At 35.4% G+C, this 980,538-nt stretch overlaps 1 protein-coding gene, 1 non-coding gene and 2 pseudogenes across 3 annotated transcripts; all 4 read right to left on the bottom strand.

Annotated features, from left to right (window-relative positions):
* Nucleotides 1-148,929: 148,929 nt before the first annotated feature.
* Fbxl17 (F-box and leucine rich repeat protein 17) lies at nucleotides 148,930-681,199 on the bottom strand. 2 transcript variants are annotated; one of them, XM_046459970.2, is made up of 9 exons: nucleotides 680,193-681,199; nucleotides 668,232-668,354; nucleotides 666,344-666,436; nucleotides 634,123-634,254; nucleotides 503,396-503,503; nucleotides 464,480-464,610; nucleotides 305,657-305,733; nucleotides 169,400-169,542; nucleotides 148,930-151,813 (listed from the first exon to the last, which is right to left on the bottom strand). In XM_046459970.2, the coding sequence occupies exons 1-9, from the start codon at nucleotides 681,159-681,161 to the stop codon at nucleotides 151,673-151,675; spliced, it is 1,917 nt and encodes a 638-aa protein (XP_046315926.1). In that variant the 5' UTR covers nucleotides 681,162-681,199; the 3' UTR covers nucleotides 148,930-151,672. The 2 variants fall into 2 exon arrangements, with proteins under 2 accessions (XP_046315926.1, XP_046315925.1); XM_046459969.2 differs by having other exon boundaries at nucleotides 666,179-666,436; nucleotides 680,193-681,190.
* A 13,973-nt stretch (nucleotides 681,200-695,172) lies between these two features.
* On the bottom strand, nucleotides 695,173-696,051 carry LOC124103729 (TBC1 domain family member 15-like; annotated as a pseudogene).
* A 57,989-nt stretch (nucleotides 696,052-754,040) lies between these two features.
* LOC124103389 (transcription initiation factor TFIID subunit 9-like) lies at nucleotides 754,041-754,560 on the bottom strand (annotated as a pseudogene).
* Nucleotides 754,561-852,027: 97,467 nt separating this feature from the next.
* On the bottom strand, nucleotides 852,028-852,134 carry LOC124103809 (U6 spliceosomal RNA). Its single transcript, XR_006855288.1, has one exon. It is a non-coding gene; the product is annotated as a U6 spliceosomal RNA (small nuclear RNA).
* Nucleotides 852,135-980,538: the final 128,404 nt, after the last annotated feature.

The following is a 980,538-nucleotide window of genomic DNA, read 5'->3' as shown; positions in this document are numbered from 1 at the left end:
ATTTCACAAAATTAACCCCAAATGATGTGAACAGACAATTCTCCACATGTAATTATGGCTTTTGTTATTTTTCCCCCCATGAAAGCATTCTATTGCCTTGGCTTAAATACAACAGATAGAGATATTCAGCCTGGGCTGGCAATATTTCCGATCCATATTTCAATAGATTATCCTGAATTGGCCTCCTGGAAGCATTTATGCTGACCAGTTTTGAAAACCTCTTTGTCAGCCCTCACCCTTACCTGCTAACACCCCGCGTTAATGGATGAAAGCAGGGGGTGATGATAATCACTGTCTGTCTGCCCAGCCCCAGTGAGCAGCCTGAGTCTGCACAACAGTCGTCTGAAGGGGAAAAAAAGGAAATAAGGAGTGTAATTCAATGAGTACTTGGGAACTAAGCTTGAGGGTTTCTTTTTCCTTTTAAAGGAACAGTGATATCAGAAGCAGGATTATGACAAAGAAAGAGTTAGTAAAAATAGGATCTTTGTGAATTCGAATAGCAAGGGCATTTCAAATTGAATTACACAGGATCACGGCAATTAGAATTGGAAAAGATCTTTCAGTCTTTCTCTGTCAAAGCATGATTACTCCCAACGGTATATTCTCCCGAGCTTAGTCCAGTCCAATTTTAAATGATTCAAGTGATCGAGCCTCCTCCAGTGCTCTTGGGATATTATTTCAGGGTCAAAATAGCTAACAGCAAGGGGATCCCCCTATATTTTTCACTTTATTTCAAAATTATTCTGCCTTGTATTTGCCCAATCCACCTCAAAATTATTTGAATTTAATTTTAAATGAATAAAATCTACATTTAAATCATTAAAACCAGCTGAATCTGGGTCTTGATAGCTAGTTAATGTCTCTCACTTTCTTTCACACACACACACACACACACATATCCCCGTATACAAACACATGCCTATATACACAGCTATACATCCACTCACACATGTATTCATATACAAACAACTAGAAAATGTACAGCAACAATGTGCTTATGAGAAAAATAAAACATCAATAAACTACTGTTCTAAAACTGATAAAGAAGCCACAGATGTAAACCTAAATGTTACTTTGCTTGGTAAATATTACATTTTTTTTTCACATGAATAAAATAATGTGATCTTTTATAGCAGGTAGTGTAACTTATTTAAGTACAAATAATATAGATATATAATATGGTGTTATTACTATAAATATATTTGTAAAAATATTCAAACTGTTTTTTCTTTTTTTTTTTTTTTTTTTTGCCTTTGTTAAAACAACACTGACTCATATTTTCTTTCTGAATGGCTCCTTCTTACACTAAACATGGCTTAAGATTTGAGTAAGTTGTAGAGCCTGGGAGAACAGCTTGGGGTATCCAAGGTTAATGGATATTGCTTAAGGGTATTTAAATTTGATCAAAGAATTTATATAGCTTTCCATGTCCTTTCCAAAGGGCTGCCCCAAAGTACTTTTCACACCTGTCAATCAGTCAACCAATATCCAATCAGGAAGAATAGGGGTACCCGGGAAAGGGAGTAAAAATTGTGAATTATTTGAACTTTCTTTAAAAAGATAGAATTCTCCATTTTAATGACATTTTTTATGTCATTAATTTGTAAAATTTTCATGCTGGAAGGGAATCTTAGAGATTATCTAACTCCGTGATTATGCAGTCCTAAGCTGAAAAACTTCTGAAGAGAGCCTATGTAGGAATTAACGTTTTTGAATTTGTCAGTTAGATGAATTTTAGTTAAATATATATATTGAACACACTTTTACATCAAATTTCTTTGTAATATATATATTTTAGTGCTGGGGAGAAAACCTGGGGCCTTGTATACACTGTGTAAGCACTCTACTGCTGAGCTATACCCTCTGCCTTTCTTTATAAATTTTGTAGAAACTTACAATAAAAAAGATGTCAAACAAGAAAAAGAATGTGAGAGGAACTAGCAATTAGAAACAGGTCTGTGAATTTTTTTTTTTTTTTTTGGGGGGGGGAAGATAAAAGCAAATAAAGTGGCAAAGGAATAAGCAGAAGAGAAAGAGCTGATAACAGCTAATAATTTTTTGAAAGCACTTGTTATGTGCTAAGCCTTATAAAATCTCCATAAATTAATCCAGCTAATCTCACAGCACTGTGAAATAAGTAGCATTCTTTCCACTGAACAGATGATGAATCTGAGGCACAGTGGGTTAGTAAGAAAGCTGTTCTAGGGTAGAACTGGCTCATAAGCCAAGAGAATCCAACTCTTCCATCTGTGCAAAGGGGAATATAAACGACAAGCAGGCCAAATTGTCCATCTAAACCTTGGGAAAACTCAGTAATGGGAGGTATTCACAGTGGCAACCGTAGGGGATAAAGTTGAAACAATGATTGGATGAAAGACTATAGCAAAACCACTTGGGCTGCTAGTTCCCTTTAACTATGCCAAGTTGTCTGAGCTTTAGAAATTCTTTATAGAAGAAAATAAATTTCCTTGAAAAAAATACCTAAAATAAAATAATGGATATTGTGAGTTCCCATAAGAAAGTCAACTGGACACCTTATAACCCACGCAGTAGCACCTCATTGTCTGCAAGTCCCATCAGTGTATGGAGTTTCCAATAAAATTTCATCTCATCACTCTCATGTCTATTTCTGCTGACTGCTTTTTCTCTTGAAAATATGTTGCTCTTTCCTTGTTTTTGTTTTGTTTTGTTTGTGTGTGTGTGCATTTGTGTGTCATTTTTTTACCTAATGCTGAATAGTGTACAAAAGACTAGAAGAGATGAAGAGAAATATCATGTGAATATCCATGTGAAAAATAGTAAAATTTGACTCCTATCTCAAACCATACCTAACATTAATCAAAGCAGGATCAGCCAGGACTTCTGATGTACCATAGTACTTTTTTTAGCCTTTAACTATTCATATTTAGCCAAACCTGGAAATTATCATTTTTATAAAATGCTCAAAAGTCAAAAGATAAAAAAATATAATTTATTAGTTTTTAACTTTGAATTTCTTCACGTTTATTGGTCATATTATTCCCTTCTTTATAAAATGCACAGTCATATTTTCCCATTTTTTTGGTATAATTTATTAGAGCATTATAGTCATACATAGTAGTTGGGTTCATCTCAACAAAAGCATACATTACATGGAATTCAATGTCAGTTCATGCCCCCCTCCCCTTTTCCCTCCTCTCATTCTCCTTCCTCTACTGATCTCCCTTTTGCTCAATTATTTGTTTTTTAGGGATTAGTTTTTTCTATTTATACATAAAGGTGAACTACCCTGTGGTATATTTGTATATGCAGAGAGCATGATTTTTAAATTCATCCTGCATTTCCTTCCCTTTCCCATCTCTCCTCCCTCTCTCAATATCCTTCTTCTACTCTACTGATTTTCTCTATATCTTTATGATACCTGATCTTCCCCTCCTTTTTTTCCTCATTTTGCTCTAGCTTCCATATATGAGGAAAAAAAAATTGAATCTTGATTTTCTGACACTGGCTTATTTCACTTCCCATGATGTTCTCCACTTCTATCCATTTAATTCACCTACTGACTGGCAGCTGGGTTGATTCCATAATTTAGCAATTGTGAATTGTGCTGCTATAAGCATTGAGGTGGCTATGTTGCTACAGTAAGCTGATTTGCTGATTTGGATTCTTTGGGATAAATACCATGGAGTAGGATAGTTGGGTCATATGGTGGTTCTGTTTCTAGTTTTTTGAGGAATCACCATACTGCTTTTCCAGAAGTGTTTTACTAGTCTGCAGTTGCACCAGCAATATACAAGTGTAACTTTTCTTTCCCATCCTCACATGCATTTAGTATTTGTGTTCTTGATAGTTGTCCTTGTGACTGCAGTGAAATGAAATCTTATAGTAGTTTTGATTTGCACTTCCTGATTGTTATGGATGTTGAACATTTTTTAATAATGTATTTTTGGCCATTTGTGATTCTTCTTTTGAGAAATGTTTGTTTAATTCTTTTGCCCATTTATTGGTTGGGTTTTTATTTTGTTTTGGTGGTGTTGCTGTTTTTTAGTTCTTTATATATTCTGGGTATTAATCCCCTGCCAGATGGCAAAGACTTTCTCCCAATCTCTAGGCTCTCTCTTCACTCTCTCACTCATTTTCTTTGCTGTGAAGAAGCTTTATTATTTGATGGCATCCCACTTATTAATTCTTGGTTTTATTTCTTGAGTTTTAGGGATCTTATTAAGGAAATCAGTGGGAGCACTAATATGTTTATGTAGTGTTGACACCTATATTTTCTTCTAGCAGTTGCAGGGTTTCTGATCTAATATCTAAGTCTTTGATCCATTTTGATTTGACTTTCATGCAGGGTATAAGATAGGGATATAGTTTCATTATTCTACATATGATTATTTGATTTTCCCAGAATCATTTGTTTAAAAGGTTGTCTTTTACATATATTTTTGACACCTTTGTCAAGTATCAGATGGCTATAAGTATGTAGGTTTGTTTCTGTGTTTTCTATTCAGTTGTATTGGTCTTCATGTCTGTTTTGGTGCCAGTACCATGCTGGTTTTGTTACTATAACTCTGTAATATAATTTCAGATCAGGTATTATGATGTCTCCTGCATCACTTTTCTTGCTCAGGATTCCTTTGATGTTCTAGGTTTCTTATTCTTCCAAATGAATATAAGGATTGTTTTTTCTAGTTCTGTGAAGAATGTTATTGTTATTTTGCTGGAGATTGCATTGAATCTATATATTGCTTTTGGTAGTATGGTCATTTTGACAATGTTAATTCTGCCTATCTGAGAAAATGGGAGGCCTTTCCATCTTCTAAGATCTTCTTCAATTTGTTTCTTCAGTGTTCTATAATTTTCATTGTGGAGATCTTTACTTCTTTGGTTAGATTAATTCCGACGTATTTTTTTTTTTTTAGGTTATTACAAATGGGATGATTTTCCTGATTTTTCATCAGCAAAATCATTACAGAGTATAGGAAAGCTATTGATTTACTGGTGTTGATCTTATGTCTTGCTAATTTTCTAGGTTTATTTATCAGGTCTATAAGTCTTTTGCTGGAGTTTTGTTTTGTTTTGGTCCTACAGGATCATGTCATTAACAAACAGAGATAGTTTGACTTTTTACTTTCCCCTTTGTATCCCTTCAATTTCCTTCTCTTGCCTGATTACCCTGGCTAGTGTTTCAAGTATTGTATCGAATAGAAGTGGGGAGAGTAGACATCCTTGTCTTGTTCCTGATTTTAGAGGAAATGCTCTCAGTTTTTCTCCATTCAACATAATGTTGGCTTTTGGTTCATTGTGAATAGCCTTTATAATGTTGAAGTAAGTTCCTTTTGTTCCTGGTTTCTCCAGCATTTTTAACATGAATGCGTGCTGGATTTTATGAAAGGCCTTTTCTATATCTATTGAGGTGATCATGTGATTCTCATCCTTAATTCTATTTTTTAATTGACCAATTTATTTATTCTACTTAATTGTATTTAAGTAGTGAATTACATGTATTGATTTGAGTGTGTTGAACCAACCTCACATCCCTTTCCCCAGTTTTTATTTTTATTTTTGTTATGGTTTAGATATGAGGTATCCCCCAAGAGCTCATCTGTGAGACAATGCAAGAATTTTCAGAGGAGAAATTATAAGATTATGAGATCTTAAGGCTAATCAATGGATTAACCCACTGATATGGATTAACTGGGCGGTAACTGTAGGCAGGTAGAGTGTGACTGGAGGAAGTAGGTCACCAGCCTTTATATTTTGTTCCTGGAGAGCAAAGCTCTCTCTACTTCTTGGTGGCCAGTCCCTAAACTGCTTTACTCTGCCACACCCTTCTACAGTTCTGCCTCATCTTGAGCCCAGAAGTCTGGAGTCAGCTGTCTATGAATTGAGACCTCTGAAACTATGAGTTAAAATCAAGTTTTCCTCCTCTAATTGTTCTTTTCTAGATCTTTTAGTCACAGCAATGAAAAAGCTAAAGCAGTGTCTTTTCTTCTTTCTCTTTTTTATTAGTCTTTAAGAACTTGAATAAGTTAAGGATATGAAGACTACTTATGTTTTCCTCTTTTACTTTTGTTTTAGTTTGATAAATTATTCATGTCTACATGAAGAAACATTTGTGAATGGAAAGATAAGTGGAAGAATAAGGACCAAAGGGCTGAACAGGAAGCCTGGCTATGTTTGGAAAGCATAGCTGAAAATGGCATCTACAAATCAAGAAGGGGAATAAGGTTGGAATAAATTGTTCTCCTGGTTAAGGTGTACTTTTGTTAAACTACAATATATTTGTATCATATAAGTAAGGCATTAGCAGAATAAAGATTCTCCCCAAAATCTACTCAGAAGTCAATTCTTTGAACAAGAATAGAAATTTTTCTTTTTAAGAGTGGATATATCTTTTGGCTAAACATGGATAAAAGCTTTTGCTCAATATGGCATAATAACTCCAGCAGTCTCACAGCAGCAAAACTAAGTATGTCTCAAAGTATCTTATTGCAATAAAATAAAATTTAACCTCTTAAACCCAAAGACATAAATCATTTACTTTTCTTTCAAACAATTTGTGAGTATATTACCATAAATACTACCTGTCAGAAGACTGATAGCTGTCAGTAGCTCAAAAATATGAATACAATTGAAAATACATTTGAATGTGGGAATCAGGATAGCATTTGCTAGGAAAGTAATGATAATAAAAGGTTATGACAAATAAGAAAACACTTCTCAGGAAGAGCGAAATCAAGAAAACTTTCTTTAAATTAAATAAACTTTAAATCAGTCTCACCAGAGTTGTATTTCCACCAAACATAACAGTCCATAAAATACTTATTGGCCCTTGGTAGTATGTAGCAGTGGCAAATTGAGTTTACTTTGTGAATTTTTATATTTAAAGTATGTATCACATTTCAGGGCATAATTTCAAACTGCGCAATCTGAGTTTATATTTCTTTCCAAATGATACTTGAAACCTCCATTAATATTTCTCTAATAATATAAAAATTAATATCTCCTGAATTTTAAAATATACTTTTAATCATTAACTGAGATGAATAAATCCAAGTGTCTTTTAAAAGACCTGAGTCAATATGTTTCAGATAAAAGAAGTTTGTTCTACATTTTCAAACTCAATTTGTATCTCCTTTGCATTTTCTGGTTTAAGGAACACAGTATTACAGGCAACAACTTAGATAGCTCTCAAGGGCATTATGCTAAGTGGGAAAAGTGAACCTCAAAAGGTTATATACTTTATGATTCCATTTATATAACATCCTTGAAATGACAAAGTATAGAGATGGAGACAAGATTAGTGGTTGTCAAGGGATGGGTTGGAGGTGGGTGTGACTAATAAAGGGCAGCATGAGGGAGTTCCTGCGTTGCAGGAACAGTTCTACATCCTGACTGGGATAGTAGTTACACAGATCTATACGTGGAATAACACTGCATAGACAATACATGCACACAAATGAGTGCATGTAAAATCTGATGAAAACTGGATAAAGTCTGGTGTCTATTGAATAGTTTAGTATCAACATCACTTTCCTAGTTTTGATCTGTAACTACAGATCAAAGATGTTGCCACTGGCAGAAACTAGGTAGAGGATTCACAGGTGTCTACCATATTAATTTTTCAACTTTTTGTAAGTCTATATCTCTTTTAAAACTTTATTTTTTTTATTTTTTTTAATATTTATTTTTTAGTTATAGTTGGACACAATACCTTTATTTCACTTATTTATTTTATTTTTACGTGGTGCTGAGGATTGAACCCAGGGCTTTGTGCATGTGAGGCAAGTGCTCTACCGCTGAGCCACAACCCCAGCCCCAAAACTTTATTTTTAATTGTTGATGAACCTTTATTTATTTTTTTTTTATTTATTTACATGTGGTGCTGAGAATCAAACCCAGTGCCTCACACATGCTAGGCAAGCTCTCCACCACTGAGCTACAATTCCAGTCAATAATTCTTTAAATTTAAAAAAAAAAAAGTAGTTTTGGAGCTGATAATATAGCTTAATGGGTAGAGTGCCAAGCAAGCATTTGGTTCAATCCCCAGCACCAGATAAATATTTTTAAAAAGTGATATCTGCTCATCCACACTTTTAATCTCACGTAGACAATTGTCAGAGGCAAAGGAAATTGGAACTCTTAGCTGTCAAATTATACATCACACAATTCATGAACTAACAAATATTTTTCACTTATTAGAAAATTCCTCAGGTTCTCAATTCAGTGTCTACTTGCTTCAAACACATTTCTAACATACTTGATAATCTCATTTCTACAACGACAACAAGTATATTTATCTAATCAGCCAGGCATTTATTCATTCCTCTCTCAGAAATTCTTAGTATCCTTTATGAACACATCCTTCTACTTCCCAGAATAGAGGGAAGATGATAAATGGGAAGAGAGGAAGGGTGAGAATAGGTGGACTAAGTGAGGAAAGCCTATGTTTGTGAATTGGGAATTTTATCCTTAAGAAAATGGGGCACTATTAAAGAGTTTTAAAGTAATTAAGTAGGTATGTGATGGAATTTGAGGGTTTTTTCCCCCCATGAGATGACACAAGGTTCAGTGGATAAGACTGAAGGATTGAAGACTAGTTAAAAAGCAATAATTCCAAGACACTAAATGGTGGCTATACAGATGAACAGAAGTAGAGTTGGATTCTTTGGGAGGAAGAATTGGTAGGACTTATTTAGCAATTATTTGTCATAACACAAAAGATAGAGGTATTCAGAGAAGACACAAAGGTGTTTGCTTTCAGGAGATGCCGGAGTATTTACTAAATAAATAACATACTAATATTACATCTAAGCATAAAGTTCAGTAGGAATTGGATATATAGACTGGAATTCAGGAGGAAAGCTCTGGACATGAGATATCTCATTGTGGGAGTCATTACTATATAGATCAGTATTCCTCAACTCTAGTTACACCTTAGAATCATGTGAGAAGCTTTGAAATATATCTACATCCATGCTCCACAAAGGCTAAATAAATCAGAAGTTCTGGAGGTGGGAAACAAAGGCATTGATTTAAAAAGACACACAACTATACCCAGGTGATTCTAATATGCATACAGGGTTGAGTACTAATGCTACCAGAGCGGACAAGAATACCCTGAGATGCTGTAACAGAGGCTCTAAACCTTGGCTACATAGAGGAATCACCTGGGAAGCTCTTTTAAAAAATACTGGTGTCTGGTTACCCTCCCCAGAGACTCTGACTTAATTCTGATTTAATTGATATAGTGTACAGTCCTGTGATTTCAATAATCTGTCGAGGTTATCAACTACTGATACACATACATACACAAAGAGAAAAAAGAGAAGGACCAAGTTCAGAACCCTGGAGAATTCATATTAAGTTGTAAAAAGATAAAATCATAAAGATAATAATAGAATCATAGAAAAAAGAAGAAAATGACTAAAAAAACAGTATAATAGAAGCCAGAGGAAGCAAATGTTTTTGTTTGTTTGTTCATTGTGGTACTGGGGTTGAACCTAGACCTTATACATGTTAGGCAACAATCTATTACTGAACTACACTTCCAGCCCTTTGTATTTTGTTTTGAGACAGGATCTCGTTACGTTGTACAGGTTGGACTCAAACTTGCAATCCTCCTGCCTCAGCCTCCTGAGTAGCTAGGATCACAGATGTGTGCAGCAAGTGTTTTAAGAAATGTGGATAATCAGCAATATCAAATATAACTAAGAAGTCACTCTGGTAGCTATAGTAATCACAGCCATTACAGTACTTGCTGTATTTGAACTGTATGTAGACACTTGACAAGAATTGTCACATGGATTTTTCATAGCCATCTCAAATTACTTTTGAATCAAATTACTTTTTCCATTGGAAAAAGGGGGTGAAAGATGAAATGCAGCTTTCTGTGATGGCACATATGGCTAAGGACATAATCAGATCCAGAGACTACTATCTGTAAAGTGTTTGTTGGATCTTGCTGCATGGAGCTCTGTTTTTTGCTCCTATGGTAACATATAGGAGCTGCTTTCCCTGCCGCAACTCTCCCTTGCTAACTTAAACTTTTCTCTTTATTTTGCACTAATTTTTTCTGTCCTAGTCAATTTGGTTTCTGATTCTCCTAATTTTATCCTGAATACTCATGGAGATTTGTAAAATTACAACTTAAATCCTGTAAGGACTTTCCCTAATTTTACTGGTTGTTGTCAGATCCTTCCCCAGGCAGTGAAGTATCCCCTGTGTTGGTGACTTCCTTGTATCCCTGGCTTGTAGAAGATGTTGGTCAGCATCTTCCTTATTTCCATACCAGTCTGGCCACATTGCTGATATTGGTGCTTTGTCCATACTCACCTCTACTCTGAAGTTTATGGGAATTCTTTTACCTAGGTTTTTGACTAGATCATTCATAATTTTTTCTGCCATCCTAATTAGTCTGTTTTGCTTTTGGGGGAATTTTTAGGAGGTTAAAAAACTCTTCTGTTATATCTACTAAAGCTGAACATAGTGTATAAAGCATACACCACGACCTGGCTCACTCCTAGTTATATACCAATGAAAATGCATACATATGTGTCCAAAATACTTGTAAATGAACATACATAGCAACATTAAATTGTAATTGACAAAATTCTGGAGGCTCATTGTGGCCACATGTGAGAGTTTAGAATCCAGTAGTACCCATTCATAGGAAGGCTCCCACACTTCAGTGAGTTTTGCCTCCTAGAGGGAAAATGATAAAGGTCAGAAACTTGGATCTACAAAAAGGAAAGAAAGTATCAGAGAAAGAATAAGTGAAGGTAAAGTAAAACATTTTCCTTATCGTTAATTGACCTAATAGACAAGTTTGTTCAAAAAAATAATAGCAAGAAAATATTTGATTATGTATGCATATATACATTATATACATTCATGTGTACATGAAATGAATGACAGCAGTGATTCAAGGGATGAGAGAAAGGAATCAGGAATCTCTTGTTATTATAAGATAGTTGTACCACTTATGAAGTGGTATAATGTTACTGGTCAATGGATGTGGATTACTTCTTGTATAGTGCCAACCCTATAGCAAACACTTAATAAGAAGGAGGAGGAGGAGAATTATATTAGTCAGTGTTCTCTAGAGGAAGAGAACCAACAGGATATATATATAATTTTAAAAAGGAATTTATTAGATTGGCTTTCACAATAAATAGTTGGGTAGTCCCCCAATGTCCATTGCATGCTGGACAGCCTAAGGAACCAGTAACTGCCAAATCCAAGAAGCTGGAACCTCATAACAAGAGGGAGATAGGGTGAAAATGGAATCAGTGAAATGCTCGTGAAATCATCAAAAGCAGGCTGGTTGTACAGTTCAGTGGTACAGTGCTTGCCTTATATTCACAAGGTTCTGAATTTGATCCTGAGCACCGCAGAAAAAACCCAACCCAAACCAAGTCAAAACAAAAACTACAAAGGCAAGGCAATATGGATGATAAAAAGAGAAACAAAGAACAAAAGTATTAAATGCAAAACAGTAATATACATGGTAAATACTCACCCAACATATCAATAATCACTTAAAACATCAATGGTCTAAAAATACCAATTAAAAGACATAGACTTAGGCACTGGAACTAAGACCCTAATAGAAGAAAAAGTAGGCCCAAATCTTCACCATGTCAGTTTAGTATCTGACTTCCTTAACAAGACTCCTAAAGCGCAAGAAGTAAAATCAAGAATAAGTAAATGGGATGGATTCAAATTAAAAAGTTTCTTAGCAAAGCAAACAACAAGTAACGTGAAGACAGAGCCTACATAATAGGAGCAAATCTTTGCCACCTACACCTTAGATACAACATTAATCTCCAGGATATACAAAGAACTCAAAAAACTTAACATGAATAAAATAAATAACCCAAGCAATAAATGGGCTAAGGAACTGAAGACACACTGCACAGAAGAAGAAATACAGTCTATCAACAAATATATGAAAATGATAATTATCAAGAATACAAGCAACAATAAATATTGGCGAGGATGTCGGGGAAAATGTGCACTCATACATTGCTGGTGGGACTGCAAATTGGTGCAATCACTATGGAAAGCAGTTTGGAGATTCCTCAGAAAACTTGGAATGGAACCACCATTTGGTCCAACTATCCCACTCCTCAGTTTATGCCCAAAGGACTTAAAATCAGCATACTATAGTGATGCAGCCACATCAATGTTTATAATAGCTCAACTCACAAGAGTGAAACTATGGAACCAAACTAGTGGCCCTTCAACAGATGATATAAAGAAAATGTAGTGTATATACACAAAGGAATATTACTCAACCTTAAAGAAGAATGAAATTATGGCATTTGCCAGTAAAAAGATGGAGCTGGAGAATATCATGCTAAGTGAAATAAGCCAATCCCAAAACAAATGGCTGAATGTTTTCTCTGATATTTGGATGCTAATTCACAATAAGTGGGGAGGCTAAGGAAGAATAGAGGTACTTTGGACTAGGCAAAGGGGAGTGAAGGGAAGGGATACGGGGGTAGGAGAGAAAGTAGAATGAATTGGACATTATTACCCTATGTACATATGTGACTACATGACCCATGTGATTTTACATCACGTACAACCAAAAGAATGAGAAATTATACTCCATTTATGCATGATGTGTCAAAATATATTTTACTGCAATGTATAAATAAAAAAAGACAGATTGTTAAAATGGATTTTAAAATGTGAGCTAACTCTATGGGGTCTATTAAAAAGCCTACTTTAAATATAAAGACAAATGTATATTAAAGACTGGAGAAAGATATGCCATGCTAGCAATGATCAAAAGAAAGTGGAAATAATTATATTACTTTCAGACAAAGCAGAGTTCAAAGTAAGGAAGGTTATCAAAGATAGAAACTGAGTGCTACTACATAATGGTAAAAGGTCCATACTCCAAGGAAACATAAAAATACTTAATGCAAAGGTACCTAACATCAGATCATCAAACGGTGAAGTGAAAACTCACAGAAATTAAAGACAAATGATGAATCCACTATTGTATTTGGAGACTTCAATACTGAACCATCAGAAGTGGACAGATACAGCAGGCAAAACGTCACTAAGGACATACTTGAATTCAACACCACCACCAATCAACTGGACATAACTGACATCTATCAACTATTTGAATAAAAATAGAATACATGTTCTTCTCAAGCACATATGGAAAATTTACCAAGATAGACCATATCTATGACACAAAACACATCTTAAAATTCTTTTTAAAGTGGAAATCACTCAGAGTCTACTGTCAGACTAGAAGGAAATTAAACTACAAATCAGTAATAGTTATATAACTCAGATATCCAGAAATACACGAAGATTAAAGCATGCACTGTTAAATAATATATGTCAAAGAGGAAATAACCAGGTAAATTTTAAAATATTTTAACTCAATGAAAATGAAACAATTTATCAAATTTATGTGATGAGTAAAAACAGGACTTAGAAGAAAATTACAGCATGGAATGTATATATTAAAAAAGAGGGGGGAAATCTCAAATAAGTAATATACTTTCTCCCTTTAGGAAATTAGCCAAAAAAAAGAGCAAATAAAATTCAAAGTAAGTAGGGAAAAAAGAACTAATAATAATTAAGCCAGAAATCAATGAAATTGCAAACAGAAAATCAACAGAGAAAGCAAACAAAACCAAAGACTGGTTCTTTGAAAAGATCAATAAAAATAAGCTTATATATAGGCTGAGAAAGACAGAAGGTACAAATTACTATATCAGAAATAATAAAGAAGATATCGTGGACATTAGACAAATAATCAAAGAAAACTATGAATAATTCTATGTCCCCAAATTTGATAATCCCAGATAAAATGGATCAGTTCCTTGAAAGACATAATCTGCTAAAATTCACAGAAGAAGAAATAGAAAATCTAAATAGGCCTCTATCCATTAAATAAATTGAACTGATAATTAATAAGCTTACTAAACAGAAAGCATCAGTCCCACCGGAGTTTATAAGTGAATACTAACAAATGTTTAAGGAAAAATTATATTAATTTCCCATAATGTCTTTTAGATAGTAGAGGCAGAAGGAATACTTCCAAACTCAGTCTATGAGACCAGCATTACCTTAACACCAAATCCAGACAAAGATACCAAAAGAAAGCTATCCCACCAATATTTCTCATGAACCTTGATGTAAACATTAATATTAACAACTTGAATTCAATAGGGCACACAAAGAATTATACATAAGACCAAGTGGGATTTATATCTAGTATGCAAAGCTAGGTAATATTTAAAAATTAAATAATAAAATTCATCCCATAAACAAGCTAAAAAAGAAAAATCACATGATCATATTAATAGACACACACACACAAGCAGTTGACAGATTCCTATATTCATTCATTATAAAAACGCTCAGCAAACTAGGAATAGAGAACTTCCTCAATTTAATAAAGATCATCTAGAAACAAACAACAACAACAACAAAAAAAAAACCATAGCCAACATCAAACTTAATGATGAGAAACTAAGCACTTTCCAGCTAAGATTGGGAACAAGGTGTTATGGTTTGGATATGAGAGTTCCCTGCAATAGTTCACGGTAGGCCACACAGTTATGTTTAGAGGTGAAGTGATTGGATTGCAAGAGCTGTAACCTGATCAATGTATTGATCCATGTGGTGGATTAATACTTTGAATGGATCTCTGGGTGGTAACTGTAGGCAGGTGGGGCATGACTGAAGGACGTAGCTCACTGGGGTAAACCCGTGGGGATTATAATTTGTTCCTGCCTCCGCATGCTCTCTCTGTTTCCAGGTTGACATGAACTAAGCAGCTTTCCTCGGCCATGCCCTTCTGCCATGATGTTCTGCCTCATCTCAAGCCCAGAACAATGGGATTTGGCTGGTCATGTACTGAACCTCTGAAACTGTGAACTCAAAATAGATTTTTTCCTCCTCAGGTATTTTGGTCACTGCAAGGAAAAGCTGACCCTCACACAAGGCAAGGCTGCCTCCTCATGCCACTTCTTTTCAACACCCTACTAAAAGTTCCTAACTAGTGTGATGAAATAAGACAAAAAAGCAAAAGGTATACAGATCATAGGGGAGGAAATAAAGTTATCTTTGTTTATGGATGACTTGATTGTCTATATGGAAAATGCAAAAGAATTGAACAAAAATCTGGAATTAATAAGTGATTATAGTATACAAGGTTAGTATGCTAAAATCATTTAGCTTTCTAGATACCAGCAATCAGCAAGTGGAATTTGAAATTAATAACACAATATTATTTACATAAATACCTCCAAAATATGAAATATTTAGATATAAATCTAACAGAATATGTAGGGGAGCTATATGAAGAAAACCACAACACTCTAATGAATATAATATAAAAGAAGAACTAAATAAATGGAGAGATATTTCATATCTATGGGTAGGAGGAGTCAATATTGTTAGCATATTAGTTCTTCACAACTCAATCCATATATTTAATGCAATACCAATCAATTGTCAGCAAGCTATTTTGTAGATATCAATAAACTGATTCTAAAGTTTGTGTGGTGAGGCAAAGATCCAGAATAACCAACTTCATATTGAAGGAGAAGAATAAAGTTGGAGTCTAAAATTATTCCAGTTCAAGACTTATTATAAATCTATAATAACTACGACAGTATGGAATTACTGAAAGAAGAGACAAATAGCCCAGTGAAAAAATTTAGAATCCAGAAATAGTCCCACCTAAATATAGTCAACTGATCTCCAGCAAAAGACCAAGGCCACATAATTTAACAAAGATAGTCTTTCAAAAACTGGTATTAGAACAACTAGATATCCACATGCAAAAACATGAATCTAGGCACAAATGTTTCACCTTCACAGAGATTTACTCAAAATAGTGATAGGCATAAAGGTAAAATACAAAGCTATAATATTCCTAGAAGGTAACATAAGAGAAAACCACATGACCTTGAGTATAGTGATGACTTTTTAGATGCGGCATTGAAGGCATGATCTATGAAATAAATAATTGATAAGCTGGGCTTCATTAAAATTAAAAACTTCTCTTTGAAAGACAATGTCAAAATAATGAAAGACAAGATCTGGAGAAAATATTTGCAAATGACTGATTTAATAAAGGACTATATCTAAAGTATACAAAGGGCACTTAAAACTCAGCAATAAGGACTGGAAATATAGCTCAGGGGTAGATTGCATCCCTAGTATGGTCAAGACTCCATTCGATCCCAGAACCTAACAATCAAACAAAAACTTTCCAATAACAAAAACCCTCAACAATAAAAACATAAACAGCCCAATTAAAAAGCAGGTACAGACCTGAACAGAAATTTCACCAAAGCAGATGTGTAGATGACAAGCAAACATATGAAAATGTCCAGCATCATACATCTCTAGGGAATTGCAAATTATAACAATGAGATACCACTGCACACCTATCAGAATAGCCAAATGATAAAACTATGACAACTCCAAATAGTGGTGAAGATGTGGAGCAATATCTGATGGGAATGCAAAATGGTACAACTTTGGAAGACAGTTTGGCAGTTTCTTTCAAAACTGAATATACTCTTACCATTCCATCTGGCAAATTTGCTCCTCAGTGTTTACTCAAATGAACTGAAAACTTATACCCACACAAAAACCTGCACATGGATGTTTATAGCAGCTTTATTCATAATTGCAAAAATTTGGAAGCAACTAAGATGTTCTCCAGTGAGTGAATTGACAAACTGTGGTACATTTGGAGTATGGGATATTATTCAATGCTGAAAAGAAAAGAGCTATCAAGTCATGAGAAGACACAGAGGAACCTAAAATGCATATCACTAAGTAAATAAAAGCCACTCTGAAAAAGCAACATACTGTATAAATACAACTCCATGACATTGTGGAAACAGCAAAATAATGGAGACAGAAAAAAAGATCAGTTGTTGCCAGAGGTTGTGACTAGGGAAACAGGAATAGGTAAGGCACAGAAGATTTTTAGGACTTTTCTGTTGCTATTAGAAAATGCTTGATACTGGATACTGTATACAAAAAAAAAAGGTTTATTTAGCTCACCATTTTGGAGGCTGAAAAAAAAATTAGATGTCTCCCTTTTCTACCTCTGTTGAAGACCTCCTTAGTCAAGTCACCACACAGCAGATGGTATCATGACAGGTGGGCCCTTAAGAGGGGGAGTTCACACTGTGATACAAGAAGTCATAGAGTGGGGAGAAGCAAGTCTTGATCTTCCATAATAGCTCTTTTGTGAGAAGGAAGCAGAGTCCAGTGAGAACTATATTAATTCCATTGAGGGCAGCTGTCCCCAGTGACCTAAAAACTTCTCACCAGACCTTGCTCTTAAAGGTTCTATCACCTCACACATTCCCATACTGCGGACCAAGCTTCTAACCTATGAACCTTCTAGGGATACACTTAAACCATATCCAAACAGTTGCAGCCAGTAAAGCTACTTGTTATAGTAGTATAATGATGATATGTGTCATTATCCATTTGTCAAAACCCACAGAATGTACAAAATCAAGGGTGAACCCACGTGTTTTCTATGGATTTTGAGTGGTAATGATGTGCCGACATAGGTTAATTGATTGTAGAAAATGTATCATGTGACACAGAATTTCAAAAGCAGGAGAGGCTATGTATATGCAGGGATGGGGTGGGAACACCCTGACTTTCTGCTCAATTTTCATTTGAACCTAAATCTTATTTTAAAATGTTTATTAATTATTTTAAAAAGTAGATACAGAAAACAAATCAGTTTTCACATTCATGTTTGAAATCTACCCCCACCCCACAGAACTGTCTATGAAAAAATAAAGAGAAACATTTTTATTCAGCTGCTTTTAGAATCATTAACACTACTTGAGCTTTTTTTTTTTTTTTAGCCTTGAACCAATGTTTACCTTCATAGCAGAAATATAGAAAAACTCTCTTTGCATAATACTTGAGAATTCCATCATATGCCATTTTCCATTATAATACAAAATATTTCAATTTCATACTTTTAAATAATCCTCTCTGATTTTTAGATTTTAGAGAGAATCATATTTTATTATCTATCGTAAAATATAGCTTCTGGGTATTTCTATTGAGATTCTAAAAAGAATATGGGCCAAGCTAATGGTTATTTTATCAATCTTTCTTATTTAGGCTAGCATGAAAATAAAAATATATGTAAATGCACTTTAATGCTCATACATAAGATGTATTCTGTTTAGATTGGTCATATAATGACTATTTTTCCAATATGATTCTTTTGTATTACAGAAGAAATAATTCACGTACCAGAAGAGAAACAGCATAGTATTGCTATCAGGTGTATTTCTGATTGTCTGCAGGTGGTGGTGTTTATGAAGAACTAGGCATTTTTTTTCTTTTTAAGACCTTCCTGAGCAGGCCTTTTGCTGTCACACTAGTCTGTGCCCCCTTCTTACTGCACCTGTTCTATTCAGAGATCATGTTACAAATAATGACATAATTATCTACTTTGGGAAATTATTGGTATGTTATGAGTGAAACATAATGGATCAGTCACTTTGCATGATTGTAGTTTTTAAAAATGTTACCAATAATATTTGGACAACAAACTCCATGAAGAATGAGTAGAAATTGATTTTCAGGACATAGGGAGTCCTGGGAACCAGTAGATGAACAAATTTTAAAGGACTTTGCTAGGGTCCCTAAGGCAGAAAGAGTCTACACACTCACTTGAGATTTTTTTCATATGTGATTTTTAAAAAGTGCCTGCCCACATATTTATAGAAATGACCATCTGATCTTTCAAGACTTCATTCTCCACTAGAGAGTATTTTCTTCATACCAAATTCACTGACCTTACCTCCAATTATTTCCAACCTCATTCTTTTTTGATTTTACTTAATTGTCTGTCCTCCAAAGAATTCCCATAAGTGCTCCTAATAACTATCTTTTACCTATCTCCCATGATTTTCCAACGACTTTTCTGTGCATCATTCTTTCTTCTGACTCAGTAGGGATAATGAGCTCCCTGCTTTCACTCTCCTATTCATACCTCTGGAGGGATGTTTGAATGTCACCATGGTGACAAGGTACCACAGCAAGGCCCTGCTAGGAATGGGGTAGGGCTCAAGGGACGCCAAGGCATACTTCTGGCAGAATGAGTTTAAGTCCTCTTCATTGGGAGAGAATAGGAGGTAGATAGAGGTATATAAAAATATATTCTGATGCTGACAGACCTTGGAAACTAAATTTAATTCATTATTTCAAGGAAATAAATTTTGGTTTTGCCGCTCATCTCTCTATTTATATGAAAAGGTAACCAAAATTCAGGGCCTAGAAATATTGTTGTATCACCTCTGAGTTAATGAGCTTGGAGGGGTGTGTGTATGTGCAATATAATGCTCTCAAGTAAACTAGGCTCCACATTAGTTTCTGAGTCTTTTATTTGTAGAGGTAGTTTGGGAGTAATTAGTGTTGGGAGAGGCGAGTAGAATAATTACTATCAACCTTGTTATATCAGAGTGCCCTACCATAGGACAAATAATCAACCATTTCTTCACTGCCTGATTTTAGCACAATATTGTTAAGGGATGTCCCCACAGATGCTGAAATCTAGGGGAACCAGCTTCATTAAGAGTCCATAACAAATGATGTAGTAACCGTTTCACAACTGTGGGCTGGTGTTTAGAAAAAATAATCTCAAATTCTTTAATACAGATGTAAATCTAGGTTTGCCACTTTAAATTTTTAGAAAGTAAAGTTCTAGGGCTGGGGTCATGGCTCAGTGGTAGAGCTCTTGCCTCACATGTATGAGGCACTGAGTTCGATTCTCAGCACCACATATAAACAAATGAATAAAATAAAGGTCCATCAGCAATTAAAAAAATATTCTTTAAAAAAATTCTAAATAAAATGTTCTCTAAGATGTCATAGACAATCCAATAACATTCTAAATGGCTACCAATAGGGGAAAAAAGAATAATTTATTGATCAAAACCAAGCAAAAAGACAATTATCAGTTCAAAACACTAAGTTAAGGAAGTAGGTTATAAAAATACATTTTTTGGGTTTGAAAATGCAGGAAGTAAAGTAATAATAGTCCTAAATCATATAGGTAATATTCTGTAATTTTAATTTCAGGGACTTGGAGTGGTGGCTGAGATTACATTTTTGTATTTAGGAGAAACATTTACAACCCAGTTATTTTACAGAGTTGCTTCTCATTAATTGGTTCCACCTGGGTCACTCTCCAGCTGGTCCTTCAGACTGCACTGTCTAGCATGGTGCTAAATATGAAAAAGTTTTCTATGTATGGAACAGGTCCTCCAAAAATGCTTAGGGATCAGGGAAATTTAAGGATAATGACTGGATTGGGATATAATTTTCTTGCATGGTACAGCAGTGGTTCTCAAACTGCAGTGTATATCAGAACTACTTTGGAAGGCTTGTTAAGACAGATTGCTGGGCCCACCTCCAGAGTTTCTGATTTGGTAAGTCTGTTTTGGGCCCAGCATCCACATGTCGGACAAATTCCCAGGGTGATACAGATGCTGCTTACTTGGGGAACACACATTTAGGGCCACTGCTCTGGACCTGTGTATTACACAGCCCTGCCTGTGTATTACACTTTTACCTGGAAGAGTTTAAAACTGCTAGTGTCCAAATCATAATCCAGACCAATAGCATCAGAATCAGGGGTGGTCATGATTAGGCTTCATTATTTTTCAAAGTTCCCTCACAGTTTACAAAGTGCAGTCCAGTTAGGATACACTGCCTAATCTCATAGGGCTTCTGAGCCTTAGCATTACCTGGGAATATTTTTAAATTTAGATATAATTGATGTATTACAAAATTCATTATTTTAAAGTGTACAAGTCAGTGATTTTTATTTATTCATCAAATTGTAAAACCATTATGACTATCAGTTTCAGAACACTTTCATATCATTTCAGGAACTTGTGAACAAAATTCTGATATGTGGATTCTACTTTCAGATAAATCTAATTTCAATAGGCTCAGGTATCTGTGTTTTTGTAAAATCTTCAGGTGATTTAATGCCCAGCTAGAAGGCAGTGTTGTGCAGCTTAGTAGCAAAGTGCTTATCTAACATATACTAGGTCCTGTATTTGATCCATAACCAACAAAGAAGGGGAGAGGGAGAAAAGAGAGAGGGGGGAGAGAGTGAGGGAGGGAGAAAGAGAGAGAGGGAGAAAGGAAAAGAAAAGTAAGGAAGAATGAAAGAGAAAAAGGCAGTCTAGCTAAAGAACAGGACCACAGTTCCTGAGTCTGGTTACAGACTTTGAAAGACTATGTTAGGAGTCAGAAGCTTCAGCTGACTTTGGCAGTGATGTTGTAAATGCAGAGGAATTAGCTCACATTCTCCCTAAAAAGTCCTGCCTATCCATTGAATTCTGCCCATCACAAAAGAGGGTAAACATCATCCCCGATTTCCAATTCCAAAGCAGAGAGCTGGGTAGACTGTAGTAAATGGACCTGGAGGAGGCCTGCTGGTAAGCCTGGCTACACAGCCTGCCATGCTGCATTGAAAATCAAAACCCAGTTTTAGAGGCTGCAGGAACTGCTGGAGGACTCAGCAGGACTTTGCTGCTGGTGAATTTCAAAACATTGGCTTACATATTTTTAAGGATTCCACTTCTCAGAGAGTGTTGGTCTGATATTTCAGTGTTGCCTTTTGTTGATTAAGAGACAGATGCAGAGTTTGATTACTGGTTTTTATTTTTTTTTCTTTGTCTTCCTTTTCTTTTTTCTTTTTCTTTCTTTCTTTCTTTTTTTCCTGTACTAGGGCCATCCCTAGGGTTGCTTTATCACTGAGCTTCAGCCCCAGCACTTTTTTATTTTTATTCAGAGACAGGGTCTCACTAAGTTGCTTATGGCTTTGCTAAATTGCTAAGGCTGGCCTCAAATTTGCAATCCTCAGTCTCCCAAGCTTCTGGGATTACAGGTGTGCATTACCATGCCCAGTTTGAATACTGGCTCTTCAATCGCTATTTACCTGATTTATTGGGGGGCAAAGCTTTCTGAGCTACATTTTCCAACAATATTCCCAGTCATAATTTCCAGTGATGTTTCCTCCCTGTCATGAGATATTCTGACTGTTAAGGAAACAGTGTGTTGGGTATGTGCATTCCTGTAGAGTGGATCTATTAGAAAGACCATGAGATTTTGTGTCAAATGATCTGGATTCAATTCCTGTCTCTGGCCATTTATGCTGGTAAATCTTGGGCAAATCAGTGAGCATTTATAAAATGGGGAAACCAATAGTATCAGACTCATCTACTTTACATATTTTTTGAAGATCAAATATTATAGTTCACATAAAAATGTTTCATATACTATGATTCCATATAAGTGATTAGAACATACCTACATAGATAGAATATGAAAGGACAGAAAGATGCACAATTTATAAATTAGGTTGATTTCTTTTGATGTCCAGACAGTTTGAACCTGAGGACCTCAGGAGCAAAAAGATACTTTTTCTTATGAGATCATTTAAAAGCAGCTCTGGCCTAAAATCTAGATGATGAAGCCTCATTTAAGTGTTTTAGGGAGAAGGAGATCCTAGGTTGGTATCTTTTAAGTAGTCATCATTTTTCATCTTCCCTGACCTCTCTCTGTTCTTTGTTTTGTTTTGACCCTTGCCTGTATAGAATTAAACCTGCTGTTTTGTTCATGGTACTTAGTCAATGTGAGGTCACTCTTCCATTCCCCACTCCTGATCCCTTTCCTCATTCTCTCATAGGTTGCCATTCTTATGTTTGCAATATGAATTCTTCCCAGCTACCTTCTGTGGGCTTATGTGCAAGTATATATATGTATCAGCGAAAATATTTGGTATGTGTGAAATATTTTGACAATTTCTGCAATAATTTTTATGCTATAAATGTCATGTTTTCATTTCACCTAGTATGTTTTGGGGATCCAGTCATGGCTACTATAGGAAAATCTAATTATTTGCTTTTGACCACTGTGTATTATTTCATCTTAGGCAAGGACTCTGCTATACTTACCTATTCCCCTAATGAGGGACGCCCAACTCGCAATACCAAAAAAAATGCTATTGTCCATTTCCTTGTATGTCTGCCTAAACATAATACTCATTGTACCAGGAGTACAGTCTCTGAATCATGAAGTATACTCAGTGTCACTAAATCCTGCCAACTTGCAATCCAAAATGGATTATATAGCACATTATGCTCCTACCTGGTTTGTAGAAGGGTTCCTGTTTCCACATATGCTTGCTAATAGGTAATATGCCTATCACTCAGATTTTGCCAATATAAGTGAACCGAGTGATATCCCCCATTAGTCTTCATTGGCTTTCCTTAAATTGCCTTTTAATACCTTTACTCAATTTTCTGCTGGGTTTCTGTCTTTTTCCTTGCAGATTTTAGGGAGTTCCTCAGATATTCTAGAAATGAAGGTTTTGCCTGTTACAGATGTGAAGATTTCCCAGTCTGTGAATCACTTATTACTATTGCATATAGTGTCCTTTGTTCAGTAGGAAATTTAAATTGTTTTGATATTGTCAAATTCTATACTTATTCCCTATATAGATTATGCCTTGGGTAGGAGGTCTATTTTAAGACATACTTTTCAGCCCTGGGGTCCAAAAATTCTCCTGTAACCATGTATAACTCTATGAAACTGTATTATAACATTATTTCTTACTTGTCATTTATCTTTTTTTTTTAAATTTTTTTAAGTTGTAGATGGACACAATACTTTTATTTATTTATTTATTTTTATGTGGTCCTGAGGATCGAACCCAGTGCCTCACACAAGCAAGGCAAACTCTCTGCCACTGAGCCACAATCCCAGTCCCATTGTCATTTATTCTTTCACCAGCAACATACTGTTTTAACCATGATAGGTTTTCTTAATATCTGTAGTGTTTCTTAATGTCTCTAGGGTAGGTTCTATTTTTTGCTCTGCTTTTAAAAATTTGTCTTAGCTGTTTATAAGCCTTTGTTGTTCCATGTTAACCTTAAAATTAGTTTATCTGGTTCTCCAATATATTCTACTGGAATTTTTATTGAAATTATAATTAATTTGTAGATCAATTTATTGAAATCTATATCTTTAAATTGTAAAGTATTCATATACATGTACATGGTAAAACTTGCTATTTATTCAAATCTATCTTCTTTTAGCAGAATGTAAACATCTTCACAGGTAAACATCTCCATTAGATGAATTCTTACATAATTTTTAGCTTTCATGTTATTGTAAATGGTGTTTTATTTTTGCTACATTTTCTAATTGACTATTGCTAGTATAAAAAATACTATGTCTTTAATGATTTTATTTCTCAACTTTGCTGACCTTAAACTCCTTTATTACTTTTAATAGTTTCTTGATTCTATTGTTATTCTATATAAATTATTATATAGTCTACAAACAATGACAACTTCGTCTTTTCCCCTCCAAATTTTATTTCAATTCATTATCTGATTGCACTGGATGAAACTGCTAGTATTATATTACCCCCAGTAGCATTTAAAGAAATTAGTCTTAATTCCAGACTCATGATATTGTGGCTATGAAGCTATATATCCTCTTTGTTGAAAATGTGCTGTGGCTTCCCATAGGGCTTTTATCCAACTGTGGTGGAGTGGCGGGGGTGAGAGGCAGACAGAACCTGGCTGGAAAGGAAATACATGAAAAGTCTTTGATTATACAAATCCAGGGATTCATGTATCAAAAGCCAGATAATTGTGGTAAAGTTGCATTTTGGGTTTATACTTGAGTGATTATATAATTCAAATTAAATCTCATTCCTTTCTTTTTCCTCTTATCTTTCATACCTGAAAATTACGCTGGAGCCTTTCCATCTTTAAATATCCCCATACTCTTTCTTGACATGGGCTCATGGATTTTCTCTCTCTTCCCTGTTTCCATCTTCTTTTCCTATTCTATCCTTTATTATGTAGCATGACTTAACTTGTCTCTCAAAGAAAAATAACCCTTCCTTTTAAGGAGAAGGGGAATATAATATCTACATATCAGGTGGGAGCATAGCATTTCAATTTTTACTCTTTCTGCTTACATAATTTGGCATATTGTGCGTGGATCATTATATATTCAGATAGAAATATTTGAAAACCTTAGTTCATTTTGCTCTATGTCCTCTTCCCGATCAGCCTAACCCCATGATTTGTACAATATGACATATGCCTCCATCACCACTGTGTTCTATTTATGGTATTTAATGTAGCTTGCTTTATTTATTTATTTAGGCAGCTGTATCACATTGCTGATCCATTTTGAAATTATACTTAACTAAATTCCCAGTGTTAACCAGTTATTTGTGTAATTCGTTTCTGGAGCTAATGCAAAGATTTCACATTTGTTCTTAAAATTCTATTCCGATGCTCTACTTTATAAAGAGTTTTAGAAACTAGTCCTGTTAACCAACATACTATCTAGTGCTCCAGTCATCTCGCCATCTGTAGAATTTGATAGGAATGTCATCAGTGTGCTCATCCAAACCTTTGATAAATATGTCAAAAAGGACAGGGCCAGGAAGAACCCTGAGGCACACCACTATAAAATTCCCTTCAGGTTGACATGGAATTAGCATTCTTGGACATGGCTCTTCAATTATTGATGAAGTCACCTGGCTGTATTTGCATCCACTCCATTTTTCTGTACCTTATCCACAAGGATTTCATGAGAAATACTGTCAGTTGCTTTGTTGAAATACTGTGTATGCAGCGTTTCCTTGACCTGTCCCATTAGTAAACCCAAGTATTGTTCAATTCTACTTCAGTTTCACATGCATTTCAATTTACACTAGATTAAGCAACAGAGATCATGTATAAATTCACTCAAGTATATATGCTGTGCCATATGAGTACTAGTTCTCTATCTCCTGGATTTCCCTCCCTCTATGATAGCTTCATTCTTTTGCATTTTCTCCATTCTTTGATTCACTATGGATACCAGCAACTATACAGGTATTTTGCTCAATGGTCCCTCTAAAATCATAGAAGTGTCTCATTGTCTCTGACTAGATCATGAGCCCATCTCTAAACCAAACCCAGGGAGACTGAATGATCTGAGCGGCCATCACTGGGTTACATGCCCACCCTTGGTCCTTGGGCTGAATTCTATTCTACCCAAATTACATGAACTGAGAGAGCTTCAAGGATAATAATACTACCAAAAGAAGAATGAACAGATGTTTTCTATACTCAAGAAAAATGTTTTAGCTTTTAGTGGAGATTCTATTAGTATCTCCTGAATATGTTGTTATCCTCAATTCAAGGAACATTTTATATATGCATACATATTTTTACATATATACATATATATTTTATATATATACATATATATTCAATTATTTTATATATAATATATACTTTATAATATAGATTATATATTATTATGCAGTTAAATATGATATGCCTGAGTAAACTTGAATGGAAACTTGTTTTCATAGGAATGACTAATGAGTGTTCTCCATTCTGCAGCTAGCTGATTTCAAACCCACTCACCACAAAAATCTGGGCAAGAGAGGCTATCTTCAGGTGAGAAGTGAGCTTGTCATGTATGTGTTCTGCAGTGAGCTGTCCTCCTACTTAAAAATAATTTCTTGGTCCTGATTCATTTGGATGTCAATGGTAATACATAATCCAGAATATGGTCATCTTAAAGCATTAGAAAATGCCAATGTTGACTTTCATATAACTATTAAAACCCAGGACTGAAAGTTGCTTTTTCAGAGATGGATTAATTCTCCAAATGCACTTAATGGTCTAATTGTTTTATCACCAAAGCACTTTCCTAAGCACTTAATTTCATCTGTTCCAATCACATTCAAGGTAATGGAAAAGTCTCACCACCCATGTGAAAACCTGGTAATGGAAAGTATAGAGATGAAACAGCTCTTATAGAACTTTCTGAGTTCTGCTTTGGAGGAGGAAATCTTGGGAACCCCTATTCTAGACCTACTCTATAATAGAGTAGGTCTAGAATAATTTGCGGCCAAACTCAGTGGCTAAGTGAGAATATTTCCAATCTAATAAGAATAGTTTTCTCATATTCATTCTGTCACACATCCCCAAAGAAAAGCCAGAGCAACAATGACAAGACCTCATGCCCCCAAGTTAACTACCCCAATTAGTGAAAGATGGCCTTGGTTCAAACTTGGCCTCTGTTGGCATATTATACCTCATTTTGAATAGTGTCTGTCCCTTTCCTATTCTTATTACAGAGTTTCCTGACTCTGTTGTAGGTGCATTTAAAATTCTATCAGAGCCAACATATATCAGGGAAAGAGCAGAATCACCATATCTTATACTGAAAGGTAAATAGGTAGGTAGTAGAAAAAAGCAAAAGAGGATTGTCAACTGTCAAGAAAATATTAAGCTTTCCAGAATGTACCAAGTATAAAATGATAATAATGCTATACATATTAGCCAATTAGAATTGACTCACAGAGAATGTAAGGGGAAAAGTGGATTTTTAAAAACTTAAAGGAAAAGGCCAAAGGACTACTCTTTGTTTTGACAAAATGTAGCCAAGGTGCTTAACCACAGGAGTGTTAGGGCATCCTAGTACTTTCCAGACTGATCAATAGCATTAAATGCTGCAGTTAAATCTAACAAAACAAAACTGGCAAGAACATATCAGTGAACACAAAGAATCTGATCATTATCACTCCTACAATGTAAAGAACAACCACAAAATTGTAATTTATCTGAGGGTTCTACCATTAGAAAATAGGACAGTCTTAATTTCTTTTCCCATTTTCACAATAAGAAAGTCAATCCAGTGCTCCAGGCACGATTACATTAAATATTGATATGGAGTCACTGTATAGTAGGTTTTCCTTCTAAGAAATTAATGAATTCTTAATGAAGAATAGGGAGACAGAGCCCAACATAAATGGGCAATTCATTCAAATATAGTTGACTTTAGTTTTTAGAGTTGTTCTTTTTCCATATTACATAAATGAATGATTTTCCTTTGGATTTAATTTTTCTGACACCTAAAGCATACATATATCTAATAAATATTTCTAGATTCTAAAGGAATATTCTTGGAAAGTTTTCACTTGGCACAAATAAAAATGAACAAAACCTAGCAAGGAGCTACCTTAAAACCTATATTTCATTAAAGGCCAAACAATCAATTGTGCTCACTTTGGAACGAAAATAATCTTGTGGGCTATGCAGTTTCTGCTCCTCCTGCTTTCTGACACCTTCTGGACTCTTATCAACATTCTCTGTGTTCTAGATGGATAGAGTAATGGGAACTACAGGGTTTTGGTGCTAATGGTGCTTTGAGATGTGCATCTACATGAGGGCTACACAAAACCATCCATATGTATTGTTTGTCAATTTAATGTTACAGCTTCATTCATTTCCACACGTAAGTACAGAGGTCTAACAAGAAAGTTAGAACTAGGAAAGGCACAAAAGACAAGTTCTCAAGATGGATACTATTTTGGGAGCTATTCCAAGCTCACATAAGTGAGCTAAATAGTTAAGATCAGTGTGTGGTGATAATACTTATAATAAAGCTGTATGCAGAGATCTAAATGGGTGAGGCCAATTAAGAAAGACTTATTGGAGCTTTGAATTGAACTTTGAAGAAAACAACAGGGTCATCTTTTAAACTCAGTTGGCACATACCACATGTGAGAGCTCTGAAAATATCTCAACTTAGGTATGAAGTAGAGGTATTTTTGGACTGTGAGGACCAGTAGGGAATATTCTTAGTAAGTTAAAAAGATATGTCTTCTGGAAATGGGTGTACATTTTTCTAGAGATCCCACCAAAGCACTGCTCAGGAAATGGACAATGTGATGTGCCAACTTCCAGATGACTCCTAACTAGAGAATTGCAATGGGAGGAGAGCCCAGCTGTCCTACAGAACATTGGTAGAATAAGATAATTCCCTTATATAGAAAATATCACTTAGCCGGGCATAGTGGTGCATGCCTGTAATCCCAGTGGCTCAGGAGGCTGAGGCAGGAGGATGCGAGTTCAAAGCCAGCCTCAGCAATGGTGAGGCACTAAGCAACTCAGTGAGACCCTGTCTGTAAATAAAATACAAAAATAGGGCTGGAGGGGCTGGGGTAGTGGCTCAGCGGTAGAGCGCTCGCCTAGCACATGTGAGGCCCTGGGTTCTATCCTCAGCACCACATAAAAATAAATAAGTAAAATAAAGGTATTGTGTCCAACTACAACTAAAAAAAATAAGTATTTTTTTTAAAATAGGGCTGGGGATGTGGTTTAGTGGTTGAGTGTTCCTGAGTTCAATCCCTAGTACGAAAAAAAAAGTCACTTGGAGAAAAAAACATACATGAAAATTGGAAAACCCAATAAAAATGAAAACATATGCTATATTTAGAAGATGGAAAGTGTCTTGAGAAATTCCAAAGAGTGCTTTGAATGAATCACAATTACAGTATTGAGGCTTAAATTGAACTAATTGAAATAAAGGAAGACAAGTTGCCAGGTAAATCAAATTTACAAGCATTCCTATTGATCAGTGTCAGACATTCATGAGAGACATTCAGTCCATGTTGTGAATCAAATGAATAAATCAGATTTGCTTTATGACTCTGACTTTGATATCATGAATGCCTTTACCTTTGAGCATTTCTCTATGCTCCTCCCTGCCTGATGGAAACAATATGAAAACTATATTTTAGTCGCATCATCCGTGGAATTTCCTTTGTCATTCATCACTTCACGCATATAGACTCAGTACTTAGATATCCCCATTGGTTAACTCCCCAGTCTCTTCTCAACATCAAGTTGTAGAGTGTGATGGTTGAGTATATAACTTTGGAGTCAGGCTTTTTCTCCAGTCACCACTCCATCATTTACCATGTGACATCTTAGGCAATTTATATAGAGCCTCTATGGTTCCTTATCTACAAAACAAAGGTAATAACAGACCAATCTTTGTGCATGGTTGTGAACATTACCATAATGTAAGAAAAACTAAGAATAATGCCTGTCCCACAGTTGGCTCTCAAAAATGCTTGCTAATAATTATCAATGAAATGAAAAAATTATATTAACTTTAAGTAACATAAGTACACAATATTATTGTACCATAACTATAATTTCTTAGTATATTGTCATTGAATACTTCCCTGCTTGATTGCCCTAGTTATGGTCAACTAATTCCAGGTAGGCTTCCATACTGTTCCAGATCTTTACTGAATGACTTATATGAGAGGAGATTTAGATCCTGGCCTGACTTCTGAGGACCTACCCCACAGATTAATTTTCATTTTTGGCATAACAGGAGCATACCATACTGAGAGAGGCAAGGGGTTCATAGCAAGCATCATTCACTTTGTTCTCTTTTCTCTCTCTCTCTCTCTCTCTCTCTGTATGGTACTAGGGAGATCAAATCCAGGGCCTCATGTATACTAAGAAAGTATCTGACCACTGAGCTACAACTTCATCCCTATATATTTTTTCTTTTATAGAATTTCTCATCCTCCAATTTTTATATTTATGATGCTTATTTCTCCCACAAGACCATAAGCATCAGGAAGAGAAAGATCTTTGCTTTATTCTTGAATGTATCCCAGTTGCCTAGAAGAGTTCCTGGCACAAAGTAAGAACTCAAGAAACATTGTTTTGTAATAAAATGACTTGTTGAACTGAGTGCAATGAGCATCATAAGATCTTATCCTACTTTGGACCATGTTCATTCAACAAGTATCAATTAGGGCTTCCATGCCAACAGAGCCCTCAGAGACATCCCTTGAAGAGAATATAATTCCTCCATGCTAGATTATGCAAAGCAGAGGATCTCTGGTTGAGCACTTAATTTGTGTACTATGCTTAGTGGTAGTGTGCCCCTGGGTTCAGTCTCCAGTACTGAAAAAAAAAAAAGTGATGGTGAGTTTGCTGCAATGGGGGCTGGCATTTAGTTCGGGGAGAACAGCAAAAGAACTTTTTAAAAGCAAAAATGCAGCTGGGGGTTATGGCACCCACCTATAATCCCAAACTCTCTGGGGGCTGAGGCAGGAGAATTATGAGTTCAAAGCCAGCCTCAGCAAAAGCAAGGTGCTAAGCAACTCAGTGAGACCCTGTTTCTAAATAAATACAAAATAGGACTGGGGATGTGGCTCAGTGGTTGAGTGCCCCTGAGTTCAATACCTGGTACCCCCCAAAATAAATAAAATTAAAAAAATTAAAAATGCACTGACATATTCTCAAGATATTAAGGACATTTATGAGTCTATGGCAGAAAGTCTGAAGAAAAATGCAGAAGATATTAATATTATAAAAGAACCTGTGCATCATAGGCATTGTCTCTTCCAAACATTGATTACACATAAAGTGACAGGGTCCCTGCCTTCTTAGTCTATTGGGCATGACAGAAATTAATTAAATAATCATTCAAGTGTAAAACTATCTCTCCCTAAGAGGATTTAACACAGGTAAGACATACTATTAAAAATGTATATATAAGCCATATAGCCAGAGTAGTCCTGAGCAAAAAGAGCAATGCTGAAGACATCACAGTAACCAACTTCAAAATACACTACAGAACCATAGTAACAAAAATAGCATGTTCTTCCAGGCACAGTGGTGCATACCTATAATTCCAGTAACAACAACAAAGATAAGACAAGGAGGATTGCAAGTTTGAGGCCAGCCTCAGCAATTTAGTGAGAACCTGTCTCAAAAAAAAAAAAAAACATTAAAAGGACAGGGATGTAATTCAGTGGTACAGTATCCCTGGGTTCAATCCCTAGAACCCGAAACAAAAACAAACAAAACCCAGCATGTACTGACATAAAAATAGACACATAAACTAATGGAATTGAAGACACAGAAATAAACCCACACAGCTATGGTCATCTGATTCTGGATAAAGACACCGAAAACAAATGCTGAAGAAAAGATAGCCTCTTTAACAAATAGTGCTGGGAAAAGTGGATATCTACATGCAGAAGAAGAAAACTAGATGCCGCTCTCTTCCCCTGAACAAAAGTCAATTCAAAATGGATCAAGGACCTAATTATAAAATCTAAAACTTTGAAACAACTAGATGAAAACATAGGGAAAATACTTCAATATGTAAGCACAGGCAATAGCTTCCTGAATAGGACTCCTATAGCTCAGGAAATAATAGCAAGGATTGATAAATGGGATGGCATCAGATTAAAAAGTATTTGCACAGCAAATGAAACAATTAACAGATTGAAGAGACAGCCTACAAAATGGTACAAAAATCTTTGTAAACAGCTCTTATGACAGAGGATTAATATCCAGAATACATAAAGACCTCAAACTTACCACCAAAAGAACAAATAGCCCATTCAATAAATGGGCAAATGAACTAAACAGACAGTTCTCAAAAGAAGTACAAACAGCCAATAAATATATGATAAAATGTTCATCTTTAGCCATCAGAGAAACACAAAAAGACATTGAGATTCCAACTCACCCTCTCAGAAGGGCAATACTTGAGAATACAAATAACAATAATGGCAAGATTGGAAGAGAGAGACAGAGAAAAAGAGAGAAACTCTTTGATGCTATTGGTGGTAATATAAATTATTATAGCCGCTATGGAAATCAGTATGGATGTTCCTAAAAAAACTAAAAATAGAACTTCCATATGATACAGCTATACCTACCACTACTTTGTATATATCCAAAAGAGTTTAAGTCAGCATACTTTAAAGGTAACTGCATGTTCATGTTTACTGCAGCACAATTCAAAATAGCCAAGTTATGGAATCAGTCTTGGTGCCTGTCAACAGATGAATGAATAAATAAAATGTGTTACATATACACACTGGAGTATTATTTAGCCATAAAGAAAACTTATATTATGTCATTTGAAGGAAAATGAATGTATACCATCATGTTAAATGAAATGTCAGACTCAGACAAGTATCACCTGTATTCTCTTATATGTGAACATTTGAAGAAGAAACAAAAAGGAACATTATGAATGTAGAAGGGAGATTATTAATATAGAGGAAGAGGATCAGCAGTAGCAAGAGGTGAAGTAATGGGAAATGAAATTGAGTAAATTATGTCATACGTATCTATGAATATGTCACAATGAAACCAAGTATGCTGTATAATTAATATGCACCAGTTTTTAAAATGTACATAGAAGGACTTAACCCAAATCAAGGAAGTCTAGGAAAGATTTCCTTCTTTCTCTCTCTATTATAACTTGAAGGTGGAAAGTGTCCTATTTTGCCTTTGTATTCCCAGGGAGCATAAAAGATAGACAGTATCTTACTCCATTTGTGTAAATAAAATATCACAGAGAGACACATTTATGAATAATAGGAATTTAGCCAGGTGCAGTAGTACACACCTGTAATCCCAGTGGCTAGGGAGGCTGAGACAGAAGAATCATGAGTTCAAGGCCATCCTTAGCAATTTAGGGAAGCTCTAAGCAGCTTAGTGAGACCCCATCTCTAAATAAAATATAAAAAATGTCTGGGGATGTGGCTCAGTAGTTAAGCACCCCTGGGTTCAATCCCTGCTACTAAAAAAAAAAAAAAAGGAATTTATTATTTATTTCTCACACTTTCAGAGGCACCAGCATTTGGTGTGTCAGAAGGGACTTCTTGCAGTGTCCTCCCATGGCGGGAGGGCAAGCTGCATGAAAACTCTTTATAACTACCTCAACCTCCTTCATCAGAGGAGGAGACCTCATGATCTAATCATCTGTAAAAGGCCTGAATTTTGGAGGGGATGCATTCAAACCACGGCAGGAAGTATATTTTTGTTGAGTGACTGAATGAAGGGTTGCAGATTTTGGAGGGCCTTGGCTGTTGAATAGAGGGTATGACTCTTATTTCAAATTAGATCCCACTTTGAGAAGGCTCTCCAAGGTGTGAGAAAGCCCATTTAAGTCATTCTTGGCCATCTCCAATTCCAGGATCACACCAGAATCTGGAAACTTAGCTGGATTCCAGAAAAGGAAAGATCAGATCTCTGCTGTGTACTCCTGTGGGAAGTTTATTGAGCCTATAATAGCCCTTTGAAGTCCTATGACTCTGTTTTAGGAAACATCAGCAGACAGAAATCCTTGCTCAGCCTGTGAATATGGTCCCATCTCCAGGGTGGACCCTAGAGCCCTTGCTTCTGAATCTTTCCTCCTTTGTGGGGAATTGCCATGGGGACACACTATCTCTTTTCTGAATCTGATGTAAGAGTTCTTTCTCTTCTCTAGCCATCTTCAAGGTACTGTGTGTTGGAGGACGCAGGCTTGAAGGAAGTGCTTTATAGGCACCTTCCACTTTTAATACAAAGTGAGACCCCATCTCTAAATAAAATATTTATTTGGAGATGTGCTTTACAGGCACCTTCCACTTCCACTCAGTTAATGTAAACTTTACCCCTCAGGAAGAAGAAATTCAAAAGGGTGGACTGCCTTAATAGAAAAAAGAGAGAGGGGGAAAACAGGGAGAGGTGCAAGTGAGACTCCATTACAGATTAATATCTCAAGTGTTTTCCTGCCACACCTGGATGAAAGATTTGGGGTTATTTTTATACACAATGATGATTTCAAATGGGGATTTTTTTTTTTAAATTTAGAGGATATAATGGGTAAGGAGGGGGAAAACATTATTGGGAAACTAGTGGGATGTTAATGGCCACAATCTAGGTATGGTGAGAATACTCAGGGAATTAATGTTGGTGCTAGACATGGGAAGCAGGGCAGACATCAGAGGCACTATAAAGGAGACCATAGTAACTAATGGGGTGTAAAAGTTTTGCCTCTCAGTGAATAGAAATTGACTTGGAGGGATGGGAAGGGGAAACGGAATGTGATGACACCAGCGTTTAGTAAGAGAGTCATTCTATAGATATTCAGCTGGATGACAAAGTTGTGAGGTTGAACTTCTGAAAACATTAAGTGCTGGGGAGAACACACCAGGGTTTACTGGATACAGGTGATGGTTGAAATGTGAAGATGAGTGACATCTCTACAGCAGATAAAGAGAGGAGAGGAAGGCAATGCTGACTTTTGCATTTGATGGTGCTTAGGCACCGGTAGCTAATGTACAGGAGGTGGTGTCATGAATGAGAATGACCAACTTCCTAAAACTAAGTATGGAAATAGATATCAAAAAGCTATTAGAGGCAGCAAAATGAAAATAAACCTTTATCTCTCACCATGCACAAAACTCAACTCAAAGTGGATCAAGGACCTAGGAATGAGACCAGAGACCCTGCACCTAATAGAGGAAAAAGTAGGCCTAAATCTTCAATACCTTGAATTAGGCCCCGACTTTCTTAACAAGACCCCTAAAGCACAAGAAATAAAATAAAGAATTAATAAATGGAATGGACTCAAACTAAAAAGCTTCTTCTCAGCAAAAGAAATAATCAGTGAGGTAAAGAGAAAGACTACATTTGGGGAGCAAATTTTTGCAACACACATGTCAAATAGAACACTAATCTCCAGGATATATAAAGAACTCAAAAAACCTAACACCAAAAACCAAACAACCCAATCAATAAATGGGATAAGGAGCTGAACAGACACTTCTCAGAAGAAGATATATATTTGATCAACAAATATATGAAAAAAATGTTCAACATCTCTAGTAACTAGGGAAATACAAATCAAAACTACTCTAAGATTTCATCTCATGCCAGTCAAAATGGCAGTTATCAAGAATACAAGCAACTAAGTGTTGGTGAGGATGTGGGGGGAAAAGCACATTGTTACATTGCTGGTGGGACTGCAAATTGGTGCAACCAATCTGGAAAGCAGCATGGATATTCCTTAGAAAACTTAGAATGGAACCACCATTTGACTCAGCTATCCCATTCCTCAGTCTATACCCAAAGGACATACTATAGTAATGCAGCCACATCAGTGTTTATAGCAACTCAATTCACAATAGTTAAACTGTAGAAGCAAACTCGATGCCCTTCAATAGATAAATAGATAAAGAAACTGTGGTATATATATGCAATGAAATATTACTCAGCATTAAAAGAGAATAAAATTATGGCATTTGCAGGTAAATGGATGTAGTTGGAGAATATCTTGCTAAGTGAAGTTAGCCAGTCCCCAAAAAACCAAAGGCTGAATGTTTTCTCTGATAAGTGGATGCTGATCCACTGATGGGGAAGGCATGGGAAAAATGGAGGAAATTTGGCTAGGAAAAGGGTAGGAAGGGTAGGGAGGGTACATGGGGGCAGGAAAGATGGTGGAATGAGGTGAACATCATTACCCTAGGTACATGTGTGACTGCAAATATGGTGTGATACTACATTGTGTACAACCATAGAAATGTAAAGTTGTGCTACAATTGTGTACAATGAATCAAAATGCATTCTGCTGTCATATATACCTAATTAAAATAAATTAATTAAAAATAAATAAAAAACCAAAGGTATTGTGTACATCTACAGCTAAAAATATTTTTTTAAAAAAAGCTATTGAAGTAAGGTCTGGAGTTCTAGCTGAGTGGAAGAGTGCTTGCCTAGCATATGTTAGGCACTGGGTTGAATATAAATAAATAAAATAAAGGTCCATTGACAACTAAAAAAAAAAGCTATTGGAGTAGAGTACCAGAATCTTTCTGAGAACATATTTGGTCTCCCTCTCCCCCCATATTAGGGATTTGAACCTAGGGGTGCTATATCACTGAGCTACACCCTTAGCCCCCACTTCACCCCACTTTTTAGACAGGATCTTACCAAGTTGTCCAGACTGCTCTTACACTTGGACGCCTCCCGAATTTCTGAGATGATAGGCATATGCCACTTCTTGTTTCTCTTCCCAGCCTATATTTAGTCATTTGATGGGAAGAGAAATGAAAAAGTTCAGGGAAAAAAGAGAGCGAAGAAAAGGAGGCAGGGCTTGGGAGCCCATTTTATAAGAAATATGACAAATTTCTTATGAAATTTGAAAAGATGGCGATAAACCTGAGGATAACTAAAGGGTGTTGGAGAACAAAACAGAGTTGTTCTCTGTGACTATGTGATTAAGAGAACATCTGGGCCGAAGTATCCCAATGATGCTCTTATAGGAAATAAGCAGGTTTTTATAACATTTTGCCGTTTGCAGATAGTCATAGTGGAAGTTGTTCATGTAGATCATTTGGCCCAGGCTCAGTATGACTCAGCAAATAATAAAACATCTATTTTTGTGGTTTCGTGAAAGAGACATTCACCACCACAACACAGTAAGCAATGACAATGGATTCTTTATTTCTGAGAGATAAAGCTGACCAATCCTGCCTAGGGGCTGTCAGTTATGCTGCAGAGGATACAAGAACCAGAGAGAGAAGTTGGAAAAGAAATGTGTACTCCAGTCGCACACAGAGATGTAAAGGCTCAGATCTAGACTTATGCTCTTTTCAGAATTTGGATTAGAAATAAGCAGAGATGGAGTCTTGGAGAACAGCGCCTCTGGCATTCTGACTCACTATTTGAGTATTTCATTAAGAGGGGAAGTACATGTCCTTCAGCCACTCATCAGGAAATCACGACTGCCTGCTTATTCCACCAAATCCTGCAGAATTTAGCTGGAGAGAGTAAGAGTCTGGGGGTGGAAACTTCGATGCCATAACGCATTCCAATCTTTTCTATTTCAAGTCATGAAATCACATATTTTTAGATGGATTGATAGACACACATACAGATGTATATAGATTATCTTTTCATAAACATTTACCTGTCAGTGTCTGTAACTTGGGGTGCCTTTAAGTAAAATCTCAACTGAATTAACCTAAAATAAAATGTTCTCAATATGAGTTCCCCAAAGAAGATGAACCCTAAAAAGGACAACTTAAATTCATTCCAGAGAAAATGAGGAATAAATGAGAATACCAGGTAGAGTGAGAGGGTTATTTTGATGAACTGATTTCTATATAATGTGAAGGAAGATTAGAGCTCATAGGGTTCTGTGTTTTAAAATAAATCACTGCATGGAAGCAGAGGAAATATAACTAGAAATTTTTATTCTCTTGTCTGGTTAACACTTTCCTCCCTTTATAGAATTCAGAATTTCAGAGGAAAAGCACAGTTTAAGCAATCCTTCACTCATTCAACAAAAAGGCAAGGAAGATCTCTCCTGAGCCCTGCACAAAGTTAGGCTGTAGGTTAGGATGGAAACAAAAGCTCATTCTCACTTTCAAGGGGCTGAAGGGGCAGTGGGGTTAGGGGAGAGAAGTAAATATATAATGGCACAGGTGCATTATAACCTGAGATAAGCACTTTGAGACAGTAGAGACAATGAAAAGTAATTGACAAAGGACTCCAGGTGGGGTGGGGTACAGATGCAGAAAGGCATCCCTGCAGAATGGGCTATTTGAGTTTAGATCTAAAGAACAAGTTTGAGTAAAAGCTGACCAAGAAAGGGTGAGGGGAGGGCGGAGCATGCCGGACCAGAGAGGAGCGGGCAAAGGTGGACCCCACCCCCACTCCCAACCCTACAGGGGCCAAGCCCTGCAGCTCCTTGTTAAAGATTTGGTCTTTATTCCAAGCACAGTGGGAAGCCATTCAGAGGTTTTAAGCAGGTTGGTGACATGATCAGATTTGTGTTTTGAAAAGAGCACTCTGGCTGCAACGTGAAAAACAAATTGGAAAGACATTGTCTAAAAGCCAATTGTTTCACTAAATAAATGTGAAGGGTTGCAGCTGTCAGAATCATTATCCTGTGGTCACCTGACCCCACTAATATTTTTCTGCATCCCAAGGACATTTGGAAGCTATTTTAGGTGGAGGAGTAAGAATTTCTAGAGGCTGAGGTTGTGGCTCCATAGTAGAGTGCTTGCCTTGCACATGTGAGGCACTGGGTTCAATCCTCAGCACCACATAAAAATAAATAAATAAGTAAAACAAAGGTACTGTGTCCATGTTCAACTAAAAAAAGTTAAAAATTTAAAAAAATTTTTTAAAGATATTTTCTTGATTCCAGATTATTATATGTCAACATTTGAGCTAGAGACACAATGTCTTTCTGTCTGCTCAAAATTTTGATTGGCACAACTAGTCACTATTCTTGTGTGTGACAGTACAAACAAGGCCTAATGAACTTCTGCATTTCAGAGTTTGGTACAAAAAATATAAGACTCTTCTCCTCCTTCCTCTATGCTCTGCTATGCACTCAGCATCTTTCTAATTTCCCTGTCTTCACTTTTTTCTCCCCTGTTTCTGGCTTCCTGGTTTCCCATCACACCTACAGCCCCTGGTCAGTTATTTCAATGGTTCTCTTGCTGTAGTCTGCAGTTGGAGAAGACAGGCAGAGGAACTTGCAAGACCAAGGACACCTGGCAGGATCCAGTCATCTCACTAGCTTGTAACTCTGTCTTAGGAAAGGCTGTTGGTGGATCAAGGAGGGAGATCAGTGGTTAGAGTGTCTGCCTAGCATGCATGAGGTCCTGGGTTCAATTTTAGCACTGCAAAACAGAAAAAAAACAAAAGAAATCGAGTCCAAAATCGTGAGTGTCCTATTTTCCTCAATAGAACACTAAGTCTCCCTAGGGAGATTTTTAATATAGAACAAGTAGTTAGGGAGCCCAACAAGGGCTGAGTGGCAGTATATTACCTAAAGTGCAGGGAGAGATGCTCCGACAGGAAACCAGGCAGGTTTTAATGACACCAGCCCAGGGAACCCACTATCCACCTACCTCTAGGCTACAGAATGCTTCTGTAGAAATTGAAGTGTTTGCGGAAAGCATCTGAAACCTACTATGTTTTAAACTTTCTTCAACCTTTCAGGCAAGTGGCCATCACTGGGTGTCATGCTTTAATTCTTAGGTCTTCTTATAGTGAGCTCAAGCAGACTCCTCAATTAACTTCCACTAACTTAAGCTAATTGTGGGGTCTGCAGCCACAGACAAGGCTAATCCTTTGTTGACAAGAAGGCCCTTTAGTACTTTCAGTGTGTTTTATGGCTCCTAAATCTTCTCCAGGCTGCAGATCCTTACTTCTTTGTGTGGGTGCTTCTCTGCTGAGTTTCTGAGTGCCTGTTTTCTTGACTGTATTTCTCTGGACCTGCCAAGAGTTTGAAAAATACCAGTCCTAAGATATGTGATTGGCTTATTAAACAGGCTGGGCTCAGTCAACTTTATTTCTTTTATTTGTTATTTTCAAAGTAGGTCTTTTTACACCTGTGTACAAAATTTGAAACAGATTCCTAACTTTTTTTTTTTTTTGTAGTTGTAGATGGACAGCATGCCTTTATTTTCTTTGTGTGTTTTTATGTGGTGCTGAGGATCGAATGCGGTGCCTCACATGTGCGAGGCAAGCGCTCTGCCACTGAATTACAGCCCCCAGATTTCTAATTTTTTAATGGGGGAAATAGGAATGATTCCTTGGGGCTTTACCAGTCTGATAACTTTTGTAACTCCAGTCCAGTCCACCCTAATTTGCTCAAAATTCTGAATACATGTTCAGTTTAGGGCTATTTCCTCCTCCTCCCTGGATCTGACCTGATCTTAGAAACCTGGAGTCAGGTGCAAAGTTTGGTTGTTAGTCATTTCATACCTCTTGCTCTTTTTTCTCACTAACTACTATTTACAGCCATTTTGGGGTTAGACTGAGGGAGAAGTGATGAGGGAGAAAAGGTTGAAAGATCTATTGATACCTTCTAAACATAATGGATATGCAAAGCAAAATCAATTCTTTTCTTTTTTTTTAGGGGGGGGTGGTAATCGGGGATTGAGCCCAGAGGTGCTTAACCACTGAGCCACATCCTCAGCTCTATTTTGTATTTTCTTTAAAGATAGGGTCTCATTGAGTTGATTAGTGCCTTGCTTTTGCTGAGGATGGCTTTGAACCCACAATCTTCCTGCCTCAGCCTCTCAAGCTGCTGGGATTACAGATGTGCGCCACCATGCCAGGCTCTAAAGCCAATTGTGTCTTATGTCGCACTGTTGCATATTCCTCTGAGATAGCCTCCTAGTGACATTTGAACCAGTTAGTATAGCTCACAGCTGATAAAATTATTGTAATCCAAAAGTTTATTAAAAATACACATTATTGGGGCTTGGGATATGGCTCAAGTGGTATCCTGCTCGCCTGGCATGCATGCAGCCTGGGTTCCATCCTCAGCACCACATACAAACAAAGATGTTGTGTCTGCCGAAAGCTAAAAAATAAATACTAAAAAAAAAATTCTCTCTCTCTCTCTCTCTCTCTAAAAAAAAAAAAACACATTATTGGATACCACCTCAGTCCTACGGAATCAGTTTTTAACAAACTCTGAATACTTCTAATGCTGGCTAAGTTTGAGAAACACTGATCCAAACAATGGTTCTTCCTCTGGCTGGCCACTTAGGACTCTTGGTAAACTCTGGGTTTCTGGGTATAAGTTACCTCCATGCATGTTTTCTCTATAGCCAACAGAAGCATGGTCCCTTCCCAATATTATCCTTTCCATATAGCTGTATGCCTACAGTTCCCTACACCCCAGCTCTCTGTGTTGGACTTATAGGGAAATACAAATACAAAGGTCTTTATGACCCAAACTCTAGGAGATCCAGGCCATACTCTTGAGGAGTTCTCATGAAGCCTCTCTCTTGGCTAGGGGGATGGAGTATGCTATTCTTTTTAACCTTCCCCTGAGATTGGTGATGGGCTAGTAAAACTGGATTTGCCATTCAAGAATACATGCCACAAGAGTGATCTAGCAGTCCTGACTGGAATATAGGTGGACTTGTATTATTCATAGCTTTGGGGCCTGCAGGCAAACTCTTAAGATAGCAAAAAAGTCATTCCTTCTTGGATATGGCAACCAAAACTCAACCCAATAAGATGGCTGCACTTTATTCTACACACTGCCTCCAGTAATGCAATCCAAGTTCACTTTGACTACCTCACATCCTTGATATGTAAGGAACACACTGTTGATTCCCTTAAATCATTTTCAGTTATGCTCCTGTTAAGTTATCTCAAATTTATTCTTAGCTGGGTCCTTGTGCCCACTTGAAAATATATTTGGGTACTCTTTTCTATTTACCACAGTTATGTGCCACGTTGACTTCTTGTATTCATACACTGCTGAGTTCATGGAAGTGTTCCGACATTGATTTGCCAAATGTCCAGGCTCTCTGTCTACTATGCTGCAAACTTCCAGGTGAAAAAAAAAATCATGGTTCTCAATAGTTCTAACAGTTTTCTCCCTTATTTATCAGAATTAAGAAGAGATTACTATTTCTCTGGCCCATTCCTCTACTTCTGAGATGAAGTTATCATCAAGGAAATGAAGACTATCAGGTGTTCTGTTGTCCTTGCATCAAATATCCTGCAGAGGCTCATTACACATCTGTGCTCTTTGCCCTTCCTTGGACACTCACTGCCGCTTTGGTAATTGATTTCTTTTTCTTTCTTTTTTTTTTTTTTTAAATATTTATTTATTTATTTTTTTAGTTTTCGGCGGACACAACATCTTCGTTTTTATGTGGTGCTGAGGATCGAACCCTGGCCGCACGCATGCCAGGCGAGCGCGCTACTGCTTGAGCCACATCCCCAGCCCGGTAATTGATTTCTTACCTTCTTGTTTCTCCGTGGAGCTTATGCTAAATTGAGGTAGTCTTTGTTCCCCTTGCTCCCCACAGATGACTCCACATCCTTTTGATTAAAAGAATTAATGGTGGACAATGAGATCCTTCCACTTCCTCCTCTCTACCTCAAAATGTGTCTCTAAAGTGACTCTTTTACTTTCCCATATTTCGGAGGAAGACACCCTCCCATGCTTGCCAAGACCGTGCCTCCACCCTTGTCATCTTTCCTCACACCCCTTGGGACCCCCATTTCTTTTGCCTCTTTACTCTGTCACTCCCTATCAGTACCATGACATAAACAACAACAGCATGTTTAAGTCTCATAAGCCAACACCAGCCAACAACGACGACCACAAAAATCCCTTGGCCCTCAAATTGCCATCGTGTCCCTTTCCTTGTTTTCACTTCTTGTGACCCATCTCTGCTCATTTTCTTCCATTCTCCTTCCGTTGGAAGTGGATCAATGATCTTCTAATCTTATTTTTCATCTGTTTGGAACCCTGGCCTTTTCATGTTAAGCTGTATATTCCTGACTCTCACAGAGACACAAGATAAGTCCTCAGTATATAGCAATCCCAAGGATTGTAATTGCTTCAGCTTTGAACCCAATGTCCATTGTCACCTTACACTCCATTGTCATAATTACCTATCTCAAGGAAATTCAAGGCTCGGGTTGTTCTAGCTCAGTGGTAAAGCACTTGCCTGGCATGTGTGAGGCACCGGGTTTGATCCTCAGCACCACATAAAAATAAATAAAATAAAGGTATTATGTCTATCTACAACTAAAAAAGTTTTAAAAAAGAAAATTCAATTTTTACTTAAATGTCTTAAGTAACGTAGCCCTAATATTCACTTCCAGCCTCAATCCTGATTTTTTTGGCACATCAGCCAAGATGAATGATACAAAAATCGATCCATTTCCTCTGAGATATTTTCATTTCTTCAAGCTTTTGATTATGCTGTTTTTCCATTTAGAATTTCTCTTCCTTCCAGCTTCTTTATGTTGTTCTACTTATTCTTTAAGATCCATCATAAGTGACATATCTTCTTTAAAGCCCTGCCTGATTCTTTTAAATGATTGTGATTTCTCTTTCCTCTGAATTCCAATAGCCTACTGGCATTTCTTATTGTTATACATTCAAATATACAAATGTGAACAATTGTAAAATTTAGAGAGCATAACATCTTTCCAAAACAACTATATCTTTCCAACACAAGAAAAAAAAAACAATACAAACTACTCTACCTTGCATCTTGCATTACTTTAGACAAAACAACATCTGAGAACTAGGAAAGCCATAATTTTCTTTAATGTTTTGCCTGTAATTTGTAAAACAACAGAAAATATTCCTGTAGATGTGTTTAAAATTTTTCCCAGATGCCATAATTTCAATACTGTATGGTGATGTCTTCATGACGCCTGCGGAACATCCAGATGCTGAAAGAATCTGGAGGATGGGAACTACAGTGATTATTTTGGAAATAGGACATTTGTGGAAGCAATTTATATATGAAGAAGGAGGAGGAGGAGGAGGCAAAAGGAGGAGGAGGGCTAGAAAGAGATAAGAGATGAAGGACCTGGAGCTAGAATCATTGGACATAGAAAAGGCAGGGGCAGGAAATGTTAGCAATTGGTTTCTCAGTATCTAATATATATATATATGACAGTGAACAGCTGTTTTATGTTTCTACTTAGAGGAGGACAGATGCTTTTTGGGCTATTCCAAGAGAGATTCCAAAGAGACATTAGGACAAGGCTGCAGACTCCAAAGTTGGTGCAATTGTAGACTATGACAACATGTTGACAGCAAAAAGGGCAGAGGGACATCTTTTACACAGAGCCCGGGGTTACATCCTGTGTGTAACAAAGGGTGCCAGAAGAAAAATGTGCTGGAGATCAGGCTCCCTCAAGGTTTTTTATCTGTTCCAATGAGTTCATACATGTGGGAAAAGAAGTGATTCTATTATATCACATACAGAGGATGCTCTTTCAGAAAACAGAAGTTAGGAATGTAATGTATACCCACAGAAGGAAGGAATATTCCAAAATACAGCATTGTGGACAGATAGATGCACAGATTTTGAAACTGGACATTCTGTTGTTTCTCCAGGACCTCCACTTCCTAGTTTTGCAACCCTGGATAGGTCACTGAACTGCTCTAAGAATCAGTTTTCTCATCTGCATAGTGGGGATCATACTTGTGCCTTCTTCATACAGATTTTGTGAAGAGTAGCTTAGATGATGCTCAGTAAATACCAACTTCTATTATTTTATCAGAGATGAAACACCTTCTAGGCACTATATTAAGTATTTTCCAAATCATTATCTTCACAGAGCAATCATCCGAGCCCTATATAAAATAGGATGATATGATGACTTTTCACCAGAGTTATGTTCTTTAATTAAAAATGAAAGCCCTAGGTATCAAAGACCAGCCTGCTGAGTTCCCTTACCTTTCCTAACCACGAGACATTTCCCTGATGTCTGCAGCACGTCTTTGACGTCTGGGACAGAAGACCAATTTGCCTCCACCCCCACGTGGCTCCACCTGTCACCATTATTATGTGATCTTTATAAAATTAAACTGAGAATGTACTAACTTTTTCATTAGGCTTTCAACCAAAGCCAAAAGCTCACAAATATGATGTCCGTTTGAAAAAACAAATAACTATCAGAAAGAAAATTCTGCGTTTAATTCCAAACAAAGAATCTTCAAAATAATATTTATATCAACTAATGCATTCACAATTTGAGCTGTAATCTGTTTCTTACCATCTGATGAACTTGTAATAGAATTGTTGTTGTTGTTGTTTTGTATCCAGTGGTTAGGACATAAAGTATATTTTCCTCTGGGTCATTACTTCTTTTTTCCTCTACCATTTACCTTCAGAAAAAGTCATTTTTCTCAAGGATACCAGGGTGTGAATCCTTTAACTCTTCTGTTTATATCATGTAAAGAGATCATCATTCTGATCTTTGCAGCAGTTATTGTGTATCAATATAGACACTTGGTAAGTTTTGAATTCTCCATTTTAGAATCAGAAAACACAGAACCTATGCAGTTGTATTAGATTGTGTGTGTGTGTGTGTGTGTGTGTATCCTTTTTAAAGCAAAGTTTGGATTCCCAGGAGCAAGGATAATGAGGCATATGCTTCATTCCTAGCAAAACAGAGTTCAGTACAAAGTGTTATATATAGCTTAATGTAAAATGTATTAATAACTTTCTCTATGCTAATAGTGAAATCTGAAAATCCAAAATGTAGGGGTGAATTTATATTGCTGAGTCAGAAAGAGTCATCATAATTGGAATTTCAGCAACATGTTTGGATGATAGAAATCAGTGGGGCATGACAATCTCTACTTTGAGTTATACATAAAGATAGCTTAGGACTTGAATGAGACATGCATGATGTATGAAGAAATCCTTAGACACTATGAAAATAGTTTACCACTGTGAGAAGAAAAGAGGAAGGTTAAATTACTTTGGCTATAAGACCACATGTAATGCAAAAACCAACTGAGCCAACTTTGTTTTCCAGATGTCTTCAGAACTGCATAATTGCAGAATTTTGAAGGGTATATGAAGATGATTTCAGGGTATGTCTGATACTTTGCAACAGAAACAGCAAAAATAATGATAGAAGTTTTAAGTGATCCCAGAATGGATGAAGGAAATACTATTGCATTAAGTTCAGTAAAGCATTATTTTACAGAAGATGTTTAAGATATCGCCCTTTAAGGAGACTGGAGATTGGGCCTCAGCAACACTGCTTTTTCTCTATTGGACCTTGGGAAAGTTCTTTATCTCACAAGCTTAACTTCCTCAACTGTAAAATGAGGATAAAAAAAAAATGACTGACCTTGTAAGGTTTAAAATATGGTATGAATAAAGTCCTTAGCAAATGTTCTAGGGAACAGAATAACTGCTCAATAAATGTCAGCTATGGTATTGAGCATGATAAAGGCACAGAGATAAAGAGGAGGAGGAAGAGAAAGGGAATGAAGAAGAGGGTCAGGTAGACTCTACGTCCATATTTTTTGTTGAAGGTAACACCTTAGAAGAAACAGTTGTCTGGTGATGAAATGAGAAAATCCTCTTCCTCCTTGGAGAAAAAAATAGAGTGAAGCATATTTAGCTGCATTAGTTTGCCCATCTTTGTAGAAAATTATTCATTGGAAATTAATAAGGACTTGTATACTTTTATCAAGTAGAAAGGATTTTTTTAACCTAAAATTTGAAACAAACTTTAAGTGTGCTATTTTTAAAACTGTCTTTGACTAAAACCTTATATGGTCAAGAGATTGTTAAGGAGAACAATTTCTTCACTCTCCCTATTTTACTGGTGCAGTGAGAAATGTGACATTAGAAATTAAGGCTACGTGAGTACGATTTTTGTTTAAATTAATAAGCCAATTCTAAAATTCATACAAGCATGCAAAAAAAGAAAAAAGAAAAATAAAGTCCAAGGACTCACACTACCTGATTTTAGTATTCTGCAAAGCTGTAGTAATCAAGACAGTGTGGTAGCAGCATAAAGATTAGCAGACAGATCAATGGAACAGAAGAGAGCATGATAACAGACCGTTTGATTTTTGACAAAGGTGCTGAAGCAGTCCAATAGGAAAAGGAGTTCTCATGAAATACAAGAAATAAAAGGAAATAAATATCAATGTATTGGATATCCACATAGAAAAAAGAGAAACTTGACCCTTACCTTACATCATATATAAAAATTAATTCCAGATGGTTAATGAACTTAAATGTAAAAGCTAAAAGCATACACTTTTAGAAGAAAACATAGGAGACTGTCTTTTATGATTTGAGGATAAGCTCAGGGTTTTGTTTTAGGTAAGACAAAAAAAAAAAAAAAAACTAACCATTAAAGAAAAAAACTGACAAATTAGACCACAAGAAATGAAATGCTTCTTCCAACAAAAAATAATTGCTGACAAGATAAGCAAATGGCAAACCGGAAGAAACTATCTGCAAAACATCTACTTGATGAAAAACCAGTATCCAGGATATAAAGAGCTTCTACAACTCAGTAGTACGAGGTCAAACAACTCAATAAAAATGGGGCAAAAGATTTGAATAGACACTTTACCACGAAGATGTATGAATGGCCAATAGCTACATGAAATGATTAACATCCTTAGTTATCCAGGAAATGCAAATAAAAACTACAATGAAATACCATCACATATCCACCGATGGTCTGAAATTTAAAAGATGGACAATGACAAAAATTGGCAAGGATGTGAGGTAATCAATTAGAATTCGTCAACATTAAAAAATAGTACAACATAGAGTAGGCACAACCTACTGTGACCCGGAAATTCTACTCATAGGTATGCTCCCTGGAGAAACTAGAACATGTGTCCACAAAAGCTTGTACAAATAGGGCTGGGGATATAGCTCAGTGGTAGAGCACTCGCCTGGCATGCACAGGTCCCTGGGTTTGAACTTCAGTACCACAAAAACGGTAAAGCTTGTACTTTATAGCAACTATATTCATAATAGCTAAAAACCAGAAAGAATCCATCAATAGGATAATATCAAAATCTGCTCTATGCAAATAATGGAATGCTACTCAGTAATAAAAAGGAAAAATACACTACTAATTACATACAATAACATGGGTGAATCTGCAAAACATAATGCTGAATGAAAGACCTATTACACAAAGATTCCACCGATAAAAGTTCTAAAACAGGCAAAACTACTCTCTGGTAGAAATATCTAAATAAAAGGTAGCTGAAAGGGGCAACGATCGACTGAAAGGGGGCATAAGGGAACTTTTGGGTACTGATAACATTTTATATCCAGATAGGTGTTTGAGTTACACAAGTGTGTGTGTGTGTGTGTGTGTGTGTGTGTGTGTGTGTATCATGTATTTGTCAAAACTAACCCAATGCTTTCTTAAAATTTTATTATATGTAAATTTTATCTTAAATTTAAAAAGTGTAAAAAAGTGTTAAACACTAGTTAATGAAAGGCATGCTGAAAAGTTTGGGGAGAAATGGACTGATATTTGAAACTGACTTCAAACAAAAAAATAAGAGAAATTGATAGAGGTCTAGAGGGATGAGTAGATGGATTGTGATGTGATCAAGTAGTTATAATAAAATGTTAATTGTATAATATAAGTAGAAGGTTATAAGTGTTTGCTGTAAAATTCTCTCAACTTTCTCTGTGTTTGAACATTTTTTAATTTATTTTTTATTTTTCAGTTATACATGACAGTATAATGATCTTGACATTTCATACATTTGAATCAAATGGGGTATAATTTCTCATTTTTCTGATTGTAGAGGTTGCAGAATCACATTGGTCTTACAGTCACCTATATACATACAGCCATAATAATGTCTGTTTTATTCTGCTGCCCTTCCTATCCCCCCTTCCCCTCCCCTCCTCTCCCATCACATCTCTCTACCCAATCTAATATGACACACTTTTTTTTTCTCCTCACAACATCATACATGTATTCTGTATAACAGTGAGGGTCTCCTTCGATCTTCTGTGCAATTTCCCTTCTCCCTCCTTATTTTTTATGATAAAATTCGGGAAAAAGAAATTGAGTCAGAACGAATAGCCAAGACCCAGATAAGTAAATTAGATCTTTCTCTTCAAGGGTATAGAATGGGGAGCCTTGAAAGTTTTAGTCAGGATTGGGCCGCCATCAGCTAAACACCTTAGAAAGATCTCTCTGCCTGAAGTACGCAGGGTGAGTTGTAAGCATGGGGTAGGAGCTAGCTCCAGGCTAGGAGATCAGTTGCAAAATCATTCCAGTTGTCTACAGGAGAGAGTAAACAGAGTAAGGTGTACAGAATTACAGTAGGAGATGGAGGGATGTCCTGAGAGGGAGTGAGGAAGGAGTCCAGCATGCCTCCCATGTTCTCAGTAGTGTTCGCTCTAAAAGGAAATAGAGGAGATGAAGCAAATAAGAGACTGGCAGACCAGGATGGAGGGTGAGAAAAGATGTTTCATTCCTTAGTTAGACGTACTGAATCTAAGATTTACTATGGTTCCTTGAAGTGAAGGATTTCAGGTAGCATTGGCAATGTGGGTCTAGAATTCACAGGAGAGCGATAGGTTGAAGACAGGGATTTTAGAAGTGTAAGCTGGAAGACTAGGGTCGAAGCCATGGCAGTGGGTGAGATCATCCAGGAGAGATGTGAGATTTCCTGAGGCAACCCACGCTCTAGCGGTTGATGAAGAAGAAGAACAAGAAAAAGAGGTCAATAAATAATCAGGACAATGTTTGTAGTTCTCAAAAGCATAAAGGAAAACATTCATCTATAAGAGGATACAAGTAAATTTGTCAGGGCTGTTGGGGTGGAGGGGAGTAGAGAAAGTTGTCACAAAGACGACCCTTGAACAGGACTTGGAAGGGTGAATTTTCCAGTCAAACAACAAAGATTAAACAGAAAAAGCACAAGGGAAAATATGAAAGGCCAGTGTTCAGGGAACTTCAGGCTGTGCCTTTTGGACTCTGGATGGGGAACTACCGTGTGGCATTTTTACCAAATATGAGACTGCTGGAGTGTAGTTAGGAGTTAGGGAAAGGGTAGCTCCTGCAATTCTCCTCACACTACCTCAGTGTGCATTAGAATCAGATGGCTTGTTAAACCACAGATTTCTAGATCCACCCCCAGATACAGTTGGTGGATAGATGAGAGATCTAACTGGATAAATCTGGATTAAGCCTGATAACTTGAATCTCTAATAAGATCCTACATGCTGCTGCTACTGCTGCTGGTGTGAGAACCACATTTTGAGCACCACTGAGGAAGGTGGGGAAAGGGGTTCCCTCCAGTGCCCAGAAATGGCATCTCAGAGCAGGTCTTCCTTGCCAGAAAACACTAGTTCTACTGTGGATAAGGCACAGTTCCTACCTTGTAGTCTCTCTATTCTTCTGACATTCTTTTTTTTTTTTTTTAAGAGAGAGAGCAGAGAGAGAGAGAGAGAGAATTTTTTTAATATTTATTTTTTATTTTTTGTTTTTGGTGGACACAACATCTTTGTATGTGGTGCTGAGGATCGAACCTGGGCAGCATGCATGCCAGGGGAGCGTGCGGCCGCTTGAGCCACATCCCCAGCCTTCTTCTGACATTCTTGGTAGACCCATCCTCCTCCTCCTCCTCCTCCTCTTCCTCCTCCTCCTCCTCCTCCTCTTCCTCCTCCTCCTCCTTCTTCTTCTTTTTAATTTATTCTAATAAGTGATACATGACAGTAGATTGCATTTGGACATATTGTACACAAATGGAGCACAACTTCTCCTTCCTCTGGCTGAACATGGTGCAGAGTCACACCTGTAGTGTAATCATACATGTATATAGGGTAATGTTGTCCGTCTCATTCCACCATCCTTCCCATCTCTCCACCCAGTCCCCTCTCTTCATTCCTCTCAGCACAATCCAAAGTTCTTTCATTCTTCCCTACCCACCCTCCATTATGGATTAGCATCCACTTATCAGAGAAAACATTTGGCCTTTGGTTTTTTGGGGATTGACTTATTTCACTTAGCATGATATTCTCCAGTTCCATCCATTTACCTGCAAGTTCCATAATTTCGTTCTGCATTAAGGCTGAGTGATATTCCATTGTGTATATGTACCACATTTTCTTTATCCATTCATCTGTTGAAAGGCACCTAGGTTGGTTCTGTGGTTTAGCTATTGTGAATTAAGCTGCTATAAACATTAATGTGGCTGCTTCACTGTAGTTTGCTGATTTTAAGTCCTTTGGATAACTGGGTCAAATGGTGGTTCCATCCCAAGTTTTCTAAGAAATCTCCATACTGCTTTCCATAGTGGTTGCACCAATTTGCCATCTCACCAGCAATGTATGAGTGTGCCTTTTCCCCCACATCCTCGCCAACACTTTTTGTTCCTTGTATTCTTGATAATTGCTATTCTGACTGGAGTGAGATGAAATCTTAGAGTAGTTTTGATTTACATTTCTCTAGTCACTAGAGATGAAGAACATTTTTTATATGTTTGTTGATTGATTTCTTCTGTGAAATGTCTGTTAGGTTCTTTAGCCCATTTATTGATTAGGTTATTTATTTATTTATTTTGGCGTTAAGTTTTTTGAGTTCTTTATGTAGCCTGGAGATTAGTGCTCTATCTGGGTGATAAAGATTTTCTCCTATTCTGTAGGCTCTCTCTTTGCACTATTGATTGTTTTCTTTGCTGAGAAGCTTTTTAGTTTGAATCCATACCATTTACTTATTCTTGATTTTGCTTCTTGTACTTCAAGGGTCTTGTCAATGAAATCCGTTCCTAAGCCAAAATGGTGAAGATTTGGTCCTACTTTTTCTTCTGTTAGGCACAGAGACCCATCCTTCTTAATTAAACTTCACTTTACTGTAATTTTGCAAAATTTCAGGGCTAAATTCTCTTCAGCAAAACAGGCTCATCCTCATGCTGAGTCCCAAGGCTCCTCTGTTCACACTATGGTAACACATATAACAGAAAATAAGTACTGCGCATTTTCTAACTATCCTTGGCTGCCGCACAGGGACTCGTGCCTCTATGAGACTATTAGATTGAGGAAATCTAATACAATATTTTTTGGTTATGGTTGTGCACACCTCTAATCCCAGTGGCTCAGGAGGCTAAGGCCTGAGGATCACAGGTTCAAAGCCAACCTTAGCAACTTAGCGACACCCTGTCTCAAAATAAAAAAACAAAAAGGGCTGGGGAGGTTGCTCAGTGGTTAAACACTCCTAGGTTCAATCCCTGGTGCCAAAAAAAAAAAAAAAATCCTTATATCAACTTATCATTTTAGTTTAGTGATAAACCAGCAGTTATGGTCAATATTAATGATCAATAAAATAAAAAAGCAAAAGGAGATGATGATATATCAACGTTTCCACAGGCATTCTGTCTAGTTATAACACCAGTGACATGATGACCTCTCCTAGAAAACTGGCAAGTTTTGTTTATTTCTAACTCATCTCTTTCACAGGTCTGCAACATATCAAAACATAATCTAATTAATCTATTGTCAAAATTAATCATGAATTGAAGTATTTCTTTTTTCTGAATTTTAGAGTTTTTTAGAAGTCCAATTTAGGATGATTGCTATGTTTGAGAAGGAGCTGCTTTTTAATTTTTGTATCTTTTATATCTTGAGATTATAGGAGTTTGGGGGGTGTCTTTTGTCCATAGGAATAGAAAAACCGACATGTCTGCAGGTTGAGTGAGAACCCAGTGCCTCAAGTCCCTTGAGATGGGTGCAGGAGTGGAGCTGGGCTGTCCCTCTGCCCAGAAGAGGAACATGAAAGGAGGAGTGAGTACCAGAGGAAGAAACTGGTCTGCAGCCAGTTTTTCATGTGGGGCCCCATGAGAAAGGGGGAGGGTAAGGAAATTACTGAAGCCAGGCGCAGTGACACATGCTTGTAATCCCAGTGGCTCAGGAGACTGAGGCAGGAGGATTGCAAGTTCAAGGCCAGCCTGAGCAACTTCATGAAGCCCTAAGAAATGTAGAGAAATCCTGCCCCAAAATAAAAAGGGCTGGGGTGTGGCTCAGTGGTAAAGTGTCCCTGGGTTCAATCCCCAGTACAAATAAAAGAAGAAGTTTACTGAGTTTGTTGATAACAGGGGTATTCCAGAGAGATATTTATGCCAGGTAAGAAAGTTAGCACTGGGAGAATTATACATAATGATAGAGACAAGGCCAAACTGAAATATACTTGCAAGATACTTCAGAGTTTTAGAAGGCATTCAACTTAAACTGAGCCAACAGAGAAACGAAGTGATCCAATTCCAGGATATTTAAAGAGGCACAGGCACTGAAATACAAGGCTCATGTAGTCCATTCCATTCCTCCGTTAAATGAGGTTCAGTTTATGATAAAGAACATGAGGGAGGGACCTGTGGAGGTCATTCAGAGAATCAATGACACTGAACCATAAGAAGAGACAACTTAGGGATGTTATATTCTCTTTGAACATTTAGACGTTTGTCATGTGAAAGGGAGTTACACTTGGGTGGACATCACGTATAATCCACGAGTGGATGTTACAGGAAACAGAATTTAGAGCAAGAAATACAAGAAGGAATTTTCTAGAAAGTAGAACAATACAAGGGCTAATAGCACAGGGTTTAGAACAGGCGGATTGAAGTCATCAAGAATAAAACAATAATAAATGTTGGGAGGACGTAAAGAAAAAGGAACACTTTTACACTCTCAGTGGGATTGTTAATTATAACAAACACTATGGAAATCGGTATGGAGATTTCTCAAAAGACTAGACATGGAACCACCATATGACTCAGATATACCACTCCTCAGCATTGATTGTAAAGAATTAAGGTCATTGTGCTATAGCAATACATGCACACCTATGTTTATAGCAGCACAATTCACAATAGCCCAACTACGGAACGACCCTTGAAGACTATCAATGGATGAATGGTTAAAGAAAATGTGGTGTAAATACACAGTTGAGTTCTTCTCAGCCAAAAAGAAAAACTATGTCATTTGCAAGAAAATGAATGGAACTTGAGACCATTATGTTATGTAAAATTAGCCAAACTCAAAAGGTCAGGTGTTGTATGTTTTCTCTTACATGTGGAAGCTGGAGAGAAAAAAGGAAAAGAAAGGTGGAGGTGTGGCCAGGGAATCTCATGAAGAGAGGTTTTCACAAGATTCAAGGAAAGGGATCAGGGGATGAAAGGTGGGGAGGGAGAGGAGAAGCACTGACCAAGAGTGGTATTGGTCATATTGCTACATTTTGTGCATGTATGAATATGTAACAATAAATCCCACAACTATGTACAGCTATAGTGCACTAATAAAAAATGTGGAAAGGAAAAAAGAAAAGACTGCTTGAGTTTCAATCCCAGTCCTATTGTGACCTTAAGAAAAAGTTTATTTACCTTCTTGGTGCTTCAGTGTTCTAATCAGCAAAATATATCATCTAGTACAAATGTCTAGTCATTATATTTTAAGACACCCAACATCATTAGCCATCAGGGAAATACAAATCAAAACTACATTGAGATTCCATTTCACCCCGGTCAGATTGGCTATTATCAAGAAAATAAAAAAATAAATGCTGGTGAGATTGTGGAGAAAGAAGAACCCTTATATATCATTGGTGGGAATGTAAGCTAATACAGCCACAGTATGGAGGTTTCTCAAAAAGCTAAGGATATAACTACCATAGGATTCAGTGAGTCCACTCCTGGGTATATACCTGAAGGAATCAAAAGCAGCATTCGGTAGAGATACCTGCATACCCATGTTTACTGTGGTACTACTCAACAATACCCTGGATGGAGGTTATATAATCAGTCTGGATAGCTGTTATATAATCAACCATTGATAGATGAATGGATAAAGAAAATGTATATGTGCACAATGGAGTATTAGTCAGCCTTAAAAAGTGAAATCCTGTCATTCACAGGAAAATGGAGATTATCATGTTAAGTGAAACAAATCAGACTCAGAAAGATAAGCATTGCATGTTTTGGCTCAGGTGGAATCTGGTGGGGGTGGGGAGATGATATGGAATAGAGAGGGGAAGTAGCCAAGGAGAAGGGGTGAGAGGGGATAATAAAGTAATAGGGAGGGAGAATAAAATCAAAGTACACTATAAGCATGTATGAAAATGTCACAGTAAACCCATATTATGCACAAATGCATTACTAATTATAATTTTAAAAGGAGAAAAAAAATGGTATCTTCTAAGAGATTAGAATGACTTATTTTTTTTCTTTTCTGGGGAGGGGGTTCTGGGGACTGAATTTGGGGATACCTGACCACTAAATCATATCCCCAGCCTATTTTGTATTTTATTTAGAGACAGGATCTCACTGAGTTGCTTTGTGCCTCACTTTTGCTGAGGCTGGCTTTGAACTCGTGATCCTCTTGCCTCAGACTCCTGAGCTGCTGGGATTACAGGCATGTGCCACCACACCTGGCTTAGTTGACTTAGTTTTAAAATGATTAGAACTAAGCATGAGGTATCTGGCACACCCTAACCACAAAATTACCTATGATCTTAGTTGTTGTTGCTATTGTTATTGATATTGCTGATGGTAGAAGGACAGCCTTGAAGGATAACTTGCACCCACCAAGGAATGGTCCTAGCAGGGATTCTCAGACAACAAGCAGGAAGTAATGATATGACAGAAAGCAGTGGTAGGAGGGTGATGGCCCCAGACTGATGCATTTCAGCTGCTAGGTTGCCTCCTATTCGTGGGCTGGCGAAGCAGCACGGGTGGACACTGGATCTCAGAACAACCATAAAAATATCTTCTTTACCACCTTTATTTTCACTTGCAACAGCCTCACAACCACTCTGTGCTAAATGAAAATGTTTTTGTTTTAGCACAAACACTAAAACTCACTCCCAAAAATACTTCTGAAATTTTAATATTTTTAAAATTGTCCATAGATGATACATACATGATCACACACTAGTAAAAGCCTTGAAAAAATGTAAGCATTTTGAAACATGGTAAGGACCAGGGAGGGACACACATTCTTTCATTATGCAGTACTTATTAGGTGCTTCATGTATGTCAGGTACTGTGCTAGGTACTGAGGATATTTAGATCGATATTAATAAGTGGCTGTCCCTGCCTTCAAGGATTGTACAATGTAGCACATTGGTTGGACACATAAAGTACAAAAGATTACGAAGTAGTAAGCCAGATGAACCTTAGAGAAAGAAGGTTTTCAGTACCCAGAGTCTAAAATTCTATAATTCTTGATATGATAAGCAATAACGGCAACTTTCCAATGGACAGATTTAGCACAGAGAAGAGACAAATAAACAAAAACCAGATAGACAAAACCCAGCAGCCTAGAAACAGAAGCGTGTGAGTTCAAGGTATTGAAGGTCACTCCACTTTTGAAAAGTAAAGCATAAGGAAAAGAAAGAGCAATTCCTATGTGATGAAGCAGAGAAATGAGTACTGTAGAAAGAAAAAAAGAATTAAAAAGAAATAAAATATAATGTAGAAAACGAAAATCTAGTAGGACATAATTGTAGACATTGGATTATTAAATACATAAATTCAGATGGGATAGGGTAGATCAGCAGAGAGTGCACAAAACAGACTGTTGAGAACTTAATGAAAACTACATATTGTAGTTCAGGAACTCAATGAAAAACTATTTTGCTAAAGATAAATTTCACAAAGAACATAATACAAAGCTGATAATTTAAAAGATGCAGTTTCAACAAAAGAAATTTGAGGTAAAACAAAAATTTCTCCTGCAATCACTGTTAGCACAATATTGATGGAAAATAAAATCTTCCAGGAAGTCATTATGTAGCACTCAAGACATGGAAGTATTTCAAATCTCCAAAGCCAGATGGTATTCATTGTGAGGTCCCAGGAGGCCTTGCATGTGAATGGCCATAGCATGGGTCAGGATGAAACACAGCCTCAGTGCTAGGTTCTTCCCTAAGCAGCAGGCTCCCCTGGGGGTTTCCCCTTGAATAAAGGTTTGAGAATTGGGTCCCATCATCTGTTAGTCCAGAGGAATTATTTTGGGAAATTACAAAGTTGTTCTGTTCTCAGGGGATACAAGAAATTTAAAAACTCATCCTTTTCAATTCTAAAACACTTGTTTTAAAGACTAATTCAATCAATATGCAGTTATAATCTTGATACATTCTGAAAGAAAAAAATAAAATCAATATTCAATTTAAATTGTTTCTGGAGAAGGACAAGAAAATGGGGGGAAAATAATCCAAAATTACTTTCTAAAAGTGATTTGTATATTTTTGTTTTCCCCCAAATTTCCTACAATGAATATATATTATGTCTATAATCAGGAAAGATGGTTGAAACAAAGTGCTGTAATTTACGAATATTAAAATATTTATCTAAAGAGTATAATTAATTGTGGTGACTTGGCTTAAAAAGATTTAGACTAGCCAAGCATAATAAGAGTTAAGGCAAACACTCTGGGTTAGGACTCCAAATAGAGAATGTAAGATGGATGGCCCAATACATGGTATGAAATTGAACAGTCTAGCATTATTTCATTCTGCAATACAGAAAAATTATTAGAGACTTTATTGAGCTATTCAAACCCTCAATGAAATCAGGGCAACTCCATATTTTAACCTATATGAGCTAAGAAGAAAACAGGGAAAGGGGAACACTGTATGAAATTTTTAATGAGAAAAATTAGCAAAAATAGAATGAATATTTCACCCTGGATAGAGCTAATGCATAGAATATTGTGTCCAAGAATATAGTAGGAAAATCATAGAGGTGTATATTTTATGATGATTAATTATACTCACAAGCACTAGGGTATTAGTTGATTTTCCACAAAAGAGATTACATTTATTTCCCTCGCTTGCTAACATCATCTGGAACACACACCCACTGGTACATTACGGAGCTAATGGCCAACTAGAAATTACTACTGGTTGCTAATGAACAAGATACCTGGTGATGGGAAACAACGTTATGGCCATTCATGGGAGATTTTTATATCTCTTGCAAAATGTTCCTTCAGGAGAAGCTTCTGGTCTTGGTCAAGAAGGTCAGCATATTTCCCAGGGAACCAAAAGTCATGTGTAAAACAACCTTTACTGAGTGTGAGATAACATCTATCTCCGGGTCAAAGAGATGATATGCTGTGTTGCAGGGCACTGGTTCCTTTCTGTTCTCTTGGATTAAGATAAGGTCAGACACTTGGCTTCAAGAGACTGCTGTACCAGTCATATACCCATCACCTAATGTCAATCAGTAGTCTGGAGGGCAGAAGTTCTTTCTGTGTAACAAAGATGCTTCATTTTTAACTGATGGCTGACATCCTCCTTAAGAGTTATTAGCATATAGAAAACTCCCAACAATTAACCTTGGTGGGGGCTGAGGGGGGGTGAGAGGGATGGACAAATAAGCACAGCTGTGTCTTTACCAGAATTAAGGTCTGCCAGTTTATTGTGCTCATATCCTTAGTTTATACATAGACTTTCTGTTAATTTGCTGACCATGTATGAACTTCAGGATTAGGGTACATATTTAAAAATCTGTAGAAGTTGATTCTATAAAAACCTTATCCTGCGAACGCTTTAATAGAATTAAAATGCCTAAGCAACCCTACCCATAAAAATCTTCCCTTGCATATCCGACTTCTGAAAAATACACATTCTCTTTGTAGTGTTCAAGTAAGTAGCCTTGAGCTGGAAGCAAGAGTGAAGGTCAAATGAGAGAGGAAATCTTAAATAAATCAGATACGTTTCATTTGCACCAAGAATTTTCTATCACACTTGCCTCTATCAAAAATCAGCCTATCTACACAGTTTACTTTCTATGTAGAGTAAAAATTAGAGTTTGCAAATTGTAAATATAGGGGGAAAGATAATTTAGCACACTGTTTTATCACTGTCAACCCAGTGGTTTTCATAACCAAATCCCACATATTTTGAGAATGTCATTATTGCCTTGCAATATTTATAGAGCAGAGTGGAGCAAGTCCGCCTCCACCAAAGGGCAGAAAAGGAAGCTGAATGACCCAGGGAAGGACAGAGTGTGACCTGTTTGTGATTAAACGCTGAACAAGATAAATTGAGTTAGGACAGTAGGCAGAGTAGGAGGGAGGTAAGGTGCACACTTGGAGCTCAGTTGTACTTCCTGAGCTTTTTTATCCACCGTCACCCACCCCAGATGATGCCAAGGTTGGTGACTGCTTTTTCAGATCAGAGCACAAATGCTTTCTTCAGTGAACTCATTACAGGTGGGAGAAGGTGAGGATCTTGATTAGTGATGCCAAGATGCACTTCTGTTTATTCCTTTGTACTTAGGGACAGAAAAAGGCAAGGGGAGGTTTACTCTAGGTTTCAACATCTGTCAATATCTAGGCAGAAATTTTCAGCAGCTGAAGTTAATCAGTTTCTGGAAAGTGCTAAGCAACCATACCAAGTGCTCCTAACTAACATTACCTCTGAATGTGCATGACCAGGCATATTTCAATATGCTCTGCCAGGCGGTGTTAGTAATGCGAGCAATATGCAGCTCACTTTACTTGCTGACTGGCTTAAAAAGAGAAAATTAAATACATTTCTCATAAGGATATTTTGTGGAATTTTTCCACATCATTAAATAAAATGTAGCCCTGGTTTAAAGGCATTTCCTGAGAGAAAACATTTCTTAACCTAAACTAACTGAACTATGGGAAACAGTCTGCCTGTATACACCACAATATTTTTTTCCTGATTACACGTAATGGGTCTCCTATCATCCTGCAAGCTTACCCATATCATTGAATTGTTTCATAGCCATTCGAAAAAATTGACTGCAAACTTTTTAAAGCGGTTCTTGGGAAATGGGTGGTTATTCAATTTTCTCCTCATAGTTACAAAAGAGTGGATGGTATTGGAGATGACATATCTGAAATAATTAAGAAAAATAAGCACAGGCTTTCTTCAGCTAGGTACATACTTCCTCTAAAACTCCAACCTAACAAGCTATACCATTGCTTCTTTATTCCTAGAGTAGGGACATAAGCTCAGATATGACAGACAGAAAGTAGCAAATACTATAAAGAGGTACAGAATCAAATTGAAAGGGTTTTGGTTTTGGTTTTCTTTTCTTTTTTTTTTTTTTAATAATGCTGGGAATTGAACCCAGGGTTTTGCACATGCTACGCAAGCACTCTATCACTGAGCTATACCTGTGGCCCTTGAAAGCTTTCCTATTTGACATTGGAATGCATATTTTTACCTTCTTCCCAAGGAAGGTATTGTACATCCCTAGTGACAGCTTAAACCCATTCAGAGTTGGATTTTGTAACACCCATTTAATTACTTTAGCTCCCCAATGAGCTGAATTACTAATTCCTAACTTCGTAAATTCATGGTTCCTACCTAGGGAGTGAGGTTCTGTACGAGGTTTATATTTCTTTTTTGTTTTCCATTTGGAATAGCCACATGAGATCTTCTGGTTTTTGTTTTTTTTTCCAACGGACTTTCTTGGCCTCTTTGTCTAAGTCAGAAATTTTCTATTAAAAAGAAAGAAAAAAAAATGATCCTTACAAGAAGATACCACACATCTTCTGTTTAATCCCAGGAGCCCTCTAGCCAATTTGAAAGTCAACATCAGATGGAGAGGTAATGCTTTTTTGTTTTGTTTCAATCTGAACTCTCACAGTTGTTCAAATTGAATCAAGAAGCAAGACTTTCAAACTAAGTGATAAGCTAAAATAAAACCGGGAGACATCATTTTACAAGACTGTGTGGAAGAACTACTGAATATACCCTGAGAGAAAAGTAAAGATGGGATAACATTTCTACCAGAGGTCATGGCTACCCACCAGTCTACGAAGTACTGTGTATGAAAAGAATGTACACATCTCCCACGGCATGATCCATGCTATTGTAATATAGCTTGGTGAAATATTTTAGCACTGGGGTTTCTGGGTGAGATGCCCTTAGAAATAAAAATAGTCTGGTTCCAAGAATCTTAGTGATGCCTGTCCCCATCTGGCAGCACTGACACACGTGCATGCTTTGTACGCACACACATGACAGAGCAGAGGGACTGAAGGGACAAGGGTGCTGTGTCTAATGAGAAACATAGGACAATTTTCTCTTCGGGGTGCTGGATCAAATTCCCAGTCTCCTAACTAGGTTAGGACTTTGTCCCGGCTCTCGGCATTGCCTTGTGGCAGAGAATAACCTCCTGCTCCATTCCTTTTCCCTGAAAAATAAAACCTTCAAGAAGAAAGAATGTCCTATTGTTGGAGCAGAATTATTCCTCCAGTTTCTCAAAGAGGAGGTATTTTCAGCATCTGGGAAGAGATTGTGTCCAGAGGGGCTTCTTAGTTTTACAGCTGGGTCCACTCAAACTAGTCCAACAAGCCAGCATTACAGAGAGGAGCCCAGCCAAACACAGGCACTTCAATCATGCTCAATTCACTTGGGTTCTGGTAAATGAAATAAAACCCCAAAGCTTGGCTTTTTATTTTTCTTAGGGCAAAGTCCATTTAGAATTGATATAATCGCTTGCTATGGTTACATATGCCACATTTATTTTTAAATAGCTCCACATCCCAAGGGCTCCTGATTTCCATCCACACGGCAGGTAGGAAGACTGCAGGAAAATAATTTTCAAACAGTGTACACTTTATCAGGCTTAAAAAAAGAAAAGCACATCTGGAGATGCATACTTAGGTTGTAAGGAACTGAACAAATTGGCAAATGTGCCCTGCATGTTGTGTCTTGGGTAAGGGGGCCCAGCCAAGGGCATGGTGAAGGGATAAAATCTATCCCACCATGGGATTTGCAGTTTTCACCTGTTCTGTGTAAACTTATCACTTACTCTTAGCCTTTGTGCATGTGGAGCTGTGTCTACAAGTTAGCTGATGGGCTAATGATGATCCCAATTAAGAAATCCCAGTCTGTTCTTGAATCTCTAGTGGAGATGGATCTGTTGGAGGATGTCTCTGTTGGGGAAGGACTCAGGCACCAAACTTTTAAGAAGCCCAAATAAGTTTTCAGAGAAGTGTTGGAATAAGAAGTGAGCTCTCAATTAATTCAGTTTGCTCTGCTTCCAAGATAAGTGGGTGTGAGTTTCTACTAAAGCCATTTACCTATATTTTGCTTTCCTCTTCTCCTCTATCAGTCCCTCTCAACCAGGAACCAGATCTCACTCACCTAGTCCAATTAGTTAATGTTTTATTTAATTCAGAGACAGCAAACTGTGGCCTGCAAACTAATCTGGCTGGTTGTTTATCATTAGACCTAAACAGAGTTTAACAATAGTGAATTAGGTTCTGTGGTTTACCTGCACACTCGTGTTTACAGAAGAAGAGATTCCACATCAATTTTTGCATTTCTCATTTCTTTTTAAAAAAGGGGGGGTGGGGGGAGTATTAGCAATGCTGGGCTTGCTTTCTTCCATGGCAGCCAATTAGCCAGAGGAGAGCAGCTGCTGCCCCTTTTTGACCTAGTGTGTTCTTAGGCCACAGAGTCATCGTCATGTTCTATTCCTTCTTGTGAATTGTCGGCCTTGCTCCTCTAGGTATAAGGTTTAATTGAATAGGAGTCCATTGGAACAAATGATCTAATAATCTCCCTCATATTCAATAATTACTGGCCCCAGTGCCACAGCACAGAGTTGCATAAACATTTTTTTTCTTCCTTATCATCCATGTAGATGGCTTTCACATGTGCACCACACTCCCAAGAGCACTGTCAGGGTTATTCTGGCTGTAGCAAGACTGAGATGGTTGCTATTCCAAGAAACTGCTCCTCTAAGAAAAAGGAAAGCAAATACTTTGCAGGCTCCAGAGAAACTATTACTGGTAACAAATTTCTTGTGACATCTCACAACTGATCATGACACATATGCGGAGTGAGTACAGTTGAGAACTGTTCTTGTAGCTGAAGAAGGAAAAGCATAAATAAGTCTAGAGAATTGTGTTTATAAAGCATGGCAGAAGAAAAAAGCATCTATAAGACCTCCAGGTAAATAATTTTAGGTCAGGGTAAATACTAGATTTACTAACTTCAACTCCATTTCCTGCACACATACTTAGGGAAGCACAGGCCCACTTCATAGGAGAAATTGGCAGTCACCTTCGCATTATGGAGCTTATTTAGGCAAAGACGGTGCATCATCTCTAGGAGACTCTTGAAATTAGAGAAGAGTGACAGGTTCTCTTACACTTTCCACTAAAATTTGAATTAGGATTAGAGTCTTAGATTAATAGTGTGTGCCAAGATTCTTACCTGGAGAATAGCAGGAATCCTTGACATGTTTCAAGAGAAGGAGGGGAGTCCACCAGTTCAACAGCAAAACAGATGAGAATCAGTGACAAGGAGCCCTGGGATACTGGGGGCTGGTTTAAGGAAAGAGACCTAGAAGATGAAGTTTTGAGAAAGAAGAATGAAGGAGGGAACTGATGACTTCATAAATTCTCCCCAAAATGGCTTTGTTAGTGACTTTGAAATTCATCAGCGTTATACCAGTATATTTAAAGCATGGTGGATGGATTGCATGAGAAGCCAACCTTCACCCATGGGGCAAGTAGAATGTCAGCTGCTATTCTCTAAGGTAGAGCATGGTTTTTGTCTTGATCACCAATAGGTTTTTCAATATTTTTAATATGGTAGTGGCATTTTGCCTGAGACCAATAGATTCTTTGGGAAAAGTACTGAAAGTCCAACATGTCGAGGAGTTAGATTTGTTAATGGGAAGAGTAAATGGGTTCAATTTTCTTTATAAACTAGATTATTTAGTTGGCCTGAGCAAATTAGGAATCAAGAATTAAGTATTCATTACTGTGTTCAGGTTCTGGTTTCTTTGAATTCAAAGTAGAATTTTGAAAGAAAAAGAAGAGATTTCAAAAACTTTAAAAATGTGGTGTGGGCTAATGGTTTTAGTCATAGCTCTTTAAAACGTAGTTACCACCTCTCAGGGGGACCTAAGATTTCAGCTGTCCGAGGCTGACTAATTATTGAGGTAGAGTTAAAAGTTGTTCTGTGATCAGAGAGGACAGGGGGAATAAAAGCAGTGAACCACAAAACAGTGTCAGGAAAGTTTACTTTTCATGGTCATTGAATTAACGAAGGAACGAGCCAGCTCTGGTCCGTTTCTGTCTGTCTTCATGTCACCCCAGGGCCTCCCTGCCACAAAGGGAGAGATACTTGTCAGACAGACACCTTTTCCACCAGAAGAGAGCTGGCAAAACAGAATGTTCCTTGGTTAGAATAAAAGATTGGAAATGTCTAATTCTCACTTTCCACCCACTTGCTTAAAATGTGACAATTGTGTTTCTGGGGTGTCCTTCAATAGAGAGGACGATGAGAGGCCATTGAGCGGGGAACACAATGCCTGCCTTTTCTCCCTCTGTGGCAATGGAGGGGAAGCAGAATGGCTTGCAGGTGGCCCCATCTGCAGCTGAAAGGAATGTAATGATTTGGGTAAAGAGCCCTATTTTTTTCCCCCTTAAACTGCAAAAGAAGAATAAAGAAAAAAAATGCTAATAGTTGCAGCTAGAATATATGCCTGGGAGAATGGCCTTTATCATCAGCTTTTGAAGTAGTGGTTGAGAAAGAGATGAAGCCAGAGAGAGAACCTAGAGTGCCCACCGGGCACACAGGGCGCTGTGGGCACCAGGATACAATTGACACCTGAGGGAGAAAGTTTCTGTAAAGTCACTTCAGACTTGCTCAGTGATTTGGTAAGAATATTTCACATGGCTTTCTAAATGGTATATCCCTGTTTCATTTCCAGACAGGAATGCAAGAGATGTTTATAAAGATCCCAACATCTGTTTAGGGATGTCTAAATACATTCTGGTAATTAGCTTAACTTTGATCCAAGGCAGTGCTTCCTCTTGGTAAAATAAATAAATTGGTGAAAGGTTCTGGAACACTCTCCCCTTTGAGATCTTTTTCTATTAATATCAAACTGAAATATTTTAATGGATATTGTTAGAGTGTGAGGCTTATTTTTAAAAATTCTGATATCCAGCTTTTATGACAGTAAATATTATTTAATATCTATTAGAGTTCAAAGTAAAAAAAAAACTCTTCATTCATGTAATGCTTATTTTTTTCTCATATGACAAAACCAAGTGCTTCATACAAAAATATTCACACTTTGACAGTGTTTTCCTTGTAATCTGTGCCCGGTTTCTTATTTTATAGTTAGAACTACTTAGCTATATCGCACAAGCCGTGAAGATGGCGGACAGGGTTCCTTCCATACCAGCAAACAGTAACATTGAGATGTTTTTGCTGTTTTTATGAATTCATCTTCCCTAAAAAACAGAAGGAAAAGAGTGAGAGAGGATTACCATTTAGTATCACAGGCTCCTAAATATCAGACACATGCCTTCCCGCTGTCGTCCCTGTTTTCTGGTATTTCCTCAGTTGTATTGCCTGTGAAATGGGCTGGCCTCATGTCAATACCAGGAGATATGAAGAAAAAAAAGTATAATTTCTTTTATTAAAAAGAGACAAATAGATATTCATTTATTTGAGATGAGCACTGAATTACATCAATATAGAGTATAGTCCCATTATAATAACAACTGATATCTTTTAAGATTTTGGGCTTGGCACATGCACGCACTTGTAATCCCAGTGATTCAGGAGGCTGAAGCAGGAGGATCACAAGTTCAAAGCCAGCCTCAGCAACTTTGTCAGGCTCTAAAAAACTTAGAGAGACCCTGTCTCAAAATAAAATATAAAAGGGCAGGGGATATGGCTCAGTAGTTAAGTGCCCCTTGGGGTTCAATCCTGGTACAAAGAAAAAAGAAAAAGATTTTGCAATACTATTTCAGTTTATATAATTGTAAAAAGTTCTAGAACAATATTATCCCATAAAATAGCCATGAGCTAAAGATAATAAGTAAAATGTACTCTAAGGAAGCTAGATATTATAGAGTAGTCAATGAGAGAAAGGCTCAAATAAACTAGTCTGATTCTAAAATTAGGTATTTTAACATAATCAAAATATTATAATAGCAATAACTATTTCTTAATTTAGAAATACACAAAAATATAAAAAGGGAATTTTACTTGTAACTCACCACATAAAGATTATGAGAACCAAAATTGTGAATGATTCCTTTTCGGACTTTTAAAATGTACATAGAATCATTTCTTGTGAGACTGAAAGCCTATTGTACGCATAATATTGTATCCGACTTTTCATTTGAAGTTAAATTCAGCCTCTTTTTCATTGTGTTATTTAAAAATGTGGCATTAGTTTTTGCAAATAAAAATTATAACTTTATGTGGTGAACAAAAAAAAAAATCAATTCACTATGAAAAGTGATGTTATAGAAAAGAAACCACTCCTGTCGTAGACCTGAGTCTTATTCCCCACAGTTAACTAATCATGGCCAACAGTTTCTTATGGACATCAACTTTTAGTGCCTAAACTGTACTTTCTTACTCAATTAGCATCACACTAATGCAATGAGCAAAACCATCCCACAGAATTTTGGTTCATGAAAAAAGAAAAGTTCCCATGCTGTACTTCTAAGAAAATGTGAAGTCAAGTGCATTGTTAATGTGAACAGATTCACTCGTGTGATTATGTGATTATGAAGGTGGACAACTAAGAATTTGAATAGTTAAATGCAAACAGCTTTGGAGAGTGTTGTTATGGTCAAAGGACTTAGAATAGCCAATGACACTGGCCCCTAACAAAGAGAATGTAGCATCCCTGAGAAAGGCAAGATGTTGTCACATATGAAATCAGATACCTGCCCCGCAATTCTTCTCAAATATACTCTTGCATCTTGAATGTCACAATTTCAGGTGCCTACTTGGCCAGGAGATGAAGTGAATGAAATGGGAAGGAGTGAAAAATGAATAGGGCGTGGTAGGAAACATGGTGACTAGAAAAGAATGTTTAAAGGGGCAAGAGGGGAGTGTGCTACTCAGACTATTCTTTATGGAAATTCAGCATACTGTTACCTTTTTGGTTTTTAAAAATAAAACAGAGATCTAAATTTGCCTAGTTTTTAAAGGTTAGCAATTTACTTAAAAAATTTAACAACCCTAGACTGAAAAAAATTCCATATACATTGCCTTAGAATATGATATTATTTTCCTCCCATTAAATTCCCTTGCCAAGGACCTTAACTTGCCTTAACCTAATCTGTAAACCCCAGCTTCTATGAGCTCTAGAAAGCACCTGCATCTACAGAGCTCCTTCCCAGCAGGAAGCCTGTGGGATGAGGCTGGTTGGTGCAGATGCTGACATTACATACCACATCACAGGTTTAAGCAGATCCAGGGGAAAATGAGCGGGGTCTTGGGATAATAGCAGAATGAGTACAGCCCTGCTTTTGCCACAGACAGAAAGTTGTGTTTTACCTCCTACTTATACAGTTGTGATAGACCTGGACTCCCCCAGGGTTACAGGGATAGGATTGTGCCTGTCAGTGTATCCCCTGCCCAGGAGTCTCCCTAGTGGATTTAATTCCTGTAACAGGGGAGCACTCAGAGCAGAAGTTGTGGGTAGATCTGAATATGGTATAATTATCCTTTTTTACAAATCTGCTTAATGTGGCCTAAACCCTTTTCTTCTGTTCTAAAATATTCTTTCTGAAATCCAGCCCAACTCCCTTATTTATGTTAGCAGATTTGCCCTTGAGTGTCCCTGAGTAAGTTTACTCTGTCTCCTAAGAGGCAAAAAGAAAGTAAATTCAATTTTCCATAAGTAGCAAAAGGAAAATACCATCAAGAAGCTTCAGGGCAGCAATTGTAGATGTTTTCCACAAGAGGAATTTGAGAATCTGCTATGTAAAAATGACAAAAGATTGTTAGCAAGAATCAACAAACCAATTTGGAAGCCGATGTCCCATAAAAATGATCGTCACTTGTCATGGTTTTGGTGCCATCAAAGGGCATTGGAACCCAGAGGAGACCTCAGGTCCTATCTTTATGACAAGAGCAGACATCAATCTACTAAAAAGTAGCTTACAATGGATATCTCTACTATTCCCTTACCTAAGGAGTGCCTTGTTATTTGAATATTGAAATATGGAATCAAACAAACCCATCAATCTATTTCTATGGGTTATTTGCATTTCAAAACAGTGAGATCATTTTAAACATTCATGCTCTTCAACTTGGTAATGCCATTTGTAGGAATTTGTTCCATGGAAACAATTCTAAAGAAAAGCAAAAGTGGAAAACAAGTTAAATATTCAATAATAATGCACTGGTTAAATAAACCACAGTTTATGATCTCAGTGAAATGTAACACAACCATTGTAATGATTATAAAGATTATGCAATATCATAGAAGATACTTATGCTAAAATAATGTCAGAAAAGCAAAACACAAAATTCTAAATAAGCATGATTATGTATTATACAAGTCAGCCAGCAAGCAAGCAGAAAACCTTTTATAGGAAATTTAAAATTAGGAAAAATTACATAGAAAAGTTACCCATAGTTCTGTGTTTGAATGCTATCAGTCTCCCCCTTTTCCCTAATTTTCTGAATTTTCTTAAATTAGCATGTATTACTTTAATAATGAAAAAGGTATAAATCCTTAAAATGAGACTCAACCACAATGCTTTACAAAATGACAGTTAACACCTAAGTGAAGGAGTCTGTTCAACAAAGTGGATTTCAGATTTCTTTCATGAAAATGACTTTGTAAAGCAAAAAAAATAAAAAATAAAAAGTTCTTCCAGCTCCATAATGATCTGAAAGCACTGCTTCTGAGGAAGGAAAATAAAAATTCAACTCTTCCCTCGAATAACTTTGCCAACAGTCTGCATGGAATCAAAATTAATCATTCCAGGGATGGTTTACAACCCAGAGATGAGATTTTATTATTTTTATCATAATCTCAGCTAAACTTTGTACAAGTGGTACAATCAGTCAAAAAATTAACCTTATTAAAATCCAACTACAGTATTAAATCAGGGATTTCCACAGAAGCAGATTCAGAACGTTGAATAACTATAATGTGAAGTGGCATTTCCTTTCATTTTATACCCTCTCCCTTCATAAATCTTTGCCCTTCAATTTCGTCAAGTGATCCTTTGTGCTAACATTCTGGGCAGGAAGTATGGAGGGAACTGATCAGCTTTCCTAACACCTCTTATGATTTTTGAATATGCACATGTTTGAATACATCAAACACATCTGCTTCAAGACAGTCCATGCTAAATATTCTCAACATGTGTAATTCATACAAGACACAACCTCCCTTCTTCCCTTCCCCCTTATATAATAGCTACACACACACACACACACACACACACACTGTACACACAGTAGTTTTCCCAGTCCAATATTTAAAATGCAGGAAAACAAATTTGTGCAAGAATGTGCAAAACAATGTGCTGCTGTGTCCAAATGATCATCAAGAGTGGATTACATCAAACTTAGCAAGTGAGAGTAGGGATGGGAAAGGGATAGGGTCTAGAGAGAAGGCTGAAATTTAGGCCTGATCCTCCATAGTGTGATTTTTCAAAGGCTTTTCTGAGCCTTCGCTTCTTCATTATCACTCTACAAATAGCCTAACTTCTGCCTATTAAGAAGAATACAAACATTTGTTTTCAGTATTTTTTTTTCCTGCTTTCTTCTAAACTTGAGTGAAGTAAGTTTTTTAAAAAGATATTATTCTCATACAATTTTGCTTGTTTCTTTGTTGGGACAAATACACACAAAGTGAACACAAATAACTATGACTACTGATGACAAAATGCCTAATTTTCACCTTGTTACTGGAGGCCTGTGGCTCATTACTAGAAAAATAAAGCTACTGATTGGTTGACAGTTATTCCCAAGACCCTTCCACAGGGCTGCATATGAATTAAGTTTGTATGTGTATGAATTAAGTCAGAAGTAGGCAAAGTTTATATTTTCTTTCCCCAATCATTATCATCTTTCCCTTCATTTGTCTAAATTGAATATTACATGCTTTTCCCTGACTGTTTCCTAATTTGCTAAATCGCATCTGAAAAGTTTTCAAATTTTCCATAGCTTACCCTTGGAGGAACAGAATCACTGTCATAGAATATCCATAACCAGTCTTCACATTTGGTTCTAGGGAGAAATACTTTTTTGTCATTGGACTTCAGTTTACATGTCAAAAAATTAGGATAATCATCCAGACCTTAACTGAATAGAATTCCTAAATGATTAAACATCATTTATGGAAAACCATGTTCAGTTCACAGGCCTGTCGGCAGCACTCAACAAAAACGGGGGGGGGGGGGGAACGTCCCATCGAATGCTACCTCACATACCTGCCATATCCTTCCTTTTCCTAACCAGTTTTTGATTCACAGAGCTCTGATATTTATCTTGCAGTTATTGGTTTCCTTTAAAATCAGAAAACAATCTGAAAGACTTCACTAAAATGTCTAAAACCGACCATTCCTCAGAAGCTGCCTCTTGCCTCCCAGGGTCTCTCTTCATCCATTTTCACTGGGATTTTAAACATTAGTTACCCAAGTCATGGTGGAGTTTTCTCTTCATTTCCCACAGATTCCTCTGATTAGACCAGAAATTTTAAAATAGCAATACCTGGCAAAATAGAATAAACAATTCCACAGATGTGGAACTCAAGTACCCACTTAGATGGGGTTATTATTAGGAGACAGAGGGAGGTGGCCTATGAAAGGTTAGTAGATTGGGGATCTGGGATATAGCTCAGTAATAGTGTGCTTAGCATGTACAAGGCTAAAAAAGGTTAGCACGTTGGTATTCTAGTCTTAAAATCACCCCAATATAAGTGTTCCTCAATGAGCTATTTCTAAAAAAAAAAAGACAAACATATGTCTATAGCTATTTGTGTTTTATTAAGAATATTACACATTATTTATCCATATCTGAAAGACTTTGTGGCCTCTATGAACCTAAGCCTCTAGTGAATTTACTGTGTGTCCCAATCAGCCCCCCAAATCTTGATAGGTCTCAGCTCTGAAGTGATTTCACTGACATCCCTTCAAAAACTATGGTAATTCTTTTTGTAGTGACACTAGACAGACCAACTCTTTGTGGTTGTCCTAACTGAAATGGAATTCATCACAACATACCCATGCACGCACCAGCACACCATCCCCTCCTCCTCCATACACATACAGATTCTTTTCTTGCTTCCAAACCAAAAACACTTTTACTTTCCTTTGATTTCCAGCATGCCTTTTTGGGTGCGACATTCTTTTTGGCAAGTTTCAGTGAATGGGTCATTTCCCTGCCTTACTTCTGCATTATGAACACACTCGTGATAACAATTAATGAGAGGAAGGGTTTTTATGATAGCAGCTAGCATCCGGTTTTCAGCTCTTAAATTTTCCCTATATGTGCACAGATCCTATTACCTCTGGGAAAGCTCTTATTAATCTCAGTGTCGGAGCTGTTTCAACAAATCTACTGTAATAATGAAAAGTCATCTTATCACACTTCGCTCTCAGTAAATTTACCATTCTTTGATAAGGTTGCAAACAACTGGGAAGTAATTGATCTGTAATTAGTGTGGCAACCGCTGAAGAGAGCCTGTGCCTAGCTTCATCATTTATCTGCCCAGCACAGCGCATCCTGCTCGAGAACACTAAATTATTTAATATTCTTTTCAAATACAAATGGTCTCAATGGGTCCTCCATTATTTTAAGAACTTTCTGAAGAGGAGGCTAACATTTGAATTTCTGATTATCTGTCACCAGTGCAGTACTTAAAGGAGCTGGGAGTGGAAGGGGATCATTTTTCACACATGACTTGCCTGCTGAAGCCAGCCTGTGCTATGAATGGAGAAGGACAGGGGCTCTTTGATCTGAACCAAACTTGCACAATTTATCTTTTAAATGCACTAAAGCTTTTGATAAATGTCAATTTGACAATTAAATTCTTCAAGGGCCACAATATATCACCATCACAGTGTCTATTTTTGAGGGTCGGTCAGCCATAACATCTTTCAGCAGACTGCAGCAAGCAAAAGTCAGAGGGGAAATGATAGCTCTCAGGCCTAGCCGTTCTGCACATGGTATTTTTTTCTCTTACTAAGTAAAATAGCTGTGATCTTTTCTTTCGAGATAGAGCATATTTCTAATGCCAGAGTTTGTGGTCAGCCTCACAACCCAAAGGGGTTGTGTTCAAGATCTGTTCTCTGTCATTTTCCTGATAGTTTAGGAGAGAAAGGAGCCTGTAGGGGCCATGTTGATGTATATATTTTCTTCCCTCTCAAAGGTATTTTCCTTTGTAATTCGCAAGAGACAAGCTAAGGCAAGTTTGTCATTTTCAGAGGGTCTCAGAATCGGTAAGAGGGGCAGAAGTAGAACTGAGTTCCAACTTTGATTTTATGGAAGACCCAGTTTATCCTTTAATTACAAAGGTCATCGATTAAGTCAGAGAGGGTGTACTTTATTTGCAGATTGAAGGAAATGAAGAGTATAAAAGAGCCAGCATGAGGATTTGGGGTGAATTTCACCTTCGAGGCCATTCCAATTTTTGAGGCTATGTGAACTTCAAAGTTATTTCATGCCTATGCTAGGATCTTTCTGTGTGTCTTTGAGAACTAAAATAGCTATCAGATCATGAAGAAGGATTGGTTCCTGCCTTCTCAGGGTTTACATTCAAAAGCCCTTCTCCTCTTTGCTCTTTTTGCTCCATGAAAACTCAACACCAGCTGGAAGAATAACAATTGTAACGTGACATTTTGAAATGTTTCACATGAAAGATTATTTCGAACTCCATGGTTACGAAGGAGTTTCTGAAGGGCTAACAAAGGAGGACGCTTTGGACATAGCAACAATGCCTGTGATCCCTCTTCCATCATCGCAGATAGTGTCTCCAAGCCCCAATGACGCCCCACCACCCAGGTATTCGGAATGGATGTGATGCTATCTTTTGACAAAACTGACATTTCAGGATGATTATGGAGAAGACTAAAGCTCACAGATCAGATGTCTGACCTACTGAAAATAAAGACATAAGATGCTGCTCTGATGTCTGCATGGTTCCTTTTCTCAAGGACAGAAGAATTGGTATAATCCTCAAAATCTCTAAGAAAAAGTGAAAAAGAGCCACCTGACTGAGTGTCTCGAGGGCATCTCACTGTTTCCAACACAGATTAATTTTTTGGATGGGCTCTCATGCAGGATTGTCAGTCAAACCCTCCTGGAATTGTAATGTGACTTTGGCCCTCAGTACAGCTGGAGTCGAGAGTGCTGAAAGTTTTTTCTTTCTGCAAAAGAAATGGAGGTCACTTCCCTGACCTTTATAATGTCTGCAGTCTCTAACTTTTTATGAAGAACTGAGAATAACAACTATTTTGTAAATGGGGTTACCAGAGGATGTTTGTCACGTACCTAAGATTATTTCCTGAAGGTAAAACAGGGTGTAATGATTCAAGAAGAAAAAAAAAATGTCATTTTGGCCAATGCCATTTCAAGGTAGAGTTCTCAACAGCCCCAACAACTCTAGGTGAAATTTATTCTTTGCTTGTTCAGCTGTTCAGTGGCAGCCATGTAATATTTAGGTCTTTGTTGTGCTCTGCTTATTCATTCAAGGTAGGTAACTGCTCTGTAAGTAAACTCCTCTGTTGCTTTTTTTCTCATATTTTAATCTAACTGTGTTTTTTTTTTTGGGGGGGGGTAGCTTCAAGAAATCAGTGGGCAGATAAACCTCTACTTAGTGATGAATGAACACTTATCTGTTTTAAATACTGATATTCAGATCAGGATTTATCATAATGTATATTTTATTTTTTATTTTTTTAAAGAGAGAGAGAGAGAGAGAGAGAGAGAGAGAGAGAGAGAGAGAGAGAGAGAGAGAGGGAATTTTTTAGTGTTTAGTTTTTGGTGGGCACAACATCTTTGTATGTGGTGCTGAGGATCGAACCCGGATCGCACGCATGCCAGGCGGGCGCGCTACCGCTTGAGCCACATCCGTAGCCCTCATAATGTGTATTTTAATGTATATATTTTAAGAGATTGGCAAAGTTCTTTGGAATGATAATGTAATAAACTTCTAAAGTCTCCTCTATGAAAATTGTCTTTTGTAATATCACTAAGTGAATCATGTGGATTCAACATATGGAAATCAGATTGTAGAATTAATCCAAAATAGAGAATCTCATCATTTACCCCAAAATAGTACTTGGTAAGTAATTCTAACATTTTCCATGCATCACTGGGTGAACTGCCTCAGGAACTGCCCAGAGCTTTTGTCCTTTCCATTTCTTTTGATGCATCATATGCTGCAGGACAGGCCCATTCCTCATGCTGGTGGGATTGCAGGCAGGAGCACAAATGGAGGCCAATATATCATATGTCTAAATATTTAAAAGTTATATATTATGTCTAAAATTATACAAGTTACACATTAAAACTAGCACTAAATAAATAATGCTTTGCTCTCCTACCTTAATAAATATACACTTACAAGAACAAAGTGGAGTAGTATAATAAAGGCATGGTTTTTATATGACAATGTCAGCAAAGTATAAAAGATGACAGAATTTAATTACTGTCTAGATTGCACATGTCTGAATGTCTTCTTGATGTGTTGCTGCTGATGGGGTGAATAATAAAGTAAGACATATGATTCAGAAAGTATTATATATTCATTGTTTAAATTTGTTCTTGCTTTCCTTTTAGCACAATTATAATGTTATATGTACTTTTAAAATTCTTATGTAGGTGACATCCACATAACATTAGCCATTTTAAAGTGCTCAGTTCAGCAGCACTAGTATATTTACAATGTTGTGCAACCACTATTCTATCTAGTTACAAACATTTTCATGACCTCAAGAGAAAACTCTACCTATTAAGCACTTCTGCCCCATTTCCCCTTCTCCCCTATCCCTGGCAACCATGAGCAAAATTATAAATATTAAAGATTTTCACATAACTTTTGTTCTATTGCCAAATATCATCTAATGTGTTCAACGTAAAAAGTAGTAGTAACCAATGTATATGAAATTTGAGTTAATTTTAATCAAAATTTAAATCAAATATATAAAAGCAATATTTAAAAAAATATACTTCAAAAGTTATTTTTCTTCTAAAATGTTAAAAGTTTTGCATTAAAATTAACAGGAATTCTGGGCTGTAGCTCAGTGATAAAGCACTTGCCTAGCATGGGTTTGATCTCAGTACTGAAAAAAAAAAGAAGTTAAAAGACAAAATATAATAAATTACAATAACTGAATATTAAAGTTCTAAGTAAACTTTTTAAAATAAGCTAACTTTAAAATTTATTTTTAAATAGAATTTTACTATTTTTATAAAAATAAAAATAAATACAATCTTAACAGTAAATCTCTAAATAGAAATAAAAGGATGACTCTCCCACAAGGAACTCCTCTTGTCTGACTGCCCTTGAGCTGGAACATTGCTTATATCCCACTTTCAGAATCCCACTGAAACACTAGTTTTTCCTGGATCTTAAATCTGTTGGCTTTTCAGAATAGAACTCTACCATCAGCTTTTCTGTATCTCCAGGAACTGACTATGGATCTTGGGACTTGAGACTTGTCAGTTCCAGAGAACCCTGACTAATCCTTCCCTTCCTCAGGGATTATTGTAATATTTATTTAATGACTTCCTTGGAGAAATTCTTAAGTCTGCATTCTTTGTTATGTGCTACCCTTATAGTCTTTGCTTGGTTAGCTAATAGTTGAAAAGAAATTTTCTTAAATGTCTAATGAGTACATCTCCTATTCTTTGCTGAGGGCCTGTGTGTGTGTGTGTTGGGGCACACCTTCAAAACTTGGGAAGTTTACAACTCTGCCTTAGTCTTCATTTCCTGCTTGTGTCAAGTACATCATTAGCCAAAGCTGAGAGATGGGAACCTTTTCAGGTGTTTTCTGGTCATACACAAAGCCCTATACAAGCATATAGCTTCTAGATTTCTAGGAATATGTCGAGACAGACCCCTCCTATGGCACCTCCCATTTACTCACTAATAACTTTTAATCATGTTGGCCAGCATCATGTTTGCCCATTTTGTATCACTCTCTCAGGAAGCTGCAATATTAAGCCACTGCCACTGATTATTTCCAATAAATGGTCTGGGGATTCAGCTTTTCTTACTAAGTCAACTCTGAGTCAGGTCAAGTAAGTAAAAGCTTTCTGAACCAGGCTTTTGCAGGGGACTAACACATCCAATATGGGAAATTTTCTTAGAATAGGACTTTGAGGAAAGTTTCAAACCCAGCTTCCTTCAGGGGCTGTCTGATGTGAGAGTGCTGGTTTTTAAAGGCTACCATACAATTGGGAAAAGACAGATAGAAATAGAGCAATTTTAAAAGTTCATTGTTCTTATCAAAGTTCAGCTATTTTTCTTGAAGATGTTTCTCTGATTGTTGTAAGCCTCTGGTTAATTTCCAGAATTCTGAAAATGTTGATTTTTGACAATTTTTGCCAATTTGTTTTTAAATTGCCTTTATATAAAGCAGGTTTTTTGGATGTCCTTACCCTGCCAATTTAGCAGTGCTTTTCTTATTTCCTGAGTTTTGCATGTTCAAAACTTTGTTTGTCATCTTTTCTCTTGCTGGAAATAAAGTATACTTTACTCTTGCTGAATATAAAACAATTTGCTTATACTTTTCTTTCCATAAGTAATATAAATTGTTGAGACACTGAAAAGTTCTTTGGAGAATCTAAAGCTAGTCTATTTTTTTTTGTTGTTGTTAATAGGTGACCTGACCCCTTTATCTTACTGTGTTTCTCAGTTGGCAATACTTTAGGTATATTGTCAAACATTGATGCTGGGAGGGTAATATATCCTGAGGACAATGGAAGCTTTATGTTGGGGACCCAACTAGACTCTGCCTTATATTTTTTTCTTCCTTGGGATGATATTCTGTATTCTTTCCTGTAATTAACCATACCATGACTACAGTAGTTTTCAGTGAGCTCTCTGAGTACTTCCACTGAATTATTAAGCCTGATGGTGGTTTTAGGGACTCCAGAACTTGCAGTTGGCGTCATAGTGAAAATGGTTACATGGGAGACTATACCTTTAGACCTTGCAATCTGGCTAACTCTGGGATATCTATTTTTAATATATGTTTTTTTAAATTTATAGATACTCTTTATTTGTTCTGAATACAAAAACTTAGCCAGATATATAAGACAACTATTTTCTCCCTTGTATGGTTTTCTTGTTGTTTTTATAGTGTCTTCTTTTTTTCTTTTTTGGGGTACCAGGGATTAAACTCAGGGGCATTTGACCACTGAGCCACAGCCCAAGCCCTATTTTGTATTTTAGTCAGAGACAGGGTCACACTGAGTTGTTTAGCACCTTGCTTTTGCTGAGGCTGGCTTTGAACTTGTGATTTTCCTGACTTAGCTTCCTGAGCCACTGGAATTGCAGGCATGTGCCACCACTTACAGTGTCTTTTGATAAGCAAAAGTTTCAACTCTGAAGAAGTCTGGTTCATTATATATATATTTTTTGTGGTTAGTGTTTTCTGTGTCCTGCCTAAGACATCTTTCCTGGCCCTGGTGTCATAAAGATATTCTGTCATGTTTTTGTTAGAAGCTCCATGGCCCTTATATGTACTTTAGAATTGGTTGATTATATCTGTCTCCTGTCTTCTTACTGAAAATGATGTTTACAGAAGTTCTCTTCATTTACTTTGTCACTTTTGTGTCAAGGAAAGGGAAGAAAATGCTGACTTATGATACCTTGTCCATAGCAGGAGTATATAGCAATGTAATTTTAATTTAGAAAACCAATACTAGTATCCCATCAACTTTGTATATTTGGAATCTATTCTATCACTAAGAGGCATTAGTTTATTTTTTCTCTTTGATAGTTCATTCGAAACTAAACTTTACTCAAGGAGATTGTAGTCCCAGTCCCAGACAAGATGAGTATATGATAGTGAAAGAAACATCTCACTTCTGATTAGAAGAATAATAACATGTGCTTTTGTCAGGGGAAATGGAGAGATACAGACCAATACCCCATACCCAAATATTGACAGATGGCACTTGGATAAAGGAAGAGCAATGGAAGAAGCAGAGCAAAAGGGGCCATGATAAGTTTTTCAATCTAGGCACATTTTTCAATCTTTCTTTAAAAATAAAATTTAGAAAATTCATAGTTCCCACATCTATAATAAAGTCAGGAATCCTTGCCATAGACTTGGCGACTTTCAGAATTGCTGGTCTGATCCATCTGAAGGAAGGAAAATTGAACATAGTTTGTGTAGAAAAGAAATATTTGATAAACATGATTTAGAAAAAGATCAGCAAATTGAAGTCATAAATATAGATATGTTGTGGCCTGGCCCAATTTAACTAATAAAAATGTGAACGAGCTTAGAATTGTGGTCTTGAAAGAGGTTAGGTAGTAATGATAACAGAAGGAATGTATTTTCAGTGGATCAAACTTTTACTGAGTATTTCAGACCAAGTTGAGATAATGACAAAGAGTTGACTGCTGTGACATCGAAATAGGAAAGTATGCCAGGAAAAATCTTTTGCTGAAGTATCAACCAAGCTGATACATATATGCATGAGTATGATACAAATGCATATTATTTGTAAAACATGCACGCGGTTTTCCTGTTCATCATTTCTTGTCTAATAATCTAAGACAAGTACAATATCCATGTAAGTTTAAAATTTGGTTATTTCTAAATTTCATTTATTTGCATTTCTTTTTGAATTTTTTTTTTCATGATAAAGGTGACTAGGCTTAAAAATAAAGATGTGCATGAGCTTTTAGGTCACACATTTACAAGACTAATGATATTTAATTTATATTCTTTATCAAACCTCCTGCGTCTTCCTAACATGAAAGGCTGGAAGTTTTTTAAATATGAGTTTTCCTCTTATATTGGCATTGAAGGATACCAATATAAAATAAACTGCAAAGAATTTTATGTATTGCATTGGCTATAAAATAGCAATTTTCTTTCACAGAGCTGCTGAAATCTCTTTGCCCAAAAAAACAATATTCAGCTAATTTTTGCTAATATAAGTTCATGGGGAAAAAGTAATAGAACTCCTTGGAAAATAGAAAAATGTTCATTCTCTATTTTTTCTGTTTAAACAAAATGACAAGAGTATCACTGACTTGACAAATGCACAGGGTGACAATTTCATCTGAGGATTTCAGTAGTTCATAAATGCAGGTGCAGATTAATATATCTTTAGATTTATATTTCAAGATGAAATTTTAACATTGTAATACTCTTGATATATAATAAAACATAACTAATATTCAGCTAGTATGTTACATTCTGAAATTATCTTACCTATTCTCACCATTTATCATTTTTTTCTAACTATAGACATCTATAACTCTTAACCCTACAAGTTCTAACTCTTTCATTTTCTTTGAGGCTGCAAGTGTAGCAAGATAAATCAATTAGATTTTTTGCCTCAGTTCATTGTCCATCTATAATCTTTATTTGACATATTTTTGCTTCCTTCCTTAATTTCAGTAAATAGATTCTTTAGAAATAATAAAAACAAATAAATGTGGGTTTTTTTGTTTGTTTTTTGTGTTTCGTATCCACACTCATCAATCACCTATTAAAGACATTTGTATTTCTACTGGAACTTCATTCAACTGACACTGCTTTACCTCTAGATTTCCTTTTGCAAAGCTATTCCAAGGCTTCCTGGAAGTACGAGAGCCCTGCAGGATAGGACAGGGCTTCAGCCAAAATAAAGGGAAGAGACATAGCTAATGAGCAAGTACATTGGGACATAGTTTTAAAAAGCACTTTACTCTTTACTATGGGATTCTCGGGGCTTTTGATATACTAATGTGCTTTGTAACTTTCTGAAAATACCATGAACTAACTTTTCCCAAATATTGGAAACCATGAAATCTTTCAGAAATTTTTTTTTTTAAAAAAACTGAAAACAGTTCTTATCAAGTTTATCTTGAAGTTCCCTTTATGTCAGAATATTGGAATAAATCTTAAATACATTAATTAGGAAATAGCTAAATAAATTACACAATAGCTACATAGAACATTGTATAGCCATCAAACAATTCTTTAAAAAAATGTTTAATACCATGTGGACATGCTAATATTGAGTAAAAATTACATAGCTACGGAGAATTTGGCAATATGTACACAGAAAATTACTGAAATGAATCTACACAAAGGAAAAGATAGCCATGATTTTCTGTAAGTTGAGGACTTATGGCTATTTTTTTTCTTCCTTTAATTTTCCTACAAATTTCATTTTTTAACAATTAAGTGTATCAATTTTATAGTATGAAGAAAAACACTGTAGATGGAAGAGTGGGATTGCTGGGTCAAATGGTGATTCTATTCCAAGTTTTTAAGGAATCTCCATACTGCTTTCCAGAGTGGTTGCAGTCCCACCAGCAATGTATGAATGTACCTTTTTCCCCACAACCTCACCAACACTTATCGTTGCTTATATTCTTGAAAATTGCCATTCTGACTGAAGTGAAATGGAATCTTAAAGTAATTTTGATTTGGATTTCTCTAATTCTAGAGAAGTTGAACATTTTTTCATATATTTTCTGATGGGACTGTATACCTTCTGTGAAGTGTCTGTATATTTCCTTAGCCCAATTACTTATTGGATTATTTATTCTTTTGGTGTTAAGTTTTTTGAGTTCTTTATACATCCTGAAAATGAGTGCTCTATCTGATGTGCATGTAGTAAGGATGTTCTCCCACTTCATGGGCTCTCTCTTCACATTATTGATTATTTCCTTTGCTGAGAAGGAGCTTTTTAGTCTGAATCCTTTTTATTAATTCTTGATTTTATTTCTTGCACTTGGAGCCTGGTTAAGGAAGTCAACATGATGAAGATTTGGGCCTACTTTTTCTTCTATTAGGCACAAGGTCTCTGGTCTAATTCCTAGGTCCTTGATCCACTTTGAGTTGAGTTTTCTGCAAAGTAAGAGACAGTGGTTTAATTTCAATTTACTGCATATGGATTTCCAGTTTTCCTAGCACCATTTGTTGAAGAGACTATCTTTTTGCCAATGTATGTTTTTGGTGCCTTTGTCAAATATGAGATAACTGTATTTATGTGGGTTTGTCTGTGTATTCCATTCTGTGCCATTGGTCTACATGTCTATTTTGGTGCCAATATCATGCTGATTTTATAACATGACTTTTTGACCACTTACAGTAAAATACGAGAAGAAATGGCTTAAATAGAATTGCTAATCAAAAGGGAGGCAGAATTACAGGATTTGAAATGTTCTCAGTCTATCCATATTAAAAAAAAATGAGAAAGCTTATTCAGGAGAGTATACCAGCAGTATGGATAAATGACCACTGGCAAGGAGATTAGTCAGCTATCGTAAGAGAAGCCAAGAGCCCTGGACCTGCAGAACTTTGGTGAGTGCTACTCATGCTGCTGTTCATGGTAGACTATGCTTCCCACACACTAGCACCTCATTCCTTGGCTGAGAGATACCACAGTGGACCTGGAAGGCAGAGCACTGGGTAAAAGAGGATTATTCTAAAGTCTTAATTTGTCCTGTTGAGTTTCAAACTCACTTAAGACCTATCACTCCATTCTTCCTTCCTATTTTACTCTTTGGAATGGTAGTATTGATCCTATGTCATACATTTTGGAAACACAACATGTTTGATTTCACAGGTTCATAGCTGGAGAATAGTTCACCTTAGAATGGATTGTACTTTGAGTGTCACCCAAATAGGATTTAGAGGAGACTTTGGATTTTAGACTTCTGAGTTTTTGCCAGCGTGACTTAAGACTTTAGGGGTTATTAGGATAGAATTTTGTGTGTGAGGAGATCAGCTGGGGGGCAGTAACAGAGTGTTATAGGTTGAATATTTGTGTCGCTCTCGAAAGTCATATACGGAAATCTTAATGCCTAAGGAGATGGTATTGGGAGATTAGGTCATTGGGAGTAATTAGAACGCAAGGGTGGAGTTTATGTATCCTCATAAACATGGTTAATAACTTTATAAATGAGGTTCTAAAGAGCTCCCTCTTCTCTTTCACCATTGAGAATCCGGCAAGAAGATGCCTCTATGAACCAGGAAACCGTCCCTCACAAAACACTCAATCTGCCAGCCTCTGATCTTGAGCTTCCATGCCTACAGAGCCCTGAGAAATAACTGTATAATCTACCCAGTCAAGCATATTTTCTTATAGCAACAAATTAAGATACATGCTTAACAAAGGCAGGCCACCTATCAGAGAGGTGTCAAGAACTGGGAAATAGCTTCTGGAAGGCCAAAAGAGTCTACCACTTAGTTCTTTATTTTTTTTTAAGAAAATTTTTAAAACTTTATTTATTTATGTTTATGTGATGCTAAGGATCGAACCCAGTGCCTCACACATATTAGGCAAGCCCCCTACCACTGAACCACAACCCCAGCCCCTGCCACTTAGTTCTGTTACAAGGCCAGCCTAATGATGAAGCTGACAAGAGAGAGAGACCTTAAAAACAGAAAGGGAGCCAGAGCCCCCATCTAGCCCCCATCACTCCAAAGATGATCTGAAGGTGAGGAATTTTATGGGTGTGAGCCAACCTAACCCTTTGTGTAGTCATATTAGTTCTCTTTCTTCCAACTGAAGACCCCCTCAGTGACTGAAGGAAAATAAGTTTCATTGTCTTTAGACTTTCCAAGACAGAATAGTAAAAATTGAAAATCAACCAAAAGGATTCAGTTAACACGCCTTTGGTTGCAAGTAACAACATAAAAACCCTAATCTACAGTGACTTAAACAATGACCAAATGTTTCATCTTTTATTACTAGAAATCCAAAAGAAAGACTCCGAGACTTCAGAAGCTGAAGAATAGCACCAAGAACTGATGTTCTTTGTCTCTCCCTACTCTGCTGTCAGCATCAGCTTTAACCAGTGACAAAGATGGCTGCCACTGACCATGGAAACGACATCCAACACAAGAGAGAGGGCACAGGGTCCAGGTCTTTCTCTTCAGTTTACAATACATGAAGTACATGGTTGTGTGAAGGAACAGCATGGATGTGATTTGGGTATAAGCTGATAAGTGTATGTGTGTGTGTGTGTCCACACATACACATGCACTGCCATGTAGCTGATGTTCTGCTTCTTCAAGTTTAGAGTAATGCTTTCATCATAGCGATCACATAAACTAATAATTGCTAAGTGTTTTCATAAGCCAAGCACTCTTCCAAGTATCTTTACATACACTATCTCATTAAATCCTCACAACTGCAACCGCCCTTTGATGTTATTTTTATCATTGCAGCTTTGCAGAGAAGACAACTATTTTATCATCCCTGCTTTACGGAGAAAGCAACGGAGGCCACAGAAATGTTAAGTAATTTGGAGAAGGTCACACAGCTAGCAAGCAGCAAGGCCAGTGTTTTTGATTTCAGGAAATCTGAATACAAGTCTTAGTATTGAACAGTTCTGGTTTGGATCCTTGGATCTGTTGTTTCCATCTGTGTCGTCTAGGACAAGTTGCTTTCCCTCTCTGAACTTCATGTTCCATGCAATAAGATCATAGGATAGATTTTGATTTATAGCATAGATATGCTAATCACTGTTCTCAATCACTGTTCTGGGGTTCACCAAGATCACCCTCAGATTCAATTATTCACTAAAAGGATTCACAGATTTTAGAAAAGCAGTTTTACTCATGATTATGGTTTATTACAGTGAATGGATTCACATTAAAATAGTGAAAAGGAGCCCAGGCAAAGTCCAGGAAGACCAAGCTCACGCTTCCTCTATATGTCCTCTTCCCAGTGGAGTTCACAGAATGACTTTCCTAGGAACAGTGTGTGACAATGTACAGATGACTGTCAACCAGGGAAGCTCACAGGAGCCTTGGTGTCTAGAGCTTTCATTTGGGGTCAGTCACACAGGTCCATTGCTGACTGTTACTCAGTCTCTAGACCCTCTCAAGGTCAAACTGATACAACCTGGCCGGAGGCCTCATGCATTCAGACTCTTTTTAGGCAGATTATTCCAAGGACAGACAAAGGCCAGTCTTTTCTTTGAAATAAAAAGAGTTTAAATGATTCAGAACAGCTGATAAAGATGTTTTGTTTTTGTTTTTGTGCTGGGGATAGAACCCAGAGCCTAAGAATGTTAGGCTCTCTCACTGAGCTACATCCCCAGCCTCTTCCGACTATACAATCAGATTAGATGAACTGGTACTATTTCTTGGATCAATCTCTTGGGCCTCTCTCTGAGTAGGCACCCAGTTATCTCCTTAATGCCCACCCCCAGCTGGGAAGCTGCCTTTAGCAATTCAGGAGTTGAGAGGATTCATCCAGTTTCCACACATCTATTACCTTTAACCTGAGCTGAATGCTCACTGTTTCTAGTCTCACAGTCTATAAATAACAACAAACACCTCACCTCATCTGTATTTTGAATCTCAGAACCAAACACTTTTAAGGGGGAATTTTCTTCAAATTTCATAGAATTTCTCATAGCAAGAAACAACAATGGTTTGGATTACACTTTATGATAAACATATCACACTGTTTCCTCTAAAAATCAGATTACCATTTTTTAAAATTCAACCATATGTAGACAGATTAAGATGTTTGTGTTTCTGTTTGGATTTCCTCAAAGCCTTTTTAATTGCACACTCTTTAAAATAATTTTGATTTTGCCTCTCCAATATTATTTATATTATTTTATAAAATATGTTTATGTATGCTACTATACTAGTATAATGCATTCATAATAAATCATACGCACTCAATATAAATCTTAAGAGGATGAAATTTTAAAGTAAATGTAAATGAAAATTCTAATACTCTCTTCTCTCTCTGTTGTTACAGGGGATTGAATCTAGTATCACTTTACCACTGAGCCACATTCCCAGTCCTTTTCATTTTTTATTTTGAGACAAGGTCTCCCTACACTGCTTAGAGACTCACTAAGTTGCCAAGGCTGACCTTGAACTTGCAATCCTCCTTCCTCAGCCTCCCAAAGCTCTGAGATTACAGACAATGTGTTACTGTGCCTGGTCCAAATACTATTGTTTCTTAATTTAATAGATGGTCTTGTGAACCCATTGGGATACCTGCTTTCAGTGCAGATAGAATTATTCCCCACCCTGGAACCACACTTCAATTCCTGAATGTCACACTATCCTGGTTAACCTGGAATTCATTTCACTACCCCTGAGATCCTCACTATTATAACATTATTGTATTGTCATTGTGTTCTAGAGAACATGATTTGATAAGGTAGTAGGGAAAGGAATCCATATGTATTAAATAACACAAAGCAATGGAATGCTGAGCCGTGTGGTAAGGAGACTAGGGCTTTAAAGCAAACTAGATGTTGGATTTATTGGATTAGGGTACTCAGGAAGGGTTCATAAAGAGGAAGGGATATGGCCGACCCTTAAGACAGACAGAATTGGGTTGGAAGGCAGAAGTAGGTAAACAAAGGCCCAAAGGGAGGATTAAATGTGACCAAAACTGGGGAGAGGATGAGACCAACCCACTGAAAGGCCCAACTCAGACCTCAGAAGCTCTGCCTTTCCCAGTAGGTCACTAAAGTAATTCAATCTGGCTCCTTTGCCAGTTCTCAGAGCTTCACAGGCTGAGCACTGTCCTCTCAGGCGTCATCTGTCAAGGTAACTAAGGAATGTCCATAGTTCTTGGAGGACAAGAACTCCTTTCCCTAGATTTTTAGCCTCTGGCTGGTGTTCAGGCCTTCCCCAAGTGGTCATCAATCCTAGGCTTCCTCTAGCCCAGACTAGTTGGGTAAATGATGGCAGGGGAGTTTAGGTCAGGATTAGAACCTCTTTGCTATATAAGCAATTCATGTTTTCAAGCCAGAGTTCTGCCCATATACTACATATTATCTTGGGCTGTGTGCAGTTTTCATTTAAAAAATGTGTAGTGGGCCGAGATTGAAATCAGGCTGCTATGATTCACTGCCTCCCTGAGTAAAGTTCACTTGGGATCATGCCTTGAAAATGTTCCCTCTGATGAGAGTAGGTCTAAAGGAAGATCACCAAGAAGGGAGCAAGGAGGGTGGGTGGTGTGGCAGGAAGTGTGTGCTAATGGAGTTAAAAATTAATTGGCATGTGTGTGGTAACAGGAAAAATGGAGGGAACAGATGTTGAGGCAAGGCCAGTTGCCAGCATGCAGGGATGGATTGCCTGTCTTTCTGCCAGGGCTCACTCCAAGCTCCTGGGAGAAATGGTTTCACTACCTCAAGGTCTTAACGGAACATTAGTCAGGGCTGTGGGGACTGAGTTTTTGCCAAGGAGACGTCATTCTAGACCAGATTTCAAGAAGGCAGTGAAAGTGCAGACCTCTCTTCCTTATGCACTGTCAGACCCTTCAGGTTTGTGTGCTGCTGCGGCACCTTCATAGAGGCAGAACTCAAGGAGTTCACTGTTTTCTATCACACGCACCATGTGTGGTCCCTAGGACACTGGATCTCAGGTGGAATCCAGCCTCACAACAGGCCTCAGGCTATAGGCATTATTGTTCACAGCATTATGATCTGTTAGGGCATGGGATTCTGTAGAGATGGGTGTCCATCAATAATCCATTCATTCTTTCACAAGATATATTGAGCTCTCCCATCATATTTAGTGCAAGCATTAGCCAGTGCACTAGAGATCATCAATGAGCAAATATCCCCAACCTAGTGGAAAGTACATTCTAGATGGAAGTGGGAGGAGAAAAAAAAAAAAAAAAACAGTGGACATAACAAACTATTTTGCTGAGAGGATATGTGTAAGAAAAAGTGAAACAAAATAAAGGAAATAGGACACTGCCAGGGGAGAAAGTGAGTGACAAAGTTAAATAGAAGGGTAGAGTGGGCTTCTTCATTAAAGGGAATTAGGCACATCTATATATGGGGGGAAAGAATGGTGGCAACAGTCAGTGTAAAGATATGGGACAGGAGGTAAAAGTGGATTGGGGCCCAGGGCATGGAGGAGCCTTATATAGGCTATTGTAAAGGCCTTGGCTTCGACTTCGAGTAAAATGAGAGATATTTCAGGATTTTGAGCAGAGAGGTAATATGATATACTTTCATAATCCCTCTGGCTGCAGTGTGGAGAATAAACTGTGATAGGCAATCCTGGAGACAGGAGGATGACTTTGGAGGTCACTGCAGTGATCCAAGCAAGAGCTAATGGTGGTTTGGACAAGGGCATTGCCGGTGAAGGCAGGAAGAAGCAGTGAATTTAAGATGTAGTCTTTTGAGACTGTCTTCCTCTTCAGTTATAGCTGAGTTTCCCTAATTCTAAGCAACTGCATTGCCTTCACTGTTACTCGATCTCAAATTTCCTAGACATGCTTTTTCATGTAATGCTTATTAAGATCCATCTTGCAAAATGTTGTTTTAATGTCTAAGCCTTAAGGCAAAAACTGGTTAAGTGACCATTCATAAAGTGTGTGTGTGTGTGTGTGTGTGTGTGTGTGTGTGTGAATTGAGCAGCATTCTAAGAATAAGAGATTCATATCTGAATTTCTAGCTTTGTTAAAACAAACAAACAAACAAAATTGGAATATCTGGCAATGTGTTTTCTCGTGGCAACCTTCAGCAGGATCCAAGCAGCTATTCCTGTTGTGCCATCAGATTCCCCACAGCCCCTCCTTGGCCCTCTTTACACATCGACACTACTTTCCTTACTCATGCAGGCATTAGGATTTGTGCAACTGTCATTGAGTTCAGAGGAGGAGGGTCAGGGGAGCAAGAGTTATGTTGATCAAGACCACAGTACTGACAAGCCATTAGGCTTTAGGTGTCCTTGAGACACTCAAGCAAAGTTTAAAGCTCATCTGTCTACACAAATATCCTCTTTGGATTATCTCAGTAGGCACCTTTGTTTCCCCTCACATAGTTGATATGATGAGAGGACTCAGGTCTTTTCCAACTTGTAAGCAAAATCCAGTGGATTAAAGGTGAGGGTCATTTACCAGGATACCTGGTGTGGGGCAGAGACCACATGCTCCAGGCTTTAGGGAAAAGATTACTTTCTATAGCTCTTGTGTCTATCATTTCATGCCTTCTAACTATCAGGACCTGCAGAGCCAACATTATATGAGGTTCTAAGTGTCAGAATTAAGCCAGAGACCTGGAGCTTGATGGACACAGAAGGGACTTATAATTTAGCCCAGATCTTCAGGGTCGGGGGCTCCATACGGAGACTTCGGAAGCGAATTCCTCTAGTCAAGAAACATATGCAGCTGCTTATAATTTCCCTTGTGACTCTGGAGTGCCTATAAACAGTGAGGTACTGTCTGGGAGCTATAGCCACCTCTTTCTACAAGGAGACTTGTGGCCTCCAAGTTAAGAGTCCTTAGTTAGGAAAAAACAATATACTCTGCTTGATCTCCTCTTGCTATGTATCCTAAGGATAGAGCAACAAGTTCTACCTTACTCACTTGTACATATAAACTCAAGCAATTCTCTCTTCCATGACCCTTACCAAAATCATCCATACAGTTGATAGGACTTGAAATTCCAAGTCTTTCATTCCACAATTAGAATAAGACTTAAGATACAAACCATGGAAGTGTAAGAACTCTGGCAGCTCTAGTCCTTTTAAGGTCTCAGGATAGCAGAAAGAAAGGAGATGATAAGATGAAAAATCCAAAAAGGTATACTGACCATCCTTCATCACATAATGAAAATCAAGCAACCTCCTAGTCCAGGCTGGACTTGGGGGGAGGAAACATTTGCAAAAGTTTTATAACACATGTCTCATCTTTTCCTAATTTCCCCCTCCTCTTATCACCATGGCAACCCACATTTTATTAAGGTAGGAGATGAAATTTGTGAATCTTGTCTTAGCTCTTTGATCTTCAGGTCTCTTTAGTATTGTTTTATTCTGTTTTTAAAGAGCAAACATTACCTAACTTGTATACTGCAGGAAACAGGATTCCTATGGAGGGATACCAGAAGTAGCAGAGAACTTCTAATGGTTATCTACATATAGTAGGAAAGTCATCATGACAATTGATATTCATTCAAGATTATTCCACCCAGGAAGATATTAGGTCCCCAACTGAGAATGAGTGGGGAAAGGACTAAAATGTTTCTGACAAATCTAAGTTCACTTCAGCTCTATTTGGATGTTAGAATTTCTTATCATTAAAGTTTTCTTGGCGTACTTGATGCTACAGAGAAATAGATACTCTGAGAGAAGTGATAGACATGCTCTAATTATCACTAAGGTAGAAATTGCTGACTTCAGATTATTCCTGAGAACAGTTTTAAGGAGAAGAGATACCACCAAGTCTAAGAGCACAGTTGAATGCCATGGACAGAAAAAAAATCAACTAACTAGAAAAGTTGATGTATAATAAGCATAGAAAATGCAGGAGTACAGCATTTTAACAGTTTTCTTTTGGATGCACGCATTGAGGATGTAGAGAGTTTAGATGTGGTCTTTGCCCTCAGAAAGAACTTTACACAATGAATGACAGTGTTTTAAATCATAATGCATACCCTGATTCTGGATGAAATAAGGAGATCAACTGGTCTCAGCAGTAAGTCATTTCTGGTAGAGGTGTGTTCCTTCAAAATGCTTCTCAGCTGCCCTTTAACAAGCCTTAATTTGATCCAGGTGATCAACTCACTGTCCCTCACTTAGTAGGAGTGGTGACTCAAGTGGCATGTCCGTTTTTTCCCCCCCTAAGCCTGAAGAAGCAGCAGTCAATGCATCATTGTTGATAATAATGAGCAGCCCTGCAGAGGTCTGTCCCTGAATGAGTCTAGGACTATCTCCTCCCTCCTGCAAAAAGCCACACTTGATGCTGCCCCCAGCCAAAGAACCCATTTTTGTTGTTATTGTTGTTTCTTTGATTCTTTGGAAAGTTGAGGAGGGTTTTAAACCCCAGGATGCAAATGAAAAAATGTACTCTGTACCATGTAAATAATTTCAGGCCCTGAATATGAGTGCTCTAGTCACCGACAGGAGGACACATATCCCAACAGGAAGGGGAACATAGTGTCCGTCAGAGAGCAAGTCCTGTGTGTATCCTCCTGGTCTCAAAAGCAATAGCAGCCCAAAGAGAGAATTAGGAAAACAAGACCTGTCATCTTAGAAATCAAAAAGGGATTTCAGAGGGGGATGAGAAGGGGAAAGACAGCAAACATATGGAAGAGTTTTCAGCTATGGAGGAAGGAAACTAAATGCAGAAACCATTATTTCAATTTTCTTTAGTTTTCAGTCTTAAAAGATGCCCAGGAAATATTTTATGCTAATTCTCTTTTCTTAAAAAGCTGAAAAATCTTTCAAAACAAGAAAGAGGTAAATGTGGTTTAGAACTGTGTCTTTTCACCCTTTCCTTCAAAATAAATTATTTTTTTAAATGCAGGATCTAACTAGTTTAAAGCCATGGCATGAGGACAATTTCACTGAAATAATCAGAACATGTTTGCTGAATAGAAATCCTCAAGAAGTTAAATACTTCATGAGAGCATTTTTAGAACACTGGATTCATTCACTTGTGAATATTTTGGAAACATAGAGGATACCTTCTAATAGGAAGAGCACTCTGGGTTTTTATTAATTTTTGCAGTGCTTCTTGGCCTACTTTCCCTTTTTTTTTTTCAGTAACATTCTCTGTAGAGATGCAATTTAGATGAAAAAAATAAACAGACCAGAATTTAAAGTAACTCTTTTATTTTCCTAAGCCTTACATGGTTTCTGAATGATATTTCAATAAACGTGATCTAAAATTTTCATAGGGATAAACATGCTTAAGTAATATTTTTTGAACAAAAAATTTTCATACTTCATTTCAAAGACTGCATTAATTAATATTCATAGTCATCTGAGAAAGGAGGGGGGCAAGTGCTGGGGAGTGATATTGACCAAATTACATTGTTATATTGCATACTGTGTGTATCTACAAATATGTAACAACAAATCTCATCAATATGTGCAACTATGATACACAAATTTTAAAAAGGTGGGGAAAATATCCATAGCCATCAATGTTAAAATTGTACTATTTCTGTTATGTAGTAATTTTAATTGTTTACTTAAGATATATAGGTGTTTTAATCAGCTTTTTTGCTGCTGTGACCCAACAAGAACAACTCTAGAGGAGGAAAAATTTATCTGAGAGCTCACGGTTTCAAAGGTCTCAATCCACAAACAGCATTCTCCATTCCTTGGAACTTGAGGTGAGGCAGAACACCATGACAGAAGAGTGTGGCAGAGGGAAGCAGCTCACGTGATGATCAGAAAGCAGAGAGAGAGACTCCACTTGCCAGGTACAAATATAGACCCCAAAGCCATGGCCTTAATACCCCAACTCCTCCAGCCAGTCCCCACCTGCCTCCAGTTACCACCCAGTTAATCCCATCAGGGATTAATTCACTGATTGGTTTAAGGTTCTCACAACCCAATCATTTCTTCTCTGAACCTTCTTGCATTGTATCACACATGAGCTTTTGGGGACACCTCATATCTAAACCATAACAATGGGATATTGAGTCTTCCTTTTATCTCAAGGAAAGTTAGAGTATAGAAGGCAAACTCAGGCAAACAGACCCTGTCATCCCTTCATGCACAAGTGCAAGTTTGTGAGTGTGTGGATGTGTGTGTGTGTGTTTGCACATACACAGCTGGTGAGGGAACAGTACATTTTAGAACAAATTTTATTCTCCTAAAATGCTGCTTTATTTTTTTTATAAATAAAGTTTTATTAGAACAAATCCATGTCCACTTATTTATACATTGTTTTTAAATTCTAATATACACTATTTCTATATAAGAAAGTAACTGAGTTTTGCATATGTAGCTAGACACCTGTTTTATTCCTAGGCATTTGTTTCTTAAAATGCTGCTTTAAAAACAAAGCCCAGGGGCTGGGGTTGTGGCTCAGCAGTAGAGCTCTCACCTAGAATGTGCAGAGCTCTGGGTTCGATCCTCAGCACCACATAAAAGTAAATAACTGCAAATAAGAAAACTTTAAAAAAAAAAAGCCCAGTGAAAAGTTAAAATTTGAGTAATTTTATCTTAGCAATAGTTCTACCCTTAAGTTTAATAAAAGTAGTACCAGCTTTTAATACAATGTTACTTGCTAAAGAATTCTCCTAAGATAGCTTTCTTAAAATTTATGCTATTAAAATTAAGTATACTTATTTTATATATCTATCAGGATTACAAAATCATTACATGATTTGCCACAAACAATAACTATATTATTATCACAAGTGGTGAGAAGAATTTGACTACTCACAGTATCTTGGCTCTGAAATGCTTTCCTATATCCTTGTGGTGTTGAGTAAACTGCTCCTGAGGCTTGGTAATGAAACACATCAATCCCTGTAACAAGCTTCATTGGAGGGGGCACTGAAGCAAAGGGGACACAAGAGTGGTGCTGAGGGGTCCCCTTGGATATCTTTGACCACTGTTTTGAAAAGACCCTTAGAAGTATATAGAGTGCACTCACCAATGGGCACCCAGTAACTGAGCCCAACTGCAATTTTTAAAATGATAAATAAGAGCTAGCATTTAAAAATCTGTAGATGTTATCTGGAAAATCAAAAGTCCTGGTTTTTCTTACACATTTAGATGACACAATAACATAGGCATGTATTCCCACACAGAAATGCTTGGCTACAATAGAGGAGCCCTGGTCCCTGTAGCTGTGAGTGGTGTGTGATCTTCATTTATAGGATTTCTCACACTTTGCCCATCTCACTTGTGTTACATTTTTGACACCTATAGGTATTTCAACTGGCTCTGGCCTTAGAGAATGCATGGCTCAAACCACTAATCTGGACGTAATAGCTAAACCAACTACTGATGACAAAATAAACCCCAATACCCTTTGGTTTTCAAAACTTCCCAGTCTGGTGTCTTTGTCACCTAGAAGTCTTTCCTGCTCCTCTAAAGATGAGGCCATTATCCTTATACCCACAGGACCTTGTGTGCTCTATCATTGTGCTTTCTGCATTGCAATAAAATAATTTACTAATGTGTTTGCTGCTCAAAGATTTTTAGATAGCCCTTACTCTCTGCCATGTACCATAAGGATACTAGGGATAAGATATCCAAAGACAGGAAGAGATTAGAGATGAATGAGGAAAAGAGCCACATTCAAGCTCTATTAAGAAGATCAAGAAGGGCTCTTTAGAGCAACTGACATCTGAAATACTTTGTGAAGGATTTCATAAGAAAGTGAGGCATAGGATGCAATCCAGGAAGAGGAGACAGATATTGGAAAAGCATTTGGGAAACAATGATTTTATAGGGTGTGTCTGAAACACACACAAAAAAAATACTCATCAATTTGGGGATGGGGAATGGGCTCTTGGCTGAGTAAAAAATGAGAGCCCTTTGGAAGTCTCTGAACTGCAGAGAGACATTATCAGTGCTGGGTTATCAGGAGTAACCAAGGAAGAGGGAAAAAAATGTAACAAGGAGCAAGCATTTGGTGAGTGTGCCAAGCCTATGGTATAATTTTATTTTATCCTTATAGCTCTTACAAAGAGGTTGGTAGGTTTCCCATTTTAATTACAGAGGGGAAAGCACAGACACAGCCAGTTAAGTAAATTGCTGATCTCTCTCAGTATCCTTTATGTCTTGCCCAATATGTGTTTGTTGTATGGTACAAAGATGACCAAATGGATGAACTAACTAGTGGATGGAGAATGGAAGAAGCTGGGGCTGCATCAGCTCTGACTCATGCTAAGCCCATGTTCTTTGACTTCCACTGACTGGACGATGTTTCAATGGGATACAATAGGCTTGAACTGAGGCTGTAACACCAACAGTGGGTGGAGGTGCCAGCAGGAGAGAAGCTAGAGAGGTGGAGCCACGTAGCACTGATACAGTCCTTCTAAGGTGAACAATCTCCTGATGTTCCTGGAACTAAGGGGTTTCTAGGGGTAGAGGGGTCTCAGTGGTTAAACCAGGACGGTTAATCCAGAGGAAGAGTCATACATTCCAAGGTGGGGAAGGAGAAGTGCCAGGACACACTTCAGGAAGTAAGTGATATTGTAACTGGATAGAAATGGCCCTACAATTGTAGCAGACATCAAAATCCTCTGAAGGACTTGTTGAGCACAGAGTGCTGGATTCTACCTCTGGAGTGCCTGACTTAGTAGATGTGGAGAAGAAGCAGAGAATTTGCATTTTTAACAGGTACTCCTGCAGCTGTTGGCACAGAATTATTTGACAGCCACTGATTCCAGTTCGCAAGACATTTCTGCAGGCCTCAAAACCTTTGCTACTCATGATGGCCCCATGGGGTAGGCTGGGACCACTGGGAAGTTCTGAGAGTGACTGCCTCCTTCTAGACTAAGACCAGGAAAGAAATAGAAACAGTGTTATACTGTACATTGCCTTGGGGTCTGGGCTCTCGAGATTTATCTGTACTCATTGTCAAGACCAACTCAGAGGCTGAGATCCCCTGATACAGCCTTATACTCCCAGAGAACTTTTATGTACTATGAATGCCCCTGACATCCCAACATTTGTGGAGTCAGTCCCTTCTATTTATACAGAATCATAAAAGTCCTGCCTGTCTCCACTCTGTGCTATGTAATGCTTTCCCTGTGATCTTCAGCAAATGGTGTCTACTTCCTAAAAGTGTTTTTCTAGAAGCCACTCTGTTCTGGTGCTTACAGAGATACCTGCTTATACAAGGGGAGTTATTTGCTTGTAATTAATTTTCCAAAAGCAACCCTGAGCTTTATCTGGAAGCCTCTGGAATAAGTTAAAGGTTGTCTACATTGGCTTTTAAGTTTATCAATTAAGGATGCCTGTGGGTATAGGCTACTGTGTCAGTCAGCTTTTCATTGCTATGACCAAAATATTTGACGAGAGAACAACTTAGAAGAAGAAAAGTTTATTTTGATTCACTTTGTGGTCAGCAGATTCCATTGCTCTTGGCCCAAGACAAGGCAGAACATCATGATGGAAGAGCGTGGTGGAGGAGCCAGGCTCTGCTCACGTTGACCAGGAAGCAGAGAGAAGGGAGGGAGCTGCAAGGAAGATGGAGGCGCCCAGGGCACAGCCCCAGTGGCCCACCCGCTCCAGCCACACCCCACCAGCTGCCAGTTAACACCCAGCTAGTCTATTCAAATCAAGATGGATGTTTAAATTACAGCACTCATAATTTAATCCTTTACCTCTGAATATTCCTGCATTAACAGGAGCTTTGGGGAGACAGCTCATATCCAAACCATAACAGCTACCAAATTTTACAAAAGAGATTAAAGAGAAAAATCTTGATTTTATATATTCTAGGTAGTTTACAAAGTACTTTCATAGGTTATATCTCATTTAATCTTTATAAAAACTCTCTGGCTGTTACCCATGTTTTATAGATGAAGACAATACAGTGATATATCCTCAGGTTTTCATCTAAAAAAGCAATAGTTAGGTCTCATCCTCACTCTGACCCATTGTCTGTCTGCTCATAATAAAGGCAGGAAGTCACTCTGGCTGCATTCTTTCATATGTACATCATGAAACACACAATTCTTTCATATGAATGCCAAGTCTGTGAATATCCAGATGCTAACCAGCCTTCAAACTCATCCCCCAATGAATGCCATACCTTCTTTTCCATAACCTTTAACCCACTTTGTGTCATAAGCTGAATATTTAACATCATTAGGTGCCACAGCCCAGCTGGCTGGGCAAACTAACCGGGGGGTGATGAGCAACTTGTGTAGATTGATACAGCAGGAGTGGGAGCTGTTTATTGTAGGACCGGAGGTGTATATATACATTCCACACAGCTTATCTTAATTAACATAAACTAGATACAGCAGTCAACCAATAAGGAATCTCCACACTTAACAGCTCGCTGGTGTTACTTCACAAACCTCTGCAAAATGCCAGGCGCCATCTTGACTTGTTTACAGACTCTAACAATTAGGTATTAAGTCCTCATAGACAGTCTTGCATTATTTCCTTCTCCAGGGCTGTAGAACAATGCATGTACACAGCAGGTGCCCAGTGATCATGTACTAAGCATCTTCCAGAGCATGGTGACCTTTAGAGAACCTTGCCCTCACATAGATTCATAAACATCCAACAGGGAGAGTTACATTTTAGTTTCCCATTGCTGCTGGAGCAATGAGAACACACTTCGTGGCTTAAAAGAACATGAATTTTTTTATTATCTTAGGGTTCTGGAAGTGGGAATTCTGAACCCAGCTTTACAGGTCTACAATCAAGGTGTGGCCTGTATTTCATCCCTTCCAGAGGCTCTCGGGAATGATCCATTTCCTTGTCTTTGCCACCTTCCAGAGGGTGTTCTTCTTCCATCTTCAAAGTCAAACACAGGGCTAGAGACCCCACCTTGCAGCACTCTTGTCCTCTCTTCTTTCTTCTGTTTTTAATGATCTTGTGATTATGTTGGGCCTTTCTGGATAATCTACAATAAACTCCTCTGATTAGCACTCTTAATTTCCTCTTTGGAGCTTCCCAACCATCCCTCCTCCTCCAACCCCTATTCCTACCAGCTCTTTGACATGTAATATAACATATGCAGAGGTTTCAGGAACTAATGAACTCTTGGGAGGTGCATTATTCTGCTAACATACTGAGGCAGAAAACAAAAGTTGGGGAAAAATAAACCAAAATGAGTAAATTCACATAAATATATCTCAACAAAAGCACATGTTGCACTATCTTAGCACTTTCAAGGTTATCTTACCCTGCACTAAAAGCCTTCTATACATTCTGTGTATACATGTAAGCTCACACCAATCTAGTGGTACTTGTATTATCCCTATTTTCAGATTAGGAAAGATCGACGAAATTATGTTACGTGCTTACGATCCATAGATGTGCTAAGTAATAGAGCCAAGATGATGCCTCTCTCCTCACCCTACTCTCCCAGCCTGATGAAGTCCAAACCTCTCCTCTCTGTCAGTCACACACAGCTATGCATTGCCATAGGTCCTCTTTTCTGTTACTCCAGCCCAGACCCACTTCACTATACTGTAAGAAGTAGGGTAAAATGAGAACTGGCAAAACCCTCCAGCAGGTAACTCTTAGGGGATTTGTTTTTCTTCTTATTCTTGTTGTTCAAGGAGACAGATGATAATTAAAATGTCAGAGCCCTTCATGCTTCCCTGATCAAGATAACTACTTTACCACAGGTGATAGAAAGAGAAGGAGGAAATGTATGCTGTGGGGGGAGGTAGGTAATGATTCTGTGAAGGGGCAAAGCTGAGGAAACCAAGCCCCCTCAGCTCAAGGGACAGCTGATTGCAGCTCCAGCTGAACCAGGGCAAGGGCTCCCCAAGGGGGTCTTCAGGGAGCTTCACAACCATCCCTCCTCCTCCAACCCCTATTCCTACCAGCTCCATAGGAGCCAGTTCCCAGAGGATCCGTCCAACAGCTTGCTAATTCTATCCAATCTCTCCAATTCAGTTAATTCCCAGTTTCAGTAGCAGAAGCAGCAGCTGTCAAGATCAGCAGCTGTGTTCTTTGTCTCTATTGCTCTACCTCTCCCCCTTCCCTCTCCAAGTTAACGAAGTGGATCACATATAACTTTCTAGAGGAAAAAGAGAATAAAGGTCTTGGATGGAATCGGAGAAAAAAAGGAGAAATAAACTTGTAGGAGCATGAAAGTGAAAGGTCAACTGAACACATTGGAGGGAAGTTCCAATTAACCCCCAAGTCCCAATTTCATAGTGAACAATTTGCTCTTTAGAAGTTAATTCTTTTCAAATTCACTTTGGCAGGAAATTAGTTGTTTCCTTCTTTCTTTTTATTCCAATCTGTTATGGACTAGTTCACAGTTCTACTGTACACAACTAGTGTGCAAGCTCACACCATGTGTGACTCACCTTGGAATACGGTGGTACTGAATGTCAGTGCAATGGTAATTTGCTGTAAGAGTTCCTATACACTCTCCATTTCTGTCTTTATCTCAATTGCTAAGGAAAACTGTCCTAGAGGCCTCATTAAGAAAGTGAGATCTACACAAAAGTTAAAGTCATGTTAGTCTTGTGAATTTCTGGAGGAAGAATATTTCAGGCAGTGGAAATAGCTAGAATAAAGGTGGGAGCCAGGACAGGTAAGGGGCCTGATGTGTAAGGGAGGGCAATAGGTCATGTTGGTTCTGTGGACTGTTGAAGATTTTGACTTCTTTTTTTTTTTCTCACTCTGAGTGAAATGAGGCATACTATGGATTTTGAGCAAAGGAGGACTGTGGTCTAGCTGCATTGTTGGAAGGGCAGGGAGGCTGGTTCACCACTGCAATCATTCAGGCAAGAGATAATAGAATTTCAGACCACTGTATCAATACTGAAAGGCTGACAAGAGATCCAAAATTGGATGTATTTTGAAGATGGAGGATAGATAGCTTCAAGAAAGAGCAGGGATAGTACCATGTATGGGTTTTGGCCTGAGCAACAGGAAGGATAGAGTTGTTATCACTGAGTTGAGGAGGGCAGCATATGAGGTAGGTTTGGTAAGGAAAGCTCGGGAATTTAATTTTCACGAGGTTGAGATTGAAACCTCCAAGAGACCTCCAAAGAGGGATGAGAGCTGCTGGGCTCTCTTACAAACAGGTCTGGAGTGTGGGAGAGATGTCTGGGCTGGAAATAAAAATGAGGGAGTTGTCAGTATTTAAAGCCACAGGAGTCAGTGAGATCACCAAGGGAGTAAATTTAGAGAGCCGGTGCTCTAAAATGAAGAGATGGGGAGGGGGAAGGGAGGAACCAGTGTAGGAGTTGCAGGATGGAGAGCAACAGAGTGTAGTGCCCTGAAAACCGAAGGAGGAGTGTGTTTGAAGTGAGAGCTCAGGCAAATTATCAAGCTTTGCTTTCTGCATCTGCTACTGGAATATTAATCCTCCTATGAGGTCATTGTAAGGATTATAAAGAAGTTAATCCATTTAATAAATATGTACCATGTAGTCACTGTATGGGATACTTGAATTTGAGTAACATAGAGTTGCCTACCTCAAGCGAGAGATTACATATTTGTAAACCAAATGTGCCTGACCCCAGAAGGTGCTCAATAGATAATTCTTTGCTTGGAATAGTAATTGCCTCTGTGTGGCCTACATGGATTCACACTTTCCTCTGTTTCTTGAGACCAATTAAAATTACTTAGTGCTCATTAGTCAGAATGGGTAAGCAAGGGAATCTTTCCCCACCACTCCAACCATTTCAGTGTAATGCTCTGATACTTCAGAGAATATGTGGACTTCTTTCTTGGTTAGGGAATAAGAGGGTCCACTTTGGGACATAGTGACAGGTCTTACCTGGGCTGATCTGAGAGCCTTCTGAGTGTGAGGCCATCACAGGGAGGCCAGTAGCCCTAATTGTGCCATGAACCCAACTCTGTCTCAACTCTCATGTCTAGAAAGAAATGAAATAATGGAAAAGGCAGTTTCCAAAAGTGGGGGGAAATTTCAGAGGGCAGCTCAAAGCATGTATGCCAAAGGCCAGACCTGCTGCTTCACCGGTGGCCCATGGAAAGAATGCAGAGTGTCCACTGCATCTATGTTTCCAATGCACACATAGATTTATGTAGGTAAGACTCTCTTTAATTTTCCTACAAGCCATACAGCCACCTCCTTTGCCTGGTTCACTGTGAGTCTTCCAGCAGCCGAGGACTTGGAAGGGTGCTTTCTCCATCTTCTCTACCCTCTCTCCAATCCTCCTATCTGCAGGCTGGATCTAACCCCAGGGCTCCACAGCCAGTAACCAAGGTAACCAAAAACCCCAGAGCTTTTGGGTCTCCCTAAGGGCAGCTCAAATGGGCACAGGCTCCAGGCAGTCAAGGGGGAGCAGCTCCCCCAGCTGTGTTCTCTCTCCCTTGACATTGCCCTGCCCAGCTGGGCTGCTGCAGAGGGAGGCTCTTAGGAGCCTGCTGTTTTCTTCATGACTGTGGGTGACATTGCACAGGCATTCCAGTTTCTCTTATGGTGCCTTTGTTTTGATCTACAAAAGTCTGCTGAGCTTCTTTTGGGCCTTGTCATGTTAACAAAAACAAATGTAATAATATGCACTTGAAAAGGCTCACATGTCTTGATATTTTAATAAGCTTTTGATTCTACAGGGACCTCTGAGGCTTTTAAAAGTTTAAAGTTAATAAAGAGAGTAAAAGAAAAAAATATGAATTGTTTTTAATTATTATTATACAGGATTAACCAAGCCAGTTGTGTATAATTAGACAGTAGCTACCTTGCATAGTAGAGGCAGTAAATAGGCCCACAGGGGGGCTGCCAGAAGGCTGAGGTGTTTACAAGGCACTGGAGATGTTTTCACCAAGCACATAATCCCCGTTGCAGTTACTATTGCTTTCATAATGGATGTGTTCATTACAACCAGAGACTAATGTGCGTATCCATCATCTTTCTAGCACAGAAGACTCTGAAGTGGGGGATAGCAGGGGAGAGTGTGTGATATCCTTTGGTGGTGAAATTATTAAGGGAACCCATTAGTATGCAGCTTTTGGGTGGTTTTATTTTGGTTGCCATTGCTGAGAGGAATTTTAAGGAGAAGTTAAATAAACAATTGCCAAAAGAGTGATTAAGATACTCCTAAGAAAGTTGTGGGGGTTTTTTGTTTGTTTGTTTGTTTTGTTGGTTGTTTTTTGTTTTAAATACCTCCAGCAGTGAAAGCAATGGGCCAGAAGTTGTAGGGCTTTGTAATGAACCATCCTATGACCTCAGGGAATTCATTCATTAATTCAACATTGATGGATGCTGCTATAGGCCAGGCATTGTCATAGGTACTGAGGACAAAATAAACATCAAGAAGGACTGGATCCTTCTTTCTTGGTGTTCTCAAATCAGGACATCCCTCTGAATCACCTGGGAAGCTTTTCCAAAGAAACCCACTAGGATTCCAGCCTGGGTAGAGCTGGGTAGCATCTCCAGGGTATAACCTGAGCATATGAATTTTGGTAAAGTGTTTCAGTGATTCAGATGGCTTCTGATTGGAGTGGGAGGGAGTTATAATCTAAAAATAAAATACGATAAGTGTTATGAAAGAGGAAGTATTTAACCGCTCTGAGCTTCTACCCCTTTATTTCTATAATGGAGATAACAATGCCTGTTATGTATTTCTAACTTAGGTCAAGCTGACTCAGAGGAGGACCACGTGGGATGTTCCCTGAGGAGAACTCTCAGAATAAACACAGTTGTTGGGGTTGGAAACCAAAGACCATTGGCTGCCTCCAGAATGGGATGCCACTTGAGGGAAGGCAGCTCTGTACAGCCCTGGCCCAATCCCTGAAGAGTGAGTGACTAACTGTTCAGTCACCTCCCAACTCTGACTTCTAAGAGCTACGAATGAGGAACTCCATCCCAAAGGGTGATGTGGGTGGATGCCACAGCACCCATCACAGTATTCTAGAGGTATGGATATTGAAATAGAGGTTGGAAATATTCCAAAGGTAAGTTATTAATTTTGTTGTTAACGCACAAACAAATTTACTCTTCACAGTGGCTTTTGAATTTTATTCATTTTTGATGTCAGAATGATCTGGCTACAACATCTGTCATCTCACGATTATCAGTGTAATTGGACTGAGCTTGCTGCTGAGGATAGAACCTGCCAGCTCCCCACTCCCTAAAGCTCTTTGTATATCCCTTCCCAAACTTCCACACTTGGCCTGAGAAGGCACATTTCCAGGATAAAACAAGTGATTTTTTTTTAAAGAGACATAAATGAAGCCAATTCTCTTTCCGCACACTTTAAAAAGCTAAAGGTTTTGCTTGTGGTCATACTACTACTAAGAAGAAAGTGGTAGTTTTTTTTTTTTTTATGTTTGTGAAATATTTTCTTGATCCTCCTACTTAAAGATAAGTTGATGGAGTTGTTTTTGCATTCAAACAGTCTAAACCGTGTTTATCTTTGTTCCAGCATGCAGAACTAAGGGGGTCATTTAAATGACCTATAAGATTTCTCTGGCTCTAACTCTCCCTGATTCTATAATCCCTCAAGCCTGTTGCTGTGGGCTGGGTGTACCAGATTTCCTCCCTGACAAGAGTAGGCAATGCAGGGAGATCTCTTAAGTCTAGCCTATTCTGCTAGAATGGGAACAGTTATGAAACTGTGCTACTATAACAACAAAACCAGAAGATTTTTTTCCCCCTTCGTCTTCTCCATCTCCTTGTCTACACTCTGTGGAGCAGGGAGGTCAACTGCAAGAGAAATGCAAAAGGAAAGACACTACCAATGAGAGAGAGAAAAAAAATGATTGAAAAATCTCGTAAAACATTGGGATCCTCCTCCATTGTCTTGGCTGGACACAGATTTATACATGTTCTGGTTTTCATCAAACACTCAGGAGGAAAAGTGTCGCGATTATGTTTTTCATTTTACTTTGATTTAAAGAGCCATCTCTCATCAAGCTGCTCCATCTCTACCCATGTTTAAGAGTATTTTAAGCAACAGGAAATGCTCCATGCAGCCTAGAACTCCCTGTTTTGGGAATTGAAAACAGCAAACCAGTTTGCTGGGAAATAGTAAACGGAAACACAAATAGGTAGAGCTAGGTAGTGGAACTCTAAAATGGTGGAAGTGAGCCTAGAAGGTAAGCTGGAAATGAGTTTTCAATATACACACATGGAGAACATGGTTGTTAGAACTTTGAGCTCCAACTACAGGCCGTTGTATCAGACAGACATTCAAATAGATATCTGTATAACAATTCCATAATAGTCTTCCCTCTGGAACTGAAGATGGGGCCACCGGACCATCTGCCAGACATGGGAACCAGATTACTTTTGAAATGTAAAAGGAGGCTTAGGAAATGGGACAGCCACCATGATTTGGGGACTAGGAAAAAGGAAAAATGTCATAGTTTAAGAAAAGATGAACAAGTTATTTTGAAGCAGAATTGGCTAGGAGGAACGTTAATGGTCTCCTTTATTGTGTTCTACAGAAAGTGCCACAAAGAGCGCTCATCCCCATGGTATAACTGTGAGATGTAATAGGAGGAATTTGAAGAGAAAAACTTGAGACAGGCATTAGGGAAGAGACAGAACTTTCATATTCCCAGGGGGAGGTAAAAATGGAGGTTGGATTAAACTGTAGGAAATATTTTCTATTGTCAGCAACAATTCTCTGCTGGCCCACTGGGATAAAGTACATCATCTAACAAGACATTTTCATTTCTAATTTCTTTAACTCCATGGAAAATCCTTCCTGAATTCTCCACAACTCTCTGTGGTGTTTACTAAGTGAAATAACTTAGTGCCCTCCACAGCCTTCACTAACTTACTATCCACTTGCTTCTCCAAATCAATAATAAACACATTAAATTCTATTGGTCCCCAAACGGACCCCAAATGCACCACGCTATTAACCTCTCTCCACTCCAGGAGACCAACAGACACAGTTTCCTACTGCTTAGCTGGTTTTGTAAAAAATCTCCTGTCTTTGACTGCTCCTGCCCAGTTTAAAGAAGAGCTCACCTCCACTCCTGTTCTTCCCTAGTTAATGCTGTGTGGCTATCGGGGTGGGGCCTGGACCCCTGGGTTCAGGAGCTGGGATAACACCCATCCATTTGATGAAAGGCCCAAGAGATTGAGCAAGAAAGAAAAAGAAGGCAAAAATAAAATAAAATAAAACTTCATTGTTCTTGCTGAAACCTCAACTGCATTGCCATTTTTCAATCCATTGAGAAATGTCAGTGTTCTGTCCCACTGTCTGGAGGAAGCAGATTTGACCAGGTGTCTCCACACAGAGTGGGTTCTCACAGTTTGGCTGCGTGTGTGTCATCAAGCTAAATAAGGAGCCAGTTCAGTCCGCCACCCCCCTTTGCTTCTGCCGGCCAGACACACTTCCCCATATGACAGTCTTATAAATAGCTGCTAAGCAGCTGGTCCTCCTCTCACCTCCTGACTCTGTCAGATTCCCCACCAGAAGCCCCTGACAGTCATGCAGCTGGGAGCTCCCCCTGTCTCTTCTTTTCCCCTCTCCCCTCTCTACCTCTGACGTGTGGCCACCACCTCAACCGTGTCCACTATAGCCAGTCATGGATTAGCTTCCATGGGAGAAGGGGTCAAAGAGGTTGGTGGCTGAATTTGACCACTGAAGCAAGCTGTCACCCAACTAAATGAGGGGATGGAAGGTTGGGAGACACTGCAGAGAGACACCAGACAGTCCATAGTACACGGGCCAGATGGCTGACCCAGCAAAAATCCCAGAATCATTCTAGAGTGAGTCAAATATTATAAATATCCACAGGGTTCTGCTACACTTCTCTCTATATATGTACATATTCAAGAATAGTTTTGGGGCAAATAAATATAGGATAAAATACATTATTATTAACTTCTACAGAAGTAGCAACAATATATTCAGAGTTCAAATGAGGGTATGATTTAGGATAAGGAAAGTGTATGAAAGAATTAAATATTCAGGGCTGGGGTTGGGGCTCAGTGGTACAGCGCCTGCCTAGCACTTGTGAGGCACTGAGTTCAGTCCTCAGCACCACATAAAAATCAAATAGATATATTGTGTCCACCTACAACTAAAAAATAAATATTTAAAAAAGAAAGATTCAGAAGCCAATATGCAATAAGGAAGAGATGAACAGAAGTAATGTATTCTTCCTAAATATTGTTGGCCTTTATGAAAAAAAAGAGGCTCTAGCTTATAGGGTGTCAGAAGTGCTGGAAGGGTCAGAAAGAGTCCAGTCAATTTTATAGGAATTGTTTGAGTGCCTACTGTGTGCTAGGCACAGGAAATATGTTATCCCCTGGCCTTGATGGAACCCTGGGACAGAGAAAATCAGACAAGAAGAGGACCAGCAGAGGTTGTTGAAGGTGGAATAGCCAATTTTTCTTTTTGGGTGAGAGATTCACAGAGGACTACAGAGAGGAGACAGGTTAGCAGAAGTTCAGACAGGAAGCCGAACAAGTTCCAGCTGATCCAGGAAACAGTGAATAGATCCACTGAATCAGAATCTGAGGCCAGGACTGGCCCAAGTGGGCTGGATCAGGGATACTGACATGGAAAGAGGATTCTAAATATTAGAAATGAAGCCATTGGACAAAGTGTGTACTGAAATTGCAGATCTTGGTTGTCTCTTGAAGAATCCATCTACTTTCTGGTACACCTAATGTAAGCTAATCTGAATGCTTAAATCTATCATAGTTTAAATCTCCAACCAAAGAGTCATCCTTGAACCATGATCCCCTGGAGATTATTTCCAACGTACCCACATATTTGTGGGAAATGCATAGTTGTGGCTGTGACTGAGGGACCCTTTACAAAGTGAACAGAAGTTTTGGCCTGACTCTGCTGGACCAGGACTTGCTTCTGAGCTAACACACACCTAAATACTACCACTTGGTTAATTCATGGCAGGACAAAGGCAGAGGGCAGGAAGACATATATCACCGGTGACAGGTTGTGGCTTCCTTTGGGCGGAGATCAGAGCTTGATTTCTGAGGCTGGAGAAGGACAGCCTTGGTCCTTGAGGACATAAGGGGGCTAGCAGGGAACCAGGTATACTTGACTGGGCAGAAGTGCATAATCCTTTCTTCCGATGTTGGCCAAGTTATCACATTCTCTGAAGCCTTCCCCAGCCCTTTATTATATATTTGCTTAACACTCTGTGCCTTTGCTTCATATCACTGTTGTCACTGTGCAGTTATTAGATTCCGTACCCTCATTGTGAAGGACAATCAGTGGATGGGAATTGTTCCTTACTGAATCCCCTACTTCTAGCGTCTTGCATGGCATGCCATGAATGGTCAGGAAATAACTGTTTATTAAAGGAGAATAGGAGTTATGCTTACTGGGAGATTTTGTATCATGCAATTTAATGCTCAATGACCACTTATGTAATGAATAATATTGATTGATCCAATCTTACAATGAGTAAGTGGAGAATTAAAGGACCGAGTAACCGGCCAAATGCTACTGGGTAGCAGAGGTAGGATTTGAACTCAAAGAGTCTGATTCCAGAGCCTATAATTTCCCACTTTGCATAGGCTAGGAGAGGACACATGATGGGCCTGGGTGGCAGAAGATGGAAGCAAAGAGCTGGGGAGGCAGAGAAAGTGGTGGATGTGGGGGTGGAGTGTGGGGAGATCCTCTCTCCAATTTAGGCTTGAGGGATCCAGATTTCTGGCTTCTCCACCACATCGCCTCCACCTCAGCTGTTTAGGGAGTATTTTAGCTAGTGAATGAGGCTGGTCATCCTTAACAGATGCTGCCCGCCCACTTGGACTGGTCTCACAGCCATTCCCTGCTGAGTGCAAGCTGTTAAAGGTTTCTTCTGGCATCCCCTCAGCCTGAGGTCCCTCCAGCACCCCCCACAGCTTCCTTGCTGTCACCTTGACCAAGGCTCTGTTCTTGGGAATTTCTCTACAGTTGGAGAGAAGCCAGGTGATTGGGAGTTCAAAGGTTACATAGTTCCTAGAAGATGTAGGTGATGACATTACTGAAGGCTATCACCATGTACTTCAATAAAAAAAAATGTCCTGTAACCTCTCAGAGCCTGTGGATTTAGATGATTTCCCCTGATAGTCCAATTCTTCCTGCATCTCAAAGCCATTTCATTGTTAAGTCTTTATTTGATGCCATGGAGACAGTATATTGTAAATGTCCTGAAAGTCAAGCTGGCTTCCTCAGTGTAGTTTTCTGAAATGAACTGAACCAAGACCTGTGCTCAGCACTGTACGTGCATTCTCTCATTTCATCTTCCCTGTACCTGATGGGCAGGTATTATTAGTACCACAGTTTTATAGATGAAAAGACCAAGGCTCAGAGGGGTGAAGGCACTTACTCTGGGTCACCCAGGGAGTAGATGGTAGAGCTGGGATCAGAACCTAGATCTGATCAAAGATCTCGGCAACCAGAGTATCTTGAGTTAATAGCCCATTAGAGCTGCCGGAACACTACATATATAACTTTTTCCATTTTTGGCTCCTGAGAATAAGATTTTTGAACACTCAAATCATTACCTGAAATATTATGAGGAGTTAATGTCAGGATTTCTTTCTTAATCAGTAACTTGATTGAAGAATGATAGTATTGTTATTATTGAAAATTAGGAACCAGTGTACAAACCCTATCTTGGTCCTAACTCTGGGAGGCCCTATCTTCATCTTCTTAGAGCAAGATACAAGGGCAAAAGCAGGAAGCAACATTGTTCAAATGGTTTCATTTGGGGATTTTTTTTTTCCTTTCTTGGTGCTCATAACTGAACAACAGCTTTTGTCTAAAAAATTAAATGTGACAAGAAATTAATCCACATTGTGATCTAATTATTTTTAGAATTATGAGAAAAATGTAAGGTGTCTCAACTACTTAATTTTGAAAAGTGTCTATGGAAATTAACTTTCATTATCTTTCATAAGGATTTTAGTTTTCTTGCCATCCTTAGATGGCATTTTCAACAGTAACTAATATTGCTATTGCTGTCACGTGAGGTCCTTAGCAAGTAAGGTAGGGTTTCTTGCAAAGTCTGATTTCAAAAAACATGTTACACATGATGTTTCGAAGTATAATTTGTCAAATTCATGAATTCAAACACAGGGCCTTATCTAAGATCCAACTAATTTCTTATCTTTGTTTATGTCTCTGAGGGATTAACTGTTAAACAAGATAGAATACCAAACAGAGTGAGACAGCTTCCTTGAGTATATTAAAAGTGGGGAATATCATTCTAACCCTTGAAAATTAAACTAGAATAAAAGGAAAAATACTGGAAAGGTTGATTAACAGGAATAGAATTAGCTGAATTAAAAATACTTGAATTGAAGAAAATGAATTCAGGATTATGACATTCTTGTAATGAATATTATAGAGATGCTAAGATCTACCCATCTGTCCCAAAATATGCTCCTCACTGAGTACCTATGTTGAAGTTGGCCTTTTTGGGAAAAGTGTTGGATCCAGAGGGGCCAAAGAAAGTCAAGAATATAATCTAGAAAGAAGCTTGCTTGATTTGTGTACTCTCAGAGAAGGGGTATTCATTATATCATGTAGAGGAGAATAAATCATAGTTGAGTTACACAAACTTTGTACCAGAAGTAGCAGAAATTCTGCCGTGGAAGGGAGTGAAGGGAATGTAAAGGGACAGAAAAAACAGGTGACCTTTACAAGTGAAGTGCCAAAATGAATTGTCAGTGGAAAGCTTGGAACCTCTAGCAAGGCCAGAAGGATAGGGAGGAGCTCCAGCAATGGAGATGGAGAAAGCCAAGAGATGGCAATTTTTACTTGCCTGTTTTTACTTGTGACTCCATAGGCCGTGCTATCATTCCAGATCCTAAACTCAATGCTGGTACATGGCTCCCTGCAATCCTAAACTTCCATCTCCTGAATAACATCTGTAAACCCCAGGGAAACCCTTACTTGTCACATCTGTTGCCCTAGATCCTTAAAAAAAAAAAAAAAAGAAGTGACCACATCCAAATGCCATGAAGGTCTAGGGGGTAGGCAGGAGCAGGAGTCATCTGTTAAGGTGACAGTTGGAAAGAGTGGACAGTGCCTTAGAATACAGAGGGAATTTCAGATACTTAGGCAAGAGAAAGTCTAATTAACTTGTCAAATTCTTCCTCTCACAAAACATAAATGCAATGGATTCATGCATATCAAAACACCAAATCTCAGTGGTGCCCAGTGTCCATTTCCTTGGTTCTATTCTTTTTCCAATTGGGAGTTTCAAAAGTACGCACGTATTACCATGACGTTCACAACAGTTACACGTGGCTGTTACTCTGAAATTTGTATGTATGCATAGGTCTGTAAGTAACATGAGTGAAGCCTGATACTGCTCTGTACAGACAGCTAGATGAAAATTTAGTACTAGAACTCTAAATAGGTTTTTTTAAAAAAATAAAAACATTGAAATATTTTAAATAAAATAAAATTTGTTTAAAAATTAAATAAACATCTAGTTTTTATTTAAATCATTTTATTTAAAATTTGACCTTTATTAATTATAATTTATATTTTGCCTTTTAATTTTTTTTTAGAAAAATATTAAAAACCTTCCTTTAATTCAGGATAACTCTGCAAAGTTAACAAAGAAATAAACCAGTTTTATTATTGAATAAACTTTGAACAAGAATGTGATGCATATCCCATTAAAAGGCAGAAAGGAATTTCATGCCTTGTATCTCCAAACAGATACAACCTATTACATATGTGTTCTCATGATAGACAATCTTGTTTGTTTGTTTTGGTGCTGGGGATTGAACCCAGGAACGCTTTAACACCTGAGTCTTTTTTACTTTTTATTTTTGAGACAGTCTCACTAATTTGCTGAGGCTGGCCTGGAACTTGTGATCTTCCCTCCTTAGCCTCTTAAGTCACTGGTGTTACAGACATGTACCATAGTGCCTGACAATATAGACAGTCTTTAGTTTTCAGATAAGAAACTTTTCAACAACTTTTGTCACATGCAGTTCCTCCTGATTTTACATTGGTAACTTGCCTTTTAATTTTAATACATGATCTTGAACATTTTTAAAGAAAAATGTCTTTTACTGTGGTTAAAAAAAAAGCACAAAATTTACTATCTTAATCATCTTAAGTGTACTACTAGTACAGTAGTGTTAACTAAATATACCTAGTTGTGCCATAGATCTCTAGAACTTTTTTTTCATAAAAAACTGAGACTCTATATCCCTTTAATGACAACTCTTTCTTTTCTCTCAACCCCCTGGCAACCACATTTTACTGTCTGTTAAAAGAAAAATTTATTTGAGTCTGGGCATGGTGGTGCAGGCCTGTAATCCCAGCAACTCAGGAGGCTGAGACAGGATGGTCACAAGCTCAAAGCCAGCTCCACAACTTAGTGAGACCCTGTCTCAAAACTTAAAAAATAAAATAAAAAGGGCTGGGGATGTGATTCAATGGTTAAGCATTCCTGAGTTCAATTACAAGTACACACACACACACACACACATACAAAAAAAAAGAAAGAAAAAAATTTTTGAAAAATATGACAATTTTAATTTTTTTCTTTTTAAACTTTAATTTATATATTTATGAAAATAATTTTAAATTTTGTAGATATTTGAATATAACCGTATCAATATTTTAACTCTTTGAACATATCTCAGCTGGTTACATATTTTATGAAAAATGTTGAATATAACATCTTAACTAGTGGTTTTATTGAAATGAAGAAAAAATAAATTTTATGGAATCTATGACAGTTTATGAATTATGCAAGTCTTTTATTACTCATTCAAACATCTCCATCTCTTCACCAGCACACCCAGACATATGCAATAACAATTAATTCAGTCGTTTTTGACATTTTGCCAATTTTAAGTCATAGAAAGGCCATAATTTTACTCATATTTTTCAATTTTGTCTCCAAGAAATATAATTGTCAAGGAAGGAAAACAGAACATATTTTGTTTGACAGTTTATTAGGTTTAAACATTTAGGCATATGGTATGTGGGCCTCTATTTGTACTCTTGTTCTGGTCCCCAAAATATAAGCATGCTTGACTATAATTGCATGTGTAATTATCTATCTTTATCATGTTACCATAAATTGTGATGGGGCCATTATTTGTTTTTGTTTATCATTGTATATATGGTGTTTTATATTAAGCCTGGTGCAAAGTTGATCTTCAAAGATATGTGTTGAATATCATTGAAGTGACCTTCATTGATGACAACTGAGTTCTAATGTGTAGGCCATAGCTCTAGGAGGTGCCAAGAAGGAAAAGACACAGTCCCTGCCCATAAGGAGTTTGCCATTTAGTTGGGGAAACAGATTAGGCTAACAAAAGATATTTTTCAAATTTGTATAGGTATAGAATGTTATATAGATAGTTAAGTCTTGCTAAATCCCAGACTTGTAATATAGGGATAATAATAGGCCTACCTTGCAAGGTTGTTGTGAAGATTAGAAAAGAGATTCATTTGAAGAACTTAGTAACAGGGCTGGCACAGAACATCCACCCAATAAATGACAGATAGTGCTGTTGATATAGGTAGTAGTAGTTGTACTAGTACTAGTGGAAGTAGTGTTGGTGATAGTCAAAACGGTAGTAATGGTAACTGATATGAAGTTCAATGCAAAACAGTGTCTACAGGCTCCAGTGGTCAGGAAAGCATCATAAAGGAGACAGAGGTATCAAAGAGCTGGAGGAACTTGAAAGAATGTACTTTTTAAAAAGAAGTATCAGGAGTCCATGCTGGGTAAGAAAACAACTGAAGAAAAGCAACTCCCAGGTCAGTAAGGGAGAGCCATTGGAAATGGGCCAAGGTGGTATAGCTGAAAGGTTTCAATGGGACTTGTAAAGAAGGAAGGTGGGGCTGCAATAGTCAAGGAGTAGCAGCAGGAAGCAAAGAGGACTCGGACCACCTCCTGTCAGCCAAGAGGAATATTGGATGAGAGAGAATAAACAGGCAGACTTGAAAGGGCTGCAGGGAATGTAAAAATCACTGGGGAAGACACAGGTGTCCTTTAGAGGAAAAAGCTATAAAGAGCATTGTGAGAAAAGAACACAGACCTGATTTGCTAGAATATGGCAGTTCTGGGCAGCAAGCAGGAAACATTGATGGTGCTGGGTTGAGTGAGGATCACGAGGCTGGCCTAGGAGCAGGAAATAAAACAGTCTCATGGTGGGGATGGAGCTGTTAAACAGTGAAAGTCTGAGTTTCTTAAGAATCCAGGCACCCTGGGGCTTATGCTGCTGCACTAACTGGTAAAAACAGAGAGGAGAGGTGTTGAGAATCCATTTTCACCAGTTTCCTTGGAAAGGATAATATATGATCCCAATCCTGTCACCAAATATGTGTGTGAACTTAGAGGAGTGACTCAACTTTCTAAGTCCCTTTCTTCATTTAAAAAATAAACTTAGTAATATTTGCCTTGTGTGTCACTGAAAATAATTTTTTCTTTAAAGATTTAGAGCTTTAGAAAGTAGAAAATGCTTTGCCAGTATAAGGTGTGATTATGATACTTGTATATCAAGTCATGATGAGTTCTCAGTTTGAATATTCCAAATATACTAAGGCTATAAATATGTAGCAATGTGTGGGGCACCAGCTTCGACCACTTGCTGGATTTTTGTGAGACACGAGTGGTTCAGGATTGGTCCAACCACTGGCATGTTATAGATCAAGCTGGATGAGGAGGGACATGAAGAAAAAATAGGATAGAGGAAAGAAGCTAGGCAGACATCTGGAAGGTTCTGTGTGTGTGAAGAGTACTCTGTGGAGAGGGCTTCCACTCCCTTGTGGAGCCACAGCTCCATGACATGACACACAACTCTGGTGATATTTTTTCCCCCAAAGCTTGGCTGTGGACGGCTTTAGACATACAGCTCTCCAGAAACTTGTAATTCACTGTAGTTTCTCAGGTGTTAATGTATCACATTGAGTGTTGACAGGCTGGGTGTTGAATTATCTGAGAACTGCTGTACTTTCTTTGCTTCTTGAATAATGAACTGGATTTTGGACCAAAGTGTGAGGTACCTACATCTTCTCTGAGACACATGGGACTCTTCCGTGGGTTGTACAGGGATTCAGTTATTCCCCATATGTCCCAAGAGGGTAAATGAAGCAATTATCTGGAGACGTGAGGAAAACCACTGACTCATCTTAATTATCTGAAAATAAGTAAAATCCCATTTCAACCAGCTAAGATACTGTCCTAATTACTTTGAGGCTTGAATAATATTTGTAAGAAGTAAATCATCATTTGAGTATTAGCTCTCAGTAGTATGGACTATTATTGTAGTGGTTTTTGGGATAAGCAGTTTAGCCTGCTTAAGTTACCTAAGAAATGGTCTTTAATAATGATTGCTATTTTTTTTAAGCATGTAATCCCCTTTGAGTAGAGACGAGCAGAGAGCAGAAAATGCCCCTGTCAATAATGTGTTTGGGGTTGCAAGCCATGAACTCTGCCACTGTCAAATTATGGTTATTGTAAAACAATTAATTCTGAGTTGACTTGAATGAAGGCAGCAGCAGGTCTGGGGTCCTTGTCCTCATCCCTCTTACATTCCAGGCAGTTTGTTTAGATCAGCCTGCACATTGTGGGTCTTACAAACTGTGTTGAGCACTGTCTTTCCCCACCTGGTCCCTCCTGTGGGGTGGCCACAGGAGCTGCCTCATTGGCCAAGGCCATCATTCCCAGTGCCTGGCCTTTCCCCTGGCCACCTGAGGTACTTATACAGGAGGAGGCAAGAGCTTGCAACCTCCCATTTTTATGCCATTATAAAGTCTTTAATTATCACGAAGCCACAGGAGGTTGAGCCCCAGTAAGAAACAGATGATCAACATTCCAAACTATTACCTGAGTATAGCATAGCGTCTTATGCACAGAGAATGCTGAATATTTACTAAATAAATGAGAACATATCAAGGGCATGCCCCATTCTCAAACACAGCTGCCATAGTACTTTGGAAACATTGCTTCACACAAAGTTTGACTCAACCTATACTGATAAATACCAATAGCCATCAGCTTCTTGGGTTCCCATAGGCAGCTCAAAAACAAAACAAAACAAAAAAACCAGCCAGGATGGTAGGTAGCTGCTAAAATCCTGCCTCCTGCTCTTGAGTAATTCTTCCCCTAGAGTGGTCTAGACCTAGATATTGCTTCTAACAGAGAGTATGACAAAAGTTATAGGATATTAATTCTGAGGTTAGATTCCCAAAGACTGACAGCTTGCTCATACTCTCAGCCTCTCTTTTTCTCTCTTTCTCATTGCCTGCCTCCCTCTCAGAGCCTCACTCTGAGGGAAGCTCTATGGAAAGGCCCATGTGACAATAAATTGATGCATTGGCTAACAACCAGTGAGAACCTCAGACCTGACAATAGCCACACATCTGAGCTTGGGAGTGGGTCTGGTGAGGCCCTCTGTACCATGAGGCTGCTTGTGAGTGGATCCTCCCTGGTCAAGCCTTGAGATGACTGCAGTCCTGGCTGTCACCTTGATTGCAACCGGTGAGAAACCCTGAGTCAAAGGCTCCCAACTCTCCTCACAAAAGCTGTGAGATAATAAATATCTGTTGTTTTAAGCTGTGAAGTTCAGGAGTAATTTGTTACATAGAATAAACAACTAATATATTCAGTCCCGTTTTCTACGGTATGATAACAGTCTGATAAATGGTATCCTTGCATGTATGCCCTACTTCTACTCACCAAAACTCTAATCATATTCACCTTACTGAAATAAATGTTTTGTGGTTCCTTTGTAAAAGGAAAACTCTAAAATCTAGCACAACCAAGGTCCCTGATCATCTGGCACTTAGCTGCAGCTTTTCAACATTTTTTTTTTTTTCTGAGTTCTCATACTTCCAAATGTCTGTGCTCCAAACCTACCAAATTACCTGCAATTCCTAAGCACATCTCAATTATCTATTTTCCTTAGTTTGGACCTGCTGTTCCCTCTTCCTGGAAGGCTTTCTGTACCTCGCCCTCTCTATTCCACAGACCTGCTAGCAATCTAGGCCCCAACTTCCTCTCTGTTAAAGGCTTCTCTGCTATAGGCAAAGTGGGACACTACTTCCTCTGTGTCCCCATTTTATACCATTTTCTCCTTACTAAACCATGGGTTTCTCAAAGGTAGGAAAAGTGATTCTTAGAGCATGGTTATTAAAAGCAAAGGGTTAGAGGCCAATCTCACTGGGCTCAAAATCCCAACCTTACTTCTACTTGGCTGGGGCTAAGCCTCCAACAAGTTATTTAGCCACTGAAGTCTTAATCTCATAGTATGTACAGTAAGAATAATAATGAAACCTGCTTACTGGCATATTTTAAAAGTTAAATGGGCATATATGTGAAAAATTCTCAGCATACAACCTAGTGGTACTAAGAGTTCAATACATTTTAGTTTTTATTATTTGAATCTATAACTAAAGAGACAAGCACATATTAAATTTCAATTAATGTTTCATGAATCTGTGAGAATTATTTGCATTTCTGGGGACAAAGGTATATGTAAAGAAGTAAAAGTCACAATAGTAGGATTTCAGACATCATGGACACTTGTTTTGCCTCATCCCAAGCTTGGCCCTGGTTATTAATATTAAAATAGCTAATAAATTAGAGCAGGAAAGAGAACAGAGTTCATTTATTCACTGGACTATTTGTCCAGAGTCTGGAAATGAGAAGATTTTCTCCAAATGAAAGATAAATATTAATGTGATGAAGTGATTGTAGTCTTGAGGATGAAGAAACTATTTTCACTTTTTTGGAAAGGAAAAATTACCAGGGAATCCATTTGAGGGGTTCGTAGTCTTTGACAACCTGCTTTAAGCAGCAGGATGTAGTGGACAGGGCACAGGCTGAGGAGTGCAGAGATGTGGCTTCTAGACCCATCTCTGCATGGACTAATGGGTCTTAGGGCAGGACACACTCATGCCAGTACAACACCCATCCTCCCTAATCTATAGTGGTGCAGGGATGGAAACTGGGATCAAGTATGTGAACACAATATTTAAAAGTTTAAGAAAACATAAATGCATGAGGTGTATATTTTTGTAACTTCCTATTTAAATAAGAAATAGCCAAGCACGTGTAAGGACAGCAATGGAAGATATAATTGATTCTGCTTATGTAAATGTGATGTTTTTCTTATAAGCTTTCCAAAAAACTCAAAAGGAAGTCATAAGACTAAAAGTCATTTTAAGGAACTTTTTTTTTTCTTATTGGAGTGAAAATGATTTTTCTTTTTTGGAACTCACAGAACACAATTTTTAAAAAATCCCTGAGGGATCCAATATTTAACATGAAGGAACTAAGCCTTACAAGCCAGGAATGAGCTTCTTTGCTCAGTGCTTGGGTCCTTGCAGATGTCACTGGGCTTGGTAGATCAACTCTTAAAAATTAGTGTCTCTATTTCCCAAGAGTCTATTTGGTTTCTGCCCTTGGTTGTGTTTAACAAGTTGTCTTGGAGGGAACAACCTATCTGATTTAACCTTCTAGAAACCTCTGTTCTAAGTAGACGTCTGAAAAAAATCAAATGCAGAAGACAACTCTAGGTAAATTGGGTCATCTTTAAAAGGTAATTCATTCCAATAGAGAAAAAATAACGAAAGAAAAAGGTAGCCAACCAACATGGTCCACATATAAAACAAAGCCTTCTAATTCCAGAGGTTTCTTCTTTGATTATCTCTCAGATCAAAATCACTCTTCAAAATTTGAAGCAAAAGCAAATGGATGCTTGCAATGCTAAGAATCCCTGTGGAAATAAGGTGAAATAAGACAAGGCCTTCAGACCTGTGAGAAAAATCAATCTGATGGAAAACTGACAACCTTGTTTAATGTGAGGCACTAGAGCCACGGGCTGACCCCAGAGACCTCCACTGAGACACCCGGAGAAGCTCCAGTCAGTTCCCTTAACCCGTTCAATTACACAACATCATCAGGAAGGAACCTTTTTAATTTTTTTTAGACCAAACATCACTTTAAATTAACTTTTTTTTTTTTTTTTTGCCATTGTGCTTTAAATTCCAATTGCTTTCTCTTCATTCTCTTCTCTACACTAAATTATTAAAATCACCAACTGCTCTAAAATCAAAAATATTTCAGAAAGCAGTGATGCCAAATTTGGATTGACTAAAGTGAAATCAGACAGAAGGAAAGATATTTTGAACATTTCCACGCTCGGTGCATTGTTTAAGGATATGGCAACAAGTAATTAAAATTGACTACTTGGCTTTTCCCCATGAAACCAATGCTCAGCTCAGTGTTTGGCCCCATCAGAGCCTAATTCAAACCAGGGAGGCATCCGAGTGAAACGGAATACACCAATCTATTCACAAATAGAATGATTTTTTTTCCCCTTCATCTATAACTTCTCATCTTTTAAAAATCTTAAGCTATAATAAGATGATAAAAATAAGTAAAATAAGGTTTTGATTTGGAAACTCAGAATGAAAAGACAAGCTAGAGGAAGAGAGGGGGGTTTTGATTTGTTCGAGAATGTTTAGAATTTTTTTAGGTTTTACTCCAAATGTCACATAAATGGACCTGCACATGTAGCTAGCCACATAAATCTGACCTATCTGCTTTTCCTTTTCCATCATCTCCTCTCTCACTGTTTGCCATTTTCATCTATCTGTTCACCCAAATAGATTGTATGCACAGCCTCACAGGGGAATTACATGCCCTCTTTACACACAAACACACCTCCCCCATTGGGTTCCCCTTCTGGCCAGGAGTTTCTACGCAATGCCCGTCAGCTCCTGGCCTCATCTCTTCCCTTGCTATAACTGCATTCATTTTAACTCCAGTTTGACAGCTGGGTTCAAACAACACATACTGCGTTTTCTCAGTGCTTGGTACTAGAGTTGCAAAGGTTGCCCCTGCTCTTAAAAAACTCATGGAATAGTGAGTTCCTTCATAACAGTGTCCTGTATTCCAGGAAGCACTATGCAGAATGTTTGCTAAATAGGTGCATCTCAAACTAACACATGGGCTTTATTTTAAAAACAAAATAAATAAAGGGATCACTGTTTGATTAGAAATTGATTCATTTTTTTTCCTATGGGAAAATATATTCATAATGGTGGTAGTGAGTCCTTGTTAGGTCATATCAGAGTCTATTTAACTCCTAATGTGGTTGAAATTCCCTAAGATTTTTTTTTTTTTTTTGGCAAAGAAAATTGCAATAAAAGAAAACTACACTTGTAAATATATATCATTTCTGATGTGCTTTATATTTTTAGCAAATCCATACTAACTTTCAGAGTATAAGAAATACTTTCAAATATTACCTTGTCTGGCCCCATGAGATCAGAGGTTTATTGATCTCAGTTTTTATAAGGTAGGAAACCAGGCTTGGGAAGGCCAGGCAACTCTCCAGAGACCTACATGTTAAGAAGCAGTGGGCTCAGGACTGAAAACCTGGGCTCTTGATACGAAAGCACATGTTTCTCTTTCAACCTGAGACTGTCCCAGCATCTCTGGGGGTAATACAAGCTACTGCACCAAAGCATTGAATTTTATTTAAAATTAGAAATAAAATGTTCAGTGTTCCTGAGATATTTGATTTCTTTCTTGTAACCTTAAAGAGTAAACATGTTCTGAAAGTAGAATTTATCTTGAAGCAGTTTCGCTGGCAGTGGGTAAATGACTGGTTAAACATACATTACTAGATTTACTAGTTCTTTTCTCCATTTCTACACACTGACTTACCATCTTTTAAAAATTTTCCCTTTCAGTTGGCAGGTTTGGAAATCAACATCCTGATTAATTAGGAAAAAAAGAGAGAGAGAGAGAAAAAAAAAACTAGCTGCTGCTAAAATACAAAGAGAAGTTTGCAAAGACTGATTCTGTTTGGGTTGGACATGGGTCATCTGATGGTTTTTTGTTGTTTAATTTGGATTGTTGATTTGTTTAAATGAAGAAGCAAAAAGATCTCAGGCCACTTACTGAGACATTAGTTATACAAGATTTACACGTTCTATGCAAAGCGTTTTATGCAAAAGATTAGATCTCAAGAAAATTAGTCTACACTAGATTTTATTTATTTCCCTAAGGGACCAAATGAGTCTCTAGGAACTAAAAGTGTTACCCAGTGAGTGGCACTTGCAAAAACTGATTTTAAAATTAAGATGTCTGAATTCCAATTTCACACTGAAGATAAAGACATGAAAGCATTTATATCCCAAATCACTAGACTGAGTGTCAAAAGCAAATCCATTGTGTCTGGCAGTTTCTCCAGCTATTGCTAGGTTCAGATCCATCCTCTGCATGAAGACTTACCCTTGCTTTCTCTGCCTAACTCCATGTCACTTGTAATTGCACACATAGTTTATTACTGTACCATGCATTAGTGACGTATTACTTTTACTTTGTGAGTAGAATATTGCACTTTCCCACATGTTACCAAGCTGCAAGCTTTTGTTAGCTCTCCTGGGAAATTTGCGATGGTGTGAAGTGAACTCCTGTCACCAGTCGATGGATTGCAAAAATAGTATAGCTCTTGCTAAAGACCCAGATCATATCTTGAAGGATTGCATTGATCAAATCAATATCTTCAACAAGATTGGTTGTAGTCAACCTTGTTTCAATGTGTGAAATGGATATAATATGTTTAAGAGTGTATAGTTGGCTATCTTCTTTCATTGTATTTCTTCTAGCTGAACCTTGGGCATGGATTTTTCTAAGTATAAAAGAGCACAAGGTAATTATATCCAAACACCTATATTCACACCATGTGGGCACTGAGCTGACCACAATTAAATGTTGTCGTCAAAGAGGATGTTTTGGAGAATCACTGACCTAGATTCAAGGCCAGCCTCTGTTGCTAAGTAGACTTGTAGAATCGGGCACCTAATCCTCCAGAGGCTTTGTTACCTTTTCTGCAAATAAGGGCAGAAATGTTTGCATTACAGGCTTGAGAAATACCAGGCACTTAGCAGGTACCTTTTACATGTTAATTTAATTTCCTTCCTTCCCCCTACACACCATCCCCTTTTCTGTGCCTTAATCTGCCCACTTATCATCTCTACACTATTCTGCTTTTGAGCATATATGCACATATCTAGGGGTTTGTACTTATGTGAGGGATTTTGTCTTCGGGTATATGCCACTGAATATTGGGCTCAGCAATAGATCTCTGTTGTCACTACTTTTAAGAATTTCAAAATAAGTTTCTTTCTTATGCTATTTAACACAGGTCATTTTGAATCTTTTAAGAGCTATGTTTATTTCCAACTGATATAATCAATAAAAAATATTCCTTTTATAGTGGGGGTTTTGACCCCAAAATATAAAAGTGACTTGTAATTTAAAAGGAAGCTCTAAATGAGCGACAATATGCTGAAAAATAAAGCACATAGAAACTGTGTTTTTATATGTTTATTCACATATTAAAGAAAATACTGAATGCTCAATGGGAAATATAAAAAGAAAGCACCTTTAAAATATGTTATAAAAGAATGAGCCCTAAGGGACAAAGCGGCTGCGCCGTGAGTCTAGGCAGACAGCATAGGACTCATGGTGGTCCTCGGCATAGTATGTGATATGAAAAGAGAATAGTGAGGACTCTGTCGTCAATCAAGTCCCTTGAGAAGCTAGAGAGATGTCTGCCTTGTGAGGTCCTAATGAAGAGGAGTAAAGTATCATAGCTGAGGCAGAAGAGCTGACAGACCACTAAGCAGAAAGCGAGGAGGTCGATGCACTTTCTGCCAGCCTTTCCCCACACTGTCTCTCTGTGCCCTGAGCTGTCGATGCCTCTCCAAAGAGAAAGGCAACTAAGTGGAAACTTAGATTAGTGGGGAGTATATTTCCTCTGCCACTACAGAATCAGGGTTTAATATAAAATTAACCAGAGTTAAAGAAAAATAAATTATTACAGGCCTGGGGATGTAGCTCAGTGGTAGAGTGCTTCCCTGGCATGTACAAGGCCCTGGGTTTGATCTCCTGCCCTGCAAAATAAAATTAGTACAGTTATTACATGGCCTGATTTGTGATGTGCACTTTATTTAAGCCTAATCAGAAGTCCAGAGGTGTAACTAGATAGCCTGACTTAGAGGGAGGAACTGAAACAGGGATGGGCCAAGAACATCTCCGGTGGGTAGAGTTGCATCCTCTCTTCTCTCATCCCAAGTATCATTTACAGTTCTGTTTAAGTTTTGAAGCTGAGAGAAAAGAAGCACTGTCAGAGAGAATTGGGGCCTTTAATACCGTGCACGGCAGTAAGTTCTTGAAGCAGAGTAACTCTGCCACAGTGTTTAAAAATGAAGTACAGTTCTCAACTCTCGGTGCCTCACATTCAGGAACTTCAGTAACAAATTCCTTTCACATTTGTTCCAAAGATTCCCCTTACACCTGAGGGTGAAGCTCTGGGTTTTTCAAGTGTTCAATGCAGTGTTTGGAGACAGCCACAAAGTTTCCCTTCCAAAGCAGTAGCAGTGGAGAATGGAGCCTGGGGCACATCAAGGTTTTCTTGCTGGGTCCTGAGCAATGTCAGGCTCCCCAGAAGGTGGCCTTAGAAGAGCTGGGGACTCTCCAAGTGGAACCAGCAAGAATCTGACTCCAAAGAGAAGACTCTGCTCTTTACAGCTGAGCCCAAAAGACTCCATGTCCCTAAATCAGAATAATGCAAGCTTTATTTTACCATACAGCATGGGTATTGGTCACTAATACCAAAAGAAACTGACAGATGAGCCATCTACATCCTAGAAAGGAAGTAGAACTGGTTGAATTTTAAGCAAAAACCTTGTGATGACAAAAACAAATATGTTAAAGGCTGGCCAAGGGCAAGTCAATAAATAAAAAGGGAAAGACAGGCTCCCTGGTGTGGCTGCCAGAGATTAAGACTGATTGCTTTGCATGTTGTATGAGAGAAGTCGCATGTAATGCACTTCATATTTTTTGCTTCTAATCACACCATTTCTGGTGTATAGAGGGAGTGCTCTGATCCCAGATGCTCACTGCCAAGCCTTGGCAGATAAGGGAAATGTATTCCTCTGGACAGCCTCCTGTTAATTTGTGGTCACAATGAAATCACCTGTCTTCTATTGGGGTTTGTCTCCAAGTGGGGGAAGAAAGAGACAAGCATCTCCTGGGATCTACAGGGTCCTCTTAAGCCTGAAAGTAGGTGTAGACAGTGCAACGGTACCTGGTAATATTTCAGGGACACCTGGAAGGCTCCTTTGCCTGCTGCCTCTAATTGCTCCCAGGTGCTCAAAGCTCTTTTAAATCAATGCATTCTTTTTTTTTTTTCCACCATCAGAGAGAGAAAGAATCTCATATCAGGGTATAAATGACTGATATCAGATTCTTTTCCAGGAATAAGTTTTGGTAAGAGGAAAACAGGCAGGAACATCACATGATTGATAGCTGAAGCAGTGCTTTAGGGAAAGAAGGGGAAGCCTTGTTGGGGAAATGATGAAAAATGGTGAGGATGACATTGCCAAAATCAGTCACTTCATAATTTTTGCATAGGGCCAACCTATTCAAAAATAATGAGAAGGCTTTGCTGAGCTATGTGGACATGCCATTCAGAATAACCCACTGATTGAGTGTTTTTTTTATATATTCCACATTATTAACCAGGCTATCAGTAAGACTCCCTCCAAAGCAATGAAAATCATTTGCCTGTTTCCAGTTCTCTTTTTCTGGGTTAGGAGGCTTTCAAGTAAAACACAGCCCTAGCATCTGTCCAGTGGAACCCACTGCTAAGCCTGGAAGTGAATAGTCAGAAATCACCTTGGACTTTTTTTTTTTATTAGTTACACATGACAGTACAATGATCTTGACAATTCATACATTTGAATCAAATGGGGTATAATTTCTCATTTTTCTGATTGTACAGGTTGCAGAATCACATTGGTCATACAGTCACCTATATACATACAGCAATGAACTTTTGACAAATAAAGGGTTCTAAAATGTTCTTAGTCAAGAAGTCTCTTCTCTGAACACATACTTGCTATCCCAGCACCTTGGGAGGCTGAAGCAGGAGGATTGCAAGTTCAAGTCCTGCCTCATCAACTTAGCAGAAACCTGTCTCAAAATAAAAAGGACTAGGGACATCGTTCAGAGGTAAGCATCCCACCCCTAGGTTCATTCTCCAGCACCACCCTTCACCAACCCACAAAAGTGTTTTCATAAATATATAAAATCTCCCTAAACTAAGTCATGAATTTAACATGATCCCAATAAAAGTACTAACAACTCTAGTCTGAATCTAAACAAGCTGATTTTAAAGTTCATGTGGAAAAATAAGCAAGCAAAATAACCTGGAAATTTTTGAAGAACAATTGGAAGGGCAGGGGTGTCAGAGCCAATCCCTAGCAGATATCAAAACATAATAAAAAGTCTCAATATTTAAATCCTGTAGTGCTGCCACATAAATAAATCATTGGAACAGAATAGAAATTGCAGGAGAAGAATCAAATACACGTGGAATTTAGTATGTGATAAAAATGGGCTTTTTATACAGGGTGTTGAGACAACCAAATATCACATGCTAAAGGATTAAATTGGATCCATACTTAGCATTATATAACAAGATCAATGTCTTAAATATGAAAAGTACAAAGAAAACACTTGGAGAATTCTATCTTGGTTTAAGAAAGGTATTTCTATGACTAAAAATTCAAAATCCATAAAAGAAGAGATATATAAATTTCACTACATTTAAAAAATGTACACCCTTCTCCAGGCAAAAGTAGCAAAAAGAAAGTCAAAGAGAAAAAACATAATTGCAACTCATATACAGGCAAAGTGCTAATTTCTCTATTTAAAGAACTCCTAGAAAAGAAGAAGAAGGAAAAAAAAAAAAAAACCAAGACTAACAACCCAAATATAAAAATGAACAAAAGACTTGAGAAAAGTCTTTGTAGAGGAGAAATATGCATGCCAAGCATACATCAAGATTATCAGTGTTACTCATTACAAGAGAAAAGCAAATTAAAACCATATGGAGAGGCCATTCCTCCTAAGAATCGACACAGTCCAAAGCTGGACAACTCAATGTGTGGGTAAGGCCAGGAGAGAGGTCTCTTGCTCACTGCTGGTCAGAGGGCAAAATGGTGATGGATAATTTCACAGTAACCTTCAAAATAACAACACATCCACTTTCAGCTATCATGAGGGTAAGAAAAACCAAATTTATTCTCTCACTCTGAGCAACAGCTACAGGACAAAATGTTGGAACAAAAGTCCTCAGTGTTCCAATGGGACAGTAGGCAGCACAGCAGAGGTGGTTAATTTTATGTGTCAACCAGGCTTGGCCACTGAGTGTCCAGGTGACTGGTCAAACATTATTCTGGCAGTTTCTATCAGAGTATTTCTCAATGAGATTCACATTTAAATTGCTCAACCAAATTAAGCAGATTCTGCCCCCATTGTTATGTGGGTGGGGCACATCCAATCAGTTAGAGATCTAAATAGAATAACAACAACCAAAAAAAAAAAAAAAAACTCGGCAAGGGAGAATTTGCTCCCTTTCTCCGTCTTCAAGCTGAGACATCATGGGTTTTCCTTCCCTTTGGACTTGAATGGTTCTTCCCAGGTTTCAAACCTGCCAGCCTTTAAACTAGAACTACACCACTAGTTCTCCTGGGTCTCTAGCTTGTCTACTGCAAGTCTTGACACTTAGCAACCCTTCTATGATCACATGAGTCAATTCCTTAATATAAATTTCTTTCTATACAAGTATATGTCGGTGTATACCTTGGTTCTTTTTTTCTCTGGAGAACTCTGACTACTACAACCATTAATGGTGAAAGAAGAAAAGCGACAAAGTGAGCTAGGGTTGTCACCGCCCACTGCCTAGAAAGAATATCCAGGCTACAGCCGAGGAGGGGGTTCCAAAAGGCCCAGCAACCTTGTTAAGTTGAGAAAACTAGCACCAAATTCAGAGGAGGAAGGGAGGCTGGAATTCAAAGGGCAAAGTACTGGTGAGGTGAGGAGAGCTCACAGCAGGGGCTTTGGCAATTGCAGAGCACCCCTTGAGTTTCACCTAAGGACTCTCCTGACCCACACTTGGCCTCTGTTCTGGGTGCCTCTCATGGTGGAAGCACCTTTATAGATTTCGATTCTTGAGTTTAAAGATGAATTTTCCATACAACAAGGCCCTTGAGCCCCAGCCCACTACTTCATTTGATGCATAACTTAAGGAACAATGACCAGAGATGGCTCTGAGGGCGAGTTGAGTATGTGGATTCAGTTACAGACATGTGCTCATTCCCAGCACCGTGACTTCTCAGGAGATTGTCAGAGGCTATTTCGGCCATCTGCTGTTTTCGCCCAGTGTAGATTTCAGCTCTCTGCAAAACACAAATCAAATAAAATGGCCAGCGTACTAGATTTTGAGTCCGGAGATTCATTGTGGGCTTTAGCATGTCACATAATCTCTGGGTTTGTTCTCATAATTGTAAAATGAAGTTACTTTACTTCATGATTTCTAAAACCCCTTTAGTTCTAGAATTCTATGAAAATTTCTGATAATAATACATCAGAGTTGCAAATAATTTACAACGCTCCAAGATAAGCCATAATTGCATTGGTTCTAAAATATGTAGTTATGCTGCTTAATTTTACAGTGAGATTTAATTAACTCTCCTTTCCCACTGTCAGAATCCCCCAATGGAATAATTGTCTTTGCAAGTTATGCAGAGGATTGGTGCCTTACTTGGGCTCTCTGTATCCAAATTTTCCCTGTAACAGCAGGAGAGAATCTTGGAAAGCAGCGATGTTTTATTCACTGGAGAAAGGGACAGGGTATTTGCCGCAGGAAGCCCACCCCCAAGCCCCACTCCAATGCCCCAGAAAACCCTCCTAGCAGCGCCGTGGCACCATGTACCAGCTAAGCACAATGGGAAGGATTTAGACCAATAGATAAATTTTGCTCCTTCAGCTGCCCAAACAGGTGGATCCATCTGAAGCAAATGTTACTTATTGGACTTTTTCATATAGCCTGTTGAAATAGCCAGTGCCCTGAGGCCCTCAGGACCATCAGGGAGCAGTCTGACTTAACCAGGTTTTTACTCATCTTTCAACTGAAGCAGACCTTCAAACACAAACCCAAGTCATTGAGGGCACTTGTGATCCTCCCTTGAGGCAGTTGGCTCAAAACCCAGGGAATGTGTTATATGAAAAAAATAAATGCTTTTTTTCCCCCCACCATCTGTGAATGAAAAACATTCTTCATATGTTTAACTGTTTCAAATTGCCATATGTCACACACACACACACACACACACACACAGAGGCACATGGCTGTTTGGGGGCAGGGATGGGGTCGGTAATATAGACTTTGGACTCCTCCTTGAACTCCTTGCTTTTTGCTTTCAAGGGGGCTATCTGTTAAAAGCTTCCAGGTTTGTACCTACCCAGAAATAGAGCAATTTTTCAATACTGGGATGTTAAGGCACTTTTCTGGAATTTCAACCATCTGTTGCAATGCTCCCTACCCTCCCAACCATTCACCTAAAGTGCCCCAGTGCTGCCACAGAATCACCAACATCTGACCATGAAAACAATGGCAAAATAGGGCGCTGGCATTTTATTTATGTCCCTGTATTTTATGAGAAGGATAGATGAGTGGACAGAAAGGGGAGAGGAAAGAAACTAAAAGGACTTCTAAATTGAACTGTCCCTCATTAACTCTGCATGAGAGAACTGAATTCTTTCAAGACTGTTATTTGCTCATGTGTTTAAATTAATTTTTCCAAACAACAACAATAACTAACAAACCAGAGATTTTTTTGCTTTCTACATTTCAGCATTCATCCCTCAAAACTTTATAGGTAAAATCCTTACTGGTACCCACTGTACGACCTTCTTGGACCTAATCCTACCATAGTGGCTAAGAAACTGTCAGTGAGTAACGTGCTAATCCATGGAAGCCACTGTTTTCTAAATCTAAAGGGATCTCCTATCAATAAATGGAATAATTTATTCCTATCAAACTGAAAAATCTTCACAGCAAAGGAAACAATGAAGAACACGAAGAGAGAGCCTACAGAAGGGGAGAGAATCTTTGCCACCTGCATCTCAGATAGAGCATTAATCTCCAGGATATATAAAGAACTCAAAAAACTTAACACCAAAAAACCCAAATAACCCAATTAATAAATGGGCAGAGAAACTGAACGAATACTTCACAGAAAAAATAATACAAATGGTCAACAAATATATGAAAAAGTGTTCAACATCACTAGCAATTAGAGAAACACAAATTAAAAGTACACTGAGATTCCATCTCCCTCCAGTCAGAATGGCAATTATCAAGAAAGAATACAAATAACAACAAATGTTGGTGAGGATGTGGGAGAAAAGGTTCACTCACACATTGGTGGTGAGACTACAAATTGGTGTAACCAATATGGAAAGCAGTATGGAGATTCCTCAGAAAACTTGGAATAGAACCATCATTTGACCCAGCTATCCCACTCCTCAGTATATACCCAAAGGACTTAAAATCAGCATACTACAATGACACAGTCATATCAATGTTCATAGCACCTCAATTCACAATAGCTAAGCTATGGCACCAAACTAGGTGCCCTTCAACAGATGAAAGTCAAGGGTTAAATGTTTTCTCTCATATGTGGACGTCAGACCAAAATAAAGAATAAAAAGCAAGGTTGGGGTGTGAGTGGGTGGGAATCCCATGAAAGAAGAGAGATTAGTGAAGTAAAGGAAAGGGATTTGGGGGAGAGAGGGATGGGAAAAGGGAAGAATGGTGAAATGAAACTGACGGAACTATCTTGTGTACTTATATGAATATACCACAGTGTATTTCACCTTTATAATATCTACAAAGAACTAATTTAAAAAAAAAACTATAAATAAATAGAAGAAAGACCAGTAGAGTAGATAAAAGGAAATAGGGGGGAGGAAGGAGGGGAGAGAAACGGGAAGTACTAGAGAATTAATTGGAGTAAATTATATTCCATGCTTGTATAATTATGTCAAAAAGAATTCTAATATTATGCATGACTATAATGCACAAAAAACAATGACAACAACAATAAAGACTTGGAGGCTATTTGTTACAAAAGAATAAATCATTCTATTGTAACTGATGGACTACTCTATTAATGGATACTCTATTGTGCAATTTGTTTTCAAAAGACATATGCATGATGTAAAAAGGAACAATTTCCTTTCCTACCCTAGATACCACTTTGGGGTGGTTGCAGCCATCTTGTAACCATGAGGGGACAGACTATGGATCAACTCAGGTCAGAGGAGATATCAACACATAAAAACAGGGAACAGGGCATCTGATGACATCTTTGAGTCACAGAATTAAATCTGGAAGGATCTGTCTCCAGACTTCTCATGTGAGATAAGAAGCATCTCATTTTTATGCCACTCCTAGTCACATTTTCTTTTATTGTCAGCCCAAAATTCACACCCTAAGATGCATTCCAGGAAAGGGTTTCTGCCTCTTTCCTCTGTTCTCTCTCTTTATCTCCATCCATGTCTCCATTTATCTATGTGACAAAATATAACACTCTTCCCAGGCCAAGCCAGTTACAGGGAAAAACAAACAAACAAACACACAAAACAACACACATAAAAACTCCCAGAGTTTTAACTAAAATCATACACAGATGTCCTGGAACTTCATCTCCACCAAATCTCCCCGTTTACCTTTGGAGTCACTCTTACTACTGACTATACCAGGAGTCTATGCTGACTCTTTCAAGGTAGAGCTGGAAAGCTGAAGGTTGTCTGATTATAGGTCCTTTATTCTTGAGAACTTTGATTTTTTAAAATTTGGTCCTTCTACAAATATATTTTCTGAGGTCAATGCTGGACCCTGCAGTGACCACTGGGAGCAACACACAATCACCACCGTCAGAAGCGAATGCTCTTGGCAGGGAAGTGACATGGGCAAATCACAGGCTACCCGAGTACCAGGCTGCCACTGTGATCTGGAGAAACGCTGCAGCTTCTGGACACTCCGTGCCCACCTGGTGCATACCTGATTCTGGTTTATGTCAGCAGGCTGTGCCTGTTCTATATGTTCCAACTCTTCATTGCCAAGGCTCCTTCAGCCCTGGAACTGGCTTTGCCCTTTGAGGTCTAGACTGATGCCCTGAGATGAGTTAGAAGCTTCTCTCTAGTGTTCTCCTTTGCCACATGGAAGCACTACTTCAAACACTGCTAACCAGTGATTGCTTCAGGACAGCCCTTTACCTGTGAGGGGACTTCATCATGAGGGTTGGAAGGACATTTACTGCTATTGCTTGGTGCCTGGCTCTGGGGCCAAACATCCTTACAGAGCTTGAAATGGAATGGCATCAGCTTAGATGGAGTTTGGGGACAAGATAAATTTTTAAAGAAAAATAGCAATATGAAGATAGAGAAAGCAGGATCAGACAAAGAGAGAAGTAAAACTATGACGCAGAAGAATGTGAAGGCATGGTCCTTCCCTGAAGTGACCACTGCCCATCAGAGTACACTACTGTGCTGGGCCAAAATGGCCAGGCCACGACACTACTCAGCCTTGCTCAGTCACCAAATGAGATCAGTCCTCTGCAGTTGGGCAAATGATGACAAAGCTGATGGGGGAGCTCTCTATGCCCCAGAAGCCCCAAAACTTTGTGACAAATCCTTCCTTGGAAGGAGCCTAAGGGGCACATCTCAGTGTCCACCACAGCCCACTCTTTGGGGTGCTTGGATCTATTTCTTCATACATGTTTATGGAGCAGGTTTTAGGGTTTCCATGGATCTTTCTTCTGAGGAAATTTAAGGAAAATTAGTGAATAATTTCAGGCCCCAATGTGACTGTCTGAGCAGGACAGGGGTTTTCAGAGATCATGGCAGATGCCCATCATCCCCTCTTCTACTATTCAATCTAGATTCCACTCACCTTTAGGTGCTACACCTCTGTTCACCTTGATGACCGAGACCATCCTCCCCAGGAGGCCCAGGCTCTGGTTACATGCCCTTCTCTGACCAGGATTGCTGATCCTGTCCATTCATAGTTATAATTGGGCAAGAAAGCAAAAATAGGCACCCCACTGGTTTCCTTATTCCTCACTGCTCCCACAGCTCATGGATAAATGATCTTAAAATACCTGACTTGCAAGCTGAGAATTCACCACAGTCCACAATTCCATGTATGGTCTACCCTCAGGCCATTTCTTTTTCTTCACAGTTTGATGACCAGATATTCCACTTAAAGATTGAGAGGATGTCCTGTAAACACTGCCTTTCAAGATCATAGTTGTTGAAGATATATTGAAGCTGCTGTTCATTTTTGGCTTACGCCCTCATGCTGAGACAACACATCTGTAAACCAAACCAGGTTTTCCTCTCAATTTTCAGTTGATCATTCATAATATCCCACACACCCATAAGCAAGAACTGAGCTATTGCATAGTGCTTCTATGGCAGGTGCCATGGTCACGTAGGCTGCTTATATGTTTGATCTTACTTGTGCTTGATCTCAGATGTATCACTTCCATCTTATGATGGATTGTTACTGTTCTTACTTGTCCTTGTGATGCTCTGAGTCTATAGGGTCCAAACCATGAGAGGCCGTTCAGGCTGCATAATAGCTTAGCATCAGATTTAGTGTGAATAACTAACTGTCTTGCTTTGCACAGAAGTGATGGGTTCCAGTGACATGGGACTGTCGATGCTAAAACTGGAAAAGCTGGGAAGATCTTAGGCAAAGTGGAATGTTTGGTTGTATTAGTCAGGGTCCTAGAGAGGAACAGAACCAACATGATGTATTAAATAATTATAATTATAAAAAGGGGATTTGTTAGGTTGGCTACACAACCAGAAGCTGGATAGTCCTACAATGGCTGTATGCAGGCCAGAGAGCCAGAGGAGGAACAAGTACTTGCTCAGTTCTAGAAGCTGGAGTCTCAGAACAAGAGAAATCAATGATGCAGCCCCAGACCAGGACTGAAGGCCTGGAAAATCCCTGGAGAGTCGCTAGTCAGAGTCTCCTTTGGAAAAGTAAAGGAGCTGGAGTCTGATGTCCTCAGGTGTTGTCAGCAGCAATTGAAATACCTACTAAAGAAGAACTGAGCGGTATCTCCTGCTGCTTCCTTGTTCTTCCAATTTTTGTTTCATCCAGGCCCCTAACCTACTGGACTGTGTAGCCCACACTTTGGATGGGTCTCCCTCCCAGTTCACTGACCCACATACCAATCATTCCTAGAAACATTGAGACAACCAGAAGCCTCTTAATCTTAGGCATCCTTAATCCAATCAAATCGAAAATTCAGATTAACCACCACATTGTTCATCCTAAGCATGATCAGACTTTCTGTCCCTAGTAGGGCCTATTTAGCATGCTAAAAATTGTATTTCAAACAGTGCAAGATTGTCCTTCAAAGATAACATGGCTGTGCTTCTGGACCTCAGGAACCTGCTGTCATTCTCCCACTGAGGTTTTCCATAAATTCTTTGGGATCATCCACTCACATGTTCTGATCCCACATGTCATGGCCTAAGATTTTCCCACCTATGGCTCTGACCTTGGGTTAACAGATTTGTCTTGGTTGCCCCCGTCACTCTAACCTGAAGCCTTGGGTTTAGTCTTTGGATTTTTTGCACTCTCCAACCAAAGAAGATGAGAGCTTCAATGTGAACTTCAGGCTTTTTTTTTTTTTTCAAATTGCTATTATTGCTCTTCAGCTGCTTATTATTTTTCTTGTACAACATCAAAGACAGCAAGCAATAAGCCATCCATCCTGCTACCTTCATGCCTACGTCTTCGCAAGTCAGGTGCCCTGTTGGTTTCTTTCACTACCACATTCCAATATACCATTCCAACTTACCAATAATGAAAGTCTTAGCAATAGAACAACACTTGGTGTGGGGCTGTCTGTGCTCCACCTATCCATGGAAAAACATGCCAATCAGTGAGTGATTCAGCTCCACAACTCCAGCTCATCACCACCTGTTCTCTCTCCTTTTCTCAGTGCCCACTGTCACAAGGCTGGCTCTCCAGAAGCAATTGCTGACACAGAGTCTGGGAGCAAAATATTTATTAGGGATTAATACCTATAAAGGAAAGGAGAAAGAGATAGTGTTGGCCAGAAGAAGGTGTTTTGTGCAATGCAGGTCCAAAAAAGCATTGTGCTACTTTGCAGGGTGTTCTGGAGTGGGAATTCTCCATCAGTGGCTCATGAAGACTGCTCTCAGACTGTCATGGGTGAAGTGGTTTCCGCAACTAATGCTGAAACTGGAGCTGCAGCTGGACATTGGGTGGTGAGTCACTCCTTGCAGCAGAACAGAAGTTCCTCCGCAAAGGGGGCTCTGCGTTGTGCATGTCCAATCTTCCAACCAACTCTCCTCACACAACGTAAAGGATTTCATTGAATGGGGCAGTGGTCTTGCACGGGACCTGCAGTGAGCACACAACTTAAACCATACTGAGAGTCCTGACACAAGAATTGAGCCTTCTAATTTCTTATTGTGGGGTGAGGGGAAAAATGACAGGGAGGACCCAAAGAATAACTGTGTGTAAATTAGGAGGTTAAAGAAAAGTACCGTAACAATCTAAGAAGAAAAATGAAAACTTGACCCCTCCCACACTTTCACTGTTTTTCCTTCCCCATATTTTCCAGTCCAAGTCTCAGAATAAGAACACCTGGGCTAAGAATTTCCCCTAAAATTTCCTGGAAAAGAACCAGGTATATCTGTATGGTTCTTTCTTCCAGATTTCTGCCAGAAATGTTCAATCAAATGATGATTGCTCTTTCCTATATTTGGAAATTCAAACAGGATAGAAATCTGTTACCTTGTTCCTTACATGCCAGGGCTGGAAATCCCTTCCCATTTCCCCACTCTTCATTTAACCATTTGCGGTCCACCCAACAGTGACCATCCTGTGAGGAACTGACCAAATGTGTCATCCCTTTGTTGTGACCAGCCATGCAAATACAGCAAGACCACTTTCTATAGGTCTACAACATTGCGTGTTTAAAAAGTTAAGAGCATTTAAAGTGCAAGTATTACCCTGAAAATGTTCCCTAATTAATAAATGTTCTACATTTTTATGTGAGAATGTTTAATATTTAATTTTTCAATAATTTTATCATTTATAATTTATTAAATTTATTTTGTGGCTTGTATTTATTAAAAATTGATATACTTCCTATTTCCTTTACTCCAATGTTAGGTTATTTTTATGCAAAATGAAAAAAAAATATGGTGCTTTTAAATCACAGGACTTTTTTCTTAAAGCCTTAACTGTAGCACATTAAGACTCCAATATCCAAGGCCTCCCTTCTGATATCTCTCTCAGCATCTTCTGGATGGCTGCTACATTTGTGTAGTTCAGCAGATCAGCAACCCTTCCAAACTGGGCAAAGCTGTACAGCTTCTTTGCCCATGAGCTGGAAGTGAAGGTTATTGCAGCACTAAATTTCATGTTATAGGAATGGTATGAACTAACAGCAACCTTGTTCTACATGCCACTGGAAATTCAGACTCTACATACATCAAGATGAGTTGAGTCTAGGATTACTGTCCCTCTTGGGGCAACAGCTTGAATGTCTTTAGTTTCCAGTCAGATTATATAAAAGAAGGGCGGCTCTGGCAGGGAACATTAGAACTGGAGTTGGTGGCAAATGCCTCAATGTTTCAAAACTAAATGTTTGCAAAGAAACAAGACACATCTTGAAGTCTGTGATCTGGATTCTGCAAGTTTGTGGACACTGAAAGAAAAAGCCTTGAGACTTTGAAATGAAGTTGAATACAGAGCAATTTTTCCTCCTAGGTGGAGGGAATGCTTCTGTTAAACTTTCTCCGTAGTGTGCATCACAGGCAGCTCAAGTTGTGATTAAGGCCAGGAGGTCACCTGTGAGTTAAGTAGAAGGGAACACTACCATAAAGTTCAGCCAGCACACAGCAGGCCCATCCATTCCCTGTGCAAATGTTTATTGAGCATTTACTATGGGAGGTGCCATGAGGTCGACTAAAGACAGAAGTGCAAAGGCTGAGAAGGGGACGTCAGTGGAGTTGGCAGCGTGAACAGCAGAGGGGAAGCATGACCTTTGTGACTCCAAAACTCTATGAATAAAAGCCTATCAAACAGCACTGTGAAGCACTGTGAGATGCTGGGCTGAAAAATAGGATATAAAATCATTAATGTCAAAATGTACCATTCATCATATTTGATATTATTTTATGACAACTTGTGAACATGGCTTCTCACCCCTACTGGAACTGAGGGCAGGGTCCACAGCTGTTTTATCTTTATATCTGACATCCTGCACAGTGCCTTGCCCATAGGAACTCCCATAAAGATGGGCCAAAGACATTAATGTTCTTCCCCAGCCCATCTCGGCTTCAGGCCACAGGAGCACAGGTTGGATGTTTCTCATCAATCTGTCTCCCAAGGAACATAGAGCAATGATTTCCACTGAAAGTACTGGAAAAAAAATGCTGGTTTATTGAAGAGAAACCTCTGATACCCATCCTTTCTCTGATCTAGTCTCCCTGCCGTGCCCTTCTCCCAGCCTGGCGAGGCGGAGTTGGGGCTCCTTCTGTGCCAACCAGAGCTTTCTCCTATATTCTAACTGCTGAGGGTCTGTAGTATTTTGATATAATACATTAAAACATTTTCTCAGCCAAGTGTTTTACACAACATAAAATATTTTTCTATGCTAATGTTTCTTTTATTGAGGTTTTTTTTTTTTTTACAAAAAAAATTATCACACATTCCACAGATATTCAGCAACACTTACTCAACTGAAATACAAAATAAAATTACAGAAACACCAAATGCAGACATTTTCTCTAATTAACCAAAAATAACTTATTGTTAGTGAGGAATAAACTCCATGACCTTAATTACAGCACAGGTCCTACCAGGGGTCTTCTCTAACATGTTATCCCAGAAGGGCACTTCACAGGTCTATCAGTGCTGCCATCCCTTTACCTGCTGCCCCATCAGGACACAGATACAGCATTTCGAGTCTCAGGTCATAGACAGGCCTTATACTGTAGCTTCAGACTTCAATCAGAAGACACCCCCTGCATCACATGGCTCCAAATTAATGGGAGCAAGGAGGATCTGAAGCTTGTATGTAAACTAGGCAAGAGCTACTGAGCTGAGAGGGACATTGTCCACCAGAAGAAATTGGAGGTAATCATCACTCTGGGCGAAGGACCACAGCCTGGGGGGAAGGATGATATGGAAACGGAAACGTCAGAGGAGAGTGACTCTTAAACGGTCTGGGTGGTAGGGGTGAGAATGGGAGAAGGAGGAGGTGTGAGGGAGGACGTCCAGGTAGGACATCCATGAGGGAAGGCCCATGTGAGAGGAGGGGGCTTCATTCTGGGAAGTGAGGCCATAGGTTGCTTATGGTGCTCAGGGAAGATTTAGATTGGTTTCAAAGGTCAGCTCTTATATATCCCTTCACAACTCTCAGGCACACAAATTTGGCTCCCCTGTGAAAAAGGCAAAGGCTGAGGAACCTAGAGCCTGGCAGATGGCAGACAGCCGTCACATGTAAATGCACCACATCTGATCCTCCTGAGTTGCCCAGGAATTTGTTGTATTTTCATTACTACTTGACAGACGAGGAGACCAAAATCAGTTGCAGAATGTTGTAATACATAGAGAGAGGAAGACCAGGGCTAGGATTCAGGGCTTTCCCCACTCACCCACTGGTTTGCTCCCTTATTTCCTTTTATCAATGTTTATTAGTGATAGTTGCTCAATGCTCCGACCTCCTTTGCCTCCCATCACATACCATCACCAGAAATACTAACACTTGCCTGTTCCTTTATTAGTATTTCTTCCTTCCCCATTATAATGAAATAGTGCTGTAAGAAAGATGGGTCTGTTATATTTACTGCTACATGCCCTGAGCCTAGAACCTGCCTGACACATCACCACAGCATTTCCTTAAAATGTGTTGGTCAGTACTTCTGAATCATCTGGGGACCTTGTTCAAATGCAGATTCTGATGACCACAGTAGCATCTGCAGGGCTGATGTTGGTGGTCTGTGGATCATTCACTGGAACATTTGGTCTTTTAATCACTCTGGAGGTGGATAAGAATAGCCAGAAAGATGGATGAGGCAGGGCCAGAATGGAAGGAGTGGCTAAAACGAATCTCTTACAAGTCATTTTCCTGTGCCCTAGATTTCTCTTTGATCACATGTGCATCTTGTGTGTGTGATGTTTCTAAATTCTACTTAGGAAGTGGGCATTTATCTAGCTTCTGTCTCACAGCACTTTGACAAACCATCAAACCTCAGCTCCACTAGGCCTCCCTCTTGAACACGTTAGGAGCTGCTCTGCAGTTGAAACCTGTTTTAATTCCTAAGCAGAACTTAAAAACAGAAAAGCCTCAAAGGCTGCAGCTAAAGGAACCAACTCTCTCAAGTAGGGATTTTCTTTAGGGTCTGTTTGGCAAAAATGTATGCTTCTTACTTTGAGGCAGGCCATGTCAGCAGTTTAATTTAAGACATCAAATGAGAAACAATCTGTCTGGCATAACCTTTTGCCGGTGAAATGAACAGCCTCTGAGCCAGCTCCCAGAGAACACTCTCATTATCCTGGTCTCTGTGACATGGGACATATTGTCTCTTTTCTTGACTTGACCTTAACACATCACTGATGCAAAACATATTTCTAGTTTGAAAAATAGTCATCTAGAAAATAAAACCATTTCACTGTCTTAAGCACCGTTCTGAACCTCAGCACTGATGAAAATAAGTTTTATTTGTGCCACTGACTGATTCTAGCCTTTTTAAAAAATTAGGGAGATATTTGTGAGCAAAGAGGTACCCTAAAAATTTAATGCACAGAAGGTCAACCAACTAACTATGGTAACACAGGCACTTCAACTTTGGTCACAAAATGTTCCTGGAAAATGAAGGATAAAAGGAGTCTTTGTAAATAGATTCATAATCAAACTTTATGTATAAGAGCACCATAACTCTTTAAAAGAGCAAAAGTGTTATTGACATCGTAGAGAGATTGAGGGTAATGGGGGCTCAAGGGTCATTTCGTTTAATTTCCCAAATGAGGAAACTATGGCTCTAGAGGGAAGGACTTGCTCGGAAATATGCAGGGTATGTCGGAAGAGGGAAGATTGTGATTCATGTCTCCTGGTTTTCAGATTAATGACCTCTCTGTTTCACCTACTTTCTTCTCTGATAAAAAGTCCTATGCAATGGATAAACCTATATTTATCAAATTTACTTATATGAGGGCCTCCTTGCACTTATATCAGTTAGAATTAGTATCAGTTACTACCGATAGTGTCTAGAACAAGATAAAAATTCATCTCATTTATTTAAAAAAGCCCGATGGCAGGCATATAGGGCATAGTAGTAATCAGGGACCTACTCTTCTTTTAACTTTCTGCTCCATTGTTCTATGGTCAATTCATGATCCAAGATGAATGCTGAAATTCTAACCATTATGTTCTCACAACTTGTTGAAAGATGGGAAAAAAGAAAACAAAGGAGGCTTTTTCTTCTGTCTACTTCTCTATTAAAGTGACTTCCACAAACTTCCTCCCAACAATTTCTCCTTATAACTAAATAGTCAGAACTTATATTGCTATAAGGTAGACAAGGAAGTATGCCCAGTGAGTTTACATCAAACAGGGCTCTATTACTGAGGAACAAAGAGTATAGGTATTAGGAAGCAACAGGGGCTGCCTCTGCCACTGTGCTCGATGTGGGTGTAGTACTGAAAACATCAGTGCATCTAAACTCGGCCTCTTTAAAGTCAATACCTTAGAAGTATGGTCCCAGTAGTGGTAGAGCAGCCTGTATTTGGCAGCAGAGTAGTTTGTATAGTTTGTATAAAACTAAGCCTCCCACAGATAACCATTAATCTCTTGGGGTGAAGGATCCTTTTCATTAATAGATAGATAAGTAGTTATTAAAGAGGATTCAACCATTTAGGGCCTCCTTCATGCCAGGTTAGTACTTTCCCACTAAGACATATCCCCAGCTGGTGTGAGATCTTCTTTTACATGGCTTTTCATTGGAGAGCCCTCCTCAGTATAGGGAGGGTTAGAATCTGAGCAGAAAGTTGTTTCTTATAAACTTGAAGGGTAAGAGAAAAGAGTTCAAGGATATCTGAAAGAATGGAAATTGGGTAGAGGAATCCTGGAAAGAAAGAAATTCATCAGAGTCTTTGTATGACTCTCTTTAAATCCTTTGCTGACTCCTGCTCTGTGCATGAATGGTGTGGGGCAGAGTTGTGCAGTGGATGATGAAGAGCATAGTGATAGCAAGAATTAGAAGACTGAAAATATCAAAAAGATATTTCAGCTTTGCTGACACTGGCAAGAAAGAGTTAGGCATTTAATTCCCTCTAAATTCCAGGGGGTTGGCTATTATATTTCAAAAGTTTTTCTCCCCTGTTCTCTTCTTCCTCCTGGTCTGGGATTCCAGTTGCACATATACCAGACTACTTGATATGCTACCACAGGCTACTGAAACTTTGCTCTTTATTCTTCAACTTCTTTTCACCTCCATTGTTCACATTGGATAATTTCTACTGCTGTGTATTTATATCCACCATCACTTTCTTTTGCCAACTTGCATTTGTTCTTCAGCCCAAATTCAATGAATTTTCTATTTCAGATATTGTACTTTTCAGTTCTAGAATTTCCATTTTTAATATAGTTTTCATTTCTCTGTGAGATTCCCCATCTGTTCACTCATTATGACCATTTTTCCCTCAAAGTACTTAGATTTATAATTGTTTCTTTAAAGTCTTTGTTAATATGAATATATATATATATATATATATATATATATATATATATATAATATCAGATATATTTTGACTTTTTTTCTTGAATATGGGTCAGATTTTCCTTTTCCTTCACATATCTAGCAGTTTCTTTTTTTACTGCACATAAGACATTGCAAATCATTTATTGTAGAAATTCTGATTTCTGTTATCTCTCTCTGTAGATTGTTGACTTTTTCCCATCAGGTAGTTATTGACTAATAATCTTCAACTTGTGGAGGCTTTGTTTTCTGCTTTGTTAGAGAGAAAACACAAATTACCTATAGCAGGATAGGAGTTTTTTTTCCAATTTAATTGTTTTATTTGTTCTTTTTAGATGCATATGACAGTAGAATTTATTTTGACATATTATACATACATGGAGTATAACTTATTCTAACTAGGATCCCATTCTTGTGGTTGTACATGATACGGAGTTTTACTCATGATACGAGCATTGGAAAGTTATGTCCAATTCATTCTATTGTCTTTTCTATTCTTATTCCTGCTCCCTTCCTTTCATTCCCCTTTGTCTAATCCACTGAACTTTTATTTGCTTCACCTCCTTGTTTTGTGTTAGCATCTGCATATCAGAGAGAACATTTGACTTTTTGGTTTTGGGATTGGCTTATTTTACATAGCATGAAAGTTTCTAGATCTATCAAGAGTGATATTTTAGTCAGCCTTTTTTTGTAGCTATGATCAAATGACCTGAAAAGAACCATCTTGAGGAGGGTTTATCTAGGGCTCAGGGTTTCAGAGGTCTCAATCCATAGATGGCCATCTCCATTGCTTTGGGACCAAGGCAAGGCAGAACATTAGGGCAGAAGAGCTTGGCAGAAGAAAACAGGTCTGGGCAGGACAATCAGGAAGCAAAGAAAGACTAAGCTCAGCTAACAAAATATACACCCAAAAGCACAACCCCATTGACTTACCTCCTCCAGCCACATCCTACATGTCTACAGTTACCCTCCCCAGTTGATCCATTCAGTGGATTAATGCACTGATCAGGTTAAGGCTCTCTATCCCGATCATTTCATTTCTGAACTTTCTGGCACTGTTTCACATGTGAGTTTTGGGGGGACACCGCCTATCTAAACCATAATAAGGGACATCACTGTGAATCCTACAAACATTAGAAAAAGATAACTAGGGATAATAAACAACACACACACACAATGCAATGAGGAAATGTGATGCTAAGACAAGAATTACTTAAAGATCAAAGACAAACACACATCACAGGAAACAGGCATGGGTAATAGGCAAAAGGAACACGCTGAACATCATTACTCAGCTGCAGAAGGCAACAGATTGTCCAAGATACCACCACATATGCCTTAAGATGGCTATATTTAAAAGGTTGACAGCATCAAATGTCAGTGATGGAGTCACTGGCATGCTCACTCATTCATTGGTTCTGGTAGTAGTGGGAAATGGCACAATCAACTTAGGAAGCAGCTGGGCAGTTTCTTAAGAAGGTTTATATTTATAAGTATACCTATGGCTCGGCAACTTTATTCCTAGATATTTACTCAAGAGGAAAGAAAAAATATGACCTACAAAAAGGGATGTACATAAATATTTATAAGCTGCTTTATTTATAATAACCAAAACTGATAATAACCTCAGATGTCAATTAATGAGAAGGGATAAATAAGTTGTGGTGTATTTATACTACTTAGGAACAATTGATACACACCACAGCATAGATAAATCTGAGAAACAATCATGTGAGAAAAAAGTATGATGCAAAAATACTTATATGATTCCATTTATAAGATACTCAATGACAAGCAAAAGTCATGTGTGGTGGAATTTAGAACAGTGCCTGCTTGTGGTCGGGCAGATTAGGGAATTTGGGGGATAGTTACATACACATGTGTGCATGCCTTGTATTGCATTTTGGGGTGTTTGTTACACAAGTCTATACATTCATTAAAATGCAGAGAATGGGACTTTGATATATGTGTATGTACTTTAGGTAAATTATACCTCAATGGAAAAATTGTTACTTTCTAAAACTGATGTTCAAATGGTGATTTTTCCACCAATAAGGTATTTGTTTTTGTCTAAGTAGATACAATAAACTATTATATATATATATATAAATACACAATATTTATATACAATATAAATAAAATTTATATATAAATAAATTCATATATAAATTTTATTTATATTGTATATAAATATTGTGTATTTATATATATAATATATGTATATATACAATAAAATATATATGGTCAGAACAACTACTTGGTTATTTAATTTAATATTTGGTTTAAATCATTTAAAAGATATATGCATATATATAAATTTTCAATTTTTTTAATATAAAATTATATATGTGTGTACATTCACCAATAACATTTCAATGTACGGGCAAGACCTTTGTTTCTTGATTTGTGTTCTACACTGTTGTTCTTGGATAAACTATCTCTGTGATCTATATATCTGTGATTTCTAGTGCAATTTCTTAAAAAGGAGTAAAAAATTAAATGCATACTTGAAGCAATCTAAATGCAAAAATCCTTTTAGGATAGAATTTTATATTTTTTCCCACATTCTATATCTTGTAGACCTATAACTAATTGACAGGGTTTTGTGTGTGTGTGTGTGTGTGTGCGCACATGTGTGTGTCTGTGACATACCTGTCATCTAGATTCAACTTTGTTTTCATACCAGAGGAATGACAACTGGCAGCTTTCTTTTTCCCATTTTTATTTTGTTGGGTTACACGAAATCAATGAAAGTGCGTCATCACAGTAACCTGCACTCGCGCATGGAGGCATTGCTCTGGCCCCTGTACCTTCTCATTTGAACCCAAGGGAATAGCCTCCTTTAATGCAGCAAGTTGCAATAAAGCCACAGAAGGCCAAGGGGGAAGAAAGCTTTGTCTTTAATCTGTAAGCCTCTTTTAATTTTTTTTTTTAATTTTGAGACAGGGTTTCACTAAGTTGCTTAGGATCTTGCTAAGTTGCTGAGACTAGTCTTGAATTTGTGATCCTCCTACTTCAGCCTCCCCAGTAGCTGCAATTATAGGTCTAATCTATAGACCTTTTAAGGAGCTCCTCACCTTCCTTTCCTTCTTTGTATAGTGTTTGCCCCTGCAGCTATCATCTACTCTATGACTGTAGCAATCCTTTTATTATTTTTAAAATATATATATATTAGTTTTATATATATATTGATGGACCTTTATTTTATTTATTTTATTTATTTTTATGCAGTGCTGAGGATTGAATCAAGTGCCTCACACATGCTAGGCAAGTGCTCTACCACTGTGCTACAACCCAGCCCTGTGGCAATCCTTTTAACCTGTTTCTTTTCTTCTTACTTTTCTCTGAAATGGAAAAGCAAATATCAGTTAAAAGGTCTTTTCAAAAATTATTTTCTTTTAAAAATTTTTTTAGTTGTTGATAAAAATTTATTTTTATTTATTTATATGTAATGCTGAGAATCAAAACCATTGCCTCACACATGATAGGCAAGTGCTCCACCACTGAGCTTCAACCCCTGCCCCTCAAAAATTACTTTCTAAATGACCAAAAAAAAAAAAAAAATATATATATATATATATATATATATATATATATGCAATAGTACCTAAAACTTACCCAGTTTTGTTCATATTCTAGAGAACACAGAGTAAAACTGATGATCAGAAACAAGTAGGTGATCAATCAAAGCTTCCATAAACTTCTGGTGAAATTATGAATTGGTTCAACTCATTTGAAAAACTGTGTAGCATCCTCTATTAAACTGAAGATGTATAGATGCCAGCAATTCCTCTCTTACATATGTACCCTGGAGGTTTGTGTGCTTGGGTGCAGTAGAATACACATACAAGGAAGTTCTTGATAGCAGAATTTGTAATTGTCCCACATGGTGGAAAAAAATGTTTCTCAGTCACTAATATGGCATTATGTAAAAATGTGGATGTGTAACTGATGTGATTCTGCAATTTGTATTTGGGGTAAAAATGGGAGTTCAAAACCCACTTGAATCAAATGTATGAAAGATGATATGTCATGAGCTTTGTAATGTTTTGAACAACCAATAAAAAAATATGTTTATGCCAATCATAAAAAATAAATAAATAATAGAAGGAATAGATGGTGACAAATCCACAGAATGGAACCTTAGTGTTTATGATCTGATACCTGTGTCCCTCCTTGCCTCAACTTCATATGTTGAAATCCTAATTCCCAAGGTGACAGAGTTAGGAGGAGGGGCCTGTGGGAAGTGAGGACAGAGTCCTTATGACTGGGATTAATGTCCTAATAAAGAGGCTCCGTGGAGCTGCCTTGCCTCTTCCAACACACTAGGACACAGCAAGAAGACACTGTCTATGAACCACAAAGCCCTCCCCAGACACGGGATTGCTGGTATCTAGATCTAGGACTTTCTGGCCTCCAACTATGAGAAATATATTCCTGTTGCTTACAAGCTACCTAGTTTTTTTTTTTTAATAGAAGCCCAAATGATTAACACAATTACATAGCACTGTCAACCAGAGTGACGCACAAGGAAATGGATGGCTCTTATAAATACTATCAAATGAATAAGGAAAATCACAAAAACATACACACAGTATGGTTCCTTCTTATAAAGTTCAAGACTAGGCAAAACCAAAGCACATTTTTAAGAATACACACCAGATGACACAGCAAAACCTAGAATGAGGACATTATTTTCATAGAGGCTAAGAGACAGGTAACATCTGGAGGAAGGGGACTCAATGTGAGGGAGGGACTTTTGGGGGTGCCAGGTGTTCTGTCTTTTTTTCTTGACCTGGGCAGTTTGCTTCACAACCATATTACAACTGGACATACACTGTTACATATATTTCTCTATGTTACATTTCATAGCAAAATATTTCAAAAGCACATTGAGGGTTTTATGTAATACTTTGAATTCTGCTTGCTACCACCATCTCTTCTCTCCCAGTTTATGTTCAGGATCAAGTTCACATGTATCACCAACTCTAGGAGGCAAGGAGAGTCTAACCACTTAATTTTCCCCAACTCTTTGGTTAGAATGCAGTAGAATGAGGAATGAATGGGCTTGGTAGCGTTCAACAGCAGCCACAGAGTGAGAGTATGGGAGTAGACTAGACAATCATCAGTTTACATTTATTCTAAGAGAAGTATTCTTCCTATTTTATCGTCTACTTTAGAACAAATTCAGTCATCTGAGTTATCTAATAATGAGGGGTGCCAGTAGTTTAATTTTCACATTAAGCTCAATTATTTAGTTTAGCTACAAGTACGCTTCCTAGTATTTGCCTCTTTACAGCCATGAATCCTGTATTGTAATCCAATTTTTGGTTTGGAATTGAAGGAACACTTTAATAAAATGCTTCATTTAAATCTAATTATCAAGATGCCTTTTTTTCTTTTTAGTAAGTGATTCCGTTATAAAATGTTGCTTAAAAATATGGTAGAATCATCTCTGTCAACAAAATCAGGCTTGCTGAGCTTTATCCATTCATTTTGGCCTTCTTTGTTAAAAAAAATCACCATTGTCAGTAGTCACCAAGGCCCATCAAGGCAGCATTTGTCAAGACTTTTTTTTTTTTTTTAAAAAAGCCTTTACTTGGTGACTAATTTTTCATTTTCCACTATGTTAATCACAGAAGGCTGAATAGACTGCATTCTGTAGGCATCATTTATGGCTGGATGCTGCACAGAGGCACACGTGCATGTGTGTTCACACATGTGCCAAGCCACATCCTTGAAAGATTTCACGCTGGAGAAATGAACTCAGTGGGTGCCCATCCGTCTGGTCTAGCCAAGTATCCTCAGGCCACTTTGCCTTGATGCCTCTCATCTCCAGATCTTTTAAGTGATGCCAAACTATGGAAAAAGTTCAAGAAATGCATGAATGTCTCTTCCATCTTATGGTGAATAAAAGAGCTCAATCAAATAATACTGGCTCTTTGGATATTTTTCTTTCCTTGGGTTGCTGGCATCCATACGTACTTCTATTAGCCAAGGAAGATCACAGGAAAGAGGATGTTTTAAAGGATTATTTCTTAGAGATGTTTTTTTGTTTTCTGAACTTTATTTCCTAGAGATGGTTGCATTTCAGTGACTAAGGAGTCCTGTCTAGCTGCACTTGTGTCAAGGGACTATCTCTGAAAACTAGGATTAATCTTGGCATTCATACTTCCTCAACAAGAAACAACCTACTTTTCCACTGATGGCGGAATGAGTAAATTGTGGTTTACTCACAAAATGAAACGGATAGACTTATACTGAGTCCCTGTTTCAAAACATAGATTATCACATTATCAAATGAGTTTCTGTGTTATTAAAATGTTTGATACCAAGTTTATTGGCATAATTAAAAATGGAATAATAATGAAAGAACCTCCCCGCTCCCCATTGCTTCCCAAAACCAGTGTAGTGGCCCTTTGATTCCTGTGATGACATCATATATACGCCACATGAATTCTTACAGCTGTCTCAGCACCACATGGATGGTTGTTTGTTTGGATTCTAATGAGGGCCAGATAGAAACCAGGAGGCTATGCAGAGCTGTGCTCCCAGCACAGGAGAAGGATGAGGAAACTGGGTTTTCGGGAGAAGGATGAGGATATTGGGTTCTTCTACTGCCACTTGCTTAGATGTGGAATTCTCTAAGCTCTGTGTCACAGAGCTGCCCTGCACTACCATACGGGTGGGCAGCCTTGAGTTTAGTTTTAGCAATTTTGATATCCAATCAATCCACTTATACAAGATATAAAACTTTTTTATTTAATATTTTAATATTTGGTGTGGAATGATTTGTTTTCATGTATATGTTTTATTCAAATATAATGTTATATACAGATGTAATTTAACATGTGTTACAAAAACACATTGCTGAAGCCACCCTTCAAATTATGAAATAGAACCTAAGTAAGCATTATATTTTGACAATACATCCAACTAATTTTTAAACTCTCTTATTCTAATTTGTAGACTCTCTGGGTTTTTGGTTGTCTGAATAGATATGCCTATCATTGTACATAATTCAGACTTTGGTTCAGAAAAAATCTTTCCATGCTGATTTAGCTCTTCAATTATTATGTTAAATAGAAGTAGTGGATTATAGTAAATATGTTTCTCAGGGGTCCAGAGAAAATGTTTCTTACATTTCAATGTGGGGAGTGATGTTTGTTCTGGGTTTTCAGTAAAGACACTCAGGCCAGGTTAAGATGTTCCTTTCTTGTATTGGCTTGCTAAGATTCTTTGTTAGGAATTATGAATTTTATTGCATGCTTTATTTTTCCCATTACAGAAATCATAATACATTCTTTCACTTTGATTTGTTAGTGTGTGCTATGGCTTGAATGCCATCCTCTCTTCCAGAATTCACATTGAAAGTTAATCCCAGTCCAAGAATGTTGAGAACAGTCTTTAGGAGTGATTAGGCCATTGGGGATCTTCCTTTTGATGGGATTAGTGCCTTACAAAAGTATTGGTGGGAACTAGATAGGCCTTTTTTCTTTTCTACCTTCTGCTATGTGTGATCAGTGTTCAAGGTGCCATCTTGGAAGCAAAGACAGCATACCAGACAGCATACCTGCCAGTGCCTTGAGCTTGGATTTTCTAACCTCTGAAACTATAAGAAACAAATTCTCATGATTCATTAGTTACCCAGTCCTTTATATTCTGTCATAGCAAAAGAAAGGGACCAAGATAATGTATTAAACCTTATGTGGACATTTTGTTTGCTAAGAGTTTGGAAGTTTTTCATTGTGAGATTGGCTTAGAGATTTTATTTATATTATTATTGTGTGATTTTGATATTAGAGTTCAACTTGCCTCATAGAATTTGGACCCACTCCTGTGAGGCTTTTGCCCTCACCACACTATTAAAATTCCTCTAATCGAATATGCCAATAGTTTTCATGTTGCTAAATTCAATGGTCAATTCTTAACCCTCATCTAATTTAACAGCAGCATATGGAATGTTTAATTACTTTCTTCTTTAACTTGATTTTGGACTGCACAGACTCCTGACTTTACTCCTACCTGTTAGGTTAATTCTTTTTTGGCCCATGAGTTTTCATTTCCCTGATTTTTTGAGTGGCACTTAGAATCTTTTGTCTTTCTGTCTGAACTAACTGATGATGGTTAAAGATGATGATTTCAGACAGGTCCGGGGCTTTGAATGCCATCCAGATACCAACTACATCCCTTCCTCTGAACTGAACTCCTGTATCCAAATGCATACTCAAAATGCTCACTTAGATATCTAATGGCCATCACAAAAGTAACTCTGCCTAAACCAAATTTCTGATGTTGTCCTCCAAATCTTTTATTTGCATTCTTCTCCACAAATGGACACATTGTTACCTGTTTGAACATTGCCTTTTGCCTATTGCATTTTTTCTTCTACAAGATTAGATAGATGTTGGAAAGTCTCATACTGTACCCTGTGTTTCAACCTTTGTCTTCACATGGAAATTATGCATTTAGAAGGAAAAAGACCTCTTGTTCTTATTTATTTTTTCAATTGTTTTTAACACTTTACTTGGGTCCACCTTTCAGTTAGCTCTCTTGCCATGTCTCCTTTGTAACTCAAACCTTCTGTTTTAGTTTTCAGTTATTTTATTTTTCATTTCTAAAAATTCTACTTCTTTTTAAGTGAATCTGTTCATTTTTATTACATTAAATAACTTTTTATATCAAATATTTATTTTGTATCATATAGCTGAAAATTTGATATTAAAGCCTTGGAAGACAAGAGACTATTGCTTGTTTCTGCTGACTCACACAACTAGTGCTGAATTATTTCTGTTTTTTTCTGATTTTAGATTGTGAATTTATATTTGTAGGCACTGTATCTGTGGGCTTTCTTTTTGAGGCCTGGATTAAGGGTATTTTTCTCCAGGGATCATTTTTGTTTTCTTCTGTAGGGCAGTAAGTAGTACTGACATGAATCCTCTTAAAAATACAATTATCAGAAATATCAACTATGTATATAACGCAGATTCAACTACCAAACCCTTGTCTATGACTACTAATTTACAAAAGAGATTTTTAAACAAACTCCTGTAGATAGCCATAGCTGAGATGGTAATTTTTATTCTGTCTTTTCAAATTTTCATTTTGTTTTAGTTCATTTTTTCTTTAAGGATGTAGCTTTTCAGAGACCCAGTCTCTAAGTGTGGTAGACTCTGATCAGACTCACTCTAGGCCAGGATTTGGCAAACTTTCTCTGTAAAGGGCCAGATGGTACATTTTCTTTGTGGCAACCACTCAACTTGAGTTTTGTAGTTTGAAATCAGCCTTAGAAAATATCTTGACAAACACATGTGATTGTGTTTTAATAAAACTTTATTTACAATCTAGGTACTGCCACATTTTTTTAATCCATTCATCTATGGAAGGGCATCTAGGTTAGTTCCACAGTTCAGCTATTGTGAATTGTGCTGCTATAAACATTGATGTGGCTGTGTTCCTGTAGTATGCTGTTTTTTTAAGTCTTTTGGGTGTAGACCAAGGAGAGGGACAGCCACAATGGAATATTACTCAGCAATAAAAGAGAATAAAATCATGGCAGTTGCAAGTAAATGGATGGAGTTAGAAAAGATAATGCTAAGTGAAGTTAGCCAATCCCAAAAACCAAATGCCAAATGTTTTCTCTGATATAAGGAGGCTGATTCATAGTGGGATAGGGAGCGGGAGCATAGATCAACTCTAGATAGGGCAGAGGGGTTGGAGGGGAAGGGAGGAGGCATGGGGTAATTGATGATGGTGGAATGTGATGATCATTACCATCCAAAGTACATGCATGAAGACATGAATTGGTGTGAATATACTATGTATACAACCATAAATATGAAAAAATTGTGCTGTATATATGTAATAAGAATTGTAATGCATTCTGCTGTCATATGTAAATTTAAAAAATTACATTAAAAAAAACTAGGTATCTGGTCATGTTTGGCTCAGAGCCATACTTTCATGAGCCCTGTTCTAGACTGCTGCTCCCACTTTGCTCCTGGCCACAAGAGGTTTCTTTTGCTTTTTCACCAACACATCCAATCATTTAAAAGTAGTTAAAAATATTTTAATAAACATTTTTAGATATTACGTAGCAGAAAATCTTTCATGGTTTCTATTCCATGAATAGTACCAGAAATAGAAGGTCTGCATTTAAATATTTACTTGCTTAAAAAATTTAGGGCAAGATGTCTCTAGCACATCTGGTGCTTCCTACAAGTCCAATTTTTTTTAGTAGGCCATAGCCAGATGCCTATTTTTCTAAATAAAGTTTTATTGGAATACAACCATACCCATCCCTGTTTTTTCCCTAGAAGCTTTTTGTATCTGCTTTCCCTACACAACATGTCCTCCTATTAAACTGAGGTTCTTCAAGAAAGGGCCCTGAACTGCCATTCTGTTCCACTCCTGAATGCTTTTGTACATATTTCCTCCTTTTCTGGGTTGCCTGCTCTTCCTTTCCATTGGAAGTTTGGTGGATTTGTTACTCCTTTACCCTTTATTGAAAGCTCTTCTGCACAGCTCTCCTTTCCCAAAGCTGCTGCTTGGTCCTTGGTGTGCTCCCCAGAATTATGCCCATTATTACAACTGCCATGCTCCATTCTCATTGTTAGTTTTCCAGAATGCCTCCCTGTTAGGAGGGTGGGAATAAATGTCCTTTATCTTTAAATCCCCAGTGCTTGGCACGTGTTTGTTATTCAATAAATGTTTTATTTATTTATTTGCTTTTGAAAAATTGAATTAATGACTAAGTAAATGAGTGCCTATTTAGGGAATGGAATTTTAAACAATTCTCTGTTTAAGCCTTCATGGTTTTAATCTTATCTCAATAATCATGACTAAATTAGAATCTCCTCAATCCAATCTTGTTTATTATTCTGGGTTAGTCAAACCTATATAACTCTGTAGTGAAACACACAAGGACACAGATTACTGCATGCATCATACCCAACCAGCAACAGGGAGGCCATTTATTGTCTTCTAAAATAAAACAAAAGACACAGTGCTTTGTTTCTCTTTTATTGCAACCCATTGCAAGGTCAAAAGATTCACGGAAATATAGAAACTACAAACCGGGTGAATTTTCTTTATCCACTCAAAAAGACATTAAAGACAAAGGACCAGAATTTTCCACTACAGCAATATATTTCATAGGCTTTATTCTGAAAATACTGTTGACATTTTGGAGAGGATAAAAAGCCCTGCATTAAACGTGTTCACATGTATGGATGACATTCTAAGCAAAAAAAGAAACTATATTGCCTAGAAAAATTATTTTAAGCCTCATTTCAAAGCATCTAATGAGAACACATTCAACAACCATCACAGGATCACTTGAGGTGATGCTTTTTCTGGCTGGTTTTTTTTTTTTTCTTTTTCTTTTTGAGATTAATGCTTTGAGGCTGGATATGTTATTTCTACAGATTTCTACAATATACCAAGGCAGTTTTCCAGGTTATGTTGTATCAGGCTTTTGGATTAGTCAACATTTTAAAGAATAAGTGCAGTCCCCCAGTACCCCCCTCCCCCCACCAAGCTAAAGCATGTTATAGTGCTGTACTTTAGATTCAAACAATTTAACATTAAAAAAAAATCAATTATACACTCTGAAACCATTTGACAACCAAACTGTAACACTCCAAATGTTATTACAACTTTGAACTGAAATTGTACCATCTATATCATAGATGGTTCTCCCTTCTTTTGTCCTTTTTAAAAACTATTTAAAATATAGTGTGACATATATAAAAATTAAACTTTTGTTTATTCACTCAAGCTACTATTACTATACATACTGTCTTATAAATTAGTTTTGGGTTAAAAATCAGTTAAAATATTGTGAAATAAGATTTTTCAGTGGTGGAAAAATGGATATGGAAATGATACAGTTCAATGTGTAAGAAGAAATACAGTTTATTAATGGTAAACATCTTTTTCTTATGAAAATTTTACTCCCTTCAAATTAAATTACTAACCCATTTAGCTATGGGAAAAATATTCTTGGTGCTTATTGACTAGATTTTCTTAACTGATTGGGATTAAAACAAAAAATGCCACATCAGAAACATGTTGACATAATCAAAGGAAACAGTTGTTTACAAAAAGGAGTCGTTATAAATACATGAATGACATTCAAATATAAGGCTATCTTTTGTTTCTTACAGCTAGTATCACTTTAGCAATATGGAATTTATAGGAAATGCACTCAAACCTCAGTATATCTGTTAAAGATCAAATAACAGTTATGTCCACATCAGGGAAGAATAAATAGCAAATTCACAAGTCAGGGTTTTGCTTCTAGTTCTACTGAGAAAGATAATCACTCTTTAGCTTAAAAAGGCTCCCTGCTGTCTTGATTATAAATCTAGACATAGGAAAGGTTATTTGAGCCTAAGTCCCTATAATGAATTAATTGTAAAGATGTGTGAAATCAAGACATATATTCATTTACTGATAGGTACTGTCTTAACTGAAAGCTGGCAATCTTTAATTAAACAAAAATACTTATTTCTGGCAAGTGTAAACAGAATCTTAGTGAACAGATTTTCTAATTTTTTTTCTTTTTAACTCTTACATTAGCTTGCAATAGATCTTTGCAGTAGCATAAGAACTATTCAAAAAATGACATGCACATATCCAAAAAATCTGTTCTAAAACCCAAAGCAAAAGAAAAAAAAATTCAGTAGGAAGATTGTCTACTTGTATCTCACTCATTAATCTTCTATTAATGTGACTACCCCCAAATTTCAGAAAAATGCTTTCATAATTACCAAAATTAACAAAATAATGAAATGATCTGTAGATTTTTAATAACTGCTCACCATTAATTACACTGGTGGCTTCAATGTGGATAATGCTAAGATTAGCTCCAAATATCACTAAAATATATCCTGACCAGTTACAAACCACAACATAAAAGCTAACACAATGTTAATGCAAAACCAAGTAAAATATTTAGTACTCAACAGAATGCATTTGTAGAATAATGAATAATTAACTTCTATGAGCTGGCCAGGGGAGTTCAGATTGTTGCCTCCATATAAAAAATTTACAAAAGGCTTTATTCTCTCTAGTCTCTAAGTCGCCCACCAGATAGCAAGTTGACCACCTGTGGACACAATGAGTTAGAGAGAGTCACACAGGATGACATGCTCCCCAGTGGCCTGGATGAAGGCCACTCTGTCAGGAAATGATTTACAAAGAAACCACCCGAGTGTGTGTGTGTGTGTGTGTGTGTGTGTGTTTACCCACTTGTAGGGGTACATGAAAGTTGCAGGTAACTTACTATGTATATATGTGCGGGGAATTTTGAAGAGTACTGGTTTCTAGGCTTCTAATTAGTGCAATATCACTTCTGTTCTGGTTTCACCAGTAGAAGCACACATTCTACACCATCAAAAAAGAAACTTGTCTTTTGGGATCTCCAAAAGTGGCAGAAATTAGAAGCTCAAAGTAATACGTCTAATTCTTTGACTCTATATTGAAACAAAGAGTTATTTTATTTTTAAGAGAAATAAGCCTTTGAACATAAAAACTAAAAGGTTTGTGGCTTTCATAATCTTCAATTTTTAAGAAAAAAAGCCAGCCCACCTGGTAACAGATAATGTGCATTACACTATGCAGTAGGCAAACAAGACATGAATATACACACTCCTGCACGCACACTGACAGGTGACAGTCAACACCTTTCCAGGAAATCACTGCCCTGCTGAATGATCCAAGTGGACCTATGCATGGGCAGGAGTGTTAGGAGGAGGCAGCAGACATGTTGGGGGTCCAGCCCATCTGGTAGGCTCTCTCCAAGGTCCTCTTGCAGTCCTGCAGGACAGTGCTGAATGTGATGTGGGGATACTGTTGCACCAGTTGTTCCACTGTCACTTCATTGACCTGCAACCCAAGAAGCACACCATTATTCACAGGGACCACCAATACCATGCAGCTGTCCATGCTCACTGGCACACTGTGGCCTTCTGATGGCATGACAACCCTCTACTTGTTTCTTCTTAGAAATGTGGGAAACTGTTTTGTGAGAAGATAGGCTTTTCTTTTGTCTCACCTCTCTGATTTCTCATTGCTATCCTTACCCTCACACATTTTTTCTTTTCATTTTTTTTGCAGTACTGAACTAGGGCCTTGGGTATACTAGGCAAGTGCACTACTACTGAGCTACACCCCAACCCATGGATCCTTTTTTCAAGACATAATCTCAAAAAATCAAATGTGTTTTCTAGAAGTACAAACAATTGTGATTTTGTCAAGATCTTAATAATGTCCATTGAAAATCTAGTGCTTGAGAGGTAAGGAAATAATAAGATAGCATTCTAATGCACATTGACATCCTTTTTAGGACAAATACTGTACAAAGTGGGAGAGGATACACAGGATTCTAGATCGAAGTACTAGGGAAAATGTTTATTTTTCTTCCCTTTAAATGTTAAGGCATTACAAACTTCAAGTCCCTTTGTGAAAAGGGCTGAAATGTGAGGAATCAATAATTAAAACATACATGGCTGGCAGGTCAGGGATGGCCCCACTAGACCTTAACCATCAAAGATACCACCTTGATTCTTGATTAGACAAGGCAATCAGACAGGCCTAATTAAAACTAACACCTTTACAATTGCTGTGCTGTGAAGGGATTAATTTGTCAATTATTTTTAAGCTGATTGCAGTTCATATCACAGAAGTCGACAGCTTCCTTCATCCTTTAGATAAATAAATGATTAACCTGAGAACCACAACTTTTAGTAGCTTTATTTAAAATCTTTATTGAACACTTGGGCATTTTCAGATATATCAATATTTCATTTATACTAAGTAAGCTATATTAAGTGAGTCTAAAAGAAGGCTCTTGTAATACATGTTTTTGAGAATTCCCCTTGATGTCCATTATTTAAAAAGATCAGGACCACCAGGAAAAACCTGAAACAACATCAAACCCTTACTGTTTGCTTTGAAAACCTGATCAGAAATATGATGATCATGAAGTTAGTTGTCTGTACTTTTCTGAAATAACAGTTGTCTGTACTTTTCTGGGTGATCTGGAAAAATATGTTCCATGTTATTGTTTTTAATATTGAGAACTAATATTATAGCCTTGTGCTTAATGATACTTAATCTCTGTTGGGAAAATTCTCTGTTCAAGACTTGCTTGTTGGAATCCTGCTTTCACTTTACTTCTTTAACATTTGATTTCTTTGACTGTAAAAACAGGATAAAAGTACTTATGACAAAGTCAAATGTTCTCTCTTATATGGGGATGATCACACACAACAAGGTGGTGGGAAGGGGAAGAACAGAAGCTCAGTGGAAAGGGGAATGAAGGGAAGGGATGGGGGAGAGGAATAGCAAAAATATTAGAATGAATCAGATATAACTTTCCTACGTACATATATGAATACACCACAGTGAATCTTTATGGCATGTACAACCATAAGAATGAGATTCTAAGTAGAATAAATTATACTCTATGTATGTATGATATGCCAAAATATACACTACTGTCATGTATATCTAAAAAGAACAAATAATAATAATAATAATAAATAAATAAATGTAATAATTATAGCTAACATAAAGAGTCCCCTAAGTGGTAGCTCTTACTATTGCAGCAGGCACTCACTCAATACATGGTTACTAAATGCGAGTTAGTTAATAATATGGTAGGGCAACCTATGCTCTATAGTGCTAATAAATATTGTTTTACCTATGAGATATTTCAGAACTAAACCTTGATAACTTTGGTTGTAATATTCAAAACAAAATAATCATAGGGGGAAAAGTAATCTTTAGAACATATTTTATACACAAGAAGAATCTATTCCATTAAAATGTTTTTTACAGGAGATGGAGTGCTGTGTGTGTGTGTGTGTGTGTGTGTGTGTGTTGCTAGGGATTGAACCCAGGGCCTTGTGCATGTGAGGCAAGCACTCTACAACTGAGCTATATCCCCAGCCCCAGAACTTATTTTAATTTCATAGTCCAGGTTTAAAATATTCACTGTTAGGAAATTCTCCCTTTCCTTTAACTGTGGTTCACTACAGTTGGTTACCTTTCTTCCTCCCACCACAAACCCAGAATGATGCAAGTTTTACTGAACGAAAGGTGAAGGCATTTGGTCAGAGAACCTTCAGAAAATCTGCATTGCACTGCAAAAGAAGGATATGTCATCTAAACACTTAGCATTCAAGGAACCTATTAAATAAAAAATAGATGAGAAAAGAATAGAGAAGAAAAAAACATTTAAACCTACTATAAAGACACAGGAACTATTTTCTGTGGTACATTTTTTTCCTATCTACACATGGGTCTGTACAAAGTTTTGTATGTAGGGTTGACAGGCAATTTATTTTGGAGAGCCAATTTTTAAAAACAGAAAATATCTCTGTGATAACTGTTTCCTAGGAAAAGGCATATAATTCACCTTAAACAAACCTGATATGTGAAGATATGGATTTATGGAGTATATAAATTGGGGATAATTTTTCACCTTAGTAAAAATTTTCATGGTAGGGTTAATTTATTTTGTCAGCTCCCCTAATATATTTTATATATCCTTTGATTTATCCACGTTCAATTTATTTATTTCTGTTGCATAAAGGAAGGTACATCTGTAGTTGAGAACAGAGATGATGCTATGTTAATTCTCTGACTTTCACAGGTATAGCTAAGAAAAAACAAGTTGGTTTCTTTTAATTGTATGAGAAAAAAAAAATGGTGCCACTAGTCCTCTGTGAATATAATGTGTCTTCTAATTCTAAGCAGTCCTTTAGCTAACTGTGCTCTGTAAATTCTAGAAAACAAAAACAGAAGGGAAGATGCGAATATTCCATTTTAGAGCTTTGTTGGGTAGGAATTATTCAGGGAAACACATATTCTCACACTAGGGAAAGTTCTATCTTTTACATAAAATGTCCCCTGATGATACAGCAGGACAAATTTTATATTAAAGTTATGTTCATTTACTTCTCAGAAGTACAAATCATGTTCATCTCCTCTTTGTATGGACCCCATAAGTGTTTTGGTGCTGTAGAGGAGTTCAGTGAAAGACACCAGGAACGTTCATTTTAAATCCTACAGTCACACACAGATTTCCAGAGATTTTTGTCATGCGCAATTCCGCTTGCTGGAATAAAGAGGATCGTTCTTTGTTCCAACTCATAAAATGTATGCAATATAAAAAAGGGACCATGGAGATAAAGGTGTTTTTTTTTTTTTTCCAGAATTTCCCCATGATTCCTGGTTTTCTGTATTCGGTTTTCCCCCTCTTGCTGAAAACTATCAATGGCAATTCCTACATTACACATGATATGTGAAAAATGCAGTGTATCTTCCTAAAGAAATATGCAGGAGTGTCATTTGAAGAAATTACTGTGATTAAAGAGGGGGGGAAAAAGCATGTACCATAGGTGTTTTAAAAAAATATATGAAAGATTGGATTTTATAGTTCTCTCTAAAGACTGCATAACCATAATTTAAATTTTCAAAATTATTATAACTCTTTTTAAGGTAGTAGCAATTTGTCTGGTATTTTAATCTATTTTGAGTTAACATCTATTAGCACTTTTTGAAAATGTGAGGCAAATTGCTATGCTAATTAAGGTAAATCACACCATAATTTCATTATATTGCTGCCGCTGATGCTGCTATGGAAGGGTGAGGAGAGAACCCTGAGAGTTTGGGAGATTCAATTTAACCAATTTATCTAGACCATCATAGTTCCCTCTGCTCCTTATCAGTATTTTCTCCAAAAAGCTCCAGGTAAGTAGAAGCCTAGGCTGGAATTATTTTCTTAATCATACCTGTTTTTCAAAAAATACAATTTCTGGTACAATTTGCTGAATAAATCATTTACATTGTGATTCTTATTCCCTCTTTAATTCATGTTATAAAACAGGACATGTTTCTTGTTAGGAGAAGAAATATGACATCTGAATACATTAGGTCACAGTTAAGAATAAACCATTTAAAGTCACTTATTCTTTAATGGAGGAAGTTTTTCTACAAAAAATGAACACTGTTTAAAATTCCAACAAAATACATTATTCCTAGAGTGGGGCTGTAGCTCAGTGGTAGAGCACCTGTCTTACACGTGTGAGGCACTGGGTTCAATCCTCAGCAACACATAAAAATAAATAAATAAAGACATTGTGTCCATCTACAACTAAAAAAAATATTTTAAAAAATGCATTGTTCCCAGAGAGCTAAGTTCCTTAGCAACAAAGAATATTTTAGTTATCTCTTTGTTTTCAGTCCTACACACACTGATAAATTCTTACCCCATTAGAATATGAGTTCCATGAGACAGAAATTTCTGTTGTTTTGTTCATTGCCAAATCCCTAGTATTCAGAGCACACCTAGCATAGAGTACATACTCAATAAATATCTCCTGGATAAATTAATATAGGAGTTGCTTAATGAATATGTATTATGTGGAAAAGCAATACTAATATATCCGAAATTCTAGAGATAAATTAATCTTGTTCCAATATTATGGCAGCTACAGTAGTAGCAGCTTAAAAAGTCTTGACATGGCAACCCCAAATTCCTTAATTCTTTGAAATTCATACCATAGTGATTCTTTGGGCTGTTATCTTTTCTGTCTGATATCACTGGGTACTTCTTTTTAGATGCACCTTTTCTGGAGCTTTCAGTAATTTCTCACAGGAGAATGAAGTAGCTCATGATGGTGGTTGAGCAATTTTTGCTATGTTGGTGTCCCTCAGGTTAGTACTCAAGAGATGACTAAGCTATACTTTGGATTCATTGATGGTGATCCTCCTTGTTGGAGATCAATAACACTTACAGACATTCTAGTGATACTAGATGTGAGCAGGATTCCAAAACTTTGCACAAATACCCATACAGTTCAGAGGACTTGATACTTTAGTTTGCACCATCAGCAGCCAGCTCAGGTTGGTAGACCAAGGAGAGGCTGACAGAAAACTTGGAAAATTTTGTGACATTTAAGGTTCCTTTGGATATCAAAGTTATCTGGTAGCAGAGAGGGAATGGACTTAGTCCAGAGGTCTTCTGACTCAAAGCAATGTTATTTCTGCTGATTTCTTGGGCTTCAGAAGTCTTTACCTCTACCTGGGAGCAAATGGAAATTAGAGGGGCTTTCTTTTTCTGGTTGGTTCTATTTGTCACAGTGGTGTTTGGCATATGGTACTCTGAGGAACATGCAATAGATTATTATTTCCAGCCCATAATACCCCACATTCCAGTGATAAACACATAATATTAGGGTTTTATGTGATAGGAAATAGTCAAACTCTCTTCTTTGGCATGGTTTATTTTGGCAAAATACTTGAAAAGTTTTGTTAACTTTTTACCCTAAGGAGCAATAAGGCAAAATAAGTGTATATCCCCATTTCATTAAGGATGGAGGAGGATGGGAGGAAATTATATTCAGTGAGCATCTACTATTTCCCAGCTCCTGGACATTAATCATAATATAGATGAACCAGGGCTCAGACAGAATTGGTATTTCACATACAGCCACACAACTCGTAATAAATGGGTTTGAAATCAGGACTCCAGCACACAGTGCTTTCTATACTGAACAACACTTTCCTGACACCTCAGTAACATAGTGAGGTACAGAAAGTGTCAGACTGGGGCCTACCCACCTACCCAGCAAAATGTTCATGACATTCATTTGTAGCTTTAAAAATAAAATGACTGTAGTTGGCAGGTGTGCATGTGCGACTCCCCCTTCCCCACAAGTCTTTGACAGTCTTTTCAAAATGGGTTCTCCATGGGGATGTAGAAGATAATGGAGCCCAATTGGCCTGCAGAATATACTGTTGTAGAGCTGTGGTTGCATGAATCTTTGAAGCCTAATAGAAATATGATGAACCTGCAAGACTAAAAAGAGAACTTTTGACAGAGACAACTACAACTATGGTAGAAACTGGTATTGCTTTCTCTTCCATCTCTCTCCTGAACATGTTTTCCCCTGTTCCAGAGGTAGACTGTTCAGTGGATTCCCTCTTGAAGCTTATATTCCAGCAGGGACAATGGACATCATCAAAGTTTGAGAAGTGCTTTTAGGGAAATGCAAGTTGCTGTGGAAGGAAGCCGGTAGCTAGTACCTGATGTTCTCCCAGAGTGTTGAAAAGGGCTTTCCAAAAGAAATATGTAAGTGGACTTCTGAAGGACAAGCAGGAAATCAGTTTGTGTATCATGTCATTAAATACATACATATAATGCAGAAAAGAAACCAGCTCATGAGCTAGTACTGAACAACTAATCATCCTTTACTTTGTAAACTATGCAATGTGTCTCTTGCCTCATCCAACAAACTGAAGAGTGTAACTGAAGTTATGTTCTTGTTTCAAATAGCTCTGCTTTGAGGAGGGGATGGGAAAAGAAGATGAATCTGTGTGCAGGTGGGAAAAGTAAGGTGCCCACAGTGCATCTGTGAGGTTTTACAAATAGCACACTCAGCTCTTGCCTTCTAATTCGGGTCTCTAGCCCTCACACTGGTCTGTCACTCTTCACAGACTCCTTGGGCAATGTCACTCACTGCTAGCAGCCCCAGGGGCTGACTCCTGGCGGCCTAGAAGCAGACTCTTGTCTCTGGAGCAACATGCCTCCGGAGTCTGCTTCTCTGAGTTATGTGGCTCTCTGCGAAACTGTACTGGATATCCGTGGAACCTGGTACTTACCAGGTGCCAGCAAGTGTTTGTGGATAATGCATATTCAAATAAACCCCACTGCTCTTTCAACTACTGCCCAGAGACTCCAAGTTAGGCACACATTGAGAAAGATAAAATAAGAATAATGCAAAGCTTAGTACCACCTCAAATTTTCATGTAAAGGAGATGGGTCATCGAAGTGCAGTTTCAAATATTTTAAGTGGAACACTAAGAAAAGAATAAAAGACCCGATGATACATTGACTTTTCCAGGACCCTCCCCAGCCAACATGCACCATCCCTCTGTGGTCTGCAGAGTTTTATGGTTTTATTTCCCTCCGTCTGTAGCAGGACTTCTCCTGTCCCTGACTGGATGACCTGACATTCTACTCAGGTTTCCCTTTGGTTAGAGCAGGAAAGTGGAATCTGCCACCATTTGTACAGTCTCTCATTTCTTTCCCTTCAGTAGCAAGGTGAAACTTCCTTGAATAGCACCCTATTCCCTTTCTTTTGTTTATAAACAACTTCACATTCCCTTCCTTTCCTCTTCCTTTCTTAAACCAATACCTTCTGCCAGGAATCCCACAGTGATTAATCTATAACCAATATGGATGCATGTTTAGTGGTATGGGATGAATTGAATTGTGTCCACAATCTAGAGTACAAACAAGTATGCAGTGGTTGTAATCCCACCTGCTCATTAGAATCAGCTGGGAGTATTTTTCATCAACCCCACCCCCCCATGCCCAGGGTATATTCCAGACCATAATGATATCACAATCTTGGTAGAGAGGGACCTAGACATTGGTATTTTTAAAGCTCCCAGAAGATTCAATTGTGTATTCAATTGTGTAGTTCAGGTTGAGACCTATGGGTCTAAAGCTGACTGAAATGATCACAAAGGGCACAGGTGATTCCTGCCCTTGGGAATCTGAAGGCAAGACCTAAATTAAGATTATTAAATACAAGTGCCCACCTACTTCTCATATGCCCTCTATATTAAACCTAGTCCATAGTTCTGGAGAAAATAAATGGGTGCCTTTTTTCCTCTGAAATATTTATCACTGCTTGAAACAAAAGATGTTTTTCTTTGAATGAGGGAAAATCAGATTGGTTTCTTTTTAGTCAGCATCTGGTCTCTAGTTTAGCACAGCCAAAGAAGGCTGCCACCCAATCTTCCCAAAAGCTGAAGGAATGAAAGATTCCTCTAAGCACAGTTTTCATATGGACCTTGTTCTTCCTCAAAGGACTACTCATGATGTGGACGGAGAGGGTACTCATGAACGAGCATTTAATACAATTTTAAGAAGAAAAACTGAGTATCTCATTGAAACCTAAAAGTCACCCACTGAATATGGGAGTCAGCTGATTACAGAATACCCATAATGCAGTATGCCTCACTCATGAACCTCATATTAGTAGCCTCAGGTATATAAGGATGTATTTTTTAAACATAGAGGTAAGAAATATTACTCTTGGGTGGCAAAAAAGAACTCATCTAAAAATCCCAAAACATAGAAAAAGACAGATACAGAGAGTGCAATGAACCTGACAGAGGCAGGCTCATAAATTCAGTCAACTTTGTCAAATGCAGTCATTTCATTTCAGAATCTGCAATGATTGAAAGTGCTATGCTCTGTCAATATCACAACAGGCCTGGCTTCATGCTGTCTCTTTTTCATGAAATGTAGGTTGCCTGTTAACACTAGCACTGCTTCTATTCACTTGAATTAGCACAGTGAGAAAGCAGCAAAGAACCTGGGAGGATGGGGATCATAGAAACGCCTGCAGTGTTAAGTGAGAATTGGGGCTTGCTAACCTGAAGCCTCTAATTAGAGATTAGTGTGACAGGAAATCCAACAACCAGACTGTCAGAGAAAAAAAAATTAGTGATGTTTTCATCCCCTGTATCACCAAGCAATCCTCCACCAAGAAGGATGTTTCAAGCCAAGTACAAGCTCCAGGTACATGGTCTTGCATTGGTTATTCTGAGCTGCAAACTGCTGGTCATGGACTTGATCCATTGCTCAAATCTGTATATTTGCACATGCTGTGCAGATGAGATCCAAAACAGATGTATATGGGACACCAGGATGGAAAAAGTCACTTAAGAGAGTCATCTACAGTGCTTTAAATGCTTCAGTAAAAGAGCAATTATTTGAAAAAACCTGGGCCCTAATAAGATAATTAATGTAGTCGCTGAGTGGTAAGTGCAATGTATTTATGGAACACATCTGGGTGTTTCTAAATTAAACTCTTAAGCTGAAAAACATAATTGAAGAGGAAAACTCTCTGAACTAAAATATGTTTTCTTTTGTGCCTAATGGCTGTCTTGATTTCAGTTTTTATTTTCTTACATAAAGGCTAGGGTAGTGGTAATCACCAAGTGGGCACCTGATGAAAAAATATCTTTCTAAAATTGCAGTTTCCATCCAGTAGAATTTATGGATTTGACCTGTTTCCTGAAACAAATTTATTATCAGCAAAAGTTTATTCTGTATGAATGTGACCAGGAAACCTGTAGATTAAAGAACCTGAAAATAAGAAATATGTTTTGGTTTTCAGAAGAGGAACTGTACACAAATCAGAATGTTCCAATGTTGCACTCTAAAGGATGCCAACCAGACAGCAGAGGCCTGAGTTCTGTCTGTCCTGGGTCCCAGGTGCTTTCAGCCATCCTCAGAATTCCCAGCTGTAGCAAACTCATATTAGCTCCAAGGTGGAACCCTTCTTATTTATTTTCTTCCATCCAGCTGCTTTTTACAAAAGGTAGTGGGATATAATTATATTCAAACTTGCTTCTAGCTATCAATACTTTCCCAAATCAAAATGTAGATTTCAAATAAAGCAATAAAAGGAGGGACACTCTGGTTAAAGAGACTGCAAATGAAAAACACAATTTAATCCCTCTCTCCGTCCCTCCCTCCCTCCATTCATCCATCCACTCATCCAATACTTATATATCTAGCAACTAATATGTGCCAGCCACTGCTGTAGGTACTGGTAAAATAACATAGAACACTTCCATTCTAATGAGAAGACTGATAGGGATGAGAAAGGTAAAAATTAATTACCAAAACAAGTAAGAGCTAACGTTGATTTCCTACCTCATATGAGGAAATTTACACAAATTAACTCATCTCTCTCAGTAACCTATGAGATAAGTCCATTTTACAGATGCAGGGTGGAGACACAGAGAAGCAGAGTGGAGAGAGGGCCTACAAAGGAGAGAATGGATGCCATATAGATGCAGCTGCCAACAGATGGAGCAAGCTGGGGACAGAGATAGCTACTACATTTGGTGACAAAGAGGGCACTGGTGACTTTTAAAAGAGCAGCACAGTGTCAGGGTGAGGATGGAAACAGATTATAATGAGCAGTGAGAAAGTGAGGAAAACTGTTTCTAGACAATCTTTTTCAGAAATTTAATAATCAGGTGGCAGAAAAAAAGAACTGTAGAGGACTAGAGCCGAAAGCTGATTCAAGATCAAAGTTGAGGATCTTTGTTCAGACTAAACCTAATTTTAAATGTCCCCTTTAGAAAAATAATTTGCAATTTCACAGTATTCTAGTTGTCTGTTTGCTTGTCTGTCTTCCCCAGGAGGCCCAGGATCCATGGGGTAGGAAATACATCTTGTTCACTGTTTTTCCTGACCTGTCACCTGTCACAGTGACTGAAGCAGAGTAAGTCACTCAATAGATATTTACTGAATAAATGAATAAAATATATTATAACAGTAAGGGGAGAAAGTCTAGGGTTTCCTCTGAAACACTACTTACAAACAGGAACAGCATTTTCTCTGGGTGCAGCATGGTAGGGGGCCTGACACCTGCTGCTGAATGCCAGGGTCTCACTGCAGGCGGAGCTGTTTCCCTATCCTCCTGCAGAAACCCCTCAGTCTCTTGGGCCACTGTAGGACACGCATGTTTCTACTTGGTCTGTTGTTTGGGACTTCAGGGATCTGACCTCAGTTATGTTAAGGAATCTTTTCTATTTCTAAATTTAAAAATTAATACGATATTATAACCTAATTCGTCCATATTATTATAAAGCCAAATCAAAGCTCCAAGGAGATTATTTACTGCAAAGCAATGATGCTTCAGGGTACCTTCAGGCAAATTCCAACATAGCATTCTAAGAGGTTTTCCTCTTCCCTCCTTTTTAAAACAAACCTAGTGATTTCATTATACATCAAACCCATCCCATAGCAGAGGTGAGCAAAACACAAGCACCTGTTTGCAGTCCATTCTCTTAAAAGTTTTAGACAGATGTCAGTTTTCCTGAAGAAACAAACAAATCAAGTCTTAGCCTGGACACTGGTCATTTGACATGGCAAGTCTTTTTTTTAAAAAATCTATTATTTTTTAAGAATTGCTGCCTAAGTTTCAGGAGGCTAGTTTTTCTTTCTAAGATCTTAATGTAAATTGATATTCATGGCTAGAATATTATGACTCTGCTAAGGATAGGTGGCTGTTCATATAGTAGACAAATGATTCCATGGAAGGTATGTATACAAAAATAATAATAACAATAAAAATGGTAATAAAAGTTAACCTTTATTGAGTGCTTACAATGTGTCTGACTTTGGGCTAAGTTCTTTATTGGAAAATTTATTTAATCTTGTAATAACTATCTGGCATAAATGTTATTAGCATCCTCATTTTTCAGTTGACTCTCAGATGAAACTGACTGAGGCTTTTAAAGATTAAGATCTTATAGATAGTGAAGTGACAGAGGTAGAATTTGAAAACTGACAATCTGACACTGGTGTTTGCCAATTTGACCTCTTCCATAAAGCTCTGTGCCAGCATTTCTTGGTTTAGTATTTAAATGCTGGAAGTACTTTCAATTCCACTTAGCAGTTCAAGTGAATAGGGTTGGAAGAAGAGGAGATGGGAGCGCTTGACTAAAATGAGGTTGAGAGGTAAGCTCTGAATTTCAGCTGATGTGTTTTTCCCTGTTTCAATTACCAGCAATAATCAGGAGAGGGTTGTAAAACCGTGTTTTAAAGTGCTCCTATGTGAAAATCACCTGGAGAAACTGTTTTATCAGCAAAAGGAACAAGATGCTGATGCTTCAAGTGAAGGACTTAAGTTCAGATTTTAGAGCCCCAGCTACACTCTCACCATTTTTCATCACCCCTTTCTTTGGGAGCACTCCGCATGATGGGCTGTTTGGGTGATGGTTACGTTGCTTGTGACAGAGGACTGCACGATCTAATATAGTCAGACCACTCCTGTGTTATTAGGACAGAACGTTTTCTTTTTTTCACTTTATTTTCTTTAATATGGCATTAATTTTGAATCTTAAATTTTGGCTAAGGGCAATCCGAAAACAGCTGTGCATATGTAGCAGGGAAGAGAGGAATCCCTGCAGGTATACACTCTGTTTCATGGCTGAATTGCTACCAAAACAGTTCTGGACACAGTGACCCACAAATTATTCTTCCCTTAAACTGATTTTTCCAGTTAGTTCTGTATATTAGTTACAGAGTACTGTATTATTTTCCCCATAGGGCTTTCCTGCTCATGATTCCTAAACAAGCTGATAAAAATTCAATCTCCACAGAAATATTTAAGTTGTTGAGGCTTTCTCTTACCATAATTACTTCCTGAAAAATGCAGTGGTCAAATTTTCCTGAATATTTTTATGTTCAATTGGGCACACAAAACTTGGTTGGCCCTTGATCTCACAAGGTTGTAAAGCAGACTCCTGGCTTGAGGAAAGCTGGCTGGTTTCTGTTACTTGCTTTCTGTATTAGCTCCTCATTAATTTTGTTAAATAAAATCTACCATTTAAATGAGGAACTCCCTGCAAAAAAACAATATTTCTTATGTTCTGAAGAATATAACAAACAACATTTATTAAAAGAAATCACCCTTCTCTCTCCTCAACTAAGAACTTTAGGAACTAGGGCAGGTGAGGAGGAAGGTCTCAGCAGTGGCAATTTGATGAGAAATGAATTAATTCGATTATTTTCACAGTGTGGATCAATAATAGTCAGTCTCCACAGAGGCCCCTGGCCTGAAGGCAGCTGGATAATCAATAGGATCACACAGAGGCGACTCTCCTCCCCCAGCAGCCTCTCTGATCTTTTCTGGGTCTACTCTTCACGCCTGTGTAATTCTAATTTATGTCAACTAGAAATCAAAGAAATTCCAAGAGGCTTTGGTCATAGACATTGGGGTGGAACTTTCACAATCTATTTATGTCTATTCCTTAAGTCAAGAGGCCCCACGGCCCTCCAGGCGCCTCTACTGGCCAAGGAGAAGAGCTCCTGGCAGAAGGGCAGCTACCCATTTAGAGCAAAGGCACAGGAACTTCCTTGGGTAAATCAAGGCACACTTTTCTCCTTCTTATCTATAACTTGAAGGGACATAAGAACTAAGCATGTTAAGCAAAAGCTTTGCCAAGAGTGACTCCCTCAATAACGCTCTTTAATGATACCCCAGACGCTGGCATTTTCAAATCAAATGAACAGTGTATAAAATTAGTTCTGCATGAAGTTAAAAAAAAGAAAGAAAGAAAGTGAAAGGGAGCTTTTAAAAGCTCCAGCATTTCTTCATCCAACTGCTTTTCACAAGGGTTTGGCATTTGAGAATTGCTACGTTTATGATGCTATTCACTGCTCATAATTCAGGCCCTGTGTCTCCAAACTTCAGTATTAACACACACTGCAGAGGTTCCCAAATCAGCCAGGCTGCCTCTGGCGAGGTCTGGTTTCTCAGCCAATGCCATGCCACTGTGCTCCCTCCCTTCCCACCAACCTTGTTACCCCAAACATTTTTCATTAACCTTGAACACTGCATTTCCATTTGCCCTACAGCTTTCCCATGAATTTTTTTTTTTATCTTTTCAGTTTTGTTCTTCATCCAAGCTGCCTTGTAAGAAACGAGGAAAATACCATATTATTAGAAGAAACAGATCTGTAGCAAGTCTAGAATTCATTGAAGTCATAAAAACAATTTCTATGACCGAAGTCACTGTCTATAATTGTGGAAATCAGAGTACACACACATTGCTCTTATTAGAGAGTCCCACTGATTATACAAGATTTTTTTTTTAACTAAATCACTAAATAAATGTGAGTTAAGTTGATAGGTGATTTCAGGTCAACTCTAATTCCCAAGGTCAAATAAGCCTTTGAACAGTCTTTAAGAATATAAGCTCACCCCAATTCATCAAAGCCGTCTCACACAGTGTTTTCTTCTCTTAGTTCTTACAATGCATTAAAGTTTAGGAGATTATGTGGCGTCAGCTTCAAAACCTCTAACATGCTTATCCATCCAGCAATCAGAAAAGCTACTCAAACAGGATCTTCTTAATGCACTTCCTAACTTTACAACTTCATGGGGAATGCTGCATTTGTTGAATTAATGGCTGGAGGATTCCTCCCTGGGAATCAGCAATGTTGCCATCAAATTTACTGCAATTTAGCTTAGACATTGTTTGATAATCCAAGTACATATTATTGTTTTTAGCAAAGAATAAGTTTGTGTTTCTGTTCTCTGCTTACCTAAGGGCAGGGAGGGAGAGAGGAAAAACATTTTTTTCTACAATACAGAAAAGACATTTTAGTATTCTTGCAATTCCTCAAAAGCTGGAGTGAGGAAGAAAGCACTGGTTTGGTAAAGTATAACCTTTGAATTATATGTAAGTGGTCCCAAAGGAAACTTATTGCTTGTGGAAAAAAAAAGTGCAACTAGACTTCAATATTTCTCAGGATAACAGAACATGAGCACATGGACACAAAGACTTCACAAGCCCATCTCTCTCCAATGCAGGGATCTCATTGTCAATATTCTTGATCAGGGGGTTAATTGTGTAGATATTGAGGTATCTTGCTCCTTGGCAGGCTCTAGCAGGTATGTAGAAAGGGGAGGAGAATGCAAACTAATGATTTTATTAGTGGTTAGCAGATCTGGTTAAGGCACAGGATAGGCCCATATTAATTTTGTTCTTCAGTGGCACAAATGATCACAGATTGAGGCAGTGGATCTTCCCCATGCCCTAATACTTGCTTTCCTCTATTTTTTGCTACTATTCTTATTTTTGCCTTTATTTTTCTTGTTACTTTCTCTTTCCCTACCTACATAAACAGATTTATATTCAACTCACTGATTTCTAGCACTGCAGATCTTTTTTCATTTCTGTTCCTTAATAGATAGTTATAAACTTGAACCCAAATTCACAGCATCCCAAGGAGGTATGAGGTTTTTTTTTTTGGTAAATTATGCAGAAAGTGCTATTAATCTACTTTCTTCCTTTATTTTCAATTTCCAGTCAAAATGGGATAGCAGGTAATATAATTTTTTCTCACTTGGAAATTCAAATATTATAGCACAGATTGATAGGATGACATTAATGATAAGAATAATCAGTAATATAAGGTATTTTATATATAATAAATGGTGTTCTAAATGATTTTTAAATATGTTAACTCATTTCAATGCTCACGATTACAAGATAGGTACTAGAATCATCCTCATTTTACAACTAAGGAAACAAGTTTTGCCTAAGATTACATGACTAATAATTGCAGAATCCAGATTTGAACCTGAACTATGGCTCCAGAGAACATACTCTCACTACTAATGTCTTTTCTTCTCTACTCAAATCTTTCTTTGAATCTCTCTGATAATTTAAACTCTGGAAATGGATGGCATAATGCAAAATTTGAAAGCAGAATAGCTGCTTTAGTCTCGGTTTCCATCCAACTAAACCAAGAAGTAGGCCTTTCTGTGCAAGGCTTTACTTGAATTTTGTGTGTGGTTTAGAAATGTCTTCTGTTCTCACAGAACCCTGTGTGTTTGGCTCTGAGCTGACTCGAGTCTCAGAAAGCCAGACAGCAAGCTGGGCCCAGTATCTCCTTGGTCTGGGCTGTGCTGCAGCAGGCTATGGCCAGACAGCATTGTGTTAGAGCCAATGGACTGGCAGAGTAACTCTATGGTTGGGAAAGGATTCAGTGGCTGCCTAAAGAGTGTGCTATAATGCTTAGGGATACTAATAACTGGAGCAACCTCTCTACCTCATTTTGAACTAATTTTCATTTGGGACAAATAAAGGACTTGAATTCCTTAACTTGAAGTCAGCAAACTTTTGGTCAGAAAATATGTCTGGTATGATCTTCTCCTGTTCTAACCAAAACACATAACTTCTATAATTCACCTCAGCAACTTAGTGAGGCCCAAAGCAAATCAGTGAGACCTTGTTTCAAATAAAAAATAAAAAGGACTGGGGATGTGGCTCAGTGGTTAAGTGCCCCTGGGTTCAATCCCTAGTTTAAAAAAAAAAGAATGGGCTAGAAACATGGTAATTGGTGATTTCTGAGAATGGCTCTGAATGCCTAAATACATTTGAATGCTTATATTTTAGTGTCCTTGGTTTGACAGCACTCATGTAGCTTTCCTTCTGGTTAGAAGGTAGAGGAGTTTTGCTGTCATTGTTTTCTGTTTTTACAGCACTCTGCCTATTGTAGATCCCTTAGGTTATTTTGAAAAAAGTCATTTTAAAGTGACAGGGTTAGTAGCAGCGTTAGATTAGTTAATAGTGAGATCTGAGGGAGACCTGCAACCCCTGGGTCTCACTTGGTTGCTAAGTTACAAAATAAGTTGCTTTCAGGCTGACTGATAAAATATATATATTTAAATCTGTTAAAAATAACTGGCAAATGTCTAGGATAAGTTGGGATTTAAAAATATTTGGAGAAAAATTGAAGTCAATTATAATTGTGCAAAAATGACAAAGTATACAAGGGATAAGGTCCATTTGGTCCATTTTTTTTTTGCCCCAAATTTGCTACATTTAGAAAATATATGCTTTTTGAGAGGCATGTGTATTTACTTTCACATTCTTTTGCTGAATTTGTCCCTAATTATCATTGCACAAACAGCACACATATATATATTGGTGTAAGATGCCAGATACTTTCTTAGCAAATATCTGAAGTGAACCTTTTCCAAGTAAGTAGCTGGAGATCCCCCCTCGTCTGCTGAAAGCAATGGACACAAACCTCGAAGAACTTGGTTGAACAGCTTTTGGCCAGAGCCTAATGTTTCTGTGCCTACATTTTCTCATCTTGACAATGAAAATAATTATTTCTTAGATTTGTAACAGGGAAAACATGTAAGTTGTAAGGGGAAAACATCTGTTTAGTGCCTGGTGTTCAATACAAATTTTTATTATCTTTTTTCTCAAAGTGTCATGTGTTAAATGTGGCACCATTTTTCAAACTCACAATCACAACCCTGGCCAGCACCATAGGCCTTCAGCAGAGCCTCTGGGCCCATTTCTAATCATCTGATGGGAGTGGCATCCGATGTGTGGGGAGACATAAACTCCTACACACCCCCTCACTGATCCTTTTCTTGCCTCCAGACAGCCAGAATACAGAGATGTTGAGCAATGAAGTTATATACTTAAAAAAAAAAAACCAATGTGGCACTGTTCTTTCTACCTTACTGTTGCAGGAAAATTTGAACCCAGAATAGAATTTTACTATTAGACCCTGCAAATTGTAGTTTTCTTTGCAATCTTTTTAATTTTGGCCATTGGGCTTGTGAATAGAATGTCAAAATCTAAGGTAACTGTGTTTTGTTTGTGATTGTTTTTTTCATTATGCTTAAGCACAAAATTAATTATCAATCATATGTACACACACACACACATATATATATATATATATATATATATATATATATATATATATATACATATATTCTTACTATTAAACACACAGGTAAAGATACAGAGAAAAGAAAGAGAATACGATATTGAGCTATTCACTACACTGATATGTAGAAAACAAACAATTTGATAGATGATTCTTACTTTATCACATCTCATCAGCCCCAAATATCTCAGAGATTTGCTGCTCTGTGCAATCAGGGTGGCTCCTTGATCTGTAATTTCTTTGCACCATCCAACGTCCACAGTCTCTATTGTCATGCTATATCGCCCAATAGCTATTAGTGCTGCAAAGAGAGACAAAGACAAAGCATTATTATTAGGAGTATAAGGTATCTCTATCTTTTTATGACTATTTCTCTCATTTCCTCACTAAATTTGTTCCTGAAATGTTGTGTGTAAATGAATGTTTTATAAACTAAATTAAATTTGAAATGCTTTAGGAAAGATTGCCCTATGACAAACCCTTTTGCAAAGTGAATAATCATTCCATAATTTCCCTTTCATTGGACAAAACCTTTTATCAGTTTTACTCATTACAAGGTTACCTCTACTTTCAAATATTCATATTTGCAGAAGGAATAAATTAAAGTGAATTACAGATATAGCATTACAAAACCCTCAAGTACTAACTACATTTTGTCCCAGGTAACCTTAACAATTTTTTAAAAGAAAAACTCATGCAAACACCATTTTGAGGTGTGTCATACTGCACGTGAATTTCTTTACTTATCAGCATAATTTTTTCCATCTGTTCATGACCTGCAAAATGTACAAGTATATAATATTTTTCACATTAGTCCTTTTTGAGACTGTTAGAAATTAAGAGTACATCATATATATATAGTTGAATGTAATTGGTGCCATGCTAGAGTGCAATAAAGTGAATGCATTTGTTATGGCAAATTTCTTCACAATATCAGAAATCTTCCTTCTATTAACATTTAAAATGAAGCCTGCCATCTGAAAACTATGACAGTATCTCCGGTGTTCTTGACTGTTCAGCATTGTGCCACTGCTAAAGTGCAGACACTTATCCCATAATCTCCAATATGAACTACTTATCCCTGCAAAGCTCCATAACCCAGAGCCACCAATCAGGAAATGAAGCTCTTTTTTAGAGACTTCTGATTTGATAGTTGTTCTCATCTGTACATTTGTGAAACATAAAACAGATTCCAATACCTCCAGGCAGAATAAGTTCACAATGCACTGGTCTGAGAATGCAAACCATGAAAACAAAGCCACAACTATTAAAAAGGAAAGAGAAATGGTTGCTAATTATTTCCTTAGATAGCATGAGTTGATTTCTGCAACATTAAAGGTGGATAATATTTTATGAAGAGTGTTGGCCAGATTGATAAAAGCAGAATTCATTACTCATGTAAATAAAAATAACTCACAGAAAAGATCACTTGGCAAAATCTCTTTGCTAACCTAACTAATATTTATTTATTTATTTATTTGGGTATTGGAGATTAAACACAGGGGACCTTGACCACTGAGACACATCCTCAGCCCTATTTTCTATTTTATTTAGCGACAGGGTCTCACTGAGTTGCTTAATGCCTCACTAAATTGCTGAGGCTGGCTTTGAACTCACAATCTCCGAGCCTTAGCCAGTGGGGATTATAGGCCTGTGCCACAACACCTGGCCAGTAACTTTTATGCTTACTAGAAAACTAATGTCCATTGCATTCCAGCATGAAAGTACCCTAAGTAGCCAGATATTTAATGTTTATAAAAACAACAATCATGATCTCAGTGTCTTATAGTAAAAATACCAAAGAGAAATCATTCTAAGTTCCTCATGCCATCAGTTGGTTACTGTTTTCATCTTTGTGCATGCTGTTTTGGTATTTAAAGCTTTCCAGATAGGGAGCAGGGTACTGAAATTTTCCAACCACTAAATGTTTGGAAAAATGGTTTGAATACTATTTTTGTGTAGTAGGAGCAATTTCCTAGGTTAATTTCACTGTTGTCTCTGACTTAAGAAAATTGCCACTCTCTCTGGTATTGTTGTAACTTTCACTGGTATGATATCCTGAGGATCTGCTATGATGAATGAAGTAGGAGATACATAAAAGAAATCTCTTTCAGTACAAAATGCTAAAACTGTGATTTTTTTTAAAAAAAATCTTTTTTTTTAGTTGTAGTTGGACACAATACCTTTATTTTATTTAATTTATTTTTATGTGATGCTGAGGATCAAATTCATGGCCTTACCCACGTGCTAGGCAAGTGCTCTACTGCTGAGACACAACTCCAACCCCTAAAACTGTGATTTTTAAAAGATGACAAAGCACACGTTACAGGACAGCCCAGTGTTGGTAGATTGTCTACAGTTGTTTTTATTGAGGTTTAAGACTAGTACACGAAAGCTTGAACTATCCAGGAAAAAAAAAATCAAATACTATGAGAAACTTTCAGAGGCTGCTTTATAAGCAAATGAAGAGTCACTAGTATATACGCCAGGGAAAAAGATCACTGGTGTTTGTTGTTTTCCTTTGTGTTTTCTTTCTTGTCCAAATTAAAGTATATAACAAATGAGATGAATCAAGATATTCAGGTTTTGTTTTGACCTAGTTCTATTTACTGAAGTTAAAATTAAACTTTATTGTCCCTTAACTCATTTATTCAATAAACACCTCATGAGTTCTTAAGCATTTCTGCCAACAATTTATTGACCACGTTCCCTATGCCAAGCCCTGAGCTAAAAATTTTAGGTGCATTGTCTGCTTTAAATCTCACAGTAACTCTATGAAGTCTTACTGCTATCTCTACTTTAAAGATCAGGAAACTGAGTCACAGAGAGATCAAATAAATTTCCTAAAGTCTTAAGACAGTAAGTGGGGAAGTGAATTTTAAGTTGGGAGCCAGCACTCACACCTGGTTGCATATCAGATGTACTAAATCAGAATTACAGGGCCAAGCAAGCACCTGGTAGTTCTAATAGGTTGTACTTCCAGCAGTGGAAATATGTTGTGATGACATGCTGAGCCTGTGCTGGTTACTGTGGATACTGAGATTCATTGAACTCAGAGGCTGGTTGAGTAGGGTGTTTGGTTAGTGGAGGTGGGTAGAAAAGGGGAACAGTCAAGTAAATAGGATACAATGTTATACTATTCTTCCTATTCCTAATTCCGTCTCACCTTTCATTTATCAAATCAAAGGTCAGCTTCTCAAACCTACTCACCCTATCATTTACTAAAACTGGAAATGTTACTGTTTTTACGTTTCTATGGCCCTCTTCCCATATTAGCATGATAGCTCCTATTCCCTGCTGAATGCCTAGCATTGAGTACATGCCTGGAATAGAGTAGATTCTTAAAAATATTAATTGAATATGCCACTGACTGTAGCCTCTCATTCTTTAGGGGAGGAGGGATATCATAAAGAAGCTCTCACAGAAGAGTTAAGCTAGGTCTTGAAGGACAAAAAGAATTCTCCGGGGTGGGGGTGTTGGGGAAGGAAATAAGGATAAATATTCTGGGCAAAGGGAATAGCATGTGCAAAGAAAGGGTAGAGAGATGAGAAAGGACAAGGGAGTTGCAGGTCATTTTATATGGCCCAAGTAAAAACAAGTTCAAGGAAGTGGCGAGATTCACTACAGAAATATTTATTCAGTGATTAATGATACTGGAGTAGCCTCAAGGGATACAGAGTAGCAAAAAAATGCAGAGTCCTTAATGTCATGAAGCTTATATTCTAGTAGAAAAGAGAGTGTGAAACAAATAAACATCAAAGTAAATATAACCCTAAATTGTGACAAGTGCTCTAAAGGAAATAGGCTACTACAGAAGAATAACATTCAGATGGAGAGACGGGTGGCAATCAAAGAGCATATCCCTGAGGAAGCTATTCTTAATTATCTCTGACAGTCCTGCAGAACAGTACCCATTTTAAAGATGAGAAAAGTAATGCCCAGCTCTAATAAAGTGGTAGAAATACAATACAAACAGATTATTTGGCTCCAAAGCCAGCGCTTACTCTATCACTTAGCTTTGCCCAGAATGACAGTGGAGCCTGCATATGCTTAGAATGTATTTCTTTTTATTTCTGTTCAGACTTAAATATAGGTTTTAGGCAACAAGTATTTACTCTATGACTATATGAGAGGCCCAACAGAATCTTTTATTTAAAATATATACTAAGTAATTTACCACTCCCTGAATGTATGGTTCCTTTGGAAATGTTCTCATTGTTCATGAGCTAGCTGTGAAACCTGTAGTGTGGTGCAATCTCAAGTTCAAGTTTAGCCACATTACTTAGGAGATGTCTAACCTCAGGGTGGGGTCATGTAACTTTTAACTTTTCTGAGTCTCAGCTTCCTTACCTAGTTATGGTAATGTTTACATTATGTCATGCCTATTTAACAGGGTTACTCTGAAGTTCAAGTGAGAAAATACATGAGGGCTGGGGATGTGGCTCAAGCGGTAGCGTGCTGGCCTGGCCTGTGCGGGGCGCTGGGTCCAATCCTCAGCATCACAAAATAAAGATGCTGTGTCCACCGAAAACTAAAAAATAAATATTAAAAATCTCTCTCTTTTTTTTAAAAAAAAAAGAAAAGAAAATACATGAAAGGGCTTTTTACTATATAAATGTTATGATTTATTTGCTGTTTTCCCAAACCATACTAGTGGTGCAGTTGATATAAAATGAAAAGATTTGAAAGAGTTTTAAAAATTAAAAACATTCTGGGCAAATGACAGTATTATAAAGTAGTCAGTCATTATGGTCACTGTTTGAACTTCCTACTCTCTATCAATGATTCTGAACTTGCAGACTCTACCTAGGCTGATAGGGTGTTAAATGTAATGTAGGATTACTACCTTCATGAGGGGCTGTTGACACATTACAATGATATTTAATGATCTTGAAAAGGGACATATTATGCAAGGTTAATCCCTAATTCCAATGCAATGTTAACATATTTTTATGTGCTAAGCACAAATAAAGTTTTAAAAATTACAAATTAACAACTGTAGTTCAGTAACTTATATGCTGATCAAGACGTACATTAACCCATTGACAGTCATTTCCATAGGCATACAGGTGACAGAGTTACTGAAAGATTCAAGCACACATGCACTCAAATTGACCAAGAAATTCTGCTTCTGGGAACATACCTTTAAAACATAGCTCTAATAATACAAAATTACATAAATATGAGTATATCTGTACGAGTATAGATTTTAATTGCAAAATAATAGAAATAGCTTAAATGCCTTTACAAAGTAGTTGAATGAACTGTGCCATACCCATCAATTTAATACTCTGAGTCCATAAAAAATAAACAAGGAATACCATTAAGAATTAATTTGGAATGATTTCCAAATCATTAAGTGAAAAAAGCAAAATTCAAAAAAAAATTCATATGGTGTGCTACCATCCTTAAAATAAGATTGAAGGAAATATAATAAAATACATACAAACCTGTTCATTTGTGCAAAAGTAATATGGAAAGGATAAACCAGAAACTATGGAGGTTTATTTAACTAGAAAGGATAGTAGAAAAGGAGAGGAAAGAAGGAAGCAAAGACTTCTGAAAATCTCTCTTTCATATAGCTTTAACTCTCTGAACCTAGTAATGCTTTATATACTTCTCAATGTAAGGGAAACCAAAGAGAATAGAAACAGTAACAAATAAATCCAATTGTATTGAAAATGAGCAGCATAACCCAGATGAATAATACAACTACACTGAAGAGAATAGGGGTTAAGAATTAATTTGAGTTGGTTTGAAAAACATCATTTTGACTGAATGTTGTAAGATGAAAACTAAAAAGAACGATGAACAAACATTGTACTCTAATTGATAAATCTATTTCTCACAGGAGTATGAGTTAGCAATTCAGTAACTACTTTATATATATAATCTACTTTATATATAACCAGTCTTTTCATTGTTAGATAAAGAAGTTACAAATAAAAAAAAATGCAAGAGATTTACAATGAACTTTGTGGTATTTATCAGAATCATAGTATTGAAATGAAATCATGGTTTTCAATATGTACACACACACACACACATATATATGTACATATATAATATGGTAGATGGGATGGGTAAGTGTGGTTTAGTAAACATACTAATATACTTCCTAGCTCTTCTTGCTGAAAGGGATTAGGAGCAATAGCATTCTAGGAGCACTCAGATTTTAGTTTTTAAATACTATTCTCCAATAAAAGAAATCAGTGCTTCTTAGAGAAATAGCTGATTCTAGGACTGAGCCATGGAAAAACATAAGATGAGTCTGGAACATCTTATGATGTCAGAAAAAGAAGCGTTTAATAAAGAATGGGGGCATTTCCAAAGGATACAGGATCCAATTAGAGATGCCAATGGCCAAAGCTGGATCAATTTGTATATTAAAATAAATAATGACAGTATTGGATGTTAGTTAATAAAATAAATACCTACAAGTTCATACTGATATCAGTAAATAGGCAAAAAGGCAAAATTTTTCCTCACAGAAGAACTTCAATTAATAAGCAAGGAGGAATGTGGGAAATATAAAAGCACAATCAGGCAAAGACTGCAGTAATAAATCCTACATGCAAGATCCACTAAGGGATATAGTAAAAGCATTTGGTGAAAGTTGGAGGAAGAACAGAACGCTGAAATATTGCCAAAGATATTTATCACTGAAAGGGAAAAAACTTTAACTTTACAGTGGACAGACCCAGCAGACAGCAGATAGCACCTTAATCAAATGATCAAGGTTAACACCACTGGTAAATAACACATATAAAGATCGTGTATTTTCTGATCATTCTGTAGCATTCCTGCCAAAATGAACTAATAATTTACGAATAAGAAAACATTACACAAACCCAAAGTAAGAAACATTCAACAAATATCTCACCAGTACTCATCAAGAGGGTCAAGATAATGAAATTAAAATAGAAGGAGGAGGAAGAGGAGAAGGAAGAAGAGGAGGAGGAGGAGGAGGAGGAGCAGCAGCAGCAGCAACTGGTCACAAATTTGAGGAGACCAAATTGACATGAAAACTAAACACAATGTGGGTTTTTGGATTAGATCCTGGAACAGAAAAGACATTAAGAAAAAACTAGTAAAATTTAAATAAGATTTGCAGCTTAATTAATCTTAGTGTTTCATTGTTAATTTCATGTTTTTTGCTAATTGTAATACACTTATGTAGAGGTATCTGAGTGAAGAGTGTCCATGAACTCTATGATTTAGCACCTTTTCTGTAATTTAAAAATTATTTCAAACAAAAGAGTTACAGAAAGTATGGATAAACTAATAATAGATAACAAGTGAATGAATCAAGTAAGCAACCAACATTTTCTAGGTGAAAATGGGTATTATTTTTACAATGAAAGATCTGATATATAAATATATAAAAGACTAAAAATACATTTTTCCCTGATAGGAGGAAGAGTAGTCATATAAGTGCATTAACAAGTGACCTGTGTGTGCTGTTTTGTCCTTTCTAGTTCTATCTTCTGCTATGGATCTAGGTATCTGTAATAAAATCAGAAGAAATGCCCTACTGCTTAAAAGAAATAGGGTTAAAATTTAACAGTGGGATCAACATCTTTCATGTTAATACTTGGATAAAAGCCATTTGCAAAGAAATTTTTTGGCACAGTTACAAAGAGATAAATATGAAAAGTGCTCTTCTTTGTAGAAGTCATAGAAGCTTCAAAAACAAAGAAATGACACTTTCAGAGACAGTTGTTTTTATATTGGTGGTCCCTGTGAAGGCTCTCTCTACCCCACAGGGACAATAGCTCACCCTAGATGTTCAGGAGAATCACAGGCTCCTAGTCACAGTACAGATGCCCAAGTCTCACCCCTGGAGATTCAAATCAGGAGTAGCTATTAAAGCTTCTGGGATCCTGATGTGCAGCTAAGGGCTGAGAACCACTGGAACAGAATAACCTACAACTCAGGCAAAGTCAGTCAACAAAACACAAAGAGGTTCACTTCTATGGATATAAATACCTCGTGAGTTCTGATACTTGAAAACAATTTGACCTCTCATTACTCATTCATAATCTAATATTTTTTAATCTATTTCTTCTAACTTATGTCCCTTCCACTTCTATACATTATTATATTCTTCCTTTTACATGTAGTAAGCCAGACACTGACCACACTTCCTTTACTTCATTGCATTTATTTTCTAAATAGGCACTTACCAGAGTTTGTTACATCAACACGTCTTTCTTCCTCACTAGATTGCTAAGTCCCGGGAGAGGCAAATGTGGAGTGTGCTTTATCTAGGAGGACCTCTGAGTCTCTAAAATCAAGTGGCACCCATTTTCCAGTTTTAATTAATTTTCTGGAAGTATAACATACAGTATAAAGTTGTATATGTCCCAAGGATGCAACTTAATAAATTTTTTTCAAACTTAAAATAGCTGTGTAACACTATCCAGTTTGAGAAATAACATGACCAACACCCCTGACATCCCCACTTATATCACTATTAGTCCCCCCAGTAAAGATAGCCATTAAGCTAACTTTTAATCACACAGATTAGCAATCTTGCTTTTTTTTTTAACTTATACAAAAGACTCAGACACAAACAGTCCTCTAGATTTTTAGCTATTCATTATGTTCATGAGATACATTCACATTGTTATGTGTATTGGTAGTGTTATGTATTTGTTCTCCACATTGGGGCTATAATGAACAATGCAGCTGTAGATATTAGACTACATATCTTTATGTGGACATATGTTTTTATCCCCCTTGGGTAAGTACATAGAAGTGGAATTTCTAGGCCACTAGAAATTGTGTTTAACTGCCAAAATGTTGTCCAAAGTTGCCATACCACTTTATATTCCTACCAGTATGTGTGAGCGTCCTAGTGTCTCCACATTCTTGTCAATGATTACTAATGTGTATCTGAGTAAAGCTGTCCTAGGGGTGTGTAGAAGGTTATAATTTTCATTTCTCTGGGAACCAATGTAGGTGTCATACTTTCTTTGGAAACTTCTAACAAAGGTCTCTAACCCTTGAAGTACTTAGTAGATATCAAGTAAGTTAAAATAATAAAGTAGAAAAGGGACATAATTTTTGGATTGTTTTGACTATGGCAAAGAATAGCTTTCTAAATAATAGATAATTTCCCATGTAATTTGAAGGAAAATTCCAGTGAAATAAACAGTCTATCTTCAGAGATATGAAACTTAAAGTGGGAAAGTAAATTTGGGAAAAAGAAAAAAGGTATAGAAAACTTTTCAAATGTTCAGTTATTTGTGAAAATTTCAAAGACTGTGAAGTAGGCTTTATTTAGAAACTCTGAACCTCTGAAAATTAAGTGGAAAATGAATATAATAAAAAATGACTTTCCAAATTAAAGTCTGAAAACTCTGAATTGTGCTAGCATTTCCAAGATGCTGAATGTTGGGCCATTCATTTTACATAACTCTGCTTACTGAGTTCAGAATGGCAACACATAAGTATTGTCTGACTCACAAAGGGAGCAAGCTGGCTGTGGCCCTTGACCTTTCTGGGAAGAGTCTCTCCTGCCCTGTACACCCTGAAACGGAAATGCAAGAATTATTTATAGGTTGCATCTGCTTTCCTTCCTTTGAGATAAACAAGTTGGTGAAAATAAGTTCAAGCAAAGAATTTTTTTAAAAGGTCTTTTAATGTATCAGTGCAAGAATAAGCATTTTTCCCTTTTATCCTTACCTATTTATTTTTTATTCTACAAGCAGAAAGATACAAGTCTTATTTGGTATATAAAAAACATTTGCATAGATGTGACTTCCAAAAATGTTAACAAACAAGGGGTGTGTATTCACAACTAACCTGTATTTATAGGAATCTGATCTACTGCTATGGTTTTCAATGGTGCTGTGTTTAGTGGTAAACAATCCTTTGAGTGGAATGTTGGGTTCCCCTGACGATCCTCTTATTAAATTTTAGAATTCAAGATGAGAAAGAAAAAAATCTTTACCACTCTAACATTAGCAGAGAACCTAGAGTCACTGGTTCAATGATTCTTTTTTATTCCAGCCTGCATAAATACATATATTACTTATCAAAGAATTATGCATCCCTTTCAAGATCCTGACGTTGTATTAGATTTCCTTGCTTTATAAGAAGTGAATTCTAAGTTTAAATATGTTAGTTCATAGATATAGAAAAGTGCATTACTATTTCTGTCATACACCTGCCTTTTCTACCTTTCTGAACTGAATTTTCTGGATCTAAGAGAGTATTAGATACAAAAATTTGACTGACCCCATGTGCCCTACAGTAGGATGTGATTTCAGTGATCACCACTTAAGAGGCACAAAAGTTGGTATAAATGTATGTGTTGTTGGGTTGACCAATAGATAATGAAAAAGTATTCTGAGAGAAGCAGAAGAAATCAGAGGAAGAGGAGGAACATTTGGGCACCAAGTTTATGAGGTGGGAAGATTACTGTTTTGCTCTAGAATCATAGAGAGTAGTTGTGGTGAGATAAGGGAGATAGTGGGAAAGAGGATGAAAAAATAATCTTGAAGTATTGACTCTGATTCAAAATAAACTAGGAATCTGCTGGAAAATATGGGGCAGAGGAGTGATATGATTTAACATAAATTTTCAAAGGACTGGCTCTGGCTTCTGGGTTGCCAACAGACTATAAGAAGGCAAATACAGAAGCAAGGAGACAAAGAGTTCACTGCAATTACTCATGTAAAAAATGATAGTGGATTGGCCAAGGGTTGCATAACGGAGATGGAGAGAAAAGGGCTGAATTTTGAAGAGCGTTTAAAGGTAGCACAATGGTATTTCTGAAATGAGTGGTGTCAAAAATCTTGGGGCCTGGGTTGTGACTCAGTGGTAGAGCGCTTGCCTAGTGTGTATGAGACACTGGGTTTGATCCTCAGCACCACATAAAATAAATAAATAAATAAATAAAATAAAAGTATGTGTTCATCTCCAACTAAAAAGATAATTTCAAAAAGAAATGAATTCTTTTCTTGGTGTTCAGATTTAAAATAAACTTATTATATAGGATTTTACATAGATGCTCTTAACATCCTTTTGTGTCTAAGATTCCTTGCATTGGTAGAAATATACTGGGTTCTTCTACTGGATATAAACTTCATTGAGAGGGGCAAAGACCACCTTTATTCATTTCTGAGTCATCACTTCTTTTTTTTTTTTTTTTGTGGTGCTGGGGATTGAACCCATGGCCTTGTGCATGCAAGGCAAGCACTCTACCAACTGAGCTATATCCCCAGCCCTCTCTGAGTCATCATTTATATAAATAAAGCCTTTATTTGTTAGTACTCAATATATTATGTTTATTTAAGTAAGTATATCTTAGGTATTACATTTTTTAACACTTTTCTAAGTTCAGAAAGGGGTCTTATTAATTCTCTGGAGTTCACACTCATTCTTTTATTCTGAAAACACTTACTAATACTTACCGAGTAGCTTTAGTATGTCAGTACTGTTAGGACTGTAGGTATCTTTTGGGGGAGATTATAGATAATACATAAATTTTCCTACACTAGAGTTTTTTTTTTTTTTTTTTTTTTTTACAAAGTAAAAGCAGCTTTTAAACGTTACAACTGGACAAGTCCCTTAATTTTACTGAAGTATAACAAAGAACTTGACATTTCTTTCAATCCTGTGTTCTTCAAGGCACACACATTTAATGACACCAAAATCTAACATCTCAAATCATATGAAAAAAGTATAAAGTTATTTACAAATAAAAACTAAACACAAAAATATAGCTCAATTATTTCTCCCTTGTAGTACCCAGAGCAGTTGTGATTCAGGGGCTGTTGTCTGGAGTGTGGATTAGCTTAGATAGATGCAGTAATTTTTGTTTATGGGCATTTCTGCCAGAAGAAAGGCAAAGGAAATAAAAACATGAAGTACAAAGCATTTCAATTTGAGGGTTTATTTTTGGTTGTTTCCCCAGTACTGGGGACAGAACCCATAGCTTCAAGCATGCTAGTTCAAATATGCTAAGCAAGTGCTCTACCACTGAGCTTTTAATATTCCTAACCCTTTAGAAATGTTTATTTTCAGATTCTCACTCAACTACCAGGATGGCGTCAAACTTGCCATTCTCCTGCCTCAGCCTCCCAAGTAGAGAAATTATAGGTGTGTGTCACTATACCCAGTTCAATTTGAGTTTTTATGGTTTAGTGGAGATCTGGAATAAAAGAGAACGCTAAAGTTTCTATATTCTTTTTATTTTTGTTCTTTTCTATTAATTCTTATCAATAGTCCCCTCCACTAACAGTTTACTATTAGCCTGTCTACCTTTCAGAAAGTCCAGCGATTATTTTTACCTCTAAATCCAGCAATGAGGTTTGCAAGAAGCACCATTAGGGCTAGGGATTACATTTTTTTTTTTTAAACAGGGAAGAGGGAATAAAAGGAATGGAAAGTGGAAAAGGATCAAAAGAAGAAATAATACAGTTGTTACATGAGGGAGAGTCCCTGCTCACAAATCTGCTTATCTGGGAGCTTAAGACATGCATCCAAGTGAGAGAGAGAAAGAGAGAGAGAGAGAGAGAGAGAGAGAGAGAGAGAGAGAGAGAGAGAGAGAGAGAGAGAGAGAGAATGTATATATATACACATACATAGATACACAAATATTTATCCCTCAGCTCTAACCTGCAGTTATACCTTGATGCTAATGAAGACTGAGCTTTAGTGTTCATCACTACATGAATCTTTATGTTACATGTTATAAGGGCCTGGGTCCCAGAAATGTGTTCACACGGTAACATATTTTTGTGAAATCTATAAAAGCAAGATAGTTATTCCTTTTCTTAGAGACCTCAACTTGTATAAACCCCAGGGTTTACAAAATCCTGAATCTGCCCCTCTCAACCCAGAATATTTTGATTGGGTTTGGGAATGGATGCTGTTTTTTTTTTTTTTTTAATTTTTAATTTTTTTAGTGTCACCAAGTGATTTTGATACACAGCCAGGTTTAGAAATCACTGATGAAGGAATACAGACTGATCGGTTTAATGAGTCCCTGACATCTAGGTAGCATTTTCTTTATGGAGCTTTGCCACCATTGATTGGGACATAAACCATTCAAAGCTATGTAGTTTGGAAAAAGCTGACAATTGGCAACATTCACTTCCACATTGCACTGATGAATCACATAGCCCTCTGTGCCCAGTAATTAACTATCCATTTTGTATGTACTGGCTGTAGTGATATAGTTCTTTTCAACCAGGAAGGAAGGGAATTTGGACATAACATTAACAGTTGCTAATACCAAGCAAATAGAGTAAATTGGATTTATTAAAGAGTATGTGTGTGGATTTTTTCCCTAGGAGTTGGTATAATTTGTCTAGCTTTCTAATTATAGCTGGGACAGAAAATGGCTGAACCCAAAGACCTCTCACGGTATCTAATAAACTTTTACTTACAGGGAGAACATTTCTTGGGTTGGAGAATGACAAATAATTTACTAGGCTTTTCCTGAAAGATAGCTAAAGGTGTTTCACCTATATCCAGCTGATGAATTAGCTTTAGCTAATAATCAGTGTCATGAGACAGGGAAGAAGCAGCCTGTAATTACTTTGAAACGAATGAAGGAATAGATCTGATAAAGAAACTAAATCAGCTAATTCCTCTAGTGGCATACTGAGTAGAAGAGAAACTTACTTTATTTTGAGTTTAAACTTAGGCGAAGATGAGGGACAGTGGTAGTTTTTATCTGCCTGGCATTCGTTCCCGCTTTCTGGAAACAAACCCTCAATTTTCCTTTCCTTGGGATACAGTTTGGGGATTGTAATGAAGGTCCCTACCTGCTTGAGGCTGGAGGTTGGCATATGTCCCAAACCCAATAAATCATTCTCAGGTGTAGATAGCTGAATCCTGATTCAAATGACTTAAGAAGAAGAGCAGAAGCCACTCCCTCCTGGAAGAAGGTCCCTAAAGTGACTGTCATTAGTCTTCCTATTAATCCAGAGTTTTCATTTTTATCTTTTCCAAGACCTACTTTATTTGGCTTTTATTTTGATTTGGGGAGTTATCCCATTTTCTTCTATTATATATTTTTTCTTTGTTGTATTTTTATTTTAAGTATACTCTTGGGGCTTCTGTTACTTGCAACCAAAGAATCTTGACTAATGTAGAAAATTGTTTCTATGACAACTCAGTTATTTCCTACAATAATATAAAACCCCCCAAAAGATTCTCAATAATGACCACCTGAAAGTCACATCCTTAGAAAATACAAACATGGCTCAGATAATAAGAATTTGTTTTGTTGGTAGATATTACTGAAATATACATACTCATGTTTTTAGCAGCCAAATTAAAATAATAATTTGATTCCCCATGATATCATTTAAATTTTTCCAAATGATTACTCCATTGATTTAATAAAAATGGTGCAACTTATTATAAAAATTAAATTATTAGAGATAAATAAAAGCACAAAAGATTTAAAGTTGTCCCAAATTCCACTGTTCAGAAATAACTTCACTAACACATAAGTGTTTTCCCAGTATCTTCTGCATATGTAAAAGAACCAAAAATTAACAAATGATTTCAGAAATCTCATATGTAATCACATATGCTTTTAAAATACTTAATTTGATTTTACTTGAATTTAACCATAGCAAAGAAACCAAATTACAAATAAAGAATCATAGAATTTCAGTTAATGTTTCTTCACTATAAGAGAGAATTACTTAAAAAATATACATTAATTAAGAAAAAAATTCAGGAAACCTTTAATATTATGGAGTCATTTAAAAAATTTATTGACTTGCCTGCAGGAAAGATGAGGAAACTGGCAGGCATTACCCCTTCCACCTTTCACATTTGTTAGCTATTTTATTATTGTTTTAAAACTGTCAGATAGGTAACCACAATTCTCCTGGTTGCTCTGGTTCTCTAGTAAGTGGATAAATGCTTACCACAAGTTTCTCCATGATTTTTTTTCCTTAGGCAAATTTTAGAATTAGCTTCGATAGCTAGATGACATCTTTTAAATAAGAGTTTTGTTTTTTTTAAGAAATATTCGTCTTATATTCCCTAAGTTCTTATGTGTTTGATAAAGACCGTGACCCTTCTGCTTAAGAAACAACATGGCTAAATATTAAATTGGGGGTTCATACTTATTTGTACCTTCACAGCTTTATAAATAGGTACCCCAGTTTTGTTGTTCAGAAGCTTAAGTCTGACCTGATATTTTCCCCTTCACGTGTGTCTTGCTTTTAAATGTCTGGAAGCCATATGGCTCTTTCTTTTTTCTTAGGATCAATACCTCTATCAAGATATGTCTTCATTATTCTGTAGTGATTTATTTTCCTGGAACTTTGTAGGCTTTTTTTATTTTTATGGATTCAAAGCCCTTTAGATTCTAGAAGTATACCATAACAAACCTTGTGCATGCAATTTGGAGTTTATATTTACCTCATAACTTATTTTATCTGGAATTTATATTTACCTCATAACTTATTTGTTTACTTTTTGGTATCTATCAGTATGTTTTAAATGTTCTTACAAAATCTCCATCAACATCTTCTCTCAAACCCCAATACATAAATTAACCTCTGGGTCCCATTAGCAAACCACACCCTCCTTTCTCTATCCCCTCCTTTCTGAAGCTCTACATCCTCTTGCTTTTGGACAAACTGAGGCTATCAGTGTCAAGGGAATAGAAATCCTAAGATATCCTCTTTTAGTTCTTCATGGATACCATGTCTTCCCTTTATTGTGGCTTATTCACTTTAGTGATGAAACATATCTTCTAAAGGGACAGTGGGAGATAAAATTTAAGTCCTTAAAGGTCTAAAATCATATTTATTTTATTCTCAGATTTAATAGTTGGACAGTGTATAGAATTTCAGGTTGAAAACCATTTCTCCTCAGTTGGAAGTCACTGCTCCATTGTCTTCTAGCTGCCCATGATGTTTTAAAGAGAGTTGGGCCATTATTATTTCTGATCCATAGCATAGATCCTTCTTCTTTCTTAGGCAACTTTTAGAATTCGCATTTCATCATTGACAACCTGGAATGTTATGATGTGCTTTCAAACAGAACTACTTTCATATCTGGAGCCTCGCATTTTGTGGGCCCTTTCAATCTGGACACTCATGTCCCTCTTTCTTTCATAGCAGCCTATTCTTTTCTTTGAGGATGGAATTTTTTTTTATCTTTGATAATAACATTAATAGCTTTTAATGTTTTCTTTGCCATCTGCTTTGCCACTGTTTCCTCTTTGCCTTATTTTTCTGTTTGCTTCTTTTCCCATCTCATCTTTCTCTTGAGTTGGAAGCTTTTTCTCAGTGTCTAGTCACCTAAAAATTTTTGACCACATCATCTGGTGTTTATAGCATTTCCATTGCCTTTTGGAAGCTGACTTTTGCAGAAGTTTTGTGGGCCAACAAGCTCACTTGTCCTGTTTTTTCCTTCCTTCCTTCCTTCCTTCCTACCAACCAAGGAATTAAATCTGGGGGTGCTTAACCACTAAGCCATATCCCTAGCCTTTTTATTTTTTATTTTGAGACAGGGCCTTACTAAGTTGCTGAAGCTGGCTTCAAACTTGCAATTCTCCTGCCTCAGCTTCCCAAGCTTCTGGAATTAGAGGCATGAGCCTGAAAGGATGATTTAATTTTTTTTTCTTTTTAGTTATAGATAGACACAATGCCTTATTTTGTTTACTGATATATATATGGTGCTGAGGATCGAACCCAGTGCCTCACACATGCTAGGCAAGCACTCTACCACTGTACCACAACCCCAGCCCCTGAATGGATGATTTTTAAAAATTAAGTTTTATATAACTATATGTGTTTTACTATTTTATAAACTGGAACATTTTATCATCAAATAAAATAATATTTAAAATTAAATCCTAGATGCTTCAAAATTCTCCATATATTCTTAAATATTCAACTGTATTCAATAGTTCCTACAATATGAATTGTTCCTTCATAACATATTTGAAACACTTTTTCTGATTTAACCAATACCTTATGTAAAATAAATATTTTTATTTTAAGATATTTGAAAACAAACAAGTAAATAGTATATTAGGAAAAAGCAATTTTGGTTAGATTTGGTTTAATTATAGAAAATCTTGATGAAATTGCATTGTGCTTCCATTACTTTTTCCATCACCTACTCAACATATATGTAATAGTCATTAAACTCAGCCAACTATTTTTTAGGTAGAGAGGGAGATTTCTTCAAGAAAACAGACTATGATTGACAGTTCCCCAAAATCAGTAATATCATAAATATTTATATACATGGTTATAAACAAACTATTATTAGCTTAAGAAATCCGATTTACCCTTGGTGGTAATAGCTTTGAAAGTTAAAAGGCAGAATATAAACATTTAGTTCTCTGAAATTTTATGCTTTTGTCAAAAACAAACTGTGCCAACTAGACAATAACAGAAAATTTATTTCTCTGTCTACTAGATATTACATTTCATATTTTAAGATATGCATGCAGCATATAATATCCACTATGTACTTTAAAATTATTTGTGCACTTTATATATATTACTTGGATGAACTGTTCAGACATTAAGAAATGGAAGATTTTAAATTAAAATTGTATCCCCTAAAGCTTCTATTTGAGTCCTTTCAATTTATTGATGCTTCTTACAGAATCTACTAAATTTGAGGTGATGATCTCTTTTTAATATGAACCCCGTAAAAGCAGCAAGTTATACCACAGAGAACTAGCAAAGTGCAATGTAGCTAATTTCAAGAACACATTTTATTAGATGTCAAACAGAGTAAACCTCTCTAGAGACAGCATTACAACTCATGGGATTAGAGGATTTATAAGGCTACTATCCACTCATAATGAAGGGTTTATCACTGAAAAATATTTTCAATTATGTCACTCTGTATATTATCATATCCATGAACATAAGCTACAGTTCAGATGTAATGAAGCATGGCATTGTGTGTTTTAATTGCTTTTATAAGATTTACATAATATTTGCAACTATTCTGCATATTATGAATTTTATTAACCTGGATAAAGCACAGTCTCATTTATTTGGTTTTGTAGAAAAGACAAGAGTTCCATAGAAGTAAAATAACAGTTTGCAGAAGTTTACTACTTTACAGTGGGTTAATTCATGTCAAGTTGACACTTTGTGGCTCAAAAAATTGTAAACTATTAGGAATTTCCAGCTTATAAACTATAAGTTTCCAGCTTATACCTTGAAAACTTTTCTTATTTTAACATTTGAATAGAATTAGATCTTGGAAGTTTTATATTATTTTTTAAAAATCTTTTTAAAGTTGCATTTGTTAAATCTAGTCAAACCTTACTTGATTATGATTTCATTCTGCTATAAAAAGCTGAGCTAAGATCTATAAAGGGCTTTTTTACTAAATCCAAACACCTAAAATAGCAAAGGTGCTTTATTATATTATATATTATATTATTTTGACAGAGTGTACTTTGTTTACATATTACACATGAAATGTTCTTCTCCTCCATAAAAAAAAAACACAAAAAAACCCAAAAAACAAAAACCCACACTTGCTCCCTTTCTTTACAAACCATTCTATCTTCTAGGTCTGACTTCCTGTGGAGACTCAGATGTAACAAACATTTTTTTCAATTTCTGTTTAGACAGATTATTTCTTAAAACACAAAGATAAAGAGGAAACAACACTGGGTCTCTGTGTTGGAGAGACAACAGGGAGGGCTGGGGAATATGGATACTGAAATGCCCTCTCTAAAAGTGGAAAGGGGTGTGTGTGTCAAACTCAGTAGTACATACACTACAGTAAATCTAAACTTTCAAGAACTAATGCCTTTTAGGAATGTAGACTTGCTGTTGCCAGATCTTCAATTCTTCAACAGAAACTTGAAATCAATTTTTAAACATGTGAATCACCTGATACTTAAGTGTTAGCAACCCAAACAAAACATGTTGTGAGCTGAGTATGGCCCATCAAGTTTGCTTTAATGGTTCCTTCCTACAATATGTTGTGATTTTGGATCTCTCTCTTCCCTTGTTTTCATAGCAGATTCTCAGTGGCACCTAAGTTTGCTGGACAGCTTGAGAAATCAGATCATCTTACTTGTCACAACAACATATAAAGTTGCAATAAATAGGTTGTGTAGGAGTAAAGGACAAGGTTTCTTTGAAAACAGTTTAACTTACTGATTCCAATACAATGTCATAGTATGAGTTTCTAAGAAATAATTATACTGCTACACTACTGATATAACTAGCACTGTCAAGAGAGACAAGAAATGAAGTTGCTATGCATTTTTATATTATCTCAACATCCCTTTTTTAGGGTAGAAGTTTCAGACAAAATTGTTAATATTATAAGACTTCAAACAGCTGTTAGTATTACCCCCTTGGTGCTGAGGCAAAGCCTGGGTATCTTAGAGGCTATTCTCTTCCTTTCAGAAAGCAAAATAGTGACCTGAAGGTGATGCACTTTAGGAGTGTACATAAACAAATCTATTAGTACTTTCTGCCCTTCTCCCTGTATTTATTTATTTATTTATGTTTTTTTAAAATTGTAGATGGACAAAATACCTTTATGTTATTTATTTATTTTTATGTGGTGCTGAGGATCAAATACAGTGCCTCACATATTCTAGGCAAGCGCTCCACCACTGAGCCACAATCCCAGACCCCCTTTATTTATTTTAAAAAAGGTTTATTATGGAAATATAAGAACAAAAGTACAAGAGATTTTATGCATGAACTTTGTGTTATCTATTTTAATTGCACATTTTTTAAAAACAACTTGAAGGCTTTTGGTTTGTCTTCTAGTTGAAGTTGGTTGATAATTGATCTCCAGACAATTGAAATTTTACTGTAGTTTGTATAATAAAAATCATCATTCATTACACTGGCTGAATAAAAACAGAACAGAAATTTCATGTTTTGTTTCAGATAGTAATTTATAAGACTGAAGAATTTTCTGTGCATATTTCATTGACCTCATATGATCAAAATGAAAACTATTAAATCATTTTGATTTTGCCTTTGTAATTGTGACTTGATTTAGAATCTAAGCTTAAACAAAAAGTCTCTCGCAACATACTTCTGGAAAATATTTCATATTTCACAGATCCTACAATCAGATATTGTTTTTTTTTTTGCTTTAAAATTTTCATATGTTATTTTTCCTTGATATTTATGCATTTTCTTGATATTTGTACCTTTAAAAGAAATTACCATTTAAAGAGTTAATTGAAATATAATTTTAGTGGGAGTTAGTTATATAATAGTTATTGAAAAATGTACTGAGAATTCTCAAGGTACTTGAAACACAGTATCTCATTTGCAGTATAACAATGCAAGGTATTATGTACAGTCATATGAAATTGCTGTTTCTTTACACTGAACTGCAGCAATTTTATAGTTCAACCATGAAACTATGTTGCAGAAGAGGAAACTGAGGAGACAGAAGTGGAACAACTCATTCAAAGCCATGCAGCTAGCTAGCAGCAGAGCTGCAACTCATATACAGGTCTACCTTGTCCCAGAGCCTGTGTTTGTAGGAAAACTGTGGTGGGGCATTTGATGATGAGTGAAGACAGATCAAAGGCAGAAAAGTAGAAGAGAGTTCCTTAGCTACAAGAGGTTTACTGCTTTCTTAGGGAAAAAAAAATATTAAAATTAATCAGGAAAAACAGGAACTATCACAACATAAGTGATGGGACATTTGCTTTATGCTGTGATTTGAACTTTACTACTGTAATTTCAGAAGCAATATCCCTCTGTTCCCTCTGAAGTGACAGAGCATCATGTTACCAGTTGACAGGAGTAAAGCCTTGGCCACACAATCCAAATATGACGATGCCAATTTTCTCAAATACACTTATAGTCACCATTCATAAGAATAACATTTTGGCTTTTACATCAGTATGATTCAGTATAAACCAAATCTCCAAGGCTAGACCCTTTTCCCAGAGTCCCTCCCCACATTTATGCCCCAGGGTTTCAAATGCAACATGTCCAAAGTAAACTCATCACTTTAACTTCAGAGTTATTCTTCCTCCTATTCCTTATCTGGTGATAGCATCGCAGAGATGCCCAGATCTGTGTTGGGAGAGTCATCTTTATTCCTCTTTGCCTCCAGCCTTCGTATCTAATTAGTAACTCAATATTGATTTTGTATCCTAAATAGCTCTTCAATCTCTCCAAGTTCCTCCATCCCTCCTGCCTTTGCTCTAATTTGGGTGCTCATCATCTCCTGCGGATCAATGATTGTTTCCCTTCCTCTAGTCTTGCCCTACTCCAATTTAGCCGCTCCAGAAAGGAAGCATTCTGTTGTATCTACTTTCTAATTTCTAGTTCTATCAAACATATATAAAAGATGAAAAACAACCTTCTCTCATCACATAGCCTACTTTGGGACTTAAACCCAAAGCAGAACATCATCAACAACACAACTCAACTTTTCAGAAGGTAGGTAGCATTCACAGACAAAAAGGTTAGGCCTATACACTTGACTCCTTAATGGATTATTTATTTATGCCAACAATAAGATATAAAACCAAAAACCAAATAAGTGTATACAATGCTAAAGGATACAAGGCATGAAACAACAATTTCAATGCTTATGTACTGTCACTGAAAAATACAATGTGCTGAATTAAACCTCTTGCTCTAGGAATGACATTCCAGCAGAATAATTAAAAACCCCCAATTCTGCTAAGGCACCTCTGGATCCACCAATTCCAGGAGTGAGGAAGAGGAAGAAGAAGAGGGGGGTGACAGAGGGAAGAAGAGAGAATATAAAAGGGAAATTCCAAGTAAGTAGAATTCCTGGCCTCCTGCTTCCAACTCAAACAGGGTAACCTGTCTTTTTTATTTTATCTAATTTTTTGTTATATATATTGTGGTCCTTTATAAGACTTAAATATAAAAGGGTAATAAAGTTTAAAATACTTATTTAAAAATTATTGCTATGTAATCTAAAAAATTTAGAGCAAATGAAAAATATTTCAATATGTAGCAACTGAGTGTATTTAAAAAAATCAGCTTTTAACTAAATAACCATCAACACAAAACCAATCCCTCTTTCACAAATATAAAACTGACTATTCTGTGCCTTCTTAAAGATTTTGTTTACAAAATATCTGATAGATTTCTTAAAAAGGTTTAGAAACTCAAAATTTTTATTCAGCATCATTCTGGTTTTTTTTTCTGCATGATTTCTTATATAACTTACTTTTATTTATTAAGCAATAATAACCTAAAAACAATGTATGTACAATACCTTCTCAGACTTCCAGGTTAACATTTACAATTTATGAAATAACGTATGCTTAGTATATTCTTGGAAAACAAGATTTTAAACACATCAAATATAGACAATTACAGACATATTTTTGTTAAATATAACAAGTAACAGGTAAACCCAATCATTCGATCACAATGTGCATGTATTACATATGTATGCATCTCATCTCTGGATAAACAGAGGAGGCTATAACTCACCCACATTAAAAAGAGCATTTTTCAAGCCTTTGTCCATCTGGAAATATTTTCATGATGGAATTTCATATCATACTTTTAGGGTGGAGACTTGCCTTTTAATAAACTCTATATGTTTCATATTTTCTCTGGACCTTACTTGCCTCAGGCAGCTGCGGCCTCCCGTGGTAATTTGTGTGTCTACCTTTGTGCATATGTGCCTCTGGGCTACATTTCTTGAGAATGAAGTATGGGACTTCAGTCAAACTCAGCAGGAATATAAGGGCATGACCACGCTGGGAACCAATCTAATATTATGCCCAAAGGAGCTGAAAAGGAAGAGAGTCAGACTGCATGCCTTGAGCGAATCTTTTCTTTTTCTTCTTCTTCTTCTTCTTCTTTTTTTTTTCTCAAGGAGTTTAGCAAATCTGGTTAAATTCCCTGGATCCAAATGTATATTTTGACCTTTTCTAGGAAACTAGATGACAGGCCAGTCTAGCAGAATAATTTCTACTAATACATATTTTGAAAAGTATTTTCCTTAAACATCAGTGTATTCAATGGTCTATTTACATGTACCTGCTAAATATATATTTACATTGTACCTGCTAAATGTAAATATATCTAGCATTTATTACTTTGAGTATCATATATTAAAGCATAATGGATAAAAATATTTTAAATAAAGGTAAAATAAGAGGTAAAACAATATAGTACTTATTAGCTATATTGCCTTGCCTTTCATTGTTATGAAAAGTGTCATCAGTAAACACAAATAACAAGAGGAGTGGCAATTTATGAGTATTTACTACAAAGTAACATTGTGTTATGTGCTTTTACATACATTTACACAATCTATCCCCATCTCATTCTTGTGACATAGATGCAACCATATCATACAAATGAGGCGATGATGATAAACAACTTAAGTATCAGTTAATAAGAAGTGGGGACAGGACAAAAGTTCAGATTCATCAGACCATACCAGGCTCCAACATCTCATGTCAAACCACTGGATAATTAGATCAAACTCAGAGGAAAGACGGTAAAAAGATTAGGGTGGGGAGAATACATCTAGGAACATGACTAACAAATGTGAACTGTTATGAATAATAACTAAAGTAACCAAAGAGATGTAAAAGCAGCTAAGGAGGGGGATAACATTCCATTTCAACAGTCTGAATAAGACAAAGAAACTACACATTCATAAACAGTACACAATATTAAGGTAGCTTTTAATACTATTATTACATCAAACTTAATTTTTTTTCAATTAAGCCTATCTCTAAAGTATTTTCCATTTTCCATGAAAAGTAATGTGATACTGAAATGCAAGGCCAGACATTTCTTATTCAGACTTAAAAAATATAGTCAAACCTTCGAATCACCATTAATATCTTAGTAAAATAGATTAAAATCCTATGACATGTACAGTAATTCATTGATGAATGGAGCAAAATATTAATGGTCAATTTGCACCTTCCTACCCTGTAGTCCTCTACCTCTCCTTGACCATATCATCCATTTAGACTTCATACATTTACCTTGTAAAGATCTCTGAAGTGTGACTACAGTTTAATGAATAAGGAATAGTCTCAAAAGATAACAAATTTTGAGGCAGTAACAATGATCTAAGTAGGGAAATGCTATTTAAAGTCACATTACTTTATAGACATGCTTTGTGCATTGCAAATAGAAGTATGTAATAGCCACAAATGTGTACATACAAACGCAGCACTAAACACCTACAGAATCTCACCACAGTGTCTGGCTAAGGACAACTGCCAACTAATATCTTTTCAAAGCAAAATCAAGCAAACAGAAATAAAATCAACCAAGGAAACAACCAACATGATTTTACTTGGTAGTATGCTAAGAACTACTTACCATATTTTGATTTATTTAGTCACAATTAGATGATTTGCTATTTCACCAAAACTCAAATACTGTCTTACATATCCAGAGAAGTCTACTTATATACATTATAATTTTATAATTATAAATATCTACTACAATCCAGGTACAATTTATAGGCACTGAAATATATGTGAATGTGGGTGGGAGATATAAAAGACCAATCATTTTCAAAGCCAAAAGTGTCCATATATTCAAATTAAAAAGAACCTCAAGTCCATTAAAACTGAGATATGTAACTAATAATCTACATACAATTAATTCTCTATAAAATTCTCTTTGGAGTCAATGGTAGGGAGAAACTCCTGTGTGCCAGTAGTAAGAAAAGACTTAAGGAGAAGCTGTGGGCTGGGCTGTGAAGCGCAAAGGGCTGACAAGCAAGGGGTAGGCATATTGAAAAGGGTCAGGAGAGCAAAGGCCCTGGGGTGGGAACATAAATGGCAGAACAGAGTTCAACAAGCATCCCAGGGAGCATTAAAAATCCTGCAGAGAAGCAGTTGACATTAGAGTAAGCCTCACACTTATGGATCTGGGACAATGACCTCTTTCCGAATGGCTCTTTCTACTATTTCTCTAGCATATCCTGCCAATATATTCTGCTGGCTGCAGCACAGCAAATGGCCACCAGGATTGATTCTGCCCCCATCTTCACTATGATTAACTGAATCTGTGATGGTCTTACTTGTAGACTTAAATTAACATAAATAGATGTTTAGTGCAGTCTATATTGAGATTCCAGAGGAGAAATGAACAAAATTAAACAGAATTCTATACTGTGAATCAATGTAGATTGAGTAAAAACAAAGTGAAGGGAGTATTTCCAGTCAGAATATTTTGAAGACTCATTATTAACTCCTTTAAGTGGATTCTGAGTACTTTAGAAAGAACAATTGAGCCAAGTTTCCATGGAAAGAATCACAATTTGTGCATAGTGCTTCAAGACTGTCAAATTAGCCTCAAATAATGATACCTACTGTATGTGAACAATGTTTATTGCTCAGTGGCTACACATAACTTGCATATTCTTTAGACTAACGGAGTTTCAAACCATAATTAGCTGCCTTGCCTAACAAGCACAAGGAACTTTAGGAAGGTGGTTGAATGAAATTGACTTCAAAATGTTTAAGCAAAAATGAGAATGATTGAAAAAAAAAAGAATAGCTATTAGTTCTGAAGACCTTTGAAATGGTTTCCCCTGAACTAAAACATTTTCTAGCATATCCTGCATTATAAGCTTAAGTAGCAAAATCTTACTTTACTCACTAATTAAGGACTTTATGCCTGAGGGATTTTTCAAGAACACATAATACAAATAGCAGCATCTCCTTCATATCCTCACCCAATGAATTTTGAGTCTCTAAATAAAATATAAAGCTTGAAAGAGACAAGGGAAGTGAGTGGACAGTCTGAGTACAGAGACTGGGGAAGGCTGTCAAAGTTAACTAATGGTAATGTAGCTTTCTCCAAAGAATCTTGTTCGGGAGTCCTCAAACCTCATGCTTGCTGCACTGGGACAAAAAAAAAAAAAGAAAAGAAAAAAGCTGCTCTCTATTTTCAAGGAGCTGTAAACATTTCAGGAAAAGTCAATTCTGAGGAAGATAAACAAATAGGTTTATATTTACCTTACTCTTGTTTCTGCTAAATGACTTATCATATATGATGTATGTTGGATTTGGCCTAAGAATGTGGCTTTCTCAGATAAGTAAAATCACTAAATTATTCTTGGAGAGCTATATAGTACACAGAACTAAAGTGATCTCAGTATAGGCTACTCAAATAAATGAGGCTCAGAACCTCCAGTGCCATCTGCCTGTATTTGATTGGTAGGGAGGGGATTATCCAGAGCCTGGCCATGGGGTATTAGGGACAAGCTATTTGAGTGATTCAAGAAAAGAACCTGATAAAGAAAGAAAAAAAAAATAGAATTGGGTCTGATTATTTTCAAAGCTAAGAAGTAAATAAAATAAATTAAACATTCTATATTCTTAAAAAATCAGTGACAAACTATATATGCCCTCGCACGCGCGCATACATACACACACATACCTACTAAGACTTCTGCTTTATAGACATATAAGGCTGACACAGACTTTTTAGGCTAATTGGTTTGGGTTTTCTTTTCAGAAGTTCAGAATGAGAAACAGCATGGAGTAGAAGAGAGAGTCCCACTAAGAAGAGTCCAAGTGAAACCTACATTAGATTTGATTGTACAACAGTTTGTGCTCTTTAAAGTCAGGAACAAGCCTGAAATGTGTCTGACACTTACCGTATCCAGTGTACTCACGGGCCTAGTTAATTTCAATAAAGCAAGAGGAAAAAACAAATAATACATAAAAATCAGAAGGCAACAAAATGATCAGGATTTTCAAAGGATATGACTATTTACCTACAAAGACAAAGAGATTCAAAATGACCAGCTACTAACATTAATAAGAAAGTTTAATAAGACAGCCAATTACAAGATCCACAAACCAACTACAATTCAATATAGTAGCAAGAATCTGTTAGAATTAATAACAGAAAAAAGCCCCCCCCAGTAGTAACAAAAATATATAATATGACATAAAACAAACTTCACAAAATATGAAATAGCTTTGTGGAGAAAATTATAAAAATTTAATAAAAAGACATAAAACAAGATGTGAAATAGAGAGCTATATCCAGTTTATGAATGGAAAAATTTAATATTATAAATATGTCCTTCCTCTTCAGAAAAATCTATACATTAAGTACATTCATCCGCAAACACTAATATACTGTTTAAAAATGAAATTTAAGACATTGATTGTTATATTAACATGGAAGAATATTATGTTAGAATAAGTAAGAATTAAGGGGGTAAGGATGAATCTTCTACATAATCAGTCAAAATACAAAGTTAAAATAACTGAAACAGTACAGTACTAAGATGACTAGACAAGAAGAGTCCCCAGAAACAGGCCCATGAATATGTGAAAATATCTATGAGAGAAGTGCTATATCAAATCTGAGGGAAAAATACATTGATAAATGATATAAAGACAATTTATGATCCTTATATTAAAATTTTCAGAGCCCAACCTAACATATAAAAAAAATTCCACATGAATACAGACTCAATCTTTAAAAAAACTAAAATAATTGATATTATAGAAGAGCATATTTTTGAATGTTGGTGTAGAGGGTTTACTTAATAATAGAAACCACCCATGTGGCATTCGCTGTGTGTCAGGTGCCTTATGTGCATTAACTCCTACACTTTACAGCAATCTACGAAGTAGACACTGTTATTATTCTCATTTTATAGCTGAGGAAATGAAGGCATTGAGAGATTATAAAAGTTGTCCAAGATCTCAGACTCAGTAAGTAGCAGAAGTGGAATTCGAATCTCAACTGTCAAGGTTTACAGCCTACAAAGGAACAGACAGACAATTACATTCTTAAAGAGAAAGATATCTTATAAAGTAAAATTAAGTAGTAGATTCATGTAACAAAATATTAGTGTCAAGAATATGTTTGACAAAAGTTTATAAAAATAGAAAAAATGGGCAATGGCTATAAGCAACTTCAAGAAGAAACAAAACTAGCCAATAAATACATACAAATATTCAACTTCACCCATAATCAGGGAAATGCAAATTAAAATGTCACTGAGAGGACATTTATTATTGGACACAATGGCAAATACAAAGGGATGCTAATAATACAAGATGTTGGGAAGAATTAGGTAAAAAATGGATAATCTCACATTGCTGAGAGAAGCATATATCCATGTGGCCACTCTAGAGGGCAATTTGGAAGTACCACAGTACTAAAAACAAGCATAGTTCAAGACCCAGACATTTACAGCATTAACAGCTCATTTTCTATGTGTCTGTTGAGCCTTTAACTCAACACCTTACATGTTAACTCATCTAATTCTCATCACAACTCTATGATGAAAAAAAATGAAGTTCAGATTATTTAGGTAACTCACTAAAGTCACTTAGCTAGTATTTTGAGAACTGGGATTTAAACCCCAAAACATATTGCTTCACTGTGTACAAAGGGGTTCACTGGAGTGTTTTAAATAATTTTAATAGCTTAAATTTTTTTAAAAATAATCTTTACCAATAAAGATAAGCTTCCCCCAACCTGCTTCAGTTAGGCATCTACAACTTTTAGGCATATAGGTACAAGGAATATTTGCTGGCTGCCCCTTAATTTTTCAGTCACTACCCTCTTTCCATTATCCTTACAGCATTCATATTTCCTCTAAGAATTAAGCCATTGCCAAATTCTTACCTATATTTGGATAGGATTGAAGCCATCCTCAACTCTGAGGTTAGAACTTGACTGGGTTGAGCACACTTGTATTCCATCTACATGTCCTTAGTGATTAATAGGCATTTGGCTTAATCCAATCCCACCAGAGTAAACCCAGAAGACTTTTGCTGGGAGTGGTGGTATACAGATTCTTTTTATTTATCAGAATCTCTTTATTTATGAGGTATTAGATCCAGAACTATTATAGCTCTTTTTGCTACACAAAGAGAATTCATCTAAGGACAAAATCTATAAACTGAGTAAGACAAAGTAGAAAGAATTATAGAAAAACAGCTGGAGCCTGAGACCTGCTAACTGCTAGTCTAAACCTTACATGTAAGTAGAACTACTCTGATTGAAGTTCATGAGCCAATAAAGTCCCCCCTTCCTTTTGTGTTTAAATCACTTGAGTTGGTATTTTTACCAAATGCAACCAAAAGAGTCCTAACTACTCCATTTATCTGATTAATGGTTTTAAAATAAATGTATATAGAACATGAACTACATTTTAGTCTTTGATGGAGAGGATAATAAGCCATCTTTTGTATAGAGAAAAACCAGTTCCTTACTATAATTGAAAAATTTTAAAATATATTATTTGCTTAGACCCAAGCATCTCTTCATTATTTTTGGCACTCCCTAAAATTTATTCCATATGGAATCTGGAGGGGAATGTTTGAATTCTAAATGAAGAGTCTCAACCATTACAAGCTGCATAAAACATAAGTAAAACATTTTTGCCAATTTTTTTTATTTGTATACCCTATTTTAGATCTGGGAATCTGACACTAAAAAAGGTCTCAGATTTAATGTTGATTTGTATTCAATGCCAACAATGAAAAAAAAAGAACCCTAGTTAATATGTCTATGGTGTTTTTATTTTAGAGGATTGCTATTTCATAAGAACATTTTCCCAGACTGGGTAGCTGGGGTAAGAGGAATGGATTATTTTTTATATGTGAAAAAAAATTTCCACCAGTAGTCTGGAAGAAATACAATGGTCTTCTTTTCTGAAAGAACTTATGAACATAATGAGATTTTTTTCCCCCTTAGCTTCTAAGAAATTTACAGTGAGCCACATTGTTCTTGTGTAATCTAGTCCTGGAACATATAATTTTAGAATCTGAATGTACCTTTTTACATGCAGAAATAAAAGTAATTCTGATGCTTATAAATCAATAAACAGGAGAGTTGTATTTATTCTGGCCTCGTTTGCTTTTGTTCAGCTGCTAGAACAAAATACCTTAATGCAAACTTGACTTCCCAAACATTTCATCACGGTTGCTAATTCCCACTATCTCCCCCATCTGTTTTCAGTCTGATATCTATAGGTTCAAAGAGCTTTACACTTTGCCAACAAAGGAAGGATACTAAGTACTATGTCTTTACCCTCACAGATAGGTACCTTTGGATTTCTCACCTTGACTTTTTGCAGATAGTTTTTCTTACTGTATAAAGGGTCATTTAATACTTTCTATATTCCACAAAATAGATTTTTCTTTTGATGGGGCAGTCTATGAGAAACAAATTGGTTGCTTAAAGATCTTCTGTGTAGTACAGACCTCACGTAAGCCACAGTTGGGTAGTGTAGGTGGTGCAGTAAACACAAAAATCTAGATCCCAGGTATTATGTCCATATTTATTTAATAAAGACTAGGTGGTATGGGACTATAATAATCAATCCTTTGTTTTCACAAGGTTTTATGAACTGTAAGTCCACCTAAAACTGTTTTAAGGTCATGCTTTTAAAGTTTAAACCAAGATTTTCAACACAGGTTTGGAAGACTCTTAGTTGAGAGTAAAATCACTTCAAGGACCCAACCTTATGCACATTCTAAGTGGCCATGGTTGCAGAGGGCAGGTTAGGTAGGCAAGATCACCCCATTTATTCAATTTCTTTTCTGAAATTTCTTGTAGTTTTTTCGATGGTGCATTACCTTTTATCTATTTGATGTAGTTACATGAGATAAAAATGACACTAAATAGTTAGGAATATACAATTTTCAACAATGCTGTTTTTTTTCCTTCAGAAAATTCTACAAATAAATAGCCATTATGTTTAATAATTTTAAATGTATAGCACAGGCTATACAAACATCTTTCTTTTTTCCTATATAAGAAAATAAACTCCTTAAATAAGCTATCCTATTTCTTGTGGCTCCTGGGCATAAAATGTGCTATTTATCTAAAGAATATTTGTTTCTCCCCCTTATCCTGTTGATCTTGCACAAAATAATGTACATACTTCACCTCTGGAACAGATTGAATGAGAAAGTACCTCAAACATAAATGGTTAAATAACTTTGTTTTATGAATTAATAATACCCAGAATGTGAAACTGTTTCCTCAGTAACATGCTAGAAGTTTAATCTCTGAGTATGATCAAAGGTGTGTCACTAGGATATAGAGCAACTCTTGGGCTGAAAATCCTATTTAGGATTTCCTATTTTACAGCCTGCCAGGGCATATCTATCCTCTCCTAAGGACATTTCAAAGAAACTTGTAAATGTTCACTTGATAAACCTTTAATATATTTTACCCTGTTAACTTGCAAATATTACTAGATTACTACCTCCACCACTACTCTTCCCATTACAGCTATTATTACTGGTTGCTGACAGCAATTGTCAGCTTGCTAGAAAGGAACAAATACAGAGTGGGAGAAGACTTCCCTATTTTTCTATTCTAATTTCTAAAATTTCCAAGAGTATAAAATGATCTTATGAGGATGCTGGTAAAACCACAGCTGAAAATCCAGAGAATGAGCATTCTGTAAAACCTAAGAACGAAATAATATCAAAGCTTTACAAAGCTGTGGGTTTTTTCTTAAGAAAGGTGAAAGATGAAAGGAAAACCCACACAAGTAGCATACTAAGAAACAGATGGTCTTTTTAAAAAATGAACTATGCCTTCCACAAGTATGCTTCTTAATTGTAGCATACTGAGCACTTTAATGCAGATGATTTCAATTGCTAAGCAGAAAGACGAATAAACAGGGTTAGCTCATTGACATTAAATGACATAGTGTACTTGGAGCTCATCTACTATTTAGTCTGTAAACACCTGATATGCAAAATCATATGAAGAAACTAGTGCCAAGACGGTTTAAGATTAACCAGTGTTCAGTGAAGATTTAAAAGCTTGGCTTTCGTTTTGCTAAAGATGCTCCCTTTCATATTTAATCAATGAACTCCAGTTCCGTTTTTAGTGCTCAATTTAGAATTTATGATTTTGTTTCTTTTTGGCTGATTCCAAAATGAGTTAAAGGAAGCTTAGAAATAGGACAGGGATGGGAGAATAATTCAAGAACTTACAAGTAGCAATAAAGTCTCACAAGAACATTACAGAAACAATTAGATTATTGAATTTACCTTCCATTGGGCAGACAGGAGTAAGTTTAAATGTGTATTTCTATTTAGCACAGGATCATAGGAACATTAAAAACAATCTTCAGTTAAGGTCTTCTACCTTCCTCCCTGTTGATATGTTAGTTCAATGTCTCCCTCATTCCTTGATGAGGAGGCCTTTCTGTGAGGGCACAGGCAGAACAACTGATCCTTAGGAATGTAGACTTTGCTCCCTGGAGGAAGAAGAGTCAGAGCAATGGGGGCTGATCTGAAGAGGGGCTAATCTCCCTAGGAGGTTGATGGGGGCAGCCTTATGGTGGCAAAGCGAGAAATGATTCAGAGTCTTGCACAGTTATTCTCAAATTTCCTTAGATAGCTGTCACCCAGCCAAGGGCACCTTATAGAACTGGCATATTTAGGAGAATTGCTGGGATTCCTTTAGTCAATGCAGAGATTTTTGAAGGAATCTTAAACCATATCTTATCACTGATTTGGGTACTGACTTTCCAAACTGAACTTTTTGTGGACAAAGAACTTGGGTAGCTTGTAAAAGCTTATAGTTTACTATTGCACTTACCAATGGTAGTAGGCAAACAATTTAAATTGGGAACAAGGATATGAATTCTTTCATTCACATATTTTCACAAAAAACCACACATCTACCTATCTATATTTAATATATTAGTCTGTATTTGAAATACTTAAACTACTGACAAATCTCTGAAATCCAGTGGCCCACTGAGTTATGGTAAGCTAAGTGTTTTCATGAGATCCTTCTTTTTTTTTTTAATATTTACTTTTTAGTTGTAGTTGGTCACAATACCTTTACTTTATTTATTTTTATGTGGTGCTGAGGATTGAACCCAGGGCTTAGCACATGCTAGGCCAGCACTCTACTGCTAAGCTACAACCCCAGCCCATGAGATCCTTCTTAAAGATAAGAAAGGTGTTGTATTTTTATGGATTCCCAGGGCTCTGCCTTGCTGAGCGACTATACCACAAATGTGAACCTCCCTCTGCTTGCAGTACATGTGGACTGCACTTAAAGGGAGGAGTCATGTTACATAGGGAACCTGGGCATTTGGTAACTTAATTTTCATTAACATTTTATTTTATTTTAGAGAGAGAAAGAGAGAGAGAGAGAGAGAGAGAGAGAGAGAGAGAGAGAGAGAGAGAGAGAGAATTTTTTAATATTTATTTATTTTTTTAGTTTTTCGGCAGACACAACATCTTTGTTTGTATGTGGTGCTGAGGATCGAACTGGGCTGCACGCATGCCAGGCGAGCGTGCTACCACTTGAGCCACATCCCCAGCCCTTCATTAACATTTTAGAAATGGTATTTTATGTTATACTACAGTACAACTTTGTTGACTCTGCAACAACTACTACTTATACCATGTTGTTCTTTTTATAGACAAACAGATTTTCACTGAGTCAGAAAGAGAAAAATATACAGGGTCCTGAGTAAATGAAGAGTTGTTGTGGCTTCCTAACAAAGGGACTGGCATCCTCTTCATTCATCCTTTGCTGGCACACTCACAACTGATCCATTAGCAAGTCCTGTTGGCTCCTCCTTCCATTAATCCAGAATCCATAGGCTCTTCTTCACCTCCCACTTTGGTCCAAGCTTGAATTATTGGTGATAGCAACAACTTCCTAACTGATTCTTTGTCTCCATGGAATCTACTCTCAAAAGTAATCCTTTTAATGTTTCCTCCACTCACAAAGCATTTTAAATTCTCACCTCACTCAGAACAATGACATAAAGGAATAACATGCTTAGGTCCCCTTTACTTACAGATTCTACTCACTTCTGGCTACACCCTCATCACTGTTTTATGGACAAATCACTCATTTATTATCTCATCTCATCCCTTCACTCAGATATGCTCCATCCTTCCTCTCGTTTCAGATTTTTTTAATTTTTTTTTTTTTAGAGAGAGAGAGAGAGAGAGAGAGAGAAAATTTTTTAATATTTATTTTTCAGTTTTCGGTGGACACAACATCTTTATTTTATTTTTATGTGGCGCTGAGGATGGAACCCAGCGCCCTGCGCATGCCAGGCAAGCACGCTACCGCTTGAGCCACATCCCCAGCCCTAGATCTTTATCTTTTAAAGTTCCCTTCTCAATGAAGCCTTCCCTGAGTATGGTTGTGAAAGTGGCACTTTATTGAGGCAGAAGTGAAACTATATAAAATACAAAATAAAAAAATAAAGAATATTTGAATGAATATTTATTCAGGGCCTATTATGTTTTCAGCAAGGTGAAAACATATTATATTTCACTGGGCAAGGAAATATATTTCCTTACATTACTTACATCCTTATATTTCCTATTTTAGTACATTATAATAGGATGAACCCAAAGCAAATATTCCATAAGTATTGAATGAATACTTTGGGAGAAAAAATAAGCCACCATCTTCACAACTAATTTTCTCTGGCACACTTACTTGAGTCAGGAATGGTTAATATTTTGGCTGTATATCAGTCAAATCTTTCTATAATTCTAAAATTTAAAAATTCAAGAGATTTTATGAAGATGTTTTCTTTAACAAAGAAATATTTTCACTATATATAACTTAGCTCACAATAGGATACCTAATTTTTTGTGTCTGTTTAATTGGAATCTGTATGATGTAACAGAACAGAAAAGTTTTCCCCATCCTGTAGTATTATGTTTAAATTGGTTAATAAACAGTCATAAGTAAATAGTGACTTTTTTCAAAATTGCTTTCAAATAAATTTTTTACATGAGACTTCAAATTAAAAAAAAAAAAAAAAAAAAAAAGAAAGTGGCACTTGCCCCACTCTCCTTTATCCCCTCTGCCTTATCTTATTTTTCCCTACATCACATATCAGTTTTTACTTATTTACTTATACTAAAATGTAAATTCCTCAAGAGCAAGGATTTATCTCCAGCACCAAGGACAATGCCTGCTGTACAGTGTTCAATAAATGTGAAACAAATGAACAAAATGATGGTTATAAAGAGTGTAACCATGCAACCTTTTAAGATCTTGTTTTAAGCCACAGTTGCAAAATGCATACTTAAAGCTTAAGCAAAAACAGCAGTTATTTACTATTATGACTTTTTTTTAGCAATCAAATATTTCAAATACGCTTTTTTTTAAGAGTTTGCAAACTAAGAACTTAAGTGACTTAAATTCTGCCACATTCATATGTAAACTGTGGATGTGAATTGTAATACATGGTTCACAAGTTCTAGCAGCACTGACTTTGTCACTTAAACAAGAAGACTGGTGAGCAGAAAGCTTTCTCTCTCTCTTTTTTTTTTTTACTATAATTGCATTTTTAATCCATGTTTTTTTTAAAAAAACATGCAAAGCCATAGCTTTCACTGTTTAACTATTTGTTGTTGTTGACTGAAAAGCAAGCAATACCCAGCATGATGACTATAATTAAAAGAAATATGTGTTTCAAAATTATTAAGGGAATAGACTTTAAAAGTTCTCACCACAAGAAATGATAAATATACAAGGTCATGGTTCTATTTATTAGTTTGACTCCATCCTTTCAAAAAATATATATCTATATCTATATCTATATATATATAGATATATATATATAATAGTACCACAGTGTAGCCCATAAAATATATAATTCTTATTTGTCACCTAAGGTAATAATCAATACATTTACTGTTTCAAAAATATGCTTATTTTTACAATATTACTTTATGCTATATAAGCTTATTTATTTCCAGCCAAAATTACCCTGGTGTATTTTTTGCCTAGATACATGTACTTTTTTTTTTTTGCATTACAATTCTTATTACACATATATACCACAACTTTTCATATCTCCGTTTGTATATAAAGTAGGTTGACACCCAATTTGAGTCTTCATACATGTACTTTGGATAATGATGTCCATCATATTCCACCATCCTTGATAATCCTCTGCCCCTCCCTTTCCCTCCCACCCCTCTGCCCTATCTAGAATTTATATAATCCTTCCATGCTCCCCATCCCTACCCCACTATGAGTCAGACTCCTTATATCAGAGAAAACATTTGGCATTTTTTTTTTTTGGATTGGCTAACTTCACTTAGCATTATCTTCTCCAGTGCCATCCATTTACCTGCAAATGCCATGATTTTATTCTCTTGTAATGCTGAGTAAAATTACATTGTGTATATATGCCACATTTTTTAAAATCCATTCATCCACTGAAAGTCATTTAGGTTGGCTCCACAGTTTAGCTATTATGAATTGTGCTGCTATAAACATTGATGTGGCTGTGTCCCTGTAGTATGCTATTTTTAGGTCCTTTGGGTATAGTCTGAGGAGAGAGATAGCTGGGTCAAATGGTGGTTAAGTGAACCTGAATTATCACAAATGATTGCAATAGCCAAGCTCAATATGAATTGGAGATTTCTTTGGTAGTGAACCTGAAGGGACGATAAAGTGATGTCTGTTATATGAAAAAATCCACATCCCAAATCTGAAGTGAACTTTTGGGAAAATTGAATGACTTCTATGTAGCACCTTTTATAAATCCAGCAGAAGCCAAATTTACATCAATGCCAAAGACAGAGTGAATTTTTCTCCAGGAAGTACCTAATCCTGCAATAAACCTGTTGAAGAGACAGGTTTAATGTTCACCAAGGCTAAGTGTTTAAGAGGTCTCCATGGTATAATTTGTCACTACAACAAGTTTCTGCTTTGCCTTAAAAACTGTAAAAATTGCTTCACAATCCCACTAGGAATTAAGTTACTCATGTCAGAACTATGGTTTACAATGCATTTCTATTTTCATAGAAGTTCCTTGTTTATGATTTGTTGAAAAAATATATTCTGTTATGCATATATAAAAAAACTAACACTGCTTGACTATACTAAATTGAGTTAAAACAGCATTATATTGTTCATTTTATTGAATAGAAGTTTTCAGATTTACATGGGAATGGGGGAGGTGTTTACTAAAGTTTTATTTTCAACCCAGTTGAAAAATTATTCACACACTGGTAGCACAGTGACTAAATTATAGTCCATGAGACTTATTTAGAAATTCTGTAAATTTCTATTCTATGTGCTAAATATGATACAGAGGCCAGTAGCTGGGCGCATATATTTCCATATATTCCACAAATTTTCACTTCATCCAGGATAAAGATACAAGCAATAGAAAAATTGATATCAATTTGCTCTTTTAATAGAATTTTCATAGATAAAGGCAATGAAATTGAGAAGCAGGAAGCAGTATGGCAAAGGGCAAGACATAGCTGGTAGCCTGGCTTGGAGGAATGGGCCAGTCATAGAAAGGAATATAGAAAATGGAGGTAGCAATTCACTGTTTTCTTCCTTATTATACAAAACAGAACTCCACATATAGCTTAAGGAGTTTAGTCCAAGCCAGCCGTCATTATGTTTGCTGAAAACGAAAAAGGGAAGCAAGAGATGCCCAAGATGAACAGTCCAACACTTGTGCTTTATATTCAGCAGCTCTTGCTGATTGCACTGGCTTTTCCTCCCTTCACTGGGAAAGCCAGGGAAGTCACATAACTCAAACCTGATTTGACCCAGCTGTACTGAATACTGATTCAATTTCAATGTCTATAGAACATTTGCTGAATATACAGCTCACATTTTTTTATCTGCACACACGTAGGGCAGTATTGCTGGAGCCAGAAAATTGAAACGTGGACCCTAAAACTAGGGGCAGAAACCTCGGTATCACCAAGAAAATTATGTGATGATGCCTGCTGCATGGCTTCCCTACACAAGTACAAAGGGATGGTGGGAAAGTCAGAGATAGATAACATAACCTGCTTTCCTCCCTACGTTCATGGAACATTTTATTTCCAAAATGGATTGAATCAGACAGAAATACCATAAGACAGACTGAATCTCTGAATGTGGATGGTTTGCAATATGTGCTGTGGGCACTAGAGTCGCTAATACACATGAAAGTCCACTGGACTATTTCTCCATGTAATACATTACAACATCTGAAAAATCAATGTCCTAGGGCACAGAAAGATGAATAGAGATTTTCAATTATCTTTTCTTTTCTTTCCTAAAAATAATGTTCCCTTCAAACAGATTCAAAAGACAATATGAGTTGTTTTCATTTTGGTTAAGATGAAGCTGAGTCTATGAAGGATCTCAACCAGCCTAATCCTACTGGGTAATAGCCTAGTGGGCAGAAAACTATATAGACCTTGAAAACATGATAGGTTAATAAAACATTCCCTGAGAGTTCAACAAATGAGGATATCTTCAACAATTGACTTGTCTGTTTAACAGTCTAGCTGCACCCAATTTATTTAAGATTGACATTGTCATTTTTTTAAAAACCAACATCTTCTGTCAGTAAGTACATGGATCACAGTATTGTTTTAAAATAAAATTTCCTGTCACACTCACATCTTGGGAAGTATAACAAAAGGAATTCTAAAAGCCTAGTTTCTTCATTTTCAGTCAAATAAGAAACCAGAGTCAGTTTAATATAATAGGAAGAAACTCAACTTTCTATCTCAATTACCCAAAAGGCTCAAGGTCATCTGCCACCTTTGAAGAAACAGGCTGGCACAGAAAGGATGATAAAAAGAATAAGCTCAGAGATTTCCCAACTTCTTAGGGGGCAAAAAGGAATACGTCAGTGGGACATAAAACAGTACAAGTTTTTTTTTCTTCCTTCATTCCATGTTTTAGAATAGGTGTTTCTGTCTATTAAAGCACTTCCTACCCTGTTAATAAGATGTACAGAAAAGGCTTGTTGAGCTTGTTAGAGTGGCAGAGCCCTTTTTGCAAACCAAATTTGCCATGAAAGGCTAGTAGATAATAAAATCAAAAGCATTAAGTAGCATAATAAGAGCTTAATGATAAGATCTGCAGTAATAAGTATAGCAGTGTGTTGGGGATCAGAGGAGAAGGAAGGGATGAGGCTGGACGTCCTACTCCAAAGAAGGTGCTCAATAAATATTTGCTAAAACAACAAATGACCTATCATTTCAGGAAAGTACGGAGTAGATTGCTCTGAAGTCCCATAGCATGCTTGCCTCCAATACACTCAGCTTGTCTTTTCTTCTAGTGGCCTGGAATGGTATTTCACCTGGTTTCTGGTCTTGGTAAGTAGGCTCTTTAACCAGGAAATGGCAGGTGCATCAGAACCAAAAGAAAGCAGGGACTAATTGAGTCTTTGTTACATACTGAGAGTTGGATGATTCATGAAGGCTTAACTCCAAGATGCTTCCCAGAATTCCACAGCTTCCTGGCGTACTGGCCAAGAGCATCTTCTGCAGGCCATCTTCTCAACCTTTGTTCCCTTGTCAGAAAAATCCTTGGGCAACAGCTCAGTGTTCTACTATTTATTGAAAGGCTCTCTCTTTTTTCAATATCATTGCTGCAGTGAAATAAAATGCATTTTTTTTTAAGCTAGAAAGTTAAGATTCTTCCCCAAAACACAAAGGTGCTTGACATGCTGTATTTATTTTCAAGGTCACAGGTATCTTAGCATCTATCCTTTCATTTATTTATTCAACAAAAATTTATTGAGCACTGATTCTGTGGGAAGCACTGCCCTTGACATTGGGATATAGCAATGAATGAGATAGACGATTCTCTGACTCCAAGGTGGTAACATTCTAATGGGAGGTGTCAGGCATACAGATAAAGAAGCAAGAAACTCCAGAGAGTGATGAGAATGCTAAACAAACAAACAAACAACAAAACAAAATAACAACAACAACAAACAAATTGAACAAAGTGAGGGGATGATGTGAGAATAGGAGGTGGGGGGTCAGTTATTTCAATATGGTAATGGTAACCAGAGAAGTTCTACCTGAAGAGGCAGCATCTGAGCTCAGTGAGAACTAATTTTTGAAAGAGTGTTCCTGAGGTCACAGTTTGTAGCCTTCTAGAAGATAACAAAAATGTTAAGTACATAAAAGATATTTTTATTTATCTGCATTTATGTGGTTTTGGTTTCACCAAAAACTAAGCTTCAAAGCCCAAATCTGTTATAAGGAAACATATTAGAGAAGTATTTATTACATGTAATTTGATAAAATGCTCCAGATGGTATCTGGGTATTTGCATAAAGCTTCATATCAAATTCATTATTAATTAAGATTTAGATTATTCAGAATAAGCTGGGTTAAAAAAATAAAAATAAGGGGACAAGTCAGTACTAATCATAAAACTTTCAAGCAGACAAGGGTAAGCTATGAGTTGCTCTATGATCCTTCTAAAATTCTCTTTTCATTATATTCACCACCAATCCACTCAGAGTCTTCATACTCTACAGTTTAGCAATTCTGGACTTAACCAGATAATGGAAAAGATCTGCCCTAGGAAGAATCTGAGGAAACCTCTTTTAACCTAAAAGCAATTTCACCAGATGATCTGTTTAAAATTGAGTAAACCATCCATCACAAAATTCTTGAGACCAATTTAAGAGTTCAACAAAATTTATTTTGCCTAATAACACCCTTGCTCAGCCTAAGTGGCAAGCTAAGAATACATGAAATAGAGCAATTCTAAAATCTTTGCATTTTCTGATTTGTGTTATGGTATATAATACAATGAAAGGATTGCTTTTGGCCCTGTCAAGTGGAACTGCAAGGACAAAGATTTTATAGTTTTCTTCTTCTGGAAAATTGATGTAAAGATTCAATTTATTTTGGAGTGTCCAAATGCTTCAGCAACTAAGGAAAAAACATTGATTTTTACATACTGATGTTACGTAATTAAGTTCTAATTTGACAAAAGAGCTGATCAAAAAGTGGTAACCATTCTGAAATGTTCCACAGTGTCATTTACCTGTGATGTGGGTAGAAAGAAAACCTTAAACCACATAAATGCAGACAGATAGAAATATGTACTTCCTTCATATTTTTGGTATCTGCTAGAGAAGACCACAAACTGAGGTCACTGGAAGACTCTCTAAAGTCAGTTCTCACGCACTTTAGAAAGAAAAGGAAAAAGTATTTCCTTTCTGTAACTTGGGAGTTGTGTTTCCATGCTAATGTTCTCCCCCTGACTCTTCGAAAGGAATTAGAAACTCAATGTTTGTACAGTTACATTCGTATGTGTCTGTGTCTTTTGCCATATACTGCCTTATGTTGTAGTTTTTGGGTGATGCTCTATGTCAGCAGATGCTGTAGTTTTCCTCCCTATTCTTTTAACAATCACTGTTTCTGAAAAGGTCAACGGCTTCCTGTTGTAAGTACCTTTGACTTTGTGGAGAGTGTTCTCTGGCCCCAGATCATGTCTGGATTGCACATGGTGCTAGCTAGAAATGCCATGAAATTAATTGTCCCAAATTAGCCCTTGATCAATGACAAGGGTTGATATATCCCCGTTTCCTTTCCCCTTGGTGAGGGCAACTCTGAGGCATGCTCTGTGTTATTCTCCAAGACCTTCCAGTGAGACTGAACCAGTTGCCCACAGTAGTAATGTGTTCATTACTGCATCTTCTAGCAGCTCTTCTTTTTCTTGTCTCTTTTCATCCCTATTCTCATACCAGTGTTTCCTGGGATAACCTCCTAAATGTGCCATATGCATTCAAATCTTTGCCTCAGAAACTACTCTGGGGAATTACAATTTTAAGTAAGTATAGCTTAAATATACAGTGCTTTTCTACATAGAATATGACCTTGATAATGATAAAGAAAATACCTGACATTTATTGAGTACATTTTCTATTCCATGCATTGTGCCAAATTTTATGTCCTATTGACTGATCTGACAGACTTTTAAAGTAGATATTGACAGCACAGATTTGACTCCACTGCTAAACCCCAGCTCCCAGTTATGTATATATCAGGCACTCACCAGATATGATACATAAATCCAATTTTGCAGATGATAATCTAAAAGAGGAACAGTAGTGGTGAGTTCATTTAAAAATAATTATTTTCTCTGGGCTTACAGAGAGACTAAATAACATGTAGGTTTGTTAATATGTTTGTTGTTAAAAAAAAAGATCTGCATACCTTGAATCTTACTTATTGATTACACTAGCTATAACCCTTTTGGCTATCTGCTTTCTTTCCTACTCTTTTCCCTCGAATGTCTTGAAAAGGTATATGTATATCCATCTTCCTGCCCTTGTTTGTGATGAGATAATTCCTACGTTTAACTCGATCATTAACATGTGTCATGATCTCTGGAAGATCTTCTATTCATCCAAGGACTGGATTTCAGGTCAAAAATTAGGAAAGCAGAAAAATTGGCTCGCCTATAAGTGAAAAAATAAATGTCTCTCATTTTTCATTAAAAAAATAATAGAGAAGAAGAAAGGTAGACAGGTAGTAGTGAAAATATTTATTTTATGCTTCAAAACATATTAAGAATATTTAGTAATTAAAACTTTTTTCCAGTTAGTAATGTACACTTTTGAGCTATGTTACCTGACTTCTCCAATAAGTTAATGATTTTGCTAGTGCACCAAATGAAAACCTATTTATTTTTGCTGGGCTATTCTCTTGAATTTTGTTTAAAAACAAAATACAACAAAATTAATGATTAAACATTTAAATAAGACAAAGCAATAAAGGATGTATCTAAAAACAATAACTGAAAATTGTATAAGTAAAGGCAGCGGAGCACAACAGACACTAGTATGGCAATACGTAAATCAATGGATGTGTAACTGATGTGATTCTGCAATCTGTGTATGGGGTGAAGGTGGGAGTTCATAACCCACTTGAATCAAAGTGTGGAATATGATATGTCAAGAAATTTGTAATGTTTTGAACAACCCACAATAAAAAATTAAAAATAAAAAAAAAGAAAAAAAAAAGAAAATTGTATAAGTGAATAAGCAATTTTAAAAAACATGCCATCTATAAGGCAGGTCTCAGTGGTTATTAAAATGATGGCCCGAAAGTCCTATGACTCTTAATAAAAACACTAAATAGAAAATAAATGCTAAGTCAATTTCACCTAAATATTTAAAATGCTAAAGGTTAATCTATTTTGGTGAACTAGCCATGACAAAGTGACATGTTATAAATAATAAATGGCCTCTAATAATGAGAATTGTAACCACATTACATAATAGCAATATTTAAATAATGGCTCAGAGCTACACTACATGCAATGGTGTAAGCAATTAACTGTGCCAGAAAAAAACAATGGTTATCCAACTCTAGAGTTACTTTTACCCAAAGAAGTGGATATTGTGGAGGAGCAGGAAAGGACTCAAGACTGTTTGAAAGGCTTTAAAGTCTTTGATTCTTGAGCAGTCCATCTGACCAATAGCTAGCAACAATCATTTTCTTTTATATAAAGGATTATGAATCAAATACAAAAACCAAAATATAGAAAAATGTTCCAGTTAATAAGTTTTCATAAAACTTTAACCACAAAACATACTGATTCTCTAGTAAATAAACTTGATGTAAAAAAAGCATACTACCTGTCACATGATTGTAGTTTTCACTAACACAGTAATTCTTCTTTAGAAAAGTTTCTTCAATTTTAAAGTAGTATTCTTCATAAGGAGAAAAACACACTCCTGTTTTTTTTAATTTTTGGTGTTTATGATGATAAATTGATACCTAACATAACCACCTTTTTCTTGTCACAATGATTGGTATTCTAAATGTGTTCCAAGAAGTTAAAGCATAAGAATAAAGGAAGTTACACATGGTTTTTAAAAAACATATCATGTCAGCAATTATTCTTAAATCTGCGTGCTTCTATAACTGACCACATTTGGCATTTAGATGTTAAATATCTGAATATTTTAAGGATGGCAAATGGTATTGAAATTAATAAATTTCTCACCATCCCAGAACTTTTAAAAATCTTAAGGCTACTCTAGCAAGAGGTTCTTGGATAGTCTCTCACAGCCACATAAAGGAAATTCTAAATAACAAAATTGGAAAATACTATGTCTCTTTGAATACTGGTGTAGCAAATGTGAGTGCATCTTAAAATTTGGTGAAGAGAAGCAGCATGCAGAAACACATAAAGAGGAAATAGGACTCCTTTGGGCTCTGCTCAATCTCTAAGGAAAGCTTTTTCACTAAGATTAAAGGGACACCGAGAAAAAAATCTTTGACTATGTTTGCAGGGAAATACATATACAGTAGCAATCCATCACATCATTGGTTGTGAAACTTTTATTACTTTAAATCTTTATTTACTTAAGAAAGTTAGGCTCTTGGATTCATTCCAAGAGACAAAAATCTACTTTGATTTAAAACAAAACAAAACAAAAACAACAACAAAAACCACAACCAAGTACTGACTAGATATTCCGTTTGAAGAGGCTATATTGCATTTTGAAACATTACCATTATATTTTACAAATAGAATCTCAACTGATGTTATTTCTAAATGATTTATTATGCTCAGGTTTGAGGAAAGCAAGTGGTTAGCACATTTAGTTCCCTTATAAATTGCTTCAAAATGTTATTTTATGAGGAGGATAGTTTGAAGAGAAAGAAAAGGTTTTTTTTTTTTTTTTAACAATATGGTAGGATTAACACCTACCATATTATTTCTATAGCAGAGTAAAAGGCATATATCTCTATTCTTCTGGATAAGGTTCTTCCATCCGTTAGTTATTGTGAGCCTGCTACAATTATATAGTCATCACTGTAAGTGCATATACCTGTTTGTAGAAAATGTACTCTTAAAATTGAATTTATGTATTTCCGAATTACCTCTCTGGAAGAAAAGTTTCTTGCTAAAGCAGATATTTTTCTTTCTTTCTTTTCTCTGTCCCCCCACTCCCCAATATAAAGTGACACTAGAAAAAAAAAAACAAGTTTCTTGTGCAGGAGTGAATAGTCTAAGGATCTCCATCTCTCAGACAGCTGTTTTACCATTTACCTTTCTTTACATAGTTCAGTAGAGGGGAAATAACACAAGATACTGAAAGGTGAAATCTTTCTCTACCTCAAAGGAACTTGCCATATTGGTGGTGTAAAGAAACTGACTGTTAATATTGAAAACTGTGAAGACTAAACAGACACAATAGGGAAAGTCTTCAGAGAAGAATTCATTTTTAAAAGACTGTCCTTTTATTTCCTTGGGGGTGGAGTGCAGGATATGGAGCCAAGAGCTTTTGAAAGCCTAAATCTAATTATTCTGGGGTTTCTGAATTTTCCTGATGTTTCTTTTCCTACTCTAGTCTCATTACTTAAAATGAGCCACATTTGTTTGGCATTATTAAATCTGATAAATTAACCTAAATGCTCTAAAATTACTTTTACTACTACTTAGTGGGAAAACATATTAAATTATTATAAAAACAATGTTTAAAGATGATAGGGTATATATAATGTGCAATAGTACAAATGAAAATATTTTACATATATTCAACAATCTTACACTTATGTATTTTCTTGGATTTTACTCTCAATCTAAAATGTTGATTTATTGAAAATATAAACTTGGTATAATAGGCAAAAATGGGAGCTGGAATCAGATGCCTATGGAACATAATAATTCCAAGAAATACTTGCAGATATAATTACAGGATCCATAATGTTCACAGCTCTCTGTGGGAGGAATCAAAGAGAAAAAGCCTGTAGGAGAGTGACTCTCCTCATCTTCTCCCCTACTTAAGAGGCAGATGGTTCTGTGATGACCAACCCAAAGAGACAGAATCCAGGGTAGGAAAGCAATGGGAGCTAGCAGCTACAAAATCTTTATTCCCCATTCTCTAAATTTCTACACCCAAAAAGGCTGTGCTAATATAGTCTTTCTGAAAATGATGCTCTTTACAACTCCATATAAATCCCAGAGGAAGTCTAATCCATCAGCACAGTCTGTTTATTCAACCCCCCAAATAGAACTTTTTCTCATTTACTTTTGCCCATCTCCAAAAGCCAACATCATATCTCCTTGGACCATAGCAGTTTCCAAATGGTTGTTTTTCACCCCCCATCCTATAGTACATAGCAATCAATACAAAGTTTTAAAACAGTAATTCTGATCACATTTCTTAGTGTAAGATCCTTAAACAGGTTTCCCACTCCATTCAGAATAAAGACTAATAAGCCTGTTCCTAAGACCTCCACGAGTCACATCCCAGTACAAATATCCAATCCCAGTCACTCAGTTTGTTAGTCTTCCATCAGTTGCTTCAACTTGCCAAACTCTATCCCTCTGCCAGGCCTTTGTGGCTACTGTTTCCTCAGTTTCTTTACCCAGCTCTTTTTGTGAGCCATCTCCTTTTCATCATCAAGGTCTGGATTTAGGATATTTCCTTCTAGAGAAACCTTCTTTGATAATTTTATGTTAAGTTATATCCCTAACCTATTCCTTTCTGTCACAGTCTTGTAAACTCCCTTAACCACTATATTATTATGGACTATTTTCTTGTTTTTATGGACTGTTTCTCCAACTAGTAGCTAAACCTTAAGTGGCAGGAAGGATTGTGTACTTTTTTATAGCTAGCAGACCCAGTCAGTGCCCATGACATTGCCTGTTACTGTCACTTAAGCATTTTTTAAATGAAAGACACGAGAGAAAGAAATGAGATGCAAAGATGATCTAACAGCATCCTGAAGTTCTTTTTTATTTCATTTCACTATTACATATTTATATTTAATTATGACCTATAGTACAGATTATTACCATACACATATTTATGAAGATAACTGATTTATAGGGATTAGAATTATATTAATAAATACTGGAAAACTACATCCAATTTCTTAAAAAGTTTTATTTATACTAGTTTGTCAATACTTCCTGCCTTGACATTTTCTATTGATTGCTCAAGCATCTTTTGGAATTTAGCTCTATTTTACTATTTTGTAATGTTGGGTAAAAAGCAAATAAGAACATTTATCCTTGGGGCTATGTATACATGCTTTATGGCCCATGTGAATTACAACTTTTTGTTGAACTGACCAGAACTTGCTGAACTGAGCAGAACAGTAAAACTCAAGTGATGGCTATTTCTGAGATATTTCCATTTGCACATCTGAACTGACCTTCTGAACTAGTGGCTGTAGTGTTGACCTCCAGGAGAAACATTTGATGTTTTGAGCCACTGATTTTTGCTAGGAAACGTGTTAAGAGGTCAAGATCTCTAGCATTTTTATTGTTGTTCATGTTAAAGAACTTTTTTAATTGAGTAATTTATACAGGCATCTTTCTACTTCATTGCATGGTGGTTTTATTCCAACTCCTTGTAAACATGACTTCATTCTGACAATTCTAGTTCAAAACAGAATCTTTAGAATGATATATTTAATTTAAATATATCTAAAACTAAAGGCACCCAAGATATAGAAATCTAGATAAATATTTATCCATATGCTCACATTTTACATTCATTGAAAACATACATTTAAATTAACTATTTATCAATGTTAATTCTATTAGAGTAACTATCACTTAGTATTGTACTTTTAATTTTATGTGTGTCTGTTTTCTTTATGTACAAATGTCTTTCCAATTAACAAGACTGGATGACTGATTGAAAGTGCAGATTTCTAAATCCCACCTGCAGATTATGATTCAATAGGTCTGGGGGTTGGGGGGTAGGGTCCAGGAATATCCATTCTTAACAAGGTCCTGCAGATCATTTGGACTTTGGTGGAAAGAGACAAGCACTCTAAAGTCGTCTATTTCTTCCTCAACAGAGGAAGCTAGCTCTTCTAAATGTATCCTTCAGCAGATTGCAAATTACTTGAAATTTTATAAGTATCAATACTTTTTCATTGAATGAATTGATGTGGTAAGAAAGTTTAGTTTTAGTTTTATAAGACATCTAATAGAATATTCTCATTGGTGTATTTTTAAATACCACTATCAGTTAATACCACTTCTTTTTTAAGGTAACACATTTTAAGGAATATGTTTATGTTTAAAAATTCCGATGAATAAAATGAAGCTCATTATTTTAATAACCTCCATGTGGCTGGTAGTAGGTAGAATTACTGTGAAAAACAGAAATTACTATTCTTACTATTTTATGTAATTCTATTAAGTGGCTTGAAAGAAAGCAGTGACCATTTTCTACTGAACTCTTCACCCAAAAATACACTTAAAAAACAAACTTAATCTGTTTTAAAAGCATAATTGTATCTTAAATTGCTGAGCAAGACAGTCTTTTTCCTCCTTTAGCATATAGTGAAAAGAATTTTAAGACTCAAAGACAATCTTAAAAAATTCGAATTGAACATAATTTATTTCAAAATAAAAGTTATCTGTTAAAATAAGTTTAAAGAGAAACTGAAGAGAATAGCAGAAGGGGGAACCTCATAAACTGCCTTTAAAATAGTGTTTAGCATTCAAATTACTTCTAAACATGAAAAATTTATCACTGTTAAAAGCAATAAACCTGCTAAATAATATACAAGATGCCTAGTTCAATGTTCATTGTAAATATAAACTAGGAAATCTAGGAATCAGATATAAGGTGATGGTTATTACAAAAGAGGAAAAGGGAGATGTAGTGATTTAAAGAGAGAAAACAGAATGGTATCAGAAGATAGGAATAGGCAGCAGTCAAGAAAGATTTGGAATCAAAAGAACGTATAACATTTGGAATTAAATGATCATAAGATGTCTAGCTTAGCATTTTTAGGTCCAATAATGTGACCTTGACCAAGCCACTTTTTCAAAGTCTCAGTTTTCTTAGTGAAGGTATAAAATGATACTGAATGTGCAGATTTGTTCTGAAGACAGGTTAATTCTGCAGTACTCTGTGTTAAAGTGCCTTTAAATGATTGACTCTTATTATTTGGATTGCTATTACTGAAGTACAGAAAGAGGAACAAAGAATGAGATGGAATTTGAGAAATACTTACATTTGGCATTCTATCCAATTTCACCAGTCTGCTCAAAATTCACATCTTCCCAATCACTTGATACATATCATGTGGGAATGTGCATCATAACTATCTTCCATCTTTATTCTATCTATATTTTGATTCAGTAGACTAATTTTGTTTCATGACTTATAAATAAGAAATGGTGGTCACTTACATTGGACTTGAGAAGCCTATAACTCATTCTATCTTAAGTATTCATTTCATCAAGTTAACTAGAATGGGAAGAAGTGGAATCCAAATCCTTTCTTGTTTTTCTCATTGTTTCAAATATGCAATGAATGGTAACCATACAGACTTCAAAAATACCTCGCCCCAAGAACAGGCTTAAAATATAGTATAGAAATGCATCCAGTTCTATTTCCTTACTTTTTTACCAATCTGCCTTTGATTTCTACTTGTCGATTTTCATCTAGACTTTGGCAGAGTATGGGGTATTGTTAAAGGCTAAAAAATCTGTAATTTATCCCATGAAATCTCATTCCCTGTTTGAGCATTACATTTATTCTCATTTAACAATCCCAAAATAGGAAAAAAAATAACAAGATTGAGATTGGGAGAAGAGAAGTAGAGGATGTGAACTTATCCTCTGAATGATCAGTTTATGCTTGAATTATAGAAAGGAAGCAGTATAAATTTCTACAGTAACAAGAGGATTGCTACTCCTCTTGAATGCATGGAACACCTGTTGTGTTACCATATAAAAGGGACTCAAGGATTCTTTAAGTCTTACCTGTATTTTGATATCTCAGGTGCTATACTAGGAAATCTGAAAAACTCTCTGTCCTTTTGTGGTATATGAAAAATTTCTTTTTATAGACTCAGATTTTCTTTATGTTTTTTATTTTCCATGACAAATATAGGGTTTAGGGAGGGAATTGTTTTCATTGTGAAATAATACTGATCTAAAACTAAGTTTGAGCAAAAATGCTATATCAAAAATGACACATTTAACTATACACATTGCATTGCAGATTTCAAAGAGAACAATTCTAATTAAAAATCAGATTTGAATGTCATCCAATATGTTAAGTGAATATTTTATGTAAATTAAATGAGTCTTTTTCTTGTTTGCAAAATAATAAGATAGAATAAGCAGACATGATATTGTAATATTTATAAAATTTTTAAAAATTATTGCCCCTACAATGAAATTATGAAAAAGTTCAGGTAAGCCTTGAACCTTTTTTTCGAAGGAGTAAAACTTCAACAAAGGTGTCCCCCCGCCCCAACATACTCCCAACTTTTTTCTCTTAAACTTTCTTCTCTGTTTTCTAAATTTTACTTTCTTCCTAGTTGCATACAGGATCTGAAAAGGAGTCCTTCAAGTTTTTTGTGGGGATGGGAGAAAGGGAATCCCATCAATTGCTATGACTGCATTTCAAACAAACCCCTGACTACAGGAGAGCTCTAGGGGTGGAATCTTTTACTATGCATTATGTATTGTATTTTCTGTAAAAAGTATGATAATTAATTTTGAACTACTGCTCTACTTACACAAAATTTATGAAGTAAATTAATGTGCTTTGTAACATACATAAAGTCATTTTTAAAATGTAGATGTCAATTATTGGTTTAAAGTACAGTGTTTTCATGACTGGAAATAAAATCAGCGTTCTGAAATGTGAAGTTCAAGTCAGGTGGTCTGTGAAATGAGTTATTCTAAGGAGGTTATTGCTGCCATTTGTCTACAGAAAACAATGGTGAGAGTTCAACATAATGTGTTTTGGTTTCCTTTATACACAAAAGGTGGTATTTAAATAAAAAGTGGTATTTTTACAATTTGAAAGTCTCTTTCTTTACTAAAGATACAAAGTTTGTGTAATTTAAACCCATTGGTTGTTATATGTAATAGTAGACTTTAGGAATCAAGGAATTGATTTGGAAGTAACTGCTGTTCTTTGTACATTGGCAGTAGACTATAACAAAGGTATATAAATATTAATGACTTGTCTTAGCTTTTCTGGAAAAACATACGTGTTATACTAATACATATATGTGTGTATTTCTTATCTCAAAATATTGTGTTTAACATCTTTTTAAAAAGTGTTGTTAGTGGTAAGACAAATATTTAACAGTCTGGTACTTTAGAAGTAACAAAGTAAAGCAGTGCATAAAACCGAATTACATCATTTTTTTTGGAAAATGTTATAAGATGTAAACATGTAAGCTGGCATAAAGGGTCATTTTCCATTTACTAAGCCAAACAGGAATGATAAATAACACATCCGAATAGAAATGCCAGCATCCGTTTGTTCAATAGGTTCATGTGATTTCATTCTACAGATCAGATAGAATGGGGAAGCAGCAGAGAGGAAGCTACGATGGTATTACCATAGAAACTTGAGAGGGTTGGGGGAAGGCAGGGAACTACATGCCACCTGCTAATCAATTAAGAGAATTTATGTGATCTCAAGAAATTCTGGAGAATCTAAGTAAGGCTCCAGGGTCACGTGCATAGAAAAACTTAATTGGGAGTTTTCTTTTCAACTTATAACACTCGGTCATATTGTCAACACCCATATATTAATACTACTGTTGTTCATATTGCCACTTGGCTATATGTCATCTGCTTCAAAGAAATTATCTATGTTATTACTGTATGACAGCTATTTTATCAAAAGTTGCATTTATACTTTTATTTTAGTTTGAAATCAATTGAAATATTGGATAAGCTGGAAAGGAACTCAGTTTTTCAAATGCTTTACTTTATAATCTCTCACTAATGCATTGTATAACTTCAATACTGTGTAACTATTTTACAATCTGTTAAATTTCTTAATAGTTGAAAGTCAAGGTACCAATTCTTTTTATTTATTTCAATGTATTTTTCAATGTGACAGGATTATCAACTTTGTTTTTAAATGAGTTCCTAGAAACTTGTCACTAAATTTATTTCTTTTAAAATTATTCTGAGAGGCTGAGGATCCTCTTAAGTTTGCTGGGGATTTTTTGTTGTTGTTGTTGTTTGTTTGTTTGTTTTATTGTTGTTTTTGTTTTTTTTTTCCTTCTAGGTAACCATTCCTGCTCCCTTTGCATCATCTTCTACCTTAGCAGATCTAACAAACATTCTTTTGTCCCACTTTTCTTGAATTTAAAACTACTGATGGCATTACCTTAGAAGAATGGCTGATATGTTACACAAAGGCCCCTATGTAGGTGAAGATTGGAGGTGCACTAAGCAGCCCATTTTTTTTTTTCACAGTGCAGTGATCTGCTTGGGGAATTTTCTGAAAACATTTCCAGAGGACAAGACATCAGAGCCTCTATTCCTGTTTTATATTGACTTTTGACCTCAAACTGAACCACTAAATCCTATGTGTAAATATGAGGCTGGGTGGCAAGACCGTCTTGCTAGATATTTACAATAGTGAGCTCTATAGCTTATAAATTGCTATAGAAACAAGATGATCAACGTTACCTACCATACATTTATTCTTAACACTTGTTTTTTCATCAACTTAAGCAGACTAACCAGGAATTTAACTAGCAATATAAGGAAACTCAAAAAGGAAAAAGAGTTAAACAATTCATCACTGAAAGTAAGAATGGATAAGAAAATAATAGATGAGGAAAAAATGTTAACATAGGAAAATGTTCCCTAAATTTAAAAAACCCAAGATTAACCCTGAGTAGCAAGTCTTATTATTTAGCAAAAAAATCTGTATTATCACGTATAAACACAAAAGAAGTTGAGAATTAGTGACAAAGACGTTTTATACAATGTATGTGGGACATCCAATAGTCATCTGAGTAAAAATAGGCTGAGATGCTCAGTCACCAATTGGTGAAGCAGGAATGCAAATCACTCCAATCTTATTCAATCTATTATGTGCAGCGATTCTCTAAGGGTGGAATAAAGGACTTGGGAGCCAGTGTTAGACTGTGATTCTTGTCCTCTGGGAAACTCTACTTAACAGCTTTGAATATCATTAAAAGCCTGTGAGACAGTCATTCAAGGACTCTGCTGTAGGCTGACGTGGGAGCTTTTAAAATGCACATAGAGAAAGACACAGGCCTTGATTATAGATCTTTTTACAGAAGTCCAGTGGCCAAATGTTGATAAGCTTACTTAGGACCTTCAACAGCACTTATTGTCTGTCTGTTCTAATTCTGAGATGTATTTTTATCATCACACAATAATACTGAAAGCTTCTTGAAGGTAGAAAGTACCTTTTTCTTGTTTTCCTACCTTGTGGCATCTTGTGTATTTCTGAGCAAATGGCAGGTGTGCAATAAATACATGTTGAACTGAATTACAGCAGGAGATCACGTACTTGCCCCCATCAGCAGGACCCTACACACCTCTCACTGGTAATATTGAGATTACAAGGGTCACTGGCAGCACTCTGCCTAATGGTGTGCTGACTGACAGAGTAGAAAATCAAATAAAGAAGGCCAGCATGACCTTTGAGTAGTCAGACAGGGTTTGCACTCACTGCAGCAACAAGGTCAAGATCAAAGTGATGAGTGTCCAACCTTCTAGTATATGGCTAAAGACCTGAGCTGACCACATCTGATTATCTGCACAATTTCGTCAACATCACATGTGAGAAATACTTTTGATAATAGTAAATAATAAGAGAGGAGCACAAACAACACAATCCCAGAATGCAGCAAATTTACAAGCTCAAAGAAGTGCACTTGACAACAGGCTTCTGTGGATTATGCAAGCTTGCCGATTAGACATGAAAACAACTGCTTTATGGTGACCTGAAATGGGATTAACATAAGCCGGATGAGTGTTAGAAATGTTTTAAAGAACCCAGTGAAGTACCATTCAAAATGATACAGCAAGCTGCTAAAAAAAAAAAAAAAAAAAAAAAAAAAAAAGAAAAGAAAAAAAAAGAAATCCTGGGAAACAGAGAAGCTGAGATCAACCTGCTTATCAGTAATCAAGAAATGGGGCAGCTCAAACTGAGAAAAACTATGTGGGAAAACATGAGTTGAGGCATCAAAGTCACTAGTTTTTGTGAACCAAGGGTGAAAAGGTTTATTAGTCACTTATCTGACTGCAGCCACATCAGTTTTCACAAATAGTAGACAGAATAAGTAGCATGATCTTTAAATGCTAAGGATAAAAATAAATACATTATATGTAAATACATATCTAAATGGTTTTTACCTTTAAAAATAACTCTGCTTCCAGCTATTGAAAAGCTCTGTTAATTGCTAAGAGAGAGAGTGGTAGGTGACTAAGGCATTGCAATTTACATCTGTTTAGTGGTGATATATTAGTCTAATCTCCAGAGGGCTTCCAACCTGATTTCCCCCATATGTTATGCATATGCTATATTACCATAAACATATCTTCTAGAAAACAGCCACATGCTTCATTTTTATACGTGAATAATAGTGGCCCTTCTTTATACTTTTGTGATTTATCTCTGATGTGGATTTTGAGATATTTATAGGAATTAAATATGAATAAAATTATTTTAAAATCAGTTGAATACAAGCCCAGTTATTCATAATATTGCATTTCTAGGACCCACAAATTTTTTTCTATGATACTAAAATTTTCAAACTCAAATATTAAGACAGAACTGTTGTTTACATTTGAATCAAACAGAATTTAACATGAATTTCAGTTCATCATTCAACCAGTGCTCTTAAATATGCTCTGGAAGTATATTTTCTCCAGTTGATGAATGAGTCATAGATAATCATTGTCAATATTCATTATCATACTATGACATCAACAACAGTTTATACTTATTGAGTACATATGACAGAGCAGATATTCTACTATTGGACTTAGTATATTACTCCCCACCCCTGTGGTGCAGGGATTAAACCTAGGACCTTTCATGTGCTAGGCAAGCACTTTATCACTGAGCTACACCCCAAGCCCATCATTTCTCATTTTATCTACAAGACAAAAAGTAGTCATAATGTTTACAACCACATTATTTGCAGGTTAAGTACATTATAATTCTTAGTCATCATAATGATAGCTTTGCATATCTAAGATGTAACAATCCCAATGTTCTAGTTTGCTTTCTATCTTCTTAGCTTTCTTTCTCTTCTAACTACCAGAACCCACACAGACTTGGACCATGGGCCAGAGACCATGCTGATCTGGTTTCAATCAATGTCTTTGGATAGATGACTCTAACCTTAAAGTCTCAGTGTGTATCCAGTGTTTAAAATTTTCAGGTTGCTTTATAATAGGAAATTCAGGGTCAGTTTCTATCTTTAGTAGATTCTCAATACTTCATGTTAAATTGCACTGTTTCCAGGTTTCCTACCTATAATATGCAAAATTGTGAAGAATAATTCTGTTCATATAATATACATTATTTCACTATCTTATAATAGTATATCTTTCAAAAGCTAGAATCCTCTGACTTCCAAAGTTTATTCTGATTTCCATGTGAACTGCTTCTTCAAGGTCAACCAATAAGGTCCTGGAAGAGATGGGCATGAAGGTTCCTATGACCTATACAAGATGACTGCAAATTTTATTGATCATATTTTACCTGTTTCATGCCCTATCCCTGTCACAAATAATACTTACAGTTCAATCCAGATGGAAATAAATTAGGAAGCAATAAGAACAATACAGCACATATTCATTTACTACTTACTATGTGTTAGGTATTTTATATAAATGTAAAGTATACCATTTAATTCTCAGGAGCCTCTGAGGTAGTCAATAGTGTTCCCACTTAGCAGAAATGAAATGAGGTTTAGAAACACTGAATAACTTGCTTAAGGTCACAATTCTAGTAAGTGGCAGAACTGTCATTTGAACCCAGGCTGTCTGATGCTAAGAATCCATACTAATGCTCTTTATACAATGAATTTTTACAATAAATTTAATTCATTCACATGTGAATACATGATATGTTTGGGGCACTATAAAACAATACAAAGAATACTAATGCATGGATACAGCCCCTCAAGTAAGTCAGGTTTTTGGAGGAGGAGGACACATAGACAAATGGTGGTGAGACTGAACAGAGTATATGCAGGTGTTAGCGTATAAGTATTGAGAGAAGCGAGCACTACTTGAGAGAACCAGGAAGGGTTATGTAAAGAAAGACTTTAGTGGGCAAGGATAGGTCCTCTTCTACAGAGTATGTGCAAATACATGGAGAAGGGACTTAGGACTGTCTGAGAACATGTAGTTGGAGGGTGGGTTTATATACAAAAGTAGCATGGATTTGTCTGGAAGAGTAGTGAAGCCATTCTGCAAAAGAACTTAAATATCTTGCCAAGGAGTTAAGCTGTTTTCTGTAGATGAAGTGTTTTAAACCATGGAGGCACAGAACTGAATTTGCATTCTAAAGGCAGGAATTCTTATATCTGGCAGCAAGTAAGAATCATCCAGGGAACTTTTAAAGAAACATGGCAAACCCAATCCCATCCCCAGAGAATCTAATGGAACTAATCTGAGGTAGGACCTGGGCATCAGTATATTTAACAGATCCCCAGGTGATTCAAGTAGGGAGCCTAGGCACACAAATTGCAAAACATAACTATATACAGATTTTACCTAAGATAGGATTCTACACTGTCCAACAAAATTATTGAATGATGTGAGATTTTAAAAAAATGTTTTGCCTGTGACCACATGCCAAAAGTAAAAGTTTTTTTGTTTTTTAATATATATATATATATATATATATATATATATATATATATATATAGTTGTAGATGGACACAATACCTTTATTTCATTTGTTTATTTTTATATGGTGCCAGGGATCGAACCCAGTGCCTCATGCATGCTAGGCAAGCGCTCTACCACTGAGTCACAACCCCAACCACAAAGGTAAGAATTTGTGGACAAGGTATGTGCCAGAATGCTGAGAGTTATATTATAGACAAGAGATTGAAGTAATATAGAAAAACTGGGGTATTTAACAGGGAACAAAATTTATCGTTCATCTTAAAGGTTCTCTTTTCCAAAAATTCCATGTATTCCTATCAAAGTATCTTGGATAATAATAGTTGAAATCAATGGTACCAGGCTGGGAGTGTAGCTCAGTGGTAGAGTGCTTGCCTAGCTCTAGGTTTGATCATCAGCACCACATATAAGTAAGTAAATAAATAAATAAATAAAGATATATTGTGTCCTTCTACAACTAAATTTTTTTTCTTTTTAAATCAATGGTATCTTTACATTATTCTACAGAAACATGGCTAAATTCCTGCCAATGACAACTGTAGAATTTTTCAACCCAGTTACATGATGGAAGTATCTATAAGAGTAGAAGTTATTCCAGCCCTTGGGTAGAGCAACAAATGCTCCACAGTTTCTTTAGATGAGAATCCATTGGGACCTGGCTATAAGCATGTATTTTTATAGATATCTTAGCTAATGTAAAAGTCCTAATGCCAACTTTAATGCTTGGGAACATTAAATAGATTTGGGATGCTTCCCCAGAGTGTTTTAGTTCCATTAACCAAGACTTGGTGGCTGAGGACGGATATAACCCTGATCTCTTGTTAGAGATATAGAAAGAGAAACTCTTCACTCTCCTCAATTTAGCACTCACATTTCAAAAGATAAGAAAAACCTTTCAGCATGGAGAGGACTATAGAATTCAAGTTGAACTTAATTCAGCATCTTATAAACCCCTTCCCCTCAATAGAGCTAATGTGGCAGAATAGAGCTAAATGATTTCAGCTATAAGAAGAGAAGGAGAATTTGTGCACTTCATTTAGTGATCATCATGACTAAAAATTCTGTTGTTGAACACAGGCCCTTGGCTTGTGATGATTGGCTTTCAAATGGCTAAGGGTTGAGCTACATTTGACAGTGCCTACCACTAACTTGAAGGTGCCATAATGATACCTGTCCATTGGAGGCCAGGGGTCCAGATATCCCTTCTACCTCTTGTCACAGGGTTGACGGCATACAAGTTTGGACACAAGCAGCACCACCAAATCTACTGAGCCCCTGTGATTGTCATTAGAGTGCCTAATGTTTCCTCACATGGCCCTTCCTCACCACTATGGTCCCTCAAATCATATAAGGCTCTAAAAGAAAAACAAAACTTTTGTCCTTTTAGAGAGTTCAGAGCAGAGGTGAAGGAAGAAAGCATGACATTCAACACTTCTCAGAAGCAGGTCCCACAGCTGTTTTTCCAAATTCTTGTGCACTTCTCTGTGTGCAACCCTCTGCTACAAAGACTCTTCTCCACAGTCACCAAACCTGATCTGCAAATTCCTACCTACAAACTGCTGCTGATGTCAGCCAAGCCTATACCTCCCTTGCTCACTCTATAATCAGAAAAAAATAACTCACTCAAACCACAAAGACTTGCTGTTTACATTAGCTTTTAGTGACCCAACCCCTCCTAAAGAGGATAATTAGGCTTACGGTTAGATCTTTTTTCACTTGCCTCAATTCCTTTAACCATATTCCCTTTATCCGCAATCAAACCCTCAACTCATGCTCTCAAGTTCACCATGACTATGCTTCTGGAATTTTATTTAACTGACACTACTACCTTCCCTAATATTATCTCATTCCAACCAGCTTACATTCTTTATGTACAAACATGTACAATTTTCTGCCTTCTTTGAATTAAAAAACAAAACAAGAGAACAAAATCAATGTCTTTATATTGATGCCAACTTTGTCCTTTTAAACTTTTGCCTATGTGGAGTGTGTTTTGTACATCATGCCCTTCTTATGGTGAATCTCTATTTATTCTCCTAGATTTGGTTCAAATAGCATCATCACATAGCCTTCCTTGACTTCTCTCAAAAGTTAGTTCCTCCCTACATACCCTATTTCCATATGCTTCATACATTTGTCTATTTTGCATTTATCATTCACTGTTTCATATATTCATTCATCTATTTACACATCTGGTTGCTTTGCTAAGTCATGAAGGACTGGTTTAAATACCAGGATTTAACTTCCAAATGCATGCAGTGGAGGCTGTATAGCATTGATATATTAAAGCCATGTTATTGGAAGGTAGTTTGACAATTTTTCCTATATGTCTATTTTCAGAATCACTTTATGTTTATGGAAGAAAATCCTTCTTAATAGTTTAGAGTTATATCCCATTTTAAATTAAACCAAAAAGTTATTTCCTAATTTTATCAGAAGGCATATTCTAAAGGGGTTTTAACCCTTTCCAGAAATCAGATCTGCCCTTAATAGAAAAAGTTTGCCATTGATGGTACTTGTTAGATAATGTAGAACAGGCTTTCAAAATAATTTTCAAAAGATAATTTTAAAAATATTTTGAGCAATGGCAGCCATTTAAAACAGATAACATATTTTTGTTAAGTTATTAATTTTGATAGAAATGCCAAATGATCCAGAAGGCCTTTTGTGTCATTAATTAAATTAATTAAATGACACTAAAAAAAGAATGGACTACTCAATAAGCAGATATTCACATTTTAAAAAAGACAAATGAATGCCAGGGATAAAATATCTAAATATTTATAAAAACAAACTCTAACTTTTAGGAGAAAATGATCTTTATATATTTTGGATAAGAAACAGCAAAATAGAAGGAACAAAACAAAGTCAAAGATAATTTCAACTGTATTAAAGTGAAAATTTTGTTCACAAAGATAGCATAAAAATGTCAAGCCCTGGATTCAGAGACCATTTTTGGAAAACATGTAACTAACTAAGATTAGCATCTTTTTTTTTCTTTAAAAATTATTTTATTTTCCTCTGATTCTTAGTTCTTTATTTTTATTTTTAATTTTGGAATTTGTGCTATCCTTTTCTCCTCCTGTTGCCTGCTGTGTAAATAGTTTTGTTGCTTTATTTTTTATTGGTTGTTCAAAACATTACAAAGCTCATGACATATCATCTTTCATACATTTGATTCAAGTGGGTTATGAACTCCCATTTTTACCCCAAATACAAACTGCAGAATCACATCGGTTACACATTCACATTTTTACATAACGCCATATTAGTGACTGTTGTATTCTGTTACCTTTCCTATCCCCTACTATCCCCCCTCCCCTCCCCTCCCATATTCCCTCTCTACCTCATCTGCTGTTGTTCAATTCTCTCCCTTGTTTCCCCCCCCCCTTTCCCCTCACAACCTCTTATATGTAATTTTGTGTAATATTGAGGGTCTCCTTCCATTTCCATACAATTTCCCTTCTCTCTCCCTTTCCCTCCCACCACTTGTCTCTGTTTAATGTTAATCTTTTCCTCATGCTCTTCCTCCCTGCTCTGTTCATAGTTGTTCTCCTTATATCAAAGAAGACATTTGGCATTTGTTTTTTAAGGATTGGCTAGCTTCACTTAGCATAAGATTAGCATCTTTATTGTCTAAGAAATTACTATACATAGAGGAAAAAAATCTTCTAAATAGAAAAAAAAGATATATAAATGGGCAATCTATAAACCAGTGAAACCTGAAGGTCCAGTAAAACATAACTAAAATATATATCTAAGTATTAAATTAAACCATAAAGTAATACCAGGTCAAATTGGCAAACATTAAGGAATCTGGCAGTACCAAGAATTGGTAAGGATGTCGAGCAATGAGAAACCTCATATCTGATGGGAGTATAAATTAGCACAATTTACTGTGGAGAACAAATTAGCTGTACCTAGCAAAGCTAAATATGCACTCCTATATTTATTCGTAGGCAAAAGAAGATACATATGAGGATATTCTTTGTAGCACTGTTACTAACAGAAAATAAACTAAATGCCTATCGAGGGAGAAAATTAAGTTAGAGTTGTTAGGTATAATGGCACGATACACAAGAGCAAAAAATGAATGAATTAGGACCACATATATAAATGTGGATGTATTTACAGAGCATAATTGCTGCACAACAAAAAAAGCAAAATATAGAAGAAAGTAGACAGTAACATACCATTTACATGAAATTTCAAAACTCCCAAAGGAATGATACATATTTTTCAGATATATATACATATTAAGCAAAAGTATAAAGATGTACACAGAAATAATAACTACCAAAATCAGTAGAGTTGTTACTTATGGAGGAAAAAAAGATGAAAATTCCCTAATTACTTTCAATTGTCTTTGAAAATATTTTTTTTAAGCTAAGGTACACTGATGTTCATATACTATTCTTTATGCTTTTTGGAATATCTGAACATTTCACAAGTTGAAAAGTCAAATTCTTTGCAAACAATTATTTTTGAAGGACATTGTCATAACATTTACTTCTGTATTGATAATCTGACAGCTATACTTCCTTTAGTCCCTGAGAAATAGATTTTAAAAGTATTAAACAGTGCTATCAGTTTTAAAATTTACCTTAAAAGTTTAGCCACTCTACCTCTCTTCTATCTGCAAATAAGGAAAGGGAAGAGTTACCTCAATTCCTTAACATTGTCAGCTGGACTAGTGATAAGGTTAGAACCCCATCTGCTACAACTCCAGGCAACAAAATATAGTTAGATAAAGGCATTCTAAGCACAGTGTCCAGTATTCTAGTATTCTTTTATTAGTTTCATTTAATCTTGAATCACAAGTATTTATCTTGAGACTTCTATCAGAGACAGAAGCCCCTGCATAAGTTTTGAAATTTAGATGACTCTGTATTGACTAAGTACTCATAGTTACTTAATGAAAACAGTGAGGTGCAGATCAGTGTGCATAATATAGCACTGCTTTGTAAAAATTAAAGTAAACAAAAATACTGTATTTGTTTGACTTGCAGATGTGGAAAAATATCTATGAAAGGATAAATAAGAACAGTGATTAGGTGTTAGTAGGAATGGGTACTGCATAGATCCCATGACAGGACTGGGAGGGTAGCTTTTCATTGTATATATACCCTTGTATATTTTTGTATTTTGAACCATGTAAATGTATAATTTATTAAAAAATTAATTAAAAATTGAAAAACATTCCTTTGAGATGCATCAATGGGAGATCAATCCAGATCCTCTATTCTGAAAAATGCTTTATTGTTTTATCACCCTTTTACTCAATGAACTGGTTCTAGTTTCTTTTCACATCTACATGACCTTTTTCATGGGCTAATCAGAAAATGATGACTAACTTACAGGGACTTACTGACTGGTGGGATATAATGGCCATTACCTTGACATTGCTATGGCTGGTAAGTTCAAGGGCTCAGCTTCTTGCTGATGAAGAATTTGGTTTTGATTCCTAAGATGAAAGTCTAAAGCCTATTCTTTCCTACCCATGGGCCTTAAATTCTGGCAGGCAACATGGTGAAGGACTTGCCTGAACTGTGGGATGATTAAGTTTTCCTTTGGGTGTCTAGAATATGTCTACTACTCCACTTGACAATCATGTCTTACCTTGACTTGTAGACTCATGGCTGATGATTGGCTCTTATTATCCTTGCTTCAGTTTGGCTGACCCTGGCTGCATACTGCTGATTTTTGCCAGGGTATCCACTGTAAGCTCCTTTCCCTCTCTTCTCACCTACCTAATCAACTGATTCCTAAAACACAGCATTCTCACTGTTTTATTTTTCTGCTGTATAATTTCTACCAACAAAGTAGATGCTACTTCTTCCTTAAATTATAATTTGATTCCTTCTTCTATGATCCTTTCTAAAGAGTAAAGTTATACAAGATAGCTTCAAGAAAAGTCATGGCAGTCATGAGGACCCCAGGGCTTCAGCGTGGAAAAAAAAAAAAGCTTCTTTGTTCATTAATTTCCTTAGCTTTAAAATGAGCAGTTTAGTAGATGTTATCTGTAAGGTTACTACAGAGATAAAAATTCTATGACTCTCTTTATCCCCTAAATTCTCTTCTATCTCCTTCTAGCTCTATTCTTTCTTGTACTTAAACATTTTAAGCATGCTCTGAGCAGAGCAGACGCATTTAAACACATGTATCCATGATTTAATCTCATAGAAATACATCAGAAAAAACTATAAAGCCTTGGAAACATAAAGGAACAAATGAGAATTGCTGCCTGCCAACTTCCTCATGGGAATAAGGCATTTTCTTCTAGAGAGATAAAATTCTCTCAAGATACTTTGGTTTAAAAAACATAAGGTCGTGCTGGGGATGTGGCTCAAGCGGTAGCGTGCTCGCCTGGCATGCGTGCGGCCTGGGTTCGATCCTCAGCACCACATACAAACAGAGATGTTGTGTCCCCCAAAAACTAAGAAATAAATATTTAAAAAAATAAATAAATAAAAAAATAAGGTTTTGCTCTTTATAATTTTCCTTAAAAATATGAGGAAATAGGGAAAATAGAGAAATAAACTTTTTAAAGTAGTCTTTTCTTTTAACTTTAACATATTCATTTATTTATTTGTTCTATAATTATTTTATGAACACTTACCTATAACAATCATGCAAATAATGAGTTGATCTTAAGTAATCTGTATTTTTCATCACAATTGTCCCATTGCAATTGAGGCTAGAAACCTTAGCTTACCCTTCCCACAACTATCCACATCCTGTCACCAAATCTTGAGGATTCAAATTCCAGAACAGAGGCTGAGCCATGTACTTCTCTGCTGTTCTTCTGCATGGCACAACCATCTCTTGCCCAGACTCTTTGATATTCACACGGAGGCCTCCTCATTTGTACTCTAGCCATTCTCTCATCTCCTCTCCACAGAGCAGGCACCCATAAACCTGGCTGTGCCATTCCCCAGGAAATACCCTTCAAAGTCATTATCAGTGAATGCAAAATCTAATCCACACTCCTTCCTTGGCCATCCAGGCATATAGGAGATTTATTCCTGCCTACCTTTCCATCATTAACTAGCTATGTGAGTTTAGGCAAGTTATAGGACCTTTCTTTGCATAATTAATTTTGTGCTATAAATTGCAGCTAAGAAGCAGAACCTGACTATAAAGAGCTTGCTTAAGATAGTTCTTGGTACACAGCAAGCACTCTGTGTTAACTCAAATATTTAATAGTCAATGAAGACTTATGGAACATCTGCTTTGTGTTTAACACAGAGCTATGTGCTGCAAAAAACTAATAAGTCCTTTTAAACACTTCTCCCAACCTACACCCTTTTCTCATCATGATGTCAACAAGGGAATTTCTATGTTTAACTTAACTGTATATAGTCTTGAACTTGGGATAAAATACAAGTCATAAAAAAAAATAGCTTGGGGCTAGAGTTGTGACTCAGCAATAGAGGGCTTGCCTCGCATGGTTGAGGCACTTGGTTCGATCCTCAGCACCACATAAAACTAAATAAACAACATAAAGGTATTGTGTCCATATACACACACACATATAAAATGGCTTAAGGCATTTTCATAGTTAGTGTAAATTTTGGTGAACTGTAAGCATCAAAAGTCACAGTGATTCCATACTCTCTCTCAGCTAATGCAAAAAAAAAAAAAAAAAAAGCAACAACAAACAAACAAAACAGAACAACATTTAGACCATAAGGCTATTGATATCTAAAACAAAAAAATAACATGTTACACTAATAAGATAATAGTTGGTTTTATACTGGGAACCATTTTTAATGTAGACATTAACAACCAATTTAGAGCATTCAGGAAGGTGAGGGGCCTGCAAACAATGTTATATATGAAACAGTTAAGAGGGATTAGACCGGAGAGGGATAGACCCGGAAGAGTTACGAAGAAGACATATCAAATATTTGTAAGATCTTTTATACATAACATACTACATATATAATGAGCGGGGCTGGATCCAAATTAAAGAAGTCACAGGGAGGAGGAAGACTTGAATTCTTACTGTAAATTCATTCAAAAACGAAAGAAAAATTTCTGAGAGAGTAATAAATTTCTCTTTAAGGAAAAAGTTTTAAGTGCAGGCTGAATGATCATCTTTAAAGAACCATGTGGAAAGAATTTCCTTCTTGGACATGAACACAAATTAGATGGCCAATATAACAGTAGCTGAGATGTATTAAGCATTTAAAGATACTCTAAGAGCTTTACAAAATTATTCATTTAATCCTTGCAACAACTCTATGAGATATTGTCATTTTAATGATGAGGAAATGGCTGCAAGTTAAAAGAATTGTTCAATGTCCAAAAAGAAGCATTTGAACAGATTTTAATATAGGCTGACTGACTCTCAAGTATGGATCCTTTCTCTTCATGCTACACAACTTCTAAATGAGCTGATTTCCTAAATGTTCTTCACCTGTGATTTCCATTTTGTTATTTGACTTTTTGCAATCAATGTGTTGCAAAGCATCCATATGCCTGTAATTTTCCAGTTACTAAGATTTGTTAGAAAAAGAGGTTTTTCTTTGATGAATGTGTATTATTTCCTGAAGAGGAACAGGAATTCATATGTAAGGGGGTGATGGTTGTGGTAGAAGGAGAACATCAGTTTATATAAATCTTTCAAGAAAAAAAGTTGATGTAACCAAAGAGGACTCAACTAGAGATCCCTCTTCTTTTCAGAGGGAGAATGTCTGAGATTATTTTAGATACTCAGTCATTTCAAATATACAATATTTAACAAGGACACCCAGGGGAAAAATATAGCAATCTTTATAAATGTCTTCTTCTTGCCATTAGATTCAAAAGGTGTAACTGCAGAGTTATTAAATAACTGGTAACATTCTAAAAATGGAATAATTGATATACTATGTTCCACATGACAAAAGAGTGTATAAAGTAAAATGTTCTGGAATTATTTGAGATTCAGATAAAAAGGGGGTGAATAAATGAGTTAATGGCAAAGAGCAGAACACCCTCCAGAATGCACAAATATTCTCTTCTAGTAAAACAATGTATGCTCAGATGTTTCATATGGTTTCATCTGGCACAACTTTGCAGTGACAGTAAAAAAATACAATTTGCTCATTTAGAACATGTTTTAGAGCTGGGTGAAAATAACTTCTCTAAATTGAATATTTGGGAACCAATTATACCCAAATCTGCTATTAACCTCAAAATAGGTAATTGCAAGTTTGTGTCTAAATCCATTTGTCATAATAGAGCAAATTAAGAATCACATGATGGACGTGATTAATGTGTGACAGTCATCATGAGCACCATGAGCACAAACTAATAACAACATCAAAGAGAGAGTCCAAATGTGATGCAGCCATGAAGGCAAAACTAATTTTCAAATTATAATAGCAACATCCAAGAAAGCTAATGTTTTCTTTGTGTGATAGTCACGGCTGGCATCTGGAGGATGGCTGGCCATTAATGTCCTAATAAATGGCATGCACACACTAGAAAGGCTGTCATCATGTGATTCAGTAAACACAGTTGCTGTTGCTGCTGTCATAATGGACTGGCTAGGCAAGGGGTCACAGGGTGCTGGAATAAAGGAAGTCTCATTACTGGCTAAGGCTGAGGGCTCAAAATGCCTGAGAGTTCAGACTCACACTACATAAATATATTTTCAGTGCATATGGGTAATATTCCTTCTTAATTCCAGTCTTATGCAATATTTTCCCCCCATTCTTCTGCTGAGAGAATACCAGAAGAGTTAGAAAACAATGGTGTCACAATAATTAAAACATAACTGTGAAGAGCTTGCTTTCAGCAACAGTCACATTGGCATTAAAATAGAAAATAGTCCAAAGGTTCTGGCAGAACAGGTGTTTAGCTAATGTCACTGGATACCTAGGGGAAGCACCTACTTTGGCAGGCAATGGCAGGCCAGATACTGACTGCCAGGTGGGTCACAAAAGGAAGTGCAATGCCCCTCCCCTGCTAGACCATGGGATTGGAGAGAAAGACTGTCACTTCTTACATCTCAGGCACAGAGCACAGTGTCCTGACCAGATGGCCAAGAAATGAAGGGTCGGACATGAGAGAGTTAAACAAGTTTAGAATACTGGCTCTGCCATTTACTAGCCTGTGTGACCCCAGACAACTTACTTCAGCTCTTTAAGTCTCAATTTCTCTCTGAAAAAATGAAAAACAGGATGTGGGGGAAAACTCATACATTGCTGGTGGGATTACAAATTGATACAACCATTATGGAAAGCAGTATGGAGATTCCTCAGAAATCTTGGAATGGAACTACCATAAGATCCTATTCCACTCCTGGGTTTATACCCAGAGGACTTAAAATCAGCATACTATAGTGATACAGCCACATCAATGTTTATAGCAGCTCAATTCACAAAAACTAAACTATGGAACAAACCTAGGTGTCCTTCAACAAATGAATGGATAAAGAAAAATGTGGTATATATACACAATGGTATATTATTCAGCCTTGAAGAAGAATGAAATTATGGTATTTGCCGGTAAATGGATGGAGCTGGAAAATATCATGCTAAGTGAAACAAGCCAATCCCCCCAAACCAAAGGCCTCATTACTGGCTAAGACTCAGAGTTCAATGTGCCTGAGAGTTCTGACTCACAATGCATAAATGTTTTCTCTGATATGTGTATGCTAATTTACAATAAGGGGTGAGGGGTTGGAAGAACAAAGTTATTTTGGATTAGACAGAGGGGAGTGAAAGCAGAGGAGGGGGTATAGGGGAAGGAAGCATAATAGAATGAATCAGACATTATTACCCTATATCCATATATGACTATGCGACTGGTGTGACTCTACATCATGTACAACCAGAAGAATGAGAAGTTATATTCCATTTATGTATGATGTGTCAAAGTACACACTACTGTCATGTATAACTAATTAGAACAAATGAAAAACAGTTTTTGTGAGACTTGACTTAAATAATATATTAAAATATCTAATTATTTAGATAATTGCATAATTGAGCTAAAAAAGGGAATTTATGGCATCAATACATTTTATTGATATAAGCTGCCTAGGAAATACAGAAAAAAAGAGAGAAAGAAAAAGCTCAATATAGTAATTTTTCATAGATCAACTATGGCAATGAAAATTGTCTGCATGCTACAGTATGAGTACAAACAACCTTTACTTGCATACAACTAGTTTTTTAAAAAAGAAAAGTCTAATCGCTTTTTAGCATTTACTGGTCAAAAAATATTAAGTATAAAATTATCTGTGAATTTTAAATATGGAAACATAAAATAGTTGGTGGTTCCTCTTTCAAACATTTTTGCATCCTTCTATAATAACCTTCCTGTGGTCTTATCTCTTTTGATAGGAAAAATAATTTTTTTCATTGTTAAGAGTCTTGAAATTAAAATGCACATTTAAGGTGTTGGCACTTTTCTATACCTCCATCCAGCATTATTGAGACTGTTACAGTATCACTTCTGGGGACTGACCTTACTAGTTATTTTCAGATTTCAGATAGAGAGTTGGTAGAAACTATAAGTATTTTAAGATAATTTTTTTTCTAATTAAAGAGTTAAATCTGAAAGAAAGTACTGTTAGGTCTTGGGAACCTCTTTGAATGACTGGTTTCCAGGTGTATGTTAAATTTTGGGCTCCAATAACCTAGAGGCCCTTCAGTGGATGAATGGATTAAAAAAATATGGCATATATACACAATGGAATTTTACTCAGTAATAAAAGAGAATAAAATCATGGCATTTGCAGATAAATGGATGGCGTTGGAGAAGATAATGCTAAGTGAAGTTAACCAATCCCCCCCCACAAAAAAAACAAATGCAGAATGTTTTCTATGATATAAGGAGGCTGACTCAGAATGGGGTAGGGAAGGGGAGCATGGAAGGAATAGATGAATTATAGATAGGGCAGAGGGGTGGGAGGGAAAAGGAGCGGGCAGGGGATTAGCAAGGATGGTGGAATGTGATACACATCATTATCCAAAATACATGTATGAAGACACAAATTTGTTGTCAACATACTTTATATACAATCAGAGATATGAAAACTTGTGCTGTATATGTGTAATAAGAATTGTAATACATAACGCTGTCATTTATTTTTTAATAAATCAATAAAAAATAAACATCTAAGAAGACAAAAAATGGGGGGCTCAGAAATGTGGTTATTTATTTATTTTTTTAATTTTTTGGTACTGGGGATTGAACCCAGGGGCACTCAACCACTAAGCCACATCTCCAGCCCTATTTTGTATTTTATTTAGAGACAGGTTCTCACTGAGTTGCTTAGGGCCTTGCTAAGTTGCTGAGGCTGGTTTTGAATTCGCAATCCTCCTGCCTTAGTCTCCCCAGCTGCTGGGATTACATGCGTGCACTACCAAGCCTGGCTGATTATTTAATTTTGATTACACCATCAAACAACTTACATAACCAAATGATATTTTTGGTGGTTCTGTTTCAAATATTGACATGCTTCTAAAATGCAGACCTAGATTAGATAATCAAGGATGGAAGCAAAACTATTTAAACTACTTAAATGGTAGAAATGTTGTATCAAAATATTCACACTCTATATTGTGTATATGAATATGATTTGGCTTAAGGAAGTCCAGCTTTTCTTAGAACTGTCAAGAAGTTAATCTGACTTTCTTGATCCATAATATATAAATATTCAATATGAACAACTAGATAAAATCAATACTTGTACAGTGATTTGTAATTGTGACCTTCTGAGAAATCCTGCTTCAGGGCCATAGCATGCAAATCTAACCACATCCAAAGACTGGACAGGATGTCACTGCTTCAGCCATTCTCCATGCCTCCTCTGCTCGTGATCTCTCCATCAACTCTCATGCTGGTTACCTCTTCTCCTTGAAACTATCATCTACCTCATTTCAATATATTCCCCTCTACTTTGTCTCCAATCAGAAACTGTAGTTCTCCCTAAGGCTTGGTCCTCCTCCTTATTTCCATTAAATATTCCTCCCCTCTCAGAGGTCAGATGTACTTTCATGGGTTCAGCTGTTGCTTATGTATGGAGAATTCTGAAATGTTTCTTTATATCAATGGTGCAAGGAATTTTAAAACTTTCTTGTTTTATACTTAATAAAATGGAATTAATTTGAATTTTCTTGGCTAAATTTACCCACCTAGTTGGTGTCAGGATGAAAAACAGGTCTCCAAAGCCCTAGCTGTCTGCTCTCTTTAATAAAATAATGTCTACATTTTCAACCCTGGTGTATCATTTGGTCTCTTATAAACCTATCTTCCTATTGGACAACACACTTCAAATACCCAAAACCAGATTCTTCATTTTCTCAAGCCAGTTTTCATGACATTTTTCTTCAGTAATGACATCCCATTCTCCAAGTTATCCTTATATGGAATCTTAAAATCATCTTTGACTCCTTCTGTTTTTTAACCATCTAAGTACAATCAATAGGAGGTCTCTGGTATAGAGAGAATATTGAAATTATATCCATTTTTCAAGGACAAGTGCAAATTCCAACTCTTCAATGGAGTCCTCCAAAATAATTAATTTATATGGATTTCACTTTCTTCTGAAATCAAAGAGCACTGAGTTCATTAGTTGTTTTGATACTTAATCATATATCTTATTGTGTCGCTAATGACCAAATTAGCATTTCTTATAAGTTCTATAAAGTTTATCTATCTATTGAGTACCCATACCCACTATCTGGTGGGCACTCAATAAATTCTATTTTTGTTCAATTATAATTCTTTGTAACTTATTATTGGCTGACATTTCTAAGACATAAATAAGATGCTTGTAAAGTTTTGGTAGTTTTAAATGTTAAAACTAAAGAAATTAACTGACTTCTGAATAAATATCCCTCTTAGGAGGGAATTTATTTAATAAAATATTCCAAAAAGCAAAGAAAGGTAAATAATAGTTATGCACAAAATAAGATAGACATATTATGGAATACTATGTACATTATCAAAATGGGGCCACTGAAATATATACTTCTCTGACACATAATTTGAACCACACAAAAATAATTTAAAATAGCAGTGACTTAAAGGTGCCTGTTCTATCTCATTAGGAAATATCAGTTCAGAAAGAAGACTAAATCATGTAATGTACCACAGTTGGTGGGGATGTAGGTTGGTGGAGGGAGTACTAGTGCAGAGGGCAGAGGTTCTCAAAAAGAAAACACTGTATTTCCATTTCCTATATTCAACTTGAGGAATCATTAGTAGGCAAAGACAGCTGATTTTAATTGTTCTGACTGGTACACAGAGAGGATGACAATCTCCAATGTTGAGAATTCTTTTTCTCCTCCTAATTAGTCAAAGAAAGTTGACATACCATGGCATATTCATGAGTCTACAGGAAGGGAAACAGATTTTAAAAGGAGAGATGAATGAAAAGATAGCAGATGGAGAGAAAATGGTTTTGATCACAGATGACAAGAAAATAAAGGAAAATTGAGATAAACTAATATTTGAAAGCAGAAATGGTTAAGACAAAATTAATAAACATAAAAGCAGACGAGAAATGGAGGAAAGTTAATTACAGAAAAACTGAATTCCTCATTGTTATTATTATTTATAAAATTAGAGTCAAGAAGTATAAATAGCACAATTTTTGCTGATACAAAATATGACTTTAAAGCCAAAGATTAACTTCCAAAGCGACAAAGCAAAGTCAAACTCATTAATCTACTGACACACCTTAAAAAGATTAAGTATGGAGGCCTGGTCTACCCTGCTGACTGGCAGACAGGTAATGCATTTTGAAAATTGACTTTAAGTTTAATATAACTTCAAATAAATAAAATTATTCTTTTTAATTATAAAAATATTTTTAGAAAATGTAATTGCTAAAAACTAGTAAATTTGAAGAGATTTCATCTTTTGTCATATTTCCTGACATTTGAAATTGTTTACCATTTTCCAACAAATAATGAGTAAAGTTAATGTACTAAGTAGGAAGAAGTATGCAGCAAAAGAATTACAAATTCAATACATATTACAAAAATCACTTTCCTTCTTAAATAGCTCTTGGTTTTAAGGAAAAAATAATTAGAACAAATAATATCAGTAGCATAAATTTGTGATTTAAAAAATAACTAAGAATAATTACAAAGATGTTTTACTTTTTAAAAACTAATAACTAAGAAAGATCACAAAGATGCTTCATTTTACCACAAACTGCTTTTGAAACCCTACTTCATGTTGATTTTTGTAATCACAGTAGAGGCAGTTCAGAGCTACTGCAGCTTACTGTGACAAGAGGCTCCAAAGGAGATGAATGAGATCATCCTATTGATAAGGTCGCAATCGATCTGAAGCAGACCTTTTTTAAATTAGCAAAATGTTGCAGCACTTCAGTAAGTGTCACCAACAGCCCTTCTCCATGAAAAATGTACCAGCTTATGGAAAATCTAATTTTGTAAATTAAAAATTTGTTTCATAACAAAAAAGTGTTGCTACAGCAATTTATTCCAAATTCATTATTATTTCAGAGACATAGATTTTCAAGGCAGTTTACATTTATATCTGGTTGTAGAACAGCCCACCTCTTAAAAAAGACTGTCTCTACCAATTGAAATCATGTCTATGGCTAAAAGTGTCAAAAGAAAGGTTTCTCAAAATGCCAATAGGTATCAATCTTAAACAAATTCTGATCCCATGGAAATGAAAACTTTAGCAATACTTGAAATGGCTTCATTAAAAAAAATCAATGAATTCCTGAATTAATCTGAAGAAAGCAAAACTAGCCCTATAGTATTCTTGGGAGGAAGAAAGTGAACAGAAAAAAGAAGCTTAGATGATAAAATGATTGGCATAAAACTATCGAAAACATGACCATCATATGGTAAGAAAAGTCGATTTTTTTTAAGAAAAAGATTGAGAAAAAGTTATTATGGAAACTCTTCCAGATGTACAAATACAATAGATGGATGGATGGATAGATGGATATTACATAGATGTATAGATAGAGATAGATAGATTCTTATCAGTACCTTTAGAAAGTTAATCTCAAAGAAGAGATATGCTTCAGAATTACCTGGGTATTTGTTTAAAAGTTAGATTCCTGCGATTCTCACAGGTATGGGAAAAAAAAATCTGAATTTTATTATGTTTTCCAGGGGATAACTTTGCACAATAAGGTCTAATAACTACTGTTGTAGAAGGATGTGGTTAAACATTTCCCTTCCATACAGCATGGTATTAGGTATGGTGATCAGACATCAGATAGACCAAGGGCAATGATTCTAGTTCTGCTCTTTGTAATCTAACTCTGGCAAGTTACTTTAATTCTGAGATTTGGGTTCTTCATCTGAAAATGAGAATTTTAATACCATGTAGAGATGCTTTAGGGATTAAAGAGAATTTATGCTAAGAGTGCGATGCACAAGAGGCTTTGAAAGATAGCATAATTAGTTCAATCCCACAATGACAATTAACTTGTTCTGCAGCTGGTCTACAGAATGTACCTTGAAATAGCAGCCAACACAAGGAATCAACTGCTCTGGAGTTGTATGCCCCTAACCCCTCAAGACAAGGTGATCTGATGAAACCCTGAACAATTTTACTAATACTAATACAAAATTAATTGGGAGTGGGGTGGGCAGAAGAGAGACTGCCTACTGGACAGTTTAGGAAAAAATTAAGAAAAGCACTGAAAATAATTTGTTCCCAGGATAAATTTGGGGGTTTTATTAGTGTTCAACTCTCAGTACTTGAGAAAGTGGCAAGTGAATCTGCATAGATTTCACAATTAAAATTAGGACATAATTTACCACCTTCAGTGTGAGATCCATTTCTTGAATATTAAATGTGCATGGTTTTACTGCTTTGCTTAATATAATCACTTCTTGCTTATTCCTCTCTTTCCTTTGTGTTTTCTCAATCTTCCAGTGCCACTGATCAAGATTCCTTATATTAGAAGTATAGAGGTAAGAGGACAAAGAGCATTGGCGTTATAAGTAATCCAGGTGAGGATAATGGGGACAAAGGCAGAGGAACAGTAGGCGTAAACAACATCTGGTTCCACAGACTGTTCAGTATCCTCAGTCAATTAGTGTGATCAGGAAGTAACATGCTAATAAACAGTTCTAACACTGAAATGAAAGAAAAGGAAACATTTTTTTTTTGTCGTCAGTTAGATAAAACTGCCTTCAGGCCAAATTGCAAAAAATACTAACCCAGGAAGAAAAGAAGCCTTAATTCTATTAGAATATACATTTAGAAATACAACACTAAAAATACTTTATTCAAAATTTATATTAGTGAGAAGAGTTCAAATGTCATCTTTCAGAGCTTCATGCAGATTGAAATTCATTGGTGATATGATTCCTAAACTAGGGTGTATGCCATTTTTTACCTGACGCTACCTATCTTTTTGCCACATCATTTCTATGCTGCTTTCTATGACCAAATACCACATAAGCATAAGCACACATGGATACACTAATAAATACATTTATATATCTATCTATCTATATATATATATATAACACAAAAACAAGCACTTTTGAACTTTCTATTGTATTTTGGCTGCACAGAACACAGTTTGTATATATTTTAAATATAATTGTGATAGAAACTTCCTAGTGATTTTGTTGAATTGAGAAGAAAACAAAAATGTTTAAAAATGAACCTCCATTTTCCATTTTCATCGAACAGTTGTCAATCCTATAGGGGATTAAACAGCAACATATGGAATATACACTTAAAAAGCAGTTTGTGACCTATGTATCCCTTGTAGGATGAGGCTGTGCCCACATAATAAATTCCAACTTTTGACATGGTGGATAAAATGCCCAAGCCAAATAGTTCAATGGTCATGTAATATAGGTGGAGATCATAATTCTCTCCCTTATGAATGTGAGTCAATTATGGTATACAGAAACAGGATGGATTGAAAAATAAATGAATCACAAGTAAAAATAGAAGGAGAAAAGATAAACCAGTTCTGATTTTTTTGTGTTAGTTTTTCTCAGCACATAGAGACATAGAACTGCTCCTTTATGTTTTCATAATTTTAAATATCTTCTTTCCCTTCTTAGCTATCAATGTCTCCCCTTATTCAGCTTCAAGCCACTTATGAACTAATATAAAAATTTAACTCTCAGAACAAAGATGAACTACACAGACTTCAGAGTGTTCTGTGCTGCAGCTGGCTACAAAATTTGAGAATCAACACCTCATATATATCTTACCTCCTTCTGTGAAGAAAGAAAAGCCTAAATTATCTCTCCTTCTACAGATATGCGAGCTAGGAGTTAACTTGTCTTTTAAAAGCAGCATAACACAAATGACTTAGCTGTTTGATCTATAGATAGTTTTCATGCACTCCCCTGTCCTGTGTACTCACTCCTTTAAGGAATGGTACAAGGACACTAAAATGCACACTTATGTAGGTGCTCCTTTCATACCCCTAAACTACAGTTTCTTCGTCTAGCTCCTGTCATTTCACAGATAATGTGGCTGCTGGCTAATACTCTGTGACCCATTTTCCTTGTATTACACAGGCCTGTGTTTTCTCAGAGACATAAGTTAAAAGAATAACATTCAAAATTAAATGGAAAATAATCTTCACAAAGAAAAAAAATTTTAAAAAGAAAAAACTGTATCATGTTCTAAATTTTGCATGGATTATTGCACATCTTTAAAAATTTTGCAACCTTGTGAAAGATGGAGAGATCACTTATTTTCTTAAATTCTGGCATAAAAGAGTTTAAAATGTCAAGTATGGTCAAGGTTCTGTGGAAATTAGTGGCAATGTGAACATCAGGTGCTTTAGCATCAGGAAGTGACTTGAATCATGTGGTCTCCATGGTAACAGCCTTGGTGCTTACATCAAAGAGCCATCTCTTACACTCACAATACGCCATGATATTTCTGATGAGTGCTTGGGCCATGGAATTGTTTTGCTCATAGGTGGGGGCCTTCTGAATTCAGTGGTGGCCATTAACCTTTACTTAGGGATGTTGTTAGGTGAAATTATCAATCACAGAGTCTGGGTCTAGCAGAGTACAAAGAACACTTCATGTAAAGAGAGATATTCAAGAATAATTTAGAAACTACCTCATGTATTTTTTTTTTAATTTTTTTGGTACTAGGGATTAAACCCAGGGATGCTTTACCATCAAGCCACATCCTCAACCCTTTTTTAAAAATATTTTATTTAGAGACAAAGTCTTGCTGAGTTGCTTAGGTCCTCGCAAAATTGCTGAAACTGGCTTTTTTTTTTTTATTGGTTGTTCAAAACATTACAAAGCTCATGACATATCATCTTTCATACATTTGATTCAAGTGGGTTATGAACTCCCATTTTTACCCCAAATACAAACTGCAGAATCACATCGGTTACACATCCATGTTTTTACATAATGCCATATTAGTGACTGTTGTATTCTGCTACCTTTCCTATCCCCTACTATCCCCCCTCCCCTCCCCTCCCACCTTCTCTCTCTACCCCATCTGCTGTAATTCAATTCTCTCCCTTGTTTTTTTTTTCCCCTTTCCCCTCACAACCTCTTATATGTAATTTTGAAACTGGCTTTGAACTCCCAATCCTTCTGCCTTAGCCTCCCAAGCCAATAGGATTACAGGTGAGCGCCTCAACCTCCATCATCACATATATTTTCAACTTACTTTTATTTATCTATTTATTTGGCATTGGGGTTTGAACTCAGGGGCACTTTGCTGATGAGCTACACATCCCAACCCCTTTTGTTTTGAGACAGGGCTTCATTAAGTTGCTAAGGTTGGGATTGAACTTTCGATCCTCTTGCCTCAGCCTCCTCAATCCCTGGGATTAAAGGAATGCACTACCATGCCTGGTTTCACCTAACTTTTAGTCAGTTACACAGAAAATGAAGGTGTTGTGAGACATGGTCTTAGATAACAGGGCTGCTATATAATCTCTCAGTCTCTTTCTCATACATATACAAACGCAACACTTTACTATTGAGATAGATATTACTTCTATGCATCTTCTATGATGTGATCATCTGCCTTTCACCTGGTTCTAATCAACCTCATGCCTCCTTTCACTCATCAGATTCACTAGTCCATTTGCTTGTTACATTTCAATACACTGTTAACTAACAGAAGTGGCTTTTATTATGTAAAAAGTTCATATCCCCAATGTACAAAGCTCCACAATAATCTTATAACTTTGGGATTAAGTCTGCCATTTCTGACTACAAACATTACAGTTTTCAGGTTCCCTCCAATTTAGTCTTGACTAAAGTAAAATAAAGCATGAAGTAGTTGCCTGAAGCTGTGGCTAGAAATGGCTTCTATGTTTCCTGCTTCTTTTACACTTTTGTTTTAAAAAAGGCAAGAAAAGCTCTCGGAGGTTTATTCAGCGCTCCGTAACAAAATCCATACTTACTGTGGGGAATGTTTCAGTAGATCTATTCTCAGTGACTAAAATTAATCTATGTATCTTTCTTTGCATTTCACACACAAGTCCCTGGGCCTTATTCTGTTGTGGAAACTGCTATTCAGATTAATCAAGAAGAGGAGTGAAAGGAATAAAAGGCAAATTTGGAGAACTTTATGGTTCTTGTGGTCCTGTTACTTGAGTCTGACAGGCTGACCATTTACTGAAAGCCTCTTTCTCTATGCCAGGCACAGAGCTAGGAGATAGGGCATAAATATTAGTAAGTCAGAATTCAAACCTTAAGGAGTTCCAAATCTAAAGGGAAAGAAGAGCAAGTAAATATGTATTCCCAGCAGTGTGAGGCAGATTAGGAGAGGGGATGCACAGAAGGTGATGGGGGCACAGAAGAGTGACAGGTAGGCTAGGTGCCAAAGTGACAGTATGAGTCAGCCTGGCTGCAAAAAAGTGGGAGTCCAACTTTATTCTGATAAGACAGAATAGATGATATATGCACGAGCACAGAAATAAGAACTTCAAGTTAGTCAACTTCTAAATAACCAAAGTAATGAGGGGTAAAGAGTGGGCACTAAGAATGAGGCAAGGACATGGTTAAAACATGAGTCAAAACCTGTCATGATATGGGTAAAGTTGAACTAATGTAAAATATTTTTTTCATGATCAATAATTTATCTTTCAAAAGCCACCTGGTATGAGAATATGTGCATTTGGATGTGAGAAAGTCTATTTTATAGCTGCACAGCTTTCTCAGCTGAACTTACTTATTTCAAATTATCTTAAGCTGGGATATATGAGGATTGATGAGAGGGAACTAAGGATAGGAGATAGCCTCTTAGGGCTTGGAGAAGAAAAGATCAACATCTTTATCAAAATAATTTTATTTATTAATCCCTTATAACAAATATGACTCATAAGATAATGAAATGCCTTTGAAAATAATAAAGGCGAATACAATATTATGTTCACTATGGATTTGTTAAATATACCTTTGTTGTTTAATTCTTTGAAAGGATACAATCATTTTAAAATTAATAACAAAATACATACATGGCTTGGGGTGATGAAAAGTTCTAGATACAGTGATAATCATTGCACAACATTGTGAATATAATATACTAATGCCACTGAATTGTACACTTTAAAATGGTTACAAGGGTAACTTTTATGTTATGAGTATTTTACCAAAGTAAAAAATCATAAAAATATAAAACAATAAAAATTTATGATTTATAGTATACAAATGTTTACATACTGTATAGTAGCATTACTGACTTTTAGCATCCATTCTTCCAAAGTGATTACTAACACTCTATAAATTTCTATCAATTAATGACCATCTACTGTGTGTCAGATCAGTTACACAGTTATTTGAAGGACATGCATCTTTCCATACGTTAATCCTTTTCTTCATAAATTAGAAGAAAGAAGTGAAAGCCAGACATGGGGGCCCATGCCTATAATCCTTGCGGTTCCGGAGGCTGAGGCAAGATGGTCGTTATTTCAAAGCCAGTCTTGGCAATTTAGTGAGGTCCTAAGCAACTCAGTGAGCCCCTGTCTCTAAATAAAATATAATAATAATAAAAAAAGACTGGGAATGTAGCTCAGTGGTTAAGTGTCCCTGGGTTCAATCCATGGTACCAAAAAAAAAAAAAAAAGTGGATATCAGTGAATTTACATAGCTTGATGAATTTCTTGTAATGACTTCAGTTATTTCTACATCTGTTTAGAAGTAATTGTGAATGGGCCCAAATTTGGCAATAGTATAAAATTTATAAAAATTTAAAAAATGCATGCCACCCCATCTAATTAAAAAAAAAAACTGAGTAATTTCATGGTAAAAGCACACCCTCCTTTAGAGAAGATTTTCATTTGATAGCGAAAATTTTGTGTTCATGGTAACAAAGCAAAAAAAAAAAAAAAACCCACAAATGAACAAACAAAACACTTAAGCTAATCTCATATTATCAAAGAATAAAATATTTTATTACATCCATGATTCCAGAGCTTTGATCTTTTATTAAAGTCTACATGTTTCATCAATTTCAGAAATTTACCAGAATACTTAAAGGATTAACCTAGGAGTTGAAGGGCTTTTTGATTCTAGTACTGGCAAGCCCATTCACCCAATTGTTAAGCACTTATAAACAATACATAGTCCCTTACTCCCCAAAGGGTAAACAATTAAGTTAAACAAGAACTCTTTGAGTCTGTATATGACATACACACACATACATATATACATATAATTTATACTTAATACATGCATATGAGAAGTCACGTTAAAAAATGTACAAGAAGGTGCTAAGACTAAACATAAGGGAAGGAATCTAATTTGCCCCTAATTTTAATGAGTTGAGAGTGAAAGCTTTGATGTCAGAAAAAAATGGGTTTTAATCCTGACTATTGGTAGTAGTTGTGTTACTTAATTATGTTATTGAACCTTTCTAAACTTCAGTTTTCTTACCTGTGAAATGAGGATAGTACTGCTTTTTCTTCAAGGGTTATTGTAAGGGAAATAAAGTATGCAAAAAGACCAGTAGTATAAATTGCATACTAATAGGTGCCATTATTATCATAGTTCCATTTAGTGTAAAACACAAAAACTGAGCAAAAAGCTCATTTAAGTCTAGGAGCATGGAAAATCATGCCACTTCTCTATTCCACTCTGGGTCATATTCAAAGTTTGGAGACACAAATCAACAATCTTATTATTTGGAAACACACACTAGGCTGCACTTAACAGAAAGTAAATTGTAGAAAGTAGATTCTTTTCTAATTAGTGAGGTTGATCATCAAATAATTCAAAATACTGTCTTCCTTTACCAGTACAGAGGAGACCTAGTAAGCTCATTTATCACCTAGGCAAATGTCTAAACAAAGTTTGAGGAATGTAAATAAAGTTCCAGAATAAATTTTATGTCAGTAAGAGTTTTTAAGATTTATTATTGATCCAATCTTATACAGACAGGTGAATTCACTGCACAGCTGCCTATTTTTATTTCACTTTGTGTAGGGATGACATGAAATTATGCAAAGGTTTATCCAAAGGAATAATTTTGCCCAAAGAGATCGTTTGCCATAGAGCTTTCAAGGGGGTGTTTCTGCCTTGTATGATCAAACAACAATAAAAAGTTTTCCTTTGTATGGCAAAGTACTATTAGAGCCATAAATTATTCTCAGGGATAAAAAAAAATATTACTTAGAGAACAAACACCATGAAATTACTGATTATTTGTTTCTTTAAAAAAATTGCCCAAAGCCAAGAATAATAAAATGTAATACAAGTATCAAAAGTAATATAAATATACTAACTGGATCCTAACAATATGAGATGACAATCCTGAGCCAAGAAGCTGTACCCACCCAGCTTCTACATTTTAAATTAAGAATCTTAATAAAAATGATAATTCCCATTAAATGTTGGCCCATTGTCATTATTACACAATTAAGACTTTATATAGAATGGATAGTTTTACCTTCAAGGCCATTTATAGGGAGCTAATAACTGAGACCCCAGGGACCTCAATTTACATAAAAAGAAGGCAAGGCTACATTCACTCAGGTATACAAATCACAACCATGTAGACAAAAGCTCTAAGAACTCATAATCTCTTCTTTTTGGATTTCGTCAGGGATGGCTGGCTAATTGGAGGAACTCATGAAAGTACCTTACAATCCAATTAGCACTTCAGTGCAATTAAGTGGTAGAGGCTTCCCTATTCTACAGAGACTGGCTTTGATCTTGCAGTGAAAAGTGTCCTTCCTTAAAGCTGCGGTTTTGATTTTTTTCTCAATAATTAGTGCTAATTGTAAACCCAAGCCTGACCTGCTATAAACAGAGTGTTTTACTGCATTTGACACAAGGACCTTAAATCAGTGTTCTCTTTTGTCTATATTGTACTTGCTTATTAGAAGTCTGGCTATTTTGCTCATCATTTGATGCACAATGCATAAGTACATACTAAAATCAGCTGAAACAAATGCCTTGATCTTAAGAGCTTGTGTGGGTATTTTCACTGATGTCTTTTAAGCCCAGTTACCATAAAAGTAGTTGATTGAATTTCACTTAAGGAATATACTGTAGTTTTTCTACACAAAGAATGACTATTCAAAAGCAATTTCTAAAGAGGTTTAGTGACCCCTGTATGTTTGGAAAATAAAAACAAAAGATTAAAATGGTCTTTTCATGGGAGCAAACATGAAGAGCTGCACAAATCAACAGAAGTCTGCTGAAAAACACCTATTATAATAATGTCTATTAAATCAACTCATTGTTTAGATTCGTAAAAATAAATTAAAATATAGGCCAATGAGTGTATAAGCCAATGAGATAGCTCTGTGTAGAGATAAGATGCTACAAAATATAAAACCCTGGACCTTCTCTAAGGTATAGACCAGATCCTTTGAAATTAGCAGTTTCCATGCAAATGCAAAACATTTAAATGGATGTTAGATGAGACACTTCTCCCTTACATGTGTTTTTTAAACATACCTCATTCCATTATTTAGTACATGCCTTCCTCATAGAAAAAAAATTATAAATGGAACTATGTACTGTTAGTCATTCTGAATTAGGATCAATTTAGTGGTCCTGTAGTAAAAATAGTATAGTGTATAGACATAATTATTAGAGGAAAAATATGTATCTAAATATGAATATATATTATACATAAAATGTGATGAAAACAATTAGTACTTTATAGAAACAGTTATTTTGGTGATTTTTTCCCCTTGGAGGGACAAATTAATTCTAGAAACAATATTTTCTATAAATGACAATATAATTAAATATGATCTAAATAAACAAAAGGCAGTTTGGGCTCTTAATAAATTTTTCTCATGTTGTCTTTTAGATTTATTTTAATCACTTGAAAACCATGGAACTCATCAGGGTAAGAGGCTGAATCTTAAATTTAGGACCTGACTTTCATTCACCTTTGTTTTCTGTATGGTCTCTTGTTAGAGTCTGTAAACAAGTCAAAAATAACACCTGGCCTTTTGCCAGGGGAATGTTAGAGTTCATAAACAAGTCTGGATGGTGCCTGGCAAAATGCCAGAGGGAGTGGTTTGAGAAGTAACAAAAGCGAGCCATTAAGTGTGGAGATTCCATATTGGTTGACTGATGTATCTAGTTTATGCTAATTAGATAAGCTCTGTGGAATGTATAAATACTGCTCCTGTCCTGCAATAAACGGCTCCTACTCCTGCTGTATCATTATTTGACCCATCAGTGAATATATTTGGAGCATTCATGATAGGTGTTTTTCTTGTCATTTTTGGAAAAATTACAGGATGCAATGACCAAAAAGACAATAAAGGATTAGATGGTAAGTGGTTATCAAATGAAACATTAGATTTGCACATGATTATTGCCCAAGTATTTAACTCACTAGCTAACTCATCAATTTGATTCATAGTATATGGAGTAATAATTTTATTGGGAGAAATTCCAAACACTCCCTTTGCTGCTTTTATTCCTTTGAGTATTAATTGTCCTACAGCCTCAGGATACCTAGTAAGAATAGTGTTAGGAGAATAAGATAAATGTATCCATAATAATGGACCTTCTTGCCAAAATACTCCTGTAGGAATATTTTTTGTTGGTAGTACAATAAATAATAAAGGCAAACTTATATCAATTCTATCCAAATGCATATTTTCCATATTAAACAAAAGGGGGAAATGTTAGAGTATGTTAGAGTCTGTAAACAAGTCAAAAATAACACCTGGCCTTTTGCCAGGGGAATGTTAGAGTTCATAAACAAGTCTGGATGGTGCCTGGCAAAATGCCAGAGGGAGTGGTTTGAGAAGTAACAAAAGCGAGCCATTAAGTGTGGAGATTCCATATTGGTTGACTGATGTATCTAGTTTATGCTAATTAGATAAGCTCTGTGGAATGTATAAATACTGCTCCTGTCCTGCAATAAACGGCTCCTACTCCTGCTGTATCAACGTACACAAGTTATTCGTCACCCCCCCGGCTAGTTTGCTGCAGCCGGACTGCGGCAGATGGTGGCCCGTACGGGGAGCCCCGGGACACTCGGGGGTAAGTGACGAAAAAAAGCTGCCCGTCCATAGATAGGACGGGAGCAAATCTGCTCGTCCCTAGACAGATAGGGCAAGAGGAAAAATGACCATTTCGAGAAAATGGAGAAGATTGATGCAGTATGTTTGTGTCTTGTTTTGTCTCAGTGTATTGTATTGTCTTTATGATGAAAATATGGAAGGGGTGAGAAGTAAATTACTAAGGGAAGAAGGCACCCCAGTGGAACCAAGAATAGTTAGGGCATGTGTTGATGGAAGCCCAGGAACTCTAGTCAGAAAGAAAAAGAAAGTTCAGAAGAAGGATTATCAGAAAAAAAGTTGCAGCAAAAGGCTATTACTAAATACTTTTCGTTACCTGAGGGTGCGTGAAGCGGAGAGGCGGCTGCCGAGTGTGCAAGCCGGTCACAGCGCAACAAGGATTTTCCAAGAGGCGGCGGCGACTGGCCCTTCCCTGCCTCCTGGCCGGGGAGCTGGCTCTTCCACTGCTGCGAGCCCAAATCTAGACCTGACCTCGAGGCACAGGCTCTTGCTCCCTGTGCCCAGTAGCAGTTTGAGTCCGGGACACTCCCCAGGGCGATCTGGGGCTGCCCAGGCGCTACAGCCAGCAGAAGACACTACCAGCGTCCCTGATGTTTGGGCATTTTCAATGCCAATAACTAAGCTACAATGGTTCTCCCACACCTGGAAGCTAATGAGTAATGAACACTATTAAGGCTTATTTCAAATGTAAAAGTCTTGAGATAATGTACTAAATTGTTCAGAAGGTTGTTTTCTTAGTAGAATGCTATAGGATTTTCTTTAGCCATCCGGAGTTCCTGCCTTCTTCCCAGTGCCGATAAAGACCAAGGTGGAAGAATTTCCAGTGTTGCTGAGAACCGGACGAGATTTCGGCTGAGAAACGACGAAACTTCGGATCAAGCTAGCTGCCTGCAGAACTTACCTGGACTGTGATTTAAGCTAGCTGCCTGCAGAACTTACCTGGACTGTGATTTAAGCTAGCTGCCTGCAGAACTTACCTGGACTGTGATTTACCTGGACTGTAAGTTAATCTATCTTTGCAAATGGTGTCATTGCTGGTAAAATTTTTCCAAGGGCTTCTTACATGGAGCCATGGAATGGCTTCGTATTGTGACATTTTGTATCCTTCCTTTCTGTTTGTAACAGGTTATTTATGGTGTTTTTGTAAAAACCACTATGGTCGTTATTTAAATTAAACAAAAGGGGGAAATGTTAGAGTCTGTAAACAAGTCAAAAATAACACCTGGCCTTTTGCCAGGGGAATGTTAGAGTTCATAAACAAGTCTGGATGGTGCCTGGCAAAATGCCAGAGGGAGTGGTTTGAGAAGTAACAAAAGCGAGCCATTAAGTGTGGAGATTCCATATTGGTTGACTGATGTATCTAGTTAGATAAGCTCTGTGGAATGTATAAATACTGCTCCTGTCCTGCAATAAACGGCTCCTACTCCTGCTGTATCAACGTACACAAGTTATTCGTCACCCCCCCCCCGGCTAGTTTGCTGCAGCCGGACTGCGGCAGTCTCTCACCCTTTTAATCATGAGCATCATCTCCTGCCAGGATGGAAAGTAGTGAGGTCATCTGATCAGGAACAATGGGGGTTTGGAAGCAAAGGAGATTGGGACGTCTAGTTGCAACTAGTATATACTTCCAAGAAATCCTTGTCTTCATTAGCTTCATCTCCTATTATTGCTAGGTCCCCAGTTTCTCAGATCTTTCTGGGAGGCAAACTGGCTAGCTATTCTTTGGTACAATCAACCTGAAAGCATTTTTGTTTAACCTCACTTCTTTCCAATAAATCACTTATCATTCCTTTAAAAAATTTTTGTGGTAAAAAAATTTCCATTTTAACCATTCACTGGCATCAATTACACTCACATTGTTGTACAAACATTATTACAATCTATTTTCAAAATTCTCCCATAACGTCCATCATTTATCACTCTTCTACCTACTTTCCAGCTTCACAGACTGTGTTTAACGGCTACAAGGATCTTCTACTTTACTCACAATGGAACATAATATTTACATTTCCTTTTTCCCCCCTTGTTTTAAGGTAATTTTCAACAGAAGGGTGCAGAAATAACTTCATCTTGTCATTGTAAAAAACAAAGTCCTGTCCTCTCTTTTGGATGAACAATGCTTGCCTGGAATAGTTAACTTGCTCTGTATAGAAATGTGATTTGGTGACAGGACAAAATTAGAATCCAATTTGACTAATAATCTACCTTGGGCATTTTCTATCAATAGTACTATTCATATAATTATTGGAGTCCTTGTGAGTTCACATCTTTTTTTTTTTTAACAGTTTTAAATTGTGTATACCAAAGAGATTAAGGAGGATGTTTCTGCAGAAATTATTAGGACATTAACTGCTGGACAATTACTGGTTAGGAAGCAACATCTTCCTATAGTCTTGTTGTCAAAGTAACTAGGAAATTGAATAATGGAACTAAATCTCTAGCATTTCTTTTTCTTTCCTCCAATAATACTCAAATTGATAATAGGTTTGCAAGCATGATAATGCAAGCATGGAAGAATTTGCTGACCAATGTTGACAGCTAAGCTTATGTTCCTTTTTCCTGGAGCTGGCAAACTATATTTTAGGACCTGTTGAATACAACATTTTCAATATCTCACCTAACATGCATCCTTAATTACAAGTAAATAATACTTTAAATATTTAATAGTGTAATAGTAAAAAAGATAAGTGGCATTTTCTGTAAGTGGATACAGTGCTTTATGTTACAAATCTTATTAGCTACACATTCTTTTTAAGAGATTCTTTTTAAAAAATGGGCCTTTATTTTGTTCATTTATTTATATGCAGTGCTTAAAATGGAACCCAGTGCCTCACACATGCCAGGCAAGCGCTCTACCACTGAGCCACAACCCCAGCTCCTGGGGCCACCCATTTTAAGGTAAGACAGATTATTTTATCTAATCTCAGGTGTTATCTGCTTCAATTACAAAGTGGAAAGGAAAAGGTATTGAAGAGGATAGTATAACTTATATAGCAAGCAAAGGTTGTTGGTTTTTTTAAATATTTTTTTGAGATTAAAAAATGTTTTTTTTGAGATACAAATGACAAATAAAAATTAAATACAAGTTTTATTGAGGTACAGATGACAAATAAACATTAAATACACTTATGGCATACAATGTGATGTTTTGATTGTGTGTCAAGTTTTAAACCTATTATCAATTTGAGTATTATTGGAGGAAAGGAAAAGGAATAGAAGAATCAGGATAACAACATTGAAAGAAAGAAAACAATGCTCACAGGTGCCCTTGTGGTCTCTATTTTATAGATTAAAGGGCTAAGACTTGGAAAACTTAGAAAACTTGCTGAACATCACACAGCTATAAGTAATAGAATTAGGACTTAAACCCAGATCCAGTGCTCTGAACAGCTAAGTTATTTGTGCAGATTAAAGAGTTCCTGAAAACACCAAAACAAAGTTTACTCATGTGAACAAAGTAAAGCCAGGAGTAAGCACAAAATATTATAGTACTGTGATCATGGTGAGGGCAGGGAAATTTCTTCTCATCTTAAAAGGCAATTTAGTCTCTTCTTTTAGAGTAGACACATCTGTTACTCTTGATAAACTATTCATAAATATGGAAAGCACTGGACTAGATACACTAAACTATGCCCATGAAAAGTAGTTGAAAAATTTGTTCTTGCTTTCAAATGAATATGATGAATTGTTACAAAAACTCATTGAACCACAACAAAATTCTTTTAACACAAAACTTATTTTATATGCCAAAATTTGGTCAAGAACCCAGAAATAAATAAAAATGGGCTGTGAGCTAACATGAGGAAAAAATGCCATAGAAAATGCAGTATGTACTTTCTTCACTGGACTGGAAAGCCTGTTGACCCTCACTTGGAGTCTAATGACTATTTTAGATGTTTCTGATAAAATAGGTTCCCCCCCCCCAAGTCCAAAGCACATTAAAAGTAGTCAACAGAAAGGAGGGAGATATTGCTGGAAGGAAGAATACAAGAACACTAAAACACCATGACCTTAATGAAACCCCTCAAAAATAACTCAAGAAAGATGGTGGCATACGTCAAAGGTTGTCAAAGCACAGCCTACAGGCCACAATCAGTCCACTGCCTAGTTGATGATAACATTTTATTTGAAATCAGCCATATTCATCCATTTACACATTGTCTATGGCTTCTTTCCCAGTGCAATGGCATAGCTGAGTAGCAGAAACAAAGACCTGGTGCCTTGGGAAACTTATAATATTTACTATATGGCCCTTTACAGAAAAAGTCTGCCAACCTCATGGTCTAGGTCACTGAAAAGTGAATAAACAGCTTTCCATATCTAACTAGATTCTGTGTGCATGACACATCCGGGTCTTCTAAAAGTTGTTGGCTTATGTTTAATATACTTCAGTATACACCATTTAATAAAGCATTGAAAATGTAATGTATTTTAGAAAGGTTTCCAGGAAAATGATTAATTATTTACACATACACAGCATAAACATTTCAGTTAAGCAGAAAACCACTTATATAGAATAACCAAATAACATACATTTCTAATATTTCCAAAAATATTCAGTAGTTGAGATCTTAAAATTATTCATTGGCACAAGCAGGTGAACAAAATTAAATCATTTCAGATGCCCTTGCTAAAATACTTTTTCCCCTTAAGATCAAAGTTTTTGTTCTAATTTCCTTCAGGTGATCCATAGTCTCAGGGCTGTAGAGGTTTCATGTTCCCTAAACTGAGCACGTTGGAAACACTGATACCAGACAAGTGAATTGGCATTTTTGAAGAACTACTGCTGTAATTTAAACTACTCCTTGATCTTCCCCCAAAGCTTGCTAGAGAACCTAATTTCCATAAAACTTTCTAACCCAATTTGAACAGTATAATGTGGACAGTGGGGAATAAATGGGTTTGATCAATTATGAATTTATATGATATGTTAGTAAGCTATTCAGGCATAGTCTTACAACTCAGTATTTTGAACACTAATGCCATGCTACATAATTTTAAAATGGTGCATTTCTGGAAAATCTCACCAGGGCATATTTGCATATTTGGAAATCTAATTAACCTAAGCATATCTTAAGACTTTCAAGACAGAACATACAATAACATTTTTGTCAGCTGAATGTTTGCTTGAGGCTATGTAAGGATTTTATCATCTGGTGTAATTTAACCCTTCAGCTCTCAATATTTATGTAGAGGCTGTCTGAGAGGCAGATAGAACCTCCCCTTATGTACAGGCAGATAGAACCTCCCCTCTTTCTGGATTATACTAGAGGCTCAACTTAAACAAAAGTATTCCAGTCACTTCAGGAACATACCTTAAAGTGCAAGTGATGAAACCAAACCCAAATTCAAAATATTCTTCTCTCCTGCTTTAGGTAACATAATCCAAAGTTATACCCTTCTTTCAGAAACACTTGAATTGGATTTTTAAAAGTGACCACCACAATACTGCATATGGTGTATATAAAAACCAAATTATCCTTTTTATATTTTTTTGTGGAGAATATATTTCAAAAGGATAGATGCTCAGACAAGAACATTGCCTGATCTGATTCCCCAGTGGTTACCCTCCTTTGACCATAATGTTAATTTCCTCTGGTGAGTTTTTCTTCTTCCTCTTGGACCTGAAACTCTGAATATACCCCAAAAGGAGAGAACTGAAAGAAAAGACTAATTTTTGGAGCCTGCTGGTTCCCTACTAAAAGACAAAACTGATTCCTGCATGTGTTGTTCTTTCTGAGTGCCATGGCCAAAAGCCCTTCGTTCCTGTGATCTTTCCTTGGCAACTCTGGCCATCTAGCTTCTCAGAGTGAAAAAAGATCTGTTGCTCTTGTTATTGCATTTCTCCCATAGGTTACTGCAGATACGTCTGAGTGCAAAACTATTTACACTTGCATGGCATTCACTTGTTTTTTGAAACCCCTCAGATGTTCTCTTGTTAATGGAAAGTATTGCTCTGGAAGAAATGGCAGTTACCTATATGAGCATTAGCTAAGCAGAATACTGGACTTATGAAGAATTCTGATATGAATGACAGAATCTATATTTAGTATGCTAGAAATTCCAGAAGAAATACAGTAAAAAGAAATTATGAACTACTTTGTAACATTGTAAGGTTAGTTCTGCTATAAATGCTTGCTTTGAAGTCACAATGTTTTTCAAAAGGATTGATACATTAGGGAACAATGTGAGCATAATGCAAATGTTGCATTTTCTTACCTTCATTTCTTTGTGAAAAACACTAAGAAACTGTACCCAGCCGAATCAAGCTAGGCAGAAATTCATGTGAGCACACATCTCAAACTTTTACCAGCTAGCTCATTTTACCTCCTGCATTATGACTCAGTTATGAGCCATACTTATCCACATTTGTTGGTACATCTTCCTGTCAGATTTCATATAATTTTCCTTCTACCACTTCACCATAACTTTTCAATACCACCTTCCACAAGCAAACCTCAGGTTTTCCTCAAGGTCCAATGCCACATTTATTGTAGTATGTATATAGTCCTGTAGTATTATTATGTATTTCTTAAATATCTGACATGTTTAAAACTGTACACTATTTTTATTAGGGATTCATCTTTTAAAAAATTATGTCTTTGATGAAATTTTTAAGTGTTGCTCCAACCTCATTTTTCCATAAGCTAAAAATTTGCATGTATTATTGTTCATTTTAGAAACATGTACATCACCTTATGACAGAACTGATATAAATCAGATTTCATTGCTATATTAAAAATCAAAGAAAGGGCAGAGGACAGAATCAACAGCAGTTCAGCTGATAAAATAAAAACAGTGTTTTATATTTACTGCTAGAATGCATTTTTATGGAGTAGAAATAATCAGCTCCTATGATGGTCAGCATTTTAGAACACACTGGGCTCCCTTCCCACTCTACTCCAATTCAGCTCAGATGCCATCTCCTCCAGAAAACATCTCCCACGCCCCCACTCCCATCTACCCAACACATATGAAGCCGCCCCACATGCTTCAAAGCTGCCTGCTCATACCTTTGGCACAGGCCTCATCACCCCACAATGCAATCCTGTATATTTCTTATTCTCATTCACTAGACTATGAACTCTTTAGAGTTTTCTTTGTACATGTATTTGGATTCTAAATGTGTAGCATAGTGTCTAGCACAGGGGAGGTGCCCAGTAAATGTTTGTGAAGGAACAACAAAGGAATGTCCAGTTCTTTGTATCACTCAAAGCCCTGAGCACAGTGTAAAGGCACAGAGCGCTCTACTCAACAGATACTTACTGAATAAATGACAGTAAAGAAAAAAAAAAAAGAAAGAAAAAGTGTATTTACTTAGAGGTAGGAAAACGGAAAGCAAAGTTATCTCTTGAAGTGATCATTATATAAATAATGCAAGTTTATCTTTATAGGTGCATAAGAAAGGATATTTTATAATAAGGACACAAATGCTAAATTCCTCCAGAGGGTGACTGGTTCAGTACTACTATCAAACAGGTCATCTTTCTTAAGCCTTCCAACCAGGCATCTGTTCATTCCATTTCAATCAACTTTGAAAATGATATCTCTTGGTAGCTCTCCCTTGTTAATGTGAACTAATTTTCTTTTGTTCTCTCATCTACAGGGATGGAGAATTGGTCAGCATTCCTTGCGATAAGCCTCTATATAAGACAGTTATTAAATCATTTCTTACCTATTTTCCTGGCTAAGCAAACAAAGTCCTTTAATTTTTCCACACATGACCTATTTACATCCCATAAGCATTTTTATTGTTCTTTTACATACCTTTGCCAATTTTCACACTTCCTTTTAAAATATGGAAACTGAAAGTCAAACAAATAGTTTATAAAAGCTTATACAATGCCAAACATAACAAAGGATTATTTCCTAATTCCCTAAATCCCAGTATCATACGAATTTTGTAGCATGCTTTACTGAAAGCCAGCAACCTCATACCACTCTCTGCTCCTGTTAGTCTTCATGCACTCTGTGAATACATGGTGTTTGAACAGGGACTGACACCCACTTTCTGTGACAAGGATTCAAAGTAAGTGCAAAGCAACACCCTCTTATCAGCTTGCTGCACTGGGGCTTTGGGGTGTAGAGCTGGTTGAGGGTGCACCTTGTCTTAAGTTTCTGTGATTCTGGCCATAAGGAGTTAAGTGTGTGTTCTGTGAGGCAAAGGTAGCCTTTGTAGTCTTGTTTTAGAGTGGGTACACTCTTCTGAATCACCTTGAGCTCACAGTCCTTTCCTTGTTATATCTATGCTGACAGCATAGTTTGCTAACAGTATCATTTACTTTCTCAGGATATAACCTTGAATTTGTTCCCTATTTTTTGAAATGCAATTTTTATAATTTATTAAGATCATTTGAATTCTATTTCTAGCTTTACAAGCATTTGTAACCCCTGTTAGCTTAGTGTAATCTCCAAACTTAATCAGTATGCCTTTAATTCTGTCACCTATGAAATAATGAAAATGCAGAATGGAATCGAACATGAGCACCAGGACTGAATCCTGAAGATCTCCAATCAACAGGCCCCTGTGGCATATGATGAGGAATTTAGAGGGTAAATCACGATGGGATCTAGTTAGACAAAATCTTATTTACTGAAAAAGCGTAGAAATTTTATAGGGCTCAATTAAGTGTAGTACTTGATTCCATCAAGTATTTTTCTTTAGCATGTGAGGGTTATTCATCACAGAAGGAAACCATACAACTATGGGTATATTTGCTACTTCCAAAACAAAAAAATAAATAAATAAAATCATAACCTAAGTTTTTTTCAAAAGTTTTCTTTACTAGTTATTGTCATTGTGGAAGTTTAAAAACACCAGTAGTTAACTAACTGCTTTTAAAAATATAAAATTACATTATGTTAAAATATAAAATGCAGGAAGATTTTCAAGTCAATATAAGAAGTAAAAAATAGTGACCTGGTCAATCTAGGAGACTGTGATAGTGCTCTTGTCATGAGATTAATTTGCTGAATGATTCAACAAAGCACTTACTGAATAACTGCACAGAGAAGCAAAAACTAGTGAAAAGAAATTTTAGGGCCTGGGAGTGTAACTCAGTGGTAGGCATGCTTAGCATGTGCAAGGCCCTGGGTTCAATCATTAGAACCAGGAAAAAACAAAACAAATTAAAAACAAACAATAAACAAACCAACCAAACCACAAAAACCCCCAAACCAAAACAAAACACCAGAAAACTTTAAAGTTAAATGCGTTCATTCAGCTAAAAACATTTATTTGCCTTCTAGAGTTTAAATCATAACCCTCCATTTTACAAACAAAACAGTGAGTGCAGCAATTAATTATACCTCAATAGCTATAAAGTCTTCCTTCATTTGTAACTTTTAACTAGATAAGTAAACTTAATTTCCACTCAAAAACATTTGATCCCAGAGCAATTTCCATCAGACAACATTTCTGTCACTGTTGCTACAATCTCCAAAAGATACAAACAATACACTAAGAGACATTAACTGCAGAGTCCTTAAAGAAGTATTTGTTTAATTGGAAATATTTATTGACTGAAAATTTAACTGCTCTATAGTCTCTTCAGTTGGTTATTTTCTAATTTATTTTAGTTCCAGGTTCAGTTTTTTTCACACTACTAGGTAGATATGTGAAACTGCTTGTTAGATATTTATAAAACTATACAGGAATGACTCAAGGGAAAATTCTAAAAAAAATATCTCAATAGACTCAGATTCATGGAATGTTTGATAAAGGGATATCTGCTAACAAAAAGGAAACTATATCAAAAAGAGGGGAAAAAAAACCCCTGAGCTGTGATGTTTAGCAAAGAGTTAGTGAACTGACCTTGGAATCGTATTGTATAAACATACAATTCTTTCCCATTTAGTTTTCTGCTGGCATATACACTTCTGTCTGCATATAATATTAATGCATCATTTATTTATATCAAAAGCCTTCCCTAGACAAGAGTCCTTAAAATACAATAAGATGACAGCCTTTGTTCTGAGAGTAAAGGAACTTGAAAAAGTTCTCATTCTTAAAATACACTATTTTATAAAATAAATTTTCAGATATTCAGTTTCTAGTCATTGAGCTATAAATTGCCTATAAATATGCTCAAATATGCTTCTCTTCCTTCCTTTTCTTCATGTATTGGCTTTGACTGCTCATTAGCACCTCCAGGACAAGACAGGCTTGGTGACGCAAATCTACCAATTTAGAAGACTTGCCAAAAACTTCTGGAAATTCACTTCCTTAGAGTAATCTTATTTTTAATCATATTTCTTGAAATAAATTTAATTAACAGGATCAAGTCCATGTCAAATAATCAGAATACAAAGAAAATAATATTTATTTTCAATTCTAATACATCATCATCTTGCAATATTTTCCTACTAAGTACTGATTTTTGCTTTTTATTACATGCAAAATTTAAGATATAAGATACAAACGGAAGTTTTTAAAATAAATGCATATGTCTTTGATCTGTCTGAAATAAGCATGTCATTGCCTAGGACTTGGATGCTTTTTATTACAGAATGACTTTCATTATAATAATATTGAGATTAATAAAATTTGATTTAAGAATTGAAATGGGCAGGATGAATTTACTATGTTATTCAGTAAGACAGAAAGAATTCTAGAAATCAAAAGAAACAGGATACACAGAATCTGAACTAATCTAAATGTACATTTGGCAGTTTACTTTTATTATAATGATAACTGGATTTAGCAATAACAAGCTTATGAATACCCTTAAAGATTACATTTGTAAGGTTCAATGAGAGACTTCTTACTAGAGTTCTTTGATTTTCCAAGCTTAGTTAAATTTGATTTTTCAGAAGAGAAACTTAAGATATGGTGGGCCTACCATAGGTAATATGATATTGTGTAGGAAAAATGCTTAATATCCCAATATGAAATATTAATATGAGGATAGTTATACCAATAGAGGACATGTTTTAAAATGGTTGCTTAAGAGTACAATGAATATAAATATTAGTTTACTCAAATCCTTTGCATTATAATAAATTTACAAAAGGAGAACATGAAAAGAGGAAATCCAGTAAAAGGTTGGAATGCTTCTATGTTTGAATACTGGTGCTGGTGATTTTTTTTACATTTCTAAATCTTTCAAGTATTATTCTATGAAAAGATGGCATTTTTTTACAGACAGATAAAAATGGTTAATATAAAAAAAAAAAACCTTAAAAGCCAAATGCAATTCTGAGAACACTGGAAAATTTCTGTGAGCATTCTCTAGAGATCATAAATCTCCAGATGTTATACATGATGCATGCTGACTTCTCTCCAGGCTGATATATGGCCACTTGGAAGAATCATGACTTTATTTTAAAAGTCTATCTTATCTACATTGGGTACAAGAAGTTTAAAGAACATTTTAAGTATTAAAAAAGCAGAAGAATCTAGTATTCTCTATCTGCAATTTTTCTCCTCATTGCTGGATTTCCCCTAAATCAACAATTACTGGAGTTAGTATAAGAATGTCTGAAATATGGGGGAGAAAGACATTATTTGAATTATTATCTCTATTTGAAATTAATATAATATTCAATCAACCAAGAGTTATTGGGTAAATTTGTTAATTTTACTCAGTACTAGATACTGTACAAAATGGAAACAAAATGCTTTGTTCTTTCTCAGGTCTTGTGATGCATAAACTCAAAGAGTAGGTTTTGAAGAAACTGATGGCTAAGACTTGAGGGCAGGAAGCCTCTGCTCATGATTTTCTACAATTGTCTAGCTTAGACTTTCACTTAGACTCTTTGGGGATGCCTGTTCCAGACAATAATAAAGAAACAATAATGTGAGATGGGGTGGGGGGAAGAACACTCTTTTTTTTTTAGATGTGCTTTCATAGTACTTTTTTTCCTCTTGCTTTGTGGGACATTTCATGTTACAACAAGCAAGTGGAGAAAAAAGGATAAGACTATAAAAGATATTGTGAAACAGACTTCAATATAAATAAATAGTCTTTAAATTGAGGTCTCAAGCTATACCAGCTAAAGATGAAAGATAGTTCTCTAGTCTCATGGGGTCGGTTATAAGTATTAGAACATATTAGGATAATGAAAGACATTTTAAATCCCATTCATTTTCACTCCCTCCCCATTTTCCAAACTCATAAATCACAGGGAAAGTATGGGAATTGATTGGAGAAATTTCAAGGGTGTTTTACTTAAGTACCAAATTAAAACTAAAAAAATACCTATTCCTCAGCACTATTGTAACAAAGAAGAAAATGTGGTTATCTCTGAGTTATTATTCATTTCATTTAGGCATCATCATTCATTTTCTGTGTTTTCCAAATGATCAGTGCACACGCACACACACAAACGCACACACAATTTAAAAAGTACCCTGGGATAGTGCTAAGAACTTTACATTTTTTACTGTTAAATTTAACAATCTTGCAAGGTGGGTATTATCATCCCTCATTTAGAAAGAAAAAAAAACAATCCTGAGGCTTAGAGGTTAGTCTTGCTTAAGTTCAAATACAGGTAATTATCAGAGGCCAAAGAAACAATGCTAATAACAGACACAAACTGCTTATTATTGCTGTGATGGCTGTTTATGGGTCTTGGACATAATCTCTGAGATTCTTTATAGCCATTACGTTATAGTTCTCCCCTGGAATGTATACACATCTAATGGAATGGCTCCAGGCAAACATGATGAAGACATTCTATGTGGACATAGACATATGCATTTCTCTGGGCAGGAGGTTCATAATTTTCATCAGATAATGATTATTAGACAAAATGTTTGTTCAAGAGAGAATCCTAGCACATAATTTGTTTTTGAATAAAACTAAATAATATTTCTTGTATGGTTTGATTCATTAAATATAGGAAGGCAATTAAAGGAGGGGTTTGGAAGGGGGAGATGAAAACCAGAAAGCAGATGCAGCTGTTTAAGCAGATGTGGTCTGGAAAGCTGACTGGGGATCTATGCTCAAGAGGGGACAGTGGAAGTTCTTAAACCTCAAGCTTTAGCATTGTCAGACTCACCTGGAGGACTATTAAAACAGATTGCTTGGTCCAAAGTTTCTGATTCAGTTGGGTTGTGGGAGGCCTAAAATTTGTATTTGTATAGGTCACTTTGATGATGCTGGCATCACATATAAGGGAACTACATACAATGTTTGAAACACAGGCTTTAGGATCCAGTGGGGTTTAAATCCTACCCCTCTCTAATTCAGTGTTTTAATCTATAAAATGGGGATATACAGGAAAATTCATGTGAAGTGACACACATTAAGAGCTCCATAAACTTTGTGCATGAATCAATTGACTCAATAGCTCCATAAACTTTATATATAAAATATACTCAGGTCTGTTGTGTGTGGTGGTACACATATGTAATCCCAGCTAGTTGGGAGCTGAGGCAGAAGGATCACAAGTTCAAGGCCAGCCTGAGCAACTTAGTAAGGACCTATCTCAAAATCAAATAAAAAGATCTGGGAATGTAGCTTAGTGGTAGAGTGCTCTGGGTTCAATCCCCAGTACTGAAAACACACACACACACACACACACACTTCTTTGGATTAAGTGGAGTTATGTAATACTGAAACAATTTTCATAAGATAGAATGATATATTAAATCAAAGCAAAATAGTTATAATATAGCTTTAATTCTTTCAGATAAATAAACACTTTTCAAATTATTGAGTCAAGCTAATCATATCATTACTATTTCCTTTAATTTCCAGCAATTCAATCACAGTGGGCCCATCAATGTTAAAGGAATCCATGGTAACCACACAAAGTAAACATCCACCTACCCATTAGTGCCAGCAATTATTTGGCATTTGTTATGTTAGTTAAACTGTGTAATGGTGTGTGAGAAATCAGTTTCTGCTTCCTTGACCCTTTGGAAAGCTGGTTTTCCAACCCAGCATCCTGTGCTGAAACTCCAAAGTCTGACAGCTGTGACTTCAAGCACTGAGTCTCTCACAAGCCCCTTCTCGGAAATGAGGGAGCAAACATCATGGTCTCTGTTAAAAGAGTAAGAATCTATTATGGGGGCTTGATTATTGATAATGACCATTTCTATTTTGGGGCTAACAACTAACTAGAACTTCTATTGTTTACTTTAACAAGTATTCATCATGAACCCTGAGAGACTGTTCAGAGAACATCAATTTTAGAAGCCTATGCAACAAGAGAACAAATGAAAAGAGTTTTTCCATGTCTTTAGATTGTAAGAAACATATCCAGTTTGCTTATGTTTAAGATTTATAAAGAAAAGAAAAGGAGATTTAGAAACTGTCTTTAGCAAAAGAACAACTTTAAATATAAATTCATCTTACATGCTCTGACAAATCCTTGAATTTAGCTCTCCCCGCCTCTTTTTGATAGTGAAGGAGGAGGATAGTCATTTATTTCAAGTAGACCAAGAGGCATCAATTGACCACAAGTTCAGTATGATGCAACAATAAGATGTGGCTGCCAAATGAATTAAATAATCTTCAAGTGTAATATGTGAGATTTTTTAAAGGGAGAGGGGCTTAGTTAACCTTAATTCTAAAAGGATATAGTTCCACACTACACACAATTTTTTATTTAAGCAGTACAATATCCTGTACTGTATTCTGGGAGTATTGGTGAATAAGTACTTGATTGTCATTAGTGAACATGGAATTTGTAGAAGATAAAATACAATCATGAGGGGAAGAGGGAGGACACCTGAGGCCCGGGCAAGGTCACAGAGACTGAACTGAGCAGGGTATTTTTGTTTGTTTGTTTGTTTGTTTCTGTAGATGAACACAATACAATTATTTTATTTAGTTATCTTTATGTGGTACTGAGGATTGAACCTAGTGCCTCACACATGCTAAGTAAGCACTCTATCATTGAGCTACAACCCCAGCACCAGCAGGGGAAATGTTTAAAGGAAAGTGAGAAGCTTAACTTGGCTTAAGTAGGAGCTGACTCTGAAGAGAAGCAAGAGATAGGCTGTGGTGAATAGAGAGCGGGATATGAAAATAAATCCTGTGGATATATATGTTCACAGCCAAAGGACACACTTGTCAGAATCCTGATATAAATCAATTTTGCTTTTCTGTTTCTACCCAGATGTATTGGACATGGACATCTCCATGGGAAAGGGATGTGACTAGGGGAGTAGCCTCTGGTTGGAGCAGAACAGAAAGAGTAGAGGTTAGAAGCCGCTCAGTCAGGGGAGGGAATGGTGTAGGAAGGATAATGAGGTCATTATCCATCTACTCCAATTGGCTTTGTGTTCCACTGGTTTATGCAAACACTTGTCTGTCCAGAAAAGAGTACCTTCTCTGTAGAGAATTTCAGTGGGCATGGACAGCTTCTGTCTTAAAGCGTAACAGATTATGGCACAAGGTCAAGAAACAATATACAATATTATTGCCAGCATGTGAAAAGTAGAAACCAATGAGAAAAATATGGTAAGTAAAAGTAAACATTTATTCGAGAGCCACACCTAGTTGAATATTTTCTCTCCTACTCCTTTCCTTCATTACAACTGTGAACAGAATGTGTCCCTATGGATAATTATGCCTGAATTTAATTTTATTGGAGAAAAATGTACAAAGACATCTGAACTAAGGCTGACTGAAAAATGTTGTACATGACTGCGAGTTCACCATGTAATATTTCTAGTATAACAGACAATAACAGAGAGTAGAGACCTAACTACAACGATAACTTAATGAGGAGAGTTTCACATAATATTCTTTAGGTGAAAAACAAATAAATGAATAAAAAAGATCAACTTTACACACAATGAAATAAAATATATTTGAATACACAGTACTCTACTCTTAACATCAATGAGAATCTTATCTTTCACTGGTATATACATAATACATAAATGAATTTTCTTTCATTTTTAAACTGAGAGTTTAAAAGGATTTTGTACTTTAAGGTAAACCAGGGCATACTTTACAGGATTATAGAACTGGGCCGTCAATACTGACCTTATCTGCACAAAAGACTTTTATATTAGGATGTCAAGGAAATCTACTAGGTTGATATAAAAACAAATCCTTCAACATTCAATAACACAACTGTGAAGTGAGTACTCTGCTTTATAATCCTTTCACTCAATGTTTTGATAAGTATAATACATGGCAATGAACTTGCTGTAAAAACAATACTGATATTTCAAAATGAAACTTTCTCTTCTGAGAACTAGTAAAACACAACCGTTTGCTAAAAGTGCTACATGGCTGCACTTAATTTATTCAGATTTTAGGTTAATTGATAGGACACACAGACAGGGTTCCATGAAACATTATACTGAACATACATCCTGATTATAATGTCATGTTAAGAAATGGAATGCAATCTGTCTTCATGTCATATTTAATAGATTTCTAGTAAATAGCCCACAAGTGTTCTTTCTAATAGGTGATGAATTATATTAATGTCCTTTTTACTTTCACAATTAAGGGTCTGGCTGCATTTTCATTATAATCAAGACTCCAGATAGGGAACAGAAGAAGTGGATTCCATTCTTGGCCCTGATAACAGTGCTTCTTTCATGCCCCATTGCCACTCTGGGCCATGGGGAACACATCTCTGAGGCATGTATCAGAAAATATTTTGGGAAGTTAGTTTTTATTAGTTATCTATTTTTATCAAGCCTTTCTTTTTCTGTCTTTCTTGTCTCTTCTATCAGCCACTCTTTATTCATTCTTACTCTTTCATAGATTTCCCATTCTTTCATCTGGGGTGGATGATTTTTCTTTGATGTCAGTTCCTTACCCAGACATGGTTGGTGTTGCCCTGCTATGTACTCTGGAGAAAACCTGGCTGTCTTGTCTGACCTGGAAATTGTTGATGCTCTTTCAGATGACAGTAAACTTACTAAAATCAGTAAACTTACTTCATAAACAAAACCAATACTAAAATGGCAAGAGGGAAGGGGAATATGTCGATGGTAAAACTGTCTTCATGAATTAAACATGAGTTTACCAGAAAATTCAGAGGATAAAACCATAACTTCTGGAGTCCTTGCCCAAGGACCACTTGTAACTACAAGTATGTCACAACATCTAAGCCAGGGAGAAGCAGGTAGAGTCTGGAAAGAATTGGAAATTGGTGCTTTGCTGTGTTGTCCAATCATTTTACATGGAAGCATAATATTCCCCCTGTACCAACATACACCAGAAATGGAACTAGAAGAGACTGGGACATGACATAGAATAATAGAAGGAGAAGAAGAGAGAGGAAGGAAGATACAATGAAAAAGAAGGTGGGGGTGGGGTGCTCTGAGTTCATTTAACTTGTTTTGAAGTAAGCAAAATGAATTGAGGTCTCAAAGAGAAGAAATGGGGCAGCCAGCCTTGCCCCTCAAATCTAAGTGATTTTAGTAAGTCTTTTTATTTCTATTGCAGTCAGACTGTCTAATGAGCCAGCAAGCAGAGGCTTGGAGGTTTGTACAGGTAATGTTTTTAATCCACAGCTTTTCACTTCTAACTAGTTCCATCCAACTAGAGAAGTTACAAAGGGACAATAATTTTAATTTCCAACAGTTGTCATCGTTTAGCCTAGACATTTAAACACTTAATTTTCAAAAAGTAACAGTTCCTTTTCCATCTCTCTAAATTTGTAAATTTTATAAATTTGTAACATAAGTTATAATTCTTATTTTTACAGAATTCATATACAGCATCATACTATTAATAGGTGAGTGCATATTGTTGGACTGAAAAAAACTTTTTGGTGGACTGACAATATGAAGAAAGGTCTAGTCCCTCATGTGCATGTTGTCTCTAAGGTGATTCTGGATGTAGTTCCATGGTATAGGAAGCCAGTCAGACATCTTTAGTTCTCAGATTCCTACAAGTTTCTGGTCCAACATATTATATAATGTATTATATCATTCCAGTGTTCTTTCCCTCTCCTTGCTCAAATTCATGGAAGGCTTTGTTTCCTTCAACCAACACAACCTAAAACAGTTGAATCAAGTCAAATAAAAGTTAAAATTATCATCATGCCATCTAAATTCCTGCTTTTTACTGGAATTATATGACCACATGGGAAAATAATTTGTTATGCCGTTAAGATAGATAAGAGATATTTAAGTACTGAAAGATACCATAGCAAAAAACTGTTATTCATTTTAGCACTTAATAAGGATATCGTGCATATGCATAGATGCATTTTTAAGCAAAAGGAAGAGTATTTTTGTTGCTGAAGTTGCATGTAGTTTTCTACAGTAAAAACTTTATTATAAACTTTTGTAGAAAATCATAATGAATTAGTATGGTATATACAATAACCTACTATGTCATCGGGCCAGAAGTTTGACCAATTCCTTTTCATGGAAGTTTGAAAATGTCAAGTTCATTTTTAAACCCATGGCTAGTTTCATCTACTTTAAACCAAAAGTGACAAAATATGAATTGACTGGGGGGAAAATTCTGCAATCCACTGTTCTTAATATTTGATAATCCATGTGAAGCAGGTTTACCACAAACTGCTGTGACAGAACAAAGATGACAGATAAACTCCTGTGACCAAATTAATTGGAAATAGATGCCTCAGTCTTGTGATCCTATTTCAGTTTTTGAAAGAATTATATGCACCTTCAGAGCATGCCATGTCTAAGGATGATTAGTCCTTGTACTGCTGGCATTGGGCTGATATGGCATGTTGCCAAGGGTCTCAAGAGAAAGCTAAAAGTTCAGTGGAGGTGGTGCAGACTGTGTAGCTATTCCAGGATTACCTCAGAGAACATTTGGGCTTTTCTGTTGAAAGCTTGTCAGAGGTTTGATATCTATTCTCTTTGTGCCTGTGATGTGTGTTTTCAGTCTGCCCTAAGTGGACCTTCTTAAATGGGTCTCTTGTTTTCATCATTTCTGCTATACTGCTGAGAAATACAGTATAAAATAACTTAAGTTGATTTATCAGGCCATCTATATCTACATATCTTTTCTACCTTTAATTATGATTTATATACATCAGAATGATCTCATACTAAACTCTGTCCCTGGAGGGAAATCAATGTTTTACATTTGGCTGAAAACAATAACACCATGCAAAAGATAAATAATCAAAAATCTGTATATTTGTAGCTAGCACTTCTGTAAAAAGCCAAATATTAAACAGACTCAAATGCTATTAATAAAAATTGTTAATTCTGATGTCTTTTGTGTATTAGCCTCAAATAATGCAGTGTAGAGGAAGAGGGTAGAAAAAATGAAATACAGATGAAACAAGTTTGGCTGCCTTTTGGTCACTGTGGAATCCAGGTAATGTGCATAAGGGATTCTATCTATCTATCTATCTATCTATCTATCAGACTATTGATAATGTTTGAAAAGTTCCATAATAAATACATAACACCTAGGAACTTTAGAAAGTTAAAATAATATCTAGTGTGTTTTAATAAATTTACTTCTCTGATCAGAAATATAATCTATTGAGTAATCATTACTGAATTTACTTTACATAGTAACCATAATAACTTTGTGAGATAAAATATATTTGTAGCTGTAGTTTACAGATGTAGTTTTCAGTATCTAATACCAATGTATTTTTAAACTGATAAATAATTCATGCCTTGTCAGACAAACTTGAACAAAACTAATAAAAGAAAACCTGAAATAAATAGTTCTTCAAATAGAGACTTCTGTTGGCATATGACTTTTTTATAGTACTGGAGAATGAACCCAGAGGTGCCTAACCACTGAGCCACATCCCTAGCCCTTTTTCACACTTTATTTAGAAACAGGGTCTCATTGAGTTGCTTAGGGCCTCGATAAATTGCTAAGGCTGGCTTTGATCTTGTTGTCCTGAGCCTCAGCATCCTGAACCTCTGGGATTACAGGAGTGTGCCACTGTGCCTGGCAACAAATTAATCCCTTTTTTTAAGGCAAAGAAAAATTATAAGATTAAAACCAGGGGAAAAATCACTTAAATCAAATATTAGAACAATATAACAGAAAGCTAACAGTAATTCAAAGATATTTAACATTTTATTGGCAACATGACTAAAACTGCAATATTTCCATTTACACTAAAGAATTCAAATCCTACTATGTCATATCCTTAGAAAGTCTTTTACATAAAACAAGGATATAAACTAAAATCAAGTAAATTATTTAAAATAGACCAAAACTGCATCACTTAACATGTTAGGTTAAAATTAAATATTCTATTAAATTATATTTTATTTGAGTTATTTCTACTGGGTAGATAATCTCATTTTAAAAAAATAAAACATATAGAACATTAATGCACATAAATATCTAGTTAGTAGAGTGATATATTTGCAAGTATGCAGCATTATTATAATTATAATTTTGGAAACTGTCAATGACTAAAATTTAAAAATATAAGAATCCAAGTTATGGACGAAAGTATTTAACCTAAGAAGTTCAATTTTAACCTGTAAGACAAACTTTGGGAAAACTATGTTTACATGGCTGAATAACTTTTTTCTTTTAATTTTAATGTTACTAAAAATTTCAAAAGTCTATACAAATTTACTGATATCTTTAGTTAAAAGTTACAAATAGGGCTGGGGGTATGGATCAGTTGGTATAGTGCCTGGCTCGCATGCACAAGGCCCTGGATTCAATCCCCAGAACCACAAAACAAACAAACAAACAAACAAAACAAGTAAAAACAAGCCAAAATGTCACATAATTTAAATTTCTATAATTTTAGAGCAAAAACATCTCTAAAGGAATGACTGAAAATTACTTAGTTCCTTTAAGAGGGATAAATAGGGAAACATAAGAGAATGAATTTAAAATATAAAATAATCCATGTCTTCAGTTATATTATCTGTACAATCATTTGATTATTAAAAGAAAAAGAGTAGCACTGAGATATTTGCTAATTGATATTTAAAAACCAAAGCCACACAAATAGTACAGATTTCAACTTCTCTTATCTACAATTTCTTAAGTTTTTAACCAACATTTGTCTTTTCTTAAAAAAAAAAATCAGATTCATTATAGGTATGTGTGTGAATTCCCTGCCCTCAGGTGCTAAAATATGTCTTAAAATTATTTACAATAATAAATGTTGTTTACAGAATGAAACCAATTATGAATCAAGAGATTTGATTAATTCTGCCATGTTCTCCTTCCTAATATTTCATTTGTTCAGGTGAGGAAGACTCAAGTAGATCAAAACACATTTTAATAAGAGTTGCAGTGGTTGCCCAGATCTGTTCAAGTTGTTTGCATACTCTGTGTGCATTTTACCAATTCTTATTAGCCACTGTTTACAATAAAGATATTTAAAGCCATGAAATTTAATGCAACTTAGCACATGTTAAATTGATGCTCTGTAACCTTGGCTGGGGATAAAAACTTTTAAGTATCCTTAGGATTGAATGAGAAACTTTGATTAGGCCAAATAATGAATAAATCTATACCTATTTTAATGATAAAAGGTAATACTTTGATAGTGTTGAATTAATTATAGGGAGTATTAGGTGAACTTCAATTAATGATGACAATTGAGAATTATTTTGTAAATTAATTGGATACTCTTGCTTATATGAGTTAAGAGAATGCTATTTGGTTTATTTTTTCCTATATATTCTTGAAAACAAGTAAAAGTCTACTGAAAAGTATTTTAAATAACCAATAAAAGAAAAACAAAACTACTATGAAGTATACTTTAGTATACAGAGACAATTTTAAAGTTTCCTTTTTTTTTTTTTTTTTGGCTGTGTGGGGTACCAGGCATTGAGCTCAGGGAGCATTCCACCATTGAACTACATTCCCAGCCCTGTTTTGTACTTTACTTAGAGGCAAGAGTCTCACTCAGTTGTTTAGTGCCTAATGGTTGCAGAGGCTGGCTTTGAACTCCCGATACTATCCTCCTGCCTTAACCTCCCAAGTTGCTGGGATTACAGGTATGTGCCACCACACCTTTATAAAATTATTTTAAAAAGTAAGGATCAAATGACAAAATATCCAAAAGTCCTCTTTGTAGTATGTTCTATATGTAATATAATAAAAAATCCTGAATCCTGTGGTTAGTGTGAAACCAAGTAATTCTATATCTAGCAAGATATCACCTTTCAATTCGTTATCACCTTGTTCTACTTTAGAAACAGTAAATCTGGGAACTTACTGGTCAACACTTCCCTTTCACAGTTTTGCTATTTTAATTTTTTTTTTCCTGAAGATATTATATAGGTGCTAATGCTTTCATAAACATAATCAGTACCTTTAGAGCACTGAAGAGTCGATATGAGTTGAATATGTAGGCAGCTATCAACCATCTCTTTTCTAAGTAGGTTAGTTTTAGTAGTATTTTTGTAAAGGTCAAAGTAAATTATTTTGTAAAAGGAAGGGCACACATTTAAATTAGACATTACTAAATATGAATAAAACATGAAGCACCCAGCTAATGGGTTCTACAGATAAGAGATTAAATGTGATAATTAATTATTTAGTTTTTTAAATTTTTTAATTCCATTTGCTATTATTTTTACTTATTTATTTTTATGTGGTGCTGAGGATTGAACCCAGTGCTTCGCATGTACTAGGCAAGTGCTCTATCACTGAGCCACAACCCCAGCACGCTAAATTTAGTTTTTAAATTTAAAAAATTTGTGAAAGTTTACTTAAATGGATTAAAAGAAGGAAACTAATCATATAGATATGGCATTATATTTGAAGTTTTTGATCTACTGATTAAAAGTAAAGGTGAAAAACAGCAGGATAATCAGATGGATACTGCCCACGCTGGAATTTCATCCCAAGATTAATTTTTTTTTCTGAGAGACAGCAAGGAAACTGGGCAAAGAAAAAAAAATCGCATGCACAGAAGTCAATTCTTGATTATAATCTGAAGAGGATGATCCCAAATGGCTATTTAACCTCCATCATATCTATATGCCCATGGAAATGTTTTGGTCAGAATACATAAAGAAGGGGTGTTATGTGGAGTTTATATTTCTAAATAAATAATAAAGATACACTATAGCTTCGTGAATTGAGGAATATGAAATTGGTTAATTTCTCTACAAGTTTTCCTTTGTTGGAACTGTTCCTGAATTTTTTATTCAAAAAGGACCACCATTTCTGAGCTCTAGGAGAAAGCTTTAAAGTGCTTTCCTGTTCCTCTCCTAATCTCTTTTCATTTTTCTGCAAGGAGGAAGAATGTGGACCTGAAACTGGACTCCAGAATGGTAGGTGAATAACATGTTCTAAGGATAAAAGAAGTAAGAGCTTTCAAAAGAAGTAAGAGCTTTTCTTTAATGAAATCATACTTTCTTCTGGCATCCTCCTGTGGGAAGAGTAGGAAGAAAACTTGAAGCTCTGCTCAAGTTTTCCTTCAGCTTGGGCAAACAGAACTGGGTCTTGTAAGTTGTCCATGCTGGCATAAAACTTATAATGATACTCCTGCCTCACCTCCCAAGTAACTGGGATTACAAGTGGGTACAAGGCACCCAGCAGAGCATAACTTTTGTTTTGACAACATTATTAATTCTAAGATTGGTGTTTGGGAGCTGAAACCTATTTGGTCCTTAACCTAAGACAAAAGGTGCATTTCATGATTTTTTTTTTTTTTTAAATTACGAGTTCTGTGGCTGGGGTTGTGGCTCAGTGATAGAGCACTCACCTAGCGCATGCGAGATCCTGGGTTCGATCCTCAGCACCACATAAAAATGGAAGGAAGGAAGGAAGGAAGGAATGAATGAATTATGTCCAACTATAACTAAAAAATGAATATTTTTTAAAAATTAGACTTCTGTATTGGATTTTGGGCCAGTTATGTTCACCATTTTTAATTTAACAATTAATTATCAAGTGAGTAATGATTAAGGGAGAAAGCTCTGGAGTTAGGTCTCTGTAAATCTGAATTCTGGCTCCATCACTTAAAAACTGCATAGCTTTTTGTGCTTTAATTTCATCCTTGATAAAACGGAAGTAAAAATAATGATTCCCTAGCAGGGTTATTGTAAGAATTGATTAAGAATTGTAAAACCCTTAAACAATATTGGAACATAGCAAGTGCTCAAAATATTAGTTCCTATGATTAATAATGATAGAATAAACATAATGTTAGTCTTGCTTGGCAAGTAGCTAAACAACAGAGAATGCAAACCTAAACATAAAAGACAAGATTCCTGCCCCCAGAAACCTGTCTTATGGTATCTGGTGCATGTCTTCTTAGAGTTTGCTCAGATTTTTCTCAGATAAGATTCCTGAGGTGAAGTACCATCTTAATGACAATCTAATTTTAACCTTATAACAAATATCAAGTCCTAGAAATATCGCAGGACCAAGTCTGAGTCCCATTGGCTATGATCTTCAGTTTTTATTTGAAGAGGCCCAAATATATATATATATATATATATATATATATATATATATATATATATATATATATATATATATATGAAATATGTATGTGTGTGTATTTAAATTTTTTTCAGTGGTGCTGGGGATTGAACCCATGGCTTTGTAAATGAGAGGCAAGCAATCTACCAACTGAGCTAAATCCCCAGCCTAATTTTATATTTTCAAGCTTGATTTATTAACAAGGGGTTTAGAAAAGTAATAATGTTATTATGAAATTAAGACTTTCTGAAGATGAATTAAAATGTAGATGGCTATACATAAGTGTAAGTCCACAAAAAAGGATGCCAACCTTTTTTCTGGACTTATCATATTCTTTTTCAAGTCTAGAGTCTTGTTTTCTAAAAGCCTTTGGCTTATCCAGTATGACTACATAGCTAACAGGCTGAAGTGCAAATAGGTTGAACAGGTCAATATACTTTGTACAAGTAGAAACAAAAGTATAAAAGGCTGAACTCAAGAAGCAAGAATGAGGCTCCTATACTTGGGGGCCTGAGAAATGTCGTGGAAAGAAAATGTCACACACATATAAAATATCATATATATATGTTATCTACATTGTTTTGATATAAGAGGATAGTATTATCTGAATCAATGATATCTAAATCTAAATCACAATTCAATAGAGGAACAATAAATAACATCAACAAAACACTATAGGACTCTGGGCCTTCTCCTTCCCCTCTACCTCCCACAAGAATCAGATTTAGTAAGATGCAGTGGAGCACATCTTTAATTCCAGCAACTCAGGAGGTTGAGGCAGAAGATCTCAAGTTCAAGGCCAGTCTATACAACTTAGCAAGACCCTGTCTCAAAAGAAAAAATAAAAAAGGCTGGGAATGTAGTTCATTGTGATAGAGCACCCCTGGATTCAATCTACAGGACTGCAATGCGGGGAAATAAAGCCAGTAGGGTCTGACACAGAAATGGTAATCTGTATACCCTGACCCCTGGCCCCCAAAATTACCTAGAGTATTTGAGGGATGTGCCAGGGTTGAATGCACTGATTTTAATCTGATCTTTAGAAATCACACAGGCCCAACCTCTACAGAAACTTTAGTTTTACCACCCTGGTAATGAGACCTAGTACTGGAATTTCTTAATCTTATTTTTAATTAACAAATAATAATTTGTCTATATTTATGAAGTAAATGTTAGGTTTCAATATATGTTAACAATATGTAATCATTAAATAAGAGTAATTAACTTCATCACCTCACATACTGGCACTGGTTTTTAATATAAAGGATATACAGATAATTTTAATATGCAATCAGAATTGAGTACCACCCAGCCCTAGTTCAATGAATTCCTGCTGAGACATTTTTTACAGAACTGGATGTGATGGCTGTGCTTCAAAAACCAAACACCATTTTCATAATCAGTAGATGTTACTCTGCATAAACTATAGTTTGTGAAGACACAAACATAACTTGGGCTACATATACCAACTACTTAAGGACACCAAATCATAAATAATATTAAAAAAAAAAAGGTTTATGCCAAGTTCCAGGATGAAAAATGTGCTATTCAAGCTTCCTCCTCATAGTAAGCCAAAGGGTTATGGACAATTCAAGCATGTTCAAATGGGGAAAAGGAGTTCTCATGACATAATTGGAAATCACTCTATTTTGATCCTCACATGTGAGGTACAGGAACTGACGAGGACAGCAAAATTGTACTGGATTTTCTGGTAAGAGGGGAGAAGCAGGGCACAAGAGGCTTCCCTAAACTGAGATAGGTTAGAAGATGCTTTATTAGTCCTTCTACAGACACATCTGAAAAGTGTTCTTAATTTTTTCCATTTCCCAGTTAAAATTTTTTTTAAGTTGTAGGTGGACACAATACCTTTATTTTATTTATTTATGTTTATGTGGTGCTGAAGATTGAACCCAGTGCCTCACATGTCCTAGGTGATCACTCTACCACTAAGCTACAACCCCAGACACATTTTCCAGATTCTTGTAATGTTAGATCATGTCTCAGGTGAGTCACATGTATTGGGAGGGATTGAAAAGAGCAAACCAAAGAAGTGAGTAAGTAAGTAACATCAGCTGGTGTTTGCAAACAAACTGAGCTAGGGACTTAAATGTAGAGGCTCTGAGCTAATATGACTTCAGCAAAAGGGATACAGAAAAGCATAGTTATGATGACAAATGATGCATTTAGATCACTGTGACTGTGCTTCCAGAAAGATGTAAGGAAATGGGAAGACTTAAAGATGGATCACTAAAGGGACTGAAAGAATGGAAACCTTAAGAAGACTAGTTCCCTAAGATTTTGTATTCAGGGATGTATGGGGTAAATGAAGCAGATACTGAGGGTAACAGTACCCTCAGAAGGGAAGCCCATAAACTTGGGGCCATGATATACAGAGAGCTACTTCAGTTACCCATGTGCTTTTCAATTTCACACTCAGCTTACTTGTATCTCTGATAAACAAATCCATTGTGTGTGTTATGTGTGGTGGAAGTCTGAGGGTCTCTTCATCCCTTATAATTAAAAGAACTCATGCCATGTTCCTAGATAGGATTTCTCTACGGCTTTTTACTAATTCTCCTTCTTGATTGATACTGTTTCCCTTCCACTATATTTAAAGCTGACATTGGTTTTAGAGTGTCAGGAAGGAAGATTGTGTTGACATTTGCAATTTACTATGTTTCATTCAGGCAGAGCTATACCTTTGAGAGAAGGTGGCCCTTACAATTTGTAGGCTGCCTATATTCTCTTCTCCCATTTTCCAGAGAAGACTTGCTCTTTCAGATCTAACTTTCTCTTGCTATTTTATCTCTGTCTTTGGCATTTAGGTACTGCTTATGTTGGGAGAAAAATAATCCTGCATGGCTTATCTGCTGTTTTATTATATCCTTTCATCAACTTGGAAAATGAGTCAACATAATTTATATTCAGGGGCACCCTATGTAAAACACACTATCATATCTGAGCATATCATTCCACTGCTCAAGGAGACTTAATCATAATATTTAATGAAATAAAAACTAATTGGATAGATCAGAATATCACAATGTTTTTTAGATGAAATGAAAGGACCAATATTATGAATTTTACCTGTTTCCATCTAAAATACTGAAATGAAAAAGATATGCACACACAATTACAAATATATACAATCATATGCACACTAAATATGTAAATTGGGCAGGCATATGACAATCTAATGTTGGGATTTTCCTTATGACAAATAAGAACCAGGTCCGAATCAACTCTCTTAACTCTAAAGTTAAATGCCTGACTAATTATTTAGTCAGACAAGGATGGAGCTAACTCTGTTTTATAGAAGTATAATATATCACCGATTACTTTGCATTAACATGAAAAGTATAGTGTTAGATACAGAGCAAGGCAAAAGTTTTGAATATGGCTTATCAGAAAAAGAGCATTTTGTCTCCTTGAGATGAGAATTGTAATCAGGAAACTGTTGCCCTTGGTAAAGGCATATAAACAAAGCTATGACTCTTCCAATTTAGATTATTATTTATTTAGTATTTAAAAATTTTGCCATTACCAAGCACATTTTCACCTTTGTCCTTCTACAAGGTGAAAAAGGTAACCAATGCCACTTGTGGCTTTGACACCTGAAAAATTATTTATGTCAGTTTGAAGTACGATTTGGTGAGCAAATTTTTAAAACTTATTATGGACAATTTCAAATATAAACAAAAGTAGAAAAAAAAGTTATATTTACTTCTGTGTATTCATCATGTAGCTTCAACAATTAACCCATAACCCAACTTACTTCAGGTATACCCTGATCTATCTTAATGGGCACACTGAATGGATTATTTTAAAACAAATGCCAAGCAGCATTTATATAATTTTAATAGGGCATTTCATCAAGCCATTATTCAATGTATAAATAATTACATTTTCCATTTCTTTTTCAAGGCATGACTCTTTAATATGGCCTGCTGAGGAAAAAAATGATTCTGTTAGACTGGCATGGGTATGATGATCAATGATAATTCTTTATCCATGTGTATTTCTGATGTAAAAATTGTAATTCTATTAAGTAGACCATCAGGAAATTAAAGATAGTGATTTATTAATCCCTACTTTCATACATGTTCTAAGCAAAGCTAATAATACATGTAATTTTTTGACATTTCTGATGCATTCGGAAACTTCAACATGAGCGTAAGCTTCCACTTTTAGACTGAGCAGACTAATCAGTAGTCTAGGCAGATGTTTTATCATGTATATAAAAGATAATGCCTAAATAAATAAGAACATTTCTTCTATTTTCCTTAAAATACTTAATCTGATATAAATTTTCCAAAGCACTATACATTTTCACATATAATATCTTCTTTATAATGTTTATGTTGAAAAAGAAGGTATATGTAATAATTCTTCAGGAACTTTCCTGTCAAATTATGTTTCTTGGTATCATTTGTGCTATTTTAAATAATAAAGTAATGGCAACTCTTAAAATAAGATGTTGTGGAAAATAAAAATTTATACGGGATAGTACTAGAGCCAATCTATTTTTGAATAGAGTCTATCCTACTAGACTGAACCCATCTCAGACTAACATATTTCTTAAAAATACATGTTCCACTCATTGTCCAGTCAAGACTGTGGTACAGAAGTTATAGACTAAGAATTAGCTGGAAGATCTTTTAAAAATTATGTTGAAAACATATTAAAAATAAAATTATCAATTATATATATTTTGAAATAAAATTTTAGAATAAAAATTACATATCAGTAATCAAGAAGGCTTGGAAAATACAGAAAACACATATAGACCATGTTTCTGTCTGTGACATTTGAGGAAATTATTTCCATTAAAGGCTAGTGACATGATATCAGGAAAATTGTTTTTAAAAAGAAGAGCCTCCATTTCAATGCCAAATAACACTAAATATTAAAAAAAAATAAAAGAAATAATGTGTTCTCTAACTATCATACTGCTTTAAATCAGAAGAATTTGTGGTAGGGCAAATCTTTATACACATACACACACACACACACATATACACATATATATGTATGTGTCTCTCTCTCTCTCTCTCTCTCCGTTTGAGGCCTTTTCTTTAACAAGAAACTAAAGAACAGTTTATTTTCAAGTTAAAGATAATGCTAAAATTCTTTATTTAAAAAAATCTATGCTTGTTTAGCATGCATGAGGCCCTGAGTTTGATCTCCAGCATCCCCCACCTCCCCAAATCTGTAGTACGCTAGGCATAGTGGTGCACACTTTAATCCCAGTGCCTCAGAGAGGTGGAGGCAGGAGTATCACAAATTTGACACCAGCCTCAGAAAATCAGTGAAATCCTATGCAACTTGGTATAACCCTGTTGTGAAATAAAAAGTAAAAAGGAATGGGGATGTAACCCAGTGAGAAAAAGCTCCTGAGTTCAATCCTCAATACCAAAAATACAAAACAAACAAAAAACAAACAAAAAATTAAAAGTCAATAAGAACATTATAATACTTCTATAATATTTCTATAATGTTACATATGTTTAAAAATGTTTTTTTAAATAGAAAAGAAGGCAAAATTAATCTATGCTGTTTAGAAGAAATGATTTGGGTTACCATCGAGGTATGGTAAGAAAAGGTCACAGAGGGGATTGTGGTATATTAGAAATGTTTCTTCTAAATGCTGGTTCCAGAGTATATTCAATTTGTAAAGAGTCATTCAGCTGTGTGTTCTTATGATAAATGTGTATTTTTATCTACATATATTATGTCTTAATATAAGTTTTTTGAACATCAGAAAAAGAAAATAATATTAGAACATTTTAACTGTATCACCTAAGACATTCTTCTAGTTCTTAATTTTTATATATTAGCATAATATTTTTACATTCATAAATACATACAAAATACAGAAGTGACTCTTTAAATTTGGTGCAGTACAAATCATTTCTTATTTAAACTGATTTATTTTAAAATACATACTCCTTTGAAAGAATTAGGAATTACATTACATGTGACAGTCTCCATTAAGAGACAAGAATGGTTAAGTGAACTTTTTCCAATCATATAATTAAACTATCTGTATCAGATAAACCAATAGAACCAATAGCTAGGATATATTCTTTATCAATTGCAGTATGCCTTATTTGAGAGAAGACAAAAATTCCTTTCCTTTTAAGAAAAAATAAATCAAATGTCCCTTGAGAGTTTATGTGTGTCTATCAATACATCCAAAAGCCTAATGAAACTTCTGAAGGCTTTTATAAATTAAGATCTTTAAAATTCTCATTTTTAAAAAATGATATGAGATATATACTATAAAATTTAAGTGGTCTGGTCTCATTTAGCTTAATTTAATAATATTATTGAATAAAAATAAATATTATTAAACAAATTAAATAAATAGTATTAAATCAGTGAGCATTTAAATTAGTTCTGTGAAACTTAATAAAAGGCATAAACCGCTATTCTAAAAGAAGGTAAAAGTGTAGAATATGTAACACAGAAAAAGGAAAAATGCAGACATGGAAAAGTGAGACATGAAGGGGTCAAAAATCAAAATCTGTGGCTCATGAAGCAAAGTGTGGTAGTTGATATTGTCAGAGAGAGCCCACTATAACAGATTTATACCTTTAGCTGCTCTTTGATGTTCAAACAGAAGAAGGTACTTTATTTTATGGTAAGCTTCTGAATAAAACTCCATATCTTGGACCATGTGCGACAGCTCATAAATCATGACAAATGCCAAGTTTTCTTATGTGTGCCACACCTGATTCTGACCTATGTTCATATAGTACCATTCTCTGAACTGACAAGTTTTCCTAGCCAAATCCTTTCTTTCTTCCTCTACCAGTTTGAAATCTTCACTATCTCTGAAATCTTCCCTGATCATACTATAGTTCTCAATTATCTTTTTCCTTCTCTGAATTCCTATGACAGTAAGACATTAAATCTTAAGTGAGAAATGTTTTATGAGTTTGAACAACATTTTTCTTTTCTGATGGGAAATGTAAAGAAAGTACAAATTATACCTACTGTATTTTCTCAATGCCTCTTCACAATTATCTAATTTACCAATGAAGAAACAGATTCATAGAAACTACATAATTTGCATGTCTTCATGATATAATTTGCATGAAAAGTAGGACTGGGTTATAAACTAGGGTTATTTGACTCCAAAGCTTCAATGCCTTTATCTTCAAGCAGATGATGATTTTGGAAAACAAAGAGAATTTGATTTTATCATGCTACTTCTGGAAAATAGGTTGCATTTCTAACTCCACTACTTATAACACAGTGTCTGAAGTAAATGTAGATATAAAGTATTAGAAGGAAGATAAGGAAAATCCATGTTTATATATCCAGTTAATGTCAAGGCCGAGACCAGAAACTAGCTTCTCGTTCCTCTGCACCATTCCTTCCTGAAAAGTCATAGCATAGAGTGTCCAGTGATAAACAACTATAACTAAACAGGTAGCATATTGTAGTGGAAAAGGTACTAGAATTTAGTGTCAGAGAAAAATGGATTTTAATCTGGTTTCCACCACTTTTTATTCTTAGGCAACAAGCAAATACTCTGGACATATTTCTTTATTAATACAACAATAATATAGAAGCTGAAGGTCTATAATTGTGAAGACTATAGTATCCAATATAATGTTAAATTACTAACAAACTACTCCATCTCAACTTCCTCTCCATCTCAACTTGTATGTAATATTGAAATGCGGGACTTTTATATTCGAGTCACACCTCATCATTTACAGGGGTTCAGCAAAGACATCACAAATCAGATGTATGTCCTCTACACTGGATCTACTCCACATGCGGGACTGTGACCTCTCTAGGCATTGAAATGAAGAAACAGTGCTCCTGGCTATTCATTACCTACAAGTATTAAGTAAATGACATCTCAAAAACAATTTTGAGAATTCATTATCATATCAAATAATACAGGCTTCCCTACAAGAGGGCAAGGAGTTATGAAGGAGATTATTTCCTTTTTGTTTCTGTCTGATTTGTTCCTGTCTTCTAAGATGTCAGATGAACAGTCTGGTTTATTTACAAATGATAGCACAGCTGAGAACAAAAGGATGAGATTATAAAAAGAAGGAAAAAAGTCTTAGAAGAGTGAGGTAGGAGGTGAACTTGAAATCTCTAATTACACAGATGAGGTAATATTCTGAGTCACCAAGTCAATAAGATAGATAAAACCCATATTCAGTGACTGGGTACATATTTGGCACAAAGAAATAAAAAAGAAGTTCACACTGACATTCATCTTCTCATTTCACTAAATTTAGAATGAATCCTGAAATGGAGTTTTACATGAAAGATGTTTATCTACAGCTGCTCTGCCCAGTACAGTAGCCTCCAGCCACACAGTCATTGAACACCTGAAACACGGACAGTCCAAATTGAGACATGCTATGAATGTAAAATATCACAGTCCAAAGACTCAGTATAATAAAAATAATGTAAAACATTCATTAGTGCTATTTTAATAGGTTCCATGTTGAAATGTTAGAATTTTGATTATAGTGAATTAAATATACTTAAAAATTAATCTCACCAGTTTTTCTTCACTTTTTTTTTTACTGTGATACTACAAGTTTTAAAATTATATATGAAGTTTTCATTTGTAGGTTGCATTATATTTACTATTAGAGTTGGCCTATAATAAGAATCAGAGATAGAAGAAGATTATCACTAAATAGGAAAGAGAGGTGGGAGGGAAAGGGAGGGAGAAGGGGAATTGCACGGAAGATGGAAGGAGACCCTCATAGTTATACAGAATACATGTATGACGATATGAGGAAAAAAAAAAAGAAGTGTGTCACATTAGATTGGGTAGAGAGAAGTGATGGGAGGGGAGGGGAGGGGAAGGGGGGAAAGGAAGGACAGGAGAATAAAATAGACATTATTATTGCTGTATGTATATATGTGACTGCATGACCAATGTGATTCTGCAACCTGTACACTCAGAAAAATGAGAAATTATACCCCATCTGATTCAAATGTATGATATGTCAAGATCATTGTGCTGTCATGTGTAACTAATTAAAATAAATTAAAAAAAAGAATCAGAGACATATCAGGCAAGCAACAATTATTCTCTTCATCTCAAACAAGAATGGTTGAACTTCATTAAGAATTCCATTTATGTGTAATATGAAACATTCTGTTGTCATATATAATAAATTAAAATTTAAAAACATTTTAAAAACTAGAGATATGAAAAATTGTGCTCTATATGTGTAATTTAAATTATAATGCATTCTATTGTCATATATAACAAATTAAAATTTAAAAAAAATTTAAAAAAACCCCAAAGAATTCCATTTACGAATTGTTTATTAAGTCAGATATTCAAGTGACATTAAACTCTTAAGTATTTAGCATACTACAGTGCTATCTGAAATGTTTGCCCTTTGAAATTATGAACTACAGGGAAAAGGTTTAAAGAACTTATTTCTAAATATATCTATGTGTATAAATAAAACATATTTTATACAAATTCTAATATATCAATATAAATTCTAGTATACATATGACCCTAACAAGGTGTCACTAGAATATCAGAGTGCAATATATACGTAAAGTTTTCAAGATCAAAAAGTCAAAAGCAAACAGCTGAGTGACCTGAAGTCTGCCACTTCTTTCCTAATCTACTCAAACATTTTCCTTATTATTAGTTTCTTCACTAATCTCTTCTCAGTGAATTCTATCCTGTTAAGAATTTTACCTTTGAAAGGTAAATTGGACTTCACACTTTCCTGTTAAAATGCTTCAATAATCCCTAGTATAAACAGCATAAAATCTCTTTATCATTAAAGCTTGCCAACATCTTACTCCAAATTACCTTTCTACTTTCACCTCTGATAATTCTTTACCATCTACTCCACATACTGCAGGCAAATGCCTTGCTCTTCCCAAATAGGGCAAGCAAGCTCTGCTGCCCCTCTCTTTTTCCATGGTGATCTTTCCTTGCTTTCAATGACACTCCCAGGTGACTTGGGATGCCCTTTTCTATTCTTTCCAGCTATCTGTTAGATATTATCATATGTTCCACTCATCATATATTGTATAGGTCTACCGCCCACCCAAGATTAGTTTTAGACATAGTGAGTACAGGATGAAGATAAGAACAGCAATATTTTTTTGAGTCCTTATTATCTAGCATAGGGATAGACATGTACTAGGTCTTCAACAAATATTGGTTGACTGAAAGAATTATGGTTTTAGCCCCTCCATATTGCAGGTAAGACTTATGTCTTCTACTATGAGAAGCAGAATTCTGGTATTTCTCCTTTTCCTTCTACTGTGTCCTATATCCCTAGTGTTCCATCATAGCTTGAAATGCTTTTCTTTTCTCCTTCCTCTTTCCCCTTCTTTTTCTTCTTCTGAAAGTTGTGTACTTTGTCTTTATCTTTGTCAGAATAATATATGTTTACTATTTTTTAAAGTCAAATAATGCAACCAACAGTCTCATGCTGTATATATCCTTACTCCCAAACCCTACTCCCAAATTTGTACTTGAGTGGGATATATGATAATATCTAAGGCAACCTCTTTTAACTCTTAGATTTTTCTTTAAATTCTTTCTTTCATTCTTATATGTCAAAATAACACACACACACACACACACACACACACACCTCAGTAGAAGGACATCAGCAAAAGGAGGCAGATCTACCTCTATTTTCATGATCCTTAAAATATCTTGTAGAGAACATCACAGATAAAAACTACTAAATAAGCACATGTTGGTTGACTGAAGGAATGGATAAGTGGCTATGCATGCTCTCTGGTGCTTGAGCATGGACTGTTAGTCTGAAATGGAGATGCATTCACACACCACAGTCAAGGCAAATAAGTAAGTTGGCATACCAAAAAAACAAGTTGGCATACCACTTAAGAATAAGCAGAAAGGAGACAATGAAAGGCTGGACAAGATAGGCAGGAACCAGGAAATCTTCACAAACCTAGAAGTCAGGATAGCCTGGGAATAGTGTTATGTGAATGAATTTACATTCTAACTGAACAATCTTGGGAAAGTATTGTTAATTTTCTGTGTCAATGCTATCTTATCTGTAATATGGAGATAATGTTATTCCCCATCCAGATTTGCTGTGTCGGGTATGGCTTATAAATGAAAGATGCTTTATTATTACTATGTAAACATACTTGAATAATAACAGTATCACCCTGGGAACCCTAAGGATGGGCTGACTTCTGATCTAACACTTTACACTGAGGTTTCACCAGTTTAGTGGGGAAACTGAAAGAAGTAGTTATATTTGGTAGTGGGAAGTGCTCAGGGAGGAGGTAGGACAGGTTTGTTGTAGCAGCACTACTAAAGACAGAATCTCATTTGCATCTATATATTGAGAAACTTTTTGTTTATTTCACAGATTCTACCAAGGAAAATCAAGTCTCTTTAGATGGTTACTCAAAAGCAATAAAAATATTTTAGAAATGACAATGGCTATCTGATTACTGGTAAAATTTAATACATATAACTTGATGAAAAAATAAATTTCATAACATTGTATACAAATGTAATCCATACACTGAATAAAAACTATCTTCAACTTTCTATTAAGATAGATATACCAGAATCTTAAGACAATAAAATCTCACTAGAGTATCATTTACCAGAACCTTAAATTTCTTTCAGCATCTCCATGATTAAAGGCATTAATGTTAAGTGATTTGTTAAAAGCACTTAATGCTCCCATTTGAAAATTTTCCATGAATTTTAAAAGATGTTAAACAAAATGGATTTGTTGAAAAAAAAAACAGCACAATAAATTATTCTATAGAATAGGACACAAATCTGGGAACCACAAGTGTTCATAGGGATGAATAATCACTTCAACACATGTGCTCATTTTCACTTACTGTGGACACATGACATTATAAAATAGATGTGTATATATTCATTAAACTGATCTATTAATATAAAACCTCAAAGCAACTAACATTGCTGATCTTAAATCCCTAAAAATACTTAAGGGTAGAAGGAAGAAAATATCTCTTCACATGTGGTAGGAAAATTTGTTAGTTTAGTAATATTTTAAAATATATAACAACTGTAACAACTGATTAGTTATGATCCAATTTAGGGAAAATAAAACCCCTAATAGAGAAGCAAGGATGGTATGTATGGATGTTTTTAATGAGCATGGCAAGCCAAAGCCAAATCTTCAAGATAGAACTAATTTTCAATTAGATGACTTCATTATTACAAAATTTGTAAAGTCAATTCTCATTACAATAGCAAAAGTAGAATTTAAGTATTCAGAATTTTAATATTTGAATAAATTAAAAATGTGTTTCTTTTAACCCAATTCCTTGTCTGGAAGTCCAAAAATTAGTTTCTTAAGATTAGTCTTCCTTTGTCCCCAAATTAAAAAAAACTGCCTTGGCTAATACTTTAAAGATTATATTTTTTCTTTCCTTCTGTGCTATTTATAGCACCTTGGGGGATTCTAATAACTTAAAAGCAGATACACAAATATGATCATTACCTTACATATAAATATTTTCAAATGATACAAATCTCAACTTAAAAATTTCTCTTATAAGTAAAAAGCAAAACAACAATAATAAAACTCTTTGAAAAATTGTTATATATACTAATCAAAAATTTCTTCTATAACAGTAAGAAATGGTGGATTAAATATGGTAAGAATTCATTAAAATACGTAGCTGGGAACGTATATGTTCCATATACAGACTTTCATAAGAATGTTGATAGCAGCATTGTTCATAATAATTAAAAAGTAGAAATAATTCAAATATCCATCAACCATAGAGTAAGTAAACAAAGTATGCTATATCTATAACATTAAACAGTATTTAGCAATGAAAGGCAATGAAATACAGATACATGCCACATATAGATGAATCTCAAAAACACCGGGCTAAGAGAAAGAAGGGAGGTGCAGGAGAACACATATTGTATGATTCCATTTATATAAAATTTTCAGGAAATACAAGTATAGATAGATAAAAAATGGATTATTAATTGCTTGGGTTTGGATGTGGGGACAGGGATTAACTGTGAACAGATAAGAAGATCTTATTGGGGTGATAAAAATGTTTTAATATTGGTTAGTGGTAATAATCATATAACTCTGTAAGTTTACTAAAAAATTATTGAATCATACACTTAAAATGCATAAATTTTATGATATATAAAAAGGCTGTTTACAAAAAGAAAGCAAAAAAAAAATCAAGAACCCTCAAATTAAATATGAATGGCACAGCTACCTTGAGGAAAGTTTCTATCATTGTGGTCTGGGTTTATTGGCCATGTCAGATAAAGGGGAAAGGATTTCTGAGAATTAAAGCCATAAGCCAATCCTCACATCAATTTGGACAAAGAATTATCCTTCTTCTCTGATTCTAGAATTCCCCACCCAAGAAATACAATGAAAGTATGTCCAAATTGATAGTGCTTGATTGTTTCTAGTGAAGCAAACATAGATCTTCAGGGGATACATCCATTAACTCACATCTAATTGGGTTGCCACAAGTAAAACCCAAATAAAAGCTCACAATTAAAAACAAAAAACATGAGCCACTTATGAGTGACAGCAAGCAAAAAGTCCCAAAGGACTCTGGATTTTAGATTATCAGATATAACAAAAGTATTTTCAAGTGTGAAATAAGAAGGGATTTTAAAATATAAGCAAATAACAACATACTATTAAAAAAAGTCAAAGCAGATTTATTAAAAAAATAAACAATTTCTAGAAATTACAAATATGATTGCTGAAATTAAAAAAAAATAAAAAATGGCTTATAATGCAAACTGGACAAAGCTGAAGAAAAAAATTAAGTTAGAAAATAGAGCTGAAGACAGTATCCATTATAGCATATGATGCATATGTAAAAGAAACTGATAGACAACAAACATAGCATGAGAAGGTCTAATAATGGCAAAATACCCGTAGATACTAGATAAAAGGCAATGTTTGAGAATATTATGATTGAAACTCTCCCCAAACAAATTAAAGAACTGAGTCCTCAGGTTCAGGAAGCCCTATAAATTCTAAGCATCATAAAAAGAAACATAAAAAATCATAAAAAATCTTATTTTACTAAAAGTAAAATGAAGACATTACAGTCAAAGAAAAAAGATCATTACTAGCAGCTTTCAACATAGCACAAGTCAGAAGAGAGTGAAATAATATCTTCAAAATACTGAAAAATTACTTTTAACTTCTAATATTGTGTACCCTGCAAAATATTATTCAAGAACATGTGTAAGCCTGGGTGTGATGGCACATTCCTGTAATCCTAGCACCTCAGGAGGATGAGGCAGGAGGACTGCAAGTTTGAGGCCAAGCTCAGCAACTTAGTGAGGACCTGTCTCAAAATAAAAAATAAAAAGGGGTTAGGGAAGTGGTTCAGGAGTTAAATACCCTGGGCTCAATCTCCAGTATTCCCCAAAAAAGAACATAGGTAAGCTAAATCATTATCACATTTTGGGGGGATGCTAGGAATTTAACACAAGGACTTGTGCTCCTAACCCTTAATCAGGTATTTTTTAAAAATCCGTGTATAAAATTCTCACACATTTTCCCTAATGGACATAATTTTCCTTATTTTATAATAAATTGAAAAATAAATATCATCCTACTTAATCTAACCTAGGATTAATCTAAATATAATTTAGGTAAGAATCTGAATATTATTTCTAAAAAAATTATGTAAAATGTTAAAAATTTTTTAAAATTTTCACAAAGAAACAAAATTAAGTTCTGTTATGATATAATATGATTTATCAGAACAATAAACGTACTCTTCCCCCTTTGCAATTCTACTGAGTAAAAATGAGTCTGGTTGGTCTCAAAGATGCCAGGAGCAGGCAAGGGAAGAGAGAGAGAAGACATCAGTTGGACTATGAGAGGAAAAGTTCCCTGGCCTGGAAAAGAGTTTGCACCTCAATTCCCTCTTGTATAAAGTTGGAGGTTCAGAGGAATCAACATTTTCTAATGGCTTTTATAGTACTAAAGCTGGAAAATCTTTTAGTTTGATCCTATAGGATGGCACCACAACTTTGAACTCCATAATCTTAGAACCAATAACCAACCTAGTGGGAAATACTTCTTGATAGAACTTGTAGCACATTGTGTAAGACATTTTTAGAGTATTTTCCCATTAATATTTGTATTAGTTAGGAAGTTTCCAGTCCTGATTTCTTATCTCCAGTCCTGAAAGATTAGATAATACTTATTTTGAAAAATGCCTGCAAAATTTATAGCCTTTCCCCACAAGAACTCTATGGTGGTTTGGAGTTACAAGGTGCCAGTGTTTCTAACAGTGGCAAAACCAATTGCTACAGTGGCAAATTTTCAGTGACAACCCCCAGCCCCCCACACATACCCTTCCTTTTTATTTTACTTGTGTCATTTGGGAACCAGGCTTATTAATAGGCATAAATAACATCATTAGTGATTTTTCTCCTGGTATTAAATGAGTCTTTTTCCCTCACACAAAAATAAAGTGTCAATCTAAAGATGTCAGCTCCTGTAGCCATATCTGGACTGTGTAAGGTATCAGTCCTTGTGTGACCAGGATCAGCTGGACCACCTTTGACCAGAGGCTGGAGTGGAGGGTTCAGGGCCAGCAATGCCATCTTATCACATGGATGATATAATATCTCCTCTACCTCAATTTTAGAAGTACAATATCTATTTCTTTAAAACAAAAAGAGGAAGAAAGGAAGGAAAGAAGGAAGGCACAAATAAAAAACTGGGTAAAAGAGACGAGGTATGGTATGGATGGTCATTAAATATATGCACTTAAATAAATATAGACTCATTTTAACATTTAAAATCAAATCTGAAGCTGACTTAAAAATTCCTAGAGTGGGTAAAGAGTTAACAAAACTTTTTCCTTTTCTGAATTAGAATGTTGTTGACCATGTTATTAGGCAGTGTTTGCAAAAATGACAGCTTCTTTTCCAAGAACACTCTGTGCTGGGATGGTTAAGGGATACTAGGTATCAGTCTGCCATTCTAAGGTAGGAAGAAGACAAGTAGGGAATACAGTTAAATGGCTGCATGTATACCAATGGATCTGGCTATATTCAAAATATATTTTGAGGGAAGAGTCAACCTGACTTGTTAATGTATGTGATGAAAGGTATAAGGGAAAGTGAGGTACCATGGATACCCAAGTTTTGGCCAAATAACAAAATGAACAGTAATGGTCCTTACTGAATCAGTGAATACCAGTAATGGTTGTAAAGAAGTGAAATAAAAAATGGTGGTGAGAATAAACAGTTTTCTACTCTGCATCTAGGTTAATCCACTGAAAAGGAAGTGCTCTATAATCCAGTGCAGGGAAATGATGCTTTGAAAATAGTGGTAATATGGATATAGTTTTATAATCAGTATTACATACTTAATTTCTTTTATGGGAAGCAAGAATGAATAAAGAAGAAAAAGTAGGAAAGGCAAACCACAGATTTAAGTGTGCAGCACATCATGTGTTAAATTGAAACAACCCCAAAGTTCAACTTTCCTCACTGTTCAAGGAGAAAATCCTTTACTATGTACTTCAGGATAAAGGATTTGCAACTATATGGTGCTTGAGAAATATGCTATTGCTGTAATTTAACTCACTGTATGTGGGCTTCAAGATGCACAGTGGCATTCCAAACCAACTTTTAAAGAAAATTGCATGGAATTTTCAAGACATCAGGAGCGTTCTTAAAAGTTATGCAGAGAAAACGGATTTTTGATAGTTATGAATTACATTTAGTGCTGCCAGATTGCAGGGAACGCTCTTTTTGCCTCAGTATGGTTAGAATTACTGTTGACAAAGTTTTAATTTAAATTTTCAAGGATTTAAATGGAAGAATATAGGTCACTGAATTTTCATTCACTGTGTAAGCCTTACTATGGGCAGAAAGCAAGCTTTGTTAGTGAGGGTCCAATTTGGGCCCCAGAGTTCATCTTTTCTGTAGTAGTTGGGAATTGAGTATGTGTTAGTAAGAATAATTTGGCTCTCAGTCAGTCAATCAGTGGACAGAACACACACAGTTAGAAACCTGCCTGGCACAGAAGAGAAACTCGGTTAAAAAAATACTACTTGCACTTGTAAGATATACCTGAATCCACACAAATCATATGTTTCAAACACAAGTTAGAAGAGAGTGTATCTTTCCTAGCAGGTTGTAGATTTAGATAGATTTGTGATAGTCTAAAAATATATTATATAGCAACAAAGTTTAATTCTATAATTTTTGGCTGATTTCCTGAAGTTGAAAAAAATACCAGTTAATATTTGTAGAGCCCACTGCATGTTAAACATGTTTTAAAGAGCCTTGCCATTTACCAGAAAATCTGAAGAAATTATAGTGGTTTCTAATTTAAATGCTGTCTCATAAAACAAATAATTTAAAAATACATGGTATTCATGCTAGTAAGAATAAAGCTCAATTTATTGAATAAAATTTTTAAATTATATTTTCCAAAAATAGAGACTGTTGAATAGATTTCAAATCAATGGTCTATTTAGCTAAAAAGATGAAGCAGATGCTTCTTGAGAAAACCAGCATAATTGTGGAAAGGCTATACCTTTCCATATAATTTATGTGCGAAGAGAATCTTGTTTGTGTATCGTTTGGTGCCCTATTCATCCTGAAGGGCCCCTAGCTCTAGAATCTGCATGCTACTTCGCATAATGATGAATGTGATGGGTAATATTAATGTACAGCACATATTTGTGGTATATTCCCTGAATCTGCTTGAATCTCTAAATATTGTGAAAGTAAAAGAATGTGACAGAAGTTTGGGGGAAATATGCATATGGGAAATAGGAGGCTAGCTTTATAATAATAGATTTCACAAGTATATAAAAAACTAATATTATTCGTACTGGGAAGTAGCATGCACTAGAACCTGGGGCAACAAAGAAGCCACAAACTATGTGCTAATTTGCTTGATAGACTGACTTCTCTTCCTGCCACTTAGGAAAATTTTATCAGAATCCAAGAGAGTGAAAAAGAGATACCACTCAATCTGTTCTAGATTATAATTTTTTTGAAAGTAAATTACTTGCAAACCTTGATTGCAAGGTGTGCTGTAAAGGAAAAGTTGAAAACGCATGCTTTAGTGGACTTCATCCAATTTCTTATGTAAACCATGAGAGACAGCATGATTCTCAAAAAAAAAGCCAAGTACATTTGCTTCAACATGAAATAGGACTGATTGAATTTGAAATTCTTCATCTATTTTATAGAGCTGAAATTTTAAGTTCCTAATTACTGTTCAAGTCTAGCAGATTAAATTTTATTTATTATTGATATACCTATGTATATTTATCATATACGTATGCTATTATGCATGAGTTAGTATAATATATGCATATACATATATTATAACATGAGTTACTATGGCATATATATGTATATAGTAACCCATATATAACATATATATGTATGTATATAGTATATGTACACATACATACATATGATATATATGTTACTATATTGTCTTATAGACATTCATTCAGGATATAATATATCTATATATACATATATTATAATATGTGCTGCACATTAATATTACCCATCACATTCATCATTCTGTGGAATAGCACACTGATTCTAGAGCTAGGGGCCCTTCAGGATACATAGGGCACCAAATGGCACTATAATACATGTATATATAGATATTAGTTTGAAAGCCCCTGAATGAGTGTCTATAAGACTATATAGTAACATACATATGCCACATATATGTATGTGTACATATACATACTAATATCTATATATACATATATTATAGTAACATATTATGTTATAATAACATGCATATATTAAATATATATATATATATGTCTGTGTGCATCTCTCTCTCTGTCACACACTCACACACACACACACACACACACACTTTTCTTTGTGGTATTGGGTATCAAATCCACGGCCTTGCACATAGTAGGCAAGTGCTCTATCATACACCCAGCCCTAATTATTCTTATTCACTTTAAAGGTAACTGATTATTATACAATAGAAATAAGTTAAAATTTCAAATAGACCCTTCAAGCATGTTCAAAGAGTATCACTGGAGCTGAGGATGGCTTGGCTATATATAACCTGTTCCCTTCATGAGTTTGGGTCCTCAGAACACAAGAGCAGCATCTATGGGCTTTAAACTTCCAAATCCAACTTTCCAAGGCTGCCAGAGAAATTTCCTACTACAATATTATTGTGGTCTTAAATCAAATAGGAGAACAAAAGAATCCTTGATGAGGAGAAATAAACAATTTGCAAGCAAAAGTGCTTTCTTGGAGAAGGTCCTGGAGCCATATATGAGCAAACAGTAAAAAGAAAGGCGGGTGGGGAGAAGGGTGGGATTTAACCTAAGAAAGAAATAGGGACAATTAAAAATATATAAGAATCAATCACCAAACGATACTTAGCTAATTTTCTACACATTTTTATTGGTTGTTCAAAACATTACAAAACTCATGATATATCATCTTTCATACATTTGACTCAAGTGGGTTATGAACTCCCATTTTTACCCCAAATACAAATTGCAGAATCACATCGGTTCACATTTTTTTTCTTATGCTTCTAAGAATTATTTGTAATATGAAACTATGTTGACTAGCAACTCTTACATCAGTATGAATGTAGATCGTTTTTAAAAATGGACATATAGATGTTAGAAGAGTACCATAACTTTCTAAAGACAGAATGAATTTTGTTTATTCTTTCTTTTTACTTTTTTTTTTTTTCTCTACTCACACTCAGTCATATCTATTGACAGCAAAGTTACTTTCAGGCATCTGACACAGACAGCACAGAGAGGCAAAGAGGCTGGATCAACCACATCATGCAACACAATTGTTTGACAAGTTGAAAAGTTCAAACTATTTATTTAATTTTATGCAGATAGATCCAAGGAGGAAAAACACATTTGACAGATAAATTCTAGGTGATTCAGCCTAAACCCCAAGGGAATGTTTTAGTGATAAGGGTTAAAATTAACAGTTTAATATTTAAGTTAAAAGTAAGTTTGATTTACTTAGTTCAGAAATTATATCAGCAAAACCAATTTTTGTCTCAAGAGAAAGTTCCATTTAATATCTATCCTATTCTGAAATTATCAAGGGAACCTGTTTGGTTTTCTTACTCCCCAAAATGTGAGATAGAAGGAATATTAACTCCTGATTTTAAAGATCAACATATTTGTCAAGCTTGAGAAGGTTGTTACCTCTACCTCAAGAATAGTATCTATTCTATACCAAGGAAATCCATCAGTTTTCTACTCAGACAATTCATTTAGTGATAGATCTAGTACTTATCTATCCATTGAGGGAAAGTAGAACTACAACAGTGTTTACAAACTGCTGGTTGTCTTAGTAAGTGATGCATAAATTAGAGACAGTCTAATAAGCACCTTAAGAGCAAAATGTATTTTTCACTACAGAACAAAAAAGTTTGAAAGCTCCTGAATGAGTGCTTATAAGACCATATAGTTTGAATGCTACCTTATTTCCAAATGGCCACATCTTAGAGGTCCAATTTCAATACTTAATTAAATGCAGAAACTGTGAGACAAGCAAAATCAGAAGGTAATATCCCCCTACAAGTAGATGAAGTAACTAAGATATGAAACTACTAGGTTTCCAACATCACCCTTAGCTTCTCCAAAAGCAGATAATGTGGCTGTGAATTAAAAGAGTACTGGATATAAGATACTACATATTTTAGTATACTGGGAATTATTGAATGAAGATGCTTTAAGACTCTTGGGGGTATGACTTTGCTGAGTTACAATGGGAAGGATAGACCAGTGATTAGGAATATAATAGATTTTAAGCTGGAGTTTTCAGGAGAAAATACAATGACATAAGATTCAGAGTGCAGCATAACTTAGAAAAATTCATTCAAAGTAACCAGAGTTTTTGGAAAAATGGATGTTCCCATGATTCTATCATTAAGTTTAAAATAGCTGGGTATTTATCTTGACATACTGGATCCATGTCTAAGGGACACAGGAACCAACACAAAGCTTGTACTATCAAAGACAGAACAATTTGAGTATCAGGAAGAACAAATAATTGCTATGTTTAAAATAATAGTTAAACAACAACATCAATTTATCATCAGTCATCTGTGGAAGAAAATATGAACCAATTGAATATTTTGAAAACTGTTTTTTAAAAAAGGGGAAACAAATTATTCTTGCCTTTCCTACATATGTTAAACTGAAGTAAACCAAAAAGTTGACAAAGGAAAGTTGCTCTTTATATATGGAAGTTCAGCTAACCAATGAAAAGAGCAAGATCTTCTGGAGAGGCTTACCCTATTTTATATTAGCAGATATAAGGATGTAAGTCTAATCAGTGATGGGCATAAGAGTAAAATAAATTATTTTAATATTTAATTTATATTATGTAGTGTTACTTTCCATATGATAATGTAATTCATAAGCTATGTGAAGTTGAGCTTTTCAAGGCCTCAATTTCCGTATCTGTAAGCCTGACTATCAACAGTATCTATTAAAGTGGAATTAGATAAATAACACCCACAGAAAATATTCAATAAATTTTAGTTATTCTATCATTACTACTATTGTGAAAGTTTACATTTGACTTGTTTCCAACTGAACTGGATATTTGATTAATAGTTATAACCTAAAGTAACTGTTTCTTTTTATACTTGTTAAGTGAAGTTGTTGCCATGGGAATGGTGAATAAGAAAAAATTGCAACAAAAATTGGAACTTACCCTGAATTTTGAACTAGAATATTTTCATAAGGTTTCTTCAAAATTTGCCCGTGTGTGCACGTAATCACTTTGGATGATTTCTGTTCCTTCTTTAGATTAAGCAGCGCATACAAACTCATCCATTCAGACACCTGTTCTTGCTTTGAGCCTTTCCTCAGACTGTACTACCTCAAATGCCCTTCCTTTTCATCTCCGTCCTCCAACGTCTCCTCTTCCACAAATGCTTCCCCACTTATTGCGGTTGATGATGATTCTGTATTCTCCTGAGGCCCTACATCTTATGGGACTTCTTTTTCTTAACTGACACTATCACATTGCTTAAAATGTTAGATTTTCACTGGTATGTCTTATTTCTCAGTGCACGAGTATGTACTTCTCATCCATCTCCCCCCTCTGTATTTTCCACAGTGCTTAGTCAGCAATGTTCACACACAAAATAAACATTTGCCAAATGAAACAAAATATTAAAATCAGACCAGTATAAACCCAAGATTTAAAGACCATACAGGTCAATTCCCTACTACAATGCCTCCATGCTTCTACATCGTCCCACAGAATATCTCTGCTTGAATAGTTTTTCTAATGAATAACTCACTACCATACAAGACATCAATTTTCAAGAACTTTTTAATATTAGGAAGTCATTTCTTCTGCAGGATACTGGAAATCTAGCATTTTTACAATTATCTACTCAACACTGATAATGATCAATCATGATTCTATTCATTCCATTGCTTGGTACAAGGAAAAAATGCTTTGTCTGCATACCTCAGGTACTAAGCAATGAAAATAAAAAATGGGAATTGTGAAAAATGATTATTCATGTGATTTTGAATAAATTTTCTGTATTATAAAAGGAGACCCTTTAATAAGACCAATATTAAAAATAGCTAATTAAGATTAAACACTATTCTTCAGAAATGCTAAAAAATCAACGAGGAAAGGAAAGTTGGAAAGTTAATATTTCAGTTAGTGGCTAAGTTAAATATGGAAATTTAATATTCAGTTACAAAAAGTTAATTTGGAACACAGGCATATATGCACCGAGGTATAAGAAAATTAAGAGGTTGTAAGCACAAACAGGACAATTTATAAAAATATTTTTACTTTCAGATGGACATAATATCTTGAGATATCTTGACAAGTGAACCCAGTGTGCTAGCCAAGCACTTTACCACTGAATTACAACCCCAGCCCCACAATTAGTTTTGTAAATATTGGTTAGAATGTTTCTTAATTAAATCCTACACATAGAATTAATCTTTGAGTTGGTTGTGGTAATATTTTTTTAAGGAATATTTTGGGAAGTCATTCTTAATAGATGAGAGATATGCAGTCTATTATGGCAAGACACAATGGTAATCACTGTCTTTGTTCAGTCTTTCAGTCTTTTGTTTCAATATTTCATAGCTGTAATATTGGATGTCACAGGAAACAGGGAATAAACTCAACAATTTCTTTGCTGTGGGGCAAAAGTATTTAGAAAAGTTTATGTTTCAGTATCAATTTTTTTTGGTGAAAAATTGTATCCATTACAGAGAAGAAAAAAAGACTATAACACTTTCTAAATATGACAGTAGGAATATAAATCCAGCAGTGAGGAACTCCAAGAATAAAATAGTTAGAAGTCCAGAGAAATAACTTGCAAGATGGACATAAAAATGGGAAATTTGCAACAACAGAAGATTTCGCAATTTAGTATTATTCTGTAAGCAATAATAAAAGCTATCTATATTTAAATAATAGAATGAAGAGAAAGGGTGAATAATCAACAGTAAACAGTAAGACACTCTTTTTGACTTGCAAATATATGTTCTAAAGTTCTTCTCTGTCACTTTACTACTGTTAGAGCTATTCTTACTGACAGAAAGAGTCGAATCTTACCCAGTAATCTTGAGGAGCAGTTTGAAATATAATTGAAAGTGAAACAAAACATAGAAGGGAAAAACTAGACATTTTATTTTAAATGGAAAATCAACCGATGAAATACACATTTAATAATATGAAAAATAAGATGATGCAATGAAGAGCAAAATTATTTTTGTTATAAGATTTTTTTTCTTGAATAATTTATCAGTATTGGTTTGGCAAGAAAAAAGAAGCAACCTTGATAATGGTGTAATCTGAAATGCTTGTTTGGAATTCTTTTGTTTCTTAAGTGTGCTTACTTTGATAATATATTCTAGCTCCTAATGTGGGTTAACTAACAAATAGAGAGGTCTGGTATCCCAAGAAGGGGTAGGAAAGGTACAACCTATTAATCTTTCAATAGTGTTAGAAGGTCAACAAGACTGGGGAACAAGGCTGGGATGAGGCATGGGTTATACCAAAGCAAAGATTAATCTCACCCAGCCACTCCTTGCTATTCTTCTTTGTCTAAAAGAAGATTGATTACTTTTTTTTTTTTTTTTAAATAAGCGTACTAGCTAGGCTTGGGTCTGATCCCTCCCACCAGAATGAAAGCACCAGGAACACAGAAACCACACATCTCCTTTATCTAACATAGGTCCTTTCACAGCACACAGCAGGTACTGAATCAGTATTTTTTTTTTTTTTTTTTTTTGGACAGAATGAATATATATCATGTCTGTGATTGGTAGATCAACTTAAATGACATCTTCATTGATAACCACGGACATAATGACCTCCTTGACTTGGGAGATCTTTTGTCCAGAGTGATCCAAAAATCTTGTGGCAAGTCTTGCTGTTATGTTAAAAAATCCCCAGATTGGACAGACACACACTGTGGCCAAGAACAATACTGGGAAGCTAAAATCAGGACCAGAAAGAGCACTCCAAGGCCCCCTGGAGGTAAAAGGAGCACATGGAGTGAGGTAGACTAAGCCTCTGGGTTGTCAGTAATCGTGTAGGCCTCCAAACAACATTAATAGTTCACTGTTTATAATCTTTTTAAATTAAAAGTTAACCATTTGAGAAACAAAACAAAACAAAAAATCTCTAGAGTGTATTTCTAAGGGCCCTCAGGAGTGCTAAAATCAAAAGAAATGTGCTAACAACTCAGAAGTAACCTGGGTCCTTTTTACAACTGCCCTCTGACACCAGGGTCACAGTGGTAAAATTTACTATGGAGACACTATTAGAGGTAAGTGCTTTATACATCCATCCCATTTATTACACCATATGAGGTGGCATGCAACCCAAGAGAAAGACCAATTCTGACCTCCATAAACTTGAGTAATACAGGTTGATTTCTATTCTTGTTTCCTTCTTAAAAGCAAAGATACATTTTTCTAAGGGCAGAGGAGTGCCAAAAGGTAGACTGGAAATTATTAGCTGGCAATTTATTCTAGGAATATAGAAAAGCATTAGAGGAGCCAAGATACAATTGTCCAAAAGTATTACAAAGAAGAGATAGAAAATTAAAAATAAAACATGTTGAGGAGATAATTAATTTTTGTTGCATCTTTCTTCTTTGATAGCTTAGGTCTGGAAGTCAATTAGGCAGCTATAGACTAAATAGGTCAGACTTCTAAAATATAATTTCCACAAACAGAAAAGCAGCATCTGAGGAGGTGAAAGGCTGATCATGAGTGAGTGGGGAGGGGAATATTTTACTATTATAAGAACTGCCAATTAGTAAGTGGCCACTTTGCCCCCAGGCACTAGAGGAGTGAGTGTTTCATATTCCTTTCTACCTTATATGTTATATATCATGTGGGTAAATAGATGACAAAATTAGGAGTTTAAGTAACTTGTTGTAGGGTACAAAATAAAGAAGAGGTAAAACTACAATTGTAAGCTAGTGTCTGACTCCTATTTTTTAGTTCCTTTCCATAATTATGCCTATGATATACATTTGTTCAGTGATAGAAGAGTGACAATATTAGATTTCTCTTCAGGGAGCAATTTTCCAAGACTGTATTTTCCATTTAGCTATGCCTAAATTATTTATTTGTTTATAGTTGCTATCCTTTACCATAAAGATCTATGTTCAATTTGGGAAGTTAGAAACCTATTAGTCTGATAGCTTTCTTCATGACAACTGTATCATATATCAATTAAAATGAACATAACTTCCTAACAACCTGGCCAGGTGCTGCTAAGTACAATAATACTACATTCAACACCTGTGATAATCTTGACAAAAATTACAAATGATATGCCAGGTGAGCTGCTGTCTCTGAATCAATGCATCCTGCACAAAATCCTCAAAATTGTCAATATATGATAATGAAAACATAAACCAACCTGTTCCCACAAGAAGAGGAGGAAAGGAGGCATGAAAATGACCAATATGAATATGAGTACAGCAATAGGAAGCAGAAACACAGAGCAGTTTCTTGAAAGATTAAATTCTCTCAGTATCAGGTGTATATCAAATTTGAAAATTTCAAAGTAGCTTCAATCATCAAGAAGTTCTAGAGACTATGTTTCTACTGTTTCTGCTTACCCAGTTAAGAAGGCAAAGACATCCTTTTTTTTTTTTTCCTGTCTTAGAATTTATAATTAAAATAAGGCAAGGGAGCATAGAAAGCCTCCCTAACAGAGCAGTTACCTCCCAAAACATGCTATTTCTCTGGATATAAAGAAGTATATTTTTTTGTCTTTTTGACAAAAATACTCATAAGTTATAGGCATTGTACTAGGGAAAAAGATGAGCTGAGGTTCCAGTAATCTGTCTGTATTTTATAACCAAATAGCAATTATAGTAAATCTTATATAAACTATTAATCTTTCTTTCTTCTCTTCCTCAATTTTGCCCTGACATTTTTGAGAATAGAATCAACACAGACAAAGACTTTCATCATAAATGCTTTAAATACGTCAAACTCATGGAAAGAAGGAAAGGAGAGGAGGTGGGGAAGAAAACTTGAAGCTGGAGGGATTGAGATTCAAGCAAAATCACTACTGATTTCTTATCACAATGGGAGGGCTTCTCCAAAATGTTCTCTTCTGATTCCTCCCCAATATACTCAGTTGCTCTCAATTTTGACATTGTCATCACAAACAAAATCACTTCCTGAGCCACATCACATAGAAATTCTGCTTAAATTAGTCTTAGGTAAGGTTTGCATGCTCATATGCTTTAGAAACTCCCCAGGTGTTCTAATGTTCAGATAAGACTGAGAACCACTGACCTAAATAATTCAGAGATACAAATAAGGGTTAACCATATTAGCAAGTTTTTAACATTTTATTTTATATACATATTGTTTTTAGTTGTAGATGGACACAATTCCTTTATTTATCTTATGTGGTGCTGAGGATCTTTATGTGTGCTAGACAAGTACTCTAACCACTGAGCTACAATCCCAGCCTCTAAGGTTTTAACATATTTTAAACACGCCAGCAGAAAAAAAAATATCTTAACTATCTCAAAAACCAGAACATGAGAATATCACAAAACAGTAGCAACAGTAATAACAACTAAAACAAAAATTTCTTCCAGGACCTAGGAAAGGAAAGGAGTAGAAATATACTGAGTAAATCTTGCCTCTATCCTTCTTCCTGTAGGAAGGCAACATTTACTAGCAGTATTCTCTATGTTGCTCACTGGAGTAGGCTGGGTACACATGGAAGCGTTAATTCTCTCTTTTACAAGTGAAGAAACTAAACCTCAGATATGTGAGGAACTTCCCTAAGGCCAAAGAATAGAAAAAGAACAAACACAAAACTTAATCCTAGATCTGCCTTAAGTCCAAAGCTCTGGAACTTTCTTCCTTTTCTTTCTTTCTTTTTTTTCTTTTCTCTTTTTTTTTTTTTTTTTTTTTTTGGAACTTGCCAATTAACATGTAAGTCCTGGGCACTAGCTTTGTTAGGAGACAAAATATTTCTATGCCTCCAAAACGAAGTGTAATTTTAGTGACATTTCCACTGCAGAAATTCAGGAGTTCATTTTAAGGGATAGCTTAAATCCTACCTTTCAGCAATTAGCAATCTGACAACTGACAACAGTGAACAAGTAAGAACAAGTAAAGGGAAGAAATACACAGTAGGACTGAAGAAACAGTTAGGAGACTGATGAGACTGGTCATAAAGGTCCTTGAATGCCAAGAGTTTGGAATGAATCAATGTACAGTCATCAACAAATCTACGTGTGCATAATTATTTTCAATATGCTCCATATTACACAGGGAGTATGCTCCAGGAACTAGACAATAAGAGATACAGGAGGTTTTATAGAGTTACTACATCTAAAAGGCAATTTAAATATGTCAAACCAGTAAACTATGAGGAAAAAGAACACGTCAAAACATCTTTGCAACAGGGCTGGGGTTGTGACTCAGTGGAACAGTGCTTGCCTAGAACATGTGAGGCCCTGGGTTTGATCCTCAGCACCACATAAAAATAAATAAAGTAAAGGAATTCTGACCTACTATAACTAAAAATTAAATTAAAAAAAAAAAAACCACATCTTTGCAAGGTAGAATTAGGGAAAACTCAACAACACAGAAACATTATAGATAAATCCACAAAAGACACATTTATAATTCTCAAAGATTAAACTCTGAACATAAATTAGAGATATTTTCAATTTGAATCTGTGTGTGTGTGAGCAAGTGTGTGTGTGTATGTAGCTGGAGATCCAATCCAGGGCCTCACACATTCTAGACAAATATCCTACCACTGAGCTATATTTCCATGCCCTGAAATATTCTAGACAAGTACTTTACAACTTTATTGTAACTTTATAATAACTTTAGTATAATTTTAGTAGTTTTTCTAAATGATGAATTTGGTAGCTGGTGAAATACAAATCTCCTGTGATTAAAAGTCATCAGCATATGCCAAAGTTAAGAATAAAAAAAGTAATGGATTGTTAATTTCCCTCAAGGTAGAAACCATTTTCACCATATTATCAAATTTAAATGAACAAATAAAAACCTAAAAGGAAACCATTTCTGTCTGCCAACTATCCAGTTAGAACTCCATATTCAGGTCAAATACACAAATTGCATAACAAAATGTACATAAAGCTAAATAAAAAAGGAAGGGATGTTATTTTTCTTTATTACTATGACAATGTGACAATATTTTTCATATTTTATAGCTTCCTTTTCTCCACTTTAAAAGGATATTGAAAAGTAAGACAATTCAAAATGTTGCATACAAATGTATACCTTTTACTTCCAATATATCTAAACACAGACGTTTCTAATGCTTTGAAGAATTTAAAGCATTAAGAACATTGGCATTCAGAATGTCAGTAGCAGTGCATTTGACATGATATTAAAGTAAACAATAAAAACTCAATATAATAATTTCCTCTCTTAAATTCATAATATTAAACATTTAATTTTCCTAAAATTTATTTTTACTTCCTAGTTCTTTCAATCATACTTTTTAATCCCATGTGTATATGTATAGTGTGTTTTTGTGTGTGGGGTGTGTATTATTGCATTTGACAATGAACTGATATGTGCATTAATTTACCTGGCTATAAGCTCATGATTTTTTGATGTTTTATTTTGTTTTGGGTCTCATTAGCATAAGCAAACAAATAATTTCTACAAGATAATTCTTGATTTCTTTAAAAAAAATTTCAACAGTTTTGTTACTTTTTATTCTTGAAAAGAATTAGGCAGTGGCTCATTACATACCATAATCTGTGATTTTACAGGACACCAAATACAGCTCTTTCAGGTTTTGTCCTTCCTTTGCAATGACCTCCACACACCTGAAACATAAAAAAGTGGTGAGTTATATCAATGCTTTTCAAGTTAAATTAGCAGGGGTTTGACACAAATATAAGAGGAAGAGGTCAGCATTTGATGAATACCACCTCTCTCTTCTTCAACAAACCTCTTTCAAGGTGTTTCAGGAAAGGTATTACATTCCCTGCTTTAAACTTAAATGCTCTAATTCCTAAATGACTTTAATTAAATATATTTTATGACCAGTGCATTTTGTAAAGACAAAGAGATGAAAAAGAGATATTTCTATAAGGTTATATTTGGTTATAAAAGACTAGAAAGCATATGCTATGTAATTAAGATACACCATTTATATAATAAAATAATTATAATGAAACTGCAGAATGTAAGTGGATGGTCATTACAGATGGACAGCAATATTATTCATTGTTCAATTATTAATGTTGAAGTTTGATAACATTAAAAATATACATTTTTGTAAAATTTTATTCAATATAGGCAAACATGTATTAAAAATCTGAAACTTTTTAAAATTAAATATAGGGCTGGGTATGCATAGCAAATAGCCCTAGGTTTGATCTCCAGCACCACCCCCCCCACACACACACACATACGGTAGATTAAAGATGAAATATCTTTGCACATAAAAACTTTAAACTTTTACCTTAAAATCTTTTATTTTCACTATTTTAAATAAACCAGTATGTAGGTTTAGGGCATTTTAATAATAAATAAACATGTAAGATTTAAAATCTTTTCTGGTTTTCATTAAAAGGGTTTTGAATGGTGCACTTTGCTCTAATAGCCCTAGCAGATAATAAGATAATCAGAACTGAATGAATGAAAAAGTGATTAATACTATCCACTTTGAGGTTCAGTTCTTCATACTATTAGAAAAACCTGTACAGTCATACTGACACACAGGTATATGCACTCTCCAATGCAGTTCCTGTTTTAATCTTTATAAATAACTGTTAAGTAAAAGGGTAAAAGCAAAAAGAGTCATTAACCTTTTCTAGGAAGCAAGGATCAAGTGATTTGATACCTCTGTGTATAATCCATCAAAAATTACTCATGTATCCATCTCTGTCTTGCAGATATTTTATTTGTTGTCTGGCTTATTTGTAGGTATCTTCATAAAATGTCAGGAAATTTTGCACAATTTTTCTCCACAGAATTCATTACTGAAGGTTAAATTAGTTACAGAGAAGACGTATTTTTCTTTCAAAATATTTTTATAGAATTTTGTCTTAATGGAATGATAAACATTCTATTTTTGGTTACTTTAAAAAAAGATTTATGATAAAAATGGACAAGCTTTTCCATGACCATAACAGAAAACTTAAAACAGCAATACAAGGCAATTATGATTGATACAGATTATTGTGAGAAGAAATTTTCAAACCTAATTCCATGTCATTTGGCTTTAATGTATCATTTTAATAAATGCATTTAAAAGAAAGACTGGAAACGGAAACAAAGCATTATGGGCCATAAGCACTTTTTAAATGCAACCAAAAACAAAACAAAAACAATTTTACATGCTAAGAATAAAAAGAAAGGCCCTACATGATTGCAAAATCTTAAGTAGTTAAAAATACCTTACCATTTTCTGTAATATCATAGATATATATCTCACTGTCCTCCTTGTAACTTACCAAAAAAAAATAGTAGATCTAATAGTTTGTGAGGACCACCCAAAATGACAAATGATACTTCGTTCTCATGTTTATTCATATAGTTCAAATGTCTGATTTTATGTTTGATTATGGAAAAATTCTAAACAAATGCAACATCTATTTGTATCCTTTCTACTTGATTTGATATTAGATATGCTACAGTACATATGAACATTGGAGATAAACAGAGAAGACGACAAGCAGTAAATACAGTTTTACTGTATAAGAAAAATCAAATGCTGACTGATTCATATGAGAACCAATACTTATATAAAAGAAGATTATCAATCACTGGATGAAGATTGCTCCAAAACTGATAAAAGGCCATAACAATCAGGTTTCCCCTCTATATGAGAGAAAGGTTCAGGAAGTGTACATGATTATGAGTAGATAGCAAACAATTATGTGGCTTACTCAAGATGTAATACCAAGAATTATCACGTGACTAAGGTGTAGTAAGAGGAGAGTGCTTTGCTTTTACAAAGGATCACCTAGAATTTTTGCTTGGTTCTTGAATGTTCAGTTATACAAGGATTTCCAAATATGTTTAATTGCCCTGTAAGCACAGTCTATGTGCTATAAGTTATGCATAACATTGGGCTATTCCTGGAATAAAAATTTACAGAGAAACAAAACTATTTCTTGGAGGATTTGTAGCAGAATTTAATTGTAGATCATTCATGGAAATGATATTTGAGGAGGGAAACTCTAAGTTCTGTGAATCTGGGCTGAAACACAATATAATATTAAAACATAAAATTGAATGGCTGGCATAAATAGCAAATAAATAAAAATAGCTATTGTTTTGAGAGTTGAAAATAGAAGTGGTTTGTGTTTTCCTGTTATTGCAAATTGACAGAAATGGAACACCACTGAATGTTCCTGGCTAGTATCAAAAGGCAGCATGTGGGGATAACAGGTCATGATGAGAGACCATGGGTGGTTACTGTCCTTTTGTCTTGCAACTTTTACAATCCATTCCAGAATATATTTACAGGAAGTACCCTACTATAAAACAATCCTACGAACCACGTTTACTTTTGCTCTAGCCATTAACATCAAAGCAATCACCAGTTTGCTATGTAGTATGTATGCAGGAGACAGTGGTAAAACCAGAGTAATTTTTTGATGTCACGTGTTTATGTAAATTTTAAAGGACATTTTGTTGTTGTTTTTGCTTTTATTTTGTTACTTGTTTTATTTTTCCCCACTTTTTTTATTGAACATACAAAACTTGCTGTAACACATTCATACTAATGGGGCATTTTAAAAAATGGCAATAATAAAGGTAAAAATGTTTGCAAAGCAATAATCTTTAAGTGAGGAGTGACAGAACCAAAGACTATATTTAAAGTCTTTGCTTTTCCAGTCCCTTTCCTACTCATGATATCATAAGAGAATATTTAATAATCTCAGTGATAAAATACAGATTGGTCTGTACAAACAAGCTATTGAACCCCTAAACTCAGTTTCTAGCACTCAAAATTTTCCCTTTTCTCCCTCCCTCCATCCTCATCATTCTTGAAGACAAACCTCAGAATAACATATGACCAGCATTCTATATAGATTAGTACATTCAAAGGTTTCACATTTCACACATGATAACATAAGACATTATAAAACTCAGAGAAAAAAAAAACTGTATTCTTAGGGAACATAACAATCTGTAGATTTATTAAGGAGAAATTCATAATATGGGAAAAAGGCATAGTGGAAAAAGGCCAAAGAATACCAAATATTGTTAAATTAGCTCATATACCTCAAGCACAACTAAGCCTATTAAACCATCTTCCCGAATTCTGAGAAATAAAAGCTGTATCTTTCACAAAAGGAAATAGGAAAAGACAAACATTCTAGTCTCACCTATAAGGAAACGTAGACCAACCATCTATTTTTTTTTTTAGATCTTATATCATTGTTCTCTTTAAAATGAGGGTTCATATAAAACATTTCTCCAAAACAAACGTCCTAGGTACATTTAAATACTCTTTTAGTCTATTCTGAATTGCCTCTTTTTGGATTATTTTCTTGCTTTTATGTTTTGGCAGCAGTCTGAGGATAATTTTTTAAAAATTGCTATCATTGTAAATTCTTGCGTAACGGCTGTTGAGTACATATAGAAAAACTTGTTTAAAATACAAAAAAGTTCCAGAAAACCTGCTCCAAAGTATTCAAAGCATTCATAATTATTTTTGATAATAATGTAATTTTATGCTCACTTGCTTTTGATAATGTTCTTTAAAAAATGCACCTGAAACATTTGACGAATTTGAAAAGTAACATAAAGGTTACTTTTCTGAACTATATAAGATTTTTTTTAAAAGCAGAGAAGGCATTATTTAGTTTCAGTGGAGAGAAAAATCTGTCTCCTTAGCAGTAGATTCCTAATCACCTGATTTATATGAAGGGTAAAGGTTAATGAATTAAGCTGTGTAAGCTTCAGAACTATCAAAGGAATTCAAAAGAGCCCTGAATTATGGAAAACAATGGCGCATTCTACATACATACCAAATTTTTATGTTTTTTGTCTCCTACTCAAAAGCTGGAACATGGCATTAGTGACAATGAAAAGAACTAATGAGGAAATATGACTACATTGCTTGCAAGAGGAGTGTCCTAGGAGACCTTGTTACTGTTTGTGATATGCTTCAAACCAAAAAGAAGCTAATTGGAGCTGCCAGACACTAGTTTGCAAATCTCACTTTAAAGGACAGGCTCAATCACCTTAGAGGTGTGAAAAGAAATGTCCCCATTACAGAAGCATTAGTATGTAGCTTGGTGAATTTCTAAATAAACTTTCAGATGTTCTTTCCTAAGTCACTTTTATATTTGAGTAATATATACATCTTTAAGCAGAAGAAAAAAACATAACAAGACTAAAACAATCCCACATATTTAAACCAGAAATAAGTATGAAGAGTACTGTAAAGTAATCAGTAAATAAGTTCAACAAGATGCTAGGTATGTTTAAAGTTGAATAAACATATAGTTCAAAACTCAAAACTCCTATAAAGCATATATAGTATAAAAGTGATCTATGCAGGGGTTTAGAAATAGAACCTCATTTTCATAATTTCTTGAAATTAAACAAGCCAACAAAAGAAGCTATATTATATAGATAAGAACCACAGTGTATACACACACACACACACACACACACACACTCATGTAGCTGAAAAAAGAATGAAAGGGGTTTACAAGATCTAAAGAGAGAATGACAAGGGAGCAAACTTAGTCCAACTGCTTGCTGCAGAAGCTCATCGTAATTCATATGTGGGTTATTTAAATGATAGCAGAGGTCACCAAAACATAATTTGGTGACTTACAAAAAGAATAATGATATATGATTGATTTTTCTAAAGCCTAGAATTGAGTTTTACTGAAGAATAATCCAATTCCAGTATAATAAATGAATGTTCATGATTTACAGGTATCCATGTTCTCAGAAAATGCACAATATAAAAGATTTTTATGTGCAAAGAAAGATAAATTTACACATAAAAATTTATGAGTCAATTCAAGAATCTATTAATAGCATGTTTTCCATTATTACACTTGGATACAATTTCATTTATAAACATCATACTTATAGATACTTTTTATTGTAATAGGATAGCTTAACTTCACAGAAAGAGCATGCAATAGTGATTTTTATCTTTAAACAACCACATATCAATGATGAAGGTAAGAGTATTTCAGGAACATGACAGGTGGCACCAAGGTGATATAATGAGTAAATTTTGTATTTTACAACACAGTCCTGTAAATGATCTTCCATACAATTCCATTAACAACATAGTGCCAAATACATACTCAAGTCAATTTTTCACATAAACTTCTAAAGCTATTTCATAGAAAGGATATTTGCCAAAATATTTTTAAAAGTTGATTTTCAACAAAAATACTACAGTATTTGCTCAAAGCCTATTTTTAATATACAACACTGAAAAGACTAAGAGTGACATGCAAAATGTCACCGACCCCACCAGTTAATGATAATTATCTCAGGATTCTTATTAAGTTTTCAGTTATCCAATGTTATTCTCTGGAAAGCCAATATCTGATTAGTAAATCTGAGGTTTATTTAGGTATTTGCTACTTAAACAATGGCAAACTGATGTCCATTTTGTCACACAGAGAGGTAATGAAAGCTTAAAAATTGAGAATAGTACTAACTTATTCCTGTAATATTTATAAATGAGACATACCAAAGAAGTGGCTATAAATTGAAATGCTACTGAAACTTAAATTCTATTGGCTTGCACCTTTGCCAATAGAGATGTTACACCACTGAGGGCAAGGAAGCACAATAGATATCATTGCTTACTAGTTTCTTTCTGGACCACCCTTAGTGACTCTATCATTAGGTAAGTTTCCTACCAGACAGTAATCAGAATTCAGTACTGAAAGAGTAAAACAATAGTGAAATAATATTTTATAATATATTTAGAAAGGATCATAATGAAACAGTTGTAATGGGAGTACATTTTCTTTATTTATATAGTAAAAGCAGGTTTTAATTTAATTTGAATTTTTCTTAGGATGCTTTAAAATGTTTTTCAAATAAAACACAGCCTATAATACTTAAAAATGCACATTTCCTTTCAACTACTTAGAAACAAGACCGTTAAAGGGATGGGATGGAGATTAAACTAACACACTGTGATAAACCTGGCTTCGGCTTTAATGTTTCATATACATTTATTCAAAAGCTTTGCTTTTCATTTTAGCCATTGTTTCATCCTTTTACTATAACTAGACTAAACATCATGAAATAATTTGAGTTACCTTTTTAGAAGCATTCCTCAGAGACAGAAAAAAGATGATAAACTTTTATTTATTTAATTCAACAATGTTTTATGGAGTATAAACTATGTCTTAGAAATACTAAAATATATAATCAGAGTCATGTTATTATAAAATAATGGATATAATACTTATATCCTTTAAGAAGGATTCTAAATTTTATTGTTATTGTTAAAATTAGTGTTCATACCTAAAAGGAGAAAAATCATATATCACTATCTCCATAAATACTAAAAATCAACCAAAGATAGTAGTATTTCAGGATTAATGCAAGAGCTAGAAAGCAAGCAAAGAAAAAAATTAAAGGCAAGACTTACTAATTCACCAATTTATTCATTCTTTAGTAGGAAACAAATATAATATTTGAAATAGCAAATGTAAAAAACAATAACAACCTCCTTCTGTTAAGTTTTTGTTTTTGTTTTCAGGGAGGATTCCATTAATTCATAGCCAATAACTCTAGGGGAACCCAGACACTCCAAAAATTTTGGTACAATTAAGGCTAGTGCTATCTTTATGATATCTGGCATATGTCAATATGGAGGGCAGTAGAGAAGATTTTATCACCCTACATGTAATAAAAATATATTGTATGGAAGCAAAATTCCAGGACCTTAAGAAAAACAGATATAAAAACATTAAAAACTATGTCCCACTTTAGTGAGTCATAATTCATCTGAAGCCATTCCTTTCCTGCAGGGAAGTCAGGTAAAATCCTGGCAATCTCTGAACCACTCCTATCACCAAGAATAAATAAGAGCATTAATAGTAAAGCTTGCAATATTTTAAAGAGATTTGCTATGTTTCCAAGTAGTTAAAATGAATACTGTGCAGTTTAGATGGAATATAAAACAGATGATAATCTCTGTCCATTTCTACCCTCTTTACTCTAACTCCTATATGTACTGATATAAAAGTCTCAATTCAGATTTTTTAGTAAATATATATTTTATGTCAAATATATATTGTTAATTTTAAGCTCATCTTTAATTTAAATTGGCTCACAATTTTAGTGGACTATAAAAGCACTGAGAAGGTAAAAGAGATTTCAGGCATTATTCATGAAAGAGTTAAGCACTTCCTCACCAGCAGACAGCCACAACTCTGCTTTGTAGTGACTAATTGCCTCTTTAACCCTTGTACTCTGGGAGTTGGCCTGTGCTTCAATACCAGTTTTGTGATACAGCCAAAGACTAATGTTGAACATAGACCTCCCATGACCTGTGTAGTCAAGGAGGCAACTCAGACAAGATGCTGACAAAAGGTTTCCTTCTCATTTGGGAAGGCACAGAATCTCTTTTTGGATAAGCCAACTCTCAGAAGACTATAGAACATAGGAGGTAAAGACAATTTATAAAAGTTAAAAGAATGGTTTCTCACTTTAGCTTACAATGATTCTAAACATTGCAATGTATTACTCAAAATTTTGGAAAATAATTTTAGTGACATGAAAAAGAAAAGATTTTGTTGTTTTAAAGTGCAATGGAGACGACACTAATTTGATGGCTTTGAGAGCTTATAATTAGATAGCTATAATCAAATACAAAGGAAAGCAGGTCAGCATCTCCATTCCAAATGTTTTCCACATGCTGAAAGCACTTGTACTCAGGAAGTCTGCACTTCGTCATTAGTTTTTAGGACTAGTAACCTCCTACTCTGATAAAAAAAAAAAAAAAAAAAAAAAAAAAAAACTAATACAAAATTTTATGGGCGATTTTAAGTAAACATAATGTAAAACTAATTCTGCAATTAGAACTGACTAATCAAGGCTTCTTATTAAATGTTTCTAAAAAGGAAGGGATAAATAGTAGTTTTAGATTAGTGAGCAGAAAAAAATGTTAACACTAGGAACAAAATAACCCATCTATTCACTCAGAAAGGAAAGGAGAGCACACATGTTTGAGGAAGATGGGGACATACATAAATTTGACCTTATTGATACTTAGCTAGATTGAACTCTGAGCCCTTTGAGGCTTAATGATCATTAGTGCTGAATACATAAAACCTGCTTTCAAAGCACTGGGATTGCCACTGCTTTACTCCCATTTCCCCTTATATTATTACATATTAATGTTCATGTCAGAGGTGAATCATCTTTGTTCTAACATTTATAGGAAAGAGAAGCAGGTCAAGTTTAGTTGTTTTGGTACATTATGTTTACACACAGAGAAAAATTTTTATTAAGAACAAAGATATAACATTTATACTTTAAAAATCTGTATGTTTTTCTACAAATGACAACAGGGGCATCAATCAACAATTCTTTCATGACAAGTATGCAGTTTATATTTTAAAATCCTAATGAAAGGATGGTAGTTGACTTCAGATAATTTTTTTTTTTTTTTTTTTTTTTTTGCTTGAAGAATAGAGAAACCAACTCCTCCTGCACATTGCCTTCCTAACACTCAAGTAATTGCAAAAGGATGAGATTTAGAAATTCCAGGGAAAGCTTCTTGAATCTTCCTCAGCTTTTCTGGGTACCAAGCTAGTCCAAAGATTACTGATGTTAAAAAGTCCACTTGCCTGGAAAATATAGTTCTAAAGTTTTCTTTCTAAACTTTTAAATTTATCTAGCAAAGATAAACATTTGATTATAAATAATTTAATTTGTAATCAAAGAAGTAGCATATAGTGTACACATATACATGAGTGTTTATAAAGATAATTCCTGATACACTTTTCCCATACCAATATAGCCACTGAATCAAGAAATACATAATTATTGTAAATGCACAAATAAAGGAATTTAGCAGCTTATCATCTGAAATACAAAAAAATCACTAACATCCAGTTGATTTCCCTGAACCAGTCACCAATCTATTCACTATGAAAGGAAAACAAATCTCTTTGTGCATAGGGAAAGTGGTGGAAAGTTAATGAAACCAGTGTGTAAGACTGAGAAAAACGATAGGGGGGAAGCATTACCCATTTTCTCCTTGCAGAAAGTTGCAAAAGCAAGACAGTGAGTAAATATGAAGAAGGAAGAAGGCACATTTCACTACCTGTTTCAGACAGTAGGCACCTCTGCAGGAAATATCATATCTGACAACCAGCAGGAACAAGCAATACTCCCAGTCCTAGTATTCAGCTTTATTTTATTTTTAAGGATATATCTGACATATTTCTAAATGTTTATTATTACAGTTACCAAAGTTTTGTCTTTATAATCAACAAACTGCATAGTAGAATGGAGTAACAGTATTAAAATTTCTGCTCTACATAGAAAACACTTCTCTCCAAATAAAGAAATACTTTCTGAGCAAGCTCAAGAGTTCTGGGGAGTTTATTATTTTCTAAAGATGTTAATGGAATAAATAGGTAAGAGCAATGCCAGGCATTGAAAAGGAATATCATAGAGTCAATTGCTTCTATGGGTCCTAAGAATATCATAAATTCTGCCCTGGTCGATATAATATCACAAAAAAACACAGAGCATAACTTTTTCTGGTGACCTTCAGCTGAAAGGTAAGCACAGATACACAATACACTTGGTTCATCTGGCAACATTTCAGACTATGGGAAAAGTGACGGCAATTTAATGTTATGCCATACTCTATTAAGGTGAAAGAAATCATAGAAGGCTATATTATAAGGAAATTGGTAAATATGATATAAAATGAAGTAAGCATTATTTTAACTACTAGTTTGATTAAAATATGCAGGATAGAATATATGGAGGAAAAAGAGGTAAGTAATAATTTACTTATTACATAATCACTAAAAGGCCTAAATTTATCTGTTTACTTATATACAGCCCTATCCAATTAGAAATGCATATAAAACTATGAAAGAAATGCTTGAGAAAGGCTGGTAAGGTAAAAATTGATAGATAAAAATAATATAAAGTTTGGGCTACATTCACCCTAAAGGGATTTCTGTAATTCAGTGCTGAAAAGTTTCAAGTGAGATAAGATTTTAGGATACACTTTGAAGAAATAAAATAAAGTGCACAATGATATATAAGATTCATAATATCAATGAGTTTTTTAAAAATATATTATAAAAAAGCTACAAGAAGAGGTATGCTTAAGATATTTCTGAGGAAAATCTGAACTTTCAAGAAAGTATTAAAATATTTTGTGTCATTTAGAAATTTCCTCCCACTTTTTAATACCATCACCATCTTTATCCATGAGAAACTGACATTAAAGAAGTTTTAAAAATAAAAAAAAATATTATTATTCATAGTTAGTACAATAATAAAATAAAGACGATATTTAGGTGCATGAGAATTTACTAAATTTTAATGTTTCATGTAGAAAACCAATTGGTTATAGAGGATGAAAATACGTCTCTGATGTTCAGACTATCAAAACTCCGTGTGTGTAGAGAATTACTCTGAAATTGGGAATGTAATTCGACTTTTCTAAGTCTCTTCTGTAAAATGAAAATTATAACAACTACTTCCAAAGATTTTATAAAGTTTATATTTCATAATGTTTGCGAAGATGCTTTTGCTCATTCAAGAAGCATTTACTAACACCTACTGTTCCATTAAGTTTTTTGATAAAAAAGATGGATAAGACAAGTTTCTTTCCAAAGGGAATTCATAATCTTGTCAACTTTAACATCCATACAAATAAGGTAGGGTTATTTAGAATAGAATACTTTTTCCTAAAGTGCATTTCTCAGAAAACTAGCTCTCTAGGGCTTTAAATGGTGACAAATGAAAGAAAGAAATGTATACTTCAATAAGTTTATGTTAAATTGAGTCAAATTTTTCTCCTAATTAAAAAAAAGGGGAGGGAGGTAAGTACATAGGGTAGCACCTGGCACACACTACACAAGTCAACATTAAATATTATTATTTAGGTCCCAGCATAGAATCTGGCATATATAAAATAACAACAAAAAATGCCTGTAGTAGGCTGAATAATGGCCCCCAAAGATACCAGATCAAAATTCATGGAACCTCCAATTGTTATATTTTTAAAAGTATCATTGCAAACATGATTCTGAGATAGGGAGATTTTATCTTGCATTATCTGGATTGGCCCTAAGTGCAATCACAAGTATACTTGGGAGGATGAAGAGTTGGCAATAATAGAGAGGAAAAAGCAATATTACCATGGAGGCAGAGATTGAAACGATGTGGCCACATAAGGGAAGGAATTGTCTGTTCCCCCACTACCTGGCCTACTAAGGTAGGCTGACACTGATTTTAGCCCAATGAAACTGATTTTTCGACTTCTGTACTCCACAACTGTGAGAGAATAATTTTTTGTTGTTTTTTAAAAGTATAAAGTGGTAATTTGTTACAGTAGTCAAGGAAACTAACTCAGAGCCTTAAAATGAATTAATCACTGGATTACATATATTCCACTAAAGAGTTTGATATGTAAAAGTGACAAGCTAATTGCAGTTAAGATGATATAACTAGGTAGGACAAAATTTTAAGTGTTATGACAGACAAAAATGTAAAACACTATATCTTCAGCCAATTATATCAAATTCCAAAAAGGTGTGTATTCTGAACTTTTGGAATAAAGACTCATTTCCTCCAATACATTAATTATGGAAATTTTCAAGCAAAAAGTTGAAAGAATTGTACAGTGAAAACCTATTATCCACCATTTAGATTCTATAAGCAACATTTTGCTACATTTGCTTTATCTCAGGTGCAACAACTCTTTATCCATCCCTATATCTATTCATCAATTTATCTTATTTCTATTCATTATAAAGTAAATGCAGATCAATGTAGTTCACTTCTAAACACTTAAATATACTTACAATTAACTAGAGTTCAGGTTTTGTTAATGGTTCTCCCCTCCCCCCCCCAATCAAGATTTACCTATTGGGAAATGAACAAATTTTAAACACAATCAGTTCTGACAAATGTGTATCTCTGTATCTATCTTGAACCACTATCAAGGTCAAGACTATTCCTAATACTCTTTTCATGTCAAGGTCCATTTCTACTTATAAAGGCAACAACTACTTTTGTAGATGATTTTATTGTTCTATTTTGCCATAATTTACCCTATTCTAAAATTTCATAAAAATTGAATCATATTCTATGTACCTTTTGTGGAAGACTTAAAAAAATATTCAGTGTAAGATTCTGAAATTCATCTGTTATTTCACTTCATTTTTATTTTTTCCTGATTATATTTTCAGTTGCCAAGGAGTATCCCATTATATGAACATACTATTTTTTATCCATTCTTCTCTTGAAGTACATATGGATTGTTTACAGTTTGGGGACAATTATGGAAAAAAAAACTGCTATGAACATTTTTATATAATCTTTTTGTGGATATATGTTTTCATTTCTTGTGGGTAAAAAACTAGGATGGGAATTGCTGAGTCATAGATTATTAGTAGTTGTATGTGGTGGATATATGATTAGTTTTATAAGAAACTGCCAAATCTTTTCCCAAAGATTTGGAAAAATGTTACACCATCTTACATTCCCACCAACACATATGAATGTTGTAGTTATTTCCACATCATCAACAATATTGATTTTTAAAAAATTTTTAAAGTATATTTTTAGTTGTTGATAGGCCTTTATTTTATTTATTTATTTATTTATCTATTTATTTATTTATTTATTTGCGGTGCTGAGGATCAAACCCGGAGCCTCACATGTGTAGGCAAGCTCTCTACAACAACCCTAACCCAACAATATTGATTTTTAAATTTTTTTTTTAGTTGTAGGTGGATAGCATCTTTATTTTATTAATTTTTATGTGATGCTAAGGATCAAACCCAGTGCCTCTCATATGCTAGGCAAGTGCTCTGCTATTGAGCTAAAACTCCAGCTCCAACAATATTGGTTTTATCAGTCCTTTATCTTTGGCCATTCTGGTGAGTAAAGAAGACCAGGACTTGTTCAACATAAAAAAAATTCAAATATTCTTCATTCTGATAATTATACTCTCTTTCTCTTTTGATTAGGAAAATAAACAATGTCAAAAGATAACAGAAGGGGCTCGGGTTGTGGCTCAATGGTAGAGCACTTGCCTCCTACGCGAAAGGCCTTGGTTTTGATCCTCAGCACCACATAAAAATAAATAAACAAAATAAAAGTATTGTGTCCAACTACAACTAAAAATATAAATATTTAAAAAAGATAACTGAAGATCAGTTTATAATTTAACATTAACTCAGATATTTCTAAAATTGTTCTTAAAATTCACAAGATTAAAAGTGCACATATATTGTAATTTATTCATTTTATAGGATATAATTGGTGCAGATCTCTTTACAATATCTTTTTAGGCCCACATAAAAACCACCTATATGCTAGTTTCTTAGGGTATCTTCATAGCTACTCTCTTTCTTTTATCACCTTTATTTCAAGCAATCTAGCTATCCAAAATTAACCAAATAACTCCAGGGAACAGGCCATTTCATACGGTCCTTAACATTACATTACATGTACTTCATTATTCTCTCATGAATTAAACCAAAAGTTGATAAACAATTAAAATCATCCAAATCATGACCTCCTCTGTTAGCATTAGGCATTCATTTCTGATTTCTATCCTAACTGAATATCTAGTGGAAAACATTATATAATGCTGTGTCTTACAAGATATGTTACTTATGCTTTCATCAAGAGTATTCTTTAAAAATCTGTTGCCTTAGACAGCAAACAGTAAAAGATAAAAACCATGAAAATCTCAGAAAAATTTACTTCAATAGCTGGTGAAAAAGAAGAAGAAGGGGGGAATTTTTTCTTTTGATACTTCTAATTATTTAAATGAATGGCCCAATTTTAAAAAACCTGTAGTCTATTGATTTTCACAAATACATCTACTGTGTACATAAAAGATTTTAAAGAACATACTAAAACACTGAAAATTTTAAATCAATATGAAGATGCTTAGAACCATTGCAGAGATAAAGACTTAACAGTTTTCCCAAATGATAAACAAAAATACGACAAATGAGGTTTAAGAAAATTGAACCCAAGAATGTACCATTTGTCACTCCAATGTAAATTATATTTCTGTCTCACATAAAATGATTCACCTATGATCTAGGTAATTTATGTTAAGCCACCATATATTTGGTATTTAAGAACTCTCTATAAACATGGCTTCCAAGAAAAAGATGTGGTCACCAATATTTTAAAGCATTAATTAAAGCCCAACACATATAAAATTCAAAATTCAAACTAAGATAACCAAATATACTACAGTTTTTTTTTGTATTTGAGGATGTCTACTACATCTGAAAGACCTTTTAGATATATAATATAAAAATAATTTGAGGATAGTAACAACTTTTGTCATGTTACTATAAAACTCACAAAATCAAATTCTAGAATTCAATAAAAGAAAAAGATACCTTTATTTTACCATTATGTAAAACTACACTCAGTTCTATGAGCCACTATATTATTTTTCACAAGATTAATGTTTAAAAATGGAGACCACTGGGAAATGACTGCAAAATTATTAACTAGCTAAAGTCATTTTATACTTTTGCATTATTCAATTATGCCATATAACTTTCAAAACATTCAACTTAGTTCTTTAAAAACATACTTATTATCAATATCAAGGTATTTATTTGTTAACAGGGTAGTAATTTCATCTCCTTTCATTGTTCTTTACAATGTTTGGCATTTCTAGGTAGTGGAACAGCTATTTATAGAATCCACTCCCCCAAAATATTATGTAACTTTTTTTCTTAATGATATAATGTAGAAAGAGGATACTCAAGTTTAGACATTTCTTCTATGAAAAATGCAAGAGAATAAATATGTGATTATTGCAAAAATTAATACACCCTCTATCAGTTTGAAAATCTCCTATAATAGCTGGTATAACCAGTGCCAAACATTAACTGTAAAGAGACATTCAGAACTGTGTGGGGAAAGAATTTTTACATGGCCATAACACTATTCATACAAATAACATGTGAACACATTTTTAATTGAACCCATATCCAATCACCCTGAATCTGATTTCCAGCCAAATACTTAATCCCTTAAACCTGAAATCTGAGATTTTATTGTTTGATTTACATCATATTAAAGTGTGTAGAGGCTGTAAAGTCCTGGGGAAAATGTTCTTCTTTCATTGGTAATTTTATTAACAACAAAACACTAAACCTAACAATTAATGAAAAGAAGACCAAAGTTTAGATTTTTTTCAGATTGTTTATACTGAGACACTAAGCATAAACTACTATTATAATATACTATAATTACTATTAAAGTAATCCAGCACACACTTGATCTTGCAGCAACAGATTACTGCTCTAGCAAGACTATACTACCTACTGTTCTATGGACTAAAACCATTTTGCCACTTTTTTGTTGTTGTTGAAATTTCATACCACATCTATTTATTTCAATGTATTCTGAACTGGAGTATTGACATTTGGACCATAGATTTTACATAACTGTCTGGCTTGGCTCACTGAACACATTTACTACATAGATGATTATCTCAAAATAGTAAACCTTTCGGATACTTAGGCCTCACCTGAGTCACAAATAGACAGCCCAGCCACAGTTTGTTTGAATGAGAAAGTATTTTAAACAAACATATGAATATGAATGCTTTTATATTAGATGTGCACAGTCCCCACCATTCTTAATATGCAACTTGATAGAGTTTATAACGATTTATATTCAATGCCTGGTCCTTATAGACATTTAAGTTTGAAACCCCTGAAAAAAAATATTCATCACCTCTATGTAGGTTTAAAACAGTAACAAAGACCCAAGCACTTGTTTCTTATCAAATGATTGTTGTACCTAACCTCCTACATCCCTTTTTTCTGCTGTGACCACTGTATGCAAAATGTCACAATGCTAACCTAACTTCTACCTTGGGCCTGACTTGTCCTGTTACCATTCTTCACATATCCACCAACAGCAAGGCCTATAATTCAAGACAGTTTGTTTAATGATTGAGTTAATGTTGATATGTGCCAATAAGTTAAATCATGCCATTGCATTTAATTGGCATTCTGAAAAAAAAAAAAAAAGTTCAAATGTAACACTTTTATTAAGCATCTTTCAATGAAGAAGGACATTATTTTTAGGCATGAGGACTAAATTACTTGTAAATATGACGAGAAATACTATGCAAAACCTGTCTAATAAAAGAGATGAAAAGAATGTAGCAACAAAATATAAAGGCATTTAAAAAGAGAAAATAATATACGCACATGTAGATCCTCAAAGCTACAAACATAAATAGTAGGATAAGAATATATAATGGAAATATAACATGGTTCTGCTAAATTTTTTTCAGTACATATTTCTTCTACATGAAATCAGTCAATCTGATAGAGAAAACATTGTAATTTTCAGTCTATTGTAAGAGAAATAAGCAACAAAAGCTGAAATGAATTTTAAAAAAAAACATTATGGCTATGTTGCCATTAATTTAATGAAACTCATACTTTTTCATATTGGAAAAGCAGCATTTATCTAAGGGAAGTAAATTTGCTTTACATGAAAAGTTTCATAGTAGAACAAGGAAAATATCACAATTGGTCAATGTGGAAGTAAATATCACAGTAAGAAAACATGGGTTTTATAAGGTATTATTTTCAAAGGAGGTAGATGAAGTAAACAATATTCAAAAGCACTTTTTATTTAATTTATATACCCGTTAACATTTATTTGCTTATAGAATTAAGATAATATTTTCACTTGGGGGGCCTGATTACACCTAACTCTTTTTAGAGTTTAGTTCAGAAATGTCAGTGCCCTCTGGAGGCAGAATGGCAGAAGGTTCTGGTGCACAGACTCAGCAGTCTGAATGCCTTGCATGACATCTAAGTTTGGGGACCTTAGCAAGTTAATTAATGTCCCTATGTCTCACTTTCCTTAATTGTACACCTACTTCAAAGGGACTTTGTAAACAGATTAAAAGTAATGATATGTATTTGAGAGTTTACAACAGTGCTTTCCATATATTGATATGTTTTAGCTATCATTAGATGAATTAAAATTTCTATGATCTCTAAACCATAAGATCTTTCTGATGTAAATAAGACATAATCAATACCACCCATGTATTACCTAAACATGAGATGTGGAAATGAAAAAGAGATGATTATTTTTATAAAACTACACTAAATACTTTGCACATATATGATAAAGAGAATTCTAAAAAGATGATTTTGAATTAGGCATGACTAAAAAATGTTTAGGTGATACTAAATTTGTAAAATTAAAAGAGATTATACACTTAAATTGCTTTACCAGGATTTTAGTGTTCACTTCATTTTAATTACCAAAAGCTGGAAATCCTTGGTGATGCATTTGGGGTGGTATTTGCATTAGAAGCTAACACAAAACTCCCATCAGCATGCTTATATACAAATAAGAGGTCTTTGGCCTTCAGTAGAAGACTTGTGCATCAATGAATATTTTTATCTTTAAACATTTTACTTTCCAATCTTCCTTCACTTTATGTCTTTAAATAAACTAATACTAATCCCAATCAGGGCAGAAAAGAGGGACTTTTCTGCATTACAAGCTTGTTGTTCTTTAATGAATGTGTCTGAACTTCTTGTTAAATTAATAGAGTCCAAAGACCATTTCTCTCTTAAAAACCAATATATAATATTGTTTCTACTATTTTAATTATTAACTAATTCATGATATGAAATTAAAGCAGTATAAATTGAAAAAATATGTTTTACAGTTTTAATAATGAAAATCACATGACCAAAACTACAGCTTCAGTGAAAATAATTTAGAAGGCAGATGAGTTCCAAATTACAGAAAGCTGTGTTTTACCATTTTCTCAAAGACAAAATATACAATAAAATTTACTGATATTAACTATAACTTAGCAAATACTATAGCTATGATAAGTTATTTACTTATATTCCTCCCATTTAACAAAAGGATTGGCAAGAGCTAAAATTTAGAGTAAATGTTCGTTTTAGTTATAAAAAAAGGAAATGAAATGATTTTGGACTTGCTATAAAAGGAAAAACAAACACAAAAATAAGATTTACAAAGTAAAGTTATGTAAAATATTCAGTCACTAGTAAAAAGACCCACAATTTAAATCTTTTCCTGTTAAAAATTATATATCAATATATATTATACACAATAAAATCACAAAAAAACCCAAATCTTGGTCTGCATTGTCTAATAAAATGATATACCAAAAAATACTTCTTTTAAATTTTTACCTTGATAAGATATATTTTGTTATTTATTTGTTTTAATTTTTGCCACTTTGTAAAGGCTGTTGGAAAACTTAACAGAGCATCAGATCTGAGTACAATGAATAGTTAGTGCCAGTAGAATTCTCCATTATCATAAATTTAGAAATAACATTGGTTGCTTATTTAAAAGTAGTAATAATGTTGAAGAATATTACTTCATATCTTGAGAAAAACAGAAACATTTATAATTTCTATAAACCAAAATTTCATAATTATAAGAATTCTTTAGGTACAATAATAAAATCCAGGATTATTAATAAGCATTTAGAAATCACAACCTCATCAAAAATGCAGTGGACTATCATAACTGCTGTTTGCGCACAGATCCAAACATGGTCACCAATACTATGAGTCTGACCATTTTGAAACTTCCTTGGAAACAGCTCATTTATTAAAAAAGACACTATGGACTTACTTGTCAACTTTCATGCCTTGCTGCAAGAAGGATCTGGAGAAGCATATATACATGTGACAGTGGCATAAATTAACCAAACCATTCTTAAGTATAGTCTAGTATTATTCTTTTTTCAATTTATATACTTCTGGGCCATCATACATGACCTAATAGGGTTTTGGACATTACCCCAAAATACACAATCCCAAGCATAATGGTGCACACCTATAATCCCAGTACCTTGGAAGGCTGAGGTAGAATTGCAAGTTCAAGGTCAATGAGGACAACTTAGTGAGACCTAGTTTCAAAATAATAAATAAAAAGAGGACTTGGGTAAAGCACCCCTGGGTTCAATCCTCACACTACAAAAAACAAAAAAACAAACTGAAAGATAAAAATCCCAAAAGTCTAAAATTCTTATATTAAATTATGAAAGATCAAAATACTGAAAATATAATTCTGGAAAAATTAATTTTCAAAATTCTTTAAAATTTTGGGACTGGAATTGTGGTTCAGTGGCAGAGTGCCTGCCTTGTCTTGTGTGTGTGAGGCACTAGGTTCCATCCTCAGCACCACATAAAAATAAATAAATAAAATAAAGACATTGTGTCTATCTACAACTAAAAAAATATTTTAAAAAATTCTTTAAAATTTTTACTTACATTTCTAAAAGGTAATTATTTGATAAAATGCACCTAACTTTATAACTGTGGTCACAGGACGGACCATTATCAACTACCCATGTGTTTTGATGAGACTGGTCCCAAACCACAATGAGTCACTAATTCATATGTAATTGTCCCAAAAGTCAAGATGTCCAGAAGTTTTATCATTAGCAAATACAAATGTTCAAAAAGTACATCTGTTCATTTAATGAAGAAGCTTCAATGTTTCTACATAAATACACAAATCTTACATATAAAGTCAGTGTTGTGATAATGCACTTTCAAGGAGTCAATTTCAAAAAATACATAAAAATAGTTAGAACTCTCCAAAAGTCTTTATGAAACATATATTCTGGAGATTGTTCATATCACATGGAAATGATGTGAAAACGAAATGCATAGCATCATGAATTATAAATAATAATACTGATAATTTATGAAAGAGAAAAAAAATAAAAGAAAAACAAAACAACCTAAAAATAATTTGACATATGAAATAGTGTATTAATACAGGGATGATCTGGGAAAATGCATGGAGCTATAAGAGATGGCTGACTTTCAAGACCATTAACAATATTTTTGAAGTCTCACATCCTGGTAAATAGCTGCTTTTTCTTGTAGGGCATGGCATTATATTCCCAACTTTTTCCAAAGGGAATTGAAGCTTTGTAGATCTGTGTCATTAGGACTCAACATTAACAATTTTAATCTTTAGAACTGTGATTCTGGAGATTTTGATTTGGGGGACTTCAACAGTGGAAATATGGCATTTAGGGTTGTGTCATTGGGGATTAATATTGACATTAGACATAGAGATATACTGTATCTTTGGTATATGGTAAGAACAAATACAAGAAAACTTTCAATGAATGTGTTCTGTGACCCAGAAATTCTAATTCAACAAATGTAAACAAGACATGTTAAATAAATTATGGTATCTAGATGCAAGTATGTAATAAAATGATACATATTTTCCTTGGCATGTAAGGATTATAAGAAAAAAAATATAGGCAGTACTGGGGATTGAACCCAGGGGTGCTCTTACAACTGACTGAGCTATATCCTCAACCCTTTTTATTTTTTATTTTGAGAAATATTGTGAATTAAAAAAGAAGGTCACAAAGAGAATGAATATTATGATCCCTTCTATACAATAACTTTACATCTTGTGTACATTCTAAAATGGGTTTAGACTCAATATCTTTCTTTCAAAACATAAGTTAATTGCTAAATGATTTGTAAGAATAAAGGAATAAATTATGAGGCTCTGTGGTCATGTTTTTATTATGAAAATTGATTAAGAAACATTAAATATGTAAAAATATGAAGGCATAATGCACAGTTTGTATTGTAGAAGTGATCTGAGTTAAATACATTGTGTAATAAAGCAACTATAAAATATCTGTCAGTAAAAGGGAAGCATTATAGCACGCAAATTAGAATTAGAGAGGTAGTTAGAATCTGATTCTGTCTCCTCATATTTGTTCATGGTTATTTTGCCTCTGTGTCCTATCACCTTAATCATAAAATGGAGATAATGATCATAGGGTTGTTATACAGTTAGTGGTATAATGTAGATAGAATGCTTCATATTTATAAAAGTTCAATTATTTCAATTGGTAATTATTTTAAATATTTCTAAATTAGAAAATATATATTTGTAAAATATTTAAGGGATTTTTACCTTCAGTATTTTACTTTGAAATTCTCAACATTAGAATGCTTCCTTTAAAAAGAAGATCATATTCAATCAAATTTCATGATAAGGTGTTGAATAAAAACGATTTCTCATGTAACAATGCATTTGTCAACCCTAAACCATGCTAAGAACCTTAAATACCTTAAATTGCTCACCTTTGACACTAAGCAATCTTTGTTTATATAACCCCAAATTCAGAAATTCCATTTTATTCATAATATTTTATTACAAAAATTTAAACAGATACAGAAAGTTGAAAGAATGTTATGGCATATAACTTTGTATCTACCACCTAGAGTCCACTGGTGATTGAACCCAGTGGTGTTTTACCACTGAGCTATATGCTCAGCACTTCTTATTTTTTATTTTGAGACAAAGTCTCACTAAGTTGCTGAGGCGTGCCAGGTATGGTACCACATGCTTGTAACCCCAGGGGCTCAGGAGGCCGAGGCAGGAGAATAGAGAGTTTAAAGTCAGCCTCAGCAACAGTGAGACACAAACTAACTCATCAAGATTGTTGCATGTATCAAAAGTTGGTTTCTTTTTATTGCTGAACAGTATTCCATAGTATACATGTGCCACATTTTGTTTAAGCATTCCCCTATTACAAAACATATGAACTGCTTCCAAGTTTTGGCTATTTTGAATAAATCTGCTGTAAATATTCATGTATAGAATACTGTCTTCACTTCTCTGGGATAAATGACCAGGGACTCAATTAATCAATCATATGGTAGTTGCATGTTTAATTAAACAAACTGCCTAACAGTTTTGCAGAGTGTTTATATCATTTAACATTTTTATCTAGCAACACATGACTGACCTAATTTCTGCACATCCTCAACATTATTCCATTTGGTGACAAAATTTTATTTTATTCATTCTAATGGATTTATGGTAAAAATTTCAATTGTAATTTAATTTGTATCCATAATGCTAATGATACTGAACATCTTGTCAAGTGTATTTTTTTTCATGCTTCTTTACATTATTTACTTATTTCCTATTGGATTGCTTGTTTTTACATTGTATTTTGAGAATACTTTACATATTTTAGATAATAGTCCTTTGTCAGTTATGTGACTTGCAAATACTATATCTTAATCTGTAGCTTATCCTTTCAATTTTTAAAAAAACTCCTTTCACATAGTTTTTAATTTTGGTGAAGTCCTATTTATCAATCTTCCTTTTATGGATCACATGTCTGGTGTGAAAGCTAGAAATTATACAACTAACTCCAGGTTCTAAATATTTTCTCCTATGTTTTCTTTTTTAACCAAAGTTGTTTTACATTTAAGTCTGTGATTCATTTTGAACTAATTTTTATATAAGCTGTATGATTTAGGTTGAGGTTCATTCTCCCCCCACCCCCATGATGTTCAATATTTTCAGCACTATTTCTTGGAAAGGCCATCTTTCCCCTATGGAGTTGTTTTTGCTCCACTGTCAAAAATCAGTTGTGCAAGCCCAATTTTTGGTTCCCTTTTCTGTTCCATTGATCTCTATGTCTATTGCTCCACTACTACCACACAGTGTTGATTGCTCTAACTCCATATCTTGAAATTAAAACACTGATTCCACCCATTTTAGTATTTTTCAAAATTATTTGAACTGTTTTAGGAATTTTTATATAGAAATTGTAATAAACTCATGTATCAATTTGGAAGAAATTGCTTTTACTATGTTGACTTCTAGTTCATCACAATTATTGGTAGAGCTTTCCCATTTAGTTAGGTCTTTGATTTTTAAGGGTTGTGTAGTTTCTAGAATATGATACCACATGTTTTGCTAGTTGTACATTTAAGTATTTCTTTTTCATTTTTTTAGTAAATGTAAATGATACTGTTTTTTAATTTGATATCTGCATATTCACTGCTAGCCTACAGAAATACAATTGATTTTTGCATACTAATCTTGTCTTCTGAAACCTTGATTGTTAGTTTTAGAAATATGTTTATAAATTTCTTAGAATATTCCTCATAGAAAATCAGGTTGTCTGCCAATAGTGGTAGTTTTATTTCTTCCTTTCTATCCAATGCCTTGGGGCATTTCTGTTTGAGCACATTGTTGTTTCAAGACTGTCACTTCTATAGCTTCAAGTCTTAGATACATGAGGCAAAAGAAAACTCAGGAAACTACCACCATGTTCGTCCTCAAGTTCCAAGGTCTCAAGGCAGTCTGCTCCTCCTGCTTTCCACCATCCAGTCTTAATCTCCTCCGGCTTCTTGCCTCCTCTTATTTCTCTCTCCCCTTCTTCTTTTTGTTTTTATATGATACTGAAGATTAAACCTGGGGCCTTGCAAGTGATCGACAAGTGCCTTACCATGGAGGTATATGCCCAGCCCTTTTAAAAAATTTATTTTATTTTGAGACAGGATCTCTCTAAATTGCCCAGTCTGGCCTTGAACTTATGATCCTCATAGTTTTCTTATGCATGTTTTATATGTAATGTCTAGGGATGTTAGTTGTACTTACAGAAAGGAATAGGGAAAAGTGTGCCTATTTGATCTTCCTGGGAGTGAAAGTCTGTGATATAATTATAGAGACATTTAAAACTCTCAAATGACAAGCATGTAATAGCATCATTTAAATTCTGAAATCATTTTAAGGACTGTCATATTCAAGTATAATGATATAATAGAATTATATAGATTCTTTAATTTAACATTGCTCCTTAGTTTCTAAATGGTGAGATAATCTTACTATTGATAGTATATTATTTTATTATTATAGGAAGAGTCTAATTCAAGATTAAATATTCTGACTGATGGTGACAGATTTTTAAATGACACAGAATTTTTAAGAAGCAAAACCAGAAAAAAAAATATAACCTTAAAGATTCCTCATGTTTGTAAAAAGAAGTTATGTGAACTACAATGGCAAATAACTTCACAGTACTGAGACCTGGGGATATAATTCAGTGTAGCATACTTGCCTAGAATATCCAAGGCCCTAAGGTCCTAGGTTCAATACTAAGCAAAAACAAAACAAAACAAACAACAACAACAACAAAAAACAAAAACAAACTGGTCTTGTTCTTTTCTTGGAGAAGCAAAGTAAATCTGTTAAAGCTTTTCTCCTTCATTAAGAGATTTTTCAAATGTAAGTATTCCCTAACTTCTTTGGGGGGAAAATGTAGCTTACAATAAGCCTTTTTTAAAAAAAAAAAATTTAGTCTAGTTCCATTTTCAGCCTGTGTTGAAAGTAACAACATATTATAATAAAATAGAGTTCATGATGGTAAAGTTATAGGGATTCTAAACACCACATGCAATCATATACCTTAATTCCATTGGTTTTAATGTAATACACAGGAATGGAGCAGAGGTAGCTTCTAATATTATTTATATTAATTATAGAAGTTTTCAACATGACTCTTTCCCAAAATAAAATCATTGATACAGTTAAAAAAAAAAATCCCTATGGGGCTGGAGGGTATATCTCAGCAGCAGAGCTGATACCTCACAAGTGTAAAGCCCTGAGTTTAAAATGTCAGTACTGCAAACAAACAAAATTCATTGATTCTCACATTCTACTCATACATATTTCTTGATTTTAAGGGCCATGATAGCTTAAGCCCTAAGTCAGTGTCTGTGATAGTTCCTTAGTTGTCTTGAAGATATGGATGCCAACTCTTTCTCTGGCAACAATCCATCAGGGAGGTCAGAACCTTTATTCAAGAGACTTGCATTTCAAGTGCTGCAGAGAGTGCCAGAATAGCATGCATGCACACTGGGAACAAGCCCACTGAAATACAAAGCCTCATGTTTCTTATGCCAAGTACTGGGAAATAATTTTTTCTGTAAGTGGTTTTCCTAGTTGTTTTTGCTCTCTTTCTGTGATTGGCTATATGCAAATTGGCAGATCCTAAAATGATCCTAGAAATGATAAGTGCATATGCTGGTTCTATAACCCCCAGTAAATTGGTGATGAGTTTTACAAATACACAAAGTAGACAACTAATATTGATGCAGATAAAAAATGATGAACTTAGTGTAGAAACTCATATGTTCTAAAATCAAGTTGTAGAAAACCAGCTGAAGAATACTCTCTGCTAACATTTATGGCATGAAAATCAATACCTGATTCAGGATCCTTTGAGATGTCACCAATTTAAGTACATCTTAGATGGGACAATGGTTTACATTTTCCCCCACCCAATTTAACAACTTTTCTGCCTACATACTTAACTCCTACAGAAAATCATAAAATGCTCATCTAATTTTTCATGTGAAAACTTAATTATAAATAGATGGCTGCAACAAACAGAACAAGAAGGCAGGAGTTTAGAAATGTATCTCAACAACCTAGATTTCTTTCTTAGATGTCCAGTAGGAAAATGGACAGTCAACAAAAAAGACAGGAAGCTGTCTACCACCCAAAAGCATTTTGCAAATGCTTATTAGTCTATTCAAGAAATATACAAATAAAAACCTTAAGTAAAAAAGTGTTTGACATAAGATAAATGTGTCAGAATAAAGAACTTATTTTACCAAAAAAGCCTAAGCTTTTTGTACTAAACTATTAAAATTTCACAGAAGAATTTTTAAAATGCTTTAAAATAACTAAACAAAATTTCAATATTGGTAGTATCTTTCCATCATAAAATTAATAGATTTAATAATGATATATCTTAAATATGATAGAAGAAATAAACAGTATGACTCTTATGAACAATTTCAAGAGAGTTAGTTTCCCAGAGTTCTAAAATATCATTTTTAAGCCTATCAAAAAGGCATTTTTCACATCTTTCCCACTTATGGGTCCCAAAGACCTATAAATTTTTAACTTTATCTCCCTACACTCCATAAATACTCTTTTTGGAGCCTTTCTGGTGCATGGATTTGATCAATATACAATTCAGCTAAAATTTAAATGCACAATCTTCAAAAACGTTAAATCTTTTACAGTTGTTCAGTTGAAGATGAAAGAACTTGTATACAAGAATTTAAAATATATAAACCTTCCCACTTAAGTTGGAAAATGAGAAATCCCTTAGAACCTGTCCTAATGGATTTTGTTAAAATAGTATGCATTTTTTTTTGTCAAGGTCATCATGATAGATATTTCACTGGAAACAAAAGTTCTACTGTAAGATTAATAATCAATAATAACTTTGCTAGTAGTAGTAAGAATAAGTGTGATTAACCAGTATCTTTCTTCAATCTTTTAGAATTAATTACACATCTGGTACCTCAGCTTATCCATGAAATTTTCCTGCTAGTTGATTTTATCCTCTTTTGATACAGAGCATAAGTCCTATGGCCAATAATATTGTATGATGTGCTAGTGATCAATAAGTTAACAATGAAATAAGACTATTGGATTCCTACCTCTGGGAGCACCTGCCAAACAATAAACAAATAAAGCTAGCTAACATTAGTAAGTACTCAAAATCTGGTGATTAGCTAAGCTTTTACATATATAATTCTGCAAAACAACAGTCTGTTTTACCTTCTCCAGTTTATAATCTCAGAAACAGAAGCTCGGACTGATAATGATCTCATTTGTTATATCCAGTAAGTAGAAGACTTGGACATAATAAAAAGTTCATGTTCTTTTTCTAAGAGAAACAACTTAAAGCTAGAAATAATTAAAAGCTAAGATATCCTTGTACTCCTTCCCTACAATTTATCTTCATATATGCATTCTTATATAAGAAATGGAAAGAGGGTTATGAAGTACTATAATGCATGAATTTAAAAGACAATCAACAGAAGAAACACCAGTAAATTGGGGAAATGGGTCAGGAAGAGGGAGAAGGGGAAGGAAAGGGGATGTACTTTGAAAATTAAGAATGAACATTTATCATTATGTCAAGGTAAACCCTGCTATTATATGCAACTATAATGCTGAAACACCAGGTAAATATGGGCCAGGTCTGTGATGCCTTATTTTGATATTCCTATGATTCTTCTTAACACTGAATTAATAGCTCAAAGACTGGAGGCACTTGTACAGAAGTGATCTAAAGCAGATCAGTAGAAGGGTGAATTTTAGCCTGAAGAATGTTCAGTATATCTAATTGCTTAGTTAATTATATTGTTTTATACTGTTTCCCAAAGTGGAAGAATTTGTGCACATAAAATTTATCTTCACTCAAATTACTTGGAAAAACACTGCATTCTGGAACCCTCAGATCCTTGGTTCACAATGTATATACAAACAGAAAATGCTCTAAACAGTGCTGCAGAACAAAGGCTTGGATCACTTGGTTTGACTGAGTGTTTCCTAAGTATAAGACCTATTAATAGTCCATGGAACAACTTTTGATAATCCGAGTACTGACTACACTGTGCTTTTCCCATAAAATCACCACACAGTGGAAACTTCAGTGCATTTTTCTCAAGGTATTAACCTGGGGTGCATTATCTAAAGGTATAGACAAAGAATAGTCTCCATGAAGATGAGACAAAATGGCAGGGGCCTTAGAAAAGTCATCACCCCTTTCCATTTACCTCTGAAGAAGCTACAGTCAAGAGGAATTGAGAACCTGATCCAAGATCATGAGATGTTAGAGTGTGGATTGGCTGATAAGTTAAATCCTCTCATCACCAGACTTGGCCATGGTGTCTCTAGCAGGATGGTATGTCAGAGATGGCCTACTCTATACAACTTGGAATTCTCCTCTGCTCTGGTGGGGGGGGCAAGAGAAACAACTTTCTAAGCCAGCAGTAAGAAGGCTATGGAAGGACATCTATAAGCACCAGGATACTGTTATTCTGTCCTCTTGGTTTGCTGTTTTTGTTCTCCAAAGGGAACCATCTAAAACATCATGGTCAGGCTGCAGTTTTGAGCACAAGATGTTTGTAATGGGAATATAAGGAAGGTTTGATGTCCTAAAATGTTTATATTTCTAGGCTAATATACCCTCGATTTCCCCCCAACTATTGTATTGACAGGCATTTACTTAAAATACCCAGAAATATTTGAAAATTTAACAAGGATAATTTGGGGGAAAATTAGAGTTTTTCATCATACCTACATGGAGAGTGTTATTTAAAGTGATTTTCTAGAAGGAAGATGTCTACATTGTGTGTGTGTGTGTGTGTGTGTATCTAGGAATTCCAAAGGAAATTTCAAGTATTATCTACATATTACCCAAATAGTTCTACATGCACATATGTATGTATATATATATATATATATATGTATATATATATATATATATATAGATATATCTGTATCTATATCTATATCTATATATATATATCACAGCTAAAAATATATTTTGATTGGTATTAGTGAATTCTTCAGACCATTTTTTCAGTTAAATGGGAATGAAAATTTTTCTCAGAGTATATTTAATATTATATTATTTAAGAAATTCATCTGTGTTTGGATTATATATGGTAAAGAGGTATAGTAAGATAGTGTAAACATGTTCAGTCTATTAATCTACTATTTGATGTCCTTGTTCTCAGCTAGCCATCTTTAATGAATATAAGGGAGATAGTGCTTTTTTTTAGTTATAGTTGGACATAATACATTTATTTATTTATTTATTGTGGTGCTGAGGATCGAACCCAGGGCCTCACACGTGCTAGGTGAGTGAACTACCACTGAGCCACAACCCCAGCCCCAAGATAGTGCTTTTTGAAATACTTTTTTTTTTAACCAGGCAAAATGTGTCACATGCCAGTGAGTTCAGGAATTTCTTACCTAGTAGTAATTCATGCAGCCACTAGTTATGAATGTCTAGTTTTACTTATGAAACCCCTTTTTAGAAATGTATCTTCCTAAATTCCAACTCATCACCGAAAACAGAAACATTTTCCTTCTACATTTAAATCTCTCAATTCTCACATCACTCTCTCTCAAACACAACCTTCCCTGGTTTTTCTCATTCCAACCCTGACCAACACACAGCCTCCTTTGTCAATGGAAGTCAAACTTCCAAGATTCCTTTCATATTCAAACTCCAACACACACATTAAATAAATCTGCACACCTACACCAAAATTGGAGTGAAAAATTCCTTCAGCGTTCCTGTTCCTTTAAATTTCCACATGCTCAGAGCCCTACCTCACTGATACAACAGTGTAAAGCAGGTTGAAAACCACAGGCCTACAGCCAGCCATCTTCACATGTTGTTATTGCTTTTTAATTTTTTCTTTTTAATTAATTTATTTTTTATTTTCTGTTAATCTATTAGTTATATTTTTACAACTAATTATCCACATTTGATTTAACACCATCAAGATAATTTATGGCTTTGGAAGGAAGAAGAAGGAAAAGAAGGTGGGACAGGGGCAAAATTCATCCTAGACCCAGCCTTTCTTGGTGCTATGGTCGGATCCCATACATTGGCTGCCTTTCTCCAGTGCTTTCACACACAACCACAAAACTGTCAAAAGTTTGGCCCTGAAAATATTTTTTTTCATTCCCAATTAGTTTTTTTTATTTTATATTTAAAGGCACTCAAACAATAGTCAGGCGCAAAAAATTACTCTACATTAGAGATGATTTTTGTTATTTCTTGATTGCCTTAACTGGGCTATGAGATGGATGTGCTAGTATCAATTTTAACTCTTTGCAATTTTGCTACTCTTAAGCACAGCAAATAAATACAGGTCAAGGAATCCTGAGTATTTTAAAGGATATATATTTAATTAAAATCATGACTTCTATTGGTACAGGTGTGGGCATCCTTTAGTTATCTAAGCTCTCTAGGCTTCATTTTTCCCATTTAGAAAAAAAAAAAGCCAGGGGAAATGCTCCTTATGCATAAAACACTTTGAGCTCCCCCAGATGAAACCCCGCATATGTAAGTGTGATGCGTATTTATTGCCTCTTCTCTGATGAAAAGTGGCAGCCTTCTGCTTGAAATGGGATTAGAAATTCTGGCTATAACAGAGAAGAGAGAAGCATAAATGAGTAACAAGCATTCAGAATAAATAAAATTGAAAAGATGGAGAGCATTCCTTTTACAAAAGGAACATCAGTTGTGAAACTTGTGGTTTAATTTGGTATGCTTTCCACTTTTAAAAAATTGGGCTGGACTGCATGTATAATGAGCTACAAGCAGAGGTACATTCAGTAGTACATGAATAAAAAATGATCTTTTCATTTGCTCTTCCATAGCCTGGCATTCCTATATTATTAAAATATAATGTATTAAAGATTAAGTAAGCATATTAGCATACAGACATCATGCTTTTGTAGCCATGGATATGAGGGGTATCCAACATGCAACTAGAAACCCATCTATATAAAATTCATATTTCAATATTATAAATATCAATTTAAAAAGAATACAAACTTTCCTAACAATAATTAACGTCAATTATCCTATCAGGGATGGAAACTAACACAATGAGATTGACTAAAGGTTATGACACATGATAATCACAAACTATTCTGTTGCTGCAAATAAGCTAAATTACATGTTAAAGGAAATACACTAAATAGATAAATTCCCTGGCCTAATGAAATGTAACATTCTTAATCTGGGAATTAGAATATTAAAGCAATTCTCATATCAATATTTTTTGAAGAATCAGTCCATTATTAAATATTTTTCTTACACTTATTTTTTTCTATGGCTTATTTCCCTGTCTTTTTATTTTTGACATATAACACATAAATGTATAAAGTATTAAATTAAGCACAAATAAGTAATTATAAAAACTTAAAAAAAATACAAAATTATTAAGTTCCAAAGGACAGCCTGGCTTGATTACACTGGTAATCCAATAATTCAGGAGGCTGAGGCAGGAGAATCTCAGGTTCAAGACCAGCCTTGACAACTTAGGAAAAAGTTTCAAAAAATAAAAAGGGATAGGGATATAGCTAAGTGAAAGAGTGCCCAGGGGTTCAATCCCCATCACCAAAAATCATTAAATTAAATTCAATAATTCCACAGAACAAGGCTTTTCTTATTCCTTATTATTATGTAAACAATACAGGTTTGTAATAGAAAAATTTAAAGTTCAGAAAAATGAAGGAATAAAAGGGAAAATAATCCTATGAGTCTAATGTGGTCATTTGTAATATATTTTCTTTTATTATTTTCCAATACATAGCTATTTTATTTTCTTTTGTGTTTATTTTTCTTTCTTGTATCTCATACATTGTTACACTTGAGACACAATGTTATATCATGCTCTATTCAGTCACTATGTCAAGATGTATTTTAGATCTGAAATGTGTATTTTTCTTTTTTATTTAAAGTTCACTTTTTCTCCTCTTCAAAAAACTGCTTTAATCTTTCACAACAGAAATCTGACATTTTTAAATGTACAAAGAAGAGGCATTGTTGAACCCAGAACTTTTGTCATTTGTCCTACAGGTTATCTCTAAAGGTTTGAGAAACAATGGTGATAGCACTCCAAGAAAAAGGAGATACCCTATTGTCTTAGTATCTAAACTTAGAGAAGGACCAGAATTTCTCAGACAAGTATCTAACAATTTAGCCTCATATTTCTGTTACAAGGAAATCTGAGTTGGGGTTAAGTATAAGGTAGAGACATTTGAGTAATCTTACCTTAATTTAACTTTCAAAGACTTGAACTGTCAGTCTCTCTCTGCTCTAGTTCTCCCACCCTCAGGGCCCCTCAGCCTAAAACAATTAACATGTAAGAAATCAAGCCCAATATTAAAACTATTCCTAATCTGCCAGATCCACAAGGGAAGGATCTGTGTGTCTAACCCTATAACACAAGTCTATATTGGAAAGAAAGAAATTCCTTTGTATATGAATTCATTAGCATAAACAGAAATTTTGCTTATGTTTTAAAAAATTAGGTAAGGTGGAAATCATCCCCCAGAAAGTATACTAAACTGAAAATTTAGGGGGGAAAAAGCAAATCCTTCCTTTTAAAATGATATAACTACCACATATTTATAATTATATGCCTTTCTTATTTTCTCTGTTGTTCTCTCAGATGAAAAACAATAGTACAATAGTGATTATTTAAAAAAAATAGTTCACTATGAATAAAATTTATCATCTACTGATACATTATTTCTCAATTTATTTTTCATATTATCTCTTGGAGATAAATGGCAATAACAAAGAGACATTAAAATGACACTAAAAACAGCTTTTTATAGTTTTAATTATTTTTTTATTTTTGGTAATAAAAATGATGAGGTATGTTTGCATGTGTTATATACTTAGAAGCAATAATACTGTTTAAATATTCATAATTGTGGAGATAACTTTCACTTGATATTTTGAAAATGAAATAGATTGCTTCTGGCCTCTTAATATTGTAGCCCCCTGTATTAATACATATTGCAGACACACCTATATTTATGTCAGTCAATCAGTTATTGTGCTTTTAATTATATATTGAACTACTCTGTATAAAGATTATTCTTTTATGTATCCATAAAGTATCACTTTTTGAGAAATAAATCACAATTTGTAATGTATACAATGAGCACTCATTTTTCTACTTCTCTTAGGACTTGAATCTAAAAAAATGAAGAAATGAAACTAAATACTAAGATAGAGGAGACCTGAGATGGGTGGTGAATAACATGTGCATCTAGGTTTGTTACAGTTATGGAGTAGCGATGTCACCTGAGGGTGCCAAACAGAAGCTTGTGAGGGTCTTGTGAAGGCAGTACTTCATCTGCATCACAAGTCAGGACCTACTCCTAATCATTCAAGGTATATAATTGATTACAGACATCTACTCGTCATCTATGCACTCCAGAAATTATTTTATTCTTACAGAAAAATTGAGAAAAAAATCATAAAAATCAAATTCTACATAATACTAATTAATTAATTTAGAAATGAAACAGTACTGTAACACAAGCTGGATTGCTAGCCTTGTCAGATTAGTATATTTTCTCACTCAGAAATTTATAGTATAGCATTTATATGATGGAGATAAACCTAAACGCCTTAGTGATTTTATCTCAGTTCCAGGGCTAAATGTTTCAGAGAGCTTTCCTATACATTCTTTCCTTTAGAGCTTCTCATGTGGGTTACTTCTTTTTAATCTTAGCTTTTTAAACTTACTTTAATTTTGGATGTTTTTAGATCAATATTTTATAAAAGCTACAATAGCAGATAGTGAAAATGAAATCTACCTCTCTCCCTCTGCTGTCCCCACTCAGTTTTTTTCTCATGGAGGCTACCATATTAGCAATTTATTGAATAGTTTTCCAGCAGTATCTATGAATTTACAAATATATGCTATGTATGTGTGTACATATCTGTGTATGATATATATGCATGACAGTATGAATACAATTTGCTTCCCTGTAAGTAACAGTGTAGCCTACATGCTGTTTTTACATTTTTAAAATTCCATATGTAGCACTATTTAGTTTGGGGGGCTGGGGCTATCATTCAGTGGTAAAGAGCATTCTTAGCATGTGTGAGGCTCAACCTAACCCCTTTGTCATCCCCTCAAAAGAACAATTTAGGACATACATATGCAGTATATTACTTAAATATTATTTCATGAACGTGAGAGTTTATTATATAAATACCTACAGACAGAATTTTTGTATTAAAGGATACCCACATATTTTATTTGGAAAGATACCATGTTAGTCAGCTTTGCATTGCTATGATCCACATATCTGACAGGAACAACTTAGAGGGAGAAATTGAGCTCATAGATTCAGAGATTCAGTCCATGGTTGGCCAACTCCATAGCATTGGGACTGAAGTAAAGGAGAACATCATAGCAGAAGGGTACAGTAGAAGAAAACTGCTCAGCTCATGGTAGTTGGGAAGCAGAGACAGAGCAAGGAGCCAGGTACAAGAGTGTGCCCAGTCACCTACTTCTTCCAGCCATACCCTGCCTCCCTATAGTAACTACCAAATAATTCATTCAAATTATTAATCCATCAAAAGGATTAATCTGCTGATTACGTTACAGCTCTCCATCTATCATTTCAAATCTAAGCATTCCTGAATTGCTATATGAGCTTTTCAGGGAAATGCTCATATTCAAATCCTAACAGATACTGCCAAATTATTTATTTATTTATTTATTTATTTGGTAGCAGGGATTAAACTCAGGAGCACTCAACCACTAAGCCACATCCCCAGTCCTATTTTGTATTTTATTTAGATACAGGGTCTCACTGAGTTGCTTAGTGCCTTGCCCTTGCTGAGGCTGGCTTTGAACTCCCCATCCTTCTGCCTCAGTCTCCTAAGCCACTGGGATTACAGGCATGCACCACTGCACCCTGCTCATTTATTTTTTATCAATGGTAAAAACTCTGAATTAAAAAATACAACATAGCAATGACATATTCTATGTTGTGACTATAGAATGATTTACGATGAAGGGGAAGACAAAATTAATAAGTCCTGCTTATAATGATGCTTCTATCCTCAATGCTAATCAATTCGAGGTGTATAATTGATTACAAATGTCTAGAAAATAACAGCATCAACCACACTGCTTAATACAAAGGAAAACAAGGGATGAAATGGATCCAACATGACAAAAATTAAAACACACAAAGATTTAAAAGTTGGTTTTTTAAGGGTCCCTCTCTGCCAGAAGTGGTGATGCATAGTTCTTGTCTCAGCTACCTGGTGGTCTGAGGTAGGAAGATACGTTGAGCACAGGGGTTTGAGATGAGGCTGGGTAACAGAGTGAGGCCCCCAACTCAATAAATCAATCAATCAAAATGGGTCAGCTCATACCTTAGACTGAAACTCCAAGGCAAAATCTTTGGTTGCATAACTCTCAAGAGATGATGGGGCGGGGTGGGGTGGTGGTGAGACAATTAGGCTTCTGGCTAGAATTTTCACAAATTTCTTCATAAGGACTGTTCCAAATGTTAAGAAGGGGAAGGTAGGAAAGGAAAGCCGGCAAATTTAGGCTTTCAAACTTCAGAATCCTAACCCCAATGTCTTTCCTGGGAGTAAGAAACATCATGAAGTTGATTATAAGGAAGGTTGTGAAATTTAAAAGATCATTCACAATCTGCTACCTAGTACTGGTATATCCAAGTCACTATGTTGAGTTAAAGAGAAATCATTTAAAATATCCAAGATATAATAATACTAACTTATAAAACATACATGAAATACACAGATTATCTCTGAAATATTTTTGTTAATTTAAAATGTCTAAAATATGTACTTGCTATAAATATAGTATCACTGCCTTATCACAAGACTTGAAAGGATTGATCATAATTATTATAATTTTAATATTAGAGTAACTTCAATTTATAGAATTCTTAAGAACCATAATATCATCTCTTATATAAAATTTCAAAAAATCATGAAGGATATTTAAAATAGATTTGAGGAATGTAATTGTACCTAGAATTTGAGGATAGTGCTAAAATATTAAAATGTTCTTTTCTTATATATCATTTTGGAAGGCAAGTAGAGTTATCCTCCATTTTATTATTTTATGTTTTACACAAACTTTCATATTTTCACAAAGCTATCACTCGTTTTTATAATTACGATGTCTACTTAGAGTAGTAATAGAAATTTCTCATTTCAACTTTCAATTTTTCAAAACACAACAGTCATGCCTTTATAGTACAAATTTGACTGGTATAAAAATAAATGTGAGAGTTATATCTGAAATTAAATAAAACACTTCTATCTTGAAAATAAGAGCTGAATATTTAGATGTAAAAGCAAAATAAAATTTTAACCTGTGAAGTCCCGAATTTTTGATTTTGTAAATATTTCAACAAAATTGACTCAGGTGCATTAAAAGAGGTTGGAAATCATAATATACAGTTTGTATATGTTATTATAATATAATTATAATAATTATAATTATATTCTTGTTATAATATGCGCTTCCTATTAAAATACAAAGTTGCTTATTTAATTAGATATAGCATAGCAGAAAAACAATGTTATAGTTGCAGTAAACATGACTATATTCTTGTTATAATATACCTATTATTCATATGCATATATTATATTTAAGTTTATATAGGTTCTCCTCATCTGGGATAAGGGGACAAAATGAGTTAAGTAAAAATATATTCTCCAAATGAAATTATTTTCTAAAAAATAAATTATTAATTTTCTTCTTAGAGTAATATTCATTCTTATATTCATATAACCTTGAATCTACACTATGTTTTGAAAAAATGTCCTAAAAGACACAATCTAGGATGTATTTTATATTTGTTGAATGAATATTCTAAAAGAAGTGTAATAGATGTCATTAATAATATATGTAATAATTTATACAACATAGAAGAAAATGCATAACAATGTGGGATTTTTACTCACTAATAATATATAGTATTATTTGAGTCATATAAAAACATCTTCATATCTAACTTATGTAATTCTATAGCTATATGTGCACTTCTTTTATCTTCCTTCTGGGAACATATATCATTTTATTCCTATTAGTAAGCACAGAACCTCATGCATAGTAGGAGTCAATAAACATTCAATGAAGAAACAAACATGCAAAAATACTCCTAACGTAAGTGGTAGAATGTAAAAATTAGTCCTATTAGTGAGTAGAAAACAAAAATTTGGGGGGGGTGATTATATTACTAGAATGTCAGTTTCTATGATCTACAAATTTGAAGATCTCTAGATTTCATGGGTCCCTTCTAAGGCCTTGAAGAAATCCCAGTTTTTATTCACAGGTCAAATATGTTCACAAGTTTTTATAAGATATTATGACTATCATAAAGACTACTGCACATTTATAATCTACTTCTGCATCTGTAATTTTTTTTTTGATTTCTTGAGGGTTAGGAGATAAGTTAGAAAAGTCACAGGCCCCACAAACTTGGATCTGTTCCTCCATATTTCCCTATTACACTAAGTATATCTTTCCCTATTTTATACTAATAGGGAAAGTATATATGGAGGAGAATTGAAATTAATCTAGTCTTGGGAATATAACAAAGATTTTTCGTACATTCATAAATACCTAAAATTTATTGAAAAATAAAAATATGGTCAATTCTAAGTTATGGGCTAGGCACATTATTCTGAATTATAGTTCATAATCTAGCAAATCATGTGGTAAGATCTCAATTATGTATAAGCACATTTTCTAAAATTGCATTTTCCTTTTTGATAATCATACTTGGGCTTTTACTGACAGTTGTTAACTATACTACTGTATATAAAATTACACAAATGTATATTTTCATGTGCTAACATATCACATTTACCTATATTTTCAGATAGTCCAAGGAACTTAAAAAGAACAAATCTTTGACCTTCGATATCACTTTAAAAATTCTTTTCATGGTATCCACCATGTGAAAATATCATGGTTGTTGATTTTTGTCTATATGATCTAACACATTTTGTAAAAAATGTGCATTAATTAAACTATGTATATATATAACATCTGATTTTCAGTTAAATATTTTGACATTACTCATTTTACTAAAATATCAAAAGTCAATTATTATGAAAACTCCACGAAATACTTTTGAGTCAAAGATGTTTTTGTTAAAGCTAGCCAAAAAAAAAAAGTTCACTTTACACCAATAAAATATAAATACTCCTAATTGCTAACAGACTTTTCTGACAAGCGTTAGCCCAAAATGAATGTTTAATGCCTATGCTGAGCAATGGATGCCTGGAAAATAGCAATGACATTGGAAACACTGACACAAAAACAAAAACCAAGAAAAAATATCAAACATGTACAGCAGTGCTGGCTAATGGGGCAATTAGAATTCTCTTGGCCTTGGAATGATGTAAGAAAACACTTATGGAACATATAATCCACTGAAAACAAATCATAAGATAATTCTGTTAAAACAAGTGAGTACCTGAAGTTGTATGATACTACACACACACACACATACACACACACACACCATAGTTTATAGGAAGAAAATATTTTGATCTTTTTCATAAGACATCTGTTATTTATTTTAGGGGAAAAATAAGAAAAATAAGAATTTAAAAAAATTACACAGAGAATATGTCCCCAAATTTGCAACTTAGTCAGTTTATTACAACTATAACATTGTTTTTCTGTTATGCTATATCTAATTAAATAAGCAACTTTGTATTTTAATAGGAAGTGGATATTAGGGACCATGAATGTTGCTCAATTGTAGAGTGCTTGCCTAGCATGCACAAGGCCCAGCACTGCAAAACAAGAACAAAAGAGGTAGAAATGATTTAGGAGACTAAAACTTAATTCAACAATTTGGCATATGATTAGGCTATTCTAGAAGATATGTTTTGAGTAGAGGAACATCAAGGACAAAATTTTTTAAGTCAAAGAAGACAAAAGAAAAGGAGTACTAAGTATGTACAAAGACACAATAAAGGAAAATCTTTTTTAAAAAAGTTTTTTGAAGGAAATAATTTTAAAGTGTACTTTTCTGTTATCTTTGTTAATATGCCAATAGTAAAATGAATAGAAAATAAGAACTCATAGTAAAAGTCACAAAGGAAATTAAAAAGCAAGATTCTACAGCTTGCAACTCAGGAAATCACAGAAGAAAACATTTTGCTAATCCAAGAAGAAATGGAGGATTTTTTTCCTTCCATCCAGCTTGATAATAGCTGGAAAAAGAGGTGTCTTATTTTCCTTGGTTTCAAGGGACATCATCTCTCATACAGCTGGAGGAAAAGAAGGGCACTGATAACTCCTTACACATATCTTTCTAATTTCAAAACCTTACTCATGCAGACATACCTGAAGAAAATTTCTATGCTGCTAATAATATTCTTTTTTCAGTTTATATTCCAGAAAACTAGCTATAATACTTTGAAGCTAGATAGCACTCTGGTGGTCAAATCACAGTCTGTAGAAACAATCTTATAAAGATTCTTACAAACAAATTTGACAAGAGCTACCTGTTTCAGGATGCAAGGACAGCTGAAATTAAGAACTCTGTGACATATATCTCACATGTGGCATCAAACTAATCAGCAAACATCGCCTAGAGTAACTTTCCCCTGCCCTCTTTTCATTTTCTTTTCTTTCTTCATTTTCTTCCTGTCTCTCTTCCTTCTTTCTCCTCCCATCTTGGCTTAACTACTCATCTAAGTTGGTTGGTTGAGTCTTCCTCTGTTGCTGTCCTAGGATATTTCTTTGGACACATGACAACATATATTTCAAATTAAAATGTTATATATTGAGATAGAAAATTAAGTATAAGCATTTCTTTAACAGTTTTATAAGTGAATATATGGCTATTAAAAATCTCATCATAAATTAATATATTCACTATCTGATTCCATTATATCCAATAAGGTCTTGCAAAGTCAAACTGTGTAAAAGATTCAGTAACACATGTAATCTTAAGACTATGATCTGGATAATGATGGTTTCCTTCAGGATTGCCTTCATATTCAAGAAGCATAATTGTCCTTAAAAACCACTGTCAAGTTCAGAGATATTAACTCTTTTAACACTTTTCACAGCTCTTGTCAAGTACTAAAAATCTTATTTTTCATGTTGGCAAATGCAAAGACCTTTTCTTTTTTTAAAATAAATATTTATTTTTTAGTTATAGGTGGACACAATATATTTATTTTCATGTGGTGCTGAGGATCGAACCCAGTGCCTCTTGCATGCTAGGCGAGCACTTTACCTCTGAGCCACAACCCCAGCCCGCAAAGACCTTTTCATGATTGCATGAAGAAAGAAACTGTCATAAAATGAAAACTGAAAAATTATACTGTTTTCAAGTTACCAACAGAGTTTACTTAATAAGGGCATACATTATCGCTACAAATGCTTTAAACTCATCTCACAAGAAGCAACTGCTTATCCTACTGTTCTTTCAGTTGCATAAATCAAAACAGTATTCATTAGTGTAAACTCATTAGGGTAAACCAAACCTCAATTGCAAGGATCTCAGCACTTCTGAAAACATAGATATAAAGATAACCAAGTTAATGTCACTTAATTAAAAATATATAGTTTGCTTTGGACAGTTTTTTCCCCCCCTAACTCTAGTCCTTATTATCTGGACTAGTGAGATTAAGATAATTTAGAGTTGAATAGTTGCAGAATGCAGCAGAGCATAAAGCCTTCAAAGAGAGAGAGAGAGAGAGAGAGAGAGAGAGAGAGAGGCCCAATCCCAGAATACCCACTACTATGTAACTACCACTGGGAGCTGCAATTTAATTTGCAGCAGGATTTTAAGGAAACAGGTGTAAATAAAAATGAATCCTTAAGACAAAAAAGTTCTTAAATTCAGTAATTTGCAGGTAAGGCATTGCCATAATACTTATTTTAAAAACAAAATAAATGGTTTCTTGCTGGAGTAAAACCTGTCTTAGCTAATTAGAATCCAAATAAAATACCTCAAAGTTCATTTCTAACAATATTATATGCTGTTATGATACAAATATTACTACCAATTTAGGTTGCACTGCTGAATGAACTCAGTTGTTTCACTGCAATTTCCAAAGTATAATTCTTGGCTTAACTACTAAAATATGCACTTTAACATCCTGATTGCAAAGTAGGAATGGAGGAACTAAGATTTCCATGATCCTCCTACACTCAACCTATTCCTATGAAGTTCTCAGGTATAAGGCAATAAAACAAATTTGACAAGAGCTACCTGTTTCAGGATGCAAGAACAGCTGAAATTAAGAACTCTGTGTCATATATCTCATATGTGGCATCAAACTAGTCAGCAAACATCTCCTAGAGTAACTTTCCCCTGTCCTCTTTTCATTTTCTTTTCTTTCTTCATTTCCTTCCTCTCTCTCCTTCCTTTCTCCTCCCATCTCATTTCTCTCAGCTTTCTCTGTTTCTGCATGCTCAGGTTTCCCAAAATCTAAAGAAACTTCCCTTATTCTATTTTTTCCCTCCTCTCATTAGTATAGACCAAATCATTTAGTACAGAGCTTGCTGTCCTTTCTTTCTCAACTTACATTCATTCATTGGTACCTTAAATTCTAGTTTCTATTCCCAACATTTTAGAGCACTACTCCACTAAAATTATCTCAATCATAAAATTTCTTAAAGGCCTAACTAAAGCTGTCATCTACACAAATCCACTTAATCTGAATTTGGTAAATGTCTCCTTCACGAATCCATCTTCTCTGGCATTATTAAACTGGTTCTTTCCCTAACTTTCATATGGTTTCCAATTTCCTAACATGATGTTTGTATATCACTCTCCCTGAATGAATGCTAATTTATACTAAACAGTGATATTTATTCTTAATCTATATGCTTATTACACATGTCCACATGGATTTCAGTTGAAATTCCACGTGTCTGAAGATAATCATCTTTATCACTTTGACTTTACCAAGCTAAAGTTCCAGAGAATACACTTGACAAAATATAAAAAGGTAAGAACAACAACAACAAACTTCTTACAAATACCCCAAACCCTTAAAATACAGCATTTAAATAAGATAGTATTGCCAGAAAGTCAAGCTCAGCAATAACAAGACAATAACAGTAACAGATCACAATATCCAGAAATGTTCCTCAACCGTACCTTGACTTCGACCACTAACAACACTTTTTTTTTTGAGAGAGAGAGAGAGAGAGAGAGAGTTTTTCATATTTATTTTTTAGTTTTCAGTGGACACAACATCTTTATTTTATTTTTATATGATGCTGAAGATCGAACCCAGTGCCCCGCGCATGCCAGGCGAGCGCGCTACAGCTTGAGCCACATCCCCAGCCCACTAATAACACTTTTTACCTCATTCCTCATTAACTCTTTTGAATTTAAAATATTTTAGATGTTTAAAGGAAAACTAAGGTATTCTTATCCTCTTGAAATATGAAATATTCTAGTTTTTTGTATGACATGTAGAACTACACACACACACACACACACAGACCATACCTGAGGTGAAAAGGATAAAGATGTATGGAATCAACACCCCTAAAATTATTGAAATATATATACTTATTTTTTATTATCTTTTTTTTTAACTTAAATGTATTTTTGCCTCAAGAAGAAAACTCTTTGAGGAAGTAAGATGACAGAGTAGAATTAGGCAACAAATCTCAACTCATCTGCAGCTGGAATTAAGCAGTGAAAGAACACCAGATTAAGGAGGTGGGTGACAGATGAAATGCATAAGACACAATGTTAGACAAAAGACTTGGAAGGATTCAGAAGTCTGCTTATTGGAATAGAAAACAGGAAAGAATTCATGAACCCCAAAACCTAGCCAGGGTAGGTTGGGAGAGGGTTAACAAAGAGAGCAAGAAGGAGGCAAAGCTAACAATCTTATTTCAGAAACAACAATAGAAAAGAAAATCACAGTGAGTTAAGCCAGGGCAGGATATGCAAAGCTACTGAGAGAGAAGTGCAAGAGTTTATCTCAAGTTGCTGGGAGAAAACTGTGGGAGGCAGCCATTTTGTGTAGACCATGCATAAGCTTGCTTTATTAGAAGAAATTAAATTTATACAGCTTAATTTCACCTACAGATAGCAGCATACTATCATGGGGAAAGACTGAATGAATCTGTGTTGAGGGATCACTATAGCTAAAGGTTGCTAAATATCCCTCCCTCCACTGCCAACAAGGGGAATGAAGTGGAGTAGAACAGAGAATGTCATTCTCAGGGAGCGAGTCATCTGAGGGGCAACAACTGCCCCAGCTGCTAGCCACAGCTACAAGAGCCCCAGTTGACAGCAGAATCTACCTCAGTCACAGTAGCACCACACATACCATAGAGATGGCCCACAGAAGTGCACCCCACAGATATCAGCTACTATCAAGTGTGTCCAGAGGTGAGCCTGCTGACAACTGTGCCCCAGCAAAAGGGAGAAGCTGCCTGTGCCCCAGCAGCACTGCCTATGCCACAGAGGCAGACTACAGACAAGTACCCCACACATATAGGTTACTGATGAGGGCACACAGATTTGTAGGCCCATCTACATGTGCCCCAGCCAGCTGGGGCAGTTGCTCTGTGCCTAACATAGACCACTCAGTGCCAACTGTTGGTCCACCACACCTCTGCTATGGGCCACTACAACCCCATGTACCCCCAAATCTATATGAGCAAGCTTACATTTGTTTTGACAACTGCGTGCACTAAGCAATTTTATAGGTAGGCATACAAGACTGCCTTCCTGATCAGGGAGAGACCAAACTGCCAGGTAACAATTATGGGTTGTTTCTTCTGACCCTCCAGAGGTACACTGATGAGGATGCTACCTGCCTACTCAGAGGGACTTAGAGGTAAAGCTGAAGAGGTATAGGAAATTAGTAAGTCTACAAAAACCCGATAAAATCCAAACCTGGATGGAAGAAATCTCTCCATCTCAAATAACAAAACTGTTGTGAACTACTTATTTCACAGGTATTATCTTCTGTATTGATACGAAAGTTTCCCCCTATGATTCCATATCGCATTCTATAATCAAATTTTATTTATTGCTTTTAATGTTTTAAAGCATTAATTGGAATTATTCTTTCTTTATTCTGTCTCTTGTCTCTTTTTCTTCTTGCATTATCTGCTCATTTCTACCCTCCATTTTTTCTTTTCATGTACGATATAGTTTAACAATAATTTTACTTTCCTTAATACCTAATTTCTCAGCCTATTCTAGAGTATTGTTTCCCTTTTACACTTGGATTACTGGAGTTGTGGAGAACATTTACAATAAGTTTCTTTTTTTTAAGGTTTATAAGTATATGGCTTTGTTTTGAAGTGCTCAAGCTACTTGTGATTATTATTTCCTCTCTAAGCAATACTAGAGACTGAACACAGCAGCATGATGATGGTGAATCAGAGTTTTGACACTTAAGATATATATCCAGTCCAGGGCACACAGTTAAAAAAAATGTAGCTTACTAAGAATTTCCTTAGATAACAAGAGAAAATCATCTCAACAGATACACAAAAGTCAACATAGAAATACATGAAATATGAGAAAATTAGATAAGATGCTTCCCAAACTATATAAACTCCAATAAATTATACCATAGACATTGAAGTGGGGGAAATTAAAGATAAATAATTCAAAAAGTTAATTGTTAAAATGATCAATGAACTAAAAGAAGATCTAAGGAGTAAACTAAAGGAGACAATGCACATTATGAAAGAACATTTCCTTAAAAAGATAGAAATTCTAAAAAATGAAAAAGCAAATAGAAATCCTGGAAATAAAAAACTCAAATTAAAAAAACTCAGTTGAAAGTCTTGCTAATAAATTGGTTCAAGTAGAAAATATAATTTCAGGTTTTGATGGCAAAGTATATAAACTTGAACACTCCTAGAGCTATAAAGAAAAAAGGAAAGAAAGGAGGAAGTGAGGGTGGGGAAGGACATGATTGGAACATATAAGAATTCTGAGACAATATTAAGAGACAAAACTTAAGAATCATTTGCACTGAGAAAGGAGTAGAGATACAGGTTAAGGCATTGATAACTTCTTCAGTGAAATAATATCAGGAACTTTTCTCATTAGGATGAGATTTAAAATGAAAATTTAAACATTAGAAATAATCAAAATGTCAGGAAATAAGAAACATCATTCTTAAATAACACTGAATATAACTGGTCTTTACCCTCCAATTATTAGACAGACAAATTGGGTTAAAAATCAAAACTGGACTATATGTTGCTTGCAAGACATACACTTCACAGGCAAAGATGTCCACAGGTTGAAAGTCAAAGAGTGAAAAATAATATTTCATGCAAATGGAATGTGAAAGTAAATAAAAGTAGCTATTCTCATATCTGAAGAAGCAGACTTTCAGTCCAAATTAATCAGAAAAGAAAAAGAAAAAAAAAAGGTTACACACTAGTAAAGAGAATAATTCGAAAAGAAGATATAATAATAGTAAATATTTATGCTCCAAAACATTAGTAGAACTCTTAGATAAAACAAATACTACCTGATACAAGGCTCTGCTAGATCTGAATACAATAATACTGGATGATTTCAACACACTTCTTTCACCATTAGATAGGCCATTGAGACACAAAGTCTGCAAAGATATTTAAGACCCAAGTGTATCATAAATCAAATGAACTTAACACACATTTACATAATATTTAGTTCAACAACAGTTGAATACATTTTCTTCTCAGTTATTCATAGAACTTTCTCCAAAATACATAACATTCTAGGCCACAAAGCACATCTTAGTAAATATTAAAAATCTGATACAATTCTTTGCTTCTTATCAGATCACAATGGGATAAAATCAGAAATCAACAGCAGAAAAACCTTCAGAAACTACATAAATATATGGAGATTGAACAATATGCTCTCGGATGATAAATAGGTCATAGAATAAATCAGGAAAAGAAATTTCAAAATTCTCAGAATCAAATAAGAAAAGAGGTACAACATACCATAAATGCTGGGACACTGTATAGGCAATTCTAAGAGGAAAAGTTATAGTTGTGAGTGCCTAATTTAAAAAAAAAATGAGAAAGATGCTAAATAAACAACTTAATCATATATCTCAAGGACCTAGAAAAGAAGAACAAACCAATTCCAAAATCAGTAGAAAGAAGGAAATAACTAAGATCAGAATCAAAATTAATGAAATAGAGAATAAAAATGCAAGATAAAGGATCAAAAACAAAAATTGATTCTTTCAAAATATAAACACAATTTATAAACCCTTACTCAACTAACCAAAAGAAGGAAAACCTGGGAACAGATAAATTCTCAGCTAACTTCTACCAGATCTTTAAAGAACTAATGTTAATACACCTCAAATAGTTTATGAAATAGAAAGGTATGTGTATGTGTGGAGGATTCCAAGATCATTCCAGCAGGGCTGGGGTTGTGGCTCAGTGGTGGAGCGCTTGCCCAGCATGGGTGAGGCATTGGGTTCAATCCTTAGCACCACCTTAAAATAAGTAAAAGAAAGATAATTTGTCCAAGATCATTCCATGAAGCCAGTATTACCCTGATACCAAAATCAAATAAGGGACATCAAGAAAACTACAGACTAATATCCTTAATGAGCACAGATGTAAAACTCTTAATAAAATATTTGCAAAGTGTATTCAAGAACACATTAAGAATATTGTATATGATGATCAAATTGGTTTCATTTGGGGATTCAAGGATAGTTCAACATATGAAAATCAATAAATGCAATTTACCACAATGATAGAATCAAGGACAAAAATCACAAAATCATTTCAGTCTTTGACAAAATGCAGCACTCATTCATGATAGAAATATTAAAGAAACTGGGGAGAGAACTTACTTCAACATTATTAAGGTTATATATGACAAGCTGTAAGCCAACATCATAGTGAATAGAGAAAAACTGAAAGACTTTCCTCTAAAATCTAGAAGACAAAGTCATGTACTCTCATCATTCCTATTCAATACAGTACTAAAAATTTTATCCAGAACAATTAGGCAAGAGAAGCAAATAAAAGGGATAAAATTAGGAAAGGAAGAAGTCAAATTATCGCTCTTTACAGATGATATTATTCTATACTTCCAATATTCAAAAAGCTTCACCTGAAGACTTCTAAAGTGATAAAGTCAGAAAAGGAGCAGGATACAGAATCAATATACAAAACTCAACAGCTTTCCTATACATCAATAATGAATTCACTGAGAAATTAGGAAAATCAATTTCATCATAATAGCTACCCCCCTCCAATACCTAGGAATAAATCTAACCGAAGGGGAAAGACTTCTGTAATAAAAGCTACAAAAGACTGAAAAATGAAATAGAAGATGCTAGAGATGGAAAAAAACTCCCATGTTCATGGATTGGCCGAATTAATATTGTTAAAATGGCCATACAACCAAAAGTGAGCTACACATTCAATGCAATCCCCATCAAAACACCAAAGACATTTTTCACAAAAATGGGAAATAAGAGTAGCCCTAAAATTCATATGAAAGAATAAAAGACCTAGAATGGCCAAAGTAATGACTGAGCAAAAAGACCCATTTTTAAATTTAAAATACTGATTTGAAATTATACCACAGAGCTATAATAATAAAAACAGCATGGTAAAGGCATATAAACCGACATATAAATCAATGGAATCAAAGACACTGAGATAGACCCACACAGTTATATCTGAAGTTTTATAACAAAGTCTTATTCAGACATACAAATGAATAAATCTATGTCATTTGCAGGAAAATAGATGAAAGTTAAGAGCATTATGTTAAGCAAAGTAAGTCAGACTCAGAAATTCAAGAGTATATTCACCATACGTGGAAGCTACAGAGAAAAAAAAGTGGAGGAATGGATCACATGAAAATAGGAGGGAGACCAGAGAGTTGAGAAAGAGGATGAGGGGGAAGGCGAGGAGAGGAACTGGGGAATACAATTGATTAAAATATGCTATGTGCATGTGCAAATATGTCACAATGAATCCCACTATTATGTATAATTATAATTTGCCAATAAAACACTTAAATAAAAAGAGGAAACTCTTAGTCCAATATCAAAATACAAACATTAGAAATGTGATATTTCATAGCAATAGTTGGTTAAATGGCAGAGAGTAAAGAAGACAAAATGAAAAATAAAAAACTCTTTTGTAGCTGTACTCCTAAATTGAGTAATACCAAATCAAGGGGGAAACAAGTCTTAATGAATAAAATTAGAAATGCATTGGTTTTGAATTTCGGAGTTAAATGAGGACAAAGGATAAAGAGAACAACTTGTTTTAAATATTTATCTACACCCTGTTTCGTTTCTGAAAATCAATATATATGAAGGCTTGAGATATAAGAAAATATCATCCATAAATTTAATTACTAAATTTGATAAAGTATTATCTGCAGAGATGCAAATTGAAGTAAAAAGTTTACAATGAAAAATATTGCAGGTGAGAAAAGGTGGCCAAAACTGAATACTAAACTAGCCTGTTCTACCTAGAAAGCTCCTCAGATGAAGATGATTAAATTATTATAATAAAACTTAACAGTGTGAGAAAGTTTCCCTGAAAATCTAGAAAGTTAAGGTCTTTGTTATGGAAACCACAGAGTGCTATATTTATAAATAAATACAAACTATGTTTTCTACACTTGAAATAATATACATATGAGTTCTTACAAAGGATTAGGTCAATCTCATGAAACCAGGCTAAAAAGAAGTTTTCAAATACATGGAAGGCAACAAATTCTTCTTAAAGTTTTATGGTCTGTAAATATTATTCAGAAAATTGGTTACTAGGAAAAAAGTTTTATAATTTCTATATAATAAGTCATTATATGACAAGATCATGTAAAATCATGTAGATTAAAATCCTCTTCTTTTTGGAAAAAGGGTGGGGCACTGAAATCAGTATGATTGCTTATTCATTCATTCTTCATTCGACACACAACACTTACTAACTGCCAGACTCTTTATGAAGTAGTATGAAGACAGAGCCTCTCCTCACAAACAAATAATCAAACACCAAGCAATAGGATAAGTGGGGTCACACAGGATTGTGGGAGGACTATGGAAATTTAGGGGAGAAGTACCTAACCAAGAAGTATCTAACCTTTGGTTGAATGTGAAAGAAACACAACTAACTTTGCATAAAATGCCAATGGATTGGGACCAGAGAAAATAAAGTGCATTTAAGAAAACTGGGCTATTGTAAATTGTGCTGCTACAAACATTGATGTGGCTGCGTCACTCTAGTATCCTCTTTTCAAATCTTTTGGGTATAGACTGAGGAGAGGGATAGCTGGGTCAAATGGTGGTTCCATTCACAATAGCTAAACTGTGGAACCAACCTAGATGCCCTTCAGTAGATGAATGGATAAAAAAAATGTGGCATATATACACAATGGAATATTACTCAGTAATAAAAGAGAATAAAATCATGGCATTTGCAGGTAAATGGATAAAGTTGGAGAAGATAATGCTAATAAGTGAAGTTAGCCTATCTCCAAAAAACAAATGCTGAATGTTTTCTCTGATATAAGGTGACTGACTCATAGTGAGGTAGAAAGGGGGAGCATGGGAGGAATAGACAAACTCTAGATAGGGCAGAGGGGTGGGAGGGGAAGGGAGGGGGCAGGGGGTTAGCAATGATGGTGGAATGTGATGGACCTCGTTATCCAAAGTACATGTATGAAAACACGAATTGGTGTGAATATACTTTATATACAACCAGAGATATGAAAAAATGTGCTCTATATGTGTAATATGAATTGTAATGCATTTCGTTGTCATTTGTTTTAAAAAATCAATGAAAAATAAATAAATACAAAATCTTAAAAAAAAAAAGAAAAGAAAACTGGAGGCAAAGATACTGAAGCATACTTGTTTCTCTCAGAATCATTTTTCCACAACTCAGAACCACGCCGGAGGAGTTGTGGGTTCATATGTTCTCATCCTTTCATTGGAATGACTTGTGTGAGCAACCATTTACAGCTGATTCAGAAAAAAAAAAAAAAAATCACTAAGCAAGCCCTCTCAGGAATACCACCTCAGAGATCTGAAATAAAACACACCGGATATCTGAGAAGATGAGGAAATGTGAGCAGCAAAATTTACACGGTTTGTCTTAGTTCAGCAGGAATTGTACTTCCTGAGCATGTTCACTAGAAAACTGGATGCTTCCTAATGAGACCAGTGGGAAACTTTTCTTGAGCACCTTGACTAAGTTCCTGAAAATAATTTGTGTAATAATAGGGCAAAGTGATCCTGTAACTCTCTGCACTTTAGGAGTTTTGGACATATTCCTGAAATAAGAAGGTTTAAAATATAATTGCTGAATCTTGATTAAAAATCGAAACAAAAATAACATATTAGATGTCATTTAATGTGATAAAAGTCACTAAATGGAGTTTCAATACTATTAATGATGCAACATTCTTTATGTTTTAATCCTCAGTATTATACAAAGACTAGAAAAAGTTATTAGAGAAAAATAAAATAACATCAAATTAAAAATTTCCATCATTATTAACCTCTATTTGAAAAAATTATATGTATAATTATAGGCTTACTGGGAAAACATAACCAATGTGGTTATAAAAAATTATATGATTATTTGTGGGTGCGAACAATGAGGTTTTAAGAATTAACTCAGGGGGTTTTTAAGTAGTAAACTTGTGATATGTTTTAAGTCGCATAAAATAGGTTTGACTCATGTTTACTACCTAACAATTGCAATGGGCCTAGTTTATATATGACAATTACTTAGAAGTAGCTCTTCTGAAATGCATTATGTGATTAATTTACTTGGCTTCAGTAATGCAATGTTGTTTCTACACTGTTGTTCACTTCAACCTAATGCCCCCTAGAGTACAGATCCAATTAAGAAACAAGGCAGGGAGGCAGCTGTTAAGCATACTATTTCTATATTACACACACTTCCATACAGATTGAACAACACCACCTACTGTCAGAAGGAACTTGATTTATTCACTGAAACCCTGTGACATTGTGGAAATAGTTGATGGAAATGAATGAATAGGAGTCAAAGCAAATATATTACAGAAAAACTAAATGTAACTTATGGTTAAATTTATGGGGCTTTTAAAAATAAAATCCTAACTACAGCTAAAACTTAATTTTGTCACAGAAATGCAAAGCAAAATGATCTGGCCTATGGATTACGGACTTTTGGCCCAGTTATTTTTGGGCCCATAGCAAGGCACCACATCATGGTGGGATTGTGCAGGGAAGGAATGTGTTCTCTTCATGGTGGCTGAAAGCAGAGGAGGAGAAGTTGAGGAGCGGTTGGAGTTCCCATATCCCCTTATAGGGCATGCATCCAGTGATCTAAATTATTTCCATTAGGCCCCACTTTCTAAAGGTTCCACCATTTCTCAACAGTACCATGGGTTGAGGACCAAGTCTTCAATACACACTTTGGATAACATTTATCTATACTATAGTACTAACCTTGGTGTAATTTTGACTTTTATACTTCGGTATCACAAAGTAACCCAAAAGTGTTGCTGACAACTCCCAAGATCCCGTGATGAATATAGGAGAGTGCCTCTGACACCTTTTGAGGTACCTTGTCTTCCTCACAGAACCTAACTGTTGTAAATAAATTCCTTTCTTGCTCCTCCCCCATCTTTTTTTGCTTTCAAATCCAGTTTGTGCTTTAAAAGAGCATATGATCTTTTGGTGTTTGTGGTGGTTAATGAGCCACTGGCAAGAGCTGCACTTTTTTTTTTTTTTTAAGTTGTAGATAGACAAAATATCTATCTTTTTCTCTCTCTTTCTTTCTTTATTTTATGTAGTGTTGAGGATGGAACCTAGTGCCTCACACATGCAAGGCAAGCACTCTATCACTGAGGTACAGCCCCAGCCCCAGAGCTGCACTTTTAAAGGTAATGGTTGTACAGTGGTTGTAGTAAAAGTTTATAAGTGCAAGGGATTTGAATTCTGATTTCTGGGATTTCACAGGAATTTGGGTTTCATCCTCTTCATTTCTTTCACTTGAACACTCAAGTTGGCTAAGTTGGTTACAGGGACCTTAGAGTGTGTCAAGGCCACAATTTGACTTGTGGGCAGAGTTCAAGGAGCTGTTCAAGGAATCCACCAACAAAAAGTAAGACAACTGCAAGAGGATAAACTGGACACAGAACATGGTAGCATCTGCCAATCTCAAGATGTGCAACTGTGTAAACTGAAAACATTACATGATCCAATCCTATGGTTTCCCTCTTAGGCTTTCATCTCAGCTTTCAGAGACCTAAGATTCAATGTAAAAATGAGATTCTTAATATCTAAAGATCTGAGTACTCTGCCTTCTGGCTACACATGTCAACTTCTTGTAGATATATTAGTTTCTTTGCATCTGTTATTTTTTATTCTTGCCTTATTTGTCACCAGTAAAAATACTGTAAAGTATACTGTGGCTAGCCTTGTTTAATGTTTCATGGAAACTTTCATGAGTAACTCAAATATAATTAGTAAAAATGAATGAATTAGGCAAATGCTAAGTGTGATAAGTTTATAAAATAAACTTTCAGTAATGGTTATGTTTCTATAAAATTATCTACTTAAAAATAATTATAAAAAATCTTTTTGGTAACTCAAAACTGAAAGTTATGGTAAGTCACAGATATTCATTAAATGTCTAGCTCATTTCTAAGTAGGTTAAAATACTTAAATAGTAATTCCTAAATATAACTTAGAGTTTACATACTTTGGCATCTCATTTTTGTATGGGATAAATAAGCTGGATATATTTATATTTGTTAATAAATATGAAAAGTAAAGAAACACATTTTTAACAATTATGAAATGGTGAACAGTAATATAAGACAGTTTATAATGTTTGCTAATTTTCTCCAAAATTTGAGTTACTAAGAATTAAAAATTCAAATTAAAATATGGTAATTAAAACTAGAAATAATATAGGAAACAACTCCATATGTGAGGAAAATAGACATGTTTTTGTGAGTGAATCTATGAGGTATGGAAGATATGTTTTGTTAAAGGAAAAAAGAGTAATTTTTGTACTATAGTACAATGACTACATGTTCCAAAAGAGAAAAAGGAAAAGGACTAAATTAGTCTGTCTTTTGTTACAGTAATAAAATACGTGATGGAAATAAAGAAAAAAAAGGTTTACTTGGTTCACAGTGCTGGAGGTTCAAGGGCATGGTGCTGGCAGCAGCCTAGTTCAGGTGAGATACTCATAGCCAATGGTAACACAATGGCAGAAGTGAGTGCAGGAGCAAGGTATTATATAAAAGCCAGAAGTCAAAAAGTGACTAGTGACTAACTGGCATCCCATAAGATATGTACTGATCCCTTCCAAGGGCACACCCTCTATGACCTATGTAAAGGATCTCCCTACAGCCTGCCTACTAAAGGCCTGAACACTGAAGCCTCTGACACATAAAACATCAAGGAACAAACTAATTATATACATATATAAAAACACATGTCATACACACACACACAATAACACCAAAAATGAGTAACCATCTGTACACAGGGTTCTGGGTTTTGAGTCCTTATCATGACTCCACAGCTTGGAGTGCTTTTAGCATCATCAGTATGAAGGATCTGATGGACACTGAACCCAGGAGAAGGGGAAAAAAGTAACTTTGAAAATGTAAAATAGTTTGAGACTGATTTTCATAAGAAAGGTGAAAAATTCACTGTTTAATCGTTTCTACTTAGCACAGAACTTATCTTTCATATTCTTATAAAGCAGCTTTCTTCTGTGTTATCAATAAAAACTAACATTGACCTTCCTCCTGGAAGGTTAAACTTCTAGCTTCTGTTTGAAATGCTAGAGTGCCTTTTCTCAGAAGAAATGCTACATATACGTGCCGCAAGCAATGAAAAAGAATACACCATCGCTCCGACCCTTCATTAGTCAGAGGATCTTGGCAACAGCAATGTTACTTGTATACGGTCTCTGCATGAAAAACTGTTTTCAAAGGTAACCTTGCCAAGGGCTATGTTCTGTCTTGGCAAAAGGAAGCAAACTTTACTTTTCTACCAATCGGTTTGCTCTGCATGAGAAACAGGTGCTAAGTTATGAAACCAGGCTTAGAGCAGTAGCAAAATAAAAGTTACCCAAAATAAGTTTCATCTGGAAAACACACACACAGACACACACACACACACACTCACAACTCAGAGATAATAAGCCTGCAGGGCCAACATGTTTTTGCAAAATGCAAATCATGAAAACTGGTTAAGGGATTAAATGCTCTTTTGCAAAAATGACCATGGAGATTATAATCATTAATTAAAATCATGTAAATAATTTTCTGAAAGAATTCACTCTTTTTATCTCATAGGTTTCAAACAGCCTAGTGGTAAAAAGGTTTAGTCTCAGAAGAGATTCTCTAATTAAAACTGGAAATCTGGTATAATTAATAAGTGTCAGTCTGCAATCTTAACCACTTAGTAAAGGCAGAGAAATCAAGTGATGGCTTATAAAAATAAAATAAAATTTCACAGAAAATGCAACTTCATAGGGTCTACTTCCTATCAATACAATAGTGACCCAGATGAGAGAAGGAACTTGTTATAGAAGATAAATATTTTAACACTTACAGCTTCTATATGCCAGTTTTATTCAATTTTCTTTTCTCTTTGGAGTTGCAACCTGACCCAAAAGTTAGCTTTTAGTGATTTGATTTGGGCTTACGTTTTTGAATTATCTAAGCTCCTTGATTCTTTACTTCTTTTCCTCATTATCTTCACCCAGAGGTGAACCAGAACAAAAAAAAGCAGGATGAAAGTCAAACATATCAATTTCAAATTTTGATTACTTAGTCGTGGATAGTTCCCAAGTCCTCCTTCCTCCTGTTGGATATCCAACTCTGTGACAGCTTTAGAGTTTACAGTTTAATTTTACCCCCAAGTAATAGCTCAAAGAGCACAGTGAACCAGTTCTTATCAGGAAACAACATAGCCAGAGGCATTTATCACAAATCCTTGTCTCACTAGTTTCAGGTAGCCTCCTTTCCCTACTCCACAGACCTTCACTTCTATTGGCAATCTATGGGGATCCAGTAGAAGTTGACTCCAACCCTGGATCCAGGAGTAGAGCTCTGAGTCCAAGCTGCACTAATCAGCACCTTCTCTACACCTGCCACTTTCTTATCCTTATGTGTCCAGGAGGAGTTTGTCTCAGGAGGGTGCCTGAGCACTGTGTGTAACATCAACAGATGCTGTCTTCCCTGGACCAGGTGATATGCAGATGCAGGGTCACAGACACCTCCCTACCACTAGAGAGGTCAGCCTGTGGGAAAGCCTGACATACATTCAAGAGGGCAAAAATTAAAGAAATCCCAGCAAACTAAGCTAGAGCTGCTGGATTAAGAAAAATCTGAAGCCTACCCAATTTCTAAGCCTCTATTTATGGGAGTCAAGTAAGACCCTGACTGAATGTGAGTTGTTTTTGTTGCTTGTAAAATAAAGAATCCATCTCACTGTAAATGTATACAAGGTATTTATGTGAATTATGTATAAGATTACAATATTGTGGTAGGTACACTGCTGAAATCCCTCATCAAGCAAGCTCTTGCTGTCCACGATTGGGTAGTGGCAGTAGCCAGCCTTAGCTGCAACTAACTCATAGTCAGCCTTGGCTGTTGAAAGCCACTTCACCCAAGCAGCAGCCTGTAACAATGAATGAACTGAGGGAGTGAGGGCGGGGGGATAAAAGCCTATTCATTGCCAAGTCAAGACAGGAGACATCAATAGCAAAACTTGCTCCAGAGCCCCCCACTGAAGTTGGGTTGCCCAAGGCATGTGTGTCTGCATCACAGTGTGAATATTACCTCTGTTAAATCTTCCTTCACACTTACTTCCATGGAAGTTGATCCCTAATAAACATCTTACACTCCAGTCTCCATATCCATGACCATCTCCAAACAACACAATGTTGACAAGATACATTCTCTGTCCATTTTCACATTATAACAACTAAGAAAAGAAAATCAACATATGAAAAACTATAAAAGAAAAATCCTCACCAAATCCCTATAAGCAAAATGCATTACAAAAACTTTTTTCTGCCTTCCCTTTTCAACTTTCCTTTGATAATACTTGAGGCAGGAAGGCATTATTTATCACAGTGCAGTAATATAACTAAATTTCTGGGAACCTACCAAAATTGACAGGGCCTATGAGCAATGCATAAGTCACCAGTTTTGACTTTATTTTTAAAATTTTAAATGTTGTAACAACCTTTTTCTTATTATTGCCTTTTTAAATAAAGGAGATTGATATGTAATCTAAGATGTAAGTATTTAGCTGATGAGAAATAGATGTTCTTAATTAAAATTTGTTGTGAAGCAAATTTCTTTTCACTGAAAAACATTTTGCAATTAACTGCCATTGTAAAGTTGGAAATCGACTGAATAATAAAATCATCTCATTGGGGAACACAGGTTTTCCTTAACATAAAGGTATAAATAACTTTCATAAAACAACAGTTTAGAGATTTTATTCTCAAGGCCTCATCAAAACATTTCTTAGAACATTTCACAAAATTCATAGACACTGATCAATTTCTTTTTGTTAACTTCTGGAAAACATTATCATCCCCTTGACTCTTCTTTTCCTTTTACTTCTACAAAACAAAAACAAACAAACAAAAAAACTGTTCCATTTTTATTCTCACTTTTTTGCCCTCCACATACTTTATATGCTTATTCTCTTCTACTACCCAGTCATTGAGGGACATCCCTTATGTCTCAAGGCACTTCTCCCTCCTCACCATATAAGCAATTTCTGGTGTTCACAGCATTATCCATGGCTCTAATGTACTTATCCAAAGATCACTAATACACAGATACACAAAATCTATTTGCACACAGTTCACTCACATAATATTTCAAAAGAATGCATCAAAGGCACCTCAAATTTCACATGCCAATGAATGAACTTTTGATAGTTATTCTGTCAAGTTGCCTTAGATGAGTAGTACTGCTATTCATCCTATAAAGAAAAACCAAAACCAAATAGTCTTAGTTGATACTTCCCTCTCCTTACCTGTTTCCCACAAATCCATCAAGTTCTGTTGGTTCTGCCTCTAAAATACATTTTTAAGGGGCTGGGATTGTGGCTCAGTGGTACAGGGCTTGCCTGATACGTATGAGGCACTGGGTTTGATTCTCAGCAGGACGTATAAGTAAATAAATAAAATAAAGGTCTATCAACAACTAAAAATATATTTATTAAAAATACATTTTTAATTTATTCACTTTTCTCTATTTTTCCTGGTACTCATCATACAAAATACTTTCATCTCTCATTGGCTTCCTAAGTGATCTAGCTGGCCTGTGTCTACTATTCACATCCTCTTATTTAAAACATGCTGGTGAACCTGCTGCTTGGTATAAGATCAAAAACTTAATATGGCTACAAGGCCCTGAATCTTCTGGCTTTTTCCTCAATTTCTAGCTGAACTATTGTCTTCCTCAAACCTGTAGCTGGTCATTGGAACATACTTTCATTCTCACTCCCACCACGGTCCCTTGGTACCTGCATTTCCCTCTTAACTATTGTGCATAATAGTACTCTCTAACACTCATCCCAAGAGTAACTTTCTTCCCTTTTCTCTACTTAATATGTACCTCTTCAGGGAATCAGGCAAGATTTCCATAGGCCTCTGATTCTGCAATTCACCCCACAGACTTATCATGTGCTCAGATTCCTATGTCAATTAAAGGTCTTCCTATTATTTTTTAAAAATGTTTTTATTAGTGTGTTATACATAATAGTGGGGTTCATTTTGACATAATCATGGAATATAATTTGTTCCAGTCCCCAGTGCTTCTTCTCTCCCTCCCATACCCTGTTCCCCATTTCCCTTCCTCTACTGGTCTTCCTTCTATTTTTTTTTAATTGGTGTTTTATAGGTATACATAAAGGTAGAATTCATTGTGGTATACTCATATATTTACATAGCATTTTGTTCATTCTGCATTTCCTCCTTTTTCTCATCCTTCCTACTTTCCCCTAAATCTCCTTCTTTTATTCCATGCATCTTCCCTTATTTTCAGGGGACCTACATTCCCCACCCTAATCACCTGTTTTCCCTCACTTTGCTCTACCTTCCACACTTGACCTTTGGCTTTCTGAGTCTGTCTTATTTTACTTAGCATGATCTCCAGCTCCATCCATTTACTAGCAAATGTCACAATTTCATTCTTATCTATGACTGAGTAAAATTCCACTGTGTATATGTATCACATTTCCTTAACCCATTCATCTGTTGACAGGCAGTGGTTCTATAACTTGGTTATTGTGATTGGTGCTGTTATAAACTAGCATAATTTGTTTGTAATTGAGAAATCTTTTTCTCCACAAACTATAAGTCCCTAAAAGGGCTAGACCCAATTATATTTCCCCACTCATTAAGTTTTGGTTTTGCTCACTATTATACCTAAAGTTCCTAGGTAACTGCCTCATATAGAATAGGCACTCATTTGATTAATGACCGTGAATAATAAATAAGTGTAAAAAGAATTTTTAATAAACTTGATAATAATGTAAATACTTTATAAGAAACATCATCTCTGAAGAATCTGAGTATATGGGGCTGGGGTTGTGGCTCAGTTGTAGAGTGCTAGCCTAATATGTGTGAGGCACTGGGTTTGATTCTCAGCATCACATATAAATAAATAAAATAAAGATCCATCAACAACTAAAAAAAAATAAAGAAAGAATCTGAGTATATAAAATCACCTGTTTTGATAAATTACTTGTATCTTAAACATATTTCATTTTTTGAACACTGCATACTGAATGGGAGCCATTCACCCTTAATCTTCTATATCTTCTTTGTATTTCCCTTCATTGAACTGACCTTTCTGAACACACCCAAATAGAATGGCTCAAGGCCAATTCTTCAAGGGCATTCCCTTAAGTACTCAGTGGCCTCCTTCTTTTTCAACCACAGTATTTCTTTATTTTCCATATTTTTATTGGTGCATTATAGTTATACATAATGGTGAGATTTGTTGATACAAATTCATATATGCATATAATATAACAATATAATTTGGTGAAAGTCATTCCCCAGTATTTCCCTTCTCCCTCCTCTCCTCCTTCCCCCTTGTTCCTTTCCTCTACTCTACTGATCTCCCTTCAATTTTCATGAGACCCATCACCCCTTTCTTTTCTCTTATCCTCTCTAGCTTCCAAATATGTGAGAAAACATACAACCTTTGACCTTCTTAGTTTGGCTTATTGTTCTTAACATGATGGTCTCAAGTTCTACTCATTTTCCTCAAAATTACATAATTTCATTTTTATTTTATTTTTTTTATTAGTTATTCAAAACGTTACACAGCTCTTGACATATCATATTTCATACATTTGATTCAAGTGGGTCATGAACTCCCATTTCTCCCCCGTATACAGATTGCAGAATCACATCAGTCACACATCCACGTCTTTACATACTGCCATACTAGTGTCTGTTGTATTCTGCTGTCTTTTGTATCCTCTACTATCCCCCCTCCCCTCCCCTCCCCTCCCATCTTCTCTCTCTACCCCATCTACTGTACTTCATTTCTCTCCCTTGTGTTTTCCCCCCTTTCCCTTCACCTCCTCTTATATGTAATTTTGTATAATGATGAGACCCTCATAATTTCATTTTTAATATATGTCTTTTTAGTTGTAGATGGACACAATACCTTTACTTTATTTGTTTATTTTTATGTGGTGCTGGGGATTGAACCCAGTGCCTCACACATGCTAGGCAAGCACTCTACCACTGAGCCACAACCCCGGCCCCATAATTTCATTTTTTAGTGACTGAAAAATTGTATGCACATACAACATTTTCTTTATCCATTCATCTGTTGATCAACACCTAGTTCCATAGTTTTTGACCACAATTATTCTTGTAGCAGAGGTTGGAAAAGTTTTTTCTCTAAAGGATCTGACACTAAATAATTCAGTCTATGCAGGTTATAGGTCTCTATCATAATGACTACTCCGCCACCTTAGCATGAAAGCATTAATAGACAATAGATAAGTAATAAGCATGGCTGTGTTTCAATAAAACATTACTTACAGACAACACATTTCATATCAAAACAAATTGTCCTTTTTAAACAATTTATTTTAACTTTTGAACATTTAAAAGCCAGTTTTAGCTTGTGGACCATAAAAAACAGGTGGTCAGAAAGATTTGGCCTATAAACTATAGTTTGTTGACCCCTGACATGTAAGACATGCCAAGGGTTCTCAAACTGTGTGCATTGCTAAGTTTGTTTCACATGGAGCTATATTAAGGGTTTTTCAAATGCCTGACTCTATTTTGTAGGTTATTAAACATTAATACAACACACAAACACTCACCACTTTTGGAATACTATCATAATCAAAGAATTAATTTGTGCTATTGACTTTCTTTTCTATGATGGCATTAGGAGTGGGAAAGGGCATTTAAAAGGAATTTTTCTCTTGCCATCTTGATTTAACTGAAAATGTTACAATGTGACATGAGAAATGCAAGCTGTTAAAACAAGTAAATAAAGCTTTTCTATCTACAGCTACTTATCTCAATGAAACAAGATTTTTCTTTAAAATGTGTAAGAAAATACAGAACTTTTAAAATACAGAAACAAACTGAAAGTTGAAGCTAATAGTGCACTGCAACTGCCATCCATAGCACATAATATAAAACTAATAACAATAATAACAACAGTAATTAACATTTATTGAGTCTCTACCTTAGACCAGTCCCTTTGCTACTTACTTAAAATGGTCTTTTTTCTTGACTAACTTTTGAACTTGTATGACAAAATTGCAGTAATAAAAAAGCACATATTCTCTTTTCATTGTTGATGCTTTTGCATACAATTAGATTTGGAAAGGGAGGTCTGCTTTTACTTTATTTTTCCTTTAATATACCACCCACTTGGGCACTTTATTGCTTGCTTCTTCTTATTTGCTTCTCTGCTATATGTTTTATATAAACCTTGCTTCTTTTCTAACCAGGTTGTTAAATATGCTTCTTGAGGACAGAGATCAGATCTTGCGCTTTCCCCTCTGCTCCTTATATACAAAACACACACCTCTAAGCTCCCCTAAAACAGGGCTTACCACAGCAGGCCCCTAGAAAATGGACTGCTGTTTATTGAAGAGAATTTTTAACTTAATTTGTGAATTCCTTACATCTGCAATTTGCTTAAATCCATTTCAGTTAAATTGAGGTATATGGAAGAATTCTTGTAAAATTTTAATATGTTCTAATCTTTATATTATATTGTAGATTTGAATACTATGTGGGTAGCCAAATAAAATATTTAGTTTTAGTAATGGTAAAAATAATCTATAACAAAAATATTTTCTTTTGTTAATTTAGGTACCACACACCTCTGCCTAGAAAACACAATATCTTTCCTCTGTTGTATAATCTGGCATTAGCTTTAACATTGTTCCACTATCTGCAAGGCTGAGAAAAACTGTGACTTCAAACATCAAGCCTTTTTTTAGTTCCACATATTATCGCACACATTAAGACCTATTGGAATGTACCCCCAAATTAACCAGTGTCCTTCTTGGTGATTAAAGATCAGATAAGTTCTATAAAACCTCTTCGTGGTACACTTGGACCAGTTTATATCTGGATTTTTTGGTAATGCCTCCTCCCATGTAGGGACATGTGAGCACAATGACAGCAGGCAATACTTGGCCTTCAGAAACTAGAGCATGAGGCTGGAGCTGAGTGAATCTATATTCATATAAATATGAAATTAAAAGCCTTTTGAGCTATTTTCATTCTACTGCCAAGAATCGTTTATAGGTATTATTAAATACTTTCCCAAAATGAATAAACAAAAAGATCTTTTCAATTTCATACCTGAGGGAGGAATATTTTCCAAAGGAAGGAGAATGAAAATAAGGAGTGAACTATTAGATTTGTGCATATTGTTAGAATGTAACACATATTTTAAAATTTTGGTTATTTTTGTTTAGTTTTCAAGTAAGAAAGGACTATGAAATGAGAGACTGACTACAGTTTCTTCTCTTTAATTCTTAAATTATATGCAGACATAATGAAAACTGTGAGATAATTACCCAGAGAATCAGCAACATGGGGAAACATTCCTAAACATTTATTTAAACAAATTATAGAATATTAACTTTTAACCTTACACACATACCACTCTATTTACCTCCTGACTGCAACACAGATACATCACACGTGGTTCTAAGTACTATTCTAGGGAGAGTACACTAAAATTCAATTTTCATAATTTATTAACAAACCAGTAAGTATTTTACTTTTGAAATAGATAACCCTTTTTCTGTACTTTACATGGCACACACAACTTATGACACTACTGTTAAAAATCTTACTTTTAAAAACAAAATTTAGTTAATTAGTACAAATAGTTTTTTCCACTGAAACTACTGCCCCCTTGAGTTCTATAATAAAGCTCACTACCCTCATATACACACTGGAGTTTTGTCAGTAATTTACTAAAGAAAAGCAAAACTTTTTGAGAAAGCAAAGTCAATCCACTGATGTGGAGTATAAAAATGATTACTAAAGATGATTTCCTTTGAATTTCTAATAAGGAACTCATCTTGAAAAGTCGAAAAAGCAATTTACACTAGTAGTTATTTCCTAAGGGTCACCAATGAACAATATTATAACATACACTGTTCAGTGTCTTAGAAAAATAAATTTCCTTTTGGATCCATTCAAGTTCACAATCCTACGATGACAATTTTTAACATATTCTGATTTAGTCATTATACTGCATTTCTATTTTCAAATGTTATAAGAAGACTTCAGAGTTAAGTGGGTGGATCTGCTAAGGGTAAGTATAATACAATAAAACTTAAAATCTTTAACTCAGTGGGGTGTCTATGTTTTATTCTAATGCTTAACTTTATTTCAAGATGTAATGTATGATAATGTGGAAAGAAACAGTGATTTTTAAAAATCAAAGCCCTTAAATACTCTGAAAGTCACAGATTCAGGATGCTGGAGCATGCATTATAATCCTTAATTTTAGATGTCCATATTCCATTTTATAGTTCCTCTATCACTTGTTTCAAAATACCAACATAAAGTCTGTAGTTCAAAAATCAAAATCTGTACTTGCTCATAATATGCTCTCTTAAGTTCAAAAACACTGGGTTCTTACAATTTAAATGGTTATTTTACTAGAAAGCAGGCACAAAACACACAATCTGTGTCTCTCAGAACAGGGTGCTTTTTAAAATCTTTGTTGCAAATTAAGCTCTTTGTGACCAGGTAATCAAGATTCAAGGATAATACAGGAAAGAAAAGATATTCTGTTCAAACAAGTTATAAAATAAAAGGATAAAATTAGTCATATACCTCTATATATCATATCCAGAAACTTGTCTAAACCCTGGAAAAACACATGATTATAAGGGATAATTATTATGAGATCAAATTTTCCTTATACAAATGCCAGAAGGACAGGTATATATGTAACCAGTATGTACTATTTGGAGAAAAATATCCAAGAAATCTCTCATTATCACTCATTCCATTGCTCTAATGTCTTTAAATAAAACTGAAACTATTTTCTAAATTCCATTCTGCTCATTCACATAAACAACATTTAAAAAGTACCTCTTTCATGTATTAAAAAATGATCTGTAGTTCAATAACACAAACAAAGCAGCAAACATGCTACAATGTGTTATGGGAGAAAAGTCTTTTTGTAATTGAAAATATATTACTTTGGAAATCTGCAAAGGGCACTAGTATTTTGCTCTAAAAATGCAACTCTCCATACCATTCCTAGGGACTAATTATTACATGATTTACTATGATTTAGGAACTTTATAAAAGCTGAAAAGAAAAGTGTAAATAATTTTAAAAGCCTAAAATTTTAAAGGTTTATATCAAAATTTTACAGAAACAAGAATGGAAAAAGGAACTAAGTGACCTTCATTTAAAAAAAATTAACATAATGCTTATCTTGGCATACCTATTTCTTATGCATTTTATCAGAGCATTTTTAAATTGGTAGGGAAGCAGTGCTACCAATCATCATATTGAGGAAAAAGAAAAAATAAAAACAACTTGCTTCTCTGGCTAAATATGATAAGTGATATATTTAGCCTTGTATTTTATATATAAGTGAGTCCTTCTAAAAAGTAAATAATGTCATTTAAAACATTCATTTTTAAATCATAAAATGTTACATATTTGCATTTGAGGGGGTGAATGTATTTTTCTTCCTACTAATGGTTTTTTCCTTGTCTACCAGAATCCTATTTTTGCAGATCTCAAAGCAACTTTTATAAATACTATCAGATGGCAAAAACTGTTTATCTACAGTATGAAAACAGAAAATCTGGGGACGTCAGATGCTTTCTCCTCTAGTATGTGGCATCCATTTAACCTTTACCACAGTGTTAGAAAGAAATGGAGGAAATAATATTTAGGCCCATTATCAAGCTACATAAAATTTAAATAAATTATTTCAGTTAACTATTAACAAAGAAATTGGGGAACAGAAGTTTCCATCAGATATAACCCTGCATCTTGTATAGAGTACATAAATTGAGTAATTAAAGAAATATTTTCTAGCGTCTTAATAACTTCCTGACAATTGAGATAATTTTTCTATTACTTCAACAAATCTTAATATTATTGTGTTAGGAACATATATTGTGTTTGGAACCCATTATGTACAATTTACACTGTTATTATTAGACCAAAGGAAATAAATGGCAAATGTAGTTACATTTTATTCACAATAAGAGCCGATGTGATGATAAATGAATGACATCATTCATAGAGTTTTCACCTTTTAAGTCAGATGCCAGAATAAAACGACATCAATTCATTTGTTTGAAAAGAATTAGGGAATTTTATGAAAATGATTGTCTTCTTAGAAATAAGAAAGCTGATAATAATTTTCTTAGACAGGTAAACTCAATGCCAGACGTGGACATAGTCTCTATGAAAATATAACTTCTAAAAATATAGATAATTTTTTTAAGTTTAAAATTCTAAACAGTTGAAACTGATCTAAATCTGTTTAAAAGGCATGATTACCATATCAATCTAGTTATCTTCCTCCATATAAACTCAGTGTTTTAAAACTGTTATTCTTGTTTGCAATTCCATAAAGTTAAGGAATCCAAAAAAACATGGATGATTACTGCAACATAAAATATTCCATCTGATTTCGAGTTCATAAATAGTAGTTATCCTATGCATACGCACTAAAGCAACAATTTATTTAGGCATGAAGAATCCACACATGAAATACAAGCAAAATTATTTTTCAGCTCAGTAAGAAGCCATTAATTCGTTATCAATAACACTGATCCTGTGCAAATAGAAAATATAGTGTTTTTTTCAGACATGAGCAGAACAGCTCTTAATTTAGGCAGTTACTCACATAGGAGAGTGTGTGTTACAAGGCCCATGTTTTTCAGAATGCCTTTGATGGCTGTTTAAAATTAAAACAGAACATATGGTAACTGTCCAAAAAGACCACTGAAAAATGTGCTTATTTTTTCAGTTACCGTAGAGTGATAGACAGTTTGGGGCAGTGGAACACAAGATTAAAAAAAAAAAAAAGGAAGACACAGTCAAGTTTTCTTGACTGTGTTTTCAGATTATCCAGGGTTAACTTACAGAAGAATAAGAATTTGGCACTAAGGAGACAACAAGATAGACTTTTCTTGTTTTGGGGTGGAGAATGCAGGTGACAAATGTGCCTGGAAGGAAAAGGATCAGGAAGTGAGGAGCTCTCTAAACAAATACTAGAGCATAAGAAGTTCTGAATTAGACAGGGCTGAGTATGATGGTGCACACCAGAAATAACAAGTAGAAAGAGGCAAAGAGACTTGGGTAGTTAATGACTACAAGAAGGGATGCTAAGGCAGGGGAACTGCTTGAACCCACAAGTTCTATCTCACCACGGGCAACACAACAAGATGCTACCCCCCTGAAGAAAAAAGAAAGAAAAAGGAAAAAAAAAACCAATCCTGAACATTAACAGTTGATCAGTAGTCAAATTAAGCCAAACAAAGTATAAATTAGTTTACTATGTAATATAAGCAGCTATTAAGATACTTATCAGACACTTTTAGCACATAAGACATTGTAGGAAAGGCAAAATTTTACCTCAGCCCTCTGAAGGTAGATTTTGGTTGGGACTGGGAATTAAACTGAGATAAGATGGATCAAAATGAGAAAAATACACAAATTTATTTAATGCAAGTTATGTGTGACATAAGGAGCCTTCATAAGGAAATGAAGAAACAAAGATGTTGTTAGAACATTTATATAATAATGAATTACAGACAAAAGATTAGGCAAAATTTTTAGACAAAGGGTAGTAAACTATGATAATATGAAAGAGGCAAAGAGACTTTGGCTAAGGTAGTTAATGACTAGAAGAAGTAGGAAGATAGGAAGATAAAGGTTAGTTTGACATTAGTACAGATTTCATTTGACTTCAACTTCCCATCACTGATAATAAGAATGATGCTTTTCTTCTGGCTTTGAGAGGATAACTTTCACATGGGAATTTCGTCTCCTGCTTTTAAGAAGCAGAAGAACTTCACACTGATTTTCTTGCACCTGCTATTTCTCAAGAGTTTTTAACTCAGAATAGTAATATATGATAGGATGTATATTTTATTTAGAGTGACATATTCTTAATTCCATCAACTCTACCATCAAATTTTGGTCTCCTGATAATAAAAAAAGTCTATGATCACAATGGTTTAATGTCATAACTATAAGAATACAACCATTTTCTTGATCAACTTACAGAGATTAGATTGTGTCTGATATGGATTTACATATTTCAATATACTAACATTTTTAGGATTTGTTTATCTGTGGTTACCTATATTTAAGATTAAATTATCCAACTCATCTCTACCACCTAAACCTGTATTGTGCAAACATCATTTTAAAAAAAATTATTATTTATAATTGTACTATTACTTGAATATAATAAAATTTCTAAAATTTTACAAAGTATCTTAGATTTGTGGCTTACATGAAACTGTGATTCTAAATCATCCAGAAGAAATAAAAATTGTTAACTTTTTAAAAAAAACTTAAAACATCTACAAAGTAGAGAAAATAGTATAAAAATATTCATATATGCATTATTCAGGTCAATAATGAATTTATGGCAATTTTATTTCATTTATATGCTCACCTACTTCTCCTTACATCAAATTAAGATTTTTTAAGCAAATCCCAAGAATTATGTCATTATATTTGTATTTCAGCATGTATTTCTAAAAGATACTCAAATTTTAAATATTTGCATAATGCAGATTCCTCATGGGTTTTTTTTAATTGTTTATACCTCATCAAGAATCTGGTTTCATAACACAGATTAAAATATATTTAAGAAGAACTCCAAGGTGGCTTTATTGATAATTTACAATATCAAGAACAATATGCTTCAGTTATCTAAATATTCTTGTCTTTTCCAGGTACTTTCTCTCAGGCTGTATGGAATTTTTGTTCTGTTTTTAAGAAAAAAAAAACTAGAAAGGAAAGGTTATAAAGTTATAATGTCATAGTTTTAAACTCAAGAACTTAAATCTCAGTCCTTTCTTTGCTTTCAAGGGGGAACTGCTCTTAAGAAGATCAGTTCATTCTTGGAATTGAGATATGCTGAGACAAATTTAGACATTTCACTACAAATACAGATGGAGCTGTAAACACACAAAAAAAATCAGAACATCAGAAGATCTACAGTAAAAATCTGTGATTACCACAGCTTTTGGAGGGAAGACATTTTGAGGAGAGAAACACATGAATATCTAAACTGCTTTCCAGCTTAAGGAATTTGTTCTTCAAGCCTTTGATGTTAATTTTGGAGAGCCACTAAATAAAAGCACAGAGCTATGCCATTTTTTACATCAGCCATTTGTTTCTGGGCATACTGGAGAAGAGGCATTCAAGAACCTCTTCAGAACTTTGCTTTCAAAGTTTAATTATGAATGCAATAGCATAGCAGGAAGACAGAGAAATTCAATGTGTGTACATAGACCTCTGTCCATAAGCCAAGATTTTATTTCCAGAGGGACACAGGGTCTTCTTTTTGAACAATGCCATGGTTAGCTCGCTCATCATACTGACACAGGGCTTGTGCCAGGACATTTAAGCCTTTGGATATTCCACTATTCATTATTCCCTGTTGCTTGCCAAAGACCAGACTGAGCTCATTCAGTATAAAGTTAGTGCTGGGCCAGTCAAAGGAGGTCAAGGAAAACATGAACAAGTATTTTGTATGCAGAATCTAGCCACTGGCAGTGACTATTAATGTAACAGTTCTCAGCTAATTCTTCACATTCATAAAATGGCTTTTGAACTAAATTGAGTTACCTCTCCTCTGTATTCCAACATTAACTGATACAAAAAGAAGAACATATTTATATTATTCATTTTAAAATACAGTTTATGATGTTAATTTCCAAGCAATTTGTTCTCACACTTCTCAATGGGCTAGGGAAAAAGTATTGGACAAAAAATACCAACTTTTAATTACCATCTGTACTACTCTGTGGCCTTTATTTAGCATTTATTTTGTTTAATATTATAATGAAATACTTAATAAAGAAATTCAGTTTCTAAAAATATGAAATTTTTTTTTAAAAATAAGAAATTCAGTTTCTAAAAATATGAAAATTTGTACAAAGCATGTGACTACAATTCAGAAAGATGCTAATGATATACTTTGCAAAAATTTCAAAAGAGACATCACAGAATCAAGCAACCCTTGAGAAAATAGTGCATTTGAGGAGATCTGTGTGAATTGGTTCACAGATTCCCAAGGCAGCTGCTCTCTGGGGTTGGGACACTTAGTATGGTGCAGAATATATGTAGTTGGGGCTCAAGTGAGATGAGCTGAATCAGTTTCAGCAGCTTGTACTTTGCTGTAAGAAGGATTATAGCTCCCTCCCCCTTTGAAGGCTAGCCATTAAAAATGAAAGCATTTCTGTTTCCAAAGAGTGAAGCTCATGGAATTGGAATATGGAGACGCATGGGGCATCAGAGATCTTGATCCTAAAATAAAACAAACTTGCAAGTGACAAATACTATTTTTAAATGCTAAAATTTTTAGTCTCCAGTTTTCACTCTCAAAATATTAAAATAAGTTATTATGAATTTAATTTCCTTGGGCTAAATATAGCTTTACATCTCATGTTTCTAGAATTAAGAAAACAAACCTATGACTATGGTAAACAAATAATTCAAATTTTCGGGCTGGGGATGTGGCTCAAGCGGTAGCGTGCTCGCCTGGCATGCGTGCGGCCCGGGTTCGATCCTCAGCACAACATACAAACAAAGATGTTGTGTCCGCCGAAAACTAAAATAAATAAATATTTAAAAAAATAAATAAATAAATAAAACATACCAATTCACTTTAAAAAAAAAACAAACAAAAAAACCCACAAATTTTCAATCAGACAGACCAGAATCTTAAACTTGATTTAAATGGGACCTTGGGGAAGTTAACTTTCTGAGCCATAGATTCTGTATCTATAAAATGGAAATAATGCCTACATTGTTATTTTGAATTTAAAGTGTATATGATGGAGAGCTATTCTACTTTCCAATGGCAATGAACTATAAAATTTCCATTTCAGCTTAGTCCACTATGTTGGTCAGAAGTACTCTAGACCACAGCAACTCTATAACTTTTGGCCTGTTTTTGCTTTTATTTAAGTTCCCACCATTGCACAATGTATGCTGATAAATCCTACCAAAAAACAAACAAAAACCCACAAAACACGAGACAAAAAACTTCATAATAAAAAGATATTTCTACAAACACACACTTAGGATAATTTTCCTTTGTATGTCTCTAATACTTAACTGTCCAAAGAATTCCTAGCTGAAGAAATATGTAAATAACACCTTTTATACAGTAGAAAAAACTTATGCTAGAACGATCTCTCATGACATTTTTTTCTGCCAAAAACATTTACTATTCTAAACAGTGTAAAGCAGAATCGAGAAGTTACATAAAAGAAGTAACACTGACAAATAGGAAAAGGTAAAGTGTGTGTGTTATAAACACCAAAATGAAAGCAAAATATAAGTATTTTACAAATATGTGTAACATCTTGTGATGCTTTAGAACTATTTTTTAAATTTTAATTGTTTGTCTCTAAAGGTTTTATTTTATGTGAGACAGTTAATCTGTCCTTGCTCTGCTTAAAATCATTGGCTATAAATTCACTTGGGTAGAATTTGGAAAGCAATTAGAGCAAAAGAGACCCATTTCATCAGCTTCACACAATTATGCAAAAAGTAACCTGTATTTAGCAATTCAATTTCTAAAACTTCAGAAAACTTCTTACAGTTTATGGATTAAGCTGCAACTGTTTCACTTTCCAGTGGCAATGAACTTTAAAATTCAAACACCATTCATTTGAAAATGCACAAAGTTGGGCCACTGCCTCTGTTTCAAAAACAGTACATTTGCTGCTTTGTTTAAATGATCTTTTGGTAAATGGATCCTATTGCAGATACCTCCAAGGAGAAACTTTGTATAAAACACTACTAATTTATTTAAGGAAAAATAAAATATAGCACTGGTTAGCAGAATACTGAAAGCCAAAAGTAAATAAATTTGGTGAGAATATTAATTGAGCTTTTATGTCATGTTACATATTTTATCAGAGAATCTCATACTCTGGCAGCACAAGTTTTTATGTTTCAACTGTACATAACAAAGAAGGTATTTTCTCTTTCATTTACCACAAAGCTTATTTCTATTTTTCTTTGATGTAAATGATATTTTGTAAGCCAGTACAGCTTTTATAATAGTTAAAAAGATAAGAGGATTCTTCTCGTGATTTTGTATTGACTATATGTATTTTACTTCTGAAAAAGTGTCCCTTCATTCATCCTTTCTTTCAGTTTCCAACCAACTTACTTTTATGCTTTTTGTTGATTCTCCCCTTTCATTCCCCTCTAGTTCCTATTCTTTTCTTTCATTCACAAAGCAAATTGTGTTACACATTATGACTTGTGACGGGTCTTCTAAAATTTCTTTCATCAATTTTATTCTCTCCCTCAACCCAAATATTAATCTTCCTGTAATTGTGTTTCTCAACATTACTTTAATTAGAAAGGTGAACTGCAGTGAATATAAAGAAAACAATTTTCTAACCCTTCTCCTGAATTTATAGAATACTGAATTAAGATATAAGCTCAAATATTCAATTAAATGGACAATGCTTATTGACTATCTCCTACAGGAGAGTTCTCTAAGCATTCCTGATGGGGAAGAAAAAAGCTTAAGAGTTTAAGATATAGTCTATCTGTACTCCAAGAAACTTCTTATTGTTTTTGGAGAAGTAAGACTATCACACATGTTAAAAAAATAAATAAACAGTAAAGGATTCATTCAATGAATACAATAGATGATCTATAGTTCTATACAAAACAAATGTACAACAACATGCATAGGATATTCCCATGTGTTAATTTATTGGGATATATACTAAAAATGGAACTACATATACAGGGGGATATGAGGAGTAGACAGGACTACACTTTTTTTTCTTAAATATTTATTTTTTAGGTGTAGATGGACACAACACAATGCCTTTATTTTTATGTGGTGCTGAGGATTGAATCCAGGTCCCGCCCGTGCTAGGCAAGCGCTCCACTGCAGAGCCACAATCCCAGCCCCAAGATTAGTCTTTTTCACACTATTTTTATATGTTTATTTTCTTAAAATATGAATTGCTTTTTTTTTAGTGAAGTTTTTGTTTGTTTGTTTGTTTGTTTTGTTTTGTGGTGCTGGGGATTGAACCCAGGGCCTTGTGCATGCAAGGCAACCACTCTACCAATTGTGCTATATCCCCAGCCCATAAATTGATTTTTGTATTAAAAAATAACCAACAGTAAATAAAAAGAATTCTAATGAATGAAGAGAAGAAAGGCTTCCCTGAAAGCCAGACAGGGAGTGATGAGACAGATCAGTAGCACAGAAATGGCAAAACAGGTGGGGGAAAAATTGTTGGTGCTTGTGAAAGACTATAATTGTACCAATTTGGCTTCAGAAGGTGAGTCAGTAAAAATTGTGGAAAAGCCTGGCTGTTGTGAACTGGCAGAGGCTTTGACATTATGTTGTTATTAAGCCATTCAGCTTTGTATATGTTCTCAAAGTTGCATGTAATTACAAATAAGGCAAAGGAGAAAACAACTCTGTTTGGATACATACCCAAATTATAAGTATAAATAGGAAAAGTGTGGAAAAGATTTTAAATGCAAGTAAAGAAGGAGATCCATGTTCCACTCTAAATTATCTGTGCATGTACATTATCTGCTTTTTTTCTTATCCTAAACGAATTATAAAATTCTAAAAGGAATAGGACAGGATACAAGCTTAGCTTTCAATTTTTCTGCCATTATAACTACTTCTAATATTAATTAACAGTTATAAAGAAAAGAAACTTAAAACATGTTAAGGTTTTATTTCTGTTAGGAAAAATACCACAAAAGAAAATTACTTAATATTCCCTCCTATTTATTTACTTAAGAATATGCATCAAAAAGAGAGTGACAGGGCTGGGGTTGTAGCTCAGTGATAGAATGCTTGTCTAGCATGTGTGAGGCACTCGGTTTGATCCTCAGCACCACATAAAAATTAATAAAATAAAGATATTGTGTCCATTAAAAACTGAAAAAAAATTTTAAAAAGAGAGTGAGAGAAAAAGAATAAAAGATGTCTGATACTCTAATTTATTTTACTAAATCATCACTAGAAAGTGAGAAACTCCAATAAATAAATGTGGAAAGAAAAGAAAGTGAGGGATTAGTAATCCTACATTTAATAGGGGAAAACTTAGGCTCACAAAAGTGAAGTGATTCATTTATTCAAGGTCATTCAAGCAGTAAGCCACTTCTAAGTTTAGTACCTCTTATCCTATACCATAGCTAACAACCCTACCACAGTATCTAGCACAGAAAAATGGAGTGTATAGAGTAAGTAGGACAGTTTTCTAGTTCTAAATATGAAAACTAAAGGAAATAAAATTGAAAAGACAAACAATAACAAGTAGCGGTGAGAATGTGAAGAAATCGGAACCCTTATATATTGCTAGTGGAGTTATAGAATGGTGCTACTTTGGAAAGGACTCTGAGAGTTCCTCAAAATGTTAAACATAAAGTTACCAAATAGCCCAGCCATTCCACCCATAGGAGTATATCTAAGAGAAATTAAAACATTTGTCCATGCAAAAATTTTAATAAAAATGTCCATAACAGCATTATTTCTAAAAATCAAAACTGGAATTAATTCAAATGTACATGAACTAATGAATGGACAGAAAGAATGTGGTGTACCTATACAATGGCATATTATTTGGCAGTAAAAAGGAATGCACTATATATAGAGACCTGGTATGACATGGAACACTAAAAACACTGTGTTAAAGAAAAGAAGCCAGCAGGGCGTGTTGGCACATGCCTATAATCCCAACAGCTTGGAGGCAGAGGCAGGAGTATCACCTTAGCAATTTAGGGAGGCACTAAGCAACTCAGTGAGACTCCATCTTAAATAAAATACAAAATAGTGCTAGGGATGTGGCTCCAGTTGAGTGTCCCTGAGTTCAATCCCTGGTAACACTCCCCCTCCCCGCTAACAAAAAGAGAAAGAACAAAAGCCAAATGGAAAAGCCACATATTATATCAAATATTATATTTTTGAATTTATATTACATATTCAGAATAGGCAAATTCATATAGACAGAAAGTAGACTACATGTTGCCAGGGGTTGGGGAAAGGGGACAGTGAGGAATGACTGTTCTTGGCTAAATGACTTCTTTTTGGGCTAATCTTAAAAGTGATGTTTTCACAGTTCTGTGAATATACTAAAAACACTAAGCTGTATATCTTAGAAAGGTAAATTTTATGGTGCATGAATTATATCACAATGAAGCTGTTATTTAGGAAAAATATAAATGGTCAGATAAATAAAGTAAAATATAAAAATCAATTATATAGAATTTCTTCCTTAAAATCATCTGAATTTTAAACACAACTATTAAAAGTGTATTACTGCGGTGTTTTCTCTTAAATAGATTAAACAAATTCATGGACTTCCTTCCTTCCTTCCTTCCTTCCTTCCTTCCTTCCTCCCTCCCTCCCTCCTTCCTCCTTCTTTCCTTCCTTCCTCCTTCCTTCCTTCCTTCCTCCTTCCTTCCTTCCTTCCTTCCTTCCTCCCTCCTTCCTCCTTCTTTCCTTCCTTCCTCCTTCTTTCCTTCCTTCCTCCTTCCTTCCTTCTCCTTCCTTCCTTCCTTCCTTTTTTTGGTACTACTGGGTATTGAACCCAGGGGCTCATGCATGCTAGGCAAGGGCTCTACCACTTTGCTACATCCCCAGCTCTTTCTATGTCTTTTAAGCAATTTTATTTATTTGTTATTTATTTATTAATCCAACTGCTTATTTATTTTGTTTACTGACATGATCTCAAGTGGCCTTGAACTCATGATCCTTACTGCCTCATCCTCCTCAATAGCAGGGATTACAAGCATGCAGCACCACACCTAGAAAGACATGAACGTTTTTAAACTGTTAAGAAAAGTACATATGTAATTAGTCATTATTTCATAATTCGGTTTCCTGTGCATCTTGAAAATCATTTCACTAGGCTCCTAAAGAAGCATATTCTTCCTCATTCTTTTAATCCACAAGAATTTTTTAATAAAAATGTGAAGAATAAAAAGATGAACTACAAAATTTAAACTGCCTTTACACAATATTTAATTTGAATAGAATATATGAGAAGCGATAAGCCAAAGGTATTTTTAAAAGAATATATCACATATACATAAAGTATATACATTTCCTGCAAATGATAAGGACTTTAACAGGGTCAGAATTGGTATCCATTTTCTAAGAGTTCACTCATATAAGCCCTTCATACCCAGTCTCACTGTTCACATCTCTGGTATCCATGCATTCTTCCAATAAATTTCTATTTTTAAAATTCTACTTATTTAGATTCTTTCTTTATAGGAATTGAAGAATTTGTATACTAGGTAACTTTTTTTTGTAATCCTATATTACTCTTCATTTTTCCAAAACTCAAGCATCTGCATTATAAAATTTAAATAGTATTCTCTTTTTTCATTTGATTGAACCTCCTCCATGGTGTAGAAGGAAGAAGAAAAGAGACAGCCTGGTTCTAATCCTAGACCTTCTACTCACCTAAAACTATGAACTCAAAGCAATTCACTTTACCCTTCTGAGGCCAGTTTCCTCATCTTCAAGTAGGGAAATAATAGTAACTCTCTTGAGGTCTTGTGTGAAGATTCAATGAGTTAATATATAAAAAGAACTTTGGTCGGTATTATGTATGTACTACATCATAAACACAGCCTAAGAGTGAATTAGATCCTTAACAATAAAAACAGAAATTATCTGTAATCCTCTACTTTATTTGCACCTTGGACTTGAGTCGGCCTTAACCCAGGTGAGCATGCAGGCTGACAGAGCACAGAGAAAGGAGCTGGAAGCCATCTCTATTCCCTACCCTCCCCACTCCACTAAAACCACCCAAAACATTATTTGCCCCATGAAACAATACTGGAAAGTGCAGGGTCTGTCTCCATACAGAGAGAATAATATGCAGCAGAGATAATGTACAACTATATAAGAATTATTTTGGTTCCCAAGTTACTGACCTTTTTCTATTCTGTTTCTGCTTCATAAGAGTCCTTCTCCAAGTATTCTTTTCCACTTCTAAAGTCACATGTGGCTGTCAATCATCATTGCTGTCCTACTTAGGAAAGGCCACATAGAGTGGAAGGGAGGAAACAATTTTAAAGAAAATGACCTAGAATCTTTAGTGCATGCTTTAAAAAAACATGAAACAATGAAATTTTCTATAATCCTTGTGGTGATAAAATAGTAAATGTTCAATATATTCAGACTGCTGATATTCAGAATGTTGTCTCCTTACCTAAACTGAAAGATCTTATTTTTTCTGAATAGAAGGAAATAGGAAAAAAAAAATAGAACATAAAAAAATTTAAGTATTTTTTCAGATATAATCCAGGTCTGAAACAGTACAAGTTTTGGGAACATACTTCTCACCGCAAAACCTCTCTTCTTTACCTGTAGTGTAGAGCAATCTCACAGGGCTAAGATATGTGCCAAGAGAGGTTACCTTCACTTCTCTCTTCCTATATCCAGTTCAGCAGCATATGCTATTGGCTCTGTCCTCAAAACACATGTTAACTCTGACCATTCCCATAACCTCTCTAATCCTATTACCCAAGTCCATATCACCATCATATCTCATGCTACTATAATACCTCACAACTGATTTTTCTGTTCAATCCTTTCCTGCTATTATCTATTGACTACTTATTAGCTTGTATGATTCTTTTAAACTATAAATGAGATCATGTCATGATCACATTCAAAACCTTACAAAAATTTCCCATTGTATCTAGAACAAAATCCAGACTTCTTCATATGACCTATAAGGTCCAACATAACCTGCCTGCTGGTGAGCAACTCAACCTTATTTGCTACCTTCTCCTCCCTTCACTGGCTTTGCTGAGGTTGAACTGCCCTCCTTCCTGTTTCTCAAACATAGCAATGTAGTCATACATCAGGACTTTGTTCTTGCTGCTTTCTCATTCACTTATTCACATGGCTCACTTCTTGACTTTACCCAGTTCTAGCTCGTTCAATGAGGCATAGCCCTACCATCCTATAGAAAAATGCAAACAATAACACCAGCTTCATACCCTACCCCATATATCCAATTTATCTGTTATATGTTTCGTATTACTACCTGGCATAAACAATATTTTTACTTGTTCACTATCCATGCCTCCAACTAGAATGTAACTCCACAATGGCAGGGTCTCTCTGCTTTGCTTAACTCCTATGCCAAGGATAGGGAGATCAACAAATATTTGTTAAGGAAATTAATAAAAAATCAGATGAACTTAATTAAAAGTGCTTAGAAAACTATGAAGTACTATGTGCTTTTCGGAGAGGGATCATCTTTTTACCCTTAGGAATGAGAATCTAGAATGTCTGAAGGATAGATAGATGGATCCATGAATGAATGAAGCTATTATGTTTAGGATAATTAGGATACACATATATATTTAAATAAAGACATGAGTAGCTACTGCTAAGTTTTTAAATTTTCCTTTAGCTTTCTACTATAAAAATAACTTTATAAATCTGCATTTATATAGCACTAAGTAGAACACTCCTAGAAATACTGAATTTGTATCTTTTTTCGGTTTTTGTTGTTGTTGCTGCTTTGAAAATTCTTTTTCTTGTGTTTTTTTTTTCGATTGGTGCATTATATTATACATTACATATGTGTACATGCATACATTGTTACATATTTGGTGGAATTCATTGTCACATTTTAATACATGCATACAATATAACAATATAATTTGGTAAATTTTGTTCTCTAGGTTCATTCTCCTTCTCTTCTCTCCTCTCTCCCTCTGGTCCCCTTCTTATATTCTAGTGGACCCCTTCTATCTTCATGAGATTCCCCCTACCCGTCCACCTCTTCCCTTCCTTTTTTCTCTCTAATTTCCATGTGAGGGAACACAAAAAATAAGTAAAGTTATAGGAAAACAACCCTCTCATATCTGGGTACCCAGTAGACCAAAAGATTGAAACCTTCAAAGACATATTAGGAAAGTCAAATGGTGAATAGTAGGGAAACATCCAAGATTTGCAAAATGTAGGACAAAGGTATTGGGGGAATTGATGGGGTTCAGAACACATTTCCTCAAAACATGGCACCTTAGTATTCAAGAAAACAGCAGAAACAAGAAGGTCACACTCACTTTCCTCATACCCTTCTTCTCTGAAGCTGGTCATAAAAACTAGGAAGAGTTTTTCTGACCTTTCCCTGAAGCAAGCAATGAAACCCTCAAGTGAAAGGTGCTCTCCCAATCCCCAGAGGAAAAGAACATCCTTATCTCTGAAGATTCAGGGATAAACAGAAAAATCTGAACTACCAGGCCTTGCCAAGTTTCCTCCAGTTGATTAGCACTACCTCATACAATCAAAGTTCTCCAGGACTATCCACTTCTTCATCAAACCTAGCACAAAACAAAGACAAAAATAAAAAATCATACAGTTTTACCTGTTTCATTAGGTCTTTGTGTTTCATAAAGGCTCCTGTATCACATAAAACTTATATTTAAATAAATTTGTACACTTTTCTTTTATTAATCCATATTTTATTATAGGGGCCTCAGCCATAAACCTAGCAATGGGCAAGAAAAGACATTTCTTTTCCCCTACAGAATAGAAAGCTGGCTAGTACCCACTTTCCAAGATTCCCCAAAATGCAGTACTACTGTATTTAACTATTTTATTGTACATGCTTAATGTAAACAATGCACAAAAGAAATACATCATTAAGTCATTTTATAATCTCTTTGATAATAATACTGCATTTTATTAAAATCATTTTTTAACATTCAATTCATTAGGACCATAGGAGGTGAAAATGGTAGAAGTGGGAGAAGGCACCCACCAATTATGTTAAAACTAAAGAAAAAATAATCGCTTTATAATAAAGATTTTCTTTTAAAAGTATGCTACATGATGGAATAAGGTGCCCTTATTTTCTTCTAGCTTACAGGTCAATAGAGCAATTAACAACATAAGTAATAGGTATGTCAGTGTGGTTGTAGATCCCTACAAAGCTCCTAGATGGAATGCCTATGTCCCTTGCTTACAATGGTTTCCTGACTAGCCAAGCAGAGTTTTCATTGCTCTGTCAGCTCTCATTCTCACTCACTTGCTTTAAAATGAATGAGAAAACCACTGGATTCAAGAACACCCAAGCAGAACCTGCAGCATAATTTTAAATTAATCTTTTATACAATCATTGAGTTCATTTTTAAACAAACTCTTCAATAATACAGGCTATTTGTTTATATTAGTAACTGAGATGGTCTAAAACAGTATTTCCAAGTATAGAATTTCTGTGATTTCTTACCTGGATATTAATAAAAATAATTACACTTCATTAGAGCTAGGTCATTAAAAATATATGAATTAATAAATGCATTCACAAACAAAATAGCCATTTGATGGTAAGAAATGGATTTTAATTAATGGGTCTTTTATCAAGTTTGTAAATAATTTAATGCTTAAAAATGGTTTCCTATTTTGAATGCTTAATTTCCACACAGAAGAAACAAAGGTACATGATTAAATAATATCAATTTTCAATCTTGAGTAATGTAGAATATTTTCAAAGAATTCTTTACTTTCCTGTTAGAGAATTTATTATTTTTTATGAGAATCACCCCTTGTCAATTCTACTGCAGTTTTCTTTCTTTTTTTAGTACATTCGTAGCTTAAAAAAAGAAAAGAAAGCAAATTCATGCCTAAAATTATTTCACAGTGCAATTACTTGCTGGATTCCTTCCTCCCTCCTTCCCTCTCTCCCTCCCTCCCTCCCTTCCTTCCTTCCTTCCTTCCTTGTAGGAAAATCCCTATTCATTAGGAGGGCAACTTATGTGTTTCCTTTTATCTAATGAGTGGTTATAATAAAATATCCCAATAGGTATAAAATTTGGGACCAAAGCCTCTTTCCTCCTTCCCTAATACACTTAAGAATCCATACTCACTTGCATCAAGTCTCTTTGACTAGGACAATGGCAACAAGAAATCTTCAACAAGTGCTGACCTGACCCCCTTTCTTTTTCTACAGATCCAGCTGAGCAGTAAAAACTGCTTGAAATTCAGCAATCACATTTCTCACTGTTCCAGAATGACCTATTTCGCACTAGAATGAACCAGTGAATTCATACATATAAATAACTATCTGCAGACATTGCTTTTCAAAATATGAACAGGAATAAAAAAAAAGATAAAGGGGAGCAGTAGTTACAAATGAAGGTTTTCAACTGTTTGATATGACAATTAGAAACAAAATAAGACTATGTAACTTAGATATCAATGTTTCATTTAAAGTCTTTGGAATTTTTAGTATAATATTTATGATAAGGCAAGCCAAAATCAGTTAAACATTTCCTTAAAACACATTTTCTTATATATTTTTACAGCTATTTTTTCCTTGAGACCTAAAGAGGGGGAAAGTTAATATATTTGAGCAGAATATGCCTATAAATTAGAAACTATATCCTTTGGCCACAAGTATTTATTGAATGCTATTGTATAAAAATCTAATTATATGCTAAGTTCTATAAACACCAAGTTTTCTAAGACCATCTGATCTCTCAGGAAGTCTTCCTCATTTTTATAATGTCAGTCAGTATATAAAATTGTACATGTTGTCTTTCTTCACTAAGTTATGAGACCATGCTTTATTCACTTCTGTATTCCCAATTACTAACAAAATCCTATCACATAATAAACTCTCAATGAATGTCTGTCAAATGGATTGATTACTCAGACACTGTCCTTGTGCTTATAGAAGTTCAGGTGGTTTTTTGCAGAAAACCCACTATGTGGCTCATGTCACTGTGTCAAAAACCTGTTGTCAGACAATAAACAAGAGGCGATATGAGACTGACCTCAGAGAGAGAAAGACAAACAAGAATCCTACAGGTAAGTAAAACAGTCACTGTCAGGAGAGTTTCCAGGTGCTTCTAGGGCAAGGTGGCCTCAAACAGAACCCAGCAGTTTGCTAGGTACAGAGTTCAGAGTACAAGAAAGGAGGGAGCTCCATGGAAAGGACGAGTGAGCAAGTACTAGAATTATGCATAACAGTGTAGTAGAGTCTTTTGTTGATGGTCTGGTCATACATAAAAAGAAACTATCAGTTAGGGATGGTGCTGACAGCTGTAATCCCAGTGACTTGGGAGGCTAAGGCAGGAGGATTACAAGTTCAAGGCCAGCCTCAGCACCATAGAAAGTCTCTGACTCAAAATAAAAAATAAAAAGGACTGAGGATGTAGCTAAGTGGTAGAGCATCCCTGCATTCAATCACCAGTACCCCACCCCACCGCAAAAAAGGGAAACTACCAGGATCAGAAGAAAAAACTATAATTAATGAATGATACTTTCCCAGGGCAGGACAGAATGACCTAATTCCCAAAACATCAAGCTGGGGTCTCAGAAGGGCAATGCCTTATCAATATGGTTGAATTATTCTTATGACAAAAAGCTGTTCAAGGCCCACCAAAGCTTGAAAGCAAACTATGTGTAAGTAACTTAAATCTTCCCAGAAAAGGGGCCAGAACTATTTAAAGGAACATAAAAACAATCAGTACCAAGAATATAATATTCATAGTGTCTGGCATCCAGTCAGAATGACCAGGCATGAAATATATACCATATATATATATATATATCATAACCATATCTCTGTTTCATGGCTGTCATGAGCTGAGCATGACAGGTATTCCTCCATCAGGTCCTTCCACCATGATGTTCTGGCTCACCTCAGGCCCAAAGCAATGAAGTCAGCTCACCACGGACTGAAACTACTAAAACTGTGAGCCAAAATAATCCTTCCTCCTTTAATTGTTTATGTCAAGTATTTTGGTCACAGTTATGAAAGGTTGACTAACAAATAGGCAAGTTACTGAGAGACTCTGACAACAGACACTGAGAAACCATCATAAATATAAATCTAAAAAAACGCCTCAGACTAAACACTCCTCACATTAAAAATATCCAGTTCTAAGTATACCTATTTGAAAATCTTCTTTCTTGTAAACTTGGAAAGTGTGACCCCCGAATCACTCTATACAATCAGTGCTTCTGTTTTCAAATAATTCCTGAACACTACACCTGAAATAATCATCCTGGGAAAGACACTTTACACAACTATTCTTAGAAAACTGGGTTTTCAAAAGAAAAAGTATGAAAGAATTAAGGCATACATAATTAAGAATTATCCATTTTAGTTTCTTATTTTTTTTAGAGCTTTTGGATACAGAAGATATTTACAAGTACTATATGAGCCGTTTAAACAAACAAATCATTTCCATGTCTTTTCATTTATAGAAATAGACTTGTGGTAGTATCTGTTAACACAAAGAATAATGAAATGAGGGATGCATAATACGATTTTCAAGAAAAAATCAACAGCACTGTATACTAAGGTCAAGAAGCTAATCTTGGTGATCATGATCTGTAATAAAAAAAAAAAAAAGAAAGCATCCCCCTGCAATAGTTCATATTCCTTTTTGTGGCTATAATGTACTATTTTACATACTCCAACTCCCTGAACTTCACAATTGATTATGGATTTACTGTGAACAGTAACAATTTTCCTACCCTTAAAATACTTTTGATGTATAAGTATCTAAGTGAGTCATTTCATTTCTTACTTATAAGTTGTTTTCTCTGATTTCCAAATTATTATAAATTCAGTATAACATCAAGCATAAATCATCATTTATATTAATTGAGTGTTATTGTTATTGAAAGACAATTAGGTATACATCACTAGATGTCTGACTGAAATAAATTAAGCAAGAAAATAATTTTATAGGCAATAAAGAGAAATAAAGTTGTTGTATGTTGTCAGGAGCCACACACTGTTTGTAAGTGTGTAGGATACTAAGTGACTTTGATATTTTTATCTGTGAACATTTGTTTTTCAAGAACTATGTATATCAGAAAGACATTCAAATGGGGAAAATTTACCCTGATACTGAATGGAGCACACAAATGCTTGGCACCCTGAAAAATGTTTCAAGCTTGGTTGGCTTTTCAGTGCCTGAAAAGGGAATTAGAGATAGACCACTGAATGCTAATCATACTGCTACATCTACTCACCACATTTAAATTCTTAGGGTGAACATATTTATCATTGACTTTGATGCTACATCATTTTAAAATATTGCTTTCAAGCTGCTGGATGGAATTTCATGTCCTAAGTCCAGAAAACGAAGGTAAATGACAAACACATTTCATATTTCTTTTCTTATCTAGAATATTAAAAGAGTGCCTCTAATCTTACACAGAAATATAGTCCCCCAAAACATAGTCATTTCAATATAATGTACACTTTTTTTTAAGTGTATGAGTCCATAATCCCTAGCAATTTTTATAAATCACCTGATAATTGGGCAAAATCAAACTACATTAGAAAATATGGGGAATAATTATTAGGAAATATTTGAGGTTGTCTAGATATCCAGGTAAAATGCCCTATTAGAACAATAAATATTCAACTTACACAAACAAAACATTTGCCTCTTCCTAGAACTACTGATAAAAATCAGAAAATTTTAACTGTAGGGAAAAAAATGAAAATAAAAACAGAAAAAGCATAAACATGATTAATTTATTGAATTTTATATCAAAACTAATTTCTAAAATATAATAATTTAGTGGATTATATATGTAGAATCTGATATTAAAAATGTATTTACAGCAATTTACTTTAGTTTTTTTCTTTAAAATGCTCATACTATCAAATACATAAAATTATTCCTTAAATTCTAGAACTGGCCTTGTTTTTTCTTTTATTCATTGATTCTATATAAACCTCATAGGCTCTATTCATTACAAGAAGAGAGTGGTGGGGTCTGGGACTCTTTGGAAAGCACAGGTCCATGCAGTGGTAGACAAGTTGTTAGGGGAAAAGTAGGAATGAAAATACAATATTTTCACATCCTTCCATTTTTAAGGAAAAAATAAAAGAAGGATCTCCTTTTATTTTTTTTAAAGAGAGAGAGAGAGAGAGAGAGAGAGAGAGAGAGAGAGAGAGAGAGAAGAGAGAAGAGAGGAGAAGAGAAGAGAAGAGAAGAGAAGAGAGAGAATTTTTTAATATTTATTTTTCAGTTTTCGGCAGACACCACATCTTTATTTTATTTTATGTGGTGCTGAGGATCAAACCCAGTATCCCACGCATGCCAGGAGAGCACGGTACTGCTTGAGCCACATCCCCAGCCCCTCTCCTTTTAATTTTTGCAACTAATTAAAAGTTGAAAAGTTATTTCTCTGGGTAGTTCTATAAAATGACCCAAATATATGGGTAATGTGAGTAAAAAGCAACAAAGAAAGATGAAAAGCAGTGAGAATGAGAACTATTAGAGATGGAGGAAGACAAGCCTCCAAGACTTCCTCTCATCTGACATGCTGCCATTAGGTAGTAAAATATTTTTCAAGTTTAAAGCTGAAGCAGTCAAAGCTTGAAAGAAATTAAAATGAGCTTACCCAAAATTACACTGACATTAATAGTATAACAGATTAACCACTTTCCATGACTATTTGTGTTGTTGTAAAGCTAAAAAACCATTTCCTTGAAAATAAAGAGATGTAGAAGTGGAAACTGAATTTTAAAATGAAGATGATGGTGAACAAAATCTGTTTAGAAGAAATGTAATAACTGAAAAAGAAAATAGAAAAAAACCCTAAAATCAAAGAAGCATATAATGAAGAACATAATAAGGATTTATAACTCATCTAAGAAAAATTACTGTAAAATAGAGGTCTAGGAGAAAGCAAAAACAAAATATAAAGTCAGAGTCAGTGAAGAATCAAGTTAAATAAAGAAGAGTTTAACTATAATCCAAGGCCAGGTGGACAATATCATCAATTCAAACTGGATAATTAAAAATAGTATAAAGGTTAACATAAAGAATAATGAAATGAATGATGCATAATGATTTTCAAGAAAAAGTCAAGAGTACACACTCAAAAATATTATCCCTTTAAAAAGCAGCTCAGATAGATCCATTAAGCAATGAACATCTAGGTATTTAATTCTGTTGAACCAGCACCCTTGAATTCTGTTTCAGCAGGACTGAGATCATACCTCTCTGCCTTTTGTCAGGTAAGTGACTATGCAATCCTAAGAGGAGAAAGCACACATACAAAAATAATCAAGCGGAGCAAAATAATTTAGATGCTTTCCTTGAGGCTAAAAATACTCTATATTTAAGGTGCTTGAAACATGTAAAAATCTGATGGATTAGGAAATTGACAATACAGGCAAGTAGTTTTTAAAATATTTGAAAGAAGTTGACTAATAGTATCCTGAGATTTAAACTTGAAATATTCAAGGATAGTCTATGTTTATATGTAGTATCTGAAAACCAATTGACCAGTGCATATGTTAGGCTCTCTGTCTAAAAGTGATGTTAACGTGCTCAGAAAGATTTCTGTAAGACATGAGAAAATTAACTATTATTGAAATGTCTTAATGAACTCAATTAATCAAGTTTCAATTTATATGAAATGGTTAGGGGAACATAGCCTGTTAAAGTATAATCTAACTGATCATTAAGAAACAAATGAACATAAATGGTTTAAACATATCCCCAAATATCTAGATTTATATATGCAATGACAGGATTTGTAAGTTGAATTTAAAGGCTTATAAACACTCAGATTTACAATTTAAAACTTTTCAAAAAATGTTTAAAAAAACGCTATGAGTATTTCTTTCACATATCAAAAACCCATTTAAGATTTAAAAATCCAAATGATTCTGTAAAGATAACATTAATTTGTTCAGTCAAGAGATGAGCATCTTTCAAAGGACATAAACATCTTTTGAAATTATGCATATTTCTAAATTATTAATATATATATATTTCACAAGGAAAAGTAGTAATTTGGGGAAGAAAAACTGCTATATATTAACTACACCCTCTCTTAGAAATTCCCAGTATAGCAAGGTGCAGTGGCTACACACCTGCAATCCCAATGACTCCAAAGACTAAGGCAGGAGGATCACAAGCCTGGGCAACTTAGCAAGACCCTGTCTCAAAATAAAAAGTGCTGGAGATGTGGCTCAGTGGTAAAGTGCCCCTAGGGCTCAACCCCCAATATCACACACACAAACACACTCACAAGCACACGTACACACACACACAAACACACAAAAAGTTTCCAGTGTACACTATAAGTTTAAGAAGTCCTACAATAAAGAGTTGTTATACTTTTCTTTTTTTTAAACATGAGATTTCAATTAATATTTGTTAACATCTTGCAGAATTGCAGAAGGTGTTCCAGGGAACAGAGTTTGGAAAATCCTACATTAAAACTTGGGAAAAGGGGGACTGGGGTTGTGGCTCAGAGGTAGAATGCTCGCCTGGCAAGCATGCGGCACTGGGTTCAATACTCAGCACACCACATAAAAAATAAAATAAAGATATTGTGACCACCTATAACTAAAAAAATAAATATTGACAAAAAAATTGGAAAAAGGGCTGGGGTTGTGGCTCAACCGTAGAGCGCTCGCCTAGAGCATGTGAGGCCCTGGATTCGATCCTCATTTATTTATATAAATAAAATGAACATATTGTGTCTAACTACAACTAAAAAATAAATGTTAAAAAAAACTTGGGAAAAATTCTTAAAGGATTCATCTTTGTTATAATGCTGGATCCCATAAAGAATGACTAGGCCATAATAGGACATAAAATTTTCTGCTGTTTCTTGTCCACCGCAACATTGGTAGGCAGGCTGCCTGAATGAAGCAGAGCAGTTCTACCTCAGGGTATTTGAAGGGTCCAAAGCCACTGTTTATACTTTGAGTATAACACTGGAGCTTCTTCTCTTTTTAAAACCCCATATATGTATGTGATTTTCACTATGATCTTATATCTCTGATGGTTCCAAAATTCTTCAGATCCATACCCAAGGAACACATTAGCCTGGTTGATCTACATTAACTTAAATTCAGAATGTCCAAAACTGAGTTCATTCTTCTCCATCCAAAAGTCTGGCTGTGCTCCAACTTTGTACAATTCTGTAATAGAAATAAATTTATCCAGATGCTCAAGACAAAAATTATAGTAAATCTAGAGTCCCTTAGTTCTAACCCTTCATATCACTGAGACTATTATAATACATCCTTAATCATCCTTAAATTCATTCTTACCTTTTCATTTCTGATTTTCACTACTGACTTTCAGGATGTTATTATTTTTTCCCTGGACTGCAAGAGTCTCTAGCAGATTGTCATTGTTCTGGTCATTGTTCTGGTGATGAATTTTGTTTCTTTTCTTAGTGCAACCTACATACTTATGCTGGGTTGTAGACACATTCAACTTCAACTTCTTTTTCTTGATATATGCAATGACCCTTTAGATCTATCTTCAGAAGTGTGTTTTTTCCTGTTTGGAATACACTTATATTTTTCTTCATCCAAAAAAGTCCTCCTCTGAGGAACCTTCCATTCTCCCATGCCCTTTGCATACTCCCCTTCTTTCTATGCTAATTCATTACATTTTATTCATATATGCAAAAGGCACTCCTTTCAAATTGCTGCAATTTTGTTTTGTTTTGTTTATCAGGTGCCTTGCCCACTCAGACAGAGATGGCATGGATTATTTTCCAGGCGTTTTAAAAAATGTTTCAATATCTAGTACAATATCTAAATTGAGTCAATACCTCCTAATTTTTTTAAATTTGTAATTTGACTACTTCCTTCCTTGCCTTACTCTCTTAAAAATTCCAGCTAAAACATCTATCATACGTTCTTATCTATTTCCTCAACTGATTTTTTTTCTTTTCTGTTTTTTCCTTCTATTTTTAACTGTCTAACACTAACTGAAAATGTCCCCCTTCCATGTTTTCCTAGTGACTTCTATAACTAACACAAAACAGGGCCAAGTTTCCAATATCTTTTTTTTAAAAAAAATATTTTGTAGTTGTAGATGGACAGCATGCCTTTATTTTATTTGTTTATTTTTATGTGGTGCTAAGGATAGAACACAGTGCTTCACACATGCTAGACAAGCGCTCTGCCACTGAGCTACAGCCCCAGCCCTCCAATATCGTAATTTTACTATGTCTCTTTTCTCTTGGTCACAAAGCCACACAACTGAAGGACACAAGAATCTGAGGAACTTGAACTGATTCTGCTGACAGTGTCAGAGACCTCAGTATTTCTCCCCCTGCAGAGAAAATTGATTCGACAAATACTTATCCAACAACCATTAAGTAGAAAAGTCAGTCCCAGCTAAAAAAGATACCAGATTTGCCTGCCTGGCAAAAAAATACTCCTGTCAGTAAGACTTCCATTCTTTTGGACCCCATTTAAACACTCTAAGTCTTAGTATAATTTGCCACTTACAAGAAATGTTTGCTATCACCTTTTCTCTGTGATTTGTCCTTTGTGTTTAAATAAATCTTAGATATTTGGTAAGACCACAGTACATATGAATTTATTCATTAATATGCTTCCTTCTATTTTTTCCTAAATTTCTTCATGTCTCCAGGTTTGTCTTGCCTTAGGAGAAGGATCACTACTTCCTGTCTTATTTCTGCATTGCATATGTGCTCTGCATACATTATAAACTAAAAAAAAAGTGTTATAGAAGGAAGTATCTGAGGACTATGATCTCCCTGATTCATGTATTAATATCTTTTATCTAACAATTCATTGAGTTAAGACTTTTTGTAATCAAATTTCGAGAAAGTAACGCTCAGATAAAAGCAAAGAGGATGCCGGTATAAATAAATTCAAGAGAATGTGACATTTGAATAGCCTCTTATCACTCATGTTAAGTGCCTAGGGTGAGGACTGCATAGGGTCAGATGGGAAGCTCCTACCTGACCCTGGTGTGAATAATCATGTCCTGCGGTTGTGCAAGGGGAATGCCACTAGTCCCAAATCAACAAGCTCATTCTATTCATAGCCTGGAATAAATTAGGCACTTGAGGGAATGGAAACTGCTATTCTCCCCAGGAGGAACCAGGGCTATATGAGCAGGTCAGAGTACTTGCCTTGGGCATGTCAGGTGCCCAGCCAGCTGTGAAGCTCTCTGGCTTTGCTCAGTTGGAAGCAGCATAATGGGGCCTATTAGCACTGAGAAAATCAGGACCCTCAACTTTAGGATGAGTATATTTCCTTCTCTCCAAAGATCAAATGAAGAAAGTTCTGGAATATAGACCTTAAGGATCAATAAAACTGCAGCATTCACAATTTTGTCAGAAAATTAAATAAGAACATCTAATATTCTAATAAAAAGGAGTTAGCTATATAGTACTTTCTCACTTGAAATTTGGAAAGTTTTATGTAATTATACCATGACACAGCACAGTATACTTATTTGAGATTAATTTCATCCCCCTATATTATAAGAGTAACAATAATTCCTGACAATTTCACTCTTTTTTCAAGTAACTCTGGAGAATAAAATTTAATAAAAATTAACCTGTGGCTAGATTCCCACAGTATAAATATTCACAAAATAAAAAAAGATGGCTGCTTGTCTTGGCACTAGTCTTGCTTCATATTGTGCATCCATCATTAAGCCTCTGTATTGTTAACATATGCTGCACTGTGCTATTAGTGTTGGCTTTACAATTAACATTCACCTACCCTTCATTCCATTCCAAAAACTATGTGCTAGATGAAGGGAAAGTGATTTGAGAACAGCACCTTGATGTTACAAACTTCTCAGGGGCAGGAAAAGGGCATAAAATTCCCCTTAAGATTCTTAGCCTTTTGGAACTAAGAGGTTGGTCCAAAGCCTAAATAAAATTTAAATCAGATAGCAAAACACTATACTTACTTACTACATATGAAAGTATATCTTATACCAAGATGGAAGTTATACAAACAATTCCACTCTGTTAAATCTCACCTTTGTAAGAGAGGATGTATCAGATTTAACCTTTGCATCTCATAATTAAGGCATTTATAGAAAGAGGTTAAAAGAAAATTTTAACTGTGTAATACAAACAAGAGTTCTACATATTAAATGTGCCCTTAGATGTTATTAACAATTAAGGCCAGGAAGTTCCTATATTATAGAGAAAAAAATATTCTGAGTTTACTGTCTGATCTAATTTTTGTTGATGTACCCTTAGTGCCTAGAACAGTGTTTGGCAGCATAACAAGCACTCAAATATTGAATGAATGAGCAAGAGTCTTCTTATCACAATATTCATGATCTTTTTAAAAAGAAGAGAATATAAACAGTAAATACAAAAAATAAGCATAAATTCTCTAAAGAACAAGGACTTTCAGATTTAGTCTTTCATTATTAAATATTTTTAATTAACAGGCAGCAATATTAAGAATATCTTTTTAATGATTTTAGCAAGGTAATATATACAATGATGACAAATAGACACAGGTACGCACCCCCCGCCACACACACACACACATAGAGATTTGACCAAAATGAAAAGCAAGAAAGGAAATCTTTCTGGGCTGGGGTGGTAGCTCAGCAGTAGAGCACTCACCTAGCACATACAAAGCACTGGGTTCAATCCTCAGCACCACATAAGAATAAATAAATGAAATGGAGGTACTGTGTCCAACTACAACTAAGAAAAAAAATATTAAAAAAAAAGAAAGGAAATCTTTCTAAGTTATACAGAATGAACTCATGTATATTTTAATATATATATGTAACTGTTCATTGTCTAAAAGGAAAATACTACATAAATCGAATTGATAGAAAATGTGTTTACAGTTTAAATATTTCCTTTATCCTACTTCTAAAGATGTTGAAAAATGACATTTTATTACTCTCTATTTTCATATCTATTCCTTCCTAAAATTTTTACATTTATTTGGATGACTAATACTCTAATTTCATGCAGAAAGATGAAATCAAAAAGAGTAAAATCAAATTAATAACTACTAAAACAATTTTTAAAGGCAATAAAATATCGGGCTGGGGTTGTGGCTCAGTGGTAGAGCACTCACCTCGCATGTGCGGGACCCTGAGTTCGATCCTCAGCACCACATAAAAATAAATAAGTGAAATAAAGGTATTGTGTCCAACTACAACTAAAAAATAAATATTAAAAAAGGCAATAAAATATTATTCCCTAAATTATAAAACATTTTTAAAATATATTATTCCTTTAGAAAAAAAATCAACAATAACCGCAAACACTTAAAAGGGCTTATTATATACCAAGTACTATATATTTATATCAATGTATATATAGCTTTATGTAATATAAAATTAAAATACAGCCTATGTAGCTTTATATTATTTATATAATTTATAAAATAAAATACTATGGAGTATATACACACAAACACATCTATATAGAGAGGGATACATAGATAAAAATTCTATGAAGTGGCTACTCTTAGTTTCTCCATTTAAACATAAGGAAACTAAGACACATTAAGGTTAAATAACTTGCTAACAGGTTACAAACCTGTTTTTTTTTTTTTTTCTTTTCAACTTTTTGTTTTGTTTTGTATTTTGGGTAGTGGGTATTGAATCCAGGTACCTTATCACTTGCCTATGTCCCCACCCCTTTTTTTTAGTTGTTGATAGAACTTTAGTTTTATTTATTTATATGTGCTGATGAGAATCAAAACCAGTGCCTCACACATGCTAGGCAAGTGCTCTACCACTGAGCTACAAGCCCAGCCCAAGTTATTTTTGTTGTTGTTGTGTGGTGCTGGGGACTGAACCCAGGGCCTTATGCATGCAAGGCAAGCACTCTACCAACTGAGATATATCCCCAGCCATTTTTTATTTTTTATTTTGAGACAGGATCATGAACCTAATCTGCAACAGTACCAGGATGCATATTCAGACAGCCTGGCTCCTAACTTCATGTTCTTTATCACTATGACATATTTCATAAATAAGTGGATTTTAAGTTTTTGTGAAAATATCATGAATTAGGTTAATTGCTAAAAAAAAAAGCAAACACAAATACCTGTAATATCTTTTAATAAATTCATTTATAAATTTCTCATAAAATTTAAAGCTAACACAGTATTAGTAATGAAGAAACATGGATACAGCAAGAAATGAACAGAAATAACCTATATCAAGAAATGCCTCACAATAGAAAATCAACATTTAAAACCAATTCTAATTGTGTAATCCCAACAAAATAAGACCTTATAGTAATATATTCACAAATTTAGTGAGATAAATGCAAATAATGCTTAATAATTCCTATTATTATTTTATCTGCAAAAAGCTTTACAGAAAATCTTCATGAAGAGCTTCCCAGACAACAGTGCCTCTACTTCTTCTTATGGCATACTTCATTCCTAGAGTATCACAGAAGGCATGTGCAAGAAAATATGCTCCTTAAGTCAACTCTGATTATTGGTGGGGCTACCACAGCCTTTAGCCTAAAATTTAGTTCACTAGACATCTACTTCCAATACTACCAACATATGACCTTAATCTGTGGCCAACTGCAGCTGAGGGACAGAAGCATCATTGTATCGTCAGATTTTTACTCCTTATTCTTTAACTGCCCATAAAACCTTGTACCTCGCTATATTGGGTGTTTTGTTGTTGTGGTAGTGGTGGTGGTGGAGGTGGTGGTGGTGATGGCGGTGGTTGTGTGTATCTGCTTCAGTGAGATTTTTGGCTTTTTCTTTTTTTAATTACCACCACACCACATGATTTGGGGAAACCCTTTTGCAGAAAAGCCAAGATTCTCAAAGAATTATTAAACTATCTCTATTTTCAAATAACTTTCTCTTGGGAGATGGACATTAGCTTGATAATTTTTCCTTTTCCCACATTTTTCCCCTCCTGCATAGGCAAAGCTCCAAAGAGTAACATCAAGCATCTCTTAAAATAATTGAGGGCAACTACTTACATATCAGCAGTCAAGGATGTGAGTCCATCTTAAAGACAAATTTTAAATAAACATCACTGTGGGCACTGAAACATATTCAAGTACTATGTTTTCATTTACTTTAATGTAAACAAATTGCTCCCTGGTATTTTCATATTATTGAATTTTTATTAAAGATATCACTGAGTCTCTTCCTCACAGCTCACTTTCTAGAAATCGCGTGCACACACACACACACACACACACACAGGAGTCTGACTGAAAGTAAACCTTTCTTCCTATTTCAGCACACCTCAAAGTGTCTGTCATCTTTCATTAGCTGACGCTCCCTATTTCTGTTTACCTTCTATATATCAAGAGAACAACCACCACCACCACCATCAAAAAAAGAAAGAAAGAAAAAGAAAAAAATCACTGCAAAATATGGAATCTCCTAAATTTTGCTATTGGATAAAGGGAAGCCAAAAAAAAATAGCTTAAATGGTTAACACATTATCATTATGAGAAACCACTCACAAAATGAGGAATGAAAATTGCTGTGTAATCTCAGGCTGTACCTTCTCCTGGGTCTCAATCACAAAGCACTTACCAATCAGAATTCTTTTTGAAACTACATTAAATAATGCACCAAGTCTGATTCAGTGACTATCAATTTATTTTGAGTAAAGAATCACTTTAAATTCCTAATATTGACATTACTAAATTGCCTCAACAAGGTAATATAAACCACATATTTACTTAAGTTCATTTTTCATCTTTGTTTTTAAAGTTTTGGGCATCTTCACCAAAATAAATCCTACAAATTCATCTTAAACACTGTATATTTCAAGTCATATGAAGGCTAAGTAAACCTGGTAAGAGGAAAAGTCATTTATATTTTTGAAATAAATGTATTTTAAATAGGCCTGTTTCATAAGGTATGAGATATGTCAGGAAAAAAAAAACAACTAAAGAGTCAGCAAAACTGTTACAGTCTCATTCCTGGAAATTTCTAAGTCTTTGACCTGTGTGTATTCTTTAATTCCTCTGAGTCTCAGTTTTTTTTCATACATAAAATGAGAAAGCTGGAATGGATATATGCTATAGTTCTTAAAAATTCCAGAACTCTAAATTTAAACAAATTTATCTGAGTTTTAAAGAACAGACATAATTACAGATATTTAAGATCTGGAATGACTAAAATGACCTACAACAATATGCAATGGTACTGAAAAACATCTCACTTTAGCTCAAAATGTTATTTTATTTTAATAAGAGTGCTACCCAGCGAGTAAGCAAATACCTGTACATTGAAAATATTTTTACAGCAAGCATAAACAGTCTGACAGTAATTTGTATCATTCTCACGGGAAAATAACTTCTCCAATCTCATCTTTCTAGTCTATGTAGCAGCGCCAATTTATAGGCATATAAAATTCGAAATCTCTTCTGTGCATCAATTATAACTTACGCAGCTCCCTGAGCAGCATTTAAAAAGCAAAGAAGTGCAAACAATATTCTGCTTGCTGACATAGTAAAAAATTTAGCTAACATAGCTTTAGAACTTCACAATTTAACTGCAATCAAATATCCCCTTTTCAAGAAAAGAAAAAGACTAGGGTAATAGTCTAAGTACTATACAAATCCATGTCTATCTTAACCATCCCTGAAATTATCTAACTAGTTATCCAAGAAAAAGGGCTATAGTTAGTTTGGAAACCTGGTTAACAATATTTTTCCTTGTTATCTAAGTACTAGAACTTACATTTTAAAATTCTACATTTTAAAACAACAGAATGCATTTTAAACCATCTAAGTAATCATAAGAAAAGTAAAATGCAATATAACATAAATAACATCAAGGCTTTTTCTGCTTATATGCTTATATTATATAGAAAGATGAGACAAATCTACATTAAAAATAAACCTGAAAAACTTGAAAGTCTGTGAAAGTTCCAAAAGAATCAGTAAAAGTAGGTCATAGACAAAAGTAAATAAAATTAATAACATATCAATTGAAATTTAAGTTAGAAATAAGAACTTTCTAAATGAAATATTTAGAATTTACATATAACTAAGAGTAACTAAAGGAGTTTTTGTTGGAGTTTTTAAAAATGGCAGACATTAAAATTTAAGGTGACAGCTTTAGTAGACTTTATTAATAAATATTCTGGTTGATATTTCTCTACAACATTTACTATCAATGTTACCAGAATTGTTATAGTTTATGTGTGGAGGAAAGGATCTTTTTTAAGCTGAACGAAGTTTACAGTTTATCATTCAAATAATTTCTAAATCCTAAAAGAACTAGAAAATCTTTCCCTTAGTCCATATATGCTGGTTTATTTCTGTGAGAAAGGTAACCAAGTGAAACACAACACCTGTATATTCTCACAGTTCAAAGGGCTCAAAGAGTCAACAAAAATTTTGAAACTTCACAAGTGTAACAATCCTATTTCTCAACTCCTTAATTTTAGATTGCTCTGATGGAATGGGGTTTTTAAGAATTTCCTCTACAGTAATCACATGTAGTTACGAGAGGTGCAAAGGAAAGTAGTTTCTGGTCAGCTGTAGACCAGAGATGGTCCTAGGATGCCCTGCTAATAGCACATGGCTTAACTACAATATAGAGCATACTTTAGTCTCTAATTTGATCAGTTTAAAAATCAAGTAGAAAAAAAAATTGGGCCCTAGGCTAGAACCTGGTCTATGAGATATCAGCCCAAGGGCACATTTTCTTAGAAACTATTTTGTAGGTTTTATAAGTGAAACCAGATAAGGGTCACTTACTTCTCTTTTCATTTAAGATTCAGTTACTTTTGTTAAGCCACTAAGCATTTTTAAAAATTATCTTCTAAAGCAATAAAACTGAAAATTTCATTCAATTCAAACCAAACTACTTTTACTTCAGATTAAGCATGATTTTATTAACATTTCAGGCAGCTAAGACCCTAAACAAACTGCCAGTTTATATTTTTACTATCAGTTATAGCTTATTTTATATATTTGTATGCTCATCATTAATTCTCAGAGTAAATATATAGCAATAGGTCAGCTACAGGCCCATTTTCTAAAACAAGAGTCAGATGGAAAAGTTGTACTGATTTTAAAAGCAATCAAAGAATAAAATTTTAAATTACCAGGTTTAGTCTGTTCTTTAGTTCACTGAAAGACTCATTTAGCAACAAAAAATAAAATGCAGTTGAGGGTCAAAAGAAAATATCTCACTGTTTATGGAAGAGAACACTACAAATATACCACAGGTTCATTTAAAGTCACCATAAGCCTAAGGGTGCCTAAAATCTTCAAAACAATACAATTCAATCTTGTCTTTGTTTTTCTGCATTATACTTGATACTGTTATTGTATGTTTGTATTTTTTCCTTGACTTATACCAATAAGGATAAGGAAAAAAAAATATATATGCAAAATTTTAAAAGCTAGTTTTGTCTAGGAAAATAATTGTACATTTGGAAAATACAGATGTTTCTCTCTTTATAGAAGTAGCTTTAAAACCATCTGCCATCATCTCTGCAGTACAATTGAAACTATAATGAAACCATAGGGATAAATTCTGATATTTGAGAACTCCTATGATGACTAATATGAAACTGCTGTCATTGTCCTGTCCATAACATAATAAGAAAGACAACAGTAGACAAAGGCTATATTGGCAAAAGGAAGTATGAATTTGAATCCCTTTTTGAACATTCCATCAACATTCACTCATATACATAAAATGCAGAGTCAAACTGGCATAACTAATAGGACTTTGGGTTTCAGAGGTTATTGACATATAACACTGTTCCCTTAGGGAAAGAGAGGTGTTTTAAGTTAGAAAGATGATGAAGACAGGAGCACTGAGGAAATGTTAGGAACTGTGAAGCAGAAAATTCTGTGGCTGGCCATAAAAAGAACTGTAGCAGATAATAAAGAGTATCTTTGTTGAAAAGATTTTTAAAATTTCTGCTTAAAAAACTACAGGTAACATGATATAAATTGGAAAGTATAGTTTTTTACATTTAAAAAAATCTTCCCTAATACCTATTTATTTTAATTAAATCAACCTAGTAAAATGCAAGTATGAATTAAAAATTGATTTTTAAATATTCTATGTATAAATCCATCCAAACATTGAAAAATATTTGAATAATAAGCCCTCCTGGGGTTTTCAAACCACAATTGCAAGTTTGCATGAAATAGTTTCTCTTTTATTTTCTCAACTTATCAATTATTAAGGATTTCTTCTTAACCCCTCATTAACCAGAAAATCACCTGTGATGGGGCTAGTGTTTTATGCTCTTCATATCAGCATTATTTTCTTTAATCTTAACAAATTACTGGTACTACCTGGGTTTCCTTATCAATGAATCTCAACTTCACTGCTAAAAGATGCTATTGCAATAAGGAAGAGAGCTATGAAATAGGTGAAAATCGAAGGGTTAAAATATTGACAATAATTTGTCATCTTATTATAACTTGCCCTGTGGCATAAAGAAATTCGATGCAAACAGCAGACAAGAACGCTTTCCTTAACACACCACTTCTGATGGTTTGTCATGTTTATAGTATGTAGGAATTCGTTTCCCTATCTAATTATTTAAATGGAATTTTCTGGTTGATGTAATTTTTAAGTAGATATGATACCAATCATGACTGAGAGAATTGCTTCCTCAGAGAGTTGCATCAAAAAGGCTAACTTAAAAACTTACTTGACGATCTTGATTATATAGTTAGTAGAAAATCCAAATGTAAGTATTTTCTTTTAACTCTAAGCAATCAATCTACTTGCCTCTAGAAAGAGCATAAGACTTAAGAAAAAGAAAACCAGAAGAAAGGCTCTTTCAGCACCGTTTTTTCATGAACTAGGATGTCACCAATTTGTTCTGGGGTTGTATAGGCTGTCAAGTATTAAGAAATCAATGCAATGTATTCACTAGTTGTCAGTCACAGGATGACAGTACTGTAAATTAAGGTAATGCATCTTCAAGCAGAATTGCATACACATCTTTCTAAGAAATCCATTTGCAGTCTGATTTATGCTCTTAAAATACACAAGCTATCCCTATCTGTTGAAAAGTCTCACAGGTATGAAATTGTCTAATTGAACATCATTTTCCTTTATAATCAAAGTAGGCTCCCATTTAGCTTCAATCACTTTGCAGTTCTAACCTTAATATTTTCTATACAGTGAAAATGAATCAAAAGACATCAGGAATGGTTTTGAATAACATTACTTATTTAAATATGTCTCTACTGAGATGAAAATTACTGAGTAAAAATATGTCATGGTAGTTACATAACTCCTGAGAATATATCAAATAGCATTCCTTAAAACATTAATTCATTATCATGATACTTGCTAAAATATATTCCAAAATCAGAATAAAATAAACATTTTCAAAGTGCAAATAATTATTGGATGGTATGCTATGTTAAGTATAAAATAATGTCAAATTTCTTGGATAAAGTTTTTCAAGAGAATGAAGAGTCATATGTAAATAAGCTCTTTTAACCACATTTACTTAATATTCTAACAAAAATGGCCAATCTGAGAATCAAAACAAGTTCTGATAAGTCTATATAAACAGTTCTATTTTTTGTGGTTGCTTGTTAAAATATTGTCATTACAGAAGGAAAAAGTTGTTTTAAAGGAAAAATAATTAAACCAAAACTTTTTATTTTTCATGTTCTCTTTAATACTTTGTCATTAATTTTTATGTAACCATGGACATAATAATAAACATAATTTACTTTTATTATATATTTTTATGGGTGAGAAAAGAAACACCAAGAAGGCTATATTAAATAAAAACCAAAATTTGAATTGGGAATGGAACCATCATTTGACCCAGTTATCCCACTCCTTGGTCTACACCCAAAGAACTTAAAAACAGCATACTACAGTGACACAGCCACATCAATGTTTATAGCAGCATAGTTCACAATAGCTAAATTGTGGAACCAACCTAGATGCCCTTGAGTAGATGAATAGATAAAGAAAAAGTGGTCTACATACACAACGGAATATTATTCAGCATTAAAAGAGAATAAAAGCATAGCATTTGCAGGTAAATGGATGAATCTGGAGAATATAATGCTAAGTGAAATTAGTCAATCCCAAAAATCCGAATGCTGAATGATTTCTTTGACTTAAGGATGCTGATCTATAATATGCTCTGGGAGTGGGGATGGGAGGATTAAATGAACTCTAGATAGGGCAAAGGGGAAAAGGGAAGGGAGGGAAAGAGAGGGGACATAGGGGTAAGAAAGATGGTGAAATGCAATGGTCATCATTACCCTAAGTACATGTAAGAAGACATGAAGGATGTGACTCTACTTTGTGTACAACTGGAGATATGAAAAAGTGTGATATATATGTGTAATATAAATTGTAATGCATTCTGTTGTCATATATAACAAATCAAAATTTAAAAATTAATTAATTAATGCCGAAGTCTGGCTGGGCACAAATGCCACAGTCTGGCTGGGCACACAATCACTAGCCACCACACAGCTTGTAGATTCAAACAGCAACTCTTTATTCCCGAACTCACACCAGCCGTCTACAAACACGTTCTGGGGAAATCCACGTTCTCTGCCCCAAAAAATTTAAAAATGACAGGAAAAAATCTGTCTCATATACACAAACTGTACATTCTAACCTATAAATCACAAGCATCATAATTAACATCTTCATAATTAAGAAACTTTGAGTAAGAGTAGAAGATAATTAAAATATTCATAATTATCTGCACATACAGACATATAATTTTAAGAGATGCCTCAAAACCACAATGAAATCATTAGACCTGTAGATGAGATGTCAGGAACTGTTTATTATATATGCATTCAATTTAAATGGATAAAGAAAAAAAAAAAACTTTCTGTTCCAGATTTTAACCCAGGTAGCAAAATGTAAAAACCCAGAAAAAGTTCATTTGTAAAATCTGCTCTTCTTCATGCTGAGTATTTTTCAAACCAATTATTTTCTATTGCTAGCTTATAGGCACATTTATTAATGTCTAGTTTGATAAATGTTAAAGAAAGTCTTCTTTCTTTCCCTTTACTTCCCACTTTATTTTTTTTAACTTTATAAAGGCTTTCAATTGTGTTCTAACTACACAATAAGATTTATGGGCTCAAAGACAACATGAACACATTAGCTAGGTGTGTTCAGATTAGAATAGTTCTTATAAATTCAATTAATAGCAGCGTATTGTGGTGACCTAATTTAAAAGACTACCTTTGAAGTTCTAGTCCTTATTTTAATATACTTCTCTGTTAGATTTTGTTTATGAAAAATGAAGATAGAATAAATAATCTTTTCCATTATTCTAGATTTTCAAGTTTTTTTAAACCTTCAAATTTTAGAAAAATGGCAAAACTCAATAGACATACTATCCATATAAATCTCTATGAAATTCTCAACTCTGCTAAGGAAATAAATAACACATTTCAAATAGGAATAAGTATAATTTTTCAGGTTTAGATCAACTCCTGTTCTATGCCTATTCTGACACAAACTTCTTAGTTTGAGTTATTTCCAACACTAGTAAATTATTAGTTCTTAGTTACATTAAAAGGATTCTTGAGTATCTAATGAATCTTAAATAATAAATGTGTGTTTCCTTGACTATTCACCAAAGGAAGCTCTGAATTCTATTATAAATAAATCCATGACTGTTTGGTAACAATATATGGCTTTAAGAGTGATCTGTAAAAGATTTGCAAGCAGCCCAAGAATTCAGCTACCAAAATCACAAATGAAGAGAACGCCCTCCCCGAGAGTCCTCATTAATAGTATGACTATAAATGATTTAAAATTGTAGTGAGGATGATGCTTCTTTTTTTTTTATTGGTTGTTCAAAACATTACAAAGCTCATGATATATCATCTTTCATACATTTGCCTCAATTGGGTTATGAACTCCCATTTTTACCCCAAACACAAATTGCAGAATCACATCGGTTACACACTCACATTTTTACATAATGGCATATTAGTGACTGATGTATTCTGCTACCTTTCCTTTCCCCTATTATCCCCCCTCCCCTCCCCTCCCATCATCCCTCTCTACCTCATCTGCTGTTGTTCAATTAAGGGAGAGAATTGAGGATGATGCTTCTAAGGAAAGACAACTTATATGAGCATTATCAGTTTTAATAATGAGAACTTAGACTTTTGATGGAAAATCCTAATACAACATTCCATTAAGAAAAAAGTAAGGGAGGATTTATTCCTTACCAACAAATCACCACTTTGAATTGTCTTATATTCTCTGAGTGGCAATAAAGCACATTTTCATCAAGGTATAAATATTAAGTACAGAGGTAATTTAGAACAACAATTGATTAATAATGAAAAATACTACTATTATAGTATTTCTTATCATTCATTATGAGTGCTAATAATCATGGTTCCATTATAATTTCTAGTTTTCTAACTTGGCAATAAAAAATATTTTAATCAATGAATCGACAGATGATCTGAATAGACAGTTTTAAAGAGAAACTCAAATGGCTATTAAATATTTGAAACAACACTCCATATCTGTCACCTTCAAGGAGATGCAAATCAAAACTTCATTGAGATTTCATCTGACCCCATTAGAATGCCTATTAAAACAATAACAACAAATACTGATGAGGTGGTGGAGAGAAATAACCTCTTATACAATGTTGGTGGGGATGTAAACTACTACCTCCACCACAGAAAACAGTATGGAGGTTTTTCAAAAGACTAAAAACAGAACTATCATATGATTCAGATATACCACTCTTGGGTATATATCTGAAGGAAATAAAGTCAGTATCTAAAAGAGATACCTGCATACCCATATTTATGGCAGCATATTTCATGATCCCCAAGGCTAGAATCAGCTTAGGTGCCTATCAACAGATCAGTGGGTAAAGAAAATATAACATACATATACATTATGCTCACCTATAAAGAAGAATAAAATCCTGTCATTTGCAGGAAAATGGTTGGAACTGGAAAACATCATGTTTTTTGAAAAAAGCCACATACAGAAAGATAGGTATCTCATGTTCTCTCTCGTATATGGAAACAAAAATAGAACTTAAACACAAAAACACAAACATGACCTGAAAGTAGAAGAAAGACTATTAGGGTTTGGAAAGAAGGCTGGGGACAGGGAAAATAAGTGATTGGACAGGTAGGAGAAAGGAGTTGGGACATGATTAAAGCTCATATACGCATGAATGGAAATGCCACAGTAAAACCCATTAATTTATATAATTAATATGTTAATAATAATATTATTAAATAGCTAGTTTTCCTCTTATAATTTCTAAAAATTATTACAATAAATGTAAAGGCTGAGTTTTAGGAATTTATAATGAAATTTTTTTAATTATTTAAAATACAAAAGTACATACAAGAGGAAGTGAGGGGAAAGGGAAAAATAATACAAGGGGGAGAAATGAATGACAGTAGAGGGGGTAGAGAGAGAAGAGGGGAGGGGAGGGGAGGGGAGGGGGGATAGTAGAGGATAGGAAAGGCAGCAGAACACAACAGACACTAGTATGGCAATATGTAAATCAATGGATGTGTAACTGATGTGATTCTGCAATCTGTATATGGGGTAAATATGGGAGTTCATAACCCACTTGAATCAAAGTGTGAAATATGATATATCAAGAAATTTGTAATGTTTTGAACAACCAACAATAAAAAATTAAAAAACAAAAACAAAGGTGAGACAAAATCACTCATACTCTGGTAAAAAAAAAAAAAGAGTAACTGGAATGCACAACCATATTCAACCTAGAATTCTACTAGAAGGATAATCATGTTCGTATCAAAAAGTATTATTTTATATAAATCCTGACTGAAGGCAATTCCTTTTAAGAAGTGGGAAAGTATTAACAATTTATACACAGCTTTGTAAAATCAAAATTATTGTTTATATACAGATAATAATGACCAAAACAGACTGTAATCTGTGTTGGTTAATGTTAAATGCAAATAACTGAAAACAACATTTATTCTATCTCTGAAATGCAAAAAAAAAAGAAAGAAAGAGAGAGACAGAAAGCAGATCTTTAATTATATAATGCATTAATGCCCTCCTTACTAAGATATTGGCTAAAAGGAACATTACATAGGGAAATTATCTGTGTTCTTTAATAAAGCATATTTTGGTTAATTGCCTGAAACAAACACAAATGATGTACATACATCAAATATTCAAATATTATACAAATAATATTTTCTCTAACAATTGTTTCAGGTGGACTTTATTTATTTATTTGGTACCAGGGACTGAAATCAGGGGCTCTCAACCACTGAGCCACACTTCCCGCCCTATTTTGTATTTTATTTAGAGGTAGGGTCTCACTGAGTTGCTTAGTGCCTCGATATTGCTGAGACTGGCTTTGAACTCGCAATTCTCCTATCTCAGTCTCCCAAGCCACTGGGATGATAGGCGTGTGCCACCGCGGCCAGCTTGAACTTTATTTTCTATTTGATTTGCTTTCCAAGCACCAAAAATGTTCACATTTCAATAGAATGTAAGTCAAATAAATGATGATCTACAGAATACTTTTGCCCTCACTATTGCTTCCTTTTGACATTTACATTTAACTGTTTAATAATGATGATCTTACAGTTAAAATGTAATTTGATGCCTGGACACAGGCTACAGAAACATCACTACAACCACTGAAACTTAACTTTGCCTACCCTCAACTACACACTGTATTTCCTAATATAAACAGAATATCTCCATTTGGATGTTCTGCTGTTTGTTTATCTCTAACTTAGCATACAAACATGGAACCAAAAGAAACAAATATTACATGCACACAGAAGTTGCTTGCAGTGTCACCATCAGTGAAAAAAATTAGAAAAAGTTTTAAGTGACTTCAAAATAAGAAATGGAAATGGTTAAGTAAATTGTGGCAAATATCTACTCAGAGGCACAGTGGGCTACAGTGTAGTCACTAATATGATATGATCATTCAGAAGATTCTGGAAGAACATGGAGGAAACCTTTAGTGAAATCACAAATGCGCTATGAGTATAATTTAAAGAACTCAAAAACTTAATACTAAAAAAACAAATAACCCAATCAATAAATGGGCTAAAGAACTGAACAGACACTTCATAGAATAAATACAATTGATCAACAAACATGAAAAATGCTCAACAGATCTAGCAATTAGAAAAATGCAAATCAAAACTAAGATTTCATCTCATTCCAGTCAGAATGGCAATTACCAAGAATACAAGCAAAAATTAAGTGTTGGTGAGGATGTGGGGAAAAAGGTACACTCATACATTTGTGGTGGAACTACAAATTGATGCAACCACTCTGGAAAGCAAAATGGAACCACCATTTGACCCAGCTATACCTCTCCTCAGTTTATTATACCCAAAGGACTTAAAATCAGCATACTACCATGATACAGCCACAACAATGTTTATAGCAGCTTGATTCACAATAGCTAAACTATAGAACCAAACTAGATGCTCTTCAACAGATGAATGGATAAAGAAAATGATATATACACACAATGGAATATTATTCAACCTTAAAGAAGAATGAAACCATGGCACCTGCAGGTAAATGAATGAAGCTGGAGAATATCATGCTATGCAAAATAAGCCAAACCCCCAAAACCAAACGCTGAATGTTTTCTCTGATAAGCAGCTGCTGATCCATAATGGGGGGGGATAAGGAAGAATGAAGGAATTTTGGATTGGGCAGAGGGGAGGGAAGGAAAGAAGGGGATGTGGAGGTGGGATGAACAGTGAAATAAAACAGAAATTGTCATGGTTTGGATGTGAGATGTCCCCCAGAAGCTCACATATGAGCTCACAATGCAAGAAGGTTCAGAGGAGAAATGACTGGGTTGTGAGAGTCTTAACCCAATCAGTGAATTAATGCCCTGTATAGAGATTAACTGAGTGGTAACTGAAGTGGTAGAGTATGGCTGGAGGAGGTGGGAATTGGGGCGTGGCTTTGGGATATATATTTGCATCTGGCAAGTGGACAACTCTCTCTCTGTTTCCTGATCAGCATGATGTGAGCTGCTTCCCTCCACCACCCTCTCCTACCATAATGTTCAGCCTCACTTTGAGCCCTGAGGAATGGAGCCAACCTTCTATGGACTAAGACCTCTGAAACCATGAGACCTCAAATAAATTTTTACTCCTTACAGTTGTTCTGGTCATATCCTTTAGTTACAGCAGTGAAAAAGCTGACTAAAACAGACATTATTACCATGGATACATGTGTGATTATACAACGTGTGTGACTGTGCACCAGGTACAGTCAGAGGAATGAGAAGTTGTGCTCTATTTGTATACACTGTCATAATGCATTCTACTGTCGTGTATAACTAATTAGAACAAATTAAATAAATAAAGCAAATAAATAATATTAGGGTGCTATTAAAGAGGGTAAAGAGAAAAAATATGACATTTATGAAATAAATCTTAAACTTCTCTAATTAACTACCTCCTTTTTAATATTTATTTTTTAGTTGTAGTTGGACACAATACCCTTATTTATTCATATGTGGTGCTGAGGATCAAACCCAGGGCCTCGCGGGTGCTAGGCGAGCACTTTACCACTGAGCCACAACCCCAGCCCCAACTACCTCCTCTTTAAAGCATCCTCATTCTGTTTCTCTAAAATGTTTTACATAAAGTTTGCCCTACTTCAACTAGCACTATGCCTGGGGGAATAGCCACCAGTGAGATTTTAGTACATTATATTTAAACATTTCTTAATAGTTTATGCATTTAAATTCTATCATCCACTTTAGCCTTAATTACTAATAGCAATATTAAACTGTACAGAATTATGACAAAAGTTTAAAGTTCTTATTTTCTCTAAAATAAAAAAGTCAGTTAGGAAGTCAGTCAGAGAACAAAGGAACAGCTCATCCTAGAGACTGAATTTTAAATTCCCCAAGAGTAATAATAAATTCACAGTATTGACCACAGTTACAAGAATTTCTATAGCATGAAGAAATCTGATAGTAAAAAGGAAAGAAGAAAGAAATGGAGGGATATGAAGAAGGAAAAAGAGAGGTTTATATAGAGACAAAAGAAAGGGAAAGAAAAAGAAGAAAAAAGGAAAAACACCCAGACTTTAGTATCAAAGATCTCAGCTTGAATTCAGTGTCTACTATTACTGTGAAATCTTAAATATATTTAAATTTTTATGTTCCCTTTTCCTCATGCATAAAAATGAGTTGACATATATAAAATGTTTAGCAGAATTCCAAAACATAGTAGGTATTCAGTAAATACCAGCTGCTTTTAATGCCTCCATACAATTTGAACAGTATATGCTTTTTGCTTTACAATACTGGGGTTGAACTTGAGAGCCTTCTATCTCTGAGCTACATTTCTAAGCCATTTTTGTTTTTTTAATTTTGAGACAGGGTCTCACTAAGTTGCCCAGGTGGACCTTAAAATTGTCACCTTACTGTTTCAGACTTTGGAGTAGGTGGGATTAAAGGTGTGCAACACTGTACCTGGCAATACTTTGAGCAATATGTTTTTAAAACCACTTTTAATTTTCTTATAACTACTTTTTTCCCCCAGTGCTGAGATTGAACACATGGCCTCACACATGCTAGGCAAGAGCTCTATGAATGGACTACACCCTCAGGTCCCTCTAATACTACAAACTAAAGTAGAGCAAGTAATGTGTGGCTGAACATTGACAGTCCTTATTAGCTGTTTTGAAGAAAAATGAAAATTATTTAGAAAAGCCCAAAGATATACCTTCATTGTACCCATAAAATGTCACAAAATAATAAATACTAATACTCAAGAGAATGCCAAGGAAAACAACTCCAGTGTTTGTTATATGACCACAATGTTCTATTATAGGGAAATTATGTAAAAGAAAAAAACATCTCAAAATTAGACAAATATGTAAATATATGTGTAGTGTTACAGAAAATATAATAGAAGGCAAAATATGAATCTTTGCTTGAAGAAATCATCTCATAATTAAAAATCATCTCTCTTAACTTTTGTTTGTAATAATTTAATGCATCGGTTTTCTTAAACTGGGGACATTAATTAATTTAAAAACAACAACAGCAACAAAGGCAAACCAGATAGATTTAATTTCAAAAAAATAACACATAAACAAATGCAACTAGTTCCCAACCCCCCTCAAGTCACAAAACTAAACTGCAACCACTCTCTCTCAAATAACTACAGAGCTCTCATCCCAGGAAACACCTGGCACAGTGTAGTGAAGAAAAGAACAGCACAATTTTATCAGCAGAGGTACCACAGGGGATCAACAGTGTGACAAGAGTAAATACTAGAAGTCCTCCATTAAAGGGCACATTTGAAAATCATACATATGTATAAGATGTGTACTGTATTGATGTACCAATTGATTTCTAATCCTAATTCCAATAGCCTCCTGGCTCCTGAGTCACCCTTGGTTTGGCAGTTTCTTCTGTAGAAATTCTCAGGTCATGATGCCTTTCCTTCCACTTGTGTTATACATTAAGCCTTTTTGCATTTCCTTTTCTCTCTTCCTTATTGATATAAAAAAGAAAAGAAAGAAAAGAAAAAAAAGACTGCTATGAATTTAGTAGTGTTTAATAAATTTGTATTTTAAGGATCACAACACCATCTAAATATTTTTGTCTTCATATGTTGTTTAAATATGAAAATATTCTTTATAATCAGAAATTTACAACTCAAAAGACTAATAATATATTTATATATTTAGTGACAGCTTCAAAATCTCATTATAGAAGGGACATGGGGGTGTCAATAGATGGGAAGAGGATCTATGCAAATCATTTTACTGTTATGTTGATATAACTGGCTCACAGCTTTGACATGCTTTCTTTAGCATAGATATTGAGGGAGAAAGATGGTGGTGTTTTCTGAGGGGGTCTAAGCCCCCACAAAACACTTCTTGGAACAGTTCTTTCATATATAAATGATATGATTTCAATGAGTCTGAGTGACCCTGGGAACCATGCCACAATGGGAATATTTACACAATATGCTGTTTTGTTCCTGGTAATTTAACCCCTTACATTTAGAGGCTTAAGAGTTCTGCAAGGTTCTAGATCCTGGAGAGAAAATGCCTTGACTAACATTCTTGGGATACAATCATGTTTGTTAGAGATTTATTATTCCCCTACGCCTTAACTACTTATCAATAGTGAAGTAAACAAATCTAGATTTTTCTAATGTCTACCTTCCTTGACAATTCCTTATAGTCCTAACAGTATCTCTGAATAGCTGCAAGGAACTTAGGTTACACAAATTTGAGAAAACCAGAGAAAGGTAGGGGGATCGGGACTTTGTTCTAAAGACACTGGCATTTGGTTTTCCTTTTTTTTCTTAGTTTGGATTTATGGGGTTCAGGACCAGAAAGTAAGATAGTTATTTCCACTTTCAATTAATCATTCTACTTTCTATAATGAATCAGATTTATCTAATCTTCCATAAAATGTAATTTTTGTAGGTGAATATTCTAGAAAGTATTAGAATGAAAGCAAAGAAGTAAAGTCTAAAACAGTTACCACTTCCTCTTACACACATCTAAGTATCATTGTCTCCAACATAGTCCTTTGTGGGTCATGGCAAGTAAAAGGGGTATTTCAATCATCAATAAAGTAACAACAGTCGTATTTCATACAAACACAAAAAGTGCTGGTAAATAGTAGCTTCCTCTCACCCCCAAATTAGGTACTACTACATAAAACTAATCCCTCAAAGAAAAGTCTGTAATAATAGTAACATTGTACTGTGAGTAAAGCCCAACTGCAAAAACTTGGAGCGTTTGGTAATTCCATAAATTCCTGTGAATGGTTAGTATTAGGAATGTGGTCTAAACTCAAAGGGAAATTCATGTTTCTTAGTCTTAAAAATTACTTGGATCATTCCGCATTTTTTAAAAATGTTTTTTAGTTGTAGATGAACATGATACCTTTATTTTATCTTTATGTGATGCTAAGGAGCGAACCCAGTGCCCCACACATGCTAGGAAAGTGCTCTACCACTGAACCACAACCCCAGCTCCACATTTTCTTAGTAAAGCAAAAAATTTTAATGAATCTAGGTTATTGTTAATGTTAATTCACACCGGATTTTATTTTATTAATTACCTTAAAATTATGTACATAGAGGCTGGGGTTGTGGCTCAGGAGCAAAGTGCTCTCCTAGCATTTGTGAAGCACTAGGTTCAATCCTCAGCATCACATAAAATAAATAAATAAAATAAAGTTATAAAAAAAATACTGGTTTAAAAAAATATGTACATAAAGAAAAGGTAACATTTACTTTAAATTTCAAGAAACTAATTGATAATCAGATAATACCACACCATCTTTTAAACAATTGGGTAATCAAAATAAAATACCAATGCTATGTTAACCTATAGTATTGTAAAAGAGGCTTTAACTTGAATTTCTAGTAACTAAATACATTTTCTCTAAGATGATAATCATAATGTTGATCATGAATCCTGGAAAAATCTTGAAATGTCTTTGCCATTTTTAAAGAAGGATAATTACATTCAGTGTAACTTCTCATAAGCATACTTTATTTCATTCTAACTATGGAAATTGGTTATCTGCGCATGATACATTGCAGGTGTTGCTAACCTAAGATTATTCGGGGGATGGGGCATATGAGGATCAACCACTGCTCTTTCTTTTGCATTACTTGGAAGAGGCTCCTCCCTGCTCTTTGCCTCCAGCTGGTGACAGGAAGCTCCTTATCTCTCCACCACCCACATTCACAAAATCAGTAACATCACTCACATCCTTTGTGTTCTTAAAAATTGGCATGATCACCTGCCAGTAATCATGAATGAGACTAAAGTGGCATGATACTTTTGAAAAAGCTGCCAAGATGATAACTGCACACTGATTAGATTATTTAATTATTCCAGAACTTATCATTGCCCGACAATTATCTGCCCAAAAATGCAGTGTACTTGCAAAGTTTAAGTGAAAGAAATAAAATCAGTCTGATAAACAAAATGTATGGTGTATTAGTCGTACCTTTCTTCCTTACAATAAATGGTTTAACATAATTATCTACACATTTATTTCGTATAATGTCTCTCAAACAAAACGAAAGTTGAAATGTTGGGAAAAAGAAATATCACATTGAACTTTAGGCCCAGTGCAAATAGGATGAGCCTTTAAGAAATACACTATTGATAACTTGGACACACCACTTTCAACATAAAACCCCAAAAGCTATTAAAACTATTTATTACTCAAATCTTAAGTTACTTTGTCTTATTTTCATAAAATTTTTGCACCTATTTTATATAACTTTCTATAAAAGTTCTCAGGACAAGGACATTAAAAAATGCAAAGTAAATTTAAAGATTCTAAGCCAAAAGGACAAGACTATTGGCAGGATAACGTATTATTCAGTATCTAAAGTTATTTTAAAAACAGACCCTAGCAAAGTGAGGGAAGGCATCATACAAATAGAGGTAAAAAAAAAAAAAAGGTCGAACAAAGAGAATATGTTTCAAATTGCAATCAAGAAACTGCCATTTATAAAAAACCTTTACTTCTCCTTTTCTATTCTCCTTGAAAGTCTGGCTAATTTTTAGTGATTTTATTCTAACTTTGCATTATCCTTAGAACTTAAACATAGAGAATAAAAAGGATACTTTACAACTCTCAATTTTTCGGGGGCTTATCAGGTAGATTTTTGGTGGGCTTTTGGATTACACATAGATTTCATGCTTCTCTCTTGTTCCACTGTATAGAATAAGTGCACCTGACACCAAACAGGTAAGAAAATACCTCCTTTTGAGAAATTATAGATAATCACAAAATTTGATTTCTCTCTTACTCATGGCCATTATGTTGAAGAAGTTAACAAGTCATTCATGCAGTTAATATTTGCTACTAATTCAGTTGCAATTTGCACCCGGCAAAAGGCAGACACTGGAAATACAAAGGTGAATAAGACTCAGTTCCTATCCTTATGGAACCCAAAAGCATAAAGAAGGAACCATAAAATTCTATGATAATTGCTATATGGACAGGGTATGGAAAAGAGGGTATACAGCTCAAAAGAACAGACCAAGCTTTATATCTAAAATGGTGGTAGTAGTCAGGGGGAAGCCTGGGGAAGTTTTATGGAGAGGGCCATATAAGAATTTGACTCTAAGATTAAAAAGTTGTCTCCAATTTACTAACTCTTGGGGAATGAACGTTCATCTCCCTTCAAAAGACATCATTAGTCAAGAAGCAATCTTGTATTCTTATGACCAATTGAGAAATCTTTCATACTCAGATGAAATGATCTAAGTGAAATAATAACATTTTCAGGCATAAAACAGGCACAGGAAGATTTAAATTCACATCATACCTAGTACATGGATGAGTGCATGTTGATGTGGTAGGGAAAGAGGGAGGTACACATGTGGTGATTGTATACAGTGTTTAACCGAGGATGTTCCTGAATAGGAAGCAAATTATATCCATTTAGTACCTGATATATACCATTTTGCTGTTTAGAGATCATAGAATTATTCAGTCTACTCAGTCATCTACAAATTTGAATTTATGGAATTTGATAGCTGACTTCTACCATCCTGGGTTCACAGCACCTCTAGTTTCAGTTTCAATCAACATTTTTTTGAGTTGTAATAACTAGGCTGCCAAATTCTGCTGGAGGAAATACAACAATCACGTGGACTAGTGCCACTACAAATTTAAGGTGTCCTAGCTCTCAAAATCACTCAGCAATTCTACATTCTGCTCATCAGCTCCCTCTGCCACTTCCCATAACAACTCTTCCAAATTTTAGCTCCTGTCCCAAGAGCCCTAACCAAGTTCTTCTCTGCCTCAGGCTTTTATCTCAGAACTCAATTAGCTTCAAAGAACAATTAGCGGCCATCAAGCCTGCACTCTCTCAACTCCCTGTACTCACAAACTTCAAATGCTTAATCAGCATCCATCCTCTTTCTCAGAGCTAGAGAATACCTATTTTCTCCTCCTCTTCAAGGTTAATTCTACCTGACATTTCCTTATTCCTAAACACGTTCCTGAATTCCTCTTAGACTAGCCCCACACATTTCCCTTTCCTCTCACTTATATTTCTCATTCCCTTTTCTCTCAACTCTCATTTTAAAAAATTAAAAGTCCATACACTATAATATGGAACTCCCCACACACAGCTTTGCAATAGTCAGGAGGATCCTCCTAAAGGAAGATGCTAAATCCAAAGTGCTTTCCTCAGCCCCCTTTATAAACCATCTCTGAGGCACCTCACACCATCTTTTTGAAATTTTTTCTTCCTTTAATTCCAAGTAATAACAAATTTGCTAATTTTGATGATTCCTTTTTTTTTTCATTTCTTTCTCTGAGGTTTCTGCTTCTTCTATCTACTCTTTACCAACAATGTTCATTGGGGTTACATCTTAAGACAAATAACCCTTAGTGTGCATTTACTCCCAAGCTTGTAACAGTCGCATATGTTGACATCTCTAAGGTTTTATCTGCCGCAATCAGTAGCCAACTAGATATAAACTCAAGGATGAAACCCCACAAATCAAGATGGCTTTCGTTATTCAGTGTTTGACACCATTCAATTACATACATAGGAAACTTGAGCAATCACTTTTCTCCCTTCCCAAATCAAATCATTAATTTCATTACCTAACTAATTTTGTTATTTGAAACCATTTCATTTTTATTAAGTTAAATCAAGAAGAGTTGGCCAGCTGATTTTCCCGTATTTTTATTGTTGCATTATAGTGGTACATAATGGTGGGATTTGCTATTACAAATTCATCCGTGCATAATATAACAACATAATTTGACCAATACAATTCTCCAGTATTACCCGTTTCGATTCCCTCCTCCTTCCCCCTGATCCCTTTCCTCTACTTTCTTGATCTCCATTCACTTTTCATGAAATCCCCTGCAACATCTTTCCTTCATTTTTCCTCTCTAGCTTCCACATGAGAAGACCCTTGACTTTCTGAGTTTGGCTTATTTCATAGTGGTCTAAAGTCCCATCTACTTTTGTGCAAGTGACATAATTTCATTTTTCTTTTGGCTAAATAAAACTCCATTATGTATTGATGGACATTTAAGCTGGTTTTATAATTTGGCTAATGTAAATTATGCTGCTTTATAAACATGGGTGTGCATATATCACTGTAGTAATGATGACTTTAATTCTTTAGGATAAATACTGAGGAGTGGTAATGTGGAGGCTGCATGCCTAGTCTTTCTTTTTTTAATATTAATTTTTAGTTGTAGTTGCACACAATACCTTTATTTTATTCATTTTTATGTGGTGCCAAGGATCAAACCCAGGGCCTCAAATGTGCTAGGCGAGTGCTCTACCGCTGGACCACAACCCTAGTCCATGCCTACTCTTTTGAAGAACCTCCATACTGATTTCCATAGTGGTTGTACTAACTTACAATTGCACCAATAGTATGAAATTGTTCCTTTTCCTCCACATCCTCTCCAGCATTTATTATTGTTTGTATTCTTGATGAATACAAACAAATCTTGTTTGTATTCTGCCTGGAGTGAGATGAAATCTCAGTATAATTTTGATTTGCATTTCCCCAATGCTGATGATGTTGAATATTTTTTCATGAATTATTTGGACATTTGTTTTTCTTCTTTTGAGAAGTATCGGCTTCATTCATTTACCGATTTATTAACCAAGTTTATTGATTGTTTTAGTGTTTTGTTTGAGCTCTTTATATATTCTGGATACTAATCCTCTGTCAGAAAAGTAGCTACCAAAGATTTTCTCCCATTCTATAGGTTCTCATTTCACATTTTTGTTTCCTTTGCTGTGCAAAAGATTTTTAATTTGATATCATTTCATATGTGACCTCCTGGCATTATTTCCTGAGCTTTAGAAGCCTAGGTCATTTTTAAAAACTTATTTCCCCTAACACTCTCCCTCTAATGGTGCCTTAAATTTAGGCATTGTCATCTTTTGTTTGTCTACATAGATTCTTTGTCTACATAAATTTTCCTAAACCTTGACCTAACTTGTCCTAACATGGAAGTGTAATGATATCACTTCCCAACTCAAAGTTTCCATCAGTGTAGCCACTGTGTACTTCTGATTCATCTATTATCCTTTATGCTCTGGTAACAATTAACTACCTCTATTCTGCCACCCTTGGTGTTCCCTCCTATGGCCTAGTTCTTGTCCACCCAGAATGCCCTATCTACCCAGCAGAAAAGATGATCTACTTGGAAAAATTTCATTTAGCTTTCAAGTTCAGATTCAGTGTTCTTCCATAGTTAGTGAAACCATTCTTGCACCCCTTCCCTGACCCTCTACCCCTAACACACACACAGAGATCTGGGAATTTTGCACATTCCATTTCTTTTTGTAAAAATGAGTTATTGACTATAGAATCTTCACACTATATTCTGATTTGCTGAAATGTCTATCTACCTGCTATTCTCTAAGTGTGGCAAAGGCCAGGTTTTCTTTGCTTTATAACCCCAGAGCTTCAAACCATGTCCAAGTTAGTATAGAAAATAATATTTTTTCAAGAAAAAACAAAAGGCATAAGTCTTTTCTCTTTGTAATCACTCTTCCACATATCTACATAAGCTCTATTTCCCAAAACAGATCCCATAAGGTTACTCCCTAATTAATCTCATTGAAGGCAATAAGAATTCCTTGAAGGAATTTCCAAACACCTCAATTATGGTATCCAAATCACCGTAATACCCGTCTGATCTTGTTTGTTTCTCTACACTCACTTTCTACCACTCAGCCTCAAACCAGTATCCAGCAATATCAGACACTATGTTGCTTTATGCCTGGGAGCCTGCACACCTGGGCATTACATTCTCTCAGGATTTGCATGGAACATACTCATCACCCTTCAAGGTACAGTTTAGACATCACACTTCTATGAAGCATTTCTGAAATCACTGTTGCATTAATTTACCTGACCTTTGGTGTACTTCCAACATGCTTCTCTCTGTTCCATCACCTCATGTGTCTTAAATTATTTGTTTCAAATTCTGATTTTCCTACATCAGCTCCTTCAAAGTAGAATCTGCTAAATTTAAAAGTATGTGTTTCATGTGCTAGCAGGATGAGTAAGAAGATAAGTTTGTACAAACACAAAAATACAAACACATTCTTACTCCAATTGGCATTAGTTTGTCTATACTTAAATATTCTCTCCCTCTATTCTTATCATTTTTGCATTGGCATTTTAGAAACTATAAGAGACTACACTCTAATTATAATTATTTTGTGCTTCTCCTATGATCTTTTTTTTTTTTTTTTTTTTTGCAAACAGTAATTTTTCCAAGACTGTTTTGGGAATTTTTCCCCACTCTAGTTGCAGCAAAAGGAGATTCTTAAAAGGTGTTTAATGAGCTAAATCTGTACAGACCCAAAATGCTATGGTAAATGGTAAATAGTTGGGCTTAAATTTGTAAAAGCTCCTTATTCTTTATTTTCTTAAATCAACCCAAAACAGCAGTGATCTTGCATTCACAAGCACACCTCTGTCCTCCCAAATGCTATCTACTTATAAATAAATATCAATATGTTAACTAATTTTTCCCCTGAAGCACACATGAGTAACACTAGTAATACTAATCATTGCATTAAAAAAATTAGAAACACATGAAAATCATAGGAAAAAAATGTTGATGAAAAGGTGAACAGGATTTTTTTTAAAGTGTAAAAAGCCCCTACATAATAAATTCCAGTACTTAAAGAAGAAAATACAACATTAACGATGCCACAATGCAGTATTGTTGAGATACTAACTATATTCTTCAATAAATGAACATAGACCATAAATCATTTTACCAGAAGAATAGCACTCACTATAGATCTAAATAGAACATATAACTGAAGTTTTTATAAATTAGCTGCAGTATTGTGTAAAGAATCTGAAGTCAGCTCCAGGCATCTATTCATGCCCAAACTTTCTACAACAGTCACAATGGAACACTTACACTCTTCCAATTGTTCCCCGCTCTCTTTTCCTTTTGTTTTACCAATATCTGCTCCTAAAACTCTCCCATCCACTTTTACATATATATGAATGTTTACATATATTTTGATGCCTAGATAACTCTAACAAAGTCAATTCCAATAGACTCCCTGAGTCCCCTAGTGGAAGTGAGGCTATTTCTACTACTCTTTGTTCCTGTGAACTTGCATTTTTTCGTGGGAGAGGGGAAAAAATAAAAATTTTAACAAGACCCAAGACTGCTTTCTTAGACTGATACTCAGATCCTGTCTATGGGTACTTTTGCAATGTGGCTTTGTGTGAAATGTGGGCAGGAAAAATACAACATACATTCTTTAGTTCCTTAAATTATATCCCAGTAAGCTGGTAGAGATCTTGATAAAAACAACAAAACCCTAAGCTAACAGAAATAACTTACGATTGAAAAATTATCGAGATGTTATCTTCAGCTTTTAAAAAATCAGTCCAGCAACTCATGGTTCTAAAATGACAGCAGAACCAAGGAAGCGTGGTACCCCTAGGAAACCTCTCTTTGGTTCTATATTTCTTTGCTATTTCTAACACACCAAATTAAAAAGAATCATAAGTTAAATAAGAGGTTTTCTATTTGAACCACTTCTCAGACAAAGGAGTAAGCAGTTTCCTTCCAGATTGTACTCTCATGCTCTCAAAGAGTTAATCCCTGTGCAATTAGGGAAGGTGATTCTTAAAAGGTGTTTAAGAAGCTAATTCTATCTGGACTCAAAATTATATGATAAATGGTAAATCAATTGGGCTTGAATTTATGTGCTCTCATGGGCCAATATAAATAGACTGGAATTATTTCTAACATAAAAAATCCCTTATTTAATCATTTTGTGAACTGGAGGAAGCAATTTCCCACAGCCAAAAATATTTAAAAATCTGATATAAGAATAAAATTATATTAAAATGCCTTAATGCATGCATTTGGCAACTTGCCAAGGGTAGATACAGACTTCTGCAGATTTCTCTTTCAAGGAGACACCCAAGCATTCCAACCAACATTTCTAATCATTTGATAGTCAACTGCTGTAGGCAAAAAACTGTACCTAGTAATTCTGTACTGTCAATATATTTTAAACTATTTCATAAACAGTGCTCATACAGTATGTCTAATAGGTTTTGCAAAATTTTTCTTATCAGAAACTTCTTTAACACATATAAACTACTGAAATTCTCCAACTAAATTAAATCATAACAGGAACGAAACTGACAAAATCTTTTAGTTGGCCCATTTTACCTGGAGAAACCAGTAAAATGTAGCTCATGATTCTGAATCTCCATATACATCGCAAATAAACATGATTAATATTCAAGTAATTTAGTTAGACTTTGAGACTAATAATTTTTATAACTTTTCTATATGTAAAAATGCAAATGTGATACAGAAGCATAATAACATTTTTAAACACATTGTTTTAGAATTATGTACTTTCAATCCAAATCCACCAGCACCAAGGAATAAAGGCATCTAATTTACAGAACAGCACTTCATTATTAAAATTTCACAAAAGTTTTTAAGAAAGTACTGAAAGAAGACCCAATTTTCCATATATTTTGATATTTTCTAGTCAATGATACCTACCAATGACAGACTGAGGAATATAATTTGTGATCTGAAAAATATCTATAATGTTTGGGCCATAGATTAGTGGTAGAGCACTTGCGTAGCATGCACAAGGCCCTTGGTTCAAAACCCAGCACTATAGGTCAGATTGATTTCAACCTCTGTTATTGCAAGTTAAAAACATACAACAATCAACATACAAACAAATGAATTGGTAAGGGCAATCCATCTTATTGTCTCAGAGAAGCAATCTTATAAAAATGAGAATTAAATCTTTCTTTGAGTCTCACAAACCCAGGCTTTTGGGTTGTAATAGCCAGACTTTAAAGGATCAAAAGCATTAAAAACTAAAGTTACATGGCTTAAGTAACCACCCAAAAGATCCAGAAGACTTCTGGAGAATCAGTCATTCCTCCCATGCCTAAGATTTTCCCCTAAGCTGCCCCGTAAGAGGAGCGGAGAGAAATTCAGCAAAGCAAGGTACTGCAGTGGTACGCTGGAAGTGTAAGCTAGATACCCCAGTCAGACTGAAGCACAGGCCAGAAAAGAAATGCCTTAGTCTGTTTCTACTGATCCACAACACCTTCAACTGGTTACTATATAAATTTATTTTTCCTGGTTCTGAGGCTGGAAAGCCCAAAATTAAGGTTTGATATCTGGTAGAGGCTCACCACCTGCTCTTCAGATAGTGTCTTGTTGCTATTTCCTCACAAAGCAAAAGGGACAGGGTACTCCCTTCCACCTCTTTTATAAGGGCAATAATCCCATGACTTAGTGATGTTCTCAAAGGTCCCACCTCTTAATACTATAATATTGAGGAATAAGATTCAACCTACAAATTTGGGGGGAAAACCAATATTCAGACCAGGGCAGACAGTGAAGAGCTCAAAAGATTTCTGACACCCAACATGAAGTGGAAGTGGAAACAGTAACTGCTGAAACAAACACATACTCCTCTTTCTCCTACTACACTGCACCTCTCCTAGCATCACAGTAAACTGAAAGGACTGTGTTTAGAAAAAATTGGCATGGATATACTTTTAGTGACTTTCCTTCACAAGAAGATGGGAAAAAAACCTCACTCTAACCTTTCATAAACAAAGTACAAACATTTACAATTTATTGAATTATATTTTTCATATATAGAGTTCTTTTTTTACAAATATTACTTTTGGCACTATAAACTATATATTTTGGGAACTTATTTCTGACTTTTCATAGTGTATACATACTTCTATATAAGTTTTATAGTTTTGTTCTTTCTTTTAAAAGAATTTTCCTTAAAATGAAATCCATACCCACTGTTTTTATTTTTCTCTAAAGGACGTTCCTGTTTCATTCATTATATGCATTCCTGAAACTGAATTATTTTTTAAATACCAAATTATTCAGCAAGTCAAGTTTAATAAAATACAAATGTTTGCAATTTTAAATAAAATGGTAAAGCTTTTTAGTGTAATGATAGTGAATGTTTGATCAAACAGATTAATATTACAGATTAATTGTAATATATTTATTTTTACTTAAATTATTAATACTAAGAGATTATTTGACATAAAGTTACTTTCCTATCTAATGCTCATTGAAATTTCCCATTAAAAGTGAGAAGAAAGAAGATGGGAAAAATACATTGAATTCACCTCCAATTGGAGGAGTACTTTTTAAAGATTTAAACTGAGATTACTGCTACATAAAAGGAAAAAGAAGTAAAGCTTTTAAGTTACCTTAATTCTATCTAAAATTATTAATCTATATCTTAGAAAATAAGAGATAAGAGATTTGTTTTGCTTTTCAAAATAAAGCGTGATATAGGGCATTTTGTGAAACTGGTGTGTGGATTCAGCTTGCAATGACTGTAGTCATCTTACACCATGATGACCCCAGCATAACTCATCCATTTTTCCTGCATAGTTTCCCAGCATACTAATTGACAGAAGAAACCATGAGAGTGGTAAGTGCAGTTTTACCAGTGGACCCTGGCAATAGACATGTACTTGACTCTTTTTGGTATTAGGTCCATTCCAGCTAGGATAGAGTCACTTTTTTTATTAATCAATACATACACCCTCTCTTTCTGACCCAAATTGTGTGGGTCTACCTGGTCTTGCTACCACACATTTCCTGCTTTTGTCAGCAAACCCTCCAACAAATTGAAATAGGGAGGGTAACCACTGAAAGAACACATAGAATGTATGGCTTCTAAACAGAGAAAACAAATCAATGTCAGGGAATACAAAACAAACTAGAAGCGTGAAATAAATTAAATATGAATAACCCAAATAATATAAATCTAATATTTTAGAAGTCCAGTATGTTAGAAGTTAGAAGTCACATAAATGCAAACTAATTAAACTACTCAGCTAAAATTAATATATCAAAACAAAAACTGATGTGGTTTATTAATAGACACACACACACACACACAAAATGCCTTGAATGCTGACATATACACTCTGCATAACCAATCTTTACTTAGGATCCTTTGAGTTAGGCCGTGACCTTTACCTTCAGTTGTCCATCCTGTCCTTCCTGGGCCTCCTAGTCTTAGCAAGAGTCCTGTTAAATAAGTGTAGCAAGATTCCTCTCACCCATGACATCTGATCACTCTTGCTATCTGATTGAATTTTTCATTCCCCCCACTACATATCTTCAGCAAGAATCCCATACCCATGATGTATCCTCTTAGTGATTTTCCTTCCACTGACCTCTTCACCATTCTCCTTGGCTATAGATTCCCATTTGTCCTTAATATATTCAGAGTTGAGTACAATCCCTTTCCCCATTCCAATAATCTTAAATGAAGTCTTCTTTACCATTTTAACAAACATCAGAATAATGTTCTTTAACAAGGCAAACAGCATAGGTTAAAAAAAAAAAAGGATTACTATGTAATGATAAAATATTCTCCTTAACAAAAAAATTCAGATATTCTAAACTTGTAAGAAAGTAATACCACAGCCTCAAAGTAAACTTAATTATATAGCAATAGATAAGGAAAAAAAAAACTGTCATCATTTACAAATGTTGTGGTTGTCTATGTAGAAAATCCCTCCAAAAAGCTACAAAAAAATAACTACATGAGGGGCTGGGTTTGTGGCTCAGTGATAGAGAGCTTGTCTAGCACATGCAAGGCCCTGGGTTCTATCCTCAGAACCACATAAAAATAAATAAATAAAGGCATTGTGTCCAACTACAACCAAAAAAATAAATATTTAAAAAAATAAATACATGAGTATAGAAAGTTGTTGAACATAAAAATCAACATTAAAATACCCATTGGATTTGACATATCATCCACAGAAAAATCTTTTTTCAAAAAAATGCCATTTACAATAGCAAAAGGAATGATAAACGTGATATTTATTAGCTATTTATGAGGAAAATTATAAAAATTATACTGTTAAGACTTTTTTTAAAAAAGACCCACATAAATGGAAAAGCATGCTAACTAATCCAGGAAATGCAAATAAAATTACAGTGAGACTTCTTCTTCAACCTCACTAGTCTGAGCAATTAAAAAGCTAATCTCACAAGTGTTTATGGGAATACAGGACAGAGGGATTTTCATCCATTGCTGTTTGAGTATATATTTGTACAATCACTTTGGAAAACAGTTTAGCAATCTTATGGAAAATGGAACTTGTACAACCCTAAAATTCAGCTATTTCACTCCTAAATATATGCCTTTCAAGAAACTTGCAAATGTGCCTGGGAGACATAGATAATAATACAGTCATGTACCTCATAAAATTTTAGTCAATGACAGATGATATGTATGATGGTTGTCCCATAAGATTATAATGGAAATGAGCAATTCCTATGTCATAGTTATAATATTGTTTCAGTGTACTGCAGTATTCATGTTTGTTGTGATGCTTGTATAAACAAACCTATTGTGCTGCCAATCATATAGAAGTACAGCATATACAATTCATTACAATACACAATACTTGATAATAAATGACTATGGTTGGTTTATGTATTTACTACACTATACTTTTTATCATTACTTTAGAGTGTACTTCTACTTCCATAAAAGAAAGTTTACTGTAAAACAGTATGCCCTGTTATACTTGCAGCAGCCTCATACATTTTGCATTTACCAGGGTTCTTGATTACATCAGTAGGCCATACTGAATGACTGACCTATACCATCTAGGTTTGCATAAGTACCCTCGAAGGCCAGGTGCATTGGCACACACCTGTAATCCCAGATATTCAGGAGGCTGAGACAGAAGGATCCTATGTTGGAGATTAGCCTGAGCAACTTAGCAAAACCTTGTCTCAAAATAAAAATAAAATAATAAAAAGAGCTGGGAAAATAGCTTACAGTACAGCAACTTGGAGTTTGATCCCTCACTATTGCAAAAAAAAAAAAAATGCTTATTCATAGGTGTCCTCTAACATTTGAAAAACAATGAAATCAAATAACAATCCATTTCTCAGAACACAGCACCATTATAAAACAATGACTATATTCATATGAGTAGCACTACTTATAATGATTATATAGTTGAAAGTAATCCAAATATACTACAAAATTGTAATATGTTAATTCAATCTATCAATACCTAGACAACAGTAAACTCCCAATTACATACAAAAAAGATGGATGGATATCAAAATATAATTTTGAGTGTGTTAAAATAATATTAGAAGGTTATTAGAATGAGGCAGTTCTAGTGCCCTGAGTTCTTATATAAGCAAACTAAAACCCAATTTTGTATAAATGGTTAGCCAAAATTTAAGCTTAACCAATCAGAAACCACCAACCAACATTTAACTAGGGACTTCCACTACCATAATCAAAATAAGGTAAAAAGCTGAATGGCATGATAACTACAACATTGTTTATCACTACATTTAAATGTTTTTACGTTTTATTTGTTCTTTTTAGATACACACGACAGTAGAGTATATTTTGACACATTTATATAAACATGAAGTGTATCTTATTTTAATTAGGATCCCAACTTAGGGTTGTACATGCTGTGGAAATTCATTGCGGTATATTCATATTTGCACATATAGGAAAGTTTTGTCAAACTCATTCCACTGTCTTTCCTATTCCTATCTTCCCTCCCTCTTCTTCATTTACCTTTATCTAATCCACTGAACTTCTATTCATCCCTTCCTCCTTTTTTGTGTGGTAGCACCGTAGCACCCACATATCAGAAAGAACATTGACCTTTGGTTTGGGGGATTGACTTATTTCACTTAGCATGACAGTCTTCAGATCTATATATTTACCAGCAAATGTCATAAAGTCATTCTTTTTATGGCAAGTAATATTCCATTGTGTGTGTGTGTGTATACACACACACACACACACGGTTTTCTTTATCTATTTATCTATTGAAGGGCACCTAAGTTGATTCCATAGCTTAGCTATTGTGAACTGACCTGCTATAAACATTAATGTGGCTGCATCACTGTAGTATGCTAATATTAACTCCTTTGGACATATATCAAGGAGTGATATTACCAGGTCAAGTGGTGGTTCCATTTTAAGTTTTCTGAGGAATCTCCATGCTGCTTTCCAGAGTGGTTACACCAATCTGCAGACCCATCAGCTAACTACATTTAAACTTTAAGAGAAACTGTCATTTCAAAAATGTCTTAGCCATAAATTTTTGCTTCAAAAACAATTTCTGACTGGTACTTAGCTTCTCATTGCTTGGATGTCTCACCACCTAAGTAGATTTCACATTTAATTTCCTTAGTCTCCACTTTGAAGTCTGACACACATGTGTGAAACATAAAAGAACTAAGCTCTAGACCTGGTTTCTTTTACTACCCTTGACACAAATCTCTTTGGATAGTCCATGGTAGTGGCTTCACAAATCCTCTCCCACTGTCTTAACTACCTTACATTACTGTGGGGACAAGTGCATGGAGTACTGCATACATGGCATACGTTAAGGGCGTCTGAGTGGCAGGCTACTTCCCTCATGCTAGGTGGGTAGGTGGCAGGCCACTTATCCCGTAGGCACAACCCTGAGCATGAGGCCATGTGTTGCAGTCCCTGTGCTTGCTCCATGGCCCACTCCTCAATTGGTCACTGCAAGGACAGTTAGCAGAAATTGCATTGTTGGCTGCCTGTAATCTGCTTAGCTACTGCCTGAGTATATATGCATGGTAACTGCACAATAAAATCAGACCTGTTTCCTGCTTGGTCTCCTGAGGTCTTGATTAGCAACTCTACAACACACTCTCCTCTACCCTGTTCCATGGACCTCCTCGCTGGACGAGAGAGAGCCCATGCACATTACATGCCAGTCTCAGTATAGTAAACCACACTCTTTATTTTGACTTTAAGTCACATTTTTTCCTTCTCATAACAAGTCCAAATTAATTCTGCATTAATTTACTATGAATGGAACAAAGCAGCCCTAACTTTAAGATACATGTTTTCTGTTTTCTTATGTACCATGTAGCTTATGATTTTGAAATATTCCCTTTTATCTTGATTATTTTTTACTTCTATCTAAGTTCAATACATAAGAAAAAGAAAACTGCTAGCAGATTACTCTTGAGAGATTTCCCTTAATTTTCTGGGCCTCTTAACTTTGAATGTGGTTACAGACCTAATGCTTGTTTCTTTGATTTTTTAACTTTTAATCTTGAAAATTTTCCAACATGCAGAAAAGAAAGAGTAGAATATATATTCAAGAATCTTTTCCCATTTTATCAATTGTTAATATCTCACCCATTTGCTTCATTGTTCTCAATACACATTTTACTTTGCAAAACAAATTCAGAGTAAATTTCAAATATCATATAATATTTTGTACCCATTCAATATGTAACTCCTATTTAATAAGACATTCTCTTATTAAATCACATGATACAGCATTATCATACCCAAGAAATTTAATTTTGATACAGTCATTTTAATATAGTCTATTTCTACTTGTTCCAATCATGTTCCCTAATAGGCTGTATTTGACGATGTTTGTTTTTATAGATCTAGGAACCAGCAAAGAACCATGCACTGCATTTAACTGCCATGGTCCTTTAACTTTTGTTTCTGCCTTTCATCACACAAACAATTTAAAAAAAAATCTTTAGTTATAGATGAACACAATATCTTTGTTTGACTTATTTATTTTTTTATGTGGTGCTGAGGATCAAACCCAGTTCCTCATGCATGCAAGGCAAGTGCTCAACCACTGAGCTACAACTCCAGCCCCTCAAACAATTTTGAAGAATCCATATTAGTTGCCTTATAGGATGTCCACAATCCTGATTTATCTGACTGCTACCTTGCGATTAAATTCAGATTATGCATTTTTGGCAAGAATGCTTTGGGAGATGCTATTCTTCCCACAGAATTATATCTGAAAGTACACAATATCCATTTTATCCAGTATTGGTGGTGATGTTTGGCCACTTGATTAAGGGGATTTCTCTATTGTAAATATCATTTTGCCCCCCATAATTAATAAGTTATGGGATAATATTTGATACTATGAAGCTATCTTTTCCTCCAATAACTTGGCACATATATTTTAGCATTGATGATGAATTTGACATTCTTAGTCTTTATCTGAGTCCCTTATCCATTCTGGTTATTATATTAACTAATCTGTCTTTCTCAGAATACTTGCTTAAGTAATATACCATAAGGCTCCCTGAATTAGAGCTTCAAACACAATATTTTACATAATAGTTATCTCATTGTTCCTATAGGACAAATTCTAGTGTATCTGCTTGCCTTACTTTCTATAAAAAGAGAAAAATGACAACCAAACCAAGCAGAACTAAACCAAGCCCATAAAACTTAAGCCTGTCTCATTAGTTAATAAAGAAAATTCTCTTTGCTTCATAAAATTACAGGACAGTCTGTCACTCAAACTCTTACCTTGTCTCCTAAAAGATTTATATCAGGTTGTTTGTCACATCTTCAGTATTCTATATTTGCTATGGATCTTGCTTTATCAGCTCTAATGAATCAAACTACATAGGAAGGTGAGATAAGGTTTCTATCAAAATCTTAATTCCCAAATCAGAAGTCAAGAGGTCAATTCAATGAAGAACATAGCCATCTGTAGACACCTATAAGAAACTTTGCTAAGACAGATAATTATAACAGTGGAACTTTCCAAGAAAGTATGATCTAGGCTCAAATGTTACTTATAAAAATCAAAACTAAACTTTCTACTATGCAAAATAGAAATGCCATTTAAATAAGAATGCCTATTTTTCTGCTTGCATTTTTTTTCTTTGTGAAAATCCTAGCAGGTTTTTTAAGTAAGTGATCTAGGATAAGTAATATGCATTAATGCTTCAAAGAATAAACAATGTTATGCTCCAAAGACATTTTTAATCCTCAAGAATTTTGATATCAAAGGTAAAAAAGAGTATTTGAGTTAAATGATGCATTCTTCCATAGGAAAACCTAAATGGCCAGCAGAAATCAAAGTAAGCAAGGAATTCTGCTCTCAACTTTGCCACTGTGATCATCTTACATTTATGAAGAAAAGGACTTGAGTTGTCAAGATATTGTATTCAGAGTTATCTATATACCTGAATACATAGGCAACTAAAATATAAAAAACATAAGTAGAAATTAATGTAAAATAATTTCACTTATTCCCCCCAAAAGATGTAACCAGAAGCACAAAATTAAAGGGAACATGAAAAACACTCAGAAAAAAGATAATTAATGTTTTAGTAATATTTTTTAAAAATTAATACAAAAATTCATGATGGTCAAAATATAAAATTTTACATAAAGATAGGTCATTTTATTTGTTTTGTGATAGTACATTAATATGCAATGACAACAGTAATTTCTAAAAAGCTGGTAGCTCCCAATACGAGGCTGTCAAGTCTCCAGCAGGAAAGTTTATAAGGGTTGACTAAGGGTTGACAATGGGCAATTTGGATCCTGATATATATACATACTTTCTGATTATAAAGGTATTTTGTCTTTGTTTTTGTTTTAGGGGTATTAGAGATTGAACCTAGGGGTTCTTAACCACTGAGCAACAACCCAAGCCCTTTTGATTTGATTTTTTATTTTGAGACAGGACCTTGCTAAGTTGCTGGGGTTGGCCTTGAACTTTGTGATCAGCCTGCCTCAGCCTCCCAAGGTGCTGGAATTGCAGGCATGCCCAGATGACTGTAGTTAACTTTCACTGATTTATCCTCCAACCCTCCTCTTTTTTCTCTTTCACCCAGAGCTTTATTTATACATGTTAGGCAAGCACTCTACCACTGAGCCATATTTCCAGCCCTCCTTTTTACCTCAGGCTCCATTATGGTTCAGCAGGGCACTGAATTTAAGGATTCATCCTTTTAACTGATGGAGATCCAAGATGTTTAAAATTAAATGACTCTACATCAAGAAATGAAAATTCAGTTTTACAAACCAGTAATGTGAAATACAAAATATCATAAATAAAAAGTCCCTGAAATCAAGGAGTATCAGAGATTTCTCTTTTGAGAGGAATGAGAATTAGGAAAGCATCCCTGAAAGTGATACAGAGCCGCCATAGTTAATAAATAAAAATATAAACTAATCAGATAAACTAAAAAGTATTTGAAGTTGGTCTGAAATTCAAATTGAACCAGGCATCCTATATTTTGTCTGACAATCTTCAAGTGCTACCATATAAAAAGAATCTTGAAATACAGATCTAAATAAGAAGTTCCTATTTTACTATTCTGAAACTACTATTCAACAAATAGGAAGCATTATGACACAGACACAGAACTGAATTGAAATTACAATTGTGATCCAAACTAGATGGATAATACTAAATGAGTTACTTCTGTGAACTTCAATTTTTCCACTTAATATAATGTTATTATTTGTCCTACGTATCTTTCTGAGTTGGTAGGCTCAAGAATACTAATACTTATGGAAAATACCTATGGAAGTTAAGTAATGATAAGTAAAAATTTAAAGTAAAGCAATGTTTTTATATTGCAAGTTATACTTTACCCTGCTCACTTATTAGATGATAACACCACAGTTATATATATAGCACTTGGTTCAGGGACCATTGTATCTATGACTGAGAGTTGGGAAATTTCATTGAAAAAATAACAACATTGGGCCAGCTTGCTTCTTGAACATGGAGCTTCATTTAAAGTCAGGACCATCCTCTTATAAAGAGATTAATTGAAAAGAAAACTCACCACACTTTTGTCAAGATTAGCTACAGATGATTAATTATTGTGTAAAAACTATTTTTAAAATATCCAAAAAAGAAAAAAGAAAAAGAAAAGAAAATATCCAAAGTGCTCAACTATCTTTGATACAGATATTTCTGTGCCTAGTGCATATGTCCATGTTAATTCCTGCAATTTTCTTCTTGCAGACAGTGTTTCCTTCTTGGGACTGTGTGGGAACTTCCACATATCCCAGAAATCTACTTGTCAAATCTGCTAACTGGAAAATCAGGTAAATGAAAAGGTAATGACAGTAACAAGTAATTTACTAACCTGTACTATGTTTTCCACCCAACATCAGAGAAGTGAACATTGATTTCAATTTTAGAAGACATGATGATCTTCACAATGGGAAGCAGACAAAGAGGAGATAAAGGGATAATACAGAAATAGAGAACAGAGATAGGTAATTTCAAAGTAGGAAAGAAGAAAATCGTATGAAAGGATCACAGATCATCTCAAAGAAGAAAGGCAGGAGTTAGAAAAAAGGGATTATAAAAAGAAGATGAAGATAAATAGTTGGGCTGAAAGGAAGCATAAAGGAGATGGAGCCAATCATAACCCCTGAACAAATCAATGAATGCCAGAGAAACCAGGCACCTAATCCTTAGGGACTGCTCTAAAAGCAAGAAGCCAAGAAAGGAGTCAATAAAAAGAATTTCCAAAAATTTCAGCAATGAATCAGAGACCAGCAAGAAGTCAGTTCCTTCTTCAGACTTAACAAAGGACACTTAAATTTGCCACTTCTCTCTAAGTAGCTGCCAGTAAAATTAATCTAATAAAACTAATATTTAGCTGGGCGAGGTGTTGCCTGCCTTTAATCCCAAAGGCTCAGAAGGATGAGGCAGGAGAATCTCAAGTTCAAAGCCAGCCTCAGCAAAAGTGAGGCACTAAGGAACTTAGTGTGATCCTCCCTATAAATAAAATACAAAATAGGGCTGGGGATGTGGCTCAGCTAGAGTGCCCCTGAGTTTAATTCCCAGCACTCCAAGGGAGAGGGAGAGGGAGAGGGAGAGGGAGAGGGAGAGGGAGAGGAAAACGAACTAATATTTATATAAGCCAGTTAAATCCTATTGTAACTAAGTAGAGAAATACAAATACACACACTCAAATACATATGCAATAAGTTCTCCATATCCATGTGTTCTGAATCTGCAGACTCAACCAATCACGAATTGAACATATTTTGAAAAAAAAGTACTGAGCATGTACGGACTCTTTTCTTGATATTATACTATACAATTTTTCTTGTTGTTATACTAAACAACATAGTATAACAACTGTTTACATTGTACTTACACTGTTATGAGGTAGTATTAGTAACCTAAAGATAGGTTAAATTGCATGGGAGGATGTGCATGTTTTATGTAAATACTTACAATTTTACATAAGATATTTTTTCGGTATCCATAAATTTTGGTATCCACGAGGGGTTCTGGAACCAATCCTCCAGAGACACCAGGAGACAACTATATATATTTTAAAGATGCACTGAGGTAAAGTTTCCCAGAAAAAAATTGAGGGGGTAGGGGTCTTGGCTCAGTAGCAGAGCAAGGCTTTCCTAGCATGCATGAAACACTGGGTTCCTGGGTTGTATCCTTAGCACCATATAATAAATAAAATAAAAGCATTCTGTTCAACTACAACTACAAAAAAAAAAAATTTTTTTAAGGAAAAAAACTGAGACAAATAAAAATAAAATGGGTTCTTACAGTTGTTTGTGATTTCCAGGCACTCAGGTTTCAATTATAATTATTATCATCCTTTTCCTGCATTTTGTTTTTAATTTAATTTTTAGCTATTAAAATTACATAATTCTTAGTTACTTCCTGAAAAGTTAGAGGATTGAAAATAAAAAGACTACTTTTTGTAAAAATTAATTAAGGATATGCAATTCCTAGAAGAAAATGTAGGGTCAACACTCCAGCACATAAGCACAAGCAGAAGGATATTCTTAATAGGACCCGAAAGATCAGAAAATAATGCCAAGCATTCATACATGAAACGGCAGCAAATTAAAAAGCTCCGCACAGCAAAGGAAAAATTAAGAATGTGAAGTGAGAACCTACAGTATGGGAGAAAATCTTTAATAGCTACACTTCTGACAGAGGATTAATATCCAGAAACTATGAAGAACTCAAAAAAATTAATAAATAAATGAGTAAATACACCCAATTAATAAATAGGCAAATGTATTAAACAGATACTACTCCAAAGAAGAAATACAAATAGCCTACAAATATATGAAAAAAAAATATTCAACATCATTGGCAGTTAGGGAAATGCTATTAATCTCAGTGTTAAACAAAATAATATCGAAGGTCAAGAGTCATGTGTTTTCTCTCATATGTGGAAGCTAGAGAGGGAAAAGGAATGGAAGGGCATCAGGGAGATCTCATGAATATCAAAGGGAGAAGGATGAGGGAAGGGAAAAGGGAAATACTGGGAAATGAATTACACTGTTACATTGTGTGCACACATGCATGCACAAGGCCCTGGGTTCAATCCCCGGCACCATAAAAGAGAAGTAGGGGAAGGAGATTGAAGATGGTGCATTTGAACTCTATTAAAATCCTTAGCTGGACTTGGACGAGCACAGGGCAACCTCCAAAAGATGCAGAGGAAAACTTATGTGGAGACCAAAAAAGCTGAATCAAGATGTCAGAAGTTACCCACAGCAATGAGAATTTCAAGTTCCAGTTTACAATTGAGAAGGTTGAAGGAAACATGGAGATTTTCACTGAATACTTAAAGGATACTACTTGAGGAGTAAGAAATGCATCTCAACAAAGAGCTGCACTAGAAGGAAGAGCACAATTAAAGCAGACCCTTGCTAAAGATGAAAAACCATGTCTTTCCAAGGTCAAACTGATTATCCAATAATTTAAGTCACTGTTAGAACAAACTCAGTATTCTTCAGAAGAAAATAATGTACAGAGAAAACAATATATAAACAATATCTTATATGCTATTAAAAATTCTTATTTTGACATAAAGATATGACACTATAAAATTTCCCCTCCATGTATTCATGTATATCTTAAAAAATTTTGCATATTCTGTTTTCATCATTAAGGACAAAATTAATTGAGGATGAAATCTTCTATAAAATGTAAAATGTAAATATATTCAATCCAGGAACAAAATCTGGGTCTTTAATATACACACATAATTTCTAGAGAAATAAACAGTAATGTGATATAATTACAAAAGCCTACTTGTATATGCTAGATATATAGACGTTAAAAAAAATAAAGAAGATAGTTGTCTTTTACACAATGGGAATTAAAAATTTTCTGGAAAAGAAAAAGTATCAAAGTTGCTGAGATTTTAGTGGAGTCAAATCCTAATTATTTTTTCCTTTGTTAAGGAAATGATAAATGGGGGTTGGGGTTGTGGCTCAGTGGCACAGCACTTGCCTAGCATGTGTGGGACCTTGCACGGTATATAAATAAATAAAATAAAGGTCCATAGACAACTAAGTAATAATAAATATATTGTTATAAAAATGCTTGGTATCAACACATTTTAAGAATCACTTTATTATTGTATCTAAACTTGTTCTTTCCTTAAATATATTTCTAGTGCTATATATCAAGTAAAAAAGAAAAGAATAGCAGCAATTAAACTCCAGCTTTAATCTGAATTTCCAAGAATAATAATTTGTTTCTAATGCAAACATATTAGCTTTTTTGCATGGCAAACAGACACTGAAAAATTAAAATAATTAAAGTAACAGAAGCCAATAGAATTATACAAAGTATTAAACTAACAATCTTTATATAATTTTATTTCTAATCATTCTTTAAATGATCTTTATTATTCAAAATAAGAAACAAGATTTTTAATACATGTATATTATTTGACAAATCCAAACATAAGAGTTAGATCTAGCTGTTAGATATGAAAATGCCCACCATCTGATAATATGCATCATCTAGTATTTGATTTTTTGGTTCATGCACTTCTATGTATGGCATTGAACTAAAAAAAAGAATAATCAAAGGACAACATACCAATTTGATATGATTAGTGGAAATCTTTTAAATAAATGAAAGGGGATAGGTTTATTCCCAAAGATTTTTCCATTTCAAATTCATTTTGTTTGGCTACAGAGGTGTATTTTACCATATATTATCAAAAGTATTCTAAAATTCTAAATTACTACTAAAGTACATTTTACACAGATCTAGTCATGAAAAATATGCCAAGGTATGTCTCTCTTACAGGAAGGTTATTTCTTTTTACTTTTTAAAGAGAAAATACAAAAAACCCCACAAATAAAACATTTTTATTTGGGAAAAAAAATCAGATATGCCATGTTCTATGAAGTTTTAGAAACAGTACATGAAGACTCCATAAGCAATGAACTCAATTTGTCTTTTAATCTGAATTCCAAGTTTATAATAAGTTTCAGTTTATATAAGTTTCAGTACATTATATGTAAAATCAATTCATATAATAGTACTTTATAAGAATAGCTATATTTTAATGTGGCCACTTAAAAGAATAAAAATATTTTTTGAAAAACTCTAAAAGCCACGAATTTATACTTGATAGAAATAAAAAAAACAAAAAATCTAGCTCAGTTTAGCATTTTAAATGCTCAATATTATGTAGAATGAATGCGCCAATTATTTCTGTATACCATCTTTCAACCCTAATTACTCAAAGGTAACTTTCCACTAATAACTGTTGCTATTTTATTTCATTCTATATATCTGCTTTTAAAAAAAGAGTAAAAAGAAAAAAGAGGATGAAAGTTTACAGAAAAAGCAAGGAGTAGATTTAAAGAATTAGGCTGTAAGTACAAAATTTGTCTCTTGTAGTTTTAGAAAAAACAAATATATAAAAAATAAAAAGGCAAGATTTTTTTTGTTTTTTTTTACATGAGCTCTATTATTATTATTATTATTATTAGCATTACAATTCTTAATACACCTTTATACCACAATTTATCATATCTCTGTATACAAGATATGTTGACACCAAATTCACATCTTCATACATGTATGTATGAAGATATCAAATTTCTACATATAAAAGTATAGCTGTAAGGCAATAACAACCATTTCTAATATTGTGTTTGTGTATGTGGGTGCACATGCACTCATGTACCCATGGGTGTGAAGATGAGAGGAGATAGGAATTCAAATATTGTTAAGTACAGTCAGGCAGAAAAAGCAGAGCCAAGCACTAGTCCAGTGACATACAGATCCAGGATTAAAGATCCTAAAATCAACTCAGCACAAAATGTGATTTCTAGGGAATCAGGATAGAAGTTATTGACTGTAGATAAGTAGAAATGTTTTAAGCTTGCATTTGACTTAGTGAATAAGGCTTAGGAGGGAGTTTAAGATAATGCACCATGAAATATTCAGATTAGGAAACTAAAGACAATGGCATCTGGAAGCCAAAACAACAAAAAAGACTATAATAATATTTTTTAGTTTTCTCTTAGGTATAGAAGATACTGGAGGAGGCAAAGGTAGCTAGGAGGAGTTTTAGAAGTCTGAAGGTAAACCTTGAATCTTACTAAAACAAGGAAAAGGGAACCAAGAAAACAACAAAGCCCCCAGCAAGTGAGTGGTGGTATTTCAATGTGTAAAGCAATCTTTTTGATGTATTTATTATAAGAGTAGCAGAGAATAAAGATCAGAATATCCCTGGACTACTATCACATATTACTACTCTGGATAGGAAAACCTACAACTTGACTATCAAGTTGAAGAAATTTTCTCATATCCCTTGCAAGTCTAGGCCGAACTCAATTTTTTCACCCTTTTCCTTGATTCAAAACACTATGAAATTTGATCCAAAAAATCCTAATGCAAAAAGACAACTTGGGAAGATTACCTTTCAAAATAATAAAAAAAAATCTGTTGATATGTGATATATCATGCATATGATATACTATGGTCTGAATGTTTATACCCCCCCCCTTAAAATTCATATGTTGAAATTCCAATTCCCAATGTGAAGGTATTAGGAACTGGGGCCTTTGGGACGAGATAAGATCATAAGGACAAAGTTCTTTCATTACTGCCCTTATAAAAGAAGATCCAGAGTGCTAGTTCATCTCTCTTCCATGTGAGGATGCAGTGTGAAAGTACTATGAACAAGAAAGCAGACCCTTACCAGACTCCACCCAGAACGGCACCCTGATCTTGAACTTTCTAGACTCCAGAAAACTGTGAGAAACATTTCTGTTCTTTATAAGAAACCCAGTTTAGGGTGGTCTGTTACAGCAGCCCAAATAGAATAAAACAGTGAGAAGAGTTCAAACATTTAATAATTAGTAAAATTAACAAAAATATTTCATTTCCATCATATTTTCTTAGCTTGTTTTAAGTCTATAATGTTTTTTTTATGAGCTAAAAACCCTAAATACTATATAAAGATATAAAAGTGAAAAATAGCAACATTAAGTCAACTTCAATTGCAGCATTATTTTCTTATTAGGGTAGTAAAAGTTTATATACTTTTCAAAAAGAAACATGATTGCAATGAGAATTTTAAATAGAGTATCCCTGTTGGGAGGGGGAAGTTTATAAACTAAATTTCAATAGATTATTTTCTTTTGTCCAATTCCTAAAAATAGAAGGGTCAATCAGTGATTTGAAATTTCTATTTCTACTTATGGTGAGGTATTACAAAACCCAGAGTCCTAAAATCTATGAGGAGTCACAATGAAAGAATGCACAATTAATAAATGCTGCCTGCAATAATCTCTTCCAGACAGCACCAAACCCTTTAAGAGGGTAAGTGTAGCATAATACCAAGATTAGATTTATATATCCTAGAAAATGGTTACATGCTGATGAACAGCATTAAATTGACATAATTGTTCTTAGTGGTTATAAATGTAACTTTTTCCTACTTTAATTGGCAATGACTAGACTGACCTTTTTCTCTATAACTGTAACTACAGTACAGTAATTAGATAAACCACTACTTACTTATGAAATAAAAAGTAGAGGAAAAAGGTCTCACTCACTGGCTTTGAGAATGTAAAATTGTGCTAGTATTGTGTTGGGATAAAATGAGTTACCAAAGGAAAAACAGATTTTCGTAAGTTATATTTTGTTTGGTTGAATATCCAAATTACAGACCAAAATCCCATTGGAAAGCCTTTTCATATACTTAGAGACAGTTCCCTGAAGACAAAACTCAGATCTGAAAACAGGTTTGAAAATTAAAACTGAATTGATGTTATTTGGGACAGCTTGATAAGAGGCCAGGAGTAGAGAGAATGTTTTCTCCAGAAGATCTAAAAATAGTAATAACAAAACTCTTAATTGTGATACATGTAAGCACAACTGCCTTGGTCCTATATATTTCCATGAGGAAGTAAGAGTATTGGCAATATCCTTGGGGGAAAAGTCAACTTTCAGTCATCCCAGAGGACTCATGGTTGAGGCTATGCAAGGAGCCATTTCTTTTGCCTGAGTGCAAGAACCCTTCCCTCTACCTTGCTGTTGAGCCTCAGGGAAGTCAGTAGTCACTTGGCCTTTAAGACATCACAAAGAAAAACACTAGATCCTTGGAGGAAAGGCAGGAGAAAGGGATATATTCTTTTTTAAAGAACTATTTTAAAATATTTTTTGTCATTGTAAATGGACATAATACCTTTATTTTATTTATTTATCTTTGTGTGGCGCTGAGGATCAAATACAGGGCCTCACATATGCTAGGCAAACACTCTACCACTAAGCTATAACCCCAGCCCAGGATATCTTTTTTAATAATCAGGATTGTGCAAAATGACTGCCTGCTAGAGACACCTTGGGAAAAACCTACACAAACTCAGACAGCAGGTTAGTTTTTGTCACAAATTGCTACCCACTGGCATCCCAAAAATTCTATGTAGTCCAACTCTTTCCTATCGGCTGCAGTACTTGGCAGATCACATTACTGGGCAATTCAATTCAGGATCTAATACTATTTTCTCATTAGGATAATAAGAGATTTATCATTTCCTCTATCTATAAAAATAAATATGATGACAATAGAAATTTAAGTTAAATAGAATACTTGTTAGGCACTGAAAATCAGTAAGAAGATATAAGTAAGAGCAAGGGATCATCTTCCATCAGCTAGAGTAATGAAATTAGGCATATAATAGCCAGATCAGGGAAGTTATTGTATAATGTGTGAAAATACAGGTTATATAAAAACACAATATATAGTAATTAAAATCTTCAGACATGCAAATTGGTGACCACTATAGAGACAGCAAATAAGATTTCAGAGTATGTTCAGCAAAGCTAAAAAGGGTGAGTAGAAATAATGAAAACAAAATGTGGCAAACGTGTTAACAAAATTATCCAGCAATCCCTTAACTATATCAAAGGCAAGTATTGCAAATCTATAAACTCTGTGAGTCAGGAACCCAAATGTTCTACTCACTGCCTATCCCAAATGTTTGGTCAGAGTAAGTGCTCAAAAAATATCTGCTAAGCCTGGTGTGGTGGTGCATGCCTGTAATCCCAGCAGCTCGGGAGGCGGGAGGCTGGAGACAGGAGAATGGAGAGTTCAAAGCCGACCTCAGCAACAGCAAGGCACTAAGCAACTCAGTGAGACCCTGTCTCTAAATAAAATACAAAATAGGTCTGGGGGTATGGCTCAGTAGTCAAGTGCCCCAGAGTTCAATTCCTGGTTCCCCCCACAAAAAATCTGTAAATGGGAAAATGAACAAAAAATGAAATTATAATCTGTTATTTTATCTCACATCTTCTTGGATCAGATAAGTAACTACTTCTCATAATGTTTATCAGACACAAAAATGTCAATAATTCTTCTGAAAAGCATTCACTTAGAATGGAAAACTATATTCGACCTATGTAACACTAGACAAGTTACTTAATCTCTTGCACCTTGGTTCCTTTATTTGAAAAACAGAAATAATAATAGCTTCACAGGATTGCTGAAAATTTAATATATGTAAAGCATTTGGAACAATAACTTGCAGAGTCAATGCTAAAAAGTGTTAGTGGTTGCTGCAATTATTCTGGAATGATATTCAGGGAGATTTCTGAAATCCTAGGTAGCTATTCACTGGTTAAATTAACTCAGGGTAGAGTCCATTTCTGATTCAGTAATATGTCACCAGTACTAAACATAATACCTGGTACGTAAAAATGATTTTTAAAGAAGAAATACAAATTGTATTGGATCAAACACCTATATTACAATGCTCTCAATTAATTAAAAAAAATAAGTCATCTAGGCCCATTATGATTCACAGCATGAATATCCTATATAATAAATCCAGGTGTGACAAGCATTTACCTTCAGCTTTTGGTAATATCTAATTAAAAGATAGTTATAATAAAAGAGTTTTATATGTTTCATTTTTGCCAGGGCTCATCAGAGAGTCAGCCTCTCCACTTTCATATTCCTTCTTACCATTTATAATTTTAAAACTAAGGTTTCAATTCTTTAAATGTATTATGTGACACCAAAGTTAAAGAAATACATAGGAAGGTTCAAATGACAATCAAATATTGGAAAATGGGATAAGATGTCAAAAATGAAGAACTTTAAAACATTTTTAAGAATATGTACTGAAGATACAGAGAGACTTACATATTGGTCAAAATGTGCTCAGCATTAAGAACATTGTGGGCAAAATCATACTAGAGCTCTAAGAAAAACTAGATTTGTTTTTGTTTATGAATTTAAAATTTTCTACCTAGGTGTCTTAAATATCTCCCCCTTTGGTTACAGAAAAATAAAGTTCCAATTTATTATTTTGATGCAACATATTGAAGCATCTAGAACCTGACAATAAACTATTTTTCCAGACATTTATAAGAAACAAATAAAAGACAAAAATGAGCTTTCACCTAGGGCCTGGAAAGACATGGATTGAGAGTATCACATAAAAATTCACACGCTGAAAACTTGGTCCCAATAAGGTGGTCCTGAGGTGGCAGGATCTCTAATAGATGGGCCCTAGATTAAGGTAAGTCATTGGGTCATTGCCCTCAGGAGGGATTAATGTAGCTTGCAGGATCCCAGCAGGTCCAGAGACAGCAAACATACCTGCCTGAATCACTCTGGTTCCAACTTCCAAGTAACCCCTTCTGTATCCCTTTCCTCTCCCCAACTGTGTTGCTGTAATAGAACTAAGGAGGCCTCACCAGAGGCCAAACAGATGGAGCTGTTCGATCTTCAACTTTCAGCCTCCCAAACTATGAGCTAAATAAACCTCTTTTTTTTAATAAAGTATTTAGCCTCAATGATTTTGTTATACCAACAGAAAACAGAATAAAATTTCCACTAAATTAAAATGCAAAATTAATCTAAAACTAGAATAAAGAAGCAAAGATACCTTTAAGATCAAATTAATTCCTGGACCAAAGCAAGAATTTGATATCACATTACCAACATAATGACATCCATAAAAGAAGATATCAAGCAGAAATAAGATAACTATATAATTTATCATCCAAACATGACATTTAACCAGATGCTAACCAGGACTATGCAGTACCAACTGGAACATAAAATTACACAAATCATAAGTGGGTTTGTCCTTTTAAGAAAGAAAGAATACAAAGCAGTAGAGAAAACTTCTGTATTGCTCTAACAAGTATAAAAGTACTGTTTCATGAATATATTACTCAGTTGATAATTAATCATGATTTAGTCCAACACTGTTCTTATGCTATGTTTTATATGTTATTTAACTTGATTATATTATTTCTCCTAATGCATGGTAGATCTTTTGACCACTGACATAATACCTCATATTTCTTTTTAAACCCTATATTCTGACATTGTGTAACATAAACTATAGATAGAAATCAATTCACACTGACTGATAATAATAATTGTTATTAGTTTTATAGCTAATATGTACTAAGTAATTAATATACCAGGAGCTATTCTAAGTAATTTACAAATATAATCATATTTAAATCACACAATAACTTTATGAAGTACTATTACTGCTGCCCCCATTTTACAGATATGAAAATGAGACACAGGGAGGTTAAGTAACTTAACAAATGATAAATAGGTAGGAAGTGGTGGAGTCAGGATTCAAATCCAGATTGACTTCAGAACCTGTACTCATAACCATCATATTATACTGTTTCTTAATGAAAAATACATTGGGTCTAAATGACTTATTTTGGTTTTTTAGTTCTTAAATCTTAAACATCTTGTTTCAGAGCTGGGAATATGGCTTAGTTGGTAGAGTAAGTGCCTTGAATGCACAAGGCCCTGGGTTCGATCCCCAGCACCACACACACACAAAAGAAAAGGAACTTAACATCTTTTTTCTTTGTGTGTGTTAGGGTTTAAATCCTGACCCTCATGCATGCTAAGTATAGGCTCTAACACTGAACTACAACCCCAATCCAACATCATTTTTAATGCTTCAAAATTGTTGATAAATTTGGATACCAGCATCCAAAGCTGGCATAGCTATGAAGAAATACAAACTCTTCTACAAAGATATGGAAGACTATATTAGTATAAACTTTCTAGAAGAAATTAAGCAAGATATATAAACATTCTCAAAAAGTATCTCCTTGAATGCAGAAATTCCATTTTAAGAATTTATTTCTAAGAAGACACATATAAAAGTATACAAAGAAACAGACTACAAAATATTAAGTCACATATGCATATGTGCATATCTGAAAAGATGGTCACATAAACATAAATGGTGGAAATCTTTAGATAATAAGATTTAAGTAGCCTCAATTTTCTTTTTTAAATACTTACTAAAATCCTACTGTGTGTATATCTCTCTCTCTCTTTTTGGGGTGTGTGTGTGTGTGTGTGTATTGTTTTGCCATTCAGAGGAGCATAAAAGAGATAAAAGCTTACAACCCAGAGAGACTACAGTCAATTCTAGGCCACAACAGAAAATAATTAATTAGAAATAATGAATAAGAAATCCATGTCTGGTAAGGAAAGGTGAAAGAGGAACTAAAAAGTAGCATAAAGCAGCTTCACAGTGGAGGGAAAGAAGCAGTCAATGTCCACTTTTGCCACTAACTAGCAGTGTAAACCTGGACAAGATACAGATTATCTTTGAGTCTAAGTTTCAAAACTGCAAAACAAAGGTGTTAAATGGATGTCTTCAAAAGTTCTTAACAATTCTCAGAGTCAGTGGTTAAAATTTTCAGAAAGTTATGAATGTCACAAATCCATCTCCTGAGAGTCACAAGTGGATTATTCTGCAGTTCATCAGTTTATATTTTAATTGGCTTGTACAGGATGTGAAATTCTTTAGTCCAGAAAATACAAACAATAGTAGAAACCTCAAAACATGCTTGGGCAGTAGTTATTAGAACTATGATTCAAGGAGTAGGATAATACACTACCCTTTAAGGAAAGAACACACATCAGACACCTCACTGTCCCGCTTAAAGTTCATTTCCAAGCAGTTGACAGTTCCCTTATAACAGTTCACTTTACACAGATTAAAAAAAAATACATATGATCTCTCTGACACTGTGATATTTATCTTTCTACTGACAAAAATGTAAGGAAGGAGTCAAATGAGACTTTGATGGTGCATTCCACTGTGATTCAGACACATCAATAAATCAAATCTGGAGAGCTGTCAATAAAAATAGAATAAACATCATTAGCATGTTAATAACCTGCAAACCACAAGCCTGAAAAACCACAGCAAGATAGAGCAAAGGGAAGTCAACATCTTTCCCTGTCTTACCTCTAGGACTTTGCCCTTAAGCAGTCCACTGGGTCCTGCCTGCTCCACTCTAGCAAAAGAAAAAAAAAGGAAAAAAAAAAAAAAAAAAAATATATATATATATATATATATATATTATCTGTATTTAAAAATCTCTGTAATTTAAAATTAAGGGAATATGTTGTAGTCTTTTTAAAAAATGAGAATAAATAATCTGATTTTAAAAATAACTTTTAAAAAGTGTTGATCTTTTAGTTATAAGAAACATTTTGAATGTTGAAATAGTCAGAATGTGATTTAACATATTAACCAAATGGACCCAGATGAGTTAAAGAAAAGGTCAAAGAAGATGAAAAAAAAAAGTAAAAACAAAACCTCAAAACCATGTGCCACACATGAAGAGTCCAAAGTTTATAGGTAGAAGGCTGAAAAGCTGCCTTTGCCATCACTTCCAATCAGATTACTAGAATATAAAAAAACTCAAAATTACATATAAGCACTGAAAGTAAGTGATTCATCTTCTCAACTAAACAAGAAATTAGAAATTAAAGCTATGCTTCCTGGACTATTTTTAATTTAATTTACTCTCCTATTACTTATTATGATTTTGTGTATATATGTACAAAGTATGTTTTTAAAATCATGACTCATCAAAATATATTTTGAAGAAAAATCCAAGTGAAAAACATTTCATAAATATAAAGTAATCATACTGATAGATATTATTTTATGGAAACATAAAATGTAAGTGCAGATTGCTGAATTTTTCTTTTTAATCTTTACTTATAAACCTGATTGTACCTTATCCATTTAATCTGGGAACAAAGAGATGTTTATGAAAACACACAGTGATGAGTACACTGTAATTACCTTATTTTCCTCAGATAATTACCAACACTTCAGTGTTACCATATGTTAAGTAGTAAATAACCTTCAAGAATCTGCTACTGTCTTTACAAAGTTTGATTTAAGACCTTTACTGTCAATTTACAGGAAACCATAAGGCTAGGATGGTGATAAAGCACTGATGATGGATGGTACCACCCAAGCCACCATTCTAATAATGAACTAATGATTCATGCTCAAGGTGCTTTTGAAACATGATTAAGTCTCCAAACATTTCACTAAGGTGGGTTCCCATTACCCTGATCATAAAAGAGAACTCAAATAAGTTTGCCAAGGTTATACAGTGAATGACCCAAGTTTGGAAAAGAATGAAAACAAAAACATAACAGACCCCAGCCTCCCAACTGCCATTGTAAGCTGTATTCATTAGTATTCAGAGAAGCCTTTCAGAGTAATTTATTTCCTTGCTCTGAGTCTATCTGACCTTCTCTGGTGGCCACTGGCAAGTGTTTGCCAAAATGTCACTGACCAAAAAGCTCTTCACAATGCCATGTTTTTTCAAATGAATATGTCATGAATCAGATGAAAATGTCATCAGTGATTTTGACAACAATAAAAGAAAATATTGAATGGATTTAAGAAAGAGAAGATCCCAATTAAAGAAGTAAAAATTACCAGAGAAAATGTCATCAGTAACCATCAACAAATAAGTAAGCAGAGTACAGCTTTCAGAAAGCAAAGGAGCCACAACCTAAAGGGCGGGGTGGGGGGGAATCAGCCAAGAAGCAAATGTTCTTTAATGGATCAAAGAGGGAAGAAAGACTCTTTTTACAAAAGCTTGTGAGAAAATTACTCTTTCTTAGAGATCAGACTGTTGTTCCTAGGGGAAGAAAGAATGAGAATATGGGAGGCAGTGTGTCTAAGCACCTGTGAGGAGCTCTTCATTTTCTTATTTGCATGTCAAAATGAATGACATAATTTGTGAATATCAAAAGTAATCATAGAAAATTAAGTAGAAATTAAATAAAAATTTACTCCTTGATGTCCTTAAAATAGAATGTCAAAAGTTATTGATTTTTCACTTTGCAGTAAGTTTCACCTGTATAACTATTTAAAATCAAACAACCCACTTGGATATATCTATTCTTTTAAAATTTTAAAAAGGGAGAAGGGTGGTCTCACTGAGAAAATTATTTTTGTACTAAGTCTTGGGAGCTTTATCAAAAACAGACCTAACTTGCAAATGCTACTATTAAAATAAATAACTGCCACTTATTATTGATGAATAGAATATATTTTTTTATGTTCTGGAATTTTCATCTGTATATAATTGGCAAATTTTAAATAATAGCTTTAATAGAACTTTCAAAATAATATATGCATAGGCTTTTCATTACCTGCCTGAGGATTAACTATTTTGAAAATTAACTGTGGTCCAGGTTTAGTCCTAAGCAGTTTACTTCACCTAAACACATAAAGAACATCGTTCTTCGAACAGTCAGTTAAAGTGAAATCAATGTCAATATAAGCAGTAATAAAACGGACAGTTGCATTTTAGGATTTCCCTCTATACTGGATTATTATCCCATATTCTCCCCTATAAATTTCCCCAAGTCGAGATCAATATGGATCATCACAGATTCTAAATGTTTTATTAAATGCAATGTTCACATGTAGAACCTACTTAGAGGACCAAAATACAGTGTACAACTAACAGTGATAAATTAGTAAAGATAAATACAACCACTGTAATTAAACATTAGAAAAATATTTTAGAAGAAAAATCACAAGGAAAATATATGTGCATATAATAAATAACAGGAGAATAGCACTATAAAATTACTGTGACTTTGTTTCTATTTAAAGTTATGTTTTTCACAATGGGAGGTGACCATCATGTAGCAGCATTGTCTGTGCCAATGTCTAAATATCTGTCAGGGCCTGCTGGGTAATACTTTATACTTCTCCTCCTCTAACAAGCTTCCCTGTTATCTCCTACTTGGAGATGGATGGCTGCCAAGAGCTATCTCTCTCTCTCTCTCTCTCACACACACACACACACACACACACACACACACAAAGCTGTCTGAGTACTGTGAATAAACTTGTGAAAGAAAAATCCTGGACACAAAAAGAAGACTGGTATCTATTTATAGATTAATTACTAAAAGTTTCTAATTCTAATAATACTATAAAAAACATTAACTGTATAGTAATGCATATTTCTTCAAAGATAGCCATCTCATAAATATACAGAAATCTGCAGAAAGAAATTTTTTTTTCAAGTTCATAACTAAATTAAATAAAAATGACAAGGCATTGTCTTATTTTGTCATTCCTCTTCTAAATAAATTGCTGCCACAAAAATATCATGTTACTTTGGGATTTTTCTCCTTCTGTTTGCATTCTATTTTTTTAATCCAGTAAGGTTAACATGTTGTCAGTTAAATTAAAATGACATTCATACCCACACCATGTACAATCACAAGAATAGGAAGTTATATTCCATGTATGTATGATATATCAAAATACATTCTACTGTCATGTATAACTAAAAAGAACAAATTAAAAAATTGCATCCATGTACCTCATGCATAAACCACCATTCTATGTTGGTGAATTCAATGAGTGCCTGATTAACTCTTGAATTACAATTATGGAACATTTTTAAAAGTTGTATCTACAGTGCTTAAATGAACTTGAATATTTTGACTCACTTATTTAATTTGTTCCATTTCTTATACAATTTGAGTAGATCTTTTCTGTTCACTATATTGCTTGCCATCCAACTAATCAATCAGTAAGCATTTCTCTAGCTCTGGGTAGGAGCTTATAACTATGGAAAAGTCACAATTTCTGAACATAATTTTAATTTCAATGTCACTAATATAATACTCTGAAGAAATTTGTGACCCATCTGAGTGTAAATCAAAACAAACAAAAATATGCAACTTATTCTTTTCCTCCTCTACTCAAACAAAAAATAAGACTCTTAAAATATACATTCCCCACGTAGAAAAATATTTGTGTGTATGTGTATTATGAGCAATGCAATAAAATATTAAAATACATTGGCAATTTATTAAAGGAGAAAAGATTAAATCAAAACCAAAATAGAAATTCAGTTTAAATTCAAGTTAGAAGAAAAAATGGAAACTATTTCCCAAATGAAACCAGTTCTCAAAATACTATAATAAATCATGGAGGAAATGCTCCAAGGCTTTATTCAACAGGCAATAAAAACCCAGAGGCTGGTCTGATTAGTGTGCCGCTATGGTAAATGGTAAGATGAGCAATATATATGTCAGAATCACCTGCTCACTGTGACTGGTTTATTGATGCATGGTCAAGGAGCAGTTAGAATTAAGAATAAATGCATTTCAAAAATGAAAAGATTCCCACTTCTATTTGTAGGGTATTCTGGCAGATATCAATAATATTATTACCTATAAACCATAGAACCTAAGTCCTGCAAGACTTATTACTAAAGGTATAGAAGTTAAAAGGCAAAAATAAAATGGTGATTAATTCTCAGCCATAACCACTCTAAGGCAAAGTCTCCTTTCTTTATTTCTCCTTAATGTGACAATAGAGAAGAAAAGGACAGATATTTAACCTTTAGTATTAATATCTGTTTAATATTAATATCGAGATATTTATTTCTAGTAACACTAGAAACAGCAAATGGGCATCATTTTATTGTAATACTTTATTTGATGATATTTATTTTATTGTTATGATATTTTAATGCTGTGTAGCTAATACTTGTATTCAGTAGACTCCATTGGTAGGTTTAACTGTTTATTGTAACCAAGAGTATTTTTATACTCAGAATAAGCTGTTGGTGGTTCAGATGGACATGCATTCAATCCTAACTCTACCTACTAGATGTAATCATCAGAAAGATAGATTACCTCTTTGTGACTTGTCTTATCTCATCTACAAAATAGGGCATAATGATAGCTATGTCACAGAAGAAAAACTCTTAGCACCTTGTCTGACTTAATATAAAATCCTCAACACAGGGCAACCACAAAGTATCTTAGTCATCAATTGCTATATATGAACCACACCAAAATTAAGTAGCTTTAAAAGTGGGACTTTTATTTGCTTTCAATGCTGTGGGCTAGTGATATGACTTTAGTCCAGCTAAAGTTCTGCTGATTTCACTATATGAGACTACAGGAAACTGAAGGCTTGACTAAGACTGGATGGTCTACAAGGATCTCACTCACATGTCTCACAGTTGGTCCTGACTGCTGGCTAGACTTCTGTCTTCATATGGTCTCTTATCCTTAGAGAGACTGGTCTGGGCTTATTCACATGTTGATGGAAAAAGTCCAAAGAGGCAAGAACAGAAATTGCAAGAACAGAAATTGAAGCCAAAGCTTAGAAATCCCATAACATAATTCCCACTATAGCTACTATTAGAGCAAGTCACAAAGCCAACCCAGAAGCAAAGGGATAGAGAAACAGACTCTACTTCTTGATGGGAAAGCCGGCAATGTCACATTGCACAAGGGAAGTGCATATACAAACAGGAAAAACTTGTGGCTATATTTTGCAATCTCTTATACTTTGAAAAATGAGACGATTTTTATAGCACTTAGGTTATCTTTCAACTATAAGTAATAATTGTGGAGTTCAAGTTGTAAAGGGCAAAAAAAGAAGTTGTAGGGCTGGGGATCTAGCTTATTGGTAGAGTGCTTGCCTTGCATGCACAAAGCCCTGGGTTCAATCCCCAGCACCACCGAAAAAAAAAAAATACTAGTTTGAATTTTCCCCCCAATGGAACAACACTGCTCTGTTTCCTTCAGTGACAGATTTTAAAAGAAGACCAAGATCCCAAACCCATGACTCAGTGGTTGTTTGCTCCGTTTGTTGGGTGGTTTTTCTATGTTCTAAAAGTCCTCAACACTTTTCTTTTGATCTTATCAATATATTTATTCCTATCTTATGTGATAGTTTTACATTTAACAAGCAGCTTTCTAATTGAACATACCATAACAAATAGCATCACTATGAAATCTAGATTGAGTATATAGTACTTCTAGAAACTATGAAATTCATAAAGAAGTAAACATGTCATTGTAAAAAATCATACACTTTTGTTCTTCTCCATGAAAATGGTCACTAGAGAAAAAGTTGGCTTTTGTGATGCAGTTAATTAGCTAGGATGAACGAACTAGTCATACTGATTAAGAAGATAAAACTTACAGTAAATAATTCTTAGGGCTGGGGTTGTGGCTCAGTAACAGAGTGCTCGGGTTTGATCCTCAGCACCACATAAAATGAATAAATAAAATAAGGGTATTATATCCATCTACAACTAAAAAATTCTTCATATCTACTAACAAACAAAAAAGGAGAAAGCTAAAAACTTGAACTTTATCCTTAGTTTACTGTATCAAATATCAATTTCCTCAATATATTTCTAAATTTCTTGTCATAATCCCAGAAAGTTACAAAATGATAATTGTTACCAAGACTAATCTTTAACATGTGTGCCTCTGAAGGATTCATTTCTACATCACAGTCCTCAAAATAACTAATCAATTTGCTTTGGACAACCGCACAGGACAGAATATACCACAAAACACACTACATAGTAAGAATCACTCCTTACAAAGGCAGAGAGGAAAAGGAAAAAGCTACTCACTATCTGGCAATGTGGTGAACAGAGAAGCAGTTTGTGGAATGGTTAATTCCCTCACTAATGGCATCTATAATTTTTAATGATTCCAAGAATTGCCATTATTTTCAACTTAGGATCTGTTACAGCATTATCTTCATTGAGAAACAGTTGGAAACTGAAGTAGTTTTTAATTTTAAACAGTGCTGGCAAAATCGTAATACTCAATAATAAGGAAAATCTCAATAATGTTAAATGTGCCTAATCTGGTTTTTAAGTCATTTTAAATTTTTGATTATATTATAAGAAGTCAAATAGCATTCTTCTAGAGGAAATGTCACTAGCCAGTGCCTCTTTTGGTGGCTATTTCTCTTCACATTGACCAAGGCATCTTGGCATGAATTACTGAAAGTAGATAATTCAAATTGATAATTAGTGGTTGTTAAGGTTTAGAGAAGAGGAGTCTCCCAAAAGCTCAAGTGTCAGACAATGAAAGAAAGTTCAGAAGTGAAACTGTTGAGTTATGAGTGCATTAATCAATTGAATGGATTACCTGGGTGATAACTATAGGCAGGAAGAGATTGGTCACTGAGGGTATGCCTTTGGGGTATATATTTTGCCCCTGGTGATCGAGAGTTATGTCTGCTTCCTGACTGTCATGTCCTAAGCTGATTTCCTCCTTCTGCTGGGATGTTCTGCCTCACCTCAGGCCCAGAGCAATGAAGTCAGCTATCTATCAACTTAAGACTTAAACTGTGAGCTCCAAATAAATCTTTCCCCTCCTCTAAAATTGTTCTGGTCAGATTTTTTGGTCAGCAGAAAAAAATAAGTTAAAATAGGGGTTAAAGGTTACCCTATCCTACAGTTCAGGAATAGGTAATCTACTCCTCAACTTATTTTGTAAGAAATCTTATAAATGTCTAAAATAGCCTTTTTTGTTTAATTATTTCAAAGTTTTACATGGGTGATAAATACACTATATGTTATATGGAATAGTTATCACTTTTTAAAAATAGTGACTATTCTAACATTTTTTAATTATATTGCTTACTAATCTTAATTGCCAGGATTCTAAGACGGTTCCAAAGAGCATCTTGAACAAACAGAAAAGCAATTAGCCTAAATTAATTGCTTTGCTGATGTGATTTGCAGTAGGTATGCATAGTGGTTTTGAAACTCCTGCCAGTGCTTTCACAACTTGATGTTTTGATGATTTTTTTAGCCTATTTTTGCACCAGAGCAATTAACCAGATAATTGTTCTAATGTGAACCTGGACTTAATCAGTATGTTTAGGTTCACAGTAGCAATTAATCAAATACTAAACATATATTTAAAGAACATTACTTAAAAGTACTACAAGAAGAGCTAAGAAAAAACTTTCAACATTTTTTTTCATATAGCCATACCTTTCTCACCAAGGAGAAGAGCAAATGCTGTAACTATTTCCTTTTTTCAATTAATAAGAAAGGCAAGTGAAGTTTCTAGTTCTTCATTTAAAAGTATTCCAGTCCCTAATGAACATGAAAATTCTATTTATTGTAAAAATAATGAGACTATAGCTTTCAAATAAAGAGCATACAATACATAAAGCAAGCTCTATCTGAATACAGACAATGACACCAAATCCTTATTAAATATCAGCTTCATTTAGAAATAAATAAATCTGGAAGAAAGGGAGCATTTGAACCAACTCGCTGAATTTCAGCCAATGCTTGAAACAAATTTAAAAGCAGATTTATTCATCCTACAAAAGCAGAATTTATAATTCTCTTAATACAAATGTATAAAAATTACTTCTCAGAGCAGTGGCCCATGCACAGTGTGGGGGGAGGGGATGAAATAAAAGTAAGAGGCCCAAAGATGAGGACACAGGACCTCCTTAAAAGGAGAGAGACTTGGGCTGGGTTTGTGGCTCAGTGGTGGAGTGCTCACCTAGCATGTGCGGGGGCCTAGGTTCAATCCTCAGCATCACATAAAAATAAATAAAAAGAAAATAAAGATATTGTATCCAACTATAGCTAAAAAATAAATATTAAAAAAAGGAGAGAGACTTAAAACAGCACAATGATATATGCCACTAAAAGAGGGATGTGCAATGAATTCAGTTAGACAATAACGTGATGCAGCACTTCATTATAATCACCATTATTATTTCATATTTTCTTTAAATATAAAGTATTTCATATTCATTTTAAGAGAGATTAATAGTTGCAGTGTTCCTATAATTGTTAATGTCAATTTTGCTATAATCATACTTCAATAAGTAAAGAGCTATTTTATAGTGCTTTAAAGTAAATATTTTATCAGTTAAAGAATTATATACATAAAACCATTCCATTTTCATAAGGCAAAGGGGTCCAAGCTAAAAGTATTCTGTCATTCTTCATGTCTTCAGGAAACCACCCCCTTTCTTAATTTTTAAAAGGACTGTCATATAGAAAATAACCCAGGTACATGTATGTCAGGTCTGCCATTTTTAATTATCACCAATCAAGTCCCAGAAATTTCTTCTCTGGTTAAACGTGTGTACCTATTTTATGAGATATTTCTTTATGCCACTGTTCATAAACTATTTTAGGATGAAGTCAAATCCCTTGCACTAAATTAATAACTAATCACAGGAGATATTTATCATCTCAAGACTTTTACAAGAATTGTCAGATTTAATCACCTTTCTCATATTTTCACTATTTACTGGGCTTCATTTATCATACATTTTAAAATTTTGACAACAGTGAGTTATTTTACTTACTATTTCTAGTTTGAGGGATTAAGCATAAGAGAACTCCTAGAAGAAGTTGGGGTGGGAAAGATGGTCAAATTCATCCAAGCAGTCAATAATAAAACTACTGTTTTCATCAAAAAAAAAAAATGAAGATTTACTTCATTATTGACAATTTAAAAAAAGATTTGAGCCAAAACCATAGGCTCATAGTACTACGTTCATTATCATATAAAATGCATCACATTCTTTCCCAAAATTTAATCATGAATTTTGATTTCATATCATTAGAAAACATGTTTTGTTTTCTTTTGTTTTAAATCCTGCAAACTTCACTGGAGGTGTAGTTTGTAGAAGAACATGTGCTTAGTATTCATGAGGTCAATCCTAGCACCAAAAACAAACAAAATTTAAAAAGCAAACAAAAAAAACCCTCCTATTAATGCCCACTATATCTGTTTATTCATGTTTATATTGCCTGGAAAACATAAAGTTAGTAGCAATATTTACAGTAACACACTCAAGAATGCCCATAGTATAACACAAGTGAAGCTCTATTATTATTTGTAGTGGCATTCACTTGCACATTATTGCTCACTAGGTTCCAAAGACATATAAAAATTAAAATTATCATTACAGGTTAGTACTATAATAAAAATTCACATTATTTTGTTAAACAACATAATATGAACATGGAGAAACACTAGACAAAACTCATTCACAACAAATCTAATTTCCTTCCCATTTCCAGAACTGGAATTAGAAATCAAGCAGGCTGGGAGAAGATGCATCTTATATAGATATTCCTTTCAAGTCATTTCGCTAGGTTAAATTCTTTGGGATTACAGGCTAATTAGTATTTCCTTAAAAATTATATTAGTAACTAGAAATACTGAATGAATTGGTAACAACTGATATCCACTATTACTACTATTGAACAATTGACAAATTCCTTCAAATTCGAATACAGTAAGAATCTTACATGACAATAAATATATACATTGTTTTGCCAAAGCAATTTGACCTGTTGTAGAAAAATACCATCAATTATTTGAAAAATCACATATAAAAGAAAAAGTGTATAGATTAGTCACATCAATCATTTCTTACCAAAGGTACTAAAACCATTAATGAAATTAGCTTCCTTCTCCTTAATTGAAAAACAAAGTATATATCCAGTATTCTTCTTTAATTGGCAATGGTTATTTGCTAAAAGTGAAAAGAAATATTCACAGAAAGCGAAATAAATGTGTGCCATTACATACTTAAATAAATACCTGCACAAAATTCATGAGAAAATTTTGAGACCAACTGTGAGTTTAGGTGTGATATAAAAATGGACAAGACTTTCTACTTTTCCTCAAAAAATTTCATAAGAAATGAAGAATATTTATAAATGGAATTGTTTGAAAAAATACTTCTTATTACAAAATAAGCTGTTTAAAAAATCTTCAACTGCATGTATACAATGAAATATCCAAAATTTGTCACCTTTTATACATGCTATAGGGAAAAGAGAAGACAACCTTCTAGTGATGTTCAGAATTCTCAAGCATAGTCTGCTGAAATCAGATAACCTTACTACTTAAGGTAAAACATTTAGAAATTCAGAAGGGAGCAGCAGCAGCACAAATGTTAAAACTCAAAGAATACCAAGATGACAAGCATGGAGTGGGACTTTCCTGAGCCTACCAGGACATATGGTCCCCCTTAGGTTTGAGGGAGAATAGGGTACTGGAGACAATGAGCCCTTAGTGAATAGAGCTTGGATTTTGAAGGCATACAAAAATAAGTTCTGTTCCTGTCTTCACCTGGTGCGAGTGGTCCACATCTCTGGGCCTTAATTCCTTTGTCTGGGGTTCATAATTTCTTTCTCAGGGTTATAGCTGAGATTATAGCTGAGATTAAATGGTACAATGTATATAGACACTCTGATACTGATTGTAATAAATCAGTAGCTATTATTAGTTATTGTTATTATCCTTGCTCCAGAAAAAGAAGAAAACTGTGGGAGAATATTATACACTCTGACCTCAACTGGCACTTCAAAACCAAGTACAGTTTTAAAGAGAGGGCTAAAAATAGATAGAAGGACACAGAAGACATCACTTTTGCAGATGGGTTGGAAGCCTAGCTACTGGTTGCTTCAATACCATACTATCATTCTCGGTATGGTCTAACAAATAATTGTGAATATGTAAATATAAGACAATGTCAAAAGATGACTACTTCAAACTAACATCACTTGCTCAGAAAGATGCCTAAAATCTTCCCAGGACTCAGTAAACTATATTTCATTATTCTTTTGGCATAAATATGAATGAATGTTATACAATAAATACAAAAAATATCCAGTAGATTACAGAACTAAGTCAAAACTCAGTTTTACTAAAGCTCCAACTAGCCAGCCCAGCCACATTATTAGGTACCAAAAGTATTCAGTCAGACAGCTCACCCTTTTACTAAGGAAGGACAGTTCGACTGAAAATATAATCAGGAAGCTGCTTTAATAGTAAGCATTATTATTGTTTTGTTTTGTTTTTTTTCTTAATGCTGAGATCTCACTATGTTGCCCAGGCTGGCCCTGGACATCTGGGTTCAAGTGATCTTCATGCCTTAGCTTCTGGAGTAGCTGGATACAGGCAAGCACCACCATGCCCATTAAAATAATTAGTATTATTTTGCTTCCTCTTTATTTCCAAGTTCAGACTTTTATAGGAGAAAGCTGGCCATACTCTACACTCTATACTCTAAGATGAAAAGTATTCCTCTCCTCTAGACCACTTAACTTTAACAGAAATCAAACTCAAATTCAACTATGCCTGCTGGATTCAATGGATAGGTTTGTCCCCCTTGGGCAATCTTTAAATCTGAGACTCTAGGAGAATTAAGTAATATTAGGGGATCGAAATGAAATAAAATTCTAAGTCCACTGTGACATGACATTCACTAGAAGATGGTAGATTATCTACCCAGTCCTGGAACACTTATAAATACAATATATAGCGTATGTTCACAAAACAATTCTGGAAATAAAACACAATGGGCACTCAGCAAATATTTTATTATACCAACACCTGTTCAAATCCTTTCTGAACTTTATTTCTAAATATCACCATTTTTTATTGAATAAACGGAAATTTGAAGAAAGAAACAGAATAAACATTCAGAAATGATCAAGGGAGTTAGAAAAATCTTTATATAAAGCCTCATTGAGTTTTACATGAGCCAGAGTACTGTCAGTCTCACTGAACAAGGTGGAAGAGTAATCTGTCATGTTACAACAGTAACCTGAATAAACTTAAAAGACTCAACAGGGCTTTTCCTATAAGGAAAGAGAAAAATAGTATTAAGATTTTTAACACTAAAAACAAAGGAATCATGAGTCAAATACTAAGTACCACCAATGAATTCATTTAAAAACAAACAAGCTTAGGGGCAGAGGTTATAACTCAGTGGCAGAATACAAACTTAGATGTCCAAGTCCCTGTGGTCAATATCCAGAACCAAAATAAATAACTTTAAATGACAGTTTTGAAGTTGAAGGAGTTTAGTAAACTAGTCCAACCCTCTTTATCTTACATGAGAGTGAGTTTTCCATCTTAGAATGTCATCAATGAAAATAAAAGCTTTTAACTTATTGTAAACTAAATTGTTTCCTTTTTTTTTTTTTAACTCCTACCTATTGGTCAAAGTTTTAGTGTCTGAAATAACAAAAAACTAATTCAGGTAGATCAATTAACTCTCAGTTATCTGTCATACATCTTACCATACTCTAAAAGAACTATCTGGCTTAAAATATGAAATATCTAAAAATCTCTACATTCTGGGTTTTAAAGGAGAATTCAGGTTGTAGACTATGTGGAAGACAGCCAGATAATATGGAAGCATGGTCGTGCCTGGTGAGAAGAGTAGAGAACTGGAGCAAAGTCCAAGAGAACAGCCCATTCCTTGTCCTGCAAAATTGTGTTGCAAGATCCAAAACATTTTCAACAAAAGATCCAAATTCAGAATTCTTATGTGCACTATCCCAATTTTTAAAGTGCTAACAACTGTTTCAATTTTTAAAAACACTGTATATGCCAAACAAAACACCTTTGTAGACTGGATTCAGATGTGACCTATCAGTTTGCAACTTCAAATGGTCTTATTTAAAAATTTTTTTAAAGAGAAAATATCTATAGTTATCACCCTAAACTTCAGCACATATAAAGGGAATTAGCAATATGTTGTCGACTTTATTATATAGTTAAACTATCCACAACAGTCTAATATTTAAAATTGTCCAATTTTTGAAGTATATACTGATTTAACAGCTCCCTGCACATAAAATATTCAACACCAAATTACGGCATCATAATCCACTTCAACAACAACTGCTATGGTTTGGATGTGGTTTAAGTATGTCCTCCAGAGACTCATGTGTTAGGAAATTGGTCCTCAGTGTGGCAGTGTTGAGCTGGTGGAACCTTTAACAAGTGGAGTCTACTGAAAGCTGGTTAGGTCTTTTGGGGATGCTGTGCTCAAACAGACTATGGTGGTTCTCATGAGATCTCAGTTGGTTCCTACAAGAATATGTTGTTATAAAAAGGCAAGTCTGATCCTGAATTTTTCTCTGGCTTCCTTTCTTACCATGAGACCTCTTCTGAAGGTATGTCTCACACTGTGATTAGGACTCACTAGAGACTAAACACATGGGCCACTTTATTTTAGATTTCCTGCCCTAGCTAAATACAATCTTTTTCATTATATATTACCCATCCTCTGATATTTTGTTATAGCAATGAAAAACCCTGGTTTTTGCTATGCTTTCTGATGTTAGCTAGTAGATGCTAAATAATCTTTCATTTCTCTTATATTATTAAGCTATAATAATTGCTCCTAATTCATAATTAAGTATTGTCAACTTTCAAATGAAAAAATCATTTGATAATGAGTATACTGATAGTAGGACTGGATTAAGGTTCCCCTCCCCCAGGATCAATGTCAAAAATTGAAAATGGGGAGATTACCTTTTTGATAGTAGATTTAAAAATTAAAAGTAGCTTTTATAAAGATCTATTAAAGTTAATTATATTTCTTTTAATACTTATTGTCACAAAAAGAGCTATTATAAGCATATTTCTATAAAGATGCTCAGAATCATTCAGTTTTTCACATATCAGTTTTTTGCATACAAAACATGCTGCTTTGGGGCACTGTGTCAAACATACAAATATGTTAAAGATCAAAATAGATTTAAATTGCAAATGATTTATATCAAGTACAAAGAAACATTTGAATAAACTTATAGTCAGAGACAGGGAAAAAGACATAATAATCTTATGTTTAATTTAAATCATTGATAGAAATAGTGTTCTCTTTTCATATAACACTGGAATTTATTTGTATTCAAAAGCAATGGTAAATGTCAAATGACTATAAGACCATCCTTCTGAATACAAGAAAATATCATGCTGTTTAACTCTCACAACACAAAAAGTGCCTTCAGAAAAACAGAAGATAAAGAACAGCATGTCTCAGTCAAATAGATCAATTGCAGTACCACAACATGCTAGCAGATAACCATGAGCATACAGAAAATTTCCTTAATTACTATATACTTTTAAACATTTGAACTTCAAAAAATATTCAGATAAGAACTTTAAAAATCTATAAAAGTAACTAAGATTAGTATCGAAGTTAATCTTAATGTGAGGAATGCTTTATTAAAATTAGCAACATTTAAGATGGATCCTTAAAATTGCTATTATATAGGCTACTATGTAATATATAGAATATAGGTTCTAGTGTTGAAAGAAAATAATGAGTTCAATAAAATAAAAAAGCTAAATGTCAATTGTGTATGAATTTCAGCTATCAAATGAAAAACTGACTCAATAGCCACTTACTTTTTCTTGTTTGTCCTCATTCACTTGTGTGTGTGTGTGTGTGTGTGTGTGTGTGTGGCGGTGGGAGGGGAGGGGGAGTAGTGTTCTGGAGATTGAACCCAGGGCCTTATGCATTCAAGGCAAGCACTCTACCAACTGAGCTATAGCCCCAGCCCCTCATTCACTTTTTACTTTATCAGTGACACACACACACACACACACACACACACAAAAAGCATTAAAAAGCCAAAGTCAAATAATTGGTCTAAATTTAATAAGACTAATCTGACCTTACTCTGAAAGAAAGACTTAAATGAAAACATGTGTAAAGTGCCTATCAATTACCTGGGTAATAAAGGTTACTTTTGTCCCCACTATCCTCATTATTATCATTAAGTCTTATATAACCTAAAAACAGCAACCTTTGAGAGCAGCAGGGTCTCAGTGCCCCCAGTCTGAGACATAGTACCAAGTATTTAGTAGGAGGTTAATAAATGCTTTCTTGATTTACTGAAGGATAATAATAATAAATGAATGTAAAAGAGAAGCTAATTGATAGTCTAAAAGCATTAGTACATTCCAGTGGCCTCTATATGAAAGGTTACTAACCCATCTCAGCTAAGTGGTGAAATTATAATTAGGTCTGATGGGAAGTCCCAGATTTATACCAATATAATTACAAATATTACTTAGCTTGGTAATATAGTATGGCAAGAACAATGAGATGAGTAATTTAGATGATCCTGTAAAGTGGGTTTTAATGTTTAAAAGTTCTATTATAGTACACAGGATAAGTGCAAGTAGTATAATTAAAACCTAAAAGAGTCTGATCTTTAAAACTCTACTGGTCAACCTCATTAACATGCATGTTTTCTCAATTAATCCAAACTTTTCCATTAAAAACAAAAATATACTTTCATTCATTGAAAATAAATCTCCACAGTATATATATTTAAGATCAAACACCAAATAACTGTTACAGTTAAATAGAAAAGAAATGATTGAAACTGCATAAGGTTTGAAAACATGAAGACTAACAAAGAGAAGGAAAGGCACTGTGAGGGCTGCCCACGTTTTCATTCTGTAAGTCACCCAGTTACAGCTAAATAAGCATTTAAAGATCTGGAAGACTGGAAGTTCCTGGACTTCTTTGTTTCAATGATATAAACTTATGCAATCCATAAAATCATATATGGACTGCATCATATTTAACAATTATAGTATCCTTCAATTAGTGACTCTCCTACATAGGACAGATACACAGAAAATTATTGTGGAATATAATCTTTTTTGCAGAAACAGTTTTTTTTTCCCTTTAATTTAATGAATTGCTAAGAAAGTTATCTCAATAGTAAGCTAATGTTAAACAACTAAAACTACAAAATTATTTTATTTACTTAATTTTATTATTATGAAAAGCTTTGTAAACATTATTTTAATCATTACATAATTGCCTATATAGAAAAATGTCAATTATAGAGAAAAAATTTAACTTTTAAACTATTATCAATTTTCCCCTAGATTTTGATATGCTTCATATAGTGAATATTACTAGAGAACAATAAATGCTTTTTATAAATGATGACCATATGTCCATGCTACATTATAAAATTTTTCAAGAAATTTGAATATTTGAAATATTAGTAAATATTATAAGAAAAATGTTATGGATTAAAGACTTAAACATAAGACCTGCAACTATAAAACTACTAGAAGAAAAAATTAAGGGGAATGCTTCATTCCACTGGAATGGGCAAAAATTTTTTGAACAAGATCCTAAAAGTACAAGACATAAAAGCAAAAGTAGACTACTGGGATTATATTAAACCTAAAATCTTCTGCACAGCAAAGAAAACAATCAGAGTGGAGAGATGACCTATGAAATGGGAGAAAATATTTGCAAACTACATAATTAATAAGGGGTAAATTCTCTATATATCTAAGATATATAAGGAACTCAAAGAATTCAATAGCAAAAAAACCCGAACAACCCAATCAAAAAATGGACAAAAGACCTAATTAGACATTTCTTAAAAGAAAACACACAAATGGCCAACAGGTATATTTAAAAATCCTCAATATCACTAATCATCAGGGAAATGAGCTATCACTTCACTCCAGTAAGAATGGCTATTATTAAAAACAACAACAACAAAAAATAAGTGCTGGCAAATTTGGGGAGAAGACAATCTTTTCACACCATTGGTCAGAATTCAATAGGTACAGCTGTTACAGAACACTGTTTGGCAGTTCCTTAAAAAATTCAAAATAGGATAACCATATGATCCTATAATCCTACCACTGGATATATATCCAAAGGAAATGAAATCTATATGCCAAAAAGACATTTGCACTCCGAAATTTACTGAAGCCTATCATAATACCCAAGATATGGAAACAATTAAATGTTCATCAACTGATGAATAAAGAAAATGTAGTATATATGTATGCATGTATTTATTTAAAAATAAATACTAGCAAAAATAAATACTTATATATATATATATATGTGTGTGTGTGTGTGTGTGTGTGTGTGTGTGTGTATATATATATATATATATATATATATATATATATATATCTCCACTAAAAGTATGAAATCCTGTCATTTGTAGAAACATGGATGAATCTGGAGATCATTATTTTAAGTGAAGTAAGCAAGGCACAGAAAGACAAGTACTGCATTATCTCAATTATATACAGAATATTAAAAAAAATTTGATTTCATATAAGAATCCTATGCTCATTACCAGAAGCTGGGCAAGAAGTTGATCAATGGGTAATAAGTTACAGTTAGACAAGAATAAGAAGTTCTAGTGTGCTCTTGCACAGTAGGGTGATGATAAATAATGATAATGTACTATTTCAAAAATCTAGAATAAAAGGATTTTGAATGTTTTCACCATGAAAAAATAGGTTAATATTTGAAGAGACAGATATCTTTAATCTGATTTAAACATTAAACAATGTGAACAGATATCAAAATATCACATGGTACCCCACATATATGTACAATTATTACTTTATGTATCAGTTAAAATTATAAACATTAAAAATAAATACTAGCAAATATTTATTAAGAAGTAAAGGCTATCATATAATATAAAGAGTTATTCGGGATAATCTAAGAAAGTTTCACTAGAAATTCCCATAATTGGGGAAAATGAGATCTATATGATTTCATTATTGAAATATAAAATGAATTAGAAGTGGGGGGAGGGAGTCTTGGATGTAAATAATTATCTGATAAAAACAACAAATTATTTCTATTTATAAAAAGTATTTCAATCTAAATAGGTTTTAATTTTAGCTAAAATAGTGCTTTGTATTTTGAAAGCAAAATATATTTGGTGATCTATCTTTTAAAAAAATTCTTGAGGGCTGGGGTTGTAGCTCAGTGGTAGAGCACTTGCTTACCATGTGTAAGATATTGGATTCGATCCTTATCACCACATAAAAATAAATAAAGTTATTTAAAAAAATTCTTGAAAAGTTAGTGGGCAAGAATTCTGTCCCATGCCTATATTTACAAACCTACATCAACTAATCAGTATTGCCAATACAGCTATGCAGTTGCTTTCAATATTAAAATCTACTCCTAAGAGTTTGTCTACATCTTTTTATTCCTTCAGGCAATACTTTAAAGAAGAATGGATTTATCATTATTTATAAGACTTTCCACTGTACACATTTTTACACTATATTTTAAACTGTTCATCAAATAACTTCCATTTTCAAAACAAATTATTCAAAGAACAAAATGTCTTCAAGAATAGGTCTAAATGTTTTATGTTTGGGATGATTTCTCAGAGTCATTTTCCTTAGTAAATATACAGTAAAATCAACCACAAAAAAAAAAAAGCAAAAATATTAAAAAGACAAACAATATATCCTAGATGGGTAACAAAGAAAAGAATGAACAGACTACTATTGCAATTATTTAGGCAAACATTTCCATTAGAGCACATAAAAACCTGCTGTATTTATAAGCAATGGATGCATTAAAAGTTTAAGCCTAGACAGTTTTCAAAACTTAAGCCTATCAATTTGAAAAGGCACAGCTGCAATCAGTTTTACTTAAAGTTGACATGCCTTGTTATAATGGCAATTAGTATTTGTTACATGTTTTCCTCTGTTGTTAAGATGTTACAACAGTTACCTGTCATTTATGATCCAGTTCAGACAGAGATTGAGAGAGCTAAGATTTTTGCACCTCTTGACAATTTCCATCACAGTTTCATTATCCAGTTCAGTGATATGACGTAAGTCCAAGCTGGAAAGGTTTCTTAGCTAATAAGATAAATAAAATGAAAGATAAAAAGGTAAATGCTACATGCATTCTCAAAAACTATAGTACAGTTCATCACAAAGTAGAGTATCACTGTATTTAAAACAGATAACAGTCCAGAATTATCATCTACATAATATTTTACATACCAAATTAAAAATGAGTGTGGAACTCTATGATGAATATATAAATGGCATCAAATGCTAAAATAAAACAGATTTTATTGATAAAACAAAATCAAATATTAGCGAATTCTTATCTAATAGGTGAGGGAAAGCTGTTGAATACACTATAAAAAGGATCTACAATTGGGTAAACTTATTCTTACAGTGTTAAATTTCAGATATTTATCTTCATAATTATAATGCCATTTCTGAATAGGTTTTCTCATTTTTGAAAGATGAAATATGAGTAAATGCTCAGGGGAAATAGGACTAACTTTCTTCCCTATTTTAGGTAGATTTATCTGTCCTTGAGTACATACCCACCATAAGAATGATGGTTGTATACCAGAAAATCTCAGAAATGACTATCTCACAAATGAACAAGTGAATTACAACTCCAAACAGAGGACACATGGAATGTAGCCTTTAATCACCTCTTTAAAAGCCCCTGTTGCTGCTGATGGGCAGAATCACAGCCTTTGGGACAGGAGTCCCCTGTGTTTCTCCTCTGCTAGCAAAGCAATAAAATGTTTTTCCTTTTAAAAAAAAAATATGATAAATGGTTAATTCCGAGATATCTTGGCGATATTTGATCAATGTACTCCAAATTGTACTATTTTATCAATATACTCCATCCTGAAACAATATAAAACACTTAAGAAGCAAAATTTTCTCTACATTCCACCTCCCACACTTCTTCATTTTCTTGATTCCTTTCTTCAGGTTTCCTGTCTTCCCCTGATGCTTACTCTTCAAAAGCAACTTAACAATATCATTTACTCAAAGGTGGAAAGATCTTAATTATCCTCTTCAAATAAGGTACATTTCAAATAGGTATTTTTGCTTAATAAAATGCAAAGAATCAATCTGGAGGAATGTGGTAGATAACATTACATTCTACCACCCCAGGAAAGATGTCTGTGCCCTAATATCTTACTTACTTCGGCAATACAATCATATATACATGATTGAAGTTATGGACCCAAAAATGAGAAGACTATGCCAAATTATTCAAGGAGGCCCAATTTAATCTCATGATCCCTTTAAAAGATTCTCCTAGTTAAGCAGAGAATCTCAATGTTAGAGAGATGTGACCAAAGAGATAGAGTCATGAAAGGAATTTAATGAGACTTTTTGTTTCTTTTAATTTTTTCTTTTTAGATATACATGACAGTTGACTGTATTTTGACATATTATACATACATGGAGTAAAACTTATTCTAATTAGGATCCCATTCTTGTGGTTGTACATGATCCATGTGCCTTTTAAAAGCACTGAATGTGAGGGAAGAGAACCAGGAATCAAGGAATGTGAGTAGCTCAAGAGCTGGAAACAACACAAGCTGGACAGCCAGAAAGAAATAGGGACCTCAGACCTACAACCTTATAGAACTTAATTCTGTCAAAAACTTGAACCAGGAAAAAAATTTGACTATTTCCTTAAGTTTTCAGGAAGGAACACAATTACGTCAACACCTGGAGTTCAGCCTGGTGAAATGGACGACAAGCAGATTTCTAATTTACAACGTTAACAGTGAGATAATAAATTTGTGCTGTTTTAAGCCACTGAGTGAGTGGGGACTTGTCACAGCAGCACTAGGAAACTAGTACACAACATTTCCAGCACCTTAAGGGAGCTCACCCAGGACTATATGCCTCACAGTTCCTGGTCTCTGATTTAGAGACCTCTGTCAAAAGCCTCAGAGTGGTGAAAGAGCCAAGACCTCCTTGGAGTCAGTTCAATTTAATCCCCCAAAGAAAAGCAGACACTTGAACCTTTACTGTAAATGTTCTTTTTATCTGCTGTCCAATATGGTAACCATTAATCACATGTAGTTACCAAGTACTTCAAATGTGACCAGCATGGCAGGGACATAAATCTTAAATTTAATTTTAATTCCTTTACACAATTTTATATCTGTGTGCTGCCAGTGGCTACAATGTTGGACATAGCTCTCCTAAATATGAATGGTCACTGGAGGAATGGGAAGTCAGTCAGCCAAGTAAACACTTTGCACCTCAGTTCAAAAAGGGAGAAACTAGCTCCCTGATACCCATGAAGCACAGGCAGGTCCAGATCAGCCCGGCTGACAGTGACAGAGCCCCACACTGGGTTCAGAGACAGCTGACAGCCACAACACTGAATGCCACAGAGCTGTATCTTTGAACACATCACCCAATGCCACAACCCGGTGTCCCCCATAGGACCGGAGACTCCATTACTGAAAGCAACCACCTCAAGCATGGGACACCTTCGTTGCCATCTTTAGTTGGGGAACTCCCAGCTTGGAACACTGGCTGGACAGGTAGTCCCCAACTCCTTCCTCTCCCTAGCAGCCACTAACTCCACACAAATACAAAACAGCTCTTTCCAATACAAAACATCTCTCCAAGACAGGTGTGCAGCCCTCGTAGCCCAAACTACAAGACCTCTGGAGAGAAGGGTCCCTGATTAGGAAGTAGAAAGAGAGGAAGTAAATGAAATACAGTTTAGAGACTAAATTAGAGACCAGGAAATGTGAGGTCTATAGGTGATATAAGGAGATAAGACCAGGTACCCACATCACATGAGCAGGCCCAAAAGGAGATCCTTGGGAGTCTTTTATCAGAGACTGACTAGTGCCATAATTCCAGGTACCCTGTACCCAAGACAAACCCTCCCATCCTGGTAACATTTACCATTCTGAGGGTGGAGATACCAGCAAATAACAGACAATACCACCTATTATATGAGAAGGGAAGCAGGAAACTGCTGAACTCCAACCAAAACAATCCTTGTTTCTTCCTTTAAGACTTTTTTTTTTTACCTCTTCCCTCTTAATTCTCCTGCCCTCTCATTCCCAACATTTGTGAAACCAAGTACTTTGCATGAATTAGGATACTGAAGACTGGGATGTCTGAATAGTATACTACTGTTGTGTTGCATATTGTTTTATCTCCTATTTTTACATTTTTTATTTTTCTTAATACTTATGTGTGTTTGTTATATATACTCTATTGTCTTCCCAATTACTTATCTCCTAAAATCACTTCCTCTCTCTTCCCCTGCTAATAACCATCTTCTTTAGATTCCTCTTTCACACTTCCTAAGATCTAATCCTTACCTCCTACCTCCTCAACATCTACCTTTACACCTCACCCCTGGTTCTTCTTCCACCATCAGAAACTGTAAACCCTTTTGCAAATCTACTGCTTATATTGTAGATAATAATTAAACTCACCATTTCTGTATATTGCGACAAAACTGTAAATGCCTTAATAATAACTATTTGGTTTAAAGTTGTATATTGTTTGTATTGGGATCTGTGAACATTGTTCTTCCCCTCAAAGGAGAGGTACTGGAACCCTGAAGGGGCACTATAAGCCTAAAGTATAAAAATGGTAATACCCTGGATCCCCAGTGCTAGAAAGGAAGGCACATGAACAACGTGAAAAAAACACAAGGGAAAAGAGTGCCTCAAACAAATCAAGACCCTACATTATTAAAATTCCATGTCTAGGACATCAGAAGAAAGGACAGAGACGGAGTACACAATATACATAATTAAAATGTTCTGTGAATTAAAGGATGATATAAGAGAAAAATACAGGCAGCAAAAGATAATTTCAGTAAAGAGCTACATAAGCAAATACAGGAAACAAAAGATTATTTCAATAAGAAATGGAGGTTCTGAAAAAAAATCAAACAGAAATCCTTGAAATGAAAGAAACAATAAGCCAAATTAAAAGCTCAATAGAAAGCATCACCAACAGATTGGACCACTTGGAAAATAAGATCTCAGACAATGAAAAATAATAATAATCTCCAAAAGAATGTAGATCACACAAAAGAATGTAGATCTTAGATGGTAAGCAACCATGAGCAGAACATTCAAGAAATATGGGATGATATAAAAGGACCAAATTTAAGAGTTATTGGGATAGAGGAAGGCATAGAGTTCCATACTAAAGGAATGAACTATCTATTCAATGAAATAATATCAGAAAATTTTCCAGACATGAAAAATGAATTAGAAAACCAAATACAAGAGGCTTACAGATGCCAAATGTACAAAATCACAACAGATCAACACTAAGGCACATTATGATGAAAACATCTAGCATTTAGAATAAGGAGAGAGTATTAAAAGGCACCAGAGAAAGGAATCAGATTATATATAGCGGGAAACCAATTAGAATATCTGCAGATTTTTCAACCCAGACCCTGAAAGCTAGAAGATCCTGGAACAACTTATACCAAGCTCTGAAAGAAAACGGATATCAAACAAAAATCTTATATCCAGCAAAATTAAGTTTTAGATTTTATGATGAAATAAAAACCTTCCACGATGAACGAAAGTAGAAAGAATTTACAGCTAGAAATCCTACAATACAGAACATCCTTGGCAAAATATTCCATGAGGAAGAAATGAAAAATGACAATAAAAATCAGCAAAGGAAGGTATTATCTAAAGGAAAAATGAATCAAAGGAGAAACGAAGTCAGTTAAATACCAAAAATAAACAAGAATGGCTGGGAATACAAATCATGTCTCAATAATAACCCTGAATGTTAATGGCCTAAACTTACCAATCAAAAAACACAGACTGGCAGACTGGATTTTCAAAAATGACCCACTGAAAGACTCATCTCATAGAAAAAGACATCCATAGACTGAAGGTGAAAGGTTTGGGAAATAACTTACCACTCACATGGACTGCGGAAACAAGCAAGGGTCTCCATTCTCATATAAAGTAGACTTCAAGCTAAAGTTAATCAAAAAGGATAAAGAAGGACATTTCACACTGCTCAAGGGAACCATACATGAACAAGACATAACAATTATAAATACATATACCCCAAACAATGGAGCATCTATGTTCATCAAACAAAGTTTGATGACTCAAGTTCAAGAGTCAAGTAGACCACAACACAATAATTCTGGGTGACTTGAACACACCTCTTTCACCACTGGATAGATCTTCCAAACAAAGTAACTATAGAATTTACTAAAACAACCAATAACTTAGACTTAACTGACATATATAGAATATTTCATCCATCAATAAGCGAATACACTTTCTTCTCAGCAGCACATGGATCCTTCTCTAAAACAGACCATATATTATGCCACAAAGCAAGTCTTGGCAAATACAAAAAAGTACAGACATCACCCTGTATTCTATCAGATCATAATGGAATGAAATTAAAAATCAATGTAAAAATAAAAAATGAAAGTTACTACAACACCTGGAGACTTAAATATTATACTACTGAATGAACAATGGGTTGCAAAAGATACCAAAGAAGAAATTTAAAAATTCTTAGAGGTAAATGAAATCACTGATAAAACATCAAAATCTCAAGGAATCTCTGAAGACAGTACTAAAAAGAAAGTTCATTGCATGGAGTTCATTCCTTAAAAGAAGAAAGAATCAACAAATAAATAACTTAACATTACATCTCGAAGCCCTAGAAAAAGAAGAAAAAATCTACACCAAAAGCAGAAGATAGGAAATAATTAAAATCAGAGCTGAAATCAATAAAATTGAAACAAAAGAAACAACTGAAAAAATTGACAAAATAAAAAGTTGTTTCTTTGAAAAAGTAAATAAAATTGATAAACCTTTAACCATGCTAATGAAGAGAAGTAGACAAAAAACTCAAATTACTAACATCCAGGATTTTTAAAAAAAGGGAAATATCACAACAGACACTACAGAAATATAGAAGATAATTAGAAATTATTTTGAAAATCTGTACTCTAGTAAAATAGAAAATACCAAAGGCATCAACAAATTTCTAGTCACATGATTTGCCCAAACTGAACTAGGATGATATACATGATTTAAACACATCAATTTCAAGCAATGAAAGTTGCCATCGGAAGCCTACCAAGCAAGAAAAGCCCAGGACCAGATGGGTACACAGCTGAGTTCTACAAAAACTAACACTAAGAACTAATACTAATGCTAACAAGAAAAACTAATACTAATACTTCTCAAGTTACTTCATGAAATAGAAAAACAGGGAACACTTCCAAACTCATTCCTTGAGGCCAATATCACCCTGATTCCAAAACCAGACAAAGACACATCCGAGAAAGAAAACTTCAGACCAATATATCTAATGAACACAAATGCAGAAACTCTCAATAAAATTCTGGCAAATTGAATACAAAAACATATCAAAAAAATAGTGCACCAGGATCAAGTGGGTTTCATCCCAAGGATGCAAAGTTGGTTCAACATAAGGAAATCAATAAATTAACTTAAAGATAAGAACCATATGATCACCTCAATAAATGCAGAAAAAGCATTTGACAAACTACGTCACCCCTTCATGTTCAAAACATTACAAAAACTAGAGATAACAGCAACATATCTCATCATTGTAAAAGCTATCTTTGCAAAGCCCCAGGCCAACATATTCTAAATGTTGAAGAATTGAAAGCATTCCCTTTAAAAACTGGAACAAGGGAGGGAGACCCTCTTTCACCACTTCTATTTAACGTATTTCTTTAAACACCAGGAAAAGCAATTGGACAGATGAAAGAAATTAAAGGGATATGAATAGGAAAAGAAGAACTCAAATTCGCATTATCTGCCAATGATATAATTCTATACACAGAAGACCCAAAAAAATTCCACCACAAATCTTTTAGAAGTAATAAATGAATCCAGCAAAGTAGCAGAATATAAAATCAACACCCATAATCAAAGGCATATCAGTGACTAATCCTCTGAAAGAAACACGAGAAAAACTACCCCATTTACAATAGCCTCAAAAAAATAAAATACTTGGGAATCAATCCAACGAAAGAGGTGAAGGACCTCTATAATGAAAACTACAGAACACTAAAGAAAGAAATTAAAGAATTACCTTAGAAGATGGAAAGATCTCCCTTGTTCTTGGATAGGCTGAATTAATATTGTCAAAATGACCATACTACCAAAAGCACTATATAAATTTACTTCAATTCCAATCAAAATCCCAATTCTTATAGAAATAGAAAAAGCAGTCATGAAATCCATCTGGAAAAATAAGAGATCCAAAAGAGCTAAAACAATACTTAGCAAGAAGAGTAAAAGAGGTAGCATCACTATACCAGACCTTAATCTATATTACAAAGCTATAGTAACCAAACCAGCATGGGATTGACACAAAACAGACTTGTAGACTAATGGTATAGAATACAGAATACAGAGATAAACTCACATTAATACAATTATCTTATATTAGACTAAGGTGCCAAAAACATATATTAGAAAAAAGATAGCCTCTTCAACAAATGGTGCTGGGAAAATTGGAAATCCATATGCAACAAAATGAAATTAAGCCCTTATCTCTCACCATGCACAAAACTCAACTCAAAGTGGATCAAGGACATAGGAATTAAACCAGAGACCCTGCACCTAATAGAAGAAAAAATAGCCCAAATCTTCATCATGTCTGATTAGGCCCGAACTTCCTTAATAAGACTCCTATAGCACAAGAATAAAAATCAAGAATCAATAAATGGGATGAATTCAAACTAAAAAGCTTCTTCTCAGGAAAAGAAACAATCAGTGAAGTGAAGAGAGAACTTACAGAATGGGAGCTAAGTTTTACTACACGCACATCAGATAGAGCACTAATCTCTAGAATATATAAAAAAACTCAAAAATCAAAAAATTAAAAAACAAATAACCTAATCAATAAATGGGCCAAGGAACTAAACAGACACTTCTTAGAAGAAGATATACAATTAATCAACTAAAATATGAAAAAATGCTCAACATCTCCAGCACTTAGAGAAACACAAATTAAAACTACTCTAAGAGAACAGGCCAGACCTGCAACCGACAGACAGAACAGGCCCAGTGGCCTGAGGAAGGGTACAGCCGCCCCCCCCCCCCCGCGCCTGCAAGGTAGGCGGACCTGCGACCCATTGGCAGAACAGCCCCAGAGGCCTGCAGAGGGGCAGTGCCGCTGCCTGCGCCTGCAAAGCTGCGACCACCGGCAGAACAAGCCTAGCGGCCCCCAGAGGGACAGAGCCGCCGCCCGCGCCTGCAAGGTAGGCGGACCTGCTACCGACTGGCACAGCAGGCCCAGCGGCCTGCCGGCGTGGTAGGCACATTGCCCCAATTGGAGGAGGGGCAGAGCCGCCGCCCGCGCCTGTGAGGGAGACTTTGCAACTATACAAGACCAATATAAATATATAGGGGGAAAATTCAATAGCACAACAGTTTCACCAAGTAGAAAGGAACGCGAACAGTATGAAGAGACAAGGAAAGAAAGGACCACAAGCAATGCAGGTCAACTCAACGTTAGAAGAGGTAATAGCTGCAGCAGGTGGAATGTCAGATAAAGAATTCAGGATATACATGCTTCAGATGATCTGGAGTCTCAAGGAAGACATCAGACAGCAAAATCAGACAATGAAAGATCACTTCAACAATGAATTACATAAACAAATCCAAGAAGCAAAACATCAACTATACAGGGAGACAGAGGTTATAAAAAACAAACAAACAGAAATCCTAGAAATGCAGGAAGCAATAAACCAACTTAAAAACTCAATTGAGAATACTACCAGCAGAGTAGAACACTTAGAAGATAGAACATCAGACAATGAAGATAAAGTATTTCAACTTGAAAAGAACATAGACAGCTCAGCAAGACTGTTAAGAAACCATGAGCAGAACATCCAAGAAATATGGGATAACATCAAGAGACCAAATTTAAGAGTCATTGGGATACAGGAAGGGACAGAGTTTCAAACCAAAGGAATGAGCAATCTATTCAATGAAATAATATGAGAAAACTTCCCAGACTTGAAGAATGAGACAGAATCCCAAATTCTAGAAGCCTACAGGACACTGAATGTGCAAAATCATAAGAGACCCACACCTAGACACATTATAGTGAAGATGCCCAACATACAGAATAAGGAGAGAATTTTAAAAGCTACAAGAGAAAGGAAGCAGAATACATTTAGGGGTAAGCCAATCAGGATAACAGCTGATCTTTCAACACAGACTCTGAAAGCTAGAAGATCCTGGAATAACATATTTCAAACACTGAAAGAAAATGGGTTCCAACCAAGAATTGTATTTCCAGCGAAATTAAGCTTCAGGATGGAAGATGAAATTAAAACCTTCCAAGATAAACAAAAGTTAAAAGAATTTGCAGCTAGAAAACCATCTCTTCAAAACATCCTTGGCAAAACATTACAGGAAGAGGAAATGGAAAATAACAATGAAAACCAACTGTGGGAGGTAGGACAGTAAAGGGGGGAAAATAATCAAAGAGGAAAACAAACCATGTTTAGTAACATAAATAAATATGGCTGGAAGAACAACCCATATCTCAATAATAACCCTAAATGTTAATGGCTTAAACTCACCAATCAAGAGACACAGGCTAGTAGAATGGATCACAAAACAAGACCCAACAATATGCTGCCTACAGGAGAAGCATTTGATAGGAAAAGACATACATATGCTGAAGGTGAAAGATTGGGAAAAATCATATCACTCATATGGACTTCGGAAACAAGCAGGAGTGTCCATACTCATATCAAATAAAATAGATTTCAAGCCAAAGTTAATCAAAAGGGATAAAGAGGGACACTACATACTGCTCAAAGGAACCATACACCAACAAGACATAACAATGATAAATATATATGCCCCAAACCATGGTGCAGCTATGTTCATCAAACAAACTCTTCTCAAGTTCAAGAGACTAATACACCACCATACAATAATCATGGGAGACTTCAACACACCTCTCTCACCACTGGACAGATCTTCCAAACAAAAGTTGAATAAGGAAACTATAGAACTCAATAACACAATTAATAACCTAGACTTAATTGACATATATAGAATATACCACCCAACATCAAGCAGTTACACTTTTTTCTCAGCAGCACATGGATCCTTCTCAAAAATAGATCATATATTATGTCACAGGGAAACTGTTAGACAATATAAAGGAGTAGAGATAATACCATGCATCCTATCTGATCATAATGGAATGGAACTGAAAACAAACGATAAAAGAAGGAAGGAAAAAGCATACATCACTTGGAGAATGAACAATAGGTTACTGAATGATCAATGGGTTATAGAAGACATCAAGGAGGAAATTAAAAAATTCTTAGAGATAAATGAAAACACAGACACAACATATCGGAATCTGTGGGACACATTGAAAGCAGTTCTAAGACGAAAATTCATTGCTTGGAGTTCATTCCTTAAAAAAAGAAAAAACCAACAAATAAATGATCTCATACTTCATCTCAAAATCCTAGAAAAAGAAGAGCAAAACAACAGCAAAAGAAGTAGAAGGCAAGAAATAATTAAAATCAGAGCTGAAATTAATGAAACTGAAACAAAAGAAACAATTGAAAAAATTGACAAAACTAAAAGTTGGTTCTTTGAAAAAATAAACAAAATCAACAGACCCTTAGCCATGCTAGTGAAGAAAAGAAGAGAGAGAACTCAAATTACTAGCATACAGGATGAAAAAGGCAATATCACAACGGACACTTCAGAAATACAGAAGATAATCAAAAATTATTTTGAATCCTTATACTCCAATAAATTAGAAGATAGTGAAGGCATCGATAAATTTCTTAAGTCATATGATCTGCCCAGATTGAGTCAGGAGGATATAGAAAACCTAAACAGACCAATATCAATTGAGGAAATAGAAGAAACCATCAAAAGACTACCAACTAAGAAAAGCCCAGGACCGGATGGGTATACAGCAGAGTTTTACAAAACCTTTAAAGAGGAACTAATACCAATACTTTTCAAGCTACTTCGGGAAATAGAAAAAGAGGGAGAACTTCCAAATTCATTCTACGAGGCCAACATCACCCTGATACCTAAACCAGACAAAGACACTTCAAAGAAAGAAAACTACAGACCAATATCTCTAATGAACCTAGATGCAAAAATCCTCAATAAAATTCTGGCCACTCGGATACAAAAACTTATCAAAAAAATTGTGCACCATGATCAAGTAGGATTCATCCCTGGGATGCAAGGCTGGTTCAATATACGGAAATCAATAAATGTTATTCACCACATCAATAGACTTAAAAATAAGAACCATATGATCATCTCGATAGATGCGGAAAAAGCATTCAACAAAGTACAGCATCCCTTTATGTTCAAAACTCTAGAAAAACTAGGGATAACAGGAACATACCTCAATATTGTAAAAGCAATCTATGCTAAGCCTCAGGCTAGCATCATTCTGAATGGAGAAAAATTGAAGGCATTCCCTCTAAAATCTGGAACAAGACAGGGATGCCCTCTCTCACCACTTCTGTTCAACATAGTTCTCGAAACACTGGCCAGAGCAATTAGACAGACGAAAGAAATTAAAGGCATCAAAATAGGAAAAGAAGAACTTAAATTATCACTATTTGCAGATGACATGATTCTATACCTAGCAGACCCAAAAGGCTCTACAAAGAAACAATTAGAGCTAATAAATGAATTCAGCAAAGTGGCAGGATATAAAATCAACACCCATAAATCAAAGGCATTCCTGTATATCAGCGACAAATCCTCTGAAATGGAAATGAGGACAACCACTCCATTCACAATATCTTCAAAAAAAATAAAATACTTGGGAATCAACCTAACAAAAGAGGTGAAAGACTTATACAATGAAAACTACAGAACCCTAAAGAGAGAAATAGAAGAAGATCTTAGAAGATGGAAAAATATACCCTGTTCATGGATAGGCAGAACTAACATCATCAAAATGGCGATATTACCAAAAGTTCTCTATAGGTTTAATGCAATGCCAATCAAAATCCCAACGGCATTTCTTGTAGAAATAGAGAAAGCAATCATGAAATTCATATGGAAAAATAAACGACCCAGAATAGCAAAAACAATGCTAAGCAGGAAGTGTGAATCAGGCGGTATAGCAATACCAGACTTCAAACTATACTACAGAGCAATAGTAACAAAAACAGCATGGTACTGGTACCAAAACAGGCGGGTGGACCAATGGTACAGAATAGAGGACACAGAAACCAATACACAAAACTACAACTACCTTATATTTGATAAAGGTGCTAAAAGCATGCAATGGAGGAAGGATAGTATCTTCAACAAATGGTGTTGGGAAAACTGGAAATCCATATGCAACAAAATGAAACTGAATCCCTTTCTCTCGCCATGCACAAAAGTTAATTCAAAATGGATCAAGGATCTTGATATCAAATCAGAGACATGCCATCTGATAGAAGAAAAAGTTGGCTACGATCTACAGTCGGTGGGGTCGGGCTCCAAATTCCTCAATAGGACACCCATAGCACAAAAGTTAATAACTAGAATCAACAAATGGGACTTACTCAAGCTAAAAAGTTTTTTCTCAGCAAAAGAAACAATAAGAGAGGTAAATAGGGAGCCTACACCCTGGGAACAAATCTTTACTCCTCACACTTCAGATAGAGCCCTAATATCCAGAGTATACAAAGAACTCAAAAAATTAGACAATAAGAGAACAAACAACCCAATCAACAAATGGGCCAAGGACCTGAACAGACACTTCTCAGAGGAGGACATACAATCAATCAACAAGTACATGAAAAAATGCTCACCATCACTAGCAGTCAGAGAAATGCAAATCAAAACCACCCTAAGATACCATCTCACTCCAGTTAGATTGGCAGCCATTATGAAGTCAAACAACAACAAGTGCTGGCGAGGATGTGGGGAAAAGGGTACACTTATACATTGCTGGTGGGACTGCAAATTGGTGCAGCCAATTTGGAAAGCAGTATGGAGATTTCTTGGAAAGCTGGGAATGGAGCCTCCATTTGACCCAGCTATTCCCCTTCTCGGTCTATTCCCTAAAGACCTAAAAAGAGCATGCTACAGGGACACTGCTACATCGATGTTCATAGCAGCACAATTCACAATAGCAAGACTGTGGAACCAACCTAGATGCCCTTCAATAGACGAATGGATAAAAAAAATGTGGCATTTATACACAATGGAGTATTACTCTGCATTAAAAAATGACAAAATCATAGAATTTACAGGGAAATGGATGGCATTAGAGCAGATTATGCCAAGTGAAGCTAGCCAATCCCTAAAAAACAAATGCCAAATGTCTTCTTTGATATAAGGAGAGTAACTAAGAACAGAGTAGGGTCGAAGAGCATGAGAAGAAGATTAACATTAAACTGGGATGAGAGGTGGGAGGGAAAGGGAGAGAGAAGGGAAATTGCATGGAAATGGAAGGAGACCCTCAGAGTTATACAAAAGTACATACAAGAGGAAGTGAGGGGAAGGGGAAAAATAATACAAGGGGGACAAATGAATGTCAGTAGAGGGGGCAGAGAGAGAAGAGGGGAGAGGAGGGGAGGGGAGGGGGGATAGTAGAGGATAGGAAAGGCAGCAGAACACAACAGACACGAGTATGGCAATATGTAAAGCAATGGATGTGTAACTGATGTGATTCTGCAATCTGTATATGGGGTAAAAATGGGAGCTCATAACCCACTTGAATCAAAGTGTGAAATATGATATATCAAGAACTATGTAATGTTTTGAACAGCCAACAATAAAAAATTAAAACTAAAAAATAAATAAATAAATAAATAAAACTACTCTAAGATTTCACCCCACTCCAGTCAGAATGGCAGCTATTAGGAATACAAACAACAATAAGTGTTGGAGAAGATGTGGGGAAAAAGGCACACTCTTACATTGCTGGTGGAAATGCAAATTGGTGCAGCCAATATGAAAAGCAGTATGGAGATTCCTTGGAAAACTAGGAATGGTACCACCATTTGACCCAGTTATCCCACTCCTCAGTCTATACCCAAAGGACTCAAAAAACAGCATACTACAGGGACACAGCCACATCAATCTTTATAGCAGCACAATTCTCAATAGCTTAACTGTGGAACCAACCTAGATGCCCTTCAGTAGATAAATGGATAAATAAAATGTGGTATATATACACAATGGAATATTATGCAGCATTAAAAGAGAATAAAATCATGGCATTTGCACGTAAATGGATGAAGCTGGAGAATATAATGCTAAGTGAAATAAGCCAATCCCCCCAAAACAAATGCTGAATGTTTTCTCTGATATAAGGATGCTGATTCTAACGGAGATAGGGAGGGAGCATGTGAAGAATATACGAACTTTAGATAGAGCAAAGGGGAGGGAAGGAAAGGGAGGCGGGTATGGGGGTAGGAAAAGTAGTGGAATGAGATGGACATCATTACCCTAAACAGATGTATGAAAACACAAATGGTGTGACTCTACTTTGTGTACAACCAAAGACATGAAAAATTGTGCTCTATTTGTGTAATATGAATTGGATTGCATTCTGCAGTCATATATAACAAATTAGAATAAATAAAATAATTTTTTAAAAAGGAATAAACTACATACAGAGAATTCAAACAGGATCACTATTCTATTCTATTCACTACTCTATGAAGCATGCTACAGAACTATGGAGAGAAAGAGAAATGGCTAAGAGATATAGAACAGTCAAAACTATAGACAAATTTTAATTCTGACAGTAAACTTCTGTAATGGCTTCTTTTAAGTACTAAATTCTGAGTATTTCTAAAGACAGAGCTGTGCTGATCTTGGTGGTATACATCTGTAATCCCAGCAACTCAGGAGGCTGAGGCAGGAGGATTTCAAGTTTGAGACCTGCCTCAGCAACTTAGTGAGGCCCTAGACAACTCAGAGAGACTCTGTCTCAAAATAAAAAGGGCTGGAGATGTGGCTCAGTGGTTAAGCACCCTGGGTTCAATCTCTAGTACCAAAAAAAAAAAAGAGAGAGAGAGAGCTGTAGGAAAACCTGTCTATTACTGCTATAAGGTCATATGTTCAAGGAAGATCAACCTACCTATCAAGGGACTCATGAAAATAACACTCCAGAATGGAGGCAGGACTAGAAAAGAAGAAATGGGTTCTGACAAAATTGTTTTCAAGTCACATGGGTACTAATATGACTGGTATTTAGAAAATCAAAGCACATTGTTACAGAAGGGCCTCAACCCTTGTTAACATATTTTAGGTTGTCTCACTCTTAATCTCAGGAAATGGATTTAACAGAAATATTTCAGAAAAAATGTTTGCACAGCCACTTTTACTGAACTCATACTTTGTCACATGCTCCCAAATATATTTTAGTATCATGGTTAACTGTATTTTCATTTTCCTTAAAATTTTTATTTTTCACACAATTTTGTGCAAAAGCTGGAGAAGTGACTACACTAGATTCACTGGTCATATTTTCTTATTCTTAATGAAGCAAGATGAACTCATATATAACAAGGATCACAGCTAAATTTCCTCCTATTAATGTTTTCCTTGGTAATACTCTTGACATTTCTATTTTGTAAATAAAAAGTATTTATTTATTTATATATTTTAGTGCACTATGATTAAACCACACTATTTTTTTGAGTTTCACTCAAAATGGTTTATTGATAAAAATTTTCAAAAAATAAAATTTAGAAAACACAACTTTAGACTATGAAAAGGAAGACAAAATCAATGCCAGCGTAAATTTTTTTCTCCCAGAGTATAAGGGTAGCTATTCAGACATCTTGGCAGATTTCTGTACTATTAAATTTACAGCAATGCAGCTCATGATATCATCTACATACTGAATTGAATTCATGTATACTCATAAAAGACTAATAGGTCATTGATCAATAAACCACACTATTTATATAGTTAGCCTTCTATACATTTTTTTATTTCTACACCCAAAATATTTTTACTGCTATTGGAGAAGTTCTGCTTTGAATATATATGAAGAGCTGAGCAGCTTCTTTGAGCTGCATGTGCTGGTGGCTTGTAAAGCTCATGTCCTGATAGCAATGTGAATTCCTACATCTCTTAGCTTCCTTCTCTGTACAGTATGTCTTCATCACAATAGTGTGAATGTACTTAATGTCACTGAACTACACACTGAAAAGAAGTTAAAAAAGAAAAGCTGTTATATGTATTTTACTACCATGTAAATATCACTTCATCAACCAGAAGATAGTAAAAGCGCATGATAAAATGCACAGAGGAGGACATACAATCAATCAATAAGTACATGAAAAAATGATCACCATCTCTAGCAGTCAGAGAAATGCAAATCAAAACCACCCTAAGATACCATCTCACTCCAGTAAGATTGGCAGCCATTATGAAGTCAAACAACAAGTGCTGGCGAGGATGTGGGGAAAAGGGTACTCTTGTACATTGCTGGTGGGACTGCAAATTGGTGCCGCCAATTTGGAAAGCAGTATGGAGATTCCTGGGAAAGCTGGGAATGGAACCACCATTTGACCCAGCTATTGCCCTTCTCGGACTATTCCCTGAAGACCTTAAAAGAGCGTACTACAGGGATACTGCCACATCGATGTTCATAGCAGCACAATTCCCAATTGTTAGACTGTGGAACCAACCCAGATGCCCTTCAATAGATGAATGGATTAAAAAATGTGGCATTTATACACAATGGAGTACTGCGCAGCACTAAAAAAGACAAAATCATGGAATTTGCAGGGAAATGGATGGTACTAGAGCAGATTATGCTAAGTGAAGCTAGCCAATCCCTAAAAAACAAATGCCAAATGTCTTCTTTGATATAAGGAGAGCAACTAAGAACAGAGCAGGGAGGAAGAGCAGGAGGAAAAGATTAACATTAAACAGAGTCATGAGGTGGGAGGGAAAGGTAGAGAAAAGGGAAATTGCATGGGAATGGAAGGAGACCCTCATTGTTATACAAAATTACATATAAGAGGTTGTGAGGGGAAAGAGAAAAAATAAAAAAAATAAAAACAAGGGTGAGAATTAAATTACAGCAGATGGGATAGAGAGAGAAGATGGGAGGGGAGGGGAGGGGGGATAGTAGAGGATAGGAAAGGTAGCAGAATACAACAGTTACTAATATGGCATTATGTAAAAATGTGGATGTGTAACCCATGTGATTCTGCAATCTGTATTTGGGGTAAAAATGGGAGTTCATAACCCACTTGAATCTAATGTATGAAATATGATATGTCAAGAGTTTTGTAATGTTTTGAACAACCAATAAAAAAAAATGCTGTGGAAAAGAAAATTTAAAGTTGTTTGTGTCAGTTCAGTCCTTGAAAGTAGGGAAGAAAAGTGAGGAACAACAAAGTCTGAATGAATATCTTTAATTAAAGTTCAGATAATGGGAAGGAAAGTATTAGAAAATCTAAACTACTTCAGAGACTTATGAAAGAGGATATCTAAAGATAGCTTCTAGAACTAATCTATAGCAAGAAGTAGCAACTAAAGCAATTATCTAACTTTACGTGATACATTTTAATTCTCATTGACTCTTGAACCTTGAGAAATCCTGAATTTAAAAGTGAACCAGATGATGTCCTCAAGCCACTTGTGACTGTCACTGCCCTTTATTTAGTATCCACATTGGAACACTTCTTACTCTTCCAAGGGAGCACAAATACATATATGAGGAAACAGGGTCACCTTGGCTCTCACACTACAGGATTTTACTGGAATTCTGAAGAGTACTCTTTAGGTTTATTTTTTTTCATGAATTAACAGTCCTTGACTATGTTCACGTGGCCTCTCCTGTGACCACTGTGGCCAGCAGAACAGAACCCAAAGATGGTTCCAGGAGACTAACACTCCCAGTAAGCAGAATCATTACAAGTCACAGACCCAGCTCCTCAATGAAATGTGGCATTTTCACTCAAAACTCCACAAACAGCTCTGTCAAATGCATCACATTCCTTCCCTTGCTATGGAAATATCATATTAGTGTCCTCCAGTGTTTTATATCCTTTTCAATCCTTCATTGTCTAAAACAGATAATTACACCTAGGAAACTGACATTTTAATTAAACTTACTTTCCTTGTAATTCACTGGTAGTCTTGGGTTATACAAATCACAAAGGATTTAAATAAGCAAAGCCTTACAACTAAGATCTTTTAAGTATTTCACTCTGGTTTTCACTTACTAAGGCATTTTAAAAGAAACCCGAGTCAGAATATAGAATGTAGGGAATCCCCTTTCAGTTTAATACTTCTCTTATTGGGGAAAAAATATGTAACTTCTAGTCATTCATGTTAAAGACTAAAATTAGTCAATGATTGGTATGTCCACATATGTTCTTATATGTAAAATGAGACACTGAATATTGAAATGTTACATAAGAAACTCAGACTTGATGATTATTAAAAAAAAAGACCTCAAATGATTTCCAAGTCTTCAAAAAAAGAAAAATAAAAAAGCCAAAAAACCAAACAAACAAACAAACAAAAACCAAACTGCTCAACTATACATTGTACAAAGTAACTACAGTGAATGAGTCAACAAAAGAGGAATCAAACTGGGTTGGCAAAGGCAGGGATGAATGTTCCACAATTTCAAGCTAATAAGGAAAATTTATGTGAAACCAGTTGGAGATGATGATTTTTGAAGAGAATAAAACTTATTTATGTTTAAATATGTTCAAATATCAGTTAGGACCCAAATTATTTCTAGTCAGCCCTGCCAATACTGACTTTACTGTGATGAGTTGTAATCTTTGGGGAGCAAAGTCAAGCATTAAGATAGCATGCCTTGCTGAAGAAGGGATTACTGGAGCTACAGAACAGTACCACAATCTGCCAAATATCCATCAAGCTGACAAAAGGAGAATAGAGAAGAGCCCAAAGGTACAGGAGGCCGAAGGGCCAGAGAAAGTCAGTTATCAGAAAACTGGGGGAAACCTCCTTTTAAGGAAGAGAGAGAGACTCAAAGAAAAAGGGAAAGGGGTTGTAGCACAGTTCTTGTAGAGTAAAAACAGAAAACAAGTAAAGAAACCAAGGCTTCTGGGAATGGAATAGGAAAAGGACAGAGAATTTATATTCAAGCAAAGGAAGACTTCCACATCTTGATAAGGTCTGATATCTACACTCAGAGAAGAACTTGGCTGGATAAGAGAAGGAACACAGTGCATCCTTTTTACTCATCCACTAGGCTGGCACCTCCACTTAGGTAGGCATTCCTTCTTAGAAATTTTAATAAAAAATAAATAAGTCACATTTAGGACATCAGACAAATACTTCCCATCACCTTATGGAGCATAATGGTGGAATTAGAAGGCTTTTACATTGCCTAAAAGAAGGGCACAGACAATAAAAATTATTGATACTAACCATGAAAACAGGACTCCTGTCTTGGAATCCAGAGTTAAGTATCATGTTAACTCTCAGGCACCTTCTCTATATGTTTCCTTTCAACAACCTCATTCTTCACTGTCCCGCTTCTCCTCAGAGCTATCCCTTCTAACGCCTTCTTGCTACCTCATTAGCCAGATTAATCTATCTTAAGTCATTCTGGTCCTATATTCCATAGTTGCCAAAGCGCCTAGGAAACGAAAATATTTCTCCTGCCAAGAGGAATCTAAGAACTTCCCTATCAAGGCCCATCATTTCCATCCCTACCATTCTCTGAAATCACTTAAGCTAGCTTAAATCTATTTCTCCAATTTTGAGAAGTTTTCTCACTGTGCCGAGTGAACTGTTTATTAGTTAACAACTGTCTCACTTCACTCACTTTACTCTGTTAAATTAAAAGTTTCTCTTCCCTCTCTTCCATTTATTAAACTCTCTGATTCAAATCTTGTCCTCTCTCCAAAGCCTTCTCATTTACTTTACAGAAGAAAAAAATATGTCTTGGAAATACAACATACTTGCCTTCATACAAATTATTAACTAGGAAGTTCCCAACTCTATGCCTCTTAAATGGGAATCATTAATTGGTAATAAGAGTTGTGCCAAGGACTAGGGCACAATCTTTCCTTTCTGTAATAACTACTTAGGAATCCCCTCTTTGACTTCATCTCCTTAACCTTACTTTCCCCATTCCCTTCTTCCTTCCTACTATAACTTCCTAGGCTGGTGCTGCTCAGACCAATGCCTCATCACAAATATTTGAAATATAATCTGAATGCCTGAGCTAGCTAAATGTAGGTCTCTGATCCAGTAGCTGTGGTACTGCCGGTCTCGCAGGCTCTTGCTCCCTGTGCCCAGTGGCAGTTTGAGTCCGGGACAGTCCCCAGGGCCATCTGGGGCTGCCCCGGACACTACCGGCAGAAGACACAACCGGTGTCCCTGATGTTAGGTCATTTTCAATGCCAATTAACTAAGCTACAACGGTTCTCCCACACCTGGAAGCTAATGAGTAATGAGCACTATATTAAGGCTTATTTCAAATGTAAAAAACCTTGAGATAATGTACTAAATTGTTCAGAAGGTTGTTTTCTTAGTGCCTGCTGGAATACTACAGGATTTTCTTTAGCCATCTGGAGTTCCTGCCTTTGTCCCAGTGCCGGTGAAGATGAGGGTGGAAGAATTTCCAGTGTTGCTGAGAACTGGACGAGACTTCAGATCAAGCTAGCTGCCTGCAGAACTTACCTGGACTGTGATTTAAGCTAACTGCCTGCAGAACTTACCTGGACTGTGAGTTAATCTATTGAGACTCTGCTTTACCTGGACTGAGACAACAAACTGTAATCTACAACAAATTGTAACTCGGTATCTTTGCTAATGGTGTCATTGCTGGTATAATTTTTCCAAGGGCTTCTTGCATGGAGCCATCAATTGGCTTGGTATTGTGGCATTTTGTATCCCCTCCTTCTGCTTGTAGCAGATTATTTATGGTGTTTATGTAAAAACCACTATGGTCGTTATTTAAATTAAACAAAAGGGGGAAATGTTAGGGTCTGTAAACGAGTCAAGATGGTGCCTGGCATTTTCCAGGGGAAGTGGTTTGTAAAGTAACGCCAGCGAGCCATTAAGTGTGGAGATTCCTTATTGGTTGACTGCTATATCTAGTTTATGTTAATTAAGATAAGCTGTGTGGAATGTATATATACCCCTCCTGTCCTACAATAAACGGCTCCCACTCCTGCTGTATCAATGTACACAAGTTGCTTGTCACCGCCCCAGTTATTTTGCTGCAGCCGGACTGCGGCATGGTACCTCTTCATTCATTCATTCATTCACACTTGTTTAAAGCTTTCTTGAGCTTCTGGCTCTAATTTTGGCCATACATTTGGATCACCTAAAGAACTTCAAAAATATTGATGGACAGGTTCCATTCTTAGAAATTATGCTTTAATTGACTTAGGATAGAGGTCAGCCATTAGTATTTCTGAAAAAAAAAAATCAGTAAATCCTTGCCCCATCTGGGAACCATTTCTCTAGTGGAGAGTTTTATTTAAACCCAGTTATTGAAAACATAAAAATAATTAGTAAAGTTCAGCCTCTTTAATCACTCAAAAGAGAATCCACATAACATTCACATAGTCAATAACTATTTATTCGGCAACTATTATATACCAGGAACTTTCTAGATGCCAAAAATACAGCAGTGAAGAAGACAAGACAAAATTCTCTGTCCCCAAGTGCTTACATTCTTAATTGGGAGTGGAAACAATAAAATAAATAAGCAAATTATATACTATGTTGAAAAGTTAACAAAGCTTTCTCTATGTTAAGTACCATAAAGAAAAATAAAGCAAGGCAAGATGGATGGAGAGAGAAAAAAGGAAGATGGCATTTATACACAATGGAGTATTACTCTGCATTAAAAAATGACAAAATCATAGAATTTACAGGGAAATGGATGGCATTAGAGCAGATTATGCTAAGGGAAGCTAGCCAATCCCTAAAAAACAAATGCCAAATGTCTTCTTTGATATAAGGAGAGTAACTAAGATCAGAGTAGGGACGAAGAGCAGGAGAAGAAGATTAACATTTAACAGGGATGAGAGGTGGGAGGGAAAGGGAGAGAGAAGGGAAATTGCATGGTAATGGAAGGAGACCCTCAGGGTTATACAGTGGAGGGGGTAGAGAGAGAGGAGGGGAGGGGAGAGGTGGGGAGGGGGGAGGGTGGAGGATGGGAAAGGCAGCGGAGCACAACAGACACTAGTATGGCAATATGTAAATCAATGGATGTGTAACTGATGTGATTCTGCAATCTGTGTATGGGGTGAAGGTGGGAGTTCATAACCCACTTGAATCAAAGTGTGGAATATGATATGTCAAGAAATTTGTAATGTTTTGAACAACCCACAATAAAAAATTTAAAAAAAAAAAAAAGGAAGATGGGTTGTAATTTTAAATAGGCAGTCAAGAATGATCTCATTGAAAAGGTGATATCTGCACCAAAATTTGAAGGAGATGAAGGCGATAACAAAACCATGCTGATATCTGAGGTAAGAATGTAGTGCAAAGGTCCTAAGATGGACTCTGGCCTAGTTTTTGAAACATTACTAAGGAACTAGTGGTACTACAACAGAGTGAATGGAAGAAAGAGGAGCAGAAGACATGGCCTAAGACATAAGCAAGAAAGGGCAGATGACATGGGGCCTTGTCGGCCACATAAAGGACTTTAGTTGTTGCTCTGAGGAAATGGAGAGTCGCTAGAGGATTCTGAACAATTGTGTGCGATGATCCAACTTATACTTTTAAATGATGATTCCTGTTCCTATGTTGAGTCTAGAATAAAGAAAGAGCAGAAGCAAGCAGAGCTTAGTTTAATTAATCCAGTCAAGAGACTAGAAGGGATCTTCATCACAATTAAGGCAGTTAGAGATGGTATAAAGTGATCAGATTCTGGATATATTTAAAAATAAAATCAACAGTATTAGTTGACAAATAGATTATATGGCATAAGAGAAAAAGAGAAATCCAAGATAATTCCAAGGTTTTTGGTTTGAGCAACCAGAAAGTACTGTTGCAACTAAGATAGCTTGAGATAAGGTAGAAAAGACATTTGAATATACCATGTCTGCAATGCCTAGGAGACATATCAGATAAATTTAGGAGTCATCAGCACATTACAGTTATTTTTACTTCTTAATTTAATATATAATTGTAATATATATATGTATGTGTGTGTGTGTGTTTGTGTGTTAAATTCATAAAGTTAGCTCAGTACAAACATTATTCTCACATTATACAGTGAATAAAAATAATAACTGATTAACTTAATATGTAGAAATTCATACTTATTGTAATAAAATAGCACAATCCTAAAAATAATACATTAAGAGAAATAATGTCCCCAAGCCACCTGAGGTAGTTATAGGCTAGTTTTATGTCCTTACGCTAACAATGCATAATAATACAACTTTCCTATTCCCAGCACATCTTCTCTACTTAGGAACAGACACAAAGAGCAAGAGACTTTGCTCTCTGTAATATTCATTGGTACTGTTCATTCTTCTATCATAGTGTTAACCATGTGTTATGGTTTGGATGTGAGGTATTCCCTAAAAGCTCATGTATGAGACAATGTAAGATGGCTTAGAGGTGAAATGATTAGGTTAAGAGAGCCTTAACTCAATCAGTGGATTAATCCCCTGAGAGAGATTAACTGTGGCTAGAAGAAATGGGTCCCTGGAGGTGTGTCTTTGAAGTATATATTTGGTGAGCTGAACTCAGTCTCTCTCTTTCTCTCTATCTCTCTGCTTCCTGATCATCATGTGAGCTGCTTTCCTCTCCCACACTCTTCCACCATGATGTTCTGCCTCACCGCACACCATGAGGGATGGATCCAGCTCTCTATGGACTGAGGCCTCTGAAACAGTGAACCACCAAATTTACTTTTCCTCCTCTAAAATTGTTCTTGTCAGGTCTTTTAAACACAACAACAACAAAAAAAGCTGACTAAAACACCATGCTACTTTATAATTTGGTTTAATATAGTGTATGTAGCTCCAATCAGACTTGAATTAAAAGAATATTCTGGCATATGCTTTTATCTTCTAACACTCCAAAAAATGTATACAAATGTTTTATCTACTCTCTAAAATAAACTGTTTGGGGCTGGGAATGAAACTTATTAGTAGAGTATGTGCTTAGCACATGCAAGGCCCTTGAATTCTATCTCCAGCACCAAAGGGGGAAAAAATAATTACCTTTTCTTTCTTGGTTTAGAAAATGCAACTAGGACACACCTTCACATAAAAAATCTCTTAGCCTTACATTCTCATGTATGGGCCTCATCCTAAAGCTGAGAGAAGTACAACTAGACCATGTCTTATTCATCTTTCTGTCACCATGCTTAACATAGAATTAGGTGAATCAAAAGCATCTATTAAATGAGTAAATTTGAAATGGGGATCAAACTTAAGAGATAATTTCATTTAATTAAGTTCCCACAAATCAGTTTTTCATTCTTTTAACTATATAAATCAAAACCAGGATCTACAACACTGAGCTAAATGCTTTTAAAAGTTGTCTATTTAAATATAAGCTTCAGTGATATGTAAATATTATATAAAATAAAATAACATTCTCATGCCAAACAATTGAAGGCTATTTGAGAACAAAAAGCATAATGAATTCTCTATTTACATATTTGCTCTTAAAATGCAAAACATTAAAAAAAAAAAAAAAAGCCTCTGTAATTTGTCAGGATTTTGATGTGTGTGGCAGGAATTTTGAGCAGTTCACCAAAATTTTAATCACAGTCTTCTGCTGCAGAAATGTGAATTTGTTAATTGGATTTCTGCTTCTGAGTATACCAATTCAGAATGTATATTCTGCTCCTCTTTTTCACTCTGCCAGGCAGTACAGTCCTAATTGACTTTTTTTCTAGTACTTTTCTTTCCACCAAATCCCTTTCTTTTCTCCACATAAGATTTCTAAAGCTTATAACAAAGTGCATTTAGAGTTAGCAGCACTAAGTAGCCCTGTCACACATTTCACTCAGTATGAACTAAGAAGCAGAAATTAAGTATCCATCTCACTAAGAAAAAAAAAAAAGTTTAAATAAATTAAAGGTAAAATAAAGTAAGCAAAGAGAGACTGCTATGCCTAATTGGACTACTTGTATAATTCTTTCATTTCCTCACACTAGGTCCAAAGAAGAAGGAAGGAAGGAAGGAAGGGAGGGAGGGAGGGAGGGAGGGGGGAGGGGGAGGGGAGGGAAAAAAGAGAAAGTGAAGAATGAAAGAAAGTTCATGGAATCTTGAACCAATTTCAGTCATCTGCATCCATGTATCACAGTTTAATGAGATGAAAACTTTTGAAAAATATATTCTAAATTAAAGTTTTACAATCTTATTCTTAAAAGTAATAAAATAACTAAAATGCCATTATCCCAGGACAAAAGTTTATTATATCCAAGCCAACTAACTTGTACATTGGCTTCTGGATCTCATACTGTCCATTAATACAAATAGTTATATTCTTTATTTCTAAATGTGCTAACTGGAAAAGCAAAGGAATGACATTAATGATTTTTAACTTAAAAGAATATTCTGATTTATATTTTTATTTTCTAGCACTCAAAAAAAATATACACAAGGGTTGCATCTACTGTCTAAAATAAAATGTCTTGGGCAAAGGATATACCTCAGTATGTGGTTAGTGTGTTCAAGGCCCTGAATTCTATCCCCAGCACAACAGATAAAATTAATTTTTTTTTGTTCTTTCTCCGTGTAGAATACGCAACTGGGATTCACCTTCACATTAAAAAATCTCTTAGCTGTATATTCTCATTTATGGGTCTCAGCCTAAAGTCAAAACTCAGAGGAAAAAGTGCCTGCACCTTACTTTCAAAAATTATTATTGTTTTATGACCAGGTACTGTTTCAAGAAATCGAATTCTATATTGATTGAGCCCAAAAGCTGTGGGTATACAGGATGATAACCACCAATTGAGCTGTTTCCCACCTTTGGGCCTTCTGCAATGCCAGGAAAAGATTCCATAATATGTGGAGAAATTCCAGGCCCCGTCAACTGGTCCCTACAACTTTTCTCCACTTAACCACAGAGGTCTGGAGTGCCCTAAGTTATCCAGGAAGAAAACCAGATGACTTCGATTCAGAAACAGCTTTCTCCCCTTACAAAAGCTATTTTTTTAATGAGAAGAGAAGAAACACTACAAAATGTGTATGTGTGTATATATATATATATATATATATATATATATATATATATATATAATTCTTATCCCTATCCTTGCCCCAAAGTCTCCAAAGAAACCCATAAATCTGATATAACAGTCTAAAAATAAATCAATTAGATTGTCCACGCTAATGAGCAAAGAGTCACAAAACCTAGACTAAAAAAATAATAATTATTATATTTTTACCATAATCTCTGGTATTTATATTTAATTTAACTATTCAGGGTTATTAAAGAAGTGCCCCGATTACCTATAATAGTAAAGAAATGAACACTTTCCAGGTGAGAAAAATCTTAGAAAAGTCAAACTTTTGAAGGGCAAATGAGGATTCATATTATAATTCAAGTCAGGAACTTTCTGAATACTGAATTATCTTGTTTTATAAAACAGTTTCAAAAAAAGTATTTAAATTTGGAATTGATAAATTTTAGTTTCTTGTTCCTGTACTCACACTAGTGTTAAGAGCTGGAAGTAAATGAGTTAAAATTCTAGCTTAATGACTATGCCATAGACAGTAAATAAAATATCAGTACAAAATGGTAATCAGAAAGGTGTTATGAGGTTTCCCTTGATATAAAAAATGTGGAAAATGTAATTATGCTATCAGTATATAATAGAAATTTTTCAAAAATGAGTTGCAAAAATTTATAACTAATTTTACATATTAAAAGTACTACTTTCTACCAAGTTTGGTGGTGCATGCCTGTAATCCCAATGGCTTGGGAGGCTGAGGCAATTCGCAAGTTCAAAGTCAGCCTCAGCAATGGTGAGGCACTAAGCAACTCAGTGAGACTTTGTCTCTAAATAAAATACAAAACAGGGCTGGGGATGTGGCTTTGTGTTCAAGTGCCCCTGAGTTCTATCCCCGGTACCTAAAAAAAAAAAAAAAGCACTCCTTTCTGATACAAAGAACTGTCCATCTGAAATCCTGTTTACTCAACCAATTTTGCCCATCCATAAGTTCAAAAGCTTCAACTAAATGAAATAAAACTTAAAATGACAATATCTACTGATAATCTAGAGTAACACTTTAAATTTCAATATTATGTATTTTGGGTTACATATATTATCATATCAATAAAAAGCATGACAAATGTTTTTGAAGACTAAGATATTAATAGAAGTACAGATATATCATATATATTGTTTAATTATTAACCAAAACTATCCAAGACACAATTTTAAATAATTAATACTAATAACAAATAACTCAAATAAGTAGATTATAATAGTTAACTTCTTTAGTGAGTTCTTTTTGAATTTGCCTCTATGTATTGACATTATAGATCAAAGCAATAAAATAAAACTCAATTTTATACTTACAAGGAAACTATGTTAAAACTATCTTTCTATAATCAAGCAAAGAGCCATTCATCTTATATTCATCTTATTCTTGGAACTCAAAATAGCCTGTGACCTCATTATTTTTACTCATCATATAACTGGCCTCCCATATATCTCTAATAACAGCCTATACAGATTTAGGACATAAAGATAGGCAGCAATAGTCTTAAAGAGTCAAGTCTGATTTAAATTCTATGTCCAATTCTCTATTTTGTACTTTGATCTGAACTGTTACAAGACTCCTTGAAACAAATAAATAGTTCTATTCTCTTAAATATACTCTCATGTAAGAAATGCAGAATGATGGTGAAAGAAAGATGTTATCTATCTGGTCAGGATCTAACCAGGAAAACAGAAACTATTGTAGGGATTAAATTACAAGAAGGAAATTTCATTGGTTATTCGAGTGAAGAAGATGCTAAGAAGACAAACTGGATTTGGCAATATAAGCTAGAGGTTTAGCAAGAACAAGAAACCACCAGCACCGAAAAGGTGGACAGACAAGAGGAAGAATCGGTGTTATTTGAATCCCCAGATAAAAGTCAGCCAATATAAACTGAAGCTGCAGGAGTTCTACACAGGACTGGAACCAAGAAGGAAGTTGAAAGGTGAAGAAATGTCATAGCATCTCCTTCTCTTTGCCCTTCTTGTCTTGACTAAACACAGACTGCCAAGTAAAAGCTCCTATGTGATACAGCTATAGAAGCGCATTCGGAAAGAGAAGAAAGATCTTAGGGCAAACAGGCCTAGGACCAACTTAAGGTAAAAGAAAAGAAGAGGGAAGAGGGTGTGGATTTCCAACAATGAAAAGAAGTATAGCTTAATGGGAGTTCTTTATAAAAACCCAGAAGCAGGAATAATTGCCACAGTATTCCTATACCTATACCTAGGCACCATGTGCCTAGAAACACATGGTGCTGACCAAGTTTGTTTTTTTTCTTGAACCAGATTAAAGTTATCAAAGTTATAACTTTGAGCAATTTTCTCAGGCACAGGGTATTTGTTTCATTGTTAAAGATCCAAAGATTGATGGCCAATTGCATGATGAAAAAGAATCTCTGATCAAACATAATAACCAAGCATTTCCTCTAGTGAATATAATAGAGAAGCTCCAGTGGAAAGCTTGGGGGGAAAAAAGTTAATGGTCTATCATCTCACTGGGATACAATCAATTGCAGGGAAGTCTTTATGGTGAGGGACAGCTATGCTCCTAAAGGGTTTGTAAACACACTATGATCAACAGCTTATGTGCAAATGCCTGTGATACCTCTGGACAGGAGAGCAAACATATGAGGAGCTCAACTACCTTTAGACAATGTACTCTACTGGACTCCATTACTGGGCGAATGTGTCTGGAGAAGGGGGAACTCAGAAACAAACCCTAATCCAAAAATTATTGTGGAAAATAATGAGTGATAAATGGAAGCATAACTTCTGGCTAAATGTTGAGGTTCCCAGCTAAATTTTCAGAGCACCCTATTGTTTCTTAAGTAACTTAACTTCTGACTAACAGAGAGCTACTTTGGAAATGAATTTCCCATTTTCAAAGAACACAACAACAAAAAGGACATAATATAATTTATCTTCCTTTCTGCATCTAGGAGCACTTTATAATCATTAATGTATTCTAGGTCATCATTATAAATATCACACAATGTTAAAATTATAAAGAAAACTTAGATTCTCTGGAGTCTCTACGATTGACAATTGGCCCAGTGTGGGTACTGTGCCAAACCATATGTATATGTACACACACAGGCACTTCCCTGTGGCTGACAAGTCCCACCCAAGTACAATAAAAACAGTTCTTAAATTAAAAAGTTAAACTAATTACAAGTAAAATACCATTAAGTTAAAATTTCAAACTATTAAATATAACTGTCCATTTTTAATCAATTTTTAAGACTGCTTTTATTTTTTTATAAGTTTATTTATTTATTTATTTATTTATTTTTAGTTGTAGATAGACACAATATCTTTATTTTATTTATTTTTATGTGGTACTGAGGATTGGACCCAGTGCCTCACACATGCAAGGCAAGCGCTCTACCACTGAGCCACAACTCCAGCCCTAAGCAATTATTTTTAAAATTAGTCTATTTAATTCTATAATTCTCAATGCTTACTTTAATCAATGAGACATGTTTCTTACTAAATTAATCGATTTATTCTCATTATGCCCCAAATCTTTTCTGGTGACTCAGAAATGGGACCCCATCTATTTTCAATATCACTATTTACGTATAAACCACACGACTGAGTGAACCAGAATCACACTAATCCTCAAATAAATTTTTCTTCAAAAAGGGTAATGTAAATGAATTTGAAAGTATAAAAGAAATGAAAGCAACATCTCACAAGCTGTCTTGGATAAAGACTGACCTCATATGTGAGACCAGATAAAAGAAAACTGAAATCCTTTTCTATAAGAATATTTGCAACAAAACCCACAATTCACAAACAAGTGTGTGATAAAAATTCAAGGTGTGAACTGAAGATATTATAAGCAAATAAAAAATATTTAAAGTATAAATTCAAGATCCAAGAAAGGCTTTTCAAAAAACACTGTCAACATTCCTCATTTGATATTTATATCTTTATATTAAAGCCTGAAGCAACCATTCTACCAAAGGATAGGTGCCACAAAGAAACTCATTTGTTCATTTTATTTGTTAGGACTTTCACAAATTGAGTCATCTGAAATGAATTCATTTATTTTACTAGTGCCATATTGATACATTTGTAATTGTTCTTGCTAAAATGAAAATGTAGCACAAATCTATATTACAACTAGAGTGTAAGAAATAAAGTTATAAAACATGAAGAGTAGCCTCATTGAGTAGGTATTACCAACTTAATAAAGTGAAAAAAAATAAATGTGATAAATCAGTATAGCTTACGTAGACATTGGCTACATTCATAAAAAAGGAAAATCAAAGTCATTATTATTTGGACAATAATAATAACATTGAACGGTATATTCATTCCCCTGATTCAGTGTACTGCCACAAGAATTTTTAAGATAAAATTTAAAATGCTATTTTAGTTTTCAGTGTATTAATTTAAACAAACCATTAAATAACCCTTAGGGGATCGGCAAGGAAAGGGAACAAAAACAACAAAGAGAATGCAAACATAGTTATTAATTTTAACGTTCACTATTGGCACTTAGGTAGAAATATGGTCATTGAATTTTCTTGAATCTAATGTATGAAATATGATATGTCAAGAGCTTTGTAATGTTTTGAACAACCAATAAAAAAAACAAAAAAAAAGAGATTATTTTCACAAAAATTGCCTTACTTTACTATTCTAATGAAAAAATATGAGTAGATAGTGACTAAAGAGTTATAAGAAAATTTTGTACATCTAATAAATACTTTTCTCATTAATTTATTTATAACTTTAATTTCCAACTTCCTATTTAGATGTATGCCATTCATTCTTCCTTATAAAACCAGGGATAGGTAAATGCTATTATTATCCTCATTTTACAAGTAAGGAAACCAAAGCAGTGGAATTAGGTAATTTGCCCAACTTAATATAATTAGGTGTCATACCATCAGCTTTGTTAAAAGCAGTAAATAGTTTGCAGCCTTTGTAAACTTCTAAGAAAAAAATCAAAAAAGGGGTCATATCAGGCCTAAATAATCATCACTTATATTCTCAATAATCAATTTCTTTCTCAACTCTTTATTGGTGAAAGGTTAAGAACAACTAAAAACACAGTAATCTAACAAACACCATTTAATAATATCCACTGAGTCACTTCATTAGGGAATATTTCAGAGTTGAATAAATTTTAAAATGTATTTTCCACATCTGAGACTTACTCAAGCAGCCACAATTTATTGAATATGAATGAAGTCATAATCAAAGACTAAATAGTAATCCCATCCTTAAGTAGTAAAATAATATGTTCTTCTATTAGAATAAGACATTCTGACTGACCAGTTGTTCAAAAATTTAGAAGGCAAAAAAGTTCATATTTCATTTCTAGACTCTTGTAAGAAAAGGAAGACGAAAATTGAGTTAACTGCATGAATGATCATTCTTTCAGTTACTTATGTTAAATTGACTGAAAAAATCAATTTTGTTTTTCTTTTAAAACATTTCATATTTCCAACCACAAGCACTTTTAAAATAAATGTTTTTTTAAGTTCTTTAAATGTATTATGGTCCAAGGAAATATCAGAAGTTTGAGTGTTTTATTCAGCTGTTGATTATTTTCCTAAGAAACTGTTCTTTAAAATGAACAAAACTAGACCTATTCTCAACATATCTCAAGAATTCAATTAACATTTATAAACTGAATAACTGAAGCAATAAGATCTAATGTAGCACCAGAATTAATATTAGTAATAAATAAACACTTGCAACTTTAAAATACATCAACAGTGTAAAAAGGAAATACATATCTACCTCTAACTTACGACAAACATTAATTTTTAAAAATATCATATAATAAGCATTAATAAACTTTCTGATCCCTTAAAATTTATTTAATTATTATAGAAACTTTCAAATGTAAATAAATTATTGAGAATAGTATAATGATCTCCCAGGTTCTATAACCCAACTCAAATATCAATATTTTACCATTTTTGTTTCCTTTCTTGGCCTACCCACGTTTTCCTGTTTCCTCTTTTTATCCCCTTTTGACCAAATCCCTAATATTGTACCATTTCTCTAATAAATACTCAAGGAGTATCTCTTACTGTTGAAGTTTTTAGAATCTAACAAACATGCCACTATCATCTGCAACAAAGTTAACAAATAATCCCTTAAGATCATCCAATGCCTGGTTCATATTCAAGCTTTCTCAAAAGTCCCAAAGATACATTTTTAATGTTTCTTTGCTTCAGTCAGGATCCACAAAAAATCTTATTACATTTTGTTGTTTTGTTTTAAGTGCTTTCTATCATAATTCCTCCATTTTTTTCCTTGGTGTTTCTTCATTGCCTTAGACAAATCTGGATTCAGTGGCTTGTCTTTCTGTGGTATCGCTTAAAATGTTCCGGTACTCTAAATCTACAAATTTCAGGTAAATGGGTAATTAAAAACAGAGCCATATGTAATTTATTAATTTGTTATTAAGTTATTTGTTTGCATTATACTTTGGCTATACTATCCAATAAATCTTTGCATAATCCAAGATCATGAAAGTTTTCTTCTCTGTTCTTACAGAATTTTTTTTTGTAGAGGTAAAATTTACTTCCCATAAAAATCATCCTTTTAAAATGTACAGTTCAGTGGTTTTTAGTATAATAACTGAAGAGTACAACTATTATCAATTCAAAATTTCAGAGCTTTAATTTTTTTTTGTTTTAGTTAGTTATATATGACAGTAGAATGCATTTATTCACTTTGATATATAATATATAGTGTATTGTAGTGGCACCCCCTTTCTCAATAGAAAAGTCTTAACTGGCTTCTCTATACATCTTCACCATGGCTGATTTTAGGACTGTCAGCAAAAGAGTCTCTACAAAAGAATTCAATGTAGATAAACTTCCAATTTTCGTGTTGCCCTGGCCAGGAAGAAATCAGTACTCCAGGTATTGAACATCCCCTTACTAGTTTTTCACAAACAAGTATCCAGTATAGTAGTTTGTAGAAATGTGTAAGCAAGGTCTCTGGCCTTGAGCTGGGGCTTCACAGAGATATCTACATTTTTTTAAGATAAGAGAAGTTACCAATTGGGCTCTATGGTAATAGCTGGCAGGGGGAGGGAAGAAAGGGGAGAAGAGGCTCTCCCTTTCTCAGGTATTGTTCTTGAAGGGTTAACTTGCCCAAAACAGTGAAAGAAAAAGCTGCTTTTATGTGAACTTCTGCAGACTGTGAACTTCTGAGCCTCTCCTCTTACATATTGGGTATAAAAGTTCTGAAACTACCTGAAATCAGGGTTCAGGGGATTAATTGATTACAGCAAAAGCTGTGTCCTCTGAACCTGGCTGCAGCCAAATAAAACTGTTTCCTGCTATCTTTGGTGCCTTGTCTCATTTGTCCCTACAACAGTATAATTTCTCATTTTCCTAACTGTAAATGTTGCAGAATCACATTGGTCATGTAATCATATATATATATATATATACATAAAGTAATAATGTCTGTTTCATTCTACTATCCTTCCTATCCCCACTTTCCCTCCCCTCCTTTACTCCTCTCTACCTAATTTAAGGTAACTCTATTCTTCTCTAGTATCCTCCACTTATTGTGAATTAGAATTTGCATATTAGAGAAAATGTTCAGCCTTTGGTTTTTTGGGATTGGCTTATTTCACTTAGCATGACATTTTCCAATTGCATCCATTTACTGGCAAATGCCAAAATTTCATTATTCTTTAAAGCTGAGTGATATTCCATTGAAAAAAAATACACACACACACACACACACACACACCACATTTCCTTTATCCCTTGAAGGACACCTAGGTTGGTTCCATAGTTTACCCATTGTGAATTGAGCTGCTATTGCCGTACTGCATGAACATTTTTATCAAACCAAAAAGAAACACTTTAGACACATGCCTATTCTACACATTTCATATAAATCAAATCATAGAAAAATGGTCTTTGTAACTGGCTTTCTTTTCTTAACAGAATACCTTCAAAGTTCACCCATGTTGCAGTATGGATCAGATTTCTTTTTCTAATTTTTTAAATTTTTTACTTTTTCTTTTTAGATATACATGACAGTAGAGTGTATTTTCATCTATTATACATACATGGAAAGAACATTTTTTCTTTTTGTGGCTGAATAATATTATGTATGGACATACACATTGCTTATCCATTCATCAGATGACAGGCATTCAGCTTGTTTCCACATTTTAGCCATTGTGAATAATGCTGTTATGAACATTTGTGTCCAAGTTTTTGAAACCTATTAATTCTTTTGGTGTTATGCTTAGGATTGGAATTGCTGGGTCGTGCAGCAATTCTATAACTTTTTGAGGAACTACAAAACTGTTTTCCACAGCAGCTGTACCACTTTACATCCTTACCAGCAATAGACAGAGGTCCAGTTACTCCACATCTTTGGCAACACTTACTATTGTCCATCCTTTGATTATAACCATCCTAATAGGTGTGATAGTGGTATTTCATTGTGGCTTTGATTTGCATTTTCTAGTTATGCTCATGACTAATAATGCTGAGCAGCTTTTCACATGCTACCAGTCATATATGTCTTCTTTAGAGAAATATCTACTCAAGTCTGCTGCCCATTTTTTAACTGAGTTATTTCTCTTTTTGTTGTTGTAATATGAGTTCTTCATATATTTTGGACATTTAACAGGTATATGATTTGCAAATTTTTGTAGATTGTTTCTTCATGTTCTTTTCAGTATCCTTTGCTGCATAAAAGTTTTTAATTATAATGAAGTTTAATGTATTTTTTCTTGTCTTGTTCATGCTTTGGGGGTCATAGCTAAGAATCTATTGCTGAGCCCAAGGTCATGAAGACTTGCCGTGGTGTTTTCTAAGAGTTTTATAATTTTAGCTCTTACATTTAAGGCCCTGATTCTTTAAGTTAAAATTTTTATATATGAGTAGAAATTAACTTCACTCTTCATATGTGGATATCCAGTTGTCCCAACACTATTTTATACCTATCAGTACCATATTGTTTTGATTCATGTAGCTCTGTGGTAAGTTTTAAAATTCTGAGTCTTCCAATGTTACCTTTTTTGAGATTGCTTTGGCTTTTAGTATCCCTTCCAATGTAATAGTAACATTATGAGCAGCTTTTCTATTTAAAAAAAAAAAAAAGGTCACTGAGATGTTTAGTCTCTTTTTGAAGTTTTAAACATACTTATTAAACTTACTCTTAAGCATTTTATTCTTTTGGATGATAATGTAAATGGAATTGTTCTTTTAATTTTATTTTCATATGTTTCATTGCTATCATATAGAAATAACTGCTATTTTATGTTTCTTCAAAATTTTTCTTTAATATTTTTAATTAATAAATGAAAATCATATATACTGATGGTACATATGATGTTTTAATATAGGATACATTATAAAAAGGCTAAATCCAACTAATTGACATACACATTATCTCACATATACATTTTATATCTACTCTCAGCAATTTACAAACATACAATATATTCTTTTTTTTAAAGAGAGAGAGAGAATTTTTCAATACTTATTTTTTAGTTTTCAGTGGACACAACATCTTTATTTTATTTTTATGTGGTGCTGAGGATTGAACCCAGCAGCTGGCGCATGCCAAGCGAGCGCGCTACTGCTTGAGCCACATGCCAAGCCCACAATATATTCTTAACTGTAGTCACCATGATATACAATAGATCTCTTAGATGTATTCCTCCTAACTGAATAAACTGTAACCTTCGACCAGCAACTCTTCAATCTGAGTTATTTCTAGACTCTCATTTACACAGTTACAGCAGTTTAGGAAGAAGGACTCCAACTCCATTACTGTTTGACATTAACAGAATCTACCTAATAGCAACGGTGTGTCACAACAAATATTAAGTATTATAATAAGGGTCCAGAGAAGACTGAGAATATCAAAGTGAAATTCCGAGGAACTACGTTAGTAGATATTAATATTATTCCATCCATTGTCTTTGGTCCTAAACTGTCACAAATCCCCAGTTTCTCTTTCCAGCTTATTAAAGACTTTTGACATTTCTTCGCTTCAGTGAGAGACCCTAACTGTCCCTTCCAGCACAATGACTCCTAAATTCATAGATTCTTTTGGAAACAAGAAACTCTAGGTTTAAAGGTCAAATATTTAATCCATGCCCATGGTTTCATAGATGCCAGGCAATAAAGGCACAAAGATTTTATACCACTTGCCTATATTTGCAAATTTAGAAAGCCATCAACAATAAAGTCATATATTAGACAGACTTCCTATATCATGTAAAAAGTAAACACATTTAGGGTGATAGCTCTCAATACTCAGTATTTTACATATCTCTAATCATTTATTTAAAAGTTACATACTATGATGATAATAGGAAAACAATTTTTAGGGGAATTTATATATTTACAAATATTGTGTGAATATATTAGTAATCGTTACAACATTACCAGAATTTAAATATTTTTTAAAAAAGCTTTTAGGTTTATTAAAACCAGCATTTTCTCCTTGGTTTGCAAGAGAGAAAACAATTAAAATAGCTTTGTAAAACCTATGAATGATTAAAATGCCACCTCTCTTTTATGTGAATCCAGGAAACTAAGCAATATACCACAAACAAGTCTTCTCATCAAAACAAAGACTTGTTCAGGAAAAAAATTTTTTCAGAACTTTGTGTACTAGCTTTAATATGAGTCCACTAGATTCTGATTGCTGGCAGGCCAAACTTGCAACCCTTGCCTGTAATCTTCAGAAGAACCTTCTTAGCAAATTGAGCTTTCCAACCCAGACATTTGCTCTCGCTGCTGTTCTGTCACAGAGACTAACTCTATCTTTTAAGTACCAGTGAACCATAATTTCTGGCCATCTCAAAATGCTCAGAGAAGCACTTACTGATCTAATAAGTCTTGTTTTGTATTTAATGAATACAATTTTGAGTGATCATAAAAATCCCACATATGGTCATTACAACACTTGCACACAATCTGTTCATCCAATGCATTTCTACTCTACACTATAAACAGCATTGGATGGGACTAGAAAAACATTCACCTACCAAGATGTTCAGGCCAAGGTTACAGGAAATGAGTAAAAAATTATGGTTACATAAGGTCTTGGTTACACTAAGATGTTCTGATAGAACAATAATTGAGAATAACAGTCCTATCCTTTCCTCTAATTGTAGGCTCTGATCCTCAAAATAACAATTAAATCTGATCAGTCATTTATGACACAGTACAACCACAGGCTCTCTTTTAGATATATTACACTGGAAAGGCGATTAGATTTTTTTTAATATTTATATATTTTTTGTTGTTTATGGACCTTTATTTTATTCATTTATTTACATGTGATGCTGAGAATTGAACCCCGTGCCTCATACATGCTAGGCAAATGCTCTACCACTGAGCCACAACCCCAGCCCCTGATTAGATTTTTTTAAATCAAAGTTTACATAGATTTTCTGTGGTCTTAAGACTGAGTCAGGCACCTGCTGTATACTGCTATAAACTGCTTTATTCAATACCCTAAAAAATAATTTTCCCACTTAGCTAATAAGTGGCAGCACCCAGAATTAAACTGAAGCTCACAATGATGCCCAGGCTTCTATTCACTGTCCCCCTCAACCACAGTCCAAAGTAACTTATAAACATTTGTTCTTTTACCTGAAAAGAAAGAAAGACATTATTACCTGCTAAACTGTAATACTGAAGAGGACAGAAGAGATCAAGCCCAAAGAGATCTGGGATATCATTTGGTTTGTTTCAGCATTGTGCTGCCACAATAGCAGTTTTCTAATTGTTATAGAATGGAGGAAGTTTGAATGAAAAGTTTTACTTAGCTATTAAGTAGAAAAGGCAAGACTCATTCTCCTAAGTACTATATGTGATATAATTACAAGCAATGAAATAAATGATAAAATTTAGAGAACATGCAGCTAAATTTTATAAAGTCAGTTTTTCTATTACATGAATGTAAGAATTAGCTCCTAATTATCTTACAGCTTTGAAAGCAGTAGAGAGAAGACATCAGTGAGAGATTATACAAGAACCAGCATTTTCGTCACTGCTAAAATATGAGATCTCATATTTGGTATATAAGTGAACTCTGAGTTATCAGATAAATTTTTGACATACATTCACCTCTCTTCACCTTACATACTCAGCTTAATCATAAGCACTGGCTATATTCACTTTTTAAAACCAAATGCTCATAGGACCTAGTGATATGTGAGCCACAAAAACTCAATATATCTTCCAAATACAATGTATTAAGTTAACACTTAAATGATTCTTGCTACACATATCAGTATATTTAATGCTTAATTTCAAAATTTTTATCAATGAAAAAGCAAAAACATAAGTTTCTTGTTTAAATTGAGTATTCCATTTCAGAAAAGACAAGTTTTGGCACTGTTTTTTTTTTTTTTAACTAGTTTTAACTTTATCAAATACTAATACATTTTTAGTGGTCTAACTATTCCTCATTCAAGTACATTTAACACTGCTAGAGAGCCAAGTGCAGTGGCACATGCCTATAGTCTCAGCTACTTAGGAAGCTGAAGAATCACTTGAACCCATGAATTCAGGAACGGTCTGGGCAGCACAGTGAGATTCCATCTCAAAAATAAATAAAAACAAAAACTAAACTAAACCAGCAATGCTGGGGCCCATTACCTTAATGAAACACAGAAACAACAGGGAGATGTAGCCATGGCACCTACCTTGGTTAAGTGAATTACTCCTTTAGAGGTTACCGAACAACCCATGAAGCCAACATACTGAAGTTCAGGACAGTGCTCAGCAAATGCTTTCACTGACTGGTCTGTCACCTAAGGAAGAGATGAGAAAAAAATTATTGAAAGTGATATTATAGTGAACTAAAGCATTACACCCTCCTATAATTTCCCTGTGCTTCACCTTGCATCATTACTACTTCTCTTACCAATGAAGCAGTTGAATCTACATACAAACATGCTGCAATATTTGTTGTGCCTTTTTTTTTAAATCCTTCCTTATCCCAAATCCCCTTATACCTATCACCCATGTTTTTTATGTCTTCATAGAAAACACCTCAAAGAGATATTGGCAGTCACCTCTGCTTCTTCCTCCCTGTTGCTGGCCTCCTCTGTCTCTTCCTCTATCTTTATCTCCCTCTCTCATTCCCTCTTGCTCATCTCAATCCTCAGCTCACTTCTTTTGTTTCTGTCTTACTTCATTCCCTAACTAGTCTAATCTTATCTCATGACACTAAATATTACTATGTATTAATGGGCCTCAAATTCCAGTCTCCAGTCCAGATCTCTGCCCTCTACTTCAAACTTCTATATTCAATTGCTTATGCACTCCCTTTGTATGTCTATAGGCATCTCAAACTTAACATATCCAAAGGAGACATTTTATATTCCAAACAAGCCTGCTTTTCCCCAGGGTTACCCAGTTCAATGAATAGCATCACTTTTCAACCAGAAATTCAAAACTTTTTTCCATTCAAAATACCATCCAGCAAACTAGAAAATGTTTTCAGTTCTTCCAAATAAATTCTACATCTAAACTCATTTCTCACCTCTGCCACCACTACCTTCTAAATCCACTGTTAGTATCATACACCTGAAGTTCGGAAAGAGCCTCCTAATACCATTGATTCCTTGCTCCTCTATTGTTTATTCTTTATACAGCAGCTACAAGATCTAACTAATATTTCTTTGCTGTTCAAACTTTGATTATTTCTTATTTATAACTCAAGATTCCTTGCCATGCCCCACCTATGCTCTTGCTAATTTGACCCTAAACGGACTTCAGCTTCTTTCATTTTCCTCCAGACCTCCATTTCTCTCATTTACTCCATCCAAAATGGTCTCAAAGACTTCCTCCAGCACACCATGTTTCTCTGCCTCAAGGTCTTTATATTTATCCTTTGCCGTAAATGCATACCCTCTAGTTGGTCACATGGCTCACTGCTTCAATTCATTTCTGCCTTTGCTTCACTGTCACTTCCTGAGATTCTTGCTGACTGCCAACTAAGATAACACCAAATAACGTCCCCTAGTTACTTTCTTGTGGTGCTTTTTCTTCATAACACCCATCACTACCTCATTATGTCACACAATTGCTCACTTATTAGATTGTTGTCTGTCTTCCCCATCAGAATAACTTATTATCATATCCTCCCTTCACTAGAGGAACCAATCATTCTGGTTGACTTTGTACAATTTCAGTCTTAGCACCAAAAGTCCCAGTACCCCAAAAACTCCTGAGTTCAGGCTCTGGGACAGTTGACAATCCTAACCAGGGTGATCAATCACTCAGTCCCACTCAAACTCCATTAGAACCTAGAACAGTCCTTGGCATTTGGTGGGGAGAAAATGAATACTTAAATGAATGAATGTTTTTTTATTACTCTTTCTCCATAAATTCTATCATACTTTTAATTTCTGCTCCTTTTATTTGCTTTTAGACAGAGGTATATTTATATTGTTTTTAATATATTGATTTTTAATAGTATCATCCTATTAGTTTTATTTATTCTGATATAGCTGGTGTGTTTTATGATTTTTTTTTCCAAACAGGATCTCACTATGTTGCCCAGGCTGGCCTCAAATTCCTGGGCTCAAGTAACCTTTCTGCCTCAGCCTCCCGAGTAGCTAGGACTATAAGTGCACACCATCACACCATACTCTGAAATCTTTTCTCAAATAGGGACAAGGGTGCACATTTTCACATCGGTGGCTCTTAGCTTTGATGCATCTCATGGTTAATTTTATATGCCAACTTGAGCATGCTACAGGTTATCCAGATATTTAATTAAACATTTTTTGAGGTGTATAGAATGTTTCTGGATAAGACAAACAATTGAACCATTAGAATAAGTAAAACAGATTGTCTTTCCCAATGTATATGGGCCTCATTCATCTATTGAAGGCCTGAATGGAATAAAAAATTCAAGTACGCAATAATTTGCACAGTCTTGCCTTATAATCCTCCATCTGGGATACTGTTCTTCTTCTGCCTTCAGACTCAGACTTGGATTGGCATAAAAATATTGGTTCTCTTGGGTCTTTAGATGGTCAACTGCAGATCTTAGGATTTCTCATTCTTTGTAATCATGTAAGTTTATTCCCTATAATAATCTCTTGGTAGAGAAATAATCACCTAACAGTTTTCCTTCTCTGGAGAACCCTAATACAATGCATATTATAATCCTTTAAGGAGTTTATTAAAAACTCAAGAGGTAAAAGGGATGGAGCTCGAGGATCTGCATTTTTAACAAGCCCCAAAGTGGCTCTTGGGCATTTAAAAGTGTGAGGCCCCAGTGCTACAAAGAATTTACACTGATAACATTTGGCATTTCTAACTGCACATTCTTTAAATGAAAGGCAGAATGAAATTTGTTTTTTTTCTCCCCTACCTCTGAAATATTTCCATGTATAAAATTACCTTTTTGTAATTGTGCTAAAATTTTCTTCATGGTTTCACAAAGGTATAACTTGTAAAAGAAAGTCCAAATATTTTCTATCATATGCTTAACTTCAGATTCACTTTCCATACAGTCAAAATGAAATCAACAAGTTAAAAAAAGCTCTTGTTGGTTTTTCAAATAGCAGGAGCTTACCTCTCTTTTGCATTAGCTTTAGTGTAGATGACTTTTATTATCTTTTTTATGCTAAACAGACATTGGAAAATAGAAGTATGTGAAGAGCATTCATTCTAAAAAAAAATCACAAGACCATTTTCCTAAAATAATGAAACCAACAGCATCCATTGCAAGTCTGATAAAAGATTAATTCTCCCCTCAAAAGCAAAGTATGCTTAAGCATATTAAGACTAAGGGTGCCATTGATAAATTAAAAATGGACTTTCCTGACATGCAGCTTTCTAAAGACATTATATTAACAAAGGATATTTAAAGCATGAAAATTGCTGTAAGCCTCAATCAAATTCAGTATCTTATTAAAAACAAAAAAGGATACCAGAGGTTAAGTACATGGTCAGTTGGTTAAATACTCTGCTAAATCTCAGTCTAACATCAAGTCTCTTCTATATCTGTCTTCAAGTAGGGGAGGGGGAACTCAGATAAGAATTCAGAACGCAACTGATTTAAAACTTAGTTCCAAGGAGCCAGGGCTTTCAGAGAGAAAAAAAAAGAATATTAAGATCTTTCTCTTTTAGCTCAAGCAATCAGAATAAGACAACTCAGAGGATCCTGCAATATCAAAAAAGCCCTGAAAAGGCAAGGCACAAGTAAATCCTTAGACTTACTAAGAGTAGAAACACTCTTAGTAGGCTCAGGTATAGTAGAAAACTGACAAAAAAGGTCCCTGAAATTTTGGAAAGTATCCAGTTCTACTACAAAGAATACAGCATTTAGGGCTCTGGAGCAAAAGCTCTGACAGAAACACAAATGTAGATTGCACGAGGCAAGTATTGATCGATTTCAGCCTCCCTGGGACCCTGCTGTCTGAATGCCTAGTTTTTAATTCAGGATGGACCACTTACCATCTGTGTGATTTTGAACACATAATTTTATTCCTCTATATTTTATAAAAAGAAAATAACAGTACCTGCTTCACAAAGTATGCATGTAAAATTTTTTGAACAGTATATGGTACATTGCTATCGCTCAATAGATTTTAGCAATTGTCATTACTCCCCCTGTTCCCTTTCTTCTGTATTCTGATTCTCAGGCAGGACTAAGGAGTTGACATATATAAGAGAATAATTCAAAACCAGAGGAATTAAACCATGATTGCTTATTCTCCTGGTTAAAAAGATTCAAATCATAATTTGGGAGCTCTACATCATGAGCTAAACTGTGGAATGGAAGTAAGGGAGATAAGTGAAAGTTTATTACTGATTGATTATGGTTGAAGGAATCCCATTTTGTTAAGATTTTCAACTAGTTGTACATTAGAATTACCTGAGGAATTTTATGACTTAATTTCTGGGTGGAGATTTGTACCCATTTTTTAAAAATCTTTTATTTATTAATGTATTATTTATTTGTTTGCTTACTTATTTATTTATGGTACTAGGGATTGAACCCAGGATGCTCCATCACTGAGCTCCAATACCAGCCTCCCCCACTTTTTTAAAGTCTCAGTAAGATGCCCAGGCTGGCCTCAAACCAACAATTCTTCTGACTCAGCTTCCTCAGACACTAGGATTCAGGGTTGCACTATTGTGCCCGGCTGCACCCAATTTATTTTTAAATGTTCCACAGGAGATTCTAATGTTCAGAGTGGGTTATGAACAAGTTCTAATGCCTTCTTCTGCTGGTCTGAGAACTAGCAGAAATGACATCACCTTAGAGCCTGCTAAAAATGGAAAAATCTAAAGCCCCTCACAAACTTACTGAATCCTAATTTGCATTTGAATAAGATCCTCAGGTTATTCTTATTGGGGGGGTACCAGGAATTGAACTCAGCGGCATTTGACCACTGAGCCATATTCCTACCCTTGTTTTGTATTTTATTTAGAGATAGGGTCTCACTGAGTTGCTTAGCACCTCACTGTTGCTGACGCTGGCTTTGAACTCAGGATCCTCCCAAGCCTCTGGGATTACAGGCATGTTGCCACAGCTTCTGGCCTCAGATGATTCTTAATGCATCTGAAAGCTTGAGAAATACTGTCACAGGACAAGGGAACATATCATCTTTTGGGGGTGAAATGAAGCAAAAATTGAGTAGCTATGTCAAAACCCAAGAACTATAACAACTTTATTAAAGTATAGCCTGCATGCTATAAAATTCATCCATTTTAAGACTATATAGTTCATTGAGTTTTAATGAGTTTATACAGTTGTACAATCAACACCACAATTCAGTTTTTTGAATATTTTTATTGCACCAACCCCAAATTCCATTATATGGATTTACTACATTTTATTTATTCACCAATTGATATTTAAATTGTTTCCAATTTGAGGCTTTGACAAATAATGCTGCTGTGATCATTCACATGTAAGTCTTTGGGCATATATTTCCATTTCTCTTGAGAAATACTTAAGAATAGAATTAATTAATCAGGTAAGTGTATGGTTAGTTTTTGAAACTATTTCAATATTAGGCTGTCTAATTTATAGAATTTTTTATATATTCTGGATACAAACCCTTTATCAGATATGTATTTCATGAACATTTTCATCTTACTCTATGCCTGGATTGTTTCAGAGGGGGCTTTTATTCATTTTCTTAACAGTGTTCTTGATAAGTTGCAAGGTTAACCTCAAACTTGAGATCCTCCTGCATCTACCTCCTGAGTTGCTGAGATTACAAGATTGCCCCACCATACTTGGCTCATTAATTCTTGTTGGAGTTATTGTTTATAAATACTATGCTTCTAAATCTAGAGACTCTGTCTCTAGACATAGTTCACATTCATAGTTGAGGTTTGGGGTATTCATAACCAAGGAGTTAAAGAGGGAATAGACAATTAAAAACAGCCAAATTTACTGAGGTTAAACTAAAAACTATGTATCATCTGGGATCCTCATCATAGCCTTGAGAGGCATTATTATCTCCATTTAATAGGTGGCTAAAATAAGACTGACTTCATTAAAAAAAAAAAAAAGAAAGAAAGAAAGAAAAAATCAAATCGCTAGCCCATGGCAAAATGGTAAGGGGAGGGGGGGCATGCCAGAAATCAGACTCAGGGCCCTATGCATAAAAAGTGTTCTACCACTGAGCATTCCAGCACTGCCCAAGTGGGTTTTTTTTTCTTTTTTTTTTTTTTATTGGTTGTTCAAAACATTACAAAGCTCTTGACATATCATATTTCATACATTTGATTCAGGTGGGTTTTGAACTCCGAATTTTACCCCAAATACAGATTGCAGAATCACATCGGTTACACATCCACATTTTTACATAATGCCCTATTAGTAACTGTTGTATTCTGCTACCTTTCCTATCCTCTACTATCTCCCCTCCCCTCCTCTCCCATCTTCTCTCTCTACCCCATCTACTGTAATTCATTTATCTCCTTGTTTATTTTCCCTTTCCCCTCACAACCTCTTATATGTAATTTTGTATAACCATGCGGGTCTCCCTCCAATACCATGCAATTTCCCTTTTCTCTCCCTTTCCCTCCCACCTCATGTCTCTGTTTAATGTTAATCTTTTCTTCCTGCTCTTCCTCCCTGCTTTGTTCTTAGTTGCTCTCATTATATCAAAGAAGACATTTGGTATTTGTTTTTTAGGGATTGGCTAGCTTCACTAAGCATAATCCGCTCTAGTGCCATCCATTTCCCTGCAAATTCCATGATTTTGTCATTTTTTAGTGCTGTATAATACTCCATTATGTATAAATGCCACATTTTTTTTATCCATTCATCTATTGAAGGGCATCTGGGTTGGTTCCACAGTCTAGCTATTGTGAATTGTGCTGCTATGAACATCAATGTAGCAGTATCCCTGTAGTATGCTCTTTTAAGGTCTTCAGGAAATAGTCCGAGAAGGGCAATAGCTGGGTCAAATGGTGGTTCCATTCCCAGCTTTCCAAGAAATCTCCATACTGCTTTCCAAATTGGCCGCACCACTTTGCAGTCCCACCAGCAATGTACAAGAGTACCCTTTTCCCCACATCCTCGCCAGCACTTGTTGTTGTTTGACTTCATAATGGCTGCCAATCTTACTGGAGTGAGATGGTATCTTAGGGTGGTTTTGATTTGCATTTCTCTGACTGCTAGAGATGGTGAGCATTTTTTCATGTACTTGTTGATTGATTGTATGTCCTCCTCTGAGAAGTGTCTGTTCAGGTCCTTGGCCCATTTGTTGATTGGGTTGTTTGTTCTCTTATTGTCTAATTTTTTGAGTTCTTTGTATACTCTGGATATGAGGGCTCTATCTGAAGTGTGAGGAGTAAAGATTTGTTCCCAGGATGTAGGCTCTCTATTTACCTCTCTTATTGTATCTTTTGCTGAGAAAAAACTTTTTAGTTTGAGTAAGTCCCATTTGTTGATTCTTGTTATTAACTTTTGTGCTATGGGTGTCCTATTAAGGAATTTGGAACCCGACTCCACAATATGTAGATCGGAGCCAACTTTTTCTTCTATCAGACGCAGAGTCTCTGATTTGATATCTAGCTCCTTGATCCACTTTGAGTTAACTTTTGTGCATGGCGAGAGGAGGGGATTCAGTTTCATTTTGTTGCATATGGATTTCCAGTTTTCCCAACACCATTTGTTGAAGATGCTATCCTTCCTCCATTGCATGCTTTTAGCTCCTTATCAAATATAAGATAGTTGTAGCTTTGTGGATCAGTCTCTGTGTCCTCTATTCTGTACCATTGGTCCACCCGCCTGTTTTGGTACCAGTACCATGCTGTTTTTGTTACTATTGCTCTGTAATATAGTTTTAAATCCGGTATCGCTATACCACCTGATTCACACTTCCTGCTTAGAATTGCTTTTGCTATTCTGGGTCTTTTATTTTTCCATATGAATTTCATGATTGCTTTCTCTATTTCTACAAGAAATGCCGTTGGGATTTTGATTGGCATTGCATTAAACCTATAGAGAACTTTTGGTAATATCGCCATTTTGATGATGTTAGTTCTGCCTATCCATGAACAAGGTATATTTTTCCATCTTCTAAGATCTTCTTCTATTTCTCTTTTTAGGGTTTTGTAGTTTTCATTGTATAAATCCTTCACCTCTTTTGTTAGGTTGATTCCCAAGTATTTTATTTTTTTTTGAGGATATTGTGAATGGAGTGTTTTTCCTCATTTCCGTTTCAGAAGTTTTGTCGCTGATATACAGAAATGCCTTTGATTTATATGTGTTGATTTTATACCCTGCCACTTTGCTGAATTCATTTATTAGTTCTAGTAGTTTTTTTGTAGACCCTTTTGGGTCTTCTAGGTATAGAATCATGTCATCCGCAAATAGTGATAATTTAAGTTCTTCCTTTCCTATTTTGATGCCTTTAATTTCTTTCGTCTGTCTAATTGCTCTGGCCAGTGTTTCGAGAACTATATTGAATAGAAGTGGTGATAGAGGGCATCCCTGTCTTGTTCCAGATTTTAGGGGGAATGCCTTCAATTTTTCTCCATTGAGAATGATGCTAGCCTGAGGCTTAGCATAGATAGCTTTTACTATGTCGAGGTAAGTTCCTGTTATCCCTAGTTTTTCTAATGTTTTGAACATAAAGGGATGCTGTACTTTGTTGAATGCTTTTTCTGCGTCTATTGAGATGATCATATGGTTCTTATTTTTAAGTCTACTTATGTGGTGAATAACATTTATTGATTTCCGTATATTGAACCATCCTTGCATCCCAGGGATGAATCCTACTTGATCATGGTGCACAATTTTTTTGATGTGCCTTTGTATCTGATTCGCCAGAATTTTATTGAGGATTTTTGCATCTAGGTTCATCAGAGATATTGGTCTGTAGTTTTCTTTCTTTGAGGTGTCTTTGTCTGGTTTTGGAATCAGGGTGATGTTGGCCTCATAGAATGAATTTTGCAGAGATCCCTCTTTTTCTATTTCCTGAAATAGCTTGAAAAGTATTGGTATTAATTCTTCCTTAAAGGTTTTGTAAAACTCCGCTGTATACCCATCCGGTCCTGGGCTTTTCTTGGTTGGAAGTCTTTTGATTGCTTCTTCTATTTCATCTATTAATATTGGTCTGTTTAAGTTGTGAGTATCCTCCTGACTCAGTCTGGGCAAATCATATGACTTAAGGAATTTATCGATGTCTTCACTATCTTCTATTTTATTGGAATATAGGTTTTCAAAATAATTTCTAATTGTCTTCTGTATTTCTGTAGCGTCTGTTGTGATATTGCCTTTTTCATCCCGTATGTTAGTAATTTGAGTTCTCCCAAGTGGGGTTTAAAACTCCAATCTTTTAGGTTTTTAAACTCAGTTTCTTCATATTATACAAATCGGGATATGATTCTTTTCATGGTACTAATCTTCCTCAAATGCAAGAGCTAATTCAAGGCCTTCTCTTCATCCCTAGAGAAGTAACACAGGCAGTGATCAAGGCACAGTGGTTCTACTTTATAGGGAATTTTCAAGGAGGAGTGCTACCCTTTGATTAGTTTTTCATCTACTCCAGATAGAATGGATGCTGATAATTTTGTGATGCTCATGTAGCTCCACCCCATCCCTGAAAGTGGGATGCACAGTAGAGGGCAAGGGTAATTCAGAGGTGATGAAGAGCTTAGATTAATCGTAATAAATTATAAAACCAAAGATGTATTAGCTGGAATCCAAGAAAGCACTTTTATCTAAAAAAGATTACAATTAAAGAAGAAAAAAATGTGAAGAGATTAGATTTTATATAAGTTTCAGGATTATAAAGAGATGCAACAATCTTATTTCAAGACTTGAAGTTTTCTTAAATGATAATAAATCTATCTTAAGCAGAATAAGACTGATTAAACAAATAAGTGTTATGGTTTAAAAATACAGTGTGCCCCAAAAGTTTCCATGTGAGACACTACAAAAATGTTTAGAGGTAAAATGATTGTATTATAAACCTGATTTTGAGAATGATTGCTAATATATCTGGGGATGCAAATAATGTGTACTATTAATTCTAAAAAGGTGGAACAATCTTTGGACATTTTTATATTGTTGGTACTATTCTGTATTCTGTATTATGCAATTATAGCAGTTGCATTAAGTGTATATATGAGACCAACAAACAATATAATAGCATTTTTTTTTTTAAGAGAGAGGAAAGGGGGGGGGGGAGAGAGAGAGAGAGAGAGAGAGAGAGAGAGAGAATTTATTTATTTATTTTTACTTTTTCGGCGGACACAACATCTTTGTTTGTCCGTGGTGCTGAGGATCGAACCTGGGCCACACGCATGCCAGGCAAGCGCCCTACCGCTTGAGCCATATTCCCAGCCCAATAATAGCATTTCTTGAGAAAAGTTTTCCCTATGCTTCATCCTACACCTACAAGTTTAGGGCTCAGAAATATATTCTTTTAAAAGTCCTCTTAACTGGGGCTAAGGATGTGGCTCAAGCAGTAGCACGCTCGCCTGGCATGCGTGCGGCCCGGGTTCGATCCTCAGCACCACATACAAAGATGTTGTGTCCACCAGAAAAAAAAAAAAAAGTCCTCTTAATTATTTTTATGGGATCAAACAAAAACAACACCATGAATAAATCTAATAAATATGGTTCCCTGGACCCACACTAAATCTAATAAATGAAAAAGGCCTTAAGTATGCATTGGAATTATCTCTTGGCCATCTCTACTGCCCCTTCCATCCTCTAAAGTATACCATCCCTCCTGTGGAAATTGTCAACAGTTGTTATGGTTTTGATCGGTAATGTCCCCCTAAAGTCTCATGTGTTGGAAGCACTGCTCCCAATATAGCAAGGTTCAAAGGCAGGACTTTTAGGCAATGATGTTATTAATAATTTGATGGACTACTGGTTGGTAACTGTAGGCAAATGAGACATGGCTAGAGCAAGTGGGTCACTTGGGGTGTGCCTTTGTAGAATACATATTCTCCCCTGGTTCCCTTGCTCTCTCTGCTTCCTAGCTGTCATAAGTTGTGCAGGTTTCCTCCACCACACCCTTTTGCAACAATGTGCTGCCTCACCTTGGGCCCAGGGTAATGAAGTCAGCTAACCAGGAACTGAGATCTCTGAAACTATAAGCCCAAAATAAATTTTTCCTCCTCTTAGTTGCCTTTGTCAGGTATTTTGATCAGAGTAATAAAAAACTAACACAACAGCCTACACACCAGACCCCTTCTGCCATTCTTGTCCCCATCAATCTATTTTCTACCCATCAAGCCAGAGTGTACTTCAAAAATTATAAATCAGGGGCCTGGGGTTGTAGCTCAGTGGTAGAGTACTTGTCTAGCATGTGTAAGGCACTGGATTTGATCCTCAACACAACATAAAAATAAATAAAACAAAAATATGAAAAAATTTATAAATCAGAGTTATGTTAGATTGCTATTCAAAGTCTTCCAATGCCACCCATTACTTTTAGAATAAAATCCAAATTCCTACTATAACTTACAAAGCCATGCATAATCTCACTCCTCCCCTATCTCTTCTATCTCATTTCATCCCATTCTCCCTTCTTGCTCCTATGTGAAGATCTCCACATCCATACCATTCATTACTCATACACCCAGTGGGTGGTACAGGGCCTCAAACAAAAACAGAGCTCCAGAAATAAACCTGAATGAGTGAATGAAGCACTGTTTTGATACATACCAGTGGCTTGTTGGTTAAATATTGGGAAAAAATTAATGCCAAGAAAAATTGAACTAATGATCTTACGGCTTCCAAGTGACACAAAGAAGGGACTAAGAACTAACCTTCACAAACCTAAAGTCAGGATTCTAAAAGAAAGCAACTGTAGTACTTTGATTCTTCACTGATATATTTGGAGTCAAATGAAAAACTAGTGTGAAAGAATCAGCAAGGTGGCTACCTAATCTAATTCAGGATCTCAGGACCGATTCAAGTTCTTCTTTCCCTTTCCAAGGAAAAAACAGGGATCAAGGACATAGTGAGGCTACTTTCTGGGGCATCGTCCAGTAGGAACACCAACTTTCTTTTTTTTTTATTTTTTTATTGTTGGTTGTTCAAAACATTACATAGTTCTTGATATATCATATTTCACACTTTGATTCAAGTGGGTTATGAACTCCCATTTTTACCCCATATACAGATTGCAGAATCACATCAGTTATACATCCATTGATTTACATATTGCCATACTAGTGTCTGTTGTATTCTGCTGCCTTTCCTATCCTCTACTATCCCCCCTCCCCTCCCCTCCCCTCTTCTCTCTCTGCCCCCTCTACTGTCATTCATTTCTCCCCCTTGTATTATTTTCCCCTTTCCCCTCACTTCCTCTTGTATGTAATTTTGTATAACCCTGAGGGTCTCCTTCCATTTCCATGCAATTTCCCTTCTCTCTCCCTTTCCCTCCCACCTCTCATCCCAGTTTAATGTTAATCTTCTTCTCATGCTCTTCGTCCCTACTCTGTTCTTAGTTACTCTCCTTATATCAAAGAAGACATTTGGCATTTGTTTTTTAGGGATTGGCTAGCTTCACTTGGCATAATCTGCTCTAATGCCATCCATTTCCCTGCAAATTCTATGATTTTGTCATTTTTTAATGCAGAGTAATACTCCATTGTGTATAAATGCCACATTTTTTTTTATCCATTCGTCTACTGAAGGGCATCTAGGTTGGTTCCACAGTCTTGCTATTGTGAATTGTGCTGCTATGAACATCGATGTAGCAGTGTCCCTGTAGCATGCTCTTTTTAGGTCTTTAGGGAATAGACCGAGAAGGGGAATAGCTGGGTCAAATGGTGGTTCCATTCCCAGCTTTCCAAGAAATCTCCATACTGCTTTCCAAATTGGCTGCACCAATTTGCAGTCCCACCAGCAATGTACAAGTGTACCCTTTTCCCCACATCCTCGCCAGCACCTGTTGTTGTTTGACTTCATAATGGCTGCCAATCTTACTGGAGTGAGATGGTATCTTAGGGTGGTTTTGATTTGCATTTCTCTGACTGCTAGTGATGGTGAGCATTTTTTCATGTACTTGTTGATTGATTGTATGTCCTCCTCTGAGAAGTGTCTGTTCAGGTCCTTGGCCCATTTGTTGATTGGGTTATTTGTTACCTTATTGTCTAATTTTTTGAGTTCTTTGTATACTCTGGATATTAGGGTTCTATCTGAAGTGTGAGGAGTAAAGATTTGAGGAACACCAACTTTTAATTAATTTCTTCATCCTCACATCCTGAGTGGTCAGTGGGTCTAGAAGGTGCCCTAATCTTCTAATACAAAATGAAGTCAGCATGAAGTCATCTGCTTAGTGCTAGATGCTACGCTTAGCTTATTCCTGAAGAGAAAAGCACCTTCATGAATTCCAGTTCAATAAGATTCAACAAACTAGAAGAGCCAGACAGATTCTGGGCATGGGGCAGTTGAAATAGTTAGGTATCTGAGTATCTCTTCTACCATGTAGCTGTTGGTATTTAAGGAGAATACAGCTAAGCATTTGAATGGATTATAATTTATTTAATTTATTATAATTTATAATTATAATATCTAATAAAGAACTTATTTCACTGAGAACTATTCATTATCATAAATCACTTAAATTTAATAAATATTTGAATATCTACTGTATGTATATATCTTATTTTAATGCTGATGATATATTATGATGAGACATAATCTCCCCCCACCTCAAAAGCAGAGGCTAAAAGTTGGGATGTGAACAAGCCCCCATCCCAAAACTACCAGTGAGAGCCTGTCAATATTAATCTGTACATCATATCCCAGTTCCATTTAGTTCAGTTTCCCAAGGCCTTCTGACTACATCTGAAGCCAAGTTTGAAGACATAAGCAGATTGGAGGACTGAAGGCCAGGCAGAATGGTTGTGACTAGATATTGAGGTAATCTATCTTATTAGTAATATGAGAAATGTATGGATTTAATAGATTATAAACCCCCTTGACTTCCAACATACTGACTTGGAGTCTTTCATTAATGGCTCTGAAAGATGGGTGATAAAGGGAACGTTACACTTCTAAGTCCAGCAGGTATACACAGGACTAACTTAAAGAAAATGCTGGCCTCTGGGAATCTGACCAGGAAGTGATGGCCATAGCATGATCCACGTTCCCAGAGGACAGTATTAAAACTACACCACAAGGTACCTTCCTCAGCCTGGCCATGTGCCAGAATGGGTAAGCACCCATATCTGACAACCTACAAAAATTATGGGAAATACTGTGCTGGCAGAAATCCCAAATGGAATAAATACATTTTGAAACACAATGAATATAAATATTCTTTTAGGCACTTTACAAATGAAAAATATCAGGATCAATTCAAGTTTTTCTTTCTCTTTCCAAGGAAAAACTATTAAATTTTTCTATTGTTTTTTCAATTCTTCAAAATCAATGTAAAAACATCTCTTATTCACATTCCTTTGCTTTTATGTATTATATCTTTCAGAAGATGAAGTGTGTACACTTACTATTAATGCAGCAGGAAGACTTCTCATTTAAAATAACATTATAAAATCAAACAACAAATTGGAACTTATCACATTAAAGGAGACAGCTAAATATGAAGATAAAAGAATTGGTATTGATTCACTTTACAAATTAATTCAGTAAGACTTTCATCACTGTATTCTTCATTCAATAAAAACTTCATAATTAGTAAATTTTAAAAGAAATCTGAAAAAAAATATTTAAAACAAACACTTCTTTTAAATCTTGGTAGGACAATTATATTTACTGAAAAAATATCAAATGACAAATACTATGTTACATACAATGATTAAGACAGACAAAATGCCCTTATGGAGCTTATAGCAAGAGGAGGACATGTTAAACAAACATTTATTTTAAGTCTGATCATTATTTTACATAATCATTTGCAAGAGTTAATGAATTATTATTTTCTACATATGCCTTAATTATGTAGATGATGTACAAAGGAGCCAAAAAATAATGAAAATTATGCTCAATTATTATAAACATTTTTCTCAAACATTTTCTTAATTACATGACTGATAACATTTAAATAGAGAGGTATAATAAATATTGTTTATGTCATGAGAAAACAGGATTGTGTAACTCATATTTACTAATACAATTTTAATTAGCACTGTAAAAGTATTTCATCAGACAAATCAAAATCATAAGGCAGTGCAACTTAATTTTTTATTGTTAAAATTTCAAAAATATATAAAGTAGACAAAATTGTAAAATAAACCTCCACTTATCAATCTTCTTAGTGTCATATCTAGCCATCATCCATTTCTACAGCATCATATTTACCTCTGAATGCTTCTGTATATTACAAAACTTCTTTTTAAATCAAAGTAATTCAGCAAAAGTGTTCTGGTAAAACAATATATCCTATATATAGCTTTTAATGGAGACAATTCAACATAGTGATTTAAGGATTTCATTAAAAATTTACCACAATTTTATAAAAACTGACCCTTTGTCAACAAGGGCACTAAAATTCATAGCTAATCATTTTCTAAATGTCTAAAATCCCATTAGTGTCCAATGAAAATTTGATAATTTGATTGCTTATTTGACCTTTCCTTATTTTTGCTCATTCTATCTTGCTTAATGTTAGTCTCCATATGGAAAAGTCAGATTGGCTGATAAAAAGAGATTTATAAGTTCTGCATCAAATGTATTGTGAATGGCAAAGACATTGGTCCACAACTAATGGCACAGAGACCTGTCCCTATTAAAAAGATCTATAGGTTAGGTATGACTTTCCTTCAACTTTCTAAGTTTCTTTGACTAATATTATTAGTTTATTGATACTCAGTATTTGTATACTCTAAATGAAACAGAAGAATTAGTCTATTCTGTGCTCATTCTTTAATTAACTAAAGGGACAATCTAAAAACAAATCTATTAATTTAACAACCAAAGGTGTACATAAGAATAATTATTCTTACAGTCTTTGCCTTTCACAATACATTTGATACAGAACTTATATTTACAAAGTACTTTCTAGTAGACACATATATTTGTTACACTAGCCCAGTGACAAACCGGCAGATGCAATTTCCATTTATATGAAGAAACAGAGCAGTTAAACTGTCCAAGGTCACATGTGGACCTAACAGTTGTTTCATTAACATACAGATATCTTTGGTTACATCACAGGAAAAATGTTTTGTTCTATGAAAGTAAAGGATCCCTCTTCCATTTTTTCAAACTTTATTTCCTTTTTAAATAAATCCTTTAAGTGAACAGATATGGCTACTTTAAGAATTTGTTTCAAAAAAAAAAAAATTCACAAGGGTATGATTAAAGACTAAATTAAATCTACCATGTAGATCACTTGTCAAAATTTGATTGTGTTAATGTACCATGTGTTATGTAAGAAAATAGGGGGGAAAAAGCAGCAGTATACACAATTTGCATTCTGAATCATCAAAGTTTGAATGACATTTCCTTAAAACGTATGAAATGAACTTAAGTCCTAGAAGGCTAACAAAAAGTACAGTGAAAGAGCTCTGAACAGCAGCACAATTAATTAATATTTTTAAAAGTATGCCAAAATTCATAAAGCAAAAGGAAAACCAGACAGGAAAAAAGTAATTTACTTGGACTTCCAAACTGTCTATGGCTCTTTCCTTACCAATGTAATAGCATCTCTGCTTTCCCTCCCTTTCTTCTGCCTAGATAGCTTTTCCCTCAGTGCCATTTGTTGCCCTGTCCTTCATCTTGCATTTCCATCTGTCACCTCACCTCTTATCTCCTGTTCTTTCTTTCGCTTCATGTTTCTGAATCCCTTTGCTCACTGTCATATCCTTCATTAATTGACTAGTCAAAATATTGAATGAAAGCATTTTAAATATAATTATTAGACTAATTTAAAATCAGTGATATTAAGCTTCTAGCAGACTCCCTGGATTACAATCCTGCTCCATTTCGTATTGACCTTAAGGAAGTTATTACCTGAAAAGTGTAGGAAAGGCAGCAGAATAGAACAGACACTAGTATGGCAATATGTAAATCAATGGATGTGTAACTGATGTGATTCTGCAATCTGTATACGGGGTAAAAATGGGAGTTCATAACCCACTTGAATCAAAGTGTGAAATATGATATATCAAGAACTATGTAATGTTTTGAACAACCAAAAATAAAAATTAAAAAAAATAATAATTAATGAACTTGAACATGAAACCACTGAAATTAACCCATCTGGTAATGAAGATAAAATATAGTGAAAAATTTTAAAATGAGCACTGCCCTAGAGATATTAAGATTATAATAAGAGATATAATATTCATGCCTTTCGAGTTTTAAGAGGAGAAAATTTTTACAAAGAAATAATACCTAAAGACTTCTCAAACTTGGCAAAAGACTCAAGAAGCTGAGCAAACCCCAAACAAAATAACTATATATGTATATGTATATGTATGTATGTATGTATGTATGTATGTATTTCCTGGTAAAATCTTTACAACTTAAAAAAAAAAAAAAAGTGAAATGAGATACAAACCTAACAAGATTCCTGTGAGAATTCTAACAGAATACCCATATACCAAATACATACTATACAAAGTGCTCAATAAACTCTAGCCACTATTCAATGTATACACATTTCCTTTCTCTACTTCCTTGGAGCTGATATTTTGAACTTTATTGTACAAATTAAACTTATTCCTACGATTATACTTGAAAGAATATAAATCAGTATTTAATGAAAATCTGTTATGATATGTTGCATCTATGCTCCCAAAAGCAAACAGAGATGACAATAATGCATAAACTGTTTTATGCTATACTTGTTCACCAGGATGAAGTTATATACAAAGGAGGAAAAAGGTACAAGTTAAACAAAACATTGTTAGTAAAATATCAGTAAAAAGTTTAATTTATGTAACAGGTTAGTAAGTACTTTGCAATATTTGTAAAATTATAGTCAATAAAAAGATGAAATCCAAATAACTGTTTTGTTAAAGTATAATAATTCCATTTTTAAGGTTCTAACTTGATATATTATTTTACCCTAATATCAATTGAACATGATGTATCCTAGTGTTATAAAGTCTTTGGAAAGCACCACAAAGTACACTTGCCCTAAATTAAATATATGAGGTCTTGGGTAATAAGTAGGTAGCAAAATTTCATTTGTAAAGGAAATAGATAAGGCAAGTTATTTAAATCATATTGACAGGGAAGATGGCGGCAAGGGGAGTGCATTGTCCCCGTGTGCCGCGTCACTGTGTGGGAGAATGACGAGTCAGGACGGCTAAAGGCTATCTTGTTAGGTATTTCCAGCAATAGTGGGGTGCTCCGGAACCTGGAGGAAGGATTTCCATCGCACGAGGATCGGCTACGGGGGCTCAAACGCGAGAGATTTGTCGCCCGGAGGTTCACACTGCTTATTCAGCAAATCGCCCTGCGGCTAGAGTCTGCGGCGCACGCTGGGAAACGAGGAGATAGCGATGCAGGGATACAGCGCTACAGTTCCTGCCAGCCGTGCAAGCACCGTACTCAGTGCTGAATTCTGGGTTCGAGACGGGGGAAGGAAGCGGTCCAATTCGGTTCTCCACACAGTTCAGACCACAGAGGAGGCCAGCGGCCACCATTTTGGAGAGCTGACGTCACCATCCCTGTTTTCGACTGATCGCAGCTCATTCAGCCATAGAACAGGTAATTTCAGGCTGCCATTCGCCTGCGGCTTGCAGACAAATTACTCAGGCTCAGTGCTAAATAACCAGCGGAAACTGCTTCTTGGAGCCTGCTCTTATCAGAGCATACACCGAGCACGGAGCGGCCGAGTTCCGGCTCCCGGAACTGCTCTGGCCCAGGGCTAAGGAGCCCGTGGAAACTGCTTCTCGGTCCGGGTCCTGCTGAGTACTGTGGAGGTAAATACCAACCGAGCCTTCGTGGGCAGTGGCAACAGGACCGAGACGGGGCCTGTGAGGGCCGGTCAGGACTCACCCGTTGCTTTGGTCACCCAGCAAAGGGAACGAAATGCTGCCATTTGCATAGGATACCAACATGGCAGAGATCTGATGTCATCAGAAAGCGGCGGAGGAGAGAACTTCATCAATACCAGCGGCGACAGAAACAGTTGGCCTCCTGGTAGGGAGGGTGAGTCACAGACACCCGAGTCTCTCTCGCTTTGTCGTCGAGCCAGAGGGGAGGAGCTGGGCCGCCGCCCACGCCCGGAGCAGGCCCAGCAGCTCGCCAGCGTGGTGGTCGCGTGACCCCAATTGGAGAGGGGGCGGAGCGGAGCCGCTGCCCACGCCCGCAAGATGGGCAGACCTGCGACCGACCGGTAGAACAGGCCCAGTGGTCCGCGGGCATGGTAGGAAGGGCAGGGCAGAGCCGCCGCCAGCGCCTGCAAGGTAAGCAGACCTGCGACAGACCGGCGGATCAGGCCCAGCGGCCTACCAGCATGGTACACATGTCACGCCAACTGGAGTAGGGGCAGAGCAGAGCCTTTGCCCGCGCCCGGATCAGGCCCAGCGGCCTGCCGGTGTGGTGGTCACGTGACCCCAATTGGAGTGGGGGCGGAGCGGAACCGCCACCCGTGCCCGCAGAGTGGGCAAACATGCGACCTACCTGCAGATCAGGCCCAGCGGTCCGCGGGCATGGTAGGAGGGGCAGGGCAGAGCAGCCGCCCGCACCTGCAAGGTAGGCAGACCTGCGACAGACCGGTGGATCAGGCCCAGCGGCCTGCTGGCGTGGTACACACGTCACCCCAATTGGAGTACGGGCAGAGCAGAGCCGCCACCCGCGCCAGGAACAGGCCCAGCGACCTGCCGGCGTGGTAGTCACGACACCCCAATTGGAGAAGGGGCAGAGCAGAGCCGCCTCCCGCGCCCGGAATAAGCCCAGTGACCCGCCGGCGTGGTAGACACGTCACACCAATTGGAGTAAGGGCAGAGCAGAGCCGCCGCCCGCGCCTGCAAGGTAGGCAGACTGCCGCCCGACCCTGCAAGGGAGACTTTTCAACTATACAAGATCAATATAAATATATAGGGGGAAAAATTTTTCGAAAACAACAGTTTCACCAAGCAGAAAGAAACACGAGCAGTATGAAAAGACAAGGAAAGAAAGGACCACAAGCAATGCAGGTCAACTCAACTTTAGAAGAGATAACAGCTGCAGCAGATGGAATGTCAGATAAAGAATTCAGGATATACATGCTTCAGATGATCTGGAGTATCAAGGAAGACATTAGACAGCAAAATCAGACAATGAAACATCACTTCGACAATGAATTACACAAACAAATCCAGGAAGCAAAGGATCAACTATACAGGGAGATAGAGGTTATAAAAAACAAACAAACAGAAATCCTAGAAATGCAGGAAGCAATAAACCAACTTAAAAACTCAATGGAGAATACTACCAGCAGAGTAGAACACTTAGAAGATAGAACATCAGACAATGAAGACAAAGTATTTCAACTTGAAAAGAACATAGACAGCTCAGCAAGACTGTTAAGAAACCATGAGCAGAACATCCAAGAAATATGGGATAACATTAAGAGACCAAACTTAAGAGTCATTGGGATACAGGAAGGTACAGAACTCCAAACCAAAGGAATGAGCAATCTATTCAATGAAATAATACGAGAAAACTTCCCAGACTTGAAGAATGAGACAGAATCCCAAATCCTAGAAGCCTACAGGACGCCGAATGTGCAAAATCATAAGAGATCCACACCTAGACACATTATAATGAAGATGCCCAACATACAGAATAAGGAGAGAATTTTAAAAGCTACAAGAGAAAGGAAGCAGAATACATTTAGGGGTAAGCCAATCAGGATAACAGCTGATCTTTCAACACAGACTCTGAAAGCTAGAAGATCCTGGAATAACATATTTCAAACACTGAAAGAAAATGGGTTCCAATCAAGAATTGTGTATCCAGCGAAATTAAGCTTCAGGATGGAAGATGAAATTAAAACCTTCCATGATAAACAAAAGTTAAAAGAATTTGCAGCTAGAAAACCATCTCTTCAAAACATCCTTGGCAAAACATTACAGGAAGAGGAAATGGAAAATAACAATGAAAACCAACAGTGGGAGGTAGGATAGTAAAGGGGGGGAAAATAATCAAAGAGGAAAACAAATCATGTTTAGTAACAGAAATAAACAAATATGGCTGGAAGAACAACCCATATCTCAATAATAACCCTAAATGTTAATGGCTTAAACTCACCAATTAAGAGACACAGGCTAGTAGAATGGATCACAAAACAAGACCCAACAATATGCTGCCTACAGGAGACGCATTTGATAGGAAAAGACATACATAGGCTGAAGGTGAAAGGTTGGGAAAAATCATATCACTCATATGGACTTCAGAAACAAGCAGGAGTGTCCATACTCAAATAAAATAGATTTCAAGCCAAAGTTAATCAAAAGGGATAAAGAGGGACACTACATACTGCTTAAGGGAACCATACACCAACAAGACATAACAATCATAAATATATATGCCCCAAACAATGGTGCAGCTATGTTCATCAAACAAACTCTTCTCAAGTTCAAGAGACTAATAGACCACCATACAATAATCATGGGAGACTTCAACACACCTCTATCACCACTGGACAGATCTTCCAAACAAAAGTTGAATAAGGAAACTATAGAACTCAATAACACAACTAATAACCTAGACTTAATTGACATATATAGAATATACCACCCAACATCAAGCAGTCACACTTTTTTCTCAGCAGCACATGGATCCTTCTCAAAAATAGATCGTATATTATGTCACAGGGAAACTGTTAGACAATATAAAGGAGTAGAGATAATACCATGCATCTTATCTGATCATAATGGAATGAAACTGAAAATCAACGATAAAAGAAGGAAGGAAAAAGCATACATCACTTGGAGAATGAACAATAGGTTACTGAATGATCAATGGGTTATAGAAGACATCAAGGAGGAAATTAAAAAATTCTTAGAGATAAATCAAAACACAGACACAACATATCGGAATCTGTGGGACACATTGAAAGCAGTTCTAAGAGGAAAATTCATTGCTTGGAGTTCATTCCTTAAAAAAAGAAAAAACCAACAAATAAATGATCTCATACTTCATCTCAAAATCCTAGAAAAAGAAGAGCAAAACAACAGCAAAAGAAGTAGAAGGCAAGAAATAATTAAAATCAGAGCTGAAATTAATGAAATTGAAACAAAAGAAACAATTGAAAAAATTGACAAAACTAAAAGTTGGTTCTTTGAAAAAATAAACAAAATCGACAGACCCTTAGCCATGCTAGCGAAGAGAAGAAGAGAGAGAATTCAAATTACTAGCATACGGGATGAAAAAGGCAATATCACAACAGACACTTCAGAAATACAGAAGATAATCAAAAATTATTTTGAATCCTTATACGCCAATAAATTAGAAGATAGTGAAGGCATCAATAAATTTCTTAAGTCATATGATCTGCCCAGATTGAGTCAGGAGGATATAGACAAGTCTGGTATCGCTATACCGCCTGATTCACACTTCCTGCCTAGCATTGTTTTTGCTATTCTGGGTCGTTTATTTTTCCATATGAATTTCATGATTGCTTTCTCTATTTCTACAAGAAATGCCGTTGGGATTTTGATTGGCATTGCATTAAACCTATAGAGAACTTTTGGTAATATTGCCATTTTGATGATGTTAGTTCTGCTAGAGAGGTAAATAGGGAGACTACATCCTGGTAACAAATCTTTACTCCTCACACTTCACATAGAGCCCTAATATCCAGAGTATACAAAGAACTCAAAAAATTACACAATAAGATAACAAATAACCCAATCAACAAATGGGCCAAGGACCTGAAGAGACACTTCTCAGAGGAGGACATACAATCAATCAACAAGTACATGAAAAAATGCTCACCATCTCTAGCTGTCAGAGAAATGCAAATCAAAACCACCCTAAGATACCATCTCACTCCAGTAAGATTGGCAGCCATTATGAAGTCAAACAACAAGTCCTGCCGAGGATGTGGGGAAAAGGGTACACTTGTACATTGCTGGTGGGACTGCAGATTGGTGCAGCCAATTTGGAAAGCAGTATGGAGATTTCTTGGAAAGCTGGTAATGGAGCCACCATTTGACCCAGCTATTCCCCTTCTTGGTCTATTCCCTAAAGACCTAAAAAGAGCATGCTACAGGGACACTGCTACATCGATGTTCATAGCAGCACAATTCACAATAGCAAGACTGTGGAACCAACCTAGATGCCCTTCAATAGACGAATGGATAAAAAAAATGTGGCATTTATACGCAATGGAGTATTACTCTGCATTAAAAAATGACAAAATCATAGAATTTGCAGGGAAATGGATGGCATTAGAGCAGATTATGCTAAGTGAAGCTAGCCAATCCCTAAAAAACAAATGCCAAATGTCTTCTTTGATATAAGGAGAGTAACTAAGAACAGAGTAGGGACGAAGAGCATGAGAAGAAGATTAACATTAAACTGGGATGAGAGGTGGGAGGGAAAGGGAGAGAGAAGGGAAATTGCATGGAAATGGAAGGAGACCCTCAGGGTTATACATAAGTACATACAAGAGGAAGTGAGGGGAAAGGGGAAAATAATACAAGGGGGAGAAATGAATGACAGTAGAGGGGGTAGAGAGAGAAGAGGTGAGGGGAGGGGAGGGGGGATAGTAGAAGATAGGAAAGGCAGCAGAACACAACAGACACTAGTATGGCAATATGTAAATCAATGGATGTGTAACTGATGTGATTCTGCAATCTGTATATGGGGTAAAAATGGGAGTTCATAACCCACTTGAATCAAAATGTGAAATATGATATATCAAGAACTATGTAATGTTTTGAACAACCAACAATAAAAAATGTAAAAAAAAAAAAAGAATTTTAAAAAGACTAAAACAACTGGTCATGGTGACATATTCCTATAATCCTAGCTAATCTGGAAGTTGAGACAGGAGGATCACAGTTTGGGGTCAGCCTGGGGAACATAATGAGAACCCCTCTCAAAATAAATAAATAAAAATGAAAAAAAAAAGAAATTAATGCCATGCTCAATTAAGCATGCCTATAAGCCTTCAAGTTTCACCATCACAATCTCTGTTCTAGCCTAATACCTGGTACATAAAGGTACTTAGAGATCCCTTTTGCTTAATCTTATCAAAATGTAGAATTACATATGGGTTGTCTATCCATATTAGAAAGACTAATAAAGACTGTTTATGTGTAGTTTGAGTAAGGAGAAGACAGGCATATGTCTTATTCATTCCTAAAGATTCAGTGTCTGGCACCTACTAGAGATTCAGTTAATATTTTTTCATTTTGAACTGAAAATAATTATGCTGAAACTCTTTCCATGAAACCCAGGGGATGTTGGTAAAATTAAACCATGTGGAATTTGAGTAGTGTTAATGTTTTGTTCATAGATTTCATGTATTTTTGCATATGTTTTATGGCATTTGTATTAGATTCATAAATAAGATATTTCTCTGTTTGTGTGAACTCAATAAAATATTTTAAAATAAAAAAATAAATAAATAAAATTAAAAAAAATAAATCATATTGAGTATAAATAGACTTTATTTAAATGTGTAGCATTCCAAAGCAACAAAGAATATACCCATCCCTAGAAGGCTGATAATGCTTCCCAATATGAATAAAATCTAACCAATGTATAAAGCCTTAGTAATCTGTTTTAAACATAAATGAAAGGCAATAATATCTTTTTTAAAGAAACGCAAACACCAATGTATGAATACAGAACATTTCTTATATATTTATGTTAACATTGTTTAAGAAAACCTATCATCAAAAAACAAAACCTAAAATTAGGTTCTATATTTTTCATCACATCAGACAAATATGTTCACAGTTCACTAAATATTCATTCTTATATTTCAAATAGTTCATAAAATCCCACTTCCTTTAAATAAGGTTTCCACAATAATTGGAAGAAAGATGCTATCTACCCTAATCCAGTCCACACACTTACCCTCCACAAAGGAAGTCATAGAAATAACAGGAAAGAAAAGAGTGCATTTCTTTTTTTTTTTTTTTTTATTAGAACTTTATCGCTCTAACATGTACTACTATATGTAGTAGTTGGGTTCATCCCAACAAATTCATACATGCATAAACTTCAATTTTGGTTCATGATTCCCACCCCATTTTCCTCCTGTCTTCCTTCCCCTCTCCCATTCTCCTTCCTCTAATCTACTAAACTTCCTTTTGCTCATCTATTAATTTACATTTGATTGGTTCTTTCTACCTATACATATTAAGTTCTCTCTATATATTTATATATGCACAAAACATGATTTCTTAAGAATTAATTCTGCATTGCCTCCCCTTATGCATCCCTCTACTCTGCTTCTTGATCACTTAAAGAAAGCATTTTCTACTTCAATTTTGGCAGAGGGGGCAAAAGTATGTTGTACAAATCTCTTACAGGTTTTAAACTAGAACTTCAGGGGTCAGACATGAGGTCATACATCTTAATCCCAGCAACTCAGGAAGCTGAGATTGGAGGATTGCAAGTTTAAAGCCAGCCTCAGTAACTTAGTGAGACCCTGTCCCATAAAAAATAAAAATAAAAATAGTTGGAGATCTGTCTCAGTGGTAAAGTGCCCTGGATTCAATCCCCAGTACAAACCAACCAACCAAAACAAAAACTGTTATACAATGTCAAGACATATTCATCTCTCCAGGTAGGGGTTCTTTGTTTTTAGGAATTTTCATGAGTAAACTACTCAAGTCCAAGTTAACACTATAAATAGTAAGTACTCAATAAACATTTATTGTATACAAAAAGAAATGAAAACAATTAATTCATTAATCCAGGAAAGGAAGATAATTAAAAAAAACACATCAATAAAGACAACCCAACAAATTCAATTCAGAATTTCCATCACTAAGAAAAAGGCGAGTATCTGAGTGCCCATGTGCCAGGCACCATGTTAGATAATTTTTGTTTATGTTTATTTACACTAGGATAGAAAATCTTACATGTTTATGTCTTAATCCAGGGAGGGCACTTATGAGGCTTTCCACAAAGTAGACTAAGCAAAGAAGCAGACAGATTTGTAGATCAGACTGCTCACTTCAGCACTATTTATACTAATGAAAATTTTGAAATCTCCCAAATGCATTAAAATACAATAATAGCTAAATGATGGTATATATTTTGATAGAGTGCTGTGTGACCACAAAATAGTATATTTATTAAAAATATTTACTAAAGTAGAAAATGTAATATAGTTTAAATATCCAGACATAAAATTATTAGGGGTATAAACATGATTCCATTAAGAAGTATGTATTACAACCCAGGTGTGGTAGTGCATGCCTGCAATCCCTGAAGAGGCTGATTCAGGAAAATGGCAAGTTCAAGGCCTGCCTCATCAATGGAAGACCCTGTCTCAAAATAAAAAATAAAAATAGTTGGGGATATGGCTCAATGCTAGAGCACCACTGAGTTCAATCCTCCATATTGAAAGAAAGAAAGGGAGAGAGGGAAGAAAGGAGGGAGGAGGGAGGGAAGGGAAATAAGAAGGAAGGAAGAGCAAGCAAGCAGTCTGAGGGTGTAAGATGTTAATAGTGGGAATATAAAGTATGATTTAAATTTTTTTATGCTATTCAAAGTTTCCAAAGTTCTACATCAATATTTCTCACATGCTTATAGTCACAGAAAACACATTCTAAAAAAGGGGGAAAAATTAGAAAATTTTTTCAAGTTTATTCTCTTTTTAAAAATTTATCTTATTTTAGCTGAAGTAATTTTCATAACTTGGCAAATTTAAGAAATTACAGGAAAAATTTTCCTGGAAGTTGAAAAAAGTTATTAAGAAACAGGAAGAATACTATCAGCTAGTTAAAATATGAATCTGGAGTCATAAGCCCTGAATTTGAATTACTCATTTTGCCACCTACAAATCACATACTTTATCTTTCTGAATCTCAATAACCTCATCATAATTGAGTTGTTATGAGGATAAAGATAATGCCTATAAAATATTCACATAATACAAGCTCAGTATTAGGCAAAGAGTAGAAAATTTTATATATCAATATGGGGGAAACCCCACATTCTCAGAATTTCATAAAAAAGAAAAAGCATGAAAACGTCAAGAGAAGTATACCTTCATTCAATGACATTTCTAGAGATACTTGGTAGCTTGAAATCTTGGACAAATTGCAGAATTTACTATATTCAGAGTAGATAATGGAATATGATCAAGTTAAGTACCTGACTTGGAGTCATATATATATATATATATATATATATATATATATATATATATAGTCTTTATGCAGTGGTAGTAGTTGGGGTAGGTAATATGCAGTAATATGCACAGATACCTATACTAACATGAGACAAATGTGAAAACAGTTATGCAAAAATTACTCTGGGATAAAAGAAGAGAAAGCTATTAGTTTTATGTATTTGTGGGGAATCAAAGTGTATCCATATCCTGAATGTTTCAAAAGGAGAGACTGTGAAAGATCATTTCAGGTATGGAGGTAAGACCACTGTTAAGAAAAGGGGGGTGGGGGGAGAGGGAATATAAGTGCAAGGGTTCAGAGTTGTGAATGTAAAAAGTGTATAAAAGGATAAAAGATCAGGTATCAAATTCTGGCTTTACTTGACAGCCCTGTGACTACCTTGGACACATTATTTAACTTTCTGTACTTCAGTTTTATTATATGTAACATAAAGATAACACTATCAACTAAGGCTTTCTCATAATAAAGTCATACTCAAAAATAATATGGTCTTATTGTTAAAATATAATGTTTACTTCTAACCTCAAGTTTTACCTTTTAAAACATAATGTGCCCCATAATTAATAAATTAGTTCAAAATGTTTGTCATATTTTAATTTTTACACATAGCATTTAACTTTACTGCCTTTTAAACTTCTTTCAGGAGATCCATGGCTTTGGAGGTTTTTTCATCATTCATCTATTTGATGCTAGTGAATGACATAATCCACATCAGCCAGACATTAAGGATTAACATTCAAATTAGCACTTCTAGTTCCACTAAGTAAAAACCCTGGATACTATTTATAAAAAATAATCAATGAAAACTCTTTTCTTGAGGCTGGGTCTGCGCTCATGGGTATTTTCTCAGTTGTTGGCTTCTTTAGCACCTAGTCTGGGATATATGAAGCAAAAATAATATCCAGAGAATGCATCACTGTATTCCTCCTTAGGTTCCCAGGAATATCTCATCTTGAATAACAAAAGAAAATCAAAGGACATCAAAATCAAAATAACAGAATGTTGGAATTATTTGACTAAAACAGCCATGAGAGTGTGCATTCTATATAGTTGACAGCCATTTGACTAAAACAGCCATTGAGGGTATGATTCTATATAGTTGACAATAAACATGAATTATGAATTGAATTAAATTTAATATCTGACTCCAAGTCAGGTACTTACTTGATCATATTCCATTTAAACATGTCTGTACTTGTTTGCTTCAACAAACAAGTACAGACATGTTTAAAGCAAATGAAAAACTAGAAGTTCTCAGTAAAGAAACAGATGATAAAAGAAGAACCAAATGGAAGTTTTAACACACACACACACACACACCAAAAAAAATCAATAACGAAAATAAAAAGTCACTGGATGGTCTTAAAAAAAAAAAAAAAAAGGTAAAAGAGGAAACAATCAGTGAACCTGAAGATAAAAGGCAGAAGGGATTTCAGTTTCATCTCCTGCTGGGGTGGGTTTTAAAAAAAAGCCAGGAATGCATCTAAGACCTCTGCACAGGATTTTTAACCACAATAGGAAAAAAAAGATTAAAATGAAAGCTAATTCCTACTTATAAACTGGCCAAAAGCAATTAAATATACTGCTTTATTTTGTATCAACATGTTAATTTACAGAAACATATCAAGTCAGTATTTAAAAAGCATCATTCATACTTTAAGATAAATTAGGAAAACTTGACATTTAATTTATTCAAATAATAAAGCTTGTTTCTCTGCCACCTTTAAAAGGAAATGAACTTGGGTAAGCATTCAACTTAGAGTGTAACAGAAAGAAAAGGGAGGTTTGTACCTTTGCATTCAGGAACATTATCTACTCTTATTTGGCTTCAGTTCATATTCCAGTGTCCCCAGCAAGATGTCATGAGTAGCAATGCAAAGCTGAGAACAAGACATTTGTGACCTCTATTTTCTAAAACATGCTGTTAGAGGTCACCTGCCCACAATTAGACATATTCTTGTACTAACATATATGAATGCAAAAAAAAAAGTCTCTGGGGGCAACCCCATTAAGGCAAAAAAACAAGTTCTTCCATCTACAGAAAAGTAAACAAATGTAAATGAAATGATCATTAAAAAATAGGAAGAGTTGACAACTCTCCTCCTACATGTAGAAAACACATTTTTGGCATGCAAGCAAAAAGTGACCTCATTATTTTTTAAGAACTGTTTCATATCCAAGAGCCCATATAAATCTCTTCAAAGGGTTTTAAAAGGTTTAAAAGGCAGGAAATTTAGATGTTTCAGCACCATTAATGCTAACCTTGGAACTGCAACTGCTACCAATCAATTTTTTCCTTTTAGAAAGAATGCATAATTTTGATGAATGCTATTGCAAATTACACAGTAAAAACATAATTTTTCATATGAATGGGGCCAATGTCTTTTGGCATGCTTGTCACCATCACAATATAATGGCTAATCTTCAAATACAGTTATTATCAACTTCAGAAAATCATTCAGAAGACCAATTCTCCTTTTTAAGGTCAATGATTACCAGTTAATGACCAATTGGCTTTCGCCATCACTATCCTGACCTTTATATCATGTTTTATAGTAACAGATGATAAACAACTATTAATAATGACCTATTTTGAAGAGTGTTTTTCAGTAACCATCTATGCTCACTGAAAACATAATTGTTTTGTGTTATATAAGCACGCAGTCAATTGCTGATGTTTGCTTATTTTCATGTGTAGCTGGTAGTGTTTTAGGATTAAAATAAAAATAAGAGTGGAGTTTGAAGAGACAGAAAATCTGAAAAAAACTCAAGCATTTTTAAAAATACCAGTAAAAATGTACTGATTTAGAAAATAGGGTACTAAAAGGTATAATTTGAAAAGTAAAAGCCATCTTCCCTCCTCTTTCATTACCCCAAAACACTCACTGTTGCTTCTTGTAACTGCTTACAAGAAAAAAAAAAAAAGTGTTCAATGCATATGGTTATGTATAGTTTACACACTGATTTTTCCTTTTCATTTTATACAAAAATTCATGATTGATATATTGTTTGAAGCTTTTTTTCCACTTATAATATCTGGAAGATCCACATTAACATGCATAGCTATATCTCATTTACTTAATAGGTACACAGTATTCTATCATATGAAAATTTAATTAATCCCATACTGATGGATATCTAAGTCACCTCCTGTTTTGTTTTGTAATTGTAAACAGTGCTTCAATGAACATCATTGACTACATAATGTGGAAAATTTGTAGGAGTTTTAAGTGCAATGATATTCTGCAATAGGACTTTTGGGGTTACAGGATATGAGCCTCGTTAATCATAAGAGATTTTGTTATACTGTTTTCCAGAAAACCTATACTGATTGATACCAACCATTAAAGAGAATGTTCCTTTCACATCATCAGAAATTATAAAACTATTTTTGCCAACCAGCAATGTAAAAAATATATGGACAGTGTTGCCATTTTCAGTTTTTTCACCATTAATAAGATGTAAAAGTTCTCATGTGTTTATTCAAAGATGATGTTTTTAAAATTTATTATTCTTATCTTACTTATTTAGAGCAGAAAAATCAAGTCTAGACCCTTTAGTTTAGGGCCTGCCACCTAACGACCCCTCAATAAATACCTGTCTCCTTGTTTAGATAAATCAAACTTAAATTCAATAGAAATCTTCCTACAGTCAGTCTTCATCATTCTGACACAATCTAAGGTCTGTTTTTCAAGGTTCACAAGATTCCTAAAATTGAGCCAAGAGAAACTGGCAATACTTTAGAAAAGCAGGTTGCAAACAGGACGTATAAACACAACATGCAGTCACTTTCCTGTGGCTATACTTACAGGCCATGTTCTACTCCTTCTATATGACACACATTTCTCCACATTACATAAAACCTATTAAAGCTAAATAATATTTATGACTCCTATATAATTTGTTTTATAGGTTTCTATTCTTTATATATAAATATTCTATTGTATACATTCTTCTACAATTTGTTTTTTGTTGTTGTTGTTATGTTGCTGAGATAAAAACAAGTTTGTTGATACATATCAATCTATACCATTCATTTTAACCACTTCCAATTCTTTAATATATACCAACTTACTTATCAGTTCTCTTACTGATAATTTATTACAGAGATGCAATGAATATTCTCCCACATGTCTCTTTCAACATGTATACATACATATATATATATATATATATATATATATATATATAATATATATAAAATATATATAATTATATATACAATATATATAAGATACATATATTTACACACATGTGTGTACCTAGAAGTGGAATTGTCCAGTCAAGAAGCTTTTATACAAGTATTAGAGAGGATACAAAGTGAACTGTTCTATTATTGTGAGAGCACAAAAAGTCATAAGCACCTTGGAAAGCAATTTGGCATTATCTTATAAAGTTTCTTCTTCTGTAACTATAAACTAGTTTATCCCTAAGTTCCTAACACTCTTGTCATTTAAAACTAAGGCATTTTTGTGTTATCAGGTATAAAACTGACTTAGGTATATAAAGTATTCAGAGAAAGCAAGGTGCATGAGAAAGAAACCAATATATACTAAAGAGCAATGCTTGACAGAATTAAAAAAAAAACATCATAAGTACAAAATCAAATCAATAATATGTTTAAGACATAATATTAAGTTGATAAAAATAAATTTAAAAAAAACAGAATTCTGAAAGGCCGTTATTTTCCAATTGCTCCTAAAATATCATCACAAATGAATAAAAAAAATAAAGACACAGTAATATATATTGGTGTGAATCCTTGAAGTCATGTGTTAACTGAAAGTTGGCAAAGTATATATGCCTAGGAATTCAATAATCCTTGAGTATATTCTACTATATATAGAAAAATACATGAAGCACATACAAGATTGCTTGGCTTTGATATGGGGACAAAAAGTTACAGAAATAACCCTAGGCCCAAGAGAGCTTTAGTGGTATCAAGTTTCACTAACTGCAGAAAGGCAAACACTATTTCATTCACAAAACTGGGAAACAGGTACTACTACTACTGTTTCTTATGTCCTAATTGGAAAATTCTCAAGTTCTCATTATGTATAGTAAATCTGGATCACTATCCAGATAAATCCATTATATACCTTACTCTTTGAGAAGACATAGGCTGATATGAAGATCTTTTGAAGCCCTAAGTAAAGTCCCTGGATCTTAAGAATTTACCCAGATTCTATATCAATGATCTAAGAGATTCAGAAGAATCATTAATGTGCTAAGCAAGTAAAACTGGATCACCAAATAATAAAGCATTCTCAGAAAAACACATTCAAAATTCTTACTGTGTGACCAAGGAACTGATAAAGAAAAGAAAACCATTCCCAAGCTGTTACGTGAAATTTTCCTTTAAAGACAAGACATATATGGGCTGGAGTTGTAGCTCAGTGGTAAAGCACTTGCCTAGCATGTGGGTTTGATCCCAAGTACCACATAGAAATGAATAGATAAAATAAAGGTTTTGTGTCCATCTATAACTAAAAAAGATATATTAAAAAAAGATAAGCCATATAAATTACAGAAAGGGCATTTTATTCTAGCAATAAAGGTGAGGTTGTTGTTTTGTTTTAAATCTTAATTTCTATGCCTTTATAATGGTAATTCTGGTATTTATACATATAGAATGGCTCTTTGAAAATTGTCTCTAAATGATTCACAACTACTAAATGTATCACTTTAAATCTTTACTCATTTTTATATTTGTTAAAGCATAAAATACCATAAGTCCTTAGTAACATAGAAGTACTATTTTATCATTTAATGGTTGTTACAGAGTCCATGTAACTTACCAATATAACTCATAAAATTCAATTCCTTTCTGTTCTCTTTACAAGAAAAAATGAATAAGGTAGCTCATATCCTGCTACCACCTGCCCTTGCTACTCAGTCCACCCGCCCTAGTTTTACCATACATCATGAACCATTAGAGATAATTAGAACTAGAAATAATTTAAGAAGTAATTAGAGAACAGACACATTGACTAACCCACAGGACAAAGAGACTAACCCACAAAATTACAATTATCTTATATTAGACAAAGGTGCGAAAAACATGCACTGGAGAAAAGATAGCATCTTCAACAAATGGTACTGGGAAAACTGGAAATCCATATGCAACAAAATGAAATTGAACCCCTATCTCTCACCATGCACAAAACTTAACTCAAAGTGGATCAAGGACCTAGGAATTAAACCAGAGACTCTGTGTCTAAGAAAAAGTAGGCCCTAATCTTTATCATGTGGGATTAGGCCCAACTTCCTTAGTAAGTCTCCTATAGCACAAGAATTAAAAACAAGAATCAATAAATGGGATGGATTCAAACTAAAAAGTTTATTCTCAGCAAAAGAAACAATCTGTGAGGTGAACAGAGAGGCTACATCCTGGGAGCAAATATTTATGCCTCATACATCAGATAGAGCACTAATCTGTAGGGTATATAAAGAACTCAAGAAGCTAAGCACCAAAAAAACAAATAACCCAATCAATAAATGGGCCAAGGATCTGAACAGACACTTCTCTCAGAAGACATACAATCAATCAACAAATATATTTAAAAAATGCTCATCATCTCTAGCAATTAGAGAAATGCAAATTAAAACTACTCTAAGATATCATCTCACTCCAGTCAGAATGGCAGCTATTATGAAGACAAACAACAACAAGTGTTGACAAGGATGTGGGGAAAAGATACACTCATACATTGCTCGTGAGACTACAAATTGGTGCAGCCAATTTGGAAAGAAATATGGAGATTCCTTGGAAATCTGGGAATGGAACCACCATTTGACCCAGCTATTCCTCTTCTCAGACTATATCCAAAGGACTTAAAAACAACATAATACAGGGACACAGCCATGGCAATGTTTATAGCAGCACAATTCACAATAGCTAAACTGTGGAGCCAACCTAGATGTCCTTCAGTGAATGAATGGATTAAAAAAAAAAGGTGGCATTTATACACAATGGAATATTACTCAGCATGAAAAACGAACAAAATCATGGCATTTGCAGGTAAATGGATGGCACTGGAGAAGATAAGGCTAAGTGAACTCAGCCAATCCCAAAAAAACAAATGCCAAATATTTTCTCTGATATAAGGGGGACGACTCATAGGGGTAGGGAGGGAAAGCATGGGAGGATTAGATTAATTCTAGATAGGGAAGAGGGGTGGGACGGAAAGGGAGGGAGAAGGGGATTAGCAAGGATGGTGGAATGTGATGGTCATCACTATACAAAGTGCATGTATGAAGACTTGAATTGGGTGTCAACATACGTTATATACAACAGAGATGAAAAATTGTGGTATATATGTGTATTGAATTGTAATGCAAAAAAAAGTACATGTATATAATGGCATAAATTGATGTGAACATACTTTATACACAGAGATACGAAAAATTGTGCTCTATATGTATAATAAGGATTGTAATGCTTTCCGCTGTTGTCGTGTATTTAAAAAATAATAATAAAATCAATTAAAAAAAGAAGTAATTAGGCAAATATGGCACACGATTAAAACTTTATAAAGAGTCAATTGACATACAAGTAATAATACATGTGAAATCACCTTTCTACACAGTACAGGTATCCTTACAGAAATTCATGGCAATAATTAAATCGTGAATTTACAGAATCTAGAATTTCAAATTTTTAGAAGTTTCAGTTGCATCATATTGAAGAAATCTCCTGGTAAATGAGATAGATATTATACTTTTTAATAAACTGTGTTTCTATTAAAGGTAGAATAACAAGGATTTTTTTAAATTGTAAAATATTCAAAATTATTGCTTCAGTTGAGCCTAAATTAGATAGATTATATATTCTCTGGTATTTTAGAGGAGACCACACAGCAATTTTACTAATCTCTAGACCTTTTTGCCTATACCTAGTTTCTTCCCTAACTCAATACGCACCTGGAGAGTAAACTCTGTCCCCCTTGCTTTTCTTCTCCCCACCACTGTGAGCATGTTTGCTGATCTGGCAAGAATCAGAAATCATCATCAGGACATATAACAGATATCACTTATTCCTAAGGGATGAACTGAACACTGACAGAAAATAAATCATAAATGCCTCTAATTTCTCAAACAGTTCTTACAACTGTGATAGTTAAGAGTAAATAAAGAAGCTACAGTATGTTGATTTGCAGAATACTGAATAATTTATAATAAGCTATAACTTAATAAAAAATTCCCCCCCCCATAAAGATGAGCTAAATAATAATGATAAAGGAAAAAAGTATAGCCCTAATCTCTGCCTTTTCCAAACGGACTATCAGAGGCACCGTGTTATGTCATTCAGAAAATTATTAAGTCTCAATGTTTATGTTAACTCTCATGTCCTTTTTCTTTATATACATATCTATGATGTTTCAAATAATTTGGTTTGGCTTTAATGAGTGTATGAAGAACTCATGTAATTTGATGGAAAAGAGTATTAGGTATTATCTCCATCAAAGAGATTATTTAAGCAATCTTTAAAAAAGTGAATATACATATATATGAGTACATATTTACAGGTTATTCTTTGGCATACTGAAATAGATCTTTTCCAAATCCTGAAGAACATTAAGATGCAACATACTTATTGCAGAACACAATTATACTAAAAACAGAAGTGACTGAAGGCTTAGCATTCAGCATATTTTAATATATATACACATCATAAAATAAATTTTAACTTTTTCATTTAGTTGTTTCTATAATATTTTCTTTGCTGTATTTTATAAAATCATAAATCTAGAAACTGATATAAGCCTCATGATAAGCTTATTCACTGATTCTTACATGTTGGCAGATTCAAAGGTACATTTACAAATGAGAAAGAATAGGTTTCAGATGTCTTTGTTCTTAAAACAACTTAGTAAGTGATTTTTCATTCATTAACAATAGGTTTTACTGGTTTGTGAGAATTTAACTGAATTCTGAGCTTGTGTCCCATACTTTTACCTACCAGAAAACAACAAAGACAGGATGTCATTTCTAACATGAGACGTGTTAAGTTTACTTCCACACATTAAGTCTATTTCCACAAGTTTTGTGGCTTTAAACTGGTTGAAAATCAGATAATGGGGATTTATAACATAAATTCTTCCAAAGTTTTTATAAACAATACCTCACTTTTTTCCTAAAGCCTCTTTCCAGCAAGGCAACCTTGAACAAAATCACTTAGCTGAGCATTAAATATGTTACTAAAACAGAAGCCAAATTTTTTATCTTCTTGTTGTGGAAAGGTAGAAAGTAATACACATTGAGTGTACCTTATTCAAAATACTTAGGACCAGAGTGTTTTAAGTTTTAGAGTGTTTTGGATTTTGGAATACTTGCATAGATTTTTACAGGCCAAGTGCCCCTAATCCAAAAGTCTGAAATATGAAATGCTCCAAGTCCAAACCTAAAAAGTTTCACATTCTGTAGCTTTCTAGATTTTGAACTTGGGGATTAGTGATGTTCAACCTATACTGAAAAAGTCAGGGGGGGGGGTGGGGACAGATAACAGGGGATAGTCAAGTGGGATTCTATAAAAAATTTCTTGGCAAAAAATCAGACTCATGATAAGCAAGCATGCACAAATTTTAGCAAAAACTTTGAATACTGGCTTCTAATTCTGAAAACAGCAGAGCATTTGGCCCTCAGATAAAGGCTCATTTTCTCATCTGTAAAATTATACTCCTAGATTTCTAACCCTTCCAGCTATAAGACTCTCACCAAAGTACTAGTCTAAAAAGAAAGCTAAGAAATATCTGGTTCCTACCTCATATAAATATTAAATATAAGCTTGCAGCACCCTCTGTCCCATTGTGGGTACTTGGAAAAAAATCTGTTGACAAATGAAGAACTATTTGTTCTCACATAAGAGAATTAAATTAAAAACAGAATTATTGATAAAGAGATTCTGTTCCTTCCTATCAAATTTTTCTAACTGGGCAACTGTTCTCTTAGATGTAATCCACCAAAGAAATGCTAAGCAGATCAAGTCATGAGACTAGGATCAAGATGACTAAGACTGGCAATAGACTAAGATCTAAAATGAGGCCAACTCTGCAAATCTTAAATAAGACGAAGATCACTGGAAATATAAGGTATTGTAATTAATTTGATTAATATTAATTGAGTATCTGCAATGTACTTGGCATAGCAAGGGATGTAAATGTCAATTAGACAATAATCCTTGCTTCTAAGGAAGTTGTGATCCTGTCAAGATAAGAGATAATGCAAATAACTTAAATGGAAGTTAGTATATAATACCCAGAGAGCAGGCTTTCCTGAGCTTCTTGACTTTCCAAGCTTAGCCTCAGACCTCAGGAAAGCCTGCTCTCTGGGTATTATATACTAACTTCCATTTAAGTTATTTGCATTATCTCTTGACAGGATCACAACTTCCTTAGAAGCAAGGATTATTGTCTAATTGACATTTACATCCCTTGCTATGCCAAGCACATTGCAGATACTCAATTAATATTAATCAAATTAATTACAATGCCTTCTAAAGAAAACCAATGCTTATCTTGACATTAAAACAAAATATCAGCTAAGTTAAAGACAAAATATTTATCATTAAGCAAAAGTTTTTCTTTTAGCTTTCATTTTATTGATTACATATGCACCTGACTTGAATTATCAAGTAACTCCAGATTTGTTTCATTAAAAAAAAATAGCAAATTAGTTTTCCCCCACCACCTTCACCTCATATTCCCCTTCTGAGAGAGAAGCATTTTAAGTTCTTTCCTATGATTAATTTGGAATTTAGTTCCATATCTCCAAACACATGCTTATATTCCTATTTCTTGATTTAAAGTTTAAAGCATTTGACTTCAAATATAATAGTAAGGACTGAACTCTACTTCCTCTACCCAAATACAACAAACACATAATCTTTCCTTCCTTGTTGTGTTACAGTTTGAGTTAGATTTTTATTTGGTGTTTACCTAATTATGACTATATAAGCAGTATCAGAGCTGAGCCATGTAGTGAGCTATAATTACTTCTTTCCCATGCAATTCTTTGTTTACCTAAAGTTAATAAGTGTCTTGGGGTTTGTTGTTTTATTTGCCTTGCACAATTCAATACCAAATTCTTCACTAAAGAATACTTTATAAGTTGTCCCGCACATTAGAGCTGTTGTGTTCCTTTGGCATTTTCAGAAGCAAAAGAAATATTTGAAATTCTTAAACTGTGTTTAAGTTACTAGCCTCTTGCTTTACCAAACAGGAGTCTGTTAGGCTTGGGTCACAAAGAACCTGGAGGTTTTATATCGATTATAAGTATTTCACGTTATAGAACATTATGATGATTAGATATCACTTAAAAGTGTTAAAACTGTTTTAATATAATATTATGGGAACAAATCTGGTGGAGAATTCTGACTCCAAGCCAATTGAACAATTATTAACTTCTTTGATCCTCGATTTCCTTATCCATAGAAAAAAGTTGTTGAGAATATCATAGGTTGATTTCTAATTTTTCTACCCCCTTGAATAATTTAACAGTAACAAAAAGCCTAATAAAATCTTCTGTAAGTATACAACCACCAAGATAGGACATAGAATGGACTGAAGCTTATCAAGGCCCTAAATGACGAAGAATCTTTGGGGCTAGTACTTGGAGATAATGAGGTATAATCAATTAGATCCTCAAATTTGTTAAGAGTATCAAGTGACTATGATAATAATGATTATCATTAACTGAATACTTACTATTTCGAAGTGCTCTCTCATGTAATCCTCAGTGTCAGCTACTGTGAGGTAATCTTTTCTACTTTACAGATGAGAAACTGAGGCACTAAAAATATTTCCAAGTTCACAGGTACAAACTGGCAGAGCCAAGATTCTAAACTAACAATTCTAATATAAAAGTATGCACACATGCAGACCCAAGCATAGAGATATAAATGGATGAAATGATTCGAAATTGCTCAAACACAAATAGTATTACAATTTAAAAAAACAAACAAACAAAAAAAAAACCTATTTGTACCTGGAATGGGGAACTGGGAGCAATCATATGAGGTAGTATTTGCTTTCTCAAAGATAGAAGAAATCAGGCTTGCATCAACCTGCATCTTCTCAGACCAGTAATACCTAAATCTGAAGTTTGATCACATTAAGGATGACTTAATCAGCATCAGTGAGGAAAGCTATTTACATCGAAAGGTTCTGATACACAGAGCATACTATGGAATGAATTGTCTCCCATAAATTCCTATGCTAAAGTACTAACTGTGACTGTAACCAGAAATAGGTAGGGCTGTTAAGAAATAATTAAAGTTAAAGATAGTCATTAGGGGGTAGCTCTAATCCAATAGGCCTATTGATTCATAAATTCTGTTATGTGAAGACATATGAGAACATAGTATGAAGTCAGCCATCTGAAACTAAGGAATTCAGCCCACCCCAGAAATTGAATGCTGTGAGACCTTGGTCTTGTACTCTCCAATCTCCAGAACTGTGAGAAAATAATTTTTTGTTGTTTAAGCCACCCAGTCCATGGTATTTTTTATAATGCCCTAAGCATTATATATATATATATATATATATATATATATATATATATATATATGAAGCAAGAACCTAGAATAAACTTAATAACTTAATAATGTTAGTTCTCTTTTTCTTGCTTCCTACCTTTTCAAATGTTGGAAGAAAAAATAGCAAAAAAGCATTCAGCTGTTGAAAAGAAAACCAATGTGAGATTTTTAGAAGAATAGATTTTTTTTTAATTTAGTTTAGCATTCATTAAGGAGATTAAGTGGTAAACAATGAACCAAAGTTGGAATCAGAATATCTGGGCGCTTGAAGACTCAGTCTCTTATTAGTTTTGTGGTTTTGGCTAATTTCATTTTACTTTTTTATCTTCTCAGATATAAGCAAGGAAGTAAAGATAGTCTAAGATACTATCTAGGTGGGAGAAAAGTAGTCAACATTAAGACTGCCCAGGATGCATTCTTAAAGTAGTAACACAAAGACAATTGTTTTTAAAACACAGAGAGAATTTAAAAGAAATTCTAGTGATACAAATTAGACCCCAGAAAATTAAAAAAATAAAAATTGTGGTATGTTACATCCTGCCTCTCAGTCTTGTAGTTTCCTCCATATTGTATCAGTTAGAAATGAATGCAATCAACAAGTGAAGGGGCTTTGTAAAAATGTTGCTTAAAAAAAAGTGAAAAGTTCTCAAAGTCCAAGACATGTTCAATTTCTCAGGGTCAAAAATGTATATAAGACATAAAAACATAAGAAAAACAAAAGGCAAAAGGAATTCCCAAAGCAAAAGAAGCATATAAGGATATAGAGTACCTAAAAGGATAGTTTTAATAGCTAGTATAATAAAAATTTAATTATACCAGAAGGCAATGTAACAAAATACTATTTTTAAGTTTATCTATTTGTTACTAATAGTTTTTTAACCTCAGTGAAGATGAAACTTGCTTTGAAGTTACCTGTCAAGATGATAAATTCCATCTACTACTGGCTTTCTCCACAAAAATTAATCCCCCCCCAAAAATTGTAGGTTTGTGTGGAAAGTAGTTATAGTACACTCAAAAGAAAACGAAAATGGGCTGTGGGTGTAGCTCTATGATACAGCATGTGCTTAGCATGTGCAAGACCCTGGATTCAATATAAAGACCAAAGGGGGTTTAACTAAAAAGGAAAAACAAAGTTATATATGTTGGTGTCAAGGTGCTACAACCCACTTTGGGAGACAATAAATTTTTGGAAAACTTTTCCACGTTACTCTTGAGTGTCTTCGAAGTAAAAGCAAATCACATGGCATCATCACACCATGGAAATTGTATAGCAGAAGTTAATGTCAGCAAGGTAACACAGAATGATTAAGGGACCTTATAAAGTGAAGGTGAAATCCATAGAGAAGACATGGAATGATCAACAGGGATTCAGTAGTGCCAGGAGTTCTCTGCCAGATTAACAATGATAACAGGCTGGACTTTGGCCCTTGCCAATTCACATTACCATGCAAAGTAGCTACAGCATAGAAATAAGAATTAATCTAGAAATCAATTAGGAAGAACATCAACCTATTTCAGATATTTTAAACTCTAAATATGTAGGTAGAAGTGAGGTCAGGACAGGAGACAGAAAGCGGAGAAGATAGAGGCAACACCTTTTTTAGAAGCAGAGGGGGAGACAATGGGCTCTTATACTCACAAGTTTCTCCCAGACCAATTATTCCAATTAGACCCACAAAACAAAAGACAACTAAGAAAGAGACTCTTGTAATTGCAGCTGCTATCCTGGATCTCAGGAAAGAAAAATGTGCAGATGGAAATTTAAGCCAGAGGAGGCAATGGCCACTAGATGGCACCATACCACAGCAAGGCTCAGGACAAATCTAGTGCTAAGCTCAACCCCCTGAACTTGGTTGTGGCTAGTGAGCTACACAAGTTTGCTCAAGTCATTTCATCACACAGTGTTCTCTTTACATAATTGAAAAATCAAACCATATTATCTTGTAAAGGGTTTTGTATATCTTTTTAAGTATAATTATTGAAATAGATGTAACAATAATTTAAAATAAGCATTTAAAAGCTAAGTAAATAAGGAAAGATATCAGCAAAGTATTAATAAGAAATCAGTAAAATTAATGTAAAATATTGGCAAGAAAATTTAACAAATGTGATTTAAAAATAAAATAGATGAAATGAATAGCAGAATGGATACAGATAAAAGATAAATTATTGATTTAGAAAACTATGATGTTTTTTGAAATGCAAAGATAGTTCAATATCATCATCATCAATACAAGAAAAGTAATGAACTTTATTACTTATTTACAATTAACAAATAAAGCCTTAAAATATAAATGCAAGATAACTTCCTTAAATTGGTAAAAGCTATATTTACAATAATATTTTCTGTCTGAATTTAGGTGAATATCTGCTAATGGAAATAAGTAACAAAATTAATTCAAAAATTTTTTCAGTTTTCAATTTTCCTCACTATCTCACCTCTCACAACTCACTATCCAAAATTCCTAAACCATATATAAACAATTAAGAACCTTGTTACACCAACTTACTATGTATTTTATGGCTCCATAATCTTAGATAGCAAAAAGATAGCTGTTAACATAAACCTACATGAACATTATCATTAATAGAGAACCTGTATTTCCTTTTAAGATCAGAAACAAAAGAAAGGACACTACTAGGATCAATTCTCTTAAATACAGTTCTAGAGGCTTTGGCCAAAATAAAATGGAAAAGAAAATTGGTGGAGATTGTAAAAAATCGGGGGGGGGGGGGGGGTTAATCATTATTTTTAGATGATACACAACTATCCTCCTAGAAAAAGAAGTTTTTATATTTCAGAAAGAAAAAAAAAGTTCAGTGACATTGCAGGATAAAGGGTTCTTATTCTAGAGTTGTAAACTCTAATGGGTCAATAAATTTGGATGGGAAAATAAGCTGTTTTTAAAATCAATTTCTATTTGAAACACTTGTATTTATCCAACCTCCATTATACTTTTACCTTCACTAATCTCTATTTATATAATTTCCTTCAATTATCAATATTTGGCAATAAATGACAGAAGTTATCACCAATAAGAAACAAAAGTGTTTCCATATCATATTATAGTTGTTGCAGATAACTGTTTGTTTGTTTGTTCTGGTTTTTGTTTTGGTACCAGAGATTGAACTCAGGGGCACTCAACCACTGAACCACATCCCTAGCCCTGTTTTGTATTTTATTTAGAGACAGGGTCTCACCAATTTGCTTAGCCCCCACCAAGACCAGCTGTTACAGATATCTTGAAATAGCTTTAATGTTCATTGCCACCTCTAACTTACCATAGTTATTACCCAATGGTATTATTTAATTCAATAAAAGAAAAGCACATTTACGAATTTTAACATTACTCTGGGAAAGTTCCTATAGACTTCTCCAGGTTGCCGAGACTCCAGGAAAATTAACTCTTCAAAAATCATGATGAAGAGAAATAATTACACTTGAAAAAAAAATGCCCCATGCAACTTTCAGTGTTTTAAAGAATCTCTACTTTAGCTCTACCTGTACGCAGCCTGAAGTGATCTATGGAAACAGTCTGCTACTCTTTTAACCTAGAAAACCCCACAAAATCCTGCAAATCAAGATGTTCATATCTTTGTGTTCACTTTGCAGGCCCTTAAAGGTATGCGTATCCGAAAAGCCAACCACCTGAAACATATCACTTTAAAGAAGCAATGTATGCCATTCCAGCATCACAATTGTGGAGTTAGGAGATGTACCCAGGCCAAACCATAGGGCTAGACAAAGGGACAGTGGTTCAAAAAGAAATGCTGAATTTTTGCTGCAAATGCTTAAAAATGCAAAGAGTAGGGCTGGGGATGTGGCTCAAGCGGTAACGCGCTCGCCTGGCATGCGCGGGGCGCTGGGTTCGATCCTCAGCACCACATAAAATAAAGATGTTGTGTCCACCGAAAACTGAAAAATAAATATTAAAAAAAATTTCTCTCTCTCTCTCTCTCTCTCTCTCAAAAAAAAAGGCAAAGAGTAATGCTGAACTTAGAGTTTAGATGTAGATTCTCTGGTTATTAAACATACCCAGGATGAAACAAGCACCCAAGATGCACTGCCATACTTACAAAATTCATGGCTAGATTAACCCATGCATGGTTCCCCTCCCACACTGAGATGATGCTCACTGAAAGGAACAAACTGTTCCTAAATTAGAAGAGGAGGTTACACATAAGAAAAAGATAACCCAGAAACAAAAATTTATAGCATGGGAATAAATTCAGCATAAAATAAATGCAAATGCAAATAAAAGTAAAAAAAAAAAAAAAAGAATCTCTCAACTTTATACACCTCATTATCAATTAACTCTTTTAGTTCCAACCTACTCAGAAGAAAGACAAGTACTCTCATCCCACTCTGGTCTCTAATTTAAAAGGACCCAAAACATCCAAAGGGTCAAGTACTCTGTACAAATAGATCAAAAGATAGAAAAACAATGAGGGAACTAAATTATTTAAACTAGCCAAGAGAACATAAATGAAAATAGTCAACTTTACAAATGATTATACACAGTAGCAAAATGATTCCTATTTGTATGCTAGCTCTATTTCCCAATGTTTGTAAATATACAGGAATAAGTGGGCTAATAATGAAAATAAAGGAATTTCAATTCTTGATAAGTTGAAATTTTCTGACACTCAAGTGAATTAAGAGCTATTCAGGATTTTCATCTAGAAGTCTTTCTGAACAGATATTCATTTGTTAAAAAAGGTTCAAGGATGATCGCAAAGATGAGATTAGCTCTCCATATCTTGCCAGCTCCTTTATGGACCCATGGTCATTACTTTAGTAGAACAAACCTTAATAAATATCAATTATAACTCTTGTAATTTCAATTAAAGATGAATAAACCAATTACTTTCTACTTTCCCAGTTTGTATTTCCTTATGCTATGTAGTATCAGTAAACACCAAAAAAACTTAATTGTAGCAATATTCGAGAAATATATTTTCAACTTTTATTGACATTGTCATAATCACAGGCCTATTTCTTACACCCATGATCCATGAGTTTGTTCTACACTAAAAGATTATTATATATTAAAGTTGTCAAGAACACAACACTCTATTAAGAAACAAAAAAAATACTTTAGGGGATTTTTTTTTTAAATCAATGATTTGCCTCCATTTAAAAGATCTTTCCTGTTTTCATAGCTGCACACTGATTATTCCATTGACCTTTTAGTTACTTTGATATGACTAACCTTAGACAGCTCTTATTTTGTTGTTTGAAATAATAATTTATCAGTCATTCTACCTAACTAGGGAAAAATGAAATTTTTTTACTTATCATAAGGAAAGGAATTACAATTGCTGTTTAAAAATGTCAATATAGACAACTGACTCAACTATATATATATATATTTTTTTTTTTTTTCAAATGACAGAAACCAAAAAACATTATTACCAATACTAGTTACTCTTCTCAACAATTCTTATACCCAGAATATATAAAGCCCAATACTTAATATATGATTTAACGAATAAAATCAACACCTACAAAGAAGATCCTGCTTAGGATTTCCCAACATTCCATTCATTTTTGTTCTCCAGGCCATGCATTAAGAGATTATCAACCATCACTCTCAGGGCTCACATAAACAGTAATATGCTTATTTTAACCAAGACTTAACAACATTTGCACCATTATTAAAGATCTTAATAATCTTTGAAAAACAATAATCACTATAATGTCAGAATTGTTTTTATTTTTGTTTGAGCAATTTATTATAAACTAGAATATCTCAAACATTGATATGAATGCAAATCACTCTTGTTAAAATACAGATCCTCCCTCAGCAGGTGGGACCTGATTGCCTCAATTTCTACATTTTTTTCCTAAAGTTATCTATAGTGTTTTAAAATTTACTTATTTACTTATTTATTGGTGGTGCTGAGGATTGAACCCAGGGCCTTGTTCATGCAAGGCAAGCACTCTACCAACTGAGCTATATCCCTAGCCCCTTAAATTTATTTTTAATTGACATATAATAGTTGTACACATTTATGATATACAATGTGATATTTCAATTCTTGTATACAGGATAAATTGATCAGATTGAGATAACTGGCATATCAATCACCCCAAATATTTATCATTTCTGTTGGGAACTTTTAAAATCCTCTATACCAGCTATTTTCAAATATTCAATTGTTGTCAACTATAGTTATCCTACCATGCTACAGAACATTAGAAATTATTTCTCCTATCCAACTGCATCCTTGTATCTGTTAACCATCTTCTCTCCATCCTCTCTGCCTCCCCACCACCAACTTTACCATTCCCAGCCTGGAAATTACAATTCTGCACTATATTTCTATGAGATCAATTTATTTAACTTCCAAATGTTAAGTGAGAACATACTGTGCCTGACTTACTTCACTGAAGATAATGTCCTTCGGGCTCATCAACATTGCCATAAATGATAGGATTTCATTCTTTTTATGACTAATATTCTTTGTGCATAATATTCTTAATTTTCCATTTATCCATTATGGATACCTAAGTTAATACCATATCTTAGCTATTATAAAAAATTTCTGCAAAAAACATGGGAGTACAGACATCTCTTTGACATACTGATTTCATTTCTTTTGGATATTCACCCAGCAGAGAGAAAGCCAGATCATAAGCTAGTCTATTTCTAGTTTTTTGAAGAGCCTCCATACTACTTTCCATAATAGATATACTACTTTAGTGGTAACTGTATGCTGCTGGTCCCCAGATCATATTTTGAGTAGCAAGTTTGACTATAATCAAGCCTAACTCTTAGAGAAATGCAATATAGTTCTTCATATAAATAGATATAATAATCCCTTTTCTCCAGTATATACTTTCTAATACCCCCACTAGATGCTCTACACCATAGATACAACCAAACCTTACACATACTATTTTTTCCTATGTATACATATCTATGATGAGATTTAATTTATAAATTAGGCAGAGGAAGACATTAGTAATAACAAAACAATATACTATAATAAAAGTTTGTGAATGAGGTCTCTTTCAAAATATTTTATTATACTTTGATCAACTTTCTTTTTGTGGTATGAAATTACACATGATGAGTCAAAATGAAATGAAGAATATAGGCATTGTGATGCCACATTAGGCTACAACATTGGGGTAACTTGAACACAAACATTGTGATACTGCCACAACCTGTTAAACAAGATGGTTTCTATGTGACTAACAAGTGAGTGGTGGAATAGCTAAGGGCTAGATATGCTAGGAGAAGGGATGATTCAGGTCCCAGGTAAAAGGGATTAGAACACCACAAGATTTTATGAGACTCAGAACATCAAGCAATTGAAAACTTATTGTTTATTTCTGGAACTTTCTTTATTTCTGGAACTTCATGGTTGCAGACCATAATAACTGAAACAATAGAAAGTGCATCCACAGATAAGGATAGAAGCTTTTTCTTACTCAAGTAAACTATTTTCAAATCTTTCATATTCCTGGACTTTGAAAATGATAGGTGAATGGCAGGGCTGGGGCACAGATAAAAAATATAAAATATCGGGAAGGGGTTCAGATATCAAAATCAAGATCAGTGGAGTAGGAGAACAAGAAAGGAAGAGAAAGGGAAAGAAATATGGAATGAATCTTACCGAATCATGTTAGATACATATATAAATGTACCAAAGAGACTATCTCCATTATGTATATGTAGAAAGTACCAACCAATACAAATAAATAAAAGAATGAAAGGAAGGTCAGTAGAGTAGAGGAGGGAAAAAAGGGGGAAGGAGGAAAGAAGAAACATAAGAGGGAGAATGGGGGCTGAAATCAAATTCCTGGCACATATGAGTTTGTCAAAAGGAACTCAAATATTATGTACAGTTATAATTATCTAATAAAATACATATATAATATTTTAAAATATAAATATAGCCCAAATTTGGTTGAATCTCATCTTGTAGCTTTAGATAAGGAGTAATTATTAGCAAGAACTACATTACTAATTTTAAAGTTTGAATAATAAAAAATATTTTTAACACTCTAGTGATTGGGAAAATGTAGATTCATTCTATAGCATAAAAGTTGCTTAAAACTAAGGTTTCTACCCCCCCCCAAAAAAAAAGGTATTCAAAAAGGAGTCTTCTAACTATCAAAGGTATTTAACATTAAAAATATATTCACAATTTCCTAGTAACATATATCAGTAAATATTAAAAATCTAGTTGGCACCCAGGTTCACTGGCACACACCTATAATCCCAAGTGGCTCAGGAGCCAACCTTAGCAAAAGTGAGGTGCTAAGCAACTCAGTGAGATCCTGTCTCTAAATAAAATACAAAAGGCTGGGGAAGTGGCTCAGTGCTCAAGTGCCCCTGAGTTCAATCCCCAGTACCCTCCCCTCCCAAAATCTAGTTGGCAATAAAGAACCAGTTTCCCTGAATAAAAATACTGAAAAGCTGAATTAAGAAAAACTAAGGCTTTTATCAATCTTTATATATCTAACATTATATTATATAGTCTCAATAGCAAACATCTATAACTGCTAACATCTAAATAGTCAAAGCATTTCCAGAAAATCCTGCATAATGTGCAAAGCTAATCTTATTCTTCTGGGTTGGTATGGGTTATCAATTCCTTTTTTAAAAAAAATATTTTGTTTAGTTGCAGATGGACCCAATACCGTTATTTTATTTGTTTATTTTTTTTAATGTGGTGCCAGAAATCAAACCCAGTGCCTCACAAATGCTAGGCAAGCTCTACCACTGAGCCACAACCCCAGCCCCGGGCTATTAATTCTTTAAACAGCACTTGCAAATGCTACCTTGAGAATAACTTTTAAGTCTGGGAATGTATTTTCTAAAATGTTTACCTTACTGTTATTCCAAAGTTTCTACATTTATACAAGCAAATCTAAAATTTTTTTCCCAACAGACTCCTAGTATTTATGTACAACAGAAAATCTAAGATTTTTGAAACAGCTATCCATAGAATTCTCCAAATATAACAAAGACAATATTTCAGAAATGTTTTGGAACACACCTATAAAACAGACCAGATTTTCACTACTGGACTAGAAATAAACTATGAAATTCTGTGTGTGTATTTGTGTACATGTAATTATATATAACCACAAAATATCCAACTTCTAGTTTATATAAAGAATTTAATGAAATTTAGGCGACTGGAAATTCTTAATTATGAAAATTGTCAATGTTTTGAGTTTTGCATTATAAGATGCAGAGTGTTACTTAATCCTATACTTCCTAGTAATTAGTAATGTAAACTTGGTAAAGTTATCTTTATATTAATTTCTCATTTCTATATCAAGGAGTAAATTGTTTCCCTTGCCTTTCTTTTTTTTATTAGTTGTTGATGGACCTTTATTTTAGTTATTTACATGCGGTACTGAGAATCGAACCCATTGCCTCACACACACTAGACAAGTGATCTACCACTGAGCCACAACCCCAGCCTTTCCCTTGCCTCTCATTCAACAAATACTTTGTGCCTACTCTGAGGCAGGCACTATGCTGAAGTGAACAAGAGCAACTACTCACTACAACACTTACAATCTAAACCACAACACTGACAATGTAAAGGTGGATGCACATGTGAGTAAATAGTTAAAATAAGTGCTATGAAGTCATTTAGGTTAAGAGCATAAAAATGGGGCTGCCCATATGAGTCAGAGTTAGATTAGGGAAGGCTTCCCTGAGGAAGTAACATGGAAATTTAAACCTGTCTATAGGATGTTATGAAAAACTAATAATTATGACTATTTTACTCAAATACATTTTCTAAATGTTACTATTTAAAAATCAGCTTTCATTTATCCATGATAATAAACAGAAATGGCATAAACAACAAAATACCAAACATAATTTCCAACTTCTTTGTTAACTAACAAAGAATAATTTAAATTATTGCATGTGCAGGCATGCTACACCTTCTAGTAAAGTTGGTGGTAATAAAAAAGAAGAAAAACTTAAGTTTTTCTTTACCAATAGGCATCCAATATAAGCCAACTGGAAAGAGGGGTTAAAAAAAGAAGGTCTAAATGATCCATACACCAGATTATCAACTCATGAATAAATTAAAAATGCCAATTTCTATTTTCATTTCATTCTCAGGAGGTAACAGTTTCCATGGTGGGAGTGGAGATGGGGAGTGTATGCCCACACATGCATGCACAAACACATATGCATATGTCATAGCTTTTACACATAACTTCACCAAGCACTTTTCCTTTCTTACCTTTGAAGCATTTTTATCTCAAAGTATAAGATTTAAAGGAAAATCTCTAACTATGAAATAGCTCTGGTTCAATGTTATCAGAAAAGGACCAGAACTTTAGGTTATATAAATTCTCATGTTTTTTCCTCCGAGATGCATCAGCTACTTGGCACACTGATAAATGCCTGATTCTTCACTCCTTCCCTGATAAACTGTTCAGTCAGAACTCTAGTAAATGTATTTTTAAGTATTAATCTAAAAAGCTAGAATTCAAACCCTAAAAAAATGGCAGGGAGTGTACAGTTGTATTTTGTTTGAAGTAATATATGTTCTTTTATAGGTTTTTAATTATAGGACTTTAAAACTGACCATATGAATTATCTTGAAATGTACTCTTTAGGGAAGGCAAAATTTTTAGGACTACCTTCAGAATTTTCCAGCAAGGCCTGAGAATTAAATTAGCATAAGGTAGAATTCATAGGGAAAAAAAAGCATACAAATTTTTTAATATAAGTTTATGCTCCCATGGGAGCCTTCTTAAGGAAATAAAGACCCAAGAAAGAGTTAACATTGGCATAGTAAATTATACAAAGAACAGAGCTGTGGCTGGGCATGGTGGTGCAAGACTGTAATCTTAATGACTCAGAAGACTGAGGCAGGAGTACCACTAGTTCAAAGCCAACCTCAGCAACTTAGCAAGACTCCATCTAAAAATAAAAAGGCCCAAAGATATAGATCAGTGGCAAAGCACCCCTGGAGTCAATCCTTGGTATCTATAAAAACAAAAAGGAGTAGAGATATGATTTGAAGATCTCCTCCAAAGCTTAGGCTGAAATTTAATACTACCATTGTAACAGTATTAAGATGCAGGATCTCTGTGAGGTGATTAGGTCATGAGGGCTATGCCCCTATAAATGGATTAATGCTATTATCACAGGAATGGGTTATTTACCATAAGAGTAGATTTTTTAAAAGTTTGACCCCTGATGCCTCCTCTCTGTCTCAAGCTTGCTCTTCTAACCATATGATGTAGCACAAAGGCTCTTACCAGGAACTACTACCATGCTCTTGAACTTCCTAGCTCCCAAAAGTGACCCATTCTGTGGTATTATGTTATAAAGCAGAAAATGAACTAAGACAAGCAATAGTTATAAAATGTGACAAGGCAAAGAGACTTCAACTAGGGTAATTTGGTAGACAAATGATTAGGAAGTTAAGGGCTCCTTTTAAGAAGAAGAAGGAAGTGCAGAAGGACAACCTGCTTTCCAAATGCCTTTTACTCAAAAGAGCATGCCCAAGTGGCATATTTTGGGGTAGTGTTTCAATTCTTTCTATATTGTGATATGCTCTCAGTCTTTAATTTAGATCAGAACCATAATCACAGCAAAAGTACTGAATCCATTATCCCTTGAGATAATCTAAGGAAAATATAACCTCAAGAATTTAATGAGAAGAACATACACAATGATTAACTCCATTAAAATTTACAAATATTGGACTCAGATTAGAAAATGTGGAAAATTCTCACTTCTTTTTCATGTCAGCACTGGTCTAATATAATCATAAAACTGGTGCATAAAAGTAGAATCTCATTCTCCACACTTGGACAAATATGAGATTAGGCATGAATATGAAAATCCAGGAATGGGATTTCCTCCTCACTATCCTGCTCCTCTTCTACCACTCAGAAAGACTGTTAAATTCTTCCAAAAATGAGGACTAGTATTACTAATCTTGGAATCCCTAACATCTAACACAGTGTTGCCACAAAACAGATATTCAACTAATATTAGCTAAAATCTTTTATATGAGGATTGTTTTGGCATTGTTTTTTTTTTGTTGTTGTTGTTTTGTTACCAAGTTTCTATATTAGAGGAAATTGCAAATAAAACTTAAGATACTGTCCTGAAATGCACTTCCCCCTAACACTGTTGGAAATACCAGTGTAAAGTGGTGTTGCTATATCCCCCTCAATAGAAAACAGCCAGAGCCTGATAGACCAAGATAAAAGCAGCAAGTGTTTGCAAGACTAAAAGACCTGCTGAACATCTTGGGAACTAAGTTATTCAAACATGTAGATTAAAAGGCATCAGAGAAGTGAACAATCTCCAAACACCTAAAAAACACGAATAAGAGATTAAAAAGGAGGGATGCTGGGCTGGGGTTGTAGCTCAGTGGTAGAGCCACAACCTAGCATGTATGGGGCATTGGGTTCAATTCTCAGCACTGCATTTGAATAAAATAAAGGCTCATCAATGTCTAAAATATTTTTAAAAAAAGGTGGGATGCCAGGCATACTACCACATAAAGACTTACATGCTAAGAAAGCAGAAGCTCATAAGAATAAAAATTACAACTTTCTTATATTTGATAAAGGGGCTAAAAGCATGCAATGGAGGAAGGATAGCATCTTCAACAAATGGTGCTGGGAAAACTGGAAATCCATATGCAAAAAAATGAAACTGAATCCCTTTCTCTCGCCATGCACAAAAGTTAACTCAAAATGGATCAAGGAGCTAGATATCAAATCAGAGACACTGCGTCTGATAGAAGAAAAAGTTGGCTACGATCTACATACTGTGGGGTCGGGCTCCAAATTCCTCCAAATGCCCATAGCCCAAGAGTTAATAACAAGAATAAATAAATGGGACTTACTTAAACTAAAAAGTTTTTTCTCAGCAACAGAAACAATAAGAGAGGTAAATAGAAAGCCTACATCCTGGGAACAAATTTTTACCCCTCACACTTCAGATAGAGCCCTAATACCCAGAATATACAAAGAACTCAAAAAATTAAACAATAAGATAACAAATAACCCAATCAACAAATGGGCCAAGGACCTGAACAGACACTTCTCAGAGGAGGACATACAATCAATCAACAAGTACATGAAAAAATGCTCACCATCTCTAGCAGTCAGAGAAATGCAAATCAAAACCACCCTAAGATACCATCTCACTCCAGTAAGATTGGCAGCCATTATGAAGTCAAACAACAACAAGTGCTGGCGAGGATGTGGGGGAAAGGGTACACTTGTACACTGCTGGTGGGACTGCAAATTGGTGCGGCCAATTTGGAAAGCAGTATGGAGATACCTGGGAAAGCTGGGAATGGATCCACCATTTGACCCAGCTATCGCCCTCCTCGGACTATTCCCTGAGGATCTTAAAAGAGCGTACTATAGAGATACTGCCACATCAATGATCATAGCGGCACAATTCACAATAGCTAGACTGTGGAACCAACCTAGATGCCCTTCAATAGATGAATGGATAAAAAAAATGTGGCATCTATAACAATGGAGTACTATGCAGCAATAAAAAATGACAAAATCATAGAATTTGCAGGGAAATGGATGGCATTAGAGCAGATTATGCTAAGCGAAGCTAGCCAATCCTTAAAAAACAAATGCCAAATGTCTTCTTTGATATAAAGAGAGCAACTAAGAACAGAACAGGGAGGAAGAGCATGAGGAAAAGATTAACATTAAACAAAGACGAGTGGGGGGAGAGAAAGGGAGAGAGAAGGGAAAGCATAGGGAAATGGTAGGAGACCCTCAATATTACACAAAATTACATAGAAGAGGATGTGAGGGGAAAGGGGTGGGGGGAACAAGGGAGAGAATTGAACAACAGCAGATGAGGTAGAGAGGGATGATGGGAGGGGAGGGGAGGGGGGATAGTAGGGGAAAGGAAAGGTAGCAGAATACAACAGTCACTAATATGCCATTATGTAAAAATGTGAGTGTGTAACCGATGTGATTCTGCAATTTGTATTTGGGGTAAAAATGGGAGTTCATAACCCAATTGTGTCAAATGTATGAAAGATGATATATCATGAGCTTTGTAATGTTTTGAACAACCAATAAAAAAAAGAATAAAAATGAACCTTAAATACTGAGAAACATTCAGTGTCTATTGACATGCTACCAAAAAAAAAAAAAAAAAAATGACAGTCTCTCCAATAATCTATTCCAGTGTTAGGGTAGTAAGAGACTGCTTCCCTCAGATATTTCAAAATGTAGCCAAGTCATAAATTTAACAGACACAGAAATGAAAAAGTATAATCTTGGGTTGAAATGTTCTCAGGGTAATGTATCTAATAAGAACAAAGAAACAAGGCATCCATTAGTCAAATATTTGAGAATGAGCACCATTTAGGATTTTCTTCAGAATAAAGTTTTTATTTTTATGTTATATTATTTCTCCCATATCCCCTCATAATAAAAAGAGGGAAATCACATAAAATACAGATTGCTGAAATTCACCCCACAAAAGTTTATTTATTCATGGCTAACAATCACATTTCTCCCTCTCTCCCTTTCTCCTTTTTTCTACCTCCCAACCCCATGTGCATACACAGTGTATCTGTTCCCAATAATTACATCAAAGAATAGTGAAAATGATGAAGACAAATGATAACATTAAGAAAAAAAGGAAATAATAGCAATAGGAGAGAATATGATAACTAAAAACTAGTACTTTTACCTAAGCAAGTCATGAAATCATTGACACCTGATGACGTCATTTTCTCCAATGAACCATTGAAATAAATCACTAAAATTGAAAGTCCTTTCAATTTTATTTGAAGTCCCATGTTCTCAGCTCTTCAAATATTCAAGTTACATTCATATGTGAGTGTTTCTTGTCCTCCACTCCTCACCCAACACCTGATGGACTGTGATAAGTGAAGAAAGTACAAGCTAAGGAGAACAAGTATTTAACCCATTTGCTTAAATTTATTCACCACACATTTATTATTAACTTTTCTAAGGTGCATGCCCAAAAATTTATGCTAGAAAATGATCACTACTGAAGTAAGGAGAACAAAAAACAAAGAAGAGTGTTTGCTCCAAACTCATGACATATTTTGTGAATAAGTCACTGTGCTCTCTCATGCTTTTCCTCGACCCACTCTCTAATCTGATAGGAGGTATGAATACATACACAGAGAGCGAATAAAGCAGGTTAACCAAGAAGCTGGGAATCTCTGACAGCTGGAAAAGACATAAGAGTTCTCTTTACTCATTATAACACAGACTTGAACAGTGAAGAATAAATGAGAAGGTCCTCAACCACGTGAAGGATGAGCCTCCACCATGAAGAAAACTACCAACTACTTGAGAACTAATTTGTGAACTACAACATGATTTATGAGTTGAGAGATACCTGCCAATAAATTAGAAACTATAAAACAATACTGGAAGTAACATGCTCAGAGACTCAGTTATAAATGCAAGGTTTCTCCACATATCTATCTATAATATCCTAAAATTTCAGGAATTTTCTTTCAGTAGGAAATAACCTCCTAAGTATTTAGTAAAAGAACTAGTTGAGGAAGCATAAATAATAACTCTTCAAAGATATCCAAAACAGGGATTTCTGACTCCTTCATTTACTACCAATTTAATCTTGAGCAAATTAACCTTCTGTGCGTCAGTGTTCTCATTTATAAAATGAGGCCAATAACAATATGGACTTCATAGGGTCATAGTGTTAATATTGGCACTGTGTGTGGCACATAAAAAACAACCAACAAATGTTAATCATGATTTTTGTAACAAATTATATACTTTCCCAATAACAGGGTCTCTGAGTTCATTTAGGATAAATCAATATTCTGTTTGATTTTTCTCTCAATACCTTTTACATATGACTTGTAACTTAAATATTAAGTCACATTATGAATATGGTTATATCAATAAGAACTACTCATATATATGTGTGAGTATGCAAGTGAGTACTACATGAAAAAATAATCAGTTAATAGTTAACATTAAGTGCTTCATGTCAGGCCTTTTGCATATATTCTACTTTACATATACTTTAATTAAAATAGAACTCCAAATGTGAATACTATTATTGGCCTAATTAAATGTATAAAGAAATAAAAAAGCAAAGACTAACTGCTTAAATGCACATGAAGGAAGTGACTAAACCAAAATTAAAGCCCAGATCTAAGCAACCCCAAAACTAGAACTTCTCACCAGTATGAATACAAATAACTATCAACCCACTCAAAATTCAATTTTATATATACACACACACCAATTATGACCTATAAGGTAATTTATAATGAAAGCCAAGTGAAATACAAATGTGGAATTCATAAAGTAGATGACAAGGACACTCCTTCACTTAAGACTGCAATGAAAGTTTTGGTGACCAACACATTGTCTATGACACAAAACTCCAACAAACCACTTATTAAATAGACAGTTGAGGGTTTTTGTTTTGACTTTGCTTTAAATGGGTTCTCTTTAATATTTTAAATCACAACAGTTACATGAACTTATTAGAACATTTTTTTCAACATACCAAAGTTTTCATCTTTTAGGTGGTAAGCCTACTATTGAGCTACCCTAAATATTTCTTTGGAAATGTAAAATAGTAATCATGACTCCCTTCCACCAACCACTAAGGTTACTAAAGTGATCAACTGTTTTACAACCTTTGCTATCAGAAGGAAGAGAAGGAGAAAAGGAATGGACTAACATCTCAGAAGTGCCACTTTTTGTCAAGCACTGTAAGATCCCTGCAAATGCTGAGGGTAATCTCCACAATCAGCATAAGAAGAAGACTGTATCATTCCCATTTTTCAGATAATAAAATGGAGACAAAGAGAGACTGTGTCTCTTGACAAGATCACCTATTCAGTAAAGGACAGGGCCTGACTTTGAATTCTAATTCTAAAGCCTACTCAACCAGGATTCCAGAAATAGCATCAGCTATGTTATACAGACAACATATATTCTCACCTTCTTTGCTGGCTATAATCTCCTAACTCAACACTCTGCTTATTAACCAACATGGATGGAGAATCTGAGTAGGAAGTAATTTATATATACTGCATTAAGACTTCTCATTAAACAAGAGAAAACAATTTGAAGAGATGTTAAATATAAAATTTTTAACACTGTATTAAAATTCGAACATAAGAACCAAGAAAGTGTTATCCAATACAAACTCATTCTTTATGCATACTTTTTTGCCAGAGACTAAGGAAATTACAGTAGGGGGAAAACCACATATCTAATTCCAAATGTGAAATAAAATGTTTAATTAGCTGGATTTTTTATCAAATTTTCCAACTTTTTAACCCTGTATATTTCATTGTTCCATTTTTTTAAGACAGCGAGAGAGAGAGAATTGTTTTTAATATTTATTTTTTAGTTTTCGGTGGACACAACATCTTTATTTTATGTGGTGCTGAGGATCAAACCCAGTGGCGCTGGAGCCACAACCCCAGCCCTCATTGCTTCATTATAATACAGAACTTTAGGAAATAGACATAATAGATTTTAAATACTTGAATTGCTTTGTTAGAATATGAAAACATTACTTTCAAAGAAGCTATCAAAAAACTATGATGATCTAGGCAACATTTATTATAGATTGGTAAACATTTGTGAAAATCTTTGCTGTTATGATTGATTGCATTTTTCCTTGCTTCAGTTACCTCAAACTAAATTGCCTGTCGTTAAAATGATGACTTCTGTCAAAGTAGTTTCTTAATCCTTCCTTGGTCCTTTTTTAGCAATGACAACCTTAGAATAAGTCTTTACAGATCAATAATACTCAGTATAAAAAACTGCAATCCACCATCAGGATTTTTATCCCCCTTTTTATAATGATCTCTGACAAGGTAACTAGCAGTAAAATTTCTTATGAAGGAGAGAAAAAAAAAAAAAAAAAAAAAAAAAAAAACACCTAACAAACAAGTCGAATACAATACTATAAACAGCATATGCCAATCTAAGCAAGTTAAGAATTTAGAGTGGAGTTCAATGTTAGCAAATGCTTTTATCCTAAAGTAGTTAACGAATGAGATGTCGTTTGAAGACTATTTAAGAAAAAAAATTATTATTCAGGACATTAGACATTTTGAAGTGATTTGGGGGAGGTTATTTATGTAAAAAGGCTTCTCTATAATGTCAAAAACCGAAAGCTTTCCACTTAAAAAGCATAAAACAAAAACCAACATTGTTATTTTTTTTCCATAGGCAATTATAAAAGACTTTTTTTCCAGTTAGTTGGTATGTAAGATTGTACCTTAAGCATCTTTGAAAACTAGATTATAATTGCTTTTAAACAACAGAATTTCAATATTTTCATTCATACCAACATTACTTAGAATAAATGCCATTGAATCAGTAAAAACAGAGCCATGATACTGCTTTATAATAGACATTGCCTCTTTTATATAGGGATTTGCATTAACTATGCCTTCTCTCAATCTGCATATATTTCATCATTTCATTAAACCCAACCTGAAATCTTTGACAGCAGTGAACAGAAGGGGAAATTTTCAACAAACAATGAATAACTATTGGATAACATGGAAAAAAATCAAAACTTTATTGGATTTAAAGAATTAACTCTACTTTCCCTCATCAATTTAGAGCAAACTTTAAGTGCTAGGGATATCAATAACCTCTATGCATTCTTTCTCAAGAAACTACTGGAGGAATTAAAATTGATGAAGTAAAACAAGTAGAAGGAAAACATACCAAGAAAAGCAAGGATCTAATACAGAAAAGAAACAAATAAAATCTAAACTGAAGCAGGAAGGCTAAAGGTCCCAGAGGAATATCTCTAAAAACAAAAACTGTGTTATTAGTTTGCTCATATTGAAAAGAGTTTAGAATACTGTCAGAGTTAGGAATAAGAATTAGTAATTGGTACAAAGAAAAAAAAGGAGTTATTAACTTCCCACAAAAGGTAACCAAAAGTAATTTATGTAAGGGGGGAAAAACTGAATATAGTATCATATATCTCTATTGCAAATGTTTACAGAAGTCATATAGTGTGATATAAATATGTTGGAAAGGTGGGAAGAAAAAAAAAAGTAAAACAAAATGACAGGGCCAAGTGCTAAATCACTGTCTTTTATAATAAAAAAGGCTTTACTAATAAAAGTAAAAAGTCAGGAAGTGGAAATGTGAAATCTGCAGGGGCAGTGGTATAGAGAAGTAAAACAAAAAGTTGAAAGCAGGTGTCTCTGTGGACATGACTAAGGAATGGAGAAATAGGTATGTATCTACTCTTCACTTTAAGCCTAACATACTTTGGCTTTTTAAACTATGTACACTTATTGCTTTGAAAAAACTTAAAATTAATTGAATGAAATAAAGCTACATGAGACAACTTGATAAAAATCTTAAAAATCAATGTTAGGCAAAAAAAAGAAACAGAAGAAAAAAGAGAAGAAAGTGTATAAACTTTGAAATTAGGCAAACTGGAATTCTAATTAATGAGATGATGGGCAATGAATTGATGACTTAATCAGTATTCAACCTGGATTTTCTCATATCTATGTGATTATGTAATATCTATGTGATTATGTAATATCTATGTGATTATGTTATTTTGTGGATTAAATAATATAATGCCTGTAATATATTGTTCTTTGTGTATTAAATAATATAATGCCTGATAATGTTATGATTTAGTTTCATTTTTATTCACTTTTCAATGTTTTTCTATAATGAATATGTATATTTAATCCAAAAGAACATTTTTGTCAAAATGTTACAAAGTTCCTTGAATTAGGAAGTTAAATATAAGTCTTGATCTATTAGTTGGTGTGAGAAGAATAGCTAGCTCAGCCTCAATTACATATATCTTCTACTGATTCCACAGATACATAAACACTGGACAAATATTTAAAGAATTATGAGTCTGAAGGGCACACATGCCCTGACCTCCCCGACTTTCACTCATTCAACAAGTACTGACCACTCATTATGTTTCAAGGAATAACACAAAAAAATGAAGAATAGAAACGTGTAAAATACATGGTTTCCATGCTCAAAAAGCTTATTATAATAAGCATAGGGAAGCAAAGAGGCAAACACAGTGTAATGTGCCACATTATGGCTTTGAAATCGGACAGTCTGGAGTTCCAATCCTACAATTGTTTTGAAGAAAATTTATTAACTTCAGGCTCCAATTTCCTATGGGAAAGATTGAATAATAGAAATTGCCTTGCAGAGCTGTCTACAAATCAAGATAGCATCTTTAACGTAGCTATCTCTCTGGGACACAGAATAGGTGCTTGGCACTTGGTAACTCTTGATCCTATTAGAATTATTACAGAAGATGTCTTCAGTAAGGAAAAATTCAGGAGACTGCCTCTACACATGTTAGATATACCATCAAACAGAACTACGGGAATTCTTCACTATCAAACTGGCATGAGAAATGTTTAAAGAAGTCCTTCATTACAAGTCAAACAAAAATAAAGGATTCAAGATGGCAGATTAGAGGAAGGCTGCATTCCTAGTTGTTCCAAGTCTTGGGATTCAACAGTATGAATACTGCTTCTCAGCAAGGTGGGTGTAAGAGGGATTTCACTAAAATGCAATATTGGATAGTCAGAATATCTGAGAGACTCTGAAGTTTGGGCACACTAAACAGTAGAAAAAGTACAGTGGAGCCAAACTGGTTGTGGCCGCAGCAGTGGTAACGGTGCTGGTTCAACATAGAGGAAGGGAGACCACAGAAACAGAATGAACATATTTGATATGAAAAAAAAAAAAACCTGAGCCCAGAAAAGCAGCTTGAACTTGGGTGATCCAGAGGCTGCACTGTGCACCGTGCTTGAAAAGTGCTGTTTCTGAACTGGCTGTGGAGAGATGATGCAGAAGCCATCTTGAGATGGCCACATTACAACTGCTGCAGGAGCTGGGAGATCATAGCAAACACTGCCATTCTGTCCTGGCACGTGCCTATGATTATGGCCTCCTAGTGTGTACAAAGCAGAACATGACACAAATAGGCACAGAAAGATTTTACTCAAGGAAATTCAAGTCAGAAAAGTGAAGGGGTGTCTAATTCACTTCTCCTTTGAGTGTTATAGTACACCTCACCAGAAGAAAAAGGTCAGAAATCACAGGTGGATGTGAATCCACTCAGGTACTAAACCTGAGAAGGTCGTGTTCATGGGCAGTAGAGTGTGTGAAGGATTGGCTCCCCTATTCCAGGAGGAGAATTTGAGAAAGGCTTCTGAGATCCAGACTTCCCACAAAGATGGGCAACTGCCAGGCTCTAAGGGTATGCTGATCTAATCTCTCCAGAATAGATATTACCCAACAAAACTCCAGAGGCCTGATTAGACCTAAGCCCCATCCACCAGAACTCCCTTCACAGAACCCTGCAGCAACCCTCACTCTTTTCCTGTGTGTTCGTTCTGGCTGATTCATGAACATATATACACACACATATCTGTTTCTTTTTTTCTCAATTTTAGTATTTGTTTTTAAATATTTATTTTTTAGTTGTAATTGGATACAATATCTTTAATTAATTTATTTTTATGTTGTGCTGAGGATCGAACCCAGGACCTGGTACATGCTAGGTGAGCACTCTACCGCTGAGCCACAACCCCAGCCCCAGTTTTAGTATTTTTTAAGGTAGTTATTTTTCCTTGCCTTGAATGTTGATAGTTAGGGGTTTGGGTTGGTATATTTTGTTTAGTCTTGTATTGTTTTCTTTTGTTTCCCATTTCTTTTCTTCTCCTATGAACAGTCAAATTCTATTGTTCTCTCTCTCTCTCTCTCCATGTACTTTGTTTCTCCTAATTTTCCTCCTCCTTCCTTACAACATCACTGGCTACATCTCTTTTGCATTCTGTTTACTTTTTGAAATTATAAACTCTTTTCTACCTTCCCATCACATTTTCTACTCTCTTAACTGTATTTTTACCATCTTTTAGAATTAATTGGTTTATATAACTCCTGCCCCCACCATTAATGCTGTTGCAATTATTACTGCTATGGATAATATAGCTGACACGTGTTTAAGGTTACTTATTCTTTTTGCTCTTGGCAATTGCTGAACCCATCATTTCTGCTTTTTGTATCAATAATGCTATATACGTCATAGCAGGAGCCAGATATTCATTTTATTTACTTAGAAATAAATAAATTTATTTTATTATTTATATTGTTTGCATCAATTGTTGCTCTTATCATTATCTGTAATGTGCTGGGAACCTACAGAGGCACTACAAGTTTATAGGGTAAAGACTATACTGCTAAACTAAACTCAAACAAAAGATAGCACACCTTTCTTCCCAAATTAGTGACAATTTTCAGCTATACTTTAATACAAAGAATAGAAAAGACAAAAAACCCAACTAATAATGACCAGGCCCCAAGAAGAAATGGCTAGGGGTGGGCCCCCAGATCCCACCTATGAACATTCACTGAGACAGCAAAAACAAAGAATTAACACAAAAACTGTGTAGACTACTCCTACAAGGGGACAACACTCCTAAAGTTCACAGTTCACCAGCAACTGACCCCAAAGTTATTGAAGTGAATAAAATATCAGATAAAGAATCCAAAAGAATCATAAAAATGATCAATGAATACCAAGAGAATACAGAAAAACAACCAAGTGAATTAAGAAAAGGAAGTCAGTTTGGGATATGAAGGAGAAATCCAGTAATAAGATAGAAATACTGAAAAAGAATGAAATTGTCTTGGAATGAAAGACAATAAACTGAACAAAATGTTCAGTTGAAAGACTCTATTAATAGAGTAGACCATGCTGAAGATAGAATCTTAGAGGTGAAAGACAAAATGGCCAACCTTGAACATTCAGAGAACATTAAAGAAAAGAAGTAACCATGATCAGAATATACAAGAACTCTGGGCAACATTTAGAAACAAAATTTATAAATCATAGGATTTGAGGAGGATTGTGAGATGCAGGCTAATGGAATGTATAACTTCCTCAGGGAAATAATAACAGAAAAATTTCCAAACCATCAGAATGAGATGGACAACTAGTATCACTTTCAAACAAAACCAGACAGGACATATCAAGGAAATAAAACTACAGACCAATGCAAAAGTACTTAATAAAACATTAGCAAATCATGTTCAACAACATATTAAGAAAATTGTATTTCATGACCACACTGGTTTTATTCCAGAGATGCAAAGATGGTTTAATATACATAATCCATAAATGTAATCCTTTGTATAAATAGAATTAAGGACAAAAATTATTTATGCACATCAACAGATGCAGAGAAGGCCTTCCACAAAATTCAGAATCCATTCATAATAAAAACACTGAAGAAAGTAGGGATAGAAGGAACCTACTTCAGTATCATAAAGACATATGTGAAAAATCCTGCACAAAAATCAGCTCAAAATGAATTGGAGACCTCAGAATTAGACTGGAAACTATTCAAGTCCAAAATAAAATGGAGGGGTCAACACTCTAGCATACAGACACAGGTAATAATGACTTTCTCAATAGGACCCCTAAAGCTCAGGAAATAATGCCAAGTTAATAAATAGGTCAGCATCAAATTAAAAAGCTTCTAAACAGCAAAGGAAAAAATTTAAAATGTGATGAAAGAACCTACAGAATGAGAGAAAATCTTTGCTAGTTACTCTTCTGGCAGAGAATTAAAATCTAGAATATACAAAGAACTTAAAATACTTTACATTAAAAAAATCAAATAACCCAATTTATACAGGAGCAAATAAATTAAACAGAAACTTCGCAAAAGAAGAAATACAAATGGTCAACAAATACATGAAAAATGCTCAACAACATCAGCAATTAGAGAAATGCAAATCAAAACCACAGAGATTTCATCTCATACCAGTCTGAATGGCAATCATCAAGAATACAAATAATAAGAGAGGGAACTGTGACCACGCACAGAGCAGGCCCAGTGGCCTGCTGAGGGGCAGAGCCACCCCCCACCCCCCACGCCTGCCAGGTGACCACCGACAGAAAAGGCCCAGTGGCCCGCGGGGGGACAGAGCTTCCAATCACTCCTGCAAGGTAGGCAGGCCTGCGACCCACCGTCAGAAGAGGAGCAGCGGCCTGCTGAGAGGCAGAGCCGCCCCCTCCCCCTGCACCGGCAAGGTAGAGGGAACTGTGACCTCGCACAGAGCAGGCACAGCGGCCTGCTGAGGGGCAGAGCTGCCCCCCACCCCCCGCGCCTGCCAGGAAGGTGGAACTGTGACCACCGACAGAAAAGGCCCAGTGGCCCGCAGCGGGACAGAGCTTCCAATCACTCCTGCAAGGTAGGCGGGCCTGCGAGCCTCCAACAGAAGAGGAGCAGCGGCCTGCTGAGAGGCAGAGCCGCCCCCTCACTCTGCACCGGCAAGGTAGAGGGAACTGTGACCACGCACAGAGCAGGCCCAGCGGCCTGCTGAGGGGCAGAGCCGCCCCCCACCCCCCACGCCTCCCAGGTAGGTGGAACGGTGACCACCGACAGAAAAGGCCCAGTGGCCCGCGGCGGGACAGAGCTTCCAATCACTCCTGCAAGGTAGGCGGGCCTGCGACCCACCGGCAGAAGAGGAGCAGCGACCTGCTGAGAGGCAGAGCCGCCCCCTCCCCCTGTGCCGGCAAAGTAGAGGGAACTGTGACCATGCACAGAGCAGGCCCAGCGGCCTGCTGAGGGGCAGAGCCGCCCCACACCTCCCGCGCCTGCCAGGTAGGGGAACTGTGACCACCGACAGAAAAGGCCCAGTGGCCCGCGGCATGATAGAGCTTCCAATCACTCCTGCAAGGTAGGCGGGCCTGCGACCCACCGGCAGAAGAGGAGCAGCGGCCTGCTGAGAGGCAGAGCCGCCCCCTCCCCCTGCACCGGCAAGGTAGAGGGAACTGTGACCACGCACAGAGCAGGCCCAGCGGCCTGCTGAGGGGCAGAGCCACCCCCCACCCCCCGCGCCTGCCAGGTGACCACCGACAGAAAAGGCCCAGTGGCCCGCAGCGGGACAGAGCTTCCAATCACTCCTGCAAGGTAGGCGGCCCTGCGACCCACCGGCAGAAGAGGAGGAGTGGCCTCCTGAGAGGCAGAGCCGCCCCCTCCCCCTGCGCCGGCAAGGTAGAGGGAACTGTGACCACCCACAGAACAGGCCCAGCGGCCTGCTGAGGGGCAGAGCCGCCCCCCACCCCCCGCGCCTGTCAGGTAGGCGGAACTGTGACCACTGACAGAAAAGGCCCAGTGGCCCGCGGAGTGGCAGAGCTTCCAATCACTCCTGCAAGGTAGGCGGGCCTGCGACCCACCGGCAGAAGAGGAGCAGCGGCCTGCTGAGAGGCAGAGCCGCCCCCTCCCCCCGCGCCTGCAAGGTAGACGGAACTGTGACCACCATCAGAACACGCCAGACCTGCAACCGAGAGACAGAACAGGCCCAGTGGCCTGAGGAAGGGTAGAGCCGCCCCCCCGCCGCGCCTGCAAGGTAGGCGGACCTGCGACCCACTGGCAGTACAGCCCCAGAGGCCTGCAGAGGGGCAGTGCCGCTGCCTGCGCCTGCAAAGTAGACAGAACTGTGACCACCGACAGAACAAGCCTAGCGGCCCGCAGAGGGACAGAGCCGCCGCCCGCGCCTGCGAGGGAGACTTTGCAACTATACAAGACCAATATAAATATATAGGGGGAAAATTCAATAGCACAACAGTTTCACCAAGTAGAAAGGAACGCGAACAGTATGAAGAGACAAGGAAAGAAAGGACCACAAGCATTGCAGGTCCACTCAACGTTAGAAGAGGTAATAGCTGCAGCAGATGGAATGTCAGATAAAGAATTCAGGATATACATGCTTCAGATAATCTGGAGTATCAAGGAAGACATCAGACAGCAAAATCAGACAATGAAAGATCACTTCAACAATGAATTACATAAACAAATCCAAGAAGCAAAAGATCAACTATACAGGGAAATAGAGGTTATAAAAAACAAACTAACAGAAATCCTAGAAATGCAGGAAGCAATAAGCCAACTTAAAAACTCAATTGAGAATACTACCAGCAGAGTAGAACACTTAGAAGACAGAACATCAGACAATGAAGATAAAGTATTTCAACTTGAAAAGAACATAGACAGCTCAGCAAGACTGTTAAGAAACCATGAGCAGAACATCCAAGAAATATGGGATAACATCAAGAGACCAAATTTAAGAGTCATTGGGATACAGGAAAGGACAGAGTTTCAAACCAAAGGAATGAGCAATCTATTCAATGAAATAATACGAGAAGACTTCCCAGACTTGAAGAATGAGACAGAACCCCAAATCCTAGAAGCCTACAGGACGCCGAATGTGCAAAATCATAAGAGACCCACACCTAGACACATTATAATGAACATGCCCAACATACAGAATAAGGAGAGAATTTTAAAAGCTACAAGAGAAAGGAAGCAGATCACATTTAGGGGTAAGCCAATCAGGATAACAGCTGATCTTTCAACACAGACTCTGAAAGCTAGAAGATCCTGGAATAACATATTTCAAACACTGAAAGAAAATGGGTTCCAACCAAGAATTGTGTATCCAGCGAAATTAAGCTTCAGGATGGAAGATGAAATTAAAACCTTCCACGATAAACAAAAGTTAAAAGAATTTGCAGCTAGAAAACCATCTCTTCAAAACATCCTTGGCAAAACATTACAGGAAGAGGAAATGGAAAATAACAATGAAAACCAACAGTGGGAGGTAGGATAGTAAAGGGGGGGAAAATAATCAAAGAGGAAAACAAACCATGTTTAGTAACAGAAATAAACAAATATGGCTGGAAGAACAACCCATATCTCAATAATAACCCTAAATGTTAATGGCTTAAACTCACCAATCAAGAGACACAGGATAGTAGAATGGATCACAAAACAAGACCCAACAATATGCTGCCTACAGGAGTCGCATTTGATAGGAAAAGACATACATAGGCTGAAGGTGAAAGGTTGGGAAAAATCATATCACTCATATGGACTTCGGAAACAAGCAGGAGTATCCATACTCATATCAAATAAAATAGATTTCAAGCCAAAGTTAATCAAAAGGGATAAAGAGGGACACTACATACTGCTTAAGGGAACCATACACCAACAAGACATAACAATCATAAATATATATGCCCCAAACAATGTTGCAGCTATGTTCATCAAACAAACTCTTCAAAAGTTCAAGAGACTAATAGACCACCATACAATAATCATGGGAGACTTCAACACACCTCTATCACCACTGGACAGATCTTCCAAACAAAAGTTGAATAAGGAAACTATAGAACTCAATAACACAATTAATAACCTAGACTTAATTGACATATATAGAATATACCACCCAACATCAAGCAGTTACACTTTTTTCTCAGCAGCACATGGATCCTTCTCAAAAATAGATCATATATTATGTCACAGGGAAACTCTTAGACAATATAAAGGAGTAGAGATAATACCATGCATCCTATCTGATCAAAATGGAATGGAACTGAAAATCAACGATAAAAGAAGGAAGGGAAAAGAATACATCACTTGGAGAATGAACAATAGGTTACTGAATGATCAATGGGTTATAGAAGACATCAAGGAGGAAATTAAAAAATTCTTAGAGATTAATGAAAACACAGACACAACATATCGGAATCTATGGGACACATTGAAAGCAGTTCTAAGAGGAAAATTCATTGCTTGGAGTTCATTCCTTAAAAAAAGAAAAAACCAACAACTAAATGATCTCATACTTCATCTCAAAATCCTAGAAAAAGAAGAGCAAAACAACAGCAAAAGAAGTAGAAGGCAAGAAATAATTAAAATCAGAGCTGAAATTAATGAAATCGAAACAAAAGAAACAATTGAAAAAATTGACAAAACTAAAAGTTGGTTCTTTGAAAAAATAAACAAAATCGACAGACCCTTAGCCATGCTAGCGAAGAGAAGAAGAGAGAGAACTCAAATTACTAACATACGGGATGAAAGAGGCAATATCACAACAGACACTTCAGAAATACAGAAGATAATCGAAAATTATTTTGAATCCTTATACTCCAATAAATTAGAAGATAGTGAAGGCATAGATAAATTTCTTAAGTCATATGATCTGCCCAGATTGAGTCAGGAGGATATAGACAACCTAAACAGACCAATATCAATTGAGGAAATAGAAGAAACCATCAAAAGACCACCAACTAAGAAAAGCCCAGGACCGGATGGGTATACAGCAGAGTTTTACAAAACCTTTAAAGAGGAACTAATACCAATACTTTTCAAGCTACTTCGGGAAATAGAAAAAGAGGGAGAACTTCCAAATTCATTCTACGAGGCCAACATCACCCTGATACCTAAACCAGACAAAGACACTTCAAAGAAAGAAAACTACAGACCAATATCTCTAATGAACCTAGATGCAAAAATCCTCAATAAAATTCTGGCCACTCGGATACAAAAACTTATCAAAAAAATTGTGCACCATGATCAAGTAGGATTCATCCCTGGGATGCAAGGCTGGTTCAATATACGGAAATCAATAAATGTTATTCACCACATCAATAGACTTAAAAATAAGAATCATATGATCATCTCGATAGATGCGGAAAAAGCATTCGACAAAGTACAGCATCCCTTTATGTTCAAAACTCTAGAAAAACTAGGGATAACAGGAACATACCTCAATATTGTAAAAGCAATCTATGCTAAGCCTCAGGCTAGCATCATTCTGAATGGAGAAAAATTGAAGGCATTCCCTCTAAAATCTGGAACAAGACAGGGATGCCCTCTCTCACCACTTCTGTTCAACATAGTTCTCGAAACACTGGCCAGAGCAATTAGACAGACGAAAGAAATTAAAGGCATCAAAATAGGAAAAGAAGAACTTAAATTATCACTATTTGCAGATGACATGATTCTATACCTAGCAGACCCAAAAGGCTCTACAAAGAAACTATTAGAGCTAATAAATGAATTCAGCAAAGTGGCAGGATATAAAATCAACACGCATAAATCAAAGGCATTCCTGTATATCAGTGACAAAGCCTCTGAAATGGAAATGAGGACAACCACTCCATTCACAATATCTTCAAAAAAAAATAAAATACTTGGGAATCAACCTAACAAAAGAGGTGAAAGACTTATACAATGAAAACTACAGAACCCTAAAGAGAGAAATAGAAGAAGATCTTAGAAGATGGAAAAATATACCCTGTTCATGGATAGGCAGAACTAACATCATCAAAATGGCGATATTACCAAAAGTTCTCTATAGGTTTAATGCAATGCCAATCAAAATCCCAACGGCATTTCTTGTAGAAATAGAGAAAGCAATCATGAAATTCATATGGAAAAATAAAAGACCCAGAATAGCAAAAACAATGCTAAGCAGGAAGTGTGAATCAGGTGGTATAGCGATACCAGACTTCAAACTATACTACAGAGCAATAGTAACAAAAACAGCATGGTACTGGTACCAAAACAGGCGGGTGGACCAATGGTACAGAATAGAGGACACAGAAACCAATCCACAAAACTACAACTATCTTATATTTGATAAAGGGGCTAAAAGCATGCAATGGAGGAAGGATAGCATCTTCAACAAATGGTGCTGGGAAAACTGGAAATCCATATGCAACAAAATGAAACTGAATCCCTTTCTCTCGCCATGCACAAAAGTGAATTCAAAATGGATCAAGGAGCTTGATATCAAATCAGAGACACGCCGTCTGATAGAAGAAAAAGTTGGCTACGATCTACATACTGTGTGGTCAGGCTCCAAATTCCTCAATAGGACACCCGTAGCACAAAAGTTAAAAACTAGAATCAACAAATGGGACTTACTCAAACTAAAAAGTTTTTTCTCAGCAAAAGATACAATAAGAGAGGTAAATAGAGAGCCTACATCCTGGGAACAAATCTTTACTCCTCACACTTCACATAGAGCCCTAATATCCAGAGTATACAAAGAACTCAAAAAATTAGACAATAAGAGAACAAACAACCCAATCAACAAATGGGCCAAGGACCTGAACAGACACTTCTCAGAGGAGGACATACAATCAATCAACAAGTACATGAAAAAATGCTCACCATCACTAGCAGTCAGAGAAATGCAAATCAAAACCACCCTAAGATACCATCTCACTCCAGTTAGATTGGCAGCCATTATGAAGTCAAACAACAACAAGTGCTGGCGAGGATGTGGGGAAAAGGGTACACTTGTACATTGCTGGTGGGACTGCAAATTGGTGCAGCCAATTTGGAAAGCAGTATGGAGATTTCTTGGAAAGCTGGGAATGGAGCCACCATTTGACCCAGCTATTCCCCTTCTCGGTCTATTCCCTAAAGACCTAAAAAGAGCATGCTACAGGGACACTGCTACATCGATGTTCATAGCAGCACAATTCACAATAGCTAGACTGTGGAACCAACCTAGATGCCCTTCAATGGATGAATGGATAAAAAAAATGTGGCATTTATACACAATGGAGTATTACTCTGCATTAAAAAATGACAAAATCATAGAATTTACAGGGAAATGGATGGCATTAGAGCAGATTATGCTAAGTGAAGCTAGCCAATCCCTAAAAAACAAATGCCAAATGTCTTCTTTGATATAAGGAGAGTAACTAAGAACAGAGTAGGGTCGAAGAGCATGAGAAGAAGATTAACATTAAACAGGGATGAGAGGTGGGAGGGAAAGGGAGAGAGAAGGGAAAATGCATGGAAATGGAAGGAGACCCTCAGAGTTATACAAAAGTACATACAAGAGGAAGTGAGGGGAAGGGGAAAAATAATATAAGGGGGACAAACGAATGTCAGTAGAGGGAGCAGAGAGAGAAGAGGGGAGGGGAGGGGAGGGGAGGGGAGGGGGGATACTAGAGGATAGGAAAGGCAGCAGAATACAACAGACACTAGTATGGCAATATGTAAATCAATGGATGTGTAACTGATGTGATTCTGCAATCTGTATATGGGGTAAAAATGGGAGCTCATAACCCACTTGAATCAAATTGTGAAATATGATATATCAAGAACTATGTAATGTTTTGAACAGCCAACAATAAAAAATTAAAAAAAAAAGAATACAAATAATAATAAATTCTGAACAGGATGTGGAAAAAGAAGAATACTCTTACACTGTTGCTGTGGCTACAAATTAGTACAACCACTATTAAAATCAGTATAAAGGATAAGACTAGAAATGGAACCATTATATTACCCAGCTATATATACCACTCCTAATTATTTATCCTAAAGAATTAAAATCAATATACTATAGTGATACATGCATATCCATGTTTATAGCTTCACAATTCACAATAGTCTAACTATGAAACCAGCCTAGGTATCCATCAATGGATGAATGGATAAAGAAACTGTGGTAAATACACAATCGAGTTTTATTCAGCCATAAAGAAAAATGAAATTATGTTATTTTCAGGAAAATGAATGGAAGTAAAGATAATTATGTTAAGTGAAATAAGTCAAACTCAGAAGGTCAAAGGTCATGTTTTCCCTCATATTCAGAAGCTAGAGAGGAAAAAGGAAAAGAAAAGTTTAAGGAGGGTCTCATGAAAACCAAAGGGAGATCAGAAGAAGAAAGGGGTGTGGGGTGGGAGACAGGAAGAAACGGGGAAGTGCTAGGGAGTGATATTGGCCAAATTATATTGTTATGCAGTGTGCATGTATGAATATGTAATAACAAATCCCATCATCATGTGCAATCATAATGCATCAATAAAAATGTGGAGAAAAACAAAAGTAAAAGGATGATAACTACCATCATGAAAACACAAAAGCATAAAACTCAACAGTAAAGCAGATACACAAGAGAGAAAGAGAATGAAATTTTATCAATGAAAAAAATCACCAAACCACAAAAATGAATGAAGAAGAAACAAAAGATATACAAAACATCAGGGGGGAAAAATAACAGAATCATAGAGAATATCTTTACTAATGAATAACAATCTTCAATGTAAACAGATTAAATTCCCAATTAAAAGATACAGACTATGAATGAATAAAAAAGAAACTAGACCCATTAATATGCTGTCTGTAAGAAACTGTTTTCACCAATGAAGACCCACACAGACTGAAAGTAAAAGGATGAAAAAAGATAAACACTACAAATGAAAACCAAAAGCAAGCATACACAGCTATACACAGATAGATTTCAAGTCAAAAACTATAAAAAGAAATAAATAAGATTATTATATAATGATAACAGGATCAACAAAATAAAAGTGAATAATAATTTTCAAATATATGCACCTACTTCTTGAGCACCCAATTGTATAAAGTCAAAATTATGAGATCCAAAGGGACAGACTCTCTAACAAATAGTTGAGGAATTCAACACCCCACCTTCAGTAGACAGATCATCCAGATTAAAAAAATAAAAATTAAAAAAAATCCCAACACAGAAACATTACAGTTTAACATACTATAAACCAAAGCATCTAACACATTTACAGAAAATATCTTCCAACCACTGAAGCAAAGGGAACATTCTTCATGGCAGAATTATGTTAGGCCACAGGACAAGTCTCAACAAATTTCAAAAAATTAAAATCATAGCAATATATTGTCTCTAACCATTATGGAACAAAACTAGAAAACAACATAAGAGGAACATTCATAACTATAAAAACAAATGGAAAATAAACAATATTCTCTTGATGGCAAGAGGTCAATAAATAAATCAAAAGGGAAATTTAAAAATGTCTTCAAACAAATGATCATGAAAAAGCCACATTCCACCTATAGGATATAACAAAAGCAATACTAAAGGGGAAGTTTATAGCCAGGAGGTACCTATATTTAAAAAAAAAATCAAAAGATTAAAAATAAGCAATGCACTGACAACTCAAGGAATTAAAAAAGCAATGACAAGCAAAACCCAAAATCAGAAGGAAAAAACTTATAGAGATCAGGATAAAATGAATGAAACAGACACACACACACACACACACACACACACACCCTAAGATCAATGAAACTAAGCAGTTTTTAAAAAAGGTAAACAAATTTGACAAATCTTTAGTTACATTGCCCAAGGAGGGTTAAAAAAGACAAAAAAAAAAAAAAAAAAGAAAGAAAGAAACAGAGAAGACCCACATAAATTAAATCAGAGATGAAAAAGGAGACATTATAACTGACACCACAGAAATGCAAAGGATTATTTGGGGCTATTATGGACAACTATACGCCAACAAATTAGAAAATCTAGAAGAAATGAATGAATTTCTAGACATAAATGACCTACCAAAACTGAATCATAAGGATATAAAAAACCCAAACAGATCAATAATAAGTAATGAGATTGAGCCAGTAATAAAATGTCTCCCAACAAAGAAAAGTCCAGAATTAGATGGCTTCACTGCTGAATTTTATCAGATTAAAAAATAAATAAACAACAGTCTAGCAAATAGAATCAAATAATACATTTTTTAAAAGATGATACAACATGATCAAGTGGGATTTATTCCAAGGACACAAAATGGTTCAATATGTGCAAATTAATAAAAATATCTGATCAACAGAATGAAGCATATATGATCAGCTCAATAAACACACACACACAAAATTAAACATACTTTCATAATAAAAACCATCAAAAAATTAGGTACAGAAAAAAGTGTAAGTCAACACAATGAGGAATATATTATATACACATACACACACACATATATATAAAATATATATTTATTATAAAAATATTTAAATATGTATTTATTATAAGTATATGTATGTGTATGTGTGTGTATTCAAGATATATATATATATCAAACCCATAGCTTATGTCATACTTAATGGGAAAAGGCTGAATCATTTCTTCTAAGATGGGGAACAAGCCAAGGATGTTCATGTTCATGACTATTATTCAATATATCATTGCAAGCCTTAACAAAGCAATTACAATAAGATAAAAATAAAAGGGGGGCATCTAAATAGTAAAGGAGGTCAAATATTCCTCTCTGTAGATGATATGATTTTATATATACACAAATTTAAAGACTCAAACAAACACTATTATAACTGATTAGAAAAATCATCAGTTACAGGATATATAACCAACATATAAAAATAATAGCATATTTATACATCAATGGCAAAACTGCTGAGGAAAAAAAGAAACCTAATTCATAATAGCTACGAAAACAGTAAGCACCCAGAAACAAAATTAACCAAGGCAGTGAATGATCTCAACGATGAAAATTTTAAAACACTGATAAAAGAAATTGAAAAGGACACACACATACCAAAAAAAGAAAGAAAGAAAGAAAGACGTCCCATGTTCATGGACTAAAAGAATCAATATTTTAAAAAATCACCAAAAGCACTCTATATATTCAATGCAATGCCTATCTAAATACCAATGACACTCTTCATGTAAGCAGAAAAAAAAAATTTCTAAAATTTCTATGGAGCCATAAAAGACCCTGAATAGCCAAAATAATCCTGAATAAAAAGAACAAAGCTGGAGATATTACAATACCTGACTTTAAAATACAATACTAGCCAAAACTGTACTGCCATGAAAAAAAAGACATATAAACTAAAGGAACAGAATACAGAACCCAGAAATAAATCCATGTATTTACAGCTAACTGATTTTCAACAAAGGATATAAAAACATACATACACTGGAGAAAGAAAAGTGTGCAATAAACAGGGCTGGGAAAATTGGATATCCATATGCAGGAGAAAGAAACTAGACCCTTTTTTCTTCCCCTATACAGAAATCAACTCAAAGGTAATCAAAGACTTAAATTTAAGATCCAAAACTACTGAAGAAAAGGGGGAAATGCTTTATAACATTAGTCTGGCAAAGAAAGATTGTTTTTAGATAGAATGTGGATAGCACAGGCAACAAAAGCAAAAATAGAGAAATAGGATTACATCCACTAATAAAAACATCTGTATGACAAAGAAAACAACCAACAGAATAAAGAAACAATCTACAGAATGTGAGGAAATATCTGAAAACTATTTTAACAAGGAACTAATTTTCAGAATATACATGGAACTCAAAAAAACAGTAGTTGGATTTTATTTGGAAAAATAATAGGCAGATGAGCTGGAGGTGATGGCATGTGACTATAATCTCAGAGACTTGGGAAGCTGAGGATCACAAGTTCGAAGCCAACCAGCAACTTACAAAGGCCCTAAGTAACTTAACAAGACCCTTTCTCAAAAACAAAAAATAAAAATGTCTGGGGATGTAGCTCATGGTCAAGTACCCCTGGGTTCAATCCCCAATACTGAAAAAGGGGGTGTTGCAAATGACTGGAACACACTTTTCTTAAAAGGGAATATACAGGCGGCCAACAAATGTATGAAAAAAAAATGTTCAATACTAATTATCAAGGAAACACTAATCAAACCTACTATGATATCATCTTATCTCAGACAGAATTGCTATCATCATAAGGAAAAATAACAAATACTAGCTACAGTACAGAGAAAGGTGAATGTTGGATACACTGTTGGTGAAAATGCAAACTAGAACAACCATTATAGAAAACTATTTCCTCAAAAAAACAGAAACAGTGTTGCAATAAATCCCACTACTGGGTATTCATCCAAAGGAATTGCTATCACTGTATCACTGAGACATCTGGACTTGCATAGTTTACTGCAGCACTATTTATATAAGTTAAGATACAGAAGCAACCTAGGTGACCATCAACAGATGGATGAATAAAAATGTGATTATATATACATATATATACATATACATACACACACAGAGTGAAATATTACTCAATCAAAAGAATAAAATTCTATCATTTGCAACCACATGAATGGAACCAAAGGATATAATGCTAAGTGAAGTAAGTCAGCACAGAAAGATAAATATTGTATATTCATTTATATGTTGAAGAAGAAAACTTGACCTCAAAGGTGAGAACAGAATAGTAGCTACCAAAGCTTTTGAAGAGATTGGGGGAGAGAGGAATGGCAAGAGGATGGATAATAGGGTATAGTCAAGATGGAAAAAAATAACTTCTAATGTTTTACAGCACAGTAGCATAACTATGATTAACAGTAATTAACTGAATATTTCAAAAATAGCTAATAGATAAGATTCTGAAGGTCCTCAACACAAAAAAATAGTCATATGTGTGATAGATGGGATAGATATTCCAATTACTCTGACCTAACCATTATAAATCATACACATGTAATGAAATTTTACACTGTACCCCATAAGCATGGGCACTAAAAATGTGTCAATTAAAATAAAAATAAAGTAAATAATTATAAGTTACATAACTTTTATATTCTAAATGATACCAAGATACAAAACATAGGACCCAACTCAACAAAGAATCAAATTTCTGTTTAATCTATTATATGAAATACATTTGATAATTCCTAGTTCTGTGTTCCTAAAAATACTTGTTTTATAACCTAATATTAATATTACTAAGTGATTTTCAATATTTTTATGAATTTTTGAGAACTGTATATAACATATACCTCAAAGGAAACTTTTAAAGTTCTTACCAATATCTAATGATGAATAAAAAGCTCTAAATTAAGAAATCAACTTTAACTAAAACTATAATTCTCCATCAATCTATCTATTCTCCTGAGATGTACTTATGCACCCATCCACATCATCCCTCCAAAAAAACACTAAAAGCAAATCAGATAAATCTTTGCTTAGAACATTGCTAGAAGTGATGAAAAAGTCATCCAACCAATAAATATGAAAAAAGAAAATGAAAAAATAGTCATAGAAACACTGAAAACTGTGAATCATAAACAATAATCCTATAATCCTTGTTATCGGATGATTTAGTTTAGCTATCTCACAGTTGTCCTTTTAAAGTCATCTACTGACATAACTAATGGTTAGCCTATCTCAGGAGTAAAGGAAAGCCTACAATAGCTCCTCAGTTTTAAATTTAAAAGTCAATCCATTAAGAGCCTCTCCAAGACAAGGACTGTCCTTGGTACTTGGAATTCAAAGATCAAACAAACAAGCTAACAAAAAAATACGATTAATGTTTTCAAAGAGTTCATAACTATCTTACATATATAACTAATAACCCTTATGGTGCTGAGACTTTCTAGCAAATTCAATTGTTGGTAGAGTTCAAACCAGTATGATTAATTCTTAAAGTGACTCTTTCACATTTGGTGAAAAAGGGAAAAGAGAAAGAAAGGCTAGAAAGATCAACTGAAATCAGACTTATAAGGACACAGTGAGTGCCATTCTAAGAATTCAATTATGTAATAAGCAATTGAAAGAAAAGGAGAATCTTTAATATGAACAAAGTGTTACAGCAGAAAATATTTTTAAACTTTTAATGTCATTGAAAATGCACATGGAATAAAAAAGATTAAAGACAATAACAGTAATTAATAAGTTCTCTGGAATAGTAACAGAGATGAAGAAAGTTGGAGTAGGAGAGTACTAAGGAGAAAGAATGAAAAGTCATTTCCAAAGCTTAGAAACTGAATTTTTAGGGGAAAAATGAGAGAGAGGGAAGCATGGAGGCCAAGTCTCAAGTGTTAAGCATAAAAATTCCAGAAAGAAGTTATGACATTGAATGGATAAAGAAAGAAGCAATAAGATTTGAGGGAAAATGAGATGTGATTTGTGATTTAAGACAGTCTAATATAGCTCACACTGTCAGTCTTGACTTTTACATTAAAAAATCAGGGCTGGGGATATAACTCAATGGTAGAGTGCTTGTCTAACACACATGGAGCTCTGGGTTCAATCCCTAATACCACAAACAGAAATCAGTTACTTTCTGTTATGAAATATAAAAATATCAATTCAAATTTATTAAGCTTTTTTCTTTTGGTCTTATTTATACTATTTTCTTGCAAAGAATACATCTAATACTAAGCAATGAATGATTTCTACTTAGAAAGTAAGACCTAAAATAAAAAGATCAACCTCCCTAAAACCCAAAAGCACTGATTTATTTACTGTACATTATTAATGTATGAGGGTTAAGACTTTGATACAGCTGTAGCACTCACTTTGATGTCAGGAATGGAAAGAAATCCAAGAGCTGCTTTGGATACCTCAGCTTTAAAAGTACATATTTTTAATATCTTTAAGATCACCAAATGCCACTTCAGGTTTATTTTTTGGTTTGTTCTGAAAAAACTAATTATTCAGCTTACTGTTATTTTTATTAATATCTACTATAAAATTAGCATCTTTAAAATACTTTGTTTTATTAATACCTACTTCTAAAGTATTCATTTTAAACAAAATAATACATTCAGTATGATAAAAGTTCAAAATCATAAAAAGTATATATAATAAAAATAAACTGTCTTATTGTTTTCTTGTTGCTCAACAATCACGTAATTTACTTTCTAACTTTAAACTGATATTAAAGAAAACAAACAAGGTGATTTTCTTCAAAATTAAATCCAGCATCATTCAGGTAAATTATTAACACAGAAATTGCCTAATTATGCTTCTTCAATTTGATGATTCCTACACATGGCAAATAATCATCTCCTTTAATAACTACATAATTAAACAAAGTTTAATTATTCTTAACACAGTTGGTTAAGTCCATTCACCTCCCTCAAAGGATAACTTATATTTCATTAGGAAAAGGCAATGTTAGGAAAATTTAAAGAGTAAAGACAGTAAAGATGGATCATTTTATAATCTACAATAATAAAAGCATTCTGGTGAATTTTTTGAGAGATATAGCTTTTAGAAACGTACCTGTATTGTGAGAGAATTATATAAGATCTCAGTAATTAAAGAATACAAACATTTAGCAACAAATTTTGGCTGAATACACAAATTAAAATACTTCAGATTGACCAACAGATGGTGCTCAATCTCCATTTATAGAGAAAATAAATATTTCCAACAGCATTTCCAGTACAATGAAATAATTTTCAGAATGTGTGACAATTTTTTAAAAACAAATACCAGAAAATCCAACATATAAACATCAAAATAACTCTTTCTTCTAAACAGGGGAAAATAATTTTGGCTATCTTCCAAAAGAATTTTAATACCAATATTCACTAACCATCTATAATAGACTGCTAACACTGTGTAGTACTGCAAAAATTGCGAAACAGCTCAGAAATAAACTTCAAAGTATTGTTCATGTTCATAATAAATTAAGCAATAATTAATTTGAAATCATTTTATTCCAACTTAACTCATGCTTCAGAATTCTTCTAAGTAAGCATTTAACATTCTAATTTTTTCAATAGGAAGATAGTTTTTAAACTAAGAAATTTGATAAAATTAAAACCCATATATTTCAAAAAATTCACTTTTATATTACACTATATTCTTCATTTATAAAAAATAGTTTATGACCCAACTGTCTGAATTCTAAATGTCAGTGACTCTCATCAAAAGCAATGCTATTACTTCTTCTAAAATGATGATAAAACAATTTCACCCCTGAATTGCCACAAATATCCAAGTAGCAATTCTCCTGCAAAACTTTACTATATAACTAATTTTTTTCTTCCTACTGTAGAAGAAACTTAAAGAACATAAATATTCTGGAAAATATAGCTTCATGTGATTAAAAAAAAATGTCCTGACAACAATTTTTAGTTATTCAAACTATAGTCTTGTTCGTACTCAATGTAAAGGTAAGCATGCACACAGTATTTGGCTTCTAAAAGCCTAAATGAAGAATAGAATCTACACTAAGGAAAAAAAAAAATGTGTGTGTGTGTAAATCCCATGAATAGAACAAGTTGTTTCTTTCTACTCTATTGGTCAAAGAAGATTTGAGATCAATAGACAAGTGTTTGTTTATACAAAAGTCTCAAGAGAACAATTTCAGTGGGCTTTTAGTTTTATTGGAAACATCTAAAACTTTAAGTTTTCCTTTACAAAAATTAAGTACCGCTAAACTGGCCTAACAGTGCTAAGAAGAAATCAACTCAAATTCATTCTGAGAAATGAAAAACAATGTTTTAGCTCTAGAAAATACACATAACTTTTTTTAAACAGCAAAGTTCTCCTTGAACACAAAACAGTTCATCCCTTGATAATATACCATCTTTCTTTTTCATACAGAATATTAAATAAAAGTATCAGGGCCTTACAATTCCAAATTCATTCTATTTGTTTCATTGTTAGACCCAAGGTAATTAAATCAGTTAATCATTAACTAAAAACCAAATTTAGTTCTTAAATGTCTTCAAATGAAACAAAAAGAAAGGAAAACCTAATACTTCAGCATGTAAAATATGTATTTATTCTTACAGTTTATAAAATGGGTCTTCCATATCTACACTGAAATTCTGCCACCTTCATTTAAATAATATTAAAAGTTTCAATTTTATGTAGTATAAATAATTAAAATAGAACATTTTTTCCTTTATTACTTCCCTCTATATCTAATTGTGAATACTAAACTTAATTTTAATGTAAGTACATAAATCTATTAAAGTAGTCCCAATTCATGTTGTTATTTTAAAACAGTCTGATAAGTTTTTTAAATTCTTTAAAATTATTAAAATCATTTATTTAGTCAAGATACTGCAAAAATCATGTTTTTCTTTTAATGGTAGGTGGACCTTTACACCACTATGATATATAGGATTACTTCAATTTATACCTACTTTAAAACTTCTTAAACAAATCCCTTTCATATTTCCTTACTTAAACCTAATGTTCTCATCAGTCCTTTTTCCCCAATATACCACTAAAGTACATTTTGTACAAATATAAAACAGTTTTCAACTGCTTTTCCATATCTACACAAACAGGTTAATATTATAAAAATATGTACTAGAAAACAAAGACATCCCAGTTTATAGAAAGGAAAAAAAAAAGGAAAGAAAATCCAGTAAGTAAGCTCTTCTATATAACCCCTCCATTTTAAATGATATATATTTCTAGAAAAACTCATTGGCTTTTTATTTTCCAATAACTTGCTATAATGAATACCTGTACTTTGAAATGTAAAAATATATATAAATTAAAATTTTAAAAGGTTGGGGGGAAGAACCCAAGGCCAGTATGCCCCCGTTCATGATTGGCTGCTGTCCAGTAAGGCCTGGATCCCTAGGTAAGTTATCCACTCTGCAGGAGCTGATTGAAGCAGTACATGTGAAATTCAGAAGGCTCCAGGAGGAACTAAATAGCGTGGACACAAGAACACGATAAAATGTCAGTCGAGAATCTGAAAAAAAGGGTAGATGTCATGGAAAAATCATTAATACTTCTTCCCAGAACATCTGAAACGATGGGTAAATGAACGTAAATGTCCAAAATTTAGATCGGATATTTAAGAGTTTTCAGAAAATTAATTTCTTAATGGTCAAAAGAAATGTGTCCATTCTTACAAAGAACTATAATTAGCGTTTTTCATTTATGTAATCCATAATTTCTGAAACAAGAAAAAAAATCACATATCAGCATCTCCTTTGAGACTGCAAAAAACATTTTAACCTAATCATTGGTTATGCTAATGATTAGATTAAGTGGTGTTTACATCCCTCCATCAAAAATTTTAGGAACAGAAACACTAAAAGAATTTTCAAAAGTTTCACTCAGTTGATACTAAAAAATTCCATTTGATTAAAAACATTTCAGCATGGAAAATACATATACTCTTTAATATTCAACTATATTAAAGATGTAAATTTAACCCACTCAACTCTTGCTTTCTACTACTTGTACAAAGCATCCAAATCTACAACAAATGACTTCTGATTGTTCTCTCATGTTCAATTTTTAGAATTATACAACAATAATTCTAAAAGCAAAGACAAATGTTTTAATTAAAGGTGTGAATCAAATTATCTACTGAATTATCTGGACAATTTTTAAAAATTAATAACTATAAAATTTGTTGGGTTTTTTTGTATTAATTATCTCCATGGAGAGATGTTTTGACTGTAAAGTTTAATAATGTTCTATATACAAGAAATATTAGTTTTATTTTGCTGTGGAAGCAATTGGAGAAAATGTGGAGGGCAACTCCTAGACCTAAAACTTATTCATTATCACAATATAACTCCCTTAGGCTCTTTTACGCATATACCAAAAAAGCAACAAAGAGGGGAAAAAAAAGATCTAAATTTCAGGCTATATTTTTATTATCTTGATTTTATATAGTGAAGGCCTGAATTTTTTTTATATGAGTAAATTTCTGCTAGTTCCAAAAAAAGTAATGATTCAAAATTATTGATATTATATTCAAAGAAAATGAATATTAAATATGTGTATGTTTATCATCTAAAATAGTTTAAAATACAGTCCATAATTAGATGAGAGAGAAAAATATAGTGTTTGTGTATATATATAGATATGTGCAATACACACACACAAAAAAAATAAAAATAAAAAAAAAAGCAACAAACCTACTAGAGGATTTCATTTAATTTAATTGTAAAATTAAAACTGCACTTGGTGTCTACTGAAAAAAAAAAAAAACCAGGGATCCCTGTATTATTATTCCTATATTTTAATTCTATGAAATTTGGCTTTACTTGGTTGATCAGTTTTCTATTAGCCAATCTTAAAATAAAGGAGACAGAGACACACAGACACACACAGAGAGATGAATTCAACAACAAAACCTAAGATGAGTTTCAGAGATATAAAAATAAAAGGGAACTTTAAAAACAAAGCAAGTCATTTTTTCATGGAAAACTATTGGCATTGATGTATAAAACAACTTTATTATTAATTTTGCTAAGTTTCTTTCAGCATAAATTTATAATAGCTTATCTCTGCTGCAAGATCCTGTGCGTTTTTGGTTTGTTGTTTGTTATTTTTGTTTTTTTGGTAGAGTTAGGGACTTAACTACTGAGCTACATCTCCAACCCTCCTGCATCTTTCTTATGTAGCATACTCTGAAGCTATAATTCTAATAAATAAAAATTTTAAGGTTAAACTAATTACTATTTGAATGCTACAGAAATTAACTGTGGTTAAGTTTGGGGTTTTCATTTTAAGTTGCAGTACCATGGGTCCAATCACTAAAAAAGACTAGATAAGTAGCACTTATTCTTACATGGCCTAAAAAACTTCATTATTTTGGGAATATGTATATGTTATTATCATAAATAGAATATGACAGTTACCAACTAAAAGACATTATTTTCCAATTTAGAAGAACTGTCAAAAAGTGGTAATTCAAAAAAGTTTGGCACATTAATTTCTAGAATGACATTTCTATGAAATGTATAGATGCCTACCACGATTTTTAATTCTGATAATAACAAAATGTAGATATGTGTCATTCTTAATGGGATATATATGTATTGATATAGCAGGATAACTAATTTTAAGAATACCTCCTAGTAGGACAGGCAATCCAACCATTTCTCATGTCGTGATTGGAATGTGACATTTCTGTGCGCCAACCCATCATATGTTTTTCTGAAAAACATGCCACAAATTTGGACCAATCAATAAGGCAATTGGTCAAGACTAATTTATCTAAAAATACAAATGTCATCCAATGTAACTAAATTGATACAACCAAGGAAAAACAAAGTCTATGCTAAAATACAGAAAAAGATAATGCAATTTATAAATATAAGGTCATCCCTAGTTACAAATGCTTTCCCAAATACCTCAATACAAAAGGAAAGGGGGTTCAATTCTAGTTTAGGGGGTAACTGTTTCAAACAAATTCCCACCCAAAAAGTTAGGAATACACATTATTACTTCCTAATTCTATTCAGTCTTTACTTAGATGCCTCTCTAAATAAGCTTTTAGCCAGAGGAAAATAAATAATCACTTGAAGAGTAGAGGAAGGGGAACAAGGGGGAAAAGGAGTCAAAGGGCAAATACTGGGGAATGAATTGGAGTGAATTGTTATGTTTATGTATGATTATGTCACAAGGAATCCCACTACTATATATAATCACAATGCACAAATGAAAACATTTTTAAAAAAGGTAAGTCTGGGTACAGTGGTGGAAAACTGGAATCCCAGAGACTTGGGAGGCTGAGACAGGAGAATTATAAGTTTGAGGTCAGTCTTAGCAATTGAGTGAGGTCCTGTCTTGAAATAAAAAATAAAAATGACTAAAGCTCAGTGGGAAAGCACTCCTGGGTTCAATCCTCAGTATCACAAAAATAATAAATAAATTTATAATTAAATTAACTTTAAAAATTTTTAAAGGCAGGAAAATAACCTCTTTAAAAAAGAAAATTAGCCTATGATTGCCTAGGACTGAAAAAAAACCTTGGAAATTTTTAAAATATTTACAAAATAAAATTCTACATACAAAATCTGAAAAAAAGATTTCCATATAAATACATCAACAGCTCAGAAATATTATGAGCTTTTCTCATATATAAAAGTGCTTCGAAGTTTAGTTTCCTTATGGTCTCTCAATTAGCATGCATAGGCTCAAATAATAGCCATGTAGTAAGCCATAATGCATGGCTAAAAATGGACAGCAAAATAAGTACATTATTACCATCAGATATTAACTTAATGTATATACACAAAACACATTTCTAGTCTCAGTTCAATTCCAAATGACCATATCACTTCACTTAATACACAGATTAAAAAAAATCAACATTATTCATTCATTTTTTTTTCATATTATGGTCATCCAAATGAAGACCAAATACAAAGAAAAGTCAATCTGCTTTCTTTACTGTGGAGAATAATTACAAATTTGAGGGATGAGTTTATTGATCTACCACATTAAACATATGTGTTTTAAAAACTGTTGATTTTTTTTAACTAAAAGTCACTGTCATTTAAAAGTGGAAGGAGTTTAATTATAGGAGAAGTTTTCAAGCTCTAGGGATTCTCACCTGAGACCTGTCCAGCATATCTGAAAAGCCAAAACTATTTTAATAATAAATATAACCTGTTTTCTTTTTCTGCTCTGAGTACACAACGGAATCTTTCAGAAATTACATGACCTGTGATAACATCTTCTGATAGCTAATAAAAATATACTTGCATATTCAAATTTTCTATTAATTTCAAATACAAGAAAATCAATAAAGATAATTTAAAAAGCTCCTTGTATTTCAAATAATTTTTAAGAGTATAAGTGAATTTACTATAGACCAGAGTTTGAGAACCACTAAACTAGAGGAAATTTAGTCTCCTCAATGCTTTTAATTGGAGGGGGAGTGTATCATATACGCTGTTCCTTCCTTCCTACTAATTTAACTTTCAAAGCTTAAAGATATGCATTTCCATTTATTTTAATTTTTTTACATTTTTAAATCCAAAACAATCTATTATGGACACTAAGCAGTTTTCATAGTTGTTTAAAATAAATTTGAAGCAGCCAAATTTACATGAAAATTTGTATTTAGTATAGTATACTCCTTTAAATCTACTTTTTTTTTCTAAGTACCAGCATTCCAGTAAACCTATTTTAATCATATTTGAGTTATTGATTTTGCTCTAATAATTGTATTTCATTGGTGTTACTTATTACTATTTCATTTTAATATTCACTAAAGGTTTATTCAACATTTACAAGATAACCAATGAAGATAATTATCATATATAATTATTTTCAAAAGAAATTTTCAGAATTCCAAGTAAATTCATAAATAAACTTGTAAATAAAATTACTCTTCAGTAAAATTTTTCTCTACTTAATTGAAACTAATCTTAGCCAGAGAAATAAATACACATATCTTTTTTAATTTTGCCCTTTAGATTGCCAAGAACAAAAATCAACTCAAATGAACTCCAGAGAAGGGAATCTCTCACAATTACCAACCCAAGAATAAAAAGACCTAGACACCAAAAGAGCTCCTTTCTCCCTGTCAATATTGCTTTTCTGTTGCCTTATACATTCTTAATTTAAAAATACTTCCCTCCCCTGTGGGAAAGGAGACCTCCTCCTGATCCTTCTTTAAACAAGAAAGAATAAACCTTTTGTATTAGGAACCAATTCTCTATTATATGTCAATAATAAAAGTTTTCTATTAATAAATGATTTACTTTGCCAATTTTTTAATTTTAAAGAGAGGAATCTGATTGATTCCTGGGAAAGGTAAACTTCTTAAGCTTCAATTTCCTCATCTGAAATAGGGACACACGACCCATCTCATAAAGTTGTCATAAATCAACAAGTCATTTAAAAGCCTGGCCTGGTGAAAAGAGGGGAAAGACAATTTTGAGCAGGAAGAAGTGAGTGTTGAATGGCATGTTCCAAAAATAAGTGTGAATTCAAATAAAGCAGAGTAGGTTTGTAAGAACATAGGAGGAATGAGGCTTACTAAGCAGAGTTCAAGGAATATGGGGCTTTACCCTATATGAGAAGAAAAACCACTGAAAGGTTTTACCAAAGAATGGGAAGACAGAAGAAAGATATTATTATAAGAAAAGGGAATAGACAAAATCATGATGAGTTCAGTTCATTTGAGTTTTGAGCATGCTCAATTTGAACTGAAAAAAAAAAATTGAACTTGATATCAAAGATGACTAAGAAATTTATTCAGCAATTTCAGCACACAGCTAGGTAAGAACTCCAGCAGTTATTAGGAGATTCTTTCAAACTGTTCTGACCAATCTTGACAGAAAGAAACATTCACCCATCTGTTTTATCTATCTGGGTCTGAAATTAAAGTTCCATAAAACAATATTTACACTACTAATGTGTAACACATCTGGATAGCTTTCACTTAAAAAGTACCATTTTGGTTCTAATAAATTTATATCAAAATTTAGTACTAGAGGTATTACCTGAAACTTTTCTAGGGTCCTGTTATTCTGAGTAGACCCTAATATTAAAGGACTGTTGTTACATCTGAATGTTAAAACCTTATCTATAATTGTCTACCTTAGATAGATGGGAAAATACATGAATTTGTGTATTTTAGGCGCAAACTTTATTTCAAGCATAAATTTTTATATATTTTGGGGGGAGTATACTTATTGATAGTATCATTCTTTGAATAATTTAATAGGGGAAAATTTACTTCAAAATGTGTCAAGTAGGCCTAAAGATTTATGATGCTGTGAGATAAATGAAAGAAACTATTGGTTTTGCATGGTGATACAAGTTGTAGTAAGTTGGTAGCTGAAGGAGATTAGTTCCAGTTTCCTCTGTAGATACCAAAATCTGCAGATGCTCAAGTACCCTTTAAAAATGTCACAACATGGGTCTAGGGTTGTGGCTCAGTGATAGAGCACCTGCCTAGCATGTGTGAGGCACTGGATTTGAACCTCAGCACCATATATAAATAAATGAATAAAATAAAGGTCCATCAACATCTAAAAATTTTTTTTTAAATAGTACAGTATTTGCATATAACTTAAACATATTCTCCTATACACATTAAATCATTTCTACATTACTTATAATATCTAAGGCAATGTAAAATCCTCTGTAAAAAGTTGCTATACTACATTGTTTTTGGAATAATGCAAGGGGAAAGTCTGGGCAGAGCAATTTTTTTTTTTTCAAATATTTTTGACCCACAGTTAATTGAAGCTGCAGACATGGAAACTGGATATAAGGAGACAATCATACTAAAGCATATAGGTCTCTAAAAGAGCAACTTTTACTATTTTTTAACCTAAAACAACATTAGGTTCAACTATCTGCTACAATAGAGGTAGTACACAGAGTAGAAGACCACCTTCTTCCATAGCTGCAAAAGGACTTCAAGGTTTAGAAAAAAATTCTACCATACTCTCTACTTATCCCAACCTTAAAATATGACCTAACCACTAACATTTCTTCTTCTACTCAAATATTTCCCCAAGACAAAATAAAAAAGTTGCTTCATTTTTTTAATCCTCTGCCCCAAATATGTTTAATTATGTCAGAATTGCCCAGAGGGCAGCTGAGTAAATAACCTAGCTATGAATATAATATGTATAATTTTAGATATTCTGGTATATTACTTACATGAAAATTATTTTCCATTTTAACTTTGAGACATTTTTAAATGTTTCAAAATCAAATTTACAGATAGCTACTTAAAAATTAATAAACTGTGTGTATTACAATTATTTTCAACTTTATTGTAGGACACTGCTTTCATTTGCTATTGTTAGAAAACTCCTCCACCATTATTTAAGCATACATCTGTAATTTAAGTTTCTTTTATTATAAACAAAAGGTAACATGTAACTTAAAAGAATCCTTTACTTACATATCCTACATACATGAATGGCCAGTTTCCTAACACTGAAAGTCCACAGATAATTTTCCCTCACTATCTGTTATTGCCAGTTGAGACTAAAACCTTCTTAACTTTCAATATTACCTCTTAGCCAAATTGTCAGTAAATTTCTTTGGATAACTCCAGGCACTGTCATTTCGGGCTTCTAACAGAAAACAATTCAGAACCTTTCAACACAAATAAAATATGCATTTTAAAGGGAAAAGCCAATGAAGGGATACTAAGCACTACTGAAATCACTGCATTTTACTTTCAGTTCCCCACTGCAGAAAAGTCATACTTTTTAATCACTAATTCTCTTCATACTCTTTCCTCTATATGTGCTCCAAGAACATCTGAGAATTCTCCCAAATGTATTGTAAATTACTTCTGGTCCCTAATTTTCCCTAGGAGTCTTTTTATTCCTTACCCAGATTCCCATTTATTATTTGCATAAACTCTTAGAAAACCTCAAAAGATAAAAGAAGACTTGCTCTGATGACAGAAAAAGAGAAAGAAATGCTAGATTTGTTTTATGTCTTAGTAAGCTGAAGAAGAAAGAAATTCTAATCACAAAAAAGAGTATGTGATAATAGGAAGCTAATAATAAACCTATGGAAGAGATGAAGAGTGATGATAGCCTGGTGCCAGGAAATGCTGAGTTTGCTCTAATTATTTACAAAGAAAGTTCCAGGGCTGGGGTTGTGGCCCAGTGGAAAAGCACTCGCCTCGCACAGGTGAGACCCTGGGTTCGATCCTCAGCACCACATAAAAATGAATAAGTGAAATAAAGATATTGTGTCCAACTATAACTAAAAAATAAATATTAAAAAAAAATTTCCAGTAAGTTTCCTTATCTTTCAAACTAGAAATGTGTTCCCCAAACACTGACTCACATTCCCATGGAACCAGCTAGCATATTACTCAAGTGCGTGTTCAGGTCATTATAATTGCCATCAGAAGATAGACTGTGTGTCCTTTGGATACCCTAACATAGTGCTCTGAAGACATTTTTCAATAGAAACATACTTACAAAGGGAGGACAGGCATAACATCAGCAGCATTACAACTCACCTAAAAGGCTATTTCAGACTACCTTAGGGACCCAGTATGTAAAACACTCCTAAAGCAGGCAAAATTTTGAAAAATCAACGCTTTCATATTGCTCATCTGCAATTCATGAACTACCTCTACTTTTGATACAACCAGAATTACTACAGTAACAAATCAACAAAGAAAACTGATTCCCTTTCTTCCTATTAAAAAAAAAAAAAAAAGAATATCCTCCTTCTAAACTTACATATCCTGAGTAGCAGATTGCCTGACTGTAGCAGTCCAAGCCATTGCTGGAAGGCAGCCCCAATGGTAGGATGACAGTAATTTCACACATATCTTCTATTTAAGCAGTCACACATGTTATGACACTGCCCAAGTGCCAAAGTATGAGAAAAAACTGTATGACTTTTATAAACCTAAGTTTCACTTGAAGAGCACCTTAAAACTTGAGGAAATAACCTGATATACGAATTATAAGTCTGTTACCTCAAAGGTAAGGTAATAGTAAAAACTTTGTTCTTATAAACACAATTATGCAAATTTTTCACTATTTTAAGGAAATACAACAGGATGATTCTTACTCTATTACTATCTGCAAGCCAATTTAATTTTTCTACATAACATACAAAGAAATGTGATTCTTTTCTTTAGGCTCTCTAAAATGCTTCAGTACTGACAATTTCTAAGTAGGTGCATAGTCATTTCAGCAGTTAAAATAAATTCTCCCATCTCACTACAATAAGCTGATGGAGGAAATTTTGACTTCCTAATTTTAGGTCAAATCCAAGTTACTCATATGAAATAAAACAATTTAATCAATTACAGATTCCAATTGATAATTTCCATTTTATTTTTAAGTGAAGAGAAACATTTCACATGCAACCAAATCTTAAGTTACTATGGATCTAACTGTCCAAAGCTCATGCAGCTTTTCCCCCCACCCCCCAACTTTTACTTTTGATTCTTCTTTGCCTTTTATCTATTAAAAAGATAAGAAAAATGTAAGAAAAAAATGATGAATAACGTAGACAATTCCAAGCTGTTAGAAAGGACTCATCTAGTTCAACTTTCTAGCTGATGATGACCCTTCCAACAATATTAATACACATATAGGCTCTTGTATTCAAAGAAGTACCTGAGTTATAACTTCTCTGGAAGATGTCCTACCTATCACATTTGCATCCAGCCTTGGGCCTCTGGACTGGATACATATCCTTTGGGAATAGATATTTCAATTTGATACTTGACAAGCCAAGTGTCTTCAAAAAGAAAGGCTTAAGGCCATTTAATTTCAACTCTACCTTCTGCCACATAGATGTTCACCACTGTGTTGGTGAGGGAGGAATTAAATAGAAAAGACCTAGTTCTGTCATTCATTTATAGCAAGCCAACAAATGCAAATTGTACCCTTAATAGCTAAAATATTCTACTGATTAACATTTCAATAAGTGTGGAATAGTAACAAAGAAGGATTAAATTATAGGTAGTATCAGGTTTCAAGGCTATTTTTTAATTATTTAGATTTATATATTATTATATTTATTTTCTATTATTCCTTACCCAGTACTAAAATAAGGATTATCATTTGACTCCTCAGCCTTAGTGATAAGGAATACCATGCACATGTTAATAAATAAACATCACCATTTAAAACTGTACACTGTAATCATTTAATGCTTATCAGCTCTAGTCCCAAAGCACATCTAGAAACCATTTTTGAACATTCAATAGGATATTCACTTTATTTTACTACAAAATAAAAGGTTTACACAGCATAGGTAATGGAAAACCTGATTTTTAAAAATATCTAGACATTAAATTTTTAGTAATATGAATAGTCACTATAAAGAAAAACATGCTTTCCTAATCACAACACATGATACAAAAAGCATTATTTGGTAGTAAAATGTTAAAAATTAGCACATGTGAGTAAAAGACAAAGATGATTTTTGGCACTACTCTTGCAATATCTCTATTTTGAAATTATTGCAAAACAAAACAACTGACAAACAACTAAAATCAAAGTAAAATGAACCATTATTCAAGGCATTTCCTTTAACACCAATATTTAATAAGGAGTTATTAAAGCTAGCATTTAAATGCTAGCATTTTTCCACATTCTTCTGAATCTTCTGAATCTACTTTCTATGAACTGTGACCAAAAAGAAAGAAATCTATCAACCCAAATATACTCTTAAAACTAACTAGTATTTAATTATATTAAAATATATAATATTAAAATAGAAAAGAAGTTTTAAAAGTATGTTTACAAAGACCAGATTTATAAGAAAAAATAAATTCTCTACATTACATAAAATTCCTAAGAAATTCCCATAGAGCATTTAGAAAACAGGGGAATAATTTATAATTTAACATTCCATTCATACAGTTAGCACATATGTTCCAAATGCCATATTGACATTATTCACATTAATCCTAAATTTTGTTCCTACCTTGAATATTTCTTCTTCCATATTACAAAATGAATCCAGATTAATACAGTATTCAAAAGTTAAACAATCTGTCTATACTACCTACAAATTAGACCACAAAAAAGAACAATCAAAATAAAAATGAACAAAGTGTCTGAAATTATTGCTTGTAAGAATGATATTTATTTCATTTTACTATTTTAAAATCAGGCAACAAAGTCACTGCTACCCTAAAAAAATAATACTGTCATCCTGTATTTCTGTACCATTATCTACTTTTAAAACTACTTCAAAATCTACAGCCTTAGTCTTGTACAACTTTGCACAGTAGGTAAAACAGGCATAATACCAATTAAATAAGTAAGTTTTGTGCCTATTGTAATATTAAATTTAAGATCATTTATCATCTTATTTTCAAATTATAAATAAGTTTTTCCATTAAATTTTCGAACAAATGCCAGATAATATATCAATTATGTTCACTATAAAAAACTATTCTCTAGAAATCAATCAAGAATGATAATCAATTTTAGAATTCACAAAATTAACATGATTACAAAAATACAGCTCATTAAAAGGGAAAAATAATTGAAATGTTGGGAAACAACATATTAGGCCACTCTATTACTGAAAAGATAACGCAATCTAAAAAAGAATTCCCATGTGTCTTTTTAGACTCCATCTAAATCCATAAGATCAAGATAGGATGAATAGAAAATCAACTTCAGTAATCCACTTGCAGTTTTTCTTTTTTGAAATTTGTTATTAAAAATAGAAATATTCCAACATCAAAAAGATTCTTTCATTTATAATTTAATATTCTGTGCTTTTGACTGGCAAAGAGGAAATATGTAATTTATGTGTAAATCTAGTTAACACTGCGTATTGTTATTTGTTAAGTATACATAAATAGACTATTTCAAAATATTTTATGTCAATAAACTAAACATACTACTATTTACCCCAAAGTTGCATAATAACCAAATCTGGTAATATTTTTCTTTCTCTTTTTCTCTTACAATTATAATACAACTAGAATTTTTATTTTCTTCTAACACAACAAGCCTTATTAAAACAAAGGAAGCATTTTTTAAGCAACAAAATATCAACCATATGTTACCATATATAAATACTTCAGAACTGACAATATTAGGAAACATTATCTTTGATAATGGAAAATAAAGGCTAATAGTAAATGTTCTTCATTTTTTTAATAGCTCAAAATAGACACAAAATATAACTGCAATTCTGCAATTGCAATCTAACTGCAATTGCAATCTAACTGCAATTCTGTCCTGCAAAAACACACACTTTGCTGACAAGGCTATCTAATGACATCTACTTGAGAGGAGTCTTCAGTAAGGAGCCCACTTTGAATGAATCCACACAGATCTATTCTAATCATGATATATTATGATTTGTGACAAATTATATGTTATAAATCCAATAAATTCTACCCTTAACAATGATTAAGACCTTCAGTAAAATCTACCCTTGCATGCCTCTAAAAACTTTAAAGGGGGAAAACATGGTGACATAGACAAAGTATTTTTAAAAGACCACCAACAATGGAAGAATTATATTTTAAATATAAAGTTTTATATGGCAATGCCAATTTTTAAATTCTAATTCTCTCGAATTAACTCCTACAATAAATATTACTGTTCTAGATCAACAATTAAACATAAAAGACACTTAACATATGATTAATGAAATCCCACAATTCAAAACAAAAGTGCTAGACATCATCATATAGAACCTTTTATGCAGCAAGTATGTAAAAGAACATACATATATACAAAAACTTTCTTTTACTATGAACTAAAAATTGTTTCACACTGAAAATTATCAAAACAAAAAAGTGAGGGACATTTTTAAATTCAAAAGACAAAAAATTATTTTCTGGGTTTAATGAGGCCTGTTCATTATTAGGCAGACCAGATGAAATACAGCTTCAGCCTTGTCAATCAAGTAGTCAAATTTAAAAGGTACAATAATCTTCTAAATACAATGAACAAGAAGTCATGAATTAGCTAATGGTACAAAAAGTAGAGACCATAAAATAGCAGTATATATTAGAAATTATACTTTTGATTTTTTAGAGATTAGTAATCATTAAATCACACCAAATTATTAAACCATTAGAAACCCTGCAGGCTTTCTAAATCAAATTAATTACATTAAGAGTTTTAAGTCAATATAATTTTATCTACTCCAGCTTTTAAACACTTATTTGTATATTTATCTATCACATTTTAAATTATTTATAATAATAATTACAAAGTAAGTCAGATGAAAATTTTACATTATTGTCTCGATTTCTTGTTCAGAGTTATGCTATTATCAAATCCCATCAGGCGTTATTTAAGTAAAAGAGGTAGAATTCTAAATGCTAAACTTTTCTGCATTATGTTTTCCATTATAGGATTTTTAAAAACAGATGAAAGGTTAACATATTAGTTCTCAAAAAATTATATATATATATATATATATATAGATAGATATATTCATTTATTATTTTAAAAATATGATCATAACTTTTAGAACTGATAAATGATGATATTCATTTTTCTGCTAATTAATAATAATCACCCTAAAAGCAAATAAGTATTATACAAATGAAGATATGCTGAAGGCTAAACACCAAAATAAGAAAATATCACCAAAATAAGAAAACATATGCAAATATCTTAGTATGCTAAATTTATAGAAAATTAAATAGGCACATAATACACTCATTTAAAATATTATCTTAAAAATATGAGTAAACAGAGACTGGGGTTGTGGCTCAGTGGTAGAGCGCTTGCTTGCCTAGCATGTGTGCAGCCCTGGGTTCAATCCTCAGCACCACATACAAATAAACAAATAAAGTGAAAACTCCATTGGCAACTAAAAACTATTTTTTAAAAAAGAATGTGAGTAAACATCAATTCTAAGTCCTATATAGAATTTCAACTGCCAATCAAATGGAAGAGTATAATTTAGTGTAAAAGTATGTGCACTGATAAGTCTAGCAAATAAAAATGCAAAGGCATTTATAGTTAAATATGTGTGTATGTGTGTATGTATATATTTATGCAAATAAATAATCACATCAGATTCAATTGTTTTGACTGGAATTCTTATTTGTCAACATAAAAAAATTTAATAGATCATTAAGTAATAATAAGATTATACACTTCTGGCCTAAAATGACTTGGCTGAAACAGTTCACAAAATATTCTAATGCCTAAATATAATATAAAATAATACCATTCCTAAGAAATAAACATTCATAATACAGAAGAAGAAAAACATAACCCATGCACATACAAAAGTATATTGTATTTTTAATAATTATCAAATGGTTTATTAAAAAATTAGTCATAAGCTACACTCAGTATATCATAATAATAGAATAACAGCATAGTAACATGGCCTTACACATTAGATTTTCACTCTTGCTACAGAAACAGTCAAGATACACAGATTCCAACCAAAAAGTATTTACAGAGCTCCCATTATATGCCTTAGACTCTGCTATGTCTTAATATATTTGTAATTATTTTCATTCTAAATAGATCCCCAATAATATGCCACTGTTAAAAAAAATGCATACAGGAAAAAGAATGTTTCTCAATAACCAACATACATGAAGGCCCTGAAATTCTGAGGCAAAATGTGAAAACTAGCTTTAGAAACTAGTAAATTTTAGTATATTTTGCTATTTGTACATGAAATTTTTATATATGAAAGATATTTTGATTCACCCTCACCAAACCTATGTTTAAGTTTTTATGAGCCTGTATGCAATCATAAATAAGAAAAAGAAAACTAGCTGGATTTTGTAGGCTTTAGACACTTTGAATTTAGGTATACAGAATTAATAGCAGAAAGATAAAGATACAATATGAAGTTCTCAAATAGTTAAACGTTTTTTTTAATATTCCCATCCATGGCATTCAAAATTCTAAGCAAAACAAGTGATGACTGTGAAAACAACTGCCAAACCTCTATTATATTATAGCACAATGATTACAATTAGTATCTTAAAACCTCTTTTAGCTTTACGATTTTAAAAATCACAGTGGAAATCAAATATTCATTTAAAAAATAAATTATAACACATCACAAAATTAAGGTCAAATCCAACTACAACAGATTATAACTCATTTCACACAATGGAACATTCTCCTTTGTCTACTTCCCTAAAGACACAAGGTGGAAACACGCAGCTCCGTCTTCCAATGATTTTATTCTATGCTTGCAAACAACAAAAAAAATATTTTAAATAAGCCATTACACTTAAACTTATCTATATATGTAGTAGGGTTAAAGTTATAAAACTAACCTAGTTCTTCAGATTGACCATTCTAAATGCAAACAGGCAAAATTAGTAATAGAAAAAAATAAGTTAAAGAAAAAAAATCATTTCAATTAAGATATGTTTTAAAACAACATTAATTTCTTTGCAATTTTTTCTGAATATGAAAATTATTAGCACGGAATTACATCTATAGTAAAATATCTTTTTCTTGGATTAAAGCATTAGCAATTTGGTTCAAACAAGCAACTACCATTATGGGGAGGTTACACCTATGAATATTAACCACATACTACAATGCAAAATGTATTAACAAATGAAACAACTTGAATTACTTAATAATTTGCTTTGTAAGAATTTAAAACATGATGATTTTAATGTTTTCCTTTCAGAATTAAATTAATATTTCTGAAATGTTTAATTAAAAATATTTAAATAACTAAAATATAAAATGATTTAAAAATATTTAAAAATACCTTTTTTGATAAATAAGATAACTTTGAAAATAATTACATACACTACCAAGATATAATGTTTTAAGTAGATAAAAATCAGTAACCTATACATAATTACCTTAGAAAAAATTACCTCAGAAAAATAATGTAATTTAAATTTTTTGATGGATTACTGTTAAAATTTAGTACTGTATTTTAAACATATAACATCTATTAATATGACTATCAAAATCAGGACAATTATCTCTAGACACCACCAAAAAAATCAAGAGTAATGTTTTTTCTCAAATATGTATCTGAGATGTATGCAGTAAAAGAGTTATCAAACATGAGCTGAAATTGTTTCCTAAAGTCGAAAAGTGACAGGCCTTGAATATTATTTATATGTCATGAAAAAATATTCAATTGATATTTATTCTTTTTAAAAATATTCTTACCTCTTTGTATTTTCTATGATAAAAATAATCAGATCATCCTTTAGAACATTTAGCAATGGAAATTTACCTCTTCTTCCTACCTTATATATATTTCACTATTTTAAAATCCTCAGTGTTCTCCTTTTCTTTTACCTTTAGCTTTGTTCTTTTCCTTACCTTTATTTTATGCCCTTCTTTGGTTTTGTCTTTTCAAATTTCGTTCTTTCTTTAAGCCAGCAGCATATAATGTCAAAGTGGCCTATGTGAGCCAGTCTGAGATGGCTATAAAAAATAAATTTTTACTATTTTTAAGCAGAGAAAAACAAGCCAGTTATTATCTGGGAGAGGATGAGGGTATTTTAACCCACCAGACAAGCCTGTCCAATAAAACTCAGTCTTGGATCAAGTGATTATAACTTCTCATGCACACACATAGAGCTCTTGGAAAGCATCCAAAAAAAAAAAAAATTTTTTTTTTTTTTGGTCTCTGCTAAGAAAGAGACTGAAAAAAATAATTGGACTATAATAATTCAATCTATTTCACAATTCTATTGAACATGAAAATGTCTCAAGTGAAATCTTCATAAGCCAGGTCTTCTGACAATTTTTAATTTAACTTAATCATTTAAATTAAAGAAAAGATACACCGTTTTCTACTTCAACACAAGGTTCCAACTAATAAAAATATTAATTGCTAAATATTTAATTTGTAGATTAATCAAGAATGAAAACCCTAATATTTATGACTAAAAAATTAAGTAATCAAAGTAATTTTATAAGCCTTTAAAACTTTGATTTTTATTTGAGTAGGTGATTTTCAAATAGGTTATTTTTTTCAGTTTAACATTTTTTGCAAATTTTTTTCTCCTTCCACATTTTTTATTGATGCATTATAGTTATATATAATGATGGAATTTGTTGTTACATATATGTACAAGCAAACAATATAGCAATTCAATTTGCCCAATATCACTCCCCATAACTACTTCCCACTTCCTATCCCCTTGTGTCTTTCATCTACTGAGTCAAACAGTTCTCTTTTTTGATTTTTGGGGAGTTTTTTTTTAAGGGATTAACTTTACCATTTTAACTTCAGGAAAAAAAATAAAATTTATTTAAAGAAGTAGTACAAACAAAATCTTATGTCAAATATCTAAAGGAAAATAAATGATCCAAACTGGTACATCTAGGCAGAGTGTCCTAAGAGTATATATTAAACAATATCTTAACAGTATTTTCACATTGCCAAACAGCTTATGCTTATAAAAATATTACTATTAACAACAACTACTACTACTCATTTTACTCTATTATATTATATGCATGCTTATTTTCATGTTCATATCTACAGTAATATTTACATTTAAAATCTTTAATTACTAAACATATAGTAATATTAAAGCACTAAATTGGAAGAGATTGTCTATAGCAAGAGATATATTCACAACTTTAAAATATTTATTCTGCTGCTCCTTTAAGGGCAGAAGCAGAAAGTAACTTCTTTCTAAGTGCTGACAAAATCAAATGCATATCATTTATTGGTACAAACTCAAAAGAAAGGCCTGCCTATTTCACAATTTCTTCACATAAGAAGTCATCACTGACTTACAGAAAATAGAAATGGTGTTGAATGATATTCTGTATGGAGAGTCCATCTGCATACAATCATCCTACATGTGTCCTTGACAAACACAGAGTGTAGTACAGGTTATGTTGCTATTACTCCTACAAACTAAGGATATTCAATGTCCATTCAGAAGATGCTGCTTCTACCTTTCTAATTATAACTCAAAATCCAGAAGTCAAAAAAGCAAAAAGTGATGAATGTAAACACATTTTAAAGCAAAAAACAAATTTTGTAGAGTACAAGTGCTATAGGCAAAGGCTAAAGGCAAATGACAAACTAGAAAAAATTTACTTACAACTCCTACCACATGAAAGAAACTTATATGTTCAATATTTAAACCATACCTAGAAATGCGGAAGAAACTCAGTACTAAAAAATCAGTAGAAAACTGGGCAAAGTATGAACAGTCAAAGAAAAAGAAATTCAAATAGTTTTAAATATATGATGCCCAATCTGATTTATAATGGTAAATTAAAACTAATTCAGATTCCATTTCTTACTTACCTATGTCAAAAAAAAAAATCAAATAGTTTAAAAAAACAATATTGGCAAAGGTGTAAGAAACAAGCACTCTTAATCCCATTGCTTATGGGAATGCAAAATGGTGTAACTCCTAAGGACGGAAATCTGATGCTATTAACCACAATGAGAGGTACCTTTATACCCTTCAATCTAGCAATTCCAAATCTCTCCTACAAATACACTAAATTTGTACAAAATAACCTATATGTAATTAAAAGGACAATTCATATAATAGCAAAAGAATGGCACACCTTAAGTATCCAATAATCAGTTGAGTACTGATTGAAATAATTATGCTACTTTCAAAGAATGTACTACTACATCACAGTTACAGAAAAGAGGAAAAAGAACAGCAACTTTATGGACCTGTTCTGAGGAATATGTTAAATTAAAAAGAAGAATATAATATCTTATACTAACTTAACTTGTGTGTAAATAACATGCTATCATTTATATAAATACCAACTACTTTTGTATATGAAAAGAATATATCATTGTTTTTTCTCATGTTTTCATAAAGAAGCACTGATTACACATAGAAAGCAATGGAACACAAATGGATAAAAACAAGATTTCTTCTGGGTTTTTGTTGTGTTTGGGGGGATTTTGGTATTTTGTTTGTTTGTTTTATTTTGCAGAGCTAGGAATCAAACTCTGCACCTCATGCATACTAGGCAAGTGTGCTACTAAAGCTACAATTTTTGAAATACAAACCCTTCCAAAAAAATAAAAGGTGCTGACTTTGCCAGATATTAACAATAATCTTATCTTTCCAAACCATTTGTCATATTGCAAACAATTAATTTAATAGATATTCACACATAGGGGGATGAATTACCAAGTGCCATATCAATGCCTATATGGTCACTGACAATATTGAGAATGTACTGTATGCAGTGCTCCTGAAAAAAAGATTTAACGCCAAAACTTTAGTTAATGCCAGTACAGCCTGTCAGTTTATGGATAGAAAAGTATACTGTGTATGTTGCATATGACCAATAGTGCTTAGTAAAAACTCATAGAAAGGGTTCACAATTAACACCATATTCCATGATGAAAGACTAAAAACTTTTACTCTAAGACCAGGAAAAGACAAGGATGCCCACTCATGCTACTTCTATTTTAACATAGTACTGAAAGTATTCACCAGAGTCAATTAGGCAAGAAAAAGAAATAAAAGGCATACAAATTGAAAAGGAAGAAACAAAATATTTCTGTTATGATCTTATAAACAAAACCCTATAAAGATGTTACTATTTACATTAGAACTAATAAATGACTTCAACAAAGTTACAGAACACAAAATCAACATGCAAAAATAAGCTACACTTCTAAACACTAACAACACTTAGTAATCTGAAAGAAAAAATCAGAGTAATTCTATTTACATTAGCATCAAAAGGACTAAAATACTTAAGAAAAAATAATGAAACAAAACACTTGCATAGTGAAAAATACAAAATATTGCTGGAAGAAATTTTAAAATATATATATATAATAGGGATATATAATTTTAAAAACATCCTATGTTGGGCTGGGGTTGTGGCTCAGTGGTAGAGTGCTCACCTAGCATGCATGAGGTACTGGGTTTGATCCTCCGCATCACATAAATATAAAATAAAGATATTGTGTTCACCTAAAACTAAAAAAAAATATTAAAAAAATCCTATGTTCATGGAATGGAAGACTTAATATTGTTAAAATGTCAACTCTATCAAAAGTAATATGCAGATTTAATGCAATGCCTATCAAAATCCAAAATGAATTGTTTGCCGCAAAAGAAAAATTCATCCTACAATCATATGGAATCTTAAGGAATTCCAAATAGATAAAAAGTCTTGAAAAAGAACAAAGTTGGAGGTCTAATACTTTCTGATTCCAAAATTTATTACAAAACAGCAATAACAACAGTATGATACTGGCATAAAAACAGACATATATATGAATGAAATGAATAGAGAATCCGGAAATAAATTCTCACATATCTGATCAAATATTTTTCGACAAGATTTCCTTTGTGACAAATACTGCTGGGAAATTACATATCCACATGCAAAAGAATGAAGCTAAACCCTTATCTTATTCCATATATAAAGACTACCTCATAGTGAATAAAAGATCTAAACATAAGAATGAAAACTATAAAACTCTTAGAAGAAAAAACCGGGCAAAAACTTCACAATATTGAATCTGGCAATGATTTCAATGACACTAAAAACACAGATAACAAAAGTAAAAATAATTAGAGAACATCAAAACTTAAAACTTCTGTATATCAATGTACATGGAGTAAAATGGCAAGCTACTACGGAACAAAATATTTGCAAATCAGATATCTGATAAAGAGTTGATATGCAGAATACATGAAGAATTTCTACATCTCAAGAACAGTCCAAATTTAAAACGAGGCAAAATCAATCCAATTCAAAATAGGCAAATCAATTTAAATCTTGGGCAAAGAACTCAATTTAAAAACATGCAAAAAATTGAACAGACATTTCTCCAAAGAAGGTCTGACAAAGTACAGGGAAATAGAAATCCAAACAAGATACTATTTCATATCCATTAAAATGGCTATTGTAAAAAAAAACAAAAAAAACTATAATAGCAGGAATATCACTAGAATAAAGGGAAAGTAACAGAGAAGAAGGAGGGAAGGAAAAGGGGAAGAACTGGGGACTGAATTAGAGCAAATTATATTCTATGATTTTAAAATTATGTCAAATGAACCCTAATTTTATGTATAACTTTAAAAAAAACATTATTTTTTTTTAAAGCTACTGTCAAAAACACAGAAAATAACACATTTTGGCAAGGACATGGAGAAATCTGAACTCTTGTACACTATTGGTAAAAATGTAAGTTGGTTTGTAGAATTGCAAATTGGTTCAACCACGTTGGAAAGCAGTATGGAGATTCCTTAGAAGACTAGGAATAAAAAGCACTATATGTCCCAGGTTTTGCATTCATTGGTATTTATCCAAAAGAACTAATATAATGATACATGCATACCAATGTTTATTGCACCTCAATTCACAGTAGCCAAATTATGAAATGAGTAGATGAATGAATAAAGAAAATATAATATATATACACAAGGGAAGTTTTATTCAGTTGTAAAAAATAATGAAATTGTGTCATTTGCTAGTAAATTAAGAGAACTGGAGAACATCATGGTAAGTAAAACACGCCAGATGAAGAAAGTAAAGGTTGAATTTTTTCTCTCGTTATGTGGAAGCTAGAGAGAGAGGGGGGAATTAAAAAGTAGGGAAGACTTGATTAAAAACAGAAGAAAACCCCAGAATAAAGGATAAACAGAGAGAGAGAAGAGGGCAGGAGGACCTGGGGAAGTTTTGGGGTATAAAATCTACCAAATTATGCTATATCCATGTATGGAAATACAATGAGTTCTGCTGATACATATAATTATAATGTACTAATTAAAATAATAAAAATAATAATTTGAGGGCAATCAGTATTATAGAGCAAATGAATCAGGGAGGAGAAAGGGAAGGGGAAAAGGAGGTAATGGAGAATGAGATTTAGCAAGTTACATTATGTCCATATATAAATATACATAACAAATCTTATTACTATGTGTAATTATAATGCACCAATGAATAAATATATGTTTATTCCACTATGGAAAACATTATGGCAGTTCCTCAAAAAATTAAAAATAAAATCACCTTGTGATATAACAGTTTCACTTCTAGATAAATACATAGAACTGAAAGTAGGATCTTATAGAAATACTTGAACATCAATGTTATTTGGCAGCATTATTCCCAACAGTCAACAAGTAGAGGCAACCCAAGCATCCACTGACAGTGAATGGATAAACAAAATGCAGTATACACATACACTGGAATATCATTAGCCTTAAAAAAGAAGAGAATTCTGACACACTTTACACATGGATGAAGCTTGAGAACACAGTGCTAAATGAAACAGGTCAGTCACAGAAAGACAAACGCTGTATGGTTCCACTTACATGAAGTACCTATAGGTCAAAGTCATAGAGACCATAGAGACAGAAAGTAGAATGGTGGTTACCAGTGGATGGGGAAAGGAAAATAGTGCACTGTTGCTTAATGGGTCTAGACTTTCAGTTTTCCAATAAAAGAGTTTCAGAGACTGGTTTACACATCAATGTGAATGAATTTACCACCATTGAACTATATACCTAAAAGCAGCTAAGATGCTAAAACTTTTCTCATAGATATTTTACAATTTAAAAAAAAAATTCAGAGGTCAAAAATTGATAGGAAGATATATATACTACTTTTCCTTGCAACAGCATCAAATTCAGTCTCTATATTCAAAACTTTATCAAAGAAGTAGAATACAAGGATTCGTACTTCAAGAAACAATTCAGAGGGGTCAAAAATAGAATACCTGTGAAACATTCAACAAAATGAGATAGGCAAAAACTTGATCTTAAGAATAGGACCTGAAAGACCTGAAAAATTAGTGGAATTTACTTCAGTGGGATGAAAGGTATTCCAGAAAGTAGGAGGAGGAAGGTAGGTGGAAAATAGCGTGAATGGAAAAATAATTATTAATATGAAAGATCCTACCTTTTAATAGAACTTTAATTAGTTCCTAAAGTAATATCATAAAGAAATAATAAATACCTGGGTTACAGGTAAACCTAAAGGGGAAGTAGTAACATCTGACAAACATAGGAGTTATTCCAATTCAGACATAAAAATAAAGGAATTAGGACAAAAAAAAAATAGTAATAGAAATAGAAAAACAAGGTATCAACCAGGAGGAACTTTTTTTTTATAATGAGGGATTAAATACATAGGACAGAAGTAAACAGGACATACACAATGGCTAAAGTTTCTGAATCTATAAAAGAACCATTCGGGGGCTGGGATTGTGGCTCATGCTAGAGCGCTCGCCTAGCATGTGTGAGGCCCTGGGTTCGATCCTCAGCACCACATAAAATAAATAAAATAAAGATATTGTGTCCAACTACAACTAAAAAAAAGAAAAAAAAAGAGCCATTCATTCAAAAATTACTTTTGGGCTGGGCACAATGATACATGCTTATAATCCCAACAGGTGGGAGGTTGAAGTAGGAAGATCACAAGTTCAAGGCCAGTCCTAGCAACTTAGCAAGACCCTGTCTCAAAATTTAAAAAATAAAAAGGGCTGGCTCTGTGGTAGGGAACCTTTGAGTTCAATCCCCAGTATTGAAAAAAAAAAAAAAAATTACTTTTGGAACTAAAGTTCCAGCTACTCGTGAGGCTCAAGCAGGGAAACTGCTTGAGTCTAGCAGTTCGAGACCTGTCTCAGAAAAGAGACAAGAAAGAAAATTTACTTTTGAATAATTGCCATGTACCTGGTACTCTTACAGGAAGAGAACAAAGCAGTTGAATAAGGCAAATACCTCCCTATTTCCACTGAGTTTACATTCTAGTGGCAAAACATAATAAATACTAATCAAGAAAATTTTCTGGAGGTATAACTCAGTGGTAGAGCATTTGCCTAAATGGGAAAGGCCTTGGGTTCAATCCCCAGTACCACAAAATAAGAAACCACCACCACCACCAAAAAACATCAATATTAAAAAATATTTTAGATAAGACACAAAAAGCACCTACCATTGATAATCTGTACTTCATCAAAATTAAAACTTTCTGCTCTTCAAAAGAAACTATTAAGAAAATGAAAAGCAAAGATACATGGAAAAAGTAATCATAAGAAAAACATACACCTGGCTTAAGAACTTGAAACAAAACCCATATAAAGAAGTTGTATAACTCAACATGAATAAAATCAAAGTTTTTAAAAACAGACCCAAGATATGTATAGATATTTCACAAAAGAAGAGACAGGTGTAATATGCACTTAAAAAGATACTCAACATCATTATACATCAGGGATAACCAAATAAGCAACTACTGCATACCCACTCAGAATGGCTAAAATTAGATCATAGAATTTGCAGGGAAATGGATGGCACTAGAGCAGATTATGCTAAGTGAAGCTAGCGAATCCCTTAAAAATAAATGCCAAATGTCTTCTTTGATATAAGGAGAGCAACTAAGAACAGAATAGAGAGGAAGAGCATGAGAAGATCACCACTAAACAGGGATGAGAGGGGGGAGGGAAAGAGAGAGAGAAGGGAAATTGCATGGTAAAGGAAGGAGACCCTCATTGTTATACAAAATTACATATAAGAGGAAGTGAGGGGAAAGGGGGAAAAAAACAAGAGAGAGAAATGAATTACAGTAGATGGGGTAGGGAGAGAAGATGGGAAGGGAGGGGAGGGGAGGGGAGAGGGGATAGTAGAGGATAGGAAAGGCAGCAGAATACAACATACACTAGTATGGCAGTAGGTAAAAAAGTGGATGTGTAACCGATGTGAATCTGCAATATGTATATAGGGTAAAAATGGGAGGTCATAATCCACTTGAATCAAATGTATGAAATATGATATGTCAAGAACTTTGTAGTGTTTTGAACAACTAATAATTAAAAAAAGATTAAAAAAAAGAAAGTCTAATTATACCACTTTTTGGTGAGGATGTAGTGCAAATTGAGCTCTCAGACATTACTGGTAGAAGTATAAGGTGGCACAACCACTTTTTAAAACTGTTTAGCAATTTCTCATAAAATTAAAGCTAAAAATATGCTTACTATGCTTACTATATATAACTAAGCCATTCTATTCCTCAGTATTTATTCAAGAGAAAATGAAAGCCATTATCCTTTTAAAAACTTATTCATGAATGTTAGCAGGTTACAATCTCATCGTTAAAAATTGGAAACAACTCAAATGTCCATTAGTAGGTAAATAAACAAAACATTCTATATCCTTAAAATGGCATACTGCTCAGCAATAAAAAGTAATGAACTATCTATCATACATAAACAACATGAACTTAGGAACTGGTAAGAATCTTTGAATCACAAGTGGATCCAGCCTTAAAGGAAACATCAGAAAACTATGCCAAGAGGACTGGGGTTGTGAATCAGTGGTAATGCACTTGCCTAGCATGTGTGAAGCACTGGGTTTGATTCTCAGCACCACATACAAATAAATAAAATAAAGGTCTATCAACAACTAAAAAATATTTTTAAAAAAGAAAGAAAACTAAGCCAATAATCAGAGCAAACTCCTTAAATGCAAAGTGGAAACAATTAAATCAAACCTAAAGCCAGAACAATATAGTTTAGTTCTACAGAATTCAGTTATAAGCCAATATCCTTCTTATTGTTTAAACAAACTGAGTTGAGATTTCTGTTACCTGCAATCATATTATAGACACAATGTAGCTTATATTGTATAAATTCAATATTTCCCATTTAATAGCAACATAATTTAACTGCTAAGAATGACAAGTTACAGCAAAGGAAATAATAAGATACCCAAGAAAACAACAGTAATGAACTCATAACCATTGAGGACAAGTTACCATGAGTAAAAAGTATGAAAGATGTTAACAAGTGTAGGCAGAGTTTTGAAAAACACAAGCAAGTACTACTGGTTGAAGATGACCCTTTCACAAATTACCCATAAAATGAAAGGCTCACAAAGAGGAATGAAGAGAAGGCAGGGGGGGATGGGAATAGAAAAGACAGTAGAATGAATCAGACATAATTGTTCTATGTTCATATATGAATACACAACCAGTGAAACTCCACATAATGTACAACCACAAGAATGGAAAGTTATACTCCATATATGTACAATATATCAAAATACATTCTACTATCATGTGTATCTAAAAGGAACAAATAAAAAAAGTTTAAACACAGCATTAAAAAAAAAAAGATGAAAGGCTCACTGGGCCCTCTCAAATACATAAAGCAACTCTCCCCAGTACAATGCCAAATTCTTAGTAAGAACCATATTCACTACACGCAAAACTCTGTTTCCTTTAGTTATTAAGAAAGAGAAGACAATAGCAGTTGGGACGTCAAGAAAAGACAGAGGGGTTGGGGATGTGGCTCAAGTGGTAGCATGCTCGCCTAGCATGAGTGAGGCACTGGGTTCGATTCTCAGCACCACATAAAAATAGTTATTGTGTCCACCTAAAACTAAAAATAAATAAATAAAAAGAAACTAATATTTTGTGACCAATGGCTGTTTCCCAAGATGCTTTGGGAAATAGCTGTTTTTCACAAAATGTAGAAGATATCATCTCCAATCTATACATAAAGAAAATAAATGCTCCAAGAAGTTTAATTAAGCGCTTAAGAAGAAATCCACAAGTTGTAAAGTGAAAACAATGTAATTAGTGACTAGATACCAGTCTGACAAAAAACTACCTTTTTACAACTTCATGATAAAAATAAGCACCAAGAAGTCAATCACATGTGTATCTTTTCCTTGCCCAAAGGAAAGCATGAGATATTTCCCACAAGAACAGTAAGTTCCTTAATGATGTGACAGAGTATCGAACATTTTTTTTAATCTAAAGTTTGTTTATTCTTATCCCTGTCTACAAGGAACTAATGGGATGATCTCACATGGTCACTGATGAAATTTTTTAAAAAATAGACCCAGAGGTAAAAGGTATTATGTAGAGAAAACAGGTTTCTTGGTTTTATCAAAATTACCAATAAGATAACAACATAAAAAGAGAACACAGAAAATACATTCTTCTGACAGAAAACCACTGAAGTTTAGAGCCAATGTTGTTGTGAGATAATACTGAAAGCCAAAGTGTTCATCAATAATGAAATATTATAAAAGATAATTATACTATAGGTAGTATAATTTAGTAAAATTATACTAAAGGTAGTATAATTTAGTAAAAGGGATGGATACAGCATTTTGGCATGTGCATTAAATTTTTTCTGAAAATAAAATTATGTTAAGCAAAATAAGCCAAATTCAAAGGGATTTATAGGAAGCTTTATTTTCTAATATCCTATAGTATATGACTCTTATAACCCCACGTTTTTATAAAAACAAGTTATTTATACTTCTTCCTTATATTTTTAAATATGTTACAGAATTCTCCTCACCCCTTAAAAAATGTACGTATGTGATTTTTTTAAATTATAAATAGCCTTCAATGTTTATCAACAAGCTTCACAGGTAACTGACTAAAGGAAAAAAATCATACATACATATCACTTAATATGTGACTACCACTTTCACATAAACTACCTGACTTAAATAAAGTAATAATTTTATTTGCATGCTACAAATGAGAAAACTACCTCAGAAACACTTACCAAAAGTTACTCAACTAAGGGACAGAAGTTATCTACATATACATACATCTTCCCACTTGGGCTCCAAGGCATTTTCCATTATATTACAGTTGCCTATGCAAAGAAGAATGTAATTTAAAATTAAATGTATGTAAATAAGTAATTTGCTTTGTATTTAGGTAATTCTGCCTCCCCTACAGAAGAAGAAAGATTAGAAATGAAAATCAGAGCAAAAGGAAAATGAGGTTTTGTAGGAGTTTTTTTGGGGGAAGGGGGATGCCAGGTACCAGGAATTGAAATCAAGAGGCACTCAACCACTGAGCAACATCTCCAGCACTATTTTGTATTTTATTTAGAAACAGGTCTCACTGAGTTGCTTAGCACCTTGCTTTTGCTGAAGGTGGTTTTGAACTTGAGATCCTCCTGTCTCAACCTCCCAAGGCACTGGGATTACAGGTGTGCGCCACTGTGCTCAGCTTGTGGGGTTTTTCACAGATATTCCATGATGAAGATGGGGCATTCTGAATATTTTTCCCTAGATGGGTTACTCTTTATTCCTTTGTTTCTAAAATGTCAAGCACAGAGGGAAAAGAGATACATCTTTTATAAAATTCATAGTATAACATAATAAAGAAAGTGATTGCTTAGAATTCTATTTTCCTATACACTCTTTCATATTTATCCCAAAGAATTACTCATCATACTATAGTAATACATGCACACCCATGTTTATAGCAACATGATTCACAATAGCCAAATTATGGAACCAGTCTAGTTGTCTGTCCATCAATGGATAAAGAAAATGTAGTACACATATACAATAAGTTTTACTCAGCCATAAAGAATGAAATTATGTATTTGATGCAAAATGAATGAAACTTGAGAACACTATGTTTAGCAAAATAAGCCAAACTCAGAAGGTCAAGGGTCATATGTTTTCTCTCATGTGGAAGCTACAGGGGAAAAAGGAAAAGAAAAATGGGACTGGAATGAATAGTAGGATTTTAGAGATCAAATGAAGAAATCTGAAAAAAAAAGAAGAAAGAAAATTAATAATGTATTTATTTAGTAATTATGGCAAATATGCCATATTAATGTAACATGTTATTAAGAGAGGAAATTGAATCATGTGTAAAAGAACTCTGAACTATCGTTACAACATTCCTCTCTAAAATGTTCTAAAGTAAAAGAATATTCTTTGAAAAAAGAAAAAGGCTGGGGTTATGGCTCAGTGGTAGAGCACTTGCATAGCATGGGTGAGGCACTGGATTCAATCCCCAGCTCCACATAAAAAATAAATAAATAAAGTAAAGGTATTGTGTCCATCTACAACTAAAAAAATATTTAAGAAAAGAAAAGAAAAAGTCCATAGCTTTCCCAAGTACTAAGAACAGAGGCAATAGCTGAGGGTTCTCATAAAGGAGAACTCCATAGGACATGGTAGACAATGTCCTCAAAAAATATCCTGATAATTAATAAAACACCAACCCAATGGAAAAATGCCCAAACTCAGTTCAGTGTTTATTTCTTCAGGTACTGCTACCTATGTACTACCCAAGTACTCTTACAGTTCAAGAGAACAACGTTTTAACAACAAGTATTTCGTATAAAAGTATGAAAGTATCAGAGCAAGTCATTGTAATGAGTATACCACGTTTTGTACTATAAAATAACTCCTTTAATTTTAATCTCAAAAATATTCAGCTAAATTAGATAGCTATGATGAATTTAGAGGTTATCATAATAGGAAATGAAATACTGTGTAAATGTCACTATCTTTAAACTCTTAAAGTACATTATTCGGTACATGAGAAGTTAAAAGTCCAGGCTTTAAAACACTAGGTTTTACAAAAAGTCATACTGTCCTCCCAGCAAGCACTTAGAAGTAAATACAAGAAAGAAAAATACTACTATTAATTAAGAGATACTATGAAGTAAGTAGGCTAGCGTGACACCTATAGAAAAAGGGTTGGAAATCACAGTGCTTCTTATGTGGTTAGTATGCAACAAATGTTTAATGATGAATGAATGGATGGTAGAAGACCAGACTTAACTGATCCATGTAGATAATTAATCAAAAGGCAGTCAAGAAGACTATATTTCCTAGGAGGATCATGCCATCTATAACTATAAAATCATATATTTCCAAAGGCTTCAATGTATTTTCTTAGGGTATAAAATAATATTACACCACTTAATTTTTACCTCTAGATTTGTTTTCTATTCTCCCAAATATCATAATTTATGAATGTTGTAAACTAAGTGATAACTTCTCTTCATTAAATTATCCAAATGAATGGTCTAAATTTAAAAAAAAAATACTATACCACTGTATCTTTATAAAACTATGTAGAACTGCTTTAAAAGTACGGAATTACTGTTTTCCATATCAGGTATGCCTCACATCTGAAAGCACTGAATAAACCTCAATGCAATAAACTATGTGAAGCTCCTACAACTTCAATCCTAAACACTATACTTACTGCATTAATCATACATAAGCAAGTTTACCAGGATTATTTAGAAAACAAAAACAGATCAACACTCAATATGGGTCTCTTAGAATTCTTCATGCAGCACAGTACTCCATTTAATAAGGAATCAAGGAAACCCAAAAAAAAAATTCTTTTCCTACTTTTAAACTCATATTAATCTGAAAACACTTTACCTGATTTATATTATTTTGTATTCACACAAATGCATATGCACACATGAGTTCTCCATTTAGATTGAAAGTCTCTTGAAAATGGAGACTGGTGAATCCATTATAAATTATTAAAAATGTATTCTGAATACCACATTCTTATAAATATGATTGATAACTTTATTTTAAAAACCTGTTGTATTTAAAGTTAAAATGTACTATTTAGTGTGTGTGTGTGTGTGTGTGTGTGTGCGCGCGCGTGTGTGTTGCTGGGGAATAAACCCAGGGCTTTGAGCATGTAAGGCAAGCACTCTACCAACTGAGGTATATCCCCAGCCATAAAAGGTACTAATTTTATCACCAACATTTTATCAATTAACTCACTGAATTTAGAAAAACCATTCATCATTCCAAGAACTATTCATAATTATAATCTATCACATTTCCAAAGGATTAGCAAAGTATGATCATTTGTTTTTATTTTATAAAGACTACATATTAAAAAATGAAACCTGAGGCTGGGATTGTAGCTCAGTAGTAGAGCTCTTGCCCAGTACATGTGAGGCACTGGGTTCAAACCTCAGCACTACATAAAAATTAATAAATAAAGGTATTGTGTCCATCTATAGCTAAAAAAAATAGAAACTAGAAAAAAACTCCATCTGTAGTAAAAGCAAATTCAGTTATGGGCTGCCTAACAATGGTCTGGTGAATGTCCCATAAGATTATAATTCAGCTAAAATATTCCTGTCATCTAGTGACATCGCAGACATCACAATGTTGTGATGGAAAATATTATTCATATGTTTGTGGTAATGCTGGTGTAAACAAACCTATAGCACTGCCAGATGTATAAAAGTATAGCACATATATTGAGATTCCTCAAAAAACTAGGAATGGGACTACCATATGACTAACTATCCCACTCCCTTTTGTAGTATATATACAAAAGAACTAAAATTAGCACACTATACTAATGTGTTTATAGAAGCACAATTCACAATAGTCAAATTATGGAATCAACCTAGATGCCCATAAATAGATGACTAGATTAAGAAATTGTGGGATAATCACAATGGAGTTTACTCAGACACAAAGAATTAAATTATGGCATTTGCTGATAAATGGATGGAAATGCAGAACATCATGCTAAGTGAAACAAGCCAGTCTCAGAAAATCAAGGGTCAAATGCTTTCTCTGATATGTGGAAGCTAGAACCAAATAAGGAAAAAAAGGGAAGGATCAGATTTCATAAAGATATATGAAAGATCGGAGAAGTAGAAGGAGATGGAGAGGGACAAAGGAATGTGAAAGGAGAGGAAATACTGAATTAATTTTTAAATCATGCTTTATGCATACATAAATATATCACAGGGAATTTCACCTTTATGTATAAGTAGAAAGATAAAATAAAAAAATAGATGAGAGAAAGGAAGATACGCAGAGAAAGAAGAATGGGGGAGGGAAGGGAAGGGGAGGGAAAACAGGGGTAACATGAACTGAAATCGAATTACATGCACATATGAATTTATTGAGATGAACCCAACTACTATGTGTAACTATCTAATGAAAAAAAAAAAAAAAAAAAAAAGGTATAGCACATTACTCACAGTACACAATACTTGATAATAAATGACAATGCTACTGCTTACATATTCTTGCTGGAATTACAGGCATGTGCCATGGTACCTGGCTCACCACATTTATTGACTGCATGAAAAGGCCACGTCAAAGTGCTAAAGCATCCCTGGGTTCAATGACATGCGCGGGCGCATTTGTGCACGTGGACACACAAGGCTATGTAGAATAGTTGACCTATATCATCCAGATTTGTATAAAAATACTGATATTCAGTGTACAAATATCAGTGTAGTTACACAAACAAGATGGCTATGGTGTGACTAAGCAATACAATCTATCTTTTTTTTCTTTTTTTTTTTTGGGGGGGGGGCGGTGGGGGAGCGAGGGGGGTACGGGGGACTGAACCCAGATGCGGTTCAACACTAAGCCACATCCCAGTGCCCCGCCCCCCTTTTTTTATTTTGAGACAGGGTCTTGCTGAGTTGCTTAGAGTAGGTAATACAATCCTATAGGACTACTGCAGTATATATGCAGTCAGCTGTTGACTGAAATGTAATTAGGCAGCACATGGTTATATTTTGTTTAGTTTGATTTCACCAAAACCGCATATTAGATCAATGCTGATTGATTCAGTTAACCAAGTAATAGGGGAGGGTTTTGTTTGTTTTGTGTTTATTTTTAGATGGTATAGGGAATTGAACCCAAAGACACTTAACCACTCAGCTACATCCCCAGCCCTTTTTATTTTGAAACAGGGTCTCACTAAGTAGCAGAGGCTGACTTTGAACTAGAGATCCTCCTGCCCCAGCATCCATAGAGATGCTGAAATTATAGGCATGTGCTACTACACCTGGCTGAAAGTTTTTAAATCAACACAAATAGCAATTTAATGTGGCTTTTCTTTTTCCCCCCTGAAAAGCCATTATTAAATCAATGGTATTTCTGCCATAGAAATTTAGTACATTTTATCTTTATAAAAAAAAAATACTGGTTGATTGATTAAATTACTAATTACACACTACAAACTGGTAAATAAAACATAACAGTAATTTGGTAAGCTTAAAATTTACCTCCATATTAAATTGTTAATTGGTTACATATTCCTGACCAACTATACCTATCACCTAAAAGTATAACTTTTCTAACCTGTAATCAAATCAGGAATTACAATAGTAGCAAACCAAAATTAAAAGAAAAAAAAAAGACCTTTCTCCACATAAATGATTTAAAAACAGAAGATGCAAGATGCAAAGGAACAACATACAGATACTACATACTAAATTTAAAAATCTGAAATAACATGAAAATACAATAAAGAATAATCTTAAAAGTTAGATTTAAATGATATCAAGTTAAAATCCAAAAATATACTTCTCTTAAATTTAGGAAATTATATTCATCTTAGGTTATATATTAATAAAGCACTATTTTTACCAGTTCATCAATAACCCCTTAAAAAATTTTTTTTTACTATTTTTAGTTGTAGTGTCACAATACCTTTTTATTTTATTTATTTATTTTTATGTGGTGCTGAGGATTGAACATAGTGCCTTACATGTGACACTCAAGGGTTCTATCACTGAGCTACAACCCCAGACCCCTCCTTAAAATTTTATTTGCTTGAAAATAAGAACAATTTATTATTTGGGCATACATACGTATGTAACAAAACAGGAAAAACTGATAAACAAATTCAGGATAGTGATTACTCTATCTGGTTGCCTCTTTTTACCTCTGAAGAGGTAACACATGATACCTGTGCATTCATCTACCTATATGCACAAGTAGATAAATGCTAAATATTCTAGTTAATGATTATGATAGAAGGTTCTTGAGTAAATAGTAAATAATTTTTTTTACTTTTAAATAATTTTTAAATAAATTAAGTTTTATAATAAAATAAGATCAAATCTGGACCAATTCTGATAGTACATCAATAGTCAAAATTTATCACTAGTAAAATTCTATGCTTGTATTAGGATCCATTTTGAAAAAACAACCAACATTTCCTTTAAAAGTTCATCTTTCACAAATGTTTCTTCTTAACATTGATATTAAAATATAAGCAATGCATGTTATATATATATATATATATATATATATATATATATATTTTTTTTTTTTTTTACAAATATTCAGATGAAAGGGAAGGTTGAAGGAAAGCCCTTAAATCATCAAAATCCAATCCAAAATCATTCTCCTCCCTAAATGACATATGTGACATCAGTTTCAACTTACAGTCCTTCAGAGACAGTTCAAAGCAAACATATTTAAAAAAAAAAAAATCAAAAGCAAAAAAAAAAAGCCTAATTATAGTTAGATTACATTTGATAAATCTATAGTGATCATTTTTAATTCCCAAAAGCTTCAAAAATAGATATAGAATATTAATTTATGACATTTTATTCCAAATACATGTAAAAATTACAGCACATCTAACAATTCCTCAAAAAAGCGTCTAAGTCAAACTACTCTAAAATGAAAGTAGATGCAAAATATTCAATAACAACTTATAAGCACATTTTTAAAGTAAAACCAGAAATACCAGTAATTATAAGTATATTCAATATATAATTCGAAAATTTTCCAACTTCAAAATATACCTAACAGTATACAAGTCAAATATCAACATAAAGACAATATGACAGTTTTTATATTTTAAATGTGTAAAGGAAGATTTAAGTTACCTAAAAGTATTTTTTAAAAATAGGGCTTCATGCAAAGTTGAATAGATAGACAAACTAGGTTAATAATCACTTTTAAAAGGCTAAAGCACTAGATTCTTTTAAATTTCTGACTGGAAAATAAGTTATTTCAAATAAATCCTACAATTTGAGGACAAAATGACTGCAATTATTTGTGAACCTCAAAGAAATTCAGCAATATTTAAAATATCAAAAGTTAACATGGTAAAGTCAAAGCTTTACTTTGCAAATATAAAAGAAAAAAAAACCACAAATGTTTAGAAATGTACCCCAACTGTCAATTTATCTACAAACCATCAAGATAACATCTAATAAAAATATCAACCTTCTTCTGAACTTTAATCAAATACCTGTAAAGATGAAAGGACAGAGAAGAACCAGTGAAGAACCTCTGCCTTATAAAACCTCAATTTAAAAAAAAAAACCACAAAATCATAAAAAACCTCTATGAATGTTTCTTTTCTTTCAACTGATTAGAAATGGCTTAAAAGAAAATATAATTAATTATATTTCATATTATATTAGGTACAAAGGACTAATTCAAATTTATTTGAAATTATTTAGTATTAGTAAGGTTACTGTAAAAAAGAAAAAATTTTTTTTTGAGAGAACTTAGTATGTTCCAAGTTTAGAATGCACTTTTAGAACCTAGTATGTTCCAAGTTTAGTATGCACTATAACTACACATACACAAATGATCTCACTAAAACTACCCTGAGATGCATGAGAAACTAAGAGTTTGATGACTTCTAAAGACTGTCTATACCATGTCAAAGTTATTTATTAGCACTATCTCTAAATATGTAGTGATAACAAAGTCAATATAAGTAAGCTTTAATATTTTATTCAACAGAGAAAGACTTCTATAACTTCTAGGTAATTAAAGTAAAAAATTTAAACACTCAATTGCCCAAGAACTAGGAAGTAAAAATCTTCTTTACTCCAGTTAAGCTTCCATTCTGACTTCTAATCCACTGTACATCAAAGACAATCAACTTGCCCTGACACATAAGGACTATTCCCTTCAGTGATCGGGCAGGTGTTGAGGGCCAGAATGAGAGCCTATTTTCCACAGCCCTTTACCTTGTTTGATCACTGGTTACTTTTGATCTGACACTGCCCTCTGTCTAGTAATGACTTCCCCCTCATAGACCCTACCTCACATCTGTCAGAAAGAATAAAGAGCATCAAACTGAGACCTGACACGCCTATGGGCCATGCGATGTGCTGCCAACAGAATGTTCCCTAGCTCCCACAATTTTCAATTCAGTTTCTTTTGTTCTGGTAGGTACAGGGTTAGGGTACCAATGACAGCAGAAAGGATTATGCAGCAACTGTGAAACCAAGCCTTCTTGAATGTGTATCTTTTATCCTTCTTCTTCATCTTCTTAAATGCTTCAAACTTCATGGTGGTTACAATGAAATACATATTCAACAAGTGCAATAGAAAGTTTGTTTAAATCCTTTTTCCAGGAGAAAACAAAGGATACAATGTATTGTAATTCAACTATAAAGCTTTAAGGAAAAAATTTCAAGCTATGGTGTGAGATTAGTAAAGGCCAGCTGTCAAACAGCATGTTAATAATAAATGAAACCACAGAAGTTTTGGAAGGACCAGTACTTAGTGGATATTGCCATTTACTGCCTAAAGATAAGATACCATCAATTTAATTGTTAAAAGACAGATTCTCACACTAATTTGGTGTGAGAACGAATTAGTATTAAAACTAAATTCTACTGGTCTTGTTTAAATAATGTAGTAAGTACATGTATGCTCTTTTTTAAGGCATTAATAACAAACTTGTTTTAAATTTTTTTATACTTGTCAATGGACCTCTTATTTACTTGTATGTGGTGCTGAGAATTGAACCCAGTGTCTCACACATGATAGGCAAGCACTTGGCTACTGAGCCACAACCCCAGCCCAATAATAATCATTTTTAAATGTTAAGAAATTAGAAAAATCATTTCAAATACCATTTTTGTATCATTTCACTCAAAATTTTTCAACTATCATTAAAAGATTTTATGAGTTCTTTAATATAAATACCAACCCTGCACACACACACACACACACACACACACACACACATATATATATATATATATATATACACACACAATGAATGGATAGCTCATTAACAGGCATGCTATACAGGAATTTGCAGGAAGCAGGTTTCAAATCTTCTAAAATCACTTTATTTATTTATCTATTTTTAGAAGAAGGACTTTTCTCAAATTTTTAAAAGGTAGGATCAGAAGGAAATGCAAAATCAGTAAGATAATCATGCAAGTTTAATGTAATATAGTATTATAGTGCAAAAAAATGAAAACCAACCTTAGACGTGTATAAATATAAGAAGCTCAGAGGTGGAGAGTAAGCATTAAGGTGATTGATTAATAAGTTGATTCCAGTAACTGGAAGAAGTTTCTAGAAGATTCTACAATAGCTGGAGAAAGGTGTGTCCTTATGGAAAGAAAGGGGGAAGCTACCCCTATTAACATGTTATCACTCCAGACTGAAAATGATTTGCCACTCTGAAAGACCAAATGTAAAATATTTCCTATTATTATACTGAACAGAAATTGACAAAATTGTATCCTTAAAAAAAAAAACTGTTCTTGACTCAAATCTAAAAACATTATAATACAAAACACATTAGAAAACTGATTATTTTAAATAGATTTGAACATGAAGTAAATGATTTCCATATACTTGGACTAATTTTATAAAAGAAAGCCATGTGTATATAGAAAAAGATATCACTTCAAAATGGGGAAAAAATGCAACTTAAAACAAGGATAAACAATATAGTTGGCAGAACCAATACTTGTCCAAGTTTTCTTTCCTCAAGTTGTCCAAGCGTCACTTAATCCCTCAAAAAAATGAAGAATCATTATTTAACAAAATATCTTCTCTTGGGGTCTTTCTTTCCTCAATTTTGATTCTATAAAACTGTTAGATCATATTAAGCAAAAATATGTAATAAAATTTAAAATTAAATAATAAAATTTAAAACCCAAATTTTACATAAAGTATTTTTTAAAAAACAGTACAATTTCTTCATGGTATATTTACTCTCAAGATAGCAATGTCAATGTACTGAACTAAATTTAATGTTGATCTGCTTTGTATGTTTCACAGGTACCAAGCAATGAAAATATGTATCAAACTTATATGTAATTCATTTCTTTCTAATTGCCATGATAAAGGCAAGTTCTTCTAAACAAACTCAGCCTCATCTTTATAAGAATCCGTAACTAAAGTATGACTTACCAGTCTTGAGAGATTTTTGTTGGAGTTGTGTAAAAAGGAGGAAAATACATTGGTAGGACAAGAAACCAAATATCCTCAATGGGATATAAGCCAAGAAATGAAAATATATAATACACAATTTGCAATAAAAACAATTTAAAGCCAGAAGCCTCAACATTTACTTTTTCAATTAATTTTTTTATTTGTTCTTTTTAGATATACATGACAGTTTAATGTATTTTGACATATTATTCATACATGGAATATAACATTCTAATTATGATCCCATTATTATGATTGAACATGATGTGGAGTTACACTGGTCATGTATTCATATATAAACATAGAAAAGTTATATCTGATTCATTATATAACATTTACTTTAAGAAACCATTTTCTAAAAACTTGGAAAGGACAGATTTACTTAGGATTATACTTTTTTAAACTATCAGTGCCATTCTTTTGCTTTGAACACTAATGAACAATCATTTGACTTCACTATAGAATGAAGTATACTTCACCAATTCAGTAAAACGAAATCTTATATCCTAAAGCTATACTTTTACGTAAATGTTAAAGCACTCATATTTAAGTTTAATGATATGTGCCCCACTTAAAATGTGATTTTGAAATAAATTAGCTTTCTTCCTTGTCTCAGGAATTTCTCCAGAACTAAATAAGAAAAACTTCAGTATTAAATGTTCATCTTCATTAAGTCTTTTCAGAAAATTTTTTTGTTTTTTTAAATATATATTTTTAGGGGCTGGGGATGTGGCTCAAGCGGTAACACGCTCGCCGGGCATGCACGGAGCACTGGGTTCCATCCTCATCACCACATGAAAATAAAGATATTCTGTCCACCGAAAACTGAAAAATAAATATTAAAAATTCTCTCTCTCTCTTCAATATATATATTATATATATATATTATATATATATATAATATATATATAACTAAATATATATATTTAGTTGTCAGTGAACCTTTATTTTTATTTATTTGTTTATATATAGTGCTAAGAATCAAACCACAGTGCCTCACACATGCTGGGCAAGTGCTCCACCTCTGAGCCACAACCCCATCCCCCTAGAAAAATTACATTTCTAAGTAGTCCTACATCAATCCACTTAGTCAAAACACTTGAATATGTTCTCAGTTACTACATACAGGTTAAAATAAAAATAAAAATCTCATCCCCATTTTTATGAAGTACATTGGGCGACATGACTAAACTGAGACCCTCAAATCTACAACTAATTATCAAGAAGGGGGGATAGTAGAGGATAGGAAAGATAGCAGAATACAACAGTCACTAGTATGGCAATATGTAAAAACGTGGATGTGTAACCGATGTGATTCTGCAATCTGTATACGGGGTAAAAATGGGAGTTCATAACTCACTTGAATCAAATGTATGAAATATGATATGTCAAGAGCTTTGTAATGTTTTGAACAACCAATAAAAAATAAAATAAAATAAAATAAATTCACAAAAAAAGAATTAATTAAATACAGGAAGCTGATAAAATATGGAAAAGTAAAACATGGTAAATTTTTCAATGAATATTTAAGAAAAAATAATATATAACTGAGCTTGAAGACAATAAATGCATAATAAATGAAGGCAAAATGATAAAAAGAAACATAGAATACATGTACAAGAAAATGATGACATGGAGAATAGTAACTAAAGAAATCTTTCAAATAAGCACTATAGATTTTGGAAATGATGAAAATAGTGTTTTAGCAACTGCATTCCTGGGTTGTGAATATAAAAATAAAAGAAAGTTAACATTTAGAAATATTTAGGTCAAGGTTGAATTCAGTTGGGTATACAATATATCTTTATCTTACATATTGTTTTCCATTAAGCTCTTCAATTATCATAAGCTTAAAACAACTGTAATTGATAGAATACATACTACACAATGGAATTAATTATGATGAAAAAATTTTGTTACCCTATTAATGAAAGGAGTTTATGTGTGGGTATATATATGTATATGTATACACACACACATACATAGAAAATTATATCCTGCAACAACTTAAAATGTATGAAATATCAAAAACTACAAAATTGTTTTCAAATAGTTAAATATTAACTATCTTATAAGAAAACGAAAAGCTAGCAAATCATGAGGCAAATAATTTTATAATCTCCAGGCATTTACAACACTAATAAACATATTTTCTATATTCTCAAAGACGCTGAGTAAAGGGAAAATAAAAGATGAATAATCACCCAATTACAGTTCAGTTAGGGAAGTCATACTTATAACTGTTTTCTTTTGATTACAGATTCTTAATATAGTTATTTATATATCTTATTAAAATAAATTTTAAACACCTAGATTTTACACTCAAACCCAATTCAAAGTGTGGTAACAGGCACTACAAATTTTTATCCCCAAACTCTACTGAAATAACCTGACTACTTCTATCATACTTTGGAAACCAAAAATAAATTATGCATCTACTAAAGAAAAGTATAATATTGATCTCTTCTACAACTAAGATATAGCTATACAAGATAAAATACAATAGGACGAGGGCTTAAAAAAAAAGATCAAAATGCTACAGACTTTGTCTGGCTTTTCTAAACTTCTCAGCTACTAAAATTGAGAAGGTATAGGAAAAGGACAGAATTTTCCCCCATAATCTCATGACTATTAATCCTTTTACTGACCATAAGGCAAGTCACACTCAGACCTTTAACAAGAATTTCATGAAACATAGCAAAGGAAAACAGCCTGCAAAATATCAGTAGGCAAAATCTGTAACACTGATAGGAACAGTACTTAATACAAAGATTTAGATAAGAACACAAAATGTATAGATTTGGGCTGAAGAAAGAATCTCCTTTGAAAGCCTAAGTGGCACAGATATTTCACAATAATGATGGAAAAGATGCACCCTATGCCTCAGAAGCCAGATCCAACTCTATTTTGTAAACCATATTCAGAAAGGCAAATCATTAAAGAAAAGGAATAAGAAGAAAGGGGCGGGACTAATTCTCCAATTCTTCCCTTAAGCCTAATCACTAAAATAATAAATGGAATTAAGTCTTGGATAACATAAAAACCCAGCACCTCATTACTGTAGATAAAGAAAAGCATTACCCAAAACTTCTCCTTCATCCAACTAATATTACCTCCATTGTTGACATGTTAGAAAGGAAGTTGAGGAATATGCACTCATGACAGGATTAATGTACTCCCAAGCATCCCACTGACATCTAACCTTATAAAATTTCTATTTGCTAAGCCTAATGACTCAACTTTTTACCCCATCCACTATCCCCTACTGTTAGCATTTGAACACCAAGTCTGAGATAGCACTTTCACGCTTTTTCTTAGAGATAATGTGATTTGTTCAAATCTTCTGATTTTTAAAAAATATACAAATATCCTAAAAAAAAGGTAAACAAAAATTACACAACTAACAGGACTTAAACTATAGAATATACACAAGTGGAGGAATTAAAACCTGAGGAATAGCCAGGCACAGTGGTACATGCCTGTAATCCCAGTAACTCAGGAGGATGAGGGAGGAAAATCACAGTCCAAAGTCAGCCTCAGCAACTTCAGAAGGCCCTGCCTCAAAATAAAAATAAAAAGAGCTGGAGATGTAGCTCAGTGGTTAAGTGTACCTGGGTTGAATCCCTGGCCCCCAAAATCAGCATCATCATCATCATCATTACTGGGGGGATAGATATAAACAAAGATCACTAAATACTTCCTGCCCTCAGAAAGCTCCTCTACACCATAATTTCAATTAACTAAATTTTAAAAACAAAACAAGTAATTAAGTAAGGATATAAGTAAGTAAACAATACTGAAATACTATTTGGAGTTTCCTATTTTGACAATAATAAATTCTGCATTATCCACATTGGGGTATATGTATCAGAGGTTTTAATACTAAGATAATTTCCTCCTGAGATCCTGTTTGCATTTGAATATCTTCTATCATTAGTTGATGAGTCCCTGGAGTTTGTGAACTAATTTTATTATTACTAAACTAATATAATTAAGCAAGTAAATCTGCAGAGTATAAAAAAATTAATGTATTCCAAAGAAAAGTTATTTGGATAATATCCAATCACAGCCTGCCCTCCATACAACAGTGGCACACAGAAGAAAACTACACACATACACACATATATGCACATATTCATTCTTTATTGTATTCTATGTCATTTAAATGATAGAATACATTCATTTATATCCATGTCAAATTAACTGATAAAGTTAGGCTTAAATGAAAGATATTAAAAAGAGAATTACAGGGTAACATCAAACAAAAACTTAAAATGAGTAAAAATGTTTATTCTTAGACCGAATTTATTCTGTGTATAAAATAAGTGGTATTTTTAATTAAACTGAATCTTTCAAATACTATTTTAACAAAATAAAACCAATTTTATTAACAGTAATAATATACAAATCAACATAATTCTGACCAAAATAGAAATTGTATCCTAGTAGATCAGAATCACATAATAAAGACAACTATCACTCAAAATATTCCTTTTGTAACTAATAACTTTGGCTAAATAAAATTGATAATCAAAAAATGGTATCATTAATATGGTAACAAATCAAAGAAAATTTACTTTCTTGGAAAATCAAAAAACTCTTGACTCTCCACCTTTAAACTATTTTAAACCTTTACGCATATACTCAAACAAATATTTTTTTTAATATTCATTTTTTAGGTGTAGTTGGACACAATGCCTTTTATTTATTTATTTATTTTTATGTGGTGCTGAGGATCGAACCCAGGGCCTCACACATGTTAGGCAAGCACTCTACCACTGAGCTACAACCCTAGCCCCATCAAACACATCTTTTTAAAGTGTGTTCCCAAAATATTTGAAGAAATCTATTTTTAAATCATGTGCAATTCAATAGTAACTCATGTCACTAAAAAACATTTATTTAATATCTACTTATTTTATGTCATTACCGGGGGGATGGATATAAATAAAGATAACTAGATACTTCCTGTCCTAAGTGGACAATCCATCATTAAGAAACACCTCTCCAACATAATTTCAATTGTTAAGAAAGAGCAATTTAGCATGATTTAGTAAAAATTTGAAAATGTACACATCTTAGCATTTGTACATATATACCTAGAGAAATGCTTGGACATAAACACAGAAAACATACACAGGATTTTATTGCAACACTGCCTAGGAGAGTAAAACAACAGATGCAATATAAGTCTCCTTCACTAAGAAACAGATTAACAGAAGATACATACCTATTATAGAACAACAGAATTGGCCAAATTATATTGTTATATTATGTGCATGTATGAATATGTAACAATAAATCCCATCATTACCCACAACCATAAGGTACCAATTAAAAATGTGGAAAAAGAGAATAAATTATATATTCATTGTAGCTAGATCTCAAAAACAAAATTAAAAGCACAATGTATAGATTGATACATACTTTGCAAGAGCAAACACTTACCCATATGACACCAGATATAAACTATGTGTGACCACAAATAAAACAATACCACATATTGTTCCTGGTTATTCATATGTATGTTAAAATATTTTTTAAAGAATTTTAGATCATCATTACAGTCACCTTTGGAAGGAACAATGAGATGACAACAAAGAAAGACAACTAAAAGTTTGTTTTATTAATTTAATACTTTAATACGTAGCAGCAAATTTAACAAAATGTTAATAATTTCTGAGTGAAGGGCATATGGATTTACTACTTTTAGTATTGTATATTTTTAATTTATCAATACTTTTTAAAAATACAAGACACAAAATCTGATCACATTTCACATTTGCTGAAATCCTATGCTATAATCATTATTACCTAGAGACTTCAAAATTTCTTAGCATATAAGTCAAGAAACTTAACACTTGGCCCCAGTGTTTCTTTCCAGACCACAATATAAACACTAATCCCACATGTAAACCCAATGTCACTGTAATATCTACCATTTATTAAATATGTCACATATTTTCCTAATGCCTATCTTTGTTGATGTTGTTTCCCACAATTCAAACTGTCTTTCCCTTAAGAAAAGATTTGCTTACATAATCATTATATCATCATACATCATTCAAGATCCTGTTTAAATTTCACCTACTATTTATAGAATTTTCTGATTCCTTCCCATCATTCAAATATAACTTTGTTTTGTTGTTGTTGTTGTTGTTGTTGTTTCAATTATTGTTCCCATATCACTTATCACTAGCCAGGATTTGTTCTTTCAGTACAATTTTTCTGTAGGTCTCTCACCATGCCTGGTACACAGTAGGTGTTCAAATGTTAACTGAGCTGAATGAACATAACAAGTGTTAAGGAACAGAGAGATCATGAACTCATTAAAATTTTTATTAAACTGTTGAACAGCCTGGCTCAGTGGTACATGTTTGTAAACCCAGTGGCTCAGAAGGCTGAAGCAGGAGGATCACATTCAAAGCCAACCTCAGCAAATTAGTTAGGCCCTGAGCAACTTAGTGAGACCTTGTCTCAAAATAAAAAAAATAAAAGGGCCTGGGAACATGGTTCAGTGATGAAGCACCCCTGGGTTCAATCCCTGGTACCAAAAACAACAACAAAAAAATCTGCTAGACAAAATTGAAATGAAATTTACATCTAAATGTCACAATATAAAATACTATGTTTGCAGAATAGCAAAACATAAAAAGAATGCAATTCTACAATAAAAGTGAATTATGTTCATAATTGTACAGGATTAAGATCAACATTAAAAACACTATCCTGAAGACAGCTTCCCTCTTTGATAATTTAACCAAGTTCTTAGAAAGATTATTAATGTGTCTACTTAGAGTTGAAGCTTCCCCTGAAATATATTATCCTCCTAGCAAAAACAATTTTCTACTTTTGCTAATATTAACTTCAACCTTTGATGTCTAAGAGTACCTATCCCTAAGTGTGTTAGAGGCAAATAATATCTATTGGAAATTGTTGCTTGGTTCAAACCTATGTGGATTAGTACCATCTATGAAGTATACATGCAATCAAAATAGTTAGAAAAAAAAGATTTGGGAATCTTAATAGATTTGAGTTAGAATCTTGACTTTGGCACTTGTTTGCTATTAACCTCTTTGGGCCTCAATTTCTTTATATGGGACAAAAACAATACATTATATAGTGGTTGTGAAGAGTAATCATATAAAGTAGCATAGTACTAGTACTTGAAACCCAAAAGAAGGTAACTACTATGAAGTATTTTAAAATATCAACAAATGAGAGCAAAATCCTGAAATGTAGTTGTTATGTCTTAATGTTTCTGTCCCCTACCCCAAATTCACATTTTGAAATTCTAAACCTCAAGATAATAGAATTAGAAGTGGGGAGCCTCTCTGAGGTGACTAGATCATAAGGGTTGAGCCTTAATTAATAGGATTCATGAATTTACAAAAAAGTGGGCCCTTCCACCATGTGACAACACAGAAAAAAAGCACCTATGAATGGATAAGTGGGCTCTCATCAAACTTCAAATCTGCCAGCACAGTGATCTTGGACATCCCAGCCTCCAAAACTGTAAAAAATTTAATTTCTGTTGTTTATAAATTACCTAGTCTATAATATTTCGATAGAGCAGTCCAAAGAGACTAACACAGTGGTATATAATAATAAGATGAAGTTCACTACCTTTCAGTTAGTTCTTTAGAATAGTACAATTAAATATAACTGTTCACTGGAAACTACTATTCTGGATTTAAGTAAATGTTCCATTATTAAGAGGGAAAAGAAAAAAAAAAAAAAAACATTAAAGGCAAGTATTTACCATAGTAGATTTTAAAGGCTGAAGTCAATATTTATTAGAAACAGAATTTCTTACAAATGTGAAATATTTATGTCAGGTATTACACATAAAATCACTCACAAGGAGGGCTTGAGAAACAAAATACAGGAGTATACGAGGAGAACTGGGAGTGAGGAAAACCAATCTCCTGAATATATTAACCCTAATTTATAAAAACACTGAATATATTATCTCTGTGTTGAAGAGTCTGGAAATGTAAGTTTCATAAAATGCCATTTAAATGTTTATCTTATATATTAACCTAGTTGATAACCAACATGGACATCTGTCTACCTAATTACCACAATAGTCTCAAATCAGCAACAGCAAAATGAATTATACTATCAGTGGTGTTAAACATTTGATATTATACTTCTTAATCTCAGTCTGAACCTCAAAAGAAAATGTTTGAAGTAGTATTACATCCTTTCTGAAAAGAAGGAAATGAAAGCAAAAATTAGGATAGCTCAATCAAGTCAATTGGTTAAAAATAGCAGGATTCAGGTTTCAATTGGTTCACAGGGATTCAAAAATGTCATTTACCTCTATCTCCTCTTAAAATGTTTCCAAGCTAGAGGAAGAAATCCTGGAGGGGTAAATTTAGATTCTACTACCTCATCCATGTAAGCCTCCAAAAACAACATCATTACAGCAGCACCTAAGATCTCTAAGTATCATAAAATTATAACACTAGTCAAATATCAATCAGAAGATTGAAAAATATAAGACCAAATTAACTTTCAGCAGTCAAGTTTTAAACAGGATATCTTTATCATTTTCCTAAAACTTTCTAAAATCTATTCATAATACATTACCATTTTCCTGATAATTGAGAAAACTGTATTAGTTCACAGCCTAACTCTTCAGAGTAGGTGTAAAAAAATAGACAAAATACATAATAACACAGATCTATATCAAATATCCTGCCTCAGAGTGACCACAGAAGTTATTTTTAAAATAAATCATAAAATCCCAGTACTTTAAAACATCAAGTTGTATAGCAAATGAGAGATAATCTATCTGACCTTATAATTTTACAACCAAATAAAAAGCCAGCCAAAGAACTTCTGTCTAAAAAAATACAGAAGCAGAATCTGATACAGGGAGAACAAAGAAGCAGAAAGAACATATATTCAAAGGTTTCTAGATCATCAATAACAATACAACTATTATGATTTGAATGTGTCCCCCAAAGTTCAGGTGTTAAAAATTTAATCATCAATGCAACATTATTGGGAGGTGGCTTTTAACAAGAGGTAATAAGTCCTTTGCCCTCATTAATGAACTAATGTCATTATCCTGAAAGTGGGTTTGTTATCAGAGTAGATTTGTTATAAAAGTCATTTGACGCCCCCTCTCACTTGCTTTTACATGCTTCTTTTTCTTTCTTTCTTCCCAAAATTCCCTATTTACCTCTCTTCCTCCCTCTTTCCCTTGCTCTCCAGCCTTCTGTCACGGGATGACAGACACAACTCACCAGACAATACTATGCTCTTGAATTTCCTAGTCTCTGAACTATAAGACAAATAAATCTGTTCTTTATGAACTACCCAGTATCAGGTATTCTGTTACAGTAGCAGAAAATGCACTAAGACAATGCCGCATCTAATCTGACTTAAAAATAGCTTTGTCACAAGTACTACACAGAAATGATATAAAAGCTATCATTAGAAAGGAGACACATGCATGCAACATGCTAGACTCTTTCCAATAGTTGAATTCCTTAAATCTGTTTCTAGACTCTACATGAGTTTAGAGCAAACACAAAATATACACGTGGGTGCAAGGCATTTGTAGCACTAAAAAACGAGAGGATTCTACATGTAAGTTCTCAAATCTGTGCTTCACCACAATTCATTTGCATCTTAAAATTTCAAATCATCTTCACTTTCCATGTGATAAAACTTCTCCCTCTGCTGAACACAGGAATCATTCCCATATTCTAAAGTTCACCGTATTTAATCAGGGCCACAAGTAAGAATATTCAAATATCTTGCTACTTCATAAAAAATGGCAAATTCATTCTGTAGCCTTCTAGACATAATATTTCAAATGACTTGAAAAGGAAATTTTCCCATTAAGAACACCTAAAGGACAAAAATTTAAAATGAAGCATAAACCATATAAGCATAAACTATATAAGCATTATATCTTCATAGTTACAGAAGGAAACAAAAGCTGTGTCACTGAAATACACAAAGACAATACTGCCATCTAAAGGCCAAGATATAATATGAAAAGATGTGGACTCAGTCAAAAACTGCCAAGATATGTAAAAACCAAACAACTTGTTAATTCAATACAGCAAACTTTAGACTTTTTAGACTTTTAGACTTTTTAGACTTTTTTAAATTCAATTTACTAAGAGAATTAGCAAAACAATTTGGCTAATTATGAATACTTGTTAAAGCACAGGTCAGGTTCTAATGATATCCTTTCAGACACAGTGTTTTTTGTAAGTACCTCAATTACTTGCTAGTATAAAATATTCTTAAATGATAAATAATACGTATCAAAATGAAAACTGCCAAACTACTTTAAATTGTAGCTTTGCAAGTAATTTAAATATTTCTTTTTTTTAAATATGTTTTTAGTTGTATTTGGACACAATACCTTTATTTTATTTATTTTTATGTGGTGCTGAGGATCGAACCCAGTGCGTCACGCGTGTTAGGCGAGAACTGTACCACTGAGCCACAACCACAGCCCAAATATTTCTCTTTATTTCATAAATTTTAAAAATAAAGAGTAAAGCTCCTATAAGGGTTTAGTTATCAATAACTAGTTATTAATAGAATTTAATTTATTCTAAACTTCCCTAAGAATCTAAAATGGGAAAAATTTTTATTGAATTTACCTTTCCTTAGGATTTTTCAAAATTACTTCAAATTTCCAATAAAAATGTTTAATGAATAAAACTAAATATAGAAATGATTTCTTTAGGATTTAACCATACATCATCTTTTTAATGCACCATAATATCAGGGGAAAATAAATGTGAAAATAAAGTAGAACCTTTAACCATACACATAAACAGCTGCTTTCGTTAAGAACCATTGGCTAAAAGTTTCTTTCAGGGCTTGGGTTGTCACTCAGGAGTACAGCGCTTGCCTAGCACATGTGGGACACCAAGTTTGATCCTCAGTACCACATAAAAGAAATAAATAATTAAAGTTATACTTTTAAAAAAGGTTTCTTACAACACCAATAAAGATATTACTCTGTGTTTAAACAACAAAAAAACAAATATTAGTCAAAATCAATAAATATCCTATTACTTAAGTTGGGATTACTATTCTTTAATTTCTCTTGAGTATAAAGTAGAAATGAACAGTTTAGTAATTTTAGTTATGGTATTATAAAAACTACTATATGTTTAATATCACATGGTTCAGAGTTTATACAAAGGAATTTGGAGATGTCATTTAATTCTCAAAACTACAACTCATCAAAAGACAAATATCACAGCACCAGTTACAAATAAGGTTTAAAGACCTTAAAGTTCTCCCAGGGTCATGATACAGGTGGATAAATAATCAAAAGTTCAAAATTCAGTCTCTGACCCATAAGACTTAATTCTCCTTACGAGTCATACAGCCTCAAATGATTACATTTATATTAAATGTAAGGAGGAGCATGAATTTTTTTACCTTTTTTTTTTTTTGTACCCGGGACTGAACTCTGCCACTGAGCCACATCCCCAGCCCTATTTTGTATTTTATTTAAAGACAGGGTCTCACCAAGTTGCTTAGCATCTTGCTTTTGCTAAGGCTGGCTTTGAACTCATAATCCTCCTGCCTCAGCCTCCCAAGCCACTGGGATTACAGGTGTGCGCCACCATACCCAGCTGTGAACTATTTTTACTACATATTGCCAGGGGAAAAAAATATTCTATATAGAAGAAAAAAAGCATTTATTTTCAGTTTATAAATGTTTCAAGTTTCCTAAAATCTTTAATAATAGTATTATCCCACTGAAGTGCTAATGCTTCAAGAAACCTTTCAAATTTAAGTTTATACATGAGATCTATTTATTAAATATCAGTTTTATAAACTGACTCAAAGGGACAAGAAAAAGACCTCTATATTTTTGAGATGCAATTTTTTTAAAGATTTTATAGATTTGCTATTTCAGTTTAACCTGCAAACATTTTCCATTAGACTATTTTTTTCTTTTCTTTTTTCATTAGACTATTTTTCAATGTTGAGAAGTCCTAAGTACCTCCCAGGTGACAATTTTTTTCGGTTAATTTGTACAATATACCTACTAAATTAAAATTAAATGGTTTGGAATGTTATTTGGACATAAAAAAAAGAAAGAAGCTATGATACAGGTTGCATGAGTAAATGTTGAAAATATCCACGTAAAATAAGCCAGATACAGAAGACCACATATTGTGTGATTCTATTTATATGAAATGTCTAGGCAAATTTATAAAAACAAAGTAGATTAGCAGTTGCCTGCTCTAGAGGAAGGTACTAATAGGCACAGTGTTCTTTTAAAGATAATGAAAATGTTCTACAATTAGTTAGTGATGACTACACAATTTTGTAAATAAAAAAAAAACAATGAATTATATATTGTAAAACGGTAAATCTTGGAATAAATGAATTATGTCTCAATAAAATAAAATTGAATGACTTTAAATAAATACATTAAATGTGTCTGACTATATGTGTATGTTCTTAAAATATAAAATTTATGCAATTATCAATTTACTGAATCCCATTTTCACCATAGTAAGTAAAAAGTTCTATTTCACAAATGTACACTTTTCTAGGGATTAAAAAAAATCTCAACTCTCTAGAGTTATTATGATTCCTAGGGGAATCAAAAGGAACCACAACCACAGGCATATCTGGCCGATAAATTTTATATATTCCAATTTACCTGAGTTAGTTCACTCTCAGAATTTAGAAAAGACACATCATGTTAAGTATCTAATAAGTTAAATGACCAATTTATAAAAATTATCAGTTTGAGAGGATTTTACTTTTAATTATTTGCCTCTCAATTACCAAAAGAAAATACATATATAAAATTATAAATGAAGTTTAAAGAATTCAAATGTTAGAAACAAAATTGAAAACAGGTACTTACTAATTTGTTTTCCTGCATGTATATTCTTTGTAGTTTCAGACAGCCCTTAGCTATGACGATCATGCCTTCATCTGAGATCTTGTAACACTGGCCAAAATGAATATCTTTGAGTTCTCTGCATTTTGACCCCAGCTGTAAACAAAGAAATTTGGGTAAATGCTCATAAAATAATGAGGATAACATATTTCTAGTGGGACTTTCATATAATATTTGAATATAATCACACTATAATTAAAGGGTTATTTATAAATTACTTTTAAAACAAGAATGCAACCAATTGATAACTTTCAACAGGTGTAAAAAAAATTGTAAAAGTTTTTACCTTTTAACCTCGTTCCCTACTTCAACTACTTCACACTACATGTCAAACAAGGTACCTAGATTCCTTAACAGTTGAAATTCACATCTTTATTTCTCCTGAGTCTTATTAGTAGGGAGCAACATAAAGGTATAAAATTATGATGTTTCTGTAAAGTTGAATATTAAACAGCAATTAAAACTGGAGTAAGGGCTGGGGATGTGGCTCAAGCAGTAGCACAGTCGCCTGGCATGCGTGCGGCCCGGGGTTCGACTCTCAGCACCACATACAAAGATGTTGTATCTGCCGAAAACTAAAAAAAAAATAAATAAAAATTCTCTCTCTCTTAAAAAAAAAAAAAAAAACTGGAATAAGCTTTTGATTGATTTTATATATGAGTTTTTAGAACATAATCCAATTTTACAAAGAAATGTTTTGTTTTTGTTTTGCAGTGCCAGGGATAGAGCCCAGGGAGGGCCTAATGCATGCTACAAACATTTCAAATGTATATTTACATGCTCATGCACATATACATAAGAAAAGAAACCAAAATGTATACAATGTATTAACCAAGGTTATTTTTTATTAGTGACTGGGGATTTTTTCCCTTTCTGCCTATGAATCTTCTCTAATTTTTTAAACTCACATTTTTCTAAGTAAAAAAAGCTTTAAAGTTCTATTTCAAGTAATGATATTAGAAGGATATGCAAGTTATTTTTCTAAGGGTTGTAAGACATACAAATGATGTTATCTACATTAGGCTATACTCTATCCAGTTATATATTCCTTTAGATATGTAAACTCCATGAAGCAGGATGGCTTGGGTTAAATAATATATCTCTAGTTTCCAATGTTTTACACTAACTCAATACTTAATATTTGTTGAATGTATGAAAATGTTGATCAGGGTTGTGCATATAAAGAAGCCTCTTTAATTTTTTTCTTCCCCAGTGATGGAGATGAAACTTGTATGCCAAGTAAGTGCTCAAACACTGACCTAGAACCCCAGCCCAAGAAGCCTCTTTAAAAGGGACAAATATGAGCTGGGGTTGTGACTCAGTGGTAGAGCTCTCGTCACGCATATGTGAGGCACTGGGTTCTCAACACCACATAAATAAATAAAATAAAGGTATTGTGTCCATCTACAACTAATTTTTTTTTAAAGGGACAAATACGGGAAACCATGATTGTGGACTTATATACCACTATTTCCTAGTTAATTGAGGAGTTCTAAACTGGGCCCATGGATAGAATTCGGTTTTCCAAAAAAGTGGACAATACATATTCTATTTCATACTATCCACTGACTTTATCTTTTCCTTCACCTAATATAAGCAAAACATCAAACAGATGGGCACAGTGGCACATGCCTATAACTCCAGTAATTCAGGAGGCTGAGGCAGTAAGATCACAAATTGAAGGCCAGCCTCAAAATAAAGAGAGAATCCGAGTGGGGAGCTCAATGGTAAAGTATCCCTGCGTTCAATCCCTAGTACCACAAAAATAAAAAATAAAATTTTTTAAAAGACAGTAATTTAGCTGCACTTGTGAATTTGTAAACTACAGAAATTAAAGATAATTTCATATAACACTGCTATTGCAGATACCAAGAAAAATCATTTTTCTTCATTATTATTTATCATGTTCATTATTAGATAAGCTATCTTGGCTCTTATTTAATTCATTAAAAGAAGCACACATATTTATAGAACAAATGTATAATGGTGTATGACGCAAACCAGAGAAAGCTGAATCCAAAGCCTGTACTAGGAAAAGCAGAAAATCAAATACACTATGGAACTTTTTTTTTTAAGTTGCACATGGACACAATATCTTTATTTTATTTATTTACATATAGTGTTGGGGATCGAACCCAGTGCCTCATATGTGCCAGGCAAGTACTTTACCACTGAGCTACAACCCAAGTATCATGGAATTTTCAACAGGTTCACATATTTCTGGCAGTGAGAGTGAGAATGGAAATTTAAAATACCAGGATTCTTAAAAGTATGATTAAGTAATAAACCATCAGATCACCACCATCATTCTACAATGAAAAAATACTAGAGTTCTCTGCAGGGAGTAAAATAAGGTTTTTAACTACGGTGTGCATATATAGCTGAGAACAGAAATACATTGCTGAAAATGCAGGGACTGTGTGTATATTCATAATAGTAAAAATGGAGGAATTTAAAGAAATAATTCTAAATTAAAATTTCCAGAATGAAAGAATATGAACATCCAGATTGAAAGTTCCTCCACATCTCTAGCACAGATAAAGAAATAACAACTTAAATCCTAAGATTTTATAATTCTAGATTCTAGAGCCTTTCAGAGAAAAACAGACTTCACAGAAAGAATTTGGCTAAAAAAAAAAAAAAATACATCAAACTTCCCAACAACACTAAAAGTAAGCAAAAAAGCAATGCCACCAAATCTTGAAGGAAAATTCTTTATAATATAGAATTCTGTACTCATGATTCAGACCATGAATTAAGCCTGAAGGCTGAATTAGAGATATTTACTGACATAAGTTCTCAAAAGATTCATCTCCCGTATACTTTTTGTCATGATGCAATGTCTATGCTTTTAACAAAACATGAGATCACAGTAAAAGGTGACATGACATTTGGATAATAGGAGTTCTAATCCAATAACTAGATGAAAAAAACCTTAAGGATGCTAAGATGCTAAGATGAACACTAATGCAACAGCACCTACATATAAGAAGCCAAGACTAAAAACCTGCTATCTCAGACAAATCTGCTTTAAATAAGTAAATTTGATTAAGTATCAACAAGCAGAGAAAACTTTAAGCTCCATCAAGAATATAAAAATTAACTAAAGTTGCGGGGGGAAGGTTTATTAATTCCAAGGAAAACAAAATACTACAGGAAAAAAAAAAGGTAGATACACAATTGTAAAATGTGAATATAGAATACTTTTTTTTTTTTTTTAGTGAGAGAGAGAATTTTTAATATTTATTTATTTATTTTTTTTTTAGTTCTTGGCGAACACAACATCTTTGTTTGTATGTGGTGCTGAGGATCGAACCTGGGCGGCACGCATGCCAGGTGAGCGCACTACCGCTTGAGCCACATCCCCAGCCCAAGAATACTTAATTTAACAAAAACTATAGTTGAATTATGTTGGAAGGATGAGAGGATAATAGAAGGATATATAAGAGAGCCAAATTTTTGTCTTCCATTGCAATAAATCACCTACCTAGCCAAAGTATGTTAATTATAAAATTGCAGGCAAACCTACTAGGAGAAAATATTTTCTGCTCCTAGAGGAAGTTCAATTAGTCTAATTCCTAGTCTCTCTACTGATTAGTTTGTATTTAATAAAGAAGAGACATTATGCTCATCACTGTAATTCTTTCCTCTTAGGAACATACTTCCCATAGGGAATATCATCTTTACTTTTCTAATTGGGGCCATTGTGGTGGTCTGGCCTAGACAATTACTAAGTCAGTTGGCCAAACTCCAGAGTCAAATTTAACAAGCCCATTTAGCTCTAGTGCTAAGCAACATTCTTCACCTTAAAAGTTTCTGAGTAATAAAGTTGGTATATTTTCATCTATTACTATTTCTCTGTCATATTTCTCAATTCAATTAGATCCTGCGTAGTAAAGGGCAGAACCCTTGACAAACATTTAGTGTACCAGCAAGAAACACTAAGAAAGAAAACAACAGAACTTTTTTACATAAGGAGTGATTAAGGTTTTGGGTGGAAATTTAGGCATCACGTTTTGCACAAGTTGATAGAACCTCAGGTTAAGAATATACATCCCATTACAACAGAGCGAGAATGAGAATGAGATAATTAAGATAATTTCATGGTATACAGACACTTGAAAAATGGTTTTGGTGGCTTTATCCACTAAGAAATGACTTTTTTTTTTTTTTTTTTTTTTGGTACCAGGGATTGAACTCAGGGGCACTCAACCACTGAGCCACATTCCCAGCCCTATTTTGTATTTTATTTAGAGACAGGGTCTCACTGAGTTGCTTAGTGCCTTGCCGTTGCTGAGGTTGGCTTTGAACTCGTAATCCTCCTATCTCAGCCTCCTGAGCTGGTGTGCACCACTGCGCCCAGCTAGGAAATGACTTTTCATAGAGGTAAGGGTCATGTGAGTAACCATACAAAGAAAAGGATTGACCACTGCAGACATTATCAGCACATGAGTTCTTGCTAGTAATTGAAGAATAACTCAGGAGACAAGCTATTATGACTCATTACTATTGAGTTTAAATGTCATTTTATCTCACTGCAGAAACTTTAATGTTCTATTTTAGACAACATCACCAGACAAAATAGGCAAGTCCCATCTGTACTAATTACCATAACCTCATCCATAAATAAATACTTTAAGTTCCAGACTATCCAGACAATGTAAAGTCAATCATTATACCCAGTGTATTTCCCAATTTTGCTGATATTCTTCAAATCTCATCTATACAAGACCCACAGAAAAATACTGGGGTTGGGCAGGGGTTGTATTTGTAGCTCAGTGATAGAGCGCTTGCCTCACATGTGTGAGGCACTGGGTTCGATCCTTAGCACCATATAAAAATAAAATAAATAAAGGTATTGTGTTCACTACAACTTTAAACAAAAGCAGAAACAAACAATGCAGAGGGCATCGACCAAACCCTAATAAGAGTATTAATGTTTGCATACCCTGAATTCAACGTAATTAGCAGAATTAGCATATGACTCTACTAAATACAAAATTCTTCATTCAAGAAGAATGCTAGAATAAGAGCACTGATCTTGCCAAAGGGAGAAAGCTTGATAAGAGCCCTGGGATCCAGTTGAACCACCAAAATGTTGGTAGCCTGTGAGTTTAAAAAAAAAAAAAGTGCCCTAGAGAAAGGCCTATTCTAGTCTGTTCAAGTTAGAGATATTTGGGAAACATCTTGAACTTTCCACAGATCCACCAATAAAAAGCATAAAATTGAAAGTGAAAAACACAAAGATCATGATCTAGTAATTGCAATGCCTGTTTAAAAGAAATTGATTTCTGCTCACTAGTCTGGCTGTGTGAAACTCTTAAATTGTTATTATGTCCTAAAAAAATAAAAAAACAAACTGAAAACTCATCAGAGAAATGATAACACAGTAAAACGTTGTCCCCAGAATGATAGAGAAAGGCAGACACAGAATCACAACTAACCAAAACACAGAAACCTACTAGTAGAAACAGTAGAAACCAGGAACTAGAATAGGAAAATCTGAAACTGTAACTGAAAACATTACCCAAGGTTCAGTGCAGATGCCTCAGAGAGTTTAAAAAAAAAAAGTCCTAGGGGACCCAGAAATTGGAGGGCCCCCATACACTGATGAGTTTTTTGACTACAGAAGGTTTAAAAAAGACCTCACAGAGAACATCAGAGAAAAATCACTTCATGATTCTGGCAATGGGAGGGGAAAAGTAACTGTTTTGAAATATACCAGAACATTCTGTTCCTAACAAGATTTGCCCTCAGATGGGTATTTTACCAGAGCCTAATGTACTGGAATTTTGTCACAGCCTCACGTTCCTTGAGAATAGAAAATACTCAACTCCGATTCCTCTAACCATCCTATCCCACAACTAAGTTGAAAAAATTCAAAATACCAGGAAAGTTAACAGTCCAGGGATACAGACTCACTAAAAGATTAAAACCTAATAATAAGACTATACAACACTTCTCCATATCTCCACTTCTTACCATCACTTTATTATAGGCCCATTTATAGAAGCTCCATTTCCCAGTATATCACATCTACTTTTCAAGGAAAAATTATAAGGCACACTAAAAGGCAAAAAAAAATAGTTTAAAGAGACTGAAAAAGCATCAAAACCAGTGCCAGACATGACAGGAATATTGGAATCATTAGAGCAAGAATCTTTAAAAATTACAATTAATATGCTAAGAACTTTGATGGAAAAAGTAGACAACATGCAAGAACAGAAGTACGGGCTGGGATTGTGGCTCAGTGGTAGAACGCTTGCCTAGCACCTGTGAGGCCTCAGCACCACATAAATAAATAAAATAAAGGTATTGTTTTCAGCTACAACTAAAAAATAAATACTAAAATAAAATTTAAAAAAAAAGAAAAAGAAAAAAGAACAGAAGTACAGCCAACACGTTTCGGTTATTTTTTGTTTTCATAATGGTGCCAAAACCTGGAAACGGGAGGTTTATTTGGATCCTTTTTACCCCTCCCCATTCCAATGAACTTCCCTTTCTCCACCTCCTTTACCTTTTTTCTAACAGTCATTTAAATGGCTAATGAGACCGGGGAAGTGTGTGTTTATCACCAAGCATTCCTATGATTCTCTGAGGTTGGAGAAGCCCTCAGCCATGCAGGTAAGGCTGAATCCCCAGACTGACTGTTCCTCCTCCCCTTCCATGAGATGTCTGGAACAGTGGCAAATTTTTGCCATTTTTTTCCTGCATGCAACATGAGCCATCTCATTCTTCAGAGATGTAAGACACTCTTCAAGTCTCTCGCAGAATTGCCCTAACAAAGACCCTAGCCTGTTGGACCGTCTGAACCCTGGGGGTTCCTCCATCCTGCCTGAGAACTTCGCCTTTTGGTTCATCTAGACCCTGAGAATCCTCCACCATTGATTGTAGAAGGGGACACCCTCTCTTTCTCCAGTGGAACTCTTTGGGTGAAGAAAGAGAGACATCAAGGAATACCTTGATCTCTATTACCACCAGTCAAACCTCTCCAACATGGGGGTTAAACAGTCCATCCCATGGGAATAACCCCCTAGGATATCTCATTAATCTGACCTCAAAAGCAAACACCTTATTAGGTTGAGTACCATATCTGGCTGCAACATAAATCAGAAAGCCTAATTCAAAGGTAGGAATATCCATCCACAGGATTCCCCTCTAGGTTGTCTCATTAAAAATCTCAAATTTGGACCTTTGACCCAAAAATTCTCCAAGATTTGGACAATTTCCTCACTGACTCACAACTCTCTTCTTTATTTACTGCCCTCAAAATAGCAGGGGAACACCTTCCCTCTGCTCCCTTATCCTACCTCTCCAAACACCAAATCCCTGCTCCCCCTCCCCCCCTTGCCATCACCTCCCTTTACCCAATCTAAAACTCTTCCAATGAAACACATGTTCTCTCTTCAGGAGGTGGCAGGAGCTGAAAGGATGGACCAAGTTCATGTTCCCTTTTCTATGACAAATATGTACCAAACAGAGGAGAGATTAGGCTCATTTTTCTGAAAATCCTACTACTGAGGCTATTAGCAAATACACCATCCTATACCTCAATACTCCTGCAGGTACTCTCTTTGTCCATATCCAATTTGTCGAAGGATCTGCACCTGATATCCATAAAAAATTTAGTTAAAAAACAGGCCCGAAACTCCTCAACAGCAACTTTTAGATGTTTCTTTCCAAGTCTTTAACAATCAGGAAGAAGAGACATAGAAGGAGAAAGAAAAGTACCTCAAAGCTCAATATCACCTCTGGCCTCAGCCATCCATAATCCTAAAAAAGCCCTGAGATGCTCATGACCCGACCAGACCCTCTAATACACCTCCTGGGGTCTATTTCCAATGTGGGCAGACAAGACACAGGGCAAAACCTGCCCTAACCCAAGGCTCCCCCTCACCCCGCCCGCCAAGCTCTGTCCTAACTACAGCCAAGGGAGACACTGTTAGAAGGACTGTCCCTAAGGAAAGACATCCACCCTCCCCTTGGTACAATCAGCTTCCCAAGCCCTGTACACTAAATTAATGGAATGAGGGAGCCCAAACTCCTCTGCCTCTATACCAAAGCAAATACCCCTATTATGGGAGCCTCCAAATTAAAAGTCTCCATCATCTTATTTTTTCAACATTCCAGCCCAGACCTGATCACTGCACTCCTTAAGCCTTCTAATTATTCCTTACTCTCTGGGATTGACAGTCAATCCCAGAGACACCTCTCAACCCAACATTGCTAAACATCATCCCCCTGTTAAAATCTGACTAAAAGACCCCATTCAAATCTGGCATGAAGCCAGGCCCAATGATACACATCTATAATCTCAGTGGCTTGGGAGGCTGAAGCAGGAGGATTGCTGAGTTCAAAACCAGCCTCAACAACAATGAGGCACTAAGCAACTCAGTGAGACTCTGTCTCAAAATACATAATAAAAGGGCTAGGGATGTGGCTTAGTGGTTGAGTGAGTGTAAATCCCCAGTACCAGAAAAAACTAAAAACAAAACAAACAAAAAAAAAAGACCTGGCCTGACTACCAGGGGAATAAAAATGGTTAAAATGCCCTAGTTGTAGCTCAAACTACAAATTCCTTTGGCTTCTGCCAGACCTCACCAAGGATTGCACTGAAATGTAAATTGCAGAGGCCTGCCCAGCTTACAGGATTAGGACCAGAGGGCGGGGGAAAATGTGCCCCTCTTAAATCCAAGCCACTGTTTTCTATACCTTCAGAATCTTTACCTAAGTATTTCAGAGCTCTCTCTTATTCTTTGAATATCTGAACTCACTCTAATCTGAGCCAAAAGTAATCTCTGATTTGATAAAGATGTTCTGCATGCTCCTTTACTAATTACAGCCGTGTTATTTTTTTTCCTAGGACACTTGTTTTTTAAATTCTATATTTTTGAGCTCATGGTTTTATGGTAAATTCACATTTGATACTGCATGCCTAAATGAATATATTTTTCCGACCAATCTTTTTTTATCTAATTATATAGGTTTTTACACTGTTTTTGTTCAGAGGCCAAATTTTTCAAGGGTTAGCTCTTAATCTAATAGAGGCTTTAATAAACATCTGTAATATTGCAGCGGAAATCTACCTACCAAAAGCTACCAGGTCTTTGTTTAGTGTTTGTGTATGTATGCACACCTGTGTATTGTGCATACATATGCTTATGTGCTTATATGTCTACATGTGCTTATGTTCATATATCATGTACATGGTATCAAAATTGTCATATAAATAAATGAGTGCTCATAAATTAAAATTTAAACGAAAATTGGCTGCAAATACATAAATAATTTTAAAAGTTCAATTTAAATCAGTTCAACAGATAAAATAAAGGTGTCTTTAGAATTACTAACTCACAAGTTTTTCTAGGTGGTCAGACAATTAATGGAGGTGTGAATTTCTACAAAATGTCTAGAATGTAATATCCACTGTTTCTAGGATTTTTCTTCAACAATGAAAAGACGAATAATGCTGTACACTACACCTGTCTGATACCTTGGTTTTTAGTGTTAAAAATAAGTAGATTAGGCATCAATGGGATTAATCTGCATGAATATGTTATCTATGTTAGAACATGATTTTAAAGGAATTAGGGTTTACACAACTCTAGTTAAACAACAACTGTTATTTTAAAGTATTACGCTATATTACAGTTTAGAAATTTCTTTAAAAGCTAAACTTGGTTAATGTAAAACATCAATATAATTGTGGTTGCTAATATTGACACTTTGGTATAATAAATGTATTCATATCTTCCAGGTATACAAGTCTTTAAAGTATGAGGTTTAAAAGAGCATTTAATCAAGCTGATATTCTCCAAACTAAAGCTGTCCATAGTGGTAATTTTTGACTAATGAAAATAGGATATTTAACTGGGGCCTTCTTTATATCATTTAATGTTCTGTAAATGGACCTGTTATCAATAAGATATACTCAAAATTTTATGTTATCTTTTACACTGGGATAAAAATTTAAATGTATTTTTAAAAGATAATGAGAGCCTGATCTGTTTAAAGGTTATCATTGTGAAACATAAAAACATTATGCTACTTTCCCACAAAATGGGGTTAAAAGCTCTTTTAGCTTTTGATTCATGTTTCAAATGTAATGTTGCATTGTGTTATCTAACATATACTTAGGAAACAATATATATAAACCTTATAAAATGACATTTGAGAAAGAGGCAAAGATAAGCTTCAGAAATAAAACACTTTACCTAAGATTTGCCAAGAGCCCCACCTCACCAGAGTTATGATTCTGCCTCTCACCTTACTTCACGTTAAGATAATTTCAAAGTAGGCTAGACTTAAGCTCATTTGAAGTTATGTTCAAAGGATACATTTTTATCATAAAGATTATTGGGATCTCAAAATAAACAAGAAATATAATATATAACTAAGTAAGGTTTAATATTAAAAAAAATTACATTTCTTTTTTTTTTGTATTTGGGGACAATTATTGAAAGTGAAAGAAATGATGGCATTTCTAAATAAAGATTTCACTGGGTTAATACTACATGTAATGTAGTTTTCTAGATAAACATGAAAAAAAATTCATTAGTGGTATTCTCACCAAAATCCAAAAACAAAATGATAGTCCATAGTAGAGCCACACTAGTACAATTAATGGGTCAAATGTATATATAAACAAATCATTTTTAGAGCTGATTATTACCAAGTCATAAAGTGTAGTCACCGAACTATTGTACCATGGGCTCAAGTAGCAGTGTAATAAATTAAAGCTTCACATAAAAGCCCACTTTCTGAGACATCTACTTCTCTAGTTAGAGATATTAAGCTCAGCTTTGCAGATTTTCATCACCAATTAAAACAAGTGAGCAGGGATGGTTCAACATATCACAAGATGAAAAGAAGCAGTTCATCAATCCCGCATGCTTTTTCACCTCGATCTATACAGCTGGTACTAAATGTTTATGATTAAGACAGAGCTTCTGGGCTAGGGCTGTCACTCAGTGGCAGAACGCTTGCCTAGCATGTGGAGGAACTGGGTTCAATCTTTAGCACCATAGACAAATAAAATAAAGGCATTCTCTGTCCGTCTACAATTACAAAAAAAAAAAAAAAATTTTTTTTAAAGAACTGCAATATTACAGATAGCATCAAGTCTAAGTTAGCCTGTAACTTAATACATAGTTATTATACAAACTCAATTTGATTTTACTCATTAATTTCATTTTGTATTTTCCTTATAAACTTTAACTGTTGTCTGTTAGTGCCTTACAGAAGTACAATTGTCCAATATAACAACCTGAGCTAATTTGAGATAGTAAGCCATCATCTATAGACAGGATATAAAGCTAACTTCCAGTTCTAATACTGACCCCAATTAAATAAAAGGGGTAAATGACTGTAAAGTTATAGACATTAAAGTTAAAATCCAGTACACTGACTTTAATATTGGTGAACCTGACTTTCGAGGTGTTTAAAACAAAAGCTTAGAGATTAAAGTTTGGAAGTAAAAGGGTCAAGAAAAAAATAGCCAATATTTGGCTCTGGCCCTGAGTCAGCTTATTCAGAGAATAAGGGGATTTCTCTAAAGCCTTTGCAATTCTGGGCCACATGACCTCCAGATCAAGGGGATCCATGAGAACCTGGAGAACAGAAGGTGGACCAGTGCACATGCTGCAAAAGAAGAGGGTCATTAGAGAATAGAGACATCCCTGATGTTCCTAAGGGAAACCACATTGGCAAGGAGACACTGACCCATCCCGGCTGATGGTACTAAGAGAGCTAAGTGACTGCTCTCAAGTTCCAAGAGTGACCCCCTGAAGGAACTCAGCTGATTCTTAACAATTGATTAGAACAGCTTGGTCATGAATGCCTAGCAAAAACAGTTACAAGCAAAGTACAGCCATTCCTGGGCATTTAAAAAGAAAAGACAATAGTTGTTTTAATAGAAATTAAGACAGAGTTGGTTAGCCCCACAGCCCTGGTGTCCCCCAAATTCTAAGGCATCTTTTTTTCCTTTGTGAGGCTCATATTTACCCCTGCCTAACAAAAATTGAACTGGCCTCTGTACCCTTAGTCTTTCTTACTCCACAATTTGGTTTTACCCACCAACCAAAGTTTTCCCATCCTGATAAGAGAGCCCTTCAGTTTATTCCCTACTCAAAGAGTTAGAAATATCTGCCAGGGTTGGCACAGGAGCAGCAGGATTCGAAACCTCTTTTCACTACTATAAAAATTGTCACCACAAGTTATTAAAGATATCCAACAGGTCACTGATTTGGTACTGACTTTACAAAATCAACTGGACTCCCTAGCATCTGTCCTCCTGCAGAATCATCAAGGCCTAGATTTCCTTATTACAAACAAGGTGGCCTCTGCCTATTCCTCAGGGAAGAATGTTGTTTCTTGTCAATCAATCAAGATTGGTAAGGGATAGGGTTAAATAACTAAAGAACCAATTGGAACAGCAGAGACAAGAATTAGTCCATTCCTTCTCCCTCTTTTAATTCAGCTAATACTCACTTTTCTTGTGCTAACCTTTTTTACTGCTTTGTTAACTTTATACAGAAGCAACTTCTTGACAAGGTGACCTGTCTAGCCCAGATCACCTCCGAAGAACACGCAAAAGCCTCCTTCACTCACAACATGACTCCTGAGCCCCATAAGGAAGGAATCACCCATGACGACATCCAAGTTCCACCTTCCTCTACATGCCCCTCACACCACAACCACCAGGACTGCAGAGGAGCCTCAAATACCTCCCACCTCCTTATCCTCTTCCAGATCTCTGATAGGGGATTTCCTTCTCTGCCCCTCCCCAGCAGGAAGTAGCCAGATATGATGATGTTGCCCCAAGTCATCATATCCCTATCAGAATCTGGAATGAAGGATATGGACAACAGGCCTCAGGGAGGGAGGGAAATTCCCTTAGAGTTCCTCAACCCCCTCCTGACCCACCCTAAATTAACCCTGTCACCAAAACTCCTTCCATGACTTGGCCCTGCCTAAAAAAAGCCCTGCCAAAAGTAACTCCTCCATGGCCTGGTTCTGCTAAGGCCCTATAAAACTCAAACCCCTGTGGTGGCCCATGGCCATTTTATCCCTGAAGATGTGCTCCTCTGCTGCTAAAAAAAAATGTCTCCATTTTCTTTTTGTATTCTCTTTCATGTGCTTTCATCCCCAACATTAGAGACAAAGACAGGAGGACTGCAAGTTCAAGGCCAGCCTCAACAATTTTAGAAAGACCTTAAGTACCCCTGGGTAAAATCTCCAACATCTCTCTCACACACACACACACACACACACACACACACGATGGAAATTCTAGAGAGATGGACATTCTCAAAAGAAATCAAAAGAATGTTAGAAATAAAAAACATTACAACCAAAAGCAAGAATGCCTTTGATAGGCTCTTTGGTACACTGGAGGAGGCTGAGTAGACTCTGGGAATTTTATAATATGGTAACAGAAATTTCTAAAACTGAAATGCAAAGAGAAAAAAACTGGAAATAAAAATGTCCAAGAACCATGGGTCAACTAAAAAGGTATAATATAAAGTCAGACTCAATGGCACACACCCATAATCTCAGCTACTCAGGTGGCTGAGGCAGAAGGATGGCAAGTTGGGAGGCCAGCCTGGGTAACTTAGTAAGACCCTGTCTCAAAATAAAAAATAAAAAGGTCTGGGAATATAGCTCAGTGGTAGAGTGCCTCTAGATTCAATCCCTGAGAGAAATAGTGAGAAAGAGAGAGAACAATGTGGATGAAATGGAAATAATGAGAGAAGAAAGAAATATCAAGAGAGAAAACAGGAGCTGGGGATATGGCTCAAGTGGTAGCATGTTCGCCTAGCATGCGTGAGGCACTGGGTTCGATTCTCAGCACCACATAAAAATAAAGATATTGAGTTCATCTAAAAAACTGAAAAAAATAAATAAATATTTAGAGAGAGAGAGAGAAAAAAAAGCAATATTTGAAGAATTTCCCCAAACTAATGTCAGACACCAATTCACAGACTCAATAAGCTCAGAGACTCTCACACGGGACTTTCAAACTACAGAAATCAAAGACAGAGTAAAAATTTTGAAATACTCCAGTTGATTTAAAAAAAAAAAAAAAAAAAGGCACCATGCTGCACACCTGTAATCCCAGTAGCTCCAGAGGTTGAGGCAGCAAGAGGATCAAGACTTCAAAGCCAGCCTCAGGAAAAGCAAGGCACTAAGCAACTCAGTGAGACCCTGTCTCTAAATAAAATACAAAATAGGGTTGGGGATGTGGCTCAATGATCAAGTGCCCCTGAATTCAACCCCCAGTACCCCCCCTCCAAAAAAAAACTTACCTATAAAGTATAAAAACTGTTCTCTCTCCAATTTCTCTCAGAAGCTATGCAAACAAGAGAGTAGAGTGAAGTTATGAATAAAAAAAAAAAAAAAAAAACACCAACCTAAAATTCTCTAATGCATGAAGTTATCTTTCAGAAGCAAGGGATAAAGAAAGATGTTCTCAGACCAAAAAATAACTTTTTTTTTGAGGCAATTTGCTGCCAGTAGATTTGCTTTATAAGAAATAAAAAATTTTGAATCCTGAAACATGGTGGGCCAGAGGGAGGCAGCATTCTGTGTCACTCAGTGACGTGGGAATCAAGTAGTAGGAATATTGCTTTTCTGCAAGAGAAAGAGGACCCCTGCCCCCACAGCTGATAACGCACAGTAATCACAACTGCCTTCCCTTGCAGGGCTGCAGGGCTCCAGGCCTCAGCATCAGAGCAGGACTCCCGACTACTCGCCTACACAGGGCTTCCAGGCATGAGCACCCTCCACTGGCATGAGCACCCTCGCAGACTCCTGGCCACACACCCATGCATAAATCCCCGACGCAGCTCCCATACAGGTGACCAGGCCACTAACCACATGCAGAAACTGACCGCTACTCCCATGTGGACCCCCATCTACCACCGTGGGGCTCCCCTAGTCGTCTCCATCTTGGGACTTGTAGCCACCACCAGAGTCCCCTACGCACGGTAACATGCCTGCACCTAAGGACATCACACAGGCTCTAAAGACAACCAACAGCCCCACACTGTACGTCACAGAGCTCATCTCTGAACACATGGCCCAACACCATTGCCCAGGTCCCCACAACTGATCCAACACACCATCACTGAAAACAGCCGCCTATATCTGGGGTCACCTTCATCGCCAACTTTAGTTGGGGTAACTCCCAGTTTGGGAAACCAGCTGGGCAAGTACCATAGTTCCCAACTACCCCTTCTCCCTGGCAGCAATAACCCAGCACAGTGACTACGCAATACAAAACAGCTCTCAAAGACGGTGGTCAGTCCCCAAAGCGCAACCCACAAGACCTCTGAAGAGAAAGGTCCCTGATTAAGAAGTAGAAAGGGAGAGGGTGAGAGAGATACAATTTAGAAACTAATTTAGAGACAAAGAATGGTGAGATCTACAGGCAAGATAAGGAGATAAGACCAGGCACCCACATCACGTGAACAGACCCCAAAGGAGATCTTTGGGGTGCAGTCTCCCATCAGGGATCGGAGGGTGCAATACGCCACTTCCAGGTGCCCTGCACCCAAGACCAACACTTCCACCTTGGTAACCTTTACCATCCTGAGGGTGGAGATGCCAGCTAACAACAGACAACCCCACCTACTGGATGAGAAGGGAATCAGAAAAGATACTGAATCTCTTGTTTTGTCTGTCGAGATTTTTTCTTCTTCTCCCATTCTATTCTCCCACCCTCACATCCCCAACATATGTGAAACCAAGTACTTTTCATGAATTAGGATACTGAGGACTGTGATATCTGAATAGTATATTACAGTTGTTTATTCTTTTTTCTCCTATTTATACATTTTTTTATTTTTCATAATATTTATGTGTTTGCTTTATGTACTCTAATGTCTTCCCACATGTCTACCTAAAATTAATTCCTCCCTCTTCTCCTGCTACTAACCTCTTAGATTCCTCTTTCACACTTCTGAAGATATAATAACTCTATATCCTCACCTCCTACCCCTCAACATCTCATCCTACACCTCATCCCTGGTCCTCTGTCCACCATCAGAAACTATAAACCCTTTTGCAAACCTACTGTTTATATTGTAGATAATAATGGAACTCGCCATTCCTGTATATTGTGACCAAATTATAAATGTCTTAACAGCAACTATTTGGTTTAAGGTTGTATTTTATTTGCATTGGGATCTATTAATATTGTCCTTCCCTTCAAAAGGCAGGTATTACAACCCTAGAAGTCTACAGGGTAAAACATTAACGCATCACATCCAGTGCTAGGAGGGAAGACACATGAAAAACATGAAAAGACAAGGGAAGAAATAAATCAAGATACTACACTATTAGAATCCACAGCCAGCACCACAGAAGAAATGACAGAGAAGGAGTTCAGGATGTACATATTTAACATGTACTGTGAATTAAAGGAGGATATATGAGAGCAAACACAGGCAGCAAAAGATCATTTCAATAAACAGCAACATAAGCAAATACAGGAAGCAAAAGATTCCTACAATAGAGGGAAGTTCTAAAAAAAAAAGGAAAAAAAAAAACAAACACAAAACCAGAAATCCTTCAAATGAAAGAAACAATAAACCAAATCCAAAGCTCAATAGAAAGTATCACCAACACATTAGACCATTTGGAAAACAGGACCTCAGATAAGGAAGACAAAATATATAATCTTGAAATGAATGTAGACCATACAGTGAAACTGGTAAGAAATCATGAGCAGAACATTCAAGAAATACGGGATAGCATAAAAAGATCAAATTTAAGAATTATTGGGATAGAGGAAGGCACAGAGTTCCAAATCAAAGGAATGAACAATCTATTCAATGAAATAATATTAGAAAATTTTCAAAATGAAAATAAATTGGAAAACCAAATACAAGAGGCTAACAGGATGCTAATACTACAAAATTACAACAGATCCACCAAGGCACATTATAATGAAAATGCATAGTGGAGAGAATTTCAAAAGCCACAAGAAAAAGGAATCAGACTATATATAGGGGAAAACCAATTAGGTTATCTGCAGATTTTTCAACTCAGACCCTGAAAGCCAGAAGATCCTGGAAAAACATATATTAAGCTCTGAAAGAAAATGGATGCCAACCAAGAATTTTATATCCAGGAAAATTAAGCTTTAGATTTGATGATGAAATAAAAACCTTCCATGATAAACAAAAGTTAAAATAATTTACAATTAGAAAGCCTGATACAGAACATCCTAGGCAAAATATTCCATGAGGAAGAAATGAAAAACGACAATGAAAATCAGCAGAGGAAGGTATTAAACCAAAGGAAAAACTAATCAAAGGAGAAACCAAGTCAAGTTAAACACCAAAAATGAACAAAATGGGGCTGGGTTGTGGCTCAGGGGTACAGTGCTTGCCTAGCGTTGATGAGGCACGGGGTTCAAGACTCAGCACCACATAAAAAAAAAAAAAATAAAGATACTGTGTCCACCTAAAACTAAAAAATAAATATTTTAAAAAATAAAAAAATAAACAAACATGGCTGGGAATACAAATCATGTCTCAATAATAACCCTGAATATGAATGGCCTAAACTCACCAATCAAAAGACATAGACAAGCAGATTGAATTTTTAAAAAGACCCAACAATATACTGCCTCCAAGGGACTCATCTCATAGGAAGACATCCACAGACTGAAGGTGAAGGGTTGGGAAAAATCATACCACTCACATTGAAGAAGCAAGCAAGGGTTTCCATCCTCATAACAAATAAAGTAGACTTCAAGATAAAGTTAATCACACAGGATAAAGAAGGACATTTCACAGTACTCAAGGAAACACACATCAACAAAACATAACAATTACACATACATATGCCCCAAACACTGGAGCATCTACATTCATCAAACAAACTCTTCTCAAGGTCAAGAGTCAAATAGACCACAACACAATAATTCTGGGTGCTTGAACACACATCTTTTACCACTGGACAGATCTTCCAAACAAAAGTGGAACAAAGAAACTATAGAACTCAATAATACAATCGATAACTTAGCCTTAACTGAGATATATAGAATATTTCATCCATCAACAAGTGAATATACTTTCTTCTCAGCAGCACATGGATCCTTCTCTAAAACAGAACATATATTATGCCACAAAGAAACTCTTGGCAAATACAAAAAAGTAGAAATACTACGCTGCATTCTATCAGATGATAATGGAATGAAATTAGAAATCAATGATAAAATTAAAAAAAAAAAAACTACTCCAACACCTTGAGACGAAATAATATGCTACTGTTTGAACAATGGGTTGCAAAAGACGTGAAGGAGAAGATCAAAAAAATTTTAGAGGTAAACAAGAACAGTGATACAACATATTGAAATCTCTGGGACACACTGAAGGCAGTACTAAGAGGAAAGTTCATTGCATGGAGTTCATTCCTTAAAAGAAGAAAAAGTCAACAAATAAATGACCTAAAATTATATCTCAAAGCCTCAGAAAAAGAACAAATCAATACCAAAAGCAGTAGAAGACAGGAAATAATTAAAATTAGAGCTGAAATCAATGAAACTAAAACAAAAGAAACAACAGAAAAAAAAACTGACAGAACAAAAAGTTGGTTCTTTGAAAAACTAAATAAAACTGATGAACCCTTATCTATGCTAACAAAAAGAAAGACAAAGAAAACTCAAATTACTAATATCTGTGATGAAAAAGGAAACATCAGAACACACATTACAGAAATACAGAAGAAAATTTCAAATTATTTTGAAAATTTGTATTCCAATAAAATAGAAAATACAAAAGGCATTGACAAATTTCTAGAATCATATGATTTGTCTAAACTGAATCAAAATGATATACACAATTTAAAGAGATTAATTTCAAGCAATGAAACAGAAGACACCATCAGAAGCCTACCAACCAAAAAAAGCCCAGGACACAGCTGAGTTCCCACAAGATATTTAAAGAAGAACTAATACCAATACTCTTCAATTTATTTCAGGAAATAAAAAAAGAGGTGGCACATCCAAACTAATTCTAGGAGACCAATATCACCCCGATTCCAAAACCAGGCAAAGACACATCAAAGAAAGAAAACTTCAGACCAATATTTCTAATGAACATAGAAGCAAAAATTCTCAATAAAACTCTGGCAAATTAAATACAAAAACATATCAAAAAGATAGTGCACAATGATCAAGTGGGGCTCACCCCAGGGATGCAAGGTTGGTTCAATATAAGGAAATCAATAAATGCTTTTTTTTTTTTTTTTTGGTGGTGCTGGGGATTGAACCCAGGGCTTTGTGCATTCGAGGCGAGCACTCTACCAACTGAGCTAGATCCTCAGCCCAAAACCTTCTAGAACTAGTAAATGAATTCAGCAAAGTAGCAGGATATAAAATCGACACCCACAAATCAAAGGCATTTCTGCACATCAGTGACAAATCCTCTGAAAGGGAAACAAGGAAACTACCCCATTTACAATAGCCTCAAAAAAATAAAAAACTTGGGAATCAACCCAATGAAAGAGATGAAAGACCTCTACAACTAAAACTACAGAACACTAAAGAAAGAAATTAAAGAAGACCTTAGAAAATGGAAAGATCTGCCTTGTTCTTGGATAGGCAGAATTAATATTGTCATAATGACCATACTACCAAAATCACTATACAAATTTAATGCAATTCTAATCAAAATCCCAATGATATTCTTAATAGAAATAGAAACAGTAGTCATGAAATTCATCTGGAAAAATAAGAGACCCAAAATAGCTAACGCAATCCTTAGCAAGAAGAGTGAAGCAGGTGGGATCACTATATCACACCATAAACTATACTAAGAGCAATAGTAACAAAAACAGCATGGTATTGGCACCAAAATAGACTTGTAGACCAATGGTACAGAATAGAGGACACAGAGACAAACTCACATAATTACAGTTCTCTTATATTAGAAAAAGGTGCCAAAAACATGCATTGGAGAAAAGACAGCCTCTTCAGCAAATGGTGCTGGGAAAACTGGAAATCCATATGCAACAAAATGAAATTAAACCCCTACCTCTCACCATGCACAAAACTCAACTCAAAGTGGATCAAGGTCCTAGGAATTAAACCAGAAACCCTACACCTAATAGAAGAAAAAGTAGGCCCAAATCTTCATCATGTCTGATTAGGACCTGACCTCCTTAATAAGACACCTATAGTGCAAGAATTAAAATCAAGAATCAATAAATGGGATGGATTCAAACTAAAAAGCTTCTTCTCAGGAAAAGAAACAATCAGTGAAGTGAATAGAGAGCTTACAGAATGGAAGCAAATTTTTACTACACGCACCTGAGATAGAGCACTAATCTCTAGGACATATAAAGAATTCAAAAATCTTACACCAAAAAAACAAATAACCCAATCAATAAATGGGCCAAGGAACTGAACACAGACTTCTCAGAAGAGGATATACAATCAACTAACAAATATATGAAGAAAAGTTCAACATCTCTAGCAATTAGAGAAATGCAAATCAAAACTATGATTTCATCTCACACCATTCAGAATGGCAGCTATTAAGAATACAAACAACAATAAGGGTTGGCGAGGATTAGTGGGGAGGCGGGGAGCACATTCATACATTGCGGGTGGGACTGCAAATTGGTGCAGCCAATCTGGAAAGCTTTATGGAGATTCCATGGACGACTCGCAATGGAACCACCATTTGATCCAGCTATCCCTCTCCTCAGTCTATACTCAAGACTCAAAAACAGCGTACTACAGGGACACAGCCACATCAATCTTTATAGCAGCACAATTCACAATAATTTAACTATGGAAGCGACCTAGATGCCCTTCAGTAGATGAATTGATAAAGAAAATGTGGTATATACACACAATGGAATATTATTCAGCAGTAAGAGAGAATAAAATCATGGCATTTGCCAGTAAATGGATGGAGTTGGAGAATATAATACAAAGTGAAGTAAGTCAATCCCCAAAAACCAAATGCTGAATGTTTTCTCTGATATAAGATTGCTGATTCATAATGGGTTTGTGGGGGGAGCATAGGAGGATTAGATGAACTCCAGATTGGGCAAAGGGTACAGAGGGGAAGGAAGGAGGTATGGGGGTAGAAATGATGGTGGAATGAGATGAACATCATTACCCTAAGTACATGTATGAAGACATAAACGGTGTTACTCTACTTTGTATACAACCAGAGAGATGAAAAATTAAGCTCTACATGTGTAATATGAATTGTAATGCATTCTGCTGTCATATATAACAAATTAGAATAAATTAAAAAGAAAAAAGAAATAAAGTTTTTTTAAAAACAAGGAATATTATGTAGGTCAGAAACTTGGATCTACAAAAAGAAAAAGCATTCTAGAAACAATAGTGAAGGTAGAACTTTTTTTTTTTTTTTTTAAATTCTAGGTAACCTAACAAGTTAAAGTGTGCTCAAAATAATACCAACAACATACTTGATAATATACATTTTTGTACCTATCTGTATGTTTTATGTGTAAGCAAAATGAATGACAACAATGATATAAGGACTAGGAAGGAACAGTTAGAAATATGTTGCTATTATAAGGTATTTGTACCCCCCTGAAATAGCACACTGTTATTTGAAAGTTATAAACACATATTGTGACTTCTAGAGTAACCACTTAAATTTTTTTTAAAAAAAGAAATAAAGCTGATCTGGTTAGAAAGGAGAGAAAATGGATTCATATAAAATGCTCAATAAAACCACGAAAGGCAGAGAAAGTATAGAAGACAAAAATAGAAGAAGTAAAGATCAAGGACCACTAATAGAAAATATTTACAGATCCAGTAGATATTGATATAATTATATCAAATCACTTTAAATGTCAAGGGAATAAACATATCAATTGAAAGACAGAGACTGTCAGGATGAACAAAAAAATAGGATCCAACTACAAGTTATAAGAAATCCACTCTAAATGTAAAGAAATATGGAGACTAACAGTAAGTGGATAGCCAGGCACAGTGGCACACACCTGTAATCCCCATGACTGGGGAGTTAAGGCAGGAAAATCACAAGTTTGAAGCCAACATCAACAATGTAGTAAGACCCTATCTCAAAAGAAAAAATTAAAAGGGACTGTGGATGCAGCTCAGTGTTAAATCACCTCTGGGTTCAATCACTGATACCAAAATTTTAAAAAAGAGAGAAATAAAACAAATGGATAAAGAAAGTAATACTATGCTAACACTAACTAAAAGAAGTTATATTAATTTCAAACAAAGCAGACCTCAAAACAAAGAACATTTGCAGACACAAAAGCTAACATTACATAATGATGAAAAAAGGATAAATGCTTCAAAAGGACAGCAATCCTTAGTGTATGTGCAAAAACAACAAATTATCAGAATATGTAAAGCTAAAAATTAAAGAACCACAAGAAGAAACAGATTGATTTACTAATTTATTAATTTATAATAGCTGGAGACTTTTACTATAAAATCCAGCAACCAAAATGTCCTTCAGTAGTTGAATGGATAAACTGTAGTATACACAGATAATGGGATATTACCCAGTGCTAAAAATAAGTGAGCTGTCAAAAGATGGAAGATGTAATCCCAGAAACACTGGAGGCTGAGAAAGAAGAACTGAAAGTTCAAGGTCATCCTCAGCAAATTAGGGAGGTCCTAAGCAACACAGCAAGCCCCTAACTCAAATTACAAAATAAAAAGGATTTCAGAGGTGACTCAGTGGTAAAGCACCCCTGGGTTAAATCCCCAGTACCAAAAAAAGAAGAAAAAAAAAAAGACAAGACATGGAGGATCCTTAAATATGCTCTACTAAGTCAAAGAAACCAATTCGAAAAGACTTTATACTATATAATTCCAACTGGAATCAGACACATTCTGGAACACTTAAAATAATAAAGAAAATAAAAAGATCAGTGATCGCCCAAAGAGTGGAGTGTAGAGTGACATTTTGGGCAGTAAAATATTCTGTATGATATTATAATTGTAGAACTATCTCTTCTTGTATTTGTCCAAAACCCATAATACACAATGCCAAAAATGAACCCTTTTATAAACTATGGACTTTGGGACTGATGATTGTGTCAATGAAGGTTTATTAAATGTAATAAATGGACCATTCTGGTTGGGTATGTTGATAATCAGGAAGGTCGTGCACATGTGGAAGCAGGAAGAATATAGGAAATCTCTACTTCCTCTCAATTTTGCCATGACTCTAAAACTGCTCTTAAAACAAACAAACAAAGAAAAATCTTTAAAAAAGAAGTCCATGAAACAGTCACAAAAATTGTTATCAAATGAAATTTGAATATTTAAATTAATCCCTAAATGACTATACACTAAGAGAGATTTACAAATTGAGAGAAAAGAGAATACTTAAAAGCAATCCTTCAGAAATGTAAAAAAGTAAAGATTCCGATTATTAAATAAACTCTGGGAATAACTATAACAACTTCAGACAGAACAGAGTTCCATGTAAGTTGTCAGTGATAAAAAGGACATAACATAATGAAAAAGGAGACAATACTCCAAGAAGATATAATAACCCTGAACAAGTATGCACCTAATAGGAGTGTCAGAATATATGAAGCAAAAACAGTGACAGATTAAAAGAGATGAATCCATTATGATAATTAGAGATTTTAATGCACTGCAGTTAAAAAAGAAAAAAAGTTGACTTCCAATAACACCAACAATCAACTGGATATGGTGGTCCTCTGTAGACTGTCTCAGTAACATCAGAATACATATTCTTCTCAAACTAACATGGAACATTCACCAAGACAGACTACATTCTGGACCATAAAACACACTTTAACTCTAGTGATTTGAGAAATGCAAATCAAAACTACTCTTAACATTTCATCTCACTCCAGTCACAATGGCAATTACCAAGAATATAAGCAATATTAAGTGTTGGTGAGGATGTGAGGAAAAGGGTACACTCATACATTTCTGGTGGGACTGCAAATTGGTGCAACCACTATGGAAAGCAGTATGGAGATTCATCAATGTTTAGAGTAGTTCAATTCACAATAACTAAACTATGGAACCAAAATACATGCCCTTCAACAGATGAATGGATAAAGAAATGTGGTACATATACATAATGGAATATTACTCAGTCATAAAGGCCAAATGCTTTCTCTGATAAGCAGATGCTGATTCACAATGTGGGGAGGGGGAATGAAGGAATTTTGGATTGGGCAGAGGGGAGTGAGAGGAGGAGAAGGGATGTAGGGATAGAAAGGACAGTGGAATAAAACAGACATTATTACCGTATATACATGTATGATTAAACTACCTGTGTGACTCTGCACAAAGTTCTGCCAGAGGAAGGAGATGAACGTTGTGCTCCATTTGTGTACAATGTGTCAAAATGCATTCTACTATCATGTATAACCAATTAGAACAAGTTAAAAAAAATTAAAAATTTTAAAAACACACCTTAATAAAATAACAGAAATCATGCAATATCTGCTCTCAGAACACACCACAATTAAAAATTAATAACAGAAAAATCATTGGAAAATCCAAAAACATTCAGAAATTAAACAACACACTTCTAAATAACACAAGGGTCAAAGTAGCCTCCAAAGAAATTCTTAAAAAATATTCAACTAAATTAACATGAAAGTACATGTCAAAATTTATGGAATGAAGCAAAAGCAGCATTTATAGAAAAATTTAGTTGCTACTGTAAATGGAATTATTTGAATTCCATTTCTTTGGGGGTTTTCATTGTTGTGGGCAAAAATACAACTGACTTTTCTGTCATGGCACGCTACTGAAAATGTTTATTAATTCAAAATAGTTATTTTGTGGATTCTTTGTTTTCTATATATAAAAGTATGCCATCTGCAAATAAGAGAGAGTTTTACTTCTTCTGTTCCAACTTGAAAGCATTTTACTTCTTTTTTATTGTCAAATTACTCTGGTTTGAACTCACAGAAGAATGCAGAACAAAAAATTTGCATTCTCTTTTTCTTGTTCTTAAGTTTTCCATTTTTCACCACTAAGTGTATCAGCTAGTTTATCACATATGGCTTTTATTTATTATGTTGAAGAAATATCACTCTATTCCTAGTTCATTATGAAAGGGTGCTGATTTCTTTAAATGATTCTTTAACAACAACTGTTTATTCTTTTTCTTCTGTGTTGTTATCATGATATATTACATCAATTGATTTTTGTATCTTGAACAAATCTTACACTCCTGGGATAAACTATACTTGGTCATGATATATAATCCTTTTAATATGCCGGTGAATTCAGTTTGCCAAAACTTGGCTGAAAGTTTTTGCATATTTATTAAAGATATTGGTCTGCGGTTCTATTTATTCATTTCGATGTCTTCATGTGGCTTCAGAAGCAGGGTAATGCTGGCCTCACAGAATGAATTGGAAGAATTTGAGAAGGACTGGTGTTAATCTATTGGTGTAAATCTACTTAGATTTTCTAATTCTTGAATCTGTTTCTATAGTTTATTTCTAGAAAAATGTCTATTTCATCTATACTGTTGGTGTAGTTTTCTCACAGAATCCTTTTTATTTCTGTAAAGTCAGTACCAATCCCACTCTCATGTATGACTTATTAATTTTCAAGGTTTTTTTCCATTGTCAAAATCTATTCAAAGTTAGTCCATTTTCTTGATCTTTTCAAATGATCTAATTTTGTTTTCCTTCATTTTCTTTGTAGTTTTCTGTTCTCTATTCTGTTTATCCTTACACTGCTCATTATTTCCTTCCTTCTACTAGTTTTGGGTTTGCTTGTTCTATGTTCTCAGGTTCCCTCAGATGTACACTTAGGTTACCAATTTGAGATTTTACTTTTTATTATACGCTTTTATAGCTATAAGGTATTCTCTGAATGATGCTTTTGCTGAATCCAATGAATTCTAGTATGTAGTGTTTTCATTTTCACTCATTTCAAATATTTTCTAATTTCATCCATTATTTTTTCTATGACCCATTGGTTGTATAATAGTTTTAATTCTATATGTTTGTGTCCTAGTATTCTTTCAGTTATTATTTTCCATATTAATTCTATTATGGTCAGAGAAAATACTTTGTATATGTTCCATTCTTTTTAAATTTATGAAAACATGTTCTTGAAAATGTTCCATGTATTCTTCAACTGTTGAGTGAAGTATACTATACATGTCTGTTAGATGTAATTTGGTTTATGCTATCATTCATGTTTTGTATTTCTTTGTTGATATATCAATTATTGAGTTATAGAAGTCTCCAACTATCAAAGTAGATTTTTCCCTTCAAGTCTTTCAATTTTTTTTTTACATATATTTAGAGATTCTCTTGAATCTCTAAACAATCACATTTAACTATTCATCTTCCTAAAGGATTATAAATGTTCTCAACATCTATCACTCTCATTGTCTCTTGTAAACTTTCTGGACTTACAATATATCTTGTAAGATAAAACTGCCATTCCAGCTGTATTTTGGTTACTATTTGTATGGAACAAACTTTTTCCATCTTGTATATTCAACCCCTATGTGGTTAACTCTACCAGTGATTTTTTTTCTTCACATAACTTTCAGTTACTATCTAGCATCTTTTTATTTCAGCCTAAAGTATACTCATTTGGCATTTCATTTTTTGGAACTGGAGATTGAACCCAAAGATTCTTACCACTGAGCTATATCCCCAGTCCTTTTCCTTTGGAGATAGTCCTGATAAATTGCATAGGGCCTTGCAAGTTGCTAAAGCTGGCCTTGAACTTACAATCCTTCTGCCTCATTCACCTGAGTCACTGGAATTACAGGCATGAGTCACCTGGGAACTCTCTTTTATCATTTCCTTTAGCATTCCTTACAGGGCAGTTCTACTTTAAAAAAAAAATTTTTTTTTTTTTGGTGGTTGTTGTTGTTGGGGGAACCTGGGGATTGTATCCAGGGTTGCTTTACACCAGTCCTTTTATTTTTTGAGATGGGGTCTGACTAAATTGTGGAGGCTAGCCTTGAAGTTGCAAGTCCCTACCTTACCCTCACAAGTCACTGCAATTACAGGCATATGCCACCCAAAAATCTTTACCTAATAAATTCAATGTCTAGGCTTCCTTAAGGATGGGTTCTGCCAATTAGTGGGACCATATTCTATTTCTCTGCATGCCTTGTGACTCTTTTTTTTTTAAACTAGGTATCAATATTATAATGTAGAAACTTGGGTAATCAGATTCTTCCCACTTCCCCCAGGGTTTGATTTTTAAGTTATTGATAGTCCTTTATTTTATTTACTTATATGCTGAGAATTGAACCCAGTTCCTCACACATGCCAGGCAAGTGTGCTACTTGCAGCCACTGAGCCCCAGCTCCAGCACCCTGATGTCTTTTATTATTCAAGGATTAACTTATGTTAAGCCAGTGTTTTGAAAGAGATTTCCTTGAATACCAACAAAACAAACTAGAACAAACTTTGCCCAGTTTTTGCAGAGTGGTTAGGTGCCTATTTACAGTTCTTCCTTGACCTTTACTTTTTGTTTATACTAAACCTAGAAAGCAGCCAGTAATGAAAGTTTATGGTCATCTTATGTTTTCCTGAGCATGTGTCTTGGACCTGGGCATGCATTTATGTGGCTTTTTTGTTTTGCAGAGGAAGAGATAGAACCCAGGGCCTCCTGAATTCTAGGCAAGCATACTACTACTGAACAACACCCGAAGTCCGAAGTCCCTGCACGTGGCTTTTTAAATTCCCCTGTATACAATGGTATTCTGACTACCTTAATCCTCTCAAAAAAGGAACTTCTCAGGCCTTAGGAAGTCTACTGTATGTCTCACCATAATTTTTCACACAAAGTAAATGAAAGTTTTTCCATTGGCCACATGTCTTTAGTCAATATCCACTGTTTTTCCTCCCCAAAAGAGTTCTAAATCAAGTGAAACAGAACTATGAGCACCTGTAACAACCCTTTGAGTAGCTCTCTTATAGGTTAGAACAAGAAAACAATAATTTACAAATAAGGTCCATTTTATTACTTCTGGCACCAGGGACATTGCAAATGCAGACTATCTTCATGCCTGTTGTCAAGGTAGGAAGAAGGAAGGGTTCAGAAAAGTAAAAGTCACAATGCATTCCTTCCACTTTTTAGTTGCCCTTTTCATGGTTTAGTTTTCCCCTGGTTACTATAAACCTTTTACTGTTTTCCAAAGTTCTGGCAAAGTTGGATCTGATAATTCTCACTTGTTTTTCAATGTTTTTATGGAGGGACAGGGTTTTAGAGCTTCCTACTCCAATATTTTGCTGACATCACTTTAAATATTTGGTTTGAAAGATTAAAAAAACCTCACAGTATCATCAGATTAAAATTTACCAATGCAACACTTATTATCTTTACACCATTTTCAGCCTACAGAGACTCATTTCCAAAAATGCTGAGTTCCATTAAATTAGATTCAGGTGTGACAGACACATAAAATAGTAACTTAACAAATATAATTTATTGCATTTATTTAATGCTTTGCTATTGCTATCATTTGCTAGCTGGCAAATACTAAGTGATAAGAAAATATTAGGAAAACTAAAACAGCCTATTATTCTTAAATGCTTCTTCTCCTCTGTCCTAGATACATGATTATAGTTTTTGTTTTGTTGTTGTCACTACTGTTGGCCACACTGGGTATTGAACAAATGGGTGCTAAGTTATATCCTCAGCCCTTTTTATTTTTGAGATATGGTTTCACTAAGTTGTCCAGGCTGGCCTTGAATTTATAATCCTCCTGTTTCAACCTCTCAAATGATGGGATTACAAGCATGTGCCACCATGAGCTGTTGATCATAGTTTTGTTTTTTGTTTTTTGTTTTTTTTTCTTGCAGAGGGGGAGCAGTACCAGGGATTGAACTCTGTGAACTCGGGGGCACCAACAACTGAGCTACATCCCCAGCCCTATTTTATATTCTTTTTTTTTTAATATATATTTTTTTTTTTTAGTTGTAGTAATACTTTTATTTTATTTATTGTATGTGGTGCTGAGGATTGAACCCAGGGCCTTGCACGTGCTAGGCGAGCACTCTATCACTGAGCCACAACCCCAGCCCCCTATTTTGTATTCTTTAATTTAGAGATAGGGTCTTACTGACTTGCTTAGCACCTCGCTATGGCTGAGGCTGGCTCTGAACTCCTGCCTCAGCATCCCATTACAGGCATGCACTACCACACCCGGCTTTGATTATAATTTTATAAGATGTACATATACGTTCCACTGGTAAAAACTGTTCCACTAGTAAAATTATTTGGGTAAAATTATATTTTATGGAAATATAAATACCAACATTACAAAGTGCTATTTCACAAATAAAATAGTTTAGTCAAAAATGGTCTTTTAGGTGCTTCACCATAAGTTTGACAAACATTAGTAAACAGAATCCAACACTTAAAATATTAAATTCTAGATCTCTAAGAAATTGATTTTCAGTCAAAGAATTCAAAAAGCACACACATTTGATATTTGCTAAAGTCAATCAAAATTATATCATTTGGGGCTGGGGACGTGGCTCAAGTGGTAGCGCGCTCGCCTGGTATGCGTGCGGCCCGGGTTCGATCCTCAGCACCACATACAAACAAAGATGTTGTGTCTGCCGAAAACTAAAAAATAAATATTAAAATTCTCTCTCTCTCTCTCTCACTCTCTCTTTAAAAATAAATAAATAAATAAAAATTATATCATTTATGAAAAAACTATATTTTAGAGACATTATCGATAAAATATATACATATCCCCTTAAAATATTTGTCAGTTTGTACTGAAAAAACAGGAAAAAATTTTAGCTATAGAACCAACAATTCAGTGAATTGCTAAGTTACTGAGTTCAAGAGAAATCATTAACACAATAAAATTCATCAATTAAGAATAGCCCCATCCAGGCTTTTGCAACTTTACTTATATATCTTGAAAACTGTAAGTTGACTCAAAACATAATATGCTCCTAAGCAGGGTTTATCAAAATATCACTGAGTCATAAAATTAATTTAGTGAGTGGGTCAAGGCCAGCACTTATTTAACATAGTAACACAGAATAGATAATATTAATGTGCATTGCATATATGTGTTTTTTCATAAAACTATATTTCTATTTGATATTTTATTTATATATATATATACATATATATATATATATATATATATATATATATATATATATATATATACCATTATTTATTATACCCATAACACTATTCCATCAGAGGAAAAGAATCTAAATTAACCCTGCTACAGGAGAGTCTTAAGGACAGGAAAATATTACTCTCTATGCTACAATGAGATTGCTATGTAAATACTAAAGAACAGAATTAGCTTAAGGAGAAAAATTTGTACTGTTTTACTATTTCTATCAGAAATATAATTTATATATACCTAATTCAGAAACCAGGAAAATCTAAAGCAAACCTCTAAACAGGTTAACAAGCTCAAAAACACCTTATATTCTAGGGAGGAGTTACATAATTAGTTTCACAGTAGTAAAATTCATAATACTTAAGCAGCACACTAAAGTTTTACTTCTTAAAGTAGCTATCATTCTATTTCAACCATAACTGTGATCTTATTGGTTTTCACAAATAATACTAGGAACACCCTCAGTAGTCTGCTAAACTAATCCCTATTTGTAAAATTTCATGAGATTTAAATACAGTTGAATTCAGTTCTTAATTCACAGAACTTTTAAAAATGTTTCAGGGTGAAATATAAATTGTTGAGAATTTCTATCAAGCAAATAAAATCATGCTACCTTCATGTATATGTCTCCATAAAACATTAATTTTTTAATACATTTTAAGAACTTCATGAAATGCTAGTGAATCGTCCTGTATATAGCAGAATCAATGATGAAAAATATTACAACAAGCAAAATTGTTATTGCACAATTTGTTTTTGCAATGACATAGGCTTCCTTATAAATTGATAATATACTTAATATGTAACCTGACACACTCAGTAGTTACCAATTAGGATAAATCTTCCCAAATTTCTTTTAATATTAAGCATTCAGTTAATTCGTCCGTAATGTTTAAATTTAAGGATCTTCATTTGTGAAATGAACAATCCACTCTGATCCATGAAATTCTAAATGTCATTTCCAAAGGAAGCATATTAAAAAAAGTATATGTAAAGCTAATTTTAACTCAATTATTCGGTGATATTCAGATGATTACCATTTGTCTTCATTTTATGCTCTTCTATTTAGACTTCCATACTTAAATAAATCATGTATGTATGTATCTAGTAATATAAGAGAGAAATTAAGATTATTAAGATTATTTTTTTAGCCCTGTACGGTGGCACATGCCTGTAACCTCAGTGGCTCAAGAGGCTGAGGTAGGAGGATCACAATTTCAAAGCCAACCTCAGCAAAATCAAGGTGCTAAGCAACTCAGTAAGACCGTGTAGATAAATAAAATACAAAATAGGACTGGGGGTGTGGCTCAGTGGTTGAGGTGCCCCTGAGTTCAATCCCGTATACCCCTCCCCAAAAAAGCAGATTTTTTTTCAAAACCTTCTCTGACCCATGCAGGCACGCTGATCCACTTCCGCAATCTCATCAATTTGGAAGTCTAAGGCAGGAGGATCACAAGTTTGGGTCTATTCTAGGCAACTTAGCAAGACTCTGTCTCAAAATAAAAAGGGCTGGGATATACCTCAATGGTAAAGAGTCTCTGGGTTTAATCCTGGGATTGTGGGGTAGGAGGGACACAGGGGTGCAACTTTTGCTGACCCAATCTGCATACTGTTACTTAAAGCAAATTAAAGTTAAAAAAAAAAAAAAAAAACCATAAATTAATAGAATGGCTGGTCACAGAAGCTCAGGCACTCACTAAACACATAACAAAGTTAATTTACTTATTGTAACTATGGCACTCTAATTTACTAACAAATAAAAATTCACTGGTATATAAAAAAGATGACTCATTTCATTCTCTGGGCATTCTTTTAAATACAACAACCTTTTAAAGTGTTGCTGCAAAACATTTTTAATTAATGAGTAAAATCATTCTACAAATGCTAAAATTTACCTGTTTGAGTCCTTCATCAGTAAGTTTGTCCTGATTGCCTACATGTACTTTCTGAAGTAAAGGACAGTGAGAGGCAACTGCAATAATAGAGGTGTCAGAAAGCTGTTTACACCTGTAGGCTGTATACCTAAGAAGTCCAGGACATTTGAATGCTAGAACACATACGCCAGTATCAGACATGCTGCGACAGTCAGAAATGTTGATTTCAATTATATTCTGACTTCTTGATGCAATTTTTTCCAATAATTCATCAGTGACCTATAAGAGAAAAAAAGGAAATAAATTCAAACTTTTGCTAAAAGTAGAAAGTTCCTTTCTTTCATTTAATTTCCCACAATAAATTATCTAGATTATAGCAAAAAAAAAAAAAAACCCACAATCAAAAGAAAATCCTTAATGTTAAACAGTAAGAATTGAGGTGCCCCTGAGTGGCATAATAAAAAAAAAATTGTTGTCTCCAGTTTCTGGCACAGAGCTGCCGAAACCTTTGGAATTTCTTGAATGATAGTATCTTTTATTATGAAACAAGCCCCTTTAACCACACCTGAGTTTATAATAAATAATGAAGTGACTCAGAATGGGGCCCCTAGGGCTGGGATTGTGGCTCAGTGGTAGAGCACTTGCCTAGCACTCCTGAGACACTGGGTTCAGTCCTCAGCATCACATAAAAATGAATAAATAAAATGAAGGTATTGTGTCCATCTACAACTAAAAATATGTTTTTTAAAAAGGTGGGGGGGAGAGGGGCATGGCTAGAGATATAGCTCAGTTGGTAGAGTGCTTGCTTTGCATGCATAAGGTTCAATCCCCAGCACCACCCAAAAAAAAAAAAAAAAAAAAATTGTGCCCCTAGATCCTTGAGATGATGGAAACGTTCAGTCCTACCCCCAGCATCCATCCTCCAGGGATGGCCTGGAGAATCTGCTATAAAAACTCTTTTAATAAGGAAATTCAAATAGTCTCCAATAGTGAACACATTGAAGTGCTGGGAGGATGGTATACTCCATACCTTGTCCTACACATCTTTTACATTTGGCTGGTCCTGAGTTGATATAAATATATTAAACAGCTGGGCAATGGGGAAGGTTAGAAAAATCAATCAAAATGTAAGTTTTAAAAAGTTATCTTAGCCCATTTTACTTCCATTTCCTCATTCATAATACAGGGGAAATACAAGTATCTCCTCATGGAATTACTGAGATAAATAAATGAATTGTATACATAAAAGCCCTCAGCCAGGCTTGATGGCACACCCCTGTAATCACTGCTACTTGGAGAGACTAAGACAAATTTGAGGTCAGCAGGGGCAATTTAGCAAGATTCTTGTTTCAAAATAAAAATAAAAAAGGACTGAGGAGGTAGCTAAGTGTCAGAGTACTTGCCTAGCATGCATAAGACCCTATTTTTGGTCCCAAATGAAAAAAAGAAAAAGAAAGAGCTTTCAGAATAGTACATGATACAAAGGCAGTCTATAAAAATGTTTGCTATTCTTTTCTACTATTAAAATAATATTTGTGATATAACTTCACACAAAAAAGGAAAAGTTTGCTAATGTTAAAAAGGTAATGAAAAAATGAAGAAGAATAAGAAGATTAAAAAGCAACAGAAGCTGAGGGTGGTGACACACACCTATTCTCCCAGATACTTGGAAGCCTGAGGCATGAGGATTCCAAATTTGAGGTCAGCCTAGACAACTGAGAGAGACCCTGTCTCAAAATAAAATTTTTGCAAAGAACTGGGACATTGCTCAGTGACAGAATGCTTGCCCAGCATGTGTGAGGCCCTGGGTTCAATCCCGAGTACTGAAAAAAATAAATAAATAAAAAATAGGCAACCCAAAATGGCCAATCTACATCAAAAGCAATCTTGTTCATCATGAGAACATAGCTTTAACTTGAATTAAAAGAAAAATTAAGAAAGCACAAAATTTTAGGTTACAGTCATTAAATGATCCTGAAAAACAACATGGAAGAGATTTTTGAAGAAGAATAAAGATTTTTTAAAGTGGGTGGGTCAGATCATTTCTTAAGTTTCTTAAAATTAGATTACATACCTGCTGACGACTACTAAGATCCAGTTGCTTCCAAAACTGGAAATCTAAACAAAGATCACGCCAGTACTTGCAAACCAGTGATGCAGAAAGGCAACGTTCATCCAGGGACAAATTGGAAAATATCTGTGAATAAAAAAGGAACAATATATGTACTAAACATTTTCAAGGCTTAAAAAAAGACCTTTATTAAGTTAGAAAAAAATAGCTTAAATGTTTAAAACAGAAAACCATCTTTAATACCAGTGGCCATTATTGGAAAAGTCATTGTTAAAGATTGCCCTAGTGAGGAAGTATGTACATAAACTGTTATCTTCTGCGTAAGGGCAAAAGAGAACAGGGGGATACTAGCATATATGTACCAAGATATGCATGATTCTGTGTTTGCTTATTGTCTTTTGGAAAGATAAACCATAAACTAATAAAAAAAAACGCTTATTTTTAGAGAAAAAGGGAAGATATATGAAAATAAGATTGCTTAGAAGTTTTCTAGTTTGACCTTGAAACTACATAAATTTTTAATATATGAAAAGAAAAACAAAAGCAAATCATAAACACACACACACACACACACACACACACACACACTACTTCTATGTTATCTCACTGGGTATATGGAAAGTCAACACTAACCTAATCCTAAGAGAAATATATACATCATATATGAGACACACTACAAAATACCTGATCAGGACTCCTCAAAAACTTCCAGGTCATGAGAAGTTTTTATCTGAGAAACTAAATAGTTCAAAGATTAAGGAAAAATAACAACTAAAGCAGTCCTGAATTGGATCCTGGGACAGAAAAGGACATCAATGGAAAAACTGATAAAATCCAAATAAAGACAAGTTTAATAGTCATATAGCAGTGCTGGTTTCATAGTTTTGGCAATTGTATAGAAGTAATGTAAGATAAAAAAAAGTTAGGGGAAATAAACTGGGTAAGGAGTACAGGGGAACTCTCTGTACACTTTTTTATATTTATACTCTTTTTATAAATCTAAAATTACTCCATATCAAACATGATGTTATTCACCCAATATACAAAATAAAACAAAATTATCCTAAAATTAAAAAACTACTTTAAACAAATTTTTTAAATTACAATTACAGTTACTGTTACAGTCAGTCAGGGTTAGAACCAATACAGATTTATGAAAATCAAGAGTTATATGGCTGGGCAGGGTGGTGCATATCTGTAATCCCTGCTACTTGGGAAGCCAAGATACGAAGATCTCAAGTTTGAAGTCAGCTGAAGCAACTTAGCAAGACCCTGCCTTCAAATTGAAAATAAAAAGGACTGGCCATAGACTGCTCCTGGGTGCAATCCCCAGGACTGAACACAAAAACCAAAAAAAAGTGTATCAACTGTGTGGATGGAGAAACACTCAATAGAACCAACTATGACAAGATATATCTGGACAATCAGATAAAACTGAATGAACATAAAGTAGATATTAGATGATGTAAAAAAAAATTACTTTTCACTTTTTAGATTGTAGTTATATTAAAATGGCTATATTCTCTTTAAAAAGCTATTATAACTTTAGATACTTTAGTGTTTATGGCTGAAATGATATACCCAGAATATGCTTTTAGATTCTTTATTGAAAACAAAAAATGTTGGCAAAACATAAAACAAAAAAGAAGTTAAACTGGGTAAAGAACAACTGGGGATCCAACATACCATTCTTTGCTTTGGTTTATATATGAAAATTTCCACAATATTAAGTAAAAATTTTAAAGAGAACATAGACTCTTAATATATTGCCTTATATTAGTAGATGGGGAAAGCCATGATCCAAACCTATCTATATAACCTTGGGTAAATTATCTAACCTCTCTGTGCCTCAATTTTCTTTTTTAAATATTTTTTAGTTATATATGGACACAATATCTCTATTTTGTTTATTTTTGTAGTGCTAAGGATCAAACCCAGTCCCTAACATGTGCGAGGGAAGTGCTCTGCCACTGAGCCATCACCCTTATCTTTCAGATAGGAAAAATAAGGCATTTACAGAGTAGGGTTATTGTGAAATTAAAGAGTATGGATAAAATTTCTGGAAAAGTGTCTGGAACAACATATGTAATAAATAATTTCATAACCATGGCCTACATGACTTACCTCTGTACAATCAAAAGTTGTACACAGCTAAGCTAGAATATCTATTATGTTTAAATCTTGATTAAGCCTTGGAAAAACAAAGGCCTTCTCTTCATAAGTATTTTCTCCCAAAATGATCTAGTGAGATGTAGAGAATATATTTAAGAATCACCTAATGAATGTGCCTCCAACACCAACAAAAATGGAATAAGACTACAAGAAAATCTTACCTGTACTACTCTGAAGTAAAACTTCTGGACTACAACATATTAAAAACTACTACCTCAGGATTCTAAAAAGTTAATAATAGATAGAATGCAGAGGGAAGCAAAAATATGAGGAATGACCAATCAGAGGAATAAGCTTCCCGAGTTTGTTTTGTTTTTTCCTTTTATTCCCTAATGCATGTAGCCCATGTGTAGAACTATACTACAGGCATATCCAACAAAATTCAGAAAACACCATCTTTCTAGACCAGGAGAATGATGCCTCTGCAAGACAAAAAGTAAGAAGAGTCTGCCTTTTGTATTGTTTCCCTTTTCTCTCTACTGGTCACATATCCCAAATGTTTCCTCATTAACAGAGTGCAATGTGGCTGCTGTGAAGGAACCTTAAACCTTAAAGGTAAAGCTATATTTCTGGACAAGTGAACTAAGAAAGGGAACTCTGTGATCGAAAGAGTATACAAGGATTCATTACTTTTTTCTTACCACCTTGAAAGCAGCCTCAGTGATGCAAAACTACAAAGCAGCCTAGGTGGCTGTATCTGAGAGAAACTTCATTTCCCTAGTCTTAAGTTTTACTGGAACATAGCCCTGCACACTCATTTTTGCATAGCTGAATGCCCCAAAAAAACTATTTACAAAAATTGGCAGATTTGGCACCTCAGGGCTATACTTTGTGACCCCTTCTTTATAACATGTGCACTTAGAGTTATAAATTCCTTTTAACCACCACTTTAGTTTGCATCTCATAAATGTTAATGTTTTTCACTTTCATACAGTTCAAAATATTTTCTAAGTTTCTTTGTGAAATCTTCCTTGATGAGTGTTTTTTTGTTTGTTTGTTTTTAGTACTTGGGATGAACCTCTAGGTACTTTTTCACTGAGCTACATCCTTAGCCCTGTTCATTTTTTATTTTGAGACAGGATCTTGCTAAAATACTGAGGCTGATCTCAAACTTGCAACCCTCCTGCCTCAGCCCAAGTCACTGAGATTATAGGAATGCATGAATGGGTTATTCAAAAGTGTGAGAGGATATCAGTGAAAACAACAGAAGAGGGAATTCCAAAAACCTGTTCCTTCACAGAAAAAAAAAAAAAGAATAAATTTTCAAAAACTGTCAAGATCGATTAAAAAATTTAGGAGCTAATGAAAGGTTTACACCTGAACTGCCACGTTACAACTTCACAATGTCCAGTTTAAAATACATATAAAATATAAAATGTATAACAAAATGTATTATAGTTGTATGTACGTACATACATTCATATTTGTACATATATACAAATTCATGTGTGTGTGTGTGTGTGTGTATACATTTATACATGAGAAACATTCAAAGAACAAGAAAGCATGACCCATCCACATGAAAAAAAGAAATTAACAGAAACTACCCAGGAGGAAGCCCAGATATTGGACTTCTGAGACAAAGTTAAATAAACAATTAAGATATGCTCAAAGAGCTAAAGGAAACCATGTGCAAAGAACTAAAGGAGGGCTGGGAATGCAGTTCAGTGGTACAGCTCTTTTCTTGTATGCAACCCCCAACAATGCAAATAAAGAAAGAAAGAAAACCATGAGAACCAAATAGAGATGTCTCATTAAATAGAAAATACTTTAAACAGTAGAAATTATGAAAATAAATCCAATAAAAATTCTGGAATTGAATCATACAATAACTAAAAATGTGTTACAGGGATTCAACAGAAGATTAAAACAGTCATTAGTGTTATATAAATGCGCCAAAGATGACCTTGTGTATTACCCCTAGGTTATTTATTCACTGCAGACTGAGACTCAAAAGCCCACTTGTGCTAAACTCAAATTTTTACATGTATAATCATCTTCAAAAAAAGCCCAAAAGGCAAAATTTTACTCATTTAGAGCCTGCCTGCTTGGCACAGCCTATGAACCCTCACCTGACTACTGCTACCTATTAAGACAGTTTTAAGGACTAGAGGACCTCACTGGTAATAAGTTTAAAAAAGAATTAAGACCAATCCATCTTAAATTCTTCTAAAAATTAAGATGACAGAATGCTTCCTAACATTCTATAAGGTCAGCATTATCCTGACACCAAAGCCACACCAAAAAAATCACAAGAAACTATAGACCAATATCCTTTATGAACGTAGATGCAAAAATCTTCAGTAAAACATTAGCAAACTAAATCCCTACAACAGAGTAAAAGAAGAACTATATATACCATGGTTGAGGGTGATCCATGGGTAGGGAAAAAATAATCCATGTAACACACCATATTAACAAAATGAAAGTTTTAAAAAACAAGAACAAAAAAAATTGATCACTTCAACTAGTACAGGACAAAGCCTTCAACAAAATACAATACCCTTTCTTGATTCAAACACAGCAAAATCCAGACATAAAAGATCACTTCCTCAACCTGAAAAATATGATCTACACTAACATCATACTTAATGGTAAAAGACTAAAAGTTTTTACTCTGATATCAGGAACAAGACAAAGATGTATGCTATCACTATGCAACATTGTACTGGAAAGTCTCAATAATGCTATTAAGTAAGCAAAGACAAGAAACAAAAGGTACTTAGATTGAAAAGTAAGAATTAGAACGTTCTCTATTTCACATACGTCATCATCTTATATATGGAAAATCCTAAAGAAGAATAAATACAAAAATAAATTTTAGAGCTATTAGGTATTTTTATACAATAACAATGGAAAATCTGACAGTAAAGTTAAGAAAGCACTTCTATTTATGAAAAAAATAAAAATCTATTTATAGCTTCCATTTCTTTAGAGAGACTTCCCATTTGTTGGATCAATGTCACCATGTTCTCATAATTTTTTGAATAATGTTTCCTCATTCTTTTAACATGTTTATAGTAGGCATTTGAACTCTTTAAATCTGGGCCCACTCAGAGTCAGTTTCCATTAGCTGCTTTTTCCCCCCTCAGTATGATCACATGTTTCTGTCTTTCCACATATCTAAAAATTTTTTGTTAAAAATTAGAAATTTTTTTTTGATAGCAGCTCAATTCACAATAGTTAAACCATGGAGCCAACCTAGGTGTTCTTCAATAGATGAATGGATATATATACAATGAAACATTACCCAGCTTTGAAGAATGAAATTATGGCATTTGCTAGTAAATGGATGGAGCTGGAAAATATCATGCTAAGCAAAATAAGTCAATCCCAAAAAACCAAAGGCCAAATGTTTTCTCTAATATGCAGACACTAATTCACAATGGATTGGGGAAGGCACTTGAGAAGAATAGAGTTATCTTAGATTAGGTAGAGGAAGTAAAGGGAAGGGAGGGGCGGAGAGGGGAGGAGATGTGGGGATAGGAAGGATAGTAGAATGAAATGGACATTATTACTTTATGTATATACATGACTACATGATCAATATGATTCTGCAATATGTACACTGAGAAAAATGAGAAATTATATCCCATCTATGTATGATATATCAAAGTGCATAAATGCATTCTACTGTCATGTATAACTAATTAAGACAAATAATTAATTTTAAAAAATTAAGACATTTTTGCCCAGGCACAGTGACACATGCCTATAATCCCAGCGGCTCAGGAGGCTAAAGCAAGAGACTGAGGGTTCAAAGCCAGCAAGGCCCTGTGTCAAAAAATAAAAAGGTCTAAGGATGTGTTCAGTGGTTAAATACTCCTGGGTTCAATCTCAGGCACCAAAAAAAAATTGACATTTTAAATATTGTAGTATTTGTAAAATATTGTTTTTCTGAGCCCTTCTATTTTAAACCTGCCTGGCCTTACACTATGGAATCTATGTTATCTGTTCGTGTTTTCTTATTTTTTAGCCTGGCTTCCTAAAGAAGTCATATGTCTGAATTGCTTGATTTTCCACTCATTATATGGCAAAGGTGTGCTCCAGTATCTCCAGCCTGCTCTTCTGTGTGTGGGTTACAGAAAAGGCATATTCAAGATTTGACACCCCGCCTTTTTTTTTTTTGGTACTAGGGATTGAATCCAGGACCACTTTACCACTGAGTTACATCCCCAGCCCTCTTTATTATTTTTATTTTGAACAAGGTCTCACAAGTTACCAAGGCTAGGCTCAAACTTGCAATCCACTTGGCCATTTCTTATATTGCCTTGACCCTTGCTTTCTGTTAAGACACCTCAGTCCTTACCCACCATGTACACCATGGGCGTTTTTATAATAAACCAGGATGCATAAAGAGATTATAATCTTCATGGTCCTCTCATTTCCAAGGTCTGTTTGTTTAATTTACAGCTAGACTCCCACTTATCCCAACATGCACCACAATCTCAGACTAGCATATGTATAATTTTTCCTTATTTTCCTAACAAGTACACCACTTTCAGTTGGCAAATACAGGTTACGATTTATTGTCCCAAACCTAGTCAGACCTTTGGCAGCAAAGCTACTAGTATTCCAAACTATAGTTCGTGCCAAAAGTGTGAAGGCAGGAGGTCACAGTAGGGATACCATGCAAGAATGCTGTAGACTTCCACTGTCTTGCCAGAAGCTTTAACAGCTTCTGTTTTCCTAAGAATGCATGACTCCCCATTTTTTGTCTACTTTTAGTGGACTTCTAAAATCTGAAAAGCTTTGAGCAATTTTTCCAGTATTATGTTTTTAATGGCAAGGATTCACTAAGCCCTTCATCAGCCATAGCTCCAATTCCTACTCTTAAGAATATTTTTATGCTCATCCTCCTCGTGTTACAGATAAGAGAAGATTTCTGCAGGTAAGATCCTTTATTTAAGGTTAAAGGATTATATGGCCTTAAAGGGCTAATTTTTCCCTTAACAAATAACATGTGGGGAATAGTCATTGAAACTTAGCAGCTCCTTGCTTGAAAACTGTCTGATTTGCGTATTTTGAATATTGTCTTTTGTAAAAGTAAGGATGACTGTTATAACTCACACATCAATGACTAAATCCACATGGATTTACATAAGAAAAGGAATTTAATACATAATTGATAAGTATAAAATATGTAGCCAAAGATACCAAACTTTTTAAAACTCGATTACGCTAAGTGAAATAAATCAGTATTTTCCTTCCTTTAGCCTCTTTTCTTTCCCTATCAGTCACATAACTTAGAACCCCAAAGTTGACAACGCATTCAAGATTACCTCGTCAGTAACTCATTTTAAGGCACCCAAACTGACAAAAATCTTAAATGAGAAGTAAACAAATCTCATTTTTTGGTAGCCTGATTAACTTGATCAAGAACACTTGACATCCTTCAGCAAAAAAAAAAAAAAAAAAAAAGCTTGTAAACCTGACTTGATAAAGACTGAATTTTAGCACTAAAACCATCTCATCTGTTTGAAAGGTAATCTGGTAACTGGACCCTTAAATAAGGCATTCATGAAATGGTATATATAACTTAATTCTTCCTTCCTGTTCACTAGTAATGTACACTCATAAAGGTTTAAATAAATATTACTCTTCTTCTTTGACTCTCATTTCCATGTGCTTTCATCCCTGTTTTCACATCTAGAAAAAACTGATCAGGTACATATGCTTTCCTTCAATGCATATTTCTCTCATAGAACTCTGCCTTGACCACTATAGTCTCCTGTCAGTAATAAATCCACAAAAATTTATTATCTATTGGCACTATCAGAGGTGAATGCATTGAGATTGTTTCTTATTGTGGTTTATATATTTTGGGTCTCCCATTTAGTTGACTAACAGCAAAATAATCTATACATAAACCACACAGCATCTAATATTTAAATGCCAATTTCAAGATACCCAATGGCTCAGATTGTAACTATGTAAAGAAAATTGTTGTAATAGTGGTTCTACCATATAAAAATCTAATAGTGATTTTAGTAGACTGAGTTGCTTAAAGTTATGAAGCCAACAAGTAGCAAAGACTGAAGATAGCCTATTTGATCCAAAACAACCAGAAACCAAAGATCAATTTTAACAGGTTTAAGTACTTTAAGAAAAATGCTCTCTGACTTTTGATGAGCCATTCTCTGCTTCCCACATTTCTTATATTTAAAGACCACAACTCAACCCTATAGACCCAATTATAAAATTAGCCAATGAATCAGTAATTTAAAGTTGTCTGGTATAATCCCCCCACAACTTTGGAATCCCTTTCATAAATTCCTGAGAGAGTATTTAGGCCCTTGGAAAGAATATGTTGAAAACATCTCTACACCTGGAATCTAGTCCAGGGTCTGCCATTCACTAAAATGTCTTGGAGTAAGCTATTTCACTTCTCTGTGGCTGTTTCTTCATCCATTGAAGGGGGGGTGGGGGGGGGAGAGTAACAAGATGATCTCAAAAATCTCTTCCTATTCTGAAGTTGCATAATTATGATTTCCAGTAAGGCTTACAATTTCCAGGAAAGTTTCATTCCATTTTATGACAGCGCTCATTGTTAGACTTTCTAAAATTCCAAGTACAAACTCCAATTCTGAAAGTCCATTTCTTGAAATGCACCCTAGAAGAATATGACCACATGTGTGTAGAAAACACATATAAGCATTTTCTTAATTGCAAAAAAATTGGAAACATCCGTTCACAGAGAAATATGGTATAATACTATGTGACACGAAGCAGCAGTTAAAAAGAATGAAGGAAACTACGTGTTAACGTTAATAAAAAATGAAAGTTACAGAATATGTACATTTTGATGCCACTTACAAAAAGAAAGCTATGAAGGTTTACATAGCACTTTCTGCAATAATAGAACAGTTCTATCTGCACAGTCCAGTACAGTAGCTACTAACCACATGACTTACAAATTTCTGAAATGTGGCTATTATAACTAAGAAACTAAATTTAAAATCTTATTTAACTACTTAAAATTTAAATACATGTAGCTAGCAACTAATGTACTGAACCATGCAGGATTACAAAACAACTTAAATTGTTCACTATGCTTAGTTACCTCTGCTGAGGAAACTAAACAGGAACACAGGGGTGAAACAAAGCAAATTAGGCTTTACCTGAATTATTTGAATACTTTAAAGCAAAGAATATTACTTATATAAAAATGAAATGCCTTATTGATCTTAAGCCAAAATCAGCCTATGAAACAACAGAGTTTAATTTTTCTCTTTCTATTCATATTTTTAAAATGGGCAAGTATGTGATAACTTTCCCCCCAAAAAAAATCCCTAAATTCTTCCCCTGCTCCTCATTTTTAAACAACTATCATAATTTGCTAATACAAAAGATGAAGAAATGCAATTATAAAAGCTACAGACCTATTATCAGGGGAGTAGGACATACTTTGTAATAACATTTTCGAATGCAGATGATGGATCTCAATGCAATGACCCTTCAAATGCTGGGGGGTGGGGAGGAACTGTCAAAGCTCCACAAGTCTTGTCTCCTCCAAATCAAAAAGCCTCCAGCCCTTATCAAAAGTAGAGTCAAACCTTTTCACCATCACAAGGCCATCCTGTGGCTCAAACAACAGTAACTCAAGTCAAACGTGAATATTCCTTAGAACCTTCTTTAGTGGTGTGGCATATTCACCAGAAGTTTCAGGCCAGGCTCTGAACACCTGATTATTTATTCATTCATTGATATTTACTGAGTGCTACTAGAACAATGAAAAAGAGATGCATGCACAGAGTCTCTGCACTCAAGAGTTCTACTTGAGTTGGCTGAAAAATCTCTCTATTTCAATTCACCTCAGAGAGTCTAACTCACTTCCTGCTGGATACCCTTAGGACCGTGAAAATCAGAGACTCTTTATTCAAGCTTCAACACAAATAATGGAAATCTACATAATGTGTCCAAATACTCCAACACAACAAACAAGTCCATGGGTAATTCCTAAATGTCCTTTAAATGGTTTTCAACAATCCAGAACAAAAAGATGAAAAAGAACAATGTAGCAGATAGAATAAATTTTTCTATAAGGGTTGCTCATTATTACAAGACCGAATCCTTCCTAGATTTTTTTCTTATTATTAAAATGTTCTTTACTTCATGAAATGATGTTTTAGGTAGAAAGAGGAAAATACCTGATTTTTCTTCTGGTTTGTTTTTAAAGTCTTACTTGCCAAATAAGAAGACAGTAATGAAACTTTAATACCAAATACTTGTTGATATTTTATTTGTCCCTGTCATGGAATGATTTAAAGGACTTGAGAAAGTTCCCTCTATCCTAAAACACACCCTATGCCTACACAGAGTAAGCAAATAATCCTACAAAAAAAATTACCTCCTTAATAGTTAAAATCATCATATTTTGGCACAAGGAAAAGTAAACTTTCCCTCTCTTTTGCTGTATTATTCACAAGATTATTAATGTCCCAGTAAAACATATCCAAATACACAGGATTATAAATATGCAAACAGTCTAATCAAAGAAAGTATACTGGTGACAGTAACAATTTTAATTCATGAGTTACTTCAGTAACAAAAATAGTAGAACTCTTATCAAGGTTATTTTTGGCTAGTCTTAAATATCATCCACATTGAAAATGGAGACTTTATATTTATTAAGCTCCAGAAAGAAAAGATTTGGGACCAAGAGAGAAAACAAAGAAAAAATTAAAAATTAGTTTGTAACAGCTTAATACAAACTATCACATAACTAATGTTTGTCACTGGCAGTGACAAAACTGCAAAATTTACTTAGTAATTGAAAGACACACAAAATTCCCATAGGGCACTCAATCCTCCACTCACCCACTCTACCAGCCCCCACCCCACAACAATAATCTGTCCTTACCTTCTGGTAATCTGTACGTTTTTGTGTAAGGATTGAAGTTTAGGAAGATAATATAACATAAACAAAACAAAAGGGGTTAGTAAGGCATAAATTCCCTAGTTCAAGACTCAGATCTCCCTTTATGTATGTGACCTTGTACAATCACTTCAAGCCCCAATTAACTATTTTTTATAGTTATAAGATAGACAGAATGCCTTTATTCTACTTATTTTTATGTGGTGCTAAGGATCGAACTCAGGACCTCACATGTGCTAGGCAAGCACTCTGCCACTGAGCTGAGCCCCAGCCCCCCAATTAACTATTATTAGCTCCACCGGAGCAAAGACCAATTCTGCCTGATTCATTACTGTAAGCTTTCTGACCCAAGCATTGAAAAAACTCAGTTTTTTTCTTGTACAAAATGAGGATTAACAGCATTTGTCTCACAGCATAAATTGGAGGAATAAATTATATATACATATGCGTGTGTGTGTATGTATGTGTGTGTATAGCTGACAGTAGTAATGCCCAATAATATTGACATTAACTAGCAACTATTAGACCTGAAAATGCCGTTTGAAGATTTTCAAATACAAACATGTGAAGCCTTTAACCAAACATAAATTGCTCGTGATTAAAATAAATCTTTTTCCCAGAAAATGTACTACTAGTTTCTAAAGCAGTGGGCTGAGGACTCTAATAACAGATGAACCAGGAATTGCGGGTAACAGACCTAAGCTATTAAAGGCATTCAGCAGACTCCTAAGTTCTACTTCAAAATCCAGGCCATAAGCATTGGCCCTACCGGCTTCCCAGTCTCCCCTTCGGACGTCCCCCGGCTGTCAGGGAACCCCCTCCTCTGAGCACAGGGGGAGGAGAGAGAAAACCTAGGAGGCGGGGGCCTGAGTTGGGGGAAAGTGAGCATCCCTGCGCCTCTCGCCCAGACCCACCTTAAGCAGGATGGACGGCGGCAGCTGGTTGATGTCTGGGGTTTCGGGGGGCGGCTCCCTGTGACAGTCGCAGGGGTTTTCTGGGGGCTCCTGACAATCCGCGTCGCCGCATTCATGCTGCTGCTGAGCGGACGAGGGGGCGGTACCCCCAGCTCGGACAGCGTCCCCGCCGGCCTCGATGGGGGCACTTTCGGAAGTGGGAGAGGAGGGCGGGGGACAGAGCGGTTGCGGGGGCTGCTCCTGGCAGTAGCCGGCGTCGGGGGGCCGCGGCGGCGAGGCGCCTCCTCCCGCAGGCCCTCCCCCGCCGCCGCCGCCGCCACCGCAGCCACCGCCGCCGCAGCGGGGCTGCTTGCAGGGGGTACAGGCGGGGACCCCGGCCCCCTTCCGTTTGCACACCATTTCGGGGGGCGTGGGGGGCTCAGCCGGTGTCGGACCCCGGAAGAGCTGCACGGCGGCGGGCGGCCCCAGGAAGCGCACGGGCCCCACGCTGGCCAGGAAGAGGCTCCGGCCCTGCTGCTCCCAGGCGGCGGCCGCGGCCAGCCCCAGCTCTTTGCAGCAGGAGGCGGGAGACGAAGCCGAGGCGGCGGCGGCGGCAGCAGCGGCAGCCGAGGACAGCAGGAAGCGGCGGGCAGCAGCGGCGCAGTCCTCGGCGGCCAGGGCCGCGTAGCGCCGTGCCAGGTGCTGAGAGGAGGCGGCGGCGTAGGCCCCGTCCCGTGGCGGCGAGAGCGGCGGCTCCTCCTCTGGGCCGGCGGGGGCGGGCGCGCCGGGGCTGTGCACGATGAAGCAGAGCATGCAGGGCCCTCGGAAGAAGCAGTCCCGGCTCCGGGGCGCCGCCGGCTGTGGGGGCGCCTTGGCCGGTGTCCGGCGAGGCAGCCTGAGGAGAGGGCGCCGCCGGCGACACCAGCTGCAACAGCGAGGCCTCTTCTGGCTCGGGCGGTTACGCGGCTCCTTCGAGAGAAGGTGGCCCATATAGAAGGCCCCGAGGAGGGGGACGGGGACGGGGACGGGGAGGGAGGGCGGCCCAGAGAGGCGGGCTCCCAGCAGCGGGGCAGCCTGCTCGCTGGCTGGGCCTCCGGCCCGCAGCGGGGTCGCCCGCCCGGCGCACACACGGGCACACACGCGACGGTGGGGTGGGCGTCAGCTGCGGGCGGCCCGGGTGCCCGAGGAGGGCTACATGCTTTGCCCCGGGAAGCCGGGAGAACGATGGGCGCGAGCTTTAGGGACCCGAGTGAGCGAGCGAGTCTGCCTGCTATGCAACCAGTCCGCACCCGGCCAGCCGGCTCAGTCAGTCAGCGCCGCAGCAGGGGCAAAGCCAAGTCCCGCTCGGACCATTTTAACTGCGGCTCCGCCGGCGGCGCGCGCGCCCGCGACACAGCTCAGAACCGCAGGAGCGCGCGGCCCGCTCCAGGAGGGGGCGGAGCTGGCCGCGAGGGCGCGCTCGGGGCGGAGACACCAGCCCCGGGCTAGTTTCTCGGGACTGCAGCCAGGAAGGCCCTGCTAGCGGGGAGCTGACCCGCGAGGGTGCAGAGCTCCCGGGTGTGGCGCGCTTCTCCCTCCGGTCGCCCAAGGTTTCTCCGGGGCCGCCGGGCTCTAGCCTCTTCTGAGGAGGGAGGAGACACTTCCGAGCCAGCTGTGTGACATCCGTTTCCACAGCCGCTCTGACGTCTTGAGGTGTAAGTTCAAGAGCTGCCATTGGCCAGGAGCCGCTGGGCTCTTCCCCTCACCTTCCACCCTATCTTCACCCCCGACTCGGAAACTGAGGCGGCTTTGGTGCCGAGGAACGGGTTCCGCCGGAAGGGCCCCTGGCGGGAGTGGCGGGAGTAGCGGATGCGCTCCCGTTGAGTGGTGCGCGGCGGTCCTGTGAGCGCCCGGTTGCTTGCGCGGCACCACTGTTTTTCCCCACTTGTTCTAGTACTTGTTGCATATTACTGACTTTTCATAATGGAAGCATTTTACAAATTACCTGCACACAGCAGAAAGTTAACATTTCCCACTCTAGTGAGTCATCCAACATTCCAAGCTACAAGCTTTAGGTGACCGTTGTCTGCACCCTGAGAATTCTGCCTACCCATCCATTTTAAACCTGTTTGTGCAGTGTCTGTATGAAAAACCTTGGTTGCCCCGGTGAGAAGGAGGAAATAAGCTTCCCAGGAGACTGGGAATTCTAAGAGCATATTCCTACTGCATTGTAACGGGGAGATAGATAGGGTTAGGGAGCACTCAACAGACAAAATCTGCCCTGATCCTTAATATCTGCAGCCGAGTTAAGAGCATTAATCTATTCATGACAAGAGCCTTCACGTCCTGCTTACCTCTTAAAGGTCTGAGGTCTTAATAATGTTGTAGTGGCAATTAATTTCAATGAATTTTGGAGGGGATTTTCAAACCATAGTAACCAGTATAAAAGAGAAGGTATGGGGAAGAGAAGATGTAGTAGATAGAGCTTTAAAGGGATATTTTGGGGGTTTTTTGTTTGTTTATTTTTTTGTTTCATGTTGACTGGAGAGAATGAGGACAAAATGGATACAAAGAGGTGGGTGTTTCTGACAGGACCATGAAAGAGTTCCTTTCTGATATCTTCTGTTTTCCATTAAGCAGAGCCTCTTTACCTGCTGAAAGGTGGTAGAGAAGTAGCAGTTGATTTTAAAAGCTATTAAAGATAACCTAAGAGGCTGACCAAGGAAGCAATATTGCAAGACTCAAGGCCCATGGACTTGGAGACCACTGCTTGAATCTAAATGTGATTTTCCCAGTATAGTCGCCAGCCTCACCCAGCCTTCACCCATCAAACCTGTTCTAGTAATGACCTCTTTGTCAGAAATGACTTTTAAGTCTGTCATTCAGGAATCTCCCCCTTCTAAGTTTGGTCATAATGAAAGAATCCTAAAGGCAAAAATTTGTCAGAGGATTTCATATTGAATGTGTGGCACAAGGTACATTTACAACATGGCTTTCATCCCTGTTGGCTGTATGCAGAGAGATCTTCCAAGGTCCCAAAACTCTATTGGGGAGTGGTCCATTGATGAATGGTTGGTTATGGTATTATAACACATTCTTTGCTATCTTTACTAGACTGTGCTTTGAGAAAAAGAAGTGGCTGTTCTGAAACTATTACTTTCTCAATGCCAAAATTATATTCCTATCCTTTTCATGTAAGTCAAAACATGTATCTGTCCTATAACCAGAAATCCCACATCTGGTATTTATCCAGGAGAAATGAAAGCATACACACAAAAAAAAATCTACAGAAATGTTCATAGCAACTTTGTTATCAACAAAAATTGCAAGTACCCCAGATGTTCATCACTAGGAGAATGGAGTAGATAACGAGGTATACTCATTCAATGAAATACTACTCAGCGATAAAATGTGAATAAATCTCAAAGTTTGTGTGTACTGAGGTATGGCAGGTGAGGGAGGAGTTTTCTCACCCCTGTAGTCCCAGCAACTTGGGAGGCTTAGGCAGGAGAATGGCAAGTTTGAGGCCAGCCTTGGTGAAACTCTTATCTAGAATTTTTTAAAAAGCAAATTTTTTTAAAGAGCTGGGCAATGTAGCTCAGTGGTAGAGCATCATTGGGATCAATCCCCAGTAGTGCCCCCCCAAAAAAAAAAGTGCATTGAATCAGACTCTCTGGAACTTGAGCCCTGGAATCTACCTGATTGAAGCAAACTCTGTACAATTCCTGTTTTTTAAAAAAAAAAAAAAAAAAATGCAGCTGGGTGCAGTGGAACACATTTGTAATCCCAGTAATTTGGGAGGCTGCAACAGGAAGAGTGAGAGTTTAAAGCCAACCTCAGCAACTTAACAAGGCCCTAAGCAACTTAGCAAGGCCCAGTCTCAAAATCAAAACTAAAGTTGGGCGCAGTAGCACGCGCATAAATCCCAGTGGCTTGCAGGGCTGAGGCAGAAAGATCTCAAGTTCAAAGTCAGCCTCAGAAAAAGTGAGGTACTAAGCAACTCAGTGAGCCCCTGTCTCTAAATAAGATACAGTATAGGGATGGGGATTTTGCTCAGTGGTTGAGCACCCCAGGTTCAATCCTCTGTACAAAAGAAAAAAAAAAAAACTTTGAAGCCTAGGATCATCAGTATCTCTTTTTTTGTTTGTTTTTCCTTTTCTTCTTTACCATGTGTATAGCAGAGAATCTTGTATATTTTAGGCTCCTACTAAAGTCACCAAAACTACAATGAGTTTTATAACTCATCACCCTAAATACTTATATTGATGAATATTCAGTAATAATTACAAATAGTAATTGTAAAATACAGTTATACATACAACTGTAGCAGCTGATGGCTTTATTCGTAAGAGGAGGAAATACATCCCTGGGAGCTGGACTGGTGCTATTAGCTAGGCATTAGTGTTTCTGGCAGCTGGCCTGGCATTGCTAACTAAGTCAATGTTCTATTGAACATGGTCTCACAAAACTGTTTGACTACTCTCTGACTGAAATAGACAAGACAAAAATAAAACCTCTTCATAACTGTATCTGAACACTGCAAATATAAAAACATCCTCCAAACCACAAACATGACCAAACATTTTGACTATTATAAGTAACTACTATGTTTTGACCATAAATACAGTCTTAGTTTTGCTACATTCTTCCTGGTTTCTAAATAACAAATATTAAAATATCCAATTATAAAATCACCTCTGTTTTTTGACAGTATCCAATCCAGAGTAAAGCTTTGACCCTTTCCCCAATCACGTAATAAAACCCCAATTCTATATAATATCTTTTTTACAATACCTTGTTACCATGAGTTTCCACAGTTCTTTATGGTGTTCTCTCTGCCTCCTTGCAACAAAGCATTAAACCCAGCCTGGTGTGACTAGATATTTTCCTGCTGAGCTGTAGGTGGAGCACATTAACATTTGTTGTCATCAAATGTCACCACCATATCCAAAAATTATACTCTCCATTATTATTTCTTCTGATCCTGATTTTACTTCCTTTATAGCCCATTATCACATGTTTATTCGGAGTGTTGGTGTGGTTTTTTTCTTTGTTTAGTCTTCCACTAGATTGTAAACTGCATGAGGACAAGGATTTTGTTCAGTTTTTAGGAAAATAATCTGGCAACTGTATAGAAGATGAACTAGAGTAGAAACAAACTCTTAGCAAGAAGGCTAGTTAAGGTTATTTAAATAGTCAATGGAGAGGCCTTAAAATTATGAATTAAAACATGCTAGGGATAATGAAGTAGGATTAGGACTGAGAAATATTTCTGAAATATATTTCTCAAGATTTAATAAAATATTAATTGGTTAGAGGGGAGAAAATGTTGTACAGGAAGGAAAGGAAGAGCCCCCAAATTGCTACTTGTATGTTCATATGATTTATTTCAATGTATAATTTGTTGTAGCAAAACAGTGGATTCTGTGATATGAAATATGTATGAATAATATTCCAACCTGGGATACACTTGTGTAATGACATAGCAATAGTTGTGCTGCAAACCAGTATGTATATTTAAAATGCAAAACACTTTAATAGAAAATCCTTTTCTTTTCATTCTTTGCTAACATGAAATGTACTCTTTGAAATTCACATTTGCCTCTAAAAATGATACCCACATATAGAAGGCTTCAATGCATGCGTTTGGGTAATGGTGACTGTTGTAAATAGCTAAAGCTTCATATAGCACAAATGATACAAGGAGGGAACAGTCCATGTGCCATTAATCCCCCTGATGGTGGTAGATAGTATGCATGGCCTATAAGGGCATTCTCTTTTTTTTTTTTTTTTAATATTTATTTATTTTTTTTTAGTTATCGGCAGACACAACATCTTTGTTGGTATGTGGTACTGAGGATTGAACCTGGGCCGCATGCATGCCAGACAAGCACGCTACCGCTTGAGCCACATCCCCAGCCCTATAAGGGCATTCTCAAAGGTCAGAAAAGACATTGTCGTGTGCATCTGAAAATCATGGTTTCCAGTAGTTTTAACTCCTATTTAGTTGTATTTTTGCTGAAATTCTTAAAACCAAAGATGATAGAAAAAACAGCAAATTTTCAGAGTTCTCTTTTGGAAGACAATCTGTGTTCTTGAAAAATTCGTTTCAAGCCCAATATAGTGGCTCACACCTGTAATTCCAGCAGTTTGGGAGGCTGAGGCAGGAGGATTACAAGTTCAAAGCCAGCCTCAGCAACTTAGTGAGACCCTAAGCAACTTAGCAAGACCCTGTCTCTTAATAAAATATAAAAAGCGCTGGGGATGTGGCTCAGTGGTTAAATCCCTGGTACCAAAAAAGAAAAAGAAAAATTTCAAACACAAGCTGCAACCTAGCCAATGCTTCTTTCACTTCCTGTCTTGACCAATTTCATTCTCATCTTTGAAGTCTCAGCCCAGATAACCAACACCTCCTGTTACCCCATCACAAGAGCTCTTCCCTCATTACTCTGTCATACCAGCCTGTAGATTTCCTTCACAGAAGTTACCACAGTTCGCTGTTGTGATGTTTTGTATTAGATGACTATCTCCTCCATCAGAATTAAACCCAACTTTGTTTACTTCCAATTATTACTCAGTTAAGAATAAAAGGCATCCAGACATGGTGGCTCACGTCTGTAACTCCTGGGGGCTCAGGAGGCTGAGGCAGGAAGATTGTGAGTTCAAAGTCAGCCTTGGCAATATAGAGGCACTAAGCAACTCAGTGAGACCCTATCTCTAAATAAAATACAAAATAGGGCTGGGGGCTGGGGATGTGGCTCAAGTGGTAGCGCGCTCGCCTGGCATGCGTGCGGCCCGGGTTCGATCCTCAGCACCACATACAAACAAAGATGTTGTGTCTGCCGAAAACTAAAAAATAAATACATAAATAAATATATATTTTAAAAAAAAAATAGGGCTGGGGATATGGCTCCGTGCCCCTGAGTTCAATCCCAGGTACCAAGAAAAAAAGAATTAAAGGCAAATTATCCTGGTTGGACCTGATAGAATCAAGTGAGCTTTTAAAAGAAAATCTACAAGTTACAATCATGAAGAAGTTGGGGAAATTGAAAGCACTAGGCAAGATTTTCCTGTTGTCCTTGAAGAAGCCAAATTCTCACATTGTGGAGAGGATGATTTGGCAGGAAACCAAACCACAGTAGGCCCCCAGGAATCAAAAGTTGCAAGAAACCAGGCTGTTAGTCCTGCAAAATTCTTTTTTTTTTTTTTTTTTTGGTACCAAGAATTGAACGTAGGGTGCTTAACCACTGAGCCACATCCTCAGTTCTTTTTTATATTGTATTTAGAGACAGGGTCTCACAGAATTGCTAAGTGTCTCCATAATCTGCTGAGACTGGCTTTGAACTCAGGTTCCTCCTTCCTTAGCCTCTGGAGTTGCTGGGATTACAGGTGTGCACCACCACACCCAGTCCTGCAAAATTCTTAATTCTGCCAACAACCATATGAGATTGTGTAACAGTGGTCCACTTTATCTTGTGAATATAGATATCCCTTGCTGCTTATTTTAAAAGGGACATGTTTTTCTTTTCCTCTTCTTCCTCTCCCCTTTCCTACCCTGGGGGCGGGGAACCAAATTATCTTGAGTTATCTGTTCTTCACAGGAAGATGTCAGTAATAAACTTTCTTTTCCCTTTTTCTTATTATTAAATTGGCATGAATTGACATTAGGAACAAAGACAGAGCTTTCAGTAAAAAAAAAAAAAGAACTGGTACCCTAGGTGGGACCTGAAAGCAGTCCCACCCACCCCACCCCTGCCTTCTGGCTCTCTTGGGCAGGCCTGGCACTCCATGCAACTGCACTTCCATACTGAGTATGTAAGGCAATCTTTTTTTGAGAGCTGACTGCTGGAAATTTAGGAGATGGGTGAGTGTGTCTCAGGTCAAACCAAAGGAGCTATTCTTTTGAGTAAAGGGACTGAGGGACCTTCCCAGCAGCTGCTGAAGCCCCTTTTTGCTTCAGGGAACTCCCACCTTCCTTCCCTGAACTATATGTATTGCTCCACCTTGGTCTACTTTCAGAAAAAGAAAACTAAACACAGTAAAATTGTGACAACTTGGCCATTGGTAGGAGCCCCCAGTGTGCACACTGAGAATCTTGATTCTATACATCTAGTTCCCCTTTGTGGGAACATCTGCCATTTTAATAGGGACATCTGTGGTACCACTGGGGTTAAAGTCACAGGTAAGCAGGAGTTGGGAACTTGTGATTTCCCCCTATCTGGTCTGTTTTAAATGTTTCCATCTGTAAGCCATGGTTTGAGGATCCTCTCTGATTATGTTTTGTTTTGTTTCCCGGCCCTTTAAGACATGGGCAATGCTGTGATGCTCGTATAGATTGTTTCTTGGGAAAGATCTTGGCTGAATGGGCCACCTATAGATATAAACCTGTCTAAGAAAAAGATAATGTTTCACTGTAACAATCTGATCTTTGAATGTTTTTTTCTGAATAATTGTATAATCTTGCAGTTAGGAGTTGGTCTGTCAGTTGAAATAAGTGAAAGATTCTGTACATGTAGGCATATTTGTGATTAAATAATAAGGAGTCTAAACAGTCAAAAACTAAGTTGGATGCAAAAAAGTGTTGCCACTAATGTACAAATACAGCAGGACACCAAAAGAGGATTCAATTTTTTTTTAATTCTTTAACCTCAGTGCTGATAGTCCAAGTTAAGATAACATTAATCATCTTTCTCAGGGTCCCTTTGGCCTAAAAAGGCCTTACTCACTTCTAGTAGACCTCCAGAAGAGTAGGCTCTGTTTTCTTTTCCTGGGAGGCATTTGCAAATGAAGTTTTGCTTTCTGGGTAAGAATGTTATCTGTACATTTAATTCACAAATTTTATATCAGGAGAGGGGTCACAGTCTAGCATATACAAAAAACTGTACCTTAATCTTTTTTTTTCCTTCCAGTTTTCACTCAAGGGGTTTTCACTCAAAGGGTTGTTTAACCAGACTCCCTTATCATCATTATAATGCCATCAACATCAAGTGAGTTCCCCCCACTGTCAATTGTACCCAGATACTCTCTCTTTATATACATATGTATCTAGGGCATTCTGGTCCAATGAAGGTCACATTGACCATACAGGGATTGTTAGAGCTCTCTCTCTCTCTGCAGAAATCAGCAGGGCAAAGATACAGGCACTTGCATACATGGGGACTCTGGGAGACCCTTATATTTTAGTTCTGTAGGCAACAGGCAGGGCTGCAATCAGAAGTGTCCCCTGGCCAAATGGGGTATCCTGTCAGTTCTTAAAAGGGAAAACTATTTTGTCTCCAGATTATAATAGTACTGGAATTCATTGTCCCATTTTTTGTGACTGGCAGGTTTTACCCCTACCGCACCCCACAGGATTAGTTAATCAGACAATGAGGGTGATGGGCCCCAAATAAGATGTTTCGGGTTTTGTTTTTGTTTTTCAAACATAAAGGAAATCCTGTGAGGTTAAACATTCTAGTCCACTTCTGTCTCAGAGTGGCCAGGAAAATGGAAACGGGATGGACCCAAATGGAGGTTAGGAAAAAAAAAAAAATCAGCTAAAGATCTAAAAGCACACAGCAACTTAGAAATCAATGGGCCAAGCAAGTAGCCTTGGTATCCTCCCAACACCTGTACAGCATAGATTCCAAAAATTAGCCCCAACACTTTTTTAATGTCTGTTCAGCATGGACTCTGATCAATGCCTTTATCAAGAAGCCCTAAGTCCCCAGGCTAATATACTAGTATACTAGAGGGAAAGCTTTCTCCCAGTTTCCCCCTCACATGGTGGGAATTCCATCTTTTTTCTTCTCTTTGAAAACTGATTTTGTTTCTTTCATTTACGTCCTCTGCCACCATCTGTGGATTTCATTCTTTGAATCCATGAGACAAGAACACAGAAATAAAATCAGTGAGGCCTACAGCCCACGTACAGAAGTGGTGAACAAGCCCTGTTTTTATTCCCATGGGCAAAACAAAACAAACAAAACACTCAATACTCTCTCTACCAGATTTCTTCTGTCATACATATATATGTGGATTATATTCTCTGTTTTTCAGATCCTCAAATTGGCAGCTTCCTTGTTTGCCTTTTATCATCTGTAAGCCTGGTCTTCTGTAAACCAGTTTTCCTGAGTAGCCTAGCTATTGTCCTCCCATATATAAAGTCAGCCTTTGTTTTCCATATCTGATTAAATAGTACCATTCTCAAATCATACACTCTGGGAAACCTCATTTACTAAGTTTGTTCAATTATATTCTGATATAGAGGCAGATAAATTCTTATTAAACATATACAAACATATATTGTCATAAAAAGCAATGAGACTAAAAATTTCTAATTTCTGAAGAATTAGTGAAAATCAAGTACTTACTATGTAAGAATATTTGCCAGACATGGTGGCACATACTTATAATCCCAGAAACTCTGGGAGGCTAAAGCAGGAGGACTGCAAGTTAGAAGCCAGCTGGGCAATTTAGTGAGATCCTATCTCAAAAAAGAAAAAAAGGAAGGGAAGAAGGTAGGAAGGGAGGGAGGGAGATGAAAAAAAGAAAAAGGACTGTGAATAAAGTTCAGTTGTAAAGTGCCTCTATGTTCAATCCTCAGTACTAGGGAAAAAAATTATTTCGGCATACAAAAATCAGTTCACTAAATTGTGGGATGTGGGTTATTTAAGAAGAAAAGGATTTTTGCTACATCTAGGAAATAAAACAATAACACAACATCTAAAATATTCCAAACAAATCATCACAATAAAATATTCCTTTTAATTCCACTTAGTCCACTGTAATTAATTTTTGATTTACTGAATCTTAATTAGCAGTCTACTTTCAAGAAATCTCAGATTCTGGACTAAAAAAGTCCTAGAAATTCTGACTCAGATCATTGGTAAAGTCTGAAAGTTATCTAAGTGATATCAGTTCAGAAGGCTAAGAAAAAGCCTATTTTTAAAGGTGTCAACAGTTTGAAGTACCTGATATGTTCCCTTTCTTCTTATTTATTTATTTATTATTTTTTATTATTATTTCTGACTATCCTTATTAAAGACACAAACTCTGTGATGTTATCTTAGAGTACTCAGGCAAACCTCAGAGTAGAACAAAAGTTATCTGTAGATTCTGAAGATTCAATGTGGTTCATTTATTACTGCAACCAATAATATCAGAATGGAAGCAAGTAAATTCCATTTTGTTAGTCAGTATATAACTATTTTATGAGTTTTGTCAGATTTTCCCTGAGAGTCAAAGCCTATTATAGACAGCAAGGACACTGGCAAACCTTCAGGGACTTCCCATAAGGCATACAAATTCTGAAAAGTTCTATCAGTAACAATTGCCTGCAAAACTATACATATACAATACAATTTTTCATATCTGGTTGTATACAAAGTATATTCACACCAATTCGTGTTTTCATACATGCACTTTGGATAATGATGATCATCACATTCCACCATCATTTCTGACCCCATGCCCTCTCCCTTCCCCACCCACCCCTCTGCCCTATCCAGAGTTCATCTATTCCTCCCATGCTCTCCCTCCATACCCCACTATGAATCAACCTCATTATATCAAAGAAAACATTCGGCTTTTTGGGGATTGGCTAACTTCACTTAGCATTATCTTCTCTAACTCCATTCATTTACCTGCAATACCATGATTTTATTCTCTTTTATTGCTGAGTAATATTCCATTGTGTATATATGCCACTTTTTTTTATCCAATCATCTATTGAAGGGGCATCTAGGCTGGTTCCACAGTTTAGCTATTGTGAATTGTGCTGCTATAAACATTGATGTGGCTGTGTCTCTGTAGTATGCTGTTTTTAAGTCTTACGTTAAAATATTTTTAGTTGATTTTTGTACAGAGTGAAAGGGGTCTAATTTCAGTCTTCTATGTGTAGATATTCAGTTTTCCTAACATCATTTGTTGAGAGGCTCCTTTCTTCAATGGATGTTTTTAGCATCTTTGTCAAGCATCTGATGACTGTAGGTACTATTTTAGGTTCCTCTACTCTATTCTATTGGTCTTCATGTCTGTCTTCATACCATTATCATGCTGTTTTGGTTACTATGGCTCTTTAGTATATTTTGAAATCAGGTATTATATATCCAACATTACTCTTTTTGCTCAGAATTGTTTTGGTTATTTGGAGTTTTTGTGTTTCCGTGTAAATTTTAGTGTTATTTTTTCTAGTCCTGTGAAGAATGACATTGGAATTTTGATAGAGATTGCATTGGTTTCTCAGATCACCTTCATTGTTAATTAATATTAACAATATTAATTGTCTCAATCCATGAATATGGAATGTCTTTCCATCTTCTAATGTCTTCTTCAATTTATTTCTTTAGTGTTTTACAATTTTTATTATAAAGGTCTTTTACCTCCCTGGTTAAGTTTATTCCTAGGCATTTTACTTTTTGAGGCTATTATGAGTTGGATCGTTTTCCTGATTTCTTTCTCAGTCTGTGCATCTGTTGACATGGGTGCTGTCAGGGAAACAGCAAGCCCTTTTTACCAACTGAGATTTAGTGGTAAATGGCCCATACTGGGAAGGGTTATATTCAACCATATCACAGAATAAATCTGAAGATATGGGTAGGAATCAGACCACTGAGTTCTGTATACTAGGTGGTAGGATTGTGGAAACCAAGCAATTTGCTAGTCTTCATTTTATCACCTTTGGACCTGGCTCCCATATGAAACCACCTACAACTGGTTGTGTTTTCTCATCATAGTGGGTAGGATCACTGACTACTGTGCCCTCTAATTTCCTCCTCATCACATCTGTACTCCTTGCTCTTAAAGAGTTTGTGTTAAACACTCCCCCAATCTACAACTGTCTCATATGACCATCTCCCACACAGTGTGGCAGTGTGTCCACAAATACACTGAATTATAATGGGTTCCTAGTTTTTTCATGCCCAAAGGAGTTTAGTCCCTAACAATAGGACCCTTCTCAAGATAGCTCCTGGTTATAGAACTCTGAAAATTTGATGGGTGATACAGTGAATTTCTTTTCTAACAGTAGCTTAAGGTGCAGGAAGAGTCACAAACTGGATTTTATCCACAAACTGGATTTAAAACTTGTAAGAATCATGGATTTTCCCTGAATTTAGGACTGCTGTTATTATTGGGGTGGTTTGAACTTTTCAGCTTTCCTTATGCTTGCAAGATCAGGTTCCTGCCCCCAACCTGGAGGCAGAGTTGAAGTTGTAAATTGATTTGTATTTTTGTTTTCTTCTCTGCACTGTTAGGTTTCCTTATTGGTTCCCAAAGGTCTTATTCTCTTTCTTTCCTAAAAATTTAATTTGTCCTTTATTGCTCTTACTTCTTCACAGTCATGTGAAAGTTACTTCTATTCTGTCATCTTGATTCTTTATTCTTCTTCATTTTCTTTCATCAGTATTTTTTATAATTTTTTTTTAGTTGTTGATAAACCTTTATTTTATTTATTTATTTTTATGTGGTGCTGAGAATCAAACCCAGTTGCCTCACACATGCCAGGCAAGTGCGCTACAGCTGAGCCACAACCCCAGCCCCTCATCGATGTTTTAAAGTTTTCATTACAGAGGTATTTTACCTCTTTGGTTAAATTTTCTCTTAGCTCTTTTTTTTCCCCTTGTAGTCATATAAATAAGATTACTTTCTTAATTTCTATTTCAGATCATTAGTTAATGACTTGTGGCAACATTTCTGATTTTTACATGTTGATTTTGTATCCTACAGTTTTTCTGAATTCATTTATTCTAATAGAATTTTGGTGGAGTCCTTGGAAATACACACATACACACACCCACATGTGATATTTGATTTTCTGTTTTCCAATTTGGATGTCCTTTACTTATTTCTTTTGTCTGATTGCTCTAGATAAGTCTTGCAGTATGATGTTGAATAAAATTGATGAAAATGGGTATTCTTATCTTATTTCACATCTTAGAAAACTTTCAGCCTTTCCTCATTCAGTGTGATGTTGGCTTTTGGCTTATTTTATATAGCTTTTCTTATGTTTTTTTTTTGTGGGGAGGGGGCTTGCCAGGGATTGAACTCAGGAGTACTTGACCATTAAGCCACATTCCCAGTCCTATTTTGTATTTTATTTAGAGAAAGGATCTCGCTGAATTGCTTAGCACCTCACTTTTGCTGAGAGTGGCTTTGAACTTGCAATCCTCCTGCCTCAGTCTCCCAAGCTACTGGTATTACAGGTGTGTACCACTGCACCTGGCCCTAGCTTTTATTATGTTGATATGTGTTCCTTCTATACCTAAATTTTTCATAGTTATCATAAAGGAATGTTGAATTTTATCAAATGCATTTTACTCTACTGAGATGATCATATGGTTTTTGTTCTTTACTCTGTTGAGGTGTTATATCATTTTTATTGATTTTTGTTGTAAATGGATTTGTACTTTTGTTGTATTCTCTGTGCTGTTAGGTTTCCTTATTGGTTACTATTCTGGTAACCCTGGGATAATTTCCACTTGATCATGGTGAATAATCTTTAATGTGTCATTAGCTTCAGTTTGCTAGACTTTCATTGAGTTTTTTTTGCATCCATGTTTATCAAGGATATTGGCCTATAATTTTCTTTTTTGTAGTTGTTGTTATTGTGTCCATGTCTGGTTTTGGCATAAGGGTAATTCTGGTCTTGGAGAATGAGTTCGAAAGAATTCCTCTGTCTTCAGTTTAGAATACTGTATAAAGAGTCATCATTTTATTTGATCAAATCCCAAACCCACTAACCTTGTAGTAAACAAAGCGAACGTGTTTCAAGTACATATTTTCCAATTCATCCATGTGTAAAATCTGATACTAGTTCACCAACAAGAAAATAAAGTTAATTTGGCTATAAAACATTAAGGAATTTTATTGAAAAAGCAAAGGTTATTTGGTGGAAGTAACCACATAAATAGTTTGAATGTTTGTAAAGTTTTAATGCAAGAACATCAGTACACTTTCTTTTAATAAAACTTAAAGCATAATCAAAATGCCAAGATTTTAAATTTTTATCTTAAGTACTTGAAAAAGAGTTGCAACAAAGTGTCTATTCAGAAACATGCAAGAAGAATGATCCTGCAGGTGTCAATCTACTGACATTTAAGGACACTGGCATCTTTGTTGGGCTGTCATCTCTGTTTCCACTGGCAGTAAGAGTAGGCAAGCTATTACTCTGAAGAGCAGATGTAGAATAAGTCATGCCAATATGTTTATCTTCACCAACATCTGAATCAGCCTTTGAAACCTCCCAGTAATAAAGCCTGAGAATCTCACAAATTCTTATGGCACTTCATTACCTTTTCTTATCTGTAAAGAGATTGTTTTTTCCTTCTATAGTATATCTTTCACATCAATTTCCTGCTTCTCTAATTCCAGAATAGCACAAAAGAGATGATGAAAATTTTTACATGTTAGTTGAGTTCACATTACCCTCCATAATCTAATATCTAGAAAAATAAATTCCATTTAAAATATGATCGAAAGTTATCAGAAACAAAAAATCTGGGTATCCATAATCCTGATATTCTAAATAACTGGAAAATCTCTTGTCCAGCTATTGAGGTAAGACACTCAGCTGAATTAGCTGAGTCTTTAAGGTTTGCATTTGTCCTTCAAAGAAAAAGCAACAGGGGCTGCGGTTATGGCTCAGCAATAGAGCACTCGCCTTGCACATGCAAGGCCCTGGGTTCGATTCTCAGCACCACATATAAATAAGTAAAATAAAGTCATAAAAGAAAGAAAGAAAAAGAAAAAGCAACAAATGGCATTCACTTAGTTTTCCATTCTATACAAAAGGAGGGAAAATTAAGTCACTCATTCCTTGCACATATCGTGTATCAAATTCCTACAACCAATAGGTCATTAAAATGTCTTGAAGCAAGATCAGCTTATTCTTTTCTTGATCCTCACAAAACTTGTTTGTCATGCTCGATTAACATCTTTTTTCTTTTTTTTTTTTTTTTTTTGGTCGTGCTGGGGATTGAACCCAGGGCCTTGTGCCTTGTAAATGTGAGGCAAGCACTCTACCAACTGAGCTATATCCCCAGCCCCTTAACACCTTTTTTTAATAAGACTTCCATAATTTCTATACTTCAAATTTGTCTTTTCTGGTTTCTCATTGACATATTTCCACTGTAGTTCCATCCTGAAGTATTCATCAATTTTTTTTGTTGTTGTTTTTGTAACTTGAGTTTTTTCCTCCTTGGTACTGTCCTAAGGAAAACAACCCATAAGAAATTTCCATGCTTACTTTCTCAATGAATAATTAAGACCTTCTCTAAATATCATCTCCTTCAAATTATCTATAAAGTTCTTCTTCCATAATCAATGTTCTTAGCTCATTTGTTTAAGTCAGCCTTTTTATCACTGTGACCAAAAGAACTGACAAGAACAATTTCAGAAGAGAAAAAGTTTATCTGGGGCCTGCAGCTTCATCCATTGTTAAAGTCTGTAAACAAGTCAAGAAGGCGCCTGGCATTTTGCAAGAGGGAGTGGTTTGTGAAGTAACACCAGGGAGCCATTTAGTGTGGAGATTCCTTATTGGTTGACTGCTGTATCTAGTTTATGTTAATTAGATAAGCTGTGTGGAATGTATATATACCCCTCCTGTCCTACAATAAACAGCTCCCACTCCTGCTGTATCAATCTACACAAGTTGTTCGTCACCCCCCGGTTATTTTGCTGCAGCCGGGCTGTGGCAATCCATACACAACTTATGACATTGCTCTGGTCCCAATGTGAGGCAGAACATCAATGGCAAAAGGACATGGAAGAGGAAAGCAGTTTAAGAAATGGCAATCAGGAAGCTGAGAGAGTTTCGCTCACCAGGGATAAAATATAATCCCCAAAGTCATGCACTCAATGATCTATTTCTTTCATCTATACCCTACCTGTATTCAGTTACCATCAGTTAATCCCTTTCAGTGGAGTTAGATTACAACTCTCATCATTGAATCATTTCAGTCTGAACCTTCTTGTATTGTCTCACACATGAGCTTTGAGGGGGACACCTAATATCTAAACCATAACACCATTCTTTCAATGATACTGGCTGTCTCATTTGAAATATAGGTTATTCTCCCAAATTGATTCTCATAATAACTTCAAGTTCTTATTCTTTATAATTCATCATTAGACCTGGAATTACATAACTAAGAAAATCTAAATGTGGTCATTGAGGTATGGAGTCATCACTGCTTCTCAAACTATCCAAATGTAGTTTATCACTTTGCAAAAATCCTCTCTAGTTGCCATAAAAGGATTCTTTTAAATTGTATTTTCTATTAAACCAAATTCTAGTTCACCAAGATTTTCAAAAGATTGTGAAAGAATACTTTTTTAAAAATTCACAAGTTTTCTTTTATCTTGTGGCAGTTTGTGGCATGTGGTTTATTTTTAAATGAAGCTTCAGTAACTACCTCTCACTTTGCTTCATAACTGTTCAGATGTTCCAGTCCTCAATGAGCTCTTTCTTTTTGAACTTGGGTCTATACTAAACCGAATTGGTGTTTGTTTTCAGACAGGAATCTGCAGATTCTTCTCTGGAAAATCTAACTCTCCAACATAAAGAATATTAGAAAGATCCATGCATCTCCAATGGTCTCTTATCCATTATTACTTTGCCATCCTTTTCTAAAACATGTGATATTCCTGAAATTAAGTTGTTTTAATCATTGGTATTTCCACAAGATGAGGGAATATATACCTCTCTGAGTTTACATGTATATAATCTTCCTACTTACAACACCTGCTACTTCCATCTCTCTTCATTCTTTTTTCTCCTCCATGTATTTTCAAATATCCTGTCTTTGTGCTCACTAATTCTTTCCTCTGCCTGATATATTCTCCTATTGACATCTTCTGTCACATTGTCAATTTTGTTTATTGTATTTTTCAGCTCAAGGATTTGATTTTTAAAAATTATTTCCATCTCTCTGTAATGTTTCTCTAGTAGAGTATTGAGTCATTTCTCTGTGGTTTCTTGGAATTTATTAGGTTTTCTTGAAACCTGTTAAGTTTACTTGAAACTGTTGTTTTAAATTCTCCATCTGAGTGCTGGGGTTGTGGCTCAGTGGCAGAGCACTTGCCTAGCACATGTCCACATGTGAAGCACTGGGTTCAATCCTCAGCACCACATAAAAGTAAATAAATGAAATAAAAGCATGCTGTCCATCTAAAACTACCAAAAAAAATTTTTATTTTGATTCTCCATCTGAGAGTTTCCCCAAACTGGTTACTATATAATGGCACTTTATTTTGATCATTAGATGAGGTCATGATTCCCTGAAAGTTTTCAAAGCCTTTAGGTGTGACATCACCTATACATTGAAAGATTAATCTTTTTTTTCCTAGTCTTTGTAATCTGGGTTTGTTTGTGCCTATTTTTCCAGAAATTCTTGTTGACTTCTTATTTTCTCTCAGCCTGTAGTCACTTCCACTATTTCAATAAAACCAGAATAGGACCAGTACCCATGCTGCAGTGGGCCTATCTGCTGATAAGACAGACTTGTGGCCCAAGACCACTGTACACAGCCACAGGGGATGCTGACCAGAATAAAACTACTGTATACTGGGATGTCATGTTCCTGCCTGACACAGGTGCTCTTACAGAAGTTCCATCTATGGACCCTTGACAAGAGTTGAATGCTGTTAGGATCTTCCCAGGGTTAGATTTCACTGGTCCAGCACTGTGTTACAAGGCAAAATGCTGTAATTACTGTCCTCCCAGTGAATGGAGTCTTGTTTCATGCTGTTCTGTCCAGCATTGATGGAGGCAGCCCCTTGACTACCAAGGCTGGTACTAAGCTGGGTTGCACCTGAGTCTCATAGCCCCAAGGACCTGCACTGTCCCAGGGTTTTACCCAGGCCCATGTCATAACTAGTGGTGATACAGGCCAAAACATGAGTCCACCCTGGGGTGTAGGCCTCTTCCTGGTGTTGAGGCAGGTTGATTGGCTATGTTTACAAGCATTGGCCTGGAAGTAGCTAGGCTGTCAGAGGTTAAGAAAGGTGCCTTGGCCACCAAGCCTACTGCTAAGCTATGTCTTACCTGTCTCATATCCACAGATAATCTGGTCCCTGAATATTTGTTCAAATTGATATGTCTGAGGGGAGACAATTGCTGGAGCATCTTACTCAGCTGCCATCTCACTCTACCTCTAGAAAGTTTTTTGTTTGGAAGAAAAGTTGACCCTTAGCACCAGATCATGTATTCAGTTGGCCATTAGCATCAATAAGTCCCACAGAAGTCAGGGATGTGACTTAGTGGTAGAGGTCTTGCTTAGAATGCATGAGGCCCTAAACCACTACAAAAAGAAAAGAAAAAAAAAGCAAATATAATCTTTTATATTTTCCCATTGGAGCCCTACACTTACTTTTTTGTTGTTAAGTTTATTTATAAGTCATTAACTCTGGCTATTCAATGACTTCTACTTGCAGATATAAATGAACTATACTTTTTTTTTGGTTAATCTGTCTATTGTCAGTTAATTTTCAGGCCACAATCACTCTAACATAAATGATTACCCTTAATTTTTCTTCCCAATAGTAAAAGACTGTCAAACTGTTACACACAAGCATTTGTGCAAATTCCATGTGAGCACACAAAGCACAATTTTCTATCGCAACTGCATATTTTCTTTTACACCTTATTTTTTTCTTTATACCATGGATTAAACCCAGGGGTGATTAACCACTGAGCCACATTCCCCAACCCTTTTTACTTTTTATTTTTTTTTTATTTTGAGACAGACTCTCACTAAGTTGCCTAGAGCCTTGCTAGATTGCTGAGGCTGGCTTTGAAATCTCAATCCTCTTGCCTCAGCCTCCTGAGCCACTGGGATTACAGATGCGTACCACAGAGCCTAGCCTCAATATTCTGATTTAACTAGAAACTGTTCTTGGTACTCAATGATCATTTATTAATACACTCAACTTTTAATAAGAGTCCAAGCTATTAAGTTACCTCAAGATCTTAGAAATTATCTTAAAGTTGACATACTAAAAAATACAATTCAAGTAAAAAGTTTTCTCCATTCACAAAATTCATTTGCATTCCAATGAACAAGAATTATTTGTATTTCTATCTATTTCGTACAACTAACAGAGGGCTGGACCCTTCTGGAAAACTGAGGCAGCACAGAGATTCCCCCTTCAAGCCCCAATTCTTGTGGTCAAGTCAGAAAGACTTCAGAAATGTCACTCAGAGTAACAGGCATGAATTTATTGAAAGGATAGGAAAAGGGAAAGGGGACACTCTAAAGGGAGACAGTGGGTCCATCAGAGAGGACCTGAACTCTAGTTTTATTGGGGATTCCAGAGTAGTTTCCAGAGAGTTACACCCAGGTCTACCTCTTAACATTCCACTGACAGCAGGATTATATCAAACTTTCAAGTCCCTACTGCCATGACAACTCTAGATTACTTTGGTCCTTGCTGACTGGTTCTAATTGGATTCTTCACCATAAATGCTTACAGATTTTATGATTAGGAAGGAATTATCCTTATCTCCCTGCATTTTAGGATCATTTATGAAAAGGATCACAAAAGTCTCCCCCTTCAGGGTAACTTGGGTTCCTCTTATCCACATTATTTCAGGTCTGCATTTCTCCTGCAGATAACTAGTTTGCTGAGGAATGTGGCATATCCTGTCCACTTAAACCAAACAAGTTTGTGGGTAAATTACTTCTTGAAAAAGAAAGCCCTCAGGTAATCACAGTGGGCCCAATTTATAGAATTATTTCCCTTAACCTTGTGTTCCCACCACTTGCATCTATTGTCCCCTATTAGTACAATAACTAAAACAACGAAAGATGTCAAAACTAGCAAGCTTATTCAAAGTACATGTATGAAGACAAGAACTGGTGTAAGTATACTTTGTATACAACCAGAGATATAAAAAATCTGTGCTCTATATGTGTAATATGAATTGTAATGCATTCTGCTGTCATATATAATTAAATTAATTAAAAATGCAGCAATGAATTAAAAAAAAAGAAAAATCTAACAAACTTGTGCAATACAACACCAAGCATTCCACAGACTACCCTGTAATCTTTTTTTCTGATCTTTTCAAATCCTTTCCTATTTTTTCTGGACACTATTTTCTTCTACTTCTCAGTGCCTCTTCCCCACTATCCTTAAGCTGTTCTAATAACCTCACAGGTATAGCCTGGTGAAATCTGACCTATTCCTTCCCTATCCTCATTAAAAGTCCCATTTTCCTGTACAATGCAGTTCATTTCCATTAATATTCAGAAAAAGCACCACAAATAAAATAATTGATAAGAAACTATCAGTCCGATGTACTTTTATGCTCAAATGTCTGTTGTATGTTAATAGTAACCTCAGCAGTAAAGATGCTTATTGTACAAAATGAAACATGTGATTGAAGTAATTTTAATTGGAAGCCAGCTGAAGTAAAAATTCTTCACTTTATAGGGAACACATTTTTGACATGGGGTAAATACTTAGGCAGCCCAACTGTGGCTATTCTTGACCTTCAGAAAGTCAGACTTCAGAGAAAAACTTATAACAAAAGCCACATAAGATACAATGGTTGGAGAAATACAGGTCAGCTGCAGCCTGGGTGTAACACAGGGTTCCAGTAAGCACTGGAGGGTTCTTGTCGCACTTACCCAAAGAATGAAGTATACGGACGATGAACATGAGAATTCAATAGCAAATTTCTTAGAAGCAAGCAAGGAAAGCTCCCACAGCATGTGAGGGATCCCAAAGAGGGTACCATTAGTGGCTTGCTATCTAGGGATTTTTATACAAATTTGATGAGGCACTCACCTTTCATTGGAAATTCTCTCTTGATTGTTCTCTTTCAGGATAGTCAAGGAAGTCTGGGCAACAAGAGAATGTAAATAGCCTCAAAAAAGTAAAATACCTGGGGATCAGTCTAACAAAAGAAGTGAAAAACTCTACAATTAAAACTACAGAATACTAAAGAAAGAAATTCAAGAAGACCTTAGAAGATGGAAAAATCGCCCATGTTCTTGGTTAAGCAGAATTAATATAATCGAAATGACCAAACTACCAAAAGGGTCATACATATTTAATGTAATTCCTATTAAATTTCCAAGATATTCTTCATAGAAATCAAAACAACAGTCATAAAATTTACTTGGAAAAACAACAGGCCTGGAATAGGCAAAGCAATCCTTAGTGAGAAACTTGAAGCAGGAGTCATAGCAGTACCAGAACTTAAATTATACTACAGGGCTATACTAACGAAACCAGCATGGTATTAGCATAAAAACAGACATAAAGACCAGTGGAACAGAATAGAAGACAGAGACAAACCCACACAAATACAGTTATCTCATCCTAGACAAATTTGCCATAAACATACACTGGAGAAAAGATAGCCTCTTCAACAAATGGTGCTGGGAAAACTGGAAATCTGTATGCAGTAGAATGAAATTGAACCCCTATTTCTCACCCTGCACAAAACTTCACTTAAAGTGGATCAAGGACCTAAGCATTAGACCAAAGACCTGTGCGTGCTAAAAGATATGTAGGCTCAACTCTCCATAATGTCAGTGTAGGGGCCAACTTCTTTAACAAGACTTCTAAAGTGCAAGAAGTGAAATCAAGAATCAATAAATGGGATGTATCAAATGAAAAAGCTTCTTCACAGCAAACGATACAATCAAGAATGTGAAGAGAGAGCCTACAGAATGTGAAGAAATCTTTGCCACCTGTACCTCAGAGCATTAATCTTCAGAATACACAAATAACTCAAAAAACTTAACACCAAAAAAAAAAAAAAACACAAAGAACCCAGTCCATAAATGGGCAAAGGAAGTAAACAGGCACTTCACAGAAGAAGAAATATGAACCACCAACAAGTATATGAAAAAATGTTCAACATCTTGAGCAATTAGAGAAATACAAATTAAAACTACACTGGGAGCCAGGCATAGTGGCACATGCCTGTAATCCCAGTGGCTTGGGAGGCTGAAGCAGGAGGATTGTGAGTTCAAACCTGGCCTCAGCAAAAGTGAGGCACTAAGCAACTCAATGAGACTCTATATCTAAATAAAAATACACACAGGTCTGGGGATATGGCTCAGTGGTTGAGTACTCCTGAGTTCAATCCCTAGTACCAAACAAACAAAAAAACTATACTGCGATTCCATATCACTGCAGTCAGAATGGCAATTATCAAGAATACATGAAACAATAAATGTTGGAGAGGATTTGGAGGAAAAGGCTTACTTGTACATTCCTGGTGGGATTGCAAATTGGTGCAACCACTATGGAAAGGAGTATGGAGATTCCTCAGAAAACTTAGAATGGAACCATCATTTGACCCAGTTATCCCACTCCTCAATATATACCCAAAGGACCTAAAATCAGCATACTACAGTGTCGTAGCCACATCAATGTTCATAACAGCTCAATTCACAATAGCCAAGCTATAGAACCAACCTAGATGTCCTTCAACAGATGAATGGATTAAGAATATGTGGGATATATATAATATTATTCAGCCATAAAGAAGAATAAAATTATAGCATTTGCTGAAGATTATCAAGCTAAGTGAAATAAGCCAATCCCCCAAAAAACCAAGGCTGAATATTCTTTATGATATGTGGATGCTGGCACACAATAAAAGGGGTAGGGAGGGAAGAATAGAAGTTCATTGTATTAGAAAAAGGGGAATAAAGAGAAGGGAGCAGAGATGGGAATGGGAGTCTGAGAACCTCTTGATAGATACATTGAATGAATCAGACATAACTTCCCTAAGTGTGTATATGAATGCATGATCAAGTGAGACTCCTCCTCATGTACAACTGAAGAATAGGATCCTAATTAGAATAAGTTATATTCCATGTATGTGTAATATGTCAAAATATACTCTACTGTCATGTATATCTAAAAAGAACAATTTTAAAAAGAGAATGTATGGGTACCCAAGCATGAGTTGGGTCTTCTACTCAGGCAACCAAAAACAAAAAACAAGCTTTAGCCTAGGGTTTTAATCTAGGGTAGTAGGATCCTCCTTCTTCAAGGTCCTCATTTCTATCTCCTGCCTCATAGGCATTTAGGTGGATATTTTTCAAATGGTTAGAAATGTTCAGAAATCTGTAATTGTTCTTTGATGGGAAGAGTAATCATTAGGTAAAGGACTAAGTTCTGTGTGGGAGGCCACCTGTGAAGTCACTTGAGGGATCTTTACTCAGTACTGAGCCATGGGGGGCTTAGATCTTCCCTTAGGGATGATCCCAGTTTTCCCCTGTGTATCAGACTGGACAAGGTGTGAGATCTCTGCCCCTGCTATACTAGCTTCCTAGCTCCAGAGTTGGGCATAACCCATTGGAAACTGTGAAGTCCATCTTCTACCTTATTTGGCGAAGAACATTCCATGAAAAACATTTGATGTTCCCCCATATAAATAAAGCAAGCGTGGGCTCCATCTCTCTCTTTCTTTCCAGTGTGGAAGCTCGATTTCTAAGATCGAGAGCTGTCCTAAACCCGCTTTAAAAGATTACTTCCTGTGTACCATGGTTTTTTTCACTGTTTTCTCTTTATTAGCTTTTATTCTGTAGCAGTCTACTGAAGAAGAGGATCCCCCAATCCTGCCACCTGCGTGGGGCATGCGTGGGAGTTCTTTTCATTTAGAATAATCTTGTTGATGCAAGTCATCTTATGATGACAAAATATTAGGAGTAATGTTTTCCTCTTTGTAGAAAGATCCATCAGAAAAAATATTTAAAAACGCTCTCTATCTTTGATGTCTCTTCTTAGTAATTTTTATTCAGTGATCCCTCACTGTGTTCTTCACTTATAAATCACAAGATGATCTGCTGTATTCAGAGTTGAGCCTGATCTCTTCCCTGTTGCATTGTCCTTATTACATAGTCTTGACCAAAGTTGTCCTCATCATTTTAACAAACTATCAGGATAGTTTGTTGTTGTTGTTGTTTGTTTGTTTTTGTTTTTGGGCATTCTTAGCATCTTGTAGGGGAAGAAATGCATATTTTTCTCCATCGGTCATAGGTTTATGGCTGAAGCCACCATATCAAACGACAGATGAACAAAGAAAGTCATGCGAATTTATTAAGTTTTATTTGACACAGGAGCCTTCATCAGGAAATGAAGACCCAAAGAAACAGTTAAATTTGAGTGTTTTTTTTTTTTTTTTACAATCATGGAGAAATATGACTCAAGGAAAAATAGATATGATCTTATGGTAGTGAATTAAGGAATACTTTGGAGAACTTTTTAGATTCCTGTCTGTGTTCCTTCATCTTCAGGAATAAGAATGTTCCTTTCCTCCACTGTTGATCAATCCAAACTCAGACACCGTGAAAGTAAAAAGGACTTTATTTGGGAGTCTTAGGAATTGAAATTTGGAAAATACAGATTCACGTAGCTCTAAATCAGAGAAAAAAAATCTTTTTTTGTTCCCAAAAAAGGCAGGGATAGTGAGACAGCTTATTATTGTTGTTGATTTATTACAAGACAGTAGTAATTCTTTTATAGGAAACATCTATTAGAATTGAAAATAGTGCTGTGTGACAGGTACTACGTGACTGAGAAAAGATAAAGAAAAGAATGTATATATATTTAGTAAAAATGTCCATAAAACAAGAGTCTGAGAACCTCTTGATAAATAGTCCTGGGTATGTCACCAGTTCCATGGGTTCTTAGACTCTCTATCAGAAAAATCAGAGGAATAAGCCACTTTGTTCTCATGCTTGAGCACAAGGAAGGCAGTCTGTCAGGGACAGAAAACTCAGGCTTGCTGAAACGAAAGGACAGATAAGGGTCACTTTTTAATACTTCTGAGGTAGGCAAGTACCCATTCTCTTGACTTCGTCACCAAGTGGAAGTCACGTTTCAGATGCCTCTGTGCTCTTTCTTATCATGCCTTTTCTTGCCAAGCTTGTCCATTATCATCTTAGGTCTCTGCCCTCCTCTGATTTTTACTATGCTAATGGAGTAAAGCTAACTATAGGTTATTTTAGTGACTATTCTGTGCATAACCTTGCCTTCACCTTATGAGGAACACCCTAATATTGTTTCAAAGCAAGTTAATATTGGAATTAATGACCTACATTGGTTGGGTCAAGAAGTCATAAATATGATACACACTGCTGCCTCCTTTCTAATCTTTTATCTACATAGTCCTAAAATCTTATAGGCAATAGATTATATTTTAGAAAAGCAAAATAATGTATGTTTACTTTTTCTGTAAATCTGATAGAAATCTTGAGGTCATATATATGAAGTTTTGAAACTAACTATGACTGAGGCTGAGGATATGGCTCAGTAGTAGAGCCCTTGCCTGAATATGACAAGATTCCCTCACTTGATTGATACTAATTCTGCAGACTGGAATGAGGAGGAGGAGACAATTAGCTTTCAAATGAGGTAGAATACAGGGAGTGCTGAGGAAAGGAGTAAGGTAAGTGCTTTAGGAAGTCAGAAAAAAGATGAAGTTAATGCTATTGAGGGAATCAGAAGAGATCTTTTGGGAAAATTTCAAGAAAAGGAGTAATGACTGAAATTTTAAAGAATGATAATGATAATGACAACAATTAACCTTTGTTAATTAGGTACACTTTGGTGCTGTGTGGTGGGGGTCTGAGGCTGGAATGAGGGACAATTTTGGAAAAGCAATTTGAATCCAAATGTAAAGTCTTGAATAACACCCTGGGACCCAGCAATAGATATGCAAATCTTTGCAAATCTTGATTGACAAAAACTACCAAAGTCACTCCCCTCCCCCTTATGTCCTACATTCCTCTTCTCAGCCTAGTGTTTTCATGCTCTGGACACTCTAAAGAATTTAGTTGCCCTTCAACCTCCCATTTTTCATAAATATCAGAAAAAAAATACACAGTATTCCATATGTGTATATCAATATTACATTGTTACAAAAGAGTATGTAAAAGGTTTTCTTGTGTTGGTGGTGATATTAGAATTTCTTTGGGGAGGTTTCAGATACCCATTAGAAAAATATCAATAATTTTCTTAACCCAAAATTCATTCTGATCCTGTTCTCCATTTTGATTCCATCTTCAGTTACTTCTCCCATTACTCCCATCTGTCTCTTTCACACCCAGCAACAGTTCCTTTTCCTCATTTAGGTGACCACAGTGCATTTAATTGGCCCCCCAGCTATTCTACATCCCTCAGATAGAGACAGGATTCATTAAAACCTCAACTACTGCAATCTCTTATCTTAAATTCTTCCTGCTCTACAAAGGGAAAATTTGCTTAAATCCAAAAATTATCTGATTAGAACTATTCCAAACCATTTTTAAAAAATGCTAAATAAGACTGATTTTAACACCAAATTATTAAGAAATCAACCTTGGAACTTTTCATTTATCTTTTCCATTTAGTTCCTTTCTCCAGGCCAACTTTCAGTTTTGGACAAATTCTCACTCCCTTCCCTGTCATAGTTCTGTAGTACCTTTTTAGGAAAAACTGTAATATCAGATCTTTGTCCTCTTTCTCCACATTTTCTCCTTCAAAAAATTTAAATAAATCAATCATAAATTTCTTTTTGCTCCATGGGTGCTTTTCCCCCCCTACTTGGCAATCTTATCACATAATATCCACTAGCTTTGTAATGTAAAAAAAAAAAAAAAAAAAAAAAGGTTAAGGCAAATTACCTGAGAGTCAATTTCACTGTCTGTGAAAAAGGCCACCCAACAACTCTGTTGGTTAAGTTAGGACCCCTAACACAGCCAGCAGATGATAATCACTGTCAGTTCTGCCCTGGCCAGATCACAGGTTCCTCTTTTTCAATATGCCTGCCTGTCTGCTGATCCTTCAAAACTGGATTAGGTATGTCTTCAATTATCAGATTGTTACCAAAAAGTTGCATTGTCTTCTCAGCTCTCATGTCTTTGTGAGAGAAGATTTCAAGCAAGATACGAGGTGTAGTAAAAACATAGCAACGATAATTAGAAGAGAAAGTGGAGAGTGGAGATATACCTTCAAGGCAGAGAATGGGTCATCTCAAAGAGGCAATCAACAATTTACTTCTTAGTGAGTTCAGTTTTTATTGTGATTGAGAGAAGTTTCTAAGCTCTTTTGTATTGTCTCACACATGAGCTTCAAGAGGATACTTCATATCTAAAGCATAACACTTCTCATTATGTGATGCTGGTCTTCATCAGAGTGTTACCTACTGCTGTTGACCTTGCTTCCCCAATGTTGAAGAATAACACCAGAGAAGCACAGCGAGGCAAGGTCAGAGTAGAAATTAGAAGTTTATTAAAGGACAGCAGAAAAGACTTCTCCCGGAGGAAGAAGGGGACCCAAGAGGTGGAATCCATAGAAGTGCAGTTGTCTCTCCATTTTATAGTTCTTTTAGTGATGGAATATAGGTTGGAAGGCCCTAGGGGTGGGACACAGGTGGGCCAAAGAAGTAATCTGGGCAGGAAGGACTTCATTAACACTTCTTTAGGATGGGCTTTCTTCAAATCAGCTGGGACTGTTCATTAACATTTCTTTGGGATGGACTTTGGGCCTAGGGCTTTTCTTGGGACTTCATTAATATTTCAAGAGTTGCTCAACTTTTCCGGAAATTCATTCTCAACATGGCCTCCATTTCAGATTTCACTTTATGTTAGACCCGATTTACCTAACTACATTGACTGCCTAATTTTAAATCTGGCTTCAAGAGTACACTGTCTCAGGTCTTAAGGTTTACAGGAGGAATAGGATACCCAAAATGGAAAGGAAGACTACAACTTCATACAAAACTTCCTCAATAATTAATTCCTTTGTGCCTTTAAGATTGGAAAAAGATTTCTCACAAGAAGTCAGTAACTATTAAAAGTAAAAAAGTAGAAATGAGCTCCAGAAAATTTTTATGTTTAAAAATTTACCCATACTTCAGAAACTAGGTTACTAGGGGACAGGGGAGGAGAGGAAAAGATTCATTAAAACCCTTTTCTAATCCAGAAGGGGAAGAAAACCTTTATTAGGTAGAAAAGGAAGTAGATTCAGGGACAGCCTCCTAAATAATCCTTCAGAGCCTCATCTGAAATTTACAGCTTCTGTCTTCATAACCATACTGCCAAGAAAGAAAATAGGGAGTTAAAAATATAATTACTTTGAAGCCTCTCATTTGGAAAAACCCACTAAGATCTTTAAGACTATAAAATTGGCAAGGAAAGAATAACTTCTTTTAAAATTCTCCTAAATTGTTCTCCAGAACCCATAAAATTTTCACAAAGACTTTTTAGGTTATTTAAAACTAAAATGAAGAAAATAGTAAGACTTATTTAAAAACATACTGTCTTAGGTCTTTAAGACTAGGAAGAAATATGAATATTTGTGGGAAAAATAGAGAAACTCCATGAAAAACCTTTAAAAACAAGTATATATCCTGGTGATATATATTTGCACTTCTATCTGAGGTACATGCAGTAAACATGAAAAAGAAAAAAAAAAAAAACCTGCAAGCAAAAACCAAATAAGAAAAGATAACACAAAGATAATTTATTTTATTTCTTCTTTTTAGTTATACATGACAGTAGAATGTATTTTGACATATTTTACTTATATGGAGTACGACTTTCCATTCTTCTGGTTGTACATGATGTGGAATTACATTGGTGATGTATTCATATATGACATAGGAAAGTAATGTCCAGTTCATTCTACTATCTTTTTTATTCCCATTCTCCCTACCTTCCCTTCATTCCCCACAAAGAGAATGTTTTTAGTAGAAAGAAAAAGTCAATTTATGTAAAAATCTCCTGAGATGTTTGAGGGTATAGAATATATTTACCCAATATAGGAGAGGAGAGATTTACCTTAATGCTTGGGCCTGAAAATCAAACTAGTAAATAAAGATAGATTCATAGGAAAAAAATACATATTTATTCAGTTTTATGTAAAACAGGAGCCTTCACAAGGAAATGAATAAGACCCCTCAAAAAACAGTTAAACCTGAATTTTTAAAATTAAATTTATTTGTTTGTTTGTTTAATGGGTTTAATGAAGAATGGAGAGTTGTGGAGAAATACAATAGGGAAAAAAGTATATAATCCAGTGGCAATCAGCTGAGGGACTATTAAAATTCTTTTAAAGATTCTTCTTGGTTAAAAAAAAAATTCTTCTTGGTGTCTGTTTTGTTTTAGTTTTTTTTAAAATTACCAATGGACAAATATCTTTATTTTGTTTATTTATTTTTATATGGTGCTAAGGATCAAACCCAGTATCTCACAGATGTGAGGCAAGTGCTCTACCACTGAGCCACAACCCCAGCCCCTTGGTGTCTGTTTTGGAGATAAGAATCTTCCTTTTCTTTAGTTATAGGTAGGGTACTTTCAAATGAAGGTCTAACTTTCCTATGTTTTATGACCCACTTCAGGGACAAGGTCAGAGAGACCTTCCTGCTTATATGTTTTTCTCAAATTTCTTCAATTTAATACGTTCATGATGCCAAGGCATTATATTTTATAATATTTTCTGAGCTACATCTCTGACTTTTTAAGTTTGTCTACTAGAAGAGTAAATGGGATTCAGAGTTGGTAGGACAAGAGAAAAAAGTTCAGAGAAGACTTTAAGACATTTTTTTTTTAAAGAGAGAGAGAGAGAGAGAGAGAGAGAGAATTTTTTAGTATTTATTTTTTCAGTTTTCAGTGGACACAACATCTTTATTTTATGTGGTGCTGAAGATCGATCGAACCCAGCACCCTGCACATGCCAGGCAAGCCCGTTACCGATTGAGCCACATCCCCAGCCCAAGACATTATTTTTTTTTTTTTAATTTTTTATTGTGGGTTGTTCAAAACATTACAAATTTCTTGACATATCATATTCCACACTTTGATTCAAGTGGGTTATGAACTCCCACCTTCACCCCATACACATATTGCAGAATCCCATCAGTTACACATCCATTGATTTACATATTGCCATACTAGTGTCTGTTGTGCTCCGCTGCCTTTCCCATCCTCCACCCTCCCCCCTCCCCACCTCTCCCCTCCCCTCCCCTCCTCTCTCTCTACCCCCTCCACTGTATAACCCTGAGGGTCTCCTTCCATTACCATGCAATTTCCCTTCTCTCTCACTTTCCCTCTCACCTCACATCCCTGTTAAATGTTAATCTTCTTCTCCTGCTCTTCGTCCCTACTCTGATCTTAGTTACTCTCCTTATATCAAAGAAGACATTTGGCATTTGTGTTTTTAGGGATTGGCTAGCTTCACTTAGCATAATCTGCTCTAATGCCATCCATTTCCCTGTAAATTCTATGATTTTGTCATTTTTTAATGCAGAGTAATACTCCATTGTGTATAAATGCCACATTTTTTTTATCCATTCATCCATTGAAGGGCATCTAGGTTGGTTCCACAGTCTAGCTATTGTGAATTGTGCTGCTATGAACATCGATGTAGCAGTGTCCCTGTAGCATGCTCTTTTTAGGTCTTTAGGGAATAGACCAAGAAGGGGAATAGCTGGGTCAAATGGTGGCTCCATTCCCAGCTTTCCAAGAAATCTCCATACTGCTTTCCAAATTGGCTGCACCAATCTGCAGTCCCACCAGCAATGTACAAGTGTACCCTTTTCCCCACATCCTCGCCAGCACTTGTTGTTTGACTTCATAATGGCTGCCAATCTTACTGGAGTGAGATGGTATCTTAGGGTGGTTTTGATTTGCATTTCTCTGACAGCTAGAGATGTTGAGCATTTTTTCATGTACTTGTTGATTGACTGTATGTCCTCCTCTGAGAAGTGTCTGTTCAGGTCCTTGGCCCATTTGTTGATTGGGTTGTTTGTTCTCTTATTGTCTAATTTTTTGAGTTCTTTGTATACTCTGGATATTAGGGCTCTATCTGAAGTGTGAGGAGTAAAGATTTGTTCCCAGGGTGTAGGCTCCCTATTTACCTCTCTTATTGTTTCTTTTGCTGAGAAAAAACTTTTTAGTTTGAGTAAGTCCCATTTGTTGATTCTAGTTATTAACTTTTGTGCTATGGGTGTCCTATTGAGGAATTTGGAGCCCGACCCCACAGTATGTAGATCGTAGCCAACTTTTTCTTCTATCAGACGGCGTGTCTCTGATTTGATATCAAGCTCCTTGATCCATTTTGAATTCACTTTTGTGCATGGCGAGAGAAAGGGATTCAGTTTCATTTTGTTGCATATGGATTTCCAGTTTTCCCAGCACCATTTGTTGAAGATGCTATCCTTCCTCCATTGCATGCTTTTAGCCCCTTTATCAAATATAAGATAGTTGTAGTTTTGTGGATTGGTTTCTGTGTCCTCTATTCTGTACCATTGGTCCACCCGCCTGTTTTGGTACCAGTACCATGCTGTTTTTGTTACTATTGCTCTGTAGTATAGTTTGAAGTCTGGTATCGCTATACCACCTGATTCACACTTCCTGCTTAGCATTGTTTTTGCTATTCTGGGTCTTTTATTTTTCCATATGAATTTCATGATTGCTTTCTCTATTTCTACAAGAAATGCCGTTGGGATTTTGATTGGCATTGCATTAAACCTATAGAGAACTTTTGGTAATATCGCCATTTTGATGATGTTAGTTCTGCCTATCCATGAACAGGGTATATTTTTCCATCTTCTAAGATCTTCTTCTATTTCTCTCTTTAGGGTTCTGTAGTTTTCATTGTATAAATCTTTCACCTCTTTTGTTAGGTTGATTCCCAAGTATTTTATTTTTTTTGAAGATATTTTGAATGGAGTGGTTGTCCTCATTTCCATTTCAGAGGATTTGTCGCTGATATACAGGAATGCCTTTGATTTATGGGTGTTGATTTTATATCCTGCCACTTTGCTGAATTCATTTATTAGCTCTAATTGTTTCTTTGTAGAGCCTTTTGGGTCTGCTAGGTATAGAATCATATCATCTGCAAATAGTGATAATTTAAGTTCTTCTTTTCCTATTTTTATGCCTTTAATTTCTTTCGTCTGTCTAATTGCTCTGGCCAGTGTTTCGAGAACTATGTTGAACAGAAGTGGAGAGAGAGGGCATCCCTGTCTTGTTCCAGATTTTAGAGGGAATGCCTTCAGTTTTTCTCCATTCAGAATGATGCTAGCCTGAGGCTTAGCATGGATTGCTTTTACAATATTGAGGTATGTTCCTGTTATCCCTAGTTTTTCTAGAGTTTTGAACATAAAGGGATGCTGTACTTTGTCGAATGCTTTTTCCGCATCTATCCAGATGATCATATGGTTCTTATTTTTAAGTCTATTGATCTGGTGAATAACATTTATTGATTTCCGTATATTGAACCAGCCTTGCATCCCAGGGATGAATCCTACTTGATCATGGAGCACAATTTTTTTGATATGTTTTTGTATCCGATTCGCCAGAATTTTGTTGAGGATTTTTGCATCTAGGTTCATTAGATATTGGTCTGTAGTTTTCTTTCTTTGAAGTGTCTTTGTCTGGTTTAGGTATCAGGGTGATGTTGGCCTCATAGAATGAATTTGGAAGTTCTCCCTCTTTTTCTATTTCCTGAAGTAGCTTGAAAAGTATTGGTATTAGTTCTTCTTTAAAGGTTTTGTAAAATTCTGCTGTATACCCATCCAGTCCTGGGCTTTTCTTAGTTGGTGGTCTTTTGATGGTTTCTTCTATTTCCTCAATTGATATTGGTCTGTTTAGGTTTTCTATATCCTCCTGACTCAATCTGGGCAGATCATATGACTTAAGAAATTTATCTATGCCTTCACTATCTTCTAATTTATTGTAGTATAAGGATTCAAAATAGTTTTTGATTATCTTCTGTATTTCTGAAGTGTCTGTTGTGATATTGCCTTTTTCATCCCGTATGCTAGTAATTTGAGTTCTCTCTCTTCTTCTCTTCGCTAGCATGGCTAAGGGTCTGTCGATTTTGTTTATTTTTTCGAAGAACCAACTTTTAGTTTTGTCAATTTTTTCAATTGTTTCTTTTGTTTCGATTTCATTAATTTCAGCTCTGATTTTAATTATTTCTTGCCTTCTACTTCTTTTGCTGTTGCTTTGCTCTTCTTTTTCAAGGATTTTGAGATGAAGTATGAGATCATTTATTTGTTGGTTTTTTCTTTTTTTAAGGAATGAACTCCAAGCAATGAATTTTCCTCTTAGAACTGCTTTCAATGTGTCCCATAGATTCCGATATGTTGTGTCTGTGTTTTCATTTATCTCTAAGAATTTTTTAATTTCCTCCTTGATGTCTTCTATAACCCATTGATCATTCAGTAACCTATTGTTCATTCTCCAAGTGATGTATGCTTTTTCCTTCCTTCTTTTATCGTTGATTTTCAGTTTCATTCTATTATGATCAGATAAGATGCATGGTATTGTCTCTACTCCTTTATATTGTCTAAGAGTTGCCCTGTGACATAATATATGATCTATTTTTGAGAAGGATCCATGTGCTGCTGAGAAAAAAGTGTAACTGCTTGATGTTGGGTGGTATACTCTATATATTGTCAATTAGGTCTAGGTTATTAATTGTGTTATTGAGTTCTATAGTTTCCTTATTCAACTTTTGTTTGGAAGATCTGTCCAGTGGCGAGAGAGATGTGTTGAAGTCTCCCATGATTATGGTATGGTGGTCTATTAGACTCTTGAACTTGAGAAGAGTTTGTTTGAGGAACATAGCTGCACCATTGTTTGGGGCATAAATATTTATGATTGTTATGTCTTTTTGGTGTATGGTTCCCTTAAGCAGTATGTAGTGTCCCTCTTTATCCCTTTTGATTAACTTTGGCTTGAAATCTATTTTATTTGATATGAGTATGGACACTCCTGCTTGTTTCCGAAGTCCATATGAGTGATATGATTTTTCCCAACCTTTCACCTTCAGCGTATGTATGGCTTTTCCTATCAAATGCGTCTCCTGTAGGCAGCATATTGTTGGGTCTTGTTTTGTGATCCATTCTACTAGCCTGTGTCTCTTAATTGGTGAGTTTAAGCCATTAACATTTAGGGTTATTATTGAGATATGGGTTGTTCTTCCAGCCATATTTGTTTATTTCTGTTACTAAACATGTTTTGTTTTCCTCTTTGATTATTTTCCCCCCCTTTACTGTCCTACCTCCCACTGTTGGTTTTCATTGTTATTTTCCATTTCCTCTTCCTGTAATGTTTTGGCGAGGATGTTTTGAAGAGATGGTTTTCTAGCTGCGAATTCTTTAAACTTTTGTTTATCGTGGAAGGTTTTAATTTCATCTTCCATCCTGAAGCTTAATTTCGCTGGATACACAATTCTTGGTTGGAACCCATTTTCTTTCAGTGTTTGAAATATGTTATTCCAGGATCTTCTAGCTTTCAGAGTCTGTGTTGAAAGATCAGCTGTTATCCTGATTGGCTTACCCCTAAATGTAATCTGCTTCCTTTCTCTTGTAGCTTTTAAAATTCTCTCCTTATTCTGTATGTTGGGCATCTTCATTATAATGTGTCTAGGTGTGGGTCTCTTATGATTTTGCACATTCGGCGTCCTGTAGTCTTCTAGGATTTGGGATTCTGTCTCATTCTTCAAGTCTGGGAAGTTTTCTCGTATTATTTCATTGAATAGACTGCTCATTCCTTTGGTTTGGAGCTCTGTACCTTCCTGTATCCCAATGACTCTTAAGTTTGGTCTCTTAATGTTATCTCATATTTCTTGAATGTTCTGCTCATGGTTTCTTAACAGTCTTGCTGAGCTGTCTATGTTCTTTTCCAGTTGAAATACTTTGTCTTCATTGTCTGATGTTCTATCTTCTAAGTGTTCTACTCTGCTGGTAGTATTCTCCATTGAGTTTTTTTTTTTTTTTTTTTTTTTTTTTTTTTAGAGAAAGAGAGAGAGAGAAAATTTTTTTAATATTTATTTTTTAGTTTTCGGCAGACACAACATCTTTGTTTGTATGTGGTGCTGAGGATCGAACCTGGGCTGCACGCATGCCAGGCGAGCGCGCTACTGCTTGAGCCACATCCCCAGCCCCTCCATTGAGTTTTTAAGTTGGTTTATTGCTTCCTGCATTTCTAGGATTTCTGTTTGTTTGTTTTTTATAACCTCTATCTCCCTGTATAGTTGATCCTTTGCTTCCTGGATTTGTTTGCATAATTCATTGTCGAAGTGATCTTTCATTGTCTGATTTTGCTGTCTAATGTCTTCCTTGATACTCCAGATCATCTGAAGCATGTATATCCTGAATTCTTTATCTGACATTCCATCTGCTGCAGCTGTTACCTCTTCTAAAGTTGCGTTGACCTGCATTGCTTGTGGTCCTTTCTTTCCTTGTCTTTTCATACTGCTTGCGTATCTTTCCTGCAGGAGCGGGCGGCCGCTCTGCTCTCTCCTTATTCCAATTGGGGTGTCGTGGCTACCACGCTGGCAGGTCACTGGGCCTGTTCTGGGCGCTGGCGGCGGCTCTGTTCTGCCCCTACTCCAATTGGGGTGACGAGTGTACCACGCCGGCAGGCCACCGGGCCTGATCCGCCAGTCGGTTGCAGGTTTGCCTACCCTGCAGGCGCGGGCCGCGGCTCTACTCTGCCCCTACTCCAAATGGGGTTACGTGTCTGTCGTACCGGCAGGCCACTGGGCCTGTCCCGCTGGTCGGTCGCAGATCTGCCCACCTTTCGGGCACTGGTGGAGGCTCTGCTCTGCCCCTACTCCAATTGGGGTGTCATGACTATCCCACCTGCAGGACGCTGGGCCTGTTCCTGGCACGGGCGGCGACTCTGCTCTGCCCCTACTCCAATTAGGGTGGTGTGTGTACCACGCCGGCAGGCTCCTGGGCCTGATCCGCCGGTCTGTTGCAGGTCTGCCTACCTTGGAGGCGCGGGCGGCGGATCTGCCCTGCCCCTCCTACCACGCCTGCGGACCCCTGGGCCTGATCTGCAGGTTGGTCACAGGTCTGCTCACCCTGCGGGCACGGGTGGCGGTTCCGCTCCACCCCCACTCCAATTGGGGTCACGTGGCCACCACACCGGCAGGGCCTGATCCGGGCGTGGGAGAAGGATCTGCTCTGCCCCTACTCCAGTTGGGGTGACGTGTGTACCACACTGGCAGGCCACTGGGCCTGACCTGCCAGGCTGTCACAGGTCTGTTTACCTTGCAAGCGCGAACGGCGGCTCTGCCCTGCCCCTCCTACCACGCCCATGTATCACTGGGTCGCGGGTCTGCCCACCTTGCGGGTGCGGGTGGCGGCTCCGCTCCGCCCCCTCTCCAATTGGGGTCACGCGGTTACCACGCTGGCGAGCCGCTGGGCCTGCTTCGGGCGCTGGTGGCGGCCCGGCTCCTCCCCTCTGGCTCGAGGACAAATTGAGGAGACTCGGGTGTCTGTGCCTCACCCCCCCTACCAGGAGACCAACTGTTTCTGTCGCCGCTGGTATTGATGAAGTTCTCTCCTCCGCCGCTTTCTGATGACATCAGATCTCTGCCATGTTGGTATCCTATGCGAATGGCAGCATTTCGTTCCCCTTGCCGGGCAACCAAAGCAACGGGTGAGTCCTGACCGGCCCTCAGCAGGACCCGGACCGAGAAGCAGTTTCCGCAGGCTTCTAGCCCTGGGCCAGGGAAGTTCCGGGAGCTGGAACTCGGCCGCTCCGTGCTCGGTGTAAACTCCTATAAGAGTAGGCTCCAAGAAGCAGTCCCCGCGGGCTCAGTTCCGGGAGCCGGAATTCGGCCGCTTAGTGCTTGGTGTATGCTCTGATAGGAGCAGGGTCCAAGAAGCAGCCTCCACAGGCTCCGCAGCCCTGGGCCAGGGCGGTTCCGGGAGCCGGAACTCGGCCGCCCGGCGCTCGGTGTTCGCTCCGATAAGATCAGGTTCTAAGAAGCACCCAGGCACTGAACCCTAGCAATCTGTCTGCAAGCCGCAGGCGAATGGCAGCCTGAAATTACCTGTTCTATGGCTGAATGAGCTGCGGTCAGTCGAAAACAGGGATGGTGACGTCCCCAAGACATTATTTTGAATAAGTAATACAAAAGACAGAAAAGAGAAGGTCTTTATACAAGATTTCCTAAACAATTAATTCCTAGTATCTTCAAAATTGAGATAAACTACTTCAGAGGGTATATTAGGATTTTCTAAAGGAACAGAACTGATAATGTGTATAAATACACATGATTATAAAAAGGGAATTGATTAAATTAGCTTATACAACCAGAAGCTGTATAGTTCCATAATGGCCCTCTGCAGGCTGGAGGGCTGGAGGAACCAGTAACTGCTTAGTTCAAAAAGCTGGACTCTCAGAACAAGAGGGATCAATGAGGCAGCCCCAGTCAGGGACCAAAGGCCTGGAAACTCCCTGGAGAGTCTGCTTAGGAAGAATGAGGGAGTTGGAGTCTCATGTCCTCAGGTGATGACAGCAGCAATTAGGAAATGGTTCATGAAAAATCAAGCTTGTATCTGCTATTGCTTCCTTGTTCTTCCAACTTTTGTTCCATCCAAGGCTCCAACCTATTGGACTGTGCTGCCCATAATTAGGGTGGGTCTTGGCTTTAGTTTGCTGTCCCGTGTGCCAGTCATTACTAGAAGAAACACCCTTATTAAGGCACTGAGAAACCTTTTAATTTTAGGCATCCCTTAATCCAATCAAGTTGACAATTTAGATTAGCCATCACAGAGGGTAAAAGGGAACTATTGAAGAAAAAAAATAAATGCTGAAGAAATTACTTTTGAAAAATGTCAGGTTCCCTAAATGTACTGTGGTATTTAAATTTAAATGACCAAGGGAGAGAGCATTTCAATGTAAAGATTTTGCAAATAAATTAATTTAGCTCTTTTAAAAAAAAGTCTTAAGCTTTATGGCTAAGTAACTAGAGGAAAAGAAGAATCACTTTTTTGTTGTTATTTTTTAGCTAACTCATCAGGAAGAGTAATTGATTGCATAACACACCACACACACACACACACACACACACACACTCACTCCAAGCCTTACTTTCCAGAGATTTTGATTTAGTTTGTTTAGGGTACAAATCTAGTAGTACTATTTTAAAAAATCTCTCTTTGTGGTTCTTTCAAGTTAGCCTCATGGGTATAGCCAGGATCAAGAATCATTAATAGTACAGAATTGAAGAAACACATTAAGAAACTTTTAATGGGAGGTAGAGCAAGATGGCAACTGAGTAAGAGAGTGATTATCTCTTCACAGGCACATGAATTTGAACAGCCATTCATACAGCAAACCACCTTCACGTGAGCTAAAGAAATATGGTGAGAGATTATAGTGCTTACTTTTAGTAAATTTAACAAAAATAGTTATTGAAGGTGGCAGGAAGGAAAGATTTATGTGTCACACCTCCCCCAACAACAGCCAGGTGTGAAGAGAGACACCAGCTACTTGAGGGAGGGAGAGAAGGAGAATTGAGTACATGCCTTAGACTACTATTACCTAGTACCTTAGACCACTAAAGTGAAATCCAGTGCTGGGCAAAGCCCCACAACCTCTACTGCTGGGCTAGTCCCTGCAGTATGAGCTATTAGAACTTCATTATGCCAAGTAGCTGACTTTCTGCTCTGCCCTTCCTTCACCTTGAATGGCAGCAGAGAGGTGAGTAAGACTCCACCTGTTAGGGAGTCTTGAAAGATAGCACTACTTGCCAGAGACCCAGCACCAGGTACACCAGAGGTGGTTCAGTGGGCAGGAAGAGAAAGTGGATACAATATTTATCCTTAACAGATCATAATGAGTTGGCTAAGTCTTCTGCAAAGCCCTATGTCTATCAGGTACCCCTCTATAACCCTACCTCTGCTTGTATTGTTTCCTCTTCTTACCCTCAAGCCTAGGAATTATAACTACTGTTCACTGTTAGCAACCTTGGAATACAGGATTATCTTATTACTTTTTAAACTCTGTTTACACCTTAAAATATCCTCATATTACCCAGTTTGTGTGGTGTCAGCTATTCCAAATAAGAGCCCAATTGATACAAATACCATTTCCACATTTTAATACTTAAAAACAAAACAAAATGCATATATTTTCCAGTTTATTTATTTGCTTGCTTGCCAACATGAATTAAATTCCATCAGTCAAATAAAACCTGCTAACATTTTTATTTGGAGGTGAGTTACCTTGGGAAACAGATGGACCTCTATTTTGCAGTCATGAATTATTGCAGAGAGGATGTTTCATGAAGTTGAATCAGGAAAGCAGAAGCACTTTGAATATCTGGAATAAGGATTATTTTAGAAATTGGTCAGTTATAATTGGGAGAAAGGCTTGGGCAGTAATATTCTGAGAGATAGAAAGAGGGAGGGAGGGAGGGAGGAAGGAAGGAAGGAAGGGAGATAAAGGAAAGAAGGAAGAAAGAAGAAGAAGGAAGGAAGGAAGGAAGGAGAAGAAGAGGAGGAGGAGGAGGAGAAGGAGGAGGAAGGAAGGAAGGAAGAGTTTGAGGATGTTGAAAACATGAAATAACCAGTTGTTTTTAAACTCTGGCACAGATAGACAATGAAAGCTTAGGGAAAGCCAAGCACAGTCAGCTGCTAGAATGGTACCCTGCATGGGTCCTGTCAAAGTCTATTGAACGCTGCTCCCTTTTTTTGGCTATAGCCTTTGAATTCACAGTACAGTCTTGGTGGTGGGCTTGGGGTTACTTTGTTTCATCATCATAGTTAGAAGTCAGGAAAAACTACGAATGGAGTTGGAAAGAATAAGATCAATCTTTCATGCTGCCTCTGACCAAAGTAACATTTATAGAGCAATGGCTTTCAATTTAGTTCTATTTTCCAAATTTGTCTTGTTCTTCTCTTTTGACTGACTCTAACCAGTGAACCAAATCATGGTCCTGAAATCTTTCAGAGAATTTTTGAGTTTGCATTTCCACATGTGATTACTAGAGGACAGCAGAGGACACTGGCTAGATTCCAATATGGGATTAAATCAGTATAATCATGTGCAGCTTCAGAGTTGATTGGGATCTCCTAACATGCCATATTGGCTGCAGTTGAAACTGTCCCCAAAGAGGGTTTGGGGAATCTCTCCAGGGTCTTGTCAAGTTGTCACAACCATTTGAAACATGACTTGTTCTGTCATGTAGCTCCACCTGGCTTTGTTGAACAGATTATAACAGAAGAAAAGGTTGTTACTATGTCAGGTTGTACTTGGCAATGCAAGAAATAGACTAGAATAGGATAACCATGTGCAATCAGCAAACTTTTCTAAAGAGACATAATATTATTTTGTCATTTCTCCTTCTTCTCCTCCTCCTCCTCCTCCTCCTCCTCCTCCTCTTCCTGTGCCAGGGATTAAACTCAGCGGTACTCCATCCCCAGCCCTATTTTGTACTTTATTTAGAGATAGGGTCTCACTGAGTTGCTTAGTGCCTCACTTTTGCTGAAGCTGGATTTGAACTTGTGATCCTCCTGCCTCAGCCTCCTGAGCAGCTGTGATTACAGGTGTGTACCACCACACCCAGCTTGCCAGTTCTTCTTGAAAATATGTTTCTTCTCAAATGAAACCACCTTGAGAACAAACATCTGAAAATATGGAATCCTAATTGATTATCAGCTAAGAATAGTTATTCTTTTCAGGACAGAAGGAAGTCTACTTAAGAAACAAAACATGAGTTTCATCAATTGTAAAACAAAAGATTCAACTATATACTTAAAAAATGTTTTTAGTGTTGATGGACCCTTATTTTATTCATTTATTTATATGTGGTACTGAGAACTGAACCCAGTGCCTCACACATGTGAGACAAGTGCTATACCACTGAGCCACAACCCCAGCCCACTATATACTTTTAAAAGAGATTTACTACAGAAATAAATTTTGTAATCTCACCCCTGAATTTTTGTAAAACATGATAATTAAAAATTAAACATATGCAAGAGTATGTAGCATGTTATAAGAATTAAAAGATGATGATGGTATGATCCTCTATACAGGGTATGATCATCTTTGTAGAGAATCTGAAATAATCAATAAAAACAAAACAATACAACAACAACAAAACTCCAGGAACTAATAAGTGATTATAGCATGGTTGCAGGATAAAAGGTTAATTTAAAAAAATCAATTGCTTTTCTGTATATCAGCAATTAACAAGTAGAATTTCACATTTAAAACACAACACCATTACATTAGCTCACACAAAAATGACATAAGTATAAATCTAACAAAATGTGTATTAGATCTATATGAGGAAAATTTCAAAACTCTAATGAAATCAAAGAAGTAAATAAATTGAAAAATAGACCATGTTCATGGATGGAAGACAAAATTGTCAAAATGTCAGTTCTTCCCTATGTGGTAGATAGATTCAATGCAATGACAATCAAAGTCACAGTAAGTTAATTTTGCATATTTACAAGTTGATTTAAAGAGTATATGGAAAGATAAAAAACAAGAATAATCAACACAATATTAAAGGAAAAAAAATAAAAACAAAGTTGAAGAACTGACAGTACTCAACTTCAAGACAATGAAGATGGCAGAATAGAGGAGGCTGTGTTCCTGGCTGTTCCTTGGAGTGAAACCAAGAAAACCAACAGGCAGCTTCTTAGCAAGGCGGGTGAACAAAAACAAGTGGGGAGATTTTACTGGAATTTAAAATTGGACATTCGAAGCAGATCAGGGACTCAGGAGTTCAGATATAATAAAATAAGGAAGAAATCCCCAGTGACACAGCTGCTGCTACAGCTGGGGCGGAAGCTCCTTCCAGAGTGGTCCCTCCATGAGCATGGTGGAGGGATGGAATTAAAGGAACCTGCATTTTGGGGAGGCCCAAGGCTTGTCTGGTTATGGAGCATTTAGAGATCAAAAACATTGCCCGGCAAACCTATAGCACTCATGGCATGATACCCATGTATGGAGAAAGAAATCTCCATCTCTCCAGGCAGCTTGTGGAGGACAAAAGTAGGAACCATTTTGCTGCTGCTGCACAGGAAGCTAACAGCTGAGGGGGCTGATTCATGGCAAACCTGAGTTTGGCCTGAAATATAGGCCCAGTAAACACACACTGCACCACACAAAGTGTGCTTAAGTGACCAGGAGAAAATCAAATGTGGAGAGAGGTTTATACAGGGGACAACTGGTCTCAGAAACCCATTTGGCTCTACCCTTCCCTTTTCAATCTGCTTGCAGAACCAGCTAGGAGAGATGTATCTGGCTGGGAACTTGGAAGAACAGGGGGCAGGAGAAACTGTTTGAAGATTGAACCTGAGACCAGGAAACATGTGGTCTGCAGGGATCCCAGGGAACTAAGAATTGGCTTCCCCACCACAGGAGTGGAACCTAGAGAGATCCCTGGGGTAAAATCTTCCATCATGGACCAGCAAGTACTGGGCATTGGAAGTGCACTGATTTTAAATCTCCAGACCAATTAGCACTCAGCAAAGAGCCTGAAGCCTGCCTAAGTCTAAACCCTGCCTCCAGGAACTCCACCTATGGAATCACCTCTCTCACTCCAGCAATCCAGAGGGTGGAGAGAGAATCATACTCCAGAAGACCCCACCTAAAACTGTTGAGAAGAGAAGCTGAGAATATTTTGAACTTCAAACAGAAAGAATTCTTTAACTTTTCATCAAGATTCTTTTCTTTTTTAAAATTATTTTTCACTGTTTAATTGTGACCTTAATGGTACATGGACATTTTTAGAGTATCCTTTTTTTTTAAATTTTTCTTCTCACCTCTAGCATTTTTGAAGCCAGTTATTTTACATGGATTAGTTTTTTGTGAACTAGGGTGTTTGATTAGTATATTTTAGTTTTGTTTTTTATTCTTTTATTTTTAATTTTAAAAATGTTTGATATATATATATATTTTTTCCCCCCTCCTACTTGTTTCCCTTGATTCTCTCTTTTCTTCTAAGAGCCAATCTCTATTGTGCTCTCTTTCACTCTTCCTTTACTCTTTTTCTTCTGTCATTTGTCCTTCTCCCTCATAATCACCACATCCTATCTATATTACTTCTGTTCGCTCCCTGTCCACCATTTGAAAATGTAAACCCACTTGCTGTTTTATTATAGGCGATAACTGATCACATCATTTCTGTTATTTGTGACAATTAACATTATAGACATTATAGTAGTAACGATTTGGTTTAACGCTGTAAATTGTGTGCATTTGTTGTTATTATTTGTCTCCCCCTAAACAGTGAGGTACTGGAAACCTTCAGGGACACTATAAGTCCACAGGGTAGAAACTCTACTGCTTCATATGAATACTGTTAAATGGGCAGACAAACAAACAATATGAAAAAGAAAGGGAACAAATTGCCCCAAGAAAACCAAGATATTCCAGTGACAGAATCCATCAACACTGCAGTAGAAGAAATGTCAGAGAATGTACATAGTTAAACTGATCTGCGAAGTAAGGGATGATGTAAGAGAGCAAATACAGGTAGCAAAAGATCACTTCAATAAAGAGATAGAGATTCTTAAAAAAAACAAAACAAAACAGAAATCCTTGAAATAAGGGAAACAATAAACTAAATTAAAAATCAATAGAAAGCATCACCAACAGACTGGACCACTTGAAAGACAGAACCTCAAGCAATGAAGAAAAAATTTATAATCTTGAAAATAGAGTAGACCATGGAGAGAAGATGTTAAGAAACCATGAACAGAACTTCCAAGAATTATGTGATAACCTGAAAAGACCAAATTTAACATTTGTTCGGCAGATTAAGACACAGAGATAACCAAATGAATGTACAATCTTTTCAATGAAATAATATCAGAAAATTTTCCAAATCTAAAGAATAAAATGGAAAATCAAGTACAAGAGGCTTACAGGACCCGAAATGTGCAAAATTACAACAAATCCACATCAAGACACATTAAAATGAAAATGTCTAGCATATAGAATAAGGATAGAATTTTAAAGGATGTAGGAGAAAAAAAATCAGATTACATATCTCGGGACACCAATATGGATCTCAGCTGATTTCTTAACCCAGACCCTCAAAGCTTGGAGATCCTGGAATAATATATACCAAGCTCTGAAAGAAAATGGATGCCAATCAAGAATATTATATCCAGCAAAATTAAGCTTCAGATTTGAAGATGAAATAAAACTTTCCATGATAAACAATAATTAAAATAATTCACAACCAGAAAGCCTGCACTTCAGGATATTCTCAATAAAATATTCTATGAAAATTAAATGGAAAAAAAAAGTGAAAACCAGTGAAGGAATAGCCAATAAAAGGAGAAACTAATCAAATTAAAAACTAGAAATAAACCAAAATGACTGGGAACACAAATCATATCTCAATAATAACCCTGAACTTTAATGGCCTAAACTCATAAATCAAAAGACATAGACTGGCAGATTGGATTAAAAAGCAAGACCCAACAATATGCTTTCTCTAAGAGACTCACTTTATAGGCAAAGACATCCACAAACTGAAGGTGAAGGAACGGAAAAAAAAAAAAAAAAACCATCACTCACATGGATTGTGTAAGCCAGTAGCGGTTTCTATCCTCATATCAGATAAAGTGGTCTTCAAGCCAAAGTTGATCAGAAGGAACAAAGAAGCACATTTCAGATTGCTTAAAGGAATTATATATCAACAAGACATAACAATCATATATTTATGCCTCAAACAATGGAGCATATACATACATCAAACAAACCTTCCTCAACTTCAAGAATCAAATAGAACACAATGTAGTAATACTGGGTGACTTCAACACACCTCTCTCAATATTGGATAGATCTTCTAAACAAAAACTAAACAAAGAATAATTTAGACTTAATAGACATATATAGAATATTTTATCCATCAATGACTAAATACACTTTCTTCTCAGCAGCACATGGATCCTGCTCTAATATAGGCCATGTTATGTAAACTATCACATATGTTGACATACATTTGTAATGTTACTTTAATATATTTTTAGCATTTTTAGAGTTATTTTGATAGCTCCCTTCCTATTGATATTAATTTTGGTTTTCTTGCTTTTTTCTTGATTAAACTTGTTTGATTTTTTTTCAAATTTTAGCTACATTATCTCTTATCTATTTCATATATTTATTTTCCTACTCTTATATTTTCCTTTCTACTACTTAATTTGAAAATAATTTGATTGTTATTTTAGCTTCTTTATGATACATGTTCTTTTTTTTTAGGTTAAAAAGAAAATCTACAGAGTGCACTGTTAAACTGAAGTGTCTAAAATTCATTAATCGCAATAATTTGATTTTTATTGTTGGTTGTTCAAAACATTACATAGTTCTTGATATATCATATTTCACACTTTGATTCAAGTGGGTTATGAACTCCCATTTTTACCCTGTATACAGATTGCAGAATCACATCAGTTACACATCCATTGATTTACACGTTGCCATACTAGTGTCTGTTGTATTCTGCTGCCTTTCCTATCCTCTACTATCCCCCCATGATACACGTTCTTTAAGTTTTAAATGTTCATCTGAGTATTGTTTTATAGAGATCCTGATATTTTAAGCTTTTTTTATCACTTAGTTCAAAGTACTTTTTATTTACTTTTCTTGTGCTTTTTTCCTGTACTTCAGAGATATTTATAAGGGCTCCATTTACTTTTGAAACAGTTGACATGAGGGTGGGATTCTAAATATCTTGATTGACTTCTAATGTAATAAGTCATGCAGGAAAAACAATCTGAATGATTCCAAATTTTAAAAAGGTAAAAAAATGCTTTGTATATTGATTGTATTAGTTACATACATGCCAAAACTGATCAAATTGCATACTTCAAATATGCAACATTAGCAGAGGGAGAAGAGGATGGAGCCTTTATTTATCTACTGTTTGTGCCTCAGGGACCTTCATGCCCTAGCATTGTAGGTTATACCAGCTGGCGAGCACTAAGTACATTTAATGCCGTAAGGAGATCACAGGGAAAAAAGTGAGAAGAGGCCCTGGAAGCAGGAACCTCAACATGTTGAAACACTCTACCTTAGGTGCAAGTGAACTTATTGGGTTGAGATAAGATGGGGCAAGGGATCAACAATGTCTGCTCCATCTGAGTCAATGAAGTAGTGGGAAAATAGTTTAGGAAAAGAGGAATAATCAGACCTTTCACAATTAATAATAAAAAAATACCGCTTGCCCTTTGGATTATTCTCTGTGATGGAAAGACAGATGTGGTTTTAATATCATGAGTAGATCCAAACCAGAAACTAGTCCTGCCCCAGTATTTCTGGCCTAACAGAAACTATATGCCTGTATATATCCCTGTATATGAAACATGAAAATAACCAAGCACCAAAAGCTTCTCTCCAGGGAGACTAAGAATAAGATAAACTTGGCTGGGTCACTGAGGAAATCGATCATTCCTGTTCAAAGGACAATGAGTCCTGGACAAGGATATGTGTCAATATTAATGAATTATATTAAAATAAATCTTTTTATTTTGAAATAATTCTAGGCTTATATAAGAGTGGCAAAAATAGTACATAAAATTTACATATATCCTTCACCCAGCTTGCTTCAATGTTAACGACATCTTATATCATCATAATATAATTATCAAAAGGAAATTAACATTGAAACAATATAGACTAAACTACAATGTTATTTAAATTTTGTCATTAGTTTCTTCATTAGTGTTTTTCTCATCTAGGATGCACATTGCATTTAGTTGTTGTGTTTTCTTCATCTCCTCTAATCTGGCATTTCCTCAATCTTCCTTTGTCCTTCATGACCTTGAACATTTTTGAAGACTAGTTAACTTGTAGACTAGTTAATTTTTATACTGTTCCTAAGTTTGTATTTGTCCAATATTTCATTATGCATGATTAGCTTTGAATTTGCATTTTGGCAAAACCCACAGAAATGAAATGTTGTCTTTAGTGCATTGTTTCAGAACATACATGATATCAATGCATCATATCATTGGTGATGACATTAACTTTGGTCAATTGGTGAAAATGATGTCTGCAGAGTGTATTTAATGTAAATTTTCTACTTTTATCTTTTCAATTACTAGGAATATATTTCTCATTATATTTTCTCCACTAATTTTAACATCCATTGATTTTTCTCTACTTGTCACATTATTACTGTTCTGTCTGCCTAAAAGAATGATTTTCAAAAACCCATTGGATGGCACTAATGTTGAGAATGAGTTGATCATGGTACAGTTCTATTTTGGCATAGCCACGGAAGTTGGTGTATCCTCCTTCTGATCTTTTGTGGATTGTAATGGCTGGAAGAATTCATGGATAGATTTGTAAGAGGATGGACCTTCAAAAGGGAGATATTGAACTTCCTGCTAATAAAGTAGTTAAGGAAAGGAATAACTAAACAAATAAGATATTAACTATGTTTATACATGATTTTGTGAAGCAGTTTATTCAAGTTACATCAATTTTTATTTAAATCTTTAGATTTAAATCTTTAGATTCAGGTATATATGTTTCCATTTCACAAAAGTTTTGTTTGTTTTTGTTTTATAGGGTCTAGCCTTCTATTTATGCCATTATTTATATTTTGGGCTTCTGTTATCTTTCTATTATCTTTTTTTCCTAAGTTATCTCTCTTTGTCCTTTTCCTCTGCATTATCCAAAGCATTCCATAATGGCTTCTTTTAATTTTTTTTTTTTTTAATTTCTCTGGGTTCTACTTGAGTCTTCACTTAGACCTCAAAGTAGACTAGATGTTGATTTGTATTCTTTGTCCAATTATGCAGCTACATGGGATGGGCAGGAAGAAAGCTATGTATATAGTCAACTGTATTCAGGGAAATTTAATTCTGGTCTCTTTCTTCATAATTCTGCTGAAACTTCTGTACCTTAGGCTAGCTAAATTGAGCCAGCAATGTTTCTTAACAGTTGTGAGGATGTATTTAACCACAGTATGTTTTGTTCTTCTTTTCAGGATGGATGACCCACATATTTTTGTTGTGTATGTCCATGTGTATATCTGCACCTATAGTCCTACACTTATTTGCCTTTACTTGCCTTTACCACTGAAGAACAAGATAGTGGTCCAGGAATTGTGCCCCTCAATTCCTCACTTTGTGGTGGGTCAGGAATAGATCCACTGTTTGGTATCTCCTTCCTGCTTTGGAATGTTAGCTAAAGGGCTCTAAAGAATATACTCTGTCATATCTCATATTCATTCTCTCTCTCTCTCTCTCTCTCTCTCTTTCCAGGGTCTCACTATGTTGCCCATGCTTGCCCCAAACTCTTGATCTCAAGTGATTCTGCTGTTTCCACTTCCAGAGTAGCTGGAACTATAGGCAAGTGCTACCATACATGGCTCGCCATCTCTTTTTCCTAGTATACTTCTGTCATCAATTCTAGTACTTACAAACAGAATCGCACCAAAGAAATTTTTTACAATGTTTTTCCATAAGACCTTGAACTTTCCCAGAAGGAAGTTCTATTTTGATTCCTGATATTTATCTTCATTTTAGTCAAAATTGAATTATTCTTTATAGAGGTCTTGTGAAATTTGTAGGCGAAGCAAATATGTTCCCTTAGTTCAGTGTTGATAATATTGTCTTAATACTTTGCTTTCTTTGCTGTTAGATTTAAAAAAAAAAAAAAGATTTAGGAGATGAATCTTCTGTAAAATCCCCATATTTTCAGAATAATTAATAGGCTTCTTTTGTAATGTCAAAAGGAGGTTTTATCTCTCATACCAATCAAACAAGATAAATATAATTGCCATATTTGGGGCTTTTGAAATATTCTCTTGGGGCCGGGGTTGTGGCTAAGTGGTAGAGTGCTCGCTTAGCATGCATGAGGCCCTGGGTTCGAGCCTCAGCACCACATAAAAATAAGTAAATAAAATAAAGATATAAAAAAAAGAAATAATCTCTTATTTTCATTGTAGAGCACATCTCTTACAACTTTTGTAATCCTCTACATGTTTCACCTAAAAACAACTTTTGAAGCTTGTAAAGTGTGAGAGTACATATCTAAAAGTTTTCAGTTTTTAACAGAAGCCTTAGAATACAAATAGAATAATTCCAAGGGCATAGTTGTATGTGATAAACGTATTGATCACCAGATGTCACTCTTGCTTCATGCTATAAAATGGCAACTTTCAACCAGAAAATGGAAAAGAGATAAAGCAATGTTAGTTTTCAATTGGTGAAACATTTTTTGTCAGCAGGGAAGATTTATATCCTGTAATTAAGCAATAAGACATAAAAAGGAATTCATTTCAATAGTAGAAAGACAAAAAACTTGATTGGCTTTAATTACCAAAAGAACAGGTAATTGTTTAAAATATGAATCACCAAGGATGAAGGAATTATTGCATGAGGCTTGATTTGTTGTTAATAACATGCTAGTTTCATTAAATAAACATACAATGAATTTTAAGTTGAAGATACATAAATACAAACTAGAAATTCTTATAAATGTCTTTAAATTTTCCTACACAAGTGCCAATTTTTTTGAAGGTCATTCTTTTCAATGGTATGTAAGGCAACTGGATTGTATAAATACTATACAAAAGTTAGCTTAAGGATTTGTACTTGAAAATATTTAATATGTTAAATTGCATTTTAATTCTAACTTCTAGCACTTATTTGGTAGATACCATGCACTGCTTAAAGCACTTTTTATATGTTTTAACTCATTGAATTATGTCAATAAAACTATGAAATGGATACTTATCATTTCTTTCTTTTTTTTTAATATCTTTATTTTATTTTTATATGGTGCTGAGGATCGAACCCAGTGCCTCACGCATGCCAGGCAAGCACACTACTACTTGAACCATATCCCCAGCCCCATCTTTCTTTTTTTAATATATTTTAGTTGTAATTGGACACAGTACCTTCATTTTATTTATTTATTTTTTACGTGGTGCTGAGGATTGAACCCAGTGCCTTACATGTGCTAGGCAAGCGCTCTACCACTGAGCCACAACCCCAGCCCATATACTTATCATTTTTATTTTAGAGTTGAACATACTAAGTTTTAGAAGAATCAGATAAACTAATGCAAGTTCTGGGATTTTCAAACTCATAAATTGCTATGCTATCCAATAAACTTTTATACACCAATAAATTTACAAAATTTGTAGAAATTAAGTTGGGGTTGGATGTATAGTAGTCTAGCAATTGTAGAGTGGTTTTGCAAGCTTGTTTATAGATTGGAAAGTACCAGGGCTAGCAAGGAGGGGAATTACATTTAAAGTTGAAGGTACATTGAGTTTTCTATGCTCAAAACAGGGGTAATGAGTGACCATATACTTTTTTTTTTTTTTCCTGGAGCTAAGGATTGAACCCAGGTCCTTGTGCATGTGAGGCAAGCACTGTACCAACTGAGCTATATCCCTAGCTCATCAACTTTATACTTAATTGAATGCTGAATGCAGAGACTCTAAGTCTTCATCCATCATTGGCTTCCTGAACACAGTCAGCCCATATGTTAGTCAGCTTTCCATCACTACAACAAAATACCTGAGATAAGGAACTTATAAAGAGAAAGGGCTTATTTTGGTTCATAGTTTTGAAGATTCCAGATCATGATCAATTGGCACTGTTACTTTGGGCTTGTGGCAAGGCAGCACATTTATGGTGGGGAGGGTGTGACAGAGGAGAACTTCTCACTTCATGGCCAGGAAGTAAAAGAGAATAAGAGGAAGAAACTATGGTCTTCTGTTCCCCTTCAGCACCATACTCCCAGTTAGCTAAAATTCTCCCATTAGGTTCCATCTCTTAAAGGTTCCACTACCTCCCAATAGTACTACCCAAGGAAGCAAAACTTTTTGAACAGTTGGCCTTTGGAGCGGCATTCAACATCCAATCTATAGCAACTAGACTCACCCTTGTCAGAGTAGTAGAAGACTTGGAAATATGACCAGGCTAGGAGGAAATACCTAAAATATATCAACACCAGGGCTTTTCCAAAAAATGACCCATCCAGATAAACTTACAAGAATTTTAGAATTGATAGGCCTCACTTGCATGCCACAAATGCATGCAAATTAAGAAGGTAATTCCCTCCTTAGTCTTCCACTCTTAATGAAGGGCATGCAGCTAAGTATATTACCAGGTATATGAGTTACTGTAGAAAGTTACTGTAGAAAATAAGGATAAAACTAAAAGTAAGCAGAAACTTGGAGGAAAAAACTCTCTAGGTAGAATAAAGCTTTAAAAACACCCACCTATTTATAATATTGTTTAAGAGATAAAATGTTACAACTATGAATTAAAAAGAATTTGAAAATTTTATTTATGACATAAAAAAGAATTTTGGAAATTAAAAATATAGCAATGAGAAAATACTCAATAAAATATTGAAAGGCAAAATTGAGGCAATCTTCCAGTGAGTAGAACAAATATATAAAAAGGTGGAAATAGTAATGAAAAGATAAAAATTAAAAATTGGAAGACTAGCCAGAAAATCCAAGGTCTAAATGGTAGGAGTTTCATGAAGAGAAAACAGAGAGACCTGAAGATGGGAAATATTGAAGAGGTCCAGGAAATATTCAGCACAATTTTTAAAAATCAACAAATAGACCTGGAGTACAATAAGAGGACTGGCTAAAATACTCACTGTTTTGCTCACTGAAGGTTGTCTGGTCAACAGGCTAACAGAGACACCATTTTACCTTATCCTTCAAGTGGGAGACTGCATCCTGTTTTAGCTTCCCAGGGGATCAATGACTTCTGTTCCCTGACAGAGGTCGTGCTATAGCTTCCCATACATCCCAAGATCTCTGGGCTCAATAAACTAGAGTTCTTATATAACTCCTACAAAAGTTGGCACCCCCAAATCAAACTAGGTAGTTTCTTCCCCTTGAATCTGAACTGGTTGTAAAGACTTGCTTGAAATATAATGCAGCAGAATAATCTTCTGGGATTTCTAATGTTAAATCATAATAAGTCTTGCAGTTTCCATTCATGTCCCTTGAAGTACTTGCTCTTAGGTCTCAGTTGCCACATTGGAACCATGTCCAGCATACCTGTGAACAGAGACTAAGCTCCCCTAAAAATTCCAGCTGGGCTTCTAGATGACAACTAGTACTAACTTGCTGGTCAAATAAATGAGTCGTTTTAGAAGTCCATCTACCATCTCTAGTCAAGCTACCCAGTGAAAGCTGTATGGAACACAGGTGAATTATCTCTACTAAGTCCAGACCAAATGGTACAGGATAATGAGAAAAATAGTTAGTGCTGATATAATTTTCCCTTTTAAAATCTGTCAATGTGATAAATTGCTTAGATTTTCTAATATTGAATTCATGTTTTTTAGAAAAATACCCTTTAAAAAAATTTTTTTAAAACTTTATTTATTTATTTAATATTTATTTTTTAGTTTTAGGTGGACACAATATCTTTTATTTTTATGTGGTGCTGAGGATTGAACCCAGTGCCTCACATGTGTGAGCCAAGCATTCTACTGCTGAGCCACAACCCCAGCCCAAAAAATACCCTTTTTTAAAAACCTCAATTCTACTCCCCAAATTTGGACCCCATGCTGAACATAGCCATGGAAAAAGAGATTTAACATACAAATAATTTTTGAAAACTACATGAAAAATATTTCATTTATTTCAGGAAATTTCAGACACCTAAGTAGAATATCATTCCATAGTCCAGAAGATTCCATAGTCCCGAATGGCAACATTATAAATGAATTTTTATTTTGTATAATTAGACTTTAATTTAGAATACTTAAATGAGCTATTTTGTCTTCTTCTTTTCCTTTTTTTTTTTTTTTTTTTGGCTACTTTGAAGTCTATACTTGAAGTTCAGTTTTTTTATTTTGTCCTTTTTTGTGATTCAGCTTGAGGACTTGATTAATAGCATCCCATTTAGAAAATAACCAAGGCTTCACTAATCTGAAATAATCAGAGGTAGGACTCTCTCTGTCTTTCTCTCTCTGATCTCACTGAATATTTCATTTTGTGAATGAAACCAACTATTTATGTAAAATGAAGAAACATAATGAGGCTTGAAAGATTTTTGAAAACAAAATTAAAAAAATAACAAGGCAGCCTAGAGGCTTGGGATCGCCCCAGTTCTAAACATTATCAACCGAAATTTTGCAGATATTTAGGAGAGATCCCCCAACCCATCCCCAATTCCTCAGCCCATATCTCTACTCCCACCATACACACAATCCCTTATACCTCCTTGTACTTTAATATAAAGCTTTTCAACAGATTTCCCCCAAAGCATGTAATGGGGAATTGATGAACCCTCCCTTATCCCACTACCCTACATCCACTACCTTAAGAAAATTTCTAGAAGTGTGTGGGGGTGGTCTTAGCATATAATCTTAGGATGTTATTCCGTTTCTAAGCTTTTTCAGTTTTTCAATAAAGATTTTCTCTAAAAGATTGCCAATTGCCTCCTTGGAGATTTTTAGTGATGTCCTAAGCAGCAAGGAACTAGCATTTATCGCCAGAAGTGACAGGAGCAGAAAGTAGAGCTCCCAGCTGGGAAGCTGTCATTATGCAAATGTACTTGTGTGACAGCCCTCTGAGGAGGACAAATGACTAGTCAGTGACTTCTTAATCAGTCTGTCTCCAGCAATAATAATCTAATCACTGGTCACCTAATTAAAAATGAAAGAAATTAGTGCCTTTTCAAACACTGAACCTCTAGAATCTCAGGTTACAGAGTGCCATGAAGCAGAGAGCTGTCAGCTGTTTGTATGTCACAACACAGAGAGGAAGACCTTTGTATGTTGTCTTCTGTTCACATCCAGGATTTGATTACCCTTGCTATCTTTCAGTTGATGTGTTGATCTGGATGATTTGCTGCCATGGGCCCTTGTTCATTTATTCATTCATTCACCATTTCTGCCACAAATATTTATTGCAGGTTACATTATGCCAGGATTTATATATTGGGGATATAAAGATGAACAGGCCACTGTTCCAGCATTTGGAATGTCTCACTATAAGGGAAACAGATATAATATTTAATTATGATACAATTTGATCAAGCTATAATAGAGATAACAACTATATGTGCATATTCCATATTATGGAAGATCAATGGTGACCTAGTTGCCAGAACTAGTCTATAGAGTCAGACATTCTTTAATTTGGGTCATATATTCCTTAGTTTACCAAGACTCCACCATATCCTCTTTTAAAACTTGTCTGCCTCATTCTTTGTTAAGCACTAGAGTTTCCGGTCCTGATATGGTACTTTAGCAAACACCTATATGTTGGTCAGCTTTCTATTATTGTGACAAAATACTTGATAAAATCAATTTTAATGAGGATACATTTATTTTGGCTCAGAGTTTCAGAGATTTTAGTCCATGAGTTAAGCTGGCTGCTGCCTGCATTGTTTCATGTTAGCCAAGAATGAGAGAAAGAGGGGTGTGGGTGGGTGGAGGGAGAGAGAGAGAGAGAGAGAGAGAGAGAGAGAGAGATCTGAGAGAGAGGCAGGAGGCAGGGAGAGGAAGCAAGAGAGAGGAATTCCCCCCTTCCAAGGTATAGTTTCCAAGGACATGTCCCAAGGACCTACTTCCTCCAACTAGACCCCATCTCCTAAGTTTCCATCACCTACCAATAGCCCATTAATTTGTGAATCCATCAATGGATGATCCTTTGATGAGAGTCAGAGCGATATTCGGTTATACATGAGAGTGGAATGTATTTTGACATATCCTATATACATGGAGAACAACTTCCCATTTTTGTGGTTGTACATGATGTGGAGTTACACTGGTGGTGTATTTATACAAGAACATAGGAAAATTATGTCTGATTAATTCTACTGTCTTTCCCATTCCCATCTTCCCTCATCTTTCCCCATTCCCCACTGTCCAATCCAGTGAACCCCCCTTTCTCCCTCCTTGTCCCTTGGCTATATCAAAAAGATATAGCACAATAGTCTCCAATTCCATCCATTTACCAGCAAATGCCATAATTTTCATTCTTCTTTATGCTGAGTAATATTCCATTGAGTATATGTACCACATTTTCTTTACTTATTCATGTGTTGAAGGGCACCTAGGTTGGTTCCATAACTTAGCTATTGTGATTTGAACTGCTATAAATATTGATGTGGCCACATGTTTGTGATAATTTAAAAAAAATAAGTATTACATGTGTAGTTGAGAGGAATATGCTCCTCTAATTGCTGAATGTGTATTAGTTTTTTATTCCTGTGTAAAAAATGAATAAAAACTCAGAGGCTTAAATGACATCCATTTCTTAACTCACAGTTTCTGTTAGTCAGAAGTCTGGTGTGGGTTTTTAGTTTCACAAGACTAAAATCAAAATGTTCATTAGCAGTGTTTTAATCTGCAGCTGAGCTTCTTCTTCCAAGCTCACTCAGATTTTCAACAGTATTTATCTCCTTGTGGTTATAGAGCTGATACCCACATTTGTGGCCCACGTTTAGCCAAGGATTATTTTCATCTCCTAAAGCCCACTCTAGTCCTAGTGATAGGGTCCTTTCCAACATGGTAGGTTACTTTTCAAAGGCAGCAGGAGACTTTCTCTCTAGTTTGGTAAGATGGAGTCAGATATAACATAATGTAATCAAGAAATTGACTCCATCATATTAACAGGTTCGCACACATTCAAGTGGAAATTATATATGGCACGTACATCAAAGGGCCATTTGGAGACTATCTTAGAATTCTGCTCACTACAGGGTATAAGGGTCATTCTATGTTTATTACATTCAGCATTTTAACTGCATTATTCAAATCTCTTTTCGTTTACTTTTTGTCTGCTTGACTTTTTGATCACATATTGTTATACTGTTGTGTTAATTTGAATTTATAATTTTGAATTATATTGATCTTCTTTAACTCTAGTAATAAATTTTGTCTCTAAATCTATTTCATCTCTGTTAATATATAGAGCTGAATTTTACCTTGTTAATATTTGCCATGTAATTATTTATTTTAATTAACTAATTAATCAATGTAAGTTAAGTATATATGACAGCAGAATACATTTTGATTTATTGTACACAATTGCAGCACAACTTTTCATTTCTCTGCTTATAATGACGTAGCGTTGTACCTATGTGCAATCATACATGTACCAAGGGTGATGATGTCCATCTCATTCCACCATCTTTCCTGCCCTCATGTCCCTTCCTCACCCCTCCCTCCCCTTTGCCCAATCAAAGTTCCTCCATTTTTCTGATGTGCTCCCTCATTATGGATCAGCATCCATTTATTAGAGAGAATATTCGGCCTTTGGTTTTGGGGGATTGGCTTACTTCACTTAGCATGATATTCTCCAACTCCATCCATTTACCTTAAAATGCCATAATTTTATTCTCTTTTATTGCTGAGTAATATTCCATTGTGTATATATACCACAGTTTCTTTACCCATTCATCTATTGAAGGGCATCTAGGTTGCTTTCACAGTTTAGCTATTGTGAATTGAGATGTTATAAACATTGATGTGGCTGCGTTACTGTAGTATGCTGATTTTAAGTCCTTTGAGTATAGACCAAGGAGTGGGATAGCTGGGCCAAATGGTGGTTCTATTCCAAGTTTTCTAAAGAATCTCCATACTTCTTTCCAGAATGGTTGCACCAATTTGCCATCCCATCAGCAATGTATGAGTGTGCCTTTTCCCACACATTCTTGCCGACATTTATTGTTGTCTGTATTCTTTTTTAAAAATATTTTTTAATATTTATTTTTCAGTTTTCGGTGGACACAACATCTTTATTTTATTTTATGTGGTGCTGAGGATTGAACCCAACACCCCGCGCATGCCAGGCGAGCGCATTACCGCTTGAGCCATATCTCCAGCCCTGTTGTCTGTATTCTTGATAACTGCCATTCTGACTGGTATGAGATAACATTTTAGAGTAGTTTTGATTTGCATTTCTCTAATAACTAGAGATGTTGAACTTTTTAATATATTTGTTGATCAAATTTATATCTTCTTCTAGAAGTGTCTGTTCAGTTTTTTTTTTGGTGTCAAGTTTTTTGACACATATTTATTTTTAAATCTTCAGCTACCATGTGCCTTCTGTTAAAGGCATACATCAGTTATCTATTGGTACTTTACATACCACTCCAAAATTTAGTAGTTTATTGCAGCCACAATTTGATTTGCTCACTATTCTGTAAGTCAGCAATATGGGTTGAATTTAGCTAGGCAGTTCTTGTACAGGTCTCATCTGGCATTAGTCATACAATTACAATTCACCTAGCAATTTGACTGGAATTAGATGGTTTCAAGGTGTGTTTACAAGCCAGGTGTGGTGGTGCATGCCTGTAATACCTGCAACTCTGAAGTCTGAGACAGGAGGATTGCAAGTTCAAAGCCAGCCTCAGAAACTTAGCAAGGTAACTTAGCGAGATCCTGCCTCAAAAATAAATAAATTAATTAATTAATTAATTAAAAAGTGCTGGAATGTTACCTCAGTGGTGGAGTGCCCCTGGGTTCAATCCCTGATACAAAAAAAAAAAAATGTTCTCACAAATCTGGTGGCTGTTATTAGCTATTGACTGAATCACTTTGTCCACATAATCTTTCTCTCTCCTTTTTTTTGGTGATGAGGGGACAGGTACTAAACCCTGGAGTTCTTTACTACTGAACTACCTTTTCAATCCTTATTGCTTTTTACTTTGAGACATTGTCTCACTAAATAATTCAGGCTGGCCTTGAACTTGTGATCCTCCTGTTTCAGCCTCCTGAGTAGCTGGGATTACAAGTGTTCACCACTGCACCTGGCTCTCTACATAGTCTATTATCCTCAAGGAGGATACCTGGGCTTCTTCCTGTGGTACTGGCATGTGAAGAATAAGAACAGAAGCTGCATGACCTTTTGAGGTCTAGGCTTGAAATTTTTAGACTTTACTTCTCTAATTCCCCTCACTATGATCAATCAGCAAGAAGTAGAAGCTGGAGAGTGTGTCGTCTCCATGTGAACCTTGGATATGTTAGTCAATATTCTCCTCACAGCAAGTTCTTTGAAAAGGAGTTAAAAGCAGTGCTGCTCCATGGCTGTCACATAGTTATAATTTAATAAAATAATTAAATGTATTTCAAAACAGGTGAGGTGGTGTACACCTGTAATCCCAGCTACTAGGGAAGCTAAGGTAGGACAATGCCAGGTTTGAGGTCAGCCTCTGCCACTTACCAAGACGCTATCTCAAAATAATAATAATAATAATAATAATAGATTGGGGATGAGCTCAGTGGTAGAGTGCCTTTGGGTTTAATCTTCAGTAACACAAACACACACACACACATAAACACACATACACACACACACATACAAATTCAGACTTTCGCTATTAGTGAGAAACCTTATTGATTTCTACTTTGTGTTTTCAATGCTTATGTTTTCCTCTCATATATCATATGAATGATTCAAAACATGAAAAAACCTATTGGGCATAAATTCACCTTTTGAAAATCATTTGCCTAAACCAGTGGTCAATTAACTTACACAGGAAAAATAAAATAAGTTTGTTTCTTGATTTTTTTCAAGGAATTCAAGTATACTTTTCTTTTAAACAACCAGCTCTAAAGGGCTATTATTAAGACAGTGTAAAGACTTTAAAAGACATTAAATCAAGTAGCTTCTTATCAACTCGATTTTTCAACGTAAGGGTGTAGTCATTCTAATTTCTCCTTTCTGCATCGCAGTCCATTGCCTCCCTATATTTGTCTTTTCTTCAGTTTTTAGCTGAGCAAGTGGCTACCAGGAATGAAAAAAAAGTTGTAGTTTATAATGAAGGTCTGGAAAATAGAATATTGTGAAAGTGATGTATGTGACTTCCAGAAAGTGTCTTTAAAGAGAAGGAAAGAAACAGAGAGTGCTTAGTGATAGAGTGCTTGCCTATCATGTGCAAGGCCCTAGGGTCAATTCCCAGTATTGGGGGCGGGGGAGGATGCTCATCTTCTCCTCCTTCCAGCTGGCTAGAATATAGACAAGAGAATTAGATCTGGAGCTATATTGGATCACCAAATAGTAGCTGTGTGATAATAATAATGGAGATTGAGAGTCTACTATGAAATGTTCCTGGGTCTTTGCAATGACTAAGATAAGAGCAATCACCCTGGTGCAAAAACAGAAGCACAGCAAGGCAGAGATAGCTAAATGATATCTAAATGACCAGGTTTATTGCAAGGTGAGAGAAAGCCAAGGGAAAGTGAGATATACCCTAGACAGAGGGACTGATATATTGGCTAGGGACCAAAAGGTGCTGAAATGAGTAGGCTTTTTGCTGTTGTTAGGATAGGGTATGGGGACTTATAGTGGTGTGAAACCTTGGGGTGGCAGGTAGCCCCACCTTTTTGGGCTCCCTGCTTACAACTGCTGCCCTTTTGGAGGAGGTCATATGTCTACTCTGTGTGAAAACTGAAAGCATGCACCTATTTAGGTGGTTCACTTTGCCCTGTCTGGTCTAGTGTCACTCTCCTCTTCCTCTACCAGTTAGCCAGTTGCTTCCTCACCAATTAGCCAGTTCCTCCTTGCCTTCTGCCTTCTGCCTTCAGCAGAAGGTCATATAATAGTCAACTCAATAGTGTTGGGTGCATGAGTGACCTTGGGAAAGTGATGTATGCAAATCAAATTATTGAAAGAGAGTGTTGGGCCTCTTTCAGGAATGTGGGGAAGACTGAAGTGCCATTTGGTGGCACTGAGTAGTTTGATCCACTACTGCCCCAGTAGTCTAAATTGGTCTTCTTAACATCGGTTTCTTTCACAGTTTCATCACACAAGGTGAAAGGAAATTATGTCTTTATGGCATTGCATGATGGGTGTTGAGTTCTCTGAATCAATCACCTGTTAGGTGACTGATTTACAGTTTCCCCCTTCTCTGGACTTCCTTTTCTTCTATTTCTGCTCATCTGTAGCCAACTACCTGTGCCATCAATAAGGCTGACAGACCAGAATGATAAAAGAAACCTTATCATCCCACTCTAGATCATTGATCTGGACATTAAGAAGAGATGAAAATAAAATTGTTATACTTTCATTATATTATTTTGGGTTTTCTGTTCTAGCTAGCAAAGCTACTCCTAAACATCTCCTTTTCATTTGTTTTTGCTGATCAATTTATCCCCAGGGATAAAGTGCTCAGAAGGGAACAGTATGATGAGAAACAGCTACCTAGCAAAAAAATATGATGGACCTTCCTCAGTCTAAGGAGGGGTGGATATAAAAACATGGATCAAAATCAAGAATAAAACCCATCTCTGGCACAAACATACTCACTAAATACTTACTTTACTTACTGAATAAATGAATATAAAAGGCAATGACCATGTTTTTGGACTAAATGCTTTACTTGCTTAGAAGATAGATTCCTTCTTTTCTCCTCCAGTTAGCCACTTCCTACTCAACTCTAAAAATCCAGCTCAAATGTGACTTTTCTGTCAAGGCTCCTCAGCTTCTCTAGGCAGTGGTAATGCCTGCCTCCTTACTTCACTTCTGCTGTCATCTCATTATGCTGAAAAATGAGAGAATTGTCTGTGATCTTTCATAAGACCAAACATGTAATGAAAGGATGGAAGAAAAACAAAAATATAAAGTTATATAGGACTTTCCTTTGAATATTTACTTCCTTTGAAATTTGAGGATTAGCCTAGATTCTCCAAGGAAATAGAGTAAGTTCTACAAAAAAATAGAGTAAAAAAGGTATTAGGCTAGATTCTCCAAGGAAATAGAGACTATATGTGTGTATTAGTGGTATCTAGTGACCTAGTGACATTGTAGCTGTCTTGGTGCCTGTAAATACCCTCTGTGATATTTACACAAGGACGATATTGCCTAATGGTGCATTTTCCAGAATGTATTCCATTGTTAAGTGGCTCATGGTTACATATAAATGCATTTATATTTATATCTATCTGTAGAAAGATATTTATTTTAAGGAAATTACTTATGCCATTTTGGAGAGTGGCAAATCTTAAATCTTTAGGGCAGACAGGCAGGCCAGAAATGCAGGGAAGAGCTGATGTTGCAGTCTTGTCCAAAGGCCACCTGGAGGAAGAATTCCTCTTGCTTGGGAAACCTCAAACTTTTCCCTTGAGGCTTTTAACTGAATGGATTAGGCCCACCCACATTATAGAGGTTACTCTGCTTTACTCAGAGGCTAGTAAGTGTTAATCACAGAAAAGAAAGAAAGAAAAAAAACCTCACAGCAACACCTGAACTGGTATATTGTTATATGACCAAAAATGTGGTACCATGGCCTAGCCAATTTGATACATAAAACTAGCCATCACAGAAATCATAAGGAGAAGAGAATTTTTAATAGTGGTTTTAAGTTAAAATTATACTATTTAGATAACTTATATTGGAAAAAAATGGATTTGTTGTCCAGTTTTGTAGCAAATCACTATAAAGCCAGAAAAATATTGCTTAAGATAACTGAGAGAGAAGGCTCTATAGAAAATAATTAGAAATAGAATCACATGTGTTTAGTAATCTGAAATTCATTATTACTGTTTTCATGATTAAAGAAAGTTCATGCTTATGGAGTATTGCTATGTAATATAATTAAGCCAACATTACATGAACCAAGAGCTCTAGGGGAAAAGAAAAAAAAATGTGTACAACAGCATATTCATTTAAGGTTAAAAGATTTTTAGTATTATTAATCAAGAATTTAAATGTCCCCAAGACATAATACTTCTTTGCTCAGGGTGAGATGTCTTATTCATAACTGAGATGAAAATGATATATAAAAAAGAAAAGAAGAAAGTGGTCCCTAGAATGCACAGATCTAGATTAATGGTTCCAGTCTTCAGTGTTGTAAATTTAACTTCTATTGCTGTTTGTGCACTAAAGGGTACTCAATCGGCTCAAAAGAATTAATGCAACTTCTGAAAGTAGGCAACTAATTTATAGGCAATAGCTTATGTGCCAGGAAAAACTGGATCAATAAGTAATACTATATTTATATCCAAGAAACCTAGAAACATTTTTTCTCACTGAAAAGTGAGTGGGTATATAGTCAGTGTAAAGGTACTTTTTTCTGAGAGTGGTGAAAATGAGTAAATGTCCCTCTTTGAGGAATGAAGAGGTTGAAGCAACTGCCTAGAAGACAAAAAGAGTGGGTGATAGGGAAATTAAGATGGATCCTCCCCTGTCTAGCAGAAGGAGGATGTAAAAGTCTAAGAACTTTGGTCAAAATTAAGGTCAACTCTAAGAAAGAAAAAACAACATTCCCTAGTAATAAACCTACTAGTATCCTATTCAGTCCTTCTTTTGTTCATTCATTTGTCAATCTTAATTTATTTGGTTGTTGTTTATGGAGCAGATAGTATATTCTAGCACCTGATCTGGAGCTTGCCTGCACATATTCCCTAACCATGCCAATGGTTTCTCCAGTCTTTCTGCCAAATGAGCATGTTCTTTAGGCCTGAGCTTGAGCTCAGAGTTGCATTAGTGTCCCTGAAGGAATCCTCCACCAGTTGGATACCCCAACTTCCTCATCCCTCAGCAGGATGATTCAGAAGCATCTCCCATAGTTTCCAAGAGGGTGTCTGGGAGGATTGAGGCCCAAGTTGCCCACAGTAGTAACTGGCTCATTGCCCTCTCTTTTCTTGCTTTCCTGCCTTCCCTATCTCACCAACCTTCTCCCTTCCTTTCAATGTTTCCTGGGACTGGATTTCAAATAACCTTGTAAATAACCAAATCATCATGTGTTTTGAAACTAAGCAGGGAACAAGGCAGACGAATTTTCTATTTTTGTGGAACATATGTGTCACTTTGGAGAGAGAAGAAATAAATAATTAAAATAAATAAGTATACAAAATAATTTGGGACTAGAACTTGAAGATAACAACTAAGATTCTGGAAGAATTGAAGGGAAGGAAGTCTTGTGCTGTTAGCATAAAGGGCCCTCGTGAGAAGGTGGCCTATGAGATGAAGCCTGAGAGGAAGGAGCCAGGTGTGTAAAGAGCTAGGAGGAAAAAAAATCCCATTCCCATAAAGCTTTCTTCCCACACCAGAAGAAAGAGTTTTTTGGGATCCCTCTTTCTCTTTCAGAGCTACCATCCATCTCTATAGGTCCAAATGTAACTAGCTATGGCAGCATCCCTCGTTCTGGTGTCGAGGGAAGAGTGCAGGGGAAGAGGGAGTATAGAGCAATGTGGGTTTGTCTGCTATAGGGCCAGTGACTATAGGGCCTTGGGGTAAGTCCAGGAGACCTGTCTTCCCACAACCACTATGAATCTCTGGCTCCGGGTTAGAATGGCTCTGCTATAACCTGTGTCTGTGATGTAGACCTGTGGCTTCTTCTCCAGGTCCATCCTTTTCCCATTATGCACTGTCAACAAGACCTCACTTGACCATTTTTCAATTCCTGAAAATGCCTGGGATGAAATGGGAGATCCAGTGGCTATAGCTACTAATGTTTCTCCCCTCTCTTTCTACTGACCACAGACCTCTAGAATGGAGCTTGTTTATGCTGTCACTCTGGATAAGAGAACATTTGAAGCCAGAAGAAAGGAGTTTCCTCATGGCAGGCTTTTCCTTTATTCTTTCCATCAGTGAGGGAGAAAAGTCACCTTTTCACGTTTGTAAGATCTTGGAAACTCTCCCAGTGAATTCTGATTACCTCTTGGTAATACAAGTTGGGAGAGAGAAGAATCTATTGAATTTGGTAATAGAGATATGACTTTGTAAGGAAATGCTGTTGATTCTTTTAGTAAATCTCATCCCATCCTATGGTGGTTATGGTGGAGAAGCCTAACTGAAAAGAATTTCCTCATACCTTGCCAACTCATTTCCCCATTTCAGGGCATACTTCAGCAACTAAAAACATCCAGGTCACATAGGGTAAATCCAAGGGTTTGAGCAGGGACAGGAATTTCTTCCCCTGCACACCAATCCCCCTTTATGCCCTTTTCCAAGCTCTGGTTTCCTATTTAGAGATGAAAACCTCACTCTTCCTGATTAACTAGCAGCTGGGTCAACTCAGAGGCTGAGTCTCAACAGAACAACCCAGCAAAACACAACACAATAAGTTCAGTGTTTGTTCCTGGGAGTTGCTCACACTGTATCTCCACAAGGTTTGGAGATGACAGGAGTGGGGAGGTTGTTTTATGCCTATGCTGACCTTTGAGAGAACAATTTCAGCATTGATATATATATATATATATATATATTTTTTTTTTTTTTTTTTTTTTGAAATGAAATCAGATTATATTAGGAGGGAGCGGGTAGAGAAGAAGTAGAAATATAAAAACAACAACAACAACAACAAAAATCCCAAAACCCTTATTTGAGATAATGGGCCATTTTAAAAAAGAAGAAATAAAAGAATAGCAATTAGAGGAATCAATGGGGTGAAATGTTTTTTGTTTGTTTTTAAGCAAAGCTGAAGGAAATAAGAAGGAAGAAAAACTGAAAGACAAGAAGAGAATACAAATTCTGGAAACTTGCAAGGACATGTAAGAGGGAGATTTCTCAACATCACAGGCCTTATTTGTGTCATACAGAAATACAGCCTCCAACATTCATGACGATCTTGCCCTCCATCACTTCCTCTTCTTCCTCTTTGTGCTTCACTTCCTTGTCTTTCTCTCTTTAGTTGACTTACTATCTCAGTTGGGCTTTGTGTAGAGAGGACATATAAATGTAAAAGATGAATTTCTCAGAACCTGCACCCCAACCCTGAGATAATTACCACTGCCAATAATTTGGTGAATATTTCTATAGATTTTTTTTGTATGAATACAAATGCAGATTGCTATTTTTACAATAATTTATTTTTACAAATATTAAACCAAAATATTTCAGTAATTACTTTTTTTTCTGCTGTAATTATAAGTTTTACTATATCTACCATATCTATTTTTTAGGGGTAGTACTGACCAGTCATTAAGAGAGAGCATTCTGGAATCAGTCAGACTGGGTCAAGTCCTGGCTAAGCTACTAGAGCCAGTCTTCTCTTTGCACAGTTCTGTTATATGGGAATGTCAATTGCCATGGTTTAGGTAAATAACACCATTTTTCCAACAACACAGTTCAGAGATTTTAGTGGCCATAGTATATTGACTCCAATTGCATGAAGAACAAATGTTGCTGCTAGTTCTTTAGGCTACAAATCACCATATAAATAATGACTACATATTATAACAAATGACCAATGCATCACTTCTCTTAAAGTCAGTTGGTGACTGATCACTTACCATCTTTTACTCAGTTCAGGCATGCCAAAACAGGATTCTATTATCTCCTTGTCTCCCATTGATAAACTCATGTGACATTTGACAAAAATTGATAATCAAAGAGAATTGACTAACAAAGGTGAAAACGCAGCAGGGAAACAATACTAGAAGTAAAATTTGAACAGAGTATAAAAGAAATAACTACCATGGAAATGTTGACACTATTGCCATTTAAGTAACTCTAAGATAGGCATCCAGGGGAACTTACTAAAAGCACACTTATTCATTCAAAGGAGGAAAGTGGTTGTGATGGAAAAGATGATGTCCTAGAGGAAGTGACATCAGCAAAAGCTTCACATCACAGGAACTCTCATAGATATTCTACAATATTGAGAGCACAAAGGATAAAATAATGGAAGATGATCCACACTTTAAAAGAAGTAATATGAATTACCAAGGAATAGAAAAGATACCTGCTTCATAGTACAAATTACATAAGAAACAGTTTGAGTCGAGTGTTCAAACTACTCCTGATGAGTGCTTTTACAAAGAAGTAAAACCCTTTAATTCTCAATGTTTATGACATTTAAAATTAGAGTATACCACAATCACTGTCAAGATATAGTACTTGGTGCAGTGATGCACACCTGTAATACCAGCTACTCAGAAGGCTGAGGCAAGAGGATTGCAAGTTCAAGCCCAGGCTGAGCAACTTAGCAAGACTTACTCTCAAAATAAAAATTTTAAATAGGGTTGTGAATATAGCTCAGCAGAAAGTGCATGCATGAGGCCATGGGTCCAATTCCCAGTACCACAAAAAATTAAAAAGTAAAATATAAAAAAGAAGAAAATACATAGGTATTTTCTCTTTCTATTTAATCATTGGAAAGAAATGTCCTTGTATTAACTATCTACTTGTTCCCACCTAGTGCCTGTCCCCTAGCAATCATTGATCAGTTCTCTATTTCTAGTTCGTCATTGAGGATGGTATATAAATGCAAACATACAATATTTAACTATTTGAAATTGGTAATTTTCACCAGGCATAATTACCTTGTGACCCACTTTGAGTGTTTGCCTCAATAGTGCTTTCCTTTTTATTGCTCAGTAGTATTCCATTTTATAGGTATACCAGGGTTTGTTTAACTATTATTCACCCATGGAAGGACATTATGATGTTTCTAGTTTTTGAAAGTTGGAAATAAAACTGTCATTAACTTCATGTACAGGTTTTTGTGTGAACATAAGTTTCTTTGAGATAAATGGCAAAGAATTTTTCAGCTGGGTTATTTGGCAAATGCATACTTAGTTTTATAAGAAACTGCTAAATTATGTTTCAAAGTACCATTTTACATTCTTACCAATAATGTATGAATGGTGCAATTTCTCTTCATCCTAGCCAACATTGGTATTATAATTTTTTATTTTAGCCATTTTGATAGGTATGCAATGAAATCTCATTGTAGTTTTAATTTGCATTTCCCTAACAACCAACATTGTTGAACTTCTTTTCATGTACTTTTCATTCCTATCTCATCCTTGGTAAAATATCTCTTCACATCTTTGTCCATTTTATAATTCCATCATTTGAGGTGACATTTTTTGTTTGTTTATTTGTTTCTGCTTTTGAGATCTGAGAGTTCTTTAGATTTTTTTTTTCAAATTGGTACATTTCAATTATCAAAATGGTGGATTTCATTGTAGCATATTCATACATATAAAAACACAATTTGATAAATTTGATTCTCTAATATTCTGGATAAAATTCTTGGGTATTTGATTCACAACTACTTTTGTCTTTTCTATACCTTTCCCTTCATCTTCTAAACAGGGTCTTTCACAAAGAAAGGTCTCAAATTTTGCTTTTTTTTCTTGTTTTGGTACAGGAATTGAACCAAAGGGCACTTTATTACTGAGCCACATTGTCAGTACCTTGAAAAATAAAATTGTTTTTTTTTTTTTGAGACATAGTCTTGCTATTGCTCAGTAAGGGCCTCACTAAGTTGCTGAGACTGGCTTTGAATTTGTAATCCTCTTATTCAGTCTCCCAAACTACTGGAATTACAAGTGTGCGCCCCCACAACCAGCAAACTTTCAATTTTTGATAAAGTCCAGTTTTAAATTTTTTCTTTATGATCTTCTTACTGATATTTAAGTGCTCACACATTAAGAAAATCAGATATATTATAAATATATTTTTATACAAAATATTTTGTTTCATATAAAAATATTTTTATATAGATTTCTTCATTTTAATCTGTTATTTGTTTCTTAAATCACCTTAAATTTTTTTCTTTGGCTTCTTGGATATACTGATTTTGTTCAGCACCCCAAAATGTAATACTTTACAAAACATTTTCAATTATTGACCTCTCACTACATTTTTCTCTATTTGTCCTCCCCTACTCCCCGCAACTGATCTCACAGCCTCAGCTATCACTTATATCTTTAACTTGTATTTCTAGATCTAGACTGATTGGACATTTTTACGTAACTATCATATCATGCCTAAAACTTGAATGTCCCAAGGGAAATTAGTATTCTTTCCTAAGGACAGCTCCATCATCCTAGGCAGGAAACTGTAGTAGCATGTTAAACTTTTTCCTTTCTCTTATAAATATATTTGCAGTCACAAATTCCTACTGATTTTTTAAATATATATTTTTATTTGTTCTAATTAGTCACACATGACAGTAAAATGCATTTTGACACATCATATATAAATGGAGTATAACTTCTCATTCGTCTAGTTGTACATGATGTAGAGTTACACAGGTCATGTAATCATAAATGCACATGGGGTAATAATGTCTGATTCACTCTAGGATCATTTCTACCCCTATTCCTCCTTTTCTCCTTTCACTCCCCTCTGCCTAGTCCAAAATACTTCTATTCTCCCCACCTCCTACTGACTTAATTTTGCAGAATCTTTTAAATCTGCCTCTCCATGGTTCAGATGCTAGTCATCACTAATTTGAGCTGGTATAGTTGCCTTCTAAACAGCACTCCTGTATTTTCTCTCTTTCAATACATTCTCTCTCTCAAGTAGAAGCACGATTTATTCTTTTCTTTATTCTTTTTATTTTTTTCTTATTCCCATCCCCCAGTCCTTCCCTTCATTCCCTTGTGTAATCCAATAAACTTTTATTCTTCCCCTCCCCCCTCCCCTTATTGTGTATCAGCATCCACATATCATAGAGAACATTCAGCCTTTTATTTTCTGGTATTGCCTTATCTCACTTAGCATGATAGTCTTCAGTTCCATCCATTTACTGGCAAATGCCACAATTTCATTTTTCTTTATGGCTAACTAATATTCTATTGTGTATATGTATCACATTTTCTTTATCCATTCATTTGTTGAAGGGCATTTACATTGGTTCCACAGCTAGGCTATTGTGAATTGAGACACTATAAACATTGATGTGGCTGTGTTACTATTGTATGCTGATTTTAAGTCCTTTGGGTATAAACCGAGCAGTGGGATAGCTGGATCAAATGGTGGTTCCATTCCAAATTTCCTGAGGAAACTTCATACTGCTTTCCAGAGTGGTTGTATCAATTTTCAGTCCCACCAGCAGTGTATGAGTGGACCTTTTGCCCCACATCTTCTCCAACATTTATTGCTACTTGTATTCTTGATAATTGCCATTCTGACCGGAGTGAGATGGAATCTTAGTACAGTTTTAATTTGCATTTCTCTAATTGCTAGAGATGTTGAACATTTTTTCATATATTTGTTGGCCATTTTGACACGTCATACATAAATGGAGATTGTATTTCTTCTGTGAACTGGCTGTTCAGTTCTTTAATCCATTTATTAATTGGGTTTTTATTTTTGGGTGTGTGTGTGTTTTGTTTTTAGTTCTTTGTATATCCTGGAGATTAATGCTCTATATCTGAGGTACATGTGGCACAGATTTTCTCCCAATCTATAGGTTCTCTCTTCACATTCTTGATTGTTTTCTTTGCTGTGAAGAATCTTTTTCATTTGATACCATACCATTTATTGATTCTCAATTTTACCTCTTGTACTTTAGGAGTCTTGTTGAAGAAATTAGTTCCTAAGTTGACATAAGAGAGAGTTGGGCCTACATTTTCTTCTAGTAGGCACAGGTCTCTGGTCTAATGGACCACTTTGAGTTGAGTTTTGTGCAGGGTAAGAGATAGGGGTTCAATTTAATTCTACTACTATGGATTTCCAGTTTTCCCAGCACCATTTGTTGAAGAAGCTATTTTTTCTCCAATGTATGTTTATGGCATCTTTGTCTAGAATGAGATAACTGTATTTATGTGGATTTGTCTCTGTCTCTTCTGTTCCACTGGTCTTCATATCTATTTTGGTGTCGATACCATGACATTTTTGTTACTATAGCTCTGTAGTATAATTTAAGGTCTGGTATTGTGATGCCTCCTGTAGAAGCAGGATTTTAATACAACATTGAAGTCTAATATTTTCTAGTTATAACAAACAAATATTTCTCCACTCTAATCAACTTTTTTTTTTTTGATCATGATGCAAATATTCAGTTGCCCTTCCCAATCCCCAAATCCTCCTGTGCAGAGGAAGAGACTGATCCCAGGAAAGCAGCACAAGTCACTCAAGACCTGGAGAACTCCCATGCATTCATTTTTAGAAAGTTATAGAAGGATATTCTCTACAGAAATTAGGTGGTTAATCCAGAAAATGAATGATGAGACACCATAGCAAACAGAGTCCTCATTCAGGAATGCAGAAGTTCAAAGGATCATCACCTCAGGCCAGTTCCAGGAAAACTGTGCAGTAGATTTTATATTATCAGTTCCTCCATGAACAGGTTTTGAGTTTTTCAATTTCATTCTCCAATTCTTTACAACTTGATTTAGCTTTCTATAATAGTATCATTTGCTTCTTGGCAAACTTGATGAGATCTTCTTTGGGCAAAGTTTCCAGTTTGCCATTCTTCAGAGAGCCTGCTAGTCAAGTTTTTTTTTTTTTTTTTTTCACTTTAGATGTCTTGGTTCCAGTGGAGAGGCTACCCATCCTGAATAGGATCCTCTATTCCTATGCTGGTTGGGGACCAGTAGCCCAGAAGAGGCCTCAGTGTGGCCCCCTGGACTCAATCCATTCTTCACATTTTTATCAATATTGTCTTCCTGGGGCACAGTCCAAAAATGGAATTCACCCTCTTAAAAATTCTACCACAAGGCTGGGGTATAGCTTAGTGGTAGAATGCTTGCCTAGCACATGTGAGGCACTGGGTTCGATCCACAGCATTGCATAAAAATAAATAAATAAAATAAAGGTATTGTGTCCATGTACAACTAAAAAAAAAATTAAGAAAAATTAAATAAAAATGACAAAATTAAATAAATACAAAACCTGAATAGATCAATAATCATGAAAGAGTTGGAAAAAATTTATCATTTGAAAAGGGATGAGGCCTAGCACTAGTTACTATAGAAGGGAAAAAAATGAACACTTGCTCTCCACTTATAATGAACCACCAAAAAAAAATAAAGTGTTCAAAACCATCTGTAAAAAGATTCACTTTCATAGATTGGACCAGGCAAAGCAAGGGAGTGAGACTGGGCAGGTTTTTGTTTGTTTCTTTATAATTTCCCCCAAATAAAGTTACTTAAAATAATAGATTAAACACAGAGCTGTGTTTGTGTGCGGGAGTGGGGTGGAGTTTGCATTGTTTTTGTGCTCTGGAAACCTCCAGATGGCAGCATTTTACTTTGGAAGAAGATATTCGGTGCCTGCAAGATACCTCCTGCTTTTCCTTCATAAAGGTACCTAAGAGTCAGGCTGTCAACAGGAGGAGGGGAGGGGAGACAAAGTGGTAGATGTGTTTCAAAATATTCTGACCTTTCATACTTTCCCCCAATTTGCCATCCAAAGAGAACCTTTAAATTGGCAGTTCTGGCAGGCAGTTCCTCTACAGTCCTTATAGAAACAGCTATTTTGTTCTTGCTGCATTTGTACCACTACAGTTAAATAGTCATTTTTTTCTGTTCCCAACACACCATTTGCCCAGAAACAATTTTTGTTTTTCATTTTGGAAATTAGACAGTGAAGAGTCAACATTACAATACTGCAGTAACATCAGCCTCACCCAAACTGCTGAAATGGCCTCTGTAGAGGCTCTTCTCCAAACTGCTTATCACGTCATCAGCTATTTCTAACATCTAGGGCTTCTTATCACAACTAAAGTAAACCAAAACTCCTTAAAAAGACCCTAGAGAGGACTCTATAGAGCCTGGCTCTCTCCACTTCCTTGATCTCCTCCTCTATCATCCTCCCTCTTGTCTGCTTATTTTGTTCTAACCACCTGATCTTGGTTCCTTGAACAGAATGGGCCTTTTCTACCTCAGGGCCTTTGTACTTCCTGTCTTTCTGATTTTTGCATGTCCCATCTCCCTATTCAAGTCTCTTCTCAGGTGTCACTTCTTCAGAGAGTTCTTCCCTGATCACTTTCTACCTTTCCCCACCTTATCCTGTTCCTCTCTCATTGGAAGAAAAAAGTGCCTAATAATTTTATTGCCTGTCTTTGTCAAGCATAATACAATTTCATTGAGGATTGGGACTTTGTTTTTTGCTTAAATTAATTAATTCTATTTAAAAAAATTTGTGGTGCTGGGGATCAAACCCATGGCCTCACACATGCTTGGCAAATGCTCTTACCACTGAGCTACATACCTAGCCCAACTAAAGCTTGCCTAACATGTGTGAGGCACTGGGTTCGATTCTAAGCACCACATATAAATAAATTAATAAATAAAGTAAAGATCTATCAACAATTGAAAAAAAAATTCCCCACAAAGATATCACTAAAATAAAAGTGTTCAGATAAATAATAGCAGTTATATATGTTTACATTTACATAATTTAAAAAATTAAAATTAGCATTAGATTATTCAACAAGAGATCCATGGAATCAATTCTTAAATGAAGTTGCCTTTACTGAGAAGTTATACAAGTTACAAAAAGAACTTATAATCTATTTCAAAAGAAGTATCTGCATTACTAATCCTGGATGGTATTTTGTCTGCAAAACAGTGCTGAGGCATAGAATATTCAGGCTGCAAAGAGAAGAGTGTAAATACTTAAGATGTAAGTTCAGTTATGGTTCTGTCCCCATTACAGTTCCTTTTTTGGTAAGAGCAATATACTGTGTCTTCAATTGCTAAATGGAATTGCATCCAGATGTAAGTATGTGGAAAGAGAAATTCTGAAAAGTTCTTGGTAAATAAAAAACAATTCATATAATATTATTTCCATTTATATGAATCTGGTTTTACTAATGACATTTGATTTGTTTTTGCTAGTATGTAGAATCCCATATTAAAATTATAATAAATAATATTCTGTTTTGAAGCATTAAAATAATTCCCTAACTTCTTTAATAACAATAGTCTTTAAGCACAAGAATATTAAATATCTTTATTGAAGTGAGTTAGTTTGGTACTTTAATTTTTCATAGTACCTTACTGAGTATTCCTATCATTTTTCTAAATACCCATTAGCCTAATTTTAATTTTTTTATTTAAATATGAGTTTGGTTATTTTGTTATACATATCACATTATAACTAATAGTAACACTTTTAATCTATTCATTGTTTACAATGTGCTTGCACTGTGCCAAGCACATTTGTATAACTTGATTAATACTCAATAGCCAGTTTTAAAACCCAGATGACATTTTTAATGAATTTTCTTTCCTTCTTTTTTCAAATAATGAGCAACTTTTTTTTTTTTTTTAACATAAACTCCGGTAAAAAACCATTACTGATCCTTTTAAAGAAAATCCAACATTTCAATAGAGAAAAATAGTAACTATTATTTACTCACTAAATACTATTTAAGAAGTTTTCTAAAACACAACATGAAAAAATCCAACATGCATTTTTAATTTCAGTACAATGAATTTAAGACAAAGTATGCAGGGTACATACATCAAAGCTTGATTACAAATTATCATGGTCATCCATCATCACCATCTTCTTCACATTTTTCTTTTCCTTTCATGCATTTGATGATTCATTGGCAGTATTTTGTTATGGTACCATATTAGTGGTAATAAGAATGTTTTGCAGGCTTTTAAAGCAGAGGACTGTGGAGTAGGCATCTATACTGCAAACCTTTGCCCTGTGAGAAACATTGAAATTCCCACTTTACTTGAGACAGGCATGGTTTGTGAGTATGGTGTGCCTGGTGTGGCAGTATTTGGTTCGCTAGTAACTGAACCAGCACTTAACTACGAAACTGAGAAATCTCTCTGGGAAGAAGTAAAAGACTGGTCAGCTTGACACTAGTTTGCCAATTGAATTACACATTATCTGCATTGACAGTAACTTTCTTAGTATGGCTTGAATAAATTTAAGCATCATCTAGAATTGTGGTTATGTATTGGAAGGCAAACTCCAGTATCAGATTTGGACCTCTTGGCTGATATTCTGTAATCCCCATATCCTTCAGGATTTGCGCCATCATCTGTGCATCTTTTGGCATGCTTTTGGGAGAAGCCCTCTTGCCAGACTCCATGATAGTCAATGATCAAACTTCTCAAGCTAAATCACCCACATTAATGTATTTCAGTCCTGATTGTGTGGTTTTCTAACCTTTTCAGTACTTGAGCCAAATGTTTGGATACAACATGGTCCTCCTCTGTGATAGTATGAGCAGTTTTCAGTCTCTAACTTTTCAAGCACTGACTTACAAATGAAGTTTGTTAGCACAGTATAAGTGGGGTTTTATCTGAATTAAATGACTACAAATTTTAATGAATGGAAACATGCAGCATTACAAATTAAATCAAATTAGAATAACTCAGCGTAGGAGAATATGGAAGCCTTTTCATAATTTATCTTCATTCTGTATTCTTGTCATTTAAAGATATTATTCTGACAACATTGTTCTCAGTATATTTGTAAAGCTACAAAGTCAGCTATATGCATGACTTGCAATTATTTTCACAATAAGCATTGCCCATATGAATTTCATCTGTGGACTGTTGTGGCAGTGTTTGATAGCAATGCCTTTATCCTCTATGCTAAAGGTTGCCTTTGCCCAAATAGTCACATTTCTCACTGCCATAGTCTGAGTTTTCTATTGCTGATGTGATGTCTTATAATCTGCATTGATATACTTCAGTGATACCTTGTTAATATTTTTTCACTCATCCTTGCCTTGCTTGAGTCAGCACAGTTTTTAGTTCATCGTGGGGAAATTATTTTGATGAAGAACCCAAAATGTTCTAGGTCATGTGACAAGATGGCAACTTATTCTTCTGATATTCCAAGGAATAGTTTATTCTAGCATCCATATCCCTATCTTGGGGTAAAATCAACTCCTTTGGGCAACCACCCTCTTTATTGGTTCATCTGAAGCCCATGCTTCAGTTGGGGTTGACCTATTCCTTAGAGTTAGTGGTTGTGAAGCCAGACTTAAAGACAGGTAGTTGGTGTAGCTAGGTAAATCGGGTCTGATATAGAGTCTAATAGAGAAAACTGGAGCGCAATCTAATAAAGAAAATGGAGTCCTATCTGAGTCCGGGGGAAATCAGAAACTACACCTGGGAGATTGAAATGTTAATGTTCCCAGAACCGTTAATGAAGCAGCTCCCAGCAGATAGAGAGGTGCTTATCAATTCACTTTAGGCCCTTCCTTCTGGGATCACTCCCGGTGGCTTTGGCCCACCTGCTTTCCATTTTTTGACCTTCCCACCTGCATCCCCCATCACATGCAGGATAAAGGGAAATAAGCAAGATAAAGGACAAGAATGTAGGGGGATAAAAAGAAAATCTTAGATATAAAAGGGATGAGACTTCCCCATCCCATGGATTCTGCCTTCTGATCCCCTTCTGGGGAAGGGGGATAGTCTGTTCTGCTATCCTTTAATAAAGCTTTTTACTTTCTACTCTATACTTGCCTCAGTGTGCTTCTCTGGTGGTATACTTCAGCATTTGGGGGTGCAAGGATTCGTCACGGTGACCAGTGGTATCAGTTGGTATACAACAACTGAGAGAAATATATGTCCTGACTATAGAGAGTAGTTTTAGAATAGGCCTATGACCAAGCAGGACAGTTAGCCATGAACATCAGGCTTGGACTTTGTGCTGGACCCTTGAGAAGAGAAACTCTCTTTTTTGGGGGGCGGTTGCTAAAACCAGACCTTCTAGTAGTTTTATTATTATTATTATTTTAATCACATAAGTCAGCTTCAGAATGAAAGCAATATGGGGGAAAGTTTAGATAGAAGGTTAAGAATATATAAACTGTATATTGTTTGTGTTGGGAAAACATATAATGGCAGCAGCACCCCAGAGAAAAACCCCAGCATGGCGTCTAACGACCCCCTTTCTCCTCTTTGTTTCTTTCACTGGCGTGAAACGTTCCTGCCGGCGCCAACGTTCAAACCCTGCTGGTGGGAAGCCTTAGCCCCAATTAGAATTAACTTCTTGGGCTCCGGAACTGACATATGGAAGAGCTTGCCAATAAACGGGTGACCTGTTATCTACCTCAGCCCTGCGACCTCTCCTTAGACCTATGTAAACACAGCCTTTTGTAATAAAGTGGAAAACCTCTTTGGTAATCTGTGTCGTGTGGTGCAGCGTTTTTCTAGTCTTACAGTGGTGCCGAAACCCGGGAGATGGTGTGCTCGACAAACTGAGCCCCGTCTCTGCCACCACCGTCACCAACGACACATTTTGCCCTTGTCTGTCTTTTTGGGCGCGGGCTGCCTGCACCCACCACTGATCTGGCCTAGGTACGTTTCCCCCCTCCCTGGCTCGCCAACTCCCTTCGGACTCCCAGCAGGAGACGGACTGTGATCGTCCGGCACGCTCCTGACGCCCGGTAGGGAGGAGGGAATACACCCCACTAAGACCTTCATTGGTCACAGTGGACCCTCTGGAGACCCGCTTCCCTTTGGGACGTGAGGCTTCTAGGTTTACACGAGAGAGGCTCCCTGGTCTCTTCCTCCCCCCGCCAGAGCTATGTTCAGCCCCGAGCTGAACTTCTGGCCCGGAGCTGCATTCTGCTGGGGCTCAGTCTTTCCTTCCTTGATTCTCTCGTTCTGGTAGAAAAATTTTCCTGACGTCAGGTGCCCGTGGTCTGGACCTTACAGGGTCACACAGACTGCACTTCATCGGTGACGACCGAGCTGTGCCCTCTGTGCCTACTCGCAGTGGACTGGTCACTTCAGGGACGCCCAGGTGATCCTCCATCTGCTCTAGGCTTCCAGGAAGCCTCTACGGCCTGGGTTAATTCTTCTTTTTTTTTTTTTTTTAATATTTATTTTTTAGTCTTCGGCGGACACAACATCTTTGTTTGTATGTGGTGCTGAGGATTGAACCCGGGCCGCACGCATGCCAGGCGAGCGCGCTACCGCTTGAGCCACATCCCCAGCCCCCTGGGTTAATTCTTTTTCTCCCTTTTCTGTCCCTTCCTCCACTCTTTAACCACGGGTGCCTCCTCGCCTATACCGGAAGCCTCACCACTCAAGTGTCTCCTTAAGAATTTGGCTACACTCTCTCTCCCCAGATCTCAAGCCCAAAATCCTTATCAGATTCTGTACCCAAGATTGGCCCATATATCCGCTAGATAATGACAATCATTGGCCTCCAGAAGCCTCCCTCGTTAGATCCAAATTTCCTCTGGGACCTTTTAACTATTGCAGGCGCCTGAAAGGGTAGAAAGAGTTCCCATCCCCCCCCGCCCCCCCCATCCTGCCTTCTGCTCTCTGTTCCCAACCTTCCCCTCTGCGCCCTTCCCTCTGCTCTACATGTCTGTTCTCCCTCCCAGTGGTACAGCGTCTGCGTCCCTCTCCCTGTGGCAGCCGCCCCCGCGGCCCTGCCTGTGCACTTTCCCTCCTCTTCTGCGTTGACATCCCCCTCCCCTCCCTTTTCTTCCTGTCTGCTTCTGCCGCCGCCGCCACCACTGCCGCCACCCCCCCTCCCCCGTGGCTCTGCCTGCGCGCTTCTAGTCTGCCTGGCCACCAGACACGTGCGCTGGTGCTCCACCTTCCCGGTGCGGCGGGCAAAACGGCCGGCAGTGCGCCCTCGGCGGCTTGGAGAGGCCTCGGGATCCCACCTCAGCCGGCGGGCTAGCCGCCGTCCTTCACCTTCCTTGCGCGACAGCAGCTTTCGCGCGAGCCCTCCCTTTGCTGCCCAGTTCCAACGGGCAGGCAGGATGGGTCCCACCTGGCTGCAATGGGTGGGATCTCTCCAAGCCTCTCCCCCTCCCCCAACTCTGCTCGCCTCTTCTACTGATAAGCCCTTCCCCTCCCCCTACTCATGCCTCTCTTCTCCTGTCAGTGTCCCACTGATCCCTTTTATCAGATAACTCACAGTTCCTTTGTTCTGTCAGGGAAGTAGCTGGTGCTGAAGGGATAGTCTGAGTGCATGTCCCATAACTGAATCTAACTGGGACTGCATGCAAGCAATTTCTAATAAGGTAGTTAACTTTGATAAACTAAAGGACATTACCCAGAACCCTGATGAAAATCCATCCTTATTTCTCAACCGTCTTACAGAGGCCCTAACCAAATATATTAAGCTAGATATTGACCATCAGGGCTACAGTGTTAGCAACCCATTTCATTACTCAATTGGTTCATGATATTAGAAAAAGCTCAAATGAGCTGAGGAGGACTATCGGACCCCTATCTGAGATCTGGTGGAAATGGCTTTTAAAGCAGGCTCCTTTGCAGAAAAGAAGGTAACACCCCAAACTCAGGCCTTGGCAGCAGCCCTGAGGCCTACATCTCCAGCAAGTTTCAGAGGGGAACCAGCATTCCTCTCCACCAGAGGCTCGCCTCAAATATGGATGCGAAGGTCACTGGGCTCGCCAATGCCCAAACCCACGGCCTCCTTCCAGGCCATGCCCCACCTGTAAGCAGACAGGACATTGGAAGATTGACTGCCTCTGGCTGGTCCTTCCTTGGCGCCTCTACGCAGGGGGTATGACCAGTCAGGCAGTCCCCTCTCCTGAACTTTTGGGGTTTGCAGAAGACTGAAGAAGCCCAGATTCAAAGACCCCCTCAGCCCTCTCCGAACCCAGGATAATGCTCCAGGCAGCGGGTAAGTCCATAACCTTCCTTGTGGACACGGGGGCTACCTATTCTGTCTTGCCTGCCCATTCTAGGCCTCTGTTTCCTTCCCAGGTCTCAGTTATGGGGATTGATAACAAACCCTTCTCCCCAGACAGAACTGTAAAGCTGGCCTGTGCCCTGGAGGGACACCCATTCACTCACTATTCTGGTCATTCCATCCTGTCAGTTCCTCTCCTAGGCAGAGATGTTACAATTACACCCCAAGAATACTACCACCCATCTCCTTTGGCCTTTAACTCTTACCCTCTCTAATGACCTGACAGTACCTACTGTGCCATTGCCCCCTGATCCCTAGGTCTGAGACATCTCCATGCTGGTTATTGCCTCCCACCACAAGCCAGTCCATACCCAGCTGAAACACCAAACTAAACTTCCTTGTGTTCCCAATTTCCTATCTCCAAAACCCATAGGGAGGGACTTAAACCCATTATAGACCGGTTGCTGGCCCAGGGACTCCTTATTCCTACTGACTCCCCCTGCAACACCCCCATACTGCCGGTGCGCAAACCCTCCGGAGCCTATCGCTTAGTCCAGGAACTCCGCCTAATTAATGAGGCAGTTATTCCCATCCACTCGGTTTCCAACCCTCATACTTTTCTTTTTCATATCCCCCTTTGACCATTGACTTTACGGTCCTGGACCTTAAAGCTGGCTTTTCTACAGTGCCTTTGCATTCTGACTCTTATTACCTCCTTGCCTTCACATGGGAAGACCTTACATTATTTAGGTTTAAACAGCTGACATGGACAGGCCTACCCCAAGGCTTCAGGGACAGTCCCTACCACTTTGGTCAGACCTTGACATAGGATTTAACTGTTTGTAATTTGGGGATAGCACTCTCTTATAGTTGGATAGAAGCCTTCCCTACCTCCAGGAAAACTGCTGACACCATTGGAAACTGCTGACACTGTTGCCTCCATCCTCATTAAGCAGATCATTCCTAGGTTTGAACTTCCTGCCTCCATCCAGTCAGACAATGGTCCAGCCTTCACTTCTCGGATTGTTTAACTAGTTTCCAAAGGCCTTAACAGCACTTGGAAGCTCCACATCCCCCACTGACCCCAATCCTCGGGTAAGGTTGAGAGGCCTAATGGCATTCTCAAGGATCATCTCACTAAACTTGCTATTAAACACAGACTGTCCTGGCCCAATCTTTTGCCATTGGCCCTCACCCAAATTCGGGCAACTCCTAGAGCCCCCTCAGGCCTTAGCCCCTTTGAGCTGTTCTATGGATGCCTTTCTTAATCAACTAAAACTTTCCTGTCACTCCTCCCCCCCTTGTGTCCCACCTGCCCTATCTCATGCTTCTATACAAACTCCTAAGAGAACACGCAGACCGGTGTCTTCCTGCACTGTTACTTCTGTTCCAGCACAATCGGGAATTAAATCAGACCCTCTTCAGCCAGGTGATGCAGTTTTATTTCAAGAGCTACATTCTCAGTCGTTGAAACCTTGCAGGACAGGACCCCATACAGTCATATTTCCACCATGCTGGGGCCCACCAAACTCAAAGTTTCTCGCCAACCCTCTCCTATTACTAATCATTAATCTCTCTCAAGCTTCTATCCCAATCTACATCCAAGCGACATGGCAACGGGATGGCACCATCCGCTCTCAGTCTATGGGCCAAGGCGATTGGCCTTTCACTGACTGTAATCGGGCCCTTAATGTTACTGGATTCAACTGGGCCACCTCATCCCACTTATGTTCAGCAATGCTATGCTTCATAGCAGATCAAACTGAGGAATCCTGTTGAAGCCATATCACCAGGAGGCCGCCCCACTTGCTGATGACAAGACTACCCCAGAGGAGCCTTAAGAGTCACCTCCTAGACCTCCCCTTTACTCCTGCTCTCCACATCCTAACTATCCTCTAAAGCTTCGCCTGTCTCGCGTAACCGCCCATACTCCACCATGACTCCCACTCTTCTAAGTGGTATTTTCACAGTCATCACCATTTTCCAGGGGACATCGTCGTCCTCCTCTTAAAGCATTCTAAACAGCAGTTGTTAGACTCCATACAGGATCCATATGAGCCTAATGTCGGGAGTCCACCACAGTATTCATGGCTACTGAAACTGTAACCTTCTTAAATCTAACCCTCCCCACCATCATACCAACTGACTGCTACTTATGCACCTCTCTGACTCGACCTTTGCTTGCAGCGGTTCCCTTGAATTTCTCGGCTTCTGACCTCTCAAATTTCTCCACTCCATCTGTCCGCCATTCTCTCCAAACCCTTTCACCCGACGCTCCATTATGGGAGCCCAAGGAGTCTAACCATACTGTGATTCCCCAGTGCTGCCTCCTGGGCTTGGGTGTCTCCCAAAGTTTTGCCACTCTAACATCACCTTTAACTTCACCCTCTATGCACCACCTGGCTCATTCTTCTGGTGTAATGGTTCTCTCATCACTACCTTATTCACCAACACCTATACCCCATGTATACTGGTGACGCTTGTCCCACTATTGACTCTCTATACCCCAGCTGAAGTGCAGGCCCTCTTGTCTCCCCCAGTGCAGAATAAGCGGGCTGCTTCCCTTCCAATACTGGTGGGTCTCTCACTGGCTGTATCTGTAGCGGGAGCCGGAATTTCTGGTGGAGCTCTAGGACACTCCTTATGGGCTGTACAGGACTTAAGTTCTAAACTTGAACAAGCGCTCACTTCTACGGCAGAATCTCTAGCATCTTTACAAAGGCAGGTCACATCCTTGGCTCAAGTTACTCTTCAAAATCGACGAGCTATAGACTTACTCACAGCCGAAAAAGGTGGAACCTGTCTTTTCTTGAGGGAAGAATGCTGTTACTACATCAACGAATCAGGCCTTGTGGAAACTAATGTAGTCAAGCTCACCAACTTGGCTACCTCTTTGAAAAATTCACCAAACCAAAACCCATTTGCCACCTTCTTTTTAGCCCACTTCCTATCATGGCTGTTGCCTCTTTTAGGGCCCATATGTCTTCTTTTCCTGATGTGTCTGTTCCTGCCCTGTTTGCTTTGCTTCCTACAGGGCCAATTACGGAAGATCTCTAACCAAATTTTCAGCCAGCCTCTGCTTAGGTACTACCAGCCTCTGATGACCGATGAGCCCCCAACATCTTCAAGAGAACAGCTCACTCATTGCTGAAGCTCACTACAAGGTGCGATGGAATGCAACGGACAGCGGAAGACAATGAGCCCGGAGAATCTCTTAATCTGCCATCCTGGATTTTTAAGCCTTTATGTCCTTTTAAGCCTCCTTATGGCCCTTGGCCTCTTCTCTGTCAGTCCCCTGACATGGAACTTCTGCCAAAAACTGACATTTGCTTTAATTTTTATCTTCATCCTGCTTTTGTTTGCTCTGATCTTCTTCAGGTGCTGGTGAAGCCATGTCAAGGCAACACTTCCAATATTTCCTAGAGTCTCTGTTACAGGACCAGTGGCTGATACTAACAATCTCCTCCATCCAGGACTGGTTCGACGCCATTGATGACTTGTGGTTTCAGGGAACTTTCATAGACTTCACCCCTACGGAAGTAGCTGTCTATAGCCACTGGGTTTTATTTCTGGTTGCCATGATATACCCAGACCTGCCCCCCCGAACATTCCTCCACTTCCCCTTCTAGGCCCTATGCCGCCCCTGCACATCCAGAAGCAGCCAGATCTGACTAACGACGCCCCAATTCCTAAGAAAACAAAAAGGGAGGAATGTTGGGAAAACATATAATGGCAGTAGCACTCCAGAGAAAAACCCCAGCATGGCGTCTAACGACCCCCTTTCTCCTCTTTGTTTTTTTCACTGGCGCGAAACGTTCCCGCCGGCTCCAACGTTCAAACCCTGCTGGTGGGAAGCCTTAGCCCCAATTAGAATTAACTTCTTGGGCTCCGGAACTGACATATGGAAGAGCTTGCCAATAAACGGGCGACCTGTTATCTATCTCAGCCCTGCGACCTCTCCTTAGACCTATATAAACACACAGCCTTTTGTAATAAAGTGGAAAACCTCTTTGGTAATCTGTGTCGTGTGGTGTGGCGTTTTTCTAGTCTTACAGTTTGAGCACCTAAATCTACCTGAAGCTGGAGGTAAACACTTAACATTAGTTTAAGTTGGTTGTGTTGGTTTTCATCCTTTGAAACCAAAAGAATCTTGAATGAAAAAGTGAGGGAGCATTACAATCCAAATCTCAAGAGTTGCTATATGACTATATTTACCTTTCCAAGAATGTAAAGTCATTTGAAGGGCTGGGGATGTAGCTCGGTGGTAGAACACTTGTCTAGCAGGTGTGAGGCCCTGAGTTCAATCCCCAGTACTGGGGAAAAATAATCCCAGTCATATTGAAGATCTCTTTTAATATCCTTTATTGTCCTTTATCTTTTTCATAAAACTGGAGTAGCAGAAAGGGATGACTAGGGAAATGCTGGTGCTAAATCATCATGTTGGCTCCACAATTTAAATTTTTTTTTAAAATTATTGATGAACCTTTATTTTATTTATTTTTATGTGGTGCTGAGGATTGAATCCAGTGCCTCACACATGCTATGCAAGCACTCTACCACTGTGCTACAATCCTAGCCCCTTGGCTTTACAATTTTAAAATAAATCATAGGATTTTATTAAGTATAATAATTAATAGAAAGGGAAATCCCAATTGAGGTACCAAAGAGTTCCCATGTAATATAAATGCTTTTGAATTTAGTCTCTGCTTTCTAGATTTGTGATAATGGTCAAGTTACTTAGCCATAAATACCTTATATTTATAATAGGAATAATAAAAAAGCCTGATAGAGCTTTTTTCTTTAAAAAAAAAAGCCAAACAGTTTAATCTTAGAAACAAGCTTAGAATGGTGCCAGGCATAATAATCATTCAAAATACATTGATTATGATTATTATTCCTTGCTAATTTTAGGCATCATAAGATTTGGTTCCAGATTCTCACAGCATGACGCCATTCTCACCTGTTTCTCAGCCACATTTGGACTTGGATCTGGATACTCAAAGTACAAATGCTAGACTCTAGACTAGACCTTAGCACATTCAGTTCTTCTGGGTTAATGGTTAATACAGAAAGGCAACAAAGCATGACTGCCATATCAGGATTGTATTCACAATTTCCATTTTTATATGCTCACTTAGACCAGTTTGTATGATATGAAATCAATGAGAAAAGAACTGTGTTGGCAAGAAATCTGCCTGGTTAAAAAAAAAAAGACATTTCTTAGACTACATATGCCTTTAAACATTGTTATTTAAAAGTTTGTCATTTCCCTGCAAAGCTTACAATATTACAAGGAAGATATCGTAGTTATACAATACCCTTCATTCAGCTCTCTTAAAAAATATTATGTGTCTTATGTAAGCATAATCACATGTATTGATAAACTAAGAAAAAGGATATAACATCTAAAATTGGTCAGAAAATAAGAGAAAAATTTGCCTTTTTTTTGCAAAATTTTAAGCTATTCTCTTTTGGATAATCTTCTACCATATAAGTTTGTATTATATTAAAATTATTAGAGAGTAAAAATAAAGTATTAAATAATTGAGTGAAGTTTTTTTTCTGCTGAGATAATTTATCTCTGTTTCAATAAACAATTACATGCATCTCTCAATTTATGGCTGCTCTTAATACTTTTTTTTTTGCTTCCTTTGTCATTGTCAGACTGTCATCTACACATATTACATCTGTCAGAATGCCTGAGTCTAGAAGCTACCCTTTTAATTCTTGCTTCTAATCTGCAATGGAGAGAGAAATTGAATTTTCTCTGAAAAAAGTGAGAAGGCTCTGAGAGTCAGTTTTCTAATGGTAACTGGGGTGCTCTTAGTTTGAGAGTTTGTGATTTTTTTTTCCCCTCTAGGTTGCTTTTCAGCTCACTTCTAGTTTTTTCAACCATGTCTACATGGGGATGTGACCTGTGGTCAAGTGTGATGCTTTTGTAACAAATGTAATTTTTCAGGGATGTTTTATGTAGCTAAAATTCACACTTACACATGATTTATTCTCCCTTATTCATGACCTTCCAATTATGGTGTTTAATAATAAGAAAAAAATCCAGAATCTATATTTCATATTGATTGTTCTTCCAAACTGGCCTTCTCCCCCTTCTCTAGCCAATAGACTACAACCATTGGCTTTATTGTTATTTTCTGAATACATCTTGCTTACTTTGGGCCAAAGTTAATCTTTTAAATTCTGGCTTTGAATTAAGGCAAATTTTCCAAACTCTCTCAATGTTCTCATATATCCAAAGTCATCTCACATACTAATATCTCCATGACTCTTAAGTCTGGACCATGTGAATCACTCCCTGTTCTAGTTGTCTGTAACTAGTCTTTCCCATGTAATGTGGGAAACTAGTCAAATACTACCATTCTGTACCTGGGGCTGTAAGTGCTTGGCATATCTAAGTATACTGTATATCTGCTCCCAGCAAATACACGTTCCTTCCATAGCATGCAGAAAAGAATATTATTAACGTGCCTTATATATTCTTCCCATCATCTTGTCTTATATCAGTAGAACGATGTTGATATCTATTCAGTCAGGGATGACCTAGTAGCACCAAATGGCTAGTAATTTGAGCAAAATCGGATGCCCTTGTTTGTATCTATGTTCTCCTCAGATAAGCCTTCTTTGTGTGATGGTATCTAGACATCATCATGTTACATTGGAGTGGGTAGAAAAAAATGATTCCTCCATCACTAATGTACATCTGCACAGGATTTACGGGAAAAGTGGGCTCAGAGGATCTACTATGCATACACAGTATGCATCTACTATGCATACATAGTAACTGAAGTAACAGGTTCATCTGTGAATAATAAAGCTTTCAAGCATTTTTTCAGATACAGGCTTTCTTGTTTCATATATATTGTTTAGATACATGACTAATATAGTTCCCTAACTGAAGATCCTTTGTATTTTTAATTTTGAAAGAACATCTTTTATAATTCTGTTATTCCCATCTCAATATTTATGTTTTGTCAAAGGGACCCTTTTTTAATATCTTTCCTCTCTGTTTTGAAACAACTCTAATGGAAAATTTCCTCCTCCTCCTCCTCCTCCTCCTCCTCCTCCTCCTCCTCCTCCTCCTCCTCCTCCTCCTCCTCCTCTTCTTCTTCTTCTTCTTCTTCTTCTTCTTCTTCTTCTTCTTCTTCTTCTTCTTCTTTTTTCCTTCTTGTATATTCCAGATGAAGCTTATTTTGCTCTTATTCTAACCACTTGTTAATGAGTCACATTGTCCCTTGGGTTTTCTTGACCCAAATTCCAAGTGTTTTTTTCTTCATCTTACAATCTGGTTAACTGCTACTAAAGACAAATAAAGTTTTTCCTGAAGATAAAATAGTTGTCAGCAGTCTCCACTTAATAATTCATAGAACACAGCAAAGGATTCAACGGTATTTGAGTTGTGCGGTTACAACAGATGCTAATGATGGTATAGTTAAAAGAGTCTCTATTCAGCCCAATTAAATTAGCTTTATGCTGAGGAAATTTCTGCTCTAAATGTGTACATTTTTCAGTGTAGGCAGACATTTCAATCCACCTGCTCCCTCAGGAAGAGAGAAAATGGAATGGCAGCTTCAATACTGTGCATAAAGTCTGAAGGTGAAGAACTCACATTTCTATAGAGTCAGTGTACATCAACCATAGTTATTTATTTATTTTGAAATAATCTCAGAAATTAAAGACAATTATTTGTTCCATTTTATGTTGACCTGGTACCTTTCTTTTCCTGGTAACTAACTAGCCTACAAAATGATACAGAGCATCAACCTGTCATGATTTCATTACCTGTACACCTACATTCTTCCTCAAAGCTTTTTATGAAGAGAAGTTAATTACAGATCTGACTAACTACACAAAGCTGACACATATAATATATAAAAAGCTTTTTACTGCCAGATAAATGCTTTCTAAGCTGCAATTATATTGAACAGTAAGTGGTGATACCCAAGGATGGCTAATAACAGGTCTGATTTCCAGTAGATTATACTAAGGTTATGCCCTGGACTCCACCTTCTATTTCAGTGTAGAGGCATGCATTTGAATCAGGTAAAACTTCTTTAGATGACATACCTATGACATCTAAAAATTTACATTTTATGACTCAAAAGGGCAAACAATTAGTATATACTGTGTTTCATATTTAAAATACCTTAAATAACAGTATAATAGTGATATTTGGAATTCTTGTAACTTGACATTTCCTCATCTGTTTCTCATGAATAATATGTTAGTTTGTAGAATCTCAGAGGAGATTTGAAAATTTGAAGGGAAAATGTTATATAGTAGGAAAGGTTTGAAAAAAGAAGTTCAAATTTTTTATTCTATTATGCTTATATCAGCTTTTGGGATCTTATCATTCTGTAAATTTCTCTTAGAGAATTGCTGTTTTTAACTACATCTTTCAGTTTGTTTGTGGGCTTACTTTCTACTCCTCAGGTATTTCCCAATTGTTTATCATTCTTTGTAGAGGATTATGTGTCAACAATTATGAAAAGTTCAAGTTTATTATAACATCAGTTTTCATTGTGATCACACATTAATGAAATCTCTCTCAAAATTTGAATATATTGTTGATTAAAAGATCTAATTCTATAAGATTATTCTGTGAACAGCTTTGGATATCATATTGGCATTAATTTTTCTATTTTCAAAATTTAAAAATAAATTTATTGTAATATATAATACATGCATATATGAAATGTTTCAAGAGTTATGAAAAGTATATATAGTTAAAAGCAAGCTTCCCTCCTACTCACCTTGACTCATCACTCATCCAACAGAGGTTGGCAATCACTATTACCAACGTTTTTCATAACTTTTAGGAGATAACTTATGCACATGCACACATATGAAAAAACCATCCATTTTCATATATGCTATGGTTTTTACACCTTGTTTTTTCGAATAACAGTATATCTTGGAGATCTGTTCATGTTCAATTATTTCACTGAATTTATGGCTGTGTAATTTAACTATATGAAGGACCTATACCCTTTTAGGACATATTTAAAATGAATATATATTTCCTTTCCTGAAAATCAGAATACATGATGATTTACCTTCCTATTCTTATTTAGAATATTTTCATGCAAGAAAAGCAATATTACATGTTTTATTATATACAACACATGTAAAATGTAGCAATTTATAGCTAAGTGACTTTGGGCAAGTTATTTGAAGCCTCTGAAACTAAGTTTTTCATTTGCACATGGGTAATAATCATATCAAAAGATTTGGGGGAAGGTTGATAGATCAGTGAGTATGACACACCTTAGCTCAGTACATGGCACATAGTACTTCATCTTGAATTGTTTACATCTACATTTATCTGTTTTCTATGCCTATATCTATGTTTATAGTTTCACTTGTCTATGTTAATTTCTACAAGAATATCCATATCTTTGTGAAATTAAAATTAAGATGACCACCTAATTTAAAAACCACTCCCCTTATCCTCAATCTCTTTTCAGTACCACAAAAATGAAAGAAAAGGAAAAAAAAAATTAACTGGGCACAGTGGCTCTTGCCTGTAGTCTCAACAACTCAGAAGGCTGAGATAGGAGGACCACTTGAGCCTAAGAGTTCAAAACCAACCTGGAAAACATAGTGAACCTTGACTCAAAACAAACAAATGAATAGCTCAAAATTCTGGAGATTCAAAGGCATGATGTTGGCCTTTGCTTAGCTCTAATAGGGCCTTGTGGTAGATGACATCACAATGGAGGGAGCACATACTAAAGGGCAATTTAGGAAAATATCAGCCTCCCTTCAAACAACCAATTCTCATGTGGACTAATCAAGTCCCACAATACCTTATATACTTCTGAAAGATAGCAGTAATCCATTTATGAGGGGGGAGCCCCCACAAGCTAATTACTTTCCACTTGTCCCCACTTCTTAAATGTTCCAACATCTCAACACAGCCACACCGGGGACTAAACTTCCAGCACATCAACCTTTGGGGGACAAACTGTACCGAAATGATAGCACCATGCTTTACTTTTCTTCATAGAACTTACTGACACTTGACATTATATAATACATTTATTTCCTATCTGTTTTCCTAGAATTTAAGTTCCAAGAGAGCAAAGATCTTGTCTATCTTGCTTACTGTTTTCTAAAGAGCCTAGACTTTTGTCTCACACTTAATAGGTGCTCAATAAGTATTAGCTTAATGAATGAATGATGTTATGGCTTGGATGTGAGGTGTCCCCCAAAGCTCATGTGTGAGGCAATGCAAGAAAGTTCAGAGGAGAAATGATCAGGATGTGAATTAATCCTCAGACAGGGATTAACTGAGTGGTAACTGAAGTGGTAGTGTGTGGCTGGAGGATGTGGGATTTCAGGGCTTGGCTTTGGGGTATATATTTATATCTGGCAAGTGGAGACCTCTCTCTCTGCTTTCTGATTATTATGTGAGCTGCTTCTCTATGCCACACTCTTCTGCCATGTTGTTCAGCCTCACCTTGAGTCCCAAGGAATGGAACCATGCTGTCCACGGATTGAGATCTCTGAAACCATGAGCCATCAAATAAACTTTTCCTCCTGTAGGTTGTTCTGGTTGGGTCTTTAAGTCATAGCAGCAACAAAAGCTGACTAAAACAAATGAGTTTAATAAATATTTATTGAATATATACATTAGATCTAACTTGAACTTTACTCTTACAATTACAATGTATATTGACTATTGAGTTTTTATCTTAGTAAATATGATGCATTCTATATGATAGAATCTTAGAGTCAAAGCAATATGATATGTATGATATATACTATCACAGCTGCTGGGAAAATGAGTAAAATAATTAGTGTCTGCTAAAATCAGATTGCAGAGGTGAAAAAGATCTGAGTGGTCTTGAATTCAGGATCCTCAATTCACAAATAAAGAGAATTCAGCTCAATAAACAAATTTTGAATTAAAAAATGAGATCTCCTGTTTTAGTTAGCTTTTTCACCACTGTGACTTAAAGACCTGACAAGAACAATTTTGAGTAAGAAGAGTTTACTTTGGAGCTCAAGGTTTCAGAGATTTCAGTCCATAGATACCTGGCTCCATTCCTTGTGGCTCTAAGTGAGGTTCAACATCATGGTGGAAGTGTGTAGCAGAGGGAAGCAGCTTATGTGGTGATTAGGAAGCAGGAAGAGAGACTCCACTTGCCAGATATAAGATATACACTTCAAAGGCACAGCCTCAATGACCTACCTCCTCCAGCCATATCCTACCCACCTTCAGCTACCACTCAGGTAACCCCATCAGGGGATTAATTCACTAAATAGATTAAGGCTCTCATGACCCAATCATTTCTTTAAACCTTGCATTGTCTCACACATGAGTTTTTGGGGACACCTCATATCCAAACCACATGTCCTGACTCAGATACTTTCTACCATATTAATTTGCCTCTAAGTACCTACTGTGTGCTCCACACTTTACAAACCACTGTGGAAATCTAGAGGTGTAAAACAAGGTTTCTATCCTCAGGAGCTTTATTTGAGAAGACAAATCTAGCACACATGAACTATTAGAGAATATCAGCAGATCACGTGGTTCCAAGGCCTATAATCTGCAGTAAAGTGATGCAGCAATAGTCAAGGAAGGACTCTAAGAGAATTGTGGAACGTCAGTGAGACCATGAAACATGACTTCATTGGGAAGGGAAATTTGGGAGAAATATTATAAGTAAGGGGACCCCATGAGGAAAATATGGGGAAACAAAAAGAAAGGAAGTAGATGACATATTGTAGGAATACTAGATAGACAAAATGTGGAAAATGTTTTTGGATGAGAATGTTGGGCAGGCAAAAGAATGGCCTTTACTACATTCATTTCTCTGTGATTTAAGAGTTGAGGCTTTTTTATTTTAATGGTGAAGGAACTGGGAAAAAATGGAAGGACTAGGGCTGGGGTTGTGGCTCAGCCGTAGAGCACTCGCCTCGCATATGCAGGCGCTGGGTTTGATCCTCAGCACCAAATAAAAATAAATAAATAATAAATAAATAAATAAATAATAACTAAATAAAGATATTGTGTCCATCTACAACTAAATTTTTTTAAAAAATATCAATTATACTCCAGTATGTGACTCTGATAATTGTAATTTTTTGTATCTTTGATTTCTGTGATATGTACTTTGTTTTAAGTTTTCTTCCTTTCTTTCTGATTATTGTTCTAGGATTACTTTAGGAGCTCCTCTTTATTTTCCTCTTAAATGCCACTAGACCTTGACCCTTCTCCTTACCCTTCTCCTCCACTTCTCCTCCCTTCTTCTTCTCTTCCCTTTCATCTCCCCTTCACTTCCCTTTCCTCTCTTCCCCTCCTGACTCAGTCAGCTTTTGTTTGCTGTGACCAAAATAACTGATAAGAACAACTTAAAGGAGGAACATTTTATCTTGGGCTCATGGTTATAGATAAAGGGTCTCCTTACCTATAATATTTCTCCCAAATTTCCCTTCCCTCCATTATCTGCTGATTCCTTTGCTCTGAAGCCACAGGTGAGTCAGAACATTATGGTGAAAGGGCATAGCAGAAGGAAAAAAAAGCTGTTTAGCTCATCGAAATAAAAACAGAGGGGATGGGGATAAGGGAGAGATAATAGTCCCCAAGGCCATGTCCCCAGTGACTTACTTGATCCAGTATATCCCACTTACCTATAGTTACCCAAGTAATCCATTCTAATTTTTAGTCCATCAGATGAATTAATCCATGGATGGGATTATAGCCCTCATGATGTGATCATCTCACCTCTGAACACTGTTGCAATAGCTAACACATGAGCTTTTGAGGGAACATTACAGATCCAAACCATAACACGTTCCCTCCCTTCCCTTTATTCCTTTCCTTTTTCTCTTCTTGATTTGTGCACATTACTATTTGTGTGACATCATCAAAAAACATGACTTCAAATACAATGATTATATACACACACACAAACATATCTAACTACCTCTAACTTTCCTGCTAAATCCAAGAAAATGTAATCAACTGGATATCTCTATTTTGGTGCCCCACATTAACTACAGACACAATCTGTCAAATACCAAACTGATCTTTCTCAAACTTCCCTGTTTTGCACCTGCGTTAGCCACTGCGAATCTGAGAGTTACTCAAGACTTTTCCTTGCCCTTCTTCCTGATATTGAATCAGTCTCCAAGTCTTGCTAATTCAAACTCCAGTATCCGATCAGTCTTTTTTATATCCTCATTGCTGCTGACTTAGTCCTAGCATATAGCATTACTGTATTACTCAGCTTTTCATCCATCTACTGGTTTCTGTCGTATTTTTCCAAACTAGCTTTTAAATTATTATCAGTTTCTAAGAAGCAAAACTACTCATGCCCTTCTTATGCTTCAAATATTGCATTTGTTTCCCAGCTCCTTCAGGATGTAATTAAAAAATATATTTCTTTTTTTTTTTTGGCGGGGGAGCACAGGGGATTGAACTCAGGGGCACTCAACCATTGAGCCACATCCCCAGCCCTATTTTGAATTTTATTTAGAGACAGGGTCTCACTGAGTTGCTAAGCACCTTGCTTTTGCTGAGGCTGGCTTTGAACTTGCAGTCCTCCTGCTTCAGCCTCCTGAGCTGCTTGGATTACAGATATGGGCCACCACGTCCAGCTAATTAAAAAATCTTGATATGGCAAAAACAAACACTTGGTGATTCGACTCTAGGCTCCTTTTCTTCCTTGCATTTTGTTCATTTAGTAAGCAGAGTACTTAAGCCAAGCGTTCTGCTAGGCAATGGAGACACACAGAGAGTAAACTCCTATTCTTAAGGAACTTAGTTTAATAGGGGAGAATGACCTATACTATTTTTTTTAATAAGGCATGGTAACTAGAATAACTAGTTTAGTCTCACCACTCTAGTCAGTTCCACCCATTTTTCAACTAAGCATGCAAACATACTTGGCCTTACAGCAATATAAACTGGCAATTCAAAGGCTAAATCAGGTCAGAAGATATGTTAGTTTCCTATGGCTGCTCCAACAATTTCCTAAAATCTTAGTGGCTAAAAACCCCATGAATTTATTCTTTTATAGTTCTAGAGGCCATTAGTTGAAAATAAATTACATTTGGCTAAAATCAAGGTTTAAGAAGCACTGCTTTCTTCTAAAGGCTCAAGGAAAAATCCATTTTCTTGCATTTTTTAGCTTCCAGAGACTGCCTATATTTCTTGGCTCTTCCTTGCATCATTTCAACCTCTTGCTTCTATATCACATCTCCAGCTTTTCTTCTGTAGTCATATCTCCCTCTACCTCCCTATCACAACGACATAGTGATTATGTTTAGGGTCCAGTCAAATAATCCTGGATAATCTCTCCATCTCAAGATCCTAACCTTAAACTTAACTGCAAAGTCCTTTTGCCATGTAAGGTAGGGTATTTGTGGCTCCAGGGTTTGGTATCAGATACTTTCCACCTACCAAAGAATAAATATTTTATATGATCTGCTGAATAGTAATTTTTTAAAAATTAGTTGCTAATGATAGAAACTTTTAAGATTCTACATGAAAATCCACATTTCTGGCTTCTCTTGAGAAGTAAGGAGATCTGTCTTCTCAGGTCCTGTACTGCACATGACAACTATAGGACAGTGCCTTTGAAGTGGTCTGCATTCATTTTGTCAGCACAATGTCCTCCAATTCCTATTGCTCTACACTCAGTCTGACTTTCTCCTCTGTACTGTCTGCCTGGTGCCTGGAGACAGTAGAGTTTAACACCTGTTCTAAAATCTTTTTGCTTTTTTACAACTCTCCACCTTCATAGATATTCACCCTCTCTTCCTAGAGGTCTTTCCTCATTTTACCTCCTCTGTAATCATCGGCATACTCCTACTCATCCTTCAAAAACCAGTGAAAGTGCTCTCTCTGGAAGCTTTCACATTTCCTGTCTGTGTAGGATACCTCCTTTCATTTACCGAACTTCATCTGTTACCTCCTTGGAGGCAGAGTTTGAGATTTTTGTTCCCAAATTTAGCACAACATCCATAGTAGGAGCTTTAATAAATGTTTGCTGAATGAATACATATGGTGATGAAAGTGGTAACATTATTGATGGGGGTATTTTTTTTAAGAGAGAGAGAGAGAATTTTTTAAAATATTTATTTTTCATTTTTCGGCGGACACAACATCTTTGTTTGTATGTGGTGCTGAGGATTGAACCCGGGCCACACGCATGCCAGACAAGCGTGCTACCACTTGAGCCACATCCCCAGCCCTGATGGGGGTATTTTTATGAAGTAAAATGTTCTATTCCAGGAAGAATTTTGAGTTATAAAAGAGGATAATTTAAATGCCCCACTATAAGCAGCTTTGTGGAAAGAATAGATGGGACCAGACATGTCTGAATGAGAAAAGATTTGAATTCAGGCAGAGCATTAGGGAATATGGAGAGGAACCAAGTCAGATATAGGAAGAGTATGCAGAGCCAGGCCCTGAGATCTTGCTGGGTCATATCCTGCTTTGTCTGAAGGACAGACTTACAAATAATATCAAAGGGTTTGACATCTAGTATCACTTCAGTTCTAGCATGGCTAAAGTACTTTAATGAGATACAATTTGAATAATGGAATTGGTAAAATCTTATGGAAGGTGCAGGGGAGACAGAAAGCTTACCTGATTCATGAATTATTCATACTTCACTGGAGAACAATGAGGCAGAACTTTGGCTTTTATTACTGTTTCTGATACAAAGTGATTAGTTTTAATTTTAGATGATTGCGCATACTTATATAACACCCAAGTTCTATTTGGGCATTAACATTTTTGTTTTGGGCTGGGGATGTGGCTCAAGCGGTAGCACGCTCGCCTGGCATGCGTGCGGCCCGGGTTCGATCCTCAGCACCACATACAAAGATGTTGTGTCTGCCGAGAACTAAAATAAATAAATAAATAAATATTAAAAAAAAAACATTTTTGTTTTGACCATTCCAATTGGAAATAATTTACTTGAGTTTATGGAATTGTTCCTTTCTAATGAATGCATTAGAACTGAATATTAAGATATATGGAAGACTTCTTCCCCGTCCTCACAGTTAATCAAATAAAGTAATTTTTGTCTTTAATGCAGAACCAGAGATGAATGAATCTTTGAACTAAAATTACATTAAATTGACACAGTCATCTGAAGAACAGAAATAAGTACACCCTCTGATAATATTTATTATAAGAGAATATGGTTGTTTTCTGCTATTGAACAGAGAGTTATTAGCTATATGATGGTAGTTAAATTGAACTTAAGTAACAAGTTGAATTCTTTAAATTGGCAAAGGTGGTTTAACCGTTTCCTCAAAACTAAGAATATTAGCTATGTAATGGTTAATAGAAACAATGTAATATCAGAGTTGTTTATCATAATCATATGAATTTAGTCATAGATACCCTGCTGAATTTTGACTGACCAGTAGTTACCACAGGGGTTTTTTAATCCAGAATTTCTTTCGTTATCTTGCATATTCTGCTTGTTTTCAAGCTACAAGTAGAAGTAGTTGTGGATCTTGTATGAAATTAATTTTAAACTCTCAGTACTTTTATTACAATTAGTTTTATTTATATTATTTTTATGTCATCTCAGAAGAGAAAATGACAATTCCCCATGTGACTCATCACCCAGTGAAATCATAACTTTTGATGCTATGGGAAAAGTCAAAAGAATGGCAGAAGTAATTTAAAGGAAAACTGGTTGAATTACTTTTTTTTCAGTTAACCCAAGGTTTATCAGTAGAAACTTACCATTAAAAATCCTTATTTTAGTACTGAACCTTTAATCTCTTGATCAAAATTTAATCTGGATTCTTAGGCAATTTAAAAACACCACCTCTAAATCCCTTTGAGTCCCTTGTGGGTATTCTGACAGTGGAAATAGACAGGGAAGCGTTTCCCCAGTAAGCAAACTCCCATGGATGGAGTAACTGGTGCCCTGATTCCCACAATTGGAATGCCAAGCTATTCCCTGATGAGGCCTTTAAGATAACTATGTGGATGCACTACCTGTTTACATAGTGACATCCTTTGAAAGAGAGAGGCTCTGTGTCTATATTAACCTGGACCTTATCTCAGTTATCGGGCACTCAGGGTTAAAGGAATACTGGTCAAAGTGTAGTCACTGGTGGTGGGTTATATGTAACATTTTGGGTTACTAAAGATGATGGCAGAGGTGGGTAGCCATTCCTTTTGTCTGCCATCCTTCTGTCTGTTTGCACCTTCCTTGTGTGTCTGTGTCTGTTCTTTGTGCGCCTCCTTTACAATTCTCCCTGCTCAGGTGTTCCTTTACAGTCCCTGGTGATCACAGACTATGCAGGCCTTTCTCAGGATAGAATGAATCTCATGAACAATTTTTTTCACAAATTCCCATGATGGCCTAGGTCTGAAAAAAAAGTTTTAGTGTCTACATTTTGAAAGGTTTAAAATACTTAGAATGCAGAAAATCATCTCTCCCCCACCTTGCACTTTGACACCATACATTTTGAAGTAAAAGGTCATATTTAATTCAAGCAGTGTTGTAGAAATAATTGCATACCCCAAAATATTGTTCAGGTTGAAACAACCCTGTTAACTTGTCTACCAATATTTTTATGAAGTAATATAAAACCTAGATCCTAACATCTGAAGACAATTGTCATGAATTAATTGTACTTATCACATAAATAGAGAGAAAACTGATTCAGGAAAAATGAGATGTAATGTTTTCTCTCCAATTACAAGGATGAAGATCCATCCCTACAAACTCTGTCAAGACACATTTCTTAAAAACCCTTTTTGGTATAGTACAAAAGTCAAAAACCTGTATTTTTTTATGGCCAAGAGTGACCAAGTGCCACTTTTTTTGTTCCTTTGAACCACTCTGGCCACCAGTAGCATTTCTGTTTTTTATTCCAGACACTTTTTCCCTTCCTTCCTTCCTTCCTTCCTTCCTTCCTTCCTTCCTTCCTTCAAGCACAAGTGGAATGCTGTCTCTTCTTCCCTGAGGAGTTGCCATGGTAAAGTCCTTTTCTTATGCTTCATGAAATGTAATGACTTCTCCTACCTATCAGAGTTATAAGTCTACCACCTGCTTAGCACCGCCTGAATGATCTGGCTGTAATCATCACACAATCCTGTATTCCTTACATTTCCCACCCCATGCTCTGAAAATCTAAGTCCATCAGAAGACGAACGACCTTTAGGATGTTGCTTCTGAAAGGCTGATGGCACTTATTTAAGAAATTAGATTTTATCCGATCTTTCAAGAGTCTTCCTTTACCTTTGACATTTTAGATTTACCATCTGATGTCTCATTTTCTCTGAGAGAGAAAAGATTCAATACTAACATTTACTTCCTCTCAGAATCATTTCTAAGAATATTGCTATTATTTGCTTACTACATGAGGATTCTTGGAAGAAAAGTGCTATGTCCTTATAAAAGACAATGACACATTTCTTTTTAGTATTTGTGAAGAGATTTACCAAATTGAATGGCTCTTAGAATAAAAGTGAACAACTCTTTGACTGGAAAAGAACACAAGAAAAACGTCTGAAAGCATGCTATTCTTCTGAACCTTCAAAAACTCACTGTGAGATCAATTTAAGATTTTAGAGGGGTTAAAAGCTAGAGTGAGAGAATGTGGCTATGCTCCGTGTGTTTCAACTAAAAGTTACTCTTTAATGTTTTGTTTTTACTCAGAGAGAAACCCTTCTTTCCTAGCTAGGGGAATTTTAGTAGTGACAATACATCTATACACTGTAAAATCTGAAAACATGCAAAGTGCTCATAATGAATGTAGTAGCTTCTAGTATCAAGAGGTGTTTACTGAGGAGAGGTTCCCAAAGGATCTGACAATACATGAAAGAGGGTTCACATATCTGTGAACTACTTAAAGGAAAAATCTCATTTTAATAACACTTAAGGTGCAGTAAATCTAAAATATTATATTCTCTTCTTAGTCTGAGGAGAAAATTTCTCTAATTTGAATTTGTTAGAGAAAGAAAATAAAATGACAAGAAGAGGTAACACCTATTTCCTATATAGAGTCTGTTTTGAGCACAATTCACTTATTCATTCATATAATAAACATTTATTGAGAATCTAGTATTAGCCAAGTACTGTTAACCTATAAATAATATTTCATTCCTCCGAAAGACAAACTCAGATGAGGAAAGATGGACATATACTCAAATACTTATACTTCTAAATGGTAACTATTTCTGTTAATAAACCAACTGCTCAGAAAATAGTGATTAATGCTAGATATTTCCAGTCTAATCTTATAACAAATCACTCTCTATAGACCTTTCTATGTCCTTTCTGTATGGTTATCAAAGATGTTGCCATGGACTTCCAGTCAGGGCCTTTGCAAAGTGCCATAGACTGTGATGTGCATGATGTGCCCTGTAGTCTGGTAGTGCATGGCCTGCATAGAATGCATATGATGGCCCTGTGCCTAGCATATGCTGGGCCCTCAACTTGTTGAAAAAATACGTGAATGGATATACATGGTTTATATAATAAATAACTTATGTGAGGTAGAAGAAGAAAGACGGGAAGCTATGGAGGTAAGGCAAGTTTAATGTTAAAATAAACTCTTCCACATAATAGTATGAAAAAAAATCTCATCTATAATAGCAGTGAATATTTAGGGATAAAGTTAACAGTCAATGTCCAAAACTCATATGAGTTAAAATGAAGAACACAAACATCAAGTTGAACAAATGCAAAGTATATCCTTTGTTCTTGAATTGAGAACTCATGACATGTTCTTTATGTGAATTAAATTTAATGCAATCCCAATAAAACACCAATAAGTTTTGATATACAGCTATATGAATTAACCCTAAAATTTGCATGCAAAAACAAACCTTAAAGAATTTTTAGGAAAACATAACACTGCAAAAGAAAAATATGCAGTAGGAATGCTCTGTCAGGCATTAATACATATTACTTTATAATTAAAAGAGCACAGTGCTAGTGCATGAATAGACAGACAAGTGGAATCCACTAGAAAACCCAGATAGAGATCCAAGTTCAGAGCTGTCAAATCACTGAAATTCATTATATGATAAGGGTGACTTCTCAAATCACTGAGTCAAAGATATACAGAGGTAGCCATTTGGGAAAACATAAAACTAGATCTTAAATATACACAAGAAAAAAACTTCAGGATTCAAACGTAAAATTCCAACAGTTTAAATACCAAAAGAAAACATGAGTGAATATCTCTTTAATATGCACATGGAAAGGCTTTCTAAAATCCAGAGAATCAAAATCCAGAGACAAAAAAAAAAAAAAGATAAAATAAAAGACTGTCCTATCACTTTTTGTGATATTACTGACAAAGGTGTTTAACCAGAATCTAATTATAAGGAAACATGAGAGAAACTTGAAGTGAAAGACATTCTACAAAATAACTGGCCTATAATATTTTCAAGTACCAAGGTCATAAATGTTACTGAAAGAATGAGTCTCTTCATGTTGAAGGAGACCAAAGGGGTTTGATAACTAAATTGAACACATGATTCTGAATTTGATCTTTTTGCTATAAAGGATGTTATTGGTACCATTGGTAAAATCTAATTAATAGGGGTTGAGGAATAGATGGTAGTGACATATTAATGTTAGTTTTCTGAATTTAATGCTTATATTGTGATTATGAGGCCAACTTTCCTTATTTGTAAGAAAATCACACTAATACTTTGTGATAGTGGTGCAAGAGGTCAAGTCACTCTCAAATGGTTTAGAAAGAAAAAAAACTCTTTGAATTATATAAACAACTTTTCTGTAAGTTTGAAATTGAAGCAGATATATAGAAATACATGTATTTATTTTTATTTCATGGCAAAAAGTTAAATAATCAAAAATAACCTTAAAAGATATTTGAAAATATAATCAGAGGAATTACTAGAGAAGGAATATGGAATGTTATCAAAAAAAAAAAAAAAGGAAAAAAAAACCAAATTAATCATCAAGTCCAGGAAAAGTCTAATTATGCTTTCTTATTTTTTAAATATTTTGTTTTTTAGTTGTAGTCAGACACAATACCTTTATTTTATTTTTATATGGTACTGAGGATCGAACCCAGCACCCTGCACATGTCAAGCGAGTGCTCTACCACTGTGCCACAACCCCAGCCCCTAGGCTTCCTCATACTAAGAATAGACAGTTCTAGTACTCTGCAAATTACTACAGAATATAGGTAAATAAGTAAAACTTCAATTTTTTTCATAAAATAAGAAAACATTGATACTAGAACCCAAATATGACAGAAAGATATAAAGGGAGTAAGAAAGATGAAGAGAAAGAGTTGGTGAGTTTTCTGCTGAAGCCAGGTACTGTGTCACATGCCTGTAATACCAGCAACACAGGGAATTGAGGTAGGAGGATCCCAAGTTTGAGACCAGCCTCAGCAATTTAGCAAGATCCTTTCTCAAAATAAAAAATAAAAAGGGCTGGAGATGTGACTCAGTGGTAAATCATCCCTGGGTTCAATCCATAGTACACCCCCCCCCAAAAAAAAAACCTGTTGTAATTATAAATAAAACATTAATTAGCAAACAAAACTCAGACGCATTTTTTTAAATAAAACAAAAATCCATACTTTACTACATTTGATTATCATACAAAAATATACATTTTTCTATTTTGAGACATTATGAGTAGTACCTAATCTTTTAAAAAATATTTTTAAAAGTTCTAATTTGTTATATATGATAGCAGAATGCATTACAATTCATATTACACACACAGAGCACGATTTTTCATATCTCTGGTTGAACACAAAGTAGAGTCACACCATTTGTGCCTTCATACATGTATTTAGGGTAATGATGTCCATCTCAATCCACCATCTTTCCTACCCCCATGCTTCCTCCCCTCCCTTCCTTCCCCTTTGCTCTATCTAAATTTCGTCTAATCCTCCCATACTCTCCCCAACCCCATTATGAATCAGCATCCTTATGTCAGAGAAAACATTTGGCATTTTTTGGGGGGGGGATTGGCTAACTTCACTTAGCATCCAAATGGACTCCATCCATTTATCTGCATATGCCATGATTTTATTCTCTTTCAATGCTGAATAGTATTCCGTGGTGTATATATACCACATTTCGTTATCCATTCATCTCCTGAGGGGCATCTAGGTTGGTTCGACAGTTTAACTATTATGAATTTTGCTGCTATAAACATTGAAGTGGCTGTATCCCTGTAATATGCTAACCAAGGAGTGGGATAGCTGGGTCAAATGATGGTTCCATTCCCAGTTTTCCAAGGATTCTCCATACTGCTTTCCATATTGGCTGCACCAATCTACAGACCCACTAGCAATGTATGAGTATGACTTTTTCCCCACATCCTCACCAACACTTATTGTTGTTTGTATTCACGATAGCTGCCATTCTGACTGGAGTGAGATGAAATCTTAGAGTAGTTTTGATTTGCATTTCTCTAATTACTAGAGATTAGAGAACATTTTTTGAAATTTTTGAACATTTTTTCATATATTTGTTGATTAATTGTATATCCTCTTCTGAGAAGTGTCTGTTCAGTTCCTTGGCCCATTTATTGATTGGGTTATTTGTTTTTTTGGTGTTAAGGTTTTTGAGTGCTTTATATGTCCTACAGATTAGTGCTCTATCTGATTTGCTTGTGGTAAAGATTTGCTTCCATTCTGCAGGCTCTCTATTCACCTCACTGATTGTTTCTTTTGCTGAGAAGAAGCTTTTTTAGTTTGAATCCATCTCATTTTTGATTCTTTTTTTTTTAATTTTTATTTATTTATTTATTTATTTATTTTTTTAATGTTGGTTGTTCAAAACATTACATAGTTCTTGATGTATCATCTTTCACACTTTGCTTCAAGTGGGTTATGAACTCCCATTTTTACCCCATATACAGATTGCAGAATCACATCAATTACACATCCATTGATTTACATATTGCCATACTAGTGACTGTCGTGTTCTGCTGCCTTTCCTATCCTCTACTATCCCCCCTCCCCTCCCCTCCCCTCCCCTCTTCTCTCTCTACCCCCTCTACTGACCTTCATTTCTCCCCCTTGTATTATTTTTCCCTTTCCCCTCATTTCCTCTTGTATATTCTTTTGTATAACCCTGAGGGTCTCCTTCCATTTCCATGCAATTTCCCTTTTCTCTCCCTTTCCCTCCCACCTCTCATCTCTGTTTAATGTTAATCTTCTTCTCATGTTCTTCGTCCCTACTCTGTTCTTAGTTACTCTCCTTATATCAAAGAAGACATTTGGCATTTGTTTTTTAGGGATTGGCTAGCTTCACTTAGCATAATCTGCTCTAGTGCCATCCATTTCCCTGCAAATTCTATGATTTTGTCATTTTTTAATGCAGAGTAATACTCCATTGTGTATAAATGCCACATTTTTTAAATCCATTCGTCTATTGAAGGGCATCTGGGTTGGTTCCAGATTATTAATATAATTTACCATTATTAATAAATAAAAATGGAAAAATGATGTGATCTTCTTTAAAGATGCTGAAAATTTATAAACAATGCTCAATGTTCATTCTTCATGAAGAATCTGTAAATAAAATAGGAGTCAACTGATATGCTTTATCATGTTAAAAGAACCCATTTACATCTTAAGGTGACATCATGTTACTTTATGAAAGTGGTTACTTTATGCATTATTTACTGTATGGAAGTGGTTCCATAAAGTGATAAGTAAGACAAAGACACCATTGTCATGTAACATTGTTCTGGAAGACCTGGCTAGTGCAATTGGAAAACACAAAGAAGCTCAATGAATAAACATTGGGAAAAAGGAAGTTAAAGTACTGTTATTTCAAGATGATAAAATTATATACATAGAAAACATTAGAAAATCTATTGGAAAAACTGGGTGAACACTGAAAAAATACAGTCAGAAAGAAGATACAAGCTTATGTAGAAATAAATATACTTCATAATGTGCAGATAACAGGCAATGTTGTGAATCCAACTACTGGTGGAGGACTCAGCATTTCCACTTAACACCTTATGGATTTTTAAATTTTATATATGAATACACTTCAAAGGTGAGTTATTGAAGCCATAATCTGACTTTTCACCCTGGTGACTTTTTAAGATTTTCATTGTGATTTTTGCTATTCTCGGATTCACTATGAATTTGTTAGATGTGCATTGTTTACTTACTTTGCTCAGGACTTGGTATGCTCCTTTTCAGTTTAGACTTTATGTCTCCACAATTGGAGAATCTAAGCTTTTTAAAATTTAAGTGTTCTATCTTCCCATTTTCTCTGTTCTTTATTCTTGGAACCTCAGTTAAATTGGTCCTGATCTTTCTATCCCCTATGTCTCTTGGTATTGCATTCACATTTTCTATCTCTCATCTTGGTTTGGAATTCTCTGTGGGTTTGCTAGATCCGTCTCCTAATTTAATATTTCTCATCTCTTTTAGCTGCATTTCATCTACAAGTAGGGGTTTTAAGCTCAACTTGTGCTTTAAGGCTTTTTTAAATGTTGGACTTATTTTTAGATTTAAAATGTTTTAATTAATTATTTTTTTACTTTTTTGTTGATTTTTTTTCCATATGCAACAAAATGAAATTAAACCCCTATCTCTCACCATGCACAAAACTCAACTCAAAATGGATCGAGGACCTAGAAATTAAACTAGAGACTCTTCGTGTAATAGAAGAAAAAATAGGCCCTAATCTTCATCATGTGGAATTAGGCCCCAACTTCCTTAATAAGAATCCTATAGCACAAGAATTAAAGCCAAGAATTAATAAATGGGGTGGATTCAAACTAAAAAATTTCTTCTTAGCAAAAGAAACAATCTGTGAGGTGAATAGAGAACCTACATCTTGGGAACAAACTTTTATCCCTCACACATCAGATAGAGCACTAATCTCTAGGGTATATAAAGAACACAAAAAGCTAAACATCAAAACAAACAAACAAACAAACAAAAAACAAAACAAAACAAAACAAAAAAAACAGATAACCCAATTAATAAATGGGCCAAGGAACTGAACAGATACTTCTCAGAAGAGGATATACAATCAATCAACAAATATATGAAAAAATGTTCAAAAATTTCAAAAAATGTTCTCTAACCTCTAGTAATTAGAGAAATGCAAATCAAAACTACTCTAAGATTTCATCTCACTCCAGTCAGAATGGCAGCTATTATGAAGACAAACAACAATAAGTGTTGGCAAGGATCTGGGGGAAAAGAAACACTCATACACTGCTGGTGGGACTGCAAATTGGTGCAGCCAATATGGAAAACAGTATGGAGATTTCTTGGAAAACTGGGAATGAAACCACCATTTGACCCAGCTATCCCTCTCCTCGGTCTATACCCAAAGGACTTAAAAACAGCATACTACAGGGACACAGCCACAACGATGTTTAAAGCATCACAATTCACAATAGGCTAAATTTTGGAACCAACCTAGATGCCCTTCAGTAGATGAATGGATAAAAAAAATGTGGCATATATACACAATGGAATATTATTAAGCATTAAAAGAAAATAAAATCATGGCATTTGCAGGTAAATGGATGGAGTTGAAGAAGATAATGCTGAGTGAAGTTAGCCAATCCCCAAAAAACAAGTGCAAATGTTTTCTCTGATTTTTTTTACTTTTAAATAATGATTTTATTGAGATACAATTAATACACAATAAAATATATTTATTAAAATTATACAATTAGATGAGTTTGTTGAATATATATACCCATGAAATCACCAGTACATTCAAAATACAGAATATTACCATCTGTTTTAGTCAGGTTTTTTTGCTGCTGTGACTAAAAGGATTTCACCAGCACAATTATAGAAGAGAAAAAGTTGATCTGAGGGCTCATGATTTCAGAGGTTTTAGTCCACAGAAGGCTGACTCCATTCCTCAGGGCTCCAGGTGAGGAAGAACAACATGGTGGAAGAGTGTGGCAGAGGGGAGCAGCTCACATCATGATAGGAAAGCAAAGAGACTCCAGTCACCAGAGACTCCACTCAAATCTATACCAGAAGCCACACCCCAATTCCCACCTCCTACAGTCAGTTACTACCACTTAATTTCCCACTCAGTTAATCCCTATCAGAGGATTAAATCACTGATTGGCTTAACACTCTTAAAATCCAATCATTTCTCCTCTGAACCTTCTTGCATTGTCTCACAGGTGAGCTTTTGGGGGGACCCTCACATCCAACCCAAACACCATTACTTCTAAAAGTTTCTTAAACTTGGGAAGTTCTCAGCAATAATTTCTTTTTTTTTTTATTGGTTGTTCAAAACATTACAAAGCTCTTGACATATCATATTTCATGCATTAGATTCAAGTTGGTTATGAACTCCCAATTTTACCCCAAATACAGATTGCAGAATCACATCGGTTACACATCTACATTTTTACATAATGCCCTATTAGTAACTGTTGTATTCTGCTGCCTTTCCTATCCTCAACTATCCCCCCTCCCCTCCCCTCCCATCTTCTCTCTCTACCCCATCTACTGTAATTCATTTCTCTCCTTGTTTATTTTCCCATTCCCCTCACAACCTCTTGTATGTAATTTTGTATAACAATGAGGGTCTCCCTCCATTACCATGCAATTTCCCTTTTCTCTCCCTTTGCCTCCCACCTCATGTCTCTGTTTAATGTTAATCTTTTCTTTCTGCTCTTCCTCCCTGCTCTGTTCTTAGTTGCTCTCATTATATCAAAGAAGACATTTGGCATTTGTTTTTTAGGGATTGGCTAGCTTCACTAAGCATAATCTGCTCTAGTGCCATCCATTTCCCTGCAAATTCCATGATTTTGTCATTTTTTAGTGCTGCGTAATGCTCCATGGTGTATAAATGCCACATTTTTTTATCCATTCATCTATTGAAGGGCATCTGGGTTGGTTCCACAGTCTAGCAATTGTGAATTGTGCTGCTATGAACATCGATGTGGCAGTATCCCTGTAGTATGCTCTTTTAAGGTCTTCAGGGAATAGTCCCAGAAGGGCAATAGCTGGGTCAAATGGTGGTTCCATTCCCAGCTTTCCCAGAAATCTCCATACTGCTTTCCAAATTGGCCGCACCAGTTTGCAGTCCCACCAGCAATGTACAAGTGTACCCTTTTCGCCACATCCTCGCCAGCACTTGTTGTTGTTTGACTTCATAATGGCTGCCAATCTTACTGGAGTGAGATGGTATCTTAGGGTGGTTTTGATTTGCATTTCTCTGACTGCTAGAGATGGTGAGCATTTTTTCATGTACTTGTTGATTGATTATATGTCCTCCTCTGAGAAGTGTCTGTTCAGGTCCTTGGCCCATTTGTTGACTGGGTTATTTGTTCTCTTATTGTCTAATTTTTTTAGTTCTTTGTATACTCTGGATATTAGGGCTCTATCTGAAGTGTGAGGAGTAAAAATTTGTTCCCATGATGTAGGCTCCCTATTTACCTCTCTTATTGTTTCTCTTGCTGAGAAAAAACTTTTCAGTTTAAGTAAGTCCCATTTGTTGATTCTTGTTATTAACTCTTGTGCTATGGGTGTCCTATTGAGGAATTTGGAGCCCGACCCCACAATATGTAGATCGGAGCCAACTTTTTCTTCTGTCAGACGCAGAGTCTCTGATTTGATATCTAGCTCCTTGATCCACTTTGAGTTAACTTTTGTGCATGGCGAGAGGAGGGGATTCAGTTTCATTTTGTTGCATATGAATTTCCAGTTTTCCCAGCACCATTTGTTGAAGGTGCTATCCTTCCTCCATTGCATACTTTTAGCTCCTTTATCAAATATAAGATAGTTGTAGCTTTGTGGATTAGTCTCTGTGTCCTCTATTCTGCACCATTGGTCCACCCGCCTGTTTTGGTACCAGTACCATGCTGTTTTTGTTACTATTGCTCTGTAATATAGTTTGAAATCTGGTATCGCTATACCGCCTGATTCACACTTCCTGCTTAGAATTGCTTTTGCTATTCTGGGTCTTTTATTTTTCCATATGAATTTCATGATTGCTTTCTCTATTTCTACAAGAAATGTCGTTGGGATTTTGATTGGCATTGCATTAAACCTATAGAGAACTTTTGGTAATATCGCCATTTTGATGATGTTAGTTCTGCCTATCCATGAACAGGGTATATTTTTCCATCTTCTAAGATCTTCTTCTACTTCTCTTCTTAGGGTTCTGTAGTTTTCATTGTATAGATCTTTCACCTCTTTTGTTAGGTTGATTCCCAAGTATTTTATTTTTTTTGAGGATATTGTGAATGGATTGTTTTTCCTCATTTCTGTTTCAGAAGTTTTGTCGCTGATATACAGAAATGCCTTTGATTTATGCATGTTGATTTTATATCCTGCCACTTTGCTGAATTCATTTATTAGTTCTAGTAGTTTTTTTGTAGACCATTTTGGGTCTTCTAGGTATAGAATCATGTCACCTGCAAATAGTGATAATTTAAGTTCTTCTTTTCCTATTTTGATGCCTTTAATTTCTTTCGTCTGTCTAATTGCTCTGGCCAGTGTTTCGAGAACTATGTTGAACAGAAGTGGTGAGAGAGGGCATCCCTGTCTTGTTCCAGATTTTAGAGGGAATGCCTTCAATTTTTCTCCATTCAGAATGATGCTAGCCTGAGGCTTAGCATAGATTGCTTTTACAATATTGAGGTATGTTCCTGTTATCCCTAGTTTTTCTAGAGTTTTGAACATAAAGGGATGCTGTACTTTGTCAAATGCTTTTTCCGCATCTATCGAGATGATCATATGATTCTTATTTTTAAGTCTATTGATGTGGTGAATAACATTTATTGATTTCCGTATATTGAACCAGCCTTGCATCCCAGGGATGAATCCTACTTGATCATGGTGCACAATTTTTTTGATAAGTTTTTGTATCCGAGTGGCCAGAATTTTATTGAGGATTTTTGCATCTAGGTTCATTAGAGATATTGGTCTGTAGTTTTCTTTCTTTGAAGTGTCTTTGTCTGGTTTAGGTATCAGGGTGATGTTGGCCTCGTAGAATGAATTTGGAAGTTCTCCCTCTTTTTCTATTTCCCAAAGTAGCTTGAAAAGTATTGGTATTAGTTCCTCTTTAAAGGTTTTGTAAAACTCTGCTGTATACCCAGATGGTCCTGGGCTTTTCTTAGTTGGTAGTCTTTTGATGGTTTCTTCTATTTCCTCAATTGATATTGGTCTGTTTAGGTTGTCTATATCCTCCTGACTCAATCTGGGCAGATCATATGACTTAAGAAATTTATCTATGCCTTCACTATCTTCTAATTTATTGGAGTATAAGGATTCAAAATAATTTTTGATTATCTTCTGTATTTCTGAAGTGTCTGTTGTGATATTGCCTCTTTCATCCCGTATGTTAGTAATTTGAGTTCTCTCTCTTCTTCTCTTCGCTAGCATGGCTAAGGGTCTGTTGATTTTGTTTATTTTTTCAAAGAACCAACTTTTAGTTTTGTCAATTTTTTCAATTTTTCTTTTGTTTCGATTTCATTAATTTCAGCTCTGATTTTAATTATTTCTTGCCTTCTACTTCTTTTCCTGTTGTTTTGCTCTTCTTTTTCTAGGATTTTGAGATGAAGTATGAGATCATTTATTTGTTGGTTTTTTCTTTTTAAGGAATGAACTCCAAGCAATGAATTTTCCTCTTAGAACTGCTTTCAATGTGTCCCATAGATTCCGATATGTTGTGTCTGTGTTTTCATTAATCTCTAAGAATTTTTTAATTTCCTCCTTGATGTCTTCTATAACCCATTGATCATTCAGTAACCTATTGTTCATTCTCCAAGTGATGTATTCTTTTTCCTTCCTTCTTTTATCGTTGATTTTCAGTTCCATTCCATTATGATCAGATAGGATGCATGGTATTATCTCTACTCCTTTATATTGTCTAAGAGTTTCCCTGTGACATAATATATGATCTATTTTTGAGAAGGATCCATGTGCTGCTGAGAAAAAAGTGTAACTGCTTGATGTTGGGTGGTATATTCTATATATGTCAATTAAGTCTAGGTTATTAATTGTGTTATTGAGTTCTATAGTTTCCTTATTCAACTTTTGTTTGGAAGATCTGTCCAGTCGTGATAGAGGTGTGTTGAAGTCTCCCATGATTATTGTATGGTGGTCTATTAGACTCTTGAACTTGAGAAGAGTTTGTTTGATGAACATAGCTGCACCATTGTTTGGGGCATATATATTTATGATTGTTATGTCTTGTTGGTGTATGGTTCCCTTGAGCAGTATGTAGTGTCCCTCTTTATCCCTTTTGATTAACTTTGGCTTGAAATCTATTTTATTTGATATGAGTATGGATACTCCTGCTTGTTTCCGAAGTCCATATGAGTGATATGATTTTTCCCAACCTTTCACCTTCAGCCTATGTATGTCTTTTCCTATCAAATGCGTCTCCTGTAGGCAGCATATTATTGCGTCTTGTTTTGTGATCCATTCTACTAGCCTGTGTCTCTTAATTGGTGAGTTTAAGCCATTAACATTTAGGGTTATTATTGAGATATGGGTTGTTCTTCCAGCCATATTTGTTTATTTCTGTTACTAAACATGGTTTGTTTTCCTCTTTGATTATTTTCCCCCCTTTAGTGTCCTACCTCCCACTGTTGGTTTTCATTGTTATTTTCCATTTCCTCTTCCTGTAATGTTTTGCCAAGGATGTTTTGAAGAGATGGTTTTCTAGCTGCAAATTCTTTTAACTTTTGTTTATCATGGAAGGTTTTAATTTCATCTTCCATCCTGAAGCTTAATTTCGCTGGAAACACAATTCTTGGTTGGAACCCATTTTCTTTCAGTGTTTGAAATATGTTATTCCAGGATCTTCTAGCTTTCAGAGTCTGTGTTGAAAGATCAGCTGTTATCCTGATTGGCTTACCCCTAAATGTGATCTGCTTCCTTTCTCTTGTAGCTTTTAAAATTCTCTCCTTATTCTGTATGTTGGGCATCTTCACTATAATGTGTCTAGGTGTGGGTCTCTTATGATTTTGCACATTCGGCGTCCTGTAGGCTTCTAGGATTTGGGATTCTGTCTCATTCTTCAAGTCTGGGAAGTTTTCTCGTATTATTTCATTGAATAGATTGCTCATTCCTTTGGTTTGAAACTCTGTCCCTTCCTGTATCCCAATGACTCTTAAATTTGGTCTCTTGATGTTATCCCATATTTCTTGGATGTTCTGCTCATGGTTTCTTAACAGTCTTGCTGAGCTGTCTATGTTCTTTTCAAGTTGAAATACTTTATCTTCATTGTCTGATGTTCTGTCTTCTAAGTGTTCTACTCTGCTGGTAGTATTCTCAATTGAGTTTTTAAGTTGGCTTATTGCTTCCTGCATTTCTAGGATTTCTGTTTGTTTGTTTTTTATAACCTCTATTTCCCTGTATAGTTGATCTTTTGCTTCTTGGATTTGTTTATGTAATTCATTGTTGAAGTGATCTTTCATTGTCTGATTTTGCTGTCTGATGCCTTCCTTGAGACTCCAGATCATCTGAAGCATGTATATCCTGAATTCTTTATCTGACATTCCATCTGCTGCAGCTATTACCTCTTCTAACGTTGAGTTGACCTGCAATGCTTGTGGTCCTTACTTTCCTTGTCTCTTCATACTGTTCGCGTTCCTTTCTACTTGGTGAAACTGTTGTGCTATTGAATTTCCCCCCTATATATTTATATTGGTCTTGTATAGTTGCAAAGTCTCCCTCGCAGGCGCGGGCGGCGGCTCTGCCCCTCCTCCAATTGGGGCAATGTGCCTACCACGTCGGCAGGCCGCTGGGCCTGCTCTGCCGGTCGGTAGCAGGTCCGCCGACCTTGCAGGCGTGGGTGGCGGCTCTGTCCCTCTGCGGGCCGCTAGGCTTGTTCTGTCGGTGGTCGCAGTTCTGACTACTTTGCAGGCGCAGGCAGCGGCACTGCCCCTCTGCAGGCCTCTGGGGCTGTACTGCCAGTGGGTCGCAGGTCCGCCTACCTTGCAGGCGCGGGGGGGGGTGGCTCTACCCTTCCTCAGGCCACTGGGCCTGTTCTGTCCTTCGGTTGCAGGTGTGGCCTGTTCTGATGGTGGTCACAGTTCCGTCTACCTTGCAGGCGCGGGGGGGAGGGGGCGGCTCTGCCTCTCAGCAGGCCGCTGCTCCTCTTCTGCCGGTGGGTCGCAGGCCCGCCTACCTTGCAGGAGTGATTGGAAGCTCTGCCCCTCCGCGGGCAACTGGGCCTTTTCTGTCAGTGGTCACAGTTCCGCCTACCTGGCAGGCGCGGGGGGCGGCTCTGCCCCTAAGCAGGCCGCTGGGCCTGTTCTGTGGGTGGTCACAGTTCCCTCTACCTTGCCGGCGCAGGGGGAGGGGGTTGAGGAGAATTTGTTTTATGAACATCGCAGCACCATTATTTGGTGCATAAATATTGATAATTGTTATGTCTTGCTGGTGAATGGTTCCTTTTAACAGTATATAATGTCCTTCCTTATCCCTTTTGATTAACTTATTCTTGAAGTCGATTTTATTCGATATGAGGATGGGCACCCCTGCTTGCTTATGAGGACCGTGTGCGTGGTATATTTTTTCCCAACCTTTCACCTTCAGCCTGTGTATGTCTTTTCCAATCAGATGTGTCTCCTGGAGGCAGCATATTGTTGGATTTGTTTTTTTAATCCATGTTACCAGCCTATGTCGCTTTATTGGAGAGTTTAAGCCATTAACGTTTAGAGTTACTATTGATATATGGTTTGTACTTCCAGCCATGTTTGATTATTTATCTTCTTTTTTTTTTTAAATTAGTTTGTTTCTCCATGATTAGCTTTCCCCCCGCCCTCTGTCTTTACAGAGGCACTTCTCACTGATGGTTTTGGTTATTGTTTTTCATTTTTTCCTCATGTAGTGTTTTGCTCAAGATGCTTTGCAATGCTGGTTTTCTGGCTGCAAATTCTTTTAGCTTTTGTTTATCATGAAAGATTTTTATTCTGTTGTCATACCTGAAGCTTAATTTTGCTGGATACAGAATTCTTGGTTGGCATCCATTGTCTTTCAGTGTTTGTAATACGTTGTTCCAGGATCTTCTCGCTTTCAGCGTCTGTGATGAAAAATCCATTGTTAACCTTATTGGTTTACCCCTGAATGTAATCTGCCTCCTTTCTCTTGTAGCTTTTAATATTTTCTCTTTGTTCTGTATATTGGATATCTTCATAACAATGTGTCTTGGCGTTGGTCTACTGTGATTTTGTGTGCTCGGTGTCCTGTATGCATCTAAAATTTGTATATCCGTTTCCTTTTTTATTTCTGGAAAGTTTTCTGTAATTATTTCCTTCAGTAGGTTACTCATTCCCTTGGTTTGAATCTCTGTACCTTCCTCTATCCCGATGACTCGTAAGTTTGGTTTTTTAATATTATCCCATATCTCTTGGATATTTTTCTCGTGATTTTTTACCAGCCTTTCTGAGTTGGCTAGACTCTTTTCAAGATGATATATTTTGTCTTCATTATCTGACGTTCTGGCTTCTACTTGCTCCATTCTGTTAGTGATACTCTCAATTGAGTTTTTAATTTGGTTTATCGTTTCCTTCATTTCTAGAATTATTGTTTGATTTTTTTTTTATAATCTCTATCTCTTGATAAAGATACTTAACTTCTTCTTTTATCTGTTCATGTAATTCACTTTCAATGTGTTCTAATGACTCTAGATCCTCCTGAATATTTAGGCTGTCCTTCATTGTTTGTACTCCTTTTCTTCCTTGCTTTTTTTATGCTGCTCATGTTACTTCTTGTTCTATTTGACTGCTGAGTTACTGTTTATTCTTATAAATTTATTTGATGCTTGGGAGGAAGTATAATAGAAGGGAAGGGAAGAAGTCACTAAAGAGAATGAGAGTAGGCAGGTAGAATTCCAGGAAGGGGGAATAAGAAAATTGAAAAGAAATGAAAAGACAAAAGAAAAAAATAGAAAATAAAGAAAGAAAGAAAAAAAATTTTTTTAAATAATAAAGATAATAAAAAATGAAAATTAAAATTTAAAGAAATAATACTAATAATAATAAAATAGAAAAATTTAAAAAAAAATTAAAAACATTAAAAAAAGGTTAAAGAACAACAACACCAACAAATAAATGAAAATGAAAGAAAAAGAAAAAATAATAATAATAAATGCAGTCATAGAGTTCAATTAACTTCTTTTCCAGTAGGGGAGCTGTGCCCACTGGGCCAAGCTTCTCCTCTCAATAGGTGGGAACCATTCACTGTGTAGCAGTTCTTCGTCCCAGACTGGGCGGGTCTCCAATCCTGAGTGCCTAGGGCCTTCTCTTGTGTTTCCTCAAGCCAGGCCCTGCTCACCTGTGATGCTTACCACAATACTGGTTACACGCCAGGTCTGCTGCTCCTGGGAGCCCTGTTTTCATGAACGCCTGGGCACACTCTCCCTGTTTGCTTCCCTCAGACCCCAAGTTTGTAGAGCTTGGGGGTGAGAACCCCCAGCGAATTTGCTTGCCCTCCAGTAGCCACACCCCCGGTAGCTGGTGCAAGAGACCTCAGTTGTCAGCACTGGTGGGAGCAGTAGCCGGGAGTTCCGCGCCGCGAGTCCCGCGCCACTCCTGATTCCCTCAGTCTGGCTATGGAGCTCACAGGAGAGCTGGGAGGGGCTCTTAAGGTTTCCCTGCTGTGTGGAGAGAGATGGCTAGGGGATTACACACTTGTCGCGCTGGTTTCAATGAAGTTATCTCCTCCGCCCGTGACATCAGCTCTCTGCCAGGGTGGTATCCCGTTCACCGTGGTGTTCGCAGGGGTGTTCGCAGTGCTGGGCGGGCCGGGCTGTTCGCAGAGCCGGGGGTCGGGAGCTGTTCACCCGAGGGAGGGGGAGGGGGGTCGTTTGCAGCACTGAACCGCCGGTGGCGGTTTACAGAGCTGGTCCGGGGCAGGCAGCGGCTGCTTGAACGTTCGTCGCCGGGCTAGCAGCGGCCTTTTGGCGGCGGCCGGCGGGACTGGGCCCCTGCACCTCGTGGCCGAGACAAACTGATACTTCCAATAGACTTACTAATTCCCGGCAGGTCTCCTTTCAGCAGAATTTTGCCAGAAGTTTCTCAGCAGGTAGCATGTAGGTGTATTAATGGGTCTCTCTGATCCCGTTACTGTGGAGGTATTGAAAGTGCTGCTTCCTCGCCGGCTGCCATGTTGGGTCTCAGCAATAATTTCTTCAAATATTTTTCTACCACTTTGTCTCTGCTCTTTTTCTGGAGTTTCAACTAAATATATATTGAACTTTCAGATACTAAATTACATTTTAAGTGACATTTTAATGCATTTGAGCCAGAGGAGGAATTTTCCAGAAAGCTCAAACTGTCATACTGATCAGAGGTGTATGTATAGTTTTCTTAAAAAATATTTTTAGTTGTAGATGGATATAATACATTTATTTTATTCATCTATTTTTTATATGTTACTGAGGATTGAACCCAGGGTCTCGCATGTGGTAGGCAAGTGCTCTATCACTGAACTACAACCCCATCACTACATGCATAGTTTTTAAATTTATGTGAAGATACTCACCATTAATACATTAATTTTGTGAATATGTAATGTCATTTGTTTAACTTTTTCCTCTTTGGCTACTGAAGTTGTTTCAAATTTTGCTATTGTAAAGAATTCTGTAACAAATATTTTTGTGCACATAAGATTTTTTTCCATATTAGAGATTATTTTCTCAATAACTACTGAGCCAAAAGTTTTTAATGTTCTCAGTGTTTATTGACAAAATGTTCTTTAAAGAATGATCAATTAAAATGTGATTAGTAGCCTAAACCAGAATGCCAGATTTTTATTTCAGCATCATTTAGTATTTTAACTTTGTTTAATTCTGTGCTAAATTGGTAAAAACAATGTCTTCTTTTTAAAATTTATATTGTTGTTTTACTAGTAGGACTGAACATTTTGTCAGGTTTATTTACAGGCTATATTTACTCTTTTGAGGATTGTTTCTTTGTGCACTTTGTACTTCATTTATTAGAGTCTAACTGCTTTTCTTATTGATTTTATGACTCTCTTCATAATGGAAATATAACCCTGTCGTCATATTTGTTGCAGTTTCGTTCCTAACCTATGGTTTAATTAATCTGTAATTGCTGTGAATGCATTTACTCTCCTTGAAGCAAAACTGATCCTCTGACCATTTTAGTCAGCTTGAAACTCAGGAACACATTTTCTTCATGGAGTTACTGAAGTTCAGTTTAATATGATTCAAAAAGAGGTATAAAGCTGTACCTCTGAGGCAAAGAGATTACAGTGGTGATGGCCCCAATATAAAGATGCATTGCTACAGCATGGGATAAATAGAGCTGCCCAACTGAAAGAATTATTGGTAATATGTTGTGGAGTTACTATAAGATCAGCACACAAATTTACACCAGCTTAAGTAACTCACCTCTGAAGTGCATTCACAAAATAATAATAAAAAAAATTCCCAGAAGAATTACTGGACATGCCAAATAATCTGCCAGTGGGTAGGTTTTGAAACATATAAGCTATGGAAAAACACATATATTGAACCGAATCATTTTCCCTCAGTGAGTAATATGGACTGAATTATAAAATGACCAATTAGTCCAGCTCCACTTTGGGTGGTTGTGAACCCACTGTTGTGGCAGATATAGTCAAGCAAATATTATAAAACTTGTGATTATAGATTGTTTAATAGGAGAATAAACAAGGGACATAATTAGAGAAAAAACATTTTATATGTAATAATCAGCATTATTCTGCATTAGTTTAGAACTAAGTAGCTTCCAAAATGACAAACCCGAATCAATACCAACTGACTGAAATTGAACAGACTTTGGCCATCATTGTTGATGTTATTAGTAAAGCAGAAAGTAGAAGAGAGTGATATAAATCACATCTTTTAAATGTAGGTTTCACTTCCCCCATTAAAAATAATTGCTTGGGTTTACCTTTAAGGGTAGTTTTTTTGGAACCTGTAAATGTAAATCTTATTGCTTTTGCCTTTCTGCCCTGTGCAGAATGGCTTAGAAACTAGTCTTTGTACTGTACGGAAGCCTCCAGCTGATCTAGAGCACCTCCAATTGTCTAGAGGTTCCTTTTCTCTGCTCAGCAACCACCAGTGACCTCTCCACCATAGCACCCTTCTGATTGGACTTCAACTTCCTATCCATTTGAATAGACAATTGGATATTGACAGAAACGAGTGCCCTAACCTTGTCTCTTTTCTTTCCAAAACTAACTGAAGTGATGAATTTTTATTTTAGACTTCTTACACCGGGCCACAAAACTTATTTTCCACCATTTAGCCTCCACTTCTCAATAAAGGCAGTTACACTAACCATGATAATCAGTTCTTTTTACTAGCAATAAAACACAAATACCACAGATTTAAGCTTATTTTTTAAAAGAAGTACAACTTAAAATCTTTAGAAAGTTGATGCCTGGAGCTAGGTAGCATAATAACCTCTCCTTTCAAATCCACGTTAGACTCAGATTGTATTTCCAAGTGAGAAAGCTGTGGGCCAGAGAAAGTGACCTTTGGATGAGTGACCACTGGTTGCCTTGTCAGCTTGTGTGCTGCCTGCCATTAGAAAGAACAACCAGATAATAAACTATTTACAGCCTGTACTTACCTTTCCCCTAAAGGGCACTTTTTTGGGGAAGGGAAAAGAGGCAATTGATTCTCTGTATCCTAGAGTCATCGTCTTAGGTCATCCAACTGCCTAGCACTGCTATGTTTAATTCTCAGGGTACCTTACATAACAATGGTGATTTTTTTTTTTCTTTTTGACAGACTTTAAAAGCCCAGTGTTTTTGCACAACATAGAACAGTGCCTAGAGTTGTAGATAAATTAAGTGCAGAGAAAAGAATAACAGAAAAAGATTTTCTTGTCCTAAAGGATCTCATTTGAATGAAACTACAAAAAGGATGTCTAAGTTCTCCCCCCATTTCTCCCTCCAACATTTTTTTATACTGGTGAATTAAGAATTATCTTGAACTCTGAAAGTTTCTTTTAGAGTTAGTTTTTAAAAATGTGAATTTATTTAATTTATTCTGGCTTTCACATTTGAAAATAAGAAAGTTAAAAAAAAAGAAGAACAATAAGGAAGTTCTTTTTTACCATTGAGATTGTTTGATTTTAAGAAGTGTATTTGGATACATGTATCAATAATTCTATGTTTTATGATTAGCTTGCATGGTGAAATCAACTTTTAGGCAAGGATATCATCAGGATGTTTTTGTTGGTTGGTTGGTTGGTTGGTACCAGGAATTGAACTCAGGGGCACTTAACCACTGAGTCACATCCCCAGCACTTTTAATATATATGTTTTTTTAAATTTTTGAGACAGGGTCTCGCTAAATTGCTTAGGGCCTCACTAAATTGCTGAGATTGGCTTTGAACTTGCTATCCTCCTGCTTCGGCCTCCTGAGCTGCTGGGATTACAGGAGTGAACCACCATACATGGCATCAGGATTTTTTTTTTATTGGTTGTTCAAAACATTACAAAGCTCTTGACACATCATATTTCATACTTTAGATTCAAGTGGGTTATGAACTCCCATTTTTACCCCGTATACAGATTGCAGAATCACATTGGTTACACATCCACATTTTTACATAATGCCATATTAGTAACTATTGTATTCTGCTACCTTTCCTATCCTCTACTATCCCCCCTCCCCTCCCCTCCTATCTTCTCTCTCTATCCCATCTGCTGTAATTTAATTCTCTCCCTTGTTTTTATTTTTTTAAATTTTTTTCCCTTTCCCCTCACAACCTCTTGTATGTAATTTTGTATAACAATGAGGTTCTCCTTCCATTTCCATGCAATTTCCCTTTTCTCTCCCTTTCCCTCCCACTTCATGTCTCTGTTTAATGTTAATCTTTTCCTCTTGCTCTTCCTCCCTGCTCTGTTCTTAGTTGCTCTCATTATATCAAAGAAGACATTTGGCATTTGTTTTTTAGGGATTGGCTAGCTTCACTTAGCATAATATGCTCTAATGCCATCCATTTCCCTGCAAATTCCATGATTTTGTCATTTTTTAGTGCTGCGTAATACTCCATTGTGTATAAATGCCACATTTTTTTTATCCATTCATCTATTGAAGGGCATCTGGGTTGGTTCCACAGTCTAGCAATTGTGAATTGTGCTGCTATGAACATCGATGTGGCAGTATCCCTGTAGTATGCTCTTTTAAGGTCTTCAGGGAATAGTCCCAGAAGGGCAATAGCTGGGTCAAATGGTGGTTCCATTCCCAGCTTTCCCAGGAATCTCCATACTGCTTTCCAAATTGGCTGCACCAATTTGCAGTCCCACCAGCAATGTAGAAGAGTACCCCTTTCCCCACATTCTCGCCAGCACTTGTTGTTGTTTGACTTCATAATGGCTGCCAATCTTACTGGAGTGAGATGGTATCTTAGGGTGGTTTTGATTTGCATTTCTCTGACTGCTAGAGATGGTGAGCATTTTTTCATGAACTTGTTGATTGATTGTATGTCCTCCTCTGAGAAGTGTCTGTTCAGGTCTTTGGCCCATTTGTTGATTGGGTTATTTGTTATCTTATTGTCTAATTTTTTGAGTTCTTTGTATACTCTGGATATTAGGGCTCTATCTGAAGTGTGAGGAGTAAAAATTTGTTCCCATGATGTAGGCTCCCTATTTACCTCTCTTATTGTTTCTCTTGCTGAGAAAAAACTTTTTAGTTTGAGTAAGTCCCATTTGTTGATTCTAGTTATTAACTCTTGTGCTATGGGCGTCCTATTAAGGAATTTGGAGCCCGACCCCACAATATGTAGATCGGCATCAGGATATTTTTAAAAATGGAAATAAATTGCATGTGAAGTTTTCAATAGGTATTTTTTAAAAAGATCTTTGATTTCCCAGTATCAAGACTATGTAAGTTCCAGAAACTTGATTTGGATATTTCCTGTCTTCAATCTCATAGGCTTGGAGGAGAGACAAAATATGTAGAAAACAGAAACCAAAGAGAGTCCAAGATAGCTCATGGTCACCTGGCACTGACAAAAGACAAGGCAGTATTAACATAGGGCCTCATGTTCCTGAGAAGACACTTGGGAGCCTCTTGGAAGAGATGGGACATGAGCTAAGCCTTCAAGTACAGTGAAGTTATCCTATAAGGAAGGCCGAAAGAAAGCTCCTCATACCCATCTATGGGATTTACCTTTTGGAGCAGTGAAAGGTAAGTGTAGAAGGCCATGGTGGCAGATTTTAGAGGAGAAGAATGAGCTTAGACTTGAACATAGGTCCTTTAGGAAATGGCTTTTCTTTTGAGCCTTTACAAGAGCAGTTTCCGCAGTAGGTTGCATTTACACAGGATTTACATAAGACAATTCATTGGAATGTGGGAAGAAAATTATAAAACTTTCATATATTTATATTTATATTATATATTTACTCCATTTTTTCATCCTTTAAATGGTTCTATTTTTCTATATTAATATTATATGTAACACTTTGAGGTAAATGGATATAATTTTATTCTATTTATTTTATTATTTATTTATTTTGTTTTGTTTTAGGTGGACACAATATCTTTATTTTACATTTATGTGGTGCTGAGGATCGAACCCAGTGCCTCGTGCATGCGAGGCAAGCGCTCTACCACTGAGCCACAACCCCAGCCCCTGGATATAATTTTAAATGTATAAAAATTTAAAGATATATATTATACACTGTCTTTCTGAAAGGATGGAATGATCAAAGACATTTGGAAATATTTTTTTAAAATTTATTTGTTCTAATCAGTTATACATGACAGCAGAATGGAAATGATTTCTTTATATCATTGTTATTATCATAATAATAGCTCCATTAACTGGATTTTTCATATGTTCCAGGGACAGTGTTAAGTGCTTTACGAAACAATGTTATTTCATTTAATCCACACAATGTACTCTATGACATAGGTAGTGCATGTGATCCACTTTATGGAATTTGGAACTCAGACACGCACAATAACTTGTCCAAGTTCACTCAGATGGTAAGTGGAAGAGCCAGGTTCAAAGATGCCAGGTCTGGATATTGCTTGATAGAAATGTTTATGGATTAGAAAAATGAGTATCTTGAAAGTGATCTACCAAAAGAGATCTACAGATTCAAAGAAATTTTTATCAAAATAATAACTGAGAAAAAACTTTTTAGTTTGAGTAAGTCCCATTTGTTGATTCTAGTTATTAACTTTTGTGCTATGGGTGTCCTATTGAGGAATTTGGAGCCCGACCCCACAGTATGTAGATCGTAGCCAACTTTTTCTTCTATCAGACGGCGTGTCTCTGATTTGATATCAAGCTCCTTGATCCATTTTGAATTCACTTTTGTGCATGGCGAGAGAAAGGGATTCAGTTTCATTTTGTTGCATATGGATTTCCAGTTTTCCCAGCACCATTTGTTGAAGATGCTATCCTTCCTCTATTGCATGCTTTTAGCCCCTTTATCAAATATAAGATAGTTGTAGTTTTGTGGATTGGTTTCTGTGTCCTCTATTCTGTACCATTGGTCCACCCGCCTGTTTTGGTACCAGTACCATGCTGTTTTTGTTACTATTGCTCTGTAGTATAGTTTGAAGTCTGGTATCGCTATACCGCCTAATTCACACTTCCTGCTTAGCATTGTTTTTGCTATTCTGGGTCTTTTATTTTTCCATATGAATTTCATGATTGCTTTCTCTATTCCTACAAGAAATGCCGTTGGGATTTTGATTGGCATTGCATTAAACCTATAGAGAACTTTTGGTAATATCACCATTTTGATGATGTTAGTTCTGCCTAGAGAGGTAAATAGGGAGACTACATCCTGGGAACAAATCTTTACTCTTCACACTTCAGATAGAGCCCTAATATCCAGAGTATACAAAGAACTCAAAAAATTAGACAATAATATAACAAATAACCCAAACAACAAATGGGCCAAGGACCTGAACAGACACTTCTCAGAGAAGGACATACAATCAATCAACAAGTACATGAAAAAATGCTCACCATCTCTAGCAGTCAGAGAAATGCAAATCAAAACCACCCTAAGATACCATCTCACTCCAGTAAGATTGGCAGCCATTATGAAGTCAAACAACAACAAGTGCTGGCGAGGATGTGGGGAAAAGGGTACACTTGTACATTGCTGGTGGGACTGCAAATTGGTGCAGCCAATTTGGAAAGCAGTATGAAGATTTCTTGGAAAGCTGGGAATGGAACCACCATTTGACCCAGCTATTCCCCTTCTTGGTCTATTCCCTAAAGACCTAAAAAGAGCATGCTACAGGGACACTGCTACATCGATGTTCATAGCAGCACAATTCACAATAGCAAGACTGTGGAACCAACCTAGATGCCCTTCAATAGACGAATGGATAAAAAAAATGTGGCATTTATACACAATGGAGTATTACTCTGCATTAAAAAATGACAAAATCATAGAATTTGCAGGGAAATGGATGGCATTAGAGCAGATTATGCTAAGTGAAGCTAGCCAATCCCTAAAAAACAAATGCCAAATGTCTTCTTTGATATAAGGAGAGTAACTAAGAACAGAGTAGGGACGAAGAGCATGAGAAGAAGATTAACATTAAACAGGGATGAGAGGTGGGAGGGAAAGGGAGAGAGAAGGGAAATTGCATGGAAATGGAAGGAGACCCTCAGGGTTATACAAAATTTCATACAAGAGGAAGTGAAGGGAAAGGGGAAAATAATACAAGGGGGAGAAATGAATGACAGTAGAGGGGGTAGAGAGAGAAGTGGGGAGGGGAGGGGGGATAGTAGAGGATAGGAAAGGCAGCAGAATACAACAGACACTTGTATGGCAATATGTAAATCAATGGATGTGTAACTGATGTGATTCTGCAATTTGTATACGGGGTAAAAATGGGAGTTCATAACCCACTTGAATCAAAGTGTGAAATATGATATATCAAGAACTATGTAATGTTTTGAACAACCAACAATAAAAAAATTAAAAAAGAAAATTGAGGCCAAGTTACAACTAAAACAAACAAACAAACAAACAAACAAAAAACCAAAATAACAACTGACATTCTTCATGGAAATAGAAAAAACCTCCTAAAAAATACAGGGACCCACAAAAGACCCTGACTAGCCAAAACAATCCTGAGAAAAAAGAAAAAGCTGGAGGCATTATAACATAAGCATGGCACTGGCCTAAAAACAGACACACAGATCATTGGAACAGAATAAAGAACCTAGAAGTAAACCCTTGTATTTACAGCCAACCGATTTTAAACAAAGGTAACAAGGACACACACTGGAGAAAGAGTCTCTTCAATAAATTGTGAGGGGAAAACTGGATATTCCTATACAAAAGAAACCAGACAACTATTCCTCATATATATAAAAGCCAACTCAAAATGGATCAAAAACTTAAATGTAAGACCTCAAACTATGAAACCACTAGAAGAAAATATAGGAGAAATATTATAGAACATTGGTTTGAGCAAAGGTTTTTGTTTTGGCTATAACTCCAAAAGCACAGGCAAGAAAAGCAAAAATTGACACATGGGATTATATTACACTAAAAGTTTCTGCACATAAAAGGAAATGATCAACAGAGTAAAGAGACAACCTACTGATGGGAGGAAATATTTGCAATCTGTTCATCCAAAAAAAGGAACTAAATCATTCAGTAGTCAAAACCAAAAAAGTAATCCAGTTGAAAAAGGGGGCAAATAACCTGAAAAGACATATCTCAAAAGAAGACATTCAAAGATCCAACAAACATGTGAAAAAATATTCCACATCCCTAATCATCAGGGAAATGCAAATCAAAATCACAATGATATATCATTTCACCCCAGTTAGAATGGTTACTATCAAAAAGAAAGAAATAACAACAAGTGCTAGAAAGAATACAGAGAAAGAGAACTCTCATACACTGGTCTTTTAAAATTAGTTTTATAATTACACATAGTTGGGTTCATCTCAACAAAATTATATAGGCATGGAATTCTTTCATTTCACTATACTCCCCTCTTTTTCCTCCCATCCTTCCTCTCTTCCCTCCCCCATTCTTTTTTCTCTACTATGCTAGACTTCCTTTCCCTCATCTATTTATTTATTTTGATTGGTTGTTTTTACTTATACATAAAGGTGAAATCCCTTGTGGTATATTTATGTATGTACATAACATGGTTTTTAAAGGTTTCATTCTACATTGCCTCCCCTTTCCATCCTTCCACTCTGCCTCTCAATCTCCTTCTTAAATGTTCCTGATCTTCCCTATATCTTTATGATATCCTATCCTTCCCTCCTCCATAAATTTACTGTAGCTTCCACATATCTAATACACTGTTGATGCAGCCACTATGGAAAACTTTGTGGAGGTTTTTCAAAAAAACTAGAAATAGAACTACCATATGATTCAGTCATCCCAGTACTGTTCACATAACCAAGGGAAATTAAATCAGTATGTCAAAGAAACATCTACGGTCACATATTCATTGCAGCACCATTCACAAAAACTAAGATATGGAATCAACCTAGGTGTCCACTATTAACAATAGCTAAGATATGCAATCAACCTAGGTGTCCATCTTTGGATGACTAGATAAAGAAAATGTGCTTATGTATGCACACATGTGCACACACACACACACACATACACACACACATGGAATATCATTCAGCCTTAACAGTGAATGAAATTTTGTCATTTGTTGCAATATGGATGGAATTAGAGGAACATGATGAAATTTACATTAAATGAAATAAGTTAGGCACAGAAAGACAAATAGCATATATTCTCATTTATATGTGAAAGCTAAAATGTTGATCTCATAGAGGTAGAGAATAAAGTAGTGGTTAGCAGGTCCTGTGAAAGGTATAGGAAAGGGAAGGATGGAGAGAGGATTGTTAATATGTATACAAATGTAGTTGGACGGGAGGTGTGATTACCCACTTGATTGGATTAAGAGACTTCTGGGTGTGTCAATGAGGGTGTTTCCACAGATGATTGGCATGTGAGACAGCAAATTGAGGGGGAGTACCCACCATGAATGTGGGTGGTATAGTCTAATGGGCTGGGGGCCAGATGGAAGGAGGGTGAAAGAAAAAGAAAGCCAACATCGATGCAGGTGCTATTTTTCTTGGTGAGTGCTTGGATTGCTGCTGTGATGGCCTAAGCACATTGGACTCCAGCTCTTTCTTTCTCTGAGAAGTAATTCTCCAGGGAGTTTCTAGGATTTCAGTTCCAAACTGGGGCTGCATCATTGGACCTTCTTCTGAGGCTCCAGCATCTTGAACTGAGCATCTACTGGTCCTCCATCTTTCCAGACTGCAGAAGACCTTTGTGGGATTATTCAGTTTCTGATTCTGTAAAAATCACACACACACACACACACACACACACACAGAGTCACCACATTATACATGATTTTGGATGTGCCAGTTACTTTCACAAGAACTATTATTGTAAGGCACAACAGCTATAAATGTGCCATAGAAGCTATGATCCTAATTTGTTTGATTATTGAATTTTCTGTCTTGTAGTTATCAGATTAACAAGCCCTATATCTAGATCAATACCAGACAGTTCTTATTGGCTTGGTATTAAGCATTTGCCTATGTTCATTCATTTTATATATATATATATATATATATATATATATATATATATATATATATATATATATATATATGTTGGCTCTATATAGCTGTGTGGGTATTTAGATTCCTGTTGGTTCTGTTCTTGTAGAGAACCCTGACTAATACAAAAGGATTTTTCTAGTGTTTTATAGTAAAAGTATGATGAATATTATTGATACCAATTAAATGAATATTTTAAAATAGCAAGTAGAAAGGAATTTGAATGTCCCAAACACAAAGAAGTGATATGTCTGAGGTTATAGATATGTCCATTACCTTGGTCCGATCATTACCCATTAGATACATGTATTAAAATCTCAGACTGTACTTTATAAATATGTACAATTACTATGTGTCAATTAAAAATAAAATATATTCAGAAGAAATACTTTAAAAATTTTTATAACATTGTATGGTGTACCAATTTAGCATAATTCCTTACAACCAATAAATAATTCTATTGAATTGTCAGCTTCTATTCTAGCTCCTTAGAAATTTTTAAAATTACATTATTTATTTTTTCTAATTTGTTATACATGATGGCAGAATGCATTTCATTTCATATTACATATATAGAGCACAATTTTTCAAGTCACTGATTGTATGCAAGATATTTTCACACCATTCGTGTCTTCATACATGTACTTAGGGTAATGATATCTAACTCATTCCACCATCATTCCTACCCCTTGCTCCCTCCCTTCCCCTCCTTCCCCTTTGCCCTGTCTAAAGTTCCTCCATTCCTCCCATGCCCTCCACCCCTATTGCCATTATGAGTCAGCATCCTCATTTCAAAGAAAATGTTTTATTCAGGCCCTTTAGTTTTGGGAATTGGCTTGCTTCACATAGTGTTATATTCTCCAACTCCATCCATTTACCTGCAAATGCCATGATTTTATTCTCTTATAATGCTGAGTAATATTTCATTGGGTATATATACCAAAGTTTCCCTATCTATTCATCTACTGAAGGGCATTTGGGTTGGTTCTACAATTTAGCTATTTTGAATTGTGCTGCTATAAACATTGACATCGCTGTGTTCCTATAGTATGCTGTTTTTAAGTCCTTTGGATATAAACCAAGCAGTGGGATAGCTGGGTCAAATGGTGATTCCATTCCAAGTTTTCTAGGGAATCTCCATACTGCTTTCCAGATTGGTTGCACCAATTTGTAGTCCTGCCAGCAATGTATGAGTGTGCCTTTTTTCCCACATCCTCACCAACACTTATTGTTGTTTATATTCTTAATACCTGCCATTTTTACTGGAGTGAAATGAAATCTTAGAATAGTTTTGATTTGAATTTCTCTAATTGCTAGAGATGTTGAACATTTTTTCATATGTTTGTTGATTAATTGTATATCCTCTTCTGAGAAGTGTCTATTCAGTTCCTTGGTCCATTTATTGATTGGGTTATTTGCTTTATTGGTGTTATGGTTTTTGAGTTCTTTATATATCCTAGACATTAGTGCTCTATCTGATGTGTATGTGGTAAAAATTTGCTCCCATTATGTAGGCTCTCTATTCACCTCACTGATTGTTTCTTTTGCTGAGAAGAAGCTTTTTAGTTTGAATCCATCCCATTTATTGATTCTTGATTTTAATTCTTAAGCTATAGGAGTTATTATTAAGAAAGTTGGGGCCTAATCTGACATGATGGAGATTTGGGCCTACTTTTTCTTCCATTAGGTGCAAGGTCTCTGGTTTAATTTCTAGGTCCTCGATCCACTTTGAGTTGAATTTTGTGCATGGTAAGAGACAGGGGTTTAATTTCATTTTGTTACATGTGGATTTCCAGTTTTCCCAGCACCATTTGTTGAAGAGACTATCTTTTCTCCAATGTATGTTTTTGGTGGCTTTGGCTAATATAAGATAACTGTGTGTCCTCTATTATGTAACGTTAGTCTATAGGTCTATTTTGGTGCCAATACCACGCTGTTTTTGTTACTATTGCTCTGTAGTACAGTTTAAGGTCTAGTAATGCCACCAGCTTCACTCTTCTTGCTAAGGATTGCTTTAGCTATTCTGGGTCTCTTATTTTTCCGGATGAATTTCATGGTTGCTTTTTCTATTTCTATAAGGAATGTCATTGGAATTTTGATTGGGATTGCATTGAATCTGTATAGTGTATTTGGTAGTATAGTCATTTTGACAAGATTAATTCTGCCTATCCAAGGAAAGGTAGATCTTTCCATCTTCTAAGGTCTTCTTTAATTTCTTTCTTTAGTATTCTGTAGTTTTCATTGTAGAAGTCTTTCACCTCTTTCATTAAGTTTATTCCCAAGTATTTTATTTTATTTTTTTGAGGCTATTGTAAATGAGATGGTTTTCCTAGTTTCTCTTTCAGCAGACTTGTCACTGATGTACAGAAATGCCTTTGATTTATAGGTGTTGATTTTATATCCAGCTACTTTGCTTAATTCATTTATTAGTTCTAGGAGATTTCTGGTGGAATGTTTTGGGTCTCATAAGTATAGAATCATATCATCTGCAAATAGTGATAATTTGAGTTCTTCTTTTTCTATCCATATCCCTTTAATTTTTTGTCTGATTGTTCTGGCTAGAGTTTTAAGAATTATGTTAAATAGAAGTGGTGAAAGAAGGCATTTCTGCATTGTTCCAGTTTTTAGAGGGAATGCTTTCATTTTTTCTCCATTTAGAATGATGTTGGCCTGGGGCTTAGCATAGATAGCCTTTACAATGTTGAGGTATGTTTCTGTTATCCCTAGTTTTTCTAGCGTTCGAACATGAAGGATGCTCTATTTTATTAAATGCGTTCTCAGCATCTATTGAGATGATTATATGATTTTTATCTTTGAGTCTATTGATGTGATGAATTACATTTTTTTATTTCCATTTGTTGAACCAATCTTGCATCCTTGGGATGAACCCTACTTGATTATGGTGTGCTATCTTTTTGATGTTTTTGTATTTAATTTGCCAGAATTTTATTGAGAATTTTTGCATCTATATTCATTAGAGATATTGGTGTGAAGTTTTCTTTTTTTAATGTGTTTTTGCCTGGTTTTGGAATCAGGGTGATATTGGCCTCAATAGAATGTGTTTGGAAGTGTTCCCTCTTTTTCTATTTCATAAAGTAGTTTGAGAAGTATTGGTGTTAGTTCTTCTTTAAAGGTCTTATAGAACTCAGTTGTGTATCCACCTGGTCCTGGGCTTTTCTCGGTTGGTAGGATTCTGATGGCATCCTCTATTTCCTTGCTTGAAATTTATCTGTTTAAATTGTGTATATCATCCTGATTTAGTTTGGACATATCATATGCCTCTAGAAATTTGTTGATGCCTTTGATATTTTCTGTTTTATTGGAATACAAATTTTCAAAATAATTTCTATTTGTCTTCTCTATTTCTGTGGTGTCCATTGTAATATTTTCTTTTTCATCATGGATGTTAGTAATTTGAGTTTTCTCTCTCCTTCTTTTCGTTATGAGCTTTCTGGCCATTCACTGACCCAGTGGGCTAAAATGCTCAAATTTTCTGAAGACAATCCTTCTTAGGAATTTTAACACAAAACATACAAAATTGGTTTACTAATTGTACTTTTGTCATACACTGGCAACCTCTTTAACATCTAGAAAGACTAGAGATTAGGACTCATTTGTCCTTTATATACACTATGTACACAGCAAAATAAAACAAAACCCAACTCTTAGCTCATGGTAAGCACATTTGCATGGTGCTCCTGAGGACCAGCACACAACTCTGTACTACTCAACAGGGATTTGGCTATTGAATTCCCCCCACCCCTGACCCTAAAGCCATTCAGACCTATCTAATATTGATCCAGATATAGTGCTTATTAATCTGAGGACAATAGGACAGAAATTTCAGTAATCAAACAAATTAGGATCATAGCTTCTATGGTGCATTTACAGCTATTGTGCCTTACAATAATAGTTCTTGTGGAAGTAACAGGCACAGCTAAAATGATGTATAATGTGTGTGTGTGTGTGTGTGTGTGTATACACTTACATTACTTTTACTGTTCAATTTCCATGTTACCAACATGGAAACACAGTGGTTTATATTGGAAACTTGGTTCTGTGAGTTATTTCACTGTGAGATTAAAGCAAATCACTGTACTTCTCTAAACATGTTTGCTAATTTGCAATAGTTCCTAGCTCATGGGCTATGAATAGGATTAAACAAGGCAATGCTTTTAAAATGTCTATCTCAGTGCCTTCTGGTAAATGTCAAATAAATTATTAATTACTATTGTTACAGTTATTTAGGAGATTTTTAGTTTAAGAAATTGAAGTTATCGGATGGCATTAGAGCAGATTATGCTGAGTAAAGCTAGCCAATCCCTAAGGAGCAAGTGCCAAATGTCTTCTTTGATATAAGGAGGGCGGCTCAAAACAGAGCAGGGAGGAAGAGCATGAGAAGAAGATTACCATTAAATAGGGATGAGAGATGCATGGGAATGGGAGAGAGAAGGGGAATCGCATGGAAGATGGAAGGAGACCCTCATTGTTATGCAAAATTTCATATAAGATGGTGTGAGGAAGAAAAGAGAGAGAGAGAGAGAGAGAGAGAGAGAGAGAGAAAAGTGTCATAGAGTGGGTAGAGAGAGGTGATGGGAGGGGAAGGGAGAGGAGGGGGAATAGGAATGGTAGCAGAATACAATAGACACTAATATGGCTGTATGTATAAACGTGGCTGTAAAACCAATGTGATACTGCAATCTGTACACGTGGAAAAAAAAAAGAATTCATACCCCACTTGAATCAAATGTATGATATGTAAAGATCATTGTAATGTTTTGAGCAACTAATAAAAAAATTTTTAAAAAATACGTAAAACAATTCTGATAGAACTAAAGAAGAAATAAATATATTCAGAGTCAAAAAAAAAAAAGAAATTGAAGTTATCAAAGAGACCTCTGGTACCTGTTACCTCTCATTGTACAGGATGTAGAGGTTGTCCTTGAGGCTGGAATTCTTGCTTTAGCAGTGGTCTTCCTCTGTCACTGAATCAGTAGTGGCAGGAACTAGTTTCTAAGGTTTGTTCTTCCAATAGAACACTCTTCTCTTTCTGGTCCGTGTTTCCCATGTCTGGTCTGCGGATCACTGCTGCAGAGCGCCACAAACGGAGCCTGGATGGGACAGGGCAGACAAGATCCCACTTGGCTGACATAGGGAAAGCAAGCACATGCCTTCTCTTCACTCCAGCCTTAGGGAATAAGGACCTTTCTCTGGTGTGGCTTGTCTTGTACCATGAATTAAAAAAAAAAAAAATGGAGACCCTGATAGAAAGCTGGGAAGAAATAAGGTAAAGACAGGGATGTGGTAGAGTAATGTCCACTTTATTGAAGACCAATTATGTGCTAGGCACTATAAGTGTTGGAGATACAAGCACAGTATATATTGTTCCTTTTCTGAGAAAGAAAAAGTATAAGAAGTGATAGAACCAGAGTTAGATCTAATCAGGAAAGTTCTTCCTGTGGAAGTGATGTTTGAAATGAGGTCTAAAGGGCTACCTAAATTGTAGCCCACTAAAGGGACAGTGGCATGAAGAGGTCACCAGTTACCTCAGAGGCCTGAGTACTGAGGAAAAACAGTAACCTCAGATCTGAAAAAAAAGCCGCTGTGAATAGAGTTCAGGGAACAAAAGTAAAAGTGTGCAAGATAAGACTGGGAGGTAGAAGGGTCAGATCATGCAAGACACTGAGCTCAGGCTAATTGTTTTGATCTTTATTCTTAAGAACACTGAAAGGTCCCTGGATGACTCTTATTTATTTATTTAGTGATACTGAGGCTTGAACCTGGGACAAGTGCATTCTAGGCAAGCATTCTATCTCTGAGTTATATCCCCAGCCCAGACTGGCTTTGATTTAATAAGGGATCACAGTGCTTTGACTTACATTTTTAAATGTTGCAGGGTAGAAAGTGAAATGACAGTGGATACTGAAGACCATGGAGAAGCTCCTGCAGGAGTCCCTGCAAATCATGAGCATGGGTGGACTAGGCTGGTCTTCCTCAGGATGTACTGGATGGCAGAACTGTTGTAGATGGGACTACTAGCTCCCTGGCTGTGCTGGCAGCTGCATGCTTTTGTCATTTGCTAATGGAGGGAGTGCTGGAAAAGGACTGGTGTGCAGGGATATATCTCAAGAGTCTCTTTTGGAACACATTGAGTTAGAAACACCTTGAAGATTCTAAAACAGAGGTCTCACTGGAGCACAAGTTCCATCCCAGGAGCTTTTCATCTGCTGATTTCCCTGTCTAGAACTTTCTTCCTCCAGTTATTCTCATAGCTTGCTCTCTCATTCGGGTCTCTGTTCAAATATCAGCTTATATGAGGGAGCTTCTTGATCATGTTGTCTAAAATAACAGCCCACTACCATTGCTTTCCATTCTCTTATACAGTATGAGGGCCCCACTATCTCTGGCCTTTGGTGTAACTCTATAGACAACTCCACCTAATACTTTTTTCTTTCTTTTCTTTTTTTTTTTTTTTTTGGTGGGGGTGGGGATGGGTACTGGGGATTGAATTTAGGGGCATTCAACCATTGGGCCACAACCCTAGCCCTATTTTGTATTTTTATTTAGAACAGGGTCTCATTGAGTTGCTTAGTGCCTCTCTTTTGCTGAGGCTGGCTTTTAACTTGCTATCCTCCTGCCTCAGCCTCCTAAGCTGCACCTAATAATTTCTTGATATCACCTCCATCCATGCTGGCCATTACCTCCCCAGGCTTATCCTGGCCGGCAATGGTCTCCTCTGATTCTAAAGTAGTGGCTGTGTTTTCTTACAAATCATCATGTTTGTGCTAGGATCATTTGTTTATTTTTATTCTTTCTTCAATTTATAAGGTCATGTTTGATCTTCTTGGGAATTAGGGACAAACCTTGATGAATGTGTTAGGTTGTATCCTTTCCCCAGTTTACTGACCATTTAATATTTGTATGAATGAGATGATGATGGTTCAGACCTAGTATTTCCTCTCTGACTTTCTAGAAAAACAACTTTGAATTTAATTTTTTACATACATGTAGAAACAAAGATAACAATGAAAGATGTAAGAGGGTTATCATGAAAAGCAACAATTTCCTAGTCAACTGAACATTTATTTTACCTTTATTTTGAGCAGTGAATATGCTCAAAAAATTCTTTCTTGTTCACTTAAGTCACTTAAGTCACTGTCTTTTACTTTCTACCTTCAAATGAGAGGATTCGATCATTCTTTAGCTCATTTTCTTTCCTTTTTTATAATTTCTTTTTTATACTTATTTTTTATTTGTAGTTGGACACAATACTTTCATTTTATTTATTTATTTTTATGTGGGGCTGAGGATCGAACCCAGGGCCTCATAATTATTTTAGTTCTTCTATTAGGTACATTTGAATATTTAAATATTTATTTAGCTGATTTCTCTTGTCTATTACTCTTAAAAAAGTTTGCTTCTTTAATGAGCTTTTCTTAGATTCTATCATGTTAATTGAGAATATGATTGTTTTTAAATATTGTTCACTGAATAGGAAAGGGGGTGTTCTGGGCCCAAATGTCATGATCCCTGGACCAAAGTCTAATACCCTATTACTATAATAAATATTCTTATATGAATTCTCTTTTTCACATTTTCCAACCAATTTGGCTGTTTAGTTTGTTTACTTGGGTCATGTTTTTTTTTTTTTTTAAAGGTTTGTCCTTTTTTTTCTGGAGTTTCTATTTTTTCTTCTTAAAGGAAGAATCATTTGCTTTTTTAGTAATAATGTCATAAACATCATCTATTCCCCTTAATTGACTCTTTGTTACTTCAGGTCCACTCTACTTTTCTCAGAAATACTTCTGATGGCTCCATTTTCATAGAAATGTTGTTTTATCTCTACACCATCTTTTTCTTTCTCCTCTGTTCTGATGGTCTTCTTGCTCTGTGATGTGTCTAGTTGTCCTGCCCATTCTAGGCAGCAGGCCTGGAGCACCCTGCTGTACTTCTCACTGGTTCTGTAGAGTCACCAGGATGGCTGACCAGGAAAAAATTCTGGTTGGCCTAAAGAGAAGAGAGGAGTCTGGCAGAGAAACGTACCCAATAGAGCTGGTCAGAAATAAATGGACCATCAGCCCCTCTTTTTTTGGTTCCCTTTTGCATCTCTACCTTCACATAGTAAGCTTCCCCTAAATTCTGCCAGATATGTTGGCATTCCCCTTTTACCTCCATAGCATGGAGTTTCATTTTGTGTAGTCTGTCAACAGATTTCCCTTCTTTCCTAGCCCCTAGAAATTTCTCACAATCTCTCCTTCACTGATGTGATATGGTTTTTTTTTTTCTCTTTTACTATCATATTTTTGGGATGTAAAGAGAGAGAAAATGCACATTTGTTCTAAATTTGCTATATGAATCAGAAATACCAATTTATATCTAGAAATACACAAGTGCATTAAATTTCTGTGGAGTGCTAATGTCTGAGTAAGAGATTTAGAATATTTTGTAATCTACAATGTCCTTTAGATTGGAAAACTTTGGCTCAAGGTAGTTAGGTAGTTTCTTGCAGTGAACTCAAAATGAGAAAATAACGTTGCATAGTTGTCACTGGCCTAGTCTTTTAAATGAAGTTTTAAATATAGCATTCAAACAAATGTCTCCTATAAAATATAAAATGCCAAGTAGGCATATGATTGTAAAACATTCAGCAGATCTAGTCTCAGATAAAATGGAAAACTTTACAGAAGGCAAAAGAGGGAAGGAGAAGATGGAGGAGGGTGATAATTCAGAAGTCAGTCAGTAGAACTTCCTGTATCAGAAAAATGAAGATCACATTTTCCATAAACATTTAATTTCCATTTGAATGTCACTGTTGAACTTACTATAATTACCTCTTTAGGGAAATGGTTCCACTTTCTGATTATAATTAGCTCCAGGAATATTTTCCCAGTTTCAGTTCTTAGTTTGTCCTTTGCTCTTGCTTTACAGTTCTTCAGACCTCTTCAATCTGAAGTCTATTTTCCTCTCAAGTTAGCTACTCTTTTTAAGTGGTTTTTATAAAGTGTTTTTTTTTCTACCTGAAATAATGTTTATTTAAATAAATCAGATCTCTTGACCTTTTATTGGAAGTTTCCTTCTCATATTAGCAACTTTTGTTTATTTCTAAAATTTAAGGTTTCTCTTAATATTTTATCTCTCCAATTCAATTTTTACATAATGTATAAGCAAATTCTTTATCCAACTATAAAATAGTCCCCTAACCTTTAGAAATCCCTTGTATCATCTTTCATCAAATTGGGTGAACCTGTCTTTAACAATGTTCAAACTATATGTCCTTTAGATTGGAAAACTTTGGCTCAAGGTAGCCAAAACATACTTGTTGGTATGTCTCTCAGGGTGGTTTCCTAAGGCAATTTTAAGAGTCATATGCCAGTCAGTATCTTATTTGAACTCTTTCAGTGTTGTTTAATCTATACATTTTGCAAGTGTTAACGTTATCAATTGGTAAGATCAAAAACTATTCATGTGAACTCTGAAACCAATCTTATCCATCCATTCATTCATTTATTCATTCAATACCAATTATGTGTCAGACTCTCTGAAGTAGTAGTGAATTTACTTAGCTCTTGTTCTATAGAGCTAGTAATCTAATAAGGGAGAAAATTTCAATTGTGATAATGCTTTGAAAGAAAACTGTGATAGGATTAATTGTGATGGGACTATAAAATGCTTAAGAAAACTTATTTGAGGTCAGGAATGCAATACACAAATTTGTTTATTGTACATATATGTATAAATAATATTTAAGAGGCATTTTAGGCTTCAGGACCAAAACTTTTTTCTAGTTTTATTAAGATATAAGTTACAGATCATATAATTCACTAATTTATTTATTTATTTATTTATTTTTAAATTTTTTATTGTGGGTTGTTCAAAACATTACAAATTTCTTGACATATCATATTCCACACTTTGATTCAAGTGGGTTATGAACTCCCACCTTCACCCCATACACAGATTGCAGAATCACATCAGTTACACATCCATTGATTTACAAATTGCCATACTAGTGTCTGTTGTGCTCCGCTGCCTTTCCCATCCTCCACCCTCCCCCCTTCCCACCTCTCCCCTCCCCTCCCCTCCTCTCTCTCTACCTCCTCCACTGTATAACCCTGAGGGTCTCCTTCCATTACCATGCAATTTCCCTTCTCTCTCCCTTTCCCTCCCACCTCTCATCCCTGTTAAATGTTAATCTTCTTCTCCTGCTCTTTGTCCCTACTCTGTTCTTAGTTACTCTCCTTATATCAAAGAAGACATTTGGCATTTGTTTTTTAGGGATTGGCTAGCTTCACTTAGCATTAATTCACTAATTTAAAATGTACAATTTAGTGGTTTTTCATATACCCTATTATTAATTTTTAAAAACTTGTGAGTGTAGAAATATAAAATTTGACATTTAAAAAAATTCTTACATGTACAATTATTCAGTGCCACAAATTATCCTCACAATGTTATACAATCATCATTACTTACAAAACTTTTTTAAAAAATTTTATTTTTCTTTTTAGTTGTAGTTGAACACAATACTTGCTTTTGTTTGCTGAGGGTCAAACCCAAGGCTTCTCACGCGCTAGGCGAGAGCTCTACCGCTGAGCCACAACTCCAGCCCCAACTTACAAAAAGTTTTACCAACTCAAACTGAATCTCTATACCCATTAACTCCTCATTCCTTTCTCTTTTAATCGCTAGTAACCTCTATTCTGCTTTCTGACTCCATGAATTTGCCTATTCTAGGGACCTCATGTAAGTGGAATCATATAATATTTGTCCTTTTATGTTGGGCTCATTTCACTTAGATAATGTTTTCAAGATTGATTAACACTGTAGTAAGTATCAGAACTTCATTCCTTTTATAACATTCATCACATATATATGTGTATGCATATACATATATGTATACACATATGTATGGAATATATATATATATATATATATATGCATATATACACACTACATTCTGATTATCGAATCATCTGTTGATGAATACTTGGGTCAAAGATGGGATGGACATTTGTGTACAAATCTCTGGAGTCCCTGCTTTTCTTTGGGTTATACCTAGGAATACAGGTCATATTGCTGGGTCATATGGCAATTTTATGTCTAGCTTTTTGAGGAATTACCAAACTATTTTCCAAAGTATCTGTATCACTGTAAATTCTCAAGCTTTCCAATTTCTCTACATCCTCACCAATGCTTACTTTCACTTAAAAAAATTGTAATTATCCTAGTTGGCCTAAAGCCATATTCTATTTTTTAACTTTTGGAGAAATTGCCAGACTATTTTTCCAAAGTGGATACACAATTTTAGATTCCTCTTAGAGAGTTATGGTTTCTCCACATCTTTGCAACAACTTTTTGACTCTAGACATCCTGGTAGGTATAAAGTGATATCTCAATGTGATTTAAAAGGTTTTTTAAAAAATATTTTTAGTTGTAGATGAACACAGTACCTTTAAGTTATTTATTTATTTTTATGTGGTGCTGAGGGTTGAATCTAGTGCCTTAGTCTGTGCCAGGTGAGTGCTCTACCACTGAGCTACAACCCCAGCCCCTCAATGTGGTTTAAATCTGTATTTCCTTAACTAGTGATATTAGTTGTCCTTTTATTTGCTTATTGGTCATTCAAGTATCTTTGAAGGAACTTCTCTTTAGTTTCTTTGCCCATTTTCTACTCAGCTTATTTGTCTTTTTAGTATTGAATTGTAAGAATTCCAATGGAAATAGTTTTAGCTCCAAGATAACTGGGCAACATTTTAAAAAGGAACTTTTATGGTATTGGGAATTGAAGCCCCAGGGCCTTGCACATGCTAGGCAAGTACTCCACCACTCAGCTACATTCCCCCCCTCTTCCCTCCCCTCCTTCCCCCTTCCCCCCCTTCTTTTTACATTGAACTTGTAATCTTCCTGCCTCAGCCTGGGATTATAGGTGGAATTATGGGTGTGTGCCACCAGGCCCAGAAGAAAAAGGATTCTTCTTAATTCTCAATATAATAAAAGATGGCTGTGTATAGCCCCTAGAAATTTTTATGATTCTTCAAATACTACAAAGATTTATGGAGGGTAATTAGTCCCTTGATTTAACTCCTGCAGGGTTTTCATATGAAGTGAACTGGTCACATTGCAAAACAAGAGAATCTAGCTTTAATCCAAAGCAATAGTCAAATGGCAAGTTTTATTGTGTCCTTTTGCAATTTTACTATTTCCCTGAACAAAATTTTTAATAGGCCTTTTTATTATCTTGGATTCATGTTTAATTCTTTCTCAAGTGTTTATATCTATTTCCACTATTTATTTCTTTGTATTGGGTTGGAATCATTGAGTCTTATGATTATACCATTATAACATTCCGAGGTCATGGACAATTTTGATTCATATCAAATTAACTCACATTTGATTAATGTCAAATGCATTCAAGGCTATTAATGAGAAGTGGTACGTGGGATTTATAAATCAGTTTCTATATGAAAGCACTCTTCAGATAGTAACTAATTATGCTTTTCACTATTCCTGAAAGATAGATTTATTATTAATAATATTTTTCCTGATGTCAAACTCCATGAAGTACCTATTTGACATAAATGTCTAATGTGATATAAGTTAATTGAGAAGAACCTCTGCTTTTCAATTTGCAGGTAACTGTTTCTCTAGATATCACATCACTAATCTCTTGGCAGATATTTTTTTTTCAAAATCAATACATCAAACTGTTATGAGAACTTGATAAATTATACCTTGTTTTAATAGAAGAACCATGAATAAAAATCTGCCCTATGGCATTATATTTCAAGATAAAAGGAAAAAGAAATGACTCATTTGTTTTTTTTTAAGTTCGAAAGATAAATGTCTTCTTGAGATATGATTAACCTCTTTAATGCATTCTGAATTTCAAGTGAGTTATTTGAATACTTAATAGTGAAACAAGTTAAATGATTACATAGGGTAAAGAGAATGCTAAGAATCACTCTAGTCTGAATGCAAGCCTTAACTATCATTTGAACAATTTTTTAAAAAATATTGATGTAGTTTCCAACTTCTAAAATGGCAGATTATATACACAGATTACTAACTTTTGTTGAAAAGAGACCAGATGATCTGTCAATAGCAGTCCACAGCTCTGAGAGACATTTGGGAATGAGTAGCAGCTATATTAAGTGTAGCTATGTAGATGCCACACCTAACTGAAATTACTTATTAATGTTCTCTGCCTAGCTTCTGTAGTCACTTGAGTTTAGTACAACAAGAAAAGGTATATTATTTTTATGACTTTTTTCTAAAATGTCTGTGGTATCTGTGGCAGAATTCTAAGATGGCCCTCAAGATTTCCACCCTGTGCTGTATATCCCTTATATAATCCCCTCTGTTTGAATGTGACCTGGAACTGTGAATATGATGGAACGTCACTGTCATGATTACATTTTGTTAAATAGCAAGAGATATTATGGGTACAATTAAGGTCCCCAATCAGTGCCTGTGAGTTAATCAAAGGGAAATTATACTAGACAGATCAGGCTTAATCTGGTGAGCTCAAAGAGAGATAAGAAGCAATAACACATGCTTTTTCTTTTGATTATGAAGAGGAAGGCAGTCACGTTATCAACTGCTTATGGGGTGGAGTGGCCTCTAGGAACTGAGGTTCTTGGTCCCACAACTATAAGGAACTGAATTCTACTAATAACCTGAATGAGTATGGAAACATCATCCAACATCACCCATCCCCAGCCAATGCTTTAATTTCCGCCTTATGACACTCTGAGTAGAGGACCCAGCTAACTCATACCAAGAAGGAACTGAGATAATAAATGTGTGCTCTTTCAAGCCATTAATTTTTTGGTAACTTGTTATACAATAATAGAGAACTAATATAGTATCTGTAAAGGAATAATAAAAAGAACACATGTTTGTAAATCAAGGAATAGAAGAAATTCAGTTTTTAATATATGTTATATAATTTAGGTAAAAAGAAGGGATGGCACAAGAAGTTTGGAGGTGATGTTATTGTTCTGTATTCTGATAGTAGAGGTGATTACACAAATCTATGCATTAAAATCTATGGAACTCTACACCAAAATTTTATAAAACTAAATTTACTGTAAGTTTTATTTTATTTATTTTATTTTTTTTTAGTACTAGAATTTGAACACAGGGGTGCTTAACCACCAAGCCACATCCCCAGCACAAGCATCCTGAAGTTTTTAAGCAAGAGTTTGTCTTGACTACTATATTTATTAAAAGCTTAAAGTTGTGAATTATAGAATTAAAATGAATTGTTAAGGAAATTCACCTCACCTAATTTTTCTCGATTTTAAGTTAAAATTATGCTATGTTGCATTGTAATGATCTTTAATCTGTACTTCAGCTATCTTGAGACTGAATGCTGAGTCTTTATATTTAAAATATAAACTCACTTAAAGAAAGAATTGTGCCTTTCTGCTGCGCTATGTAACATCCTAAGGGAAATTCTGGTGCTGGGTTATTTTCTCAATCAAGAACCGAAAGCTTAATGAGAAAACAGTAAAGGCATTCCTAATAGGTCACAATACTCATCACAATAAAGCAAAGAGACCCACCATCTTCACTACTGTAACATAATTCTGAGGGTATTTAGCCAATATAATTAGACTGGAGAAAACAGACATAAGAATATGAGAAGAAAATAAAATGCTCTATTTCAGATTATTATAGTATACCTGGAAACACTGAGAGATTCAATGATGAAACCAACTATGTATATAAGAAATGTATATTTGTTCTGCATCCCCAGATGTAATTTACTCATAACTAATATATATTAGTTTCCAATTGCTGCTGTAGCAAACTGTCACGATCTTAGATCTTATACACTACAAATTTATTATCTTACAGTTCTGAAAATCTGGAGTCCCAAGTGATACGAACTATGCTAAATCATTGGCTGTATTGATTTCTGGAGGCTCTACAGGAGAATCTGTTTACTTGTGTTTTGGGGTTCTAAAGGCTGCTTACATTCCTTGGTTCATGGCTTCCTTTTACCTTCAAAGCCAGCAATTACACATCAAATCTTTCTCCTGCTAAATCATCCTGATATTGACTCTTCTGCTCTCTCTTCCACACTTAAGGAGACTTGTTATTATGTTGAGCCCATCCAGGTAATCTCCTATTTGAGATAAGCTCAGTAGCAACCTTAATTTTATCTGCTATCCTAATTCCCCTTGGCAATATAGTATATAGCATTTCCACAAATCCTGGAGATCAGAATATGGGCATCTTTGGGAGGTCATTATTATGCTACTGCAATTTATAGGAAAAAAGCTATAAAAACAACAAAAAAATAGATATGAACAAATTTAAAAATCTCATTTTCTTTATTAGTACTTTTTTCTTTTTGGTTAGGACTTTTCAACATCATCAAGATATTATTAGTTCTTGGGCTGGCACTGTGGCTCAGCTGTGGAGCACTTGCCTAGCTTGTACAAGGTCCTGGGTTTGATCCTCAGCACCACATAAAAATAAATAAATAAAATAAAGGTATTGTGTCCAACTACAAATAATATATATAAGTTCTCCCTTAAGTTAATGTATAAATGGAATTCTAACTGAAGTACTGACTTTCCAACAAATTATTTTTAATGTCTCCAGGAAAGTTGATTGAAAAGTTCATATGGAAAATAACACAAATCGGAAAACATTGAAAATAGCATTTCTAAAGGGGATAAGAACTAGTAGACATTAAAACATACTCAAAGTGTTTCAGCTTAAGACAGTATGGTACGGGTGCATAGATCAGTACCATGGATCACCAGATAGATCAATGGAATAGAATAAAACTCTAGAAGTTGAAACAAATGTATAAAAATCTAGTATATGATTAAAGTGACATATCAAATTATTGGATCAAAACATACATGAATAAACTCCTAAATAGGAGATCTAAATGTAAAAAATAAAATAGCATAAGTACTAGAAGAAAGCAAAAATAAATTGCTTTTTATAGTAAGAAAGTTCATTAAGTAACACCTAAATTCCCAAAGCAATACCAAAATTAAAAAAAACACTGATAAATTGAAAGATATAAAATTTAAAAACTATAATATAGCAAAAAAGCACCATAAGCAAATTCAAAAGACAAATACTGAACTAGGAGAAAAATTTTGCAATATATACCACAAAGGACTAGTATCCTTAATAAATAGCTTTTAAAAATTAGAGAAAAACTATTAAAATCCTGATTGATAGGAAAAAAATTAGAAAAAGACATAAATAGATGATTCCCCAAAATAAATATAAAGATGTCTTTTTTTTTTAAGGTACTAGGGATTGAACTTAGGGAGACTCTACCACTGAGCTATGTCTACAGTCCTTTTTATTTATTTTTTTATTTTGAGCAGAGTCTCCCTAAGTTGTCCAGGCTATCCTAAATCTATTTCTTTGGTACTGGGGACTGAACTCAGGGGCACTTGGCCACTGAGCCACATCCCCAGCCCTTTTTTGTATTTTATTTAGAGACAGGGTCTCATTGAGTTGCTTAGTGCTTCACTAACTTATATCTCCAGCACATTTTACTTTTTATTTTGAAACAGGGTCTTGCTAAGTTGCCCAGGGTAGCCTTGAACTTGCAATCCTCCTACCCAAGAATCCCAAGTAACTAGAATCATAGGTGTGCGCCACCTGGCCTGGCTAACTAGGAAAACAGTAAGTTTTAAAATGTTAATCTATGAAAGGTTAGTGGGGCTATGGAGTGAAAAGGATAAAGGTGAAAACAACAATTCTCTGAGAGTTTTTTTTTTTTTTTTTTGTCTTTGAAGGCATGTTAATATCCTACATACACTTTTTATTCAAGAAATCAAAAGACTATGAGAAGAGGGGAAGAAACCTTAACACTGAAAGAAAATGGAAATTAACCTAACTTTACATCCAATAATTATCAGAACCACACCAAGGAAGAAAAAAAGAAATAAGTAATACAAATAATTTATGAATATAACATTTGACTATATGTGCTTATTTTGGAGGCCAGAAGGAGAAGAATTGCAAACAAACTATGAACTCTTTTAAATAGGCTTGCTTATATAATGGTATAGTGAAGCAATTATTTGATGTATAATAGGATTAAGCAAATGAATACACACATTGATATTGTTGGGAACAAGACTTCTCCATAAGGAAAGAAGGATGTACAAACACAAAACAGGGGAAGACAAGAAAAAATTCTGTGGGAAGAGGTTAGAATTGGAAATTATCAGTGTGTACTCAGCATTTCTACAAGGTATCTAATATATATGTGTGTGTATATGTATAATGTGTGTGTGTGTGTGTATATATATATATATATATATATATATATATATATACACACACACACATACTACACATACAGTACTTATCTATTGATGAATAACAATTACCCTAAAATTTAGCAGTTTAAAATGAACATTCAGAGCAATTATGGAAAATAGTATGGAGAGTCTTCAAAAAATTAAAAATAGAACTACCATATGATCTAGCAATCTCACTAGTGCATGTATATCCAGAAGAACTGAAATACATCTGTTAAAGATACATCTGCATTCAACTGATGAATGGATAAAGAATATGTGGTACACATATATACACAATGGAATACTATTCAGTCAAGATTGGAATGAAATTCTATTATTTACAACAACATGAATGGAACTGGAGATCATTATGTTAAGTGAAACCCCAAAAGACAGATACTGTGTGACCTCACTCTATGTGGGATCTCAGAAAGTTGATGGGGTAGAAGTTGAGAGTAGAATGGTGATCACTGGAGGCTGGGGAGAGGAAGGAGAAAGGGATGGGGACAGGTTGACCAATGGGTACTGAGATCCAGTTAGAGAGCAGCAGGAAGTTCTGGTGCACTATTGCATGGTGGGTGATTATAGACAGCAATACTATGCTGTACATTTTAAGAGCTAGAAAAGAAGATATTGAAGGTTGTCATCATAAAGAGATGATAGATGTTTGAGGAAATAGATATGTTTAATCTGATTTGAGCTTTATGCATTGTATACATGTATCAAAGTGTTACATGATACCCTATTAATATGTACTGTTTTCATCTATCAGCTAAAGACAACTGAAATTTAAAAAGATTATTACCTCACAGTTTCTGTAACCAGGAACCCAGGAACAGCTTTCTGGGTAATTCTGTATCAGGGTCTCTTATGAAGTTGAAATTTGTCTACTGACTAAAACTGCAGTCACCTAAAAGTAAATTGGGGCTGAAGGACCTACTTCCAAGCTCACTGATTTGGCTGTTGGAAGAAAGTCTTACTTCTTCACTATATGAGCCTCTCTAACTTATAACATGGGAGCCATCTTTCTGTGGTGGGAGAAAAAAGGAGGGAGAGATAATTGGAAATGTCTTGTATAAACTGATCTCAGAAGTGACATACTATCACCTCTGTCTTGTTCTGATGGTCACACAAAACAGATCTCACCCAATGTTATATGTACACAAGAGTATTAATAACAATAGTCAGAGATCAGTGGGGACCATCTTGGAAGCTGGCATCAGAATACATTTCTATGTTTATGTTCATATATTTGTGTGTTTATTTATTTGTGCATGTGTGTAAATATATGTTGGTGTGCAGATATTTCCTGGCTCTGCATGCTGCAAGGACTAAGAAGCAAAGACACGCCAGCAACAATCAGCATATTCAGCATCCAGATCTTAGTCTCTAACGTCATTCCCCACTGAAAACAACTAGGGCTTTTCAGAGAAATGACTGATTCTAGGGTTTGGACAGGGACAGGGTAGATACAAGATGATACAGAAATATTTTGTTATTCCAGAAAGTAAAGCTTGACAAGGGCAAGCCACAAAGGCACAGGAGTGTGCTGAATGAATTCCCATTAGCTAAACCTAGGACAAATCATAAGATGGAATAATGAGTTATATATAAATCACTGGAAAAAATATGGACTTATAAATCTTTCCTAAAGATAGATGAATAGTGAAAAATGGATGAATAGAGAGATAACAGGGATGTGATTTAACTTGATTAAAGTAGAATGACAGGGGCTCACTGGTAAGTATAGAGGGCATATTAGATTTGGTAGATCATCACTGGCAACCACAATGGTAAGGATGGTGCTTTGGTTTGGACACAGTTTGTGTGTCCCCCATGGTTTGTGTGTCTTAGAAACTTCATGTGGCAGTGTTGAGGTAGTGAAATCTTTAAAAAGTGTTGCCTATTAGAAGGTGATTAGGTCATGGGGCATCACCATTGGAAGGTATTAATGCTGTCTTGTGGAATGGTAGTCTTGTATGAGTGAAGGTTATTATTATTATTGTACCAAGGATTGAACCCAGGGGTGCTTAACCTCTGAGCTACCTCCCCAACCCCTTTTTAAAAATTTGTTTTAAGTTATATATAGACACAATACCTTTATTTTATTTATTAATATTTTTATGTGGTGTTGAGGATTGAACTCAGTGCCTCACACATGCTAGGCAAGCACTGAGCTACAACCCCAGCCCCTTAGCCCTTTTTATGTTTTATTTGAAATGGGGTCTTACTAAGTTGCTTAGGTCCTCACTAAGTTGCTGAGGCTGGCTTTGAACTTGCAATCCTCCTGCCTCAGCCTCCTGAGCCACTGGGATTACAGGCATGTGCCACCATACCCAACAAGTAAGTTGTTTTAAAAGAGCAAGCCTGATCCCTGAAAACCTCTGGTTTCTGTCTCATTTTATGCTCTCTTTCACACATGCTTCTGCCATTGTGATGCATCCACAGTAAGAGTTTCACCAGTGGATGGCCAGTGGCCAGTTCCGTGCTCATAGACCTCCAGAACTGTGAACTAAATAAACCTATTTTCTTTAAAAATCACTCAACCTCAGGTATTTTGTTCTAGCAACAAAAAACATTCTAATACATCCAGATTATACGAAAATTGCCAGTGCAACCTAAGAGGAAATTTAGTGAGAATCAGGATATTGTATAAATAAAAAGTCCTTTAGGCTTTTTATTGATTACAACTGAGGAAAAATATTTAGTAATTACCGGGTGGAGAAAGTTGGCAATATCTTCACGAGGTAATAAAAGTTAGCATCATCATGAGAGACAGATGAAAATTAAGTGGTTTTAGGTGATATAGCCCATGAGGAATACAACTTCACTTTCCTATGCAGTATTCTGGCTAAGAATGCAAAAACCTTAATTTCATCAAGAGGAAGGAAATATTAGATGAACACAAAGTGAGGAACTGTCTGTTTTTCAAAAAGTGTATGGAAGTACAGTATTCTTTAAAAATGCCAATGCCATAAAAGATATAAAAGTTGTAGAAGTTCTCAAGACTAAAAGAAACTGAAGAGACATGTACATGAGATTTACTGAACCCTAGACTCAATCTTGAACTGGAGGAGAAAATTTGTGTTGTCATTTTGTCCAATTTTGTCAGCTGGCAAAATTGGATTATGGGCAATAAACTACATAAAATTATTGTTAACCAGATATTGATTTGAATCCAAGCTTTACCAACTGTAAATCTGTGATTTCTAGGTCTTTGTTTCCTCACTGGAAAATAGGTATAAATTAAATGAATTCTCATAACAATCAAGCTGCCAAAGTTGAGTGCTTAGTATAGAGTAGGCCTTTAATAAATGCTTTGTCTTATACAGTAGAAAATAGCAACTGATAGATGTCCTTCGTTTTTCCATTTTCAAAAGTGATCTACTGGCACTAGAAAAGTAGATAATTTCCCTAAGTGTATGTCTTACCACCACAAGGTAGTTGAGACCATTGCTACACGTGGTCTATTTGTTTTTCAGCTTTTTAAATGATTGGTGTTGGCACATCAATCAGATTGGCAATTCAGTCTGGCCATTTGATAATTAACTGCCAAAACCAGTTTTGATTATTTTCAGAGAGTTGTATATCTTCTGAACATGAAATAAGGTATAACACCAACCTAGCAACTGTCTTAAAGCCAAGACTATCTTTTCTTGTGTTCTATGACTTCTACTTGGAGCCTTATATAAAGGTCTTTGTTCAGAAAAATAAGCAAAATTTCAATAAATATAGCATTGGATTAGAATTTGAACAAGCACAATCTTTAAAAGATTTCTGGAATTTATTAGAGTAATGGAACAACTATTGCAAAAGACTTTTGACTCCCTACCAAATTTTAGTCTTTGTAGTAATATTTTAGTAATTTGCCTTTTTAAAAAACAATGATGACTCACCAGAAACATGAATAATCACTAAAAATCAGCACACTGCACAAACAAAACAGAACAGAATCTCTTAATTTTTCACCAAACTGAACCCTACGCACTGACTTCTCTGTCCTGCTAATCCCTTAAGGCAGGATAAGGTCCCCTATGTACCTCACTATGCTTCTGACCTAGTCCAATCTGCAAGGCATCTCAGGTTTACTTGAAAGAACAGAAATTCATGGACATATTTTTAAAGATTTATCCTTTTATTTTGGAAATAACATATTCACTTAGTTTAATATTCAAAAGGTACAGAGGATCATAAAACAAAAAATCCTCCTTAAAGCATCACCCAGTTCTCCTTTCTAGAAATCAATAAGTTTCTGGTGTATATCTTCCTAGGCATATTTTGTACACATACAAGCAAATATTAGTATATTCTGCCTCCATCTTTTGTGAATGATAGTTTACTACACACACTGTGTGTTGCATCCAATTTTTATTTTTATTCAGCAGTGTATCTCGGAGATCATGTAATATCAGCTCATAAAGAACGTTCCCATTCTTTATTGGGGCTAATTTCATTATATGACTGTACCATTATTTAATCAGTTCACAGTTCACTATATATATATATCTCAGTAGTATATATATATATATATATATATATATATATATATATATATATATATATATATTCATTTTTAGCTCTTGCAAACAATGTAGCCATAAATATTCTTTTATATGTGTCAGTTTGCGTATAATTCAACACATCTGTAGGATGAGTTTTTAGAAGTAGAATTGCTGGGTCAAAGCAAATACATTTGTAAATATGCCATTACCATGAAATTGTCTTCCATAAAAGTGGTACTAATCTATATCCCCTTATAATAAAGAAGTGTGTCTGTTTTTTTAAAAAAAAATTGTTCTTTTTAGTTATACATGACAGTAGAAATGTATTTTGACATCATTCATACATGGAGTATAACTTCCCATTTTTGTTGTTGTATGTAATGTGGAGTTACATTAGTTGTGTATTCATATGTGAACATACGAAAGTTATGTCTGATTTATTCTACTTTCTTTCCCATTCCCACCTCCCTTCTCTTCCCCCAACTTCCCCCTGTCTAATGTCTAGTAAACTTCCCCACTACCCACCACCACCTATTGTGAGTCTAGCATCTGCATATCGGGGAAAACTTTTGCCCTTTGTTTTTTGGGATTGGCTTGTTTCACTTAGCATGATAGTCTTCAGTTCTATCCATTTACCAACAAAAGCCATAATTGCATTCTTCTTTATGGCTGAGTAATATTCCATTATATATATGTACCACTTTTTCTTTATCCATTCATCTATTGAAGGGCATTTAGATTGATTCCATAGCTTAGCTCTTGTGAATTGAGCTGCTATAAACATTGATGTGGCTGTGACACTGTAGTTTGCTGATTTTTAAGTCCTTTGGGTATATACTGAGGAGTGGGATAACTGGGTCAAATGGTGGTTCCATTCCATACTGAGGAATCTTTATACTGCTTTCCAGAGTGGTTGCACCGATTTGCAGTCCCACCAGCAATGTAAGAGTATATCTTATCCCCACATCCTCACTAATATTTATTGTTTCTTGTATTCTTGATAATTACCATTCTGGAATCTCAGTGTAGTTTTAATTTATATTTCTCCAATTGCTATGATGCTGAACATTTTTTTGTGTATTTGTTGACAGAGTGTATTTCTTCTTCTGAGAAGTGTCTGTTCAGTTGCTTTGCCCATTTATTGATTGGGTTATTTGGGTTTTTAGTGTTAAGTTTTTTGAGTTCTTTATGTATTTGAGGTGATGTGGCAAAGATTTTTCTCCCATTCTGTAGGCTCTCTATTCATGTTCTTGATTTTTTTTTTCTGTGAAGAAGCTTCTTTGTTTGATACCATCCCATTTATTGATTCTTGATATTACTTCATGCACTTTAGGGGTCTTGTTGACAAATTCAGTTCCTAAGTCAACATAATGGAATTTGGGCCTACATTTTCCTCTAGTAGGCACAGGGTTTCTGGTCTAATGCCTAGGTCTTTGATCCACTTTGAGTTGAGTTTTGTGCATGGTGAGAGATAGGGGTTTAATTCCATTTTGTTATGTATAGATTTCCAGTTTTCCCAGCACCATTTGTTGAAGAGGCTATCTTTTCTCCTATGTATGTTTATGGTGCCTTTATTTAGTATAAGATAACTGTATTTATCTGGGTTTCTCTCTCTTTTTTTCTATTCTGTACCAATACCATGTCATTTTGTTACAGTAGCTCTGTAGTATAATTTAAGGTGGGTTATTGTGATGCCTCCTGCTTCAAGTTTCTCTCTAAGAATTACTTTGGCTATTCTTGGCCTCTTATTCTTGGCTATTCTTGGTTGATATTCAATTTTATTGTTGCTTTTTCTATTCCTATGAAGAACATAATCAGAACCTTAATAGAAATTTTGACATATCATTCATATATATCATTAAATCTGTAAAGGGAGACACATGTCATTGATCTTGATCTTGTTACATACTATTAGCTACCTTTTTTACCTTTTACAATGTGATGTACAAAAAATGGTATTTCAATAATTTCCCTTGCCATAAAGGAGATTGACCATTATATGTTTAAGACCCACAGTTATATCATTTTACTGTGAAGTACAAGTTCATATACTTTGCACATTTTTTTTCTTAGGTTGTGGATGTTTTTATTTTTATTTTAAGCGGTCTATCTATTATTAGGAAAATTCACCCTTGGTCTGTGATATGAACTGTGAATATTTTTCCAAGCTTATTATGGAGATACTTTTATAATTTCTTAAAAAAATATTTTATTGAGGTAGCATAAAAATAAAGCATGATTATATTAGTAAGTTTATCTTACAAAGTGAAGGCCTTTATAGTTACCAAGAAATATAATGTTTTCAGCATTCACAGACAATGTTAATTGCAAGAAGTGCAAAAAATAGATCTTTCAAACAGATGAATAATATTGCACAGCTTAGATATTAGAGACAAACAGCATTTGATTTTAATTGATTCTCATTATTTAGTGGAGTTATTTGAAGAGTGACCTCAAAGAGCTCTATTTTATAGAGGAGCAGACAGTTCATATGATTATTTCTGGCTAGATCGCATATTTTAACACTAGTTTACTCATTTTCTCTGATGAGGTAAAACACATTCTCATCCGGTGAGTGCTATGAAGGGAGAATTGCAGAATGTTAATTTTATATGGACCTGAGAAAGGTGATTAATTTTGCTCTTGAAGCAAATATCTAGGGGATGTTCCACTGTTTTCAAATTCGCTGCTGATTACTTGAGAGTTTCTGAGGCATTTAGAATAATATGGAAGCTTTTCTTGTTTGGGTCAATGATTCATTCAAATGTTCATTTCCTCTGAATATTTAAAATGTTCTAAATGATTGTCCATTGAAACTTCTCTTTAAATTTAGCACTAAGAGCCTATGGCAGCAATATTGCGGCCAATAATTTCAAGACTGAACACAGAGCATCAAAAAGACTCTTTCAAGTATCTTGAGTTAAAAAGATATGCAGAAAGTTAGACACTAGATCATAACTAATAGTTAAAAATAACAGAAGAGATATTCTTTGAATAAATAAAATTTAGCCATAATATCAAACCGATATATTTATTTTGTGTCTTCCTGTAATAACTTAATTTTTAATAATAAATCTCACACCCAACCCACATTAGAAATACCTAAATTTGTAGCAGATTGGTAGCCCATGAAAACCACAAATGAGGAATAAAAATCCTCCAGTGTCAGGCAGTCCAAGTAGAGTGTGTTGCAGCCTAAATATGACCAGTTATGATTTTTACCTTAAGCTGAACACTGAAGGAATGATGAAGAAAATGTATAGATGTTATAAATTTAGGTGTGTGTTTTGGCTGATTTACATTAAAAACACACCAAAGACTCCTTTCTTATATGGCACTATTTTGAAGTGTCATTATAGGTTGTGCTCTTTCTGTAATGACTTCCCCCAAATAGGATGAAAACAGAAAATCAAGGGTACAGAGGATAAGAGAATAACTAGAAACCATGATGTTTGTGAGAATATCTGCTGATGAGGAAAGAGCTTCTCCTGCTGTCAGAGAATTTCACTGCTCTTTCTTGTAAGAGCAGAATGTGAAATAGCAGGAGCCATCAACCCTTTCTTCATCCCCAGGACAATAAAAGCCTTATCTTCGTGGTTGATATTCAAATATATACTCTGTCTGAGCCTCTGACTAGCTCAGAGTATCTTGCCAACTTCAGTGGAAAGGAGCAAACAACTTTTCAAGGCTAGTTCTAAAATATCCAACCCATCCTTAGTCAAATTTTATCAAGAGCTAGATCTCAGCAAAATAAAAAGACAGGCAGTGCTTTTTGTCTCCTATTTTCCTTTTATGTACCCTTTCCCAAATTGTTTCCATTCACAATGCAACCCAAAGCATTGAGAATCCTTGTCCATATTTCCACTAAAACACCTGTTCTTAGCTCTACCATGAAGAGGCAATAAGGTGAAATAAAGATTGAATGGGTATCTGGGTTTCTATAGTTCTGACACAGCAAAGGAGTAGATATCAGGTTAGACATTTTTGCTCTGAAGTTTCTATCTCAGTGGTCTCTAAGTAACCAAGATCATCAGCATTCTGTCTTTTACACTAAGGTGTAAATGGCTGACAACAAGGCTTCTTAATTTACCCCTCCCAAAGTAAGCTTAAAGTCTGAAAATAGAAAATGTCCATCAGTGTCAGCCTGCTTATTGGAAGTGATAGAAGGGCAGAGGAACCACAGAGGCATGCAGGAAAAGGGGTGAGGAAGAGAGAGCAGTAGAGGCTGTACTGGCTATTTCTGTCACTTCTGCTTCCACTAAAGATGTCAATACAAATTGGAAGTGACTAGAAGCAGGGTTATTTGGGCATATGGCTAATACATTTCCATGCTGAAATGTAATATTGCCTATAAACATAATAAACATATATTTATGTAGTAAATATATGAATATAATTATAGCTCTGATATTTCTTTTGATTTTTCACTGAAACTATAGTTATCTATCACTCATTAATATTTCCCCTAAGAAACTGGCATAAAGATAGATATATGGATCAGTAGAGTAGAATAGAGAGCCCAGAAATTCTCATACACACAATCAAATAACTTTCAGCAAAGGTGTCAAGGTTATTCAATAGGGGAAAGGACAGTCTTTTTTAATGAATGGTGCTGGGAAAATCAGATATTCACAAACAAAAGAATGAACTTGTGCCCTTACTTAACACCATGTGCAAATAATCAATCCAGTATGAATTAAGGACCTAAATGTAAGAGCTAAAGCTATAAAACACTCTTTTATTCTTTTGCATTACCTCCTGAATAAAACCTGTTGATATTACTTTATATATATGAAAAAAAGCACTATAAAGGGCAAAAGCTTCATAGCATTGGAAGTGGCAATGACTCCTGAATATTACACCAAAGACACAAGCAGCAAAAGGAAAGATAGACAAAGCAGTCTTCTTGCAAATTTAAAACTTACATATTCACAGACATCATCAACAGAACGAAAAGTCAACTTACTGAATGGGAGAAAATGTTCGCCAATCACATATATAATAAAGGATTAATATCTAGAACACACAGAGAAATTCTAAAGCTCAACAGCAAAAAAAAAAAAAAAAGAATTGGATTCAAAACTGAGCAAATCACTCCAATATGTCTCCGAAGAAGATACATAAGTGGCCAACAAACGTGAAAAAATGCTCAGTATCACTAATACTGTGGAAATACGAATCAAAAGCACAATGAGACACTCCCTGAAACCCATTTAGATAGTTACTATTAATAAAACAGAAAATAATAAGTATTATCAGGATTTAAAAAATTTGAGGATGTAAAAAATTTAAGCTCTGTGCCTTGTAAAATGGTTATAGCCATTGTGGAAAACAGTGTGGTGGTTTCTCAAAAAATTAAAAATCACTAATTGATGCAATAATTCTATCTCTGGATATATACTCCCCAAAATTACATGTAGAGTCTTGAAGAGATATTTGAACACTCATGGTTTTAGAAGCATCATTTACACTTGCTAAAACATTAAAGCCACCTAAGCATCAACCAACAGATGAGTGGATAAGCAAAACATGGTTTATTGGACAATGACAATGTCATTGGGATATTATTCAGCCTCCAAAAGGAGAGGAATTCTAATATATCCTACAACATGATTGAACCTTGAGGGATTATCTAAGTCAAATAAGCTAGTCACAAAAAGACAAATACTATGTGAATCCACTTCCATGAACAAGCTAGAGGAGTCAGTTTTGTGGAGACAGAAAGTAGAATGGTGGTTGCCAGATATTAGAAAGGGGGAAAGGGTGTGTGTGTGTGTGTGTGTGTGTGTGTGTGTGTGTGTGTTTAATATTTATTTATTTATTTTTAACTGTAGTTGGACTCGATACCTTTATTTTATTTATTTGTTTTTATGTGGTGCTGAGGATCAAACCTGGGGCCTTGCACATGCTAAGTGAGCACTCTACTGCTGAGCCACGACCCCAGCCCAGGGTGTGTCTTTTAATGAGTATAGAGTTTCAGTTTTTGAAAAGAGTTCTGAAGATAGGTGGGATATTGGTTGCATAATAATATGAATCTACCTAACATCACTGAACTGTGTGCTTAAAAATGACTAAGATGGTACAATTTTTTAATATTTATTTTTTAGTTTAGGTGAATACAATATCTTTATTTTATTTTTATGTGGTGCTGAGGATCCAACCCAGTGCCTCACACGTGTTAGGCGAACACTTTACCACTTGGGCCACAACCCCAGGCCCTAAGATGGTACATTTTATGATATATTTTACCACAATGAAAAATTGAAAAGTTGACCTAAAGAATCTACAAATTAGTTTTAACCAGATATGAGTCTTACTCTGAACTTTGGATATGTTGGATGTAAGACTATTAGGTAAGCAACATACTACACCACAAATTCCTTTACCACACTATGTAAAACAAGTTATCCTTCACTGTATCCTTAGAAATAAACACAATGTTTGTCCTATAGCAGATGCTGAATGTCATTTGAATGAAGTTGAAAAACAGAAGTTTTTCTTCTTTCTCCTTTTTTCTCCTTTGCTTAGTGAAAGAAAAAGAAATTAAAGTCTGATTTCAGTTGTGTTAGAAAAAAAACACAGGAATTATTCATCATGCTGATGTACTTATAGATAGCAGCTGTGAGAAAAAGGTTTTTGATGACCACTGATTTGAATTCTGGAACTATCTCTTCTAAGATAGTTCTCAGCCTCAGCTGCACACTAAAATAATCTGGGTTATTTAAAAAAAATACAGATGTCCAAGTCCTACCATAGAATAACAGAACCATTTTCTAGGGATCAGGATGTTTTATAATGACCCCAGATGATTGTGACGCACAGCACAGTTTCTAGGAGCAATATATCTCCCATAGATAATGTAAGATAAGTTAAAAGGCAATTATTCATACAATGTGGAGAGTCAAGCAGAGAAACATTAAGCTATATAGTATCATAACAATTTAGTATTATTTAGTATCACTGGAAAAAGTGTGAAATTATCTTTTTTCATGCAATAACTCATTTCCATATTTGTTTTAATTTTTCCCATGAATTAATTCAAGTAATTGGCCTTACCTAGAGTTCTCTCTTGTTTCCTGAATCCACATCAAAAAGACAGTTAACAATATTTAGAGCCTATGACTTGGTAACACGTGTGCTCTTGGCCAAGTTACAGTTGTAGCATACTCCCTCTTCAATACAGCCTATGCCTTAAAAAATAGCTAGTATTTTTGAGTGCTTTCTATATGCTCACGTGTAATATTAAGTGTTTTATATGTATTATTGCTCATATCCACAACAATGCTATGAATTAAATGTTATTCTTGTTCCTGTTTCTCAGTTGAGAAAACTAAAACATGGAGGGGTAAAGTCAGTAAGTGGCACACAGCTGGGAAACCATCCCATCCCTCGTTGGACATCAGACAAGCCTCTGTCTGTCTGCAGATCACTGCTGTCCACTGAGCTACAGTGCCAGAGCCCCAGCATGCTTTGCAGCTGAGTCTACCTCCAATTAAAACTTGAAGTATTTCTCTCATTAGATGTAGCCAATGACATTACTAATATCAATATGAATTAAATTCTTGCTATGCGCCATGCGCTGTTACACAGCCCTTTCTATTCACTTTCACATTTCATCCTCACAATAACTTTATTAGCTAACATGCTAATGAATCCTATCTGTGCACAGAAAATGAAATGATGGCACAGAGAGATAAAATAACTAACCTCATATCACAGAGGAAAAGACTGTTAATCTGAAATAAACAATTGCAGTAGGGGCTGACAGAGCTAGGAATTCAGAGCTAGGCCCACAGGTCATTAGTTTATTTTACAAACATATTTAAAGATGTGTTAAAAGCCCAAGCTAAATTTTATATGTTTTCCACTGGAGTGATACTTCTCTGAGAACAGGATCTTTGTCTAGTTATTGCCTATATTTCCTAGAATTCTGCATTTACTACACACAGTAAATGATTATAAATATTTAGTAATTATAAACATGTGTAGTGAATGAATGAATGAGTAAATATCTGCTTGGATATATTGCAAAGTATATTAGCTTTTTTGTTTCTTTGTTTTGTTTTAAAGACTTTCCAATCTTTTGGGGTTATCATCTTATTTCTTTGGCAGCTGTTAACTTCAAATATAATAAGAAAATTTTTTTCCTCTTCAAAGATTATAGTGTTCCCTCTCCCCTGCCCAATGCCAAAAAAGAGAGAGAGAGAGAGAGAGAGAGAGAGAGAGAGGTTTTGTGGTATAGATGCTACTATTACAAAAGGTTTAAATGATAAAATAGAAAAATAATGAATTAAATTTTAAATTTAAAAGGATTGTTAGTGTTGGATTTCTCAGAGTTATTAATATGCTGCTCTGCATGTTGAATCTCCAGAGGGGCGAGTGTTATGGTTTAGATGTGGTGTCTTGCAAAAGCTCATGTGTGAGATGATGCATGAAGGTTCGGAGGAGAAATGATTGGTTTATAGCCTTAACCTAATCAGTGAATTAATCCCTGATGGGATTAATTGAGTGGTAACTGAAGGTAGGTAGTATGTGGCTGGAGGAAGTTGTTCATTGGTGGCAGGGCCATGGGTATATATATTTTTATCTGGAAAGTGGAGACCTCTCTCTCTGCTATCTGATCACCTGTGAGCTGCTTCCCTCAGCCATGCTCTTGCACTGTGATGTTCTGCCTCGCTTTGAGCCTTGGGAATGGAGCTGGCCTTCTATGGACTAATATCTCTGAAACCATGAGCCCTCAAATAAACCTTTTTCTCCTCTACAATTGTTCTGGTCAGGTCTTTTAGTTGTAGCACAAAAAAGCTGACTAAAAATATGGAGAATATGGAGTTTTCCAACGTTAGTTTGCCCTAGGGCCCTTTTGTGGAGAGAAACTTGGGAGAAGTTTTGCAGTGAAAGAATTTTTGTAATTCTTCTCTACAAATCTAGATGCTTCTACAATGGTATCCTACCTAAATCAATGAATGTGGAATCTCTTCCATGATCTAAGTCTTTCTTGACCTGTTCCACAATCCATCAAAATTTATATTACCTTAATTAATTTCCACCAGAGTTTGCCTGGGAACTGACTCTTTGGATAAGTTATATTATACATGATAACATCTGATAAATATATGTTATATCATTAGCACCTGATAAGAGCTTTCTTGTCTCTCCTAAGTCATATTGCCATTACAAGGAAGTGTCATGTGGCTCCAATCGGAGATTTGTCCAGTTCAGAATTTCAGACAGGATGAGTCAACATAATGGAAGCAGAAAGAGGACTGAGAATAAAGAACAGCTTGGCTTGGAAGTAAAATTATACCTTATTAAATTATACTTTATATAGATCTGGTCCTCTCTGTACACAAACTGCAAGCTGGGTTATATGACCTGGTATAAAAATGATCGGGAGAGTTCTCTTTTTCTCCAGTATCAGTAGTGTGACCAATCATCTCAATTTTTCTCAGACTGATAGGTTTGCCAGAACATGGAAATTACAGTATTGAAACCAGGAAAGTGTCAGGCAAACCATATGAGTTAGTCACCATCACAAAGCAGCCATTTCAAATGCTGAAATGGCTCTTTAGGTGCCTAAAACTTTTGGAATCAAAAACTTCAGTGTGAACCACATAAAATATTTTTCACTGACATTACCAAAAGGTAATGTTTACGTATGATACAGAAAAATGCAGGGAAAAATGTATAGAATGTTCTTGGTCATCTGAAATCTAATACAGTTGTGAAAGGCCTGGCTTCTTTCTTCACATTCATACTCTTCTTCCCCACTCCTTTTTTTGGGTACTTCACTGTTTTTTTTGTTTTTTTTTTTTTGCAAATTTGCGAGAGCAGGTGCTGAAGCTGGCAGGGGGAGCTGTTGGTGCCAGTAGATTGGGGCTCTTTAGTGTTCTCATCCTGCTTTTCCTCATTCCCTCATTCCCCTAATCTACTGATGATTGTGCACTCCGGCTTTCTATTATTAGATTTTATTCACTCTTCTTTTACGTTTTTTTTTTTTTTTTACTTTCCTAATGCTATTATTTAGTCTTTTCATGAAAAATAAAAATGTCCAACTTTTATTACTTGTCACATACTGTGCTATAGACTTCACATATATTATTCTGTCTAATTTCACAAGATCTTGGATGCAAGAAACAAATTGATCCCCATTTTACTGATGAGACAGGCTGAGCAATTTACCTGATGTCATACAGCTGATAGATGCTGATGTTAGGATGCAAACCCTGTTCCCTGACTCTGAGCCAGTATTTCTGAACCTTGTACTATCTACTCTGTTTTTGCTGGTTCCCAAGATTTGAGAGAAATATAATGAGACTTCGAAACCATACGCTGTCATCACCAGGTGAGATATTTCTGGATGTTGGAAAAACTCCTACAGTCTGACTGTCAGATTTTTTTTTAAATAAACCTTTATTTTATTTATTTATTTTTATGTGGTGCTGAGGATTGAACTTAGTGCTTTGTGTATGCCAAGCAAGCACTCTACCAACTGAGCTAAATCCCCAGCCCCTGTCTGTCAGATTTTTATATAAGACACAGAACTATTTTAATAGTTGGATTAAATAGTTGGATTTCTCATTTTCTCTCTGGCTGCTCTTTCTAAGTTTCATTTGTTCACCTTGCTTCCATCCAGTCACTAAATGATGGGATTCCTCAAGTTTCATCTGTGACCCTTTCCTCTTTTATCTTTTATCTCTTTATTGTGTCACTAGGCAATCTGTCCATATCTCACAAATTTATATCTTCAAATCCCATCTTTCAAGTTCCAAATCCATAAGTCCAGCTTTTTACTTGCTCTCACCTTGGGCAAAGTCTTCTTCATAGCAAACATATTAGGAATCAAACTAAAGGAACTCCTCCTTGTGCTTTCTTATCTAGACTTGGAAAATCTATTTCTTTCCAGTGTTCTCCATATTACAGCCAATATATCCTATAGTTATGCAAGCTAGAAATCTGGGAGCAATCTTCACCATCTCCTCATCATTTCCTCATGACAAACATTATCAGCCTTTCCTGGGCAACTGATCAAGTTTCCTAACTGTTCTACTCACATCCATTCTGACTTCCTTATCATTGTTTCTATCCTTGATTTCTTTTCTTTCTTAAAAAATTATAGCCCAAGCAATCTTTAAAAAAATATGTATTTCAGCATAGTCGGTTCCCTCTCTCTTTAGCCTCATCTCACACCAAAATTATCTAACTGTATCAGTCAAGATTACAGCAAGAATTGGATGAAGGGTTGGGGTTGTGGCTCAGTGGCAGAGCACTTGCCTAGCAATGTGTGAGGCACTGGGTTTTAATAAAGAAAAGGATGTTGCTAATGGCTTATGAGCTAGCATCAATGAAGTACCAGGACCCCTAATGACTAACAAGGCAAGAGAGGGGAAAATTATCATAACCAGGAGATGGCAACTGAATGAGAATGTAGATCAAAAGGAGCTATTACCATGAGCTGTCAGGGAGTGTGGTGGGGAAATGAATAATCAGATTCATTCATCTCATGCTGAATTCATTCTCCTTCTACCCACTAGTCCCATCCCAATGCCTCTCATTGACTGAACTCAACTGCAAGTCAGAAGCAAGAGAGACCATCTTGGATGTGCATCAGCCTCCAAGGATGAGAGCAGGCAGATAATTTTTAAATAGAGAAAGACAATCAAAACAAAATAAAAGCAACCATCCACCTCCAATAAAAAGTAATTATAACATTTGAAACTCTACTTGATCTATTATAAGTAGCTTTAGAGTAGACCTTCTCAGATTTATACTGAGTTCCATTTCCACTGGCCATAACAAAGGTTATATTGTTTTGCTTGTACCATCATCACTAAAACCACCATTACCAGGCAATGTGTCTCTCCTTATACCTGTAGTAGTCAACTCAATTCAGAATTGTTCTTTCTTATTAAACCTGGCCAAATCAGTTTGGAAATGATCTCTCTCTCCTTCCCACCACCCCTTATTTGTTTACTGTTCTACTAATTGCCTCCAAAAGAATTCCCTTTGTTTTTATCCTAATGAGAGAAAAGTCTGTTTTCTTTTTCCCCCTCTATTTAAAAACTATAAAAATTTATTTATGAAAACAAAATTATCATATAAACACATTAGCATTGAAACAAAATAAATTGTTTAGATTAAATTGACATACCCCTAAAAAAACCATATAACAGATGTTTATAAATATGTCAGCTATTTAAATTGTGAAATTCTTATGGGAAATGACTGACTGTGTTGCCTACAATATATTTATAACATTTAGAAATGCTTTCAATACTTTTACTTCCAGAAATTTGGCAGATGCACCATCTTGAAAATTCCCTTGCTACACACAAAAATGTGGCAAAAGGTAAAATAGACAACTTTTAAAATGTTTAGTCTCACAACAAAACAATGAAAATCCACAGGTGTCAAAGATGAAGTGGGAGAGAAAGAAAATCTGAATCTTGGTGAGGCCCACAAGAATTCCCTGTAGTATGTGAAAGTACCTGAGAAATGAAGAAAATAGAGATTTTAAGTGGCTGTGGAGGAGACCTGAGATCAGTAAGGGGCACTCATCAGATGGGGAATTGGAATTGATGCCCTATCATAAAGCTCAGACCCTCAAAATTTAGGATCTTTCCTTTTCTTTTTTATTTGTTTTAATTAGTTACACATGACAGTACAATGACCTTGATATATATATATATATATATATATATATATATATATATATATATATATATATATATATATATATATATATAAAATTTGTTTTAATTAGTTACACATGACAGTCTTTTCTTTCAGACTGGGGATTAAACCCAGAAGCACTTTACCACAGAGTTACTTCCCCAACTATTTTAATTAATTTTTTTTTTAAATTTTGCGACAGGTTCTCCCTAAGTTGCTTAAATCCTCCTTCAGTTGCTGAGGCTGGTCTTGAACTTCCAATCATCCTGCTTCAGTCTCCTGAGTTGCTGGGATTATAAGCATGTGCCAACATAACTGACTCTTCTTTTTTCCTAAAAAAAAATATGCTATATAAAGCTTTAAAAATACATACTAGTATTACATATTGCTTGCAGATACAAATATAAATGTCTACTTAGGGAAGGGATGAATGCAATGAAGTAAGAATATATGAAGGATACAGTGTTTAATTTCTTAAGGTGTGCCCAACTGGTTTTGTTATATGCCTTTTGTGTTTGTATTTGCAAACTATTTTAGAATTAAAGACCATAAAGAAAAAAAATGTGTTTACAAATTATCATAGATATGTGTGTAGAATTTCTGAAGGATGTATATTCAACCATAGACTAAAGCAAATTGCAGAAGAATTTATTCAATAAGATAATACATACAATTTAGAACATGCAAAACAATACTATCGATACTTAAATATATATATATATATATATGTATATATATATAACATAAATATAATTCAATTGTAAAGAATTTTATCAGCTGTCTACAATATATTTAGAATATTTAGAAATATATTTTATATTAATTTTTGAGTAACTACTATATCCCAGGCCGGTGGTCCAAACACTGGGAATACAACAGTGATTAAAGAAGACAGAACTATATTTTAGTACCTATTGAATTTACATAATGTCAAAGAAGTCTGGACTCTGCAGTAAAAAAAAAATGCTGAGTTTTTTTTTTCCCTTGGATGGGGCTGTGGTTGTAGCTCAGTGGTAGAGTTCTTGCCTAGTATGTGTGAGGCATTGGGTTGAATTCTCAGCACCACATAAATAAGTAAATAAATAAATAGATAAATAAAGATAGTGTGTCCATCTACAACTAAAACAATTTTAAAAAATTAAAAATAAAGAAAAATAAATTGATGGATAGAATAGTATAAAATATAGAAATTTCTTTGGGATTAATTTCTGACGATGCTGCACATCCTCAAATAACTTAGAAATTGTGATTATATGTGTTATTAGCATCTGATAAAGTGCACCTATAATTACCACACCTTACACTATTGGGATAGACTTACTGATACGTGTGGAAGAAAACTGAATTGGATTTAAACTGGATATTATGATGGCATTTCTTATTTGTGGGTTGTCCTGATTCTTGATATAGTATTATTGTCCTATTCTTGATATTATTGAGGTTTAGATTAGCTAAATTAGAAAACAGGCAGGAATCAGCTCCTAGACCTGTGAAGCCAACCCCTCAGCACTGTCACTCTTATGTGTTGATAGAGTTTCATTCTAGGTGGTCATGCCTTCTTTGAAGTGCACATGTTGATCTACCTACTTGTCTTGTCATCTATAGTCACTTAGCAAATTGTCTAAAATTTAATATCTTAAGATAATAGTCAAGTCATTAAGTTCAAATCTGTGGATTAACAACTTGGCCAGGGCAATTCTTCCTTATAGAGCTTTGATTTAGTTGCTTGGTCAATGAATACTAATTTTTAAGCTGTGTTTGGCTGCTAGCTGTCAGATCTGTGGAGTCCAAGAAGGGTTTGTTCATATGTCTGGTGTTTTAGTTGGGTCGTCTGGTATCTCCTGTCATATCTGGGCCCCTGTCTCCCTCCTGGGGTTTCAGGGCTTCTTACATGGCCTCTGCTTAACTGATTTCTTTTCATGGTGACTCAGGGCTGTAATAGTATTTCTCAAGGCAGAAAATGGAAGCTATCAATCTCTTAAGTCTTAGACTAACTGATAATGTCAGTCCCAATGTATTCCATCAGCTATATCTTTCACAGAACCCATCCAGATTCAAGGGGAGTGGATATATGCTCCCAGAAATACTAAAGAGGAGGGCTAGTGGCTTTGTGGCGATCTTTAACCTGTCACATCATCCTTTCCCACCATCGGTGAGTGAATCTGAACAAGGATCATGATACTCCTAGTCAGGCATGAGCTTACCCATCATCACAAGCAGAACTGAGTCAAAGCAAAATAGGTCAGGAGGGGCCTGTCTTTGGTGTCTTTTGTGGTGCCTTGAACCAGAGGAACCAGATACTGTAACACCTGCGCAGCAGGCTAGCCTAACAGCTAGGAGGACAATTCCTTCACTCATTGACTTCATTCCAATTAATAAGTGAGGTGCTTGTTCTCATAGATCCTATAGTGTGTTGGAGGTTAGCAATGAATGAGTAATGATTAAATAAACAAAATGTGACAGATTTGGCAGAGAGCACAAATATAATGATGTCCAGTGGAAGTAGATTTTTATTCTGATCATCCAAGTGGTACAAAGGAATCCAGACTGAAAGGAAGCACATTGTAGGAAGAGAGAGCAGTAAGTGCAAAGCAGGATGAAGAGGATGAAAGCATTCACAATAGCAAGACTGTGGAACCAACCTAGATGCCCTTCAATAGACGAATGGATAAAAAAAATGTGGCATTTATACACAATGGAGTATTACTCTGCATTAAAAAATGACAAAATCATAGAATTTGCAGGGAAATGGATGGCATTAGAGCAGATTATGCTAAGTGAAGCTAGCCAATCCCTAAAAAACAAATGCCAAATGTCTTCTTTGATATAAGGAGAGTAACTAAGAACAGAGTAGGGACGAAGAGCATGAGAAGAAGATTAACATTAAACAGGGATGAGAGGTGGGAGGGAAAGGGAGAGAGAAGGGAAATTGCATGGAAATGGAAGGAGACCCTCAGGGTTATACAAAAGTATATACAAGAGGAAATGAGGGGAAAGGGAAAAATAATACAAGGGGGAGAAATGAATGACAGTAGGGGGGTAGAGAGAGAAGAGGGGAGGGGAGGGGAGGGGGGATAGTAGAGGATAGGAAAGGCAGCAGAATACAACAGACACTAGTATGGCAATATGTAAATCAATGGATGTGTAACTGATGTGATTCTGCAATCTGTATATGGGGTAAAAATGGGAGTTTATAACCCACTTGAATCAAAGTGTGAAATATGATATATCAAGAACTATGTAATGTTTTGAACAACCAACAATAAAAAATTAAAAAAAAAAAAGAAAGAAAGTCCGTGTGTTTGGAGCACCATAAACAATGGGAGAGTTGCAGGCAACGAAAGCAGAGCCCTAGGGAGGAGGGAGTCAGATTAATTTAGCGTCTCGAAGGCCATGGTAAGGAGTTTGGATTTTATTTGAAGTGCAGAATGAAGCCAATGAAGGGATTTTATTTAAAGTGGCATAATTTGATTGGTCTTTTAAAAAGACCTCTTTGAATGCTATTGTGAGGGCACAGGAATGGGAGGGAGGAGACAGTGGTGAGGGGTTGGTGTCATCCTGGTGAGAGTGAAGGTCAGGTATTAGTGGTGGAGATGCAAACAGGTAGACAGATTCAAAGCGACAGGGCTTGGCTATGACATGGAAGCCCAGAGGAAGAGGAAGACCTCAGAGGGGAGTCCTCAGTTTCTGGCACCTGGGATCCACAGTTATCTTCACCTGCTTTGTCACCCAACTTATGACAGAATATTTAGATATCAACCTGGTTTTGAGAGTGAGGCTTCTCTATCCTTATGTGTCTTCTGTAAATGCTACCAGGGGTGAGCTCAAAAATGTTCAATGACACTAAATATATTTTCAAAGTGCTTTTCAATTCTCTGAGGAAAAAAGGAGAGAGGGTGCCTTCCTAACCCTCTCACTGTTGGCATATATAGCTGAGCCAAGCAACATGAGCTTTCTTTTTGTGAGCTTCACAGTGTCTTTGAAAAGTAGCTAACCTGATCATGAAAATGAAATTGAGAGACTCGGCTCTGCAGGAGCCTCTGACTGCTTCCCCAGTCAGCCACAAGAATAGCTCTGAAAGCGTCAATTTCCTGCCACATGGTGCAATTCCATTTGATTTATTTTTTCTGATGAAGGGAAGTGATCACAGCCCTAGCTTTGTGCCATCACGACCAACCTCAAGTCACAGCCTCAAATACTGGCTAAGCAAAATACTAGGAGAAAATCTGAGTGAGGATTTTTTTCTAGGTGAATCTTGACAACTCTTCAGATGGTAGTTTATTATTCCAGTCGGAGTGGAGTGGGCATCAGAATTAAAAAGTAGTTTATCCTTATGAGGAGTGACCAACAGGCACACCTTGAAAACCCAGCAATGGATGAAAAATTAATGTGCTCCATTAGCCAGCCATTGTGATCTTTATAAGGAAATGCTGGGTGTTCAGATTCAGGGGTTTTGACTTCACTGTTTAGCTGGTTGTTGACCTCCTTTGTGTAACTTTTCCAGGGTCATATGAGAAACTTGTACAAATCAATCAGAAAATCAGAGTCAAATAACTTAGACATCTAAAAATCTGTGATCCTTTCCTCTAACAAGTAAACATTGCTTTCAACTGAAATGCTTTCCTGGTTCTTCCCATTCAGCAATATGCTACTATTTCAACTTGAAGAAAGACGTTTAGAATTACTTCTAAATCAGTCTTGAATGTGCACAAATAAAATGAAATTTGCTATCAGTGCTCTCTGTTCTATCTGTATCAGGCTAAAGTGTCTAAACATTTTAAGTGTGCAGAGTAAATATCTTCAATTCAGGACCATTAGACAACTCCAGTAGTTGGCATTCACACTCTGTTCCCTAAGAGTCCCATCTCCAGGGTGGTGCCAAGGGCTGCCCTTCACACACCCCTTTGAGTTGTGGAATGAGGCAGCCCTGTTTCACACACATCCATGAACTAACAACATGAAACTACTAAATACTCCTTTCCCATTTATGGCATAGGTTTGTGGTAACTAGAGTGGACCCCAAAGCATTCTCAGGCTTACCAGGTGGCAGAATTTCTTCTTCATTCATTGATATATACCATTTATAATTTGATTTTTGTTTTGGTTACATAATGTATTTTGACCTGTGTATACTAAAACCCTAACCCAAACCTGCCTAACCCTTTTTAGCCCTTTCTCTAGGAGATTGGAATCTGTTGTGTGCAACCACCATATGTGCCCTAACCCAACACTTGGCTGGAATCTTGTCCAGACATACAGAGTTTGCCTCAGTCTACTGCAGAAATTCTTCCTGGCAAACGTTATCTGTGAGATGCAGCTCAAATCAAGCTCTGGTGTACTCAAAGCCCTAAAACACTGTGACTTCTGCTGCCTTGATTTGATGCCTAATCTTGGTAATGCCATTTAGGGCTTATTCCCTTCTTCTTGCTGATTATTTCTGAAGGTCTAGTGGGTAACACAAAAGATGACCCTTTCTCATTATAAATCCATATCATGGACACATAAGTGGTCCAAGTTATCACATCAGTTATGAGACTTTGACAATAAAGTTCTAAATTTAACTCATGAAACATGCCAATAAATACCACATTTTAAATAATTTTACATGAAAAACTAAAAGATATTTGGAGGATCAATTTTTAAGCATCCTTCATTGAGTTGGCTGGTGACATAAGCTTTCTCATATTGCACTGTCACTCTCCCGTTTCCATCCCAGTTCCTCTGTCTTTTCACTCCAACAAGCTTGTAGGAATTTGGACAAAAGAAAGTTGGATACAGGAGACACAAGTCACAGGGTATCTTCAATGGTTGTTTTCCCTCATTGTGATTAGGATGAGATCTGTTCTTATCTTCCTGAAGGGACTCATAAAACTGGATATAATGGGTTCTATTCTGGGAAATAAACCAAAAACTGAAATTGGGATTCTTTTTTTATGCTGCGCTCCAGTGATTTAAAGTAAATGAGTTGCATATTTGCAAATACTGTAATGTGACTTATCTACATCATTGTAATCTGGATTCAGAGTTAAGACACATGAAATCCCTGTATTCCCTGGTGACTCTTCAGGGGTGATATCACTTGTTATGAAGTTAAGAGGGAGTATCTCAAATAATGTAATGGAAAAATCCCAAAACACACGTAACCGTCTCTGAATCCCAGGAAGATCACTGTGTTTATATCAGGGAGACTGACTGTATCTTTTAGGAATTGGGAGCATCTTTTGCTGTTACCACAGAGATGTCTTTAGAGATCATTTTCCTTCTATTCATGGCTTTGGAGCTTAGGAACCTAGACCCAAGTTTAGGGGCCATCAGCCACTGACTTTTGTCAGAGTAGGAACAAGTTGTGAAACCATACTCCTTTTCTCTAATGACCTTTTGATTTTGCAAATTGAAAGTAATTTACTCACCTTCTGTTTAACATTTAGCCTCTCAGTTAATTAGGTTCAGTTCAGGATTCACAGACATACAATTCATAGTTCACAACCCTTCTTTCCACTTGCCCAACCTCCCTGGTGTATTGTGTACCATTACAGTGTTGAGGCAGCATGTCTGGCCTAAAGAATGACCTCCACTGTTTTCTCACTCCACTAACCCTTTGGGTATTGGCCTCTGTAGCATTCCATTTTGTACTTGGTTTGGGGCTCAAACAGAAATAAGATACTGATCTTTGTGATCCCTACCAGAGCCTCTGGTGACGAGGTCCGTCTTTTGCATCCTCCTCACACTGAATGGGGCCTCTTTTAGTTCACAGGCTCGTATGGCCCTCCTGAGCATCCTAAAAAGAAAGTGCAAATTTCAGGATGACCTTCATATTGTGCTAAATATTGAGAGGAAGTTTCTTTCTACAGTTCCAGATAGGAAGTTGAAAAACTCTGTAATCAATCATTCTTGAACTACCTGGGACTTTTGGATGGGTGGCATTGCTAATTGCTTTTATATTTATTCCTCTTGTCTTTTTTTGTTAAAAACCACTTTTTTCAGGATACTAATGTGATTAATAACAGTATTTGCCTTTTCAGATTTCCATTTGCTAGGGAAGGACAATAAGATAGAAATGGAAATTATTACATAGGTTACTCAGAAGCACTGAAAAACAAAAAGCTGGCATATGCCTTTTTCCCTTTCTCTTTTCTCTTCTTGCCTATTGGAATGCATACATGATGGCAAGAGGTAGAGCAGCCACATTGCAACCAGCAAGCCACATTCTAAGAAAGCAGCAGGAAGCTAGTAGAAATCCAGATCAGTGATGACTTCTGTGAATGTAGACCTGAACTACATACCTCAGACTTCTTGTTAGAGGAGAAAAACAAAACCCTACTTATTTATTTAAGTCACTGTGATCTGACCATGCATCTAAGAAACAAATTTAAAATAACCAATTTGGGTACCATATTTGCCCTAGTCTTTGGCCTCTAAATATGTGTGGCCTCCCAACCTCTTCTTCCTCTCCCTAGACTAGTAAGCATTTTTATTACGCTTTAGGAAACTACTGTTAGATCATTGTGAAGAAATGAAACTCCCCTGGATTCTTTAATGCTCTTGTGATAAGCCCTAACCTGCTGAGACAAGGAAATAGAAAATAGAGAATATTGTTTTTCACTTCCCCTTGAAACATTTTCACCTACCAAAAGGATTAGATCTATAGCCACTCCCCACCCCCTATGATGAAGCTAATTACTCTGATCCAAAAGAATAATAAAACTTTTCTCCCCTAAAGTCAAGTATCCTAAGATAGGCACCTAGGTTGGCTCCTAAGAATTTACATATAAAAAGAAATGAATCCAAGACCTTAGAGACCTCTCTAAGCATACAACTCCTGGAGAAATTTTATTTATAATCTAAATATTTAGGGTAAGAATCCAGGATCCTTTTCATCCCTGAACCAAAGCAGCAAAAGTTGTTTTTTCTACACTTTGATTTTATTGAGTTGGGTAGGGGTGGAGAATTACTTTTCTCCTGTGTATATGTGGGGAAAAAATCCATTTCCCCATCTCTGGGCATCCATTTAAAAAGATTCCATTCTTATCATATCTCCTGCAGAACTAGGTGTGAGGAACCTGAACTGTAATGTTATTTTGGCTGTTGATCTGTTTATATCAATAAATAACTCTTTTCCCTGGTCCAAATATCTCCTATCTCTGGAGTATTTATATAAAAAGACCATAGCTATACATATGGTTTAACATCTCCCAGTTCTTGAATAAAGCAATCCTATCTTTATTACTATTCTGAGGTTTGCTTTATAAACTCTTTTCTTTGATTCTTCAAAGCTCTGGCTCATTTAAAACATTGAGTCCTACTTGTTTTGAATAACCTGACTCACACATTTGTGTGAGATGGACTTCATGGACTTTACTTAGAAGTCTAAATGGGTACATTTAATCTTTGGTCTGTTATATCCTTTTCTTCCTCTGAAGAGAGTGTTTGGAGAAGTAACCCTCCAGAAATCAAATATGCAAGACATAGAACTTCAAAAAAAATAGGCTGCTATAATTTCTTGTATTAGCTAGCATGATATTGTCATAATAAATTATAAATTTAACTCATTGTGACACTTCTTCAGTACCATAGTAGCAGTATCTCTGTTGAACCACTTTTTTGTCTTGCACCAGGCCATTTCCCCCTGACTTTCCTGCATCAATTTGGCCCTTTTCATCTTGGGGTGGTCTACTATGTGTTCATCAACCTGTTTTTCTCTTTCTTTTCCTTTCAAATCTGGTGGGATAGATTAAAGATGTCCACACATTCTTTGACCCTTTTCCCATTAAGTGGTGATTTCCTTCCCTCTGAATCTGTGACTTCTTTGACTAATAGAATACAGCAGAAATGATTCTGCCTTAGTTTATGGTCCAAAAGACCATCTTATTTGACTTCACATCTTAGGGAGCACTCACTCCTGAAGCCCTGAGCTACCATGGAAGCAGCCCAATAATTCTGCAGAAAAGATTACATGGAGAAGACAAGGAGACTGGCTAAGTCTAGCTCCAACTCTTCTTGTCATAATTGGATATGTTGAATGAAGCTTTCCTGAACCTTACTGACCAGTCCATCTTTCAGCTGAATACCCCTGAGTGACTTCAGTGGATATCACAGGATTTCCCACCTGAATTCTGCCTGAATTTATGACCCCCAAGATTATCAGATATAACTAAATTGGCTATTGTTTTAAGCCAATAAAGGGAGGGGGCAGCAGCAGGTGGAGTCTATTACACTGCAATTGATAACCAGAATGAGCAGGTTTATTGATGTCCTTATTTCTTGTCAGCTCTCATCTTTACCATTCATAGTTTACCCTTGTTTTCTCTATGACAGCCTCATAGAATTTCATCATTTTTCCTAGATACTATTTATTATGAAAATGATGGCTCAAGGAATCATATAGAAAGTTAACTACTAGAAAATTGCTTAATATCCTAGACTATGAACTGTAATCATGGTGTTTGGATATCTTCAGGATTTTGGTTTATCCTTTACTTGGAAAGACAAAGTATCCAATCAGTATATTTTTTTAAAAGCCCTAATCAACACTATCATTCCTTCTGCTGATGGAAATATGGGTATTAATAAGCTTCTTTTCCATGAATGATCTGTTAGAATTCATAAAATACAACATTGATTAATGAAAGAAACAAATCCAATACCCAATGATGAAATTAGTGTGTCCAAAAACTTAAGGGGGAAAATTACATTTTAAAAATATTCAAAGCACAATCAAGATTCAATTTCTATGCTTCTCTGAGAGATTAGAGAGGAGAAAAATCAAGAGATGAAGGTTTGCAATACGTTTGCATAGTTGTGCTATTTCAATTTTTCTTCTAAAATTTTAGAATTTTTCTTCCATCAAAGTTCTATGTTTTAAAAAAAACTGAATTTTACCTATATGTCATAGTCAACAAAAGTGATGCACCAATCCTTTCCAGCAGTGGATAATGAACCCATCAGATCTAGGCCCCAGTTACTATGCTGAAGAAAAATTCACATGATACAGCTACACAAATATTTTGAACAAAATATAGATTATAGGACTGGGGTTGTAGCTCAGTGGTAGAGTGCTCACCTAGCATACATGAGGCAGTGGGTTCAATCCTCAGCACCACATAAAAAGTAAAATAAAGATATTGTGTCCACTTAAAACTAAAAATATAATAAAATATTTAAATAAATATATATATGTATATATAGTATCAGTTTTAATGTAAAAGAGAAATAAAAGGAAAGTAATTCATAACTAGGTATTTTAATGTTTAAGAACATGGGCTCAATATTCCAACAAGAATAATGAAGAACCAGGTGCTTGCACAAATACACAATCACTATAATAGTGACATCCACAAATGATTCAGGTATGGTGTATTGGCAACTCAGATACCACAAGCATTGTTGCCTCAGGTGTTATGCTTTTTCTGGAATGATGAACAGCTGTTGGTAATTCAATGAGCCAAACAAAATAAAATCATCCTTTCATTTACATAGTTGTTACATTCTGATTCTGGAGATTCCATTGTATGCTAAATTCATTGTACATTCAAACCATTCAAAAACACTTTGTTTTTGCTAATGTTCAGTGGGATATTCAGGTCACATGGCTATGGAAAAATTCTCTGTCATGCAAGATTGTTCAACACCTGCACAGCATCTAGCATCCCTGTTTCCTATATCACTATGATAACAAAAATTCCCTCCATGAATTATGGAAAAGATTCACAGAGTATAATTGCCAGATTAAATCCAGGATGCCTTGTTGAAATTTGATATCAGAGAAACAAATAATTTTTTGGTATGAATATGTCCCATGTAATATTTGATCTATATTTTCCCTAAAAATAAAATTTGTATTTTTTTAAAATTCATATTCAACTAGGAATCCTGTATCATTACTTGCTAAATCTGGCAACCATATCTTTGAGGAGGTACCAGTTTCTTGAGAACCACTGCTCAGCAGACTATTCTCAAAACCTCATCCTGACTTCTAACATCCAGAATTGTGACCCCCAGGGAATATTTGGGCATCTTCTGAGAAAAGAACTGACACCACAGTATGAGGGCTAGCTTTACTTTTGTGTCATTGGGGCTGGGGAAATAGCTCAGTTGGTAGAGTGCTTGCTTAGCATGTGCCTGTCCCTGGGTTCAATCTCCAGCACCACCAAAAAGAAAAAAAGAAAAAAGAAATATGCAGAAATTCTCTAATACTGGAAACTGTTCTCTAGAACAGTCCAGACTTTCCTATGGCATTGCATTTACTTGTCATTGAATCAGTTCTGTATGCTAATTTTAATTTAATAGGAGTCACAAAGGGACCAAAGGCCATTTTTTTCTAATAAGAAACCATTTAAAAATTTTTCTTTGTAAGAAGAAAGGAACAGTAAGCTGTTTATTGATTTTCATGTTGGTGTGCCTTCTCTCTGAAGATAATGAAGATAAATAGAGAAATAGCATAACTTTTTATTGCATCTCTTGCTGCACATATATCTTCTGAATACCAAAGAGACTTGGATGATATGAAATATAGGGAGGCAGGGAAAAGAGAAATATGGCATAACTTTCTATGCCTGTGTCTCCTACATAAATGGGAGATTTCCTGAGAAAGCATAATTCTTTATGTCTCCCCAAAGTGCCTACACACTATCTTATAATGATAGAAATCAGTTCTTTGGAATATAATTGAAAGAATCAAATGCACCAGAATAAAGTAGATTTTATATTAAACAACATCATGCTATGCATGAGCCAGAAATAAGGCCTAAAAGTATTTTGGAGTAAACTTTTATCAATTTTATAAATGAGGAAAATAATAAGATCCAAAGTGTTCTTAGCTTCTTTGAATAATACATTGGAGCTAGAAGGCAGGCCTCCTGAAAACGACTCCAGATTTCATTTCATTTCCCAAAATCTGATTTTCACAAGAATGACTTTATGAGCTGCTCTAGGAACAAACGTGTTTTTTAGTCAAATAAGACTGGAAGTTGTTGTATACCATCCTTCCCTACCCCAGTGTACAATTTACATTATCCTATTAATTTTTTTGAAAAGTCCTTCAGTAAACAAATTTATTTCACTGTGACTAGCTCATCATTTCCCAAACACATTTGATCATGGAGTTCTGCCAATATGGTGATTTAAAATTTAAGAAATAATATTCTGTGCTACTCCAGAAGAGGGGTTAGAAATATATAAAAATGACAATAGATTTGGCAAGCAGGGACCAAGGTCTCTGTGGTAAATGGACTGTACTCTATTGGTTCCCAAATACTGGCCTGTGAGTACTGCTGCATCAAAATTAATGGAGGAAGAGATGGGCCCATGGTGTGGGCCTATAATCCCAGCAATTTGGAAAGCTGAGGCAAGAGGATCACAAGTTCGAGGACAGCCTGGGCATCTTAGTGAGACCCTGTCTCAAAATAAAACATAAAATGAGCTGGGGATGTAGCTCAGTGGTAGAGTGCCAGGGTTTCAATTCCCAGTACTGGGTGGGGGGAGGGGTTGAGCAGGGATTCTCCAGAGGATCATACAGATGAATATGTGGATATTTAAAACTTCATATTTCCCAAAATGCAGATTCTAGATCTGTTTGGCGTTCAGGAATTTGTATTTGTAAAGTTCTGTAAAACTGAAAACTACTGCCCTTCTACAACTTACACTCTGGAAAAGAGTATAAGTTGCCTGATGTTTGAAACATATATAAATGATGTTTCAAGAAGAATCTATAACTTGTACTGCCTTAGACTTGAACTTCCTATGATCCTAGTCTTTGAGGAACTTGCTGTGGAGACACTTGCATATATGTAACAATTAGGGGGAAATAAAAGGTGATCTAAAATCAATTGCAGGTTTTTATGCTATAGAAGAGGCAGGCATCTATATGTTTACAAAGAAAGACATTTCATGGAGTCTTTAGGATTGATGTGGCAGGCTTGACTTTTTTGTTTTTTTAAATATGGAACGCTTCATGAATTTTCATGTCATCCTTGAGCAGGGGCCATGCTAATCTTCTCTGTATCATTCCAATTTTAGTATATGTGCTGCCAAAGTGAGCACCAGGCTTGACTTTTGACATATGAAGAAATAATGTTGAATTACACAATAATACTGGTTGAATTAAGTCCCCTCCAAATTCATATGCTACAGGACTGGGGTTGTGGCTCAGTGGTAGAGCGCTTACCTAACATGTGTAGGGCACTAGGTTCCACCCTCAGCACTGCATAAAAATAAATAAAGAAAATAAAGACATTGTGTTCATCTACAACCAAAAAAAAATCATATGCTTCCCCCAATACCTCTGAATATGACATTTTTGGAATAGGGTCAATGCAGATATGATTGATTAAGAAGAGGTCATTTAATCAAATGTAACTGGTATTGTAAAAAGGAAAAATGTGAACATAGACATGTAAACAAACATGCACTCAGACAGAAAGTCATGTGAAGATGAAGGCAGAGATTGAGATGACGCTTCTACAAACCAAGGAATACCGAAGATTGCCAGCAATCAGAAGCTGGGAGACAGGTATGGATTGAACTCTCCCTTATAATCTTCAGAAGGAACCAGCTCTGTAGATACCTTAATCTTGGACTTCTAGACTCCAGATTGTGAGACATAAAATTTCTGTTGTGTAAGCCACTTACCTGTGGTACTTTATTTGGATACTCCTAGAAAATTAATACATATGCATAACCAGAAGTTAACCCTAAGTCATAAAGTTTTCTTCCTGTTTTTCTGTCTCTACCTCCCTCAGAGTTACCCAATCTCTGATGTATTTAAAACCTCTACCTCCATACCCATTCAACAGCAGCCATTCATGGATAAGTCAGGAAAGTTGCTGGTAATGATAATAAGATGTTCCCCTTCCTCTAGAGTTCCCTGGTAGTACTATAAAAGCATGCATGGTCTTCAGATTTCTTCCTCCTCCTCCTCCTCCCCTCCTCCTTCTCCCCCCCTCCTCCTCCCCCTCCTCCTCTTCTCCCTCCTCCTGCTCCCCCTCCTTCTACTCTTTCTCCTATCCCTCCTTCCCCCTCCCCCTCCTCCTCCTTCTTCTTCTTCTTACTACTACTACTACTATAACTATTTATCATCATTACTACTAATAGGAATAAAGAAACTGTATTCATATCTACAATTAAAAGTTTAGGGATCATTTTTTAAAATTTTGTAGTTGTAGATGGACAGAATGCCTTTAGTTTGTTTATTTTTATGTGGTGATGATACATGCTAGGCAAGAACTATGCCACTGAGCTACAGCCCCAGCCATTAGGGATCATTTTTACATTACTATTTTTTTTCATGAGCACACTTAGAAATTGAGCTAAGGATATGAGAAAAGCACATAATTTCAGTGACACAGATATCAAATTACTAAGTACAGTCATATATTACCTAACAATGGGTTTATGTTCTGAGAGATGTGTAGTTAGGCAATTTTGTTGTTTTGTGAATATAATAGAGTACATCTGCACAAAACTAGGTGGTGTAGGTCAAAATTCAGGGCAGACTCTTGATGCAATCAGGAGACAGGTAAGAACAAGATGTATAATGCTACTGTCTGCATAACATAGCATACTGTCTTACAGAAAACATCTTTTTGAATAAGTAAATTTCATTCTGAAATAATTGAAGGTATAGTAAATATACAAACCAGTAACATAGTTATTTGTTATCATCATCAAATATGTACTATACACAATTGTATTGTACTTTAATATGTCTGGCAGTGCAGTAAGTTTGTTTTCTCCAGCATCATCACAAACATATGAATAATATGTTGTGCTACATCATATAACACCCACAACTCACTGGGCACTAGTAATTTTCATCTCTACTATAATCTTATGGGACCATCATCATATACAAAGTCCATTGTTGACCAAAACGTTGTTATGCAGTGCTTGAGTGTAATACAGAAATTAATTCTGAAATCCAGTTCCCTTGACATTCAGTCCAACATAAGACAAGTCTAATGATTATAGTAGATGCTTTTGGGCCGCCCCATAGAAACTCTCATCACTTACCATATCAGCACACATAAACAGGGTTCTTCTTCAAGGGTCTTACATGAAACTCTTTGCCTGAATGCCTTCTCTCAGCCAACCAAGGGACAGGTTGGAAATGTGCAGCTAATGCCCCTGGGAATAGCCTTCAGTCAATGACAGATGTGAGTCTAATGAAAAGATATCCTGTCTTACTAATCTCACAGATAGAATAATTCTTGGGATAGGGGTTGGGCACCATTTGCCTGCTGTAGCAACTGTTATCCCCTCTTTTGTGGGGAGATACTGGGGATTGAACTCAGGGATACTCTGCCACTGAGCCACATCCCCAGTCCTATTTTTTTTTTTTATTTAGAGACAAGATCTCACTGAGCTGCTAAGCACCTCACTGTTGCTGAAGCTGGCTTTGAACTCACAATTCTCCTGTCTCAGTTGGGATTACAGGCATGTGCCACTGCGCCCAGTTTGTTATCCTCTTTTTCTTTCTTTCCCTTCACACATGTAAGCCCCTTGAAGAAGAGTTTCATGTAAGACCCTTGAAGAAGAGTTTCATGTAAGACCCTTGAAGAAGAGTTTCTGTAAGACCCTTGAAGAAGAACCCTGTTTATGTGTGCTAGTATGGTAAGTGATGAGAGTTTTTATGGGGTGGCCCCAAAGCATAAGTTCATTGTGTGCTCAATTTTCTGTCTCAGGATCTGTTTCTAGGAAACCTAAGCTAAGAAAATGATATAATAGTACAATTTACTCAGTTAATTTTTAACCTCTAGTTCTAGGCACTGACCAATTTTAGTTGATAAATCCCTCAACACAGACCAAAGCACTTTTATTTCATAGACAAAATGCTACCACCAGGCTGTACACAAAAGTTCTATTTCTCCTTCTTCCAGTGTTACTGGAATCCAGATAGTAGGGTCCAGAGGCAGTAGAAACAAAACTGGACCCAGAAAGAATTTAAGCATAGGTAAGGCTTATTGAGGGGGTTCCTGCTTCAGCATGAAGAGAGACAGCACTAAGAGTGTCAGGTGGCTCAAAGCAAAGGACAAAGGTATACAGCTTTTATGGCATCTACTATATAGGCAGGGTCCCAGTCTCTTGATGTCATCATACGTAGAGGCACCTGTGCTTTTCTGCATTATGCTCTTCGTGGTTGCATGTCTTGTTACATTTTAAATCTTCACCTGAGATGTTACTAGGTTAATAAGGTAAAGGTAACTGCAGATTACTTTAATGACTATTCTACATATGCTCTGCCCCTCATCATCTGGAATTTGTCCCTTATCATCTGGGAGAATCCCCATGTTATTTTCACAACAGGATAGACTATAGTGCTGTCTCAGTGGGTTTGGTGGCAGTGACTTTGTCTATTTGGTTTGGGCCTCTTTTTAAAAGTGTTTCTGCTGACCACAAAGTCATAAAAACTGAGCTGACTTCCCAGCATTCTGTTTTAATTTATAGCCTTAGAGAGTAGTCTTATTTATTTAATTCCTAAGTTGTAATATGTTTGAGAGTTACTTTGATTCCTTTTGGAGAGATTTTATTCTCTTAATCTTTTTCTTTCTTTCTTTTTTTTTTTTTTCTGGCACTAAGGATTAAACCCAGTGCCTTGTGCATGCGAGGCAAACACTCTAGCAACTGAGCTATATCCCCAGCTATTCCTTTAATCTTAAAGGGTGCTGCTTCAGTTGTCACCTCTCCTGCCTCCTCAAACAGGATTGGTTTGCCATATGGCCATGTGACTTGGTATGGCCATTGAAATGTAAGTGATGTGTCTTTAGGTATCAGTGCATGTTTCCTCCCATCCAGTTTTTTCTGTATTGGTGGGTGGTAGATAGATTCTCTGATGACCCCAATTAACCATGCTTCCTGGAATTCATATCTATGTGGATCCCCTTGCTCTTGAGTGTGGGCCGGTATAGGTACATGCCACAAACCAAAAGAATATGGCAAGGCAATGAGATGCTATTTCCATTATTATACTACATAAGACTGCAAATTCTGCCTTGCTAGCACATTATTTCTCTGTAAGAGATTGAAATCTGTCAACATCCCCATGACTTGGAAGTAGATCCTTCCCCAGTAAAACCTTCAGATGAGATGTCCAGACTTGGTGAAACTTTGCTAGCAGCCTTCTTTTTTTTTTTATTCGTTGTTCAAAACATTACAAAGCTCATGATATATCATCTTTCATACATTTGACTCAATTGGGTTATGAACTCCCATTTTTACCCCAAATACAAATTGCAGAATCACATCGGTTACACACTCACATTTTTACATAATGGCATATTAGTGACTGTTGTATTCTGCTACTTTTCCTATCCCCTACTATCCCCCCACCCCTCCCCTCCCATCTTCCCTCTCTACCTCATCTGCTGTTGTTCAATTCTCTCCCTTGTTTCCCCCCCCTTTCCCCTCACAACCTCTTTTTTTTTTAATTTATTTTTTATTAGTTGTTCAAAACATTACAAAGCTCTTGACATATCATATTTAATGCATTAGATTCAAGTTGGTTATGAACTCCCAATTTTTCCCCAAACCTCACAACCTCTTATATGTAATTTTGTGTAACATTGAGGGTCTCCTACCATTTCCATATGCTTTCCCTTCTCTCTCCCTTTCTCTCCCCCCACTTGTCTTTGTTTAATGTTAACCTTTTCCTCATGCTCTTCCTCCCTGTTCTGTTCTTAGTTGCTCTCTTTATATCAAAGAAGACATTTGGCATTTGTTTTTTAAGGATTGGCTAACTTCGCTTTGCATAATCTGCTCTAATGCCATCCATTTCCCTGCAAATTCTATGATTTTGTCATTTTTTAGTGCTGTGTAATACTCCATTGTGTATAGATGCCACATTTTTTTTATCCATTCATCTATTGAAGGGCATCTAGGTTGGTTCCACAGTCTAGCTATTGTGAATTGTGCCGCTATGATCATTCATGTGGCAGTATCCCTACAGTATGCTCTTTTAAGATCCTCAGGGAATAGTCCGAGAAGAGCGATAGCTGGGTCAAATGGTGGATCCATTCCCAGCTTTCCCAGGAATCTCCATACTGCTTTCCAAATTGGCCTCACCAATTGCAGACCCACCAGCAGTGTACAAGTGTACCCTTTTCCCCACATCCTCGCCAACACTTATTGTTTGACTTCATAATGGCTGCCAATCTTACTGGAGTGAGATGGTATCTTAGGGTGGTTTTGATTTGCATTTCTCTGACTGCTAGAGATGGTGAGCATTTCTTCATGTACTTGTTGATTGATTGTATGTCCTCCTCTGTGAAGTGTCTGTTCAGGTCCTTGGCCCATTTGTTGATTGGGTTATTTGTTATCTTATTGTTTAATTTTTTGAGTTCTTTGTATATTCTGGATATTAGGGCTCTATCTGAAGTGTGAAGGGTAAAAATTTGTTCCCAGGATGTAGGCTCTCTATTTACCTCTCTTATTGTTTCTCTTGCTGAGAAAAAACTTTTTAGTTTAAGTAAGTCCCATTTGTTTATTCTTGTTATTAACTCTTGGGCTATGGGCGTCCTATTAAGGAATTTGGAGCCCGACCCCACAGTATGTAGATCATAGCCAACTTTTTCTTCTATCAGACGCAGTGTCTCTGATTTGATATCTAGCTCCTTGATCCATTTTGAGTTAACTTTTGTGCATGGCGAGAGAAAGGGATTCAGTTTCATTTTGTTGCATATGGATTTCCAATTTTCCCAGCACCATTTGTTGAAGATGCTATCCTTCCTCCATTGCATGTTTTTAGCCCCTTTATCAAATATAAGAAAGTTGTAATTTTGTGGATTGGTTTCTGTTTCCTCTATTCTGTACCATTGGTCCACCTGCCTGTTTTGGTACCAGTACCATGCTCTTTTTGTTACTATTGCTCTGTAGTACAGTTTGAACTCTGGTATCGCTATACCTCCAGATTCACACTTCCTGCTTAGAATTGCTTTTGCTATTCTGGGTCTTTTGATTTTCCATATGAATTTCATGATTGCTTTCTCTATTTCTACAAGAAATGCGGTTGGGATTTTGATTGACATCGCATTAAACCTGTAGAGAACTTTGGGTAATATCGCCATTTTGATGATGTTAGTTCTGCCTATCCATGAACAGGGTGCATTTTTCCATCATCTAAGATCGTCTTCTAAGATCTTCTTCTATCTCTCTCTTTAGGGTTCTGTAGTTTTCATTATATAAATTTTTCACCTCTTTTGTTAGGTTGATTCCCAAGTATCTTATTTTCTTTGAGGATATTGTGAATGGAGTGGTTTTCCTCATTTCCATTTCATAAGTTTTGTTGCTGATATACAGCAATGACTTTGATTTATGCGCGTTGATTTTATATCCTGCCACTTTGCTGAATTCATTTATTAACTCTAGCAGTTTCTTTTAGACCCTTTTGGGTCTGTTAAATATATTATCATGTCATCCACAAATAGCGATAATTTAAGTTCTTCTTTTCCTATTTTTATGCCTTTAATTTCTTTTGTCTGTCTAATTGCTCTGGCTAGTATTTCAAGAACTAAATTGAATAGAAGTGGTGATAGAGGGCATCCCTGTCTTCTTCCAGATTTTAGAGGGAATGCCTTCAGTTTTTCTCCATTTAGGATGATGCTAGCCTGAGGTTTAGCATATATAGCTTTTACAATGTTGAGGTAAGTTCCTGTTATCCCTAATTTTTGCTAGCAGCCTTCTTAAGAGACCCTGAAACCAAGGACCCAGCTAAACCATGACTGGATTTTTTACCCACAGAACCTGTGACATACTAAGATAGTGTTGTTTTAAGTTGCTAAATTGGTGGTAATTGGGTATACAATAAAAGAAAATTAGTTGGCAGTACAGCAATAGAGCTTCCCTCAGGCTAGATTCCAGCTGACCCAATGGACATGTAGGATGAGAGCAAAATAAAGTTTTTGTAATTAAAGACATTATGATTTTGGAGTGTTACTGAAGCTTAATCTATTCTGATTAACTTTTATAGGTAAAGTCTTTTGCTGTCCCCATCTGCTACCATGTTATTGATAAGAATCTCAGTAAGACAAAGATTGCAATATATGATTGCATAAATGGTGTGGCTCTACTTTGTGTACAACCAGAGAAGTGAAAAATTGTGCTCCATTTGTGTACAGTGAACCGAAGAGCATTCTGCTGTCATGGATAACTGATTAGAACAAATTAAAAAAATAAAAATCTCAGTAAAGACAGTCACCTGTAGTTATGAAGAGATCACAATTTTGTATGGAACCAAACTTTGGTTTAAAAATTTTACCTCCCAAATTAATACTCAGCTATAATAATCTTTATGCCTTTCTCAACTTCTTTCAGTTTTAAAACTTGACTTCATCAAAGTTAAGACCTATTCAAATCCTATCTTTGAAATGCAAATAGTACTAATATCATGCCAAATTTCAGAGTAGTTATTTCAAAATCTAAAACAGCTAGTTCTATCCTTGTTAAAAATAACAACAGCGTCCCTTTCTGTTCGGTGATTTGCCTTTCTGACATTTTGCGTTTAGCAGGAGGTTAATTAGACACAATCGCAAAGCTGCTGTGTTGCCCCAGGGCACAACACAATGGGCCAATTTGGAGACACTGTATCTTAGAAACCCTAGGAGATACCAGCTTGAAATTTCTAGCAGGTTTAAAACGGAATCTTCTTTACAAATTTACTAGCTTTATTGGAACTTTAGGTTTGCAACATAAGCCCCTAATTGGACTAAAGTTTCCATTGCAATGAACTGTTCAAGGACATAATGAAAAGTCAACTTTCTTATGTGTTTATCTACTTCTTGATTCCAGGCACAATTGGAAATGCTAATATCCAGATGCCCTTCTATAGAAAGAAACTGAAGTGCAGAAAAAAAAAATGTATATGCAGAAAAAAATATTTTGCAGGTTTTTCTGTCCCAGAAAATAACTCATACAATTAGCCCATCAGTGAAATAGGGATCAAATGTAAATGCAGAAAATGAGGATACTAGAGACAACTAACTGCTCAGTTCTCTGAAGTTTGCAGCACAAGGAAGAAGGAAATAATCACAACCTGCAGGATTGAAAGCATTTCCTGACAGGAAACCATCCTCAGGCTTCTACCTTCCACTTCTGCCTTCCATTCTGTCTTAGTCTGTTTGGGCTCTACCATAACCTGGGCGGCTGATGAACAAAGAAATTTACCACTGGAGGCTGGGAAGTCTAAGATCAAGGTGTCTGCAGATAGGATGTCTGGTGAGGATCCATTTCAGAGCTGGTGTTTTCTGTGTTCTCACATGGTGGAAGAGGGAAGGAGTCCCTTGCAGGCCTCCTTTATAGGGCACTAATCACATTCATAAGAGCTCCACCCTGATGGCCTACTTACTTCCCAAGGGCCCCACTTCCTAATACCATCACCTTTGAGATTAGTCTTCTACATACGACTTTAAGGAGACAAACACATGCAGACCATAGCAACTCATAACTGACTTGGAAGGCATTTGCTCTTCTTTGGTGAAATGTTGTTTTTCTGAGACTCGGGTTAGGTCACTTTCCTAATGTTATTGTCCCACTACACTCAAGTAATTGATTGAGACAGCTCTGAATTCTAATGTCAGTTCCCTCACCTACTTGTCATGTGAATTTAATCAAATTGTTTTGCCTCTTTAAACTTCAGTTTCCCCAAAGAGGTCTACTACTTCCGAAGTTGTAGAGAGTTCTAAGATAATATATGGAAAGTCCTTGACCCAGAGCTGGCTACCTTGTTAAGAATTTTTGCTTTTTTTTATTATTAAACTATTCATGCTGGCAGCTAGTCATGTTTGGCTCTGAAATCTTTGGAAAAGTATTAAATTTTTTTCATGTTGTGCTTTGTTCCTCAGCTACCTTTTGAGTTTCATAAGAGCAAAGACCAATTGTCATCATTCTTTCTGTTTAAACTTTTATGGTGTAAATGGTGATGACATTTACCTCACATGGACCTGTCACAATGAATTGCTCTCTAGAATCCTTTACCATATTGAATGGTGGATGGGACACACAATAAAGTGGTAGTATTAATTTCACTGACGTTGCTAGAATATGATAATTTTCAACTAATGAGAATTGTAAACCTGAGCATTAAAATTAATAACTTAGATTTCTCAAGATTTATGAGCAAAATACTTTTAGTTTGTTGGACTTCACTTATTTATTTTTTGCTGGACTTTATTACATTAAAGAATTATGGATTTGTTTCTCTATGCCTGCTTTCAGGTGTATTCCTATGTTAAATCAGTCTGTTTTCAGGGATTTTTCAAAAAACATGCCTCATGAATTCAGGCATGAAAGGCAAGATTCTCTTTACATATTCATAAATTTGTAGAGGAGACTCAGGCTTCTCAGGAGAGGGTAAATTTGAGGCAGGAAGGTTTGAAATGCTCAAGGCTGTTTTTTTCTCCAAGGAGAAGTTCTCACATCTGTCTTCTCAGATTCTAGAAAGGAATACAGTTGTCTATGAAGCTTCTAAGACCCAGAGAAATCACTATGAATCTAGAATAAATTTTTGTGCATAGGTAAGAGGACTAGTGAGTCATATAAACATTCTAATATTCCATTGCTATCTTAAAATCCTTGGGTATAGAAATCTAATAACAGAGAGAAGATAACTTTGCAGCCAGGAATTTCTATCATCTGTGGTTGCCTGGGTCTCTTCTTGGCCAGCCTATACTCTTGAGAACAAGAGAGTGGCAGGAGACAGACCACCACGGTCTGAACAGGTGATGGATTTTACATAAAGCCACCAATTGAGTGGTGCATGTTATCACTCTGTTTTTACACTCTCTGAGGGTGGCATATTTGCCCTAAAGTCTCACTGAAACTATCAGTTTTGGTTTCAAAATACCATACATTTTAGTGCCAGTTACTTAGCAGCAAATGTTTTCCCAGGAGAAATACAACTTGTATTTCCTTGCTTTAGCCACATCTCTTCATTCCCCTGCCTCCCAACCACACTCTTGCCTTTTCCAAAGTATCTATAGACAGTCACCTCCTCTGTCATACTCCAGTCTCTGATGATGAATCTGGTGTGACCTGCGTATGCACATCACTCAGACCCTCCTTTGGCATGAAAAGGCTACTCAAGGTGTATAAGTATTTACTATCATCATATTTTGTTGTATGTTGTCATTGTTGATTGATTTTTTAATACGTTAATCTTGTCATGGGCAATTAATTTAATCAATGAATACATCAGGTGATAACAACAGATGAATGTTTTATCATTAGAATAATGAAAACTACATCAGTTATGCTGATTCTTGGGACAGCTAAGATTTTCTGCATTGTTCTAATAGTTGGATGCGCTGCTATTATGAGGCAGGCCCTAAAAAAACATTACTAAGGGGGTCACTCATGTATAAGTTCATTCAAAGACCAGGCTGCTGGGCTGGCCCAAATATCATTAATATGTAGTTCAAATCTCTAGGCCCAAGACAGCTTCTCCAGTTGCCATTTCTTCCATGTTAGGAAGGAGGCAAGAGGGGTCTAGAGGAAGTGGCTTCTCTTTATAGAGATGACCAGAAGTTCCCATATCTATTGAACTCCCAGTTTAATATCTTATGCTAGATCCCATTTGGCTTCACTTGATTACAAGAAAAGCTGAGAAATATAATCTCTGGCTGGTCAATGATATGCCAAACTCAACCTTCGGGCATCCTGTTTTTAAAAGGAAGAAAGGAAAATGAGTATAAGGGACATCTGGCAGTATCTGCCAAATTCTTTTTATGTTAACCGAAATGGAACAAGAAAAGTTTCAGAATCACTAGGAGAGCCAGGAAAGGCCATTCATCTTTGTTACACAATTCCTCTCTGACATTTATGTCTAGAAATGTTTGATGGCCAAAGTAGGACACATATTTCTGGTTTCTGTCTAAGCTAATATAGATTTATGGTATCATTGGATCCACCAAATAAAATATGGTTTCTAGAGAACACAGAAACAAGTAACCTACTCAGACCTGAATGTTACTCCCCACTACACTTCAAGTGCTAGGTTTGCTACACGATATTGCAGTCATTAGCCCAGCTATGGACCTTGTGAGCCCTATGGTATGGTAGTCCAACATTATGTGTCCCACTTTGAAAAGGGCCAACATGTAGAGAGTATAAAGGGGCAACCAATAGACATAACCTGAAAAACTAACCCAGAATGCATCATTAATAATAATGATAATAAATCTTAAGTGTGAGTGTGTCAACTATTTAGAATTAAATTATATTTAGAATTTTTCTTTGGTTTTGCTAACTGGTAAATGAAAAGGGCTACCCTCTCTAAGGATGAATGCTTTTTCTGTTTTCATGAGACATCATATCATCTAATTGATCAGTATATATGCTCATCTTCCCTTTTGTTACCCTTGCTCATAAATAATCTTATATAGTTTAAATGTAAAATTCTAAAACCTTTGTTTATGTAGCATAAAATTCTTCTCTTTCTTGCACAAAACAGATATAGGAACATTCTTCTAATAGCAAAAACTATCTTAACAATTAAAATGTTGATAAAATTTGAACAGAAAACCATTGACATACATATTTTTAAAATGTATCTACAAAAGAAATTAAATCATTCTAAATATAGGTCTGTGATTGAATTTTTACAATTTTAAAACTAACATATGTAAATTTAAACTTTTTCCCTATTGAATCCATAATTATATTTGCACTATTATATTAAACAAAGTATATTTGCAGTTCAGAGGTAGAGAGAGAATTTTAAAATGTCGTTGTGTTCACATTATACATAATTGACTCCTTGACTTGCTATTCTCTCTGTCTATAATAAAACAACTTATGGGGCTGGGGTTGTAGCTCAGTGGTAGAGCACTTGTCTAGCATGTTTGAGGAACTGGGTTTGATTCTCAGCAGCACTATAAATAAATAAAATAAAATAAAGGTCAATCCATAACTAAAAAAAAATTAAAAACAAAACAAAACAAAAACTTATGTTCTTTTTAGCAAGCAACTCCCCCAAAAGTAGAATATAAAATTTTTGTTAAGTTTGATTGCAGAACTAACAAACAAAAGCCTTCAAAGGGGGTTTAAAAAAAAGAGTTGTTTGTATTATAATATGAAAATTCTTTCTTTATAAACAATTGAAAATTAGTAATGTATTAGATTACTCTTTTCTTCCAAATAAGCATTTTGTTGAGTTGTATGATGTTTCAAAAGAGTTTATCCATGAACAGTAGATTTCAAAAAGTTTATGTATAAAAAATTTCCAATCCTCATATTGTTCTTCAATTCTCATTTTGCTAAAATAAAAAAGTGTAATTGAATTCACACTTTGCCTTTCTCTCATCCTCCTATATGGTTAAGAATTTCAGAGACTGAAAAGTCTGTTTGGGTGAGTTTTATAATAAGAGTCTTCAAGTCTAATCTAATTAGTATGTATTTTAAGAACTAACCCAACTCTATATTTATATTGGAATTTGGCCTCAAATTATAAAAGAGCAAGATAAATAAGTGTATTGGCTGAGATTGGGGAAATTTACAGTCTTCAGAGATTTAGATTATAATATTATATCTAAAGTAAGGATTTAGTTTGGAGCCAAAACAGTGAAGCTTTATCTAAGGGCCACTAATGCCAAAATAAAAGCAGAAAATTGGGAAAGGGAATTAAACACAAAACCAGGTTAAGCTCCCAGCAGGTCCCTGATAATTAATGACATTGGCCACAATTGGGTTATATGACAAGATTAGAAATATCAAGAAATGGCAAGGCAGAAAAGAATCAGAATGTTCATGTTGTTTACAATTGTATTTTTATCCGCCCATCTGTCCTTCTTTGGTTATTATTTCCTGATTTCTTCTCAAAACCACCATCCATTTTTAACGCATCATTTTTAATTCATGTGCTTCAAGGAAGCTCACCAACTCAAATTTAGTTACTCAACATTCCATTTCCCAACATATAGTATTTGGCCCAAAGATGGACATATACCCAATCAGTCAATGAAATATGATCAGACATTTTTCTGGGTCTGCCTCAAGGGTAGTTTTTCTTAAACCTGGAATGTTGTAGAAGTCAGATCCACATCGGCCCTTTCAGATACATAAAGCAATTAATTCCCTTTATTTGAGTAAGCTACTTATGGTTGACTTTTCTGAAACATGCAACCAAAGGATTATGAATGATCAAGTGAATAAACAGCATAATAGCACAATAAAATGCAGACTAGTGTATTTTTATCCTAATATCTGAAAAGGAATGTCATCACAGTGTTTAAACAACAATAATCATGTATTATTATGATACTTTAGATGACTGGGGAGAGCTTGTCTCTGCTTCACAATATCTGAGACTTCAGATGGGAGCTTTAAAGCCTTTAAAGGGTTAGAATCTTCAAAACGCTTCTTCACTCACATGTTGGGAAGCTGATTGTGGCTGTAGGCTGAAGACCTAGCTGATGCTATAGGCCAAATTACTCAGGTGTAGCTTCTCTAGATGCTTGGGCTTCCTCACAGTGTATTGGCTGTGTTTTAAGGAAAAACATCCTGAGAAGGACCAGGCAGAAGTCACATAGCATCACTTCTATCACATTTTGTTAGCAGCAAATCCAGCTCCCATTCAAGGACAGCGGACTAAGTTTTCAGATTCAAGGAGAAGGGTCTTAGGAGGAGTGTTAAAGAATTCGTAGACATTTTAAAGCTCCCAAAGATGAGAAAGGAGAAAAGTTCTTTCATTTATCAGAATTGGAAGTTCAAAGACACTGTATTAACAAATCAAGAAAAAGCTATAATTATTTAGAAATATGGCAGTAAATGCTAAGAGAATTATAAACATAAGTAATTTAAAGTGATTGATTTTGGGTACTGGGTATTCCACACAAGACTGTCAGGAGAGGGTTGCTTAATACTATAAGCTTTTCAGTAGTGTTTAATTGTTTTTCAAACTACTAACATATTATTTTTGGCAAAATTATAAAAATTAAACACTTAAATATATTATTATTATTATTATCATTATCCTCTCTCTCCTTTTCCTTTTCTCTTCCAGAATCTCAACTTAGGTATTCCCTTCTCCAAAAACTCTTTAGCTCCTTTCTACTTATGTTTTTTGGCTTGGATAGCCCTCTTAAGTGCCATGGACTTAACTCCCTCCACATTTTACTATTGTCATCTGTATCTCATGAAAGTGGGGATGCTCCTCAGGGGCAAGTTTTGTTTTGTATCTCTGTATTGCTGAAGTAGAGCATGACAAATGGTATGCGAAAACCACAGAACAAACCTTTTTTTTTTTTTTAATAAATGGTGAGTCCTGACATTTTCAGTAGCCTATTGGCAAGATACGCAAGTGTGTAAGGAGGTATTGTATGTGTACGCGTGTGGGTATGCATTTGGGAGCTGTGGTAATAAAAGAAATGAAATCCTGAAGGATCATCTGTAACAAATCAAAGATACTATTATAAATGCTTGGGACAGGGTGCCTACAGGAAGCATGCGATGATAATAGGAGAGGTGTTTGGGTTGTAGAATAAACATACTCAGTACTGACTATAGGGTTTGAGGGGAATGAGGCCAGTAGAAAAGACACAGAAGAGATGTGAGGAGAGGTAATGGAAAGATTGCTGAAGGCCTGTGATGGTGTAGGAGTGAGGAAAACAATGCAGAAGGATCAGCATTGCCAGGCCTGGTGGTTCTATGGTTTTCCAACTATTACGTCTTTGGTATCTGACACAGTTCTCCAACCCTGATGGGGTCAAGGAGGGTTGCTCCAGTCTGACATACCTGGTTCTTAGGCAAAGTCAAAGCATTTGAATCCAGGACTTCTACAGTTGTATTTCATGGTGCAAAAAGAGGTGGAAAAAAAAGAATGTTTACAATCAGGACGAGGTAAAAAGCTGAAATGGATCAAAATGGGGAGCTTAATATAAGCCAGTTATCAGATCAAGAAAAACTGTTATACTGTGTTTTTCCCATGAATAATTCTATCCAGATTTCTTGTTATATATATTTAGGTATATGTATATGTATATATTTAAGTATGGTTGGGGAAAATGGTATGGATTTCTGCTTTCTTCAAAGTGGACAGTTGGGAATACTATAAGTAGTTTTTAGGCTTTGAAGACCATCCAACAGTAAGAAAAATTACTATGAGACATTAAATTAAAAAATAGAACATAAATTGTGTCTACAGTATGGTAAATATGAAATACTTATCAATGTATATGAATAAAAGCTGGCAAGGAACTCAAAAGTTCTTTTGGTGTCAGGGCCTTTCTCACATTTTGATTTCCATTAACTTTGCTTAAAACATAAATATTCATTTAAAAAGTTGTTAATTTTAAAAATATGGCTAAGAAAGTTGCATTGCTCATAGTTGTAAAGCCAGAGAAGTGATTCTTCTTGGAGTAGGTGTAAACATGGGGCCTATTTCCTGACCAGATGAAGCATGTTTAAAAAAAATAGGTCAGGGGTTTTAAGTCAGAGAAGAGAAATTTTTGTGGAGTTTAAAAATCAAGGAAAATCTGTAAGTTGTAGAAAATATGACCTGAATTAGAAAAAAATTTTAGTCTTCTAAATGGTGTCATAATAGAAACAGTTAAATGTTATTCTTCTATAAGATGTGACAAACTAGGAATTTTCACATAATTCTCAGATGTTCAAACCTGAGGATCCTGCTATGGGAAATTGTGTAAAAAGGGAGGAGAGTGGCAGAAGAGGAATGGGCTATTTCATCAAAAGCTTTGGGTAAAAATGGGGAATGGGGAATTGGAATTTTATGAGAGCAGATTTAAGTCATAATGAGGTAATGTTAACTAGTGCAAGAAAGTAAGTGCAATTTTAAAACTATCTTGAGGGAAAAGTCCAAGATTGAGGACTAATAATAAAGATGCCATTACAGAAATTATTTTACTCCTAAAAAAGACACTGATAGAACTTGAAAAGGCATAAACCTACAAGTACAAAGAGAACAGTTTAGGAGCAAAATAGCAACATCTCCGAAACTAGAAAGCAGATAAGTAAGTCTTAAATGTCAGGATGGCTGTGAGCAAACTACATATCAAGCCAGCAGTAAAGAAAATTGAAAAACAATCTGATTTACACCAGAGTCCCCAAAGGACTCAGAAACAGTAACACTAGGGTAGTTGTAGAAGCAATAATTAACAGGAATTCTTAAAATAATGAGGGCTGGGTTGAGTCTGGTTAAGAAGCAGTTAGATCCCCATATTCTCTCTCCTACTCATAACAGTTAGTTATTGATACTGCCCTGACAGCAGGAAAGGATAAGAGATGAGATATTATCTAGAACTGGCAACACTGAAAACAGGGCAATTAAGTGACTTTTACACACAGAGTGTTAAAATCCTTAGCTTCCAAGGTTAACCTTAGTCATCAGGGGTAAAACCTCCAACAAAATAGAGATCAAAACAGGGAAAGAGAAGAAAGCAACTTGTAGGAAACAGTCTGGAGAGAGAGAAGGAGAGAGGGAGAGAGAGAGGAGGATGAGGGAGGGAGGGAGGTGTTGGGGGGAGAGAAAGAAAGAAAATACATATATATGTACATATGAAAATGGTGATTACCTATTTTGAAAAATCACTGCATATTCTTTATAACAAAACCATTCAGATTAATAAGGAGTGGCTGGGCTTGTGACTTAGTGGTAGAGTGCTCGCCTAGTACGTGCGAGGTGATAGGTTCCATCCTCAGCACTACATAAAAATAAACAAATAAAATAAAGGTATTGTGCCCAACTATAACTAAAAAAAAAAATTTAAAAAGGAACAGTAAAAATTACCCATAGCTTAGACCTCTATCATAACTAGGAGACTAAGAAAACTATAAGCTTCAACCTACCTATAAGTAAAATAAATCAATTTATCTATCTATCTATCTATCTATCTATCTATCTATCTATCTATCTAATCTATCTATCTATCTCCAGGACAAACAGAATCAGCTCTAGATCAAAGAAATTTATAGGTCAGTCAGGAATGGTATGGAAGAAAAAAGTATGGTGGGTTCACCTGTTACTTATATGGAGAAATATTGAGGAGAAATCTGAGACCTGACCAAGAAATGAAAAGTCAGGAGTTGGAAAGTGTGCGAATGCAGATATCTCAGTTTGGGGCATGCGATGCTTCTGGTTGGGAAGAAGGTGATGTCCAATGATAATAAAGGCAAAGAAGGGTGTGGCTGAACACAAGAACTATTAAAATAACGTAAAAATTAAAAGCAAATTTTTTAAAAGCACAATTTGTGAAAGGAACTGTATTTTATCGAAAAAGATAATCTTGTACTAAGAAACAAAGTCATCCCTTCAAATCCCTTCCTCTTCCCAACAGAACTGTCTATTATCCTGGACTCAGAAAACACAATACAAACAATCAAGTACAAGGAACTTAGGATCCAAACCAAATTGCTGAGTGAAAAAACAAAATGACATTCAAACTTTCAGCATATAAAAACAATAAAAAACAAAGCAAATAAAAAAATTTAAATGTAAAAGAGAAGTAAAAATGAAACAACATGTCCTGTACCATGAACTAAGTATAACCACAAGATATTGTGAAAGACAACTACAAATCAGAAAGATTTGAAGATTTGAAATGGAAATGAATGAACAATAGAGAGATATGAAATAAAGGCTGAATAAATTAATGGAAAAATAAAAAAATAAAAGTCTTTATTTTAAAAAACAAATACTCGTTGATTCTTCAGATCACTTAAAAAAGAAAATAAAACATCATCAAATTCTCAACAGCAACAAACAAAGCAATAGAATAGTAGAGGGGTATTTCTAAGAAACCTAAGGAAGAAAAATGTGGGCCAAAGGTTTATTTATTTATTCTATTTTCAGTGTTGGGGATTTAATCCAGGACCTCAAACATGCTAGTCAAGCTCTCTATCACTGAGGTACATCCCTAGCCTGAGCCAAAGATTTTATATCCAGCTTAGTTATCACTCAGATTCAGAGGCCATAGAAAAACAATTTTTAAAATGCAAAAGTTCAGGAAATATATGTGGTGGGTTTGAGATGGCTACAAATTTTTCTGATGCTTTTTCAACCAAGAGATGAATTCTAAGACAAATCTTCTTACATCTGAGCTCTACAACTGCTTTGACCAACAGAATGTTGTGGAAGTCAAGCCATGTCAGTTTTTAGACCAACACCTTAAAATCTGGCAGTTTCTATTTTGTATCTCTGGGAAAACTAGCTCATAGAACTCCAGAGTCACAGTGTAAGAAACCCACTACCTTTTTGGGAAAAGCATATAAAAATGTCCTGAGATTGTATGGATAGAAAGGGGCTGAACCTAGTTTTCATCCATCCCACCAAGGCACTAGCCATGTGAGTGATGCCCACTGTGGCTCTCAAATCTAGCTCAGTTGCCAACTGCAACCACCTAATGACACTAATCAATGCCACATGGAGTAGAAGAATCACCTAGCCAAGCTCCATCTAAATTCTTGATCCACAAAATTATGAGATAGAATAAAATAGTGGTTTTTTTTTAATTTACTAGGGCTTGGAGTTGGTTTATTATGCAAAAAAAGTTAACCAGAAAAATATATTTTTAAGAATTTTTAAGAATTCTTCCAGATTCTTCTTAAAGAATCTATAGGTTTGTAACTATTTTGCCTGATATTTCCCTAACAAGGTTAATAATATGAGAACTAAAGTAAATATACTAATTATTATATAATTAATAGATATACATTTAAAGATGATACAAAATATGTTCTCAGTTTGATACAAAGGGTGAGTCCTGAGTGTAAATTGACTAACATTAGTGCTTGTTAAATTAATTGATTTTGGATATGTAATCATGAAGATGTAATAATGAAGTACACATGTAACAACTTAAAATATGACTTTTTTTCTTAAGATGCAAAAATTAGCATATACATCTGGCTCAGTATAAATGGATTTCTTGAGGATGATTTGGAGATCTGTATGAAACATTTTTTAATATGCATTTTTAACCCAGGAATTTTGTTTATAGGAGTTTATTATAAAGAATTAATAAGAGAAAAAAATCTATAAAGACCAAGTTTCATTTATCCAAGAGATAACTGGAGAAACCCCAGTTAAAAAACTGGTGGTGAGCATTGGACACTGTCAAAAAAAAAAAGTAATTTAATTTAAATATCTTAACTGGCTTTTATTCTAGAATCAGATAACACTTCATTTCATAAGAGCATAGTGTTCCAGTAGGCTGAACAAGAGTAGGTTGTCTCTATAGACAGAGAAAGGCTGAAGCAATCAGAAACAAAATAATAGAATTGTCATTTCAAAGTTACTTTGCTTGTAAGGCAGAAACAGAAAGACAAGATAGAAAAATTATCAGTAAACATTAGGTTATTTAGGGTTATTTATTTTGTGTAAGGATTAAAGCAGAGAGAACTTTATTACCTTGACAATTGGAAGTCACTTATTTGGGAAATTTGACTGTTATTTCTCATTTCTCCTTGTTTCTCAGAAAGTCAGATAAATAGCTTAGTTCCAGATTGGTGGTGTGGATCTTCAATTGACTAAGTTCATTTTTATTTTTATTTTTATTATATAGTACTGGGGATTGAACCCAGAAATACTACCATTGAGGTACATCCCCACTCCTGTTTTATATTGAGACAGAGTCTCCCTAAATTTTCCAGGCTGGCTTCAAATTTGTGATCCTCCTTCATCAGCCTCCTGAATAGCTGAGATTACAGGTGTGTGCCATTGCTCCTGGCTTCATTTGATTTTTAGTGTAATCTGTAGAAACCAGTGCAGGATCCTAGTCTTCTACAACTGGCTTCTTATAATTCTTATTTAATAAAGTATTCAATTGAAAACCAAAGATTAAAACAAGAGTGAAAGAATAGTATAACATTATATATTCTGGCAAATAGAAATAATGAAGATAAAAAAGATGGGAGGAAATGAGAAGAGAGAGAAAGTAGGGAAAAAACTTGATTACTGAAGAAGTAACTGGTGGCCATTAAAGCACATTGTAAAAGTTTTCATAAACAGAAGAAGCTAAGTAAGCAAAGATGGCGGCAGAGCACTGAGAACATTACTTAAAATATTAATACAAAGGCTACCATAAGACAAAAATATAAACCTTGTTAATGTAAAAACGTTTTTTAAAAAAGGTTTTAAAAAGCAAATAAATCAGATTATATACTGAAAGACACACAGCCAACATAGATCTGTTGCACTCCTAAAGTCAACTTTATCAATTTTACTCATAACTTCAGTGGACTTAACTTACCAAAGAGATATACACAAAACATAAATGGATAAATGTATATAAAGCAAAAGCAGAAACATAAAAAGAAATGTTAAATACTGTTCGAAATTTTGATATCAAACAAGACAGAATAATTCAAGTCAAAAAAGCAGTTAATAATGAATAACCTGAGTTAAAGGGAAAACAATCTGATTTTGTAAAATTTCTAAAACTAAAAGTAAGAAATTACTACATATCAAGCCTATTGGACATAATTATAGTTGTGATCAAAATAAAATTTACATACCATTAACAACTTGTCAAACCACTGCCAGTGGATCAAACTCAGCCTGCCCTTTGTTTTGATAATACAATTATATTGGAACTCAGCTATGACATTCACATACATATTGACTATGGCTCATTTCCCACTACAAAGCAATATTGAATAGACACAATAGAAATAAAATGGCCCACAGGAAAAGAAAGGGAAAAAAAAAGAAAAAAAAAAAGCTTCCTATCCCCTAATTTATGTTAATCAAAATAAGAGAATAAAAACAAACAAAATTAATTAATTTAAAAAAGCAAACTGAAAACTAAAGATAAAAACAAAAATTAATTAGGAAATAGAAAAAGAACACAATACCACAAATAAATAATTAGGGTGCAATGGCTCATTCCTATAATCTCAGCAGGTTGGGAGGCTGAGGCAGGAGAATTGTAAGTTCAAGACCAGCCTCAGCAATTTAGTGAGGCCCTAAGCAACTTGGTGAGACCCTGTCTCAAAATAAAAAATAAAAAGGATTAGGGATGTGACTCAGTGGTTAAGATCTGGGTTCAATCCCTGGTATCAAAAATAAATAAATAAATCACTTGGTAAATTTAAAAATATCAACAAAGTACCTAAATCACAAAACTTATGGAGGAAAAAAGAAACTACAGATACTAAAAATTAGTACTAACTAAAAAGAATCAACCATCTTGGCATTAAAATAAATTTTAAAAAAATCTGTTCATGGTCAAAAAATATATGAAAAAAAATGTTTCATATCTCTAGCAATTAGAGAAATGCAAATCAAAGCTACACTGAGATTTCATCTCACTGCAGTCAGAATGGCAATTATCAAGAATACAAGCAACAGGGGCTGGGGCTGTGGCTCAGTGGTAGAGCACTTACCTGGCATGCATGAGGCATTGGGTTCTAGCCTCAACACCACATAAAAATAAAATAAAGGTATTATGTCCATGTATAATTTTTATATATAAGAATATATAAAAATATAAGTAACAATAAATGTTAGTGAGAATGTGGGGGAAAAGGTACACTCATACATTGCTGGTGGGACTGCAAATTGGTGCAACCACTGTGGAAAGCAGTGCGGAGATTCCTCAGAAAACTTGAAATCAAACCACCATTTGACCCAGCTATCCCACTCCTAGGTTTATACCCAAAGGACTTTAAATCAGCATACTGTAGTGACGTAACCACATCAATTTTTATAGCAGCTCAACTCACAAGACTGTGGAATCAACCTAGATGCCCTTCAACAGATGAATGAAGAAAATGTGGTATATATACACAATGGAATATTATTCATCCATAAGAAGAATGAAATTATGGCATTTTCTAGTAAATGGATGGAAATGGAGACCATCATGCTAAGTGAAATAAACTAATCCATAAAAACCAAAGGCTATATATTCTGTCTGATATGTGGATGCTAACCCATAACAGGGAGGGTGAAGAGGGGAAGAACAGAAGTTTATTGGATTAGACAAAGGGGAATGAAGTGTGGGGAGATGGGAATAGGAAAAACAGTAGAGTGAATTGGACATAGCTTTCCTATGCTCATGTACATGACCAATGTAACTTCGCATCATGTACAACGACAAGAATGGGATCCTAATTGGAATGGGTTCTGCTCCACATATGTATAATATGTCAAAATATACCTATATGTCAAAATATACTACTGTCATGTATATCTAAAAACAACAAATTAAAAAAAAGAAAAAAGGAAAGAAAAATAATCTATTCTTTGAGAATACAAGTACAATTTAGTTTTTGAAAAACTACTTAATTAATGATATTAGTATATCTAAGAACAAAAATCATTTGTTATATTCTTAAGTATTAAGGAGACTTTTAAAAAAATTTTAAGAAGGACATAATATCTTTTATTTATTTATTTATTTATTTATTTATTTTTATGTGGTGATGAGGATCTAACCCAGTGCCTCACATGTGCAAGGCAAGCACTCTACTGCTGAGCTATAACTGCAACCCCATTAAGGAGACTTAAAAAAAAACACACATGTATTCTAGATTTAAAATAAATAAATAAATAAAACACTGGTTAAAATAGGTATTAATGAACATTTCCTTAACATCATTGTATGTGTACATATATATCTCAAGACTGAAACCAGCATCTTAATTCATGGGGACACAAGAGGTATTACTGCTCAAGTCAGGAGCAAGCCTAAGTTTCCCACTATCTCCATTACTACCTAAAATTATATTGGAGTTATTAGTTATCATAATGAGATGAGAAAATAATTAAACACATAAAAATTTAGAAAAGCAAAAATAACCCTATTGTCAGTTTATTTGACAGCATCTAGAAGTGAAGGTGAATTACTTTGCAACTTATTAGTAGATACAGCCATCTCTGATTTAAAATCTGGAAGCAATAAAAAAAATGTTTATGGATTCACTACATAAATATTTAAAAAATAATTTATAGTTTTGCATGACTAAACAAGAAAATAATAAACTATTCCAGTAAAGTACCTAGATGTTAAATTAACAACAAAAATCCCTTATTCATGTGCAAATTAATAGTCAGGTTAATTATATAATGATGGAATAGACCTCACTTGTAAAAGTGTTATAGGGCTTGGGCCTTCTGTGAAACTGAGGCAGTGGGAAGACTCTTCAACCCAAATTCAGACATGTTGCTCAGAATAACAGGCATAAGTTTATTACAAGGGATGGGAAAGGGGGAAAAAGGGGACACTCTCAAGGAAGAGAGGGAAAGCATACTACTCCTGCACTGCAGTTTTACTGGGGGTCCCAGGGAATTTTCCAGAGATCCTGCCCAGGTTCTTGCAGATTTATGATTAGGGGAAATTATCCTTATCTCCCTGAGTTTGAGGATCTGGTCTATGTAAGATTCACCAAAGACCCCCTTCAGGATAACTTGTGTTCCTCTTATCAACATTATTTCTGCCTGCATTTCTCCCGCAGATAACAGGTAGTTCACTGAGGAATGTGATATATCCTGTCCACTTAAGTCAGACAGGACTACAGATAAATTTCTTCTTGGGAAAAAAGTGGAGGGTCGGCACAGTGGCCCATTTTATAGAATTATTTCCTTAACCTCATGTTCTCAACATCTCTGTCTTTCTGTTCCCTATTGAAAGCAAAGTGAAAAGATAAAATATCTAGAAATGCACTAAGAAATGTGCAATACCTATGTGAGGAAAGCTTGAAGAGTTCTGAGAGGTATGGAGAAAGGCTGAAATTAATAGCATCTTATAGTCTTGTATAGGATGAATGAACATCACACAATTTTTTAATTTCTGTAAATTAAGATACAAATGTAAAAACAAGTCTGACAATATACTAACTAGCTTTTCTGGGACTGAGAAGTTTATGTGAAAAATACAAGCAAAATAAAAACCTCAAAAGAAGAGCAATGGGTTGAGAGAGGAAAGGTAGAAAGGGTATAAACCTTTTCTACCAAAACTAGTGGCACCTTAGTAGCCTGACAGAACTGAACAGGCACTCCAAAAGCTGAGACAGTAAATATTGAAATTTTATATATAATAAAAGTCTAACTTCAGAACTGTGGGTGAAAGAGCTTGTGGTAGGCTAAATAAAGAGGTCCACATCCTTGTCTCCAGAACCTGAGAATATGCTTCCTTCAATGGTAAAAGGGACTTTGCCCATGGGATCATGTCATGTTAAAGAACTTGAGAGGGGGAAAGCAACCTATATTATCCAGATGGGACCAGTGTAATCAATCACAAGGCTCCTTATCAAAGGGAAATAAGAGGGTCCAAAGAGAAAAAAGAAATCTGATAAGGGAAGCAGAGGTGTGGGTGATGAGTCATGAGCCAAGGAATATGGTAGCTGGAAAAGGCAAGGAATCCATTTCTGCTAGAACTTCCAGTGGGAGTGCAGCCAGCCAAAGCCTTGATTTTAGCATAGGAAGCTAATATGGAACTTATGACCAAAACTAAAGGATAATAAATTTGTGTTGTTTAAACCAACAATAGGAAACTAATGCTGAGGTACCTTTTCTTTTTTTTTTAATATTTATTTTTTAGTTGTAATTGAACACAATATCTCTATTTTATTTATTTATGTGGTGCTGAGGATCGAACCCAGGGCCTCTCACATGTGAGGTGAGTGATCTACCGCTGAGCTACAACCCCAGCCCCCTGAGGCACCTTTTCAATAAAATTCTTGGAACTGTATAGTCATTTGGAAAAAATAATTAGATCTGTACCTCATGCCATTTCTTGGATGAATTAAAAATAATCAGAGATCAAATGGTGAAAAATAAAATGACACAAGTACTATAAGATATCAAGGGTGGATTCTTTTATAATTCTAGAGTAAAGAAAACCTTCTGAACTATGATTTAAAATCTGGAAGCAATAAAAAGAGGACATAAATCAGGCTACATAGAAATTGGAAGGAAGGGGTAAAAAAAGCATTTTTTTATGTTAAAAAGAAAAAAAATCCTAATCAATAGTTACAGAGACAGAAGGCTGGCACAGGAAGATACCAATTGGAGGCCAGCCTCAGAAAAATTATTTATACCCTAAGCAATTTAGTGAAATTCTGTCTCAAAATTAAAAAAAATATATAAAGAAAGAAAAAAAAAGAAAGGAAGAAAGGAAGGAGAAAGAGCTGGAGGCGGGATGCTGCTCAGTGGTGAAGCACCACTGGATTCAACCCCTAGTAACAAAAAAAGAAAAAAAATTATAGAGACAGAAAATAGATTAATGATTGCCTAGGGCTATAAAGATAGAGTATGCAGTAATAAAGTATCCTTAAACAGATTGTAGTAATGAATGTACAACTCTGAATATACCCCAAACCAATGAATTATATACTTTATATGAGTGAAGTCAATGGTATATGAATAAAGTCTCAATAAAGCTGCTAAACAAATCCAATACTAAAATAAATATTTTATTGTATCCAAACTCAAGCACAAAGGCCAAAGTAGTAGAAAAGTTTTGCAATTATTATCAAAGAAGGAATATTACTTATATATATTTGTATAAAAAACCCCTTAAAAACATAGTAGAAAAGGAGCAAAAACCTGAAGGAAATACTTCCTATGCAGGAAGGCAAGTGGCCCTTAAATCAAGATGCTCTACCTAACCATTTTGAGCAAAGACTCAAAATTAACTGAGATATGACTTCTCACCCAGGAGATGGAGGAAAATGCAGAAATTGACAACACATGCTATTGGCAAGGCTTTGGAGGAAAAGGCACTCACACTACCTACCGGTAAAAGTGTAAGTATTACAACATTTACAGAGAGAATGTATCAGAGCACTTTAAGGAGTCTGTCCTGAAGGTAGTTTTCCACAAACGGAGGACAGACATCCGCACAAAATTACTGCTCACAGCTTTACTCGCTGTAGCTTTAATTTTTTTTAAAGTCAGTGAATTTTTTAAAAATATATTTTTTAGTTGTAAATGGACATAATACCTTTATTTTGTTTATATTTTTATGTGGTGCTGAGAATCGAACCCAGTGCCTCACACGTGCAAGGCAAGCCCTCTACCGCTGAGCCACAACCCCAGCCCTGCAGCATTAATTTTAATATTGAAAGATTGGGAGCTACTCAGATTCCCATCATTAGGGGATTGGTTGGATAAACTGTAATTCATTCCAAGAAAGGAGGACTATTTATTAAGCTATTTAAAAAAATGAACATTATCAGTAGTAGCTGATCACATATAAAAGTTATCTTCAGGATAGACTGTTGTAAAACAGAAAAGAAAGTTGTAAAATAGGGTATATATATATATATATATATATATATATATATATATATATATATATAACATATATATATATAACATATATATAATATGTCTATACATATATATATAACATATATATAATATGTCTATACATATATATATAATACAATATATATTGTGATACATTGTGTATAAGAAAGGAAAACAATAATATGAACACATATGTCAAATTTTTTTAAACTAGCACAAATCAGAAAATGATAAATGTTTTTGTGTGGGAGAGATAGGAGTTTGATAGGCTAGAGGTAAAAATTAGATTTTTTTGAATATGCCTCTTACTTTTGATTTTGAACCAAGTCAATGTTTTACATATATTCAAAAAATAAAATTAATTAAAGAAACAAACCCTAAATTGAAAATAAAGTGAAATAAATGAACCTAACTATATATCAAACTGGTAACCGCAGAGAATTATTTCAAGTGATTTTTTGTTCTTAAAGCTCTTATACATTCTTAGAAGTGTCAAAAAAAGAACTGGAAAGAAACTTTAAATTTTACTCAGTAGTTTTATTGTTAGGAGTAATATTGGCACTATAACTCTGAAACTATTTTAACACACACACACACACCCCAAACCAGTATTTTTAGATTATGGAAAAAGAGATACAAATACGGAATCAAAAGAAATAAAGTTAAGGGGGAAAAATCATATGATGTTATGTTTGTGTTAGAAATTTTAAACTAATCCCTGATTTAAAAAAACATACTTTGTAGCTTTATTCACTGAGAAGCAGTGACACACCAGCACCAATGAATGATCAGTATATCCAGTACTGGTTTCTATATTATTCCTCATATGGGAATAAAGGCTTCTTGGAGAAATGTCTGACTCCAGGTCTAGGGCAGGAAAAGTACATGCTGTTTAGTCAGAAAGCAAATAAGTAAGTAGTCGAAGAATGTAAGTGTATATTAAAAGAACACAGGAACCTACTTGAAAGGGTTCCCACTGGTGAAATTTGAAGCCATTTTAGCCAAATAATAGTAGTTATAATTTATGGTTAAAAAAAAGTAGAATAAAAATCCATGAGGCCTGTGGGTACACACAGGGAGATGCATTTAAGACGGTAGCTATTATTTAAAACAAAATAAAAGTGTGGGCAGTGCAGCGCAACAGCTGCTAGGCTGATCGGTTCATCATGAAGCTAAAGTACATTTTAGATGGATCAACCAAAGTTGAAAGAGAAAAGCCCCAGCAAGGCTCCAACTTGTTCAGTGTACAAAGAAGAAATAAAGACTAATAATGTATATGGTAGAAATCTTCCCATCAATGTCACTTGGGGAGAAAGCATATTTCAAATCTGTTTTCATCATATGAGCCAAAGTATATTCAAAAGTTTTGGGAATATTTGTAAATTCTGAAGAAGTGACTCATGCCCATCAAAAATATAGATAATATGATTTATGAAGGCCAAGGGATGATCTTTATTATGCTACATGTTTCACACAGAAATTTTCTGCAGGTAAAATGACAGTTTTTGAGGAAGAGAAGGACTAGTTACACCGAAAATCATTTAGCTGCAAGTGACATTGATGTAGTGTAACTTTGGGAATAGTCTGTACCCTCAAGCATACCATGAGTGTAAAGCAGCAGGGCCTTCAGATGAAAGAAAATGGATAATGGCTCTTGTGCTCCAGAAACAGTGGAAACGTTTTCAAAAGATTCCAAATTAATTATCTATATCCTGGCTTATACCTCCTTTTTATTTGTCCCCCTGGACCTCCAAACAGCTAAACTTCCCCACAGTTCTGTAGAGTACTCTAGTATCCTCAAAGCAACCAGGAAGGAGAAGAGAAAACAGCTAGAATGCTCACACAAGAGTTCATCAAATCAGCTGAATGAACAAAAGGCAGAGACCTGTGTCTATGCCTCCCAGTGTCCTAAGTCTGCAGTGCCTAGGACAGACTGAAGGATCAATGTGTTGAATTAAAGACTTAATATTAAACTCAACTGAATTATTCAAAATGACATTAAAGCTGCACTGACTCTCAGAACCATCAGGCTGAGAACATTCTCCTTACGGAGGTCACATCCCCCGTCAAGAGATGACAACCAAGACTCTATACCTAACCTATCTTCTGTGTTTTTCAAACCCCCTCCTCTTCTTGCCTTCACACAGGGCATAGGCTGCATGTCTACTGTGACAATGGATAACCTGAAGTTAAGGCAGTTAAGAGCAGCCAGAGTGCATGCCCAAACCAGGCAGCTGGCAAGGCTGCCAACAGTAAGTTGTGTCATGATACCAGCAGATTCTCACTCATCCAGGCAGAGAAATCCAGACACATAGTGAGTGCCATGCAGCTTCTCTCACCAATCACTCAGCAACTTCAACATGTCTCCTCAATATGGAGGAAGAAAGAACTTCCAACTGCAAATCTATGTATTTAAAAACATGAGTAAATCTGCACAGAGAAGCCTAGGATCTTGATTTGCCTCCATGGTGGGACAAAAGGTTGATTATGAGTGAAAAAGACTGAGATACAAAATCAGGAGTTAGAAAGTCAAAGGAGAAAGCAAAGAATCACTCTTCTTTGGTAAATGAAGTAATGTGTGGCAGTTACAAAAACAAAGACAAAAAATCTGGCATATGCTTGAACAAAGAGTCTTACTTCTACATCCAGAAATTCCCAAATATTTTCACTATGAGACTCAGAATTAATTCCTCACTGGAAGTCAGGTTGAAAACAATCCATTGAGAATGACTAAGGGAATGATTTTTTCCCCAAAATATTAATTCTGTAGAATATTCAAAATATATTTTATAAGGGAGAAGAATTGTAGGAGGAAGTTTTGAACAATCTCTAGGATAATTGGGTCAAGAAATCTCAAGAGTTTCAGGAGACACCAGAGAGCATTCAGCCAAACCCTTTCATTAGGCTCATCATTCCATCCTTCTTGTTAACCGTGTCTTCCTCTGCCATTTTTCCTTCTTCATAAATTTAAATTCCCCAAATTTAATGTATCTGGAATAAGTAATTTGGTTAATCACATACTGAGTCATTACTATGTATGACACTGAGAGGCTTCATACTAATTGAGATAAGTGACCCAGGAGAGAGAAAAATTTCTGCTGCCATCTATACATACCTGCATCCAATCTCCTGTAGTTAGATTAGGGTCATATGAAAAGAAAATTAAGAAAAAAAACTGATTTTAGGAAATAAGACATTTTAGTAACGCACTTCTCATACCTATGATTTTCAAAAAGGGTCTTCATGGATAACTGGTATCCAAGTTTTAAAATCTGGCATTTATAAACACACTCTTCAACCAAATCTAGGAGGATAGAGAGCCACTATTTGGCTCTATCCTTTTACTGTCAGGACACAGGCCATGTGACATCAATTCTTTGCAATGTCAGAATTCTACAAAATTCTGAATTCTAGTTCATTTTCAACCATATTATACCCCCCATGGAAAAAAAGCAAAATGTCAAAATACTAATCATTTCATTGTAGATCTTTCATCTTTTTAGGTATTTGCTTTCTCCAGAGAAAATTTTCATGCTTGGCCTAATCAAAAAACCTGTTTGAGAGCTCAAAAACTAGATGGAAAAAAATCCTGCAAGTGAGAAAAATATTAATGTTCCTAATCATAGAAAACAGATCAGATTTTGTTTTAATTACACAGTGGAATGCTATGTAGTTATTTTAAATAATCCATGAATTTGCTCATTGACATTGTAAAGATTTTTTTCACAATGTATATTCAGGTTAAAAAAATTTTTTTTTTAAAAACAGAAGTTTGAGCAAATATTTGTTCTTATCAGGTGTGTAAGCCTACAAGGTACAGTTACTACCCAAGCTGGTTTAATTGTGTGTTACTTTTGTGGAAAAGGGATCTCATGAAATCCAGAGATAGGAACCAAAGCACTGCAGGGAGTCATAAGAGCAGGTGTGAAAAACCAGGAACCCTCAGGCCCTTGGCAATTCCCTTCTCTATATACAGAATGGTCACGTGGGATGTACTGAATGACCAAATGCTACTTTAAAATGCTTTGCTTTTTGTCTTTCAGTTTTGTTTTAAAGAAAATTTCCATCATCATCTCTCATTCCAAAGCTAGTTTTAAAATTTAATGAAGAATTAAAAAGAAAATTATAGCTCAAATGAGGAAAATAACAATGCCTCTCTGTAAGGATGTTTTTAATATGCTCATAATTTATACTTAGTTTTTTTTTCTTTTCTCAAGATATAATTCATAGACCAATATTTACTCTTTTTAAAAATTTGTTCTAATTAGTTATACATGACAGCAGAATGCATTTCAATTCATTATACACAATGGAGCACAACTTCTCATTTCTCTGGCTGTACACAATATTCACTGTTTTAAGGGGCTTAATTCAGTAGTTTTTAAAGTGTATTTGCAAGATAGTGCAAGCATCATCATCTCTATCTAATTCAAGAATATTTTTACCATCCCACAAAGTATCTTCCACCCATTAGCTATTTGCTTCTATGAATTTGCTGTTTTGGATAATTCATATAAAAATAATCATACATGGGGCTGGGGTTGTGGCTCAGCGGTAGAGCGCTCACCTCGCATATGTGAGACCTGAGTTCGATCCTCAGCACCACATAAAAATAAATAAACAAAAGATGTTGTGTCCATGTATAACTAAAAAAAATTTAAAAATAATCATACATTATATGGGTTTTTTTTGTGTGTGTCCAACTTCTATCTTTTTTACATCAATTTTCAAAGTTCTTTCAGGTAGCACAAATTATACCTCATTTTTTTTATGTTTGAATAATATCCCATTGAATGGCTATTCCGCATTTGTTTATCCATCAGTTGGTGTCTGAGCTATTGCTACTTTTTGGCCATCATGAATAAGATTGTTAATATAAGTATTCATGTACAAACCTTTGGGTAGACATGTGCTTTCAATTGTCTTGTGTATATGCATAAGGGTGAAACAGCTGGGTGAAACAGTAAATCTGTTTTTAATCATTTTAGGAACTTCATGATAGCTATACAATTTTAGATTCCCATCAGAAACATAATGAAAATGCCAATTTCTTCATATTCTTCCTCATGCTTATTATTTTACGTTTTTAAAAATAATAGTCATCCTTTGAGATGAAGTGGTATTTTATTGTGGTTTTGATTTACATTTGCCTAATAACTAATAATGTTGAACAACTTTTTCATATGCTTATTAGTTATTTCTATATATTCATTGGAGGAATATAAAATAAAATACTTTGCCTATTTTTAAAGTTCTTTAATTGTTGATCTGCAGTGGTTCTTTTATTACTTTGGATAGTAGACCTTCTACATATGTATGAATTGCAAATATTTTCTCCCATGCTGTGGATTATCATTTCAATTTTTTTTTCAATCACAGAAGTTTTTAATTTTCTGAAGTCCAATATATCTACTTTTTTCCTTTGGTGGCTTGTGCTTTGAGTGTCATATCTAAGAAACCCTTGCCTGATTCAATATCACACAGATTTACAATTATGCTTACTTCTAAATATTTTATGATTTTAGTTCTTATATTTCGAGCTTCTATTCATTTTCAACTAATTTTGCAAATGGTATGAGGTAGAGGTCTAACTTCATTCTTTCACGTGCAGAAATTCTGTCTCCATCTAATGAAAAATGGGAAATCATTCATGGAATTTACAGAGGTGGAGGTTTGGGTGGGAGTAGTGGTAATGGGGCAAAATATACTCTTTTTTGAGGATGACATGGAGAACAGCTGGAAGGGATGCAGGTAAGCCCCTACCTCTTTTGGGTAATGTCTTATACTAGGCTGGGACCACTAGATGCATAATGGTGCCATTCCCACAGATGGACAACAGGAAAACAAACACTGCCTGGCCCATCAACCTCTGGATTCATTTTTCTGTTTTGCTCATAGTTTTTCCTCTCCACATCTCTGACTCTAATGTGGTCTTGCTTATTGTGGCTCATCAGGGCCTCTCAGTTTTTACTTCTACCCCAATGTCACTGCTAATTTCTTCAATATCCCAATTCCAAAGTCCTGGGAAATGAATCAGATTAGCCCAAAATTATTTTTGAAGAAGGTCACAGAGGACATAATGGGCTCATAGTGGGCAGATGCTCATTAGTCAGGTCCAATTGGCTTTTTAACCTTATAACAGGAGAGGGAGATAGACCACAGAATGAAAAGGACTTAAAATTAGCACACTACAGTGATGCAGCCACATCAATGTTTAATCAGCTCAATTTACAATAGCTATACTATGGAACCAACCTAGGTGCCCTTCAACAGATGAATGGATAAAGAAATTGTGGTACATATATATAATGGAATATTGCTCAGTCTTAAAGAAGAATGAAATCATGGCATTTGTTGGTACATGAATGGAACTAGAGAATACCATGCTAAGAAAATAAATCAATCCCAAAAAACCAAAGGCTGAAACTTCTGATATATGGATGCTAATTTACAATAAGTGGGGGGCTAGGGAAGAATAGATATACTTTGGATAAGACACAGGAGAGTGAAGGGAGGGGAGGGGATATAGGGATCAGAAGGATAGTAGAATGAATCAGACATTATTACCCTATGTGCCCATAAGATTTCATGACCTGTGTAACTCTATATCATGTACAAGCAGAAGAATAAGAAGTTATACTCCATTTGTGTATGATGTGTCAAAATGCATTCTACTGTAATGTACAACTAATTAGAACAAATAAAAATGTTTTAAGTACCGAAAAGAAAACAGATATAAATTTGGGAATGGTGGACACTAAGATTCAATTTTGGAAAAAAAGGAATTACATGTAGTAACCCAGATATGTCCCATGTTGTATTTGGGTTTTAAGAAAATAAATTTGTGTGTGTGTGTATATGTGTGTGTGTATATGTGTGTTGCTAGAAATTGAGGTGAGGACCTCATATGTAAATACTTTATCATTGAGCTGCATCCCTGGCCCAGGAATCAGTTTATAAAATAGTAACACAATAGGAAAATGATTAAATTGTTCATTTTAACACTATCAAGAGAAAATATAGTAAAACCTAAGAATATCTTAGTAAACTAATTTTAAAATTCTCATATTAAAAAAAATCCATAAATCAATACTCGATAGACAGGGAGAAAGAGAAAGAGCAAGAGAGACACTATTTGAGAGACAAGAACTCTGTTCCTTTACTTTGAAATTTGGCAATGAAAGAGGAAAAAGTAAACATTTACTGAGCCTTCTTATGAGAAAATGTAGTTCTTCCCAAATTCAGATAAACTTCTTTTTTTATTAAGATCATCAACTAATAAATGTTGAAGGAATGAGTGAATAGGAAAAAGCACCATCTTGTAACCCCATTTGAAATAATGTTGCAGATAAAAGTCATCAACAGATGTTAAAATAATGGGATGGAAAGTTTCTAGAAGTAGAATATTTGCAGGGTCCCAAAGTATTATTCCATGGACTACTTGCTAATTGCAAAAGATATAACATCTGTTTCCAAAGTATCTAGTGATCATTACCTGGCCTAAGAATTCAAACTTAACATCACTAATAGCAGGAAGACTTGATAATTTGTGTCTCTTGCTATAATGCACTCTGAGATGCATGGCATAGCCTACAGAATGATCTTGCCAAACATATTTCACCTCAATCTAATCAATCTTCAGTACTCACACAGTACATTGAAAAAGGAATGAACTAAATTACATCAAGAAGAAACAATCAGACAAATTCAAAAATACGAAATGAACATTATTCTATGAGTGGTTTAGTTTCTAAATGTTGGAGAAAAGAGAGAAACAGAGACAACATATGTGTGCTTGCGTGTGCTTGTGTGTGTGTGTTTGTTATATATTATACATTAAGATTTGTATATGAGGTGTCCCCCAAAAGCTCAAGTGTAAGACAATCCAAGAACATTCAAAAATGAAATGATTAGATTATGAGAGTTGTAAGCTAATCAGTGGATTAATCCACCATTATAGATTAACTGAGTGGTAACTATAGGCAGGTAGGGTGTGCCTAGAGGAGGTAGGGCACTGCCTTTCAGGACTATATTTTTCCCTTGTAAGCAGAACTTTCTCTCTGATTTCTGGTTGCCATATTCTGAACTGCTTTCCTCCACTATGCCCTTCTATGATGTCCTGGCCCACCTAGGGCCCACAGCAATGGAGTCAGCCCACCAAGGACTGAGCCTCTGAAACCATGAGCCCAAACAAAATTTCCTTCTTCCAAGTTGTTCTTGTCAGATTTCTTGGTCACAGCAACAAAAAAAGCTGACTAAAACCATATATATATATATTTCAGCTTAAAAACCAGGAAAATTCTGGACCAATCATATTGGGCTGATCATCTTATACCCACTAAAAACTTTAGAGGTGAAGTGACACAATGCATAAAATTGATATTCAAGTGGTTTGGCAAAAAGATTATGCATATACATATATATATGTATATATATATATATATATATATATATATATATATACTATAAAGAAAACAAACATAGCAAAATGTTAACAATTATTGAATATAAGTGTTGTATGTATGGTTATTCATTGTATTATTCTTTCACCATTTATGCATGTTAAATTTTCACAAAAAAATATTGGGTAAAATATACTTAGATGACCAAAGATAATGAAAAATGGAACCAGACAAGATATTATTAAAAAAAAATCCTAGAATTTTCTATTGAATAGTGCATTAGAATGGAAATGAAACTGAACATATTAGAAAAATATAAAAAATTAAAACCTATTAGAAACCAAAAATATGATAAAATTTAATAGCTTTATAGAAGACTTGAAAGATAAAGAAAAATATTTCAGAAAGCAGAGTAAAGAACACAAATATGAATAATAAAAACAAAATGAAGATTAAAATAGAAGAGTTTAATATTCAAGAAACTTGGGATTTCAAAAAGAGGAAACATTGAAAATAGAAGGGAATAAATCATCAACAAAGTAATGGGGCCGGCAGGAAATCTTAGAACAACATTACTAGTGATTCTAGATTTGAAGGGCCCACCATCACATATAGATGAAAGGAGAGGTCTAAACTGAGGTTCATCACTGAAATTTTAGAACTCAAAAAACAAAAAGAAGGAAGTAGAGGCTTCCAGAAAGAAAACAAAAACTGACCAAGTATTAAAGGAATAAGAATCAGAATATTTCAGACTTTCTTTTTTTTTGAATTTTTGATTTTTGGGGGGTACCACAGATTGAACTCGTGGTACTTGATTGAACTTAGGGTCACTCAACCACTGAGCCACACCCCCAGCCCTATTTTGTATTTTTCTTAGAGACAAGGTAACTCTCGATCCTTCTGCCTCCTCCTCCTGAGCCGCTGGTATTACAGGCATGCACCACCGTGCCCAGCCTGTTTCAGACTTTTCAATAGCAGTGTTGGAAACTAGAAGGCAAATAGAGTAATGGCTTAAACAACCTGAATGAAAATGATCCCAATGTAGATCTTTCGATCTTCCAATGCGAAAAAAAAATAGCATAAAACATCACATTCAAGTTCTTCCCACCCCCAAATCACCTCTCATTCCTGTATTTTCAGGAAGCTTGGAGATTAACCCAAGAAAGAGGAAAACAACAAAAACAAGACAGAGGCACCTGGAGAGCCAACAAAAGAGGAATCCCGGATGATGGTAAAAGGAGCCACCAAGATGAAAGCTGCATGTCAGACCTTGAGCCCTACCATCCCAGCTTTGAAGAAGTCAGAAGGCTCTGGAAGGTACTTCCATAGGAAGATGAAATGGAGTTAATGTCTCATAAGTTTGACTAAGTCTTAAAAAGAGCTTTGCCAATTGTTGAGAAGTTGAGGGATGAGTTAGTGATAAGTTAGAAAAAAAACAAACTTTAGACAATCATTAATTCCAGAGAAAACAAAATGTTGTGCAAGAAAAGAAAATCATTAAAGTTTCAGCTTCAGCTAGAGATAGCATTTACATAATCATAATACAATAAACCCTGCTATTGATCTAATAAAAATTATGGTTCGACTACATTGGCAGAATGAAGGAAAAGGGGGGGAAATGTTGTGTGGTAGGAACAGATGAGGAAAAGGAGAAAAATCCTCATCTTCTCTAGTGGGAAAGCAATAGATAATGTTAAAATCAAACGGTAGAAATTCAAGCACATTATTCCAAGTCATAGATGTAAATAACAAAATATTTAGCTAAGAATTCAAACTTGTCTCTTGTAGAGGAAAATGATTGAGTGGGGATGAAGAACTATTATTTTTCATTACAAACCTTGTGGAACTATTTGATTCTTACCATGTGTACTACAAGCACTATGTTTTATTAGTTAATGATATAGAAAAAGACTGAGGGCTGGAAAAGAATGGAGTTCAAAAAATAGGACCAGTGACAAATGCAGAGATATGTAACTTATTTTGAAAGGAAGATATTAAATTGTTTTTTAAAATCAGTAGAATAAACAAGAAAGTCTGCAGGAAGAAATCTAAAAATGATTCTTTTCAAAATTTAGTCTGAGGAAGTTATAAAGTACATCCAAAGTGGCAATATACCTAACATACATTCAAGCATAAAAGGACCTAAAGTGGTGCTAAAGAAATACATCAGCAAGTTACTTCAAATGGAGAACTAGGGCATACTGCTGACAACAAAGACAGGAACAGAGACGGGAATATGGAATAGAACAGGTATATAGTCAATTTAAAAAAAAAAGTTTGATTTAGGTCAGCATCATCTGGCTGTTCTTATATCAATAGATTAAAAAATTATGGTGCAGCTATTAAAAAAAAGAAAAATTGTAAACAACTACAGCACGGAGGAGCTCTGTTTAACACAAAACGTAGATCTGCAGAAAGGGCACATCCTACCAGAGAAAGAGGAGAGGAGCAGGAGGAGGAGAGAGGGAAAGTGCTGTGTAATTGATGGATAAAGGTGCAAATGGACCATTATATCTGGGACCTCCCAATCTTATTTGCAAAATTAATCTAAAATGAACCTGAATAAGAATCTGGTTATATTTTAAATGCTTGGGTGAATATAAACAATGGGCAAATGATTAATGATAGTATAATTAACTCTAGGGCAATGTGTAGTGGGGTGTTGCAAGGGTCCATGTTGGGTCTAGTCTAGTTTAATGCCTTTAATGATCTGGAAAAGGGAGTGAATAGAATTTATAGATGTTACTCAATTTTCCAGCAAGTTCATGGCCCTAAATAGAATGCTTTTCTGGCATGCTATGGGTGGCACTCAATCTGGCATAGAAAAGGATGGATTACAATCTCTAGTCCTTCACCCTTGAATGCTTGCCTTTTATATTAGAATTAATATTCTTTCCACCTGGCCCATTTTGCAAGCCCTGGATTCCTCTGAAACATTTTTCTTTTGATTCACTTTACTTATATTTCTTCTGAAATAACATGTGTAACGACTCTCCCTTGTCCTATATGTCAGTTATTATTATTCTCTCAGGATCTCAATTTATGCTTTGATCTCTTATGTGTATTTAGCACATAAGTCTGCTATAAGTTCCGCTCAAATTTGGCCACCTTATTCTGTGAGCTTGATAGCTTGTATATATGTGTGTATATATACAAGCTACGTATGTTGATTGATTTAAATATTTATATGATCCTTTCAAAATCTGATTCCTTAAAAACATTCCCTTAATTAACAGGCTAAACTACATCATGATATATCTTTACAAGATATTCTGTACTTTTTTATCCAATTAGAAAATTTTTTAACCCTCCATGAGGTTGTGCTCCTCCCTGAGTGTGTCTACACTTGTTCACTAAGAAATTCTACAAATTGATTCCATTTTCTTTTTTGCTCTTGATGGTTTGATGAATAATGATCCTATTACATTAAACTCTCTAGTTGTTGGAAGGTAATGAAAGTGCCTAGGTATCCAAGCAAGGGTGATGCAGGTGGGAAGGAGCCCAGTAATGATGCAGGGGCTTCATTTTAGCAATCAATTTCAAAGTCAACTTTTTCACCATTGATGAACACAGGAGGAAAAGTGATATATGTTACCATCATACTTGCCTTTCCTTTGTCTTCTTTTCTGGGGACCTAAGGAAGGAACGTAAAGATTAGGAGAGCAAAGGTAAGGAGGGCAACTTGAGAGTTGATTAATTTTTTTTTTTTACCAATGGACAGTTAGTTGTAATTGCCAAAACAACTTGATGCTCAAAAATTTTAATAATCAAAATTAGGAATAAGAGCAAAATTATCGACTGAGAGCATTTATTTGTCTCCTTTCCTAGTCTAAATCCCTTTTTAAGAAAAAACAAATAAGAAAATATTCAATAAATAAATCTTCAGCAGCATAAGAAAATGCATTTTTATGTGAATTAAGACTACACTGAGATTTCATCTCACTCTAGTCAGAATGACAATTATCAAGAATGCAAGTAACAATAAATGTTGGTGAGAAAATAAAATAAAATAAATGTGGGGAAAAAGATACACACATACATTTCTGGTGGGATTGTGAATTGGTACAACTAATCTGGAAAGCTGTATGGAGATTTCTCAGAAAACTTGGAATCAAACCACCATTTGACCCAGTTATCCCACTCGTAGTCATATACCCAAAGGACTTAAGATCAGCATAGTATAGTGATGTGGCCACATCCATGTTTACAGCAGCTCAATTCACAATAGCCAAGCTATGGAACCAACCTAGATGCTCTTCAACAGATGAATGAAGATATATATACATATCACATTATCTTATATATATAATGAAATATTAGTCATAAAAAGAATGAAATTATGGCATTTGTTGGCAATACCCATTTGGATATTAGAACTGGAGACTATAATACTAAGTGAGATAATTCAATCCCAAAACCAAAGGCCTCAATGTTCTCTCTGATATTCAGAGGCTAACACACAATAACAGGGAGGGAGGATAGAAGTTCATTGGATTAGACAAAGAAGAATGAAGGAAAGGGAATGAGGATGGGAATAAGAAAGACAGTAGAATGAACCAGACATAACTTTTTTATGTTCATGCATGAATACACAACTAGTGTAATTTCACATCATGTACAATCACAAGAATGGGAAGTTATACTCCATGTATGTACTGTATGTCAAAATACATTTTATTGTCTTGTATATCTAAAAAGAACAAACAAATTAAAAAATAAATAAATAAAATGAATTTTTAAAATATGCTATCAAAAGATCAAAAACTTGAGAATTTCTTTGAAAATAAAAAGTACATGGGACGAAAAAGAGTAAAAAAGCCTCAAGCACAAACCACCACATATCACCACAGCCAACAACAACAGAAACAACATAAGAGACAAGACTGATCCAGAAAAATTTCAAGCTCAAACTAAACAAACAGCAAGCTCAGTAGGAGGCCCTGGGGCAGCTGTCAGGAAAATTATTAAAGAGATGGACACAAAACAACAGCGTCCGTAAGGTCTCTCAGCCAAATCCACCTTAGCAATTGGCTGCAGAACTGCTTGATCATAGGTTAAAAACCAAGACATGCATGATAAAATGAGTCATCTACCTAAAATGTCTGGGTGAAGGTAGGAAATGAAGAAAGGCAGAACGGACTTATTACCTTTCTTATCAGATAGTCAGTAGAAAAATCTCCTTTACTCTGGAATAAAATGTTTTAAGGACCTTCTTGCCTAGTGCAAAGCTTTTTTATTTTGGAAACTAGCTGTCTACATGATTCCATCCTCACCACACTTTGGCAGACTTTTCAGTTTGCTGTCCTATAGCAGAAATAGCAAGACTATAGAGGAAACAGATCTAGATTTATGGAAAGAAACTCATTCCATCTATTGTAGGCAGAATTCTAAGGTGGCCTCCAAGATCCACAACCCTTGGTATGCACATCTTATACAATCTCCTTCCCTTGAATGTGAGCAGGTGCTATGAATATTATAGGATTCCACTCCCATGACTAAGTTACTAATATTTTTACAACCCCCTACTCCACCTTGTCATGAACGTTGTAAGAAGTTGTCTTCTGTAAGCCAGGAAGAAAGACTTCACTGAGAAATGGAAACAGGTAGTAGCTTGATCTTGGATTTCCCAGTCCCTGAAACTGTAATGTCACCAGAGGAATCCCTGAGGAATGGGACCTCAGCTCAAGACAAGTGGGGTCCTTGGCATATGTTGGAGAAAAAAGTTTCAGCCATGTGCCAGTCAAAGACACAGAGAGATTTATTTCATAAAGCAGATACATATTAAAAAGGAATGCCAGCCATTTTGAGAGTAAGAATCTTTGGGTGTAAAACAAGGACTCCGCATTCAAGGAGAATGTCAGCCATGTCCAAAGAGAGCCACAGGAACCCCTTGGTATAGAGGGACAATTGCTAGGGGTGGAAAATAATTCAGAGGGCAGAAAACAACAATAAAATAACCTTACTGATATTTTCAGAAAGACTAATAGGCTCTTGCATTCATAAAAGAAGAAAAGCTTTGGTTTATAAAGAAGCTTATTAAAAATAAAGTTTATTTTAAATTAAAAACATTACTTACAATTTGAAAAAATTATGAAAGGCTTAACAACAAAATGAATCAGATAAAAACAAAAGTAGTCATCCAGAAGGTCAGACAATATCCTAGAACACAAAGAAAAATCAGAAAGGAGATGAGGGTTAAAAGGAAGAGGAGAGTAGGGGAAGAAGTTGTTTAAGTTTTATATATATGTATATATATATACATATATATATAAAACATATATATAAAAACAACTTATAGAAGTCTAGAATAAGTATGACTTCTAAATTATTAGCAGAAATATTATGAGAGAAAATAAAAAATCAAGGCAATAAATGACAGAGACATTGAAATAATAATAATAATTATTATATTTCCATGGCTAATGGAAATAAAGAGTGAAAAGAACAACCCCAAATATAATTTTAGATGTGAAAAGGTAAAATTCCAAAGAAAATATTCCAAGGTTATGGGGAAAAAAATCCAGCTACATGCTATTTATAAGAGACAAAATAACACAAAAAGTTTGAAAATAAAGGGAAAGTAGAGATATTCCAGACAAAAGCTACCAAAAAAAAAAAAAGATAGAGTTACAATAGCTGTTAAAAATAAGAACTAAAAGAAAGATTAATAATTCATTTTAACAAGAAGTTATCATCCACAAAGAAGTCTTAATCATCAGGAAGCTTTATGCATCTGACAAAATAGATATGAAGTATGTTGATCAATCACTGATAAGTTTACAAAGAAAAACAACAAAACCACAATTTTAATGGAAGATGTCAACTTATACCTCTTAGATATAGTTGACGAATAGATGAATTAAGGATATATAGTGCTTAAATAACAAAATTTCTAAGTATATTAAACAAAATAATTTTGAATCCCACAAACTGAGAACGAGTGAGAAATATCCTCCAAATGATATAAAAATTATATAAAGTTATAGAAGTTTAAGGTATTATTTGAAGAATCATTTACAAATGTATAAGTGGAACAGAATTGAGAGTTCTGAAACAAATCCAAGTTTATATTTATAATTAGATAAACAATTCAAATGAGTGAGGAAAGGAAAATGTATTTAGTGTCTCTTTAGTTACCCAGGCAAATATTAGATGCCTGCTTCATTCCATATACCAATATAAACTCCTGCTGATGTAGGATTGTGAATTAAAATAAAAACATAAAATATTAGAAGAAAATACAAAATAACTTTATAACATTGAGGTGGAGAAGGCTTTCTGAAGCAATACCCCAAATTCAGAAACCAAAAAGAGAGAAATTAAAGACTGGACCATGTAATAATTAAAAACTTCAGAGAGACAAAATGACATCCTAACAATGAAAAGATGAGTAATATATAATACAAGAACAATCAATATTAAAATGTGTATATAATGAGTCCTTAAAAAACATTAAGAAGACAAACATTCAAACTTTAAAATACATAAAAAGAATAGCATTATACAGAAGAAAAATTATGAATACCTAATAAAGTAGTTTAACACAGTCTACTTCTTTAGATATGAAAGCAATACATATTAAAACAGATGTAAATTACTTTTGATACTTTTGTAAAATATGAGGACAATATCAATGGAAAGCACAAATGTGAGAGAAGCAAGTATTCTTCTGTGTTCTTGGCATGCAAGAACAAAGACTGTGAGAGGACAATTTTGTACTCTCCAGTAAAATTTTTGATTTTACCTATGACCTAGAATATCCTCTCACTTCCAGGCAACTATCGTAGAAAAATACATAAATGCACAAAGAGATAAAAATGTTAATGTTGTTTGATACATTGTTTGTAATAGTGAAAAGCCAGAAATAACTAAATATCTATTAATAAGTAAATACTAATTAGATTATATGGTATATTTTCATTATTGCAAAAGTTTATGAAATGTGAGATACAGCATAGCTAGGACACATTGTTAAATGAAAAAAGCAAATTGAATGAAAATAGTTATATGACTACAATATTGTTATATTGAGGCCAAGAAAACAATGCTATAATATGTTCTATATGCATATACATATAAGAATAAAAAGATAATCGAGGTGGCACAGACCTATAATCCCAGCAGCTCGGGAGGCTGAGACAGGAGTATTGAGAGTTCAAAACCAGCCTCAGCAAAAAGTGAGGTGCTAAGCAACTTACTGAGACCCTGTCTCTAAATAAAATGCAAAATGTGGCTCAGAGGTTGAGTGCCCTTGAGTTCAATCCCCACTACCACACCCCTGCAAAAAAAAAAAAAAGGATAAAGGTCTGGAGAGATGCATACAAAACTGTTAACATAATTGGTTGTCTCTAGAGAGTGGATTGGAATTTGGGAGACATGATAATAATTATGGTCTTTCACTTTATATTCTTCTCCATTGTGTTTTTAATATGGAGAATACGTATGCAATTTACTTATAAAAATCTATAATAAAACATGTTAAAAATAGTCCTTTAACCAGGCTCTATTTTCTCTAGGAGTTTATTTTAATAAAACCCCAGACAGGTACCAATACAGTACCTTCTATATTGATTATTATTCAAGTGAATGAAATTCAAAAAGAATATTATTAATATATATTTTTTGCTATTACTGGGAATTAAAATAATTTCCAAGAAGTTTTCCTAGACATTCCATATTCTTATTGATGTAAAATACTTGAAAATTGAGCCAGGGGTGGGGCTGGGGCTGTAGCTTGGTGGTGGAGCACTTGCCTTGCATGTATGAGGCACTGGATTAAATCTTCAGCATCACATAAAAATAAATAACTGAAGATATTGTGTCTATCCTCAATAACAATAACAAAAAATATTTAAAGAAAAATTGAGCCAGCAGCACACTGCAAGCATTCATGGACTCTCGAAAGAGGTAAGAAAAGAAGAGAAAGGGGACAGAGACTTAGGTATGATGGAGACGGTGAATTTGTGCATTCAGTTACAAATAAAGATACATTCACTTTCATGTTGTCCAAATGCATTTATTTTTCATGTTGATTTGAGATGTTATCCCCTGGGTATGACTCCATTTAAGAGGCTCTGAGACAAGTTTCCAAAACATGAGTATGACAGCAGTTCAGCAGAGTCATAAGTAATGCATATTTGAGATGACAGGCAGCAGGTGGATCTGATCAAGCAAATCCTAGACTTGAAATCAGCTCATATTTAATTTTTGTTGATCAACTATGTGCAACCCTGGGCTAGGTGTTTTCACATATATACCTCAATAATTTCTCAAAACAATATGCAAATTAACAAGTGTTAAAAATAACTGCACATACTATTAAAACATGAATTCAACATGAAGACAGGCAGAGGCCTTTTAGAATTTTCATCCATCCCCCATTACAGTTGGAGATTTGATGATTATCTTAAAAGCTGAATGGTTTGAATGCTGAGACATCTGCATTTGGAGCTTATTTTTGTTCCTATTTTTAAAGTCTAACTCTGTAGTTCTCAGACTAGAATGATTGTAGAGTTACATACACAAACCATTTTAGGAATTTTCAAAGATCTTTTAACTACAGAGGATATCTTAAACAAATGACTTTAGAGCCCAATGCTGCTGGGAGATACATCTAAAACACACTGTATTGATTCCTATATTTTTAAGGTCAGAAGCACCTATATTTATGTATAGGTTATATTCTGAAGTCTGACCCTAAGTCCTTTTATTAATCAGAACAATGTAACACATGTATGAATAAAATATAAACATCTACACAGAGCTAACATTACTTTGGTTTCCATCATAATCATGCACTTCTTTTTCTGAACACATTCAATATTACTATTCTTTTGAACTTATGGGATTTGATAGGGTTTGTAATAGATCTGGAAACAAAGCAAAAATGTGACAATATTGCCATGGGGCTAACAAACAGCACTGTGCCTGTGACTAATATAACCACACACCTGCCAACACCATCTGTCTGCAGAGAGGGCTGAGGTGACACTCCTGCACAAGCGTATAGTTTTCCTTGTATCTTTCCAAATTTTTAAACTGAAAGATGGTTTATAAGGGAGCTTCTGCTTTACAGCTCTTATTCCCAATGCTCTTATCTCCAACATGTCATGTCAAAGCAAATTTGGTCAGTTAAAGGAAGGGAAGGAAAGAATTTTATACCATTAATTTGCCTTTTTCCTAATCTCTATGGAATCTGGAAAAAGAAGAAACCAAGTAGGTGGATACTGAGATATTCATACAACTCAGACTATTGATCTAATCCCTTGCCTTAACTACTGTCACCACCCAACAGTAAGGTGGGGGAACGGTAGCTTGTCTTTCTCCATGGCCTTCATTCATTAACTGTTTACCTACCCAATATAACACAAGTTTCTTAAAGGCAGGGATTTCATTGGTATTGTTTATTTCTGTACCCCATGGATGTATGCACACTATCCATGTAATGAAAGGAATGGAAGAGGGATGTAGAAAGAAGTGGTGGGGGGGATAGGAACAAGAGAGGAAAATATTTGTAGATGTTTATCACAGTTCTTAGGTAACAATGATATTTCTTATTATATTTTTATACAATCAAAAATAGCTGGGCATAGTGGCACGTACCTGTAATCTACCTCCTGGGGAGACTGAAACAGAAGGATCACAAGTTCAAGGCCAGCCTGGGCAACTTAGTGAGATCCTGTCTCAAATGTGGGTGAGGTAGCAGGGATAGCTCAATGGTAGAATGTTTGCTTGCTTAACATGCTAAAGGCCCTAGATTCAGATCCAGAACCAATTTTTTTTTTTAAATACAAATGATACAAGAGAAGGCAACTCTCTGTATAAGAATTTTGATTTCAGCAAGCTTTTTTTTTCTTCTTCTTTTATAGTACTGTGGATTGAACTAAACAGTACTCTGTCACTGAACTATATCCCCAGCCATTTTGCCCTTTTTTTTTTTTTTAATTTTGAGACAGGGACTTATAAAGTTACCAAGGCAAGTCTTGAACTTGCAATTCATCTGCCTCAATAGCTGAGATTACAGGCATATGCTACCATGTCTAGCTCAAGACAATTTTGATGTCTCAAATCAGTTGCCACCCTGATTAGGAAAAAGAAAAAATTAGAATTTTTCTTTTCCTGTCTTGAAAATAAATCCATCTGAATACTTTGCTGGTCTCTAGTTTAAGTAAATTGTATGTAATGTATATGTATTCATACATAAATCAGAAACTAAAGGAACTGATTACCTACAAGAATGAATGAAAACTGAAAGGAAGAAATAGGAAAGGGAATGAGGGATCTTCAGTATATATATGTTTAATATGTTTTACTTTTGAACCAAGATAATGATTTGCATATTTTAAAAGATAAAATTATATCAAAGATTAAAAAGCCTAAAATTGGATATAAACATAAACAAATGAACTTAAAATTCATTTTAAATGTAATTTAGAGCTTAAGTGCAAAAAAAAAAAAAAAAAGAATCAATTCAAGTAACTTCTTAACCAGTACCACCCTGTATGTGTAGAGTGTGTTTTGAGAACTGAAAAAAAAAAAATCTGGGATTTTACCTAGTTGGTTTGTTTTTGATAGTAGTATAAGCCTACTGATTTTGAAATAAATTTCTTTTTATTATAAAATAGAGCGAATGGTTAAATACGTTAATGTTGGAGCCAGAGTTCTCACTGTGGGAGGGAAAATATAATAAGGAATTGAAAAACAAGCAGAAGTATGTGGTTTTGAAATGGAAAAGGCCATAGATATATGAACTCTTGATTTTTAAAAATTACATACTCGGGTTTCTCTTACTCCCCGCCATGAAAACCAAGCAAAAATCCATAGAAAAATGGATTTCAGATCTGAAACAGGGAAAATACAAAGCCTGGGAGACTTTATTTATACTAGAAAGAAGGTGCTCCAGAACAAATGGCAACACATCAAAAGGTCACAAGCACTGGCCTAAAGGCACTGTGGATGGTCAAATTTGGAATATAGGACAATTTGAGCATCAAAAGAATGTCAACTGTGGAAGGTAATTATACCCATTTTTTAAAACATCATTGGCTTTCAGTTTCACAGAATGTAGAAAGTTGGAAAGAGTGTCATCCTTAGATTTGGCAAATGTTGCATATTTTATAAAAATCATAATTTTCTTGAACCCATCCAAGATCTGGGTTTTTTTTTTTTCAGAGAATCCTACTAGTGGGAAATCTATGTTAAAAATGGATGCTTCCCAGGAGAGACAGCATAAGACTCCTGGTTTACCCAGGGCAGGGTACAGAGGAAGACATGGTCACCAAACAAGGGAGCAAGAAGATTTCAGGTAGATTTTGGAACAAATTGTTGGGAGTTGAGTTTAGGCAAGTATAAGAATATAGAGTTTCTGAAAACCTCAGATGCAAGCGATATGACAAGAAATCTGTTTCCTCTCCACAGACTGCAATGGTTGCCTTTAAAGAAGATTAGGGGCAAGGTATGTAATTTTTACATATATTTCAAGAAGGTAAAAAGCCTCCCTCAGCTGGGAGGGGCAACTGGAAAGTCACTGAAGAGACCTGACAACAAATTGTTTTAAGCCTGGATCTTTAAAGAGAATTCATAAAAGGTCATTATCAGGACAATTGGGGAAATTTAAATATTGAATTTCCATAAGAAACTTGTAGTTTTTAGTATGATAATCATCTTATGGTTATGTAGTTCTGTGATATAATATGAAACATATCATTGATCTTCCATATTCTCATATACTGCATCTATAGATTCAACCAACTTTGGATTGCAAATATGGGAAGAAAAAAAATGCATCTGTACTGAATGTATACAAATATTTTTTCTTGTTATTATTCCTGAAACAATACAGTTTTTAATTCAGAATACTTTAGAATGATGTATATGTCTTTTCGAATTCATTGTTTTATAGACCAGAAATTTTTAGCTTCCTTTATAGTTGAACTTAATTATGAAAATATCTACTCTCTCAAAAGAGAATTTACAGAGATAGATAAACAATTGCTTCTATTAAATTATTGAGTGAGAAAACAACAGGTGTTTCCTGTTATCAGATACCTTTTCCTAGCAGGTACGGTGGCACAAGCCTTTATAAGCATCTAGGACTAGGGAGGCTGAGGCAGGACAATGGCAAGTTATGGGGCCAGCCTCAGCAACTTAGCAAGACGCTGTCTCAAACAAAATTGAAATTGAAAAAGTGCTGGGGATGTAGCTCAGTGATAGAGTGTCCCTGGGTTTAGTCTCTAGAACAACAACAACAATAACAAAAAACAAATAACAATAACCAAAACCAAAAAACAAACAAAAACAAATAAATAATTTTTTTAAAAAAATCTCTTTCTCATTTACTGTGAAGTCAAGTTCCTTGAAGAAGCTGTATCCATAAGAAATATCCAACAGACTGCTTGACCTTGGCTGACAAGAACCTCATGACAATGGAGAAATGGAATGCTGTAGGTTAAGAGACAAAATTATCTTGGGCTATCTTGCACCCTTTAAAGTTACTTACCTTAGCTCTCGTATCTTACCTAACATTCTGCTAATTAATAAATATTATTGTCAGGGGGCTGGGGCTATAGCTCAGTGGTAAAGTGCTTGCCTTGCATATGTGAGGCACGGGGTTCAATCCTCAGCACCACATAAAAATAAATAAAGATACTGTGTGTTTATCTACAACTAGATAAAAAATTTAAAAAATATATTCTTGTCAGAATGGATCACTAAGCTCAACATAACCTCTAGTATTCACTAATCCTAAAACTATAACATCTGAAACCCGTGAAAGAAATTTCCTGACTTTGCTGTAACTTCCACCAATGCTCCCACCAATATAATTGTTAAACGTATTGTGACTAAAAGTTCATGTAACCTTTTCCACAATGAAACATGTCATTCAAGGTAACTCATCCAAATGATACACCATGGTCATTCATATTTGGCTCAGGATGTCACCGGAAGTCCAAGGAGTACCTGGAGAGGAGGTGGAACTTGACTTAGGACAAGAGGGATCTTTGTTGTAAATGGTGGAAAAGAATTTCAGCAAGTGCCAGAGACACAGACAGAGATATGTTTAAGAAAGTACATACGCATTTAGGGAGAATGTCAAGAGAGAGGTGCCTTTGGGGGTAAAGCAATGAATACATATTCAAGGGAAAACATGGACCATCTTGAAAGTGTGAAGAAGCAATCCTTTGTCTGGGCAAAGTTGCACAAGTTTGAACCTGTATTCCCTGCCCTTGTATCATGTTGATACCGGTTTTAGAGATCAGGAATGGATCCATGTTCCCTCAGCATTAAAGATTAACGAGAAACACTGAGGCAAGTGCAGAAAGCAAGTTTTATTTAAGAAAATGGATAGTGACAGACTTCTCTGAAGAGAAGGGGCCCGAGAGCTGGTTGTCCATGGGAGGGGGTAGTCCGGTCTCTCCTATAGATCCCAATATTCCCCTTTTAATCATTGCCTTCTCTTTCTTCTTTGTGTATGTGCCTAAGAGCAGGAAGGAGCAGGAGCACCTGAGTTCACGTTAGCAACCCATAGTGCTTGAGGGTGTGATCCCTGAGGTTAACTGTTAGCAACCCACTGTGCTGGAGGGTGTGATCCCTGAGGTTAACTATTAGCAACCCACTGTGCTGGAGGGTGTGATCCCTGAGGTTAACTGTTAGCAACCCACTGTGCTGGAGGGTGTGATCCCTGAGGTTAACTGTTAGCAACCCACTGTGCTGGAGGGTGTGATCCCTGAGGTTAACTGTTAGCAACCCATTGTTTTTTCTCTGATAACCAGCCCCTATCACTACCTGACCTTTGCCCCTGTCTCTGTGTTACTTTTTGCAGGCAAGAAGTGGGTAAAGATGAGAGGAAAGGACACAGCCTGGATTTTTTGAGACTCTGTATATCATTTTTTTTCTGTATCCTCAAATTCTTATCTCAAGAGTAATTTTTTCCCCTCATGTCTCTTAAAGCAGCGTCATTTTATGGCACAGTACAGTCAGCACCCTGTACCTGGGGTTCTACATTCATGGATGGGAAATACTAAAAAATAAAATAGTATCTGTACTAAACAGGTACAAACTTTTTTCTTATTGTTACTTAAGTAATACAACATCAATTATTTATGTAACATTTAAATTGCATTAGATATTATAAGTAATTTAGAAATTATTAAAATTATAGGAGACTATGCAGAGGTTATGTACATATGTGTGTAGGTTATATACACCTTTTACATAAGGGATTTGAGCACCTGCTGATTTTGGTATCTGGGTGGTAGATTGGGGCAGAGTGTGCTCCTGAGGGAGGACTGTATTATTTTGGTCTTTTTGTCACAAAGGTCTTAAAAACTGTAGGAATTTCCTGACAGGAGAGTCTTTTTATTACTCTTAATGAGCCCCTTGCACAACCCCTGAGCTTATGTTAGTGAGGTAACATAGGGTGGGACCCCAAGGTGGCCTAGGAAGGGGATAGTCATCAGAAAGACTAAGTGATTAGTGGAACTTTCAGTCCCACCCATCAACCTCCAGAAAAGGGTGCTGATGTGGAGATGGATGGAGACTAAATTCTACAAAAAATTCTGAACACATGGAGATGCTAGGAGGGCACATGTAGACAAGGCCTGAAAGTTTTGCACTCAATTTCCCCATAGCTTACCCTGTGTATTTAATTCTTAATAGTATACCTTATAATAAACTGATAAGTAGAAGTAAAATGTTTCTGTGAGCTGAGCTAGCAAATATCAAACTCAAGGTGGAAGGTCTTGGGGAGTCTATAGCTGGTCATTCAGAAGTACAAGTTACAATCTGGGACTTGCAGTTGGTGTTAAATTGGGGACATCCTAGTGGGACTGAGTCCTTAACCTGCAGGATCTGATACTATCTGTAGATTGAATTGAATTAAATTATAGGATACCCAGCTAGTGTTCAGAGAATTGCAGAATTGCTTTGTGTGTGATGAAAAATCCCTACACATCTGGTCACAGAAATGCTCTGTGCTGTACAATGGGTTAAGGAAAAACTCTTCAATACATGACATTGAGAAAGCTAGATATCTACATGATGAATGAAATTAGACCCTCATACCATATACAAAAAAATCAACTCAAATGGAATAAAGACTCAAATGTAGAATCTGAAACTGAAAGCCACTGCAAGAAAACATAGGGGAACAGCTCCATGACACTGGTCCGGGCAAAGACTTTTTGGATGTGACACCAAATGCACAGGCAATGATAGCAAAAACAGACAAATGGGATAACATAAAATAAAAAAGCCTCTGTACAACAAGTGCAGTCATCAGCACAGTGAAGAGACAACTTATAGAATGGGAGAAAATATTTTCAAACTATGAATCTAATGAGGAATTATAAAATATATTTGTAAAATATTCAAATACAGTAAAAAGCAAATAACCAAATAAATAAAGGAGCAAAGAATATGAATAGACATTTCTCAAAGGAAGATATACTCGTTTGCCAACAGACTTACAGAAAAAAGGCTTAAACACACAAATCATCAGAGAACTGCAAATCAAAACTACAATGAGCTATCATCCCACATCTGTTACATTGGCTATTATCAAAGAAGATTAAAGTATTGGTAAGGATATCGAGAAAAGGAAGCCCTTCTATATTGTTGATGAGAATGTAAAGTGGTATAACCATTATGGAAAAGAATATTTTAAGTACTCAAAACTTAAAAACAGAACTTCTATATGATAGCTCAGTGAATAATCTCTTTTTGGTTACACACAATAAAATCAGTATGTTGAAGAAAAACTGTAATTGTGACAAATGGGTGAACCTAGAGGGTATTACACTAACTGGAAAAATCAGATACAGAAAGACAAGTACTACGTGATTTCACTTATGTATGGAATCTAAGAGACTCAAATGCATAGAAACAGAATGGTGGTTGCTGGGCTAGGAGTAGGGAATTGAGTTGTTGGACAAATGGAACAAAATTTCAGTTATGCAAAATGAATAAACTCTGGATATCTAATGAACAGCATGATGACTATAGTTAAATACAGTGTATTGTATTCTTGAAAATCACTAAAATGGTGGATTTTGAGTGTTCTCACCATGCAAAACTTGATAAGTATGTGAGGTAATGGCATGAGTGAATTTGCTTGATTTAGACATTCCACAATGTAAACATTTTTCAGAACATCATGTTGTACAGGATAAGCATAATCAATTTTTATTTGTGAATTAAAAGAGAAAGGAAGGAAGGGCAGATGAAGGCAGATGAAGGAGGCAGGAAGGAATGAGTGCTCTGTTGAATATGAAAGTAGAGAGAAAAATAGTTTGCATTTTCATTTACAAGTACTTAATGTGGTTATGCTCTTGTTATTAAGGAGTGTACACTGATACACACTCATTTAGAAATGAGATATAGTTATGTCTACAACTAACTCTTAGATGGTTCAGATAAGGAGCAACTTTGACTTCTCTTTCACTCAGAGCTGCCCGCTTCATCTGGTGGTAAAGCTGCCTTCTCCCTTCTCATTTTCCCCCTCAATTAAAGCTTTGCCTGAATGTTTGTGCAATAAACAAAAAAATAAACAATTCAGATGAAATGAGTGTGTATGTGGGTGAAGATAGAGAAAGAAATATAAAGCAAATGTGGCAAAACTTTAACAATTGGTGAATGTTGGTAGAGGGTACATGTGTATTCCTTGTATTAATAATCTTTCAAAACTTCTGTAGGATTTAGCAGGGAATGAGGATCCATTAATATTAATTCCAGGTGTTACCTGATTTTTAAAACTTTTTATTGAAGTATAATAGCTGTACATGTGTATAACATTTATACAGAGATGTAAACAAATTATGGGTGCACAGTTGGATACATTTTTACCAATTGAGCACACCTGTATGATTGATATCCAAATAAAGAGACAGTGTGTTACTAGCACCCCAGAGGACCACATGTAAAGATATATGTACTAAGTAACCTGTTACTTTACATCAATAGATCTGGTGGATGGATGGTTATGCACATGACTTAAGAAGGAAATAAGAACAATTTTCTTTACTTATGTATGTACTAACATAGGCTCCACCTGTTAGAGCAGACCCAATTGTCTATGTGTACTAATACACATGGAAGAAAAATAATAGATTATTAACTGTCTCAGAGAAAGATTAAACAAAATAATACTTTGACAGGTTGAGCACATTCTCATATTTATTTATCACTTATACAGTCTCTGGTAGAGCGAAAGCTTATTTTTATATTATGCCATTTTTTTTTTAACTGGAGATTGAACATGGGTCCTTGGGCATGCCAGACAAGCACTCTACCACTGAACTACATCCACAGCCATTTTCATTATTACCATTATTTTGAGACAGAGTCTTGCTAAGTTGCCCAGGCTGGCCTTGAACTTATGATCCTTCTGCCTTAGCATCCTGAGTTGCTGGGATTATAAGTGTGTGCCACTATACTCATTTTTTCTTATTGATCTGCAATATTCTTTACCTCATCTGCATCCACATCTGGGCTATCTGTATTACAAATAGCTTCCCTGACACCATGGGTATAGTTTTGCCCCTTTGGTGGTATCCTTGGTAACATAGTTCTTAATCTTAGAATCTAATTTATGATTTTTTTCTTTATATAGTAAAGTGCTTTGAGTGTCTTGTTCAAGAAAATTTTGCCTATTCCATAGTCAAAATATTCTCAAGGTTCTTCTACAAACTTTATAGTATTACCTTTCATGTTTGGATCTGCAATCCACTTAGGATTTATGTTTTGTATATGGCAGGAGGTGGGGGTCAGACTCATTTTTCCCCAAAATGGGTATTGAATTGACCCACCATCAATTATTGAAAAGATCATCCTTTCTCTCAATGGACACATTTGTCATAAATTAGGTGACTATACATGTTTGGGCCTATTTCTGAACTCTCTTTTCTGTTCCATTGGTCTATTCATCAATCTTGTACTACTACCATACTATCTTAATTATTATAGCTGTACAATACTCTTTGTGTCTGATAATATGAATCTACCAGCTTTGTATTTCATCAGGATAGCCTCAGCTAGGCTTGACTCTGTCTGCATTTCCATGTGAGTCTTAGTCAAGGCAAATAAAGGTGAGCAATAACAGAAATCAGTTCACATGAAACTTGCTAAAATCAGCCATCTTTGCAATTCCAATCAATATGTCTCATTTTTCTTTGTTTTGCTCCTTTACACTTGTGTTGAAAGGTAACAACAGCAGAGCTATGTCTCAGCATTATCACTTGCTTTGGAGGTCAAGGTTGCTGTCAACTCTGCTGAAGAACAGCCCTTTAGTCCCCAGCACTGTTCTGTATTATCATGGTCCACGCATACTCGCTCTGTCTGTCCTCTTAATTTTCACATTCCACTTGCTGCTCCTGGGTTTGCTCGGTGTCATTTTGGTGTTGTCTCAGTGACAAATGAGTGTTCAGCCTTCTTTCTTTTCACTAGATTGTTATAGTCTCCAAAAATCAAGAAGTGTCACAGTATCCTTGTGAAACTGATGGTAATACTGTCAAACTTATGAAAATTTCCTTAGACGAGCAAATAAAGAGAATAAATCTTTGTCAACAGGCTTTTCTGTCCATTAGATTGAGAATTTCATGCTAGCCACATTTAAAATCTTGTATGATATTAATACTAATCAGTGTTTATTAACATTCAGACATGTTCACAACTGTTGTAGCAGCTGAGTGCCTGTAAGTTAAATTGATTTTAGTCCTTAGATACCCATTAACAGCACTGCTTCCCATTTTCATAATGAAATACAGTTGTTTGGGGGTGTTTATGAAATGACATCTATTTGATTTATAAGTGACCTTGACTAGAAATTCTCCATGTGTCAGAATGTAAATGATCACCTCCCCCACTTTGATTGCTACATTGCAGCTGTGCATTCCCATTTCCAAATCACAAGAGACAAAGATCTGGAATCCCAAGCAGATACAATAGTGGAGCTAATGTTCAGACTTGCTTTTACCCAGCCCACAACATGGGCCCACTAAGTGGACTTTGTGGTGATGTAATGAAGAAACCTCAGGAGGCTTTCTGAATTCAAAAGATAAGGAAAAATCAGGGTCAATATGCTGGCAACCTATTCTTAGGCACATTTTATACCTTAAGAACCTTAGTGCCGGGCTGGGATATATAGCTCAGTGGTAGAGCATTTGCCTAGCATGGGTGAGGCACTCACTGAGTTTAATCCTCAGCACCACATAAAAACAAACAAATAAATAAAGATCAAATTCTTAAGAAAAAAATAAAACATACAACTACTTCCTGCATCTTAAGACAACAACAACAAAACCCAACACCTTAGTGTCTAACCTGCCTTGTGATGATTTGATTTGAGATATTTGATCACAGCCCCAGAAACATAGAAGAAAAGAAAATTGCCCCTCCATCCCCCAGATTTTTGTCCTAAATGTGTCTGAGAATTGGTTCAGATATTTGCTGAAACCAACCTGGTGGCAGACTCCTACATAGCTAAACCCCCATGACTCACACCAGTACATGAACAGTGGCCAACCAGCACTCTTCATATGAGATCTTCATTCAAGATGAGATCTAAGATCAATCATTTTTTTGCATGAGGTGCTCACTAGCTAGGGTAGAAGCCACACTCATTTTTTTTATAAGTTGTATGAATGCATGTTTTTCTGTCTGTTTTTGAGAAGATGGTATTTGATTTTGGGGAAAGTGACTTTCAATGGAGCAATTCCTTGAGCCCTAGATTAGCATTTTGGTGTTTTTTCTTAAGAAGAGATATGATCACATTTTCCTTCCTACCATTTCACTATAACAAAATTCCCTTTTCATGCAAATAGAAAAACACAGAGTTGAAAGGAAGAAAGGTTTGTGGGAGTGGAAATACAAAACAGAAACTTTTATTACTTCAGTTATGAGTAATTTGCCCCCCAAAGCATAATATTCCCATATAATACATACTCTAAAAATCAAATGGACCCATGGCACAAGGATTTACTGAAATATGTAATGAAAAGAGCAGAGTCAAGTGAAGTAACCCAATCTCCGCCCCCCCCTGCCCCTCAAAAAAAAATGCCAAATGTTTTCTCTGATATGAGGATGCTGATCCATAGTGGGAACAGTGTTGTGGGGAGTATGGGAGGAAACTTTAGATAGGGCAAAGGGGAGGGCAGGGAAGGGAGGGGACAGGGGGATAGGAAAGACAGTGGAATGAGATGGATATCATTACCCCCCAGTACATGTATGAAGACACGAATGGTATGACTCTACTTTGTGTACAACCAGCCATAAAAAAAATTGTACTCCAATTATGTACTATGAATTGAAACGCATTCTGCTGTCCTATATAACCAAGTAGAATGAATAAATAGAAAAGAGCAGAGTCCAGATTGGTTCAATTCTAGTTTATTCCTGTCTAAGTAGAAACTTAGGGAAATTTAAATATTATCAGCCTCAAAATGTACATAGCTTCCCTATAAAAATTGAAATAATAATTCCCATCTAACAGGTTTTCTAGGACTATATGAGATGACGTATATAAAAATCCCTTACACCGAGGCATGGCCCCCATAACCACTTAGTAAATATTTATTTTCCTTCCTTTCACCATTGTGGATATGAATGAGGAAGCTAATACACTTTAATGCATTGCTCTCTTCTTGTGGGGATAACAGTTATCTGAGCACACTAAAACGACTTTGTTGTACATTTCCACTGAATTGTTGTCTGCCAGGTGTCTTGAATAATTAGCCCTTTTCCTCTCAGACATGAAACGGGATAACATGAGTAGGTCATAAACTAAAGTTGTGTTTAAACTGCATCAACTAAAAGGGATAAATCTTAAAAACATGTCCTTGAATTTACCCCAAAATCATTAAACAGAGAAGGGCAATAACCCCAGGGAGACATTCTGTTGGGATGAGGGAATAGAAGTTTGCTGAAAGCCAGCCACCAAACTCTGTGGCCCTTTTCCCTCTTGTGGCTCTTGGATCCCTTACACGTTAACCACACACAGCTCAGGGTTGGGAGAAGTGCTCATCTGTCCCCTGACCACACAGAAAGTGACCACTCCCATTTTCTGTCGCTGGTCTGTACTCTGAATGTGGTACATTGGACTTCCAAACTGTAGTCTGTTCCCTTGGTTGTGTTGACAATTAAGATTTTAGATCCTGAAGTAATTTGTTTGGGGGAGGGAGCCGAAGCTTTGGGTGTCATCCGCTATGATTGGGATGGGCTTTCAGCCTCGGTAATAACACACAGCAGCTGCTGAAGAACATCTCGTTCTAAGTGATGCCACATTGGAACCCACAGTCATTTGTACGGTCATTTGTATGATTGAATTTTTCATTCTGAGTGAGGAAAATGGCATTTTTATCTAAAAACAATTTAGTTTTCTTCCTTTGGGGAGGAGGAGCTAGATCAACCAAGCAGAATACAAAACAGGTTCTGGAGAGCGGGAGAGGGTCTGGGTACAAGAAAAAGAAGCAAACCAAAGAAAGCAATAAAGTGAGGAATTTGCATCCACCTGTTTTTACGTGCAATGATAACACGGCAACTGTTTCTTCTTTGGATATCTATTCCCTTAAATTGGATCCTCCCCATGTTCATAATAAAGAAGGATGGGGACAGCCAAAAGTTCAACTTGTATTTATCCTATGGTCAACCCTGCAACTTTGAAAACAGGAGAGCTGCTCCGGTGAGCGGTGAGAGCCCTGTGAGACACCCTGGTGCCCCCTGCACTAACAGCCAGTAGCTAAACTCACAGCTGCATCTGATCCAGCAGCAGATGGTGTGGTCATTAATCTGTTGTCACCACTGAGATGGTGTCAGATTGTAGTCTGCTTAGTTGTGACATCTAAATCACAAAGGACATTGTGATGGGAAAAGGCTGTGTAAAGCTTCGTGTAAAGTCCCAAAAGATGGCACTTTGGGGAGAAAATTACAAGCTTGAACGACCAAATCTAGTATTGTTTGCTGTGACTTCTAAGTTACCTATGTTGTCTTTTCCAAACTTCCTCTGCTGCTCTTTGTCCCTTGTAATTTCCCAAGAAGGAAGGAACATTCCCCACCCCCCAAATTTCTCTAGTGGTACTAGGTAACCATCTGAATATATCTTTTTCTGATAATCTAAAAAGTTGTACATGTGGTTGGACATTCTAGGTAAACCCAGGTCTATGCATGAGCTACTCCAATCTTGAATTCATTCTTAAGTAGGTGGTTTGACTTCAACTTGAAAACCATAATGTGTTTCCCTATGCCTTAGCAAAAGAGAATAGAGTAACAGGAGCTGTGCAACTTTCATAGGACTACTTGGTGCAAGGTGTTGTCCAGGGCTCCCGTGTGGAGCCAGCATCGAGGTGAAAGAGCAGAACTTCTCATTGCAACCAGGTCCCTGAATTTCAGCATGTAAGATGGGATTCTGGGGTAACATCATCCCAACAACCCCTCTGAGGAATAAATTCTTCTTTCTAATGAAACTTCTAAGGGCAAGTATTAGTTTACTATGGCTACTATAATGAATACCATAGAGTGGATGACTTAAACAACAGAAGTTTATTTTCTCACAGTTCTGGAGGGCAGAAATCCAAGATCAAGGGGGCAGAGTTGGGTTTATTCTGAAGTCTCTCCGCTTATCTTCTAGATGGCCATCTCCTTACCCTATCTATGATGTCTGTGTTCTAATCTCCTTTTCTTGGAAGGAAACTGGTCATACTGGATTAGGACCATCCTAATGAAATTATTTTAACTTAATGACCACTTCAAAGACCCTATCTCCAAATATAGTCACATTCTGAAATTCCTAGGGGCTAGGACTTCAACATATGGATTTAGAAGGTATGCAGTTTAGCCCATGTCAGGTCATAAAGAGAGAAGAAGCATAATTGTGTGCTCTTCTCTAGCACATCACACTCCTGAGGTTTTCCTATTTTTACAACCATTCATCCTTTTTGATCTCACACATCAATATGGAGATGAGAAGTTTAGTTTGTTCTATTTGAAAGCAAGAGGAAGAAACAAACAGGTCTCAGAGTCTAAAAAAGAGAAAAACCTGTTTAATATTAAGAACCCTTTAAAAGTGCTTGTCATAATGATAAGCAGACTGAGATTTCTTATCTCCTTATTTGTGAGGAGTTTACATCTTGTCAAGAATATACATTGGGACAGGAACACCCCTTCCAACCACCAGACTACCACGGGAGCCCAGGCCCAGCCCAGACTGCCCACACCAGCCTGTGTGGGATCCAGGCTCACAGTAGGCCCAGGTCCACTGCTCCACCCACGGGGCAGACACCCACCAGAGCCTAGTCTCTGGCTTCCGACCAGCAGACTACCGTGGGAGGTCAAGCCTGGTGGCCCATATCCACCCACTCTGGCTTGTGGACCCACGCTCACAGTAGGCCTGGGTCCACCCCTCCACCTGCAGGCACCTGCTGGAGCCTAGCCTCTGGCACAGGACCGCTTCTTCTGATCAGCAGATTACCGCGGAAGCCCAAGCCTGGTCCAGATCCATCCATACCAACTCTCGCAGGACCCAGATCCAGGGTAGGCCCGAGTTGGCCCCCTCCTGCACCCCCCCTTTTAGGAGCCTAAGCCTAACCCAATTCCATCTTGGGACATTGCAGTCATCACCATAGCCTTCCCCATGCACTAACCCCTAACTTTTTGGCAACAGACAGGGCCTAGAAGCAGCTGCATCTCAGAGCAGGCATCCCAAAGGGAGTGTGAGGCCGACACTTTCAGCCCCATCTCTGTAAAACACTGCTTCCATCTTGGAGCACCTTAACTATTATCTTGAGTTACCTCAGCTTTTGCTGCCACCACCTCTAGATGGTGAGGGACATACATTGAGGGACAGCAGCAGGGTCTGGAAACCCAACATCAAAGTGAGGTACAAACAATCTGCAAACGGGTACTACAAGAATATAGGGAAGAAACTGTAATATCTCAGATCCACACTGCAACAAAGGAAGATACATAGATAAAATGAAAAACCAAAGGAGGAAAATGCCCCAAACAAACCAGGATACTATAATAACAGAACCCATGGACAGTAAAGTTGATGAAATGTCAGAGAAGGAGTTCAGAAGGTTCATAATTAAAATGATCTGTGAATTAAAGAATGACCTAAATGAGCAAATACAGGCAAAAACTGATCACTCCAACAAAGACATAAGAGAGCAAATATAGGTAGCAAAAGATTACTTCAAGAGACTCTGAAAAATAACCAGTTAGAAATCCTTGAAATGAAGGATACAATAAATCAAATAAAAAACTCAATAGAAAGCATGACTAACAGACTAGATCACTTGGAAAAAAGAATGTCAGATAATGAAGACAAAGCATACAATCTGGAAAATAAAGTTGATCACATAGTGAAGGTAGTAAAAAACCATGAACAGAACATCCAAGAATTATGGGACAGTATCAAAAGACCAAATCTAAGAGTTATTGGGATAGAGAAAGGCACAGAGTTTCAAACCAAAAGGATGCACAATATCTTCAATGAGATTATAAATGAGATAATATCAGAAAATTTCTCAAGCATGAAAAATGAATTGGAAATCCAAATATGAGAGGCTTATAGGATACCAAATGTACAAAATTACAACAGATCTACACCAAGGCACATTATGATGAAAATGCCTAGCATACAGAATAAGGATAGAATCTTAAAAGCCACAAGAGAGAAGAATCAGATCACATATAGGGGGAGACCAATTTGTATCTCAGCAGATTTTTCAACCCAGACCCTCAAAGCCAGGAGATTGTGGAACATATACCAAGCTCTGAAAGAAAATGGATGCCATCCAAGAACCTTATATACAAAAAAATTAAGCTTTAGATTTGATGATGAAATAAAAACCTTCCATGATAAACAAAAGTTAAAAGAATTTACAACTAGAAAGCCTGCATTACAGAACATCCTCAGCAAAATATTCCAATAAGAGGAAATAAAAAACAATGATGAATATCAGCAGAGGGAGAAATTACACTAAAGGAAAATCTAATCAGAAGAGAAACCAAGTCACATTAAATACCAAAAATAAACAAAAATGGCTGGGAATACAAATCGTGTCTCAATAGTAACACTGAATGTTAATGGCCTAAACTAAACTCACCAATCAAAAGTCATAGACAAGCAGATTGGATCAAAACAAACAAACAACAACAAAAACGCCCAACGATATGCTGCCTCCAAGAGACTCATCTCATAGAAAAAGAAATCCACAGACTGAAGGTGAAGGGTTGGGAAAAATCATACCACTCATATGAACTGTAGAAGCAAGCTGGGGTTTCCATCCTCATATCAAATAAAGTAGATTTCAATCCAAAGTTAATCAAAGGGATAAAGAAGGACACTACATACTGCTCAAGGGAAACATATACCAACAAGAATTAACAATTATAAATATATATGCCCCAAACAATGGAGCAGCTATATTCATCAAACAAACTCTTCTCAAGTTCAAGAGTCAAATAGATCACAACACAATAATTCTGGGTGACTTTAACTCACCTCTTTCACAACTGGATAGATCTTCCAAACAAAAGCTGAACAAAGAAACTATAGAACTCAATAACACAATCAATAACTTAGACTTAACTGACACATATAGACAATTTCATACTTCAATGAGCAAATACACTTTCTATTGAGCAGCACATGGATCCTTCTCTAAAATAGATCATATATTATGCCACAAAGCAACTCTTAGCAAATATAAAAAAGTAGAGATACTACACTGCATTTTATCAGATCATAATGGAATGAAATTAGAAATCAATGATAAGATTAAAAATAAAAGCTACTCCAACACCTGGAGACTACATAATATGCTATGGAATGAACAATGGGTTGCAGAAGACATCAAAGAGGAGACTAAAAAAATTTTAGAGGTGAATGAGAACACAGATACAACATATCGAAATCTCTGGGACACTATGAAAGCAGTTCTAAGAGGAAAGTTCATTGCATGGAGTTCATTCCTTAAAAGAAGAAAAAGTCAACAAATAAATGACTTAACATTACATATGAAAGCCCTAGAAAAAGAAAAACAAATCAGCAGCAGAAGACAGGAAATAATTAAAAACAAAGCTGAAATCAATGAAACTGAAACAAAAGAAACAATTGAAAACTTGACAAACAAAAAGTTGGTTCTTTGAAAAAAATAAATAACATTGACAGACCCTTAGTCATGCTAACGAACAGAAGGAAAGAGAAAACTCAAATTACTAATGTGATGAAAAAGGAAATATCACAGTGGACACTACAGAAATACAGAAGATAATTAGAAATATTTTTAAAACTTGTACTCCAATAAAATAGAAAATATCAAAGGCATTGACAAATTTCTAGAGTCATATGATTTGCCCAAATTGAATAAGGATGATATACACAAGTTAAACAGATAAATTTCAAGTGACAAAATAGAAGACACCAACAAAAGTCTACCAACCAAGAAAAGCCCTGGACTGGATGGATACACAGCCAATTTCTACAAGACCGTTAAAGAAGAACTAATACCAACATTCTTCAATTTATTTCAGGAAATACAAAAAGAAGCAGCATTTAAAAATTCATTCTTTGAGGCGAATATCACCCTGATTCCAAAACCAGGCAAAGACACATCAAAAAAGAAAACTTCAGACCAATATCTCTGATGAACATAGATGCAAAAATTCTCAATAAAATTTTGTATTCTGGCAAATCGAATACAAAAATACAAAAGTATATCAAAAAGAGTGCGCCATGATCAAGTGTGATTCATCCCAGGGATTCAAGTTGATTCTACATAGAGAAATCAGTAAATGTAATTCATCACATCAATAGACTTAAAGATAAGAATCACATGATCATCTACATAGACGCAGAAAAAGCATTTAACAAAATACAGCACCTCTTTATGTTCAAAACACTAGAAAAATTAAAGATAACAACAACATATCTCAACATCATAAAGGCTATCTATACTAAGCCCCAAGCCAACATCATTGTAAATGAAGAAATATTGAAAGCAATTGCTCTAAAAACAGGAACAAGACAGGTATGATGCCCTCTTTCACCACTTCTACTTAATATAATTCTTGAAACACTGGCCAGAGCAATTAGACAGATGAAAGAAATTAAAGGGATACACATAGGAAAAGAAAAACTCAAATTGGCACTATTTGCTGATGATATGATTCTATACCTGGAAGACCCTAAAAGTTCCACCAGAAAATTTCTAGAACTAGTAAATGAATTCAGCAAATTAGCAGGATATAAAATCAACTCCCATAAATCAAAGGTACTTCTGTATATCAGTGACAAATCCTCAGAAAGGGAAATGAGTAAAACTACCTCATTTACAATAGCCTTAAAAAAAATTTCTTAGGAATCAACCTATTGAAAGAGGTGAAAGATCTATATAATGAAAGTTACAGAATCCTAAACAAAGAAGTCAAAGAAGACCTTAGAAGATGGAAAGATCTACCTTGCTCTTAGATAGACAGAATTAATATTGTCAAAATGACCATACTTCTAAAAGTACTATACAGATTTAATGCAGTTCCAATCAAAATCCCAATGACATTCCTCATAGAAATAGAAAAAGCAATATGAAATTCATCTGGAAAAAATAGACCCAAAATAGCTAAAGCAATCCTTAGCAGGAAGAGTGAAACAGGTGGCATCACTATACTAGACCTTACTACAGAGCAATAGTAACAAAAACATGCAGCATGGTATTGACACCAAAACATACTTGTAGACCAATGATACAGGATAGAGGACACAGAAACTAACCCACAAAATTACAATTATCTTATATTAGACAAAGATGCCAAAAACATGCATTGGAGAAAAGATAGCCTCTTCAACAAATGGTGCTGGGAAAACTGGAAATCCATATGCAACAAATGAAATTAAACCTCTATCTCTCATGATACACAAAACTCAACTCAAAATGGATCAAGGACTTAGGAATAAAACCAGAGACCCTGCATCTAATAGAAGAAAAAGCAGGCCCAAATCTCTTCATGTGGGATTAGGCCCCAACTTCCTTAATAAGACTCCTGTGGTGCAAGAATTAAAATCAAGAATCAATAAATGGGATGGACTCAAACTAAAAAGTTTCTTCTCAGCAAAAGAAACAATCTGTGAGGTGAACAGAGAGCCTACATATTGAGAACAAATCTTTATCCCTCACACAGCAGATAGAGCACTAATCTCTAGGGTATATAAAGAACTCAAAAAGTTAAACATCAAAAAACAAATAACCCAATCAATAAATGGATGAAGGACCTGAACAGACACTTCTCAGAAGATGATATACAATCAATCAACAAATATATGAAAAAATGTTCATCATCTCTAGTAATTACAGAAATGTAAATCAAAACCACTCTAAGATTTCATCTCACTCCAGTCAGAATGGCAGCTATTATGAAGACAAATAACAATAAGTGTTGATGAGGATATGGGGTAAAAGGTACACTCATACACAGCTGGTGGGACTGAAAATTGGTGCAGTTAATATGAAAAGCAGTATGGAGATTTCTTGGAAAAAATGGGAATGGAACCACCATTTGACCCAGCTATGCCTCTCCTCGGTCTATACCCAAAGGAGTTCAAAACAGCATACTATAGGGACACAGCCACATCAATGTTTATAGCAGCACAATTCACAATAACTAAACTGTGGAACCAACCTAGATGCCCTTCAGGATGAACGGATAAAAAAAAAATGTGGCATACATACACAATGGAATATACTCAGCAATAAAAGAGAATAAAATCATGGCATTTGCAGGTAAATGGATGGAGTTAGAGAAGATAATGCTAAGTGAAGTCAGCCAACCCAAAAAACCAAATGCTGAATGTTTTCTCTGATATAAGGAGGCTGATTCATAGAGGGATAGGGAGAGGGAGCATGGGAGGAATAGACGAACTCTAGATAGGGTAGGAGAGTTGGAGGGGAAGTGAGGGGGCAGGGGGTTAGAAATGATGGTGGAATGTGATGATTATTTTTATCCAAAGTACATGTATGAAGACACAAATTGGTGTGAATATATTTTGTATACAACCAGAGATATGAAAATTTGTGCTCTATATGTGTAATAAGAATTGTAATGCATTCCTCTCTCATATATAAATTGATATATATATATTTTTCAGCAGTAAGGATGGGGAACTATTAACTAGAACTTATTTAATAACCACAGTTTCTGTCTCTCTACTAATTTAATGAAAAAAACCCTGCAATTTGGAGAGATAATTTATAATTTTTAAACAAGAAACATGTAGCCTCATTAGCTGTTGGCAACCATCTTGCTACCATGGGAGAAGCTTCCAGCCGGAAGATCAAGCCAACATGGGAAGAGGGTGCAGCCAAGCTGCAGAAAAGTGGAGCCAGAGCCCTGATCAAATCATGAAGCAAATTCACCTCTTTTTATATTGCCTGTCCATTGACAAAGTATTGTGGTAAAGATGTCTGTTTAGCCTCTGCTTCACTCTGGGGTCCTTCTGCCTAACTTCCCAAGAAGTCTTCATGGCTCTTTAAAAAATAAAACTATCAGTATGTCAGGCCATTTACTTGCTTCATTCCTTTTATAAATTGAAATATTTTCTCTTTATCAATTTTTGTTATCCCTTAACTCTTGTCTCCCCCTTGAGCTTAGTTGTATCCACAGTCCCAAACATGACAGATTTCCTAGAAGAAATATCCTGTTGGCCAAATGCAATGTTTACTTTAGGTATGTAAACACCAATGGTAAAAGTACAAATACATGTGGTATCTACTTTTAGTAACCCATACTACCATTCATACAGGTATTCTCCCACAAATTGTAAATCCATGAGGTAGTGTTGATAACAAGAATAAATACTTTCTATGTCTCATTTTCAATCAACAATAAATGTTGAAAATCCTGTAGCTAATTTCTGCCAGCTAACTGCTTTTGTTTTAATCAAACATGTGGAACATGAGTTCCTGAAGAATGATTATTAGTTGACTATAAATAACTGAAAGACAAATGTCCATTGGAAGCTCAAAGAGAATTAGCTTGTCAACTAATGTGACAGAGAAGAAATAAAATGATAATTCTTTCCTTCTTCTTAGTACAGAGGCACAGACATGGAATAATTTATCAATGTTTTAGAATAGGAGAATGCATTTTTTTAAAGAAATTAGGCAATAAAGTCATGCATCATTTTGGGAGAAAAGTAGACTCAGAATCACACCATCTAGCAGAATTACTACAAGTAAGAAATTCGAATGATTTCAAAAGGAAACACATGGTGTACAGCATAACTACCATGAATCCTGCTGTCTGAGACAGACACAAGAATCTAAAATTTTGATTCTGGCAACACTTGTATGACTTTCCATTATAGCAAAGTTACTGAAGCAGAAATCTGGACTGCCATTTTGCAAAAAAAAGGATAATTTCAAAAACATGGGCATCTTGAGAATGAGGACATGCCGACATCAGGTTCTTTATCTCTTGTCTATTATTGTGAGATTTCTCAATTCACAAAAGCAAAACAAAATACTAGGTTCGCATTGACTGAAATGAAAAAAAAAAGAATATCCTATCTGGTATGTCAGATTAGACATTGAGGAAAATGTAAATTAAAACAGCTTGGGGAGAAATTTTGCTGTTCTGTAAATATATATAGCAGGTTTAAAAAGGAAAGTGGTAAAAGATTAAATGAAGCTTATAACGTTAAGAACAGCTGACATGACTTGTCCAAAAATGTCTATAGAATTTGTGTGCTGTGAGTTTTATAGCTTATTACTAAAAATATTACAGTTTCTTACATTAATTAAATAATGAGCATTTAAGTTTACATTCATTGCAAATTTTTTGTTACATGTGTGTTTAAAGCAAAACATATTTCATGAGAAAATCATAATCAAAAACCAAGATAATTTCAAATGTCAAACTAAATAAGCCATTTATTTAAAAATTTAAGGATATCATTTCTAAAGAAAGTCATATTTTAACTATAAGCTTACTGAATTTCTACTTTTATTTTTTATTGGTATTGGGAATTGAACTCAGGGGCACTCAATCACTGAACCACATCCCCAGCCCTATTTTGTATTTTATCTAGAAACAGGGTCTCATTGAGTTGCTTAGTGCCTCGCTTTTGCTGAGGCTGGCTTTGAACTTGTGATCCTCCTGCCTCAGTATTTGGAGTCACTTGGGATGACAGGCATGCACCACCACACCCGGCTGTGTTTTTATTATGGCAAGAGATAGGTTCAGGTCCCATGACTCATGACTGGATGATGACATAAATGATCACTGGTATTTCCTCAGATAATTCATAATCATCCCAAAAAGGAATTATAAAGAACTGTAGATAAAATGAAAGTTAAAGAAGAAGCAGGTGACTGAACTGACAGTGCTGACAGTGGTCATAGAGAGATGATGGATGTGGCCAAAGCCAGAGCATCAATAGGAAGGAGATAGAAGAAGTGGCTTCCAAGCTGGGACCCACCCACATGTGATGTGAGGAGATGTCATAAGTTGATTTCAGAAGTACATGAAATCATTTACTCTAAGAGAAACCTTCAGTGAGCTCCCACCCTTTCATTTGACAGACAGGACCAAGATGGACCCGGGGATCAGCTCAGAGTCATAAGATCTTTCCCTTTGTTTCTGACAGAAGAACATAATTCTTCTCATTACCACAAACACAAAATCTTTGGGGCCTTCACCCTGGAAAAGAAATGCAGGTTCTCTTTCCTTTTTTTAAATCATCAATTTGTCTTTTAAAATGCAGTTTCAAGTCTGTAATATAGAATATATGCTTTGGGGAAGCCCAAAATAACAGACTTTTTTTCTTATGACCTTCATTTTGGATCAGCCCACAGACCACCTGGTGAATTTTAGGATCCCAGAATGTTTGCATTTAAAAGGCCTTAGAGAGCATTTAGAAGCATGTCTCTGCTTAGAAATGGAAAGAGCTGTTTTTACTCACTGTCTTATATGCCAGAGTCTCACAGGAAGCTAAGTGACTACAGAGCAGGGTTTGGATCCAGCTCTCTTGAAAACTACTCTAATGCTGCATCGACTGTTCCCTGCTTCCTCTCTTGCTCTTAATTTCTTCCTTAGCAGTGATAGAGGGTGAGAGACATGGAGAAACCAAGTTTCCAAACTGACCTATAGAAATATTTGGTTTTGCTAATATATAAAGATTTCTATTGCCAACACAAAAGTCAATTACATGTAGAGTCAATTTAGGGATGTCATCATTCACATAGATAAATCATTAGTCCTGCCCGCTCATTTATAATTATGCATGGACTCTTTGAAATGATAAAAATCACTTATGGAAAGTGAGTTTTTTCATACATTCATTCATTCAGCAAATATATATTGAGAATGTGCTCTTAGAAACTGCTGGGTATCACATAAATACAGTTATCTCATCTTAGACAAAGGTGCCATAAACATCGGTGAAAAGATAGCCTCTTCAACAAATGGTGCTGGGAAAACTGGAAATCCCTAGGTAAGAAAATGAAATTAAACCCCTTTCACCCTACACAACTCTCAACTCAAAAGTGGATCAAGGACCTAGGCATTAGAACAGAGAACCTGTGCCTAATAGAAGAAAAAGTAAGCCCAAATCTCTATCTTGTCAGTGTAGGAACTGAATTTTTCAAAAAGACCCTAAAGTAAAATCAAGAATCAATAAATTGGATGGTATCAAAATAAAAAGCTTCTTCACAGCAAAGGATACAAACAAGAATGTGAAGAGAAAACCTACAGAATGGGAGAAAATCTTTGCCACCTGTACCTCAGGTAGAACATTAATCTCCTATATAAAGAACTCAAAAAACTTAACACCAAAAAATGTAAATAACCCAATCAATAAATGGGCTAAGGAACTGAGTAGACACTTCACTGAAGAATAAATATGATCAGTCAACAAATATATATATAAAAAAATGTTTAACATCTCTAGCAATTAGAGAAACACAAATTAAAAAATTATTAAGAGATTTCATCTCACTCAATCAGAATGACAATTATCAAGAATACAAGTAACAGTAAATGTTGGTGAGGATGTCAGGGGAAAGGTTCACTCATACATTACTAGTGGGACCACAAATTGGTGCAACCACTCTGAAAAGCATTATGCAGATTCCTTGGAAAACTTGGAATGGAATCACCATTTGACCCAGTTATCCCACTCCTCAGCTTATACCCTAAGGATTTAAAATCAGCATACTACAGTGACACTTCTACATCAATGTTTATAACAGTTCAATTCACAGTAGTTAAGCTATGGAACCAACCTAGGTACCCTTCAACAGACAAATGGATTTTTAAAATGTGGTATATATAAACAATGGAATATTACTCAGCCATAAGTAAGAATGAAATCGTGGCATTTGCAGGTAAATGGATGGAACTGGAGACTATCATGCTAAGTGAAATAATCCAGTCCCCCAAAACAAATGGCCAAATGTTCTCTATGATATGTGTGTGCTAACACACAATAAGGAGCGGGGAGGAGAATAGAAGTTCATTGGATTAAATAGAGGGGAATAAAGGAAGGGGGGCAGGTATGGGAACAGAAAGACAGTTGAGTGAATCGGACAAAACTTGTTCCAATGTTCATATATAAACACTCAGCCACTGCAATTCCTCATCATGTGCAACCACAAGAATGGGAAGTTATACCTCATGTATGCATGATATGTCAAAATACATTCTACTGTCATGTATATCTAAAAAGAACAAATGAAATAAATAAAATAAAGTTCACAAGGGAAAAAAAAAAGAAACTGCCGAGTATGAGGAGAAAAAAGACAAAACATAAGCCCTTTCTCTAAGGGGCTTATAGATCAGCGGGAAATAAAAACAGACACCCAAATTTAAGTACACTCACGTTATGGTTGCCATGCTGCAACTGCCGTACAAGATACGCAACTCAGCACAGGGCTTCAGTGTATGGATCAACTCGCTCTGTGTGGGGAATGGGAGCCTCACTTCTGGCAATTCTTACTAATTACTCAACAACTCTGAGCTTCAATTTCCTCGTTTTTAAACAGGAGACAAATATTAGTCTCTATGGCAGAGTATGTTATGAGGATTAAGTAACATGTAACATTACATTAGTGCTCAATCAATGTTAGCCATTATGGTTGCTGTAGTTAATTTCCATAGTAGAAACCCCTAAAGAGACAAATGTTTATTTGACTTATAAGGGTACAAAGAGACTCCATGGGAAAACGCTACTCTAGCTGAGTCATGAAAATGAACTAAGTGTCTGAGAGGTAATTGTGGGGAGAAATAGATTCTGGGCTGTGAAGGGAAAGAGAGAAATGGAAGACGGAGACCAGGCAGAGATACACAGGAGAATTTATTTGTCAGAGCTGACAAATAAAGGCCATCTCTCTATAGGAGAGAGAGAAAACAGGCTTGAGTTCTGGGACTTTTATGGGGGAGGCTCAGGAACCAGAGCCCGCCGAGTCCCAATGCAGGTGGTTAAAGGTTGGGTTGGTATGAGGGAGTGGTGAGCCTTTCTCAGAAACGTCCTTGGGTGGAAAAGCAAAACTTTTTCCTTAAAATGGTGGCTGTCACTTAAGATGGCCATCCAGATGCAAGCAAAGACCTTTTAGGCTGGAGGAGCTATACCTGAGTATAGTGCTAGAAGCAGGAGAACCTGACACATAGGAGAATCTTCCAGCCATTTGGAGTGTTCAGATGCAATCCTGGTAGCCTTGCGCACCAGACCTAGGCAGGGACCAGAATGGTATAATGGGAAGCTAATTCTATTCATTCTATCCTAGTCCCTATGCCCTGGGGCAACCACTCTTATGCCTGGGCCTTGGATTTTTTATTAGAGGGAATTAAGGATATAAAACTATATGATCTCCATTGTCCTTTCTAGCTTGAAAGTTCTGTGGTTTTACTTTAGGAACTAATCTGGTCAAGACAGAAGCTTTAGCTTATATTCTTGCAAAACTGATGAATGTTATTAGTTGGGAATTCATGAAAGAAAGATGTCAGTGCTACATGGAAGTCTCTGTGGGGAGGTGGGGAGTATGAGAAAAGGTGGTTCAAACTCCTGAGCAGAAACAGAATTAAAAGGCTAGCTCATCTGTAGGCAAAGTGAACACTACCTGGTACGTGTATGGCATTAGTATGTAATGTGTATGGTATTAAATGAGAAAGTGCAAGGATTAGTATGACTCATCTATGTCACACTACTGTATTTCAAACTTGGGAACATGTTCAGTTGCTATTGGGATGTGTTGAAAAGCTTCTGTTTTAATCATTAAATAATTTTTAAGAGGATGCTAAAAGGTCCATTTTGCTGAGAGCCATAGCCAAGTAGGAATGACGTATGGCATTTTTGGTTGAAAGGTGACACCAGCAAGCCATTGAGATGATAATGATTATGTTAAGATGGAGTGGGCCCCAGCAGTCTAGCTGGATAGTCACTGTTGGGAGCCACTCTGGACAGGAGCTATGTACACACCTTAAATCCTGAGTAAAGAGGTACTGAACAGGTATTGCATCCACTGCAATATGTTTGGACCTAACCTCCACTTTAATAAGAGAGGTGCAGCTCCAGGAGTGGGTGTTATCCGATGGGTTGGATTACACCCACTTGTTTGTTGTAACCCTACCCCTTGCCTCATTTGAATGGCTTCTCCCCAATAAAACTTGGGTTCGAGGCATCCTCCCTCTCTTTCTTGCCTGCCTTGCCCCCTTGTGGGAGCTGTGGCTGAGGAGCGGTTACTGAGCCCCAAAAGGTACTTTCTGTATCTCTGTCTTTATTTAGTCAGCCAAAATTCACTTGGAGTGACCCTGACCACTTAGTCGTCAGTCCTGACAAGTCAATTCTAGATTATTAAAGAATTGACTGGAGACCTGAATGACCAGTGCTTGTCAACATTGTTGAGATGGTGGGCTTCTGGCTTCTTTTCCATTCTAGCCTTTAGGGATACTGTTTGTTCATTTAAATCTATTGAAGACCTGAGAGAACTTAGGAATTGCATAGAAAAAGTTAAATAACATAATTACTGAGACATTAACATTAAATTTATTCTCTGAATATATCTATGGGTAGATGAAAAAGTGTAGGTGACTCAGGGCTAAAAAAGATTCCAACTCATATGTTCTCAGAAGTAATCTAAGGATTTGGGCAAGTTATCAGCATCCCTCTGTTGGACACACAGAAAGATGAACACTGTTTTGCAAATATTCCTAGAAATAAAAAACAAAACCAGAAGCCTTTAGCTCACCCTAATTATGCGTTTGTGAATATGTCATTCTTCTGAACTGGTGAGCATAGGAAGCCTGTGGTTTAGTGTACTGGAGTGGATTGTGCTGCCCAAATTATATAGAGACTTTACCACTACCTTTTCCTTGTCTTGTATATGATTTCATCCAAGCAATCCTCATTATTTAAAAGAGAATACAAGTCAACAAATAAGTCCTTTTCTCTCTGACATTCTCAATGTTAGGTCAGTAGCATTTTTCTTTTTCTTTTTTTATTTTGTAACAGTGGTCCCTTCACCTTCTGAATATAGCCTTCAGTTCTCTAATGTTTTTTTCTCTGCTTCTCCCCTCTCCGCTTCCCTAACAAGATTAGGAAGACAGTGTTATCTTTTTTCCCCCTAATTAATTGACCTTGAATACACCCACTACAGGAAGGAGATGCCCGCTGAGGATCTGGGAAGTGAATATTTCCCAAATTAACAAGTGAATCCTAACATGCCATCAGGATCCCCTACAGAGCACACCTGGACCCCGAAGAGTTCCTTTAACACCTCCCCCTCCCAGTTCTCCTGATGGTCAGAGTCACAGCCTTTGGGACAGGAGTCTCCTGTGTTTCTTCTTTGCTAGCAAAGCAATAAACCTTCTTTTTCCTTGTTCTCAAAACCGTGTCCTCATTATTAAATTGGCATTGTGGACAGGACTGATCTATCAGTTACAATTTGAAGATCCTTTTTCTCACATTTGTTTTAATAATCCAAGAGTTATTGTAACTGTTTTGATCTATTTTTTAATTCCATTTTTAAAGAAATCTATATGTGGTTGGAAGTTTGGGGAACTGTTTATAATTCTGGCTGTATCTAAACCCTAAACCAAAAATTGTGTGGAGTTTGTGCTTCAAAGTTGTTATAGCTTACATATTTAGTTTTCCACAATATCTCATACACTGAAATTCAGAAACTACAGAATCAAATCTTGCCTTGATTTGCTTTGAACATCTTTTAGATGCTTCAAGGTTTGTAAAGTACATTACATGCTGGGCTATGTACTAGATGAGGTAAGAAGATGTCACAAGCAAGACAGGGACAAAGCCAGAGCCTCCCACAGTGACCAGCCCTGCCAGATGTAATGTTCCAGGACAGTCATTGTAAGGCTGGCCTCAGAGATTTCTGAAGTGAAGGTTCCAGAAAGAAGGGAGGAGGTGGGCCCCATGCAGGACCTACATAATTTGCAAACATTTTGTTTAGTCTTCATACTAACCTTGACTGACTTATAAATTGGGAATCTGACTGTCAAGAGGTTAAGTAACTTGCCTAAGGCCAAAGAGCTAAGAGGTGACAATAACAATATTAAAATCTGCTATAATTTCAGGGTCAGGAGAAAGGCCTTATTTGGAGTACAATTTTATTGCCCAGCTGATGGATTGATGGATGACATTTTGTTGCTAAAATTAAATTAATTTGTGCAGTGGTTTTTCAAATACATTCTTGGGAAAACTATCATATTCAAGTTTTAGTCAGTGGCTGTGAATTTTTTAAGTCGATGTATTAAAATGGAGTTCTAATTTGAGTGATGCATATGTAACATACCAATACAATGAAAGTATTCATTAAAGTTCTTATTCCTTTATTTTATAAATAAATTTTACAAATTGGGATTTTAACAAAAATATTCTATAGGGGGAAAAACATGTTCTACACTTAGAATTCTGTTACTGCCCCATTTTTTCTCTTTGCAGTAATATTTATTGAAAAATTTTATATATATACATACATGGCATACACACACACACATAATACATATAAACAGACATGAGTGTGTGTGTGTGTGTATAGATAAATGTATATATTTATCATGGTATCACTCTATTGCCCAGGCTGGTAGGTCTCTAATTCCTGAGCTCAAGCAATCCTCCTGTCTCAGTCTCCTGTGTCACTGGGACAACACACAAGCACCACCGTGCCCAGCTTGGAATTCATATACTTTGATTACATTTAGTGCTTGTGTTTTGCTCTCTTTGGCCCACTTCAATGAAGACACTCTAGTCAATGTCACAACTACCTTGGCAAAATTGAGCCAGGCCAGCTAGATTTTGGGGTCCTTTTTCACTCTCTTTTTTACTGGCCCCTCAGAAACATTTCACATAGATGAAACTCCATTCTTTAGATGTATTTCCCCACGTCTTCTGGGTGCAGCATTCATCTATTTTCCTTCTGTTTCCCTGACTTCTGTTTCCCAGTCCCCATTGCTAGATATTCCTCCTAAATTTGGCTCCTAAATATTGGAAAAACTCTCTCCCCTCTTCCTCCTAGCCATCATCTCTTCTTAGGTGATTTTCTTCCAGTCCTGTGGCCTCAGATACCAACTACATGGTTGATTCCTACCTTTAGTTTCAGGTTCATTTCCTGCCACTTACTTGATATCACCACTAGGAAATTCTAACAGAGCTCATATCTAACATCCCTAAAACATCACTGAGACCATCCTTGACTCCTTTCTCCTTTATTTACCACAGTCAACTTTTTAGCAGCTCTTATCAGCTTTATTTCCAAAATATATACTGAATCACTCTGCCTCTCTCCACTCCTGCTGCAGCCATTCCAATCCTCATAACCATCATTTCTTCTGAGTTTTTGCCCCAGCCTCCTTCTTCCACTCTACTCCCCTTCCCAAATGATCCAGTCTACATATCATAGCTCAGGGTTTCTCAGCCATTGCACCATTGACATTTTAGGCTAGCAATTTCTTTGTTGTAGGGTACCATCCAAGCACTGTTGGATGTTTTAACAGCATCTCTGGCTTCTACCCACTAGATGTCAGTAGCACCTTCCTCAGTTGTGATAACCAAAAATGTCTCCAGACATTGACAAATGTCCCCTGGGAGGCAAAGTCACCATCTGTTGAAAATCACTGCCACAACCAGAGCAAATTTTGCATTTAAAAATATGAGTCATTATTAATAAATAGTAAGATAAAAATAAAATAACAAAAATAATAGTAATGTTATTTCCTAATTTAAACTTTCCAGTGTGTCCTCAAGTCTTTTATTTTGGCCCAGAAGGCTCTGCATGGTATAGCCTCTCTGACTCAACAGCCCCATTGGCCTTATTTCTATTCCTCACATAAACAAAGCTCATTCTTACTTCAAGGTGGTTGTACTTGCTGTTCTTTCTATCTAGGGCACCTTTCCCTTAGCTTCTGTGTAGTTACTCTTTTTACATATTGTATCCACCATCTCAGCAACTCATTCTCTCACCACTTTATCTCATGTGCCCCCACTTTACATTGTCACATCTGTTTTCTTCATAGAATCTATAGTTACCTGAAGTTACCTTTTTTATGCTTCTTGTCTGTCTTCACAACTACAAGTTCTGTGAAAGGAAGTACAGGTTTATTGTGTACCCCACTACCTCTCTTGTACCCATGATGGTTTCAGGTACACAGTAGGTGCCCAAGAAATATTCATAGAGTTTTCAAATTCTTTATATCTTAGATTAACATATTGATGTGGTTTTATGTGAAGTTTCGTGGTTTGAATGTTTGCAGACATTTTTAATAATACAGAATACCTAAACAAAGTTTGGCAAAGTTAAAACCATGAAACTTATCTTTGCAGGCAACCTAAGCTTGTTGAAACCCATTCCCAGAGGTGAAAGCCAAATGAATCTATCTATTGTGCCATCTAGCCTTCTGTTTGATATAAGCTTTGTCAGGGGAATGAGGTATTGATGTTTTAATGTCTGTGGATTATGGTAATGTGCTTAACTATATTGATCTGTTCAGTATTCTGTACTAGTTTTGGCTGCCATCCTAAAAACTCCAAGAGAAGGAGGTGTCCAGATGGTCATAACACGGACTATGAAAAGGGATCAAAGAAGGAGCATATCAATGTAATTCATAAAACATTAGACGTCAAATTCTGACACTTCAGTTAAGCCACAAGCCTAATGGGAAGGTACTTAATGGGCTAAATTAATCCTACCACTGACAAAAATCAATGTATGTGACAAGAATAAAAATTTTCCAGCTGACCTGCAGTCTGTGGGAGGGATAAAGAAGTAACTTTCCATGGGTAACTCCTTGGGCTCTGCTGTTCAGGGGAGGACCTCAGAGGTAGGGAGGCACAGAATGCCGGGGAGCCTATGTGAGCCTGGCAGTCAGAACCAAGGCAAGAATCAATGGAGTCCAAAGCACTTGGGTTCTGAAATTGGACAGTCCTGGCTTAGCCCCCCAGTTCTATACCTACTGCTAACTCCTGATCTGCACATTGCCTGTGGGTTCTTTCCCTGTGCTCTCATTTTTTTCACCCGTAAGAAGAGGAAAATAATTTGTCTTATCTCATAAGATAGCAAAAAGATAAAATGTGATAATGTATGTAAAGTACCTGGACCAGAATAGGCACGTGAATTCTCCTTCCTCTCTCTATTTCATTCCAGACTTTGTAGCATTTGCTCTCATTAAGATAACATGTGAATTACCTACTTGACCTTGAAATCAGCAAATATCTTCAGAGAAGTTGTCTAGAGTCTCTCTCCTATTCTCAGCAGCTTTTGTCAACTGCCTCAGAGGAAAGATTAGCTTGCATGAGATGCTGACATTGAGTTACCCTCTGTTCTATGAAGGTGATCTAAGGTTTGGCAGGAGCAGGAGGGGTAGGAGGGAGAGCTTGGGGGAGCATCTGTGTCCACTACCCCAAGTTGCCAGACTGCAGGAGAAGAGTGGAGAACAGCAGACCCCTACCCTGCCAGGATGATCCTTGTCACAGATGCCACAGACACTTTACAGCCATTATAATAAAAGCTGAGTCTGCCAGCTCTGGCTTCACAAGAAAGGGGATAAACAATAGCTAGCAGATTAAATAATGCAGGACATTTCATATTCAAGTTTGAGAGTTTAGTAGAAACTGAGAGCATAATAAATAAAAAGGACTGCAATAGCCTTTAATAAAGTAAACAGACCAAGGAGTCATTCATTTGCCATATGAAGGATTTGTTTTCCAGGGCAATCATGCAAAAAGGCTTAGCTTATCCTGCAGTTGAAAAACTGGCCTGACCCTATCGTGCCCAGCTGAATGAACTCTGCATACAGGATTTTCAAAGTACTCTTTTTCAATTAATGTTTTAGTATTTTGAGTCTTTTCGTAGAAATTATAGCTTTAACTGCTCAAGATGACTTAAGTGAGTGCCTGATTCGCAAGTGCACCCAAGCAATGCCAGTGGCCTTTGAAAATTAGATTTTTAAAATAATACACATGGTAGCTTTTTTATGTACTCAAATGCTTCCCATGTGCAGCCTCTAACCTCATTCTGAAGGACAGATTTTCAGAATCTAGCGCAAATTTCCACTCTTCATAACTTCCCCCCTCCTTCCCTTCACTATTGCCTTTATTTATCAGAATAATGAAAATAGACCAATAGGGCTCAAAAACCCGTTCTTCCATACTTTTGACTTTCCTCACTCCAAAATGTCATATAGCTGGAATCACATAGTACATTGCCAACAAACTGGTTTCCTTCACTTAGTAATGTATGGTTCCTCCATATCTTTTTTTATGATTTGATAACTCATTTCTTTTTAGCATGAATACTATTCCATTGGATAAGATGTTTTGCAGTATTCACCTACTAAAGGACATCTTGATTGTTTCCAAATTTTGGCAATCAGTAGTAAAGCTTACACAAGCATCTATGTGCAGGTTTTTCATGGATGTAAGTTTTATTTTCTGTGAATAAATTACAAGAAGCATGATTACTGGATCATATGATAACAGTATGTTTAGTTTTGTAGAAAACAGCCAAATTGTCTTTCAAAGCATTTCAATTTGCATTCTCACCAGCACTAAATGAGAATTCCTGTTGCTCTACATCCTCTTCAGAATTTGGTTATTTCCAGCCTGGCCAGAGCAATTAGACAGACAAAAGAAATCAAAGGGATACAGTTAGGAAAAGAAGAACTCAAATTAGCACTATCTGCCAATGATATGATTCTATATCTAGAAGACCCAGAAAATTCTACCAGAAAAATTCTAGAACTAGTAAATGAATTCAGCAAAGTAGCAGGATATAAAACCAACACCCATAAATCAAAGGCATTTTTGTATATCAGTGATAAATCCTCATAAAGGGAAATGAGGAAAACTACCCCATTTATAGTAGCCTAAAAAAAATAAAATAAAATACTTGGGAATCAACTTAACAAAAGAGGTGAAAGACCTCTACAAAGAAAACTACAGAGTGCTAAAGAAAGAAATTAAAGACAACCTAGAAGATGGAAAGATCTCCCTTGTTCTTGGATAGAATGAATATTGTCAAAATGACCATACTACCAAAAACGTTATAGACATTTAATGCAATTCCAATCCAAATCCCAATGACACTCTTCATATCATAAAAAATGGAAAAAACAATCATGAAATTCATCTGGAAAAATAAGAGACCCCGAATAGCTAAAGTAACCCTTAGCAAGAAGAGTGAAGCAGGTGGCATCACTGTTCCAGACCTTAAACTATACTATAGAGCAACAGTAACAAAAAGAACATGGTATTGGCACCAAAATAGAATAGTAGACCAATGGTACAGAATAGAGGACACAGAGACTAACCCACATAATTACAGTTATATCAGACAAAAGGTGCCAAAAGCATATATTGGAGAAAAGATAGCCTCTTCAACAAATGGTGCTGGGGAAACTGGAAATCCACTTGTAACAAAATGAAATTAAACCCCTATCTCTCACTATGCATAAAGCTCAACTCAAAGTGGATCAAGGACCTAAGAATTAAACCAGAGACACTGCGTCTAATAGAAGAAAAAGTAGGTCCAAATTTCCACCATATTGGATTCGGCCCCAACTTCCTTAATAAGACTCCTATAGCACAAGAATTAAAATCAAGAATTCATAAGTGGGATAAAAGCTTCTTCTCAGCAAAAGAAACAATCAGTGAGGTGAACAGAAAACCTACAGAATGGGAGCAATCTTTATCACAAGTACATGAGATAGAGCACTATCTCTAAGATATATAAAGCACTCAAAAACCTTAACACCTCCCCCACCAAAAAAAAAAAAACCCACAAAACAAATAACCCAATCAATAAATGAGCCAAGGAACTGAACAGACACTTCTTAGAAGAGGATATACAATCAATCAACAAATATATGAAAAAATGTTCATCATTTCTAGCAATTAGAGAAATGCAAAACCAAACTACTCTTAGATTTCATTTCATTCCGGTCAGAATTAAGAATACAAAACCAAAAAGTGTTGGCGAGGATGTGGGGGAAAAGGCACACTCATACATTGCTGGTGGGACTGCAAATTGGTGCAGCCAATCTGGAAAGCAGTGTGGACATACCTTGAAAAACTTAAAATGGATCCACCATTTGACCCAGTTATTCCACTCCTTAGTTTATACCCAAAGGATTTTTTTAAAAAACATACTACAGGAACACAGCCACATCAATGTTTATAGTAGTACAATTCACAGTAGATAAACTATGGAACCAACCTGATGCCCTTCAGTAGATGAAAGAAACTGTGGTACATATACACAATGGAATATTATTCAGCATTAAAAGAGAATAAAATCATGGCATCTGCAGGTAAATGGATGGAAATTGAGTATATAATGCTAAGTGAAGTTAGCCAATCCCCAAAAGCCAAATGCTGAATATTTTCTCTGATATACGGATGCTGATTCATAATGGGATTGGGGTGAAGCATGGGAGGATATTAGATGAACACTAGATAGGGCAAAGGGGTATGAGGGGAAATGAGGGTGGGAAAGATGGTGGAATGAGATGGACATCATTACCATAAGTACATATATGAAGATGTGAAAGGTTTGATTTTACTTTGTGTACAACCAGAGATATGAAAAATTGTGCTGTATATGTGTAATATAAATTGTAATGCATTCTACTGTCATATATAACAAATTAAAATAAATTTTAAAAATTTGGTATTTCTGGTATTTGTGTTTTTTCCATTTTTTTAATGTCATGTTTTTGTTTTCATTGTGTGAGAATATTTTCAATTTTCAATATTAAAGTTCTGAAATACAAATTAAACAAAAATATCAACTGTTATTGATGTAAAAAGAAAAAACCCATTTTATTTTATAATTCTTTTTATTTAGAAAGTTTTTAATTTCTATTTTAACTGATACATGAAAATATAAAAATTTGTACATATTTATGAGGTATCATGTGATATTTCAATACCTTATGTAATATTCATGTCAGGGTAAATATATCTATCTCCTCAAACATTTATCATTTCTTTATAGTAAAAAAATTCAAAATCCTCTCTTCTAACTTTCTGAAATATACCATACATTTTCAGTATCTAGCACTTCTTACTTCTATCTAACTAGAACCTAGCACACATTGGTTTATCTCTTTCCACCACCCTCTACACTCTCTGGTCTCTGGTAACCACCATTCTCTTCTCAATTTCTATCATACCCATTTTAAAAAATATTTCACACGAGTGAGATCATATGGCACTTATCTTTTTGCACTGACTTTGTTTCATTTAGCATAATGATCTCTAGTTCCATCCATTTTGTCACAAATGACAGGATTTCATCCATTTTATGGCTGAAAAGTACTCCATTGCATGTGTATGTAGCACATTTTTAATCCATCCATCAGTTGATGGACATTTAAATTGTTTCTATTTCTTGGCTATTGAGAAAAGTGCTGCAAAAAACATGGAGGTGCATCTCTTTGATAGGATCACTTCATTTTCTCTGGATATATGCCCAGTTGTAAGATTGTAGGATTATATATATGGTATTTTTATTTTTATTTTTTGATGGACCTCCATATTGTTTTCCATAACAGCTGTAATAATTTAGTTTCCTGCAAACAGCATGTAACTGTTCTCTTTTTTTCACATCTTCACTGGCACTTGTTATTTTGAGTCTTTTTAATAATAGTCATTCTTACTGGAGTGAGGTGATATTTCATTGTGATTTTGACTTGCATTTTTCTAATGATTAGTATGTTTCTCAGCTTTTTGTCACTGTGACTAAAATACCTGAAAAGAACCACTTGGAGGAAGAAAAGTATATTTAGGGTCCATGTGTTTTAGAGATTCAGTCCATGATCAGCCAATTCCATTGCTCTGGACCCAAGGTGAAGCAGAACATAATGCAGGAAGAGAAAAGTTTCTCAGCTCAGGGCAGCCAGGAATCAGGGAAATGGAGCAAAGAGTCAGAGACAAATTATATAATCATCAAGGAAACTCCCCCAGTGAGTACTTCTTCCAGCCATGCCCCACCAGCCTACCATCCAGAAACCCATTCAAATTATTAATCTATCAAATGAGTTAATCCACAGATTAGATTACAGATCTCATAATCTAAGCATTTCACCTTTGAACATTCCTGCATTATCTAACATGAGCTTTTGAGGGAACACCTCATATCTAACAGTAACAATTAGTAGTGTTGAGCACTTTTTCATATACCTCTTGGCCGTTTTATGTCTTCTTTTGAGAAATATTTATTTAGGTCTTTTGAAATGAGTTTTTTGTTTTCTTTTGCTATTGAAGTTTTTTGAGTTCTTTATATATTCTGCACATTAATCACTTTTCAGATTAATAGTTTGCAAAGATTTTCTCCCATTCTATAGGTTGTCTCTTCACTCTTGCTTGTTTCCTTTTCTGTACAGAAGCAATTTAGTTTAATGTAATCCTATTTGTCAATTTTTTGATATTATTTCCTATGACTTTGGGATCTGTCAAAAAACTCCTTTTCCATTTCAATATTTTTTTTTTTTTTTTTTTTTTAATATTTATTTATTTATTTATTTTAGTTCTCGGCGGACACAACATCTTTGTTTGTATGTGGTGCTGAGGATCGAACCCGGGCCGCACGCATGCCAGGCGAGCGCGCTACTGCTTGAGCCACATCCCCAGCCCTCCATTTCAATATTTTGAAGTGTTTCCTCTGTTTTCTTCTAGTGGTTTCCTAGTCTTTAATCTCTTTAGAGTTGATTTTTTTTTTCTTTTTTCTTTTCCTCTCCCCTATCCCTCATAGCTAGGGATCAAACTCAGGGTCCTACATATACTATGAAAGCACTCTACCAAAGAGCTATAGAAAGTTGCTCTTTTCACTGGTGAGAGATAGTACCCCTATTTTACATTCTAGTAGATGTGTAGTCTGACTTTTAAAACCTCTCTCAATTCACCTGCCTCTCCAAGTGTTTGTACTCTCTCAAATAAGAAAATCCCACTGTTACCTGGCTTGTGTTCTAACTGAGCTCCCACGAGCCATTCCAGTTCCCACCATCCAGGATCTGCACCTTTGTGCATGCTTTTTGCCACATGAAAGTCTGCCCCCTTCTTTTGTGCCGAAACATTCTAAGCCTTTCTTTGACTGCACCAGATATTACTTCCCTTCCTTTGCTATGAGTGTCTTTCAGGACATGGTTCTCAATCCTAGAGAATTTCAAAAGATACTGATAACTTTGTTCCATCCCTAGAGATCCTGATGTTATTGAGCTGGATGCTAGGACTTTTAAAAGTCCTTCAGGTTATTATAAATGTGCTGCCAATGTCAAGAACCAACCACTAAGACTTACAGTTCTCACCAGACAATCAAATACTTTACTGAACACTAAGTACATTATATACTGGATACTCTAGAGATGGGACTTAGACTGGTATTTCTTTCTTTGTTTTTTTTAACACTCCACAAGAGACTCCAATGTATAATTAAGACTGAAAACTACTGGATTTCTGCTTAAAATTTGCTTCACATATGTCTTATGTACTCAACTAAATTGCAGGTTAATAAATGGATTTTCCATTTTTTTCATGGCCAATCCCACCCTGCCCCATTCCTACCTAACACATACCAAAATACTGAACACAGAACAGATGGTTAGCAAGTAAATAAATATTTAAGAAGGCAATAAGCTTTTTCTGGTAGCCTGTTTGACTTCTCCCTACAAAAATTATTTAGGTTCGTGGACTAGAGGCAAGATCATGTATTCAAATCTCAAATGAGCTCCGTATCTTCACTCGGATTAAATCCCTGTCCAAAAACTAAACATTTTTTCCTCTGGTAACTGCCTTGCAAACATATGCTACTTTTAGAAAACAGACTGTCTGAAAAAGTGTGGATGATTTGTATAACCTTTCACGTTAATGAGGAAAAGAAAATGCCATTAAGACATTAGGGGAAGAAATATTCATTTCCACTTTCATTACCAATTTTATGCTTTTAGGATTTTGCTCCTTATTTTTCCATGGTTGTATGATACCATAAATACCACTTGCTGAGTTAATTTTTTTAAATAAAAGGACAGCAATGAGGGAGTTAACCAGACAACAAATGCTACTTGCAGACCCACCTGAGCAAATGAGCTAGCTTCTAGAATTTTCTTCCTATTTTTTCAACTAATTCTGAAAAGGTAATTCAGACTTCTAGAAATTAGTCTTGATTTCTTTCTCAGGCACAAGGCATATCTGGGTCAGGGAGACCACTAAAAATCACTTAGCAAAGTTTTCAGAGGATGAGTTTTTCCCCAAGTAAGGGGGCCACATATCAAACAATGGGCCTAATTGTCTGCTGGAGTCATTGAACTTTACTTTTCTCAAAATTTATTTCTTCTAAAGTTTCCAGATTACTATGTTGCAGCTATAATGCCATAACCAGAAGAAGGTTTATTTTGTGAAAACATGTAACTCTCAAGGATGGAAGGTGATGTTAAAGTGAACTTAAGCGCATCATGTTGCAGAAGCTAGGTTCAGGTTCAGGAAATTAACTGAAACCCTGTATTTACTTCTTTTTCCTCACATCCCAGAGAAATGACAGTAAAGAGATCTGAAAAGAGATAAATCCATAATAATACTGAAAGCAGGAAACAGTAGCCATCAACAGACCAGAGATGTTTGACAGACTTTTAGAACATGAAATTGTAAGATAAATTAAAGTCAAAAGAAATTTAACCAATAATGTGCACAGAGAAGGCTGAAGCAGAGGTGGAAGCCTGTCTTCCTGGTATGGAGAGGCTCACAGCTAATACTCAGAAGACATGACAGCAAGCACAGAAGCAGAAATTGGGTGGAAACTGAGGGAGTATCTTCAGAACCCTGTTGGTCTATCCCTGAGTTCTGCTTCCTACTTTCAAGGGAGATAATGGCAATGACTTTTGTTCCTGAAATGAACTATAGAATTGGCATCTAAAGAAAGTGATATAAGAATTGGGAGATAAAGAGAGAGATACTGAGTCTTAAGGGAAGTGCCTATGAACCACTGAAGTACAAAACCAAACCAAAACCAAAACCACCCAGGAACAATTGCAACTTTTGAGTGACATAACCTTGGCCTGAGCTCTCAACCCATGCCCTTTTATAAGAGGTCAATGTGAAAATACTGGAAAAACTGGCATGGAATTGTGTAGCTCATCCCTGGATCCACCTCCAGTCCAGCCACTAGCAAGTATCCCTCTATAAATATGAGCACCCCACACGAACAAGTTGCTGTCTCTCCCTCTGGAGAGATCCCTCATTCTCCCTTGATTGGGTCTTCTTTGCTTTACCCCAAAGGCATCTCTCCCTTGAGACTGCCGCCATTCTCCTGTGGATATATATCTACTTTCCTAAATAAACTTCTGTCTTTGCCTTTGACTGGCACCTGCTGAAATCCTTTTCATATACGAAGAACCCCCATTGGTCCTGAGTCAAATTTCCCCTTCTCTCCAGGAGCTCCTTGGACACTTCTTCAGAGAAATGTCTTCTGTGACAAAGGGTGGCTCCAGAGTAAAAACTCTGAAAACTTAGCACTGAGTAGGCATAGCTGGGGGAACTTTACTGCACCCCATCCCTGCAACCTGAGAGTTTGCCTGAGCCACACACAGAAACTACAGTGCAATTCTGAAATGAGGGAAAGACCTACACAGCATCAGAGAAACCTACATCAGCCATCCTTATTAATCAGTCTAGTCATTAATTCACAAAGCTGAATACACAACCAAGGCTCATAAATCACATGAGAAAAACAATTAAAATGAAAAATAGCCAAAAGTAATAAATACCTGAGGAAATAAACAATTCAGAGAAAGGCTGGAGATAGGATTCTAATTAGCATTAATCCAATGAGATATTGCATCCATTAAACAAAAATAGCTGCTATAATAAGGGATAATAAAAGAAAAAATTCAAAACATGATTTCCAGAATAAAATATGTACCAAAATAGCAAAGGTAAAGGAAATTTCTCAGACTCGGACAATAATATAAAAGGATTGAAAGTATGAAGAATTTTAAAGAATAAGAGATATGGCAAATCCAGCTAAGCACTCTAAAATCTAATAGATATGTACTATAAGGAAAAACATGACATTGAGGAAATCATTGAGGAAATAGCTGAAGAACAATATTCCTTAACTAAAGATAAACATCTTCATCTTGAAAGGCATATTCATTGCTGAACTATATAACTACAACTAACACAAATAACTAACATTGTTGACACTACTTTGTAAGTGCATTCCACATATTTTCTCATTTAGTCTTACAACAAACAGCCTATGAGATAGGAATAATTTATGAAGAAAAACTCATATTTAATCACATCCTCATGATTTTTCAGAACATCAGTGAAGACACTATCCTCAACATGTAGAGAGATAAGCTGTCATCTACAAAGGAATCAAAAGTAGATAAGGATCAGACTTCTCAACAGCAATATATGTTGTTAAAAGACAATGGAGCAATGCCTTCAACATTCTGAAATAAAATTATTTTTAATCAAGAATAATCCAGAATATTTAGTTAAAGAATAAGGTCTGAACAAAATAAAACTTTTTTAGGCACTGGAAGATACAGAAAATTTATTTCCATATACTGTAGTATATCCTAAAATATTTTGCTACAGAATTGAAAAATATGAAAGAATCCAGTAGAGAGGATAACATGGAATCCAACATAGCATATTAACCCAGGAATGCAGAGAAAAGCAATACCAGAATCATATCTGGCACCAATCCTAAAAAGCAATCATGAAATTAGAATTGGATGTGATCAGTCTCCTAGAAAAGCCTTAACAAGAAGAATAACATTTATTCCAGGTAATAGAATTTGATTAAGAAGTCAAAAAACTTAATAGTATGATGGAAAAATTCATATGTTTTCATTAAACCAAGATGATGGAAGACAATTAGATACTCCAGGAAAAACAGAAAGCTGTACCAGAAAATTACATCACAAATGTGAAGCAAAGTTATGTATAGTATGATTTTTCATAATTGGTGGAGGGTAAAAATAAGAGAATCCACTATATCTTAAATATGAAACATTATCCTTTCAATAGCAACAAGCTTAATAACAAGTTACATTTCTTTTTCTGTGATTCCAGTCACATTAATATAATTCTAAATTTATATTATAATATTTGACTCTTAGTCTTTGGTTCCTAATTTTTTAAAAAACATTGTTCTCATTCAGCAGAGAAGCAATGTATCAATATAATAAGAAACACAGACTCCAAAGCTAGATGGGTTAGTCCAGGTCCCAGCTCTACCACTGAACTGGCCATGTAAGTTTATCCACAAACTTCAGTTTCCTTATCTGTAAAATGGGGATAATAAAGTACTTTAATCCTATGATTGTTATAAAGAATCCAGAGATATGAAAAATTATACTCTAAATGTGTAATAAGAATTATAATACATTTTGCTGTCATATATAAATAATTTAAAAAAAGAATATCTGAAATGAAAAGGTGAATCTCTTAGAGCTGATAATGCTCTTGTGCAGAGCAGGTACCTTAAGCTGGTATAGGTGACCCTGCTTAGAACATTCTCAGGAAAATAAACTGGGTCAAGCTGCTTAAGCTTCTAACTTAAATGATAATAGAATATAAGGCAGAGATCTTTGTGGTTTTATTATTGATCTATACCAAGACATGTTTCTATTCTAAGCACTTCACATATTTTAATTCATATATATGCATCATTTCAAAAACAAATGTTGAATAGATGAATTGATTAGTATTATCTCAGATCTTTCCCTGCAGGTACACCATAGTCTCTCTTTTTCCTTACCATGTAAGACAAACTACTATTTAATCCACTTCTGTTCATTTGCAATTTGTGCCCTTCTCCCCACATTCCCTTGCTTATACTTCCCAATCCAATGTTATACTCCTTCCTTTTCCTTTAAAAAAAGTCTTTAAAGAATCATTTACACATTAATCTAAAGCAAGTTAATAACATCCCCTAATACCTTAAAGATGTAGAAATCCCGCCACCCCGACATTTACATGCTCCTCTTGCCTCTACATTTGAGCATATATGTCATTGCGTATTCTGAACTGGATTGTTCCAAATGGTCCAACCTTTGTGATGTCTGTCATTTCTACATTCCTTCTCAAAACACATCTTCCCCCAAATTGCTTCACTGTTGCACATGGTCCAATGTGAATGAATCGGAACAGCCGATCAATAAACTAGTGGTTTAAGATGTATTAAGGTGATTGGCATGTAAACTTGGCCTAAAATGATCTCTCTCAACTGAAGGAGTACTAAATTTCCGGCAGTAGTCTAAACCATTCATTTGGGCAACAAAGCCAAATACACAAAGAAAGAAGCTAAGACATTAAGGTCGTGAATAATGAGCAATGAGGTATAATACAGAGAAGCCGAGTAGAAGAGAGAAGGAAAGTAAAAAGAAGTTGGTGGGAACCAGCAGGAGTAGTGAAGACAGAGATAGAAAGTGGCTGAATGGGCCAATAGAAGCTAAAAGGAGTCTCAGAGGAACCCTTTGTACAAGGGACAGACAGGGTTAGCATTCCCCTTTGGTTTTATCCCTTCATGAAAATGAAAGTCCCCCACAATAAGAATGGCAGTATAGAGAGAGGGAATCTGGTTCCTGTTTAAATCACCAAATTTCTGCTATCTGAAGCTGAAAAACGTTTCAGGTAATAATTTTTTTCTTCTTGTATACATTTGTTTGTCCTTTTTTTTTTTTTAACTCAGGACATCAGATGCACAGAATCGAGTTCATCTTATTTCTTGGTTAATGGCATCATTGGTTCATTCATTTCCCAGTTTTACCTTTTTAAAAATTTATTGATGATATAATAAATATCCACAAACCTCTATGTATTCTAAGAATTAGAACATTAATAATGATTTAATCCTCTCCTATACTTTTCCTTATTGTATGCTCTTGCCTTTCTGTCAGAAACATCTTTTTCTTACTTTTCTTATTTTTTGTACGAGGGAATATTACATGTTAATCTAAAGCAAGTTGATAATGTCACCTAATGCCTTAAAGATGTAGAAATCCCCCCTAGTCGTATCCCAAACTCACAAATTCCCCATGCTTTATTGCTGTTAAAATAAATAATGATATCACAACAAGAAGATAATATGTATTTCCTTATGAGCTGCATGTGGGGGGGGGGAAGCATAGACTATCTAGAATTCCTTTCCTTAACTACTTACTAAGACAAACATACTAGATTATTTTCCTGCTAAACTATAAAGCAGTACTTCAAGTCCATGCAGCCTATGGGAGGGACAGGTCTGGATTTAGTCCTAGTATTCCTTTCAAATTCCATGTCTGATTCCATAAGTCGTGTTTATGTGACACCAAAGTAACTATTTTGACGTAAGGGGTGAAAAGAGGGCTTTTGGCATCATATAGACAAGAGATTCAAGGTGGTTGATCAGATTTTTCATGTTTAAGCACTCAGGTTGGCATTTATAGAAAAAAAAACCTCCTCTTCTGCCAGACTATGGTGTTGTCACTTTCCTCTTCCACGGAAGAGCTGTAAATCACTTAGAGGGCAAACTGGCAGGCGTTACATAAACACTGAATACAACCGAACGTGCCTTTCAAATGGTGTCATATTAAAACTTCAACAAAGCTCTGAGTATTTGCAATACCCTCAAGGATTTGCAACATAACAGCCTCAGAAATACTGAAATTGTTAGTAAAATAAATCTCTGATATTGACTTTAGAAAAAAACAAACATCAAAACAACAGCAAAATTTATATGCGAAAGGAAGGAACCAATATTAAAGTAAAATATTTCCCTGTTACCAAAAATCCTGCTATTTCCCACAGGTTCAAAGGGAAATGTTTTTATGCTGCAAAATTATAGTTTACAGTGGCATGTGTGATTAAAGAAATAGCTGTGAAAATGCCACCCTGTCTGCTGGAAGGAACAAAAGCTAGGTACTATATAGAAAGGATAATAAGTAATTTCTTGGTTTTTTTTCCCCCCACAGGACTTAAAGTCAACTCCACCCACAAGTGTTAGCTTCATTTTTGTTTTTTCTTCAATCCAGTTTATACAAGTTTATTGAATATTTAGTATGGGCCACTGGTGAACGGTGTTAAATATTTAATGGCAAAGAAAACTCCATGAGAGCTAGCAGTATGCAAATGGGAGCAAGACTCTATATGAATGAATAGCAGAACAGACATTATTTGGGAGGTTAACATCTGAAAAGAACTTTTGAGATTGGGCTGATATAGATGGTTGTTGACTGTTTTCTAGATAGAAAGAATAGCACAACTAAAAGCACAGATATAAAAATTATTATGCTTTTAAACATATAGAGCAAATAGTTTAGCAAATTGTAGCAGGGTCAGAGGAGATATTTCAAAAGACAGATGAAGGCTATGTTGGTCAAGATTCTTTAGCTGAAGATGTTATGGTTTAGATGTGGTGCCCCTAAAAGCCCAGGTGTGAGACAGTGCAAGAAGGTTTAGAGGAGAATGATTGGGTTGTGAGAGTCTTGACCCAATCAGTGAATTAATTCCCAGATAGGAATTACCTGAGTGGTAGCTGAAATGGTAGGGTGTTGCTGGAGGAAGTGAAAACTGGGGGCATGGCTTTGGGGTATATATTGGTATCTGGCAAGTGGAGACCTCTCTCCCTGCTTCCTAATCATCATGTGAGCTGCATCTCTCTTCCATACTCTTCCACTATGATGGAGCTGGCTGTATAGGGACTGAGTAAGACCTCTGAAACTGTGAGTCCTTAAATAAACTTTTCCTCCTCTACAATTGTGCTGGTTGGGTCCTTTAGTGATAGCAGACAAAAGCTGACTAAGACAGTGACTACAACATAACTAAAACTGTCCTGAGCTCTGAAAGTCATGTATTGACCCACTCACCTGGAAGGTCAGAGGTGTGCTCTAGCGTCTTTCATAGCTAGATCCAGAGACTCCTACCTTGTTCTATAAATTTCACCTCTTTTCTTTCTGCTGACTTCATTATCTTGTTATACATGGTAACTCCTGGCAGCTTCATTTAAAAAAAAGAAAGACATAATTAGTTCTTACAGTCTCAACAGAAAACGAGCTTCTCTTTCTCAACCATTGAGACAAGTCTCTGAATAGAGACATTTTGGTCTGATTTAAGTCATTTATACCTATCCATGAACCAATTACTATGTCTGAGAGACTGTCCACTCCTAGAGCCAAAATAGATGGAACAGCACCAGACAAAACATATGGACATGGGCTGAGGAAATTGGTACCCATAAAGAATCTTAAAGTCCAAAAAGAGAAGTGGGGAAACATCAGGTCCCCTATGGGAGCCATATTTTGGGAGTTCTGAAAACATTCTGAAGAAAATTGGAGAAAATCCAGCAGAGGGCCATTTAAAACTTTTATGCAGTTTGTAGCATGGGTAGAGCAGTTCCAGAATGATGTGGTCACAGGATGGAGAGTAGATAACAGTTGAGAGTCACTGAAAATGAGATGAAAGACAAGAGAATCCAGTAATAATGTTTGGAAAAGAAAATGAGGGTCCAAACAAGAAGTGTATGAAAGGTGATGCATTAGAGAGACATTCTGGATGTCGTTATCAACTTAGTTATTGGCTGAATTCTGTGGAGGAGAAAATGAGTCTTCAAAGATGATTGTTGTTTTCAAACTGGAGAAGGAATCAATCTTTCTGTTTTTGAAGTTTCTACTTCACTTTTCATAGGTCTGTCCTGCATACCAACCATCCCAGGGTCCTAACACTAGCTGAACTTTGTTGCTAAAATGGAAAACTGATTTATTTGTAAATCTAGCTTTGATACTTTTTATAAGATATCTCAGATAAAATGACTTTCAAAAGGCAAAGAGAAGAGAAAAGAAAAGAATGAAAGAAATGAGAAGAGGAAGGGAGCTAGGAACAAAAAAAAATGGTTCCTTGTGTTCAGCGTTTTTTATCAGGAGCAGGAGAAACTGTCTGGGATGACCATGAGGTCTGGCAAGGACAGTCTCATCATGCCCAAGGCCAATACCAGATTCTTTTTCCTTTTCCAGGTGACCCTTTCTTGAGACCTTGCTAGTTATTAATCACTAACTTCTGCTGCATTAATCTAAGTTTAAATCAAATGGTAGCTCTCAAAGTATAGTTCCAGCTGAAGCAGCATCAGCAGCTCATGGAACTTATGAGCACAGTGCACGCTCTTGGGCACCACTGAAACCTTGGCAATCAGCACCTCTGGGGCTTGGTGCCAAATGATTATTTTGCATGTTCTTAAATTTAAGAACCATTGACCTAGGGGAAGGGGGAGTTCTCTCAGGGTTGCAGAGGTAGTTGCTTTCAGCAAGAGGAGAGAAGTTCTTGCATGTAGCATTAGGATCCTACCACACAGGCAAGTCTCTCGTCTGACTACTCGTAACAGATGCCTGCTGGTGGCCAAAGATAGAACACTTTGTGGAAATATGAAACATGGTTGAAAATAAATTAGGAAAAAACCCTCTCTCCTTTTGTAAGTAGGGCTGTGATGGGGGTGAAGTTCATTTTGATCCATCCATGGGAACCCCATGGGGTGTAATGTTTATAATAAGAGAGAATCTTTGGTCAAATAGAGTCATACCTTGTGTTTTAACTTCTTTGGGGGGAAATGTGGGTATATACATTCTTACCCTGCAAGAATCACATGAACAAGCTCCGTTTAAGATTCCCATGGATAAAATTCATTCCCACAGGGGCTTCTTTCCCAAGCTCTAGAGTGATAGCATCTGAACAGATGAAAGAGTGAGGTGGACTCCCTTCACCCTCATCCAGTGCACAGTGAGGCTATTGTCATGCTGAGGACTCTCTTTGGTTCTGGCTGGGCAGAAGCGGACACAGATGGCAAGAGTTTTCAAACCCATGAGTACTTACTTATCTTCTTCCAATGAACGAAACAGGATACTATTTTAGCATGAGATCCAATCAGGATGGGAGCAGAGGGTAAGATGGAGGGAGTTTTATTGTTATTAGAGGTAATATACGAGAGGGTCTCACACATATTAGTAAAGGAGGTGGGTGCAGGAGTCAAGGCAAGCTCTGGGGAAAGGGTGGCCACAGACATTCAGGCAGGCTGAAAAAACAGGTGATGAAAAGGATGTGTTTGCCAAAACCAAATGTCATAGATTTCCCTTCATATCTAAGTCCAGTCTCCAGACTGACTATAAATCTTATATTCCCGCCCCCCCCCCCGCCTCCCCCTCTGCCTCCCCCCCTCCCCCGGCCTCTCTCTCTCTCTCTCTCTCTCTGTACCAGGGATTGAACCCAGAGGCAGTTAACCACTCCCCAGCTTTTTTATTTTTTATTTTGAGATAGGGTCTTGCAAATTGTTCACTTAGTTGCTGAGGCTGGCATTGAACTTGCAATCCTTCTGCCTCAGCCTCCTAAGTCACTGGAATTATGGGTGTGCACCACCATGCCTGGCTAAATCTTATTCTTGACTATGTAAAGGATAGAAAAGAATAGAAAAAGTTAAGGAGTCCAGGAATATTTAATTTAGGAAAACTAGCATTAGTAGACTTTGTTTTGTTGATTGCTTCTTCTAACAGTCAAGGGTCTGTAAGAACCTATGAATCTTCTCTAAACTATGAATGTTGCAGGATCCTGCCAAAAGGAGTGAAAGAGAAGGACAAGGACAGCCAACCCAGGGGAGTTCGAGAGGAAGAACCAGAGACAGTATGCAGCAGACAGAGACTGTGCACAACGATGCAGATTCCACATGTCCACAGTGGAACCAGAACAGACCAAGAGTGTGTGTAGCAATGACTCAAACAAATCTTGCTATTTGGAAAGGGCCATTCAGATGCCAAGCTGACCCCAAATAAATACAACTGTCACAGAAACCCTGAAGAAAGCCTTTTCTTTGGCACTCTGATTACAGCTGGAGCTGACATTCCACAGAGTGCAATGATTTATACAGCAGGAAGATGACTGGCTGTGGGGCAGCAGGGGATTTTCTTCTGCAAGAATTTGTCATGGCCTTTCCTGACCCTTCACCCTGGTTATTGGATTTAAAAGTAAAATGAATGCCTTTTCCATGAGTTATTGGATTTTCCTACTCTGCACTTAGCATAGCTAGCTACTTGAGGGAACAAAGGGATAAAGGGCTCTGTTCAGTCAATCTCTGAATTAATGATCTCCCCAAGAGTCTTGGGTTTAAATGGTGCATTTGGGGTTGTAGAAGACATGGGTATTTTTCAATGGGGCTTTATTGGGGCTTGTTATGGAAAGAGAAGCTTGTCAGGAAATTACTGATGAGACTCCATTGAAGAAGGTGACCCCAGCTGGAAGGACTATCCCTGTGAACTAGGCAGCATTGGCTTCCAAGTCCCCTCTACTCACATTGACCTGATTTGGGTAAATTGATTCAAATAGACATATAGTCCTGACCTTACCAAATGGTCGGTAGGGAGAGGACACATTGTATTTACCTTGGGTTTGCCAAAACAACTCTGGTGACTAATTGAAAAAGAATGAGTTATCAATTACATCATGGGGCAGACAAGGCCAAAAGCAACCATATGAAATCTCTTCATTTCCCTGGAATGACTTTAAGAGATAATTTTTATATTTAAACTAAAATTTGCCAAGATCTTTTTTTTTTTTTTTTTTGGTGACAGTCATCTGACACCACAGGAAGGGCCACATTGGAGAATCAGAGAGAATGGGTCTGTGTCACAAAGAATAGGTCTGTGATGAACCAAACACATGTGCACTCTGCACCAGCCTGTGGTTGGAATTTCTATCTTCTAGCTATAAGTTTTCCCTAAAGCCATCAGCATCTGTGACAAGAAAACTTACAGAAGGGAGATTAGACATATGTCTACATTAAACAGCTGGGACAAACAGACTAATTCAGAGAGAACAACATCTAATTGGAACTGAGAACTCCTTCATCCAAGATGGCTGCTTAGTCAGACCACCACACCAGCCTCCTGTTAGAAGGATGGAGGGAGATGCTTTCTTATGATGCTTTCATTTATTAATCATACCTACCATGTGTCAAGTGTCAGGGAACTGTACCTAACGCACTGTCCTTAGTTTGATGAGTAAGAAAATATACACATAAATACCCATAATGAAAAAATAATCTAGTAAATAGTATTAGCAAGGCATACAAAAATATCACAACTCATTTTCTAACAATCTTTGGAACTCACTGTTTTCAACTCTAAGCTCTCAACAGACTGTTTAAGGAAAGAATGCATCCTGGTTATTGCCTAAAAATCTTTCATTGAACACCTTGGGATATTTTCCAGTGAGTAACTGCATGGCAAGCTGAGGTGTGACTATGGTGCCCAGTAAGGATTTATTTAGCAACTCCCATTAGAAAAGTAAGCTCCACAGGGTAGGGAATTTTATCTGTTTGGTATAATGCTATATTTATGGTTACAATAAGAATAGCAAGGAACTGGGGATACAGGTCCATGGTAGGGCACTTGCCCAGCTTTGAGGCCCTGGTTTTGATCTCTGGCACTGCAAAAAAGAAAAAAAAAATAACAAGAACAACAATAATAGCTACCCATGTAATAAATGCCTATTATGCCAAGCACTGTGGCATGAAGTTTACATTTATTAGCTCATTTAATCTTTGCAAAAATCCTGTGAAATAGTTATTATGATCCCCATTTTATGGTTGAGGAAACTGATTGAGATTGAAAAATCAATTTGCCTAAAGTTACACAGAACTAGAGAAGGAAGAAACAAAGATGGAATTTGAGCCAACTAGGTTGAAGGAGGGAATGGAGGTGGCCAAGGAACAGGAAATTTGGCAGAACAATATAAGATCAATTTGATGAAGGTCATATTGCAAGTCATGATTTGGCAGCTCTAATGAGTTTGTACAAGAGGATATAGATAATAATGCTCATGTTTGGTAGCATCTAGCTCAAACCACCTCATCCTTTAACCTGGACATAAATCACTTTGTTATCATGTTTAAATGGATAATCAGATTCAGCTAAGGGAAGGGAAGATCTGAGATCTGTCATAACAGGTTTCTGGGTGATGTAATGCCCCTGACCCAATGCTACAATTTGAGTAGTCAGGTTCTACCCTCTCGTCCAAAAAGCTCATCTCAGAACCAGTGTTCAACAATATATCAAGAAGTCTATAACTAAATGAAAAAAAATGACAATAAACTGAGGGTTTTTTATAGTAATTTTATTCAGTTTTTTTGTTTGAGTTGTAATTTATTTTATTTGTAACAAAATACTATTAAGTTAAACTAATTTTATAAGGGTCAGATTTATTCATAGGCTGAAACTGCTAACCCTATGTCACTTTCCAGTTTTGTTTTGTTTTTTTTTCCAAAAATGCTGGGAACCATTAATTTGACCCAACCTCTAATTTTATCAGTAGGAAAGCTGGGACCCATAGTCAAGAGGCTGGTCAATTAACAGAAGATGTAGACTGAGTCTCTGACTCAAAAAGATAGAAGCTAAGGCAAACTACATAGGTATCTTAGAATATATTTCAGGAAGAATTATTTGTCACCTTGAGAAATATAGATTTTTATCTTATAAGCAATAGCAAATTATCAAATATTTTGATAAGGAGAAATGGCATAATGAAAATTATGAGTTAGAATAACTGATGGAGCAACAAAATACAGCATCAGGGCCTAAAGACAGAGGGATCAATTCAGTAACTAATGGCTTATTAGCTTTATCTATAAAATAGAATTTAAGGTGCTATTCATTTCAAGACACACATACCCCAAAGAAAGAAAAATTCCTCTCAATAAAATTGAAAAAATAATTTCTTATACTTTGGAATTTTTATTTATATCAATTGAATTCCTCTTTTATACTTATTTAGACATTGCTTTTGTGATATAGTACTCTTGAGCATTCATAAAAGTAAACTGTGAGCAAATGGATTAGCTAAAGCTATAGTTCCCAAACCATGCACCACAGCACATCAAAGTGCCACAAGGAACTCAATGGAATGCTGTGATTATTTTTTATTTTAAACACATTGATATTTGACATGTGTTAGATATGGTACAAACTTCTAGCTCAAGGCTAGTTATAAATTCAACTTTATGTCAAGTTATAATCCTTTCGATAACATATTTTGCGAATCTAGGTTATTAGCAATTGTTGTGATGGGAAAGGAAGAAGGAGGAAGAGGAGGAGGAGGAGGAAGTATTAGTAGTAGTGGTGGTGATGGATAGTGATATAGTAGTAGTAACATGAAATGAGGGTGGCAGTATCCAATGGGATTCCATGGTTTGGAAAGTTGTTCAGTGCCCAAGAAGCACATCCATTTCATTAGTAGGTAATTCAAGTTGTTTAATAATAAAATAAATTTTTTTCAGATGGTTACTAAGTTGCTGGACCTGTTTAATAAATGGAACTGTTAGGCATTTCTTTTGATCTGAGCCCCTAGTGGGCTAGGAATCTAGCCCCTAGGAATCTTAATAACAAAGAAAGTTTGAAAATCTCTGGGTTAAGGTCTTCCTAAAACTTCTTTATATTTGCAGTGAAATTTTTCTGAAGCACTTTTTGATTCAGAGTTCTCTGCACCCATTTTGTCTGTACAATCTCATACTCTGGACCACAGTGCATTGGCGATGCACTTTTTTTTTTTCCAGTACTTCACTAGGGGTGTAGGTCAAAAGAAATGCCTAACAGTTCATCTCAATGTTTCTTTTCAAGTCCCATTCATTCTGAAACTTTTGTCACTGGAAAATATCCCAATGTGTTCAATGAAAGGTTTTTAGGCAATAACCAGGATGCATTCCTTCCTTAAGCAGTGCTGAGAGCTTAGAGTTGAAAACAGTGAGTTCTATTCAAACCACCAGGAAAAAAAATATATGTCAGACAGAGCCAGTAGAGGTAATGACAAACACACCACAAGTGCCTTCCAGCCAATAGCAATTGTAAGTTGTGATGGAACATGAATACCATTTCAATCACATATATTAAAATGTGAAAAAAATATTCAGCAACAGAAATGATTAAGGGCATGAAGAGAGAGCCTACAAAATGGGAGAAATCTTTGCCAGCTTCCAACAGGGGATTAATATCTAGAATATAAAGAACTCAAAAAACTTTACACCAAAACAAACAAAAGCACTCAATAAATGGGCAAATGAAGTAAACAGACATTCCTCAAAAGAAGAAATACAAATGGCCAAATACAAATAAAAATATATGAAAAAAAATGTTCAACATATTTAGCAATCAGGGAAATGCAAATCAAAACTACACTGAAATTTTATTTCACTAGTTAGAATGGCAGTCATTGAGAATACAAATAATAATAAATGCTGCTGAGAATGTTGAAGGAAAGGAAGACTTATACACTATTGATGGGATTGTAAATTAGTACAACCATTATGGAAATCAGCATGGAGCTTCCTCAAAAGACTAAGAATGGAACCACCATTATGATCCATTCCTTAGTATTTATCCAGAAGCATTGAAGTCATCATACTACAGTGATTCATGCATGCCTGTGTTGATAGTAGTTCAAAATAACCAAGTTATAGAACCACACTAGGTGACTGTCAACAGAAGAATGGATAAAGAAAATGTGACATATATACACAAAGATGTTTTATTCAGCCATAAAGAAAAACAAAATTAGCTGGGTGTGGGTGGCACATGCCTGTAATTCCCAGCAGCTTGGGAGGCTGAGGCAGGAGGATCCTAAGTTCAAAGCCAACCTCAACAACTTAATGAGGCCCTAAGCAACTCAGTGAGAACCTGTATCTAAGTAAAATACAAAAAAGAGCTGGGATCTTGCTCAGTGGTTGCCCCTGAGTTTAATCCCTGGCACCAGAGAGAGAGAGAGAGAGAGAGAGAGAGAGAGAATTATGTTATTTGCAAGAAAAGGGATGGAACTTGAGAACATTATTTTAAGTGACATAAGCCAAACTCAGAAAGTCAAGGGTATCTATGTTTTTCTTTCATATGTCAAAGCTGGAGAAAGAAAAAAGAGATGGGGCAGGTGAGTATCACATGAAAATAGAAGGAAGACGAGCAGTATGAGAGGAGGACCAAGGAGAGGAAGAAAGGAAATGAAATGGACCAGATTATGCTGTTCACATGTAAGAAAATGTAACAATAAATCTAATATGTATAATTTTAATGCACCAATAAAAAATTTATTGTGGAAAATATATATGTATCAACAAGTCAATAAAATATGGTGATATCTATCTCCCAATGTTGTGAGAATTGACATAATGAGTGTGAAAAGATGTTTATATATTGTAAAGCATTACTGAGATTATTCTGGTTAGACACTAAGTGATAAGGGCCTGAACTAGGGTATTGAAAAAGTCTGCAGAAATAGGGTACAAGGTTACAAGGCACTGAAGCAGAATCCACAGGATCTTAAAACTAGAGCACAGTTTGGGTTGTCCCCCTCTTTTTCACTCATGAAGACTGTCCTGTGACTGCTTGGCCAGGTGCTGGCTCCCAGGCTGGTCTTAGGAGAAATGTACAATGCCCATTGACTCCTTGGTCCTCTTTATTATACTCTTTTCCAAAGTCAGAGCCACCAACTCATATCTGGAAAACAGTTCAAGCTAGTAGTTAAGTTCATTGGTTTTTGGTAAAAACCAACCTGGGTTACAAACTCTAACTATAGCCTTTATTAGCTGTGTGACTTTGGGCCTCTAAGCCTCAATTTCTTTATCTCATAAATTAGATATAATCATATCTCTTTCATAAGATTACAATGAGGATTAAACAAGATAAAATATAAATCATAGTGCTTCGCTTACATTTAACATTTAAATGTTCTAGTTCTTTTGTCAACTCTTTGGCAGTTTGGGAGGTTTTCTTTTACTCATTTCCATGTCCAAAGTTCATGAGCAATTAATGGACAGAATCACATGTTGAATCACATGCAGAATCTTCCCACTGGTTGCTTCTTCACTAGTACCCTTGGTCTATGTCTCTGTGATGTTTTTCCTGCTCCAGAGCCAAGTCTTCTCACTGGGAATCTTGCTTCCACTTGTGACTCACTGGAATCTGTTCTCCACCTACATCTCTAAATGTTCTTTAGATTCTGTCACTACTCAGGTTTAAATCCCTCCATTGCACTGACATTAAAACCCAATCTCTGTATCTCACCAGGTGACATTCCACCTCACTTCTTACCTACTCTCATGGCATCACCCAGACCACGTTGACCTGCCTTCTGTTCCCTCAACATGCCAAGCCCCCTCTCCCTCTAGGGACTTTTCTGTTCCCCATGCATAACATTTCTCACTGTCTGATATTTTCCTTGTTCAACGGTTTAACTTCCATGTGTTCTCGATCTACAGCATTCAGAATGTAAACTCCAAGATGGTGGACATCGTCCTGTGCTGTTATGTCCTCTGCTGTGTCCCCAGTGCCTGAAACACTATCTAGCATTTTATAAATAATTGCTTAATCACAAAAATATGCATGTTAATTATCAATAAAATGACACTACATAGATACCCTTTGCCAAATATATTTTTAAGAGATAACATTCTGTAAGTAATAAATAAGAGCATATATTATGATTCAGATTTGGTAGTAACATAATGGAATAATCTTGCCTAGGAACTGACAGACTGGATTTTCACAAAGCCAAATAACTAATGCTTTGTCATCTCCCTTTGTTTTAAAAATTTTCAGCAACCAAGAGTTTTTATTTTTTTTTTCTTTTGTGATTCTGGGGATTGAACCCAGGGCCTTGTGCATGTGAGGCAAGCACTCTATCAACTGAGCTATATCCCCAGGCCAACCAAGAGTTCTTTATAGAATTTTTTCTTTTATATCCAGGGGGTCTTCTAGATTCTGAAAGATTTGCCTGTCGGTTTATTTGAAAAGATAAGACATTACAAAGATTGGCATTAGGCCACAATTTGAATCCCTTGGAATTACTTGATGCTTCTAGCATTTAGCTAATGGGCTATTCCAGGATAATGTGCTTTCAATACCAATCAAAAGGGAGAGATATTTATCTCTCTATGTATTAATACCCATATAGGAATTCCCACAACTACCACCCCACTTGTTGGTAGAGAAAACATCAATTTACAGTAGAGATTTGTTTTGTTGAGCTCTTTAGTCATGAAACTGACAAAAACTGGGAACCAAACATATCTATTCCAGTCTGAAGACTACTCTCTTGGAAGCAATCAGCAGGAACAACATACAAATCTATCAGTGTAATGGTGGATGTTCAAGGAAAGTCTGTAACTTAATTACTGAAAAGGTACAGCCAAAGAAATACTCCTCAGACTATGAATTAATATAGAAAATATTCTATTCAATTTTTTCTTTTCACATTTTAAAAAGTTTTCTTTAGAAAGAATCTACAATTTAGGGGAAAGTACTCCAAATAAAAACAATACAAAGAACATCTGTTTTAGTCAGCCTTTTTTTTTTACCACTTCTATTCAATTAAAGTATTTATTGAAAAACCATTGTTACTCTTTAGTTATATGTAGTCAGGAAAGAAGCAAATCAAACACACAAAGTGGAAGGGGCTTGGAAAGAGTGAAAAGTGCCAAGCACAAGACTTTGCACACAGAAGATGCTCGGCAAATATTGTTTTTTCCCCCTCGGTTTCTTGATTTCTCCTTTCACTCTTGGGATGCATCTCAAAAGGTACCAAACTTCAACTCAGACACACTGAGGCAGGTAAAGGCAGCCCCGCCTGATGGTCTATTCTGTGCCCAGCCTGGGATAGGACACCTTATGTCCATAAAATCTCATTTCCATGCTTGTGGATAGGTAATTTATTTCCATTTGTCAAAAGAAGAAATGGAGTTACTGAGTAATTAAATAAATTGCCCAATAATATGTGGTAGACACAAAATTAAAATTAAACTCTAAACATTCATAGTCACTCAGAACACACTTATTGATTACCTTGAATCTCTGAAGCTGGGGATTCAAACAGGACATGCTCCAAATGCTTAAAAAGCTTTCACCTGATGTGGGATAAAACATGCTTTAAGATGGGAATATTATAACAGAACAAAAGAGAAAATGGCTCACTTTGTCAGAGCAAAATGAGGGTGTAAGAATAGTAAAGATATCACCAGGATGTGATAACAGATGAGTCTTGGAAAATGAACAGGAGTCCAGGGGGCAATCAACAGGAGGGCGGGTGAGGAGATGGTGGTATGTGGAGTGGGGTGAGGAGGAAGACAATCTGGTGTTGAGAATTGAGAATGCTAGGGAAGGGCTGCAGGGAACAGTGAGTCATTCAATCAGTCTGGTGTGTGGGTGTGTGATGCTGGTGGCAGGAGACAAGTCTGGAGAAGGGAGCAGACACCAGGCAGGAGAGATTTGTGAGTCAGGCTGAGGAGTTCAGACTTTACCATGAGGTAAAGGGGATCTGATAAAAGATTTTAAACAGGGTCTGACATCCTCAGAATGGTGTCTCCTAAAGGTTCTCTGGAAATAGTATGGAAGAAAGAATGAGACCTATTGAAAACTCCAGAGAGACCAGAGAAGAGGCTTCTGCACTAGTCTAGGCAAGAGAACCTGAGGCCTGAATCAAAGCAGTGGGCCTTCTCCCCTGCACAGTGCAATAGGGTGTGCTTCTTGAAGCAGCTCTGTTCCCTAAGCAATGTGAGCCAGATGTAAGGAACAGAGCCTGGCTCTTCACCAGTCTCTTCTGTTTGATCCTTCAATTGGAGTTTATGTAAGTTGTTGTCCCAGTGATGTTGACCTTGCAAGGGTCCTGAAATTAGCCCATTAGTCACTCCTTTGCATCATGTTAAAGAGACCCTTATTAAAGTCTAGAAAATTCCCCAGGAGGAATACAGCATTATCTGCCGCTAATGCCCTGCCCTTAATTGCTTTGCCAGATTAATTAGATGGATCCCCAGCAAGGTCCTAATCAAAGTGAGGCAGAACAGATAAATGTTGATGAAGTGAGAGAGTAAATGAGATCCAAAGCACTGAACAAAAGTTGGGGAGAATTGTGCTTAGCCACCTGGGCAGAAATGGAGGACTGAATCCAAAGAGGGAGAAGCAGCATTTAAAAAAAAAAAAAAAAAAGGAAGAACAAAGAGCTTTAGCAATAAAGGAGGCCAGCTGAACTTATCAAATTTGGAACTCATTCAGAGATACCTTTCTTGATCTATGGCAGTCCTTTGTCCTACAGAGAGACCTTCACCTGGCACAGGAATATGAACTAATCTATGTCATTTCTATATTTCATCCAGTGTCTATAATGTCCTCAGCAGTGTAGCAGATTCTTTCTGGGTACTCTTAGCCAAATTTCACTACCATTCTCTGAGCCAGGCTTATTGTTTTCAAGTTTTCCATGAAGAAACTGAGGCTCAGAGAGCTTAAGTAAATTACTCACAATTATTCAGCTGAGTAACAGGGTCAGGATATAAATTCAGATCCATTCAGTCTTCAAAAGTTTTAACCACTAACTCATCTACTTTATATTTCACTACTCTAGCAATCACTACTTAAACTCTTCTGACTGGCCAAAGCTTCCCAAGGTTTGCAGTGGTAGTTTAGACTTTATGAGTCCATGGATGAGTTTTAAGGGGTCCAAACCCCAGTTTGTCTCCCATTTGTACTCAATCTGGGCACTGTACTATATATTCTCTAACCATATAGATCTGTACTCTGGGGCTTACAAGGAAATTCACTAGATTTGTAGTTTAAGCACTTAAAAGAAGGGTTTATACACCAAGAAATCTGTTGAATTGTTGAGGTAGTAAGTGCTAAAGCTGGGATTACAGACCTGGACCACCTGACTCAGAATTGCCAGGCCACACTATGAGTCTTCCAAGAGATGATGCTTGGACTGATCTTTGAACAATGGGTCATAGAAAGTGAAGGACAGTGGAAAACTGTAGGTAGAGAAATACCACAGGCAAAGACATTGAGACTGGATACAATAAAAAAAAAAAAAGGAGAACAATGGGCCTACAGTGCTTGTGGGAGAAAGTTTTGGCAGGAAATGAGTTTGGAAAGGTTGGAAAGGTTGGGATGATGTTGGGAAGGTGATGACATAGGAAACACCCAGAGAAGGGGAATGTTCTCTTCCATGAGATGATCCAAACATTTGCAAAAATATGAGGATAACAAAGCCAACAATGGAATTGGCCAGTTATTACTAAGTTACACTGAAGTCCACAAAGGATGTTGAGAAATTGAGAGAGCTCCTTAACAAACAGTTAAAGACTGAGTGTGAGAGTTTAAGTGGTTTAAAAAGAGGCCCTTATTTCCTATAGTGGGAGAACAATCACAGCTGAGGAACAAAATCAAGATCTGATATTGTGGTTGCTGAACTCCAGAAATATTTCAAGTGCTCAGTGAAAGTAAGTCTGTTTGCTAAGGTAATGGCAAAGGTTGGGACTCTGAAATCTGAAATGGGGACTTCTGGGCAGATGCTCCTGTGACTTTTAACTCTGCAGTCACCTGAAATCTTAGAGCTTGGAAGGGTGCTCACCTCTCCAGAGGAAGTGCTAGCAACCCCCAAAGGGAAGATTCTTCAGAAGTCTTTTTCTCATAAAGCAAGAGGTAAAGCAATAGGTACCCTCCTCAGGAACTAATCCTGCCTTTTCTCCTGGCTTCTAGACTAATAACTAGGGCTAAATCCCTATAGCTGGGGACATGATGGACCTGAGAATAAAAAAAAAAAAAAAAAAAAAAGAGAGATGTCTGTCAAAGGAACTGCAAAAACTAGCCAGTTGAGTTGATGGTATAGCACTGAGACTAGATTGAGAGTACTGATCAAGCGTGTTGGAAAATAAAACTAAATGAGTAGAACTTCAGGAATTTAGTGATACGCTCGAATCATAAAATTTACTTCCCTCGCAAGGACCCAAGGAGATAAAACAAACTTCCAGCTAGGATGACTCTTGTAATCCTAGAAAAAATAATGTCCTATGCTAGGCAAGAGGAAATGCCTGACTTGCTATATCTATGTCAGAAGAGGGAATAAAGAGGCTATAGGCAGCAGGATTGCTATGGTTTGCATATGAGGTGTCCCCCAAAAGCTCATGTGTGATTCAATGCAACAATGTTCGCAGTGAGATGATTAGATTATGAGAGCTGTATCCTATCAGTGAATTGATCCATTTGAATGGAGCAACTGTGTGGTAGTTGCAGGTATGTAGGGTGTGGCTAGAAGAAATAGGTCACTGGTGGCATGGCATGCCTTTGGTGTTTATATTTTTTGTCCCTGGAATCTCACTCTTTCTGCTTCCTGAACAGAGCATCTTTCCTCCATCAAGCCATTCTGTCCCGATGTGCTGCCCCACCTTTGTCCCATAACTATGGAGTCAACTGATCATGGATTGAACCTCTAAAACCGTGAGTCAAAATAAACTTTTCCTCCTCTAAATTGTTCTTGTCAGACTCTTTTGGTTACAGCAATGAAAAGCTGACTACAAAAGGAAACTAGAGTGGATGTGTTTTATGAAACCGGAAGATGTACAATAGGATTATGTTCCATGGAGGGTCCCAGAAAACACCATACACCTTGGCCATCAGAAATGTTCTAGTGATAGAGGCATCAATAAACTCCTAAAGCTCAGTGGTGGCCTCGTCTGTAGGCCAGGGATGATGATAAGAGAGCTGGTCACAGAGAAGGACTCATGATGGGAAGTGAAATAATAGAGCCAATAAATGGTGCTTAGCCGGTAGTAGCCAGAAGATTACAATTATCATAATGACCAGCAAGGACAGAGGAACAACCAAGACTGTTTGATTCCAGGAAATTGTGGAGAAAATTAATGGCATCACAAAGAACAAAATAGGCCAATGCTGCTTAATATCAACAGCCAGGAAAAAGTCCAGAGGGCACAAGAAAGCTACATAAGTAGGTAGCTCAGATCTCCATCACAGTGTGCCAGAATCCCTCTCCCAGATCACATTTATGACTGTTATTTGGGGGTTCCTTATAAGAATTGTACCTTCTACAAGCCCAAGGATATAAAATGTAAGGTTGGGAACACATTTAGCCAAATTCTTTGCTGTTTTACAAGAATAGTATTTCCTTCATTGTCCAATACATGTTCCTCTTTTCCATCTGAGACCTCATCAGAATGGACTTTACCATCCATATTTCTACAAACATTCTGTTATCAATCACTTAGATCTTCTCCAAGAAGATTTAGGCTTTCTTGACTATATCACTCTCCTCTTTTCTTTCTCAGCCTTCACCAGAAATGTCTTTAAAGTCAGCTCATACAGTGTAGACTTTATTTAGCATGCACCTCAAAATTCTTCCAGTCTCTACACACTACTAGTTCCAAAGCCTCTCTACATTTTTTGGTACTTTTTTACTATATTATCCCCGCTTCTCAGTACCAATTTTTTGTTTTAGTCTGGGCTGTTATAATGAAATGTCATGGAATAGATAACTTATCAGTGACAGAAAATGTATTTCCCACAGTGCTGGAGGCTAAAATGTCTAAGATCAGGCCTCAGCAGATTTAGCTACTTGTGAGGCCCACTTCCTGATTCATAGATGGCTGTCTTCTCACTATGTCCTCACATGGCAGAAGGGGCAAAGAAATTCTCCAATCTTTTTTTATAAAGGCATTAAACCCATTCATTAGGGTTCTATTCTTATGATGTAATCACTTATTAAATGCTCCACTTCCTAATATCAACTTGAAGGTTAGAATTTCAACATATGAATTTAGGATGACATTCTGTCTATAGCAACAGAGTTCTTCTGATACCAACTTTTACTTGATGATGTCCTATCAACACAGCTAAAATCTTCTTAGCGCTTCACTGAGGTCTGTGGCTCTTTCCATTCATCTCTTCCTTTCTTCTCTCCTTCCACAGGTATCATACCTGCGAGGTTATCTAAGGGCTCTCCTTGCCCACTTTTATTCCTCACAGACATTTTCCTCAATAAATCTCTTACACATCTCATCCTATCTTTACAATTGATCTCAGAGGTCCTGAACTGACAACCCACTATACTGTATGTTCCAAGAATACAGAGATCATTTTTGCCTTGTCCACTACTGTATCCCCAGAGCCTAGTACCATTCCCAGTAACTGAATTACAGCAGCATCAGTAACATGGCAGGAGTAAATCCCACACTGGATAGAGATGGAGATAAGTCTAGGACACTTTTCCAGAAATACTGACAGTGAAAGACTAGGGGTCAAAGGTGGCTAGGGGAGAAATCAAGAAGAATAGAAGCTCTTTTTGGATTAGGCTTGGTCACATTTATAGGAGATCAATGAAAATGGAAAGAAAAAAGACAGATTAAAGATGGGATCAGATCAATAAAATGAGGAGCATCACTTAGGGTGGTAGCCAGGGAGAAGGTGGGAAAGTGGAGCACTTGCAAGATCATTTGCTGAGAGAGAATAGGAAGTAAAGGATGGTGGAGATCTAGAGAGAGGATGAGTGAAATAGCTCCAGTTGATGAATGCACTAATTATTTAAGATTTTAGACTTATTATTATAAATGCTTAAAAAGGGTAACTATGACTTACATGGTTATAATTCTAAGTCATTAAACTTATTAATAGTAATTCATTGACTTTTTAGGAACTGATGAGTTTGACCTGAATTCCATCTTTTTTCCTTCTTTTTAAACAAATGATAGGGCTATTTTACGTATGAGTAAAAAAATGTTCAGAAGTCTGGTGGACATGCCAGTCTTTGCTTTGTGTGGACTGAGAATGTCTTTTTATGGTTAGCAATCCGCGTATTTCAAATCTGTACTTATTAAATAAATTTATGTTTTTTTACCATTGGTCTTGTTACACGTTAATTGTAATATATCACAGATATTAGTTAGGTCAAGGATTTTTTTTTTTTTTAATGACAAGAGAAAATTTCCCTGGCTGTGTCCAAAATGGACTTTGACGAGAATTTTAAGAAGTTTTGCAAATGAGATTGCTCATGGAAACTTGCTTATTATGAGGCCCCTCATCCATTATCTGATATAATTTGAGTCAAGTAAAGGGTGAAGTTCAAAATGAAAGCAGTAAAGGATTTATTTTCAAATCCAATGATGATATGTCTCCATAAGCATTCTGGTGAATTTAGATTTATGGATATATGTGACTTTGCAACGTGTCTTAAAATTATAGTGGATTCCCTGTGGTGCCATAGTTGACAGCTGTTCCCATGCAAATGTGAGACTGGACTATTAACCACACAACATCACAGCCAAATATGAGAAGCATGCTTCAGACTGTCATTCGTTTTTATTTTTTAAGATGTTAACTAGAAGAAATGTGAAGAGATTCATTATATACAGAAGAAGAAATAAATTGATTTCCTGATGCTTTTCCTATTAAGGCTGAAAGAAATAGTTCACTGAATTATTTTTAATGAATAAGCACTTCTTTGAGGAGGAGTTTTATTAAAATAATATTTTTAAAATGTAAAGTGAATATCTGCCAAAATTTTGTGAATTGCTGTTAAAAAAATATTTCAATAGAAGTGCCAAGAAGAATTTGTTCTATAAGTTGATTCTGAATCTCAGTGTAGTGAGGCCCTCCCTTATAAGTAATACTCAGTTTACAGTGATTTATCATTTCATTTATTTGATAAGTGAGTAGATATAAGCTTAGGATACACCTTGTTAAAGAAAATAATGCCACCATAGAACTGATGTGGGCCTTTACAATAACCTGGTTTGTATTCCAGGTACCTAATCCTTTAGATAGCTAATACTTCAAGGCTGCCTATTTTATAAGTGAGCAAAGACCCAGATGTAACCCATGTGGAAATGCAATCAGTACCAATAGTGGCAGTCTGTCTATGTGCCCTGTGAGGGGACCACACATGGGATTTTAAGAGGAAAGATAAGAGAAACAGAAGTTCCTTCCAACTGTTCCAGAGCAGGAGTACAGTGAACTGCTAAAATAGACTGCCACTTCCACGTGCACAACTTTCTATCTCACCTCTTTTCAAACCCCAGTGCTCTAACATCTTAATCTTTGTCTCAGAAAACCAAAGCTGTATTTTGCCTTGACTGGGACTTGGTCCCCAGGTGGCCTGACCAGGGCAGAAATAGTATCGCTTGCCCATGGGTTCCAGTACACAGAACTGCAAAGAGTAAGCAGAGGCAGAATGGGACCTGGCTTTGAACTAAAGGGGCATAGCAGAGAAGGGTAACCAAGATTTAGGACAATCAAGATTGAAAGCAAGATAGTCTACGGAGACTCTCTAAGCCAGAAAAACAGTTTGTGGTTGCTTTGTGGTTATAAGTAGACACTGGGAAAAATGATAAAATAATAAAGAGACAAGTAATTTCCTATTCTCCTCCTCCTTCTTATTCTTGCTCTTCCTCCTCCTCTTTTGCTTCTCCTCCTTCTCCTCCTCCTTCTTCTTATAAGTTCACGTGGAAGTTACAAAAATATGTCCACAAATTCTGTCACACTCCTCCCATCAAGAGATGAAGTCTATGGTCCCTCTCTTGAATCTGAGTGAATCTTTGTGACTGCCTCAGTGCACAGAATAGGATGGAAGTGACACAGCGTCAGTTAGAAAAGCCCAGGCAACCTCACTGGGCTGATGCCCACTCGACTCTCTCTGAGATATTTTTGGCAACCTTTTAGGATGCCCAGCTACCTGAAGGCTACTATGAGACGATGTGGAGAGACCATAGGGGGCGGGTTCCTGAGGATCCTGGGCTGCTCCAGCCTCAGCTGTGGCACTAGCTCTGCATGAATAAAAGAGCCTGCAAGATAACCCCAGGCCCAAATACCTTTTCATTGCCATGGGAGACCTCAAGAGAACATTTTCTACCTGAGTCCTGTCAATCCCCATATTTAAATAAAAAATAATCTTGCTGTGTTTCCAGTTTGGTTGGATTTGTTGCATAGGATAAACTGGACAAAACAGCTTTACATAAAATAGATTTTTACCTTTCCAAAGAGTAAGGATCCTGGAGGTCTGGAGTTTTCTTGGCTGAGAGGAAGATTAAGTCTTTTTTTTAATCTTACATTCTTAATTTTTTAAATTTGTTCTAATTAGTTATACATAACAACAGAAACTGTTTTGACACCTTGTACACAAATGGAGCACAATTTCTCATTCCTTTGGCTATACTTGGTGCGGATTCATACCTGTTGTGTAATCATACGGTATATAGGGTAAAAATGTCCTTCTCATTCCACCATCCTTCCCACCCCCCTAACCCCTGACTCCTCTCTGCCCAATCCAAACTTCCTCCATTCTTCCCTACCCACCATCTGCATTATGGATTAGTGTCCACTTATCAGACAAAACATTCAGCCTTTGGTTTTTTGGGTTTGGCTTACTTTGCTTAGCATGATATTCTCCAGCTCCATCCATTTACCAGCAAATGCCATAATTTTATTCTTCTTTAAGGCTGAGTAATATTCTGTGTATATACCACATTTTCTTTATCTATTCATCTGTCAAAGGACACCTAGTTGGTTCCATGGTTTAGCTATTATGAGTTGAGCTTCTATAAACATTGATGTGGCTGTGTCACTGTGGTATGCTGATTTTAAGTCCGTTGGGTATATACTGAGGAGTGGGATAACTGGGTCAAATGGTGGTTCTATTCCAAGTTTTCTGAGGATCCCAATACTGCTTTCCTGAGTATTTGCGCCAATTTATAGTCCCACCAGCAATGTATAAGTGTACTTTTTGGGAAAGTTAAGTGTTTTTCTTTTTTTTTTTTTTTCAGATGCTTCTTTCTAGCTGCCCCTCCAGTAGAATTGTACAGAGAGGGAGGCCTTTGAGGACTCTGTAGGTTAAAAGATAGGGGAGAACCCAGCTATGAGAATGGATGCCTTCCAGACCCTAGCAGTGGTGGAGTGCTGAGTTCTGACAACTAATAGTTATGGCCTCTCCTACATAGCTACTCCAAGGCATGTCTGTTGGGTCCAAGGATGCCTATCTGCTGAGCTCAGAGTGCTTGGAGTCTTAAAGCTTCCTCAAGTGGTGCAGAGGAAACATGTACTGAGGAGCAGAGCCCCACACAGGTGTGAATAACCAGGGTCTCAGTACAATTGGGCTAAATACCAGGCTCTTCTCCCAGACTTGTCTGAATGTACAGGCTACTTGGTATTTTTAAATAACACTGAACTTGACTGAAACTGAATTCCCCATCATGTGATATGATTTTTTAAAATTAAAAAATACATATTATATCCCCAGATCTATTAAATTAATTCACCTGGTTATATACCTACATTTGTGAATGACAGAGATTACCTTAACCATTCCAGAAGTGTTTTCTATCCTTGTAAGAAGCTTTGATACTAATAAGCCAAATAAATGTATCATTGAAGAGAATTTTAGGTAATGCTAGAAAGGGAAATTTTAGAAAAACTAAGTTCTGGAAAGGTGGTTATCTGGATGTTCAGGGGACCATTAAGTTCTCCACGCTATTGAGAGCCTCCCCATTCCTCCATTTCTAAAATGACTAGATCTTTCAAAACTCTAAGATGGCTTGAGTTTTTTAAAGCTCCAAGGTGATTCTGTCTGTTTATTTGTTCTCCGTGGTGGAGACAATAAATGCAAGACTTTGTGTAACACAAAATGTTTGGGTCCACATAGCAATTGATATGAACCAAAGCCTTTTTATACCAGGGAAGATATTTTCAATTGTTCCCATTTAATTTCCAATTAGCCTTCAAAATAATCAAATGAGATCAATCATTGGGGTTTTAAGACCTAGAAAATGATTGTTGGAAACATTTAAATCTCAATGTTGCCTTCTCATCCTTCCTTGGTTTCCATAAATAAAATAAGCCAGTCATTTGTCTTTGTCCATGTGTATTACAGTAGATCTGAGCCATTAGAAGTGAGCCAATACAAGTAGAAAGATATTTTAAATAACCTGACAACCTATCTGAATTCCAACTCTATGAAGGAGACTTGGCCAGAATGTTGTAGTATGTTTAAATATATGAACTGTTTTAAAATCATTGTGTCGGGGGGTGGGAGTGGGGGAATTCTGTTAAAGTTGGTCCAAGACAAAGGCAATGAAACTTCTGTTCTTGAAAACTGCTAATGAGTTCTTTTCAAGGTGAGGTGTGCTCTAGCATGCAGACAGGATACGGGCAGGAATAAAAGGAACAAATAAACAAACTGAATGTGTTCTCAGAGTTCCCAGCCTGATTTCCTCAAAAAAGAGGTAGAAATAGATCAAATCAAAGCATTGTTAAATGCCAAGGTTTACCTGAATGAAATGTAGCTTTTTAAAATTCAGTATCCTAAATGGCAGATGGTTAATGAAAGCCAGGCAGGCAACTTCCTAAATTCATCATTCTGAGTTTAGTCACATGCCTTTATTAGGAAATGATGGATAACTTCCTACTTAGCAATATTTTAGGGACAATTTTTTTTCTATGATCTGTAAATTTTTTTAGAGGACAAAAGTGTAACCTAATTAAAGTTTTCTGATAGAACTAAGAAGGCAAATAAATCTCACAATAGTGTTTATGTACTAAAATGAGATTAATTGCTTTACTCACACCTGGAGGGGTCTCTGTAAATCTGTACCACAGTGTTAATGACTTTCAAGTTCAAGAACCTACATACATTGAGGAACATAAAGCTGAAGCAAAGCTATTAAAATGGCCTTTGCAGTACAGACTTCATAGGCTAGAGGGCACACTTGTTTCAGTTGATCCAAACTGATGGAAACTAAAATGTATTTAACTGTTTCTTATACAGAGACTGACAGGTTTTAAAACTTGAATCACGAATGCAAACACTTCCTCACCCAAGTCAGTACCTTGTAGAGGAACAGCAGAATAAAATGTGCATTTTCTACAGTTGTTGTGAATTTGTTTTGTTTTGTTTGCAAAGGTCCTAGACTTATGAGAAAAAATAAAATACACCCCAAGGCCCTTGGTTCAGCATATTTTTCCCTCTTGGATTTATCGATCTGTCCACTCAGTTTTCATATGAGCTTTTTCCTCCTAATAAAAACAACCCCTCAAAAAAATGTATGCATGTGCACAAGGTACTGGACAAGAATCTCCACAAAATTTGAAATATTAGTAGAAAATTGTAGAGCTGATTCTAAGTAGTAAGATTATATCTTTTGTGAAAATACTTTAAAAAAATGTACAAACCTCAATAATTTGTTTTCCAATGATCAACAACTTTGTGTGATTCCAACACTGTTTCTCCCTTTACTTGTTCCTTCCTGCTGAGGACTTGCTGGGTCTTCTCTCTTTGCTGTTTTACCTTCTTTAATATGATACTCTTCTGATTCTGCCTCGTCACATATTATATATGACCCCAAGTCCCAAGTCACCTTCTTCTTCACTCATTTCTTCTTCTGGTCCTCCCATGCCAGCACACCCATCCACATTCACAAATTCTGGCTTAACTTTGTCATGTCTTTGCCTCTCTGCTCACAAACAACAATCCTATTCCCAAATTCAAATTCTTTCTTAAATGCTAATTGTCTCTGTCATCTTTCTGTACACACAGAGCTTCAAATAAGACCTCAGCAGGCTAACAAATGAATGAAATTACTATTGCCAACACAGGGGGAAAAAAGTACTCGAAGAAATGGTCAGGGGTCATAAAGAAGTTTTTAGATAAGGGACTAAATCTCATTAGACGAGATATTAAACTCTTTTTTTTTCTTTTTAATGTTCAGCTATGGTTTTCTCTTCTATTTTTTTATTTATATATAACAGCGGAATTGTGACAATTCTTATTACATATATAGAGCTCAATTTTTCATATCTCTGGTTGTATACATAGTATAATCACACCAATTCGTGTCTTCATACAGGTACTTTGGATAATAATGATCATCACATTCAACCATCATTAATTACCCCATGCCCCCTCCCTTCCCCTCCAACCCCTCTGCCCTATCTAGAGTTTGTGTATTTCTCCCATGCTCCCTCTCCCTATCCCACTATGAATCAGCTTCCTTATATAAAACAAACAAACAAACAAACAAAAATTCAGCATTTGTTTTTTTAGGGTTGGCTAACTTAACTTAGCTTTATCTTCTTTAACTCCATCCATTTTACTTGCAAATGCCATGATTTTATTCTCTTTTCTTGCTGAGTAATATTCCATTGTGTATACATGCCACATTTTTTTATCCATTTATCTATTGAAGGGCATCTAAGTTGGTTCCACAGTTTAGCTACTGTGAATTGTGCTGCTATAAACATTGATGTGGCTGTGTCCCTGTAGTATGCTGTTTTGAAGTCCTTTGGGTATAGACCAAGGAGAGGGATAGCTGGGTCAAATGGTTGTTCCATTCCCAATTTGATATTAAACTCTTTTTGAAGGAAATCTTTTCACCTCTACTTGCAAAATATAGTCTAAATCTGTCACTGATAGACAGAATTTTGGCCCCAATAGCATTTACAACCCTGCCGCAGTCTGGCTGGGCACAATCAGGAGCCACCTGTCAAAAGAAACTAACTTTATTTTTAGAACCACACACGCCAAACAAAACAGCCTCTCAGGAAAAACCCTCAGAGCCTCAACTGCCACCACCGGCTTTCCACAAGCCTCTCTCTCCCACACAAGCTTCTCTCCACCTCCCACAATCCTCCTGCTCTTGAGGCCGATTGGCTGGGTCACGTGGGCGGAGCCAAAAAAGTCCCCCAATGAGCAGCTCCGTGGTCTGAAAGGGCAGGGAAACAGCCCAATGAGCATCACCGCAGAGGAGCCAATCAGCTAGATGTTGCTGGGGCTGCTGTGAGCCAATCATCAGCCGGCAGCTGGAAGTTTGCTGGCAGCTGGAAGTTTGCTGGGGCCCCTTCGGCTGTGGCTCTCAACATCTCCCCCTCTCTGTTTAAACAACAAGCATGTGGCTTAGGGACCGTGCCTGCCTTAGGTTGTCCAATAGTACATATGGTCCTTTGGTACCATTGCAATTGGATCTTACCCGTCACTGACTACCGGTCCAGTATACAGCCACACCTGTGGAGAGGTCTTTGTACCAGCGGGGGGGTGAGGTTCTTTGCCTCACCTCTGTGCAACCCCCAATCCCATTTTACTCTTTTGAATTTGTTACTATGCATAGCAGAATGTATTTTGCAGAAGTACCTAAGATCACTAATCAGTTCAGCTAAAATAGGAAGAATAGGCGTAGCACTGTGGTACAAACCTATACCCCAGCAGTTTGGGAGGCTGAGGAAAGAGGATCACAAGTTCAAAGCTAGCCTCAGCAATTTAGCAAGGCCCTAAGCAACTTAGCAAGACTCTGTGTCAAAATAAAAATAAAAAGGGGGTGCTGGGACATTAAAAGATTTATGTTTATGTTGTAACAAAAAAAGGGGGGGGTGATGCTGGGATTGTGGCTCAGTGGTAGAGCACTTGCCTAGCATGCATGAGGCACTGGGTTCAATCCTCAGCACCACATAAAAAAAATAAAGTAAAATAAAGTTATGTGTCTATCTACAACTAAAAATTATTTTTTAAAAAAAGGGGGTGGGGATGTGGCTCAGTGGTTAAGTGTCCCTGGGTTCAATTCTTGGTACCAAAAAATAAAATAGGAAGAATAGACTGAGTTATCCAAGTGGGCTCAAAGTAGTCACTGGGCTCTTATAAGCAGAACCGTTTCTTCAGCTGGTTGGAGAAGAATGAGAACAATTCAGTTAACTGTTGTCTTGAAGATGAAGAGGGCCATATCAAGGAAATGGGAAAACCTCAGCCCTCTAATCTCTAGGACCTAAATTCTGCCAACAACCTGATGAACTTGAAAGCAAATCTCAAAAGTTTCCAGATAAGATTCTGGTCCTGCTGATACCTTGGTTTTAATAGTGAGGCCCTGAGAAGAAGACTCAAATGATCAATGCTGTGGACTTCAGATCCATGAAATTGTTTGTGGTAATTATTTGCAGCAGCAGTAGAAAACAATATGCTCTTCATTCCTGTTATATATTTAAAGTCTTTACTGTATAGGCTGTTTTCATTTTGGCTCTTCTGTTATTTATAATTTAATGAGAAATTATATGTGTGTGTGTGTGTGTGTGTGTGTTTGTATATATTTATACAAACACACACACACGTTCTTATAGTCTACTGAATGTATTGGCTTTTTGATGGAAGACTGCAATTCTCCTTATGTTAACTGAATGACTGTCAAGAGTTGGCTCTGGGTTGGCTCTGGGTTTACAGATTCTACTCCAATCCTCAGAACAAATTTTATGTTACAGAGGCAAAAACAAAATATTAAATGTGTGTGTTGGGGCAGGGCAGCAACCATCTTTAATGATAAACAGAACAAGAAACATTACTTCAAAAAGAAAACAGGGGGCTAGGGTTGCAGCTCAGTGGTAGAGCACTTGCCAGGCATGCATGAGACACTGGATTCAATCCTCAGTACCATATAAAAATAAAATAAAGGTATTGTGTTCATATACAACCATATATATATAAATTTTTTAAGGAAAGCATGTTTATAAGGAAACCTTCTATTTTAAAATCTGATTTTAATATGTAAAATGTTCAGGATTTCAGGAGCCAGATAAAGAAGAAATGTTTTTATCTCTATTAAGAGTTTTGAATTCTAGACCACAAGCTGAACTATACAGTAAATTAAAATTTTAAATTTTATATGACAACTTTTTCATTTGAGTTTTGTAAGGCATGTGTTGGGAGGTGGGTTGCACTGACTAATTAAATAGGCAAGGAAGAGAAACTAGAGTAATAAATTAAAGAGAAACTAAACTAAAGAATGAACCCACTTCTACTGAAACAAAAGAAAGAGGACTGGTATAAACTAATGGCAAAGAACTTGAGGGTGTTGTGTATGGGGTAGGGCTTCTTAAAGTGATTAGATCATCTGCATTTCCTAATTGTCACTTATCATGTAGGCCCTCACACTCCTACAGAGATTGGGAGACAGAAGTTCTCTTTCATGATCATTACATTTCAAAGGGATACCTTCCAGATCCTTAAGAAAGACATTCTTTTTAAAAAATTAATTAATTTATTTTTTATTCCAATTTGTTATATATGACAAATTACAATTACAATTCATATTACACATGTAGAGCATTAGAGCATAATTTTCCATATCTCTGGCTATATACAAAGTATATTCACACCATTTGTGTCTTCATAAATGTACTTAGGGTAATGATGTCCATCTCATTCCACCATCTTTTCTACTCCCATCCCCCTCCCACCCCTCTACCCTGTCTAGAGTTCATCTAATCCTCCCATGCTCCCCCTCCCAACCCCACTATGAAGCAGCCTCCTTGTATCAGAGAAAACATTCAGCATTTGGTTTTTGCAGATTGGCTAACTTCACTTAGCATTATATTCTCCAACTCCACCCCATTTACCTGCAAATGCATGATTTTATTCTCTTTTAATGATGAAAAATATTCCATTGTGTATATGTACCACAGTTTCTTTATCCATTCATCTACTGAAGGGCATCTATGTTGGTTCTACAGTTTAGCTATTATGAATTGTGCCTCTATAAACATTGATGTGGCTGTGTCCCTGTAGTATGCTGTTTTTAAGTCCTTTGGGTATAGACCAAGGAGAGGAATAGCTGGGACAAATGGTGGTTCCGTTCCCATTTTCCAAGAAATCTCCATACTGCTTTCCATATTAACTGCACCAATTTGCAGTCCCACCAGCAGTGTATGAGTGTACCTTGATCCACTTTGAGTTGAGTTTTGTGCATGGTGAGAGATAGAGGTTTAATTTCATTTTGTTACATGTGGATTTCCAGTTTTCCCAGCACCATTTGTTGAAGAGGCTATCTTTTCTCCAATATATGTTTTTGGCACCTTTGTCTGATATGAGATAATTGTAATTATGCAGGTTTGTCTCTATGTCCTCTATTCTGTACCATTGGTCAGAATGGTGCCAATGCTCTTTTTGTTACTGTTGCTCTATAGTATAGTTTAAGGTCTGGAATAGTAATGCCACCAGTTTCACTCTTCTTGCTAAGGATTGCTTTGGCTATTCTGGGTCTCCTATTTTTCCAGATGAATTTCATGATTGCTTTTTCTATTTCTTTGAGGAATGTCATTGGGATTTTGATTAGGATTGCATTGAATTTATATAGTGCTTTTGATGGTATAGTCATTTTGACAATTTTAATTCTGCCTATCCGAGAACAAGGTAGATCTTTCCATCTTCTAAGGTCTTCTTTAATTTCAAGAAAGACATTCTTGAGTTGTGGAAGATTTACATTTCTAAGGATCAGAGAAAGGATTTATAACTAAAAGTTTTCCAAAGTCAATACTACAAGAAAAGGAGATCAGGAGTTTCCAGTGAGGAAGAAGCTTATCTAAAGTTTAGCCAAGCCAAGGAGATGAGCAAGGCCACCATAGTCATTCCCTATTTTCCTTGGCCTTCAGGAAAGTTAAACATAGTCTTTTTGTAGAATTTTACTTTCTAACTCTAGGACCGATTGATTCCAACCCCTACCTACCTACAAATTGGGTCACAGTTCCAGGCACTGAAAGCAAGGATGTCTCCTCTAATTAGCAGAGTGGTCTATTTTGCTGCTTAGCATAACTCTTGGCTACTTCTGTTCCATATTTGGGACACAGAAACCTTATTTCTAGGTGGTCTTTGAGCCAGTCTGCTTAAAAACCTCAGATAGTTCTTTTTGCCATGTTCTTCATCTAATCAAACCAACAGAATCTGAATGAAGAAAAGAGAGGGGGGGAAAAAGAGTGGAAGATATAAAAAGAAAAAATAATATTGGCTAATTTCTCCAGCATATTTTCTGCCACACATTCTAAGGAATAAATTGATTCATTCAACAAACACAAAAGCATTAAGATGCTAAAATCTGTGCATTCACATGCTAATTCAGGAATCTCAGGAAAATGCATCTCATTAGTTTACAGGCATTGGAGTCTGATTTAGTTATCCATTCAGTGTAGTTTATAGAGCATTCAAAAAACTTGTCTGAATTACAGCCCTAAATCCAAGTATTAAATATTTTTTTCTCAGTAGCATGAAATATTGGAAATTGTACTAATCATTTTGAAAATGTACTTTTAACTCATTCGTAAGTTTCTGATTGTATGTTATCATTCAATATATAAGAATTTTCACACTTCAAGGTTTTTTGGATTTTTTTTTTTTTTTTTTTTTTTTGGTACTAGGGATTGAACTCAGGGGCAGTGAGCCACATCCCCAGCCCTATTTTGTATTTTATTTAGAGACAGGATCTCACTGAGTTGCTTAGTGCATTAGTTTTTGCTAAGGCTGGCTTTGAACTCATGATCCTCCTGTCTCAGCTTCCAGATTACAAGCATTCGCTACCACACCAGGCCCATTTTAAGTTTTTGTTTTTGTTTTTCCCTTGACCTTTTGAATAATCACATTTACTGAAAAGGAATAGGGCATTGTATAAGATGCGACACAAAATGCATCATTTGTGTAATCCTGCAAAATCAGTATTTTACATGTAATCTCTCACCTGCAAATAAGGCATATGTGAAATTCTCTGAGACATTTTTTTTGTTGTTGAATATGGCTCTGGTGCTCATATCAGAAATGAGCATTATAAATCCATAGAATAATTCCTAAAGAGATTGAGAGACAAAATATCAAGATTTTTTTTTTTTAGAAAACCTTGCCATTTTAAATAACATTGCAGACACCAACAAACATAAAGGAGGTTGAACTACTCAGTTCATGATGTTGTCATGACAACAGATCTTTAAAACTGAAAGTGAGAATAAAGATGAACAAAAATTTAGGTTGTAGATCTAATAAAGGATCAAATTCTTATCATTTTTAAGCAAAAAAATGTCTATTGGACAGGTTTCTGCAGGAGATTTCATGGACAAGAAAGGTCCCTCCCTATTGGATTTTACTTGTCTCTTTGCCTTCTCAAGGTTTCCTGATGTTGCCACCCCACCCAGCCTCTTGGGTTTCTCTGCTTCCCCTGATTGCTGGCTGAAAAGTGGCAAAAAAATTCCATTCCTTGCAGCAGCACAACAGAAACAGCTTGGAATGCTCTGAGACAGTTTTAATAAGAAAAGAGAGGAAAACAAAAAAACAATGTGAATATTTTTTAGCTCCCTGAACCATTTTTTTAGTGATACCAGGTGTTTTTCTTCTGGCACAAGTAGTTTCTGGAACAGTGACTAAAAAGATCTCCCCCACCTTAGTTTTTCCAAGGCCTCTCTGGTTTTAGCACTTGAAACTTCTTATTTCTAGGCAAACTGGGATGGTTTGCTACCCTATTGCCTAGTAGGGAGGATATCCTAAGAGCCCTCTTTTTGATTCCTTAAATTTTTCCTGTCAACTCTCCCTGTATCCTTCTAGGCCAAAAGTGATGAAGTTGAATGAGTCAGTTTCAGACTAAAAACGAAAAGAGTCTCACTAATTCAAATCTATTAATGTGACAATCAACAGCCAGAGAGCCATTGAGCCCAAGGCTTGTTAAGAAGTACTTCACCATAGTCCTCAATTAGTACTCTTTGAAATAGATATCACCAATACCCAAAAGTAGGCAGGTGTCCCCATGACCATGGGCTCCTCAAAAAGTTTATCACAAGTATCACAGGTGCTAATATCAAAAATAGGTTGGATCTTTGGATAATAGAACAGCAGCTGTTCAACTGAGAACTATGTAAATAGTCAAAAGAAACGGGCTTTGCATACTTCTTGATCCAGAAGAAATCATCCAGCATAGACCAAACCCACAAATATTAATTACAGAGAGGTGGAGAACTGACTTGGCTAAAATTAGAATTGCCATTAACTCAAATATGAGTAACTTATATTTAGATATATAATTTTATAAAAACTTATATAAAAAATTTTTATTTTGTTAAAAAATGTGTATCTATGTAGAAAAGAATGAAAATACAGAGAAGAATAGAGGGGACAATAAAAATAAATAATCTTATTCACAGAGATATATAGTAACATTTTATCATCTCTCCCTGATTTCTCTTTGTATACATCAACACCTATATGTGTGTGTGTGTGTGTGTGTGTGTGTGTATATATATATATATATATATATATATATATATATATATATATATATAATTTTCTATTCTCTCCCCCCGGCCCTTTTTCTTATTTGGACACATTTCTATGGATTAAATGTTTGTTCCTCCACCTCCCTGCAGATTCATATGCTGGGCTCTCTAATCCCCAATGTGCTGATATTTGGAGAAGGGACCTCTGGGGGCAGGAGTGTACCTAGGTTTAGATGAGGTTATAAGGGTAGAGATTAGCAAAAAGAAGGAATGACAGGGCTGACCCTCTGTCGTCAGGAAGGAAGATAGCCATTTACAAACCAAGAAGACAGCCTTCACCAAGAGCTAAACCAGTGCCTTGATTTAGGTTTTCCAACCTCCCAAACTGTGAAATAAATTTCTGTTGTTTAAGCTAATAGACTATGTGAAGAAAATGGAGACTTACAAAATCCTCAGGGGAAAAGGGAACTCAAGAATCTGACCTGTCACAATTTCCTTTATCTGCCATAATCCCTCTGCCCTCTGAAAGTAAGCCCAACTCCTCCCATGACCTGGCTTTGCCAAACCCTATGAAACTCAGACCTTTGTTGTAGCCATTGACCATTTTCTCCTTGAAAATGTATCCCTCTATTGCTTAGTAAAGCATCACTGATCCACTGGGTTCTGTCTCCCTTTGTTTTTTTTTTTTTTTTTTTTTTGTACTCTCTTTCATTTGCTGCTAAAACTCGGGACAGGGTTTGGGGCTCTCCATTTTTCCCCATCCTAAAAAACCTCTACCATCTGTTCTCATCTCATCTCTCTTCCATTTCTTTCCTTCTTTCCTCCTGATAGAAGGAGGCCCTTCACACTCTCCAAATTCAGTATAGCTCAATGGCGGCTGGTATGCAACCAGAAATGGACCCCAATCCTGGGCCAGATTTTTGCCATGTGGATGAAGCAAAGACCTGTATTGAGTCCTTTATTGGTGTTGGAGGTATCCTCCTTCTAACCCTATTCTCTCCAATTCCTTCCTTCTCTTATGTATTCAGCCTCTGGATCAGAGGCCACTTTCTGGCGTTTTGTTCCTGCAAGCAACACCAGCCTTCTCATTCTTCAGTGAGATAAGATCCCTTTTAGTCTCTCACAGAGGCCCCCTGCCCAAGACCCTCACCTTTTGGCTCATCCAGACCACGGAGGTCCTCTACCATTGAGATTGTAGAAGAGGGTACCCTCTCATTCTCTTGTGGAACTCTGTCCTATGACAAGAGACATCAAGGGACACTTTGATCTTGACTGTCAAACCTTTCCAACATGGGGGCTAACCAGGCCATCCCGCAGGATTCACCCTTACGTTGTCTCATTAAAAATTTCAAAATCCTCCACCTCAAATCTGACCTCAAAAGCAAATGCATTAGACTGAGTACCCAATTAGAATTCAGGACCCTTGACCCCAAATCCTCTAAGACAATTTCCTCCAACGAAATGGCAAATGGCCTGCTGTTCCTTACCTCCAAGCTTTCTTTTACCTTTACTCAAGGCCTTCATTATCCCAACCTTGCTCTGCTCTACAATTAATTCTCATTGACTCCCACTCCATAAGCCCCCTAGATGAGATCCTGACCCCAGCCCTCTTCTTCATTAACTGCCCCCAAAATTGCAGATGAACTCCCACCAAAAGTAAGTAAAGCTGGAGACAATAAAGGAAGGTTCCATAGACAAGTGTGCCTGATAAGTATCAAAAGAGACTGTCAAGGGTCAACAAGCTTTTCTGAGTCAATTTGAGACCTACAAATACTCCTAACCTCCTACATGGGCAGGCTTGATCTGTGTTTCTGTGTTTGCTAGTATGATAATCTAGCCTCAATATTTATCCCTCGTAGTGATCTAAAAGATGTAATGTGGCACATAAAAGTCCTAACTAAACTTTACTAAGAAAGCCCTAATTGACACCCGTAAAGGGATCTCTACTAAACACAGAGGTAATGCCAAAAGAAAGATATTTTGCAAAATCAAATGGCAATAGACATCTTAACTTCAGCTCATGAGGACATTTGTGGCATTATAAAAGCTAAATGTTGTATATAACATTCTATTAACTGTGTTGACCCCCACATGCTTTCATTTCCAAGAAGCAATTTACCTGCAGCCCTGCCTGGCCTCTGTGGACAGGATATGTCACATTCCTTAGCAAACTACCTGTTTACTGCAGGAGAAATGCAGGCCTAAAATAATATTGATAAGAGAAACCCAAGTTTCCCTGAAGGAGAAAACTTTTGTGACCAGATCCTTAAATTCTGGGAGTTAAGGATAGTTCCTTAGAGCCATAAAACCTGTGAGATATATGGCTAGGAATCCAATTAAACCGGTCAGCAGGGGTCAAGATGCCCTAGAATTGTCATGACAGTGGGGACTTGAAAGTCTGATGTCACCCTACTGTCATTCAAAAGTCAGGAGGTAGGTTGGATTCCCCCTTCACTCATGTGTTGGGAATGTCAGTCCTGATTTGCTTCAGTTTCTTTTCTGTGGGAGAACAGAGGAAGGCTAGAGATAATTGAAGGCAGCTGGCCAGGGTCACTCCCCAGTGCTGGATGAAGGTTTTTTTTTTTTTGGTTGTTGTTGTTCCAGTCTGACCCTGATAGCCCTCAGGGATACCAAATATTGACCATTATCTGTTTCTATTTTTGAGTGACTTGGCTCAATGGTGGAGGGCACTCGCACCCAATGAATCTTGAATCCTGAGGCGAAATCTCAGTCTGATCTGAGGTCTTTGGGAAAGAGCATGAGCCAAACAATCTCTCCCTCTTCAGAAATGCTTCTATCCCAATTCTGTTCACACTGTCTGCCCCTTAAAGAGGGACCCAATATGAGAAATTCTCAAGATAGAGCTTCCCTAGCTTTAAAATTAGTCTACCTTCTCTAGACTCTCATAAGACACATTTTCTTCTGCACTCCCCAACAAGATGTGAAGGGAAGTTCTGAGAGAAAGATTTGAGAGGTTTTCTCATATCTAAGACAGAGACACAAGAAGGGGTGGTCTATCTTCCTCCAGACATCATTAACTTTATGTGTAGCATTTTACTTCCTGCCAGTTCTGAAAATTACAGAACAGATGAACAAAACAGTTCTTTAGTGATGGTGAATCACAGAAGCCCACCTCACTTCCTCTTCTGTACTTCCCATTATATGAAATAGATTTGCTCTTTAAAACTGCTGGTGTCAGTGTTTTGGGTACTTGCAGCTAAAATTATTCTGATACAAAATACTTCATAATTTTTCTGTTATAATAACCTTTGTGCATAAATCTGTATCCATAGCTCTGATTATTTCCTAGAATTTCTAAAGGGAAAATCCTTGATTAAAGGGTATGAACTTGATTAACATTCTGCAAAAGGTTGTATCAATTTATATTACCATCAATCATATATGAGTGCCTATTATGGTATGTCTTTGCCATCATAGAATATTATCTTTTAAATCTTTTTTGTTGTTGCTGGTACATGGAGAAATAATGGTACCATGCTGTGATATCAATACGCATCTTTATTAAAGGGGTTGAACAGATTTTTATATATAGTATTTATTAGTCATTTGTATTAGTCATCTATATATTGTCTATTCATGTCCTTGGCTTCAGTTTTTTATGTAGAATTTGAGGCTAAATAGTCATTTTTAAAAGTTAACTATTATATACCTTTTATTTAAATATCTTTCTGATTTGTATTAAAAGGCAGAAATTCATGTTGGCTATTTAGATCATAAAATAAAATAAAATAGATCATAAAAAATAAAATAAACTCTGAAACTTACAAGACACAAAAAGCTTCTCTTTTCAAAGGATATTCCTATCTATCACGTTTAGAAAATTTATGAAAGAGTTTAATAGTTCACATGAAATCTTATAACTTTTTGATTTTAATAATCAGTATTCTTAGGCTATTTAACTGTTCATTTTAAAGCTCCATTTATGACCTGTTCAGCAATATTTAGGTTTCTCTCTACTGCTTTAATAACCTACTATAACTTCCCTCATGCACCCTCTTGCTAAAAATTGTTTTATGTCAGGGCTTAGCAAATTTATGATCAGCTGGAGAGAAATGTAGGTGTATAAAATTAAAAATGAACTCCAATAATAATACATACTCAAAATATAGGAGGCAATACTTGCCCATTTTTACTGTGAAAGTGCTAATTTTCAATGTGTCTGAAACCTTGGAAAATAGCACAATTCAATCTTCAAGATTAATGTGTTCAATTATACTTTTTTATATAGGTTGGCATTTGTGAGGGGTCTCTTGAGAGAAAAGGGGAGATATAATGAACAAGGCTCACTCTCTCACTTCCAAGCTCCTCCCATGACTTTGATTGGATCGAAAAGAAGAATATAAGAAACTGTAACAATCCATCTGCTTGTCCCAGAAGTTATCCTATCAGAAAAAGTCTGTATAACCTTTCAATCTGGTGTTGTAGTAAGAAGAATGACAACCTCCTTTGTGATCCTCAGGTTCCTCCCAGGCAGGAACACAGAAGCCAGAAATTCTGATGGATGTTGCTCAAGTATGATGGACCTTATACTAAAGGTCAGTTACTGACCAGGCAGAAGGGCCACAGTCACTGAGGCCTGGGGGCAGGACAGTAGTGGCCCAGGAGTTACTGACAAGGGGTAGATAAGATGCAATCAGAGAGAAAAGCAGATCCTGGAAACTGGAGCACAGAGTGGTGCCGAGAGCTTCCAGTAAGAGAACAATGAGTCTCTCCCAGGTTTGACTGGCAGCAAAGGAGTGGAAGTGGAGGAGTCAGCAGTGTGGAAGTCCAACAATGTGCTCTGGGCAACCCAAATTCTAAGTTAGTTGAAGTTAAAAAAAAAAAATCCCTGCAAGCTAGTCTTAGCAAAAGAGAAGGGTAGAAAGGGTTATCATAGAACACAAGTTCAGGAGTTCAGAAGACCTGGAGGTAGAAATAGAAAAAAAAAAAAACCTTTAGAAATGCAGGCTATGCTCTGCCATCTCGGCTTTCATTACAGGTATGCTGTGTACTTCGATGTGCTTGTTGTATAGGTAACCTTAGGCCACTCAGAAAGTGGCAGCTCCTAACTCCTAAGTTTATTTGTTAGAGTTAGTCACACAGACTCTAAATCTCTCTTTATAGCCCTTGCTCTCATATAATCTCCATCCTCTGTGTCTATATTTATCTATCTTTCTTCTTCTTCTTCTTCTTCTTCTTCTTCTTCTTCTTCTTCTTCTTCTTCTTCTCTCTCTCTCTCTCTCTCTCTCTCCTTCTGAGGGTGGAACCCAGGACCTCACATATGCTAGGCAAGTGTTCTACCACTGAGTGACACCACTAGACCTATTGATCGATCTATCTATCTATTTATCTATGCATCCATCCATCTACCTACCTACCTATCTACCTACTTACCTATCCAAGTTCCAATTTTTATTTTGTGATTAGCCTGGCTCTAGTATTTAGCTCTATTCATGACAGGTAGGGTCACAGTGAATACACAGGATTATGGGAACCCAACCCTGGTGTGTTAGAGTTCTCTAGAGAAACAGAACCAATAGGCTATAAAGATAGACGTGTGTGTGTGTGTATAAAATTAGGTTTATTGCAAAGAATTGGCTCACATTATTATAGAGGCTAAGTTCTATGATTTGAGAATTGAAAGCTGAAGAGCCAGGAAAGATGGGGGTGTTCCTCAAACCCTGAGAGGTAGTGAACAACAAATAAAAATTCCAGGCCAAATCTGAAGGCCTGAGAACCAAGAGTACTGAGGGCAGAAGAAGATCAATGTCCCAGGACAAACAGCCAGAAAGACATTTTAGTCTTTTCCCACCCTTTTTTCTTATTGTAGCCATCAGTGAATCAGATAATTCCCATCCACGCTGGCAAGGGCTATCAGCTTTACTTAGTCTAGCAATTCAAATGTTAATCTCTTCTAGAAATATCCTCACAGACATTCAGAAATGTCTAGCCATATATCTGGGCATCCTGTGGCCCAGTCAAGTTGACACATAAACTTAACCATCATATTTGGGGATTAAAGTGATATGAGGGGTGGGCAAAATGAGTAGTTAAGGGGCAGATTGTGGACCATCTACTAAGATAAATTCTAAATTTCATTAGGTTAGAGAGGGAGAAGGAGACTATCTATATACAACCACCTGTTCCATATTGAGATTTGTCTTTGCTATATACAGCTGGTTATTATGGAATTAAGGACAATAGAAACCTCTGCTGATAGGATTCCTCTCTTAAGAAATACTTCTGAGGAAGTGACAATATAGGTTTTTATGAATTGTTCTGTTAAATAAATATATATGTTAATATATATTTGTTTTTATACTTAAAAGCGAAAACTAAAAGGTTTTAACCATAATGGAGTAATAGGAACTGGATTTTCTCTTCTACCTTAAATAATTAGAAAACCAGACAAAATATGCAAAGCTGGGTTGGAGTTGTGGCTCAGTGGTAGAGCGCTTGCCTAGCATGTGTGAGACACTGGTTTTGATTCTCAGCACCACATATAAATATATGAATAAAATAAAAATCCATCAACATCTAAAAACATTTTTTTAAATATGCAAAGAAATGGTTTTCAAACATTGAACAGCAGGTAGTGTAGAAATGTAATCTATGAGAGAAAAATCCTACAGTTAACCCCGGTTGATTGCCTGAGAAGGCTATAACACAGGTAGGGGAACCCAAATAGGTCCTGGTAGTCGCACTGATTTTCAAGTATAGGGAGGTCAATGGGCTAGAATTTGTGAAGCAAAGGAATCAAGAAAAGGGAACTGAAAAAGAAAGGCAGCTCCAGATATCTTCAGAGGGCTTTTCCTCAAATCTATAGCTAAATACTTATTTGAGTAAGCATTTTTGTAAGAACACTACCCAAGGTCAAGGAATAAACCAATAGAAATTCATATACATCTAGGATTAAATCCAAATGAAAAGATTTCAAACATGAGGCATTGGATAGTCCCTTCTAAGAACTATTGTTTTAGCAGCAAGACCACATTAGCTCTAAAATATAAAGTATGTTCTGGACAAATCATAAAAGCATGCTTCAAAATGACCAAAACTAACTCCAGGTGACTTAACACTGTCCCCAAAGTTCAATAAGAGTTAATGGAAAACAATGAGATGCAACACTTGATGGCATGAAATTTAAAATGTCTGGCATCCAACCAAAAATTACCAGACATGCAACAAGCAGGACAATATTATCCTTAGCTAAAATAAAATCAATCATATATATGTTACAATCAGCAAACAAAATATTAAAACAGCTTTTATAAATATATTCCACATGTTTAAGAAGGTAAAAAAAAAAACATTACCATGATATGAAGAGTAAATGAAACTTCTAGAGATGGAAATACAATATCTGAAGTGAAAAATATACTTAATAGAATTAACAGCAAATTAGATCATTGGACCTAAACACATGGCAATAAAAACTGTCTATTCAGAGGAAAAAAAGACTGAAGAAAAAAATGAATATAACATTGAAATACGGCACCATATCAGGCAGTCTAATAAACATTTTATTAGAGTCACAGAAGGAAGGGTGTGGCAAAAAGAAAAATTAAATTAAAGAAATATTTTTCCAAGTTTAATGAAAACTATAAAGCCACAGACACAAAAAGCTCAGCAAACTTCAAGTGAAGAAATATGAAACAAAAGAAGACCCAAAACACCTTAGTGGGCAAAATAATGGTCTCCAAAGATGTCCATGTTTTAATCTCTGGAACTTGTGAGTATTACTTATATTATTTTGAAGGTATGATTAAATGAAAGATCTTGCAATAGGAAGATTATTCTGAATTGTCTGGGCAGGCCCAATGTAATTATAAGGATCCTTACAAAAAAGAGGCAAGAGTCAGAGAAGGAGATGTGACAATGGAGACAGAGGTCAGAGTAATGCAAGGAACATGCCATCCAACAAGGGACACAGTTGGCCTGGAGGAGCTGAAAATGTCAAGGTGTGGCTTCTCCTCAGTGCCTCCGGAAGGCAGGCAGCCCTGACCACATCTGGATTTAGTTCTGTAGGACACATATTTGGACTTCTCAGATCTGGAACTATAAGACAATAAATTTGTGTTGTGGTAAGCCACTAAGTTTGTGGTAATTTGTTTCCACAGCAATAGGAAATTAATACAAATATCAAAGGACATCATAGTAAAACCGATGAAACAAAGAGGCAAAGAGAAAAATCTTAAAAGCAGCTAGAGGAAAGGACAGACCACATTACATATTGAGGAATAAAACTTAAAATCATCTGGAGCATACAAAATGTACATTGTGTGCATTCTGACCACTGTCAATGTTGGGGTTCACTCCCTAAGCCCTCAATATATACTTTGGCTCCCATTTTTACACACCTTGGAATGTCATCCTTTCATGAGTAATAATAATAGCTCCTCTGTTAGAATCTAGGCTTTTTAAATATATTGCTACCCTTACACTTCCCTATCCCCAACAATTAACCAGTGCAGTTTTCAACCCAAAGATACATGATTAATAAATGAAAGAGGCAGGACCCGAATCCAGTTTCTCTGGC

This window comes from Marmota monax, unplaced genomic scaffold (genome assembly GCF_021218885.2).
Source record: "Marmota monax isolate L192 unplaced genomic scaffold, Marmota_monax_Labrador192_F-V1.1 WCK01_AAM20220418_F8-fsc00006, whole genome shotgun sequence".
Taxonomy (NCBI): Eukaryota; Metazoa; Chordata; class Mammalia; order Rodentia; family Sciuridae; genus Marmota; species Marmota monax.
This window is presented reverse-complemented; position numbering and strand designations above follow the sequence as displayed.

Excerpts from the sequence above, each read along its gene's own strand:
- Fbxl17 (XM_046459969.2), bottom strand. The coding sequence starts at position 681,161 with ATGGGCCACCTTCTCTCGAAGGAGCCGCGTAACCGCCCGAGCCAGAAG. Across the intron at positions 668,355-680,192 it reads CGCCGTCCATCCTGCTTAAG|ATATTTTCCAATTTGTCCCT; the intron begins GTGGGTCTGGGC and ends TTTTATTCACAG. Across the intron at positions 464,611-503,395 it reads GAGTAATTCACTTAACCAAG|CTAAGAAACCTTTCCAGCTT; the intron begins GTAGGTGCCATG and ends TTATCTTATTAG.